This window comes from Anomaloglossus baeobatrachus, chromosome 5, assembly GCF_048569485.1.
Source record: "Anomaloglossus baeobatrachus isolate aAnoBae1 chromosome 5, aAnoBae1.hap1, whole genome shotgun sequence".
NCBI lineage: Eukaryota > Metazoa > Chordata > Amphibia > Anura > Aromobatidae > Anomaloglossus > Anomaloglossus baeobatrachus.
This window is the reverse complement of record NC_134357.1, coordinates 129918826-131058512: the sequence shown is the minus strand read 5'-3', so window position 1 is coordinate 131058512 and position 1139687 is coordinate 129918826. Positions and strand designations below refer to the sequence as shown.

Sequence of the window (1139687 nt, the reverse complement as noted above, 5' to 3'; positions counted from 1 at the left end):
ACATGGCTTGTTGGCAGCCATGAGGACTGATGTTTGGGAAACAATGGTCTAGCCTTACTGTACACTACCTATTAGTTGGCTTACTATGGCCTCAGTTTTGTTAGACAATGTTGTACCTTAAGCCACTTCTTATTATAATAAGCCGCATCATATCTCGCCAAGTCAGACCCTACAGTTCAATGAGGCATAAAAAGTATCTAACACAGATAATAAATGTGATGCAAGTCCTGTCCAGAATTCTGGCATATTTAGATCGTCTTCCCCAGTGTCTTTTGGTTTCACTAGAATTCTGACATGAAATAATTAACATCCCCTCTTGTGTTTGCACTTTTCTGGTTTCTCCCACCTTCTTAGTGCTATGGATGAAGTTTTCTTTTCGTATGTCACTGGGGTTTTAGAAGAACTGGGATCTCAAGACTCCTCAGATGAAGATTTTGATATGGAAACTTTTACGGAAATGCTGGAGGCATACATCCCCGGATTTGCTGAAATTGACAGGTATCGTGTTGCTAAATTCGAAACAGAATTATCTTATTAACAAATGTCCATTTTTTTTTTACTGTATCCTATAGAATTCACAGGGAACTTTTGCTAACTTGGATCAATTGAGGACCACGGTGGTTTTCATTACATTGGTAATCTCTATGAAAAAAAAAAAATAAACATCATTGATTTCAAAAGATAGCAACATCATTACTGCCTTCATTGACTGGGCTACACTTGTGCGGTGGTAATGGGAGGACGGAGTTCCACTATGTAGCACACTGTTATGTGAATTGTTTATTGCACAGAGCAATCCAAGTATTTACGTATGATCAAAACTTACCCACAACAAATTTATTGTACATTACTATCAGGGCTTGTCCACTACTAGGACAACCCCTTTTGAATTCACGTTTTTCACTGGTAAAATAATAAAGCCTATAGTCCCCTCCCGTACAGGTGCCGTTCCAGCGGTGTCATGGTTCACATACCCGGGGCTCATGTGCCGGCTTCTGTCTCCCTACCTTCTGACCAAATGAGCAATGAAAAGGAAGTGAGGTTTGTGGCCATTGATTGGCCACGAGGCTCGCGTGAAGACACATAGTGTGCCCTGTGAAGGTGAACCGCGGCACCGCTGTAAAGGGGGCTTTACAAGCAGCAACATCGCTAGCGATGTCGCTCGTGAAAGCACCCACCCCCATCGTTTGTGCGTCACGGGCAAATCGCTGCCCGTGGCGTACAAAATCGCTAGTACCCGTCATACGTACTTACCTTTCTAGTGACGTCGCTGTGGCCGGCGAACTGCCTCTTTGCTAAGGGGGCGGTTTGTGCGACGTCACACGGCAGGCGTCCAATTGAAGCGGAGGGGCGTAGAGCAGCCACAGAAAGTCACGCCCACCTCGTTGCCAGAGGACTCAGGTACGGTGTTGTTCGTCGTTCCCGGGGTGTCACACGTAGCGATGTGTGCTGCCTCAGGAACGATGAACAAACTGCGTCCTACACGAGCAATGACATTTGGGAAATGGACGACGTGTCAACAATCAACGATTTGGTGAGTATTTTACATAGTTAGCAGTCGCTCGTACGTACGTGTCACACGCAACGACGTGGCTAACGAGGCCGGATGTGCGGCACGAATTCCGTGACCCCAACGACATCTTGTTAGCGATATCGTTGCGTGTAACGGAGCCTTTACAACGGCGGTAAAGGAGTGGATTATAGACTTTATTAGGTAAAGAAAAGATTTGTATGCTCACTGTGTATGCTGGATTGATGAATCACCCGTGGTATATAGAAAAAACTGGATAGACATCGTATACCTGTTTATAGGATTTTATAAAGTGGATATTGTTTTAGGATGATGCTCTTGGGAATTTATGCTTTCTATCCTAGATAATATATTTGTTTGTTAATGCTTTGCATATATTGCATATATATAATTCTATTATTTCTTTGTCGCTCCATTGGGAGACCCAGACAATTGGGTGTATAGCTTCTGCCTCCGGAGGCCACACAAAGTATTACACTTTAAAAAGTGTAACCCCTCCCCTCTGCCTATACACCCTCCCGTGGATCACGGGCTCCTCAGTTTTATGCTTTGTGTGGAAGGAGGCACACATCCACTCATGCATTCTCATATTAGTTATGTCGTTGGAAGAAAAGAGGGCCCCCACGGGGCCCCCGGCATGTTCCCTTCTCACCCCACTACGTCGGCGGTGTTGTTAAGGTTGAGGTACCCATTGCGGGTACAAAGGCCGGAGCCTCATGCCGTCTCCTTCACCATCCCTTAGCGGCTCTGGGAGAAGTGGGATCTTGAGCGGTCATCCATTTACTGGGACCGTGCTCCCTCCGCAGCCCCTGTGGGAATCTGCCGGACCGGAGTCTATTCAATCTCAGGGACCGGGCGCTGCAACTCTAAGGTACTATGTGTCCCCATTGGGGTCTGTGCAGGAGCGCACCTTCTTCCCGGACGCTGCGGCAGCTGCCGAATTGAGAAGGCCGGCGGACTTCCGCAACGACCGTGCCTGCTTGTCGGGCGCGGTCTCAAATTTAGTCCCCGGCCTCATCGCGGCCTAGTCGCAAAAATCCCGCCCCCGGGCCTGCCTGTCAGGGGTAAGGGCGGGACTGCCAACCTGACGTCGGATGTGAGGGATGGAGCATCCTGCATGTTTCCTCCCCCCTCACTGATCACTGTGGGGACCCCAGATTCCCGCACTTTTCTGGCGCCGCCCACGGCTCCACTCCTCCCCTGAGAGCTCCGGCAGCCATTTTTTGGGCATTCTGCCGGTGGAGGATTCTCAGGAACAGCTCTGCAGCTCCGGGGGACCTAAGGCAGGGAATCTGGAGAACACACACTCTCTGCTTGTTAGCGGTCGGTAAGCCACACCGGTCACCCGGTGCTGGTCCCCCCTAGGGTGCCGGAATAGATACGTATTTATATATATATTTCTGTTCGGTCGGGCTGTATACCCTTTTTTGCCCATATACCCTCAGTGATCATTCTCCTAGGAGACAACAGCATGTCGTCCACAAGGAGCAAAGCTGCTAAGGCACAGGGTTTTTTTGCGGCCTGTACCTCTTGTGGGGCTATGTTACCTGCGGGTTCCACCTACCCTCACTGTGAGCAATGCTCGACCCCTGTTTCGCTTGCTCAGCCGGAGCCTCGGTCACTAGTGGGCCCCTCGGCTCATGTAGACCCCCCTGCTCCCCCTGTCCAGGCGGCAGGGACAGAGTTCGCCTCTTTTGCTGAGAAACTCTCTGAGTCACTTTCACAATCCATGGCTCAGTCTATGGACAAATGGTCTGCCAAGCTGCTAGAAGCTTTGCAGTCCAGACCGGTCCTTACACAGGCCCCGGCCCCTGTTGGATCGTCGCCTCCAGGCCCCTCTCGGTCTGCACCGCAGCGCGCTCCCAGGTCGGGCCCTAGGTCCCACGTGGAGGACTCCTGCCCGGACCACAGTCCTAGACCGGCTAAGCGGGCTCACTGGGAATCTTCCCCGACTTCTTCACGCTGCTCGGGTTCCCAGCTTGAGGACTCTCTGGAGGACGAGGCGGACGTCGCAGCTCAGGGCTCTGACCCTGACGTCGCCCTTAACCTTGATACACCTGAAGGGGACGCCTTAGTGAATGATCTTATCTCGTCCATCAACCAGGTGTTGGATCTCTCTTCCCCGCCTCCTACTGTAGAGGAGTCGGCGTCTCAGCAGGAGAAACACCAGTTTCGGTTCCCCAAACGTACACGTAGTGTGTTTTTCGATCACTCTAACTTCAGAGACGCTGTCCAGAAGCCCAGAGCGGTTCCGGACAAGCGCTTTACTAAGCGCCTCACTGACACGCGTTACCCCTTCCCCTCTGAAGTCGTTAATGGTTGGGCTCAATGTCCCAAGGTGGATCTTCCAGTCTCTAGATTGGCGGCTAGATCTGTGGTATCGGTTGCAGATGGCTCATCGCTAAAGGATGCCACTGACAGGCAGATAGAGCTCCTGGTGAAGTCCATCTATGAGGCCACGGGCGCGTCTTTTGCCCCGGCCTTTGCAGCCGTGTGGGCACTCCAAGCTATCTCAGCTTGTCTGGCTGAGATTAATGCTGTCACACGTAATTCTGCTCCGCAAGTTGCGTCTTTGACTTCTCAAGCGTCAGCTTTTTCTTCCTACGCCATGAACGCAGTCCTAGACTCTGCTAGCCGTACAGCTGTGGCATCCGCTAACTCTGTGGCAGTCCGCAGGGCCATGTGGCTGCGCGAATGGAAGGCAGACTCGGCCTCCAAGAGGTTCTTAACCGGTTTGCCGTTTTCTGGCGAACGATTGTTTGGCGAACGATTGGATGAGATTATTAAGGAATCCAAGGGAAAGGACTCCTCCTTACCCCAGTCCAAACCTAAGAGACCTCAGCAACGGAAAATATAATCGAGGTTTCGGTCCTTTCGTCCCTCCGCCAAGCCCCAATCCTCTTCGTTCAGCAGGCCGGAGAAAGGCCAGAGGAACTCCTATGCGTGGCGGTCCAAGTCACGCCCCCAAAAGGCCGCAGGAGGCACTGCCTCCAAGGCGGCCTCCTCATGACTCTCGGCATCCCCTAGCCGCATCCTCGGTCGGTGGCAGGCTCTCCCGCTTTGGCGACGCCTGGTGGCCACATGTTCAAGACCGATGGGTGAGAGACATTCTGTCTCACGGTTACAGGATAGAGTTCAGCTCTCGTCCTGCGGCTCGTTTCTTCAGAACCTCTCCGCCCCCCGCTCAGGCCAACGCACTTTTTCAGGCAGTGGACGCTCTGAAAACAGAAGGAGTTGTGACCCCCGTTCCCCTTCAGGAACGTGGTCGCGGCTTTTACTCCAACTTGTTCGTGGTGCCAAAAAAGGACGGATCATTCCGTCCCGTTCTGGACCTCAAGCTGCTCAACAAACATGTGAGAACCAGACGGTTTCGGATGGAATCTCTCCGCTCGGTCATCGCCTCGATGTCACAAGGAGACTTCCTAGCATCGATCGACATCAAGGATGCTTATCTCCACGTGCCGATCGCACCCGAACATCAACGCTTCTTGCGTTTCGCCATCGGGGACGAACACCTTCAGTTCGTGGCATTGCCTTTTGGCCTGGCGACAGCCCCATGGGTTTTCACCAAAGTCATGGCATCCGTCGTGGCGGTCCTACACTCTCAGGGCCACTCGGTGATTCCCTACTTAGACGATCTCCTAGTCAGGGCCCCTTCTCGGGTGGCGTGTCAACACAGCCTTACCGTCGCTCTGGCGACTCTCCAGCAGTTCGGGTGGATCATCAACTTCCCGAAATCCAAGTTGACACCGACCCAATCACTGACTTACCTCGGGATGGAGTTTCATACACAGTCAGCGGTAGTCAAGCTACCACGGGACAAACAGCTTTCTCTGCAGGCAGGGGTGCAATCACTTCTTCGGAGTCAGTCACACCCCTTAAGGCGCCTCATGCACTTCCTGGGGAAGATGGTGGCAGCGATGGAGGCAGTGCCGTTCGCGCAATTCCATCTACGGCCACTCCAATGGGACATTCTCCGCAAATGGGACAGGAAGTCGGCTTCCCTCGACAGGAACGTCTCTCTTTCCCTTGCAACCAAGACGTCACTTCAGTGGTGGCTCCTTCCCAATTCTCTATCGCAGGGAAAATCCTTCCTACCCCCAACCTGGGCTGTGGTCACCACGGACGCGAGCCTGTCAGGGTGGGGAGCCGTTTTTCTTCAGCGCTCTATTGGGAGACCCAGACGATTGGGGTATAGCTACTGCCCTCCGGAGGCCACACAAAGCACTACACTAAAAAGTGCAAGGCCCCTCCCCTTCTGGCTATACCCCCCCGTGGTATCACGGGTTCTCCAGTTTTCAAGCTTTGTGCGAAGGAGGTCAGACATCCACGCATAGCTCCACAGATTTTAGTCAGCAGTAGCTGCTGACTATTTCGGATGGAAGAAAAGAGGGCCCATATAGGGCCCCCAGCATGCTCCCTTCTCACCCGTGGATGGTGTTGTAAGGTTGAGGTACCTATTGCTGGTACAGGGGCTGGAGCCCCACATGCTGTTTTCCTTCCACATCCCCTTGTAGGGCTCTGTGGAAGTGGGATCCTGCCGGCCTCTAAGCTCTGACGCCGGGCTCCATCCACAGACCCATAGCACCTGATGGATACGGAGCAGGAGTACAATCAGGGACAAGGCCCTGCATCATACAGGTACTCTGTGTCCCCGGCAGGCACAGACACACTCCGGGCTGGCTGGGTGTTGTAGTGCGCCGGGGACCGTAACGATTGAGTTGGTGTTCCTGCAGTTTACTGGGGGACTTTTGTGTTGTGGGAACGCAGCGCCGACCCCCACTGGACCGGCGGCGCTGCTGTGACTTGTAGTGCGCCGGGGACACGCCGACCGCGCTTTTACGGCGGCGGCGTTTATAAATTTAGTCCCCGGTTTTTTTGCGGCCTAGTTCCGCTTCGTTCCCGCCCCCACCCTGTCAATCAGGGTAGGGGAGAGACGCTGTTTCACAGCAGCGACGAGGGCTGGAGCCTGATTTACATGCTCCAGCCCTCTCACTAGGCACAGAGGGAAGCAGGCTTCCCGCTCTTAGTCAGGAACGCCCAGGGCCCGCCCCCCATCCTCTCCCAGGACGCCGGCAGCCATTACATGCAGTCTGGCTAGAGGAAGGACGCAAGGCTCTGGGAGACCTGGACTAGGGGGCTTTTGGAGACCACACACCCGCTCTTAAGCGGGCGGTAAGCGGCATTTCAGCTGGCCCCTCTAGTGCCTCAGTGTGTATTGGTGTACTGTGTCACCAGATATATATATTTATTTATTTCTTGCACTGTGAGGTCGCTTCCTGGCTGGATACCCCAGATCGCTCTGAGGAGGCAGCAACATGTCATCCACAAAACGCAAGGCTGCCAAGGCTAGGGCTGTGTACACTGCGTGTGCTGCATGTGGGGCTGCTCTACCAGCAGGTTCCAAAGACCCCCATTGTGTGCAATGCTCAGATCCGGTGCTGCTTCGCCAGCCGGAGTCCGGAGAGGTAGTGACCCAGGCTGAGACGCTTGTAAGTCCTGCCCCGGTGTCAGGGACAGACTTTGCAGTTTTTGCTGATGGAATGTCTGTGACTATGGCAAAAATCCTTGAAACTTTGCAATCCATGACTGGGGCTCAGTCTATGGACACGGCGAGGTCTCTGTCCTCTAATCCCCCTCAGTTGGAATTAATCCAGACTGCAAGGGGGTCCCCGGCTTCCCAGGCTGAGTATTATGACTCAGATGATAGCCCCAGCCACCCTAAGCGAGCTCGCTGGGAAAGACCCTCAACGTCATCACACTGCTCAGGGTCTCAGCGCAATCAGTCGCCCTGTGATGCGTCTGAAGAGAGTGATCAGGAGTCTTATCCTGGAACCCCTCTCAATCTGGATACCCCGGATGGGGACGCCATGGTAAACGATCTTATCTCAGCCATCAATAGACTGTTGGATATTTCTCCCCCAGCTCCTTCTGCAGAGGAGGCAGCTGCAGAGCAGGAGAAGTTTCGTTTCCTCTATCCCAAGCGTAAATTGAGTGCTTTCTTGGATCACTCTGACTTCAGAGAGTCAATCCAGAAACACGACGCTCATCCAGAAAGGCGTTTCTCTAAACGTTCTAAGGATACACGTTTTCCTTTCCCCCCTGATGTGGTCAAGCGCTGGACCCAGTGTCCAAAAGTAGACCCCCCGATTTCCAAACTTGCAGCTAGATCCATAGTTGCAGTGGAGGATGGCGCTTCACTTAAGGATGCCAATGACAGACAGATGGACCTTTGGTTAAAATCTGTCTATGAAGCTATCGGCGCGTCGTTTGCTCCAGCATTCGCAGCCGTATGGGCACTCCAAGCTATTTCAGCTGGTTTAGCAAAAGTGGATGCTATCATACATCCAGCGGTGCCGCAAGTGGCGTCCCTTACCTCGCAGATGTCTGCGTTTGCGTCTTACGCTATCAATGCGGTCCTAGAATCTACCAGCCGCACCTCAATGGCGTCCGCCAATTCGGTAGTTTTGCGCAGAGCCTTGTGGTTAAAGGACTGGAAAGCAGATGCTGGTTCCAAAAAATGTTTAACCAGCTTGCCTTTATCTAGAGATAGACTGTTTGGCGAGCCATTGGCTGACATCATTAAACAGTCCAAGGGTAAAGACTCTTCCTTACCCCAGCCCAGATCAAGCAAACCTCAGCAGAAAAAATGGCAGCAGAAGTTTCAGTCCTTTCGAGGTTCGGGCAAGACACAATTCTCCTCGTCCAAAGGGACTCAGAGGACGCAAAGAGTCTCAGATTCCTGGCGGGCTCACGCACGCCCCAAGAAAGCAAATGGAGGAACCGCTTCCAAAGCGGCTACCTCATGACTTCCAGCCCCCCCCCTCCGCATCTCCGGTCGGGGGCAGGCTCTCCCGCTTTTCCGACATTTGGATGTCACAGGTCAAAGACCGGTGGGTGACAAACATTTTGTCTCGCGGGTACAGAATCGAGTTCAGTTCTCGTCCTCCAGCTCGGTTCTTCAGAACCTCCCCACATCCAGACCGAGCAGATGCCCTGCTGCAGGCGGTGGACTCCCTAAGAGCGGAAGGAGTAGTGGTTCCTGTACCGCCTCAGGAACAAGGGCGAGGGTTTTACTCCAATCTCTTTGTGGTTCCAAAAAAGGACGGCTCGTTCCGTCCTGTTCTGGATCTAAAGCTGCTCAACAAACATGTGCACGCCAGACGGTTCCGGATGGAAACCCTCCGCTCTGTCGTTGCCTCAATGTCTCAAGGAGACTTCCTTGCCTCAATAGACATCAAAGATGCTTATCTCCACGTGCCAATTGCTACAGAACATCAACGTTTTCTACGTTTTGTGATAGGAAACGACCATCTTCAGTTCGTAGCTCTGCCATTCGGTCTGGCGACAGCCCCCCGGGTCTTCACCAAGGTCATGGCGGCGGTGGTAGCAGTCTTGCACTCTCAGGGACACTCGGTGATCCCTTACCTAGACGATCTACTTGTCAAGGCACCCTCTCAAGAGGCATGCCAACTCAGTCTACATGCTACGCTGGAGACTCTACAGACGTTCGGATGGATCATCAACTTTCCAAAGTCGAATCTGTCACCGTCACAGTCACTAACGTATCTTGGCATGGAGTTCCATACTCGAGCAGCGAGAGTGAAGCTTCCGCTGAACAAGCAGCGGTCCCTACAGACAGGGGTGCAATCCCTCCTTCAAGGCCAGTCGCACCCCTTACGGCGCCTCATGCACTTCCTCGGGAAGATGGTGGCAGCCATGGAAGCAGTTCCCTTTGCGCAGTTTCATCTGCGCCCACTTCAATGGGACATTCTCCGCCAATGGGACGGGAAGTCAACGTCCCTGGACAGGAAAGTCTCTCTTTCCCAGACGGCCAAGGACTCTCTACAATGGTGGCTCCTTCCCACCTCATTGTCTCAGGGAAGATCCTTCCTGCCCCCATCCTGGGCAGTGGTCACGACAGATGCGAGTCTGTCAGGGTGGGGAGCAGTGTTTCTCCACCACAGGGCCCAGGGGACGTGGACTCCGCAGGAGTCCACCCTTCAGATCAATGTTCTGGAAATCAGGGCAGTGTATCTTGCCCTACTGGCCTTCCAACAGTGGCTGGAAGGAAAGCAGATCCGAATCCAGTCGGACAACTCCACAGCGGTGGCATACATCAACCACCAAGGAGGGACGCGCAGTCGGCAAGCATTCCAAGAAGTCCGGCGCATTCTAATGTGGGTGGAGGACACAGCATCCACCATATCCGCGGTTCACATCCCAGGCGTAGAAAATTGGGAAGCAGACTTCCTCAGTCGCCAGGGCATGGACGCAGGGGAATGGTCCCTTCACCCGGACGCGTTTCAGGAAATCTGTCGCCGATGGGGCGTGCCGGACGTCGACCTAATGGCGTCCCGGCACAACAACAAGGTCCCGGCATTCATGGCGAGGTCGCGCGATCAAAGAGCTCTGGCGGCAGACGCATTAGTTCAAGATTGGTCGCAGTTCCGGCTCCCGTACGTCTTCCCACCTCTGGCACTCTTGCCCAGAGTGTTACGCAAGATCAGATCCGATTGCAGCCGCGTCATACTCGTCGCCCCAGACTGGCCGAGGAGATCGTGGTATCCGGATCTGTGGCATCTCACGGTCGGTCGACCGTGGTCACTGCCAGACCGACCAGACTTACTGTCCCAAGGGCCGTTTTTCCATCAGAATTCTGCGGCCCTGAACCTGACTGTGTGGCCATTGAGTCCTGGATCCTAGCGTCCGCAGGATTATCTCAAGGAGTCGTAGCCACAATGAGACAAGCTAGGAAGTCAACGTCTGCTAAGATCTACCACAGAACGTGGAAGATTTTCTTATCCTGGTGCTCTGCACAGAGAGTATCCCCTTGGCCATTTGCATTGCCCACCTTTCTTTCCTTCCTGCAATCGGGGTTGGAAAAGGGCTTGTCGCTCAGCTCCCTTAAAGGGCAAGTCTCGGCACTATCTGTGTTTTTTCAGAAGCGTCTAGCACGTCTTCCTAAGGTGCGCACGTTCCTACAGGGGGTCTGTCATATTGTGCCCCCGTACAAGCGGCCGTTAGATCCATGGGATCTGAACAGAGTACTAGTTGCTCTGCAAAAGCCGCCCTTCGAGCCTCTAAAGGACGTTTCCTTTTCTCGCCTGTCACAGAAAGTGGCGTTTCTTGTTGCGATCACATCGCTTCGGCGAGTGTCTGAGCTGGCAGCTCTGTCATCCAAGGCTCCCTTCCTGGTGTTCCACCAGGACAAGGTAGTGCTGCGCCCCATTCCGGAGTTTCTCCCTAAGGTCGTATCCTCGTTTCATCTTAATCAGGATATATCCTTGCCTTCCTTTTGTCCTCAGCCGGTTCACCGGTATGAGAAAGACTTACGTTTGCTAGATCTGGTGAGAGCACTCAGAATCTATATTTCTCGCACGGCGCCTATCCGCCGTTCAGATGCACTTTTTGTCCTTGTCGCTGGCCAGCGCAAGGGGTCGCAGGCTTCTAAAGCCACCCTGGCTCGATGGATCAAAGAACCAATTCTGGAAGCCTACCGTTCTGCTGGGCTTCCGGTTCCTTCAGGGCTGAAAGCCCACTCAACCAGAGCTGTGGGTGCGTCCTGGGCTTTGCGACACCAGGCTTCGGCTCAACAGGTGTGCCAGGCAGCTACCTGGTCGAGTCTGCACACTTTCACCAAACATTATCAGGTGCATACCTATGCTTCGGCGGATGCCAGCTTAGGTAGAAGAGTCCTGCAGGCGGCAGTGACATCCCCGTAGGGGAGGGCTGTTTTGCAGCTCTAACATGAGGTATCTCTTTACCCACCCAGGGACAGCTTTTGGACGTCCCAATCGTCTGGGTCTCCCAATAGAGCGCTGAAGAAGAAGGGAATTTTGTTACTTACCGTAAATTCCTTTTCTTCTAGCTCTTATTGGGAGACCCAGCACCCGCCCTGTTGTCCTTCGGGATTTTTTTTTGTTGTTTGCGGGTACACATGTTGTTCATGTTGAACGGTTTTTCAGTTCTCCGACGTTATTCGGAGTTAATTTGTTTAAACCAGTTATTGGCTTCCTCCTTCTTGCTTTGGCACTAAAACTGGAGAACCCGTGATACCACGGGGGGGTATAGCCAGAAGGGGAGGGGCCTTGCACTTTTTAGTGTAGTGCTTTGTGTGGCCTCCGGAGGGCAGTAGCTATACCCCAATCGTCTGGGTCTCCCAATAAGAGCTAGAAGAAAAGGAATTTACGGTAAGTAACAAAATTCCCTTCTTCTCCACAACAGGGCTCAGGGAACCTGGACTCCGATAGAGTCTTCCCTTCAGATCAATGTTCTGGAGATAAGGGCAGTGTATCTAGCCCTATTGGCTTTCCATCGGTGGCTGGAGGGCAGGCAGATCCGTATCCAGTCGGACAACGCCACTGCCGTCGCATACATCAACCACCAAGGCGGCACTCGCAGTCGTCAAGCCTTCCAGGAAGTCCGGCGGATTCTGCAGTGGGTGGAAGCCACAGCCTCCACCATCTCCGCAGTTTACATCCCGGGCGTAGAAAACTGGGAAGCAGATTTTCTCAGTCGTCAGGGCATGGATGCGGGGGAATGGTCTCTGCACCCAGAAGTGTTTCGAGAGATCTGTCGCCGCTGGGGAACGCCGGACGTCGATCTCATGGCGTCACGGCACAACAACAAAGTCCCGGCATTCATGGCACGGTCCCAGGATCACAGAGCTCTGGCGGCGGACGCGTTAGTTCAGGATTGGTCGCAGTTTCGACTGCCTTATGTGTTTCCTCCTCTGGCGATGCTGCCCAGAGTGTTACGCAAGATCAGGTCCGACTGCCGTCGCGCCATTCTCGTCGCTCCAGACTGGCCGAGGCGGTCGTGGTACCCGGATCTGTGGCATCTCACGGTGGGTCAACCGTGGGCGCTTCCAGACCGCCCAGACTTGCTGTCACAAGGCCCATTTTTCCATCTGAATTCTGTGGCCCTCAACCTGACTGTGTGGCCATTGAGTCCTGGCTCCTAGCGTCTTCAGGGTTATCTCAGGATGTCATTGCCACCATGAGACAGGCCAGGAAGCCAACGTCCGCCAAGATCTATTACAGGTCTTGGCAAATCTTCTTATCCTGGTGCTCTGATAACGGTTTTCCTCCATGGCCGTTTGCCTTACCCACTTTTCTTTCTTTCCTTCAATCCAGAATGGACAAGGGTTTGTCACTCGGCTCTCTCAAGGGCCAAGTATCGGCGCTCTCCGTATTTTTTCAAAAGCGTCTAGCCAGACTTCCGCAGGTCCGCACGTTCCTGCAGGGAGTTTGCCACATAGTCCCACCTTACAAGCGTCCGCTGGAACCCATGGATCTTAACAGGGTGCTAACGGCTCTTCAGAAACCATCTTTCGAGCCGCTGCGGGATGTCTCTTTATCACGTCTTTCGCAGAAGGTGGTCTTTCTAGTGGCAGTTACATCACTCCGGAGAGTGTCTGAGCTTGCAGCGCTGTCATGCAAAGCCCCCTTCCTGGTGTTTCACCAGGATAAGGTGGTTCTGCGTCCGGTCCCGGAATTTCTCCCTAAGGTGGTATCCCCTTTTCATCTCAATCAGGATATCTCCTTACCTTCATTTTGCCCTAATCCAATTCACCAATGTGAAAAGGATTTGCACTCTTTGGATCTGGTGAGAGCACTACAGCTCTACGTGTCTCGCACGGTGCCCCTGCGTCGTTCAGATGCGCTCTTTGTCCTTGTCGCTGGCCAGCGTAAGGGTTCGCAGGCTTCCAAGTCAACCTTGGCTCGGTGGATCAAGGAACCGATTCTCGAAGCCTACCGTTCTTCTGGGCTTCCGCTTCCTTCAGGGCTGAAAGCCCATTCTACCAGAGCCGTGGGTGCGTCCTGGGCATTGCGGCATTGGGCTACGGCTCAGCAGGTGTGTCAGGCAGCTACGTGGTCTATCTAGTCTGCACACTTTCACGAAACACTATCAAGTGCATACCTATGCTTCGGCAGACGCCAGTCTAGGTAGGCGAGTCCTTCAGGCGGCGGTTGCCCACCTGTAAGAGGGGGCCGTTTCTGCTCTTTTTATTGAGGTATTCTTTTACCCACCCAGGGACTGCTCTTGGATGTCCCAATTGTCTGGGTCTCCCAATGGAGCGACAAAGAAGAAGGGAATTTTGTTAACTTACCGTAAATTCCTTTTCTTCTAGCTCCTATTGGGAGACCCAGCACCCGCCCCTGTTCCCTTCGGGCTGGTTGTTCTTTTGTGTACACATGTTGTTCATGTTGAATTGTTCTTTTGGTTCATGGTTTTCAGTTCTCCGAACATCCTTCGGATTGAATTTACCCTAGACCAATTTATAAGTTTTCTCCTTCCTGCTTTTGCACCAAAACTGAGGAGCCCGTGATCCACGGGAGGGTGTATAGGCAGAGGGGAGGGGTTACACTTTTTAAAGTGTAATACTTTGTGTGGCCTCCGGAGGCAGAAGCTATACACCCAATTGTCTGGGTCTCCCAATAGGAGCTAGAAGAAAAGGAATTTACGGTAAGTAAACAAAATTCCCTTCTTTCTCTGTATGAAAGAACTCCCTTCGTCTAAAGAAGGTGATTACACTAGAGGATTTACCTTTTTGGAAACAATGTCGTGATGATGTGTTCTCCATGCTTTGTACCTGCAATGAATAGACTCTTGATGTTATTTCTCCAAGATTGGTAGTTATGGTTCTAAATGTTGTCTATGATGCAGTACTATTATTCAGTGAACAAGAGCCAAATGCCTGAAACGCGTTTGAATGTACAGTTGCCTGCCATACGTTGAAGTTTTTATCCATGGATCTGGAACCCTCCATTTTCTTTTGTATGATTACTGCAGGTTAGCGGTGAAGGGTGACTATCCAGTTTTTTCAGTGAGCTGAGCATTTCATCTAGTGGCTCCCATGGCTGTATGTCCAGTTGGGACCCAGTCACTCTCACCCCTTATTTACATTGAGGCCTGTTTTGACCCATGTTAAGGTTTTAATATTAGAGAGTGTAGATACTGTCCCGATTGGGTTCACCTCAAAAACAGTGTTTACAAAGTACCCTATGTTTATTTATATGCATTAAGCCTCTATTTAGTTACAGCAGGGTATATGTCCTTAATTTTATTATCTTGGGTTTTCTTTGTCTTATCACCAGTGTGAACATGAGCTTACAGGTTGCATGTATACCAACTCATACTCCGGCTAAGTTTTTTTTTTTTTAAAAAATATAGTGGTTGTGTCTCACGCAACCTGTCTAGGTGAGAAACTTCAACTTTGTGCAGAATTCCTTTTGTGAGATTGGACTCTACAGCGCCTTACATTTCGCATTAGTATATGACATATATATATATATAGATACACAGGGCTCCTCATTGACAATGGGTGAAAGATGGATTACTTTCTTCCCTTCCCTCCACAGTGACCTCTGTATAGAGCTCTGAGCATGACCACAGAAGACAACAGTTTGTTCTCTAAGTGACGTTTCTTATGTTCATGTAGCTGTTATAAAGCTAATTTCAGCTTCGGGCAGGAGCTCTGGCAAGATAACGGCCCCAATAATCATGGAAATGGTATAAAAAAATGAACTGGATTCGGGGGGGAAAAAAAAAATCAGTCACTGGTTCCGATTAGTATATCAAAAAGGGATGGTGATACATTGCCTAGCTAGGTGCTGTAACACTGTTCAAGTAATGCTTCTGAACTGTGAGACGCTCATTCTTTTTAGTGAATGTTCTCAGGGTCTCATAAAAGGAATAACTTATTACATTGATATTTATAGGGGTCACTTTCATCTTCTTCTGCTACAAAATAGGAAATACAGGGTGGGCCATAAGTATGGATACACCCTGATAAAATGGAAGTGGTTGCTTGATATCACCTTACCGTTTGTAGCATATTAGTACATGGGAGGGTCAAAACATTTGAGGCCCATGGCGGTCATCTGCACAGCCATTTTGAATTCGACTTTACTCTTTTTTTTTTATCATACTTATGGCCCACCTTGTACAATTGGTGCAGAAGTGAGAGGCCGATGGCTTCAGTTTTCTGACAGCTTTCTTGTTTTTAGCTACTTAGACCATGAGTAACTAGTCTGTTCATTTGCAGTGAGACGGTCTATGAGACGATGTTTGAACTATCAGGACGGTTAAATAAAGCTCGCAATAATGGTAAGTTAGGTACAGTGGGGTTTTTTTGTTTTGTTTTTTTTGTTTTTTTTATTAACCCCTTTCATCTAAGGGTGATTTTTCATTGTTTCCTCTCCTTCCAAAAGCCATAACTTTTTTATTTTTCAAGAAATGAAGCCATATCAGGGCTTGTTTGTTGCGGACAAGTTGTACTTTTGAATGAAACTATTTATTTTGCCACATATTGTACTGGAAAACGGGAAAAAAATACCAAATGCTAAGAAATTGCAAAAAAAAGTGCAACTCCACGATTGTTTTTTGGATTTTTTTATTTACCATGTTCATTGTATGGTAAAATTGACCTGTATAGTTTTACCTTTATCTTAGTGGTGAAATTTTTTTTCAGAAATTTGTCAAAAAAAGATTTGCACTTCTGTCTCCATTTTCCGAGACCCGGATCGTTATCATTTTTTGGGAACTGGGGCTCAATGATGGCTTATCTTTTGCGCCTTGAGCTGACGTTTTTAATTATACCATTTTGGTGTAGATGTGATGTTTGCATTGCCTGTTTTTTTCATTTTATTGCAATGTTGCGGCTACCAAAAACAAACAAACGTAATTTTGGCGTTTTGACTTTGTTATGCAGTTTACTGATCGGATTACTTTATTTTATATTTTGATAGAGCGGGCATTTCTGAATGCCAGAATACCAAATATGTATATGTTTATGTATGTGTGATATATAGATTTTTTTTTTATTTTTTTTTTAATTGCTTTATTTTCAATGGGGCAAAAAGGAGGGTGATTTGAAATTATCATGTTATTTTTTTAAAAACTTTTCTTTTTTTCACTTTTTATTGATTTTACTAGGCCTTAAAACCTGCATTGTCTGATCACTTGTGCTGCAGGGAGCCATGCTGATTTCCAGCTCTGCATAGCACAAATGATCATCTCTTGTGAATGCTGATGCTCAATTGGCATTAACAGGAGGTGAGTCATGACAGCGATAGAGGGTCATTATCTGACTCCTCACTGTCATGATAACCCATCAGCACCCCATGATTGTGTCACGGGGCTGCCGATTGCGGTGGGGAATGGCTTGAACCCAGCCAACGCGTGTTAGATTGCCCTGTCAGAGTTTGACGCAATCTAATGGGTTAACGGACACCGGCAGATCTCCGATCTGTTAGCTGCACATGTTGGCTGATCAGATCAGCCGACATGTGGGGAAAGATGTTGGCTCAGCGTGTGAGCCCGCATCAAAAGGAAGGACACAACCAATGACGAATCTATAAGTCATTGGCCTTAAACCGGTCAATCTAATTGGATCACTATGTGATTACTTTATGAATTATCAACGGGGTGCTGTAAAATTATTTTTTTTTATTAGTATAAATACGTTGATCTGCTTCTTCGTGAAATATATGACGGTACAAGTATGGTCTGATCCAAAGCCATAGTTCACAAAAAGGCAGAATCAATTAATTGAATTCTTTTATGTTATAGGCTGTTAAAGGATTTGTCCATGTTTGTCATGAAAGTGTGCATTCACTCTATGTGACTGTAGACTTGTGAATTGGCACGTGCTGTCGGGATTCTCTGGTATCAGTGCCGGGAGAGGTGCAGTTCTATGACCACAGGTATGTGATGTGCTAAATTTCCGCTAGAGATGTACATCCTCGCTCAATATAAGTGTATTGAGCAAAGTCGTGCACATCTAGTCAGAATGTGGCTGGGAGTATTGCTTATTACACAGTTGTGGTCACATGACTGCCCCGTCTCACCGCTGGCACTGGAGAAACCCGACAGTGCCCTCTGTGCGCAATGTGAGGATTCATCAGTCTGCGTCACATAGTGACTGCAGTCTTTCATGAAAAACCTTGATAACCTCTTTAAATGCTTTCTGCATTCGTATCATGAATATTAGGGTTCTGTAATAGAGCAGTTACCCTTCCAGTAATGTACATATTATTACATGTTCTTCATAGCAGACTAGAAAACAAATCGGTTCTCCAATTTCTTGCGTAAACAAGAAACTTTTGTCACTCATAGTGGGCTTTTGATCACTTCCAGGGAAAGAGTTAGTGATCAAAAGTGCTAAAGTGGTTTTAGGGTTGAGGATAGGGGTTTGGAGATGACTGTGCCGCTGTAGATGACGAGAGTGCCACACTCCATGGTAGATACAAGTAGCTTTATTTACAGGTTTCTGGTATGAACTGAACCCTTTTTCAAAATACAGTGGAACCTCGGTTTACGAGTAACTTGGTGTGCGAGTATTTCGCTATACGAGCAAAGCTTGCTGTAAATCTGTAACTCAGTTTACAAGCAAGCTTTGCTGTACGAGCAAATACTCACCGCACATACGTCCGGTTCCGTACTTCCACCGCTCCCTGACCCGCTCTTGCAGTCCGCACAAACACGCACAAACATATTATGCTCACCTTACCTTCCGTTCGCTCGCCGGCCTCCTGGTTCTTGTAGTTCGCCGGTACAGGATGTGTATCGGGTAACCATCGCGACGATGGAGGAATGTCTACTGTCAGCCGCTTCTCAAAGGCAGTGCGCTGGCCAATCAGAGGCAAGCGGTTCCTGCCTTTGACGTCAACGCGCTGGCAGCGGAAGCTCCGGCATCTGTCGCGATGGTTACCCGATACACATCCTGTACCTGCGAACTACAAGAATCAGGAGGCCGGCGAGGAAACAGAAGGTAAGGTGAGCAAAGTGTGTGTGTGTGTGTGTGTGTGTGTGTGTGTTTGTGCATGTATGGAACAGCACAATAGGGGACCAGGATGGGACATTGAACAAGTTGTGGAACGAATTGTCTGAGCTTGCATTATTTCCTATGGGAAATTTTGCTTTGCTAGACGAGTAACTTGGTTTACAAGCACACTCCCAGAACGGATTGTTCTCGTAAACCAAGGTTCCACTGTAACCACATCTGTAGTGTGGAGTGTGGCACTCTCACCATCTACAGCAGCGCTGTCATCTCAAAATGCCTATCCTCCACCCTATATCCATTGTATGCAGAAGAAGGTTTCACTGGAGTTGTGATAATCAGAACTACATCAAGTGGGCAATATCTCACCCCCTACCGCTAATGTATTATATTACTCAGTGACTCCCTATGTACACTTGTCTCTTTTCTTTTCCATTTTAAAGTGGATACCTTCATACCTAACCACCCCCCCTTAAAATAAACATGGATAATACTTACGTTACCTATCCTTGACCTACTTTTCTAACGCTGCCTGGATCCTCCAACAGAATGCTTGATTCCTCTTCTTTTTTTAATATCACTTAGGTCAAAATTGTAATATCATTTACAGTGCCTACAAGTAGTCTTCAACCCCCTGCAGATTTAGCAGGTTTGATAAGATGCAAATAAGTTAGAGCCTGCAAACTTCAAACAAGAGCAGGATTTATTAACAGATGCATAAATCTTACAAACCAACAAGTTATGTTGCTCAGTTAAATTTTAATACATTTTCAACATAAAAGTGTGGGTCAATTATTATTCAACCCCTAGGTTTAATATTTTGTGGAATAACCCTTGTTTGCAATTACAGCTAATAATCGTCTTTTATAAGACCTGATCAGGCCGGCACAGGTCTCTGGAGTTATCTTGGCCCACTCCTCCATGCAGATCTTCTCCAAGTTATCTAGGTTCTTTGGGTGTCTCATGTGGACTTTAATCTTGAGCTCCTTCCACAAGTTTTCAATTGGGTTAAGGTCAGGAGACTGACTAGGCCACTGCAACACCTTGATTTTTTCCCTCTTGAACCAGGCCTTGGTTTTCTTGGCTGTGTGCTTTGGGTCGTTGTCTTGTTGGAAGATGAAATGACGACCCATCTTAAGATCCTTGATGGAGGAGCGGAGGTTCTTGGCCAAAATCTCCAGGTAGGCCGTGCTATCCATCTTCCCATGGATGCGGACCAGATGGCCAGGCCCCTTGGCTGAGAAACAGCCCCACAGCATGATGCTGCCACCACCATGCTTGACTGTAGGGATGGTATTCTTGGGGTCGTATCCAGTGCCATCCAGTCTCCAAACGTCACGTGTGTGGTTGGCACCAAAGATCTCGATCTTGGTCTCATCAGACCAGAGAACCTTGAACCAGTCTGTCTCAGAGTCCTCCAAGTGATCATGAGCAAACTGTAGACGAGCCTTGACATGACGCTTTGAAAGTAAAGGTACCTTACGGGCTCGTCTGGAACGGAGACCATTGCGGTGGAGTACGTTACTTATGGTATTGACTGAAACCAATGTCCCCACTGCCATGAGATCTTCCCTGAGCTCCTTCCTTGTTGTCCTTGGGTTAGCCTTGACTCTTCGGACAAGCCTGGCCTCGGCACGGGTGGAAACTTTCAAAGGCTGTCCAGGCCGTGGAAGGCTAACAGTAGTTCCATAAGCCTTCCACGTCCGGATGATGCTCCCAACAGTGGAGACAGGTAGGCCCAACTCCTTGGAAAGGGTTTTGTACCCCTTGCCAGCCTTGTGACCCTCCACGATCTTGTCTCTGATGGCCTTGGAATGCTCCTTTGTCTTTCCCATGTTGACCAAGTATGAGTGCTGTTCACAAGTTTGGGAAGGGTATTAATTAGTCAGAAAAGGCTGGAAAAAGAGATAATTAATGCAAACATGTGAAGCTCATTGTTCTTTGTGCCTGAAATACTTCTTAATACTTTAGGGGAACCAAACAGAATTCTTGTGGTTTGAGGGGTTGAATAATAAATGACCCTCTGAATAAACTTTTCACAATTTAAAAAAAAAATAAAAAAAGAAATAACATTCTTTTTTGCTGCAGTGCATTTCACACTTCCAGGCTGATCTACAGTCCAAATGTCACAGTGCCAGGTTAATTCCGAATGTGTAAACCTGCTAAATCTGCAGGGGGTTGAATACTACTTGTAGGCACTGTAGTTGTTTATATTGAAGAATAAAATTGCATCTCCAATTTTAAAATGTGCTTTCCCCTTTTTAAGAAGACCATTTGCCTGTAACATCTGAGACGTCGATGATGTCAAAAGAATCTGGTGGCATCAGTCCACGAGAGAACGGATTACGCGTGGCGTCAGAAGGAGCGGAGGCGCAGGTGAGCTCATGGCGACATTCACACTAATGATAAATATGTCTAGTTCAGAATAGCCATTCCCAAAACTTGGTGCATGACGAGCAAAACATGGCACAGACTTCATTGTCATTACATGCTGTAATCCCAGTGTCTCACAATACTGACAGCTTGTGAACAGTATTTTCGGCCTGACTCTTGTCTGTGACGACACGCATGTGGACCAATGTTACTTACTATGGATTGCATATGAATGACAATACAGATGAAAAATCATCCATTTTTTTTGTTTCATGCTGAAAAATCAATAATTTTTTTTTTTAATTTTTTCTCAATCCATTGATCTGAGCCTAGATGTGGAGTGATAAAATGCAGACCTGTCAGACCTACATACCAGTATGAATTAAGCTGGGTTCACACTTCCGTTAAATTGTATCAGTCACAATCCGCTGCTCTGGTAAACAACGGAATCCGTTTGGCGGATTCCGTTGTTCCCATAAACTTGTATGAGCGGTGGATTGTGACTGATGATGTTGCATTGCATCCTCCGCCCAACTGATCAGTCGTGGAACAACTGACCGCGGGGCGGAAGGAACGCAGCTTATAACGTTTTTTGAGCAGCGCAATCCGTAGGATTTCGCTGCGCATGCTCTCTCTGGCTCCCTGCACATGTAACCAGGATACACATCGGGTTACCAAGCAAAGTGCTTTGCCTAGTTACCCAATATTTACCCTGGTTACGTGTGCAAGGAGCCATCGCTAAGCGGTGTACACTGGTAACCAAGGTAAATATCGGGTAACCAAGCAAAGTGCTTTGCTTAGTTTTTACCCGATATTTACCCTGGCTACGTGTGCAGGGAGCCCGACACTTCTCCGCTTGGCTCCGCCCCCTCCCGCACTCCGCATGTACACACACACACACACACACACACACACACACACACACACACACACACACACTCTCTCTCTCTCATACTCACACTCACACTCTTACACACACCCACCTGTCCCCAGCGGTGCAGTCCCCGCGGCACTGACGTCCTCAGCGCCACGGCCCCGCTCGGCTCCACCCACCTCGCACTCCGCCCCCGCACACAATGGAGTTTGACAATGAATTCTGTTCTTTGTCATCCGTTGTACAACACATCAGTCACATGTGTCAAGCAACGCATGTGACTGATGCAAAACAACGGAAATGTGAACATAGCCAGCCTTAGTGACTGCGTACTGCGGTAGGTAGAAATGTCTTACAGGATCTTATTATGCCAATAATATCTGCAATATTTTGCAACCAGTAACTTATTCAGGTTTTGTTTTGTTTTTTTTTTTTGTAGCAAGATCATGATACAAAAAATAATATAGATGTGCTGCTGGAGATGTTCCCAGCGTGCACACTTCATCAAGCTGAGAAAGTGCTCTCCATGGCTAAAGGAAACCTAGAAGATGCTGTCCACATTATAGTGGAAGGAGAGGTGACGCTGGATGACCCATCACAAGCTCAGGTGGGTGTTGGGAGACTTTTGAGTCCAATAGTATAACTGGCCCAATCTGCAGAGATGAATGATCTTTGATGGGACGGGAACTGCTCTGCATAAACCAGCAGAACATTTATATTTCACTTTCTGATTTCAAACACAAAGCTTGAAGGGACCTTTCCAGAAACGCAGCCATCCCATCCTGACAGGAATGACCTCTTCTAGCCAAAAACTCTGTTCTGTCCTAGAATATAGAAAATTATGGCATTATTCTTTTCTTTGGCAATGTTAACTTTCGCTCTGCATGTATGAAACTGCGGTCAGTGTGTGAAAATAGGCTATTGGATGACCACCGATTGGCTTGCATGAAGCTGATCGGAGGTTCTTTAAGTTCTGCATTCGCTCTGTGTAAATGCAGCCTCAGACTGGACTATAAGATGTTTGTAGGAAGCATGGAAAAATATCCCGGCAGTGCTGTGTCTCCATTCACATACTTGCTGGGGTCTAGCAATCCAATCTTGATCAGTAAAGGGGCTGGCCCATCGTTGCATATAATATCCACTGTATAGATCATTTTCATACATAGTATTTAACATTCATAGTAATAGACAGGTCCATGTAATGAGCTGATCGCTTTTCCCGCAGTTCTCTGCATAGTGATTCATTAGATATTGTACAGCAGCCAACAGAAATACAGTATATCACAAAAGTGAGTACACCCCTCACATTTTATGGGACAATACTGGAGATCTGACACTTTGATACAATGTGAAGTAGTCAGCGTACAGCATGTATAACAGTGTAAATTTGGTGTGTCCTCCAAGGCCCTGTGCTCAAACTGCATTTTTTTTTGCCTCATTTTTGGGCGCAGTTTGTTGTCCTAAACTACATTAAGGCTATGTGCGCACGTTTGCGCTCTGAACCGCATCGAAAAGCTGCGTTCTGAAGCACATGGTGCCGGCGAGAACGTGCGCTCTGCCTGCAGCTTCTAACATAGACAGAGCAGGGGCTGCCGGCAAAGCGCACGAAAGAAGTGACATGTCACTTCTTAGAACGCAGCGATTCGGGCAGCAGCCGAAGCGCTGCGTTCTAATATGCCACATGCGCACGGCCCCTGCACAATCTCCATAGACTGTGCAGGGGACGCAGGACGCATGCAGTTATGCTGCGCTACAAAGCGCAGCGTAACTGCATGAATTACGCACACGTGCGCACATAGCCTAAGTCCTTCCCCAGCAAAGGCTATGAGATTTCAGAAAGACTGTGCACACTTTGTTTCTTTTCTCCTTGCAGTTTTGGTTGCAGAAAAAAAAAAACAGCATGTCACTTCTTTTCTGCGTTTTTCTCTGCATTTTGCCATTGACAAAGTTAAAAAAAAAAATCAAAACACGCAGGGGCAAAAATGCACCAAAAACGCCTGGTTTTTTTATGCGTTTTTTTTTCAGCCAGAGGGTGCGGTTTTTTTAATCAAGAAACAAAACTTCTGTGTGCGCACATACCCTAAATAACTCAACACACAGCCATTAATGTCTAAACAACTGTCAACAAAAGTGAGTACACCCCTAAGTGAAAATGGTCAAATTGTGCCCAATTAACCATTTTCCCTCTCCGTGTCATCTTAGTGTCATTAGTGCTAAACACTATGGAGCATCTGTGTGGACATCCTCAAACAGAATGTGGAGGAGCGCAAAGTCTCTAACATCCACCAATTCCGTGATGTCATTATGGAGGAGGGAAGAGGATCCAGCGGCTCCTGTGAAGCTCTGTTGACCTCCATGCCTAAGAGAGTTAAGATCGTACCTGAAATAAATGGTGGCCACACAAAACATTCACACTTTAGGCACATTACTTTGCTGTCATACATATGTAAGAAAATGTTGTAGTTCTGCACTACATTGCTTTTTAACAACACATAAGTGGCAAATATTTATTTCTTTATACAGTGGATGAAGAGTAAAAAACTGGAAAACAAAAGGCGCAATAGGGTCTTATCCTTCAACAAAACCAGTGTAGAAATAAGCTAAGTACACTCGCCTGTTAAGGTTGTGAGAGAGTCACAACGCCGAAAGCAAACTCAATGAACCAGGCTGCAGCAGTCCTCTGAGATATCAAATGTAGCATGGAGGAGCAGGAGGAGGTGTTACTGCGCTGCCCGTAACAGGAAAAATAGAAAAAAAAATGTTTTTGTATAATAAAAGGAGTGACTATTTCTACGCGTTTCAGGAGTCTAAGCCCCCTTCTTCAGGAAAGAAATCACTCTGATGCACATAAAAAAAATGTGCATCAGAGTGATTCCCTTCCTGAAGAAGGGGGCTCTGACTCCTGAAACGTGTAGAAATAAAGTCACTCATTTTATTCTACAAAAAAATTTTTTTTTTTGTATTTTTCCTGTTACAGGCAGCGCAGTAACACATCCTCCATGCTACATTTTGTTATACAGTGGATGTGATATGTATTGGTGGCTAAATAACTTTTTCTTCTTAAAGCCTCTTGACAAATATTTTTATCATGGAGCAGGTTCAGGAGCTGAGCTTGCTCCACACGTGGAAGATCCCGGCTACGTTAAATAACAGAAGTCTGTGCCTAACAGACACAGCTGAAGTTAAGCTCCTCCTGATACTGTTAGCCATTTATATTCTGCTGTCAATCTCTCTCAGTGGTATTTAAATGTCACAATGCTGCCATTGGCTCCCCATGATGCAGTCGCAGGGAACCAATGGTTTACCATGGCAGCAAGGGGCATCTTGTTACCCCTGTGTTGGTGCGCCATATGCTGAGCTTCAGAAGATACTCTGATTTACACTATATTCTCCAATACCGAGGTATTGTGCAATAACGATCACTGGTTCCAATCCACTAAAAGGACTAAAAAAATAAGAATGAAAAGAATTTTTTTAAAATATAAAAAGTTAAAATATATACAAATTTTAATTACCCTGATTCCTCCCACCAATAAAAATAAATTTAAATAAACATAACTGGTATCGATGCTTCCATAAAAATCTGATCTATCAAAATATAACAAATGTTAACCCATATGGTAAATGGCGTAAATAGAAAAACAAATCAGAATAGCAGAATTGTTTTTTGTTTTTTTTTATTATGGGCACCAAACTTTCCTAAACAATACAAGAAAGGTCTACAACAGGGGTCTCAAACTCAGCTGGGTATATGGACCTCACATAAAAAAAAAAAAATAATTTGGAGGGCTGCATTCTTTTCAGGACAAAGTGATATTTTTATTTGTACCATTTTTTTTTCCCCTCTACACCTTTGGATCATGTTTTTGAACATTTTTTGTTCATTTATTACAACTTGCATTTTTTTGTTAAATATAAAAAAAACAAAAAAACAAAAAGACATTGTGGTAAAAAAAATGTCATTATATATATATATATATATATATATATATATATATATATATATATATATATAATATATTATAATTTTTTTTTTGTTTTTTACATTTGATCCCTTTTACAATTAGCACCATATAGTAATTTGGCCAACATCTTGTTCTGGTCCTCATTCTTTAGTAATGCTCCCCCATCATGTTCCCCTTCTTGAGTTGATGTGCCTATCCTGGTCCCCAATTCTGTAGTACTGTGCCCCATACTGTAGTATTGCGTCCATCCTTGTCCCCTTCTTGTAGTAATGTGCCCATCCTGTAGTGATGTGCCCATCCTACGCCCAATCCTGAAGTATTGTGCCTATCCTTGTCCCCTTCTTGTATTAATGTGCCAATTTTTCTCCCCACCCTGTAGTAATGTGCCCATCCTTCTCCCCACCCTGTAGTAATGTGCCCATCCTTCTCCCCACCCTGTAGTAACATGCCTATCCTTGTCCCAATCCTGTAGTAATGTGCCCATTCTTGTCCACATCTTGTAGTAATGTGCTCTTCCCTGCTTCTTGCAGCCCGCTGGCACGTGGCCCCGGTGCAGGGGCCGCCGCTGTCAGCGATTCATCTGATGCTTGCCTCTGATTGGCCGGCGGTTGCCATTGGAATAGTTGTACAGAGAGAGCTTAACTCTACGCAGCATCGGCAAAAGGTTCATCTGAAATAAAGCGCTGACGGCTGCGGCTCATGCACCAGCTGCGATTGTTACCAGGTCCACAAGCCTGCGGGCCGCAAGAAGCAGCCTGAGGGGCCGCATGCGGCTGTAGGCCTTGTGTTTGAGACCCTTGGTCGACAAAATGTAATATGTACCCCAAAATAGTGTCAGTGAATGTAACGGCCGCCTGCATCGGCCCAATGACTGGGAGTGTGAGCAACTGCTGTGATGATATTCTTTTTTTTTTTTTTTTTTTTTTTTCTGTGTAGCCGCTGCTAGTAAAGCAGTCAGGCAGGATTTATGATATTTCTTTGCAGATTATCTCTATTTCTGCAGGTAATTAGTTTTCCTGGTGGTGACCAGTTCCCTTTAACAGATTAAAATGATGATGCAAATGATGTGCCAGACTTAAACAAAAAATTATTCAAATAAAATTCAAGATCATTTTTTAAAGTTTTTTTTTTGTTTTATGTTGTAAATATTAAAACAAAAAACTATTGTTCTTCTAACCCTTTCCTGCACTTTCTGTCCCCGTCTGCCCTCTTTTGCAAACTTTACGTCATGACGTGATGTCAAGTCACTGTGGTGCTTAATCTCAGATGTGTGACATCGGCAATGATTACTTGTGGCAGCGCAGAACCTGGCTCGGCCGCTGTGTCCTCAGTAATGTCACTCTGATTTCTTGGAATTACTTAGTAGTTGTAAACCAGAAGGATGAGGAGCGGCCGCACGGGAAGGGGCGGTATTCGATAAGAGAAATGGACGGTATATGATAGGGGTTTTAAAAAATAATTCCAGCATTAAAAAAATGTTACTTGTAAATCCTGGAACCTTTTCATCATTGTCAAATAATGTTATCTATAACTATTAACTTTCTATCTGTTAGGTATTGCAAAAAATACCAAAAAAAGAAGATCTGAAAGAATTCATTTTACAGAAGTAAGTACTTGACAATGAATATTCAGTTTATCTCCTGTTGACTGCAGGCACACAATTAATAGTGAAAATGGCCTTTCCATATATATATATATATATATATATATATATATATATATATATATATATATATATATATATATATATATATATATATATATATCTCTCTATCTCAATATTCAGGTTTAAGTCTTCAGTTACTTTTGTGCTGAAACAGGTTAACTAGTTAGAGTCTAGTGGTTGGCGGACCCACACATACTCGGGATCAGCGGGTCCAACCGTATTTTTTTATATATAAAAAAAAAACTGGTTCCGGCCCAAAATTGATCTTGGATATCTGCCGGACACCGGTCCCCACATAAGTCAATGGGAAGCGGAATCCAGCTCTTTAAATGATGGTAGAAAGGCCTAGGGGTTTTAGAGCAGGCGCATTATACTTACCCAGCCTCCTGCGCGGCCGTAACACTGCTTCCAGGCCGCTCATACTGCTTCCGGGACTGCTCATTATCCTTCACACATATGCATTGCTTCCCTCGCCCACAGCAGTCTCAGTGTTTCTGATTGGTTGCAGTCAGCCAATGCCCCCATCCTGTGTGATATCGTGTCTGACTGACTTCAATCACAGGCGCTGTGTCGCATCTATTGTGGTGTAAAAATAAATAAATTAAAAAAAATTGGCTTAGGGCCCCCCCCCCATATTATGATACCGCTGCACAGATAAAGCATACGGCTACGGGCTGAAGCCCCCAGCCATGTACTTATCTTGGCTGTGTATCAAAATACGAGGGACCCCTTTTGGCTGTTCTTTTATTTTTTTTGTTTTTTGTTTTTTTTTTTTTGCTTTTTAATTATTTAAAGAAATAACTTTAAAAAACGGTGTGTTTTTTTGTTTTTTTCCCCCCCCACCAATTTTGATACCCAACCATGATAAAGCTGACATCTGGGGGCTGGTATTCTCAGACTGGGGAGACCATGGTTATTGCTCCCCCCCAGCCTAAAAATAGCAGCCTGCAGCCTCCCAGGATTGTCGCATCCATTAGATGCGAGAATCCTGGAACTTTACCCCGGTCATCCTGATTGCCCTGGTGTGGTGGCAGTCGGAGTATGTATTAGTTTTCCTTTTAACCCTAAATGTTAGCGTGCTAGTACGCACTATTGACATAGATAAATTGAGGAGGTGACATCTGTCAGGTACTCTGGAATATTATTATAGGTCCGCTAATAATATAGCCAATATTAATGGGAACCTGTCACATGGAAAAATTAACCTGCAGAAGTGGAGTTAATCTGCAGGTTAATAGCGTGCTAAACCTGCCCAGCGCCTGAAAATTATACCTTGCTGACTGGTGGAAAAGAACTTTAATCCTCCTGGCAGCATTCCAGTTTCATGTCACGGAGGCACCGCCAGCGCGCCACGCCCACCCCTCCCATACTGATTGTCAGCCACTCTGCATTAGACTCAGTTGTCTGGGGTGGGATTACAGCTGCCGCTCTCCATACACAGAACAGTGACTGAGCCAACGCCACCTCTATATCTGAAATCGGAAAAGTCTGGAGGATTAAAGTTCTTTTCTTCCTTACAATGGGGTTTACTGTGCAGGTGCCGGGCAGGTATAGAATGCTATTAACCTGCAGATTAACCCCATATCTGTAGGTTAATAGTATTTTTCCATGTGGCAGGTTCCTTTGAAGCAGTTTCCCAAGTTTCTTTATCAGCATGGCAAATAATTGTGGCAAGTGTGGTAAAATTGACTTGTGGAAGTCCTCAGCTATCAGACATCAGTTAAGTAGTCTTCCATTTGGTAATGTTAAAGGCAATCTGTCACCAGGTTTGTGCTCTATAATTTGGCAGCAGCATGATTTAGGGGCAGTGACACTGATTCTTGCAATGTATCACTTAATTTACTGGGTGCAGTAGTTGTGATACAACCAAGGTTTTCTCTGCTGCAGATCTAGCAGAGCTCTGAATGCTGAGCTCTGTGTAATGCTGCCTACACCACTGATTGGCAGCTTTTTGTGTACACTGTCTAGTGAGAAAAAGCTGCCAATCAGTGGCAGGGGTGTGGTTGGACCCAGAGGCATAAGACACCTTGTCCTGTAGTGATAATCTCCTGCTGATAAAACATTGAATTTATTAAAACAGCAAACTACAGCCTAATAAAAGACACATCCGTAGAATCGGGCCCTGCCCCTACATCATGCTGCTCTCAGAATACATAGCAAAAACCTTCTGCAGATTTACCTTTTAAGAAAACACTTTTTCCTAAATTGACTCATAGGCTTGAATATATTGCAGAATTACATGTAGTTCTTTATAGAAAGCCAGATCTGATATTGTGATCAGCACACTCGCATGAATTTGGTAATTCTGGTTCTCTTCTGGTCTTCAGATACATGTTGGTGGATGATGATGATGACAAGAAAACTCACAAGCCTTTGATGCCTAAAGAGGTAAAAGCAACAACATGTCACAGTCCAAGATCAAGTGTTACTACAAAGCGTAGCACTGTCGCTTTGTTTTTCTTTCTCCCATCATCATTAGCTCATAATAAATGCTGTGTTATCAAAGCCAGCGTTAAAGGGTAGAAAACTATAGAAATGCAGCATTGGACTAAGGCTCTGTGCGCACTAGACCTTTTTACCCGCGGATTTACCCGCGGATTTGCCACGGAAATTTCTTGAGAAATGTCTGCAATCTTTGTGCAGACATTTCCCAGCAATTTCTATGAAAAAAAAAAAAATAGCTGTGCGCACTTGTGCGGATTTTTCTCAAGAAATTTCCTTGAGAAGATTTTCTCGAGAAAATTTCTTGAGAAAATGAACATGTCCATTATTTCCGCAGGTACCCTGCAGATTTCGGCAGTACAGCCTGCAAAAATCCGCAGGGAACCACCCGCGGGAAAATCGCGGCAATTTCGCGGCTATTCCGCGGCAAATCCGCATGCTGATTTGGTGCGGATTTTTTCCGGAGGTCCGGAAATCTTTCACTCCCAGAAGTTTCTCAAGAAATTTTCTTGAGAAACCTCACATTTCTAGTGCGCACATAGCCTTAGGCTATGTGCCCACGGGAGCTTGTTTGTGCGGATTTTGCCACGGAAAACCTGCGGATTTTTCTGGATTTTCCAGATAAATCAGCAGGTTTTAGCATGTACAGTCACTCCCCATGTTATCCTATGGGACATGGGGAGTGCTGTGTCCACGCTGCGGAAAGTGCAGCTGCCGACCATGCTGCGGATGTAGGCATCTGCATGTATAATTGCATGTCAATTATTCATGCAGAATTACCTGCGGATGTCCCGGCCCTCCGCTATGGAGATAAGAGGCCGGGACGTTCGCAGGTAAGCCGCATGAATCTCCGCATGTTTCCTGCAGCTATTCTGCTGTAATCTAGCAGCTAAAAATAGCTGCGGTCGCCGGCGAGCAGCAGCGGGAAACATGCGGCCGTACCTGCGGATAAATCCGCAGGTATGAGCACCCGTGGGCGCATAGCCTTATTGGCGTAAATGATCACATGACGCAGATAAATGTCCTCAGTACTTGTATATGGACGGAGCTGTATGAAATATATACATGTGGCCTGTAATGAGGAGCTCCCGCAACACAAAGGAAGACAGATTGCTAATTCTGCTACATTAGCAAGTGAATATGTCAAAATATGAACATCACTTTTAATTGATGGATGTATATTGCAAAATATTTGTTAGGTCTCATTCAGACTTCAGTTTTTTACGTACTTGTATACATGTTTTTCACAGATCACTTACCCATTGTAGTGTATAGACTAGTGAGGGGTGAGCACTACCATGCTCTGTACTTTAACTGAGCAGTGCGGATGCTTGGACGGGCTCAACTGGAGCACCAAGAATAATGGAAGTCAATGGGAAACGCAAGCATTTTTCCCAGAAGATCTTCCAGAAAAATCCTCAGGTTTCCCATTGGCTTCTATTATACTCATTCGTCGAGTCGAGCCCATCCAAGCAACCGACCTGCTTGATTTGTGACCTGAGCATGGTAGTGCTCGCTCATGACTAGTATTCACATGTCCATGGTTTTTGTGGACCATGTCCGAAAACAAAATGAAAACACGCATCCATTTTTGATCCAAGTCATAGCTCAAACTTGCCAATTGAAATCAATGAGTCCTTGAACAAAAATGTAAAGTACATGGATGTCATCTGTGTGTCATCCTAGAGCTTTCTGTTTTTACTGTTTACTGGGTAGGAGAAGATCGGACATTTTACTGTATTATCCGCTTTATAAGACGCACTTTTGTTCCCCCAAATTTTTTTTTGGTCTTAGAATCCGAATATACGGGAAGGGGGGGTGTATGTATATATACATATATATATATATATATATATATATATATATATTACATATACTTACACTACAGAGTCCAGGGGAGGTGGGGGCAGCTCTGGAGCTCTGCTGGGGGCTGGTGATAGCTGCGGGCGGCAGCGTTTGATATCCTGCTCCTGCTCATATAATGTGCACAGCCGCTGTCCATCACCATGGTGCTGAAACCACACCGCGGCGATGGGTTGGGGGTGCGGCGCATATTATATCTGACTGTGCCCCTTTGATGGCACATGCCCCCCCTGTGTTAGCTATGGCCCCCATGCTGCTGCCCATAGCAAAATAAAACACTCTTTACTTACCCCCTCCAGCGTGTCTCCCCGGTCTCCCTCCTGCCGCTGTGATCATGCACGCAGAGATGATATCACTCTGCCGTGCCGATCACATGACTGGCCGAGAACCAGTAAATGCAGGATGCTCAACCCCAAGGAGGGAGTCACGAGACAAGACAGTGCTAGAGAAGGTAAGGAAAGAGTTTATTTTGCTAAAAGCAGCAGCATGGGAGCGATATCTAACACAGGGTGCAGTGTGCCAGCCACAGGGGGCCGTGTGCAGCCACACGGGGCCGTGTACACCCAAATAATGGATACTTAAAATTATAATTAAATATTTGGATTTGTGACTGTCCCAAAATGGGAGTAATTGGTTAGAACGCCCACAGACTTTCAGCTTATGATATTCTATTTTCAGGCCCCAAAGAAAATGATTCGATACATTGACAATCAAGTGGTCAGCACAAAAGGGGAGAGATACAAAGACCTCAAGAAACCCGAGAGCGAGGAGATGAAGAAAACCTACATTAATTTGAAACCTGCAAGAAAGTACAAATTTCATTGAGGCTAAAACGCGTCGGGACATTCCCAACATTTATTTAGTCTACAGCATGTGACCCCAATGGGTGGAAACAGTATAACTCTGTAACAGAGAAGAGAACTTTTAGCACTGGTTTATTCGCTCACAGGCGTGCGGGTATCTCCATCACAATAAATAAGCAATATATGATGTCAGGTGGCCTCTACATGTAAATCTCTCATGATGACATCATAAGCCAATGCGGTTACTATATCCATATCCAAAGGATCTGACACGGACTGGCACTTTCCATATTCTAGCTCCATGTCGGCTCTGTAAAGCTGCCCTCGGCTGCTCACAAGTACACAAAGCAACGCATGCCACCAAGTTTAGAACTGGAAAACTCTGTGAGGCTGCCAGCATTGTTATGTGCCGGAGATAAAAACTGAGCCGTAGTGTAGTTTAGAAGAAAGTAATGCTGCCGGGCTATGAACAGCTGGAACTCAATAACTGCAATAATAGAAGCAAGAGGACAAAGAGTTATTGCTGAAAAATATATACATTTAACGTTACAGCACAGTGCAGATAGTGCATAACCAGAGGAGAGAAGGTGACGAAAAAATCCCAAAACATGTCCTGCAAAATGACAGAAGTAAAAAAGAGAAGCAATAGAAGATATGTATGCAAGACAAAGAAGAAACACCACTAAATGCAAAACCTGGCAATATGCCAGACATTATCTTGCCAATACATATAAATAGTGGTAAAATGTGTAAGTGCAAGACAAAAAATGGACATAATTACCAAGAAACCCCAGGTCAATTGTAAGGCCAGTTGAAATTAGGGCCATATAAGTAAAGACAAATGGCGACCAAAGGTGTAAATTGTATACATAATAAAGTGCATTCAAGTACATAAGCTAGATGTGTTGCCAATTAACTTTGGAGTAAAAAACAAGGCCCAGGGTGCAGGTGGTGTGCCCCAACGCATGTTTCACAGCCTATGGGGTCATGTATATATTGTACAATTTACAGCTTTGGTTGCCATTTGTCTTTACTTCTATGGCCCTAATTTCAACTGGCCTTACAATTGACCTGGTGTTTCTTGTATGTATTGGCAAAATCATTTCTGGCATATTGCCAGGTTTTCCATTTAGTGGTGTTTCTTTTTTGTCTTGCATACATATTATCTTCTATTGCTTCTCTTTTTTACTTATATCATTTTGCAGGACATGTTTTGGGATTTTTTTAGCCACCTTCTCTCCTCTGGTTATGCACTCTCTGCACTTTGCTGTAACGTTAAATATATATATTTTTCAGCAATAACTCTTTGTCCTCTTGTTTCTAATGTCTTTTGAGTTGCTGGTAGTCTGCTGTGGGGGTTTTCTTTACCTCCTGACTGCAATTGTTGCCTTTTTTGGATGGAAGTCAGTCATTTAATAACTGCAATAAGCCTAAGGCTCCTTTCACACTGCGTTTTGTGTTACGTTCACAGGTCTCGTTGGGGCATCCGTCCAAACTGCCCCTCCCCCACCCCGCAAAGCGTGATTTGGACACACGCACTGACAGGGCCATTGACTGTAATAGGGCACACTATGTTAGCGTATGCCCTGTTTTGTACCATTTTCGTGCATATACGTTTTCTGCAGACGGACACCCGAGCGTAGTCGACTACATTCGAGTGTCCGTCTGCAGAAAACTTATATCACGAACATGGTACAAAATAGAGCACACGCTAACGTGTGCTCCATTACAGTCAATGGCCCTGTTGGCGCGAGCGTCCAAAACACGCTTTGCGGGGTGGGGGAGCATCAGTTCGGACGGATGCCCCAACGAGACCTGTGAACGTAACGCAAAACGCAGTGTGAAAGGAGCCTAAGGAAGCAATGGGCCTTACTCAGAAAAGCATCTAATCAGAGTCTAGTTTCAATTTTTCCTGACTAGGTGCTGGTGTATAAAGCAGACTCGGGAACTGATTGTGGTCCACACATGGTAGTGTCCGTTACGTTACATGATCGGCACCCTCCTGTAACTGAAGGTTTTGGATGTATCTTCCATTGCTGTGGTCTGTTAATAAGTCAGAGGAGGAGAGACCTGTGTGTCACCCCATCACCTCCCCAGTGTGCAATACACTTCAACAGAAAACAAATCTTAGGCATCATCAACCGTTGTGGAAATGTTGCGATGTACACAATTTTTCATTTTTTTATTTTTTTTTTAAGTAGTAAAGCTATATATATTTGGTATTCCAGTAGATTTGCAGGACCATGGTGGGACGCCCCCTACCTGTCAGCATCCCTTCTCATAGTCTTCTGATTTGTAAGCCCGACACAATGTTCTATGTGCATCATACTGCAACAATGATGATGCGCCTACAAATCAGAACAGGTGCCGCGGATACCAGCTGGTAAGGCTCCCATCCATCTGAACCAGAATATGGAGGTAGTCCTGCAAATGTGTTTGGCATCTCTTGTACATACCTGCAAAATAAAACCACCAGGTAGCTTTCACTGCACAATGAATACTGTACAAATCAAACCTGAGCACCATTGACAGATGAACCCTTTGTTTCCTTTTTTGCTCACCTACAATGATTATTCTCCAATTTTTCTGTAAATTATAGGGTGGATTTCAAAGTTCTGCAAAAAAAGAGAGTTCAGCAGGAAGTGGTTTGAATGAAATGTGACCTTATTGGCAGCTACGACACTTTTTCATCGGCTACCCAAGATGCAGTTGCAGGAAACCAATGGATTTCCATGGCCCTGGTCGCTACCATCTTTGTACCCCTGTGAATCTAAGCCACAGGCTGATCTTCATAGGAGACAAAGATTTACATTATATATTGCAATATTATGGTATTGCTGAATTCAGTAAACACAATCAGAAGTTAAAGACCCCTAAAGGTAACTAAAGTCAGAAGAAAAAAATATATCAAACTTTCCCTCTTAAAACATAAAAAATTGCAGTGCCAATGAGCTACATTTAGTTAGTGCCCTATCTGCCTTCTAACATCTTTGTGGTTACTTTTTATTTTTTTTATCGTCTTTATGGGTCAGATCCTTTTAGTGAATTTTCGTAACACTTACGGTAATTACAATTCAGTTTTACTGCTCCAAGATTTTATTTTTAAAACATTTAGAGCAAATTAAAAAAAAAAAAAAAAAGTATAGTGCTTCATTAATATTTCATCCTATACTGTAAAGATAGAACGTTCTCAGCTATTTGGCAAAAGAGAATGTGTAAAAAATCCCTACTTTCATACTCGCCTGGTAAATCCCACACAAATCATTTCATAGCTGTCAATTATTGACTGCACTATACTGTATGTGGCCGCTGCAGGCAGTGATTGACTGGCCTGGCTATACATTTCACATTTTTTTTTTTTTTTTTTTTTTTTTAGGAAAAAAGGTTGTCTTTAAGGGGTTGTCACAAAATCGTAACTTATCATTTATGTACAGGGACTCCTGCAGATCATGAGTATGGGGGGTCCAGAGTCCACTATTGGAGTGGCAGCAGCAGTTGACATGCTCATTACTGTTAGCTATCAATGTGTATAGGACAGAAGGACATAGCGGCGTACAGGGCCTATCTCTGTTAGCCCCTTAGGCCAGTCCTGTGGATAGGTGATCGTTGCAATATTTTTACAACCCCTTTTCATTCAGGAATATATAGTGCAGTACAACTACACAAAAGAAGTGTTGCATCTATATCAATAATGCATATGTTTTTTTGCAGTAGTCCGCTGTGGCTTTTCTAGAACTTGTAATTGGTTCTGATAGGTATTTTTCCCTCATTAAAGCTATTGGGGTAAAGTATTGAGTGGTTTCCAAATAAAAGACATCCAAAGAATGGATGTCACTTTTTTTTTTTTTCATTTTTAGCCATTTCATGGTTTTGAAACCAAAAAGTGGTTAAAAATGAGCCGAAAAAGGCTGAACACATGCACAGAAAATAATACTGACATTGCTGTGCATATGTTCATATTTTGTTTTACTGTTTGAGTGTTTTTTCAGGTTCCAGGTGGCATCTGTCTGAAGAGTCCGTTATGTGCACCTATCCTTAGACAACAAATTCCCACAGATGTGCCAGTGATTTGATGGGAATAAACTAATAGGCCTGAAAGTATGTGGCTTCCCAATTGTAAATGTCTTAGAAATTTGAGTCACATCTATGTAACCTAAAATAATCCTACATTTTTTTCCTGAATGTAATGCCTGTGTACTAAAAACACACAACTTTCTAATGTCATTTGTTTTAATCCTTAGGTCATGCTATGCGCTTTATAAGGCTAAGGCTAGGTTCACATTCATACAGTGCTTTCCGCTGAGCACTCCATCAGGGTTTACATTGGAATCCCAGAAAAAGTATTTTGACAAGAACCCCGATGCAGCCACTCACAACCCCAACATAGTGCTCACCATGGAGCATGTTTTATCAATGTGAATCTAGCCTAACACATCAGAGCTGTATTGCTTTCACAGAGCGTTGATCAATTTGGATACATTGTATCCAGATACAGGACATGTCTGCATTCATTTTAAGCATGAGGCCACGTGCCCACATTCAGTGTTAGGTCAGTATTTTACATCAGTATTTGTAAGCCAAAACCAGGAGTGGAACAATCAGAGGAAAAGTGTAAGGCTATGAGCCCACGGGAGCTCGCATCTGCGGATATATCCGCCGGTACGGCCGCAGGTTTCCAGCAGCAGCTCCCCGGAATCCGCAGCTATACGTAGCTGCGGGATTCCAGCAAAATATCTGCAGTAAACCTGCGGACATTCATGCAACTTACCTGCGTAAGTCCCGGCCTCTATCTCCATAGTGGAGGGCCGGGAATTCCGCAGGTATTTCCGCAGGAATAATTAACATGCAGTTACGTGCCGCTGTGGTGGGACATCCGCAGCATATTCCGCAGCCGCACATACCGGAGCATGGACACAGACACTCCCCTTGTCCCATAGGATAACATGGGGAGTGTCTGTACTTGCTAAAACCTGCCGATTTTATCTAGAAAATCCAGATACATCCGCAGGTTTTCCACGGCAAAATCCTCTGGCACAGAGTCCTGTGGGCACATAGCTTAATAGAAACACAGGCACCATTTGACTATATTTCACCCACTCCTGGTTTTGATGTCAAACTCTGACCAACTACTGGACGTATGAATATGGCCTTAAAATGTAATCAGGAACAGGAATGTTCCCACTGACTGCAAACAGAGCTGTTGGAAACCAACACACACACACACACACACACACACACCCACCCATATATCTCAAACACCGATATGTATACACCCACCAAGACCATAGGTTTGTTATTTATGATTGAACATCCTTATTGTGAAACATTACTCACCATTTCAACCAATCTGGCCACGTAAAAATTTTGAAAGAGCAGTTTATAGAAAATACAGTGTGAGAAAAAAAACCCTCTTTTTTCATTTCATTGAGCAGTAATGATTAATAAATTGAGAGCCTTTGCAAAATACATGATTTTATGTAAAATATTCTATTGATTCCCTGAAACGTATAGGTTCTAGCATATTTCCCTTGTATTATGTTCCTTTCCAGTTTGTTGTTTTTATTATTGTGTTGATTGCATTACTGTACTGTATACTAAATTTCTTATGTTTGCCTTAATGGTTTGCTACTTTATATGCTCCTGCATGAGTGATAACTGGAGCACCCTTTATTTGTAGTGGTTTTAACATGAAGGAATGTTGACAATTTGTTTTCTAATCCTGTTGTGATGTTGCATGCTTTGATTCTAGTGCACGAGACTCATCCAGTATGTATAACTGCACTCGCCATGTTCACCCCTTGGTCCCGATCTCTGTTCCATCAATATTTCAAGCAACACAGAACATTTGGATCTTACGATTAATAAATCTCCTAATCCAGTTCAAAAGTTAGAAGAAATATAAGACTAGGCAGTCTTGAAATTCACCAAATGTATCAGTTGCTCATGCTGAGGATAAATGTGGATTTTCTATTGTCTAGTCTTTACTCCATCTAATAGTCTTCTCTTTTAGATCACTTAGGCTAAAAAACTGGATTACATTTTGTGTGAACTTGGCATATTTTACAAACACCAACTTTTCTACACACTTTTTCTATAAGTGTCTGGTGAAGTAAACAAAAGTGGCTTTTTTTTTTTTAATAAATGTATGATTTGGCATATGTCTGCATTCTGTCTCGATTTGAGACAAAATTCTGTTGGATTTTCATTAGTAAATCTCCCCAGCATATTTGTACAACCTCCTTCATTGTATGTGTGTAACATCCTTCATTGTATGTGTGTATATACATTGTATCTCTGCGTTTATTTCTGAGATCTCAGATTTCCAGTTGTTTTGTTTTTTTTAGTGACCATTTTTCAAGTAATTGAGTGTAGAAGTCTGTTAGTACTTGAAGTGCATACTCTCCTCCTTACACTGTCACCACTTCCGTCATATATGAGGGTTATGTGCCTGACCGCTTCTCAATCCACACACAATGAGAACATGTCTCACTCTTGGAAAATTGCAAGAGACCATTGCCGGGGCACATTATGTCTGCATAGACGATCACCTTACATGTTAGAATATTATACCACACTGCAATATTTATCAGCAGGAATCCAGGACTTAGCTGCTGCAGAACTTCCTTCAAGTGGAATAGTACAGTATGTGTTACAATAAGCAATAACAAGTCGTATGTAAACCATCTATTTCACCATGTTAACTTCAATGTAGCAAATAATTTTTTATAAATCTGCACTCTGTCATTTCCATCTCCTCCAGTTGTTGTGCTTGTTCCTGGGGCTTCCAACACTTCTGCATTTGTGACGTGCTGATTTCATAACATCAGACTTAGGCCAGTTTCACACATCTGTGAGACATGGACAATGCTCGATTCACAAGAATCGGCCCAATCACCAAGTCTCCAGACCTCAGCTAACGGTTTCATAGGCTTATATGAAGTCTTGGCGGTTGGGACACTTCTTGCGAACCTATAGTACCTAGGGCAGCATTTACATATCCATGTTTCATGTACCATGATTTCTGGATTAGTTACGGGTCTATGGATCAGATATTGATCCGAAAGCAGTGGCCTCATATACGACCATGAAACTTGGGCACAGACTACATTTTAAAGGTGCCGGCACAAACAGTCCGTACCACATAGTTGTAATATGCTTAAAATGTTATTTTCACAAGTAGTAAGCTACAATAAGTGCTGAGGCCCCTGTACTCATAGATGGGCAGATAATCTGGCAATGAGCATTCCTTCGAAAAGCAGAATGCATAAGCTAAATTGTCGGGTGCTATGACTTTTGTGCAGGCTCGTGCTGCTGATAACCTATTCCATGAGCAAAGAATGATCATATTAACGATTGTTCTGTGTGTATAGCATTCTACTGTCAGTCCATATGACCGGCAATCAGCTTGCATATAATCGTCCAGCAGTCGTTTAATGGCTGTGGTCGGCCTGTGTAAATGGGATTTTTTTTCTGTTATATTGTAGAAATGTAATTACATTTCTAGCACTAAACACTGAACAAATCTGAGAAGGATCTGTGGTTTTCACATACTGGTTATCATCCTCTGTGAGAAGGGGAATGTGGTGGTGAAATCTTCATTGCCATGAGATATTTGTAGGGGGTCCCAATCAGATGTTTAACAATTTTATGTTGCTGCAAACCTATCTTTTGCATTACTGTTTGCCGATATTCTGAGTGTATTATTTATACAACTGTGTTGTTCCATAAATTATAGATTAGATCCATTAATTGGTGTTGTGGTTTATTTTTCCAAAGATTCTTCAGAAACTTGCAAGTCAATGACTTTGTATTGTGTGACCTCAACTAACATGGCATACAGTTCATTGTTTGACTTCAGGCCCCCGTACACGTTAGACTAATGCCGGCTGCACCCGCTGATATCGACAGGCTTGGCCAGCACTCTGACGAGCACAACTTATTGCCAGTGAAGATGTCAGTGCAATTTCGGATTGCCAATCACTTTGTTCACAGACATAGAAACATATGTCATACAGTTAGGTCCAGAAATATTTGGACAGTGACACAATTTTCGCGAGTTGGGCTCTGCATGCCACCACATTGGATTTGAAATGAAATCTCTACAACAGAATTCAAGTGCAGATTGTAATGTTTAATTTGAAGGTTTGAACAAAAATATCTGATAGAAATTGTAGGAATTGTACACATTTCTTTACAAACACTCCACATTTTAGGAGGTCAAAAGTAATTGGACAAATAAACCAAACCCAAAGAAAATATTTTTATTTTCAATATTTTGTTGCGAATCCTTTGGAGGCAATCACTGCCTTAAGTCTGAAACCCATGGACATCACCAAACGCTGGGTTTCCTCCTTCTTAATGCTTTGCCAGGCCTTTACAGGTCTTGCTTGTTTGTGGGTCTTTCCGTCTTAAGTCTGGATTTGAGCAAGTGAAATGCATGCTCAATTGGGTTAAGATCTGGTGATTGACTTGGCCATTGCAGAAGGTTCCACTTTTTTGCACTCATGAACTCCTGGGTAGCTTTGGCTGTATGCTTGGGGTCATTGTCCATCTGTACTATGAAGCGCCGTCCGATCAACTTTGCGGCATTTGGCTGAATCTGGGCTGAGAGTATATCCCGGTACACTTCAGAATTCATCCAGCTACTCTTGTCTGCTGTTATGTCATCAATAAACACAAGTGACCCAGTGCCATTGAAAGCCATGCATGCCCATGCCATCACGTTGCCTCCACCATGTTTTACAGAGGATGTGGTGTGCCTTGGATCATGTGCCATTCCCTTTCTTCTCCAAACTTTTTTCTTCCCATCATTCTGGTACAGGTTGATCTTTGTCTCATCTGTCCATAGAATACTTTTCCAGAACTGAGCTGGCTTCATGAGGTGTTTTTCAGCAAATTTAACTCTGGCCTGTCTATTTTTGGAATTGATGAATGGTTTGCATCTAGATGTGAACCCTTTGTATTTACTTTCATGGAGTCTTCTCTTTACTGTTGACTTAGAGACAGATACACCTACTTCACTGAGAGTGTTCTGGACTTCAGTTGATGTTGTGAACGGGCTCTTCTTCACCAAAGAAAGTATGCGGCGATCATCCACCACTGTTGTCATCTGTGGACGCCCAGGCCTTTTTGAGTTCCCAAGCTCACCAGTCAATTCCCTTTTTCTCAGAATGTACCCGACTGTTGATTTTGCTACTCCAAGCATGTCTGCTATCTCTCTGATGGATTTTTTCTTTTTTTTCAGCCTCAGGATGTTCTGCTTCACCTCAATTGAGAGTTCCTTAGACCGCATGTTGTCTGGTCACAGCAACAGCTTCCAAATGCAAAACCACACACCTGTAATCAACCCCAGACCTTTTAACTACTTCATTGATTACAGGTTAACGAGGGAGACGCCTTCAGAGTTAATTGCAGTCCTTAGAGTCCCTTGTCCAATTACTTTTGGTCCCTTGAAAAAGAGGAGGCTATGCATTACAGAGCTATGATTCCTAAACCCTTTCTCCGATTTGGATGTGAAAACTCTCATATTGCAGCTGGGAGTGTGCACTTTCAGCCCATATTATATATATAATTGTATTTCTGAACATGTTTTTGTAAACAGCTAAAATAACAAAACTTGTGTCACTGTCCAAATATTTCTGGACCTAACTGTATCTCATCGTAGACATATCTGCATATCGTAGACATATGTCATTGTAGACATATCTGCCAACCGCCCTCTTTCAAAGAGAACACGAGAGCTCAACCAAACAAGTGCTCCTCTGTGTGGGAGAGACCACTGACGTCTGCTAACCAACGAGCGGCCAAAGCTTCATTCAACTGACCATCATCACATGTATATGGCTGTTGGCAATGTCCTTACTTGCATTTAGGGGATTCCATCAGTCTGGTATTCTTGACAAGTGCCGTGCGCTCCCTCAATCTTTGAAGTCTTTGGCATCCCTCTGGAGTTCGTTTTCTTTGCTTTCTTCCAAGAGCCATAACTTTATTATTTTTCTGTCAACATGGCGATATGAGGACTTTTATTATTATGGGGCAATTTGAACTTTTGAATTACCTCATTCATTTTACCACATAATGTACTGAAAATCAGGAACAAAAATATACCAGCTGGGTTCAAATGGTGAAAAATATGCAATTCTGACCTTATTTTGGCATTTTTGTTTTTCCGTCATTTTGTATGATAAAACTGACATTTATCATACTTGCTTAAAGGGGTTATCCGGCTTCTTTGACATTTTTTTTTTATTTCTCTATTGGGCTACATTGGGGCAGGTAAGTAGATAGAGACCACTTACCTGCCCTGCTGTCAGCCCCTCTCCCCCGGCTCAGAGCGGTCATGTGACCGCTCCTGCCGCGATTTTGCTGCTTCCGGTCATTTCATGTCAACATGCATGTTGACATGCAAATGTGGAACAGCATGTTGCCGCCCTGCTGGGTGTCTACAGTGTGATGAGCCCCACCCCCCTTCCCTGCACCCTCCCACACATTCCCCCGCACCTCTGTTACTCTGCAGTAACCTCCCCCTGCACTGCTGTGGGGTCCGTGACCTGGGGGCGGGGCCTGGCGGCAGCTGCCGTGGTGTCAGCGCCAGCACCGGGCCCCCTGCTCAGGATCACACATTCAAATGTACCGGCATCACAGATCACCGATGCCGGTACATTTGAAAGTGCTGATGAGAAGCAGCACAGCGCTGCTTCTCATCACTGTCCCTTCCGCTGTCTGTGCTCTCTTCAGCACAGCGGTGACGTCACTACTGTGCTGAAGAGAGCACAGACAGCGCACGAACGTGCAGGAGCGGCGGGGACCGAGGACAGGTGAGTATGTATTCCCTACATGTGTTCCCGATGGGGATGGGGGGGGTTGCAGAGCCATATGTGTGCGTGTGCGGTGCAGAGCCATATGTGTGCGTGTGCAGAGTCATGTGTGTGCGTGTACGGTGCAGAGCCATATGTGTGCGTGTGCGGTGCAGAGCCATATGTGTGCGGTGCAGAGCCATATGTGTGTGTGCAGAGCCATATGTGTGCGTGTGCGGTACAGAGCCATATGTGTGTGTGTGCAGAGCCATATGTGTGCGGTACAGAGCCATATGTGTGCGTGTGCGGTGCAGAGCCATATGTGTGCGTGTGCGGTGCAGAGCCATATGTGTGCCTGTGCAGAGCCATATGTGTGCGTGTGCGGTACAGAGCCATATGTGTGCGTGTGCGGTGCAGAGCCATATGTGTGCGTGTGCCGAGCCATATGTGTGCATGTGCGGTACAGAGCCATATGTGTGCGTGTGCGGTGCAGAGCCATATGTGTGCGGTGCAGAGCCATATGTGTGCGGTACAGAGCCATATGTGTGCGGTGCAGAGCCATATGTGTGCGTGTGCGGTACAGAGCCATATGTGTGCGGTACAGAGCCATATGTGTGCGGTGCAGAGCCATATTTGTGTGGTGCAGAACCATATGTGTGCGGTGCAGAGCCATATGTGTGCGTGTGCGGTGCAGAGCCATATGTGTGCGTGTGCGGTGCAGAGCCATATGTGTGCAGTGCAGAGCCATATGTGTGCGGTGCAGAGCCATATGTGTGCGTGTGCGGTGCAGAGCCCGATGTGGGGCTGTTATTTGCAATGCTGTAGTGATACTAGGTCAGGTGCTGGGGAAGAATACTGACAGGGAATGTGTGTGCAGGGGGCGAGGCTGGACACTGAGGCCGGGCGGTGTCAGCTCTGACTGAGGTTTTGCACAGGAAGTGGTCAGTTTGCTGGATCTGAATGTAAACAAGAGCTGCCGAGAATAAAGGGATAATTCAAGAGGAACAAAAGTTAGAAAACAAAAAATAACAATGTAGGTGTGATTTATATGACAATACAGCACAGATAAACTCAAAAATTTTTGTTAAGCTAATGTCGGAAAACTCCTTTAACCCCTTCACGACCGCGGGCAGTAAAATTACGTCCTATTTTAACGTGACTTAACGACCAGGGACATAATTTTACTGCCTAAACTTCATTTGATTGCCGTGGCCATAGCAACGGCTTTCAAATGATGTCCCCTGCTGTTTCTTACAGCAGGGGACCTTTGCTTGACCCCAGGGGGGGTGGCATCGCCACCCCCCATAGGCGATCGATGTGATTGGCTGTTCAAATCGGAACCGGCAATCACATTGATCACGCTGTTTTCGGCAAAAAAAATGCCAAAAATGGTGTGATCCAGCTAGAACCGGGGCTGCAGCAGCTCCGATCATTGGCTGGAAGCAAGCAGACACCGTGGCCCCCCCCCTGCAGCACTGATTGGAGCGATCGTGCTATGACGCGCAATCGCTCCAATCAGTGTGCAGTGGGGCGGTCTGATCTGCCGGTGGCCGCCCTCCCCAGGCCTGTGCTGGTCTGGGGACCCTCCCCCAACATGTCTGCAGCGTGCAGCACTGGCTGGTACTAGTGGTACCACGCCACCGCTGCTGCTGCCGCTGCTGTCACGTCACGGAGCAGGAGCGGTGAGTATTGTGTTCACCTTGCAGCCCCTGCGCGCTTCCGTAATGGCCCCTGCTCATGCCCCCCTGCGATTTGCCCCCCCGACATCCCGATCTGCCCCCCGCCATCTCTATTCTGCAGCTCCTCCGGTATCTCCCTCCTCTGCTCTCCTTGCAGCCCCTGCGCGCTCTTGTGATTGCTCCTGCGCGCTCCCGTAATGGCCCCTGCCTGTGCATCCCTGCGATCTGCCCCCCCCGACATCCCAATCTGCCCCCCGACATCCCAATCTGCCGGCCTCCCCCGTGATCTCTATTCTGCAGCTCCTCCGGTATCTCCCTCCCCCTCTGCTCTCCCCCTCCCCCTCTGCTGTTCCACTCTGCTGTCCCCCTCCCCCTCTGCTGTCCCCCCGACGTCCTCTTACCTGTCTTCACCGGCCGATCACATCTGCCTCCATCGCTGGGTCCTTCTTCCTGGGTCTTCTGCTGAGCTGTCCAACTTCCTGCCTGCGGCTCCTGTACAGCTGTCTATCTCGCTTGCCTTCTGTTCCTCCTGCTACTCCTCTGGGTACTGTGAGTATAACTTTTTTTTTTTTTTTTTTCTTTTTTTCCTCTATCCCCTGTCCATTTTTACACCTCGTGCGTCCCGTCGAGCGCTGATCAGGGATGCAGATAACGTATCTGCATCCATGGTCAGTTTTCGGCGGGACTTTTTTTTCCCCGTATCCCCGACGCTTTTTGTATCGCATCAGTCCGTGCGTCCCGCCGAGCGCTGATCAGGGATGCACATAACGGATCGGCATCCCTGCTCAATTTTTGGCATGACTTTTTTTTCCGTATCCCCGATGCTTTTTGTCACGCCAAAATTTGACCACGGATGCCGATCCGTTATGTGCATCCCTGATCAGCGCTCGGCGGGACGCACGGACTGATGCGATACAAAAAGCGTCGGGGATACGGAAAAAAAAGTATCGCATCTGTCCGTGTGTCCCGCTGAGCGCGGATCAGCATCCCTGCTCAATTTTTGGCGTGACTTTTGTTTTTTTACCGTATCCCAGCGCTTTTTGTATCTCATCCGACCGTGCTTCCTGCAGCGGCCGATCAGTGCACTGCGTCTGTGCGTTTGAAAAGTCAAATCGCGTTCCTTGTCTTCTGAGCCCCGCCATGCGCCCAAACAATTGATTTCCACCACATATGAGGTATCTGCGTACTCGGGAAAAATTGCACAATACGTTTTATGGTGCATTTTTTCCTGATATCGTTGTAAAAAGAAAAAAAAAAGCTACCTTGTTGCTGCAAAAATTTAAAAAAAAAATAATAATTTTCACGGTTCAACGTTATCAACTTTCAGTGGAGCCCCTGGGGGTACAAGGGGCTCACTAAACATCTAGATAAATTCCTTGAGGGGTCTAGTTCCAAAATGGGGTAATTTGTGGGGGAGCTCCACTGTTTAGGCACCATAGGGGGGGGGGTCTAAAAACGTGACATGGCGTCCGCTAATGATTCCAACCAATTTTGCTGTCAAATGGTACCCTTTTCTTCTGAGCCACGCCATGCGCCCAACAATTACTTTCCACCACATGTGAGGTATCTGCGTACTCAGGAGAAATTGCACAATACGTTTTATGGTGCATTTTTTTCCTGATACCCTTGTGAAAAAAAAGCTACCTGGTTCAAGTAACAGTGCTGTGGTAAAACAAAAGAAAATTGTATTCATGGCTCAACATTATCAACTTCTGTGGAGCCCCTTGGGGCTCACCAAACATCTAGATAAACTCCTTGAGGGGTCTAGTTTCCAAAATGGGGTCACTTGTGGGGGAGCTCCACTGTTTAGGCACCTCAGGGGGTCTCCAAACGTGACATGGTATCCGCTAATGATTCAAACAAATTTTGCTGTCAAATGGTGCTCCTTCTCTTCTGAGCCCCGCCATGCGCCCAAACAATTACTTTCCACCACATATGAGGTATCGTCGTACTCAGGAAAAAATGCACTATAAATTTCATGGTGTATTTTTTTCTGATACCCTTGTGGAAAAAAAAGCTACTTAGTTGAAGCAACAGTTTTGTGGTAAAAAAAAAAAAAAATTCTTTTCACAGCTCAACTTTATAAACTTTTGTGAAGCCCCCAGGTGTTCAAAGTGCTCACCAAACATCTAGAAAAATTATTTGAGGGCTCTAGTTTCCAAAATGGGGTCACTTGTGGGGGAGCTCCATTGTTTAGGCACCATAGGGGGTCTTCAAACCTGACATGGCGTCCGCTAATGAGTGCAGCTAATTTTGCGTTCAAAAATTCAAATGGCGCTCCTTCCCTTTCGAGCTCTGCCGTGTGCCCAAACATTTGATTTCCACCACATATGAGGTATCTGCGTACTCAGGAGAAAATGGACAATACATTTTATGTTGCATTTTTTCCCGATACCCTTGTGAAAAAAAAAGCTACCTAGTTGAAGCAACAGTTTTGTGGTAAAAAAAAATTTTTTTCTTTTCACAGCTCAACGTTATAAACTTCTGTGAAGCCCCCAGCTGTTCAAAGTGCTCACCAAACATCTAGAAAAATTATTTGAGGGCTCTAGTTTCCAAAATGGGGTCACTTGTGGGGGCGCTCCATTGTTTAGGCACCTCAGGGGGTCTTCAAACCCGACATGGCGTACGCTAATGAGTGCAGCTAATTGTGCGTTCAAAAATTCAAATGGCGCTCCTTGCCTTTCGACCTCTGCCGTGCACCCAAACAATTGATTTCCACCACATATGGGGTATCAGCGTACTCAGGAGAAAATGCACAATAAATTGTAGGGTGCACTTTCTCTTTTCTCCCTTGTAAAAATGAAAATTTTATGGCTAAAGTAACATTTTTGTGTTAAAAAGTAAAATTTTCATTTTTTCCTTCCACATTGCTTTGGTTCCTGTGAAGCACCTAAAGGGTTAATAAACTTCTTGGATGTTGTTTTGAGCAGTGTGAGGGGTGCAGTTTTTAGAATGTGGTCACTTTTGGGTATTTTCTGTCACCTCGGCCTCTCAAAGTCACTTCAAATGTGATGTGGTCCCTAAAAAAAATTATTTTGTAAATTTTGTTGGAAAAATTAGAAATTGCTGATGAACTTTGACCCCTTCTAACTTCCTAACGAAAAAAAAATTTCTTTCGAAAATTGCGCTGATGTAAAGTAGACAAGTGGGAAATGTTATTTCGTAACTATTTTGTGTGAAATATCTCACATTTATGGGCATAAATTTTCAAAGTTTGAAAATTGCAAAATTTTCACCATTTTCGCACAATTTCCTAAATTTTCATAAATAAACGCAAAAAGTATCGACCTAAATTTACAACTGACATGAAGTACAATATGTCACGAAAAAACAATCTCAGAATCGCCAGGATCCGTTGAAGCGTTCCAGAGTTATAACCTGTCAAAGTGACACTGGTCAGAATTGCAAAAAATGGCCCGGTCATTAGGGTGTTTTAGTGGCCAGGGGTGAAGGGGTTAATTTTCTTTTTTTAGTGGTGGGAAAGCATTTTTTCCATTTTAATGGAGCTGTGTAAGGGCTTTATTTTTTTTGGAGTGGTGAGCTGAAGTTTCAATGGTACCATTTTAGGGTACATACGTTTTAATCACATTTTATTGTTTTTATTTTCACACAGGTAAGGTAAAAAAAATGCCATTCTGGCAGATTTATATTTTGATGGAATATAACTTTTAATGATGTGATACTAAATATGTTTTTAAAACTTTTTTTTTTATTATTATTTTGAATAGGATCTTTTGTTTTTTTAGTTCTTTATGTATAGAGATGATTACGGATGAGCAAATGTATTCGCCACTATTCGCTATTCAACGGATAATGGGATATTCGAGGTATTTGCTAGCCGACGGATAAAACAGCATCCGCTCCGATACTTTCATTTTCATTTCTGGACTTCCTGGCGCCTGTTTTCCAGCCAATGAACACATCTGATGTTGCTTGCCCAACCAGTAACGCCACAGCCATCTTTGTTGTGGGGTTACTGTAATTGGCTTAGCTGCACAGCGTCATAGGGGGCTATATAAGGCAGCGGCCATTTTGTGAACACATTCATCGGGAGCTGGTGGTGGTGATAGACGGTATTGTGTGAGGGAGAGCATTCTTAGATCCAACTAAAGTAGTCCTTGTAAGGGCTGAACACTGTGTCCAGTAGCTGCTAGCAGCTGAAGAAATCGTAGAACCATCTATAGGGACAGTGCAGTTCCTTGTATGAGATTGCGTTCCTGCAGCAAAATCCTAAATAGTCCTTATAAGGACTGAAGCTAGTAGTCAGTATTTGCTATCAGCTGCATAAATCGCCAGGCAGCAAAACAGTGAATGCAGAACCAGCTATACAGGGCCAGTGTCAGCGCAGTGCCTTGTAGGTGATAGCGATCATGCTGCAAACTTCTAAAATAGTCCTTCTAAGGCTATGTGCACACACTGCGTTTTTTTTGACACTGCATTTTTGTGCGTTTTTTAGCACTAAAAACGCACAAACGCAGCGTCTTTGAAAAACGCATGCGTTTTTACCGCGTTTTTGGCCGCGTTTTTGCTCACTGCGTTTTTCTGCGGTTTTCTTTTCAGTGAACATTGCCATTAAAGATTGTTGAAGAAAAAAAAAAAGGTCTGATGTCATTTCCTTCCATACGTTCTTCATTCTCAACTAGTGTATGCAGGAGAGCAGACAGCTGCAGAACTACAAGGCTCAGCATGCTCCATCCAGGACTGTATGCTGGAGGGAGAGTCAGGGGGAGCAGACCTACAAGGCTCAGCATACTCCATCCACTAGTGGATGCAGGAGAGCAGACAGCAGCTCCAGAACAACAAGGCTCAGCATCCTCCTTCCAGGACTGTATGCAGGATTTCTTTGCCCCCCCAAACAAAAAAATGACGTGGGCTTCGCCATATTTTTGTATGCTAGCCAAGTACAGCAGGCAGGTACGGGCTGCCTCCAGCTGCCTATTTGTACCCGGCTGGTAACCAAAAATATAGGGAAGCCCTTTTTTTTTTTATTTTTATTTCATGAATTTCATGAAATAATTAAAAAAAAAATGACGTGGGCTTCGCCCAATTTTTGAGTCCAGCCAGGTACAACTAGGCATCTGGGGATTGGAATCCACAGTGCAGGGTGCCCATGCTTTCTGGGCACCCCCGCTGCGAATTGCAGTCCGCAGCCACCCCAGAAAATGGCGCTTTCATAGAAGCGCCATCTTCTGGCGCTGTATCCAACTCTTCCAGCTGCCCTGGTGACGGGTGGCTCGCTGGGTAATAATGGGGTTAGGGCTAGCTGTATATTTTCAGCTGACCCTAAGCCCGAAATTCATGGTGTCACGCCAATATTAGACATGGCCACCATGGATTTCTAGTAAAGAAAAAAAAATAACACAGAAAAATATTTTTATTAGAAATAAAACACAACACAATTAGTGACTCCATCTTTATTGAAATAAAGAACTCCCCTCCACAGTAATCCTGGGTCAAGGGTCCCGCGCCGTCCAATCCGGATCCAATATCGTCTGATCGGTTTGCTGGAAAGGCAAAGCGATCAGATGATGTGTCAGGTTCTAGGACGTAAATTACATCACACAACAGCTGATTGTATAAAACCCATTTATAAAATCAGCTGATGCATCAGTGCAAAAAAAATACTTATGTGCTGATTACCGGCAGCTCCTGGAGCGGAGTCTGATCCCATCCGATTGCTGCAGGAGCTGCCGGTAATCAGGGATGAAGTCTCCTGACTGCATCCGCTGACAGGTTAAGCCGGCCGGGTGCCGGCGTCACCGCGATACTTACGATCACCTGATGCGTCAGGTGACTGCATCAGGTGATCAGCGCCAGGTCCTGCAGCTATCGGAGGTGTCCCGGCCGTCTGCACACAGCCGGAGCGGCGGTACCGGGAGAGGAGCTGGGAGCGGACATGGCACCGGGAGTCTGCAGACAGGTATGACTTTTTTTTTTCTACTGTTCACTTTTGTTTTCGCAGCTGCCTCCACCTCCCGCCCAGACATGGCGCCGCACGCAAGCTGACATAAACAGGACTGGAGGTGGACGCAGCGGTGACGGTACCGGGAGGATTCACGCTTCTGTGTTTACTGACAGAAGGAATCCTCTTCCTGTACATGTCACTTAACTGCCCACCCCTTGCGTTTATAGCTGCGTTTTGTAGTCATAGAAACACACTAAAACGGAGCTATATTTGCAATTTGCTGTTTTCATTGTGTTTTTGAACATCTCATTGAACGCAATGGGTAGAAAACACAGTGAAAAACGCAAAAATAATTGACATGCTGCGTTTTTGTTGGCACAAAAACGCAGGTAAAAAAAAATGCTGTGTGCAGACAGCAAAAATGAAAACTCATAGACTTTGCTGGGGAAGCAAAGTCATGCAGTTTTCTGAGCAAAAACGCACCCGAAAAATGCCGCAAAAAACGCACTTTGTGAACTTACCCTAAGGACTGAAGCCCGTAGTCAGCTCGATAAATTGCCAGGCTGCAAAACAGTGAACGCAGAACCAGCTATAGGGCCAGAGACAGTGCAGTACTTTGTTAGGTGAGAGAGATCTATCTGTAAACCAAAAAAACCCCCAAAATCCTCTAAATGCTGCATACGGTATGTTAGTGCCGTGTCTGATATAGGGAGAGCTTTTTCACAGGCAGGGAGAGATTTAAAGCTGTCCTGACATCTGCTGCTAATAATCAACAATCCCAGCACTGCTACATCCCTTGTGTCTGTTCGAATAGGATTAGGTATTTCAACTGCCAAAGAAAAAAAAAAAAAGTCCCAAAATTTCCAAAACAGATTCAGTTGTAGTGTAGTACCTGTCAGCCACCATCTCAATTCATACCAGCACAGTTGCGTTCTTGTGTTGGCTTCATAACGTACATACACTTCATAGTACCCTACTGCTAAAAAAAAAAAAAAAATTGCTGCGACAGCCTGTAGTTCTGCCTGAAACCAAAAACGTTATAGCACCAACCTAGCATCCTGGTGTTTCATTTATATTTTACAGAACATAGATATTGTCCTGCTGCTACTAAAACCCAGTGTCAGTGTTACCAAATTTTTAGTTAATACTCTGTGTCAGTGTCTCTGCTTCTGCCTGAAGGCAAATACCTTCATAGCACTAACGCATCCTGGTGTTAACTTCATATCTTACAGAACCTAGATAGTGGCCTGCTGCTACTCAAACAGTCTGAGTGGCAAAAAACAATACTAAAATAAAAGTGGTGTCAAACCCTGTTTTCTTTTAGGGCTGAAAGACATCTTTGTCGACTCCTCGCATCCAAAAAAGTATTGGCCTCTAGGTATTCCTTTCTTTAAGTGGCCTGGGAGATTATTTTCCCACCTAAGGAATGAACTCATCAAAGTAGGTTTTCTGTACGTATAGGTTTTAGGCTATGTGCGCACTTACCGGATTTTGCCGCGGATTTTCCGCGGATTTGCTGCATGTTTCGCTGCAGAAAATGTTCATAACATCTCTGCAGTGAATCACCAGCAAATCCTATGGAGAAAAAAAATCCTGTGCGCACTGGGCGGAATTTGACAGCTGCATGTTTTGCTGCGGGAATCCCGCAGCAAAAACAAGTGCATGTCACTTCTTTTCCGCACATCGCTGCGGGATTTCACTCCATTGACTCCAATGTTAATCATGAAATCCCGCAGGGAATAACGCAGGCAGCAAATTCTGTGCGGTTCACTGCATTTTCCTGCGTTATTCCCTGCGGTATTTCGCGGTTTACCTCCGGTAATGTGCATCGCTTGTCTGCGGTTTTGCAGGGAAGTGATGTCATTACAGGAAGAGGAAGCGGAGCAGAGAGTAAACACACACACAGATCACAGACACACACACATCACAGACATAGAACACATAGACACAGACACATAGAACACACATAGAAAGAAAACGGAAATATAGACAAAAAAGAACGTGGGCTCCGCTGCATATTTACTGTCCAGCCAAGGTAAGCACACAGCGGCGGCCCGGTATTCTCAAGCTGGGGAGGGAGAGGGGCAGGGTTAATGTCCCCCGCCTCACTCCCCCTCCCGCAGCCGAGAATATCAGCCGCAGCTGCCCCGGGACTGTCGCATGCATTATGCGGCACTACCGGCGTGTCCTCGGCTCTTCTTGCCACCGTGTAGCAGTGGTAGCAAGGTAATACAAGGGGTTAATGGTGGTGGGGGACCACCGCCATTAACTCCAGGCTTGATCATGGCAGCGTCTATGTGACAGCTGACATGATCAACCCGTAAGTAAAGTGAAAAAAACACAGACACCGAAAAATCCTTTATTTTAAATAAAACAAACAAGCCTCGTTCACCATTTTATTAACCCCTCCCGTACCAAAGCTCCGGCGTAATCCACAGGTCCGACGTCCTGCGCTGCTTCCATCCAGCCGCGACTGTCACAGACACAGGCTGAATGAAAGCAGCAGACAGCAGAGGTAATTACCGGTCATTTCCCACGGCCGGTAATGTGAACTCACTGCCGACCGTGGGAAATGCAGCGATCTGTCCTCTATCTATCTATCTCTCTCTCTATCTATTCTTCTGTCCATCTACTATCTCAGAATTAAATGACTTTTTTTTTTTTGTTTTTTTTTTCTTCTTCAATGTGCTTTATTGCATTGAATGCAATAAAGCACATCCCAACCTGCATGCGGCAAAACCGCGGCAATACCGCGAATAATACCGCGGTAAAACCGCGGCAAACCGCATGCAGTTTTCGGGTGCGGTTTCCTGCGGTTTTTTACCACGGGTGCGGTAATCTTTGAGAGCATGCGGAATTTTCACAAGAAAATTCCATTTCCCAGTGCGCACATAGCCTTAAGGATACCCTCATCGGTCTTAGTCACCAGCACATCCCAAAAAGATAAAGAAGTTAAGTTCGCTTCAAAAGTGAAGTGTTGGCCGATTGAATTCCTGTTGAGATTCTCAACAAACATCTCCAGTTAACTCATGGTGCCACGTCATGACAAAAATATTGTCAATAAAGCTGGCCCATAAGTCAATCCGATCAGCATCGCTTGCCTGATCACTGTCCTCAGAGAACATTATGTTGTCCTCCCACCAGCCCAGGAGAAAATTAGCATAAGCAGGAGCGGAGGGGCTCCCCATTGCTGTGCCCCTCAGCTGGTGGTAGTACTTACCATCGAAGGTAAAGAAATTCTTCTTAATTCAGATTAAGGCCCTGTGCGCACTTGCCGTTTTTTGCCGCGGATTTCCTGCGGTTTTGCTGCATGTTTCGCTGCAGAAAATGTTCATAACCTCTCTGCAGCGATTCACCAGCAAATCCTCTGGGCAAAAAAAAAATGCTGTGCGCACTGGGCGGATTTTGACAGCTGCATGTTTTGCTGCTGGATTCCCGCAGCAAAAACAATTGCATGTCACTTCTTTTCCGCACGTCTCTGTGGGATTTAACTCTATTGACTGTAATGTAATCATGAAATCCCGCAGGGAATAACGCAGGCAGCAAATACTGTGCGGTTCATTGCGTTTTCCTGCGGTATTTCGCATTTTCGCATTGCGAATTTTTCGCATTGCGTTTTCAGGATATAATGTTCATCACTGCCTGCGTCTTGTAGGGAAGTGATGTCATTATGACAGGAAGAAGAAGCGGAGCAGAGAGTAAACACATATCACACACACACACACACACACACACATATAGAATACACACAGAAATCAAAATTTACATATATATATATATATATATATATAAAAAAAAAAAAAAAAAAAACACACACGGGCTCCGCTGTATTTTTACAGTCCAGCCAGGTAAACACACAGCGGCGGCCCGTTATTCTCAGGCTGGGGAGGGCGAGGGCCAGGGTTAATGCCCTCCCCCTCCCGCAGCCGAGAATATCAGCCTGCAGCTGCCCCGGGACTGTTGCATCCATTATGCAGCAGTCCGAGTGTCCCCGGCTCTTCCAGATCGCCGTGATGTGGTGGCAATCCAGGTAATAAGGAGTTAAATGGCGTCGCATCGCTGCCATTTAAGTCCAGGCTTAATCATGGCAGCGTCTGAGACAGCTTTCATGATTAACCCGTAAGTAAAGTGAATAAACACACACACACCGAAAAATCCTTTATTTTTCCACAGGTGTGCCTCTAATTAACTCAGATGTTGCCAACAAACCCATCAGAAGCTTCTAAAGACATGACATTATATGGACTGCCCCATATTGTTTAAAGGCATAGCACTCTTAGGCGGGATTTGCATGTTGCGATATCGGTAACAATGTCTTACCGATGCAGAAGCGATTAGACACACCCCATCGCAGGTGCAATATCCTTTGATCACACCATGATTGTCTATTTTGTTTCACATTACACAACTGCTGTTGTGATTTTAACGACCATAGAAGCAATGTTGGATTGTTGTACGATTCCTAAGGGCAACTGTGTGATTGTATGAAATCTCCCATAGATCTTTCATGATATACCGGTCCTTGTCTCTTTTCCATACCTTTGCTCGTGTACTTTCTATGACATCCATACCATCATTTATAGCCTCGTTCTACTTCCGTTCACGCATTACTTTCTTTAAATGAGCATGTCGACTCCTTGTTTTTGATTGATCTCCATGTAGTATTTATTGTGCGGATGTGTCTTCCACACCTGCTGGTGTGTGTTTTTGGTTGCACGTGTGGTAAGTATGTTATGTTCAAATGTAAGGTTGTCTAATAGGTGTGTATAGTCCTATTTTCTTAAGCAATTGTTTGATTAAGAGGTAATGAAAATGAACTTTTTTTTTTTATGCGATTTTTTTTTTTAAGTTAATTTTGTAATGTTAGTTTCATACATAAAAAAAGTTTTTGTTTTATTTTAACCAAAAAAAAATTAAGTATAAATAATTAACAAAATTACCTTATCACAGGATAATCAAAAAAAAATCTCCGAAAAAAAGAATAGGGTTTCACACCTATAACAAATAGCCACGTGTATTGCTAACGCAATGGATCCAAAATATGGAAGACAGAATGCCACCACAATAGGTTAAAAAAAAACAAACAACCTTATAAAGCATGTAAGCACCTCCCATACGCTGATGCATAGACCAATTAACACGCAGAAGTAGTTGTCCTAATGAGGTGTGTAGAGCAAACTTGAAATAAATCCAAACGAAAAAAAAAAAATCATTCTAGACTTTACATGCAGCAATCCGGTGAAAGACTTTGACGATACCTGTTCTGCCTTCTTTCACGTAATGCTGTGCATCTCCGACATACAGCTAAACCCTTGTTCACATTTCAAATAAACAGACTGTGGAGTTCAATAGCTTTGATTTATTAGCTGGTAACGTGAACTTGATTGCAGTATACGTGGAATATACAGTGAATGTAGGAATATCCGTCCTCCGGTACCACCTCCCTCTCCTCTCATCTCAGCTGAAGACTTTGCCTCTTTCTTCAAGCGGAAGATTGACAACATCAGAGCAAGCTTTGGCCCACAATCACCACAGCCCCTCATCATAGCTACTCATCCCTCTTCCTCCAAATCCAGCTTCTCCACCATGACAGAAAACAATCTCTCCACTCTACTCTCAAGATCACATCTAACCACCTGTGCACTGGACCCGCTCCCATCGCACCTCATCCCCAACATCACCGCAGTCCTCATCCCAGCCCTAACCCATCTCTTCAACCTATCACTAGCAAGTGGTGTATTCCCTTCATGCTTTAAACATGCCTCTATTACACCCATTCTCAAAAAGCCCTCCCTTGACCCATCCTCTGTGTCAAACTATCGCCCCATATCCCTTCTCCCCTACGCCTCAAAACTACTGGAACAGCATGTCCATCTTGAATTGTCCTCATACCTCTCCTCCTGCTCCCTCTTTGACCGGCTTCAATCTGGCTTCCGACCACATCATTCTACCGAAACTGCCCTAACCAAAGTCACCAATGATCTACTAAATGCCAAAGCCAAGCGACACTACTCTATCCTCCTCCTCCTGGACCTGTCTTCTGCCTTCGACACAGTAGACCATTCCCTCCTACTACAGATTCTCTCATCTCTGGGCATCACAGACTTTTCCCTATCTTGGATCTCCTCATACTTAACCGACCGAACTTTCAGCGTCTCCCATTCTCACACCACTTCCTCATCTCGCCCCCTATCTGTCGGTGTCCCTCAAGGCTCAGTTCTTGGACCCCTGCTGTTCTCCATCTACACCTTCGGCTTGGGACAGCTCATAGAGTCCCACGGCTTCCAGTATCATCTCTATGCCGATGACACACAGATCTACCTCTCTGGACCTGACATTACCTCTCTACTAACCAAAATACCACAATGTTTGTCTGCTATTTCATCCTTCTTCTCTGCACGATTCCTAAAACTTAACATGGACAAAACAGAGTTCATTGTCTTTCCTCCTCCTCACTCATCTCCTCCAACAAGCCTTTCCATCAAACTTGATGGTTGCTCACTCACCCCAGTCTCACAAGCTCGTTGCCTTGGAGTGACCCTCGACTCTGCTCTATCCTTCAAGCCACACATCCAAGCCCTCTTCACCTCATGCCGATTACAACTCAAAAATATCTCCCGGATTCGTGCTTTTCTTAACCAAGAATCTGCAAAAACATTAGTGCATGCCCTCATCATCTCCCGCCTCGACTACTGCAACCTCCTGCTCTCTGGCCTCCCTTCCAACACTCTTGCACCCCTCCAATCTATCCTAAACTCTGCAGCCCGCTTAATCCACCTCTCCCCTCGCTACTCCCCAGCCTCGCCACTCTGCCAATCCCTTCACTGGCTTCCCATCGCCCAACGACTCCAGTTCAAAACATTAACCATGACATACAAAGCCATGCACAACCTGTCTCCTCCCTACATCTGTGACCTAGTCTCCCAGTACCTACCTGCACGCAACCTTAGATCCTCACAAGATCTCCTTCTCTGCTCCTCTCTTATCTCCTCTTCCCACAATCGTGTACAAGATTTCTCCCGTGCATCCCCCATACTCTGGAACGCTCTACCTCAGCACATCAGACTCTCCCCTACCGTGGAAAGCTTCAAGAGGAACCTCAAGACCCACCTCTTCCAACAAGCCTACAACCTACAATAGCCCTCAGCCCAGTAGACCACTGCGCAACCAGCTCTGTCCTCACCTATTGTACCATCACCCATTCCCTGTAGACTGTGAGCCCTCGCGGGCAGGGTCCTCTCTCCTCCTATACCAGTCTGTCTTGTACTGTTAATGATTGTTGTACGTATACCCTCTTTCACTTGTAAAGCGCCATGGAATAAATGGCGCTATAATAATAAATAATAATAATAATAATAATAATATCCAAGATGCAGTTGAATACGGAATACAGTATATCCAAGATACTGTTTTATACGGGTAAAAACTATAACAAGAAAATGATTACAGTCTGTACAGTGTTAATACAGAGTTAACATAGCATAACAGTGCATGAGATACAGTTCTTATGAGAATGTAGGTGAAAGGTCACTGTATCTGCAATACATAGAAAATCTTATCTATACAAACAAGACAGGGATGACACTAAAGGTGTAGAATTACAATGTACAATGCATTTACTACACTCTTCCATCTAAGATTCTATCACTAACACATGTAATTTGCTTTGCTCACCGGATTACACTAGGCAGGGGTGAATGTACAGAGAGGTAAGTCGGCAGGTCCTTTCCTAACAAATCCAAAGAGAAAATGGCTGCAGGCTTCTTCTCAGCTCAGGGAGGCATTCCTTACCCAGAATATATTTAGCTTAAAGGGAAACTCAGCAATTCAAAAGAATAACAACGACCTCTAGAGGTTGTAACAGAAATTGCAATGAATGACTTAGCAGGCTGCCATAAGGCAGAACAATACCACTAAAATCGCATGATGGAACTTCACTATTATTGGAAATGTCAGACCCTACACCGATCATGCGATTACGACGTTTTTGCGCTCGTTAATCATATGTAAAAAGGATTCACATACGCACCTACATTCAGAAACCTACAGGCCATTGCCTCTCAGACACTTACAGACTCTCTACACTCATCACTGTCCCCTATCTCTTCACTTTCCTGTCCTGATCTGGCTGTAAACCACTACAATGAAACACTCAGAAGAACCCTGGACCAAGTAGCACCCCTAACCCTCAGAACCTCCAAACACCAAGTAAAACAGCCTTGGCTCACATCACAAACTCGATTTCTCCAGCGATGCTCCAGGAGTGCCGAACGCCTATGGAGAAAAACCCACACACCAGAAAACTTCATCCACTACAAGTTCATGTTGAGGACCTACAACTCTTCCCTTCACCTCGCCAAACAGACCTACTTCACCACCCTTATCTCCTCACTATCCAACAATCCAAAAAAGCTCTTTGAGACCTTTCACTCCCTCCTCAGTCCTAAAGCACAGACCTCTATCACAGACCTTCATGCTGATGACCTGGCCTCATATTTCACAGAGAAAATAGAAAACATCCGCCGAGAGATCAGCTCCCAGCCACCAAGCTTTGTGAATCCCATCCCTCCCCATATCCCATCCAGCTGACTTTCCACATTTGACCCAGTCACAGAGGAGGAAGTCTCCAGGCTCCTATCCTCTTCTCGTCCTACCACTTGCCCTACTGATCCCTTTCCCTCACACCTTCTCCAGTCCCCCTCTCCTGTTATCACTACTCATTTAACTAAAATATTCAAATCTCTCTCTTCTGGTATCTTCCCCTGCTCCCTCAAAACACTCTATCATTACTCCATTATTAAAAAAACCTCTTGTTCCACCCTGCACAAGCAACTACAGACCAGTCTCCAATCTCCCCTTCATCTCCAAACTCTTGCAGCGCCTGGTCTACTCTCGTCTCACCCGCTACCTATCCTCTCATTCTCTTCTAGATCCTTTACAGTCTGGCTTCCGCCCTTTACACTCAACAGAAACTGCCCTTGTCAAAGTGACCAATGACCTATTGACAGCAAAACATAACGGTGACCACTCTCTGCTTATTCTTCTTGACCTTTCTGCCGCCTTCAACACTGTTGACCACCATCTCCTTCTCTCTATGCTCCATTCTATCGGCCTAAAGGACAATGTGCTTTCCTGGTTCTCTTCCTATCTTTCTGGCCGCTCATTCAGTGTATCATTTGCTGGCTCCACATCTTCTCCTCTTCCTCTCACTGTTTGGGTCCCTCAAGGCGCCGTCCTTGGCCCTCTTCTTTTCTCCCTCTACACTGCCCCAATTGGAATGACCATCAGCAGATTTGGCTTTCAGTACCATCTTTATGCTGATGACACACAGCTATACACCTCATCCCCTGAGCTCACGCCAGCTGTACTACAGAACACAAGTGACTGTCTGACTGCAGTTTGCAACATAATGTCTGCGCTCTATCTGAAACTTAACCTTTCGAAAACTGAACTTCTTTTCCCTCCATCTCCCAACCTTCCTAAACCTGACGCCTCCCTCTCTGTGTGTGGCACAACGATAAGTCCTAGGCAGCAGGCCCGCTGTCTGGGTGTTTTACTTGACACTGATCTCTCCTTCACCTCCCACATACAATCTCTTTCCCGCTCTTGCCGCTTGCACCTCAAGAACATCTCTAGAATCCACCCCTTTCTCACAATGGAAACGACAAAAACTCTCACCGTGGCCCTGATCCTCTCTCGCCTTGACTACTGTAACACTCTATTAAATGGTCTCCCCCTAACTAGACTCTCTCCTCTACAGTCCATCCTTAATGCAGCAGCTAGGGTCACCTATCTGGCTAACCGCTACTCGGATGCCTCTGCTCTGTACCAGTCATTGCACTGGCTGCCCATATATCACAGGATCCAATTTAAACTGCTTATTCTCACCCACAAAGCTCTCCACAGTGCAGCACCCCCCTACATCTCCACCCTCCTCTCTATCATCCCACCCATTCTCTACGCTCTGCAAATGACTGTTGACTAACATCCACACTAATTCGGACCTCCCACTCCCGAATCCAAAACTTCTTCCGAGCTGCACCAAACCTCTGGAACGCTCTACCCCAAGAAGTTAGGACGAATCACAAGTTACTCAGCTTCAGACGCACCCTAAAAAAAAGCATCTCTTTAGGGCGGCCTATCACACTCCCTAGCCGAACTAATTTCACCTAATCCCTCCACAACTTCTTAGAAAATAACCCCACGTCAAACTCCATGGCACCCAAATGCATCAAGGCTCTGGCCAACTGGTCCAGGAAGCCATTATCTATCCCCCATTTCCTTGAGATGGCTGGATTATCATTTTAAATAAGCACTTGTACCTTGCCCCCCCCCCATCTCATTGTAGATTGTAAGCTCTCACGAGCAGGGCTGCCTTTTTTCCCTTTAAATATTGTATCTTCTATAACGGTTACTTGTTTGTATATGATCCTCCTGAATTATAAAGCGCTGCGGAATATGTTGGCGCTAAAGAAATAAATATTATTATTATTACCTGCGATGTCGTAGTGTGCAAAGCCCGCCTTAGTGTATGTAAAATTTTGACTTTGCAGAAAGTAATAAAAATGCCTTAATACATTCTCTCACTCTCATTCTGGAATTTGACCTAAATTGTGAAATATTTATTCTGATTTCATGTCAGATAGTGAGAAAAACATGCTTGTGTGTCTTTTTAGATAGTGTATGTAAACTTCTGGCCTCTACACATTATACACACACACACACACACACACACACACACACACACACACTCTGTGTCCACCGCCATTAACTTGAGAATACCCCAAAACAGCTGTCTGTGGATGGATATTATGTTTTTTGTATAGGCGGTTTCCTTGTCTGGTTGGTTTCCCATGGTTGTTCCTTCCCGGTGAAAGACCTGGCCAGTTTCCTGCCAGCGTTGAGAAACATGTGATGGTGTCTCAGCGGCATTCTTGTTTTGCATTAACTTGAGAATGGCGCCATCTATAGGCATAGAAGTGGTGTCTAGGTATAGTAAAGTAGCCATGCGCTACACAATGAAACCATCTATTGGACCACCTGGTGGAAAACAACGGAGTTAGCATTTTTATCTTGAAAATGGAACGAGATAGAGGTAAAAAAAGTGAATAAAAAAATTAGGCAAATGGGGGGGGGGGATGAGACCACTGCGCTACCCACACGTGTAAATGATATATAAATGTTTGGGAATAAACAGTGAGGCTCCTGGCAACACTTGCCGAAAAATATAATATGCACCGCTCCCCCAGCCCGTCACTGCGGTGCGATTTCAGCATCATGGTGATGGACAGCGGCTGTGCATATTATATGAGCGGGAGCAGAAGATCTAACGCTGCCGCCCACAGCGTTCACCTGCCCCCAGCAGCACTCCAGAGCTGCTGCCCCCACCTCCCCTGGACCCTGCAGTGTATTATATATATATATTATATATATATATATACACACAGTGCCTACAAGTAGTATTCAACCCCCTGCAGATTTAGCAGGTTTGATAAGATGCAAATAAGTTAGAGCCTGCAAACTTCAAACAAGAGCAGGATTTATTAACAGATGCATAAATCTTACAAACCAACAAGTTGCAGTTAGGTCCAGAAATATTTGGACAGTGACACAATTTTCGCGGGTTGGGCTCTGCATGCCACCACATTGGATTTGAAATGAAATCTCTACAACAGAATTCAAGTGCAGATTGTAACGTTTAATTTGAAGGTTTGAACAAAAATATCTGATAGAAATTGTAGGAATTGTACACATTTCTTTACAAACACTCCACATTTTAGGAGGTCAAAAGTAATTGGGCAAATAAAGCAAACCCAAACAAAATATTTTTATTTTCAATATTTTGTTGCGAATCCTTTGGGGGCAATCACTGCCTTAAGTCTGGAACCCATGGACATCACCAAACGCTGGGTTTCCTCCTTCTTAATGCTTTGCCAGGCCTTTACAGCCGCAGCCTTCAGGTCTTGCTTGTTTGTGGGTCTTTCCGTCTTAAGTCTGGATTTGAGCAAGTGAAATGCATGCTCAATTGGGTTAAGATCTGGTGATTGACTTGGCCATTGCAGAAGGTTCCACTTTTTTGCACTCATGAACTCCTGGGTAGCTTTGGCTGTATGCTTGGGGTCATTGTCCATCTGTACTATGAAGCGCCGTCCGATCAACTTTGCGGCATTTGGCTGAATCTGGGCTGAAAGTATATCCCGGTACACTTCAGAATTCATCCGGCTACTCTTGTCTGCTGTTGTTATGTCATCAATAAACACAAGTGACCCAGTGCCATTGAAAGCCATGCATGCCCATGCCATCACGTTGCCTCCACCATGTTTTACAGAGGATGTGGTGTGCCTTGGATCATGTGCTGTTCCCTTTCTTCTCCAAACTTTTTTCTTCCCATCATTCTGGTACAGGTTGATCTTTGTCTCATCTGTCCATAGAATACTTTTCCAGAACTGAGCTGGCTTCATGAGGTGTTTTTCAGCAAATTTAACTCTGGCCTGTCTATTTTTGGAATTGATGAATGGTTTGCATCTAGATGTGAACCCTTTGCATTTACTTTCATGGAGTCTTCTCTTTACTGTTGACTTAGAGACAGATACACCTACTTCACTGAGAGTGTTCTGGACTTCAGTTGATGTTGTGAACGGGTTCTTCTTCACCAAAGAAAGTATGCGGCGATCATCTGGGAGTGTGCACTTTCAGCCCATATTATATATATAATTGTATTTCTTAACATGTTTTTGTAAACAGCTAAAATAACAAAACTTGTGTCACTGTCCAAATATTTCTGGACCTAACTGTATGTTGCTCAGTTAAATTTTAATAAATTTTCAACATAAGAGTGTGGGTCAATTATTATTCAATCCCTAGGTTTAATATTTTGTGGAAAAACCCTTGTTTGCAATTACAGCTAATAATCGTCTTTTATAAGACCTGATCAGGCCGGCACAGGTCTCTGGAGTTATCTTGGCCCGCTCCTCCATGCAGATCTTCTCAAAGTTATCTAGGTTCTTTGGGTGTCTCATGTGGACTTTAATCTTGAGCTCCTTCCACAAGTTTTCAATTGGGTTAAGGTCAGGAGACTGACTAGGCCACTGCAACACCTTGATTTTTTCCCTCTTGAACCAGGCCTTGGTTTTCTTGGCTGTGTGCTTTGGGTCGTTGTCTTGTTGGAAGATGAAATGACGACCCATCTTTAGATCCTTGATGGAGGAACGGAGGTTCTTGGCCAAAATCTCCAGGTAGGCCGTGCTATCCATCTTCCCATGGATGCGGACCAGATGGCCAGGCCCCTTGGCTGAGAAAGAGCCCCACAGCATGATGCTGCCACCACCATGCTTGACTGTAGGGATGGTATTCTTGGGGTCGTATGCAGTGCCATCCAGTCTCCAAACGTCACGTGTGTGGTTGGCGCCAAAGATCTCGATCTTGGTCTCATCAGACCAGAGAACCTTGAACCAGTCTGTCTCAGAGTCCTCCAAGTGATCATGAGCAAACTGTAGACGAGCCTTGACATGACGCTTTGAAAGTAAAAGGTACCTTACAGGCTCGTCTGGAACGAAGACCATTGCGGTGGAGTACGTTACTTATGGTATTGACTGAAACCAATGTCCCCACTGCCATGAGATCTTCCCGGAGCTCCTTCCTTGTTGTCCTTGGGTTAGCCTTGACTCTTCGGACAAGCCTGGCCTCGGCACGGGTGGAAACTTTCAAAGGCTGACCAGGCCGTGGAAGGCTAACAGTAGTTCCATAAGCCTTCCACTTCCGGATGATGCTCCCAACAGTGGAGACAGGTAGGCCCAACTCCTTGGAAAGGGTTTTGTACCCCTTGCCAGCCTTGTGACCCTCCACGATCTTGTCTCTGATGGCCTTGGAATGCGCCTTTGTCTTTCCCATGTTGACCAAGTATGAGTGCTGTTCACAAGTTTGGGGAGGGTCTTAATTAGTCAGAAAAGGCTGGAAAAAGAGAATTAATCCAAACATGTGAAGCTCATTGTTCTTTGTGCCTGAAATACTTCTTAATACTTTAGGGGAACCAAACAGAATTCTGGTGGTTTGAGGGGTTGAATAATAAATGACCCTCTGAATAAACTTTTCACAATTTAAAAAAAAAAACAAAAAAAAAAACCAACATTCTTTTTTGCTGCAGTGCATTTCACACTTCCAGGCTGATCTACAGTCCAAATGTCACAATGCCAAGTTAATTCCGAATGTGTAAACCTGCTAAATCTGCAGGGGGTTGAATACTACTTGTAGGCACTGTATTTAAGCGAAAAATACGGTACCTTAATAAAATCACAAAGTGTTAGTCACACTGCATTAACCTCTTCTGATTAAAATTGAAATTTATTCTGATTAGAACTACAACATTCCATTGATTCCTGAATCAGACACCCGCATTTGTGTATCCTTTCAATTAGACAACTATTGTCATCTACAGTTATTTATCCTCCATTTTGTTCAGTTATATTTCTCAAAATTACTACCAGTTTCTGAACCTGTATACTGACCAGACCACCATAACCTACCATTAAGATGTCCATAGATTCATCTAATTATTTCAGGTAATCAATATATTTTGCCGAATGTGAATATTGTTGCTCAGATATATTTTCTATTCATTCTTTATTCATCTGTATACATTGTTATACATATATTTCAACATTTTTCGGCAAGTGTTGCCAGGAGCCTCACGGTTTATTCCCAAACATTCATATATCATTTGCACGTGTGGGTAGTGCAGTGATCAATTGCACGTGTGGGTAGTAATTGATCAATTGCAGCTCCGCACATTTCCTTCAACCAGTGCCTGAGCGCTGCCATTTTCAACTTAAATAATGAATTAACAAATTGTAGGGCATCATCAATTCAATACGATTCGACACCTTGCATACGGAAGTGATATATGAAATCCATGACCCCCCTCCAAAAACATTGAATGCTGGTCACACATATGGCGCTCATTTAACTTCGATGCTCAAAGTGGCCACCGTCAGCTGCAATGCACATCTGGACTCTGGACAGCATGGTAGGTGACACGATTGCACAAGCATCTGTGATACGTTGTCGTAGGTCCTGCAATGTTGGTGGAGGGGTCGCATACACCTGCTGTTTGATGTAACCTCACAGAAAGAAGTCCAATGGGGTCAGGTCAGGTGAGCGTGGAGGCCACTCCACGCAGCCACCATACCCAATGACTTGTAGGAAGGTCTCCATGAGGTATGGCTTCACGTCTGCAGCCTTGTGAGTTTTACACATTCTAATCATAGCATTTCTGTATGCAAAGTGTTGATTCGTATTGAATTGATGATGCCCTACAACTTTGTAATTCACTTTTTTTTTTCCTCTATCTCGTTGTTTTTGAGATAAAAATGCTAACTGTTGTTTTCCACCAGGTGGCGCTATAGGTGGTTTCATTGCGTAGCGCATGGCTACTTTACTATACCTAGACACCACTTCTATGCCTATAGCTGCCGCCATTCTCAAGTTAATGGCAATGGACAGGATATGGGTGGACAGACTGTACATACATACACATACACACACACACACACACACACACACTAATCCTGTAATTAAAATGCCAACAATCCACAATAAGCTTTCGCATAATCCATTCATTTTATTAACTCATATTTAACATTATCATTAAAAACACAAAATACTTCCACCAAACGGTTTATCCATATTAATCCCCTATCCTGACAATCTAGTCAGCAGCTGATCCACGCTTCATTCGCTGCATAAAGTTAGCTGAAGTGAATGATACTGTGTAAATATGTCTCTTCTTGCTCCGCAGTAATAAATAATGCCATCGATGGTGTCACCGGCGGGGCAGTCTGCTGTTCCTTGCTCTGTAAAAGGTCAACAAATCAAAGATCTTGATGTGCTAATAATCACCATCAACCTCCTGTTGAATTATGGCAGTAAATCTCTGCTGCCTCCAGCCACAAAGTAATGTTCTCCGTCCTCATAGCACCTTTTAAAATGTTTACTGCTGCTGTAAAGCCTGGCTGCAGACTGTGCCGGTGTAGTAGTGTTATGGGTCTTGGTCTACTGGGTTTGGGGTAAATGAGATAATGGGTGGCCTAGCTTTGCAAACACTGCTATATTTGAAGATTAATAAATGGTGCAAATCCAACAACGTCCTGCAAGAGAACTAATGCTCGCTGTAAAGGAGGCTCCACATCCAAGGTAACATCTCTCTTCCGCAAGATTCCTAGACTAGATTCAGTCACGTTGTGGCAATGCTTTACTTTGAGGGATTTCAGCTTGGCACAGTATTCTGCAAGAGTCCTGTACAAAAGGCAAAAAAAAGGAATTTGCTCAGATGAAAATAATATAAACCTTTATCACATTGTCTTGTGAGAAGCTTTGGACATTTAAGGTATGTTCCATCGTAGCATAAATCAGCGGATTTTTCAGATAAACTTGTATTTTATAGTATCAACATTGTGCATGCTCATATGGAGAGATATTCACGTAAGGCACCTAGTGCAATGGCTGTTAAGTGCAATACAAAGGATAAAATTGGCATCTTACAACATTTTCAAAACTTCTGCTGCTTATTTACCACAGTTTCTCAGCAACTGGATTATGGAAGGTTGTAGATACCAGTCTTAGACCATGGTTCAGGATTCCCTGTTCTTCTGGCGCAGGCATTAGCATTTGTCTTTCAAGAGTTTGAACCAAAAGTACTGAGCAATACTGGAAAGTAGGTTATAAAATCAGATGTTCTTAAATGCCCTTCTGACCTTAATCCCATTAGAAATCTGTGCCACGATTTTAGTTGTGCAAATTATACCTGCTCCCCAATTACCATATTTTTCGGACTATAAGACGCACCTGACCATAAGACGCACCCTGGTTTTAGAGGAGGAAAATAGGAAAATAAAATTTTAACCAAAAAATGTGGTCATGACACACTGTTATGGGGCGAGGATCTGCTGCTGACACTGTTATGGGGGTAAAGTCCCCAGATTCTTTACTAAGGTACCCCATTCTGGTAACGATCCTCCTGCCTTGTATATCCATCCTGCTCATAATATTCCCCCATCCATCCTGCTCATAATATACCCCCATCCATCCTGCTCATAATATACCCCCCTTCCATCCTGCTCATAATATACCCCCCTTCCATCCTGCTCATAATATACCCCCATCCTGCTCATATTATACCCCCTTCCATCCTGCTCATAATATACCCCCTTCCATCCTGCTCCTAATATCCCCCCATCCTGGTATATGGCCTGTATCCTGTGGCACAGGAAAAAAAAAAAAAAAACGTTTATACTCACCTTTCCTCACTCCCTGCAGCACCGATCATCTTCAGCTCTGTCTCAGCTGCAGCGCCGCTATGTGGAGCCGTCACCGTTGTCTGCAGCATCGCGATGTCTTCCTGTCTGTGCCGGTCAGCTAATCTGTGTGGACACTAGCTGTGCGCACAGCGATGACGTAATCGCTGTGCTCACCTCCCGCTCTCTACACAGATCAGCTGACCGCCACAGACAGGAAGACATCACGATGCTACAGGGGGACAGCTCCACACACGGTGACTGGTGAGTACACTGATTCACTGCATCCCGCGCTGATAATTATGCACGGAGGGCAGTGAATACAGCCGCACATGATCACTCCAGGCTGTAGTTGCCAGGGGTGATCATGCGGGCAGGCTGTTAATTATGCACGCACCCCCCGCTCATCATCCCACCCACCTGTCAGTGCCGGCTTTAGCGCTGAGAGATGATGAGCAGGAGGATGGGCATGCATATGAAATGAGCGGGTCCACGTGGTCACGGCAGACGCTGCGACAGCCTGCTCGTGCCCCCGATGACCCGCTCCACTGAAGCACCCTCATTCAGACCATAAGACGCACCCCCCACTTTCCCCCCAACATTTGGGGGGAAAAAGTGCGTCTTATAGTCCGAAAAATACGGTAACCTAATCAAGGTTAGTTATGTGACAATTATTCCACATTTATAACTCCATCCCCCGATGACCTATTCCACATCTACAACCCGAGAGTTTTGCCACATACTGCAAAACACAAGATCGATAACAGAGAAAACTATATTACAGACCAACACCTTTCTCCACATCTACCCAGCCCCACATAACTCACTTTGCTACCATTACAGATATCCACCTTAAGGCACGGTTCCACTTGTGTTTTGCACAGACGAGTGCAATCCCATAAAACATCGGCCTGCATTCTCACCAGTGCAAAATTATGGGGCAGTGTCCATCTGCGATTGATTTCTCATGCCATATGGGCCTGAAAAATGAATTGCAACATGCTGCGTTCAGCACTGAGTTTTGGGCTCACACGCTCACATACAAGTCTATGGGTACGTGTGAAACATCGCACTGCACTCGCATGTAATCTGAGTGCAGTGCAATATACGCAGAGGAGATGGAGAGAAAGTGCTCCCTCTTCTCCACAGCTGTGATACAATAGTAAGATCAGATCACAGTCACATGACCCTCGGCTGACATTCGCAGCAGAGGGTCATTAGCATATGGCTTCCGATGCACTCACATCAGAAGCTATGCGCAAGTGTAATCATACCCTTACTGTCCAAATCCCACCTCACTACTTGTCGACTAGACCCTATCCATTCTCAACCCCTAAGCTTACTACAGTGTTTATCACAGTTTATCACAGCTACAACCTACCTTTAAAAAGGGACTCTCTGAGCACAGAATGACTGTGCAAAGTAAGTACCGCCACTCAGTGCATCATTGTGTCGCCACACATTTAAACACATCTTTCCACCTGCTGGTTTTCTCTAAATCTCCACCCCCATCCTCTTTTGATAGCTCTGGCTTCATAGAACCAGAAAAAGGTGAAGATAGATGGTAAACAACCAGGTGGAAAGGTGTATTCAAAATCTGGCCTTGCCATGATGCATTGAGTGCTTGTACTTTGTTTGAACTGTCATTCTGTGCTGATAAAGTCCATGCAAGCCCATCAATAAGCACTGGCATTTTCCCCCTTCTTTTAAAGCACCATCCCAGAGGTTTTTTTTATTTTCGTTTGTTTTTTTTTGTTTTTTTAAAAGTTCAACGCTGAGGCGGTATCACTAACCTACGGTCCCTAAACATAGTATTCTACTTTTTGGCTGCTGACATCAGCTCTTCTCCGTGCCACTCCGGTTTTGATGCACTATCTTGTGACCGTAACTTCTGACTGACTGAAAATCCGAGGTAACGGTTACAAGCTTTCAATGCAAGTCTATGGGAGCCTCATTCTGGCTCTCAAACTTAAATTAGTTGCGACTTCTAGATCGCCCAGCAAACACTGGAGAGATCCAATCTAGCAGGTCATAAACTGCTGGAGACTGACTAGAGTAGTGCCAATTAAAGATTAAGACGGTGGCATGTAAGTATGAGACTAATTGCAGGGAACTTAGGTCAGTGGCACCATTCCAGCGGTAAAACAATTAGAAAAAAAAAAAACCTTTGGTGCTTTAAACACAGAGCACACCCATCCTTATGCAATCCGGCCAGTGTATCCAGCTACTGCCCTATTGCCCCATCTAATTAAACCCATTTGCTTTTCAACTTTATTTAGAGCAAATCCACCTTGAACTATTCTCCAACACCTCATTCAAATCTGACAATCTACAATCTGATTTGTGACTCCAGCACTCTAGTAGTGACTGATTCAGTAATGATCTGTTCTGTCAAATAAAACTACCTTATTTTTCGCACTATTGGCTATGTGCCCACGCTGCGGAAAATGCGCGGATTTTGCCGCGGATTTCTCACGGAAAAGCCGCGGATTTTCTAGAAATCTGCAGCACAGATACTCCCCAGCCATTTCTATGGCATTTGGGAAATGTTGTGCCCGCGCTGCGGATTTTTCCGCAGCGGAAATCGTGCGGATTTTCGTGCGGAAAAATCTACAGCATGTCAATTATTGTTGCGGATTTCTCCGCAGGGTTCCATATACTTACCTGCCTTGATAGAGACCCGAGTCACTTTCTCCGTCCGGTGTAGCGGCAGTGGCAGCAGCGCGGTGGATCCAGCCAGGTACAGGAAGGAAGAGGTGGGCGGGGCCTGCACGAGCTCCGGTCATGTGACAGCCGGAGCTAATTCAGGCTTGCCCACCTCCAGCACAGTGCACCAGACGCTGACAGAGTGACCCGGCTACCGGAAAGCGAGGTGCTGCATGATGGAGGTAAGTATGAGCACCCCGATCACTGCAGCACTTGTTCTGCATTGAGGATGCAGTGCCGAAGCCATGGTACTGTATCCTCAATGCAGAATGCCCGCACCATATCCACACGACATTCCGCTGTATATCCGCAGCATTGAAACAGAGAAAGTTCTGTGCGGATTTCTGGGAGCACCTGCGGAATGTCTTGCGGATATATCCGCAGGACAATGTCCCCGTGGGCACATAGCCTAAAAGACGCACTTTCCCCCCCCACAAATGTTGGGGGAAAGTGGGGGGTACGTCAGTTTGAATTAGTGGCCAGAATTAATTTTTGAAGGTTATGAGACTCACGAAAATAGTCCGCTTTACGGTTTGTGGATCAAATACATCCATTCAAGTGGATAGTACTTAGCTGCCATCTTTATGTAGTTAAGAGTGCTGTCTGATTTTTACAGTCTACTACAAGGGTGGTGGTGCCATATCCAACAGGGGAAATGCAGCTGGCCTATTATGACCTAGATCTGCAGGAAGCAAAAAGAGTATGCCAAGTTGATGAGAGATCCTGGCACGCCTAGGTGTAAATCTGGCTGTCAGGGCTCAGCGGGTGCATCCCTGGGATTATTACGGTGAGTAACCACTCTGCTTCCTAATGTTTGACTTATTACATCTGGCTCAAAAGTGATTGCAAACAGATTCTCCCAGCGCAGATGGTGGAAAGGGACGTCATGGACAGGTTCAGCCACTCCCTTCTCAGGGCGGTTCAGTCCTGGGTTGCTCAGGGAGATCCCCGGAATGCCAATGACCTGGTGGGCACGGTAGAGAATACCAGGGAGGTTGAGAGATCCTTAGAGAAACAAGGGGCTGTAGCTTCTCCATATTGGGGTCCCCAAAAGGAAGAAAGAATGACACCCAAATAAAAGGTACTACAGTCGCAAATGGGAGCATCCAAGGTCCCAAGGGGTGCCTGAGTTATTGCATAAGGCCCCCATAAATATGATTTGTTGGAAGTGTCACTCCCCAGGTCGCATAGCTACCCGTTGACCCATGACCACCAAGCCGATAGACTACAACATGGGTTGGCGTTGCTCATCTTATGCATACCCTGCCTGCACTGTTGACTCTCAACCTGGTGAGGGGCCACAGGCATATCCCAGGTCAGTGAACGAGGTGCCAATGACTGGTTTGTTGGACAAAGGGAGTTTGATGTCCCTAATAAAGGGCCAAATAAGGGGAAAAAAGGGCAAACTGTGTCACTATGTCACATGATTTTAGTGTCAAGAACTTGTCACACCCTGTTCTAATAGAGTGGGACTTTGCCTTGTTTTGAGACTTGTTGGGGGGGAATGGAATTTCTGGGTTTCTCAGTCAACAACCAGGGCACCTCTGAAGGAACCCCATCGTAGTCTGAGTCTGTTGGGTTTCCCCTTTGTTTGCTGATTGGCTATGAAAATGAGGACACTCTCCCAGAGACCAACATTCCTGAGCGGGGCGTGTCCAGAGGTAACTTTGGAACTGCTCAACTCAGGGACTTTACTCTTAAAAAGGGGCGTTTGGAAACGTTACGGTTTTAAAACAGGAGTTACTCAAGAACCAGGGGCCGACACTAGGTATTCATATTTTGCAAATGTGGAATTATTCTATTTTGTCTGCAAGCAGAAAGGTGAGGTATTAGAACAGTTGATGGTACCAAGACCGTACAGGCACAGGGTGTTAGACATGGCCTATATTCATGTCTTCGGTAGCCATCTCGGGGTAGACAAAACACAGGAACAGATCCTCCAGAGGTTCTTCTGACCCCGCTGTCGCTGAGAGATTTTTAATTATTGCAGGTCATGTCCCATCTGCCAGCTAACCGCCCTGATTGCTCAGTTGCACAGCCCCTTAGTGCTGTTACCCATTACTAAAGTCCCCTTTAATTGCATAGCAATGGATTTAGTGGGACCCCTGGGTCGTCTGCCAGAGGGCATCAGTGGGTATGTATTATGCTACATGGTACCCGGAGGCAGTACCATAGAGAAATTTCTCTGCTAAGAATATAGCTAAAGAACTGATCCAAATCTTTTCCTGAACTGGACTGCCAAAAGAGATCCTGATGGACCAATGGACCCCATTAATCTCAAAAGTTATGAGGCAATTATGCAAAAGCCCTCCAGATCACACAACTTAGTTCCTCCGTATACTACTGCTGAATCATGGAACGGTTAAATAAAATGTTGAAGGCCATGCTAAAAGAAGGTGGTGGAAAAGGACAGCCAAGACTGGGACTGTCTACTACAGTACCTGTTCTTCTCCTTCAGAGAAGTCCCTTAGGCCTCTACGGTGTTTTCCCTATTTGAGCTGTTGTAAGGCCAACACCCTCATAGACTTCTGGCTATAGCGAAAGTGACCTGGAAAGCAGAGAATAGAACCTACAAGAGCACAATCGAGCATGTGACCCAAATGCAAAAAAAAATTGCTGAAGTGACACACATCGAGAGAGAACACCTCCTCCAGGCACAAGAGCACAGTAGAGGGTGTACAGTCAGTCAGCAAGGGAGAGACAATTCAGCCCGGGAGTGTACTGATGCCCATACAGAGGAATGAAAATTTCTGACTAATTGGCAAGGCCCCTATGAAGTGGTCAAAAATTTGGGTGAAGTTATTTATAAAATCCATCAATGAGGGAGAAGGAAGCCCTACCAGGTGTACCCCTTCAATGTCATCAAGCCATGATGAGTTAGGGAACCCCGGGAAGCTCAGCCTTTGGTCGCTAAGTCCAAAGCAGACGTGAAAATTGTCAAGGTGGCAGAGATGTTGTAACCTGCCCAGAAGCAACAGTGCTGGGAATTGCTTCATCAGAACAGAGATTTGTTCTCAGACGTGACAGATTGTACTCCGGTCATAGAACATGAGATCATCACGGAACCTCATGTCTGAGTGATTTTGAAGCCATATCTGATATCCCAGGCCTGATGAGTTAATCTTGAAGGAGCTGAAGTGGATGTTGGACCTAGGAGTGACTGATTATTCCAAGAGAGACTAGTCCAGTCCTATTGTCTTGGTGCTGAAACCAGATGGAGAATGGTGGTTCTCAAAACTACTACAAAAGGTTGAACCAGGTTTTCAAGTTCGACATATATCCATTGCCCCATGTCGATGACCTCATTGACAGGCTAGGGCCAGCCCACTACATCACCACCCTGGACCTCACAAAAGGGTATTGGCAGAGTCTCCTTTCCAAAGGAGAAGAATGCCTTTTCAACGCCAGATGGTCGTTTCCAGTATGTCTGGATGCCATTTGGGCTGAAAGGAGCTGCAGCCACCTTCCAGAGAGCCAAAGACCAAATCTACCACAAGAACTATGCAGCTACCACAAGAAATATGCAGCGACCTGCCTGGATGACATTGTGATCTTCAACCAGGATTGGGGAAGCGATCTCGGCCAGGTCCAGGTGACTTTGATGCATTAAGGAAAGCGAGGATTTTTGTCAACCCGAAGAAATGTGCTGCGATATGGAAGAAGCCAGATACTTAGGCTATGTCGTGGGCAGGGGTAAGATCATATCCCAAGCAAATAAGGTGGATGCAATCCAGAACTAGCCACAACCGCTCTCAAAGAAACAAACTAGGGAGTTCATGGGCATCGTGGGCTACTACTGTAGCTTAATCCCGAACTTTGCGATAATAGACACAATCCTGACCACCCTCCTTAAGGGCACAAAGTCAGCTATGGTCAAGTGGTCTCCAGCAGCGGAGGCATCCTTCTAAGAACTGAAGCTAGCCCTGCATAAACAACCTGTGTGGGTCGCACAAAACTGCAATAAGGAGTCTGTGGTCCAGACAGACGCATCAGAGATCAGGTTAGGTCTTGTCTTGTCAGAAGAAGTGAACAACGAAGAACACCCAATAATTTACCCGAGTCTGAAACGGTCTTACTACGAGAAGAATTATTCCATTGTGGAGAAGTGTTTAGCTATAAAGCGTACATTGGACACTCTAAGATACTAATCTAAATTTCCAGGTAGTGTCAGACCATGCCCCTTTGAGATTGATGTGCAAAAAGAAAGGGAATAATGCCAGAGTAACTAGGTGGTTCCTTGCACTCCAGAACTTTAGCTTCTATGTAGAGCATAGGCCCGGGAAACTATATGTCAATGTTGACACTCTGTCAAGAGTTCACTGTCTGTTGTTGGACAGTGCCAAGCATCTCAGCTTTGGCAGACGGGGAGGTTTTGTAAGATGGCCACCGGATATGTCATGGAGTGGAGATATGCATCACAGAGGTGGTTATTCTCTGTGAGGTAAACCTGGAAGCTAGCTCCAGTATGTATAGTATTAAGAGGAGGAATAAGGCTGACTAGTAAGAGAGCTGGGCGAGACTGGCTGCTCATATATCCCCACATTGGGGCATCCCATGGTGTACACTATTCCATGTGGGTTCATTAGTCTGTGTGGAGGTAAGAAATCCTCCTGCGTAAAGTCTACATGTTTAGTCTTGTGTGCTGCACTCTCGTTGTAGTGCCTTTATTAGTACTATGTATTCTGTGGTCCTGCAAAGAAAGGCTGTTTATTTTTTTTTTGTGGTTTGCTTTATGAATTCTTAATGAAAGAGTCTTGCATGTTTTGTTTAAAGTTGCCTCCTGTGTCTACCTGAAACATCGCTGAGTGAGCCAAATTTCTACACAGTTTAAAGTAAAACAGAACTTAGTGGTAAAAATACAATTGACATTCACGAAGAACAGTGAGATAATGAGGTTTTTAGATATGTAACCTGTGAAACCCTAAAGCACTCAAATCCCTAATATTAGTCAACTTTGGAAAAAACCCTGAGCTCTGATTGTTACCAAAGTATGAAAAGAAACCAACTTCATAAGAACAGGGCAAAGTTACCTGAAAGTTACCAGCACCTGAAAAGGGAAAGTAATTTATGAAGGCCAATGAAGGCTAAATTTATTGGGGAGAATTTTTTTTTTTATGGCAAAATTGGTGCCAGATAGAAAAATTCTGATTGCAAATTCAGAGTCAGCATATAACTAGAACAACCTACAGTACTCAATTAACAAAATCTCTGTTGATCAGTGTAATTTTTTAAAAGAAGTGATCGCAGCAGTAGTCGTACCAAACACAGACGCATATATCACTGTATGTCTCCTCACAATGGGAAATTAATCATTACTCGTGTAACGTTTATTGAACTCAAGCAGAAGGGGGGGGGTTAGAAATACACACACACACACTCTAGATGTTGTTGTGTGTAGTTGCAAAGTGTTTGTGTAGGGCGCTGTAAATGTTCTGGGTGTTGTCTGGGTGTGGGGGGTGTGTGAGAGCGGTGTTTGTGTGTTGCGTTGTGTGTGTTACGTTTGTGGAGCGCTGCGTGTCTGCAGCGTTGTGTGTGTGTGTGTGGTGCGTGTGTGTGTTTTGGGGGGAGGTATGTTTTGTGCGGTGTGTGTTGGAGGAGTAGTCCTGGGGAGAGAGAAGTATAATAGGTGGAGTAGTCCTGGGGGGTGGGGAGCACACACACATACATATATACATATATATTATAATATACACACACACACACATATACATATACATATGTGTGTGTGTGTGTGTGTGTGTGTGTGTGTGTGTGTGTGTGTGTATATATATTATATATATATATATATATATATATATATTACACACACACACACACACATTATATACACATATATGCACACATACATACATACATACATACATACATACATACACACACACACACCTTCACACTGACTACCTTTAAATACATCACATAGGAGACACAGACTGCTCTACATCATAAATACAGCTGAAGACAAAATGCCATCAATGTATAGGGGAACTCTGGTGCTGCATTACTGCTATATGAAAAAATGAGAAATGAGATTTTTAGTTTATGAATTGGCCAATGCATGTAAGCCCGGAAACCAACGGCAAGGTAAATCTCAATATTCCGGGTCCCTAACTAAAATGTCACTATCTAGGTTAAAAACATCAGTGTCTGGGCAACTAGACTAGAAAAAATCTAACTAGAATTGCCTATATTTGGACTAACCTCCATGCCTGGGCAGCTAGGACTCCTGGTATAAGGATTATGAACACAGCCTGGTTTGTAGGGTGGAGTGCTCAGTCAGAAAAAGACTCACTACAAATATTTAAAAAAACTGACCCACACATCCTACAAGTGTGTATAGGTGCCAGCTGAAAAAACATAGCAAATACAAAATGGATACAGCTGCACACTACATGCCATCAATGTATAAGGGAACTCTGGTACTGCATTACTGCTATATGAAAAAATGAAAAAAAAAAAAAAATTCATATAGCAGTAATGCAGTACCAGAATTCCCTTATACATTGCAGCTGTATGTATCTTGTAATTATGTTTTTTCAGCTGGCACCTATACACACTTGTAGGATGTGCGGGTCAGTTTTTTTTTTTAAATATTTGCTCTATACATTACACAGGATATACAGACTCTGCTGTAAACCTCACTTAGGCTAGGGCCCCACTTTGCGTTCTACTTGCAGTTCAGAACGCACGTTTCGGATTTAATTGATTTGACCAAAGTTGCCTTTTTCAGAAATTTAGCGCTGAAGACGCATGCGTATTTACCGCGTTTTAGATGCGTTTTCAGCGCTTTTTACCTGCTTTTCCACCTGCGTTTTGAACATCATGACACTGCTAAATAAAGTTTAAATAGTCAAACTCAATGAAAAATTTGGAAAAAAAAGTAACAAATCTATATTTTTGTGAAAAATAATGAAAATAGATTAATTTAATGAAATTATAGCGGTAATATAATAATTAATGGAAAAGGTGCAATAATTTATGAAAAATCTTATTTTTAATTGTCGGTCTTTGTGTGTGTGTGTGTGTGTAAAGGGACATATGAAATCATTATTTTGAAGTCCAAAACGCATGTTTTCTGCACTGGAAAAGCAGGTAAAACGCAGGAATTTGCTGGAATCTTGTTTTTTGCCATTTCTCATTGACTTCAATGTTAGCAAAACGCACCCAAAATGGCAAAAACAATTGACATGCTGCTTCTTTGAACGCATGGTTTTTGCCACAAAATACGCAAATTAAACGCAGCGTTTTAAAACGCAAAGTGGGGTCAGAAATTTCACAATTTCCATAGGATAACATGGAAAAACAAAACGCAAGCCATTTAACGCTGCAGCTCAAAACGCTGCAGAAACGCAGGTTAAAAACGCAAAGTGGGGCCCTAGCCTTAGGGTGGCTTTACACGCTGCGATCCGGCCCTATATCGCTAGCATGAGACCCGCCCCCATCGTTTGTGCGCGACGGGCATATCGCTGCCCGTTGCGCACAAAATCGCGCACCCCCGTCACACGTACTTACCTGCCCTTCGACGTCGCTGTGACCGGCAAACCGCCTCCTTTCTAAGGGGGCAGTCCGTTCGGCGTCACAGCGACGTCGCTAAGCGGCCGCGCAATGAAAGCGGAGGGGCGAAGATGAGCGGGCCAAACATCCCGCCCACCACCTTCCTTCCGCATTGTGGCCGGAGGCAGGTAAGGAGATGATCCTCGTTCCTGCGGCGTCACATGTAGCGATGTGTGCTGCTGCAGGGACGAGGATCAACTTCGCCCCAGCGACAACTGGCAGCGGACCCCCATGTCAGCGAGGAGCGATTTTGGACGTTTTTGCAACGATCCAAAATCGCTCCTAGGAGTCACACGCTACGACATCGCTACAGCGGCCAGATGTGAGTCACAAAATCCGTGACCCCAACGAGATCGCTGTAGCGAAATCGTAACGTGTAAAGCCCGCTTTAGGATACCCTGAGGCTGGTGGATTTACATTGCTGAACACACAAAGTGTTGTATACACCACAAAGGCAGAAACTGGATAGGAGACAGACAAAGTGCATTAACTTGGTCTATGAAAAAACATCCTGGCACTGGCGGGCATCAGACTTAGGCGGGCTTTGCACGTTGCGACATCGCAAGCCAATGCTGCGATGTCGCACGCGATAGTCCCCGCCCCCGTCGCAGCAGCAATATCGTGTGATAGCTAGCGTAGCGAAAATTATCGCTACGCCAGCTTCACATGCACTCACCTGCCCTGCGACCGTCGCTCTGGCCGGCGACAAGCCTCCTTCCTAAGGGGGCGGGTCGTGCGGCGTCATAGCGACGTCACACGGCAGGCGGCCAATAGCGGCGGAGGGGCGGAGATGAGCAGGATGTAAACATCCCGCCCACCTCCTTACTTCCGCATATCCTACGAAAGCCGCGGTGACGCCGGTAAGAGATGTTCCTCGCTCCTGCGACTTCACACACAGCGATGTGTGCTGCCGCAGGAGCGAGGAACAACATCGGACCGTCGCGTCAGCGTATAATTTTGGATTACGCCGACACTGCACCGATGATACGATTACGACGATTTTGCGCTCGTTAATCGTATCATCTAGGCTTTACACACTTAGATGTCGCATGCGATGCCTTATGTGCGTCACTTTCAATTTGACCCCACCGACATCGCACCTGCGATGTCGTAGTGTGCAAAGCCGCCCTTAGTCCAACGTTTGATTGTGTTCTGCAGGAAAAAAAAAAAATGTAAAAAAAAAAAAAAAAAAAAAAAAAGGGCTGCCCTAGCACTGTGGCCAGCTGGAAATCTAACTGAGGGCCAGATGTCCACTACCCCTGGTTTATTAGGAAAGAAGCTCAGAAAGGTAACCTTTTTTTGTACGCAAGAAAAAAGAAAACAAAAAAAAATAAAAAACGATGACAGATGGATGGTAAAAACGGACACATGAAATAAAAATGGATGAAAATTAAATCCTGCTCACTAATGGAAAACACACACACACACACACACACACACATTTTATCTTCAGACCCTGTCTAATAAACCGAACTGTCATCTTCAGCAATGGTTCGGGTCTATAGAATATTTTCTCATTATTAAGCTTTTTCGCTATAACCAATTATGTTTTATATAACAAACATTTAGTAATGTAAGTAAATACCAATTCCCAAATGATCAAAACTCAATAACTCATTACAGTTCCCACCCTGTAAATAAGTTATCATATAAAACGTATAAAATATTAATAGATATTCTCCTGGATGCCGGATTTAAAACCCACACTCCTTGTGATTACTTATTTAATGGTTTCACAAAACTGCGTTGTAAGCAAATACTTAAGAATTTGCCTCCAGCTCATTGTCACTGGGTAGGAATCATACAGTGTATTACTGCAAGACTGAAACCACTTAAAAAGTGTTACACGGTAATTAAATTCTTTACACCAGGAATATTTGGGCTTATTTCTTAAAGGGAACCAGTCATGTAAAAAAAAATAAGCACGCTATTAAACGGCAGATAGACCCCATATCTGTACATTAATATTGTTCTGACATCGTGTGGTCGAGAGCCCCGCTGCCAGGAGGAAATTAACTTTATTCTTCCCGGAAAACTCAGGCTTTCAGTCAAACAGGCGCGGCCAACACGGTTTCAGTTACTGCACTGACCATAGTGAAAGGCATGAAGTGCCTTCCAGTTACATGACAGCTACAGCCAATCACAGCCTTTAGCGGTCAGGTGACCTAATGATTGAAGGCCAAAGCGGCCTGTGCTGGAAACACGTGAGTTAGTGCCAATGATTGTACATGCTTTAAATTTTTTTTTGTGAATACAGGAATGGAAATAATAAAGCTTTTGCTGTATTAAAGGTGACCATTCTAAATCGCCACAAGATCATAGACCCAATTTATCAAGCAGTTTCCATCAGTTTAATGACATAAAACTGCTTATAATGTCTCAGGTTTTTTGTGAACCTCATAATTCCACAAGATCTTTTATACTTCTCACGTTTTTATGCCTGTCCCAAGCAGGAACGCCAACTGTATGCTAAGTGAGTGCAGCTTAGCTAAAAAGGGTTGTGGCAGAGAGCGACCGATCAATTCCTCAATTTCCACCAGTCCCTGATTGAAGAACATTTCTTCCGGTGGAGCATGGCAGCTGAAAGATGTGCCAAATTCATTAGGGGGTCCAAACTTCTGAGTGAATTTGGTGCATCTTCCACCAGTGCCCCCTTCATCAAGACTAACAAACAATGACCCAGTCATGCTGAAATCAGGACCATAGTATTTATTAGGAGGTCTGTACTAGGAGGAGGAGGACTTCCTATTGAATACTGCCAATAATTAACTCTGGTGATCTCCATATTTTTCCCCAAGAGCTTTCACATGTCCCATCTTACAGCCTTACATCCAATGCAAAAAAATAATTACTTTCAGTATCCTCTAGTAATACTGTAAGAAACCCAACTAGTTGGGGCTTTGTGGTGCTAAACTTACCAAAGCGTGCTATACTACGTACATCATGATCAAAACACACGTCTTTACGGGGGTACGTACCATAGATGAATTCCTTGGAAAGATTAAAAGACATATGCCAATTATCTATATATTGGCATGTTTTTGACACATTAAGGCTAGTTTCACACATCCAGCTTTTCGCCGGTTTGACGGATTCGGCGCAGGCCAGTACAGTGTATACAGTACAATGGAAGTGCTGTAACTTCCGGGTCACATGCTCCGGTCACATGACAGCATGTGACCGGAGCTTGTCGTGCTGCCACTGTACACAGTGTACTGGCGTGTGCCGAATCCGGCAAACCGGCGAGAAGCCGGATGTGTGAAACTAGCCTTAAACTTTAAAATAACGCCTAGTGTCCTGTAGGACATATTCATTAACCATTTACGACACTTTGTGAAACTCTAGGGAAATTTGGTGCAGTTTGCTGGTCAGCCTGGATCTAGACACATTGAAGTTAGTGTACATGAATAAAAAGTGTTGCCAAACACCTTCCGAGATGGTTAAACATGCAATGAATCTATCCAACCTTGTGTGATATTTTCATAAATTTGTCACAGGTATCAGCACACACACACACACACACACACACATTATATACACATATATGCACACATACATACATACATACATACATACATACATACATACATACATACACACACACACACCTTCACACTGACTACCTTTAAATACATCACATAGGAGACACAGACTGCTCTACATCATAAATACAGCTGAAGACAAAATGCCATCAATGTATAGGGGAACTCTGGTGCTGCATTACTGCTATATGAAAAAATGAGAAATGAGATTTTTAGTTTATGAATTGGCCAATGCATGTAAGCCCGGAAACCAACGGCAAGGTAAATCTCAATATTCCGGGTCCCTAACTAAAATGTCACTATCTAGGTTAAAAACATCAGTGTCTGGGCAACTAGACTAGAAAAAATCTAACTAGAATTGCCTATATTTGGACTAACCTCCATGCCTGGGCAGCTAGGACTCCTGGTATAAGGATTATGAACACAGCCTGGTTTGTAGGGTGGAGTGCTCAGTCAGAAAAAGACTCACTACAAATATTTAAAAAAACTGACCCACACATCCTACAAGTGTGTATAGGTGCCAGCTGAAAAAACATAGCAAATACAAAATGGATACAGCTGCACACTACATGCCATCAATGTATAAGGGAACTCTGGTACTGCATTACTGCTATATGAAAAAATGAAAAAAAAAAAAAATTCATATAGCAGTAATGCAGTACCAGAATTCCCTTATACATTGCAGCTGTATGTATCTTGTAATTATGTTTTTTCAGCTGGCACCTATACACACTTGTAGGATGTGCGGGTCAGTTTTTTTTTTTAAATATTTGCTCTATACATTACACAGGATATACAGACTCTGCTGTAAACCTCACTTAGGCTAGGGCCCCACTTTGCGTTCTACTTGCAGTTCAGAACGCACGTTTCGGATTTAATTGATTTGACCAAAGTTGCCTTTTTCAGAAATTTAGCGCTGAAGACGCATGCGTATTTACCGCGTTTTAGATGCGTTTTCAGCGCTTTTTACCTGCTTTTCCACCTGCGTTTTGAACATCATGACACTGCTAAATAAAGTTTAAATAGTCAAACTCAATGAAAAATTTGGAAAAAAAGTAACAAATCTATATTTTTGTGAAAAATAATGAAAATAGATTAATTTAATGAAATTATAGCGGTAATATAATAATTAATGGAAAAGGTGCAATAATTTATGAAAAATCTTATTTTTAATTGTCGGTCTTTGTGTGTGTGTGTGTGTGTAAAGGGACATATGAAATCATTATTTTGAAGTCCAAAACGCATGTTTTCTGCACTGGAAAAGCAGGTAAAACGCAGGAATTTGCTGGAATCTTGTTTTTTGCCATTTCTCATTGACTTCAATGTTAGCAAAACGCACCCAAAATGGCAAAAACAATTGACATGCTGCTTCTTTGAACGCATGGTTTTTGCCACAAAATACGCAAATTAAACGCAGCGTTTTAAAACGCAAAGTGGGGTCAGAAATTTCACAATTTCCATAGGATAACATGGAAAAACAAAACGCAAGCCATTTAACGCTGCAGCTCAAAACGCTGCAGAAACGCAGGTTAAAAACGCAAAGTGGGGCCCTAGCCTTAGGGTGGCTTTACACGCTGCGATCCGGCCCTATATCGCTAGCATGAGACCCGCCCCCATCGTTTGTGCGCGACGGGCATATCGCTGCCCGTTGCGCACAAAATCGCGCACCCCCGTCACACGTACTTACCTGCCCTTCGACGTCGCTGTGACCGGCAAACCGCCTCCTTTCTAAGGGGGCAGTCCGTTCGGCGTCACAGCGACGTCGCTAAGCGGCCGCGCAATGAAAGCGGAGGGGCGAAGATGAGCGGGCCAAACATCCCGCCCACCACCTTCCTTCCGCATTGTGGCCGGAGGCAGGTAAGGAGATGATCCTCGTTCCTGCGGCGTCACATGTAGCGATGTGTGCTGCTGCAGGGACGAGGATCAACTTCGCCCCAGCGACAACTGGCAGCGGACCCCCATGTCAGCGAGGAGCGATTTTGGACGTTTTTGCAACGATCCAAAATCGCTCCTAGGAGTCACACGCTACGACATCGCTACAGCGGCCAGATGTGAGTCACAAAATCCGTGACCCCAACGAGATCGCTGTAGCGAAATCGTAACGTGTAAAGCCCGCTTTAGGATACCCTGAGGCTGGTGGATTTACATTGCTGAACACACAAAGTGTTGTATACACCACAAAGGCAGAAACTGGATAGGAGACAGACAAAGTGCATTAACTTGGTCTATGAAAAAACATCCTGGCACTGGCGGGCATCAGACTTAGGCGGGCTTTGCACGTTGCGACATCGCAAGCCAATGCTGCGATGTCGCACGCGATAGTCCCCGCCCCCGTCGCAGCAGCAATATCGTGTGATAGCTAGCGTAGCGAAAATTATCGCTACGCCAGCTTCACATGCACTCACCTGCCCTGCGACCGTCGCTCTGGCCGGCGACAAGCCTCCTTCCTAAGGGGGCGGGTCGTGCGGCGTCATAGCGACGTCACACGGCAGGCGGCCAATAGCGGCGGAGGGGCGGAGATGAGCAGGATGTAAACATCCCGCCCACCTCCTTACTTCCGCATATCCTACGAAAGCCGCGGTGACGCCGGTAAGAGATGTTCCTCGCTCCTGCGACTTCACACACAGCGATGTGTGCTGCCGCAGGAGCGAGGAACAACATCGGACCGTCGCGTCAGCGTATAATTTTGGATTACGCCGACACTGCACCGATGATACGATTACGACGATTTTGCGCTCGTTAATCGTATCATCTAGGCTTTACACACTTAGATGTCGCATGCGATGCCTTATGTGCGTCACTTTCAATTTGACCCCACCGACATCGCACCTGCGATGTCGTAGTGTGCAAAGCCGCCCTTAGTCCAACGTTTGATTGTGTTCTGCAGGAAAAAAAAAAAAATGTAAAAAAAAAAAAAAAAGGGCTGCCCTAGCACTGTGGCCAGCTGGAAATCTAACTGAGGGCCAGATGTCCACTACCCCTGGTTTATTAGGAAAGAAGCTCAGAAAGGTAACCTTTTTTTGTACGCAAGAAAAAAGAAAACAAAAAAAAATAAAAAACGATGACAGATGGATGGTAAAAACGGACACATGAAATAAAAATGGATGAAAATTAAATCCTGCTCACTAATGGAAAACACACACACACACACACACACACACATTTTATCTTCAGACCCTGTCTAATAAACCGAACTGTCATCTTCAGCAATGGTTCGGGTCTATAGAATATTTTCTCATTATTAAGCTTTTTCGCTATAACCAATTATGTTTTATATAACAAACATTTAGTAATGTAAGTAAATACCAATTCCCAAATGATCAAAACTCAATAACTCATTACAGTTCCCACCCTGTAAATAAGTTATCATATAAAACGTATAAAATATTAATAGATATTCTCCTGGATGCCGGATTTAAAACCCACACTCCTTGTGATTACTTATTTAATGGTTTCACAAAACTGCGTTGTAAGCAAATACTTAAGAATTTGCCTCCAGCTCATTGTCACTGGGTAGGAATCATACAGTGTATTACTGCAAGACTGAAACCACTTAAAAAGTGTTACACGGTAATTAAATTCTTTACACCAGGAATATTTGGGCTTATTTCTTAAAGGGAACCAGTCATGTAAAAAAAAATAAGCACGCTATTAAACGGCAGATAGACCCCATATCTGTACATTAATATTGTTCTGACATCGTGTGGTCGAGAGCCCCGCTGCCAGGAGGAAATTAACTTTATTCTTCCCGGAAAACTCAGGCTTTCAGTCAAACAGGCGCGGCCAACACGGTTTCAGTTACTGCACTGACCATAGTGAAAGGCATGAAGTGCCTTCCAGTTACATGACAGCTACAGCCAATCACAGCCTTTAGCGGTCAGGTGACCTAATGATTGAAGGCCAAAGCGGCCTGTGCTGGAAACACGTGAGTTAGTGCCAATGATTGTACATGCTTTAAATTTTTTTTTGTGAATACAGGAATGGAAATAATAAAGCTTTTGCTGTATTAAAGGTGACCATTCTAAATCGCCACAAGATCATAGACCCAATTTATCAAGCAGTTTCCATCAGTTTAATGACATAAAACTGCTTATAATGTCTCAGGTTTTTTGTGAACCTCATAATTCCACAAGATCTTTTATACTTCTCACGTTTTTATGCCTGTCCCAAGCAGGAACGCCAACTGTATGCTAAGTGAGTGCAGCTTAGCTAAAAAGGGTTGTGGCAGAGAGCGACCGATCAATTCCTCAATTTCCACCAGTCCCTGATTGAAGAACATTTCTTCCGGTGGAGCATGGCAGCTGAAAGATGTGCCAAATTCATTAGGGGGTCCAAACTTCTGAGTGAATTTGGTGCATCTTCCACCAGTGCCCCCTTCATCAAGACTAACAAACAATGACCCAGTCATGCTGAAATCAGGACCATAGTATTTATTAGGAGGTCTGTACTAGGAGGAGGAGGACTTCCTATTGAATACTGCCAATAATTAACTCTGGTGATCTCCATATTTTTCCCCAAGAGCTTTCACATGTCCCATCTTACAGCCTTACATCCAATGCAAAAAAATAATTACTTTCAGTATCCTCTAGTAATACTGTAAGAAACCCAACTAGTTGGGGCTTTGTGGTGCTAAACTTACCAAAGCGTGCTATACTACGTACATCATGATCAAAACACACGTCTTTACGGGGGTACGTACCATAGATGAATTCCTTGGAAAGATTAAAAGACATATGCCAATTATCTATATATTGGCATGTTTTTGACACATTAAGGCTAGTTTCACACATCCAGCTTTTCGCCGGTTTGACGGATTCGGCGCTGGCCAGTACAGTGTATACAGTACAATGGAAGTGCTGTAACTTCCGGGTCACATGCTCCGGTCACATGACAGCATGTGACCGGAGCTTGTCGTGCTGCCACTGTACACAGTGTACTGGCGTGTGCCGAATCCGGCAAACCGGCGAGAAGCCGGATGTGTGAAACTAGCCTTAAACTTTAAAATAACGCCTAGTGTCCTGTAGGACATATTCATTAACCATTTACGACACTTTGTGAAACTCTAGGGAAATTTGGTGCAGTTTGCTGGTCAGCCTGGATCTAGACACATTGAAGTTAGTGTACATGAATAAAAAGTGTTGCCAAACACCTTCCGAGATGGTTAAACATGCAATGAATCTATCCAACCTTGTGTGATATTTTCATAAATTTGTCACAGGTATCAGCAAACATTGACTTTGGCAAAAGTGCGTTAAAAATAGCGTTCAGTAATACAGTTTGCCTATAGTTGTGTTATTAATTGGTGTGTGACTAAACCAGAAGAAGAAGTGACAGGAAAACAAGACCATAAAAAGATACATGGAAACAGGTACAGCCTAATATTACCCTCGTCACATAATGAATGGCCGCTTTATTAGACACCGATCTAGTAGCATGCTGGATGGACAGCACGGTGGCTCTGTTTTGCAGCGCTGGGGTCCTGGGTTCAAATCCCACCAAGGACACCATCTGCAAGGAGTTTGTATGTTCTCCCCGTGTTTGCGTAGGTTTCCTCACTCGAAAAACAAACAGATAGGGACTCTAGATTGTGAGCGCAAATGGGGACAGTGTTGCCAATGTATGTAAAGCGCTGTGGAATTAATAGCGCTATATAAATGAATAAATATTAGCATTATTATCTCATTTGGCCTCCAAAACCACAGCAAGTCATTGCAGATAGATGCCATTTGGTGTTGAAATTGTTCTGTAGGATATTGGCCAATATAGACAGAATAGTATCTCACTATTACTGGAAATTACATGGAGGTACTGACAATCTTTTTAACCTGCTCTATCTCGTCTGTGAGATGCTCGATAGAATTAACAATCTGGTGAATGAAAAGACAAGGGAAGAAAGTAAAGTTGGCAGTCATGTGCCTGGATGCTATTCCAACCTTGTGGCATGCTACATTGTCTTGCTGCTATAAGAGAAGCTGTATTGAAGGGATAAACTTGGTGGGGCCGCTAGGCTTAGGCAATCCTAAATGTCCATCCACAGGTGTCAGAAGACTTAGGGTGCAGCAAGAAAACATTCCCCTTCATTATTATTCCACCTTCACCAGTCTAAATTGTTCACACCTTACAGGAAGGGTTTGTCAATTTATGCTAGATGGGCCAAATTCTGACCCTTCCATCAGCACAGGACAATACAAATCTGGATTTAACTGACCAGGCAATGTTTTCCAATGCTCAGGGATCCAATTTTTGTGCTCCTTTGCCCCCTCGATTCTTGCGAGTTTGCCTTAAGGGGGCTTTACACGCTACGACATCGCTAATGCGAACTCGTTGGGGTCACGGAATTGGTGACGCACATCCGGCCGCATTAGCGATGCCGTTGCGTGTGACACCTATGAGCGATTTTGCATCGTTGCAAAAACATGCAAAATCGCTCATCGGTGACACGGGGGTCCATTCTCAAAAAGCGTTACTGCAGCAGTAACGAAGTTGTTCCTCATTTCTGCGGCAGCACACATCGCTCCGTGTGACACCGCAGGAACGAGGAAGCTCTCCTTACCTGCCTCCCGGCCGCTATGCGGAAGGAAGGTGGGCGGGATATTCGTCCCGCTCATCTCCGACCCTCCGCTTCTATTGGGCGGCGGTTCAGTGACCCAGCTGTGACGCTGAACGAACCGCCCCCTTAGAAAGGAGGCGGTTCACCGGTTACAGCGACGTCGCCGGGCAGGTAAGTACGTGTGACATGTCTGGGCGATGTTGTGCGGCACGGGCAGCGATTTGCCCATGTCGCACAACAGATGGGGGCGGGTACCCACGCTAGCGATATCGGTACCGATATCGCAGCGTGTAAAGTAGCCTTTAGGCAACAATAGCACTTGAACTGATTGTCTGCTCTTGTAGCCTACCAGTGCAAAAAAGTGACCCGTTTTGTATTCGGATATGTTAGTTGGGGCACCAGCATTGTATTTTGCAACACAGTTCACATCCTTTTCATTGAATCCTCCACTGACACCCTTCGTTGACAAGCTCTTTACGTCTACAGGATGTAAGCACAGCTTTGTTCAAAGTAGCTCAGATCATCATTTTTTCCATTCGAATGTGAATTTACACTGAAACTAAACAGAAAACAGTTTTACCTTCTAGTTGTCTGCCATCCACACAACAGTGCTCCAATTGTGAACAGGTAAAACGTGTCAATACTGTAACCATTAGTAAATATATATCTAGATGAAAATCATGTTTACCTAATGGATTCATTTTTGACACGCAGACATCCGGTCAAGTCAAGGTGCTCCAAGTCCCTGCAATTTTTGGCAGTTTCTTCCACGGCAGCATCACTAATGTTCGCGTTAACAGCCAGCGAGAGGGATTTCATTTGCGTGCTTTTCTTCGCTAAGTAACATATTGCATCATCCTTCAGCTGACGACAAGCGGTCACGTCAACAGCCTCCAAATGCTTACAGTGGTCTACCAGACTGCGGAGGGAAAGACAGTCCACCCATTCACAGTGACCTAGACAGATATTCCGTAGGTGGGGACAGCTGAGCGAGACGGCCACCAAGGACTGACGGCTCAACTGGACACAACTGTTCAGATTGATATGAAGGAGGTGGTGGTTCTGCCCAATGACTGGGAGTAGCTCCTGATCTGTTAACCAGTCAGAACAACTTCGTAGGTCAAGTCTTTGTAATACTGAATTGTGTCTAAGCATACTGGAAAAAGCACTTTTGGGTAACTGTGAGCCAAGCTGTCAGAGAAAGGTAAGAGAAACTGTCAGACATATACATAGAAAGATGCATTATTACATTCCACAATATCACACTTTAAAACAGTTGATCTAGACTTCTACGGTAGGGCTGCTACCTCTAATAGGTGGCAGTAGAGACCCTAAGAGGCTATTTGCATACTTTTCCCCCCCAAGAAGCATTGCATGGCCTATAATTCTCCAACCAGAATCATACTTTTCAATGATAAAAGACCAGAATCCTGAGACAGTTGTCTGCAGATTATGTTCCATTTAGAGATGTTTGGTTTAAGATCTAAGTCATGTAGCATGGCTCCTTAAAGGGTTCATTTTGACCTCTAGGATTGTTGCCCCCGATAGATGTCATCAGAGACCCCATTCTCTTCTTCTCTGAAGAGGCCATGTGCATAAATGTCACTCTTATATACATACACTGCACCCCACCAAATTTTACTGGGCGTCTTGAGAGGTTCTATTCTTAGCTTCCTCCTAACAATAATTATATCCAGTAACTTACCACCCTGATATCGGTCATCAGGTTCAGTACATTCAAATAACGTCCATAACCATCTAAAGGGGTATTCCAATCTTAGTAAGTGATGGCGAATTGTTAGGATATGCCCCTTACTTATTGGCTGCTGAGGGTACAAACACTGGACTCCCATCAATCCTGAGAATCAGGGGGCTGCAGTGGCACTGACTTGCATGACACCTGTGCTGCCCCAGATGGCTGAGAACTCAGAAAACAGGAGAAACTGAATGGCTGTAGGGTATTCTGAGGATTAAGGAGAATATCACAGGTCAGACCACCAGAAGTCTATTAACTGAAACCATGATTAATTTTTTGATAACCCATCCAAGAGCAGCAAAAGGTAGAGACGGAGAGCCTGATTCCAGCAATGTGTCACTTACTGGGCTGCTTGCTACAGTTTTGATAAAATGACCATAATTGACTGCTGATCTAATAGTTCTCTGAATGCTGAGCTGTATAACCCTTCCCAGGCGAATTTCCGTATATAGTATGCATAAGCAGAAAGCTACCAATCAGTGGTGGGGACAGGGTTATACAGAGCCCATGAATATGGAAGACTAAAGGCCCAGTCACACACAACGACTTACCAGCGATCCCGAAAATGATGCGACCTGATAAGGATCGCTGGGAGGTCGCTGGTGAGATGTCACACAGTCAGATCTTACCAACGACACAGTAGCGACCTGTATAACAATCTCTGCTGTCATTGGGACCAGGGTGGATAAAAATCAATGTTTTTTTTAAAAAATCAATCGGATTTTTTTGATTTAAATCGGATTTTTTTTATTTAAAATCGGATTTTTTTATTTAAATCGGATTTTTTTCAATAAACTGCTTTTTGAGGAAAATATTTTACCATCCAAAGGTTCTTCCATCATGAGATAAAGCTGAGTTGTTTAACTCAGTAGAATAAAGGCTGTATATGTGTAACATTCACAATGCCATGCTCTTCCAGAGGTTTCTGTAGGATTAGTGGGCAGTTTCTCTCCTATATTATCACAGACGCTCGCTTTACTTACGCAGTTCTCAAAACTGAATTTGACTCCGCAGAGGTCCCAGCCTCCTCTTCACGGCAAAAATATTACAACATGAACAGAGCTGAGAAAAAGACCTTAATCCTATTGTTCTACAAACCTATGAATACAGAATCAACCCCTTCAGTGCCAAGTCCAAGAAGTTAGACAATATGTTTCTGATTGTTTGGAGTGGAATAGATCTGCACAACACAAGAAGAATGTGAATTTAAGTGTGAGGAGGAGGAAGGGCAAGCAGACAAGAAAATGAAAGTGAAACGTTGAGCACAATACTGCAGCACAGCCACAGACAGACAAGTCTGGATCTGTTTGTGTGTACGATCTGAGGTTTATTACATTCTTTCCTTATAATGGCAGCAGGCCGTAAAAGAGACCCAGTTTGGGAATATTTTAATGAAGCTCCTTCGCCTATCGGTAAGGCAGGCATGCGTGCAAAATGCAAACGATGCAACAAAGAGATGCAAGGCCTGGTGGCGCAAATGAGGCAACATCATGAGACGTGCGGTGATGAAGATGACCAAAGAAACAGTTCTGAACAGGCAGGATCTTCAGGTTGGTAAACATTTTTATTGAATTCTATTTCTAAAGACTGAACTGTCATGTGTGAGAAAAATTATATTTCTTATTATTACTGCATGTTACTGTCATTTGGTACAGTTATGAAGAAAAACAAATATTCCTTTTGGGGCAGGGGCAGTGATGTGTTCTGTAGAATAAGCAGAAATTGTATAATAAACAATAAAATAACAGCATTGACTTTTTTTGTTTTTGGGAATTCATGAATTCTGGAAACTATCCACCTCCAAGATAACCATCATCCTGTTCTACAGTTTCAGAGTTATCCATCCAGGATAGTGCTTCATTAGCAGCAACATCATCATCAGACACCCACAGCCACATATCACCATCACCCAAAAGGAAGAAAAAACCTTTACCTCCTGGAACCACCATAGATAGGTTTGTGATAAGAACTAGCAGATTAGAAAAAGAGTTGATTGATGAAAAAATTGCCCAGTTTATTTATGCAGCGAACTCTTCTTTCCGTCTGACTGAGAACCCACATTTCATTAATATGGTTCAGTCACTGAGACCAGGATACAGTCCACCCAGCAGAGCTGATGTTGCAGGGAAACTGCTGGATCAAGTGTATGACAGAGAAATGGAGCAATGTGCAACAGCTCTGGAGGGTAAAATTGTTAACCTAAGTATTGATGGGTGGAGTAATGTCCACAATGATCCTATTGTATGTGCTTGTATAACAACAGAAGAAGGTAAAGTCTTCCTTGCACAAACAACTGATACGTAAGGAAATGCACACACAGCAGAATACTTACAAGAAGTGGCAGTAAAAGCTATAACGACATGTGAACAAAAATTCAAATGTCTAGTACGCAGTTTGGTCACTGACAATGCTGCAAACTTATCCAAGATGAGAAGAGATTTAGAAGAGCAGGGAGGGAATACAAAGCTGCTAATAACATATGGTTGCAGTGCTCATTTGCTGCACCTCTTAGCCAAAGACTTAAGTGTTCCAGAAATAAAGGCTAATGTTGTTGAAATTGCTAAATACTTCCGTAATAATCATTTTGCTGCAGCAGCTCTGAAAAGGATGGGTGGAACCAAGCTAACGCTCCCACAAGATGTTAGATGGAACTCTGTGGTGGACTGTTTTGAGCAGTATATCAAAAACTGGCCTATTCTGATGACACTTTGTGAAGAAAATCGAGATAAAATAGATGGCACTGTCACGGCCAAAATCCTCAACATTGGGCTTAAGAGAAATGTTGAACATATGCTGAGCTTCCTGAAACCCATCTCTCAAGCTTTAAACAAAATACAGAAAAATAGCTGTTTTATTGCGGATGCTGTTGAAATTTGGAAGGAACTGAGTGAACACTTAAAAACAGAACTACACATGGACAGAATTAAATTACAAGCAGTAAACAAACGAATGGGACAAGCACTGACTCCAGCTCATTTTTTGGCAAATATTGTCAATATCCAATATCAGGGTCAAAACCTAAGTGCAGAGGAAGAGGAGTTAGCTATGACATGGGTATCCAGCAATCATGCATCTTTAATGCCAACTATAATAAACTTCAGAGCTAAGGGGGAACCATTCAAGAAATATATGTTTGCTGAAGATATTTTAAGGAAGGTCACACCAGTAAACTGGTGGAAGTTACTTAAGCGCTTGGATTTAGAGACTGTTCAAGTAATTATTTCACTTTTAACAGCAGTAGCTTCTTCTGCAGGCGTTGAAAGAATATTCTCTTCCTTTGGACTCATTCATTCTAAAATTGAGAAATCGGTTGGGACCCAATAAAGCAGGAAAGCTTGTTTTTCTTTTCCAGATTATGAATAGGAACAAAGAAGAAGATGATGATGATGATGATGATGATGAAGATGACGACAAGTGAGCTACAGAGGACAGCAGGGACATTAGTATTTAAGTTTTTCATGTGTCGGCTGGGCTGACAGTCCAAGTTTCTTAAAATATATATATATATTATATATATATATATATATATATATTTTTTTTTTTTTTTTTTTTTTTAGCCAAATTAGTTAACAAACATGGATGTTTGTTTAAGCAAATAACTTATGCTGTAATGTTGTTATTGTTTCAGTTGAATAAATCTATTTAAATTGTTATTAAGGTCAGGATTATTTTTCTCCTTCCTAAGTACAACACAACAGTGGTGTCCAAATATGAATGATTAACCCATTAAACTGGGGAGAAAAAAGTAATATAAAAAGTGATTCTAAAAATCTTCATCTACTTGCATGTTAAAGTAGCAAGAACTAGTTTAGGTAGAAACTTTGATTTAAATCACTGATTTAAATCAAGCCTTACTGACTAGTGATTTAAATCGTGATTTAAATCAGTTAGATTTAAATCAAATCCACCCTTATTGGGACCCTGTCACACAGTGTCCAACACAGCGATGTGTCCTGCCCAGCAGGACATCGCCTTTGAAGAAAATGGCCTGGACCATTCGGCAACGACTAGCGATCTCACAGCAGGGGCCTAATCTGGTAGGTGTCACACATAACGGGATCGCTAACGGGATCGATACTGCGTCACATAAACTGTGACTCAGCTGCGATCTCGCTAGCGATCTTGTTATGTGTGACAGTACCTTAAATGGTAGAAGGTTTACTAGTCCTCTACTGATAATCATCTTCTGATAAAAACTGTGATTTTAATGTCTCTATATGCTGCTCTCAGATTAAGTGGTAAAAATCTGGTGACGGATTCCCTTTAATTAATATCATCGTAGTGAAATGCCAACACTTACCAAGACAGAAGTCCCCAATAGCCTGGCTATGACTACAATGTCATCTACATAAAATTGAGCTAATAGCAAATTAAAGCAGGAGTGTTACACTGTACAGATATTGGATAGTCAAAATCAAAGTGTATTTATGAAGGACAATCAGTAACAGTAATCCCATTAACACATGTATACCAGAGATGCACTCTGCAAATAGAAATACTCTGCTCGTATTTATTGGTCATTTGTCATGAAATATATCAGAAAATATATTGCACTAAGCAGCAATTATTGATTTGTTTCTTGGATATTTCCAGAACCTAAGCTGCCTTGTTTGAAATTGGATTTCTCTATTATCTAACGGGCTTTGTCAGCCTGGTAACATCATTTGTCACCCAGCCGTGCCACCTACTGCTCAGAGTATAAAAGGTCAACGCTTCAGCTCCGATCTCACATTGAGGTGTCTGGCCTTTATAACATCTTCATTGATAACGTGTGACTGCAAAGATGATGGATATTTTCCTACATTGCTCATTTCAATTACCTTACTGAATAATTATTGATTAAAGAAGAGAATGAATTTGAGTGAAATTATATTGATTGCTTCATATCACACAATTGATTCTTTAGCAGGGACTTAATTCATCTCAGGATATTTTTTCTATGTCTGCCCTATCTACAGGAGGAGACCTTGAGAGAAATTTATCGCGTGATACAACATTTTGGCCAGTTTGCATATGTAGAAAATATTGAATTCATTTCAAATAAGGTTATATATTTGCAAGGGAAAATAGGAAAAATCACGGTATCGCCGCGCTGCACAGAGGTAGTAGTAGTAGGATTAATGTGGTGAATTATTTTTTATTAGAAGATACATGCCACTATGCGTTTCGGGGGTACATCCCACCCCTTCCTCAGGTAGCAATCAAAGAGACAATTTGGGTTTTACATACACAACCGGAAAAGAAAAAAAGAAAAAAAAAAAACCAAAACACATATTTTCCCCAATCAGGTTGGATCCCCAACGGGATAAAATCATTAAAACAATTAATTAGGATGCCCCTGTGCGGGGTATTCACCTCAAACATTAAGATAAAAAAGAGTTATATGTACTAATTCATAAAATGTTAAAAACCTTAATAAATTACACTAAAATTATTGGTAGATACGGAATATCCTACCCACGTGTAGAAAATTAAATACACATTACCATATTAGCACTATTGATTGGAATTAATGTAAAAAATATAAAATTATTTAAAATGTGCATATTGCAAAAACCCCATTCACTTCCCATGGCGATTTCCTTATATAGAGGATCCTTTTGGATACTTCGTGGAATTGAGTAATAAAAGATGGATGAACCGATATATAGAGTATCCTATTGTGTGATTAATCATCTTGAATAGGACTTTGATTCCCATGGACGACTGGAATTGCTTGGCTGAATGTAATACATCGAGGTTAGTAGAGGGGATCAATTTCTGTAGAGAATTAATTTTTGGAGAGGATTTTCAAGAAAAAAGGGGGAAAGAAAAAATGGGATGGGATTCTCCTTTGTAGTATACACGTATAACCATGTACATACACATACACGTGTACTCATATGTGCACATAGATTATTGCATACCAATACAGAGTGAAAAAGGATCCATCTGAATAAATTCAGGTGGTTGGCTCATCAATTATGGAACGAGTAAGTTAATAGACACCTATCAATTAAATTGGTTGGTAGAAACAATGGATAAAACAAATTGCGATCAAAAAAAATTATGTAAATCAAAAAAATACAAAAATTATATAATTGTAAAAAATGTTATGATGGTCACAGATTCCTGTCCATCAATGTACGACGGACAGGAGATCAGTGAACCCAAATAGTAGAATTAATAATAAATTATAAAATATTACAATAAAAATATAAAATCAATACATTGATTTTTGATTTTTTTATATATATGTATACAAGAGAATAATAGCCATGAGTTCCTATCCTTCAATTTATGGTTATGGATAAAATTATTAATTATTCGCTGATTTTAATATTACTCCGTACTGGTATTCAACTTCATCACATTTGGCCCTATTTAACTCGCTCCGTCATTATATTTAGTCGTTCGGGATGTAAGGTGGCTAGTTTAAATATCCAGAAGGACTCCCGTTCTACGAGCTTCCAGTATCTGTGTCATCTGTCATGAGATCCTTTTTCACTCTGTATTGGTATGCAATAATCTATGTGCACATATGAGTACACGTGTATGTACATGGTTATACGTGTATACTACAAAGGAGAATCCCATCCCATTTTTTCTTTCCCCCTCTTTTCTTGAAAATTAATCCTCTCCAAAAATTGATCCCCTCTACTAACCCCGATGCATTACATTCAGCCAAGCAATTCCAGTCGTCCATGGGAATCAAAGTCCTTTTCAAGATGATTAATCACACAATAGGATACTCTACATATTGGTTCATCCATCTTTTATTACTCAATTCCACAAAGTATCCAAAAGGATCCTCTATATAAGGAAATTACCATGGGAAGTGAATGGGGTTTTTGCAATATGCATATTTTATATAATTTATATTTTTTACATTCATTCCAATCAATAGTGCTAATATGGTAATGTGTATTTAATTTTCTACACGTGGGTAGGATATTCCGTATCTACCAATAATTTTAGTGTAATTTATTAAGGTTTTTAACATTTTATGAATTAGTACATATAACTGGTTTTTATCTTAATGTTTGAGGTGAATACCCCGCACAGGGGCATCCTCTTAATTAATTAATTGTTTTAACGATTTTATCCTGTTGGGGATCCAACCTGATTGGTGAAAATGTGTTTGTTTTTTTTTCTCTTTTCTTTTCCGGTTGTGTATATAAAACCCAAATTATCTGTCTTTGATTGCTACCTGAGGAAGGGGGAGGATGTACCCCCAAAACGCGTAGTGGCATGTATCTTCTAATAAATAATTCACCACATTAATCCTACTACTACTACCTCTGTGCAGCGCGGCGATACCGTGATTTTTCCTATTTTCCCTTGCATCTCTATCTCCTTTTGGGAGCTCACGGGGCCGCTGCAGCCAGAAACAGGATCGTACCATCCAATTAACACCATCACCGGGGGCTGGTGAATCACCGCAATCCTGATCACGGGACCGTCCGACCCGGAGGAGGAGCTGCTAGCAGACGCCGGTCCGGCGGCTGCACACGGCACGTGGAATCTCGATGGTGTGAGCAGAATCCTGCGGAGTCAGGAGGACAGGATCCCCGCTGACAAGGAGCAGCAAAACCTGCAATACCTCTCCAGTACCATCATCAGTGTTGTACCTGCTGTACAACACCATCAGGTGAGTGTGCACCTCACACCACACACAAATTTGTGTAGTAAGGTCCCACACAGGAGCGCCATCTTTTTTATATTTATTTTTTTTTTGTTAAATAGATTTAAAATTGTGTGTGGATCAAATTCATTATACATATATTTAATGGCTGAAACTTTATCTGATACAAATACCCTACAGACACAAAGTCAAAACACAACACCCTCAACACAGCAACTATTAGAGGGAGCTCACTGCATAGAGTCATCCTTAGTATCAAAGGGAACGTATCAGGTGCAATGTGCACCCAGAACCATGAGCAGTTTTTGTCTCAGTGCACACGATCAGAATGTCGCTGGATTTCCGGTCATGAGCATTAAACCAGTTTGAAGCCGGGACGCGTATGTGACGCCCCTGGACTATTCAGGTCATCACAGGGTACTGCAAAAACTGCCCTACCCGTGCAGTATTCAACCCCCCATGGTTCTGGGTCTCTATCCTACAGTACTGCCTCTACCAGCATTCACAAATCCAAGATACACTTTGCACCACACCTGTCAGGCACACCAGTAGGCTGCTTACGCTGTAATAGGGCCGCCCACCTAGGGATCAGACAGGGAGGTGGGAGGTGTCAAGTCAGTTCAGTGGTAGCCCTCGAGCTGTGAGGAGCTCTGAGGGAGCTGGGAGTTGGAGCTCCCAGGGGAGAAGTAAACTAGGTCGCAGACGGTGGTCTGGACCTAGAGGAGTCGGACCCCCAGTCGCAGGGCATTGAGGCTAGGTGCCTGGGACCCGTCGAGGACGACGGCCGGCAGCCTGATCCTATCACCGGTCCGGGACTGAAGGCATGACGTGGTACACGGACCCTAGGTCGGGGAGAAGCTTCAGGCAACCCGGCAATTAACCTGCGGAGAACGGGGCCTTTATGGACTGTTCCCACCAGCTCAAAGATCGGGTGCACTAGCGCAACGAGAGGGATAGGGCTTTCCTAGCAAGCAGCCCACTGAAATCCCAAGCGTGAGCTGCTGAGAGCAGGCTCCTCCACTTAGCCACAGTGGGGAGCGGGGCCCGGACAGCTCAAAGCTACCAGGCCACAACGGACAATTTAAAACTTAGTGCCAGAAGGCAGGTTACAGACCACCGGCAGTACTGTGGAGGACGGGACACGGGCGAGTGCCCCTCGAGAGGCAACGGCGTTTAGAGACTTTGTTTACCCTGTTATCATCGTCTGCTTCATTGCTGAGTGAGTACCCGACTGACCCCTGCACTACGTCCCCGCATCTCCCACGAGAGTCCCGGGGCCTACCCCTACCCATGGAGGGCAACGTCACCAAGCTGGCCCACTCCATCACCCCGGGTACTCCCTACGGTAGCGGCGGTACTCCCAATTACCGCACATCACGGGTGGCGTCACAAACTACACCAAATCCCCTGTAAATACTCCCTTCCATTTGAGTGTGGCCCCTAAGCCCCCGTGTCCGGAGACCCTCGAGCCACGAACGATCACCACCCCCGGATCCGAGCAGTTCGATACACTGCTGGGGCAGCACACGTACACTAGGCTTTATGGTGCGCATAACTGGAAGTCCGCGTCTTCTGATCATGCGCACTGAGCCGAAAACCAGCGGTGGCAGCAGAGGTGACAGCAACCATGGGGTGTGCTAACATGCTAAGGGGACCGACTAGCCAAGGGAAGTAACGCCCTTGTGACTAGTTGCTGGCCTCATTAGTATATGATAAAAGATCTTTAGACATACTTTTTCTAAAGATCTCTTATTCTATGCTACTAGATACAGGGACGGTTAGGCAGGGATTAGCAATACGCACTAAGAATTGCTCATGGTTCTGGGTGCATATTGCAGCTGACAGGTTCCCTTTAATAGTGAGCTCCCTCTAAATGGTGGCTGAAGGCAGCTAGTATTTTGTATTCTAAATCTACACTTTGTGGACAAAAGTATTATGGTACCTATATGAGCTTTTATGACATCCCAGTCTAAATCCATAGGTATTAGTATTGAGTCCCCTCTCCATAATATTTTACAGCTAGAATACCATCCCCTCTTTTGAGAAGGCTTTCTAATTTTGGTGTGTGGGAAAGCAGTGGTGTGTATTGATTTAGCAGACCTGTGCGTGTACGGGTGCGCACTGATGTTGCAGACCTGTGCGTGTACGGGTGCGCACTGATGTCGCAGACCTGTGCGTGTACGGGTGCGCACTGATGTCGCAGACCTGTGCGTGTACGGGTGCGCACTGATGTCGCAGACCTGTGCGTGTACGGGTGCGCACTGATGTCGCAGACCTGTGCGTGTACGGGTGCGCACTGATGTCGCAGACCTGTGCGTGTACGGGTGCGCACTGATGTCGCAGAGCCGTGCGTGTACGGGTGCGCACTGATGTCGCAGAGCCGTGCGTGTACGGGTGCGCACTGATGTCGCAGAGCCGTGCGTGTACGGGTGCGCACTGATGTCGCAGAGCCGTGTGTGTACGGGTGCGCACTGATGTCGCAGAGCCGTGTGTGTACGGGTGTGCGCACTGATGTCACAGAGCCGTGTGTATATTGATATGGGAGATCTGTGCATGTACACTGTGGGGACATCATACTACATGGGGAGGTTGTGCTGTGGGGGGCATATAAAAATTGCCATTTTTCTGTCCCACTTTCTGGTTTTTAAAAGATGGGTCATACGGTATTAGGTCAGAAACTGATGTTGGACTAAAGGCCCTGGCTCGCAATATCTGTTCTAGTTCATCCCAAAGGTGTTTGAAGGGGATGAGGTCTTGTAATTGCCAAGGTCTTCCATATCAAACTTCTTCTAACCATGCCTTTATGGACCTTACTTTGTGAACTGGGGCTCAGTGATGCTGAACAGAAAATTGCCTTCCAAAAACTCTTCTCTCAAAGTTGGAAGCATCTGTCTGTATACTGAAGTATTAAGATTTTCCTTCACTGAAACTGAGAGGCTGAACCCAGCCCCTGGAAAGGAACTCCATAACATCCACCAAACTAACACCTGCTTCACTTCTTTGTGCCAGCAAATAGTCACCAAACTCATACTCATCTATCAGACAATAAGACAGAGAAGTGAAAATGTATGACTCCAGGGGTGGCGGTTTACACCCTCTAACACTTAGCCTTGTGCTTGGTGATGTAAGGCCTGTATGCAGCTGCTCAGCTATGGAAACCCATGTACTGCAGCTCCTGTCAGATGAGGTTTGAAACGTTAGTTATGGACTCACCAGAGCATTGGTGACATTTGTGTGCCAGCTCCGCACTTGATGACTTTGCTCTTTAACCCTTTCGTCCGTCATGACGATCCCCCTGTGAAGGCCGGCTGTGAGTCGGCATTCATAGGTTATCATGATTACTGCTCTGTATAACAAAGGTGATAGGGGACTTGAAGCTGCGATCATCCTAAGAGGACTAGTAAATAAAAAAAAGTTTTTAAAAATATAAGGGGAAAAAAAAAAAAAAGCTCCAATCACCCCCCTTTTGCCCATTTAAAATAAAACCTAAAAAATACACACATTTGGTATCCAGAAATGTCCGATCAAAATCTAAAATAAAATTATCCGATCAGTAAACAGCGTAACGGCAAAAACCAAAAAAAAAATTTAAAATGCCAGAATTGCATTTTTTTGGGCCACCTAAAAAAAAAAAAAAAAAAAAAAAAAAAAAAAAATCAAAATACAATAAGAGATCATAAAAACATTTTATCTACCCAAAAATGGTATCAGTCAGTAAAAACAACAACTCAGGGCGCAAAAAATAAGCACTTGGCCATAAATCCCGAAAAATAAAATCGTTATGGTTTTCAGCAAATGGCACCAAAAGCAAGTTTATTTTTTTTTCTTAATTTCTGAAAAATTTTTCACCACTTACATAAAAAAGAAAACCGTATATGTTTCGTTTTCTACGTACTTGTACTGACATAGAAAATCATACTAATCATAAAGTGAACATGGTAAAATTAAAAAAAAAAATCAAAAGAAAAAAAAATAATTGTGGCATTGCACTTTTTTTGCAATTTCACTGCATGTAGAATTTCTTTTCCTATTTTTACAAAATGAATGGTGTCATTAAAAAGTACAACTCATTCCGCAAAAAAAAAAAAAAGTTATGGTTCTTGGAAGATGGGGAGGAAAAAAAAAAAAAAACGGAAAATGCCAAGGTCCTGAAGGGGTTAAGGAGAGAAGAAATTTTTACTAAGGCTGCTTTCACACATCCAGTTTTAGCTCTGCGGCTCAATCCGGCTGTGCAAGCTATGCAACGGATGCGGTGAAAACACCGCATCCTTTGCATAAGTTTTTCCCATGCGGCCCGTCCGTTTTTTGCCGCTTGCGGCATGCTACTGAGCATGTGCAGTGGCAAAAACCGCATGCGGCGGCCGGATGCGGTTTTTGCCGCATCGCGCCGCATCCGGCCACCATAGGCATGAATTGAAAAATGCGCCGCATCGGTAGAATGCGGCGCGATGCATTTTTTTTTGCCGCACGAAAAAACGTGCCAGGCAACATTCCATCCGGCCGCCGCATTGGCTAAATCTGCCTCATGCGGCAAAAATCGGATGGAACGCAAGGCCATGCGGCACAATGCGGCACTAATTAAAGTCTATGCAGAAAAAAACGCAACCGGCAGCAAAAAAAAAACGGTTGCGATTTTCCTGCAAAGTGCCGGATTGTGCCGCATTGCAGAAACCGGAGGTGTGAAAGCAGCCTAACAGAGTTGTTACACCGATGGCATCCCGTTACGGGACCACTCTGCCTTGGAACGATCATATGTCTATTATCGTACTCACTGCCTCTTGCAGAGGGAAAGACAATATAGATAATATATAATTATACACACATACAGTTAGGTCCAGAAATATTTGGACAGTGACACAATTTTCGCGAGTTGGGATCTGCATGCCACCACATTGGATTTGAAATGAAACCTCTACAACAGAATTCAAGTGCAGATTGTAACGTTTAATTTGAAGGTTTGAACAAAAATATCTGATAGAAATTGTAGGAATTGTCACATTTCTTTACAAACACTCCACATTTTAGGAGGTCAAAAGTAATTGGACAAATAAACCAAACCCAAAAAAAAAAATTTATTTTCAATATTTTGTTGCGAATCCTTTGGAGGCAATCACTGCCTTAAGTCTGGAACCCATGGACATCACCAAACGCTGGGTTTCCTCCTTCTTAATGCTTTGCCAGGCCTTTACAGCCGCAGCCTTCAGGTCTTACTTGTTTGTGGGTCTTTCCGTCTTAAGTCTGGATTTGAGCAAGTGAAATGCATGCTCAATTGGGTTAAGATCTGGTGATTGACTTGGCCATTGCAGAATGTTCCACTTTTTTGCACTCATGAACTCCTGGGTAGCTTTGGCTGTATGCTTGTGGTCATTGTCCATCTGTACTATGAAGCGCCGTCCGATCAACTTTGCAGCATTTGGCTGAATCTGGGCTGAAAGTATATCCCGGTACACTTCAGAATTCATCCGGCTAATCTTGTCTGCTGTTATGTCATCAATAAACACAAGTGACCCAGTGCCATTGAAAGCCATGCATGCCCATGCCATCACGTTGCCTCCACCATGTTTTACAGAGGATGTGGTGTGCCTTGGATCATGTGCCGTTCCCATTCTTCTCCAAACTTTTTTCTTCCCATCATTCTGGTACAGGTTGATCTTGGTCTCATCTGTCCATAGAATACTTTTCCAGAACTGAGCTGGCTTCATGAGGTGTTTTTCAGCAAATTTAACTCTGGCCTGTCTATTTTTGGAATTGATGAATGGTTTGCATCTAGATGTGAACCCTTTGTATTTACTTTCATGGAGTCTTCTCTTTACTGTTGACTTAGAGACAGATACACCTACTTCACTGAGAGTGTTCTGGACTTCAGTTGATGTTGTGAACGGGTTCTTCTTCACCAAAGAAAGTATGCGGCGATCATCCACCACTGTTGTCATCCGTGGACGCCCAGGCCTTTTTGAGTTCCCAAGCTCACCAGTCAATTCCTTTTTTCTCAGAATGTACCCGACTGTTGATTTTGCTACTCCAAGCATGTCTGCTATCTCTCTGATGGATTTTTTCTTTTTTTTCAGCCTCAGAATGTTCTGCTTCACCTCAATTGAGAGTTCCTTAGACCGCATGTTGTCTGGTCACAGCAACAGCTTCCAAATGCAAAACCACACACCTGTAATCAACCCCAGACCTTTTAACTACTTCATTGATTACAGGTTAACGAGGGAGACGCCTTCAGAGTTAATTACAGCCCTTAAAGTCCCTTGTCCAATTACTTTTGGTCCCTTGAAAAAGAGGAGGCTATGCATTACAGAGCTATGATTCCTAAACCCTTTCTCCGATTTGGATGTGAAAACTCTCATATTGCAGCTGGGAGTGTGCACTTTCAGCCCATATTATATATATAATTGTATTTCTGAACATGTTTTTGTAAACAGCTAAAATAACAAAACTTGTGTCACTGTCCAAATATTTCTGGACCTAACTGTACATACAGTACATTAGGAATCTACTTTTAACTAGACTTGAACCCTGTTTTAGTTTGCATAAGTCACAGACAAGTGTTACGAAAAAAATAGGAAATCTAAGAGTGAGGACACATGGCGATTAAAACGGAGCAAGTGGAATGAGATAAAAAAAAAAAAAAAAAAAAAAAAAAAAAAAAGGAGAATCGCATTCCACTCCGACCAATATTACTCTATGGGTCCGCTCCCATGAGCGTTTTTTTTTTCTCAGCCCAAACTGGACCGAGAAAACAGCATGCTGCGGGTGGAATCTGATTTGTTTTCTCTCACACCCATACAAGTCTATGGGTGCGAGAGAAACATCGCACTGCACTCACATTACACCGGTGTAACGCGAGTGCAGTGTGAAAATCGTAGCAGCTGATAATGGAGGCGATGGGGAGAATATTCCCTCCCTCTCCTCCGCAGCGCCAGCCCTGTCCTCTGCGGCTGTACTGCAATTGCAGGATCGCATGACAGTGGCATTACACTCAGCTTACACTCCAGCAGAGCAGGAGCCGATTGTTTTGTGACTGACTTGCATTAATGCCCGTGTGTCCCCAGCCTAAAAGTCAATCTGGTGTAGTAAAATGAAAGCAGAGTTCTGATTGTGTACTATGGGCAACAAAGAGAATTACTGTAAGGCCGAGTTCACATGTCCGATGATGCCCGGACCGGTCATTGCATTTCATTCTCGGGCCGCGACAAGTGTGAAACTAGCCTTAGACCGTTGGGTTACATGAGGACCATAGAGTTATTTAATAATTTACCTGAGTGGAGTCGAAGCTGCGACAATTGGCCAAATAGAGCTGGACCAGAGACTGGAAAGCTTTACTGACCCTCTGCAGACTTATTATGTGCCTCAAGGGTAAATAGGAAAGAATATGAGGAACCAGAACATCTTCCCAAGGCAGATCTAGCAAGTGCAGGCTGTGGAGCAAGAGGAAAGGAAGAGTTAAAGCATCATTATCTGGGGAATTCTATGCATTAAAATATAGCATCATTTCAAGAGACCGTTTGCCCTTCCATTTGTACTCTCCGGATACGGCCGGGGTCACACTGGCAAATATCATCCGATGTGAGAAAATTGGATGCTACAGTATATCACAAAAGTGAGTACACCCCTCACATTTTTTGTAAATACTGTATTCTATTATATTATATTATATGTTTTCATGGGACAACAATGAAGATATGACACTGATACAATATAGTCAGTGTACAGCTTGTAGAACAGGGTTAGGCTATGTGCGCACGTTGCGTAAATTCATGCAGTTACGCTGCGCTTTGCAGCGCAGCGTAACTGCATGCGTCCTGCGTCCCCTGCACAGTCTATGGAGATTGTGCAGGGGCCGTGCGCACGTGGCGTCTCAGAGCGCAGCGCTTCGGCTACTGCCGAAGCGCTGCGCAAAAAGAAGTGACATGTCACTTCTTCCGTGCGCTTTGCCGGCAGCTCCTGCTCTGTCTATGGCAGGAGCTGCAGGCAGAGCGCACGTTCTCGCCGGCACCATGCGCTTCAGAACGGAGCTTTTCAGCTGCGCTCTGAAGCACACCTTTTACGGTGCTGGGCTAGTACGCAACGTGCGCACATACCGTAAATTTGATGTGCCCTCTAAGTAACTCAACACACAACATCGGCGTGACAAAAAATGCTTATCCGGCACTGCCCCATAGTATAACAGTTGGACATTTTTACTTAGGCTGCTTGCACACATCCGGTTTTTGTAGTGCGGCTCAATCCGGCTCAAAAACCTATGCAACGGATGCGTCGAAAAAAATGGATCCGTTGCATACGTTTTTTCATGCAGCCCGTCCGTTTTTCGACGGATGCGGCTTGATAGTGAGCATGCGCAGTTCAAAAAACCGCATCTGGCCGCCGGATGCGTTTTTTAACGCAGGACGTCGAATCCGGTGTCCATAGGCTTGCATTGTAAATTGCGCCATATCGCGATGCGTTTTTTTTGCCGCACAAAAATACGTGCCAGGCAACGTTCCATCCGGCCGCCGCATGGGCTAAATATACCGCATCCGGCAAAAAACGGACGCAACGCAAGGCCATGCGGCACAATATGGCGCTAATGCAAGTCTATGCGGAAAAAAACAAAAAAAAAAATAAAAATGGTTGCGCTTTTTCTGCAAAGCGCCGTATTGTGCCGCTCAGCAAAAACCGGATGTGTGAAAGCAGCCTTAGGGGTGTTTGCACTTTTGTTGCCAGTGGTTTTGACATTATGGCTGTGTGTTGCGTTTAGAGGACACACCAAATTTACAGTTATACAGGCTGTACACTGACTACTTTACATTGTATCATTTATACATTGTATCTACAGTGTTGTAAAGAGATAATAACATATTTACAAAAATGTGAGGGGTGTACACAGGCGATCAAAACATTGCATCTATGCCGAAATGGTAGAATTAAAAACGCCAGCTCAAGACGCAAAAATAAGCCGTCACTGAGCCCCAGATCCAGAAAAGCGAGAACATTACGGGTCTCGGAAAATGGAGACAAAAGTACTCTTTTTTTTGGCAAACATTTTTTCACCACTTAGATAAAGAGTAAAAATATACATGTTGGGTATCTACAAACGCGCATTAGCCTGGGGAATTATAATGTCAGGTCAGTTGTACCAAATAGTGAACATGGTAAATAAAAAACAATTGTGCAATTGCATCTATTTTTACAACTTCACCGCACTAAGAATTTTTTTCCTGTTTTTCAGTAAAATAAGAGGCAGAATGAATGGTGTCATTCAAAAGTACAACTTGTCTCACAAAACATAAGCCCGCAAATGGCTATATTGATGGAAAAATTATAAAAAAAAGTTATGGCTCGTAGAAGAAGGGGAGAAAAAACGAAAACGAGAAAAACAAAAATAGTCGGTGGCTGAATTAGTTAAAAAGGAGCTCTATTTTCAGAAGGCCAGATCTTTAGGATTATTCTAGAAGTATAATTAGGTAAGTATAGTATTAGAAAAAGTCATGAGGAAAGAAAGCAGAAGACCTCTACACAAACTAATCAACTTACCTGCCATTGACCTTGTCCTTGGCCATCTTACAGGTGATTGGAAATCTATGATATGTAGAAGGCTTGCCGGCTACAGAGAAACAAAACGATTCAATTAATTTATTGCAGTTTTAGTTCCTCCCTAAAGGCCGCTTTACACGCTGCGATATTGGTATTGATATCGCTAGCGTGGGTATCCGCCCCCATCTGTTGTGCGACATGGGCAAATCTCTGCCCGTGTCGCACAACATCGCCCGGACCCGTCACACGGACTTACCTGCCTAGCGACGGCTCTGTGACCGGCAAAATGCCTCCTTTCTAAGGGGGCGGTTCGTTCAGTGTCACAGTGACGTCACTGAACCGCCGCCCAATAGAAGCGGAGGGGCGGAGATGAGCGGGACAAGCATTCCGCCCAACTCCTTCCTTCCGCATAGCGGCCGGGAGGCAGGTAAGGAGAGCTTCCTTGTTCCTGCGGTGTCACACGGAGCGATGTGCGCTGCCGCAGGAACAACTTCGTTACTGCTGCAGCAACGATATTAGAGAATAGGGGGGCATGTCACCGATGAGCGATTTTGCAAGTTTTTGCAACGATGCAAAATCGCTCAAAGGTGTCACACGCAGCGGCATCGCTAAAGCGACCGGATGTGCGTCACAAACTCCGTGACCCCAACGAGATCACTTGAATGATGTCGCAGCGTGTAAAGCGGCCTTTAGGCTGTGTGCGCACGTTGCGTTTTTTCATGCGTTTCCGCAGCGTTTTCCACTGCAGCGTTTTAATGCAAAAATGAATGCGTTTTGATTTTTATGCAAAGTCTATGGGAAATGGGGCTTTCTTGTGCGCACAATGCTGTTAAAAACGCAGCGTTTCAGTTGCAGAAAGTTTGTCAAAATCTCTGCGTTTAAAGAAGCAACATGTCAATTGTTTTTGCCATTTTGGCAGCGTTTTGCTAACATTAAAGTCAATGAGAACTTTCAAAACGCATCCAAAATCAAAATCCTAGCGTTTTACTTGCTTTTTTGATGCAGAAAACATGCTTTTATGACAAAATAAACAAATGCGTTTTTGACATTATATTAAGGGCATGATATGTCCCTTTACATACACACACATAGTCCGACAATTAAATTAATGAAAATAAATAATTTAACGTTATTTGAAACATAAATATTAGCTAACAGTTATCATTTTAATAAAATAAGCTAGTGTGTACGATTTTAAGCATTATTTTTGTTATCTTTTTTTCATAGTGTTTGAATGTTAAACTTTATTTAGTAGTGTTTTTTTATTGAAACCGCATCTGACTTTAAGCAATGAAAAAGCATGTAAAACGCGGTAAATACGCGGTCAAAACGCGGTTAAAATGCATGCGTATTTTTAGCGTTTTTGTGGTCAAAACCAAATTTGACAAAGACAATTTCTCCAAGAGGATGCGTTTACAACTGCAAGTAACTGAACGCAAAGTGCGCACATAGCCTTATCATTTCTAAGTCGATCCCAGTTTAGACAACACAACCCTAACCTTTCCACTCTCGACATCATACACGTTTTCTAAGGTCTTCTATCCAATGGCTTGTCCCTCTAAATAGTCTATATGGTATAATTTCATATTATAATCGGCAAAAGATATTGTAATGATCGTCGGCTGAACTTGAATAAAATTATTGCCACGTAAAATTAATAGAGGAGCACAAAAAAGATAGAACGTAGACCATGATCATTATTATTAGGATGTCCGGCTTTGTAGTACCTGGTCCTGCTAGTTCCTCACATCCCAATGTAGCGTCGGAGCCTCCTTCCTGCATCTCACCATTAACCAGAAACACAACATAAAGAACTCCTGACACAAAGTGCAAATGTTCAGGAACAGTCTGATCACCCCTTGTAAAAACTGTAGACATGTGAGCTTACATTTCCAGATAGCACTGGCTCTATATAAAAGGTATCAAATCCTGACAGTAGCTGCTGCATAATGATCACCAGGGCACATGTGACCGCAGCACGGGATAAAACATCAGAGCAAAATGTTACTACACAAACATTCAACATATTTCACTCATTAACCTCATAGGGAACTGGCCATTTTTGCCTTTAAAGACCACTTTTTTGTCTTCTTGTTGCCACCAAAGATACCTTTTTAATTAATTGGCAAAGCTCTATAGGTTTTATTTTTCTGATTAAGTAGTAATAAGGTGGAATAGATTTGTTATATTTTGTTTCACATGGAGTTAAAAAAAAATATATATATATAGATTTTAACATTGCACATTCCTCTTATAGTGATGACTTAAACAATGAAATAGGTCATGAATATAAGATCATGAGGTCCAGAATCTTGACCCCCTATCAGTCAGGTGTTATCACCTTCGGGGGTGGCCGACATCAGCTTGGGTCCTCTGATGTGCAGAACCTACCCACGGCCGTAAGCAGTATATGGGGCTGTGGTGTTCCTGAATTGGGGGTCTTTGGCTTTAACTTGGTCAAGCTCACACCTTTTTCGTGACTATAGCCAGTAGTTTTCGAGAGGGGCTTACAGTGCCTACAATTAGTATTCAACCCCCTGCAGATTTAGCAGGTTTACACATTCGGAATTAACTTGGCATTGTGACATTTGGACTGTAGATCAGCCTGGAAGTGTGAAATGCACTGCAGCAAAAAAGAAAGAATGTTATTTCTTTTTTTTTTTTTTTAAATTGTGAAAAGTTTATTCAGAGGGTCATTTATTATTCAACCCCTCAAACCACAAGAATTCTGTTTGGTTCCCCTAAAGTATTAAGAAGTATTTCAGGCACAAAGAACAATGAGCTTCACATGTTTGGATTAATTATCTCTTTTTCCAGCCTTTTCTGACTAAGACCCTCCCCAAACTTGTGAACAGCACTCATACTTGGTCAACATGGGAAAGACAAAGGAGCATTCCAAGGCCATCAGAGACAAGATCGTGGAGGGTCACAAGGCTGGCAAGGGGTACAAAACCCTTTCCAAGGAGTTGGGCCTATCTGTCTCCACTGTTGGGAGCATCATCCGGAAGTGGAAGGCTTATGGAACTACGGTTAGCCTTCCACGGCCTGGACAGCCTTTGAAAGTTTCCACCCGTGCCGAGGCCAGGCTTGTCCGAAGAGTCAAGGCTAACCCAAGGACAACAAGGAAGGAGCTCAGGGAAGATCTCATGGCAGTGGAGACATTGGTTTCAGTCAATACCATAAGTAACGTACTCCACCGCAATGGTCTCCGTTCCAGACGAGCCCGTAAGGTACCTTTACTTTCAAAGCGTCATGTCAAGGCTCGTCTACAGTTTGCTCATGATCACTTGGAGGACTCTGAGACAGACTGGTTCAAGGTTCTCTGGTCTGATGAGACCAAGATCGAAATTTTTGGTGCCAACCACACACGTGACGTTTGGAGACTGGATGGCACTGCATACGACCCCAAGAATACCATCCCTACAGTCAAGCATGGTGGTGGCAGCATCATGCTGTGGGGCTGTTTCTCAGCCAAGGGGCCTGGCCATCTGGTCCGCATCCATGGGAAGATGGATAGCACGGCCTACCTGGAGATTTTGGCCAAGAACCTCCGCTCCTCCAACAAGGATCTAAAGATGGGTCGTCATTTCATCTTCCAACAAGACAACGACCCAAAGCACACAGCCAAGAAAACCAAGGCCTGGTTCAAGAGGGAAAAAAATCAAGGTGTTGCAGTGGCCTAGTCAGTCTCCTGACCTTAACCCAATTGAAAACTTGTGGAAGGAGCTCAAGATTAAAGTCCACATGAGACACCCAAAGAACCTAGATAACTTGGAGAAGATCTGCATGGAGGAGTGGGCCAAGATAACTCCAGAGACCTGTGCCGGCCTGATCAGGTCTTATAAAAGACGATTATTAGCTGTAATTGCAAACAAGGGTTATTCCACAAAATATTAAACCTAGGGGTTGAATAATAATTGACCCACACTTTTATGTTGAAAATTTATTAAAATTTAACTGAGCAACATAACTTGTTGGTCTGTAAGATTTATGCATCTGTTAATAAATCCTGCTCTTGTTTGAAGTTTGCAGGCTCTAACTTATTTGCATCTTATCAAACCTGCTAAATCTGCAGGGGGTTGAATACTACTTGTAGGCACTATATACTGTAAACAGCATCTCTCACTTTAAAAGGCATTTTCTCCAAATCACAACTGATCCTCAGCCCATAGATCACTGGGACCAGCATTCCAGAGAACAAGGATCTGTAGAGTCTAGTCTTGATCCTTGGCCTCTGCTCCCTTTGTGGTCTATGAGACTGTTCAAGAATCACTGTTCTAAAATATCCTCAAATATGTCTGTGTACACATACTCTAGGCATCTTTCAGAAAAATGTCAATGAGATTCAAAGGGAACCTGTCAGGTCAAAAAAGCGGTATAACCTACAAGCAGGGTGATGTGTGAGCTAGTATTGACATCACCAGCGTCATCCAAGTATCCGCCCATAATCTCGTGCCTGCGCAATAAGATCACCGGCGCTGGCGATTTGAGCAGTGCTCAGTCCCGCGATAGTGCCACTGGGCATGCCCGAGATTTCAGGAGCACTGCGGAACATGAGGGCGGCGGCCTCATCTATGTCAATGAACACTGGGGGACGGTGAACAGCGGCAGGAGGGGGGAATAACAGACGCAATACAGCCCGCCCCCGTGGCCAGAAGAAAACCTCATTAGCATACCAAAAGGTAAGATTTTAAAGTGTTTATTTAGGTCTGAAAGGGGGGCCAGTAGGAAGATGAACCTTTCTAGAATGCAGCCCAGGAGCTGCAGAAGGGGGTTCTTTTAGTTTCATAGCAAAAATTCTAGTGACAGGTTCCCTTTAGCATAAAATAAATAATAATATTATTATTATTCTTAATAATTTAAAAAAAAAGATGCATGCAGATCCTCTTATTTTGATACACAGCCAAGTTAGGCCGGTTTCACACATCCGTCTTTTTGCCGTTTTACCGGATCCGGCGCTCTCCCGTACAGATAATACAGTACAATGACAGCGCTGTAACTTCCGGGTCACATGCGCCAGTCACATGACAGCATGTGACCGGCGCTTGTTGCTCTGTCATTGTACTGTATTAACTGTACGGGAGAGCGCCGGATCCGGCAAAACGGCAAAAAGCCGGATGTGTGAAACCGGCCTTAGGCACATGGCTGGAGGCTGCGGCCTATAGCCATATGCTTTATCATGGCTGGGAATCATAATATGGGGGGACCCTACATCAATTTTGTAATTTATTTTTACACCAATCTACAGTGACCTGCAGACAGGGTCTCTTATTGCAAGCAGTCAGACACGCTTGTCACAGGCTGGGGGCGAGACTGACTTCAACCAATCACAAACACCGGGACTGCCGGTGGAAGCGGTGAACATGTAAGAGCGGCCCTAGCAGCAGTTCCAGCAGCGACGGAGACTGACACATAATGAGCTTGCTTTAATCTTGCTATCCTTTCTACCACTATTTTCAAGCACCAGATTCTGGTCCCCATAGACTGATATGGGGACCGGTATCCGGCCAGATATCCGAAATAAATTCCAGGCCTGAAAAATAGTTATTTTTTTAACCCAGTTAGACCCGCCGATCCCGGTTATCTGCGAGTCCACCCATCACTACTTGTGGATCATGTTTGTCAGGTCTTTTTTTCCAATGAACAGAATAAAAAAAATAAATAAATCCAAACAACAACATAGGAACTGTATTATATTTTTTACTGTTGAACCCCGCTTGGATTTTCTTACTGCTTTCCAGTATATTATGTAGTAAAATGAATGGTGTTGTTGAAAACTACAACTCATCCAGCAAAATGCAAGCACCAAAGCAGCTACACCAAAAAAAGTTCTGGGCCTTCGAGGAAGCGCCCAAAAACAACAAAATTGTGCAATTGGGAAGGGTTAAGCACTTTATCAAATCTGAGTATAATAAAAGAGCGAAACGGAGCAGTAAGAGGCAACACAGAGATACTAGAGAAGGACCCGCGGTGCTCCTGCCCTACAAACCCCCGACGCTCCTGCCCTACAAACCCCCGACCCGCGGTGCTCCTGCCCTACAAACCCCCGACCCGCGGTGCTCCTGCCCTACAAACCCCCGACCCGCGGTGCTCCTGCCCTACAAACCCCCGACGCTCCTGCCCTACAAACCCCCGACCCGCGGTGCTCCTGCCCTACAAACCCCCGACCCGCGGTGCTCCTGCCCTACAAACCCCCGACGCTCCTGCCCTACAAACCCCCGACCCGCGGCGCTCCTGCCCTACAAACCCCCGACCCGCGGCGCTCCTGCCCTACAAACCCCCGACGCTCCTGCCCTACAAACCCCCGACCCGCGGCGCTCCTGCCCTACAAACCCCCGACCCGCGGTGCTCCTGCCCTACAAACCCCCGACCCGCGGTGCTCCTGCCCTACAAACCCCCGACGCTCCTGCCCTACAAACCCCCGACCCGCGGTGCTCCTGCCCTACAAACCCCCGACCCGCGGTGCTCCTGCCCTACAAACCCCCGACCCGCGGCGCTCCTGCCCTACAAACCCCCGGGGCTCGTGCCCTATAGCCCCGACACCCGGGGCTCGTGCCCTATAGCCCCGACACCCGTGCCCTACAAACCCCCGGCACCCGGGGGCTCCTGCCCTATAGCCCCGACACCCGGGGGCTCCTGCCCTATAGCCCCGACACCCGGGGGCTCCTGCCCTATAGCCCCGACACCCGGGGGCTCCTGCCCTATAGCCCCGACACCCGGGGGCTCCTGCCCTATAGCCCCGACACCCGGGGGCTCCTGCCCTATAGCCCCGACACCCGGGGGCTCCTGCCCTATAGCCCCGACACCCGGGGGCTCCTGCCCTATAGCCCCGACACCCGGGGCTCCTGCACTGACACACATGCTCTGCTGATAGGTCGGACCACACTGAACAGTTACATAGAAGACGACAAACCTCGGGCTCCGCGTGCACACGCCGCCACACTCACGGCTGCCGCTCCCCACCTTCAGCCAACCCCTCCTCTGCTCGTCTGCTGTCAAATCTGCCGGTTTCCCATGGCAACTGCAAATGACGCAATTCCGTCGCCCGTCGCATAATTTGAACGTCAGGAGCCGGCATTCCGCCATCTTGGTAAAGGCGGAAGTTATGTCAGGAAGTTCTCCTGTCATGCTGTGTGAGTGGCTGGCGCTGCGGTGGAGCGCACGGAGTACATCACCTATGTGACAGTGCTTGTTTGTACACAGTGTGCAATGCTTATAAATAGAGAGGAGATTCTCCTCAGAAATGCCGCCTGGCGTTTGGTGTGTTCGGGCTCCTGTATCAGGAGTGCACGTAGTGAGCCCGGGGATGCGGTAATGTCAGGGGTGCACGTAGTGAGCCGGGGCTGCGGTAATGTCAGGGGTGCACGTAGTGAGCCGGGGCTGCGGTAATGTCAGGGGTGCACGTAGTGAGCCCGGGGCTGCGGTAATGTCAGGGGTGCACGTAGTGAGCCCGGGGCTGCGGTAATGTCAGGGGTGCACGTAGTGAGCCGGGGCTGCGGTAATGTCAGGGGTGCACGTAGTGAGCCCGGGGCTGCGGTAATGTCAGGGGTGCACGTAGTGAGCCGGGGCTGCGGTAATGTCAGGGGTGCACGTAGTGAGCCGGGGATGCGGTAATGTCAGGGGTGCACGTAGTGAGCCCGGGGATGCGGTAATGTCAGGGGTGCACGTAGTGAGCCGGGGCTGCGGTAATGTCAGGGGTGCACGTAGTGAGCCGGGGCTGCGGTAATGTCAGGGGTGCACGTAGTGAGCCCGGGGATGCGGTAATGTCAGGGGTGCACGTAGTGAGCCGGGGCTGCGGTAATGTCAGGGGTGCACGTAGTGAGCCGGGGCTGCGGTAATGTCAGGGGTGCACGTAGTGAGCCGGGGCTGCGGTAATGTCAGGGGTGCACGTAGTGAGCCCGGGGCTGCGGTAATGTCAGGGGTGCACGTAGTGAGCCCGGGGCTGCGGTAATGTCAGGGGTGCACGTAGTGAGCCGGGGCTGCGGTAATGTCAGGGGTGCACGTAGTGAGCCGGGGCTGCGGTAATGTCAGGAGTGCACGTAGTGAGCCCGGGGATGCGGTAATGTCAGGGGTGCACGTAGTGAGCCGGGGCTGCGGTAATGTCAGGGGTGCGCGTAGTGAGCCGGGGCTGCGGTAATGTCAGGTGTGCACGTAGTGAGCCGGGGCTGCGGTAATGTCAGGGGTGCACGTAGTGAGCCCGGGGATGCGGTAATGTCAGGGGTGCACGTAGTGAGCCCGGGGATGCGGTAATGTCAGGGGTGCACGTAGTGAGCCGGGGCTGCGGTAATGTCAGGGGTGCACGTAGTGAGCCGGGGCTGCGGTAATGTCAGGGGTGCACGTAGTGAGCCGGGGCTGCGGTAATGTCAGGGGTGCACGTAGTGAGCCGGGGCTGCGGTAATGTCAGAGGTGCACGTAGTGAGCCGGGGCTGCGGTAATGTCAGGGGTGCACGTAGTGAGCCGGGGCTGCGGTAATGTCAGGGGTGCACGTAGTGAGCCGGGGCTGCGGTAATGTCAGAGGTGCACGTAGTGAGCCGGGGCTGCGGTAATGTCAGGAGTGCACGTAGTGAGCCGGGGCTGCGGTAATGTCAGGGGTGCACGTAGTGAGCCGGGGCTGCGGTAATGTCAGAGGTGCACGTAGTGAGCCCGGGGCTGCGGTAATGTCAGGGGTGCACGTAGTGAGCCCGGGGCTGCGGTAATGTCAGGGGTGCACGTAGTGAGCCGGGGCTGCGGTAATGTCAGGGGTGCACGTAGTGAGCCGGGGCTGCGGTAATGTCAGAGGTGCACGTAGTGAGCCGGGGCTGCGGTAATGTCAGGGGTGCACGTAGTGAGCCGGGGCTGCGGTAATGTCAGGGGTGCACGTAGTGAGCCCGGGGCTGCGGTAATGTCAGGTGTGCACGTAGTGAGCCGGGGCTGCGGTAATGTCAGGGGTGCACGTAGTGAGCCCGGGGATGCGGTAATGTCAGGGGTGCACGTAGTGAGCCCGGGGATGCGGTAATGTCAGGGGTGCACGTAGTGAGCCGGGGCTGCGGTAATGTCAGGGGTGCACGTAGTGAGCCGGGGCTGCGGTAATGTCAGGGGTGCACGTAGTGAGCCGGGGCTGCGGTAATGTCAGGGGTGCACGTAGTGAGCCGGGGCTGCGGTAATGTCAGAGGTGCACGTAGTGAGCCGGGGCTGCGGTAATGTCAGGGGTGCACGTAGTGAGCCGGGGCTGCGGTAATGTCAGGGGTGCACGTAGTGAGCCGGGGCTGCGGTAATGTCAGAGGTGCACGTAGTGAGCCGGGGCTGCGGTAATGTCAGGAGCGCACGTAGTGAGCCGGGGCTGCGGTAATGTCAGGGGTGCACGTAGTGAGCCGGGGCTGCGGTAATGTCAGAGGTGCACGTAGTGAGCCCGGGGCTGCGGTAATGTCAGGGGTGCACGTAGTGAGCCCGGGGCTGCGGTAATGTCAGGGGTGCACGTAGTGAGCCGGGGCTGCGGTAATGTCAGGGGTGCACGTAGTGAGCCGGGGATGCGGTAATGTCAGGGGTGCACGTAGTGAGCCGGGGCTGCGGTAATGTCAGGGGTGCACGTAGTGAGCCCGGGGCTGCGGTAATGTCAGGGGTGCACGTAGTGAGCCGGGGCTGCGGTAATGTCAGGGGTGCACGTAGTGAGCCCGGGGCTGCGGTAATGTCAGGAGTGCACGTAGTGAGCCGGGGCTGCGGTAATGTCAGAGGTGCACGTAGTGAGCCCGGGGCTGCGGTAATGTCAGGGGTGCACGTAGTGAGCCCGGGGCTGCGGTAATGTCAGGGGTGCACGTAGTGAGCCGGGGCTGCGGTAATGTCAGGGGTGCACGTAGTGAGCCGGGGCTGCGGTAATGTCAGGGGTGCACGTAGTGAGCCGGGGCTGCGGTAATGTCAGGGGTGCACGTAGTGAGCGGGGCTGCGGTAATGTCAGGAGTGCACGTAGTGAGCCGGGGCTGCGGTAATGTCAGAGGTGCACGTAGTGAGCCGGGGCTGCGGTAATGTCAGAGGTGCACGTAGTGAGCCGGGGCTGCGGTAATGTCAGGGGTGCACGTAGTGAGCCGGGGCTGCGGTAATGTCAGGGGTGCACGTAGTGAGCCGGGGCTGCGGTAATGTCAGGGGTGCACGTAGTGAGCCGGGGCTGCGGTAATGTCAGGGGTGCACGTAGTGAGCCCGGGGCTGCGGTAATGTCAGGGGTGCACGTAGTGAGCCGGGGCTGCGGTAATGTCAGGGGTGCACGTAGTGAGCGGGGCTGCGGTAATGTCAGGGGTGCACGTAGTGAGCCGGGGCTGCGGTAATGTCAGGGGTGCACGTAGTGAGCCGGGGCTGCGGTAATGTCAGGAGTGCACGTAGTGAGCGGGGCTGCGGTAATGTCAGGGGTGCACGTAGTGAGCTGGGGCTGCGGTAATGTCAGGGGTGCACGTAGTGAGCCCGGGGCTGCGGTAATGTCAGGGGTGCACGTAGTGAGCCGGGGCTGCGGTAATGTCAGGGGTGCACGTAGTGAGCCGGGGCTGCGGTAATGTCAGGGGTGCACGTAGTGAGCCGGGGCTGCGGTAATGTCAGGGGTGCACGTAGTGAGCGGGGCTGCGGTAATGTCAGGAGTGCACGTAGTGAGCGGGGCTGCGGTAATGTCAGAGGTGCACGTAGTGAGCCGGGGCTGCGGTAATGTCAGGGGTGCACGTAGTGAGCCGGGGCTGCGGTAATGTCAGAGGTGCACGTAGTGAGCCGGGGCTGCGGTAATGTCAGGGGTGCACGTAGTGAGCCGGGGCTGCGGTAATGTCAGGGGTGCACGTAGTGAGCCCGGGGCTGCGGTAATGTCAGGGGTGCACGTAGTGAGCCCGGGGCTGCGGTAATGTCAGGAGTGCACGTAGTGAGCCGGGGCTGCGGTAATGTCAGTGGTGCACGTAGTGAGCCGGGGCTGCGGTAATGTCAGGAGTGCACGTAGTGAGCCGGGGCTGCGGCAATGTCAGGGGTGTCTGTACAGCCCCAGATCAGCTGCCTTTTACTGGCACGTCCAGTGTGGCCTCTGTGTCAGTCTAGCGCACAAGGCTCGGGGTTTGGATGCTGTAATATAGGTGTAAACTGTGCCCCTAATACAGGGCGTGAACCCGGAGAACACTGGCCGGCGCCTCATTTGTAATCAGACAAGGATCCTCAATGCTTTTGTGAAAATATAGATGTTCTCCATTGTCGTCAATTCAGCAAACCCCGCACAGATGGGGCCCAGGAACGCCGTGTGTCTGCTGCTTTTTATTTGCATATTTTCTTCAGGTGTCTGTGAAAATACACAATAACCACCTCAGATTACTGTGTTTTCTGTGTTTCCCTTTTATTTGAAGCATTCATGGTGCAGGTTTGAAGATGAGTTGTTTTTAAAGGGAATCGGTCACCAGATTTGGGGCCTATAAACCACGGCCACCACCACCACCGGGCTGTTATATACAGCATTCTAACATGCTGTATATAAGAGCCCAGGCCGCTGTGACAACAGAAAAAACACTGTATTATAGTCACCTAGAAGGTCGCTCTGGTGCAGACTGGTCGAATGGTCGTCTCCGTTCTCTGGTGTCGGCGCCTCCGCTTTCGGCCATATAAAGTGTTTATGTTGTCAAAGCGGCCTGGGCTCTTATATACAGCATTCTAATATACAGCATGCTAATATGCTGTATAGAAGAGCTCACTGGTGGTGGCCGCAGCTTATAGGCCCCAAATCTGGTGACCAATTCCCTTTAAGTACACAATAGCTTCTCTGAAAAATGCAACTGTGTTTTTGTTTTGTTTTATTTTTGTTAACTTCCAGACTCCCTATAACAGTCTATAGGAGAAACATGCACAGTTCAACAGCAGACACAGTGGGCAGGAGCTTTCAGTCAGTCACATCCACTTTGCTGGGACAGTTAAATTCAGACTTTTTTTCCCATAAAAAAGTGTTTAGATTACATTGGCAACATAGCCAAAAAGTCTGCTATCCTTGTATCTCTATGGTCTGCTGCAAAATGTATTTATTTATTTTAAATCCTGTATGCCCTAGAAAGAAAACATTCTAACAAACACTTAAATATAAATATGTAATTTAAGAATTGGTTCACCGACATTTATTATTGTCCATAATGATATTATGATGAAAAACTATGTTTCTTTCAAATACCTTGTGTTGCCAATAGTACCTGTGAGCAGCGCTAATGCAGTCCGCTCTTCTCAATCGCCTGACACCAGGCTCAGTCTTCCTGAGTGACTGATAAGGAATAACGTTTGGAACACCATTCTAAGTCCGAACTGGGTGCAAAAACCTAAAAAAACATCACTATGGGGAGATAAGGTATGCACACCAGTGACTATGTAAGGCAGGGGTGGGGAACCTTTTTTCTGTCGGGGGCCATTTGGAAATTTCTACCAACCTTCGGGGGCCGCACAAAATTATCAATGTTTAAATGACCCTGCTATATTGGGTGAAGCAATTAATTAACTGGTGGCATGGGGCTGGGGGCACAGACACCACACGCGGGGCTGGGGGCACAGACACCACACGCGGGGCTGGGGGCACAGACACCACACGCGGGGCTGGGGGCACAGACACCACACGCGGGGCTGGGGGCACAGACACCACACGCGGGGCTGGGGGCACAGACACCACACGCGGGGCTGGGGGCACAGACACCACACCACACGCGGGGCTGGGGGCACAGACACCACACGCGGGGCTGGGGGCACAGACACCACACGCGGGGCTGGGGGCACAGACACCACTGTGGGGAAGGCACAGACACCACTGTGGGGAAGGCACAGACACCACTGTGGGGGAGGCACAGACACCACTGTGGGGGAGGCACAGACACCACTGTGGGGGAGGCACAGACACCACTGGGGGGGAGGCACAGACACCACTGGGGGGGAGGCACAGACACCACTGTGGGGGAGGCACAGACACCACTGGGGGGGAGGCACAGACATCACTGGGGGGCTGCACAGACATCACTGGGGGGGGCTGCACAGACATCACTGGGGGGGGGCTGCACAGACATCACTGGGGGGGGGCTGCACAGACATCACTGGGGGGGCTGCACAGACATCACTGGGGGGCCTGCACACACGACTGGGGGGGGCTGCACACACGACTGGGGGGGGCTGCACACAGGACTGGGGGGGCTGCACACAGGACTGGGGGGGGCTGCACACAGGACTGGGGGGTGCACACAGGACTGGGGGGGTGCACACAGGACTGGGGGGGTGCACACAGGACTGAGGGGGTGCACACAGGACTGGGTGATGGGCTGCACATAGGATTGTGTGGGGGTGCACACTGGACATTGGGGGGCTGCACACAGGACTGGGGGAGGGGTGCACACAGGATTGGGGGGGTGCAAACAGGACTACTGGGTGATGGGCTGCACACAGGACATTGGGGGGCTGCACACAGGACTGGGGGAGGGGTGCACACAGGACATTGGGGGCCACACTGCGCTGAGAGTTTCATGCAACTCTGGGGGAGAGGGTTTACAGAACTGGTGTGGGGAGGCACAAAGCATTGGGCAGGGCATATAGCAGCAGAGGGTCGGCACTGGACTCACAGCAGCATTGCACTCACATCACCGGAGTGCAGGAGCCGGACACTGCATCAGAAGGAGAAGGCAGGCACTGATCTCCGGAGGGCAGGAGGCGTGCACACAAGGCAGGAAGCTGTGAGGCTGCTGTGGACCCGCCCATTGGCAATTGGCACTGGCCGACGGGAGAACACATTGCAGCACAAACAGCAATGTGTGGATTTAAAGGGCCGGCGGCAGCAAACCGCGGTGACAGCACCAGCACTGCCTCCCCCGGGAATCTGCCCGGGGGCCACATAAAAGGTCATGGAGGGCCGCATGCGGCCCGCGGGCCGGAGGTTCCCCACCCCTGATGTAAGGGAATACATGAAATAGCAGAAACTGCTGTGTGAATACTGACTTGAAAAATCCAATAGCTATATGCAAGAGTGAAAATGTGAAAAATGGAATCTGCATTACTGCCATGAACATATGATATTGTTCATGGCAGTAATGCAGATTCCATTTTTCACATTTTCACTCTTACATATAGCTATTGGATTTTTCAAGTCAGTATTCACACAGCAGTTTCTGCTATTTCATGTATTCCCCTTACATAGTCACTGGTGTGCATACCTTATCTCCCCATATTCCTGAGTGACTGGGCTGTGGGCGAAGTTTCACCACTTGTACAGCCCATCATCTCCCTGCTCCCTCCACTGCAGAGCGTGCAAGCAGGGGATATGCTGGGCTGTGATGTGCGGTGAACCAAAACACTGTCCACAGCCCAGTCACTCACGGAAGCAAGGATGGTTGACCTTAGGGAGATCAACATCCAACACTGCGGAGACACCATCACATGTTTCTCAACGCAGTGATTCTAGAGCAATGCCCCCTGGGAAATATTCAAAACAAGAAAGCCTGCGGAGACACCATCATATGTTTCTCAACGCTGGCAGAAACCTAGCCAGGTCTTTCACCGGGAAGGAACAACTACGGGAAGGGCAGTCACCAGTCAAGGAGACCCTCTATGCCAAACATGGTATCCATCCACAGACAGCTGTTTCGGGGTATTTGCCCCTCATCAGTGTGGAGTAGGAAACTGGCTAGTGGGAGCATTGCCTAGTAGAAGACTACATAAGCAAGGATGGTTGACCTTCGGCCGCGGTGATGTCAGGTGAGCAGGAAGTTGACGTGACATCAACAGATCCCTGAGGTCACGAAGCCTGGGGGTCAGCTGATGGGGAAGAACAGTCCACAATAGCGCTGGTCACAAGCACTATTGGCAACACAAGGTATTTGAGAGAAACATTATTTCTCAACATAATATCGTTGTGGCCAAGAATGAATATGGAAGAACCACCCCTTTAAGGAGCGAACTAAAGGCTGAAGAAAGTTTAATCTAATTCCCTATTTATTTGTTACCCTAATCTAAACTAATTTTTAATTTTCCTGTCTGTCCTTCACTACACTAACTACTAATCTTTTGGGGGTTTTACTCTACTTTCTGTCTGATGACTCTTCATTTTGAGAATCCCAGTGCATGTTGGAAAATTCAAACAAAGCGTTATCAGGGGGTAGAGGATGTGGTCACTGTCACTGCCACTTTTCCTTCGCTGGAACAAAGTATCATCAGTTACGCTCGTTTCAGGGGCTTGTCTGGTCAAGCGAGCTGTCATTGTGCGATGTGCACAGTGACAGTGCGCTCTGTATTGTCAGCTCAGATCATTAAAAATGATTACAGGGAACTAGGAGAGAAGCTGAAGTCCAGGACCTCCAAGGTGGTGTTTTCAGAAATACTACCGGTTCCACGACCGTCACTAGAAAGACAGCGGGAGCTTAGGGAGATAAATACGTGGCTTAGAAATTGGTGCAGGAAGGAAGCGTTCGGGTTCATGGAGAACTGGGCTGACTTCTCGTCAGCTACAGGCTCTACGGTAGGGACGGGCTGCACCTCAATGGGGAAGGTGCAGCTGTGCTGGGGGAGAAAATGGTCAGACGGATGGAGGAGCTTTTAAGCTAGGATCTGGGGGGTGGGAGGGTAGTGGAGCAAAAGAGGGGATAGATCAGATAGAGACAGTGAGACGGTAGGGAACAATGAAGGATTAGGGGGGATGGGACATGCAAGGAACATAGGGAGGCCAGGAGTAATAAAGGTGTTAATAGGATTAAATGTCTACTGGCAAATGCAAGAAGTCTTGCAAACTGAATGAATTGGAGACTCTTATATCAACCATGGATTATGATGTGGTGGGCATTACGGAAACCTGCCTGGATGAAAGCCATGACTGGGTGACAAACATACAGGGTTATAGTACATTTAGGAGGGAGAGGAAAGACAAAAAAGGTGGTGGGGTGTGTATATTTATCAAATCTAACCTAAAACCTGTGTTGAATGATGACATTGGGGGGAACTGCAACAATGTAGAGTCAGTATGGGTAAATGTACATGGGAAGGGGAATAATGGAAAAATGCTAATTGGAGTTTGCTATAAGCCTCCTAACATACCTGAACAAATAGAGAGTGAAATGCTGGAACAAATTGAAAAGGCAGCTAATAATAATAATCGGGTTCTTATTATGGGGGATTTCAACTATCCAGACATACAGTAGGACATAGAATCTCCTGGTTGTGCTAAAAGCTGTAAATTCTTATCCTACCATTCAAGACCATTTCCTCTCTCAGATGGTAGATGAACCGACGAGGGGAGATAATTTGCTAGATCTGGTCCTGTCAAATAGACCGGATACAATTTCAGATCTACAGGTCCGGGAGCACTTGGGCACCAGGGATCATAATATGGTAAGCTTCAACGTTTCAAAGGGGAAATGCTAAAACCTGGAATTTTAGGAAAGCTGATTTCAACAAATTAAGGGAAGAGCTTAAATGTGTAGATTGGGACAAAGTCATGGTAACTGGGGATACTAAACATAAATGGGGAAAGTTTAAGGATATACTACTAGAGTCCTGTAAAAAAACGTATACCCTCTGGTAATAAAATGTCCCGGAATAAAAAGAAACCACTATGGATAAATAAGACTGTACAAAGTATAATAAAACAAAAACAAAGGGCGTTTAAAATCTTGAAGGCTGAGAATACAGAAATAGCATTTCTGGAGTATAAAGATATCAATAGGAAATGCAAAAAAGAAATCAAAGAAGCAAAACTAGCTACTGAAACAAAAATCGCCAATGACATTAAAATAAATCCCAAAATCTTTTATAAATACATTAATGCCAAAAGGAAAACAAAGGATAGTATTGGGCCCTTAAAATATAATAACAAGTTAGTTATAGAGGACAAACAAAAGACTGAGATATTAAATACGCATTTCTCATCTATGTTCACCAAGGAACTGACTGTACCAGGGATCAGTCAACAAGTGAAAAATCAAAGTTCACCACCCAATATAATTAATTTAACACAAGAAGAAGTACGCCTACGTCTGAGTAAATTAAACATTGACAAATCCCCAGGGCCAGATGGCATTCATCCACGAATATTGAGGGAATTGAGCTCCGTAATTGACAGACCACTGTAGCTCATCTTTTTAGACTCGCTTGTAACAGGGTTGGTGCCTCAGGATTGGAGGATTGCTGATGTGGTACCGATATTTAAGAAAGGTAAGAGGATAGATGCAGGCAACTACCGTCCAGTAAGCCTGACATCAGCCAAGTTTTTGAGGGCATTTTAAGGGATGACATGCAAAAATATGTTGCAGAAAATAATATAATAACTGACAGACAGCATGGATTCATGAAAGATAAGTCGTGTCTAACCAACCTGTTGGGGTTCTATGAGGGGGTAAGTGCAAACCTGGAAATTGGTAATGCAGCTGATGTGATTTATTTGGACTTTGCAAAGGCATTTGATACTGTACCACATAATAGCCTTATACTAAAGCTCCAGAAGCAAGGACTAGGGGAAACTATATGCAACTGGGTAAGGAATTGGCTAAAAGATAGGAAACAAAGGCTAGTCATAAATGGTACATTCTCTAAATGGGCTATAGTCAGCAGTGGGGTGCCGCAGGGATCTGTGCTAGGACCGATTCTTTTTAATCTCTTTATTAATGACCTTGTGAATGGAATTGATAGTAAAGTGTCAGTCTTTGCTGATGACACCAAACTATGTAGGATATTAAAAACTGACCTTGATAGTACAATATTACAAAAAGATCTGGATAAGATGTCAGAATGGGCAGATACTTGGCAAATGAGATTTAATGTTGATAAATGTAAAGTAATGCACCTAGGACGGAGTAATCCTATAGCTGTATATACATTAAATGGAAGTAAACTCGGGACTACAGAACAGGAGAAGGACTTTGGTATTCTCATTACAAATAAGCTGAGCAGCAGCACTCAATGTCAAGCAGCAGCTGCAAAAGCAAACAAGATTCTAGGCCACATCTGGAATATGGGATTCAGTTTTGGGCTCCACATTTTAAAAAGGACATTCAGAAGTTAGAGTCAGTTCAAAGGTGGGCAACTAGACTACTACAAGGAATGGAAGGCCTCCCATATGATGACAGGTTGAAAAGGTTAGCTATGTTTAGCTTAGAAAAAAAGACGTCTCAGAGGAGATCTCATTTATATGTATAAATACATGTGTGGTCAATATAAAGGACTGGCACATTACTTATTTCTTCCAAAGACAATACTAAGGACCAGGGTGCACTCAGTGCAAGTGGAAGAAAAGTGATTCCGACAGCTAAATAGGAAGGGGTTCTTTACAGTTAGAGCAGTCAGACTGTGGAATGCCCTACCACAAGAGGTAGTAATGGCAGATACTATAACAGCTTTTAAAAAAGCGCTGGATGATTTCCTCAGTACACAAAACATTGTTGGTTATAAATGACTTAGTGACCAAATGTAGAACTTGTGGAGGAAGGTTGAACTAGATGGACCTAGGTCTTTTTCAACCTTAGTAACTATGTAACTATGTAATTTTGAGAATCCCAGTGCATGTTGGAAAACTCAAACAAAGCGTTATCAGGGGGTAGAGGATGTGGTCACTGTCACAGTCACTGCTCCCTCCCTGGAACAAAGTATCATCAGTTACGCTCGTTTCAGGGGCTGGTCTGGTCAAGCGAGCTGTCATTGTGCGATGTGCACAGTGACAGTGCGCTCTGTATTGTCAGTTCAGATCAGACGAGCCAGCAATAGAGCAGTGCACAATATCAGTGTAAGGTGTCCAAGTACCAGACGGCATTCAAAAACCAGCACCACCCCCGCAAGTGAGGTCCCATTCAGAGACAGTGCTGGCCTTGGAACACCATTGGGTACTCTGACAATCAGTGCCTGCTGCTCTGTTGCTGGCTTTACTGATCTGAGACAGTAACATATAGTGCGCAATCACTGGGAAAATCACACAATGACGGACCGCTGGACCAGACCAGCCTCTGAAACTAGCATTACTGATGACACTGAAATTTTGGCCTTGAAGGCGTTAAGCTAAGTTAAAACAAGTTATATCCTATCCTTCCTCATTAGAGGTTGTCCTATCACCAACACCCACACTGATTGGCAAAATGGGTATCTTTCTTTCCAATAGGGAATATTTTTCCCCGTTGCAAAATGACGAGGTGGTTCGGATGTCTGCTGCTGCTCCATTTATTCCCATAGGCTGCCTGATAAAGCGGAGCACAGAGCTCGGCATCCCCATAGACAAAGAATGGAGTGCATGTCAAACATGCGTATGTTCTGCTGATTAGTGCAGGTCTCAGTGGTCAGACCCCAATAGAGTCATAAGTTGTTTCCTAATATAACATGCTGTTCATCAGACAAATCCTTTTAACAGCATTTTAATAGAAAAGCACAGAATTATTTTTTTTTTCGCATTGTGCTATTTCATGTGAAGCACCTGAAGGGTTAAAGAGGTTGTCCAGGACTTTAGGGCTATGTGCCCATGCTACAGAAGAGTTGCAGATATTTTCTGCAGGTAAACCGGAATTGTCGGTAGAGAACCGCATGTTGAAATGGGATGCAGGCTGTAGTCTGTTTACCCGCGATTTCACATGCGGGCAGCTGATGAAAAACCTGATGCGGTTAGTGGGGAGGGGGCGAGAGAGAGACTGAAGTGAGCCGCAAAATCAGCGGTGACATCACTCAAGTGAGTCCTCCACCTGCGGCTCTCTTCAGTCACTCTGGTGATTTGCTGTCACAGGTGGAGGACTCCAGCTGTGGCCGCGGGTAACCTGAGTGATGTCACCACTGAAAGAGCAACTCATTTCAGTTGCTGTGTGGAGCTCACAGTGTCACATATAGCAGTGCTGGAAGCATCATGGGACCACGTGTGGAATATGTCGGGGTGTTAATAAAGTGGTGAAAAGGGGGGGGGTTGTCTTTTTATTTCAAATAAGGTTTTTTTTGGGTGTTTACTTCCACTTATTTCATGACAACATTGAAGCCAATGGGTGAAAAACGCTGCTAAGCCGGACTCATAATTCACATTTTGCAGATTTTTTTTCTGCATCAAAAACCAGACCAAAACTGAACGGAAATAAACCGCAGTGTGTTCACAGCAAATCAAATAACCCATAGACTTTTGCTGGCTTCATGAGAGACATGCAGATTTTGATGCAGTGGGATCTATGGGCCCTGGCGGTGACCTCTTATCCCTATCAGTGGGCTGTTGTCTTCTATGAGGGACTTTGGGTGGGACAGGAGCTACAATCATGGCCTCAATCGGTTAATTAACCAGGCCGCTGGTTTCCAGTCCTGGCTTCAGGGTCCGAGTACCCCCCTTTTGTGCTCCGGTTTCCGTGTCGGTTCCCCGTGTCGGTACCGGCGGTCCACAACCCTGTCCCGGTCCACCTCGGTTCTGCCGAGCCGTCTTCCCGTCTCCTGCTGACGGAGACCACCGTCTGCCACCTAGCCAAAGGCACCAAGGCTCCTACCCTGGTACCGTCCAACTTGAACTTTCTCTGCCGGAGCTACACCTAGCTCCAGCTCACACTCCTCTTAACTTGAACTACAAAGCTTAACTGCTTGTTTTCCCGCCCCGGGCTGTTTAGACCTCTGTGGGGGGGGTGTCCAACCACCTGGTTCCGCCCACTGGTGTGTCTATCTTTCCCTAAGGGGGGGGTGACTAGGGTTTCAGGTCGGCTGTGTGTTTCCTAAGTGAGGGAAGGGTGTTGTGCAGGGGCCTATCTGTGACTACCTGGTTTTGTCAGGGCGTCACATAAGTCTATGGGAAACCCAAATAACAACTATTTGGAACTATTCGGGCTTCCCATAGACTTACATTGCGCATCGAATATTCACATAGCGGCGAGCTATTCGTCGGATATTCGCAAAGCCGAATATTTGAGGTATTCCTAGTATTCGATCATCCCTAGTAAAAATATAAAAAAATCTCAAAATAAAGAACAAGAAAAAAATAATTCCAATAAATATGTAAATGTAAGTAACTCCCCCCACATATTTTGTATTGCAGCGTTTGTACCAAACCGATCTATAAACCTTTAAAACTAGTTAACCCCTCAGTGAACACGGTAAAAAAAAAGTAGCAAAAACTGTCTTTATCATACAGCTGACAAAAAAGTGAAATAAAATATGATCAAAACGTCATATATAGATAAAAAAAATAGTATCGCTGAAAATGTAGTCTTCTCCCGCAAAAAAAACAAAATGCCATACAGTTCCGCCATCAAAAAAAAATACTAATTCTCAGAATATAACAATGCAAAAACTTTTTTTTTTTTTTCTCTAAAATTGTTTTTATGATGGAACTTGCAAACGATAAAGAAACAATAAATTGTGCTGACCTGAAGAAGGAAGAATAAAGCCATATTATCACTTTTACAGCACGGTGAAGGACGTAAAAAAAGACCATATTCCTGAATTGCTGTTTCTTATTAATTCTGCCTCACAAAAAGTGGAAAAGAAAGGAATCAAAAATTTTATGTGGCCAAAAATGGTACCAATAAAAACTCCAAATCATCCTGCAAAAAACAAGATCTCACCTCACACCTGACACTGTCAGCAGGAAAATAAAAAAAAACTATAGCCTTTAAAATTCAGTGATGCAAAACACCTTTTATTTTGTAAAAAAAAAAAGTGTTTTTAGTGTGATAGTAGCTAAAGCTAAAAAAAACTATATAAGTCTGGCATCTATATAATCTGACTGGAGGAATAAAGCCGCCTAATCACATACCACATTATGCTCGGCGTAAAAAATAATAGCAGGTATAGAATTGGCTTTGTTTGATTTGTTCATTCTGCCTCTAAAAGATCGCAGTACGATGCGGCTCCTATTTATCCTGCACTGTACGCTGAGCGCTTACACTTGAGATTACATGTAAGGGTAGATGCCTACGATCAGGAATAGTAGCGTTATGAACGCAGCATGTTTTCACTGCGTCCAAAACGTTGCATTGTGCAGTACAAGCACAGTGGATGGGATTTATAGAAATCCCTGCCAACTGTGCTTCTTTTCTCCACAGCCTAAACTGACATGCAGTGCAGCTTTCCTTGCCGCAGCATGTCAATTTATGCTGCAGGGATGCGAGTGTCCTCAACTGGGAAAACAGTGAAAGTCCACAGCACCCCAAGCCCTGATCGTGGGCACGAGCAGCTGCTGTATTCTGAAGAGAACACTTGTGTCTCCATAGGAGAAGTCACACTGAGTCCAGGACACATCGTGTGGGGATCGTGGGCCCATACCATAAATCTCTGAAAAACAACATGATTCAGACAAAATTCCCAATGGAAAATTCACCGTAATGAGGCAAAGGGAGTTCCTTTGACCTCACGTCTGACCCGCGGTCTGGTGGTATCCATCTTTTCATGCCTCTGTTTAGGCGCACACAAATGTGCGGCCATCAACAGTTTTGTTCCCCTTTGAAAAGATGGACATCGCTGAACAGAGGCCAAACGGAGTCCGGAGTAACTCTGCTGCCTCATTAGTGTATGGATCTATTTTGGGTTTCACCTGAATCAGGAATTTCGGAGATGTAGATGGAAAGCCCGATGTAAGTGCTGAGCAAAGACCATAGGATAAATTAGAACTGATCCAAAATGTTCTGTACCAAAATGGCCAAATAGCATTCCACTAAACCCACAGAAACACAAGTGCCCACTCACATTACTGGTAGCACAAAGGCTCTGGAAAAATGCTATGGGTAAGGAGAAATTAAGTACAATATGTCACAAAAAACTGAAACCGGTAGGTGCTGTATTAGAGCTTCAAACCGGTTGCAAGTTTTACATATCTGTAATCATGTACTGCAGAGGATGGCACTTGCTTTGGACACAGATTTTCACATAAACAAACGTAATAAAAACAATAAAATGAAAAATGTATCTTTAATATCATTGTGTGACAAAGTGGTTATGTTGTTTTTCCCAGTGCCAGGCAGTAACTATTATTATGGATATTTGCTTCCCACTGCAGTACAGACGTGGCTTTCACACACTGGAAGCTGCTATAGCCCAAATGAGATTTTCTGTTTAGCATGATAAGGATTAAAAAGGCCTTATGCCGGCCAAATTAGCAAATAGGCTCAGCGTTTTTACTGGCTTAACTGTCTTCTTACATGGAAATGACTTTATAGATCTGTAAAATAAGCGTCCCCTACCATACATTTTCTAAAGACACACACTGTCATATGCTTTTCTTTAGTATAGTGGCACGCAGCATTTAACTCTCTAAATGAAAAACGGTAAGATTCACATATTCCCTGTCAGATGTACTTACAATTAGACAAGGACCATTTGGCTCTTCAAAAATATGAGACGCTTTAGATTGAACGTGACCGTAATGCTATCCTAGTAAAGTATTTAAGCTCAGATGATTTAATGAAAATATTGTCATTCTAAATTATTGCCTGAAATTTATCTCCATATGTAACCACTAAGGCAGTTTATACCTTCTGTGCCTCGTTGTATCGCCAGCATTATAAAGACCCCATCCCACCATTTTTCTGTAGTAAAGGGTTACTATACTGCAAGTGTTTGCATTGAGGCAGCCATGGTTTTCACGTTTTGTATTTCAGCCCCCATAAGCTTTGCTTTTTCAAGTTTCAATTAAAGACTAAATTTGGAAAATAATCTCCATGAATTACTATTCCAATTTATACTTGTTCTAACAGTAAACACTGGTCAATTTGATTTTTTTTGTTAAGAACAATTAATGGACAATGGGCTTTGTACAGTCTGATAAGAATGTTAAACCAAAAACCTCATGTTCAGGTATATAAATTTTTGCCTAGCGACATAAGATCAACTTATGATTTTTGGATGTGCAGTTCATGTTTTTTTTCTCCAGCTATGTAACCTCATTAAACTCGGTGACCTCAATGAGGTCCCTGAGTTCACAGACTTGCATCTTCTAACACAAAATCGCGGGGGGTTATTTTTTTTAGCAAAGATGCAGATTTGGTGCTGAAATTTTTACACAATTTTCCTGCACCCAATCTACACCTCCTGGCACAAAAATCACATCAAAACTGCATCAAAACGCATGCAGTATTGATGCAATTTTTTGCCAGGAGGTGTAGATTGGGTGCCAGAATATGTTGTAAAAATTTCAGCACTAAATCTGCATCTCTTGGCAAAAAATGCACAAAACGGTTTTGACGCCGTTTTGGTGCAGTTTTCTGCCAGGATGTGCAAATATGGTCCTGAAATGTGATGCAGACATTTCAGCACAAAATTTGCACCTCCTGGTAGAAAAAAAAAGTACCAAAACACCAGGAAAACCGTTTTTGTGCATTTGTTTTGCAAAGAGATGCAGATTTAGTGCTGAAATTTTTACACCATATTCCTGCACCCAATCTACACCTCCTGGCAAAAAAATCACATCAAAACTGCATCAAAACGCATGCGGTATTGATGCAATTTTTTGCCAGGAGGTGTAGATTGGGTGACGGAATATGTTGTAAAAATGTCAGCACTAAATCTGCATCTCTTGGCAAAAAATGCACAAAACGGTTTTGACGCCGTTTTGGTGCAGTTTTCTGCCAGGATGTGCAAATATGGTCCTGAAATGTGATGCAGACATTTCAGCACAAAATTTGCACCTCCTGGTAGAAAAAAAAAGTACCAAAACACCAGGAAAACCGTTTTTGTGCATTTGTTTTGCAAAGAGATGCAGATTTAGTGCTGAAATTTTTACACCATATTCCTGCTCCCAATCTACACCCCCTGGCCAAAAAAAAAAATCGCCTCAAAACTGCATGTGTTATGATGCGATATTCATTTTTTGCCATGAGGTGGGTGGAGGAATATGATGTAAAAAGTTCAGCAGCAAATCTGCATGTCTTGGCAAAACAAACGCAATTTTCTGCTAGGAGATGCAGGTCTCTGAATTCAGTGACCTCACTGAGGTGACTGAGTTTAATGAGATTACCTCCAGTCACAGATGGAGGACCATGGGAACCGCCAGCTATGGCCACAAGTAAACTGAGCAAAGTCACCGCTCATTACTGCGGCTAAGTCAGTTTCTGCCTAAAGCCCACAGTGTGAGGACATGTTCTGTGACTTCAGTAATGTGGAAGAGCTGTAATCGTCATGAAACCTTGTGTGGATTACGTCGGATCTAAGTCTTTGGGGTTAATAAATTGGAGAAAGAGTGTGTTTTTGCCTTTTATTTCAAATAAAGGATTTCTTCAGTATTTGTTTATTTCTTTTAATTTACAGATTACTAATGGGGGCTCTCACAGACCCTCCCCATTACTAGTCTAGGGCTTAGTGACAGCTGTGAGCTATTATTAACCCCTTATTACCCCGATTGCCACTGAACCAGGGCAATCGTGATGAGCCAGGGAAAGTGCCAGGATTGTCGCATCTAATAGATGCGTCAATCTGGTTGGCTGCAGGCTGCTATTTTTAGGCTGGGGGGCCCAATAATCATGGGTCTCCTTAGGCTAAGAATACTAGCTCACAGCTTTCTGCTTTTTCATGGCTGGGTATCAAAATTGGAAGGGACCGCACTCCATTTTTTTCAATTATTTATTGAAATAATTAAAAATAAAGCTGCATAGGGTCCCTCTTATTTTGATACACAGCCAAGATAAACGCACTGCTGGGGGCTGCAGCCTGTAGCCGTATGCTATATCTGTTCTGGGTATCATAAAATGGGGGACCCTATGCAAATTTTTTAATTTATTTATTTTAACACCACAATAGGGGCCCACATAGTGTCTGTGATTGGCTACCGTCTGTATGTCAGTCATGCTTAGATATTGCATCTTTTGTACAGTGGGGAAAAAAAGTATTTAGACAAAAAGACTGACGGCACTCACCAAACTGAAATGTGAACAGGTGCATAACTAAACATGAGATAAAATACAAAAAAAGACAGTTTGCACTCTGAAATCTAAAGTATGAAAACTAGATTTCCCTTAGCAGTAATGCAGGTCTATATTCACACCTTCATAGTTTTCATACTTTAGCATTTCAGAGTGCAAACTGTCTTTTTATGAAAAAAGTATTTAGTCAACTACCAATTGTGTAAGTTCTCCCACTTAAAAAGATGAGAGAGGCCTGTAATTGACATCATGGGTAGACCACAACTATGAGAGACAAAATGAGAAAACAAATACAGAAAATCACTCTGTCTGATTTTGAAAGATTTTATTTGCAAATTATGATGGAAAATAAGTATTTGGTCAATAACAAAAGTTCATCTCAATATTTTCTTATATATTCTTTGTTGGCAATGACAGAGGTCAAATGTTTTCTGTAACTCTTCACAAGGCTGGCACACACTGTTACTGGTATGTTGGCCCATTCATCCATTCATCCTCTAGAGCAGTGATGTTTTGAGCCTGTATGTTGGGCAACACAGACTTTCAACTCCCTCCAAAGGTTTCTATGGGGTTGAGATCTGGAGACTGGCTAGCCCACTCCAGGACCTTCAGATGCTTCTTACGAAGCCACCCCTTCATTGCCCTTGCCGTGTGCTTGAAATCATTATCATGCTGAAAGACCCAGCCATGTTTCATCTTAAATGCCCTTGCTGATGGAAGGTTAGCACTCAAAAATCTCATGATTCATGGCCCCATTCATTCTTTCATGTACACAACTCAGTCGTCCTGGTGTATTTGCAGATAAACAGCCCCAAAGCATGATGTTGCTACCCCCATGCTTCACAGTAGATATGATGTTCTTTTAATGCAACTCAGCATTCTGTCTCCTCCAAACACGACGAGTTGTGTTCCTACCAAACAGTTCTACTTTGGTTTCATCAGACCACATGACATTCTCCCAATGCTCTTCTGGATAATCCAAATGCTCTCTAGCAAACTTCAGATGGGCCCAGACATGTACCGGCTTAAGCAGGGGGACACATCTGGCACTGCAGGATCTGAGTTCCTGGTGGCGTAGTGTGTTACTGATGGTAGCCTTTGTTACGGTGGTCCCAGCTCTATGCAGGTCTTTCACTAGGTCCCCCCGTGTGGTTCTGGGATTTTTTTTTCGCCATTCTTGTGATCATTTTGACTCCACAGGGTGAGATATTGCGTAGAGCCCCAGATCAAGGGAGCTTTTCAGTGGTCTTGTATGTCTTCCATTTTCTTATTATTGCTCCCGCAGTTGATTTTATTACACTAAGCTGCTTGCATATTGCAGATTCAGTCTTCCCAGCCAGGTGGAGGTCTACAATTTTGTTTTTGGTGTCCTTCGACAGCTCTTTGGTCTTCCCCATAGTGGAGTTTGGTGTGTCACTGTTTGAGGTTGTCGACAGGTGTCTTTTATACTGATAACAAGTTCAAACAGGTGCCATTACTACAGGTTATGAGTGGAGGACAGAGGAACCTCTTAAAGAAGAAGTTGAAGGTCCGTGAGAGCCAGAAATCATGCATGTTTTTAGATGACTAAATACTTGTTTTTCACCATAATTTTCAAATAAAATCTTACCAAATCAGACAAGGTGACTTTCTGGATTTGTTTTCTCATTTTTTCTCTCATTGTTGTGGTCTACCTATGATGTCAATTACAGACCTCTCTCATCTTTTTAAGTGGGAGAACTTGCACAATTGGTGACTGAATAAATACATTTTTTTCTCTGTAAGTAGAGAGCCAGTAGTGAAATGGCAGTGAGTCTATTAGCACAAGTCTTTGTTCTTCTGTTGATCTAAAGTATTTTGCTTGTATGTCATATTTTATCAGTTCTATTACTTTATATACATTTTCAATGATGCCAAGAAGATGTTTAAATCATCCAAATAAATTCTGTTGTGTGTGGTGAACTGACTATCAAGGGTCAGAGACAAAATTTTAAACCACTTAAAAAGAGTATTATGAGCATTATTTTGGGTGTAAAGTTTGTGATCTCAAAAGGTACTGGGTACCACATATATGCTGTTTCTCTTGTGTTATACTTAGCGAGGCCTAGCAAAAATGTAAAGGAAGGATTGCAATACATCCTGGAAGGCGCGTAGAGGAGGGCTTCAGAATACATTTTTTTTACCAATTTAAAAAAAAGTGTGATTCTACACTGGTAAAACCTAAGTACTAAGTGCAAGGCCTAGCAAAAATTTGAAGGATGGATTGCAATACACCCTGGAAGACACGTAGAGGAGGGTCCTATTATCCTCTGTCTTGTTGTCAGATAGAACTTTTTAATATTCTTTATGTGACTTAACAAGAAGCTGTCATCCAAAAACGATGATAAGACTATAATGGTTAAAGATCCAAAAATTCCATCATTCTCCATGATTACCAAACTGCATAAAATGCAACTAATCCACCAGGGCGACCAATAGTTTCTGGGAAATAAGAATTATATGATATTTGATTTTTATTTAAAACCCTTGGTAACAACACTACCTTCTTTTATCAAGGATAAAACAGCACTTCAGAGATTGTGTTGAGTCACTCAATACCGCAATAAGGTATGAAGATGGCTTACGTGCAGTCTCTTGGTTTTTGAAAATAAGCAATATCAGTAGACAACTGGCAGAGTTACTGTTAATTTTTACTTGAATTCAAATTTTACATTTAAAAACTACATATCTACAGATGCAAGGCACTGCAATGGGAGCATCTTGTGCCCTATTGTATGCCACACTGTTCTTTAGGTGACGGGGAACTTCAAATTTGTCTCACTGGTCCAGAAATGTTCAATGTCTAAAATTGGATGCGTTATATAGACGAAATCTAGTTCGCATAGGAGGGCACCGTTCTGGACCTTGAGAATTTCATTGGTAGACTGAACCTAAATAATCAAACTATCAAATTAACTTTCAAATTTGGAAAAGAAGTAGACTTCCATGATATCAAAATCAGGATGTTGGGAAATGGTAAAATTACTACAAATGTATTTCGTGAGGTGCTGCTAAGAGCAGGTGAGTGCTGCTAAGAGCAGTTGTACTATTTCATATGTGAGGCCGTTTGGCACATTTTATAAAAAATATTTTAGTGTTAGGACTGCTCCAAATGAGATTTGCCGAGGAGTGGCTCAAGAAATTACAATTTTTTGCCAAAAATCTCAAATTTATAATAAGTACAGTTGACATTTTTAGTGCTGTAGTGCACATTTAGTGCTAGCTTTTTTGTTTTTTCTTCATTGAATTGGTCGATGGCTGACCCCCACCTTGCTATGCACCCCAATTTGGGATGTATTCCATCTGTCTAGATGTTGGCGATTGGTGACTGTTCACATTCAGTCATCAGGCCCTGTCCACAGGCTATTTACTTCATGCAGCATTTGCTTGGACCTGTCCCGCCCACAGCCATGATTCAGTCATGGGTACGGGACTGAAATAGACCAGGTGAGTGCTGCTAAGAGCAGTTCTACTATTTCATATGTGAGGCCGTTTGGCACATTTTATAAAAAATATTTTAGTGTTAGGACTGCCCCAAATGAGATTTGCCGTGGAGTGGCGGGGTGGCTCAAGAAATTGCAATTTTTTGCCAAAAATCTCAAATTTATAATAAGTACAGTTGGAATTTTTAGTGCTGTAGTGCACATTTAGTGCTAGCTTTTTTTGTTTTTTCTTCATTGAATTGGTCGGTGGCTGACCCCCACCTTGCTATGCACCCCAATTTGGGATGTATTCCATCTGTCTAGATGTTGGAGATTGGTGACTGTTCACATTCAGTCATCAGGCCCTGTCCACAGGCTATTTACTTCATGCAGCATTTGCTTGGACCTGTCCTGCCCACAGCCATGATTCAGACATGGGTACGGGACTGAAATAGACCAGGTGAGTGCTGCTAAGAGCAGTTCTACTATTTCATATGTGAGGCCGTTTGGCACATTTTATAAAAAATATTTTAGTGTTAGGACTGCCCCAAATGATATTTGCCGTGGAGTGGCGGGGTGGCTCAAGAAATTGCAATCTTTTGCCAAAAATCTCAAATTTATAATACAAGTTGTATTTATAATACAATTTATAAGTACAGTTGGAATTTTTAGTGCTGTAGTGCACATTTAGTGCTAGCTTTTTTGTTTTTTCTAAATGTATTTCGTAAACAAACTACAACCAACTCTTTTCTCCAAGGAGAATCTGCTCATCACCCAGCAACAATAAGAAGAATTCCAACCGAACAATTTTTTGAGAATAAAGGCTGCTTTACACCAGACAATCTATCGTGTGATAGATCGTCGGGGTCACGGTTTTTGTGACGCACATCCGTCATCGCTGGCGATGCCGGCCTGTGTGACACCTCCTTGCGACGCAGTATCGCTCACAAATCGTGAGTCGTGTACTGGTCGCTAGGTTCCATAATATCGTTTAATTTAGTTGTTCATCGTTTCAGTGGTAGCACACGCCGCTCCGTGTGACACCCCGGGAACGATGAACAGCAGCTTACCTGCGTCACGCGGCCGCCGCCGGCTATGTGAAGGAAGGAGGTGGGCGGGATGTTTATGTCCTGCTCATCTCCGCCACTCTGCTTCCATTGGCCGGCGGCCGTGTGACGTCGCTATGACGCCGAACGTCCCTCCAACTCCAGGAAGTGGACGTTCGCCGCCCACAGCGTGGTCGCACGAGAGGTAAGTACGTGTGACGGGGGGTTACCGACTTTGTGCGACACAGGCAGCGATTTGCCCGTGACGCAAAAAGGATGGGGGCGGGTACGATCGATTGTGAAATTGCACAATCGGTCGTACCGTGTAAAGCAGCCTTAAGAGCTATCTGTTCCTCCGAGAAAGATTGTGAAACCCAAGCTACAAATCTGAGCAACCGCTTTCAAAAAAGGGGTTGCAGCGAAGGGAAAATCAGACCAGGTTATAAGAGAGCAAAAATGATATCAAAAGATTCAGTATTTTACCTAAACCAGGTTTCCAAACCACGAAAATCCCAGGAGGAAATTTATATGATTACTACCTACAATGATCATTGGTAGGACCTTATTGATATGGTCCGCAAACACTGGAGCATCCTCCATTTAGATTGTTTGCTTCAAAATTATCTTCCTAAAAACCCAAAAGTGACAGATAGACAATGTAAGAACCTTAAGGACATTCTAGTCCAGAGGTCCTCATCCTTTGAAACCCTGAGGCGGGCTTTGCACACTACGACATCGCAGGTGCGATGTCGGTGGGGTTAAATTGAAAATGACGTACTTCCGGCATGGCATGCGACATCGTAGTGTGTAAAGGTTCGATGATACGATTAACGAGCGCAAAAGCGTCGTAATCGTATCATCGGTGCAGCGTCGGCGTAATCCATAATTACGCTGACGTGACGGTCCGATGTTGTTCCTCGCTACTGTGGCAGCACACATCGCTGTGTGTGAAGTCGCAGGAGCGAGGAACATCTCCTACCGGCGTCACCGCGGCTTCCGTAGGATATGCGGAAGGAAGGAGGTGGGCAGGATGTTTACATCCCGCTCATCTCCGCCCTTCCGCTCCTATTGGCCGCCTGCCGTGTGACGTCGCAGTGACGCCGCACGACCCGCCCCCTTAATAAGGAGGCGGGTCGCCGGCCAGAGCGACGTCGCAGGGCGCGTGAGTCCATGTGAAGCTGCCGTAGCGATAATGTTCACTACGGCAGCTATCACAAGAATATCGCGACGGGGGCGGGGACTATCGCGCTCGGCATCGCAGCATCGGCTTGCGATGTCGCAGCGTGTAAAGTACCCCTGAGAGCCACATTCAACTCTGAGAAAGCCTCGCAAGCCACATTCAGCTCTGAGAGAGGGTCGTGAGCCACATCCAGCTCCCAACTCCCTCACAGTAGTGACACCCAGATCCTCTATTTACCAGTGTAATGACAGCTAAAGCTTTTCCACAGAATTACAATGAGTCGGTATATAGAGATACAGGGGTTCCTGCCATATACCCATCCAGATCTGCTCTTTTTTTGTGGGGTTACTCAGAAAAGTCACCAGCTGAAGAACTGTTCTTCATAGTTATTTGCTAGATGTGGTGTTCAGGTTCCAAGCTGGCAGCTAGCTGCAATCCACACATCATGGGCCCACAAGCCACATGTGGCTCCCGAGCTATAGGTTGGTGACCCATGTTCTTGAACATAGTCACTATATCATACCAAAGACTAACACTTAAAAGAACCCTGTTAAAGGATTCTACCCATGCAGAAAGTGTAAAGCCTGTCCTAATAGGATCAAAAGTAAGGAGTTTACAAATACTGAAATAAATAAAACTTACTCTGTAAGAAAACATCTAACCTGTACATCTAAGTCAGTGATAAATCAGACCGAATCTCCTTGCAGGAAATATGTTGGCATAACTACAAGAGAACTCAGAATACGCATCGAGGAACACAAAAGGGATATTGAAAAAAAGTAAAGAGTCTCAGGAAAACGAATTTCTTTAAAACAATCCCTAGACATTTTAAAATGCTCCATAATTCCAACCCAAGGCTGTTGAAAGTCAAAGTCATAGATCAAATTAAGCTGGGCACAAGAGGAGGAAACACCAGTAAAATCCTGGCACAACTAGAAAGCAAATGGATCTTTAAACTAGGCACTGTAACACCTGAAGGCCAAAATGACTATTTTGGCTTCAATGCCTTTTTGTGATGATGGTTCTTTAGACTAAGCTCTGTTCGATTTCAGTCTGAGCAAGTGTATTTCTAATTTTAATTTGGGAAGGGTTGGTTCTATTTAGCGCTTGCTTTTAATCCTTTATTTTTTTTTAATGATTTTATGTATATCTAACTCACATATATTTCTTTATTTGGCTCCCTAGATAACAAAATACGTGAAACATAATTGTGTAGACAATTTACAACATTTTTATTTCATAGGACCATGGGAATCTGCACCGTCGCATTTACAATCAGGAAATTTTGCACAGACGCCTCATGACCCAGGGAGCGTCGTAGACTATGTGTTGACAGAAAAATTTAACCTTGTGCTTTACAGTTAGGCGGGCTTTACACGCTGCGACATCGCTAGCATCGGTTAGCGATGTCGAGCGATTGCCCCCGTCCCCGTCGCACGGCTGATATGTGGTGATCGCTGCCGCAGCAAACATTATCGCTATGGGAGCGTCACACGCACATACCTGCTCTGCGACGTCGCTGTGACCGGCAAACCGCCTCCTGTCTAAGGGGGCGGTTCGTTCAGCGTCACAGCGACGTCACAGCAGCGTCACTGAATCGCCGCCCAATAGAAAAGGAGGGGAGGAGATGAGCGTCCGGAACATGCCGCCCACCTCCTTCCTTCCTACTTTTCCGGTGGACGCAGGTAAGGAGATGTTTGTCGTTCTAGCGGCGTCACACATAGCGATGTGTGCTGCCGCAGGAACGACAATCAACATCGTACCTGCAGCAGCACCGATATTATGGAAATGAACGACGTGTCAACGTGCAACGATTTTGCACGTTTTTGTGCTCGTTGCTCATAGGTTTTACACACTGCGATGTTGCTACCGGCGCCGGATGTGCGTCACTAACGACGTGACCCCGACGATATATCGGCAGCGATGTCACAGCGTGTAAAGTACCCCTAAGTCTCTAAAATCCTGCCGCCATTAAACTGAATGGAGGTGAGAACTATAGGTTATTAATAGCAACTGTCAGTGGTTGCTATAGGAGCAAAATAAACTGGTATTTGAAGCTTATGTGTGAGGTTATATGATGTCGGTGGAGAGATGGATAGAGAGACAGAAAAAGACAGACAGACAGAGACACAGACAGACAGATGGGGAAAGAGACAGACGGGGAAAGAGACAGACTGGGAAAGAGACAGATGGGCAAAGAGACAGACCTGGAAAGAGACAGACCTGGAAAGAGACAGACTTGGAAAGAGACAGACTTCGAAAGAGACAGACCTGGAAAGAGACAGACCTGGAAAGAGACTGACGGTCAAAGAGACAGACCTGGAAAGAGACAGACGGAGAAAGAGACAGGCGGGCAAAGAGACAGACCTCGAAAGAGACAGCCCTGGAAAGAGACTGACAGTCAAAGAGACTGACGGGCAAAGAGACAGACCTGGAAAGAGACAGACCTGGAAAGAGACTGACGGTCAAAGAGACTGACGGGCAAAGAGACAGACCTGGAAAGAGACAGACCTGGAAAGAGACAGACCGGGAAAGAGACAGACTGGGAAAGAGACAGACCGGCAAAGAGACAGACGGGCAAAGAGACAGACGGGGAAAGAGACAGACGGGCAAAGAGACAGACCTGGAAAGAGACAGACGGGGAAAGAGACAGATGGGGAAAGAGACAGCCCTGGAAAAAGACAGCCAGGCAAAGAGACAGACTGGGAAAGAGACAGATGGGAAAAGAGACAGATGGGGAAAGAGACAGACGTGGAAAGAGACAGACCTAGAAAGAGACAGACCAAGACAGACGGAAAAGAGACAGATGGGGAAAGAAACAGACAGACACACATATAGAGACAGACACAGAGATAGAGAGAGACAGACAGGCACAGAGATGATACAAATACAGACAGAGATAGAAATAGTCAGACAGAGACATAGACACAGACAGACAAGGAAAGAGACAGACAGAGATACAGACAGACAGCGACACACAGACAGAGACTGGCACCTTCTGGGTGTAGGTACAGGTTTTTCTCTAACAGATTTTATGATTTATATACAGTGTATATATATATATATATATAATCATATAAATAATATTTTCAGCCAGCAAATGATGTTTGAGGGGAGCTATTAATGTGTGGTTATTGAGAATGTAGTGTAGAAGTGGCATTTTTCCAAGATTGACGGTGAGACTGTGGAAGGTTTGAGGGGTGGAGGCAAAGCAGGGGTGAAGCCTGGGCAGAGTGTCAATGGCACCTGAAAATTTTGCAAGTATGGGGCCTTGATATTCCTGGTGGCAGTACTGCATCTAGCAACACCCCCCCTTTTTTGTTTAACCCCTTAACGACTGCGGGCCGTAAAATTACGTCCTAGCGGTCATAACGTTACTGCCCGCGGTCTGCCGACAGCATCATGCTGCTGATTTTCACAGCTGAGATGTGTGCCTGCTAGGCACGAGCAGAATCGTTATCTGCTCATGCTGTTTAACCCCTTATATGGCGCTGTGACAGCGCCATTATAAGCGCGATCGCGGTAAACTTTTACTTACCGCACAATACCGGAAGTCACGTGACGCGATCACGTGACTTCCGATAGTTGTCATGGTAGCACAGGGTCATGTGATGACTCCTGTACTACACCTGACTTGCTTTCACTTTCGCTGTGCCAGCGGCACAGCAAAAGAGAAAGAGAGCGTATCTGCTGTTTACAGCCTTGTAGCTGTGATCAGCAGATACTGCAGAGCGATCGGATTGCTGATCACAATAGCCCCCTAGGGGGACTAGTAAAATAAAAAAAAAAGTTAAAAAAAAAGTTTTAAAAAATTAAAAAAAAAAATTAAAAAAAACCCAAAAAAACCTAAAAGTTCAAATCACCCCCCATTCGCCCCATTGAAAATTAAAGGGTTAAAAAATAAAAAATATACACACATTTGGTATCGCCGCGTTCAGAAACGCCCGATCTATCAAAATATAAAATCAATTAATCTGATCAGTATACGGCGTAGCGGCAAAAAAATTCCAAACGCCAAAACGACGCTTTTTTGTCGCCACAACTTTTTTGCAAAATGCAATAAGAGGCGATCAAAACGTAGCATCTACGCAAAAATGGTACCGTTAAAAACATCAGCTCGAGACACAAAAAATAAGCCATCACTGAGCCATAGATCCAGAAAAATGAGAACGCTATGGGTCACGGAATATGGCGTAAAACGTGCGCCACTTTTTTCGGACAAACTTCCGATTTTTTTTAACCCCTTATATAAAAGTAAACCTATACATGTTTGGTGTCTACCAACTCGCACTGACCTCAGGCATCACACCCATACATCAGTTTTACCATATAGTGAACACAGTGAATAAAATATCTCAAAAACCATAGTGCTATCGCACTTTTTTTTGCAATTTTTCTGCATTTGGAATTTGTTTGCCGTTTTCCAGTACACTATATGGTAAAACTGATGGTTTCATTTAAAAGTACAGCTTGTTCCGCAAAAAATGAGCCCTCACATGACCATATTGACTGAAAAATAAAAAAGTTACGTCTCTCAGAAAAAGAATGGCGAAAAAAAAAAACGGAAAGCGAAAAATCGGCCGGTCGTGAAGGGGTTAATATTCCCTGTACACATATACAAGTATCAAAACACTGGTAGAACACTTTATCTCATTAGATTGTAACACAATAAAATAGAGCAAAAGGAGACTTTATTTCCATTTGACATGTCACTTATTTTAGTTTGGTTTACTTATCTTGATTTCTTATCTTGATATGAACAAAATTATCTATCTTACATGTTTAGATTTACAGAACAACTTTGCATAATCCGGTTTTTAATTATTTTATATTATTTTAAACATTCTACATTATAAAGCAATTTCTGTTATTACAACTTTCTGCATTACACACTAGGTGGCATGCTTCCCAATATGTTGATGGAGTTGATTCTGTTCATAGAGATCTTTTTTTTGCCAACCACTATCCACGTATATTTTCTTTGCCTTCCTTGCCTTATAGACTAGGTGGCGCATGTTCCATTGTGTTTATGGAATTGTCTTACATATGTAGACTTGCTTCTTTCATAAACCACTGTGGGCCTGTGCGTTCTCCCTCCCAGCCTTTTCTGTAGTATGTCACCACTGGGACGTACACGCATACGCCAACACATCGACATATTGATGTCAGAGTGTTGGCCCTTATTTGTGCGTTCCAATTCCCAGGAACAAGAAGTTACCTCTTGACCAGGAGGAGACATAGACGGACAGGCCACTGTAATCATGTGGTACATTTTAGACACATGTTCTACAATAGTGAACTTCATTGGTTGACTCATACTTTGAAATTGAGCCTCCTCTTCCTCTAGACATGCCCCCTGACGAAACAAGGCAAAACGCACGTTGGGGTGCACAGACACCTTCACTTACATCCATACCAATGTCTGTTGTCCTTGCTCATTTATTCTATTGCGATCATGGTGCTTATGTTTGCCTTTTGACCTATGTATATCATTTATTGCATTTGCATCCAATGCTTATGAAGCCATTCTAATTTAACATTGTTGCACTGTGCCAGTATTAGCATTAAGCACCTTATAGGTCTAAGCCACATCACTAAACATATGAACTGTCACTTTTGAAAATATATTGAAATATATTACAACTCCCCTATACAATATAAATATATGCTTTAGGCCAATCGTTCTTATTTACGGTATATCATTTAGCAGCACCTCCATAGGTAAATTTTATTGATACAATTGTATTACAAAACCTACAATTATATTCATTTTTTAAGCTAATGACAACACCCACCTTGTGATTTATTATGGTATAAAATGGATGTTTTATGTCTCCTCCCTATTAGAGGAATCTTGTTTAACTATTTGTTATCTGTATAAATAAAAATTGAAATATTTTAATTACATTTTGTAATTGTTTACTCATCTATTGAAGACTTTTATGCCCCAGTTTTTTTTCCTTTTTAATTTGAGTGTAATTTTGGTTACATTATACGGATCCTGGATAAGAATTCTTTGATGTATAACCCGTCACACAAAGTTTTGCACAAACATTGCCGATTGTCATGGTGGCATTGGATTCTGTTCAGATTGCAGATTCTGATACACCGTCGACCTGCTGTGTGCTGAGTTAATCTCTGCTAGTCTTTTAATCATATGTTGTGGGGAGATCTATCACATCTGCTCCCCTCCTATTTATACTGTTGGAATCCTTCTACCCATGACAGCTATAGTTTATTCTCTGTTGGTCTGTGAGGTATGGTGTCCCAGATTCTCTAGTGAAAGTTGTGTTTAGTGGTGTTTTTTGCTTGGTGCATTTGTGGAGTCTACCCCTATTTTGTACTTCCTTCCTGCTCTTGTTTTCCTCCTGAATCTCTTATTGTCTTATGCTGTGTGTGTGTGCGCGTGCTGTGTGACAGGGTTTTGTTTTTTCCCTTGTATGTTTTTTTCCATGGTTTCAACACACTCTTGCCCTGTCCCTCCCAGGGGGAGGGGAAATTAGATCAGGACTGGTCAGGAACAAGGCCAGGAAGGTGACTCAAGCGTTTCCACCATTAGGAGTATCCCTAAGAATAGGGAGAGCATAAGGCCCCCTAGCTTGAGGGACAGCTTAGGAGCCCAAGGTCCCGATTATTCCAAATTCACATGACATAACCCTGGAAAACACATAGAAGAGGGCCTCAGAATATTTTTTTTTACAATTTTACACAGAATGGGACTCCTACAGTAGTAAAGCTTATGCGCTATGTAAAAGGCCTGGCAAAAATTTAAAGGAGGGATTGCAATACACTCCAGAATAAACATACAGAAGGGAATCAAAATATATTTTTTACAATTTTAAAAAGAGTGGGACTCCTACAGTAGTAAAGCCTACTTACTAAGTGCAAAGCCTAGCAAAAATGTAAAGACAGTATTGCAATTAACCCTGGAAAACACTTAAAGTCAATTTTGAACTCCTACAGTGGTAAAGTCTATGCACTAAGTGGAAGTGTTTAGTGTGTGGGCCTGTGGATGAGTGGCTGTGTATTTCTGCATGGGTTCCAAGGCCTGGGGTAAGGACAGCTGAACTCCGTGATGGGACAAGGAAGTGGACGTGGTTGCTAATGGTGGTTGCGAATATTAATGACAGGTACAGGAAGAGAGGCATCCACACCTGCGTCTTGGACAGGGGGTTGGCAAGGACATAGCTCAGGGGAAGAGGCAGTGGTGTCACTTCCAGACACTGCTTGTGGACCCAGGCATTTGTCCCACCTAGTCGGGCGGTATGATGACATGTACCTGACTAAGGTCATGGTGGTGGACTCTTCCTGCCTGTTGCAGTACTGCAGATCCCTTTCCCTCTGCACTGATGTTCTTACTGTACATGCCACCTTCAGTGATGTCCACCACCTCATCTTTCAATTACACACTCTAGTTTATCTCCTGGCATGTTGACTAAACCACATGACTTGTTGGTAACTGCGTCTCATCATCATTCAACTCTTCAGACTGTAATTGCCATTCCCCCACCATCATCATCCTCTGACTGTGGCTTGCCAAATATTTGGGTATGACTGCACACGATCTCCACATGTCCCTCTTGAAACATGCAGGACGAGAGACCAGAATCAATACATGTAAATGTTAAGTGCTCCTCACAGTGTTGAAGTGTCCCCTGGGACTCCTCAGGGTAGAAGGAAGGAAGATCAGGGTGAGGATTATGTGGTCCAGACTCTTGGTTACTGAGAATGGACTGTGTAGAAGACAGGGTGGTGCTGGGAAACAAACTGGAAGCAATATCTGCCATCCGACCACCCAACTGTTCTCACTGTTCTGGCTTCAACAGTGGTGTCCCATGTTCCCCTGCAAAGTGAAACAGGAAGATAGGCCTCGTGGATGAGCGTATTTGTTGTGCACCAGCAGCAGGCCCAGCTTCACCTTACCTACCGACTCGCCCTCTGCATGCACCATCAGCAACAAGTCTACTTCGCCATCCCTTAATGCACTCCATGTGCATATTAAATTAGGTATGCAGCTTACAGCAGTACTAATAGGGACTAGAATAGAATAGATGTAGGACTGAAAAGAACTTTTGGGTTTACGTTACAGTAGCAAGGACTGTAAGGTAATAATCACTGCCTCTATTTCTTAGGCCCCCTTCACACGTCCGTGAAAAACATGCACGTGTGTTACGGGCCGTTTTTCGGGTCCGTGTCCCGTTTTTGTGTCCGTTTTTATGGTCCGTGTGGCATCTGTGTGAATTGCGTATGCTAGCCGTGTTTGTGTGTAGAACGTCCGTGTGTGCGTGTGGAATGAACGTGTATGTGTACGTGGAATGTCTGCGTGGAATGTCCGTGTGTGTGATGCACAATGTCGTTTATAAATGTCGGCTGACAGCCGACAGAGTTGCGCGATGAGAATGAACTCGGGTGAACTTCACCTGACTTCATCCTCATACCGCGGCTCTGTTTGTGTCGAGTACTGATTAGCGGTCACCTGTGAAGGATTCACCGGTGACCGCTAATCCCCCAAGTGACTGAGGTGTCCCCCCCTCTCTCATACTCACCGATTCCCGGCGCGGCGCTGCACGGCATTCACAATGCTGCGGCGGCTTTTACTATTTTGAAAAAGCCGGCCGCTCATTAAACAATCTCCTATTCCCTGCTTTCCCCGCCCACCGGCGTCTATGATTGGTTGCAGTGAGACACGCCCCCACGCTGAGTGACGGGTGTCTCACTGCACCCAATCACAGCAGCCGGTGGGCGTGTCTATACTGTGCAGTAAAATAAATAAATAATTAAAAAAACCGGCGTGCGGTCCCCCCCCATTTTGATACCAGCCAGATAAAGCCATACGGCTGAAGGCTGGTATTCTCAGGATGGGGAGCTCCACATTATGGGGAGCCCCCCACCCTAAAAATATCAGTCAGCAGCCGCCCAGAATTGCCGCATACATTAGATGCTGGTAAGTGGGAGAGATAGGGATGCACAGCAAAAAATGAGGACAAATGAGTGCAGCCCTATGTGTAAAATAGCATATCAAACAAGGAGGAGGGGAAAGTACACATAATATGGGCACACATCAGAACCATACAACGTTTTAATATACAATATATTTTATTGGGTCAAAAAAGGGACAAGGACATAATATAAAAACCTTAAAATACACATATGACAAATGACCTCACAAATACTCCAATTGTAGTAAATGAGATTTAGTGCAGATAGACAAAAATTAGCTCAAACCGTAAGTAAACAGTATATTGCATGCAAATGACCTTTATAAATCAGAAATTCGGGCCAAAATACCTAATACAGTGATTAGACAGTTAACCAATAATAGTGAAAACCTAAAAATGGTAATACAGAGGTAGTATCCTTAACCGATGACTTATGCCTGTATCAATGATAAGTTCAGCTCATCCAAAATGTCTGCCCAACGCTGTATGTCAGATAATAAGGGCCATATCAGCGGTGGTGTAGGATGATATAATACATCAGGACTGGCCAGGCCCTGGATGAGCTGAATATAATTCTACAGGCATATAGAAACCTAATGTAAAAACCTGATGTAAGATGTGCAACCTGAACACCAAGTATGATAATGTAAAATAGCAAGTCCCAGCCAGGAACTACATCTGAAGCAGTTATATACAAGGGCAGCCCATCACACATGCTGCATGGCAATCTACAGCTAAAGGTACCAAGATCCACCTAAGCTGACATAAGTATATATAGGAGTAATGCAAACTCCTCACACCTACAAGGTGCCTGTATCTAGGCACATAAGGGGAAGTGTATGCCAAAATAGGAGGGGATCACAGGGACGTACCCATTGACCACTCAAGCAATGTGGGGGTCAAACAGGTGCGATTACCAGCCGGGCCCGGTGTGGTCAGAGAATTGCAATTGATGCAATTCTCTGACCGAAAAAGCCCTCCATGTCCGGCGTACTCTAGGATGGTTCAGCGTTTCTTCCAGCTGTGCTGCATGGAGGTGACCGGAGCAGCAGAAGACACCACCGCTCCTGTCGGCTTTTTCAAAATAGTAAAAGCCGCCGCAGCAGTGTGAATGCCGTGCAGCGCCGCGCCGGTGATCGGGGAACGGTAAGTATGAGAGAGGGGGGGAAACTGACCGACAGACTGTGAGAGAGGGACAGACAGACAGAGAGACCGACAGAGAGACCACTCGACGGACTCAGGGAGATTGACCGACATACACAGAAATAGAAAGAATGGCCGACATCACTAGAAATAAAAACACCAAACGGACACGGACTATAGGTAGATGCATACGTGTTTACTAACGTGTGTGCACATACCCATAGACTTTCATTGTGTCCACGTGTGCGTGCTCCATGCAGATAACGGACATGCATCCGTGCAAAACGCAAACACATACGGATCACGGACACGCACACACGGACATAATGAAATAACGCACGTGTGACCACAATCATAGATTAACATTGGTGCATGTTTGTCCGTGTCTCCGGTACATACGGAAACGGAACAAACACGCACGTGTTTCACGGACGTGTGAAGGGGGCCTTAAATGCAAAACTAATATGCTATCTCTTTTCTAGCAACTCTCCCTACACTAAATGCACCTAAGAGCGGCATTAATAGGAACTAGAATAGAATACATGTAGGACTGAAAAGGACTTTTGGTTTAGGGTGCAGCAGCAAGGACTGTACAGAAGTAATCCATTCCTATATGCCTTTAATGCTAAACAAATATACTATCCCCTCTCCAGCAGCTCTCCCTACACTGTTTCCGGAGTAAAGTGTGCTGAGCATCTCATCACTGGGTGTTATATAGGCCTGATGACGCAATGTGGCTTGAGAATCACAGTAATGCCAGTAGCCAACATGGCTCGAGTATTGAGCATGCCCAATCACCCTGATGCTCGATTGCCACTCATCTGCCCGCTGTGGATATCCAAGGGCCTTCACAACAGAACATTATTACAAAAAAAATGCCTTTTTCTTCAGAGAAGTGGTTTTTGAAATTACTTTGTTAGCTATGATACCTGCATATTGTCTCGTCTTGAAAGAGTAGATTCCTTCCTTCGAGCAGTGGTGAGCATGCTCACTCATCACTATTAAAAACATTAAAAAAAGTCACATCTAAAGCAAAATATACAGTGAATTAACCCAATTTGTCATCTGCATTGTGGCCTGTATTACATACACTGTGTGCAGAATTATTAGACAAATGAGTATTTTGATCACATGATAATTTTTATGCATGTTGTCCTACTCCAAGCTTGAGAGCCAACTACCAATTAAGTAAATCAGGTGATGTGCATCTCTGTAATGAGGAGGGGTGTGGTGTAATGACATCAACACCCTATATAAGGTGTGCTTAATTATTAGGCAACTTTCTTTCCTTTGGCAAAATGGGTCAGAAGAGAGATTTGACGGGCTCTGAAAAGTCCAAAATTGTGAGATGTCTTGCAGAGGGATGCAGCAGTCTTGAAATTGCCAAACTTTTGAAGCGTGATCACCGAACAATCAAGCGTTTCATGGCAAATAGCCAACAGGGTCGCAAGAAGCGTGTTGGGTAAAAAAGGCGCAAAATAACTGCCCATGAATTTAGGAAAATCAAGCATGAAGCTGCCAAGATGCCATTTTTCGCCAGTTTGGCCATATTTCAGAGCTGCAACGTTACTGGAGTATCAAAAAGCACAAGGTGTGCCATACCCAGGGACATGGCCAAGGTAAGGAAGGCTGAAAAATGACCACCTTTGAACAAGAAACTTAAGATAAAACGTCAAGACTGGGCCAAGAAATATCTTAAGACTGATTTTTCAAAGGTTTTATGGACTGATGAAATGAGAGTGACTCTTGATGGGCCAGATGGATGGGCAGAGGCTGGATCAGTAAAGGGCAGAAACCTCCATTCCAACTCAGATGCCAGCAAGGTGGAGGTGACGTACTGGTATGGGCTGATATCATCAAAGATGAACTTGTGGGACCTTTTCCAGTTGAGGATGGAGTGAATCTCAACTCCCAGACCTACTGCCAGTTTCTGGAAGACAACTTTTTCAAGCAGTGGTACAGGAAGAAGTCGGTATCATTCAAGAAAAACATGATTTTCATGCAGGACAATGCTCCATCACATGCATCAAACTACTCCACAGCGTGGCTGGCCAGTAAAGGTCTAAAAGATGAAAAAATAATGACATGGCCCCCTTGTTCACCTAATCTGAACCCCGTAGAGAACCTGTGGTCCCTCACAAAATGTAAGATCTACAAAGAGGGAAAACAGTACACCTCTCGGAATAGTGTCTGGGAGGCTGTGGTGGCTGCTGCACGCAATGTTGATCGTAAACAGATCAAGCAACTGACAGAATCTATGGACGGTAGACTTTTGAGTGTCATCATAAAGAAGGGTGGCTATATTGGTAATTTTTTTGGGTTTTGTTTTTTGGTTTTTGCATGTCAGAAATGTTTATTTCTAAATATTGTGCAGTTATATTGGTTTACCTGGTGAAAATAAGTGAGATGGGAATATATTTGGTTTTTATTAAGTTGCCTAATAATTCTGCACAGTAATAGTTACCTGCACAAACAGATATCTTCCTAAGATAGCTAAATCAAAAAAACCCATTCCAACTTCCAAAAATATTAAGCTTTGATATTTATGAGTCTTTTGGCTTGATCGAGAACATAGTTGTTGATCAATAATAAAAAAATCCTCTAAAATACAATTTGCCTAATAATTCTGCACACGGTGTAGTAAAGAGCTTCCTGTACCCAAGTGTCCTGATTTTGTGACTGAAAGGGACAGCTATGACTCTGACCTTACTCACACTGAAAAGGAAGCTTACAGCAATGTGAGAAGTAACATGCAAGCAGAAAAAAATATAGCTGTACTCACCATCCCATAGGAAAATTTTATTGTGGCATTACATACATAATGTAGGACCCGTTGACGCACATAGTGAAACGGCCGTCGTCCTGTTTGTTCCCTGTTTCTCTCCCACACTGAATGTAATACTGCCATAATATTTTCCTATGGGATGGTGAATGCCGCTATATTTTTTTCTGCTTCAATGTTGGTCATACTACATTAGCGTGCACCGCCGTTATCCCTGATGTTAAAGCAAGGCTCCAAATCTGATTCAGTTCTCTAGGTGTGCTAGAATTATAGTTTTTTTATGACTATGTGAGAAGTAATCCTACTTTCAAAGCAAGTTATTCATCAGAACCTTACTTCTTACCTCATGAAGATTTGAACGACCTTATCCATGATTTAGACTTGTCTAAACAACAATCAAAGCTTCTAAGTTCCAGGCTCAAAAGAAGGAATCTACTCTGTGAAGACGAGAAAATATGCAGGTATCAAAGCCGAGAAAGTGATTTCAAAAACCACTTCTCTGAAGAAAAAGGTTTCTTTTTTTTGTAATAATGATCTGTTATGAAGGTCCTTGGATATCCACAGCGGGCAGATGAGTGGCGATTGTTCAAAGTCATAAAAAGTTAGTTTGAAGACTGTTCTTTGCATAATGTTAATAACCTCCCGTCAATACCTGTTGTGCATGCTGCTGATATCAAAGAGACATATGAAAATATGAGACTGCTGTTAGAAAAAATCCAGTATAAAAATATAATTGGAATCTCAGTGAAAATGTGAAGGTGACTGCTTTGTTATTTGGATTGCACTTGAGTGCACTAAATATTGCTGTTCTGTGAATGGGATGGCAGAGACAGGACGTCTCAGGGGTACTTTGCACACTACGACATCGCAAGCCGATGCTGCGATGCCAAGTCCGATAGTCCCCGCCCCTGTCGCAGCAGCGATATGTGGTGATAGCTGGCGTAGCGAAAATTATCGCTACACCAGCTTCACATGCACTCACCTTTCCCTGCGACGTCGCTCTGGCCGGCGACCCGCCTCCTTATTAAGGGGGCGGGCCGTGCGGCGTCATAGCGACGTCACACGGCAGGCGGGCAATAGAAGCGGAGGGGCGGAGAAGAGCGGGACGTAAACATCTCGCCCACCTCCTTCCTTACGCATAGCCGACAGGAGCCGTGGTGAAGCAGGTAGGAGATGTTCCTCGCTCCTGCGACTTCACACACAGCGATGTGTGCTGCCGCAGGAACGAGGAACAACATCAGACCGTCGCAGCAAGGTAATTATGGTTTTCGCCGACGCTACACCAATGATACGATTACGACGCTTTTGCGCTCGTTAATCGTTTCATCTAGGCTTTACACACTACTGTTAGGGCCAGGTGGACGGGCAGACCCAGGAGGTGGATCCACTGGGCTGAACACCTCACCGAGGGCAAGGTGCCCGGTAGCCGGAGCACTACAGGTAGCAGGACAGTCCGTTCAGAGGAGTGTAGAAGTCCCTGGGACCACGGAGTCACTGAAGGTAGTCCGGGTGACGGAGCTCAGGTTCGGAGGCCGAGATGACGTCAGGCAGAGTCCGGAACCGACGGAGCGAGAAGACAGGTCACCACAGGGATCGGAGATGGTATGAACTTGACGGGATGGCAGACCGTCACCGTTCGGGGTTCGGGTATCGTCAGAACCGGTTGGCGAGGCAGAAGCGGCTCTAGGAGAGAGATAGGTAAGTATACCACAAAACACAAGGAGACCTGACTCCTAGCTTAGCAAAACACGAAGAACAGGCCCCGCCCACTTGGAAAGGATCCCCCTATATACCCTGTACCTGATTCTTCAATATCCTGTTGGAGGACACTGGCCCTTTAAGAGAGGGTCAATGACCGCGCGCGCGCCCTAATGCGCATGCGCGAGGCCCATGTGCCAGAAGCCAGAGCAGGGAGCGGTGAACAGGAGGCAGGAGAGCCGGGCTGGAGCAGAGCTGCCGACGGGCGCTGGGAGCGGGGACCGGGCCGCCTGGGGACCGCAGGTGATGGGGCCTGGAGGCTGTGGAGCGGGGGACGCCTGGCAGAGGAGCCGGGGAGCGAGGCAGGGGAGCCGGGGAGCGAGGCAGGGGAGCCGGGGAGCGTGGCAGGGGAGCCGGGGAGCGAGGCAGGGGACCCGGGGAGCGTGACATTTACGATGTCGAGAGCGACGCAGGAAGTGCGTCACTTTCGACATGACCCCCACCGACATCGCACCTGCGATGTCGTAGTGTGCAAAGTACCCCTTAGTCTATTCAAAAACAATTTCCTAAACATGAATCTCTTGTTCCTGGAGTTTTTTGTCCAGGAACAAGAGATTCATGTTTAGGTAATTGTTTATGAATTGTTATTGTGACAAATATATGTTTAATGAATGCTGAAAAAGTATATTTACCTCCACTGCATATTCAACTAGGATTGATGAAACAATTCGTAAAAGCACATCTAAATATCCCAAAGTTAGTGATGTGAATCTGAAACAAGGCATTTTCATATGGCCACAAAATAGATCGGTGATGGACAATCAACAATTTCAGGAAGTGTTAAATATATTGCAAAAGCAGACTTGCCGTCTTTAAAAAATGTCTCCTCTCGGAAATCGCAAAGCAGAAAACTACAGGGATATAGTGAGTGATCTTGTGAAATCATACCAAGCTATGGAATGCAACACATTCTTAAAACTTAATTTCTTAGACTCCCACCTGGACTTATTCCCAAAACATATTGGTGCTGTTCATGACCAGCATGGAAAACATTTTTAGCAGCAAATTTCTACCATGGAACAGAGGCACCAAGGCAAGTGGAGCATCAGTATGCTGGCTGACTATTGCTGGTCCATGAAGAAACACAAAATAATCAAAATATTCCTGTAGATCACCATCAAAAATGTTCTAGGTAAGCTGTATTTTATATCATAGTGGCTATATACAGTTGAGACCAGACGTTTACATACACTATCTAAAAAGACGGAAGAAATAGAAGGTTGAATCCTGTTCACTATCTAAATATGCATGTTTTTCTTCCCCCTAGCTGAAATTAGAGTAAACCTTTCCCATTGTAGGTCAATTAGGAACCAAAATTATTTATATTTGCCAAATGCCAGAATAATGGGAGAGAGAGAATGTTTTAAGGCATTTTTATTACTTTCTGCAAAGTGAAAAGTTTACATACACTAAGAGAACTATGTCTTTAAACAATATGGGACAGCCCATATGATAATGTCATGTCTTTGGAAGCTTCTGATAAGTTTATTAGCTACTGTTACGGTCACCTAGAGGCGGCGACTGTCCGGGGGTGGACCCACTGGACCATGCACCGGCTTCCCCCGAAGGAGCAACCAGCAGCAAACCAGGGATTCAGGGATTGTGAGGTGCTCCAAATTGAAGGCCTAAATGCACGGCAGCCAGGGGCCAAAGGCGGTAGTGTAGCGGCCCTGAAGCCATCAGGGAGCTACAAGGTACTGTAAATATACCCCTTGTAAAAAGCACCCAGGGCACGGAACCGGGCAATGGCCACCAAGCGTCATTCTCCCAGTTATACACCGTCCAGGACCGAGTACCCCATAACCCTGGACGACACAGCTTTTTCCTGGCGCTGTGAACATGATTGAACTGGACCTGGTCAAACCGGTACTGCTTGAAAAACCGTCGCCATTTTGGTGTAAAAAGTGACTGCGCCACAGCAGTGAAAAAGGCGCGAAAAGAAGGCCCTGTCCCCGTGGAGTGTCTACAATGTAAAATGAAACGGAAGCAGGGAGCCCGGAGGCCCTGCCCCAGAATGCCTCCAGGACTGTTACCAGAGACATCATGGCTGCATCGGAGGATCTTGCAAGTGCACCAGGTCACCCAGCGACCTGGACGGCGGAGAGGCTAGAGGCAGAGGTCCAATGGCTGTGCTGGACCCTGCGTGCGGAACACCTACAGTGCATCGAGGAGTGGAAGGCAGAGATGATGAGAGTGGTGGCGACCATGTGGGCCCAAGAAAGTAGGGCCCTGCTTGACCACGCCGCACCAACCCATATGCCGGAGTCCACCCTTGACCAGGCCGCATCACCGCCAGATCCAGTGAGACCTGAACCGGTCATATCACCTTCTCCAAAGGAGAAGGATCAAGCTGCACCACTGTCTGACCCAGTCTACAGTATCATCAGGAGCTGCGAAGGAGGCCGCTGCCATCGCTGACGACTACTCCCAGGTACTGTGCCCAGTCACTCGGCAGGCCTGATCTCCAAACTGGTATGGGTCCCGCGTGCAGGGGGCGAGTTCTCCCGTATTGTGCTAATGAGATACACAGTATCCGGGATCTGGGCACCAGAGCAAGGGGAACCTGTATATGAGCCCGCTGTGGTCCCATTTCCAATCTGACATGAGATCGGTTCCCAGATGCAGCTTTGTGTGCCAGTGGAGGTCGTTGCAGAAAAACCAGCCCCTGCTCTCATTTCAGCACCAGCTCCCCAGCACCTCCCCAGCTGCCACAAGGAGGCAGTAGAGGTGCACGGGACCAGTGTACCCAGACTGTGAGTGCTTATCCCTGGAGGCCAATTGATCCAGATGGCCCCTTTCCAACACCCTGGTAACTACCAGCTACTGAGTTACTAGACGTTTATTGTTTTCTTTCTTAACTGTTCCAGTTAAAATGCAAATGTTGATTTAACCTGCTTTTTTTTTTTCAAAAAATGTTTATTGGCAAAGAAGAAAATAACATATAAAGGCATATGTATGTAAAACTGTTTCACAGAAAAATATATTCAACTTACATATAATTCCACATATCGAAGAAGTAGACTATCGCAATGAAAGAACATACTCACATATTACTCCAAGTGGGCTTAGAAATTGAATCAAGAAGGATAACAACGTTACTTTCTAAAACACCAAATTCAGATTAATAAACATTGGAAAAAAAGAAGAATGTTAAGAAGAAGTGACAGAGAATTTCAGAAAGAAAAAAGACAGAACAGAGAGAGAGAAAGAAAGAAGATAGGGGTAAGGTAGACGAAAAGGGGGATGAGGGGGGAGGAAGGGGGGACTTGAGATCACCCTTGAAGTGCAACCATTTTGCGGTGGACTACATGCCACCTCTCATCAGGGACCAGGCATGGATTGAACGAAGGGTACCTAAGAGGAAAGGGTTACCTCAAAGTCGGCGGATTCCCTAAATAGCAATGTCGCGGGCGGAGGAGGGGACGCTGCGCTCACCCACTGCACAGGTCCGGCTGCTGCTGCGGTTCGGTGGTGGCTCGAGCGGTGGGCCGGATCCCGGGGACTCGAGCGGCGTTCCTCGCCCGTGAGTGAAAGGGGGGTTGGTGTGTGGTTTGGGGAGATATTGTCCGTGATGCCACCCACGGTTGTGGTGAAGTTGTGACACCACCGCTGCTCTGGACGGGGATCCCGGGAGCGATGACAGGGAGCAGCTTGGATATTGGTTCTCCCCTCCGTGGGTAGGGGGTTGGTTGTCCCGGGGTCCCGGTGAGGGTTTTAGGGATGGCAGGCGGGTTACGGGGCCTGGTGAGGTGCAGGGTCGCGGGGGCAGCGCTGTGCCGCACGGCACGGTGGTACTCTCTCAGCCAGTAATTCACACAGAGTCTCTGGTCAAACAAATGGCTGGATGGATGGGTCCCACAGGCGGCTGCGGTTGTTCTCCCAGCAGGTTGATGGTGACTGCCTTTCCCTGCACCTCTGTTGTGTTTACTGTTCCAATGGCTTCCCACCGGTAACCCGCTCCCTAGCTTGGATGGATGCTGAGGGAGCCCCTTTTGCCCGCAGGCTCTGGCCCTGGGAACTGTAGCCTTGGCGGTGACTGTGTTTCCCTCTACGGTGTGAGCTGTTGCCTTCAATCGGGTCTTGGCTGCTGGGAAACCCCGGAGGTTCCCTTCGCTAACGGATTTGACCGGTTTTAGGGCGACTCCTAGCCTGGTCGGGGTCCGTAGGCCCTGCCGAATGGTGCTGGCTTCTCTTCACTCCCCGATCCGGTACCGGCGGGCCACCGCCAGTCCCCGGTCCGTACGGTTCACTCCAATCAGCCTCTCCTGCAGATGGTCACCACCGTCTGCCAACCTTGCTGGGTGCCCGGGTCACACACCCGGACACGGTCAGTCTCCTCTCCTACCACTTCACTCTCTCTAACTGATCTCTCTACTTTTCCCGCCTCCAGGACTGTGAACTCCTCGGTGGGCGGGACCAACCACCTGGCCCACCCCCTAGTGTGGACATCAGCCCCTGGAGGAAGGCAACAAGGGTTTGTGTTTGACTTCGGTGTGCCTAGCCGGGGTGTAGGGTGTGTTGGTGTAGTACCTGTGACGACCTGGCTTGTCCAGGGCGTCACATTCCCCTTAGTAAAATGCAGACCGTCCGCGGGCTGCCCGTCCATCACCGGTTTTATTTTCACAACTGAGAAAGAGTAAAAACGGTAAAACATGTAAAAACATTATAAACAGTTTCAACGGTACGGCTTCCGCTCTTCTCCCACCCAAACAACCTGGCCCTGATGCTGCCCCTAAGAAGCGGGCAACACCCCTTGACCCCAGTCCAGCACCAAGTTGCCCGAGCGGGTTCTGTCTCTTTCAGGGGACCCGCGTCCAAGGGGACCCCTGAACCCCCGGAGGATTGCCACCGGTTACGGTAGTGGCGGGCCTGGGCCATTCCTTTCCTCCAGGCCCATCCTCCCAAATCAGCCTCTCCGGAGGCGGTAACGGTATCAAGCCAAAACACATTTTTATTTACATTCCACTAAGTTTGTGGTTGCCCTGCAAGTTCTCAGGCTTGTCCGTAAGCAGTTCCTTATGCAACGGTTTGCAGACAGTCCCTACGGGGAAAACCGTGCTTCGTAGCCAACGGGCTACCACAAACAAAACTGTAGGGTCCCGACGGAAACTTGCCGTAGGGTCCCAACGGGGACTGTCAGCTGGGTCCCAGGGGCCATCCACAACACCTGGCTCCGGTACAGCTTCCTCCTGCAGCTTTCTCACAGTCCACCATCGAACAGGACGAGCCCCCAACGCCACCCTCACACAGGGGTGACACTGTCCCACAGGACTCCATTTTCAGCTGCCGATGATGCGGGTACGACTGCTCCTGCGACCGGAGTAGGGGCTGCAGCCATCTCACCTTCCTCTGCCCTCGTGGGCGCCGCCGCTCCATCAGTCGGCGCGGGGCTAGCATCAAACTCGGGAGCCGACATCTTCCATCCTGTTCCTGCAGCCTCAGCTACCCGCGGCCGGCCGCCATCCGTCCCCCTTAGTCTTTTTCCAGCTCCTCCTCTACAGGGGCGGGTTTTTGGTTTTCGCGCCTCCACTACTCGGGAAGACGCTTGAGCGGGGACTTTTTGCGCCAAAAATGGCGGCTTCTCCAAATTTTCAGCCGGACACCTCCGGTGGTCACAAGGCGCACCTCTACCAGACGGCAGAGCGGTAAGATCCTGCTCGTGACACCAAGTTGTCGCGGGCGGAGGAGGGAATGCTGCGCTCACCCACTGCTCGGGTCCGGCTGCTGCGGCTCGGTGGTGGCTCGAGCGGTGGGCCGGATCCCGGGGACTCCAGCAGCGTTCCTCGCCCGTGAATGAAAGGGGGGTTGGTGTGTGGTTTGGGGAGATATTGTCCATGACGCCACCCACGGTTGTGGTGAAGTTGTGACACCACCGCTGCTCTGGACGGGGATCCCGGGAGCGATGGCAGGGAGCAGCTTGGATATTGGTTCTCCCCTCCGTGGGTAGGGGGTTGGTTGTCCCGGGGCCCCGGTGAGGGTTTTAGGGATGGCAGGCGGGTTACGGGGCCTGGTGAGGTGCAGGGTCGCGGGGGCAGCGCTGTGCCGCACGGCACGGTGGTGCTCTCTCAGCCAGTAATTCACACAGAGTCTCTGGTCAAACAAACGGCTGGATGGACGGGTCCCACAGGCAGCTGCGGTTGTTCTCCTCCCGGCAGGTTGATGGTGACTGCCTTTCCCTGCACCTGTGTTGTGTTTACGGTTCCAATGGCTTCCCACCGGTAACCCGCTCCCCAGCTTGGATGGATGCTGAGGGAGCCCCTTTTGCCCGCAGGCTCTGGCCCTGGGAACTGTAGCCTTGGCGGTGACTGTGTTTCCCTCTACGGTGTGAGCTGTTGCCTTCAATCGGGTCTTGGCTGCTGGGAAACCCCGGAGGTTCCCTTCGCTAACGGATTTGACCGGTTTTAGGGCGACTCCTAGCCTGGTCGGGGTCCGTAGGCCCTGCCGAATGGTGCTGGCTTCTCTTCACTCCCCGATCCGGTACCGGCGGGCCACCGTCCGTCCCCGGTCCGTACGGTTCACTCCAATCAGCCTCTCCTGCAGATGGTCACCACCGTCTGCCAACCTTGCTGGGTGCCCGGGCCACACACCCGGACACGGTCAGTCTCCTCTCCTACCACTTCACTCTCTCTAACTGATCTCTCTACTTTTCCCGCCTCCAGGACTGTGAACTCCTCGGTGGGCGGGACCAATCACCTGGCCCACCCCCTGGTGTGGACATCAGCCCCTGGAGGAAGGCAACAAGGGTTTGTGTTTGACTTCGGTGTGCCTAGCCGGGGTGTAGGGTGTGTTGGTGTAGTACCTGTGACAACCTGGCTTGTCCAGGGCGCCACAGTAACCACAATGTCCAAGAGCTAGAATTTGCTCAATTGGAGCTCAGAGTGGGAAGATAAAATCTCCATCCTACACATGTGATCAATTTCCGCTAGCCACTCTAAAATCGTAGGGTCTGCAGTGCACTTGACTTCCACTTTCTCGGGATGATTGCTCTAGTCGCGGCAACAAAATGGCGGAGAAGACCCTGTTTGATCTCTTTAAAAGCCCCGGGAATCATAGACAAGAGACTGATTTGTGGGGAGCATGTGGTTGTCAGACCCGTGATAAAGTTATGAATTTGGAAAACTTTAAGCCAAAGATGCTGAATTGTCGGGCAGGTCCACCAGATATGCAACATAGATCCCTCCACAGCGCCACACCTCCGGCAGGTGTCTGGTACTGTCGGAAAGATTCTATGTAGCTCCTCCGGACACCTATACAAATGGAATAGGATCTTAAAGTTCTTTTCTTGCACTTTACAAGGCAAGGGAAGCCTATATACACACATAAAGGCTTTTGACCAATCCAGGTCAGATAGAGCTACCCCCAGATCTCTTTCCCAAGATTTCACATACCAGACTGGGTCCGAACCAATTGAATCCACCAATATAGAATAAATCTGAGAGATTACGTGGGATGGGGGTACAGATTGGATCAAAAGGGATTCAAAGTTGGTACATACCCTGGTCAGATCGGAGACTGAGAGAGTAGAGGAGATGAACGATTGCAACTGTAGATACCTGAACCACTGGATTTGCTGATCAGGAAAAGCAGCGCGAAAATGTTGCATGGTTGAGAAGGAAGGCTTTCCCAGCAGGGTATCACCAGCCCTGGGTCTCTGGGACGAAGACCAAATCATGAACTTGTCAACACCAACAGCCGGCAGAACGTCGTGATTGTCAAAAAGAGGCGTCAGAAGGCCCCTTACTTCAGACAAGTTAAAATGGGCATTAGATCTGTCCCAAATGAAAAGTAGGTCCCTTGTCAAAGGGGAATTCAAAATGCTCTTAAGTGTTTTGTGTTTCGTGGACCAGGGCAGAGAGGACAAGGTCCAGTCTAGAAGACTAGCTTCCATGCCCACCCACTGCTTCGTCTCGGTCCCGTGAAACCAGTCCATTGTTCTGGTGAGGATAGCCGAAGTATGGTATAAGCGAAAATCCGGGAGTCCCGTGCCTCCCTTTGTCTTTCGTCTCGCTAAATATTTAAAAGCCAGTCGGGGTTTACCTTGTTTCCAAATAAAAGCTGTCGTGATCCGTCGAAGTTGGGCAAAAAAGAGTCTGAGTAAGGCTATAGCGACTGCTTGAAAGAGAAAAAGGAGTTTAGGAAGGACATCCATTTTTAAAACATTGATCCGTCCAAACCAGGACAGAGACCGTAAACTGTAGGCCTGAAGATCAGCCTCAATACGTTGTAGTAATGGTTTGTAATTTAAATTAGATAGTTGTGAAGGGTCTGGAGTAAAGCGGGGTTTACACGCTACGATATCGTTAATGAATTATCATCGGGGTCACGTTGTTTGTGACGCACATCCGGCATCATTAACGATATCGCAGTGTGTGACACTTATGAGCAACCTTAAATGATCAAGTTGAAGGAGAAAAGAGGTATACCTATTAAGGGATCACCAGGAGATTATGTCATATAAAGTGAAATTTTATTAAGTACAAAAAGCACACTACAACAATACATGGAGCTTCACACTAGGGGTGAAGGCACACAAAATGAAAATTAAAAACACTAAAAACAACCATCCCCTGGCCAAAGAGATATAGGTAATATATATTGTGTTGCAATAGAGAAATATCATTCAACACCCCTCTTGTAGATGTAAAATGGAGAATGCAAACTGCTAAAAAGCCTGCACACAAGTATTCAAAAGCCTGTTTTAGGGTATTGTTAGTGTGTACAGAGACCGTAAACTGTAGGCCTGGAGATCAGCCTCCATACGTTGTAGTAATGGTTTGTAATTTAAATTAGATAGTTGTGAAGGGTCTGGAGTAAAGCGGGGTTTACACGCTACGATATCGTTAATGAATTATCATCGGAGTCACGTTGTTTGTGATGCACATCCGGCATCATTAACGATATCGCAGTGTGTGACACTTATGAGCAACCTTAAATGATCGCAAAAGCCGTCAAAATCGTTTGCAGCGGAGAGGTCATCCTGAAACAAAAAAATCGTTTTCTTTTTTTTAGCGATGTTGTTCCTCGTTCTTGCGGCACCACACATCGCTGTGTGTGACACCGCAGGAGCGACGAACATCTCCTTACCTGCCTTCACCGGCAATGCGGAAGGAAGGAGGTGGGCGGGATGTTACGTCCCGCTCATCTCCGCCCCTCCGCTTCTATTGGACGCCTGCCGTGTGACGTCGCTGTGACACCGCACGAACCGCCCCCTTAGAAAGGAGGCGGTTCGCCGGCCAGAGCGATGTCGCAGAGCAGGTATGTGCGTGTGACGCTGCCGTACCAATTATGTTCGCTATGGCAGTGATCACACAATATCGCACGTACGACAGGGGCGGGTGCTATCGCGCTCGACATCGCTAGCCGATGCTAGCGATGTTGCAGCATGTAAACCCCGCTTTAGGTAAGTCCCTAGATATTTCAGAGCAGTGCCATACCATTTAAAAGGAAAGGCTTCCTGCAAAGAGGATTTACGTTTAGCAGGAAGTGTAACATTTAGGATTTCTGACTTGGAGGTATTAACCTTGAAGTTACTAACCCAGGCATACCGCTCAAACTCCTTCAGGATCGATGGGAGAGACATTTCGGGCTCCACGATGTAGAGGAGAAGGTCGTCAGCATATAAATCCAGTTTGAGTGTTTTTCCCTATGCAGATCCCGTGAATATCAGGGTTCTTCCTGATGGCTATAGCTAGATGTTCCATCATTAATGCATACAGGAGGGGAGACAGAGGACATCCTTGTATCGTCCCATTACTGATATTGAATGAGTTGGAAAAAATTCCATTACAGGGAATCTTGGCTGTGAGGAGTGTGTACAATGCTGGAACCTTTTCTCTAAATCTCGGACCGAAACCCGCTCACTCAAACACACGTACAAGAAAGGGCCAACTGACCCTGTCAAAGGCCGCCTCCATGTCTACCGACAACACACAGGCAGCTGTTTTTAGCTTCAATATTTGGGAAATAAAGAGAATCGATTTAATAGTGTTGTCTCTGGCTTCTCTGACAGGTAAGAAGCCTACCTGATCGTTGTGAATCAGCAGAGGCAGAGAAGGGCCCAATCTGCCAGCCAGGAGTTTAGCAAACAGCTTCACGTCCACATTAATTAGAGATATAGAGCGGTAGCTTGAGCAGAGCAAGAGGTCCTTGCCCGGCTTGGGGATTACTGTGATAAGGGGTGGTCTTTGGAGATGGAGTTGAAGACCTTAGTAAGGTGCCAGCTCCATAGGAAAGTATGGTAAAATTTGGTAGTAAAGCCATCTGCACCAGGGCTTTTGTTGGGGGGGAAGAGGACACCACTTGAGTGACCTCCTCTAGCGAAAACGGGGACTCCAATTCTTCAGTCGTTCCCGCTGATAATGAGGGAAGCGGTGTGTCTTGTAAGTAATTGTCAATTTTCTCCAGAAACCGGGGATTAGTGGGAACTGCAGTGTTGTTATTGACATTATATAACGTCTCATAGTATTTTTCAAATGCCAAAGCGATATCAGTGGGGTGATGCACCGTTTGTTTGTCAGCTGTCTTAATCAAGGGGATATACTGTATGTTGTCGCTATTTTCGGGTGAATATGTCTCGCCAATGGACCTCCACACTTGTCTGCAAACTCATAAAAGAACTGTTGGGAGCATTCTCTGATTTTAGTGTGAGCCAAATTGAGAACAGCTTTAAGGTCCTCCCTTAGCTTAGTCAGTTTGAGTGAGGTGTCCTGATCAAGGGTCATTTTATGCATTTGCTCTAAGGAATGGATTTTGTTAAGAAGATCCTCAATCTGTTTAGATTTGTCTCTCTTGATTCTAGCCCCTTCTCGTATAAGTACCCCTCTGATAACGCACTTCAGTGCCTCCCATTTGGTCGGAAGGGGGGTATTATCGTTTGCATGATCCTGTAGGAAGTCAGAAATAGTCATGGATATATTTTCCTTAATAACTGGATCTAAAAGGAGATTAGGGTTAAGTCTCCAGTTCCAGGACCTCAAAGGGGAGTCAGGGGGGTTCAGAGTCACGAAAATAGGGTCATGGTCAGACCAGGTCACTGAAACGATGGAAGCAGCGGGGGACGATGAGAGCAGGTTACGGCCAATCAGGAAACAATCGGCTATACGAATTGTGTACTGCTGAAAAATGAGAAAAGTCCTTAACCGACGGGTGGAGTAAACGCCAAGTGTCGACAACCCTAAGGCCCCGTCACACACAGAGAAAAATCTTTGGCAGATCTGTGGTTGCAGTGAAATCATGGACATATTGTTCCATTTGTACACAGCCACAAACCTGGCACTGATTGTCCACAATTTCACTGCAACCACAAATCTGCTGCAGATTTATCTCTGTGTGTGACAGGGCCTCTACTTGAGGTCATAGCGGACCTAAGGGATGCAAGCTGGGTGAGGGAGATCACCGACATACCTGCCGACGAGTCGAGTTTCGGGTTCAGAGGTAAGTTAAAATCTCCTCCAATGATCAGATGTCCAGTCGCAAAAGTCTCCAGTCTCCTTAGGAACCTAGCTGTGATGCCCTGGCAAAACCAGGTTGTCACACAGGTTGTACAAATCTTTCAGGTACAAGACTCCATCCTCCTTGGCATACCAACACAAAACCCACACCCAGGTGCACAACACCAGCCAGTAAAGCCTAGTCACCCCCCCATGACAATAGGGACACACCAGTGGGTGGGACCAGGCAGATGGGAGCGCCCTTCTAGGGGTCCTGAGGTGTTAGGGGAGGGAACACAACAGTCTAATGTGGAATCTGACAGTGGAGGAGTTTGGAGTGACAGCGGAGACAGGGGTTAGGGCCCCTGGACTACCAGACTACTGACTAGGTGGCAGACGGCAAGCAGGACCACAGACGACGGAGATCCGGTCGCGGGAGACCTTAAGTGGACTGGGGCAGGGTTGTAGCCCGCCGGTGCTGACAGCGGGAATCCGGTCTTGAGGCCGTGCACAGTCGGGCTGCCTGGACCCTAGGGCGAGGAAGGTTTCAAGCCCCTTGTCAATTGACCAGCTGGGGACAAGGTTTCAGGCCTTGTTCCACAGTAATTCCAGAAAGCGAAACGGAAGCCCAACGCGGGGGATAGGGTGTATGCCAGAACCCACAGAGATCCCAAGGGTCAGATTTCGTGGGCCACAGCTCCCAACATACAAAGTACCGAGAGTGGACTTCCCCGTTTCAAGCGGAGTTGTCCCATTGAAGACAAAAACACTGAGTGCAGGAGGAAGGGACCCCTGTTTGCTACATCAGGGTGTGGGACCTGAATACACCCACCAGAGGCAACCGGTCACTGGCAATTTGGTTTACCACTGGACTCTGTGTGCAATTTTTGGAACTGTGAGTACACCATCCATCCCCGGTCCAACTCTGCATGACACTCTCCGCAGCCATTACTCCCATTCACCTGGGCCCCGAGACTACACCTCCCCTACCCGTGGAGGGGATTCCATCCTGCTGCCTCGCTCCACCAGCCCCGGGCATCCCATCACCAGGCAGAGGCGGTGCTACCAACTCTTACCGCAACCCACGTGTGGGGTCACTGACAAACTAATCCCCTGTAAATACCCCCTTCCTACGGTTGTGAAGACGGACGGCCACAGTAACGAACCCGGATCCGAGCAGCCCCTGCAGCGGTCCGGCCCCCGTCTGCAACATAGCCCCGGCCTGACTTTTATTAGGGAGATAAAAGTTAGCAACTGTGTATTTTTGGTTAAAAAGTACCAAGTTGACAAATAAGAATCTACCATGTGGGTCAATGTTCAATCTCGCCAAGGGGTTAAGAGCATGATGCCAACGCGGGTAGTATTTGTTAGAAATGTCCGGTACATGGCCACCCTTAAAGTGAGTCTCTTGTAGCAGGAGTACCTGAACTCCCATTTTGTGCACACCATGCAGGATCTGGTTGCGCTTTTGCAGGGTGTTGAAACCTTGTACAATCAGTAAAGCAAACTTTAAGGAGACCATAGTGTATATCGGGGATGACAAACTAAAGTTTCTAAAATATAGGGAGTCCCAAGTCGTGAAGGGTGGGATAAAATAGGGTTAGTAGGGGATAGAAAGCGTAAGGTAGGTCAGGGAGGAAAGCGGAAGAAGAGAGAAAAGAAAGAGTACAAGCAAGAGAAGTTAGAGACAGAAGAGCTTAAGGAGGAGAGCCTACCAAGAGTATAGGCTATGGCCTCGCTCTTAGATCGAGGCAAACAAAGACTGTAAGAGACCCAAGACCTAAGTCCGGGTCAGTACAGTCACACTTGAAAAACAAGTGTCCCTAGTGGTGTGTGTCTAGTGACAGAAACGCCGCAACCCCAGGTACACACTCTGCCAGGAAGACAGCAATAACACATGAAAATACATTAGCAAAAATATTTGAAAACTGCAACATGAAAACATTACGAACGCTATAGAACCCCTCTCCCAGACAACGGGGGACAAACAAAAAAAAGGGGGGCACGTGAAGGGGAGGGAAGAGGGGGGAGAGAAGACTGGAGGAAAGGGGAAGGGGAGGGTGGTAAGAAATGGAAGGAAAGGGGGGGAGGAAAGGCGGCAGGGGGAGTTCAATGAAAGTCCGCTAAAACGAGACATTACTCATTCAAAATACAAATGCCAGGATAAGTCAAGTATCCAATTATAAATGGATGGGTGAGTACCAGGCCGCAGAACGCGGGTACTCAATCCTGGTTCCAACCTCAACCTATCGCACCAGAGAGCAGTCCGAGAGAACCATCCGGGAAGAGTCACTGCTTGGCCATACGAGGTCCCACGACACCACGCTCCGGAGTCTTTGAGAGGATGAAGGTCGGCGTCTCTCTTCACCACGGCGGAAAGGCAAGTATGGGTTAGAGGGCCAGTCCAGAAATGAGATCGCAGGCAATTCCAGTCCTTCCAGGAAGGAACTCAAATCAGGTGGGCCACGGAGTGTAAAAAGACCTCTTTGGTGCCGGACCTGCAACTGGAAAGGGAACCCCCCGAATAGGGGATTTCCCTCTCCCTGAGAGCTTCTGTGATGGGATGGAGTGCTCTACGCTTGGCCAAAGTAGCTCTGGATAGGTCCGCCATGATATGGACCACAGCCCCATCAAAGTCAAGAGGGTCCTTGAGCCGAGCCTGCTTCATGATCTCCTCCTTCTCATGGTAATAATTGAGACGACATATAACATCTCTTGGATTATCGGGGTCAAGAGATCTAGGCCTCAAGGCTCAATGTGCCCTGTCGAAGAGAATGGCTGTGTCAAGGGGTCTGCCCAGCAGGCTATTCAGAAGACCTTGTAGGGAAGAGGCAAGATCTGACTGTCCCGTTGCTTCCGGGATACCCCTGATGCAAATATTGTTGCGATAGTCCCTATTTTCAGAGTCTTCCATTAGGTTGAAGAGAGAGGAAATTTGGTCTGTGTGAAGGTCTAGGGTCTTGGCATATTCAGACCGAGCAGTGATTGTTTCAGCAACAGCCGTTTCTGTAGCCGATACTCTGTCGGAAATCTGTGAAATAGAGGTGTTGAGTCCCTGGATTTCAGCTCTACAGAGACTTTCAAGGCGGGATATGTACCCCTCCATGCCTGTTTTAGTAGGAATTTCAGACATTCTGGAACGTAGATCTTTAATCTCTCCCAGCACAGAATCAGAGGCTTCAGAGAAGTGAGGATTGGAAGCCCAGGGTTCAGAGGAGTGCGGATCCCAAGACCCCTCAGATGTCACACCCCCAGAGGCCCCACCGGGGGCACGCCTGAGGGCCCAGCCAAGAACTTCTGTATGGAGCCATGCTTGGTTTTGAGATTTGGGAGTGCTCAACCTAGCAGATTAAGGGGCTGGGACTTTTTTAGGAGCCATAATGATTCTGTGAAAATATAACAGGGCGCTTCAGTGAGATGTGGACTCCAAAAATCCAGGGACACGAGAAATTTCTGTGATAGAGCCACTGGTTAGGGTGCAGGGTCTCAGGCAGGGAGGGAGATGTTAGATGTCTAGTAGCTTCCTATCAGCGGTTTGATCCAGAGGCAGCTACGGGCACACAGGAATCTCAGAGTATTTCCAGCGTGCAGGACCTGAGAAGCTGCAGCCGCCACACAGAACGTTCCCACTGGGGAGAGACTTTTAACTGATCCTTCAGAATATCCCCAGGGTGGAGAAACTAATAGGGTCTTTAGGATAATAGATGACCTCAGATATTGCTTCCGGGTAATGGGACACCGGCCCTTTAAGTAAGGGGCGTGGCCATGTGCGCACCCTATGGGGACTTACTGAAGCTCTGCGTGTGGCCTGGAAGCAGGAAGAGGTTGCAGCAGACTCCAGGACAGAAGAGGAGGGAATGGAGCTGCCGGATGGGTAAGAGGGAGGATGCCCCTGCCGTGGTCTGAAAGTAGCGATATGTGGAGATACCATGGTGGAACCGGATGCCACAGAGCTGCTGGACCAGTGAGAGGGGGATGCCCCTGCCGGCGTCTGGGAGCGGGAGCGTACGTGGATGCCACGCTGGGACCGGAGCTGGGTGCTACAGCTACATCTGAGTTAATTAGAGACACACCTGTGGATGTATTTTAATGCACACCTGAAACACATGGCTCCTTTGTGTAGCATCATGGGAAAGTCAAAAGAAATCAGCCAAGATCTCAGGAAGAGTATTGTGGACTTAACAAGTCTGGTTCATACTTGGGTGTAATTTCCAGGTACCTGAAGGTGCCTCGTTCATCTCTACAAACAATTATATGCAAGTACAAACAAAATGGGCATGGTGGGTAAAGGGGTTTTCCCACAAACAAAGTTAATATTAAAGTTGATTTTAATCAATAGATCTTGAAATAATAATAAGTTCCACAATTGGATTTATTTAAAAAAAAAAAAAATCCTGTGCTGAGATAATCTAATATATGTGTATTTTCTATGTACTATGTAATGGTTGTGTCTGACTGTACAGGGACATGGTCTGATCTTACCATATCTACTGGGCAGGGGAGGATGCAAAAGAGTATACAGACATTACAGCATGGGATCATAGATGATTCTGTTTGTGAGGTAAAACATTTCCCTGTTTTTTTAAAAAATGTTTTATATCAATGTAAATTTGTGATCCTGTGATATTACTGTGTTTATACTTTTTTACTTCCTCCCCTGTCCAGGAGATGTGGTATGATCAGACCATGTTCCTGTACGGTCAGACACAGCCATTACACAGTACATGGCACGGGCACATATATAAGATTATCTCAGCACAGGAACATTTTTAAACTCATCCAATTGTGGAACTCATTATTCCAACATCTATTAAATAAAAGGAATTTTGTGGGAAAACACATTTAAAAGGGTTATCCAAGTTTAGAGAAATGGTTTTGTTATTTCTCCAATAATTGTGCTACATGAGCCCATAGGTTATTGTGACTGACATTGCAGCTCCTTCCCATTTAAATGTTTACTGATGTTTAAGCTGTCGCCAACTCCTCATTGTGCTGCAAAAGTTATCCGATAAATAAGGTGTTAGCTCTCACTATGACTAGGACAAATATACTGTACATTGTGCTACACCATAATACTTCATTACTTGCATTGCTAGATTGGTAAGTACTGCATTATTAGCACTCACACACAGTTCTGTTACATGTATATAAGTGCGGCACCATAGGACCATATACTATATAATTAGCAGGGTGCTCAAGCAAATACCATAGTTCTTTCTTTTCTTTCTTTTGGGAACGTTGGACCCTTGAAGTCTCTCCTTAGATTCTGCTAGACAATATCTACATGCACAAAACCAGCTCCATCAAATTAAACTTGAGTTTACTCTAAGCTCTGGTATGTTTCTTGTGATGTTCAGAGTTCTAAATGTAAGCCATCCCTACTCCCCAACATTAATGTCCAGCCCCGCTAAAGAGAATCTGTCAGTAAGATCAACGTAACATCCACGTAGGTACCCACCTCCTCTGTTGTGCTTACAGTACTGGCCAAAAGTATTGGCACCCCTGCAATTCTGTCAGATAATACTCAGTTTCTTCTTGAATATGATTGCAATCACAAATTCTTTGGTATTATTATCTTCATTTATTTTGCTTGCAATGAAAAATCACAAAAGAGAAGGAAACAAAAATCAAATCATTGATCATTTCACACAAAACTCCAAAAATGGGCCAGACAAAAGTATTGGCACCCTTAGCCTAAAGGGGGCTTTACACGCTACTGTTTCGCCCGGGGACCAGGGGGTACTCAGATCCGGGCCACAGAGTCACTTCTGTGGGTATCACGATGGCGTGACCCGGTCTGTGATCCCAGGCTCCACAGTAAAAGGGGTTTTGGGTAAGGGAGATTGTCCGTGACGCCACCCACGGTTGTGGTGATGGTGGAACACCACCGCTGCTCTGGAAGGGGATCCCGGGAGCGATGACAGGGAGCAGCGTAGTTGTTATGTCCCCTCCGTGGGTAGGGGGGTTGGTTGTCCCGGGGCCCGGAGATGGGGTAAGCAGGGAGCAGGGGGCAGTGCCCGGCTCCGGCTACCTGTTCTGGCCCCTTCCTCACTACGGCCTGTCCCGGCCCTCTTGGAGCACGCTTCACTCCCAGCCGGGAGCTAAACTCCAGACCTCTGTTCAGTCTGCCTCCACACACTCTCTGCTCCAGCCCCTCCCCTCTGCTCTGCTTTTCCCTTACACTGGGGGCTGTGCTTTGTCATGCTGCACCGTGTGAGATCAGATTACCAAGGAGGATTAACTCTTTCTGTGACAACCTGGCTGTGCCAGGGCGTCACACTACTATATCGTTAATGTTTTATCATCGGGGTCACGTTGTTAGTGACGCACATCCGGCGTCATTAACGATATCGCAGCGTGTGACACTTACCAGCGACATTAAGCGACCTCAAAAATGGTGAAAATCGTTCACCATGGAGAGGTCGTCCCAAAACCAAAAATCGGTAATGATTGATTATCGATGTTGTTCCTCGCTCGTGCGGCAGCACACATCGCTGTGTGTGACACCGCAGGAGCGAGGAACGCAATGCGGAAAGAAGCAGGTGGGCGGGATATTACGTCCCACTCATCTCCGTCCCTCCGCTTTGATTGGCCGGCTGCTTAGTGACGTCGCGGTGACGTCACTGTGATGCCGAACGTCCCTCCCCCTTGAGGGAGGGATTGTTCGGCAGTCATAGTGACGCCGCCGACCAGGTAAGTGCGTGTGATGCTGCCGTAGCGATAATGTTCTCTGCGGCAGCGATCACAGGAAATCGCATGCACGACGCTGGCGGGTGCATTTGCTTACGATATCGCTAGTAATTGCTAGCAATATCGTAGCGTGTAAAGCCTGCTTTATACTTGGTTGCACAACCTTTAGCCAAAATAACTGCAAACAGCCGCTTCCGGTAACCATCAATGAGTTTCTTACAATGCTCTGCTGGAATTTTAGACCATTCTTCTTTGGCAAACTGCTCCAGGTCCCTGAGATTTGAAGGGCGCCTTCTCCAAACTGCCATTTTGAGATCTCTCCAAAGGTGTTCTATGGGATTCAGGTATAGACTCATTGCTGGCCACTTTAGTAGTCTCCAGTGATTTCTATGAAACCATTTGCTAGTGCTTTTTGAAGTGTGCTTTGGGTCATTGTCCTGCTGGAAGACCCATGACCTCTGAAGAAGACCCAGCTTTCTCACACTGGGCCCTACATTACGCTGCAAAATTTGTTGGTAGTCTTCAGACTTCATAATGCCATGCACACGGTCAAGCAGTCCAGTCCCAGAGGCAGCAAAGCAACCCCAAAACATCAGGGAACCTCCGCCATGTTTGACTGTAGGGACCGTGTTCTTTTCTTTGAATGCCTCTTTTTTTTTCCTGTAAACTCTATGTTGATGGCTTTTCCCAAAAAGCTCTACTTTTGTCTCATCTGACCAGAGATATTCTTCCAAAACGTTTTAGGGTTTCTCAGGTAAGTTTTGGCAAACTCCAGCCTGGCTTTTTTATGTGTAAGAAGTCGGGTCTTCCTGGGTATCCTACCATACAGTCCTTTTTCATTCAGACGCCGACGGATAGTACGGGTTGACACTGTTGTACCCTCGGACTGCAGGGCAGCTTGAACTTGTTTGGATGTTAGTCGAGGTTGTTTATCCACCATCCGCACAATCTTGCGTTGAAATCTCTCGACAATTTTTCTTTTCCTTCCACATCTAGGGAGGTTAGCCACAATGCCATGGGCTTTAAACTTCTTGATGACACTGCGCACCGTAGACACAGGAACTTTCAGTTCTTTGGAGATGGACTTGTAGCCTTGAGATTGCTCATGCTTCCTCACAAATTGGATTCTCAAGTCCTCAGACAGTTCTTTGGTCTTTTTTCCTTTTCTCCATGCTCAATGTGGTACACACAAGGACACAGGACAGAGGTTGAGTCAACTTTAATCCATGTCAACTGGCTGCAAGTGTGATTTAGTTATTGGCAACACCTGTTAGGTGCCACAGGTAAGTTACAGGTGCTGTAAATTACACAAATTAGAGAAGCATCACATAATTTTTCAAACAGTGCCAATACTTTTGTCCACCCCCTTTTTATGTTTGGTGTGGAATTATATCCAATTTAGCTTTATGACAATTTTTTTTTTTCATTGAAGACAAATGAAATGAAGGTAATAATACCAAAGAATTTGTGATTGCAATCATTTTCAAGAAGAAACTGAGTATTATCTGACAGAATTGCAGGGGTGCCAGCACTGTAAGTCTGTTGTGTATGACTGTTGGCCAGTGGCGTAACTAGAGTTCAATGGGCCTTGGTGCAAAATTTGGACCTGCCCCCCCTTATGTTGGTTAGATATATCTATATGTACAGTATATATACATTTAGAATTCTAAATCCCATAAAGACATACGAATTGCACCCCCTATGTCCCCCACCCTGTTCTAATGTCCCCCATCCTGGGCTCCTTCCTTGTAAATATGTCCCCCATCCTGGTATGTCCCCCATCCCGGCATATATGTCCCCAATCCTAGTATTTATGATCCCCATTCTATCCCACATCCTGGTGTATATACACTGTGTGCAGAATTATTAGGCAAGTTGTATTTTTAAGGATTTTTTTTATTATTGATCAACAACTATGTTCTCAATCAACTCAGAAGACTCATAAATATCAAAGCTTAATATTTTTGGAAGTTGGAGTGTTTTTTTTAGATTTGGCTATCTTAGGAGGACATCTGTTTGTGCAGGTAACTATTACTGTGCAGAATTATTAGGCAACTTAATAAAAACCAAATATATTCCCATCTCACTTGTTTATTTCCCCCAGGTAAACCAATATAACTGCACAAAAATTGGAAATAAACATTTCTGACATGCAAAAACAAAACCTCAAAAAATTAGTGACCAATATAACCACCTTTCTTTATCATAACACTCAACAGCCTACTATCCTTAGATTCTGTCAGTTGCTTGATCTGTTTACTATCAACATTGTGTGCAGCAGCCACCACAGCCTCCCAGACACTGTTCCGAGAGGTGTACTGTTTTCCCTCCCTGTAGATCTTACATTTTGATTGACCACAGGTTCTCTATGGGGTTCAGATCAGGTGAACAAGGGGGCCATGTCATTATTTTTTCATCTTTTAGACCATTACTGGCCAGCCAAGCTGTGGAGTAGTTGGATGCATGTGATGGAGCATTTTCCTGCATGAAAATCATGTTTTTCTTGAACGATACCGACTTCTTCCTGTACCACTGCTTGAAGAAGTTGTCTTCCAAAAACTGGCAGTAGGTCTGGGAGTTGAGCTTCAATCCTCAACCCGAAAAGGTCCCACAAGTTCATCTTTGATGATACCAGCCCATACCAGTACCCCACCTCCACCTTGCTGGTGTCTGAGTTGGAGTGGAACCCTCTGCCCTTTACTGATCCAGCCTCTGTCCCATCCATCTTGCCCATCAAGAGTCACTCTCATTTCATCAGTCCATAAAACCTTTGACAAATCAGTCTTCAGATATTTCTTGGCCCAGTCTTGACGTTTTATCTTAAGTTTCTTGTTCAAAGGTGGTCATTTTTCAGCCTTCCTTACCTTGGCCATGTCCCTGAGTATGGCACACCTTGTGCTTTTTGATACTCCAGTAACGTTGCAGCTCTGAAATATGGCCAAACTGGCAGAAAATGGCATCTTGGCAGCTTCATGCTTGATTTTCCAAAATTCATGGGCAGTTATTTTGCGCCTTTTTTACCCAACACGCTTCTTGCGACCCTGTTGGCTATTTGCCATGAAACGCTTGATTGTTCGGTGATCACGCTTCAAAAGTTTGGCAATTTCAAGACTGCTGCATCCCTCTGCAAGACATCTCACAATTTTGGACTTTTCAGAGCCCGTCAAATCTCTCTTCTGACCCATTTTGCCAAAGGAAAGAAAGTTGCCTAATAATTAAGCACACCTTATATAGGGTGTTGATGTCATTACACCACACCCCTCCTCATTACAGAGATGCACATCACCTGATTTACTTAATTGGTAGTTGGCTCTCAAACCTATACAGCTTGGAGTAGGACAACATGTATAAAAATTATCATGTGATCAAAATACTCATTTGCTTAATAATTCTACACACAGTGTATAACCCCATTCTGGTAAAAAATGTCCCCATCCTGGTATACAGTATATGTCTCCATCCTGGTATATATGTTCCCATCCTTGGCCCCTCCTGGTATCTCCTGTCCCCCTACTGGTATATACTGTCCTTTTCCTGTTATCTACCTTTCCCGTCCTGGTATATATGTCCCCATCCTGGTAAATATGTCTGCGTTCTGTCTAATGCAAAAAACAACATTGTACTCACCGTCCCTGGCTCCTATGTCGTACAGTGTCCTACTATGTAGCAGGCGAACAGTGGCTGGCAGCATTCATCGGTTTCGGTGCTATTGCAATGCATGATGTCATTACCATGAGCCACCCTCAGTCACTGGGACACATATGAAACCTGCCGACTTCTGTTTGGCTGGCAGCTTGCATGGCAGTACAGGGACCTGACGGGTCTCTGCAACACGATATATTTCAGCCGTGTGTGCAGCCTCAGATGCACATCCAGCTGAAGCAGGAGCTGGGGCCAATGGGCTGCCTACATCCCCGGGCCCGGTCGCGGTTGTGATCACTGCGACTGTGATCGTTCCCCCAAGACAGTTCTTGTTAATTATCTGGGAGTTGTGGTGCTATCCAGCAGTGAGTTTGGGATTAATTCCTTGTCTTGGTTCTTAATTACCTCCTTCCAGGTACATAGTCTGCAGTCATCATTAGTCTATATGTTTTCTCTAGTTCTGATGAAGGCCTAACTCGCCATATTGTCAAAGACTGTGTAATATGGATTGTTATGTTGAAATATCAGATTTTTCTTGCACCTCACTGGAGTGCCAAGTTCTTAGTGTTCTTAATTCTGCCAGCTTCTACCAACAGCTAGAAGCTATTCAGTGGCCCAACACAGGGACCCATGTATAGGTCTGGATCCCTGTACAAGAGTTAAATTGTAAAGGCCAGGGTTACACTTCAGATATGGTAGATGGTATGACTAGTGCCAAGTCTTACAATGGAAGCCATATTAAAGGGAATCTGTCAGCAGGTTTTTACTATGTAAGCTGAAGCCAGCATGCTGCAAGGGTTAACAGAAGATTCAGGCATGCCTGTTTTATCACAGTCTGATCTATTGTTTATTTGCTGTGTTTGTGTAAGCAGCAGGACCCTTATCATTGCTGGACTACAAAGTCACACACATGGCAGTCCAGCACAACCCTTCCTCTGATTGACACCTGTTAATGTACAATCTCTATAGAGAGCCTCGTGTGAGCGGGGGCAGCTCTCAGCTCTGCTATAGGGCTAAATCTAAAAATCTTGATTGTGTGAGAACGGCTGCACCCAGTAATCTAAGTGTTACATCTTTGGTTTCAGGATTTCTGTCTACATCATACTGCTCTGAGATGAGGTAGCAAAAACCTGCTGACAGATTCCCTTTAAGAGCTGCCAGGCTTCATGTACAGCGCCCCAGTGACAGGCACACGTTATGTACAGTTCTGCTCTTTGTGACCTGATTGTCTCATCTCTGCACTTTCTATAACAAGTGGACTGCAGACTTGGGTCTGGTAAAACAAAATCTGTAGGTAAACCATAGGGTAGCTAAAATTCTTTCAAGCCCTGCAAAGGTTATTTTTTGGGATCACAGCCTCAGGTATAGGTAGCATTCCTGATAATATTTAATAAAGAAATACTATTTTGTGACTTTATGTTCCCTAAAATGGCTTCAAAATAGAACTTGATTTTCATGCTTTTGTAACTAGAATGTAAGGATTTTTCTTCCATTGTAGAAATCCTGAAGTGTGTGGTATTTCAGTTTTTCCCCTCTATTTTGGATATGTGTTTGGTATATAATAGTCGTGCCCCTCCAGCTGTGCGTTCCCAGTGACTGATTGTTATCTACCCTTTGTTCAGCCAGGACTACAGCCTCCCCAATGGGACAGTCTATTCTGCAGTTGTGAGCATGCTCAGATGGAAGCTATATATTATCTTCGAGCTGTCTTTTCAGCACCACGCGATTGTAAGCCACCCAAGTTGTTTCTTCTTCTTCGATCCAGCTGCTGTGGCACATGTGTCCCTACCAGTGCAGGTGAGTAAGGCGCTGAGGATGCATGGTACGTGTATGGTGGATCTGCATGAGGAAGGTGCTGGAACAGACAGAACAGGGTGGGTCTGCCTGGTATTAGGTCTTGCCTGCAGCCGGCTAGAGGACACCTTGAGAGATGCTACATTGCAGGCTGCGCTCAGTCTATCCAGCGTCTTCTACACATATTAATATCGCAGACATGCCTGTTAGTGATTGCAGCCTCTTAGAAATAGAAAACAGATTTGCAGCAATGGGATTACTCCGGTTACCATAACGACAGATTTCTCTATCCGTAATATACATCGATCTGTTTTAGGGTATCTCCTTACAGGTACTAAAAGTTAAGTTGAGGTTAATACCATTGGGGGTTCATTTTTTTATAGGTTTTTTTCCGCATGCATCTCATTTAACGCTTTTTATGGCAAGCACTCATCCGACTCGTGCTAAATTGTAGTCATTAGCCTTCTGATTAGCAAAGGGATGGAGATATTTACAGAGGGAGACAAATTCCTACCTGACCCTGTAAGCAGCGTCAGCACCCCGGGGTCTCTACCACCTCAAGATTCCCACTGCAGAGGCCATAGGAGATAATATCCTACTTATGTCATCTTCAACGCCTGAAACGCTTCTTTACCTCTAATTGTAGCCGGTAGTCCTATGTCATTAATATTAGAAAGTGTGTTTAGTTCCTGGTATTTTCTAATTAAGTCATTTTTATTTGAGTTTATTAAATTAGAAATTAATTTCTACCATAAAGTAATTTTTTTTAAAATATTTTATTATTACAATATAGCAACAACAAATCTTTAGAATAAATTATATATGTACATTAGCCAAGATCATATTATAAGCATATTTTGTATGTAAAACTTATTATAGTTCATGTATAAATATATACAGTATGTGTGTGTATATATATTAACCTTAGAACGCATACCTGGAGCCTCGCAGGCCCGCTAGGTTACATGTTTTGTATTGTAGATTTCTATGGTTGCGCATTCTAGGGTTAATATATGTATGTCTTTGTGTGTATATACATATGTAGGTGTATATATATATACGTTTGTTTGTGTATGTGTATCTATTTACAGAATATCACGAACATGAATCCACCCCTCACATTTTTGTAAATATTCTAACATATCTTTTCATGCGACAACACTAAAGATATGGCACTTTGATACAGTGTAAAGTAGTCAGTGTACAGCTTGAATAACAGTGTAAATTTATTGTGCCCTCTAAATAACTCAAACAACAGCCATTAATGTCTAAACCACTGGCAACAAAACTGAGTACACTCTTAAGTGAAAATGGCCAATTTGTGCCCAATTAGCCATTTGGTTTCATATGATTCATTCGTGTTACAAGGTCTTAGGTGTGAATGAGGAGCAGGTGTGTTAAATTTGGTGTTGTCGCTCACACACTCTCTCATACTGGTCACTCGAGGTTCAACATGGCCGCTCATGGCAAAGAATCCTCTGAGGAGCTGAAAAAAAGAATTGTCGCTCCACATAAAGATGGTCTAGGGTATAAAAAGATTGCCAACACCCTAAAACTGAGCTGCAGAATGGTTGCCAAGACCATACAGTGGTTTAACGAGACAGGTTCCACTCAGAACAGGCATCACTATGGTTGACCAAAGAAGTTGAGTGCACGTGTTCAGCGTCATATCCAGAGGTTGTCTTTTCAAAATAGACGTGAGTGCTGCTAACATTGCTGCCGAGGTTAAAGGGGTGGGGAGGGGGTTGGCCTCTCATGGACCAGACCATACGTTGATCACTGCATCAAATTGATCTTCATGGCTGTCATTCCAGAAGGAAGCCTCTTCTAAAGATGATGCATAAGAAAGACCACAAACAGTTTGCTGAAGACAAGCAGACTAAAGGCCGATGCTACGTGTGGCACCGCAGTAACGAGGAACATCTCCTTACCTGCGGCCGCCGGCAATGAGAAAGCAAGGAGGTGGGCGGGATGTTCGTCCCGCTCATCTCCGCCCCTCCGCTTCTATTGGGCGGCCGCTTAGTGACGTCGCTGTGACGCCGAACGAACTGCCTCCTTTCTGAGGAGGCGATTCGCCAGTCACAGCGACGTTGCTAGGCAGGTAAGTAGTGTGACGGGTCCGAGCGATGTTGTGCGCCATGGGCAGCGATTTGCCCGTGATGCACAACCGATGGGGGTGGGTACGCACTATAGCGATCTCGCTAGCAAGATTGCAGCGTGTAAAGCGGCCTTAAGGTAATAGATTACTGGAATCATGTCCTGTAGTCTGATGAGACCAAGATAAACTTTTTTGATTCAGATGGTGTCAAGCATGTGTGGTGGCAACCCGGAGTGGAGTTCAAAGACAAGTGTGCCTTTGCTTACATGAGTGTTGCTGGCTGTGGAGAGCTATAGTTCATTGTGGTAACCATGAATGCCAACATGTACTGTAACATACTGAAGCAAAGCATGATCCCCTCCATTCGGAAACTGGAATGCAGGGCATTATTCCAACATGATAACGACCCCAAACACACTTACAAGACGACCACTGCCTTGCTAAAGAAATTGAGGGTAAAGGAGTTGGACTGGCCAAGCATCTCCAGACCTAAACCCTATTGAGCATCTGTGGGGCATCCTCAAACAGTAGGTGGAGGAGCACAGGGTCTCTAACATCCACCAACTGTCATTATGGAGAGCTTCTGTGAAGCTCTAGTGAAGACCATGTCCAAGAAAGTTAAGGCAGTGCTTGAAAATAATGTTTAGCACACAAATTATTGACACTTTGGGCACAATGTGGCCATTTTCACTTAGAGGTGTACTCTCTTTTGTTGCCAGTGGTTTTAACACTAATCACTGTGTGTTGAGTTGAGCGCACACCAAATTTACAGTGTTATACAAGCTGTACACTTATTATTTTACATTGTATCAAAGGGTCATATCTTCAGTGTCATTCGATGAAAAGATATAAGAAAATATTTACAAAAATGTGAGGGGTGTACTCATTTTTATGACATACTGTATATATATACACAGTATGTATACAGTATGTATATACAGTACAGACCAAAAGTTTGGACACACCTTCCCATCTCTAGAATGACTATTAAGAGGAGACTTTGTTCAGCGGGCCTTCGTGGTAAAATAGCTGCTAGGAAACCACTGCTAAGGACAGGCAACAATCAGAAGAGATTTGTTTGGGCTAAAGAACACAAGGAGTGGACGTTAGACGAGTTGAAATCTGTGCTTTTTTCTGATGAGTCCAAATTTGAGATCTTTGGATCCAACCACTGTGTCTTTGTAGAAAAGGTGAACGGATGGACTCTACATGCCTGGTTTCCACCGTGAAGCATGGAGGAGGAGGTGTGATGGTGTGGGGGTGCTTTGCTAGTGACACTGTTGGGGATTTAGTCAAAATTGAAGGCATACTAAACCAGCATGGCTACCACAGCATCTAGCAGCGGCATGCTATTCCATCCGGTTTGTGTTTAGTTGGACCATCATTTATTTTTCAACAGGATAATGACCCCAAACACACCTCCAGGCTGTGTAAGGGCTATTTGACTAAGAAGGAGAGTGAAGGGGTGCTACGCCAGCTGACCTGGCCTCCACAGTCACCAGACCTGAACCCAATCAAGATTGTTTGGGGTGAGCTGGACCGCAGAGTGTAGGCAAAAGGGCGAACAAGTGCTAAGCATCTCTGGGAACTTCTTCAAGATTGTTGGAAGACCATTTCTTGAAGCTCATCAAGAGAATGCCAAGAGTGTGCAAAGCAGTAATCAAAGAAAAAGGTGGCTACTTTGAAGAACCTAGAATATAAGACATGTTTTCAGTTGTTTCACACTTTAAGTATTTCATTCCCCATGTATTAATTCATAGTTTTGATGCCTTCAATGTGAATCTACAATTTTTAGTCATGAAAATAAAGAAAACTCTTTGAATGAGAAGGTGTGTCTAAACTTTTGGTCTGTATATATATATATATATATATATATATATATATATACAGCTCTGGCAAAAATTATGAGCCCACTGCAAAATTGTCAGTTTTTCTGATTTTTCTCTTTGTAGGTATATTTTTTTGAGTAAAATGTAAATTGTTCTTTTATTCTATAAACTTCTGACAACATGTCTCAGCATTTCCAAGCACTAGATTTTGTATTTATTTTCTGAAAATGAAACATGGTCAAAATAACAAAACCATGTATTGCTTTCAGACCTAAATTAATTCAAAGAAAACAAGTTCATAATTATTTAGAAAGAACAATATTAATGTTTCAACTCAGGAAGAGCTTTAATGCATCTTGGCATGCTTTCCACCAGTCTTTCACACTGCTTTTCGGTGACTTTATGCCACTCCTGGCACAAAAATGTAAGCAGTTCTTCTTTGTTTATTCGATTAAACTTTGCGAAGGATGTATGAATCAAGCCACATACAAGGTTATCCTGGAAAAACAGTTGCTTCCTTCTGCTCGGGCAATGTTTAACAATTCTGAGGACTGTTTTTCCAGCAGGACAATGCACCATGCCACACAGCTAGGTCAATCAATGTCTGGATGAAGGACCGCCATATCAAAACCCTGTCATGGCCAGTCCAATCTCCAGACCTGAACCCCATTGAAAACCTCTGGAATGTAATCAAGGGGAAGATAGATAGTCACAAGCCATCAAACAAAGAAGAACTGCTTAAATTTTTGCACCAGGAGTGGCATAAGGTCGCCCAAAAGCAAGACTGGTGGAAAGCATGCCAAGACGCATGAAAGCTGTAATTAAAAATCATGATTATTCCACAAAATATTGATTTCTGAACTCTTCCTGAGTTAAAACATTATTACTATTAGTTTTGTTGTTTCTAATTTTTTTTTTATTTTCATTTTTTTGTTTTTTTTTCAGAAAATAAATACAAAATTTATTGCTTGGAAATTTGGAGACATGTTGACAGTAGTTTATAGAATAAAAGAACAATTTACATTTCACTCAAAGATATACATAGAAAAAAAAATAAAAAAAAAATAAAATATATATATATATATATATATATATATATATTTATTTATATAATTTGTGCTTGAATAGTTTTCTATATTATATGCATTTTTGCATGTGTGTAAAGTTTAGCAAAGTTATGGAACAGAGGAGGTCTTTTAAATTGCTATTAAATGAAAATGAATTAAGAATTAGTTTTAGGCTGCATCTGGTATGGGAATTTCAGGTATATAGTGTGCAAATTACTGCATAACCACAGACACAAATTTTGTATTTTGTCACATAGAAAAATCCTTTAAAAAGAGGGTTTTAAATCGCTACTATGACATTTTTATAGCATATGTGATAGAATTCACTGTAGTGCCAATACAATACTGTTGACCTTTACTGCACCTCATTGTGTCTGTGGTTTTACACAGAAGTTATTTTCTAACACATTCCATTATAAACTGTAAGAAATATATGGAATGCTCCATTGTATGCTGTATTATAGAAGTATTGCTACAAAGGTAGGGTATGGTGTCCGGTATACAGCGGCATACATAATACAGACCTGTAGGGGCACTGTGTCCTCCTTAGAAAGCGCAAACATACAGCATTTTTCCATGTATGGGTCATACTCTAAATTTTTTACTTATTTTCCTCTGGCAAATTATTTCAATCTTATTTATTTTATTTTATTTATTTTATTTTGATGTTCCCAAAAATGGTTGGTACTAAACCTCTTATGGAAAGTATGACCCAGCTTTTCAAGACTATTAAATGCTAAATCTGACTTCAGTACAGTAGTACATCACTGGCTCCTATTTCGGTCTCCAAAAAGGGTGGTCTTTCAGTCTTGTATAAAAAAAAAACAACCCAAAAACTTACTTTCTATTTTTATACAATTGTGTTTTGTTGCAATGCAAAAGATTCTATTCAGTGCCGTCAAATGGCAGTTTATTGCTACGATTACCGCAAAATCGTGGCAAAATTCTGCCGCTTAATGCAATTTTGAAGAAACTGAAGCATTTTGTGGGTTCTGTGCATGTTTACAGCACCTTTTAAAAAAACGCTACATTTACTGTATGTATGAGCAGATGTTTCTGAAAAGTATTTCTGTAAGGCCTAAGCCACACGGCGAGAAAATTGGTGCGAGTGGAGTGCGATAAAACATCACATTCCACTCGGACCAATTTTATCCTGTATGTCAGCGCACATGAGTGATTATTTTCTCTGCCCCAATCGAACCAAGAAAACAATCGCAGCATGCTGCGGGTGTAATGCGAGACTCTTTTCTCTCGCACCCATTCAAGTGAATGTGGCGAGAGAAAAATCGCACTTCACTTTCGGTACACCGGTGTAATGTGAGTGCAGAGCGAGAATCACAATAGCCGGCTACGGAGGAGAGAGGGAGATAAATCCCTCCCTCCCCTCTTCCGTGCCGGTCCGCCCCTTCTCAGCGCTGGCCCTCCCCTCCTCAGCGCTGGCCCGCCCCTTCTCAGCCCTGGCTTGCCCCCCGCAGCTGAGGTCTGCTTGCACAGTCGGACCTCAGTTGCAGGGATACTAGCATGACACTCGGCTCCTGCTGTGCTGCCAGCGCGAGCTGAGTGTCATGAGAGCATCGCACTAGTGCCCTGTGTGGCCCCGGCCTAATGAATCCTATAATCTATCAATTAAAAAAAAACACATTTGGCATTGTTCCAACCCAGCGATCTATCACAAATACTCTTGCAATACTCCCAGTCTTGGTTTACATGCCAATGCATTGTGACCGCTGCACCTAATCAGGGCCACAGCAGCCATTTGCCATACAGCTAAGTGCCACTGCTCAGTTAAGTGAGCTATTATGCAAGAATACAATAGGAGAGTAATGTTACTTTTATTATATTAGAACAATGGAAGCTAATATTAACAAATTTTAATTAGTTTTACAACCCTTTTGTATCATTAAAATTGATTTTATATTTTATTTCCTCCGATATTTAAATAAGAAAAGCTAATTTCATTTGTGCAGAATTTATAAAAAGGTATGTTACATGTTTCTGTATTTCAATATTTTTTTTTATCTTTGAATTAATTTGTTTTTATAGACATTATTGCAAAATAAACAGTAAAGTCATATATTCCATGTCAACGGATTAATGCTTCCGTAAGTACAGGCAGTATGAAACACATTCATTAGACACCCGGCTGCAATAACAACGTGCATGTGTGTTGTTGGGAGCGCAGATCAGGGGTCCGTCAAACTGTTTAGATGGTGTGGTTTTGACTATGGCACCTAAAGTATTAAATAGCTAGTGATATATCTGATCATGACCATTTGTCATAATGTGACTGCAGGATAGTGAGGGACAGGGGGCTCCTATACTTTCCCTCACACTAGCCTATCCCTAACCTCTGGAGTACCCATGATGGTGGAGATGCCGGCATGCCATGCCTTACTATTCACCTGACCAGAATTTAAACAGACAGGGAAAAAACAAAACACACAGCAAACTCACAAGAAACTAAGGAGAAAAGCAAGAAAGTAAGGCGACCAACAAGGGTTATTGCTCACAGCAACAAATTACTACAACCACCAATAAGTCTGAATCACAACATCTCACCAGACCAGTATAGAGAAGCTATAGCTGGCATTAAATGAAGTGTCCAGCCAGCATATATAATAGGGAAGCGCATGGGACTGGCTTACCCACAGCATGTTATCCACAGAGACTAACAAGCAGCCCAGCAGTGATTAAAGGGAACCTGTCACCATTTTTTTGGCCTATAAGCTGCAGCCACCAACACTGGGCTCATATATACAGCATTCTAACATGTATATAACATGTATATAAGAGCCCAGGTCGGGGGTATAACATAAAAAACACTTTATAATACTTACCTAACGGTCGCGCTGTGGGCCTTATGGGCATCTCCGTTGTCCGGTGCCGGCGCCTCCTCTTTCGGCCATCTTTGTCCTCTTTCTGAAGCCTGGGTGCATGACACGGCTACGTCATACACACTTGCCGGTCCTGCGCAGGCGCACTACAATACTTTAGGGTGCTTTACATGCTGCGACATTGCTAGCGATTGCTAGCGATGTCAAGCGCGATAGCACCCACCCCCGTCGCTCATGCAACATTTGTCGCTCGCTGCCGTAGAGAACATTATCGCTACGGCACCGTCACACGCACGTACCTTGTCAGAGATGTCGCTGTGACCGCCGAACAATCCCTCCCTCAAGGGGGGGGTGCATTTGGCATTATAGCAACGTCACTGCGGCGTCACTAAACGGCCGGCCAATAGAAGCGGAGGGGCGGAGATGAGCGGGATGAAACATCCCACCCACCTCCTTCCGCATTGCCGGTGGACGCAGGTAAGGTGATGTTCGGCGCTCCTGCGGTGTCACACGTAGCGATGTGTGATGCCACAGGAACGACGAACAACATCGTACCTGTGGCAGCAGCGATATTAAGGAAATGAGCGACGTGTCAACGATCACCGTTTTTGAACAATTTTGCGATCGTTGATCGTCGCTCATTAGTGTTACACACTTCGATGTCGCTACCGGCGCCGGATGTGCGTCAATAAGGACGTGACCCCGACGATATATCGGTAGTGATGTCACAGCGTGTAAAGCACCCTTTTGATCTGCCCTGCTCAGGGCAGATCAAAGTGCACCTGCTCAGGACCTGAATGCCGGCAAGTGTGGATGACGTTGGACCCGTCATGCATCGCAGCTAGAGAAGAAGGAGAACAAAGATGGCCAAAACAGACGGCGCCGGCACCGGACAATGGAGATGCGCATAAGGCCCACAGCGCGACCGTTAGATAAGTATTATAAAAAAAAAATTATGCTATACCCCCGACCTGGGCTCTTATATACAGCATGTTAGAATGCTGTATATAAGAGCCCGGTGGTGGTGGCCGCAGCTTATAGGCCGAAAAAGTGGTGACAGGTTCCCTTTAATTCTTGCTAGCCTGCCTATGAACTACAAGTCTGTGGGTCGACATCCAAGTCTGACTGCACTGATCACAGACATCAGAGAAGTTAGCAGGCAGAGTGCCAGAATTTGTAGTCTCCACAAATCCTGACCCCACCATGACAGTCAGCGATGTTTGTAAAAACCTCCTTGTGACATCATTGCTGTTGGTTACCCAGCTATCAGTAGCAACTAATTATCTATATATATATAATTGCCTTAGTCTGTCTGTCTGTCTGTCTTTCTTGCTCCAAAATGACATCATTACAGTGACAACCATCGCATTGGCTACTCAGCTCGGCTCGGCCCGGCCCAGCCCCCTGCATGCATTGGCCATTTGGCTCGGCCTGGCCACGGCTCCCGCACGCATTGGCCGCTCGGCCCGGCCATGCCCCCCGCACACGCTGCCCGCTCGGCCACGCCCCCGCACATGGTGCCCGCTCGGCCACACCCCCCGCACACGGTGCCCGCTCAGCCATGTCCTCCGCACACGTGCCCTCTCGCCACGCCCCCCGCACACTGTGCCCGCTTGCCCATGCCCCCCCACAAACTGTGCCCGCTCGGCCACGCGCTCCACACACTGTGCCTGCTTGACCACGCCCCCCGCACACTGTGCCCGCTCGGCCACTTCCCCCCGCACACTGTGCCCGCTCGGTCACGCCCCCTGCACACTGTGCCTGCTCGGCCACGCCCCCTGCACACATTGGGCACCTATACACCTCCCCCCATGACTACTCCACCTATTAAACACCTCCCCCCAGGACTACTCCACCTATTAGACTCCTCCCCCCAGGACTACTCCTACTATTAGACTCCTCTCCCCCCAGGACTACTCCTCCTGTTAGACTCATCTCCCCCCAGGACTATTCCTCCTATTAGACTCATCTCTCCCCAGGACTACTCCTCCCATTATCCTCCTCTCCCCCCAGGACTACTCCTCCTATTATCCTCCTCTCTCCCCAAGACAACTCCTCCTATTATCCTCCTCTCTCCCCAGGACTACTCCTCCTATTATACTCCCCTCCCCCCAGGACTACTCCTCCTATTATACTCCTCTCCCCCCAGGACTACTCCTCCTATTATCCTCCCCCCCAGGACTACTCCTTCTATTATACTCCTCTCCCCCCAGGACTACTCCTTCTATTATACTCCTCTCCCCCAGGACTACTCCTCCTATTATCTTCCTCTCCCCCCAGGACTACTCCTCCTATTATCCTCCTCTTTCCCCAGGACTACTCTTCCTATTATCCTCCTCTCTCCCCAGGACTACTCCTCCCATTATACTCCCCTCCCCCCAGGACTATTCCTCCTACTATACTCCTCTCCCCCCAGGACTACTACTCCTATTATACTCCTCCCCCAGGACTACTCCTCCTATTATACTCCTCTCCCCCCAGGACTACTTCTCATATTATCCTCCCCCCAGGACTTCTCCTTCTATTATACTCCTCTCCCCCCAGGACTACTCCTCCTATTATCCTCCTCTCTCCCCAGGACTACTCCTCCTATTATCCTCCTCTCCCCCCAGGACTACTCCTCCTATTATCCTCCTCTCTCCCCAAGTCAACTCCTCCTATTATCCTCCTCTCTCCCCAGGATTACTCCTCCTATTATACTCCCCTCCCCCCAGGACTACTACTCCTATTATCCTCCTCTCCCCCCAGGACGTCTCCTCCTATTATCCTCCTCTCCCCCCAGAACTACTCCTCCTATTATCCTCCTCTCCCCCCAGGACTACTTTTCCTATTATACTCCTTTCCCCCAGGACTACTCCTCCTATTATTCTCCTCTCTTCCCAGGACTACTCCTCCTATTATCCTCCTCTCTTCCGAGGACTACTCCTCCTATTATCCTCCTCTCCCCCCAGGACTACTCCTCCTATTATACTTCTCTCCCCCCAGGACGACTACTCCTATTTTCCTCCTCTCTCCCCAGGACTACTCCTCATATTATCCTCCTCTCCCCCCAGGACTACTCCTCCTATTATACTCCTCTCCCCCAGGACTACTCCTCCTATTATACTCCTCTCCCCCCAGGACTACTCCTTCTATTATACTCCTCATCCCCCAGGACTACTCCTCCTATTATACTCCTCATCCCCCAGGACTACTCCTTCTATTATCCTCCTCTCTCCCCAGGACTACTCCTCCTATTATCCTCCTCTCTCCCCAGGACTACTCCTCCTATTATACTCCCCTCCCCCCAGGACTACTCCTCCTATTATCCTCCTCTCCCCCCAGGACGTCTCCTCCTATTATCCTCCTCTCCCCCCAGGACTACTCCTCCTATTATACTCCTCTCCCCCAGGACTACTCCTCCTATTATACTCCTCTCCCCCCAGGACTACTCCTTCTATTATACTCCTCATCCCCCAGGACTACTCCTCCTATTATACTCCTCATCCCCCAGGACTACTCCTCCTATTATCCTCCTCTCTCCCCAGGACTACTCCTCCTATTATACTCCTCCTTCCCCAGGACTACTCCTCAAATATACACACTGCACAAAACATACCACGCAACACACACATACATTAACTACACAATAAATTCTAGACTACCCGATGCATTAGAATCGGACCACCTTCTAGGCCCCTCCCCTTGCACACAATGGGCACCTTTACACCTCCCCAGGACTACTCCACCTATTAGACACCTCCCCCAGGACTACTCCTCCTATTATCCTCCTCTCCCCCCAGGACTACTCCTCCTATTATACTCCTCACCCCCCAGGACTACTCCTCCTATTATACTCCTCTTTCCCCAGGACTACTCCTCAAATACACACACACTGCACAAAACATACCATGCAACACACACAGCACCACACACACAACGCTGCAGACACACAGTGCTCCACATACAACGCAACACACAACGCAACACACAAACAACACCGCTCTCACACATCCCCACACCCAGACAACACCCAAAACATTTACAGCGCCCTACACAAACACTTGGCAACTACACACAACAACCTCTATATATATAACAAAAATCATACATTAACTACACAATAAATTCTAGAATACCCGATGCGTTAGAATCGGGCCACCTTCTAGTCACCTGATAATTACATATGTATATAAAGGCCACGTCTCACTAAGCGACATCCCTAGCGATATTGCTGCTGAGTCACGGTTTTTGTGACGCAACAGCGATCTTGCTAGCGATTTCACTGTGTGTGACATCCAGCAACGACCTGGCCCCTGCTGTGAGGTCACCGGTCGTTGCTGAATGTCCTGGACCATTTTTTGGTCATTGCTCTCCCGCTGTGAAGCACACATCGCACACATTGACAGCGAGAGAGTAACAATCTGAATGTGCAGGGAGGTGGGAGCTGGCTTCTGCCGACGCTGGTAACCAAGGTATACATCGGGTAACCAAGCAAAGCGGTTTGCTTGGTTACCCGATATTTACCTTTGTTACCAGCGTCCGCAGCTTCTAGAAGCCGGCTCCCTGCTCCCTGCACACGTAGCCAAGGTACACATCGGATAACTATAAGCAAAGCGCTTTGCTTAGTAACCCGATGTGTACAATGGTTACGAAGCACAGCGTCATTACACGGGTCACTGGAGGCTGATCTCTGATCGCTGTGGAGATCTGCCTGTTTGACAGCTCACCAGCGACCATGTAGCGATGCTTCAGTGATCCCTGCCAGGTCAGATCGCTGGTTAGATCGCTGGACCGTCGCTAAAGTGGCTTTACACGCTACAATATCGTTAATGTTTTATCGTCAGGGTCACGTTGTTAGTGACGCACATCCGGCATCATTAACGATATCACAGCGTGTGACACTTACCAGCAACCTTAAGCGACCTCAAAAATGGTAAAAATCGTTCACCATGGAGAGGTCGTCCCAAACTCAAAAATCGGTAAGGGTTGTTTATCCATGTTGTTCATCGCTCATGCGGCAGCACACATCGCTATGTGTGACACCGCAGGAGCGAGGACTGTCTCCTTACCTGCCGCCGGCTGCAATGCGGAAGGAAGAAGGTGGGCGGGATGTTACGTCCCGCTCAACTCCGCCCCTCCGCTTTGATTGGCCGGCCGCTTAGTGACGTCGCGGTGACGCCGAACGTCCCTCCCCCTTGATTGTTCGGCAGTCACAGCGACGACGACGACCAGGTAAGTGCGTGTGACGCTGCAAAAGCGATAATGTTCGCAGCGGCAGCGATCACACGATATCACATGGGCGACAGGGGCGGGTACTTACACGCTCGATATCGCTAGAAATTGCTAGCAATATCGTAGCGTGTAAAACCACCTTTTGTGGATGGTACCTTTACTCTACTGCTACTAAACTCTGCAAATGATGTACATGTATCTTATTATAGAGGGTTTTTCAGCTATGAAAAAAAATTACTAAAGAAAAAGTAATTGTAAATAATATTTTATATAAGTTTAATTAGCAAATCACAATCATTAGTTTAATTAGATAATCACTATAAATTTAAAATTGCCATGGTCTTGTTACACAGGCACAAATTTTTCCCAGAATGTTAGGACATTCTGTGAGTATGTGCAGTAGGAGCTCCTCCTCTTCTCATCATGCGGAGGTGGGATGCGTGAATGTTTCCATTTGAGTTCTGTTTGAATCACACGTTTCACAGACTGAGGGTATAGCTCCACTTGGGCATAGCTTCTGATCCGAGAGTGTCGGAAGAGATATGCTAATGACCCCCTGCTGCGAGTGTCAGCTGTGAGTCATGTGACTGTGATCCAATCTTGGGATCGGATCACAGCTGCGGAGAAGAGGGAGGAGCACTTTCTCCCTATCTCCTTCGCTGCCTGTCTCGGTGTATATCGCACTGCACGGATAACATGCGAGTGCAGTGCGATGTTTCACATGCTCCCATAGACTTGTATGTGGGTGCGTGAGCTGAGACTCGCTGCCAAATGCAGCATGCTGTGATTCATTCCGCATGCCACTATGGCATAAGAAAAGAATCGCAGATGGACAATGCCCATAGTTTTGCACTAGAGTGAGAGCAATGCAATGTTTTATCGGATTGCACTCCTCCGTACAAAATGCAAGTGGAACCATACCCTTAGATGGAAACCCTAAAGTAAATGCCCAGCGTTGAGCACAGAATAAATACCTTATTCTGACCTTTGGGAAGCAGAATGAACAGCAGTTCAGGAATTTTTTGTTGCTGCACCATTTACTGTGCAATATTAATAAGACAACTTTATTGTTTGGGTCAGTATGATTACAACAATGCCAGATTTATATTGTTTTTTTTTAACATTGTACTACTTTTGCACGCTGACAAAAAATTGATTTTCCATCACCAAATTTTAAAAGTTGTAATTTTTTTTCCTCAACAGAACTATATCCTGGGTTGTTTATTGTAGGATAAGTTCAAGGTGTTGTTTTTTATTGGAACCAATTTGATGTTCATTATATTTTCTGATTGATTTTTATTTTGATTTTTTGAGGATGCAGAAATAACTAAAAACAGCAATTCACAAATTATTTTTCTTAATTGTTTTCCACCTTTCATCATTCTCAAAAAGTGAGAAAAACAACTCTATTTTTCAGTAGGATTACATTAATTTCAGGTTGTTTTTTTTTTACTTTTTCTGTTAGTGCACACTAAAAATACTTTAAAAAAAACAACAAAAAAACAACTGTTTTTTCTGCATCTTATTTTTATAGCTATAACAGTGCAATTAATTTTTGCAGGACCAGATTTTTTTATTTATAGTTAGACCCTGCTTATGGCAGGACCTAACGTGCCACCATAGTTAGTAAATCCCAATTCCATTTCTTTGCCTCAGGTTGACTAAGCAACCACCATCAATCAAGTTGTATTGGTGCTGAAGGGATGAAAGAGGGATCCACTTCCCTCTGTTAAAAAATCTAGGTGCAACTGTCGCCATTGGCAGCAGTATCTAGGTGTTAATTCACCACAATTGGTGCTACCACTGATAATAACCATTGCAGCATTAGTATACAGCGCCATGCACTTATTTCTCAGCATTGTGAAAGGTTGAACTAAACAATAAGGACCCTTAATGACACCCATAAAGAGGTGTATCGGTGGTAATTAAGAACTTAGGGTTTTTTGTCATGTTTATTCCTTCAGAGTTCAAATATGAAAAACTAAGATTGTTATTTATTAGTTATTATTATTATTATTATTATTATTGCTACTATTACAAAACTTTTCAAGTGTAGTAAAATCCATTTCCTACGACTACAGTGTCTCCTTGTAGACATTTTCAAGTGCTAAAGATATCTCCAAAACAAGTAGACCGGTGCCATTTTCTACATTGTTTTCACATCTGTCCAATCTTTTTGAATTGGCAAGCATTTTAATAAAGTACTTTTTGCTAGAAAGGCCTTGAGATTAGTTAGCGTCATTGCTAGAAAGGCCTTGAGGTTGGTTAGTGTCATACCTTGCCATAGATAGCTTTATTGTTATGTATGAGTTGTTTGGTGATGTCTCATATGCTTTCTGATGTAAATTGAAGACTGAGTCACTTTTTAATTGACACTAGAACATCAAACACATTTTCATGTCATCATGTGTAGAGCAATTTTAAAGGTTAAATTAAAAATATCTGAAAACCATTAATCTTTATTGCTATGAAGAAGGCCCCCAAATCATCACCCTAACTGATCTCGAAGGTGCTCTGTAGGGTTTAAATCAGGTGATTGGCTTGGCCACTGCAACATGCAAACTTTTTTTTGCTAACCAATTTTTGACTAAATTGGATGTGTGCTTAGGATCATTGTCTTGCTGCAATTTCCAGCCCCTGCGTACTTTGATTTCACCATGTGGCAGCATTACATTCTCCAGTATATCCTTGTACATGGTATCATTCATATTTCCATCAATTCTATGTAGAAGGCCAATGGCAGATACAGAAAAGCAGTGGCAAACCATTACATTGCCACCACCATGTTTCACTGTAGGTGCTTGTTACCTTACATCATTACGTTTTCCAATTGGGCGGTATATATAGTGCTTGCCATCACTACCAAACAGATTGAACTTGGATTCACAGCATCTTAAGCGGGCTTTACACGCTGTGATCTCGCTAGCGAGATCACAAGCGATCGTACCCGCCCCCGTCGGTTGTGCGACACGGGGAAATCTCTGCCCGTCGCGCACAACCTCGCTTACCCCCATCACACGGACTTACCTGTCCTGCGACGTCGCTGTGGCCGGCGATCCGCCTCCTTTCTAAGGGGCGGGTCATGCGGCGTCACAGCGACGTCACACGGCAGCTGTCCAATAGAAGCGGAGGGGCGGAGATGAGCGGGACATAAACATCCCGCCCACCTCCTTCCTTCCGCATAGCCGGTGGAGGCAGGTAAGGAGATGTTCCTCGCTCCTGCGGTGTCACACACAGTGATGTGTGCTGCCGCAGGAACGATGAACAACATCGCTAATTAGAAGAAAACGATTTTTTGTTTTAGGACGACCTCTCCGCGGCAAACGATTTTTGCCACTTTTGCGATCGTTTTAGGTCGCACATAAGTGTCGCACACTGCGATATCTTTAATGACGCCGGATGTGCGTCACAAACAACGTGACCCCGACGATAAATCATTAACGATATCATAGCGTGTAAAGCCCACTTTAGACTAATCTGTCTTTTTCTATTCATTGTGTTCTTTAGCAAACTCAAGTCGGACCTTCCGGTTCTTTGCATAGATGAAAGACGTCTTGACTGAAGCTTGTGCATTCAAGCTTACTTCTTTAAAGGCCCCATTACATGCTACGATTTATCTGACGATATGTCGTCGGGGTCATGGTTTTCGTGACGCACTTCTGTTGTTGTTAGCAACGTCGTTGTGTGTGACACCTACGAGCGACTCCAACCGATCTTAAAAATAGCAAAACTCGTTGATCGTTGACACGTCGTTCAGTTTCAAAATATTGTTTGTCGTTTCGAACGCAGCAGACATATTGATACATTTGACACCCTGCCAACGACGAACAACATCATTAGTGCATTCGTCATCAGCGACACGGGCGTGTCGTTACGAGAACTGCTCCACGCCTCCTCCGCTCTGATTGGTGGTACCAACTGCGTTCTGATTTGGCAGGCATGGTTGATAAGGCAGACACAAATCGTAGGAGATTCTGACAGTATGGAAGTTGGGCGTGTAGAGGGCGAGGCAATCACACACCAGGGTGTATGCTATGGACAATTATACGCCTCTCGAAATCGTTGGGAGGAATGCTGTGTGACGGTGTCCACACGACCGCCTTGGTCAAACCATATATCGCTGAACGATGTTGCGGCATTTGTGAGATGGGTACGTGTGACCGCTACAAAATGACCTATGAGCAAACTCGGCAAATCGTAGCAACGATCTGGGCGTGTTACATCGCTAACGAGATCGCTATATATCATGGATATTGTTGTGTGTAAAGCGGCCTTTAACCGTCGCACCACAGTTTGTTGACTCACTTTGCCTCCATATTCTTTGTTCATTTCCTGCAAAATCTGTACAGCACTTTTATGGACATCAGATACAGGCTTTTTATTAATAATGTGATCAACTTTGGAGGAAGTTGGAGGAAGTTTTCCATGGTCGTCAACTTCTAGGTTTGTCAGCTGATCCATAATCTTCTTTTTCTTTCTGTATTATATATGACACTTAATTCTGACTTCACTCTCAGAATAATAAGCTTCCTGACAACTAGTAATAAATTTGTTTTTGTCTTTGCCATGTTTTATCCGAAAAACACAAACACGTTTTAGGGGTTTTTTTAGGCAAAATTAGACTAAACATGATAAAATTTGCAAAATGTTTGGCCCAGCAAATGTGGAAAAATAACACATAAAGGGATAAAACAATGTCAAACATAATTTTCATCCTTAGAACTGACAACCGGTTTACTAGAATCACCAGGAAAATGGCATCACAGCAACCAGAAAGAAGTAATCACACTTTAAAAAAAAAAGTTAAACTTTGGTTGCCTCTGTAGATCTACTGTGTTACCAATGTACTTCTTTCAGGGTTGAAAATAATATATCCATTAGGTTCATAAGTAGCTAAGTAAAATGTTGACTTTGTAATTGTATTTGGAGGATAAATAATTTTCTTTTTGTTGCTTATCTGCACCTTTTGGTTTAAGGTTATGGTCACACAACTGTATATTCTGTCCAAAGGCTGTCCATGAAAAAAAGTGCCAGCACTCGAACTGTTATTCTATAGGACTGTGTAGATCAGGGGTCTCAAACACGCGGCCCGCGGGCCGCATGCGGCCCTTCAGGTGGCTTCTTGCGGCCCGCGGACCTGGTAAAGATGGCGACCGGTGCAGGGGCCGCAGCCGCCAGTTATTTATTTCAGCCTACAGTTTTGTCTTTGCCGCGCACAGTGAAGTTCTCGCTGCAGAACGCAATAACAGTCGCCTGCCAATCAGAGGCAAGCACCTGCTGCATATGACCTCAGATGCTTGGCTGTGATTGGCCAGTGGCTGTTGTGCAGTGAGAACCGCTCTGCACGCGCCGGCAGAAAGTTCAGCGATGACAGCAGCTGTGATCATTACCGGGTCCACGTGCCTGCGTGCCGCTGACAGCAGGTGAGAAGAATGTGTGTGTGTGTGTTTCTGTTGCTGGCTGAGGCTGCACTGTGTGTGTGTGTGTGTGTGTGTGTGTGAGCTGAGGTTGCACAGGGTGGGGGGTGTGTGTGTGTGAGCTGAGGCTGCACAGGGTGGGGGGTGTGTGTGTGTGAGCTGAGGCTGCACAGGGTGGGGGGTGTGTGTGTGTGAGCTGAGGCTGCACAGGGTGGGGTGTGTGTGTGTGGGAGCTGAGGCTGCACAGGGTGGGGGGGTGTGTGTGTGAGCTGAGGCTGCACAGGGTGGGGGGTGTGTGTGTGTGAGCTGAGGCTGCACAGGGTGGGGGGTGTGTGTGTGAGCTGAGGCTGCTCAGGGTGGGGGGGGTGTGAGCTGAGGCTGCACAGGGTGGGGGGGTGTGAGCTGAGGCTGCACAGGGTGGGGGGGGGTGTGAGCTGGGGCTGCACAGGGTGGGGGGGTGTGTTAGCTGAGGCTGCACAGGGTGGGGGTGTGTGAGCTGAGGCTGCACAGGGTGGGGGGGTGTGAGCTGAGGCTGCACAGGGTGGGGGGGGGTGTGAGCTGAGGCTGCACAGGGTGGGGGGGTGTGAGCTGAGGCTGCACAGGGTGGGGGGGGTGTGAGCTGAGGCTGCACAGGATGGGGGGGTTTAAGCTGAGGCTGCACAGGGTGGGGGGGTGTGTGAGCTGAGGCTGCACAGGGTGGGGGGGGTGTGTGAGCTGAGGCTGCACAGGGTGGGGGGGTGCGTGTTAGCTCGCTGAGGCTGCACAGGGTGTGTGTGTGTGTGTGTGTGTGTGTGTTAGCTGAGGCTGGGGCACATTGCTACAAGGGGACAAGGATGCACACATTATTACAGAATGGGAAACAAGATGGGGCACATTACTACAAGATGTTGGCCAAAATTACTATGCGGTGGTTATTGTAAAACTATTACTTACAAAAAGGGGAAAAAATGTAAAAAAAAAAGTGTGTATGTAGATTTTACTTATATATATATATATATATATATATATATATATTCAAAAACAGTGATTCAAGGGTGTATAGAAAGAAAAAATGGTACCACTACCAATGTCACTTTGTCCTGAAAGGAATGTGGCCCCTCAACTTATTTTTTTCCTGTGTGCGGCCCATACACCCAGCCGAGTTTGCGACCCCTGGTGTAGATGATTGATTATTGTATTTGCTTTCAGTTCATAGACTGGGAGCTTGTGGAATATGAGTTGTCCAGCTCCTTTCACAGGGAGCTGCTTTGTGGCGGCCATTGTTGTGGTGGTTTTGTGTCGGTGGGGCGGTGTGACCTGGAGTCATGGGGACTCAGCCTTACAGCATGAGCATTGTGAGGCACCAGGTCACCTGCCCTGCTGGTGCACTGTCTATGCGGCGGTGGTTGGTGCGCAGCGCTGCACTTTTAAAGCTTCAAATAATTTAGGAACCCACTCAGAGGTTTGCCGTGATGTTGCAGTGGGCTTCATATAGTCTGATCAGAATGTTAAACCAAGAACCCCATGTTCAGGTACATAAAATTTTGCTTAGTGGCATTAGATGATGATTTTTAGATGTGCAGCTCATGTCTAATTCTCCAGCTATGTTGCCATACAATACTACAAATATGATATTTATAAAGGCCAAGTCCCCTATATAACTGTTTCTTTATTTAATTTGTGTTTTGCCGGTGATTGACTCCCTTTAACCCCTTGATGACTTTTACAGCACTCTGTAGCAAACAGAAGTTTAGTCCGCTTCTTTCCTGGCAGATGATGCCTGTGTTATTCAGCCATCATCTGCTTCTAAACATACGCAAGTGGCGCTAAGCTCACCTGCGGCTTTATCCTGATAAATGCCACTGTCAATTTTAGACGTCACCACTTGCTGTGTGCGGCCAAGTGGTTATGTAGTTTTATAAGCCCATCACTCCCTCTCCTGCCTCGCAATTGCGGCATGCCAAAGGCTTACCATTACCAAGATCCCTGTGCCTATCGTAAGGGTATGTGGCGCCCCTGAGGCTTCTGTCGCCACAGAGACATTGCACCCCAGTCAAAGGTGTGATGTCCCATCCTGGGTAAGGAAAGGGGTACATGCCAGTTCACAGGTAAAACTGCACTACACCCATTGCTAGGCACACACTGGGACCAGGGACAGTGGCAGCAACCCTCCCATGCTGCATGCTGGGAAGTGTCGTAAGACCCATCCCTGCTCCCATAGGGTGGTAGCTTAGCAACCGGGGGGTGGGAAGAGTCAGCCGAGTGTAGAGCAGAGAGGAAGGTCAGAGTTTCAGTTTTACCTCAGAGAGTGAGAGAGTGAGGAGACAGCATGTAGCTGTGAAAGAGAAAGGAGCTCTGTGAGTTCAGAGTGTCCGCAACAGAGAAAGAAAGCAACAGAGAAGGAGAGAAACAGAGAGTAGAAAAAGAGCTCTAGTCAGGCAGGAGCTAAAGAAAGAAGAAAGTGACGCTTCCTGGTGAAGACCCTGGGACTCTAGAGGGTCCAGGTGACACCAAGCAGGGAACGAAGGGATTCCAGGGCCACAGATAGCTTCAGAGCTGGTGGCCTGTTCCACAGGAACATCGGTGGAGGGATCAAGCTGCATCAGGGGATGGTCCCTAGTCACTGGAGGAGGAGAAGTCATCTCCAAAGGTTAAAAGACCGAGGTCCAGGGAAAGCTGCATGCTCCCCGGACCAAAGCCCACAGCAAGAATCTCTGGAAAAGGGGCAAATACCGACAGGCGAGCTCCCAGCCCGGAGGCTGCAGTGGAGGCCGAGCCAGGTTCAGCCACAAAAGGCAAGGCTAGTGAAGTCATCTGAGAAAGAACACAATTAGAGGGGTGCACTGGCATTTACCCCCAGATCTACCCGGGATCGGCAGAGGTCCCTGACGGTGGTCCCAGCAGTCCAAAGGCTCCTGCAGGCCTTGACAAGAATTGTGAGTAAAGACCTTGAAACTGCACTCCTGGTGTTGCCTCAGTTATTTATCTGCATAGACACTTACGAGCACCAACTGTGCCCCGGGGTACCGCTCCACCTGTGGGAAGCAGTACCATCCTTGCTGCCATTCCATCACCCCGGAGGCCTCATACAGCAGCGGCGGCTTAATAGCTGCAAACCACAGGTGGCGTCACGAACACAAACTTTAATCAACCCCACTGAAGCCATATTAATTGACACCCACCAGGGCCACGGAGCCGGGCCCCGCCACCACTGACGACCCCCGGACTAGTCCGGTCCGGCACCGGGTGTCCCATAGCCCTGGGGTGGGCGAGTCAGGTACTCCTCTGAACACCAGCCTGTGATTTGTGCTATACAAAATATTTAAAGAAAACCTAAAAATTAAAATCACCCCTCTTTTCCTGTATTTGAAATAAAGATAAACGTATTTGGTATCACCGCGTTCATAAACCTCTGATTTATCAAATTATAAATTTAGTTTACTTGATTGGTAATTGAAACGCCAGAATTGCGGTATTTTGGTCACAACTACTCAGAAAAAATTGCAATAACAAGTTTTCATCTACCCAAAGATGATATCAATAAAAACATAATCTGTCCCTGCAATAAACAAGCCCTCACACAGCTTTACCGATTGAAAAATGAAAAAGTTCCAAGTCTCAGAAACTGGCAACGCAAGCACATTTTTTTTTCCGAATTTGACAATATTTTTACTGTTTAAACAAAAAACAACCAATGCATGTTTGGTACTCCCAAAAACAAATGCTGAATTGCTTTTTTTTCTTGCAAATTCACAATGCTTGTAATTTTTCCTTGTTTTTCAGTACATTATATGGTACAATTAATGGTGTGTTTCAAAAGTACAACTCTTCCTGCAAAAAAACAATCCCTTATACAGCTGTGTGGACAGAAAAATAAGACCGGTATTCTTCTTGGAAGAAGCAGAGGAAAAAACAAAATCGCAAAAACGAAAAATTGACCGGTCTGGAAGGAGTTAAAGGGAACCTGTCAGGTGCAATATGCACCCAGAACCACAAACAGTTCTGGGTGCATATTGCTAATCCCTGCCTAACTGTCCCTGTATCTAGTAGTATAGATAAAGAGATCTTTAGAAAAAGTATTTCTAAAGTTCCTATATGATATGCCAATGAGAGCAGGGACTAGTCGCAAGGGTGTTAGTTCCTGTTCTCATTCCGATCTCTTAGCATGCTGTTCAATGCAGCGTCATCCGCGGTGACGCACATGTCTGTGTCCGCTGTCACCACTGATCAGAATGCCCGGCAGCTGGGTGTACGCGTCGCAGCTTCAGAGAGGTCTAGTACCCATGATCGGAAGTTTTGAGGACTTCTGATCATGTGCACTAACCCTAAGTCCAGCGTTCTGAAGTGGTGGCAGCGGACACAGGTACGCGCGTACCCGCTAATGAGGCAAGGAAATGGGCATTGAATAGCATGTTAGCACACCCACAGCGACGTGCTAACATGCTAAGAGGGCGGAATGAGCATAGGAACTAAGGTCCTTGCGACTAGTCTCTACACTCATTAGCATATTATAGAGAATCTTTAGAAATACTTTTTCTAAAGATCTCTATATCAATGCTACTATAGTCTGGGACAGTTAGGCAGGGTTTAGCAATATGCACCCAGAACTGCTCTTGGTTCTGGGTGCATATTGCACCTGACAGGATCAATTTAAGTTAATGAGAAATGATTTTAATCATTAATCAGTTATGTGTAGGAACACAAAGATTTTAACGCCTTCACTTAATATGTATGGCCTTCTAAAACTTTGGCTAAAATGTATTATTTATTAACATTTGAAAGCTTTTGAACCACTTTAAGACATACCAGAGCTTGTGAATATTTCACACTAAAATTCAACAAGAAATGTCAGCACAAAGCAGGTGAATGAGGCTTTTAGTCAGACACAGTGAAAAAAATCTGCATGCAGTTTAGTAGAAATATTGTTATCTGGAATATAAAGTGACGAGCAAGAGTAACAATGTTTTTGAACTTTTGATTTTCAGGCTCCATATCTCACCATTCACTACAGTCTGAACGTGGCACTACATTTATTTTATAGACAATTATCTTTGCTATCTCATATATAAATTTGACTTCCAACTATTTAGAATATGATTAGTTATGTAGATTGTTGTCATGTCACTGCATTGTTACTATTTTGCTTCTGGTGTATGAAAAACTTTTCTTCCTGTATATTACTTATTACAACCTGTTCTAACTCAGTTCAGTGTGTTATTAGGTTTATTCCCAAGCGAAAGGTCACTGGCTCTAATTGAGGAACAGTGATTAAGAAAATTTCCAAGGAAAAGAGAAACAGCATCATCCAGCTCATCGATAGTGGTCTCTTGGCCAACAAAAATTTCCAAACTGCATCATGATAGTTGGAAGAATACAAAATGAAGTCCATCCATCTATTCAAAAGCCAAGAGGTGGACGTCCAGGCAAAATATTGGAGTAAAAAGGTTGGCTCATCACAAGGTCTATCAGTTCTGGTGTGACAAGCATGGCAATTGAGGCGGCTCATATGCTTCATATTTGTGAGATCACAGATGTCCATGCACACACTGTGCAACGCAAATTACACAAGTCTGGAATGGTGGCCTGAAAAACGACAAAGAAACGTCAACTTTAATGTCTGCATAAGAAGCGTTGGCTAGAGTTTGCAAAGAAGTACAAAAAGTGGACTGTAGAAGATTGGAAATGGATGATTTGGAGCAATGAGATATGTCAATAGACTAAGCTCTGATGGATGCAAATGGGTCAGAAAGAAACTAGGGAAAAGGGCCCACCGGATCAAGAATTGAAGCAACTATCAAGTTTGGTGGAGGAAGCCTGATGATATGGGGTTGTTTCACAGCCAAATGAGTTTTTTACTTGACCAGGATCACTGATGGTCTCAATGCTGAGCTATATCTGAGAATCCTACAAGACATGTTACTTCATACACTTGAGTTCTATGAGTATGAAAAGGACAACATAGTATTCCAGCAGGACAACGACTCGAAGCATACATCAAGATTTGGCAAAGAAATGGTTCAATGACAATGAAGTAGAGGTGCTGAATTGGCCCCCAAAGTCATTAGACCTCATACCCAAGTGAGTCAAACAGTATGCACCAACATTGGGATCATGTAGCAAAGACCTGGGATCAGATTTTGGTCAAGACATGCATTAATTTGATCTAGAGCATGCCCAGAAGAGTTCAGGCAGTGTTGAATCCAAAGGTAGATTTACAAAATACTAACAAAATTATAAAAATTTAAATGTAGACTTTTAGGAGCAAAATAGTAACAATGTAGTGACATGACAAGAATCTATATAACTATTCATATGCTAAATAGTTGCAAGTTAAAATTCTGTATGAGATAAACAAGATGATTGTCTATAAAATGAAAGTAGTCTCATGCTCAAAACTGTAGTGGATGTTAGATATAAAGCCTAAAAGTCAAAAGTTCAAAACATCGTTACCCTTTTGCTTGTCACTGAAAAGCACCACCACAGTGATGTATAGATGCCTCAGTCTCCTCTGTAATGTAACAGCCCCAAGCATCTCCTGTGATGTATATATGCCCAGAATTTTCTGTGATGCATATACCTTTAGTGTGTCCTGTATTGTATATGCCCACAGCGTTTCCTGCTATGTATATGCCCCAGCATCTCCTGCGATATATATACACACCCAGCATCTCCTGCAATGTATATGCCCCAGCGTCTCCTGTGTTTTATATTCCCCAATTTTTCCTGTGATGTATTTATGCCCTTAGCCTCTCCTGTGATGTATATTCTCTAGTCTCCTGTGATGTATATAGCCCCCAACATCTCCTGGTATGTATATGACCCCTGTATCTCTTGTGATGTATATACTGCAGCTCCCATGTCTCCTATGAAGTATATGCTCCAGCCCCCATGTTTCTTGTGATGAATATGCTCCAGCCCCTGCATCTGCTGTGATGTATATATTCCAGCCCCAGTGTCTCCTATGTGAGGTATATACAGAAGTCCTATCATCTTTGTGATGTACATACTCCAGCCCCAGCATGTCCTATGTGATGTTCATGCTGCATCCCCAGCGTCTCCTATGTGATGTACATACAGGAGTCTCAGTGTCTCTGAAGTGATGTATACAACAGTCTGTGTCTCTGATGTGATGTATACAGTAGCCTCAGCAACGTCTGTGATATGCCCGAGTATCTCCTGTGATGTATATATGCCCCCAGTGTCTCCTGTGATATATATGGTCCCAGCATCTCCTTTGATGTATACGCCCCCAGCATCTCTTGTGATGTATATATTGCAGCACCAGCATCTCCAGTCCCAGCGCGTCTCCTATGTAAGATACAGAAGTCTTAACATCTATGAGATGTGTATACTCCACTCTTAGCTTCTCCTATGTTATGTGATGTTTATGCTGAGGTCCCAGCATCTTCTATGTGATGTATTTACAGCAGTCTGTAAAATCATCAATTTTATTAGAATCTCTTAAAACATCAAGAAGACACACAATAACTAACCTAATGTGCACAGGTGGAAAAGGGTTAAAGATAAAGCCCTAAAAATAGACCTCCCTCCTGTCCACTACCTCATGCGGGGGTTGGCACCCTAAAGGAAAACGATATAGCGCCCCACTCCTCGACGGCTATCCTTAGCCTGCCCTAGAATACCTTAACGGCAGGTATGAAAGGTGCTCAAATCTAATAATAATAAAGTGCAAAAAGTGCTCAGTAAGGATAGCCAGTGAGATATGCTTAAAAAGGATCTTGTATGCCTCAAATTGCCTCGTGCCCTAATTGCCTCACAATAATCATTTAGTGGGGTCAGGGGCAGGTGCTTTTGCAGAGGTTGGGTGCGAGATGGGTTTGCCTAGTCAGAACATAAACCCGAATATCAATCTCCTAACTAACCCCTAAGGTACCCCCCTACCCCACACCCAACCTCTGCAAAAGCACCTGCCCCTGACCCAACTAAATGATTATTGTGAGGCAATTAGGGCACGAGGCAATTTGAGGCATGCGCGATCCTTTTTTAAGCATATCTCATTGGCTATCCTTACTAAGCACTTTTTTCACTTTATTATTATTAGATTTGAGCACCTTTCATACCTGCCGTTAGGGTATTCTTGGGCAGGCTAAGGATAGCCGTTGAGGAGTGGGGGCACCATATCGCTTTCCTTTAGGGTGCCAACCCCCGCGTGAGGTAGTGGACAGGAGGGAGGTCTATTTTTAGGGCTTTATCTTTAACCCTCCTCCTTTTTCCACCTGTGCACATTAGGTTAGTTATTGTGTGTCTTTTTGATGTTTCTAAGAGATTCTAATAAAGTTAATGATTTTAAGGGTTAATATACTATTTGTTTTTCAAAACCTTCCCTTTACTTTGATATATTATGTAATGTATACAGCAGTCTATGTCTGTGATGTAATGTATACAGCAGTATCAGTGTATTCTATGTGATATATACAGAACTTTGTTGCAAGGTTTTTACAAAACTTATCAAAGAGAGTTGACTGCATGCCAGACCAACAAAAATCTCGAAAGCAGTTGAGAGAAGCAACATAATCAATACCACCTAACAAAATAGCCACATTAAAAAAAAGCAACTCCAGCCACCACATTAGGAGTTAATTATTTACTGTAATTGCTTGACCCTATATAGTTGATACTTTTGAGCGGCCTCTGATTGATGATATAAATATTCAAATGGCCTTTGGCAGAAAAAAGATGTCCTTGGCGATTTTTGTTTCAGTAGCTAGTTTTGCTTGTTTGATTTCTTTTTTGCATTGCCTATTGATATCTTTATACTCCTGCAATGCTATTTCTCTATTCTCAGCCTTCAAGAGTTTAAACGCCTTTGTTTTTGTTTTATTATACTTTGTACAGCCTTATTTATCCATAGTGGTTTCATTTTATTCCTGGACAATTTATTACTGGAGGGTATAAGTTTTTTACAGGACTCTAGCAGTATATCCTTAAACTTTCCCCATTTATGTTCGGTATCCCCAGTTACCATGACATTGTCCCAATCTACACATTTAAGCTCTTCCCTTAATTTGTTGAAATCAGCTTTCCTAAACTTCCAGGTTTTAGCATTTCCCCTTTTAAATGTTCTATTGAATATTACTTTGAAGCTTACCATATTAAGATCACTGGTGCCCAAGTGCTCCCGGACCTGTAGGTCTGAAATTGTATCCGATCTATTTTACAGGACCAGATGTAGCAAATTATCTCCCCTTGTCAGTTTATCTACCATTTGAGACAGGAAATTATCTTGAATAGTAAATAAGAATTTACAGCTTTAAGCACAACCAGAAGATTCTATGTCCCACTGAATGTCTGGATAGTTGAAATCCCCCATAATAAGAACCCAATTATCATTATTATTATTATTAGCTGTCTTTTCAATTTGTTGCAGCATTTCATTCTCTACCTGTTTAGGGATGTTAGGAGGCTTATAGCAAATGCCAATTAGCATTTTTCCATTATTTCCCTCCCCATGTACACTTACCCATATTGAGTCTACACTGACGCAGTTCCCCCTAATGTCATCATTCAATACAGGTTTTAGGTGAGATTTGATAAATATACACACCCCTCCACCTTTTTTGTCTTTCCTGTCCTTTCTGAATGTAGTATTACCCTCTACGTTTGTCACCCAGTCATGGCTTTTATCCAGCCAAGTTAATGCCCACCATATCATAATCCATGGTTGACATAAGAGTCTCCAATTCATTCATTTTGTTTGCAAGACTACTTGCATTTGCTAGTAGACATTTAACACTATTAAATCATTCCTTACTCATAGCCTCCCTACGTTCCTTGCATGTCCCAACCCCCCCTAATCCTTCATTTACCCCTATAATCTCACTGTCTCTATCTGCTCTATCTATCCCCTTATTTGCTCCACTACCGTCCCTCCCGCCAGATCCTAGTTTAAAAGCACCTCCATCCGTCTGCCCATTTTCTCCCTCAGCACAACTGCACCCTCTCCATTGAGATGCAGCCCGTCCCTACCGTAGAGCATGTAGCTGACTGAGAGGGCACTACTTTACATTACATCAAAGTGTCATATCTTCAGTGTTGTCCTATGAAAAAATATAATAAAATATTTACAAAAATGGGAGCTGTGTACTCACTTTTGTGATATACTGTATAATAGAAACAAGTGCACCATTTCTGCATTTTTACCCACTCCTGGTTTTGACTTATAAATACTAGGTAATATAAAAAAGGATAATGCAAGGAAAAAGGACCACCAATAATCCTAATAATGCCTAAAGTGCTATCCCTTACCTACCTGGGGTAGCATATTTCCTATCCGAGCATTTTGCCTATGCAGTATGTACATATATATGAACTTATCAATTATTGCCAGTAAATTCTATATTGGACTCTGTCCTCTGAACTACCTGCAAAGGGGTTCTTATCAGTTATAGGGACAGTGAGGGTTAGCTGCCAGGGCATGGGGGCACCACTGGTTGCTACATTTAGGTACTTAACCTCCATTGGTAGGTAGGGGACAGCACTTTAAGCGATTGTTGGTGGTCCTTTTTCCCTTCCATTATCCTCTTTTATATTACCTTTCATATTTGATATATTTTTCATGGTGTTAGTCCAGGTATTTATTACCTACATCCCTAATTGTAATAATTAATACAAGTTATATCTTAGAAAACCTTCAGAATATATTCTTTATTTTTGTATATTTTGTGCTACTTAAAAAAAATCAGTCTGTCTATATATTGTGTATGGAAGCCATTGTAGCAACTACTCACTAGCTCAGAGACAACTGAAAAGCAGACTCTGCAGAAGGGAGAACTGTTGACAAATGCAGGGTACAAGTAATAAAATGGACAGATATTGTGATATTCCTCATTTATGCACGACCGCCTATTCTGGATAAAATACGGCCCTTTAAACAGGTCTATTTTCATATAATCCATGCTGCCCAAATCCATTTACATTTGGTATCGCCATGTACAGTGAAAACCGTAAATTCCATTTGTGAGTTTTCCGGTTTTTCATTACGTTGTGCCAAATGGATTGTTTTGTTCAAAAGTACAACTTTCATGTCTGTGTTGACTTAAAAATAAAAAGTTATGTCTCTTGGCAAAAAGGAAGAGAAAATACAAATGTCAATAGAAAAATTGGCTGCGGAGGCAAGGGGTTAATAAACGAGAGAATATGAACCTCTAGCTTCCCGCATAATTATATATATACATTAATTTTACTAATTAGCTGTGTCAAAGCTTTGACTGAATTGTTATTTCTAGTTCACTGATTTCCCCATGGTATTACAGAAGTAAACAGTGAATAAGGGAAACGTTTGGTCCTGGATAACGCCCTTACGGTTCTTGTAAGTTTGACATCTGAGCTAACGTATTCCCGTTTGACAAGCCTGTGCCTCACTGCTGGAATGGGTGAGTGCGACACAGGCAGTGGGCTGGAAGAAAATGGTTAGAACAATGCGTAATACGTTCTCGATCCCCCGGTCTTGTTCCACCAGCTCTCCGTGCTCTCTGACATGCCTTCTGATGGTTGCTAAGCAACCTAAATAGTACCACTCTGCATGGGCTGAAATGCAGGAGACAGACTTATATTTCTCACAGCAAATCTGTCAGGTTTGGAGTCATTTAGGAAGAGGAAATATGTGCTCTGAATAAAAATGATAAACTGCAATGAATGCGGACTTTTCCGTGAGATCATTGCATTGTAAACATGTAGAAAGAGCTGAGCCTTCTTATGGCCAGGACAGGCTGGTTAGCTTCAATATTTCACTTGTTCCTGTTGGTGTTTATTTTTAGCTTACGCATTCATTTGTGAATTGTGATATGGTGTAACGGGTTTCGGCACCAAATAAGAATTGCATATCACTGGTATGTGTGTATTACAGTAATTGACCAAATGAAGATGAATTATTCCAGGCAATACACATGGGAGACGACTAGCGGAAGCATGCATACTCCATTAAATGGACTTGTAACACTGTCTGGAATATGTATTACACTGTAAATCTTAAAGCCAAATTGCTGCATTGTGTAACAGAGAGTGGGGAGAAAAAATATTCCTTTTGCCTCTAAGAAAAAAAACGATGATGATGATGTACAAGCACATCTACTGCAGATTTCTTACTTGCATCCATCTTTCGCAATTATGTAGGCTAAAAATCACACAGATTCTGATGCAGTTTTTCAGTCATTTTGTATTCCGTGTGAATACCTCCCGTCCTGGTTGGGCTTAAAGGCCACTTTACACGCAACGACATCGCCAATGAGATGTCGTTGGGGGTCACGGAATTCGTGACGCACATCCGTTCTCGTTAGCAACGTCGTTGCGTGTGACACGTACGAGCGACCGCTAACGATCAAAAAAATTCACCTTATCGTTGATTGTTGACACGCTGTCCATTTCCAAAATATCGTTGCTGTTGCAGGATGCAGGTTGTTCATCATTCCTGCGGCAGCACACATCGCTATGTGTGACACCGCAGGAATGAGGAACCTCACCTTACCTGCGGCCGCCCGCAATGAGGAAGGAAGGAGGTGGGCGGGATGTTCGTCCCGCTCATCTTTGCCCCTCCGCTTCTATTGGGTGGCCGCTTAGTGACGTCGCTGTGACGCCGAATGAACCGCCCCTCTTAGAAAGGAGGCGGTTCGCCAGTCACAGCGACATCGCTAGGCAGGTAAGTATGTGTGACGGGTCTGAGCGATGTTGTTCTCCACGGGCAGCGATTTGCCCGTGACGCACAACCGACGGGGGCGGGTACGCACGCTAGCGAGATCACAGCGTGTAAAGTGCCCTTAACTCCTTCACACCCAGGCAATTTTCCATTTTTCACTTTCGTTTTTTGCTTCCCTTATGAGAGTCAAAAGTTGTTTTTTTTTTACTATTCTGCCAATATTGTCATATGAGGGCTTGTTTTTTTGTGGGACGAGTTGTACTTTTGAATGAAACCTTTAACTTTACCATATAGAATACTGGAAAATGGGAAAAAAATTCCAAGTGCGGTGAAATTGCAAAAAAAGTGCAAATTGCACGATTGTTTTTGGGTCTTTTATTTACCATGTTTACTATATGGTAAAACTGATGTGTCAGTATGATGCCTCATGTTGGTATGAGTTTGTAAATACCAAACATGTATTCTTTTACTTTAATTTAAGGGGTGAAAAGAAATCAGACATTAATCCCAAAAAAGAGTAACGCTATTGTTGCCATTTTCAAGACTTGTAGTGTTCTCATTTTTCTGGATCTGGGGCTCAGTGATAGTTAATATTTGCGTCTTGAGCTGACTTTTTTAATGATGCCATTTTTGTGCAGATGCTACTTTTTGATCGCCTGTTATTGCATTTTAATAAAAATTTGCAGCGACAAGCAAACAATTTTGGCATTTGGAGTTTTTTTCTCGACATACCGTGCACCGATCAGATTAATTGTGTCTATTTTTTTATTTTTTTAACTGTTTTATATTCAATGGGGCAAATGGGTTTGATTTGAACTTTTAGTTAGTTTTTTTTATTTTTTCATATTTTTAAAAACTTTTTTTATTTACTTCACTAGTCCCCCTAGGGAACTTTATCACTGCTCCGACCTATTGCTTGTTCATTTCTATTGATCAGAGCTGCATCGCTCTGATCAGCAGAAATGCTGCTTTCCTATAAGTGCCGGCATTCTGCCAGTATTCACAGGAAGTGAGTCATGGCAGCATCAGGGGTCATCAGCTGACCCTGCACTACCATGGCGTGCCATGATCACCTCAAAGGGACACTGATGGTGGCGGTGAGCTGCGCTATCCCCACCGCGGCCATTTAAACAAACACTGACAGCACAATCTAAAGGGATCCATCTGCGCCTATTAACCCCACATGTCTGCTAATTGGATCGAGAGACATGTGCGGAGACTACGCCGAAGCCCGCGGTAACAGGAGTTAAGTGATCAAGGACATACAGTTACATCCTTGGTCGTAAAGGGATTACAAAAAAAATGTCAACCTGTATGTGTTACACAGTCTTTTGTACAAACTTCGCCGACTGTCATGGTGGCATTAGACTCTGTTCAGATTACAGATTCTGACACTCTGCCCAATGGTTTGAACACAGGCAGACTTGGGTGTTGACCTGCTGTGTGCTGATTCATATGTATACTAGTATGATTTCATCTCTGCTAGACTGCTTGCTCCTTTAATCGCATGCTGTTGGGAGACCTATCTGTCACCCTCCTATTTATACTGTTGGAATCCTTCTACCCATGCCAGCTGTAGTTTTTTCTGTCTTGATCTGTGAGATGTGGTGTCCCAGCACTCTCTGGTCAAATTCGAGTTTAGTGGTGCTTTTTGCTTGGTGAGGTTGTGGAGTGTTTCCTTCCTGCTCTTGTTTTTCTTCCGGAATCTCTTATTGTCTTATCCTGTGTGTGTGTGTACTGTATGACAGAGCTTTGGTTTTTTTCTTGTCTGTCTTTTTCTGTGGTTTCAACACACTCCTGTCCCATCTCTCTGTTTGTGAGCAAGTGGAGGAATTAGATCAAGACTGGTCAGGAGCAGGGCCAGGAAGGAGACTTAGGCCTCTCCACCTTTAGGAGTATCCCTGAGTATAGGGATAGCATAGGGCCCCTTAGCTTGTGGGTCAGCTTAGGACCCCTGTTCCCCACTATCCCAAAGACACTGTGCAGTATGTTTACTACAAGAGTAAGACAAAGGACAATATTAGTGCAGATGGAATCATTATTTTGAATAACGGGTAACCAAGAAGGCACAAAGAGTTCTTCAAATATTATTTATTTTGTTTTAATCACATTGATAATCAATACCACTTCAGTTGAATTGTATAGTGAAATGTAGTTGTGGCAACACTTTGAGTCATATACTTTTCATAAGAATATGGGCAGAATTGGCAAGATGTCCCTTCAAAATGATGGGAAGCAACTGCGGGGTTCAAGGTTAAGGGTGGTCTTCCGAAGATAAGAAAATCCCAAAATTTTAGAGTTCAGGTAGAGCCTGGCGTCCTATCCTTATGGAAGGACATCTTACTAATTCTCCTTGAAGCTTGATGAAGGGCATATGTATAATTCCCTGAACACATCATTTACAACATTGCAGATTAAGGACATGAGAAATGAGAAAAACTAAGTAAAATATATTTTTAAAAATGTTGTTTGCCTTTTTGGTCTCCAGTTCTTCCAAGTAATGATTCCATATTGATAAATTTATGAACAAAGTGGTCTGTTCCATATGGATTAACACCGTTCTCATTTTTTCCTTCCATTAAGGGTTGAGCGACCATATCTCATGTTGTTTGACTATTAGTGTGGATTTGATACTGTGGATTTCCTAGAATAATAAAATACAAATCTCACCTTCCCTGATATACATAGGCTGGCATCTACAGAAGTCCTTTTCGTGGTGAGAATAATAATCTTTTTGTTTTTAACTTTAAAGACTCCACTACTTTTATATTTTTGACCTATTCCAAAAAATAAGCCATCAATATAATTTTGGGAGGGGGGGGCACCGATCAGTTATTCTTAGTGGGGGTGCCAGTGGAATGATCGGATATGCAGTACATTGGAGCCACCTCTACACAGTTGATGAATCGGTGCTGTTCAGTTCTGCAACTGCTCATATCCAGCTGCCCTCTGCAGAAAGAGCAGCTGATCGTTGGAGGTGCCAGATTTTAGGCCCAGATCCTATGAATAGGTCATAGTATAGAAGTAGTGAAGCAACACAGTATGATGGAATCACTTTTACACACACACTGTATGATGGCCCCCACAGCACCTAATCACTGTATGATGACCTCCACAGCCAACACACAGTGTAATGTTCCCTACTTTCCACCCCACACTGTATGTTGCCTCCACCACCCTCCATACATTATATTCGCCCCCACAGCCCTCAAATACTGTATGATGGCCCCACATTACACACCCAGTGTGAATCACACATAGCCTCCTTCAGTTTCACACCACAAATACTGATAAAATAAAAACTACTCACTTAGCCCTGTTTTTCCGATGCGCTGCACCAGTCTGTGGACTTTGCGCAGCAAGCGCATTGTATTGATGTCGTCATGTCTGCTACTCAAAGACTTAATGGTAAAGTGTGGATGTAGAGACCATTGAAACTAAAACTCCGAGGGAATCAGTGTTATATGGCACTGGACCATCCCCCTCAACTCATGAATCCTATCACAGAGTGCTGATGATCATTATAGGTGATGGTTGTCATCTTAAAGATTCTTAAATCCCTCAAGCCATGCGGCTACTGCGTCCTAGCCAGGGGGGCCTACGCTACGCCCTACTAACTGCGCATACCGGTGCAGACTCACGGTCTAGTCGGGACGACACTGGTTCACTCCCGGGAATTTGATGCTGTGGTCCTCGTCGGTGTGCACAGGGCAGGGGGGGAACTCTTCCTTTTCTTCGAAATCGCCATACTCAGGATTTATCCCTGTCCGATACTTGCTCGACTGTCTTCAGGGGTCTCTCACAGTCCAGCTTGTAGTTTCTCTCGCAGCCGGAACCGCACTTTGTTCTCCAAACGTCCACACTAAAACAGAGTACAGGAACATGCCTCCTGTCTCCCACTCTCACGCTCCAGTTCCTACCTAAAACTCTTCTCCCACTCTTTTTCTCTTTCCCGCACTTTCTCGGGTGGGTTAGTCCAAGTTTACAGTTCAGAGAAGGGAGCCAGCCAGTTCATAACATGGAGAACAACAGGGAAGCACAGTCTCTCAAAGTCACAGTATCATTCACCTCTATTGTAGGGACGCTACCCCCCTATACGCAAACTGCATGGAGACGGCTCAGTCCCTGAGCATGCTCCATAAAGTGATAACACACAGCCAATGAACACATACAGTGATAATCACTTAGGCTACTTTCACACATCAGTTTTTTTCCATCAGGCACAATCCGTAAAAAACGGATAAAACGGATCCAGTGCCGGATCCGTTTTATTCCCATTGATTTGTATTAGCGCCGGATTGTGCTGGATGGCATTCGTTGCATCCGGCTTTTGCCGGATCCGGCGTAATTGGCTATGGCTGCTTTCACTCCTCCGGTTTTAGCAGAGCCGGCCAATCTGGCTATTAAACCTATGCAACGGATGCGGCGACAAAACCGCATCCTTTGCATAAGTTTTTTACATGCATCCGGTTTTTGCCACTTGCGGCAGGCTACTGAGCATGCGCAGTGCAAAAAAACACATGCGGCGGCCAGATGCGTTTTTTGCCGCAGGACGCCGCATGCAGCGTCCATAGGCATGCATTGCAAATTGCGCCGCATCGGCCGGATGCAGCGCAATGCGTTTTTTCTTGCCAGACACAAAAACATGCCAGGCAACGTTCCATCCGGCCGCCGCATCGGCTAAATCTGCCGCATGCGGCAAAAACCGGACGGAACGCAAGCCCATGCGGCACAATCCAGCACCAATGTAAGTCTATGCAAAAAAACCCGCAACTGGCGGCAAAAAAAAAACGGTTGTGTTTTTTCTGCAAAGCGCCGGATTGTGCCGCACAGGAAAAAACGGATGTGTGAAAGCAGCCTAATGCGGCGGCCGGATGAAACGTCTCTGACAAAAAAACGCATTGCGCCGGATACGGCTACGTACGGCTTTTTTTATAATGGAAGCCTATGGGCGCTGGATTCGTCGTCATCTGTCATATGCCGGAAACCGGCGCCGGTTTCCGTTTGTTGTTTCTGGGCATGCCCAGACATTGTGTAAATAGTCTCTCTCTCCCTCTCTGTCGATGTGTCGGTCGGTCCGTTGGTCTCTCTCTCTGTCGGTCTGTCTTTCCCTCTCTCCCTCCCTCCTTTATACTCACCGATCACGGGCGTCACACTGCTCTGGCAGCTTCTCTTTTGAAAATTCCGGCTGCTCATTATTCCATCTAGTATTCACTGCTTCCCCCACCCACCGGCGCTTATGATTGGTTGCAATCAGACACGCCCACACGCTGAGTGACAAATGTCTCACTACAACCAATCACAGTCGCCGGTGGGCAGGTCTATATCGTGCAGTAAAATAAATAAATAAATAATTAAAAAAAACGACATGCAGTCTCGTCCAATTTAGATATAGCCAAGGTAAAGCCACACGGCTGATGGTTGGTATTCTCAGGATGGGGAGCTCCACGTTATGGAGAGCCCCCCAGCCTAAAAATATCAGCCAGCAGCCGCCCGGAATTGCCGCAACTATTAGATGCGACAATCCCGGGACTCTACCTGACTCATTCCGAATTCCCCTGATGCGGTGGCAATCGAGCTAATAAGGAGTTAATGGCAGCCCACAGCTGTCACTAAGTCCTAGGTTAGCCATGGCAGGCATCTATGTGAGACCCCCAATGATTAACCTGTAAGTGAAAGTAAATAAACACACACACCCGAAAAACCCTTAATTTGAAATAGAAGACAAAAACATCCTCATTTACCACTTTATTAATCCCCAAATCCCCTCCAGGTCCGACGTAATCCACACGAGGTCCCGCGACACTTTAAGCTCTGCTACATGAAGCTGACGGAGCGGCCGTAGAACACCGCCGCTCTCTGTCAGCTCCACGCAGCAACTGAAGTGAATCATGCTGTCAGCGGGGATGTCACTCAGGTAATGCCGGTGTGTGTGCGGTGATGATAGGGGTCGAAGTGCCTGCGTGTGTGTGGGGATAGGTGTGGTAGTGCCTGGGTGTGTGCGGGGATGATGGGGGCGGTAGTACCTGCGTGTGAGCAGTGATAATAAGGGCGGTAGTGCCTGGGTGTGTGTGGTGATGATGGGGGTGGTAGTGCCTGGGTGTGTGTGGTGATGATGAGTGCGGTAGTGCTGGGGTGTGTGCGGTGATGATGATGGGTGCGGTAGTGCCTGCGTGTGTGCGGGGATGATGGGGGTGGTAGTGCCTGGGTGTGTGCGGGGATGATAGTGGCGGTACTGCCGGTGCGTGTGGTGATGATGGGGGCGACAGTGCCGGGGTGTGTGCGGGGATGATGAGTGTGGTAGTACCTGCGTGTGTGCAGTGATAATAGGGGCGGTAGTGCCTGGGTGTGTGCGGTGACGATGGGGGCGGTAGTGCCTGGGTGTGTGTGGTGATGATGAGTGCGGTAGTGCCAGGGTGTGTGCGGTGATCATGATGGGTGCGGTAGTGGCTAGGTGTGTGCGGGGATGATGGGTGCGGTAGTGCCTGGGTGTGTGCAGTGATTATGGGACGGTACTGCCGGTGTGTGTGGTGATGATGGGGGCGGTACTGTCGGTGCGTGTGGTGATGATGGGGACGACAGTGCCGGGGTGTGTGCGGTGATGATGGGGGCGGTAGTGCTGGGGTGTGTGCGGGGATGATGGGTGCGGTAGTGCCTGGGTGTGTGCAGTGATTATGGGACGGTACTGCCGGTGTGTGTGGTGATGATGGGGGCGGTAGTGTCGGGGTGTGTGCGGTGATGATGAGTGCGGTAGTGCCGGTGTGTGCAATGATGAAGAGTGTAGTAGTACCAGGGTGTGTGCGGTGATGATAATGGGTGCAGTTGTGCCTGCGTGTGTGCGGGGATGATGGGTGCGGTAGTGCCTGGGTGTGTGCGGGGATGATGGGGGCGGTACTGCCGGTGTGTGTGGTGATGATGGGGGCGGTAGTACAGGTGTGTGCAGTGATGATGGGATCTCTCTCTCTCTCTCGGTATAAAAGAAAGCATAAAAAAAAAAGGAATCCGTTTTTTTTTCTGGATCAGTCGCATCAGTTTTTTCACAATCTGTGACGAATCCATTGCATCAGGCATAAGCCGGATTGTGCCTGATGCCAAACAACTGATGTGTGACAGTAGCCTTACAGGTTAATTATACTGTGCATTAGCCTATATATTCTGATCTGTGCTTATTTTTACAGGATAAGCTGTAGTTTTCATTGGTATCGTATTACAGTGCATGTAACTTTTCAATTACATTGGATTCCATTTTTTTATAAGGTTGGATAAACAAAAAAAAATCCATTTAGAAACAAAATAGTAGAAAATGTTTGATTAAGACTATTTTGAAAGTAAATACTGTTATTCATTTTGTATTTAGGAAGCCAATGATCAATAGACAAAATATAGTGCAAAGGTGTCCATAGCGCTGAAAGTCTCCTATGAACTTTTACTTGTTATGTTTATAAAATGAATTGCTAGACAGTGAATTAGAAGTGAGTGCATTGAACATAAAGGATATACAGTATATCACAAAAGTGAATACACCCCTCACATTTTTGTAAATATTTTATTAGGTCTTTTTATGGGACAACACTAAAGATATGACGCTTTGCTACAATGTGCAGTAGTCAGTGTGCAGCTTGTATAACAGTGTAAATTTAGTGTGACCTGTAAATATCTCAACACAAAGTCATAAATGTCTAAACTACTGGCAACAAAAGTGAGTGCACACTTAAGTGAAAATGGCCTAATTGTGCCCAAAATGTAAATATTTTGTGAGGCTACCATTATTTTCAAGCACTGCATTATCTCGTTTAGGCATAGAGCTCACTAAAGCTTCACAGGAGCCACTGGATCCTCTTCCACTCTTCCAAAACAACATCCCAGAGCTGGAGGATGCCCCACCATTGGGGTTTAGGTCTAGCACCTTTACCCTCAGTTTCTTTAGGAGGTGTGTGTTGGGGTCATTCTCATGTTGATATACTGCCCTGTGGACCACTGTCTGAAGTGAGGGGGATCATGCTCTGCTTCAGTTAGTCACAGTACATGTTGACATTCATGGTTCCCTCAATGACCTGTAGCTCCCCACAGCCGACAGCACTCATGCATCCCCAAATCATGACACTCTCGCCAACATGTTTGACCGTAGGCACGATACACTTGTCTTTTTACACTTGTCCTGGTTGCCGCCACACACGCTTGACACCATCTGAACCAAATAAGTTTATGTTTCTTATCAGACCACAGGACATGGTTCCAGTAAGCCATGTCCTTAGTCTGCTTGTCTTCAGCAAACTGTGTGTGGGCTTTCTTGTGCATCATTTTTAGAAAATGCTTCCATCTGGGATGACAGACATGCAAACCAATTTGATGCAGTGTACGGCATATGAGCTGAGCACTGAAAGGCTGACCCCCACCCCTTCAACCTCTGTAGCAATGCCGACAGCACTCATATGTCTTTTTGAAAAGACAACCTCTGGATATGACATGCAACATGTGCCCTCAACCTCTTTGGATGATCATGGAGAGGCCTGTTCTGAATGGAATCTGTCTTGTTAAAATGCTATATGATCTTGACCACTGTGCTGCTGCTCAGTTCCAGGGTGTTGCTAATCTTCTTGTATCGTAGGCCATCTTTATTTAGAGCAACAATTCTTTTTTTTACAGATTCTCAGGCAATTCTTTACCATAATGTGTCATGTGGAACTCCAGTGATCAGTATGAGAGTGTGTGTGAGCAATAACACCGAATATAACACCCCTGCTCCCCATTTACACCTGAGACCATGTAACACTAATGAGTCACATGAGACCGGGGAGGGAAAATGGCTGATTGGGCACAATTTGGCCATTTTCACTTGGGGTGTACTCACTTCTATTTAGACATTATTGGCTGTGTGTTGACTTACACCAAATTTACACTGTTATACAAGCTGTACCCTGACTACTTTACATTGTATCAAAATGTCATATCTTCAGTGTTGTCCCATAAAAATATAATAAAATATTTAAAAAAATTGTGAAGGGTGTACTCACTTTTGTGATATACTGTAGGTATTCCCATCTCATATGTGTTATTTTATATCTAATTATGTTGTATATATATTTACTTTTGTGAGTGTTCTGTATTAGTCAAGTTAGTCAGCTGTATTGAGCTCTGCAGATTATTTTTTATTTTGCGTTTAATAATGTTATTTGCAATTTCTCTTGTCTTTATCAGACTTACAGATTGTCAGCCAAGATTAGAACACATTGTGAAAGCATTTCCAGATGTGAAATTATGAGATTTAAAAGAACTGGTAAGTTAAAAAGATATATTTTTTTACATTTGTTTTAAAGAATTAGTAAGCCATACAGTTGTGTCGAGAAGAAAAACAGTAAGATATCGAAAAGTTATACTATGACTAATTACTAATAGTATTGTAGTAGCTTATAGTATAGTATGGTATAGTATAGTAGCTTTTAAAAGTTGGAGGACTGTAATCTACATTATAAGGGTATGTGCACACGTTGCTTTTTTTTCCGCGTGGAAAAAAACGCACCCTCTGGCAGAGGGGAGAATAGTAAACAATGCTTTTTGAGAAACAACGCATCGAAAACGCATGCGTTTTTCATGCGTTTTTCATGCGTTTTTTTAGGTGCGTTTTTTAAGACTTGGGTACCTATACGTCAGAAAACCCCCACAAGTGACCCCATTTTGGAATCTGCACCCCTCAAGGATTTTATTCAGGAGTATATTAATCATTTTGAATCCACAGCTACTTCCCCCAAAATGTAGCTGTAGCAACAATATTCTCACTGTTGGGCTATGTGGCCATGATCCAGCGACACGGCGTCTAGTACACAGTGTCAGCCTTCCTGCAGAGATGTGAGTGTTTCCCACGGGAGAACGCAGCTGGCCATGCCCACGATTTGGGTTCAGGCTGCTGTGGAGCTCTATGCTACCTGCAGAGAACACTCATCTACGCAGCATAAATTGACATGCTGAGGCTCGGGAAGCTGCTTCACAGGTTGGTTTATGCTGCAGAGAAAAGAAGCACAGTGGGCATGAGATTTCTAAAAATCCTTCCACTGTGCTTCTACTGCACAACGCAGCATCATGGATGCAGGGAAAACAATCTGCGCCCAAAACGCTGCAAACCCCAATTGTGGGCATCCAGCCTAAAAAGCGTCAATGGAGATCAAATATATATATACAACGTCCCACCCCCCCCTGCATATTCTAAGCTGGCACCTTTAGTACCTTTCATGTGGCACTAAAGGGTGCCTAGCCTAGTTTTTATCACAAAAACAAAAAAAAAATGGCGTGGGGTCCCCCCTATTTTTGATAGCCAGTCAGGGTAAAGCAGACAGCTGTAGTCTGCAAACCACAGCTGGCAGCTTCATCTTGTCTGGTGATCAATTTGGAGGGCTCCCCAGGTTTTTTTTTTTATTTATAAATAAAAATAATAAAAAAAAAAATAACATGGGGTCCCCCCAAATTAGATCACCAGCCAAGGTGAAGCTGACAGCTGAGGTCTGGTATTCTCAGGGTGGGAAGAGCCATGGTTATTGGACTCTTCCCAGCCTAAAAATAGCAGGCCACAGCCGCCCCAGAAGTGGCGCATCCATTAGATGCGCCAATCCTGGCGCTTCGCCCCAACTCATCCCGCGCCCTGGTGCGTTGGCTAACGGGGTAATAAATGGGGTTGATACCAGATGTGTAATATCACCTGGCATCAAGCCCAGCAATTAGTGATGTCACGGCGTCTATCAGACACCCGACATAACTAATTGACAGTAAACAAAAGCAAAAAAAGACAACAAAAAAATTTTTGTTAGAAAAAACACTCCCCAAATCATTCCCTTGTTCTCCAATTTAATTAAAAAAATGGGTCCGCAGAAATCCATTTGGATGTCCCACGTCGGCTCTGGACCTTCTAGAATATGGGGGCACGTTCAGGGAACGTATCCCCCATTTTCTAGGAGGGCAGACCCTCCATTTGAGGAGAGTGGGTGCAAAAATCTGCACCCACTCTCCCCGGGTCACAGCTGCAGAGTGCCGAGCAGCCAGCACAGCTCACACTGAACACAGTGCTGGCTGTCAGCTGCTCGGAACATGTGACCGGCCGGCGTCTGCTGTGAAGGAGGAGGGAGCCGCGGGGGATCAGCGCTGCGACCGGACAGGTATGTATGACACCGGGGGGAATTGGGGTGAACGGGCAGGGCCTGGGTGCATTTTTCTGTCGCATGTCTCAAGGCACATGCGACAGATAACATAGGAGCAGGGCGGCCGGTGCGCTACTGTGCGCGCGGCCATGTTGGATTTTCGGGAGGGGGGTCGGGGCGGGCACTTTGGCGACACCGGGGGCTTTGCCAGGAAGTGAGGTCAACAGGAAACCTCTTGACCTCACTTCCAGGTAAATGCCTGCGTTCTGGCGTGCCGACAAAGCCCGCGGACCGCAACAAAAAAGCAGGTCCATGCGGTGTAGCTGCGTTCTGACCTTACATCATTGATTTCAATGGGGGAGAGAACGCAGCCACAACGCACAAAAGAAGTGACATGCTGCTTTTCTTTCCGCACCGATTTTTGGCATCCAAAACGCTGCGGAAAGAAACGCAGCGTGTGCACTGATTTTTCAGCTTTCCCATACACTTTGCTGGGAAAGCTGAACGCATGCAATTTGCCACTGAAACGCTGCGGTTCAAAACGCAGCGTTTCCGCGGTAAAAAACGCAACGTGTGCACACAGCCTTACTGCTTCTACGTGTGCATGTTGGTGCTGCTAATCTTTGCTGAGGATGGCCTGTCCGTCAGCTGATACAATGACGTTTCTTCATACAGAAAGAGTTTTCTCAGCTATTTCTACTTCTTTCCAAACAATCAGGGAAAGAAGCTTTTTCTATTAAAGGAGTTGTCTAGTGCTTAAAAATTGATTATCTAATTTGTTAAATCAGTAGAAGTCTGAAGCCTCACCCATCAGCTGTTGGACCCCTATTGATCAGCTGTCTGCAGCTCCCGCAGAGGCCGGATGTACACATGGTGCAGAGATGGAATATTATGGTTCCATACAGTTCATCATAGGAATAGATCATCAATATAAAGAAGCCTTGAGCACGTTATGATAAAAAGATGGATACCAGCTCATGTCTGTAAAGACAATTTCATGGTTCTCGGAATGGAGAAAGCCATTCCTTCCGGTGTGGTGCAAAAATTCAAGGAGTAAAGCTGTTTTCCAAATAAAATAATAACCTTTATTCCAACATCTTAAACCCTCCAACCCCCAACCTAGTTTTCACCTTCATGACCAGGCCAAATTTGCAATTCTGGCCAGTGTCACTTTGAGGTAATAACTCTGGAACACTTTAAAGGGAACCTGTCAGGTGCAATATGCACCCAAAACCACGAGCAGTTCTGGGTGTATATTGCTAATCCCTGCCTAACTGTCCCTGTATCTAGAAGCATACATAAAGAGATCTTTAGAAAAAGTATTTCTAAAGTTCCTATATGATATGCTAATGAGCACAGGGATTAGTCGTAAGGGTGTTAGTTCCTGCACTCATTCCACCCTCTTAGCATGTTAGTACGCCCATAGGGGTGTGCGAACATGCTGTTCAATGCAGCATCACCAGCGGTGACACGCGTACTTGTGTCCGCTATTACTGCTGATCTGAATGCCCAACACTTCTGGTCATGCGCAGTATGAAGCTGAGTGTGTGCGTCCAGGCTTCAGAGAGGTCTAGTGCGCATGACCGGAAGTGCTGGGACTTTGGATCAGCGGTGACAGCAGACACAGGTACGTGCGTCTCTGCTGATGATGCTGCATTGAATAGCATGTTAGTACACCTCTGTGGGCGAGCTAACGTGCTAAGAGGGCGGAATGAGTGCAGGAACTAACACCCTTGTGACTAGCTCCTGTGCTCATTAGCATATGATAAATGATTTTTATTAATACTTTTAATAAAGATCCCTTTATCTATGCTAGTGTATACAGTGAAAGTTAGGCAGAGATTAGCAATATGTACCCAGCACTGCTCGTGATTCTGGGTGCATATTGCACCTGACAGGTTCCCTTTAATGTGTCCCAGTGATTCTGTTTTTTCATGGCACATTGTATTTTATGATCGTGGTAAATTTAGGATGACATTTTTTGTGTTTATTAGTGAACATATCAGAAATTTGGCAAAAATTGCTCAATTTTCAAACTTTTTATGCCCTTAAACCAAAGAATTATGTCACAAAATAATTAATAAATAACATTTCCCACATATCTACTATCAGCATCATTTTTGAAACATATATTTTTTTTGTTAGGAAGTTAAAGGGTTAAAAGTTTATCAGCAATTTCTCATTTTTCCAACAAAGTCTAAAAAAAACATTTTTTTAGGGACTATATCACATTTGAAGTGACTTAAAGAACTATATGACAGACAATACCCGAAAGTGACACCATTCTGAAATCTGCACCCCTCAAAGTGTTCAGAAAAACATTCAATAAGTGTCACATGGAGTTTTCCACAAACTTCGCTGATTGTCATGGCGGCATTGGGCTCTGTTCAGATTGGAGATTCTGACACTCTGCTCGATGGTTTCTCTGGTGTCTGGTGACTCGCCCACTCCAGGGCTTTGGGACACCCGGTGCCGGGCCGTACTAGTCCGCGGGTAGTCAGTGGTGGCGGGGCCCGACTCTGTGACCCTGGTGGGGTCAACTAATATGGCAGTTGTGGGGGTGGTAATTAATAATAAAGTTTGTGGAATATTTATGACGCCACCTGTGGATTGCAGCTATGGAGCCGCCGCTGCTGGATGGGACCTCCGGGGCTGATGGATTAGCAGCTGGGATGGTTCTGTTCCTCACAGGTGGAGCGGTACCCCGGGGCAACCGTTGGTGCTTTTTAAAGTCTATGGTGCCTTGGAAATGGTGCAGGGCTAATCAGGACAGTGAAAAGAACCGACACAAACAGCAGTCTCTTTGTCTTCTTTTATTTTACTTTGTAACAGTCCAGTCCTGGGAGACCATCACAGGTGGTGAAGGGGATCCGATCGGCCTGGAAGTACCTGGGGTGATCTCCTTGGCCAGTCGAGTATTGAGGCTTACTCCCTGTTCTTCCTTTGCTTCTACAGGACCCTGCACTCTGGGTTAGCAATGGCCCTCTTGCTGCTGGGACTGGTGGTACGTCCCTTTCTCGTAGGATAGGCTACGCAGGCCCTCTCTGATGCTTTCCTGCTGGGGTCCACACAGGGCCCAGGTGATGCAGCTGTACCTTCGGATTGTTTTGGGGGCCAGGAGACCCACAGTCCTCCTGCCCTTCGGATTCGGTTACTGGTGGATCTACCACCCTGGCAACCACAGACTCCGATGTCTAATTTTCACTGTGTTCTTCTGAGGCAAACCGGTTCTGACCAGTTCTCCCCTAGAATCTTCTCTCTGTGCCTCTCTGCAGATCCTGCTTTTCTGGGCTGAGCTATCTTAGCTCCAGGCCCTAGCTCGCAAGCCTGCACTACTCAGCTCCTCTCCTTGAACTTCCCTCACAGACTGACTACCTAACTCCTCCCTCAGGTCAGGCTTAAGGAAGTGCTCCCTGGAACTCCAGGTTTAGAGCTCCCTCTGCTGGCCTAAGGGAGAAACGGTGTTGAATGTTGGTACTTACTGGCCAATAGACTCCCCAATTACCTTCAGGCTCAGCATTAACCCTTTGGAGGGGCAATACTGTTGGGGCAACCAGATCCTGGGGCGCCACAATGGCATCAACACAGGCAGATTCAGCCGTTGACCAGCTGTGTGCTGATTCATAGGCAGGCTGCCAAGAATTAATCTCTGCTAGTCTGCTTGCTCCCTTAACCCCTTCATGACCACTTGATTTTGCTCTTTTCGTTTCTTTTTCGCCTTCTTCTTAGAGCCGTAACTTTTTTATTTTTCAATTTGGTCATGTGAGGGCTTGTTTTTTGTGGAACGAGCTGTACTTTTAAATGAAACAATGAGTTTTTCCATATAGTGTACTGGGAAACGGCAAAAAAAAATTAAGTGCGGACAAATTGTAAAAAAAAGTGCGATTGCACTATTGTTTTTGAGATATTTTATTCACTGTGTTCACTATATGATAAAACTGATATGTGGGTGTCATGCCTGATATCGGTGAGAGTTTGTAGACACCAAAAATGGATAGGTTTACTTTTATCTAAGGGGTTAAAAAAAATAGAAGTTTGTCCCAAAAAATTGGCGTACATTTTGTGCCATTTTCTGCGACCCATAGCGTTCTCATTTTTCAGGATCTATGGCTCAGTAACAGCTTATTCTTTGCATCTCAGGCTGACACTTTTGATGGTACCATTTTTCCTTCAATGCTGCATTTTGATCCCTTGTTATTACATTTTGCGCAATAAACATACTTTTAGCATTTGGAATTTTTTTTATGCTATGCTGTTTACCGATCAAATTAATTAATTATATATTTTGATAGATCAGGCATTTCTGAACTTGGCGATACCAAATGAGTGTATATTTTTTTATTTTTTTAACCCTTTAATTTTCAATGGGGCGAAAGGGGGGGTGATTTGAACTTTTATTTTTTTTATTTTTTTTTTTAATTTTTCAAAACTTCTCCTGATCAGAGCAGCACCGCTCAGACCTGCACAAATGATCATCTCTTGTAAGCTGCAGAACTCGGCTGCTTCTTACAGGACCTTAGTCATGTGACCTACAGGAGTCATCATATGACCCTGTGCTACCATGAAACCATTGGATCCAAGTGATCATGTCACGTGACTTCCGGTGGCGGCCTGTGAGTACAGATCTACCGCGCTTACCGTTAACATGGCAGTCACATATTGACAGCGCCATTTAAGGGATTAACATATACGGCTGGATAGCGATTCCACTTGTACCTGTGAGGCACACATGTCAGCTGTACAAATCAGCTGACATGTGCGCGGATCCATGCCTGAAGCCCGCAGCAGCAGGTGCGGATTAACACTATGACCGCAGGGACGCAATATTACTGCCCATGGTTGTTAAGGGGTTAATCACATGTTGTAGTATACGTAGAGTAAAAGGAAAAGGTTAACCCACACTGCAGGAGTATACAGGAGATCACTCAAGAATATATTCTTGATTTTATTATTCAGCACATTTCAGAGTCAAGCCAACTCCTTCACACGTGACCACATATTGCAAACAAACACCCCTAGAGGAATTCATCTAGGGGAGTAGTGAGCATTTTTAATCTTCAGACGATTCACAGAATTGTTTAATGTCGGGTGGAGTAAATGAATAATTACCATTTCTTCCACTATAATGGAGCCTAGGCCTCAAGGTTTTAAGTTTCAAAAGGGAAATAGGAGAAAATGAATGGTAAAATTTGTTGTGCAATTTCTATTGACTACACCAATACACCATATGTGGTCAAAAACTATTTTTGAGGCACAGTGCAAAGCTTAGAAGAGAAGGAGATTTTCCTGGAATGGTTTGAGGGTGCTATGTTACATTGGCAAAGCCCCTGACGCATGCCAGAAAAGCAGACCTCCCATAAGTGACCCCAGTTTACAAACTCCACCCCTTATTGAATTCATCTAGGGCTGCAGGTTGCATGTGCCTCACAAAATTTTATACCATTGGATAGGGAGGAAAAAAACCCCCACATTTTTACCACTAAAGTATGGTTTTAGCCGCAAGTTTTTAATTTTTAAAATGGCTAATCAGAAAATTGTGCAATTTCTCCCGAGTGCAACAATATCTTACATGTAATTGGGAATTACTTTTCAGGCACAGTGCAAAGCTCAGAAAGGGAAGGAGCTCCATATTGTGGTGCAGATTTTACAGTTATAGTTTCTGGGTGCCATGTCACATTGGCAGAACCACTGAGGTGCCACAAGAGCAAACCCCCCCCATAAGTGACCCCATTTTACAAACTACACCTCTCAATGAATCTAGGTGTGCAGTGATCATATTGACACCACATATGTGTCACAAAATTTTATATCATTGGGCAGTGAGGAAAACTTAATTACATTACTAAGGCTGCTTTCACACATCCGGTTTTTGCAGTGCGGCTCAATCCGGCTCAAAAACCTATGCAACGGATGTGGCGAAAAAAACTGATCCGTTGCATAAGTTTTTCCATGCGGCCCGTCCATGTTTTGATGGATGCGGCTTGATACTGAGCATGCGCAGTGCAAAAACTGCATCCGGCCGGATGCGGTTTTTGACGCAGGACGCCGCATCCGGCGTCCATAGGCTTGCATTGTAAATCGCGACAGATCCGGCGCGATGCGGTTTTTTCACCGCACAAAAAAAACGTGCCAGGCAATGTTCCATCCGGCTGCCGCATGGGCTAAATATGCCACATCCGGCAAAAACCGGACGCAACGCAAGGCCATGCAGCACAATACGGCGCTAAGGCAAGTCTATGCAGAAAAAAACAGAACCGGGGGCAAAAAAAAGGGTTGCGTTTTTTCTGCAAAGCGCCGTATTGTGCCGCTCAGCAAAAACCAGATGTGTGAAAGCAGCCTAACACAACAAAATATTTGAACCCTATATTTTACATTTTCACATGGGAAAATGGGTAAAAATGGCACCAAAATTTGTCACACATTTTCTGCAGACCGTGACAATACCTTTTATGTGGCTATACAGTACCGCTTAGACACACAGCAAAATGCGGGAGGGAAGAAGTGCTCTTTGACGTTTTGAGAACAAATTTTCAAAATTGCAAATTTGCCATTGTAGTGCCCAGTATATTGTGTCTAGCATATGCTTCTGGAGATATGGACCCCATAAATTATGCAGACCCTTATTGCTACAGTATTGATAAACATGTGGATGCTAGCTGTGGTTTAGGTATACTCTGGGGCTCTAATGGCAGGGCGACATATAGATTTATGAGCACAGAATTATGTGGATTTCTTTTGGGGGGTGATGAGCCACTTAAGCTTTTTCAGAATTTTTTTGTTACCAGTAAAGTGGAAACCCCCAATATTTCCATTAACAGAATATGGACCTGAGTGGGGGACTTATTTTTCTTTTGGATTGAGTTGAAACTCCTATAGAGAACATTTTAGATAACATTACAGACCACATTTATCCTGTGCTCTACAATGAGCACTAATATCTGGGTTTCCATCTCCAAATTACATGAATGAGAAGAAAACCTGCAGGGGTCCATTCACTGTAATAAGGCAGCAGAATTATACTGGACTCCTCTAGTCACTTTTTAGCCATGTCTGTTTTTTTAGAAATACACAAACCTGTAGTTGATTGTGATTTTTATGGACGCTTAAAAATGGATATTGCCAAATCATAGTGCGGAAAGTGTCCACAGTGTCTCCAACTGCCTTATTATAGTGCATATTCCATCAGGTGATCTGTCTGAATCATGTGTTTCAGATATTTACATAGAAACCCAGGTATAAGCGCTTAGCGTATAGCGCAGTATGAATGTGAGTCAAGTCTAACTGCAATCCTTGGGAGGCAGGATAAACAAATCAACAGCCATTGATAAGTTGGCTTTATTTATTTTTTATATCATTCTTCATGCGGTATAAGTGATAAGACGTCTTTAGTCTTCAAATCAGTGCGATTACAGCGATACGAGATTTATGTCATTTTTTGTTTTGTTGCTTTTATACAATAGTAACAATTTTATAGAAAAAAGAATTGTTTTTGCATCGCTATATTCTGAGAGCTAGAGCTTTTCTATTTTCCACTGACAGAGTCATGTGAGGGCTTGTTTTTTGCGGAATGACTTGACATGTTTATTGGTACCATTTTAGGATACAAAACATAACTTTATTGTTCGGTTTCTGTTCCAATTTTTCAGAGGGAGAATGAACAAAAAACAGCACTTCAGATATTTTTTTTTTTACACTGTTCGCTATATGATAAAGTTGGTAAGGCAGGTGTATACATCAGGTCAGTATGATTACAGCGATACCACATTTATATCATTTTTTTATGTTTTGCTGCTTTTAGCCTTTTACTCTATACAAACTATTCTATAAAAAAAATGTTTTTTGCAATGCTATATTCTGATAGCTGTATCTTTTTCATTTTTCCGCTGACAGAGCTGAGTGGTGGCTTGATGTTTTTGGCTACACCATTTTTATTTCCATGCAACTTTGTGATTGTGCTTTATTTCACTTTTTTTTTTTCATCCATTTGATGACAAAGCATCGTGTTTTACCATTTTTATTATTCGTTTCATTGAAAACATAATAATTGTACATATATTCTAAAACACTTCTTCAGAAGTAGGAAACTAAAGTAAAACAATATGTAATATTAAGCTATATATAAAGGAGCTGCTCAGGTACACGTATCATTACATAGTTTGATATTAGCAAGTAGTAATGGGCGAATTCGCAGATGCCCATGATTGGTGGGTCCAACCAGGCATAAAAAAAACATTGTTTGTGCTCAGAATTCATCCCGGATATCTGGCCAGACGCTGGTCCCCATATAAATCTATGGGGACCCGAATCAGGCTCTTAAAAATGGTGGTAGAAGGGCTAGGGGGATTGGAGCAAGCGCCTTATGCGTACCAGTTTCCGCTCAGCTGTAACGCTTCTTCCAGGGCCGCTTAAAATCCTTCATAAATACACACTGCTTCCCCCCACCCACTGGCAGTCCCCACGTCTCAGCTTGCAGTCAGATGCACTCCCACTCTGTATGACAGCGCATCTGACTGCTTACAATCAGAGACGCTGTCTGTGTGTCTATATTGGTGTAAAAATAAATTACTAAATAAAAAAAATTGGCATAGGGTCCCTCCAAATTATGATACCCAGCACAGATAAAGCATATAGCCCTGTGCTTATGTGGGCTGTGTATCAAAATAAAAGGGACCACATGTAGCTTTTTAAAAATTATTTAAACAAATCATTTTAAAAAATGGCACATAGTCCCCTCAATTTTGATACACAGGGATTAATGACAGCTCACAGCTGCCACTAAGTCCTAGATTAGTAATGGGAGGTGTCCATGAGACCCCCCCATTACTAATCTGTAAGTGAAAAGAAATGCACACTAACACCCAAAACATCCTTTATTTTGAAACAAACTAGAAAAAAAACCCAGGTCCATTGCAATCCACATAAGGTCCCACAATAATTCTAGCTCTGCTACATCTGAAGGCATGTTGGCATAGAACATGACCGCTCGGAGCCACGCATTAAGTGGTGACATCACTCAGGTTATTTGCGCTTACAGCTGGAGGTTCTCATGGCCCTTCACCTGTGATCGCAGGTAACCTGACCTCAGGTAACCTTATTAAACTCAGAAAACTCACCTCAGGTGAGGTCATTGAGTTCACAGATCTGCATCTCTTGGCAAAAAACTGCTGTTTTTTTTGCCAAGAGATGCAGATTTGGTACTGAAATTTTTACACCATATTCCTGCACTTAGTCTACACTTCCTGGCAAAATAACCCCACATCACTACCGCATTGTACCGTATGCGTTTTTTTTTGCCAGGTGGTGTAGATTGGGTGCATGAATATGATGTAAAAATTTAATCACCAAATTTGCCTCTCTTGGCCCAAAAAGGCAAAAAAACATTTTTGACTCCGTTTCAGTGCAGTTTTCTGGCAGGAGGTGCAAATTTGGTGAAATGTTTCCACCAGAAAACCACACCAAAACGGCATCAAAACTGGGTTTTTTTTGCATTTGTAGGCCAAGAGATGCAAATTTGGTGGTGAAATTTTAAAAGTATATTCCTGCACCCGATCTACATCTCCTGGAAAAGAAATCGTATCTCTACCGCATTATACCACGTGTGGTAGTGAATCGATGTGTGTTTTTTGCCAGGAGGTGTAGATTGGGTGCAACAATATGCTGTTGAAATTTCAGCACCAAATCTAAATCTCTTGCAAAAATGACGTTGCTTTCTGCCAGGAGATGCAGGTATGGGAACTCAGTGACGGGAGGTCACTGAGTTTACTGAGGTCAAGTTATCTGCTATCACAGGTGGGGGACCGTGGGAACCTCTAGCTGTGACCACAAATAACTCATCACACGACTCAGTCTCTGCCTGAAGCTCACAGCGTAGTTTCAAACAGCAGGAGAAAAGCAGGTTTTGAATACCGCGCCAAACCACAGGAGTCCAGGTGAAGATAGTAAAACTCTTTTCTTTATTTTCACAGGTCTACGCGTTTCAAGGACATATCCGTCCTCTTCCTCAGGACAAATGTGCAGAGAATAGTATTCTCTGCACATTTGTCCTCCTGTGGTTTGGCGCGGTATACAAAACCTGCTTTTCTCGTGCTGTTTAAAACTACTCCTTGCTGCGGGACCGCTGCCTTCCACGTTATCTACATGCTTTCCAAGGGGTTGTGACTGACACAACCCCACCAGGTGAGTGTTCCTTTTGACATTCACCACCATTTGTCATAACAGGTAAGACCCTATTGCGCCTTATCTTTCCACAGCTTTGTCGTGCCTTCTGAAGCTCACAGCGGGCGGTCGTGTTCTATGGCTGTCCCCTTTCACTTCAGACGTAGCAAAGCTGTAATAGTCATGGGACCTCGTGTGGATTACATGGGCCTTTGGTTTTTTGGGGGTTAATAAAGGGGTGAAAGGGTGGGTTGTTTTTGTATTTTATTTCAAATAAAGGATTTTTTTTGTTTGTTTTCTTTTCACTTAAAGATTGGTAATGGGGAGTCGCTGACATACCTCATTTTGGAAGCGCTGGCATGCCTGATTTTGAAAAGTACAACCAGAGTGCCCTCCTTGCGAGGGTCTTGGATTGGAGATTTAATGATCTTAATACAAGTAAAATATATCTTTGTACCGTGTTAGCCAGTAGAGATAAAAAAAATTGTTTAAAAGAACAGAGAGTCCTCAGTGGTTGATACCTTTTAATGGCTAACTGAAAAGATGGTAATAATTGCAAGCTTTCGAGACTACTCAGGTCTCTTCATCAGGCATGGTATAACACAAAATCTGAAGAGTCACGTATTTATACACAACAGGACTTAGAATAGTGCAGTAAAAAAAAAAAAAAAAAAAAAAAGAACAAGTTATATGAAACAGAACTATCACTATGGCAGGGGGACAAGCTGTTCTAGCCATAAATACTGCTGCAGTTCAGTGTGAAAGTTTTATTGTCCTTTGATAAGGGTCTGGTCCAGGGCTGTGACATGCTCGGATGGTCAGAGGAGCACATCTTTTAACTGATGTAAAAAGACATGAATCCATGAGACACATTCATTCCTTCTCTGAATGTGTCAAAGGTCATCATAAGTTTGTACTCCCATAGTCTCCTGTCTCTCTGGGACTTGAAGTTTCCTTTCAATACCAGCAATTTCATGTCCATGATGCTGTGGTCTGGGTTACAAAAATGTTTGGCCACAGGTAGATCCATCCTTTTTTCTCTAATTGTGTGGCGGTGAGAATTCATCCTTGTCCTGAGCTGTTGTCCTGTCTCCCCTACATACAGACCCCCAGTTGGACATTTGGTACATATAATTAAGTACACCACATTGGTTGTGGTGCAGCTGAACGTACCTGGGATCTTGTAGTCCTGATGTGATCTGGGAATCTTTATCTTGTCCGTTGTCAATATTAATGGACAGGTCTTACATTTTTTCTGGTTGCAGGGAAATGTTCCTGTTGGTGTTGGAGAGGACAGGGAGCTTCTGACAATGATGCTTCTTAGATTTGGGGGCTGTCTAAAACACAGAAGTGGGGGGTCTGGAAAAATAGAATAGCTATTTTTCCAGACCCCCCACTTCTGTGTTTTAGACAGCCCCCAAATCTAAGAAGCATCATTGTCAGAAGCTCCCTGTCCTCTCCAACACCAACAGGAACATTTCCCTGCAACCAGAAAAAATGTAAGACCTGTCCATTAATATTGACAACGGACAAGATAAAGATTCCCAGATCACATCAGGACTACAAGATCCCAGGTACGTTCAGCTGCACCACAACCAATGTGGTGTACTTAATTATATGTACCAAATGTCCAACTGGGGGTCTGTATGTAGGGGAGACAGGACAACAGCTCAGGACAAGGATGAATTCTCACCGCCACACAATTAGAGAAAAAAGGATGGATCTACCTGTGGCCAAACATTTTTGTAACCCAGACCACAGCATCATGGACATGAAATTGCTGGTATTGAAAGGAAACTTCAAGTCCCAGAGAGACAGGAGACTATGGGAGTACAAACTTATGATGACCTTTGACACATTCAGAGAAGGAATGAATGTGTCTCATGGATTCATGTCTTTTTACATCAGTTAAAAGATGTGCTCCTCTGACCATCCGAGCATGTCACAGCCCTGGACCAGACCCTTATCAAAGGACAATAAAACTTTCACACTGAACTGCAGCAGTATTTATGGCTAGAACAGCTTGTCCCCCTGCCATAGTGATAGTTCTGTTTCATATAACTTGTTCTTTTTTTTTTTTTTTTTTTTTTTACTGCACTATTCTAAGTCCTGTTGTGTATAAATACGTGACTCTTCAGATTTTGTGTTATACCATGCCTGATGAAGAGACCTGAGTAGTCTCGAAAGCTTGCAATTATTACCATCTTTTCAGTTAGCCATTAAAAGGTATCAACCACTGAGGACTCTCTGTTCTTTTAAACAATTTTTTTTATGATCTTAATAAACACTGGGTGGGTGTTGAGACCCTTTTTTCCCCCTTCCCGTTAGCGCAGCTCCTATGGGCCCCCCTACAGCATAGACCGGCAATTTCGGGGTTTCAACCTTTGACTCAGGCACTCATGCTTTTCTGGGACAGACATCTGGAGACTTTAAACTTATCACACAGACCAGGGTGTATGAGTTTACTTTTTAATAACTTAGACTTCCCCCCCTGCGATGGAGAGATCTTCCTTCTTGTGTTGGAACTCCTCGGAAGGAGTTACACTGGGACAGGTTACCAATAGACTGTCTGGAACAGCATCTTTTGGGGCCCTACAGGGGACCTGCCCGGAGAGGAGACTATCCTGCTTAGAATATACTCAATTGACCACATTCCTACAAAAAAAATTCCCGGGAAATGCTCCATCATCCCCACCTACACATTTTGAGACCCTAATCTCACTTACTGTGGCACCGAAACATGCCATTGCATCGATATACAACCTCTTATGTGCAGCCCAGTATAGAGGTACTCCATCATATATAGAGACTTGGCAAAGAGAACTCCATATCACATTGTCGGAGCAGGACTGTCTCAAAATATATACACTTTCTCATCAAATGTCCATTTCTTGTAGCACACAAGAGAAGAATTTCAAAATTCTTACACGCTGGCATAGATGCCCTGACTTATTGCATAGGATCTTCCCCACAGTACCGGATACCTGTTGGAGGTGCGGAATCGAAATTGGTACTGTGAAACACATATGGTGGGATTGCTCTCTAGTAAGGACATTCTGGGATATACTTCCAGGTGACGGGTATTCGGGTGGCCCCCACACCTAAAATAGCCTTGTTGTCCTTACTTCCTGGGTCCCTCTCTGTGGCCAAAGGGGGTGTCCTGCGTTTCTTTCTCATCGCCGCTCGTATGACTATCCCAAGACATTGGAGGACAACTACTGTCCCCTCTGTGAGGGAGTTTTTAGAGGAGATGAATAGACTAGAACGTATGGAATCCCTAATGGCGGACGATAGTGAGAAATGGGATAAATATGCTAGCACTTGGTTTTCTTGGACTCTTTTCCGAGAGGCCTCGGGTTGTGCATCTTGGCTCAGATAGGGGGTTTTGCCTGGGTCTTTCCCCCTACAGGTTCTGATATGTAGCTAATGTTCACAACATGCGAATAGGTACGTCTATCTCTGCGAGGGAGCTCTTTGGGCACTCTATCTATCCATATCTACCCCTTCATCTTCTCATATCCTTCTCTCTTATTCTTTTCTATTTTTTTCTTCTTTATCTCTTTTTTCTGATTCACAATTAGTCTTTACATTTAATATTGATATACAGTTAGGTCCAGAAATATTTGGACAGTGACACAATTTTCGCGAGTTGGGCTCTGCATGCCACCACATTGGATTTGAAATGAAACCTCTACAACAGAATTCAAGTGCAGATTGAAACGTTTAATTTGAAGGTTTGAACAAAAATATCTGATAGAAATTGTAGGAATTGTACACATTTCTTTACAAACACTCCACATTTTAGGAGGTCAAAAGTAATTGGACAAATAAACCAAACCCAAACAAAATATTTTTATTTTCAATATTTTGTTGCGAATCCTTTGGAGGCAATCACTGCCTTAAGTCTGGAACCCATGAGCATCACCAAACGCTGGGTTTCCTCCTTCTTAATGCTTTGCCAGGCCTTTACAGCCGCAGCCTTCAGGTCTTGCTTGTTTGTGGGTCTTTCCGTCTTAAGTCTGGATTTGAGCAAGTGAAATGCATGCTCAATTGGGTTAAGATCTGGTGATTGACTTGGCCATTGCAGAATGTTCCACTTTTTTGCACTCATGAACTCCTGGGTAGCTTTGGCTGTATGCTTGGGGTCATTGTCCATCTGTACTATGAAGCGCCGTCCGATCAACTTTGCGGCATTTGGCTGAATCTGGGCTGAAAGTATATCCCGGTACACTTCAGAATTCATCCGGCTACTCTTGTCTGCTGTTATGTCATCAATAAACACAAGTGACCCAGTGCCATTGAAAGCCATGCATGCCCATGCCATCACGTTGCCTCCACCATGTTTTACAGAGGATGTGGTGTGCCTTGGATCATGTGCCGTTCCCTTTCTTCTCCAAACTTTTTTCTTCCCATCATTCTGGTACAGGTTGATCTTTGTGTCATCTGTCCATAGAATACTTTTCCAGGACTGAGCTGGCTTCATGAGGTGTTTTTCAGCAAATTTAACTCTGGCCTGTCTATTTTTGGAATTGATGAATGGTTTGCATCTAGATGTGAACCCTTTGTATTTACTTTCATGGAGTCTTCTCTTTACTGTTGACTTAGAGACAGATACACCTACTTCACTGAGAGTGTTCTGGACTTCAGTTGATGTTGTGAACGGGTTCTTCTTCACCAAAGAAAGTATGCGGCGATCATCCACCACTGTTGTCATCCGTGGACGCCCAGGCCTTTTTGAGTTCCCAAGCTCACCAGTCAATTCCTTTTTTCTCAGAATGTACCCGACTGTTGATTTTGCTACTCCAAGCATGTCTGCTATCTCTCTGATGGATTTTTTCTTTTTTTTCAGCCTCAGGATGTTCTGCTTCACCTCAATTGAGAGTTCCTTAGACTGCATGTTGTCTAGTCACAGCAACAGCTTCCAAATGCAAAACCACACACCTGTAATCAACCCCAGACCTTTTAACTACTTCATTGATTACAGGTTAACGAGGGAGACGCCTTCAGAGTTAATTGCAGCCCTTAGAGTCCCTTGTCCAATTACTTTTGGTCCCTTGAAAAAGAGGAGGCTATGCATTACAGAGCTATGATTCCTAAACCCTTTCTCCGATTTGGATGTGAAAACTCTCATATTGCAGCTGGGAGTGTGCACTTTCAGCCCATATTATATATATAATTGTATTTCTGAACATGTTTTTGTAAACAGCTAAAATAACAAAACTTGTGTCACTGTCCAAATATTTCTGGACCTAACTGTACATAATATTTCTATAAGATTACATTCCATAGTAAGGTTTTAAGGTGGTGTCACACACAGCGACGACGACAACGACATCGCTGCTAAGTCGCCATTTTCTGTGACGTAGCAACGACCTCAACAGCGACGTCGCTGTGTGTGACACATAACAACGATCAGACCCCTGCTGCGAAATCACTACTCGCTCCTGAATGTTTCAGGTCATTTTTTGATCGCTGCTATCCCGCTGCACTATGATGATAAGCTCAGCATCCTTGTGTTTGAGACCGCAGCAGCGATGGTCGCAACGACGCTGAAGGCAGTGACGTAGGACTGAAGGCAGGACAAGGGCGTGTTTTTGCTGTGTATTTTGCAACGCCCCTACGACTCCGATTGGTGGTTACAGCAGCGTTCCGATTGGGTACCTTGCCGAAGGCGTTAGAGTGATTTCATTCTTTAAGTTCCATTCTTTGTTCCACGCAGTAGATTCTCTGTCTGGTGTCGCTAGTGTGTCGTTCTTTGTGGATCTGAATGAAATGAAATAGAATGAATGAAAGCACTACTGCGTCTTCCTTTGTTTGGCACGGTCACCCAATCAGGCGCCGCTGTAGCGATCACCAATCGGAACAGAGGGGCTTGAAAAGAGGCAACACAAAACATGTCTAGGGGTAAACACCACGCCTCTATCAAGGTCTGAGTCGTCGCATAGCGACGCGTGTGACAGCGAACAACGACCGTCGAGGTCGCTATGATCGCTGCTCCGTCGCTGCTTAAAATTACATGTTTGACAGCTTACTAGCGATCATCTAAGGTCGCTGTTACGTCACATGAAATGGTGATGTAACAGCGACGTCGTTGTTGTTGTCGTTGTGTGTGAACCCAGCTTTAGGCAAGGTCTACTTTAAGTTGGTATATCTTATCTGCTTTATTTTCTTAACAGACTATGTCACATTTTTGTGAAAGTATTCTTTTAATATAGCATTTTCTGAATGAACCGAATATTTAGATACGTTTCAACATCATTATTATTATTCTCTTGCATGTGTTACATGCAATATCTTGTTTACTATGTCTTTAAATTCAATAAAAATTATTTACTGAAAAAAAAAGATTGGTAATGGAAGGGGACTTATAAACCCTAATAGCCTCAATGTCCCAGTATGCTCCATAATGTCCCCCATTTCCCTATAAAGTTCTCCATTGACCAATAATGTCCCTATTTGCTTCATATTGTCCCTCATTGCCCCATAATGTCCCAAGTTGCTCCATAAAGTCCCCCATTGCCCCCCAATGTACCAATTTGTTCCATACTGTTCCCCATTGCCTCATAATGTCCCAACTTGTTCCATAAAGTCCCTCATTGCCACATAATTGTGAATTATATAAGGCAATGAGGGACGTTATGGAGCAAATTGTGACTTTATGGGTCAATAGGGAACTTTGTGGAGCAACTATGTAACTATATATCTTGGGACATTATGTGGCAACATAATGTTCCCCATTTCTCCATAATGTTGCTCCATTAACTTCCCTATTGCCACCTAAATGTCCCTTGTAAAGTCACACCAATCCTCCCCACCCACGGCCTCTTCATTTAAAATTATTCTACATTGCTTCTTCAGCTCCTACTGGAGCGCTTACCGGTGCCTGCAGCGTCCTCTTCATCTCTGCAGCACTGGCACCAGCGGTAGTGTAATGATTGCTGCTCCATGTTGGTGCAGGGCTGAGCAGCTCTCCTGCCTCAGTCCTGATGCTGCACTGTTCAAATGTATGCATGTCTGAGAGACGGGAATAATAATAATAATAATCTTTATTTCTATAGCGCCAACATATTCCGCAGCGCTTTACAATTCAGGAGGAACATATACATATCATATACATAAACATATACAAACAAGTAACAATTATAGAGGATACAATATTTAAAAGGAAAAATGGCAACCCTGCTCGTGAGAGCTTATAATCTACAATGAGATGGGGGGAGGGGCAAGGTACAAGTGTTTATTTAAAATGACAATCCAGCCAGCTCATGGGGGATAGATGATGGCTTCCTGGACCAGTTGGCCAGAGCCTTGAGATGCATTTGGGTGCCATGGAGTTTGACGTGGGGTTATGTTCTGAGAAGTTGTAGAGGGATTAGGTGAAATTAGTTTGGCTAGGGAGTGTGATAGGCCACCCTAAAAAGATGCGTTTTTAGGGAGCGTCTGAAGCTGAGTAAGTTATGATTTGTCCTAACTTCTTGGGGTAGAGCGTTCCAGAGGTTTGGTGCAGCTCGGAAGAAGTCTTGGATTCGGGAGTGGGAGGTTCGAATTAGTGTGGATGTTAGTCGAAAGTCATTTGCAGAGCGTAGAGAACGGGTGGGATGATAGACAGAGAGGAGGGTGGAGATGTAGGAGGGTGCTGCACTGTGGAGAGCTTTGTGGGTGAGAACAAGCAGTTTGAATTGGATCCTGTGATATATGGGCAGCCAGTGCAATGACTGGCACAGAGCAGAGGCATCCGAGTAGCGGTTGGCCAGGTAGGTGACCCTGGCTGCTGCATTAAGGATGGACTGTAGAGGGGAGAGTCTAGTTAGGGGGAGACCAATTAATAGAGAGTTACAGTAGTCAAGGCGAGAGTGGATCAGGGCCACGGTGAGGGTTTTTGTCGTTTCCATTGTGAGAAAGGGGCGGATTCTAGCGATGTTCTTGAGGTGCAAGCGGCAGGTGCGTGCAAGAGATTGTATATAGGAGGTGAAGGAGAGATCAGTGTCAAGTATAACCCCCAGGACTTATCGTTGTGCCACACACAGAGAGGGAGATGCCAGGTTTAGGAAGGTTGGGAGATGGAGGGAAAAGCAGAAGTTCAGTTTTGGAAAGGTTAAGTTTCAGATAGAGAGCAGACATGGTGTTGCAAACTGCAGTCAGGCAGTCACTTGTGTTCTGTAGTACAGCGGGGGTGAGCTCAGGGGATAAGGTGTATAGCTGTGTGTCATCAGCATAAAGATGGTACTGAAAGCCAAATCTGCTGATGGTCTGTCCAATTGGGGCAGTGTAGAGGCAGAACAGAAGAGGGCCAAGGACTGAACCTTGAGGGACCCCAACAGTGAGAGGGAGAGGAGAAGATGTGGAGCCAGCAAATGATACACTGACCAAGCGGCCAGAAAGATAGGAAGAGAACCAGGAAAGAACAGTGTCCTTTAGGCCAATAGAATGGAGCATAGAGAGAAGGAGATGGTGGTCAACAGTGTCGAAGGCTGCAGAAAGGTCAAGAAGAATAAGCAGAGAGTGGTCACCGTTACGTTTTGCTGTCAATAGGTCATTGGTCACTTTGACAAGGGCAGTTTCTGTTGAGTGTAAAGGGCGGAAGCCAGACTGTAAAGGATCTAGAAGAGCGTGAGAGGAGAGGTAGCGGGTGAGACAAGAGTAGACCAGGCGCTCCAAGAGTTTAGAGATGAAGGAGAGATTGGAGACTGGTCTGGGAATACATTTAAATATCAGATGTCGGGTCCTGTGCACTACATATTGTGCAGTCCTGGACTCCCTCAGGGCAAGAGAGCCTTTGGTGTAGGACCTTTGGTGAGTCACATGACTGAGATGTCACCAAAGGTCTTACTGCAACCCCAGAAACTGCAGTGATAGTACAAGTTCTGTACTATCACTGTAGTTTGTGATTGAAGTGGTGGTGGCCCCTCTAAGAGTGGGGGCTCTGCGCAGCTGCCCAGTGTGTCTGCCCCTAACGCAGGTCCTGGATAGACCATCAATGTTAAAGTAGTGGACAGCCTCTTTAAACATTTGTAAAAATGACAAGAACGTGCCTAACCCCTTTAATGGAAACGGCTGTCAAGCAAACTTGAATAGATATGATGGTCAGTCTTCTACATACTTTTGACCATAGTGTTCTTTGAATATTTATTACATTATAAATCCGGTTATAAACTACGCAAAGCTTACGGCAAATGTAAACTATTATAATGTATGCAGTAGATGCTTGGATGTGCTCTGCAACATTTACAAGGCAAGTGCTTGCAGCAGCAGCATTTCGCCCTGGCCTCTTCTAATTGAGTACACTGGGACTTTTGGGGCAGACAGTAGAGGTCACAGGAAACTTACAGAAGAGGAAGAGACAGGATAGAGTGACTTAGCTGCATTAAAACATGCTCATAAGTCTAGTCTTAAAATATTAGCAATATCTTGGGTCTTGTTTATTGATTCTCAGATATCTGGACCCCCGTCATGTGAAGCTGTGATGCCTGGAAAATAGTTAAAGACAAGAGTTATTTTAACTTCTTATAGAATGATCGCTTCACAATCATTGCAATGTCCAAAAGTTCACACTGTGCTGCTTTCATGTTTCACACATGCAGTAATTAAGGTGGCTTTACACACTGCAACATCGCAAACGACATCGCTGTAACGTCACCAGTTTTGTGACGTAATAGCGACCTCCCCAGCGACATTGCAGTGTGTGAAACACATCAGCGACCTGGCCCCTGCTGTGAAGTTGCTGATCGCTACAAATCGTTCAGGACCATTCTTTGGTCCTTTGTTTCCCGCTGTGCAGCAAAGTCTCAGTGTGTAAAGGGGACTTTACAGCGACTTCGTTAGCAACTTCCCTTTCAAAAAGCTGCTTTACCTGCAACACGCGGGTAACCTCACTGACAGCTCAGCTGATCGCGCTACTCACCGCCGCTCCGGTCAGCTCCACGCAGCAACTGAGGTTAGTATCGCGATCAGCTGAGCTGTCACTGAGGTTACTCGCGGCCACCGCTGCATCCACCGCTAGATCCAGGTATCCTCAATGACAGCTCAGCCGATCATGCGGCTCTCTTCATTTGCTGCGTGGAGGTGACAGGAGCGGCGGTTTCTTCTGCTGCTCCGGTCACCTCCATGCAGCACAGCTGGAAGCGACGCTGGACCATCCTGGATTCCGCCGGACATGGAGGGCTTTTTGGGGCTGATTAAAGTGGTGAAGCAGGGAATGTCTTTGTGTTTTTTATTTCTAATAAAGGATTTTTCAGTTGTGTATGTTTATTTACTGTAATTTACAGATTAATCATGGAAGGTATCTCGGGGAGACGCCTGACATGATTAATCTAGGATTTAGTGGCAGCTATGGGCTGCCAATAACTCCTTATTACCCCGATTTGCCAACGCACCAGGGCAAATCGGGAAGAGCCGTCTACTGACAATCCATCTGTCTCATTCACAGGTATGACCGTCCAGTTGTTCTATGCATCTGAATTTCCTGACTTGACCTTAATCTCCTCACCTGCATATACATTTAAAGTCCCTTTGCTTTTGGTATGCTAACCTGCTGTTTTACTGTTGTATAATTAGTTAAATCCTGTCTGTTTTTTTTTTTTTTTTCTCTTCTTTGAGTGCTTCCTACCTGTTTGTAATTCTTTCATGTGCCTCACCCCTGCTGGTCAGCTGATGTTCATCTGGGTCAATGAGACATGTATATAAGTACTGCACTAGGTCTATGACCGTGGTCTGTGTGCGTGCCTCTGGATAAGTGCCTCATAAGTGTCAGAAATATACCAGAAATGAACCAGACATGACCAGAAGGTAAACTTCAGCTCTTTCTAACCAAGCTTCCCACTGACACAACTTACTTGTTAAATCATATACTTACCACACTACTCCCACCATGTTCACCTATGCCCTCACAGTCTTTGCCCCTCTCCTCCTCACTCTCCTTCGCTATCCCCACACCCCAGCACCCTCTAAGCAAATATTCATCTCCCCTTCCCTCCTGCCTTCTCATCTGTCCTCATCTGCTGACCTATTCCTGAACCTCAGATCGCTCCTAATATCGCGCAGACCATGCCATCCACTCTCCTTCTCCCACCTGCTCTCCCTTTCTCTACTCCTTCTCACTGCTGGTGACATAGCCCCCAATCCTGGCCCCCCATGGATGGTACACCCCTCTTTATCACCCACCCACCACTCTCCACATAATAATAACTACCGCAATCTATCCAACATAAAAACTATTCCCCTCTCACCGACTCCGCCGCCCCCTCTCTCAGGAGCGCTCTGGAATGCCCGTTCAGTGTGTAATAAACTGCACATCATTCATGATCTCTTTACCTCCAGCAATCTATCCTTTCTGGGCATCACCGAAACATGGCTGACACCATCCAACTCTGCCTCCCCAGCTGCACTATGCTACGGTGGCCTGCACTTCTCCCACACTCCTCGCCCTGGCAATAGACAAGGTGGAGGAGTGGGCCTCCTTCTTTCTAACAACTGCAGCTTTAATCCAATCCCACCTCTACCCTCCCTCGACCTGCCTTCCTTTGAAGTGCACTCTGTCCGAATCTATTCTCCCTCCAACCTCCAAGTGGCTGTCATATACAGACCCCCGGGCGCCACCACTGCCTTCCTCGACCACTTTTCTGCCTGGCTTCTACACTTTCTCTCTGCTGACATTCCCACCATCATCATGGGTGACTTCAACATCCCCACTGACACTCGCCAACAAGCTGCTTCCAAACTCCTCTCCCTTGCTTCGTCGTTTGGCTTAACTCAGTGGTCCACCTCTGCCACCCACAAAGATGGACACACACTAGACCTTATCTTCACCCGCCTCTGTCCCCTTTCTGACTTCACAACTTCCCCCCTCCCCCTATCTGACCACCATCTTCTGACCTTTTCAGCCCTGTCCTCCTCACCTACCCCCCCTGTCCAGCACCTAGCACATCCCCGCAGAAACCTTGCACACCTCAACATGCACACCCTCGCCGACTCTATCCTCCCACTGTCCTCCATATCGTCCCTCCACGACACAGACAGCGCCACCACTTTCTACAACACCACCCTCACATCAGCTATTGATTCAGTCGCTCCCCTTGTGCATGGCAGAGTGAGACGAATCAATAGACAGCCCTGGCACAACAGCCTCACTAAAAAACTTCGGCAAAGGTCTAGGGCTGCAGAGCGGCGGTGGAAGAAAACGCACTCCCAGGAAGACTTCACCACATTCAAAAATGCAATTCACACATTTCGCTCAGTCCTCACCTCCGCTAAACACGATTACTTCAGAAACCTCATATCCTCTCTAACACACAACCCCAAACAGTTATTCAACACTTTCAACTCCCTCCTTCGCCCACCACTGCCCCCTCCAACCTCCCTCATTTCTGCAGAAGACTTTGCCACCTATTTCCAAGAAAAAATCGACCTAATAAGGCAAGTCTTCTCTGCTCAGCCACCACAACCCCTTCATGTAGCTGACCACTGCCCCTCTCCCATAAACTTCCTCCCCACCATCACCGAAGGAGAGCTTGCACGTCTTCTCTCAAAAGCGCACCTCACCACCTGCGCACTTGACCCCATGCCATCCCACCTCCTTCCCAACCTCACCACCATCCTTACTCCAGCCTTAACCCACCTCTTCAACCTATCTTTAACGACTGGAACCTTCCCCTCTGCCTTTAAACATGCAACAGTCACACCTATCCTAAAGAAACCTTCCCTCGATCCAACCTCTACTACCAGCTATCGCCCCATATCACTACTCCCACTTGCCTCAAAACTCCTGGAACAGCATGTCCATGCTGAACTTTCCTCCCACCTCTCCTCTAACGCTCTCTTTGACAACCTACAGTCCGGCTTCCGTCCACATCACTCTACCGAAACTGCCCTGACTAAAATCACAAATGACTTGCTTACTGCCAAAGCGAACAAACACTTCTCTATACTCCTACTCCTAGACCTGTCCTCAGCCTTCGATACCGTTGACCACTCCCTCCTATTACAGACCCTCTCTTCCCTTGGTGTCAGAGATCTTGCCCTCTCTTGGATCTCTTCATACCTCTCAAATCGCACTTTCAGTGTCTCCCACTCTCACACAACCTCTTCATCCCACCATCTCTCTGTTGGCGTCCCTCAAGGCTCTGTCCTAGGACCCCTACTTTTCTCTATCTACACATTTGGCCTAGGACAACTCATAAAGTCCCATGGCTTCCAATACCACCTATATGCCGACGACACCCAGATCTACCTCTCTGGCCCAGATGCCACATCTCTGCTGTCCAAAATCCCGAAATGTCTATCTGCTATATCCTCCTTCTTCTCCTCTCGCTTCCTAAAGCTCAATGTGGCCAAAACTGAACTAATCATCTTTCCTCCGTCTCACCTACACTCTCCACCTGATCTATCTATTACAATAAATAACACCACGCTCTCGCCAGTACCCAAAGTTCGCTGCCTCGGAGTGACCTTTGACTCTGCCTTATCCTTCATACCACACATCCAGTCCCTCACCACCTCCTGCCGTCTTCAACTCAAAAATATTTCCAGAATCCGCCCTTTCCTCAATTTGCAATCTACTAAAATGCTAGTGCATGCTCTCATAATCTCCCGCCTCGACTACTGTAACATCCTCCTCTGTGGCCTCCCTGCCAACACGCTCGCCCCTCTCCAGTCCATCCTTAACTCTGCTGCCCGACTTATCCACCTCTCTCCTCAATACCACCCCGCTTCTCCCCTCTGCATGTCCCTCCACTGGCTTCCAATCTTCCACCGTATCCAATTCAAACTTCTAACACTGACCTACAAAGCTGTGCATAATCTTTCCCCTCCGTACATCTCCGAACTACTCTCCCACTACACTCCAACACGTCACCTCCGGTCCTCCCAAGATCTCCTCCTCTCCTCCTCTCTCATTCGCTCCTCACGCAACCGACTCCAAGACTTCTCCCGAGCATCCCCAGTCTCCTGGAACTCGCTGCCTCAACACGTCAGACTATCCCCTACCCTTGCAAACTTCAAACGGAACCTGAAAACTCATCTGTTCAGAAATGCCTACAATCTACAATGAACTCGCTGCCGCCCGACCACCGTGCGGAGCTGCCGCCCGATCACCGTGCGGAGCTGCCGCCCGACCACCGTGCGGAGCCGCCGCCTGACCTACACCCCACCTATTGTCTCCTCCCCATAATCCTATAGAATGTAAGCCCGCAAGGGTAGGGCCCTCTTCCCTCTGTACTAGTCTGTCTACTGTAACTTGTATACGTATTTTGTATGTAACCCCCTTCTCATGTACAGCACCATGGAATTAATGGTGCTCTATAAATAAATAATAATAATAAATAAAAATAATACTGTCCCAGAACAGTCGCATCTAATGTATGCGGCCATTCTGGGCGGCTGCTGACTGATATTGCTAGTGTTAGGGTATTTTTTCATATAGCAGTAATGCAGTACCAGAGTTTCCTTATACATTGATGGCATTTAGTGTGCGGCTGTATCCATTTTGTATTTGCTAGGTTTTTTCAGCTGGCACCTATACACACTTGTAGGATGTGCAGGTCAGTCTTTTGAATTATTTGCAGTGAGGTTTTTTCTGACTGAGCACTCCGCCCTATAAACCAGGCTGTGTTCACAATCCTTATACCAGGAGTCCTAGCTGCCCAGACATGGAGGTTAGTCCAGATAGTGGCATTTCAAGTTAGATTTTTAGTCTAGCTGCCCAGGCATGGATGTTTTTAACCTAGATAGTGGCATTTTAGTTAGGGACTCGGAATATTGAGATTTACCTTGCCGTTTGGTTTCCGGGCTTACATGCATTGGCCAATTCATAAACTAAAAATCTCATTTTTTCATATAGCAGTAATGCAGTACCAGAGTTTCCTTATACATTGATGGCATTTAGTGTGCGGCTGTATCCATTTTGTATTTGCTAGGTTTTTTCAGCTGGCACCTATACACACTTGTAGGATGTGCAGGTCAGTCTTTTGAAATATTTGCAGTGACTGATATTGTTAGGCTGGGGGGCTCCCCATAACGTGGAGCTCCCCATCCTGAGAATACCAGCCTTCAGCCATATGGCTTTATCTGGCTGGTATTAAATTTGGGGGGAACCGCACGCCGTTTTTTTTAATTATTTATTTATTTATTTCTATACTCCATAGTGACACGCCCACCGGCTGCTGTGATTGGGTGCAGTGAGACACTTGTCACTCAGCGTCGGGGCGTGTCTCACTGCAACCAATCATAGGCGCCGGTGGGCAGGGAAAGCAGGGAATACGAGATTGTTTAATGAGCGGCCGGCTTTTTCAAATTAGAAAAAGCCGCCGGAGCAGTGTGAACGCTGTGGAGCGCCGGTGATCAGGGATCGGTGAGTATGAGAGAGCGGGGGACACTTCAGTCACTCGGGGGATTAGCGGTCACCGGTGAATCCTTCACAGGTGACCGCTAATCAGTGCATGGCACACAGACAGAGCCGCGGCATGACAATGAAGTCGGGTGAAGTTCACCCGAGTTCATTCTCATCGCGCTACTCTGTCTGCTGTCTGCCGACAGTTTTCACGGTGGTTTTCACGGTTTTCACGGATGTGTGTTTTAGGTCTGACAACGTCCCCAATGACTAGCTAGGTCGTTCTGCAGGTCCGGATCGCTGTTGCGTCGTTGGCCAGGTTTGCCTGTTTGACAGCTCACCAGAGACTTTGTAGCGATCCCGGCCAGGATGGGATCGCTGGTGGGATCGCTAGAAAGTCTCAGTGTGTAAAGGGGCCTTTACTGTCAGGTCAAATGGCAACAGCCAACAACTGAGATATAGCTATCTGGATTTTATCTATTTACAATGCAGCTTGGTTTCCTTTATCTCTTAAGAAGCTACTGTGATGTGAAAATCAATGAGATACTGTATTTTAATCAGAATGACCTAGAAACTGCAGTGATTTTTTTTAACTACCATAGTTGCAAGATGCCAACGTCAGTGTGCATTTAAAGGGAACCTGTCAGGTCTCCTACGCCTTCCAACCCAGCAGCATTCACATGTGTGTGTGCCAAAATTCCCTGCCTATCCAGCCCTGAATAATGCTACGAGATAAAATCAATGTTTAAAAAAGCATTTATAAAGTGTGCTGTTCCTATGCTAAATAGGGCCCTGACTAGTTGATGGGGCGTTGTTTCCTCAGACTAGTCGGCCTTCTTTTTATGTTATCACCCCCCTGTGGCCGTGATAACATGATTTTCTCAATCCAGCGTCATCGCAGCTTCGGGAAATCTTGTGCATGCACATGGCTCATTTCAGGTTGCTCCTCAGAAGCTGGCTATACGGCATGTCCCGGCCCCTGGGCTGTTCTTCTGAAATGAGCAGTGCGCATGCGCAAGACTTCCAAAAGCTGTAATGGAGCCAGCTAGTGGAAATCATGTTATCACGCCCACTGAGGCCACTCATTTCAATAAACTTTGTGGTGTTTTCTTTCATCCCATTATCATGCTGCCCAATTATGAAAAGACAGCATCATGCCCAGGGAAAGTGTACATTCACAAAGAGGGAAATGGGGTATTTGGAAGAGAGTTTTTCGTCACACCACCTATTCCCAGGAAATAGCCGCCGCTGCCGGGTTCCTCTCCGGGGCAGGTGTTAAGGCAGCCGGGAAAGTGTCGCTACCCACAGGCGGAGCGGGCCTCGGGTGGATGATCAGTGTAGTAATGGCGATTGGCACCTAAGCGCTGGGCGTTAGCGCTGGTAAGGACGAGCCAACACAGTCTCTGCAGGTTCAGGGTGTAGTTTATTCACAACTTTAGCTGTCATCCCGGTCACACTGGTCACTGCTGTGATGGGCTCCGGTCAATTCCAGATTTGGTAAGGGGTCATCACCGTTGTGAAAAGAGAAGGAGAGAGAGTGTCCTATTTTTAACCCCTTAACGACCGCAGGCCGTAAAATTACGTCCTAAATGACATAATCTTACTGCCCGCGGTCCTCCGGCGGCAGCATGCCGCGATCGGCACACATCTCAGCTGATTTTCACAGCTGAGATGTGTGCCTGCTAGGCATGAGCAGAATCGTTATCTGCTCGTGCCGATTAACCCCTTATATGGCGCTGTCAATACATGACAGCGCCATTATAAGCGCAATCGCGGTAAAGTTTTACTTACCGCCGAAACCGGAAGTCACGTGACGCGATCACGTGACTCCCGATAGTTGTCATGGTAGTACAGGGTCATGTGATGACTCCTGTACTACACATGAATTGGTTTCACTTTCGCTGTGCCCGGGGCACAGCAAAAGAGAAAGACAGCGTATCTGCTGTTTACAGCCTTCCAGCTGTGATCAGCAGATACTGCAGAGCGATCGGAATGCTGATCGCAATAGCCCCCTAGGGGGACTAGTAAAATAAAAAAAAAAAGTAAAAAAATAAGTTTTAAAAAATTAAAAAAAAACAAAAAAACCTAAAAGTTCAAATCACCCCCCATTCGCCCCATTGAAAATTAAAGGGTTAAAAAAATAAAAAATATACACACATTTGGTATCGCCGCGTTCAGAAACGCCCGATCTATCAAAATATAAAATCAATTAATCTGATCAGTAAACGGCGTAGCGGCAAAAAAATTCCAAACGCCAAAACGACGTTTTTTTGTCGCCACAACTTTTGCGCAAAATGCAATAAGAGGCGATCAAAACGTAGCATCTGCGCAAAAATGGTACCGTTAAAAACGTCAGCTCGAGACGCAAAAAATAAGCCGTCATTGAGCCTAAGATCCCGAAAAATGAGAACGCTACGGGTCACGGAATATGGCGTGAAACGTGCGCCACTTTTTTCGGACAAACTTCCGATTTTTTTTTAACCCCTTATATAAAAGTAAACCTATACATGTTTGGTGTCTACGAACTCGCACTGACCTGAGGCATCACACCCACACATCAGTTTTACCATATAGTGAACACAGTGAATAAAATATCTCAAAAACCATAGTGCTATCGCACTTTTTTTGCAATTTTTCAGCATTTGGAATTTTTTTGCCATTTTCTAGTACACAATATGGTAAAACTGATGGTTTCATTTAAAAGTACCGCTCGTTCCACAAAAAATGAGCCCTCACATGACCATATTGACTGAAAAATAAAAAAGTTACGTCTCTCAGAAAAAGAATGGCGAAAAAAAAAAACGGAAAGCGAAAAATCGGCCGGTCGTGAAAGGGTTAAGGTGTCCCCCTCCTTAGTTAGGTACCCTGGCTGCGCTCCCGCTCTAAGCCACCGGGCCCAGCAAAGTCCAAGTTCTCCAGAGATGTGTTGCCAGAACTATGATCCTGACAGGTTTGAATGGCCATGATGTGCGTGTGTAATGCCTATTTATACTCCAAGTGGAACCCGCTCCCCAGGTGGCTGACTTCATTGACCGGGAAGTCCATGTTCGTATGGCCACCCCCCTGCCTACCCTGAGCCAACCCACTCTGTGTGAAGGTTCCTAGGATGTGTGTAGTGTGTGAATGTGGAACACCGGTGATTAACCCCCTCCTTACCTGAGATAGATACTGCACCCTGATTGGGGTGCAGCACCCTGTGGCAACCGGAGCCTCAGGGGTTCCACATTGTGATCACATGAGGCTTTATCACACTTAACTATTCTGACAACGCTTCCAGTAACAAAATGACTCTCTCCCAGCAATTTGTGTCAGTGATGTACTGGGAGTAGAGGTGTACCGCAGCATCAGAGTGGACGGCAGAGTGAGGATCGTCGGCAGAGCAGTTTTCGACATAGGACAACAGATCTACACTGAAACATTAAGTATTAGTAGCCTTCCCCTATACAATGCAGATTGCCCTGATGGTAAAGATGATAACTATTCATTTATCAATTTGCAGACCTCATTTGAGTCCTTTATTGCAATGAGCCTTAAATGAGCCTGTCCTTATTATCCTTGGAGTGATGCTCGTTATTATAGGGGACTAAGATAATAGCAAAGATTTTTGCTATCACAATTATCAAGGCAATGCTTTTTATATAGGAAAAGCCTATTAGTAATACTTACCTAACCGTTGTAGTTCTGCTATAGTGGGTCCACAGCTGCTTCAGCCATGATCCTCATCCTCCCGGCCGCTCTGATGCCATTGTACACCTCTGCCCCCAGCGTGTCAATGACAAATAATTCCAAGAGGGAAACGTTTCTGTTAGTAACACACTGGGAGGTCTGAACGTCTCTCTTGGCATTTCATTTCAATCAGACCTGTAGGTATATGCTTTTTCTAGGCTTTCCGAGTTGACTGAAATAAAGCGCCCAGTTGAATGACAAAAAGAAAAAAAATAACTCGTAAGCCTCCAATAATTTTGACACCATGTATCTCCACAATGGTGTGGAGAAAAAAAAAAGAAAAAAGTTATAATTAGTGATGAGTGAGTGTGCTCACCACTGCTCAGTACTTGATTGAGCATAAGGGTGCTTCGGTACTCGCAGTGCTCGGCCAAGTATCGTGGGTGCTTGGATGTGTCACCCGTGAAACAAAAACACAAGGACTCGGCTCCCTTCACTCAATGATGGGAGCTGGTACCCTAGTGCGAGCCATTCGCAGTCTCTGAATGGCTCTCCCAGGGAATAAAAAGAACATTTCCCCCCCAGATATGCTCTGTGTATGGCTTACTCTATGTAGGTGGAGAACCGAACAGGCCAATCATTGACTTCCACAATACTTATTACTCAAGTTGAGCCCTTTCAAGCATCTGACCTGCTCGACTCAAGTAACGAGCACTCGAGCATTTTAGTGCTCGCCCATGTCTAGTTATAATTAGAGATGGGCAAATAGTCAAATATTTAGGTTTGTAATCTTTGCGCCAAATAATTTCTATTATTTGTGTATTCGTACCGAATAACGAACCTACTGCAAGTCAATGGGAAACTCAATTTTCTGGAGAACCTTGGAAGTAGGTCTGGTAGGGCTGTAAAAATACTACAATGAATGGAAAAGTGCTGAAACAGAATGGCAACAGCATGGGAAGATGCCTGGATACATTTCTAACTCACAGTTGGTTTCTGGGAATAATGTTGTCAGAGTATTATGGGGATTAAAGTAGGAGAATTATATTTACAATTTCGCACAGCTGTCACACTGCTTCTTGGTCCTATCATTAAAGTTCATGAATATGCACTGCTTCCCCCGCCCACCCTCTGTAACAGTGTCTGTCATTGGTTGTAGTACTGCTTCCCCAGACCAACCTCTGTGTTGGCGTCTGTGATTCGTTGGCCTCACACTAGCTGTCTGGGTCTCATGAGGTGAATACCAAAATGCTCATCAAGTAACGGATATCGCGAGTACCTTAATATTCGTGCGAGTAGCAAATAGTGCAAAATACATTGGCTCATCACTAGTTATAATCTATATTCCTGCAGTTATATGAATAACTGTTCAGTTTATAATGTAAAACTTTGTGAAAAGTCCTCTTTAAATCTGGCACATTTTAGGACTGTCTAGTTTAGGTTTACTCTAAAAATTAGACAGCTTTGATATACATGCTCCAATATAGTAAAAGACCATTTGCCTACAAATTAAACATTTAATTTTATACTAAAAGTAAGCATGAAGATTTATACTATGTATATTATGTATACTTTAGCAGTGACAATATTTTTGAATTGTGATTACATAAAAATATCTTATTTTAGAGCGAACATGCTCATTTTTATTCTTTGCAATTTCTTAGTTATTGTCTTGCTGAATATTGGAAATAATTTGAGCAAGCAACCATAGGCAAATAGGAAACTGTAAGTTACACCTGTGTGCGTTGCTGCCTTACCTCGGGGTATGGGTAAATAATTTGTCAATACTTATGTGATGCACTAGCTGACATTTTTCTTATTTCACATATTTTTAGGAGATATTTTGGGGCCGTTTTACACTGCATTTATCCCCACGTTCTGTCATCCAATTGGGGCTTATGTCCGAACCACCCAACAAAACGGGATTCAGGTATACGCGCCGATGGAGCCATTGACTATAATGGTGCAGATGGAGTCATGTGTGCTGTCATGCAGCTTTTTCGAGCACATACGCCTACTGGAAGTAGAAACCCAGACGTAGTTGACTGCATCTCTGTGTTCTCCTCCAGTAGGCGTATACGCCCACAAATGGTGCATGACAGAGCACACGGTGACTCCAACTGCACCATTGTAGTCAATGGCCCTGTCGGCGCATACACCAGAATCTCATTTTGAGGGGGGCTAGACGTAAGCTCTGATGAGACCACTAAATGTGGAGAAGAATACAGTGTGAAACGGCCCTTATTGTGTTCAGTATTTTTAGGTTGTTTTGCCTCTCCTTCGTCACATCATTCTCTGCCATCATGTCTAATCTTTTCACTTCCTTTATCTGTTTCCCTAAGTTGTATTTTTTTCTGAAGCTGTTCTGGGTATTTCATAGAAGAACTCAGTCTCTACTTTGGTGTATTGTGGCATAATTGTAATATCCCAAAAAACATCATTTGTTAGAGCTATGTTGCACAGTTAATAATGTATATCACAATCCTATTAAATATTCTGAAATAGAACCATGGTCTATGCAGTGAATAAATAGAAAATTCAGAACTACTCACATGCATAAGCCGGTATATTGTAGATTTATTCTCCATACACTGCAGAATAGGATACCGGTGGTGCGCAAACTGTCAAGTATTCTCTTGGCTGCAGCAAAAGAAAAAAAAAGTTGGCATTTCATCTTCCTCAAAAAATTCAACATTTTTTATTCATAGTTCCTTAAAAACACAAGCAGTTCTGAGATGCAAGGAACATGGCCTATGCCACCTCTGACCTGTGGTCCACTTATTCCACTTATATAAAACTAATATTGGAAAATGTTAATCTGAAAGTCAAAAAATTATTTGTCCCGAAAGGCATTTGGTTGAATTTGGAGGAAGCTACCAAATTTCAGGACCCTGTTACAATAAAGTTTTCTCTTTATAAATCAAGGTAAAGAAGGGGGAATATATAGAGTTGACATGGGAATCTATTAATCTTTAAATATAGCATTCCCTTATGGGGAAACCTATCTGAATTCCTATACTGCATAGGTACATTTACACTTTGTAGCTTCTTAATTGATCTGAAATTGTTTGCAGCAACAGGCTCCCTTCACGCGTCCGTATAAAAACATGTACACGTGGCATGGCTCGTTTTGAGCATCCATGTGTCCATTTTTAAAAATGTGTCATTTGTGTTTTTCCAGTATGGATATAGAAAACCAAATTACAAAGCTTCTCCTATATTTCCAATGTTAAACATGTACAGGGCATGGATGGCACATATGATGCCATCTGTGTGCTGTACGTGTTTACTGGGACCCATAGACTTGTATTAGCTCTTGTTTGTCCTGCTGCCGTAAAACCTGACATGTCTCCGTAAGGTTCATATAGACACACGTGTGGTTCATACGGACACATGTGTGTTTTTTTACGGTGAAAACATGGACATGTGAAGATCACCATAGGTTATAATGGGTACATCTGGTATCCGTGAAAAAAGTGTCACACATACGGATGTCACATGTGTCAGAAACACTGATGCGTGAAGGGGGCCTTGGATAAAGTAGTTGAGACTACTTCAACTACTATCTATAATAAAGGGGTGGTTCACCCAATTTCATTACTGGCCACATCGATGTTATGTTGACAAACAAAGTTTCTCTCAAATACTTTACGTTGCCAATAGTACCTGTTAGCGGCACTATTGCAGTCCACTCACCCCCTTCATTTGACCCCCTGGGCTCCGTGACCTCTGATGTCCGGTGAGGTCATGTCAACTGAGGAGGGCTGCAGTCTTCCTGAGTGACTGGGCTGTGGGCGGCGTTTCACCGCTCATCACAACCCAACATCTCACGTGCGCTCTGCAGGGAGCAGGGAGATGTTGGGCTGTGATGTACAATGAGGTTACGTTACAAAATGGGCATTACAAATTACAATTACACAAACCGATGAATTATTCTTTAGATTTTTTTACATTTCATCTATAACTGTACATGTAAATGGCGGCAGTTTATCCTTCACAGAACACAATACACTTAATGTAATATTACCTTTTCTTTCCATAAAAGAATACTTTGTCCTTGCTGACACTATGTGGTGAATGGAAAAACAATAGCTAATTTTTTTCAACTTTCCTAAGCCTTAAAGCTTTGTTTGACAGTGAACAAGTGTTCTTCCGGATTTTTTTTTCCTGAGAAGTAATGTTCCTTCTATGTTTAGAGGATGCCTTATAACCCATTTGACACAGAAATGTGGTTGTGTTGGTTCATGCAAAATTTCTGTATATTATTATGTTATGAAATGTCCTTTATGTGTAATGTTATTTTAGGGTCACAATGTTTTTTGTTCAATGATAGTGAGGAAGTCCCCCATCAACTGATAGTGCCTGTAGTTTATATACATTTTTAGGCTTCGATTACTTGGGATGTGAGCAAGGCTGTACATAGAAATCATGGAGCACCATAGATGAAGTTCTAATTGGGCCCCCATTTTTGTCCAATTGAAGCCCCTAGATTTCCCCTTTCATTGTACCCATAAAGAATGAAGCCAACAAAAGTGTTCCACAAACAGTGAATTCCTCAACAGTATCCTCCACACACAGTATGCTGACCCTTCTCCTTCTGTATCCACTCTCAACTACCCCAACAGAGTATGGTGACGCCAACACAGTATTATCCTCAACTGTGACCCCCAGACAGCGCTCCATTTAGTATAATGGACCTACATACAGTATAATGGTCCCCACACACTGTATAATGGCACCCACTAGCCCTCCAAACAGAATAATGGCCCCCACACAGCTGTTCGCACAGTATTATGGATCCCATATAAGAATATATCTCACAACTTTGCAGCCCTTCTTCAGTAATTTTCCTCTAATCGAAGCCCCTAGATTCTCCTTTCATTGCACCCATAAAGTATGGTGCCAACAAAAGTGATCCACAGACACTATATGATACCCGGCAAACTATGATGACCCCAACACAGTATTATCATCAACAGTGACCCCCACACAACCCTCCATTTAGTATAATGTGCCTACATACAGAATAATGGCCCCACACCTCTTCACACTGTATAATGACCCCCAAAGATTCCTCACATAACCCTCCTTAAAGTATAAAGGCTCCCTAGTAGCCATTAAAATATTATAATGACCCTCACATAGCTTTCCAAATAGAATAATGGCCTCCACATAGACCTCTAAATATTATCATGACCTCCATATAGTCTTCCACATATCCTTTCATATACTAAAATTAGCCCCACAAAGTGTTCTATATTATTTAATGCGGCCCTCATAGTCCTCCATATAGTATAAGGGGCCCCACATTGCCTTCTATAACAATGTACCTCATAATAATGCACCCCATAGTCCACCATACAGTATAATGGGCCCCACATTGCCTTTCATACAGTATAATGCATTCCCCATAAACCTTCATACAGTATAATGGACCCCACATAGTCCTTCATATAATATAAATGGGCCTCACATTGCCTTCCATATAGTATAATGCACCCCAGTAGTCCTCCATATAGTTTGTTAGGCCAACATAGTCCTCCATATACTATAATGCACCCCATAGTCCTTCATATTTTATATGGCATGATCCATAGCCCTCTATATATTATACACCCCTCATAGTCCTTCATATATTATATTGCAGAACCATAGTCCTCCTTCTATTATAATGCATCCCTATGGTACTCCAATTAGTATAATTTACCCCCCATAGTTCTCCATATATTAGAATGCACCTCCCATAGTCCCCCATATATCATATTGCACCCCCATAGTCCCCCATATATTATAATGCACCTCTGTACTCATTGATTTAAAAAAAAAAAAAAAAAAGTAAATAAATTCTCACCTGTCCTTGTTCCCCGCTGCTTCTGTGACGCCCTGGGCAAGCCAGGGGTCACAGGTCACAACACCACCACACCCTACACCCCAGTTAGGAACACCAAGGCTAACCTAAAATCCTTGTTGCCTTCCTCCAGGGGCTGATGTTCACACCAGGGGGTGGGCCAGGCGGTTGGCTCCGCCCACCGAGGAGTTCACAGCCCTGGAGGCGGGAGAACCAGGCAGTTGAAGCCAGACTAGAGTCTGAGGAGGAGTTCAAGCTAGGGGAGTGAAGTAGAAGGAAGTAGTCGTGGAGCTAAGGAGAAAAGCTGAAGTGACAGAAAAAGCGAGAGTAGTAAAGCCTGAAGTTGTTCCGGGTGAGTGCCCCGGACAGTGACAGCAAGGTCAGCAGACGGCGGTGATAGTCCGCAGGGGTGACTGCTTGGAGGTTGCTGGAAGGACCGCGGACGGGTGGTGACCCGGCGGTCTGGAGCAGTATACGAAGAACAGTCAGCACCAGGGCAGGGGCCTTTCGGATCCTAGCAAGGCTAGGAGTCGCCATAATTTGCCAAATCCGTCAGTGAATGGGACGTCTGTCTCCTAACAACCAAGTCCCGATTGAAGGCAACAGTCCAACCGTAACGGAGAGACACCGCCACCGCCAGGGCACCAGTTTCTCAGGGCCAGCGCCTGCGGGCAAAGTAGGGCTCCTCCGGCCCATATCCAAGCCGGAGAGCGGGTTACCGGTGGTAACCCATCGCAACCATCATCATCTTAGGTGCAGGGAAAAGGGACCGTCACCGTCACCTACTGGGGAAAGCAAGTGCAGCCGTCTGTGGGAACCGTCTTTCCAGCCGTGTGTTTTACCGAGAACTGTGTCATCGTCTCAGGCTGAGTGAGTACCGCAGTGCCGCAAGGCACAGAGCTGCCCCCGCGTCCCTGCACCCCACCAAGCCCTGCATCACCCACCTCATCACTGGGCCCCGGGACAACCAACCCCCCTACCCACGGAGGGGAGGACTCACATCTAGCTGCTCCATAACACCACTCCCGGGATCCCCATACAGAGCAGCGGTGGTGTCAACAAATCACCACAACCGTGAGTGGCGTCACGGACAATAAACTATCCCAAAACACCAATTCCCCTTTCACTCACGGGCGAGGAACGCCACTCGAGCCCCCGGGATCCGGCCCATCGCTCGAGCCACCGAGCAGTGGCAGCAGCGGGCCGCAGCAGCCGGACCCGAGCAGTAAGGAGGGCGCGGCGTCCCCTCCTCTGCCCGCGACACTTCAGTCTCTGCAGTGGCATGTGATCTGCAGCTCTGCCCAGTGGGTGCACAGTAGTGAAGTCATCACGCCCGTTGTGCTGAGACGGCAGAGCGCAGGCACATGATGGAGGAGGGAACGCTGCGCTCCCTCTTTCATACCTGCTTTTAACTGTGTCGCTTACACCAGGCCCACCCGACTCACGAGCCCCATAGTGGCCGCATGGTCTGCCGCCAATACATCACTGGATGTGACTCAGAAAATACTTATATAAGGAGGTTTTTACCACCCCAGAGTAGAGTATGACATAGGCTGAGTTAAGATGTCCTGTAATCATCCATTAGTATGAATCCTGCAGAGATCCGTTGGGAACATGTCTGCCAGATCAGTTTTTTTTAACATGGGAGTCTATGGAGTACGGATCCGTTAATGGATTGCTATTTAGCTCTCATTTGAAATGAAACCTGTTAGAAAATGTGGATCCATTACAAATGCAAGAAACATGGATGACTAAATAGAAATCCGTTAACGGATCCATTCTCCATGGACTCCTGTGTGAAATAAAACGGATCCAGCAGACATCAGTTATTTAACGACGGACAAAAACGTTTCCCCCAACAGATCTCTGCAGGATCTGTTCTAACGGATGATTACAGGACATGTGAACTCAGCCTAAAAAGTGAGGTCTGCAGCTGGAGGGGCAGTTGGTGCATCTGGTAATTTGGCCAATGCGCTTCTTCCAGCCTCTCCATTATTTGGCATGCTGCTCTTCTATAGGGCTGACACCTCTATGTACTTGATCTCTGTTCAAATCTGCATCATTGCCTCCAGATTCTGGCACATATAATGCTAAAACATTTGCTGCACTTAGTGCTATTCTTGAACCTACTGAAAGTAATTACAAGTCCAACCACAATGCAGATGTGAAAAATATGCAAACTTTTCATATTTATTTATTTATGCATGTTAATTAATCCTCAGAGGAGCATCGCATGGCCTATGAGTCTCCTTTAGCATTCTCCACGAGAAGAAACAATATGGCTTAGATCCTACTTTTATGCACTGAGCTTGGTTTTGGTGCCATAGCTAATCAGAAGCCTTGGCTCAGTTACCGTATCTAAGCAGTAAGCTTGGATCTGGTGCCATTTCTAATAATTAAACTTGAATTTGTTACTTTATCTATGCTGTTATAAGATTGGTTCTGATGCTATATTTAATTAGTAAGCCTGATTTTGTTGCCATATCTAAGCATTGATTTTCTTTCTGGTGCCATAATTCATAATTAAATTTGGATTTGTTAGTGTTCAGTATCTGTGGTATAAAGTTCATTCTGGGGCCATCTAATCAGTGAGCTTGGGACTGTTACCATATTCATGCTGGGAGATTGGGTTTGGTGTCTTATTAACATATTTCATCTAGGGCTTGAAATGGTTAAGTAGCCAAAATGCCTGGAAAATTGCTGCTAAGGCTTAGAGGAACCTATCACCAGGTTTTCCCAATATAAAGTATGGCTACTACCCATATGGCTTTATATACAGCATTCTTGTCACGATGTGACTGTAGGAAAGCATGCAACAAGGGCTCATATACTGCCTCTCACACTAAGAGTCTCTAGGCTATACCTAACCTCAGGATTACCCCTAATGGTGAGATGCCTGAGTACTGTGCCTGGCTAAGCTTCTGACCAGAACTGTTCTGATTCCCCCCCTCCCACCAGGGAACCAAAGGGCAGGAAAATGGAAACAGATTAAAACAGAGGAAAACCAAATCTCTGGCACACTGCCAACACACAGGAGCTAACAATGAGAGACTCAGGAGAAAAGCAAGAGCAGAAAGATAGTGACAAAAAGAAAAGGGCTAACTCAACCAAACAGCAATGAGTACCACAACCACCAGTTAGTCTGGATCACAACAACTCAGCAGACCAGCTAAGATAAACTATAGCTGACAATAATGGAAGTGTCGAGCCAACATATATAGGAGGGGACCAGATGTGATTGACTCCCCCACAACATGTAAACAAAGATGACCAACAGAATTAACTCTTGCTCATCTGCCTATGAACTACCAATCTCTTGGTCAACGCCCAAGTCAGCCAGCGCTGATTACAGACCCCTGAAAAGTTATCAAGTTGAGTGTCAGAATCAGTAATCTGAACAGATTCTAATGCCACCGTGAAGTTGGCGATGTTTGTAAAAAGCTCAGTATGACAATTTCTAGAATGCTGTATATATGTCCCAAGGCCGATATGCATAACATAAAAATACTTTTTATTATACTCACCTACGGGGTGATCCGGTCCAATGGGCGTTCCTGTTCTTGATCTGGTGGTGTCCTCCTTCCTTGCTTTATGTGGATGACTCGCCCTATGTCATCCACATAGCGTCTTCCATTGCTCTGCGCTGCTGAAGGCGGTCTTTGGCCTTTTCCCGCACATGCACATTACAGTACATTTGTCTGCCCTTGGCAGGGTAGAGAGAAGTGCGCTTTTGCAGGAGCGCCATGGAAGACACTGTTTGGATAATGTAGGACGTGTCATACAAATGAAGCAGGGAAGGAGGACAACACCATGTCAAGACCAGCAACACCCCTCGAACCGTACTGACTCATAGTTGAGTACAGTATAATAAAAGGTCTTTTTTATGTTATGCAAATCGTCTTGGGAACATATATACAGCAGTCTAGATTGCTGTATACAGGGGCATACAACTGGTGGCTATACTTTATGTGTTGAAAACCTGGTGACAGGTTCCCTTTCAGTTCTATTTTGGTTTTCTATTAATTTCTGTGCAGGTCCATTTTACAGGCAACTAAGAAAATTCAAACTGGCTACCATACGAGTGGGCAATTATTTTTTGCCAAGCAGCTAAACCTAATTCTGCTCATTATTATTGTTTTATAATAATTTTTATCACTTAAGTTGAGCAGAAGTCTGTTGACTACCTACTGTTAATACATGACATGATAATGATGATGAGTTCTTTATGTGCAAGTTGTTCTTTTAGTAGTAGCAGCTAATCAAAACCATATAATTTACTGCTTTTCATAAAGTTTTTTTTAAAAGCTTAAATCAACAGCTCCTGTTATTCAGCAATTGTACCTTGATCAACAGCTCCCAACAGAATATGATGCCCCTAAATTCCTCGCACACAGTATGATGTCCCCACACAGCCCCTCAAACAGTATGAGGTCCACTCCCACATTATGTCACCACAGAGCCTCGTACACAGTATGATATCCACAAATAGCCCTCTAACACAGTAGGGCATCCACACACAGACTCCCTCCATAGTAATTCTCCACAAAGCCCTTCTACACACTATGATATCTCCACAATGAACTTCACACAGTCTGACGTCCCCTCACATAGTATATGTCATCAGAGTTTCACACACATTATGATGTTGCCAGCTCGCTTAAGCGGTATGACATCCCCCACACAGCCTCACTACACAGCAAAATGTCCCCATACAACCCCAGTATGATGTCCCGACAGAGCCTTCCTACACAGTATGATGTCCCCACAGAGCCACCCTACACAGTCTGATGTCTCCATACAGGCTCTCCCATGCAATATGGGTTAGTGTGACAGCTAGGAGTCTGCTGAAGACCCCCTGTGCCTATCATGATGCCAGACCGTTCCTGGCATTTATAGAAGACCATGATTTTTTGTTATATACAGCAATACTGTAATCAGATGATAGTAAGTTCAAGTCCCATAAGGGGATTAACAAATACAATAAAAAGTATATAAAAACAAATTAAATCACCCCCTCTTTCTTACATTAAAAAGTAAGTAATAACGTTAGAAAATACTTATATTGGCATTGCAATGTCTGAAAAAGTCTGGTCTATCAAAATATTAAATAAGTTAACATGATTGGTAAGTGGTCTGATGAGAAAAAAACTAGAATTGTGTTAATCCACTGGTTGTTGTATTAACCCACTGGCATCCTATGATTGTGTCATGGGGTGCAGATTTAATGACCATGGGGTTTTCCCCTCGACACCTCTCAATCTCCATATGTGACGCCCCTGGACTAACAGGTCGTCACAGGGTACTGCACAAGCTGCCCTTCCGTGCAGTATTCCGTCTCCCTCTAGGTTCTGGGTCACTAACTAAATGGTGTTGCCTCCCACAGCAAATCAAATCCTAGGAGTGTAGTCAGTGAGGAGTCGAGTCTGAGAGTTGAAGGAGAGAGATTGGGAAGTAGCCCTCGAGCTGTGAGGAGCTCAGAGGAAGTCGGGAGTGGTGACTCCTGAAGTAACTGTCTAGGTTGCAGATGGTGGTCTGGGCCTAGAGGAGTCGGACCCCCGGTCGCAGGGGATTGTGCCGATGTGCTTGGACCTGTTGAGGAGAACAGCCGGCAGCCTAGCACTATCATCGGTCCGGGACTGAAGGCACGACGGGGTACACGGACCCTAGGTTGGGGAGTAGCTTCAGACAACCCGACAATTCACCTGAGTAGAACGGAGCCTTTATGATCTGTTCCCACCCGCTCCAGAATCAGTGCATTAGCGCAATGAGGGGGATAGGACTTTCCAAACCAAAACGGTCCAGAAAATCCCAAGCAAGCTCCTATACTTACCATAGTAGGGAAAGAGGCCCGGCAAGTTCCATGCTACTGGGCCATCAAGTTGAAATCAAACTAAGTGCCAGGAGGCAGGTCATGGATCACCAGGCAGCACCATTGGGACGGGACCCGGACGAGCTCCCCTCAGCGGCAGCGGTGCCCAGAGACTTGGTTTACCTGGTTGTCAGTGTCTACTTATGAACTGAATAAGTACGAGAGTGACCCCTGCACCCCACGGCACCACTCACCGAGTCCCAGGGCATCCCCCTACCCGTGGATAATTACAACACCTTGCAGCCCCCCTTCATCACCCCGGGTACTCCCAGCGGCAGCGGTGATACTCCCCAAATTACTGTACACCACGGGTGGCGTCACAAACTACATATCAACTCCCCTGTAAATATCCCCCTTATATTTGAGTGGCCGCACGACCCCTGGGTCTGGAGACCCTCGAGCCACAGCGAACCTGGATCAGAGCAGCTCGGCTGCTTCCACGGGGACGGCACACATACATTATGCAGTAGCTATTAACTACAACAATTAAGAGGTTAAAAGGCCCATAACGTCTCAAATCCAGTCCAGTGCAGAGTTAGATCGGCTATACCAGCTAGGTATGACTGCATGCTTTACAGATCTGTTACCCGCACTGCAAATATGCAGAGCAGGGCAGGAATGAGTCAATACATGCAAAATGTGAAATATAAATGTAGAAAAAAATTAGAACCCACAACTAGAACTGCAAGGTGCTACAAACTTTGCAGTTTTAGTCTGGCTTGGAAAACCCATTTAGGGGATATTTCCATTCATAGAGGAGTCCCAAATCCCAAAGATAAGATTTAATAATAATCAAAACAATAAACAGACATTGATTACGGTTTCACGGTGTGAGCGAATTACACTCTTCTATGCCATTGGAACTCCAAATTAATAAGATTTGTTTTACACACACACACTTTGTGGTGTACTGAAAGTTTCTGCTTGATTACATCATGTGACCAGTTTATATAGTATCCCAAACAAAGAAGTAACTTCTCAGAACTATGCACTAATAAGAGCCACAGGGGTGTGTATAGAAATGTGAAACTTCCCCGCCCATCAGTGTTAGCTGAGCCTTATGACATCATTCAGTTATAAGACAAGATCGTTTCTATAAGAACAAAACCGATTGTATTCTCTCACAACGGTGACTTGTGCCGTGACAATTTCTTACACATTGTGATCTTATGTGATATTGCATTTGAAGGTAAAAGTATACAAATCTCATTTCGGTAGCTCAGAAAATCATGATCATATAATATTGTGTTTTGTATGTTGTGACATATAATTTTTATAGTTTAGTACTGGCTTGACTTGTCATCTCTTTGTAGAAAAAAAGAGGTTATTCCTGGTTGCTTCGTAGATGGGTCAAACACAACAGTTGCTTACTTAACATTTTTTTATGCACTAGCGATGTTGCGCACTCCTGACATCATATACATATATAATTAATTGCAACCTCATAGGAATACATAAATCCAATACTGCACTGTGCTCTGATTCTATTGAATTGGTGCAATACCCGTGGATTATTTATTCCTGTGGAACCTTAAATATAAAAAATGTCTATATTTATACGAGTATACTGCGTTGTTTTAGAATGATGTTTTGGAGATAATTGCTCTTAAATATCTCCATTGTACATCCAGCTGTCCCTGTGATTATGGAAGCTGTCTTCCTTAATTCAGTCTAGGAGTGGGAGATTTATCACCAATGAATGCAGTAAAAGATGAATGCATTGATGTTGTGAGAACATGTTTTCGGCTGCCACTGCATCTAGCCATCAGTCAGTGCTCGGATCTGGCACAGTTCCTCTCTGCATGTATTGCTTAGAATTAGCAAGCTACTCTACACCCACATATTCTGCTGCACACAGGATGCCTCGGTGACACATTATATGAAAATACAAGTATCAGAGTTATCTTTAGCATCAAACATCCAAGGTCAGTTCACTCATATATCATTTATATCTAAAATATGAATAAGAAATATATCAAACATTTCCTATCATGCATTTATGCATGTTTCCTATTATACGTTTTCAGGCAGACCTTTGCCTCTTCCATGCTATACAGAACAAGATTCTTAGCTAATACTGCAATGTTTGGTTATCTGTTGTAGAATCCCTCTATAGTAGGTGTCCCCACCCTGTGGCTCAGGAGCCACGTGTGACCCATATGTGTTGCTCGCGGCCGCCTTCCAGCTTGGTGCATTAGATCCAGGTCTAGCACACAGCTATGAAGAGCAGGTCTCCCGAGGGTGTCGTTTGTCAGTAACCCCACACAGAAGAGCAGATCTAAATGGTGTAAGTTTGGAACCCCTGGATCTTGGTATAGTACCTTGGAGTGATTTCTGTGGAAAATTTTTGGTTGTCACTATACCAGTAATGGGGGCTCTAAGTGTCACTACTGTGGGGGGTGGGAGCTGAAAGTGGTTTGTGACCCTCGCTCAGAGATGAATGTGGCTCTCAAGGTCAGAAAGGTTGGGGACTTCTGCTCTATAGAAACACAATAATCCCACTATCTGCATTGCTTCAAGCAAATTGTCTCTTCAGGGGGAAAGGAGACAAACTCTAGTGCCACCTGTTGGAAGTAGAAATCCTAAAAGTCCAAAGTGACTCTATAACGAGCCTTTTGATATGACCTAGGATTTATACCAGATCAGAAACTCAATTTGCAGACACGGTGTTTCCGGGATGATTGTTCCTCGTCAATGCAAAGTATGAGGTCTGATCTGACATAAATCCTAGGTCATATGAAAAGGCTCGTTAAAGAGTCACTTTTGACTTTTAGGATTCCTACCTCCAATAAGTGACACTACAGTAGAGTTTGTCTCCTTCCTCCCTGAAGAGACAATTTGAATATATCCCAGAGGAGCATTGCAGCTATAAGACTCCTCACCACTAACAGCCAGATTGGTTTGTCAGTCTCCGCAAGGAGAAAAGTTCTCCCCTTTGATTCGAGCAAGCAGCATCTTTCTGCCATGTTGCTGAGGAGGTGTTCAGAATGACAAGTGTGAAGTACTAGAAATAGTGATCATAACTGGGTTGCAGCTTACAGATCAGTGAATGAAAAAGCACAATCAACTGAGCTTTGAAAATAGGTTAAGCAAGTATATTGCTATAAACTGACATGCAAAAGTTTGGGTACCCCTGGTTAAAATTACTGTTATTGTTAAGAGTTAGGTAAGTTGAAGATGAAATGATCTCTAAAATGCATAAAGATGACACTTTCCCTTTGTATTTTAGGCAAATTTTTTTTCACTTTTTACATTTTAAATTAACAAAAAAGGGCAATGGAAAAAGCAAACATTTGGGCACCCTACATGGTTAGTACCTAATAGCACCCATTTTGGCAAGTATCACAGCTTGCAAACACTTTTTGTAGCCAGCCAAGAGTCTTCCAATTCTGGTTTGAGGGATTTTCATTCATTCTTTCTTTGAAAAGTCTTCCAGTTCTGTGAGATTGCTGAGTCGTCTTTCATGCACTGCCTTTTTGAGGTTTAGTCACAGATTTTCAATGATGTTCAGATCAGGGGACTGTGAGGGCCATTGTAAAACCTCAACTTGTGCCTTTGAGGTAGTCTATTTTGGATTTAAGATCATTATCCACTAGCAGAAGCCATCCTCTTTTTAACTTCAGTTTTTTACAGATGGTGTTATGTTTGCACCAAGAATGTGTTGAAATATCATTGAATCCATTCTTCCCTCTACCCATGAAATGTTCCCCATGCCTTTAGCTGCAACACAACCCAAAGCATGATTGAACCACCCCCCATGCTTAAAGGGGTTATCCGGCTTCTTTGACTTTTTTTTTTATTACCCTATGGGGCTACATTGGGGCAGGTAAGTAGATAGAGACCACTTACCTGCCCTGCTGTCAGCCCCTCTCCCCCGGCTCAGAGCGGTCATGTGACCGCTCCTGCCGCGATTTTGCTGCTTCCGGTCATTTCATGTCAACATGGGCAGGGCCATGTTGACATGCAAATGTGGAACAGCATGTCGCCTCCCTGCTGGGCGACTACAGTGCGAGGAGTCACCGCCACCTTCCCTGCACCCTCCCACACATTCCACCGCACCTCTGTTACTCTGCAGTAACCTCCCCCTGCACTGCTGTGGGGTCCGTGACCTGGGGGCGGGGCCTGGCGGCAGCTGCCGTGGTGTCAGCTCCAGCACCGGGCCCCTGCTCAGGATCACACATTCAAATGTACCGGCATCACAGATGCCGGTACATTTAAAAGTGCTGATGAGAAGCAGCGCAGCGCTGCTTCTCATCACTGTCCCTCCCGCTGTCTGAGCTCTCTTCAGCACAGTGGTGACGTCAGAGCACAGACAGCGCGCGAACGTGCAGGAGCGGCGGGGACCGAGGACGGGTGAGTATGTATTCCTTACATGTGTTCCCGATGGGGATGGGGATGGGGGGCGGGTGGTGCAGAGCCATATGTGTGCGTGTTCAGAGCCATATGTGTGCGTGTGCAGAGCCATATGTGTGCGTGTGCAGAGCCATATGTGTGCAGAGCCATATGTGTGCGTGTGCAGAGCCATATGTGTGCGTGTGCAGAGCCATATGTGTGCAGTACAGAGCCATATGTGTGCGGTGCAGAGCCATATGTGTGCGTGTAAGGTACAGAGCCATATGTGTGCATGTGCGGTACAGAGCCATATGTGTGCGGTACAGAGCCATATGTGTGCCGTGCAGAGCCATATGTGTGCGTGTGCGGTACAGAGCCATATGTGTGCGGTGCAGAGCCATATGTGTGCGTGTGCGGTACAGAGCCATATGTGTGCGTGTGCGGTGCAGAGCCATATGTGTGCGGTGCAGAGCCATATGTGTGCGTGTGCGGTACAGAGCCATATGTGTGCGTGTGCGGTACAGAGCCATATGTGTGCGTGTGCGGTACAGAGCCATATGTGTGCGGTGCAGAGCCATATGTGTGAGTGTGCAGTACAGAGCCATATGTGTGCGTGTGCGGTACAGAGCCATATGTGTGCGTGTGCGGTGCAGAGCCATATGTGTGCGTGTGCGGTACAGAGCCATATGTGTGCGTGTGCGGTGCACAGCCCGATGTGGGGCTGTTATTTGCAATGCTGTAGTCATAATAGGTCAGGTGCTGGGGCAGAATTAACTGACAGGGAATGTGTGTGCAGGGGGCGGGCAGAGGGTGGGGCTGGACACTGGGGTGGGTGGTGACAGCTCTGACTGAGGTTTTGCACAGGAAGTGGTCATGTTTGCTGGATCTGAATGTAAACAAGAAGCTGCAGAGAATAAAGGGATAATTCAAGAGGAACAAAAGTTAGAAAACAAAAAATAACAATGTAGGTGTGATTTATATGACAATACAGCACAGATTAGCTTAACAAAAATTTTTGAGTTTATGTCGGACAACTCCTTTAATGGTTCACAAGATATTCTTTTCCTGAAATTCTGTGCCCTTTTTTCTCCACACATACCTTTCACCATTGTGGCCAAATAGTTCTATTTTAACCTCATTGGTCCACAGAATTTGTTTCCAAAATGTGCCAGGCTTGTTTAGATGTTCTTTTGCATACTGATGCTGAATTTTATGGTGAGGACGCAGGAGAGGTTTCCTTCTGATGACTCTTCCATGAAGACCATATTTCTGCAGGTGTCTCTGAACAGTATCACACAGTGTATCACACTTCCAGAGTTTACTAAATCTTCCTGAGGGTCTTTTGCAGTGAAGCAGGGGTTCTGATTTGCCTCTCTAGCAATCCTACGATCAGCTTTCACAGACATTTTTCTTGGTCTTCCAGACGTTCTTGACCTCCACTGTTCCTGTTAACTGCAATTTCCTAATTACATTTCAAACTGAGGGAAGGGCAACTTGAAAACACTTTGCTATCTTCTTTTAGTCTTCTCCTCTGTGGGCCTCAACCATTTTCATTTTCAGAGCGCTAGGCAACTGTTTAGAAGAACATATGGCTGCTATTTTTTGGAACAAGGTTACAGGAGGCTGAGTTTTAATAAAGCTGTGGAATTTTCATCACCTGGCCTCACCTAAAGATGATAGTGAACAAGCCATAACCCTAAAGCCAGCTTTACACCTTACAATTAGGTATGCGATCTCGTATGCGATGTGACACGCCCAGGTCGCATATGCGATTGAATGAGATTGCACATAGGTCGTTCATTTGCTGTCACACGTGCATTAGTAGTCTATGTTAAATTGATCAATTTTGTGTGCGATCCTTTAGATCATGTGTTCTGTGACGTATGCATTGGACACCCTTTTTTTTTTTTATTTATTGACTTGCCAAGCGTGTGTAATGTGTAGGGATGCGGTTTTACTATGTCATCTGCCATTCAGCTCTGCTACATGGCCGCTGACAGCAGACACAGACAGCCATGTAGCAGAGATGAATGGCAGATGACAGCAGACACAGACAGAGCCGCACTGTCAGAATGAACTCGGGTGAACCTCACCCGACTTCATTGTGATGCTGTGGCTCTGTCTGTGTCGTGCCCTGATTAGCGGTCACCTGTGAAGGGCTCACCGGTGACCGCTAAACTCCTGAGTAAGTGAATTGAGCAGCCCTCTCTCTTACTCACCGATCCCCGATCCCCGGCTCTGCACGGCATTCACACTGCTCCGGCGGCTTTTACTGTTTTGAAAAAGCCGGCCGCCCATTAAACAATCTCGTATTCCCTGCTTTACCCGCCCACCGGCGCCTATGATTGGTTACAGTGAGACACGCCCCCACGCTGAGTGACAGGTGTCACACTGCACCCAATCACAGCAGCTGGTGGGCGTGTCTATACTGTGCAGTGAAATAAATAATTAAATAATTAAAAAAAACGGCGTGCGGTCCCCCCCAATTTTAAAACCAGCCAGATAAAGCCATACGGCTGAAGGCTGGTATTCTCAGGATGGGGAGCTCCACATTATGGGGAGCCCCCCACCCTAACAATATCAGCCAACAGCCACCCAGAATTGCCGCATACATTATATGCGACAGTTCTGGGACTGTACCCGGCTCTTCCCGATTTGCCCTGGTGCGTTGGCAAATCGGGGTAATAAGGAGTTATTGGCAGCCCATAGCTGCCAATAAGTCCTATATTAATCATGTCAGGCGTCTATGAGACACCCTCCATGATTAATCTGTAAATTACAGTAAATAAACACACACACCCGAAAAATCCTTTATTAGAAATAAAAAACACAAACATATACCCTGGTTCACCACTTTAATCAGCCCCAAAAAGCTCTCCTTGTCCGGCGTAATCCAGGATGCTCCAGCGTCGCTTCCAGCGCTGCTGCATGGAGGTGACCGGAGCTGCAGCAGACACAGCCGCTCCGGTCACCTCCACACAGCAAATGAAGACAGCCGGCGATCAGCTGAGCTGTCAGTGAGGTTACCCGCTGTCACTGGATCCAGCGGTGGATGCAGCGGTGGCCGCGGGTAAGCTCAGTGACCGCTCAGCTGATCGCGCTACTCACCGCTGCTCCTCTCACCTCCACGCAGCAACTGAGGTGAGTAGCGCGATCAGCTGAGCGGTCACTGAGGTTACCCGTGGCCACCGCTGCATCCACCGCTGGATCCAGTGACAGCGGGTAACCTCAGTGACAGCTCAGCTGATCGCCGGCTGTCTTCATTTGCTGTGTGGAGGTGACCGGAGCGGCTGTGTCTGCTGCAGCTCCGGTCACCTCCATGCAGCAGCGCTGGATGCGATGCTGGAGCATCCTGGATTACGCCGGACAAGGAGGGCTTTTTGGGGCTGATTAAAGTGGTGAACCAGGGTATATGTTTGTGTTTTTTATTTCTAATAAAGGATTTTTCGGGTGTGTGTGTTTATTTACTGTAATTTACAGATTAATCATGGAGGGTGTCTCATAGACGCCTGACATGATTAATCTAGGACTTATTGGCAGCTATGGGCTGCCAATAACTCCTTATTACCCCGATTTGCCAACGCACCAGGGCAAATCGGGAAGAGCCGGGTACAGTCCCAGAACTGCCGCATATAATGTATGCGGCAATTCTGGGCGGCTGTTGGCTGATATTGTTAGGCTGGGGGGCTCCCCATAACGTGGAGCTCCCCATCCTGAGAATACCAGCCTTCAGCCGTATGGCTTTATCTGGCTGGTTTTAAAATTGGGGGGGACCGCACGCCGTTTTTTTTAATTATTTAATTATTTATTTCACTGCACAGTATAGACACGCCCACCGGCTGCTGTGATTGGGTGCAGTGTGACACCTGTCACTCAGCGTGGGGGCGTGTCTCACTGTAACCAATCATAGGCGCCGGTGGGCGGGTAAAGCAGGGAATACGAGATTGTTTAATGGGCGGCCGGCTTTTTCAAAACAGTAAAAGCCGCCGGAGCAGTGTGAACGCCGTGCAGAGCCGGGGATCGGGGATCGGTGAGTATATGAGAGAGGGGGATAGACTGACATGGACAGAGAGTGAGGGACAGAGATAGTGACCGACTGACAGAGATTAGTGCATGACAGACATTGTGAGGCGCTTCAGAACGCAGCTTTTCAGCTGCGCTCTGAAGCGGACCTTTTTTAAGCTGCGGTGCAGAGCGCACACCTGCGCACATAGCATCAGACACCAAAATCGTATGAGGGATGTCACACGTTACAATTCACTAGGTTCATACAACAAAACGTCCAATGTATGAGGAATAAACGACGTGTATGCGATCACCGTATTTTCGGTCAATCTTGATCGCACGTAGGTTTCACACGCAAATACGTCACGAACGATGCAGGATGTGCGTCACTTACAACTTGACCCCGACGACGGATTGAAAGATTTATTGAAGCGTGTAAAGCAGGCATAACAGGCTAATTAAGATCTGAAACCTTGGTCAACGCTATCTATGCACAAAGAGCTCCAAGGGTATTCAAAATTTTACATTGGCCCATTTTCCTTTTTGTAATCTTTAAAATGTAGAAGAGTATATATATTATTTTCCTAAAGTACAAATGAAAATGTGTCATCTTTAACTTTATGTTTCTTCTTTATCTTGCTTAACTGTTCACAATATCAGTAATTTCAGCCAGGGGTGCCCAAACGTTTGCATGCTAATGTATATGAGATACTACTTGGTGCAAATTTTGCCAAATTCATGTATATGGCACAGTTTGTGCCACTCACTCCATACTAGGAATATTTATCCCACCGCATTGCTGTCTTACATGTTTCCCAGTTTTTTGTAACAAAAAAATGCTTAAACTTCCCTCTTTGGTTCATCTTTTTTTAATGTTAAATGAAATCATAAGGTAAAAAAGGCCACACTTCACAATTTGCAGTGAGTGATATCAACGTGCCTATTATGTTTTTGTCTTCTTCAGATCTCTCTTGCCAAGCTATTCCCCTGTTCATCCAATTATTTGTTGAACTCATCTGCTCGCCTTCGATTCATTAATCAGCAAAACAGGCTAAAAAGTGAGAACATTAATTACAGGTTCAGAAATCAACAGGTAGAAGTCTCTTAGGCATTTCATACTGCTGGTTACACAGAAAACTGACATAATATACAGAGTAACATCCGGAGAAGGATTAGCCATCTGGAAACTGTGACAAATGCCAGATGGGCCGGTCCGGCAGTGGGCCGCATCAGCCCTCAGCATTTTAGCAGTATCTGCATCATTTGGACACCGATATTGTTAATAACTGTGGCCAAACAGAGCCATCGGCTAACAGCTCCACCACTTACACTGACAGGCTACAGGCAGCTTATGGTGCACAAGAGGCCACCACGTAGGGAATGTCAGGTGGCACAATGGCATCACTTCATCACAGTGCCTGCGCCGGGCTGGGGAAGGAGAAGCACAAGTCATGTAAGAAGAGTGAAGTGAGATTTACATTATTTTAGTTCAATGCAAGCTACAAGGGAACATTATTAATATTGGGGGCCATATAACTAGCAGGATACACAGGGGGACATTATTACTATAAGAGGATTGCATTACTATATTGAGGCACAGTGGGTGGAGGATTTAGATTACTATTTTACTGTCCAGGGAGGCATTATTAGTATGTAGATACCCAGAGAGAGGTATTATTAGTATATGAAGGCACAGAAGGGGCATTATTAGTGTTTAGGGCACTATTGACGGTACTTATTTGATTTTTATAGCAATGGGGGAATGTGATGAGGGAGCTGGAAAAGCCATTAGCCAAAGATATTTATCTCTTGTATTCTACAAATTATGGATTGAAGAAGTGGTCAGGACAGTATGAGATATAGAAAAGGATAAAAGGGAAAGTAAACAACTATTCTTAAAGAGATGTTACTGTTGAGTCACTGGATACATCTGTAAATTATCCTCATATATGGTCTGGTGTAGAACTGATATTTACCCTTATGTAGTCAATGTATGGTGGTAATATACCGTATTTTCTGGATTATGAGACACACTTTTTTTTCCAAAAAACTGGGGGGGAAATGGGGGTGCGTCTTATAATCCAGAGATGGCTTACCGAGGTGGCGGTGGTGGAGCAGGTCAAAGGAGGCAGGGTCGGCGATACTGAGGGCTTGGAGGAGGGAGTGTCACTGCAGTGGAGTGGCTCAGGAGGCTACAGGATGGAGGGTTGGCGATACTGAGGAGTTCCGGGGGGCGTCGTGGCAGCAGCCACCATTGATCTGCCGGCTGTTGGCGCGATAGACTTCAGGAAAATGGCTGAGGAGGCCTATCTGCGCACGTGCCACCTCTGCAGCCATTTTCTTGAAGCCCATCGAATCAACCACTGGCAGATCAATGGAGCCCACAGCCCATCGGCAGATCAATGGCGTCTGCTGCCGCGACACCTCCGAGCCCGCAGTATCATCAACCCACTCTCCCGTGACCCTTTTGAGCAGCTCCACTGCAGTGACACCACCTCCTCTGAGTCCTCAGTTTAGCTGACCCTCCTGAGCCGCTCCCCCACCACCGCTCCCACCTGTTGAGCTAATACAAGACACACTAGAATTATAAGACGGATCTTTATTTTGACATTAAAAATTATTTTTTCCTATTTTCTCCTCTAAATTTGGGTGCGTCTTACAATCCAGTGCATCTTTTAAAACAAAAAATCTGGTAAGTCATAGTACAGTGGTTTTGTGAAATACGGTAGCTGTGTTCATCTTTGTTTTTCAGTAGACACCATTTCCTATTTTCTAGAGGGGATATGCTCCTGGTGATTGAAATGTTGGACAAACATCATGGTTGAATGACTGGTCTGAATCAAGCTGCCTCCGATGTTGCAGGCAGATACATCTTTGCCTCTGCAAAATCAGAAAAGTGCAGGGGCACTGAAGCTGCCAAATCCAGCAAGCCAATCAGATTCAGAGCAGTGCTAGCAAAGTCTAGAAGAGAAAACTTGCAAGTGCCCTCCTTGGCTAGTAAACCAACTACTTCTTATAGACTGTAAAGATTGCCAGTAACACAGCCAATAAGCAGTATACAATAAAAGAGGTGAATTTCAAGCTGCATGTATTTTCATGCACTTTGCAATTTTCCATATTTATGATGAAGAAAATAACTCTGTAATCCGTTAACTCCTTTACTCCCGGGCGATTTTCTATTGTTTCGTCTTTCTTTTTTGCTCCCCTTCTACCGAGAGCTGTAACTTGTTTTTATTTTTCTGTCAATCTTGCCATATGATGGCTTGTTTTTTGCGGGATAAGTTGTACTTTTAAAGGAAACCATGAGTTTTAACATATAGTGCATTGGAAAACAACAAATAAATTCTAAGTGCGGAAAACTTGCAAAAAAAATGCAATTGCATGATTGTTTTTGAGATATTTTATTCACCGTGTTCACTATATGGTAAAACTGATCTTTTGGTGTGATGCCTCAGGTGGATAAAAGTTCGTAGACGCAAGCATGTATAGGTTTACTTTTATCTAAGGGGTTAAAAAAAGACCCAGAAGTTTGTCCAAAACAAGTGGCTCACTTTTTGCGCCATTTTCCGCGGCACATAGTGTTCTCATTTCTCAAGATATGTGGCTCTTTGCGGCTTACTTTTTTGCTTCTTGAGCTGACATTTTTAATGGTACTATTTTTGTGCAGATGCTATATTTTGATCAAAAACCCAAAATTAGAAGAGTTGACCATAAATCACCACAATTCAATATCCAACCGGGATAAACCAACAGCTTATTTAAACCAAATTATCCCAATAAAGCTATAAATTGATAAAACGTTCTTTTATTGATGGTATATTAAAAACATAAACACAAACATTGTTTAAAAATCAACATAATTTAAGGCAAGGGGAGCATGTACTACACCCACAGTAAGAACCATATGTAATGAATTAACTAAGTCCTAGCAGGCCAAATAACAAATTCAATGTGTATACTGAAATACAACAAGAGCATTAAATAAGCAGCTAACAACATCCCCATATAATGGTAAAATACCAGCAAAATAATCTGCATAGATCGCTGCCCATTAAAGTACTTTGCTCATAAGAATACCAGACCTGCTGTCATATTAATAGTGCAATACTGCTCCCCTGCCAGCCACTCCAACACGTGTTTCACACCGCTTCCTCAGGGAGTTGCTACCATGGCAACCATCGTCTCCCCATGATCGCATCACGGGGCCCTCTGATGGCGGGGGGTAAGTGCGCGTTACCCGCTGTGACTAATTACATTGCTCTGTCAATCTAAGGTGTTAACAGACATGGGTGAATTGCAGATCCACCCACGCCTGTTAGCCGCACTTCTCTGCTGTACAAATCAGTAGACATGTGCGGGACTCACCACCGGCTCACCGTAGCAGCCAGCGGTGATTATAACGACATGAGCCATGCCGTACTCAGTACGTCCAATGTCGGTCAAAGGTTAAAGGACTCCCAAAAAGTTTTTATCCACTTAATATATTGCAATCATATTATATATTACTTTGTACATAAAATTACTCATTTTGACTTTCTATCCAGTTAATTATTCCCAACGTTGGTGCATACTGGTTGACTCACTTGGGTAGGTATACAGATTTTTCTTCTATTCTACCCACAAGTGTTCATTTGGTTTGAGGCCTGGGAACTTTGTGGGCCAATCCAGCAGCTTTATTTCATTTTCATTGAACCATTTCTGTGTCTACAATGTCTATGATTGGGTGGAATCACACACACCGTCTGTGTCCTCAGACTGGTGATAAATAAGTAAATAAATAAAACAATTAGCGTAGGGTCCCCCCTGCTACAGGCTGCAACCTCCAGCTGTGCCATTATCTTGGCTGTGTATCAAAATAAGAGGAACGCGGATTTTACTTATTTATTTATTTTTAAATATTAAATGTAAAAAAAATCGACGTGCAATTCCCCCCCCCAATTTTGATACCGAGCCAAGATAAAAAACCACAGCTGGGAGCTGGTATTCTCAGGCTGGGGTGACTCATGCTTATTAGGAGCCATCCAGCTTAAAAATAGCAGCTTATCGCGTCCATTAGATGCAACGATCTTGGCACGTTACCCTGCTCTTCCCGATTGCCCTGTGTGGTGGCAGTCGGGGTAATAAGGAGTTAATGGCAGCCCACAGCTGCCAAAAAACCCTGGATTAGTGATGGGGAGAATCTATAAGACGCTTCACCACTAATCTTATAAGTAAAAAGAAATAAACACAAACACACGGATAAATCCTTTATTTAAAAAAAAATTAAAAACCACCCTCTTTCACCAATTTATTAACCCCCAAAACACCCAAGTCCGACATAATCCACACTAAGAAATCCCACAACGCTTCCAGCTTTGCTATATCTGAATTCACAGAGAGCGCCATAGAGCATGACTGCCCGCTGTGATCTTCAGGCAGAGACTGAGCCTCAGTGATCAGTGGTGATGTCACTCGGGTTATTTGCTGTCAGAGCCTGAGGTTCCCATGGCCCTCCACCTGTGACTGCAGGTAACCTGACCTTGGGGGACCTCAATGAACTCTCACTGAATTCACAGACCTGCATATTCTGGCAGAAAACTGCGTTTTTTTGCAAAGAGATACAGACTTGGTGCATCACTACCACATGTGGTATGATGCGATAGTGATGGGATTTTTTCCAGGAAATGTAGATTGGGTACAGGAATATGGTGTAAAAATTTCAGCACCAAATCTGCATCATTTGGCAAAAAAATGCATGTCGTTTTGATGCAGTTTTCTTCCGGGAGGTGCAACTTTGGTGCTGAAATCTGGTGCAGACATTTCATCATCAAATTTTCCCCTCCTGGAAGAAAACTGCACCGAAGCAACACGTCACTTTTTCCTCCCATTAAATTTAATGGGTTTGGCTAGGATCGACAATACGATCTGCTAGGATCATCAATCCAATCACGATCTTAGGCGGGATCAGTGGTTCTTAACCGATCCAATCCTTGGCAGGATTGCTCATCTCTAATTAAGAACATGTGAGAAAACAATATGCACAGCATAGGAGGGGGAATAGGTGTGGATACAATATGGGGAGTAGGTAAGTATTGGAGTCAGGATAGAAAGTCAAGGTCGTAAATGTGTTGGGAGACAGTATGGCAAACAAGAAGGAGGAATGTGTGTGGAAAGAGTATGGGGAGCAAAGGGGAAAATGTGTGATTTAGCAATATGAGGAGCGGGAGGGGGAGGATTAGTGTGGAAACGGTTTGGGGATGGGGGATGAATGAGGAGACAGTATGGAGAGTGAGGGGGGGAATGTGTGAAGATAAAATATGAGGAAGTTGGGAGATATGTAAGGAGACTATTGAGGGAATAGCGTGATGAAACATTATGGGGTGAGAAAACTGTGAGGGGGAAATAATAGAGAATGAGTAGTAAGGGAGTGGTATAGAGAAGGGTTAGCATGGGAGAACAGTGTAAGGGCTCATCAAAAAGGGGACAGTAAGCCAAGGAAGGGGAACTCAGGGGGACTCAGTATAGAAACTAAGAAGTATATGGGGAATACAGTGTAAAAAGAGTGTGTGAAAGTGGGGCTCAGAATTGAAAGTAAGAGTGACAGTGTGTGGGTCATATTTTGTGCAGGGAACACAGTGAGGTGCATTGATTTATTTAGGGGCAATGTGTAGGGAAGATTTTTTTTATTCAGGAGCATTATAATCATGATGCTATTTTTTAAATGAACTGTGTTGGGATGTGCTGCAGAGGACTGGAGAAGATTAAAATGTGCAGAGATGAGCTGTCACTTTGAAAAGTCATCATGGCATCTGGACAAGATGAAGAAGAAAAGAAAGAACGCCTCCAACCAGAGATGTCATCTATAAAGTATATTGGTCTAAATGTGTGTTTGTGGTACTGCTTGCATCTCATCAGTACTGTGGTTCCTGTATTAGCAATCTGATGATGACTGGTAACAACTCCCAGTATCTCCTTACCATTGTTGAGGACATAATGGGCGTTATAGGTTCATGCAATCCAAATGTACATGGGTCTGACCTGACATTGCAATTGATGTACCATGTACTGATGGTGATTCTGGTGCTGAATTCAAGTACAAATGGTGGCTCTGGTGATCTATTTTTGTACTGATGATGGTTCTGGTGATGTATTCATGTACTGTTGGTGGTTTTTGTGGTGTATTTCTATATTGCTGGAGGTTCTTGTAATGTAGTTCTGTACTCATGAGGGTTGTGTTGCTGTGTTTTTGTACTGATGGTGGTTCTTGTGATATCTTTCTGTACTGATGGGAGTTCTAGTGATGTATTTGTGTACTGCTGGCTGTTCTTGTGATGTATTTCTGTACTGATGAAGCTTGTAATGCGGTGTTTTGTTCTGATGAGGGTTCTAGTGGTGTATTTCTGTACTGTTCTTTGTTCTGGGGATGAATTATTGTGTTGTTATTGGTTCTGATTGTGTACACATGTAACAATTCATAACTTGTAAGATTATGTGATATATGGCTATGTTAATAAAGTGTTGTGCCACCTGACAAGTTAAGGGTTTTTATATTTTTATTTATGTTAGGAGTATAAAAGGGGTTGTCTAAGTTTGTGATGAAAGGAAGGACACAAATCATATATGAGGGGTCATATGACGTCTACTCAAACTGCTTGCGGTGGGGACGCGAAACTGAATTCTTGCCCCTGCCCAGGTGCTGGAAACCTTGATGCACCTCTGGTATACATATATGTAATATTGGGCCTAGGTCTCACCACCAGCATGTCCTTATAGAGGGAGGAAAAAGTATTTCTTCAGCTCACCTGCTGCCCGGACTGCTGAACCTTGCGGGTGAATGGGATCCACCGGTGAGTCCCGACCGGTCATGAGTAAATGCAGAAGGAAAGAAGGAAAGGATCCGGCACTAATTCTTCTTATGATAAAATCATCGTAGTCTTTATTAGCAACATTAAAAACACTGTGAAGACCGAGTATATATCAATACATGGGAACTTTATCCTTTGTCCTTATAGACCCTGGCAATGCCCAATGCATCCTGACAACCAAGCAACGTGCTGGTATTAGAATATAGGCCCAAATGTTACACTGGACTGTGATTACTCTTCTCTTGTTCAATTTAAAGTCTATACCTAAGGAAAAACCTTCCTAAAAACATATATTTATTGATAAATATTTAAAAAGACAATACTAGATTATGTAAACACAAGCAATATCAAAGGAAGACAAACTCACTAGTGCAGAGATGAGGGAGGAGAGCTAAAAAACACCCTACAATAAAAACCTCCCTCCTGTACAATACCTGACAGCGGAGGTTGGCACTAGAGATGAGCGAACCGGTCCCGGTTCGGCTCGAGGTCGGTTCGCCGAACGGAGGTCCCGTTCGAGTTCGGTTCGTCGAACGTTCGACGAACCGAACTCGAACCGCATAGGAAACAATGGCAGGCATTCACAAACACATAAAAACACATAGAAAACACCCTCAAAGGTGTCCAAAAGGTGACAAACAACTCACAACACAACACAAACACATGAGAAAGTGACAAGGACATATACTCATGTGAAAACAAAAGAGCAGGACAAGGAAAAAGAGGAGGAGACACAGATATAGGCATGGCACGCCCTTCTAAAATCATGTAAAACACCGCAAGGTGACTCCAAGCGGAGTCTTCCTTTTTTCCAATAATTGGGCCCCACACACACCCACCCCTTCAGTGGCAGCAGTTGTGCCCCAGTTGTACAATTCACAGCTACATTTGCATCAAGCACATTCAAAAATACGCTATTCTTAACCGTCCCCAGGATGACACCGGGGTAGGTAGCAAAGTCTTTCCTGATCCCAGCTCTGTTCATCTTGGCTTCTTTTAAAAACAATGTAAGCAAGGATTACTCCAAGCGGAGTCTCCCTTTTTTCCAAAAATTGGGCCCCACACACACCCACCCCTTCAGTGGCAACAGTTGTGCCCCAGTTGTACACTTCACAGCTAGATTTGCATCGAGCACATTCAAAAATACGCCATAATTAACCGTCCCCAGGATGACACCGGGGTAGGTAGCAAAGTCTTTGCTGAACCATGACTTGTTCATCTTGACTCCTTTTAAAAACAATGTAAGCAAGGGTTACTCCAAGCGGAGTCTCCCTTTTTTCAAAAAATTGGGCCCCACACACACCCACCCCTTCAGTGGCAGCAGTTGTGCCCCAGTTGTACACTTCACAGCTAGATTTGCATCAAGCACATTCAAAAATACGCCATAATTAACCGTCCCCAGGATGACACCGGGGTAGGTAAAAGTCTTTGCTGAACCATGACTTGTTCATCTTGACTCCTTTTAAAAACAATGTAAGCAAGGGTTACTCCAAGCGGAGTCTCCCTTTTTTCCAAAAATTGGGCCCCACACACACCCACCCCTTCAGTGGCAGCAGTTGTGCCCCCGTTGTACAATCCACAGCTACATTTGCATCAAGCACATTCAAAAATACGCTATTCTTAACCGTCCCCAGGATGACACCGGGGTAGGTAGCAAAGTCTTTCCTGATCCCAGCTCTGTTCATCTTGGCTTCTTTTAAAAACAATGTAAGCAAGGGTTACTCCAAGCGGAGTCTCCCTTTTTTCCAAAAATTGGGCCCCACACACACCCACCCCTTCAGTGGCAGCAGTTGTGCCCCAGTTGTACAATTCACAGCTACATTTGCATCAAGCACATTCAAAAACACGCTATTCTTAACCGTCCCCAGGATGACACCGGGGTAGGTAGCAAAGTCTTTCCTGATCCCAGCTCTGTTCATCTTGGCTTCTTTTAAAAACAATGTAAGCAAGGGTTACTTCAAGCGGAGTCTCCCTTTTTTCCAAAAATTGGGCCCCACACACACCCACCCCTTCAGTGGCAGCAGTTGTGCCCTAGTTGCAAACAGGATGTTTTGATTTGCATCAAGCACATTCCAAATCCACAAGCATTTACTCTCCCCAGGATGACACAGGGGTAGTAAATTCCTTCTGGATCCATGACTTGTTCATTTTGATGAACGTCAGTCTGTACACATTGTCACTGGACAGACGCGTGCGCTTATCTGTCAGCACACACCCAGCAGCACTGAATCCACGTTCAGAGACAACGCTGGCAGCTGGACACGACAAAATCTCCAAGGCGTAACTGGAGAGCTCTGGCCATTTTTCTAGATTTGAAGCCCAAAAGGAGCAAGGCTCCATTTGCAAAGTCATGGCATCGATGTTCATTTGGAGATACTCCTGTATCATCCTCTCCAGCCGTTGACTATGTGTCAGACTTGTTGTCTCTGGTGGCCTTGCAAAAGAGGGTCTAAAAAAATTATGAAAAGATTCCATAAAAATGCTGTTACCAGCACCAGATACGGTCCTACTGGTACGGGTAGACTGTTGAAGATGACGAGACCGTCCCATGTTTGGCAAGTTACAACTGGGAGATTCACTCCCTGCACCTGCACGGTTGTTTGGTGGAAAAGCCGAGCTAAGATCGAGTAACAGCTTCTGCTGATACTCCTGCATACGTGCGTCCCTTTCTATGGCTGGAATTATGTCACAAAATTTGGACTTGTACCGGGGATCTAATAGTGTGGCAATCCAGTAGTCATCATCACTTCTAATTTTGACAATACGAGGGTCATGTTGGAGGTAGTGCAACAAGAAGGCACTCATGTGTCTTGCGCAGCCATGCGGACCAAGTCCACGCTGTGTTTGTGGCATAGAGGTGCTACCCGTTCTTTCTTCCTCTGACATCTCCCCCCAACCTCTTTCAACTGAAATTTGACCAAGGTCTCCCTCATCTGCTGAGTCTTCCATGTCCATGGACAGTTCGTCCTCCATTTCTTCATGTTCTCCTGCACCTTCCTCAACATTTCGCCTGCTACTATGCGCCCTTGTTGATCCCTGTCCCCCATGGTCCCATGCCTGCTGCGTTGGTGATGATGAACGTCTGGACCTTGGTGATGTTGTTGTCCCTTGCGCATATGAATCCTCCTGTAGTTCCTCCCCTTCCTGTTGTCCCACCCCCTGACTCCGAATAGTGTTTAGCGTGTGCTCCAGCATGTAAATGACTGGAATTGTCATGCTGATAATGGCATTGTCAGCGCTAAACATATTCGTCGCCATGTCGAAACTGTGCAGAAGGGTGCATAGGTCCTTGATCTGAGGCCACTCCATCAGGGTGATCTGACCCACCTCTGCATCTCGTTGGCCCAGGCTATACGTCATGACGTATTGCACCAGGGCTCGGCGGTGCTGCCACAGTCGCTGTAACATGTGGAGAGTCGAATTCCAGCGTGTCGCCACATCGCATTTCAGGCGATGAACCGGCAGGCCGAAAGACTTCTGGAGCGATGCATGTCGCTCAGCTGCGGCGCTTGAACGGCGGAAGTGAGCAGACAGTTTTCGTGCCCTGTTCAGAAGGCCATCTAGGCCGGGATAGTGTGTTAAAAATTGCTGGACGACAAGGTTCAACACGTGAGCCATACAAGGTACGTGTGTCACCTTGCCCAGGCAAAGGGCCGCACCCAGGTTTGCAGCATTGTCGCACACGGCCTTACCAGGCTGCAGGTTGAGTGGAGACAACCATTTATTAAACTCGGACCGCAGAGCTGACCACAACTCCTCAGCTGTGTGACTCTTATTCCCAAGACATGTCAAGCTAAAGACCGCCTGATGCCGTTGCGCTCTGCTGCCAGCATAGTAATGAGGGGTGCGTGATTCCTTCTGCGCAGTGAGAACGCTGGTGGCCTGACCAGGCAGGCTTGGGGCGGAGGTGGAGGACCCAGATGAGGTGGAGGAGGCAGAAGCAGTGGCGGAACTTGGACAGACAGAGGATTGACACACAAGTCGTGGGGACGGCTAGACTTGTGCAGCAGACCCTTCACCATCTATCACCATAGTTACCCAGTGCCCAGTCAGCGACATGTAACGTCCCTGTCCATGCTTACTGGTCCAAGTATCGGTGGTGAAATGCACCCGTTGACACACAGAGTTTCTCAAGGAAGCGGTGATGTTGTGTGCGACATGCTGGTGTAGCGCGGGCACACCTTTCTTAGAGAAGTAGTGGCGACTAGGCATCTGGTACTGGGGCACAGCGACAGACATAAGGTCTCTAAAATCCTGAGTGTCCACTAGGCGGAAAGGCAGCATTTCGGTAGCCAACAGCTTACAGAGGGATAGAGTCAACCTCTTAGCTTTGTCATGGGTCGCAGGAAGTGGCCTTTTATTTGACCACATCTGAGGGACAGAGATCTGGCTGCTGTGTGTAGACGATGTTGAGTAGGGTGTCCCTGGAAAAATGCAGGTTTGTGAGGAAAGTGCAGGCGGAGACATGATGTTGCCTTCATCCAACGTTGGTGCTATCGATGTCTGAGAGAGCTGTACACACTCACTTGTTTCCCCTTCCAAACCAACTGACGACCTACCAAGCAAACTGCCTGTTGCGGTTACAGTGGTGGAAGTTGTGGGTGGAAAAACAGGTGTGACAGCTGTCCCCACAGTCCTAGAAGATGAAGAGCGCGCGGATGCACTGGAAGGGGCAGGCGGTGGATGGTTCGCTCCGCTAGGCCGCATTGCAGCACGGTGAGCTTCCCACCGGGACATATGATATTTATTCATGTGACGATTCATGGAAGAAGTTGTCAAACTGCTGAGGTTTTGACCTCTACTAAGAGAACCATGACAAATTTTACAGATCACATAATTTGGGCGATCTTTTTCTATGTCAAAAAAGGACCAGGCTAGGCAAGGCTTGGAGGCCATGCGACCTTTTGATCCACCCCGAATAATGCTCAGAGTGGTGGCTGAGGATGCAGTTGTAAACGTGCTACCAGTACTCCGACTGTGTCCAGGAAGGCGCAAGGTAACTTCGTCATCAGTTGCATCCTCCTCCACCACCTCTGTTGACCTCCTCGAGTGCCTGACTGTGGGTTGACAGTAGGTGGGATCTAGAACTTCATCATCAATTGTTGTGTTTGCACTCCCCTCCCCCTCAGACCGAGCCTCTTCTTGCCCTGACCGAATATTTAAGTTGTCATCCCAATCGGGTATCTGCGTCTCATCTTCATCAGTATGTTCCTCATTGTCTATAACCACAGGTGTTACAGTTTGTGACAAAGGGTCAACATTATGCTCAGAAACTTGGTCCTCATGGCCTGAATCAGAGTCACAAAGGTTCTGGGCATCACTGCAGACCATTTCCTGTTCTGTACTCACTGTAGCTTGGGAGCAGACCTCTGATTCCCAGGCTATAGTGTGACTGAACAGCTCTGCAGACTCAGCCATCTCAGTTCCACCATACTGTGCAGGGCTGATGGAGACTTCAGAGCTGGGAGAAAGCAAGTTTGATTGGGATGACAACTCAGAGGACTTGTGTTTTTTGGATGCGGTACTTGAAGTGGCTGAGAGGGCACTTGTTGTACCACTTGAGATCCATTCAAGCATTTTCCTTTTTTGGCCATCATCTACCTTTGTTCCTGTTGTTCGTGTCCGTAAAAAAGGGAGCACATCGGATTGTCCACGGTAAGTAGTAGACATCTTACTTTTGCTGGTAGATGGTCTATCTTCAGCAGATGATAATGGAGCTTTGCCACCTTCCCCACGGACAAACACTTTTTTTCCTTTTCCACCACGCCTCTTCCCCTTTCCACCAGCATCTGTCATTTTGCCACTCATGGTGATTGCGACAAGATTGTGCACTGAAAATGTGGTAGTAAAAATTGAGAGGTGGTGTAGATTGCAGCGGTGGTCTAGCTTTATTAACAGCAGAATAATAAAGAATATATATCCCTGACAATGCAACTACAGCCCTTAAACTGGCAGCATAAATTGCTAGTATAATGGATTAGTAACTATGAGTTGGAGTGTGCAATGCAGGCAGAGGTGCTGCAAATATCCGTGCACTAGTGGGACTATAGCAAAGTCCAATAGCCACGTTTAGGATGCCACTAGGTACACTGAGTGTTTGCTAGTATAATGGCTTAGTTATAATGAGTTGGAGTGTGCAATGCAGGCAGAGGTGCTGCAAATATCTTTGCACTAGTGGGACTATAGCAAAGTCCAATAGCCACGTTTAGGATGCCACTAGGTACACTGAGTGTTTGCTAGTATAATGGCTTAGTTATAATGAGTTGGAGTGTGCAATGCAGGCAGAGGTGCTGCAAATATCTTTGCACTAGTGGGACTATAGCAAAGTCCAATAGCCATGTTTAGGATGCCACTAGGTACACTGAGTGTTTGCTAGTATAATGGCTTAGTTATAATGAGTTGGAGTGTGCAATGCAGGCAGAGGTGCTGCAAATATCTTTGCACTAGTGGGACTATAGCAAAGTCCAATAGCCACGTTTAGGATGCCACTAGGTACACTGAGTGTTTGCTAGTATAATGGCTTAGTTATAATGAGTTGGAGTGTGCAATGCAGGCAGAGGTGCTGCAAATATCTTTGCACTAGTGGGACTATAGCAAAGTCCAATAGCCACGTTTAGGATGCCACTAGGTACACTGAGTGTTTGCTAGTATAATGGCTTAGTTATAATGAGTTGGAGTGTGCAATGCAGGTAGAGGTGCTGCAAATGTCTTTGCACTAGTGTGACCAGACAAAAGTCCAATAGCCACGTTTAGGATGCCACTAGGTACACTGAGTGTTTGCTAGTATAATGGCTTAGTTATAATGAGTTGGAGTGTGCAATGCAGGTAGAGGTGCTGCAAATGTCTTTGCACTAGTGTGACTAGACAAAAGTCCAATAGCCACGTTTAGGATGCCACTAGTTACACTGAGTGTTTGCTAGTATAATGGCTTAGTTATAAGGAGTTGGAGTGTGCAATGCAGGCAGAGGTGCTGCAAATATCTTTGCACTAGTGGGACTATAGCAAAGTCCAATAGCCACGTTTAGGATGCCACTAGGTACACTGAGTGTTTGCTAGTATAATGGCTTAGTTATAATGAGTTGGAGTGTGCAATGCAGGTAGAGGTGCTGCAAATGTCTTTGCACTAGTGTGACTAGACAAAAGTCCAATAGCCACGTTTAGGATGCCACTAGGTACACTGAGTGTTTGCTAGTATAATAGCTTAGTTATAAGGAGTTGGAGTGTGCAATGCAGGCAGAGGTGCTGCAAATATCTTTGCACTAGTGGGACTATAGCAAAGTCCAATAGCCACGTTTAGGATGCCACTAGGTACACTGAGTGTTTGCTAGTATAATGGCTTAGTTATAATGAGTTGGAGTGTGCAATGCAGGCAGAGGTGCTGCAAATATCTTTGCACTAGTGGGACTATAGCAAAGTCCAATAGCCACGTTTAGGATGCCACTAGGTACACTGAGTGTTTGCTAGTATAATGGCTTAGTTATAATGAGTTGGAGTGTGCAATGCAGGCAGAAGTGCTGCAAATATCTTTGCACTAGTGGGACTATAGCAAAGTCCAATAGCCACGTTTAGGATGCCACTAGGTACATTGAGTGTTTGCTAGTATAATGGCTTAGTTATAATGAGTTGGAGTGTGCAATGCAAGTAGAGGTGCTGCAAATGTCTTTGCACTAGTGTGACTAGACAAAAGTCCAATAGCCACGTTTAGGATGCCACTAGGTACACTGAGTGTTTGCTAGTATAATGGCTTAGTTATAATGAGTTGGAGTGTGCAATGCAGGTAGAGGTGCTTCAAATGTCTTTGCACTAGTGTGACTAGACAAAAGTCCAATAGCCACGTTTAGGATGCCACTAGGTACACTGAGTGTTTGCTAGTATAATGGCTTAGTTATAAGGAGTTGGAGTGTGCAATGCAGACAGACGTGCTGCAAATGTCTTTGCACTAGTGTGACTAGACAAAAGTCCAATAGCCACGTTTAGGATGCCACTAGGTACACTGAGTGTTTGCTAGTATAATGGCTTAGTTATAAGGAGTTGGAGTGTGCAATGCAGGCAGAGGTGCTGCAAATATCTTTGCACTAGTGGGACTATAGCAAAGTCCAATAGCCACGTTTAGGATGCCACTAGGTACACTGAGTGTTTGCTAGTATAATGGCTTAGTTATAATGAGTTGGAGTGTGCAATGCAGGTAGAGGTGCTGCAAATGTCTTTGCACTAGTGTGACTAGACAAAAGTCCAATAGCCACGTTTAGGATGCCACTAGGTACACTGAGTGTTTGCTAGTATAATGGCTTAGTTATAATGAGTTGGAGTGTGCAATGCAGGCAGAGGTGCTGCAAATATCTTTGCACTAGTGGGACTATAGCAAAGTCCAATAGCCACGTTTAGGATGCCACTAGGTACACTGAGTGTTTGCTAGTATAATGGCTTAGTTATAATGAGTTGGAGTGTGCAATGCAGGCAGAGGTGCTGAAAATATCTTTGCACTAGTGGGACTATAGCAAAGTCCAATAGCCACGTTTAGTATGCCACTAGGTACACTGAGTGTTTGCTAGTATAATGGCTTAGTTATAATGAGTTGGAGTGTGCAATGTAGGTAGAGGTGCTGCAAATGTCTTTGCACTAGTGTGACTAGACAAAAGTCCAATAGCCACGTTTAGGATGCCACTAGGTACACAGAGTGTTTGCTAGTATAATGGCTTAGTTATAAGGAGTTGGAGTGTGCAATGCAGGCAGAGGTGCTGCAAATATCTTTGCACTAGTGGGACTATAGCAAAGTCTAATAGCTACGTTTAGGATGCCACTAGGTACACTGAGTGTTTGCTAATATAATGGCTTAGTTATAATGAGTTGGAGTGTGCAATGCAGGTAGAGGTGCTGCAAATGTCTTTGCACTAGTGTGACTAGACAAAAGTCCAATAGCCACGTTTAGGATGCCACTAGGTACACTGAGTGTTTGCTAGTATAATGGCTTAGTTATAATGAGTTGGAGTGTGCAGAGGACAGGAGGTTACAGTGGCAGGGTTGTGGGGCTCTGGGTAGAGGAATGGAAACCTGCCTTTCTATTCCCTCCTAATGGGGAAATGCAGCGACGAAATCCCTGACCTTAGCTACACAGACGCTGTCTCTGTTTTCAGGACCTGTCACCTTAACTCTGACCCTGCCGGTACGAGCCCTTAAAAGGACTGATGGAAAGTGCTATCCCTATGCTGTCCAGCGCTGTGTATGGAGCGCATACAGCAGTATCGGCGATAGGACAAAGGACGGAGCTGCGCCAGTGATGTCTGACACCAAGGACGCAGAAGAGATAATGGCGTCCGGACGGCCAGATACTCATTTTTATAATGCAGGGACATGTGATATGGACATCCTATCACACATGCCGTTGCTTCTCTGGCTAAAAGTCCACTTAGCTGTGTGTGTGTCTGGGATTGGCTGACATAATGGCCCTCCCCACTACACGCGCGCGCTTAGGGAAGGAAGACAAGGAAAAAAAAATTATTATACAAACAGGAGTGATCTGAAGGCGCTGTTCACGCACACTATACACTGAAATGTCATAATAGTGTGAGTCACAGAGTGACTTATACTATTACAGCGGAAAGCCAGCTAGGAATTAGCTGTTTTTTTGCTGCTAGAACCGTTCTCGAACGTTTCTAGAACTATCGAGCTTTTGCAAAAAGCTCGAGTTCTAGTTCGATCTAGAACAGGCCTCAAAATCACTCGAGCCTAGAACTGGAGAACCTTGAACCACGAACCGCGCTCAACTCTAGTTGGCACCCTATATATAAAATACCCCTGCAGGTCTGACATAATCCACAGACCCAATGTTCCATTACAATCCCAGCTCTGTTACATCTACATCCTGAGGTCGCAGTGTGTGGTCACATTAGAAAACGTAACCGATCATTGCAGTATCAGGGACACACTGAAGGAGCCGCAGCTCTGATCAGTGATGTCAGTGAGTTCACCTGAGGTCACAGCTGGTGGTTCTCACGGTATCCCAGCTGTGACCTCAGGTGAATTTACCTGAATGGAACTCAGTGAGCTCATCTCAGGTGAAGTCATTGAATTCAATGCTGGATTACTGGATTAGGCTATGTACACACATTGAGCATTTGGTTGCAGACATTTCTGCACCAAATCTACATCTTCTGGCAAAAAAACGCACCAAAACCACATAAAAAATGCATGTTGTATCAATTACTCAATGTGTACACATCGCCTAATGCGGTTAATTCAGCATTGAGTTCAATGAGTTCACCAGAGTTGAGGTCACTGAGTTCATTTAGTTCACATCATGTCAGTTCACCTGAGGTCACAGTTGGACTACCATGGGAAAAGCAAGCTGTGACCTCAGGTGAACTCAGTGATGTCACCTTTCTCAAAACTGTAGCTCAGTCAGTGTGTCCCTAATGCCGCATGTGTGTTCGGTCACATTTTCTAATGTGACTGCACTGCGACATCAGGTGTGTCAGAGCCAGGATCGTCCTTGGACCTCATGTGGATTGCATTGGACTTGCAGGGGCATTTTGGAGGTTAATAAATTGGAGAAAGAGGGGGGGGTTAAAGAAATGATTTTTCTCTGTATTGTGTTTATTTCCTTTTACTTACATGATTTGGAATGGGGGGTCTTATAGACCCCTCCCGATTACTAACCTCAGGCTTCATGACAGCTGGGATTTTTTTTGACAAATTATAGCTGTCATTATCCCCTTATATTACCCCGATTGCCATCACATAAAGGCAATTAAGAAGAAGTGGGTAAAGTGCCAAAATTGAGGCATCTATTGGATGTGTCAATTCTGGGATGGCTGCAGGTTGCTATTTTTAGGTTGGGGAGGGCCCAATAACCATGGACCTCCCCAGCCTGAGAATACCAGCCCCTAGCTGTCTGTGATATCTTGGCTGGGTATCTATCCTACGACATTTTTTTAAATTATTTCTTTAAATAATTAAAAAAAACACATGGGGTCGCTCGTATTTTGATATATAGCCAAGATAACGCACACAACTGAGGGTAGCAAACTCCAGCTGTCTGATTTAACTGTGTCAGGTACCAAAATATGGGAGACTATGCACCATTTTTTCCAATTATTTATTTAGAGTGTGGGCAGCAGAAGCAGTGAATATTCATGAGATCTAATGAGGAAACCCGGAAGCAGTTCGACAGCCATGCGAGAAACTCAGTAAGTATAACTGTTCTGTTTTAATCCAGATCTTGCTTACTTTTACAGCTCCCTAGCCCTTGCTAACACCATTTTATAACATTTAAGTTCGGGACCCTTAGCCTTATACAGGGTTCAGCGTCTGGGGTCAAGTTCGGTCCCTAACTGGACTTTTTTCAATTACATCTGCGGGGTCGCCCATCTCTCCTCATAACTCCAATTAGACGACTTCACAAGAAAAAAAAGTTTCAAATCCTCAGATTGAGGTCACTGAAGGACTCAATGTTAACTTATTTTGTAGTCACCTATATACCATAACATGACACACAGAGCATGTAGAAGCTAAACTAACTTTTAATTAAAATGATGCCTTGAAGGTGTCCACATAATTTAAGTTTGCACACCAGCGACAGTGCGAGGGGAATAAATGTAAAGCAGAAACTGCTATGTGAATACTGACATGACAAATATAATAGCTATATGTAAAAATGAAAATATGACAATGGTATCTGCATAACTGCTATGAACTGGTGTGCAGCCCTTCTCTTATATAGTATTAACATAAGGCACTCCCAATTTTTTTGATGCTGTGATTCTTTATTAAACAGTAAATGTGCATAAAGAACGTTTTCGGTTTCTACCGGACCTTCATCAGTTGCACATAGGGACACTGGATAGTGCTTGTGAAACAGGGCGGTATCCACCGCTGCATGGGAGCCGCTGTTTCACAAGCACTATCCAGTCTCCCTATGTGCAACTGATGAAGGTTTCGGTAGAGACCGAAAACGTTCTTTATGCACATTCACTGTTTTATAAAGAATCACAGCATCAAAAAAATTGGGAGTGCCTTATGTTAATATTAAGTATCTTGGCCTTGGAACCTACTGAGTGCACCCCTCTCTATCTACACAGTACTTACTATTCCAAGGAAGTGTCATTGATTATATTCAACTTCTCTTTATATAGTGAAGGGTTTTTTTAGGGTTTTTGCACTCGGCTCAGACTTAGCATGGTGTTCCAAACATTATTTCTTAACACATAATATAAGTTGACTGCTCATTACTAAAAGTACTAAACTCGATTTCTTCTAATCCTATTTTTGTCAAACTTACGTTTTTTGCACAACCTAAACGTAGGTTGTTGCTACTTTGTATTTCAGCTTAAAGATCCGCATGCCAAATGCCCCCTTCTAAGTTAATTACAGTTGTGTCATTCTTGTGTCTGGTATTGGGCCAAATACATTGATGTTTGTGGTTTTGGGTAAATGTCTGGAGCAGAACCTTCCGAAGAACAAAAAGACAGAAATCTCATTTAATCGTAAATGTGACATGCTGATTTCTGGGATGCATTCAAAGCTAAATCAGAGGTACAGAAACACAATGATCTTTCTGAAGCATCAATTATTTAAAGTACCCAAATGTTCTATAATACGAACTCTGGTACAATGGATAGAAAATGTGTGCAGTGAACAGCAGGGGTTGTAAAGTGTGAAGTTGTTTTGCTATCTGCCAGGAATTTTTTATATGTACAATGAAATCTTAAAGAAATTTTTAACCCAAAATATTTGGGACATTAGGAATCAGACTCAGTTTTGATGTCTGGTATGTGTCATTCTACATGGCAATAACTTTGGAATGTATTAAGGTTATGTAGAAATTGTTTATTTCATGACACATTGCACTTCTTATAGTAAATTTAGGTTGGCATATTTTGAGTTTAGTTATTTAAAAAACAAACAAACTGATATGTAAAACAAATTGAAAAACAACACTTTTCAAATATTTCAAGGCAATCTGTCACCAGGTTTTGCTACCTCATCAAGGAGAAGCATAATGGACAAAAAACCTGAATCCAGCTATGTATCACTTCGTTTTCGCTGTTGTTGTGACAAACTGTGAGTTTCTAGATATAGCATGTAGCAGAGCTCAGAAAGCTAACCCAGCCCACACCACAGCTTTTTCTGTATATTATCTATCTGGGGCTTGGCTATGTACAGTGCCTACAAGTAGTATTCAACCCCCTGCAGATTTAGCAGGTTTGATAAGATGTAAATAAGTTAGAGCCTGCAAACTTCAAACAAGAGCTGGATTTATTAACAGATGCATAAATCTTACAAACCAACAAGTTATGTTGCTCAGTTAAATTTTAATAAATTTTCAACATAAAAGTGTGGGTCAATTATTATTCAACCCCTAGGTTTAATATTTTGTGGAATAACCCTTGTTTGCAATTACAGCTAATAATCGTCTTTTATAAGACCTGAGTAGGCCGGCACAGGTCTCTGGAGTTATCGTGGCCCACTCCTCCATGCAGATCTTCTCCAAGTTATCTAGGTTCTTTGGGTGTCTCATGTGGACTTTAATCTTCAGCTCCTTCCACAAGTTTTTAATTAGGTTAAGGTCAGGAGACTGACTAGGCCACTGCAACGCTTGATTTTTTCCCTCTTGAACCAGGCCTTGGTTCTCTTGGCTGTGTGCTTTGGGTCGTTGTCTTGTTGGAAGATGAAATGACGACCCATCTTAAGATCCTTGATGGAGGAGCGGAGGTTCTTGGCCAAAATCTCCAGGTAGGCTGTGCTATCCATCTTCCCATGGATGCGGACCAGATGGCCAGGCCCCTTGGCTAAGAAACAGCCCCACAGCATGATGCTGCCACCAGCATGCTTGACTGTAGGGATGGTATTCTTGGGGTCGTATGCAGTGCTATCCAGTCTCCAAACGTCACGTGTGTGGTTGGCACCAAAGATCTCGATCTTGGTCTCATCAGACCAGAGAACCTTGAACCAGTCTGTCTCAGAGTCCTCCAAGTGATCATGAGCAAACAGTAGACAAGCCTTGACATGACGCTTTGAAAGTAAAGGTACTTTACGTGCTCGTCTGGAATGGAGACCATTGCGGTGGAGTATGTTACTTATGGTATTGACTGAAACCAATGTCCCCACTGCCATGAGATCTTCCCGGAGCTCCTTCCTTGTTGTCCTTGAGTTAGCCTTGACTCTTCGGACAAGCCTGGCCTCGGCACGGGTGGAAACTTTCAAAGGCTGTCCAGGCCGTGGAAGGCTAACAGTAGTTCCATAAGCCTTCCACTTCCGGATGATGCTCCCAACAGTGGAGACAGGTAGGCCCAACTCCTTAGAAAGGGTTTTGTACCCCTTGCCAGCCTTGTGACCCTCCACGATCTTGTCTCTGATGGCCTTGGAATTAGAGATGAGCGAACCGGTCGCGGTTCGGCTCGAGGTCGGTTCGCCGAACGGAGCTCCCGTTTGAGTTCGGTTCGTCGAACGTTCGACGAACCGAACTCAAACTGCATAGGAAACAATGGCAGGCAATCACAAACACATAAAAACACCTAGAAAACACCCTCAAAGGTGTCCAAAAGGTGACAAACAACTCACAACACAAACACATGGGAAAGTGACAAGGACATATACTCATGCGAAAACAAAAGAGCTGGACAAGGAAAAAGAGGACGAGACACAGATATAGGCATGGCATGCCCTTCTAAAATCATGTAAAACACCGCAAGGTGACTCCAAGCGGAGTCTCCCTTTTTTCCAAAAATTGGGCCACACAGACACCCCTTCAGTGGCAGCACTTGTGCCCTAGTTGTACACTTCACAGCTAGATTTGCATCAAGCACATTCAAAAATACGCCATACTTAACCGTCCCCAGGATGACACCGGGGTAGGTAGCAAAGTCTTTGCTGAACCATGACTTGTTCATCTTGGCTTCTTTTAAAAGCAATGTAAGCAAGGGTTACTCCAAGCGGAGTCTCCCTTTTTTCCAAAAATTGTGCCCCACACACACCCACCCATTCAGTGGCAGCACTTGTGCCCTAGTTGTACACTTCACAGCTAAATTTGCATCAAGCACATTCCAAATCCACAAGCATTTACTCTCCCCAGGATGACACAGGGGTAGTAAATTCCTGGTGGATCCATGACTTGTTCATTTTGATGAACGTTAGTCTGTCCACATTGTCACTGGACAGACGCGTGCGCTTATCTGTCAGCACACACCCAGCAGCACTGAAGACACGTTCAGAGACAACGCTGGCAGCTGGACACGACAAAATCTCCAAGGCGTACCTGGAGAGCTCTGGCCATTTTTCTAGATTTGAAGCCCAAAATGAGCAAGGCTCCATTTGCAAAGTCATGGCATCGATGTTCATTTGGAGATACTCCTGGATCATCCTCTCCAGCCGTTGACTATGTGTCAGACTTGTTGTCTCTGGTGGCCTTGCAAAGGAGGGTCTAAAAAAATTATGAAAAGATTCCATAAAATTGCTATTACCAGCACCAGATACAGTCCTACTGGTACGGGTAGACTGTTGAAGATGACGAGACCGTCTCATGTTTGTCAAGTTACAACTGGGAGAATCACTCCCTGCACCTGCACGGTTGTTTGGTGGAAAAGCCGAGCTAAGATCGAGTAACAGCTTCTGCTGATACTCCTGCATACGTGCGTCCCTTTCTATGGCTGGAATTATGTCACAAAATTTGGACTTGTACCGGGGATCTAATAGTGTGGCAATCCAGTAGTCGTCATCACTTCTAATTTTGACAATACGAGGGTCATGTTGGAGGTAGTGCAACAAGAAGGCACTCATGTGTCTTGCGCAGCCATGCGGACCAAGTCCACGCTGTGTTTGTGGCATAGAGGTACTACCCGTTCTTTCTTCCTCTGACATCTCCCCCCAACCTCTTTCAACTGAAATTTGACCAAGGTCTCCCTCATCTGCTGAGTCTTCCATGTCCATGGACAGTTCGTCCTCCATTTCTTCATGTTCTCCTGCACCTTCCTCAACATTTCGCCTGCTACTATGTGCCCTTGTTGATCCCTGTCCCCCATGGTCCCATGCCTGCTGCGTTGGTGATGATGAACGTCTGGACCTTGGTGATGTTGTTGTCCCTTGTGCATATGAATCCTCCTGTAGTTCCTCCCCTTCCTGTTGTCCCACCCCCTGACTCCGAATAGTGTTTAGCGTGTGCTCCAGCATGTAAATGACTGGAATTATCATGCTGATAATGGCATTGTCAGCGCTAAACATATTCGTCGCCATGTCGAAACTGTGCAGAAGGGTGCATAGGTCCTTGATCTGAGACCACTCCATCAGGGTGATCTGCCCCACCTCTGCATCTCGTTGGCCCAGGCTATACGTCATGACGTATTGCACCAGGGCTCGGCGGTGCTGCCACAGTCGCTGTAACATGTGGAGAGTCGAATTCCAGCGTGTCGCCACATCGCATTTCAGGCGATGAACCGGCAGGCCGAAAGACTTCTGGAGCAATGCAAGTCGCTCAGCTGCGGCGGTTGAACGGCGGAAGTGAGCAGACAGTTTTCGTGCCCTGGTCAGAAGGCCATCTAGGCCGGGATAGTGTGTTAAGAATTGCTGGACAACAAGGTTCAACACGTAAGCCATACAAGGCACGTGTGTCACCTTGCCCAGGCGAAGGGCCGCACCCAGGTTTGCAGCATTGTCTCACACGGCCTTACCAGGCTGCAGGTTGAGTGGAGACAACCATTTATTAAACTCGGACCGCAGAGCTGACCACAACTCCTCAGCTGTGTGACTCCTATTCCCAAGACATGTCAAGCTAAAGACCGCCTGATGCCATTGCGCTCTGCTGCCAGCATAGTAATGAGGTGTGCGTGATTCCTTCTGCGCAGTGAGAACGCTGGTGGCCTGACCAGGCAGGCATGAGGCGGAGGTGGAGAACCCAGATGAGGTGGAGGAGGCAGAAGCAGTGGCGGAACTTGGACAGACAGAGGATTGACACACAAGTCGTGGGGATGGCAAGACTTGTGCAGCAGACCCTTCACCATCTATCACCATAGTTACCCAGTGCCCAGTCAGCGACATGTAACGTCCCTGTCCATGCTTACTGGTCCAAGTATCGGTGGTGAAATGCACCCGTTCACACACAGAGTTTCTCAAGGAAGCGGTGATGTTGTGTGTGACATGCTGGTGTAGCGCGGGCACACCTTTCTTAGAGAAGTAGTGGCGACTAGGCATCTGGTACTGGGGCACAGCGACAGACATAAGGTCTCTAAAATCCTGTGTGTCCACTAGGCGGAAAGGCAGCATTTCGGTAGCCAAGAGCTTACAGAGGGATAGAGTCAACCTCTTAGCTTTGTCATGGGTCGCAGGAAATGGCCTTTTATTTGACCACATCTGAGGGACAGAGATCTGGCTGCTGTGTGTAGACGGTGTTGAGTAGGGTGTCCCTGGAAAAATGCAGGTTTGTGAGGAAAGTGCAGGCGGAGACATGATGTTGCCTTCATCCAACGTTGGTGCTATCGATGTCTGAGAGAGCTGTACACACTCACTTGTTTCCCCTTCCAAACCAACTGACGACCTACCAAGCAAACTGCCTGTTGCGGTTACAGTGGTGGAAGTTGTGCGTGGAAAACCAGGTGTGACAGCTGTCCCCACAGTCCTAGAATATGAAGAGCGCGCGGATGCACTGGAAGGGGCAGGCCGTGGATGGTTCGCTCCGCTAGGCCGCATTGCAGCACGGTGAGCTTCCCACCGGGACCTATGATATTTATTCATGTGACGATTCATGGAAGAAGTTGTCAAACTGCTGAGGTTTTGACCTCTACTAACAGAATCACGACAAATTTTACACATCACATAATTTGGGCGATCTTTTTCTATGTCAAAAAAGGACCAGGCTAGGCAAGGCTTAGAGGGCATGCGACCTGCTGAGCCCCCCCGACTAGTGCTCAGAGGCAGAGTGGTGGCTGAGGATGCAGTTGTAGACGTGCTACCAGTGCTCCGACTCTGTCCAGGAAGGCGCAAGGTAACTTCGTCGTCGGTTGCATCCTCCTCCACTGCCTCTGTTGACCTCCTCGAGTGCCTGACTGGGGGTTGACAGTAGGTGGGATCTAGAACTTCATCATCAATTGTTGTGTTTGCACTCCCCTCCCCCTCAGACCGAGCCTCTTCTTGCCCTGACCGAATATTTAAGTTGTCATCCCAATCTGGTATCTGCGTCTCATCGTCATCAGTATGTTCCTCATTGTCTATAACCACAGGTGTTACAGTTTGTGACAAAGGGTCAACATTATGCTCAGAAACTTGGTCCTCACGGCCTGAATCAGAGTCACAAAGGTTCTGGGCATCACTGCAGACCATTTCCTGGTCTGTACTCACTGTAGCTTGGGAGCAGACTTCTGATTCCCAGGCTATAGTGTGACTGAACAGCTCTGCAGACTCAGCCATCTCAGTTCCACCATACTGTGCAGGGCTGATGGAGACTTCAGAGCTGGGAGAAAGCAAGTTTGATTGGGATGACAACTCAGAAGACTGGTGTTTTTTGGATGCGGTACTTGAAGTGGCTGAGAGGGCACTTGTTGGACCACTTGAGATCCATTCAAGCATTTTCCTTTTTTGGCCATCATCTACCTTTGTTCCTGTTGTTCGTGTCCGTAAAAAAGGGAGCACATCGGATTGTCCACGGTAAGTAGTAGACATCTTACTTTTGCTGGTAGATGGTCTATCTTCAGCAGATGATAATGGAGCTTTGACACCTTCCCCATGGACAAACCCTTTTTTTCCTTTTCCACCACGCCTCTTCCCCTTTCCACCAGCATCTGTCATTTTGCCACTCATGTTGATTGCGACAAGATTGTGCACTGAAAATGTGGTAGTAAAAATTGAGAGGTGGTGTAGATTGCAGCGGTGGTCTAGCTTTATTAACAGCAGAATAATAAAGAATAAATATCCCTGATAATGCAACTACGGCCCTTAAACTGGCAGCATAAATTGCTAGTATAATGGCTTAGTTATAATGAGTTGGAGTGTGCAATGCAGGCAGAGGTGCTGCAAATATCTGTGCACTACTGGGACTATACAGAAGTCCAATAGCCACGTTTAGGATGCCACTAGGTTCACTCAGTGTTTGCTAGTATAATGGCTTAGTTATAATGAGTTGGAGTGTGCAATGCAGGCAGACGTGCTGCAAATATCTGTGCACTACTGGGACTATACAGAAGTCCAATAGCCACGTTTAGGATGCCACTAGGTTCACTCAGTGTTTGCTAGTATAATGGCTTAGTTATAATGAGTTGGAGTGTGCAATGCAGGCAGAGGTGCTGCAAATATCTTTGCACTACTGGGACTATACAGAAGTCCAACAGCCACGTTTAGGATGCCACTAGGTTCACTCAGTGTTTGCTAGTATAATGGCTTAGTTATAATGAGTTGGAGTGTGCAATGCAGGCAGATGTGCTGCAAATATCTTTGCACTACTGGGACTATACAGAAGTCCAACAGCCACGTTTAGGATGCCACTAGGTTCACTCAGTGTTTGCTAGTATAATGGCTTAGTTATAATGAGTTGGAGTGTGCAATGCAGCCAGACGTGCTGCAAATATCTGTGCACTACTGGGACTATACAGAAGTCCAATAGCCACGTTTAGGATGCCACTAAGTTCACTGAGTGTTTGCTAGTATAATGGCTTAGTTATAATGAGTTGGAGTGTGCAATGCAGGCAGACGTGCTGCAAATATCTTTGCACTACTGGGACTATACAGAAGTCCAACAGCCACGTTTAGGATGCCACTAGGTTCACTCAGTGTTTGCTAGTATAATGGCTTAGTAACAATGAGTTGGACTGTGCAGAGGACAGGAGGGTACAGTGGCAGGGTTGTGGGTCTCTGGGTAGAGGAAAGGAAGCCTGCCTTTCTATCCCTCCTAATGGGGAAATGCAGCGAGGAAATCCCTGACCTTAGCTACACAGACGCTGTCATCTTGTGTAGCTGTTAAACTCTGTTTTCAGGACCTGTCACCTATGGCTCTGACCCTGCCGGTATGAGCCCTTAAAAGGACTGATAGAAAGTGCTATCCCTATGCTGTCCAGCGCTGTGTATGGAGCGTAATACAGCTGTATCGGCGATAGGACAAAGGACGGAGCTGCGCCAGTGATGTCTGACACCAAGGACGCAGAAGAGATAATGGCGTCCGGACGGGCAGATACTCGTTTTTATAATGCAGGGACATGTGACATGGACATCCTATCACACATGCCGTTGCTTCTCTGGCTAAAAGTCCACTTAGCTGTGTGTGTGTCTGAGATTGGCTGACATGCTGGCCCTCCCCACTACACGCGCGAGCGTAGGGAAGGAAGACAAGGAAAAAAAAAAAAATTGGCGATCGCCATTATACATACAGCAGTGATCTGAATGCGCTGTTCCCGCACACTATACACTGAAATGTCATAATATTGTGAGTCACAGAGTGACTTACACTATTACAGCGGAAAGCCAGCTAGGAATTAGCTGTTTTTTTTGCTGCTAGAACCGTTCTCGAACGTATCTAGAACTATCGAGCTTTTGCAAAAAAGCTCGCGTTCTAGTTCGATCTAGAACAGCCCCCAAAATCACTCGAGCCGCGAACTGGAGAACCACGAACCACGAACCGCGCTCAACTCTACTTGGAATGCTCCTTTGTCTTTCCCATGTTGACCAAGTATGAGTGCTGTTCACAAGTTTGGGGAGGGTCTTAATTAGTCAGAAAAGGCTGGAAAAAGAGATAATTAATCCAAACATGTGAAGCTCATTGTTCTTTGTGCCTGAAATACTTCTTAATACTTTAGGGGAACCAAACAGAATTCTTGTGGTTTGAGGGGTTGAATAATAAATGACCCTCTGAATAAACTTTTCACAATTTAAAAAAAAAAAAGAAATAACATTCTTTTTTGCTGCAGTGCATTTCACACTTCCAGGCTGATCTACAGTCCAAATGTCACAATGCCAAGTTAATTCCGAATGTGTAAACCTGCTAAATCTGCAGGGGGTTGAATACTACTTGTAGGCACTGTATATGTCACCATCTGTAATAGTATCGTCAAATTATATTTGACAATACTATTTCAGATGGTGACATATAAATACATAGCCAAGCCCCCAGATCATGATTGGTTGTTACAAATATTTATGCTTGACTCCTCTGTAATGACCCAACCCCTTGAAGAATGTGACGCAGAAATGTGCATTGAGGTGGGTGCCACATGCTCTGACTGATCTCTTCCCTGCCTAAGGTAATATTTGGACTTCATTATGGCACCTTACATACTTTATATATTGTAACACCACCTGATTCTTGTTTGCAGCAGCACTTTGATTCCACTATGCACTTTATATTCATTCATTGCTGCTAGTCTTTTTACTCAAAATGAGTGCTTTTGTCCAATAGTTACCGTAGATATGACTGTGTCTTGATTACTTACACATACTGTATATATTGATGCGTGTCTAGGTTTTACATACATACAAATATATTCCTTACATACACTTTTTATTTCTCTATATACACACTGTATGTTGACATACTTTATAGACCTGAATTGATATTTATTTTTACTATCTCTGAACAGTGCTATTATTAGTTATAGCTATTATTAGTTATATTATTATATTATTATATAGTAAACACAAATTTTATATTACTATGAATGATGCATGTTTATGTACATGGCTTTGTACTGACAATACATTAGCATGTGACGCCTTTTTATCTGTTCTTTTGTCTTTGTCCCCCTTTTTTAAAAAGAATAAAAATTTATGTGCATTTTAACCCTTATTTTATGGATTTCTTTTCATCTTTGGTGCTCTGTAATCTTCATTCCGTATGGTCTTTGATCTTTGATCCTTTACCCATGCACTAATTTGATAGTACAAAACACTTGGTTATTATTTCCTCTATAGTTGATTAGTGACATGCATGGTATTTAGTGCTGATTTTTTTGTGCTTTTATATGTTTATCCATGCAGACATCTTATCCACATCGTTCTTTAATATTATACTGTTAGGTTAACTTCTATTATTCTACATACTGTGGTTTTGTGTCCTTAGTAGTGATGGGCGCACTCGCATATATACACCTCCTGGCAAAAAAAAATCGTATCACTACCGCATCATACCGCATGCAATAGTGATACATTTTTTTCCCAGGAGGTGTAGATTGGATGCAGGAATATACTGTTGAAATTTCAACACCAAATCTGCATCTCTTGGCAAAACCCCCTGCAATTTTCTGCCAGGAGATGCAGGTCTGTGAACCCAGTGACCTCACCTGAGGTGAGGTCACTGACCTTACTGAGGTCACCTGAGGTCATGTTACCTACGATCACAGGTGAAGAACCATGGGAACCTCCAGATGTGACCACAAATAACCGGAGTGACCTCACTGCTTATAGCATGGCTCATTCTTCTATGGCCGCCCCCTGTAACATCAGATGTAACAGAGCTGGAATTGTTGTGGGACCTCATATAGATTACATTGGACCTGGATGTTTTGGGGGTTAGGAAGGTTGGAAAGAGGGTCTCGTAGATGCCTGCCATCACTAATCTAAGGCTTAGTGGCAGCTGTGGGCTGTTATTAACCCCTTATTACCCTGGTTGCCACCGCACAAAGGCAATCGGGAAGAGTCTGGTAAAGTTCCGGGATTGTCACATCTAATAGATGTGACAATCCTAGGTGACTGCAGGTTGCTATTTTTAGGCTGGGGGGCCCCAATTAGCATGGGTCTCCCCAACCTGATAACAGCCCCCAGCTGTTGGCTTTATCATGGCTGGGTAACAAAATTGGGGAACTGCACATCGTTTCTAAAAGTACAGTCATATGAAAAAGTTTGGGCACCCCTATTAATGTTAACCATTTTTCTTTATAACAATTTGGGTTTTTGCAACAGCTATTTAAGTTTCATATATCTAATAACTGATGGACTGAGTAATATTTCTGGATTGAAATGAGGTTTATTGTACTAACAAAAAATTTGCAATCCGCATTTGAACAAAATTTGACCGGTGCAAAAGTATGGGCACCTCAACATAAAAGTGACATTAATATTTTGTAGATCATCCTTTTGCAAAAATAACAGCCTCTAGTCGCTTCCTGTACCTTTTAATGAGTTCCTGGATGAAGGTATATTTGACCATTCCTGTTTACAAAACAATTCCAGTTCAGTTAAGTTTGATGGTCGCCGAGCATGGACAGCACGCTTCAAATCATCCCACAGATTTTCAATGATATTCAGGTCTGGGGACTGGGATGGCCATTCCAGAACATTGTAATTGTTCCTCTGCATGAATGCCTGAGTAGATTTGGAGCGGTGTTTTGGATCATTGTCTTGCTGAAATTTCCATCCCCTGCATAACTTCAACTTCGTCACTGATTCAAGCACATTATTGTCAAGAATCTGCTGATACTGAGTTAAATCCATGCGACCCTCAACTTTAACAAGATTCCCGGTGCCGGCATTGGCCACACAGCCCCAAAGCATGATGGAACCTCCACCAAATTTTACTGTAGGTAGCAAGTGCTTTTCTTGGAATGCCGTGTTTTTTTGCCTCCCTGCATAACGCCTTTATGTATGACCAAACAACTCAATCTTTGTTTCATCAGTCCACTGAACCTTCTTCCAAAATGTAACTGGCTTGTCTAAATGTGCTTTTTCATACCTCAGACGACTGTTTGTGGTGTGCTTGCAGAAACGGCTTCTTTCGCATCACTCTCCCATACAGCTTCTCCTTGTGCAACGTGCGCTGTATTGTTGACCGATGTACATTGACACCATCTGCAGCAAGATGATGCTGCAGGTCTTTGGAGGTGGTCTGTGGATTGTCCTTGACTGTTCTCACCATTCTTCTTCTCTGCCTTTCTGATATTTTTCTTGGCCTGCCACTTCTGGGTTTAAGAAGAACTGTACCTGTGTTCTTCCATTTCCTTACTATGTTCCTCACAGTTCAAACTGACAGTTTAAATCTTTGAGACAGCTTTTTGTATCCTTTCCCTGAACAACTATGTTGAATAATCTTTGTTTTCAGATCATTTGAGAGTTGTTCTGAGGAGCCCATGATGCCACTCTTCATAGGAGATTCAAATAGGAGAACAACTTGCAAGTGGCCACCTTAAATACCTTTTCTCATCATTGGATACACCTGCCTATGAAGTTCAAAGCTCAATGAGGTTACAAAACCAATTTAGTGGTTTAGTAAGTCAGTAAAAAGTAGTTAGGAGTGTTCAAATCAAGAAATTGATAAGGGTGCCCATACTTTTGCACTGGTCAAATTTTGTTTAAATGCAGATTCCACATTTTCTGTTAGTACAATAAACCTCATTTCAATCCAGAAATATTCCTCAGTCCATCAGTTATTAGATATATGAAACTGAAATAGCTGTTGCAAAAACCCAAATTGTTATAAAGAAAAAAGGTTAACATTAATAGGGGTGCCCAAACTTTTTCATATGACTGTATTTATTTTAATAATGAAAAATAAAAACCATATGCGATTCCTCTTATTTTGATACACAGCCAAGATACGCGCACAACTGGGAGCTGCAGCCTGTAGCCATATGCCTTATCTGTGCTGGGTATCATAATATGGGGGGAACCTACGCCAATTTATTTATTTTTATACCACGATAGTGACACACCATGCAGACAGGGTCTGTGATTGGTTGCAGTCAAACGCTGTCACACTGGCTGGAGGCGCGTCTGCCTGCATCCAATCAGACGTCAGGACTGCTGGTGGGTGGGGGAAGCAATGAATATGTATGAGGCTAATTAGTGGCCACAGAAGAAAAGTTAGCGGCCTGGAAGCAGTTAAAGCTGCATCGGAGACTCGGTAAGTATAGCGAACTTGCTTTATTTTTATTTTTCCTTAATTTTTTTTTTATTTTCCAAGTTGCCAGATCCCGATTATTAGCCGGCGTTCCCCGAGAACTCTAGGACTGGCACCTGGATACTTTTGAAACTGCACAGATTCGGACTTTTACAGTTCAGGTCCGCCCATCACTAGTACTCAGTAAAGACTGACACTTTACTCTCAATCCCATTGTAGGGATTCCACTCACTTTTAGCAGCTGGTAGCATTCACATAGGCACAGAGTTCATCCAGACAGGAAGAATAACATGAACACTTTAACCAGATATCGACCAAGTGCCATGAATATATGGTGCTTGGTTCTGGGCTTTAACTCCCCACCATTATAAATTTATACTGTGGGATTAAATCTCCTGCAATATCACTGGAGCAGGTTTAGACATTGGCTGTCGGACATAACCGGGGACCATGGGTAGAAACATTTATTAGCTCTTCTGTGTTCTCCTGTGCCATATACGTACCTGTTTGCAGAGAGTAGAAGGATCAGCATTGCCAATGCTTTTATAGGACCTGGCAAGTGGCGATCAGATGATTTCCTAGTCTCTGATGGCATGGCAGAGCTTCTGGGTCCTAACATATTCAGATCAGCTCTGCCAATGATGCTTAAAACAGCATAGGGCTATTTTATCCTGTAACTGAAGCTTCTATAAATGCCCCTGTTACAGGGGGAGAAAATGAACAAAAAATAAAATATTCCCCAGAGGCCTTTTATGATCACTTTGGGGGATAAATTTGTGTTAAAATATAAATATGTATTAGAAAAATGAAAAAAAAATAGTAATGATAAAAAATACCCATGACAAAAAGGAAGAATCCATTTTATTCTCCTAAAGAATACATTTTATTAAATAACTAAGAAACTAAAAAACAAAACAGTGCACACTCCATCTATTCACATGAATATAATAACCTGGATTATTCATTCATTGTTGTGAAAAATGAACAGTAAAAAATGTAAATAAAAATACTAACTCAAAAATTGCTTTTTTTTCTATATTGTGACACAAAGAAAATTATATAAATGATAACATTTTTATATGTACTCAAAACGTGTCAGCATGATTTCACACCCAAAGCTATTTATATGAGCATGTACCTCTTTCAAAGACAAGTTTAGCAATACCATTACATAGACAGAGTTTTTTTTCCCTGTGTAATCATGCTTCCTGCTTGGAGAAACAGAACATTTGACAGTGGCATTTACAGAACACGGACCGGAGGGTGCGTCATTCTAACTGTCCATCAGCCCCCCCGCAACACTATAACTAGGTTGGCGATGGCTTGCTATGATAGCCGGGTATCTGTGAAATTGAAGACCAGTCTGTGGCTGACCGCAATATTTACTGTAAGCAGCAATACCACATTATTGATGTACATAGTACAAGTGATCAACCATTCACAGATTAAAGTTCCCTGGGGGGACTTCAAAATGAAGTAGAAAAAAAAGTGTATATACAACTCTGGCAAAAATTAAGAGACCACTGCAAAATTTTCAGTTTTTCTGATTTATCTCTTTATATTTTTGAGTAAAATGTAAATTGTTCTTATATTCTATAAACTACTGACGTCTCCGAATTTCCATGCAATACATTTTTTATTTATTTTCTGAAAATGAGAAATGGTCAAAATAACAAAACAATGCATTGCTGTCAGACCTCCAATAATGCAAATAAAACAAGTTCATAATTATTTAGAAACAACAATACTAATGTTTTAACTCAGGAAGAGTTCAGAAATCAATGTTTTGCAGAAAAACCATTGATTTTTAATCACAGCTTTCATGCATCTTGACCTTATGCCACTCCTGGTGAAAAAATGTAAGCAGTTCTTCTTTGTTTGATGGCTTGTGACTATCCATCTTCCTCTTGATTACATTCCAGAAGTTTTCAAAGGGGTTCAGGTCTGGAACTTGGGCTGGCCATGATGTGGTGGTCCTTAATCCACACATTGATTGACTTATCTGTGTGGCATGGCGCATTGTCCTGCTGGAAAAAAACAGTTCTCAGAGTTGGGGAACATTGTCTGAGCAGAAGGAAGCAACTGTTTTTCCAGGATAACCTTGTATGCGGGTTGATTCATACGTCCTTCAAAAAGTTTAATCTGTCAAATTCCAGCCTTGCTGAAGCATCCCCAGATCATCACCGATCCTCCACCAAATTTCACAGTGGGTGCAAAACATTGTGGGTTGTACGCCTCCCCAGGTCTCCGGCTAACTATTAGATGACCAGGTGTTGGGCAAAGCTGAAAATTAGACTCATCAGAGAAGATTACCTTACTCTAGAAATTGGGCAGATTAAACTTTGCGAAGGACGTTGTTCAACTCTCATCTTTCTGAACAAGAATGTAAAATACTGAATCTAATGCCTGCTTTACACGCTTCAATAAATCTTTCAATCCGTCGTTGGGGTCAAGTTGTAAGTGACGCACATCCTGCATCGTTCGTGACGTATTTGCGTGTGACACCTACGTGCAATCAAGATTGAACGAAAATACGGTGATCGCATACACGTCGTTTATTCCTCATACATTGGACGTTTTGTTGTATGAACCTAGTCAATTGAAACGTGTGACATCCCTTATACGATTGTGATGTCTGATGCTATGTGCGCAGGTGTGCGCTCTGCACCGCAGCTTAAAAAAGGTCTGCTTCAGAGCGCAGCTGAAAAGCTGCGTTCTGAAGCGCTTCACAATGTCTGTCATTCAGTAATCTCTGTCAGTCGGTCACTATCTCCGTCCCTCTCTCTCTGTCCATGTCAGTCTATCCCTCTTTCCCCCCTCTCATACTCACCGATCCCCGATCCCCGGCCCGGCTCTGCACGGCATTCACACTGCTCCGGCGGCTTTTACTGTTTTGAAAAAGCCGGCTGCCCATTAAACAATCTCGTATTCCCTGCTTTCCCCGCCCACCGGTGCCTATGATTGGTTACAGTGAGACACGCCCCCACGCTGAGTGACAGGTGTCACACTGCACCCAATCACAGCAGCCGGTGGGCGTGTCTATACTGTGCAGTGAAAAAAATAATTAAATAATTTAAAAAAACGGCGTGCGGTCCCCCCCAATTTTAAAACCAGCCAGATAAAGCCATACAGCTGAAGGCTGGTATTCTCAGGATGGGGAGCTCCACGTTATGGGGAGCCCCCCAGCCTAACAATATCAGCCAACAGCCGCCCAGAATTGCCGCAAACATTATATGCGACAGTTCTGGGACTGTACCCGGCTCTTCCCGATTTGCCCTGGTGCGTTGGCAAATCGGGGTAATAAGGAGTTATTGGCAGCCCATAGCTGCCACTAAATCCTAGATTAATCATGTCAGGCGTCTATGAGACACCTTCCATGATTACTCTGTAAGTGACAGTAAATAAACACACACGCCCGAAAAAATCCTTTATTATAAATAAAAAACACAAACATATACCCTGGTTCACCACTTTAATAAGCCCGAAAAAGCCCTCCATGTCCGGCGTAATCCAGGATGGTCCAGCGTCGCTTCCAGCGCTGCTGCATGGAGGTGACCGGAGCTGCAGCAGACACCGCCGCTCCGGTCACCTCCACACAGCAATTGAAGACAGCCGCGCGATCAGCTGAGCTGTCACTGAGGTTACCCGCTGTCACTGGATCCAGCGGTGGATGCAGCGGTGGCCGCGGGTAACCTCAGTTAGGCACATAGGCACCGGTGGGCGGGGAAAGCAGGGAATACGAGATTGTTTAATGGGCGGCCGGCTTTTTCAAAACAGTAAAAGCCGCCGGAGCAGTGTGAATGCCGTGCAGAGTCGGGCCGGGGATCGGTGAGTATATGAGAGAGGGCTGCGCAATTCACTTACTCAGGAGTTTAGCGGTCACCGGTGAATCCTTCACAGGTGACCGCTGATCAGGACGCGGCACAGACAGAGCCGCAGCATGACAATGAAGTCGGGGGAAGTTCACCCGAGTTCATTCTGATCGTGCGGCTCTTTCTGTGTCTGCTGTCATCTGCCATTCAGCTCTGCTACATGGCTGTCTGTGTCTGCTGTCAGCGGCCATGTAGCAGAGCTGAATGGCAGATGACATAGTAAAAACGCATCCCTACACATTACACACGCTTGGCAAGTCAATAAATAAAAAAAAAAAAGGGTGCCCAATGCATACGTCACAGAACACATGATCTAAAGGATCGCACACAAAATTGATCAATTTAACATAGACTACTAACGCATGTGTGACAGCAAATGAACGACCTACGTGCAATCTCATTCAATCGCATATGCGACCTGGGCGTGTCACATCGCATACGAGATCGCACACCTAATTGTAAGGTGTAAAGCTGGCTTAAGGTCTCAGGCTTTTCTGGGGATCTGGGCCGACTTCTGTTCTAGCTTCATTACTGCGAGATTCTTATTGACTATTATTAGTGATGAGCGAGCATGCTTGTAACTACTCGGTACTCGCACGAGTATCGCTGTACTCGGGCTGCTCGGCGGGGACCGAGTAATCTCACGATACTCGTGCTGTACTCGTGGTCTTCATTTCTGCATGTTGGCGCTTTTTTGAGAGCCAGCCCTCATGCAGGGATTGGCTGGCAGACCACTGCAATGCCACAGCCCTGTTAGTTGTGGAATTGCAGTGATTGGCCGGCCTGCACAGCGTGACCGAGCCTTTATACCGGCCGGCGCGCTGTGCTCTGCTCACAGCTATCCAGACAGTCAGTGCAGGGAGAGTGTCGCTGATTCAGGGAAAGCTTTGCGGCCCTTTATAGCTTTTTCAGTTGCAGGGCTGCAAACAGTGTGACCAAAAGTCCTTCTCAGGACTATTCTAGTTGTATACAGGCAGGCAGGGTATAGCCAGGTCGGAGTACAGTAGCAGAGTCCTTCTCAGGACTATTGTTGCTATATACAGGCAGGGTATAGCCAGGTCTGAATACAGGCTAGTGACCAGAAGAGTCCTTGTCAGGACTATTGTACCAGTATACAGGCAGGCAGGCAGGCAGGGTAGTGGTGACCATATACCAGCCTTCATCATATCTGGGGCTGGTGTACACAGTGTAAAACAGTCCAGATAGTGTCTGACTTGTCTGTAATTGTCGCTCCCCAAAAAAACCTGTTAGGTTCTTATTGCGTCCGTGCTTGGTATTTAAAACCGCACGTGTGTGCCTGTTGGTGGCAGCGTACAGGTGCACTTGTGTGCAATTTCCACAAACTTTGATATAACGCACAAGTAGTGAATATACACGTCAGCAGTGCACAGCATTGCAAAATGCGCAAGGGCATTGGCAAGGAACAAGGAACGTGATGGTGGTGCAGGCAGAGGCCGAGGTCGTGGGCAAGCTCTAATTTCGCCACAACAAAGGGCCACATCTAGTCGCTCGCACGTCCTGTCCCAAATTCTTGGGGACCGCAGCAGTACACCGCTCTTGAACCAAGACCAGTGTCAACAGGTTGTTAGTTGGATAGCAGATAATGCTTCCAGTCAGATTGGCACCACCACAAACACTCTGTCTTCCACACGGTCAAGTGTCAGTAGCCGTGATACTGCACCGCACATTTCTGAACCTGATCCTCCTTCCTACCACCAGGCTGAGTACACGTCCTCCTCGGACATTAATGATCCCACACTTGGACACTCGGAAGAGCTGTTCACGTTTCCATTCACACATTCTGGCCTCTCGCCAGCTCATATTGAAGTGGGTCATGAGGAGATCGTCTGTACAGATGGCCAAATATTTGAGCAGCCACGTTCTCACGAAGTTGGCAACGTGTCTCAACAAGTGGTGGACGATGATGAGACACAATTGTCAGGAAGTCAGGAGGAGGAGCAGGGTGCGGAAGAGGAAGACGACGTGGTGGATGATCCAGTAACTGACCCAACCTGGCAGGAGGATATGCAGAGCGAGGACAGCAGTGCACAGGGGGAGGGAGGCGTAGCATCACAACAGGCAGTAAGAAGCAGGGTGGTGGCCCCAGGCAGAAGTCAGGCAACCGTTCCCCGGAACAACACGACGACACAAGGTGCCTGTACAAATGTTAGGTCTTCCCGAGTCTGGCAGTTTTTTAAGTTGGATCCAGATGATTCAAAAAAGGCCATTTGCAACACCTGCCGTGCCAGCATCAGCAGGGGTACCAAAACTAGCAGCCTGACCACCACCAGCATGATCAGGCACATGTCAGCCAAGCACCCGACTTTGTGGGAAGTACAACAGAGTCGAGGAGCAGTGCTTGCTGATGTCACTGCTACGTCTTCGCTGGTTGTGCATGCGAGCCAATCCCCTGTCCATGCTGCCTGCGAACAAGCCTCCTCCACTCCTGCACCTGCAGTTGCCTACGCAGAAAGAACACCATCATCAAGCACGTCCTTGTCCCAGCGCAGCGTTCAGTTATCCATTCAGCAAACCTTTGAACGCAGGCGCAAATACACTGCCAACACCCCACATGCCACAGTTCTAAATGCTAACATTTCGCGACTGCTTGCGCTGGAAATGTTGCCTTTTAGGCTGGTGGAGACAGAAGCATTCCGTGACCTGATGGCGGCAGCTGTCCCACGTTACTCGGTCCCCAGCCGCCACTATTTCTCCCGGTGTGCCGTCCCCGCGTTGCATAACCACGTGTCACAAAACATCACACGTGCCCTGAACAACGCTGTTTCACCCAAGGTCCACCTAACCACAGACACGTGGACAAGTGCTTGTGGGCAAGGCCGCTACATCTCGTTGACGGCACACTGGGTTAATATTGTGGAAGCTGGGACCCAGTCTGAGTGAGGGACGGAACACGTCCTTCCCACACCAAGGTTTGCAGGCCCTACCTCAGTCAGTGTTTCACCCACACTCTACAGCTCCGGAATGTCATGCTCTTCAGCCTCCTCCTCCTCCTGCGCATCCTCATCCACTGTACCCTCCACACCAGTCACAAGCTGGAAGCACTGCAGCACTGCCTCGGCGAAGCGGCAACAGGCTGTGCTGAAGCTAATCTGCATAGGTGACAAACCCCACAATGCAGAAGAGCTGTGGACAGCTCTGAAACAGCAGGCAGATCACTGGCTCACACCTCTGAACCTAAAGCCAGGAAAGGTCGTGTGTGACAATGGCCGGAACCTGGTGGCGGCTTTGAGGCGAGGCCAGCTGACACATGTTCCATGCGTGGCCCATGTGCTCAACCTCGTGGTTCAGCGTTTTCTAAAGTCATACCCAGAGCTGTCTGATCTGCTGGTAAAAGTTCGCCGCCTGTCTGCACATTTTCGAAAGTCACCTACTGCTTCAGCCGGCCTTGCCGGCTTTCAGCGCAGTTTGCATCTTCCGGCTCACAGACTGGTGTGTGATGTCCCCACGCGTTGGAATTCAACTCTGCACATGTTGGTCAGGATATGTGAGCAGAAGAGGGCAGTTGTTGAGTACCTGCATCACCTAAGCCGTCGGGAAATGGGTCAAACTCCACACATAACACCTGAGGAGTGGAGATGGATGTCAGACCTATGTACCATCCTCCAAAACTTTGAGGACTCCACCAAGATGGTGAGTGGTGATGACGCCATTATTAGCGTCACCATACCGCTACTCTGCCTTCTAAAATGGTCTCTGCTGAAAAACAAACATGATGCATTGCAGGCGGAGCGCGATGAGTTGCAGCAAGAAACAGTAGTGGGTGTGGGTGATAACACACAGCCCAGCCTCGTCTCATCACAACGTGCAGTGGAGGACTATGACGAGGAGGAGGATGAAGACATGGAGCAACTCTCTGGCCAAATTGAGGATATGACATGCAGTCATATCCTCGGTTCAGCGTGGCTGGCCAGAGGACAGGGTAGATGATGAGGAGGAGGAGGACAGCATGTTCAGTCATCGTGTTGGTCAGGATACTGAAGTGATGGCTGTTAAGAGTCTGGCACACATGGCTGACTTTATGGTAAGCTGCCTGTCTCGTGACCCTCGCGTTAAGAACATCTTGGCCGACAATCATTACTGGTTGGTAACACTGTTAGACCCACGCTACAAGGAGAACTTTTTGTCTCTTATTCCCGTGGAGGAGAGGTCAACCAAAATGCAGCAGTTCCGGAAGGCCATAGTCACGGAAGTAGGCAAAGCATTCCCCTCACAAAACGCTAGCGGCATAGGTCAGGAATCAGTGGACAACCGAGGCGTACAGCCGAGAGAGGCACAAGTCCAATCCGCCAGAGGTAGGGGAACAGTCTTTAAGATGTGGGACAGTTTTCTCAGCCCCTCACGTACCACAGCCCCTGAGGTGCGGGGTAGTGCCACAAGAAATCCTAAGTTTGCCCAGATGCTGAAGGAGTACCTTGCAGATCGAACAACTGTACTCCGACATTCCTCTGTGCCTTACAATTATTGGGTATCCAAGCTGGACACGTGGCATGAATTGGCTCTCTACGCCTTGGAAGTCCTGGCCTGCCCTGCTGCTAGCGTTTTGTCAGAGCGTGTTTTTAGTGCCGCAGGTGGAATCATTACAGATAAACGCACCCGCCTGTCAACTGAAAATGCTGACAGGCTGACTCTGATCAAGATGAACAAGGGTTGGATTGGGCCAGACTTCACCACACCACCAGCAAATGAGAGCGGAATTTAAAGTTTGCCATGTACCTCCACTCACCCATGGGTACACACTTCTGGACTTTGGATAATCGCTGGACTGCTCCTCCTTCTCCTCATGCGCCACCATGATGATGACCGTTACAAATTGCAATACTTAGGCCTTTGTTTCAGGTATACCCCCAGTGGTAAATTTTTTCGCCCATTCTTTGCAGAATGGACATTACAACGACAGGAGACCCGCTCCTTTGCAATGGGAACAATGTTTTGAGGCCCTCATGCACGTCTCTACCCAGGGACAACGTGGAGCCTCCCAATTTTTGGCTGCCCTGCCTAAGGGCTATACTATAATACACCCACTTCCTGACAATGGACACTTAATGTTTTGAGGCCCTCATGCACGTCTCTACCCAGGGACAACGTGGAGCCTCCCAATTTTTGGCTGCCCTGCCTAAGGGCTATACTACAATAGACCCACTTCCTTACAATGGGCACTTCAGGTTTACAGGCCCTCATGCACGTCTGTATGCAGGGGCATTGGTGAACCTCACAATTTTGGACTGCCCTGGCAAAGGAAAATACTACAAAGACTCACTTCCTCAAAATGGGCACATTAGACTCAAGAGGCCTTCATGTACGTCTCTTCTCAGGGACATCGGAGTGCCACACAATGTTTTCACGTAAAATCTTTCATGTATTAATCTCAAAAAGTAACATACACCAGCTCTATCTCACTATTGGGTATGTGCCCTTAACATTTCCGCCATGAAAAATCATTTTGGGGTCATTTTGGAAGGTTTTCTGGTGAGTCCGTAAAAATGGCGTAAAACGCGGACAAAATTGTTCACAGCTGTGACTTTTCAGTGATAAATGCTTCAAGGGGTCTTCCCCATGCTGTTGCCATGTCATTTGAGCACTCTTCTGAGACTTTTGTGACATTTTTAGGGTTTCTCCATGCTGCCGGGGGGTCATTTCACAAAAATACTCGGGTCTCCCATAGGATAACATTGGGCTCGTTGCTCGGCCCGAGTACACGAGTATCTTGGGAGGCTCGGCCCGAGCTTCGAGCACCCGAGCTTTTAAGTACTCGCTCATCACTAACTATTATAACTCCATGCTATGATCTTTAGTAATGGCTGCTCCTACTTGTATCCCATTGCTCTGAATAAAAAAAAACAAAAAAAAAACAAAACAAACCTCTATTTATTCCTCCATTTCCTTAAGGTTCATGAAAGTTATTGATATTATTAACATGGAGGTTCTTATTTCCTTTATTTATGATACCTACACAAAGTTTTGTAATACTTTATTTTACTGGCTTGGAATTTCAATAGGATATTGAATACTTAGATCTGCTTTATATTAATTCCTAAAGGTTTATACTGGATCTTGTTTTCTGCATGTCCCTGCTCTGGATTTTCTCTGACTTTTTTATTTTTCCTCCCACTTTTCTTCTCTCTCTCTTTACCTTTGTTTTTTTTTCACTATGCTGCAAAATTAAGACTTGGCGTCCTTGACATGGCTTGTTCATTACTACTACAAGTTCTCCATTGTTTGAGTGAATTATTGTCTCTATGTATTGTTGACTTATTTAGATGATGTAACTGTACCGCCCCGCGGCCTCGGTTGCAGCAGCCGAGCCGCTCGGATCCGTGCTCGTGTATTGCGGGTGGTGGCTCGAGCCTCTCACGGACCCGGGGGTCACGTCGCTCTGAAAGGTGGTAGTGGCGGTGCACGCAGAAGTTTGGGTGGTGGTGGTTTCGTGGAATGGGTAAAGTTCGTGATGCCACCCACGGGTTGTGGTGATTGTATGGTGGACACCACCGCTGCCGTTGGCTAGGCCTCCCGGGGACAGCGTTATGCAGCTCAGTGTTAACCCCTCCGTGGGCAGGGGCGATGGTCCCGGGGGCCCGCGGGAAGGTGAGGTCCGGAGTGCAGGGCGCAGTGTTGCGGTGCGGTGCCTGACGGCACTGGTGTACTCACTCTGACACAAGATAACGGAGTCTCTGGTAAACCAAACGGTAGAATGGACGGGACCCACAGCCGGCTGCGGTGTGCTCCCTGGACAGGTTGGTGATGGCTGTCGTTTCCCTGCACCTGTGTTATGTAGTTTTTGACTCCTGTGCCTGGACACTGGTAGTCCGCTCCCCGGCATGTAAGTGTCGGAGGAGCCCGTTTGCCCGCAGATGCTGGCCCTTTGGATCTCTTGCCTTTGGCAGTGGCACTTATCCTGGCTGGTTGGGCTGTTGCCTTCAATCGGGACTTGGGTGGGAATGAACCCCTGAGGTCCAGACCGCAATCAGCAAATTTGACTATCAGGGCAGCTTCTAGCCTAGTCGGGGTCTGAGTACCCTGCCTGGTGCTTGGTTCCAATCGGCTCCCCGGTTCGGTACCGGCGGGCCACCGCCCGACCCCGGTTCTCCTGCAGACGGCCACCACAGTCTGCCGACCTTGCTGGACTAAACAGTCCGTGGCAGGCCTGGTCCCAGGTCTGCCTTCACCTTCCTTCCTCACTCCTCAACTCTCCTCAGCTCCACTCAACTCACTGACTGTCTGTTTTTCCCACCTCCAGGCCTGTGAACTCCTCGGTGGGCGGAGTCAACCACCTGGCTCCGCCCCACCTGGTGTGGACATCAGACCCTGGAGGGTTTCTGTGTGACTGTTGTCACCTATCCGGGGAAGGGGTGTGTGTGGTGTTGTGTCTGTGACTACCTGGCTAGTCCAGGGCATCACATAACAATACATGATGTTGTAATACATTCATGTTTTTCTTGAAATAAAAAATTATTTAAAAATGGTATCCATAAAAACATCACACATAAAGAGAAGCCCTCTCCAAGCATCATAGACCAAAAAAAATGAAAATATTATCGGTCTTGGAAATTGGTGACCCAAATTTTTACTTTTTTTTCCATCATTGTAAAAAAAATCCCTATGTATTTTTAGTATAGTCAATCATACTGACCCGGAGAATCATATTTCCAGGTAATTTTTACTGCATAATGAGCTCCGTAAAAACAAAAGCTTTAAAAAATTGTTTTTCCCCCTTTTCCAATATACTTAATGGTAAAATGGATGATGTTAATCAAATGTACAACTCTACTTGAAAAATTAGCCATCATTTAGCTATAACGACAGAAAAATAAAAACGTTATGACTCTTGCAATAAGGGGAGGAAAAAACAAAAATATAAAATCGCTAAAAGGGGAAATAGTTAATGAAAATCCTTCATGAACTGATCAGATTTTTGACTGACTCAATTGAATCTATAACATGAGTGCTGTTCCAAGTTATTGGTTCCCTTATGATTTATGTGGATAAAATGAACCATGCCCATCAGAGGGTAACACACACTGCTACCAACCGTGCAGTGCTATTCACTGGCATTGTTTTATCCATCAGTCCCATAGATTTCAAACAGAGCTGCATTGCGCATGCTGAACTGTTGCTCCATTCACATCAGCAGTGATGAGGAACTAGGGACTCTTGATCTCGTTCTTATGATCCCAGAGCTTTACCACCTATTGAGGGATTAGTGAAATGTCCATTGGGGCAAACCACTTTTAATTATGCATAATAGAATCACAATTTGCAATAATTATGTCTGCTTCATAAATAGAAGTTGTATTTAACTAAATTTCCTCTCTTCCAAATATATTGTATACATTTTTAATGTGGTTTGCTTTAACATCTTTTTTACTCTCACAGCTCTTATAAAATATCATAATTAATACACCTTCCACGTTGGGTAAAAGCCCAGATGACTGAGCAACACTGTAAAAGGTTTAGCCATGAATGTTACTCAGACAAAATCACAGCTTCAGAATTTTTCATTCGGGGTGGATGCATAAAGCCTCAGGTCCAAGTGAGCACTTGGACTCTGGCATTGGTGCAGCAAGCACAAAGTCACATGGAAAGCGAGGACTTGACACAATGAAGACCACATCAAAATGGACAGTACACTTGTTCACAAAGGTCCGGCAGACTTTACTGTCTTCATTACAGTGGGCAAATTTGGAGATGCTCCCCAAACAAAATGTCCGAGGTGCATATTAGGCAAGTGTTGAGAAGCTGGTAGTGAAACGGCAAATGTCTGAAGCAGTGCATTCTTGCACAGTCTGACCAAGCTCCCAGTGACTTACAGCAAATTGCAAAAAACAGTCCTGAGAAATCCTTCGGATTCAATGGCAATGGTAATGCAGGTGCTGCCCCTTTAGAATCCATTGTCCTAGGATTCTGTTAGACTCACCAGGTGAGGTGGATCCACAAAGCCTCGGGTCCGTGTGGCCTCACAGAACTGAGGAGTTGGCCCACTGGATACCACAGGAGAACAAATGTATAGAACGACTGAATGTATGGTATGATCAAAGTCCAATTTAGTTTGTGAGATCCTCCAGCTAGAGGATGATCTAGGAGATTGTCCTCAGGAAGTAGCTGTAAGGCCAAAGGTAGGCAATTATACAGAGGTCTTGCAAAATGAGAGCACAAGGGATGAAGCACACCAAGCAGAAAACTAGGAGTCTTAATCCTAAGAAACAGTTATGAGCATAAACCTGTTCCTGTAATTTGATGTACCTGTACGTCATGGTCTCGAAGGGGATCCCTACCGATGATGTACAGGTAGGTCATGGCAATCATGCAGGCACGTAAGTTATGCCTACACGATCGCTGCTGGGAGCTCGGTGCAACTGATAGACGAGTTTTACTGCTTGCAATTAGTCACAGTGCCCATACTGCTCCTAGCTGTTTAACTTCCTAAAGGTCACAATCAATAGCGATCACAGCATTAAGGAGGCTAGGAGAGTGAGTGTGCTCCCTCTCCCACATGATCGGCACCCCCATGATGTAATCACAGGCTGCTGATCATTGTCATGGCAAGCCGAGTTCAAAGAATTGCCTTTGAGTATTGTAGCTACAGTTAGGTCCAGAAATATTTGGACAGTGACACAATTTTCGCGAGTTGGGCTCTGCATGACACCACATTGGATTTGAAATGAAACCTCTACAACAGAATTCAAGTGCAGATTGTAACGTTTAATTTGAAGGTTTGAACAAAAATATCTGATAGAAATTGTAGGAATTGTACACATTTCTTTACAAACACTCCACATTTTAGGAGGTCAAAAGTAATTGGACAAATAAACCAAACCCAAACAAAATATTTTTATTTTCAATATTTTGTTGCGAATCCTTTGGAGGCAATCACTGCCTTAAGTCTGGAACCCATGGACATCACCAAACGCTGGGTTTCCTCCTTCTTAATGCTTTGCCAGGCCTTTACAGCCGCAGCCTTCAGGTCTTGCTTGTTTGTGGGTCTTTCCGTCTTAAGTCTGGATTTGAGCAAGTGAAATGCATACTCAATTGGGTTAAGATCTGGTGATTGACTTGGCCATTGCAGAATGTTCCACTTTTTTACACTCATGAACTCCTGGGTAGCTTTGGCTGTATGCTTGGGGTCATTGTCCATCTGTACTATGAAGCGCCGTCCGATCAACTTTGCGGCATTTGGCTGAATCTGGGCTGAAAGTATATCCCGGTACACTTCAGAATTCATCCGGCTACTCTTGTCTGCTGTTATGTCATTAATAAACACAAGTGACCCAGTGCCATTGAAAGCCATGCATGCCCATGCCATCACGTTGCCTCCACCATGTTTTACAGAGGATGTGGTGTGCCTTGGATCATGTGCCGTTCCCTTTCTTCTCCAAACTTTTTTCTTCCCATCATTCTGGTACAGGTTGATCTTTGTCTCATTGTCCATAGAATACTTTTCCAGAACTGAGCTGGCTTCATGAGGTGTTTTTCAGCAAATTTAACTCTGGCCTGTCTATTTTTGGAATTGATGAATGGTTTGCATCTAGATGTGAACCCTTTGTATTTACTTTCCTGGAGTCTTCTCTTTACTGTTGACTTAGAGACAGATACACCTACTTCACTGAGAGTGTTCTGGACTTCAGTTGATGTTGTGAACGGGTTATTCTTCACCAAAGAAAGTATGCGGCGATCATCCACTACTGTTGTCATCCGTGGACGCCCAGGCCTTTTTGAGTTCCCAAGCTCACCAGTCAATTCCTTTTTTCTCAGAATGTACCCGACTGTTGATTTTGCTACTCCAAGCATGTCTGCTATCTCTCTGATGGATTTTTTCTTTTTTTTTCAGCCTCAGGATGTTCTGCTTCACCTCAATTGAGAGTTCCTTAGACCGCATGTTGTCTGGTCACAGCAACAGGTTCCAAATGCAAAACCACACACCTGTAATCAACCCCAGACCTTTTAACTACTTCATTGATTACAGGTTAACGAGGGAGACGCCTTCAGAGTTAATTGCAGCCCTTAGAGTCCCTTGTCCAATTACTTTTGGTCCCTTGAAAAAGAGGAGGCTATGCATTACAGAGCTATGACTCCTAAACCCTTTCTCCGATTTGGATGTGAAAACTCTCATATTGCAGCTGGGAGTGTGCACTTTCAGCCCATATATATATAATTGTATTTCTGAACATGTTTTTGTAAACAGCTAAAATAACAAAACTTGTGTCACTGTCCAAATATTTCTGGACCTAACTGTATAGTGGCCTGTTAGATCATACCAGGAGAATGGTCTAAAAGATGTTCTGCCAGTGTAACACTGACAGCTGTAATGCATTATACCAGTAATCAGAGTAATGTTAAAGTTTCATATATGGACTAAGTAAAAAAGTGTTGGAATATTTTTGAAAAAATCACAAAACAAAGAACAACAACAAACATTATATCAATGAATACATATATTTATATGAAAGCAAAATTAAACAAAAAAGTACACATGTTTGATATCGTTGCATCCAAAACAACCCGATTTATAAAACTTTAACACTATTTAATCTCTTTAATGAACACTTTAAAAAAAATAAATGGAAATTGTACCATAAAAAATACCATAAAAAAATTGAATAATACGCAATCAAGAAATTACATGTAAATGAAAATGGCATAGCTGAAAATGTCATCTTGTCCCACAAAAGCCAAGACCCTACTCAGGTCAAAGGAAAAATAAAATAAGTTATAGCACTTAGAATATAGCAATACAAAAATAATTTAATTTTTCTCTAAAATTTCTTTTATGTAAAAGCAGCAAATCATACGGTAATAAAAATTATATAAATGTAGTATTGCTGTAGTTTACTGACCCAAAAAATAAAGTTGTCTCATCAACTTTACCACATGGTGAACAATGTAAAAAAGAACCCCCCAAAAAAATTCTTGAATTGCTGTTTCATGTTCATTCTGCCTCCACAAATCGGAATAAAAAGTGATCAAAAACATTATATGCCTGAAAATGGTACCCATAAAAATGTCAACTCATCTCACAAAAAACAAGCCCTCACATGAGTCTGTCGGCAGAAATATGGAAAAATTATAGCTCTCAAAATTGGTCGAAAATTTTTGATAGTAGTAAAACATAAAAAACTATATGAATCTGGTGTTGTCGTAAATAAAACAGTCTAATCAGTTATACCATACGTTGTATGGCGTAAAAAATACATAAAAGCAATTCTTGACCTGCTGTTGATTTTTCAGTCTTGCTCCCAAAGATCACAGTAAGGTTCGGCTCACAGAGATTTACGTGTAAATCTCTGAAATACGTGATTCAGACAACGCCTCAAAACATTCACTATAATGAGTCAGAGGGAATAACTATGGACTGTGTCTGGTCTATTATCTGGCTGTGTACATCTTTTAAGTGTGCATAAAAGTGCGGTCGGCAACACTGAACAGAGGCCAGATAGAACTCTAGCGCCTCATTATAGTGAATGGATCCCTTTGGAAGTGTCATTTGAATCACTTCATTCAGAGATTTACTGTAGATGGAAACCCTGATGTAAGTGCTGGGCATTGAGCACGGGATAAATTGATTCAAAATTTTATGTAAAATGTTCCCAATAAAAGCTTCAACTCAATCTAGAAAACAAAAACACAAGTATGTGGTATGTCATCTCTCAATGGAGATATAGGGGATTTTCATGTTACTGGTAACACAAAGGCTTTGGACATGAAGTCCGCCATGTATTCTAGCTAATTTTGTGCTCCAAAAGTCAAATGGCACTCCTTCCCTTCTGAGCCTTGCCGTGCACCCAAACAGTAGTTTTCCACCATATATAAGGTATTGGTTTACTATTTTAGTTTGCGTTGTAATATTCTTTTTTTTTGCCCTTCAACAAACCTTTACCTAATGTGCCAATCTGGCGCACTTTTTTAATGTGTTATCTATTTAAATGTGTCGGCATATCTCAGTGCATCATGGTTTCTCCTGATGATGGCCTTTATTGGTATAAAAATTCAAAAATTAACCCCGTCACGGCTGATGACATATCTACATCATTGGCCCTGTCTGTGTCTTTGATGCTGGCTCACACCCTAAACCCACATCTTTCCTGATACTTGACACCTTAATTAATCTGCCATCAAGTGCCTCTAACAGCCGCGGGTGGATTAGAGGACCAGTTAAGGGAACCTGTCAGGTGAATTATGCACCCAGAACCACGAGCAGTTCTGGGTGCATATTAGTGATTCCTGCCTACCAGTTCCTGTATATACTAGCATAGATAAACAGATCTTTAGAAAAAGTATTTCAAAACATTGTTTCTTATATGCTAATGAGGCCAGCGATTAGTCGCAAGTACATTACTTACCTTGGCTGGTCAGCCCACATAGCTTGTTAGCACGCCCCTGTGGGCATACTAACATGCCAATGAATGCCCAGCGACACTGCACATATCTCACTTTTGATGACAGATGAATGTGTACTGGGCATGATCCGACATCTCCAGCACTTCCGGTCATGCACAGTATATCTCACTGAAGCCGTGAAGCTTACACTCAGCATCAGTTTAGGGTGCATGATCAGAAGTCCCGGAGACTCCGGATCATGCCCAGTGCGCATCCATCCTCCTCCGGCCGCCATCAAAAATGGCTCAATGATATTGAGGTCAGGAGACTGAGATAGCCTCTGCAGAACCTTCACTTTGTTCTGCTGTAGCCAATGACAAGTCTACTTGGCCTTGTGTTTTGGATCGCTGTCATGTTGGAATGTCCAATTACGTCCCAAGTGCAGCTTCCGGGCCAGGACGCAACGAGTCCTGATTGTGTGCACAAACCCTTATAGTTTGCTGAACTTAATGAGACAGAGCTCATGTTTCATCACCAGTACAGAGTCTGATTCATTAACCCCTTCACGACCGCGGGCAGTAAAATTACGTCCTATTTTAACATGACTTAACGACCAGGGACGTAATTTTACTGCCTAAACTTCATTTGATTGCCGTGGCCATAGCAACGGCTTTCAAATGATGTCCCCTGCTGTTTCTTACAGCAGGGGACCTTTGCTTGACCCCAGGGGGGGTGGCATCGCCACCCCCCATAGGCGATCGATGTGATTGGCTGTTCAAATTGGAACCGCCAATCACATTGATCACGCTGTTTTCGGCAAAAAAAATGGCAAAAATAGTGTGATCTTGTAAAATCCAGCTAGGACCGGGGCTGCAGCAGCTCTGATCATTGGCTGGAAGCAAGCAGACACCGTGCCCCCCCCTGCAGCACTGATTGGAGCGATCGTGCTATGACGCGCAATCGCTCCAATCAGTGTGCAGTGGGGCGGTCTGATCTGCCGGTGGCCGCCCTCCCCAGGCCTGTGCTAGTCTGGGGACCCTCCCCCAACATGTCTGCAGCGTGCAGCACTGGCTGGTACTAGTGGTACCACGCCACCGCTGCTGCTGCCGCTGCTTTCACGTCACGGAGCAGGAGCAGGAGCGGTGAGTATTGTGCTCACCTTGCAGCCCCTGCACGCTTCAGTAATGGCCCCTGCTCGTGCCCCCCGGCGATCTGCCCCCCCCCGACATCCCGATCTGCCCCCCCGACATCCCGATCTGCCCCCCCGACATCCCGATCTGCCCCCCGCCATCTCTATTCTGCAGCTCCTCCGGTATCCCTCCTCCCCTGCTCTCTTGCAGCCCCTGCGCGCTCTTGTGATTTGCTCCTGCGTGCTCCCGTAATGGCCCCTGCCCGTGCCCCCCGCCATCCCGATCTGTCCCCCCGACATCCCTATCTGCCCCCCCACATCCCGATCTGCCCTCCGACATCCCGATCTGCCCCCCCGACATCCCGATCTGCCCCCAGACATCCCAATCTGCCTCCAGACATCCCGACCTGCCCCCAGACATCCCGACCTGCCCCCAGACATCCCGGTCTGCCCCCCGACATCCCAGTCTGCCCCCCGACATCCCAATCTGCCGGCCTCCCCCGTGATCTCTATTCTGCAGCTCCTCCGGTATCTCCCTCCTCTGCTCTCCCCCTCTGCTCTCCCCCTCCCCCTCTGCTGTCCCCCTCTGCTGTCCCCGTCCCCCTCTGCTGTCCCCCCGACGTCCTCTTACCTGTCTTCACCGGCCGATCACATCTGCCTCCATCGCTGGGTCCTTCTTCCTGGGTCTTCTGCTGAGCTGTCCAACTTCCTGCCTGCTGGCTGCTGCTGTAAAGCTGTTCCTCCTGCTAATCCTCTGGGTACTGTGAGTATAACTTTTTTTTTTCTTTTTTTTCCTCTATCCCCTTTCTATTTTTACACCTCATGCGTCCGTGAGTCCCGCCGATCAGGGATGCAGATAACGTATCTGCATCCGTGGTCAGTTTTCGGCGGGACTTTTTTTCCCATATTCCCGACGCTTTTTGTATCGCATCTGTCCGTGCGTCCCGCCGAGCGCTGATCAGGGATGCACATAACGGATCGGCATCCCTGCTCAATTTTTGGCGTGACAAAAAGCATCGGGGATACGGAAAAAAAAGTCACGCCAAAAATTGAGCAGGGATGCCGATCCGTTATGTACATCCCTGATCAGCGCTCGGCGGGACGCACGGACTGATGCAATACAAAAAGCGTCGGGGATACGGAAAAAAAAGTATCGCATCTGTCCGTGCGTCCCGCTGAGCGCGGATCAACATCCCTGCTCAATGTTTGGTGTGACTTTTTTTTTTTACGTCTCCCCAGCGCTTTTTGTATCTCATCCGACCGTGCCTCCTGCAGCGGCCGATCAGTGCACCGCGTCTGTGCGTTTGAAAAGTCAAATGGTGTTCCTTGTCTTCTGAGCCCCGCCGTGCGCCCAAACAATTGATTTCCACCACATGTGAGGTATCTGTGTACTCGGGAAAAATTGCACAATACGTTTTATGGTGCATTTTTTCCTGCTACCGTTGTAAAAAGAGAAAAAAAAAAAACTACCTTGTTGCTGCAAAAATTTTAAAACATTTTTTTAAAAAAAATAAATAATTTTCACGGTTCAACGTTATCAACTTTCAGTGGAGCCCCTGGGGGTACAAGGGGCTCACTAAACATCTAGATAAATTCCTTGAGGGGTCTAGTTCCAAAATGGGGTAATTTGTGGGGGAGCTCCACTGTTTAGGCACCATGGGGGGGGTCTAAAAGCGTGACATGGCGTCCGCTAATGATTCCAATCAATTTTGCTGTCAAATGGTGCCCTTCTCTTCTGAGCCCCACCATGCGCCCAACAATTACTTTCCACCACATGTGAGGTATCTGCGTACTCAGGAGAAAATGGACAATACGTTTTATGGTGCACTTTTCCTGATACCCTTGTGAAAAAAAGCTACCTAGTTGAAGCAACAGTTTTGTGGTAAAAAAAATTTTTTTTTCTTTTCACGGCTCAACGTTATAAACTTCTGTGAAGCCCCCAGATGTTCAAAGTGCTCACCAAACATCTAGAAAAATTATTTGAGGGCTCTAGTTTCCAAAATGGGGTCACTTGTGGGGGAGCTCCATTGTTTAGGCACCTCAGGGGGTCTTCAAACCTGACATGGCGTCCGCTAATGAGTGCAGCTAATTTTGCATTCAAATGGCGCTCCTTGCCTTCCGAGCACTGCCGTGTGTCCAAACATTTGATTTCCACCACATATGAGGTATCTGCGTACTCAGGAGAAAATGGACAATACATTTTATGTTGCACTTTTTCCCGATACCCTTGTGAAAAAAAAAGCTACCTAGTTGAAGCAACAGTTTTGTGGTAAAAAAAAATTTTTTTCTTTTCACGGCTCAACGTTATAAACTTCTGTGAAGCCCCCAGGTGTTCAAAGTGCTCATCAAACATCTAGAAAAAATATTTGAGGGCTCTAGTTTCCAAAATGGGGTCAGTTGTGGGGGAGCTCCATTGTTTAGGCACCTCAGGGGGTCTTCAAACCCGACATGGCGTCCGCTAATTAGTGCAGCTAATTTTGCGTTCAAAAATTCAAATGGCGCTCCTTGCCTTCCGAGCACTGCCGTGTGTCCAAACATTTAATTTCCACCACATATGAGGTATCTGCGTACTCAGGAGAAAATGGACAATACATTTTATGTTGCATTTTTTCCCGATACCCTTGTGCAAAAAAAAGCTACCTAGTTGAAGAAACAGTTTTGTGGTAAAAAAAAAATTTTTTCTTTTCACAGCTCAACGTTATAAACTTCTGTGAAGCCCCCAGGTGTTCAAAGTGCTCATCAAACATCTAGAAAAAATATTTGAGGGCTCTAGTTTCCAAAATGGGGTCCCTTGTGGGGGAGCTCCATTGTTTAGGCACCTCAGAGGGTCTTCAAACCCGACATGGCGTCCGCTAATTAGTGCAGCTAATTTTGCGTTCAAAAATTCAAATGGCGCTCCTTGCCTTCCGAGCACTGCCGTGTGTCCAAACATTTGATTTCCACCACGTATGAGGTATCTGTGTACTCAGGAGAAAATGGACAATACATTTTATGTTGCATTTTTTCCCGATACCCTTGTGAAAAAAAAAGCTACCTAGTTGAAGCAACAGTTTTGTGGTAAAAAAAATTTTTTTTCTTTTCACGGCTCAACGTTATAAACTTCTATGAAGCCCCCAGGTGTTCAAAGTGCTCATCAAACATCTAGAAAAAATATTTGAGGGCTCTAGTTTCCAAAATGGGGTCACTTGTGGGGGAGCTCCATTGTTTAGGCTCCTCAGGGGGTCTTCAAACCCGACATGGCGTCCGCTAATGAGTGCAGCTAATTTTGTGTTCAAAAATTCAAATGGCGCTCCTTGCCTTTCGACCTCTGCCGTGCGCCCAAACAATTGATTTTTACCCCATATGGGGTATCAGCGTACTCAGGAGAAAATGCACAATAAATTGTAGGGTGCACTTTCTCTTTTCTCCCTTGTAAAAATGAAAATTTTATGGCTAAAGTAACATTTTTGTGTTAAAAAGTAAAATTTTCATTTTTTCCTTCCACATTGCTTTGGTTCCTGTGACGCACCTAAAGGGTTAATAAACTTTTTGGATGTGGTTTTGAGCAGTGTGAGGGGTGGAGTTTTTAGAATGGGGTCACTTTTGGGTATTTTCTGTCACCTCGGCCTCTCAAAGTCACTTCAAATGTGATGTGGTCCCTAAAAAAAATATTTTGTAAATTTTGTTGGAAAAATTAGAAATTGCTGATGAACTTTGACCCCTTCTAACTTCCTAACGAAAAAAAAATTTCTTTCGAAAATTGCGCTGATATAAAGTTGACAAGTGGGAAATGTTATTTAGTAACTATTTTGTGTGACATATCTCTCAGATTTATGGGCATAAATTTTCAAAGTTTGAAAATTGCGAAATTTTCCAAATTTTCGCACAATTTCCTACATTTTTACAAATAAACGCAAAAAGTATCGGCCTAATTTTACCACTATCATGAAGTACAATATGTCACGAAAAAACAGTGTCAGAATCGCCAGGATCCGTTGAAGCGTTCCAGAGTTATAACCTGTCAAAGTGACACTGGTCAGAATTGCAAAAAATGGCCCGGTCATTAGGGTGTTTTAGTGGCCGGGGGTGAAGGGGTTAAAAGAAGGTAGAAAAAGAACATTATTTTGAAGTACAGAACTGTGTAGCACTTTTTCCACAAAGCTTGCCTAAGACTTTTTCAAAGTAAAAATGCAAAAAAAGTGAGTTTATTTTATCAATTATAGAACTGCAAACTGAATGAACAAGGAGTTACTTAAATCAAATTAATATTTGGTGTGATTTGCTGCGGGCAGCTGGCGGTGATGCGCGTACATGTCTGCTGATTTGAACAGCAGACATGTGCGCCCTGCAGGAACAGGTGGAGCCATTATCCACCTATGCCTGTTAAACCCTTAAATCACGCTTTAACAGCGCAAATTTAATGCCCATCGCATTAAATGTTCACTCATCCATCTCCATCGGCAGCGTCGTGACGAGATCACTATGATCCAATGGTTGCCATGGTAGCACATGGTCATGTGATGACTCCTGTAGCTCACATGACTCCCTTCCTGTTTCAGTCAGCCGAGTGCTGCCTGTTACAAGACATGAGCATTTCTAGTGATCACAGCTGTGTGGCTGTGATCAACAGAAATGAATGAGCGATCAGACTGCTGATCCTTATAGCCTCCTAGAGGGATTAATAATATAAAAAAAAATAATAAAACCTAAAAGTTCAAATCACCATCCTTTCGTCCCATTGAAAATTAAAGTGTTAAAAAAATAAAAAACATACCGGCAAAAAAAATCCAAATGGCAAAGTTAAGATTTTTGGTCACCGGAAATTTTGCGCAAAATGCAATAACAGGCGATCAAAACACAGCATCTGCGCAAAAATTGTACCATTAAAAACATCAGCTCAAGACCTAAAAATAAGCTGTCACTGAGCCATAGATCACTAAAAATGAGAACACTATGGGTCGTGGAAAATGGCGCAAAAAGTGTGCCACTTTTTTGAGCAAACGTTTGATTGATTTATTTTTTAACCCCTTAGATGAAAGTAAAGCTATACATGTTTGGTGTCTATGAACTCATACCATCCTACGGCATACACCGATACATCAGTTTTAATGGATCGTGTTCTAATGCACACGACAATCCTGGGTGGCTGCAGGCTGCTATTTTTAGGCTGGGGGGGCTACCAATAACCATAGGTCTCCTGATCCTGAGAATACCAGCCCCAGCTGTTGGGTTTTATCATGTCTGGGTATCAAAATTAGGGTGTCATTTTTTTAAATTATTTATTTAAATAAAAAAAAGCCAAATGTGGTTCCTATTATTTTGATACACAGCCAAGATAAGCACACTGCTGGGGGCTGCAACCTGTAGCCGTGTGCTTTATGTGTGCTGGATATCATAATATAGGGGGATGCTACGCCAGTTTTTTTATTTATTTATTTTTATACCATGAAAGGCACACACAACATCTGTGATTGGAAGCAGTCAGTGAATGAGCGGCCGCGAGAGCAGTTACCACTGTGCCAGAGCCTCGGTAAGTATAGCGCACCTGCTCCTATACCCCTATCCCTTCTACCGTCATTCTTAATTGCTGGATTCTGATCACCATAGACTTATATAGAGACCAGCATCTGGCCAGATGTCAGGGATCAATTCTGGCTCGAAACCAGATTTTTTAAAAATCTTGTTAGGTCTGCCAGACCCAGTTATCTGCGAGTCTACCCATCACTACTATTGACACTTTTATTTTATTTTTTAAAGCATTCTTTGCAGCATTTTTTCCCTCATCTCCTTAAAACATTTTCTTAGTACTGTATATCAGGGAGCAGGGGTGGACATATCATTGATGCAACCTGTGGAACCCAAGAGGTAAGGGGGCCCATTTCCACTCCCAAAGCAGGTAGAATTACGCTTTATAATTAGCAATTGGGCTATTGTTTCTGCGCAGGGGACTTCTTTTGTCTGTGTCCAGCAGTTTCAGGGAATAACATCACTTAGAGAATCCTACACAATATTACCATCTTCATCAATCTGAAATTACGCTTTAATGCTTTAAAATGTACGTTTCTTTTGGTGGATATAATTTTTGTCTAATTAATTACATATGTTAAGTAATTATTTGTTAGTTTACAAAAGTTTATTTTCCCTTGTTTTTCACCAAGATCGATTGAAATGTTGCACATTTTTGTTTATCTTTAGGCTATGTGCCCACGGGGACAGTGTCCTGTGGATATAGCCACAAGACACTCCGCAGGTGCTCCCAGGAAACAGCACCACAACTTCTGTCTGTTTCCATGCTGCGGAATGTCCTGCGGATATGGTGCGGGCTTTCTGCATTGAGGATACAGTACCATGGCTTCGGCACTACATCCTCAATGCAGAACAAGTGCTGCAGTGATCGGGGTGCTCATACTTACCTCCGTCATGCAGCACCTCGCTTTCCGGCAGCCGGGTCACTGTCAGGCAGCATCTGGTTCACTGTGCTGGAGGTGGGCAGGCCTGAACTAGCTCCGGCTGTCACATGAACGGAGCTCGTGCAGGCCCCGCCCACCTCTTCCTTCCTGTACCTGGCTGGATCCACCGCGCTGCTGTACATCGGACGGAGAAGTGACTCAGGTCTCTGTCAAGGCAGGTAGGTATATGAGACCCTGCGGAGAAATCCGCAACAATAATTGACATGCTGCAGATTTTTCCGCACGAAAATCCGCACGATTTCCACTGCGGAAAAATCCGCAGCGTGGGCACAGCATTTCCCAAATGCCATAGAAATGGCTGGGGAGTAGCTGTGCTGTAGATTTCTGGAAAATCCGTGGCTTTTCCGCGAAAAATCCGCGGCAAAATCCGCGCATTTTCTGCAGCGTGGGCACATAGCTTTATAGTATTTTTATGTACTATTATTTTACTTATAAAAATAATTATATTTAAAATATTGTTAGACCTTTTTTCACTTTTTGTAAAAAAAATGTCAATAGGAAAAATATGGAAAATAAGCAGTACTTGATTTAACATTAAAAACCTAATTTTGTGATGATTAGAGATGAGTGGACCTGTTGAAGTACTTTAGATAAAGTTATGTTCTGGACTCAAACCTCACTGGAAGTCACTGATTGGGCAGTTCAACTCTCCGCCCACATACAGCCAGCCATATACAGAGCACTTCCAGAGAGGGAGGGAAGGAGGGTTTTTTTTTTTTTACACACTACATCCCATAATGCTGTTCTTAGCCTTAGTTGAGAGCCATTCAGAGACTGTAAGTCGCTCTCACTTGGCTGAGCACCGAGCGTACCTGAGCACAGCGATGCTCACGTGAGTCGTTTGCAATCGTAAAGCACCCGAACTCCAAACTCGAACACTAATTTTTTTGAAACAATTGTGTTCGGTACGGTCTAAGGGGAGAACATTTCTTCTTGCGGAGACTGACAAACCAATCTGGCTGTTAGGGTAAGGAGTCTTATTGCTGCAATGCTCCTCTGGGATATATTCAAATTGTCTTTTCAAGGAGGAAGGAGATGAACTCTAGCGCCACCTATCGGAAGTAGCAATCCTAAAAGTCAAAAGTGGCTCTTTAACAAGCCTGTTCATATGACCTAGGATTTATGCCAGATTAGAACCTCAATTTGCACACACAGTGTTTCGGGATGATTGTCCCTCTTCAGTTCAAAGTATGAGGTCTGATCTGGCTTTATGAGAAGCTATTACCTCATACTTTGCACTGACGAGGGACAATCATCCAGAAACACTGTGTCTGCAAATTGAGGTTTTGATCTGGCATAAATCCTAGGTCATATGAAAAGGCTTATTAAAGAACCACTTTTGACTTTTAGGATTGCTACTTCCAATAAGTGGCACTTTACTGTTGGGGTCTGCTCATCTCTAGTGATGATGCATCTATGTGATATTATGTCATACGTCAGCGTTCTCCAATAACAGTTGATTTGGACATTTGACAGCACACCACAGAAGAGTGACAGACTGGAGGCAGAATATAGACAAATTTCAACAGATAACTACAATGCAAAGTTTATAATTTTTGTTGTTCTTATCAACAAGTTATACCAAATATTTTTAAAAAGTAAAGGACATGACAAAGAAAGAAATGTGATTTTGTCCTGAAGAAGGAGAGGAATCTCCAAAAAGCGTAGACAAATAAAATCACTCCTTTTAACAACATTTGGTCTGGATTCCACTTTTGCGGCAGTGAACTGTTGTTTAACCCTTTGTTTGTCTTTCCTTTAACATCATACATCAGGTTACTTCAGCAGCCTCTATATATGCTTACAGTGGTTGTGACTCTCACAACCCCCACAGGTGAGCCTTCTAGATCTCACTTTACCCAATGCTCCTCTTGGATACGATCCTATCTGCGCTTTTATTTCTCATTTCTTTGATTTTTAAAAAGTAAGCAACCCCTAATAATGTATTATCTTATATGTAAAAGTAATGTGATTTCTAGCAAAAATATATACATTTCACTTTGGGGGGAGATTACTTTAATGGACAATTGAATCAGATGTTTGTTTTTGGCCAGTACGAGAAATGCTCCTTATGTGATTTTTTGTCATCTAGAGATCAAAAACGCATTGGTAGGTCAATAAACATTTATTGAAATCAGTGCAAACGTATTTTTGTGTACACAAAATTAGGAAATGAAATAGTAAAATATCCAAAGAATAGACTGGTGTTAAGGAATACTGTTTTTGTGTGGAAGTTAAGAGCATATTGGCAGGCATCATTGTGTGAAGGGCTAAAAACCGACTAAACAAGTGGTCAATATATTCCTTGGCAGAAAATTCAACATTCTCCTTTAAGACATTGGCAGCAGTAAGGCAAAAGAGAGAACAGCAGATATAAGCTAGTTGAATACAAATAATGTTGTCAAATATGGTTCTTCTTTCTGTTGGAAAAGGATAGGTTAAAAAGGAGAGGGAAAATAATACGATAAATAGGAAAAAAGCGCAATCTTCTGACTAGGTACTGTGTGCAAGCTGCAAAATGGAGCCAGGCGTTTGATTGTAATTAGAGATACACAATACAGTGCCCGCTGAGGAAAATGGACGAGTGATACAAACGCAGAATATTAAGTATGTAGACAATGCTACGGCTTGCTTTCGGCCAAACAAAGAACTGCTGCAGGAGCCTCTTGTACAAATGAATATACTCTGGCCAGACGTTAGCACGTGTAAAAACTCTGGATGTGGTCACATTTGTTTCCCTTATTCTAATGTTTAGGGATACATTTCATATACTTATAAAATATCTCAATACATGAAGTTCTGTAGTGATCTGATGCCATACATACACCAAATAAATTATCTTAATGCAATTAAATAATATAATGTCTTAAAGGGCAACATGGTTGATGGTTACAAACATTTTTACTTTAGGCAAAAGATAGGACAGAAATAGATGATTGGAATAGATATAAAAGGTGAATGTGCACTTGCAACACTTTTTAAAGGTTAATGCCTCAGCAGCTTCTAAGACACAGTTTTCTGTCACTCAAGTTAATTCACAGCAATCTCTCACTTTTACTGCTTGGATCAGTCCCTCCTCAGATCACTTCTCTTTATACCAATGTGCTGCAATAGCAGTTCTGGGAACCTTTTGGACTTCTTTGGCCTAATCATATAGTTACTCTATATTAGTTTCTCACATTCAGGGACAAGTATCCTTGCCTCCTACGTAGTAGGAAAACTCTTCATTCACAGGTATTAATATATAAGCCTCATCTGGTGTGACTACACTTTGCCCTTTGACAGCCAACTTCACCATCCAGCAGATGCCCATTCCACTCACAGGAATAGCTATGCTTTCCTCTGTGGTGGTGATCCTTCCCCTCTTTCGATAATGCTGGAACAATGTCTATCATGTGGGCTGGTCTCCTTCACTGTGGACATACTACAAGATGGTATAACCGTCTAGACTGGAGCTTCCTACTTTGCTCCCTTTTGTCTTTGTTACAGGTCTGGCATAGTGTACCTAGGTCTACTCACCCCACTTGCTAGCTAGCTGTGATGCAGACACTTTTTTGTGATCTACACATCTTCCCTGTCTGTGTGTGTATGATTTATACTATGGGGAAACAGTTTTTTTTCATGGATTTATGCACATTACAAAGGGTGCGGGTGTGCATTTTAATGATGACCCCATGATGTTCTCTAACCCAACCATGTCACCAGCAACTGAGTGAATTAATTCTTGAACAGACACACTGCAACCATTACTTCTACATAGCAGCTCATCAGTAATATCCTGAAAATCCCAATTTCACTGGTTCGCCGCTAGCCCACCTGGGATTGCTAGTCTAAGTAATACCATTCTGATGGAGAAAAGAGTTTATATCAAAAGAGGTGCCATTCCCAAGTTCGGTATACAATAGGGTGAGTGGAATCGAAGTCCATCTGTGGTTTCCAATAAGCTTTGCAGCAATGTGCGCTTTAATTGTTTGCTTTTATGATCTTGTATTTGGTATGACATAATACAAAGTTTTCTCACCTGGGGGTTTAGTTAAGGGGATAGTGGGATGGGAGAGTGGAGGGGTAAAAAGAATGGGCTGTTTTTAGTTATATAAAGAATACTAGCTGTACTACCCGGCTTCGCCCGGGTTAATAACTGTTGTTAACAAAATAGAATGTATTAACAAAAATTTATTCTGCACACAATATCCACTGCCCGGGATAGTAACTGCCTCTCTGTTTCTCTCCCATTCTCTGTCTGTCTCCCCCTCTGTATATATCTCTCTGTCTCTCTCTCTCTCTGTCTGTCTCTTTCCCTGTCTGTCTCTGACTGTCTCTGTCTCTTTCTCCATCTGTCTCAATCTCTTTCCCTGTCTGTCTATCTCTTTCCCTGTCTGTCTATCTATCTCTCACTTTCCCTGTCTGTCTCTTTCCCTGTCTGTCTCTTCCCTGTCTTTCCCTGCCTGTCTCTTTCCCTCTCTTTCCCTGTCTGTCTCTTTCCCTCTTTCCCTCTGTCTCTTTCCCTGTGTCTGTCTCTTTACCTGTCTTTGTCTGTCGCTTACCCTGTCTGTCTCTTTCCCTTTCTTTCCCTGTCTGTCTGTTTCCCTGTGTCTGTCTATGTCTTTTTGTCTGTGTCTGTCTCTTTACCTGTCTGTGTCTGTCTCTTAATCTGTCTCTCTCTTTCCCTCTCTTTCCCTGTCTGTCTCTTCCCCTGTCAGTCTGTCTCTTTGTCTGTGTCTGCCTCTTTCCCTGTTTGTGTCTGTCTCTTTCCCTGGCTGCATTATGACATGCCAACATTCCATTTAAGGGCGTGGCTGCGCATTCTTCTGAAGTTCTGGCTGCACTGTGGCTCCCAGCTCCATTCGCTTTAATGGAGGCAGGTTTTTTGGTGAATAACTGTAAAGCGCGGGGTTAAAATTTCCCCTCAAAACATAGCCTATGATGCTCTCAAGGTCCAGACTTGTGAGTGTGCAAAATTTTGTGGCTGTAGCTGCGACGCTGCAGATCCCAATCCCAGACATACACAGACACACACACACACACACACATACATACACACACACATACACACATTCAGCCCTGTCTGTCTCTTTCCCCGGCTTTGCCCGGGTTAATAACTGCTGCCCGGGATAGTAACTGTCTCTCTGTTTCTCTCCCATTCTCTGTCTGTCTCCCCCTCTGTATATCTCTCTCTGTCTCTCTCTCTCTCTCTCTCTCTCTATCTCTCTCACTCTATCTCTTTGTTTGTCTGTCTCTTTCCCTGTCTGTCTCTGACTGTCTCTGTCTCTTTCTCCGTCTGGCTCAATCTCTTTCCCTGTCTGTCTCTTTCCCTGTCTGTCTCTTTCCCTCTCTTTCCCTGTCTGTCTCTTTCCCTCTCTTTCCCTGTCTGTCTCTTTCCCTCTGTCTCTTTCCCTGTGTCTGTCTCTTTACCTGTCTTTGTCTGTCGCTTACCCTGTCTGTCTCTTTCCCTTTCTTTCCCTGTCTGTCTGTTTCCCTGTGTCTGTCTTTTTGTCTGTGTCTGTCTCTTTACCTGTCTGTGTCTGTCTCTTAACCTGTCTCTCTCTTTCCCTCTCTTTCCGTGTCTGTCTCTTCCCCTGTCAGTCTGTCTCTTTGTCTGTGTCTGCCTCTTTCCCTGTCTGTGTCTGTCTCTTTCCCTGGCTGCATTATGACATGCCAACATTCCATTTAAGGGCGTGGCTGCGCATTCTTCTGAAGTTCTGGCTGCACTGTGGCTCCCAGCTCCATTCGCTTTAATGGAGGCAGGTTTTTTGGTGAATAACTGTAAAGCGCGGGGTTAAAATTTCCCCTCAAAACATAGCCTATGATGCTCTCAAGGTCCAGACTTGTGAGTGTGCAAAATTTTGTGGCTGTAGCTGCGACGGTGCAGATGCCAATCCCAGACATACACAGACACACACACACACACACACACACACACACACATACATACACACACACATACACACATTCAGTCCTGTCTGTCTCTTTCCCCGGCTTTGCCCGGGTTAATAACTGCTGCCCGGGATAGTAACTGTCTCTCTGTTTCTCTCCCATTCTCTGTCTGTCTCCCCCTCTGTATATCTCTCTCTGCCTCTCTCTCTCTATCTCTCTCACTCTATCTCTTTGTTTGTCTGTCTCTTTCCCTGTCTGTCTCTGACTGTCTCTGTCTCTTTCTCCATCTGTCTCAATCTCTTTCCCTGTCTGTCTATCTCTTTCCCTGTCTGTCTATCTATCTCTCACTTTCCCTGTCTGTCTCTTTCTCTGTCTGTCTCTTCCCTGTCTTTCCCTGCCTGTCTCTTTCCCTCTCTTTCCCTGTCTGTCTCTTTCCCTCTTTCCCTCTGTCTCTTTCCCTGTGTCTGTCTCTTTACCTGTCTTTGTCTGTCGCTTACCCTGTCTTTGTCTGTCGCTTACCCTGTCTGTCTCTTTCCCTTTCTTTCCCTGTCTGTCTGTTTCCCTGTGTCTGTCTCTGTCTTTTTGTCTGTGTCTGTCTCTTTACCTGTCTGTGTCTGTCTCTTAATCTGTCTCTCTCTTTCCCTCTCTTTCCCTGTCTGTCTCTTCCCCTGTCAGTCTGTCTCTTTGTCTGTGTCTGCCTCTTTCCCTGTTTGTGTCTGTCTCTTTCCCTGGCTGCATTATGACATGCCAACATTCCATTTAAGGGCGTGGCTGCGCATTCTTCTGAAGTTCTGGCTGCACTGTGGCTCCCAGCTCCATTCGCTTTAATGGAGGCAGGTTTTTTGGTGAATAACTGTAAAGCGCGGGGTTAAAATTTCCCCTCAAAACATAGCGTATGATGCTCTCAAGGTCCAGACTTGTGAGTGTGCAAAATTTTGTGGCTGTAGCTGCGACGGTGCAGATCCCAATCCCAGACATACACAGACACACACACACACACACACACACACACACACACACATACATACACACACACATACACACATTCAGCCCTGTCTGTCTCTTTCCCCGGCTTTGCCCGGGTTAATAACTGCTGCCCGGGATAGTAACTGTCTCTCTGTTTCTCTCCCATTCTCTGTCTGTCTCCCCCTCTGTATATCTCTCTCTGCCTCTCTCTCTCTATCTCTCTCACTCTATCTCTTTGTTTGTCTGTCTCTTTCCCTGTCTGTCTCTGACTGTCTCTGTCTCTTTCTCCGTCTGTCTCAATCTCTTTCCCTGTCTGTCTCTTTCCCTGTCTGTCTCTTTCCCTCTCTTTCCCTGTCTGTCTCTTTCCCTCTCTTTCCCTGTCTGTCTCTTTCCCTCTTTCCCTCTGTCTCTTTCCCTGTGTCTGTCTCTTTACCTGTCTTTGTCTGTCGCTTACCCTGTCTGTCTCTATCCCTTTCTTTCCCTGTCTGTCTGTTTCCCTGTGTCTGTCTTTTTGTCTGTGTCTGTCTCTTTACCTGTCTGTGTCTGTCTCTTAACCTGTCTCTCTCTTTCCCTCTCTTTCCGTGTCTGTCTCTTCCCCTGTCAGTCTGTCTCTTTGTCTGTGTCTGCCTCTTTCCCTGTCTGTGTTTGTCTCTTTCCCTGGCTGCATTATGACATGCCAACATTCCATTTAACGGCGTGGCTGCGCATTCTTCTGAAGTTCTGGCTGCACTGTGGCTCCCAGCTCCATTCGCTTTAATGGAGGCAGGTTTTTTGGTGAATAACTGTAAAGCGCGGGGTTAAAATTTCCCCTCAAAACATAGCCTATGATGCTCTCAAGGTCCAGACTTGTGAGTGTGCAAAATTTTGTGGCTGTAGCTGCGACGGTGCAGATGTCAATCCCAGACATACACAGACACACACACACACACACACACACATACATACACACACACATACACACATTCAGCCCTATCTGTCTCTTTCCCCGGCTTTGCCCGGGTTAATAACTGCTGCCCGGGATAGTAACTGTCTCTCTGTTTCTCTCCCATTCTCTGTCTGTCTCCCCCTCTGTATATCTCTCTCTGCCTCTCTCTCTCTCTCTCTCTCTCTCTATCTCTCTCACTCTATCTCTTTGTTTGTCTGTCTCTTTCCCTGTCTGTCTCTGACTGTCTCTGTCTCTTTCTCCGTCTGTCTCAATCTCTTTCCCTGTCTGTCTCTTTCCCTCTTTCCCTCTGTCTCTTTCCCTGTGTCTGTCTCTTTACCTGTCTTTGTCTGTCGCTTACCCTGTCTGTCTCTATCCCTTTCTTTCCCTGTCTGTCTGTTTCCCTGTGTCTGTCTTTTTGTCTGTGTCTGTCTCTTTACCTGTCTGTGTCTGTCTCTTAACCTGTCTCTCTCTTTCCCTCTCTTTCCGTGTCTGTCTCTTCCCCTGTCAGTCTGTCTCTTTGTCTGTGTCTGCCTCTTTCCCTGTCTGTGTCTGTCTCTTTCCCTGGCTGCATTATGACATGCCAACATTCCATTTAACGGCGTGGCTGCGCATTCTTCTGAAGTTCTGGCTGCACTGTGGCTCCCAGCTCCATTCGCTTTAATGGAGGCAGGTTTTTTGGTGAATAACTGTAAAGCGCGGGGTTAAAATTTCCCCTCAAAACATAGCCTATGATGCTCTCAAGGTCCAGACTTGTGAGTGTGCAAAATTTTGTGGCTGTAGCTGCGACGGTGCAGATGTCAATCCCAGACATACACAGACACACACACACACACACACACACATACATACACACACACATACACACATTCAGCCCTATCTGTCTCTTTCCCCGGCTTTGCCCGGGTTAATAACTGCTGCCCGGGATAGTAACTGTCTCTCTGTTTCTCTCCCATTCTCTGTCTGTCTCCCCCTCTGTATATCTCTCTCTGCCTCTCTCTCTCTCTCTCTCTCTCTATCTCTCTCACTCTATCTCTTTGTTTGTCTGTCTCTTTCCCTGTCTGTCTCTGACTGTCTCTGTCTCTTTCTCCGTCTGTCTCAATCTCTTTCCCTGTCTGTCTCTTTCCCTGTCTGTCTCTTTCCCTCTCTTTCCCTGTCTGTCTCTTTCCCTCTCTTTCCCTGTCTGTCTCTTTCCCTCTGTCTCTTTCCCTGTGTCTGTCTCTTTACCTGTCTTTGTCTGTCGCTTACCCTGTCTGTCTCTTTCCCTTTCTTTCCCTGTCTGTCTGTTTCCCTGTGTCTGTCTTTTTGTCTGTGTCTGTCTCTTTACCTGTCTGTGTCTGTCTCTTAACCTGTCTCTCTCTTTCCCTCTCTTTCCGTGTCTGTCTCTTCCCCTGTCAGTCTGTCTCTTTGTCTGTGTCTGCCTCTTTCCCTGTCTGTGTCTGTCTCTTTCCCTGGCTGCATTATGACATGCCAACATTCCATTTAAGGGCGTGGCTGCGCATTCTTCTGAAGTTCTGGCTGCACTGTGGCTCCCAGCTCCATTCGCTTTAATGGAGGCAGGTTTTTTGGTGAATAACTGTAAAGCGCGGGGTTAAAATTTCCCCTCAAAACATAGCCTATGATGCTCTCAAGGTCCAGACTTGTGAGTGTGCAAAATTTTGTGGCTGTAGCTGCGACGGTGCAGATGCCAATCCCAGACATACACAGACACACACACACACACACACACACACACACACACATACATACACACACACATACACACATTCAGCCCTGTCTGTCTCTTTCCCCGGCTTTGCCCGGGTTAATAACTGCTGCCCTGGATAGTAACTGTCTCTCTGTTTCTCTCCCATTCTCTGTCTGTCTCCCCCTCTGTATATCTCTCTCTGCCTCTCTCTCTCTATCTCTCTCACTCTATCTCTTTGTTTGTCTGTCTCTTTCCCTGTCTGTCTCTGACTGTCTCTGTCTCTTTCTCCATCTGTCTCAATCTCTTTCCCTGTCTGTCTATCTCTTTCCCTGTCTGTCTATCTATCTCTCACTTTCCCTGTCTGTCTCTTTCTCTGTCTGTCTCTTCCCTGTCTTTCCCTGCCTGTCTCTTTCCCTCTCTTTCCCTGTCTGTCTCTTTCCCTCTTTCCCTCTGTCTCTTTCCCTGTGTCTGTCTCTTTACCTGTCTTTGTCTGTCGCTTACCCTGTCTTTGTCTGTCGCTTACCCTGTCTGTCTCTTTCCCTTTCTTTCCCTGTCTGTCTGTTTCCCTGTGTCTGTCTCTGTCTTTTTGTCTGTGTCTGTCTCTTTACCTGTCTGTGTCTGTCTCTTAATCTGTCTCTCTCTTTCCCTCTCTTTCCCTGTCTGTCTCTTCCCCTGTCAGTCTGTCTCTTTGTCTGTGTCTGCCTCTTTCCCTGTTTGTGTCTGTCTCTTTCCCTGGCTGCATTATGACATGCCAACATTCCATTTAAGGGCGTGGCTGCGCATTCTTCTGAAGTTCTGGCTGCACTGTGGCTCCCAGCTCCATTCGCTTTAATGGAGGCAGGTTTTTTGGTGAATAACTGTAAAGCGCGGGGTTAAAATTTCCCCTCAAAACATAGCGTATGATGCTCTCAAGGTCCAGACTTGTGAGTGTGCAAAATTTTGTGGCTGTAGCTGCGACGGTGCAGATCCCAATCCCAGACATACACAGACACACACACACACACACACACACACACACACACACACACACACACATACATACACACACACATACACACATTCAGCCCTGTCTGTCTCTTTCCCCGGCTTTGCCCGGGTTAATAACTGCTGCCCGGGATAGTAACTGTCTCTCTGTTTCTCTCCCATTCTCTGTCTGTCTCCCCCTCTGTATATCTCTCTCTGCCTCTCTCTCTCTATCTCTCTCACTCTATCTCTTTGTTTGTCTGTCTCTTTCCCTGTCTGTCTCTGACTGTCTCTGTCTCTTTCTCCGTCTGTCTCAATCTCTTTCCCTGTCTGTCTCTTTCCCTGTCTGTCTCTTTCCCTCTCTTTCCCTGTCTGTCTCTTTCCCTCTCTTTCCCTGTCTGTCTCTTTCCCTCTTTCCCTCTGTCTCTTTCCCTGTGTCTGTCTCTTTACCTGTCTTTGTCTGTCGCTTACCCTGTCTGTCTCTATCCCTTTCTTTCCCTGTCTGTCTGTTTCCCTGTGTCTGTCTTTTTGTCTGTGTCTGTCTCTTTACCTGTCTGTGTCTGTCTCTTAACCTGTCTCTCTCTTTCCCTCTCTTTCCGTGTCTGTCTCTTCCCCTGTCAGTCTGTCTCTTTGTCTGTGTCTGCCTCTTTCCCTGTCTGTGTCTGTCTCTTTCCCTGGCTGCATTATGACATGCCAACATTCCATTTAACGGCGTGGCTGCGCATTCTTCTGAAGTTCTGGCTGCACTGTGGCTCCCAGCTCCATTCGCTTTAATGGAGGCAGGTTTTTTGGTGAATAACTGTAAAGCGCGGGGTTAAAATTTCCCCTCAAAACATAGCCTATGATGCTCTCAAGGTCCAGACTTGTGAGTGTGCAAAATTTTGTGGCTGTAGCTGCGACGGTGCAGATGTCAATCCCAGACATACACAGACACACACACACACACACACACACATACATACACACACACATACACACATTCAGCCCTATCTGTCTCTTTCCCCGGCTTTGCCCGGGTTAATAACTGCTGCCCGGGATAGTAACTGTCTCTCTGTTTCTCTCCCATTCTCTGTCTGTCTCCCCCTCTGTATATCTCTCTCTGCCTCTCTCTCTCTATCTCTCTCACTCTATCTCTTTGTTTGTCTGTCTCTTTCCCTGTCTGTCTCTGACTGTCTCTGTCTCTTTCTCCATCTGTCTCAATCTCTTTCCCTGTCTGTCTATCTCTTTCCCTGTCTGTCTATCTATCTCTCACTTTCCCTGTCTGTCTCTTTCTCTGTCTGTCTCTTCCCTGTCTTTCCCTGCCTGTCTCTTTCCCTCTCTTTCCCTGTCTGTCTCTTTCCCTCTTTCCCTCTGTCTCTTTCCCTGTGTCTGTCTCTTTACCTGTCTTTGTCTGTCGCTTACCCTGTCTTTGTCTGTCGCTTACCCTGTCTGTCTCTTTCCCTTTCTTTCCCTGTCTGTCTGTTTCCCTGTGTCTGTCTCTGTCTTTTTGTCTGTGTCTGTCTCTTTACCTGTCTGTGTCTGTCTCTTAATCTGTCTCTCTCTTTCCCTCTCTTTCCCTGTCTGTCTCTTCCCCTGTCAGTCTGTCTCTTTGTCTGTGTCTGCCTCTTTCCCTGTTTGTGTCTGTCTCTTTCCCTGGCTGCATTATGACATGCCAACATTCCATTTAAGGGCGTGGCTGCGCATTCTTCTAAAGTTATGGCTGCACTGTGGCTCCCAGCTCCATTCGCTTTAATGGAGGCAGGTTTTTTGGTGAATAACTGTAAAGCGCGGGGTTAAAATTTCCCCTCAAAACATAGCGTATGATGCTCTCAAGGTCCAGACTTGCGAGTGTGCAAAATTTTGTGGCTGTAGCTGCGACGGTGCAGATGCCAATCCCAGACATACACAGACACACACACACACACACACACACACACACACATACATACACACACACATACACACATTCAGCCCTGTCTGTCTCTTTCCCTGGCTTTGCCCGGGTTAATAACTGCTGCCCGGGATAGTAACTGTCTCTCTGTTTCTCTCCCATTCCCTGTCTGTCTCCCCCTGTCTGTCTCTCTCTCTCTCTATCTCTCTCACTCTATCTCTTTGTTTGTCTGTCTCTTTCCCTGTCTGTCTCTGACTGTCTCTGTCTCTTTCTCCGTCTGTCTCAATCTCTTTCACTGTCTGTCTCTTTCCCTGTCTGTCTCTTTCCCTCTCTTTCCCTGTCTGTCTCTTTCCCTCTCTTTCCCTGTCTGTCTGTTTCCCTGTGTCTGTCTTTTTGTCTGTGTCTGTCTCTTTACCTGTCTGTGTCTGTCTCTTAACCTGTCTCTCTCTTTCCCTCTCTTTCCGTGTCTGTCTCTTCCCCTGTCAGTCTGTCTCTTTGTCTGTGTCTGCCTCTTTCCCTGTCTGTGTCTGTCTCTTTCCCTGGCTGTCTCTTTCCCTCTCTTTCCCTGTCTGTCTCTTTCCCTTTCTTTCCCTGTCTGTCTGTTTCCCTGTCTCTGTCTCTTTCTCCGTCTGTCTCAATCTCTTTCCCTGTGTGTCTCTTTCCCTGTCTGTCTCTTTCCCTCTCTTTCCCTGTCTGTCTCTTTCCCTCTCTTTCCATGTCTGTCTCTTTTTCTGTCTCTTTACCTGTCTTTGTCTGTCTCTTAACCTGTCTCTCTCTTCCCCTCTCTTTCCCTGTCTGTCTCTTTCCCTGTCAGTCTGTCTCTTTGTCTGTGTCTGTCTCTTTGTGTCTGTCTCTTACCCTGTCTATGTCTGTTTCTTACCCTGTCTGTGTCTGCCTCTTTCCCTGTCTGTGTCTGTCTCTTTCCCTGGCTGCATTGTGACATGCCAACATTCCATATAAGGGCGTGGCTGCGCATTCTTCTGAATTTCTGGCTGCACTGTGGCTCCCAGCTCCATTCACTTTAATGGAGGCAGGTTTTTTGGCGAATAACTGTAAAGCGCGGGGTTAAAATTTCCCCTCAAAACATAGCCTATGATGCTTTCGGGGTCCAGAAGTGTGTGTGCAAAATTTTGTGGCTGTAGCTGCGACGGTGTGGATGCCAATCCCGGACACACACACACACACACACACACACACACACACGCACGCACGCACGCACACACACACACATTCAGCTTTATATATTAGATTGTGAACCTTGATATATATTGCATTCTGATGATGCCATGATCTGTTATGAGTATAATGTGTCTAATAAAATTTGTTTGATTTAAACAAAAAATAAAAAATCACAATTTACCTGGGCTCTCTCCACAAATTGTCATTCTATCTCATTACTCAATTAATATTACTAACTATGTCACACCTCATATTATAAAAACGTTTTAGCACCACACTTCACATGGCAGCAACAGACATTATAATACACATTATTGCTGCATAAATATAATGTTCTTGACCTATATAATATATTAAGATGAGTGTATGTATATATATATGTGTATATATGTGTGTGTATGTCCGCTAAAGGAATCTGCACTGTCACATGTACAATCATGAAATTTTGAACATCGACCTCATTTGATTCAGGGAATGTCATAAACTATGTTTTGAGGGGAAAATTTAACTCCACAGTTATTCGCCAAAAAACTTGCTTACATTAAAGTCAATGGAGCTAGGAACAGATCTTTTATTATAGACTCCTATTATGGACAGAGAAAGAGACACACAGAGAGACCCACACACACATAATGAGACACATAAAGAGACATGCACACAGAAAGAGACATGCACACAGAAAGAGACATGCACACAGAAAGAGACACACACAGAAAGAGATACAGACAGAAAGAGACACATAAATAGAAAGAGACACAAACACAGAAAGAGACACAAACACACACAGAAAGACACACCAAAAGAGACACACATATACAGAAAGAGACACATACACAGAGACACATACACAGAAAGAGACACATACACAGAGACACACAGAAAGAGACACACACACAGAAATACACACACAGAAAGAGACTCTGTTATGAACTGGTAACCGTGGATGATCACAAAAAATCCCATTAATCAGGAAAAAACAAAACCACAAGAGTAGTTGGAAACTAAGCTGACCGTAATCCCCTATCTATCATACAACACTAGAAGTAGCAGTGAGATGTTCCTAACACACCTAGACACCCCGTCACTGCCGGAAAATCTTGCTACACCTCAAAGATAGAAATGAGAAATCCTAGCTTGCCTCGGAGCAGTCCCCAAAGAAATAGCTAGGCCCCAACATGCAACAACGGTGATGTAAGAAAACACAATACACAGAAAATATAGATCAGCAAAGGTGAGGCCCGACTTACTAGATATGACAGGACAGATAACTGATTGTGGCCAGCAAATAAATCTGCAAAAAATACCAAACTCCTGATAGGAAAAAAATACTAAGACTACTGGGTCTTCCCCCGATATATCAGGTAGTCTTGTGCCAGACACTTTAAAGTGAACTGCATATATAATGGGAAGAAACAAAATCACAGAACAAACAATATTCTAAAGTGTAAATAATCCAAACATGAACAGGGAGCAAGCTCCCTTTCTTGCTGGAGGAACTGCCCTGCTCACAAAAGCAGAGAGACAGATTCTCACACACAAGAAACAAAACACAAAACCAAATGGAATAAGCAGAAACACCCTTAAGTGCAATTTCAGCAATTAAGCTCAGAAACTAGCAAACTTAACTGGAGTAGATTCAGGCACAGAATAAATGGGAGACACTGAAGAGAAAACTCCCAGCCATCTTCAGAAGCAGCAGGAAAATATTTATCACCGGCGGCAGACAGGCAGAAAATGCTCTTCTAAATACACTAGGCTGATCTGCAATAGGACTTCCTGAATTCCCAATTAACTCCAACACCTATCTGAGTCACAGATTCAGACTCAGCTTCATTAACATTCCTGGCCACCAGAGGGAGCTCCACATCAGCATCCACTTGGATGACATTCACAACAAGACACACACAAAGAGACACACACAGAAAGAGACACACCCAGAATAGACACACACAGAAAGACACACACAGACACGCACATAGAAAGAGACACACACAAAGAGACACACAGAAAGAGACACAGAAAAATACACATACACAGAAAGAGACACATACACAGAAAGACACACACAAAAAGACACAGGAACAGACACACACACACACACACACACACACATAGAAGGAGACACACACAGACATACTGACAGAGAGAGACACATACATAAAATGAGACACACACAGAAAGACACACATACACACAAATATACACACCAAGAGACACACACACAGAAAGAGATACACACAGAAACTGTTTGGATGTTTGAGGTAATATATTGGCTGTTTTGACAGTTACCCTGGATATTTATCAAATGGCCTATAGCAACCAATCACAGATCTGCTTCTATTATGTTAAAAGTCAAGGAGCTCTAATTGGTTGCTATAGGCATTGAAGGACATTCTTAAGGGTGCTTTACACGCTGCGACATCGCTAATGATATATCATCGGGGTCACGTCGTTTGTGACGCACATCTGGCGCCATTAGCGACATCGCAGTGTGTGACACCAATGAGCGACGATCAACGAGTGCAAAAACGTGAAAAATCGTTGCTCATTAACACGTCATTGATTTCCTTAATATCGTTGCTGCTGCAGGTACGATGATGTTCGTCGTTCCTGCGGCAGCATACATCACTATGTGTGCCGCTGGAACGATGAACATCTCCTTACCTCCATCCACCGGCAATGAGGAAGGAAGGAGGTGGGCGGCATATTCCGGCTGCTCATCTCCGCCCCTCCTCTGCTATTGGACGGCTGCCGTGTGACGTCGCTGTGATGCCGCACGAACCGCCACCTTAGAAAGGAGGCAGTTCGCCGGCCAGAGCAACGTCGCAGGGAAGGTAAGTCAGTGTAACGGGTGTAAGCAATCTTGTGCGCCACGGGCAGCGATTTGCCCATGACGCACAACCGACAGTGGGGGGTACGCTCACTAGCGATATCGGTACCGATATCGCAGCGTGGAAAGTACCCTTTAGTATAAGACAGCTTCTGTGTGAGTTAATATGATTTCGGTGGTGACACTTAGCCAACACTGTTGTAAAGGCTGATGTAAGTTATATGACCTTACCTGTATACTAATTGTGTGGGGTTTTATAAGGCAATATATTGGCAGTTTTGACAGTCAGCCTGGATATTTATCAGGTGGCCTATAGCAACCAATCACAGCTCTGCTTCTATTTTTTTTAGAGGTCAAGGAGCTATGATTACTATAGGCTATATGGTTACTATAGGCAATGAAGGACATTGTTAGTGTAGGACAACTTGTGTGTGAGTTAATATGATTTTGGTAGTGACAGCCAACACTGTTGTAGAGGTTGATGTAAGTCACATGACCTTACCTGTATACTAATTGTGTGGGATTTTATATACTGTCAAAAGGCTCTCAAATAAGGAGTTCGAGATAAAGTACTTCACATTACTTTGGTAATCATTTCGTTAATTTGTGTTCCATAACTGTGCTGTTGAGTATATGATGTGAAATGCTTCTATTACTTTACTTGACTAGTCCCTGTGCTCATTAGCATAAGATAAAAGATCTTTAGAAATACTTTTTCTAAGGATCTCTTTATCTATGCTACTAGATACAGGGACGGTTAGGCAGGGATTAGAAATATACACCCAGAATTGCTTGTGGTTCTGGGTGACATATTGCACCTGACAGATTAAGGCTGCTTTCACACCTCCGGTTTCTGCAATGCGGCACAATCCGGCACTTTGCAGGAAAATCGCAACCGTTTTTTTTTTGCTGCCGGTTGCGTTTTTTCTGCATAGACTTTAATTAGTGCCGCATTGTGCCGCATGGGCTCCCGTTCGGTCCGGTTTTTGCCGCATGCGGCAGATTTAGCCGATGCGGCGGCCGGATGGAACGTTTCCTGGCACGTTTTTTCGTGCGTCAAAAAAAAACGCATCGCGCCGCATTCGGCCGATGCGGCGCATTTTTCAATGCATGCCTATGGCGGCCGGATGCGGCGCAATGCGGCAATAACCGCATCCGGCCGCCGCATGTGGTTTTTGCCACTGCGCATGCTCAGTAGCATGCCGCAAGCGGCAAAAACCGGACTGGCCGCAAAGGAAAAACTTATGCAAAGGATGCGGTGTGTTCACCGCATCCGTTGCATAGCTTGCACAGCCGGATTGAGCCGCAGAGCTCGAGCCGGATGTGTGAAAGCAGCCTAACTTTAATGGTCTAGAATCTAACTGTGGAGTTTGGCCTAAGTTCTCAATTTCAGTAAGAGAGTAGGAGACTCCCCCCATACAGGGATGTTGGAGTATAAGTTAGAAAAGATATTTTGCTTATATACTAAATTATTTACAACAGAAGTGAGATGCGAACATAGCCTTACCTTACAATTCTAGTGTTAAAGTCTTGCACAATAATTGAAAAGAACTCTTCACAAATCAAGGATGTTGCGACATCCAAAACACGTGGATAATTAACTATTGAAACTTGGTTAATACTGTTATTGGAGGAATTTTAATGAATAAAGAAGAGCACAAGATTGTGAAATTGGAGTTCTTTTGAATTACAGTGCCTTGCGAAAGTATTCGGCCCCCTTGAATTTTTCAACCTTTTCCCACATTTCACACTTCAAACATAAAGATAAAAATTTTAATGTTATAGTGAAGAATCAACAACAAATGGGACACAATTGTGAAGTTGAATGAAATTTATTGCTTATTTTATACTTTTTTAAAAAATAAATAACTGAAAAGTGGGGTGTGCAATATTATCCGGCCCCTTTACTTTCAGTGCAGCAAACTCACTCCAGAAGTTGATTGAGGATCTCTGAATGATCCAATGTTGTCCTAAATGACTGATGATGATAAATATAAGCCACCTGTGTGTAATCAACTCTCCGTATAAAAGCACCTGCTCTGTGATAGTCTCAGTGTTCTGTTTAAAGCGCAGATAGCATCATGAAAACCAAGGAACACAACAGGCAGGTCCGTGATACTGTTGTGGAGAAGATTAAAGCTGGGTTTGGTTACAAAAAGATTTCCAAAACTTTAAACATCCCAAGGAGCACTGTGCAAGTGATGATATTGAAATGTTAGGAGTATCATACCACTGCAAATCTACCAAAACCCGGCCGTCCATCCAAACTTTCATCTCAAACAAGGAGAAGACTGATCAGAGATGCAGCCAAGAGGTCCATGATCACTCTGGATGAACTGCACAGATCTACAGCTGAGGTGGAAGAGTCTTTCCATAGGACAACAATCAATTGTACACTGCACAAATCTGGCCTTTATGGAAGAGTGGCAAGGAGAAAGCCATATGTCAAAGATGTCCATAAGTGTTGTTTAAAGTTTGTCACTGGGAGAAACACCAAACATGTGGAAGAAGGTGCTCTGGTCAGATGAAACCAAAATCGAACAATTTGGGCACAATGCCAAACGATATGTTTGGTGTAAAAGCAACACAGCTCATCACCCTGAACACACCAACCCACTGTAAAACATGGTGGTGGCAGCATCATGGTTTGGGCCTGCTTTTCTACAGCAGGGACAGGGAAGATGGTTAAAATTGATGGGAAGATGGATGGAGCCAAATATAGGACCATTCATGAAGAAAACCGGTTGGAGTCTGCAAAAGACCTGAGACTGGGATGGAGATTTGTCTTCCAACAAGACAATGATCCCAAACATAAAGGAAAATCTAGAATGGAATGGTTCACAAATAAACATATCCAGGTGTTAGAATGACCAAGTCACAGTCCAGACCTGAATCCAATCGAGAATCTGTGGAAAGAGCTGAAAACTGCTGTTCACAAACGCTCTCCATCCAACCTCACTCAGCTCGAGCTGTTTGTAAAGGAAGAATGGGCAAGAATTTCAGTCTCTAGATGTGCAAAACTGATAGACACATACCCCAAGCAACTTGCAGCTGTAATCGCAGCAAAAGGTGGTGCTACAGAGTATTAACTTAAAGGGGATGAATAATATTGCACGCCCCACTTTTCAGTTATTTATTTTTTAAAAAAGTATAAAATAAGCAATAAATTCCGTTCAACTTCACAATTGTGTCCCACTTGTTGTTGATTCTTCACCACAACATTAAAATTTTTATCTTTTTGTTTGAAGCCTGAAATGTGGGAAAAGGTTGAAAAATTCAAGGGAGCCGAATACTTTCACAAGGCACTGTATTGTACACGTCTCTGCTGGACTGTCTCCGTGCTCCAAACTGCCTTCTGGTGATACTACAGGTGAGCTGGACTTTTTCTTTAAAAGGCTTACACCTATTTTTGAACAGGCTGCTAAATTTATTTAACTCCAGTCATCGTCCACATTCAATACCTTAAAATGTACATTTCCTGTTAATGTTAAAGATGGTTTCACAAATATATCAAACTTGATTTAAAGTTATGTTCTAACCATGTAAATGAAACACAAGGACTGTATGAGGGCACAAAGATCTTAAATCTCCTACACTACAAATGCACTTATCTGGTGAGTTCGGTCCTCTTCCCGTACAACACCACTATACTAACATCAGTAACAACATTGTAAATACCTGGTCAGTATATAAGAATAATAAAATTTGAGAACATAATTTTCATATTCTAGGAATATTGCATATTCACCTTGCATGTTCCAATGCCCAATTTGTAAATGAATTGTGTCATTACGTAAAAAAAAAATATATTTTTGGGGATAGATATATAAGTTATAATGAGGCAAGTGTTATTCTTAGATACATGTGAGACTTCGCGGGCAGGGTCCTCTCTTGAACCTCAATTATGACCATCTATATGAAGTGAAGTGAATGCACCTCTTCTACGAAGAAGAACACATTTCTTGCAGGGACACAAAGGGTGCGTGCATTTCAAAGAATTAATAAAATTATGATACTTTATTAGATAATATTAAAATACAAAAATAAAATAGGCAATGTTTGCACTAAGAGGAGCTATCAGGGCCTGGTATGGAATTAGTAGGCAAATGATATATTTGGATAATAACAAAAAAAGTCAATTTTTTAAGACTACAATAAGTAGAACCAGCTATTCGGAAATGCTATATAAATAGTTCGAATTAGAATAGTAGCAATCTAAGGTTTCAAAATAAGAGTGCTTGTTCGTATAGTAAGGTAAACATAAGCCTTCCACGAAAACTTAGATGAAAGTATGGAAAGTAGGTATGATAGGTAGTAGTTACAACAGTGAGATACTAGTCCAATCTAAAATATAAATTGAAAGTAGATATATATCAAATGGGCATACGTGAAGACATATACAATAGACATACAGTAGAGCAAATCTTAGATGCTCAAGTAGATGAAAACTATATAGAATAGGTCCAATGGTAATTCCCTTTAGTAGGATGCCAGATCAATTGCCATATGTGAAATAAAAGCAGATATGCATCAAAAGAGCATAGGTAGAGGCATATAGAGTAGATTAAGCATGACAGACCTAGTATGTGGGACCCGGACGATAGATGCCCACTCTCCAACTCACGTTTCTCCCTGCTTCCTCTGTGGATGCATTTGAAACGTGTGTTGGGGAGAGGACATCTATCATCTGGGTCTCCACAAACCACTTCATGCTTATGCCTACTCTATATGCCAAAAAATAAAAAACAAGAAGCCCTGCACAACATAATAAATAAAATATATATATTGAGTATAACCCAATTCAAGGTGTGTGCAGGGATGTGATTAAACCATCACCCCATGACCATCGGAACCAACCAAAGACAAAACTTCACAGAAAAACAGACGAGGTCATAATAATAATGAATGTTTATTAAGGTTTATTAAATCAAAACCAGGAATTTGAAAACATAACCATAGAAACAACAAATATAAAATTATAGAAAACAAGCCAAGAGGGCGGTGTATTCAATATGATTAATATAGCCAGAAGTAATAAATACATATCTCCAAATACTATAAATTATATGTTTATATATTTCTTTGTACTCACATAAAAAAATTGGCGCTCTCTGTGGCCAGGTAATATTATTGTCTATCTCTTTGTAGTTCTCTCCATGTACTTCAGTCTACCCTGGGGAACATGAGCTTGAGAAATGGTGATTAAGACTATTATATTTTGGGATATACACGTGGTGTGTCCTATTACTTGATATTGTCTGACACCTCATCAGATAAACATGTGTTTGGGTACTATTTTAACACGGTAGAATCCCTGGATATTAACCCTATGTGGGATGTGTGAAGCCCCACGGGTGTTGTATCGGTGCATACCTTCAGGGACTCCACGTAGCTGGTGCTGATCACAGGTAGGGAATCTTCGGTTTTGATCGTGACGCCACTCTCAGTATTGCGGCCAGTAGGGACCGCCACTGCAGGTTGAGGGTCGCCTGGGGCTGATGGTATGTGCAGTTAGTTGGAATAGCCTCCTGAGAGTGAGGCAAGCCCCAGGGCCCGATGTAGGTTTGTAGTACCACAAGGCGCAGAATGACTCAACACAGGCAGGATGTCTTTCAGGGTTTTTACTCACATTTGATGGCAGGGTGAGTAGCCCGGGCGTAGCTGGGATGAACCAGATGGGAACCAGGTATCCTTCAGGCTGACTTTATGAGGGTGACTACTGACTCGCCTTCCTTAGCCCTTGGTGGTTTGGGGTGACCCCGACTTTGAGTCCCTATGGGGGTCACCCAGGGAAGTTGCTGAAGCCTCACTCCCCCTTTTGGTTGCCGTTTGCTTGTTCCCCGGACCAGGCCACTCCAGCTGCTTGCCTCCTGTGACCTATGGGCCCTCACTGCGGTTACGTGGCTGCGGCTTTTGTGGTGTTGTGGTGTGGGCTTTGAGAGCCCCACACCGGCAGGTTTAGCAGAAGAAAGCTGGATCTATCTTCGCTTCGGGATCTGCCGCCCGGTTGGGCCTGGTGCTCTCTAGCAGTCTCCTTACTTCCCACTCCGTGCTTTCTCTCTAGCTGAAGCTGGCTTTCAGGTAGCACTCCTAGTTGACCGTTCTCCCCCGTCAATAGCCACTGCGCGGGCGCTGTTAGACAGCAACAGCCCCACAGGTCTGCTCCTCACTGAGCCCTATGGAGTTCTCCGCTCTAACTGACTCACTGCCCCTCCTCTCCTGTTCTTGCCTACGCCACCTAGCAACCAGATTCTCTTACCACACCCCTTGAGAGGAGATGGAGGCTTTTGGCCCCCTCCACTATTCCAGTGAAGGTCAAGGCTTTTCCCCCTCCTGGGATCCCCAGGGGTCCTCTCATGGGTACATGTGTGAGACCTGATCACTATGCGCCTGTGTTCCACACCCCGGTCAGCCTTCTGGATTACCTGTATTGTACTGTCCCCAGCATGGGTGCAGTACTCAGTGGTGCCTGACCAGGTCAGGGGCGCCACATTCCCCCTTAGTTATCACCAGCACGTCCTCGGGCTGCAAGACAACATTTTAAAATGCATAAAACATTAAAACATGTAAAACATTTTTAAAAGCACCAGGTACCATACATCACCACCCTCCACCCACAAGTCCGTTAACCCACCCAAAACCCTCTCACGTTGGCCGCGGCTTCAGCCACTTCTGGCAGGATGTAGAGGCGGCTTACATGGGCTGGTGGTTTCAGGGTATACCTGGCCTGGTGGATCCGCGCCTTCAGCCTCTTCTGGCAGGATGCAGAGGCGGCCTCCACAGTTGGTGCTGACCAGGTACCCTCTTTGTGGTGGAGAGCCAGGCCCCATAAACAGGCATGCTCTCTGGTTGCAGGTAAGCCAAGGCCCTATATACGGACGGGCTCCTCCTGGTTGCAGACGAGCCAAGCCCCTAAACAGGCTGACTCTGGTGGTGGTGGTGCCCTTTTGGTGTAACTATTTACACTGCGAGAGTTTGTGGCTATAGCCAGTTCATAGCCTTAAGGTTTATGGTTTTCTCACAATAGTTTTTGTGGGCACATGCTTAAACGTAAACGTTGCAAAACAAACTTTCCAAAACTTTAACTTTCTAACTGCTGAACTTCTTACTTTCCTTTACTCCTCCATACCAGGGCTTGGGCCTGTTGGGCTGCGGCACCTGTTGCTTTCTTGACCTTTTTCCTCATCTGTTGTTGTCTCATCTGCAGGTTCCTTGTCTTTTCTTTCTTGATCTTCATCTGTTTCCTTTGCTGCATCTGTTTCTTTATCTCTGTCTTTTCTTTCTTCTTTGGGACATGGTGCTACATCAAGCGCATACAATCCTCTTTCGCCTTCATGCATAGTGAATTGTACTGTATTTCCCATCTTTAAGTTTCTGCCAGGGTGTCCTCTAGGCAGATGAGCGTTCACATCTCTTCTGTTGACAAATATCCCTTCTTTGATACCAGGGGCTACAATAAAGCCATATCCGCTTTTCAAGTTAAAGTCCTCTACTACTCCTCTGCAAAGGGGTCCTCTAACCTGGGCTTTGGACCTTCTCAGGGCTCGTTTTTCTTGCAGGTCTCTGGCTGTAACTTCTCTCTGCTCTGGAGACTGTGGTGCAGGGGACAGCGTTGGTCTGTTGCGACGCCTTGTCTTGCGGGCTGGATTCTGCGAAGTGCAGCTTACAAGCTCCCAGGTGAGACTTTTAGGCAGATCTTCGTCAGCGGACGGTGTCAGGTCTTCCTCATCCCAACGGGAATAGGGTAACATCTCCGGCTCTGAGTATTGCTCCACTGCCGGTGGCTCCGGAGTCAGCTCCTCAGCTTCCTGGCCTCCTCTCCCCCTTAGTGCTTCTGAGCACTCTGGTTGTGGTAGCGCTGGAGATGAGGGGTCCTCAGCTGGTCTGGGCGGTGGACTCTCTGGCGCGGCTGCAGGGGTTGCCTGAATCTCCTTGGGGGTATGCGGAGGGAGCAGATACCGATCCACCATCTCTTGTGGGAACTGGGCCTCTAGGTCAGCCTTCAGCTTCCAGTATTCGGGGTCCTCTCCTATCAGGGTCTTCCTAGCAGGGACCTCTTTGGACTGGGGAGCGGTGTCTGCTCTGGCCTTGCAGGCCGGGGTAAATGATGAGGTAATCTCTTCTTGGCGGGCCGCGCCTGGCATGGCGGCGGCCTGGTCTTGGCGGGCCGCGCCCTGTTTGGCGGCGGCCTGGTCTTGGCGGGCCGCGCCCGGCATGGCGGCGGCCTGGTCTTGGCGGGCCGCGCCCGGCATGGCGGCGGCCTGGATCGGCGTCGCAGCTGTGATGGAATCTGTGCAGGCTGGGCTGGGCGTCGCTGCAGGGACCGGGTCTTGGTGGGCCGAGCAGGGCATCGCTGCGGCGGCCGGGGCTTGGCGGGCCGAGCAGGGCATCGCTGCGGCGGCCGGGGCTTGACGGGCCGAGCAGGGCATCGCTGCGGCGGCCGGGTCTTGGCGGGCCGAGCAGGGCATCGCTGCGGCGGCCGGGTCTTGGCGGGCCGAGCAGGGCATCGCTGCGGCCGCTGGGGCTTGGAAGGCCGCACCTGGTGTGGCTGCGGCCTGCTTCAGCGTCGCCGCACCGGACGCCTCTTCGGGGACCGCGGGCGTGGCAGCAGGGGTCGGGGCACTTGCGCTGGCCGGGGCATCACTCGACTCACCCACCGGTGGCAGCATCGGGGTCTGCGTCATCGCCGTCCTGTCTGGCACTCGGCGCGCGGCTCTCCTTTCATAGGCCCGAACCGCCGCGGTCATCTCCAGCATTTCCATTCGTTCTTCCCGGATCTGCTCCACAACCCGGGTCTCCAGTCGGTCGCAGAACTGGGCCAGCTCCCGATACCACCAGGCAGCGGAGCCCGGTTCTGGATTTCTGCGGTCAGACGCCATTTCTTCTGCGCCCTCTTCTGCACGACTCTCCAGCTGTGGACTCGCCGTTGCCTCTGATAGCAAGCTGTTCAGTTTCTGCTCTGCCTCTTTCAGCAGCTCCTCTCCCAGCAGCAGGCTTGTGGCTCCCTTTCTGTCCCGACGTCTCTGGACGCTTCCGCTCTCTTCACTTGCGAGGTCAGGACTCTGCAGGGGATCTCTGGGTAGCCACACCTCTTCGTGGGCGGTAACTTCTCCCAGCGCGGGCTGCTGTTGTTTTTCAGCGCGCTTTTCATGGTGGCAATATGGCGGCGCTTCCAATTTTTCAAGCGGACCGCCTAGGCACATGGTCACCTGTCTGAACAGGTCTAGTCCTTATCCTGTTCGTGACGCCAGATGTGAAGCCCCACGGGTGTTGTATCGGTGCATACCTTCAGGGACTCCACGTAGCTGGTGCTGATCACAGGTAGGGAATCTTCGGTTTTGATCGTGACGCCACTCTCAGTATTGCGGCCAGTAGGGACCGCCACTGCAGGTTGAGGGTCGCCTGGGGCTGATGGTATGTGCAGTTAGTTGGAATAGCCTCCTGAGAGTGAGGCAAGCCCCAGGGCCCGATGTAGGTTTGTAGTACCACAAGGCGCAGAATGACTCAACACAGGCAGGATGTCTTTCAGGGTTTTTACTCACATTTGATGGCAGGGTGAGTAGCCCGGGCGTAGCTGGGATGAACCAGATGGGAACCAGGTATCCTTCAGGCTGACTTTATGAGGGTGACTACTGACTCGCCTTCCTTAGCCCTTGGTGGTTTGGGGTGACCCCGACTTTGAGTCCCTATGGGGGTCACCCAGGGAAGTTGCTGAAGCCTCACTCCCCCTTTTGGTTGCCGTTTGCTTGTTCCCCGGACCAGGCCACTCCAGCTGCTTGCCTCCTGTGACCTATGGGCCCTCACTGCGGTTACGTGGCTGCGGCTTTTGTGGTGTTGTGGTGTGGGCTTTGAGAGCCCCACACCGGCAGGTTTAGCAGAAGAAAGCTGGATCTATCTTCGCTTCGGGATCTGCCGCCCGGTTGGGCCTGGTGCTCTCTAGCAGTCTCCTTACTTCCCACTCCGTGCTTTCTCTCTAGCTGAAGCTGGCTTTCAGGTAGCACTCCTAGTTGACCGTTCTCCCCCGTCAATAGCCACTGCGCGGGCGCTGTTAGACAGCAACAGCCCCACAGGTCTGCTCCTCACTGAGCCCTATGGAGTTCTCCGCTCTAACTGACTCACTGCCCCTCCTCTCCTGTTCTTGCCTACGCCACCTAGCAACCAGATTCTCTTACCACACCCCTTGAGAGGAGATGGAGGCTTTTGGCCCCCTCCACTATTCCAGTGAAGGTCAAGGCTTTTCCCCCTCCTGGGATCCCCAGGGGTCCTCTCATGGGTACATGTGTGAGACCTGATCACTATGCGCCTGTGTTCCACACCCCGGTCAGCCTTCTGGATTACCTGTATTGTACTGTCCCCAGCATGGGTGCAGTACTCAGTGGTGCCTGACCAGGTCAGGGGCGCCACAGATGGTTTAGTTGTATTAGGGCATATATACTTTCTCTTTCCCCTTTTTTTGACCCTTCTTGTACTTGGTTTTACACTAGTCATTATTAACTTTGCACAATTGCACATTCACTTTTTAATTTTATATACATACAGTATATATTCGATGGGATTATTATAAAAATGTGCACTTGCACTTTAAATATCATCTTGATAAGTTAACACGGGTTTGTATTTATAATGATAATATTTACTTATTTATTTCTGTTTTTTCTACATATATAAAACTTTCTACAAAGGGTCATTACATATTTTTTTACAATTTTCTGCATGATTACATATATATATATATATATATATATATATATATATATACATATATATATATATATATAAAACAAGCCATGGAGAAAAAGACATGGATCGCACATCCCAAAAATACATTGATCTAAAAGCCGCTAGGCAAAAATTTAAATAGAACATGAGGTTCTTAGTTACCATTCTGATCAGACTGTATTAAGCCCACTGCCACGTCACGGCGAACCTCTTGAGTGGGTCCCTAATCTAAAGCCTTTATGGTGCGGCACTGTGCACCAACCACTGCCACAGCGACAAAGCACCAGCAAGGCAGGCGACCTGGCGCCTCACAGCACCCATGCTGCAAGGCAAAGCCCCCAAGGCTCCAGGCCGCACTGCCCCACTGTCACGACATCACCACAACAGCGGCCACCGCACAGCACCAACACACAGTGATAGAAGCTGCGCACTCACCTCCCACCGGCTCCCATGTGTAAACTGGGAGCAAAAAAGGCTGACCCCTCTTGCAGTCTCCTGCTGATTAAAAACACCTGTGCCAAATGGGGGGAGTGCAGATCCAAGCAAAAAACAGAGGGGGATAGACTGTTATATAACAAGCCATGGAGAAAAAGACATGGATCGCACATCCCAAAAATACATTGATCTAAAAGCCGCTAGGCAAAAATTTAAATAGAACATGAGGTTCTTAGTTACCATTCTGATCAGACTGTATTAAGCCCACTGCCACGTCACGGCGAACCTCTTGAGTGGGTCCCTAATCTAAAGCCTTTATGATATTTATCCCCCTCTTTTTTTTGCTTGGATCTGCACTCTCCCCCATTTGGCACAGGTGATTTTAATCAGCAGGAGACTGCAAGAGGGGTCAGCCTTCTTTTTGCTCCCAGTTCACATATGGGAGCCAGTGGGAGGTGAGTGCACAGCTCCTCTCACTGTGTGTTGGTGCTGTGTGGTGGCTTGACTGTACTATTGTAGATGCTTCCTTCTCGCTATGCACTAATCCCTTCATCCCACAGATTCCCCTTTTAATGATGACATGACACCCGCTTGGATAATTTGGCCAAATCGGCCTTTATTATACAAACATGACATTAAATAAATATCTTTCTCTAAAGCGAGGAGGGTTCTTGGAGCTCCAAAACCTGGCGGACGTTCCCATAAAATTGATAAACCATCCGGAGTTGTCCCCAGCCGCAAACGACCACAAGCTCGGGGACACCATGACCGGAAAACCATTTCCCTAACACCGACTCCCAGGGGACCCCACCCTGGAGAGCCCCAAAGTCTGCCAGGTAATTACCATTCCAAATAAAAGAAGGGGGGTTACCATCCACCTGATGTACAACCCCCCACCACCATTTTACCACCAACTCCAAGAACCCCACCTCACTACCGCAACATGACAGAAAATAAATAAAATACCTGGCCGAAATGACGCCGACACATTACTAAAATATACAAAACTTTCTCCTGATGAAAACCCACACACCCAGCATAACACAGGGCGGGAGGGCGGGACCTTTTCTGCTGGCTTCACATGCTGTTCTGATAGTACCCACCCCTTCTACTGATTCTATATTCCCAACTGACCACCCCTAGCACTTAAACCCAGCCCCCTAAACTTCTGACCCCCCACAGCCCGCGCTTTCTTTCCCTGCAACCAGAGTTAACCCCTCGTTGCCCTTCAAAGTCAGTCATGAGTCACTTTGCCCATGGCTCCGCTGTGGGCTCCGTTCAGCCTTGACTGTACTATTGTAGATGCTTCCTTCTCGCTATGCACTAATCCCTTCATCCCACAGATTCCCCTTTTAATGATGACATGACACCCGCTTGGATAATTTGGCCAAATCGGCCTTTATTATACAAACATGACATTAAATAAATATCTTTCTCTAAAGCGAGGAGGGTTCTTGGAGCTCCAAAACCTGGCGGACGTTCCCATAAAATTGATAAACCATCCGGAGTTGTCCCCAGCCGCAAACGACCACAAGCTCGGGGACACCATGACCGGAAAACCATTTCCCTAACACCGACTCCCAGGGGACCCCACCCTGGAGAGCCCCAAAGTCTGCCAGGTAATTACCATTCCAAATAAAAGAAGGGGGGTTACCATCCACCTGATGTACAACCCCCCACCACCATTTTACCACCAACTCCAAGAACCCCACCTCACTACCGCCACCACGAGCATTACCTGAGACCTCATAATGCGAGTCACCCCACCAACAAAGCACTCGCTCCACCTTCCTGAACACCTGCTAACCACAGGTGCATCCACCGCGCCAACCTGTCCGTTCCAAGCCAAGAAACTCCCCACTTCCCTATCCACCTTAATTTCAGTCCTGTCGATCCCCTCTATCGACCGAACCACCAGTAAGGTTTTGTAGGCACAATATCCGACCGCATCATCTTCACCTCTCGGGGAGGCGGAGCATAGCTGCAGTAAACCTTGGCAAATAACTCCAAGTTAATCCCCCAAAGGGGGATATCCCCACATCATTTTCACCCGTGTGCAACACCAGCACATCAGGGGCAGGATCCAACCTTAAAATGGTGAAAATCCAGTGTTACCGTAGACCACTCATACCTGGAACCAGATCCAAAGCACTAGAACGTGATCTCTCAACCAACCCAGCTGGCACTCATCCCTCCCCTCATCTGCCATCAGCCCCCCCCGAATTCAGGGCAGTGAACCAATTATCCAACCAGTGGTGCACCGCCTAGTAGAACGTAGAAAAAACGGGGGGGGGAACATTTTTCCTTTTTTTTTTTTTTTTTTTTTTTTTTTTTAAATTATACTTTTGCAGGAAGTCCCCCACTTTTCCACCTTGGTTGAGGCCCAAGGCCACCAATGGGTCTGAACGATCACCCCCCCAACAAAAATAAATACCCCCTGCAACACTCTACCGACCGCCTTATCAACCTCTTTACTGCTCACAACCTGACCCCCCCATTTTTTAATATTTATTTAAGATGTATTCAGTTTGACCATTCCAACCAAACATTCCATGGGGTAGGTTAATCCCACAACAACCTGACTCAACATGCCACCTCCACTTGACGATGGAGCCACCAATTCCCCTAATTCCCCAAAGAGCAACTAAGAACAACTAGCCGAAAACCACTTCACCTCAAATGGGGGAATTACTCCCTGGTCTTGGCAGTGCCCACTGTTCCAAGCAATTAACCAGTCCAGTTACATAGTTACATAGTTACTTAGGTTGAAAAAAGACCTAGGTCCATCTAGTTCAACCTTCCTCCACCAGTTAAAGGACTCATCCCGCAAATCCCTCAAAAATTGCACTAAACAGTTTAATGACATCAACCAGACATTGAAACTTACAACCAGTATTGGTCCTGAGCCATAAATTATTAACCTCAGACCTTCCTTCAGCCGACACCCTACGTAACCAACACAGCAGTGCCCCTACCAAATCCTCCTCAGACTCCCCCGTGCCGAATTCCTGACTCCGATCCCCCGTTGCCTCACCAATCCGCCTCATATGCTAACCTAGTACCCCCAGCAAAGGATACTGTAATGCATAATAAGCCTAGTGCCCAAATACCACCTCACAAAGCTCCTCCGGCCACTTGCAGCTGGTGGACTCTGCCTCTAGTGCCAGGCACCAAAAGCTATCCCACTATCATTGAAAAAGAGCATTAACGCTAATTTCCAAACACCTGGTGCCTGCGCTGCCACTATCTTTGTACTTCTTTGTACTAAAGCAAAAAAGGCGCCGTAACCCAAAATGCCTCCATAGCCCTATTAACGGAGGAGAAACACCAAAAATTAGTTGCCAAAACAGCTGTTGACGCAACGAAAACTGATGTTTTTATTGCTGAAGTAGACCCCCCAATTGGAACTAGCCACTACCAAGAAAAAGTCGAACAAAATCCGATTTTTGGTAAAATACTGCCTCCACCCAAGATTGTGGCTCTATGTCCATCCCCCATTTGCCCTGCTGAAAGCTCTGTCAACTAACCCAACCTGCCGCTACAGTAAAAGTTCACAATCAAAATAGACCACAAGCTTCAAAACCCTAACGACCATCCATTATAACTACCCAGGAAAATATATCCTGGCCCCCACTGCCAGGTCGTTGAAGAATTCCTCCGGCAACCGTATACAAAGCGTGGGGGCCTTGCCCCCGCCATAGCCACCTTCTCACTACCCGAAAAAATTCCGGCTATGGGCACATGCAAAAGCAAATTAAAGCATGCCCAGCAACATCCAAAGGTCTGCCACTGCATTTGATTTTTCTTATTTATTTATTTATTTTTTTTTTTTTAAATATATAACCCGCTTTGCGCACTTCAGTGAGGAAAGACACACTTCCTTGTCCCGTAACCTGTACTCAATCCCCCCCTGCTCTCCATCCTCCTAGAATCAATGGAGATTCCCAAGATGTTCAGACAATTGCCAGGGCCCTTCTTCCTCTCCTGGCAAACAGCTGAACTATCCATGCCCTAGCCCTTAGCAAAGATGGCAAAAAAATGGGGAGCTGACCGCCCCATGTACAGAAAGTTGTTGTCTTATTTATTTTTTTTTTTTTTTTTTTTTGAGGTAAGACATCATCAGCAACCCAGCCATACTGCAACCCCCCATTCTAGAAATGAACCAAACCCTTCCAATAGGCACAAGAAAATAGGGCAAACCATAAGTAAACACCAGATCACAAAATATGAACCATCCCCAAAACAACCTAACAAAAATGCATGCTGTCAGGACGCCCTGGCAACGAATGGCATGTCAGAAACGATAACTCACAAGTGACCCGGAATTTATTCGGCTCCTTCTTCTGCACTACCCCTAACACAGAAAAACCACCAGAACCAGAAATGGCAGAGATAAAACTGAACCGCCCAATACCTGCAAGATACCTCGCACCAAAATTATTATTATATTTTATATACATTTATTATTATTATTATTATGATTCTAGAACCCACCGCAGCCTGAACCCTGGTATCTCAACGAGCCGTAAGGCCCCATCACAACACAAGGACAAATCCCCGGCAGATCCGCGGCCCCAGCGAAACCCCGGACACACCGCTCCATCTGTACACAGCCACAAATCTGGCACTGATTGTCCGCAACTTCACCGTGACCACCGATCCGCCGCAGATCCATCCCCGCGCGCGACAAGACCCCCAAGGATTCATGCAGTGTCACCCATCCTTCCACTGCCTGAACTGCCCATCATTCCAACACCGGGTGTGATCGCCACAAAACCAATGAACCTTCCTTGTAGCTGAACACCCCTGAACAATTCTCAGGCCCCCCCCCCTTTTTTTTTTTTTTTTTTTTGTGTGTGTGTGCCTGGATGCTTGCAGAATGGCAAACACCTGAAGCCAGTTAACAAAAACGAAAGTTTAACCACTCACCCTTCTCTATCTGCCCTGACACCGCGACCCCCACCACAAGATGTGGCCTAACTTGATGACCAACCGGCGACCTGCCTCAATGCCCGACCCCCAAAACGGAAACGGGGGACCCCATTGACCCGACCTTTGCCTCCTCCACGCGTTCCGGCAACTCCTTGCCAAACCCTAACATGCTGCAGACCCTACTAACTGACCCCACAGAGGCCCCCCAACATGCTAAAACTAAGACCGCTGCCATTCCCCCTGGGCCTAATAAAACACCTACCCAGGAAAATCGCACTAGATGAACACACAGAACATATAATTAAACTCACCAGGCTGCGTGGGGGCATGGGACCCACCAGCCGGAACACCCGATTCCAGCCGATGACTCTCCTCAGGATGTTGAGGCACTCAAGCCGCTTAAGCAGCTTGCTTAGGGAGACCCCAGCAAGCCGCCGCGCTCAAACCTAGCGGAACCACCAGGGAGCAGACTACCTGTTGAACGATCTCCCAGGACGTGGATCATCCCCTCCTAGATGACGACCTCTTCCTCGACACGGACCTCATCCGCGAAGACAAGCCCCTCCGTGCTGCGGACCTCCAACATAAAGGTGACCTCCACTGTGATGACGACAGCCTCCTCCTCAATGCTGACCTCCTTCCAGATGCCGATCCCTGCGCCGACCTCCTTACCAATAACCATTACCGAGCTGAAAATGACCTCCACATTGACCTCCAGCCAGATGATGACCTCCGCGCTGACCCCCTCACTGAAAACAACCTCCATGCTGACCGCCAGCCATATGATGACCTCCGTGCTGACCACCTCACTGAAAACAACCTCCCTGCTGCCCGCCAGCCAGATGATGACCTCCGCGCTGACCACCTCACTGAAAACAACCTCCATGCTGACCGCCAGCCAGATGATGACCTCCGCGCTGACCTCTGTCCCCGATGTCGACCTCTGCGCTGACCTCTGTCCCCGATGACGACCTCCGCGCTGACCTCTGTCCCCGATGACGACCTCCGCGCTGACCTCTGTCCCCGATGACGACCTCCGCGCTGACCTCTGTCCCCGATGACAAATTTTTAGGCCACGCCCCCTAACCACACCCATTTCACAGTCACGCCCATATCCACTCCCCATCCACACCCATTCAGCATGGACACGCAGGCAGCCGGCGGGCCTCCAGCATGGACACGCAGGCAGCCGGCGGGCCTCCAGCATGGACACGCAGGCAGCCGGCGGGCCTCCAGCATGGAAACGCAGGGAGCCACAGTGAGGCGGCCGGTCGCCCACACAGTGAGGTGGCCGGTCGCCTTCACAGACAGGTGGCAGGGGGGCGCCCGCACAGACAGGCGGCAGGGGGGCGCCCACACAGACAGGCGGCAGGGGGGCGCCCGCACAGACAGGCGGCCGGGGGGCGACCGCACAGACAGGCGGCCGGGGGGCGACCGCACAGACAGGCGGCCGGGGGGCGCCCGCACAGACAGGCGGCCGGCCGACCGCACAGACAGGCGGCCGGCCGACCGCACAGAGAGGCTCCGGCCGGGGGTGAGGGGGGGGAGGGAGGGAAATCAGCGCTGGGGAGATTTTACTGTACCAGCAGCAGCACAGGCAGCACTCCTCTCTGTTATGCCACGTCTACTGGGATGGTAGGAGGGAAAAGCAGGGAGGCGGAGAGAGAGTGGGTGGGCGGAGCCTGGGAGCCGGCCGTCCCGATCGTGGCAACGGGACAAACAACGTAAAGCGTGAAAGTCCCGCTGTATCCGGGACGGTTGGGAGGTATGGGGTAAGGGATAATGACACTGACACTCGGGGTACAGGATAATGACGCTGACACTTGGCTCTCACCCACAGCACCCTGAAATCCCTCTATCAGCACCCAGCTTTCCTATGTTCTGATATTTATCTTGTCCTCAGCACCCAGCTTTCCCATATCAGAGCATGAGAAAGCTGGGTGCTGAGAGATGTATATCAGAACATGGGAAAGCTGGGTGCTGAGAGATGTATATCAGAACATGGGAAAGCTGGGTGCTGAGAGATGTATAGCAGAGCATGGGAAAGTTGACTGCTGAGGGAAAGAGCCTTTTTCCCTCAGCACAAAACATTTCCATCCCATACTTGTATCTTTGTCCCCCCTGTATAAAGTTCTCAAAATACTGTAACAGCCCCCACATAGCCTTCCAAATAATTGTATAAAGGGTCTCACATAACCCTTCATATATTAGAATGCAGATACATAGCCCTCCATATATTATAATGCACCCCCATAATCCTCCATGTATAAAGTAGCCCTTCAATTATAATGCATTTCCCATAGTTCTCCATGTATTAAAATTCACCCCATAGTTCTCCATATATTATACTGCACCACATAGTCCTCCATGTTTTATAATGCACTTCCATAGTCCATGTATAAGGTAGCCTCCATAGTCCTCCATATATTATAATGCAGCCCCCATAGTCCTATATGTATTATAACACAACCCCATAAAACTTCAGATGGTATTATGCAGCCCCATACTCCTCCATGTATAATTCACCCCTATATTCCATGTATAAGGTGTCCCTTCATTTTGTATTATACAGCCCCCCCCCGACCTCCATTTTAATGCAGCCCTCTAGACCTCCAGTATAATGCAGCCTCATAGACCTCTATGTATATTACACCTCTATATTCAATGTATAAGGTGTCCTTCATGTTTATTATGCAGCCTCACCAGGCCTCCATATATAATAATGCAGCCAACCTCTCCAGGCCTCCATGTATAATATAGCAGCCAGCCTCCCAGGCCTCCATGTATAATATAGCAGCCAGCCTCCCCAGGCCTCCATGTATAATAATGCAGCCAGCCTCCCCAGGCCTCCATGTATAATAATGCAGCAGCCAGCCTCCCCAGGCCTCCATGTATAATAATGCAGCCAGCCTCCCCAGGCCTCCATGTATAATAATGCAGCCAGCCTCCCCAGACCTCCATGTATAATAATGCAGCCAGCCTCCCCAGGCCTCATGTATAATAATGCAGCCAGCCTCCCCAGGCCTCCATGTATAATAATGCAGCCAGCCTCCCCAGGCCTCCATGTATAATAATGCAGCCAGCCTCCCCAGGCCTCCATGTATAATAATGCAGCCAGCCTCCCCAGACCTCCATGTATAATAATGCAGCCAGCCTCCCCAGACCTCCATGTATAATAATGCAGCCAGCCTCCCCAGGCCTCCATGTATAATAATGCAGCCAGCCTCCCCAGGCCTCCATGTATAATAATGCAGCCAGCCTCCCCAGGCCTCCATGTATAATAATGCAGCCAGCCTCCCCAGGCCTCATGTATAATAATGCAGCCAGCCTCCCCAGGCCTCCATGTATAATAATGCAGCCAGCCTCCCCAGGCCTCCATGTATAATAATGCAGCCAGCCTCCCCAGGCCTCCATGTATAATAATGCAGCCAGCCTCCCCAGGCCTCATGTATAATAATGCAGCCAGCCTCCCCAGGCCTCATGTATAATAATGCTGCCAGCCTCCCCAGGGCTCATGTATAATAATGCTGCCAGCCTCCCCAGGCCTCCATCTATAATAATGCTGCCAGCCTCCCCAGGCCTCCATGTACAGTATAATGCAGTCTCCCCAGGCCTCCATGTACAGTATCATGCAGCCTCCCCACCCCAGGCCTCCATGTACAGTATCATGCAGCCTCCCCACCCCAGGCCTCCATGTACAGTATCATACAGCCTCCCCACCCCAGGCCTCTGACCACCGTGTACTCACTTTATATATATAAAAAAAAAAAAAACAAGTACTCACCGATCTTCTCCTTCCACTGCTGCTCTGTCCTGACGTCTCCTTGTTCCACTGCTGCTGTACTCCCTGCTCTCCTCCTTCCACTGCTGCTCGTCCTCCTCTCTCTCCCGGTGCTCCGGTCGGCGTCCTCCCTCCCTGCGCTCTGTGCACTCAGCACAGCAGTCGCACAGGAGTGACGTCACCGCGCAGGCACAGGGGGAGTATGATGATGCAGAGCGGCGCTGGCCGCTCTATGCTTCATTATTACTGTGCGCGGTGACGGGGGAGGGGGGCCACGGTGCCGCCGCTGACATCGGGCAGGAGGGCCCGGTGTCGGGGGCGGCAGCGGGTCATATAGTGGGCGCGTGCACTGTGACAGATCAGCGCAGCTTCTCTCTCACTGAGAGGAGCTGGCTGCTGATCTGTCGGGTCCCCGCGGGCCCCAAACTGCCCGGGCCCGGTCGCGATGGCGACCGCTGCGACCGCGGTCGATACGCCCCTGTATATATATATATGTGTTTTTATAATATTTTGGTAAGTGATGTGTTCACATATTGGTGTTTTGCATTAAAAATTTGGTGTTTATATATACATAGTATATTTTATATAATTTTGTATTGGGATATCAATTGTTATCTTATTTAGGCACTTCATATTGCACATCATGCCACAACACTTTCCCAATAAACCACACACATTTTTGGAGTGTTCACAACCTGTAGTCAGACAAGTTGTAAAAAATATTTAAAAACACAGCAAAAACATGATGCACATGTGGCACCCCAGTGGTCCTGGGAGCCACAGTGGCGTTGTTCTCATCACTGAGAGCAATGTCATGCTTGGAAACAGTGGGAAAATCTCTGCCAAGTACTCTAACATGCAATACCACTTCCTCCTCTGGTTCAGTAGAGGGAGCTCTTAACTTGTGTTGAAGGGAGCCTTTCTGGACATACTGACTTGGAGGAGGGATTAGGGAGCAACAGGAAGCCAGACCTCAGAACAGTAGTACAAAGCAAAGAGAACGGTTGCTGTCTGAGAGCTGTTGTCCAGCTCTCCAGGACTGAGCGCATAGAGCAGGACAACGGCGTCCCAGACTACTGGGTGCTAATGGTCCAGTAGTAATGCCGGAGGGCGGAAGAGTTCACCTCCTCTGGCCCACCTAAAATTCGGAGGCGAAATTGCAAGAAAGAGCCCGGGGTCACTGCTACAGAGTGGGCCCCAGTATCGGCACGCGCTACCCATCAGACGGAAAACTTAACACACTTAGAAAGAGGGACGTTGTGTAGCTTCAGGCCACAGCAACCTACAACTGCACATAGAAAGAGGCTTATAACTACCGGGCATAGAGAAACTCCCCTACTGCTTCCAGGCTGACCGGGCCACCAACTCCCGGACTTCACCGGATACCAGTAAAAGGTAAAAGCAGATTCCAACCTGTGTCGTCCAGTTCTTGCCGTCGCCCCTCAGCCCTGCACCCCCAACGTATTACTCCGTTCCACCGTCATCGTATCCCTGGGGCCTAGCTTCACTTGCGGGAAGCAAATCTACCCTCTACCCTACAGCGACAGCTGTTACCTGGCCTCATACCACAGATGGCGTCACGATCACCTAAAGACTTTCCTTCCTACCACCCTCCTTTCTGTACGCCTAGAGGTCACGAAACCGGGTCAGACCATCCCATGATAGTGCAGAGGATCTGCACCACCGGCCCAGTGACGGGATGGGTAAACCCCGTAGACCCCGGGGTTCTACACACACTATGAAAGACAGATTTTTAACAAAAATTACACAAGAATTCTGGTCTATTTAGCTTGATGAATATGCCTCATTATATTCCATGCAGCTATTCACATGTGAAGTTTTTTTTTTCTGCTGATCGATGGCCCTCATAAAAAAAAAGACATCCTATTTTGGTCTGTTTTCTGGAAAGAACTCGCTCATTCAAATTAATCAGTCAGTAAAAAGAAAACACAGCATACTGATACCAAGCTAGTGCTGCCCTAGCTTCAGAAATCTCCGTTAGGTTTTTGTTTTTTTTTTTTGCTTAGGAGAAAAACTGATGATACTTAAACATGGACACACTGACCAAACCCTGGCGAAAATCTGAACAAGTATATGAAAATATTGAATAAGGCAAATAAGAATTAATCATATGATCTTGAAGGGTTAATCCAGATAAGTAGGAGATGTCACATCTATAAGAATCTGTAGATTTGATATCACTGGCTGCTAATTTTTGTATGAGCTATTCTTGGGTTTGAAATTGGTTGCAGCTTATCACCAATACAATCAGTGGCATCTAAAGGTTTGGTCACCACTTATCAAAATTATTGTTTTTGTGAACAGGTAAACAAAATTGAAGATGAAATGATCTCTTAACCTCTTCACGACCGGCCGATTTTTCGCTTTCCGTTTATTTTTTTCACCATTCTTCTTCTGAGAGACGTAACTTTTTTATTTTTCAGTCAATATAGTCATGTGAGGGCTCATTTTTTGTGGAACGAGCTGTACTTTTAAAATAAATCATAAGTTTTACCATAGAGTGTACTGGAAGACAGCAAAAAAAATCCAAATGCAAATTGCAAAAAAAGTGCGATGGCACTATTGTTTTTGAGATATTTTATTCACTGTGTTCACTAGATGGTAAAACTGATGTGTGGGTGTGATGCCTCAGGTCAGTGCAAGTTCGTAGACACCAAACATGTATAGGTTTACTTTTATATAAGGGGTTAAAAAAAATTGGAATATTGCCCAAAAAAGTGGAGCACGTTTTACGCCATATTCCGTGACCCTTAGCGTTCTCATTTTTCGGGATCTATGGCTCAGTGATGGCTTATTTTTTGCGACTCAAGCTGATGTTTTTAACGGTACCATTTTTGCGCACATGCTACGTTTTGATCGCCTGTTATTGCATTTTGTGCAAAAGTTGTGGCGACAAAAAAGCGTAATTTTGGCGTTTGGAATTTTTTTGCTGCTATGCCGTTTACTGATCAGATTAATTGATTTTATATTTTGATAGATCGGGCATTTCTGAACACGGCAATACTAAATGTGTGTATATTTTTTATTTTTTTAACCCTTTAATTTTCAATGGGGCGAAAGGAGGGTGATTTGAACTTTTAGGGTTTTTTTAAAATTTTTTAAAACTTTTTTTAACTTTTTTTTTTAATTTTACTAGTTTTTCTAGCGAGCTATAGCGATCAGCAATCCGCTCGCTCTGCCCTATCTGCTGATCACAGCTACACAGCTGTAAACAGCAGATATGATCACTTTCTGATTCACTCGGCTCCGGGCCGAGTGAAACCAAAAGTGACTCATGATAGCTACAGGCATCATCACATGACCCTGTGCTACCATGGCAACCACCGAAAGTCACATAATCACGTCACGTGACTTCCGGTATCGGACAGTAAGTAAAACTTTATCGCCGATGCCGTTTAAATGGCGCTGTCACATATTGAGGGGTTAAACGGCACGAACAGATAATGATTCTGCTCGTGCCTAGCAGGCACACATCTCAGCTGTGAAAATCAGCTGAGATGTGCGCCGATCGCGGCAAGCTGCCGGCATCAGACCGCGGGCAGGAAAACTATGACCGCTAGAACATAATATTACTGCCCGCAGTCGTTAAGGGGTTAAAGGTATGAAGTTAAAGATGACCCGTTTCCTTTGTATTTTAGGCAAAAATAAAATATATATTTTAATTAAAAATTAAAAAATGAAAATGGGCCAATGCCAAAGTTTGGGCACCCTTGGAGATTTGTAAGCTCAGATAACTTTGGCAAAGGTTTCAGACCTTAATTAGCCTGCTAAGGTTATTCGCTTGTTCACTATCATTGTTAGGAAAGGCCAGGTGATGCAAATATCACAGCTGTATAAAAACCCAACCTACTCTATCCTTGTGCTAAAAAACAACAACCATGAGTTCTCCTAAACAGCTGTCTAGCACTCTGAAAATGAAAATGAAGGAGGTCCACAAAGCAGGAGAAGGCCAAATAAAGATAGCAAAGCATTTTCAAGTTGTCCTTTCCTCATATTGAAATGTAATTAAGAAATGGCAGTTAAGAAGAACAGTGAAGGACAGTCACCGGTGACCGACAGTCTTGTGGTGTCCAGCTTTAGAAGGTGATAGCTTTTGGCTGTGCAAACTGTTCCCTGACCTTCTATTATTTCTGCTTGGTTTTGATCCCTTTCCCTTAAGGACCCTGTGGATTTCCTCAGGCTGTTCATCAGTATACATTCACTTCCTATTAGGCTATGTGCGCACGTTGCATACAGTCACTGCAGAAATTTCTGCAGAGATCTGAAGAGCACACGTGCGCTTCAAAACGCTGCAGAAAATGTCCGTAGTGAAAAAAAAAAAAAAGCCGATTCCATGCGCTCTGACTGCAGCTCCTCCCATAGACAGAGCAGGGGCTGCAGGCAAAGCGCACGGAAGAAGTGACATGTCACTTTTTAGAACGCGCGCTTTGGGCAGCAGCCGAAGCGCTGCGCTCTAAGACGCCACGTGTGCACGGCTCCTGCATAATCTTCATAGATTATGCAGGGGACGCAGGACGCATGCAGTTATGCTGCGCCACAAAGCGCAGCGTAACTGCATGTAATTACGCAACGTGCGCACATATTGAAACAGCAGAAAAAAAGTCTTTAAATTTGCCTTATATTACATCATATCCCATGGCCCAAGAACCACCAACACCAAAGTAAGTTGCACATAGAAAAACTTTAATTGGTTGGGTCAAGCATATAAATATTACATGGGATATAAAAATTGTGACAAGTAAGAAGGTTAAATGACACATAAGAGCGAATAAAGAACCCCATGTGGGGCTGCATGGATCAAATTAGGTGCACACAAAAGGGTGTACTCCCAGCAGGGCCAGTGTAGGTGCCTTTTACAAAACGCAGGTTCACCTAATCAAGAACTCTAGGCACATTACAGATAAATGAGCAGGAATATATTCCCAGCAGAGCCAGTGTAAGTGCCTATACAAAAGATAAATTCACAGTCAGTGACAGAATAACACCTTAATAGATGACAATAGGCATGTTACTCACACACATCATCCGGTGAACAGGCATGTGTTCCCAGCAAGGTCAGTGTAAATGCCATTGCAATAAACAGGTTCACAGTGAGTGATAGAGTAACACTTAAGTATATGAACATAGGCACACTGCCCAGGCATCTAGTCCAATGGACAGGGATATATTCCCAGCAGGGCCAGTGTACGTGCCTATATCATAAACAGGTTCACAGCAAATGACAGAGTAACACTTTAGTGCATGACAATAGGCACATTACACAAACACATGGTCCAGCGAACAGGGAAGTATTCCCAGCAAAACCAATGTAAGTGCCTTTCCAAGTTCACAGTAATGACAGGATAACACTTAGTACATAATCATCGGCACATTACCCAGACACATAGCCCGGTGGATATTCCACCAATTATAGCACTCACATGCAGTCACACAAGGGGAAAAAAGTCCCAATACGTATTTCGTGGTGACTTCCTCAGGGGACCATGGACAAAAGGAGGGAAATGGTTGCATTTATACACTAGTGTATATTAGATCATTTGCAGCACCTGTCGCTGCTACAGAGCACTAAGGCACACTGAGCAGGCGTGGGCGGCTACTCCAGCATCACCTGGGCCAGGGAAAACCCCTTTGATGACGTCAGTATTACCCAGGGGACACTTCAAGGAGAGCCACACACACTGCACATGTGCAGAGCCGCAAACAGGAAGTGAAGCAGATGGCCAGACCACCACGTTACCCCCCTTGTCCGCCGGTTTAATGATTACTCCCTCCATTTTCCTTAATTCCTCAAGGGCCCGTCGATGTTTAACAGAAAGGTTGTTATTTTTTACTCTCTTGGAGAGAGATCTCAAGTCACCCATAACTAAGTCATGGAAGACTTGGACCTGAGGGCACAGCGAAAATGGGGGGAACGTGGTGGAGCGCGGGTACAAACGTGTAGGAAAAATATTATCCAACTCACCAGATGCCTGTCCCTCCAATTCTTCAAGTATCCGCACAGCCTCCTCCTCCCTCTCCATGGTACAGGGATTCAGACTGGATCCTCTAGCGTGTATTTTATGGAGAACCACCTTTCTGAGGAACAGATTCAGGTCCTTAGCGACTTTAGTTCCTATTTATAATCCAGTAGGTCTCGTCTGCGTTTGACATATACCCCATTACGGGCAATATTTGTTTGGTTGCGGATCCCCTGTGATTGAATCTGCTTTGTACATAATGGTTTTTATAAATATTTTTTTAACTGGATTCTTTGTGTCCTCTTTTTTCTACAGTTGTCTACGTTTGTGCTCTTGGTGCAATATTTCTCTGTGTCACTAACCTGGTGGTCTGCCTGCATTGGAGAATGAGTTGGGAAGGAATACAGTATATCCTGATCGTCTATATGAGATTGTTCACTGGACTGCGTCTTACTGTTTAATATGTTGTTATATGCATGAATAATGTCCTTACGCTCTATGTATACAGTACTGGATGTAATTATGATGTAATTATATGTATTCTTATCCCTCTATAGTGCTATGCACTTTGTATGATTCCCAATGCGATTTGCCTTTTCTTTTGCCAGGAGTAGACATGGCATTTGCAGCTTCACTTCCTGTTTGCGGCTCTGCACATGTGCAGTGTGTGTGGCTCTCCTTGAAGTGTCCCCTGGGTAATACTGACGTCATCAAAGGGGTTTTCCCTGGCCCAGGTGATGCTGGAGTAGCCGCCCACGCCTGCTCAGTGTGCCTTAGTGCTCTGTAGCAGCGACAGGTGCTGCAAATGATCTAATATACACTAGTGTATAAATGCAACCATTTCCCTCCTTTTGTCCATGGTCCCCTGAGGAAGTCACCACGAAATACGTATTGGGACTTTTTTCCCCTTGTGTGACTGCATGTGAGTGCTATAATTGGTGGAATATCCACCGGGCTATGTGTCTGGGTAATGTGCCGATGATTATGTACTAAGTGTTATCCTGTCATTACTGTGAACTTGGAAAGGCACTTACATTGGTTTTGCTGGGAATACTTCCCTGTTCGCTGGACCATGTGTTTGTGTAATGTGCCTATTGTCATGCACTAAAGTGTTACTCTGTCATTTGCTGTGAACCTGTTTATGATATAGGCACGTACACTGGCCCTGCTGGGAATATATCCCTGTCCATTGGACTAGATGCCTGGGCAGTGTGCCTATGTTCATATACTTAAGTGTTACTCTATCACTCACTGTGAACCTGTTTATTGCAATGGCATTTACACTGACCTTGCTGGGAACACATGCCTGTTCACCGGATGATGTGTGTGAGTAACATGCCTATTGTCATCTATTAAGGTGTTATTCTGTCACTGACTGTGAATTTATCTTTTGTATAGGCACTTACACTGGCTCTGCTGGGAATATATTCCTGCTCATTTATCTGTAATGTGCCTAGAGTTCTTGATTAGGTGAACCTGCGTTTTGTAAAAGGCACCTACACTGGCCCTGCTGGGAGTACACCCTTTTGTGTGCACCTAATTTGATCCATGCAGCCCCACATGGGGTTCTTTATTCGCTCTTATGTGTCATTTAACCTTCTTACTTGTCACAATTTTTATATCCCATGTAATATTTATATGCTTGACCCAACCAATTAAAGTTTTTCTATGTGCAACTTACTTTGGTGTTGGTGGTTCTTGGGCCATGGGATATGATGTAATATAAGGCAAATTTAAAGACTTTTTTTCTGCTGTTTCAATATGTCCCTGAAGTTGTTGCCTTTTACCTTATATAAGTCTGCTGTAACTGTCCTGGTTGTTGCTAACGTGCGCACATAGCCTTACTCAATGCTGGTGATATTTGATATACCTTTATCAAGTCTTCGGTGCTAGCAGTCTGTTTGCATACATCTGGAGAATGTTGGATGTTGTTGCAGTTCCTCTCCGAGTCAACTGGAGATAAGATGTTTGTTATTTTCCCTTATTTGTTATCCCTCTGTGTCCTTTAGCGCCTAGTGGAGTTGACGAAGAGCTCATCCCATCTGCTCATTAACTAGGGCCCAGATCAGGGTCAGCCTAGGATCAGGTATCTGGCTCGGTGCATTGGTGTAGAATATATCTAGGGTGATGAGGAAACACAGTGCCCAGCGGTAGGCTTGGTCAGGGGACACTATCTCCTCCTTCCCTAGTCACAGGGATTCCCTCCCTTCTCTTTCGTCGTTCGCTTGGTACTTCCCTGTACCTAGCGTGACAAGGTCAAGATAGGGTTTGGAAGATCAAGCAAAATTTCTGTGAAAGCTGCTTGTAGGTTTGCTAGAGAAGCAAATCAGAACCCTTGATTGACTGCAAAAGACCTTCAGGAAGATTTAGCAGACTCTGGAGTTGTGGTACATTGTTCTACTGTTCAGTGACAACTGCACAAATATGGCGTTCATGGAAGAGTCATCAGAAGAAAACCTCTCCCACCAGTCTTGCAGCAATTCTAGTATTTTTTTTAATATCGGAAAATGATAAGTAAGAGTAATTGCTTCACACCCACATAGCAGGCTTGCTAAAAACAGTTTTACGTGCTCCCTTCTTGCACATATTCTCACTATAAGGAAATTAATCATTATTCTCGGACAGTTGGTGAAGACTTACTGACCTTGTTGCATATCTAGCACTAATAAAAGCTAATTAGCCCAAAACATCTGCCTACAAGTCGGCGTAAATGGCATTTAACAGGCTGTAAACAACAACCCCTGGCAAAAGATTTTCATTTTAAGGGTATTCTTGTAACAAATACACCATTTACACATATAAAATGTTTGTTTACCCCTTAAGGACACAAGTGCTTTTGGCCTTTACAGAATGCAGCAGGTTTTTTATGGTTTCTTATTTCTTTATACTACATTCTGAGAGCCATTACTTTTTTATTCTATACAGCCATATGAGTGCTTGTTTTTTGTGAGAAGTGTTGTGTATTGTAACATCATTTACCCACACCTGGTTTCATGCCGAAAAGTTTCATAATTACCTTTAGACCACGTGCACACATTGAGTATTTGGTGATTCAGTATTTAGAAGCCAAAACCAGGAGTGGAACTATCAGAGGAAAAGTATAATAGAAACACGGGCACCACTTCTGCATTTTTTACCCACTACAGATTTTGGCTCATCAAATACTGAACGTGTGCACATGGTTTAAGATATATTTTAAAGGTCTGGTAAAGGGGAAGAAAGGTAATTTAAAGAGGTTGTCCAAAACTGTTTTGTGTTTTTAGTATGGACCTAAAAACGTATATGCAAGTAGTTGCTAACTATCTGCCTGTTGTACCCGGCAACAGTCTCTTGCGGCACAGAGTGATCACCGACTGCTCCTGCCGGCGAGTCAGTGGGTCTATGTCAACAGAGCAACTCTTCCTCTACCGGGCTGCTCTATCGACGAGGTGTAACAGCTGACATCATGCTGATTGATACGGTGTACTGGGCAGTGTGGTCTATTGACTGGCACATTTATGGTGCAGGCTGGTGGGTACTGGTACAATTGAACGGTTGCACTTTGTTCTGAGCCTTAGCTCTGAGTGGTCTTAAGATTGCAGCTCGTACCTACAGCAGATCTATTTTTTCAGGGTTCCTTTGAGTATTATTTAATTATATTTATTATATAAACTAGCTGTAATACCCAGGCATTGCCCGGGATAGTAATTGTCTCTCTGTCTCTCTCCCAGTCTCTGTCTGTGTGTCGCTGTCTGTCTGTCTCTCTGTCTGTCTCTTTCCTTGTCTGTCTGTGTCTATGTCTGTGTCTGACTTTTTCTATCTCTGTCTGTATTTGTATCAGTCTATCTGTCTCCATCTCTGTGTCTGTCTGTCTCTCTCTATCTCTGTGTCTGTCTCTATGTGTGTGCATGTCTGTCTGTCTCTTTCCCCGTCTGTCTCTTTTCCATCTGTCTTGGTCTGTCTCTTTCCAGGGCTGTCTCTTTCCAGGGCTGTCTCTTTCCAGGGCTGTCTCTTTGCCCGGCTGTCTCTTTGCCCAGCTGTCTCTTTCCAGGTCTGTCTCTTTCCCCGGCTGTCTCTTTCCCCGGCTGTCTCTTTCCAGGGCTGTCTCTTTCATCGTCGGTCTCCTTCCCCGTCTGTCTCTTTGCCCGTCTGTCTCTTTGCCCGTCTGTCTCTTTGCCCGTCTGTCTCTTTGCCCGTCTGTCTCTTTCCCTGGCTGTCTCTTTCCCCTGCTGTCTCTTTCCCCTGCTGTCTCTTTCCCCGGCTGTCTCTTTCCAGGGCAGTCTCTTTCCCCGTCTGTCTGTTTCCAGGGCTCTCGCTTTCCAGGGCTGTCTCTTTGCCCATCTGTCTCTTTGCCCGGCTGACTCTTTCCAGGACTGTCTCTTTCCCCGTCTGTCTCTTTCCCCGTCTGTCTCTTTCCCCGTCTGTCTCTTTCCCCGTCTGTCTCTTTCCCCGTCTGTCTCCTTCCCCGGCTGTCTCTTTGCCCGGCTGTCTCTTTGCCCGTCTGTCTCTTTGCCCGTCTGTCTCTTTGCCCGTCTGTCTCTTTGCCCGTCTGTCTCTTTCCCCTGCTGTCTCTTTCCCCTGCTGTCTCTTTCCCCAGCTGTCTCTTTCCAGGGCTGTCTCTTTCCAGGGCAGTCTCTTTCCCCGTCTGTCTGTTTCCAGGGCTCTCGCTTTCCAGGGCTGTCTCTTTGCCCATCTGTCTCTTTGCCCATCTGTCTCTTTGCCCGGCTGACTCTTTCCAGGACTGTCTCTTTCCCCGTCTGTCTCTTTCCCCGTCTGTCTCTTTCCCCGTCTGTCTCTTTCCCCATCTGTCTCTTTCCCCGTCTGTCTCTTTCCCCGTCTGTCTCTTTCCCCGTCTGTCTCTTTGCCCGGCTGACTCTTTCCAGGACTGTCTCTTTCCCCGTCTGTCTCTTTCCCCGTCTGTCTCTTTCCCCGTCTGTCTCTTTCCCCGTCTGTCTCTTTCCCCGTCTGTCTCTTTCCCCGTCTGTCTCTTTGCCCGTCTGTCTCTTTGCCCGTCTTTCTCTTTCCCCGTCTGTCTCTTTCCCCGTCTGTCTCTTTCCCCGTCTGTCTCTTTCCCCGTCTGTCTCTTTCCCCGTCTGTCTCTTTCCCCGTCTGTCTCTTTCCCCGTCTGTCTCTTTCCCCGTCTGTCTCTTTGCCCGTCTGTCTCTTTGCCCGTCTTTCTCTTTGTCCGTCTGTCTCTTTGCCCGTCTGTCTCTTTGCCCGTCTGTCTCTTTGCCCGTCTGTCTCTTTGCCCGTCTGTCTCTTTGCCCATCTATCTCTTTCCAGGTCTGTCTCTTTGCCCATCTGTCTCTTTGCCCATCTGTCTCTTTGCCCATCTGTCTCTTTGCCCATCTGTCTCTTTCCAGGTCTGTCTCTTTCCAGGTCTGTCTCTTTCCAGGTCTGTCTCTTTGCCCATCTGTCTCTTTCCAGGGCTGTCTCTGTCTGTGGCTCTGTCTGTCTGTCTTTTTCTGTCTCTCCACTGACATCATATAATCTCACGCACAAGCTTCAACTAACAGTTTATTTTGTTCCTAAAGCAACCACTGATAGTTGCTATTAATAACCTATAACTCCCACCTCCATTCAGTTTAATGGCGGCAGGATTTTAGAGACTAACTGTAAAGCACGGGGTTAATTTTTTCTGTCAAAACATAGTCTACGATGCTCCCTAGGTCACATGAGGCGTCTGTGCAAAATTTCGTGATTGTAAATGCGACGGTGTGGATTCCTTTAGCGGATATACACACATACATACATACATGCATGCACACATACATGTATGCACACATACACTCAGCTTTATATATTAGATTCAACCTCTTATATAATAGTGTTAATGTTATTTAATTACGGCTTTGGCTTTCTGATTATATTTATGATGTAAATTTATACATGTAAAGGAACTATAATCCCCACCTTCTTTTTTAATATTTTATTGGATGTATTATTTATTTATTACAGTTTTTGCCATGGGTGATATACTAGTGACCACACTGCCTTTCTCCTTTTTTGGGTTTTATGAGGTGTTTTTACATTTTTTACTCCTTATTTTTGGTGTATATCATTTTTTGTAATTTAATAAAAAATATATTTATTTATGTGCATTTTATTAGTTGCATCTTATTATTGGAAAATTATTTTTGATGAGTCATCCATAGGTTTATACTAGTGCTTGGAGACTCCTATAAAGTGTACAGATTTTTTGGACTTTGTAGTATGGTCTTTGTGTCCAGTATTGGTTACTAGTTACTAACTAACTGCCTGTTGTACTGGGCGCCAATTACTGCCAGCACAGAGTGGTCATTGACTGCTCTTGCTGCTGATTCAGTCGGACCACGTCAACAGATCAGCTCTTCCTTTTCTCGGCTGCTTTGTTGATGGGGTGTAAAGGCCCCGTTACACGCTACGATTTATCTGAAGGTCTCATTAGCGATGTGACACGCCCAGATCGTTGTTACGATTTGCCGAGATCGCTCATAGGTCGTTTATTAGCGGTCACAGGTAATGATCTCAAAAACGAAGCAACAGCGATCAGCGATATATTGTTTGACCAAGGCGGTCGTTCAGATGTTGTTCGTCATTGGCAGGGTGTTAAACGTAGTAATATGTCTGCTGCAATCCGAATGATGAACAATAGTTTGAAAATGAATGACGTGTCAACAAAGAACAATTTTCAACCTATTTGGGATCGTTCGGAGTCGCACGTAGGTGTCAGACGCAACGACATCGCTAACGATGCCGGATGTGCGTCACGGGAACCGTGACCCTGCCGACATATCGTTAGATAAATCGTAGCGTGTAACGCCGCCTTAAGAGCCAACATCATGCTGACTGATAACCAGCTATCAATAAGTATGACGCTCGCAGTCGCACCCTGTCAACAGAGTAGATTGGAAGAGAATGCAGTCTGTGACCACTCAGTGTTGGCAGAGATCGGCGCCGGGCAAAAAAGGCAGATAGTTAGCAACCTGCCTTAGGCACAGAGTAAAAAAAATTAGTCCCAGGTAACCCTTAAAAAGATTTGTGCCCTAAACATCATTTATCACTTATGCACAGGTTAGATTTTAAAAGCATGATCGCAGGGAATCCGGCTGCTGAGATACCTACTTACTCTACAAAGCAAAATTACCTGTGTGAGCATGTTTGATGACCACCACACCTTTAGACCATTGCTTCTCAGGCTAGTAATTGTTGAGTTGAGACTAGAAAGGCAGTTTTCATAAAAAGGATCATATTCTGCAGTTCTTTCTGTGGCTTTAGAAATATTTAATTTAGCAACATAATTGTCTAATTTTGTATTTATCCTAATAATGTTAGGAGACAAAAGATGAACCAATGTTGATGTTGATGTTTGAGTATTGACCTCCACTACAAATGGGGAGATCCTGGGATTTTTTTGGTTTGTCTGATGAGGTCCTAGAAAATAAATGATGAGAAGTCCTGGCTGTGGTCAGTGAAGAGAGCAATGGTCACATATGCTATCGTTCTATTCACACAAGGGGTTTTGTGACCTCTGTTTTTGTGAACACTGGTGTGGACTCAGTAGCCAGATGGGTAGCAATAATAAATTTATCATCTATCCGGTAAATATTGTTTATGGAATAACCCTTTTACTAATGTGTAGAGCAGAGTGGACCTGTTGAGGTTCAGGTTTGGCGGTTTCAACCAGAATTTAGAAAAAGTTCACTTTGGGACCTGGAAATGACCTGACCCCATAGAAAGTCAATAATTGGGCAGTTCGAGTCTCCACTCACATGTAGCCAGATAGAAATAGAGTATTTCTGGGTGAGGGAGGACGGGATTTTTTAATTTTTATTTTTTTTTGCACACACTACTTCCGATAACTCTGTTGTTACCCCCAGTGCAAGCCGATCAAACATTGTAAATGACTCGCACTGGGCCGTAAATCGAGCGTACCCAAGCACAGCGATGCTCAATCGAGGGGCTAGCATATGTAAAGCACCCAAATTCTGAACTCAAACACTGAATTTTTTGTAAAGTCCATGCTTGGTAAGAAGACAAATTTTTACTGTTCAAGTTTTCTCATCTCTTCGAATGAGCCATATAACTAGATGTCTCAATGGATTCTGTTCCGTCACTAAGCTGACGCAACAAGCTCAACACAGGCTTTATGCAAACGTGGCCTGCCTGTTACCTTTGGAAAGGTGTATTCGCCGTTATTGCCGATTTATCCTTCATCATTGAGTTTTCAGTTAATTTTACTTTTGGATTCTTTTAACTATTAATTAAAAAAGTGCATATGCAAATAGAGATTGCTACTTTTACATGACGGTGGATGACTTCATCTGCACATTAGGTGTTACGTTATCAATGAAGGGCTAATGGTAACTTGTTTATGACCTTGCCATCAGCCACCAGGACAAAAGCACTTCTTCCATCTGCCACCTAGAGTCTTAACTGACAAGGCAGGCTCTCGGTATGACGAGCAGGAGCGGATTGGCTGTTAGTGCCATCCTGGCTTTGAATGACAATGGATGAGGGAGCGAGGAAAGATTGGGATTAATCCTGCAGTAGAAGGCTGTTGCTAAACTCTAACAGCAATATAACTGCTGAACGGATAGAATGAATACAGTTTGCAGGTCCAGCGTCTGCAATCAGCTGCAGATATCTTTCTTGTGTAGCTGAAAGGCAAGAAATAAGAGAATGGGATATTCAGGACAGCAACGGTGAGTAATGAACTATGCAACCGGCGAGCCTAATTAGCTTCTGTGTTTGCAGCTTTATACAATAGCTTGAAAAGAAATAGAGCAATGGTGACTAAGAAATCTTGTGCCATAGCCAATTAGAGAAGAATCTTACAAGATTAGCGCCTGTGTATGTTAGTACACATGGTTATTCATGCAGTTTGCAGCTAACCCTTTCTATGTTGGTCCACCTGATTAATATTTTCAGTTGATAGCAACAGTAAGCTGAGGGAATTCTTCAGGCATAGGCATTGATTGATATAATTTTCTATTTGGCCAATCATCCGCTGTGGTTATAGAATTGTGACTGACAGCATGTATGTACATGTATATGTAGACAACAGCGTACATGAAAAATATGTGACTAGGGAAGCAAGTAGCGAGAAACTTGTATCTGGATGTGCTCTAAAATTAATGGTTTGATTTTTGGTTTTGTTTTTTTCTTCTTAATATTATTTTTTTCAAATGGTAATGCTGCATAATTCTTCTGGGCATATATGACGCCATTGAAAACGTGTCATACAACCGAGCAATTATTGTTTTGTGCGCACTATCATATTTGCGCTTTTAAAGAAGATGGAACACAATTGCTGAATTTTAATGCAATTTACTAAATTGGTCTTAAAACTTGGTGTTTATGATAGTATCAATCAAGGTGATTTAATAACATAGAACATATGCTTTTGTCAAGTGAGTACAACAGTAAATTATTTTGCTGTGTCACGGAGGCAAGACCTTAGCAGAAATGTTCCTTTAACATTTTATGTACTGTTCTTTTACTTCCATTAAATTAATCTCAGTAATCATTGCTCGTTCAAGGAAAAATTCAAAGAACTATTAAGATCTGGAGAAAATTTAGTTTGGTAGCAAACTGTCACTGTCAACATAACTTGCCTGAAAATGTTTTGTTCATGTATTTTAAATAAGCAGTGTCTGTCACCAGATATATTAAATAGATCTCGTAGACCTGATCAGGATGTAAAATTCATGTCAGTATAATAATTTCTGAAAGTTTAACTCATTGTCCACCTACATAGTCTAAATGACAGCTCCTCAGTGTCCCTCCTGCTGTGGAGATCTCACACTGCTCAGTACAAGCTGAAGCTGTCAATCTGTGAAATGGGGCTGGGAAAAGGACACATTCGACTAAATTTTATTCTATAAGTGGACTAATAAAATGTTCATATTAGGATTATCCAGATATTTTGACATTGGTGTACTTACCATGGAAATTCAATCAGAGATCAGTTTTTCAATATATATAATTTGTGTTTTGAAATCTGGTGACAGATCCACTATAAGAATTTAAAGAGAATTTTTACTGATGAGACAATGGTAATTTAAATGGGTAAAATACAGATGTGATAAATTTGTCATTAAACTCCATAGAGTATGTTTCCACAAAATGTATTTGCTTCAGACTTTTCCAATTCACTTCATTGCAAAGATATTCACATTTGTTTCTTCTGGAGTGCAATATGTGAAATCTCTGGTTGAAGCGAAACTGGGCGTTTCTTCAAAATCTTCTCTGGAGACATGCGCTTTCACCCTTCCCTCCCAGAAGGTGTTAATCACAGCTTAGAAGCTGAACTAGCAGTCTAAAGGGTGCTTTACACGCTGCGACATCGCTAACGATATATCGTTGGGGTCACGTCGTTAGTGACGCACATCCGGCGTTGTTAGCGACATCGCAGCGTGTGACACCAAGGAGTGACGATCAACGATCGCAAAAACATCAAAAACCATTGATCGTTGACACGTCGCTCCTTTTCATAATATCGTTGGTGGTGCATGCCGCTGGTTGTTCATCGTTCCTGCGGCATCACACATCGCTATGTGTGACACCGTAGGAAGGACGACTATCTCCTTACCTGCATCAACCGGCAATGAGGAAGGAAGAAGGTGGGCGGCATGTTCCGGCTACTCATCTCCGTCCCTCCTCTGCTATTGGGCGGCCACTTAGTGACGCCGCTGTGACGCCGAAAAAACTGCCCCTTAGAAAAGAGGCAGTTTGCTGGTCACAGCGACGTTGCTAGGCAGGTAAGTACGTGTGACGGGTGTTCGCGATGTTGTGCGACACGGGCAGCGATTTGCCTGTGACGTACAACCGACGGGGGCGAGTATGCTCGCTAGCGATATTGATAGCGATAGCGCAGCGTGTAAAGTGCCCTTTAGACATTGCTGAGCTGTAATTTGTAGCGCCTGGCAGGGGTGAGAGCATGTCTCAAGAGAAGGCTCTGAAGAAATGCTCAGTTGGACCGCAAGCAGAGATTTGACATAGTGCGCTCCAAAAACAACAAGTGTCAATATCTCCAATTGAAGCGATGCATTGCTAAGTAGCAGATCCTCTTTAACAAATACCTATCACCAATATGGAGCTGCCCTTTTTACTTAATAAAAGAGTGGGCAGCCTCAGATTGGTGATTTTTAGAATAATAAGTTTCAAAAGTGAGCAGAACACCCCTATTGACTCCCGAAAGGGCCCAACTCAACCCCCAAGGCCCCTTTTGCAGTAAAAGCAGATTTTTCTCTTTGTACTAATCCAGTGCTGCTGGATTGTTTACAACTTGGTGACCAAATGGAAACCTCCATATATTTAGAAAAATCACTAGTCAGGGTTTACACCCTTTTTTTGTATTAAATTAAAAGGGTAACCCCAGACTGGTAACAGGTACTCTTTAAGATTGTATCTGAAGAATTCATATAAAAAACTATGTATGTCTTTAACATTTCCACATTAAGGCGGGTTCAAAAGTTGCATAATTGGTGCAGATTATTCGTGCTCAAAATTTGCAGCATTTTACAGTAAAATAAAAAGGGATGACTTTTGACCCAATCGTATCCGCACGCTGCGTTTCATTTTTTGTTTTATTTTAACTGCAGAATCTGCATGGAAATTGTGTTTTGTTTCATTTTTAAATCAGCTTGTCGCTTTCTGTTTTGCAGAAATTCCCAGTTTTGGTGCAGTTTTACCTGTTTATTTCAATGGTGATTTTAGCTCTGCATGCTGCACTGCTGGCCTGAAATTGTTTAGTTGATTTGTGGGCATTAACGCACATAAAACTTCTTGAATAAGTGTGGAATTTTTTTTTTTACACATTTTAGATGGAGGAACTAAAGCTTTTCTTCCTGCAGTGACAATAAACCCACTTGAAGATCTTGGTTCTGTTTTCCTTATGTGTTTTTAAGGACAGTGCCTGCCGAATATTAGCACTGGCCTGGAAAAAAAGCTGAAGGCCACGTGCACAAGATGAGTATTTTGTATTTTTTTAAACTCAGTATTTCTAAGCCAAAACGGGAGTGGGTATTATACTTTCCCTTTGATTGTTCCCCTCCTGGTTTTTGCTTACAAATACTGAAGGTAAAAAGCTCCCCAAATACTCAACATGTACACATGGCCTTAAGGGGGACCTGTCAGTCTCCGTGACAAGTCTGTTTCAGTAAATCGTTGCATTCCCCTATAATCAAAATTTTGCAGTATCTTTTCTTCCAATTCTGTATTGTGCTGTTGCGCTGTTATTCCTGGAAATTGATGATAAACTGGGAATAGATTGTCCCATTCCCTTTGTCGATGAGGTGTGTCTCTACACAGTCTGGCACTGTCCAACAAGTGTTCTTTGGTCACTGTCTTGGCAGTATGCCCCTGTATATCATTTATTTAACAATAGCTGACGGTGCTTTCCTAAACAGAGGGCCACCATGAAAAATGTATACTTTACATTACATTTTTTTGCACTTAGCCTTGTTGCTGTAAGAACTTGTAACACCCAGTTGTGAATTTACTTAAACATTTCGCAGTGTAAGAGCTTTAACTGGTTCCCAACTAGTGCCGAAAAATGTATATTATCCAAGTACCATTTTTGCTGTACATTTTTGTAGGCTGATGTCGCGGATTCTGTGAGTGCACCAGCAACATCAGTGGCAGCACTGGGCCTCACTTAGATTTGCCTCTAAGGTGAAAAAAAATCAGGATTTTTTTTTCTTTAAAACTTCTATAGAAAAATGAGAAATAATTACAAAAATATCATTTTTTTATTTTCACTTCTTCAGACTCAAACCAACAACTTTCAAACATTTAAGCAGGAGCTAAGGCTTTGAGTCACAGACTCTGGGTATGTCACAGGGAGAATTTTCTATATTTGAAGCTGCAGAGCAGCCTCTGACTCCACAAGCAGATTACACTGGGCATCATTGTACAGAGCAGTGCATCTCTATGTCCTGTATTCTAGAGGAAGAACAAAAGATATTTGTTTTCCTTATAATAAAATTACTAACATTAATAATAAAAAAATTTGAATAATGGCATTTTTAATGCCCTATTTTTTAAATAATGAACATCACAAATCAGCAAATAACATAGAGATATTTTGTGTCCCTGTAATCATACTGATCCATACTACATAGCAATAAGATTATTTATGGGGATCAGTAAATGCTGTAAAAACATGGCGTTTATTAATTATTTTTCTCTATTAAACCCATATAAAAATGCATAAATGCTGAGTTTTTTCTCCAGGTGTCTGCACCATGCAACACAATAACAATCTTTGTTGATTATTGCGTGTTTGTTGCGTTTTTTATGCGTTTTCCCCAATGTTTGATATGTTTGTTGCAGATGTGAATGCAGGTTTTTAATACCTTTTAATACTACAGAAAAGCTTTCATTTTGCGTTTAAAAATGTAACAGCATTTTTTGGCTTGCATTTTTTTTCTGGTTCCACTTAGATGTCTATGGAGGAAATAAAGTGCCAAAAGTGTACAATTCAGGGTCATCTGTAGACGCACCAAGGGCAGCGATTTCATAAAATCACATCCACTATGCTTGGACATTTAGTCAGTGTTTTACATGTAGTGTAAATGTTGCGTGTTTTTTGCACAGAAATTCTGCTGTGTTTAACTGTCCACGCAAAGTGGATGTGAGTTCATGAAAACATCACCCACTTTGTGGGCTTGGGGTGTAGCTGAAATTTGCCACTGAGCGTGCCACAAGGTTTGTCCCTAGTTTTGTTCTTCAAAAGTTGGGAGGTATGCGTTAACGGATATCCAACCAGTGCTGAAAATGTACATTATATAGGTATCAGTTCTGCTGTATATTTTTTTCACGATGATATCATAGATTCTGTAAGTGCAGCAGCAAGATCAATGCCATGACTGGGGTTCACTTAGCTCTGCTCTTTCCTCAACTGTTTGAACATTGCTAGTGCTGATCTTGCAAGTTTAACCATATACATGCCGTGGTCAATAGTTATTGTGGCAGCTAGATGATAACTCCGTAACCCATGATTGCCTTGTGATGCAATTGTGGGTGTTAATGAGTTGCTATGTTAGCCAGGAGTCCAGGACCCTAACAAAGGCCCTCAATGCAGACATTTTACATATATTAGGCCCTATCTAAAGCTGGGGTCACACAAGTATATGTTCTCTCATGTGACAGGATTGACCCAGATATGCTGATGACACTCGGCTCAAACTCTGATCAAGGTTTGAGCCTAGTGTCAGTTTACTGTGATCCATTTTTCTCCCATTAGAGAATCATATCACAGGTGCAGAGATGATGGAGCGCTTTCTCCATCTTCATTGTGTGGGTCCACGTAAATTGAGCTACACTCAAATGACATCTGAGTGCAGTCTGATATTTTACATTCACCTATAAACTTGAATGGGTGCACGCCGTCCGATATACACTGCCGACATTCAGTATACGCTGCAACTAGTTTCTCATGCCAAATCGGAATGAGAAAAAAAAGCGCCTGTTGTCACTGCCCCATTGTAAAACATTGGACCAAGTACTATCAGATAAAACATCAGATTGCACTCGTTCGAGTTATATGCTCAAGTGAGTGAGCCCTTAAGGTTAGTTTACAATAGGGATTCACAACTCTTTTCTGGGCCAAGATCCACTATATATATATATATATATATGTATATATTTTTATTATTTTTTTTTTATATATATGTGTGTTATAGAGGAGATCGGATGATGGACGTAAGGTCCAGGATGAAGGATAAAAGACCAATTACGAGAGACATAAGGGTGACATGAGGGTCAGGAAGGGTGATATAAGCACCACAATAAGTGACATAAGGGCCAGCAAGAGGGACATAAGGGCCAGGATCAGTGACATAAGAACCAGGATGAGGGACATAAGAGCCAGAATGGGGGACATAAGGGCTAGGAAGGGGGACAGAAGGACCAGAATAGGGGTCATGAGAACTCACAGTGGGGAACATATGGTATGTCCCCCATTCTGAGCTTATATGTCACCCATTCTGAGTCCATATGTAACCCCATGCTGGGCCCTTATGTCCCCCCATCCTGGAACCTTATGTCCCCCTATCCAACGTCCTCATGTCTGCCCATCCTGGGCCCTCATATCACCCATCCTGAGCTCTCATGTTACCCATCCTGGGCCCTCATGTCACATCCTGGGCCCTCATGTGACATAATTACTGTATGGGGACTAGAATTAGGAACATAGATTATTAGTTTATGGTGGCAACTGGGGGAAATAATTAATATATGGGCCACTTAGAGGACATTATTACTACTGTAATATACTGTATTTTATTTTTGAGGATATTGTTTTTCATGGAGGAACAAATGAAAGGTCCTGTTACTGTGCAAGGTGGCACTATGTTGCTTTTTTCTTTTCTGGTGCAGAGTAGATGGAAGGTAAAAAATGGAGAATGTGTACTAGAAGCGATCCATTATAGATGATTGTGTGTTATTTTCTGCAGACACAAGTCCTGGCTGGAAGAAGTGATGGCAGTCTGCACCGGATAAAGAGGAAAAGCGAAGATGAATAACTACAGCTAGATACGTCACTGGTAAGTCAGTGTATTACCCGTACACTTACGCTATTGTGAGCTCCAATGGGGACAGCGTTGCTGATGGATGTAAAGCACTGGGAAATTAATGACGCTGTATAAGTTAATAAATATTATTATATTACATAGAGCTCCTGTGTATAACGTCACCAGTGATCATTGTAATGCCTGTGCATTACATACGTTAGCTCCTGGGTATAATGGCACTGATGCCAATATTAATGTTATTAGAATTGTATTTGTTATTAATGATCAATTTTTAAGTATACACTCAATTTGTAGTGGTAATATGTGGTCTGGTTATGGTGTTGCAGTATTTGTCTTTTGTATGTCTTATTATGCTATCACAATGTGGTAGTAATATGTGGTCTGGTCATGGTGGGGTGGTATATTTCCCTTATATATGCTATTATCATTTGGTCACAATATGATGGTAAAATGTGTTCTGGTCATGGTGTTGCAGTATTTGTCCTTTGTATGTGGTACTATTCGGTCACTATGTGGTGCTAATTTGTGGTCTCGTCATGGTATGGCGGTATTTGTCCTTTGTATGTGATACTATTTGGTCACTCTGTGGTGGTAATATGTGGTCTTGTCATGGTGCAGACGTATTTCATGCATACTGGTCTGTGGCTTCTAAGGCCAGATATTAAATGCAGCAGACAGTTGAGGTGACAGATGACAGGAGGTCATCCTTTCCAATTTGAGCAGGGTTCCTTTAGTACTAATTTTCAAAACCTGTACAGAACCCTTTAATACTATTTACAATGCTAAACAGTGTCTGACAGTGACTGTGACAACATGACAGGAGGCAATGAGACTACCCATTAAGGTACAGGTCGCGTAAGAGGGGTAAAGCTCGATTACTTTTAGCTGCTATTATTGTATTTGTGGTTGAGGAAAGTGCGTAAAAATTGTTGTGGCTAACAATGGTGTGGCATACAAATGGGAGTGTTTCTTAAATGGGCACGGTTTCCTAACACAAACAGCAAACTTGTTGTTAAAAATTTGAATCCCAACCCTGATTGAATCGATTCCAAGTGCTGCAATAAAACCTAAAGTGGTTTAGTATCTGGGCCATTTCCAAAATATTGTAATTAAATGCCATATATATCAGATATACAAGTTACAGAACTCCTATCACAAAAATCAAAAGTTACCTTGTTACTTGTTTGAAAAAAGTAATTAAAAATACCAAAATTTCTGTTTTTGATTGTTTCACCTCTCAAAAGACGAATAAAAAAAAATACCATATATCCCAAGATGGCACATATAAAACATTTGCAAAAATCAAGCCCTCTGCACAGCTCGGTATATATTTTATTAAAGTGTTTTAATTGTTTAAAATTGGTAAAGCATAGGGAAAAAATATATAAATGTGGAAGTGCGATAATCGTGCTGACCCTAACACCCAGCATGTATACTGTACCATTAATGCAAAAAAAAAAAAGAAAAAAAAACTCTAAAAAAAAATTGCAAAATCTTTGGTTTGTTCATTTTCCCTTTCCGAAAGAAATGAATCAAAAGTTATTAAAGTCATATGCACACCAAAATGTACCAACAGAAAGATCACTTCACCAAATAAAACATAAACCCTTGCACAACTTTGTTGATGGGAAAAAAAAATATTATAGCTGTCAGAAAATATTGTCATAAAAACAAAAGATTTCCTGCACCAAAACCTTTTATTGTCCAAAAATATTAAAGCAAAAATAAAAGAGAAAAAATAACTTTGTTCTTTAAGCCCAAATAGACATGGTTCTTAACTTCTTCTGGATCACCCATAGACTATAAATGTTGGGGCAATACACACTTATGATATATCAGTGCAGAGTAAGCAGCTTACAGGTGATCATGCGGTTATGGAGCAGGGAGCTGGTTGTCAGACAACACCAGGTTTGTTACAATATGAATATGATAAAATGCCCCCAAAGGTCTTTTAAGCCCTTTGGGGGCAGGGTGTTTGAAATAAATGAAAACAAAAATAAATGTAAAAATAAATAAATAAATAAATGCATAAAACACTCACTACCAGTCCAAATTGCTGTTGTCTTGCCCAGTCAAAAGGAAAATGAAGTCCATTGTAAAAAATAATTTCTACTGGAAGGGGAACCCAATTTATAATTTTTTTTTAGTGATCCTTTGTGGGTGTTAAAAAACATTAAAATTGGCCATGTATTATCTATTTTTAATTACATTTTTCCCTAAAAAATTATGTTAAAACATTCATAAAAATTAAGCCCCACGTATCTCCAAAAAAGGTGCAAAAACTATTACAATATCAGAAACAGGTACAAAGTATTCAGACCCCTTTAATTTTTTCACTCTTTGTTTCATTGCAGCCATTTGGTAAATTCAAAAAAGTTCATTTTTTTCTCACTAATGTACACTCTACACCCCATTTTGACAGGCAAAAACAAAAGGAGAAATTTTTGCAAATTTTTTAAAGAAGAAAAACTGAAATATCACGGTCATAAATATTCAGACCCTTTGATCAGACACTCATATTTAAGTCACATCATGGTTCTACTCCTTCATTGGAGTCTAGCTGTGTTTAATTAAACTGATAGGACTTGATTTGGAAAGGCACGCACCTGTCTATATAAAACCTCACAGCACACATTGCATGTCAGACCAAATGAGAATCATGAAGTCAAAAGAAATTGCCCAAGGAGTTCAGAGAAAGAATTATGGCAAGGCACAAATCTGGCCAAGGTTACAAAAGAATTTGTGCAGTACTCAAAGTTTCTAAGAGCACAGTGGCCTCCATAATCCTTAAATGGAAAACATTTGGGACCACCAAAACTCTTCCTAGACCTGGCCGTCAAGCCAAACTAAGCAGTCGTGGGAGAAGAGCCTTGGTGAGAAAGGTAAAGAAGAGTTGCAGTAGGCAGATGGGAGAAAGTTACACAAAATCAACTAGCACTGCAGCCCTCCACCAATCAGGCCTTTATAGCAGAGTGGCCGACAGAAGCCTCTCCTCAGTGCAAGTCATATGAAAGCCCACATAGAGTTTGAAAAAATACACATGAAGAACTCCCAGACTATGAGAAATAAGATTCTCTGGTCTGATGAGACAAAGATAGAACTTTTTGGTGATAATTTCAACTGGAATGTGTGGAGAAAACCAGCCACTGCTCATCACCTGCCCAATACAATCTCAACAGTGAAACATGGTGGTGGCAGCATCATGCTATGGGGGTGTATTTCAGTTGTAGGGACAGGATGACTGGAATTAAAGGAAAGATGAATGCAACCAAGTACAGAGATATCCTGGAAGAAAACCTCTGCCAGAGTGCTCTGAACCTCAGACTTCACCAAAAGTTCACCTTCCAACAAGATAATGACCCTAACACACAGCTAAAATAACAGAGGAGTGGCTTCAGAACAACTCTGTGACCATTCTTGACTGGCCCAGCCAGACCCCTGACCTAAACCCAATTGAGCATCTTTGGAGAGACCTGAAAATGGTTGTCCACTAACGATCACCATCCAACCTGATGGAACTGGAGAGGATCTGCAAGGAAGAATGGCAGAGGATCCCCAAATCCAGGTGTGAAAAACTTGTTGCATCACTCCCAAGAAGACTCATGGCTGTACTAGCTCAAAAGGGTTATTCTACCCAATACTGAGCAAAGGGTCTGAATACTTATGACCATGTGATATTTCAGGTTTTTCTTGTTTAAAAAAATTGCAAAAAATTCTACATTTATGTTTTTCTTCTGTGAAGATGGGGTGCAGAGTGTACATTATTGAGGAAAAAAATGAACTTTTTTGAAATTACCAAATGACTGCAAAGAAAAAAAGCGTGAAACATTTAAAGGTGTCTGAATATTTTCCGTACCTACTGTAACTGTAATGCAAATTAATCCATACTTTATTTTTTGTAATCTTTGCTTCCATTTCAAAATAATCCCTTATTCCAGAGCAATCAAAGAAAGATAGAAAGAGGATGGAGAGCTGAAAGTGCAGCACTTTATTTACATAAAAAGTTGATAAGGCAGTGTTCCTCAATGCCAGTCTTCAAAGCCCACCAACAGATCAGGTTTTCAGGATTTCCCTAGCATTGCTCATGAAATAATTAAATCACCTGTGCAATACTAAGGAAATCTGAAAACCTGATCTGTTGGTGGGCTTTTGTAGTGATAGTCCTGGGAGTGGAACCACTGGACCGTGCACTGGAGTCCCCTGTGGCGCCGCCTCGAGCAAACCCCTATACAGGCACTGTCGGGCGTAACCCCAGAGGGCTTAGATGCACGGAAGCCGGGATCAGCAGGATTCACAGGATAAAGTCTTATAGATACAGGATCCGATCTGAACCAGGTACAGGTTAACGAGATCAGGCAGAAGTCCGGATCCGAAGACTGGTGCAGGTTACAGGGATCAGGCTGAAGTCCAGAACCGAAGGCTGGTGCAGGTTACAGGGATCAGGCTGGAGTGGGTGCTCAGCATGGTACTCAAGATCTGCAAACAGAGAAAGAGTTACACCAAGCACAGGCATAGGGAGACCTGAACAACTGGTATAAGAGACAAGCTACAGGGACGCGTTGAACAAGCACTGGCCATGGGGAATAGGAAGTCTTAAATACCCAAGGTTAATTAGTAGTCATATCAGCTGTGCTGGCACTTTAAGTCTAGGTGAGTGCACGTGCGCGCCCTCTAGTGTGCATATGTGAGGCCAGCAACCCAGAGCTGAGACCACAGGAGGAGAGGCAGGACGCTGGAGCGCAGGTAGCTGCAGTGAGTGTGTGGCGCGGAGTCGGGACCGATGGGGAAAAGGTATGGACGAGGTAGCAGGAGAGCGGGCTCGGCGGGGAGCAGGGACCCCAGGAGTTGCAGCGATGGGTGGTGGGCGGCCCGGTCGGACCGGGAGCGTGACAGCTTTGAGTACTGGCATTGAGGAACACTGCCTTATCAACTTTTTATGCAAATAAGTGCTGCACTTACAGCTCTCCATCCTCTTTCTTAGACTTCTGGTGTCTGAAGCTCCCTGATTGACAGGTCACTATTGTCCCCCCATTCAAAATCTCAGACAAGCACCATCATTTACAGTGGCTCCTCTATGAAGACAACCGACTTGGGGAGTGATGGTAACTGAGTTTTGGGAAGGGGGAGCCAAGTCACTCAGGCAAGATTGACCTGTCAGTTAAGGAGCATCTGGTAGCAGTGGGTAGGACAAAATGGAAAGAGGCTGGAGAAGTAGTGCCAAGCCCCTGCATGTGTGCCTCATTTGCATAACAATTGGGTAAGGAATTAATATGGATTACATTGACCTGATATAGATTGGTTAATCTGCTGAAATTTTACCTTTTAAAAGCGCATTTACAATAATACCCCAAATGTACCTGGCCAGAAACGGAGGATAATTTCCTGAACTAGTAAATCGGTTAAAAAAGATGCTCTAAGATTCCTATTGTATTTAGAGTAAAAATATTTCCTAAAATAGATTTGTCAGGAGAGAGGATAGGTCATATTTAAAAGGTTCTACAAAATTTGGATAATGGGTCTGTTTGTTCTTTTAAAGGGAATCTGTCAGCAGGTTTTTGCTACCTCATCAGAGAGCAACATAATGTAGGAAAATTGTAGACACAGAACACTTGAACCGCTCACCACAGTGGAAGTTAGCCTGATTAGTTCCTCCAGATAAGTATCCTCGGTCCCAGCAAGGTTCACGGCAGTCAGCCATATATAGACAAGAAGCAAGCAGGGGAAGGATCCAGCTCAGACTCCAAGGATTTGAATAAAAGGCATTCCTTTATTGCAACTTTGTTAAAAAGAATATATCAAAAAAGGTATGACACCGGCTGATAACACTGACAGATGGTAGATGATGAAAAAAACGACATGTTTCGGCGGTACACCTTCATCAGGTCAACAATTAGGTTGACCTGATGAAGGTGTACCACCGAAACGCGTAGGTTTTTTTTTCATCATCTACCAACTGTCAGTGTTATTAGCCGGTGTCATTATACCTTTTTTTTTATATATTCTTTTTAACAAAGTTGAAATAAAGAAATGCATTTTATTCAAATCATTGGAGTCTGAGCTGGATCTTTCCCCTGCTTGCTTCTTTTAATGTAGGAAAAGACACTCTGAATACAACAATGTATCACTTAGACTATTGAGTGCAGCACCCATTTGATTTCAGAGTAATATCGCAGTATGCTGCAATTTTTTTCACAGACAAATTCTGTTAATGAAATGAAATCGATCATCAGCACTGCCCCATTGAATAACATTGGTCGCAGTGCTATCCTGTAAGAAAATGGATAGCACTCATCAGATTTATATGGTGGTGTGAGCAAGCCCTTACATTGTAAATCTATGGAATATCACACATAAACACAAGTGTGATCCCGCAGGTCGAAATAGAAGTCACATGACCCTGAAGATAAGAGGCGTGGCAGCGGAAACAGGGAGGAAATGATAAGTATATTAAAGGGAATCTGTCACCAGGTTTTTCTAGCTCATCTGGGAGCAGCATAATGTAGGCAAAGAGACCCTGAATCCAGCAATATATCACTTAGATTACTGGCTGCAGCCATTCTGACACAATCAGAATTATTTTTAGCTTTAGTTATATAGCAGACTTCAGAGAGCTGCCCCCACTCACACCAGGCTGTCAATACAGAGAGTACATTGACAGTGAGGTGTCAATCACAGGAAGGGGCATGCCGGACTGCTGTGTGTGTGTGTGTGTGTGTGTGTGTGTGTGTGTATTGTAGTCTGAGCAATGATAAGTTTCCTGCTGCTTAAAAAAACATAGCAAATAAACAATAGATCTGACTTGGACTATTTTAACTTGCTGTCTTCATATTACATAGCAAAAACCTGGCAGATAACAGATGGCTGGGAGAAAAACGGGTTAAATGCTGCGCTAGAAACCACGATTCCGATGGATAAAATAAATCCTTTCCTTTATTGGCACAAGTCAACGCGTTTCGAAAGCATATCCACTTTCTTCATCAGGACAAGACAGTACAAGATGTCAGGACTGTCTTGTCCTGATGAAGAAAGTGGATATGCTTTCGAAACGCGTTGACTTGTGCCAATAAAGGAAAGGATTTATTTTATCCATCGGAATCGTGGTTTCTAGCGCAGCATTTAACCCGTTTTTCTCCCAGCCATCTGTTATCTGCCAATTCTGCATCGGGGCTGCTGCTGACCACTGCTGCATCATCAGCTTATATGCTTACATTGGAGTTGTGCCAGTCACAACTGAAGCAGGTGAGTACCTGTCTTTACTTTTGCATACCCTTGTCTACCAGATAAGACCCTATTTCTGCGCTTGTTTCTTCCACAGTTTTTTTCCTAAATAGCAAAAACCTGCTGACAGATTGCCTTTATTGCTCCTACATATATATTTAAACAGCAACTGAAAAGTGTAATGGGAGTGCTTCTGTAAGTAGATGCCAATTTCATTGTTATTTTTTTTCTATAGCAGCACAATTTAATAGAAGAGGAATGAATAAACACACTTGTTTGCTAAATTTGCCTGTATCTATCCAGGTTGTTGACTAATACTTGTAATAGAATTCTTAGTATTTTCTCTTTATAACGAGAGTTTCCATCACTCTCCCATTATAGAAACAATTATACCTTATTAGCAGCTGATGGCAAGAAAATTGGCTTTGTTTCTTGGCACAGAATCTGGCTCCTTTTCTTGGATGCTCATTCAAGCCATTTTTTTTCCTTTCGAGTATCCAAGCTAATATTTCTATCAAATCCTGTTACATCGAGGCATAGGGTTTATTTCGTAATGCAATTGTTTGAAAGTCCTAGAGATTGGTATACAGTGCCTCGAAGTAGTGGATAAAATAGCTCAACTTATAGATATATAAATATTAATAGTTTGTACTGAACTTACTACTAACTTAGCAATAACAAGAATAAAAATGGCAAATTATCATCAAAGAACATAGGTTTATATCTTTATATTTATCATATACATCTATACTGAAAATGATAAATAACTAATACAATACATTACAATATATGTATATGGATTCATTTTCTGTATATTTATGTTTTTATTACATGGGTATTATTGTGGTAATGATGATATTACATGCCTATTATGAGTAGATGTTAAAGTTAGCAAACGCACTGTAAAAACTTTGCAGGAATGTCATTCATAGAATTATTGATAGTGATCTAGTCTCTACTGATTGCCGTTGATGGCAGCCCAAAGTTATTTTAATGGGAACCTGTCATGTCTTTCAGGCCTCCTACACCCCCGCCATTAAATATGCAGCCTATTCAACAAATACTACCAAATCCTTGATGACCAAGTCAAGTATGGATAGGTTTGCAAAATTCCGGTTGCTTAGGCTGCTTTCACACCTCCGGTTTCTGCAATGCGGCACAATCCGGCACTTTGCAGGAAAATCGCAACCGATTTTTTTTGCTGCCGGTTGCGTTTTTTCTGCATAGACTTTAATTAGTGCCGCATTGTGCCGCATGGGCTCCCATTCGGTCCGGTTTTTGCCGCATGCTGCAGATTTAGCCGATGCGGCGGCCGGATGGAACGTTGCCTGGCACGTTTTTTCGTGCGGCAAAAAAAACCGCATCGCGCCGCATTCGGCCGATGCGGCGCATTTTTCAATGCATGGCTATGGCGGCCGGATGCGGCGCGATGCGGCTATAACCGCATCCGGCCGCCGCATGCGGTTTTTGCCACTGCGCATGCTCAGTAGCATGCCGCAAGCGGCAAAAACCGGACTGGCCGCAAAGGAAAAACTTATGCAAAGGATGCGGTGTGTTCACCGCATCCGTTGCATAGCTTGCACAGCCGGATTGAGCCGCAGAGCTCAAGCCGGATGTGTGAAAGCAGCCTTAGGGTATGCTAATCACTTGGCTCTAGGCTAGTGGGACGTCAAGTTTCAGACATCGTAATTGTGCCCCCTATGGATGTAATTGATAGCCTCTTCTCTTTCCAAATATCATCCTGGCAGTGCTCAAAGTAAGTCATAAATCACAGCCATGTGGGCGTGAGTACAGTATCTGAGGCCACGTGGTTCCAGGTGGAAGTGGCGCCCCACTAAACTAGAGCGAAATCACTAGTATATCCCAAGTAACTTGAATAAAGATATTCTAACATACTTATCCACACTATTTGGGCTATATAATATAATGGTGGTATTTTAGAAGTCTTGGGTAACCTGAAAATTTCCCTTTAAATGGCCATGCAGAGAATTGTATTATGACTATTTTAAAGAATGCAAAAAAGAGTATTGTCTTAACCCATTAGATCCAAAGAGGTTAGTGGATACAAAGTAATAATATTCTGTGAATGGCCCAATTGGTATTATTAAATTGAATATTAAACAATTCAATAAAGAACCACTCCTATACTTTTCTTAATTGCAGCAATGGAATGGTGCTTCTGTTCTAAGGTCCTTGACCCTAGCCTATACTTACCCACCACTATCTTGACCTTCTATCTTCACTGCTTTGGTTGGTCTTCAGCATGTCGTGACATTTTGGCAGCTCCAGTGTTTGCTAAAGTGATCTGGAAGTCACAACTCAAAGTAAATCTATGAGAGCCTCATTCTGGCTCTCATAGGCTTACATTGAGCGCTTGTGACGGTTACTTTTGACTTCTAGCAGTCAGACGTTGCGGCCGCAAGATAGCGCCGCAGGCATTAAAATACTATAATCGGATGTACCTTAAAAACCTCCAAACAAAAGAAGTATTACTGCAGAGAGCAAGAAAAAAGGTAAATAGATTAGCCTGCTATGATACTAAGCCAACAGCAACTACAAAGCCCTAGTGCTATCTCTAAGTGCTAACTCTACCTGTCCGCGTAGGTTGGCACCCTAGATGACACAAAGGGCACCCCTGCTCGGCGTCAACTCGCCCTAGGAATCCCTGGTAGAGTCCCAAAGCTCATAAACCTGCTAGTACATAGTTATCCACTAACCACAAGCTAGACCAAGACTAGGTTACATAACCATACTATCAAAACCATAACAATAATGGGAATCTATATCCACTAAATAATCATTCCATACTCAGGAGGAGTAAAAGGCGAGGATATAGTATCTCTGCATTACTATTTCTTTTGTTGGGAGGTTTTTAAGGTACATCCGCCTATAGTGTTTTAATGCATAATCAATAAACAGTATATTTTAGGAATTTTAAATTATTTTTTTCTTTGGGATTCCTCTTGTCATTCATGTATTTGTTAGCTGATAGCGCCACAGGACCAGAACAGTGCTGATAAAAGGTGAAGATGATGACGGGTGAGTATATTACTTGGGGCAGGTACTTTAGATTAATAGCACCACTACAACTCTGAAAAAAAAAACAAATGCTGGAGTGGTGCTTTAATAACGGGCAATAAAATGCATTTGGGAAATTCACTAGGGAGGATCGAATACCTCAATTATTTGGCTTCGCGAATATTCGACGAATAGGTCGCCGCTATGCGAATATTCGATGCGCAACGTAAGACTATGTGCGCACGTAGCGTTCTGTCCTGCAGACATTTCTGCAGCGATTTGAACAGCACACGTGCGCTTCAAATCACTGCAGAAAGAGTCTGTAATGAAAAATAAAAAAAGCCGATTTCATGCGCTCTGACTGCAGCCCCTCCCATAGACAGAGCGGGGGCTGCATGCAGAGCGCACAAAAGAAGTGACATGTCACTTCTTAGAACACGCGCTTCGGGCAGCAGCTGAAGCGCTGCGCTCTAATACGCCACATGCACACGGCTCTTGCATAATCTTCATAGATTATGCTGGGGACGCAGGACTCATGCAGTTACGCTGCGGTGCAGATCGCAGCGTAACTGCATGCAAATACGCAACGTGCGCACATAGCCTAAGTCTATGGGAAGCCCGAATAATTCCGAATAGTTGTTTTTCGGGTTTCCCATAGACTTACATTCACGAATAGTCGAATAGCGGCGACCTATTCAGAAAATATTCGCGAAGCCGAATATTTCAGGTATTCGATCATCCCTAGAATTCTCCAATTATGAAGAATATCTACAATGTAGGTCCAATAACTTTAGCAGACCTATTCCTATTTTAGACCTACAAGATTATATATTTGAATCGTAATGAATATAACGTTTGCCCTGAATACAGTACAGAATTTTGGTGTAGAGGATATTTTTGGTGCGAGGCAATATGACACCTCTGCAAAGTGTTCTTTCTAGGTTACATTTTTTTGAAATTCAGACCACAGTCTATTTTCACCTTCAGTCATTGGAACGTGCTTCTGACAATTGGAGGAAAAATACGTCTGCCTCCCGTGGCCATACACTGGGAATACTGATGAGTTGAATTCTCCAGAATTCCTCTGAGCTGGCTGATGTTAGCATGCAACATGTAGCTAGTGTAATCCAGCCGTCTGTTTAGAGAGCGCTATGCTAAATGATGTGATGCACAGCAGTAGTTACTGTAGAATGAAATAAGATCATGATGACTGAAGGGCTGGTAGTGAATGTACTAGTGGTAAAAAGAGACATATTTCTCCTATTGATTGGAGAATGTGAAGAGAGATGTGGAGCTCGAAGAACAGGATGAATCCTGAAAATGGAACAAAGCCAATCTAAATTTAACATCGATAGTCGAGAAATAGCACTTAGATCCATGTTACATTAGTCTCTCAGACTGACTTCTGTACGGAAACATGACATTGCTCAAAATTAAAAATGATTTTTAAGAAAAAATATTAAACATAGTTCCATGAAGATGAATGGCATATACATCTGTAAAATATTTAAGGGTCATTACAGTCTGTTGGTTGTGTCTACAAACTTACAAATCAATGGTCAATCAATAAATTGCATTCAAACTTTTGGCAACCCATGTAGCACCACTCAAGGTGGTGTTCGTAGCAAATAAGTATTTTAGAGGAGGAAGGTATCCAGAAAATTGGAGTCTTCATAAAACCATTTGTTCATTATACAAAAAATATAAAATAAAAAAAAATGATAGAAAAACATAAAAAAAGATAGAATAGGGACAGCAAGATCAAACAAACATGTTTCGGACTATAGGCCCCCGTCACACACAGAGATAAATCTTTGGCAGATCTGTGGTTGCAGTGACATCATGGACATATTGTTCCATTTGTACACAGCCACAAACCTGCCACTGATTGTCCACAATTTCACTGCAACCACAGATCTGCCGCAGATTTATCTCTGTGTGTGACAGGGCCTTATGTCCTTAGAGTCTAGTTATTGAGCGTGAGACTTTTATAATGAGATAGTTTAGAATGCCACCTATCTCTCCTTTTGTATTCAGAGCAAATCTGCCAGAACTTTACTTGTATTTGAGCTGTATTTGCATCCAATTATCATGCTGTTTTCTGCGCTGTATTATATGTTGCTCATTTGCATATAAATAATAATAATTAACAACTTATAGGAAATCTGTCAGCAAGTTTTTTCTTTGTAATCTGAGGACAGCATGCTGTAGGGGTTAAAACACAGATTTCAGTAATGTCTCTCTTATCAAGCTGTGTGTTGTTTTTTTTACTTTCAATTATTATTTTGGTACCAGGAACTTATCCTAGCTTGGACTGTATCAGCTACACCAGCACCTGTCTGCTAGTCCAACCACACCCAATCCTATGATAAGCAGCTCACTGTCAATAGACTTTATACAGTACATGGAGAGCCTGGTGTGGGTGAGCTCTGATTCATACTATATCTGTAACATCAAAGGCTGCTTTACACACAACGATATCGCTAGTGATCTCGTTAGCGATGTGACACGCCCAGATCGTTGTTACAATTTGCCGAGATCGCTCATAGGTCGTTTTGTAGCAGTCACACGTACACATCTCACAAACGATGCTACATCGTTCAGTGATATATTGTTTGACCAAGGCGATCATGTGGATGTTGTTAGTCATTGGCAGGGTGTCAAACGTAGCAATATGTCTGCTGCGTTCCAAACGACGAACAATATTTTGAAACTGAACGACGTGTCATCGATCAACGATTTTCACCCTATTTGCAATCGTTTGGAGTCGCACATAGGTGTCACACGCAACAACGTCACTAACTATGACGGAAGTGCGTTGCGAAAACTGTGACCCCGACGACATATCGTCAGATAAATTGTAGCGTGTAAAGCGGCCTTAAGTGATAAATCATTGGATTCAGGGTCTCTTTTCCTACATTATGCTGCTCTCAAATGAGGTAAAAAAAAAACCCTGATGTCAGATTCAGTTTAAAGATCTGGCCATAATGACCAAGGCAGTTGTTTTCATTTTTTGTTTTTTCCTCATTGGTTTTCAGTAGTGATATATTTTTTTTTCCACTTATGTGGATTTGTAAAAAACACCAAAAAACTGAGCTGTGACAATTGTTCAATAAACATGCAACATTACAAGCATGTGAATTGCAGCCTCAAGACTAGAAAAAAACCAAGGAGAAAATTGTAGAAAAAATACCCTGACTATAAATAAATAAATTGCAAGTGCTTAATAAACAGGGTACTTAGTATATACATTTTTGCAAAAAGGTAAGAAGCTGTCTCACCTCGTCACGGTGTACCCATCTGAGACAGTCCCTAACCTACTAAAGTTAAAAACATATTCTGTACCTGACTTGTGTCATGTCAAAACTTCAATATGGATGGTAAAGTGGTTAGCTGGGTCCCAGATTAAATACACAGCAAAAAGTGAGAAGCAGGTAATTGTTCAGCCTCAGTATCAGGAGGGCTGCACCCCCAACTTGCATTAAAGCAAGATAACAGACAAAAAACACCAAAAAACTGAGCTGTGACAATTGTTCAATAAACATGCAACATTACAAGCATGTGAATTGCAGCCTCAAGACTAGAAAAAAACCAAGGAGAAAATTGTAGAAAAAATACCCTGACTATAAATAAATAAATTGCAAGTGCTTAATAAACAGGGTACTTAGTATATACATTTTTGCAAAAAGGTAAGAAGCTGTCTCACCTCGTCACGGTGTACCCATCTGAGACAGTCCCTAACCTACTAAAGTTAAAAACATATTCTGTACCTGACTTGTGTCATGTCAAAACTTCAATATGGATGGTAAAGTGGTTAGCTGGGTCCCAGATTAAATACACAGCAAAAAGTGAGAAGCAGGTAATTGTTCAGCCTCAGTATCAGGAGGGCTGCACCCCCAACTTGCATTAAAGCAAGATAACAGACAAAAAACACCAAAAAACTGAGCTGTGACAATTGTTCAATAAACATGCAACATTACAAGCATGTGAATTGCAGCCTCAAGACTAGAAAAAAACCAAGGAGAAAATTGTAGAAAAAATACCCTGACTATAAATAAATAAATTGCAAGTGCTTAATAAACAGGGTACTTAGTATATACATTTTTGTAAAAAAAAAACCCTGATGTCAGATTCAGTTTAAAGATCTGGCCATAATGACCAAGGCAGTTGTTTTCATTTTTTGTTTTTTCCTCATTGGTTTTCAGTAGTGATATATTTTTTTTTCCACTTATGTGGATTTGTGAAGCAAATTTGTTTTATGTGGGATAGAATGTATTATTTTTTTTGTTAGTTCTGTTTTAGGGTAAATACAAATTACTGTTTAATTACTTTTTTTTTGTGCTGAAAATATAGAAAAAAACTATTTTTATTATTATGTGAGAACTTTTTCAGCACATTTTTTATGCTGAAAAAGCCCACCTCACCTTATACTCGAGTTCACTATACTTGCAGACCGCTGGCACATAGACCCCTCTCAGCCAGTACATTGGGCCACTGTGACTGTCAGCTCTTTACTTCAGTCGAATGATTTGCAGTGCCACAAACCATTCAACTGAAGTAATTATTGCGCTGACGACAGCAGCGGCCCCCTGCACCGAGGTCATCAAGGGGTCTGCGTGCCTGTAGTTCATAAAGCAGGTAAGAGGGCACCGAGGGAATGGAGAATAGGTGAGAAGTAATTTTTGTGTGAGTATGTGAACAATGGCATAATAGGGGACAAGGAGTGGACCTGTATGAGGACTTTACTAAAGGATGGGCACATTACTACAAGTCACAAGGATGGGTCACATTACTATAAGACACAAGGGTGGGGCAGAAGGATGGACACATTACTACAGGAAACAAGGATGGGCACATTACTGCAGGGCACAAGAATGGGGCACATTACTGTACTGTCACTCACAGAGAGGAGAGAGATGCTAGTCACTAAGTGTGTAGTATGGAGTAGAAATTAGGTGGCACTGTGGGCATGTGAATGCTGCAAGAGTAGCGGGGAAGTCAGACAAGCCGAGGTCAGTGCTGGGAGGACACAACAAAACACAAGGAGCAGACAAGGACAAGGTCAGGATACAGGCCAAGAGTTTAGGTAACGAGGAGATAATGTAAAGGTAACAAGGGGCTGTCAAAGCTGTAGTCAAAAGTCAGGAGGAAAACAGAGGTCAGAAGACAGATGGTCACGTAGGGTCAGGGGAGCAGGCAGAAGAACATCAATAGATAGTCCAGAGTACCAAGATCAATACACCAAACAAACCAGGAGCCAGACACTTACTGCAGCTAACCAGGAAATACGACTGGCATCACTCTGGCAGAGACTGCTCCCTAATAAGACATGGCAATCACCTGGAATACACGTGAGCAAGCCCCTCCCCTAACCAGCGAATGACCCAGTGTAGGGAAACAGCCCGTCACAGTGTCACAGAAGGTACTTGAAACACTGACAGGCTGTTCCGTGCGGCACACAGGCAGGCACAGGAGGGCACAAAAGAAAGTCGCAACACAGAAGACGCACCGTAGGTCAGGACAGTGACAATCTATTTTTATTTTTGAAATTCACCAGTAGCTGTTGCATTTCCAACCCTAGGTTTATACTCGAGTCAATAAGTTTTCCCAGTTTTTTATGGTAAAATTAGGTGCCTCGACTTATATTCAGATCAGCTTATATGCAAGAATATACGGTACTTTTAATTTTTTACATATGTCCCCTAAATGATAAATGCTCTCCAGGGTACATATATATTTTTTTCTTTATTGGTATATTTTTCCACCGTAAAATGGACATTAATGGAAGCCTCAGTTGCAAGGGAAAATAGTCAACTACTATGCCACACATCACTGGCAGAGCTGATCTAGGTCTGCTAGGACCCAGTAGTTTTTTTGGACCAGTGAAATGCCTGGTTATCATGAGATCGCCAGCACCAAAAATAGCCTCAGTAGATGTTCATGTACTCCAGAGAATGCTCAATGAACATTATGTAGCTATTGAAATAGTAGACAGTAGTACTAATAAATGCTTCTGTCTTCTCCCGAGAGCCCCATGTTGTATTTGATAACAAGGGACCGGATTGTTGCTGACATATTGCAGGAGCGTTACTCCCACTCTCTAAATGTACATTATGACAGGGTTAAAGCCAAAGTCCAACTACCGTAAATTTACATCGCTTAGTAATTATCAGGTTAAAGCAAATTTTATTTTTTTTCAGCAAACCACAAAAACCCTCTTAGGCCTCTTTCACATATCCGTTAAAAACCACGCACGTTTTTCACGGACATGTCAAACGTGCATTTTGCCCTACGTGAGCCGTGTTTATGGCTCACGTGTGTTCTCTGAGTGTTATCCATGATAACACACGGAGAACGGACACTTTCTACTCACCTGTCCCTGGCGTTGCTGTCCGTGGTGCTGACTGCAGTCTCCCGCCCTGCCGACTCCCCGCTGCTGTCGCTTCCAGCTGCAGTGAAGTGAATATTCAATAAGCATAATGAGCGGCGGTCGGCAGCAAGTGACAGCAGTGGCAGAGACTGCAGGGCTGGAGAAGGTGAGTAATGTTTTGGTTTTTTTCCACACAGACACCTGTTTTTTCTCTGGCGTGTGTCACACGGAACACATCCGTGTGGTCCGTGTGCATTACATGTGACACGTTTGCGTTCCGTGTGACACCCGTGATGCCGGAGATAAAACGGACATGTCGGCGTGTGGAGCACACGGACACACATAAGCACGGAACGGACACACGTTCCGTGCCAAAATACTTACGTGTGTCCACAACCATATGAATTCATAGGTCTACATGAGTACGTGTCTCCGGTACGAGTGAAAGAGGCCTTAAGGTATACATCTCTGCTTGTAAATTTAAGTTCCTAATTTTGAATAAAATAATTGACTGTTTTACTCTGTTCAATAGCTTCTTTCACTTGCAAACTACGCACTCCATTCATTTCAGTATGGGGCACTGTAGAAGGGGACCTGAATTACTGCAGCCAATTACTTCCTCCTTGTTGGTGTCAGTGTCGCGGGCGGAGGAGGGGACGCTGCGCTCTCCCACTGCTCGGGTCCGGCTGCTGCTGCTGCGGCTCGGTGGTGGCTCGAGCGGTGGGCCGGATCCCGGGGACTCGAGCGGCGTTCCTCGCCCGTGAGTGAAAAGGGTGTTTGATTGTGGGGATTGGATATTGTCCGTGACGCCACCCACGGTTGTGGTGATATTGGTGACACCACCGCTGCTCCTGACGGGGATCCCAGGAGCGGTGACAGGGAGCAGCTTTGTTGATAGTTCTCCCCTCCGTGGGTAGGGGGTTGGTTGTCCCGGGGCCCGGTAATGGGGTAGGGATGGATGGCAGGCGGGTTACAGGGCCTGGTGAGGTGCAGGGTCACGGGGGCAGCGCTGTGCCGCACGGCACGGTGGTACCCACCCAGCCAATGATGAGGACACAGTTCTCGGTAAAACACACGGCTGGATGGACGGGTTCCACAGACGGCTGCGGTGTTGTTTCTCCCGGCAGGTTGATGGTGACTGCCTTTCCCTGCACCTATGTACTGCAAACGGTTCCAATGGGTTCCCACCGGTAACCCGCTCCCCAGCTTGGATATGGGCTGGAGGAGCCCCTTTTGCCTGCAGGCTCTGGCCCTGGGAACGGTAGCCTTGGCGGTGGCTGTGTTTCCCTCTCACGGTTGGACTGTTGCCTTCTGTCGGGACTTGGTTGCTGGGAAACCCAGGAGGTTCCCTTCGCTGACGGATTTGGCAAATTCACGGCGACTCCTAGCCTTGCCGGGGTCCGTAAGCCCCTGCCAGATGGTGCTGACTTCTCTTTGTGTACTGGTCCGGTACCGCCGGGCCACCGCCCGTCCACGGTCCTTACGGTAAACTACGATAGGCCACTCCTGCAGACGGTCACCACCGTCTGCCAACCTTGCTGTACCGCCCGGGCCGCACACCCGGACGCTGTCAGTTAGTTGCTCCACTACCACTTTCCTTCCTTCCACTTTCACCTCCAAAACTAATCTGTCTGGTTTTCCCGCCTCCAGGACTGTGAACTCCTCGGTGGGCGGGGCCAACCGCCTGGCCCACCCCCTGGTGTGGACATCAGCCCCTGGAGGGAGGCAACAAGGGTTTTTGTCTGACTTCGGTGTGCCTGACCAGGAGTGTGGGGTGTGTAAGTGTTGTTCTCTGTGGCCCCTGGCTTGTCCAGGGCGCCACATTCCCCCTTAGTAAAATGCAGACCGTCCGCGGGCTGCCCGTCCATCACCGGTTTTATTTTCACAACTGAAAAAGATAACAGTAAAACAGTGATTACAAGTAAAATAACATCTTCCCACATCGGGAGGTACTCTTACTTTAGTGTTACTTAACGGTTACGGCTTCCGCTCTCTCCCACCCAAGCAACCTGGCCCTGATGCTGCCCCTAAGCAAACAGGCAGCACCCCTTGACCCCAGTCCAGCACAAGTTGCCCGAGCGGGTTCTGTCCTTTTCAGGGGACCCACATCCATGGGGAACCCCTGAAACTCCCAGAGGATCGCCACCGGTTCCGGTGGTGGATGGGCCACAGCCTGCTCCACTGCGGGCCCTTCCTCCAATCTGCCTCTCCGGAGGCGGTAACGGTGAAAGCCATAAAACAACATTATTTACATGCTACAAGTTTGTGGTTGCCCCGCCAGTTCTCGGGCCTGTTCGTAGTAGTTTCTACGCATAATATGAAAAGGGGGTCCCAACGGGGACCAATTGCCGGCAACGACCGGTGCAAATCAAGCTGACAATCAGGTAACTCTTCTCGGTGGATTATTGTTTTTATTCATTTTCAACTTTTACAATTGTGCTTTGGTGGTCCCAATGGGGACAACTTGCAGCGGAGCTCCGCTGACTCTGGAGCGGCTACCACCGCAGGGGGTCGGCCCACTGGGGGACCGGTCGGTACATCGGGTTCTCCTTCCACAGGCAGTTCAGCCCAGAACCACTGGCGGCCGTTAAGAACGGTGGCGGGGGCAGCGTGGTCAGAACCCCCTCCTCCATCAGCGACATTCTCTCTGGGCCTCCGGCTGCGGTACCGGCCCCTGGCTCCCATGCAATCAGGGCTGGTTCTGGGGTTTGGGTGGACTGGTCGCGACGCGGCACGGCCACAGCGGCCCCTTGCTCACGGGCCCCCACTACGGCGACCATCCTGTGCATCTCCGCCTTCCAGTCCAGCAGCTGCTGCAGGTTCTGTGCCCTCACCTTCCAGCAGAACCGGCCCAGCTCCCGCTCCAGCCACGCAGCGGTCCCGGCGGGGAGCTCACCCGGGCCGCAGTCTTCAAAGGCTACTCCTCCTCGGTTCCCCGAGAGCTTGGACGCTCCAGTAGCGGGCACTCCCGCGCTCCAATTCGAGGACGCCGCCATCTCTCCATCCGCATCCCCCTTAGTCTCTTTCCGGCTCCTCCTCTACAGGGGCGGGGTTTTGGCCTTCGCGCCTCCACTACTCGAGGAGACGCTCGAGCGGGAATTCTTCGCGCCCAAGATGGCGGCTTCACAAATTTTCTGGCCGGACACCTCCGGCGGTCACACAAGGCGCACTTCCACCAGTTGGTAGAACGGTAGGATCCTGTTCGTGACGCCAAGTTGTCGCGGGCGGAGGAGGGGACGCTGCGCTTTCCCACTGCTCGGGTCCGGCTGCTGCGGCTCGGTGGTGGCTCGAGCAGTGGGCCGGATCCGGGGACTCGAGCAGCGTTCCTCGCCCGTGAGTGAAAAGGGTGTTTGATTGTGGAGATTGGATATTGTCCGTGACGCCACCCACGGTTGTGGTGATATTGGTGACACCACCGCTGCTCCTGACGGGGATCCCGGGAGCGGTGACAGGGAGCAGCTTTGTTGTTAGTTCTCCCCTCCGTGGGTAGGGGGTTGGTTGTCCCGGGGCCCGGTGATGGGGTAGGGATGGATGGCAGGCGGGTTACAGGGCCTGGTGAGGTGCAGGGTCGCGGGGGCAGCGCTGTGCCGCACGGCACGGTGGTACCCACTCAGCCAATGATGAGGACACAGTTCTCGGTAAAACACACGGCTGGATGGACGGGTCCCACAGACGGCTGCGGTGTTGTTTCTCCCGGCAGGTTGATGGTGACTGACTTTCCCTGCACCTATGTACTGCAAACGGTTCCAATGGGTTCCCACCGGTAACCCGCTCCCCAGCTTGGATATGGGCTGGAGGAGCCCCTTTTGCCCGCAGGCTCTGGCCCTGGGAACGGTAGCCTTGGCGGTGGCTGTGTTTCCCTCTCACGGTTGGACTGTTGCCTTCTGTCGGGACTTGGCTGCTGGGAAACCCAGGAGGTTCCCTTCGCTGACGGATTTGGCAAATTCACGGCGACTCCTAGCCTTGCCGGGGTCCGTAAGCCCCTGCCAGATGGTGCTGACTTCTCTTTGTGTACTGGTCCGGTACCGCCGGGCCACCGCCCGTCCACGGTCCTTATGGTAAACTACGATAGGCCACTCCTGCAGACGGTCACCACCGTCTGCCAACCTTGCTGTACCGCCCGGGCCGCACACCCGGACGCTGTCAGTTAGTTGCTCCACTACCACTTTCCTTCCTTCCACTTTCACCTCCAAAACTAATCTGTCTGGTTTTCCCGCCTCCAGGACTGTGAACTCTTCGGTGGGCGGGGCAAACCGCCTGGCCCACCCCCTGGTGTGGACATCAGCCCCTGGAGGGAGGCAACAAGGGTTTTTGTCTGACTTCGGTGTGCCTGACCGGGAGTGTGGGGTGTGTAGGTGTTGTTCTCTGTGGCCCCTGGCTTGTCCAGGGCGCCACATCAGCTTCAGCAGCGGATAGAGAGATAGCTAAGATTTACCTAAATGGGAAATTGCAAGTTGTTTGTCGTGACTCGTGGTAACTTATTAGTTAATCAAGTCCTTAGATTAAACCATCCCCAGCATTAAAGTCGGCCATGTATATAAGATAGTGTGCTTTAATTGATAGCTAACACTCCACCATGCACATGAGCACTCGGTTCAGCCTAGTATTAATATGCTTTTAATGGGAAGAGAGGAGAAAGGAGCCACCAGGCACCTTTGTAGGCAGGTAATTTCCAATAAAACAAATAGATCAGTCATTGATGTTCCAATTTTCACTAAATGATCTGTCCAGGAAGAGTTGTCAGGCCCCCATACACATAATTGGCATGTTTGGATGATTTTGATTTCGTGTGTATGGGGCCTTACGTCACATACAATTTAAAATTAAATAGGAGAGAAAAGGCGCAATAGGGTCTTACCCGATATATTGGGCAAAATCATATAGAAGTGGTGCACTCACCTGATCGGGTTGTGCCAGTTACAACTCCTTTAACAGCAAAGAGTGAGCGCCTGAGCGGTCCAGCAGCAGCCCTGTTGCACAAGTGGAACATCAAAAGGAAACTGGAGGAAAACAGGTTTTTCGACGTGCTTGAAGACCCCAGACATTGGTGTCAAACAGATGATTCTTTTTATTTCATTCCTATGCGTTTCGGAGACCCCAACTGTCTCCTTCTTCAGGGAAAAGTTCTTTTCCCTGAAGGAGACAGCTGGGGTCTCCGAAACGCGTAGGAATGAAATAAAAAGAATCATTTGTTTGACACCAATGTCTGTGGTCTTCAAGCGCGGCGAAAAACCTGTTTTTCCTCCAGTTTCCTTTTGATATACAATTTAAAATAAATGTGCAGTTTGGGTACTATCAGCAATGAAAGAATAACACCCAGTGCACACATAGGCTAGTTATAAGTAATTTTGCTAATTTCTCAGCTAATTTTGGTGGACTGCAAGATGTAGCAAAGACAGGATTGTCGTGGGACCTCATGTGGATTATGCCGGACCTGAGTGTTTTGGGGATTAATAAAGGGGAGAAAGAGAATTGTTTTTGTATTTTATTTCAAATAAAGGAATTTTTCACTTACAGATTAGTAATGGGGGAGTCTCATAGACTTCCCCATCACTAATAAAAGTATTGTCACCAGCCCCTGACAATACTTGTTCTAAAAAATCATTTGTTCTGATGCCCTGCTCTGTACAGCACAAACTATTGGAAAATCACAGCTTCAACTCCCCTAAAGGGTATAGTAAAAACATAAAAAGTGAGAAAAATAAAACAATAAAAAAATACACAAATTTGGTATTGCCACATTCAAAAATGCCCAAACTATCAAAATATAAAATAAATTAATACAATCGATAAAAGGCATAAAGAGAAAAAAATCAAACCGTCAGAATTACCTTTTTATGGTCGCCACAACATTGCAAGAGGTGATGAAAACATTACATCTATACCAAAATGGTATACCGGTAATTAAAAATGACAGCTCAAGGCACAGAAAATAAGCTGAGCCCCAGATCCTAAAAATGAGGGTGTTATAGGTCTGATAAAATGATGCCAAAAGTGCCTTTTTTTTTTTGACAAATTTCAGATTTTTTTTCTCCACTTAAATAAAAAAAAATATATACTGTACATGTTTGGTGTCTATAAACTCGTACTGACCTGGGGAATCATATGGGAAATTCAGTTTTAAATAGTTAACATGGTAAATAAAAAAAAAACAAAAAAACAAACGTGAAATTGAATTTTTTTGCAATTTCACCGCACTTGGATTTTTTCCCTGTTTTTAGGTGGACTATTTGGCAGTATGAATGGAGTCATTCCATAGTACAACTCGTCCAGCTAAAAACAAGCACCCATACAGCTATATTGCAGGAAAAATAAAAAAAGTTATGGCTCTTAGAAGGAGGGGAGGAAAAAACAAGTATGCAAAAACTGCAAACGGCCACGGCAGGAAGGGGTGGTGGAAGGGTCTTAACAGCAATTGGACTAAATGTGATTATGGTTTCTATATTGTAATTTAGTTTGCATACATGAAGCTGTCAGGCTCAGGTCAGGAGAGCCACAGCCAGAGTATGCGCTGAGATGCTTTCGTCTTGCAAGTTATATGGCCCCAGTCCAAAAGTTGAGCAACAGCTACAAGCTGATTAATATAAAGCAACCTCTGAAGAATAGATGATATCCACTTGAGAGTCCTCTGAGCAGGTAGTTTAAAGTCATGTTCACATAATGCATTTGCAATACATTTTTTTTTTGCCACATTTTTACAAAAACGTAAAGCTTAGTGTACCACCCCAGGGCTATAGGGTACTCTGTCCCGGGCCGTATATTTATGGGGACAGTTCACTGGGTGGCCGTTGCCCGGTTCCGTGACCCTGTGAGTCACTTGAAGGGGGTTATGTACAGGGGAATATTTATAAAGTTTGCATCGTGACGCCACATGCGGGTTGCGGTTATGTGATGGAACCACTGCTGCACAGTTTCCCACCGCTGGGGCGGATGTTAGTGGCAGCCTGGATGTTGGGCCCTCCGCAAGTAGGGCCTGGGCCCCAGGGGGTACGTGATGGAGTTAGGCGCGGAAAGAAGGTAGGCCACACAAGGGATTGCAGTGTAACTGGGTTCTTTACTCACATCAGCTTGATAACTGGTACCTGGAGGAGGGCTGGTGTTCACCGCTGATTCCCTTAGTCCCAAAGCCGGTTTAGTGACCTTTTGGCTTCTTTCCCCTGCACCCTTCTCAAGTTAGTGGGTTCCCGTGGCTTGGAGCATCTGGGGGTCCCCTTCTAGTAGTCTCTCAGTCTTTAGTCCGTACAGCGGCAGTTTGAACCCTGTAGGGTCGGTGTTCTGTTCCGGTCCCTGGTTCTCCTGTCACTGCTGATGCCCCCGGACTTTACGGTCAGTGACATCCTGGATGGTCCCCTCACTGTGCAGATTTTATCAGGTCTGCCTGGAGCATTTGCTTGACCTAGGGTTCTGTACCCCGTCGGTGCTATGGTTCCGGAAGTACTCCACTGTACTCCACCACAACCACACGCCTGGGCTCTCAGGTCACCGTCACACACTCCCATCAGTGTGGTTACGTCCGCCTCCTCTCACTTTCACTTACTGACTCTCTGACTGTCTGCCCCCTCCCACCTGGTTGTCTACTGGACTGGATCAGCTCCACCCCTGGGTGGCCATCCATTGGGCCCAACTCTAGTCTTTCACCAGTCCTTGGGATGGGGAAAACTAGGATTATAGTGTGTTACCGGCACTGGTCTTCCGGGTTCCTGGGGGTAGGCCCTGCATCTTTGACAGGATGCAGTACCTTGTAGCTCCTGATGGCTTCAGGGGTGCTACATTACCATTTTTACTGCGTTTTTGGAAAATTGCAGCAAATTATGCTTTAGGCAGTGTGACGATGCTACTCACTCTGCTGCTGGTTGAGGTAATGACAGAAATGTTTTTGATTTAAAAGTCCGGCTGATTTAGTTCAGTTTGAATCAATCAGTCTCCAGGAAAACATAAAACAAGGCCTCTCTCCGGATAAAGTAAAGCAAAAAGAAAATAAAAGGTTCTTTTTTGGCTGTGGGATCGCCCACTCAGGGTAATACATTGCTCCTTTCCACAGGTATTCCACTGGAGATATAGCAACCTCCACACACAGACCTTGTGTAGACAGTCTTCATTTTAACATATCTGCCACACCCATGGATGGGGGTATGGGAGCAGCCAGACCCGCTCATCTCTTCAGCTGCTTGTAAAACACTGTCCTGATGCACCCTAAGAACTTTCTTAGCACGAAGTGTACTAGAGCTTACACTCCGGCTTACACCACAGAGGATAACCACCTCTGTGATACATATCTCCCACTGATTATATTTCCAGGTGCCATCTTACAGCACACACTTAGCAGATACAGGGCAGCCAACGTGCACTATGCCGAGTACATAAATTGCCACAGGATCAGTTCAGTTCTGCTTGGTTTAAAAAATAATTATTAATGCAATGCAGTTTTACAGGGTTAGAGTACATTAGGATAAATCTGTCTGCTGTCTGAAACTTGCAGAATCTTGTACATTTCTTTATTTTACATTTTAAGTATTTTATTTTAAATGTTTCAAAACTGTTTTTTTCCCCATATTATTCTCCGGAATAAAGGCAGCCAATGTTGGTTAGACTCCTTCTCAGTATTTCCATTTACAGTGAAACCTCTGGTCTGGATACTGAAAAGAATGACAACACATCCCCATTGACTCCATTATCTTGTATCTAATCCTAGATGCTCCCCTACTCCGGGTAGGAAGACTGCAGCGCGGGACAGGTGATTATTCCAGTTTTGCCTTGTCTGATAATTACAGCTTACATATTATTGACCCTTTTTGCCCACTTTATCATTTAATACTAGATTATTCCTTATCGCCTACTACTAGATTATTCCTAGATTATCACCTATTACTAGATTATTCCTAGATTATTGCCTATTAGTAGATTATTGCCTATTACTAGATTATTTTAAAAAAGCTGCAGTCTCCAAGAAGCACTTAGTCTCCTAAAGCTGTAAGTGCAATTCTGGTCTAGTAAATAGAATATCTAGACTCAAAATAAACAATTTGCCAATTTGAAATGTCTTCAAATCTGTGTTTCTCAGCTTTTTATGTAAATTAATTCTCTATATAACTGTTCTTTTTAAGGTATAAAACTACAATCCAGTATAGTATCTTCATTAAAGGGTTTTTTTGGAGAAATGTTAGCAAAATAAAGGAAAATACCATATAATACTAAAGGCACCTATAGTCACACGTACAGTACCACCGGTCTCATTCTCCCAGGCTGTGCTTTGCTGCTGAGCTCCTGCCGACTATACACATGACCACTGCAGTTCTTAGCCGCAGTGGGTACGTGGGTGGACGGCACTTCATAGGGGATTTAGTGCGTATTGTGTAACAGAATAGATGCTGTAAAATCTATGCTCTGTGTTGCTCACATGCTGTGAAATCCTTCAGATGTTTCTTTCTTCTTGGGATTTACTATGGAAATTCTGTTGCTTCTACCTATTGAATTGGAATGGTAAAATCTGGGTCAAAATCCAGAGGGAAATCTGTGCAGATTTACTTGTAGACTTTCCAAATCATGCAGCCTTAATGTACTGTTCCTTCCAATAATAATGATTTAGCTTCTCACTGAGAACAAACTGTTTTTATTTATGTACCGTCTGTTTTTGTAGCTGGATCCTAGATTTAAAGAGGTTATCCACTACTTTTACATTGATGGCCTATCCGGAGCTACCCCGTCTTCTGAGAGCGACTGCACCGGGTACAGCACATCCGCCTCTTATTGATTTGAATGGGAGGTAAAAGTGCAGTACTCGACCACGGCCGCTATCAGTTCACGGGGCAGCTCCTGAGCTGAGCACTACCGTCTGCCCATTGCCCCGCTGGCCCTTAGAACCTGATTGGCAAGGGTGCTGACCTATCCTAAGTATAGGCCATCAATGTCAAAATCGTGGACAATCTACTATAAGGGGTATCTGTCAGTAGGTTTTTAGTACCTCATCTGAGAGCAGCATGATGTAGGCAAAGAGACTCTCAATCTAACGATGTATCACTTAGTTTGCTGGCTGGAGCTGTTCTAATATAATCTGAGGTTTTAGATTTAGCAAAGTAGCAGAGCTGATAGAGCTGTCCTGCCCACACACCAGGCTCTCGATAGAGTTTGTACATTGACAGTGAGGTGTCAATCACAGGAGGGGGCATGTTGGAAGACATGGCATGAGCCACCTAGTCACAGCAATGATAATTATCAAATGATTAAGCCTTTAGTTTAAGTAAACGACAGTATGGAGCCTGATAAGAGAAGCACTGTTGATTTTTGTTTTTTAACTCCTACACCATACTGTCCTCTGCTTACATAGAAAAAATTCCTGACAGATTCCATTTAACCCCTTCATGAGCTGGGACATACCAGTATGTCCTAAATAATGTATTGTCCGCCGGCTGCTGTGGTGAGTCGGAGGTTAATCACGCACATGTCTACTGATTTGAACCGCAGACATGTGGGGATAACAAGCGCTGGTGGATTCGCAATCCACCTGTGCCTGATAACCCCTTAGATTGCACTGTCAAAGCACAATTTAAATAGTTGCGGCGGGAAACACGCCTTTCTCTGCCACCATCAGAGGCTCCGTGATGCGAGCAAGGGGAGCCGATGGTTGCCACGGTAGTGACGTGTCATGTTATGACTCCTGTCACTATCATGACGTATTTCCTGTTACAGTCTACAGGAAAACACTTGCTGACAAAGTCCCTCTAATATCCTTGACAAAATACACTGTAGTGACGTCATCGTACCCACTGCGCTGAGACGTCAAATCTCAGACGTCTAAGGAGAATGATAGAGGAGGCAGCGTAGTGCTGCCTATTTCATCATTACTTTCAACTGTATCGGCATCTGTGATGCCGATACAGTTCAAAGTAAGATGCCAGGCCATTGGCGGCATGCCACTGCAAAGAAACTATAATAGCGGGATTAACCTATAGCTCGCCTAGACTTAGATGGCTGAGACTCAAGGCTTGAATTTTGCTGTAACTAGTTTGTTGAAGCCCTCACAAATTTATTGTTATAAACAACAAAGTATCCAGTACGTAAAAAGGAAAATGAAGCAGTTGTGATGTGAAAACGACAACCACAAGATAGGTGATAACATATTGATCATAGAGGACCGACCGCTGAGAACCACAATGATTGGCGGAATAGGGGACTTTTATTCCCGTGAGATTGGAGTGGCAGTTCTTTTACTTGACTGTGGTTCCATTCATTCCCTGTGGGGCTGCTGAGTGCTGGGCATGGCTTTTAATTACAGCCCCTTGGAAAATGAATGGTGTAAGGGTCGGATACGTAAACTTCCATTTCAACAAGGATAACGGTTTGGGGGATAAAAATTCCCCATTCTGCTGAACTGTGTGGGTCGCAGTGGTCAGACTATAAATGATCAGCAGTTATCTCCTATTCTATGGAGAGGTGTGACTTGTTTTATCTAGAGATCCCCTTAAGGTCAATTGTTAGATAAATTGATTGTGACCGATGCAGCAGAAGAAAATAATTTACATTGCAGTGGTCTTGAAGGCTATAAGTATTCCAAACAAATATATACATGTCACTATATTAAATAGCCCTGTATATTTAAAATGCTTTCTTTGTACAGTTTTTAAAGACTTATTTCATGGTCTTCTAACTTTACAGATGAATTACTCTTATCCTGCCAACGCCATATACAATGTAAGAAGCATAGGCTCGAAGTATTTAGCTGATTTAGCTGGCATTTGAAAAAGGGATTAGAAGATTTTGCTAGGCTTAATCCTTCTGCAATTTTCCATATATAGCAGTGGGAGTAGTAATTCACACTGCAATAGCGGAAATTAGAAACTTAACGTGATAAATATTTACCTATAGATGCATTCTAGTTAAGCCCATTGCAGGGGCGGACATCATTGGTGCAATCTGTGCTACCGCATAGAGGCCAAGAGATAAGGAGGCTCATGACCACCTCCAAATGAGGTGGAATTGCGCATTATAATAAGCTATTGAACTTCAAAGGACCCATATATTGTTCTTGACAGGGGCCCTCTGTGTCTGCTTCTGATCAATTGATTTATTTAGCTTGTATTGATTCCCAACATTTCCTTCTGGCTCAGTCCTCAAAGTTTGCTCATTGAAGAGTAAAAAAATCAAAATAATAATACATTTTTCCCTCAGAATGCAGAACAGAGTGCAGCAACTAAAAGCCTGCTGACTGATAGCATCCAGCAGAAGTCTGACTGCACTATCTAACTTAATTACAGTACATTGAATAAGAAAGATTTATCAAAACTGCTGTAATGGATAAAGTTGCTCAAGTGGTTCTTAAAAATTGCGGTTCTAATAAGATTGGAAACTATAGCCATCTGATGTACTTTTTCATTGCACCATTTAGCCTCTCAAATCATGTACACTGGAGCAGTCATAACACTGCTTCTAACCCAAGACCACTACAAGAGGAAAGGGAATCTGTTACTGGATTCATGCTGCCCCCTAGATGGTTTCTCTCCGCATTACTCCAGTGGATTGTACATAGATAGGAGAGACCTGTCAATCACTTGGAGTGACACTGGGCTCTTCCAATTATGCTTTCTCTGAAACACCATAGTTTTTCAGAGGATAATATTGCCTGGCTCCAATTGTGTAGCCTGGCTCTGACTAATGCTGACCATGGTTTGGGCAGCATGAATTGAGTCAGTGTAATGCTTGGCACTACGGAGTAGTGTGATGCTAGTCACTAGATAGCACTGGATGGGAAGCTAGACACTATGTGACGTAGTATGAAGTTAATAACTAGATGGCGCTGGAAGCCCTAGAGTACTTAGCGAGCAGAGGGAAATTCAGACTAGTCGGGATCAGTAACCAAGAGGACATGATAGAACACAGGGAGCAGGCAGAAACGAGGTCAAGATACACGCCGAGGGTCAGGACATCAGGAGAGTACAATGGGTACGGAAAGTATTCAGAGCCCTTTAAATTTTTCATTCTTTGCTTTATTGCAGCCATTTGGTAAATTAAAAAAAGTTAATTTTTTTATCATTAATGTACGCTCTGCACGCCATCTTGACAGAAAAAACAGAAATGTAGAAATTTTTGCAAATTTTATAAAAATGAAAAACTGAAATATCACGTGGTCATAAGTATTCAGACCCTTTTTAGTATTGAGTAGAAGCACCCTTTTGAGCTAGTACAGCCATGAGTCTTCTTGGGAATGATGCAACAAGTTTTTCACACTTGGATTTGGGTATCCTCTGTCATTCTTCCTTGCAGATCCTCTCCAGTTCCATCAGGTTGGATGGTGAACGTTGGTGGACAGCCATTTTCAGGTCTCTCCAGAGATGCTCAATTGGGTTTAGGTCAGGGTTCTGGCTTGGCCAGTCAAGAATGGTCACAGAGTTGTTCTGAAGCCACTCCTTTGATATTTTAGCTTTGTGCTTAGGGTCATTGTTTTGTTGGAAGGTGAACCTTCAGCCAAGTCTGAGGTCCAGAGCACTCTGGAAGAGGTTTTCTTCCAGGATATCTCTGTACTTGGCCACATTCATTTTTCCTTCAATTTCAACCAGTTGTCCTGTCCCTGCAGCTGAAAAATACCTCCCTGGCATGATGCTGTCCCCTCCATATTTCACTGTGATGAGGTACCTGATTTTCTCCAAACATACCGCTTAGAATTATCATAAAAAATTATATCTTTGTCTCATCAGACCAGAGAATCTTATTTCTCATAGTCTGGGAGTCCTTTATGTGTTTTTTTACAAACTCTATGTGAGCTTTTATATGTCTTGCACTGAGGAGAGGCTTCCGTCGGCCACTCTGCTATAAATGGCCAACTAGTGAAGGGCTGCAGTGATAGTTGACTTTGTGCAACTTTCTCCCATCTCCCTACTGCATCTCTGGAGCTCAGCCACAGTGATCTTGGGGTTCTTTTTTACCTCTCCCACCAAGGTTCTTCTCACACGATTGCTCAGTGTAACTGGACGGCCAGGTCAAGGAAGCGTTCTGGTGGTCCCAAACTTCTTCCATTTAAGGATTATAGAGGCCACTGTGCTCTTAGGGACCTTGAGTACTGCAGAAATTCTTTTGTAACCTTGGCCAGATCTGTGCTTTGTCACAATTCGGTCTCTGAGCTCCTTGGGCAGTTCCTTTGACCTCATGATTCTCATTTGGTGTGACATGCAGTGTGAGCTGTGAGGTCTTATATGGACAGGTGTGTTCCTTTCCAAATCAAGTCCTATCAGTTTAATAAAACACAGCTGGACTCCAATGAATGAGTAGAACCATCTCAAAGAGGATCACAAGGAAATGGACAGCATGGGACTTTAATATGAGTGTCTGAGCAAAGGGTCTGCATACTTATGACCATGTGATATTTCAGTTTTTTTTGTTTAAAACATTTGCAAACATTTTACATTTCTGTTTTTGTTTCTGTCAAGATGGGGTGCAGAGTGTGCATTAATGAGAAAAAAAATGAAGTTTTTGCAATTTACCAAATGTCTGCAGCAAATAATAATAATAATAATAATAATAATAATAATAATAAATCTTTATTTCTATAGCGGCATCATATTCCAAAGCATTTTACAAAATGAAACAAAGAGTGAAAAATGTAAAGGGGTCTGAATATTTTCCGTACCCACTGTACATATGGGATGCAAGGAATAGCTGGGGATGTGATCAGGAGGAAGTCTGAGGTCAGAAGCCAGAAGGTAACAACCAGGTCCAGGGGGGCAGGCAGAGCAGAGTCAATAACAGTGCAGGTTCAAGTAGCTGAAATCAAATAAGGCACAACAGGAGCCAAGCAGTTACTGCAGAACAGGAAATACGACTGACGTCGTTGCAGCCGAGCACGCTCGCTAATAAAGCAGAGTAATAACCCGGAATGTGGAGCATGAGAGCAAGCCCCTCCCAGCACCAACATAGGATCCGTTGCAGGGAAGCAACCCATCCACAGGAGTGCAAGACAGCAGAGCATCAAGGCAAAATGCTCTGCGTGGAGAAACAGGCAAACACTGGCTCCACAGGAGAGCATAACAGAACGTCACAGCACAAGAAATGCACCGCAAAATAGAGCTGTGACACATAGGTTCCCTTTAAGTAGAGCATTGTACTGACCATAATATATTCAGAAGTCAAAGAAAAGGGAAGCAATCTGCCTCACCATGTTAGTATTCTGAAGAAACCGCTCAAATCAAGACAACCACTTCAATCCAAAACAGCCGCTCTCTATCGTATAGATATGCAGGAAATAGAATTCTGAATTGGAAAGGTGTGCATAATTTTTTTTTTATTTATTTAATAGAATTAAAAAAGATTAAAATCTGTGATAGGAGGAGGAGAATATTTAATCTACTCCTATCATGGATTTAAATCTTTTTTAACTCTATGGAATAAATAAAATAATTTTTATGCACACCTTTCCAATCCAAACTTCTTTTTCCTCCAGCTTATCCAGAAGGTATACTTATGGTGCCCATTTAGGGCCAGCGCCTGTGCCAGTCAGTGTCTCAGGAGCACTGCCAGAAGTACATTGTGTCCATTGTGGCCACAGAATTCAGTGAGCTGTTTGTCCTGAGAATTAAGTTCACAGCTCACTTTCCTAAAGAGTCCACCAATCATTCTCCTTTTCCACTATTTTATTTTAGTCGCTGTACACCGTAGTTAATTTCCACACTACTATACACCATCGGATTATCACTGTCCCCATTGAGGCTCACAATCTAAACATTGTTCTTTTTGTTAAACCATTATCTGGCACCCGAAGAGTAGCACTTGACATTGACTTCTCAATAAAACCTTAGCTGATACCAATGAAAGTCCTGGCACTGTATATTGTATAGGGAATCTGTGGCAGACAATGTATAGGAGAATCGAGGATGTTTATACCATATTTAGATATATCTTTAGCATTTGAAAATACAAAATGTATCCAAATCTCTAACTGTACTGCAGTAATGACATAAATTTCTTTCGATACTGGATATAAACGTCTACACACCCCTGTTAAAATCCCTGCATGATTGGGGATGTGATTGTGTTCAGAATTAGCCACAGTGCACAGCTGCCATCATTTACAGTGACTCTCATTAACCCCATATAAAGTTTATCTGTTCTTGTACAATGTTCTATCAGGAGAAGGGATTTTAAAAAAATGTCTAGGCATTAGATATACTATGGAACACTGTGAAGATAATCATCAAGAAGTAGCTTAAATTTGGCACAACAGGGACATTACCCAAAACTGGATGTCACTCAAAAATTAATAAAAAGACAAGAAGAAATTTGGTCTTGCCAAGTGGCCTAAGGCAACATTAAAGGAGCTGCAGGAATGTCTGACAAGCACTGGTTGTGTATATCATAACAATGTCCCATATTCTTCATTTGTCTGGCCTTTCTGGAAGGATGGCAAGATAGAAGCCTTTTCTTACAAAATAGAACACCCAAGACTGGCTATGTTGCACCAACACCTACATCGTCTTTCAAAAGCATGTGGGGAAAACATGTTATGGTTTGATGAAACCAAGATTGAACATTTTGACCATAATTCAAAAAGTGGTAGGATTGGACAGATCTACCTTGGTAAGGTAACTATCTTACAGCCATCATATAATTGCATTATCCCCATTCTTTATAAAGACAGTATTTTATTTAACCCTTCCTATGCACTCTGCACATCCGATTAACAAGCCCATTATACTAGAATTTTCTAAGCAGCTATGTCTGACACTATTTGCTGAGCTACTATTACCTAATTGCCATTGCACCTTTTTTTCTGGGCTAGGTGCAATAGTTACATGTAACTATTAATGTATATACTGAATTGGGGCCTTGTCTACCCAAATCATAACTATTCACCTATTTCAGCCAACTGTATTTAACTGTCTATTATATTCTTTAACCTGGGGCTGGTGCAATAATCATTATTGGTAATTTTGTACATGGTTCAGTACTGGAAGGAAATTGTGCATTAGGATATAATGAGACCAATTTTATGACTTAGTTCCCAACTTTGGTATATGCACATTTTTCTTTCCTTTCAGTATATGATGAATACGAGCTGAAATTATTCTATGCATATTATCAGGTTGTAGTTACATGGCAATGACATAAATATAACATTATCCATTTTTTATATATATATATATATATATATATATATATATTATTTTTTCCTAATCCTGCTATGTATTAGAAGCACTTGGCACTTTTTGCATAGAGATATTTCGCAAATAATTCTGGTATAGTATATATTTTGTCATTGTTTATTGTTCTGTCTGGTCCTTTTATTGTTGTACATTGTATTAATAAAATTGATATTTTAGCCCATATACTTTTGTTTTGTGTTGTTGTTTATATTTCTAAAAGGTATGTTTATTTGCAAAGCCAACACTGTACATCACCAAAAGAATATCATACCCACAGTGAAGCTTGATGGAGGCAGAACTATGCTTCAGGGCTGTTTTTCAGCAGCTGGAACTTGAGCATTATTCAAAGTTCCAAATATTAGTCAATTTTTTATCCAAACCTTCAAGCTTCTGATGAAGATGAAGAGGAATTTTAGCTTTCAGCATTACGACCCTAAGCATACCTCCAAATAAATAAAAACATGGCTTCACTTGAAAAAAAAAAATCAAAGTTTTGTAATGACCCAGCTGGAGCCCAGACCTTAATACTATTGAAAATCTGTCTGTTGCATTAAGAGGGCTGTACACACGAGATGCCCTCGCAATCTGATAGATTTGGAGCACTATAGCAAGGAAGATTGCCAATTCTAGATGTGCCATGCTGATAGACTCCTACCCAAAAAGACTGAATGCTGGCATAAATTCAAAGGGTACTTCAACAAAGTATTTTAAGTGTGGGCATATTTAAGCAACCACATTATTTTAGTTCTTTATTTTTCTTTTTCCACTTCAACAGAGTTCAGATTATTTTCCAAATTATTGTTCAGATTATGGGTGACAACAAAGAAGGAAAAAGTTCTAAAACTATATTTCTAGCTGTGTTATATTTTCCATGACAAAATCCTGGCCTTTTAACATGGATGTGTGTGTTATATTCACTGTACTTTTCCCAGTTATGGGACAAAATAATATTTCTCTAATTTAAAGTAAAAGATAACGCTCTAAATTACATCTAATATTGTCTCTTTAAAAGAAATTAAATATATATATATATACTAGAAGGTGGCCCGATTCTACGCATCGGGTATTCTAGAATTTACGTATTGTGTAGTTCATGTATGATTTTTGTTTTATATATATATATATATATATATATATAGATGTTGTTGTGTGTAGTTACCAAGTGTTTGTGTAGGGGCTGTACATGTTCTGGGTGTTGTCTGGGTGTAGCGGGGGGTGAGTCGGTGTTGTTTGTGTGTTGCGTTGTGTGTCGTTATTTGTGGAGCGATGTGTGTCTGTATCGTTGTGTATGTGTGTTGCGCGGTTTGTGTGGGTGTGTGTGTGTGTTTTGGGGGGAGGTATGTTTTGTGCAATGTGTGTGTTGTGCGGTATGTGCGTATATTTGTGTGTGCCGCGGTGTTTGTGTGTTGGGTGTTGTGTGTCTGCTGCGTTGAGTGTGCGTGTGAGTCTGAGTGTGCGAGTGAGTCTGAGTCTGAGTCTGAGTGTGCGTGTGAGTGTGCGTGTGAGTCTGAGTGTGAGTGTGCGTGTGAGTATGAGTGTGAGTGTGCGTTTGAGTCTGAGTGTGAGTGTGCGTTTGAGTCTGAGTGTGAGTGTTTGTGTGAGTCTGAGTGTAAGTCTGAGTCTGAGTGTGAGTGTGCGTCTGAGTGTGAGTGTGCGTGTGAGTCTGAGTGTGAGTGTGCGTGTGAGTCTGAGTGTGAGTGAGTGTGAGTGTGCGTGTAAGTCTGAGTGTGCGTTTGAGTCTGAGTGTGAGTGTGCGTTTGAGTCTGAGTGTGAGTGTTTGTGTGAGTCTGAGTGTAAGTCTGAGTCTGAGTGTGAGTGTGCGTCTGAGTGTGAGTGTGCGTGTGAGTGTGAGTGTGCGTGTGAGTCTGAGTGTGAGTGTGCGTGTGAGTCTGAGTGTGCATGTGAGTCTGAGTGTGCGTGTGCGTGCGAGTGTAAGTGTGAGTGTGAGTCTGAGTCTGAGTGTGCTTGTGAGTCTGAGTGTGAGTCTGAGTGTGAGTCTGAGTGTGAGTCTGAGTGTGAGTCTGAGTGTGAGTCTGAGTCTGAGTGTGAGTCTGAGTCTGAGTGTGAGTGAGTCTGTGTCTGAGTGTGAGTCTGTGTGCGTGTGCGTCTGAGTGTGCGTCTGAGTCTGAGTCTGCGTCTGAGTGTGCGTCTGAGTGTGCGTCTGAGTGTGAGTCTGAGTGTGAGTCTGAGTGTGAGTCTGAGTCTGAGTGAGAGTGTGAGTGTGAGTGTGAGTCTGAGTGTGAGTCTGAGTGTGAGTCTGAGTGTGAGTTTGAGTGTGAGTCTGAGTGTGAGTGTGAGTGTGAATCTGCGTCTGAGTCTGCGTCTGAGTCTGCGTCTGAGTGTGAGTGTGAGTGTGAGTCTGAGTGTGAGTCTGAGTGTGAGTCTGAGTGTGAGTGTGAGTCTGAGTGAGTGTGAGTGTGAGTGTGAGTCTGAGTGTGAGTCTGAGTCTGAGTCTGAGTCTGAGTGTGAGTGAGTCTGTGTCTGAGTGTGAGTCTGTGTGCGTGTGAGTCTGAGTCTGTGTCTGAGTGTGCGTCTGTGTCTGAGTCTGCGTCTGAGTGTGCGTCTGAGTGTGCGTGTGAGTCTGAGTGTGAGTCTGAGTGTGAGTGTGAGTCTGAATGTGAGTCTGAGTGAGTGTGAGTGTGAGTGTGAGTGTGAGTGTGAGTCTGCGTCTGAGTCTGCGTCTGAGTGTGAGTGTGAGTGTGAGTCTGAGTCTGAGTGTGAGTGTGAGTGTGAGTGTGAGTGAGTCTGAGTGTGAGAGTGAGTCTGAGTGTGAGTGTGAGTGTGAGTCTGCATCTGAGTCTGCGTCTGAGTGTGAGTCTGAGTGTGAGTCTGAGTCTGAGTCTGAGTGTGAGTCTGAGTCTGAGTCTGAGTCTGAGTGTGAGTGTGTGTGAGTGTGAGTGTGAGTGTGCGTGTAAGTCTGAGTGTGAGTTTGAGTCTGAGTGTGAGTGTTTGTGTGAGTCTGAGTGTAAGTCTGAGTCTGAGTGTGAGTGTGCATCTGAGTGTGAGTGTGCTTGTGAGTTTGAGTGTGAGTCTGAGTGTAAGTCTGAGTCTGAGTGTGAGTGTGCGTGTGCGTGTGCGTGTGAGTGTAAGTGTGAGTCTGAGTCTGAGTGTGCTTGTGAGTTTGAGTGTGAGTCTGAGTGTGAGTCTGAGTGTGAGTCTGAGTGTGATTATGGGGAGATAAGGTATGCACACCAGTGACTATGTAAGGGGAATACATGGAATAGCAGAAACTGCTGTGTGAATACTGACTTGAAAAATCCAATAGCTATATGTAAGAGTGAAAATGTGAAAAATGGAATCTGCATTACTGCCATGAATATATGAATCAAGAGAAATTTAGCTACTGAATTGATCAATGCAATAGAGCCCCAACACTACGCCAAAGTATTTCTCTACGTTGGGGTCCCTAGCTTGTGTGTGTCCTCTCATGCAGTTAAAAAACTTACCGTGTATGGGAAGCTGAGACCCAGGCTATTTATGCGTATTATATGGATTGGCAATAGGTGTGGTGGGGAGGGTTCACAAACGAAAAACTACTAACAATAACGAATAACGTTTGGAACACCATTCTAAGGGGTGCTTCACACACAGCGAGCTCGCTGCCGAGATCGCTGCTGAGTCACGCTTTTTGTGACGCAGCAGTGACCTCATTAGCGATCTCGCTGTGTGTGACAATGAGCAGCGATCTGGTCCCTGCTGCGAGATCGCTGCTCGTTACACACAGCCCTGGTTCGTTTTCTTCAAAGCCGCTCTCCTGCTGTGACACACAGATCGCTGTGTGTGACAGCAAGAGAGCGACAAATGAAGCGAGCAGGGAGCAGGAGCCGGCGTCTGACAGCTGAGGTAAGCTTGTAACCAAGATAAACATCGGGTAACCAAGGTGGTTACCCGATATTTACCTTAGTTACCAGCCTCTGCAGCTCTCACGCTGCCTGTGCTGCCGGCTCCGGCTCTCTGCACATGTAGCTGCTGTATACATCGGGTTAATTAACCCGATGTGTACAGCAGCTAGGAGAGCAAGGAGCCAGCGCTAAGCAGTGTGCGCGGCTCCCTGCTCTCTGCACATGTAGCTGCATTACACATCGGGTTAATTAACCCGATGTGTACTGTAGCTAGGAGAGCAAGGAGCCAGCGCTCAGTGTGCGCGGCTCCCTGCTCCCTGCTCACACTGGTAACTAATGTAAACATCGGGTAACCATACCCGATGTTTACCTTAGTTACCAGTCTCCGCAGCTTCCAGACGGCGGCTCCGTGCAAGCGCAGCGTCGCTTGCACGTCGCTGCTGGCTGGGGGCTGTTCACTGGTCGCTGGTGAGATCTGCCTGTTTGACAGCTCACCAGCGACCATGTAGCGATGCAGCAGCGATCCTGACCAGGTCAGATCGCTGGTCGGATCGCTGCTGCATCGCTAAGTGTGAAGGTACCCTAAGTCTGAACTGGGTGCAAAAAACCTAAAAAAACATCACTATGGGGAGATAAGGTATGCACACCAGTGACTATGTAAGGGGAATACATGGAATAGCAGAAACTGCTGTGTGAATACTGACTTGAAAAATCCAATAGCTATATGAAGAGTGAAAATGTGAAAAATGGAATCTGCATTACTGCCATGTTCACAAACGAAAAACTACTAACAATAACGATTTCACTCTTCATATAGCTATTGGATTTTTCAAGTCAGTATTCACACAGCAGTTTCTGCTATTCCATGTATTCCCCTTACATAGTCACTGGTGTGCATACCTTATCTCCCCATAGTGATGTTTTTTTAGGTTTTTTGCACCCAGTTCAGACTTAGAATGGTGTTCCAAACGTTATTCGTTATTGTTAGTAGTTTTTCGTTTGTGAACCCTCCCCACCACACCTATTGCCAATCCATATAATACGCATAAATAGCCTGGGTCTCAGCTTCCCATACACGGTAAGTTTTTTAACTGCATGAGAGGACACACACAAGCTAGGGACCCCAACGTAGAGAAATACTTTGGCGTAGTGTTGGGGCTCTATTGCATTGATCAATTCAGTAGCTAAATTTCTCTTGATTCATATGTTCATGGCAGTAATGCAGATTCCATTTTTCACATTTTCACTCTTCATATAGCTATTGGATTTTTCAAGTCAGTATTCACACAGCAATTTCTGCTATTCCATGTATTCCCCTTACATAGTCACTGGTGTGCATACCTTATCTCCCCATAGTGATTTTTTTTAGGTTTTTTGCACCCAGTTCAGACTTAGAATGGTGTTCCAAACGTTATTCGTTATTGAGTCTGAGTGTGAGTCTGAGTGTGAGTCTGAGTGTGAGTCTGAGTGTGAGTCTGAGTGTGAGTCTGAGTGTGCGTCTGAGTCTGAGTGTGAGTGAGTCTGTGTCTGAGTGTGAGTCTGTGTGCGTGTGAGTCTGAGTCTGTGTGTGCGTCTGAGTCTGCGTCTGAGTGTGCGTCTGAGTGTGCGTCTGAGTGTGCGTCTGAGTCTGAGTGTGAGTGAGTCTGTGTCTGAGTGTGAGTCTGTGTGCGTGTGAGTCTGAGTCTGTGTGCGTGTGAGTCTGAGTCTGTGTGTGCGTCTGAGTCTGCGTCTGAGTGTGCGTCTGAGTGTGCGTCTGAGTGTGCGTCTGAGTCTGAGTGTGAGTCTGAGTGTGAGTCTGAGTGTGAGTCTGAGTCTGAGTGTGAGTGTGAGTGTGAGTCTGAGTGTGAGTCTGAGTGTGAGTCTGAGTGTGAGTCTGTGTGCGTGTGAGTCTGAGTCTGCGTCTGAGTGTGCGTCTGAGTGTGCATCTGAGTGTGCGTCTGCGTCTGAGTCTGCGTCTGAGTGTGAGTCTGAGTGTGAGTGTGTGAGTCTGAGTGTGAGTCTGAGTGTGCGTCTGAGTCTGTGTCTGAGTGTGCGTCTGAGTGTGTGTCTGCGTCTGAGTGTGCGTCTGAGTGTGCGTCTGAGTCTGCGTCTGAGTCTGCGTCTGAGTGTGAGTCTGAGTGTGCGTCTGAGTCTGTGTCTGAGTGTGCGTCTGAGTCTGTGTCTGCGTCTGAGTGTGCATCTGAGTCTGCGTCTGAGTGTGCGTCTGAGTGTGCGTCTGAGTCTGAGTCTGCGTCTGAGTGTGAGTCTGAGTGTGAGTGGCGGCCAATCCGTGCGGGGGGGTCGGATCCGAGGCGAGGCGAGCGGCCAATCCATGCGGGGGAGGAGCCGAGGCAAGGCGAGCGGCCAATCCGTGCGGGGGGGCGGGGCCATGGCGAGCCCAGCGGCCAATCAGCTTTGTGTCACCGTAAGGACACTTAGTGTCACCGTAAGGACACAATTTTGGAGCATGACAGACAGACAGACAGACAGACAGACAGAATAAGGCAATTATATATATAGATATATATATAATAAATAGTGGCTCTTGTAGTTTAGCTTTTGTTTTATTTGCAGGTTATTTCAGAAGAAAGGTTTTCTAAAGAAATTTGTGAGGCCTTTTAGTGGAATTAGAAGATGATCTCTTCATTATTCTTAGGGCTATATTGGTCAAATCATACAACTGACATTTCAAGTCTTTCTTCTATGATGTGTGTATGGAAGTGACATTGACATATGTTGTACATTCTTAGCAATCACAATGGTCTGCAACCGTTCTACAAAGAAAATCTGTGTGGAGGCCAACTGTGCCTGGTAAAACATTATTATAGGAAAACTGAATTTCATGAAGGTCAATTCAAATGCAGCTTTAATTTTATACCGCAAGGAAAAAAATGAAATAACAGATCTGATTTGTTGAGTTAAAATGTATAGACTAGAGTGTTTACTCTCCATTTTTGTAGCTAATTTGTAAGGCAGTTAAAGGGAATCTGTCAGCAGGTTATTGCTACTTGATTTTATTAAAAAAACAACAGTCTAGTGAGACACATGACTGTAATCAGTCTCCCTGCCCCTACATCATGCTGCTCTCAGATTACATGGCTGCTGACAGAGTCCCTTTACTATCCTTAACAAAATATGCTGTGTGTCTTAAAACATTCCTGTAATTTCTTGTGACTTTTAAGAATAAATCTATGTTTGTACATAATGAGAAGCACAATTTCTGGCCACTATAAGACTTGTACATGGTATTTTTCATCAATATTTCTCTCTGCATGTGCCTTCTCTAATTGCCAGTTTTCCCTGAGCTAGTGAGGGGAGACTCTCTCATGTCTCAGACATGAACTGATATTTCACACTTATCTCATTATATCAGACCTTAAAAAGATGATATGATAGAAAATGATCTGGAGTCCACTCTATAGAGTAAAGGCCCTGTCACACACACAGATAAATCTTTGGCAGATCTGTGGTTGCAGTGAAATTGTGGACAACCAGTGCCAGGTTTGTGGCTGTGTACAAATGGATAATAGCAGATTCTGTCAAGCAGAAAATATAGCCCAATAGTCCAATATAATAGTGGATAATAGCAAGGACTAAAACTTAGCTTTTAATAATAAATACATAAAAGGGTACCAAAGTGCTAGTGCATGAATTGTGCAAATAACCAAAGGTGATGCCAAAATGGCAATAAATCAGAACAATCTCACCCAGATCTTCTCCATGGATAAGATTGGACACCGGTCCGGGGTTGATCACTGGCTGGAAGGATCAGGGCAGTGCGTCGGGTGATGGAATAGCAAACCCTGTCGTGCCCCGTGAATAGACTTCCGCCCTGACAAGGGCAGCCCCAAATAAGTTGTCTGCCCCACAACCACAAAAATGAAAATATATATGCTCCCGACGCGTTTCCCTCTTAATAAAAAGAGTTCCTCAGGGGAGAGCGATCAGCCTGCAATGGCAGGAGAGAGAAAAAGATCAACCTGCAGTGGCAGGGATCAATACAGGCTAGTGGATCAAAGAAGACCTATGTGCCCGGGTAGACGGTGATACCGCATTGCCCTGATCCTTCCAGCCAGTGATCAACCCCGGACCGGTGTCCAATCTTATCCATGGAGAAGATCTGGGTGAGATTGTTCTGATTTATTGCCATTTTGGCATCACTTTTGGTTATTTGCACAATTCATGCACTAGCACTTTGGTACCCTTTTATGTATTTATTATTAAAAGCTAAGTTTTAGTCCTTGCTATTATCCACTGTGTACAAATGGAACAATATGTCCATGATTTCACTGCAACCACAGATCTGCCAAATATTTATCTCTGTGTGTGATGGGGCCTTAACACTAGAAGTCCCAGAGAGGGGTCATTTAACATTTCTACCATTGGAACCCTATGGAGCTCGAAATTCCTGGTACTTCTAGTGTTAAGTGTAGAATTGTAGGTAGAGAAGGGTGGAACCTTCTAAGATCTTCGTAGATAAATCTTATTCTCTGCACACTCTTGGATAGACGCAAATAATACTTTTTTTTTTGTGATAGGCTATTTCCACAATAGATGAACAAGCATACTGTATATATTCTTCTTTATTAATGTGACGCCCTGGCCTATCAGGTCGTCACAGGGTATTGTGCAATCTGCCCTTCTGTGCAATATCAACCTCCTCCTTGGTTAAGGGTCCCTAACCATTGGTGTTGCCAAGAACAGAAGAATTCTAGGAACACTCTGCACCACACCCAGCAGACACACCAGTAGACGGCCTGAGTGGAATAGGGTCGCCCACTTGGGGGGTTAGTTAAGGAGGGGTCAGGAGTGTCAGGAGTCAGTCAGTTGAGCAGTGAGTCTCAGGAGGAGAGGTCACAGAACGGTGAAGTGTTGGAGGAGAGAGAGGAGGTCAGGAGCTGGGCTGCTTGAGACTACTAGGTGGCAGACATTGGTCTGGGCCTGGTAGGAGCTGGACCCCGGTCGCAGGGGATCATCACAAGGGGCACGAACTGTCGGAGGACAGCCGGCGGCCTTGTGCCATCAACGGGCAGGGGCCAGGGCACAACGGTATCCATGGACTCTAGGTCAGGAAGGAGCTTCAGGCGTCCTGGCAATTTACCCAACGAGGACTGAGTCTTCAAGATCCGTTCTCCACCCGCTCCAAAATCGGGGTACTAGCGCAATGAGGGGGATAAGACTTTCCACTCACACGGTCCAGAAAATCCCAAGCGTGAACCCTGAGAGCAAGTGTGACGCCCTGGGCAAGCCAGGGGTCACAGGTCATGCACCAACACACCCTACATCCCAGTCAGGAACACCAAAGCTAACCAAAAATCCTTGTTGCCTTCCTCCAGAGGCTGATGATTCACACCAGGGGGTGGGCCAGGCGGTTGGCTCCGCCCACCGAGGAGTTCACAGCTCTGGAGGCGGGAGAAACCAGGCAGAAAGCTCAGGGAGGAGTGGAGTGAGGAGCTAAGTGAAGGAAGTAAAGTGGTAAAGGAGGAAAGCAAGAGTGGTGACAGGAAAGAAAGAGAGTGGAAAGCCTGAAGTTGGTCCAGCTGTGTGCAGGACCGGGTCAGCAAGGTCAGCAACGACGGTGACTGTCCAGAGGGGTGACTGTTCGGGAGTTCCTGGAAGGACCGCGGACGGGTAGTGACCCGGCGGTCTGGAGCAGAGGGCAAAGGACAGTCAGCACCAGGGCAGGGGCCTCTCGGACCCCGGCAAGGCTAGGAGTCACCATAACTTGCCAAATCCGTCAGTGAAGGGGACGTCGATCCCCCAACAACCAAGTCCCGATTGAAGGCAACAGTCCAACCATTAAGGAGGAACACCGCCACCGCCAAGGCACCAGTTCCTCAGGGCCAGCGTCTGCGGGCAAAGTAGAGCTCCCCCGGTCCAGCTTGAAGCCGGGGAGCGGGTTACCGGTGGGGACCCATCGCTACCAACTTAGAAACATCAGGTGCAGGTCAGAGGAACATCACCGTTACCTACTGGGAGAGCAAGTGCAGCCGTCCGTGGGAACCGTCTTTCCAGCCGTGTGGTTTACCGTAAAACTGTGTCAACGTCTCAGGCTGAGTGAGTACCACAGTGCCGCAAGGCACAGCGCTGCCCCCGCGTCCCTGCGCCCACTAGGCCCTGCATCTCCCATCTCATCACCGGGCCCCGGGATCACCAACCCCTACCCACGGAGGGGCAACGCAACACCTGGCTGCTCCGCATCACCATCCCCGGGATCCCCATATTGAGCAGCGGTGGTGAAATCACCACAACCGTGGGTGGCGTCACGGACAATAAACTATCCCCACACCCAACAACCCCCCTTTCACTCACGGGCGAGGAGTGCCGCTCGAGAACCCCCGGGATCCGGCCCACAGCTCGAGCCACCACTAAGCAGCAGCCGCCGGACCCGAGCAGAAGGGGTGAGCGTAGTGTGCTGACACCCTCCTCCCCGCCCGCGACAACTTGGCGTCACAAACAGGATCTTACCGCTCTGCCGTTTGGTAGAGGTGCGCCTTGTTACCGCCGGAGGTATCCGGCTGAAAAATTTCAGAAGTCGCCATCTTTGGCGCGAAAAGTTCCCGCTCGAGCGTCGTCTCGAGTAGCAGAGGCGCGAAGGCCAAAACCCCGCCCCGAGAGAGGAGGGGCCGGAAAGAGCTGAGGGGGACGCGATGGCGGCTGGCCGCATGTGAGCGCGGCTATGGAAGCAGGGACGCCAGGACCCTGCGGCCATTGACTGGTTCCTGGAAGGGGCCGCTGCTAAAGATGCTGAGTCCGACCGACAACACCGTGGTCCCCGCGCCTGGCCCCGCAGCGCGGGTGGAAGTCCGGACCGTCCAGCAAAGCAGCCGTCTGCAGGTCAAGATGCAGCTCCTCGTGGAGGAGTGGGAGGCCGACATGGCGGAAGTGGTGGCGGCCATACGGAGACGCGAGGTGGAGGGAGTCTTGGAAGGAAGGGTAAGTGACCCATGCCCCTGTGCCCCTAGTGGGTCGGTCACCGCGGCTGAGGGACCCGGTCCATACCCGCTCGCCCTGCTACCTCCCCCGCTACCCGTGTTGGCTGCTGCTGCCCCGCCACTAGGCCTGCTACCACCACCACCGGTAGCGGTACCCTGCCAATCCGCCCCGGCGGACCGACCTGCAGCAGAAGCTCGTGACCGCCCTGATCCGCTTCCATGGAAGGAGCCGAAGGCTGAAGCCGTCAGCAAAGATGCACCGGAGGCACGGCGGTGATGCAGCTGCCAGGAGGCAGAGCAGGCCATGTCACAGCGGGGTCCCTCATTGCTGAAGGTGCCGGTCGTAGCCGACACGGAGGGACTCTGGCTGGGCCCATTCCCCGCACACGCTGAACCGGAGCAAACAGAAAGTGCTCCCGGCTGGGAGCGACGGCAACAGCAGCTGCGCAGGGAGATCGATGCCCGAGAGGGGTGTAGAGCGGATGTGCATGCCCGCATGAATATGGAAGAAGATCGCCTGCAGCGAGCTACCATTGGGGTCCAGAGCGGTGCACCATGTGAAGGTGACACTAGGGTCCCACGAATGAGAATGGACTGTTGAGCCGCAAAAGGGCAGCGGATGCCCGCTGCAGCAGTCCCCGTTGGGACCACCAAAGAGTTGTTTGTTTGTTTAAAAGTTTGAAAAAGTTGAAAATGATAAGAAAATGATGATTACCGAGTACTTCACCTGATTGTCTGCTTGATTTGCAACCGGCCGGAGCCGGCACCGTTGTCCCCGTGGGGACCGTTTGAAAGTTGTTTTGCATGGGAACTATCCATGGACAAGCCCGTGAACTTGCAGGGCAACCACAAACGTTAAGTGGCTTGTAAATAAGTTGTTTGCCGTTACCGTTTTCCGCAATACCGCCTCCGGATAGGCAGGTTGGAGGGAGGGCCCTCAGCAGAGCAGGCTGGGGCCCAGCCACTACAGGAACCGGTGGCTACCCTCTGGAGGGGAAGGACAGATCCCGCTCGGGTAATTTGTGCTGGACTGTGGGTCAAGGGGTGCTGCCTGGGCTTTAGGGGCAGCATCAGGGCCAGGTTGCTTGGGTGGGAGAGAGCGGAAACCGTAACCGTAAACCGTTTGCAACGTTTAAGAAATGTGCCTCCCGTTATGGGAAGAGTTATTAAAAATGTATATATGTTACCGTTACCATGTTATATTTTACAGAAAAATAAAACCGGTGTTGGACGGGCAGCCCGCGGACGGTCTGCATTTTGCTAAGGGGGAATGTGACGCCCTGGGCAAGCCAGGGGTCACAGGTCATGCACCAACACACCCTACATCCCAGTCAGGAACACCAAAGCTAACCAAAAATCCTTGTTGCCTTCCTCCAGAGGCTGATGATTCACACCAGGGGGTGGGCCAAGCGGTTGGCTCTGCCCACCGAGGAGTTCACAGCTCTGAAGGCGGGAGAAACCAGGCAGAAAGCTCAGGGAGGAGTGGAGTGAGGAGCTAAGTGAAGGAAGTAAAGTGGTAAAGGAGGAAAGCAAGAGTGGTGACAGGAAAGAAAGAGAGTGGAAAGCCTGAAGTTGGTCCAGCTGTGTGCAGGACCGGGTCAGCAAGGTCAGCAACGACGGTGACTGTCCAGAGGGGTGACTGTTCGGGAGTTCCTGGAAAGACCGCGGACGGGTAGTGACCCGGCGGTCTGGAGCAGAGGGCAAAGGACAGTCAGCACCAGGGCAGGGGCCTCTCGGACCCCGGCAAGGCTAGGAGTCGCCATAACTTGCCAAATCCGTCAGTGAAGGGGACGTCGATCCCCCAACAACCAAGTCCCGATTGAAGGCAACAGTCCAACCATTAAGGAGGAACACCGCCACCGCCAAGGCACCAGTTCCTCAGGGCCAGCGTCTGCGGGTAAAGTAGAGCTCCCCCGGTCCAGCTTGAAGCCGGGGAGCGGGTTACCGGTGGGGACCCATCGCTACCAACTTAGAAACATCAGGTGCAGGTCAGAGGGACATCACCGTTACCTACTGGGAGAGCAAGTGCAGCCGTCCGTGGGAACCGTCTTTCCAGCCGTGTGGTTTACCGTAAAACTGTGTCAACGTCTCAGGCTGAGTGAGTACCACAGTGCCGCAAGGCACAGCGCTGCCCCCGCGTCCCTGCGCCCACCAGGCCCTGCATCTTTCATCTCATCACCGGGCCCCGGGATCACCAACCCCTACCCACGGAGGGGCAACGCAACACCTGGCTGCTCCGCATCACCATCCCCGGGATCCCCATATTGAGCAGCGGTGGTGAAATCACCACAACCGTGGGTGGCGTCACGGACAATAAACTATCCCCACACCCAACAACCCCCCTTTCACTCACGGGCGAGGAGTGCCGCTCGAGAACCCCCGGGATCCGGCCCACAGCTCGAGCCACCACTGAGCAGCAGCCGCCGGACCCGAGCAGAAGGGGTGAGCGTAGTGTGCTGACACCCTCCTCCCCGCCCGCGACACAAGCTCACCCAGTTAGCCATACTGGTGAGCGGGACCCGACTAGTTCTACACTAAAGGAACCAAATAGAGAAAGAGGTGCCAAGGCAAAGGTCGCAGACTAACAAGCAACACCAATGGGTGCGGGATCCAGGCATGCTCCCTCCAAGTGGCAGCGGTGTCCAGAATTTTGGATTACCACAGTTGTCGGTGTCAGTGTTATTGGACTGAGTGAGTACACAAACAATCCCCTACCGTCCCAACGGCGCCTCCCCGTCACCCTCATCGAGTCCCTGGGCATCCCCCTACCCGTGGAGGGGTTAAACATGTAGCTGCCCACACCACCGCCACCGGGTGCTCGCAACTGCAGCGGTGGTGCTCCACCTTACCACATACCACGGGTGGCGTCACGAACTTCAAACATACTTCCCCATGTGAATATTCCCTTTTCATTCCAAGTGGCCGCGTGACCCCCACCCCCGGGTCCGGAGATCCCTCGAGCCACCGCGGATCCGGTTCCGAGCAGCCGGGCTGCTGACGCGGGGGCGGCACATTTAGGCAACCAAAATCAAATGACGTTTCGACTCTCCCCCATATTTTTCATGTACTCGCAACACAAGAAGGTAAGGGTGAGTAAACTGATACAGCTGTGAGGAGAGAAACAGCATGAGATGTCTGCATGAAGACACATGGCAGACGGTATATAAAAAAATTGATTTGTGCAGCTTCAAATATGCCACTGGTTTTGAAATGGAAAACGTATTAAAACTAGCAGCAGTACAGTCACCATGCATGTCTCTGTCTGTCTTCTTATAGTGGCTCCCTCTCTCCTCTCCTTCCTCTACTTTTTTTCTGCATTGATTTCCAAGAGCAACTTATAATCTTATTACAAAACAAGCTCAATTTCTGTCTCATCATGTTTGGAGGACTTTAACCTCGTCACGACTGGCGTATTTTGCACTTTTCCTTTCAGTCAATCTGGTCATGTGAGGGCTCATTTTTTGCAGAACGAGCATTACATTTAATTGAAATCATAAGTTTTACCATATAGTGTACTGGAAAAACGGCACAAAAATTCCAAATGTGGAAAAATTGCAAAAAAGTGTGATTGCACTATTGTTTTTGAGATATTTTATTCACTGTGTTCACTACATGGTAAAACTGATGTATGGGTGTGATGCCTGAGATCGGTGTGAGCTCGTAGACACCAAACATGTATAGCTTTATGTCGCGGGCGGAGGGGACGCGCTCGCCATGCTCGGGTCTGGGGCTTCTGCTGCTCGGTGGCTCGAGCGGTGGGCCGGACCCGGGGACTCGAGCAGTGCTCCTCACCCGTGAGTGAAAAGGGATAGTTTGGGTGGGGGAGATTGTTCGTGACGCCACCCACGGGACGTGGTGATGATGGCACCACCGCTGCTGGTGACGGGGATCCCGGGAGAGATGGTAGGGAGCAGCTAGGATGTTGTCCCCTCCGTGGGTAGGGGTGTTGGTGATCCCGGGGCCCGGTGATGTAACGGGGAGGCTGGATGGCTGGGGTGCAGGGACTGTGTGGCGCGGTGCCGGACGGCACTAGTGTACTCACTCAGACAATCACTGACAGAGTCTCTGGTAAACCAAAACGGCTGGATGGACGGGTCCCGCAGCCGGCTGCAGTGTTGTTGTTGTGCTCTCCCCGGACGGCTGATGGTGGCTGTCTTTCCCTGCACCTTTTAGAATGTTCTGACTCCTGTGGTTGCCCACCGGTAGTCCGCTCCCTGGCGTATAGGTGCCGTAGGAGCCTGTTTTGCCCACAGGCACTGGCCCTTGGATCTCTAGCCTGTGGCGGTGGCTGTATATCCTCACGGTGTGGACTGTTGCCTTCTGTCAGGACTTCGTTGTTGGGGAACCCCTGGGGATCCTGTCACACTTGGATTTGACTATTGACGGCGGCTCCAAGCCTGGTCGGGGTCCGATGGCCCTGCCTGTGTGCTTAGCTTCACTCCGCTCCCCGGTTCGGGACCAGCAGGCCAACCCCGGTCCTTACGGCTTCGCAGAGTTCCACCAACTCCTGCAGACGGCCACCACCGTCTGTCAACCTTGCTGTCAGTGCCTGGGCTCCTACCCAGACACTTGAAGTGTTTACTCCTCTCACTTCCACCTCCAAAACTGATCTGTCTCCTTTTCCTGCCTCCAGGCTTGTGAACTCCTCGGTGGGTGGGGCCAACCACCTGGCTCCGCCCCACCTGGTGTGGATATCAGATCTTGGAAGGAGGCAACAAGGTTTTTTTGATTGACTGTTGTAACTGTCTAGGGTGGGGTGTGTGTATGTTAGTATGTATGTGACTACCTGGCTAGTCCAGGGCGTCACACTCCCCCTTGGTAAAATGCAGACCATCCGTGGGCTGCCCGTCCATCATCGGTTTTATTTTTCAAACTGCAAAAGATAATTTAACATTTAACGTAAGTATGTTTTCAAATCTTCCCTTACGGGAGGTACAGTGCTTTAACGTTTCAAACATTTTTATTAAAACGGAAGGGTTCATGGTCATCCTCTCCCCCACCCAAATAACCTGATCCTTGATGCTGCCCCTAAGAAACAGGCAGCACCCCTCTTCCCCAGTCCAGGTCCAGGTTACCCGAGCGGGAACGGGTACGGTGTCTCACACCCGGATGTCACTTCAGGGGACCCCACATCCAGGGGGACCCCTGACCCCCGGAGGATGGCCACTGGTCCTGGTGGTGGCCGGGCCCCAGCCTGCTCTGCTGCGGGCCCTTCCTACAATCTGCCTCTCCGGAGGCGGCACGGATGGAAACCAGCCCACCAAACTATTTACAAACCCATAAGTTCGTGGGTGGCCTGCCAGTTCTCGGCCATGTCCATGAGCAGTTTCTCATGTGGGCGGTAAAACACATAGGGTCCCTCCGGGGACAACTTGCCGGCAACGGCCGGGATAATCACGGTAGCTGATTAGGTGAAACCTCGGATTGATTGGTGCTGATTTGACGGTCATTCATGCAGCTATTTACACAATTAACATACGGCAGCCCTAGATGGTGGTTTCCCTGTACCTAAGTGGGGGTCGACCTAGGTTGGGGCGTGTGGACCTTCTGGGCCCAGTGTCATCAGTGGAGGGCAAGGGGACAGAGGAGACAATCAGTTCCTCTTCCCGTACGGCAGGTGTGGCAAGTGGAGACCCAAGGGGAGGGGGTATAGGTGCATCCCTGGGCGCTTGTTCAAGCGGCTCACTGGCGGGCATTTCCGTCTCCATTTCTTCCACGTGCTGTGGGAACATGATCACCGGAACAATCACCGCCCCATTTTGCATAGGCCAGTCTGCTGGAAAATCACCCATCACTGTGTGGATCACTTTCTTTTCCTTTTCCCCGCTCGGCGTAGGAACCGGAACTTCATTTGTCACTCTCAAGGGGTGAGGACATTTCTTCAGGTGGTCCATGGAAACCGTAGTGGCAGTCCTCCCCTGGTCACGACTGATCAGATAAGCCTTTTCATTCTCCCATCCAGTGGGCTGTATGACATACGGGGTCCTTTCCCACTGGTCATCAAGCTTATGGGTCTGTCTCTTCCGCTTCAGCATGACATCTCCCGGCTCAAAGGGGACGGCTGACGCTCGCTTATTGAAGCGTTGTGCTTGTTTCTCTCGGCTCTGACCGAGATTTTTCTTCACATACTCCTGGATTGTCGGTATTGGATTTGCCACCGAGTATCCCTGCCAGCAGTCGAAGGAAGGGCCTCAGGAGCTTCCAAGCCCATTTCTAAGTCCACCGGCAGCTGGCCCGGTCGGGCTCTCATCAGATACGCCGGGGTGCATTTGGTAGAACTACAAGGGATGTTACTGTGCATGTCTACCAGATCAGGCAGCTTTTCTGGCCACAGGTTCAGCTCTTCCAACGGTGTCACTTTGAGGAGATCCAGGACCAGGTGGTTCATCTTCTCACACATCCCATTAGTCTGGGCATGGTATGGCGTAGTCCTGATCTTCTTACAATCATACAATTGGCAGAATTCTTGAAACACCTCTGCTTCAAAGGCTGAACCCTGGTCCGTCAGTACCCTCTCCGGGTATCCGTGCGGTCGACAGAAGTAGGCCTGGAATGCCCTGGCTGCGGTACGGCCGGTCAAATATTTGACTGGAACAACCACCATGAATCTGGAGTAGTGGTCCACGATGGTCAAGGCATAGGTATATCCATTCCAACTGGGTGTGAGCTTGACATGGTCCAAGGCAACAAACTCCAGTGGTTGATGGGTGATGATCGGCTGTAGAGGGGCTCTTTGGCTGACTTCATCCTTCCTTCTCAGCGCACAGGGGCCACACTCTCGGCACCAAGCCTCCACAGACTCTCGCATCCCACTCCAATAGAACAGCTCTCTCAGCAACATCTTCAGCTTTTTCCAGCCGAAATGTCCGGCACCATCGTGATATGCCCGTAGGACCTTGGGCACGCTAGCCTGAGGGACCACCAGCTGACAAACCTTCTCGTGAGTCTTCGGGTTGATCAGCCCTCAATACAGCTTCCCCTCGTGCAGGTACAGCCAGGCTTGTTCTTTCCACAGTCGCTGGGCATCAGGGGGCGCTGCCGGATCCATTCCGGAGGAGCCTTCTTCAATCATGGTCTTGACCAATTGGACGGCAGGCGCTTGGTCTTGGGCTTCTCGCCATCCCTGACTGGGATGGCGAGACTGGGATGACTTCGCCTGTTGTTGTTTGACATGTAATTTTTCGACCAGTGGTTGATGGAACACGGGCAACTCAATTTCTTCGAGATCATTGTCTTCCAACCCCCCATCCGGAAGGTGGGGCATCCGGGACAACGCATCCGCGTTGGTGTTCTTGCAGCCGGCTCTGTATTTGATGGTAAAGTCATAATTAGACAACCTGGCCACCCACCGCTGTTCCAGAGTGCCCAGTTTGGCCGTGTCCAGATGGGTCAACGGATTATTGTCTGTGTAAGCCGTGAATTTTGCCGCTTCGTGATAATGTCGGAACCTCTCGGTGATTGCCCACACCAGAGCTAGGAGCTCAAGCTTGAAGGAGCTGTAATTTTCGGGGTTCCTTTCCGTGGGCCGGAGTTTTCTGCTGGCATAGGCGATCATCTTTTCTCGCCCATCCTGGACCTGGACAGAACTGCTCCCAAGCCCACATTGCTGGCATTGGTGTAGAGGACGAATGGGAGGCTGTAGTCGGGGTACGCCAGGATCTCCTCTCCCGTCAAGGCCGTCTTCAGCTGGTAAAAGGATTCCTCATGCTTCTTCTCCCACACAAATGGAAATCCAGGGGACCTGCCACCCTTGGTCTGTCCCACGAGGGGGTCTTGCATGGGGGCGGCCATCTTCGTGTACCCCTTGATGAAGCGACGGTAATAGCCCACCAGGCCCAGGAACTGTCTCACCTCTCTCACTGTGGTCGGTCTCGGGCAGGCCTGGATAGCAGTGATCTTCTCGGGATCTGGGGCGACACCTTCTGCGCTCACCATATGTGTCCGAGGTACTGTACCCTAGGCTTTAGTAGGTGGCGCTTGGAGGGCTTCAGTTTCATACCATACTTGGCTAGGGACGCGAACACTTCAGCCAGATGTTCCAGGTGGGCCTCATTCGTCTGGGAGTATACGATCACATCATCTAGATACAGCAGGACCGTTTCGAAATTGAGATGTCCCAGGCAACACTCCATGAGCCGTTGAAAGGTTCCAGGGGCATTGCACAGCCCGAACGGCATGCTGTTAAACTCGCAGAGTCCCATGGGAGTGGCGAACGCAGTCTTCTCACGGTCCTCTGGTGCGACCGCCACCTGCCAGTATCCGCTGGTAAGGTCAAGGGTAGAGAAGAAGTTAGCAGTTCTCAGCGCAGCTAGTGTGGCGCCCTGGACAAGCCAGGGGCCACAGAGAACAACACACACACACACCCCCACCCCCAGCAGTTTCACAGCAGACATCCCCAGTGAAACCTGATTCCTTTCCTCGGGCTCAGACCGACACACCAGGTGGGCGGAGTCAGGAGATGGAGACGCCCACCGAGGAGTTTAGCTGGCCTGAGGCAGGAAACAGCCCAGTCAAGTCCAGGGAGAGGAGGAGAGAGAAGGTCTGCAGAGAGGCAGACGCAGACTGGGGCCTAGGTTGGAGCCTAGGGCCCCCGTGCAGAGAGTGAGGCAGACGATAGTGGCCGTCTAACATTAAGGAATAACGTTTGGAACTCCATTCTATGTCTGAACTGGGTGCAAAAAACCTAAAAAACATCACTATGGGGAGATAAGGTATGCACACCAGTGACTATGGAAGGGGAATACATGGAATAGCAGAAACTGCTGTGTGAATACTGACATGAAAAATTCAATAGCTATTTGTAAGAATGAAATGTGAAAAATGGAACCTGCATTACTGCCATGAATATATGAATAAAGAGAAATTTAGCTACTGAATTGATCAATGCAGAAGAGCCCCAACACTACGCCAAAGTATTTCTCTACGTTGGGGTCCCTAGCTTGTGTGTGTCCTCTCATGCAGTTAAAAAACTTACCGTGTATGGGACGCTGAGACCCAGGCTATATATACGATGTGGATTGGCAATAGGTGTGTATGGGGAGGGTTCACAAACGAAAAACTACTAACATTAAGGAATAACGTTTGGAACTCCATTCTATGTCTGAACTGGGTGCAAAAAACCTAAAAAACATCACTATGGGGAGATAAGGTATGCACACCAGTGACTATGGAAGGGGAATACATGGAATAGCAGAAACTGCTGTGTGAATACTGACATGAAAAATTCAATAGCTATTTGTAAGAATGAAATGTGAAAAATGGAACCTGCATTACTGCCATGAATATATGAATAAAGAGAAATTTAGCTACTGAATTGATCAATGCAGAAGAGCCCCAACACTACGCCAAAGTATTTCTCTACGTTGGGGTCCCTAGCTTGTGTGTGTCCTCTCATGCAGTTAAAAAACTTACCGTGTATGGGACGCTGAGACCCAGGCTATATATACGATGTGGATTGGCAATAGGTGTGTATGGGGAGGGTTCACAAACGAAAAACTACTAACATTAAGGAATAACGTTTGGAACTCCATTCTATGTCTGAACTGGGTGCAAAAAACCTAAAAAACATCACTATGGGGAGATAAGGTATGCACACCAGTGACTATGGAAGGGGAATACATGGAATAGCAGAAACTGCTGTGTGAATACTGACATGAAAAATTCAATAGCTATTTGTAAGAATGAAATGTGAAAAATGGAACCTGCATTACTGCCATGAATATATGAATAAAGAGAAATTTAGCTACTGAATTGATCAATGCAGAAGAGCCCCAACACTACGCCAAAGTATTTCTCTACGTTGGGGTCCCTAGCTTGTGTGTGTCCTCTCATGCAGTTAAAAAACTTACCGTGTATGGGACGCTGAGACCCAGGCTATATATACGATGTGGATTGGCAATAGGTGTGTATGGGGAGGGTTCACAAACGAAAAACTACTAACATTAAGGAATAACGTTTGGAACTCCATTCTATGTCTGAACTGGGTGCAAAAAACCTAAAAAACATCACTATGGGGAGATAAGGTATGCACACCAGTGACTATGGAAGGGGAATACATGGAATAGCAGAAACTGCTGTGTGAATACTGACATGAAAAATTCAATAGCTATTTGTAAGAATGAAATGTGAAAAATGGAACCTGCATTACTGCCATGAATATATGAATAAAGAGAAATTTAGCTACTGAATTGATCAATGCAGAAGAGCCCCAACACTACGCCAAAGTATTTCTCTACGTTGGGGTCCCTAGCTTGTGTGTGTCCTCTCATGCAGTTAAAAAACTTACCGTGTATGGGACGCTGAGACCCAGGCTATATATACGATGTGGATTGGCAATAGGTGTGGTTTTTTGCACCCAGTTCAGACATAGAATGGAGTTCCAAACGTTATTCCTTAATGTTAGTAGTTTTTCGTTTGTGAACCCTCCCCATACACACCTATTGCCAATCCACATCGTATATATAGCCTGGGTCTCAGCGTCCCATACACGGTAAGTTTTTTAACTGCATGAGAGGACACACACAAGCTAGGGACCCCAACGTAGAGAAATACTTTGGCGTAGTGTTGGGGCTCTTCTGCATTGATCAATTCAGTAGCTAAATTTCTCTTTATTCATATATTCATGGCAGTAATGCAGGTTCTATTTTTCACATTTCATTCTTACAAATAGCTATTGAATTTTTCATGTCAGTATTCACACAGCAGTTTCTGCTATTCCATGTATTTCCCTTCCATAGTCACTGGTGTGCATACCTTATCTCCCCATAGTGATGTTTTTTAGGTTTTTTGCACCCAGTTCAGACATAGAATGGAGTTCCAAACGTTATTCCTTAATGTTAGTAGTTTTTCGTTTGTGAACCCTCCCCATACACACCTATTGCCAATCCACATCGTATATATAGCCTGGGTCTCAGCGTCCCATACACGGTAAGTTTTTTAACTGCATGAGAGGACACACACAAGCTAGGGACCCCAACGTAGAGAAATACTTTGGCGTAGTGTTGGGGCTCTTCTGCATTGATCAATTCAGTAGCTAAATTTCTCTTTATTCATATATTCATGGCAGTAATGCAGGTTCCATTTTTCACATTTCATTCTTACAAATAGCTATTGAATTTTTCATGTCAGTATTCACACAGCAGTTTCTGCTATTCCATGTATTCCCCTTCCATAGTCACTGGTGTGCATACCTTATCTCCCGATAGTGGCCGTCTGTGAGAGCCGGGAAGACAGTTGGTGGAACCGTAGGTAGCCGGGGCTGGGCGGTGGCCCACCGGTACTGAATCGGGAAGCCAGCTGGAAACCGGATTGCAGGAGGAGCGTGCTCGGAGGTGAAAGAGAGGACTTACATTACCAACCTGGGGTCAGGGGAAAAACACCGCAGCCGTCTGTGGGACCCGTCCATCCAGCCGTTTGTTTCAGCAGAGACTCTGTGTGCATCATTGCGCTGAGTGAGTACCACCGTGCCGTGCGGCACAGCGCTGCCCCTGCGACCCTGCACCTCACCAGGCCCCGCAACCCGCCTGCCATCATCAATCCCTACCCCATCACCGGGCCCCGGGACAACAAACCCCCCTACCCACGGAGGGGAAACAACATCCTAGCTGCTCCACACCATCGCTCTCGGGATCCCCGTCCAGAGCAGCGGTGGTGTCACAACCTCACCACAACCGTGGGTGGCGTCACGGACAATCTCCCTTACCTAATCCCCTTTTTACTGTGGAGCCTGGGATCACAGACTGGGTCACGCCACCGTGATACCCACAGAAGTGACCCCGTGTCTGGATCTGAGTACCCCTGATCCCCGGGCGACACACTAGCGACTCTTCGATATGGGGGAGAGGATAGGCATCTTTATGCGTTATCTGTTTGATCTTCCGGTAATCCACACACATTCTCATGGTGCCATCCTTCTTCTTCACCAGCACCAGTGGGGCTGCCCAGGGACTACAACTATCCCGAATGACCCCTGCCTCCTTCATGTTCCTCAACATGTCTTTGGCGCATTGATAATGTGCTGGCGGGATGGGCCTATATCTTTCTTTAATGGGTGGATGTATGCCTGTAGGTATATGGTGTTGAACTACTTTAATCCTCCCGAAATCTAATAGGTTCTTGCTGAAAACCTGTTCATACTCTTGCACTACTCTGTATACCCCCTCTTTGTGATGCGTGGGTGTGGTTTCAGTGCCTACGTGTAGTTCCTGGCACCAATCCCCTAACTCTTCAGGGGGTATATGGCTACTGGCAGGGGATGCTGAGGTAGGAGGGGCGGCTTCGTGAATGGTGTGAGGGTCGAGGGTAAGCAACTTGCCAAGAGTAGCATAACGGGGAAGCCTAACTTCCTCCTCTCCACAATTCAGCACTCTTACAGGCACTCTCCCCTTTTTGACGTCAACCACCCCTCTGGCCGCCATCACCGTGGGCCCAGTGTTCAGAAGGCGTGGGTTCCACCATCGCCGGGTAGTCGCGCCCCTGGGGGCCTACTGCTGCCCTGCACCAAATCATCATCTCACTTCGGGGTGGCACTACCAAGGGGGCCACATCCATCACCCTTACTCCACCAATCTCTACACCAGTTGAATTCACTTGTTGCCGATATAGGAGGGCCCGGATCTCACGCTGCACAGCCCTCTGTCGGCCTCCTCCTGCTGTGGCGGCCAACTGCTGCAACAGACTCAGCACCTCACTTATACAATGCTCCATCACATTGGTCCCTAGGATTACTTTTGGGTTATGGTTACTGGGTTCATTCATCACCACAATCATCCCTTGTTTCTTTAACTCCGCACATCCCACGGTCAGGGTCACTTGTTTGTATCCCACTTAGGTTAGAGGGAGTCCATTGGCTGCGAAAAGGGTCAGGCTATCATCAGAGGGGGCAAGTTCGTCAGTACCCCAATACTGCTGGTACAATGTATATAGTATAGTGGTTACCTGTGATCCTGTGTCCAAGAGGGCCATGAGCGGGATGCCGTCCACTGCCAGGGGGATGATGGGGCGAGCTCCGACGTCCGACGTACCAGTCTCGACAATCGGGGGGGCCTTTGGGGTCTACTCCTGAGGATTGGCCCTTGGCCCCATGGATTGCTCGTTTAACAGGGACCGCCTAGAGTAGTGGCCAGGCTTGCTGCACCTGTAACAAATAGGAGGCCCATACCGTGAGTCATTGGTCCTTCTCCGCTGCATCCAGGAGACGTCCTCCGGGCTGTCGGCGAGCTGGATCCTCCCTGGGGGCTTGACTCTCGTCGGAAGCTGGAGTGCGGCAAGGATCTTGGCTAGGTCTCCATCCATGCTGTGGACCTGGGCAGCTAGCTCCTCCATCATCCTGATGGGTGCTGCAGGGGCGGGTAGAGCCGGGGGAGGAGGTGCCACCGTGATGGGAGCGGTTTCAGCCGGCCATAGGGCCGCCTCAGGAGCGTCTGGCGTTGGGGCCTGCAGGGCCTTGATGGCCCGCTCCTTCAATACTGCAAAATCCAGAATGGGGTGTTCCAAGGCCCACAGCCGTAGCTGCTTGCGGTCTTCCACAGACCCCAGCCCTTGCAGGAATTGTTCCACTAGCATCTTATTGCTGTCTGCATCATTAATAGTGTCCACCTGCTTCAGCGTACGCAGGGCTGTTTGCAGGCGCAGGGCATAGTCTCTTATATTATCCGCAGGCCGCTGTCGACACTGATAGAACTTCATCCGCTATTCCGCTTCCGTGCGGGTCTCAAAAGCGATTTGGAGTTTCTCAAAAATGGTAGTCACTGAGGCCCGGTCCGCGTCGGTCCAGGTCTCCGTCTCCTGCTCAGCCGCGCCGGTTAGCTGCCTTAGCACTACCGCTGCCCGTTGCTTGTCAGTCAAGGGATATAAATCGAGGACCGGGCTAATCTTTTTCCGGAACACCTGCAAAGCATCAGGCTTCCCATCGTACTGCGGCAGCCAGGTAGCACCTGGCACATAGGGCAGGGAGAACGGCATTAGCTGGGCGACCGCTGGGCCCGCGGCCTCCCCCGCTCTTGCGGCTGGAGCATGGGCTATCCCGTTTCCATCTACGGGCACGGCTGCGACCGCCACTCCTCCAACGGCTCCGTCGGGCGCAGACATCTTTTTCCCGTCCCCCCTTGGTTCTCTTTTGCACTTCCACTTTGGGGGCGGGGCTTCGCTTTCGCGCCTTCCCAGCTCGGGAAATCTTCGCGCCAAAGATGGCGGCGCTTCAAATTTTTCAGCCGGACGCCGCCGGCGGAGACTGCAAGGCGCACTTCTACCGGTAGGTAGATCGGTTCTATCCTGTTCATGACGCCATGTTGTCGCGGGCGGAGGGGACACGCTCGCCACGCTCAGGTCCGGGGCTTCTGCTGCTGCTACTCGGTGGCTCGAGCGATGGGCCGGACCCAGAGACTCGAGCAGCGCTCCTCACCCGTGAGTGAAAAGGGATATTTTGGGTGGGGGAGATTGTTCGTGACGCCACCCACGGGACGTGGTGATGATGGCACCACCGCTGCTGGTGACGGGGATCCCGGGAGAGATGGTAGGGAGCAGCTAGGATGTTGTCCCCTCCGTAGGTAGGGGTGTTGGTGATCCCGGGGCCCGGTGATGTAATGGGGAGGCTGGATGGCTGGGGTGCAGGGACTGCGCGGCACGGTGCCGGACGGCACTGGTGTACTCACTCAGACAATCACTGACAGAGTCTCTGGTAAACCAAAACGGCCGGATGAACGGGTCCCGCAGCCGGCTGCAGTGTTGTTGTTGTGCTCTCCCCGGACGGCTGATGGTGGCTGTCTTTCCCTGCACCTTTTAGAATGTTCTGACTCCTGTGGTTGCCCACCGGTAGTCCGCTCCCCGGCGTATAGGTGCCGTAGGAGCCCGTTTTGCCCGCAGGCGCTGGCCCTTGGATCTCTAGCCTGTGGCGGTGGCTGTATATCCTCACGGTGTGGACTGTTGCCTTCTGTTGGGACTTGGTTGTTGGGGAACCCCTGGGGTTCCTGTCACACTCGGATTTGACTATTGACGGTGGCTCCAAGCCTGGTCGGGGTCCGATGGCCCTGCCTGTGTGCTTAGCTTCACTCCGCTTCCCGGTTCGGTACCGGCGGGCCAACGCCCGACCCCGGTCCTTATGGCTTCGCAGAGTTCCACCAACTCCTGCAGACGGCCACCACTGTCTGCCAACCTTGCTGTCAGTGCCTTGGCTCCTACCCAGACACTTGAAGTGTTTACTTCTCTCACTTCCACCTCCAAAACTGATCTGCCTCCTTTTCCCGCCTCCAGGCCTGTGAACTCCTCGGTGGGTGGGGCCAACCACCTGGCTCCGCCCCACCCGGTGTGGACATCAGACCTTGGAGGGAGGCAACAAGGGTTTTTTGATTGACTGTTGTAACTGTCTAGGGTGGGGGGGTGTATGTTGGTATGTATGTGACTACCTGGCTAGTCCAGGGCGTCACATTTACTTTTATCTAAAGGGTTAAAAAAAAATCTGAAGTTTGTCCAAAAAAGTGGCCTGTCACGCTGTATAAAGACTAGTAAGACGCAGTACAGTGTGATTCCCACTAGGTGGCAGCAGAGTAGTGAAGGAGAGACAAAGAAACACTGTAACGGATAGGCAGCTGAAGTACAGCAGAGTAATTTCAGCAATGTTAACAGGCGAATCACCAGGGGCCAAAAGAGTAGTCAAACAGTCAGGGTCTAGCCAGGAAAGTCGAGTCACTGCAAAGGGAGGATCAATATCAAAGTCAGAAAGCAGAACCGAGTCAGAAGCCGGGAGATCAGGTATGGAGAGGGAAACACAAACAGACAGGAGAGGGAAGTCAGGGGCTGAGACAGGCAGACAAACGGGGGAGGGTCAAAGTCAGGACACAGTAGCAGGGAGGCAGAACAGATCAGGAACACTCACCAGAACCAGTATACAAGCTGCAAAGCAGAAATATTACTGGCACTGAACCATAGGTAGAGAGGCAATATATAGCGTCCTGGGATCCAGAACGAGGCAAGGGATGTTAACCCTGACATGACCAGGCCAGAGCTGGGTGTAACCAGCAGCAGAAAAAAGCCGGCATGGATCATGACAGGACTACGTTTTGCAACCTGTAGCGTTCTCATTTTTCGGGATGTATGGCTCAGTGATGGCTTATTTTTTGCATCCTGGACTGACATTTTTAATGGTACTAATTTTGCTCCGATGCTACGTTTTGATCGCCTGTTATTGCATTTTACGCAAAATCTGTGGCAACCAAAAAACTTAATTTTGGCATTTGGAATTCTTAAAAAATGTTTTGATTGATTTTATATTTTGATAGATCGGGTGTTTCGGAATGTGTCGATACCAAATGTGTGTATATTTTTAGTTTTTTAACCCTTTAATTTTCAATGGGGCAAAAGGGGGGTGATTTGAACTTTCAGTTTTTTGTTTTTTTTTAATATTTCAAAACTTTTTTAAACTTTTTATTTTACTAGGTCCCCTAGGGGACTATGAGGATCAGCAGTCTGATTACTCATTCATCTCTCCCAGTAAGAGCAGCACCGCTCAGAGCGGGAGAAATGATCATCTCTTGTAACAGTCAGTATTCGGCTGCTTCTTACAGGACCTGAGTTATGTGTGCTACTGGAATCATCACATAACCCTGTACTACCATGACAACCATCGGATCCACTTGATCACGTCATGTGACTTTTGGTAGAGGCCTGTGAGTACAGATCTACTGCGGTCGCTGTTAACATGGCGCTGTCACATCTTGACAGCACCATTTAAGGGGTTTTCAGGTATGGGTGCATAGCGATTCCACTCGTACCTGCTAGGCACACATGCCAGCTGTACAAATCAGCTGACATGTGCGTGGATCCCCGCCTGCACCCCGCAGCAGTAGGTGGGGATTAACACTATGACCGCAGGGACATAATATTACTGCCCACAGTCATTAAGGGTTTAACACCATACCAACAATAAAAGTTTAAAGTTGGGACATCATTGTGTGGAACTGTTTTTCAGCATGCAGCACTGGCAAACTTTATGTAATTGAAGAAAGACTGAATGGACAAATGTACTCTCGATAAAAATCTGATGCCATCTACGAGGATGATGAAGATGAAACAAGGGTTGACATTTCAGCAACACAATGATCCCAAATACACAGCCAAGGAAACTCTCAATTGGTTTCAGAAAAAGAAAATAAAGCTGCTAGAATGACCAAGCCGATCAACTGACCTGAATCCAATGCAAAATTTTTGGAAACTATTAGTTATGAAACTAAAGCTCAGAGATCATAGAAGGAGCCAACGAGACCTTCAGCATTTGAAGAATGTTTGTGTGGCAGAATGGACCAAAGTCACACTTAAGCAATGCAGTGTAGTTTCTCCATACAGGAGGCATCTTGAAGCTGTTAGCACCATGAGTCTTTTATACGAAGTATTAAATAAATGATAGTGTGTGCAATACTTTTTCCTATGTAATTTTTCATTATTACACATAACTAAATTTGTGGACATCTATGGTCTGATTTTGATGCTTGTGTGGATTGAATGGGCTGTTACCGACATCTGTTGTGAAATGCATGTCAATAACACCTTTAGAGATGTATTTACTTAGAAAATTAGTGACATGTTCAATACTTATATCACCCACTCTATGTAGTGTCAGTACCTATACAAGAATTCTTCAGAAACATAGCATAATTGTTGTGTTAACAAGACCCAAAAGATTTTTTCTTAAGGCCCTGTCACATAGGCCTCCGACACACATCCGTGCCGCCGGGACGTGTTTGCCATTTTTTACACGTACCGGCGGCACGAAGACACGTTCAGCAATGCTACCCTATTGTAGCAGGCACACACACTTAAAACCACACGGAACGTGTGTCCGTGTGCGTTTGTACGTGTGTGCGTTTTTCTACATGCTGACATGTCCACATTTTCTCCAGCAGCACGGGTGTCACACGGCCCGCACCCGTACCACACGGATGTAGTGTGGATGCGGTCCCATGTGACACGCGCCGTAGAAAACACATGTGTCAGTGAAAAAAAAACAAAACATTTACTCACCTTCTCCAGCCCTCCTGTCTCTGCCGCTGCTGCCACTTGCTACCGACCGCCACTCATTATGCTCATTTAATATTCACTTCACTGCGGCCGGCAGCAGCGGGGAGACGGCAGGGCTGTAGACCGAAGATCAGCACCACGGACAGCAGCGCGGACCATGTGAGTATGCAAATTACCGGTTCTACGTGTGCTATCGTGGATAGCACACGTACAGCACACGTGGAACGCACGTACCCGAGACACGTACTTACCACACGCAACATGCAGGGTAAATACGTGTTTCGCGGCACGTGTGTGTTTTTAACGGAAGTGTGTTTCAGGCCATACAGAGATAAATCTTTGGCAGATCTGTGGTTGCAGTGAAATCATGGACATATTGTTCCATTTGTACACAACCACAAACCTGGCACTGATTGTCCACAATTTCACTGCAACCACAGATCTGCCGCAGATTTATCTCTGTGTGTGACAGGGCCTTTAGTCGTACAGACGGAAAAGAAGGAACAGTTGTTATGAGCAATAGCATTGTTCCTTTTAAAACTGACTGATGTAAGGAGCGGCAAGGAATTGGATCCTGCCTTCTTTTGATCAGTGCGGTCACAGCAGTGGATTCCCAATTGATAACCTTTATCACCTATTTTCTGGATAAGCTTTTGAATAAGCCTCTACTTTAGTTTTTCATTCCGTTGCAATCCAAAAAATAGCAGTGAAAATTGTGGTGCAATATAAAGAAATCTCAGCACATATATTTTAAGATGCAAACGCCATCTATAGACATTAATAGCTGGCATGTTATTCAATATTTTTCTCCTAGTGCTTTTCAGTGTCCTTTCTAAAATGCTAAATCAAATTGACTATCTAATAACAGTCCGATCCACACCTGACTCGCATCTAATGTCTACATAAACACGCACATGTAAATCCAGTGCGGAGACAAATATAATGTATTATTCATATACCATTACCATATTTCCCAAAGTCCAGAGAATTTATCTACCTATAGGTTGTAATAAAAATGTACTATTCTCATGGACGCTTTTTTTTAACTGTGAAGTGTGATGCAAATTGGCCATACCAACTCTTTAGGTCCATTGTGAGAAAAATGCTATATAATTGATTTATTGATTTTGTTGTTTGTAGTTGTTACTATAGATGACAGCGTAAGAGAAATTCTACAGCTGTCATGTTTGTAATCAGTTTAAAGTTATATTTTATCAATGATACTTCAAAAACAGTAAAAATATCCTGCTTTATTTTTACATGTATCAGCTGGGTCAATTTTTTTAACCCCTTTACAACCTAGTACGCACGTATACATGCTAGGTTGCCTCCCTCCCTTTATTGCGGCCTTGCGCGGTGAGCCCATATTATTCCATGCATATGTCTGCTGATCTGATCAGTGGACATGCGGCTAAGAGGCGCTGGTAGATCAGAGATGTACGTGCACCTGTTAATCTGTTAGATCACACTGTCAAACTCTGACATCGCAAGGTAATACGCTGCCACGGGGATTGCGCTGTTCCTCCCTGCATTCGGTGGCACCATGACTCGATCACAGGGTGACAGTGGGTTGCCATGACAATGCAAGATCGGCTGATGACCCCTGTCGCCGTCATTACTCACGTCCTGTGAATGCCGGTAAAGTGCCAGCATTCAAAGGAGATTATCATTTCTGCTGATGAGAGGGATGCTGAGATATCACTCTGATCAGCAGAAGCAAGGGGATAGTGCAGACATAAAGTCCCCTAAGGAGGACTAGTAAAATCAATAAAAAATATGTTTTAAAATTAATAAAAAGTAAAAAACCTTTAAAGTTCAAATCACCCCCCTTTTGCCCCATTGAAAATAAAACAATTTAAAATAAAAAAATACACATATTTGGTATTGCCGCGTTCAGAAATGCCCAATCTATCAAAACATAATAATTAATTTTATTGGTAAAAGGCATAGCGATAACAAAATCAAAACACTAGAGTTACTTTTTGTTGGTCGCCGCAACATTTCATTAAAACGCAATAACAGGCAATAAAAACTGTACATCTCCCCAAAAATTGTACAATTAAAAACAGCTGCTCAAGACGCAAAAAAATAAGCCCTCACTCAGCCCAGATCCTGAAAATGGGAATGCTACGGCCTACGGGACAAATTTTTTAAATTTTTTTCACCACTGTAAAACTCAAACTATACATGTCTGGTATCTACGAACTCGTGCTCACCTGGGTAATTATATTGCCTGGTCAGTTTTACCATATAGTGAACATTATAAATTAAAAAAATAATAATAAACTTGCAATTGCACTTTTTTTGCAATTACAACGCACTTGGAATTTTTTCCCTATTTTTCAGTACATTATGGGGCAGAATCCATGGTGTCATTCAAAAGTACAAATCATGCCGCAAACAATAAGCCATCATATGACTATATTGATGGAAAAGTAAGTTATGATTGTTCGTCGAAGGGGAGGACAAAAATGAAAATCGACAGGTAGTAAAGGGGTCAAAATGGACATCACTGCAGGAAAAAAAATATCTAAACACACAGCATTTTATGAGAAATAAATATAATAATAATTAAAAGGTTAGTGCCACTCATATTTGAATCAGGAGGTGATTTGTGTTGATAACTAGTGATGGGCGGACCCGAACTGTAAAAGTCCAGATCCTCATGGGTTCAAATGGAGCCAAGCACCGACCCCGAGCACGGAGTTCTCAGGGAAATCCAGGTAATGATCCGGGTCTGGGAACTTGGATAATTAAAAAAATTAAAGGAGAAATAAAGAAAAAAAAGGCAAACCAGGCACGTTATGCTTACCGAGTCTCTTGCACAGTTCTGGGCCACTCATACTACTTCTGTGGCCACTCGTTAACCTCATGCGTATGCACTGTTTGCATATGCACCCCACCCATAGACAGTCCCAGCGACTCTGATTGGTTGCAGTCAGACGCGCTCCCACCCTGTGTGACAGAGTGTCTGCCTGCTCTCAATTAGAGATGCTGTCTGTGTGTGTCTATATTGCTTGAAAAATAAATTGGCGTAGGGTCCCCCCATATTATCATACACACATAAAGCATACAACTACAGACTGCAGCTACAAGCCATGCTCTTATCTTGGTTGTGTATCAAAATAAGAAGGACCGCATCCAGCTTTTTTTAAAAAAAATAAAAATAAATTAAAAAAAATAAAATAAATACATAATTTTTAAAAAATGGCATGCTGTCCCCCCAATTTTGATACCACGCCATGATAAAGCTCACAGCTGGTGGCTGGTATTCTCAGGCTGGGCAGACCCATTCTTAGTGGGCCCCCTAGCCTAAAAATAGCAACCTGCAGCTGCCAAGGATTGTCGAATCCATTAGATGCAACTGTGACGCCCTGGGCAAGCCAGGGGTCACAGGTAATGACACCACCACACCCTACACCCCGGATAGGTACATCTAAGCTAAACCAGAAACCTTGTTGCCTTCCTCCAGGGGCTGATGTCCACACCAGGGGGTGGAGCCAGGCGGTTGGTCTCCACCCACCAAGGAGTTCACAGTCCTGGAGGAGGGAAAACTGGCAGATTAGTTGTGGAGGTTGAAGTAGTAGGAGTAAAGTAGTAAAATAGCAGCCTGAAGTTGGTCCGGGTGTGTGCCCCGGACCGAGACAGCAAGGTTAGCAGATGGCGGTGACCGTCTGCAGGAGTGGCCTATCAGAGGTGCCGTAAGGACCGTGGACGGGTGGTGGCCCGACGGTACCGGACCAGTACACAAGGAGAAGCCAGCACCATTGGCAGGGGCCTTTCGGACCCCGGCAAGGCTAGCAGTCACCGTGAATTTGCCAAATCCGTCAGTGAAGGGGACCTCCTGGGTCTCCAAACAACTAAGTCCCGATTGAAGGCAACCGTCCAACCCTATGCGAGAGACACCGCCACCGCCAAGGCACCAGTTTCTCAGGGCCAGCGCTTGCGGGCAAAGAGGGGCTCCTCCGGCCCATATCCAAGTCGGGGAGCGGGTTACCGGTGGGAATCCATTGCTACCAACAGTGAACTTAGGTGCAGGAAAGGTGACAGTCACCGTTAACTACCGGGGAAAAGCAACAGCAGCCGTCCGTGGGAACCGTCTTTCCAGCCGTGTGTTTTACAGAGAACTGTGTCATCGTCTCAGGCTGAGTGAGTATCACCGTGCCGTGAGGCACAGCGCTGCCCCCGCGTCCCTGCACCTGACCAAGCCCTGCACTGGCCCTGCCATCCCTCATCCTACACCTCATCGCTGGGCCCCGGGACAACCACCCCCTACCCACGGAGTGGAGAACTAACAACTTTGCTGCTCCCTGTCACCGCTCCCGGGATCCCCATACAGAGCAGCGGTGGTGTCCACACAATCACCACAACCGTGGGTGGCGTCACGGACAATAAATCCCCAAAACCAATCCCCTTTTCACTCACGGGCGAGGAGCGCCGCTCGAGTCCCCGGGATCCAGCCCATCGCTCGAGCCACCGAGCAGCAGAGGCCGCAGCAGCAGCGGCAGCCGGACCCGAGCAGTGGGAGAGCGCAGCGTCCCCTCCTCCGCCCGCGACACAACAATCCCAGAACTTTACTCAGCTCATCGCGATTGCCAGGTCCCGTATGGAATATATCGGACCTGGGTATTTTGGGAGTTAATAATGGGGTGCAAGAAGGTGTTTTTTGTATGTAGTAATGTACCTCCCATTACTAGTTTAGAGTTTATTGGCAGCTGTGAGCTGTTATTAACCCCTTATTACTCCAATTGCCCCTGCACCAGGACAATTGTGATGAGCTGGGTAAAGTTCCGGGATTGTCGCATCTAATATATGCGACAATCCTAGGCGGCTGCAGGCTGCTATTTTTAGGTTGAGGGGCCCAATAAGAATGGGTCTCCGAAAGCCTGAGAATACCAGCCCCAAGCTGCTGGCTTTATCATGCCTGGGTATCAAAGTTGAGGGTGACAGCACACTGTTTTTTAAAATTATTTATTTAAATAATTTAAAGCCGAATCCCTCTTATTTTGATACACAGCCAAGATAAGCACACGGCTGTGGGCTGCAGCCTGTATCCATATGCTTTATCTGTGCTGGGGGTCACAATATGGGAGACCCTATGCCAATTTATTTCTTTATTTATTTTTACACCAATAGAGACGAACACACAGAACCTTTGATTGGTTGCAGTCAGGCACCCTGTCATACAGGGTGGGGACATGTCTCACTGCAACCAATCAGAAAATGGGGACTGCTGGTGGGCTGGGAAAGCAGTGCGTATGTATTAAGGATAATTAGCAGCCCCGGAAGTAGTATGAGCGGACCAGGAAGCAGTGTACAGCCGCGTGAAAGACTCAGTAAGCATAACGTGCTTGTTTTTCCCTTGTGTCAGTGTTCCGGGATTTCCAGTTTATTTCTGAAGGATCTTGCCCTTTGTTAACATGGAGTTTTCTGTTCTGTTGCCCTACTTCCTGTTCATCTGTTTAAAAGCCCGCCCCTGAGCTTAGTCTAGTTGCTTGAGTATACTGCTTCCTGTCTACTCCTGCCCCGCTTCTCTCATTTCCTGGTTGTTATTTTGGATCCTGGTGAATCACCTGACACTGGCCCTGGACTCCACCTGGTCTCATCGAGCTGTGCCCTCACTGGTCCCGAACTCTGTCTGCTGTCTCTGGTTGGCGTTTGTGCCCGGTCTCTTCCGGTACATATCCACCCTAGGACCCGTGTTCCACATCCCGTACGGACATTTTTGGACTATAACCTGTTGCCCTTTCGTGTCCTGGCTGCTGCATATTTACTCCTTCTGGGGTGATTGCCAGACAGCCCCTGTATAGGGGTTAGCTCCTGGTGGCCTCCCTGGGGAGACCGGTGTGTGGTCCCGGGAATTCCCCTTTGCTCCGAACCTGGCAGGTATATACTGTGTTTATGTTCTGTTCTGTGTACATATTGTTGGTTGCATATTATAAAACTTCTTTGCACCAAGAACCCGTCTCTGGTTGTCATTGCCCTAACGCGATCGAAATCCTCAGTTCATACAATAGTATTACACCTTGATTCTTTATTTTTTCTTCATTTCTTTTAAATTGCACAAGTTGCCAGATCCAGATCATTACCCTGAGTTCCCTGAGAACTCTGGGGTCAGTGCTCGGGTACTTTTGTGTTTTGTGGTGCGTTTTTGAGCCCATCTTTACTTAATGAAATTATTTATTGGCTGTAAGGGCTAAAAACGCAGGAAAAAATGCACCAACAATTGTCATGCTGCTTCTTTTATCTGCACTCAAAACTTCAAGGAAAAAAGAAGCAACATGCACATTGCATTTCAGAATTCTCATTGACTTTGCTGGCATAAGGATAGACATGCAGATTTGGGCAACAAACTGCACAATAAACTGCACTAAAACTGGACCAAAAAAATCACTTATTATATTAGTTGTCTCGAGTTATTTGGTTTATTGCAAGCAGCAAACAGTTTGTAGGTTTTTAAAAAAACTAATTTGCAATTGGATTTGAAAAATTTTGGTTGCAAGTGTCCACTGGATCAGAGAACGATTTCTAGCTATTTTTATTTTAGATGGATTTAAAATTCTCTAGTAAAATCTCCAAGGCATTTCCAAGTTGACCTGAAGCCTCCTGAATACTTTTCCAAGAAATCAAATGTGTGCAATAAAAATGCACAATAAAGTTACACTTTAAAAGAGCTGTTGTAATCTGGTAAAAAGAATTTCCTGTTGCCCTCTAACATTAGACCCCTGCTTTCTAATTCAGGCTGCTGTCACAATATATCTGTTTGGTATGCTAAAAGTTCAAGTCTTCTGTATTCAACGGTTTGAAATATATCAACTGGATAGTCCTAACTGTGACTTCTCCATCATTGTTTTCATAGACATATTGCTTTATCCTTGGGAAGACACCGAATAATTCTGCTCAGACCCTTTGATAGGCTCATAGAAAATGCGGTAACTCAGGGTTTACATGTCACTTTCTATTGAAGGTGATTCTTACTATGCACAGAGAGGTCTGTTTTGCTGTAAGGAATCTTGCAGGACTTATTGTTTGCTCCCATGGATAAAAGTGTATTAGTTTCTTGAATGTATACATGTAGAAATACAGCTTTACCAGATCCATGATCAGAAAATGCAGAGTCAACGTCTAAATTAGCCGTGTTCTGTAACTGTTTATATACTGGTTATTAGCTCTTGATTTTATCCAATAACTTAGGCATTGAATAATGTTGCTGCAAAAAAAGTAATTATGGTGGAAAACTTCAGCATTTTGTACTCTGCCAGAGTAGCTTGTATCCTTTCTCAGCCTCCATGCAAAAATCTAAGACAAAAAAACTTGTGGCACTATTCAAGGCATGTTGTGTTGTGGAGTTTTTCTCTACTAGACGCATTGCTTCAAGAGAAGAACACAAGGCCTGATTCATCAAAAATGTTATGACAGAATTCTGGAGCAAAAAACTTTGAAAAGTTGAATGGGGAATGCAGGAATTGGGAATGTGGCCATCACTGCTTGTCAAGTTCATGAAGAATGACAGCTTTTGCTACACCACAAATCTTCTTCAGTTTCTGAGTAAAGGCTGGTTTACATGCAGCGACATCACTATCGGTGTCGTTGCCGATCGTACTCGCCCCCGTCGTTTGTGTGTCACGGGCAAATCGCTGCCCGTGGCGCACAATATCGCTAGGCCCCGTCACACGTACTTACCTTACTAGCAACATCACTGTGGCCGTCAAACAGCCTCTTTTCTAAGGGGGCGGTCCGTGCGGCGTCCCGGCGACGTCACACGGCAGGCGTCCAATAGAAGCGGAGGGGCGGAGAGCAGCCACATGAAAGACACGCCCACCTCGTTGCCGGCGGACGCAGGTAAGCTGTTGTCCGTTGTTCCTGGGGTGTTACACGTAGCGATGTGGGCTGCCTCCGTAACAACGAACAACCTACGTCCACAACGACCAACGAGATTTTGAAAATGAACGACGTGTCAACGATCAACAATTAGGTGAGTATTTTTGATCGTTAACACTCGCTCGGAGCTGTTACACGCAACGACGTCGCTAACGACATTGGATGTGCGTCACGAATTCCATGACCCCCAACGACATCTCGTTAGCGATGTCGTTGCGTGTAAATTGGCCTTTAGATTAGTGGAGAGGTGCACACATTGGTACATGCCACTTTTAGAACAATCCTGATTCATGAAGAAGCATGAGTCGGGAACATCTGACTCCAACACACCCCTGGTTGAAGATCAACATGGTCAACAACGGTCTTGGGGATTTACATTGAGTTGTAAATGTGTGTGTTATGTGCGCCATAAAACACTGGAGCTGCTAGCAGATTACAATTTGCCAGAACCCGACAGAATGGCGGGCGATAGCGGGTGAATGCGCCTTTCAGTGAGTATTAGGGCGACACGGTGGCTCAGTGGTTAGCACTGCAGTCTTGCAGCGCTGGGGTCCTGGGTTCAAATCCCACCAAGGACACCATCTGCAAGGAGTTTGTATGTTCTCCCCGTGTTTGCGTGGGTTTCCTCCGGGTACTCCGGTTTCCTCCCACACTCCAAAGACATACAGATAGGGACTCTAGATTGTGAGCCCCAATGGGGACAGTGTTGCAAATGTATGTAAAGCGCTGTGGAATTAATAGCGCTATATAAATGAATAAAATTATTATTATTATTATTATTATTAGACAAGGGGTAGGGAAATGATTAAAACACCACTCCAGATGTGCAATTATAAAAAAAAAATGCTGGAGTGGTGCTTTAATAAATCTGAATGTTTCAGAAAATAAAAATTAGGTTTTGTCTGTTTTAGGAGAATATCATTGTGTGCAGAATTATTATGCAACAAAATGAAAATCTTAAAATGTCCCATCTCAATTCTTTATTTTCATCTGTTAAATAGAGAATAATAATGAAACCACTGAAAATGTACAGGAATACATTTCTGACATTTACACAAAAATCAGTGACAAATATAGCCACCCTTCTTTTCATTTCCAGTCATAAACCTTCCATCCATGGAGTCTGTTAGTTTCTTTTTGGGCGACATCAACCACAGCTTCCCAAACACTGTTCAGAGAGGTGGCTGTTTTCCTTCACCATAAATCTCCCATTTATAAAGAGCCCACAAGTTCTCAATAGGGTTTAGGTCTGTTAAGGAAGGGGCCATATCTATATTTCTTCATCTCTAAGGTCTTTGCTATCTAGCTGAGCAGTGGAGACTTCAATGCATGTGATGGACCATTGTCCTGCATGAAAATCATGGTTTTCTTAAAAGATGGAGGTTTGTGCTCATTACTAATCCAGCCATGGTTCCATCCATCTGGTTTGTTAAGAGTCACTCTCATCTCATCAGTCCATGAAACATTTGAAAAATCGCCCTTCAAATATTTCTTGGCCCTGTCTTGACGTTTCACCTTTTGGGTCTTGTTCAGTAGTGGTTAGTTTCAGCCATCCTTACCTTGGCCATGTCTCTGAGCACTGAAGACCTTGTACTTCTGGGGGTACGCCAGGGAGGTTACAGTTCCAAAATGTGACAGCACTGGAGGAAAATGGGTTCCTGGTGGCTTCACATTTGATTCTTCTCAAATCTTTTTCAGTTAATGTGGGTTTTTTTCTCAACACATTTTTAGAGATCATATTGACTATTTGCATAAAAACTTGTGATGGTTCTGTGATCACGCCTCAATATCTTAGCAAGAGTGCTGCATGTCTTTGTGACACATAACAATTGTTGACTTTTCAGTCAATTAAAGGGATCCCGTTAGTTCCCCAGACTAGTTGTCACTCTTTCCATGTTTTCACGCCCATGTGGGCGTGATAACAAGATTTTCACAAGCTTCTGGGAAACTTACGCATGTGCGCAGCTCATTCCAGTAGCATCAGTGTGCCTCAGAAGCTGGGTCAACGCTTCCCGGTTTCAGAGCGGCACACTGCATATGATCAGAAGTGCTGAAATTGTTCTTCTGATCATGCATAGTGCACTTAAATGAAGCCGGGAAGCAGACACCCAAATTCTGAGTCACACTGATGCTGCCATAATGAGCTGTGCGCATGTGCAGGATTTCCAGGAGCAGGTGGTAATGCCGCCTTATGCAAATCATGTTATCACGCCCACATGTGTGTGATAACATGGAAAGAGGGCATACTAGTCTGGGAACTTACGCCCCATCAACTAGTCAGGGCCCTAATTAGCATAGGAACAGCACACTTTATAAGTTGTTTTTTATACATCAATGAACATATACAGAGCATTATACAAGGATGGTTAGGCAGGGAACTTACGCAAACAGGTATGAATGTGTAGCACCCCTGCAGTACCAGGTGCCACAAATGTAACCCGTGGAAAACCCAAGCCCCGGAATATCCGTGCCAGCAAGTACACCAGCACCTTTAGGCCACATACATACCCCCAACACCAGACTGGGAGACTGCCTAGCAACAGGTAAAAGGGGAGGGCTCTGATTGGATGGTAGCAACCCAACCTGTAGGGAGAGACCCAGCGAGGGGGAGGGGCGAGAGGTCAGTTGGGAAGCTGGTGGGAAGAAGTAGTTAATTGAGTTAAGTGAAGTAGTGAGTGAAGAGAGGGAAGGTATGAGGAGAGGAGTGAAGGAATAGAAAGCGAAAAGTACAGAAAAGCAAGAGTGCTGTAAAAGGAGTGAGGGACTGTGGAGTATGGAACCAGGGCTCCAGGCACCGTGGGTTACCTGTGGAAGTGCAAAACTCCAGGAACCACGAGAGGCCTGTGGAAGTCTGGAACCAAGGCTCACAGGACTCAGCACAAGGCAGGGTGCAGACCCTAGGACAGTGGGATACTTTATGGTCAGCTGTTAACTCTGCCAGGCGAGAAGATCTCTAGGGCCCATCGCCAACCAAACAAGCCTGAAGCACAAGCAGCAAACAGGGGACCGGGGACTGAACCCCTTAAAGGGAAGGTATCGTCAGAATTTTTTTTTTCAATAACTGTAAAAATATAAAGTATTAATGTTTTAATGTTATGTGTACATCTTATTATTTGTTTTTAATTGAGAAAACTATTATAAAAAAAATTTACAAGCTTGATATTTTTCACTCTTAAACACTAGGGGGAGCAGCTGATGAAATCCTACAGAAATCCCACTGTAGAAATAACTCACATTAGAGCTGCAGTAAAAGTGGGCGGAGTCTGCTCTCCTGTGTGTGATATCACACCCCCCTCCCAATCTGCGTGTTTCCAAAAGAATAAATGGAAACATTCATCATCTGTGCTTGCTGTCAGTGAGTGGAAACCACACATACATAGCGATATATAGCTTGCAGAGCGTCGCTCCTCCTGTATCATGTGTCAGGAGTGACGCTCTGCAGGCTATTCCTGTGTATGTGTCAAGAGGAGCAACGCTCTGCAGACTGCCCCACTGAGCTGCTAGGAGGAGAGGCCAGGGGTGAGCACACACAAATGGGGGAGCGGCAGCGGCAGCGGTGGGGGGGTGTTAGTAGGGGGGGGCGAAGCGGTGGGGGGGATGGTGGTGGGGGGTGAAGCGGTGGGGGCTGTGGAGCAGCGACGGCGGCGGGGGGAGTAGCGTACTGGTAGCTTCGGACTCGTTACGGAGCTCTCACCTGCAGCCTGGACTGATTTCAGAGGTTGCAGGACTGTACTGCGAGCGCCGAGTGATTGATTCCCCGGCTATTGCCGTGCAGTTCATAACAGCTGCAGACAGGCCGGGCTGATCTCCGGAGTTCAGGTGAGAACACCGGAGATCAGCCCGGGATGTCTGCAGCTGTCATGAACTGTACCGCAATCGCCGGCGAATCAATCACTCGGCGCTCGCGGTACAGTTCAGGCTGCACGCCGGAGCTCAGGTGAGAGCTCCATAGTTCACGGCAGGTAACCGCAGCCAGGACTGGCATTACTGGAGATTACTCACCCATCCCGGTGGGTGACAGGGGGAAAGCTCCAGACGGCGCTGATCTCCTCCCTCTGCTGTGATCTAAACAGCCCAGAGGGCGCGTCCAGGTCACAGCAGACACCTACTGTAACGTTAGTCTATGGGGTCAGATCCGACCACTGTTCTCTATACACAGGGGCTGCCATAAAGGAGGTGACTAGCTGTCGTTACACACAGCGAATCCAACATGGCAGCCCCCAGTGCCTTCAATAAAGCCACAATTAAATAAAAACTAAATAAGCAGTGATTTTATTTTTGTATTAAAAATACTTGATTTTATAATCTCTATTATTAATACAAAAATAAAAAACCGCGATACCTTACCTTTAAATAGTCCAGGCTGTAACTCGGTTTACAAGAAAGCTTTGCTGTACGAGCAAAATACCGCACACACTTCCGATTCCGTACATCCACTGCGCTCTGACCCGCTCTTGTAGTCCACACAAACACACACAAGCATGCACAAACACACACAAACAAACACGCACGCACACACATACAGTATTATGCTCACCTTACCTTCCGTTCCATCGCCGGCCTCATGGTTCTTGTAGTCCACCGGTACATCGCGACGAGGGAGGAATCCTCGCAGCGAACTACAAGACTCAGGAGGCCGGTAATGGAGCGGAAGGTAAGGTGAGCATAATATGTGTACTTTCCGTTCCATCGCCGGGCTCCTGGGTCCTGTAGTTCGCTACTCCAGGATGTGTATCGGCAACCAAAGCGACGAGGCAGGAAATTCGGCTGTCAGTTGCTACTCAAAGGCAGCGCGCTGGCCAATCAGAGGCAAGCGGCTCCTGCCTTTGACGTCAGCGCTCTTGCAGCGGAAGTTCCTCCCTTGTCGTGATGGTAACCAGATACACATCCTGTACTAGCGAACAGCAAGTCCCAGAAGACCGGTGATGGAACGGAAGGTAAGGTGAGCATAATATGTGCATGTTTGTGTGTGTTTGTGTGAGTTTGTGTGTGTTTGGACGTGTGTGGAATGGCACAATAGGGGACCAGGATGGGACATTTAACAAGTTGTGGAACTAATCGTCTGCATTGCAATGATTTCCTATGGGAAATCTTGCTTTGCTGAACGAGTAACTTGATTAACAAGCACACTCCCAGAACGGATTGTTCTCGTTAACCAAGGTTCCACTGTATCTTTATCAGGATTTGTTTTTATGGGATGCGTTGTAATTTTGAATGATGTCATTCATGTTACCATATAAACAGCTTAAAAATGGGGACAAAAATTCCAAGTGGGATGAAATAGTGAAAAAATAATAATTCTAGTGTCTTTCTGGGTTTTGTTTTCACGGCATTCATTAAAATCACCTGACAATATAATTTCCCAGGTCTGTATGATTACGGCAATACCAAATTTAATAAGCTTGGGTTTTTTTTAGATTTAAAAAAAATTCAGAACCTTGTTATAAAAAAGAACAACTTTTTTTGTTTTGTGTAGTATTTTTCTGAAACCTGTGACTTTATTTTTTCCATCAATACCGTGTTTCCCCGAAAGTAAGACAGTGTCTTACTTTCTTTTTACCCCCAAAAGTGCCACTATGTCTTACTTTCGGGGTATGTCTTATATTGGAAAAAATCCCACAGCAATCGCAGCAAGTCTCCATGCAATGTACCGTATGGGGACTTGCCGCGATTGCGCCCTAAGTGTACCGCAAGTTAAGGAAACTTAACCACCAGCGGCTGCACATGAGGGCACTGAGGCTGTGTGATTTTGTATGTTGTCCATGGTCCTGATGGACCACGGACAACATTACTGCAACATTTCAACATTTCTCGGTAGCCGAGCGTTCAGCTGAGCGCCGGCATGTGTCAGCTCTCAGCTGAGCGCTAAGCCGCCGGCATGTCAGGGTGCTCAGCTAAGCGCTTTGCCGCCGGCATGTCAGGGCTCTCAGAGCTGTCACATGCCGGCGGCATGTCAGGGTGCTCAGCTGAGCGCTTGGCCGCCGGCATGTTAGGGCTCTCAGCTGAGAGCTCGGCCGCTGTAACTGTACTGTAAAGAAGAAAAAAAATAAATAAATAAGTTTTTACTACGTCTTACTTTCGGGGTACGTCTTACATTAGCCGACCCCCCCAAAACCCCCACTACGTCTTACTATCGGGGGTGTCTTATCGGGGAAACACGGTAGAGCTACATGAGGGCTTGTTTTTTAACCTACCGAGCTATACAATATGGGGTATATACAACATCTTCATCACTTTTTAGTACATTTTTGCAGGGAAGTGTGATAACGGAAAACAGCAATTCTAGGGGTTTTATTTATGTTTAGAGTTTTGTCATTTAACAAATGTTCTAAATATATTTATATATTTTTTGAGCGAACAAAATTTTTTGCACATGACAATACCAAATATGTTTTTTTTTACCTTACTTTTGAAAGAAGCTCTGCAATCATTTGATCTGATCGCTTATGCTGTATAATGTAACCTTTTGGCTCACCACAATTTCACCGTGGGAAGTCTATTAAAAGCTTTAGTGAGAGCATCAGAAAGCATCTAAATGCCGATCTCAAGTATTAAGTGGCAGTTAACGAAGATAACTCCCATATCTACTGTTACAGGTAGATGCTACCTGTGTAATGCAGATGGCATCCGCTGTTATGGTGTGGGCTTGGCTCCATAATCTCTTCCATACACACCACTCTTGACCTGTGACAAAAATGTACGTTATAGGTTGTTAAAGGATCTGATCAATTTAAGGGTCTCATATGAGACCTAAATGATTTTGGTGTTTGATCTATAAATTATTTTGGAGCTTGTATTACGTTGGTGGTTTGGTCTGAGATCTAAATTAATTTAGGGAGTCTGAATTAATTGAGTAAAATTTTATTTAGGAGTCTGGTCTCCTGATAGCTTTCTGAATTGAAAGACCAAATAATGTCTCGGTAGCAAACTCTGCAGTGGTCAGAAGAATTCATTATAGTTATCTGGGCTGGATATACTAATTATAGAAAGTGAACAAAAATAAATGTTAAAGAAGCACTACCATCAAAGTTTTTATCCACTTAAGATATTGCAAACATCATAATATACAGCACTGTGTACTTAAAATTGCTCAATTTCCCCTTCTACCCAGTTAATTGTTTCGTTTTCAATTAGGTCTTTGACATCATGCAATTAAAAACTGACTATCTGAATCCTACTTTGCTCTATGGAAATACTGGAAGTCTATTTTCCCTGCATAAGTCATCACTGCAGAAGGGAGGAGCAGAGCAGTTAAGTCTGGAGTTGAAGAGGGCAATGATTCATGCACGGACAAGAGACTTCCTGTTTCTACATGGAGCAGAGAAAAGGGAAGAATTTACTGAGTAGAAAGGCAAAATGAGAAATTGTAAGTACATAGTGCTATATAATTTTGATGTTTACAATATCTTAAGAGGATAAAGACTTTGATGGAGGGCTTATTTAACGTTTTTTTTCTAGTTCTAGATTGCTCTCATTGCGTCACTTATTGCCAATGGCACATGGTTGTCCATTGCACAGAACACTATTCTCACATTCGAAAGTTGGACTCTTTCTCAGCAATAAACAAGACCTCTAAAAAATAGAGGCCTCAGTCTGCTTACAAGCCGACCTATTTTTTCAGTACAGACATTTCAAAACAGGTCACTGTGAAATCTCCAGCCAAACTGCCTTAGAAAACAAATTTCCTGAATTTGCACTTTTGGGGATTTTGAGTGAGGCAATATGTGAACAGCATATTTACTTGTAAAAAAGAACTCATTAAAGATCCAAACAGATGTTTAAAAAAAGAATCGTCATTGTCAGCAATATCATTTAGCAGTTAAACAGGGCCTGAATTAATAAGCAGGAATATAAGAAGTATACTTGAAAAATGTTTTACCATGACTTCATTAGTTTATATGCAGATGTAGCAGATGTGAATTTGGTAGTGAATACTACAGAAAAATGATTTAGTGTCATATCATTTCTGTGACATCACAAAATGTTACTTGCAGTTTTCATCAGGACAGTAGTTAAAAGAAACCTGTCACCTTGGAAACGGCTACTTACTTGCAGATATAGGGTTAATCTGCAAGTAAACATCATTATAATGCTGAGTAGCTGCTTTACTAAAAATGTGGCTACAGGGAGAAAATGAACTTTTTTCCTCCCTGGAGCCTCTGAGTTTCAGTCATTGGCACAGTGCTGGGAGCAATTAAGTGATCAGTCACACAAGCACTGCAGGGAGCATCACTGAAAGCAGCCTGCAGCGCTTTGATTGACAGCTCATTCTGCACAGATGTGCTTCAGACCTGGCTGTTCTATTTAACAATCTTATCTTTTATTATTTATTCTGAATTACAACCATCATTTTCCTACATTTTGAGTAGTTTGTAGCAAATTTATCAGGTTGCTGCTTTCAAGCAGTTGTCTTTGATGTATGGCATTGCCTTTTAAGCAGTTTGCTTCATCTTAGTAATAGTGCAGAGATTCTTTACATTCAGATCTCTCCCCATGCATCTATCCCATCATCCATGTCCATGAGCAAGTAGAGGATAATCTGTTTGTCAGGTTTGGTGTTTTGGTGCTTTGTGCATTACTTCTATTCCCTGCAGTGTCGTGTACAGGAGTTCATGCTGGGCCTTTATGACTCTGGCGGAGGAGTGGGAGGGGATTAGGTGGAGTTATAGGTCTGTGCTCACTGCTGGCTTGCAACTCAGCATAACGAATGATGGGAAGAATGGAGCAGAGGATTGTGAAGAGGAAATTATTGGTATGACAACAGACCTGTGCCAGGGCACAGGAAAGGAAACAGAAAGGCATAAAACAACATGAAACTTGGCAGAAGTGGTACATGGGGATATTTAGGTGCATTACCCTAAAAGAGAACCAACCACATGGATTTTGCTATATAATGTAAAAGTAGTGCCATACTGGCACTAGGATGTTGAATCCAAGCATACCTTTTGTAGAAAGATCAGATGCTTGGTTGCTGAAATATCTTTTATTAAAATTGCAAAAATGCACTGCAACTTTGATTGACGGGTGCGTGCCTTTGTGGGTCGGGTCCTTGGTGAATATTCGTTTTCCTGCATCTTGTATTGCATGCCCCTTCTTCTTTATTTCAATGCCGTGCTGCCATTGCTGCTGTTGGCTTGCGCATTGGCACATTAATTATGTCTTTATTAAAATGGTGCTAGAGTCCACACATGTGTGTACCGCAATCTCCAGTTGATGACACTGTGGCAAAGACTATGAGCAGCAGGAGCACGTGCGCAGATGTAAAAAACAATTATGCACACGCTGATGCCGCTCATAGACTTCTTCATAGTGTCTTCAATAAAATGGCGTCGGAAATCACGGTATGTGCATGCTCAGACTCGGATGCCATTTTTATGACAACATGTTTATTGTGGCAATGTTCGTGCGCCGCCTACAGCAGCAATGGTGGCTTGGTGCAATATTTTAATAAAGAAAAGGGGGCATGCAATACAAGCCGCAGGAGGAGGCATATACACCGAAGACCCGACCCACATGGGCCTGCACTGATACACACTCCAATCAAAGGTGCAGTGAATTTCTCCAACTTTGAATAAAGATATTTCAACAATCAAGCATCCGATCTTTCAATAAAAGGTGTGCCTGGATTCAGCATCCTAGGCCAGTAAAGCACTGTCTTTACTCTATATAGCAAAATCCTGGTGGTGGTTCTCTTTAAGCATTTATGCCATAACTAGTAACTGAGTCAGTCTAGTGGACGATCTCTATAAACCTTTCTCTTGCGGAAGACTTATCTCATTTGTCCTACTCCTTGCTTGGTTGCAACTCAGTAGCCAAGAACATATAAGATATGTCCTAGCTACTAATGGTGGTCATATTTCAGGAGAGCTGACATCTGTAGCACCAATTTAAGAGTTGTTTTAAAGCTGAGAATCTTTAAGACAAGAATAGTGATGATCAAGCCTAAGATATCACAGGTTAAAGTATCTGCATGTGTGTCAGCAGCTCTCTCCCAACTCTCACTGTAAAGGGACTCTGCTGAAACTGGAACAAAGGGGTTAATCTGTTCTGTCATTGAAAGAATGACAGAAGGTAAAAGAATCCTGGAGTGTGATTTCATGTCAACTTGATTTGGAGTACAGATCACTCTGACGCGCCTGCAGGGTCTCTAGGGTTACTCGTCACCGGGCCGGTGTCGGTGTCACGGATGTGTCTGGACCTTCAGGTAGTGCTGCTGGGACCAGGTGCAGAAGGGCCCAGCGATCGTCCAGACATTAATGGACGCTGTCCTTTTAAGGGCTTGATTTTTTTTTTTTTTCTGTTTCCTTGCCAGTTTGGAGGAGCCTTTCCTCCAGCTGGTAATTAAGGGCCTTTAAAACGTGGGGCCTCCCACTCCTCCAGTGCGGGTTATACTCTTCACTTGGAGAAGTTGCTTGCTCAGGAGTGCATGTGGCTTCAGACTACTGTTTACTGTTCCCTCCGTGGATAGGTGGGTGGTGGGATTTAGTCCTAGGGTCTGGCTAGGAGACAGGGGCACATTGGCAGGCTACACCTCTTAATCATTATAGGTACCTGTGGTTTGAGGGCAAGCGCAGGGCCCCCCAGTGCCAGGGTCAGCGCAGGAGCTCCTGGTCACCCCCACTCTTTGTGTTTCAGCCTCCCTTATACCCAGGAGTCCACTTGCTTGGTGTCTCTTCCCACACCCAGCGTGACATTATAACTCGCCCTAAGAATTGCAGGATTCTCTTAAAAAAAAAAAAAAAAAAAAAGTGCTGATTCTTCCAGATGGTCTGATTCTGCCCAGCAGGCCTTCTCTTCTTTGAAGAGGTGTTTTGCTATTGCTAACATGCTAACAGGGTCTAATGAGCACAAGAACTAACCCCCTTGTGACTAGTCCCCGTGTGACGCCCTGGCAAAACCAGGTAGTCACAGAAAGAGTTAAGGCTGCTTTACACCAGACAATCTATCGTGCGATAGATCGTCGGGGTCACGGTTTTTGTGATGCACATCCGGCATCGCTGGCGATGCCGGCCTGTGTGACACCTCCCAGCGACGCAGTATCGTTCACAAATCCTGAGTCGTGTACTGCTCGCTAGGTTCCATAATATCGTTTAATTTAGTTGTTCATCGTTTCCGGGGTAGCACACGTCGCTCCGTGTGACACCCCGGGAACGATGAACAGCAGCTCACCTGCGTCATGCGGCCGCCGAACGTCCCTCCCACTCCAGGAAGTGGACATTCGCCGCCCACAGCGTGGTCGCACAAGAGGTAAGTACGTGTGACGGGGGTTACTGACTTTGTGCGACACGGGCAGCGATTTGCCCGTGACGCAAAAAGGACGGGGGCGGGTACGATCGATTGTGAAATTGCACAATCGGTCGTACCGTGTAAAGCAGCCTTTAAACCTCCTTTGTACCACCTGATCCCACACTGGTACCGAGTGTAACAAAAGGAGCAGGAGGGGAGGAGTTGAGTCAGTCAGTGGAAGGTAGTGATGGGCAGTCCGGCTCTTTTTGGTGATCCGGTTCCCATGGCTCCGATCACCAAAAAGAGCCGGCTCATTCGGATTGTTCTTGGCTCCTTATTATATATGTGTTCACCCCAAGTGAACAAATATTTAAGATTATAATGATGCCACTGAAACCACGCCCACCCGTGGCTAAACCCCGCCCACTTGCAAGGGACCAATTAAATCACGGAGTGGGCGGGGTTTAGACGCGGGTGGGCGGGGTTTCAGCGGCGAAAAGAGCCGTTTAGCAATTTTAGTGGCTCACTTTGGTGATCCGGCTCCTGTCGTTCACAGCAGAGAGCCGGATCTTTGTGTCGGATCGTTCGCGACCGACACATCACTAGTGGAAGGAGAAGGAGAGGAGAGCAGTCAGGGGCTGCAGCTCTTGTGCTGCTGGGGAAGTGTAGAAAGGAGAAAGCCGAGTCTTGGAGCTGAAGTAGAGAGTAGGCTCAGTGGCACCTGTAGTGGACCGGGGCAGGGTAGTGGGCCGCCGGTAGTGTGCATGAGACCCCGGACTTGTGCAAAGAGAGGACTTCCCCCGTCCGAAACAGAGAAGATGACTCTTAGCTGGAGTGCAGAGGAGAGAGGGCCCTGCTTCGTGTACCGGGTGTGGGATCCGAACACCACTGTACCAAAGGTCTACGGACACCGGCAATTTCTGGTTAAGTACTGGATTCTGTGCTTCCTGACCCTACACATGAAAGCAGCCTCATCCAACACCAGGACAACCGAACTGTGAGTTTCCTGCTCTCTGCAATCCCTGCCACCACCACAACTCCCAATTGGGCCCCGGAACTACAAATCCCCTGCCCGTGGAGGTGATCCCACCTTTCTGCCACATACCATCAGTCCCGGGCACGGTCCTCAGAGGCAGCGACGGTGCCACCATCTCATCACTGCAACCCACGGGTGGCGTCACAGACAATCTCCCCTGTACATATTCCCCTTTTTCTTTGTTGTGGAGCTTGGAATCACAGACCGGGTCACGCCACCGTGATACCTCTAGAAGCGACCCCATTGGCCCGGTTCTGAGTACCCCCTATCCCTGGGCGACACACCTGCACTCATTAGCATATCATATAGGATCTTTAGAAATACATTTTCTAAATATCTCTTTATCTATGCTAGTGTATACAGGGACAGTTAGGCAGGGATTAGCAATACACAGATGAGTCGCCCACCACAGTGCTGCAGCGGTCGCCTCCGGGACACTGCGGGGACTTCTCTTTAGGGACCCCTCTGGCAACAGGTAGGGCAGGTTGTTTACTTCTTATTCGTGACGCCACTCCCGGTTTGCAGTCAGGTATTTGGGTGACCGCCACTGCAGCTTTAACGAGCGTCTGGGGCTGGTGGAATCTGCAGGTAGATGGTATGGCCTCTCAAGAGTGAGGCTGGCCCCAGGGGCTCGGGTGTGTGTTTGTGGAACAACAGGTCGCAGAATAACTCAGTCTCAGTCCAAAAATGCCTTGCAACTGGTGTTTACTCACTTTCAACTGCAACAAGTGGTACCCGGGCGATGCTGAGATAAACTGCAGGGAGAACTAGGTATCCTTCAGGCTGGTATAGGGATGACTGTAAGCTCGTCTTCCTAGCACTTCTTGTTTCGGATAACCCCCGACTTGAAGTATATGGGGTTCATCCAGGGAAGTCGCAACTGCCTTTTCTCCCCTTTATGGCCCGTTGCTGGCAGTGTAGACCAATAAAGATAGCTCCTGGCCCTATCTCACTTATGGTCCCCTCGTTGCTGCGGATGCTGTGGGCTTTATGTTGGTTGGTGAGACACCTGGAGTGCCCTCACCGGCAGGTTTTAGCAGACCACTAAATGGATGTCTGGCTCTAGGGACCTGTTCCCCGTGCATGCCTGGTCTACCAGGAGTCCCCATACTCAACTTCCTCGCTTCTTCCTGAGGTGTCTTTCAGGCTGACTGTGTGGCAACCAATCTCCCCTGCAAACAGCCACTACACATGCAGGGTCTGACTAGTGTGTCCACTTTCTGGCGCCTTCACTTCAGACTGGCTTCCTCCATCTCCTCTCTCTCTGACTGCCACTGCACAACTCACTTCCAGCATCTCCACCGCACCACTAGCTGAGATGTTGAGGCTACGCCCCCTCCTGGGTCTGCCCAGGGGTCCGCTCTAAGATGTGTGTGAGACCTGGTCACAATGTGTCTATGCGTACACACCCTATTTAGCCTTTAGGATTACCTGTTTGCACTCACCCAGCGTGGGTGCAGTATTCAGTGGTGCCTGACCAGGTCATGGGCGCCACATTCCCCCCTAGTTATCAACAGCACGTCCTCGGGCTGCAAAGACAAGAAAAAAAATTTAAAATTTTAATACAACTTTCCCCACACAGGGGAGGCATTCACATAAAACATCATAAACCATCATAAAACATCATACCAGGTACCATTCTTCACCACCCACCAACCACAAGTCCTTTACCCACCCAGACCTGTATACGGAGTGATCACCAGTCCCTTGGGTGACCAGGTGGCGTAAGGTAGGCCCCATAAACAGGCGTACCGGCTTCTTTGTGTTGGAGAGCCAGGCCCCATAAACAGGCGTGCTCCCTTGTGGTGCAGAGCCAGGCCCCATCAACAGGCGTTCTCTGGAGTTGGTACCACTGGGGTAACTTTTTACACTGCAAGAGTTTGTGCTTATAGCCAGTTCATAACCTTATGGTCCATAGTTAAAGTGCACAAAAACCTGGTGCAAAAAGAGTCTTTGTGGGCACATTTCTTTAAATGTCGAACGTTGCTTAACTGGTAACATTGTAAACTTTACGGCAGATACATTTGTAAACTACACTGACTCCCTCCTTTCAAGCTCAGGGCTTGGCACTTCGATGCTCTGGTTTTGGGAAGTGACATCTTGAGTTTCATGTGGAGCTGCATCTTGAGCTTCACCTTGTACTTCCTCCTGTACTTCACCTTGTACTTCATCTGGTACTTCATCTAGTAGCAGTGACTTTGGGGACCTGGTAGCTGCAGCGGGGGTGAAGCTGGGACTTGACACTGTGTTCTTAGGGCACTGCATGACATCTAAGACATACCAGCCTCTTTCACCCATGTGCCTGGTGAATTCCACAATATCTCCCGCATAGAGGTCTCGATCTGGGTGTCCTCGCTGTAGGTGGAACTGGAAATCCCGTCTGGAAACAAATTGTCCTCCTTTTACTCCAGACTCCACTATGAAACCGTAGCCTGTACAAAGGTAAATTCCTCCACGACCCCACGGTGGAGAGGACCTCTGGACTGAAACCCGGTCTGCTGCAGGGACTTCTTCTCCTTCAGATCCCTGACCTCCACTCAATCTTTCTCGGGGGTAGGCTGCACAAGGGGGTGTCTTGCCCTCACACGCCGCTGTCCTCTGCGGGCTGTCCTCCGCATCACCATTACCTGGTCGTCTGCGGGCTCTCAAGTCACATACATGCTGGGCATATAGGCTGTTATCTCATCCTCCTCCGGTTGATCTGGCAGCGGCTCCGGGGACAAACTCTCATCACTCTGGCAGGACGGTGAACCCCTCTCCAGCGGAGAGGGTGCTGGGACCACTTCAGGTCCGGATGGCAGCCTGGGGACCAGGTACATGTCCACCAGGTGGGCTGGGAACCGAGCCATGAGTTATTTTTTTTAGCTGGGCTGCCTCTTCGGCCATTTCTGGCAGGAACACAGGGGCAGCATCCCCAGTCAGCGACTGAGGCGCTGTGACCGCTTCTAGTCTGGGAGTGGGAGCTATATCCCCAGTCAGCAACTGGGGCGCTGTGACCGCTTCTGGTCTGGGACTCAGGACAGGAGGCGTTGCAGCCTGGTCTAGTCTGGCCGGGCGTGGCGTTGCAGCCTGGTCTGGTCTGGCTGGGCACAGCGTTGCGGCCTGGTCTGGTCTGGCCTGGCGTGGCGTTGCGGCCTGGTCTGGTCTGGCCGGGTGCGGCATGCCAGGTGTCGCCTCATGGGTTGCACTGCTCAGCACATTAGGCTTCGCACTGGCCTCTGGGGACAACGCTGGCGGGGGTCAGCACACCCGATCGGGCAGGGGCAGTGTGAGACTCACTCAGGGTCCAGCTGGAGACATCCCACAGCAGATTCGCTGTCACCGCCGACGACCTCAGTTGGGCGTGGGCGGCACCTCCACCCAGGCCTCGCTGCACCGACACCAACAGATTCCTTATGGCCAACACCATATCCGTCTTCCATGCAGTTATCTCCTGCCAGCTCCGCTTCTCCATGTTGTCGGCTATCTTCCTGACTTCCGCCTCCAGCTCTGCAGCAGTCAAAGGCCTGGTCCATCCCAGCTCCGCGCGGCTGCTCTCCGTGGACGCCATCCTGCCTTGCACGCTGCTCAACCAGTTCTCTCTGCATGCTCTCTTCAGTTTCCTTTCTTCCAGACTGGGATGTTTCCACCGTCCAGGGACAGATCCGCCTCCCACATTTCTCGCGGGGCCAGAGCGCTCCTGGGGTTTTAAGTCAGCCACACCTCTTCGTGGGCGGCACTCTTCTTCTGCGCGGGCTGTAGTCTTTAACTTTGCGCGCTTTTGCAATGTCAATATGGCGGCGGTCCCAATTTTCTGATCGGACCTTCAAGGCGCACTGTCACCTGTCTTAATAGGTCTAGTCCTTATCCTGTTCGTGACACCAGATGAATCACCCACCACAGTGCTGCAGCGGTTGCCTCCGGGACACTGCGGGGACTTCTCTTAAGGGACCCCACTGGCAACAGGTAGGGCAGGTTGTTTACTTCTTAGTCATGACGCCACTCTCGGTTTGCGGTCAGGGGTTTTGGTGACCGCCACTGCAGGTTTAACGAGTGTCTGGGGCTGGTGGAATGTGCAGGTAGATGGTATGGCCTCCCGAGAGTGAGGCTGGCCCCAGGGCCTCGGGTGTGTTTGTGTGGAACAACAGGTTGCAGAATAACTCAGTCTCAGTCCAAAAATGCCTTGCAACTGGTGTTTACTCACTTTCAACTGCGACAAGTGGTACCCGGGCGATGCTGAGATAAACTGCAGGGAGAACCAGGTATCCTTCAGGCTGGTATAGGGATGACTGTAAGCTCGCCTTCCTAGCACTTCTTGTTTCGGATAACCCCCGACTTGAAGTATATGGGGTTCATCCAGGGAAGTCGCAACTGCCTTTTCTCCCCTTTCTGGCCTGTTTTCTGGCAGCATGGACCAAGTAAAGATGGCTCCTGGACCTATCTCACTTATGGGCCCCCTCGTTGCTGCGGATCCTGCGGATTCTGTGTTGGTTGGTGAGACACCTGGAGTGCCCTCACCGGCAGGTTTTAGCAGACCACTAAATGGATGTCTGGCTCTAGGGACCTGTTCCCCGTGCATGCCTGGTCTACCAGGAGTCCCCGTACTCAACTACCTCGCTTCTTCCTGAGGTGTCTTTCAGGCTGACTGTGTGGCAACCGATCTCCCCCGCAAACAGCCACTACGCATGCAGGGTCTGACTAGTGTGTCCACTCTCTGGTGCCTTCACTTCAGACTGGCTTCCTCCATCTCCTCTCTCTCTGACTGCCACTGCACAACTCGCTTCCAGCATCTCCACCGCACCACTAGCTGAGATGTGGAGGCTACTCCCAGGGGTCCCCTCTAAGATGTGTGTGAGACCTGGTCACAATGTGTCTGTGCGTACACACCCTATTCAGCCTTTAGGATTACCTGTTTGCACTCACCCAGCGTGGGTGGAGTACTCAGTGGTGCCTGACCAGGTCAGGGGCGCCACACACCTAGAACTGCTGGTGGTTCTGGTTGCATATTGCACCTGACAGGTGCACTTTTACCCCTTTGCACACCCTAACTGTGACTTACAATTATGTGTATTGTGCGGGCTCAGAAGCTGCTACTTGTTATTTACAGCATATTGCATCTTCTAAAAAACATTTTAAGCATGTTTCAGAACATTACAATTTGTAAACATGTTAGTCAATAATATCCTCGTTTTCCTTTACAGTTAACACTAACTTATCGGCTGTGGGAGGGTGAACGCAACATTGGTAGGACAAGACCCGATATAATTAATACTATAACTATATATACAGTGTATGTGTATATATATATATATATATATATATATATATATATATATATATATATATATAATCATTAGTGATGAGCGAGTACTAAAAAGCTCGGGTGCTCGAAGCTCGGGCCGAGCCTCCCAAGATACTCGTGTACTCGGGCCGAGCAACGAGCCCAATGTTATCCTATGGGAGACCCGAGTATTTTTGTGAAATGACCCCCCGGCAGCATGGAGAAACCCTAAAAAAGTCACAAAAGTCTCAGAAGAGTGCTCAAATGACATGGCAACAGCATGGGGAAGACCCCTTGAAGCATTTATCACTGAAAAGTCACAGCTGTGAACAATTTTGCCCGCGTTTTACGCCATTTTTACGGACTCACCAGAAAACCTTCCAAAATGACCCCAAAATGATTTTTCATGGCGAAATGTTAAGGGCACATACCCAATAGTGAGATAGAGCTGGTGTATGTTACTTTTTGAGATTAATACATGAAAGATTTTACGTGAAAACATTGTGTGGCACTCCGATGTCCCTGAGAAGAGACGTACATGAAGGCCTCTTGAGTCTAATGTGCCCATTTTGAGGAAGTGAGTCTTTGTAGTATTTTCCTTTGCCAGGGCAGTCCAAAATTGTGAGGTTCACCAATGCCCCTGCATACAGACGTGCATGAGGGCCTGTAAACCTGAAGTGCCCATTGTAAGGAAGTGGGTCTATTGTAGTATAGCCCTTAGGCAGGGCAGCCAAAAATTGGGAGGCTCCACGTTGTCCCTGGGTAGAGACGTGCATGAGGGCCTCAAAACATTAAGTGTCCATTGTCAGGAAGTGGGTGTATTATAGTATAGCCCTTAGGCAGGGCAGCCAAAAATTGGGAGGCTCCACATTGTCCCTGGATAGAGACGTGCATGATGGCCTGTAAACCTGAAGTGCCCATTGTAAGGAAGTGGGTCTATTTTAGTATAGCCCTTTGCCAGGGCAGCCAAAAATTGGGAGGCTCCACGTTGTCCCTGGATAGAGACGTGCATGATGGCCTGTAAACCTGAAGTGCCCATTGTAAGGAAGTGGGTCTATTGTAGTATAGCCCTTAGGCAGGGCAGCCAAAAATTGGGAGGCTCCACATTGTCCCTGGATAGAGACGTGCATGATGGCCTGTAAACCTGAAGTGCCCATTGTAAGGAAGTGGGTCTATTTTAGTATAGCCCTTTGCCAGGGCAGCCAAAAATTGGGAGGCTCCATGTTGTCCCTGGATAGAGACGTGCATGATGGCCTGTAAACCTGAAGTGCCCATTGTAAGGAAGTGGGTCTATTGTAGTATAGCCCTTAGGCAGGGCAGCCAAAAATTGGGAGGCTCCACGTTGTCCCTGGGTAGAGACGTGCATGAGGGCCTCAAAACATTAAGTGTCCATTGTCAGGAAGTGGGTGTATTATAGTATAGCCCTTAGGCAGGGCAGCCAAAAATTGGGAGGCTCCACATTGTCCCTGGATAGAGACGTGCATGATGGCCTGTAAACCTGAAGTGCCCATTGTAAGGAAGTGGGTCTATTGTAGTATAGCCCTTAGGCAGGGCAGCCAAAAATTGGGAGGCTCCACGTTGTCCCTGGGTAGAGACGTGCATGAGGGCCTCAAAACATTAAGTGTCCATTGTCAGGAAGTGGGTGTATTATAGTATAGCCCTTAGGCAGGGCAGCCAAAAATTGGGAGGCTCCACGTTGTCCCTGGGTAGAGACGTGCATGAGGGCCTCAAAACATTGTTCCCATTGCAAAGGAGCGGGTCTCCTGTCGTTGTAATGTCCATTCTGCAAAGAATGGGCGAAAAAATTTACCACTGGGGGTATACCTGAAACAAAGGCCTAAGTATTGCAATTTGTAACGGTCATCATCATGGTGGCGCATGAGGAGAAGGAGGAGCAGTCCAGCGATTATCCAAAGTCCAGAAGTGTGTACCCATGGGTGAGTGGAGGTACATGGCAAACTTTAAATTCCGCTCTCATTTGCTGGTGGTGTGGTGAAGTCTGGCCCAACCCAACCCTTGTTCATCTTGATCAGAGTCAGCCTGTCAGCATTTTCAGTTGACAGGCGGGTGCGTTTATCTGTAATGATTCCACCTGCGGCACTAAAAACACGCTCTGACAAAACGCTAGCAGCAGGGCAGGCCAGGACTTCCAAGGCGTAGAGAGCCAATTCATGCCACGTGTCCAGCTTGGATACCCAATAATTGTAAGGCACAGAGGAATGTCGGAGTACAGTTGTTCGATCTGCAAGGTACTCCTTCAGCATCTGGGCAAACTTAGGATTTCTTGTGGCACTACCCCGCACCTCAGGGGCTGTGGTACGTGAGGGGCTGAGAAAACTGTCCCACATCTTAAAGACTGTTCCCCTACCTCTGGCGGATTGGACTTGTGCCTCTCTCGGCTGTACGCCTCGGTTGTCCACTGATTCCTGACCTATGCCGCTAGCGTTTTGTGAGGGGAATGCTTTGCCTACTTCCGTGACTATGGCCTTCCGGAACTGCTGCATTTTGGTTGACCTCTCCTCCACGGGAATAAGAGACAAAAAGTTCTCCTTGTAGCGTGGGTCTAACAGTGTTACCAACCAGTAATGATTGTCGGCCAAGATGTTCTTAACGCGAGGGTCACGAGACAGGCAGCTTACCATAAAGTCAGCCATGTGCGCCAGACTCTTAACAGCCAGGACTTCAGTAGCCTGACCAACAAGATGACTGAACATGCTGTCCTCCTCCTCCTCCTCCTCCTCCTCATCTACCCTGTCCTCTGGCCAGCCACGCTGAACCGAGGATATGACTGGTGTGCATGTCATATCCTCAATTTGGCCGGAGAGTTGCTCCATGTCTTCATCCTCCTCCTCGTCATAGTCCTCCACTGCACGTTGTGATGAGACGAGGCTGGGCTGTGTGTTATCACCCACACCCACTACTGTTTCTTGCTGCAACTCATCGCGCTCCGCCTGCAATGCATCATGTTTGTTTTTCAGCAGAGACCATTTTAGAAGGCAGAGTAGCGGTATGGTGACGCTAATAATGGCGTCATCACCACTCACCATCTTGGTGGAGTCCTCAAAGTTTTGGAGGATGGTACATAGGTCTGACATCCATCTCCACTCCTCAGGTGTTATGTGTGGAGTTTGACCCATTTCCCGACGGCTTAGGTGATGCAGGTACTCAACAACTGCCCTCTTCTGCTCACATATCCTGACCAACATGTGCAGAGTTGAATTCCAACGCGTGGGGACATCACACACCAGTCTGTGAGCCGGAAGATGCAAACTGCGCTGAAAGCCGGCAAGGCCGGCTGAAGCAGTAGGTGACTTTCGAAAATGTGCAGACAGGCGGCGAACTTTTACCAGCAGATCAGACAGCTCTGGGTATGACTTTAGAAACCGCTGAACCACGAGGTTGAGCACATGGGCCACGCATGGAACATGTGTCAGCTGGCCTCGCCTCAAAGCCGCCACCAGGTTCCGGCCATTGTCACACACGACCTTTCCTGGCTTTAGGTTCAGAGGTGTGAGCCAGTGATCTGCCTGCTGTTTCAGAGCTGTCCACAGCTCTTCTGCATTGTGGGGTTTGTCACCTATGCAGATTAGCTTCAGCACAGCCTGTTGCCGCTTCGCCGAGGCAGTGCTGCAGTGCTTCCAGCTTGTGACTGGTGTGGAGGGTACAGTGGATGAGGATGCGCAGGAGGAGGAGGCTGAAGAGCATGACATTCCGGAGCTGTAGAGTGTGGGTGAAACACTGACTGAGGTAGGGCCTGCAAACCTTGGTGTGGGAAGGACGTGTTCCGTCCCTCGCTCAGACTGGGTCCCAGCTTCCACAATATTAACCCAGTGTGCCGTCAACGAGATGTAGCGGCCTTGCCCACAAGCACTTGTCCACGTGTCTGTGGTTAGGTGGACCTTGGGTGAAACAGCGTTGTTCAGGGCACGTGTGATGTTTTGTGACACATGGTTATGCAACGCGGGGACGGCACACCGGGAGAAATAGTGGCGGCTGGGGACCGAGTAACGTGGGACAGCTGCCGCCATCAGGTCACGGAATGCTTCTGTCTCCACCAGCCTAAAAGGCAACATTTCCAGCGCAAGCAGTCGCGAAATGTTAGCATTTAGAACTGTGGCATGTGGGGTGTTGGCAGTGTATTTGCGCCTGCGTTCAAAGGTTTGCTGAATGGATAACTGAACGCTGCGCTGGGACAAGGACGTGCTTGATGATGGTGTTCTTTCTGCGTAGGCAACTGCAGGTGCAGGAGTGGAGGAGGCTTGTTTGCAGGCAGCATGGACAGGGGATTGGCTCGCATGCACAACCAGCGAAGACGTAGCAGTGACATCAGCAAGCACTGCTCCTCGACTCTGTTGTACTTCCCACAAAGTCGGGTGCTTGGCTGACATGTGCCTGATCATGCTGGTGGTGGTCAGGCTGCTAGTTTTGGTACCCCTGCTGATGCTGGCACGGCAGGTGTTGCAAATGGCCTTTTTTGAATCATCTGGATCCAACTTAAAAAACTGCCAGACTCGGGAAGACCTAACATTTGTACAGGCACCTTGTGTCGTCGTGTTGTTCCGGGGAACGGTTGCCTGACTTCTGCCTGGGGCCACCACCCTGCTTCTTACTGCCTGTTGTGATGCTACGCCTCCCTCCCCCTGTGCACTGCTGTCCTCGCTCTGCATATCCTCCTGCCAGGTTGGGTCAGTTACTGGATCATCCACCACGTCGTCTTCCTCTTCCGCACCCTGCTCCTCCTCCTGACTTCCTGACAATTGTGTCTCATCATCGTCCACCACTTGTTGAGACACGTTGCCAACTTCGTGAGAACGTGGCTGCTCAAATATTTGGCCATCTGTACAGACGATCTCCTCATGACCCACTTCAATATGAGCTGGCGAGAGGCCAGAATGTGTGAATGGAAACGTGAACAGCTCTTCCGAGTGTCCAAGTGTGGGATCATTAATGTCCGAGGAGGACGTGTACTCAGCCTGGTGGTAGGAAGGAGGATCAGGTTCAGAAATGTGCGGTGCAGTATGACGGCTACTGACACTTGACCGTGTGGAAGACAGAGTGTTTGTGGTGGTGCCAATCTGACTGGAAGCATTATCTGCTATCCAACTAACAACCTGTTGACACTGGTCTTGGTTCAAGAGCGGTGTACTGCTGCGGTCCCCAAGAATTTGGGACAGGACGTGCGAGCGACTAGATTTGGCCCTTTGTTGTGGCGAAATTAGAGCTTGCCCACGACCTCGGCCTCTGCCTGCACCACCATCACGTCCACTTCCTTGTTCCTTGCCAATGCCCTTGCGCATTTTGCAATGCTGTGCACTGCTGACGTGTATATTCACTACTTGTGCGTTATATCAAAGTTTGTGGAAATTGCACACAAGTGCACCTGTACGCTGCCACCAACAGGCACACACGTGCGGTTTTAAAAACCAAGCACGGACGCAATAAGAACCTAACAGGTTTTTTTGGGGAGCGACAATTACAGACAAGTCAGACACTATCTGGACTGTTTTACACTGTGTACACCAGCCCCAGATATGATGAAGGCTGGTATACGGTCACCACTACCCTGCCTGCCTGCCTGCCTGTATACTGGTACAATAGTCCTGACAAGGACTCTTCTGGTCACTAGCCTGTATTCAGACCTGGCTATACCCTGCCTGTATATAGCAACAATAGTCCTGAGAAGGACTCTGCTACTGTACTCCGACCTGGCTATACCCTGCCTGCCTGTATACAACTAGAATAGTCCTGAGAAGGACTTTTGGTCACACTGTTTGCAGCCCTGCAACTGAAAAAGCTATAAAGGGCCGCAAAGCTTTCCCTGAATCAGCGACACTCTCCCTGCACTGACTGTCTGGATAGCTGTGAGCAGAGCACAGCGCGCCGGCCGGTATAAAGGCTCGGTCACGCTGTGCAGGCCGGCCAATCACTGCAATTCCACAACTAACAGGGCTGTGGCATTGCAGTGGTCTGCCAGCCAATCCCTGCATGAGGGCTGGCTCTCAAAAGAGCGCCAACATGCAGAAATGAAGACCACGAGTACAGCACGAGTATCGCGAGATTACTAGGTCCCCGCCGAGCAGCCCAAGTACAGCGATACTCGTGCGAGTACCGAGTAGTTACAAGCATGCTCGCTCATCACTAATAATCATAAATAATTAACTGATTTATATTCAAGAAGGGCTTGATTTATTTTAGGCTGCAGTAAAGTATGTGATGTGTAAATGACAGATATTGACTCTAGTTTCATAAACTGTATTATTTTGTGTTTTTCAGACTTCGCCAGAGAAGCACAGTCATGTGCACCAAACTATGTTTAATGAACATTTCCGTTTATACCTGAAGCCCCTGAATGTAACTGATCTATAAAATAAAATGATGGCTCAAACTGATGGGGTCGTACGCTTTCGTCCTGAAGGGGACTGCATCCTTTCATCTCCAAGGGCCCTCCGAGACATTGACAGCAAGCCTTGGTTACCAGGATTGAACTCAGACGTAGCTTTTAGTCCACACAGATGTTTTACTCCAGACCTCAATTCCCGGAGAATCCAGGTTCTTAGAAAAAGCCTTACACCTGAAGCCAGACGTGCTCACCTAGGAATGTATAACAGTACAGGGTCTTTGGTTTGCAACAATTCTGAGACAGGACATCGGTCGGGAAGGGTAACTGCTCCCTGCAGTCCACTAAGAAGCAATCCTCAATATTCATCTGGCAGTAGGAGACCTTGTGCACTTACTCAGGCTGCGGGACATAGTTCTATTGTAACATTTACATTTGTTAAGAAATCCAGTGTGCAGACTTTAAATGGAATCCCATCTGAGTCTGATTCACGTCAGATTGTACCACAAGAAGGCGATATCCATAGAAAAGAGAGTTGTGCTGCTGAACTAGCAGTTTGCCACAAAGACACTGGGGAGACAGCAGATGTTGCTAGCAATGAACAGAGGGTTGACTCGCCACAACTTTCGTTTTCTCCCCGAGGAAGTAAAAAACAGCTAAAGTCTGAGAGTCCTCATACGTGCCAGAAGCCGTCAGACAGTGAATCAGGGAACGGGAATCCCTGCTCAGCCGGTACTTCAGACACCCACCCGACCCCACAATGTGATTCTCCCAATACATATGTTAATACAAGCTGTCCAAGATCAAGTAATATATCACCAGCTAATAAAATATCATCAAGTCCTTCCCAAAGTCCCCTCCTCAGACGAACTATGGGAGAATCTAATTCCAGTAAAGAAGTCGTCACATCGTTAATACAGGAAGTTTCTAATGAGCAGTCGCCTAGAAGTTCAAGGAGATTAGATCCTATTCAGCAGGTACGGTACAATAATGGTCTATTTGCAATGTCTGTTAAGAAATTAGTTTATATGCTGTATTCTTTCAATTTGTTATTTATTTGCTGTTGTATTTTTATGTTTTTTTAGGCAGACACATGGGGTTATCCAAAAGAAGCTTCTTTACATGCACAGAAGATTGCAAAAGCCAAATGGGAGTTCTTCTATGGTTCACCAGAAACACAAAGGACTGGTAAGGGTTGTGCGTCCACTAAGCCATCAGATGCTACCCAACTGCACACACTTTCTTGTGGTATACTTAAAAGTATATAAAAAGAAATATTGTTATTAATAATACAAAAAAATGCTATACTTAAATGAACATAAAAGATTAAACAGCCTGGTTACAGCTATCTTAGTTAAAGCATAGTGTTTTGTAACACCCCTTTAAACCGCTGTCGGGGAAGGGTGTTGGGTTATTCTCACCTGTAAGGCTTCGTGCGCACTACAAATGTGAATTTTCTCAAGAAAATTTCTTGAGAAACTTCTGGGAGTGGAAGATTTCCGGACCTCCGGAAAAAATCCGCACCAAATCCGCGGAAAATCCGCATGCGGATTTGCCGCGGATTAGCCGCGAATTTGCCGCGATTTTCCCGCAGGTTGTTCCCTGCGGATTTTGCAGGCTGTACTGCAGAAATCCGCAGGTACCTGCGGAAAAGGATTGACATGCTCATTTTCTCAAGAAATTTTCTCAAGAAAATCTTCTCAAGGAAATTTCTTGAGAAAAATCCGCAGCGTGCGCACAGCTATTTTTTTTTCTCATAGGATTTGCTGGGAAATGTCTGCACAAAGATTGCAGACATTTCTCAAGAAATTTCCGCAGCAAATCCGCGGGTAAATCCGCGGGTAAAACGGCCTAGTGCGCACATAGCCTAACACATAATAACACAGTGCCTCCACCCTAATCTCGCTAGGAGCTCTAAGGGAATCCAGAAGAGTCTTTGTCTTCTGCCAGGGGTCGACTCGGGAAACCCCTGTCCACGCACCATACACACTCACAATAACTGAGGTTAGAAATCTTAACAGGTTTATTTGCAGGAGGATGAGAACCAGCAATTGTAAGGGAAATAGCAAGTAACAGTGAACAACAGGTAATGTTATGCAGTATTCTACAAAAGTGCAGGAGGGGTGCTTTGCAATAAACCTGAAGGTTAGGGGTGATACTTCCTCTTTAACCTACAACACACACTCTACTAACTAATTACAATTTACCTACTAACAGCTGCAGCCTCGCAAATTACACAGTCCCAAATTAGGGCCCCAGTTGCCGTGAATGTTGGCGCGCTTGCTGTACCTTGGTGCACTTAAGGTAATGAAGGTAGTATTCCCCCAGGACTAGTCCTATATAAACTCCTAATTAGTGCAATCAAAAGTGCTCTTTAGCACGGCCTTATAATTTGCTTTAGCACACTTCTCAGACTGTAGAACCAAAAGTCGAAGGTATACTCCCTTATGAATAACTTCAGTACACTTTTCCAGTAGTAGAACTACAAGTCCCAGCAATTCCCTACTCACTTTTGTCTGCAGCAGGTCTGTTCTTTTAGACTATCAAACACTGGAGCTTCCGGATCCAATGGCTTGGAGAGGATGGGAATGTCAGGCAAAATCTTTCTTCTGAGTGGGAAACCCGGAGGACAGCAGTGCCTATCGATCGTATGTAATATAGCTTCCGAACTCAGTCTCTCATCACATGGAGTCGCAGCTTCACTCCTGCAAGATGGATGAAGCTCCTCACACCCCACAGTACAAACCCCACCTCCCTTCATCTTTCCCATGTTCCACCAATCCATCTTAGTCTCTTCAGCTGCTCCTCCTCCCCCAGATTTGCAAGACACCTTGGGAATTGTAGTTTTCTGCAGTTCAACCAAAGAAGCAGTATCTGTAGAGGTGAATGTGTGTGAAACTCTATAGATAGCTCCCAAAGCAGCTACCAAAGTTATAATTTCTATTTCATAAATGAATAGTACACACGAAAATTAGCAAATTTGTAATATATCTTATCGGACAAATTTGCTTTATTCTCCTCCTAGATTCATCTTTCATTCTCAAAATTCTGGGCAAAATCTGTCTTCAGTAGATACAGATTTTTGTATTACCAAAATGGGAGATGGCAGTTCCTACTGACAAAATTCTATTGTAGGAGGGAGGGGCTAAAGGCAAAGCTCCGGCCCCTCTCCTCTCCACATAGAATCTTATAAAAACCAACTGCTATCTCCTATCTTTGTAATATAAAAATAGGTGTTCACTGAACACAGGTTGTACCCAGAAATTGAGAATTTTTAGATTGAAAGATCAGTCCAGGAGCATAAATGAGCAACTTTATCTGATAAGATATATTAGGCTAAGTTCACATGTCCTGTAGTCATCCATTAGAATGGATCCTGCATAGATCCGTTGGGAAACTGATTTCTGCCAAAGCCGTTTTTTTAAAATGGATGTCTATGGACAACGGATTCATTAACGGATTGCTATTTATGATGGATCCGGTAAGAAAACCACAGATCAGTTACAAATGAAAGTACAGAAGATGGCTAAATAGCAATACGTTAACAGTTCTCCATACACTCCACATGTTAAAAATGGATCCGGCTGACATTCGTTATTTAACAATGGACAAAAAAGTTGTGTTTGCACAACCCAATGGATCTCTAATGGATCCATGATAATGGATGACTACAGGACATATGAACCCAGCCTTAAAAAGTTGCTTTTTGAAATAAAAATTAAATGACGGTCACACTTTAAGTATTCAGCAACTTTGTGAAACAAACAATGAAACGAGTACCAAATTAGACAACCAATTACCTAAAAAAAGTCCATTGTGCTTTAAAGTGAAACTACCTGTTTGAGAATACCTTAAGGATGTCCAAGTAAAGGCCAATCAATCAGCTTTATTTGTTATTTCAATGTATTATAGTATGATAGTAATACATAATCCCTAACAGGACACTAGAAAAAGATATATAAAGTGTGATAAAGTTAACAAAAAAGATAAAGATCTTCAAAAATAAAAAAATGTTTATAACATGAAAGCAAAACAGATCATAGTAATGTACCTAAAAATGTAATAATCCTTAAAATAAAATTCACAAGTTATTTAAAATCTCAGTGAATAACTGAAAAAATTAACAATGAGGGAAATACATTATTTGATTTCTAATCCTAAAAGTATTAATACAAGTTATATATAGAGTTTATCCAACAGAAAAAAGTGTGTCATACCGTTTTCTCATTGTAAAAATGTTCTACTTACTAAAATGTGGGAAAACACAAAATAATTATTCTGGTCTTAAGTTCTCTCATGAACAAAGTACATTTTAATCAATAGATCTTGGAATAAAAATAAGTTTCACAATTGGATGTGTTCAGAAAATGTCCCTGTGCTGAGATAATCTTATATATGTGCCCTGGCTATGTACTGTGTAATGGTCGGGTCTGACCGTTCAGAGATATGGTCTGATGGATACCATATATCATGGACAGAGAAGAAAGTAAAAACGTGCATGGGATCACAGATGATTCTTTCTGTGTGGTAAAACATTGTTTTTCAATGGGTAGTGAAATATTTTACCTCATAGAAAGCAGCAGCTGTGATCTCATGCTGTACTCTCTGTATACTGTTTAGCTTCCTTTCCTGCCTAGGAACTGAGTTATGTTGAGACTATATTCCTACATGGTCAGACACAGCCATTACACGGTACATTGCAGGGGCACACATAGTTGGTGAAATAAGTATTGAAAACATCCCCAATTTTCTAAGTCAATATATTTCTAAAGGTGCTTATGACATGAATTTCTCACCAGATGTCAGTAACAACCCACCCAATCCACACAGTCAAAGAAATCAAAGCATAGATGTCCACAAATTAAGTGATGTGTAATAATGAAAAATGAAACAGGGAAAAGTAGTGAACACAATAAATAACAAAGGTGCAAAAAGCCATCAAATGTCATGATACCAGCTGTAATCTATTAGTAATTAGAAAGCAATCCTGCCACTTAGTGAACATAATAAATAATATGAAAATAATATCAGCTGGTTCAACTAATGCCCTATAAAAAGGTGTCTTATTACCAAGTTGACACACAAGAAACATTTCATGATGGGTAAAACCAGTGAGCTGTTTCAAGACCCTCATAACCTAATTGTTGCAAAACATACTGATGGCATTAGTTATAGAAGAATTTCTAAACAACTGAAGGTTCCAGTGAGCACTGCACTGTTGGGGCCAGAATCTTGAAGTGGACAAAACATCATTTCATCATAAAGTGGCCATGACCAAGTGCTCCCTACATGATTTCAGACAGAGAAGGGAAAAGAATTATCAGAAGAGTTACCCAAGAGCAAAGAACCACTTGTGGAGAGATACAGAAAGACCTGGGAATCAGCAGGTCCAATTGTTTAAAAAATAAAATAATACACTTAAACTCCATGGCTTGCATGCATGCTCACCATGCAAGACATTACTGAACAAACAGCATTTTCAAGCAAGTTTAAAGTTTGCTCAAGAAGATTTAGACAAGCCTGTGATATACTGGGAGAATATAGTCTTGCTAAGTGAGATCAAAATTGAACTCTTTGGATTACACAATACACACTATGTTTGAAGGCCAAAAAGGCACTGCATATCACCCCAAAACAACATACCAACAGTGAAGTTTGGAATACAAACATCATGTTGTTGGGCTGTATTTCAGCATACGGCACTGGCAAACTTCGTATAATTGAAAGAAGGATGAGCGGACAAATGTACTGAGACATTCTTGAAAAAATGTTCTGCCATCTAGCAAGGTGATGAAGATGAAATGAGGGTGGACATTTCAGCAAGACAATGATCTCAAACACACAGCGAAGGAATCTCTCAGTTGGTTTCAGAAAAAGAGAAAGTAAAACTGTTCTGTAGTACTGTCCAGCCACTTACCCGACCTGAATCTAACAATTTATGGAAGGAACTGAAGCTCAGAGTTCATAAAAGGAGCCCACAGTACCATCAGGATTTGAAAAGATTTTGTGGAAGAATGGGCCAAAATGACACCTGAGCAATGCATGCGACTAGTTTCTCCATACAGGAGGCATCTTGAAGCTGTCATCACCACCCAAGGCTTTGGTACAAAGTTTTAAATAGTTTTCAGTAAGTGTATTCAATAATTTTTCACTGTGTTATTTCTCATTTCTACACATCACTAAATGTATGGACATTTATGGTTTAGTTTATTTTGCTGTGAGGATTGGATGGGTTGTTATCGATATCTGGTGAGGAATTTATGTCAATAGCTCTTTTAGAAATATATTTACTTATAAAAATGGTGACGTGTTCAATACTTATTTCACCTACTTAAAATGAGATTATCTTTTAACAAAGCCAATTGTGGAATTTTATTTTTATTCCAAGCTCTATTGATTAAAATGAGCTTTGTTCGCGGGGTAACCCCTTTAGGTACCATAAATGTTTTTCTCCTTTAGGGATTTAATTATAGAGAGCTTTTTATACTAATGCAAATATAATATAATGAAGTCCAGAATTTCATTGCTTTCAGGTTTACAAGTATCTGAGACTTCATCATCTCCATGCTCACCTGTCAGCAGTTTCAATTTGAAAAATCGGACTGTACCTCCAGAAGTGTGTGAGCACAGCCTGTGCCACGTGGAAATTGAAATAGAGACAACACCTTCAACCAATCAGACACCACAAGCCTGTGAGACGGGCATTATCCGCAGAACTATCAAATACTCTGAAACAGACCTGGACTCAGTGCCACTCAGGTGCTACCGGGAAACCAACATAGATGATATTCTGGCGGAAAATGAAGGGCTGGATTCAGCTATTGGCAGTCAAAAGGACAGTGAAAGCAATACCGATACCAGCACTGAGAAAGCAGAGCATCAAGAAGACCCTGTCATCATAGAGATTCCTGAATTTCATAAGAATGTGACCCAAGGCAGTGTCGAAGAGGATGATGATGAAGTGTTTGAAGCAATGAAGTTGGGAGAAATAAAAAGGTAAGAAATTGTACAACATTATGATCCATTACAAAATAGTATTTCATAAATGCCCTTCATATTGACGTTACACCTTACAAAATAGGCAAAAATTTGAATCAATTTTCTTATATTACTAATTTTACTCAAACCCTTACTTCTGTGTAAGAAAGAGTGATTATGTGTGGTCAGTCACATAAGGGTCTCATGTTCAGGGATTGGCAGCAGAGCTAATTGTACCTGTCCTCATTGGTAGTATACATTGTGCTTGTACCCTAATACAATGCTGGGAGAAGGTTAGATATTGTCTCCATTAATCAGCAATTATTCCCATTCCTAAAAAGAATAGAGGAATATTTGGTGAAACTAGAAATATATTGCTGTCACCCTTCTCAACACAGATTTAAAAGTAGGTTCACCTTCATTTTAACAGGAATCGTCATGATAAATATATCTGAGCAATTTGCTGAATGCATTAATACATAGTTTTGTCTGAAAACAAATTGTATAATCTGTTATTTATGTAATGGTGTTGTCCACTACTAGATCAAGCTCTTCTGATTCTACCTGTATCGACGCCATTCCTGTTGATTGCTTGTTTGGTCCGAAAGCGGGGAGACAGAAGCTGGCACTGATTAGACACAGGGCTTGTGTGAAGTCACAACTTCCTGTGAGCCCCGGAAATGTGAACCGCGGCACCTCTGGAATGGCGCCAGAATGGGAGGAGCGTATAGGCTTTATTATTTAACCTGGGGGAATCACGTGGCATCAGAAGAGCTTGTCCTACTAGTGGACAACCCATTTAAAAAAATAACTTGTCATAAGGATTTTATACCCCAAACTAATGACATGTATATAAAGGTACTTTAATGCTGAGTAATTCCTTACCTAGTTTGTAGAAATCAATTTTGCTGTTTTAGAGAAATCAGTTGATATTGTATGCTAATGAGTTACAAGTGCACTGGGTGGGCTCTACACTTACAGCTCTCCTGCCTGTCGACCTATTCCTCATCCGCTGCCTGCCTCCTGTCTCTAAGTCCCTCATGTTTCAGAGACCTGTCAGTCAGAGGCAGGCAGTGGACGAGGAATAGGCAGAGAGGCAGGAGAGCTGTAAGTGCAGAGCCCTCCCAGTGCATTAGTAACTCAATAGCATAAAATATCAGCTATGGATTTCTCTGACACTGGAAAATGGATTTCTACAAGAAGAGTAAAGTGGGCTTTACATGCTGCGACATCGCTAGCATTGGCTAGCGATGTCGAGCGCGATAGCACCTGCCCCCGTCGTACTTGCGATATTGTGTGTTCGCTGCCGTAGCGAACATTATCGATACAGCAGCGTCACACGCACATACCTGATCTGCGACATCGCTCTGGCCGGCAAACCGCCTCCTTTCTAATGGGGCGGTTCGTGCGGCGTCACAGCGACGTCACACGGCAGCCATCCAATAGAAGCGGAGGGGCCGAGATGAGCGGGACGTAACATCCTACCCACCTCCTTCCTTCCTCATTGCCGGTGGAGGCAGGTAAAGAGATGTTCGTCGCTCCTGCGGTGTCACACACATCGATGTGTACTGCCGAAGGAACGAGGAACAACATTGCTAATAAACAGAAAACGTTTTTTTGTTTCAGGATGACCTCTCCGCGGCAAACGATTTTGACCGCTTTTGCGATCGTTTAAGGTCGCTCATAAGTGTCACACACTGCGATATCGTTAATGACGCCAGATGTGCGTCACAAACACCGTGACCCCGACAATAATTGATTAACGATATCATAGCGTGTAAAGCCCGCTTTTGGGTTTACTCAATATTCCAGCAGGTACTTGTCATTAGTTTGGGATATAAAATCCTGATGACAGGTTCTCTTTAAAGTTCAATCTTGGCCGTGGAGCCCTTACTTACTTTGATTAAAAAACTAGAAATGTTTGAACCCCACGATGTTCAGGATCAGGAGCCTCACCCAAACATTTTGTAAAGTTCGTGTTCGAGGTCGGAGATAACGCGAACTTGCGTCTGAACCTCGAACTTGGACTTTACAGTTATGTGATGGGGCGGGTGGGGGCTGTAAAATAAAGAATATAGTTAATAATAAACATTGTCATTATGCTTCTGGTCCTGCGGCGCATCCTGCAGACTGTCTCCCAGCCACTTCTGCTTCTGGGTCCGATCATTGCTGTGTCACTGAGTAACCACCACTGACTACAGGACCTTCCATGTGACTAGTCTGGTGTGACTGTTGTATTACCTCATGGGTTACAGACTGGTCACATGGCTATAACGTCATGGAAGGTCCTGTAGTCAGGACTACGGTGCATGCGAAACCCTTCTAGGGCATCGCATGCAAATTAGCCATGTGGCCAGAAGCAAGGCGAGCAGAGCAGAGCAGGGAGGCGGTGTGTCATCCCACAGCCCAGCGTGATGAGGTAATCACTCTGTACCTCATCACCGTGCTGTGGGCAACGCGGAGGTGGCGATGACACGGCATCAGGCGTGACAGGAAAACGCTGCTTGAGCTGAAGATCGTGGGTGGTGGTGAGTGGTGGGGAGCCTGCAGTCCCTGCCTTGCTTTAGCTCAGGGTTGGGGAACCTTCGGCTGATGGGCCGTATGCGCTCCTCGAAGACTTTTTATGCGGCTTGTGGACACATTCCCAGAGACCGCAGTACTTGGGCAGTAGCCGCGGTTGTAGGCTGCCGGCCCTTTTAATCACAATGTGTGGCATGTTCCAGCGTGCTGAGGACCTACTTTGTGGGCGAGGTACGCATGAGATGTGTTGCATGTCCGTCCTACAGAAGAAGAGGAGCAGCAGGTTTTCTGGCCTCCCAGCTGTATGTGCTGTGTGACTCCTGCCTCCCTGCTGTGCAATGCATGCCTCCTGCCTCCCAGCTGTGAGCCTTCTGCCTCCCTGCTGTGCATGCCTCCTGCCTCCCTGCTGTGCATGCCTCCTGCCTCCCTGCTGTGCGTGCCTCCTGACTCCCTGCTGTGAGTGTCCTGCCTCCCTGCTGTAAGCATCCTGCTTCGCTGCTGGGAGCGTTTTGCCTCCCTGCTGTGAGCCTCCTGTCTCCCTGCTGCACATGCCTCCTTCCTCCCTGCTGTGCATGCCTCCTGCTTCCCTGCTGTGCATGTCTCTTTCCTCCTTGCTGTGAGCCTCTTGCCTCTTCGCTGTTAGCCTCCTGCCTCCCCGCTGTGAGCCTCCTGCCTCCCTGCTGTGACCATCCTTCTGTACCTGTTTACCACTGCTATGAGCCTCCTGCCTCCCTGCTGTGAGCCTCCTGCCTCCCGCTACTGTGAACCTCCTGCCTCCCGTTGCTCTGTATGTCTCCCAGTGCTGTGTGCCACCCCCCAATGCTGTGTGCCACCCCCACCAGTGCTGTCTGTGCTCCATCAGTCCTGTTTATATCCCCCAGTCCCCTTTGTGCCCTTCTAGTGTTGTCTATGCCACTGCTACTGCTGTCAATGCCACCACCAATGCTGTCCCTGCCCAGCAGTACTGTTCGTACTCCCCTAGTGATGTCTGAGCCCCAGTCCCTACTGTGATGTGTATATGCCCCAGCCCCTCCTGTGATGTGTATATACAGTTAGGTCCAGAAATATTTGGACAGTGACACAATTTTCGCGAGTTGGGCTCTGCATGCCACCACATTGGATTTGAAATGAAACCTCTACAACAGAATTCAAGTGCAGATTGTAACGTTTAATTTGAAGGTTTGAACAAAAATATCTGATAGAAATTGTAGGAATTGTACACATTTCTTTACAAACACTCCACATTTTAGGAGGTCAAAAGTAATTGGACAAATAAACCAAACCCAAACAAAATATTTTTATTTTCAATATTTTGTTGCGAATCCTTTAGAGGCAATCACTGCCTTAAGTCTGGAACCCATGGACATCACCAAACGCTGGGTTTCCTCCTTCTTAATGCTTTGCCAGGCCTTTACAGCCGCAGCCTTCAGGTCTTGCTTGTTTGTGGGTCTTTCCGTCTTAAGTCTGGATTTGAGCAAGTGAAATGCATGCTCAATTGGGTTAAGATCTGGTGATTGACTTGGCCATTGCAGAAGGTTCCACTTTTTTGCACTCATGAACTCCTGGGTAGCTTTGGCTGTATGCTTGGGGTCATTGTCCATCTGTACTATGAAGCGCCGTCCGATCAACTTTGCGGCATTTGGCTGAATCTGGGCTGAAAGTATATCCCGGTACACTTCAGAATTCATCCGGCTACTCTTGTCTGCTGTTATGTCATCAATAAACACAAGTGACCCAGTGCCATTGAAAGCCATGCATGCCCATGCCATCACGTTGCCTCCACCATGTTTTACAGAAGATGTGGTGTGCCTTGGATCATGTGCCGTTCCCTTTCTTCTCCAAACTTTTTTCTTCCCATCATTCTGGTACAGGTTGATCTTTGTCTCATCTGTCCATAGAATACTTTTCCAGAACTGAGCTGGCTTCATGAGGTGTTTTTCAGCAAATTTAACTCTGGCCTGTCTATTTTTGGAATTGATGAATGGTTTGCATCTAGATGTGAACCCTTTGTATTTACTTTCATGGAGTCTTCTCTTTACTGTTGACTTAGAGACAGATACACCTACTTCACTGAGAGTGTTCTGGACTTCAGTTGATGTTGTGAACGGGTTCTTCTTCACCAAAGAAAGTATGCGGCGATCATCCACCACTGTTGTCATCCGTGGACGCCCAGGCCTTTTTGAGTTCCCAAGCTCACCAGTCAATTCCTTTTTCCTCAGAATGTACCCGACTGTTGATTTTGCTACTCCAAGCATGTCTGCTATCTCTCTGATGGATTTTTTCTTTTTTTTCAGCCTCAGGATGTTCTGCTTCACCTCAATTGAGAGTTCCTTAGACCGCATGTTGTCTGGTCACAGCAACAGCTTCCAAATGCAAAACCACACACCTGTAATCAACCCCAGACCTTTTAACTACTTCATTGATTACAGGTTAACGAGGGAGACGCCTTCAGAGTTAATTGCAGCCCTTAGAGTCCCTTGTCCAATTACTTTTGGTCCCTTGAAAAAGAGGAGGCTATGCATTACAGAGCTATGATTCCTAAACCCTTTCTCCGATTTGGATGTGAAAACTCTCATATTGCAGCTGGGAGTGTGCACTTTCAGCCCATATTATATATATAATTTTATTTCTGAACATGTTTTTGTAAACAGCTAAAATAACAAAACTTGTGTCACTGTCCAAATATTTCTGGACCTAACTGTATATAGTGTGCCGGGGTATATTATACAGAGGGGCAATGAGTGTGAAGGGATATTATACAGAGGAGCAGTGTGTCTGATATTATACAGAGGAGCAGTGTGTGCAGGGATAAATATATAGAGGAGCAGTGTGTGTGGGGGATATTATGCAGAGGAGCAGTGTGTGTGGGAGAGATATTATACAGAGATGCTGTGTGTATGGGGGGATATTTATACAGAGGAGCTGTGTTTGGGGGATATTTTACAGAGAAGCAGTGTGTGTGGGGGTAATATAATACAGAGGAGCAGTGTGCATGTGGGGATATTATACACGGGACATTTTGTGTAGGTATGTTATGCAGAGATGCAGTGTGTTTGGGGGGGATATTATACATGGGGCAGTGTGGAAGAGATATTATGGATAGGGGCAGTGTAGAGGGTATATTATGGACAGGGGTGGTGTAGGGGGTGTATTATTTATTTTCTTAGGGAAATACTTCATTTTATGTAACGTTTTTGCAAGCATGGTGGTGAGAGTGGGGAAGGTTTGATCGGTGGAGATGGAGCTGGGGTGAAGCCTGGGCAGAGTCTCAAGGGGGCCCAAAAATGTTGCCAGTATGGGGCCCTGAAATTCCTAGCGGTGGCCCTGACAGCGACTGAGCGGGTCTGCAGCATACATCGTGGGACCTGTAAGTATAATGATAATGTTTTTTTAATGATGTGCTTGTTTTTACAGCCCCTGGACCCAAACTGTAACAAGAGCTTCCCAGGAAAGCTCGTGTCCGGAATCATGTGCATGAACACTGTGTTCGGTATGGACCCCGAACTTTACAGTTCGAGTTCGCCCATCACTAGTCAAAACACATATTAATCCAAAAAAGTACCATTAAAAACTGAAACTTACCACCCAAAAACAATCCTTTATAGAGGTCCATCGACATATGGAAAGTTATAGTTCTCAGAAAATAGTGACATTAACCAGTGGGGTCTTTTTAACAGATTTCTGTATTTTTTCACCACTTAAAGAAAAAAACAAACAAAAACAAATAAAAAATGTACAAGTTTGGCGTCAATATATTCCTACTGATATGGAGAATCCTGTTGCGGGGTGACTATTAACGCATAAAGAATGCCATTCTCTCATATCTTCTATTGCTCTTCTATCTTTTTTACAGACTGTTTAAAAAGTGAAGTATTTGAAATAATATTTCAGATTTTATTAATTAAATTGGTCATTTGAATCCTTCATTTTGTTTTTTCTTTTTAGGGAAAGTATACAGACACCACTGCGTTCACCTTTGACTTTCCGTTTGTGTCATCGATTCTCTGAAGATGGCATGGACTCATTCAGCAAACATTTTGAAAATATTATGGAATCTCACAGAGCCAAGGGTACTTCGTACTCCAGTCTCGATTCCATTGACATTCTTTCTTCATCTTTACAAAATCAAAACAGCTTCTTCACCTTTGACCTTCCAACACTGACCTCAGAAACCCAGAAGCAGATCTGCAAGAACGCTCAGCTTATTGAAGACAATTTTGCACCTTTAGCTCACCTGGAGCAGGACTCGGGGACAAGTTCCAATACTGAATCTGCCTGGAGTGAGAAAGAGGAAGAAACCATGAATATTACGAGAGTTACACACAATGAGATGCACAGTTCCTCTCCTTCTGAGCACAGCCTTATTATTGCTGATGCCATTATACACAGGTATGTCATAAAAGAACCCTACTAGTTTTGGAATAATGATGCTTTTGAATAACCTATTAGGGAATTCTGAGCTAAAGGAGTTGTTCCCATTCAGATAATACTTGGCCCCAGCTTTAGTTTGTTAAAAAATAACAAACTGCTGTACTTACCGTCCCCAGGTCCATAGACATACTTACCGCCCCATGTCCATCGGCATGTTGCCGCTGCCACTCTTGAGTCTGACATTGGCTGTGGCGCTGATGTCTCATCGAAAGCACGTCAGCAACCACTGAGTTCATCGGCACTGTCAGTGAGGACAGAATGTCCCTTTCAGTTTGCCGAGCTTTTGTATTGGCTACCACACTAACAATGTAAAATCATCACTGCAGCCAATGTCAGACACCGCAACCTGCTGAGATTCGATGGTGGACCAAGGGACAGTGAGATCAGAACAATATCTGAAAGGGTACAACCCATTCAAATAATGGGTTCCTATTTCAGACCCAAATTTATTGAGGCTCATGTACACAGTCATATGTTAAGGCTCATATTATACAAACCCTGCCAATGAGGTACATGAGGAATATACTAAACCACTGTATTTTCTTTCTACTACAATTTCAAATAAGTTTGCAAGAAAAATATAATTGCATCCAAACTTTTTGTGTGGAGGCATTGTCCATAGTACCTATGAATATCTTTGTATAGAAGTCCGACTATGAAGTCCATGGTGGTTTGGCACGGATATTGTTTTTCCTTTTTTAACCAATGCCTTGTACAAGTTCTATAAAGAACCCAGTGTATACAGCCACTTATACTTCTTTTTTTTTTGTAACTCTATTTTTATTGTGATTTTGAAATTTTTGCTAAATGCAATAGTACAAAAAATGACAACATAGCAAAATATACAGAAAAAATGAAGAGACATTTATAAAAGACTAAGAAAATATTCACCTAGGGCCATCATTATTTGAAATCAATTTTCTTTTTTTGTTTTATGGTATTCGTTGATGTTTTTGGTGCCAAATTCTACAAAATGACGCACATGGTTCATGAAGTTCACAAAATCAAAACTGCTCTTTATTTATGTCTTTTACTTTTTTCAAGCCTTTTTAGGGCAAAAAAAAATCAAGGGGAGCACTGGAATAAATTTTCTTCAAAATTTTGCAACTTTTAAAAAATTTGCAATTGATGAACCAAACAAAAAAGATCTGGAAACCCCAAACCTCGCCCACAATAGCAAATAGTAAAAAAATAAAATTGTTGTAATCATGAAATATACAGTATGCACAATTATTAGACAAATGAGTATTTTGGCCATATCAACATTTTTATGTATATTTCCAACTCCAAGCTGTATAAACGTGAATGCTTATTGGATAAAGCAGATCAGGTGATGTATATTTGTGGAATGAAGGAGGGTGGCGCATAACGATAACAACACCCTTTATCAAGGTGTGCAGAATTATTAGGCAGCTTGTTTTCTTCAGGCAAAATGGGCCAAAAAAGAGATTTAACTGAGTCTGAAAAGTCAAAAATTGTTACAAGTCTTGAAATTGCTAAGATATTTGGTCATGATCACAAAACCATCAGAAAATATTGTGCAAATAGTTAACAGGGTCGCAAAAAAAAAAAAAAATCATGTTTAGAGAGACATTAACTTCTAAAGATTTGAGAAAATGAAATGTGAAGCGACCAGGAGCCCATTATCCTCCAGTGCTGTCATATTTCAGAACTGCAACCTCTCTGGAGGGCCCAGAAGTACAAGGTGTTCAGTGCTCAGAGACATGACCAAGGTAAGGAGAGCTGAAGCCTGACTACCACTGAGCAAGACACAGAAGGTTGCCAACTGCCCATAAATTTACAGACAGTCCGTAAAATCCTGGTGCTTTTCTGTGGCATCCATAGCGTCTGGTAGAAATAGAAAAAAGCCCCATTGTGGACTTACTTTTTCTTCTGACATGTGTACTGTGCATGTGCTAAAGAGGCTACCGTGTGCAGCACAAACAGGACCACACCGGGAGAAGAATGACGTTGGTGCAAGGAGAGAAGATCACCTGAGGGCATCAGGACACTATTTAAATCCTCTGTCTTCAGTGACGAAGCTGCCCCCCACAGGTGGATATAATCTGTGTGTGTCTGTCTTCCGGGTCCTGTTTCTTGGTCATACACAGAAGCATACTGTATTTACAGGTCCATACTGTATCCTATTTTACAGAACAGAAGGAGGAGAAGAGAACTGTCTGAGGATTTGAGAACAAAACTTTTGGAAAAATATCAACAATCACAAGGGTACAAGATCACAAGATCTTGATGTTCCTTTGTCCACGGTGTGCAATGTAATCAAGAAGTTTACAACCCATGTCACTGTAGCTAATCTCCTTGGATGTGGATGGCAGAGAAAAGTTGATGAAAGGTTGCACTGCAGGATAGTCCGGATGATGGATAAGCATCAAGTTCCAAAGAAATTCAAGTTGTCGTACAGGCTCAGGGTGAATCAGTGTCAGTGCGAACTATCCGTTGAGATTTGAACACGAGACCCAGGAGGACCTGCTAACACAAAGACATAAAAAGCAACACTGCAGTTTGCCAAAATGTATGTAAGCCAAAATACTTCTGTAAAAGCGTCTTGTGGACAGATGAGACCAAGATAGAGCTTTTTGGTAAAGCACATCCTTCTGCTGTTTACCGAAAATGGAATGAGGCATTCAAAGAAAAGAATACAGTCCCTACAGTCAAATATGAAGGAGATTCAAAGATGTTTTGAGGTTGTTTTGCTACCATTGGAACTGGGTGCCTTGACTGTGTACAAGGCGTCATGAAATCTGAAGATTACCAAAGGATTTTGGGTCGTAATGTAATGCCTATTGTCAAAAGGCTGGTGTCATGCCTGGGATTTGATCCTGTGCTGTGCTGTGGTTCATTTCCGTCTCCATTGATCCACAGTCAGGTTCAGTCGTCCTGGTTCTGAACACTTTGTTGTGTTCATTGCCTTTCTGTCTACAAGTGTTTCCAATGCTATAATTCAGTTTGCCTTATAACCCGGGGGGTGTAACGTTTTAAAGCTTCCCCGGGCTTGCATTTCCCACTGATGATATTTCTGAAGTGAACTCTAATTGGAATTACAGCTTGTCCGCCAAGTGCTTTTCCTGGCAGATTGTTATTTTTGATATACCGGTACTTTATTTTTTACTTTGCATCTTGCTCAGATTCTTAAGGAGGTATGTGATGCCCTCGGTGGCCGCTTAGGAAGCAGCGGTTGGAGTGGTTCATCTTAGTCATCTAGTTAGGGTTGTTTCAGTCTGCACAGAGGCCTTTAGAGACTCTAGTCTGCTCAAGAACTGGGCTCATCAGATGTAGCAGTTTGCGTTGTATGTCAGGACAAAACGTACCCAAATCCCAAAACGTACCACAATCCCAAACGTACTTCAAGAAGCACCCAGAATGGATGGAAACAAAGCGCTGGAGAGTTCTGAAGTGTATCACAGAAAAAAAGGTATATTGGGGTAACCAGGAGGGGAAATACTATATTGTTATATGCTTTCTGAAGGTATAAAAATTTTTCAGAAGCTTCTTGTCAGGATATAGAGTTATGCACTTATATATGTATTCATTTAATCCTGGTATCTATCTGAATGTCACATCATCGACGAGTCATCGACGAGTCTGTATTGACCTATTCTATAACGGACTGTATTGGTACTGTAGGGACATAATAGGACTCATTAGATGGGCTATGTAAGAAATTGATGTTAGTTTTGGGAATGAAAATTTACAGAGTGATTCCATAATTTCCCCCCCCCCCATTTGGTCTTGAAAAGTAACCATTACTAGCAAGCACATTATGTTTTCATGATTTTTTTTAGTGTTCTTTAAGCCAGAAAGTTGACATTTGAAATGACTGTAGTTTTGCGCCGTGTCTGTGATCTGCTTTTTGTACATAAAAGTAAACAACTGAATGAACATCCTCAGAGCCAGGTGATTCCATAATTGTTGCTAGGGGTTGTAAATATATATATATATATATATGTATTGTAAAACATTTGCTGCAGACTAAAATAAATATCATACAATCTTTTCTAAGAACCAATTCAAACAAAATAATAAACGCTAAATATTGTAATCTGTAATCTAGGCCCAGCGACATTTCATTCTACAATTTGTCACTAGAGGGAGCCATGATTACAAGTAAGAAATCTACGCCAGCCCCGCAATAAACCAGACCAGACGTCCATTGATTGAATAGTCAGTCAGTGCTACGTGTTTGGCATTATACTTCTCAAACAGGCTCCTTAGAAATAATTAGGAGTGTGTAGAGCTGCTGTACATGCCTTTATGTCTAGTGTATCGCTGACAAATTGACAGCTATGGTCTATGCTGTAAACAACAGATCTTTACGAGTAACTGATATCCAGCGATTCAATATCATGTGTGGGGCTAGCAGAAGTGAATTTATTTAATGCTTCAGGACTGCATTGGATTAAAGTGGTTATCCAGTGGATACAAAATATTTTTTAAAGGTCCCAGACTCCTAATAAGGCCTCGGTTCCACTTGCGCATTGCTTCTGAAGCGATATGCTAATGACCCTCTGCTCCGAGCGTCAGCTGAGGGTCATGCGACTGTGATGCGATATTGCGATCATATAACAGCTGTGGAGAAGAGGAGATTCCCCATCTCCTCCCCGGCCTGTCTCTGCGTATATTGCACTGCAGTCGGATGACATGCGAGTGCAGTGCGATGTTTCACGTGCTCCCATAGACTTGTATGGGTGTGTGAGCCAAGAATCACTGCCAAAAGCAGCATGCTGCAATTCATTCCGCATGCCGCTATGGCATGAGAAATCAATCGCAGATGGACACTGCCCCATAGTTTTGCACTGGTGCAAGTGCAATCCAATGTTTTATCAGATTGCACTCATCCGTGAAAATCGCAAGTGGAACCGAACCCTAAAAGTAATTAAATAAGTGATGTTCACTCTGACTATGCTCCCACCATTTGAACACTCAGGCTATGTGCCCACACTGCAGAAATGTTCTGCACTAGATCTGCACGCTGTGGCAAAAAACTGCGTCAAAACCAGATGTGGTTTTGATGCAGTTTTGATCCGGTTTGGTGCGGTTTTTTGGGCCATCAAAAAAGTCAATGAATTGAAGTAAATTGGTGAAAAAACGCTGCTAAACCCGACCAATAATTGACATGCTGCATCAAAATCTTCACCAAAACCACAAAGAAAAAAAAACTGCACCGTGTTCACAGTAAATCTAAGATCCCATAGACTTTGCTGGGTTCAGAAGACGCATGCAGAGTTTGATGCAGATTTAAAAAAACTGCATCAAAAACCGTATAAAAAAACGCAATGTGCACAGGGCCTTAGAATATATGCATACATTGAGTATCTGCAGCAGAATTTTCTGCACTAAAACCCAATGTGTTGGCAGGAAAAAATACTGTTTTAAGCAAGCGCTCTTCTATGCTGTTTTTAATGCACTTTTACTGGTGTTTTTTTCCTATTCATTTGAATCTGTGAAAAATTCTGGGGAAAGCCTGAAAGAATTGTCATGGTAGAGATCTGAAAAAAACAATTAGGTAAAATCTGTACGGTAAATATAATCGGCACGTGCTCGAGGTTTCAGAAATCTGAATCACTGTGCTGGTGCTGTAAACTGCAGCATTTTTTACTTTTGAAAAAATGGCAAAGAAAACGCATAAAAAATGCAGATTGTGAATAAGGCGTTACCTGGTCTCTGAATATCAGTACATTCTGGTCCCATGTCAATGTAGCGCCCCTGAAGCCATCAGGGAGCTAAAAGGTTCTGCATCCCCACCAGGATGCAGGGCCTACCCCCTAGGTCCCCGGAAGACCAGTGCCGGTCACACACAAACACTCCAGGATATCCAAGTTTTCCCCAACAATCCCCCATACAATGGTGCAAATCTAGGCTTGGACCAATGGATGGCCGCCTAGAGGTGGAGCCAGTCTAGTCCACTAGTTGACCAGGTGGGAGGGGTGGACAGGGAGTCAGTAGTCGGTCGGAGGAGAGAGGAGTGAAGGTGGACCTGAGGAGACGCACTGACACGGAGTTGACAGTATCCTGGTGTCCAGGAGGGTAGTTGCCGGTAAAGTACTCCCAGAACTACGCACCGACGGGGTACAGGACCCTAGGACAGGCAGAAGCTCCAAGCAGGCCTGTTAACACCTGCATAGGGGACCATCAAGGACCTCGCTGACCCTAAGAATCCGAAGACTCAGAAGCAAAAAGAAAGCTGGGGACAGAACCAGAGACTCCAACCCCACAGGGTTCATGCTCTCGTCATACGGACAGCAGTACAAAGAAACACCACCAGACGGGGACCCCCAGTTGCTCTACGCCACGGGGACCCACCAACCAGAGACAGGTACAGGGGAAGAAGGTACCAGATTACTACACTGGCACTGGGACAAAGGGGACCTGAAGGTGAAACCAGCCGAGCTCGAGTGACCAGTTACCACCAGAAAGTGAGTAAAGAAACCAGTTGCACTGTACCCCTTGTGTGGACTACCTTCTTCCGACACCCATCATTACACCTACCCTCTGGGGCCCGGCCCTGGTTGCGGAGGGTCTAACAGCCAGGCTACCATTAACATCAGCCCCAGTAGTCGACATTGTGCAGCGGCGGCTCCATCCACATAGCCGCAACACTGCAAGTGGCGTCACGTCTGAACACTAATCTAATCCCTTGTAAATATATCCCCTTTACAAAAAGGGCCCAGGGCACGGAACAGGGCAACGGCCACCAAAGTGACATTCCCCAGATATTCAGTGTCCGGGACCGAGTACCCTATATCTGTGGGCGTCACATCAATACACCAAAAATGCCAAAAAATACCCCTGGAGCCAATCACTGTCCACAGTGGTGTACTGGGTGAGAACCAGGAAGTAGGGACCAGTAGGGACCTGGAAAGCATCGTAACCAGAGATCAGGAGGGTGAGTAACCGCTGGACAAATAAATATTGAACAGTGTGCTTTACTGACATCTGTTTACTAAATTCTTGCATTCTCCATAAAATAATTCTGTAGCATTGTTTTAAGGCCAATTTTACACAAGCACATTCTTGTACATCCATAAAACAGATCTGCAATATAGACGTACAGTATAATTAGTCTGGATGCATCATCATTATTAGATCAGAACAGGTATCCCCTTCTATCAGAGTGGTGCACAGTAAACATGTAGAAAGTCCAGCAATGTAAACAATTGTAGAGAAGATAAACTGAGGCACTCACCCAAATAAAGATTTATCAACTTTATTCCAAAAAGTCTATGATTACAGCTTGGTTGCCAGTGGAATACTTAGAAGTAGATACAATGGCCTGGACCATGAAGAAGCACTTGATTGGGGCGAAACTTCTGTTGTCCGTAATACTAAGCATTCCACTGGCAACCACGCTATAATCTTAGACTTTTTGGAATAAAGTTAATATATATATATCTTTATGTGAGTGAATGCCACAGTTTACTGTATCTTCTCTCCAATTGTTTGGATTTGTATCTCTAGTTACATTCACTGCCATCTTTTTTTCTATTGGTAAAAAATCTTTCCATATTTTCCCAATAGAAAATAATCATAAATGCAAATACAGATGTAAAAATTGATTAAATATCGATGGAACAATGAAGCATTAGTATTTTCAGTACAATCCGTAAACGTTAATGAGTATATTCTATTGCATAAGAATAGTACAAGCTGCATTTTTCATAAATAGACTTGAGAAAAGTCCGTGTGACTGTCCCTTTTGTTCTACATTAGTTTCATGTTTCAATCCATGAAAAATGTATAAAATATGGACGACAAACAGATATTTCAGCAGCAGTGACAGGTTCTCTTTAAAAGGAATCTCTCACTGGATTTTTGCCACCCAATATAAGATCAGCATAATGTACCCTGATTCTAGCAATGTGTCACTTACTGGGCTGCTTCCTCTAGTTTTGATAAAATCACAGTTTCACCAGCAGGAGATTATCACTGAAGGGCTAGTAAACCTGCTGCCATGCAGTCCTCCATATTCATAAGCTCTGTATATACCCACCCCCACCACTGATTGGTAGCTTTCTGTCTATGCACAGTGTACACAGGAAGCTGTCATGTGTGGGTGGGGTTATCCAGAGCTCAGCAGTCAGTGAACTTGTCAATATGCAATATAAAACAGTTTTTAATCTAAGTTACAGCATGCAGCCGTGTGACACATCGCTGAAATAAGGACCGCTGCCCCTACCTTTTGCTGCTCTCACATGGGGTAGCAAAAATTTGGTGACAGATTCCCTTTAAGCAGAATTAAGAGGACCTGGAAATGTACAGGATGATCCTGGTGGTCCCTCGTGATTTATTTCTTCCCTTTTTATTTTGTACACGTGTTATACCTACACAATATGCAGTAGCTGTTTATTGCTGTGTCTGTACAATACATCACAAGATGCAGAGCGCCAGCAGGGTTCTTGTAGGACATGTGAATGCACCTATTTTATAAGGAGGCTGCGCATCAGTCGGAGGTAAGAAAATGTTCTCAGTGACAGCTGTGAGATTGTCATGTAAATAGCAGCAGCTGGAAACATTGCTCAGCATATGACAGCTCTTTGTGTCATACACGGCCATCCTATCCCTACACAGCGGGGATGAGTGTGTTCCTACACACTAACACCCACTCAGGCGTACCGGCTCTCTAATACACTCAGCCGCTTACGTAGGGCAGCAAAAAATAACTCTTCTTGATGACAATGACCACTGACTTGTGAATTCAGAGGTTTCAGCAACAAGATTTGGAAAATAGGTTGTGAAATTGGGGGTTAAACAGCTTCAAAAAGAGATTTGTTTTGGAATTTAGTTCTTAAAACCCAGTAAATAAACAATGTGTAATTATTTAATATTAAAGAGTTTTCCAGTGATAAGATATTGATGACCGTACCATGGGATATGTAATTAATATGAGATCCGTTGGGGTCTGACACTTGGTACCCTTACTGAAGAGCTTAGTTCTGCCGGTGGCCGTGTAACAGGGTGGCAGGGGCGCTATAGTCGTGGTCAGTAGGTCGTGTCTGAAGCCTCCTGGCCCTGCTACAGGCAGGCTGTAGGACCCGTGGACGTCTTCACACTACGGTTTTTTAACGTGCGTCATGAACATTTTTTTGCTGTAAAAGCGGATCCTGCTTTTACAGCAAAAAAACGCATGCAAACGCATGTGTTATTTTGCAGGATCCTGTCACTTTAAGTTTATGGACGGGCATTGGAGTCATGTGATCGGGAGTCAGTGGAACTGAACGTGATATACTGGCAGCCAGCTTTTAACAGCTGCAGAGGCTCGTAACCAAGGTAAACATCAGGTAACTTGCTTGAATACCCGATATTTACGTTGGTTACAGCATCCGCAGGTGCTAGGAGCCGGGCTCCCTGCTCCCTGCACACGTAAACAACGTAAACATCGGGTAACTAAGAGAAGCGCTTTCCTTGGTTACCCGATAATTATCTTGGTTACGAGTGTCCGCAGCTCTCAGGCGGGGGAGAGGGAGAGGGTGAGAGAGGAGAGGGTGAGAGAGGAGAGAGGAGAGGGAGAGAGAGAGAGAGACAGAGAGGGAGGGGGCAAGAGGGAGGCGGAGAGAGAGACTGATCACCCCAGGCTGGTTTCTGGTCATGTTCAGTAAAGCAAGAAGGATCCTGTCTATCAGCATGCCAGCGTTCACATGCGTTTGCATGCAGTATAGTCTGGATCCAGCAATTTGCAGTATTTGGACGCAGCTCAAAAACGCTACAAGTAGCGTTTTTGAAAAATGTTAAAAAACTGCATCTCGCTGGATCCTCACTATAACGCACGCAAACACAGGTGAACGCATGTTGACGCGAGTGCATTGCAAATGCATTGAAATGAAAACGCATATTTGCTCTGGATCCGTTTTTGCGTTAAAAAAATGTTCATGACGCATGTTAAAAAAACGTAGTGTGAAAGCAGCCTAACTTGCCACTGGGGATACTTCAGCTGCTTCTCTTCCCTGGGATAAGATTCAAGCAAGAAGATGACAAGAATCAGGGTTTCGTTTTCTAAACTTTACTTGTTCTTCATAAAGGTTACAGCAGTATTAAATCATTCCTCTCTCTTCCTTTTCTCTATTGTTCACCTCTTTCTGTATTCTTATGTACTTAGCTGTTGATTATTCTACCGGCTACATTCTCTTCCACTGACTGGGCCAACCCTGACCGTTTAGGACCCAGCTCTGCTCTGTCTTTTTCCTCAGGGTCTCGCGTACCCCTATGTTCGCTCAGCAGTCCCATCGACAACGGACACCTACTCATAGGGAGACCGGTCCGATCCCGGCATAAGTCACACCCTCTTCCTCAGACAGCCATCTTCTTCTCCTCCAACTCAGTCCGAGAGACTTACTTCCGAAACTCCCAAACTCCTCCCAGGGGCTAAACCTCTTCTTTAACCCCTGGTGCACTTGCTATGGGATGCGGCTAAGGTACCCGGCTCATGCATTCTAACCAGCAAATCCTATTCACTACCACTTACCTCCTCCTGCTCACTTGTCCCTCCGTTGCACTAAGCCTTGCCTACAACATACTTATTACTGTTCTAATACTTTACACAATATACATTGCTCTAAAACACACATTAGCAATAAACTTAGAATTCAACAAAACACCAACCCCTACTGGCCGCTAGATGGCATCAACCACACTTACCACATAACCAGCATTAAATATCATAAAACATTATGGCCAGTCTTCGGGGGGGGTGGGGGATGGTTCTTACACTGACCACCTTCTTACAGCCGGATGTAAACTCACTTAAGGGAGTACACTACGCACTTAATGTGTCGTGGCTCTGCCCATCACTGCAGCACAGCTTCTGTTCTCTTGAATAGAAGATATTCTGCAGTACTCGGTAGTGTTTGCTACATGTTGAGTAGAGTTCTGCATTGCAGCTGTATTTAGGGTGTTTACTTCAGTCGACTTCCAAAGCTTATAACAGCTGATCAGTGGAGGTGCCATATGTTAACCCCAGCCTAAAATTGAAGAGTCATCCCATGGATACGTGATCAATATCTTATGACCAGCCAGCCACTTTAGTTTCTCAAACAATGGATTTATGAATACTGATTACTTTATTGTCTGTATTATGGTCCAAATCGGTTTTTCCATTTTTAAAAGTTTCTATCACTAGGTTTATGGTGCCTTACCAGAGGGACCATAAAGCAATGACAAAAAGCTTAATTTCAATGCTGGGTGACTTACTTTTGTTGGTGTAGTAGATCTCATAAAACCATTGATAATTATCCACTAGTGCTAAAATCCCAATATTCACGAGTGGCCAGATAACTGTCCTCTCACTGCTTTTTCACACCATTTGCCTCATACTATGCATAGGAAGAAAGCGGTCAATAAAGAACTGTAGGGTAGGGCTTGCAGCTCATGAATATCGAAGTACGGCAGCGGGTACATTACGTTAGAAGAGTCTCCAGGGAGGGAAACAAGGTCTCTTTCATTAATATACTCTGCCCTCTGTTAGGGCAGCAGGAAGCTTGTGTTATATTGCCTTCAACAAATTACATCTCCTCTAATAATACTTTCTTATTGTTCATTCTGAGAAAATAAAACACGAATATTAAGGTTAAGGCGGCCAATTGAAGTGGAGGGGCGGAGATGAGCAGGATGTAAACATCCCGCCCACCTCCGTCCTTCTCATTGCAGCCGGCGGCAGGTAAGGTGAAGTTCCTCGCTCCTGCGGCTTCATACACAGCGATGTGTGCTGCCGCAGGAGCGAGGAACAACATCGTACCTGTCGCTGCACCGGCATTATGGAAATGTCGGAGGCTGCAGCGATGATACGATAACGACGCTTTTGCGACGGTCGCAGGGCAGGTGAGTGCATGTGAAGCTGGCGTAGCGATAATTTTCGCTACGCCAGCTATCACACGATATCGTACCTGGGGGGCGGGGACTATCGCGTGCGACATCGCAGCATCGGCTTGCGATGTCGCAACGTGCAAAGCCCGCCTAAGAGTATTTTGTTTTGTTGCTTTAACAAAGATGGTTTAGGCTTAAAAATAACATGTTACAGAAAGATTTCATGTGTTGAAAATGGTGTTGTGATCGGACAAACCTTTGGAAAGCCGTATTGTATATTTGATGAACAATGAAATAAGGCCAGGCATTAAAAAAAATAAATAAAAGATGCATAAAACTGTTCCTATTAAAACCAAAACATGTTCTGATCATGTGCATCTGATACAGATTTGTTGACTATCAAAGTTACAGTGATGGCTGAAAGTGTTGGCACCTTTCAAATTCTTCTAGAAAATGAAGTATTTCTCTCAGAAATTTATTGCAATTACACGTTTTGTTATACACATGTTTATGTCCCTTATGTGTATTGGAACAACACAAAAAAGCTGAGGGGAAAAAGGCAAATTTTACATAATTTCACACTAAAATCCAAACATGGGCTATACAAAATTATTGGCACCCTCAGCTTAATATTTGGTTGCACACCCTTTGGAATAAATAATTGCAATCAATCTGTCATGATGACTATGGGATAGTGGGGAACCGGGGCTCCTAAGCTGACCCTCAAGCTAAAGGGCCCTATGCTATCCCTATCCTCAGTGATACTCCTAGTGGTAGAGAGGATGGAGTCTCTTTCCTGGCCCTGCCCCGACTTGTCCTGATCTTATGATCTTATTATCTTTCCTCCTCCCTTCAAGGAACGACGGGACAGGAGTATGTTGAAAAACACAAAAACAGACAGGGGAAACCAAAACTCTGTTACTCAGCACGCACAGACAGCATTTAAGACAATTAGGCTATGTGCCCATGGGAGATTAAACCTCGGATTTATCTGCGGAAAATCCGTACGTACAAACTCCTGTGGGCACGTTGCGTAAATACATGCAGTTACGCTGTGCTTTGTAGCGCAGCGTAACTGCATGCGTCCTGCGTCCCCTGCACAGTCTATGGAGATTGTGCAGGGGCCGTGCGCACGTGGCGTTTTAGAGCGCAGTGCTTCGGCTTCTGCCGAAGCGCTGCGTTCTAAGAAGTGACATGTCACTTCTTCCGTGCGCTTTGCCAGCAGCTCCTGCTCTGTCTATGGCAGGAGCTGCAGGCAGAGCGCATGGAATCGGCTTTTTTTTTTTCCACTACGGACATTTCTGCAGCAATTTAAAGCGCACATGTGCTCTTCAGATCGCTGCAGAAATTTCTGCAGTGACTGTACGCAACGTGCGCACATAGCCTAAGAGATTAGGAGGAAAACAAGGGAAGTATAAAACAACAGGGCTAAATTGTACAACTCCACCAAGCTATAGCAACACTTTCACCAGAAAGTCTGGGACACTAAAGCTCACAGATCAACACAGGATAACCTATAACTGGCATAGGTAGAAGATTTCATCCAGCATAAATAGGAGGTGAGCAGATGTGATTGGCTTCCCCACCACATGTGATCACAGGAGCCTAACAAGCAGACTAGCAGAGATTAACTATTGCTAGCCTGCCTATGAAACAGCTCACAGAAGGTCGACACCCACGTCTGCCTATGTTGATCCCAGACACCAGAGAAACTATAAGGCGGCGTGTCAGAATCTGCAATGTGAACAGAGTCTGACACTGTCATGACAGTCGGTAAAGTTTGTGCAAAACTTCATCTTACACAATCGCTTCCTTTAACCATTAACAAGCTTCAACTGAAATTTTGGATCATTCTTCTTTTGCAAACTGCAACAGGTCTCTCATTTTTGAAGGGTGCCTTCGCCCAACAGCACTTTTAAGATCTGTCCACAGGTGTTTTGTCATGTAGTGACTACTAGGGTTCCACCAGGTACACGGGAACCCCTGGCGAGCGCCGCAGCACACAGGGTACACGGTACAACAGTGGGCCCTTGTGCTAGGGTAAGGGGAGCAGGGTCACCTCCTAAACTCACTTGAACTGATCCCTGCACTCCCTAATGTATAGTTTAGGGCAGTGGAAATGTGATGCCCCTGGACTAGTCAGGGCATCACAGGGGACTGCACGCTCTTTATTCTTAGTGCAGGATTCAACCCATCTTGGTTCTGGGTTCCCAACTTGCAGTACTGCCTCCATGAGCATCCAAAAATCCCAATCACACCTCACACAACAACCCTGTCAGGCACACCAGTTGGTTGCTAATATGGAATATGGCCGCCCACCTAGGGGTCAGCCAGGGAGGTGGGAGGTGACCAGGGAGTTCTGGAGTAGCCCTCGAGCAGTGAGGAGCTAGGAGGGAGCGCGTGGCTCCCGGGGAGAAGAAGATTGGATTGTGTCGCGGGCGGGGAAGGATGCCGCTGCGCTGCGCTTGCTAATGCTCGGGTCCGGCGCTGCTGCGATGGCTGCTCAGTGGCTCGAGCGGTAGACCGGATCCGGGGACTCGAGCGGCGCTCCTCGCCCGTGAGTGAAAGGGGGTAGTTTGGTTTGGGTATTTGGTCCGTGACGCCACCCACGGGTTGTGGTGAGGTTGGGCACCATCGCTCCTGGTGACGGGGATCCCGGGAGCGATGGCAGGGAGCAGCTGGGATGTTGTTTTCCCCCTCCGTGGGTAGGGATTGGTGGTCCCGGGGCCCGGTGAGATGACGGGGAGGCAGGGTTGGATGGGTGCAGGGTCGCTTGGACTGTGCAGCGCGGTGCCAGACAGCACGGTAGTACTCATTCAGCCATAAAGGTACGCAAAGTCTCTGGTAAACCAAACGGCTGGATGGACGGATCCCGCAGCCGGCTGCTGTGGCTTCTCCTGGACGGTTAATGGTGGCTGTCTTTCCCTGCACCTTTGTGTATGTTCGGTCCCGATGGATTCCCACCGGTAACCCGCTCCCCAGTGTATATATGTGCCGGAGGAGCCCTTTTGCCCTCAGGCTCTTGCCCTTGGAAGTCTAGCTGTGGCGGTAGCTGTATTTCCTTTTGCTGGTTGGACGGTTGCCTTCAATCGGGTCTTGGCTGTTAGGAAACTCCTGGGGTTCCGGTCACTGACGGATTTGACCTCTAATGGCGACTCCAAACCTGGTCGGGGTCCGTAGGCACTGCCTGTGTGTGCTGGCTTCACTTCGCTCCCCGGTTCAGTACCGGCGGGCCACCGCCCGTCCCCGGTCCTACGGTTCCGCGTTGATCTGCCTCTCCTGCAGACGGCCACCACCATCTGCCAACCTTGCTCTAAGTGCCCGGGCCACACACCCGGACATGGTCAGTTTGCTCCTCTACTACTCCTTCACTCCTCTCTCTTCCACTTCCCTAACTGATCTGACTTCCTTCTCCCGCCTCCAGGACTGTGAACTCCTCAGTGGGTGGAGCCAACCACCTGGCTCCACCCCACCTGGTGTGGACATCAGCCCCTGGAGGGAGGCAACAAGGATTTTGTGTCTGGCTGATGTGCCTGTCTCAGGGTAGGGGTGTATGTTGTAGTACCTGTGACGACCTGGCTAGTCCAGGGCGCCACAATTGCAGACGGTGGTCTGGACCCGGAGGAGTCGGAGACCCGGTCGCGGGATATTGGGACTGGGTGTTACGGGGGGACCGGCAGATTAGGACCAGGGGGTATATATCCTAATCGCCAGTCGGGGCCCACCGTGCTCCAGATGACAAAGGAGCTGCTGGCACCTGAGGGTTAGGCGGAGACTATAGAGCTGGATGGCTCTGAGATAACCCAGGAACTCTGGGAACCGGTCACGTGTGTTGGGACACGTCAGACCGGACGACAACCCGATTAGCGTTTTGGTGCACCCAGCGCTACACCAACCACGTGTGCAGGAAACACGTCAGGCCGGGTGGTAACCAGGTAGCGTTGACCGGAAGACCGCCACGAAAGCGCCCTGTCGGCCACGTGTGTAGGACACGTCAGGCCGAGCGGTCCTCTGATTAGCGTTTCTGGCCACCTCTCGACTGGCCACGTGTGTGTAGGACACGTCAGGCCAGATGGGTACACCAGTAGCGTTGACCGGGAAGCCGAGGAGGATAAGGAACACCCTGTTAACTCCACAGGGGTCCTGGGGCACGCTGTCCGTGCGCGTAGGGGGCACAACCGGACAGGTGGCGCAGCAGGTGCGTTGTCCGTGTGCGTAGGGGGCACAATCGGACAGGTGGCGCAGCAGGTGCGTTGTCCGTGTGCGTAGGAGGCACAATCGGACAGGTGGCACAGCAGGTGCGTTGTCCGTGTGTGTAGGGGGCACAATCGGACAGGAAGCACAGCAGCCGCAGCCCAGTTAACGCCACTGGGCTGCTATAGCAAGACTGGAACGGCAGGAGGGAAGCACGGCGCCTGACCCTGATGTGCCGAGCCACGAATCTTGGCGTGACAGGCACCGTTCGCCTAACTCTACCTACCGCTTCCCAACATAGGCTTATGCCGCAATGAGGCTCTAACATGGAGGTGTGCTCTGACTGAGCAAAAGTGAAGACTGCGCACCTCCATGTTGTCTCCAGCCCCTTTTATAACCTGGGTCCGCCCCAAACCCAGGGTGGAACCACCAAGGTCCAATAGCAGAGTGCCATGTCATCAGTGACGTCACATGCGACCTATCCGGAACCGCCACATCATTGATGACCTCATGGCAGCCACGCCCCAAACACGTCACCAGTCATCGTCTGACGACCAATACTGAGGTGCCAGATCATAGGGGCGGGCCTCTGCGAGCCAGTCCGGAGTTGCCACGTCATCAGGACACCTGACACCCTCTGCCCTATCAGGGCCTGCCACCTCACGGACATGCTCAGTGAGGTCCTTACCGGACCTAGCCTCTGGTGCACTAAGTGCCTGAGCATGCCCAGTAGCCTGAGCAACAGGCTCAGAAAGCAGACTATCAGTTTGAGCATGCTCAGTAGGCACATCCCAGCACTTAGACACAGCACGAAGTCCAAGTACCTGTGCAAAGAGGCTGTTAGGGTTAATTGTGGGAGCATGCTCAGTAGCCTGAACTGAGGACTTAGTCTCAGACATAACACAATCAGGCTGAGCATGCTCACTAGGCAAAACACCGGGCTTAAACTCTGGCTGGGGTAAATCGGCGCACGCATGCGCACTAGCCGCCTCTCCACACTTAGACGTGGTGGAAGGAACAGCCAACTGGACGACCCGAGGCACGGCCAAGAACGGCAGCCGGTGCCTGGGCGCAACAGGAACCGCAGCAGGCTGCTTGCGGCTATGGCGGCACCGGTTCGTAACACTGGGTGCCTGGACTAGTCTTGGAGGACAGACAGCAGCTCGAGAACAATAGCCGGTCCGGGACCGAAAGCACGGCGGAGAAGGGGGAGGGGGGGAGAAGCTTCAAGCAACCCGGCAATTAACCTGTGGAGAATAGAGCCTTTTTGGACTGTCCCCTCGAAGCTCAGAGATCGGGGGCACTAGCACAATGAGGGGTATAGGGCTCTCCAACCAAAGCAGCCACTGAAATCTCAAGCATGAGCTCCTGAGAGCACAGCTCCTTCACTCAAAAAGTGGTGAGCGGGGCCCGGACAGCTTAATGTTTACGGGCCACTTGGACACTACTATAATTTGTCCACGGGGGCAGGCTCTGGACCATCAGGCAGTGCTGCAGGGGACGGATACCCGGATGAGCTCCCCTAAGAGGACAGCGGCACCCAGAGACTTGGTTTACCATGTTGTCAGCGTCTGCTTTTGTATCTGAGTGAGTACCTGCATTCCCCCTGCTTCCTGCAAGCCTGCGCTCCCCTGCACCCCACCATCCAGAGTCCTGGGGCCTTCTCTACCCGTGGAGGGAAAACGTCATCTAGCTGCACCATTCCATAAACTCCGGTACTCCCATCAGCAGCAGCGTTACTCTCCGTTACCGCACACCACGGGTAGCGTCATGAACTATATCTCCCCTGTAAATAACCCTTCACTTTTACACTTAAGAGTGGCCCCTAACCCCCGGGTCCGGAGACCCTCGAGCCACGAGTAATCACCCCCGGATCTGAGCGGTTCGACCGCTGCTGGGGCGGCACAGAAACGCTAGTGCTGTTCTAGGATAAAAGAGACAGAGGGGATAAACAGACAGAGCAAAATAAACAGCAATCATACAAAGCACTCAAAACAAAAGGTAATAATAAGTAACAGACCAGAAGGGAAAAACCAAACAGAATAAAGGAAGGGAAAACAACACAGCTTTCACACAACAAACATTCTCTGAATGACTTCCTGGTCTTCGGCTCACAGGTTCCCTCTAGAGATAGTAAAGCAGAAACTATCACAAGCGGTTTACCTGGACTAGGAAAGAGGTCTTTATAGCAGAGCTGAGTAGCAATAGAGACCAGCTGACTATTGCTCACACTGAGAGTTTCAGGAGACCAGAGGATCTAGTTAACTCCAGCAGCGCTGGATAAAGGAGAATCTGCACAGCCAGATATTAACCTGAGCCAGTGTGTATGAAACCCTGGGCTTTGATCTCCTGACACTAGAAGTAGGAGGGACCACTCTCCATCGTGGTACTCTCGTGACATGTTCAATGGGATTTAGATCCGGGCTCATTGCTGGCCATTTTGATTTCTCCAGCCAGCGCTTTGTTTCCATCCATCTCTGTGTGCCTCTTGAAGTATGTCTGGGATCATTGTCTTCCTGAGCCTGGACGCAAACCCAGCTTCCTGACACTGGACACTACATTGCTTTTCAAAATCTTTTGGTAATCTTCAGGTTCATGATGCCTTGCACACAGTCAAGGCACCCAGTGCCAGTGCCAGAGGCAGCAAAACAACCCCAAAACATCTTTGAAACTTCACCATATTTGACAGTAGGTACTGTGTCCTTTTCTTTATAGGCCTCATTCCATATTCGATAAACAGTAGAATGATGTGCTTTACTAAAAAGCTCTAGCTTGGTCTCATGTGTCCACAAGATGCTTTCCCAGAAGGATTTTGCCTTATTCACTTACATTTTGGCAAACTGCAGTCTAGCTTTACAGGGAACCTATCACCAGATTTTTCCCTTATGAGCTGCGGCCACCATCAGTGAGCCTTTATATACAACATTTCAGAATGCTGTATATAAGAGCTCAAGCTGTTCTGTATACTGTAAACAAAATCTTTATTATACTCACCAAGGGGGTGGTTCAGTGTCGCTGCTCTCGGTCAGGCACCTCCTCCATCTTGTGTGATCGCCGTCGTACTGCCCAACACCGTATGAATGACGTATCCTACGTCATTCACACAGGGATCTCCATTGCGCTCCTGCGCATGCGCACTTTGGTCTATCCTGCTGAAGGCAGAGCAAAGTACTGTAATGCACAGGCACGAGGAAAGGTCAAAGACCACCCATGTACAATACTTTAATCTGCCCTCAGATGGGCAGATTAAGGTGTGCATGTGCAGGAGCACAATGGAGGCCTCTGTATGTATGACGAAGGATGTGTCGTGTACATGGGGCTGGTTAGGAGAACGGCAATCACACAAGATGGTAGAGGAACCGAACTAAGACCAGAAACACCCATCGGACCGGATCGCCCCCTACGTGCGTATAATAAAGGTCTTTTTTATGTTCTACAGAGCGGCCTGGGCTCTTTTATACAGCATTTTGGAATGCTGTATACAAGGGCTCATTGGTGGTGGCCGCAGATTATAAGGGAAAAATCTGGTGACAGCTTACCTTTAAATGTGCCTGCATCAGCTGTGGGGTCCACCTGGATCTCCTGCCATAGCGTTTCATTTTCAAATATCAAAGGATAGTTTGCATTGACAATGATGCACCCTAAGCTTGTAAGACACCTTGAATTTCTTTGGAATTTCATTGAGGCTGCATATCCACCATCTAGACTATCCTGCGCTGAAATGTTTAATTCAGTTTCTTTGCTGTCCACATCCAGGGAAATTAGCTAGAGTGCCATGGGTTGCAAACTTCTTGATTATGTTGCGCACCATGGACAAAGGAACATCAAGATCTCTGGAAAAGGACTTGTAACTTCAAGACTTGATATTTTTGAAAAATTTTGATTTGCAGGTCCTCAGACAGTTCTCTTCTCCTTTTGTTGTTCTTCATGCTTAGTGTTGCACACACCTAGTTTCAGGTGTCATTTTCATATCGCCAAATAAAATTTGGGAGATGGAGCGCTATGTGCGCACCTGTATTAGTAACTCACAACCAAGGTAAGCGAGACACATATGATCCCAAGAAGGATCCTGCAATGTGTCCAGTGTCTGCAGTCCTGCAAACCTCCGCAGTAGATTACCTTAGATCGCGGAGAAGCAGGAAGATCTTGTCTGTACCAGCCGTCCTGTGTCTTGCACTCACCCTGCTCCTGTCGATCACACAGCAGGGAAAGAGATGATGCATCAGCTGCTCGCTCTCACGTGGGAGTAAACCATAAATCTGGTTAAAAGAAAAAATGTGCGGTGTCGGTCGCTGCCAACCACTGTACCACAGTAAAGTTGAAATTCCTTTATTCCCCATAATACTACGCATTACTGGGACAGTACCTGATGAAGGGGACAGACCATCCAAGTAACGCGTATGGTAGAATAAAGAAATTTCAACTTTACTGTAGTACAGTGGTTGGCAGTGCCTGACACTGCTCATTTTTTCTTTTAACCACATTTTCATATTGCCCACACTTGTTACTTGCTGCTTGTGAGTTTGAACGTGCATCATCAAAACATGTGTAATTGCAATCATTTTCTGGGAGAAATACTTAATTTTCTGCAATAATTTCAAGGGTGCCAACACTTTTGACCATGAATGTATTTCTTCTAATTAACTGTGCTCTCGTGTCATTTGGACAAAGAAAAATGTGAAATTTTTAAAGACAAAGTGTGAAAGAAGTTGTGTAATTGTTCATTACACAATTCATAGATTGTAGTTACCTAAATTATTATTATTATTATTATTATTATTATTATTGAGCTTAGAAACCAGATTCTGATTTAATAGAGGGCAAACCAGATTCTCATTTCTTGCAATTTTCTTTCCTAGTTTAGCAGTGGTGATGAGTAGAGTTGAGCGCGGTTCGTGGTTCGTGGTTCTCCAGTTCTAGGCTCGAGTGATTTTTGGGCTGTTCGAGATCGAACTAGAACTCGAGCTTTTTGCTAAAAGCTCGATAGTTCTAGATACGTTCGAGAACGGTTCTAGCAGCAAAAAGCAGGGCTTTTTACAGCTACAGTGAGCAGGAGCCATCGCTGGCAGCCTGCCACAAGCTGGTAACCAAGATAAACATCGGGTATCCAAGCAAAGCGCTTTGGTTAGTAACCCGATGTTTATCTTAGTTACGTGCAGGAAGCCCACACTTTCCCGCTCAGCTCGCTCCACCCCCTCCTGCCCGCGGCATGTACACATACATACACATACACAAACACACACACACACATCCACCCCCCCCCCGCCCGCCCGCCCGCTCGCTCGCTCGCTCGGCTTACCTGCGGTGATGAAGTCCCGCCATCCCGACCTCAGCGCTGTCACTGTCCTCCATGGCCGCCGCTTGTCACATCACCTATCGCTTCCGACCCGAGACTGACACTGGCGGTGACGTCACGGACCTCTCGCGATACTTGATGTGAAGGCGCCGGTCATTGACCTCAGTGACAGGGGCTGTCAGTGTGCTGGAGATCAGCGCAGGTAATGTACCTCACTGACAGCAGCACTTGTCACCCCCCTGCAGTGACCTGGGCTGACCCATTGATGTTAGCTCAGGTCACTGCACTGCTCTCCCAGCCAATGGGTAACATCCTGCTCTTCATTGACTGGGACAGTGTGCATCGTCATGGCAACCCCTTGGATTACACCAGACCTGGATTTGTTTTTCAATCTAATAAATTGGTTAAAGAGGGAATGTTTTGGGGAGTGTTTTTTCAAATAAAAATGTGTTTGTCGTCTATTTTTTTTTTATTACTGACTGGGTTGGTGATGTCGGGTATCTGATAGACGCCTGACCTCACCAACCCCAGGGCTTGATGCCAGGTGACATTACACATCTGGTATTAACCCCAAATATTACCCCGTTTGCCACCGCACCAGGGCGCGGGATGAGCTGGGGCGAAGCACCAGGATTGGCGCATCTAATGGATGCGCCACTTCTGGGGCGGCTGCGGCCTGCTATTTTTAGGCTGGGGAGATTCCAATAACCATGGACCTCCCTAGTCTGAGAATATCAGGCCCCAGCTGTCTGCTTTACCTTGGCTGGTGATCCAATTTTGGGGGACCCCTACGTGTTTTTTTTTTAAATTATTTATTTAATTTAAAATAACAGCGTGGGGTGCCCTCAGTTTTGGATTACCAGCCAAGGTGAGGTTGCCAGCTGTGGTCTGCAGGCTGCAGCCGTCTGCTTTACCCTAGCTGGCTACAAAACTAGGGGGAACCCTATGTCATTTTTTTTTCATTTTTTTGGCTAAATACAAAGCTAAGCACCCCTTAGTGCCACATGAAAGGTACCAAAGGGTGTTCCACTTTTTCTCCATTTTTTTCTCCACTTTCTCTCCACTTTTTCTCCACTTTTTCTCCATTTTTTTCTCCACTTATTCTCCACTTTTTCTCCTCTTATTCTCCACTTTTTCTCCACTTTTTCTCCACTTTTTCTCCTCTTATTCTCCACTTTTTCTCCACTTTTTCTCCACTTTTTCTCCATTTTTTTCTCCACTTTCTCCACTTTTTTCTCCACTTTTTCTCCTCTTATGCTCCACTTTTTCTCCACTTTTTCTCCACTTTTTCTCCTCTTAATCTCCACTTTTTCTCCACTTTTTCTCCACTTTTTCTCCACTTTTTCTCCACTTTTTTCTCCTCTTATGCTCCACTTTTTCTCCACTTTTTTCTCCACTTTTTCTCCTCTTATGCTCCACTTTTTCTCCACTTTTTCTCCACTTTTTCTCCTCTTAATCTCCACTTTTTCTCCTCTTATGCTCCACTTTTTCTCCACTTTTTCTCCACTTTTTCTCCTCTTAATCTCCACTTTTTCTCCTCTTATGCTCCACTTTTTCTCCACTTTTTCTCCACTTTTTCTCCACTTTTTCTCCTCTTATGCTCCACTTTTTCTCCACTTTTTCTCCACTTTTTCTCCTCTTATGCTCCACTTTTTCTCCACTTTTTCTCCACTTTTTTCTCCACTTTTTCTCCTCTTATGCTCCACTTTTTCTCCACTTTTTCTCCACTTTTTCTCCACTTTTTCTCCTCTTATGCTCCACTTTTTCTCCACTTTTTCTCCACTTTTTCTCCATTTTTTTTCTCCACTTATTCTCCACTTTTTCTCCTCTTATTCTCCACTTTTTCTCCACTTTTTCTCCACTTTTTCTCCTCTTATTCTCCACTTTTTCTCCACTTTTTCTCCACTTTTTCTCCATTTTTTTCTCCACTTTCTCCACTTTTTCTCCACTTTTTTCTCCACTTTTTCTCCTCTTATGCTCCACTTTTTCTCCTCTTAATCTCCACTTTTTCTCCACTTTTTCTCCACTTTTTCTCCACTTTTTCTCCACTTTTTTCTCCACTTTTTCTCCTCTTATGCTCCACTTTTTCTCCACTTTTTCTCCACTTTTTCTCCTCTTAATCTCCACTTTTTCTCCTCTTATGCTCCACTTTTTCTCCACTTTTTCTCCACTTTTTCTCCTCTTATGCTCCACTTTTTCTCCACTTTTTCTCCTCTTAATCTCCACTTTTTCTCCTCTTATGCTCCACTTTTTCTCCACTTTTTCTCCACTTTTTCTCCTCTTATGCTCCACTTTTTCTCCACTTTTTCTCCACTTTTTCTCCTCTTATGCTCCACTTTTTCTCCACTTTTTCTCCACTTTTTTCTCCACTTTTTCTCCTCTTATGCTCCACTTTTTCTCCACTTTTTCTCCACTTTTTCTCCACTTATGCTCCACTTTTTCTCCACTTTTTCTCCACTTTTTTCTCCACTTTTTCTCCTCTTAATCTCCACTTTTTCTCCACTTTTTCTCCACTTTTTCTCCACTTTTTCTCCTCTTATGTTCCACTTATTCTCCACTTTTTCTCCACTTTTTCTCTACTTTTTCTATGGTCGGTCTACCCATTAGCTCTGCCATGCATAGTGTAGCTCTACACCTACTGCACATGTTACTTTATGATTGACATCTCTTTCGTACCAGAGCTGTCTAAGTCTACTCTGACCCCATATTTGTCATTACTATATTGTCCTTGTACTGTATTATGACATTTGTATCATGTGTTTCATTTCTTGCTGTGTTGCAATTTTTTTGCTGCATCCCAATTGTACCTCTACATTGTTCGAGTTTATGTTATTGTTCTCTCACTCTTATGTGATACTGATTATTGTCATTTTTCATGATTACATGCAGATAAGTTCAATCTGACGAAGGCTCAGGCCGAAACGTCATTTGTAACTTGTTTTGGACAAAAACATATATGCTTATGAAAAAAAAATTTTCTTAATACGGACCAATAAAGAGTGATTTTGCATTACTATCCGTTGTGACTTACTGACTTAGTCTGGGAGATATAGAGTGCCGAGGTTACTCACTAATTTTATCTATTATTACCTCTGAGCACCTATATACCAGTGAGCAGAGCTTCCTCTACAGTAGTTCTCCTGATTAGGCATGCCCTTACCTCATGAGCAGGGCATTGCAGCTTTGGTAGCAACCATTACGACATGGACTCTGCTGCTGTGGACCCGGGGAGAGTGAGTGCAGATTCATTGCACCCACACTCCTCACATGAAGGGTCCGCACTCCTAGAAAATGGGGGATACGTTCCCTGAGTGTCTCCCCCCCATATTCTAGACGGTCCAGAGTCGTCGTGGGACCCCTTTATTTTTTTTCTTACAATAAATTGGTGAAAGAGGAAATGTTTTGGGGACTGTTTTTTCAAATAAATTTCTTTTGTCGATTTTTTGTTTTTGTTAGTACTGACAGTTTATGATGTTGGGTATCTAATAGACGCCATGACATCACAAACTGCTGGGCTTGATCTCAGGTGACTTTACAGCTAGTATCAACCCGATTTATTACCCCGTTTGCCACTGCACCAGGGCACGGGATGAGCTGGGGTGAAGCGCCAGGATTGGCGCATCTAGTGGATGCGCCACGTCTGGGGTGCCTGCGGCCTGCTATTTTTAGGCTGTGAAGGCCCAATAACTATGGACCTTCCCACCCTGAGAATACCAGACCACAGCTGTCCGCTTTACCTTGGCTGGTGATCCAATTTGGGGGGTCCCCTACTTTTATTGTGTAATTATTAATATTTATAAAATAATTATAAAAAAGAGCCTGAGGGGACCTCCACATTGGATCCCCAACCACGGTAAAGCTGCCAGCTGTGGTTTTCAGGCTACAGCCGTCTGCTTTACCCTAGCTGGCTATCAAAAATGGGGGGACCCAACGTAATTTTTTTTTTTTAACTATTTTTTAAATAGAAAAAATTAATGGGCTTCCCTGTATTTTGATTGCCAACCAAGGTAACGGCAGGCAGATGGGGGTGGCAACCCATAGCTGTCTGCTTTATCTACGCTGAGAATCAAAAATACCGCGGAGCGCTACGTCATTTTTTTAAAGATTTATTTTTACAGCACTGTGATGTCCAGCAATCAAAATACAGGGAAGCCCATTTTATTTTTAGTTATTTAAATAAATAATTAAAAAAAATATATGTTAGCTCCCACTGCATTTTTTGTATTGCTAGCTAAGGGTAATCCAAGCAGCTACTGGCTGCTAACCCCCACTGCTTGGTGTTACCTTCACTGGCAATGGAAAATCCAGGGAAGCATTTTTTTTTTTTTTTGCCAAAAAGCTACAAAAAAAGGACGTGAGCTTCGCCATATTTTTGTATGCTAGCCAGGTATAGCAGGCAGGTGCTGGAAGAGTTGGATACAGCGCCAGAAGATGGCGCTTCTATGACAATGCCATTTTCTGAGGTGGCTGCAGACTGCAATTCGCAGCAGTGGGGCCCAGAAAGCTCAGGCCAACCGGTGGTGCGGATTCCAATCCCAGCTGCCTAGTTGTACCTGGCTGGACACAAAAATGGGGCAAAGCCTACGTCATTTGTTTTCTAATTATTTCATGAAATTCATGAAATAATAAAAAAAGGGCTTCCCTTTATTTTTGGTTCCCAGCCGGGTACAAATAGGCAACTGGGGGTTGGGGGCAGCCGTACCTGCCTGCTGTACCTGGCTAGCATACAAAAATATGGCGAAGCCACATAATTTTTTCAGGGGGCAAAAAACTTCTGCATACAGTCCTGGATGGAGTATGCTGAGCCTTGTAGTTCTGCAGCTGCTGTCTGTCTGTATGGAGAAGAGCAGACAGCAGCTGCAGAACTACAAGGCTCAGCATACTCCATCCAGGACTGTATGCAGAAGTTTTTTGCCCACCAAAAAAATGACGTGGGCTTCGCCATATTTTTGTATGCTAGCCAGGTACAGCTGGCAGCCACGGGCTGCCTCCAACCCCCAGTTGCCTATTTGTACCCGGCTGGGAACCAAAAATATAGGGAAGCCCGTTTTTTTTTAATTATTTCACTTATTTCATGAAATAATTAAAAAACAAATGACGTGGGCTTCGCCCTATTTTTGTGTCCAGCCGGGTACAACTAGGCAGCTGGGGATTGGAATCCGCAGCACAGGTTAGCCCGAGGTTTGTGGGCGCCTCTGCTGCGGATTTCAGTCCGCAGCCGTCCCAGAAAATGGCGCTCTCATAGAAGCGCCATCATCTGGCGCTGTATCCAACTCTTCCAACAGCCCTGGAGCCGGGTGGCTTGTTGGGTAATCATGAGTTAATACTGGCTTTGTTTTACCAGCCAGTATTAAGCCAGAGATTCTTAATGTCAGGCACGTTTGACCCGGCCATTAAGAATCTCCAATAAAGGGTTAAAAAAAGACACCACACAGAGAAAAAATACTTTAATAGAAATAAATACACAGACACATTAGAGACTCCATCTTTATTACCCCTGTCAGCCCTCCACGATCCTGCTCTTCTGTCTTCTTTCTTTCTAGTGTAGTAGTAGTGACGATTGTAGTGAGGGGCATCACTTGGGGCTGGGGAACCTCCATCCTAACTACAATGCTCACTACAATCGGGAAGCAGCGTGCAGCCTTCACTCCGTGAGTGATCACTGCTGGCTGCTAGCGGTAACGCTGACAGACGCGTTACCATAGCAACGGTGCTCCCGGAGCTGCGGTTAGCGGTGACGTCACCGCTAACTGCGTTGCTATGGCAACGGTGATCTCCGTTAATGACCGGCTGTGTCAGCCGGTCCCTAACGGAACGGGGAGTCGACCGTGTGCTAGAGCATGTCGCCGGTACACGGCGATACACATATGTGCACCGTGTACCGGAGAGATGCACTCGCAGGTCCTACATGACGTGTCATAGTCATGTGACCAGTCTGTAGCCAATGAGATAATAGCCACGTGACTGGTCACATGGCTATTTTGACGTCACGATAGGTCCTGCTTCTCTGCTGGCAGTGCAGGTCACCGGGAGGATTCAGCGATCATCGGATGGAATAGCGGCAGGAGACAGAGTGCAGAAGGGATCGCGAGGACCGGTAAGTGTTATGGCAATGTTTATTAACTGTTTGTGTACATTTATAATGCATTTTTATGTGTTTGTGATTGCCTCCCATTATAGCCTATACGTTCGAGTTCGGTTCGTCGAACGTTCGACGAACCGAACTCGAACGGGACCCCCGTTCGGCGAACCGGCCTCGAGCCGAACCGGGACCGGTTCGCTCATCTCTAGTGATGAGTGATCATCAGGATCTTTTTAGATTTTAGAATACCCAGGTGTTGAAGCACTACTGTCATGGGGTATGTACAGATGGAACAGGGGCTCCTCGGCTGACCCTAAGGCTGGGGCCCCAGCACTGTCCCTTATCTCAAAGGTAGTCTTGATGGAAGCCGGGTTCGAGCCCCCAGTGTGACCCTGTCTCCTATCCGAGCCATGATACTACTCTCCCCCACCCTGGGAGCAGGCCGGAAACTCACTAACCAAAACCTCACAAATAGGCACAGACAAGGGTAAATGAAAACTCGCACACACTGCACTTAAACACAAAGAGGGTACAGTATGTGAACAGGGGAGTAAAGCAAAAGGGATAGGAAATTAACGCACAACTCGAGCACCCATACACCACGTGAAACCGCAACTTTTAGATCACCATATAACAGGATAACCACAGGAACCAGGAAGCAAAGCTGCATCCGGCACTCAGCCCCAGTATCCAGATCCTTATAAAGGGTGAAGGCAACTGGTGATCAGCAGCCTGAGGTCCCAGCACATGATCAGAAGCCAGCAGGAATTAACTCCTGCTGTACTTCAGAGTAATGAATCCAGAACCAGCCGATGTCCATGACAGCCTGTGCAACTAAGTAATCCCAGACTGTTTGTCAGACTCTGCAGTGTGAACTGAGTCTGACGCCACCATGACACCCAACGAGTGAAATGCTGAATACCACACGACAACTACATAGTTATATTTGGTGGAAATTAAAAACTTCTAGCTAGATTTTCCAAGTTAATGGTTAAGACACCATTCAAATAAGTAAGAATTTTCAGACTTGAGAACTCTTAAGATTCACAACCTCAAACCCAATAAAAATAGTTTTTGTCTGGCATTTTTAAAGTAAAACAGGTCTACAGATTGAAGCTTTTATTATAACATTTTTCACATAAGTTAGGCTGAATTTACTGCCTGTCCTACCACATGTGGCTGAATGCCATGCCCACCTGTGGAGGTGAATAAGCGCACTAGTGTTACCTCAAATTCAAGCACTCATCTGTAGCCACAGGTGGATGTGACCATAACGCGGCAGCAGCACTGCGGGATTCTAGCCCTAGTGATGTTTCTTGATTCGTGTAATTTTGTTCAAATGGCTTGTTAGGTCTTTTTAGACTGCAGAAGAATATAGAACAATGTGCCCCTTATTGAGCACCGCTCTAAGGTCCCTAAAAAAAGAAAGTGACATAATTACAAAGAGTATTGTAGAGTTCTACATGTTGCTTAAAAATGGACAAATCCTTATTGACTTTACAGATTTGTAAAGTTTCATGTATTGAACAGTTATGTTAAAAGTTCTGTTTTAGTAAGGCAAACTTATTTTGTTTCTTAAACATGAAACTAAGGCAGTTTTTGGTCTGCTTGTCAGTTTTTGCAATCCATGCATCACACCAAGTGCCAGTGTGAGGATAATTAAAGATTCACCCAAAAGTCAGGTGTATGCTCAGAGAGAATAGGTCGACCAGAGCCGGAAGTGTATGAGAAGGAGTCCAGCACAGCAGTGTTTCTTGCAAAACTGTCAGACATCGGTTCATGAAAGTGATTATTCTGGTGTACACTGACGAGCAAAAGGGTAACAATATTTTGAACTTTAACTTTTAAGCCTAGGACACACGGCGAGAAAAACGATGTGAGTGGAATGCGATAAAGAATCTCATTCCACTCGGACCAATATTACTCTATGGGGCAGCTCCCGTGAGCAATTATTTTCTCATCCCTAATCGGGCCGAGAAAATAGTCGCAGCATGATGTGGGTGGAATGCGATACTGTTCCATTCGCACCCATACAAGTCTATGTGGTGAGAGAAATATCGCAGTGCCCTCACGTTACACCGATGTAACGCGAGAGCAGTGCAATTCTCGCATCAGCCGGCAACGGAGGAGATAGGGAGATAAATCCCTCCCTCTCCTCTGCAGTGCTGGCCCTCCCCTTCACAGCACTGGCCCTCCCCTCCACAGTGATGCCCCCCCTGCAGCTGTTGTCTGATTGCATGATCGGACCACAGTCACATGACCTTCGCATGACACACGGCTCCCGCTGTGCCGAGCTGAGTGTCATGCGAGGGCTTGCACATAACCCTGTGTGGCCTCAGCCTTAGCGGTACTTTACACGCTGTGATATCGGTACTGATATCGCTAGCATGCGTACCCGCCCCCATCGTTTGTGCGTCACGGGCAAATCGCTGCCCGTGGCGCACAACATCCCTCGGACCCGTCACACTACTTACCTGCCTAGCGACATCACTGTGACCGGCGAACCGCCTCCTTTCTAAGGGGGCGGTTTGTTCGGCGTTACAGCGACGTCACTAAACGGCCGCCCTATAGAAACGGAGGGGCGGAGATGAGCGAGACGTAACATCCCGCCCACCTTCTTCCTTCCTCATTGCCGGCGGCCGCAGGTAAGGTGAGGTTCCTCATTCCTGCGGTGTCACACATAGCGATGTGTGCTGCCACAGGAACGAGGAACAACAGCGTACCTGCAGATGCAACGATATTTGGGAATAGGGGAGCATGTCAACGATAAACGATTTTGAACGATTTTGCGACCTTTTTTGATCGCACATAGGCTTCACATGCAACGACATCGCTAAAGCGACCGGATGTGCGTCACGAATTCCGTGACCCCAAAGACATCGCTATAGCGATGTCGCTGCGTATAAAGCGGCCTTTAGACTCCATATCTCACCACCTACTACAGCTTCAAACATGAGACTACCTTCATTTTAAAGACAATTATCCTGGCTATCTCATACAGTGCTGGCCAAAAGTATTGGTACCCCTGTAATTCTGTCAGATAATACTCAGTTTCTTCTTGAAAATGATTGCAATCACAAATTCTTTGGTATTATTATCTTCATTTATTTTGCTTGCAATGAAAAAACACAAAAGAGAATGAAACAAAAATCAAATCGTTGAGCATTTCACACAAAACTCCAAAAATGGGCCAGACAAAAGTATGGGCACCCTTAGCCTAATACTTGGTTGCACAACCTTTAGCCAAAATAACTGCGAACAACCACTTCCGGTAACCATCAATGAGTTACTTACAATGCTCTGCTGGAATTTTAGACCATTCTTCTTTGGCAAACTGCTCCAGGTCCCTGAGATTTGAAGGGTGCCTTCTCCAAACTGCCATTTTGAGATCTCTCCACAGGTTTTCTATGGGATTCAGGTCTGGACTAATTGCTGCCCACTTTAGTAGTCTCCAGTGCTTTCTATCAAACTATTTTCTAGTGCTTTTTGAAGTGTGTTTTGGGTCATTGTTCTGCTGGAAGACCCATGACCTCTGAGGAAGACTCAGCTTTCTCACACTGGGCCCTACATTATGCTGCAAAATTTGTTGGCAGTCTTCAGACTTCATAATGCCATGCACACGGTCAAGCAGTCCAGTGCCAGAGGCAGCAAAGCAACCCCAAAACATCAGGGAACCTCCGCCATGTTTGACCGTAGGGACCGTGTTCTTTTCTTTGAATACCTCTTTTTTTTTTTCCCGTAAACTCTATGTTGATGGCTTTTCCCAAAAAGCTCTACTTTTGTCTCATCTGACCAGAGAACATTCTTCCAAAACGTTTTAGGCTTTCTCAGGTAAGTTTTGGCAAACTCCAGCCTGGCTTTTTTATGTCTCGGGGTAAGAAGTGGGGGCTTCCTGGGTATCCTGCCATACAGTCCCGTCCAGTCCAGTCGACGGATAGTACGGGTTGACACTGTTGTACCCTCGGACTGCAGGGCAGCTTGAACTTGTTTGCATGTTAGTCGAGGTTCTTTATCCACCATCCGCACAATCTTCTGTTGAAATCTCTCGTCAATTTTTCTTTTCCTTCCACAGCTAGGGAGGTTAGCCACAGTGCCATGGGCTTTAAACTTCTTGATGACACTGTGCACCGTAGACACAGGAACTTTCAGGTCTTTGGAGATGGACTTGTAGCCTTGAGATTGCTCATGCTTCCTCACAATTTGGATTCTCAAGTCCTCAGACAGTTCTTTGGTCATCTTTCTTTTCTCCAAGCTCAATGTGGTACACACAAGGACACAGGACAGAGGTTGAGTCAACTTTAATCCATGTCAACTGGCTGCAAGTGTGATTCAGTTATTGCCAACACCTGTTAAGGGCCCGTTACACGCAACGATATATCTAACGATATGTCGTCGGGGTCACGGCGTTAGTGACGCACATCCGGCATCGTTTGACATATCGTAGCGTGTGACAGCTACGTGCGACTGTGAATGAGCAAAATACTCACCTTACCGTTGCTCGTTGACACGTCGCTCATTTTCAAAAAATCGATCGTCCTTCAGGTTGTTCATTGTTCCCGAGGCAGCACACATCTCTCCATGTGACACCCGGGAACGATGAACTGCAGCTTACCTGCGTCCCGCCGGCAATGCGGAAGGAAGGAGGTGGGCGGGATGTTACGTCCCGCTCATCTCCGCCCCTCTGCTTCTATTGGGCGGCCGCTGTGTGACGTCGCTGTGACGCCGAACGTCCCTCCCCCTTCAGGAAGAGGATGTTTGCCGCCCACAGCGAGGTCATTCAGGAGGTAAGTACGTGTGACGGGAGTTACCGACTTTGTGCGACACGGGCAACAAATTGCCCATAACGCACAAACGATGGGGGCGGGTGCGATCGGAAATGCGAATGCACGATAACTCGACGCGTGTAACGGGCCCTTTAGGTGCCACAGGTAAGTTACAGGTGCTGTTAATTACACAAATTAGAGAAGCATCATATGATTTTTCAAACAGTGCCAATACTTTTGTCCACCCCCTTTTTTATTTTTGGTGTGGAATTATATCCAATTTGGATTTATGACATTTTTTTTTTCATTGAAGACAAATTAAATGAAGATAACAATACCAAAGAATTTGTGATTGCAATCATTTTCAAGAAGAAACTGAGTATTATCTGACAGAATTGCAGGGGTGCCATATTTTTGGCCAGTACTGTACATAAATTTGACTGGCAACTGTTTAGTATACGATTAGTTAGGATATACAGTTAGGTCCAGAAATATTTGGACAGTGACACAAGTTTTGTTATTTTAGCTGTTTACAAAAACATGTTCAGAAATACAATTATATATATAATATGGGCTGAAAGTGCACACTCCCAGCTGCAATATGAGAGTTTTCACATCCAAATCGGAGAAAGGGTTTAGGAATCATAGCTCTGCAATGCATAGCCTCCTCTTTTTCAAGGGAGCAAAAGTAATTGGACAAGGGACTCTAAGGGCTGCAATTAACTCTAAAGGCGTTTCCCTCGTTAACCTGTAATCAATGAAGTAGTTAAAAGGTCTGGGATTGATTACAGGTGTGTGGTTTTGCATTTGGAAGCTGTTGCTGTGACCAGACAACATGCGGTCTAAGGAACTCTCAATTGAGGTGAAGCAGAACATCCTGAGGCTGAAAAAAAAGAAAAAATCCATCAGAGAGATAGCAGACATGCTTGGAGTAGCAAAATCAACAGTCGGGTACATTCTGAGAAAAAAGGAATTGACTGGTGAGCTTGGGAACTCAAAAAGGCCTGGGCGTCCACGGATGACAACAGTGGTGGATGATCGCCGCATACTTTCTTTGGTGAAGAAGAACCCGTTCACAACATCAACTGAAGTCCAGAACACTCTCAGTGAAGTAGGTGTATCTGTCTCTAAGTCAACAGTAAAGAGAAGACTCCATGAAAGTAAATACAAAGGGTTCACATCTAGATGCAAACCATTCATCAATTCCAAAAATAGACAGGCCAGAGTTAAATTTGCTGAAAAACACCTCATGAAGCCAGCTCAGTTCTGGAAAAGTATTCTATGGACAGATGAGACAAAGATCAACCTGGTCCAGAATGATGGGAAGAAAAAAGTTTGGAGAAGAAAGGGAACGGCACATGATCCAAGGCACACCACATCCTTTGTAAAACATGGTGGAGGCAACGTGATGGCATGGGCATGCATGGCTTTCAATGGCACTGGGTCACTTGTGTTTATTGATGACACAACAGCAGACAAGAGTAGCCGGATGAATTCTGAAGTGTACCGGGATATACTTTCAGCCCAGATTCAGCCAAATGCCGCAAAGTTGATCGGACGGCGCTTCATAGTACAGATGGACAATGACCCCAAGCATACAGCCAAAGCTACCCAGGAGTTCATGAGTGCAAAAAAGTGGAACATTCTGCAATGGCCAAGTCAATCACCAGATCTTAACCCAATTGAGCATGCATTTCACTTGCTCAAATCCAGACTTAAGACGGAAAGACCCACAAACAAGCAAGACCTGAAGGCTGCGGCTGTAAAGCCCTGGCAAAGCATTAAGAAGGAGGAAACCCAGCGTTTGGTGATGTCCATAGGTTCCAGACTTAAGGCAGTGATTGCCTCCAAAGGATTCACAACAAAATATTGAAAATAAAAATATTTTGTTTGGGTTTGGTTTATTTGTCCAATTACTTTTGACCTCCTAAAATGTGGAGTGTTTGTAAAGAAATGTGTACAATTCCTACAATTTCTATCAGATATTTTTGTTCAAACCTTCAAATTAAACGTTACAATCTGCACTTGAATTCTGTTGTAGAGGTTTCATTTCAAATCCATTGTGGTGGCATGCAGAGCCCAACTCGCGAAAATTGTGTCACTGTCCAAATATTTCTGGACCTAACTGTATGGCTACGTTGCAGATTTAGTTGCAGACAATCTGCAACCAAATCTGCATGTTCTGGCAGGAAAAATGCTTCAGCAAAAATGTATATTTTGCCATGTTTTTAACAGCGATAGTCTCGGTTTTTTAATGCGTTTTCTTCATTGCTTTCAAGGGTAAAATTACAGCCAAAAAACAGAAAGATGTTGACATGCTGCAATTTCAATTTTTTTTCTGCAACCAAGCCTGCAAAGAAAAAATCCTGAACATGTGCACTACATTTCAGGATTCTGATAGACTTTGCTGGCATAAGGATATCCTTACAGATTTGCGAAAATATGCATGTAAAGCACAGCAAGAAATGTGTCAAAAACACAACGTTTGCACACACAGCCCTTAGGCAGATTCTTGTCATGTCGCTGCATTGTTACTGTTTTGCTACTAAAAATCTGAATTTTAATTTTCATTATTTTCTTAGTATTTTGTAAATCGAGCTTTGGTTTTCAACACTCATACCTATAGTACTCGAGTGTACAAAGTAACGTGTCTTCATGAATGCTCATATATAGCTCAGCGTTGAGGCTACCATCGATTCTGGCCAGATATACAACACCTTTGGCTATGAAACAACCCCATATCATCAGATTTCCTCCACCAAGCTTGACAGTACTTTCAATTTCTCAATCCATTAGCCTCTTTTTCCTTTGATTCTCTCAGACCCATTTGCACCCATCAGAGCCTAGTCTATTGACTTTCATCTCATCGCTCTAAATCCTCTAAATCTTCTACTGTCCACTTTTCGTCCTTTTTTGCAAATTCGAATAAAGCTTCTTATGATGATATTGAAGTCGAGGCTTCTTCACCTTTTTTCGGGCCACCATTCCAGACTTTTGTAACGTGTGCCATGCAGTGCTTACATGGATGTCTGTGATCTCAGTATTACGAAGTATATGAGCCGGCTTCACTTTTGTGTTTGTCTCACCAGAACTGATAGACCTTGTGATGAGCCGACTTGTTAACTCCGATAATTTGCCGGGATATCTACCTCTTGCCTTTTCAATGAATGGATAGACTTCATTTTATATTCTTCCAACTGTCATGGCATATGATGCAGTTTGTCAATTTTCTTGGCTGAGAGCAATGAGCTGGATGATGCTGTTTCTCTTTTATTGGGAATTATTCTTCATGGCTGCTCTTTGATTTAAACCAGTGACCATTCGCTTAGGAATCAACCTAATAACACACTAAGCCAATAGGGAAAGTGATAACAGATTGTAATTTTTAACATAAAAGAAGAAAAGATTTTTCCACCACCAAGAAAAAAAATGGTAACAATGTACTTGTGCCACCCCCATGCCAGAAGCCGGCGCTGCTCGGATCCGGGCCGTCAGGGGTGGTGGCTCGAGGGTCTCCGGACCCGGGGGTCTCGCGGACACGCCGAATAAATGGGGGGACGTAGATGTATTGGCTAGGCCATTGTAAGTTCGTGACGCCACCCACGGTGTGTGGTGAGGTGGGACACCCAGGGGAGATGTTGTGGCAGCTAGTTGTTAACTCCTCCATGGGTAGGGATGGTGGCCCCGGGAACCGGTGACTCGGTGTAGGGGATAGCGACTGCAGGGGGTGTTGGTGTACTCACTGTTAATAAACCACAGAAGTCTCTGGTAAACCAAGGTGATGGTGGCCGGTGCCGCGGCCGGTTGCATTGAGGTCCCCCACCCGGCTGGTGGTCTCTATCCTTTTCCTGCACTGCTTTGTGTAAGATGGACTTTCCTAGTGTGAAACTCAGGAGTCTGATCCCGGCTGGATGTGGCCTAAGGAGCCGTGCCCGCAGACGCCGGACCGTGGGATCTATGGGCCCTGGCGGTGACCTCTTATCCATAAATGGTAGGCTGTTGTCTTCTATGAGGGACTTTGGGTGGGACAGAACCTCTAGTCCTAGCCTCAATTGGTTAATTAACAAGTTCTGCTTGGTTCTGGTCCTGGCTTCAGGGTCCGAGTACCCCCTTTTGTGCTCCGGTTTCCGGGTTGGCTCCCCGTGTCGGTACCGGTGGGCTACAACCCTGTCCCGGTCCACCTCAGTTCTGCCGAGCAGTCTTCCCGTCTCCTGCTGACGGAGACCACCGTCTTCCTCCTAGCCAGTGGCACCAGGGCTCCTACCCTGGTACCGCTCAACTTGAACTTCTCTGCTGGAGCTATACCTAGCTCCAGCCCACACTCCTCTCCAAACTGTACAGTCATGGCCAAAAGTTTTGAGAATGGTACAAATATTAATTTTTACAAAGTCTACTGCTTAAGTTTTTCTAATGGCAATTTGCATATACTCCAGAATGTCATAAAGAGTGATCAGCTTAACAGCAATTACTTGCAAAGTCAATATTGGCTAATAAAATGTACTTTAACCCCCAAAACACATTTCAACATCATTGCATTCCTGCCTTAAAAGGAGCAGCTAACATTGTTTTAGTGATTGTTCCATTAACACAGGTGTGGGTGTTGATGAGGACAGGGCTGGCGATCAATCAGTTATGATTAAGTAAGAATGACACCACTGGACACTTTAAAAGGAGGCTGGTGCTTGTTATCATTGTTTCTCTTCAGTTAACCATGGTTATCTCTAAGGAAACACGTGCAGCCATCATTGCTATGCACAAAAATGGCCTAACAGGGAAGAGTATTGCAGCTACAAAGATTGCACCTCAGTCAACAATCTATCGCATCATCAAGAACTTCAAGGAGAGAGCTTCCATTGTTGCCAAAAAGGCTCCAGGGCGCCCAAGAAGGACCAGCAAACGCCAGGACAGTATCTTAAAACTGTTTCAGCTGCGGGATCGGACTACCAGCAGTGCCGAGCTAGCTCAGCAATGGCAGCAGGCTGGTGTGAGTGCTTCTGCACGCACTGTGAGGCGGAGACTCTTTGAGCAAGGCCTGGTTTCAAGGAGGACAGCAAAGAAGCCACTTCTCTCCAGAAAAAACATCAGGGACCGACTGATATTCTGCAAAAGGTACAGGGAGTGGACTGCTGAGGACTGGGGTAAAGTCATTTTCTCAGATGAATCCCCTTTTTGATTGTTTGGGACATCTGGAAAACAGCTTATTAGGAGAAGAAGAGGTGAGCGCTACCACCAGTCTTGTCTCATGCCAAGTGTTAAGCATCCTGAAACGATTCATGTGTGGGGTTGCTTCTCAGCCAAGGGAATCGGCTCACTCACAGTCTTGCCTAAAAACACAGCCATGAATAAAGAATGGTACCAGAATGTCCTCCAAGAGCAACTTCTCCCAACTGTCCAAGAGCAGTTTGGCGCCCAACAATGCCTTTTTCAGCATGATGGAGCTCCTTGCCATAAAGCAAAGGTGATCACTAAATGGCTCATGGAACAAAACATAGAGATTTTGGGTCCATGGCCTGGAAACTCCCCAGATCTTAATCCCATTGAGAACTTGTGGGCAATCATCAAGAGACGGGTGGACAAACAAAAACCAACAAATTCTGGCAAAATGCAAGCATTGCTTATGCAAGAATGGACAGCTATCAGTCAGGATTTGGTCCAGAAGTTGATTGAGAGCATGCCAGGGAGAATTGCAGAGGTCCTGAAGAAGAAGGGTCAACACTGCAAATATTGACATGCTGCATTAACTCATTCTAACTGTCAATATAACCTTTTGGTACTCGTAATATGATTGCAATTATATTTCTGTATGTGATGTAAACATCAGACAAACACAATTAAAAGCCAGAGGGCAACAGATCATGTGAAAATATAATTTGGTGTCATTCTCAAAACTTTTGTCCATGACTGTACTTCAGACTCCTCTCTCAGCTCAACTAACTGTTTTTCCCGCCCCGGGATGCCTGGACCCCTGGGTGGGCGTGTCCCAACCACAAGGTCTCGCCCACTGGTGTGTCTACCTCTCCCTAAGGGGGGGTGACTAGGGTTTCTGGTTGGCTGTATGTTTCCTAGTGAAGGAACGGTGTAATGCGGGGGCCTATTTGTGACTACCTGGTTTTGCCAGGGTGTCACATACTGATATGACAAAAATCTGCATAGCTAATCATATGCTATATGAGGGGTCAGGAACCTATGGCTCACGAGCCAGATATGGCTCTTTTGATGGCTGCATCTGGCTTGCAGACAAATATTTAATGGAAAAAAAAAAAGTATTTTCTGGTTTGGAAGATCCACCTTTTCCCCCCAAATCTGGGGGAAAAATGGGAGTGCATATGGCTGCATATGGCTTACCGAGGCGGCAGTGGTGGAGCAGGGTTGGCGATACTGAGGGCACATGGGGAGTCGCAGCAGGCACCATGGATCTGCCTGTGTACTGCGGGCTGCTTTCAATCTCCCGCAGTTGACGAGACCGACTTCAAGAAAATGGCCGCGGAGGCAGTGCATGTGCAGAGAGGACTCCGCTGCCATTTTCTTGAAGTTCATGGCGTCGATCTGTGCACATGTTACAGCCATTTTCTTAAAGTTGATCTCGTCAACTGTGGGAGATTCAAAGCAACTCGTCAGCAGATCAATGTCACCCGCAACTGTGACACCCCACGAGCCTGCAGCGGTATCACTGACCCTCCGCACACTGACCCTCTTGAACCACGACACCCTCTCCTCCATGCCCGCAGCATCACCTAACCTGCCTCCTGGGACCTTCTGAGCTGCTCCACCACCGTTGCTTCTCCCTGGTGAGTATGGCTCTCACGGACTTACATTTTAAAATATGTGGCGTTCATGACTCTCTTAAGGCCCAGTCACACTAAACAACTTACCAGCGATCCCAACAACGATACAACCTGATTGGGATCGCTGGTAAGTTGCTAGGAGGTCGCTGGTGAGATGTCACACTAAGCGACGCTCCAGCGATCCCACCAGTAACCTGACCTGGCAGGGATCGCTGGAGCGTCGCTACACGGGTTGCTGGTGAGCTGTCACAAAGGCAGATCTCACCAGCAACCAGTGACCAGCCCACAGCTAGCTGCGCCACGTGGAAGCGATGCTGTGCCTGGTAACTAAGGTAAATATCGGGTAACCAATCCGATATTTACCTTGGTTACCAGCGCACACCACTTAGCGCTGGCTCCCTGTACTCCTAGCCAGAGTACACATTGGGTTAATTTAACCCGATGTGTAGTCTGGCTATGTGTGCAGGGAGCTGGGAGCCGGCACTGACAGCGTGAGAACGGCGGATGCTGATAACGAAGGTAAACATCGGGTAACAAAGGAAAGGGCTTCTTAGCTACCCGATCTTTACCGTAGTTACCAGCGTCCGCAGAAGCCGGCTCCTGACAATAACAGAGATCACCGTTGCCATAGCAACTTGCTTGGTAGCGGTGACGGGGACGTCCCGCTACCAGCACGCAGCGGCACCGGAATCACGTAATCGGAGCAGCGTTGCTATGGCAACCTGTGCCACCGCTTACAGCCGGGAGCCTGTGGTCACTCTCACAGAGTGATTTCTGCACGGAGCACAGCGTCTTCCCCTATGCAGCTGTGCTGTCTGATGGAGCAGACAGAGCTGCATGTGTTGAAGGGGAAAGAAGACAGAAGAGCAGGATCGTGGAGGGCTGACAGGGGGTAATAAACATGGAGTCTCTAAGTGTGTCTCTGTATTTATTTCTATTAAAGTATTTTTTTTCTGTGTGGTGTTTTTTTTAACCCTTTATTGGAGATTCTTAATGGCCAGGTCAAATGTGCCTGACATTAAGAATCTCTGACTTAATACTAGCTAGTAAAACAAAGCCAGTATTAACTCATGATTACCCAACAAGCCACCCGGCTTCAGGGCTGTTGGAAGAGTTGGATACAGCACCAGATGATGGCGCTTCTATGAGAGCGCCATTTTCTGGGGCGGCTGCGGACTGCAATTCGCAGCAGAGGGGCCCAGAAACCTCAGGCTAACCTGTGCTGTGGATTCCAATCCCCAGCTGCCTAGTTGTACCCGGCTAGACACAAAAATGGGGCGAAGCCTACGTCGTTTTTTTGTTTTTTTTTTAATTATTTCATAAAATTCATGAATTAAGTAAAAAAAGGGCTTCCCTATATTTTTAGTTCCCAGCCGGGTACAAATAGGCAGCTGGGGGTTGTGGGCAGCCCGTACCTGCCTGCTGTACCTGGCTAGCATACAAAAATATGGCGAAGCGCACCTCATTTTTTTTGTAGTTTTTTGGCAAAAAAAATAAAAAATGCTTCCCTGGATTTTCCATTGCCAGTGAAGGTAACACCAAGCAGTGGGGGTTAGCAGCCAGTAGCTGCTTTGATTACCCTTAGCTAGCAAAACAAAAAATGCAGCGGGAGCCCATATATATTTTTTTTAATTATTTATTTAAATAACTAAAAACAAAAAGGGCTTCCCTGTATTTTGATTGCCTGACATCACAGTGCTATAAAAATAAATCTTTAAAAAAAATGACGTAGCGCTCCGCGGTATTTTTGACTCTCAGCGCAGATAAAGCAGACAGCTATGGGTTGCCACCCCCATCTGCCTGGCGTTACCTTGGCTGGCAATCAAAATACAGGGAAGCCCATTAATTTTTTCTATTTAAAAAATAGTTAAAAAAAAATGACGTTGGGTCCCCCCATTTTTATAGCTAGCTAGGGTAAAGCAGACGGCTGTAGCCTGAAAACCACAGCTGGCAGCTTTACCGTGGTTGGGGATCCAATGTGGAGGTCACCCCAGGCTCTTTTTTATAATTATTTTATAAATATTAATAATTACAAAAAAAAGGATGGTCTCCCCCCAAATTGGATCACCAGCCAAGGTAAAGCGGACAGCTGTGGTCTGGTATTCTCAGGGTGGGAAGGTCCATAGTTATTGGGCCTTCACAGCCTAAAAATAGCAGGCCACAGGCACCCCAGATGTGGCGCATCCACTAGATGCGCCAATCCTGGCGCTTCACCCCAGCTCATCCCGTGCCCTGGTGCAGTGTCAAACGGGGTAATAAATGGGGTTGATACTAGCTGTAAAGTCACCTGACATCAAGCCCAGCAGTTTGTGATGTCATGGCGTCTATCAGATACCCGACATCATAAACTGTCAGTACTAACAAAAAAAAAAAAAAAAAAAAAAAATCGACAAAAAAAATTTATTTGAAAAACTCTCCCCAAAACATTCCCTCTTTCACAAATTTATTGTAAGAAAAAAAATAAGGGGGTCCCACGACGACTCTGGACCGTCTAGAATATGGGGGGAGACACTCAGGGAACGTATCCCCCATTTTCTAGGACCCTCCATGTGAGGAGTGTGGGTGCAATGAATCTGCACCCACCTGGGGTTCGTGATGTCACGCGTCTATCAGATACCCGACACCACCAACCCAGTCAGTAATAAAAAAAAAATGGACGACAAACACATTTTTATTTGAAAAAACACTCCCCAACACATTCCATCTTTCACCAATTTATTAGAAAGAAAAACAAATCCAGGTCTGCTGTAATCCAAGGGGTTCCCATGACGATCCACAGTGTCCCAGTCAATGAAGAGCAGGATGTTCCCCATTGGCTGGGAGAGCAATGTAGTGACCTGCGCTAACATCATGAGGTCAGCCCAGGTCCTGCAGGGCATGACAAGTGCTGCTGTCAGCGAGGTACATTACCTGCGCTGATCTCCTGCACTGCTGACAGCACCTGTCACTGACTTCAATGACCTTCACAGCCAAGTAACGCGAGTGGCCCGTGACGTCATCGCTAGTCACAGTCTCGGGTCGGAAGCGAGAGAAGGTGATGTGACAAGCGGCGGCCATGGAGGACAGTGACAGCGCTGAGGTCGGGAGGGCGGGACTTCATCACCGCAGGTAAGCCAAGCGGGGCTATGTGTGCCGAGTGTGAGGTGGGCGGAGCCTAGTGGGGTAATGTGTGCAAAGTGCCAGGTTGGCGGAGCCTAGCGGGGTAATGTGTGCAGAGTGCCAGGTGGACAGAGCCTAGCGGGACCATGTGTGCAGAGTGCCAGGTGGGCGGAGCCTAGTGGGGCCATGTGTGCGGGCGGCGGAGTGCAAAGTGGGTGGAGCCTAGCGGGGCCATGTGGCGCTGAGGACGTCAGTGTCGTGGACTGCATGGCTGGGGACAGGTGAGTGTGTGTGTGTTTACATGCCGCGTGCAGGAGGGGGGCGGAGCGAGCTGAGCGGGGAAGTGTCGGCTTCCTGCACACATAACTAGGATAAATATCGGGTTACTAACCAAAGCTTTGCTTGGATACCCGATGTTTATCTTGGTTACCAGCTTACCGCAGGCTGCCAGCGATGGCTCCCTGCACACTGTAGCTGTAACAAGCCACGCTTTTGCTGATAGACCCGTTCTCGAACGTAACTCGAACTGTCGAGCTTTTAGCAAAAAGCTCGAGTTCGACTTCTAACTAGAACACCCCCCAAAATCACTGGAACCGCGAACTGGAGAACCGCGAACCGCGCTCAACTCTACTCCTGACGTCAGTGCTGTCACTGACTTTCATTGCCCGCCACAGTATCGCGGGAGCCCGTGACGTCACCGCTAGTGACAGTCTTGGGCCACCCGTGAGACGTGACATGAGAACGCGGTGGGCAATGGAAGGCAGTGACAGCGCTGATGTCAGGAGTGCAGGAGATTGTCACAGCAGGTAATGATCTCATCTAACCTCCTGACAGCAGCGCTCGTCATCCCCATGGCTGCCCGCACTGCAGTGTGAGAAGCTGCTGATACTGCAGTGCAGGCAGCCGCGGGGCTGGCAGGGAGCGGGACACAGACTGCACGGGCACCCGATGGAGGTCACTCGGAAGTGCTTCCGAGCGGCTTCCAGGGATTGAGTGTTATCTGTGTGTGTTTACTCTCTGCTCCGCTTCCTCTTCCTGTCATAATGACATCACTTCCCTGCAAAACGCAGGGCAGTGATGTACACTGTCCTGAAAAACGTGAAATAATGAGGTAATCACGCAGGAAAACACAATGAAACACACAGAATTTGCTACCTGCGTTATTCCCTGCGTGATTTCATGATTACATTACAGTCAATGGAGTGAATAACACAGTTAGCTGCAGAAAAGAAGTGACATGCTCATTCTTTTTCTCAAAAAAATCTACTGAAAGAATTTTCTTAAGAAAAAAACGCAGTGTGCGCACAGCTATATATTTTTTGCCATAGGTTTTGCTGGGAAATGTGTGTAGAAAGGTACAACCATTTTCTCAAGAAATTTCTGCAGGAAAAACGCAAAAAAAACGCAGGTAAAAACGCAGTGTGTGAACATAGCCTACAACTGATAGAAATATTCAAAAATGCTCGTGTAGATGTGCTAACATTTTCCTACTTTTGATATTTTAATGGTCATCCTGGCCAGATCCATCAACATTTTTGAAAAAGGTTTGGACAGGAGGAAAATGGTAATGTAGCCAAATTTAACAGAATTTGTGGCAACAAAGTGGAGTAAATTACAACAGAGATATACTCTAGTTTCCAAGTGTACTCTAGTCCCATATAGTTCCTGTGGTGGCAGCTGAAAGATGTGTCAAATTCTTTATGAGGCACACATCTCTTAATTTGGCATAACTTACCACAGTTCTTGATATTTTGCATTCTAGTCTTGATGTATCAGGACCTAAGCATCTTTTATTCCATGGGAACAGGCACATGCACAAGTCACATACAAGTGCATCTCAATAAATTAGAATTTCATCAAAAAGTTAATTTATTTCAGTAATTCAATACAAAAAGGGAAACGCACATATTATATAGAGTCATTTCTGAGTGATCTATTTCAAGTATTTATTTATGTTAATGTTGATGATTATGGCTTACAGCCAATGAAAAGGAGTCATTATCTCAGAAAATTAGAATATTATATAAAACCAACTGAAAAAATGATTTCAAACTCAGAAATGTTGGCGCCTACTGAGAAATATGTACAGTAAATCCACTCAATACTTGGTCAGGGCTCCTTTTGAATTACTGCATCGATGCGGCGTGGCATGGAGGCGATCAGCCTGTGGCACTGCTGAGGTGTTATGGAAGCCTAAGTTGCTATGATAGCAACCTTCAGCTCGCCTGTATTGTTGAGTCTGGTGTCTCTCATCTTCCTCTTGCTCAAATATACCATAGATTTTCTATGGAATTTAGGTCAGGTGAGTTTGCTGGCCAATCAAGCATAGTGATACTGTGGTTATTAAACCAGGTATTGGTACTTTTAGCAGTGTGGACAAGGGCCAAGTCCTGCTGGAAAATGAAATTTTCATCTCCAAAAAGCTTGTCGGCAGAGGGAAGTATGAAGTGTTGTAAAATTTCCTGGTAGACGGCTGCGCTGACATTGGTCTTGCTAAAACACAGTGGACCTACACCAGCAGATGACATGGCTCCCCAAACCATCACTGATTGTGGAAGCTTCACTCTAGACCTCAAGCAGCTTTGATTGTGGTCTCTTCACTCTTCCTCCAAACTCTGGGACCTTGATTTCCAAATGAAATGCAAAATTTACTTTCATCTGAAAACAACACCTTGGACCACTGAGCGACAGTCCAGTTCGTTTTCTCATTGGCCCAGGGAAGACGCTTCTGGCTTGACGTACGAGTGGATGGGCACCTAGGGAATAGTGACCACAATATAATACAATTCCACTTGTCCTTTAGTAAGGTGCCTTGGAGGGGGGTTACAAAAACGCTGAATTTCAGGAAAGCAAAGTTTGATCAACTTAGAGAAGACCTTCGCCAAATTGATTGGGACAATGTCCTCAAAAATGGGAGCACAGAAAATAAGTGGGAAATTTTTAAATCAGTATTAAACACCCACTGCGAGCTAGCCATACCATACAGAAATAAAAGGGCTAGGAACAGGAGAAAACCAATGTGGCTTAATAAGGATGTAAAAGGGGCAATGAATAATAAGAAAAAGGCATTTAAAAAGCTAAAACAAGAAGGCAGCGAGGAAGCATTAAAAATATATAGAGAAAAAAATAAAATGTGTAAAAAACAAATATATTTAGCAAAAGTAGAAACTGAGAGACTCATTGCTAAGGAAAGCAAAACAAATCCCAAACTATTCTTTAATTATATAAACAGAAAAAAGATTAAAATTGATGGTGTTGGCCCTTTAAAGAATAATGAGGGTAAAATCATAGAAAGCGATGTGGGAAAAGCAAATGTTTTAAATACTTTTTTCTCAACTGTGTTCACACAGGAAAAGCATATGCCAGGGGAAATGCAGAGTGATCATGTAAATGCCCCATTAAGTATGACCTGCCTAACCCAGGAAGAAGTGCAGAACCGACTTAGTAACATTAAAATTGACAAATCACCAGGCCCTGATGGCATTCACCCTCGGGTATTAAGGGAGTTAAGTAATGTGATAGACAGGCCTCTATTCCTTTTATTTAAAGACTCTATAGAAACTGGGTCTGTTCCACTGGATTGGCGGCTAGCAAATGTGGTACCAATATTCAAAAAAGGGTGCAAAAGGGAACCTGGAAACTATAGGCCGGTAAGCTTAACATCTGTTGTGGGTAAAATGTTTGAAGGGTTTTTAAGGGATACTATTATGGAATGTCTCAATGTTAATAACTGTTTAACTCCATATCAACATGGATTTATGAAGGATCGCTCCTGTCAAACTAACCTGATCAGCTTCTATGAGGATGTAAGCTCTCACATGGACCGAGGAGAATCATTGGATGTCATTTATCTCGACTTCGGTAAAGCATTTGACACTGTCCCACATAAAAGACTGCTAAGTAAAATGAGAAAGCTTGGGCTCGGGGAAAATGTGTGTAGATGGGTAGGTAGCTGGCTTAGTGGTAGAAAACAAAGAGTGGTTATTAATGGTGCATACTCAGATTGGGCCAGGGTTACTAGTGGGGTGCCACAGGGGTCTGTATTGGGCCCCCTACTATTTAATATATTTATTAATGATCTGGTGGATGGTTTACAGAGTAAAATATCAGTATTTGCAGATGATACAAAACTATGTAAGGTAGTTAACACAAAGGAGGACAGTTTGCAATTACAGATGGACTTGAGTAAATTGGAGAATTGGGCTGAAAAATGGCAAATGAGGTTTAACACAGATAAGTGTAAGGTTATGCACATGGGAAGGAGAAACAGATGCTACGATTACTTACTAAATGGGAAACTGCTGGGGAAATCAGACATGGAAAAAGACTTAGGCATCTTAGTGAATAAGAATCTAAATTGGAGTGCCCAGTGTCAGGCAGCAGCCACCAAAGCAAATAGGGTGATGGGATGCATTAGAAGAGGTCTGGGGGCACGAGATGAAAACATCATTCTCCCTCTGTACAAATCACTAGTCAGACCACACTTGGAGTATTGTGTGCAATTTTGGGCGCCGGTGCTGAAGAAAGACATTACTGAACTTGAAAGGGTTCAGAGGCGGGCTACTAAAATAATAAATGGAATGGGTGCATTACAATACACGGAAAGGTTATCAAAATTAGGTCTATTTACTCTAGAAAAGAGAAGACTTAGGGGAGACCTAATAAATATGTACAAATATATCAGAGGGCCATATAGAGATCTCTCCCATGATCTGTTTGTACCAAGGACTATGACAAGAACAAGGGGGCATTCTTTTCGATTGGAGGAAAGAAAATTCCTACATCAGCATAGAAGAGGGTTCTTCACGGTAAGAGCAGTGAGGCTCTGGAACTCTCTTCCTGAGGAAGTGGTGATGGCCAACTCACTGAATGAATTTAAGAGAGGAATGGATGCATTTCTTGTTAGCAAAAGTATAGAAGGTTATAAATAGCATAATCTTACAGGTAGATAGAAGAGCGACCAAGATTATTAGAGGAATGGGTGGGCTGCAATACCAAGACAGGTTATTAAACTTGGGGTTAGTTAGTTAGGAAAAACAAAGGCTTAGGGGGATCTAATCACAATGTATAAATATATGAGGGGACAGTACAGAGACCTTTCCAAAGATCTCTTTACACCTAGGCCTGCGACTGGAACACGGGGGCATCCGCTACGTCTTGAGGAAAGAATGTTTAATCATAATCACAGATGAGGATTCTTTACTGTACGAGCAGTGAGACTATGGAGCTCTCTGCCGTATGATGTTGTATTGAGGGATTCACAAGTAAAATTTAAGCAGAGCCTGATCGCATTAATTGAAAAATATAATATTACCAGTTATGTATATTGGATTTTATGACAGGGTGTTGATCCAGGGAACTAGTCTGATTGCCGTATGTGGAGTCAGGAAGGAATTTTTTCCCCATTGGAGCTTATTTGACACATTGGGGTTTTTTTGCCTTCCTCTGGATCAACATGTTAGGCTACGGGTTGAACTAGATGGACTTAGAGTCTCCCTTCAACCTTAAAAACTATGAAACTAGACACAAGGAGTGCGACAGTTGTAGACCATGTCCTGGATACGTCTGTGTATGGTATCTCTTGAAACACAGATTCCAGCAGCAGTGTACTCCTTGTGAATCTCCCCCAAATTTCTGAATGGCCTTTTCTTAACAATCCTATCAAGGCTGCGGCGGTTATACCGGTTGCTTTTGCAACTTTTTCTACCACACATTTTTCTTCCACTCAACTTTCCATTAATATGCTTGGATACAGCACTTTGTGAACAGCAGATTCTTTAGCAATGACCTTTTGTGGCTTACCCTCCTTGTGGAGTGTGTTAATAACTGCCTTCTGAACATCTGTCAAGTCAGCAGTCTTCCCCATGATTGCATAACCTACTGAATCAGACTAAGGGACCATTTTAAATGCTTATGAAGCCTTGCAGGTGTTTTGTGGTAATTATTCTAATAATAATCTATGATAATGATTTTTGGGTTTTCATTGGCTGTAAACCATAATCAACAACATTAACAGAAATAAACACTGGAAATAGATCACTCTGTTTGTAATGACTATATAATATGAGTGTTTCCCTTTTTGTATTGAATTACTAAAATAAATTAACTTTTTGATCATATTCTAATTATTGAGATGCACTTGTACATGCCTCTATACCAGACAGGTGCAGACATACAATTGGTGCAACCTGTGCAGCTGCATATGGGCCCGAGAGGTAAGGGGGACAAAACCACCTCCAAAGGAGGTGGAATTGTGAATTATGATGAGCTATGAGACAGCAATGAATCCATGTGCATTATTGCATCTTCTGTGTTTGTGTACTCCTACCTATAGAATAGATGACACTACCAGTTTTGCAAAAAACGCTCCTATGAAGGACTCCCTTTCTTATATTTCTATCATCCACTTTTCTCATTTTTTTTTTTTTTTGCTATAGAATTTCTTTTCTCAAACCTATGAATATGCCAAAAGCCTCTGGGTACATGTTCCTTCTGTGTACAGCAAAGAACACGTACAACAATAATGGACGTGTGAATGAGGCCTTAGACATTCCTTGTTCTTTTTCTCTTTTAGGATGTAGATGTCATATAATGGGGTCCTCTAAGATATTATTTAAAATACTCCCCTTACAAGCCTAGACTGGTTCAAGTAAAGGCTGCTTTACACGCGTCGATATCTCGTGCGTTCGCATGAGCGATCGCACCCACCCCCATTGTTTGTGCGATACGGGCAATTTGTTGCCCGTGTTGCAGAAACTCGGTAACCCCCGTCACACGTACTTACCTCCCGAACAACCTCGCTGTGGGCGGCGAACATCCTCTTCCTGAAGATGGAGGGACGTTCGGCGTCACAGCGACGTCACACAGCGGCCGGCCAATAGAAGCGGAGGGGCGGAAAAGAGCGGGATGTAAACATCCCGCCTACCTCCTTCCTTCTTCATTGCCGGCGGCCGCAGGTAAGCTGCAGTTCATCGTTCCCGGGGTTTCACACGAAGCGACGTATGCTGCCTCGGGAACGATGAACAACCGGAGCACAGAAGGACGTTTGATGTTTTTGAAAATGAGCGACGTGTCAACGAGCAACGATAAGGTGAGTATTTTTGCTCGTTCACAGTCGCTCATTTGTGTTACATGCTACAATATGTCAAACGAGGCCGGATGTGCGTCACTAACGACGTGACCCCGACGACATCGTTAGATATATCGTAGTGTGTAAAGTGGGCTGAAGAGTTCAGCTACAGGAACCTCAGATCCCCAACACATGACCAGATGGGTACCATTGCAAAACACGAGCGCTGTCTTCATTCTTGGGATAATTGGGTTGTCAGTCTGACAAAATATGTATGTGTATGTTAAAGTGACGTCTACATGGCGCACTAGAAGATCACACTATGCTAATGCTGCATAGCATCATAATAAAAGTCAATGAGATTGCCTTGTGATCAGCAAATCATCGAAACCCTGACATGCCTGTTGACTTGTTCTCACCACATTGATTTTTATTTTGGTGTAATGTGTTATCAGCATATAGCTACCAAATTTTGTGTTGGTAAATTATGGAACTTTTAAGGTACGCTCACACGAGCATATGACTCAGACTGGTGCAATGCGAGAAAATCTCGCATTGCACTCGGACCAATGTTATTCAATGAGCGAGAGCAGATGGTCACCTTTTTTGTCATCCAGAGTCTGGATGAGCAAAAAAGTTGCAGCATGCTGCGATTGTCAGCAAGAGACGTGTCACTCGCACCCATACAAGTCTATGGGTGCGAATGAAACATCGGAATGCACCCGGATGAAATCAGCTGACTATGGAGGAAATGGGAAGATTAATCCCTCCCTCTCCTCTACAGCTCGACTCACGCTGGCTGTACAGCGGGAGCCGAGGGTGATTAGCATATCACATCTGATGCACTTGCATCAGATTTCAGACAATCCTGTGAATCCAGCTTAAGTCCCATCCTTGACTGTCCAAACCCCTCCATTAAACTGCCCATTTGTGGATGGGATTTGTGTGTGTCCTGCCCCTCTAGATCTTCAACCGCACAATATGTGTGTGACGCCCTGGCCTATCAGGTCGTCATAAGGGTGTCGTGCAATCTGCCCTTCTGCATGGTACCCGCTCATCCTTGGTTACGGGTCCTGTCCCTTTGGTGTTGCTAAGAACAGGTATACACAAATCCTGAGGAACACTCTGCACCACACCCACTAGATACCCATTGGGCAGCCTGAGAGGAATAGGGCCGCCAAGATGGAGGGATGGTAGAAGGAGGGCCAGAAGTGTCAGTTGTAATCAGAGAGTGTCAGTCAGCAGTGACAGGAAAGGTCACGCTGCGGAGCTGGGCTCCTGTACCCGTCCCAGGTGCCAGACGTTGGCCTGGCCTGGAAGGAGCTGGAACCCCGGTCGCAGGGGGTAGTGACAGGGGGCACGGTACTGCCACGGAGGGCAGTTCTGTGGCCTTGTGCTACAACTGGGCAGGGGCCAGGGCACGACGGGGTACGCGGACCCTAGGCTGGGAAGTAGCTTTATGCAGCCATGTAATTCACCCGACGAGGACGGAATCTTTATGAACTGCTCTCCACCCGCTCCAAAATAGGGGTACTAGCACAACAAGACGGATAGGACTTCCCAAAACTGTCCAGAAAATCCCAAGCATGAACCCTGAGAGCAAGCTCACTCTGCTAGCCACCCAAGTGAGCAGGACCCGAGTAGTCTTAAGGCCACTTTACACACAGAGATAAATCTTTGGCAGATCTGTGGTTGCAGTGAAATCATGGACATATTGTTCCATTTGTACACAGCCACAAACCTGGCACTGATTGTCCACAATTTCACAGCAACCACAGATCTGCCGCAGATTTATCTCTGTGTGTAAAGTGTCCTTTAGGCGAAAGGGATCCATCAAGTGTAAACACAGTGCCAAGGGACAAGGTTTCAGACCAACCAGCAATGCCAAAAATGGTACGGACCCAGCGTGTTCGAACTAAGGCTGCAGGGCGTTCAAGACTTTGGTTTACCTGGTGTCAGCGTCAGCATCTTTGGACTGTGTGAGTACGTTGTGCCCCCTTGCTCCCAACGGGTCCCCAGCCTGCCATCACCGAGCCCCGAGACACCTTCCCCTGCCCACGGAGGGGTTAACATCACCAGCTGCCATTCCATCGCTCCCGGGCACTCTCCCTCTCTCCTAAAAGCAGCAGCGGTGGTATCCTATTTTACCACGACCCGTGGGTGGCGTCACAAACACTATCCAATCCACCCCTTCAAAAAAAACCTTTTATTTTTGAGAGGCCGCGCGACCCCGCCTCGGATCCGGAGACCCCTCGAGCCACTGCGGATCCGGATCTGAGCAACCCGTCGGCTGTCGCGGGGGCAGCACATGTGTATTGGCCAAAGTCGCAGTGAGCCTCTGCTTAGCACGTACCAGCAACAAACGCATATAAATATGGAGGCTGTGATTTTGCATGCAGGTTTTATATCTACAATTTTGTCAAAAAACTACCGTGAAACATTTTAATAACTTTTCGCTGCTGTGGTAAATTATTATATCAGCCCCAAACACAAAAAAGTATAGAAAGAGTGCACGTGCCTTCATACTGATCATGCAGTGCGGTAACCACTACGGCATCTAAAATGTTAATTCATCTGGCACAAGGGATCATAATTAGTTTATCTGAGCAGACATTGACCCCGCGCTTGCAGCAAACGTGTTCTGAGCAGCTATGGTTTGTACATTTATCCACTGTTTATTTTTCGGTAATACATCCAATATATCAAGGTTTTGCTTTAATGAGCAAGAGATTATGAGTACGAACAATTTTGATTGGTATATTGTGCACTTTTTCATAAGTTCGTGTTTTTTGATTAATGATTTTTATTTTTTTTACCAATGACATTATTACATCCCTGTAAGTATATTGTACTTTTTTTTTCTGAGCACTAGAATGATTCCTGTATATAAAGAGGATCACTAAATATGTTAAAACCTGATGAGGTTGGTGTGTTTACCATGAAAATTCATGTAAAAATGGCTGCATATTTTTTATTTTTTTTTAGCTTGATTCATAAAGTGTTTATCTCAATAGCACTGATATTAAATATTATACGGCCATTCTTGCATGGATTTTTACAGTAAGTACACTGGCGTCATCATGTCCAAGTGATCTATTTAATACTGTATTCAGTTTGTAAAGTGAAATCTGGGGATAGATTTGCTTTAAAGGGAATCTGTCACCAGGTTTGTGCTATCTCTTCTGATAGCAGCATAATGTAGGAAAAGGGACAATGATTGCCACAATGTATCACTTAGTTTACTGAGGTAGCAGTTGTGACACAATCAGTTTTTAGATTTTTTTTTTTTAGATGTAGCAAAGCTCACCCCACCCAAATTCCCAATTCCTATTTTTTTTTTTACATTGTATATTGACAGAAAGCTATAATCAGAGAATGGAGCAGAGGAGAAATACAACAGCACGCAGCCTAATAAGTGACACATCCCTGAAATATTTGCTTCAGCCCCTACCTCATGCTGTACTCCGATTACATAGCAAAAATCTGCCAACAGATTCCCTTTATCTCCCATGGGCTGGAATTATGCTGAGGTTTGCACTTCTTTAGCACTATGCACTATTTCATTGCATTTTTTTTTAGATTATTTCTTATAGAATTAATTTAAAAATAGTGCTCTGGAGCGGTTGGGAGAAGCTGAGAAGTCCACCCACTTCATCCACCTTGCTTAACAATTATTTAGGATAAAAAAATGTACATTTCTGTAAGCAGTCAGAGACAATTGTTGACCATCATCAACATCAAATGAGCAGGGATACTGTGATACAATTGAAAATTGGTTGCTTAAAATAAATCGGGCATTATTTTCAGTGGTTTGGTTTTACATCCAGGATCGGCAACCTGTAATACTCCAGCTGCTGGAAACTACAACTCCCAGCATGCTCTGGCAGACTAGAAATGTGAGGCATCACTGGGAGTTGGAGTTTCCCAACTGCTGGAGCACTGACTCTTTCTCTGCACCTTTAATGAGGTTTTCTGGGACTTTTCCATTGATGGCCGACTCTTAGTACATGTCATCAATAGATGATCAGTTGGAGTAGGACACTGGCAACTGTAATTGACGATGTCCCACTTCCCAGTGTCACACATTTCAGACCACAATGCCTGGTCCTGCAGCGGGTCTCCTGATTAGCATTCAACAGGCATGTGAGACTGTAGTCTATACCGTCAAAAGAAATAGGCCTCGTATGTTATTGTCACGCACGTGACTAACAGGGTTTACCTAGTACTTGGTAAACCCCCAGAAGAAGTTACAACACCCCTGGAACATAGGGGACACAGTACAATGGAGGTCCCTGCTGCTAGGAAGAGGGCTGAGGGGACACCTCCTGAACTTGCCACAAGCCTCCTGAGCTCCCTAGCGTCCCTATACAGGTTCCTGCAACCAGTCGCCCTCCACTCGACCTGGCTAGTGTGTAGGTCAACGAGATCACAAGTCTCACCACTACAATACAGAAACACAAGGGAAAGCGTATAAACAGGGGAAATAAACATGCAAGGAAAAGACACTCCAGGCGGCTTCAGTGCAGCCAGCACCACTGCTGCACACAGCTCCTTCCAAAGCTGACCACATAGAAATGAGGATTCAGATTCTATCACAGGCATCATGTGAACAGATCACATGATTTAACCCCTTAACGACCGCGGGCCGTAAAATTACGTCCTAAATGACATAATCTTACTGCCCGCGGTCCTCCGGCGGCAGCATGCCGCGATCGGCACACATCTCAGCTGATTTTCACAGCTGAGATGTGTGCCTGCTAGGCACGAGCAGAATCGTTATCTGCTCGTGCCGATTAACCCCTTATATGGCGCTGTCAATACATGACAGCGCCATTATAAGCGCGATCGCGGTAAAGTTTTACTTACCGCCGAAACCGGAAGTCACGTGACGCGATCACGTGACTCCCGATAGTTGTCATGGTAGCACAGGGTCATGTGATGACTCCTGTACTACACATGAATTGGTTTCACTTTCGCTGTGCCCGGGGCACAGCAAAAGAGAAAGACAGCGTATCTGCTGTTTACAGCCTTCCAGCTGTGATCAGCAGATACTGCAGAGCGATCGGAATGCTGATCGCAATAGCCCCCTAGGGGGACTAGTAAAATAAAAAAAAAAAGTAAAAAAATAAGTTTTAAAAAATTAAAAAAAAACAAAAAAACCTAAAAGTTCAAATCACCCCCCATTCGCCCCATTGAAAATTAAAGGGTTAAAAAAATAAAAAATATACACACATTTGGTATCGCCGCGTTCAGAAACGCCCGATCTATCAAAATATAAAATCAATTAATCTGATCAGTATATGGCGTAGCGGCAAAAAAATTCCAAACGCCAAAACGACGTTTTTTTGTCGCCACAACTTTTGCGCAAAATGCAATAAGAGGCGATCAAAACGTAGCATCTGCGCAAAAATGGTACCGTTAAAAACGTCAGCTCGAGACGCAAAAAATAAGCCGTCATTGAGCCTAAGATCCCGAAAAATGAGAACGCTACGGGTCACGGAATATGGCGTAAAACGTGCGCCACTTTTTTCGGACAAACTTCCGATTTTTTTTAACCCCTTATATAAAAGTAAACCTATACATGTTTGGTGTCTACGAACTCGCACTGACCTGAGGCATCACACCCACACATCAGTTTTACCATATAGTGAACACAGTGAATAAAATATCTCAAAAACCATAGTGCTATCGCACTTTTTTTGCAATTTTTCAGCATTTGGAATTTTTTTGCCATTTTCTAGTACACAATATGGCAAAACTGATGGTTTCATTTAAAAGTACAGCTCGTTCCGCAAAAAATGAGCCCTCACATGACCATATTGACTGAAAAATAAAAAAGTTACGTCTCTCAGAAAAAGAATGGCGAAAAAAAAAAACGGAAAGCGAAAAATCGGCCGGTCGTGAAAGGGTTAAATAGGGAAGGGGAGTGATCCCAAAGGGCTACACCTGAGATTAGCAGCTCCAGCCAGCAGCCAGGCAGGAAAGGGTGCTTAACCCTTACAGCACCACAAGCAAGGAGATGTTATCAAATAACAGTAGTGAACCTGACACCAGATTCACTCTGGGTCTCCCCCGAGCGAGATACACTCATAACAGTTATGTGCCCCTTAGATGTTTGTAGTTTGCCCGTATTTTGCTCAGTGTATCGTTATAGTGAGCACATCAGATATTTTAATATACTAATAATAATTTAGTCAGTTTAGTAAAAAATAAAAGTGCCTGGTTTAATGTAAAGCCTCCTTCCTATTCCATCATTCCTATAAAAACCCTGTAATATCGCTTGCAAACAGTAAACCGTGAGCGCAGAATGCTGCTGCTATGGAAACTGGAAGGCCCGGCCGACATATTCAATTTTAATGGAGGCTCACAATTAGCTGCAAAATGTCAAATATTTCTCCAACAGCTTGTACAGGAGACGCTACACACTCAATATATCGAAAACATTCAGTCCTATGCAAATTTCAGCTTAAGCCCTGCACTTCTGCTGTCCACTCTGTTTTCAGGTGTTTATTTCTTCGTTCATCACAGATCTATTGTTTTCTGCAGTTTTCTCAGTTACTATCTATGATAAGGGTCGTATTAAAAATAGGAATCGTTTCGGATGTAGGGCGTAATCACACAAATGTTTTATTTTCCGTGAGCTGTACATTTCAGAAGCAGACAGCATGTAGACCCAAAGACACACACAGACACACACATATATTAATATATATATATAAAATATATGAATACAGATTTTTTTGCTACAGTAGTGCGCTTTCTGATCTGTTTTTGTGGCTCGAACTTGACCATGTGGAGTGAGAGAGTGAGAAAAAAATGTAACGAAATGAAATGAAGTCACACGTGTGCTGTTCATTTTTTCTTGATACGTTGTTTTTACAGTCACAATTAGTGATGGGCGGACCCGCAGATACTCAGGATCGGTGAGTCCAACTGGATTTAAAAAAATCCCTGTTCGGGACCAGAATTAATCCCGAATATATGTATGGAAGCTGATTACCATATAAAGCTATGGAGAGCCAAATATTGTGCTTTAAAATGGAGGTAAAAAGGGTTGGAGGGATTAGAGCAGACACGTTATACTTACCAAGTCTCTCATGTGGCTTTAACACTACTTCAGAGGCCACTCATTACTCTCAAACACATTTTCTGCTTCCCCTGCCTACCGACAGTCTTTAAATAATTGCAGTCAGATCACGTCCCCACCCTGTGTGACTGCTTGGAATCAGACATGCTGTCTGCCTACCTACAGTGGTGTAAAAATAAATAAACAAACTAAAAAATAGACTTAGGGTCCCTCCATATTGTGATACCCAGCACAGATAACGCATACTGCTACAGGCTGCATCCCCCAGCCATGTGCTTATCTTGGCTGTGTATCAAAGTAAGGAGGACCCCATGAAGCTAATTTTTAATTATTTAAATAAATAATTAAAAAAATGGTGAACAGTCCCCCCTAATTTTGATACTCAGCCATGATAAAACTAACAGCTGGGGGCTGGTACTCTCAGCATGGGGAGACCCATGGTTATTGCCCCCCCAGCCTAAAAATACAAGCCTGCAGCCTCCCAGAATTGTTGCATGCATTAGATGGGACAATCCTGCCACTTTACCCGATTGTCCTTGTGTGGTGGCAATCTGGGTAACATAAGGGATAAATGATACTTCACAGCTGCCACTAAGCCCAAGATTAGTAATTGGAGGAGTTTATGAAACCCCCCATTAGTAATCTGTAAGTAAAAAGAAATAAAAACAAACAACGAAAAAATCCTTTATTTGAAAAAAAATTCCAAAAAACACCCACTTTCACCCATTTATTAACTCCAAACACCCTGTTCCAATGTAATCCACATGAGGTCCCACGAAAATCCCGTCTCTGCTACATGCATACTGAAGTCACAGCGCACCGGCACAGAACATGGTCGCATGCTGTGGCTTCAGGCAAAGACTTACCGATCCTCAGCTGTGGCATCACTCAGTTTATCTGCAGTCACAGCTGGAGGTTCCCACGGTACCAGACCTGTGACCGCAGGTAAACTGACCTCATTGAATTAAGTGACCTCACATCAGGTGAACTGAGTTCACAGACCTGCATCTCCTGGCAGAAAACTGTGTTTGTTTGTTTTTTTGTCAAGAGATGCAGATTTGGTGCTGAAATTTATACACTATATTCTTGCACCAAATTTGCATCTTCTGGCAAAAAAATACAATGAAATGGTAAAAAATGAAGCAAGCAAGGATAGAATATTACTACTAATTTTCATAGGTTTTATTTTTGCTTATACATTCTACGGAGGTTGTAAAGTAAATTACAAAATATGTCAACCAGGTTATATAAAATTGTCGAAATTTGAAGTATTTAGTCTGCTGTTTGCAAAATGTACATGGAATATTCGTGGGGTACTTGTTCTCTCTTGCACATATAATTGTGGGGGTTTTTTTTACCAGTCTGTATTTTAAATTAATGCCAAGCCAGAGATCTATGTGATCTCCATCAGAAACATATGTAATAGTAGTGTGATTAAAACTATGTAAATGATGATGTAGACAATACCATAATTTACAACTATAACAATATTGCAAGTTGCTGTGTAATATAAAGGGCAGAGAAAAAAATATGGGCAAATAGAAATAAAGAGTTGCATGCAAAATCAAAATCACTTTCAAAATACCACTTGGATTATGATTGGTTGGCATGGATAGCGCTAACATTGCTTTTTTCACAACTTTTTTTTTATTTACAATGCTGATTGTGTCGTAGTACAGCAATTGGTGTATTACGTATTAATTGGTTATTCACCAAACACAAACAAAAGGTTACAGCAGCACTCTTTAGAGTGAACACATATGCAAACATAAAATATATGAAATTTAAACTGCATTAATACTATATAGAATATACTTAGAAAAATGAAGGTTCTTTGTGCAAAAATTGGCTAATTCTTGTCTTCCCATTAACTGCGGCAAAGTGACTTTTTTGACAGGACCTTTTACTAGTGTCATGTCTCTCCTGGACTAAAAGTATATACACCTCCAATATATACTACAAAGAAAACAAAAAACTGCATTTCCAAATAAAACATAACAAGTGTGAACAGGTGCCAACTGCTATAACTACACTTGTTACACTGTTGGCACCTGTTCACACTTGCTATGTTTTATTTGGAGATAGAGTTTTCAGTTTTTGGTTTTGGTTAGTCACACCAGTAGCTCAGAAACGTCTGGTAATTTGTCAGAGGTTGTTCCAAATCATAACCACTACTTGTGCTGTTTCCCAGTTAACGTAATGGAAGGGAATTTCTAACTTTTGTTCTGTCTATTTCATATATAGTGAACCACCTCTCGGAAATATGGCATCAGATTTCGATTCAGAAATGGACAGCACTGAAAGGCTGGCATTAGGAAGCACAGATACCTTATCCAATGGGCATAAGGCAGATCAAGAAGCCGCAAAACGTTTGGCAAAGAGGCTGTACAATCTGGATGGGTTCAAGAAAGCTGATGTGGCAAGGCACCTGGGGAAGAAGTACGTGTGGGTATTGTAAGAACTATATAAAAAGACCTGTTATCCAGTATCTGTCATGTGGTGAACTTCAGGACTTCATCTCTGATCAGTGTCCAACTTCAACAATTAGTCTCCACCACATTTCTACGTTTTTTGGTTTCATGCATGACATGACATTTTCAAATCGTCATTCATTGAAAGTCACAGGAAAAAAAACATGGCAATAAAAGAAAAAGTTTAGATATGGGAGAGAAATTTGTCTTTCATTGAACTATTCTGCCATCTACAGTATATGGAACAAAAGCCAAATTCAGGCAAAGAAAACCACATCAGATTTTACTAGGAGAAATAGTCCATACACTAGGTCTTCCCTTGAAAATCTTGGGAGCAGCATGTTGGGACCTGCTGGGACTTTTGTTATTACAGGGAGCCAATCATCAGGATTTTCGTATATAACCTAAGGCCAGTGCTATACTGGCACTATAAGGCTGATTTTCTACATACCTGTAGTGGTCAGCTCGGATATATAGGTTTTTAAATCCAAGAAAGTAAAGTTTATAAAATCGTCAGCTTCTTGAGTGACAGCAGCTGAGGATCAGATAATAGCAGGGGGATATTCATACTTATCCCCTCCCCCTGTTAGAATTAGCATAAGTATTATACAAATGATTCACTTTTTCCCTTGCAGGTCCTGTATGAGGTCATACCCATGTGACCAAAAGGGTCGGGGCCTCAGCCAACAAAGCTGATATACAATACAATATTTTTCTGTTGGCTGAGTCCCTGCCCCTTCTGGTCACATAGTTATGATCTGACACAGGTCCTGCATGGGAAAAAGGAAATATTTTGTATAATACTTAAGCTACTGTAAATCTAACAGGGGGAGGGGATAACTCTGCATCCTCCCCAGATATTATCTGTTCCTCAGCTGCTGTCACTCAAGAAGCTGCTGATTTTATAAACTTTACTTTTTTGGGTTTCAAAACCTATATATCCGAGCTGGCCACTAATTGTATGTAGAGAATCAGCCTGATAGTGCCAGTATAGCACTGGCTTTAGCTTATATACGAAAATCCTGGTGATTGGTTCCCTTTAAAGTGGTTGTCTGGAATTGAACAATTGATGGCCTATCAGTAGCATATTTCATTAATATGAGATTGGAGGAGGCCAATACCTGTCAGCTCCACAAATCAGCTGAAATATTTTCTAGCAGTGACTGGATGTAATCACTCTACGTACAAGAACACTGCAGCTTCTCATCTTGTTTAATGGCAGCTGCCCAGTTCTGCATCTTGTCTCTTATTCACTTGTATAGGAGATAAAGAGCAGCCACTAAAAAATGAAGGTGAATATATGATAGCGGTCAGGGGATAGCACCACTCCAGCAATGCATTAAAAAAATACAATTCAAAACTATGTGTTGGATCTTAGGCAATATGTGCTCCCAAATATTTAAATGACTTGATTTTGAAAGAAGCTTTCATCTTTCAGTCACTGTGCGGTGTGGGGCTGAGTAACATAGAGCAGTAAATTAACCACGAAGACGATGCATTCCAGGTGTATGTCCCCAGTTTGGACTCCCTGCACATCTACCCTGCCTTGCATTGCATGCAGCAGGGGTTTTATTATGAGGATTTAGAGCAGGGGTAATAAGGGTAGAACTGTCTAGTACTATTACTATGGTAAAGGGGTTAGACCATTGTCGATTGTTATTTGTCCATATGGGCTTCTGTAAAGAGCCAAAATCCTTTCAAACACCGCTGAACTTAAGGCTGCTTTACACGGTACGACCGATTGTGCAATTTCACAATCGATCGTACCCGCCCCCGTCCTTTTTGCATCACGGGCAAATCGCTGCCCGTGGCGCACAAAGTCAGTAACCCCCATCACACGCACTTACCTCTCGTGCGACCTCGCTGTGGGCGGCGAACGTCCACTTCCTGGAGTGGGAGGGACGTTCGGCGTCATAGCGACGTCACACGGCCGCCGGCCAATAGAAGCGGAGGGGCGGAGATGAGCGGGATGTAAACATCCCGCCCACCTCCTTCCTTCTACATAGCCGGCGAGAGCCGCGGGTTGCAGGTGAGCGATATTCATCGTTCCCGGGGTGTCACACGGAGCGGCGTGTGCTACCCCGGGAACGATGAACAATTAAATTAAACGATATTATGAAACCTAACGAGCAGTACACGACTCACGATTTGTGAGCGATACTGCGTTGCTAGGAGGTGTCACACAGGCCGGCATCGCAAGCGATGCCGGATGTGCGTCACAAAAACCGTGACCCCGACGATCTATCGCACGATAGATCTTCTGGTGTAAAGCAGCCTTTAGAATCTTCATCAACTGTTTATTCCTGGACAACCCCTTTAAAGCTCGACCCCGTAACCAATAAGTTTAGCGCAGGTACCATGAAGATTAAAGTCGCTGAAGGTAATCTGATTTCTCCTTGGAGATGTGTACAGAGCATTGTTTTCAGGCGTTTCGGACATTTGCTGTGTACATGTTCCCAGTAATGTCACATCTTTAAATGCCTTTAGTGTTCTGAAGGGTTTAAAAGTCACGACTTGTCCATTCTCAGAACTTCTTTTTCTAGGAAACCACCCACTCTCAATGCTTGATAGTATAGAGCAAAAATTCCAGGCAATGAAGCTTCCACAAGAACGAACACAATACCAACTGTTAAGTCACTTCAGGAATGAAACCGCCGGCATTTTCCTGAAGCAGCCTTGGAAAACTCGGCAAGTGTGTCGGTGTCCAAAAGACGATGTGTGCACATGCCCTTATGGATGAATTTGTTTCTGTTAGCTTTTTCTCCCACATGGCCACTCACTAAAGCTAGTGTAGTATCTGATCTGTTGGTCCTTGACAGCAGAAGCAAAACGTCCTAAAAGCATCCCTGCTATTCAGTGTCTAGAGTCAGAAGCATATAAAACTATAAAAATTGACTTCAATCATAACACATTATATGTATGAATGCCCATAAACCTTCCTGATGACATATAATTTATATTCCGTGACCAGCACAGTACATCACATGCCCACCTATACTATGATTTTATTTCATTATTTAGTCAAATTATGTATTTAGGTGAAATAAATAGCAGTGTGCATTAACAAGGACTATTAGGTAGTTATCAGGTATCCGGTCAATAATAGAATATTTAAGGGCTTTCCTCTTATTCCTTACAGTCTCCCATCCCGCTACACCTCATGTATTATCAACATTTCTCTGTCATGGTCCTTGTAGACCTGTGTACACTTTGTGTGCATTTCCATGTGATCTAAAGACCAATCATTTTTATTTTTAATTTTCAGTAATGAGTTCAGTAAGATGGTTGCAGAAGAGTATCTGAAATTTTTTGTCTTCACTGGACTAACACTTGATCAAGCACTGAGGTAAGGGAATTTTTTTTACATATTACGCTGATTAGATTTTACTCTTTAGGAAGAACATTAAAGGGAATCTGTCAGCAGGTTTTTGCTATGTAATCTGAAGACAGCATGCTGCAAGGGTTAACACAGAGAATTCAGGGATTCCTGCCTTGTCAAGGTCCGATCTGTTGTTTATTTGCTATGTTTTTTTAAGCAGCAGGACATATCTTTGCTCATACTACAGTGTCATGTGCACGGGAGTTCGGCATCCCTCTCCTCTGATTGCCACCTCACTGTCAATTTACAATCTCTATTTAGTAGTGATGTTTCAGGCTCGAACAATCAAACACAAACTTACGGCTCCCTGCTATGACTGAGAGGAGCTGGCACACCAGTGAGGGCCACTAAACTCTCTTAATGGCTTTCACTGGGTGTAAAAGTCCGGTGTTCAGTGGATGAAACCCCGCCCACGCACTAATTTAATTGGTCTGTTGTAAGTGGGCGTGGTTTTACCACAGGTGAGCAGGGTTTCTGAGGCATTAATATAAATTTATATATGTGTGGCGCCCCTGACCTGGTCAGGCACCACTGAGTACTGCACCCATGCTGGGGACAGTACAACACAGGTAATCCAGAAGGCTGACCGAGGTGTGACTACACAGGCGCATAGTGATCAGGTCTCACACATGTACCTTTGAGAGGACCCCTGGGGATCCCAGGAGGGGGCAAAGCCTTCACCTCCACTTGAGGAGTGGAGGGGGCGAAGCCTCCATCTCCACTCAAGGGGTGTGGTAGAGAGCCTGGTTGCTAGGTGGCGTAGGCAAGAACAGGAGAGGAGGGAACAGTGAGGCAGTTTAGTGTGCAGTCCAGGGAGAGCAGACGTCAGGAGCAGACCCCTGGGGCTGTGACAGTCTAACAGCGTCCGCGCAGTGACTACCGACGGGGGAGAACGGTCACCTGGTAGTGCTGCCCGAACCCCACACACAGCTAGAGAGAGAGCAGCGTAGTGGAAAGTACGGAGACTGTCAGGGAGTACCAGGCCCAAACGGGCGGCAGATCCCGGTGCGGGGATAGATCCACCTTTCCTTGCTAAACCTGCCGGTGTGGGGCCCTCAAAGCCCACGCCACAACACCCCAAAGGCCGCAGCCACAGTTAGGGCCCATAGTTCACAGGAGGCAAGCAGCCGGAGTGATCTGGTCCAGGCGACAAGCAAACGGCAAACAAACGAGGGGAGCAGCTACTTCCCTGGGTGACCCCCATAGGGACTAAAAGTCGGGGTTACCACAAACCACAGAAGGGCTAAGGAAGGCGAGTCGGTAGTCACCCTCATCAGTCAGCCTGAAGGACACCTGGTTCCAGCCTGGTTCATCCCAGCTACGCCCGGGTTACTCACCCTGCCACCATCAGTGAGTAAAACCCCTGAAAGACATCCTGCTTGTGCGTGTGAGTCATTCTGCGACTTGTAGTTCCACACACTTACACAGGGCCCTGGGGCTTGCCTCACTCTCAGGAGGCTATTACAACTGACTGCACCCACCATCAGCCCCAGGCGTCCCTTAATCTGCAGTGGCGGTCCCCACTGACCGCAATTCTGAGAGTGGCGTCACGACAATCCTAGATAGAAGATTTCCTACCTGTGACAGCATCCAGCTGAGTGGAGTCCCTGAAGGTAATGCACCGACACAATACTTGCGGGGCTTCACATCTGGCGTCACGAACAGGATAAGGACTAGACCTGTTCAGACAGGTGACCATGTGCCTGGGCGGTCCGCTTGGAAAATTGGAAGCGCCGCCATATTGCCACCATGAAAAGCGCGCTGAAAAACAACAGCAGCCCGCGCTGGGAGAAGTTACCGCCCACGAAGAGGTGTGGCTACCCAGAGATCCCCTGCAGAGTCCTGACCTCGCAAGTGAAGAGAGCGGAGGCGTTCAGAGACGTCGGGACAGAAAGGGAGCCAGAAGCCTGCTGCTGGAAGAGGCAGAGCAGAAACTGAGGAGCCTGCTACTGGAGGCAGCGACGAGTCCGCTGCTGGGAAATCGTGCAGAAGAAGGCGCAGAGGAAATGGCGTCTGAACGCAGAGACCCAGAGCCAGGCTCCGCTGCCTGGTGGTATCGGGAACTTGCCCAGTTCTGCGACCGACTGGAGACCCGGGTCGTAGAGCAGATCAGAGAGGAACGCACGGAGCTTCTGGAGATGGCTGCAGCGGTTCAGGCCTACGAGGGGAGAGCCACGCGACGAGTGCCAGACCGAGCGGCGACGACTCAGACCCCGATGGTGCCACCGATGGGTGAGTCCAGTGTTGCCCCTGCCAGCGCGAGTGCCCCGACCCCTGCTGCCACGCCCGCGGTCCCTGAAGAGGCGCCCGGCGCGGCGACGCTGGACCAGGCCGCAGCAGCGATGCCCTGCCCGGCCCGCCAAGCCCAGGCCGCCGCAGCGATGCCTTGCCCGGCCCGCAAAGATCCGGCTGCCACCGCGACCCTCATCCATGCCGCGGGTGTGACGCTGACCCAGGCCGCCGCCTTGCTAGGCCCGGCCCGCCAAGACCCCACCGCAGCAGCGACGCTCATCCACGCCGCAGGCGAGGTGCTGAACCAGGCCGCAGCCACGTCAGGTGCGGCCCGCCAAGCCCAGATCGCTGCAGCGACGCCCAGCCCAGCCTGCACAGATCCCATCGCAGCTGCGACGCCAATTCAGGCCGCCGCAGCGATGCCCTGCCCGGCCCGCCAAGAACCGGCCACAGTAGCGATGCCCGCTAAGACTCCAGCTGCGACCCTGAGTGAGACTGCGACAGCGACGCTGATTCAGGCCGCCGCCATGCAGGGCGCGGCCCGCCAAGACAAGAATGTACCACTGTTTACCCCGGCCTGCAAGGCCAGAGCAGACACCGCTCCCCAGTCTAAGGAAGTCCCTGCTAGGAAGTCCCTGATAGGAGAGGACCCCGCATACTGGAAGCTGAAGGCTGATCTAGAGGCCCAGTTCCCACAGGAGATGGTGGACCGGTATCTGCTCCCTCCGCACACCCCCAAGGCGACTCCTGCAGCAACCACGCCAAAGAGTCCCCCGCCCGGGCCTGCTGATGAACACCCATCCCCAGCGCTGCCACAACAGGAGTGCTCAGAATGTGGCGCCCCTGACCTGGTCAGGCACCACTGAGTACTGCACCCATGCTGGGGACAGTACAATACAGGTAATCCAGAAGGCTGACCGAGGTGTGACTACACAGGCGCATAGTGATCAGGTCTCACACATGTACCTTTGAGAGGACCCCTGGGGATCCCAGGAGGGGGCAAAGCCTTCACCTCCACTGGAATAGTGGAGGGGGTAAAACGCCTCCATCTCCACTCAAGGGGTGTGGTGGAGAGCCTGGTTGCTAGGTGGCGTAGGCAAGAACAGGAGAGGAGGGGCAGTGAGCCGGTTCAGTGTGCAGTTCAGGGGGAGCAGACGTCAGGAGCAGACCCCTGGGGCTGTTGCAGTCTGACAGCGTCCGCGCAGTGGCTACCGACGGGGGAGAACGGTCACCTAGTAGTGCTACCCGAAATCCATCTTCAGCTAAAGAGAGAGCAACGGAGTGGGAAGTAAGGAGACTGCTAGGGAGTTACCAGGCCCAAACGGGTAGTAGGTCCCAGTGCAGGGATAGATCCACCTTTCCTTGCCAAACCTGCTTGAGGGGGCACTTCACACCCCCAAGAACACACTACAGAGTCCGCAGCCACGTAGCCACAGTTAGGGCCCATAGTTCACAGGAGGCAAGCAGCCGGAGTGTCCTGGTCCAGGCTACAAGCAAACGGACAAAACGAAGGGGAGAGAGGCTTCAGCAACTTCCCTGGGTGACCCCCATAGGGACTAAAAGTCGGGGTTACCCCAAAACGCAAAGGGCTAAGGAAGGCGAGTCGGTAGTCACCCTCACCAGTCAGCCTGAAGGACACCTGGTTCCAGCCTGGTTCATCCCAGCTACGCCCGGGTTACTCACTCTGCCATCTTCCGTGAGTAAAATCCCTGAAAGACATTTAGCTTGTGTGGAGTTATTCTGCGCCTTGTGGTTCTACACACCTACACAGGGCCCTGGGGCTTGCCTCACTCTCAGGAGGCTATTACAACCGACTGCACCCACCATCAGCCCCAGGCATCCCTTAATCTGCAGTGGCGGTCCCCACTGACCGCAATTCTGAGAGTGGCGTCACGACAAATAGAAGATTTCCTACCTGTGACAGGATCCAGCCGAGTGGAGTCCCTGAAGGTAATGCACCGACACTGCACTTGTGGGGCTTCACATATGGCGTCACGAACAGGATAAGGACTAGACCTGTTCAGACAGGTGACCATGTGCCTGGGCGGTCCGCTTGAAAAATTGGAAGCGCCGCCATATTGCCACCATGAAAAGCGCGCTGAAAAACAACAGCAGCCCGCGCTGGGAGAAGTTACCGCCCACGAAGAGGTGTGGCTACCCAGAGATCCCCTGCAGAGTCCTGACCTCGCAAGTGAAGAGAGCGGAGGCGTTCAGAGACGTCGGGACAGAAAGGGAGCCAGAAGCCTGCTGTTAGAGGAAATGGCGTCTGGATGCAGAGATCCCGAGCCAGGCTCCGCTGCCTGGTGGGCCCGAGAGCTTGCCCAGTGCTGCAACCAACTAGAAACCAGGGTTCTACGGCAGCTCAGCGAGGGACGCAAGGAGCTCCTGGGGATGGCTACGGCGGTACAGGCCTACGAGGAGAGGGCCACGCGACGAGTGCCAGACCGAGCGGCGACGACTCAGACCCCGATGCTGCTACCGATGGGTGAGTCCAGTGTTGCCCCTGCCAGCACGAGTGCCCCGACCCCTGCTGCCACGCCCGTAGTCCCCGAAGAGGCGCCCGCCGCGGCGACGCTGAACCAGGCCGCAGCCACGCCAGGTGCGGCCCGCCCAGCCCAGGCCGCCGCAGCGATGCCCTGCCCGGCCCGCCGAAACCCCACCGCAGCAGCAACGCTCGTCCGCGCCGCAAGTGAGGTGCTGAACCAGGCCGCAGCCACGTCTGGTGCGGCCCGCCAAGCCCAGATCGCTGCAGCGACGCCCAGCCCAGCCTGCACAGATCCCATCGCAGCTGCGACGCCAATCCAGGCCGCCGCAGCGATGCCCTGCCCGGCCCGCCAAGACCAGGCCGCCGCCATGTCAGGCGCGGCCCGCCAAGACAAGAATGACCAGGCCGCCGCCATGTCAGGCGCGGCCCGCCAAGACAAGAATGTACCACTATTTACCCCGGCCTGCAAGGCCAGAGCAGACACCGCTCCCCAGTCTAAGGAAGTCCCTGCTAGGAAGTCCCTGATAGGAGAGGACCCCGAATACTGGAAGCTGAAGGCTGACCTAGAGGCCCAGTTCCCACAGGAGATGGTGGATCGGTACCTGCTCCCTCCGCACACCCCCAAGGCGACTTCTGCAGCAACCACGCCAAAGAGTCCCCCGCCCGGGCCTGCTGATGACCACCCATCCCCGGCGCTGCCACAACAGGAGTGCTCAGAAGAACTAAGGGGGAGGGGAGGCCAGGAAGCTGAGAAGCTGACCCCGGAGCCATCAGCAGTGGATCCATGCCCCGCGCCAGAGATGCTGCCGTATTCCCGCTGGGATGAAGAGGAAGAGTTGCCCAGAAACCTCACCTGGGGGCCTGCAGGCAGTGAAGTAACAGCCCAGCAGAATCCAGCCCGTAGGACACGGCGCCGTAGCAGAACCAAGCTTTCCCCTGCACCGCAATCTCCAGATAGAAAAGACGAAGTAACAGCCAGAGACTTGGAAGAGAAACGGTTCCTGAGAAGGGCCAAATCCCAGGTTAGAGGTCCACTTTGTCGTGGAGTTGTGGAGGACTTCAGTTTGAAGAGTGGATATGGGTTTATTGTAGCTCCTGGTATGAAAGAAGGCATTTTTGTCAACAGAAGAGACGTCAGAGCTCATTTGCCCAGAGGACATCCAGGTAGAAATCTGCGAACAGGAGATTCAGTGGAATTCACCATGCACCAAGGAGAAAGAGGATGGTATGCATTGGATGTTACCCCATGTCCCCGTAATCCCTACAGTGAACCTGCTGTCTCAACAGAAAAAGAAACAGATACAGAAGAAGAAGGAAAAGACAGAGATGGAGAAAGCAACAGGTGCCGCAGCCCTACAGGCCCAAGCCCTGGTGAGGAGGAATCTGTTTGAAGTGAAGTAAAGTACAACAAGTTACTGTTTTGACCAGTTTGAAGTTTTTGCAACGTTTACAAGTTTAAGCAATGTGCCCACATAAACTAATGTGAGAAATGAACCTTAAGGCTATGAACTGGCTATAGCCACAAACTCTCGCAGTGTAAATAGTTACACCAGAGGGTACCACCACCAGAGCCAGCCTGTTTAGGGGCTTGGCTCGCCTGCAACCAGGGAGCACGTCCGTTTATGGGGCCTTGGCTTACCTGCAACCAGAGAGCATGCCTGTTTATGGGGCCTGGCTCTCCACCACAAAGAGGGCATCTGGTCAGCACCAACTGTGGAGGCCGCCTCTACATCCTGCCAGAAGAGGCTGAAGGCGCGGCTCCACCAGGCCAGGTATACCCTGAAAACCACCAGACCCTGGAAGCCGCCTCTACATCCTGCCAGAAGTGGCTGAAGGCGCGGCCAACGGGAGAGGAAGATTGGAGGAAAGGTCTGGGGAAGTAGATGGCCCAGATCTGGTTACCAAAAGGACCGGTGACCTGCCTCCTGAAAGGGTTTGGGTGGGTTAACGGACTTGTGGGTGGAGGGTGGTGATGTATGGTACCTGGTGGTTTTAAAATGTTTTACCATGTTTTAATGTTTTATGCATTTTAAAATGTTGTCTTGCAGCCCGAGGACGTGCTGGTGATAACTAAGGGGGAATGTGGCGCCCCTGACCTGGTCAGGCACCACTGAGTACTGCACCCATGCTGGGGACAGTACAATACAGGTAATCCAGAAGGCTGACCGAGGTGTGACTACACAGGCGCATAGTGATCAGGTCTCACACATGTACCTTTGAGAGGACCCCTGGGGATCCCAGGAGGGGGCAAAGCCTTCACCTCCACTGGAATAGTGGAGGGGGTAAAACGCCTCCATCTCCACTCAAGGGGTGTGGTGGAGAGCCTGGTTGCTAGGTGGCGTAGGCAAGAACAGGAGAGGAGGGGCAGTGAGCCGGTTCAGTGTGCAGTTCAGGGGGAGCAGACGTCAGGAGCAGACCCCTGGGGCTGTTGCAGTCTGACAGCGTCCGCGCAGTGGCTACCGACGGGGGAGAACGGTCACCTAGTAGTGCTACCCGAAATCCATCTTCAGCTAAAGAGAGAGCAACGGAGTGGGAAGTAAGGAGACTGCTAGGGAGTTACCAGGCCCAAACGGGTAGTAGGTCCCAGTGCAGGGATAGATCCACCTTTCCTTGCCAAACCTGCTTGAGGGGGCACTTCACACCCCCAAGAACACACTACAGAGTCCGCAGCCACGTAGCCACAGTTAGGGCCCATAGTTCACAGGAGGCAAGCAGCCGGAGTGTCCTGGTCCAGGCTACAAGCAAACGGACAAAACGAAGGGGAGAGAGGCTTCAGCAACTTCCCTGGGTGACCCCCATAGGGACTAAAAGTCGGGGTTACCCCAAAACGCAAAGGGCTAAGGAAGGCGAGTCGGTAGTCACCCTCACCAGTCAGCCTGAAGGACACCTGGTTCCAGCCTGGTTCATCCCAGCTACGCCCGGGTTACTCACTCTGCCATCTTCCGTGAGTAAAATCCCTGAAAGACATTTAGCTTGTGTGGAGTTATTCTGCGCCTTGTGGTTCTACACACCTACACAGGGCCCTGGGGCTTGCCTCACTCTCAGGAGGCTATTACAACCGACTGCACCCACCATCAGCCCCAGGCATCCCTTAATCTGCAGTGGCGGTCCCCACTGACCGCAATTCTGAGAGTGGCGTCACGACAAATAGAAGATTTCCTACCTGTGACAGGATCCAGCCGAGTGGAGTCCCTGAAGGTAATGCACCGACACTGCACTTGTGGGGCTTCACAAGAAGAACTAAGGGGGAGAGGAGGCCAGGAAGCTGAGAAGCTGACCCCGGAGCCATCAGCAGTGGATCCATGCCCAGAGCCAGAGATGCTGCCGTACTCCCGCTGGGATGAAGAGGAAGATTTGTCCAGAAACCTTACCTGGGAGCCTGCAAGCAGTGAAGTAGCAACCCAGCAGAATCCAGCCCGCAAGACACGGCGCCGCAGCAGAACAAAGTTTTCCCCTGCACAGCAATCTCCAGAGAAGAAAGATGAAGTGACGGCCAGAGACTTGGAGGAGAAACGGTTCTTGAGAAGGGCCAAATCCCAGGTCAGAGGTCCACTTTGTCGTGGTGTAGTAGAAGACTTCAGCTTGAAATCAGGATATGGCTTCATAGTAGCTCATGGTATGAAGGAAGGCATCTTTGTTAACAGAAGAGACGTTAGAGCCCATTTGCCCAGAGGACATCCAGGAAGGAACCTACGGACAGGAGACTCAGTGGAATTCACCATGCACCAAGGAGAAAGAGGATGGTATGCACTGGATGTTACACCATGTTCCAGAAATCCCTACAGTGAACCTGCTGTCTCCACAGAAAAAGAAACAGATACAGAAAAAGAAACAGATACAGAAGAAGAAAGGAAAGATAAAGAACCCACTGATGAGACTACCTCCGATGATGAGAGAAATGAAGAAAGCAACAGGTGCCGCAGCCCTACAGGCCCAAGCCCTGGTAAGGAGGAATCTATGTAAAGTAAAGAAAGAAAGAAGTACAGCAAGTTACAGTTTTGACCAGTTTGACAAGTTTTGAAAAGTTTGCAACGTTTATAAGTTTAAGCATGTGCCCACATGAACTAATGTGAGAAACCCATGAACCTTAAGGCTATGAACTGGCTATAGCCACAAACTCTCGCAGTGTAAATAGTTACCCCAGAGGTACCACCACCAGAGCCAGCCTGTTTAGGGGCTTGGCTCACCTGCAACCAGGGAGCACGTCCGTTTATGGGGCCTTGGCTCGCCTGCAACCAGGGAGCATGCCTGTTTATGGGGCCTGGCTCTCCACCACAAAGAGGGTACCTGGTCAGCACCAACTGTGGAGGCCGCCTCTACATCCTGCCAGAAGAGGCTGAAGGCGCGGATCCACCAGGCCAGGTATACCCTGAAACCACCAGCCCATGAAAGCCGCCTCTACATCCTGCCAGAAGTGGCTGAAGGCGCGGCCAACGTGAGAGGGTTTTGGGTGGGTTAACGGACTTGTGGGTGGAGGGTGGTGATGTATGGTACCTGGTGGTTTTAAAAGTTTTACCAAGTTTTAATGTTTTATGCATTTTAAAATGTTGTCTTGCAGCCCGAGGACGTGCTGGTGATAACTAAGGGGGAATGTGGCGCCCCTGACCTGGTCAGGCACCACTGAGTACTGCACCCATGCTGGGGACAGTACAACACAGGTAATCCAGAAGGCTGACCGAGGTGTGACTACACAGGCGCATAGTGATCAGGTCTCACACATGTACCTTTGAGAGGACCCCTGGGGATCCCAGGAGGGGGCAAAGCCTTCACCTCCACTTGAGGAGTGGAGGGGGCGAAGCCTCCATCTCCACTCAAGGGGTGTGGTAGAGAGCCTGGTTGCTAGGTGGCGTAGGCAAGAACAGGAGAGGAGGGAACAGTGAGGCAGTTTAGTGTGCAGTCCAGGGAGAGCAGACGTCAGGAGCAGACCCCTGGGGCTGTGACAGTCTAACAGCGTCCGCGCAGTGACTACCGACGGGGGAGAACGGTCACCTGGTAGTGCTGCCCGAACCCCACACACAGCTAGAGAGAGAGCAGCGTAGTGGAAAGTACGGAGACTGTCAGGGAGTACCAGGCCCAAACGGGCGGCAGATCCCGGTGCGGGGATAGATCCACCTTTCCTTGCTAAACCTGCCGGTGTGGGGCCCTCAAAGCCCACGCCACAACACCCCAAAGGCCGCAGCCACGTAGCCACAGTTAGGGCCCATAGTTCACAGGAGGCAAGCAGCCGGAGTGATCTGGTCCAGGCGACAAGCAAACGGCAAACAAACGAGGGGAGCAGCTACTTCCCTGGGTGACCCCCATAGGGACTAAAAGTCGGGGTTACCACAAACCACAGAAGGGCTAAGGAAGGCGAGTCGGTAGTCACCCTCATCAGTCAGCCTGAAGGACACCTGGTTCCAGCCTGGTTCATCCCAGCTACGCCCGGGTTACTCACCCTGCCACCATCAGTGAGTAAAACCCCTGAAAGACATCCTGCTTGTGCGTGTGAGTCATTCTGCGACTTGTAGTTCCACACACTTACACAGGGCCCTGGGGCTTGCCTCACTCTCAGGAGGCTATTACAACTGACTGCACCCACCATCAGCCCCAGGCGTCCCTTAATCTGCAGTGGCGGTCCCCACTGACCGCAATTCTGAGAGTGGCGTCACGACAATCCTAGATAGAAGATTTCCTACCTGTGACAGGATCCAGCTGAGTGGAGTCCCTGAAGGTAATGCACCGACACAATACTTGCGGGGCTTCACATATGTGTTCCCCATTTAGGATCCAAAAGAGCCGACTCTTTTTGGTGAGCGGAGCCATGGGAACCGGATCACCAAAAAGAGTCGGACTGCCCATCACTACTATTGAGAGTCTAGTGTGGTGGGACAGCTTTCTCAGCTTTGCTAGTTGGCTACATCTAATATTTCTGATTGTGTCAGAACAGATGCACCCAGTAATCTAAGTGGGTGCATTGTTGGGTTCTGGATCTCTTTGCCTATATCATGCTGCTCTCAGATGACGTAGCAAAAACCTGCTGACAGATTCCCTTTAAATAACTTTTTGACTCAAATTAATGTATTAATATTGAATATGCTGGTTTAGATCCAATGTGGACAACTGGGCTCTTTGGAAATGGCTCTCAGATGTCTTGTAGGAAAGGAAGAAAATACCAGTATTGCTAAATAGATGATGCAAGAAGGGGTAAAAAAAAAGGAGTCATGGCAAAGGTCTTTACTTTCAATATATAGTGTATATAGTATAACTATAGTATCCCTTTGCAACTTTTTTGCATATCTAACAGATATATTCCCTGCCTGAAAAAAATGAAATGTTTTATTTCAAACAATCTTATGTTGCACCAACCATTGGTAATTTGTCACCTTAGTAATTAGTTTTTTTTGTTTTTCAAAATCCACCATGGGGTTCTAGAGATAAGGACTTTTTTTATTAGTGGTAGGGTCTTTGATCACAGGATATCTGTGTGGTCATGTTTTTTTACTGCTCTGTGTGATTATGCTGTGAGCCAAACCACCTTGGTAAAGATAATAACAAGTAGCAATTAGGGATGATCTAATACCTCAAACATTCGGCTTCGCGAATATCCGACGAATAGGTCGCCGCTACGCGAATATTCGATGCGCAATGTAAGTTTATGGGAAGCCCAAATAGTTCCGAATAGTTGTTATTCGGGTTTTCCATAGACTTACATTGCCCATCGAATATTCACGAATAGTCGAATAGTGGCGACCTATTCGGCAAATGTTCGCGAAGCCGAATATTTGAGGTATTCGATCATCCCTAGTAGCAATCAATAAAAAAATCCCATATTTGTGGAACCATATGGCAAATTTTTTTTTTATTTATTTTGTTAATGTAGCAGCAAAAATAAGACCAAAAAGTGGACACTTTTGACCTTGAGACAGGTCATCTTTAATCCCTTCCCGACATTGGACGCGCTGTTATATCCTATTTTGCAGTGTGTTTCTGCAATCAGAGGTACCAGTACGTCCTGGCGATTATGTGGTCACAGAAGCAGTGTATGCATGATCACTGCCAAGGGCTTGGCTTAAGTGGCATAGTATAACAGTATTTAATAACAGGTAATACAGAGATCACTAGTGACATACACACTGCAGATTTGTTTTTTCAGCAAAAAAACGCACCCTCTGGCAGAAACGCACCTATGGCGAATTTACTGCGTTTTTGTGTGTTTTTGTCTGCGTTTTTGTCCCAGGGAAAAACGCAGGGACCTGCAGAAAAGAAGTGACATGCTGCTTCTTTTTGCTGCAGAAAAACTGCAGCAAAACCTGTAAGGAAAAAAGTAGCAACGTGCGCACCACATTTCGGATTTCTCATAGACTTTACTGAGGAAGGACTGCATGGTGTTTATGAACACAAACTCCACCAATTCTGCCCCAAAACGCAGCAAAAACGCAGCAAAAAAAAAAGCAGTGTGCGCAAAGGCCCTATATGTGGTTTCCCTGTAATTGTACTAATCCAAAGAATAAAACCGTCTTATCACTTTTACCAAATAATGAACGGCATAAAAATAAAAACAGTTCCTGAATAGTGATGAGCGGACTCGCAGATATCATATATACCCGATTCTGGCCCAGAATTTATCCCAGATATATGGCAGAATGCCGGTGCCCATATAAGTGTCGCGGGTGGAGGAGGGGACGCTGCGCTCACCCACTGCTCAGGTCCGGCTGCTGCTGCTGCTGCTCGGTGGTGGCTCGAGCGGTGGGCCGGATCCCGGGGACTCGAGCGGCGTTCCTCGCCCGTGAGTGAAAGGGAGGGTGGTTGTTTGGGTTTAGGGAAATTGTCCGTGATGCCACCCACGGTTGTGGTGAGGTTGTGACACCACCGCTGCTCTGGACGGGGATCCCGGGAGCGATGACAGGGAGCAGCTTGGATGTTGTTTCTCCCCTCCGTGGGTAGGGGGGTTGGTTGTCCCAGGGCCCGGTGAGGGAGGGATGGCAGGCAGGTCACGGGGCCTGGTGAGGGTGCAGGGTCGCGGGGGCAGCGCTGTGCCGCACGGCACGGTTGTACTCACTCAGCCAATGATCAATGCAAAGTCTCCGGTAAAACAAACGGCTGGATGGACGGGTCCCACAGACGGCTGCGGTGTTTTTCCCCTGACCCCAGGTTGGTAGTGTAAGTCCTTTCCTTCACCTTCATGTACGCTCCTCCTGTGCTCCGGTTTCCAGCTGGCTCCCCGGTTCGGAACCGGACGGGCCACTACCTTGTCCCGGCTACCTACGGTTCCACCAAGACTGTCTTCCCGGCTCCTGCAGACGGCCACTACCGTCTGCCTCACTGGCTACACGAGGGACCTAGGCTCCATCCTAGGCCCCAGTCTGCGTCTGCCTCTCTGCAGACCTCCTCTCTCTTCCTGCCTGCCTGGACTTGTCTGTGTTGTTTCCTGCCTCAGACCAGCTAGACTCCTGGGTGGGCGTCTCCATCTGCCTGACTCCGCCCACCTGGTGTGTCTGCTGTCTGAACCCGAGGGAGGAAATCAGGTCTCACTGGGGATGACTGCTGTGAACTGCTGGTGGTGGGGGTGTGTGTGTGTGTTGTTACCTGTGGCCCCTGGCTTGTCCAGGGCGCCACATAAGTCTATAGGTATGCTTAAAAATAGTTATACAAGGTATGGGGATTGGAGCAAGCACTTTATACTTATCAGTCTCTGTGCAGCTGTAAAGGGTACTTTACACGCTGCGACATCGCTAGCGATTGCTAGCAATGTCTCATGCGATTGCACCCGCCCCCGACGTTGTAACGATATGTGGTGCTCGCTGCTGTAGCGCACATTATTGCTACAGCAGCGTCACACGCACATACCTGTTCAGCGACGTCGCTGTGACCGCCGAACAATCCCTTCTTCAAGGGGGAGGTGCGTTTGGCGTCATAGCGACGTCACTGCGGCGTCACTAAGCGGCCGGCCAATAGAAGTGGAGGGGCAGAGATGAGCGGGACGTAATATCCCGCCCACCTCCTTCCTTCCTCATTGCTGGTGGACGGAGGTAAGGAGATGTTCGTCGTTCCTGCGGTGTCACACACAGCAATGTGTGGTGCCGCAGGAACGAGGAACAACATCGCTACTAAGCAGACAACGATTTTTGTTTTTTGGACGACCTCTCCAAAACCAATAATTTTTGTCTCTTTTGCGATCATTTAAGGTCGCTCGTATGTGTCACACGCTGCGCTGTCGCTAACGACACCGGATGTGTGTCACAAACACCGTGACTCCGACGATAAATTGCTAACGATGTCGCAGCATATAAAGCCCCCTTAATGCTAATTCCGGGGCCATTCATTATCGCTCATACATATTCACTGCTTCCCCCGCCCACCGGTAGTCCTGCCATCTCTGATTGGTTGCAGTCAGATGCGCCCCCAATTGAATGCTTGCAATCAAAACCCTGTTTGCGACTCTATATTGGTGTTAAAATAAATAAATTTAAAAAATGGTGTTTGCTGCATTGTGTCACTGAAAACACTGAACACAGTTTGGCTTTCTTCTTCTTTAGCTAACTGCAGTGACCTTACATGTCGATTTTCTTCTATCCTTCTCATTAAAAGATGCTTCTGTTTGTAACACCTTTGTGCCTGCAGGGACCTTCTCACCGTTGCAGGTGGCCTGCACCCTGCCGCGCCTCTCTACCGCCATCCATGTCATCTCCTGATGCTTTCTGCTTCTAGGGCCTGCACACGCCTTCCCTGCTCTTAAAGTGCCAGTGCACTATTACCTGGAAGTGCCACTCAGCCTATGGCTGAGAAGCACTAGGTACTTAAGGCATCCCCCCCCTTAGGGCAGGTGCCTGAGCAATGTGTTCAGTTACTTACCCACTTGCTAGCTAGTTGTCAGGTCCCATGTATCCTGTTCCCATTACCTGTCATTGTGCCTGTCTTCCCATACCCGTCTGCACCTGCTATATCCTCTGTACGTGCCTGCACCAGCCATCCAGTCTGCATCAGCCATGCCAGCTGCACCTGTCTGCATTAGAGACTGTACCTGTTTGTAACTGAGCCGTCCCAATCCTGGGGGTCAACTACACAGTCCCGGACACTGCCCTGGTAGTGGCATCTGGCGCCTACCAGTAGCAAAGACCATCCTCACCATCAGGGGTTCTTGGGAATACTCAGTATGCATTTAGTAAAGCCCCTCCCATGTCAAAGAAAGCCCGGGTCCTCATTGTGGTCTAGTGGGTTTTCTCCTGCTCACCCTCCAGGTGAGCATAACAGTTTGCTCAGGCCATGGACTCGCTGACTTTGACATGATCACGCTTCCAGCTTTGCAGCAGTAGATGTTCAGCATGCAAGAACAGCAGGATCAGATTCTGTCATTTATGCGTTCCTTGAACACCCATTTAAATAACCTGGGACCAGCTATCTCATCTGCATCTGTCCAGTCTGCAATTCCAGACTGACTACTTCTGGGCCTTGTCTGTCAGTTCTGCACCCTCTCCTCAAAACAGGGATGGAATAATCAGGAACTGGTTGCTGCCTTTTTGGAATCTGTATCTGGGAGGATTAAGGATGAATTGGTAATGATATTCCCGCTACTCTGGATGATCTGATTTCCTGGTCTTCACGGGGCGATCGCAGATTCCAGGAACGATCCATGAAAGTAAGTCATGAAACAAAACCTACGCACCCTGCTCCATCTCTCCAGAGTCCTCTGGATTCCCAGTTTCCACTTCAGCTTCTGAACTGATGCAGGTTGATTATATCAAGATGTCCGAACAATGACGAGAACATCGTCGAGCCATGAATCTGTGTTTCTACTGTAGAGGAGCTGAACACTTCATCCATGCTTGTCCTTTAAAACTGGGACTCTCTTGCTTTAGGCCAGTAAGAGGCAATACTCTAAACGAGAAAAATCCCTCTACATCATTGATCTATCCATGTCCATTTTGTATGGAGGAATTTGGCTCTCTGAGGTGGCCCACCTTGATTTTGAATCTGCTGGAAACTTCATACAACAGGCTGTGGTGGATCAGTACCAAATTCCCAGCCGGCTCCTTCAGAATCCACTGAAGGTGTTACCTGTCAATGGCATACTCCTGTCTGATGGCAGACGTTTTGCTTCTGAACCAGTGGAACTACAGGTGGGAACATCGCATTCGGATAAGATTTCCTTCCTGGTGCTTCCAAACCTGTCTTTCCTACTTCTGGGTCTGCTTTGGCTTTGTACTCATGAGACTGTTCTGGGCCAGAAATCCAAGGAGGTTCTCTGACCAGTGCCTGGTCAGTGCTCATCCATCCCATTGTTCTAAGGTTCCACCTTGCCATCCGGTTCTGTTCCCTGCCTGTCAGCCTGTTGCTGTTGACTTCGACAAGAGAAGAGGAGTCCCAATGTGTCCCTGAAGCTTCTGAGATTACTACAGTGGAGATCAGTTCCGTCTGCCATTCGGGGGCCGGGAAAAAGCCTTCCAAGCAGCAGCTATCCAGTCTACCCCTTCCACCGGCCATTCCTATTCTTATCAATTGAGAAGATGTCATTCTGAAGAAAAAAATTCTTTCAGGTCTGGTAAAGAGGGGTTGTAAGGGGGGTACAGTAACACTGGCATCCCTGCAGGGACGCCGACATACTCACCGTCGCGGCCAACCTGCACCCTCTCCTGCCTCTCCGCTGCCATCCTAGTCCTCTCTTACTGCCACCTGCTCCCAGGGCATCTGCATGCTGCACAGGTTCCACGGGAACATGCGCACACCTTCCCTGATCTTAAAGGGCCAGTGCACTACTACCTGGAAGTACATCTCAACGTATGGCTCAGAGGAACTAGGTACTTAAGTCATCCTCCCCTTAGGGGAGGTGCCTTATCAACCTGATCAATGTGTTTAGTTAGTAAGTTACACGCTTTCTAGCCAGTTGTCAGGTCCCACATATACTGTACCCATTACCTGTCACTTTGCCCACCTTCCCATATCTGTCTGTACCTGCCTGCATCAGCCATGCAGTCTGCATCAGCCTTCCTGGCTGCACCTGCCTGCTTTAGAATACTGTACCTGTCTGTATCTAAACCCGTCCCTGCCCTGGGGCTCAGCTTCCACAGTGCCAGGCACTGCCTTGGGAGTGGCACCTGCTGTCTACCGGCAGCCAAGCCCATCCTCACCATCAGGGGCTCTGATGAATACCTGGTAGGTACTTACTTTAGCCCCTCTTACATCAGGGTAAGCCCAGGTCCTTATTGTCCAAGTCCAAAATTTTCACTCCTGCTCGCCTTCCTGGCAAGCGTAACAGTTAGCTAAGGATGAACTCCGCTGACTCCAAGACACTCATGCTGCCAGCGTTGTAGCAGAAGATGTTGCACATGAGGTGGGTCAGACCTGCTTGCCCTCCCAGCAAGAGTAACACTGTTTAGTTGTTCTATTCCAAGGTTGACCTGGACGTGTCTGTGAGATGGTTGCATTTACATTGTTACGACTAAACTCTACCACTCACACATGGATGAACAAACCAGAAGAGATGTATTGTCACGCATGGACTTGGGGAAGGTTTGCCGCATGGCAAGACACACAACAAACAGGGGGTTCACCACAACAAACAAGGGGTACACCATGGACACATAAACAATTTTGGGTCTTGGTGCTAGACAGAGGGATGATGAGACACCTCCTGCACTCACCTTCAGCTGCACCCTGCACATCTAGCTAGTCCTTATAAAAGTTTTGCACCTGTCCCCGAGCAGAATATTTGAAACTCTGAGAGACCCTGCAATAACCCTGGCTAGTGAGCTGGTAGGCAAGGAGCACTAATTCTACCACTGCACTAATACAACATGAAGGGAAGGTACAACAGACAGGGGACACAACAACAAGATAAAGACCAGCTTCACGGCTGCAGTCAGACACCAGCACTGCAGCCTACACCACTTCACAGCAACAAGGGCTCCAGCAGCTCCATTCACCTCAAGTCCTAGCTACAGAATGGATTCAGAATAACCAGCGCCCTCTACTTGGAGATGTGACCATATATATAGGGGAAGGAAGTGGTCACCAACCGTAAATACCTGAGGCCTATAGTCAGACGCTGCTGTTAAGTAAAACTGACATTAACCCTTTCAGCACCAAAGGAAAGGGAATATGTTTAATTTGAAGAGTCTCACATGGCAAAGAGAGACTCTGGCCCAGATTCTGTCACAAGTCTCTAGTAACAGAGAGACATGTAATACCTGTAACTAACAGGTCCCTAATCAGACTAGAGGATGCCTTAAATTTGACCCTGATTTGTCTCTGCCTTACCATGAGGTTGGCGTCCTAAGATTATGAATGTCAGCTGAACCTGAGTGACCTAAACTGCACCCTCAACTATAAACAGTGTAAAGGGTGTTTTACACGCTGCAACATCGCTAGTGTCGCGGGCAGGGAAGGACGCCGCTGCGCTCGCTAACGTTCGGGTCCAGCGCTGATGCGATGGCTGCTCGGTGGCTCGAGCGGTGGGCCGGATCCGGGGACTCGAGCGGCGCTCCTCGCCCGTGAGTGAAAGGGGGTAGTTTGGTTTGGGGATTTGGTCCGTGACGCCACCCACGGGTTGTGGTGAGGTTGGGCACCACCGCTGCTGGTGACGGAGATCCCGGGAGCGATGGCAAAGAGCAGTTGGGATGTTGTTTTCCCCCTCCGTGGGTAGGGGTTGGTGGTCCCGGGGCCCGGTGAGATGACGGGGAGGCAGGGTTGGATGGGTGCAGGGTCGCTTGGACTGCACAGCGCGGTGCCAGACGGCACGGTAGTACTCACTCAGCCACAAAGGTACGCAAAGTCTCTGGTAAACCAAACGGCTGGATGGACGGGTCCCGCAGCCGGCTGCTGTGGCTTCTCCTGGACGGTTAGTGGTGGCTGCCTTTCCCTGCACCTTTGTGTATGTTCAGTCCCGATGGATTCCCACCGGTAACCCGCTCCCCAGCATGTGTATGTGCCGGAGGAGCCCTTTTGCCCGCAAGCTCTGGCCCTTGGAACTCCAGCTGTGGTGGTAGCTGTATTTCCTTTTGCTGGTCAGACGGTTGCCTTCAATCGGGTCTTGGCTGTTAGGAAACCCCTGGGGTTCCGGTCACTGACGGATTTGACCTCTAATGGTGACTCCAAGCCTGGTCGGGGTCCGCAGGCCCTGCCTGTGTGTGCTGGCTTCACTTCGTTCCCCGGTTCGGTACCGGCGGGCCACCGCCCATCCCCGGTCCTACGGTTCCGCGTTGATCGGCCTCTCCTGCAGACGGCCACCACCGTCTGCCAACCTTGCTCTTAGTGCCCGGGCCACACACCCGGACACGGTCAGTTTGCTCCTCTCCTACCACTTCCCTAACTGCACTCTACACCTCACTCACTGATCTGCCTTCCTTTTCCCGCCTCCAGGACCATGAACTCCTCAGTGGGTGGGGCCAACCGCATGGCTCCACCCCACCTGGTGTGGACATCAGCCCCTGGAGGGAGGCAACAAGGATTTTGTGTCTGGCTGATGTGCCTGTCTCAGGGTGGGGGTGTGTGTTGTAGTACCTGTGACGACCTGGCTAGTCCAGAGCGCCACACTAGCGATTGCTAGGGATGTCGCGAGCTATAGCACCCGCCCCCGTTGTTGCTGCGATATGTGTTGATCGCTGCCGTAGTGAACATTATCGCTACAGCAGCGTCACACGCACATACCTGTTCAACAACGTAGCTGTTGCTGGCGAACAATCCGCCCTTCAAGGGGGAGGTGCGTTCGGTGTCACAGCGACATCACAGCGGCGTCACAAAACGGCCATCCAATAGCAGAGGAGGGGCGGAGATGAGCGGCCGAAACATGCCGCCCACCTCCTTCATTCCTCATTGCCGGTGGACGCAGGTAAGGAGATGTTCGTCGTTCCTGCGGTGTCACACACAGCGATGTGTGGTGCCGCAGGAACGTCGACCAACCAGCGGCATGCCCCATCACCGATATTATGAAAAGGAGCGACGTGTCAACAATCAACGATTTTTGCCGTTTTTGCGATCGTTGATCATCGCTCCTAACTGTCCCACGCTGCGGTCGCTAACAACACCGGATGTGCGTCACAAACATCGTGACCCGACGATATATTGTTAGCAATGTCGCAGCGTGTAAAGCACCCTTTACACTAAATAACAATTAACATAAATCAAGCGCACACATGCAGAGGGTGAGACGCACAGCTAAAAATATGTGAACAGAAGATGGAGGTAACTCAAAATACTTACGAAATACATGGAAATCCTCCCAAATCCCAAATGTAAAAGAAAGGGAAGAATGCTAGGAAGGGAAACACAAATAAACATCAGGGAAAAGCAATAGTGCTTTTTCAGCAAGATATCCTTAACTGAAGAGTTGTGACTCCAAGCATTCAGGAATATACCCAACAATGAATGTATGTGCATGGTGAGAATAAATAGCCCTCCCAAGATGTGGTAGGGCAAACTAATCAACGAAGTGAACACACCTGAATAGAAATAAAAGGAAAACAAAGGAAAGGAACAGCGAGAAGTATCAGCACTAGGACAGACAAAACAGGCTGTGGCAAACAGAGAGAGAAACCAACCACACAACCGAAAGGACACCAGATCTAGCCCCGAAGTCCAGCCATGACAGTACCCCTCCATCTACGAGGGGCCACTGGACCCTCAGAACCCCCCATCCTCTGATGACGCTAATGGAACTGTCTTATCAGGCAATCCACATGAAGATTCTCCGAATTGACCCAAGAGTTATCTTCAGGACCTTAAACTTTCCATTTAACCAGATACTGCAAGTGGCGCCTGACCCGCCCAAATACCAAAACTTGCTTCATTTCTTTCTCCCAAGGATTGCTCTGGAACAAAACTATGAGACAAAGCGTCAGCTTTACCATTCTTAGATCCAGAGAGATAAGTCACCAGAGAATCAAACTGAGCAAACAAAAGGGCTCATGGTATTTAGACACTTAGCAGCATCAATATATAATAGGTTTTTATGATCAGGAAAGACCATTACCTTATGTCTAGCTCCCTCCAACCAGTGTCTCCATTCCTCAAACGTTCATTGTTACCAATATCATAGTTAGATTCGGCTTGAGAGAACATCTGACAATAAAAAGCAAAGGTATCCATTCTTTTCTGTGAAAGAACAGCCCCCTTCCCCACAGCAGAAACATCTACTTTGACCACAAAGGCAGATCAATATCGGGTTGATTGAGAACAGGAGCTTTAGAAACAGCTGTCATGAAGGCAGAACAGGCATTCAGAGTATGTGCAGACGTTGAGTATTTGGATGCAGAAATTTCTGCACCATTTCTGCATCTTTTGCAGGAACAACGCAGCAGCAAAAACATGCATTTTGCCGTGTTTTTGATGCATTTTTACATATGTTTTTCCAGCATTTTTGGACACCGATGAATGATATAGATAATAGAGATCGTTATTAAATAGATAGATAGATACAGACAGACATAAAGACAGACAGACTTATAGACTTAAAATTGTACAGCCCCCCAACATTTTAAATAAATAAATGAAATTTTTTTTTTTTTAAACCATCAAAGGGTAAACAAACAGCGCAGAGCTGATATTATCAGGCTGGTAAGGTGCATGATTATTGCGCCCTTCCCAGCCTAAAAAATACTAGCCCGCAGATGCCCCAGAAGTGTCACATCACATTAGATGTGCCAATTCTGGCACTTTTCAATCTCTTCCTGATTTCCCTGTTGCGGTGGCAATAGCGGCAATGGTAGTTGGGGTTGATGTCAGCTGGAATCATGCCTTGGTGTTAGTAATGGAGATGCATCCATGAGTCTCCTCCATTACTAACTCAGTAAATGAAAAGAAAAGAAACACACACAAATAATTTGTTTGAAAAAACTCTCCCACACACCATGGTTCACCATTTTATATATATATATATATATATATATATATATATATTTATATATATATATATATATATATATATATATATATAGATAGATATAGATAGATATATGTAGATATATATAAAAGAAACAACAAGAAGCGTCTCCATAATGCAAGGATTCTGCCGTAGTCAACAAATGGAAACCTGAAAGACATAAAAGAGAGAAATAAAAACAAGACACTGTCCCTCATTATTAGAAATCCAAGTTCTCAGGTTTAAAGTAGTCCTGTGGTTCCCATGGCGTTCTTCAATTACTTACATTAAAGTCTATGGAGCATCAGAACGAGACTCCATAAGCCTTCAGCAGCAGCCAGTTGCAGTTCATGCTGCACACCGCGGGACTCGGGACACTGATGAGCAGTGACGTCAGGAACGACATTGCTCATCACTCTGACGCCCGGCGATAGTCACAGTTACTGATCATAGTTGCCAGGTATCAGAATGATGAGCAGTGACATTGCTGATATCACTGATCATAAGTGTTTCCTGTATCCCGGGGTGTATAGCGTGAAACGTGACTTGTTGCTGCTCAAAGTCTATGAAGCCTTGTTCTGATGCTCCATAGGCTCTGATTCAGGTAGTCCACTAATGCTATGGGAACCAGAGAACAACGTCGGACCTGAGAACTTGGATTTTTAAAAACTTGGTAAATGAGGGACAATGTCTTGTTTTTATTTTCCTCTTTTTATATCTTTCAGGTTTCCATTTGTGGATCTCCATATTTTTGGTGTTTTTTTAATAAAAGGTGAACCAGGGAAAGTGGGTGGGGTGGGTTCAAATAAAGTATTTATGTGTGTGTTTGTTTTTTTCTTTTCACTTACTGATAGACGCCACTCCATTACTAATATCAAGCTTAAACCACACAGCTCACACTACATAGCTGACATCAACCCCAATTACCACTACCCTGATTTCCACCACACTAGGGCAGTCGGAAAAAGACAGTGCCAGAATTGGTTCATCTAATGTGTTATGCCGCTTCTGAGGTGGCTGTGGGCTGGTATTTTTAGGCTGGGAAGGGCCCAATAACTATGGAATGACCCGGCCTCATAATATCAGCAGCAGCTGACCTAACCTTTGCAAGTTATCAAAATAGGGGAACCCCACATCATTTTGTTAAATGTATTTATTTATTTAACCATAAAAAGCTGTCCAATAAGCTTCACAGGGTGCATTTTTATTATATGTCTGTCCCTCTCTCTCTCTGCCTATCTCTATCTGTTTCTATCTATTATCTATCTATAGATCCAACAAAAATAAAGTGGCTCTCTTTTCCAATGATTAATGTAAAAATCCTTTATGGATAAATAAATTCAAAGGGATTTAAATATTAAAATAATAAAAAATAGAAAATAGGGGAATGTATAGGATATAAAAAAAGAGACCCAGGGCAGAAAATAAAAACATTGTTGTCTGATTCAAACCATCACATTTAAATAATGGATGGTATTGTGATGCATAGGGTCACTAGGTAAACAAAGGCAAATTAAAGTTAAAAGGGTGGGTGTGAGTAATGGCTCCATGGTGTGAAAGTATAGGAGTCTCTCAAAGAGAGAAGTAAGGCAGTATTATTATTATTATTATTTATTTATAGAGCACCATTGATTCCATGGTGCTGTACATGAGAAGGGGGTTACATACAGAATATATATACAAGTTACAGTAGACAGACTGGTACAGAGGGAAGAGGGCCCTACCCTTGTGGGCTTACATTCTATAGGATTTTGGGGAGGAGACAGTAGGTAGGGTGTAGGTTGGGCGGCAGCTCCGCACGGTGGTGGGGCGGCAGCTCCGCATGGTAGTGGGGCGGCAGCTCTGCACGGTGGTGGGGCAGCAGCTCCGCACGGTGGTGGGGCAGTACAAACAAATAAGCAGACCAAGGTGCAAAATCAAATAGCAATCAATCACACATAGCGCATACAAAAAAGACTATAAAAATGGCACATTGCACACAGTCTTACTGCCTGGGCTGACCATGAGGAAAAGTCTGTTCCCTTCATAGTCATGTCAGTTAAAGGGTTAGCTATGACCGAAAAGTTCTTAATAAACTTCAAGTAATACCTATAAATCTCTGCAATACTTTAAGGTTACCTCGGTTGCATCCAATCAAGGACGGCCTGAACCTTAACAGGATCCATCTGAAACCCTGAAGCAGAAACCAGATTACCTTAGAACTAGTCCTGTTGCTCATCAAAATGACATTTCTCCAGTGTAGCAAATAAATGATTGTTACAAAACATTTGAGAGATCTGCTGGACATGCTCCTGGTGTTCCTCCTGAGAATGTGAGTAAATGAATATGTCATCCAGATATATCACCACAAATCTACCCACCAGAGAGGAAAAAATGTAATTTATGAAACTCTGACAAACCACTGGGGCATTGGTCAACCCAAACGGCATCAACAGATTTTCAAAATGACCTTCAGGCGTATTAAAAGCGGTTTTCCATTCATCACCCTGTCAAACATGTATGAGGTTATATGCCCCCCTCAAATCAAGTTTAGAAAATTAATTTGCACCAGCTAAGTGATTAAACAGGTCTGATATAAAGGATAAAGGATAGGGATTACAGACCATCAGTTTATTAATCTCTCTAAAGTCTAAGCAGGGATGCAACCCTCCATCTTTTTTCTTAACAAAAAAAAAACCACCACGACACCTGGAGAGGTGGATGACAAATATGTGCCTTGGCCAGACTTTTTTAATAAGCTCTTTCAAGGTCTCTCTCTCTGGAAGAGAGAGGTTAACTAAATGAGACTTAGGCATTTTCACACCTGGTATGAATTTTATACTGCAATTATAGGTCCTATGAGGGGGGAGAACTTCACACTAAAGGCCGCTTTACACACAACGATATCGCTAGCAATGTGACACGCCCAGATCGTTGCTACGATTTCCCAAGATCGCTCATAGGTCGTTTTGTAGCGGTCACACGTACCCATCTCACAAACGACGCAACATCGTTCAGCGATATATTGTTTGGCTAAGGCGGTCATGTGGAAACCGTCACACTGCATTCTTCCCCATGATTCCGGCAACGACAGAGGCATATAATTGTCCATAGCATACATCCTGGTGTGACACCAATCAGAGCAAAGGAGGCGTGGAGCATTGCTCGTAACGACATGCCCACGTCACTGATGACGGACGCACTAACGATGTTGTTCGTCGTTGGCAGGGTGTCAAACGTAGCAATATGTCTGCTGCGTTCGAAACGATGAACAATATTTTGAAAATGAACGACGTGTCAACGATCAACGATTTTCGCTATTTTTACGATTGTTCGGTGTCGTTCGTAGGTGTCCTACGCAACGACGTTGCTAACGACGACGGACGTGCGTCGCGAAAACTGTGACCCTGACGACATATTGTCAGATAAATCATAGCGTGTAACGGGGCCTTAAGTCTCAGAAAACACATCAATCATAAAAGTCCTGAATGAATTCTGGAAGATGAGACCTCACAAAACCCAATTGTCTAGATAAACAACTAGAAAAACAAGTCACTCCAAGACGTAACTTAACTAGTTGATTGTAGGATTGTGCTTAACTAGCCAAGGCAAGCCTAACACAAATTTTTCAGATAATGAAGGAAACACCATAAATGTAATGGATTCAGTGTGTAATATTCCTATTTTCATACATACATCCTCGAACTTTGAGGTCACATGACATTGAGAAAAAGAATTAATAATCACTAAAACTTGAATGGGAAGGCAGAGAGTAGAGACATTATAACTGCAGTTAATATTTTGAAGTCAAAATTAATAAGATTAACAGGCAGAACCTGAATCCACAATTGCAGGTGTAAAAATTAAACCTGTTTTGGTCTCCAAAGACACCTGTAGAAAAAGCCTGACGCCTGTACCAGAGAGAATCTCAAACTCTTGGAACCTGCATCTTCAAATGTCAAGGCTTTTTCTTTTCTCTTATTGAAATTCATTACCTTGCCTGAAACATTGAACCACAATGTGACAAGAAAGACCACAATACAAGCAAGAATTAGTTGGTACTCCGCATTTTGTACAGTTCCTGGGATCTGTGCAAGCACCAATCTAGAAAAGTTCCCCAACTAATGAAGGAGACGTCACAAAAAACATCCTTAAAGCAGAGGTGGATCTAGGCTTTCTGGCACCCGGGGCAAAAATCCTGTTTGGTGATCCCCCCCCCCCGCCCCGTGGTTTGGGTAGTCGTCATGTTCATATATGATTTGCAAATTTAGTCATGTGCAGACGAGCTGCTCTTCCTAAGGCCTAGCATACACAGGGAGAAAAAAAAACAGAGCGAGTGGGATGCGATAAAATCGCATTCTACTTGGACCAATATTACCCTATGGGGCCACTCCCATAAGCAATTATTTTCTCAGCCCTAATCGGACCGAAGAATTAGTCACAGCATGCTGTGAGTGTAATACGAGCCTGTTTCACTCGCACCCATACAAGTCTATGGGGCGAGAGAAACATCTCACTGCACTCGCGTTACACCAGTGTAACGCGACTGCTGTGCAATTCTCGCATCAGCCGGCAATGGAGGAGTGAGGGAGAAAAATTACGGCCCTCCCCACTGCAGCTGTTGTGGTCTGATCGCACAATCGGACCACAGTCTCATGACCCTCAGCTCCCACTGTGCTGCGAGCGTAAGCCAAGTGTCATGCGAGGACTCGCAGTCATCCCCATGTGGCTTCAGCCTAACTCTCTCAATCTTCACTGAAAAACAGAAGTAGAAAGAGATGCTAATTGTCACATGACTAAATATGAGACTTGCATACGAGTGGTGCGGCAATGTGATGACTACTGGAAATATCGAGTGGAGCTGAATCCTGACAGTGAGTATATTATACGTTGTTAACATTGGTCTACAAAACTTAATTTTAATTTTTTGTGATGAAAGTCTCTAGTCAGTCTAGGTGACTGCAGGCTTCTGAATCCTCACAAAGCATGATCTGCACACTTTTAGGATTCTCCCAAGCCAGTGGCAAGAGTGGAGGGTCATGTGAGCATAATTATGCTAAGTACTGCACATCAGCCTCATTGATTAGCACGGGAGCAGATATGCAGAACCCAGCCGTGGCCAATATCAGAAGACAGAGGAGATCTGGAATTGAGCCTTCTAGCCGTCTGCTGCTGTCATCAATATTTAAAGTGAACCTGTCAGGTGCGATATGCACCAGAACCATGGGCAGTTCTGGATGCATATTGCTAATCCCTGCCTAACCGTCTCTGTATACACTAGAATAGATAAGGAGATCTATAGAAAAAGTATTTCTAAAGATGTTTTATCTTATGCGATGCTGCCATCGCCACCTGACACTGGATTTCGGCTCAGTGCGCATGACCCCGAAGTTTAGGGCATGCGCACTATGAAGCCGGGTGTACGCGTCCTGGCTTCAAACTGAACTGAGTCTGAGCCGAAATCCAGCGTCAGGCGGCAACAGCAGCGGAGAGATAAGTGAGATCATCCTCTAATGCTGTGTATTCATTAGCATGATAGCAAGCACGCCCACAGGGGCCCACAGGGGCGTATTAACATGCTAATGGGGCTGACTAGCCAGGGAAGTAACGCCCAGAGGACAAGTCCCCTCACTCATTAGCATACGATATAAGATCTTTAGAAAGACTTTTTCTATAGATCTCTTTATCTATGCTAGAGTAAACAGGGACTGACAGGCAGGGATGAGCAATATACACCCAGAACTGCTCGTGGTTCGGTCTGCATACAGAACCTGACAGGTTCCCTTAAAAACAGTCAATTGGCGAAAGTGCCAGGTGCCGGATCCCGGCCAATCAGACACACTGGCCATATACCGCACACAGCCATGACACACTGACCGTATACTACACACAGCCATGACACACTAACCGTATACTACACACAGCCATGACACACTAACCGTATACTACACACAGCCATGATACACTGATCATATACTGCACACAGCCATGATACACTGATCATATACCGCACACAGCCATAACACACTGACCGTATACTACACACAGCCATGACACACTGATCAAATACCGCACACAGCCATGATACACTGACCATATACCGCACACAGCCATGATACACTGACTGTATACTACATACAGCCATGATACACTGATCATATACCGCACACAGCCATGACACACTGACCATATACTACACACAGCCATGACACACTGACCATATACTACACACAGCCATGACACACTGACCATATAATGCACACAGCCTTGACACACTGGCCGTATACTGCACACAGCCATGACACACTGGCCATATACCGCACACAGCCATGACACACTGGCCATATACCGCACACAGCCATGACACACTGACCATATAACGCACACAGCCACGATACACTGGCCATATAACGCACACAGCCTTGACACACTTGCCGTATACTGCACACAGCCATGACACACTTGCCATATACTGCACACAGCAATGACACACTGTCCGTATACTGTACACAGCCATGGCACACTGGCTACATACCGCGCACAACTCTGACACACTGGCAGTATACAGCACATTGTACTCACACAATGGGCGTATACTGCACACAGTCTTGACACACTGGTCATATTGTATACTGCACACGACACACACTGGCCATATACAGTACACATGCATTGGACATACTGTATGCCGTACATAGCACTCACACACGCGACACGCTGTATACAGCACGCACACCCTGTACACAGCACTCCCACATGCGACACGCTGTACACAGCACTCACACCCTGTACACAGCACTCACACTCGCGACACGCTGTATACAGCACTCACACCCTGTACACAGCCCTCAAATGCGACATGCTGTATACAGCACTCACACCCTGTACACAGCACTCACACATGCGACGCGCTGTATACAGCACTCACACCCTGTACACAGAGCTCACGTGCGACACACTGTATACAGCACTCACATATCGTATATAGCACTCACATATCGTATACAGCACTCACACACGCGACATGCTGTATACAGCACTCATATACTGTATACAGCACTTACACACTGTACACAGCACTTACATGCTGTAAACAGCACTCACATGCGACACGCTGTATACAGCACTCACATACCATATACAGCACTCACACGCCTTACACAGCACTCACACATGCGTCACACTGTATACAGAACTCACCCTGTATGCAGCACTCACAACCGGCATACATGCATTCACACATGCCGAACACAGCTCTCACAACCTGTATAGAGCATTCACACATGCCATATACAGCACTCACACAAGCCATACACAGCACTCACATTCTGTATACAGCACTGACACCTTGTATACAGCACTCACACCTTCTATACAGCACTCACACCTTCTATACAGCACTCACACCTTCTATATAGCACTCACACCTTCTATACAGGACTCACACCTTCTATACAGCACTCACACCTTCTATACAGCACTCACACCTTCTATACAGCATTCACACACTGGACATATACAGCACACATACAATGAACATTGAAGACACTAATACATTAGATATATGGTGATATATATATTAGACATAAACACACTTAGCTCAAATATAAATAGCTGCTGCTTAGTTGTCCTGTAAGCTCAGGTGCAGCACAATTTCTTGACTAACGTGCCCTCCTCCTGTAAGATGGAGGCAGCAGCCAGACACTAAGGGGTTAATGTGTGGCCAATCAGCGCTGGCTTGATTCTCGTCTTCTGTCTCCTCTGAGATGCTAGAGGTGAACACACAGGCCTGAGTGCACAGGACGGGAGGGTGACAGTGTGGCGCCCCTGACCCGGTCAGGCACCACAGAGTATTGCACCCATGCGGGAGCAATGCTTCCAGGTAATCTCCAAAGGCCAGGATGAGGTGCACACACAAACATATAGTGATCAGGCCTCCCACATCACCAGAGGGGACCCTTGGGTAGCCAGAAGGAGTTAACTTTCAATTCCCAGCTGGGGGTGTGTTCAGGGGCTGGTTGCTAGGAAGCAGGGCAGAGAGAGGAAGAAGGAGGTCGAGAGAAGAGGGTTGAAGTGTGAGGAAGCAGGGCAGAGGAGCTCTAGAGTGTGAGACAGGTCCTGAGGAGTGCAGTAGCTGAAAGCGGGGGAGAAAGGAGTACCGTGGGTCGGCCTGAAAATCATCCAGAGAGAGAAGGGTGGCTGAGTACGGAGATCCCGGTATCCGAGCACACAAGGGGAACTAGATCCCCAGTTCATGCAGCAAATCATTCGGAGCTGCTCAACTCACAGGTGGGGATACTTCATGCCCTCACCACTACTACGCAGAGCTCGGGCCAAGCAGCAATCATCGGGCCCATAAGGGGACAGGGCCAGAAGCCATCCCACCAAGGCCACGCTGCCGGCAGACGAGCCAGAGAGAGGGGAGCAGGGTGGTAACAGCTTCCCTGGAGGGGTCCTAGCACGCTTCAAGCAAAGGATCCTCCTAAAACAGAAAGAGTGCAAGGAAGGCGAGTGGACAGCTACCCTCAGAACGGCCTCCTGGAATTCCTGGTTCAACCTGGTTATCACAGTGTCGCCCGGGCATCTCACCGTGACCTCCAAACAGTGAGTAAACACGTTGAAAGACTTCTTGGACTGTGTTTGAGTCATTCTGCGACCTGTGGTCCCACACACATACACCGGGGCCTGGGGCTTGCCTCACTCTCAGGGGGCTAATATACTGACTGCACCCACCATCAGCCCCAGGCATCCCTTAATCTGCAGTGGCGGTCCCCACTGACCGCAATTCTGAGAGTGGTGTCACGACAATCCTAAAAGAAGGTTCCCTACCTGTGACCAGACTGTTCCATCCACGTGGAGTCCCTGAAGGTACTGCACCGACACATACTAGCGGGGCTTCACAACTTCTGGCGTCACGAACAGGATAAGGACTAGACCTGTTCAGACAGGTGACCGTGTGCCTCAGAGGTCCGACCGCAAAAATTGAACCGCCGCCATATTGTCATCTTCAAAAGCGCGCGCTGCAGCCCGCGCGAGGGAGAAGAGCACCGCCCACGAAGAGGTGTGGCCGCACCAGAATCCCCACAATTCGGAGAGCGTTCTAACCCAGGAAGTGGAAAGGGGGCGCGGGGATTTTTGAAGAAAAATGGACGCTGCAGGAGGTAATGCCCCTGGTCAGGGCGACGCAGCCCAAGCGATGCCAGCCCCCGTCGCGCTGGACGCAGCAGCGCCTGGTGCCGGTGCCGCGGTCGCAGCCGCGCCGGCTGAAATCTCCCCCATAATGCCAGTTTCCTTGCTGTATGTCCCAGGAGCGCAATGGCTGCCCCAATACGCCGGTAAAATAGACACGCTGACCGGGTTTAAGAAGAAGATCAGCACCCTGCTAGACATGCACGCGATGACTGGTAAGCAGAGGGCCGCTGTGGTGCTGGGACAATTGACTGAGGCAGCAGAATTGGAAGCTGAGTCCTGGACCAATGATGACCGGAGCTCTGTTGAGACCATCTTTGCCAAACTAGCAGCTGCTTTTGAACACCGCACCGAGGGAGAGCTGAGGACGGACTTCTATAACTGCCGGCAGAAGCCCCAAGATAGCATAAGAGCCTATGCCCTCAGGCTGCAGGCTGCACTACGGGCTCTCAAGCTGGTGGACCCTGTCAGTGATCAGGAAGGAAACCGGATGATGAAGGAACAATTCTTGCGGGGCCTGCGCTCTCCTGAGGATGGGAAGCAGATGAAGCTGTGGTCCCTGGAACACCCTGACGTGGACTTTGCCATTCTGAAAGACAGGGCAGTGAAAGCACTCCAACCTCCTGTGGACACAGACCCCGTCGCACCAGCATGGCCTGCCAGTTCCACGGCTGCAGGAGCGGAATCCTCCTCGCAGGCCCTGGTAACTGCAAAAGGACTCAACACGCCAGCAGAGACCATAAATACACTATCCTCCCAGGTGCAACAGCTCACTAAGGACGTCGCACAAATCCTGAAAGCAATGCAGTTGCCCTCAGAGACCAAAGTCCCTCATCGGATCCTGCTAGCTGACAACCCAGAGGACGTCCCTTGGATGCGGAGGAGAAGAGGTCCCTCAACCCGAGGCAGGAGCAGTGATCGCTACGACTCATCTGGACAACCCATCTGTCGTCGTTGCCAGGAGGCAGGACACTATGCAAGGGCCTGTCCTTTAAACGAGCCAAACCTGGGGCCGGGGGCCAGTCCTCAGGATTAAGAAGATCAGTCCCAAGTCGCTGCTGTGATCAGTACGTGGGTGGACGTCCTGTCCTGTCCATTGTCCTGGACGGGATCCCTACCCCGGCGTTATTGGACACCGGCTCTCAGGTCACCACGATCCCGTATGTCCTTTATCGGAGGTTTTGGTCGGACGACGATCTCCGACCACCGGACCCCTCCCTCACCATCTATGCTGCCAACGGACAACCTATAGACCAGATCGGGGTCAAAGAGGTAACCATAAAGGTGGGAAGGCAGGAAATGAAGGGACAAGGACTGATTGTTGTGGACACTGATATTAGAGAAAGGAACCCGCAAATGATTTTAGGCACTAATGTCATAGAAAATTGCCTAGAGGAAGTGTTGTTGTTGCTTCACCAGATTGTTGAAGGTGCTGAGGGCAGGTCGCAAAGAGCCTTGCAAAAGGAGATCCGAATCATTCTGAGGAAGCAACAGGTAAAACAGAGTGGCGGTGAGATTGGTAGTGTACGGGTGATGGATGCAAACCCCATTGTGATACCCCCACGGAGTGAAATGATGATGTGGTGTAGAGCAGCGGTAGGTCTCAGAGGACAAGATTACCAGGCTGTACTAGAGCCCACTCATTCAGACCACTGGCCCACGATTCTGACAGCCAGGGGGGTAGTTGATGTACACAAGGGACGAGTGCCTGTACGAGTGTTGAACTGTGGGGAGGAGGAAGCCAGACTACCAAGGTACGCTACCATAGCCAAACTGTTTACATGCTCAGATGACGCCATAACACCTGTAGGTCCCCTGACACAAGCTGACTCAAAAGAGGGCGAGACCTCCCAAAAGCAGTTAGAGGATTGGTGCCAGAAACTACACGTGGGGACTGACTCTACACCCGACTACCAGAAACATGGGGTTTACAGGGTCGTGCAGGAATACGAGCAGGTCTTTAGTAAGAACCCACTAGACTTTGGTAGGATCAAAGGGGTGCAACATCACATACCCACAGGCAGTCATCCTCCCATTAAGGAAAGACATAGGCCTATTCCACCAGCCCATTACCAGCGCACAAAGGACATGCTGAAAGACATGAAGGAGGCAGGCGTCATAAGGGACAGTTGTAGCCCCTGGGCGGCTCCCCTGGTCCTGGTAAGAAAGAAGGATGGCACGATGAGGATGTGTGTGGATTACAGACGGATAAATCAGATAACACACAAGGATGCCTACCCTTTGCCAAGGATAGAGGAATCCCTCGCTGCCTTGAAAGCCTCTAACTACTTTTCTACCCTAGATCTTACTAGTGGCTACTGGCAAGTATCTGTAGCAGAAGAAGATCGGGAGAAGACGGCCTTCACCACCCCAATGGGCCTCTGTGAGTTCAACAGCATGCCATTTGGACTCTGCAATGCCCCCGGGACCTTCCAGAGGCTTATGGAATGCTGCCTAGGGCACCTCAACTTTGAAACCGTCCTGCTCTACCTGGATGATGTCATCGTGTACTCCAAGACCTACGAGGACCACCTGAAACACCTGGCTGAAGTCATTGAAGCACTATCCCGATATGGAATGAAGTTGAAACCATCCAAGTGCCATCTACTGAAGCCAAAGGTCCAGTACCTAGGTCACGTGGTCAGTGCAGAAGGAGTAGCACCGGACCCAGAGAAGGTCACAGTCATCCAGGAATGGCCCACACCTACTACCGTCCGGGAGGTACGTCAGTTCCTTGGCTTGGTAGGCTACTACAGAAGGTTCATCAAGGGCTACACGAAAATGGCAGCGCCTTTGCAAGAGCTCCTGGTAGGCCACCCAAAGAAGAGAGGAAAGATCTCCGGCCCGCCATTTCACTGGGGAGAAGCAGAAGAACACTCCTTCAGACAAATGAAAGGGGCCTTGACGGGTGAAGAGATCCTAGCCTACCCTGACTACGGTCTGCCATTCGTACTGTACACAGATGCCAGTAATGTGGGACTGGGAGCAGTGCTTTCACAGGTGCAGGGAGGCAAAGAGCGTGTGATTGCTTACGCCAGCAGGAAGCTCAGGCCTACTGAAAGAAACCCGGAGAATTATAGCTCATTCAAGCTAGAGTTCCTGGCCATGGTATGGGCTATCACAGAGCGGTTCAAGCACTACCTGGCAGCCACCAAATTCACTGTCTTCACGGACAACAACCCCCTGACCCACTTGGATACTGCTAAATTGGGTGCCATGGAGCAGCGTTGGGTAGCCCGACTGGCGAATTATGACTTTACTGTCAAGTATCGAGCTGGCCGCAAGAACGGCAACGCAGATGCTCTGTCCAGGATGCCTCACCTAGCAGACGAGGGTGAAGATGTAGATGATCTTGAAGAGATTGAGCTGCCAGCGTTCCATCGCCATGGAGCAAAACAGTGTCGGCAGTCGCGTGCCAACCGCCAAGAGGTGACCCTGAACCCACTACCTCACTACAACTGGAAGGAGACCCAGGAAAATGATCCAGCGGTAGGCTTGGTAAAGAAACTGATCAGCCAGCCGGGCGCCAGCCTTGACAAAGGAGCCCCACCTGAGGCACAGTACCTATGGAAGGAGAGGGGTCGATTATTCATCTATCAAGACAAACTTTACAGGAGCATCATTGACCCGAGGACGCATGAGAAGGTGTGGCAAGTGATTGTACCACAGAAGGATACGAGGATGGTGCTAGAAGCCTATCACAATGGTGCAGGCCACTTTGGTTGGAAGAAACTGGAGGCCCTACTTAAAGTAAGATTCTACTGGGTGGGCATGAGATCTGCCCTAGAGAAGTGGTGTCGAAACTGCGGGCCCTGCAATCTTAGAAGAAAAGACCAGCCCAGCCAGAGAGCACCACTCCAGCCAATCCAAACTAAACGGCCCCTGGAGATCGTGGCCCTGGACCATGTAAAGTTGGCACCCAGCAGACAAGGCTACAACTACGCTCTCACTATGGTTGACCACTACTCCAGATTCCTGGTGGTAGTACCAGTCAAGGACTTGACAGGTCAAACTGCAGCCAAAGCTTTCCAGACACACTTCTGTCGACCACATGGCTATCCAGATCAAGTGCTCACTGACCAAGGACCAGCCTTTGAAGCTGAAGTGTTTAAGGAGTTTTGTAACCTATACGGCTGCCAGAAGATCCGTACTACGCCTTACCATCCTCAGACCAATGGCATGTGTGAGAAGATGAACCACATCATTCTCGACCTTCTGAAGACGCTCCCACTAGAAGAACGAAGTCAGTGGCCGGAAAAGCTGCCCGATCTAGTGGACATGTATAACAACATCCCTGTGAGTTCCACGAACTGCACACCGGCATACCTGATGAGGGCCAGACCAGGGAGATTGCCAGTAGATCTGGAAATGGGAGTTGAGACCCCTGAAGACCATCTACAAGGTGCTGATTGGGATTCCAACCGCCAAGCCCAATACAAGAAAGTACAAGAGTGTGTGGAGCGAAGCCTGACTCAGCAGCGTGAGAAACAAGAAAAGGCCTACAATCGAAAAGCACCTGCTGTTTCCTTGATGCCAGGAGATATAGTTCTCAAAAGAAAGAGAAGACGTCATAAACTTGACAATCACTGGGAAGAAGAACCCTATACTGTGTTACCATCGACGCTTAGCAATGAAAAGACATGCCTTATCAGCAAAGATGGAGGAAAAACAACAGCTGTCGTTTCTAGAGATCGCTTAAAGAAATGTCCTGAACAACTAAGAATCCCTGAAGAAATTCCCAACCCTTTGCCAGTTCAAGAACCAAAAGAAAAGATGATCCATACTGTACTTGGAGATTTTCCAGCAAGTTGGCCTCAATACAATGGAGCAGTAGTTATTCCGGTTATTACATTCCCTCAATCTGGAGAAGTAAGAGACCCAGAAGAACCTGTTCAGAACCTGGAAGAGCCAAATGTAGCTGAAGCAGAAGACCACGCACTGGTATCAATACCCAGTACACCCATTATTCACATTGAGACACATACATCGGGTGGGAGGACACAACCTCAGACAGATGACAGTATAGTACTGCGTAGGTCAACCCGCAGCAACTTTGGTCAGCTCCCATTACGCTATAGAGAAAGTACAGTTTAGTTCAAAGTGACGGTATGAAATGTAATGTTTAACCTGTTTACAGTTAAGTAACGTTTAAGCGAAATGTGCCCACAAGGACTATTGTGAGACCTCCTTAAAATGTTAGACCACTGGTTATGAACTGGCTTTAACCACAAACTTTTGCATTGTAAAAAGTTACCTCCTTGGTATCAACCACAGAGTCTGCCTGTTGAGGGGCATGGCTCTGCACCAACAAGGGGGCACGCCTGTTTATGGGGCCTGCCCTCCAACACTCGGAAGCGGGTACGCCTGTTTATGGGGCCTACCTTACACCACTCTCCTCAGGAGAGGAAGATTGGAGGAAAGGTCTGGGGAATGTGATGGCCCAGCCCTGGTCACCAAAAGGACCGGCGACCTACCTCCTGGAGGTTTTTGGGTGGGGTTCGGACATGTGGGTGGTTGGTGGTGGAATGGTACCTGGTATGTTTAAATGTAAATAATTGCCCCTGTGTGGGAAAAGTTTGTATTTACCTTTTTCTTTCTCTTGTCTTTGCAGCCCGAGGACGTGCTGATGATAACTAAGGGGGAATGTGGCGCCCCTGACCCGGTCAGGCACCACAGAGTATTGCACCCATGCGGGAGCAATGCTTCCAGGTAATCTCCAAAGGCCAGGATGAGGTGCACACACAAACATATAGTGATCAGGCCTCCCACATCACCAGAGGGGACCCTTGGGTAGCCAGAAGGAGTTAACTTTCAATTCCCAGCTGGGGGTGTGTTCAGGGGCTGGTTGCTAGGAAGCAGGGCAGAGAGAGGAAGAAGGAGGTCGAGAGAAGAGGGTTGAAGTGTGAGGAAGCAGGGCAGAGGAGCTCTAGAGTGTGAGACAGGTCCTGAGGAGTGCAGTAGCTGAAAGCGGGGGAGAAAGGAGTACCGTGGGTCGGCCTGAAAATCATCCAGAGAGAGAAGGGTGGCTGAGTACGGAGATCCCGGTATCCGAGCACACAAGGGGAACTAGATCCCCAGTTCATGCAGCAAATCATTCGGAGCTGCTCAACTCACAGGTGGGGATACTTCATGCCCTCACCACTACTACGCAGAGCTCGGGCCAAGCAGCAATCATCGGGCCCATAAGGGGACAGGGCCAGAAGCCATCCCACCAAGGCCACGCTGCCGGCAGACGAGCCAGAGAGAGGGGAGCAGGGTGGTAACAGCTTCCCTGGAGGGGTCCTAGCACGCTTCAAGCAAAGGATCCTCCTAAAACAGAAAGAGTGCAAGGAAGGCGAGTGGACAGCTACCCTCAGAACGGCCTCCTGGAATTCCTGGTTCAACCTGGTTATCACAGTGTCGCCCGGGCATCTCACCGTGACCTCCAAACAGTGAGTAAACACGTTGAAAGACTTCTTGGACTGTGTTTGAGTCATTCTGCGACCTGTGGTCCCACACACATACACCGGGGCCTGGGGCTTGCCTCACTCTCAGGGGGCTAATATACTGACTGCACCCACCATCAGCCCCAGGCATCCCTTAATCTGCAGTGGCGGTCCCCACTGACCGCAATTCTGAGAGTGGCGTCACGACAATCCTAAAAGAAGGTTCCCTACCTGTGACCAGACTGTTCCATCCACGTGGAGTCCCTGAAGGTACTGCACCGACACATACTAGCGGGGCTTCACAACAGGCTGAGCACATGGCACTATGCAGCACTGCCGTGCGGGCCCCTCCTCCATCACTCTGCAATCTGACAGGTGATGTGCAGGAGCCAGAGGCAGGGGGAGGTCCCCTCCTCAGTGATGTCTACCAACCGGCGCCCTGTGTCACTGCACAGCTAGCACAAAGCTGCCGCCAGCCATGCAAATAATCACAGAGAGCCGTGCGCCACACTTTCTCCGACTCTGGCTGTCAGCTTGACTTCTGGACTCAGAGAATAACCGGCTGCCACTATGGAGGGCGATAAAACACAGCCGTCGGGGAGACTCTCAGAGCACTGCATCAGGGAGCCTGACAGTGCCCCCCTGAGAGCTGCGCCCAGGGCAGATGCCCCGCCAGCCCCCCCCCCCAGATATGCCTCTGCTTAAAGGTGTCCTTATCCCTTAGGCAACCGACTAGAAGAATAGCGAAAGTCATAGCCTTTTCAAAGACTGCGTCAGGAATTGTAAGTCATCCTGTCCTTAATCTTATTAGAGTCCCTGGCAGAACTGACTCAGAAAAGAAGGATCATTCCAAGAGGTCTCCACAATCAAATATCTAAATTCTGGGCAGTAGTCCTCAACTCTACAACCTCCCTCAACCAATCTATGAATATTAGAATCAGCTATGGCGACTTCATCAGGGTCATTACAAATGAAGCTGAGAGAAATGTCTCAACAATAGGCAAGCTCTAGAGAATTCTCAGGCAAAAAAAGCCCAGGCCTGTGGATCGCCACGGAGTAAAGACAAAAGAATGCCTACTTGTTGACTCTCGGAAAAAGAGGATACCGAATGTAAACGAAAGTATAATTTACATGAAGCAAGGCAAATAGAAAACTTAGTTCAGTATATGTTTAAGCACTTCAGCATTTTTACCTTAAGTTCCAACCTGATGATCTTGGTCATTATTAGCGGCCGAACATGCATGCTGCTGTTGGTTACGTATTTCTGTGATATCCAGGGTCAAGGCCTGTACTTGTACAGCTAAGGCGCCAACTGAATCCATACGGTTGCGCCAGAACACACTAAATGGGCTGGCCATACTGTTACGACTGAGCCCTACTACTCACACAGGGATGAACAAGGTTCCTAGTCAGAATAGAAGAAGCCCTAAATCTGACCCAGATTTATCCCTGTCTAACTGTGGAGATTGGCACCCCAAGATTACGAAATGAAACTCCCACTCAACATCAGCCGACCCTGAGTGACCTTAACTGCACCCTCAACTATAAACAAAGTGTTGCGCTAAACAACAATTAACATAAAGAAGTGCACACATGGTAGAGAGTGAAACACAGGGCTAAAAATGTGTGAACACAGTCGTAGAGGGATGATGGAGGAAACTTAAAAGACTTACGTAATTTGTGGAAATCCCCCAAATCCCAAACATAAAAGAAAGGGAAAAATGCTTGAAAGTCAAACACCCAATATAGTGCAAGCAAAAGCAATAGTGATTATTTTGCAAGATATCCTTAACTAAAGAGCTGTGACTCCAAACATCCATCTATCCAGGAGTAAAGCCAATGAATGCATGTGCATAGTGAGAATAAATAGCCCCTCCCAAGATGCGATAGGGCAAACCAAATAAGGAAGTGAACACACCTGAATAGGTATATAAAGAAAGCAAATGCAAGTAAAGACAAGAGAACTATCAGCAATACGACAGATACAAAACAGGCTGTGGTCCAGCAGAAACGAAAACCAATCATACAACCAGAGATCACTGAATTGAGCCCCGGAGTCGAGCCAGGGCTTCCATCTTTGTTACATTTTTGTACAGGAAATATATGTTTATACCGTGTTAGCCAGTAGATAGAAAAATATTAAAATTTGAGAGTTCTCAGTGGTGGATACCTTTTAATCGCTAACTAAAAAGATGGTTATTACCATCTTTTCAGTTAGCCATTAAAAGGTATCAACCACTGAGGACCCTCAGATTTTAATATTTTACAGTTTTGTATAATTTTTGTTAAAGTATTCTGACTCATCAGTAAAGATTTGCTGATCTTCTTGTAGCCTTCACCTCTCTTGCATAAATAAAATTATTTTCTTTCTCAGGTTTTGTGACATTTCTTTTTCATGTTGTGCCATTGCTGAGAGCTTAAAAAAAGGAAGGGATTTTCTTTAATGAGAACCTATCAGTAGGATTTTGCTAAGTAAAATACAGACATGATCAACTGACGCTGTAACATTGATTAAAATGATATCTATGGTGAAGAATTTTATTTTGTGTTTTTTATGTTTAATCAGTGCTTTAAGTTTTTCTGTAATTGGAGCAGGCCTATGGACAGGATCTTTTCTTGGTTTTCTGAACCCTCCGTGTGTCTCCTGTGTTTAAATGACAAGGCACTGATCTGTCAGTGACCTGTCTGTAGTTTTTGTGGTCTCCAGAATAAAAGCAGTTCTCAAATAAAGTCATCGTTGTTCTCAATCAGTGCATGCGCCGCCTTGAGAACTAAGAGCAATGACTTGTAGATGTAACCGGCACCATTTTGTTATGCCTAATTTTTTTTTCAAAGACAACTTAAAATTACTGCTTCATATGATATTTAATGTAGGAAAAATAGGAGGTACGTGACTGACGAGTCACTGCCCTGTCATTCAAACACAGGAGGCAGACGGAGGGGCAAGAAAACAAAGAAAAAACCTTGCCAATAGGCCAGCCAAAATGCATGAATTATGATTACAGAAAAACGTTGCGCATTGAGTACATGAAAACCACAAAATGGATTTCTTCACCACAGATATAATTTTAATCACTATTGCAGTGCCAATATGGTCATGTCTATACTTTACGTATCAATGTCCTGCTGACAAAGTAATGATCTTTTATTTTGAACTGTCTGCTGGACACCTGTTAAACTAATTCACAACCTATGACATACCCATATGTCTGACCAAAGTACGTTAATCTCTGGTACCCAGAACACATCTCCTTCCGGAGCAGTATGATGGATGGTCATTCCCATCTTGTTTGTACTTGCATATAATTGTTTGTACAGATGAACGCGGCACCTTCAGGTATCTGGAAATTGCACTCAAGGATGAACCAGACTTGTGCAAGTCCACAATTCTCTTCCTGAGATCTTGGCTTATTTCTTTTGACTTTCCCAAAGAAGCAGTGTGTTTTAGGTGTGCATTAAAATACATCCACAGGTGTGTCTCTAATTAACTCAGATGTTGGCAATAAACCTATCAGAACCTTCCAAAGACATGACATCATCATATGAGCTGTCCCATATTGTTTAGAGGCATAGTACTCTTAAGGCTACTTTACACACTGCGATATCGGTCCCGATATCGCTAGTGTGGGTACCCGCCCCCATCTGTTGCGCGACACGGGCAAATCGCTGCCTGTGCCGCACAACATCGCCCAGACCTGTCACACATACTTACCTGCCCGGCGACGTCACTGTGACCGGCGAACCGCCTCCTTTCTAAGGGGGCGGTCCGTGCGGCGTCACAGCGACGTCACGGAGCGGCCGCCCAATAGCAGCGGAGGGGCGGAGATGAGCGGGACGTAACATCCCGCCCACCTCCTTCCTTCGCATAGCGGCCGGGAGGCAGGTAAGGAGAGCTTCCTCGTTCCTGCGGCGTCACACATAGCGATGTGTGCTGCCGCAGGAGCGACGAACTACATCGTTACTGCTGCAGTAACGATAATCGAGAATAGACCCCCATGTCACCGATGAGCGATTTTGCACGTTTTTGCAACGATGTAAAATCACTCATCGGTGTCACACGCAGCAACATCGCTAATGCGGCCGGATGTGCGTCACAAATTCCGTGACCCCAACGACTCCGCATTAGCGATGTCGCAGCGTGTAAAGCCCCCTTAAGTGTATGTAAACTTTTGACTTTGCAGAAAGCAATAAAAAATGCCATAAAACTTTCTTTCTTTCATTATTCTGGCATTTGGCAAATATAAATAATTTTGGTTCCTAATTTACCTAAAAGAGGAAAGGTTTATTCTGATTTCATGTCAGATAGTGAGAAAAACCTGCATATGTGTATTTTTAGATAGTGTATGTAAACGTCTGGTTTCAACTGTATCTCAATATGTAGTAGGGCATTGTAGCTTAGGTATGCATGGTTACGGCCATGATCAATTAACTGTCACTATATGAGTGGTCGTATCCATTGATACCTAAGCTGCAATGCCCTGCACATGAGGTAAGAGACATGGCTATATCAGGAGAACTATACTACATTTCTAATTGGAGGTATTTGCTAAAATTATTATTATTACACCTACATATTGGGATAGGATCTTGGAGATTGGAATACCTCTTTCATGTATGCACCCTTACAGATACAGTATATTTACATAGAAAATTGAAAAAATGAAAGCTGTAAAAACAAAACTTTTTTAGTAAATTTTACAGTAAAATGAATTGTCTCACTGAAAACTGCAACTTGTCCTGCAAAAAAACAAACCATCATATGGGAATATTAATGGAAAAATAATAAAGTAATGGCTCTTGGACGAAGGGTTGGAAAGAACAAAGTGCAAAAATTATAATTATCGCCAGGCTGGGAAGGGTTAAAAATGATTGGCTTGACCACCTGTACCCTAAGCAATATAATGATTTTAATGGACTATTTGTAGGAATGCTATTCTGACTGAAGTAATCAGCAATAAAAGTTTAGGAGGCTGTGTGTTTCTTGAATCCCAAAGGTCTTCCCTAGTGAGGGGCCCAATCATAGGACACTTCTTCTATTACATTGGTATTCCTTTATAGGCTATATGGAAAGTAGTTGATTGACATATACGAGATCCCTGGTAACTTGTGGCATGTGGATAATTGTATATAAATTGTATGTGGCGTGTGTATAAAATCATAGTTCTGTTATGCTTGACCCTGATAATAAAAGTTCAAATATAGAGGTAATTTTGCCAGTCAGCAGTACTACCACTTTGATAGAAGGCGTAGTGGTGCCCAAGATTACTACTCCTGGTCTAGTATTCCTGTAAGCATCCGCAAGTCCAATGCCGTTTTTTTTAGTAGTCCCATATTTGCCAGATATAAATAAATGTGTCTTTTTTTTTTTACACAATGACCATTTAAAGGGGAGCTATACCACTATAACATATGATTATAAGGAATTGTTATGCACCTTTGTCCTCAATGTTTGGTGATAAATTTGTATGCTATAATGGACTTTGAAGACATCTTTTTTTCCTCTGTAGATTGTTTTTGAAAGAATTGGCTCTTATGGGGGAAACCCAAGAGAGAGAGCGAATACTGGCCCACTTCTCGCAGCGATATCACCAGTGCAACACAAACAGCGTATCATCTGAAGGTTGGTATGAAGTGAAATGTAGCCTTGTGCATGTATATAGTATTATTTTACAGATCATGGAAGTGTACTGAGACAAAACACAATGCTATGAGTAAGGCCTTATAAGTCTATAACGCGTAAGCGAGCTACCCATGGATTGCTTGGTTTTAACCCCTTGTTGCTTTTAATGGAGTTTCAATACATTTCTACTAATTTTGTATATATGTCGCAGGCAGAGGAGGGGACGCCGCGCTCTCCCACTGCTCGGGTCCGGCCGCCGCTGCTGCTGCGGCCGCTGCTGCTCGGTGGCTCGAGCGATAGGCCGGATCCCGGGGACTCGAGCGGCGCTCCTCGCCCGTGAGTGAAAAGGGGAATTGTTTTGGGGATTTATTGTCCGTGACGCCACCCACGGTTGTGGTGATTGTGTGGACACCACCGCTGCTCGATATGGGGGTCCCGGGAGTGGTGGTATGGAGCAGCTAGATGTTGGCCCTCCCCTCCGTGGGTAGGGGGTTGGTGGTCCCGGGTCCCAGTGATGGAATTGGGATGGTTGACAGGCGGGTTATGGGGCCTGTTGAGGTGCGGGGACGCAGGGGCAGCGCGGTGCCGTACGGCACAGAGGTACTCACTCAGCCCAAGGATGATGACACAGTTCACAGTAAACAAGCGGCTGGTTGGACGGGTCCCTCGGACGGCTGCGGTGTTGATGTTCCCTGCAAGTTAGCGGTGACTGTCTCTTCCCTGCACCTAAATACGGTTGTTGGTAGTGATGGGTTCCCACCGGTAACCCGCTCCCAGGCTTGGATGTGGGCCGGAGGAGCCCCTCTTTGCCCGCAGGCGCTGGCCCTGAGGTACTGGTGCCTTGGCGGTGGCGGTGTCCCTCTCTCACGGTTGGACCTTTGCCTTCAATTGGGACTTGGCTGTTTAGAGACCCAGGAGGTCCCCTTCACTGACGGATTTGGCAAATTGTACGGCGACTCCAAGCCTTGCCGGGGTCCGAAAGGCCCCTGCCAATGGTGCTGGCGTCTCTTTGTGTACCGGTCCGGTACCGCCGGGCCACCACCCGTCCACGGTCCTTACGGTAGACTCCAATAGGCCACTCCTGCAGACGGTCACCGCCGTCTGCCAACCTTGCTGCCTCAGTCCGGGGCACACACCCGGACCAACTTCAGGCTTTCCAAACTGTCACTTTCTCTGTCACTACTCTCACTGTCTTCCTTCTCCTTCCTCTCACTTTGAACTCTCAAACTCCTCTCCACTGCCTGGTTTTCCCGCCTCCAGGACTGTGAACCCCTCGGTGGGCGGAGCCCACCGCCTGGCCCACCCCCTGGTGTGGACATCAGCCCCTGGAGGAGGGCAACAAGGATTTGTGTTTTGACCTTGGTGTGCCTGCAGGGAATGTGGGGTGTGTGGTGGTGTCATGACCTGTGACCCCTGGCTTGCCCAGGGCGTCATATTCCCCCTTAGCAAAACGCAGACCGTCCTCGGGCTGCCCGTCCAACACCGGTTTTATTTTCCTTTTTTTTTTTTTCTGAAAAGATAAAAAACGGTAACACATACAAGTAGAATAACATCATCCCACATCGGGAGGCACTTTACTTAAACGTTACGGTAACATTTAAACTGTTGCTGCTGCCGCTCTCTCCCACCCAAGTAACCTGGCCCTGATGCTGCCCCTAAGAAACAGGCAGCACCCCTTGACCCCAGTCCTGAACCAAGTCACCCGAGCGGGATCTGTCCTTCCCCTCCAGAGGGTAGCCACTGGTTCCTGTGGTGGCTGGGCCCCAGCCTGCTCCACTGCGGGCCCTCCCTCCAACCTGCCTCTCCGGAGGCGGTAAACGGTTAGCTGCAACAAACATATTTACATCCCACTTAACGTTTGTGGTTGCCCTGCAAGTTCTCGGGCCTGTTCATAGAGAGTTCCCTATGCAAAACTTTCTAGACGGTCCCCACGGGGACAACGGTGCCGGCAACGGCCGGTTTCAAATCACGGTTGCAGACAATCAGGTTACTGTTCGGTAATCATTTGCTTTCATTTTCAAACTTTTAAAACTTTTCAACACAGGTGGTCCCAACAGGGACGGTGCAACGGTGCTCCGCTGCCCTACTCAGAGTCCTCGGCATCACCTTGGGGAAGGGGTGCGGCGCTCACACGGGACTCCTGGCTGCCCCTCAGCTTTGCATCTAGCGCAAACCACCCCCTCTCCCCACAGTGCCGGGTGTACTGCACCAAGTCGCCCGGCATCAGGTTACGACCTGGGTGCTCCTCCGGGAGATGGGCATTCACATCCCGCCGGGCTATGAACACTTCGGCCTCCAGGCCCGGTTCATAAATGAATCCATAGCCCCGGCGGACATCAAACTGCCTCACCTGCCCTTCATACAACGGGCCCCGGACACGGAAAGTTGCCTGACGGAGACTCTCTTTTTCCCGGATTGCACGGGCCACCAACTCCGCCTTCTTCCTTTCCCTCTCCTCGATTTCCAGGCCCAACGGTAACGGCTCCCTGTCCCAGTACGGCGCTGCTGCGAGCTCCGGCGCACGGGTCGGGCCCCGCGGGACGTTTTGGACGCTGCCCACTGTTAGGGATCTGGGCGGCAGGTCCCGCGGCGTCTTGGCCTTGGACGCCACCTTGCAGCGGCAACCCGGCGCAACCTCAGCCGAGGTGTGGGGGATGGGCACAGGGGCTTTCCTCTGCCAGGCCTTCGGCACTGAACGGGCTGTCGGCTCCAGCTCGGGGGACTTCTCGGTGGATGCCTCCGGTTCGGGCTTCGGGGCTTTCCACGGCAGCACCTCCGGGCAGCTACCGGCTCCGGCTGCAGGTCGGCCCGCCGGGGCGGGCATACTGGGTATCGCTACCGGTTGCGGTGGCAGCGGGCCTAGTGGCGGGGTCACAGCTTCCGGGACGGGTGGCGAGGGAGGCAGCAGGGTGAGAGGGTTTGGACCGGGTCCCGCAGCCGCGATGACCGGCCCTTCAAGGGCATCGGGGCGTGGGTCACTCACCCTCCCTTCCGCAGCTTCCTCCTCGCGTCTCCGCACGGTCGCTATAACATCCGCCATGTCGGTCTCCCACTCCTCCATGAGGAGTTGCATCTTGACCTGCAGCCTCTGGTAGAGCTGCGCGGTCCGGATCTCCACCCACGCCGCAGTTCCCAGCGCGGGGACTACGGTGCTTCGGGATGGCATCCACATGCTGCTGGCGGCTTCTCCCAGGAACAAGATGGCTGCAGAGTCCTGGCGTCCCCGCTTTTATAGCCGCGGCTACATGCGACCAGTCGCCATTTCGTCCCCCTTAGCCTCTTTTCGGCCCCTCATCTGTCGGGGCGGGGTTTTGGCCTTCGCGCCTCCACTACTCGAGAAGACGCTCGAGCGGGAACTTTTCGCGCCAAAGATGGCGGTTTCTGAAATTTTTCGGCCGGACACCTCCGGCGGTAACAAGCCGCACCTCTACCCAACGGCAGAGCGGTAAGATCCTGTTCGTGACGCCAAGTTGTCGCGGGCGGAGGAGGGGACACTGCGCTCTCCCTACTGCTCGGGTCCGGCCGCCGCTGCTGCTGCGGCCGCTGCTGCTCGGTGGCTCGAGCGATAGGCCGGATCCCGGGGACTCGAGCGGCGCTCCTCGCCCGTGAGTGAAAAGGGGAATTGTTTTGGGGATTTATTATCCGTGACGCCACCCACGGTTGTGGTGATTGTGTGGACACCACCGCTGCTCAATATGGGGGTCCCGGGAGTGGTGGTATGGAGCAGCTAGATGTTGGCCCTCCCCTCCGTGGGTAGGGGGTTGGTGGTCCCGGGTCCCAGTGATGGAATTGGGATGGTTGACAGGCGGGTTATGGGGCCTGTTGAGGTGCAGGGACGCAGGGGCAGTGCGGTGCCGTACGGCACAGAGGTACTCACTCAGCCCAAGGATGATGACACAGTTCACGGTAAACAAGCGGCTGGTTGGACGGGTCCCTCGGACGGCTGCGGTGTTGATGTTCCCTGCAAGTTAACGGTGACTGTCTCTTCCCTGCACCTAAATATGGTTGTTGGTAGCGATGGGTTCCCACCGGTAACCCGCTCCCCGACTTGGATGTGGGCCGGAGGAGCCCCTCTTTGCCCGCAGTCGCTGGCCCTGAGGTACTGGTGCCTTGGCGGTGGCGGTGTTCTTCTCTCACGGTTGGACCTTTGCCTTCAATCGGGACTTGGCTGTTTAGAGACCCAGGAGGTCCCCTTCACTGACGGATTTGGCAAATTGTACAGCGACTCCAAGCCTTGCCGGGATCCGAAAGGCCCCTGCCAATGGTGCTGGCATCTCTTTGTGTACCGGTCCGGTACCGCCGGGCCACCACCCGTCCACGGTCCTTACGGTAGACTCCAATAGGCCACTCCTGCAGACGGTCACCCCCGTCTGCCAACCTTGCTGTCTCAGTCCGAGGCACACACCCGGACCAACTTCAGGCTTTCCAAACTGTCACTTTCTCTGTCACTACTCTCACTGTCTTCCTTCTCCTTCCTCTCACTTTGAACTCTCAAACTCCTCTCCACTGCCTGGTTTTCCCGCCTCCAGGACTGTGAACCCCTCGGTGGGCGGAGCCAACTGCCTGGCCCACCCCCTGGTGTGGACATCAGCCCCTGGAGGAGGGCAACAAGGATTTGTGTTTTGACCTTGGTGTGCCTGCAGGGAATGTGGGGTGTGTGGTGGTGTCATGACCTGTGACCCCTGGCTTGCCCAGGGCGTCACATATACACACCGGATGAGCTGCTGGATTTTTCTTGCTTGTGTTTGAGACAAAACACAGTATATGAACTATTTTCCAACCACACACATAGCAAAGGTCCAGAATAATTATTAAAGAAACGCTATTAACACTAATTAACCTGCAGATATGGGGTTAATCTGCAGCTTAATAGCATTCTGAAGCTGCCCGGCATTAAGAGTTCCACTGCCGAGGGGAAATTAACTTCATTCCTCCATGCAGCCACGAACTTTCAGTCATAAGGGTGGCCAGGCGCAGTTTTGCTCTGTGCATAGTGACCAACCATTGTAATTGCGCCCTCGACACTGACTAACAGCTATCTCAGCATTGCATCAGTACAGAGCTGCCTGTGAGTCAGTGCAGGACGCCTCACTCCATGTGCACAGAGTAGTGACTGAAATCGCGCAACACCTATGACAAAGTCCAATGCTTCAGGGAGGAATAAAGTTTATTTCCTCCCAGCATTGGAGCTTTTGTTACTGGTGCCGGGCAGCTTCAAAACCCTATTAACTTACAGATTTACGCCATCTCTGCAGATTAACAGCATGTTTTTTACCTGCTAAGGGTCTAATGTTCCCTTCAAACCAGTGGTTCTCAACTCCAGTCCTCAAGACCCACCAACAGATCATGTTTTCAGGTTTTCCTCAATCAGGTTTCTAGGATTTCCTTAATGTTGCACAGGTGATGGAATTATTCCCTGTCTAATATTGAGAAAAACCTAAAAAATGATCTGTTGGTGGGTCTTGAGGACTGGAGTTGAGAAACACTGCTTTAAACCTTGGATTATGTCATTGTGGGACTTTGTTTTTAAGATCTTTATATAATATCAATTAATGAACCATTTTTCCATGTGTTAGTCATTTCTATTATATTGTTGGTTAAATCTTTTCTCCCTAACAAAAAGTCTCAAAATACACTAAATGGGAAAACATTTTGAGACACCACCTACGAAATTCACTTATGTTCATGCATAACCACCAGACGCCCTAGCCTCTATACTTTACAGCCTCATAAGTCTCCCCAAACCCTAGATTACAAAAATAACATACCATTTTAAATCCATGAGCATTAAAGGGATTGTCCAATTTAATTTTTATTTTTACTCCGTTGGCGTCTTGTACTTAAAACTAACAAACACAGCTGTATTCACATATCCAGAAGTCAAGGCTCTGTGTGGACCAGTCAAGTTCTTGCTCACCTCATTCACCCATCTATACCTTTCTGGCTCCTGATTTGTGCACTGGGGCACAGTAATACTGCAACAGAAAAGAACCTTCCTCAAACTGTTCCCACAAACTTTGAAACTAAAATTGTCCAATATGTCTTGGTATGTTAAAGATTTAAGATATACCTATACTAGAACTTTAGGAGTTTAAGCCAAAACCTATAATCATGGCATTATTCCTCCTCTTCCTCTTACAAACTTTACAGCTGGCACAATGTAGTCTTACAGGTAACATTCTCCTGGCAATCGGCATACATCAGTTTGTGGGATAGAGATATGTGATTTGTCACTCCACAGACATGATTTGTGTGCTCCAGAGTGCAGTGGTGGCGTACCTTACTCCATCCAACTCTTGGCTTTGCCCTTGTTGATGTAAGGCTTGAATGCAGCTCCTCATCCATGGAAACAAATACTATGAAGTTCCCAGCCAGTTTATGGGCCAATGTTAATGCTACAAGAGGTGTGTAACACTGCAATAATTGATTTAACTGATGCACTATAAGCCTCCTCTCTCAGTGACCCCACAAATTTACACATTCTCTACTTTATGGCTGAATTGCTGTGATTCTTAAATAATTCTACATTTCAATAATTGTCCTAACAACTGATCTTGAAATATTTAAGAATAAAGAATTTTCATTAATTGGCTTGTTGCAATGGTGGTTTCAGTTACAGAACTTAACTTTAGTGAACCCTTTAGAATGATCTTTAAAAGTGATCAAATGTGGAAAAAAACAAAGGTGGTTGGACAGCTTGGGTTTTTTTTGTTTTTTTTTGGAGGAAAAACATCTTGAATGTTCATAAACTGTTCACCCTAATTCTACTGATTAACAATGAACAGCTATACTAAATACAGCTAATGGGTTCTGAGTGAAAAGGAGACTCTTGTTTCAACTTGTGGACATCCAATTTTATGTTCTTGGATAAAACCCAACTAACACCCAACTTTGGCTACAGCAGTTATAGGTGATATGTAAGACCTGCTCTTGTCAGTGTTCCTAAATCACAGTAATATAAGCATTGGCAGATGTCTGGCAGTAGATTATGCCCCTCTTCCTACGTAAATATTTTCGGGCCATCTACACACCAGAAATAGACTTGCATTTTTAAAGGGAACCTGTTAGATGCAATATGCTCCCAGAACCACGAGCAGCTCTGGGTGCATATTTCTAATCCCTGCCTAACCGTCTCAGCCTATAGTAGCACATATAAAGAGATCTTTAGAAAACATATTTTTAAAGATCCTTTATGATATGCAAATTAATGCATGGATTAGTCACAAGGGTATTAGTTCCTGCACTCATTCAGCCCACAGGGGCGTGATAAGGTGCTATTCAATGTAGCATCACCAGCGGGGACGCACGTACCTGTGTCGCTGTGGCCGCTGATCTGAAGTCCTGGTATTTCCAGTCATGCGCAGTATAAAGCCGGGTGTACGCATACAAGCTTCAGAGAGGTCTAGTGCGCATGACTGGAAGTACCGGGGACTTTGGAAACATGTCACTGCTTGTGATGCTGCATTGAATAGCATGTTAGCATGCCCCTCTGGGTGTGCTAACATGCTAAGAAGGTGGAATGAGCACAGGAAATATTGCCCTTGCATCTTGTCCCTGCGCTCATTAACATATCATAAATGATCTTTAGAAATATTTTTTCTAAAGATCTCTTTATCTATGCTACTAGATAAAGGAACAGTTAGGCAGGGATTAGCAATATACATCCAGAACTGCTCGTGGTTCTGGGTGCATATTGCACCTGACAGGTTCCCTTTAAAGTGGACCACAAATTTAGAGAATTGAGAATAAAGGAAATCGTGTGGTTCTTCTGCGCTGCTACTGCAATGATGATCCCGATCAAAAATGACAATCAAGAGAAAGAAGTATATGGTTTTATTGATCTATACTTTTTGTAGTCATTTTACTTCTTCAGGATATAGTAACAATGAAGATCATTTTAATCGGTATCGTCATTTCAGTAGCAGAAGAACCACATAATCTCCGTTATTCTCGCTGTTCCTGGTTTGTGGAGCCTGTGGATCTGCAGCAGCTCATTACCCTCCAGGTGGTGTTTTTAGATTACCCCTCCAGGTGAACATATACCTTGTCACCCACCAATTGTCCGAAGATAAAACCCTAGCTCCTTCTAGTATGTATCTTTAAATTAGAAAATTTAGGTGGTTCATAAGGAAGATTTACTCAATGAGAAATCTTTTGTGATTATGTTTTTTGGGTTTTTTTTTGTGAATATAGGAATGTCATATCATCCAAGTTCTTTATGTCTCTGTGTAAAGCTCCATGCTCATAATTTTAATGTGACCAGTATCAATGTACCTATTACCCGTCTCTACTTTTCAGCATCAACCGTTATTAGTTATTACTCCACTTTTATCATTATAACTTTTTTTGGAATTGCTTTATCAACAACATATTCTCAAACACCCACACTGTAAATTAAATGGTTCACACATTTACAATTTAGGGACTTGATAATTATTTATAACATAGATGACGCATCTATTTTTTTCTGCTTCTAGATCATCCGGGCATATCAGGGTTAAAAACTTGTTTTGTTGATCAAAGCAAAGAAATGCTGAGAGTAGATCGTTATAATTTGTTGGGATAATTTAGTCCATTCTCGCATGAAATATGTTCAGATACGCCATAACTATTCTAAAGTTAAAGCTTTAAGAAACAAATAATCCTGCTATCAAAAGTTAACTTTCCTTATATCCGGATCATCAGTATCAATTTTTTTTTTGCCTTGAGTGATAACATCTGATGTAAAAATGGCATGAAGTGCCCATTAGGATTTTTCCACAGCTCCTAGTGAAGAACTGCTGATCTTGCGCCTTTAAAAGGTCCAGAGGAACAACTGTAGCACTGTATGAAAGTGATCAAGATTTTAGGGTGTATAAAAAGAGAGATTAGATCCCGTGATACCAACGTATTGTTACCCCTCTATAAATCACTTGTAAGGCCACATCTGGAATACGGGATCCAGTTTTGGGCTCCACATTTTAAAAAGGACATTCAGAAGTTATAGTCAGTTCAAAGGAGGGCAACTAGACTATTACAAGGAATGGAAGGCCTCCCATATGATGAGAGGTGGGAAAAGTTAGATATGTTTAGGTTAGAAAAAAGACGTCTCAGAGGAGATCTCACTTATATGTATAAATACATGTGTGGTCAATATAAAGGACTGGCACATGACTTATTCCTTCCAAAGACAATACTTAGGACCAGGGGGCACTCACTGCGAGTGGAAGAAAAGCGATTCCGACAGCTAAATAGGAAAGGGTTACAGTTAGAGCAGTCAGACTGTGGAATGCCCTACCACAAGAGGTAGTAATGGCAGATACTATAACAACTTTTAAAAAAGGGCTGGATGATTTCCTCAGAACAAATGGCATTGTGGGTTATAGATAATCTAGTGAAAAAGATTATATAATTGGTGGAGAAAGGTCGAACTTGATCTACCTAAGTATTTTTCATATAACTATGAACCATCCCACAAGAAACTATGCATAAGTTTCCTTCAAGCATTCAACTTCCACACTGGAGGAAAGAAAGCTAGTAGGACAGATGTGTAATACAAAGGCCTGATATCTGCTAATCATCATGGGCATAATTGAATTTTGAAGGGGATTATGAACGACAGGCTCCCAAAATGAACCTGGACAATTTTAATATTCGGCCTTGTCTGGTCTTATGGCATTGATGATTTATCCTTAGAATAAATCATTATTATGAGATTGGTGGGGGTCCAACATCTGGCACTCCCACCGATCAGCTGTTTTCAGTCCTGGCACTAACAGAATGCAAACAGTGAACAAAGCTTGGCTCAATCAGAATGACTCTGTTCTTCTGCAGTGGCCATTGTTATGAATTGAAGCTCAGCTACTATTCTGTTCAATAGGATATTTATTGATATGTACATTCAATGGATACTGCTTCTGATTCTTACATGATCACCATGACACAAATACATTAGGATGCAGAAAGGGGACAAAAGTGACTCAAAAGGACTTATCAAAACATTGCAATTGGTTAAACAAGTAAAAAAAGGTATGGGTAGCATGGCGTTTAATTGGCATCTACCATCTGGGGGGCCCTTATATAGTGTGAGTGAATGTGGGGAACGTTATACAGTGTGGGAGCTACTTCGGAGACAATTATACAGTTTTTGGCATACTTTAATGGCCCTCATACTGCTTGGAGGGCTACTATGGAGGCCATTATGCAAAGTGGGGGCTACTGTGGGGACCAATAAACAGTGTCTCCGCTACTATGGTGGCCATTATACAGTGTGTGGACCATTGTTTTGGGGGAGCTGTGGGCCCATCATACTGTGTATAGGGAAAGTGTAGGGGCATCATACTTTGTATAGGGTAGGTGTACATGGGGTGACTCAAGGGATATTGTTACATGTTAAGTGGGGGCACTTAAGAACCATTATTGTTATAAGAGCACTCAGAGTATTGTGACCATCAAAGATGCACATAGGGTGTTATTACATTTTCAGAGCAAAAAGTAGATACTTTTCTGCACTTGCGCAGGGCAATAATATTTTCTAGGGGGCAAATTTACCAACTAGAGGGCACAATGGAAGCATTATTACCATGTAAAGGTATTACTATGTGAAGCAGTAAGAGGAGCCGTGTTTTTGTACCACACAGCAGGTGCAGCAATAAGGACACATACGGCAGCAGCGACTCAGCAATGGGGTATCAGCAGGATTAGGAGTTTGTGCGATCACAGCATTCAGGAGGCAGGGAGAAGGACCGCTTACCTCTCCCTGGCGATCGGGGCCCTGTAATGGGATCACAGAGACCCGATCGCTGCCATGGCAACCCTGGGTCATCAGCATGACGACCCCGAGTTACTGAGCTACGGAGAGCCTTACACACCATACCAGATACATGGTGTGAGGCGAAGTGTCAGTGCTGCGAGTGCAGCACTGACAAATATGATCCATTGCAGTGATTGAGCTTGAGCACTGCAGTGGATTATATCCACTGGAGAAAATGCAGAAAGAATTGTTGATCTGCAGATTTTTCCTAAACAAAAATCAGCAAGGAACAAATCTGCAACATGTGCTCAGCAAGTCAGGATTCTCATAGACTTTGCTGGGATGCGTTTTTCCTTGCAGTATTGATTAAAATCTGCAAGAAAAAACACATGAAAGAACGCAGCAAAAACGCAGCATGGGCACAGAGCCTTACTGCGATTTTTGTTAGGCAGAATAAATAAATCAACAGCAGTTTATTTGCTATATTATCATTTTTTACATTGTTCAACCTTGCGGTATTAGTAATTGGGTGACTTTACTCCTCAGGTCAGTACGATTACAGTGATACCAGATTTATATAGGTTTCTTTTGTTTGGCAACTATCACACTAAAAAACACTTTCTTAGACAATGAAGGTTTTTTTGCATTACTGAATTTTGAAGGCTATAGTTTTTTTTTATTTTTCTGCCTACAGAGTCATGTGAGGGCTTGGTTTTTGCAAGATGATTTGGAGTTTTTATTGGTACCATATTGGGCCACATAATATTTATTATCTCTTTATACCGCTTTTTGGGAGGCAGAATCCAAAAGAAACAGCAATTCAGGATTATTTATTTTATTTTTTTGTCATTCACTGTGTTGTAAAGGTGATACGACTGCTGTATTCTTTGGGTCAGTAACAATACAGCGATATAATACAAAGTTTATATAGTTTTTCTTAATGTTTTGTCAGTATTACACTATAAAAACACTTATATAAAAAAATGTTTTTGCATTGCTGTATTCTGAGAGCTATAGCTTTATTTTTTTTTTTGTTGCCGGAGCTATGTGACAACTTGCTTGTTTGCGGGACAAGATGACGTTTTCAGCAATACCAGGGCGGCACAGTGGCTCAGTGGTTAGCACTGCAGTCTTGCGCTGAGGTCCTGGGTTCAATTCCCACCAAGGACACCATCTGCAAGGAGTTTGTATGTTCTCCCCGTGTTTGCGTGGGTTTCCTCTGGGTTATCCGGTTTCCTCCCAAACTCCAAAGACATACAGATAGGGAATTTAGATTGTGAGCCCCAATGGGGACAGTGTTCCCAATGTATGTAAAGCGCTATGGAATTAATAGCGCTATATAAATGAATAAATTAATTATTATTACCATTTTGTTTACATATGACTTTTTGATCGCAGTTCATTCCACTTTTTTTGTCAGCTGTATAATGAAAACACAGTTTTTTGCCACTTTTTTCCTTTTTTTATTGTGTTCACTGAAGGGGTTAGTGTGATAGTATTAGGCTATGTGCCCATAGGACAATGTACCCGCGGATATATCCGCAGGTACGTCCGCAGGTTTCCCGCAGGTACCTGCGGAAGTCCCGACCTGTAATTCCATAGTGGAGGGCCGGGGTTTCCGCAGGTAATTCCGCAGAAATAATTGACATGCAGTTATGTGCGGCTACGGGACATCCGCAACATATTCCGCAGCCACACATACCACAGGATGGACGCAGACACTCCCCATATCCCATAGGATAACATAGGGAGTGTCTGTACTTGTTAAAACCTGCGTATTTATCTAGAAAATCCAGATAAAGCCGCAGGTTTTCCTCAGCAAAATCCACAGGTACAGAGTCTCTAGGGCACATAGCCTTATAGCGCATGCTGTTCCGGACATGGTGATACCAAATGTGTACATTTTTTGCTTTGTTTGTTTTTACATAAATATACAGTACATATTTATTGGTATATTTTTTTTTCTTTAATTCCTGGTGGGGGGGGGGGTTTAAAATATTTTTACTGTTTTTTAAACTTTTTTGCTTGGTCCCTATATGGGACATTATCTTTATTAGTCTGAATCGAGTAGAAGAGGGAGCACACTCCCTGTCTCAGCCTCCTAAATGCTGTTATTGACATTGATTGTGGCATTTAGAGGGTTAAACAGGCAGGGATGGTGCTGGAACCATCCCTGGCTGTGACAGCTGAAGCTCAGCTGTAACTTATGCCAAGCTCCTGGTGGTGATCGGGTGGGCACAGCCCCTTTGCCCCATATGATTGCCATGATGTACCTATACGTCATCGGTCAAGAACCTCTGTCCAACCATAGGTTCTTAAGATATTGTGAAGGGATAAAGTACACCTTCCCACCTTCTTCTTTTCCCTCTATCTCCACCCTTTCCTCTTCTTAATTGAGGCTTCTCGCTTCATAGAGTCAGAAGGGATGTACAGTAGATGGAAAAGATGGAAAACAAACAGGTTAAGAGGTCCACTTTAATATTTGGCTACACCATGTTCCACAAAGCACCTGTACTTGGTCTGGAAAGTCATTCTGTGTTTACAGAGACCCTTTAAGAGAGGATATCGTGCTGTTAAGGTACCGTCACACTAAGCAACATAGCTAGCAACATTTCTGCTGAGGCACAACTTGCTAGCGATGTTGCTGTGTGTGACATCCAGCAACAACCTGGCCCCTGCTGTGAGGTCGCTGGTTGTTGCTGAATGTCCTGGACCATTTTTTAGTTGTTGCTCTCCCGCTGTGAAGCACACATCGCTGTGTGTGACAGCGACAGAGCAACAACTAAATGTGCAGGGAGCCGGCTTCTGCGGACGCTGGTAACCAATGTAAATATCAGGCAACCAAGAAGCCCTTTCCTTGGTTACCCCATATTTACCTTCGTTACCAGCGTCCGCCGCTCTCAGCTGTCAGTGCCGGCTCCCTGCTCACAGCACACGTAGCTGGAGTACACATCGGGTAATTAACCCGATGTGTACTGTGGCTAGGAGTGCAGGGAACAGGGAGCCGGCACTGGCAGTGTGAGAGCAGCGGACGCTGGTAACGAAGGTAAATATCGGGTAACCAAGGGAAGGGCTTCTTGGTTACCCGATGTTTACCGTGGTTACCAGCGTCCGCAGAAGCCGGCTCCCTGCTGTCTGCACACGTAGCAGAGTACACATCGGGTAATTAACCCGATGTGTACTGTGGCTAGGTGTGCAGGGAGCCAGTGCTAAGCGGTGTGCGCTGGTAACCAAGGTAAATATCGGGTTGGTTACCCGATATTTACCTTAGTTACCAAGCGCAGCATGCTTCCACGTGTAGCGACGCTCCAGCGATCCCTGCCAGGTCAGGTTGCTGATGGGATCGCTGGAGCGTGACATGTCACCAGCGACCTCCTAGCAACTTACCTGCGATCCCTATCAGGTTGTATCGTTGTTGGGATCGCTGGTAAGTTGTTTAGTGTGATTGGGCCTTTAGAAGAAGCATTTAAATGGGCTCTTAATAAGATAGACATTGTCTTTTGAGGTCTTATAATGATAGAAGGAAAAGGAAAGAAGATTCATCTTCTCTTTACATGTAATTTCATCAGAAATTAGATGTAGTATTAGTAGGAATTGGCAGTTACCATAATAGCAAACAATTCTATTTTGAAGGAAATGACATTGAAGAAAAAGTTACCGTAGTTACATTTGGCCAAACCCACAACATTAAAGATTTATTAGTAACTAAATATTTAACGCCCCCAAAAGAGAATTTGTTGACAAAATGGTTCCCAATGACAATTATAAATGTGAATTGTAAAATTGTTTTATTTTCAAAAAATACAATACTTGAGGCTAGGAAAGTATGAAACAGTGTGAGACAATATACCTTATGTACAACTAAGCTTGTGATTTATATAATCACGTGGCCTTAAACTTTCTATTATATTGGTAAGACTATATGCCGTATGCAGTTGTGCTTTAGAGAGCATATACAGTGAGGTCCAGAAATATTTGGACAGTGACACAAGTTTTGTTATTTTAGCTGTTTACAAAAACATGTTCAGAAATACAATTATATATATAATATGGGCTGAAAGTGCACACTCCCAGCTGCAATATGAGAGTTTTCACATCCAAATCGGAGAAAGGGTTTAGGAATCATAGCTCTGTAATGCATAGCCTCCTCTTTTTAAAGGGACCAAAAGTAATTGGACAAGGGACTGTAAGGGCTGCAATTAACTCTGAAGGTGTCTCCCTCGTTAACCTGTAATCAATGAAGTAGTTAAAAGGTCTGGGGTTGATTACAGGTGTGTGGTTTTGCATTTGGAAACTGTTGCTGTGACCAGACAACATGCGGTCTAAGGAACTCTCAATTGAGGTGAAGCAGAACATCCTGAGGCTGAAAAAAAAGAAAAAATCCATCAGATAGATAGCAGACATGCTTAGAGTAGCAAAATCAACAGTCGGGTACATTCTGAGAAAAAAGGAATTGACTGGTGAGCTTGGGAACTCAAAAAGGCCTGGGCGTTCTTTGGTGAAGAAGAACCCGTTCGCAACATCAACTGAAGTCCAGAACACTCTCAGTGAAGTAGGTGTATCTGTCTCTAAGTCAACAGTAAAGAGAAGACTCCATGAAAGTAAATACAAAGGGTTCACATCTAGATGCAAACCATTCATCAATTCCAAAAATAGACAGGTCAGAGTTAAATTTGCTGAAAAACACCTCATGAAGCCAGCTCAGTTCTGGAAAAGTATTCTATGGACAGATGAGACAAAGATCAACCTGTACCAGAATGATGGGAAGAAAAAAGTTTGGAGAAGAAAGGGAACGGCACATGATCCAAGGCACACCACATCCTCTGTAAAACATGGTGGAAGCAACGTGATGGCATGGGCATGCATGGCTTTCAATGGCACTGGGTCACTTGTGTTTATTGATGACATAACAGCAGACAAGAGTAGCCGGATGAATTCTGAAGTGTACCGGGATATACTTTCAGCCCAGATTCAGCCAAATGCCGCAAAGTTGATCGGACGGCGCTTCATAGTACAGATTGACAATGACCCCAAGCATACAGCCAAAGCTACCCAGGAGTTCATGAGTGCAAAAAAGTGGAACATTCTGCAATGGCCAAGTCAATCACCAGATCTTAACCCAATTGAGCATGCATTTCACTTGCTCAAATCCAGACTTAAGACGGAAAGACCCACAAACAAGCAAGACCTGAAGGCTGCGGCTGTAAAGGCCTGGCAAAGCATTAAGAAGGAGGAAACCCAGCGTTTGGTGATGTCCATGGGTTCCAGACTTAAGACAGTGATTGCCTCCAAAGGATTCGCAACAAAATATTGAAAATAAAAATATTTTGTTTGGGTTTGGTTTATTTGTCCAATTACTTTTGACCTCCTAAAATGTGGAGTGTTTGTAAAGAAATGTGTACAATTCCTACAATTTCTATCAGATATTTTTGTTCAAACCTTCAAATTAAACGTTACAATCTGCACTTGAATTCTGTTGTAGAGATTTCATTTCAAATCCAATGTGGTGGCATGCAGAGCCCAACTCGCGAAAATTGTGTCACTGTCCAAATATTTCTGGACCTAACTGTAGATCAATAATGTCAGCAAAGGTTTGCCTTAGTTAATTTCCCCTGTGACAGAGGTACAATAGGGAAATCCTGATGTACTGTGCTTTCTCTTATAGAAGTGGTAACTCTACCTTTAAGAGGTGGAAATAGAAATGAGGTTTTGTTAAGACAAAAGCTACATTGAATCAATATTAGTGTTATTTTATAAATATTTAGCGGATAAGCTTTATGTTGCTGTTATCTTGCACTGTTGCTTGGCGGTCAGGAGCAGTGCTAGGTATGCTGAGCGTGGCCCATATTGTCATATATGGTAAAAGTATTGGGCTTAAGACTGCAGTGTGATAACACACAAAAGAAGTGTTGTTGTGTAGTGTAAGACTCGAAATGGCCTTCACCTCAGTTCTGTGCACCAGCTGACTACCTTGTTAGAAAACATGCCATGGTTGCTTTGCTAAAAGCTTTATTAAAGGGAACCTGTCAGGTGCAATATGCAACCAGAACCATAAGCAGTTCTGTGTGTATATTGCTAATCCCTGCATAACTGGCCCAAGCTATAGTAGCATAGATAAAAAGAGATCTTTAGAAAAAGTATTTCTAAAGATCCTTTATGGTATGCTAATGAGCGCAGGAGCTAGTCACAAGGGCGTTAGTTGCTGCACTCATTCCGCCCTCTTAGCACGTTAGCACACCCACAAGGGTGTGCTGACATGCTATTCAATGCCCATTGCCAAGGATCATTGGTGGTGATGCGCGTACCTGTGTCCGTTGTCATCGCTTATCAGAAGTTCTGGAACTTACGGTCATGTCACTAGACCTCTCTGAAGCCAGGGCGCGTACACCCGGCTTCATACGGCGCATGACCAGAAGTGCCGGCGGGCATTCTGATCAGCTGTGACAATGCGCATCACCGCTGATGACACTAGGCAATGAGCATTGAATAGCATGTTAGCATGCCCCTGTGGGCATGCTACAATGCTGGGGTGCAATGAGCGCAGGAACTAACACCCTTGTGACACTCATTAGCATATCATAAAGAATCTTTAGAAATACTTTTTCTAAGGATCTTTCTCTATGCTTCTAGATACAGGCACTGTTAGGCAGGGATTAGTAATATACACCCAAAACTGCTCGTGTTTCTGGGTTCATATTGTACCTGACAGGTTCACTTCAAAAAGAATATATCAACTAAGAGGTGAGTGCCATTGTACTTTTTCTTCCATTGGATGCTTTAAAAGATCTCTGTGGACCTGCAAATCCATAAAGAATTCCCCAGAAAACAGAACTGCTCTGTCTCAAGAGTGAATTAATGCTGTGTAGGGACTGGATACATCGTGTTCCTGTCATTTTGTTGAATGTGTCAGCTACAATGCAGCATTAAGCTGTACACTGCTTTGCCTTGATTCTGCACTACTACTACTATATAGCAATCAATATACACAGTTATCAGTGATGACGTGACTGTAGTCCACATACTCAGTAGTAGATTGGTGGGGGTTTGATAATCAGCACCTCCATCGATCAGCTGTTTAGAGCTCTGGTGTTGGAAGTAAAACAGTCAACAAAGCATGGCTCAATCAGAATGTTTTCTGCATCGTTGTTGTTCCCAAAAGCTGCAACTCAGCTCCTGTTAAGCTGAATAGGATATTTCTGGATATTTACATTGAATGAGTGCAGCTGATTCTCTCGGTTATGCTAAATAACAAACACCATCTATGTTTGAAAAAAAAACGTTTTGCCTTTTTTATGGCGACCTCAGGGGTAACCGGACTAAAGCAGTATTAATTATGATGCAAGGCTCAATTCAGGGAATTGAACAACTGATTTATTATTTCAGCCCTGTACAGTTTGGACACACCAGTGTATACAATTACGGTATGTTCTTAGTTCTGTTTGGAATGTGTACATTGTAGATTTATACTGAAAGCAGCAAAATCACAAGGGAACACAAATGGAAGCAAGTAGTTAAGAAACCCGTGTTTGAAACACACAAGACTGTGTGTTAAACCTTAGATTCCTCAATGACTTCCAGTAAACATGTCAAGAGTTCATCTGTGGAATAATCGGTCTTCAAAAAATCTTTGCATCCATCAGGTTTGTTTTGCAGAGGCAGCATTGGTACACAGCTCCGTACAGTGCTGAGAACTATTCTAAATAAGAATATGCCAAGAACCAGTCAATTTAGTAAAAAAAAATAACAGCCAATCATTAATTTAAGACATAAAAATCAGTCAATCTGAAGAATTTCTAGAACCTTTAAGGTTTTCTTAAGTGAAATTATGAAATCCAAAAATCACTATGATGAAGCTGGCTCTCATATAGCCTGACGGAGGAAAGGAAAACCATCAATTACTGCTATAGAGGATAAGTTCATCAGCATCACCGGCCTCTGAAAATGCAGTTTGACAGTATCTCACTTAACAGTCCTCATAATGATGCAAAGACATCAAGTATCAGACACATCTTAACAGCAACAGTCCAAAGGAGACTGCAAGAAGGCCTGTGTGGTTGACTTGCTGCAAAGAAGCCACTATGGAGGGCTGTAAACAAGGAGAGACTTGCTTTAGTAACAATACTGTACATTAGATCATCAGACATTTGTGCTGTGACCTGATAAATAAAAATGTAACATTTTTTAGAATCACCATGTCTTTGTGAGACGCAAAAAAAATGAATGAATACTTTTTATACACTTACCCAGCATGACTACCACTGCATTCTGCAACGACATGTCATCCTATCTGGTACGCACTTAGACCATCATTTGTGTTGCCACAGGACAAAGACCCAAAACATACCTCAAGGATATGTAAGGGCTACGTGACCAAGTAAGAGATGGATGGAGTTCTGCATCAATGACGTGGCCTTCAGAATTAACCAATTTCAACCTATTTGAGATGTTTTACAATAAGTTGGATCAAAAAGTGGATGCAAAGCAGACCACAAGTGCTGAGTACTTCTGGAATACCTTCAAAACTATCAGAAGCAATTCTAAATGACTACTTGATGAACCTGCTTGAGAGAATTCCAAGAGGTATAAAGTTGACCTCTGAGTAAAACGAAGGGAGAGGGGTTACTTTGAGGAAACTAAAGTTTAACGCATATTCTGGTTTGTTTCTTTAATCCTTATTTCCATGTGTTTCTCTGTGGATTTGCTGCCTTCAGTCTGATTCTACAAGGTGCACATTCAAATAGGAACAAGGGAAATCATTATATAAACAGATGTGTCTATAGTTTTGACTGGTACCGTGTGTTTTACTCTGAAATCCTCTGGTGTTTCACAGAAAACATGCTTTTAAAAATGTGCCTGAGACCATGCAAATCAAATAACTAGTCCAGATGCTTGCTGATTCTTCCCTGCTTCCCTACAGTGACTAGTCTCTCCCTATATGTGTTTGTGAAGAGAGATCTGTCAGTGTAGAGGAGAGAGGAGGTGAGACCTGCAATTAGGTTAATCACCGAAGTACCATGGACATGCATGGCTTTTAACCCTTTCACGACCGGCACTATTTGGTAAAACTAATGTGTGGGAGTGATGCCTAATCTCGGTGCGAGTTTGTAGACACCAAACATGATTAGGTTTACTTTTATCTAAGAGGTTAAAAAAAATCAGAAGTTTTACGCCATATTCCGTAACCTGTAGCGTTCTCATTTTTCGGGATCTATAGCTCGATTATGGCTTATTTTTTGAGTCTCAGGCTGATATTTTTAAATGTACTATTTTTGTGCAGATGCTACGTTTTGATCGCCTGTTATTGCATTTAGCGCAAAATTTGTGGCGACCAAAAAACGTAATTTTGGCGTTTGGATTTTTTGACGCTATGCCGTTTACCAATCAGATTAATTGATTTTATATTTTGATAGATCAGGCATTTCTGAACACGGCGATACCAAATATGTGTATATTATTTTTTTAACCCTTTACGTTTCAATGGGGCGAAAGGGGGTGATTTGAAATTTTAGGTTTTTTATTTTTTTTTTTATTTTTTAACACTTTTTTTTACTTTTTTTTTATTTTACTAGGTCCCCAAGGGGATTACATGGATCAGGTGTTTGATCGCTCTGCCATATCTGCTGATCACAGCTGTGAACAGCAGATATGCTTCCAACCTGTCTCACCCAGCTCTCGGCTGCGTGAGGCAGGAAGTGAGTCATGTGAGCAACAGAAGTCATCACATCAACCACGTGACTTCCGGTATCGGCTGGTGAGTTAATGTTTACCGCCGATGCCATTATAATGGCGCTGTCACATATTGACAACGCCATTTAAAAGGTTAAAAGGCACGGTCGGAAAACCGATTCCACTCGTGCCTAGCAGGCACACATGTCAGCTGTAAAAATCAGCTGATATGTGCACCGATCGCTGCAAACTGCTTCCAGCAGACCGCGGGCAGTAACACAATGACCACTAGAACGTAACATTACTGCTCGCGGTCGTTAAGGGGTTAAAATAGTTTTCTCCAAAATGTCACACAGCATTTTAGAGTAAAACATAGATATCTTAAATAACAGGACCAGATAGATGGATGACAACATCCAGAATTCATAAGGTGATCTAATGCTGCTATGCAAAAAATTAAATACCTGAACATGAGGTTCTTGGTTTTTAACATTCTGATCAGACTGTATGAAGCCCACTGCCATGTCACAGTGAACCTTTGAGTGGGTCCTAACTCTGACGCATTAATGGTGCGGAACCGTGTGCCAACCATCGCCACAGCGACCATGCACCAGCGGGGCAGGCGACCTGGTGCCTCACAGCACCCATGCTGCAAGGCTGAGTCTCCATGACTCCGGGCCATACCGCACCACAGACACAAAATCACTGCAACAATGGCCGCCACACAGCATAAACACAAACTGTCTGCAAAATCGAATAGGTATGTGTGTGTATGTCTGTCTACCCGCCCGCCCGCAGGCAGGAAGTCGGGAGGACAACTTAGAGCAGTGCACCGATAACAGAAGTGGAGCTGACTCACCAGCGCATTCACAGTAGATTCAATAGGGGGGAATAAACGCAGGTTGAAGAACACTCTACTGCCCACGCATGGGATTTGCCAGCTGTGACTGTGACGCTGAGAGGAGGTGATAAAAAGGATAAGGCTGGGATTTCTTACAGGGAAGCAACCGCCCAGTTGGCCTGGTTGGGTACTTTTCATAAAGCGATCTAAATATTTGTGGAACAAGGCATCTATTATGAGGCAAACAGGTAAAACTACTTTCAACATCCTATTACCTGTATGCCCATAGTAAGAGCTTAGAACGGTCAAAGGGGGAAACAGATTCCCTTTACCATTGGTATCCTCCCCAACCGCAATTGATTACAGTAGTGTTCCCCAACTTCAGTCCTCAAGAGCCACCAATAGACAAATTTATATATATATATATACACATATATATATATATATATATATATATATACATATATATATATATATATATATATATATACTGTATATGGATTTGTCTTTTATATAATCAATTTGATCTCACATCTTTAAGGAGACTGCGACTGCATATCATACACAAGCTTCATACTTACAAAAATATGTTTCTTTTTATACCCTATTATTGTTGTCTTACAATAAACAGAAGCTGTTTTCTCTTATTCAGTACTACAAATTGTGTTTTATCTCATGTCAACAGCAAAGATAAAGGAAAGAAAAATAAAATCACATTTTCAGTAAATTATATATGTGCTGGAGTCAGCAACACAGCCATTATTCTCTTATTATTTTGTATCATAGGGGAATACAATAGAATTGCCTACTGTCTTAAACCCCTAATCATACACACAGATTTGAAGTAAATAAAGGAAAACTTTGCTCTTTCACACCAATTTATAACATGTTTTCAGTTATTGTCTGCCAAAGAATAAGCAACTTTATAAATACTTTTAAATTCCTTTATTGGAAAATTGATGTAACCTACTAGGTGAAAGATTGTAAATCTTTTGGATTATCAGACAATTATAGAAAAGTACATAACGCTTACATGGATGGAGAATGCAATGTACATTTGAGAAAAGATGGGGGAAGTACTGGTTCTCCTTAAAGCACCACTTCAGCATTTTTTTTAAATGCAACGCTGGAGTGGTGCTTTAAATCTAAGTCAATTACCCCCTGTATTATACTCACCCTCCAGTAGCTTCTCCTTCTATTAATGCCCCTGCGGTCCATTGATTTGATCTGCCGGCAGCTTCACTGTCTCAGGGAGTCAGAAGTCACAACTCAATAGAACTCTCTAAGAGTCTAGTGCTGGCTCTCATAGAGTTGAATTTATCACTTGTGACGTAGCCTCTGACTTGCGATTAGTCAGAAGTTACTGTCACAAAGTTTGCGATGCAGGAACGGAGCGGCGTCGGTAAAAGGGGACACTATAGCTATCTCTCCTGTGTGTTATTTGCCAGTTAGTTTCTGTTCTTTAGCAAGTAAGCTAGATTGCAAACTCCATACTCAAGTTTGTCTCCTCTAGGAAAGCCTGTCCTTCTTTCTCAATGCCTTAACGACTTGCCACTCAGCCAGTCAGATTCTGCTGTACATTGATGAGTGACAAACACCTTGAAACAGGCTGTCTGTAGGTGAGTGTCTGGGTTGGCAGGGCAGGGGTGTACTCATCTTATTAAATCGGTGACACTTCAAAGTGCTTGTAAAAGCAATCAATTTTACCATTTAAAACTTATTAAAATCTGCTCCATTCTCAAGAACAAAGGGATTTTTAATTCTGTAGTGTACCGTAAATTGCTAGGATTACCAACCACTTCAGCTTGCAATCTATCGTATTTGCTATACAGCTTGCAAGCGCTGCTCTGAAGCTGGCCATCCTCAATGTGTTACGGGGGGACCGGCAAATTAGGACCAGGGGGTATATATCCTAATCGCCAGTCGGGGGCCACCGTGCTCCAGATGATAAAGGCGCTGCTGGCACCTGAGGGTTAGGCAGAGACTATAGAGCTGGATGGCTCTGAGATAACCCAGGGAACCTGTCACGTGTGTAGGAAGATGTCAGACCAGACGACAACCCAGTTAGCGTTTCGATGGAATTGGCGCAATCCTGACCACGTGTGCAGGGAACACGTCAGGCCGGATGGTGACCAGGTAGCGTTGACCAAGAAGACCGCTGCGACAGCGCCCTGTCGGCCACGTGTGTCAGACACGACAGGCCGAGCGGTCATCTGATTAGCGTTTCTGGTCACTAAGCAAATGGCCACATGTGTAGAGGACACGTCAGGCCAAGAGATCACACCAGTGGCGTTGACTGGGAAGCCAAGGAGAATAATAGATTCACACACCTAATCCAGGAACACCCTGTTAACCCCACAGGGGTCCTGGGGTTCGCTGTCGGTGCGCGTAGGAGGCACAACCGGACAGGTGGCGCAGCAGGTGAATTGTCCGTGTGCGTAGGGGGCACAATCGGACAGGAGGCGCAGCAGCCGCAGCCCAGTTAACTCCACTGGGCTGCAAAAGCAGGACTGGACGGTAGGAGGTGGAAGCCTGGCGCCTGACCCTAACGTGCTGAGCCACGGGTTTCTTGGTGTGACAAGCACCGGACGCCTAACCCTACCTACCGCTTCCAAACACAGGCTTATGCCGCAATAAGGCTCTAACATGGAGGTGTGCTCTATCTGAGCAAATGTGAAGACTGCACACCTCCATGTTGTCTCCAGCCCCTTTAAAACCCGGGTCCGTCCCAAACCCAGGGTGGACCACAATGGCACCTCCAGGGTCCAACAGCAGAGTGCCATGTCATCAGCGACGTCACCAGCGGCCTATCCGAAACCGCCACGTCATTGATGACCTCATGGCAGCCACGCCCCAAACACTTCACCAGTCATCGTCTGACGACCAATGGTGAGGTGTCATGTCATAGGGGTGGGCCTCTGCGAGCCAGTCTGGAGTGGCCACATCATCAGGACACCTGATGTGTGTCGGCTTATCAGAGCCGGCCACCTACCGGACATTCCCAGTGAGGTCCTTACCGGACCTAGCCTCTGATGCACTAAGTGCCTGAGCATGCTCAGTAGCCTGAACAACAGTCTCGGAAATCAGACTATCTGCCTGGGCATGCTCAGTAGGCACAACACAGGACTTAGACACGGCACTATGTCCAAGTACCTGTGCAAAGAGGCTTTTCGCACTAAGTGTAGGAGCATGCTCAGTAGCCTGAACCGAGGACTTAGCCTCAGAAATGGCACTATCAGGCTGAGCATGCTCACTAGGCGAAACACTGGACTTAGGCTCTGGCTGGGGTAAATCGGGGCCCGCATGCACACTAGCCGCCTCTCCAAACTTAGATGTGGAGGAAGAAGCAGCCAGCTGGACGACCCGAGGCACGGCCAAAAACGGCAGCCGGCCCCTTGGCGCAACAGGAACCGCAGCAGGCTGCTTGCGGCTATGGCGGCGCCGATTCGTAACACAATGTCAATCTTAAGAAGCGCACTTCTTTCCCTATAGAGGAAGCTAGGAGGCAGGGAATGGTGCACTCCCCTAGGCAATCCTTTTAGAGCAGGGGTGGGCAATTAATTTTCCCATGGGACTGCTGCGAGTGCAGTGCGAGAATGGCAATAGCTGGCTACGGAGGAGAGAGGGAGAGAAATCCCTCCCTCCCCTCCTCCGTGCCAGCCCGCCCCTCCGCAGCGCTGGCCCGCCCCTCCTGAGAGTCGGCCCGCCCCCTGCAGCTGAGGTCCACTCGCACTGTTGGGCCGCAGTCGCAGGGACACTAGCATGACACTCGGCTCCTGCAGTGCTGCTATCGTGAGCCAAGTTTCATGTGAGCATCGCAGTAGTGCCCCGTGTGGCCCCCCCCCTTATTGATAAAATATGTACAGTGGAACCTTGGATTACGAGCATAATTGGTTCCGGGAGTGCGCTCTTAAACCAAGTTACTCTTATATCAAAGTGAATTTTCCCATAGGAATAATTGAAATGCAGACAATTCGTTCCACAACCCACAAATATTTACTGTATTTATACAAACTTATTACAGTAATACAAAATAATGTACTGTATTAATATAAAATTATTACCGTACACTATTCCAAAATACTGTACAGTAAAAAACATGTAAAACAGATTAAACTGCACGTTAGCTTACAATAGAATTTTTGGTGTGCGAGAGGTACAGTATAAGCAAATGTGCTGCACTGGTTATCAAAAAGAGTACAGTACTGTATCCACAATTGCTAATTGATAGAAATGCTATATAGTATATACTGTACTGTGCAATGGTATACTGTACACAGTACATATGAACTGAAAATTACCTCCAGAGCGGGTCAGAGTGCGGTGAAAGGACGGAACTGGAAGTGTGCACAGTGGGAATTTGCTCTTATTGCAAAGCATTGCTCTTAAACCAAGTTACAAATTTGGAAAAAGGTTTGCTTGTTTTGCAAAACGCTCTTAAACCAAGTTACTCTTAAACCAAGGTTCCACTGTATATATAAATATACAGTACATACATACATACAGTATATACTGTGTATATATATATATATATATACACAAAAATGATGTGTCTTAGACAGAGTCGTTGCAAGCCATTTTTTCTACAATGTTCAGAATTATTAAACACTAGTAGATTTTGGAAAGTTTATAAATTTTGTATCACTGTTAGGTTCACAAGATGAGGTGGACTCACTAAGCATCAGATCCAGGTGGGTACAAAGACTCTGGGCATTGATGCAGCAGGAAGGCACATGGGCAGTGAGGACTTGGCACAGATAGGAATTACAGGAGCACTATTACAGATGAAGAGGAATAAAGCAGTGATGAATGCAAACACAGAAAGCACAGATGGTGGAGTACATCTGACCTAGGACTAGAGACTTAATCCCCAGACACAGGTGTGTGTCTTGATTGGCCTTAAATAGGTCTAGGCAGATGATGTCATTGATTTACTCCGGGCAATTTGAAAAACCTGATGTGGAGCACAACAGAGTGCAGCAGACCCAGAGGAAGGAAGTGGTACCACCATAATTGTACTGACCTTCAAAATCATTTAGCCAGGTAATTTTTTTCCACACATTAAATGTTGATAAAAATAAACCCAAAAACCAATGGTGAAATTTTATTTTTTTCACAATTTCATTACTTTTTCCCTTTAATATATGGTAATGTGAATTGTATTATTCAAAAATACAACTCATCTCACAAAAAGAAGTCCTCATACTTATGTTGATTGAAAAATAATACGTTCTGGCTCTTGGAAGGACAAAAGGGAAAACCAAAAGTTGTAAAATTAAAGTGGTGTCAAACAGGAAGGTGTTAAACATTTTTACATTTATTACGTCATTATGTAAAAACAGTGACTTACATGTGGCAGTTTTCTTTTTGATGACTGGACTTCACAATAATCTAAAATGAGAAAACTGACGGCATATCCTAACAGACAAATGTGAACAGGTACAAAGTGAACATGAAATATACTCTAAAGCAGGCTTTACACGCTGCGACATCGCTAATGCGGAGTCGTTGGGGTCACGGATTTTGTGACGCACATCCGGCTGCATTAGCGATGCCGTTGCGTGTGACACCGATAAGCGATTTTGCATCGTTGCAAAACAGTGCAAAATCGCTAATCGGCGACACGGGGGTCCATTCTCAATTATCGTTACTTCATCAGTAACGAGGTTGTTCGTCGTTCCTGCGGCAGCACACATCGCTGCGTGTGACGCCGCAGGAACGAGGAAGCTCCCCTTACCTGCCTCCCGGCCGCTATGCGGAAGGAAGGAGGTGGGCGGGATGTTACGTCCCGCTCATCTCCGCCCCTCCGCTGCGATTGGGCGGCGGTTCAGTGACGTTTCAGTGACGTCGCTGTGACGCCGCACGGACCGCCCCCTTAGAAAGGAGGCGGTTCGCCGGTCACAGCGACGTCGCCGGACAGGTAAGTATGTGTGACGGCTCTGGGCGATGTTGTGCGGCACGGGCAGTGATATGCCCGTGTCGCGCAACAGATGGGGGCGGATACCCACACTAGCGATATCGGGACCGATATCGCAGTGTGTAAAGTAGCCTTTAGGCTATGTGCGCACGTTGCGTACAGTCACTGCAGAAATTTCTGAAGCGATCTGAAGAGCACACGTGCGCTTCAAATCGCTGCAGAAAATGTCCGTAGTGAAAAAAAAAAAGCCGATTCCATGCGCTCTGCCTGCAGCTCCTGCCATAGACAGAGCAGGAGCTGCCGGCAAAGCGCACGGAAGAAGTGACATGTCACTTCTTAGACCGCGCGCTCCGGGCAGCAGCCGAAGCGCTGCACTCTAAAACGCCACGTGCGCACGACCCCTGCACAATCTCCATAGATTATGCAAGGGACGCAGGACACATGCAGTTACACTGCGCTACAAAGCGCAGCGTAACTGCATGTAATTACGCAACGTGCGCACATAGCCTTACAGATAACCCTGAGTGCAGCTTTATATTTGTTAGTGAACTTCACAATAGACTGACAATTTCTGTTCTTTAGAGATCACTTCTATGAGCCATCTTTTTTCTGTCATAAGCAGGGTTACAATGGAGAGTATTGGCCATATTAAAAAGCTGGAATTAGATAAGACAGGATCCATCTTTAACAAGTGAGAGGTGATAGACTCAGCACTCTTTATCATTACGTGTTACAATATCGTAACATCCCTATTAATGTATAACAAGGAGGGAGAAAATTAAGAAATAAATAGTTTCCTGTGATGCAGAATGCCCCAAATTATAGTTAGCTTCACAATATTGAGGTTAGTTTGAAATCCTGCTATAGTGAGCAATGTCACTTTTAGTGATGGTGATAATGGCAAATGTAATATTGAGCTGTTCTTGTTCATAGGTAAAAAAAAAGGAAAAAAATCCAGCTCACCCCTCTTCACTCCATGAAACACCGGCGGCACACGGAAAAACGCCCAGACCTGGGCAAGAACAAACGATGCAGAAACAAGAGTAGATCCAGCACCTTGGCAAGGAGACTCAGAAAGTAAAACTCCAAACTTTATTAAGTCCAAAAAAAAATGTATATACAAAAGTACAGACCTCCTTGTGGGGTGACAGAAAAAAATGAATGACCCAAGGACAGAGGAAAATTCCTACATGTTTCGAACAGTGAAGGTCTTAATCATGGAATAGTTAAGACCTTCACTGGTCGAAACATGTAGGAATTTTCCTCTGTCCTTGGGACATTCATTTTTTTCTGTCCCCCACAGGAGGTCTGTACCTTTGTATATATATATATATTTTTTTTTTACTTAATAAAGTTTGGAATTTTAATTTCTGAGTCTCGATGCCAAGGCGCTGGATCTGCTGTTGTTCTTGTTCATAGATCCTCAAGTTGTGGAGTCTGTTGCCACCTTTTTATACAGATTTGTTCCTAAACTTAACTTTTTGTCTGTAACTTAGTTCATGTGTACAGATAAGACTTACCGTATTTCCTTTCAGCATTTTAACTTCCATTCTTGTATTTTGTATTAGAAACATAAAATGGAATTCATGTCACTCTTGATTTTGTCTCTTAATGGACCCCATAGGCGTCAGGTGGACCCCACTAACTTATGCTATCAGTTTTCATTCAAGGTGTCAATCATTTTATTACACTACACTAACACAGCATGCTGGGCTTTTTGTTCTGGAAAAAAAATTATGCACTGTTAATGGAGTCTCTGATGTAGATGTGAACCTAGCCTTAGATGTACAATGCAGATACATTATAATATATCATAAAAACTTACATGTTGTTCTTTTTTTACCATTTCAGATGGTGTCCATACCCTAACATGTGCACTGATGCTGTTAAACACAGACTTACATGGACATGTAAGTAAGCTTTTAACATAAAATTATATTTTATGGATTTTTATTTCTAAAAATATTTTATAACAAGTTGTATAATATATTTACAAGTTAAAAAAAGAAACCTATAGTAATTGGAATTCTTGAGAAATTGGCTAAGTGGTGGATATGGAGATAGAGTTGATATTGATATTCCTATAAATTAACCCAATCACTAGGTATGGATGTTTGTGAGAACTACACGTGCATATAAACAGTAAGCGGGATGAAATCAAGATGACTTGATTGATTACTAACTTTTTTAATGTGAGTTCAAAAAATGATGATGTACAGTCATGGCTGAAAGTTTTGGCACGCTTTAAAGCAGGGGTCTCAAACTCGGCTGGGTGTATGGGCCGCACAGAGGAAAAAAAATAATTTGGGGGGCCGCATTCTTTGCAGGACAAAGTGACATTTTTATTGGTACCATATATAATATAATTATTTTTTTTTTTACACACCTTTGGATCACTGATTTTGAACATTTTCACTTGTTTATTATAGCAAACGTGCACATTCTTTGTTTAACCCCATAGCGACGGCCTAACGTCTCAAGATGTCGGAAAAACAGGGTACTTATTCTGTTCCGACATCTTGAGACGTCAGGCCGGAAAAAGCTTGTAGGGCCCCCCAGTGACAAAAAATCTCGGGGGTTTCAGCTACCGGAGGTAGCTGAGACCCCCAAGATTATGAATCGGGGTGTTTTTTTGGCCCCCGAAAATGTGATCGCCGGACATGATCAAACATGTCCGATGAGAAAGAAATATAATCCTTTAGTGCCCCCAAAGCCCCCGGTACCGGAGAAACCAACCCCCACCCCCACCGGACATCCAAAATGGCGCCGATGCGCACCGAAAACTGCCGCTGCCGCCGGCTCTGCATTCATTTCCCTCCGATCTGAAATGATCAAACATTTCAGATCGGAGGGAAATGTCCTCCCCCTGACCCCTCCTCCGGTGCACCGGAGATCTCTGGTCCCCGGAGCCCCCTCCGGTTCTCCAGAGCGCTCCCCCTTCCCCCCTCCGGAGCATGCAGGATGTCGGCGTGCAGCGCGCGGCCGCATTCATCCTGCTCTTTCTGCCGCATGTGACACGTCACATGCGGCAGAAAGGTGTCCCCAGGTCCCGCCGTCACCCCCCGTCACTTCCCCCCCCAGCCCCAGCCCCCAGTCTTACGTTACCTGGCGGCTGTTGCTGCTCCGTCCCCGCGATCTGGATCCGCGCCCCCTCTGGAAAGCTGGCGGCGCATGCGCAGACAGCGGCTGTCAGCTGGATCCCTGCAAGCAGGGACGCTGACGTCGCTGCTGCACAGGCTGCTCCACTGTGGACCGGGGGAGAGTGAGTGCAGTAATCTGCAGCCACACTCCTCACATGGAGTGACTGCTGTTCCAGAAAATGGGGGGTATGTTCTGTGAGCGTACCCCTCATATTCTGGAATGAGGTTACTGCAGGTCACTCTGCCCTAGGTTGGACCGGGGCAGTGTGAGTGCAGTATTCTCAGATTACTGCACCCACACTGCTCATGGAGAGCTTGCTCTTCCAGAAAATGGGGGATACGTTCCCTGAACATGCCCCCCATATTCTAGAAGGTCCAGAGTCGCCGAGGGACCTCCAAAATGGATTACAGCGACCGAAATTTATTTATTTTCAATAAGCTGGTAAAAGAGGAATGTTTCGGGGAGTTTTTTTTTCAAATAAATTTTTTTTTTGTCTTTATTTTTTTCTATTACTGACTGGGTTAGTGATGTCGGGTATCTGTTTAGATGCCGTGACATCACTAACCCCAGGGCTTGATGCCAGGTGACATTACAGCTGGTATCAACCCCGTATATTACCCCGTTTGCCACCGCACCAGGGCGCGGGATGAGCTGGAGCGAAGCGCCAGGATTGGCACATCTAATGGATGCGCCACTTCTGGGGTGGCTGCGGCCTGCTATTTTTAGGCTGGGAAGAGTCCAATAACCATGGCTCTTCCCACCCTGAGAATACCAGACCCCAGCTGTCCGCTTCACCTTGGCTGGTGATCTAATTTGGGGGGGACCCCACGTTTGTTTGTTTTTTTTTTAAAAAATGCCTGGGGAGCCCTCCAAATTGATCACCAGCCAAGGTGAAGCTGTCAGCTGTGGTTTGCAGGCTACAGCTGTCTGCTTTACCCTAGCTGGCTATCAAAAATAGGGGGGACCCCACGTCGTTTATTTTAATTATTAATTTTTTGGGGGGCTAAATACAAGGCTAGGCACCCTTTAGTGCCACATGAAAGGCACTAAAGGGCGCCAGCTTAGAATATGCAGGGGGTGGGACGTTATATATGTTTGACATCTATCCATTCATCCATTGTAGCATTTTACGCTGTGTGCCCACAATCAGGGTTTGCAGCATTTTGGGCGCAGAGTGTTTTCCCTGCATCCATAGCGCTGCATTGTGCAGTAGAAGCACAGTGGAAGGATTTTTAGAAATCCTATGCCCACTGTGCTTCTTTTCTCCGCAGCATAAACCGACCTGTGGTGCAGCTTCCCGAGCCTCCGCATGTCAATTTATGCTTCGGAGACAAGAGTGTTGTCTGCAGGTAGCATAGAGCTCCACAGCAGCCTGAACCCAAATCGAGGGCATGAGCAGCTGCGTTCTCCCGTGGACAACACTCACATCTCTGCAGGAAGGCTGACACTGTGTACTAGACGCCGTGTCGCTGGATCATGGCCACATAGCCTAAAAGCGAGAAATTTGTTGCTACAGCAACATTTTTGTGAAGTACCTGTGGATTCAAAATGCTTACTATACTCCTGAATAAAATCCAGTTTCCAAAATGGGGTCACTTGTGGGGGGTTTCTGCTGTATAGGTACCCAAGGGGCCCTGCTAATGTGACATGGTGCCCGCAATTTATTTCAACTTTTCCAGAATTCAAATAGTGCTCCTTCCATTCCAAGCCCTCCTATTTATCCAAACAGAGGTTTTTGGCCACATGTTGGGTATCCCTGTGCTCATAAGACATTGGATAACAACCTGTGGGGTCCACGGTTTGTTGTTGCCTCTTGAAAAAGTAAGAAATATGATGCTAAAGCAATATTTTTGTGAAAAAAATGAAAATTTTCAATATGGCAACCTAAGCTTATCAAATTCTGTGAAGTACTCTTGGATTCAAACTGCTCAATATACACCTAGATAAAAGCCTTGAGGTGTCTTGTTTCCAGAATGGGGTCACTTGTTGGGGACCTCCACTGTTTAGGCACCTTAGGGGCTTTCCAAATGCAACATAGCGCCCGCTAATGATTCCAGCCAATTGTGCAGGCAAATGGCGCTCCTTCCCTTCCAAGCCCTGCTGTGCACCCAAACAGTTGATTTCCACCACACATAAGGTATCAGCATACTCAGGAGAAATTGCACAATAAATTTTATGCTGAATTTTTTCCTTTTACACTTGTAAAAAAAAAAGCTACCTGGTTGAAGTAACAATTTTGTGGTAAAAATGTATTATTTTTTTTTCACAGCTCAACATTATAAACTTCTGTGAAGCACCTGGGAGTTCAGGGTACTCACCAAACATCTAGATAAATTCCTTCAGGGGTCTATTTTCCAAAATGTGGCCACATGTTTAGGAGCTTCACTGTATAGGCACCTCAGGGGCTCTCCAAATGCAACATGGCGTCCGCTATTGATTCCAGACAATTTTGCAGTCAAATGGCACTCCTTCCCTTCCGAGCCCTGCCATGCGCCCAAACAGTTGATTTCCACCACGTATAAGGTATCGCCAAACTCAGGAGAAATTGCACAATAAATTTCATCATGATTTTTTTCCTGTTACCCTTGTGAAAAAAAAAGCTACCTGGTTGAAATAACAATTTTGTGGTAAAATTTTATTTTTTTATTTTCATGGCTCAACGTTATAAAATTCTGTGATGCACCTGGGGGTTCAGGGTACTCACCAAACATCTAGATAAATTCCTTGAGGGACCTAGTTTCCAAAATGGGGTCACTTGTGCGGAGTTTCTGCTGTTTAGGTACCTTAGGGGACCTCCAAATGCGACATGGTGCCCGCAATCTTTTTCAGCCAAATTTCCTTTCCAAAATTCAAATATTGTTCCTTTCGTTCCAAGCCCTCCCATTTGTCCAAACAAAGGTTTCAGACCACATGTGAGGTATCACCGCGCTCATAAAAAAGTGGTTAACAAACCTTGAGGTCAAATTTTTGGAATTACCTCTTGAAAAAGTGAGAAAATTGATGCTAAAGCAACATTTTTGAGAAAATTATTAAAATTTTCAATATGACAACGTAACGTTAACAAAATCTGTGAAGTACCTGTGGATCTAAAATGCTCACTATACCCCTAGATAGAAGCCTTGAGGGGTCTAGTTTCCAAAATGGCGTCACTTGTGAGGGGTTTCTTCTGTTTAGGTACCTTAGCGGACCTGTAAATGCAACATGGTGCCCGCAATCTATTTCAGCCAAATTTGCTTTCCAAAATTCAAATATTGCTCCTTCTGTTCCGAGCCCTCCCATTTGTCCAAACAGAGATTTCTGATCACATGTGGGGTATCGGCGCGCTCATAAGAAAGTGGGGAACAAGTTTTGTGGTCCATTTTGTTGTGTTATTTCTTCTAAAAGTGAATAAATTTGGGTTAGAGCAACATTTTTAGGTACAATTTAATTTTTGCTTTTTTTCATTCCACATTGCTTTTGTTCATGTGAAGCACCTGAAGGGTTAATAAACTTCTTGAATGTGGTTTTGAGTACTTTGGGGGGTGCAGTTTTTAGAATGGTGTCACTTTTGGGTATTTTCTGTCATCTAGGCTTAATGAAGTCACTTCAAATGTGATGTGGTCCCTAAAAAAATGGTTTTGTAAATTTTGATGTAAAAATGAGAAATCGCTGATAAACTTTGAACTCTTCTAACTTCCTAACAAAAAAAAATTTTGTTTCCAAAATTGTGCTGATGTAAAGTAGACATGTGGGAAATGTTATTTATTAACTATTTTGTGTCACAGAAATCTCTGGTTTAACGGTATAAAAATTCCAAAGTTGAAAATTGCTAAATTTTCAAAATTTTTGCCAAAATTCAATTTTTTTCATAAATAAACGCAAAAAATATTGTCCTAAATTTGGTACTAACATGAAGTCCAATATGTGACGAAAAAACAATCTCAAAATCACCAGGATCCGTTGAAGCGTTCCAGAGTTATAACCTCATGAAGTGACACTGGTCAGAAGTGCAAAATTTGGTCTGGTCATTAAGGTGAAAATTAGCTCCGTCACTAAGGGGTTAAATATATATATAAAAAAAAAAATTTTTTACATTTTATTCCTTTCTTGTAACTAATAGTCTTACAATTAGCACTATATAGAAATTTTGACCAACATCTTTAAGCAATGTTCCCCATCCTAACGTGCCCATCCTTGTCTCCTTGTAGTATTGTGCCTCATCCTAGTCCCCATCCCACAGTAATGTGCTCATCCTTGTCCCCATCATAAAGTAATGTTCCCCATCCTTGTCCCCATCTTGTAGTAATGTGCCCATCCTTATTCCCATCCGATAGTAATGTCACCAGCCTTGTCCCCATCTTATCGTAATGTGCCCATCCTGTACTAATGTGTTTATCCTTGTCCCCATCCTATGGTAATGTCCCCAATCTATAGTAATGTGTCCATCCTTGTTCCCCATCTTATAGTAATGTTCCCCATCCTTGTCCCCTTGTAGCAATGTCCCCATCCTATAGTAATGTCCCTATCCTATAGTAATGTCCACATTCTATAGTAATGTGCCCATCCTGTAGTAATATGCCAACCTTGTCCCCATCCTATAGTAATGTCCCCATCTTATAGTAATGTCCCCAGCCTTATCCCTATTCTATAGTAATGTTTCCCATCCTTGTCCCCTTGTAGTAATGTCCCTATCCTGTAGTACTGTGCCCATCCTAGTCCCCAGCGTATAGTAATGTCCCCAGCCTTGTCCCCATTCTATAGTAATAATGTCCCCATTCAATAGTATTGTGCCCATCCTTGTAATGTCCCGATCCTTTAGTAATGTCCCAATCCTATAGTAATGTCCCCAGCCTTATCCCTATCCCATAGTAATGTGTGAACTTTGTCCCCATCCTGTAGTAATGGGTGGGAGGGGCAGCGGCGGCGGCTGAAAGGGGGCAGTGGTGGCGGCGGCTGAAAGGGGGCAGTGGTGGCGGCGTCTGAAAGGGAGCAGTGGCTATAACTTACCGAACACTCTCCTCAGCTTCCATAGACACCGGAGGGAAGGTGAGGGGAGCGGTCTCTGGCCCCAGATCCACAGTGATTGGAGAGATCAGTCATAAGGCCGATCTCTCCAATCAGAGCTGGGGGCGGGAGAAACAGAAGTCACCCAGCTCCAGCCAATGATCAGGGCTATAGCTGCACTGATCATGCCTGAATTTCAATGTTTCAGCCATTTTCAATGGCCGAAACATTACAGTGGCTGTGATTGGCTGAGCGGCGTTCGTCAGCCAATCACAGCCTCCGTAGGTCTGGGGAAGAGACACCACCCCTCCTGAGGTCAGGCAGAGGTCCCCTCCTCCCCGAATCTAAGGTATTTGCAAAGTGATCGCAGCCACCGGGGCCGCGATTTTGCCATTACGTACTGGGTACGTCATGGGTCCTTAAGTACCAGGGAGCCATGACGTACCCTGTACGTCATAGGTCGCTAAGGGTTTAATGTGCTGTCCTTCACATACACACACACAAAAAAAAACACCATTCTTCTCACCTGTTCCGCATTCCCTCGGCTGCCTCATCTCTGCTTCGTGCGGGCCCCAGGCCCCTCTCTCTGTTCACTATCATGACAGGTGAAGGGGCAGTATCCACTGGCAGCAATTTATGTCAGATGATTGTATTGCCGGCGTGAGAGCGCAGCGCCGGCAATACATTCATCTGACATAAAGCGCAGACAGTGGCTGCAGCCCCTGCATCGACCGCGATAGTGAACAGGGGCACGTGCCTGGGGTCTTCACGAAGCAGCCTGAGGGACCACATGCGGCCCGCGGGCCACGTGTTTGTGACCCCTGCTTTAAAGTGTTCCAGAAATGAAGTATTTCTCCCAGAAAATGATCGCAGTTACACATTTTGTTATACACGTTTATTTCCTTTGTGTATATTGGAATAACATAGAAAAAACATAAATAAATACAAAATGGACATCATTTCACACAAAACCCCCAAAATGAGTAGGACAAAATTGTTGGAATCATCAACTTTATATTTGGTGCATGCCTTTTGGAAAAAATAACTGCAATCAATCCCTTCCTATAAACATCAACAGCTACTTATACCTCTCAACTGGAATTTTGGATCATTCTTCTCTTGCAAACTTCTCCAGGTCTCTCATGTTTGAAGGCACCTTCTACCAACAGAATTTTTAAGATGTCACCACAGGTCTTCAATGGGATTTAGATCCAAACTCGTGTTTGGCCACTTCAGAGGTCTCCAGCTTTTATTCCATCCATTTTTGGGTGCTCCTTGAAGTATGCTGGGGTCATTGTCCTCCTAGAAGACCCGTGACCTAGGATACAAACCCAGCTTTCTGACACTGGGCACTACATTTCAACCCAAAATCCTTTAGTAATCTTCAGATTTCATGATTCATTGCACACAGTAAAGGCACCCAGTGCCAGAGGCAGCACAACAACCGCAAAACATCTTTGAAACTCCTCCATATGTGGCTGCAGATACTATGTTCTTTTCTTTGTAGGCCTCATTCTATTTTTGGTAAACAGTAGAATAATGTGCTTTACTACAAACCTCTATCTTGGTCTTATTTGTCCACAAGACACATTCTCAGAAGGATTTTGACTTATTCACATATGTATTGGCAAACTGCAGTGCAGCTTTTTTTGTCTGTGTCAACAGTGGGGTCCTCCTGGGTCTCATAGTGTTTTATTTCATTCAAAGGTCGACAGATAGTTTGCACTGACACTGATGCACCCTGACCCTGCAGGACAACTTGAATAACTTTGGAACTTGATTGGAAAGGCTTATCCACCATCCAAACTATCCTGCGACCTTTCCTTAATTTTTTCTCTTTCGTTCACATTGGCTACAGTGCCATGGGTTGTAAGCTTTTAGATTATGTTGTGCACCATGGACAAAGGAACATCAAGATCTCTGGAGATGGACTTGTGACCTTAACATTGTTGATATTTTTCAGCAATTTTGGTTTTGAAGTCCTCAGACAGTTCTCTTCTCCTCTTACTGTTTTCCATGCTTAGTGTGGCCCACACAGACACACAATGCAAAGATTGAGTCAACTTCTCTCTTTTTTATTTGGTTTCATGTGTGATTGTCATATTACCCATACCTGTTACTTGTGAGTTTGGTTGAGCATCACATGCTTGAAACAAAGTTGTTTACGTACAATTTTGAAAAGGGGCCAACAATTTAGTATCTCCCATTTTTGGGGTTTTGTGTGATATTATGTCTTTTTTTTCTGGGGCTTTTTTTTGGGTTGTTCCAATACACACAAAGGAAAAAAAACGTGTGTAACAAAATGTGTAATTGCAATATTTTTCTGGGAGAAATACTAATTTAAGAACAAGTTTAAGGGTGCCAACACTTTCAGCCATGACTGTATATATGATAATTAATAATTGTAATGATGAAAAATTTGACTATTGTTCATAGCATGTATTAAAACCAGTATCTCCTTTTCAACATAGAATATGTTTAAGATATTTAGAATTATCAGTGGGTCCATGCGTTCTATTCATAAAATGCAAATATAAGAGTCCAATGCCCCGGGGCAGAATTGTTATTTAAAATCGGCTAGATTCTTTTACAGGTTCATCAAGAAATTGTGAAGTTGATGAGGTCCATTCCATGGTAATGAAGTGATAACCACATAGACAGTGCAACATTGCTGTTGACACTTTTTCATTGCCCAGCATCTTAGATGATAATCCTCCTCTTAAAACGATTATTGCAAGAGGATTATGCTTTGCCAGGATTGGTTGTTTGCAAAATATACATTCTTTAGTATCAGCTTAAATGCCCTTAGTCCCTTAGTATCTTAGAATTACCATCTTAATAGCAGATGATCCTAAGGTCTTCCTTGTATTCATCAACCTATAACTAAACATATTTGAAGCTATTATCGAATACATTTCTTCCTTTGACTCCCACAACATTTTCCAAAATGGCATCTAAAAAGGCCGATATCCAATTCTATTAGCCCCTTTTTGCAAATGGCTGTAACTGTAAGTACAGATTGCAGGACATTTCTTGAAATCAAAGGTTCCTCATCCAGCCCATTGGCTGACTAATAGGCTAATTGAAAAGCATTGACAAGTTACATAAACTTTGCAATATAGGATGCACAGTTTATTATTAATGCGCTCAAACAATTGTATGTTTTAGTTCCCTTTTGGGAAGTATAAACACTGTAAAAAGATTTTTTTAAAGTGGTATTCTCATGCTATTAAATTGTTTTAGTTAGAAATCATGCAAAAAAGCAAGTTGAAAATAGACTTGTTTTTCCTTTCTGCTGTCATTCTTATGCTATGACAACTTTTAACTTACATAATGTACAGCTTGTTTCCATGGAGATCGGACACAAGAGCCTTGTTGAGTGCATGCAATAGTTACATTCCAGAAGAGGAATTAACTCCTAACATCTTAGCTCTCTGTAGACCACTGATTTCTATACAGAAGTTAGTTACTCCCCTTCATCCACCACCATTGCAGCTCCTGACCAATCTGCTCTTATCAGTCCTGCATAATTACAATCACCTGGCCTCCAGCATCAACATGTTCCAAAGCAGAACTATTATTGACAGATCTCATTTGCATGAGCCATGTGCCCAGTTATTTCTATATGTAAATATAGTGATAACAGTGTAGACTAGAACAAACACTGAAGGACCATAAATGTACAATAACAAAATGAAGCTACTCACCAGAGCTGTTATGCAAGGAATCCCAGCCCTCCAGCAACCATGAAGTAAGGAGACCCTAGAGCCATGAGTTGCTAAAGAGACAACTTGAGATTATCCGTTTAACTGTTATTCCAAAACATAATCCTAATATTTTATTATTATTATTATTATTATTATTATTATTATTATTATTATTATTATTATTATTTATCTGTTAAAAAATAATCCCCATGCAAAAAGTCACTGTACTGTAAAACTATATACGGTATATACTTTCATCCTGTATGATTAATGCAGTTTACAAAAAAAGAAGAAAAACTATACCATAACTGATGATTTTTTTGTTAATATTAGCTACAAAAATTAAGTGTAAAAAAGTAATTATATTCCAAAATGGTGCCAATAAAAACTACAGCTCATCAGAAAAATGAAAAATTTAGGACAATATGAAAGCCAAAAAAGTGTTGTTTTTTTTTCCTGCAACCAACGTTGGTTTTCGGGCTAATTTGCATTGATCAATACATTTGCTAAATATCTCTACTACTTTCAAATATTCATAGCAGTTTTTGCAATACCATTTTTCATGTATTTCATTTTCTCCAGAAAGCTAAATGTATTTTTCATTGTCCATAGTATCCCTATAACAGTAATGCTTTACCATTTTTCATCTTTATATTTTTATAGTGGTTAGTGTGCAGCTTATTATCTTTATTATAGTCCTGTATTTTTAAGCTAGCACCTAATTCACACATATAGGTGTTCCAGTCAGTCTTTTTTCTGATTAACACACAGTTAGGTCAAGAAATATTTGGACAGTGACACAAGGTTTGGCATTTTAGCTATTTACAAAAGCATAGTCAAGACACAGTTATATAATCAATATAGGAATAAAATGCAGACTCAGCTTTATTTTGAGGATATTCACATCCTAATTGGAATAAGGGTTTAGCAATTACAGCTCTTTAATATGTAGCTGCTTCTTTTTGAAGGACTCAAAAGTATTTGGATAATTATCTCAAAAGCTTTTGAATGTGCTGCATGGACTAGTTACTCATTAATGTATCCTATATTAAGCAGGTAAGAGGTCTGGAGCTGACTCCAGGTGTAACATTTGCATTTGGAAGCGGTTGCTGTGAACCCACAGCATTGTGTCAAAGGAGCTCTCAATGGAAGAAAAACAGACCATTGTTAGGCTGAAAATAAAAGAAGAAATCCAACAGAGAGATAGTATAAATATCAGACATGGCTAAATCAACTTTTTGGCATATTCAGCAAAAAAAGGAGCACACTGGTGAGCATGGGTATTCAAAAAGGTCTGAATGTCCACAAAAGACTACAGTGGTGGATTATTGCAGAATCCTTTTCATGGCGAACAAAACCCCCTTCACAACATCCACCCAAGCGAAGAACACTCTCTATTTCAGTATCTAAGTCTACCATAAAGAGAAAACTTCATCATAAGAACAAATACAGAGGGTTCACCAGAAGGTGCAAACCATGACCACTGAGGAAGGATTCTCCGGTCGTGATGGTTAGTATACCCACTTAACCTAATAAATAACACACCGACTGCATGTGACTTGGTTAAACAAATTGGCCACAGCAGCCTTTATTACCTATTATTAACATACTAACACAAGGGGGCGCCGTCCAACGGGCGACCCCAAACAAATAATAGGTAACACATAAATAATAACTGTACATGTAACCCCATGTAGGCCCGGTCCAGAAACCACTTCCTCCACCAATATCCCTGGCCGCAACACTCCGACCCAGAGATGAGGTATTAATCACCCCGTGTATTAATACCCCCCAAACCTTGCAGAACCCCGTGCCTGCAATTTACCGGAACCCGGAGACACCATACCAAGACAGTGCCTCTCAGTCCAGCCACCAATCCCTTACAACCGCCTCTGGACCAGACCTACCCCCGCTGCTGCGACAGAACATACGACTCTTAACCTGTATTCCCCTTTTTTTTTTTTTTTTTTTGTTTTTTTTTTTTTTTTTTTTTTAAAACCGCATCATTCCATTTTCTCATTTTGTTTTCTTTTTTTTTTTTTTTTTTTTTTTATAAACAAACATAGCCAAAACGAACTCGCAAAAACACAAGGGCGGGTGGGCGGGAATCCTTTACTGTCCGGAGTCACAAGGAAGGTAAGACCCCTCCCCTATAGTTTATATACTAGCCCCCTCCCCACCCTACAGTGACCCTATTCCACCAATCCCCTATAAGGGCCCATAATGCCCTTTAATTCACTTTATTAACCCCTCACTCCCTCCCTTCCCTCTGGTCATGTCGCCCCTCCCCCCTATGGGGTCCATGGCTTTCTTGACCACTGAGGAAGGATTCTCCGGTCGTGATGGTTAGTATACCCACTTAACCTAATAAATAACACACCGACTGCATGTGACTTGGTTAAACAAATTGGCCACAGCAGCCTTTATTACCTATTATTAACATACTAACACAAGGGGGCGCCGTCCAACGGGCGACCCCAAACAAATAATAGGTAACACATAAATAATAACTGTACATGTAACCCCATGTAGGCCCGGTCCAGAAACCACTTCCTCCACCAATATCCCTGGCCGCAACACTCCGACCCAGAGATGAGGTATTAATCACCCCGTGGATTAATACCCCCCAAACCTTGCAGAACCCCGTGCCTGCAATTTACCGGAACCCGGAGACACCATACCAAGACAGTGCCTCTCAGTCCAGCCACCAATCCCTTACAACCGCCTCTGGACCAGACCTACCCCCGCCACAGGACAGGACACGTGACACCTTACGTGGCCTGGACCCGCCACACACCCAAGGCTTGCTCCACCATCACGCAAACCCAAGGCCCATAGATCAGAACCAATCTCAGTAAGGTGAACCCCATCACCCCTTCGAAACTGCCACTTCGGCGACTCCAGATCCGCACGTCACACTACACTACTGCCGTTTCTCCGCACGAAACGCGCAACCACCCTGTTCACATGATCCCGGGCGCGATTCAGCTTCTCAACTGACCGTGCCCCCCTCCACACCAATGTGGCCACAATCCGACCATACCACTATCAAACCCGGATACCTGGTCCATAAACGCAATAGATCCATCTTGATGTCCCAGATCAAATCACGTGATGCCCGCACTCCCAAGTCACTTCCCCCCCCACGTGCAAAAACCAACACGTTCGGAGGTCTATCCACCCTGCAATAGTATTCAAACTCCGTCACGCCCCGCTCCATTCCAAGCCCCGCACACCGAACCACTTGACCAACGCAAGCGATCTGTCCACCCAACTGCCGACCATTCAGGCGAGCATCGGCCCGACGGGCCCCCCAGAACACGAAGGAGAGCCCCAGAATCCATATCAGGCAGATTCCTACAACCACCAAAACTTTTACCAAAACAAACCCCACCAACACCAATTTTTTAGCATGAAACCCCGACAAAGTCACAACCAACTACTCCATAAAGCCCTCACTGGGACAACAACTGTGGGCGCACCTAACCCCGAAAAACGATAAGACTCCCACCAACCGATTAGTCCCGCCATGTCATCACCCAGGCCACAACGCGAAGCCTCTGCAGCCGCCCCGATCCTGAAGGAATGAGGCCCGTAATCTCCCGAGCATTCCCCCGCACAGCGCAAACAACTCCTCAGTACGGCCACAAACTGGTAACGAGACAAACCAAGACCCATCCACGTGCCATAACAGCAGGCCCGGAGGACCGCCCCCAAGCCGCAAAACTTCCTCACCAACTGCACCGGGCACAACGCATCCATCACAACCAACCTGCCTCGACCCATCAGGTCTGTTTTTTGGACCGCCTAAGCTGACACTCTACTCTCCGTTCCACCAATGCCACAACCTCGGACATCAGACCACCACCCCTGAACCCGGAAGGGCTCACCAACGCCCCAAAAAGGCTAACACAAAAGCCGTTTCAAAAGCACCCTCTCATAAACTGAGACACAAATTTCCCGCAAACCGTCCACCAATTGCCGTAACAAAACCAAAGAAATGGGCCACCTAGTGTCCCGCTCCTTCGCCCTTTTTCCGAAAAACCCTTCAAGGCCTGCCGCCCCAAAATTCCGCGACACGCCCCACTCACCCCTGACCTTCAACCAAAAAAGGCCACAGCCGCCACCCTAAGTATCACTGCTGATGCTGACTTCCCAGCCCTGAAATCCTCGCTCACTAGTGCCAGTAGCGCCAACAAGTAATTTGCTCGCCCGTCACCAAACATAACTCCCAGCATCTCCTGCTACTCACCGAATTCCTAATGAACCCGCAATCAATGCCTCACCAGGCTCCACAAGTCCTCTGGACACTGCTCCGATCTCGTCTGCCCCCCGGCATGAACTCCCACAACCTGTGGACTGGAAATGAGATAAAGCGTCCGCCACCCCGTTATCAACCCCCACCACGTGTTTCGCAACCACATGAACGTTCCACAGTAAACACTTGAGCACCAAATGCCGCAGATAAGCCACTACCGGTCCGGACTCTGCTGACAAGCTGTTCATCGCATGCACCACCGCCTGATTATCGCAGAGATCGCACACTTACATCCCGAAAATTGCGACCCCCCCACAATTCCACCGTCACCACGATCGAAAATAACCACAGCAAGGCCAGATTCCCAACCAGACCAACCTGCCGCCATTCCTCAGGCCACCTCCCAACGTACCAATGTCCCTGAAAAAAGTGGTGACGAAACCTGCCGACCCGGCCGCGTCCCTGTACAGTTCTAGCACACCATTGGGCACCACCTTCTTCAACCACAAGGCTCGGCCGTTAAAACATTGCAAGAAAACATCCCAAACCAGAAAATCCTCCTTGATCTCCCGCGTGACCCGCACAAAATGCACCGGGGACCGTACGCCTACCCTATCTGCCGCCAAAATCTTGGCGAACACCCGCCCCATTGGCATAATCCTGCACGCAAAGTTCAAACTTCCCGAGCAAAGACTGCACCACCTTCAGCCGCCCTTTCCGTGCTGCCAGCATTGCTGCTACCACACACCACAAGGCCACCATCTTCCCCTCCGGCAGCCTGCATTCCATAGCCAAAGAGTCAATCTCAGTCCCCAAAGAAAACAAAAAATTACCGCATAACCGTCGCCGGCCCCTCCGACTTATCCTGTGCTAACGGGAACCCAAAGCTATCCGCCACTCTCTGTAAGGCGAACAACGAGCCAGCGCAAACCATGGATCCCGCCGGACCGACACCAAGAAAATCATCTAGATAGAGGATAATGGAGGACACCCAGACACGTCCCGCACCACCCACTCAGCAAAGGAACTAAACGCCTCAAAATACAAACCAGAAATTGAAACAGCCCATAGGCAAACAATGATCAACATAAACTCATCACCCCACCAGCAACCCAGAAGGTGCTGGCTCTCTGGATGCACCGGCAGCAAACGAAACGCCGATTCTACATCCACCGTTGCCATCAATGCACCGCATCCCGCCGCCCGCACCAAGTCCAGCGCTTTGTCAAACGAGACGTAGTACACTGCCGACAATTCTAGCGCGATGCCATCATTCCCTGACGACCCCCCCGGAAATGAAAGATGCTGGATGAGCCGAAATTTATCCGGCTCCTTCTTTGGCACCACCCCCAACCGGGACACCACCAGATTACTGCACGGCGGGCTCTCAAATGGACCCCCCCATCCTGCCCAACTCAACCTCTGTCCCCAACTTCCCACCCACAACCATAGGGTGGTCCCTTGCCGACCGTAAAGTACGACAAACCGGAGGCCATGCCTCGACCGCCGACGAAATCAGAAAACCGTATAAAAACCAAACCGCAAAATGGACGCCGCTGCCCCGCCCGGATACCTATTTAAAAGATGGCGCCATTGCCCCCTATTTTCACTGGCGTCCTCCCTTTTACCAAAACCCGTCCCCCCTCAGCCGGAGCACTCATGCTCGAACCTGCATGCTGCCCCAAATGTGCACCGGCCGTCGCCAACTTGCCAGCACAATCCCTTTTCTGGGTACCCGAGGGCCTGGCTCCCGCTCCCCCCGGCGCCGCCATGAAAAGGGGGGGGGGAGGGGTAGGCTCGGGGCCGCCATTCAACGCATCCCTAAGGAAATGTCCTCACGGTCCCACCGAATGCCGGGCCGCAACGCCTTCCGCCGCCTAAACTGCACATCATACCGCAGCCATGCGATACGCCTCCCCCATTGCATCCCGCTAGTCAAACAGAGCCGAGCAATGCTCCGGCTCCTTTTCCCCTTCACATACTCCCCCTTCCCAATCTTGTCCCTCACCTCCCTCTGGAGGTGAGCCCCTAACGGTCCCTCAAAGCACACGTAAACTGAACCCTATCCGCCAAACGCACCACCTCATCCCCATTTTCCTGTTCTACCGCTGTTTAACCCGCGGGCTCCACTACTCCACCAACCGCACCCGTCCCAACCGGCGCCGCCTCGCTGCTGACCGACGCTGCGCCCTCCACCGTCGACCCGTCCAGGCCGCTGCTGCCGCCGGCGCGCGCGTCAACCCTGCAACAAGCCCAGCAACTGACTAAGCAATGCTGACCCCCCTTGGCGCTGCCGTGCCCGCAGCCACCTCCCCAAAACTAGCACCCCGCGCCGCAAGCAATGCCGAATCCACGGCTAGCTCACCCGACCGTGGCGCAGAAATGGAAATTGGAACCGCGACGTCCTCCGCCATCTGCTCGTCAGATTCGTCCCCCCGACCTGAGGGCTCCCTCTTCTTCCTCGCTGTAGTCGTCCTCCACCATTCCAGCTCCAGGGGACGCAGCCGATGCCTCCCCTCCACCACGGCCGCCCTCCTGGGCCGCCGCGTGGGCACTGGCGGTGAGCATCCGTCTCTTCCTGTGCGGCGACAGCCCGCGAGACCGTCCTGTCCCCCGGGCCGCCGCTGAGCGAATCCTCTTCTTGGAGGAGCCTCTCCCTGAGCTCAGGGGGCTCCCCACCGTCGCCTCCAGCCCTCCAGGGGCCCCAACCGTGGCATCCCGCCGGGTCCTCCCCGGGAGGGGGAGACCGCTGCTGCCGGGCGCAGTACTGATGACCTGAGGGACCTGGCAGGAACCGCAGGGCTCCTGCCGTCCCCCCTGCTCCCCGCAGCCTCACGGGTATCCGGGTGCCGCCTGCACACACCGGTCCCCCCCGCTGGCTGCCTGCGCCCAGCCCCCCCCGCCACCCACGGGGGGTACTGCTGGCCTCATTCAATTGCAGGGCCCGCTCCCATTTGGAAGCTGCCGCAGGGCCGTGTCCCTCCGCAGGGTGCCTGTCACCAGGAGCAGGCCCCCCAGGCTGGGCACGCCCCCTCTCAAACCTCCGATCACCGCTGGGCACGCCCCCCGGTCCCGGGCTGCCGCTGGCCTGGTAATTGAGCCCGAGGCCTGGGACCGGAAGTAGGCCCCAGGCCGGGCCCGCCTCCGTCCAGGCCGCCGCTGGCCTCAGATCGTCGCCGGGCTCGCTCCCGGCCGGGAGACGCCGCTGGGCTCCTCACTCCAGCCCGAGGCCCGACATCAGGAGAAGGCCCCGGGCTGGCCACGCCCCCTTTGCGGCCGCCGCGGCCTCGCCGGAGATTCCTCCCTGCGGCCGGGGCAGACGCTGGAAGCAGCCGCTGCCCGCCCCGCCGCGGAGGGTCCCGAGGGGGGCTCTCACTGGGCCTCCTTGCCCCCCCTGCGGCCGGAGAATACCTGATGATGGGGGGGGGGGGCCTGGAACGCCGCCCGCGGCCGAGGGGGAGACAAGGGGCAGGTGCCGACGGGGAAACCCAGGCAGCCCTGAAGTGGGACTGCACTGCCTGGGCCCCGTGCACCGCCATCGCTGATCGGATCGTCCTGTCCCGTTCCTGGAGGTCCGCCACGCCGTTGGACAGGTCTGAATCCTTTACTGTCCGGAGTCACAAGGAAGGTAAGACCCCTCCCCTATAGTTTATATACTAGCCCCCTCCCCACCCTACAGTGACCCTATTCCACCAATCCCCTATAAGGGCCCATAATGCCCTTTAATTCACTTTATTAACCCCTCACTCCCTCCCTTCCCTCTGGTCATGTCGCCCCTCCCCCCTATGGGGTCCATGGCTTTCTTTAATCAGCCTCAAAAATAGAAAGGGCAGATTACACTTTGCCAATAAACATCTAAAGAAGCCAGCCCAGTTCTGGAAAAGCCTTCTTTGGACAGATGAAATTAAAATCAACCTGTACCAGAATGATAGGAAGAAGAAAATTTGGAAAATTATTGGAATGGCTCAGGATCAAAAGCATCACATCATCTGTAAAAACATAGTGGAGGCAGTGTGATGACCGAGCATACATGGCTTCCAATGGCCCTGGGTCACTAGTGTTTATTGAGGATGTGACTGGAGACAGAAGCAGCCAGAGAAATTCTGAAGTGTACAGGGCTATGCTTTCTGCTCAGATTCAACCATATGCAACAAGATTGATTGGACAGCACTTCACATTACAGATGGAAAATGACCCAAAACCTACTGTGAAAGTAAGCCAGGAATTTTTTAAGACAAAGAAGTGGAATATTCTGCAATGGCTTAGTCACCTGATCTCAACACCATCGATCATGCATTTCACATGTTTAAGACAAAACGTAGGGCAGAAAAACCCACAAAGAAGCAACAACTAAAGTCAGCTGAAGAAAAGGCCAGCAAAGCATCACAAATTAGTAAACCCAGCGTTTGGTGACATTTATGGCTTTCAGAATTTAGTCAGTCATTGCCTGCAAAGGACTCTCTACAAAGTAGTAAAAAGAAACAGGAGAAAAAACAAATGTGATCAAATGCCCATTGGTGAATAGTGAGAGATCTTTATTCAAAGAAGGTGCAAGTGACAGCGTGTTCTACACAGACAACATACAGGGGGCGCACAATCCGGAAAAAATAATTAATATTTCTTAAAAAACAGTACACGATAATAAAGTACCCCAATAATACTCATAGCACCCAACCAAAATAGGCACTAAAATGAGTAAATCTGCTTGGGGAGAACCAAAATGAAGGCAAGATGGAAAGGCCTGGTGTACTTTCCTATGTAACCAAAATAGATACTATAGTAAAAGTAAACACTTGATCAGCACATATACATAGGAAGAGACCAAAGTGACCAAAATGTCAAGATATATATATATATATATATATATATATATATATATATAGGGACCAATAATGATCCTATATTTGGAGGCAGAGTTGAAAAGCCTTTGGAACTCACCTCTAGAGATGAGCGAGCCTCTAAAGGCTCGAGTTCGGTTCGGTTCGTCGAACGGATGCCCCGTTCGAGTTCGGCTCGACGAGCCGTTCGATGAACCTCTCGAGACCCATTGAAACCAATGGCAGGCAAACACAAACACATAAAAACACATTATAAATGTACACATACAGTTAATAAACATTGCCATTACACTTACAGGTCCCCGAGACGCGTCCTGCACTCTGTCTCCCGCCGCTTTTCCTTCCGATAACCGCTGCATCCTCTCGGTAACCAGAACTGATGATAGGACCGTCCGTGACGTCAAAAAAAGCATGTGACCAGTCACGTGTCTATTATCTCATTGGCTACAGACTGGTCAAATAGCTATGACGTCATGCTAGGTAGATCCTGTCATTGCATCTCTCCGGTACACGGTGATTGTTCCAGCATTTCCGTATACAGGTAAAATGCTCTGGCACATGGTCAGCTTCCCCATTCTGCTTCCCCAGTCCATTATTCACCGGCTGCCACAGCCGGTCAATAACGGAGATCACCATTGCTATAGCAACCCGCCTGTCAGCGGATACGTCACCGCTTACAGCCTGCAGCCTCTGCTCACTCTCACTGAGTGAATAGACTGCACAGGAGCAGCAGCGTTCTTCCTCCCATGCAGTGCTGTGTGATGTAGCAGAGCTGCATGGGTTGAAGGAGAAAGAAGACAGAAGACCATGGATCGTGGAGGGCTGACAGGGAGTAATAAACATGGAGTCTTTAAGTGTGTCTGTGTATTTATTTCTATGAAAGTATTCTTTCTCTGTGTGGTGTCTTTTTTTTTTTAACCCTTTATTGGAGATTCTTAATGGCCGGGTCAAACTTCCTGGCATTAGAATCTCTGACTTAATACTAGCTAGTAAAACAAAGCAAGTATTAACTCATTATTACCCAGCAAGCCACCCGGCTTCAGGGCTGCTGGAAGAGTTGGATACAGCGCCAGATGATGGCGCTTCTATGAAAGCACCATTTATTGGGGCGGCTGCGGACTGCAATTCGCAGCAGAGGGGCCCAGAAATCTCAGGCCAACCTGTGCTGCGGATTCCATTCCCCAGCTGCCTAGTTATACCTAGCTGGACACAAAAATGTGGCGAAGCTCATGTCGATTTTTTTTTAATTATTTCATGAAATTTATCAAACAATTAAAAAAAAGGGCTTCCCTATTTTTTTTGTTCCCAGCCGGGCACAAATAGGCAGCTGGAGGTTGGGGGCAGCCGTACCTGCCTGCTGTACCTGGCTAGCGTACAAAAATATGGAGAAGCCCACGTCATTTTTTTGGGGGGCAAAAAACTCCTGCATACAGTCCTGGATGGAGTATGCTGAGTCTTCTGGTTCTGCAGCTGCTGTCTGCTCTCCTGCATACAGACAGACAGCAGCTGCAGAACTACAAGACTCAGCATACTCCATCCAGGACAGTATGCAGGAGTTTTTTGCCCCCCAAAATAATTACGTGGGCTTTGCCATGTTTTTGTATGCTAGCCAGGTACAGCAGGCAGCTACGGGCTGCCCCCAACCCCCAGCTGCCTATTTGCACCCAGCTGGGAACCAAAAATATAGGGAAGCCCTTTTTGTTTTTAATTTTTTCATGAATTTCATGAAATAATTTTAAAAAAAAATGACGTGGGCTTCGCCCAATTTTTGTGTCCAGCCAGGTACAACTAGTCAGCTGGGGATTGGAATCCGCAGATCTGGGTGCCCAAGCTTTCTGGGCACCCCTGCTGCGAATTGCAGTCCGCAGCCACCCTAGAAAAGGGTGCTTTCATAGAAGCGCCATCTTCTGGCGCTGTATCCAACTCTTCCACCTGCCCTGGTGACGGGTGGCTCACAGGGTAATAATGGGGTTAGGGCTAGCTGTATATTATCAACTGGCCCTAAGCCCGAAATTGATGGTGTCACGCCAATATTAGACATGGCCACCATGAATTTCTAGTACAGAAAAAAAAAAAACACAACACACAGAAAAATATTTTTATTAGAAATAAAACACAACACAATTAGTGACTCCATCTTTATTGAAATAAAGAACCCCCCTCCACAGTAATACTGGGTCAAGGGTCCTGTGCCGTCCAATCCGGATCCAATATCATCTGATCGGTTTGCTGGAAGGTAAAGCGATCAGATGATGTGTCTGGTTCAAGGGCATGAATCACATGACACAGCAGCTGATTTTATAAAAGGCTTTTATACAATCAGATGATGCATCAGTGCAAAAAAAACCAAAAAACTACACACTTCTGTGCAGACTCCTGTCCGACAGCATCAGCTGATAGTTTAGCCGACCGGGCAGTAAAAAGCCGGCCTCACCGCTCGACTTATAGTGTCAGCTGATTCCGTCAGGTGACCACATCAGCTGATCATCGCCAGGTATTAGAGAGAGAGAAAGAAGAGAGAGAAGAGAAGAGAGAGAGGAGAGATAGAAGAGAGAGAAGAGAGAGAGAAGAGAGAGAGGGAGGGTGAGACAGAGAAGAGAGAGAGAGGGAGAGAGAGAAGTGAGAGAGAGAAGAGGAGAGAAGAGAGAGTAGAGAGAGAGAAGAGAGAGAGAAGAGGAGAGAAGAGAGAGGAGAGATAGAGAAGAGAGAGAGAAGAGAGAGGAGAGAGAAGAGACAGAGGAGAGAAGAGGAGAGGAGAGAGAGAAGAGAGGAGAGAGAAGAGAGGAGAGAGAGAGAGACTGACTAAGACTGAGACTGACTGACTGACTGAGACTGACTGACTGACTGAGATTGACTGACTGACTGAGACTGACTGAGACTGACTGACTGAGACTCACTGACTGACTGAGACTCACTGACTGACTGACTGACTGAGACTGACTGACTGACTGATTAACTGACTGACTGAGACTGACTGACTGACTGACTGAGACTGACTGACTGACTGAGACTGACTGACTGAGACTGATTGACTGAGACTGACTGAGACTGACTGACTGACACTGACTGACTGACACTGACTTACTGACTGAGACTGACTGACTGACTGAGACTGACTGACTTAGACTGACTGACTGACACTGACTGACTGACTGAGACTGACTGACTGACTGAGACTGACTGATTGAGTGAGACTGACTGACTGAGACTGACTGACTGAGACTGACTGACTGAGACTGATTGAGCGACTGACTGAGACTGACTGACTGACACTGACTGACTGACACTGACTTACTGACTGAGACTGACTGACTGAGACTGACTGACTGAGACTGACTGAGACTGACTGACTGAGACTGACTGACTGACTGAGACTGACTGACTGACTGATACTGACTGATTAATTGACTGACTGACACTGACTGATTAATTGACTGATTGACTGATACTGACTGACTGACTGACACTGACTGACTGAGACTGACTGACTGAGACTGACTGACTGACTGAGACTGACTGATTAACTGACTGACTGACTGACTGAGACTGACTGACTGACTGAGACTGACTAAGACTGACTGAGACTGACTGACTGACTGAGACTGACTGACTGACACTGACTGAGTGACTGAGACTGACTGACACTGACTGACACTGATTGACTATGGGGAGATAAGGTATGCACACCAGTGACTATGGAAGGGGAATACATGGAATAGCAGAAACTGCTGTGTGAATACTGACATGAAAAATTCAATAGCTATTTGTAAGAATGAAATGTGAAAAATGGAACCTGCATTACTGCCATGAATATATGAATAAAGAGAAATTTAGCTACTGAATTGATCAATGCAGAAGAGCCCCAACACTACGCCAAAGTATTTCTCTACGTTGGGGTCCCTAGCTTGTGTGTGTCCTCTCATGCAGTTAAAAAACTTACCGTGTATGGGACGCTGAGACCCAGGCTATATATGCGTATAATGTGGATTGGCAATAGGTGTGTATGGGGAGGGTTCACAAACGAAAAACTACTAACATTAAGGAATAACGTTTGGAACTCCATTCTATGTCTGAACCATAGTCACTGGTGTGCATACCTTATCTCCCCATAGTGATGTTTTTTAGGTTTTTTGCACCCAGTTCAGACATAGAATGGAGTTCCAAACGTTATTCCTTAATGTTAGTAGTTTTTCGTTTGTGAACCCTCCCCATACACACCTATTGCCAATCCACATTATACGCATATATAGCCTGGGTCTCAGCGTCCCATACACGGTAAGTTTTTTAACTGCATGAGAGGACACACACAAGCTAGGGACCCCAACGTAGAGAAATACTTTGGCGTAGTGTTGGGGCTCTTCTGCATTGATCAATTCAGTAGCTAAATTTCTCTTTATTCATATATTCATGGCAGTAATGCAGGTTCCATTTTTCACATTTCATTCTTACAAATAGCTATTGAATTTTTCATGTCAGTATTCACACAGCAGTTTCTGCTATTCCATGTATTCCCCTTCCATAGTCACTGGTGTGCATACCTTATCTCCCCATAGTGATGTTTTTTAGGTTTTTTGCACCCAGTTCAGACATAGAATGGAGTTCCAAACGTTATTCCTTAATGACACTGATTGACTGACTGAAACTGACTGACTGACACTGACTGACTGACTGACTGACTGACTCTGACTGACTGAGACTGACTGACTGACTGAGACTGACTGACTGACACTGACTGACACTGACTGACACTGACTGACACTGACTGACACTGACTGACTGACTGAGACTGACTGACTGACTGAGAGAAAGAGAGAGAGCAATGCAGCCTCATTCCGTGAACTGCTCCGATTTTAGAGGTGTGGCTCACAGCTGATGTCCGGCTCCTCCCCTCAGTGCATAATTAAATTAAATTATATTTAAAAATAAATAATTCTAATTTAAAATAAATTACATTTTTTACCGGGACGGCTGGGGATAGAACTCGTGAACTAATGCTTCTAAGGCTAAGTTCACATTTCCGCTAAAATCTATCAGTCACAATCCGCTGCTCTTGTAAACAGCGGAATCCGTTTAGCGGATTCCGCTGCTCCCATAGACTTGTATGAGCAGCGGATTGTGACTGATGATGCTGCGTTGCACCCTCCGCCCGACTGATCAGTCGTGGAATGACTGACCGCCGGGCGGGGGGAACGCAGCATGTAACGTTTTTTGAGCAGCGAGATCCGTCGGATTTCGCTGCGCATGCTCTCTGGCTCCCTGCACACGTCACCAGCTTTGGTTGGTTACCCGATATTTACCCTGGTTACGGTGCAAGGAGCCAGCGCTAAGCGGTGTAGGCCCGTAACCAAGGTAAATATCGGGTAACCAAGGTAAACATCGGGTGCTTTGCTGTTACCCGATATTTAGGCTGGTTACGTGTGCAGGGAGGCCGACACTTCCCCGCTCGGCCCCGCCCCCTCCCGCACTCCGCACATGTATGTACACACACACACACACACCTGTCCCCAGCCATGCAGACAAGCACTGACACCCTCGTCTGGCCCCGCCCCCTGCTAGGCCCCGCCCCCTCCCGCACTTTGCATGTGCACACACACACACACATACATACATACATACATACATACATACACACACTCACTCACAGATACACTCACCTGTCCCCAGCCATGCAGACCGCAGCACTTCCACTGACATCCTCAGCGCCTGGCCCCGCCCCCCGCTCGGCTCCGCCCCCTCCCGCGCTTTGCATGTGCACACACATACATACATACATACATACATACATGCACATACACACACTCACTCACTCACAGATACACTCACCTGTCCCCAGCCATGCAGACCGCAGCACTTCCACTGACATCCTCAGCGCCTGGCCCCGCCCCCCGCTCGGCTCCGCCCCCTCCCGCACTTTGCATGTGCACACACATACATACATACATACATACATACATGCACATACACACACTCACTCACTCACAGATACACTCACCTGTCCCCAGCCATGCAGACCGCAGCACTTCCACTGACATCCTCAGCGCCTGGCCCCGCCCCCCGCTCGGCTCCGCCCCAGAACTCCGCCCCCCGCACACAACGGAATCCGACAAAGAATTCTGTTCTTTGTCATCCGTTGTACAGCGTTGAACAGCGCATCAGTCACATGCGTCAAGCGACGCATGTGACTGATACAAATCAACGGAAATGTGAACTTAGCCTTAGGCACTCTAACCATTCAGCCACTAGCTCTACTGAAAAGCATACTCAGATTTGGTAATCTTGACTTCTGCATTGCAGACTGAAGTCACAGATTACAGCACGGTTCATTTCAGGTGCTACGTGGAGAGGACGCAGATCGCTCCCTGTCATCATCATGTAGCAGAGCTAGCAGAGCTGACAGTGTTGTGTGGATTACGTCGGACCTGGAGGGGTATTTGGGGATTTTAATAAAATGGTGAAATAGGCTTTTTTTTCTTTTATTCCAAATAAAGGATTTTTCGCTGTGTGTGTTTCTTTACTTTCACTTTCAGTTTAATCATGGAAGGTGTCTCGGGGAGACACCTGGCATGATTAACTCATCATTACCCCGATTGCAACCGCACCAGGGCAATTCGGGATGAGCTGCTGGGTGATATTGTTAATTGTTAGGCTGGAGGGCTTCCCATACCGTGGCGCTCCCCATCCTGACAATACCAGCCTCCAGCCATGCGGCTTTATCCTGGCTGGTTTCAAATATGGGGGAACCGCATTTTTTTTTTTATTTATTTTACTGCACGATATAGACCCACCCACCGGCGGCTGTGATTGGTTGCAGTGAGACAGCTGTCACTCATCGTGGGGACGTGTCTGACTGCAACCCAGGTGCTGTGGACTTTTCTTTTTTGGATATGCAACCCATCATGGGCGCCGGTGGGCGGGGAAAGCACGGAATAACTGATTGAATAATGAAGCAGCAGCCATTTTCAAAACAGGAAAAGACACTGCAGATTTGTGACAGCCATGCAGCTAGGCGCCCATGATTGGTGAGTAGGAAAGAGAGAGGGATTGTGCTGGGGACGCAGGGACGCATGTGTTTCGCCAGGGGACCAGGGGTACTCAGATCCGGGCCACAGAGTCACTTCTGTGGGTATCACGATGGCGTGACCCGGTCTGTGATCCCAGGCTCCACAGTAAAAGGGGATTTGTTAAGGGAGATTGTCCGTGACGCCACCCACGGTTGTGGTGAAGTTGGAACACCACCGCTGCTTTGGACGGGGATCCCGGGAGCGATGGTATGGAGCAGCTAGATGTTATTTCTCCCCTCCGTGGGTAGGGGGTTGGTTGTCCCGGGGCCCGGTGATGGGGTAAGCAGGGAGCAGGGCGCAGTGCTGCAGTGCGGTGCCCGAGGGCACGGGTGTACTCACAAGAAAGTCACACGGAGTCACTGGTGAACTAAGAATTGCCGGTGTCCGCTGCCTCCGGTACGGGGGTGTTGGAGTCCCTCACACGGTGCAGCAGCCCTTGTTGTTTCCTTCCCTGCAGCAAAGTGCCTTTTTCTCCTCTCTCTCTTCCTCTTTCTCCTCAGCCGGGAACGGGGAATCTACTCCCCTGTAGTGATCCGGGTACCCAGGTACCGAGGGGCCACCGCCCGGCTCCGGCTACCTGTTCTGGCCCCTTCCCCACTACGGCCTGCCCCGGCCCTTTTGGAGAACGCTTCACTCCCAGCCTGGGAGCTAACTCCAGACCTCTGTCCTGTCTGCCCTCCACACACTCTCTGCTCCAGCCCCTCCCCTCTCCTCTGCTTTTCCCTTACACTGGGGGCTGTGCTTGTCTGGCTGCACCGGTGTGAGATCAGATTACCAAGGAGGATTAACTCTTTCTGTGACAACCTGGCTGTGCCAGGGCGTCACACACCCCCTTGGTAAAACACGGCCCGTCCTCGGGCCGTCGAGGCACCAACATTTTATTAAACTGGAAAAGAATAAAACATTTTAAACATTTTCACACATGCATTTTCAATAATAGCAACGTAACGAGTCCTTTAGTCACCCACCCAAACAACCTAGCCTTGGTGCTGCCCCTAAAACCCAGGCAGCACCCCTTGACCCCAGTCCAGGAACAGCCCCAAATTGGTCAACGGGACCGGTACTTCACTGCCGTTGCGGCCGGGCGGACTGCCGGAGCCGTCGTCATCTCCGACGCGGCCGGGCGGACTACCGGGGCCGGTGGCAGGGTGGTGACAAAGGTGAGGCCTGGGGACCCCAGGTCTGGGTCCTCCCCAACAGACGCTGCGGGCTCCGCTACCGGTAACAGGGGTAACGGGTCGGTGCATCGCTGCGGCGGCCTCTCCAGGAACAAAATGTTGGCAGAGTCCTGGCGTCCCTGCCTTTACAGTCCTTGTCACATAAGCTGCGGTTCCTTTTTTCTGCTCCCCCTTGGTACTCGGGAGCAGTCCTTCCAGCAGCTTTTAAAATTTCTCTTTCGCTTCCGGTCCTCCGGAGCTTCACTTCCGCCCGCGTTCTCAGGGGGCGGAGCCTCTTTTTCGCACCCGCCGCTTGGGGAAGAAGGTGCTGGGCGGGAGATTTTCGCGCCCAAAATGGCGGCAAAGATGGCGACTTTAAGATTTTTGCAGCGGATCACCGCTGACAGTCCAGAATAAGGCGCACTTCCTCCAGGTAACTGGATGGGTTCGATCCTGTTCGTGACGCCAAATGTGTCGCCCGGGGACCAGGGGTACTCAGATCAGGGCCACAGGGTCACTTCTGTGGGTATCACGGTGGCGTGACCCGGTCTGTGATCCCAGGCTCCACAGTAAAAGGGGATTTGTTAAGAGAGATTGTCCGTGACGCCACCCACGGTTGTGGTGAAGTTGGAACACCACCGCTGCTTTGGACGGGGATCCCGGGAGCGATGGTATGGAGCAGCTAGATGTTATTTCTCCCCTCCGTGGGTAGGGGGTTGGTTGTCCCGGGGCCCGGTGATGGGGTAAGCAGGGAGCAGGGCGCAGTGCTGCAGTGCGGTGCCCAAGGGCACGGGTGTACTCACAAGAAAGTCACACGGAGTCACTGGTGAACTAAGAATTGCCAGTGTCCGCGGCCTCCGGTACGGGGGTGTTAGAGTCCCTCACACGGTGCAGCAGCCCTTGTTGTTTCCTTCCCTGCAGCAAAGTGCCTTTTTCTCCTCTCTCTCTTCCTCTTTCTCCTCAGCCGGGAACGGGGAATCTACTCCCCTGTAGTGATCCGGGTACCCAGGTACCGAGGGGCCACCGCCCGGCTCCGGCTACCTGTTCTGGCCCCTTCCCCACTATGGCCTGCCCCGGCCCTTTTGGAGAACGCTTCACTCCCAGCCTGGGAGCTAACTCCAGACCTCTGTCCTGTCTGCCCTCCACACACTCTCTGCTCCAGCCCCTCCCCTCTCCTCTGCTTTTCCCTTACACTGGGGGCTGTGCTTGTCTGGCTGCACCGGTGTGAGATCAGATTACCAAGGAGGATTAACTCTTTCTGTGACAACCTGGCTGTGCCAGGGCGTCACACATGCAGATAGCAACATGTGCACATAGCCTTACTGTGAAAAGCCACGCTTTTGTTGATTGAACCGTTCTTGAACGTTACTCGAACTGTCGAACTTTTAGCAAAAGGCTCGAGTTCGTCTCGAACACCCCCCAAAATCCCTCGAACATGAAATTGGCGAACCCCGAGCCTCGAACATCGCTCATCTCTACTCACCTTAGCAGAATCAGGGTTGAAGGTGCTGGCGAGAATGACGTCTGCCCCAACGTCCGTTTCGGCTAGGAAGCCTTTGTTAATAGGGCCATTGACATACCTAAGATTGTGTTAAATGGCTTAAAAAGGTTGGATACAGTCAGTGTGTCACACATATTTTGTTAGGCTAATTGGAGGCTTTGCAGTACTTTTGATTAATCACAAATCAAATTTGCTCATCTCTAAGGCTGGCTAATCTATATCAAATATCAGTTGGACAGACAGCTGAGTAGGTATTTTACCAGATTTTCAAATAAAAATGATTGCTATTATCTAACACGAAGGACCCGATTCATCACCGGTGTGAACAATGAATTGGGGCCAAAGTGTTGGATTCCTTTATTACTGTAAACTTTTTTTATGATCCCAAGTTATGGATCCGACTTCATTGTATTCTTCTACAATTATTATAATGTGACAGGTGATTGGGTGGGAAATGCCATTATGTGGACTATCAGGCTTTATTTTGCTTTGAAGGGCAATCATTTCTTCTGTTCTCATCCCAGAAAATATTTCACACACAAAAACAATAAAATACTTATCCCTTTCAGAACATTGGTAAAAGGATGTCTTGCTCTGAGTTCATTGGAAACCTAGAAGGATTAAATGGAGGAAAAGACTTTCCACGGGAACTTCTCAAGGTAAGACTATTTATATTAGTGGTATATTTAAAGCAGGGGTGGGGAACCTTTTTACTGCCGGGGGCCATTTGGAATTTCCTACTAACCTTTGGGGGCCGCACAACATTATCAACCTGAAAAATAACCCTGCTATATTTGGTCAAACGATTAACTCACCCCTATTGTGGTGGCCGGAGCTGCTTCTCTTTGGTGCGATTGTAATGTTCGGTGATATTGATCATCTTGTTTCTCACAGCTGCTTTTCCAGGTTTGTCTCTGTCTGGAGATGCTGGGGGCATACACATCACAGGAGGGGCCAGGGCGCATAAATTACAGGAGACACTGGGAGTACACATCACAGGAGGGGCTGGGGCATATACATCACAGGAGGGGCTGGGGCATATACATCACAGGAGGGGCTGGGGCATATACATCACAGGAGGGGCTGGGGCATATACATCACAGGAGGGGCTGAGGCATATACATCACAGAAGGGGCTGGGGCATATACATCACAGGAGGGGCTGGGGCATATACATCACAGGAGGGGCTGGGGCATATACATCACAGGAGGGGCTGGGGCATATACATCACAGGAGGAGCTGGGGCATATACATCACAGGAGGGGCTGGGGCATATACATCAGTAGGGGGCATGGACAGCCCTGGCGGTGGCACAGACATGACTGGGGACATGCACAGCACTGGGTGGCAGCACGCACTGCACTGGGTGGCAGCACGCACTGCACTGGGTGGCAGCACGGACTGCACTGGGTGGCAGCATTAGGGAGACAGACAGGTCTGGGGGAACATAGACATCAATAGGAGAGCACGGACTGGGGAGCATAGAAAGCAGTGGGAGGGTACAGACAGCAGTAGCGAGTTAAGAGCACTGAGGGGTGGCACACAGCACTGGGGAGCATGGACAGCATAAGGGGGACACAGGCAGCACTCACCGTGGCATGGACAGCACTGGTGGCAGCATGGACAGCATTAGGTGGTGCGGACAGCACTGGTGGGGGGGCATAGACATCACCCAGGGGGTACAGACAGCACTAGGGGGGGCACGGACAGCAGTGAGGGGTTACACCGCGCTGAGGGGGTACACAGCACTGGGGTGTACACAGCATTAGGGGGTACACACAGCACTAGGGGGTACACACAGCACCTGGGGGTACACAGCACTGGGGGGTACACACTGTACTAGGAGGTACACAGCACGAGGGGGTACACAGCACGATGGGGTACACAGCACGAGGGGGTACACAGCACGAGGGGGTACACACAGCATTAGGGGGTACACACAGCATTAAGGGGTACACACAGCATTAGGGGGTACTCACTGTACTAGGGGGTACTCGCTGCACTAGGTGGTACACACTGCACTAGGGGGCACATAGCACGAGGGGGTACACACAGCACTGGGGTGTACACAGCACTAGGGGGTACACACAGCACTAGGGGGTACACACAGCAACTGGGGGTACACAGCACTGGGGGGTACACACTGTACTAGGAGGTACACAGCATGAGGGGGTACACACAGCACGAGGGGGTACACACAGCACGAGGGGGTACACACAGCACGAGGGGGTACACAGCACGAGGGGGTACACAGCACGAGGGGGTACACAGCATGAGGGGGTACACACAGCATTAAGGGGTACACACAGCATTAAGGGGTACACACAGCATTAGGGGGTACACACAGCATTAGGGGGTACTCACTGTACTAGGGGGTACTCACTGTACTAGGGGGTACACACTGCACTAGGGGGTACATACAGCACAAGGGGGTACACACAGCATTGGGGGGTACATACAGCACGAGGGGGTACACAGCACGAGGGGGTACACACAGCATTGGGGGGTACATACAGCATTGGGGGGTACACACAGTACGAGGGTGTACACAGCACTGAGCGGGGGGGGGCAGCGATGGGTTGAGTACTCGCAGTGAGGGGGAGGGAGAGTCACACACACACACAGCACAGTTTCGGGAGGCTGGTAAACCTGCTGCAGCTCTTCTGTGTGACTTTATCGCAGCTTGCTGCTTACCCGCCCACCAGAGCACACAGGCCGGGGATAAGCCTAGAATGTATGGGCTGCAGTCAGGTCCTGGAAGTCAGGATCTGGAGAGAGCCCGTACATTCTAGCATCTACCCACAGGGCATCAGGCTTCGGGATTTAAAGGGCCGGCAGCCGGGAAAAGCGCGGCTGCCACCAAAGCACAATGGTCCCCGGGAATGTGCCCGGGGGCCGCATAAAAAGTCGTCACGGGCCGTATACGGCCCGCGGGCCGGAGGTTCCCCACCCCTGATTTAAAGGCTACATCCACATTTGTAGATTTGTTTTCAAATTATAAGATAAAGCAACTTTGTCGTCTTTCTAAAACATTTCCCATAGTTTTGTGCGCAGTTCTTCTGCAGTATTTTATCTGTCCTGGGTCAAATGTATCTTAGCAAAATGTGGAGGAGGAATGGAAAAGGTATAAGACTGAAAGACTTCAAGATTACAATATACATAATGAGGATTACACTGTAGATCATTTCTTTATTCATTGTTACAATGAAAATTCTTATTCCGCATAATAGCTGTGGAAACAAAACTGTAAGAAACTTTAGATTGTCAGCTATTGCAAGAGAAGCAGCTCTTCATGGCGCAAGATATTTAAATGAGTTGACCACTGCGCGGCCAACCCCTTCTTCATCACAAGAGTTCCCAAAGTAAAATAATAGTATCTATACTCATCGCTGATGCAGGAACCATTCCAGCGATGTCTGCACCTACTCTCCTGGGGATTGCTTTCCATAGCAGTTGTGACTATTTTCACAACTGTATCAGGTGAGCACATCTGATATATATTCTATAAACATTTGTAACGTTAGTACCCTATTAGTGCCTTTTGTGTTTTCAATCTCCTTCTCAATGATATTGCTATAGCATGCGAGCCCTGCAGCCAATCTTCAGCCGCTTTCCCCTCACTTCTTTCAGATATAACTGACATTCGGATGCAATTATAGAGCAGCAGCAGCTCTCACTTCTTCTTGGTGTCAGTTTTATCCAAAGGAAGTTATTGGATGCAGGGTTTGCATTACACAAGAATGTCACACAAGCCTCGGGAGAACCATTACCGGCAGAAGAGTGCCTGCATCAAGGTTGAGTACAGTTGTTATTATTTTACATGGGGAAACTATGCTGTTTGAGAAGAGGTTGTCCGAGTAGTGGACAACCCCTCCAAACTGGTCATATAGATTTGATTGGTACACAATGTAAAGTTGCTACTTACTATGTAGTTATGGTAATACATACTCTACTTAGTAATATTTTTGAAGTTAATTGACTTTTCCTCCAGGAATTCAAACCAACTGCTGTGCTTGGATGCATGAGCAAAAATGTATATGGCATAGTAGTCAGCGGCACAGCAGATCTAGTGAAGCTCAAAGATCAGTAGGGTTAACTATTAAAAATGTATTAAGAAATTATTACAGTTCAGCTGAATCCTAGTACATTGGCTACATCGGTACTCCTCCTACCTCCTTCCATCTCTGAAATCTCTTGGTCCTGGTGTGACATCATGCATCCATCCTACCATAAGGATGATGTTGTTCAAGGCCTACTAATAGGAGTAGGCCCCGTTCACCACCGTGGCCATTTAAGCAAATTCCTGTAAATCATTTTACTTATCTCTAGAAATGCTTCATTATTTTGTTGGGGGGTGTGTACACCTTTTGGTAAAATAACACATCACATTATTTCATACTCATCTCATTGTTTATTAAGCTTCAAACAAATTGCAACCTTAAAGAGAAACTGCCACCAGCTTCTTACTTCCCTATCTGGGAGCAGTACGATGTAGAAGCTGAGACACTGATTCTAGCAATGTGTCACTTACTGGGCTGCTTGCTGCAGTTTTGATAAAATCACTGTTTCATCTGCTTAAGATCTAGCAGTTCTCTGCATACTGTGCTGTGTATAACTCTGCCCACACCACTGATTGGCAGCTTTCTGTCTATACTGTCCATAAGCAGAAATGTTTTAATTGCTTGGCAGCAGGCCAAATCGTCCTTTAGTGATAATCTTCTGTTGACAAACATTGATTTTATAAAAACTACATTAAGCAAACCAGTAACTGTCACATTGCTGGAATCAGGGTTTCTGCTTCTACATTACAAAAATTAGAAGTAAGTGAGCTTACCGCTGTTGGAATATATAGTCCACCAGTCTCATATGTTCAGGTACCTTGCTCCACTGCTGAATCACAGCAACTAATATTCAGAATCCAAAAATGCATGGCACATGTTTCTGCATTGTGCTGTACAAAAAGTTTTTTTCTGGAATTTGAAAAAATGCGCCTAACAGCAGATTGCAACTGCTGTTAGGCACGCTTTCTAAAACCCCAGCATTCCCCTTTAAAGGGCATCTGTCACCAGGTTTTTACCTTATGAACTGCAGCCACCACCAATGAGCTCTTATACAGCATTCCAGAATACGGTATATAAGAGCCCTTGCCATACTGTAAAACGTAAAATACACTTTTATAATACTCACCTAGAAGGAGGTCCGGTCTGATAGGTGTCGCTGCTCTCGGTCCGGTGCCTGATCTCTTCTTGCGAACGCCGTCCTCCTGCTTAACCTCATGTGCATGACGCCTCCAATGTCATCCACACAGAGGCCTCCATTGTGCTCCTGTGCATGTGCACTTCGATCTGCCTTGCTGAGGGCAGAGCAAAGTACTTTAATGTGCAGGCTCGAGAAAAGAGTAAAAGACCACACGAGCATGCGCACTACAGTACTTTGACCTGCCCACAGCAGGGTAGATCAAAGTGCGCATGCGCAGGAGCGCAATGGTGACCTCTTTGTGAATGACGCAGAACGCGTCATCCACACTGGGCCGGGAAGGAGGATGGTTATCGCACAAGATGGAGGAGGTGCCGAAAGCAGCGACATCCATCGGACCGGACCGCCCCCTGGGTGAGTATTATAAAGGTGTTTTATGTTCTACAGCACAGCATGGGCTCTTATATACAGTATTCTAGAATGTTGTATATAAGGGCTCTCTAGTGGTGGCTACAGCTCACAAGAATAAAACCTGGTGACAGGTTCCCTTTAAGGTTGCTTGTCAATGATCAAAAGGGTTTATGAAATTTTTCAAAAGTACTCAAAGTGGGGAATGTTATAAATGAAAGAATTAAACATTGCATTTCCCTTGTATTCCCCACCATTCCGTGTACCATCTTATCAGTGGTCTCAGAGTATAAACCAAAACTGTATTCAACTGCCAAATTTCTTATGTACAGTCCCATACTCTTCAATCCGACTAGTATAGTAAGTAATGGCTGCCCATCCGTCGTTCACTGGCCTCTGCGATCACATGCTGGCCAGCGTTTAAAGAGAATGGTCACATGAATCACTGATGGGACATCATCACTTCCAGACCTGGTGCTGACATGGGAATGAGGGCGAGAATTATACAATCCATGTAAAGCTCTGTAATGTGTCCCTATAGAAAAATGGTAACAGGAGACGTGATGATTGCAAGAATTTTTTTTCCCATCATTAACCCCTTAAGGACGAAGCCAGATTTGTACTTAATGCCCAGGCCATTTTTTGCAATTCTGACCAGTGTCACTTTATGAGGTCATAACTCTGGAACGCTTCAACGGATCCCGGTGATTCTGACATTGTTTTTTCGTGACATATTGTACTTCATGATAGTTATAAATTTAGAACGATATTTTTTGCTTTTATTTGTGAAAAAATCGGAAATTTGATGAAAATTTTGAAAATTTTGCAATTTTCAAACTTTTAATTTTTATGCCCTTAACCCAGAGAGTTATGTCACACAAAACAGTTAATAAATAACATTTCCCACATGTCTACTTTACATTAGCGCAATTTCTGAAACAAAATGTTTTGGGGTTAGGAAGTTAGAAGGGGTCAAAGTTCATCTGCAATTTCCCATTTTTTCAACAAAATTCACAAAACCATTTTTTTAGGGACCACATCACATTTGAAGTGACTTTGAGAGGCCTAAGTGACAGAAAATACCTAAAAGTGACACCATTCTCAAAACAGCACCCCTCAAAGTACTCAAAACCACATCCAAGAAGTTTATTAACCCTTCAGGTGCTTCACAGGAACTAAAGCAAAGTGGAATGAAAAAAAGCAAAAAATAAAATTTTACCTAAAATGTTGCTCTACCCCAAATTTATTCACTTTTAGAAGAAATAACACAACAAAATGAACCCCAAAACTTGTTCCCCACTTTCTTATGAGCGCGCCAATACCCCACATGTGGTCAGAAACCTTTGTTTGGACAAATGGGAGGGCTCGGAACAGAAGGAGCAATATTTGAATTTTGGAAAGCAAATTTGGCTGAAATAGATTGCGGGCACCATGTTGCATTTACATGTCCGCTAAGGTACCTAAACAGCAGAAACCCCTCACAAGTGACACCATTTTGGAAACTAGACCCCTTAAGGCTTCTATCTAGGGGTATAGTGAGCATTTTGGATCCACAAGTACTTCACAGATTTTGATAACGTTACGTTGTCACATTGAAAATTTTCATTTTTTTCTCAAAAATGTTGCTTTAGCATCAATTTTTTCACTTTTTCAAGAGGTAATTCCAAAAATTTGACCCCAACGTTTGTTACCCACTTTTTTATGAGCGCGGTGATACCTCACTTGTGGTCTGAAACCTTTGTTTGGAGAAATGGGAGGGCTTGGAACGGAAGGAGCAATATTTGAATTTTGGAAAGGAAATTTGGCTGAAAAAGATTGCAGGCACCATGTCGCATTTGGAGGACCCCTAAGGTACGTAAACAGCAAAAAAACACCACAAGTGACCCCATATTGGAAACTAGGCCCCTCAAGGAATTTATCTTGATGTTTGGTGAGTACCCTGAACCTCCAGGTGCTTTACAGAAGTTTATAACGTTGAGCCATGAAAATAAAAAAATAAAATTTTACCACAAAATTGTTACTTCAACCAGGTAGCTTTTTTTTTCACAAGGGTAACAGGAAATAAATCACCATGAAATTTATTGCGCAATTTCTCCTGAGTTTGTTGATATCTTGTATGTGGTGGAAATTAACTGTTTGGGCACACTACAGGGCTCAGAAGAGAAGGAGTGCAGTTTGACTGCAAAATTGGCTGGAATCAATAGCGGACGCCATGTTGCATTAGGAGAGCCCCTGAGGTGCCTAAGCAGTGGAGGTCCCCCACAAGTGACCCCATTCTGGAAATAAGACCCCTCAAGGCTTTAATCTAGGTGTATATTGAGCATTTTGAATCCACGAATACTTCACAGAATTTGATAAGCTTAGGTTGCCATATTGAAATTTTCATTTTTTTCACAAAAATGTTGATTTAGCGACACATTTTTCACTTTTTCAAGAGGCAACAACAAAACGTGTACCCAACAGGTTGTTATCTAATTTCTTGTGAGCGCAGGGATACCCCACATGTGGCCAAAAACCTTTGTTTGGATAAATGGGAGGGCTTGGAATGGAAGGAGCACCATTTGAATTTTGGAAAAGTTGAAGTAAATTGCGCGCACCATGTCACATTAGCAGGGCCCCTTGGGTACCTATACATCAGAAACCCCCCACAAGTGACCTCATTTTGGAAACTGGACCCCTCAAGGATTTTATTCAGGAGTATAGTAAGCATTTTGAATCCACAGGTACTTCACAAAAATGTTGCTGTAGCAACAAATTTCTCACTGTTAAGGGGGCTTTACACGCTGCGACATCGCTAATGCGGAGTCGTTAGGGTCACGGAATTGGTGACGCACATCCGGCCGCATTAGCGATGTTGCTGCGTGTGACACCGATGAGCGATTTTGCATCGTTGCAAAAACGTGCAAAATCGCTCATCGGTGACATGGGGGTCCATTCTCGATTATCGTTACTGCAGCAGTAACGATGTAGTTCGTCGCTCCTGCGGCAGCACACATCGCTATGTGTGACGCCGCAGGAACGAGGAACCTCTCCTTACCTGCCTCCCGGCCGCTATGAGGAAGGAAGAAGGTGGGCGGGATGTTCCGGCCACTCATCTCCGCCCCTCCGCTTCTATTGGGCGGCCGCTCAGTGACGTCACTGTGACGCCACACGGACCGCCCCCTTAGAAAGGAGGCGGTTCGCCGGTCACAGCGACGTCGCCGGGCAGGTAAGTATGTGTGATGCGTCTGCGCGATGTTGTGCGGCACGGGCAGCGATTTGCCCGTGTCGCACAACAGATGGGGGCGGGTACCCACACTAGCGATATCGGGACCGATATCGCAGCGTGTAAAGTAGCCTTTAGGCTATGTGGCCATGATCCAGCGACACGGCGTCTAGTACACAGTGTCAGCCTCCTGCAGAAATGTGAGTGTTGTCCACGGGAGAACGCAGCTGCCCATGCCCACGATTTGGGTTCAGGCTGCTGTGGACTTTAGTTTTATTCTACCTGCAAAGAACACTCATCTCCGCAGCATAAATTGACATGCTGAGGCTCGGGAAGCTGCGCCACAGGTCGGTTTATGCTGCGGAGAAAAGAAACACAGTGGGCACGGGATTTCTAAAAATCCTGCCACTGTGCTTCTACTGCACAACGCAGCGTTATGGACGCAGGGAAAACACTCTGCGCCCAAAACGCTGCAAACCCTGATTGTGGGCACACAGCGTAAAATGCTACAGTGGATGAATGGATAGATGTCAAACATATATAACGTCCCACCCCCCTGCATATTCTAAGCTGGCGCCCTTTAGTGCCTTTCATGTGACACTAAAGGATGCCTAGCCTTGTATTTAGCCCAAAAAAAAAAAAAAAAAATTAAAATAAATGACGTGGGGTCCCCCCTATTTTTGATAGCCAGCTAGGGTAAAGCAGACAGCTGTAGCCTGCAAACCACAGCTGACAGCTTCATCTTGTCTGGTGATCAATTTGGAGGGCTCCCCAAGCTGTTTTTTTTTTTTTAATTATTTATAAATAAATAATTAAAAAAAACAAACAAACGTGGGGTCCCCCCAAATTAGATCACCAGCCAAGGTGAAGCTGACAGCTGGGGTCTGGTATTTTCAGGATGGGAAGAGCCATGGTTATTGGACTCTTCCCAGCCTAAAAATAGCAGGCCGCAGCCGCCCCAGAAGTGGCGCATCCATTAGATGCGCCAATTCTGGCGCTTCGCCCCAGCTCATCCCGCGCCCTGGTGCGTTGGCTAACGGGGTAATGAATGGGGTTGATACCAGGTGTGTAATGTCACCTGGCATCAAGCCCAGCAATTAGTTATGTCACGGCGTCTATCAGATACCCGACATAACTAATTGACAGTAATAAGAAAAAAAATTGACAACAAAAAAAAATTTATTTGAAAAAACACTCCCCAAAACATTCCCTGATTGACCAATTTATTGAAAAGAAAAAAAAAAATCCACTATAATCCATTTGGACGTCCCACGTCGACTCTGGACCTTCTAGAATATGGGGGACACGTTCAGGGAACGTATCCCCCATTTTCTAGGAGGGCAGACCCTCCATTTGAGGAGAGTGGGTGCAAAAAGCTGCACCCACCCTCCCCGGGTCACAGCTGCACAGTGCCGAGCAGCAGCAGCGTCTCTGAACACAGGAAGCTGTCATCTGCTCGGCACATGTGACCGGCGTCTGCAGAGAAGGAGGAGGGGGCCGCGGGGGATCAGCGCTCCGGTATGTATGACACCGGGGGACACCAGGGGCGGGGTAGGGGGGGACCCGGCAGGGCCTAGGGAGCAGGTTTCTGTCGTATGTGTTATGGCACATACGACAGAAACCATAGGAACACTGTAAATGCGGCCGGCGCGCTGCTGTGCTCTCCGATGCGCGCGGCCATCTTGGATTTTCGGGAGGGGGTTGGGGGTCGGGGGGGGCACTTTGAGGATACCGAGGGGACCGGAGGGAACCGGGAAAAAGATGTATCTCCCATCTGGCATGTTTGATCATGCCAGATGGGAGATAAATGATTTTTTACCGGCGCGGTCATTTACTATAACTTGATGATCGGTATACGGTGTATACCGGTCATCAGGTGAGCGGGGACCGGAAAAACCGGCCAGAATCATGATCTCCAGGGTCTCAGCTACCCCCGGCAGCTGAGACCCCGGAAATTTTCTGACTCTGGGGGGCGCTAGACCCTTTTTTCCGACCGCCGTTTTAAAACGGCAGAAAGGAATAAGTACCCTTTTTTAGTGCCGTTTTAAAACGTAACGCGGTCGTAATGGGGTTAAGGTATATGGCAATTGTTCTGTGAATGTCATTTGCTGTGGAGCATTAATCTTAAGGTACTACTTTTTTTTTAGTTCATTCATATACAAAATACAGATACCAAGTGATGTAAAGTATATATGTAGTTTTAAAAGCGCTGTTGTGGATTAATTGTGCCTTTGTAATTAGAAAAAATGTGAATGATGCACAGATGCTCGGACTCAAAATTTGGTATTTTTCATCTAAAAGCAATAGTTATTTGGAAAGTCAAACACTGATCAGACTTTCTTGCGTTGGAGTACCCAGCTGCTGGAACAGTGAGTGACTCATTATACAGCGCTCACCGAATTCCATCTTTGTATTTTGTGCATAATTGGCTACTTTTACTATTCTAAAAGCCTAACTTCCATATCTATTAGGATCTCTTCGTTTTTGTATAATGGCGATAAAAATTATTGGTGCTTAAAGATAGGTTTAGAGAACTGGGAATCCAAAATGTGTATATTAGTGACCGAAGAAATATATTCATTGTTAAGTACTGGACAACCAAATATTTCCTAATAAAAATGAGTCTATATAGTATAGATGCAAATAAGTATGTTATTGTTAGCTGTATAGAATCTTTTTATTAGACGCTTGATCTTATTGCGGGGCAGAGGTGGCAATCATAAAGGCTTCACTGCAACTTAAAATACCAATATAAAGCTATGTGCCCACGAAGCATTTTTTTGTGTTTTTCATTGGTTATTTAATCAAGAAAAGCAAAGAAAAGCATCTCACCAAAGTCTATGAGATGAGCAGTGATATCCAGGCGGCACTCAAAATTAGAGTTGAGCGCGGTTCGTCGTTCTCCAGTTCGCAGTTCGAGTGATTTTGGGGGGTGTTCTAGATCGAACTAGAACTCGAGCTTTTTGCTAATGCTCGATAGTGCTAGTTACATTCGAGAACGGTTCTAGCAGCAAAAAGCCAAGCTAATTACTAGCTGGCTTTCTGCTGTAATAGTGTAAGTCACTCTGTGACTCACACTATTATGAAATTTCAGCGTATAGTGTGCGGGAACAGCGCATTCAGATCACTGCTGCTGGGATAATGGCGATCGCCATTTTTTTTTTACTTGTCTTCCTTCCCTAAGCGCGCGCGTGTAGTGGGGCGGGCCAGCATGTCAGCCAATCCCAGACACACACACAGCCAAGTGGACTTTTAGCCAGAGAAGCAACGGCAAGTGTGATAGGATGTCCATGTCACATGTCCCTGCATTATAAAAACGGGTATCTGCCCGAAGAAGTTTCTATTAGCCCTTGTAAGGGCTAATAATAGCAGGCTCAGAGCCATGGTGACAGTCAGGTCCGTGGAAACAGATTTTAACAGCTACAGAAGATAACAGCGTCTGTGTAGCTAAGGTCAGGGACTTCCTCGCTGCATTTCCCCATTAGGAGGGATAGAAAGTGAGGCTTCCTTTCCTGTAAACTGACCCACAACCCTGCCACTGTACCCTCCTGCCCTTTGCACACTCCAGCTCATTGTTACTAAGCCATTATACTAGCAAACACTGAGTAAACTTAGTGGCATCCTAAAAGTGGCTGTTGGACTTCCATTAGTGTCCCACTAGTGAAAATCTATTTGCAGCACCTCTGCATTGCATACTCAAGCTCATTGTTACTAAGCCATTATACTAGCAAACACTGAGTAAACTTAGTGGCATCCTAAAAGTGGCTGTTGGACTTCCATTAGTGTCCCACTAGTGCAAATCTATTTGCAGCACCACTGCATTGCACACTCAAACTCATTGTTACTAAGCCATTATACTAGCAAACACTGAGGAAACTTAGTGGCATCCTAAAAGTGGCTGTTGGACTTCCATTATTGTCCCACTAGTGCAAAGCTATTTGCAGCACCACTGCATTGCACACTCAAACTCATTGTTACTAAGCCATTATACTAGCAAACACTGAGGAAACTTAGTGGCATCCTAAAAGTGGCTGTTGGACTTCCATTATTGTCCCACTGGTGCAAAGATATTTGCGGCACCTCTGCATTGCACACTGAAACTCATTGTTTCTAAGCCATTCTAATAGCAAAGTATGCTGCCAGTTTAAGGGCCGTAGTTGCATTGTCAGGGATAGTTATTGTTGTTTATTCTGCTGTTAATGAAGATAGACCACCGCTACAATCTACACCACCTCTCAATTTTTACTACCACATTTTAAGTGCACAATCTTGTCGCAATCAAAATGAGTGGCAAAATGACAGATGCTGGTGGAAAGGGGAAGAGGCGTGTTGGAAAAGGAAAAAAAGGGTTTGTCCGTAGGGAAGGTGGCAAAGCTCCATTAACATCTGCTGAAGATAGACCATCTTCCAGCAAAAGTAAGATGTCTACTACTTACCGTGGACAATCCGATGTGCTCCCTTTTTTACGGACACGAACAACTGGAACAAAGGTAGATGATGGCCAAAAAAAGAAAATGCTTGAATGGATCTCAAGTGGTCCAACAAGTGCCCTCTCTGCCACCTCAACTACTGCATCCAAAAAACACCAGTCCTCTGAGTTGTCATCCCAATCACACTTGCTTTCTCCCAGCTCTGAAGTCTCCATCCGCCCTGCACAGTATGGTGGAACTGAGATGGCTGAGTCTGCAGAGCTGTTCAGTCACACTATAGCCTGAGAATCAGAGGTCTGCTCCCAAGCTACAGTGAGTACAGACCAGGAAATGGTCTGCAGTGATGCCCAGAACCTTTGTGACTCAGATTCAGGCCGTGATGAACAAGTTTCTGAGCATAATGTTGACCCTTATTCACAAACTGAAACACCTGTTGTAATAGACAATGAGGAACATACTGATGAGGATGAGACGCAGATACCAGATTGGGATGACAACTTAAATATTCGGTCAGGGCAAGAAGAGGCTCGGTCTGAGGGTGAGGGGAGTGCAAACACAACAATTGATGAGGAAGTTCTAGATCCCACCTACTGTCAACCCACAGTCAGGCACTCGAGGAGGTCAACAGAGGCGGTGGAGGAGGATGCAACTGATGACGAAGTTACCATGCGCCTTCCTGAACAGAGTCGGAGTGCTGGTAGCACGTCTACAACTACATCCTCAGCCACCACTGTGCCTCTGAGCACTAGTCGGGGTGGATCAGCAGGTCACATGCCCTCTAAGCCTTGCCTAGCCTGGTCCATTTTTTGACATAGCAAAAGATCACCCAAATTATGTGATCTGTAAAATTTGTCGTGATTCTGTTAGTAGAGGGCAAAACCTCAGCAGTTTGACAACTTCTTCCATGAATCGTCACATGAATAAATATGATATGTCCCAGTGGGAAGCTCACCGTGCTGCAATGCGGCCTAGCGGAGTGAACCATCCCCCGCCTGCCCCTTCCAGTGCATCCGCGCGCTCTTCATCTTCTAGGACTGTGGGGACAGCTGTCACACCTGGTTTCCACCCACAACTTCCACCACTGTAACCGCAACAGGCAGTTTGCTTGGTAGGTCGTCAGTTGGTTTGGAAGGGGAAACAAGTGCGTGTGTACAGCTCTCTCAGACATCGATAGCACCAACGTTGGATGAAGGCAACATCATGTCTACGCCTGCACTTTCCTCACAAAGCTGCATTTTTTCAGGGACACCCTACTCACCACCGTCTACACACAGCAGCCAGATCTCTGTCCCTCAGATGTGGACAAATAATAGGCCATTTCCTGCGACCCATGACAAAGCTAAGAGGTTGACTTTATCCCTCTGTAAGCTCTTGGCTACCGAAATGCTGCCTTTCCGCCAGGTGGACACACAGGATTTTAGAGACCTTAGGTCTGTTGCTTTGCCCCAGTACCAGATGCCCAGTCGCCACTACTTCTCTAAGAAAGGTGTGCCTGCGCTACACCAGAATGTCGCACACAACATCACCGCTTCCTTGAGAAACTCTGTGTGTGAATGGGTGCATTTCACCACCGATACTTGGACCAGTAAGCATGGACAGGGACGTTACATGTCGATGACTGGGCACTGGGTAACTATGGTGATAGATGGTGAAGGGTCTGCTGCACAAGTCTTGCCGTCCCCACGACTTGTGTGTCAATCCTCTATCTGTCCACGTTCCGCCACTGCTTCTGCCTTTTCCACCTGGTCTGGGTCCTCCACCTTCGCCCCAAGCCTGCCTGGTCAGGCCACCAGCGTTCTAACTGCGCAGAAGGAATCACACACCCCTCATTACTATGCTGGCAGCAAAGCGCAACGGCATCAGGCGGTCTTTAGCTTGAAATGTCTTGGAAATAAGAGTCACACAGCGGCTGAGTTGTGAGCAGCTCTGGAGACTAAGTTTAATAAATGGTTGTCTCCACTCAACCTGCAGCCTGGTAAGGCCGTGTGCGACAATGCTGCAAACCTGGGTGCGGCCCTTCACCTGGGCAAGGTGACACATGTGCCTTGTATGGCTCACGTGTTGAACCTTGTTGTCCAGCAATTTTTAACACACTATCCCGGCCTAGATGGCCTTCTGAACAGGGCACGAAAACTGACTGCTCACTTCCGCCGTTCAACCACCGCTGCTGAGCGACTTGCATCGCTCCAGAAGTCTTTCGGCCTGCCGGTTCATCGCCTGAAATGCGATGTGCCGACACGCTGGAATTCGAGTCTCCACATGTTACAGCGACTGTGGCAGCACCGTCGAGCCCTGGTGCAATACGTCATGACGTATAGCCTGGGCCAACGAGATGCAGAGGTGGGGCAGATCACCCTGATGGAGTGGTCTCAGATCAAGGACCTATGCACCCTTCTGCACAGTTTCGACATGGCGACGAATATGTTTAGCGCTGACAATGCCATTATCAGCATGACAATTCCAGTCATTTACATGCTGGAGCACACGCTAAACACTATTCGGAGTCAGGGGGTGGGACAACAGGAATGGGAGGAACTACAGGAGGATTCATATGCGCAAGAGACAACAACATCACCAAGGTCCAGACGTTCATCATCACCAAGGCGGCAGGCATGGGACCATGGTGGACAGGGATCAACAAGGGCGCATGGTAGCAGGCGAAATGTTGAGGAAAGTGCGAGAGAACATGAAGAAATGGAGGACAAACCGTCCATGGACATGGAAGACTCAGCGGATGAGGGAGACCTTGGTCAAATTTCTGTTGAAAGAGGTTGGGGGGAGATGTCAGAGGAAGAAAGAACGGTTAGCACCTCTATGCCACAAACACAGCGTGGACTTGATCCGCATGGCTGCGCAAAGACACATGAGCGCCTTCTTGCTGCACTACCTCCAACATGACCCTCGTATTGTCAAAATTAGAAGTGATGATGACTACTGGCTTGCCACACTATTAGATCCCCGGTACAAGTCCAAATTTTGTGACATAATTCCAGCCATAGAAAGGGATGCACGTATGCAGGAGTATCAGCAAAAGCTGTTACTCGATCTTAGCTTGGCTTTTCCACCAAACAACCGTGGTGCAGGGAGTGAATCTCCCAGTTGTAACTTGACAAACATGGGACGGTCTCGTCATCTTCAACAGTCTACCCGTACCAGTAGCACCGTATCTGGTGCTGGTAACAGCAATTTTATTGAATCTTTTCATAATATTTTTAGACCATCCTTTGCAAGGCCACCAGAGACAACATGTCTGACACATAGTCAACGGCTGGAGAGGATGATACAGTGATACAGGAGTATCTCCAAATGAACATCGATGCCATGACTTTTCAAATGGAGCCTTGCTCATTTTGGGCTTCAAATCTTGAAAAATGGCCAGAGCTCTCCAATTACGCCTTGGAGATTTTGTCGTGTCCAGCTGCCAGCGTTGTCTCTGAACGTGTCTTCAGTGCTGCTGGGTGTGTGCTGACAGATAAGTGCACGCGTCTGTCCAGTGACAATGTGGACAGACTAACGTTCATCAAAATGAACAAGTCATGGATCCACAAGGAATTTACTACCCCTGTGTCATCCTGGGGAGAGTAAATGCTTGTGGATTTTGAATGTGCTTGATGCAAATCTAGCTGTGAAGTGTACAACTGGGGCACAAGTGCTGCCACTGAAGGGGTGGGTGTGTGTGGGGCCCAATTTTTGGAAAAAAGGGAGACTCCGCTTGGAGTAACCCTTGCTTACATTGTTTTTAAAAATGATCCAAGATGAACAGAGCTGGGATCAGGAAAGACTTAGCTACCTACCCTGGGGTCATCCTGGGGACGGTTAATATGGCGTATTTTTGAATGTGCTTGATGCAAATCTAGCTGTGAAGTGTACAACTGAGGCACAAGTGCTGCCACTGAAGGGGTGGGTGTATGTGGGGCCCAATTTTTGGAAAAAAAGGGAGACTCCGCTTGGAGTAACCCTTGCTTACATTGTTTTTAAAAATGATCCAAGATGAACAGAGCTGGGATCAGGATAAACTTTGCTACCTACCCCAGTGTCATCTTGGGAAGGGTTAAGGATGGCGTAATTTTGAATGTGCTTGATGCAAATCTACCTGTGAAGTGTACAATTAGGGCACAAGTGCTGCCACTGATGGGGTGTCTGTGTGGCCCAATTTTTGGAAAAAAGGGAGACTCCACTTGGAGTAACCCTTGCTTACATTGTTTTTAAAAATGATCCAAGATGAACAGAGCTGGGATCAGGAAAGACTTTGCTACCTACCCCGGGGTCATCCTGGGGACGGTTAATATGGCGTATTTTTGAATGTGCTTGATGCAAATCTAGCTGTGAAGTGTACAACTGAGGCACAAGTGCTGCCACTGAAGGGGTGGGTGTGTGTGGGGCCCAATTTTTGGAAAAAAGGGAGACTCCGCTTGGAGTATCCCTTGCTTACATTGTTTTTAAAAATGATCCAAGATGAACAGAGCTGGGATCAGGAAAGACTTAGCTACCTACCCCGGTGTCATCCTGGGAAGGGTTAAGGATGGCGTAATTTTGAATGTTGTTGATGCAAATCTACCTGTGAAGTGTACAACTGGGGCACAAGTGCTGCCACTGATGGGGTGTCTGTGTGGCCCAATTTTTGGAAAAAAGGGAGACTCCGCTTGGAGTAACCTTGCAGTGTTTTACATGATTTTAGAAGGGCATGCCATGCCTATATCTGTGTCTCCTCCTCTTTTTCCTTGTCCAGCTCTTTTGTTTTCGCATGAGTATATGTCCTTGTCACTTTCCCATGTGTTTGTGTTGTGTTGTGAGTTGTCACCTTTTGGACACCTTTGAGGGTGTTTTCTAGGTGTTTTTATGTGTTTGTGATTGCCTCCCATTGTTTCCTATGCGGTTCGAGTGGTTCGCCGAACCGGTTCGTCGAACTGAACTCGACCGAGACCTGCGTTCGTCGAACCGAACTCGAGCCGAACCACGACCGGTTCGCTCATCTCTACTCAAAATTGCAAGTGCCCGGTCAAGGGATGGCACACCCAAATAATATATGAACTTAAGACCGGCACTCCAAAACTTGCAGTAATCTTTTAGGATTTAATCAATAGAAGCACAGTACAAACAAAAAGAACGCGTTAACGGCTAGACCATTAGCCTTTGTCAATATTGACAAATCTAAAGGTCTAGCCAAAAACACGTTCTTTTTCTTTCTACTGTGCTTCTATGGATTAAATCCTAAAGATTACTACAAGTTTTGGAGTGCCGGTCTTATGTTCATATACAAAGTCTATGAGAATCATAGACTGTAATTTCCTTTGCATTTAACTCATACTTGAAACTTTTTTTATCACTTAAATCCCAATAAAATACATTTGCGGTTGTAATGTGAAAAAAAGTGGTAAAGTACAGTGAAGTGAATTGGTTGGATCTGACACTTAAGGCCGCTTTACACGCTGCGACATCGCTAGCAATCGCACCCGCCCCCGTCGTTTGTGTGTCACGGGCAAATCGCTGCCCGTGCCGAACAATATCGCAGGTACGCGTCACACGAACTTACCTTCCTAACGATGTCACTGTGGCCAGCGAACAACTTCATTTTTAAGGGGGTGGTTCGTGTGGTGTCACTTCGACATCACACGGCAGGTCACCAATAGAAGCGGAGGGGCGGAGAGCAGCCGCATGAACATCACTCCCACCTCGTTGCCGGAGGACGCAGGAACGCTGTTGTTCGTTGTTCCCGAGGTGTCACACGTAGTGATGTGTGCTGTCTCAGAAACGACAAACAACCTGTGTCCCAAACGAGCAACGAGATTTTGAAAATGAACGACGTGTCAATAATCAACTATTTGGTGAGTATTTGGGATCGTTAGCGGTCGCTCATAAGTGTCACATGCAACGACGTCTCTAACGAGGCCGGATGTGCGTCACAAATTCCGTGACCCCAGCATCATCTCTTTAGTGATGTCGTTGCGTGTAACGGAGCCTTTACTCTTGTCAGTCTCATGTATGATCCCAGTCCTAGACCTTTCAGTGGAACTCACCTCTTTTAAAAACCTCATATACTGTCATTATACATTACAGTTGGGCATTTGCTCACATTTTCTAGTTGAAGAGTAATTGAAGCTACAGTAAATTGGCACTAAACACAATTGCACAGCAGAGTGCAAAATATACTGCTGGTTTTCAGTTTCTTATGTACCGGTACTGGTACTTTGTGGGTATTATTTTGTTAGGTAACTACATCACAGATATATATATATATATATATATATATATATATATATATATATATATATATATATAGCATTAACCCCAATTAATAATATATTGGATTGTCAGATAACATTGTGGAAATAGTATACCATTGAAATAAATGTGCGTAAACAGTGGGATTTTCCCTTGCAAGCCACAATACTGAAATATTAATAAACCTAAAAGCTAAATCTTGTAGAAATGTTCTGAATCTAATCAGTAAAAAAGAAGAATGACGGGTACATTTTATATTCTGGACTGTTCTCTTTTACAGAAAAAAAAGATGAATATGTTAATAGAGTATCCAGGTACATATCAAGTTAAGATACTGTATTTCCTCCTGGTACATCAAGTCTGTAATTCCAATAATTAGCACCATCCCTACAAAGTGATTTTCTTACCAATAATATATAAGGGAATTGATTATGCAATGCCCTGGTGTCATCATCAAAACGAGTTCACAGCTTCACATTGTCATTTTTATCTTATATAAAGCACACCAGAAAAGTGTAAAACTTATCTGATATTCTGTTTATTAAAAAGTCTTGGAAATGTTCACTTACTATGTTAATTCAAGATTAAAATTTGCATAAAGTTTAACTTCGGAAAGAATGGCAGAGTGATTGTGCATGAGTGCTGTTAACTTGCTATAAGAAGACCTGTCTATTCCCCATGAAATAACTATTCCGTAGCATACTTTTTCACAAATCTGCATTCTGCTATATCTCTGTAATTCTATACATTTGTATGTAAATTAACAATTGGGCTTTACCTTTCTTGGTTGATAGGTGTCACTACACAGTCAAATAGCACTGATCAAACAGTTTCACAATATTTAGGGTCGTGCCCTATGCTAAGGTTTCCCTTAGTCAGGTGGATTCTCTAAGCCATATGTATCGATGAGCAGCAAGGACTGGAGGTGATGGTGCAGCGGAAATAGTCTTAAAGGATGACATATGGAACAGCGAGAACCAGGACAACATAATTTGAAGGATAGTAGAGAAACAAGCAGAGAAATATCACTAGATGAAGCTAAGCAAGGTGGATACAAATTAGAACAACAACTATATAACAAACTAGTATACAGTTAGTCACAAGAATATATACATTTATATTCAATCCAGTATCCAACAAGAACATAGTTAATCAATGGAATAACAGAGGAGTAAATGCAACCTGGTATTTTCCAGCAGTCCAATGGTTACTAGCAGTGATGCAGGCAAACAGGGACTTGTAGCAAGAAAATGGTTAACCATAAGATAACAAGGAAATATAGGCAAACTGGATGCTCGCTTGAAGAGGCACGTTGACTTCATTGCAGGGGCAGGTTGAGAATAACATTGAAACAGTTGATAACTTGGTTGCTGAGTGGTAGGTATGGACAGCACCTTGCAATCTGGACAGATCTTGAAAATGATGCTGGTTACAGCTTTGAAGTCAGGAATAGCAGAGAAATTACCATCACCTCATGTAAAAAGGAGAAAACGTTTCTCTTTACGGAGACTGACAAACCAATCTGGCTGCCAGTGAGGAGTCTTATAGCTGTAATGCTCTTCTGGGAAGTATGCAAATTGTCTCTTCAGGGAGGAAGGAGACCAAATATAGTGCCACCTATTGGAAATAACAATTCTAAAAGTCAAAAGGGACTCTCCAATGAGCCTTGTCATGTGAATTAGGATTTATGCCAGATCAGAACCTCAATTTGCAGACACGGTGTTTCGGGGTGGTTGCCCCTCGTCAGTGCAAAGTATGAGATCTGATCTGGCTGTATGAGAAGCTATAATTGGGTCTAATGGGAAAACTTTCTCCTTGAGGAGACTGACAAACCAATCTGGCTGCCAGTGAGGAGTCTTATACCTGCAATGCTCATCTGGGATTTAACTTACGGTAAATACAGCCGATCAGATCTCATACTTTGCACTGATGAGGATCAACCACCTCGACACTCCATGTCTGCAAATTGAGGCTCTGATCTGGCATAAATCCTAAGGGGCACTTTGCACACTGCGACATCGCAGGTGCGATGTCGGTGGGGTCAAATTGAAAGTGACGCACATCCGGCATCGCATGCGACATCGCAGTGTGTAAAGCCTGGATGATACGATTAATGAGCGCAAAAGCGTCGTAATAGTATCATCGGTACAGCGTCGGCGTAATCCATAATTACGCTGACGCAATGGTCCGATGTTGTTCCTCGCTCCTGCGGCAGCACACATCGCTGTGTGTGAAGTCGCAGGAGCGAGGAACATCTCCTACCGGCCTCACTGCGGCTTCCGTAGGATATGCGGAAGGAAGGAGGTGGGCAGGATGTTTACATCCTGCTCATCTCCGCCCCTCCGCTCTGATTGGCCGCCTACCGTGTGACGTCGCAGTGACGCCGCACGACCCGCCCCCTTAACAAGGAGGCGGGTCGCCGGCCACAGGGACGTCGCACGGCAGGTGAGTGTGTGTGAAGCTGGCGTAGCGATAACTTTCGCTACGCCAGCTATCACCACATATCGCTGCTGCGACGGGGGCGGGGACTATCGCACTCGACATCGCAGCATCGCCCTGCGATGTCGTAGTGTGCAAAGCCCGCCTAAGTCATATGAAAAGGCTCGTTGGAGAGTCACTTTTGACTTTTAGGATTGCTTGTTCCAATAGGTGGCACTGGAGATCGTCTCCTTCCTCCCTGAAGAGACAATTTGCTGATGTAAAAACAAACTCCTGATTAACCTGAGTCAACTGTGGGCAATGCTATTTAATGCCATATACTTTGCCTATACCTGAAATGGTTTTAAAAGACCTATAGTGATCATGCCAAATGAGTAACCTGACAAACCTAGATAAGACTGTTGCAAAGGTAAATGGCCATAGGAGAAGGCAGCAAGATTCAGCACTGGAGTGGGGACCGGTGAATAACACCCTATTGAAAAATTAAATTGGCAACTTCCAAGTTTTTAATTTGCTCATAATTGTCCAGGAATCTGCTTTAGAATCTGCTTTAGAATATGTGAGGCCAGGCACTGTTGTTGGACAATAGCTGCTGGCTCGCAATCGCCATTCTGGTTCACCAAAAAGTGTTTAATAGGTTTTGGGTTCAGGGCTGTGAAACACAGTCCAGTTCTTCAACACCAAACTCATCCAGCCATTCTATCATTTTTCGCACAATTATGTTGGAACCAAAAAGGGCATTCCACAAATTATTGTTTTTTGTGTGTGTGTGTGTTTGTGTGCACACTGCATCTGATCACGCTGCTTTTACCCCAAATGTGAGATTTTCAAACACTGCAACTGGCTCGCACAGGGCTGAGCACCAAGCGGACCTGAGCACAGCGCTGCTTGCTTGAGTGGTTTGCACTGGTAACTCATTCAAACTTCAAATCCAAACTTTGTATTTTTTGAAGTCGGTTTCTGAACCTCAAACATCGAGCCTCAAGTTCACTGATCTCTACTTAGGATAATTTACAGACTTGGTGTTTTGGGGTGTTGCCCCTAGCCAGTGCAAGGCATGACATCTGATTTGACTGTATGAGAGGCTTCTGACTGGCACCTAAGCCCCTGTTCTCAGTTACTACATTACCATTGTGACAGTATGGCTAATTTCATCTTTATGCCACCATATGTCCATATTAATAACTAAAAAATGCAAAAGTGTGACAGATTCGCTTTAACAGCCATGGAAATCCATGCCATAAAGTGCCCAGAGCACAATTTTTTTTGCTGATAATAGTACCAGAGGAATTTTGGAACTCTGCAGTTAAGTCATCAGAACATTGGAGACTTTTATGCACTATTTTTGCTAGCCCTCGGCTTTCTCATTCAGTAATTTTGCATATCTTTCACTTTGTGGCTGAGTTGGCATGTTTCCTAAACAATTCCACTTTTCAATTATACCACTCACAGTTGATTGTGGAATACTTAGGAGGGAAGAAATGTTCACGAACTGACTTGTTGCACGGATGGCATCCTATTACAGCACCACGCTCAAATTCAGTTAGCTTTTTACAATGACCCATTCTTTTGCAATTGTTTGTAACCACAGACTGCATGGCTTGATGATGGATTTTATAGTGTCCCAATACTTTTGTCCACATAGTGTATGTTTCAATTGCCCTTTTTTATGATCAGCTTCCTACTATAGTGTATATTGTCTCTGCTAGAACATTTTAGCACACCGAAATAAAAGATATTGTCACGGGGTTGAGCTGACTGGACAGGGACATCTAGGCTGACCCTCTGACTGGGGACCCTGTGCTGTCCGTTAGCTCAGAGGTATGCATGATGGTAGCGAGGTCTGAGTCGCCAGCATGGCCCGAACTCCTTTCCAAGCCTTGATGTAACTCCACCTAAGGGGGTGAGCCAGGACCGTAGTCACAAACCCCACAACTCAACGCAGACAGGGAAAATAGACAAAAACTCGTACACACTGCAATCAAACACAAAGGAGTGACAATATGTGCACAGGGAAAAATAACATAAAAAGGAGGACATCCGGGAATCTTCCACACAGCACAATAAGCATACCACAGATCACCAACAGATTGGATCTCCACAATAAGACCAGAATTTCTGCACAAGCTGGCGCTATTATCGGCTCTGAGTAGCAGGATCCAGGATCTTATATAGAAAGGAGCCAGCTGTGATTGGTAATAAGCAACCTGAGCTCCTAGCAGAGTTCTTCAGGTCAGCAGGAATTAACTCCTGCAGGACTGAGGAACAGTGCATATAAAACGCCCAGCTCTGGCTGAACAACTAGGAGACATCAGGTTGCCTGTTAGACTCTGCAGTGTGAACAGAGCCTGACGCCACCGTGACACTTAATGAATTTGGAACCGAACATTGCATAACAGTTATTCGATTCTGAGAAAATTCATTCTTTGCACTAGACATCGTATAAGATAAATAAAATATAGACACTAAAAACATGTGTGTAATATATTAGGTATTACCATTCAACAGATTGTGAGCCAACCTTTAGCATGGAGTATACCATGGTACATGTATATGCTAATTAGTTCATGTGTTTGGATGCATGAATGAATAATGTATTGTTTTCATGGAACCCTTAGTAAAACTCTGGTTTTGTCCCTGTAGACTTGTGTATTGTCATTCACATATAAAATACTCATTTCTTTATGTTTTAATCATCTGAAGAATTATCTTCAATACATAAACACAGATATTTTTTTTGCAACTTTGAGAGAGAACACCGACATTTTTCAAAGACTAGCATAGGGAATAGCTTCGTATAAAAGACCGATTAATGCCGCGGAATGGCATGTTGCCCATAACCTGCTTTTTTACTGGCCATTGCTTAGTGATTGGCCTACTTTTTTTTAGTCTCCTAGGCCAATTTTATTCATGCAACAATCACAGAAACATTGCAAGTTGTCATAACCAGCAATCAGACATCTTTAATGTTTCTCTGTGTAGAAAATAAATTGCATGACAATCTCAAGAGTTCTTAAAACTATAAATCATCCATAACATGGTGGAGATTCTATACATTCGTGTGTTTCTGCGGCAAGGTCATGATACTAACTTTTCTCAGAACACTATTATGCCTTGTTTATTTCTGAAGATTTTTCTAGAATAACAAATAATAATGAAAACATTCACAGCATAAAGTCACATATGACATTTTAGCCATGAATCTTTCCAAGGTTTTGCTTCTCTTTGTTGTATGTAGCTGATAAGCCATGTCCAAAGGAAATAATACAAAGAAGTACAGTAGGCAACACTCCATTAGTGTCGCGTAGACAAAGACCACTCTCTTACTGCTGCATATCGTACATGTTTTTTTTTATAGAAGCATTCTTTAACTAAAAATAGGAATGGGTCCAAAACATGGCGGAAGGACACATCTTTTTAATATATGATTTTCTGTGTTTGTTACATTCCTAGTTTTTGATGCAAAATACTGACCAGAATACTGCCCTTAGGGGTACTTTGCACGCTGCGACATCGCTACTGCGATATCGTCGGGGCCAAATCGAAAGTAATGCACATCCGGCGCTGGTAACGACGTCGCAACGTGTAAAGCCTAGATGCGCCGATAAACGATCGCAAAAGCGTCGAAAATCGGTGATCTGTGTAGCGTCGGTCATTTTCACAATGTCGCACCAATAGGAGATATGATGTTGTTCCTCGTTCCTGCGGCAGAACACGTCGCTGTGTGTGAAGCCGCAGGAGCGAGTAACATCTCTTTATGTGCCTCCACCGGCTATGCGTAATGAAGGAGGTGGGCGGAATGTTTACGTCCCGCTCATCTCCGTCCCACCGCTTCTATTGGCCGCCTGCCGTGTGACGTCGCCCGACCCGCCCTCTTAGGAAGGAGGCGGGTCGCCGGCCAGAGCGACGTCGCAGGGCAGGTAAGTTCATGTGAAGCTGCCGTAGCGATAATGTTTGCTACGGCAGCTATCACAAGATATCGCATGTGCGACGGGGGCGGGTAATTTCGCGCTCGGCATCGCTAGCCGATGCTAGCGATGTCACAACGTGCAAAGTACCCCTTAGTCTTTGGTTATTCTACAGAATTTAGTCTGAAAGTGAATCGAATAGATATTTAATACCAAATACAGACCATGATCAGACATACCTATTTTTGCAAAAACAGCTGCTCCTTTTTTCTAGCAAAAAAACCCTTTAAGCATATGGCGTGAGATCTATGATCCATAACTGGATCAACAAGGGGGTAATATTACCTCATACATACTCGTTTTATGGCCCAAGCCCTTTATTATTTTTCAAAAACAAATATTTTTTCCCCCTCGCTAACAGCTAATCTCTGTGAGAAAACATTGAGGCATAAAATGTTTGTCAGTATATATATACTGTGTATGAGATTTATACCAGCAGACACTGCAGATTGTATATATATGAACACAGTTAAGGATGAACCTTTAACAACCTTTGACGTTATAAACATTGCATTTCTGCACATAGTAGTTGAAAGGTATATAAAAAAAGTTTTGTTTTTTTGTCCCCATTTTTATTCTTCGGTTGTAGAGATACATGACACCAAAATTACTGGCTCTTAATTTGTTAATTCTCTTATCATACATTTCAGTGTTTCATTTCTTTCAGCTCCCTGGGGGTGTACTTTCATACTATTATGAAGCTGTCCAATCATAAAAAGGCAGCATCATAAGGACAAAAAAAGTAGGTACCTACAGCTGAAATGAAACACCCATAGAGCAGGTCAAACCGGTGCCAGTGTGGTCACGTGGCACTTCATCTGTCTTCTGTGACTGCGCTGACAATGTCTCCCTAACTGTACTAAAATCAATACCTACCCATTCTAGGTGGGCCGTCCCCAGCTGCTCCTTTGATACTCCTTAGGTATGTTCACACAGAGCATCTTTTGCTGCGTTTTTGGTGCGTTTTTGAGGTCACAAAGATGCACTAAAATGCATGTACATCGTGTGCAGAATTATTGGGCAAGTTGTATTTTAGAGGTTTTTTTTATTATTGATCAACAACTATGTTCTCAATCAACCCAAAAGAGTCATAAATATCAAAGCTTAATATTTGTGGAAGTTGGAGTGTTTTTTTTTAGATTTGGCTATCTTAGGAGGATATCTGTTTGTGCAGGTAACTATTACTGTGCAGATTTATTAGGCAACTTAATAAAAAACAAATATATTCCTATCTCACTTGTTTATTTTCACCAAGTAAACCAATATAACTTTAAATTTAGAAATAAACATTTCTGACATGCAAAAACAACCCCCCCAAAAATTAGTGACCAATATAGCCACCTTTCTTTATGATTACACTCAACAGCCTACCATCCATAGATTATGTCAGTTGCTTGATCTGTTTACAATCAACATTGCGCGCAGCAGGCACCACAGCCTCCCAGACACTGTTCCGAGAGGTGTACTGTTTTCCCTCCCTGTAGATCTCACATTTTATGAGGGACCACAGGTTCTCTATGGGGTTCAGATCAGGTGAACAAGGGGGCCATGTCATTATTTTTTCATCTTTTAGACCTTTACTTGCCAGCCACACTGTGAAGTAGTTGGATGCATGTGATGGAACATTGTTCTGCATGAAAATCATGTTTTTCTTGAACGATATCAACTTCTTCCTGCAATTGAAGAAGTTGTCTTACTGGCAGTAGGTTTGGGAGTTGAGCTTCACTCCATCTTCAACCTAAAAAGGTCCCACAAGTTCATCTTTGATGATACCAGCCCATACTACCAGTCTGAATTATTGGAGTGCTATCATTAAGGGTACCGAGGTATATAAATATTCCATTAGCAGGAATCGGTGGTATATACATTTACCCTTGCTGTGAGACCTCCAATATTTGGCATTATCAGCTCAGCAGCCCCTTCTTATGCATTGTCCTGCAGTACCAAAAGTGGCCTGCAGACAAGGGGGGGCGCTAGAGAGTAGTCGTGTGTAACAAATCAGTGAACAGCTGCGGATTTCTGAGTGACTGTTCGTGACAAATTGGGCTACCTACCCTACCACCCTACCACCTCCAATATTTCTATGCAATACAATTACGCTGCCACCACCTACCACCCTACCCTACCACCAGTCTGTCTTGTACTGTTAATGATTGTTGTACGTATACCCTCTTTCACTTGTAAAGCGCCATGGAATAAATGGCGCTATAATAATAAATAATAATAATAATACCAGTACCTCACCTCCACCTTGCTGGAGTCTGAGTCGGAGTGGAGCTCTTTGCCCTTTACTGATCCAGCCTCTAGCCCATCCATCTGGCCCATCAAGAGTCACTCTCATTTCATCAGTCCGTAAAACCTGTGAAAATCAGTCTTAAGATATTTCTTGGCCCAGTCTTGACGTTTTACCTTGTCCCTGAGTATGGCACACCTTGTGCTTTTTGATACTCCAGTAACGTTGCAGCTCTGAAATATGGCCAAACTGGTCGCAAATGGCATCTTGGCAGCTTCTTGCTTGATTTTTCTCAATTCATGGGCAGTTATTTTGCGCCGTTTTTGTCCAACACTCTTCTTGCGACCCTGTTGGCTATTTGCCATGAAACGCTTGATTGTTCGGTGATCAAGCTTCAAAAGTTTGGCAATTTCAAGACTGCTGCATCCCTCTGCAAGACATCTCACAATTTTGGACTTTTCAGAGCCCGTCAAATCTCTCTTCAGACCCATTTAGCCAAAGGAAAGGAAGTTGCCTAGTAATTAAGCATACCTTATATAGGGTGTTGATGTCATTACACCGCACCCCTCCTCATTACAGAGAAGCACATCACATGATTTACTTAATTGGTAGTTGGCTCTCAAGCCTATACAGCCTGGAGTAGGACAACATGTATAAAAATGATCATGTGATGAAAATACTCATTTGCCTAATAATTCTGCACACAGTGCATTAGGTCTTGTTTGCCAGAGAGATCAAATACTTATTTCTCTCTGCAAAATGCAAATAAATGTATATATTATATACAATGTGATTTTCTGTTTTTTTATTTTGGATATTCTATCTCTCACTGTTAAAATTAACCTACCCTTAAAATTATAGACTGTTCATGTCTTTGTCATGAGCAAATTTAAAAAATCAGCAAGGGATCAAATAATTATTTCCTTCAAAGTATGGCATGATCATTTATGAAATATTCTTAAAAACATCACAAAAGTGAATTAATAATGTAATATTAGATCGGAAGGTTGATTTAGTATGGCAGTGTGCTTATCATTTAACATTAAAATCCAAAGGGCTTCTCTATTAAGAGGAGTTTATGTGAATTGGAAGTCACTTTCACAATGTAAGTATAAGATTCTATAGGCTTAAATTGATGTAGGTAGCATCACCACACAAGGGTCACTGTGTAAGCTGACAAATGAGAATAGCACTCGCATGACCCAACAGAAGACTGCAACAATGCTGGAAACTAGGGAAGGTTGTGATTGGTAAGTATTTTAATATAGCTACACTTCAAACATACAGTGCCTTGCGAATGTATTCACCCCTTGTCTTTTTAGTTATTTTGTTACATTCCAACCCATGTTTAAATATTTATATAATCTGATTTGTTTGTGATGCATCAGCACTAAACGGCCACCAAGGTAAAAGTTATGTCTGACACAAAACCAGTACAGCTCATCACCCCACAGTGAAACATGGTGGTGGCAGCATCATGCTGTGGGGATGTTTTTTAGCAGCAGAGACAGGTAAAATGTTCCAAGTTGAGGGGGAAGATGGATGGTGTAAAATACAGGGATATTCTTGAGTAAAACCTGTGTTTCAGTCTGTCAGTGATTTGAAACTGGGTTCACCTTCCAACAAGACAATGACCGAAAGCATACTGCTAAAACAACACTTGAGTGTTTTAAGGGGAAACGTGTAAATGTATTAGAGTGGCCTAGTCAAAGCTCAGACCTTAATCCAATTGAGACTCTGTGGTGAGACTTGAAGATTGCTGTTCACCAGAGTAAACTTGAAGGAGCTGGAGCAGTTCTGCCTTGAAGAATGGGCAAAATCCCAGTAGCCAGATGTGGAAAGCTCATAGAGACTTATCCAAAGCGACTTGCAGCTCTAGAAAGTACTGACTTTAGAGGAGGGTGAATAGTTATGCACAGTGACGTTTTCAGTTATTTTGTCCTATTTGTTGTTGTTTGCTTCACAGTAAAAACAAATGTTCACAGTTGTAGCCATTTTCTCTACATGAACTCATGCATGCCCTAAAAAAAAAAAAACACTGTGAAATTCCAGATTGTGCGGTAGGAAAACGCAATAAATACCAAGGGGGTGAATATTTTTGCAAAGGTGTAGGAAATATAATTTTAGTTAGGAGTGTCTTTAAAAGGGTTGTTCACTATTGTGCACCACCAGTTAAATCAATCCAGGACCCAGATTAAAATAAAAACAATGGATACTAACATCCTGCAGCCATACTGTTTTCCATAGAAAATAGAAGCAATGGATGATCACGCTCTGTAGTGGAGAGTGGCGTGACATTGTTGTGTTACATTCAACCTGCCGCTAATGAGTGGCCACTGTTTAGCTGCAGCAGTTACTATTTTGTCGGAGTGGACATCTTCCCTGCTGGAATATTGATGAGCTGTATGCTGGATGTGACACAACATAGTCACGCCACTCTCTGCTGCGGAATGGATTAAGCAGGATTGACCATTAGTGGACAACTCCTTTAATAAAGTAGACAAAAAAATAAAAACTGTTATTGTAGATCATGTGACACATACGTAAAATGTTTTTACTTATAAAAATGGGGAATTCAATTTAAATCAATCAACGCAATTTTCTTGGTCTCAGATGACGTGGAAGATGAATATGTATATAGAGCCACGTAGCTGTTGTCTTTATCCAAATTATTTTCAGGCATTATGGTCATTTTTTGCCCACACATGCTGCAATATTAGGCTAATTGCCCAGTATTGGCTCTTATACTTCCCCATGTGAAACCAGCATTACTCATTTAATTTGGCAAATAAAAATAGAAGATAACAATGATTTTATCTACCACAAGTGTTCCCCACCAATCTGCTTGTTGTTGAAAACCGTAACAAAAATAAACAGTTATGCATTAATTTAATAAAGCTTCCAACTAAAAAAGATCTAGCAATGATCAGTAGAAAATTAAATATATCTATATTTGTGTGAGTTCATTAAGCTGTTATGTTTGTAAATTGAACTTGTAGAAATGGTGATTAAATCCAAAGATCAGTTCTTTGGACTGACTCAGTAGCACTAACATTGTAATTATCAGGAGAAAAATAGCTAAATTCTCTGTGACTCATCCTCGCCCGAATGACATCAGATGTGAATGAATGATTTATTAGTTTGTTACACATTTACTGACGATAATTCATGTTAGGCATAATAGTTTGTTTGATGTTTCCTGCAAAAATTGATTTTGATTAAAGAGTAACCAGTTTGTCTTATGTATAATTTATATTTAGTGCTACAAACCCATATATAATTTATATTTAGTGCTACAAACATATATTTAATTTGTATTTAGTGCTACAAGCCTATTTTTTTTTTAAATTTTTTAAAAAACACGGTGGTTTAGGGATGCAGAGGCAAAGTGTTCATAAAATTCACCCTGTTCCAAGATAGTAGGATGCCATTCTAAAGTCCATTGGAACCTGTGCCAAAAATAAGACCTTCTGTCCTCCTAAAGCTAAGACCCTATGATGATTTAAACCTAGTTAAGTGGAACCACTAAATGCTAAAATGCCCTTGTATTTTGATTGTCCAAAAGAGACATCAAGGAGAGCGCTATACATCAGCCACTGTTGTCGCCAGACGAGCCTTTGGTGGTGGTGGTGGTCAGTGTGGGCAGGTGTGTCTAGTCAATACAAAACTGCCCTACACTTTGTGATGGTACAGTGACAGCCTCTACTACTTGAATAACATCATTAATCCAGTCATTGTGCCTCTGCATGAACAATACAGGCCAAGTTTCATCTTCATGGATGACAAAGCTCCAGCTCATCGAGGTCCCATCATTAGGTAACATCTGCTGGAGATTGGGGTACATCAAGAAGAGTGGGATTCCATGCCTCAGCAAACAATAACTTGACTTGTGAGCAGTATGAGACATCATTCTCAAGATTGAATTGATGCTCAAGGCTAAAAGACAAGTTATTTAGGCATTGATCTTTGTGGAGGTTATACCCACCACTATTGTTAGCTTTTATTTCAATAAATTGTTTGAGATGAGGAAATTGCCATTGAATGCTTCTACTTAGATGTCCTATTTTCATTATAAAATATCAGTGTAACATGAACTTTTTAGGTTTTCCATAAATTTCACTCGAAAGCCAAATATCTTTAACTTTTTGTGAGTAGTTTATATGCTGTGTGCACAATTATTAGGTAAATGAATCTTTTTACTATTTCATAATTTTTATGCAAATTTTCCAACTACAATCTGTATAAACGTGAATGCTTATTGTAAGAAGTATATCAGGTTATGTGTATTTGTGTAATGAGGAAGGTGGTGGCCATTATCAGGGTGTGCAAAAGTATTAGGCAGCTTATTTTCCGTAGACAAAATTATCCAAAAAAGTAATTTAATTGACTGGGGGTTAAAAGGTACACCTTGATCTAGTTGGGTGGCTTTCGTGCTCTTAGATTAAGAAACTGACAAACTCCATGGATGGAAGGATTATGGCTCCTGTTGAAAAGAAGAGAGGCTATATTGGTCACTTCATTTTTAATTGTTTGAAATGTATTTTTGTACATTTTGAGTTGTTTGGTTATTATTCTCACTTTAACCGATGACAGTAAACAATTATGATGGGAAAATGTAAATTTTTCATTTAATTACATAATAATTCTACACACTAATAGCTGCCCATAGACCATGCACACATATGTTATAATATTCAGGTTTTAAATTTAATTACAATACTGTGGAAATGTTTTAGGCAGGTATCAAAAAAAAAATGCTGCAAAGAAGATTGCTTTACAAAATAGAAAGGAAAAGGAAAGCCTGTATATTCACCGATTAAACCGGAGTTGATCTACAGAAGCGATTTATGGATACATGGCTCAATCATACTGTATGAGAGTACACCACATTGATCTAATATATGGAGTTCTTACCAGATAATCAGAGAGTATACTCCGTTCATAAAACCGTAAACAAAAGAACCCACTTTCTTGTTCCGGGGTCACATGACAGGTCACACGGTTCGTGACGATTGGAGATGCGTCATGAAAGGAGGCGGTGCGTGCCACGTCACAGGACGCGACGCACACATCATCCATCAGTGACAACCCGGTGGAACGCATGATCTCTTAGTTACCCGGTCAGGTGACCGATACCTCAATTAACGAGTCATCAGGCACGTGACTCGTGTGAACGAGATACTGGCGCGCATGGTCTCCTAGTTCGCCAGACAGGAGAAGCAAACATAAAACAGTCCACCAATTGTAAGCCACCATGGAGTACCCAGAGATCATATAGTGGGTGGACAAATGATTCAATGTTATCAGAGAAAGGGGGGGGGGGCATGCAAATTACTCATACAACGCATGTCCCCAGATCAACATAATAAAGGTTTTAATCCCATATATGAAGAGGCATGTACAATAACGCAACTTCATTTTGTGTTCCAGTGAGAACAAATTAAGAGATATACTCGCATTTCAATTAGATAACACAATTGCAGCTACATCAGTTCAAAGCAATAATGTGTTAAATCGCTCTAACAATACCTGTTAATCATGTAAAGGTATTTGAGCAATGCATATCTGAAGACAGGGGCGCCACTAAGTGCTATTCGTGCACCACCATATGGGTAAAGAGGAGGGGGGAGAGGGGGGGAAGGAACAGGGATCACTGACCTCCTGAAAAGAGGATATTTGATATATATAATATATCACACATGATCAACCCTAATTAAATATCGGGACAACATGTCCCGATATAGGAGTTCAGATGACATGTGCCAGATTAACCAATTGGGGAAATAAAACACATTACAAAACAACGGAGTGGAATGGAAAGAGACACATTAGTTAGATCAATTATTAAATAAAGCACCCGTAGTTCAATTGTTCATTAAGGCCGGAGGGGGAGACCGTATTTAACCGGAAAATCCACCTTGCCTCTTTTTGCAAGATGAGCCGATCCCAGTCTCCCCCTCTAATGGGTTTGTCTATTTTCTCGATGCCGATAAATTTAACGGCGTCTTTTCTCCCACCATGGGAGGCATTGACATGACGTGCCAGGGAGGTGTCCCTGTCATGCTCAATGTCTCCCATGTGGTCCCCAATCCGCCTTCGGAACTCTCTTCTTGTCTTGCCGACATATTCGAGTCCGCACACACAGGTTGCCTTGTAAACCACGCCTTTTGTGCGACAATTGATGAAATCATGAATGACAAAAGATTCTTGAGTGACGTTTGCCACAAAGGTCCTGCCGGGAGAGATAGATGAACACGACACACAATCGCCGCATCTGTGGCATCCTTTCAAGTTAGACCTGAGCCAGGTTTCCTGTTTTGGTGCTATGAAATGACTGTGGACTAACCTGTCACCCAGGGATTTACCTCTACGGAAGGTAACCTGGGGATAGGGGACCACCGATGTTCTCAGGTCATTATCCATTGTGAGGATCGACCAATGTTTTTTAAGAGTGTTTCTGACAAAATTAGCACCATTAGAGAAGATGGTGATAAATCTTGAAATAGATTCATCCAACTCCTTCTTAGAAGGTTTTAAGAGATCAATGTGGTGTACTCTCATACAGTATGATTGAGCCATGTATCCATAAATCGCTTCTGTAGATCAACTCCGGTTTAATCGGTGAATATCCGGGCTTTCCTTTTCACCGCCTCACCATCTGCATAATTGATAGAGGTGGACCGTATAACAGGGGGTGGGGTGAAGGCTCCTTTTTATAGCCCCACTATTTTTCACATCCTCATTGATACCAGGCCATGCAGGGTTGAGCTCTATATCGAGCCATCGCCGCTATTTTCAAGTGCCATATGTCTCCCCTGATGAACATATGATGAGAAACGCGTCGGGAGGCACTTGATCTGGACATTAGGGCTAGCCACAACAGGGCCAGCTGTGGACTGCCCTTGTCAGGGCGGGAGCTTTATGTGGAAGAAGGGTCAGCTTAATCCCTAACAGGGTCAGTGACCAAGCCACCTCTCCCGTCTTCCTGACATATGGATCTCAGCAACACAGGAGAACCTTGACCCCTATCGGGATACAAGAATTGGGTGAGATTATTCCATTTATGGGTCTTTAACATTTTTGCAGTATCCATATCATTTTTGTTGATTGATTGACAAAGTGGTTGCTGTAAGTACTATATTCACCAATAGTCACCATCTATTGGATACTGCAATTTTTATTGTGTATGCCTATAAGGTGTCCCTCAGTTTGTGAATTCACAGCGTGCGATCTATAAGCTATGGAGGCATTTATTTATGCCTAATATTATCATCTATGATAGATTTTTTCTGGGGTATTTGACATAGACCTCCTATATTTTTGTAGGTCATATATATACATCATTTCCCCAGCTATTAACATTGGAGGGGACACTCTTATATAGGGTATCTCACCCTTCTGTTCACCTGTGTTATATGGTATGGGCGAATTTAATATTCACCCTCTTTGAATGAAGGTGATGGCGCCATAATCCTTGATTGGCCTCATCATTTTCAGGTTTGGTGTGTGGATCACGGTTTTTCACATATATAAACATTTTTATAGAACCCAATTAAAAGTTAAGTTTTAATGTCACATGTTGCTATAATCACAAAATTATACATGTAAGAGTTCTCTTCTGCTACCTACTGGTGTGGATAGTTTTGCTATTCCTCTCTCAGATCACTAGCCAGCCCTTGGTACCACAGTTCTAGTCACGGAAAAGATTATTTCCTGCTACATATGCCAAAGCTAAGAGTTTGAACTTCACCAAATTCAATCTGTTGGCCACAGAAATGCTGCCTTTCTGCCTGGTGGATACAGAGGGTTTCCAAAAGCTGGTGGCCATTGCAGTCCCCCAGTACCAGTTGCCTAGTCACCATTACTTCTCTAATAAAGCTGTGTCTGCGCTACACCATCTTGTTGCAGACAACATTACCTTTTCCTTGAAAAACTTTGTCTCTCAGGTTGCATTTTACCACTGATACCTGGAGGAGCAATCAAGGCCAGGGGCATTACATCTCACTGACTGGGCATTGCGTTACTCTGGTGGGGAAGGGGCTGCTTCCTAAGTCTTGAAATCCCCAAGGTTGCGGGACAAACCCCTGGATCTATCACTTCCTCCACTGTTTCTGCTTCCTCCACCTCCTTTATGGCATCCACCTGGGCCTTCAACCTTTCCCTTAATGGGAGTGCAGAGAGAATCTTCCAATAGTGCAGAGAGAATCCCCTCACCTCCATACAGCGCAGCCAGGGATCAATGCAATCAGGCAGTGCTTAAATTAATATGCATTGGAGAACGCAGTCACACAGCTGCAGAGTTGTGGATCACTATCTAAGCCAAGTCTGATTAAGGGCTTTCTCCACTGAACCTCGAGCGAGAGATGGCCGTGTGTGATTACAGTGAGAACCTGGTGGCGGCCTTATGCCTGGGTGACATCACACATGTGTCTTGCATGGCTATCATCCTCAACCTGGTTGTTCAGCAATTTCTAAGCCACTATCCCAGCCTGGATGCGCTTCTGCAAAAGGCATGGTCGCTATGTGCTCACTTCCGCCATTTGCACCCCACGGCTAATCAGCTTGCAACGCTACAAAGGTATTTTAGCCTACCAGTTAACCGCTTAATACGTGATGTGCCAACATGATGAAATTCCACTCTGTGTATGTTGCAGCGACTGTGACAGCAGCTAGCACTGGTGCACTATGATGCAAATCACGATTGTGGAGTGGGCACAGATGAAGGACCTCTCCACCCTCCTGCACAGTTTCAAAATGGTTACAAAGATGGTTAGCGCTGACGATGCCATCATCAGCATCACTATTCCGGTCATCTACATGTTGGAGCACACTTTGAATAGTGTCCAGAGAGAGGTGGTGGTCCCAGACGAAGATGTGGAAGCAGAGGAGGGTGAGGAAGGGATACCATTTTCTGTAAGGTCTGGACATTTATCGCATAGGCAGGTGTCATGGGAGGGGGGAGTCCATCGATCAAGGTGGGCTCATGGTGACAGGCAAACTGGTAGTGATGTGCAGGAGCTGAGGAACAAATGGAAGAGGAACAGGTGATGGGTGTAGAAAATTCAGAAGATGAAAAAGATATTAAGATATTTATCCCATCTCTGTTGTCTGTGGTTGGTGTGAGGGGATGGAGGAGGCAAGCTAGAGCATTACCCCGCCACCAGCACAACATGGATTTGGACCTCATTTAAGTGTCTGACAAATGAGCGCCTTCTTGTGCTGCACTATCTGCAACATGATATCCGTATTGTTAGGATTAGAAATAGTGCTGACTACTGGGTTGTCACTCTGCTAAATCCATGGTACCAGAGTAAAATTTGCAAGATACTTCACCCCCTGGAAAGGGACGTATGCATGCTGAAGTATCAAACAAAAATGTAGACCATCTTAACATTAGTTTTACACAAGATAGCAGTAAGACACAGTGAGCATCGCATTTCTAGAATCCCAACCACGGGAACGTCACATCGTCATCACAGAAACATTAGCAGCAGTCCAAGAGGCAGAACCAATTTCTGTGAGGTTTGGCACACATATTTTAGACCATTGCATGCACCAGCAGAACAGAATACAAATCTGACACATAGTGAACGACTGGAGAGGATGGTGCAGGAGTATCTAGAGCTCAGTATCGATACCATAAGGTGGGGGGGTTGGATCATTTTGCATTTTGGTCTTCAAAAGTAGAAGAGTGGCTTGAGCTCACCAGTCATACCTTGGAAGTTTTGGCATGCTCGGCAACCAGCGTTCTCTCAGAACATGTCTTCAGTGCTGCTGACGGTGCACTGACTGATAAGCGCAGCTGGCTGTCATCTAAAAGTGTAGACCGCATAACTTTCATCAAGATGAACAAGCCGTGGATGCCCAATGACTTTGCCACTCCAGTCCCAGACTGTGCAGACTAGGCGATGGTGTAGTACCATGGGTCTGGGAGCATCTGCCCTACACCTGTCTGTCATCTTGTTGTCTCTGGTGAATGTAGAAATGCTGGTTCAGGACTTGTTACACGTCTGGTCTCACACATCCATGTTGCGGCATTCAACTATTTGTAGCCTGTGTCAATTGTTGCCACTTTTCCTGTTGTCTGACCTTAATTTTTGGTAATGTGGAGACTCCAAGTAGGGTCTCCAAATTGTCGTTTGCCTGTACTGTCAGGGGTGTGAGCACTAGCCCTATGCCTGTCTGTCATATTGCAGTTTCTGGTGAAGGTAGAAATGCTGGTTCAGGCCTTGTTACAGGGCCGGTCCCACGCATCCATGTTGCAGTGTTTGACTATTTGTAGTCTGTGCCAATTTTTGCCATTTTTCATGTTGTCTTACCTCAATTTTTGGAAATGCGAAGACTCCAGGTACGGTCTCAAAGTTATCTTTTGCCTGTACTGGCAGGGGTGTGGGAGCAAGAGGCCTCATCCTGTCACTCATTCACCTCTGGATTTTAAAAATGGAAATGCTGGGCCACATCCTGTGTGTTGCATGGACCATACCTGACTGCTGTGCAATGATGCTATGAGGCAATGGGGGTGGGAGGGGGCAATTGATGCAACTGTCCTACTGTCTACCTGAAATGTTTTTAAATATCAAGACTCCAAGATGGGTCTCCCAGTTGTGTCTTGTCTGTACTGGCAGTGGTGTGGGAGCACCAGCCCTATACCTGTCTCTCATCCACCTCCATATTTCTTATATCAATAATCTAGGAAGCCAACGGTTGTGCCAAATCAGTGGGGCTGTACTATGAACTTATTTTTGCTGTTTTGGAAGCTTTTCGACACCCCCCCTAAGGTTTTTCTCTGCCTTAGGTTTGGCACACCATTGAATCCATTGGGATTTGAAAATGTTCAGTGGTTCATTCAGGGAACATTGGGAAGTTCACCACAGATTGGTGAACTGAACTTTGAAAGGTTCGCTTCTATCTATTCATGGCCCACATGTGCCATTTTATTGAATTTGGTGCAGTAAAGGTCAACCAATTCCTTAAGACAAAGAATAGTGATTTAAATGCCCCCCCCACCCCTATATAAGGAGGAATCAAAGCCTATGAGTCAATGGATACAATAGGTTTACTTTTTATAAAGGTTTTAGTGGAAAGAACAAAAAAGGGGGATGACAAGTGAAGAAAACAATCGGTCTGTTTCCCTTGGTTTGTAACACGAATGTGTAAATCTAGCCAAATGTATGATCACTGTATATGGTGTGTGATGCTCTGATGCTCATAGGACAGACTAATATGTCCATAGATTAGTAGGTTAAAATAAAAATCAAAGCTCAAATAAGATACATAGTATAAAATTAGTTTTTGGAGACCTAGAATGAAGACTCTCATCCCTAACATGTTCAGAGAGCAAGCAGTAGTGAAATCACATGTAACATCATATACTGGGTGCACACACGCAATAGAGGGTTACCATGGTGATTTATGTATGAATACCCCATGGTGTGCGCAAACATAAAAGAACGTATAGGAACCTAAGTGGGAGAAGTGGCTCCTGTCACTTACATTTAGGGAAGATGATTCCTCTTGGCATAGAATTCTTTGGCGCATAACGCTAATGGTGTCCTATATTCTTTATACAAGTATATATATTGTTATATATATTGTTCTATCATATGGTGTTCTATATTGTTGTGACCTCATTTCTACACATATTGAGCTCCTCTCTGTGGTTCACATATACGACATTAATACTCCTTTCATACAATAATATGGCTTTGTTGCTAAATTATTCTATTATGTCACCTTTACGTAGTATTAATGGTCATGGTATATGTTTTCCATCTCACAGAAACCTCAGGAAAAGGTTATTGAAATAAGAAAGTATCTCAATGCATTCAGAATTATTTGAATTTCTTTAAGCAAAAATACTTTATTTGAGCATATCTGTTTGTGTGCCATATATCATTTTATGTTTATGTTTTATATACGTAATTATTTTTTTTAATTTTATACTTATTTATATTCGTGAACTATTATCTTTATACTTTTGGAAGCCACGTAGGACATCATTTATAGCTTACTCAGAGAAGAAACAGAAAAATAACCAGAAATTATGGAAGGATATAGAGAAAAGCAAGGTAGAAGAGACAAGGGGTTAACGTAAAAAAATGCCACATATGACAATAGGAAGGAAGCACCTCTAGCTTGCAGAACTAGCAGAAAGATTAGAGGGGGATTAATCAAAAGTGTAGAGGGGCCACTGAGCTTGTGAAGGAAAACCATTAATTTTGCTAACTCATCAGCTTGAAAAACTAATATCCTGATTATACATGGAAGGCTACAAAAAGACAGATGGAGTCCTAAATAACCAGGCTGCAAAGACCAGAGTCCCTTGTACAAAGCTGAGTCCAGTGTTCTGTAGGAAAGTTTAAATCCATAAAGGACAGGTATGGGACAAGACTAAGTGAGAAGGGTCTATTCAGGCAATTGAATCCTCAGAAGACTCTTAGATTCCAATACGTACAGTAGGTAAAGCTTTTTCATACAGTAGGTAGTAAGAGATGTCAGCAACACAATAGGTTGAAGCATTGGCGGAAATAGACAGAAGAGGGCCCCTGTGCATGAACAATATATGGGCCCCTGTACATGCCGATAGTTCATCATAATACACAATTCCACCTGCTTTGTAGGTGAAAATAGGCCCCCCCTTACCTCTTGGACTTCTGTGCAACTGCAAAGGTATCACTAATTATACATTTACCCCTGCGTTGAAGAATTAGCCAAGTATCTTCTAGGAGTAAGGGTACAATTGCACTGGCCAATTATCGTGAACAAACATTTTAAAACACCTGTTTCCCAGTGTTAACAGGCTGCCATTCACCTGATTATTATATGCGTTTTTGATGCGTTTTGGAGCAGATTTTTCCCATTCATTAGTATGAGTGAAATCTGTAGCAAAATGTCATGGATGTCATGGGTGACAGATAGTTCTGTGGTTTCCGGCTATAGAAGGTCACAGCACTTGGCTGCCCAAACTGCTCCCTGACCTATTATTTCTGGTTGGTTTTCATCTCTTTTCTGTCACGCTAGGTACAGGAGAATACCAAGCGAGCAGCAAAAGATAAGGGAAGGGGACCCATGTATCTAGGGAAGGGGCAGATGGTGACCTCTGACCAAACCTACAGCTGGTCCCTAGGGTCCCTCACCACTCTAGATAGGTCCTATGCACCAAGCTGTATACCTGACCCTAGGTATCCCTAGTGCTGGACCCTAAATAGGGAACAGGTGGGATTAGCTCTTCGTCAACCCCACTAAAAGCTAACGAAAACACAAGGGGAACACATGGGGGAAAAAGCATGAAATACTTATTCACAGATGACACAGGCAGGAGTTCAGCAAGCTTGCAATGATACTGCAGATGAGAGTAAGCCACCTGCTTGCAACCAGGGATAGAATTAACTGAATAATATCACCAGCACCAATCCAGGGAAGAAGGGAGTATTTAAGCACCAAGAGAATACTGATGATCAGCAGCTGGATGGAAGACAAGCTCCTGCTGGGTCCAAAAGACTGAGAGATGAATATCCAGCAGGAAAGCTAACCTTTTACAATGAATACTGACAGCAAGAACAATAGAATGTCAGGAAGCATTTTTGCCAGTCAAATGCTGTAATCTTCTATGGCCAGAAACCACATGACTGTCTATAACCCCTGACACACCCGTTACATTTCCCTATAGAACCTTGCTTTTGGTTCCTCAGCCTGTCAGATGCTGTTCATCAGTACTTCCCTTGTATCTTTATATACCTTCCCTGTCTATTACTTGGTGCTGGTGAAACTTAATATGTTATTATCAAGTCTTCAGTGCAAGCAGTCAGTTTGCATACATCTGGAGAATCTTTGTGGCTGTTGCAGTTCCTCTCCTCAAGTCAGTCAACTGGAGATAAGTTGCTTGTTGTTTTCCCTTGTTTGTTATCCCTCGGTGTCCTTTAGCACAAAGTGGGGTTGACGAAGAGCTCATCCCATCCGCTCCCTACCTGGAGCTCAGATCAGGGTCAACCTAGGGCCAGTTATCCAGCTTGGCGCATAGATGCGGAAACTATCTAGGGCGGTGAGGGAACCCAGAGCCCAGTGATAGGCTTGGTCAGGAATCGCCATCTTCCCCTTCCCCAGACACAGGATTTCCTTTCCCTGTCGCCATTCGCTTCATACTTCCCGTACCTGCGTTCTTACGCCTGAAGATACCAATTGCGTTATTGTTGTGTAATGTGAAAAATGGCAGGTGTCTTTGGTAAATATTGTGTCATGTGATTTGTATTGTGATGTAGAGTATGCCAAGTGTTAGTAATGATATTTAAAGTACAAGGCATAATGTACAGTAAGTAATGTATGTGGTAATGTATTGCATACCATTTGTGTAGAAAATTGTCAGACTGTAGGGTCAGCAATAGTTAAGCTTTAGGACTAGCCCACCATGGGAGGAGTCAAGCGATAGAGAAAGTGATTTGTTCACTCTAGAACAGTCAGTGAAAAAAGTGAGGATGTATAGTTAGTTGGTCATGAAGGTTGCATCCAGTGGGGGGTTTGTAGCAACCAAGGAGAGGAGACAGAAGACGAGATAGTGAGTGTTGACAGAGACACAGAGTGTGTACAGCATTGAAAGGACAGACTGATCCTGGAATCAAGTGGCCCCAGACAATAGGAGCCAGAGGACAGTACTCTAGTGGCCTGGCTCCTTAATTGTCAAGGTACAGGGTTAATCTCAACTGGCATGTGAACGTACTCAACGACCTGAGCAGTTTCCCTATTGACGTCTAGGAGTACTAAGCTTTACTCTAGTCAAGATAGGTCCTTAACACTACTGGATGTGGGATAGCGGGAAAGGAAGGTGACCGTCACAAACTGTGCTGTAATGCTGGGCTGGGTTGCATTGGGACTCACAGGACCAGTAAGATCTGAAGCAATTCAGTGGGGACTTGAACTGTGTCTGATAATGCTTTTCAAAACTGTAACATGCTGGAAGATATGTGCTCGCTATCTGGAGTGTGAAATTGTTGCACAAAATGATCTCTGCCAAGTAAAGTGTTTGAAAAGAACCGTTGATCTTCTTGTAAGTATGAGTTGTCATTCAGTCTTGGCTAGTTAAGTTAGTCAGTGGCAGTATGCGGCCTACACGGGTTCACAACCCACATGACACAAGTCTACACACCCAACCAGGACCAGTCATTTCATGTAGCCTGCTGGGGCATTCGGAGTCAATCCCTTGCCCGCAACTGCCGCCACGTGCCACTGTACATACCCTCAAATTATAGCTGCGAGTCTGCACTTTATGCCCATATTTATTATATAACGGTGTCTTAAATATATATTGGTGAACAGATAAAATGGCAAATATTTCCGGACCTAACTGGGTATGTGTATATACAGTTGAAACCAAAAGTTTACATACACTATCTAAAAAGACACATATGCATGTTTTTCTTACTATCTGACTTAAAATCAGAATAAACCTTTCAACATTTTAGGTCAATTAGAATAACAAAAATTATTTATATTTGCCAAATGCCAGAATAATGAGAGAGAGAATGTTTTAATGCATTTTTATTACTTTCTGCAAAGTCAAAAGTTTACATACATTTCATTAGTATTTGGTAACATTGCCCTTAAATTGTATGACTTGGGTCCAATCTTTTGGATATCTTTACACAAGCTTCTCACAATAGTTGGCAGGAATTTGGGCCATTCCTCCTGACAGAACTGGTGTAACTGAGCCATGTTTGTAGTGTGCCTTGCTCGCACCTGCCTTGTCAGCCTTGCCCATACATTTTATCCTTAAGCTACTTTGTAACCAGTTTAGCAGTATGCTTCAGGTCATTGTCCATTTGGAAGACTGATTTACGCGCAAGCTTTAAGTTCCTGGCTGATGTTTTGAGATGTTGCTTCAGTATTGCCACATAATCTTCTTTCTTCATGGAGCCATCTAATTTGTGAAGTGCACCAGTCCCTCCTGCAACAAAACAACACCACAACATGATGCTGCCAACCCCGTGTTTCAGCAGTTGGGATGGTATTCTTAGGTTTCAAAGCTTCTCTCTTTTTCCTTTATACGTAACGTTGGTCATTATAGCCAAACAGTTCAAGTTTAGTTTTTTCAGACCACAGGACATGTCTCCAAAAATTAAGGTATTGTTACTGTGTGCATTTTCAAACATTAATCTGGCTTTCGGAGTAATGGCTTCTTTCTGGCAAGTGGCTTTTCAGCGCATGTCAATACAGTACTTGTTTCACTGTGGATAATGACACAATCTTACCAGCTTCCGCTAGCATTTTCATAAGGTCTTTTACTTTTGTTCTTGGGTTAATATGCACATGTCTGACCAAAGCATATTCATACCTAGTACTCTAAACCTGTCTGTTTTCTGAGCAGTATGATGGCTGGACATTCCCATCTTGTTTGTACTTGCATATAATTGTTTGTACAGATGAACGAGGCACCTTCAGGTATCTTGAAATTGCACCCAAGGATGAAACAGACTTGTGCAAGTCCACAATTCTCTTTTTTAGATCTTGAGCTGATTTCTTTTGACTTTCCCATGATGCTACACAAAGAAACAGTGTTTCAGGTATGCATTAAAATACAGCCACAGGTGTGTCTCTAATTAACTCAGATATTCTCAATCAGAAGCTTCCAAAGACATGACATTATCATGTGGGCTGTTCCATATTGTTTAAAGGCATAGTGTTCTCAGCGTATGTAAACTTTAGACTTTGCAGAAAGTAATAAAATGCATCAACACATTCTCTCTCTTATTATTCTGGCATTTGGCAAATATAAATAATTTTGGTAATCCTAAAATGGGAAAGGTTTATTCTGATTTTATGTCAGATAGTGAGAAAAACATGCAGACGTATCCTTTTAAATAGTGTATGTAAACTTCTGGTTTCAACTATGTATATAATATATATATATATATATATATATATATATATATATATATATGTATATATGCACAATACATTCATACTTTGCATCGTTTTTATGTACACCTGCGCTAAAGTTGATTGATAGATACATAGATAGATACAATAGGAAACCAAAAAAGTTCATGCAGAAAAATGGAATCAATGTAACAAATCAATTTGAATTCCATGATAAATCAAATTTAAAATTGTATAGTTAAAAAGGTATCTAGATATTGAGGTAAAGGCAGCAAAAGATAAAAGGATCAATACAATTCATAATAAAATTATGCCTGGTAAAAAATGTGATGAGATGTCTTGAAACATCCTGTCATTAACAAAATAAAAAATGATATGACATAATCAAAATGTATGTAGTTTTTCCATAATTAAGACCTGAGCATAACTAATGCATTTGACTAATTCTGATTAAATAGACAGGAGGGCATAATGCTTCTGGTATTCCTAAGCACAAACCAAAGTAACATAACAAAATTAGTATTACTCAATTAATTGATGAATTCTATATAACTAGCTCTACCTTTTAATATCGCTTGCTGCACAATATTCCTGTGCCGCCCTGCAGCGGTCGAACCACTCTGATACGGGGGTGATTACTCGTGGCTCGAGGGTCTCCAGACCTGGGGGTTAGGGGCCACACTCAAATGAAGAAGAGGCTATTTACAGGGAAGATATAGTTCGTGACGCCACCCGTGGTGTGCGGTAATGGAGAGTACCGCCGTTGCCGATGGGAATACCAGGGTTGGTGGAATGGGGCAGCTAAATGACGTTACCCTCCACGGTTAGGGAAGGCCCCGGGACTCTGGATGGTGTGGTGCAGGGGAGCGCAGGCTTGCTGGAAGCAGGGGATGACTATATACTCACTCAGGCCGGTTATCGTGGTGCTGGATGATGTTTTGTAAAGTCATTACACACACAGGCTGCAGGTGAACCAAAAGTCCCAGTGCACCACTGCTGCTTGGGAAGGAGAGCACGTCCAGGTATCCACTCCCAATAGTATTGCTTTTGCTGTGTCCCAATTTAGTCTGACCTCTCGGGAGCTTCGACTCCTTGGCCCCTCACACTATGGGGGCCACTACTTCACTTCTCCTGGGGGCTCCAACCCCCGGTTCCCTCTCCCTCTGGAGAGTTTCTACTACACTTCCTCTCCCTTTGCTCCCCTGGAGCTCACTGACTTGTCACCTCCCACCAGTCTGCTTAACCCTTCGATGGATGGCCCTTTCCTCTCTAGACCTACTCACTGGCTTGTCTGTGCTGAACTGGTGTGAGTGTGGATTGGGGTTTGAATGCGGTTGGTAGCAATACCACTGGGTGGAACCTGGAACCAAGGAGGGAGGGTTCTGCAATATAAGGACAGGAGTGCAGTTCCCTGTGACACCCTGACTAGTGCAAGGGCGTCACATTCCCCGCACCCCGACACGATTCATGTTAAACTACCTTCCACCTCAATTGACTACAAGTTACTCCATAGGCCTCAATTCATCAGGGACCAGTGTTTGTCATTCTGGTTTTAATAAAGGGGTAAGGTGCAGGACACACTGAAGTAAGATTTGTAGCATAAAGAACACTCATCATGAATTTGACGATCGAGGGTCACGCTGCCCCATCCCGCCCCAGCTTTGCCCACTTTATCGGAGCTGGGCAAGAATGACATTAAAATGCAAAAAGTAATAAGATTTTTTTTTTTTTTAAGGAAACCTCAATGCTATGTGTGCCTTCATGGATCCTACAAATAAATATCAAGAAATATTTTAGTTAAACTTATTTGGTTTCCTGAAATCTCAACTTTGTCACTTGCATTGTACATCTGTTAAGAACATAGAACAAGCTTCCTTTTAGGGCTAGTGTGAAAAAAAGGGCTGGAATAGGTCACAGCTATAGTGGAAGACCGGACATAATAGGGGACAAGGCTCAGATAGGGTTAATGGGGAGTTTGAGCAGAAGGTGCTAACAGAGGTTTTGGCAGGTTTACACAGCAGGAATATGTTGTATTAATGTCATGGCAGCGGAGGTGAGGCAGTCAGGGATGGCCTTGGTTAACGGTGTAAGGGATCACATCAAAGGTATGCTGACCCTTCATAGTTGGTCATGGTTAAGTTCCTGCTGCAATGTTTTCTGGGGAACAGGTTAAAATTTGGAGAAGGGACAGCACTGTGACTTTTGCCAGCCCTGAGTCAGAGCGGTGCGACTGGGTCTGTTATTCTGGTGCTATTCAGTGGTTTAGGCCAACCAGAATCTCCTCAGAGTAAAGGTTATGGTTATCATATTTAGTATGTTCTTAATTGTAATTAATAAAGGCTGCTGTGGCTATATATTTCCAACGTCACGCAGCGTTTTTGTGGTTTTGTGCTTGGGACTCTTTACAATACCCTAGTCATGATCTTCATTTTCTTTTTAGAATTTTCACCCTAAATGGCCATAATGTTGCTTGTGATGATTGATTTTCCTTGATACATACTGTGTCGGGACTCAGTTATCTTCAGTGATTCACTCTAAAACCTCTTAGCATACACTACATGTAATTTCAGCCTTTGTATCTAGTATTCACTAGTTATCATTGCTGTTTGGTAATTTAATTTACTTAAAGGGAAGCTATCATCGAAAAAATGGCCTATTGTTTAAATTGACTTTTTGGGTTACTTGTATTTTTTTAAAAATGTAACAATAGTTGTCTTTATTGAAAAAATATTACAATTTTCATACTAACCAGTGAGGATGTATCAAACATTCTGTCTCTCCAGGAAGATTTATCATTAAGGCTTCTTATTAGTTATAGGCAGGATTACAATGACAGAAAACACCTCAATACACAGCTGATCACACAGGATCCACCATTCTCACCTGATCCTGCTCCCACTTCATTCACAATGATCTTTGTACAGACTCATTAGTCACTTCAATACAAAAGATAGGGTCAGAGTCTGTTCATTGTGGCTGTGTTCATGTGTTGTTTCCTGAAACAAAACAAAAATAGTTAGAGTCTAAAATAGCCCTAGTGGTCATTGTGAAAATTGCAAGATGTCTATCTTTCTATTTTTAATATACACTTCTCTGGTGAAATGTTAGGATAATCCTAAAATACACTCTAGCCTTTTCAGGTGAACTTAATGTGAACCTAATGATTTTCAGGTTTCAATTAAAATTAATATTTAAAACAGTCCTCCTCATAATGCTGTTCACATTTTGGCATCATGAGACCAAGACAACACCTAACAATTGTTTAGCAGTACCTCACCATTGCAGGGCTTCAACCAGTATTTTCTAAGATGAAAGTGGCCACTGCACTTTGAGTATCATATAGTGTCATCAGCAGGTTACAACAGAAATACAGAGAGACTGGAAGAGGCAGAGAAAGGCACAGAAGTGGATATGCTTTGGACTCATCCCACACTGATAATGGCTTCATTGTGAACAATTCCCTTTGGAACCAGATAATGAATGCCATACAACTCCAGGCACAGTGAGCAGAATTGATAGCAACTAACGATGTTGGAGACATGAAGGAGAGCTTTATGCATCAGCCACTGTTGTCACCAGACGAGTCTTTGGCGGTGGTGTTACAGTGTGGGCAGATGTGTAAAGGCAATACAGAACTGCCCTACACTTGTGATGGGTACAGTGACAGCCCCTACTACTGGAATATCATTAATTCAGTCATTGTGCCTCTGCATGAACGACACAGGCCTAAATTCATCATCATGGGCGACAATGCTCCAGCATAAACTTGTACTGTGAATGTTTTATGTTTTACATAAATTTCACCTGAAATCCATAACTTTTTGTGAGTAGTGTAGATTGTGGTATGTAAAAAAAAAAAAAGACAATTTAAAAAGAAGGCTGTTTTCTGATTTTAATTTATACTAGCTGTACTACCTGGCTTCACCCGGGTTAATAACTGTTGTTAACAAAATAGTATGCATTAACAAAAATGTATTCTGCACACAAAAACCACAAAACAAATAGATAGAAATGTAATTATGAAAAGGCAAAAACTAAGCTAATAGAAGCATTTCACAACATATATTTCAACACCACAGATATTCCACACAGATTTAACTAAATTGGCCAAGTAATGTGCTCCGTCTGTCTCTTTCCAGGTCTGTCTCTTTCCCCGTATGTCTCTTTCCCTGTCTGTCTCTTTCCCTGTCTGCCTGTCTCTGTCTGTCTCTTTTTTTGTCTGTCTCTATCTCTCTGTTTCTTTCCCTATCTGTCTCTTTCTAGGTCTGTCTCTTTCCCAGGTCTGTCTCTTTCCCTGTCTGCCTGTCTCTGTCTATCTCTTTCCCCGTCTGTTTCTATCAAGGTCTGTGTTTTTCCCCATCTATCTTTGTCTGTCTCTCTGGCTGTCTCCTCCTTCCCTGTCTGCCTGCCTCTGTCCCTGTCTGCATGTCTGTCTGTCTCTTTCCCCATCTGTCTCTTTCCAGGTCTGTCTCTTTCCAGGTCTGTCTCTGTCTGTTTTTTTCCCCATCTGTCTCTTTCACCGTCTGTCTCTGTCTGTCTCTTTCACCGTTTGTCTTTGTCTGTCTCTTTCCCTGTCTGTCTCTATCTCTCTGTCTCTATCTCTCTGTCTCTTTCTTTGTCTGTCTCTCTGTCTCTCTGTCTGTCTCTATACCGACATCTTATTACCTCACATATAAGCTTCTTATACTATGAATGTCTTTTGTTCCTATAGCAACCAATCACAGCTCCTACTAATAACCTGTAGTTCCAGGCTCCATTTACTTTAATGGAGGCATGTTTTTTGGGAGAGTAACTGTAAAGCGCGGGGTTAAATTATCCGGTCAAAACATATTCTATGATGCTCACTGGGTCACATGAGGTGTCTGTGCAAAATTTCGTGATTGTAAATGCGATGGTGCAGATACACTTTTCGTTTAACTTTTTCCCCATTATGTAGATAGGCGCAAAATTGATTGGTAAATTGGAATGCGCGGGGTTAAAATTTTGCCTCACAACATAGCCTATGACGCTCTCGGGGTCCAGACGTGTGAGTATGCAAAATGTTGTGACTGTAGCTGCGACGGTGCAGATACCAATCCCGGACATATACACACGCACACACACACATGCACACACACACACATGCACACACACACACACACACAGATACATACATATATACACACATTCAGCTTTATATATTAGATAGGCTGCACACTGACTTCAATATGAGGCCGAATTGGTGAAGAATGACTTCACCTCCTTAATTCTTCCCTGCTGTTGTAAACAAAATGAAATGAATATGTGGAGCTGTAGCTAAATGAGTTAAATAACAAAAAAGGACTATTTAACCTTTATGATTATCATGAACGAACATTGCTAAGAAAGTTCATTTCTCGATAATCATGCAGTCCAGATAAGCTGGCGATCACTCTACTAATAAGTAAAACACTAATTTGTTGGGTGAAATGATATTTTGGGCTGCACAAAATATCATCGTTCTCTGCAGCGCATTGTCTTGTGTAAACAGGAATTGTGCTGCCAAGAACAATGGCAACCTCTGTGCACTGATCTATTACTGATCTTTCATTGTGCATCTAAAGGCCCCGTCACACGCAGCAACGTATCTAATGATATATCGCCGGGGTCGCGGATTCCGTGACTCACATCCGGCATCGTTAGCGACGTCATTGCGTGTGACAGCAAGGAACAACCGTTAACCATGGAAAATACTCACCTTATTGTCCATCGTTGACACGTCGTTCCTTTTCAAAAAATCGTTGATTGTTGAGCACGCAGGTTGTTCGTCATTCCCGAGGCAACACACATCGCTACGTGTGACACCTCGGGAACGACGAATTAAGGGCTTACCTGTGGCCGCCGGCAATGAGGAAGGAAGGAGGTGGGCAGGATGTTACGTCCCGCTCATCTCCGCCCCTCCGCTTCCATTGGGCGGCCGCTTTGTGACGCCGCTGTGATGCAGAACGAACCGCCTCCTTAGAAAGGAAGCGGTTCGCCGGACACAGCGACGTCGCTAGGCAAGTAAGTACGTGTGACGGCTCCTAACGATTTTGTGTGCCACGGGCAGCGATTTGCCCGTGACGCACAAATGACGGGGGCGGGTACGCTTGCTCTAGTGATATCGCTGCGTGTAACACCCCCTTAAGGCCTGTTTCAGACGTCAGTGATTCTGGTACGTATGTGCTAGTATTTATACATACCAGAATCACTGACATACGCAGACCCATTATAATCAATGGGTCTGCGCACACATCCGTAATTTTTCACTGACTGTGTCTCTGTGCGGCATACATGCGTGTCCGTGATTGCCGCACAGAGACATGTCTATTTTTTTCTGGCATCACTGATGTCCCACGGACCACACTATGATGTTGTCCGTGAAACACCAGAAAAAAACATACATTGAAAATAAAAAACATTTTTAACTAACCCGGCTCCAGCAATGCTCTGTGCAGCCTGTGCTTTCTGCAGCTTCCTGCCTGGCTCATTATGACATGCATATAATTTATGCAGCCGGAGCTGACCCGGAAGTAGCTGCAGAGAGCAGAGGCAGCGGCAGCCAGATGCAGCAGAGCTGGAGATTTCAGCACCATGGACAGCAGGAATGGGACAGGTGAGCATACGTCCATATGCAATTACGGATCATGGATTGCACATGGACAACTAACATGTGCCGTCATTCATGGCACATGGAGAGACATATGCGTTTTTTACACGACAGTGAAAAACGTGTGTGTTTTCCACTGATGTTTGTAACAGGCCTAAAGAAGAGGCCGGAGCTGAACAAAGTAGGCGAAGGCCCACATGACAGGGGTTGGTCCATAAGGGAATGAAAAGGGGCTGATGTTGTGAACATTGCAATAAGAGGGGGAGGGGCGTCGGACATTGGGGATATATAAGGAAAGTGTGGGAAAGGGGCCATTTTGTGGAGAGCACACAGAAAGTTGTCCCGCCCACCTGCCTTCTTTGTTTTCAGTTAAAAATTTGTTGGAATCATGTTGGGGGGAGGTTTGATTTTCATGTCACAATGGTCGTGGTGGTGGGGTTGGTTCCTTGGAGTTGGTGAAATTGGGGTTCAGGGGGGATTTATATGGATGATTTCCTCCCCGATGGAATGAGTAATTGGTGATTTGGCACTTAGCGGGGCTCTGGACGGAGTTGTGCCCTGGGAGCCGGTGGTGTTACACTTTCTGAGCCACTTATTGTGGTATGGTGCCCTTGAGCTGAGGGTTCACAGCTGAGGGTAAAATAGGTATACTTAGTAATTTGGTGATATGTGCACAATCTGGTAGCTTCAAGGACTCCCCCCCTTGTTATTTATGTTGTTATGTTAATAAAATGGCCGCTGTGGCCAAATTAATCCAAAGAATGTGTAATGTGGTTATTTATATAGGTTTAAGGGTTGGCAATGGGTTATTATTGAAGGAGGATAAGGTATGGAATGGAAGAAATTGGGCCATACACTGTCAAGAGGGTTAGCCTGTGTAAGCATCGTGCAGTGTAAATGATCCTTTACCCAAACTCATAATTACAAGCTTTGTGCCTGAAGACAAACCTTTCTAGCTAATGAAGTTGTGTGATTACCGCAGCCATGGCAAGTCAGGCATAGTGCAGCAATATATTAAAAAGGAAGATGCGTGGATTGGAAAGCATTGTGAACTAGCAGGCTGTACATATGCCTTCAAAGTCTATTCACAATGCACATGACTGAGCTTTACTGGGGGAAGCTCCATAAATACTGGGCACAAGATTCTAGCCTTTTGTATTTTTCACTGAGGACATGCATGAAAGAAAATATTCAGAACATCAGTGCAATATATTAGTTAGGATTTCAGGAGCGGACATACTATCGGACCAATGATGTAAGGGGGCCCATTACCACCAGCACAGCATGAAGAATTGCTCATTTGAGATAAACTATTGCTCTGCAGGGGACCCATATATTGTTGTTGCACATGGGCCCTTATCAGTCAGTGTCCACCATTGAGGAGTTTGCACCCATGAGAATTAGCATAAGTGACAGGAAGTAGATTCTTCTTGTTTCAGGACACTGAAGGCAGAAGAGCGGAGCACAAGGAGTTGAGCTCAGTGGAGAGACTGTACATATTTGCTACAAAAAAATTATCATTTAAAGCTGAGGTCACATGTCCAGTAATCATCCATTAGAACGGAACTTTCTTGTCTGTTTTGAAAAAATTGATTTCTGCAGGATCCAGTTTTTTAGCATGGGAGTTTTTGGAAAACGAATCCATAAACTGATCACTATTTTTCTTGCATTTGTAAAGGATTCATTTTTTGCTTACTACATCTATTTCAAAAGATCAAATAGTGATCCATTGTACAAATTTGTTGCCAACGGATCCGTTCTAAGGGTAGAGTCACACTGCATATGACTCACACCAGTGCAAAATCATCAGGAAATCTGGCATTGCACTCTACTCCATGGAAGACAATGCTGCAGCTCAGATCTGCGAGTTTTTCCTCCGCTCTAATTGGACTGAGGAAAAAAATTGCAGCATGCTGCAATTGTCTGCAAGTTTCGGATTACTCATACCTATACAAGTCTATGGGTGTGAGTGAAACTGCGGACTGCACTCGGATGATATCCAAGTGCAATGCGATATACGCACAGGCTGATAATGGAGGAGATGGAGAGATCACTCTCTCCCTCTCGTCGGCAGCTGTGATCTGATCACAAGATCGGAAGATTGGATCACAGTTGCCTGACACTCAGCTCATGCTCTTAGCAGACCCAGAGAGCCAAGTGTCATTAGCTATAGTATGCGATACTCTTGGATCGGATGCCATATGCTAGTGTGACTCCAGCCTAATGGATGATTACTGGACATGTGAACTCAGCCTAAAGGGTACTTTACACGCTACGATATCAGTGCTGATATCGCTAGTGTGCGTACCCGCCCCCATCGTTTGTGCGACACGGGCATATCGCTGCCCATCGCACACAAAATCGCGCACCCCCATCACACAAACTTACCTTCTCTGCGACGTCGCTCTGGCCGTCGATCCGCTTCCTTTCTAAGGGTGACGTCACACAGCAGGCGTCCAATAGAAGCGGAGGGGCGGAGATGAGCGGGACGTAACATCTTGCCCACCTTCTTCCTTCTGCATAGCCGGTGGAGGCAGGTAAGGAGATGTTCTTCGCTCCTTCGGTGTCACACATAGCGATGTGTGCTGCCGCAGGAATGAGTTACAACATCGCTAATGAGAGGTAAACGATTTTTTGTTTTAGGACGACCTCTCCGCGGCAAACGATTTTGGCCACTTTGCGATCGTTTTAGGTCGCACAAAAGTGTCACACGCTGCGATATCGTTAATGATGCCGGATGTGCGTCACTAACAACGTGACCCCGACGATAAAACATTAACGATATTGTAGCGTGTAAAGCCCCCTTAACTCTTTGAAGCTGCAGTATTTCTGCATTGTGATAACTCCCTGTTATGAGTTTACCTGCAGTCTTAAGCTAGAGTCACACTTGCGTATGACTTGCACGAGTGTAATGTGAGAAAATCTGGTAATGCACTCAGCCCCATGTAAAACAATGCTGCAGCCCAGATCTCCGTGTTTTTCCTCAGCCCTAAATGGACTGAGAAAAAAAATCGAAGCATGCTGCAATTGTCTGCGAGAGCAATGTCACTCACACCTGTACAAGCCTATGGGTGCGAGACAAACATCGGACTGCACTCGGATGTTATCCCAGTGCAGTGCGATATACGTACAGGCTGACAATGTAGATGATAGGGAGATTAACCCCTCCCTCTCCTCTGCAGGACCCGCCCTCTCCTTCACAGCTGTGACCCGATCGCAAGATCCAGTCACAGTCGCATGACACTCGGCTCACACTCGCAGCAGAGCCTGAGCCGGGGGTCATTAGCATATCGCTTCCATTGCTCTTGCATGAGATGACATACGCTAATGTGACTCCAGCCTTAGGCTGAGTTCACATGTCCAGTAATCATCCATTCGAACAGATCCAGCAGTAATGTCGCGGGCGGGGGGTGCGCTGCTCGACCGCGCTCGCGGCTCGGGTCCGGCTGCTGCGGCTGCTGCTTGGTGGCTCGAGCGGTGGGCCGGATCCGGGGACTCGAGCGGTGCTCCTCGCCCGTGAGTGAAAGGGGTTGCTTTGGTTTGGGAATTTGGTTTGTGACGCCACCCATGGTCATGGTGAGGTTGGGGCACCACCGTTGCTGGTGACGGGGATCCCGGGAGCGTTGTTAGGGAGCAGCTGGGATGTTTTCCCCTCCGTGGGTAGGGGTTGGTGGTCCCGGGGCCCGGTAAGGAGAAGGGAGGAATGCAGGGTAGGTGAGGTGCAGGGTCGCGGGGGCAGCACGGTGCCAGAGGGCACGGTGGTACTCACTCAGCCAAGAACAGATACAGAGTCTCCGGTAAAACAAACGGCTGGATGGACGGGTCCCGCAGCCGGCTGCTGTGGTCACTCCCGGATGGTTGGTGGTGACTGCCTTTCCCTGCACCTGGTGTGTGTCTTCGGTCCCGATGGCTTCCCACCGGTAATCCGCTCCCCAGCTTGGATAGATGCCGAGGGAGCCCCTTTTGCCCGCAGGCTCTGGCCCTGGGAGCTCTAGCTCTGGCGGTAGCTGTCTCTCCCTGTTCGGTTTGGATGGTTGCCTTCAATCGGGTCTTGGTCGCTAGGAAACCCCGGAGGTTCCTGTCGCTAATGGATTTGACCAGTTTAACGGCAACTCCCAGCCTGGTCGGGGTCCGCAGGCCCTGCCGGTTTGTGCTGGCTTCTCTTCGCTCCCCGGTTTGGTACCGGTGGGCCACCGCCCAGCCCCGGCCCTACGGTTCCGCGTCGATAGGCCACTCCTGCAGACGGCCACCACCGTCTGCCAACTGTGCCCGGGCCACGTACCCAGACACGGTCAGTCTGCTCCTCACTCGCCACTTCACTCCTTCTACTTCACTCTCCCTAACTACTCTCACTTCCTTTCCCGCCTCCAGGACTGTGTACTCCTCAGTGGGTGGGGCCAACCGCCTGGCTCCACCCCACCTGGTGTGGACATCAGCCCCTGGAGGGAGGCAACAAGGATTTGTGTGTGCGGCTGATGTGCCTAACCGGGGTGTGGGGTGTGTTGTTGCAGTACCTGTGACATCCTGGCTTGTCCAGGGCGCCACATTCCCCCTTGGTTAAATGCAGACCGTCCGCGGGCTGCCCGTCCATCACCGGTTTTATTTTTGCAACTGAAAAAGATAAATATACGGTAAACGGCAAACATACTAACATAAGCATTTTTCATGAAACTTCCCTTAACGGGAGGCACTTTCTTTAATGTTACTAACGGTACATTTTTATTAACAACACACGGCTTCCGCTCTCTCCCACCCAAACAACCTGGCCCTGATGCTGCTCCTAAGAAAAATGGGCAGCACCCCTTGACCCCAGTCCATATCCAGGCTGCCCGAGCGGGTACGGGTACGGTATTTCATACCCTACGGTCTTTTCAGGGTGACCCACGTCCATGGGGAACCCCTGACCCCCGGAGGATGGCCACCGGTCCAGGTGGTGACCGGGCCCCAGCCTACTCCGCTGCGGGCCCTTCCTCCAATCTGCTTCTCCGGAGGCGGCAATGGAATTAAGCCATATATTTACATTTCCACTAGTTTGTGGTTGCCCTGCAAGTTCTCGGGCGTGTCCGTAAGCAGTTCCTTACGCACGTGCAAAAGGTCCCCACTGAGACAAACTTGCCGGCAACGGCCGTTTCAATCACGGTTGACAATCTGGTTAAGCTTCGGTTGCTTCATTTTCATTTACTCACATAACGGTGCTGATGGTCCCAACGGGGACAACTGTGCAACGGAGGACCGCTGACTCACTTCAGGTCCACCGCACAGACCGGGGGAGGGGGCTGGGCTGGCGCTTGGGGCTCCTGGCCTCCTCTCAGTTTGGCGTCCAGGGCAAACCAGACCCTCTCTCCGCAATGTCGCGTGTACTGGACCAGATCCCCTGGGAGCAGGTTACGGCCCGGGTGGTCCTCCGGTAAGTGGGCATTAACGTCCCGGCGGGCTATGAAGACTTCGGCCTCCAGGCCCGGCTCAAAGATGAATCCGTACCCCCGACGGACATCAAACCTCCTTACTTGCCCCTCATGGATCGGGCCCCGTACCCGGAAGGTGGCTCTGCGGAGACTCTCCTTCTCCTGGATGGTGCGGGCAATCACTTCAGCTCTCCGCTTTTCTCTCTCCACAATTTCTCGGCCTAGCGGGGTCGGTTCCCTGTCCCAGTAAGGGGCCACTGCTTGCCCCTGCGTGCGGGTTGGGCCCCGCGAGACTTCCACCACGCTGCCCATCACTGGTGCCCTCTGTGGAAGGTCCCGCGGTGTCATGGCCTGGGGTGCTTGTGAAGATGTAATTTACCCTCTCACTGTATATGCTGTGATACTATGTCATGATATGTATATTTCCCTGGTGGTATTAGTTGTAATTCATGTATTTTCTTGGGGGAGCTACTGGTCTCAATGTGTCTCTCTCATACAATTGTAGTCTTGGCATCTAATGTGATTATGTAAATAGCCTGTCCTCTTCTTTCCAGAGTTGTGTATCTAATCTGTAATTGCATTGGCCAGTGAAGGAATAGTCATTGTTCTTTACAGCAGGGGATCCCTTCATCTACTGTGGCTGGCAGACATATTGGAGCCCTGTGATGGACCAAACCATTGATGATAGGATGTGTGACCCCTACCCCCTGAACAAACATGGTGGGCTGGTCAAGCAGCCCAGACAATGCATTTCCCTTTTTGTAACTTCAGAGTGAGCTGAAACTTGAAGAGAGCAGGAGCCCCAGCCTGGGTGGCTGTGGACACGGACGGAGCTAGGCCTGTGTGGCGGCCCGTGGGATTGTGTGGAACTCTTTGGACTACTGTAAGGACGATTGCTTTGTTATCCGGTCCGAGGATTGTCGGGAAGGGCCCCCGAATCTGTTTTATGTGGACTAATCGTGTGCTGTTCCTGTATTCCTGTTAATAAACCTGTTGGATCGTTCCTCGGCCTCGTCCATCCTTTGCTCTCTTGTACACCCCCGTCACAAACTGGTGGCAGCGGTGGGATCAGAGCAGAAGGAATGGAGGACAATGGCTCAACATCAGGAACCAGCACTGCAGAGTACAAGACCTGGACTTTGGGGAGCCTGCAATCAAAGGCCCGTGAAGTAGGAGTTCGTTTCAAAGGACTCTCCAAGGAGCAGCTGATTGAGGCGCTAGAAGGAGTCTGTTCGCAAAATGACGTGGAGGAAGGATCCTCACAGCAAACGGAAGAAAGACGGCAGCCGGAGGTGAATACTCAAAAAAGTCAATGGGTTGTGTGGTACAAGGAGGAGATGGCACTGCTTGGAGATGAGGCCACCATAGAAGATAAGAGGGAGGCCATGCGTGGAGCTAAAGAGAAGGAGCGCAGGATGGAGGAGATGGCACTGCTGGATAAGGAGCTCGCTGTGGAAGCCGCGAGAGGTTCCAGACAGACTGTAACCCCAGCACCCATCATGAGGGAACTTCCCAGGGTGTCCCGCAAAGACTTTAAGCCGTTTAATGAGGCTGCAGGCGACATTGAGGGCTTCTTCCAGGACTTTGAGCATCAGTGTCGATTAATGGAAGTCCCGGACAGGGAGCGTGTCCGGCATCTGGTTGGGCTCCTAGAGGGGGGAGCTGCTGAAGCCTATAGAGCTATGGACCCTCGGTGGAACTGTGAGTATGCGGATATTAAACAGACTATTCTAGAACATTATGCTGTGACCCCAGACACTTACAGGACTCAGTTCCGTGCTTTAGCCTGTGATGGGGAAGTGTCTTTTAAGATATATGCTCATAGACTCAAACAAATATGTAATCGCTGGCTGGAGGCAGAGGAGGCCTTATCTTGGGAGACCTTCCTGCAGGTCATCCTAAAAGAACAATTCTTTGCCCAGTGCCCCGCTGAGATCCGAGAATGGGTGCGTGAGAGAAAACCAGCGACAGTGGAGGAAGCTGCTGCTCTCGCTGATGAGGCTCTCACCATCAAGCCTCAGTGGAGGGTTCTGTTGGAGGATGGAGAGACGCCTAACAGCTCCACAACACCAGATGCCCCCAGTTATTCTGTCCCCATTGTTCCCCGTTCCTCTAAGCCACCACATGTTGATACCCGTGTTAATGTGCCTCCAGTTGCTTCTACTGCGCTTTCTGGAATACGCCGGGGAGAGGAAGTAACAGAGCGCAGGTGTTATGTTTGTAGGCATCCCGGGCATTTGCAGGCCTCATGCCCAGCCAGGCCATGGAGGAATCATCCTCAAACCCCTACAGCACCTTCAGGTGGGAGCCGGCCTCCAAGTTCCCCTACCCCTTACCCAAGAGGACGCCTTGGATGGAGGGAGACCCAGCTCAGATGCTATCAATGTGGACAGCCATGGCATCGGCAAGTCTCCTGCCCAGCTGTTCAAATGAGGACTGATCCTGCACCCAATCGGATTGTTAATTATTTACAGCCCAGTGCCATGGAGGAAGATGTGGCACCGTTATGTGAGGACTGGCCTAGTGACTCAGCCCCCCATGTTGCACCACCAGGAGTTTACGGGGTGCGACCCGCAGTTATGACGACTTCTGCTCATCGAGGTAAGCACTTGCAGGAGGTTGTGCTGGATGGACAGAGACTTGTTGGATTTTGTGACTCGGGTGCTTTCCTCACACTGGCTGATCCCCGAGTGGTTCGGCCTGAGGCAATCCATAGAGGACCTGGGATTGTTATTGAACTGGCTGGTGGACAATGGAGGACTATTCCCACAGCCACTGTGGATCTGAACTTTGGTTTTGGGGTCAGGCGATGTGTGGTTGGGGTGATGGGTGGTCTGCCTGCAGCTGTTCTCCTGGGCAATGATGTGGGAGAGCTACGATGCCAATTCGTGGCTGCATGAAGCCACATGTAAGTAACGCTCTGCCTGTGTGTACTTAACCAGTGACCTGTAGAGGTCCCTAGTACGTACACAAGTTGGGAGGGGGAGGGATTGTGAAGATGTAATTTACCCTCTCACTGTATATGCTGTGATACTATGTCATGATATGTATATTTCCCTGGTTGTATTAGTTGTAATTCATGTATTTTCTTGGGGGAGCTACTGGTCTCAATGTGTCTCTCTCATACAATTGTAGTCTTGGCATCTAATGTGATTATGTAAATAGCCTGTCCTCTTCTTTCCAGAGTTGTGTATCTAATCTGTAATTGCATTGGCCAGTGAAGGAATAGTCATTGTTCTTTACAGCAGGGGATCCCTTCATCTACTGTGGCTGGCAGACATATTGGAGCCCTGTGATGGACCAAACCATTGATGATAGGATGTGTGACCCCTACCCCCTGAACAAACATGGTGGGCTGGTCAAGCAGCCCAGACAATGCATTTCCCTTTTTGTAACTTCAGAGTGAGCTGAAACTTGAAGAGAGCAGGAGTCCCAGCCTGGGTGGCTGTGGACACGGACAGAGCTAGGCCTGTGTGGCGGCCCGTGGGATTGTGTGGAACTCTTTGGACTACTGTAAGGACGATTGCTTTGTTATCCGGTCCGAGGATTGTCGGGAAGGGCCCCCGAATCTGTTTTATGTAGACTAATCGTGTGCTGTTCCTGTATTCCTGTTAATAAACCTGTTGGATCGTTCCTCGGCCTCGTCCATCCTTTGCTCTCTTGTACACCCCCGTCACAGTGCTGCCTTGCAGCAACGACCCGGCGCAGCCTCAGCCGAGGTGTGGGGAATGGGTACAGGGTTCCTCTCCCACTTGACCTCCACCTCCTCCTGCACGGGACGGACTGCCGGAGCCGGTACGGGACTAGGTACAGTCACTGCGGGTGCCTCCGGTGCATCTCCGCGGACGGGCATGGTCTTTGGTAGCTTCCAGGAAAGCAATTCAGGACGGTTACAGACTTCTGTTGCAGGTCGGTCCGCTTGGGCGGACGGGCAGGGTACCGCTACCGGTTGGGCAGGTAGCGGGCCTAGTGGTGAGGTGGTAGTGACTAACTCGGGTAGCGGGGGAGGCAGCAGGGTGAGCGGGTGTAGGCCGGGCCCCTCAGCCGCAGCGACCGATCCCTTGGGAATACAGGGGCGTGGGTCCCTTACCCGCTCCTCCAGATCTTCCTCCACCTCGCGTCTCCATATAGCCGCCACCATGTCTGCCATGTCAGCCTCCCACTCCTCCAGGAGGAGCTGCACACGGACCTGCAGGCGGCTGCTTAGCTGGACGGTCCGGACTTCCACCCACGCCACGGTACCAAGGCGCGGGCGCGGGGACTACGGTGTTGCCGGACGGACTATGCATTCTTGCAGCGACCTCTTCCAGGAACCAAAGATGGCCGCAAAGTCCTGGCGTCCCTGCTTTTATAGCCGTGGCTTACATGCGGCCGGACGCCATCCGTCCCCCCTTGGATTTTCTTCAGCACCTCCTCTTCAGGGGTGGAGCTTCAGCTTTCGCGCCTCCACTGCTCGAGAAGCCGCTCGAGCGGGAAAATCTTCGCGCCCAAGATGGCGGATTCTGAAATTTTTCGGCCGGCCACCACCGGCGGGACACAAGGCGCACTTCTGCCAGCCGGCAGAACGGTAAGATCCTGTTCATGACGCCAAGTTGTCGTGGGCGGAGGGTGCGCTGCTCGACCGCACTCGCGGCTCGGGTTCGGCTGCTGCTGCAGCTGCTGCTCGGTGGCTCGAGCGGTGGGCCGGATCCGGGGACTCGAGCGGCGCTCCTCGCCCGTGAGTGAAAGGGGTTGGTTTGGTTTGGGAATTTGGTTCGTGACGCCACCCACGGGTCGTGGTGAGGTTGGGGCACCACCGCTGCTGGTGACGGGGATCCCGGGAGCGTTGCTAGGGAGCAGCTGCGATGTTTTCCCCTCCGTGGGTAGGGGTTGGTGGTCCCGGGGCCCGGTAAGGAGAAGGGAGGAATGCAGGGTAGGTGAGGTGCAGGGTCGCGGGGGCAGCGCGGTGCCAGAGGGCACGGTGGTACTCACTCAGCCAAGAACAGATTCAGAGTCTCCGGTAAAACAAACGGCTGGATGGACGGGTCCCGCAGCCGGCTGCTGTGATCACTCCCGGATGGTTGGTGGTGACTGCCTTTCCCTGCACCTGGTGTGTGTCTTCGGTCCCGATGGCTTCCCACCGGTAATCCGCTCCCCAGCTTGGATAGATGCCGAGGGAGCCCCTTTTGCCCGCAGGCTCTGGCCCTGGGAGCTCTAGCTCTGGCGGTAGCTGTCTCTCCCTGTTCAGTTTGGACGGTTGCCTTTAATCGGGTCTTGGTCGCTAGAAAACCCCGGAGGTTCCCGTCGCTAACGGATTTGACCAGTTTAACGGCGACTCCCAGCCTGGTCGGGGTCCGCAGGCCCTGCCGGTTTGTGCTGGCTTCTCTTCGCTCCCCGGTTCGGTACCGGTGGGCCACCGCCCAGCCCCGGCCCTACGGTTCCGCGTCGATAGGCCACTCCTGCAGACGGCCACCACCGTCTGCCAACCTTGCTGTATGTGCCCGGGCCACGTACCGGACACGGTCAGTCTGCTCCTCACTCGCCACTTCACTCCTTCTACTTCACTCTCCCTAACTACTCTCACTTCCTTTCCCGCCTCCAGGACTGTGTACTCCTCAGTGGGTGGGGCCAACCGCCTGGCTCCACCCCACCTGGTGTGGACATCAGCCCCTGGAGGGAGGCAACAAGGATTTGTGTGTGCGGCTGATGTGCCTAACCGGGGTGTGGGGTGTGTTGTTGCAGTACCTGTGACGTCCTGGCTTGTCCAGGGCGCCACATTAATCCACTGGCAAAAAAGTTATGCAAACACAATATTCTTGTCCATTTTGAAATAATTGATTTTTGCAGGATCTATTTTAACATGTGAGTCTATAGAAAATGGATCCGTTAACTGATTGCTATTCAGCCATCCATTTCTCAAGGATCCGTTTTTTGCTTACTGGATCAGTTTCCAATGGAAGATAGATAGCAATCTGTTAGCGGATCGGTTTTCACAGACTCCCATGTTAAAAAGAAAAAGATCGTGGAAAAATCAATATTTTCAAAATGAACAAAAAAAGTGTACTTGCACAACTTTTTTGCCAACGGATCCATTCTAACGGATGATTACTGCACATGTGAACTCGGCCTTAGACGTCAGATGCGGATCTCCATCTGTTAAGTTGCTGACATCTCCTTTTTTCAGTAATTGACAGCAGTGTAACCAGTAGCAATGATGGTAGGTTTTCAATATCTGGCGAGCATGTTGATTGCCATGTTGACCCAGAGGCTATTAACCAGCCTTGACATTTTACGTTTTAACCATTTATTCTCCCTGGTTGTCACATTTACTCCTCTCGCTAGCCTTGCTGCATTGAGTGACTTATCCTATTCTTTCCCACAAAGCTTTTGCTGCTGTGAATACTAATTGCCTTTACTGTGGAGATGCTAGCCCAGGCTTGGGATTGGTTCGGTGCAGCGAGTGTAATTTTTTCCTCCTGTCTGCCTTCTCTATGAGATTGACTCACTCCTTATAGAGATCACAGCTGGCCTTCATCTGCAGCAGAAAGCAGCGTAGGATAGAGGGGGAGGAGGAATAGTTTCTATCCACACAAGAGCTTGTTCCTGTTGTCATTGGTGACTGGCTGTGGAAGTGAAGCACAGGGGGATAAAAAATACCATCTATGTGAGAGCAAATGACTTGCGAGCTATGTGGTGGCAATGAGGAAGGAATATTTTCAACAGGCAGCATCCTGGTCCTTTGCCTTCTAATGGTGGAAGCCTGCACAATATCTCAATCTACCGTCAATGGCACGGATTCTCCAGTAATTCTTCATTTTTAGATCATCGGAATTTCTGCAGATCTTTTTTTTTTATCTCCCCTTCCTTTTTTATATTCACATTTCTTTTTGTGGCTAAGGGACATAGACTGGATTGCAGTCCCCATCGTAAAGATGATTGGGGTGAACAGTATCAACAGCAGCGCTGGTCGTCTGCGTTCTCGGTCCATGTGCTCGGTACGCTATGGCCGTAATTACAGGGGTATGGAAACCTTGTGCTATGGCTGGCCACAGAGATCCAGGACCCTTAAACCTGTACTATATACTGATCTGGTGGTAAGCCGACTGCAAAACCGGAGAAAAAAGAAAACGGTAATTGATTGATTGGTTTGGGGGGAATTGGGGGATCCATTATTCATTTCAACATTTTTGGATTTTTTTTGTTATTTTTTTTACCTATGGTATATCCTTTTGAGGTTGCAACGATGTTTATATTTTATTCTCCTTACCAAGCACTTGCGAGAAATAGTCTCTCTTGTGTGTTCCTCCCCCCATCTGCCTGTCTTCATCTTCATCGCTTCTCACTGTTTTGTAATTTGCAAAATAAATGCATAACCCCATTCTTAAATCGGTCTTGTAATATTGTTGCTATATTAAAAATAATATTGATTGGACAATCCATACAATAATTGTATAGTGTGGTGTGATTGTAGTGCATTTACCTGCATTCTGCATAGAATCATAGAATGGTAGAGTTGGAAGGGACCTCAAGGGCCATTGGGTCCAACCCCCCTACGAGTGCAGGTTTGCCTAAATCCTCCCAGCTATATGTTTATTAGACCTCGTTGTGATTGCTTTACTATATGTTAAAGTGTACAGTTAGGAAATGTACTTACTATTTAGCCATTTTTCCGCTAATGCCTAATTCATCTAATGCTGCTCTACCTAGCAGAAAATTGGTTTAACAAAGGGTAATTGCATTAACATATTAATACATATCATAGGCGATAATTCCTCAAGGCCGCATGCAGATGTCGGAAAATCTGTTACCATTATTGGTAAACAGGACACTTTTTTTTTACACCGCAGATAAATGATTTCTTAACTGCTATCCCCGGAGATTGATTATATGTCTCTGTCTCAGACGACAGGCTGTAATTTAAAGCCATCATTACTTCGGCTGTCAGTAGGGATTGCTTTCTGAATTTTTTTATTTCTTGGAATTTTTAGTAAAAAAAAAATAAAAAATGTACTTAAAATATATATATATATATATATATATGTAAAGTATACAAAGACAAATGCAGATTTTTTTCTTGTTGGTTATAGATTTGTTGTGTAATGAAGCTTCACCGACAAGCAAGCAGTGCCTGCATCACACAGGGAAAATGCAGCCCGAAATGTTAATTAAGGCCCACATCGAGAACAGATCACTGCTTCTGTTTAATCGTCCAAAACCATATTGTTACTACAATGTAGCGATGGTCTGCATTAATGCAATTTCCCAAAAATGTATTTCTCTTTAAGGTCCAGAGAACATCTACGGTCCTTGGTAGACTCAGCTATGGGTTAATCTATTATTATTTGTTCGTATTTTAGCAGCTCTCCCCTGGTGTATTTTTATTGTTGGGCTGGGGCTCGGATTAGCCAATAAGTGGCTGTTCCTCAGCCATTCCTTTTCATTGAACTTAAATGACACCGATAAGCTGCTAATAGCAAAGTGAGCCCAGCTGTTGGGAATTTGGTTTAACCCCAACCCTTGTTAGGTGATTTTAGAAATTAATATTCCTACTGGACAATATTGGTTGACGAGCAATTATTTCTTTTTTGTGTTATGTATATTGTTTAAAATGACAACCTTTTTTAATGATTTATATATGACGTATATATACGGTAAATAGCGCAATGATTCCACAAAGTGTTTGAAGCTGGGAGTTAAGCAGTGCTAGAGTCTGCGGAGTTGGGTAAACCCCTAAATCATCATGACTGTTATGCCCTTTACTACCCTAGACCACCAGTGATATTCATTTTTTCACCCCTTTGGACCAACAAGTGGTCCCCAACCTTTTCTACCTTGAGAGCCACATTCAGGTCTGAGAGTGGGTCGCGATCCATATATATATAGCCCCCAAGTAGTGACATCCAAAACTCACTACCATCCCCCGCCTGCACAGTAGTGACACCCAGAGCTCCCATTACTGGTTTAATAGTCCATACCTTCACATACAAATCACACTGAGGTTCCCACCTTACCCCCAATTGATATTCTCACATCAGGCTCTTCTACCACACTTCTGCACACATGTCCACATAACTCTTTAACTGCCAGTATCATCCCGTCTCCATCCTACCATAGATAATTTATCTCTCCAACCCTTAAGCCAGTATATGCACAGCCAGATCTCCTCTTCTATATACAGCTACTCACAAAAGTCACCATCTGGAGACCTGCTCTTCATAGCTGTTGGTTAGGCTTGGTGCTAATGAAACAAGCTGGCAGACAGCCGCGAGCCACACATCATGGGCCTGCAACCTACACGTGGCTCCCGAGCCACAGGTTGGGGCTCCTGTTTTAAATCACAATATAACACTAAGGTATTCCAAAAACCTTTAAGGAAAGCAGGAATAAAAAGAATATTAAAATAAGAAGAAAAACTCTTCTAGTGCTATAGTACATTATGTATATTAAAGTGAACCTGTTAGGTGCAATATGCACCCAGATCCACGAGCAGTTCTGGGTGTATATTGCTAATCCCTGCCTAACTGTCCCTGTATACACTAGTATAGATAAAGAGATCTTTAGAAAAAGTATTTCTAAATATCCTTTATGATATGCTAATGAGTGCATGGACTAGTCGCAAGGGCGTTTTTTTCCCCCGACTAGTCCGCCCTCTTAGCATGTTAGCATGCCTACAAGGGTGTGCTAACATGCTATTCAATACCCATTGCCCAGCGTCATCATCAGTGATGATTTACCTGTGTCCCTGATCACCGTCTCAGATGCCAGGTTTAGGGTCAGTTTGCATGATCAGAATGCCCGACACTTCCGGTCATGCGCACTAGACCTCTCTGAAACCGGGACGCGTACACCCAGCTTCATAGTGCACATGACCGGAAGTGCTGTGCATTCTGATCTTGCACACTGACCCTAAACCAAGCATCTGAAGTGGTGACAACAGACACAGTTACGCTCGTCATCGCTGATGACGCTGGGTAATGAACATTGAATAGCATGTTAGCAACCCCTCGTGGGCATGCTAACAGGGTGGAAGTCGGGAGAAAAGTCACCCTTGCGACTAGTCCTGTCCTCATTATCATATTATAAAGGAGCTTTAAGCGGGCTTCACACGCAACGACATCGCTAACGAGATGTCGTTGGGGTCACGGAATTCGCGACGCACATCCGGCCTCGTTAGCGACGTCGTTGCGTGTGAAACGCAGGAATAACTGTTAACGATCAAAATTACTTACCTAATTGTTGATCGTTGACACGTCGTTCCTTTCCCGATTATTTATGCTGTTGCAGGACGCAGGTTGTTCGTCGTTCCTATATGTGACACCGCAGAAACGAGGAACATCACCGTACCTGCGGCCGCCTGCAATGAGGAAAGAAGGAGGTGGGCGGGATGTTCGGCCCGCTCATCTCCGCCCCTCCGCTTCTATTGGGCGGCCGCTTATTAACGTCGCTATGACGCCGAATTAACTACCCTTTTAGAAAGGAGGCGGTTCGCCGGCCACAGCGACGTCGCTAGGCAGGTAAGTATGTGTGATGGGTCTAGCGATGTTGTGCGCCACGGGCAGCGATTTGCCCGTGACGCACAACCGACGGGGGCGGGTGCTTTCACCAGCGACATCGCCTAAGAGTTCTTAAAGGCAACCTGTCAGCTAATTCATGCTACCCAAACAGCTATTGGCTGTACAATCACAGCCATGTACACTTAAAGGGGTATTCCCATCTCCAAGATCCTATCTGTTCGGAAATATGGGCTGCACCCAATAATCTAAGTGATACATAGTAGGATTCAGAGTCTCTTTGCCTACATTATGTTGCTCTGAGATGAGATAGAAAAAACAAGCTGACAGATTCCTTTAAAGGGGTATTCCCATCTCCAAGATTCTATCCCAATACGTAGTAGTTGTAATAATAATAATTATATTAGCAAATACCTACAATTAGAAATGTGGTATAGTTCTTCTGACTTGCTATGTCGCTTAGCTCATGTGCAGGACACTGCAAGACCTTAGGTATCCATGGTTCCGACCACAAGCAGCTAACTAACTAACTGTCCCTATATGCATGGTTGTAACCATGGATACCTAAAGTCCTGCAATGCCCTGCACATGAGGTAAGTGATGTAGTGAATCAGAAGAATTAGACTACCTTTCTAATTGGACGTATTTGCTAATATTTTTATTATTATTACACCTACTACATATTAGGATAGGATCTTGGAGATGGGAATAACCCTTTAACTCTGAAACGCTGTGATGTTTCAGAGAAAAACATACTCTTAATAGCTGCCGGGGACTGAGCCGCACTATTGACTAGTCATACAGGCGGGTCCCAGGCGGCATTTTGCATCCCTGTGTAAATAGGTTTTGCCCAGTAATATTTCTTCATTTATGTGCGCATGTTGCATACTGTCACTGCAGAAATTTCTGCAGCGATCTGAAGAACACACGTGCGCTTCAAATCGCTGCAGAAAATGTCCGTAGTGAAAAAAAAAAGCCGATTCCATGCGCTCTGCCTGCAGCTCCTGCCATAGACAGAGCAGGAGCTGCATGCAAAGCGCACGGAAGAAGTGACATGTCACTTCTTAGAAAGCGCGCTCCGGGCAGCAGCCGAAGTGCTGCGCTCTAAGACGCCACGTGCGCACGGCCCCTGCACAATCTCCATAGATTATGCAGGGGACGCAGGACACATGCAGTTATGCTGCACTACAAAGCGCAGCGTAACTGCATGTAATTACGCAACGTGCGCACATATTACACTAAATCTAAATATTTCTTGCTGCTTGTCTTTAAGAAAAAAACAGGGACATTTAAATAACAAAGCTTAGATTCTGGAAATGCCACGCAGGTTATGGATGTGTTAGATAACATACTCTCTCTTATGATACATTTTTATTATATCATATTGTCTATTAGAAAAATGTGTGTACCGTCTTATAAATAAATGCATGGCTGATGCTGAAGATGGCTCATGATTTTATCTATAGGTAAAGAAAATGGATACACGGCCACACAGCTGCCCCCGCCCGAGTGACACTTCATAGTACTTATTCCAGCTTCACTTTGTGTTCTATCTGTCTCCAAGGCAACAACTGCTGCAAATTAATTCATTCATAGTGGGGTCAGGCCAATAAGGCAGCGTCATGACTGATGTATGATGGGGGCTATTTTGAGAATAGAAATACATACAGAAATTAAGAAAGTAGTGACGAAACCTCCTATCAGATCTGGCTTGTGAATACGTAAGCTACAGAAACCTCCTATTTACAAATGGCACAAATGATGTTCCTTTATTTACATAATAATACAATAGAATTTCGCAATACATTTTTAATCTATGCATTGTTGTCTGTGAAATTTCAAAGCCATAGATCCACTGTCATCTAGACTGTTTCTAATTCTTTACCTTCTAATTTCATGTCATGGTCATTTGTTTTTGTTTTTTTCTCTTAAAGGAAATCTATCATTAGAAAATGATCTATTGTTTAAAGCAAATATTTGTGTTATTTAAAAAAAGACATATGCTCTTTATTAAAAAAAACAAATATATAATAATAATAATAATAAAAAATATTAATCTTACAATTTTCATACTGGTGACAAAGGCTATTTTAGATATTGTCCTTTCTGTAAGGATATGTATACAAGTTAAGTGTTTGGTGCAGAAATTTTCGCACTATTTCTGCATCTCTTGGTGTGTTTTTTGGCGTGTTCTACAAAAAGGTGCATTTTTGGTGCGTTGTTAATGTGTGGTTTTTTACAGGTGTTTTTGGTGCAGAATTTTCCTACTTATTAGGCCTGTTTCAGACGTCAGTGATTCTGGTACGTTTGTGCTTTTTTTATACGTACCAGAATCACTGACATACGCAGACCCTATATAATCAATAAGTCTGTACACACGTCAGTGATTTTTCACTGACCGTGTCTCCGTGTGGCGTACATGCATGTCCGTGATTGCCGCACAGAGACATGTCCGATTTTTTTTCTGGCATCACTGATGTCCCATGGACCACGCACGCAGTGGTGTGATCCGTGAAACACGTACCAGAAAGACACGGACATTTAAAATAATAAACATTTTCAACTCACCTTCTCCAGCGCTGCTCTGTGCAGCCTTCTGCTCTCTGCTGCTTCCTGGCCGGCTCATGAAAAAATTCATGAATGCAGTCAGAGCCAACCCGGAAGTAGCTGCAGAGAGCGGTGGGCGGACGCTGCAGAGCTGGAGACTTCTGCACAATAGAAAGCAGGAACAGGACAGGTGAGCATACGTCTATTTGCAATCACGGAGCACGGATCACGTATCACGGATTGCACATGGACAACCCATGTGTGACGTAAATCACAAAACACGGAGGGACATGTGCGTGTTTTACACGTCAGTGAAGAACGTCTGTGTTTTTCACTGACGTGTGAAACGGGCCTTAGAGATTTAAATCTGCAAGGAGAAAATAAGCAAAATGTGCATGAGACTTCAGGATTTTCATTCACTTTGCTGGCATCAGGAACATCCTTCAGGTTTTGTGACAAATCTGTGCAAGAAAATCTTCAACAAATCTGCAACGTGTGCACAGGCACTAACAGTTTACTTTTGAGTAAAGGCAGGATTAAGCTGGGTTTACCCACTGCAACATCGCAAAGGACATCGCTGTAACGTCACCGGTTTTGTGACGTAACAGCGACCTCCCTAAGTCTCTGCTAAGTCGCTGGTGAGCTGTCAAACAGGCAAACCTGTCCAACAACGCAACAGCGATCCGGACCTGCAGAGCGACCTAGCTGGTTGTTGGGGGCGTTGATAAGCAGCCTTTTGAAAGGGAAGTTGCTAACAAAGTCGCTGCAAAGTCTTTCACACACTGAAACTTTATAGCGATGCATGCTGCACAGCGGGAAACAAAGGACCTAGGAATGGTCCTGAACGATTTGTAGCGATCAGCAACTTCACAGCAGGGGCCGGGTCGCTGATAGGTTTCACACACTGCAACATCGCAAACAACATCGCTATTGCGTCACAAAACCGGTGACGTTACAGCGATGTCGTTTGAGATGTTGCAGTGTGTAAACCCAGCTTTACAATGACAGGCAACACAGCTAAATAAAGCTGATAACAAAGGGGCCACCAATCACAGTAGGTGATATCACATCTCCCCTGCTCCTCCTCTCTTCACTGTGACCTTTGCGCAGACTCATTAAAGGATTCAATACAAAATATAAGGCCAAAGTCTTCTAATCTATGTTCATATGTTATTTCCTGAAGCAAAAAAAGAAGTTAGAATCTAAAAATTCCACAGTGGCAGTGTGAAAATTGTTTTTTCTTTAAAGCTATGTTCACACACTGCATCTTTTGCTGCATTTTTGGTGCATTTTTGAGGTCACAGAGATGCACCTAAATGCATGCATTTCCTTCTCCCAGCAAAGTCTATGAGATTTCTATTTTGCGGTCCACACTGGGCATCTTTTGTTGGCTGCGTTTTTCCAGATGCAGCATGTCAATTCTTTTTGCGTTTTTACCGCGTTTTTGAGCCCTCCAGTCAATAGATTTCACTTAAAAAACTCATTGGGCAAAATGCTGTAAAAACGCATCAAATGCGGTAAAAACGCATTGCGTTTTTGATTCGTTTTTACCGCGGTGCGTTTTTGGTGCATTTTAAGATGCACTGTCAAAAAAGATGCCGCGTGTGAACATAGCCTAAATTATTTTAATATAATTTGTGATGTTTAAAAAAAATTGGCAAATTTAAAAAGTAGATATTTTTAGTACACCAACCTGATTTCAGAAATATGTCATTTTCAGATGATAATCATAAGAGAAGGTAGAATCGTGGCACATGCTGTTGTATAAAAGTCTGCTTTATCATAAATGCATAAAAGGTGAGCAGGTCCGAGACCAGATGCTGGCACTCCAGAGGACGACGGCCGTTTCGCGCTGCTGCGCTTCTACGGGTCCAGGGAACCAACGCATATGCATTTATAATACAGCAAGGACTTTTATACAACAGTGTGTGCCATGGTTCTACCTTCTCTTATGATGATCTTCACTGGACTGGCTTCCTTCTGTTGAGCACCGCTCTACAGAGCCTTGGTGGTTATTGTCGCTCCTCCTGTCCTTCGCAGTATTGACTCAGGTGACCCGATGGTAGGGTACTGCATCAGTATTCCTTCTTCATTTTCAGATGATAGCTTGAATTTAAAGCAACCCTATGGTTCACAGTAAATGAATAATGCATAATGCAGAGTTAGAGGGGTTGTCTCATAAACAACTTATATTATCTATTCACAGGAATAGTCAATAAATGTTTGGCCGTTGTGAATCTGACCCCTTGATTGTGAGAACGGGGGTATGAAATCCCCTTGTACGAATGAAGCGTTAGTTAATAGGTGTGACAATTAGTTTATTAAAGGGATCCTGTCAACTGCTAAATACCTGTAGATGTAGTACCTGTAAAATAGCACTTAAATCATGTCTGCCAGGCTTACCTGAAGCAGGGAGAATATAACTTGATTTTCTCCCTGTATCTGAAATTCCAGTAATTTCATTAAGACTGGCAGACATGATTTAAATGCTGTTTACCTGCTGATTACCACTATAGGTAAATAGTGTTTTTGGAGGTTACAGGGTCACTTTAACTGTCTATGAAAGCTATGACTATTGGGTCATTCGCTGCACATGGTTCATTACACAGGAGACTTGGGGAGAACCTCGTTCTCAGGATCAGGGATCAATAGTGGTCTTAGCAGTCAGACCACGAGCAATCATACACTTATCTTGTACAGAGGTGATAAATGTTTGGGGTTTTTTATATAGGGCCATCCATATAAAATATCTAGTAAAAAAAAACACCACACCAGCGTTCTTGGGGGATTTTTTCAGCGATGGAATAGTGCTTTTAATCTAAGGTCCCTGCCCCTAGTAATATACTCATTCTCTGACGTTTTCACCTTTTATTGACACCTCTCCGGTACCGAGGCGTCATCCTGTGACCGCAACTTCTGACTGGCCAAAAGTCAGAAGTTATGTTACAAATGCTCAATACAAGTCTATGAAAGGAGAACAAGACTCTCATAGAGTTGCATTGAAGAGTGATTCTGATGTGACCGATGTACCATAGATATTGGAAGGAAAGTTTGGGATAAGCAACCACAATGCAATAAAAACTGTAGATTTGTTGATTGTGATGGTAGCTAGTAATTTAAAGAAGACTTATTACCAGGTCAAAAGTGACCAGTATTTGCTCCTATTTATTCCCACTGCTCTCCTGAGTATTCTGTTTTTTTGGTTGTTTTTTTAATCCTCCATATAATTCCTGAAGTATGGGCTTTTATATTTAATGCTAATTTCTACAATCTTTGCCTAGTGGGCATGGCTCACTATATTCTCAGGGGGCTCTGCATTATTTTCTTTTGAGCCATGCCCCCTCTCTAAAGACATATATACAGTATAAGAACTAAATATAAAGTTCACATCACTGGAATTCTATGTGGAACTTCAAAAAATAAACAGCAAACAAAATACTTAGGAGAAATGCAAATAAAATAAGAGGAAAATTCAGCCACTTTCCCTTTATAGTGTTTAAAGGGACCCTGTCAGGTGTGATATGCCCCAGGACCACGAGCAGTTCTCCCTAATCGTCCCTGTATACACTAGCATAGATAAAGAGAACTTTAGAAAAGGTATTTGTAAAGATCTGTCATCTTATGCTAATGAGCTCGGGGACTAGTCCCAAGGGGGTTATACTGTATACCTCGACTAGTCCGTCATCTTAGCATGGCAGCATGTCCACAGGAGTGTACTAATATGCTTTTCAATTCAGCATCACCTGCGGTGCCGCGCATACCTGTGTTCACTGTGACTGCGCTTTTGAGTCCCCGGCACTTCCAGTCATGTGCAGCAGTAGACCTCTCTGAAGCCTGGACGCGTACACCCAGCTTCATTCTGCGCATGACCAGAAGTGACCGGCATTCAGAAGCGTGGTCACAGCAAACACAGGAACGTGCATCAACACTGGTGACACTGCATTGTATAGCATGTTAACACGCCACTGTGGGCATGCTAACTTGCTAAGAGGGCGGATATAGCACCCTTAGGAATAGTCCCCGTGTTCATTAGCATATTATAAATCATCTTTAGAAATACTTTTTGTAAAGATCTCTTTATCTATGCTAGTATATACAGGGACATTTAGGCAGGGATTAGCAATATGTACCCAGAACTGCTCGTGGTTCTGGGTGCATATTGGTCCTGACAGGTTCCCTTTAAGCAATTAACAAATTACATAAATGGCCTTTAATTGATAAAATCAAATTAGTGGAATATCTCTGTATAATTGTAGATTTTTTTGCAATAAGATGAATGGTTTTGATTAAAATGTGGCTCCCGTAGTTTTGGGCATCCATACCCACACTTCTCAGGTGAGCCGAAATGTTCTTCTTATCTCTGTAGGGTGCTGGGAACCTAAAAGCTTTCCAAGTAAATTATTTAGCTTCAGAAAGGAATAAAGGACTTTGTTACCTAAAGGCCTTTAAAGCCTTCAAATAACGTACAGGCAGTCGGTGCATCATGGCGTGGCCAAACATTTACGTGCTCCGTCCCACCGGCTTGCTTTCACTCCACCCCTCTCTCCTTTCTCAGCTTTGATTGACAGCTCTGGCTTCATAGATCTAGAGAAGGGCAAAGATGGAGGGAAAATCATCAGTTGGGAAGAGGCATTTACATTTTTGGCCACACCATGATGCACCGAGCGCCTGTACTTGGCTTGAACAGTCATTCTCTGCTGACAGAGCCCCTTTAAATAGAGCGGCTACCATGGAAAGTGTAGAAATGTGCTGCTACTCTCGCCTGGTATTGCAGGGGATATTAACAGCTATATAAACCGACATTTCTCTATAAAGGTGGCATTGTAACCATTTTGTTTTATTTGCTGTATACTATTACATATATTGTTTCATATGAGATTTCTCATACATGATATGTATTTTTTTTATTTTTTTTTTTTAAATAAAATGGGTCATGTTAAGAGATTGATGCATTTTGCCACACCGCTGCCTCATTGTGTGAACTGGATATCATTTCCTCATAGTTGTCTTTGTGATTGATAAATCTTGCCATATTAAAAATGGCAATAAAATATGCTGAAATATATTATATATTTACTATCCCTTAATCTGAATTTCCAGTTCCAGCCGACCCTCTTGTCCTATGTTTGTGTTGTCTTAACCAGGCATCTAGATTATGGATAATGCAGCTTTTCCCTTCTCATTATTTATAGAATTTAAAACTAATAAATATTATTGTACTGATTAAAATTCACATTATTATTAACATTATTGTTGGGGGTCCCAATGCTTCTTTTCTCAGCATAATGGCACTGAATAGGAGTCTAAATGAAGCTGCAGTCGAGCAAATGTGATACCCATCCAGTTGGTTAAAGCTGGCCATGCACATTACATAACTATTGGCCAAACGAATGTTCATCTGACAACTCTCTCTCCAAAACTCCCATACACACAGCAATGCTCAGCCCAGAAGAGCTTTCCTGTGTTCTCTATGAGGCATCTGATCACCCGCTGAACAAAAGGATCATCCATTGAAACTGAACAGGCCAGATGCTTCTCTTTGCCCTCACACAATCTGTTAGTGGAATGTTACATACACACAATCTGCTCAACTTACCTAATCGGTGTTTTAATGTCATGGGGTGTGATGAAGTAACTTGGAATAGGGGCGCCTACATTGGCCCTAAGGCTAAGGGGACCCTAGCAGTCCCTTATCCCAGAGGTACTTGTAATGGTGAAGAGGTCTGGACCACCAGCCTAACCCTAGCTCCTGAAGAGCTCTGGTCTATATTCTCTCCTTACACCCGGGGATGTTCGGGATAAGTGTGGTTTATCCCACACAAATAGACAGAAAGGGAAAAACCAAAACTCAAACTCACTGCACACAGACAGAGGTAAGTAATATGTGCTCAGGAAGAATTAAAGATTCAAGGATGAAATAACAAACAATGAGGATATTTCCACAACACACCAAGGAGATCACCAGAACAGGTTCACCAGAGCACAAGGACTAGTATTCACAAATGAAGCTATAATATGCATGGAGGAACAGACTCCACCATTTTTTAAAGGGCGGAGGTGGCTGTGATAGGCCTCCAGTAACCTGTGTCCCTAGCAGCAATCCACAGACCAGCAGAAATTAACTCCTGCAAGACTGATCACTAGTAAGCACACAACTGGTCATTGCCCGAGTCAGACTGAGCAACTTAAAAGTACCTGTAGTGTGTCAGACTGTGCAGTGTGAACAGGGTCAGAAGTCGCCATGACACCTGGTGAGTTTAGAGCTGATCACCGTGTGACAGTTGGAATGACTTTGCATTAATATGTATGGGGGCTTTAAGACATAGTGACTTCGGTTACCTGCTATGCAAAGAAAAAAAACATAAAGCAAGAGTGAGCACAACGATGAACTCTATATACTATAGAGTCAGGTTTAACTGTTAAAAGTGCCATGACTGTTATGAAGGATTGTGGCAAACAAAAAGTATCAATGAGTTGCCCATAATGGTTCAAAATAAATTGGATAGCTGCTATGCTGGAGGAAAAGCACCCCTGGCAGGGCTCTCCAGCTGTAGTGCCAAGATACTACCCAAATATGATGACAAGGGAAACGGCCTTCACTACGCTCTCTGAGTGTCTAACAAACATGTCCTTGCGTGAAGCATCATGCTCACATCACCTTTTTAAGTAACATGTTGGTTTGGTCTTTTTTTATGCTGTTTAGAAATAACGGCTGCAGCCAGTAATCTAAAGGCCACTTTACACGCAACAACATCGCTAACGAGATGTCGTTGGGGTCACGGAATTCTTGACGCACATCCGGCCTCGTTAGGGATGTCGTTGCGTGTGAAACGATCAATAATATTCACCATATCGTTGATCATTGACACGTCGTTCAAATCTCAAATATCATTGATGCTTTTGGACACAGGTTGTTCGTCGTTCCTGCGGCAGCACACATCGCTATGTGTGACACCCTAGGAATGACGAACAACATCGTCCCTGCGGCCGCCGGTAATGAGGAAGGAAGGAGGTGGGCAGGATGTTACAGCCACTCATCTCCACCCTCCGCTTCTATTGGGTGGTCGCTTAGCGACGCCGCTGTGACACCGCACGAACCGCCCCCTTAGAAAGGAGTATGTGTGACGGGTGCTAGCGATGTTGTGCACCACACGCATTTGCCTGTGACGCACAACCGACGGGGATGGGTGCTTTACCCAGCGACATCGCTAGCGATGTTGCTGTGTGTAAAGTGGCCTTTAGTGATATATTGTTGGATTCAGGGTCTCTTTTCCTAAATGATGTTGCTCTTAGATGAGGTAGCAAAACCTGCTGGCAGATTCCCTTTAAAAGTCCATAAAGCAGCATGTCACATATACAGTATCTAGCTCATATATCTGGTCATGAGGGAAACGGAATCTGTATTACCTTGTGTTTTCAGTGCTCCTACATTATAGACTCTATCTGAAGTCTGACAACACAGAGCCTGCTTTCTGCTGACATTTCTTGTGTGACAACAGTTGGGAATTACAATTTCCCTGCATTAAAATAATGCTAAATTTAGTACTTACAACAAAGTCATGTTAGAAAGTTGCAATTTCTGCAATTTCTATGAATCAATTTTTATGAATCCAGTTAATGTCCACAAAACATTGGCATGATGTCTGGGTAATCACAGTGATGGTAGCCTCACCATGGAGTATGGGACTGCAGTAATATATTTGAGTAGACATTTTTTCTAATTGCTCCAGCAATGCTAAGACAGTGAGGCTGGTGTGAGCATACATTATAAGTAAACGATAAAAATATCAGTCCATTATGTGGTGCGTCAGATTGCAGAAAGTTGCTTAGCGACGCTGTAGATGAAAGCCCACCGAGCCTTCGCTGTGCTCTGTGCTTCATCAAGCTGAGCGCTTCCTCTCATCAGCGCTATTAAAATGCAGCAGGTAGGACGTGTTCACGTGTTCTGTACAAACAAACGCTGACTCCTTCATTGTTCACTGAGCGTCAAGGCAAGATGACAGGCACGTGATGATAACAGACAAAGGCGAGGTTGTGAAACAATAATATCCATTTTTCTACCCATGGTTACATTAATCGTGACTGAAATGACGAGTTGCTGGAATCTTCTCTCACTTGTTTGGTTCACATCTCAGTTTTCTGGAGATGCTCATTCTACCATCACATCGTGCCGGGTACCCAAATGTGTCTGTAATTCGCCCTCATTGACTGCCACCGCTACAACAGACACCGCAAACCACAGCTCTTTTCCGCTTCCCACAGACCATATTCCTAGAGGAGTTGTAGGAAAGTAAAGCTCATTTATTTTCACTGATCACTGGACATGGTATGGGAGAAAATATTTTTAGACTAGATTTCAATTAAAGACTTCTAGGTTTTAAGACGTTGCTAACTAAATACGGTTTAATACTAAAGTTCACCATTTAGGATCTGTTCATACGGACATTAAGTAATACGCCAGGAGAGTCTCATACTTCAAACATGTATGTAACTGCATGCTATATATTCCTATGGTTATGACAATTTATACCATGTGTTTACCTTTTAGGCTGGGGCCACACAAGCGTCTGGCATCAGATGTGACTCTTGGCTCCCGCTGTGCTGCAGGTGTAAGCCGAGTGCCATGCCACTGTGATCCGATCCTGCGATCAGATCACTGCTGCGGGGGAGAAGGAGGGATCAATCTCCCTATCTCCTCCATTGCCAGCTGATGCGATTATCGCACTGCAGTCTGGTGTCATACGAGTGCAATGCGATGTTTCACTTGCACCCATAGACTTGTATGAGTACGAGTAAAAACAGATCGGATTCCACCCGCAGCATGCTGCAATTGTTTTCTCAGTCTGATTAGGGTTGAGAAAATAATCACAGATGGGAACGACCCATAGACTAACATGGGTCCGGGCAAAACGCGAATTTTTTATCTCATTCCACTTGGACTGTTTTACTCGCCATGTGTCCCAGCCGTTTTGTCTTTGTTCTGTAAAGGATGGTCCATATTTACTATGTATTTTGGACACCCAAGCAGAAGACATAGCTTCGCTGAAAAAGCATGGGTTCTGCAGGAACAGGAGTAGCCTAGCTTATGGCATTCCAGAAAATATGCCAACACTTTGTTAGATGGTATATACTTTAGCCCCATGTAAACTTTAGCTGTTTGGCCAGCCGCTATCTCACCTGACCCAAAACATAGGTGTGAAAGCTCTGCCAAGCACTCCTGTGTTCTCTATGGGAGAGCCGTTGCCAGACTTCTGTGGTCGTAGCTTCTCCCTAGTGAACAAAAGGATAGGGAGTCTGAAATGGGGCATGCCGGATTCTTAACTCCCCTGACAATCATCTGTTGGCGACAACGTACACCGTAGACTGTCGATGGAACCCGTCAATATCAGTGAGTTCAGACAACTTTAGTCTAATGTGTATGGGGGGACATCAGACTAGATAGTCTTATCAAACAGCATGAACTATAATAAATCTGGTGCACTGTAAGATGGCACTGTATAAAAATTGGATCATATTGATAAATAATCCTCATAATATTTAGTTTAACCAAAGGATATGATTGGATCATCAGATGATTTTTCCATCATACACACCAACATATTTGTGATGGTACGGTATTTCCTAGGACATCACACAACTGGTTATGAACGCTGTTGAGCTCCGCATTGCAAATTCTCCATGTGTGAACATAACCTTCTGATGTCCAGTGTCCATTGGATTTGCATTGAGTTGTGTCATCTTAGGCTATGTGCACACAGTGCGTTTTTCGCGGCGTTTTTGCGCGTTTTTCGGGTGCGTTTTTGGCCTCAAAACTGCAGGACTTTGCTTCCCCCGTAAAGTCTATGAGTTTTAATTTTTGCTGTCCCCACACATCTGTTTTTTTTCAGCTACGTTTTTGTGGTGCCACAAAAACGCAGCATGTCAATTATTCCTGTGTTTTTCACTGCGCTTTTCATCCATTGAGTTCAATAGGATGTTGAAAGACGCAATGAGAAACGCAAATAGCTGCGTTTTGGTGCGTTTTGGTGCGTTTCTAAGACCAAAAACGCAGCTATAAACGCAGGAGGTGGGTAGTAAAGTGACGTGTACAGGAAGAGGATTCCTTCTGTCAGTAAATACAGAAGCGTGAATCCTCCCGGTACCGTCACCGCCGCGTCCACCTCCAGTCCTGTGCATGTATGCTGCCGTGCGGCACCATGTCTGGGCGGGAGGTGGAAGCGGCTGCGAAAACAAAAGTTAACAGTAGAAAAAAAAAAAAAAGTTATACTCACCTGTCTGCAGCCTCCCGGTGCCATGCCCGCTCCCAGATTCTGTCACGGTATCGCTGCTCCGGCTGTGTGCAGACGGCCAGGAAACCTCCAATGAATGCAGGACCTGGCGATGGATCACCTGATGCAGTCACCTGACGCATCAGGTGATCGTAAGTATCGCGGTGACGCGGGTGCCCGGCCGGTATCAGCGGATGCGTCAGGAGACTTCATCCCTGATTACCGGCAGCTGCTCCAGCGATCGGACGGGATCAGACTCCCGCCCCATCGCTCCAGGAGCTGCCGGTAATCAGCACATAAGTGAGTATTTTTTTTTTTTTTTGCACCGATGCATCAGCTGATTGTATAATCGGCTTTTATACAATCAGCTGATGTGTGATGGGATTCAGGCACTTGATCCTGACACATCATCTGATCGCTTTGCCTTCCAGCAAACCGATCAGATGATATTGGATCCGGATTGGACGGCGCGGGACCCTGACCCAGGATTACTGCGGAGGGGGGTTTATTTCAATAAAGATGGAGTCACTAATTGTGTTGTGTTTTATTTCTAATAAAAATATTTTTCTGTGTGTTGTGTTTTTTTTTTATCTTTACTAGAAATTCATGGTGGCCATGTCTAATATTGGCGTGACACCATGAATTTCGGGCTTAGGGCCAGCTGATAATATACAGCTAGCCCTAACTCCATTATTACCTAGCTAGCCACCCGGCTTCAGGGCAGCTGGAAGAGTTGGATACAGCGCCAGAAGATGGCGCTTCTATGAAAGCGCCATTTTCTGGGGTGGCTGCGGGACTGCAATTCACAGCGGGGGTGCCCAGAAAGCATGGGCACCCTGCACTGTGGATTCCAATCCCCAGCTGCCTAGTTGTACCCGGCTGGACTCAAAAATTGGGCGAAGCTCACGTCATTTTTTTTTTTAAATTATTTCATGAAATTCATGAAATTTAAAATAAAAGGGCTTCCCTATATTTTTGGTTCCCAGCCGGGTACAAATAGGCAGCTGGGGGTTGGGGGCAGCCCGTACCTGCCTGCTGTACCCGGCTAGCATACAAAAATATGGCGAAGCCCACGTTATTTTTTTGGTTTGGGGGGGGCAAAGAAATCTTGCATACAGTCCTGGAAGGAGGATGCTGAGCCTTGTAGTTCGACAGCTGCTGTCTGCTCTCCTGCATACACTATTGGATGGAGGATGCTGAGCCTTGTAGGTCTGCTACCCCTGACTCTCCCTCAAGCATACAGTCCTGGAAGGAGGATGCTGAGCCTTGTAGTTCAACAGCTGCTGTCTGCTCTCCTGCATACACTATTGGATGGAGTATGCTGAGCCTTGTAGTTCTGCAGCTGTCTGCTCTTCTGCATACACTAGTGGAGAATGAAGAACACATTGAAGAAGGAAATGACATCAGACCTTTTTTTTTGTTTACTGATAAAAAACGCATAAAGACGCAGTGAGCAAAAACGCAGCAAAACACAGCAAAAAAAACGCACCAAATCGCGGCAAAACGCGTGCGTTTTTTGCCGCGTTTTTTCGATGCAGGTGCGTTTTTGTGCGTTTTTAGCGGCCAAAAACGCACAAAAACGCAGCGTCAAAAAGACGCAGTGTGCGCACATAGCCTAACAGAGTTGTGTCTTAAAGCAAGCTTTGCACCTGAGTGTCCGTTACATAATCAGGATAAATTTCCTTCTACCCATAGTAAACTATAAAGGTTATTGAATGACTGCAGGCAAAGATCCTAAAGAAGAATGAGCATTTGATAAAGTATACACATTATACAATGTTGTACAAAGAAAAATCTTTTATTATTGAAGCTAATACCTAGAAGACATTGGCACTGTGAACAAATTGCTCTTTTCACTTTGCATTTCATAGACACATAAGTTTAAAGTAATGTCCCCCAATGCTATTACCCTGTAGATATTGGGTTAATGCGCAGATTAATAGAGTTACTATGCTGTTAGGGTTCTTTCACAAGTTTGTGTACATCGGTATGATTTCGGATCGCAGTGCACTGGCTGGCTGCGGCTTTCCCGAGTCCCAGGATCACAGCTTCATAGAAATATATATAGCTGTCAGGCTCAGGCAGGGAGAGCCGCAGCCAGCTCGTGCGTTGCAATGCAAAATCAGACCGATGTACACAAACTTGTGAAAGAACCCTAAAGGCCCTGTGTCACACACAGAAATAAATCTGCGGCAGATCTGTGGTTGCAGTGAAATTGTGGACAATCAGTGCCAGGTTTGTGGCTGTGTACAAATGGAAGAATATGTCCATGATTTAACTGCAACAACAGATCTGCCAAAGATTTATCTGTGTTTGACGGGGCCTTAAGGCCCCCTTCATCACACGTCAGTGATTACTGTAAGTATGACGTCCGTTTTCATACATACCAGAGACACAGACATACGCAAGCACATTAATATCAATGGGTCTTCGCACACATCAGTGTTTTCACAATGACACTGTGTCCGTATGGAACACATGTGTCTGCGTGTTTTCCAAACAGAGACAAGTCTGTTTTTCTCTGGCACCACTGATGTCACACGGACCACATAGTGGTGTGATCCATGTGACATGTACCAGAGAAAATAGGTGTCTTTTAGTGATGAGCGAGTACTAAAAAGCTCGGGTGCTCGAAGCTCGGGCCGAGCCTCCCAAGATACTCGTGTACTCGGCCCGAGCAACGAGCCCAATGTTGTCCTATGGGAGACCCGAGTATTTTTGTGAAATGACCCCCCGGCAGCATGTAGAAACCCTAAAAATGTCACAAAAGTCTCAGAAGAGTGCTCAAATGACATGGCAACAGCATGGGGAAGACCCCTTGAAGCATTTATCACTCAAAAGTCACAGCTGTGAACAATTTTGTCCGCGTTTCACGCCATTTTTACGGACTCACCAGAAAACCTTCCAAAATGACCCCAAAATGATTTTTCATGGCAGAAATGTTAAGGGCACATACCCAATAGTGAGATAGAGCTGGTGTATGTTACTTTTTGAGATTAATACATGAAAGATTTTACGTGAAAACATTGTGTGGCACTCCGATGTCCCTGAGAAGAAACGTACATGAAGGCCTCTTGAGTCTAATGTGCCCATTTTGAGGAAGTGAGTCTTTGTAGTATTCTCCTTTGCCAGGGCAGTCCAAAATTGTGAGGTTCACCAATGCCCCTGCATACAGACGTGCATGAGGGCCTGTAAACCTGAAGTGCCCATTGTAAGGAAGTGGGTCTATTGTAGTATAGCCCTTAGGCAGGGCAGCCAAAAATTGGGAGGCTCCACATTGTCCCTGGATAGAGACGTGCATGATGGCCTGTAAACCTGAAGTGCCCATTGTAAGGAAGTGGGTCTATTGTAGTATAGCCCTTAGGCAGGGCAGCCAAAAATTGGGAGGCTCCACGTTGTCCCTGGATAGAGACGTGCATGAGGGCCTGTAAACCTGAAGTGCCCATTGGAAGGAAGTGGGTCTATTGTAGTATAGCCCTTAGGCAGGGCAGCCAAAAATTGGGAGGCTCCACGTTGTCCCTGGATAGAGACCTGTTAGGTTCTTAGTGCCTCCGTGCTTGCATTTAAAAACCGCACGTGTGTGCCTGTTGGTGGCAGCTTTCCGCTGCATTTGTGTGAGTTTTGCAAAAACTTGGATATAACGCACAAGTCTAGTGAATACACATCAGCACAGCATTGCAAAATGCGCAAGGGCATTGTCAACGAACAAGGAAGTGGACGTGATGGTGGTGCAGGCAGAGACCGAGGTTGTGTGCAAGCTCTAATTTCGCCACAACAAAGGGCCACATCTAGTCGCTCGCACATCCTGTCCCAAATTCTTGGGGACCGCAGCAGTACACCGCTCTTGAACCAAGACCAGTGTCAACAGGTTGTTAGTTGGATAGCGGATAATGCTTCCAGTCAGATTGGCACCACCACAAACACTCTGTCTTCCACACGGTCAAGTGTCAGTAGCCGTGATACTGCACCGCACATTTCAGAACCTGATCCTCCTTCCTACCACCAGGCCGAGTACACGTCCACGGACATTACTGATCCCACACTTGGACACTCGGAAGAGCTGTTCGTTCACGTTTCCATTCACAAATTCTGGCCTCTCGCCAGCTCCTGTTGAAGTGGGCCATGACGAGATTGTATGTACAGATGCCCAAATATTTGAGCAGCCACGTTCTCACGAAGTTGGCAACGTGTCTCAACAAGGGGTGGACGATGATGAGACACAATTGTCAGGAAGTCAGGAGGAGGAGCAGGGTGCGGAAGAGGAAGACGACGTGGTGGATGATCCAGTAACTGACCCAACCTGGCAGGAGGATATGCAGAGCGAGGACAGCAGTGCACAGGGGGAGGGAGGCGTAGCATCCCAACAGGCAGTAAGAAGCAGAGTGGTGGCCCCAGGCAGACGTCAGGCAACTGTTCCCCGGAACAACACGACACAAGGTGCCTGTACAAATGTTAGGTCTTCCCGAGTCTGGCTGTAATACTATTGTATGTATTGAGGATTTCGATTGCGTTAGGGCAATGACAACCAGAGACGAGTTCTTGGTGCAAGACGTTTATAATATGCAACCAGCAAATATGTACATAAACGGAACAAAAACACAGTAGAACATAAATACAGGAAATACCTTCCAGGGACGGAGCGAAAGGGAATTCCCGGGACCGCGCACCGGACTCCCCCAGGGAGACCACCAAGAGCGAACCCCTATACAGGGACTGTCTGGCAATCACCCCAGAAGCCCTAAATGCGCAGCAGCCGGGACACAAAAGGGCAATAGGTAAGTCCAAAAATGTCCGTACGTGATGTGAGTCCAGAGTGGTATTAAACGGTAGGAACCGGGCAGAAGTGCCGACCAAAGACGGCAAACGGAGTCCGGGCACAGCTAGATGATACCAGATGAAGTCCAGAGTCGGTGTCGGTTGTTTTCCAAGAGGATCCGAATAACAATCAGGAACCAAAAGCAGCAGGGCAGGAGCACACAGGAAGCAGTATACTCAGGCACTGGACTAAGCTTTAGGGGCGGCTTTTAAACAGATGGACAGGAAGTAGGGCAACAGAACAGAAAACTCCATGTTAACAAAGGGCAAGCTCTTTCAAAAGAAAACTGGAAAACCCGGAACTCTGACACTGGCAGTTTTTTAAGTTGGCTCCAGATGATTCTAAAAAGGCCATTTGCAACACCTGCCATGCCAGCATCAGCAGGGGTACCAAAACTAGCAGCCTGACCACCACCAGCATGATCAGGCACATGTCAGCCAAGCACCCGACTTTGTGGGAAGTACAACAGAGTCGAGGAGCAGTGCTTGCTGATGTCACTGCTACGTCTTCGCTGGTTGTGCATGCGAGCCAATCCCCTGTCCATGCTGCCTGCGAACAAGCCTCCTCCACTCCTGCACCTGCAGTTGCCTACGCAGAAAGAACACCATCATCAAGCACGTCCTTGTCCCAGCGCAGCGTTCAGTTATCCATTCAGCAAACCTTTGAACGCAGGCGCAAATACACTGCCAACACCCCACATGCCACAGTTCTAAATGCTAACATTTCGCGACTGCTTGCGCTGGAAATGTTGCCTTTTAGGCTGGTTGAGACAGAAGCATTCCGCGACCTGATGGTGGCAGCTGTCCCACGTTACTCGGTCCACAGCCGCCACTATTTCTCCCGGTGTGCCGTCCCCGCATTGCATAACCACGTGTCACAAAACATCACACGTGCCCTGAACAACGCTGTTTCAGCCAAAGTCCACCTAACCACAGACACGTGGACAAGTGCATGTGGGCAAGGCCGCTACATCTCGTTGACGTCACACTGGGTTAATATTGTGCAAGCTGGGACCCAGTCTGAGCGAGGGACGGAACACGTCCTTCACACACCAAGTTTTGCAGGCCCTACCTCAGTCAGGGTTTCACACACACTCTACAGCTCCGGAATGTCATGCTCCTCAGCCTCCTCCTCCTCCTGCGCATCCTGATCCACTTTACCCTCCACACCAGTCCCAAGCTGGAAGTGTCGCGGGCGGAGGAGGGGACGGTGCGCTCTCCCACTGCTCGGGTCCGGCTGACGCTGCTCTACGGCTGCTGCTGCTCGTTGGCTCGAGCGATGGCCGGATCCCGGGGACTCGAGCGGCGCTACTCGCCCGTGAGTGAAAAGGGGTGGTTTGGGTTTTGGGGATATTGTCCGTGACGCCACCCACGGTTGTGGTGATTGTGTGGACACCACCGCTGCTCTGGATGGGGATCCCGGGAGCCTGTGACAGGGAGCAGCTTTGTTGTTATTTCTCCCCTCCGTGGGTAGGGGGGTTGGTTGTCCCGGGGCCTGGTGATGGGGTAGAGATGGATGACAGGCGGGTTGCGGGGCCTGATGAGGTGCAGGGTCGCAGGGGCAGCGCTGTGCCGCACGGCACGGAGGTACTCACTCAGCCCAATGATGATGACACAGTTCACGGTAAAACAAGTGGCTGGATGGACGGGTCACTCGGACGGCTGCGGTTGTTCCTCCCTGCAGGTTAGTGATGACTGTCTCTCCCTGCTCCTAAGTTAAGTGTTGGTAGTGATGGTTTCCCAACGGTAACCCGCTCCCCGACCTGGATATGGGCCGGAGGAGCCCCTTTTGCCCACAGGCGCTGGCCCTGGGAGACGGTTGCCCTTGGCGGTGGCGGTGTCTCCCCTTCACGGTTGTACGGTTGCCTTCTATCTGGACTTGGCTGTTTGGAAACCCTGAGGTTCCCTTCACTAACGGATTTGGCAAATTCACGGCGACACCAAGCCTTGCCGGGATCCGAAAGTCCTCTGCCAATGGTGCTGGCTTCTCTTTGTATACCGGTCCGGTACGGCCGGGTCACCAACCGTCCACGGTCCTTACGGCAGACTCCAATCGGCCTCCACTGCAGACGGTCACCACATCCTGCCAACCTTGCTGTCCTGTCCGGGCCACACACCCGGACCAACTTCAGGCTCTTTGCTGTCACTTTTCTCCTCTCTACTACTTTCCTCCTTCCACTTCCTTAGCTTAACTCTCACTGACTGTGTTTTCCCTCCTCCTCGGTGGGTGGAGACCAACCGCCTGGCTTCACACCCTGGTGTGGACAACAGCCCCTGGGGAAGGCAACAAGGATTTTGTGTTTTGACTATGATATGCCTGCAGGGAGTGTGGGGTGTTTAAGTGTTGTGCTCTGTGGCCCCTGGCTTGTCCAGGGCGACACAGAAGCACTGCAGCACTGCCTCGGCGAAGCGGCAACAGGCAGTGCTGAAGCTAATCTGCATAGGTGACAAACCCCACAATGCAGAAGAGGTGTGGACAGCTCTGAAACAGCAGGCAGATCACTGGCTCACAACTCTGAACCTAAAGCCAGGAAAGGTCGTGTGTGACAATGGCCGGAACCTGGTGGCGGCTTTGAGGCGAGGCCAGCTGACACATGTTCCATGCGTGGCCCATGTGCTCAACCTCGTGGTTCAACGGTTTCTAAAGTCATACTCAGAGCTGTCTGATCTGCTGGTAAAAGTTCGCCGCCTGTCTGCACATTTTCGAAAGTCACCTACTGCTTCAGCCGGCCTTGCCGGCTTAAGACGCCGTTTGCATCTTCCGGCACACAGACTGGTGTGTGATGTCCCCACGCGTTGGAATTCAACTCTGCACAAGTTGGTCAGGATATGTGAGCAGAAGAGGGCAGTTGTTGAGTACCTGCATCACCTAAGCCGTCGGAAATGGGTCAAACTCCACACATAACACCTGAGGAGTGGAGATGGATGTCCGGCCTATGCACCATCCGCCAAAACTTTGAGGACTCCACCAAGATGGTGAGCGGCGATGACGACATTATTAGCGTCACCATACCGCTTCTCTGCCTTCTAAAATGGTCTCTGCTCAAAAAACAACCATGATGCATTGCAGGCGGAGCGCGATGAGTTTGAGCAAGAAACAGTAGTGGGTGTGGGTGATGATAACACACAGCCCAGCCTCGTCTCATCACAACGTGCAGTGGAGGACTATGACGAGGAGGAGGATGAAGACATGGAGCAACTCTCTGGCCAAATTGAGGATATGACATGCAGTCATATCCTCGGTTCAGCGTGGCTGGCCAGAGGACAGGGTAGATGATGAGGAGGAGGAGGAGGAGGACAGCATGTTCAGTCATCGTGTTGGTCAGGATACTGAAGTGATGGCTGTTAAGAGTCTGGCACACATGGCTGACTTTATGGTAAGCTGCCTGTCTCGTGACCCTCGCGTTAAGAACATCTTGGCCGACAATCATTACTGGTTGGTAACACTGTTAGACCCACGCTAAAAGGAGAACTTTATGTCTCTTATTCCCGAGGCGGAGAGGTCAGGCAAAATGCAGCAGTTCCAGAAGGCCATAGTCACGGAAGTAGGCAAAGCATTCCCCTCACAAAACGCTAGCGGCATAGGTCAGGAATCAGTGGACAACCAAGGCGTACAGCCGAGAGGGGCACAAGTCCAATCCGCCAGAGGTAGGGGAACAGTCTTTAAGATGTGGGACAGTTTTCTCAGCCCCTCACATACCACAGCCCCTGAGGTGAGGGGTAGTGCCACAAGAAATCCTAAGTTTGGCCAGATGCTCAAGGAGTACCTTGCAGATCAAACAACTGTACTCCGACATTCCTCTGTGCCTTACAATTAATGTGTATCCAAGCTGGACACGTGGCATGAATTGGCTCTCTACGCCTTGGAAGTCCTGGCCTGCCCTGCCGCTAGCGTTTTGTCAGAGCGTGTTTTTAGTGCCGCAGGTGGAATCATTACAGATAAACGCACCCGCCTGTCAACTGTAAATGCTGACAGGCTGACTCTGATCAAGATGAACAAGGGTTGGATTTGGCCAGACTTCACCACACACACCAACAGCAAATTACAGCAGAATTTAAAGTTTGTAACGGGAATTTGCCATGTACCTCCACTCACCCATGGTAACACACTTCTGGACTTTGGCTAATCGCTGGACTGCTCCTCCTTCTCCTCATGCGCCATCATGGTGACCGTTACAATAGTTAAGCCGTTGTTTCAGGTATACCCCCAGTGGTAAATTTTTTCGCCCATTCTTTCTGAATGGGCATTACAACGACAGGAGACCCGCTCCTTTGCAATGGGAACAATGTTTTGAGGCCCTCATGCACATCTCTATCCAGGGACAATGTGGAGCCTCCAAATTTTTGGCTGCCCTGCCTAAGGGCTATACTACAATAGACCCACTTCCTTACAATGGGCACTTCATGTTTACAGGCCATCATGCACGTCTCTATCCAGGGACAATATGGAGCCTGACGCTGCCACCGACTGCCACACACATGCTGTTTTTAAATGCAAGCACGGACGCAATAAGAACCTAACTGGTTTTTAGGAGCGACAATTACTGAGAAGTCTGACACTATCAGACACTGCTGACTGACGTGTATTATACACTAGACTTGTGCGTTATATAATAGTTTGTGCAAAACGCGCACCTGTACGCTGCCACCGACTGCCACACACGTGCTGTTTTTAAATGCAAGCACGGACGCAATAAGAACCTAACTGGTTTTTAGGAGCGACAATTACTGAGAAGTCTGACACTATCAGACACTGCTGACTGACGTGTATTATACACTAGACTTGTGCGTTATATAATAGTTTGTGCAAAACGCGCACCTGTACGCTGCCACCGACAGACACACACGTGCTGTTTTTAAATGCAAGCACGGACGCAATAAGAACCTAACTGGTTTTTAGGAGCGACAATTACTGAGAAGTCTGACACTATCAGACACTGCTGACTGACGTGTATTATACACTAGACTTGTGCGTTATATAATAGTTTGTGCAAAACGCGCACCTGTACGCTGCCACCGACAGACACACACGTGCTGTTTTTAAATGCAAGCACGGACGCAATAAGAACCTAACTGGTTTTTAGGAGCGACAATTACTGAGAAGTCTGACACTATCAGACACTGCTGACTGACGTGTATTATACACTAGACTTGTGCGTTATATAATAGTTTGTGCAAAACGCGCACCTGTACGCTGCCACCGACTGCCACACACGTGCTGTTTTTAAATGCAAGCACGGACGCAATAAGAACCTAACTGGTTTTTAGGAGCGACAATTACTGAGAAGTCTGACACTATCAGACACTGCTGACTGACGTGTATTATACACTAGACTTGTGCGTTATATAATAGTTTGTGCAAAACGCACACCTGTACGCTGCCACCGACAGACACACACGTGCTGTTTTTAAATGCAAGCACGGACGCAATAAGAACCTAACTGGTTTTTAGGAGCGACAATTACTGAGAAGTCTGACACTATCAGACACTGCTGACTGACGTGTATTATACACTAGACTTGTGCGTTATATAATAGTTTGTGCAAAACGCGCACCTGTACGCTGCCACCGACAGACACACACGTGCTGTTTTTAAATGCAAGCACGGACGCAATAAGAACCTAACTGGTTTTTAGGAGCGACAATTACTGAGAAGTCTGACACTATCAGACACTGCTGACTGACGTGTATTATACACTAGACTTGTGCGTTATATAATAGTTTGTGCAAAACGCGCACCTGTACCCTGCCACCGACTGCCACACACGTGCTGTTTTTAAATGCAAGCACGGACGCAATAAGAACCTAACTGGTTTTTAGGAGCGACAATTACTGAGAAGTCTGACACTATCTGGACTGTTTTAGACTGTGTACACCAGCCCCAGATATGATGAAGGCTGGTATACGGTCACCACTAGGAATGGCTATATACCCTGCCTGCCTGCCTGCCTGTATACTGCTACAATAGTCCTGACAAGGACTCTTCTGGTCACTAGCCTGTATTCCGACCTGGCTATACCCTGCCTGTATATAGCAACAATAGTCCTGAGAAGGACTCTGCTACTGTACTCCGACCTGGCTATACCCTGCCTGCCTGTATACAACTAGAATAGTCCTGAGAAGGACTTTTGGTCACACTGTTTGCAGCCCTGCAACTGAAAAAGCTATAAAGGGCCGCAAAGCTTTCCCTGAATCAGCGACACTCTCCCTGCACTGACTGTCTGGATAGCTGTGAGCAGAGCACAGCGCGCCGGCCGGTATAAAGGCTCGGTCACGCTGTGCAGGCCGGCCAATCACTGCAATTCCACAACTAACAGGGCTGTGGCATTGCAGTGGTCTGCCAGCCAATCCCTGCATGAGGGCTGGCTCTCAAAAGAGCGCCAACATGCAGAAATGAAGACCACGAGTACAGCACGAGTATCGCGAGATTACTCGGTCCCCGCCGAGCAGCCCGAGTACAGCGATACTCGTGCGAGTACCGAGTAGTGACAAGCATGCTCGCTCATCACTAGTGTCTTTGAAATTATTTTCTATACTCACCTGTCTCCAGCACTGCCGTCTTTAGCGCTGCTGTCTCTTGCTTCCAGGCCCGCTCATTTTGCTCATGCATATTCACTGCACCACGGACCAGGAAGCAGCAGCGCTGGAGACAGCAGCACCACGGACAGCTGGGCTAGAGACAGGTGAGTAAAAAGTTCCTGATCTCTGTGTGCTATCATGGATAGCACACGAAGAACACACGTGTGCCAAAATCATGGCACACTAGGGCCATACGCACCTTCAACACGTCCGTGAAAAACGTGTGTGTTTTCTACGGACGTGTGAAAGAGGCCTAAGGCAGAACTACCGCATCGTAACTCTATTAACTTGCACATTAACCCCATATGTTCAGGTTAATATTAATTGGGAACATGACAGATTCCCTTTAACTGACATACTGCCACAGTACCAATTTTATGTGATATTATTAGCTTTTTAAAAGTGTCTTAGGGCGGCGTCACACGGTCCGATCTATCGTGCGATCGCACGAGCGATCGTACCCGCCCCCGTCGTTTGTGCGTCACAGGCAATTAGTTGTCCGTGGCGCACAAAGTCCTTAACCCCCTGTCACATACACTTACCTCCCGGACGACGTCGAACATCCTCTTCCTGAAGGGGGAGGGAGGGACGTTCGGGGTCACAGCGACGTCACACAGCGGCCGGCCAATAGAAGCGGAGGGGCGGAGATGAGCGGGACGTAAACATCCCGCCCACCTCCTTCCTTCCGCATTGCCGGCGGGACGCAGGTAAGCTGTGTTCGTCATTCCCGGGGTGTCACACGGAGCGACGTGTGCTGCCTCGGGAACGATGAACAACCAGAGCACAGAGTAACGACATTTTCAAAGTGAACGACGTGTGAACGAGCAACGACAAGGTGAGTATTTTTGCTCATTCACAGTCGTTCGTAGCTGTCACACGCTACGATATGTCTAACGATGCCGGATGTGCGTCACTAACGATGTGACCCCGCCGACATATCACCCGATATATCATAGCGTGTGACGCCGCCCTTACAGTTATATATTGCGCTTTCAAGTATAAGCTAATAAAAAGAAAAATAGGTGTCGATAATACATATGGACACTTTTTTTTATAAGTGTGAAAAGTAAATATCCAAAGCTTTTTTAAATACCATAGATACACGTGAGAATCACAAGGATATTACATGTGTTTTATGCGCTGATATAAAACGATAGGATAAGATTCAACCGAAAAGTAAATGTGTATACAAATGAGAGACTTTTATGTACAGTAAATAATTTATTTGTGAACTACATTCATAGATACAAATGGATATTATTAAATAAATAATGAGAGGTAATAGTAAGGAAATAAGTAACGGCGAATATAAAGGAACATTTTTCTATTTATGCAACAAAGACAGAGCTCCTCTCACTACCATTCACTTCACTTGGCAGCCATTGAAGTCTTGATCAATTTAACACTTTAGGAGCACGGTTATTTCTTCCCACTTGACTGCATTCAGCATTTCCCATTTCTGTGACACCTTGAAGTGAGAAAGGCTTTGTAACTTTTATATGGCTGCAGACATAAAGAAGATAGATCCTTGTACTCACCTCAGTTTTCACAGCAGATTACGTCTATCCACTTGCCTGGGAAACATCTGCACAGCAAGTTCTCGGGATTTATCTTATGAGCTGTAATCCATCTATCTCATTTCATCTCATTTATTGTGATCCTGATTAAAAAATGGTGGATTCTTTGCAATCCAAAATCACAGGCGAATCTAACTGCATGCCCATGTGATCTCATGCATCCTTCAGTGGTTAAAATAAGTTGTTTTGTTTTTTTACACTGCAATCAATAATAAATAATGTGATTTTATCATGATGTCTTGTGTTAAAAGAAACCTGTCACTGTTATTTGGGTGACTACACTAGAGGTTCGTTGCTATCCTGTATGGTAGTGCAGTTCTAAACATGCACCTTGGTAAATTAGCATTAGTACAGTATGATGGTAAATATGTATTTTAAAGAGGTTGACCACATTAATGGCCTATCCTTAGAATATGGCATTAACGTCTGATCGGCAAGGGTCCGAGACCCCACACCCCCACCGATCAGCTGTTCTTGGACCCGGCAGCGGCGGCAGCAGGCAGCCGGAATTGATCGGTTCCAGAGTTGCCTAGTCTTCTGATAGCGTAAACCTACAGCTTCCCTTATAGGGAAGGTTTCAATTGGAACAGCAAAACCAATAAGAGTCTGAGTGGCCAAAAACACCAATGAGCAAGGTTAAAGGCAAGACCACTGGTAAAAAAGGAGACCAGAAACAAATTCTTAGTGAAATACAAAATTCAATTTAATAATATATATGTGACATAAGGACAGACAGTGATGACGAAAAGATCTAAAAATTGCCAGACACAAAATTGCACAAACACTACCTGCAGATGTAATGGAGCTGCTAGAAGCAAAAGGGTTAATGTCAGAAACCCAATAGCCAAAAGGTGGGGAGATCAAGTAGTAGATCATAGACTAATGGTCACCCATGTGTTTCTCTCCCTATAAGAGCCAAAGAACATGTCACTAATAAAACATATCAGAGGAAATACCTTGTGACAGGTTGAAAACAGCTAGCAGGCAAGGCAGGTGGCGGTGGGCGGGGCCTCGACGCGCGTTTCACCGGGCGTGGCTTTGCCAGGAGGCATCTGATAGCACCTGAACATCCACCTCCTATTGATATGAATGGGAGGCGGATGTGCAGTACCTGGCCTTGGCCACTATCAGTTCACAGGGCAGCTCCAAAACTGAGCATTTCTGGCCGATGATGGGACCTAGTCCAGCTGATTGACAGGGTTGCAGAGTGTCGGACTCTGGTCGATCAGACAGTGATGACTTATCCTAAGGATAGACCTTCAATGTTAAAATAATAGGACAACCTCTTTGTCATTTCAAATTGCTCTCACTCTAGTCAATTGGGCAGTACTGGAGCAGAACTAGTCAGTCTCCTTGCTGTTAGTATGCCCATGCAGCTTTGATTGACGGCCTATACAGGACGAGGAGACAGATACTAGACTCTACTACATCACCATCATTTGACTGGTAAGAGCTGCACATCGCTGTGTTACAATTAATTTTTGTACAAAATGCTAATACTGATAATGTAACCAGGGTGATAAAATGTATTATCATACAGTATAGCAGCATGCCGCAGGTTTAGGTACCCAAATTATACTGACTGGTTCCATTTGAATATAATGCTCTGGATCACTGGAATATTAAAGCTGGTCCAAATAATGGGGGCTCAGTTCTGCACTTTTCTGAGCTTTCTAAAATTAGGATATGTGCAGTGATTTTAGTTGTAATGTTAAATCATTGTCCCATCTTGAATGTCTACTTTACATTTTCTTTTTTTTTCTTCTAGGCTTTGTACAGTTCAATCAAGAATGAGAAGTTACAGTGGACAATGTAAGTAATTGTGATCACAGTCTTGACTTGCTTTGTACTTGTCTAGGGAGGACACTGATATTTTCTCAACAACCTTTAACATGCCCAATCTGCATTCAGTGTCTATCTATATATTGAACCCATGCTCCCCTGATGAGTAAGGCTAGTTTCACACTTGCGTTCAGCGCATTCCGTCACTATGGAGAATAGCGCAGTCCGTTAACGCACTGCGCTATTCTCCATAGACTTGTATGGACGATGCACTGTAACGCAAGTGTCTGCGTTGCATCCGCTGGACAACGCAGCGTCGTTATTTTGACGCTGCGTCGGGCGGATGGAACGCAGCATGTAACGTTTTTCTGCGCTTGGCGGAGTGTCAAAAAAGGCAATCTGCAGGAATCCGTTAGGCGTCCGTTGTTTTTATAATGGACGCCTATGGTGGCGGATTCCGTTAGAATGCGTCATTTGACGGATTCCGTTAACACAGCTGTCTTTACACAACTGCGCATGCTCAGATGTGTAAAGTCAAGGAAAAAAAACTACAATGGACTGCGTTATTTTGTACGATCTGTAGCATGCGTTGTGCCACTATGTGCAACGCATCCGTTGCATGCGTCACACAACGCAATGCTACGGATCCCGTCCAATGCAAGTGTGAAACTAGCCTAAATGAGACAAAACGCGTCGAGAGCATTACCGGGAGGCTCTGCCCATGACCCGGCATATGGGAGGGTATTGTGTGGCTCGAAGTAAACAGCCCCCCTCACCTGCCAAGTTAAAGGATTGGCTTGGTGAACACCCCTGGATCATTTCAAAACCGGGTGAGATTGTTCCTGCTATTAGCCCAATTGGGTATTTTCTATATCATACAATGTGGAGTTAATCTGTGGTTGAAGATTTCCCTCTCCTAACATCATGAATTAAGATTGAATGGGAATAGTAAACATACATTGTGTATTGGGAGATATTGTTCCCCCTCAGACCCATTTGGGGTATTTGTCAGTTTTCCAGTCCTGATATTTGTGTAAACCGGTAGATGCTTACTTATGAACTCTGAATTGAGTATTTTTGCCTGTCTTTATATATTGTATGTGTTTTTATGGCTTTTTTTAACTATGGCAATTAAAAGTTAAGTTTTATATTTATTACCCTTGCTGAGAATTTCAGTGAGACACTTGGTTTAATAACTCTGCTTACAACAGTACATTAAAAACAAATATGAACAATGGATAACATCTATCAATGGTCATCTCATGGCAGCCCCAATCACTTAGCCCAACCCTGGGTTTCCCCCTCAATACTGGCTTCTTTCAGGGCTTCTACGCTCAGTCCAGGATCTTTAGGTGTTGTCCTCAGCTAGTTACAAACTGTTCACACCTTTTTGTTGCTCACTCAGACTCATGGCTTAGAGAATCCATCTTACCAAGTCTGTTCATAACAATGAGTACAACTATACCTCCATAACTGGTCCCAAAGTACTAAATAGAGGGCTTGAAGTAAGCATCTACAGTTACTGTGAAGTCCTTCTATTTCTTTTAAGTAGTCAGAAGCTCCAAATCATGTGATACCGTCTTTGACTGTATATGAACCATTGCAAAACTGCTGACTAAGGACCCCTGCACATATGTCTGGCAGGTATTGTAGTTTACATCCAGCAGTTAACTAAAACACTAGATTGAAAGTGATTTACAAACAGATCCTGATGTTTGTAAGTTGTGCCTGACCGGTGCAAGCACAGGTACTGGGCCGGATCACAATGTTTGATGCATTGCTGTGATTCAGCTCTTCATCTGCTTCTAAAATAAAATGGTGAAAAGCCTGAAGACAACTCATTAATTTTCCCATCAGTTTTGGCACTAGTTGTAATCTGTTGAGATACAGGGGTATTCATGAAAATCATGGGCACTATAGCAGAATTTCTAAATGGCCCCCTTCCGAAAAAATGAATATTCGACTGGGTCACATAAGCACTCTCTAAAGTCCTCCATATATTATAATACACCCCCCCATAGTCCTCCATATATTATGAAGCACCCCCATAGTACTCCATAATGTATAATGTATAATGTACCCCATAGTCCTCCATATATTATAATGCACCCCCATAGTTCTCCATATGTTATAGTGTGCCAGATAGTCCTTCATATATTATAATGTAACCCCCATAGTCCTCCATATTGTATAATGCACGCCCCATAGTCCTTTGGTCATCAGTGTACTTATCGATTTAAAAAATAAATAAACATTCACCTCTCCTTGGTCCCTTGTTGCTCCAGTCTCCATAATTAGTGTTTTGCATCTCTGCACAGCAGTAGTGATGTCACCTGCTGCACTGAGATGTCGAATGAACTCCCTCTTTCATCATTGCGATGCTGATACAGTTGAAAGTGCGATGATGGGAAGGAGGCCCACAGGCAACGGGGCAGTGCTGACAGCTGACCACCTGACTAACGTGCCCCATAGCGGTAGTGTAGTTTGGCAGTATTAATGGTTGTCATTTCTCTTAGTACTATAAAGGTGTTGGCCATATCTGATTAATTTTGCAGGTTCATCCAACATTTAATCCCTCTCCCCATTGCAATCATACAGAGAGTTAACTGAGCCAAGAATATGTATATATCTATAAATGCTCAAAAGAAATAGCTATATGCTGATTGAATTGGATGGCAGCTATCTAAAGGGTATGGCAGCCATAAAGGGGTTGGCAATTACTTTATGGAGAACTATCACAGTTAAGCACTTTTGTAAATACTGTACTTTCCCAAATCAATCTGTAACCTGAGATTCACTCCTGGTCACATGACCTGTTGCTGAGAATCATCTGACTTCCTGTGATGTCACGTCAATTTCTCCTGACTTCCTGGCTGTGGAATCTGATGCATCACAATCATGTGACTTTATGCTATGTTGGTGGGCGGGGCTCTATTCCTCAGTTCACTGCATCTGTGCAGACGGCTGCAGACACAGCTCTTCCATCTCCCTGCACATTTCTCCCTCCAGAGCTCTCCATTGTATGTGTATGTATACATCAGAGTGTATATAAATATGTACACACGCTGCTCTATATTCGGTGTAATATATATATACTCACTGCTGTATTACCACATTCATGCACCTCTCTCCCTCCTCATCCACCCTACTACAGTGGGACATGGTTAGTCATTGATAGGCAGCAGGGGATAATCTTTATTGCCAGAGCTGGTGTTCTGGTGCTTTGTTACTTCTATGCTCTGTATTAGTGATCTACCGGCAGCCATGTCATGGACAGGACACTAGGCTGGGGTTGTGCGTGACGCTAGGGGAAGAGTGGAAGGGTTTAGGTGGAATTACAGAGGGTGTGCTCACTGCAGGGGATGATGGGAAATATAGTCAGAACAGAGCAGAGGATTCTGAAGAAGAATTGATGAATATGACAGCAGAGCCGATGCCAGGAGTCAGGAAGAATTGATGTTCTGCAGATTTGAAAAAAAAGCTTTGATGCTTCAAATTTGCAAGGAAAAAAAATAAGCATAAAAGCATCATATCTAGTAGATTGTAGAAATCTTATTCACTTTGCTGATACTGAGTTTTTTTATCCTTAAAAAAAAAGCCGCAAAAACGCAGCATGTGAACAAGCCTTAACTTCAGGACTAAAAAAAAAAGCTTAATAGTCAGAGAACTAATATGTTTATTAACCCATCTAAGTACGTCCATGATATGCGTTTAGTAGTAATGAAGGAAGAAAAATATAATGTGCAACAAGACATTTTTTCCTGGAGTAGAAAACAATAGAAACATTGCTGTGACCCTTTTAGAATTTGAATACACATAAAATATTTATTCGTAGCTGCTTATGTCAGCACAAAATTACATTTCACAACATAATTCTGTATCTCAGACGTGCTAACATGGCAATCTCAAAGTTAACTCTTGTGGATATGCTGAGAAATATCATTACATTTCACCTTTCTTGGAATTATTGGCAGTTGTAAAGCGTATGATCTCTGATGTGATGTGAATGGAAGAAAGAAAGGGCTACTAAATTTGGAAAAGACAAAACAAAAAGATAAATCATGTTAATGGAATCATATTGGGTTGACGCGCTGTTAAAGTTACTGGCACTGGGAAGAACACACTCATGGATTGTGCAGTATACCAGAGTTTCTGTTGTGTAGATTGAGGCCATCTGTCGAAAGCTTAAAATGGGTCTTAAGGGGGCTTTACACGCTACGACATCGCTAATGCGAACTCGTTGGGGTCACGGAATTTGTGATGCACATCCGGCCGCATTAGCAATGCCGTTGCGTGTGACACCGATGAGCGATTTTGCATCGTTGCAAAAACGTGCAAAATCGCTCATCGGTGACATGGGGGTCCATTCTCAAAAATCGTTACTGCAGCAGTAACGAGGTTGTTCCTCGTTCCTGCGGCAGCACACATCGCTCCGTGTGACACCGCAGGAACGAGGAAGCTCTCCTCACCTGCCTCCCGGCCGCTATGCGGGAGGAAGGAGGTGGGCAGGATGTTACGTCCCGCTCAGCTCCGCCCCTCCGCTGCTATTGGGCAGCCGCTCAGTGACGTCGCTGTGACGCCGCACGGACCACCCCCTTAGAAAGGAGGCGGTTCGCCGGTCACAGCGACGTCGCAGGTAAGTATGTGTGACGGGTCTGGGCGATGTTGTGCGGCACGGGCAGCGATTTGCCCGTGTCGCGCAACAGATGGGGGCGGGTACCCACACTAGCGATATCGGGACCGATATCGCAGCGTGTAAAGTAGCCTTTAGGCTATGTCCGCACTTTGCGTCGTCCTAGTTGCAGTTCTAAACGCATCCTCTGGCAGAAATTGCTTTTGCCAAAGTTGCTTTTGACCACAGAATAGCGGTAAATACGCATGTGTTTTTGCCGCGTTTTTACATGCTTTTCCACTGCGTTTAGACAGATGCGTTTTGAACATTAAGACACTGCTAAATAAAGTTTAAACAGTCAAACACAATGAAAAAAGGGGGAAAAAAAGGACACAATTATAGAAATAATAACGAAATTAGTTATATTTCATATAATTATAGCGGTTTTATACTATTTATCGCTAATATAGCAATAAATTATTATTTTTCATTAATTTAATTGTCGGACTATGTGTGTGTGTAAAGGGACATATCATTTCATTATTTTGATGTAAAAAACGCATGCGTTTATGTAGTCCAAAACGCATGTTTTCTGCACCTAAAAAGCAGGTAAAACGCTGGAATTTTGATGTTTCTTGCTTTTGGCCACTTCTCATTGACTTCAATGTTATCAAAACGCAGCCCAAATGGCAAAAATAATTGACATGCTGCTTCTTTGAACGCATTTTGCCACAAATTATGCAAATTAAATGCAGCGTTTTAAAACGCAAAGGGCGGTCTACAAATCTACATTTTCCATAGACTATTATGGAAAAGCAAAACGCATGCCTTTTGGCATGAAAACACTGTAGTTCAAAACGGACCTAAAAAGCAGCTGAAACGCAGGTGAAAACGGAAAGTGCGGTCATACCCTTAACGAACAGCTCGGGCAAATTAAACGCTGTGTTTAGAACTGCATTGCGCGCACAAGAAATCCCATTTTTACAAAGACTTTGCTGGAAAATCATAACGCATGCCTTTTGGCATGAAAACGCTGCTGTTCAAAACGCTGCGGAAACGCAGGTGAAAACGCAAAGTGCGCACATAGCCTTACAATGGTAGATTGAGTCAAAATGCACAATCAAATCAACACTGGCTTAAAAATAATTACAAAAGGAAATCTTGGGAGTTTTAAAATGTCAAAACCCAGGTCCACATGACACTGAAAATCTAGCTAGAGGACGTCAGTCACAGGAGATGGCGGTTTACGTTCTTCCCCAGGATATTTATTTTTCTTACGAGCTTTATATAAGGTGATAGAATTTGCTGGATTACTACAGTTCAAGTGAGTTTAGAATATTGGTTTTTTTTTTGTCTTAGGTATATCTATTTCCCTATATTCTCTAACATTGTTCAGTCGTTCTGCTTTTGTGGGTAGGAACCACTCCCTATTGTCAATACAAGTGGAATTGCCGTTTGTCAGTGTATTCACACATTTCTATGGGGAAAAAATAGAGAAATTGCAAACTGCAGCTTTTTGATAAAAGATACTCTAGCATTGGTATTTCCAGGGTAGTACAAGTATTTATCAAAACAGACATGTCTGCAGAGCTGACTGGTCTTATTTAACCCCTTTACACGTGTTACCGTACACATACATCACGCAGAAGTGTTACTTAACGTCCCATGCCTACATGTACAGTGTGGGGATGGAGCAGGCATAAAGATTTGTGCCTGTGACATCCACAGTTGGTTTTTGGGGTGCCAATGGGTCGTCATGATAACCGGAGACCCAATCATGACTTACTTGTCTGCCATATACTACAACCTATTAGATTCCTCAGAAGCAGGGTCTTATGGCCTATCAAATCAAACACTGACATGGTTAACCCTCTGGTGGGAACAATATAATAACGAGTTTGGGAATAATGTGCTTGTCAGGCGCAGGCTATAAAAATTTTTGCAATTTCAGTAATCTAAAAGTGATTAGAGACCTTCATAGGGATGCAATAAAAGAGACTACACATTATCAGGTGCAAAACAAACCCATTTATTCAACATAAAAGTAATAACTCTGAAATACACACATTTCAAAACTCCCACCAAATAGCCCCCAGTTATAACACATAAAGGTTATTAAAAAGAGAAAAATCTGGCAAAAAATCATAATTTCAAGGCACCTAAAATAATATTACATGCATAATTATTCAGAATTAGATCCTGTAGTTTCCCCAGAAAAAAACACATTTGCAGAGCAAAGAGCAAGAGCAACCTTTCTAAAGTGTGATGTGTTCGGGAACAATGAGCCTGAGAAGCCAGCACAGGTATATCTGCCCTCCTGAAGCTCTGCAGACCAACTGTGGTATCAGGTTTCACACAGCAGCTAGAGCCAGGAGACTACCTGGAGAGAGGGGATTTCTTGAAAATCTGGTGAGGAGGGAGAAATGAAAGTAAAAGAGAAGCGCCTGTCAGGCACATTAATCCCATCCGAGGGTTAATAATGCACTGCATAACATAAATTGTATAATGTATATTATCAATGTGATCAGACTAGAAACCATTGCAAATAAAACATAAAACAAAGTAAAAAAAAAGTATAATAAGCCCCAAAGACCCAGTTTTGATAATAAAAAAAAAATGGTACAAAAGAAACACATTTGGTATCGCCGTGTTCGTAATGACCCAGACTATAAAGCCATTTCATTCTGTATCTCAGTTGGTGAATACCACAAAAAAATTATTTGAATAACAATGACAGTATTACTTTATCCCACCTCGCCAAAAATTAAATAAGTTATCAAATCCTAAAATACATTCTAAAATTATATTAATAAAAAGTACACCTTGTTACAGAAAAAAACAGGACTTCATAGAGCTCTGTAATCAAAAAGATGAAAATGTTATGGTTCGAAAAATATGATTCCACACACCCCAGGAAAAAAAAAGTTCTAAAATGATTTTCTGCTGCAAAAGTAAACTATAAAAAAAAGAGAAAACATATAAATTGGGTACAAAAACAGAGGATTTTCAGCTCACCCCTCTTCACTCCTGATCTCACCCCCGACGCACGGAAACACCCTGACCCGGGTGTGTAATCACAAAGGCAAATAGAAAAATTTCCAGCGTCTCCAGAAGATAAAATAGCAATTCCTTTATTCATGTAAAAATCTTCTTGCCATCAGATAAATTGACACATAAGGACATGAGGACAGAGGAGCTCTTTCCTACGCGTTTCACCCTGTAAAGGGCTTAATCATGGAATGCGTAAAAAAGGTCTCCAGGCAAATATTTAAATGCAATGCACATCAAGAAACAGATGGCTCAATTACATGGAACACACCCATCACATTTAGTATAAACAACATTAGATTTAAAACAAATACGAAAAAACAAGAAGGAAAGAAAAATTGAAAAATGCAGAGACCAGCGCACAAAAAAAGAAAAAAATGATTCTCTCCCTTTGTGTGTAGATACAAACAGATCAAGACAAAACAGTAGAAAAATACATGTAATACAGTTAAAAACAACCTCTTGGTGCTAAAGAAAGCCATAGTATATTTGTGCAAAGTACGAGAAGGTATTTTTTATTATAAAATTATTGTATGCAAACAGAGAAAGACGCATCTGCAATATAAAATTAGCGCAGAGAGGAAAAGGACAAAAAATATGCAGTCTTTCTCTGCACATGTCAATGGAAAGGTAAAAATTCCCACTTAGGAATTGAACGCTCCAGAAATCTTCCATTAATAGGAAACATGAAAAACTCTAGATTACAATAGATATTTAAGACTCAAAAGGAGAAAGAAAAATTCAAACAACTGGAGTCAGAGGAAATTCTTGTGTTAGTATGGTAATGGGGAGAGAGATCGCTATAAATACTGCATGATCAGATCCTTCCTCTTGTTCATACCGTGCGGTATTCTAGTGCCTAATTTATATATCCAGAAAGACTCTCTGTTGAGAATCTTTCTGCGATGGTCCCCTCCCCTGACAGGTTTATAGACCTTTTCAATGCCAGTGAATGTGACAGATCTGATCTTTTCAAAAATCACCATAAAAATAAATATAAAACTAATTATCAGGTGACTTTCACTACTAACTTTTCCCCACAATTTCGGGATATTGTAAAAATAATACAAAAACATCTACCCATTCTTTCACAAGATGATCTACTGAATCACATTCTTGAGAAAAATAAAATTAACTTTGTGGCCAAGAGAGCGCCCAGTTTAGCCAACATGTTGTCACCTAGTCTTGTGATTAGTAATAATGGTTCAAGTAGTTCAAAAAACTGGCTATCCTGTATTAGGTTTTATGGATGTGGACACAATTTTTGCATTTCCTGCAAACATGTCAGGAGGTGCAAATCCTTCACTTCCACACATACTGGTTTATCCTACAACATTAGGGATTTCATAAATTGTAATACCCCTAATGTTGTATATCTAATCGAGTGCACTCTGTGTTAAAATCAATATGTGGGTTGCACGAGTTGCCCTCTAAAGCAACGGATACGCAGACATATGTCCGACACATTAAATCCTTCTGCAGTGAATGTTTCAGCAGTCTCCAGGCACTTTATTACGGCCCATAATAGGTGCCTGGATTCTCTCACATTCACTGGCATTGAAAAGGTCTATAAACCTGTCAGGGGAGGGGACCATCGCAGAAAAATTCTCAACAGAGAGTCTTTCTGGATATATAAATTAGGCACTAGAATACCGCACGGTATGAACAAGAGGAAGGATCTGATCATGCAGTATTTATAGCGATCTCTCTCCCCATTACCATGCTAACACAAGAATTTCCTCTGACTCCAGTTGTTTGAATTTCTCTTTCTCCTTTTGAGTCTTAAATATCTATTGTAATGTAGAGTTTTTCATGTTTCCTATTAATGGAAGGTTTCTGGAGTGTTCAATTCTTAAGTGGGAATTTTTACCTTTCCATTGACATGTACAGAGAAAGACTGCATATTTTTTGTCCTTTTCCTCTCTGCGCTAATTTTATATTGCAGATGCGTCTTTCTCTGTTTGCATACAATAATATTATCATAAAAAATACCTTCTCGTACTTTGCACAAATATACTATGGCTTTCTTTAGCACCAAGAGGTTGTTTTTAACTGTATTACATGTATTTTTCTACTGTTTTGTCTTGATCTGTTTGTATCTACACACAAAGGGAGAGAATCATTTTTTTCTTTTTTTGTGCGCTGGTCTCTGCATTTTTCAATTTTTCTTTCCTTCTTGTTTTTTCGTATTTGTTTTAAATCCAATGTTGTTTATACTAAATGTGATGGGTGTGTTCCATGTAATTGAACCATCTGTTTCTTGATGTGCATTGCATTTAAATATTTGCCTAGAGACCTTTTTTACGCATTCCATGATTAAGCCCTTTACAGGGTGAAACGCGTAGGAAAGAGCTCCTCTGTCCTCATGTCCTTATGTGTCAATTTATCTGATAGCAAGAAGATTTTTACATGAATAAAGGAATTGCTATTTTATCTTCTGGAGACGCTGGAAATTTTTCTATTTGCCTTTATAAATTGGGTACCCCATAATCATATTGAACTGCTGAATAAAGGTAACATGTTAATTATACTGGGTGAATGCTGTAAAAAATATAAGTAAGGCACTTTTTCATATTTGTTATTTTTTTAATTCATCCTTGAAACAAAAGCATGGAAAGGTTATTAAAAAGTTGTATGTACCCGCAATTGGTACTAGTGTAAACTACAGTTTGTTCTGAAAAATCAAATTCTGAAAACAGCTCTTTGAACAGAAAAAAAACCAACAATTTATGGGTGTGCGCACCAACAACACATGTTTATAAAAAAAATTCTGGACAAAAGAAGTAAAACGAAAAACATAAAATAAATTTAGTATCTAGTATTTTTTTACCACAAAATAAACGTCATATGTCACACATCCAGAACTCTGAAAAAAAATGTGTACATATATAATATGGAAATGTTTTTGTTCATGTCACCTACTAAAAAGTGTAATAAGCAATGATCAAAAATTCATAATTGCCACACAGTTTTACCATAGAAAACTTCTTGGGGTGAAAAAAGAAGACCTAAAACACATTTCTGTTAGTAGAAAAATGGCTCTCAGAATATAGTGACACAAAAATAAATGATTTTCTTTCAATCAGGGCATCGCCATAATTATACTGACTACAGAATGAAGATAGCACTTAAAAGTAAAAGTTGTAAAAGTTAAGATATAAAAAAAAGGCAGAATTGTTTTTTTTTCTCTATTCCTTCCTTTAAAGTCAATACAAGTTCGTTAATATGTTATATGTACATCAATATAGCGCCACTCTTTTACTCCCCTACATCCGATAATTCGCTTCTTAAAAATATGGTCCTTTTTATCATCTGTTTACTCACCCTCCATCCACTTAATAGCCCTCTGTACCTGTACTTGTACACATACTAGCTGGTGACAGGTTCATGCAGCGATATGTGAATCCCCTATTTATTAGGCCTGAAACACACGTGCGTTTCTCGCGGTCTGTTTTTCGGGTCCGTGTTCCATTTTGGATGTCGCCGGTACGTGTCACATGTGTGATGGCGTATGCTCGCCGTGCGTGCGTGTTAAATGTCTGTGTATGCGTGAGATACGTACGTGTCATGTCCGTGTGCAGTCCGTGTGCAGCCCGTGTGTCTTGAGCCATTTCACCATTTAAAAAAAAAAAAAAAACACTGACCGTACGGAAAACACACATCCGTGTCACGTACGTGCAGACACGGACCCATTGACTTTAGCCGGTCCGTGTCTGTGTGATACCGGTGAAATCCGGACATGTCATCCATGTTAAAAAACGCACACATGTACAAACCACACGGACACACGTTCCGTGTGGCTTTACGTGTATGTGCCTGTTACCATAGGGTAACATTGGTGCACGTGTGTTCGTGCCGCTGGTACATGTCAAAAAGTCCCAAACACATACCGGCAGCACGGATGTGTGTTGCAGGCCTTATATTGATGATGGCTGGACCATACGATTCGAGTACTTTTAACCATTCACCTTTTGTGCCTCCCCTATTTCCTCCTAGATTGTAAGCTTGTGAGTAGGGCCCTCACTCCTCTTGGTTTCTGTTGAATTCTGTTATTCTGTAACGACGGATATTGTCTGTATATGTGACCTTTGAATTGTAAAGTGCTGTAGAATATGTTGATGCTATATAAATAAAAATTATTATTATCACTGATAAATACAAGTCATCCTGCAAAAAAAAACAAGCCGCAATATTATATGATATGGTTTTTAATCCTTTTTCTGGCCTCTAATCTGTGAAATTGGTGCCCTTATTTTAAACAAATTACATGTTTTGCAGACAGCTGCCTATCTGATGGAAAACCAGGGCTCTGTTGTGTAATCTATTCAACTTGTTTCATGCAAGTACATTTTTCTATTTGTTCATTACCCCTGAAGACACCTGTTAAGATCTAGCAGCGATAACGTCCAGAAATTCTGCGGAATAGAAACGTATAAATTGGTTATGAATAAAGAGACTTGAATTTGAGCCATTCAGCTCTTCTGGGAAGACTTTGGTTTATATGTGTATTGTATACACAGGTATAATCCAAATTATTCAACCCTCATTGTAAATTGTTTGTTAACAAAATGTACAAACTTTCTCCTGTTTGCAATAAATCAAACAAACAATTTAAATGGCTCAACACAACTAATAACAAGTGGTTTCTCTAAATCCACTCAAAGGGCATGACGTATCTATAAGGGATAAACGGGTCTCCAGTGACAAACTTCCCCTTAATTTAAACATATTAGTAACGACACAGACTCCAACTTTATTGCTGAATGGCCACAGCTTTATTCAACAGTATATATGTACCAAACTTGTGGCTCAACATGCCACCCCATTAACACCTGAACCTGTACATATATACATATTCTCCACAAAATGACACCTGATAGGTCCATCCGAGAGCCAAACCATCATTCCTATCCCCCGGCCGTAACCTCCAACCGGCCCAGGGGACCACCTCGGCCGTGACCAAACCGACCCGAGGTGTAGGGTAATTAACGTTCCATCGTTAATTACCCCTCCCCAGAACCTGCAGGACCTCCGCCTACAAGTTCCCATCCAACTCAAAGCCACTCCCCCTGAGTGGCTTCATACCAACAAACCTACTGTCGGTACACCAAACCTCTCTGAACGGACCTATCACCCCGCCACAGACCGGCCAAGTGACACCTTACTTGGCCCGGGCCCCCCACACCCCCAATGCTCGTTCCTTTCCATCCTTCAAACCCAACTTCCACAAATCCAACCGCCATCCGTGAGAATGGACCCCATCACGCCTCAAATACTGCTCGGTGTACTTCTCCAACTCCTCGAATCGAACCACCAACCTCCGTTCCACGCTCCAAACCTGCCCATCGCCCGGTTCCATCTTTTCCAGGCCCTGTTAATCCGATCCACTCCTAAAACGCCACTGCCTTCGGGCTACCATATCGGACCTCACAATCACCATGCCATGGAACGCCCTCCACAAATAAGGTAAATCCACCTTGCTCTCCCTTTTAACTCCCACACCATCCACGCTCCAAAGTCATTCCCCCCCCACCTGCAGCATTAAAACCACAGGTTCCTTGTCAATCCGGCTATAATACACCAATTCAGGGCGAACTCTACCCCAAGTCATGCCCCGAACTCCGAGCCATTCTTGTACACGGGCTTCCTACATCGCCGCTCCGTACAAAGAGACTGCCCACCAAACCGTCCTCAATAAAGGACCCCCCCTGTCACCAAACATCACCTAATCAGATGTGGTCTAATATACAAACGAAACCCGGAGGAATCCCAGCTCCCAATCCACCGGGTCCCATCCTCACTCAGCCCCCCCACTTAGCCGCTTCGGTCGCTGCCCCAATCCGAAAGGAGTGGGACCCATAACCCTTGGCTACTCCCCCGGCCTTTACTAAAGCCTTCTTCAACACTGCCCTACTGGACTCACGATAAGGCATATCCATCCACATGTCTAAAGAAACACCGGGGTAGCCACCCCACACCTGCAAGAATTCCACCACCTGACCCACTGGGCATAGGTGGTGCCCTGGCAATTCAAACAATGTCACCAGACGTCCCCCACCTAATTGGTCTGTCTATCGAAAACCATACCGGCACTCACGCCATCCTTACCAAGCGTAACAACCTCTAATAACAGCCCGCCTACCGCATGCCTGGCAGGGCTACCAAATTCTCTGATGCAGAAAACCCCAAAATGCCAATACGAAGGCAACCTTAAACAGCCTCGTACCTAATTGGACGAGCATATATCCCCCAACCACATCACCAACCAATCAACGACGGAAACAATAGTGACCGTCTCCTGTCTCGCGACCACGCGTCCTTTGAAAACCCTTTTTTCCCCCACCTCACCAGAAAATCCTTTGCCACGTCCCGAACCCCTTGCATTTTAACAAGAAGGCCAACACCGCCCAACTTGTAATCATCACCGAAACGGACCGGCCTGCTGAAAAATCCCAGCTAATCAATGACAAAAACCCCCAGCACTCAGCCTGTCTAACCAAGCCCCATAAAAGCCGCCTTCTCCAATTCCTCCCATTCTCGCCACACCGCCTGACATCGGCACAAGTAGCCTCCGTCACCGGTCTCCTGATTCCCTCAAATGCTACCCGACGCCAGGTCACACAGCCATGCCGGGCATAGTTCTCCCACCTTGTCCGCTCCAGGCACCATTCACCTGAACCTGTTGAACTGAAACCGAGAGCGCATCAGCCACTTCACTTTGCACTCCGGGCACATGCTGCGCCACCACGCACCTGTTGGGTTCTAAAACAACCCAACCCAGATGTCTCAAGTAGCACACCACCGGGAGCGATTTTGAAGACCATAAATTGATCGAAATACACCACCACCATGTCAGTACAATGCACACCAAGCTTCTTGCCCGCAAATTCTGGGCCCCAAAAACTCCAATACCACTATGCTGGGGGAACATTTCCACCAGCGCCAAATATGTCACAAACCCCTTTTTCCACCCAAAGCCGTGGCCATTAGCCCACACCCCGATGCGTCCTAAAATTGCCCCAAAACCTGATGCCCCCGCCGCATCAATAAACAGCTCCGGCTGGCTATCTGATACTGCCCTGCTCACCCATAACGTCCGTCCGTTGTATCATTCAAGGAATGCAGCCCCACACCAGCAAACCTTCTTTCATTGTCATTGACACTCCGACACATAATTTGTAGCAATCACCCCTGCCATTGCGCTCGCCAGACGCCTGCTAAATATTCGCCCCATAGGCCTAGTGCGACCGGCAAAATTCAACTTCCCAAGGACCGACTGAAATCCTGTAACCGCACCTTCTTAGCCCAGTGCAACAACTGCACCGACACCTTCAAACACGCAGCTCGTCCTCCGGCAATCGGCATACCATAGCCACCGTGTCAATTTCAAAGCCCAAGAAACACAAGGACGTCACTGGCCCTTCTGTCTTCCCCCCGTGCCACCGAATCCCCAGGCTTCCTGCAATGCGTTCTCATGTAAATAACAGCAAGGAACAAACCGAGGAGCCCGCTGGGCCCCCGCAAAAGAAATCATCCAAATAGTGTATCACTGAGTGGACACCCGCCACATCCCTGACTACCCATTCCACAAACGAACTGACGCTTCAAACTAAGCGCACGAAATAGAACAACCCATGGGCAGGCACTGATCCACATAGTATTGCCCATCCCACCTGCACCCAAAGGTGCAAAAAACTCTCCGGGTGCACCGGAAGTAACCGTAAAGCTGCTTCCACGTCCGCCTTGGTCATCGGGGCCCCTTGCCCACTACCCACACTAACTCCCACGCCTTGTCAAATGATACATAACAGACCGCCGGCACTCGGGTGAAATCCCGCCGTTCACCAACAACCCAGCCGGGTAAGAGAGATGATGAAGGAGCCGGTACTCGTTCGACTCCTTCTTGGGTACCACTCCCAGCAGCGAAAACCCTCAAGTTGGGGGGTGACGGGTCCTGGACCAGACCCGCCATCCATCCCGCTCCACCTCCTTCTGCAGCCTTTCCGTCACCACCTCCGGATGTCCTTTTTTTTTTTTTTTTTGGACCCCGAATTACCCGGGCGAAACACCGGCGCCCCAAAATCAAGCGGAACCCGGAAACCTACCATAAAACCCGTAGCAAACAGCTCCGCCGCCCGGTCATCCGGATATCTATTTAAATAGGGACGCATCCCTCGACCCTCACTAGCGTCCTTCCTGTTACCAAACAACCTTCCCCCGACTTTTCATTCCCCCTTTGAAACACCTGTCCAAAGAGTGGGAAAAAATTCCACAACCGGAACACTCGTGTTTGAACCGACACGCTGCCCCCAAACTTACATTGCCCCTCACTAAATTTACAACACGCCCCTGCACCCGGGCCCCGTGCCCCTGCACCCGGGCCCCTGGCACCACCTCAAAAAAGGGGGGCTGCGCCGGAGCCGTTATCAAGCGCATCCCCAAACATATCTGTTTGTGTTCCCACCAAATGCCCGGTCGCGCAGCCTTCCAATGCCAGCTAGTAAGCGTCCTCGGGATCAACCTACACCTCCCCCTTTTTTTTTTTTTTTTGAACCTCCTTATCTCTTAGATTTACTTGCCTTCACCGTATCCAAATTAAACTTTCCAAGGGAAGCAGTGAAAATATTTCCCCATACTCCCTTTTTCTTATCTACTCCCTCACCTCCTTTTTTAAATGCCCCCCTAACGGACTCCCAAAGCACCCGTAACTTCGCTCCGTGCCCTATCCTCCAAACGCACCACCTCATCATCCTTTTCCACTTCCTCGCTAACCCACGCCACGGCCGCCGCGCCGTCCGCCTGACCCGCAACAACCGCCGGCACAACCTCCTAAGTCTCTACCTCGCGCACCGGTACCACCGGCAGCCACCCTGACCGTGGGACCCACCCACGCCCCCCGCCAGGGACCCAGGCCCGCTTCGACCTGACCGCCCAGCCGACGATCCCTACAACACCCTTAGCAGCTGCCCCCAAAACTCCGCCCCGGGTAACCCCCGACTGACCGACCGCACTAAACCCCCGGCAAACCACTCCCCGCGGTGGAACCCCCGTCCCCGCTAACACTACCCACAACATTAAACATATTGATTGTTCTCTCACCGGGCTGCCTCTGAACCGAATCCGGAGCAGCCGTACCGCGAACATCCTGCTGCCGTTCATCCGTCCTGCCGCCTCCTCCGGTCCTTCTTCCTCGCCCGAATAAGAGGAGCTGCTGAAGTCCGCTGGGGGGACCAGCGAGGGGACAGCCCGCACCTTGCGGCCGTCAACCCCCACGGTCACCGCACCCTGCTCCTCCGTGCACCTCCTATTTGTCCTCTGTTTCCTGCCGCGGAGCGGCGTCCTGCCGCCATCCTTCTTTGTTGCCCCCTCCTGCTGCACCGCTGTAATCTCTGTAGCCCCCGGTGGTCCCCCTCCCTGCCGACTGCAGGAAAGCCGTGCCTCTCCGTCCGGATGCCAGGAACACCCCCCAGCCTGATCCCTGCTGGGAGGTACCGTAATAACCGACCGCCGCAAGGGCCCTGCCGACCGCAAGACCCTGCCACCAGCACCCTCCGACTACCGCTCCGATCCGTCCCTCCATCCATGCGCTCTCCCCTGCCGTCTGCAGGGAGTCTCCCCGTCCGCTCTGTGGTGCCGGGCGCCACCCCCAGCCCGCACCTCACTGGGGGCTGCCGCTGCTCTGGTCCGTGGCCGTGCAGGCCGCAGACCGGAAGTAGGCCTCGCATAAGCTCCGCCCACCCCCGGCCCGCGGAATCTCCGACGAGGATTCCTCCCGGCGGCCGGAGACACGTCCACAGGTGAGGTGCACTCCGCTGCCCCGGAGGGTCCCCGAAGGGGCTCCTAAATCTGTCTTCTCCCCCCCGACGGGGTAGTAACGCTCCGGCGGTCGCGCCCGCCGAGCGTGCAGCGCAGCTCCGGGCGCAGGAGCAGAGAAGCCGCTCCAGCCCTGCAGACGCGTCCTCGCCGATGTCCTCAGATGTTCCCCCCCCCAGCTCCAGCACCGCCACCATTATACAGTCAGGGAGGCAGCAGCGCAGGGGGGACACGCTGTCTGTAGGTCAAAAGGGGGCAGTGACCTCTGCACAGCCTCCTTTATACCCACACACCAACCCTCCCATATCCTGTCCCTCACCCAATCCCTTTTCCCGACTCTCCCACCAATCAGGCAGCCCCTATGTGCCTCCAACCTTAGCACTTAACTCTTTCCTACCCTAACCCTCCCGATCGTCATGGGCCTGTTCACCCCTATGGGGCTCTCTGGCCGTCTCGTCGTTAAGGCTAGCGTTGTGTACACCAGTGTTAATGATGGGGCTGCAGGAGAAATATAGTGGTACCTTGCTTAACGAGAACAATCCGTTCAGGGACTGTGCTTGTTAACCAAGTTACTCGTTCAGCAGAGCAAGATTTCCCATAGGAAATCATTGCAATGCAGACAATTCATTCCACAACTTGTTAAATGTCCCATCCTGGTCCCCTATTGTGTTATTCCACACATGCACAAACACACACAAACACAGATAAACTCACACAAACACACACAAACTCACACAAACACACAAGCACGCACGCACACGCACATATTATGCTCACCTTACCTTCCGTTGCATCGCCGGTCTCCTGGGACTTGCTGTTCTCTGGTACGGGGCCGGGCTGTGTATCGGGTTACCATAACGACGAGGGAGGAACTTCCGCAGCCAGAGCGCTGACGTCAAAGGCAGAGCCGCTTGCCTCTGATTGGCCAGCGCGCTGCCTTTGAGTAGCGGTGACAGGAACCAGGAAGTTCCTGCTTCGTCGCTATGGATGCCGATACACAGCCTGGAGTGGAGCGGAGCGGCAAACTACAGGACCCAGGAGGCCGGCGATGAAACGTAAGGTACACTATACAGTATTATATTATATGCTCACCTTACCTTCCGTTCCATCGCAGGCCTCCTTGGTCTTGTAGTTCGCCGCGAGGATGTCGCGATGTACCCGGTAACTACAAGAACCATGAGACCGGCGGTGGAACGGAAGGTAAGGTGAGCATAATACTGTATGTGTGTGCGTGCATGCGTGCATGTGTTGTGTGTGTGTTTGTGCGTACATGTGTGTGTTTGTGTGGACTGCTAGTGCGGGTCAGAGCGCGGTGGATGTACGGAACCGGAAGTGTGTGCGGTGAGTATTTTGCTCGTACAGCAAAGCTTTCTTGTAAATCGAGTTACAAATTTATAGAAAGCTTTGCTTGTTAAGCGAAATTCTTGTTAAGTGGGTTACTCATTAAGCGAGGTTCCACTGTATGTGCCTAGTTTAAGAAAAAGAAAACTGATACATTCATTCTTTCATATGTATATACATGTCATTTCTGGTGTTTGTTGTGTTTTAGCTTCTATATTATTTTAGGGACTTTTGTATTGTGGTATTATACTGGTAGAGCAGGTGAGTGGTTACATCATTTGAGGTTCACCTGGTCAATGGTTTTTTTTAAATGTTTTTAATTTTTGTCTGTGTTCTATGTATATAATTCAATAAATGTTATATTCATACCTGTAGATATATTAACGTTTGCACACTTTCTTTGATTTCATGTTAATTCTTTAAAGCACCACTCCAGCTTTTTTTTTTTTTTATTGCACCACTGGAGTGGTGCTTTAAATCTAAGTCCCCTTGCCACCTATCTTATACACATCCTCTGACAGCTTCATCTTCTATCACCGCCGATCCTTTCAGTGTCCAGTGATTTGTGACCTGCTGGTAGCTCCAGTGTTTCATGGATAGCGTCGCAGGTCACAAATCGATACAACTCTACGATAGCCTGGTTCTGGCTCCTATAGAGATGCATTAGGAGCTTGGGACATAACTTCTGACTTCAGGCTTGTCAGAAGTTACAGTCAGAAAATGGCACTACGGGACTGGAGCAATGACAAAAAAATAACCTTTAATGAGTCTCTTTAAAAAGAGGATTCATCTTACCTCTATAAAAACAGTATCTGTCACAGAGAATGCCGTGCTATGATGCCCACTTCTCTCAGAGGGATCCAAGCACTCTGCCGCAGAATATATATATAAAAATGACCACCAAGCCACAGATTAAGTACAGATCTATTCACTGACAACACACCAGGGAACAGAATTGACTACCCCCACTAATGTGTTGTTCCATACAAATATGCAATAGTCCTTAAATAGGGGACAAAGCAGACAAGTACCCAACCTGTTGGTCAAGTAATAATCATTACCTTTCTGACCAGCAGGCGTCAGTGGTTCAGAAAAAACATGTCAATGCTCCCAGACACCAAGATTCACTGGAACAATTATACATGTAAATAAATGGAACGATCTCACCACTGCTGGTGCATTCAGTTTCCACAATCATCCAGCGGACAGTTCCTAATCCTTATAGGCGTCTCCTTCTCTGGGAGAAGGAGAATTTGGGAAGGACAGTAACTTATAATCTAGAGGGATCCCAGGTCTTGGTTTAACCCCTTAGTGACGGAGCTAATTTTCACCTTAATGACCAGACCAAATTTTGCAATTCTGACCAGTGTCACTTTATGAGGTTATAACTCTAGAACGCTTCAACGGATCCCGGTGATTCTGAGATTGTTTTTTTCGTCACATATTGGACTTCGTGTTAGTACCAAATTTAGGACAATATTTTTTGCGTTTATTTATGAAAAAAATTGAATATTGGCAAAAATTTTGAAAATTTTGCAATTTTCAACTTTTGAATTTTTATACCGTTAAACCAGAGATTTCTGTGACACAAAATAGTTAATAAATAACATTTCCCACATGTCTACTTTACATCAGCACAATTTTGGAAACAAAATTTTTTTTTGTTAGGAAGTTAGAGGGGTTCAAAGTTTATCAGCGATTTCTCATTTTTACATCAAAATTTACAAAACCATTTTTTTAGGGACCACATCACATTTGAAGTGACTTTGAGAGGCCTAGATGATAGAAAATACCCAAAAGTGACACCATTCTAAAAACTGCACCCCCCAAAGTACTCAAAACCACGTTCAAGAAGTTTATTAACCCTTCAGGTGCTTCACATGAACAAAAGCAATGTGGAATGAAAAAAAAGCAAAAATTAAATTTTACCTAAAAATGTTGCTCTAACCCAAATTTATTCACTTTTAGAAGAAATAACACAACAAAATGGACCCCAAAACTTGTTCCCCACTTTCTTATGAACGCGCCAATACCCCACATGTGATCAGAAACCTCTGTTTGGACAAATGGGAGGGCTCGGAACAGAAGGAGCAATATTTGAATTTTGGAAAGCAAATTTGGCTGAAATAGATTGCGGGCACCATGTTGCATTTACAGGTCCGCTAAGGTACCTAAACAGAAGAAATCCCTCACAAGTGACACCATTTTGGAAACTAGACCCCTCAAGGATTCTATCTAGGGGTATAGTGAGCATTTTAGATCCACAGGTACTTCACAGATTTTGTTAACGTTACGTTGTCATATTGAAAATTTTAATAATTTTCTCAAAAATGTTGCTTTAGCATCAATTTTCTCACTTTTTCAAGAGGTAATTCCAAAAATTTGACCTCAAGGTTTGTTAACCACTTTTTTATGAGCGCGGTGATACCTCACATGTGGTCTGAAACCTTTGTTTGGACAAATGGGAGGGCTTGGAACGAAAGGGGCAATATTTGAATTTTGGAAAGGAAATTTGGCTGAAAAAGATTGCGGGCACCATGTCACATTTGGAGGACCCCTAAGGTACCTAAACAGCAGAAACCCCGCACAAGTGACCCCATTTTGGAAACTAGGCCCCTCAAGGAATTTATCTAGATGTTTGGTGAGTACCCTGAACCCCCAGGTGCTTCACAGAAGTTTATAACGTTGAGCCATGAAAAAAAAAAAATAAAATTTTACCACAAAATTGTTATTTCAACCAGGTAGCTTTTTTTTTTACAAGAGTAAAAGGAAAATATTCAGCATAACATTTATTGTGCAATTTCTCCTGAGTTTGGCGATACCTTATATGTGGTGGAAATCAACTGTTTGGGTGCACAGCAGGGCTCGGAAGGGAAGGAGTGCCATTTGACTGCAAAATTGGCTGGAATCAATAGCGGACGCCAGGTTGCATTTGGAGAGCCCCTGAGGTGCCTAAACAGTGGCTGTCCCCCACAAGTGACTCCATTCTGGAAACAAGACACCTCAAGGCTTTTATCTAGGTGTATAGTGAGCAGTTTGAATCCACGAATACTTCACAGATTTTGATAATCTTAGGTTGTCATATTGAAAATTTTCATTTTTTTCACAAAAATGTTGCTTCAGCATCAAATTTCTCACTTTTTCAAGAGACAACAACAAACCGTGGACCCAACAGGTTGTTATCCAATGTCTTATGAGCACAGGGATACCCCACATGTGGCCAAAAACCTCTGTTTGGATAAATGGGAGGGCTTGGAATGGAAGGAGCACCATTTGAATTCTGGAAAAGTTGAGATAAATTGCGGGCACCATGTCACATTTGCAGGGCCCCTTGGGTACCTATACATTAGAAACCCCCCACAAGTGACTCCATTTTGGAAACTGGATTTTATTCAGGAGTATAGTAGCATTTTGAATCCACAGGTACTTCACAAAAATGTTGCTGTAGCAACAAATGTCTCACTTTTAGGCTATGTGGCCATGATCCAGCGACACGGCGTCTAGTACACAGTGTCAGCCTCCTGCAGAGATGTGAGTGTTGTCCACGGGAGAACGCAGCTGCCCATGCCCACGATTTGGGTTCAGGCCGCTGTGGAGCTCTATGCTACCTGCAGAGAACACTCATCTCCGCAGCATAAATTGACATGCTGAGGCTCGGGAAGCTGCGCCACAGGTCGGTTTATGCTGCGGAGAAGAGAAGTACATTGGGCAAGCACATTGGGCATGGGATTTCTAAAAATCCTTCCACTGTGCTTCTACTGCACAATGCAGCGTTATGGACGCAGGGAAAACACTCTGCGCCCAAAACGCTGCAAATCCCGATTGTGGGCGCACAGCCTAAAATGCTACAATGGATGAATGGATAGATGTCAAACAAATATAACGTCCCACCCCCTGCATATTCTAAGCTGGCGCCCTTTAGTGCCTTTCATGTGGCACTAAAGGGTGCCTAGCCTTGTATTTAGCCCCCCAAAAAATTAATTAAAATAAACGACGTGGGGTCCCCCCTATTTTTGATAGCCAGCTAGGTTAAAGCAGACAGCTGTAGCCTGCAAACCACAGCTGACAGCTTCACCTTGGCTGGTGATCAATTTGGAGGGCTCCCCAGGCGTTTTTTAAAAAAAAAAAAACGTGGGGTCCCCCCAAATTAGATCACCAGCCAAGGTGAAGCAGACAGCTGGGGTCTGGTATTCTCAGGGTGGGAAGAGCCATGGTTATTGGACTCTTCCCAGCCTAAAAATAGCAGGCCGCAGCCGCCCCAGAAGTGGCGCATCCATTAGATGCGCCAATCCTGGCGCTTCGCTCCAGCTCATCCCGCGCCCTGGTGCGGTGGCAGACGGGGTAATATATGGGGTTGATACCAGCTGTAATGTCACCTGGCATCAAGCCCTGGGGTTAGTGATGTCACGGCATCTGAACAGATACCCGACATCACTAACCCAGTCAAGAAATAGAAAAAAATAAAGACAAAAAAAAAATTTATTTGAAAAAAAACTCCCCGAAACATTCCTCTTTTACCAATTTATTGTAAATAAATAAATTTCGGTCGCTGTAATCCATTTTTGAGGTCCCACGCCGTCTCTGGATCTTCTAGAATATGGGGGGCACGTTCAGGGAACGTATCCCCCATTTTCTGGAAGAGCAAGCTCTCCATGAGCAGTGTGGGTGCAGTAATCTGAGAATACTGCACTCACACTGCCCCGGTCCAACCTAGGGCAGAGTGACCTGCAGTGACCTCATTCCAGAATATGAGGGGCACGCTCACAGAACGTACCCCCCATTTTCTGGAACAGCAGCCTCTCCATGTGAGGAGTGTGGCTGCAGATCACTGCACTCACCCTCCCCCGGTCCACAGTGAAGCCTGTGCATCAGCGACGTCAGCAGGATCCCTGCTTGCAGGGATCCAGCTGACAGCCGCTGTCTGCGCATGCGCCGCCAGCATTCAAGAGAAGGAGGCGGCGTGATCGCGGGGCCGGAGCACCAGCAGACAGGTAACGTATGACCGGGGGCTGGGGGGGGGTGACGGAGGGTGACGGGGGGACCTGGGGACAACTTTCTGCCGCATGTGACGTGTCACATGCGGCAGAAAGAGTAGGATGAATGCGGCCGCCATTTTCCACGCTCCGGAGGGGGGAGGGGGGAGGCGGCTCTGGAGAACCGGAGGGGGCTCCGGGGACCAGAGATCTCCGGTGTACCGGAGGAGGGGTCAGGGGGAGGACATTTCCCTCCGATCTGAAATGTTTGATCATTTCAGATCGGAGGGAAATGAATACAGAGCCGGCGGCGGCGGCAGTTTTCAGCGCGCGTCGGCGCCATCTTGGATTTTCCGGAGGGGGGGTAGGGGTGGTGGGGGGACTCTCCGGTACCGGGGGCTTTGGGGGCACTAGAGGATTATATTTATTTCTCATCTGACATGTTTGATCACGTCAGATGAGAAATAAATCAATTTTACCGGCCATTTTTTTTTTTTTAATGTTGTCGCCGGTATACGGTGTATACCGGCGATCGCATTAACGGGGTCCAAAAAAAACACCCCGATTCATAATCTTGGGGGTCTCAGCTACCTCCGGTAGCTGAAACCCCCGAGATTTTTCGTCACTGGGGGGCGCTACAAGCTTTTTCCGGCCTGACGTCTCAAGACGTCGGAACAGAATAAGTACCCTGTTTTTCCGACGTCTTGAGACGTTAGGCCGTCGCTATGGGGTTAAAGGAACTGTGGAGACGCCTATAAGGATTAGGAACTGTCCGCTGGATGATTGTGGAAACTGAATGTCCTGTCACCGCTAATGAAAGGCAGCGTGCTGGCCAATCAGAGGCAAGCAGCTCTGCCTTTGACGTCAGCGCTCTGGCCGGGAGGTTCCTGTCACGTCCTTATGGTAACGCGATACACAGCCCGGCCCCGTACCAGAGAACAGCAAGTCCCAGGAGGCTGGCGATGGAACGGAAGGTAAGGTGAGCATGTAATATGTGTGTGTGTGCATGCGTGCATGTGTGTTTGTGTGTGTTTGTACGTGTTTGTGTGTGTTTGCACGTGTGTGGAATGACAGAATAGGGGACCAGAATGGGACTTTTAACACGTTGTGGAACGAATCGTCTGCATTGCAATGATTTCCTATGGAAAATCTTGCTTTGTTGAACGAGTAACTTGGTTAACAAGCACAGTCTCAGAACGGATTGTTCTCGTTAAGCAAGGTTCCACTGTATTCTGTTTACTGTGAATCCTGAAGCCTAAGTACCTTATGCCACTGAATCTTGCTGCAGCTATTTTGCAGCCACTCAAGGATTTTTGACCCTCTGCCTCCTCAGGAATGCCGTGGCAGCCGGTGATGACTTCCTCATTCTGCCACGTGCAGGTAGTGTAGCCAATGTGCGTTAAAGTATCTATTTGTGTCTTTAGTAACATCCAAGGCCTCTGATATCTTTGTATAACATTTTCCTTCTTCATGCAATGCAATGATGTCTTATCTGAACTTTTTGGAGCCCTTGAATGACTACCTAAGAACTTATTCCCCATTAGAAATGGGCCTAGATAAACTCTGCAAGAAGATGATATCTGGATATGCATCATGGTTGTAGCAAGTCTTAACAGCCAAATTTTCTGAATCTTTACTAATTACTAAAGACCCTTACCATGAATGTAATGATAACACTGAGACTTTAGGAGCCAGTAAAAGTAGTATTTGAGGTGATTTTTTTAAGAAACCACTTGTTATATTAGTTGAGTTCAGCTATTTAGCTCTCTCAGCTCTCATCCTCTGAGACACATAAAGATGGTAACACCCTTGACCTGGTCTTTATCCGCCTCTGCTCAATCTCTCACTTTGACAACTCACCTCTTCCCCTCTCTGACCACAACATCCTCTCCTTCAAGCTCACAAACCCTCGCCCACCCCAGCACACTCCCACCTATCACACATTGAGAAACCTACAGGCCATTGACTCTCAGACACTTACAGACTCTCTACACTCATCACTGTCCCCTATCTCCTCACTTTCCTGTCCTGATCTAGCTGTAAAGCACTACAATGAAACACTCACAAGTACCCTAGACCAAATAGCACCCCTCACCCTCAGAACCTCCAAACACTGAGTAAAACAGGCTCACATCCCAAACTCAATTTCTCCAGCGATGCTCCAGGAGTGCCGAACGCCTATGGAGGAAAACCCGCACACCAGAAAACTTCATCCACTGCAAGTTCATGTTAAGGACCTACAACTCTTCCCTTCACCTCGCCAAACAGACCTACTTCACCACCCTTATTTCCTCACTATCCAACAATCCAAAAAAGCTCTTTAACACCTTTCACACCCTCCTCAGTCCCAAAGTACAGACCCCCATCACAGACCTTCATGCTGATGACCTGGCCTCGTATTTCACAGAGAAAATAGAAAACAGCCGCCAAGAGATTAGCTCCCAGCCACCAAGCGTTGTGAATCCCATCTTTCCCCATATCCCACCCAGCTCACTTTCTACATTTGACCCAGTCACAGAGGAGGAAGTCTCCAGGCTCCTATCCTCTTCTCGTCCTACCACTTGCTCTACTGATCCCTTTCCCACACCTCTACTCCAGTCCCTCTCTCTGGTTCTCACCACTCACCTAACTAAAATCTTCAATCTCTCTCTCTTCTGGTATCTTCCCTTCCTCCCTCAAACACTCTATCATTACTCCATTATTAAAAAAAACCCTCCCTTGATCCGTCCTGTACAAGCAACTACAGACCAGTCTCCAATCTCCCCTTCATCTCTAAACTCTTGGAGCACCTGGTCTACTCTCGCCTCACCCGCTACCTTTCCACCCACTCTCTTCTAGATCCTTTACAGTCTGGCTTACGCCCTTTACACTCAACCGAAACTGCCTTTGTCAAAGTGACCTGTTGACAGCAAAACGTAACGGTGACCACTCTCTGCTTATCCTTCTTAACCTCTCCACCGCCTTCGACACTGTTGACCACCATCTCCTTCTCTCTATGCTCCATTCTATCGGCCTAAAGGACACTGTTCTTTCCTGGTTCTCTTCCTATCTTTCTGCCCGCTCATTCAGTGTATCATTTGCTGGCTCCACATCTTCTCCTCTTCCTCTCACTGTTGGGGTCCCTCAAGGTTCAGTCCTTGGCACTCTTCTTTTCTCCCTGTACACTGCCCCAATTGGAATGACCATCAGCAGATTTGGCTTTCAGTACCATCTTTATGCTGATGACACACAGCTATACACCCCATCCCCTGAGCTCACCCCAGCTGTATTACAGAACACAAGTGACTGCCTGACTGCAGTTTGCAACATCATGTCTGCTCTCTATCTGAAACTTAACCTTTCCAAAACTGAACTTCTTTTCCCTCCATCTGCTAACCTCCCTTAACCTGACATCTCCCTCTCTGTGTGTGGCACAATGATAAGTCCTAGGCAGCAGGCCCGCTGTCTGGGTGTTATTCTTGACACTGATCTCTCCTTCACCTCCCACGTAAAATCTCTTGCCCGCTCCTGCCACTTGCACCTCAAGAACATCTCTAGAATCCGCCCCTTTCTCACAATGTAAACGACAAAAACACTCACTGTGGCCCTGATCCACTCTCGCCTTGACTACTGTAACGCTCTATTAATTGGTCTCCCCCTAACTAGACTCTCTCCTCTACAGTCCATCCTTAATTAAAGACAAACACGGACCACAGAAGGATCGCATAGTATGCAAGCAACAACTCACTAGTCATAATCAACAAAAGCAGAAAGAGTCTTTAAATTTGCTCATAATGAAAATACCCAGACAAGCAAGAATTGAAAAATATGAAAGATATTTATTACAATAAAGTGCTATAGGGTATGACAATGTGTACAATAAATACAGTATGAGGTAGAACCAGAAGGGGAAGTGCCAAAGGGGAAAGAACCCCACATGTCCCGGAAGATGGGGAAAAAATAGTTTTTTCACTCCAAAGTGATCATAGAAAAAACTATAGGCATATAGCCCAGGGCAATAAGGAGAGGTCCATCCTTAATGCAGCAGCCAGGGTCACCTATATGGCTAACCCTACTCGGATGCCTCTGCTCTGTGCCATTCATTGCACTGGCTGCCCATATATCATAGGATCCAATTCAAATTGCTTGTTCTCACCCACAAAGCTCTCCACAGTGCGACACCCCCTACATCTCCACCCTCCTCTCTGTCTATCACCCCACCCATTCTCTACGCTCTGCAAATGACTTTCGACTAACATCCACACTAAATTGAACCTCCCACTCCCGGATCCAAGACTTCTCCCGAGCTGCACCAACCCCTGGAACGCTCTACCCCAAGAAGTTAGGACAAATCACAACTTATTCAGCTTCAGACGCACCCTAAAAACACATCTTTTTAGGGTGGCCTATCACACTCCCTAGCCAAACTAAATTCACATAGTCCCTCTACAACTTCTCACAACATAACTACACATCAAACTCCATGGCACCCAAATGCATCTCAAGGTTCTGGGCAACTGGTCCAGGAAACCATTATCTAGCCCCCATTTTCTTGAGATGGCTGGATTGCCATTGTAAATAAGCACTTGTACCTTGCCCCCAACCCCCCCCCCCCCTCCATCTCATTGTAGATTATAAGCTCTCACGAGCAGGGTTGTCTTTTTTTCCCATCTAAATATTGTATCTTCTATAACTGTTACTTGCTTGTATATGATCCTCCTGAATTGTAAAGCGCTGCGGAATATGTTGGCGCTATATAAATAAAGATTATTATGATTATTTATATTGTTCTTGTTTGACTGGTTTATTGCAATCAGCAGAAAGTTTGGAAATTTTGTTAATAAACTTTTTTTGCAAATAGGGGTTGAATAATTTTGATTACAACTGTATGTTGAGATTTTTTGGGAACTATTGTAATGAGTGTAATTTTAGTGCAGACCTCAGAAGACCATAGCTCACCAGCGGGTAGAATAGCCTACCACATAATACTGATTCTATAAAGTAATTGAAGAGAGTACAATTGTCCATGTTTTCAAAAGTCTGCAAGATCAGAGTATGAAATTTACTATGGCAAAGAATGAGAAGGATCAGTTTTTCCAATGACAGTCAGGGAATATGGCAAGTAGCGTGGCTTGTTGGCAGGGCTGTATTAACACTTGCTGCTGCCCTAGGCACCAAGCCTGGCAACAATCCATATGAGCTCAGCTTTCCATCTGGGTTCTGATATTTTTATCACCAGGCATATTGATAAAGACTGTACTATTCTTATATTTAAAACTACTGGAACCCCTTGAAGAAAAACTAAAAATGATAACCTGAACCAAAACTTAAGGTATATTCACACATGGCAGACGTGTTTTTTCTGCAGCAAGTGGATTGTTTTTTGCAAGTCCCATAGAGACAACTAGGACAGTCACACTGATTTACCATATGTGAATATATCGTATTTTAACAGTTTGCACTTTAAGTTTTCAGATCATATAATACTGCCATCTAGTACCCATACAATAAAAAATGGCCATAAAATTCATTATAAAGTGCATAAAGGTGCTCCCTCACTCACTCAGACCACAACTGGCCTACATATAGTTGTCATTCAGAGCATATTAATGTTAGACTGTTTTTGCACTGTTTTGCAGTGTCTAGTTAGCATACTATATGCATCAAGAAAGCTCCCAGTGCATACGTCAAACATATCTATAAGACGCTATTCATCCAAATGAGGCCAGCAGTGTCCTTTCCACCTCCCTTTGTTCCAATATACATCAGTTTGCCTTTTTTTTCCAGCAGTATGAAACAGCACAGTTGCTTCCTGAAAAAAAAGATAGTGTTGTACATGAAAACCTAGGAATGAGCTTTGATGACACTATGTATATAGTGGCATATCCAATTCTCCCCCCAAAAAAATTAAAGAAAAAAGTCCATACTTGCCAGGACCTGTTCACAATCCTACAGGATGTACCAGACCTCCATGATAAAAGGCAGAGGCAAGCTAGGTGCAAATTACTGAACAGCAACCACTTATACACATATCATCAGGGGTGGCTTATTAGCATTGTGACAAGTAGAAACTACACAGATTATTAAAATTATCCAGCAACTGGGGAGTTAAGCCTGCAGCAAGAGACAGGAAGAATTCAGCAGTGACACGGGATGCTGGGAAGCAGAAACTGTGCATTTGGCTGGAAACACATTTATGCGAGTAAAATCGGTCCGACTGGGCTGAAAAAAACTCGGATGATTTTAGTTCACGTTAGGTGCGAGTGCAACGCAAGTGCGATGCTATTTCTGAATAAATTAATGATTTTACTAGCGTGTGTAATGCGTGTGTAATGCGTGTGTAATGCGTATTTTTTACTATGTCATCTGCCATTCAGCGCTGCTACATGGCCGCTGACAGCAGACACAGACAGCCATGTAGCAGAGCTGAATGGCAGATGACAGCAGACACAGACAGAGCCGCACAATCAGAATGAACTCGGGTGAACTTAACCCGACTTCATTGTCATGCTGCGGCTCTGTCTGTGCCGCGTCCTGATTAGCGGTCACCAGTGAAGGGCTCACCGGTGACCACTAATCCCCCAAGTGACTGAAGTTAGCAGCCCTCTCTCATACTCACCGATCCCCGGCGCCGCGCTGCACGGCATTCACACTGCTCCGGCGGCTTTTACTATTTTGAAAAAGCCGGCCGCTCATTAAACAATCTCGTATTCCCTGCTTTCCCCGCCCACAGGCGCCTATGATTGGTTGCAGTGAGACACGCCCCCACGCTGAGTGACAGGTGTCTCACTGCACCCAATCACAGCAGCCGGTGGGCAGGTCTATACTGTGCAGTGAAATAAATAAATAAATAATTAAAAAAAATGGCGTGCGGTCCCCCCCAATTTTAATACCAGCCAGATAAAGCCATACGGCTGAAGGCTGGTATTCTCAGGATGGGGAGCTCCACGTTTTGGGGAGCCCCCCAGCCTAACAATATCAGCCAGCAGCCGCCCAGAATTGCCGCATACATTATATGCGACAGTTCTGGGACTGTACCCGGCTCTTCCCGATTTGCCCTGGTGCGTTGGCAAATCGGGGTAATAAGGAGTTAATGGCAGCCCATAGCTGCCACTAAATCCTAGATTAATCATGTCAGGCGTCTATGAGACACCCTCCATGATTAATCTGTAGGTTACAATAAATAAACACACACACATGAAAAATTCCTTTATTAGAAATAAAAAACACAAACACATTCCCTCATTACCAATTTAATAAGCCCCAAAAAGCCCTCCATATCCGGCGTACTCCACGGACCTCCAGCGTCGCTTCCAGCATGAAGGTGATGTCGCGGGCGGGGAGGAGGGTGTCGGCACACTACGCTCACCCCCTTCTGCTCGGGTCCGGCGGCCGCTGCTCAGTGGTGGCTCGAGCTGTGGGCCGGATCCCGGGGGTTTCTCGAGCGGCACTCCTCGCCCGTGAGTGAAAGGGAGTTGTTGGGTGTGGGGATGATTATTGTCCGTGACGCCACCCACGGTTGTGGTGATTTCACCACCGCTGCTCGATATGGGGATCCCGGGGATGGTGATGCGGAGCAGCCAGGTGTTGTGTTGCCCCTCCGTGGGCAGGGGTTGGTGATCCCGGGGCCCAGTGAAGGTTTGTGAGGTGCGGGGCCTGGTGGGCGCAGGGACGCGGGGGCAGCGTTGTGCCTTGCGGCACTGCGGTACTCACTCAGCCTGAGACGTGGACACAGTTTTACGGTAAACCAAACGGCTGGTAGGACGGTCCCACAGACGGCTGCACCTGCACTCCCGGTAGGTGACGGTGATGTCCCTCTTCCTTGCACCTATGGTTGACTTGTGGTAGCGGTGGATTCCCTCCGGTTACCCGCTCCCCGGCTTCAATCTGGGCCGGAGGAGCCCTACACTTTGCCCGCAGGCGCTGGCCCTGAGAAACTGGTGCCGTGGCGGTGGCGGTGTCTCTCCGATTCGGGTTGGGCTGTTGCCTTCAATCGGGACTTGGTTGTTGGGGGATCTACGTCCCCTTCACTGACGGATTCGGCAAATTTGGCGACTCCTAGCCTTGCCGGGGTCCGAGAGGCCCCTGCCCTGGTGCTGACTGTCCTTCGGAACACTGCTCCAGACCACCGAGCACACAGCCAACGGGGTCCTTCCAGGAACTTCCAAACGGTCCCCCTCCAGACAGTCACCGCCGTCGCTGACCTTGCTGATCTGGCCCTACACAAAGCTGGACCTTCAGGCTTTCTTTCTTTACTGTCACTTCACTTCTACTTTCACTACTTTCACTTCTTTAGCTCCTCACTCCTGCTCCTCCCTGAGCTATCTCCTGAACTGCACTCAAGCCCTGCCTGGGCTAATCTGCCTGGTTTCTTCCCGCCTCCAGAGCTGTGACCTCCTTGGTGGGCGGAGCCAACCGCCTGGCCCACCCCCTGGTGTGAATCATCAGCCTCTGGAGGAAGGCAACAAGGATTTGTAGTTTAGCTGTGATGTGCCTACCTGGGGTGTGGGGTGTGGTGGTGTGTGATCTGTGTCCCCTGGCTTGCCCAGGGCGACACAGTGACAGGAGCTGCAGAAGACACCGCCGCTCCGGTCACCTCCAAGCAGCAACTGAGGTGAGTAGCGCGATCAGCTGAGCTATCACTGAGGTTAATCGCGGCCACCGCTGGATCCTCCAACAGTGACAGCGGGTAACCTCAGTGACAGCTCAGCCGATCGCGCTACTCACCTCAGTTGCTGCTTGGAGGTGACCGGAGCGGCGGTGTCTTCTGCAGCTCCTGTCACCTTCATGCTGGAAGCGACGCTGGAGGTCCGTGGAGTACGCCGGATATGGAGGGCTTTTTGGGGCTTATTAAATTGGTAATGAGGGAATGTGTTTGTGTTTTTTATTTCTAATAAAGGATTTTTTCATGTGTGTGTGTTTATTTATTGTAACCTACAGATTAATCATGGAGGGTGTCTCATAGACGCCTGACATGATTAATCTAGGATTTAGTGGCAGCTATGGGCTGCCATTAACTCCTTATTACCCCGATTTGCCAACGCACCAGGGCAAATCGGGAAGAGCCGGGTACAGTCCCAGAACTGTCGCATATAATGTATGCGGCAATTCTGGGCGGCTGCTGACTGATATTGTTAGGATGGGGGGCTCCCCATAACATGGAGCTCCCCATCCTGAGAATACCAGCCTTCAGCCGCATGGCTTTATCTGGCTGGTATTAAAATTGGGGGGGACCGTACGCCATTTTTTTAAATTATTTATTTATTTATTTATTTCACTGCACAGTATAGACCCGCCCACCGGCTGCTGTGATTGGGTGCAGTGAGACACCTGCCACTCAGCATGGGGGCGTGTCTCACTGCAACCAATCATAGGCGCCTGTGGGCGGGGAAAGCAGGGAATACGAGATTGTTTAATGAGCGGCCGGCTTTTTCAAAATAGTAAAAGCCGCCGCAGCAGTGAGAAAGCCGTGCAGCGCCGCGCCGGAGATCGGGGAACGGTGAGTATGAGAGAGGAGGGGAAAATGACCGACAGACTGTGAGAGAGGGACAGAGATAGTGACGGACCGACAGAGAGAGAATAGAGACCGAGAGGGAGAGACCGACTGACAGAGAATAGTGATTGACAGACATTGGGAGACATCGCTCGTTTCCAGTGTTTTAGGAAACATGCGAGAAATGTATTTAGAAAATTGGATGTCACTAGGATGGTGTGAGTGCCGTCCCGTGACATCCGATTTTTTACACGCTCCCATAGACTTGCATTGGAGAGACTCGCAGTAGAAACTCGCAAAAAAGCAGCATGCTGCGATTTTTTTCTCAGTCCGATTCGGACTGAGAAAAAAATTGCAGATGAGAGCTGAATCATTCACTAGCATGTGTCCAATTCCAATGCGAGATTTTCTCGCATTGCTCTACTGCGAGAAACTCGCAAGTGAGAAGCAGCCCTTTGTCTGTGCAAAGGAAAGACGTGCTTGTTTGTCTCTCTGTAAAGGAGCAGTGCTCAGAAAGTGTAGTGCAGGGGTCTCAAACTTGGCTGGGTGTATGGGCCGCACAGAGGAGAAAAATAATTTGGGGGGCCGCATTCTTTGCGGGACAAACTTTTTTTTGGTACCATATATATTTTTTTACACACCTTTGGATCACTGATTTTCAACATTTTTCACTTGTTTATTATAACAAATGTGCACATTCTTTGGTTAAATATAAAAAAAAAAACAAAAAACATTTTGATGGTAAAAAATAAGTCATGTTTTATTTTGTTTTTTGGTTTTTTTTTTACATTTTATCCCTCTCTTGTAACTAATAGTCTTACAATTATCACTATATAGGAATTTTGGCCAACATCTTTTAGTAATGTTCCCCATCCTATAGTAATTACCCCAGCCTTGTCCCTATTCTATAGTAATGTCCCCATCCAATAGTATTATGCCCATCCTTGTAATGTACCCATCTTTTAGTAATGTCCCAAGCCTTGTCCCCATCCTATAGACATGTGTCCACCTTGTCCCCATCCTATAGACATGTGCCCACCTTGTCCCCATCCTATAGACATGTGCCCACCTTGTCCCCATCCTATAGACATGTGCCCACCTTGTTCCTATTCTAATGTGCCCACCTTGTCCCTCTTCTATAGTAATGTCCCCATCCTGTAGTAATGGGTGGTGGGGGCAGTGGCGGCGGCCTGTGAAAGGGGCGCTATAATTTACCGATCGCTCTCGGCTTCCACCCACAGACGCTGGAGTGAAGCTGAGGGAGCGGTCTCCAGCCCCAGATCCACAGTGATTGGAGAGACCGGCCTTGTGACCGATCTCTCCAATCAGAGCTGGGGGCGGGTGAAACTGAGGTCACCCAGCTCCAGCCAATGATCGGTGCTACAGCTGCACTGATCAGGGCTGGATTTCAATGTTACAGCCATTTTCAATGGCTTAAACATTACAGTGGCTGTGATTGGCTGACGAACGCCGCACAGCCAATCACAGCCTCCGTAGGTCCGGGGAGGAGACACCACCCCTCATGAGGCTCCCTCCACCCCGAATCTAAGGTATATTTGCTATTTGCAATGCAAACAGCGATCGCAGCCACCGGGACTGCGATTTCACCATGACGTACTGGGTCCTTAAGAACCAGGGAGCCATGACGTACCCAGTACGTCATAGGTCGCTAAGGGGTTAATGTGCCGTCCTTCACATACACAAAAAATAAAAAACCACCATTCTTCTCACCTGTCCCGCGTTCCCTCGGCTCCTAACCTCTGCTTCTCGCTGTCTGCAGGCCATGCCCCGGTGACTGCCCCTGGCAGCGATTTATGTCAGATGAATGTTTTGCCGGGGCTGCGTGCGCACAGTCCTTGCCTCTGAGAACGCAGCGCCGGCAAAACACTTATCTAACAAAGTGCAGACAGTGGCTGCGGCCCCTGCACCGGCCGCGATAGTAAACAGGGAAACGGGCCTGGGGGTCGCATGAAGCAGCCTGACGGGCCACATGCGGACCGCGGGCCACGTGTTTGAGACCCCTGGTGTAGTGGATGTATCCTGAGAAAAGAGTCACACTACAGAGATCTGCCAGTTCAGGACAGAGACTGCCATGAGTGGAGAACAGCTCAGGATAGTTCAAAAGCAAACTGTTGTGCAGCACAAGGATAGAGAAGAGTGACCAGCACATGATCCACCCCTCCCCCTCACATCACTGCATAAGGTACAGTGTTCTACTCTGTGTATCCACATTGTAAGGAGAAAGACTCTGTGTAAGGAGAGAAGATAATATGAACAGACTGTCATGTATGTTATGCTGGAAACCCTGTGTGAAGATTATTAAAGCCTTCAATCTACTGGAACAGTGTTATATAGCTGTGCGCTTGCTGGAAACTGGTACATCACCTCATGTATGGAAGATGCTGGTTAAGTGTGCTCTGATTTAATCCTTCAATTTTCCAAAGAACTCATGTTCACTTTGCCCAGCCTCCCTATACAAAGTGGCGGACATACAACAGTATTATATAGGGACACGGGCATCTTTCAGAAATATTTGTCAGGAAATCCACCTCTCAGTTACCTTTGACGTACCACGTGTACCATACAAGCTCAGTGTATCTAGACTTTTGGGCTTAGATACAACTCTCTGGTAGATCTGTGTCTAGCTCTTCAGGACACTAAACATTTGATCAAAGTTGGACAGCTCAACAAGGAAGCTGTAATTTAAAGGTTTTTTTTAAATTAAATATCCCTAAGGGGTCAAAATCTGTCTCACTTACCCATTACCAGCCCACTGCCACCTCTCCCCTGCACCTTGCCTATATTTGCTATTATGGCTGTAGCAGTAACATCACATATACAAATTGTGAATTCTGCAGCCAATTACTCTTCAACCATGGCATCACCGGTGAACACACATGAACACTTATGAGTTACCTGCAGAGCGTGTCCATAAGGGAACGTGCCCACGGTCAGGACCTGACCTGAGGGGCTGTGAGACTCCTCTGCAGGAGAACGCAGGAGACCGCAGCTGCTCATACCCACAATCGGGGTTTGGTGCGCTGCAGTCTCTCACTTGTGTTCTCCCTACGGAGGACACTTGCAACTCCGATTGAACAATTGAAATGCTGCAGTCTGGAAAGACGCACCGCAGGTCAGTGTTTGCTGCGGAAAAAAACAAGCACAGTGGGCATAGAATTTCCAGAATTTCATGTCCCATACCAGGGGCCCACCAACACTGCTACCAAATTATACAACTTTGTGTGGCAACAGCGTCTGCATTTGGACAAAAAAAACAAGCAATTGAATAAACTGACAAACTGAGTGCCCCCTACTTGCTGCTACTTTAGGCTTGTGCCCTCGATTGCCTTATTACAGACACGGCCCTGCTTGTTGAAGACTGGAGGGGTCCGGCTACTGTACATAATGGAAACCAGAAGCTGGAATGGAAGTCTATCCTCTTCTGCTATAAATACCACTGAAAATTTGACGGCAGACCACATGGGCAACGTGAGATTATGGTGTACAGTAGCATAGTGTATTGTACCCAGACCTCTCTAGTCTTTATTGTAGGTACACTAAGGCTATGTGCGCACTGGGAAATGGAATTTTCTTGAGAAAATTCCGCATCGTCTCAAAGATTACCGCACCCGCGGTAAAAAAACGCGGGAAACCGCACCCGAAAACCGCAGGTATTATTCGCGGTATTGCCGCGGTTTTGCCGCGTGCGGGTTGGGATGTGCTTTATTGCATTCAATGCAATAAAGCACATTGAAAAAAAAAAAAAGTCATTTAATTCTGAGATAGTAGATAGACAGAAGAATAGATAGAGGGATAGATAGACAGACAGAGGGATAGATAGATAGATAGATAGATAGATAGATAGATAGATAGATAGATAGATAGAGGACAGATCGCTGCATTTCCCACGGTCGGCAGTGAGTTCACATTACCGGCCGTGGGAAATGACCGGTAATTACCTCTGCTGTCTGCTGCTTTCATTCAGCGCTGTGTCTGTGACAGTCGCGGCTGGATGGAAGCAGCGCAGGACCTGTGGATTATGCCGGAGCTTTGTTTGGGGGGGGTTAATAAAATGGTGAACGAGGCTTGTTTGTTTTATTTAAAATAAAGGATTTTTCGGTGTCTGTGTTTTTTCACTTTACTTACGGGTTGATCATGTCAGCTGTCACATAGACGCTGCCATGATCAAGCCTGGAGTTAATGGCGGTGGTCCCCCACCACCATTAACCCCTTGTATTACCTTGCTACCACTGCTACACGGTGGCAAGAAGAGCCGAGGACACGCCGGTATTGCCGCATAATGCATGCGACAGTCCCGGGGCAGCTGCGGCTGATATTCTCGGCTGCGGGAGGGGGAGTGAGGCGGGGGACATTATCCCTGCCCCTCTCCCTCCCCAGCCTGAGAATACCGGGCCGCTGCTGTGTGCTTACCTCGGCTGGACGGTAAAAACACAGCGGAGCCCACGTTCTTTGTTTTCTATATTTCCGTTTTCTTTCTATGTGTGTTCTATGTCTGTGATGTGTTCTATGTGTGTGTGTGTGTCTGTGATCTGTGTGTGGTTACTCTCTGCACAGCTTCCTCTTCCTGTAATGACATCACTTCCCTGCAAAACCGCAGACAAGCGATGCACATTACCGAAGGTAAACCGCGAAATACCGCAGGGAATAACGCAGGAAAACGCAGTGAACCGCACAGAATTTGCTGCCTGCGTTATTCCCTGCGGGATTTCATGATTAACATTGGAGTCAATGGAGTGAAATCCCGCAGCGATGTGCGGAAAAGAAGTGACATGCACTTGTTTTTGCTGCGGGATTCCCGCAGCAAAACATGCAGCTGTCAAATTCCGCCCAGTGCGCACAGGATTTTTTTTCTCCATAGGATTTGCTGGTGATTCACTGCAGAGATGTTATGAACATTTTCTGCAGCGAAACATGCAGCAAAACCGCAGGAAATCCGCGGCAAAATCCGGTAAGTGCGCATGTTTCGCCCGGGGACCAGGGGTACTCAGATCCGGGCCACAAGGTCACTTCTGTGGGTATCACGGTGGCGTGACCCGGTCTGTGATCCCAGGCTCCACAGTAAAAGGGGATTTGGTAAGGGAAATTGTCCGTGACGCCACCCACGGTTGTGGTGAGGTTGGAACACCACCGCTGCTTTGGATGGGGATCCCGGGAGCGATGGTATGGAGCAGCTAGATGTTATTTCTCCCCTCCGTGGGTAGGGGGTTGGTTGTCCCGGGGCCCGGTGATGGGGTAAGCAGGGAGCAGGGCGCAGTGCTGCAGTGCGGTGCCCGAGGGCACGGGTGTACTCACAAGTAAGTCACACGGAGTCACTGGTAAACTAGGAATTGCTGGTGTCCGCAGCCTTCGGTACGGGGGGTGTTAGAGTCCCACACACGGTGCAGCAGCCCTTGTTGTTTCCTTCCCTGCAGCAAAGTGCCTTTTTCTCCTCTCTCTCTCTTCCTCTTTCTCCTCAGCCGGGAACGGGGAATCTACTCCCCTGTAGTGATCCGGGTACCCAGGTACCGAGGGGCCACCGCCCGGCTCCGGCTACCTGTTCTGGCCCCTTCCTCACTACGGCCTGCCCCGGCCCTTTTGGAGAACGCTTCACTCCCAGCCTGGGAGCTAACTCCAGACCTCTGTCCTGTCTGCCCTCCACACACTCTCTGCTCCAGCCCCTCCCCTCTCCTCTGCTTTTTCCTTACACTGGGGGCTGTGCTTGTCTGGCTGCACCGGTGTGAGATCAGATTACCAAGGAGGATTAACTCTTTCTGTGACAACCTGGCTGTGCCAGGGCGTCACACGCACATAGCCTTACAGTTAAATGTTACTTTCATTTGGTCATGGAAACAGTGGTACAGCCATTTTTCTAAAGCATCCTAGGAACAATTGTTTAACATGACCATGGCCTGCAGTGTCTCCAAATTTTTTTCCCATTGAGCACATTTAAGACTTCATTATTTGGCAATTGCAAAAGAGAACTACCCGTAGAGGATCTTGATGATTTGTGTACAAAGTACACTCAGTGAGGCAGAACATTCCTCAGTTAACCATTAATAACCCCGTCACGACAGCCGTATATGTACGGCTCGTGTCGGAAGCGGGTGTATGGAGTGGGTTCACAGATTATGTCTGCTATGTACTGTGTAATGATTTGTTTTGTGTGGTAAACCATTTCACTGCCTTTTAAAACTGTTTTACCTCAAAGAAAGAATCATTTGTGATCCTGTGCTGTAATGTCTTTATACTTTTTTGTGTCCTCTCCGGCCCAGGGGATGTGGTATGATCAGACCATGGTCCTGAATGGTCAGACACAACCATTACACAGCACATAGCAGGGGCACATATAGAAGATTATCTCAGCACAGAAACATTATTTTAAACATCCAATTGCGGAAATTATTATCATTCCAAGATCTATTGATTAAAATCAACTTTGTTCATGGGAAAACCCCTTTAAGTATATTACTGAGTGGACTAGAACAATTTAACACATAAATGTTGAAAAAAAAAAAGAAATGATGTATTCTCATGTTTACCGCACGTGACATCTGTAAATTGGTGAATTGTGCTGGTGGCTTCTTTTGTGATAAGAATTAAACGTTAATTTATATTTATATATGTCATTTTCACTGAAGTTTTTTTTGGGGTTTTTTTTGGATCATATTTTACATGCGTTAAGTTATATGTTTCAGGATTAGCACATTCCGTTTTTGGGATACTGTAGTATTTATAGCCGTTATTCACTTTGTGGCATATGAACCAAATTCATCATGTTCAGCTTTTAGACTGACCGATATTCGTCATGAAAGTCAAGTGACTGCACCACAAATAGGAGCCCTAACTACAATATCTGACAGCATAGTCTTCACTAACAAGTGACAGGATTCGTCCGGCACATGGTGTGTACCAGAAAAGCCACGGATAATCTGTCTAATAGCGATTAAGCACTCTTTACATGCACTGAGCTGTCTGTTCTCTTACTTGCTGAGTTTCAGCCACTTGAATCCAATAATGTCACCAGTGACTGAATATGACAGCCAGGGATGCTCCTCTGAACTGCCGAGCAGTTACTATTCTAATCTATGATTCCCTCCTTAATTAGCAGGTCAGATGGAAGATTTTTCTGTAGACTATTTTAATTAGGGCTGGATAGCAAATCTTGACGACGCCTATAGGCGAAGCATTTTAATATAGAAATGAATGAAAGAGAAATGCTAATGCTATCCTTCAGTACAGTCTGTGTTAATGGGACAACGCTCTTTGCAGCGCCGCGTCTAAACACTGATATATGCATTGCAGCAAAAGACTTTTGAGGCCCATCCTTAAGGCACATTTACCATTGCACATTTTAGGGATGAGTGAGTTGCAAGTACACTTGAATGCACATAGTTTATTTTAAATTATGTTCTGAGCTAGAAGATTATTGAGGCCAAGACATAATGGAGCTGTGTTTTCTGAAAATGTTTTCCTCCTGGAACAGCTGTGTACCAGGAGGAGAAAATGTTCACCTTTGGATAAGTGGAGGACCACATGTTTGGCTGTGGGTTGAACTTGATGGACTTCAGTCTACCTTCAACCTTAAAAAAAAACCTATTAATAAAGCCACTAAAGGTGAGTGAAAAAGCCCATTAATATTGTAAATGCAGTTTCAAATAATGTGAAAACGATATGTAGAAAGCACACGTAATCCCATAATATGGAATTTCATGGAAGCAGACCACAATCACAGCCACGGATGATGGCAAAAACTCCATATACTAGGGCAGGGGTCTCACACTGTGCCGGATAAATGGGCCTGTCATAGAAAAAATGTGAATATGGCAGATCACATTCTTTGGAAGGCAAGATGATGTTTTCAGAGATACCATTATTTTTCTAATGACTTTTTGATTATGATTTTTCTGTTTAGTTTTTGCTATTTTTTTTAATTATTTTAATGGTGCATTACTATTACCCTATAGTATAATATCCTCCATCCTGGTCCCCTTCTTGTAGTAATGTCCCCATTTTGGTCCCCTTCTTGTAGTAATGTCCCCATTTTGGTCCCCTTCTTGTAGTAATGTCCCCATGTTGTAAAAATGTCCTCTATTCTGCCTTTCTTTACATAAAAAAAGGTTCTTCTCACCTATTCTCGTACTCTTGGCGAAGAGTGTCCTCTTCCTTCTCTGCAGCCGGTGTGGCGCATAGCAGTGATACAGATATCAGCTGCTGGCCTCTAATAGGCCAGTAGCTGGTATAAGTATTTCTCTGTAGATAGCTGATCGTATGCATATTCAGCTGAAAGAAGCCCTAGTATAGGCGGCCCTTGACTCCCTGGAAGCAATTGTCTTAGGAGTGAGGGACCCATTGGCCACACAATGGAGCCTTGGGAGCCACATGCAGCTATGACCCCTGTACTAGAGTAGGATTTTTGCTAAGGTTGTTGTGCCACCCACTAATACAGGGAATAAATTTTGACAGTTTTTAAAAAGTTAGTAAAGTTGGTGTAAAAAGAGCAAAAGCTGCAATGTTTTTGCATTACTGTGTTGTGGCAGAAAACTGGTGGAAAATGCTTGAAGAACCTGCAGATAAGGCATCATTCCCACAATGAGCATTTGGTGAGTTGTTTTATGTTGCAGATTTTCTGCAAATTTTTTTGGCACCATCAGTTTTACTCGTGTTTTTTCTGCTGCATATTTCACTTTTTCAAAAACATAGCGTTTTACAGAACAAGCACAGTGGATGGGATTAATAGAAATCTCATGTACACTGTGTGTTTTTTACGCTGCATAAACTGACCTGCGGTATGGGTTTCTAAGTCGCAGCATGTCCATTTCTCTTGCAGGTTTACTGAGTTTTCTGTGCCGACTCTCATCATGGGCTTGCATTAGATGCAGAAACTCACTAAGTAAAATATACACGTGTTTTTGGTGCATATACACCATGGAAACGCATCAAAAACACATGTAATTCGCACCTAAAGATGTTAATATTAAGAAGTTTCAAAATCCAAATTTAAAGGATGACACAACAAACAAAAAGAAAAACAGCGTAAAAAACGAGATAAAAAAGCAGCTTCAAAAACCCACACAAAAACGCAATGAAAAAGACACAAGTTAACTATGGTGTGGAAACAGTGCAGAAATTCTGCAGCATCAAAAACTCAGCGGATACTGATCATGGGAACGTAGTCTTAGGAAAATTAGGTTACTTGTGTCTTCTTCAAAACTTTATTGTGTCAGGGCCGGGAGGACTGGTAGGCCCAGGAGGTGGATCCACTGGACCATGCACCCCACCGGAGGGCAGGGTACATGGCAGCCGGAGCACTGGCGTGGCAGGGACAGGTATAACCAGGTCACCAGGGTCACGGAGTTCTTTAGGGCAGTAAAGGAAACAGGCAAAGGTACCAGGGAGCAAAGACAAGAAGTCTACAGGACACGGCACCAGGGGGCCTGAGCACCTAGCTCATAAGACACATTGACACATTGATCAGACCCCGCCCATATGTCTACAAGACACATTGATCAGACCCCGCCCATATGGCAAGGCCAGTCTTATCTACCCAGCACAGCCTCATGTCATTTCCTGCTGCAGGTGTGCTGGGCCTATAAGACCAGGAGAGTGGGCGCGGCCTGGTCCTATACAGAAACATGTGGCTAAGACTCAGAGTCAGACTCATAAGACCAGGAGCAGGACACAGGAGAGCACAAGTGGGAGCGGCAGCCATGACCGGTGGACATGTGGACTGGATCAGTGGTTAAGGAGCGGTGCCGGGATGGTGTGACCGGATCAGTGGGTAAGGAGTGGTGCTGGGACACCGGGAGCGTGACATATTGATTACATGCTTTTTTAGTACATGCACTAGAAAACAAGAATTTTTTTTACCACATTGAATTATTTTCTATGAGGAAAATCCACACAGAAAACTCAGCGTACCCACAAGAGAAACTGACGTGTTCCAGATTTCAAACACCCATATTATTATTATTACGCTTACTACACATTGTGATAGGATCTTAGAGATGGGACTAAACCTTTAAGTTGTCAGATTTTTTTAGTTGATACATTGGATCTTTTTGTGTTATAAGAATACTTAGGTTAATACTTGTAGAGAGCATTTCAACTTAGATTATGTGGAGCAATGTGAGCCATCTAAAAACAATATTCTAATAGATGACTGAGCAGAGAGGAGATGGAGGATGACGTTTTGGCAGGCCTTTACTGGAATAATCACTGTGCAGCAGTTTGTGCATTTCAGCAGTGCTGAAAAAGCAAAGTTACTGTAAGGTCCAGGACAGATAAAAGTCCCTTATTTCTAACAGTAATGTCAAAGCACTCAACCGTTGGATGGCTTTTGTGACAAGCATCCATTTAGTTTTTACATGGATAAAGAAATCCTTCCAAAAAGATATAAGGTCACTGCAGCATGGCAGACTGGTCTCTGTTAGGAAATGAGTCCGCCATATGGTTATGTTCTTGAGCTGGCAATTAGGAGAGAATACACTACATACATTGCATCGGAGTAGAAGATATGAGGTTATTGTCGGACAAAATAGACAACGTGGTCAGGCTGTTTGCAGTGTTGGCAAAAGATGATTATTTATTCACACTTTGCCCACATGATATATTCCATTTTGCATATAAAGATATTATATACTGTGAATATATATATATATATATATATATATATATATATATATATATATATATATATATATATATATATATATATATAAATATATATATATATATAAATATATATATATATAGACTGTGTGTGTGTATATATATATATATATATATAATGGAACCTTGGATTACGAGCATAATTGGTTCCGGTAGTGTGCTCTTAAACTAAGTTACTCTTATATCAAAGCAAATTTTCCCATAGGAAATAATTGAAACGAATTCGTTCCACAACCCAAAAATATTTACTGTATTTATACAAACTTATTACAGTAATACAAACTAATGTACAGTAAAAACCATATAAAGCAAATTAAACTGCATGTTAGCTTACAAAATAATTGTTGGTGTGCGGGAGGTACTATAGAGAGAAAAAATGATGTATAAATATGACAACCTTTATTCTAGTATAATACACAAAAAACACATCCCAAATCTATTCTCCATAAAATATGGGCAGAACTAAACCAAATGTGGGGTAGGAATACTGCACAGGCAATTAGATTACAGTACAAGCAATGTGCTGTACTGGTGCAGAAAGAAAGTGCAGTACTGTATCCACAACTGCAAATTGATAGACATGCTATATAGTATATACTGTACAATGGTATACAGTATACTGTACTTATGTACAGAAAGTTACCTCCAGAGCGGATCAGAGCGTGGTGAAAGGATGGAACCGGTAGTGTGCACGGTGAGGAAGGTGAGGATTTGCTCTATTGCAAAGCATTGATCTTAAACCAAGTTACAAATTTTTAAAAAGCTTTGCTTGTCTTGCAAAACGCTCTCAAACCAAGTTACTCTTAATCCAAGGTTCCACTATGTATATATATATATATATATATATATATATATATATATATACACAAAATGTCTGATACTAATATTTTTGTATTCCAAATGTTTTGCCTATTGCAGTATCTCCACTGGGAGCTATACATTACCATATATGCTATATCTATACCACACTGAATCACCTGGACCCCTGAAGATTTTACTGTTCCCCTTTTTATTTATTATTGCTATTATATCGAATCAACAGGGTGGGAGTGCATTGTGAAAATACGAGTACTGTACATTTTGAAGAACAACTTTCTAACACCAAACAAAGTGGACCTTGATTTATTTGTTGCTCACTTAAGATATGTTCTATATTATGGAAATGAAATCTAAGATATAAAGCTGAGTGTATCAGAGATGGATCAGCATAGAGGATCCTGGGCAAATGTGTGGCTACGGTGTTGTTGAAATACAGAAAATAATTACCGCTTTACTGTACTAAATAATACTTCCATGTAATGCCATTAAGTAAATATCCTTTAGGCCCCTTTCACATGTCAGTGATTCTGGTATGTTTGTGCTTTTTTTTAAACGTACCAGAATCACTGACATACGCAGACCCATTATAATGAATGGGTCTGCTCACACGTCAGTGATTTTTCACTGCACGTGTCTCCATGCGGGGTACCCGCGTGTGCGTGATTGCCGCACGGAGACATGCCCATTTTTTTCTGGCATCACTGATGTCCCACGGACTACGCAGTGGTGTGGTCTGTGAAACACGTGCCAGAAAAAAACGTGCATTTAAAATAATAAACATTTTTACTCACCCGGCTTCAGCCGCGCTCTCTGCGGCCTGTGCAGCCTGCTGCTTCTAAGCCGGCTGATTACTGTATTACACAGCCGACCCGGAAGCAGCTGCTGCAGGGGTCACCGCCGGCCAGATGCTGCACCGCGGGAGCGATCAGCACCATGGACAGCGGGAGCGGGCGCAGGTGAGTTGATTTCTAAGTGCAATCACGGACCACGGAGAACGGAGCCCGGATTGCACTTAGACAACCCACGTGTGCCGTGATTCACGGCACACGCAGGGACATGTGCGTATTTTTCACTGACTTGTGAAACGGGCCTTGCAGTGCTAAAATAACAGACCTATAGTATCGGTCAAAATCGGACACAACTAGACATGTCTTTGCACTTTATGGACTGTGCACATTGTAGATTTCAACTAAAGACAGCAAAACAACAAAGGAACACATATTGAAAAAAGAGTAAAGAAGAAATCCACCAGAATATGTGTTAATCCCCAGATTCCTCACCTTTTACGCTGATGACAGCTTTACACCACCTCCTTGGCATTCTCCTAAGCAGCTTCATCATGTCGTTACTGAGAATGGCTTCCAATGGACAGGTACAACTCGTCAAGAGTTCATCTGTGGGATTACCAACATTCAGAAAATAGCATCAGAGGAAAAGGGGAATACTTGGAGGAACACATATTCTGGATTGTTTCACATGTTTCCTTATACTTCTCCATATACAGTAAAGGCCGCTTTACACGCTGCGACATCGCTAAAGCGATCTCGTTGGGGTCACAGAATTTGTGATGCACATACGGCCGCGTTAGCGATGTCGTTGTTTATGACACCTATGAGCGATTTTGAATCGTCGCAAAAACGTGCAAAATCGCTAATCGGTGACATGCCCCCTATTCCCAAATATCGTTGCTGCTGCAGGTACGATGTTGTTCGTCGTTCCTGCGGCAGCACACATCGCTATGTGTGACACTGCAGGAACGAGGAGCCTCACCTTACGTGCCGGCAATGTTCATCCCGCTCATCTCCGCCCCTCTGCTTTGACTGGGTGGCTGCTTACTGACATTGCTGTGACGCCGAACGAACTGCCCCCTTAGAAAGGAGGCGGTTCACCGGTCACAGCGACGTCGCTATGCAGGTAAGTAGTGTGACGGGTCCGCGCGATTTTGTGTGCCATAGGCAGCGATTTGCCCGTGACGCACAAATGATGGGAGCGGGTACGCACGCTAGCGAACTCGCTAGCGAGATCGCAGCGTGTAAAGCGGCCTTAAGTCTTTAAGTGGATTTACTCCATTCCGTTTGAATCTACAATGTGCACATTCATATAACAATAAGGAAAACCACTGCATGAATGACATGTCCAAAGTGTTGGAGTGTGTAAATCACATGGCTCTAAAGGTACTCATGTAAAACTATGGCTGATGTAAGAATAAACTATCATGAGGACTGGTTCATCACGTAAATGGAGGTACACCATAGGAATTGCCCATTTACACATTCAGAAATCTAGCCCTCACAATGCTAAGTCACAAAGACTGCTGATCAAGAAGCAACACTTGGTTCATGCCTGATTGATCCAATATTGGTGAACATTTTACAAAATTGTGCAGTTGTTTGCAATGAATGTCTGTTTTCACTATTAATTATAAACTATAAATTACAAACTTAAAGTGTAACTGTCGTAATTCATTTTTAGTTCAATTGTTTATTTCGGATGAGATTCTCTGCAGATTGAAGAGTGAGACAGAGGTGGAGCTCTGCATCTAGCTCCTCCCTCTGCCTCTAGCTCCTCCCTCTGCCTCTAGCTCCTCCCTCTGCCTCTAGCTCCTCCCTCTGCCTCTAGCTCCTAACTCTACTTCTAGCTCCTCTCTCATCATAGAATCTCATAAGCACCAACAGCCATCTCCTATCTCAGTAATGGGAAAGTCTTCACTGATTTCAGATTTTACCTTCAAATTGAGAATTTTGATAATGACTGATCAATTCTGGCAGAGAAAGCAGCAGATTTCCCTGATAAGATATATTACAGAGTTGCTTATTTTCATGTGAACTATTGATTTACGAAATAAAAATTAAAACGACGTCTACGCTTTCATAGTAGAAGCTTTGTATTCTTCTAACTAAATGTCTTGGGTATCGTGCCTTTCTAGTGGTTGTGTAATGTCACTTGACCTAAATCCAATTGCCACTGTGACCACTTTAAAGAAAAGCTGAAAACAAAACTGGGTCATCTTTTTTAATGTGTCCAGTATACACAACCTACGAATACGAGCGCAGTCTGGCCACGCAGCCGCAGCAGAATGTCCTCTCACTGATTTTCATCATTCAGATTGCTATGCAAAGCAGTGCTGCCTCTTGCTTATGTATGTACATATAAATATTGAATGGCTGATGTTTGTTCGGTATACATTACTGGTTGTTTTCCTGAATGCTGCTATCATTGCGCTCATTATCTGTAGTCTCCATAGGCTCTAGGCTTTGGGACATAGAGGGATTAATCATACAGCCATGCGGCTATTTGTTTCGGTGCCACAGGGGCTGAGCAGTTTGCTGCATATAAATCTCAATACCCTCTGGCACCGAGGGCACTCTTCTTCCTATTGTTATTCGCCACCTGATGGACTTGGGAGATTTTATAGCTTATATCATTCATTCACTGATTGTGTTTGAAGAAATGAATCCAAATGTGAAAATGCTAATGATAACGAAGGCTCTTAAAGCTTGGCATTTATTCTTTTCTGGACATTTTGGCTTAAAAGTAACGATATCACAATATGAATTTTAATACTGATCACCATTGTTATTTATATTGTTTGTTTACCAGTGGATCATGCAAAACCATGAAGTGTGTATTGTGAGATCTCCATTATTTGCTTCAATTCCAAGACTCGGCTCTGCTGCATCGGACTAATCCGGATCTAGAGCTATTTCAGCAGAATACAATATAATAGTCCCAGTGCTGACTTAGCTAATTATGTAATATGGGCGCTGTGCATATTTTCTATCCTTCAGCTTCCGTGTAAAACACACAACCGAACCTAGACGTGTCCCATCTGGCAGCCAGTGGGCAATGCTTCTCTCTTCATAATAACTCAGCTTGTCACATTATATCGCTTTGAGCATTGTGGGCATATTCAACATCATGTTGTGGGTGATTTACAGTAATAATCTTTTACATGGAAGAAATGGGCAAGGGTAAAATTACCTAAATAACCCATGTAATCAAACCATATAGAGCAGGAAAAGACCACCTGCGGTTATCCATATGTTCCCTGCATTCTGTTAAGCAGCTGGCTACAGAGACCAGTCGTATTAATAAAACACATAAATGATTTTTGGTTAAATTTAATGCTTTGAGTAAAGGAGATGAGCTTTTCGGTGGGAATCCACAGGGTATCAGCATGTGGTGAGTCACATTCTTTATGAAGCAGTTAGACGCAACAGGCTCAAAGCAGATGTGACTACTACTATTTTATAGTTAGATTTTGTATGCGATAGAAAATTAATTTCTTTCAGTCTGGATAGAAGTAGTCCACATTAGGCCACAGGCATTTATTGTGGTCAGACGGGCCCTTCATTAGATGATTTCTCACCAGGTTCTGATGGTGAGGGGTCTACAGAGTTAACGTGGACCAGCAGAAGCAAATCCTTATAACTAGAGATGTGCGAACCCAAACTGTAAGGCTAAGGATACATGGTGACTAAAGCGGAGCGAGTGGAATGCAATAAAAAATCGCATTCCACTCGGACCAATGTTACTCTGTGAGGCCATTCCCATAAGCAATTTTTTTTCTCAGCCCTAATTGGACGAAGAAACAATCGGGTGAAATCCAATTCATTTTCACTCGCATCCATACAAGTCTATGGGTGCGAGAGAAGCACTGCACTCGCATTACACCGAAGTACAGTGCGATATATGAATCAGCTGCTAATGGAGGAGATGGGGAGATTAGTCCCTCCCTCTCCTCCACAGCTATGATCCGATCGCAGGATCGCAGCACAGTAGCATGACACTCGGCTTACACTCGCAGCAGAGCGGAGCCAAGGGTCATTAGCATAACTCATCTGATGATTTTGCATCGGATGCTAAATGCCTATGTGTCCTTAGCCTAAAGTTCAGGGTTTGTACGGAACATTGGGTGTCCAAGGCTTGAACCCGCACACCATCTTCTAAAAATAAAGTCCATGTCCACTTTTGGGTGCTGTTTGTTTGCTAACCACTTGATTGAGCATCGGGGTGCTCAGGTACGCTCGGTGCTCGGCCCAGTGAGAGCCGCCTGCAGTCTTTGAATGACTCTCACTGGGGGTAAAAACATTTTTGTACGGTGTGTATAAAAAAACCTTTCTTCCTCAGAAATATTCTGTTTATGTCTAACTGTATGTGGACGAAGAGCCTAACGGCCTAATCATGGACTTCCATTATACTTGTTACTCGAGTTGAGCTCATTAGTTCGGGTCCCCATTGACTTATATTGAGTTCGGAAACAAGTGCAGATAAAGTCTGGGTCTCGAAACGAGCTTTTATCTAAAGTCCAGCCAAACCTGATGAACCTGAACATACACAGGTCCACTCATCTCTTCTAACCTGGCTATTTTCCCCCAACTTCTTTTTAGTGAAGAAGTGGTTGACAGGGCTGCTATGTTTCGCTTGCTGAAGATACAATTACACCCAGGCCTTGGTGTCAAATAGGGCCCAACAATTCTTCTCCTCCATCAATTGCTATACCATAAAATATTTAGGCCTTGTTGCAGATTTTACAAGGGCTCACAAATTTTAAATGACTGGCCTGATGCGGGGGGGGGGGGGGGGGGCATATTATTTGGAAAATGATAGAACCACAATGAGATAAAATTTGCATAAAACAAACTATTCTTCTAAGTTTTTAACTGCAGGAGCAATTTGTCTTTTGACAGAGCCTTATGAGATGTCATGGATGTGACTTCTTTGATGAGCCGCTTCTGAATGCTGCAGACGGGACAATAGCTGCTGAGTGACACGAGTAACAGTCATTCACATAAACTGGCATGTACAGGTGTTAGCACAATATTAGGGTATGTGCACGTGAGGTCCTTTAGATTAGGTTTTCCAAGCATAAAATGCCTCAGGGCACGCAAGCATTCATTTCTCATGAAGTGTTCTTTTTCTAGTCTTTTTGCTTTTTTTTTTCAAGTGTCTTCCATACAAAAGCCACCTTTCGAATGGTCAGGTCTCTTCTTTTAACCGCTTTGTGTCTTTGGAAATGTTAAGCAGTTAAAAGAAACCCAAAACACACATATGCATGGCAAGTCATTTTTTTTCATTGCAGTGCATATGGTCATGCTTTTTAGCATTTTGTTAAAGCTTTTACTGGCAAGTTATGGAGAATTGCACATACCCTTAAGGGCACTTTACACGCTGCAATATCGCTATCGATATCGCTAGCAAGCGTATCCGCCCTGTCAGTTGCGACATCACTGCCCATGGCGCACAACATCGCTTACACCCGTCACACATACTTACCTGCCTAGCGACGTCGCTGTTGCCGGCAAGCCGCCTCCTTTCTAAGGGGGGCGGTTCGTTCGGCGTCACAGCGACGTCATTAAGCGGCCGCACAATAGAAGCGGAGGGGAGGAGATGAGCGGTCGTGACATCCCGTCCACCTCCTTCCTTCCTCATTGCCGGCGGCCACAGGTACGGGGTTGTTCCTCGTTCCTGCGGTGTCACACATAGTGATGTGTGCTGCCGCAGGAACGACGAACGACATCGTACCTGCAGCAGCAACGATATATGAGATTTGAACGACGTGTCAACGATCAACGATATGGTGAGTATTTTTGATCGTTAACAGTCGTTCCTGCGTTTCACACGCAATGACGTCGCTAACAAGGCCGGATGTGCGTCACGAATTCCGTGACCCCAATGACATGTCGTTAGCGATGTCGTTGCGTGTAAAGTGCCCTTTAGATTACCACTTTTACCCATATTCTCACCGGTGGGCTGTGACTGTTAGAAAGTCATGGTTACAAAGGGTTTTAATAGCATTTCAAAGCTGCTAGTGCAAAACTACTAAATGGATGTAAGCATTTAAAAATTTGAAATTTCAGTAAGTTTCTTTAGGATAGGTGATAAATGTTCGATGGTTGGAGGCCTCGCCACCACAACGTCCACTGAGCACTAGAGTGCCTCCTCCAGTTGCTGCAGCTCCACTTCTTCTGGAACAGTTTTTCTTTTTTTGTGCCCCCCTTTACAAAGTTATGCCCCCTGGTAATGTACAAATTTTCCCTTCTGCCAATTAGGCATATACATAGAACCACTCTATCATCATTGGCTTTTTATTCTGATGCAGGCCAAAGAAAATACTGCTGTGCTCACAGAGAGGTTCTGTGGTATATGCCCAATTGATTAGAGGGAAAATTTGCACCATTATTATCGGGGGTATAACTTTGTAATGGAGAGGCAGAGAACAAAAAGATAAAATGTTCCATTAGTGGAGCTGCACCAATTGGAAGAGGTACTCACTTTAAATGAAAATGTCATCTTTAAAGGGGACCAATCACCAGGATTTTCGTATATAACCTAAAGCGAGTGCTATACTATCACTATCAGGCTGATTCTATACATCCCTATAGTCGTCAGCTCGGATGTATAGGTTTTGAAATCCAAAAAAGTAAACTTTATAAAATCACCAACTTCTTGAGTGACAGCAGCTGAGGATCAAATAATATCTGGGGGGAATTCATACTTATCCCCTCCCCCTGTTAGAATTAGTATTATACAATCGATTTACTCTTTGCCTTCCAGGACCTGTGTGAGGTCATACCCATGTCATACCCATGTGCCTCAGCCAACAATGCTGATACCAGGAAGCAACAGTTTTCTGTTTGCTGAGGCCCCGCCCCTTCTGGTCATTCAAGAAGTTGACGATTTTATAAACTTTACTTTCTTTGATTTCAAAACCTAAACATCCAAGGTGACCACTAAAAGTTTGTATAGAATCAGCATGATAGTGCCAGTATAGCACTGGCTTTAGGTTATATGCAAAATGCTGGTGATTGGTTCCCTTTAAAGTCTGTGAGACTGAAGGAGTTTGACACTTATGTCATATTTTCCTTTGTAAAGAATACAAAGATTTCTCAATCATTTTATATCTGTGAGTGCATTCTTCTTGCTTAGGCTGCTTTCACACATCCGGTTTTTGGTCTGCGGCACAATACGGCGCTCTGCAGAAAAACCGCGACTGGTTTTTTTGCCGCCGGTTGCGTTTTTTTTTTTGCATAGACTTACATTAGTGCCGGATTGTGCCGCATGGGCTTGCGTTCGGTCCGGTTTTTGCCGCGGCCGGATGGAACGCTGCCTGCAACGATTTTTGCTCCGGCAAAAAAACCGCATCGCGCCGCATCCGGCCGCTGCGGCGCATTTTTCAATGCATGCCTATGGACGCCGGATGCTGCGCGATGCGGAAAAACACTGCATCCTTTGCATAAGTTTTTACATACGGTTCGTCCGTTTTTTTTCCGGTTGCAGCACGCTACTGAGCATGCGCAGTGGAAGAAACCGCATGCGGCGGCCGGATGTGGTTTCTTCCACTGCGCATGCTCAGTAGCGTGCCGCAACCGGAAAAAAACGGACGGGCCGCATGTAAAAACTTATGCAAAGGATGCGGTGTTTTCGCCGCATCCATTGCATAGGTTTCACAGCCGGATTGAGCCGCACTGCTCAAACCGGATGTGTGAAAGTAGCCTTACACATCATATTGCAGGTAAACTGCTAACAAGAGACGGTGTTCAGTCCTTACCGTGAAACCATGCACATCACATAAATAATATGTGACTTCCAGCTTTTAAGCATTGTGTTCCTGGCAGCAACCCGTTGCACCACTTTGGAGGATTCCAGTTTACCAGATTGTATTTGAGGCCTCACATTTTGTTTCTTTCTGCTTGCTATTTTTCTTATCGTGCATTTTTAGAGCTGCGTGGAACAGCTTTGATAACATTTACATGGAGCATTATGTAAAATGCAGCCCTAGGCTTCAGTTTCTTAGCAACAGTGAAACATTAATTCTGTATTTTGTTGCCTTTCTGTGTGTCCACTTATTAAATCCACGCTGTGTACTCCGTGTGCTGGAGTAAGGGTCACTCTGTGAGAGCACACTCGTGCACAATCATTAGTGTGAATGGATTGTAAGACTTTTTGCAGAAGATGGATGAATGTAGGGAGGAGAAGGAACAAGTCAAGCACATGTATTCTAAACAGAAAATAGCTTTAGCAACTGACCTTAAAGAGACTCTATTAGACTCTGTTACAGCTTGGCTTTACCCTGCATATACAGTTAAGACCAGAAATATTTAGACATTGACACAAGTTTTGGCTTTTTAGCTGTTTACCAAAACGTATTCAAGATATAGCTATATAATCAATATGGGCTTCTATTGCAGACTCCCAGCTTTCATTTCAAAGAGCTGTAATTCCTACTCCCATACTCCAATTAGGATGTGATTACCTTCAAGGTAATCACATCCTAATTGGAGTATGGGAGTAGGAATTACAGCTCTTTTATACATTTGTGCCTCATTAGTAATTGGACAATGAATGATCTCAAAAGCTATGAAATGGGCTGCATGGGCTAATCCCTAATTAATCCATCATCAATTAAGCAGGTAAAAGGTCTGGAGCTGATTCCAGGTCTGGCATTTGTGTGTTCTAGAGAAACAGACCGTTATGAGGCTGAAAAAAAAAGAAGAAATCCATCAGAGAGATGGCAAAAATGTTAGGAGTGGTCAAAACAGCATTTTGGTACAATTGCAAAACAATAGAGCACACTGGTGAGCTTGGGAACTCAAAAAAACTTGGAGATCCACAGTAAACAAAAGTGGTAGATGATCACACAATCCTTTCCATGGTAAAGAAGAACACCTTCACAACATCCAAACAAGTGAAGAACACTCTCCAGGAAATAGATGTTTCAGTATCTAAGTCTACCAGTATCTAAGTCTATCTAAGTATCTAACTTCATAAGAGCAAATACAGAGGGTTCACCTCAAGGTAGAAACCATTAATCAGTCTTAAAAATAGAAAAACCAGATAAGACTTTGCCAAAAAACATCTAAAGAACTTGACCCATTCTGGAAAAACATTCTTTAGACAGATGACACCAAGATTAATCTGTATCAGAACAATGGGAAGAAGAAAGTATGGGGACGTCTTGGAGTGGCTCATTATCCAAAGCACAGCAACCACATCCTCTCTAAAATATGGTGGAGGCAGTGTGATGGCATGCGCATGCATGGTTTCCAACGGTACTGGGTCACTAATGTTTATTGATGATGTGACTGAAAACAAAAGCAGCTGAATTAATTCTGAAGTGTACAGTGTGATACTTTTTGCTTAGATTCAACCAAATGCAGCAAGGTTGATTGGATGGAGCTTCACCTTACAGATGGACATTGATCCAAAACATACTGCGAAAATAACAAAGGAGTTTTTTAAGACAAAGAAATTGAATAATCTGCAATCAACAGATCTGAATCCCACCGATCATGCTTTGTTACATACTTTAAGGGAATTTGTCAGCAGGTTTTTGCTATGTAATCTGAAGACAGGCATTTTGTTTGTGGGTTAAAATACAGATTTCAGCAATATGTATCATTAAGCTCTGTGCTGTTGTTTACTTGCAATGATTGTTTTAGCACCAGAATCTCATAATTGCTTGTACCAGCACATGACCCCTGGTCCGACACGCACCTTCCTCTGATAAGCAGTTCACTGTTTATAAACAATGTACATAGAGAGCCAGGTTTGGGTGGGGTTAGCGTTCTCAGCTCTGCTACAAGCTAAATCTAAAAACGCTGTGTCAGAACCACTGCCCCCTGTAAACTAAGTATGGTAATATATTGTTGGATTCAGGGTCTGTCTACATCATGCTGCTCTCAGATGAGGTAGCAAAAACCTGCAGACAGTTTCCCTTTAAGACAAAACTGAAGGCAGAAACACCCACACAAGCAACAACTGAAGAATCATCAACTGAACATGAGTTACAGTAAAAACCTGGGAAAGCATTTGGTGATATCCATGGCTTTCAGATTTCAGTCAGGCATTGTTTGCAAAAGTATCTAAAGCCCTGTCACACACAGAGATAAATCTGCGGCAGATCTGTGGTTGCAGTGAAATTGTGGACAATCAGTGCCAGGTTTGTGGCTGTGTACAAATGGAACAATATGTCCATGATTTCACTGCAACAACAGATCTGCCAAAGATTTATCTCTGTGTGTGACGGGGCCTAATGAACATTTTATGGTGAAGTAAATTTGTCCAATTACTTTTGAGTCCCTGAAATGAGGAGTCTTTGTAGAAAAATGGTAGTAATTCCTAAATTTTTCTCAGGTTTTGTTCAACCCCTTTAATTAAGCCTGAAAGTCTCCACTTCAATTGCATCTTTGTTGTTCCATTTTAAATAAACAATAGTGGCATGTAGAGGCAAAATCACAAAGATTCAGTCACTTCCCAAATATTTCTGGACCTAAACGTACCTGTAATAGAAAGCTTAAATGTATTCACCCTTATAGGTATGGCGAGACCTGTGTCTCCCTTTGAACAAAAAATAATGAGCAGTTAATTAGAGACTGCTAACAATGTATGTGTAACACCCTGGCGTCGGGGGGATTTTCACCCGACTCGTCACTGGGACGAGGGTGCAGATCCTCTGCGTCGTCACGGGCTGGCCTGGCCCAGTTTCATGACCCCGAGGCGTACAGAAGGTAGGGAAGGCGGTGGATGGGAGGAAGGATGGAGGATGGGGGTGGTAATAATGTGACGCCCTGGCAAAACCAGGTAGTCACAGTTAGGCCCCTGCATAACACCTTCCCTCACTAGGAAACACACAGCCAACCAGAAAACCTAGTCACCCCCCTTAGGGAAAGATAGACACACCAGTGGGCATGACCAGGCAGTTGGGACACGCCCACCAAGGGGTCCAGGAAAACAGATCAGTTTAGTCTGAAGTTCAGTTTGGAGAGGAGTGTGGGCTGAAGCTAGGGGTAGCTCCAGCAGTGAGGTCCATGTTGAACGGTACCAGGGTAGCAGCCCTGGGGCCACTGGCTAGGAGGCAGACGGTGGTCTCCGTCAGCAGGAAACGGGAAGACGGCTTGGTGGAACCGAGGTGGACCGGGACAGGGTTGTAGCCCGCCGGTACCGACACGGGGAACCGACCCGGAAACCGTAGCACAAAGGGGGGTACTCGGACCCTGAAGCCAGGACCAGAACCAACTGGAGCTGGTTAATTAACCGATTGAGGCCAGGACTAGAGGTCCTGTCCCCCACAAAGTCCCTCATAGAAGACAACAGCCCACCGATTAGGGATAAGAGGTCACCGCCAGGGCCCATAGATCCCACGGACCAGCGTCTGCGGGCACGGCTCCTTAGGCCACATCCAGCCGAGAGCGGACTCCTGAGTTTCACACTAGGAAATTCCATCTTACATACAGCAGTGCAGGAAAAGGATAGAGACCACCAGCCAGGTGGGGAACCAGAAAGCAACCGGCCGCTGCATCGGCCACCATCACCTTGGTTTACCAGAGACTTGTGTGTTTTACTAACTGTGAGTACACCAGCAGCCCCTGCGGTCACCATCACCTGCACGCACCATCCGGGTCCCGGGGCCACCATCCCTGCCCACGGAGGGGTTAACAACTTGCTGCACAACATCTCCCCCGAGTGCCCCATAACAGCAACGGAACGGTGGTGTCCCACCTCACCACACACCATGGATGGCGTCACGAACTTAATACGGCCCAGCCCGTACATATACGTCCCCCCATTTATTCGGCGTGTCCGCGAGACACCCGGGTCCGGAGACCCTTGAGCCACCACCCCTGAAGGCCTGGATCCGAGCAGCGCCGGCTGCTGGCACGGGGGCGGCACTATAACAGTTAGAAAAGTCTTTTTAGATCGTGACGCCACCTGTGGTCCGCGGCCAGAGATGGGCTTCCGCTGCGGATGCTGCTCTCCAGGGCTGATGGTGAAGGTCGCAGCCCTCACAGGCAGAGAGGGGTTACCCCGGGGAGGATGATGGAGGAAGGATGGGGGTGGTGGTAGTCCCTGTTGGCGCCACAGTTCTGGGCGCTGGCACCTGCAAATGAAAGGCCTCTGCAGGGGCTGTGGTTCCAGGTCTTTTACTCACTGGTAGTTCAAGCGCTGCTCCAGAGTACCGGTCTCTGCCACGATGGGCTCCAGCCGATCCCGGATAGTCGGCTGTCACCGCCGGTGCCCATGGAAGTCTTTCTAGCGAAGTGTCCACCGGTTGCTATATGGAGCTCGGGCCGAGCCTCCAGCTCCAAGCCTCGGACCCCACGAAGAAAGAGAAACACTCGACTCCTGTTGTCTGTGGGAGATCTTATCCCAAGCTGTGCCCGGGAAAGTCTGCTCTAGTGAGATGGTTGCACCTGCTTCTTACCCCAAGTGGTGCCGGCCCCAGTGGTTGTCCTAGTGACTGAGGAAGTCCCATGCTTCATGATGGCTCACCTCACTGTCTGCCCTAGTCCACCCCCCCCCCCTGTGGGAAAGCACCTTATTGTTTTATGTGTGTGGTTTTGTGAAGGCACCGGTAGTTAACCCCCTCCTAACCCGGGATGGATAGTACCTCTTAAAAGAGGTGTAATAACATGTGGTGCCTGAAGCCTCAGGGGTGCCACATATGTACAGTACTGTGCAAAAGGTTTCAGCAGGTATAAAAAAAATGGTGCAATGTAAGAATGCTTTCACAAACAGAAGTGTTAATTGTTTATTTTTTTATCAATTAACAAAATGCAAAGTGAATGAACAAAACAGAAATTAAATTAAATCAGTATTTGGTGTGACCATGTTTTGCCTATAACACAGTATCAGTTCTTATAGGTACACTTAGGCGGGCTTTGCACGCTGCGACATCGGTAACAATGTGTTACCGATGCTGCAGCAATAGTCCCGCCCCCGTCGCACGTGCAATATCTAGTGAAAGCTGCCGTAGCGATTATTATCGCTATGGCAGTTTCACACGCACATACCTGCCGTGCGACGTCCCTCTGGCCGGCGACCCGCCTCCTTCCTAAGGGGGCGGGTCGTGCGGCGTCACAGCGATGTCACACGGCAGGCGGCCAATTGAAGTGGAGGGTCGGAGATGAGCAGGATGTAAACATCCTGCCCACCTCTGTCCTTCTCATTGCAGCCGGCGGCAGGTAAGGTGAAGTTCCTCGCTCCTGCGGCTTCACACACAGCGATGTGTGCTGCCGCAGGAGCGAGGAACAACATCGTACCTGTCGCTGCACCGGCATTATGGAAATGTCGGAGGCTGCAGCGATGATACGATAACGACGCTTTTGCGCTTGTTCATCGTATCAAAAAGGTTTTACACGTTGCGAAATCGACTGCGACGCCGGATGTGCGTCACTTTCGATTTGACCCCATCGACATCGCACGTGCAATGTCGCAACGTGCAAAGCCGCCCTTAGGCTATGTGCGCATGTTGCGTAATTGCATGCAGTTACGCTGCGATCTGCACCGCAGCGTAACTGCATGCATGCTGCGTCCCTAGCACAATCTATGGAGATTGTGCAGGAGACGTGCGCACGTGGCGTACATGTCACTTCTTTCGTGCGCTCTGCATGAAGTCCCTGCTCTGTCTATGGGAGGGGCTGGGAGGGGCTACATGCAGAGCGCATGAAATTGGATTTTGTTTCTGCAGCGATTTGAGGCGCACGTGTGCTGTTCAAATCGCTGCAGAAATTTCTGCAGTGACAGTACGCAACGTGCGCACATAGCCTTACAGTTATTGATGGAAGTCAGCAGGAAAGTTGTTCCATGTGGTGATCTAACTACAGATCTTCTGCAGATGTAGGCTTGTGTAAATCCCTCTGTCTCCTCATGTAATCCCAGACACATTCAATGATATTGAGATTAGGGCTCAATATGGCCATATCATCACTTCCAGATTCATTCTTCCTTTACTCTGAAAATAGCTCTTAATGACATTGGCTTTACGTGTTTGGGGCCGTTGTCATAGTGCAGAATAAATCTGGAGCCTCCCTGATGTTACTGCATAATGGATCAGTATCTGCTTGTGTTTCTCAGCATGGAAGACACTGTTAATCCTTACCATATCCCCATCACCATTAGCTGAAATATAGCCATTATGCTTCACTGTGGCCTGCAGGCATTCCTTAAATTGTTGATAAACTATATATTTCTTATTTTGACTCTTCAGACCATAGCACGTCCTACCATTTTTCTGCACCCAGATTTTATATGTTTTGAACAGTTGAGTTGCTTGACCTTGTTTCCATGTGGAACATATGGCTTTTGGCCATAATCCTTCCAAGAAGACCACATCTAGCCACAGTTCTCCAAACAGTAAATGGGTATGGGTGGGTCCCACTGGTTGCTACATTTATTTGTCACATAAGTATAAAAAAAATTAGTACCATCACAAAGGAACAAGCAGTCCTAATGTTCTCCAACCTTTCTTAACTTAAGAACCACATTCAGCTCTAAGAGATGGTTGTGAGCCACATTAAGGACCACCTGAGTAATTCAGTGTCACGTACCCCGTCTTGTTTCTAGTGCATTAAATACTAATGCGGGTGGCTCTCTGTTTAGCAGTGTTCTACGTCGGAGGGAGGATTGTTGTCACAGACACAGGCTCCAGTAATATCTGTATGTGCTCACTGAGTACAGATCATCTTCCATCACACGACTGAGATCACACTACACACCATAGAACAGACACCCAGACCTTGTATAAACTTAGCACCATCCATAAGCACAAAGGGATGTACTGTATGTGTAGCGCCCCTGACATGGTCAGGCGCCACTGAGTACTGCACCCACGCTGGGTCAGTACAAACAGGTAATCCCAAAGGCTTAGTAGGGTGTGGACACACAGGCACCCTTTAATCAGAACACACATACACATTAGAGGGGATCCCTGGGCGGACCCAGGGAGAGGGGGTAGCCCTCACATCTCAGATAGTGTGGTGTTGTAGTGAAGCTGGGAAGAGAGTTGTGCAGTGGCAGTCAGAGGAGATGGCGTTGAGCAGCCATGTCTGAAGTGTAGGGCTGAAGAGCGGAACACTGTCAGACCCTGCACGTGCAGTGGCTGCTGGCGGGGGAGAACATTGCCACACGGTTGCTTTGAAAGACACCTGAATAGAGAGAGAAGTACGGAGTCGAGTACGGGAACTCCTGGTAGTGAAAGCACATACGGGGTACAGGTCCCTAGAGCCAGACATCCATTTACTGGCTTGCTAAATCCTGCCGGTGGGGTGGACAACAAGACCCACTCCAACCAACACAGAGCCCGCAGCATCAACAGCAAAGAGGAGGCCCATAAGGAGGATCGAGCCTGGAGCCATCTTATCCTTGGTCCACGCTGTCAGCAAACGGGTCAGAAAGGGGAGAAAGGCAGTAGCGACTTCCCTGGACACATCCCACAATATACTTCAAATCAGGGGTGGTCCGAAACAAAGATGCAGGAAGGCGAGTCAGCAGTCACCCCTATATCAGCCTGAGGGATACCTGGTTCCACCTGGTTTATCATAACATCGCCCGGGTTGTCTCACAACTACCAACTGAAAGTGAGTAAAAATGCTGAAAGACATTGCTGCTTGTGTGTGAGTTCTTCTGCGACCTGTGTTACTACACACTTACACTTGAGCCCCTGGGGCCAACCTCACTCTCGGGAGGCCACATCATCTAACTACACATACCATCAGCCCCAGACACTCGTTACACTGCAGTGGCGGTCACCCCCTGACTGCAAAACTGAGAGTGGCGTCACGATTCCTATTGAAGTTAACCTGACATACCTGTTGAAGATTCTCAGCACGTAAACACCCTGAGGCGACCTGCAGGTGAACGGGGGCTTCACATATGTTCTTCCCACCCAACACCCAATGAGGTGCAGCAAAAAGTACTCAGTGTTACATTTTTGTCAAGAGAGACCATCCCAACGTTATATGGGTATCTGGACCCATTAAATAAAGTACTTAAAGAAGTTATTTCACCAGATTTGACAATAAAAACTCTATACTTTATTAATTAAATTTTAGACTTGATCTTTTAGTACTAAAATTTATGTCAGAGGGTTTTATAACCCTCCAACTAGAGCTAGACTCAAAATGTTCTATTCACTACTAGGACAGCCCTTTCTGATTCCATATGTTTCTCCCAGGTTAAATAATAAAGCTATTACTCCCTTCTAATAACCGGCAACTTTGCAGCGATGTCCGGGCTTGCGGTGCTGGTGCTCACGTGACATTTGGATGTCACGCAAGCCCTGTGTCCAATCAGCACCGGCTTCTGGGGATAGAGGAGGCAGCAGTGATTGGACGTAGGTCCCACGTGATATTACATCATCAAAACAGACCAGGGAACGCGAGCCGCGGCCCCGCTACAACAATGCCGCTAAGGAAGGTGAGTATAGGCTTTTTTATTTTACCTGGGGGAAACGTGGAATAAGATGGGGTTGTGCTAGTAGTGGAGAATCCCTTTAATATCGGGCATAAAAACTTTCTATTCTGACATGGATTTTCAAACAAAGTACACACACTACATTGTGTCTAAAAGGTCTAATTAATATTGTGTATAGTTTGTATTCCCAAATATGGTGACAGATATACGCTTTAAATGATATCATCTGTTCCCTCGAGAAATGTCTATACCTAGTAAACCTAAAAATAATGCAGATTTTCCAGCTTAAAAGCAAGTGAGACCTTCAACTCTTTACACAATCTCAGTTTAGTCTAAATAAAATCCGTTAACTCCATTCTGTAGTATAGCGGGCTTTACACGTTGTGACATTGCCATCGATTGCTAGCGATCGATTGATCGATCGATTGCTAGTACCCGCCCCCGTCGGTGGCACGATATGTGGTGATCATTATCGTAGCGAACATTATCGCTACGGCAGCGTCACACGCACATACCTTGTCAGCGACGTCACTGTGACGGACAAACAATCCCTCCCTCAAGGGAGAGGTGCGTTGGCATTACAGTGACGTCACCGTGACGTGACTAAGCGGCCGGCCAATAGAAGCGGAGGGGCGGAGATGAGTGGACGTAACATCCTACCCACCTCCTTCCTTCGGCATTCCCGGTGGACGCAGGTAAGGAGATGTTCGTCGTTCCTGCGGTGTCCCACATAGCGATGTGTGCTGCCGCAGGAGCGACAAACAACATCGTACCTGCTGCAGCAACGATATTAAGGAAATGAGCGACGTGTCAACGAGCAACAATTTTTCACGTTTTTGTGCTCGTTGATCGTCGCTCATTTGTGTTACACGCTGCGATGTCGGTAACAGCACCGGATGTGCGTCACTAACGACGTGACCCCGACGATATATCATTACCGATATCGCATTGTATGTGATCCTACTCATAGGCAACTAAGTTTTCCATGAAGCTATAAATGAATTGTGGAAGCACGTCACTGAGAGCCAACGTGATATGCTTCTTTAAAAGCTTTTTGTTCAATATTGCTTATAAACACATATGCACTAGATATTTCATAATTCTCATCGGGGAGGTCAAGCCACTAATCATCTATTGATCTCAGGAATTTTTGTGCCTAGTCCTTGCATCCACTGATCAAATGTCCCCAAATGCTTAGTCAATCAATGTGAACAGAGGAGATAAAAAAGTACCAAAAACTTCCAACATTGTTGGTACTGCAGGAACCACGAGTAGCCTGAAATAAGGCTAAAGGAGCCCAGATATCAGATGGCGGGAGCCTCACGAGTGTTTTACTACACTAAAGCTGCGTACCCATGATCAGGGCTCACAGTATTTTGGAAGACTGTGTGTTTGCATTGTACAGCACAAGCACAGTAGATGGGATTTCTAGAAATCCCATATCCACTGTGCTTGTTTCCTGCAGCGTAAACTGACCTGTGGTACAGCTTCCCGAGGTGCAGCATGTCAATTCTTTGCTGCAGAGATGCAAGTGTTCTCCGCAGGGAGAACACAGAGAGGGACCGCAACTGCCGGAGCACGGATCGTGGGCACGAGCAGCTGCGGTCTCCTGAGGAGCAGACTCGTGGCCCCGCAGGTCAGGACCCGCCGCGTCCTAAGAGCTTTCAAGTTTATCTTTAAATTGCGATGCTGGTACATGAATATTAGTAAATTCAGACTTATATGACTGAATAATGGTGAATAATTTCATTTTTGTGTATTGATATAGTGTGTTGTGACTCAGATTTTTCACATTTGTTCCGCATTCATGTCCGTAAATTATGTCCCGAGGGAAAGGTATGTTTTACAGCATAGACAATCGGCCCTCGGTGAGATTGGCCTATGAACAATGCTGTTGTTATTGATTTCTGCAGATTAGCATTACTCAACATGGCTAATGTTCTGTAATAAAATACACACAACGAGAGGAAGAATGGAAAGCCATTGTTTGAGGTAAAAGTTAGGCTGTCCCTGTCATTGTGAGCTGCATTCTCAGGGCTTGTCATTTCAGGGGGATTAGTGATACTGCCACGTAATCTATGCGTTCGGCTGCCCTACTCATTGTTGCCATGGTGACACAGAACAGATGCTGAGCGCTCTCCTAATAAGCATCCATTTCAAGTGAGTTTGTGAGGAAAAATAAATAACACAAAAATAGCCATAATTCTTTGTTATTGTTTAATCATTTCTTCCAGGATTTTCACTATTTTATCAGGTAAGATATGGATAAATAAATCCATCCTGACCTGAGGTGCACTCATATTGCAGCTTCTGGACCATAATAAACAAGGGTATTTATATTCTTGCGTACAAGATTATTTAACCCTTTTTTCCCAGCAGCCAGTTTGGACTTGCGTGACCAAGCCTCGTTTTTCAAATCTGACTTGTCACTTTATGTGGTAATATTTTATTATTTTGTGACACATTGTGCTTTATGGTAGTGGTAAATTTGGGTTGCTATTTTCTGCATTTTCTCTTATGCAAATGTCTCTAAATTAAGGGAAATTGGCATCATTCAAATTTTACATGCTTACGCCCTTAAAGGGAGCCTGCCACCAGATTTGGCCCCTATAAGCTGCAGCCACGACCACTGAGCTCTTATATAGAACATTCTAGAATACTGTATATAAGAGCCCAGGCCGCTGTTTAGAACGTAAAAAAACATCTTTTATTATACTCACCTGCGGGGCAGTCCGGTCCGATGGGTGTCACTGCTCTCTGGTCCGGCACCTCCTCTCTCCGGTCCAGTGCCTCCTCTCTGCTGTGTTTGCCGTCCTCCTTCGACCCAGCCCAGTATGGATGCCGTGTCATATGTCATCAACACAAGTCGGCCTTGTGGTCCTGCGTGGCAGTCTTTCACCTTTCTTCGCGCCTGCACATTACAGTACTTTGATCTGAGCAGACCAGATCAAAGTGCACCTGGGCAGGACTGCAATGTTGGCTTGTGTGATGTAGGACACTTCATCCATACTGGGATGGGTCGAAAGAGGATGGCGATCGCAGCAGAGATGAGCCACCGCACCGGAGAGCAGAAACACCCATCGAACCGGACCGCCCCCTAAGTGAGTATTATAAAAGTGATTTTTCCATTCTACAAAGCCGCCTGGGAAGATATATACAGCATTCTAGAATGCTGTATACAAGGGTTCACTGGTGGTGGCCACAGGTTATGAGATAAATAGAGAAAAAAGGTCCAGTGCAATCCTCAGGGTATAATAAAAGTCCAAGGTTTATTTGAAAATTTTCATTAAAAATATAGCGGTTTAGCAGGTAAGTAAAGTTACTATATACCTCTTTGAACTACGTGTTTCGACACATAGTCTTAGTCCTGTTCAAATGAGGGTTTAGAATGTCAGTTACTTTAAAGGAAACACTCACACCCATACTAATCACTATCATGTGTGTGTTTTTACACAAGTTCCCAGAAGGGAAACCATATGGGTTAAAATAAAAAAAAAGAGAAAAAAGGTTTTTGCAAGTAAATAAGTGCAGACATGAATAATAGTGATTAAAATTCATTCATAACTGTGATAGGTATGAATAGTAATATTAGATCTGCGGTTTTGATTATTCCATATTAATCTCAGATAATTCTCAATTCATTAAAAAATGTCTATATATTGATCCATATAAATAAATATGATTTTTATATAATTAATATTTTTAATTCCTAATATTAAATATCCAAAATTCTTAGTTATCAATTGTAGTTCCTTTTAAGTTAATTGTTGAGAGAACAGAGAGCACGGGTGAGAGACAGAGTGGAGGATGGCAGAGAAGAGAGTGCAGGCGGAGAGAAGACAGTGCATAGGTGAGAGACAGAGCGGGGGGAGGGGGCGGATGAGAAGCAAGTGCAGGGGGAGAGAACAGAGTGCACGGGTAAGAGAGTGCGGGGAGGGGGGTGGCAGTGAAGAGAGTGCAGGGGGAGGAAGACAGTGCACGGGTGAGAAACAGAGCGGGGTCGGCGGAGAAGAGAGTGCAGAGGAGAAAAAGTGCATGGGTGAGAGACAGTGTGGGGGGAGGGGGGCGGCAGAGAAGCAAGTGCAGGGGGGGGAGAACAGAGTGCACGGGTGAAAGACATAGCAGGGGAGGGGGCGATAGAGAGGAGAGTGCAGGGGGAGCGAAGACAGTGCACGGGTGAGAGACAGAGCTGGGGGGAGGTGGGGGCGGCAGTGAAGAGAGTGCAGGGGGAGAGAAGACAGTGCACGGGTGAGAGACAGAGTGGGGGGTGGCAGAGAAGAGTGCAGGTGAAGAAAGAGTGCACAGGTGAGAGACAGAGCAGGGCGGCGGCAGAGAAGAGAGTGCAGGGAGAGAAAGAATACACGGGTGAGAGATAGAGCAAGGGGGAGGGGGGCGGCAGAGAAGAGAGTGCAGGGGGAGAGAAGACAATGCATGGGAGAGAGACAGAGCAAGGGGAGGGGGTGCAGGGGGGGCAGAGGAGTCAGAGTGCATTAGGGGGGATTATATATATTATATAACTCTAGGTGTATGTGTGTGAGTATATGTGTATGTGTGTATATATCTCCTATAGACTCACATTGGGGGTTATATATAGTCTTCGATACATAGTATTCATATATCCATTAGGTGCTGGGGCAGAATACTGACAGGGAATGTGTGTGCAGGGGGCGGGGCTGGACACTGAGGTCAGGCGGTGCCAGCTGTGACTGTGATGTTTGGTACAGGAAGATGTCATGTTTGGTTGAGCAGCAGGTAAACAAAGAGCTGCAGAGAATAAAGGGATAATTCAAGAGGAACAAAAGTTAGAAAACAAAAAAAAAATAATGTAGGGATGTTTTATATGACAATACAGCACAGATTAGCTCAAAAATATTTTTCCCGTTTATGTCGGACAATTCATTTAAAACTGCTGTTTGAACACATGGCAGGACTTGGAAGGGAAGGAACTGCATGTGATTTTTGGAACTCAAATTTGTGTGGAATACATTGCAGATGCCTTGTCACAATTGTAGAGTTCCTAATGTGCCAAAACAACAGAGACCCTCACAAATGACCCCATATGGGAAACCAGAACCCTCATGGAATTCATTTAGGGGTGCATTGAGCATTCTGAATACACAGGTGTTTCACGTAACTTTATAACATTGGTACAGAAAAACTAAAAAATATATGTGCTACAATAGACTATAGATGCCATGTTGAATTTAGAGAGCTTCTGATTTGCCAAAACAGAGACCCACCCCCCCATTCCATTTTGGAAATCTCAAATACTTCATTTAAAGTTACAGTATTACAGTAATTTCTGTCCTGAGGAAGACATTTTATACTGCGAAACGCGTAGACACAATAAACTAGTTGGATTACTCGACTCGTCCTCTTCACATCCTGTTTATATTGTCCATCGGCAGAACGGATAATCAACTCTTCTTTTCCCCAAATAATTTATTTAGGGGGGTGATTTTTAAACCACAGGTGCTTCAGAGACTTTGATAAGATTGGGCCATGAAAACTAAAACAATCCCAATTTTTTACACTAAAATGATAGTTTAGCATCAGGTTTTTCATTCTCTCAAGAAAAAAGTGGATTTGTAACCCAATTTTTCCTGAACACAGTGATAACCCATAAGTCATCAGAAACTATTGTTTGACCACATGGTAGCGCTTAGAAGGTAGGAGCGCTGTTTGATTTTTGGAGCTCAGACTGGAATAGTTTGCAGTGCCATTGTTGTGACCCTAAGGTACAAGAACATTAGTAAACCCACAAAAGTGACCTCACTTTAAAAAATTATTCCCACTGATAAATTAATCTACAATTGTAGTGACTATTTTGACTCCATAGGTGTTTTCAATCACCAACATCTGCTCCACGTTTTTAGCTGGAAAATTGCCAATATGGGCAATACCGAGCCCAGCTTGTTCTTCTGGAGACAAGCACACTGTAAATTAAGTTGTTCCTTAACGCTACAGGGTTTTTTGTGCTTTTATACACTTTACTGGTTTTGTTGAACGTTTCTTTACATTTTTACTTAGCTACACTTAGCTATTTTTACTTTAATCACTGGTATCATACACTGAAATACTTTAACATTCACACAGCTTGTTTAGGCCCTGCAATAAGCAAGATCTAACAATCTACATTACTTGGCCTAGGGTTGCCATGGCAACCATTGTAACCCGCAACTGTGATTGCCAGTAGAGTTAGATGGAGCCCTCTCCCATTATAAACCATCTAGATGCCACTGTTGCGATTGAAAGTGGCATCTAAGGGGTTAAATGGTCCTGATCAGTGGTAAAACCGATCTTAACCAAAGCAACAGGGTGTCAATTATAATAACCGTTGGCGGTGCAATTTATCCCTCAGCGTCCTAACAAAGCAGCTTTCAGGAATAAAGCCCATTAATGACCTCCGTAAAAACATGTATCGGCATTCATTTGGGGGTTAAATACTGGAATATTATTCATGTCTACATCTTTGAATACAATTACTCGTCCTTTCTGAATAAATCAACTTATTTACATATGATACACAACATAATTTTCTCCAATGTAAAAATCTGAATGACCAGATATGTATGCTTGTTGTTCTATTTGTCTTATGGGCAATGTATCATGAAAAATATCCAAGTTTTATATTAAACATATTTTTCTTTAGTTTTTGATACTGCTTTATCCTACTTTTTATGTCCCCATTTATATTCTTGTCTTGCTCTGCACCATGATAGCCCTTGAGAGCGGTAACGTGAGGTCGAGGAAGAGTTGTTCACAAGGGAACGCTACAGAGAACATAGTCCTGAGATTATGGTGTTAGATGGGATAATGTATGGTACTAGGATTCCCCCTAGACATCATTTCTGGTACACTAATGTAGCACCCAGGGATATGGGGTACTCGGTTCCGGGCAGTGTACGTCTGGGGAATGTCACAGTGGTGGCCGTTACCCGGTTCCGTGCCCTGGGCCCTTTTTGTAATGGGGATATTTACAGGGGATTGTTGAATAAAGTTTATACGTGATGCCACTTGTGGTGTTGCTGCTAAGTGTAGGGAGCCGTCGCTGCAAAATGTCTCTACTGGGGCTGATGGTATTGGCAGCTAGTATGGTAGTCCCTCCGCAAGTAGGGTTTTGCCTCAGCAGGTGAATGGTGCAGTAAGGCGTCGGAAGAAGGGAGTCCACACAGGTATTCAGTGCAACTGGTTTACTCGCTTTCTTGAGATTATAACTGGTGGCCCAAGGCCGGCTGCTTTCGCCTCCAGGTTCCCTTCGTCCCAGTGCCAGTCTGGTTTCTATGGTACCTTTTTCCCCTGCAGCTGTATCTAGTAAGTGGGTCCCCATGGATAGAACACTGGGGGTCGCCATTCTGTGGTTTGTCCACTTCTGTCCACCTGTCGGTAGCGTGAACCCTGTGGGGTTGGAGTCTCTGGTCCTGTCCCCGGTTCTCCCATTGCTACTGAGTCTTCAGATTCTTTAGGGTCAGCAAGGTCCTTGATGGTCCCCTTTGCTGTGTAGGTTAACAGGTTGGCTTGAAGCTCTTTCCTGTCCTAGGGTCCTGTGCCCCGTCGGTGCGTAGTTCTGGGAGTACTCCACCATACTCCACTGGCAACCTCTTCTCCTGGGTACCAGGTCACCATTAACCTGAGTTAGGACGTCTCTTCTGTCAACTCTCTCCTAGACCGACTACTGACTTTTCTCTGACTGCTCTGTCTCACTGCAGTCTCCCTTCTGACTACTGTCTTCCTGTCTGCTCTGTCCGTAGTCCGCCCCTCCCACCTGGTCAACTAGTGGACTGGATTGGCTCCACCTCTAGGCGGCCATCCATGGTCCCACCCTAGCTGGGTACCATTGTATGGGGGATTGTTGGGGAAAATTGGGATTACCTGGGTTTTTGTTAGTACCGGAACTGGGGTTCTGGGTCCCTAAGTGGGTAGGCCCTGCATCCTTGTGGGGATGCAGAACATTGTAGCACCCTGATAGTTTCAGGGGCGCTACACTAACAGCCAGACATTACATTGATTTGGTCTTGGAAGAAGTGGTGCAGCCATTTCTCCAAAGTGTTACAAGAGCCTTTTTTTAAACCTCACAACTCTAAGCCAAATGTTGTTCATGCTTCTGTGAGCAGTCTGCATGATCTAAATGTTCTACCATAGTCTACAGCGTCTCCCGACTTGTCTCCCATTAAACACATCTGGGACGTCATTGGCTGCTAATTGTAAAGAAAGCTGCCAGCAGTGCATATTGATGATTTGCCCAAGTGCATTCAGCATGCCAGAATATTCCTTAGCCAATCATAAATAACCTCATTAATAGCAGCCAAGGAATGTGTGTATATTTCTGCTTGTGGCATTTATAGTCAATTCTGAATAAATCAAGATTTTTTTAAAAATGTGGTTCCATTTTTTCATAATTTTCAAATTATTATCATGTCTATCCATCCTGTGATTTCCATTCTTGGTTTACAAATTGAGGAACGTGTGTGTGGTTGTTTCACTTGCCATCCTAAAGACTAAAGCATGGTGGCATCTTGGTATGTTCGTGTGCATGTGTGTGTATGTGTAAGGAGCATATAAGAGGACAGGGTATTTGATGACCTTTCTACAGGATAGATCATCAATAGCAGATTGTGAGGGTCCGACATCATCAGATGTTAAAACTTTCTCCATTCAGAGTGTGGCAGCTGATACAAGCTATGGCAATACATCAACTGTTCAAAAGAATATGAGCCGGTGTTCAGCAGCTCCATTCAAAGTGGAGGAGCAAAGGACAGATAACCAATGGATTTGCTGGGTGTTGAAGCCCTACCGATCTGCTATTGTTTGCCTATGCATTAAATAGATCATCAAATTCCCATGCCCAAATAACCCCCTTAAATTAAATGTCTGATCTTAGGCTACAAGTCTACAGTCACCCATTGTGACTGCAGACTTGTGAATGCTTACATCGCATGCATTGTGCTCTGTGAAGATTCTCCAGTTAAGTTGCTAGATGCATTTTGTATACTTCCGAATTAGACTGTATCCCGCCTCGCTCAATACACTTGCATTCAACAAGGCCGTGCCCATCTAGTCAGCACGTGACTGCATATACAGTCAGGGCCAGAAATATTTGGACAGTGACACAAGTTTTGTTATTTTAGCTGTTTACAAAAACATGTTCAGAAATACAATTATATATATAATATGGGCTGAAAGTGCACACTCCCAGCTGCAATATGAGAGTTTTCACATCCAAATCGGAGAAAGGGTTTAGGAATCATAGCTCTGTAATGCATAGCCTCCTCTTTTTCAAGGGACCAAAAGTAATTGGACAAGGGACTCTAAGGGCTGCAATTAACTCTGAAGGTGTCTCCCTCGTTAACCTGTAATCAATGAAGTAGTTAAAAGGTCTGGGGTTGATTACAGGTGTGTGGTTTTGCATTTGGAAGCTGTTGCTGTGACCAGACAACATGCGGTCTAAGGAACTCTCAATTGAGGTGAAACAGAACATCCTGAGGCTGAAAAAAAAGAAAAAAATCCATCAGAGAGATAGCAGACATGCTTGGAGTAGCAAAATCAACAGTCGGGTACATTCTGAGAAAAAAGGAATTGACTGGTGAGCTTGGGAACTCAAAATGGCCTGGGCGTCCTTGGATGACAACAGTGGTGGATGATCGCCGCATACTTTCTTTGGTGAAGAAGAACCCGTTCACAACATCAACTGAAGTCCAGAACACTCTCAGTGAAGTAGGTGTATCTGTCTCTAAGTCAACAGTAAAGAGAAGACTCCATGAAAGTAAATACAAAGGGTTCACATCTAGATGCAAACCATTCATCAATTCCAAAAATAGACAGGCCAGAGTTAAATTTGCTGAAAAACACCTCATGAAGCCAGCTCAGTTCTGGAAAAGTATTCTATGGACAGATGAGACCAAGATCAACCTGTACCAGAATGATGGGAAGAAAAAAGTTTGGAGAAGAAAGGGAACGGCACATGATCCAAGGCACACCACATCCTCTGTAAAACATGGTGGAGGCAACGTGATGGCATGGGCATGCATGGCTTTCAATGGCACTGGGTCACTTGTGTTTATTGATGACATAACAGCAGACAAGAGTAGCCGGATGAATTCTGAAGTGTACCGGGATATACTTTCAGCCCAGATTCAGCCAAATGCCGCAAAGTTGATCGGACGGCGCTTCATAGTACAGATGGACAATGACCCCAAGCATACAGCCAAAGCTACCCAGGAGTTCATGAGTGCAAAAAAGTGGAACATTCTGCAATGGCCAAGTCAATCACCAGATCTTAACCCAATTGAGCATGCATTTCACTTTCTCAAATCCAGACTTAAGACGGAAAGACCCACAAACAAGCAAGACCTGAAGGCTGTGGCTGTAAAGGCCTGGCAAAGCATTAAGAAGGAGGAAACCCAGCGTTTGGTGATGTCCATGGGTTCCAGACTTAAGGCAGTGATTGCCTCCAAAGGATTCGCAACAAAATATTGAAAATAAAAATATTTTGTTTGGGTTTGGTTTATTTGTCCAATTACTTTTGACCTCCTAAAATGTGGAGTGTTTGTAAAGAAATGTGTACAATTCCTACAATTTCTATCAGATATTTTTGTTCAAACCTTCAAATTAAACGTTACAATCTGCACTTGAATTCTGTTGTAGAGGTTTCATTTCAAATCCAATGTGGTGGCATGCAGAGCCCAACTCGCGAAAATTGTGTCACTGTCCAAATATTTCTGGACCTAACTGTATGCAACACATACCTGCAGCCATCCCCCCACTGCTCCCGACACCAGAGAATCCTCTCAGCGCTTAGTGCATGTGATGTGAGTATACACAAGTCTGCAGTCACACAGAGTGACTGCAGACTTGTAGCCTAAGGCTGGGCAATCCCTTTAAAGGGAACCTGTCAGGTGCAGTATGCACCCAGAACCACGAGGAGTTCTTTGTGTATACTGTTAATCCCTGCCTAACCATCCCTGTATACACTAGCATAGATAAAGAGATCTTTAGAAAAAGTATTTCTAAAGATCTTTTATCTTATGCTAATGAGCGCGGGGACTAGTTCCAAGGGCATTTCTCCAAGTAGCTAGTCAGCCCACATAGCATGCTAGCACGTCCCTGTGGGCGTACTAACTTGCTAATGACTACGAAGCGACGCCGCATATACCTCACTATTCATGGCGGCCGGCGAAGGATGGATGCGCTCTGCACATGATCCGGAGTACCCAGTACTTTCGATCATGCGCACTAAACTGATGGCAGGTGTAAGCTTCTTGTCTTCAGTGAAGTACAGTGCGCAGGACTGGAAGTGCTGGGGACTCCAGATCATGCCCAGTGCACATCCATCCTCCATTGGCCGCCATGAAGACTGAGGTATGTGCGGCGTTGCTGCACATTCAGTAGCATGTTAGTACGCCCACAGGGGTGTGCTAGCATGCTATGTGAACTGACTCGCTAAGGCTAGAAACACCCTTGGGACTAGTCCCTGCGCTCATTAGCATAAGATAAAAGATCTTTAGAAATACTTTTTGTAAAGATCTCTTTATCTATGCTAGTGTATACAGGGACGGTTAGGCAGGGATTAGCTATATACACCTATAATTGCTCGTAGTTCTGGGTGCATATTGCACCTGACAGCTTCCCTTTAAGCATTGTAAAGTTGTTTCCAAAGAAGGGTCAGGGAAATAGAGATGAACAAAACAGTTCAGGAAAAAAATGCATACTTACAATATTTTGGATTAAGCCATTTAGAGTTCAGCTGGAGATGACTTCCAGAGCCCACTCTGTGCTTGCTCTAAGTTTTCATTATAGGTTAGTAAAAAGCATAGAAATCCTTGGATGGCCATTGTTAAGCACAGTAAAGATCTTTTAATTATGACTTGTGTGGTGGTGGGAATGCAGTTAAAGGTATAATTAATTAGATTATTAAAATAAATGCTTGGCAATTGCTTTATTTACTAACACAATAATATGTCTTAACAGCATAAACAATATACAATAAGAAAAGGAAACGAATGGCAGACATAAATAAAAACAAATGACCTTTATTTACCCCTTCATGATATCCACTGTACATGTACTTTGCTGTGGGATGTGCGCTCCCGCAAACTGCTGTACATGCACAGCGCCGCACTGCTCAGTGACGGAGTTAAAGAAGTTGTCCAGTTACCACAACTGATTTTTTTTTTTTCTGATAAATCTTGCTAATATGTGCCCCTCAACACATCTATTATATTTTTTCAGCAAAATTAGGTTTTATTGTGCACTAGCAGCACATGCTCATTGCTGGCTCCAGCTCTGATGGGGTTAATCTCTCCTCTCACTTCCTGTGTTCAGTTCCTACAAGTTCCAGAATTCTTTGTGGCTCTAGGGCGGTGTCTAGCTTATCTAACACACCCCCCTCAGATCTCCACCCAAAGCCTCTTCCCTGTGTGGATGAGAGAAATCACACAGAGACATCCGAAGCTGCCAGCTCTGCACACAACCAGGGGAAGAAAGTGTTTGTGTGTGTTTGTGTGTGTTTGTGTGTGTTTGTGAGTGTTTGTGTGTGAGTGTGTGTGTTTTTGTGAGTGTTTGTGCGTGAGTGTGTGTGAGTTTGTGAGTGTTTGTGTGTGTTTGTTTGTGTGTGAGTGTGAGTGTGTGTGTGTGTGTTTTTGTGAGTGTTTGTGCGTGAGTGTATGTGTGTGTGTGTGTGTGTGTGAGTGAGTGTGTGTGTGTGTGTGTGTACATAGAAATTATGATTATTAGCCGGCGCAACATGTGAAAAAATAATTGGGGAAAAAAAAGTGACGGTGTGATGAGATTGATTTTTTCCCTCTTGCCTAGTCTGTGTGTCGTCCGTATCATCCGCAAACCGTATATGACTGGATCCTGTGGATTAAATGTGCAGCGCATGCAACCGTTATTTTACCGGATCCTTCTGCAGCGGGACACAGAATTTATCGGCCGGCGCTGGAGTCAGCTGACTCCTGATCTCACAGCCCGCACACGCTGCAATGGCTGCAGGTGGGCTCATTCACATGACCGTTCCGTTTGTCCTGGTCAGTTCCTGTTTTTTTGCGGCCCCACAGACAGGACCATCTTTTCAATGTCTTTTGTGTAGGATCGGATGGCACGCGGTAGCACTTCCATGTGCATCGGATCCTACAAAAAAAAACACATCGGATGCCGTATGTCCGCTCCGTTATTATGGAACATGTCCTATTCTGTTCCGTAATCACGAACCGTGACTCAATACAAGTCAATGGGTCCGCAAAATTCCCGGAAGCAACACGGAAGCACTTCCATGTGACGTCCGTTGGGTGCCCGTGCAGTCAGTGTCCCGCTCCAGCCCCAGCCCCGCGGCTGCCCGCTCAGCAGTGTCAGCAGCGGCCCGCACTGCAGTGTCAGCAAGCCGCGGGGATGACAAGCACTACCGTCAGGAGGTTAGTAAGTTCATTACATACGGTGAGTCCTGCCCTCCTGACGTCAGCGGTCGTCACTGCCTTCCTATGCCCGCCGCTTGTCACATCACCTCTCGCTGTCGACCCGAGACTGTGACTAGTGGTAACGTCACGGGCCGCTCGCGATACTTTGTGAAGGCGGCGGTCATTGAACTCGGTGACAGCGCTGCTGTCAGGAGTTCAGCGATCATCGCAGGTAATATACCTCGCTAACCTCCTGATAGCAGCACTCATCATGCCCTGCAGTGACCTGGGCTGACCTATTGATGTTTGCTCAGGTCACTGCACGGCTCTCCCAGCAAATAGGGAACATTCTGTTCTTCATTGATTGGGACATTGACTATGGTATGGATCATCGTGGGACCCCCTTGTATTACACCAGACCTGGATTTGTTTTTCTTTCTAATAAATTGGTGAAAGAGGGAATGTGTTGGGGAGTGTTTTTTCAAATAAAAATGTGTTTGTTGTCTATTTTTTTTTTTTTTATTACTACCTGGGTTGGTGATGTCGGGTATCTGATACACGCCTGACATCACTAACTCCAGGGCTTGATGCCAGGTGTCATTACACATCTGGTATTAACCCCCATTTGCCACCGCACCAGGGCAACGGGATGAGCTGGCGCGAAGCACCAGGACTGGCACATCTAATGGATGCACTACTTCTGGGGCGGCTGCAGCCTGCTATTTTTAGGCTGGGGAGTGTCCAATAACGGTGAACCTCCCTAGTCTGAGAATACCAGACCACAGCTGTCCGCTTTACCTTGGCTGGTGATCCAATTTCTGGGGGACCCCGTGTTTTTTGTTTTAAATTATTTAGTTAATTTAAAATAACAGTGTGGGGGGGGCCTCTGTTTTGGATTACCAGCCAAGGTGAAGCTGCCAGCTGTGGTTTGCAGGCTGCAGCCGTTTGCTTTTACCCTAGCTGGCTACAAAAGATGGGGGGACCGCATGTCATTTTTTTTTTATTTAATTATTTTTTGGCTAAATACAAGACTAAGCAACTTAGTGCCACATGACAGTCACAAAAGGGTGCCAGCTTAGAATATGCAGGGGGGTAGGACATTATATATGTCTTTCTTATCTATCTATCTATCCAGCCCTCTATTCATTCATTCATTCATTCATCCATCCCTCTATCCCTCTGTCTCTATATCTATCTATCCATCTCTATATCTACTCATCTATTTATCTTTCTTGCTGCTTCCGTTTTTTGCGGTCTGCAAAAAAACCCGGAAGTCACGCAGATGTCACACGGATGCCACTAGGATGCATCCGTGAAACAAAAGGACCGTTTTTTGTGGCCCGCAAAAGCGGAACGGTCATGTGAATGTAGCCTTAACAGCAGTCGCTGCCTGCTGCCGATCACATGTGACCGTGTGCGGGCTGTGTGTGCGGGCTGTGTGTACAGGAGTTCAGCTGAGTTCAGATCAGCTGACTCAAGTGTCGGCCGATCAGGCTGGGGCCACACGGGGATTACTGCGATCCCCTCGCATTACACTCGGCTCACGCTCAGTACAGCAGAGCTGAGTGTCATGCGTGTGTCCCTGCGACTGAGGTCCGACTATGCGAGCAGACCTCAGCTGCGGGGGGCGATCCGCCACTCGAGGGGTGGGCCAGCACTGAGGAGTGGTGGGAGGGATTTCTCTCCCTCTCTCCTCCGTAGTCCACCGATGTACCGCAAGTGCAGTGCGATTTTTCTCTCACCACATACACTTGAATGGGTAAAAGAGAGAGTCTTGCATTACAGTTGTAGCATGCTGCGATTGTTTTCTCGGTCCAATTAGGGCGGAGAAAATAATCACTCATGTGCGCTAACACACAGGCTAATATTGGTCCGAGTGGAATGCGATGTTTTATCGCACTCCACTCGCACTGTGTTTCTCGCCGTGTGGCTTAGACCTTACTTGTTCTATGTCCCCCTGCATCCATCTCAGCATGTGCAGGCTGGAGTTCAGCTGCGTTCAGATCAGCTGACTCCAGTGCTGGACTGAACTCCGCTGACCTCACAGCCCGTACACGCTGCAATGGATGCAGGGGGACACAGAACAAGTAATCGGCCGACACTGGAGTCATCTGATTACTTGGGATGAATTGAGCAGTAAAATGCTCTAGTGCTCGATGGGCGAAGCCCATGTCAATTTTTTTTAAAAAAATTCACTTAAAAAAAAAAAAAACAAAGAAAAAATCACATTGTTTGTGGGCTCCCGCTGCATTTTCTATTGTTAAGGGTAACCCAAGCAGCTACTGGCTGCTAACCCCCGCTGCTTGGTGTTACTTTCACTGGCAATAGAAATCCAGGGAAGCATTTTTTTTTTATAAAGGTTTTTGCCTGAAAACTTTTTTAAAAAAATGACGTGGGCTTCGCCATATTTTTGTATGCTAGCCAGGTACAGCAGGCAGCTACGGGCTGCCCCCAACCACCAGCTGCCTATTTGTACCCGGCTGGAAACCAAAAATATAGAGAAGCCCTTTTTTTTTTTTTATTTCATGAATTTCATGAAATAATTAAAAAAAAAATGACATGGGCTTCGCCGAATTTTTGAGTCCAGCCAGGTACAACTAGGCAGCTGGGGATTGGAATCCGCAGTGAAGGGTGCCCAAACTTTCTGGGCCCCCCGCTGTGAATTGCAGTCCACAGCCGCCCCAGAAAATGGCGCTTTCATAGAAGCGCCATCTTCTGGCGCTGTATCCAACTCTTCCAGTTGCCCTGGTGGCAGGTGGCACGCTGGGTAATAAGGGGTTAATACCAGCTATATTTTACCAGCTGGTATAAAGCCCGAGATTCTTAATGTCAGGCCAAGTTTGACCTGGCCATTAAGAATCTCCAATAAAGGGTTTAAAAAAAAAAAAAAAGACCACACAGAGAAAAATACTTTATTAGAAATAAATACACAGTAGGGACTCCATGTTTATTACTCCCTCTCACCCCTCCACGATGGAGAGATTTCTGTACTGACCATGCCAGGAGAGAGCGAGGGAAAAGAGAGAGAGCGAGGGGGGGAGGAAAAGAAAGCGGGTGGGGGGAGGAAATGAGAATGAGGGGGGGAGGAAAAGAGAGCGAGGGGATGAGGAAAAGAGAGCGAGGGGGGAGGAAAAGAGAGTGAGGGGGGGGAGGAAAAGAGAACGAGGGGGTGAGGAAAAGAGAGCGAGGGGGGGAGGAAAAGAGAGCGAGGGGATGAGGAAAAGAGAGCAAGGGGGGGAGGAAAAGGGAGCGCGGTGGGGGAGGAAAAGAGAGCGGGGGGGAAAGAGAGCGCGGGGGGGGGAAAGAGAGCGCAGGGGGAGGAAAAGAGAGCGCAGGGGGAGGAAAAGAGAGCGCAGGGGGAGGAAAAGAGAGAGCGCAGGGGGAGGAAAAGAGAGAGCGCAGGGGGGAGGAAAAGAGAGCGCGGTGGAGGAGAAAAAGAGAGCGCGGTGGGGGAGGAAAAGAGAGCGCCGGGGGAGGAAAAGAGAGCGCGGGGGGAGGAAAAGAGAGCGCGGGGGGAGGAAAAGAGAGCACGGGGGGAGGAAAAGAGAGCGAGGGGGGGAAGGGAGCGAGGGAAAAGAGAGGAGAGAGGGATAAGAGGGGGGCAGAGAAGAGGGGGAAGAGGGGAGGGGGAGAAGAGTGGGGGGAGAGAAGAAAGTGGGGAAAGAACGGGGGGGGCAGAGGTGCTCTGTCACCAACTGTCTCCACTCTGTGACTTGTGGTGCAGGTGACAGAGTGCAGACAGTTGGTCCCATGCAGCAGGACAGATGGCAGAGCACAGCGGTGACATGCCTGTCAGTGTCTTGCTGCTGGGAGGAGCAGATGATCACACTCCCCGACACCGGCCGCTCTCCTGACATCGCAGCAGAGCGGGCGGGTGGACAGTGTGATCACATACTTACGTGCAGGGGGGGATTCAGCTGAAGAACCCCCCCCCCTGTACTGCACACTGGCGCCCCGTGCCTCACCATCTGCAGGACGCCGGCTCCACAGTGATGTCCTCCGGCTCCTCCCCTCGATGCTGGGCTGTGATGTGCGGAAGTTACCGCCCACAGCCCTGTCACTCAATCTGAGTGGTGCCAGCCTCCTCTGACGTACCCGTCCAGTTTGAGAGCCTGGAAATACCGGGACGTCAGAGGATGCTGGCGGCCACAGCTCCAGGGGGTCATGTGACCGGCACTGAGCGTGCAGGATAGCGCCGCTCAGTGCCAGAACTGGAAACAGAAGCCAAAGGAGAAAACGCCTAGAAAGGTAAGTAGAACTCCTACAGAAAATAAAAAAAATGGGTGAACCACCCCTTTAAGATGGCTGTTGTCTCTGACAGAAGGCCATCCCTGCATGTCGCCTCACGGGTCTGAGCAGCCACTTGCAGCATTTTACAATAAATTAAAAAAAATCCGGTTCCGGCCCACAATTGATCCCAGATATCTGGCCAGACACCGGTCCCCATATAAGTCTATGGGGACCAGAATCCAGCATTTAAAAATTGTGGTAGAAGGGATAGGGGCATAGGAGCAAGCCCGCTTTACTTACCTTCATTTTATAAACAATCATGTTGTGTATTTCATATATAAATTTGACTTGCAACTATTTAACTAAATATGATGCAATATTTATGCTAAATAATTGCAAATCAAATTTATGTATGAGATAGCCAAGATGATTGTTTATAAAATGAAGGTAGACTTATCCTCGACGCTGTAGTGGATGGGGAGATATAGAGCCTGGAAGTCTAAAGGTCACAACATTGATATATATTTATATACATAATAATATTTATTTATATACACTATATAGACACACACATACATATACGAGGGGCTGCTGATAAGTCTTTGGCTTTGTGATCTTTTTTGTTTCTATGGTAACGAATGTTACATCACATGAAAGCCTTAAGTGTCTAATATATGTTTTCTAAATTTTGTGTTTGTTGCTTATGGCAACAGTGTTCTGCGCACGCCAGAAAACAAAATGGCGGAGTCTAATACGATATTCACAGCAACTGAAAGCAGAGGAGTGATAAAATTCTTGTTTCTGCAAGGAAGGTCCGCGAAGGATATTCATGGTGATATGTCACAGACATTTGGGGATCAATGCCCTTCATATTCCACAGCTAAGAACTGGGTTGCCAAATTTAAAATGGGCCACTTCAGCACCAATGATGAGGAACGTCCTGGACGACTGAAAGTAGTGGTTGTTACGGAGATCGTCGATGCTGTGCACAACCTCATACTGGAGAATCAACGAATTTCAGCTAAAGCAATAGCAGACATCATGTGGATTTCCCATGAATGTGTTTGTGTCATTATCCATGAACATTTGGACATGAGGAAGCTATCTACAAAGTGGCTCCCCAAATGTTTGGCAACAGATCAGAGAAGTATGTGAGTGAAAACCTCCCAGTCCATTTGTCAGCATTTTCAGACTAATAAGAACTTCCTAGATCAACTGGTCACTATGGATGAGACCTGGATATATTTGTATGACCCTGAAAACAAGGAGCAGTCTAAAGAGTGGAGGCACCGTGGTTCTCATCGTCTAAAGAAGTTCAGGGTGCAAAAATCAGCCACTAAGGTGATGGGGTCTGTGTTCTGGGATAAGGAGGGCGTGCTGCTATTGGACTACCTTCAAAAGGGTTCCACCATCCATGCAAGGTATTACATTGATCTTTTAGACCAACTGAAGGCAGCTCTGAAGGCCAAAAGGTGTAGCAAGCTGTCCAAAGGAATCTTGTTCCTGCAAGACGCCTTCGTTTACACTGCACAAGCGACCACAGCAAAACTGGCAAAGCTGGGCTTCCAGCTAGTTGACCACCCACCTTATTCACCAGATCTAGCTCCCTCCGACTATCATCTGTTTCCAAACCTGAAGAAACACCTCAAGAGTACCAAATTTCACACCATTTCTGATGCCATGGCTGCTACGGATGCCTGGTTTGAGGCACAACCGAAAACTTTCTTTTTGCTAGGCTTACAGGGTTGGAATACCGATGTAAGAAGTGTGTTGACATCAGTGGAGAGTATGTGGAATAAATGTAAAGTTTCATCATCCTATCTCGTTTCCTTCTGGGTAAACTCAAAGACTCATCAGCCCCTCATATATTTATGAATGAAAATTTTAAGAGTTGGATTACAAAGGGTTGCAGCAGTACCCAGAATGCAGTAAAAGTGATTTTCCATATGTCAGCTGTCAGAGATGCTGTAATGACAGCTGACAGGTCTGCAATGAGTGCAGTGTCCATGATTATTCTGTGTTCCTTGAACTCTTCTGTCTGTGTGCTTCAATTTTTTTTTAGCTGCTGTAAATTTGCAATTACTGAGCAATCAGTGGAAAAAGTGATTGCAGCTGGCAGAGGAAACAATGCACCAGGCATTCTCCAGCTTTGGTTGCTTTCGATGGAAAGAGGAATACAAGACTTCTGCCATTGCAGACTCAGTCCAGTGTACAATATTTTCGGTCCTGAATTAATGAATTAATTATGGACAGGGGTGTTCTAGCAACATCTGCCATATAAAAGAATGCCGTATTCCACAGTGCCATGTATTTCATAACTGCATTGGCCGCCTTTATATTTACTGCTGAGCCAAACCACACTGTACTTACAGGCCAAATGCATGCATCTAAATAAAATATTGTTCTTGTTGTGTAGTTATAGATATATAACTGTGTGCAATGACTTGCCCTATTGGCTATAAGGACTAGTAGATGGCAGGGAATCATGTAGTAAAACAATCTTTTTGCCGTGTGTCTGTGTGGGCTTCCTCCATTTTCTCCAGTTTCCTCCCACACTTCAAAGTCATACTGATAGGGAATTTAGATTGTGAGCCCCAGTGGGGCTGATGTATGTGAAGTGCTATATAATTAATGGTGCTATATAAGCAGAGGCGTATCTAGGGGGGGCTGGAGGGGCATGTGCCCCGGGCGCAGTGACAGGGGGGGGCGCTGTTGGGTCGACTGATGCAGCACTCTGAGCGACCAAGGACGGCGTCAGCATCTTTCAGCAAGGGCAGTGATGTATGCTGCGGCCCCCGGGCCGAGTTCCGGGGCCCACACCGATCATGCCGGCATCCGCACTTCGCTGGCTGATGGCTCTTACATCCACACCTGAATGCAGCCTTCTCTGCGCTCTGCAGGGCCTAAGTTCATCTGTGGGCGGAGCTAGCACGCAGCGTGCACTGCGTCCACTAGAAAAGGTAGATGCTAGAATGTACGGGCTCCTTCCAGGTATGACTTATGATGAAGCTGGTCACGCCCACTAACCTGGAAGGAGCCCATACATTCTAGGCTCAACCCACAGACGAAGACACTGTCAGACAGGAGCCGAGGCATCAACTTCACACTGTGCTGTATGTCCTGACCCCCACCCAGTACTGTATACCCCAGAACTGTCTATTGACCCCACCCCAGTGCTGTATACCCCAGAACTGTCTATTAACCCCACCCCAGTGCTATATACCCCAGAACTGTCTATTAACCCCACCCCAGTGGTATATACCCCCAGAACTGTCTATTAACCCCACCCCAGTGGTATATACCCCAGAACTGTCTATTAACCCCACCCCAGTGCTATATACCCCAGAACTGTCTATTAACCCCACCCCAGTGCTATATACACCAGAACTGTCTATTAACCCCACCCCAGTGGTATATACCCCAGAACTCTCTATTCACCCCACTCCAGTGCTGTATACCCCCAGAACTGTCTATTAACCCCACCCCAGTGGTATATACCCCCAGAACTGTCTATTAACCCCTCCTTAGTGGTATATACCCCCAGAACTGTCTATGAACCCCACCCCAGTGCTGTATACCCCCAGAACTGTCTATTAACCCCACCCCAGTGGTATATACCCCCAGAACTGTCTATTAACCCCACCCCAGTGGTATATACCCCCAGAACTGTCTATTAACCCCACCTCAGTGCTGTATACCCCCAGAACTGTCTATTCACCCCACCCAAGTGCTATATAACCCCAGAACTGTCTATTCACCTCACCCCAGTTCTGTATACCCCTCAGAACTGTCTGTCCCCTGACCTCAGTGCTGTATACCCCCAGAACTGTCTATCCCCTGACCCCAGTGCTGTATACTCCTCAGAACTGTCTGTCCCCTGATCCCAGTGCTGTATACCCACCAGAACTCTGTTTCCCCCACAGCTGTATCTCCCCCCAACACAGTGCTGTATACCCCCCAGAGCTGTTTGTCCCCCAGTCCAGTGATCTATACCCTCAGAGCTGTTTGTCCCCCACTCCAGTGCTATATACCCCCCTGAAGCTGTCTGTCCTCCACTCCAGTGCTGTATAACCCCAGAGCTGTATGTCCCCCCACTCCAGTGCAGTATACCACCCTAGAGCTGTATACCCCCCAGAGCTGTACGTCCCCCACCCCAGTACTGTATACCCCCCAGAGCTGTACGTCCTCCACTCCAGTGCTATTTACCCCCCAGAGTTGTATGTTTTCCACCCCAGTGCTGTATACCACCTCAGATCTGAATGCCCCCCCTCTAGAGCTGTACGTCCCCAGCCTCTACTGTCATATATATATACAGCAGTGTCAGTGTGCTCTGTGTGTGGCCATGTCTGTTAGTCATGGTCACCAATCAGCGCGGCACAGCCACATGCCGAGGAGGAGCTGGACGGAGACAAGCGGGGGAGGTGAGTGAGGCCTCTGCCAGCTTCCCCATATTAATAATATCTGTAATGTGTCTGTGTGTGCATGCATCGCAAGATCGGGTCACAGTCGCATGACACTCGGCTCATGCTCGCAGTAGAGCCTGAGCCGAGGGTCATTAGCATATCACATCCATTGCACTCGCATTGGATGCCATACGTTAATGTGACTCCAGCCTTTATTTGTGATACTGACTAATTCTCATCATTGGGGCTCAGTCCCACTTGCGCATTACTTCCCATGCGGGAGCATCAGATGCAATATGCTAATGACCCTTGGCTCAGGCTCTGCTGCGAGCATGAGCCGAGTGTCATGCGACTGTGATCCAATCTTGCGATCAGATCACGGTTTCGGTCAAGAGAAACAGAGGGAGTAATTCTCCTCCTTCTCCACGGCCTGTCTCTGCGTACATCGTACTGCACTCTGATGACATCCAAGTTCAGTGCGATGTTTCACACGCTCCCATAGACCTGTATGGGTGTGTGAGCTGAGACTCTCAGACATTCGCAGCATGCTGCAATTCTTTTTTCATGCCAATATATCATGAAAAATCAATTGCAGATGGACACTGCCCCATCATTTTACACTAGTGCGAGTGCAATTCAATGTTTTATCGGATTGCACTCGTCCGTGCAAAACGCAAGTGGAACCGAGTCCTTACTGTAGTTCCTGTATAGTCCTCAGTCTGATGATGACTGATAACTCCCAAGTATCTCCTTACCATTGTTAAAAGGAATCTGTCACCAGGTTTTTGCTCCCCCATCTAAGAGCAGCATAATGTAGAGACAGACCCTGATTCCAGCAATGTCACTTACTGAGCTCTTTGCTGTCATTTTGATAAAATCAATGTTTTCTCTGCTGCAGATCTAGCAGTTATACAGAGCTCATGAATATGATGGACTACTTGGCAGCATGCCAAGCAGTCCTGTAATGATAATCTACTGTTGATTAAACAGTGATTTTATCAAAACTACACTAAGCAGCACAGTAAGTGACACACCGCTTGAGTCAGGATCTCTGCCCCTACGTTATGCTGCTCTCAGATTAGGTGTTATATCCTGGTGACAAATTCCCTTTAAGGATGTACTGGAAGTTGTAGATTCCTGCAATACAAATGTCTATGTGTCTGACCTGACATTACAATTGATGTACCATTCTTGTGGTTTTGATGATGTATTTCTGTACTGATGAGAGTTTTGATGCTGTGTTTCAAAACTTATGTGGTTATTTGGATGAATTTCTGTACTGCTGGTGGTTGTGATGAATTTCTGTACTGCTGGTGGTTGTGATGCTGTGTTTCTGTATTGATGGGGGTTCTAATTATGTATTTCTGTACCTCTGGTGGTTGTGGTGCTGTTACTAGTTCTGATCCTGTACACAAGTAACAATACATAAATTGTAAGATTGGACAACCCCTTTACTTAGAATTGGGCTACACTGCATAACTGTATAAGTAAAGTTTTGTCCAGGTTTGAGATGAAAGTTTCCAGTCTCTCTAGGTGACTGCAGGCTTCTGAATTCTCACAGCGCTTGCACACTTTTAGGATTCTCCAGTGCCAGTGACAAAAGTGGACGGTCATGTGACTGCAAGTATGAGATTTTTATAGTTCTGGCCACATTCTGACTAGATGTGTCCGGCCTTACTCAATTCATTTTTATTGAGCGAGGTCATACATGTCTAGTCTGCACGTGACCACATGTATGTAAATCACATACTTGCAGTTTCGTGACCTCCCACTTACCGCCGGCACCAGAGAATCCTGACAGTGTGCAGTGTGAGATTTCAGAAGTCTACAGTCACATAGAGTGACACATAGAGTGACTGAAGATTTTTATCTCAAACCTGGAGAAGCCCTTTACTTATAAAATTAAACAGTGTAGCCCAATCCTAACAGCATGTAATATACTCCCTGTCAGGATTCAGCTCTACTTCTGGTTCCAGCAGTCACCACATGGCCTCTCCACTCATATGTGATTTTCATACCTACATGAGACAATTAGCTGCTTTTTTTCTTATGTTTCTCTTTGAACTTTGAGAGAATTATTAAGAGCAGCTCGTCATCAAGTGACTAAGTGTGCAAATCACATATAAATGGTCACATGGGGGGGCGCCAAATTGAATTCTTGCCCCAGGTGCCGGAAAGCCTAGATACACCTCTGATATAAGCGAGTAAATATTATTAGTATTATTATTCTGTGAGGTTGAATGCTGAGCTACATATAACCCCGCCCCATCACTGATTGGCAGCTATCTGCCCATACACAGTGTACACAGAAAGCTGCCAATCAGTGTTGGGGGTGGGGTTACACAAAACTCAGGAATATGCTGGACTACCTGGCAGCAGGTGTACTGGTCCTATAGTGATAATCTCCTGATGATAAAACAGATATTTTATCAAACTAAAGGCAGGAACCAGCTTAATAAGTGAAACATCACTGGAATCAGCGTATGCCAATCATGTATGAGTGGTTACATCATGACCGGTCAAGCTGGTAACGGAACAGAATCCTGATGTTGTGGATTCACTAATCTGCAGTAAGACAGGGCATCAGCTGAAATCAATGTTTTGCCTGGAAAAGCCCTTTAACCCTCTGAATTCTTGGTTATTTTATTACATTAGTATAAGCATAAACTACACATCTTTACATACATAAATAGGTAGGTAAGTAACAGTGGATGTTTATTTTCCATTCAACTGGCTTTATTTCTAGGATTGCATAAATGAGGATACATATTTCTCCCTAAAATGTGTTCTTATTTGGCTTAAAAACAGACATTCAATAGCAATGACACAGTATAGCAATCTGTCAGCAAAGATGAAAATCAGTGCAAACAAAGCATACTTTGGCTCTATATTCACCACCAAGAGAAGTGACTTTCTATATTCAGCAGTTGAGTAATTGGGTAATTGTGGTGATATTTGTAGCTTTGAACCACCATCTTCGCTATCAGCTTGATTAGAGTTGTTGATTTCTCTATACATGTAACTCGTCAGATGGTGTTATTACATGCTTCATTATTCTTGGCAGGCCACACTCGCTTTTTTGGAGCTAATTATTGAAAAAAAAATAATCTAAGCAATGCTTGTCATGCTGAACGGCTTTACAGTCGCAATCCAGGAAACTGACATGTAGGTGACCAATCTTGAATATATTTCTTTGACAGCTCAGGGGCAAATTAGCTTATGGTATCACCATCCTCTTGGTTAGATGGTTGGCATAAGGCAAAGTTTCACCTTAAGGGTACGGTTCCACTTGCGTTTTGGACGGATGAGTGCAATCCGATAAAACATCACCAGTGCAAAAACTATGGGGCAGTGTCCATCTGCGATTTATTTCTCATGCCATAGCAGAATGAATCGCAGCATGCTGCGTTTGGCAGCGAATCTCGGCTTACCACCCCCATATAAGTCTATGGGAGCATGTGAAACATCGCACTGTGCTCGCATGTCATCCGACTGCAGTGCGATGTACGCAGAGACAGACCGCTGAGGAGATGGGAGAAAGTGCTCCCTCCCCCTCTTCTCCGCAGCTGTGATGTGATGGTAAGATCGCATCACTTTCGCATGACCCACAGCTGACGCTCGCATATCGCTTCCAATGCTCTCATAAAGGAAGCTATGTGCAAGTGAAACCGTACCCTAAGACAGTAGCTTTTCATTTGAAACACCAATGTCATTTGGCCACAAACAAAACATCAGAAAGTTACCTAAAGATGAAATGATATTGAATTTTCGCTGCTAGTCTACTTGACTTCCTTGTCCATTTGTTTCTTACCCAATATACTTGAATTGCAGATTAGAACTTTATAGAGAAAGTCAACCTGTGAATTAGTGCTGCTGCTTTCTAGTAATATATATATTGTCTAAAAGCTGGATTCACAGTTACACTGCTCAGTATTTCTGTATAATGCCCCCCATGCCGCTGCTTCTAAATGCTATAGAGACAGAAGAGTAGGATTTCCTCATGTTTGTATGTTGTCTATAGGGGACATCATAGCTGTTAGCTTCTACTCAATAGCTCAGGGAAAGCTGAAAATTAGAGAGAGTTTGCAGAGGGAAATGTCGCGGGCGGAGGGGCCGCGCTCGCTACGCTCGGGTCCGGGGCTGCTGCTGCTCGGTGGCTCGAGCGGTGGGCCGGACCTGGGGACTCGAGCAGCGCTCCTCGCCCATGAGTGAAAAGGGGTGGTTTGTTTGGGGAGATAGTTCATGACTCCACCCACGGGTCATGGTGATAATGGGCACCACCGCTGCTGGTGACGGGGATCCCGGGAGCGATGGCAGGGAGCAGCTAGGATGTTGGTTCCCCCTCCGTGGGTAGGGGTTGGTGATCCCGGGGCCCGGTGGTGGTACGGGGAGGCTGGATGACCGGGGTGCAGGGTTGCAGGGGCAGCGCGGCGCGGTGCCGGATGTCACTGTTGCACTCACTCAGGCACAAAATCACAGAGTCTCTGGTAAACTAGAAACTGATGGAGTCCGCAGCCTTTGGTAAGGAGGGTGTTTAAGTCCCACACACGGTGCAGCAGACCCCTGTTCTTTCCCTGCAGTCAGGTTCCTCTTTCTCCACTCTTTCTCTGTCTTTCCTCCTCGGCCGGGAACAGGGAGTCCACTCCCCTGCAGTGATCCGGGATCTCTTTCGATACCGGTGGGCCACTACCCTGCCCCGGTCACCTCAAGTCCCTTCCTCACTAACAGCCTGTCCCGGCCCTTTTGGAGCATGTGTCGCGGGCGGGGAGGAGGGTGTCAGCACACTACGCTCACCCCTTCTGCTCGGGTCCGGCGGTTGCTGCTCAGTGGTGGCTCGAGCTGTGGGCCGGATCCCGGGGGTTTCTCGAGCGGCACTCCTCGCCCGTGAGTGAAAGGGGGTTGTTGGGTGTGGGGATTGTTTATTGTCCGTGACGCCACCCACGGTTGTGGTGATTTCACCACCGCTGCTCAATATGGGGATCCCGGGGATGGTGATGCGGAGCAGCCAGGTGTTGTGTTGCCCCTCCGTGGGTAGGGGTTGGTGATCCCGGGGCCCGGTGATGAGATGGGAGATGCAGGGCCTGGTGGGCGCAGGGACGCGGGGGCAGCGCTGTGTCTTGCGGCACTGTGGTACTCACTCAGCCTGAGACGTTGACACAGTTTTACGGTAAACCACACGGCTGGAAAGACGGTTCCCACGGACGGCTGCACTTGCTCTCCCAGTAGGTGACGGTGATGTCCCTTTTCCTTGCACCTTTGTTTCTATGTTGGTCGCGATGAGTCCCCACCGGTAACCCGCTCCCCGGCTTCAAGCTGGACCGGGGGAGCTCTACTCTTTGCCCGCAGGCGCTGGCCCTGAGAAACTGGTGCCCTGGCGTTGGCGGTGCTTCTCCTAAAATGGTTGGACTGTTGCCTTCTATCGGGACTTGGTTGTTGGGGGATCTACGTCCCCTTCACTGACGGATTTGACAAATTATGGCGACTCCTAGCCTTGCCGGGGTCCGAGAGGCCCCTGCCCTGGTGCTGACTGTCCTTTGGTCCACTGCTCCAGACCGCCGGGCCACTACCTGTCCGCGGTCCTTCCAGGAACTTCCAAACGGTCCCCCTCCAGACAGTCACCGCCGTTGCTGACCTTGCTGACTCTGTCCTGCACACAGCTGGACTACTTCAGGCTTTCCTTTCTGTCACTTTTCACCTTCCTTCACTCCTCCTTTACCACTTCACTTTCACTTAGCTGTTTACTCTTTTCTGTCCCTAGCTGGGCTCCTCACACAAGCCCTGCCTGGGCTCAACTTCACTCTAGCCCTGCCTGGGCTAATCTTCACTCTAGCCCTGCCTGGGCTAATCTGCCTGGTACTTCCTGCCTCCAGAGCTGTGACCTCCTCGGTGGGCGGAGCCAACCGCCTGGCCCACCCCCTGGTGTGAACATCAGCCTCTGGAGGAAGGCAACAAGGATTTTTGGTTAGCTTTGGTGTGCCTAACTGGGGTGTAGGGTGTGGTGGTGCAATGACCTGTGACCCCTGGCTTGCCCAGGGCATCACACATGCTTCTGTAGCAGCCCGGGAGCTACAACTCCGGGTTCCTCTCCTCTCCCTCTCCCCACACACTCTGCACTCGCCCCTCCCCTGCTGCTATGTTTTGCTCTTACACTGGGGGGGGTGTCTGTCCTGCTGCACTGGTGTGGGATCAGGTTACCAAGGAGGAGAATGACCTGCTCTTTGCTGGATTTCTGCAAGTCTGTGACATCCTGGTTTTGCCAGGGCGTCACAGAAATAATTATGAATATGCAGGATACATGACATAGAATGGCAAGAAACTGTGTTAGTGCCCATATATAAAGACATTGACTAGTCACCTGAAAGTATGCTTTAAATAATGAAACTTTGCAGCTCTCCCAGAATGTCCAGAAGACGTCTGTAAAATATACAGATATTTCCCAGATTCAACAACACCTAGCAGCTCTCCCAGTATGGTACACGCTGTGGTGTCCAACAGTAGAAGATCCCCACCACATATACTGTATATGGGTGGTTTTGTATGCCACCAGTGACCTGAGGCTCCCAGGAAGAAAGTACTTGATAGTAATCTGCCAATAGTCCCCGCTTATTTCTCTCAGAGAAATTGAAAGCGCCAACTGAGAAGAAAGCAGGAGTATGTCACACAGACTATGCATACATACTGTATGTGAGAGAAACAGCATGGACCAGAGTACTGAAGTGCCCATGGAGAGAACAAATTGTGGTGTAGTGCAGCAGAGATGCATTAACCCAATCAAGCCCAAAGACCTTACTTCCATCATATCATGTTTTTGAGATACATATTGGAAGAATTCTTGATGGGTACATAGTCACTGCACCTAAGGCCTAGGACACACGGCGCGTAAAATTGGATGAGTGGAATGCGATAAAATAATTGCATTCCACTCAAACCAATGTAACTCTGTCAGGCAGTTCCCATCTGTAATTTTTCTTCTCAGGCGGAATCGCACAGAGAAAACAATTGCAGCATGCTGCAAGTGTATGTGAGAGCCGTATTCACTCGCACACATACAAGTCTATGGGTGCGAGTGAAACATCGGACTGCACTCTGATGACATCTGAGTGCCGTACAATATATGCATCAGCTGACAATGGGGGAGATGGAGATATTAATTCCTCCCTCTGTTCCGCAGCTGTGATCCAATCTGAGGATCAGATCACAGTTACTTGACACTTGGCTCTTGTTCACAGCAGAGCGGAAGCCAAGGGTCATTAGCATATTGCATCCGATGCTCTCGCATCACATGCCATACGCTCAAGTGGCTCTAGCCTTAAAGTGAAAGTCTGACATTATCAGAAAAAGCTAGTAAAAAAATCCCAGGCAATTGTGGTGCTGCATCAAAGGCAGTGGTCAGTTCTTACAGGGAATCTGTCACCAGGTTTTGCTATGTTGAGCAGCATACTGTAGCTGCAAAGACCCTGATTCTGGCGATGTGTCACTTACTTTGCTAGGTGGTGCACTTTTTATAAAATCACTTTTTTTTCTGCTTTAGATATAGCAGTTCTCTGAATAACCCCACCCCCACCACTGATTGGCAGCTTTCTATGTACACTGCAGATTGGCAGAAAGCTGCCAATAAGTGGTTCGGATTGGGGTTATACATAGCAAGATGATTACATAGCACAAGTCCTCTAGTGATAATCTCTTCCTGATAAATCACTGATTTTATTGTAAGCCCAGCAAGTGACCCATCATTGAACGCTGAGTTTCTGCCCCTATATTATGTGTCTCTCGAATTGTATAGTAAAAACCTGATGACAGATTCCTTTTAAGGAAAATTGAGACAATTTAATAATGTTTACTCACTGAAATGTAATAATTACAAGAACATTTAAAGGCATGGAGGTTCTAACAAAAAAAATGCAAACGTTCACTTTGATGACTATCGCAGTAGCGCTTTATATAAAATTTCTTTGAAGGTTACTGGTGGCTACAATACATTTCCACAGATCAGTCTCAATAGCATATCGGTTTCTCAGGCCTGACACACTCTGATGTAGGCAGACTATGTCAGACTCACTAGGACTCATGATCAGTAATTGCAGGAGGACTCCCTACAGTCTGATGGACTATTATTATAGTCCAGACTTCTGCAAATGTTTCCAAATTGATACCTACCGGTCTTATCCTAAAAACAAACTGTGATAATATCCTTAAAGGGGTTGTCCAGGCTAAAGTGGTAAGTTTGCAGTCACTCCACGTAACTGCAAACTTATGAATCCTCCCAGTGCACGCACTCTGCACTGCGAGGATTCGCTGGTTTCTGAGCAGGGAACAGCGGTCACATGAACGCACTTGAAGCACCCAGGGATATGGGGTACTCGGTTCCAGGCAGAGTCTCTCTTGGGAATGTCACGGTGGTGGCCATTACCTGGTTCCGTACCCTGGGCCCTTTTTGTAATGGGGATATTTACAGGGGATTTGTGAATAAGTTATTCGTGACGCCAGTTGCTGTGTTGCGGCTAAGTATAGGGAGCCGCCACTGTAGTGTCTCTACTGGGGCTGATGGTATAGCAGCTAGTATGGTAGTCCCTCCGCAAGTAGGGTATTGCCCCAGCGGGTGTATGGTGCTGTGGACGTCGGCAGAAGGAGTCCAGACAGGTATTCAGTGCAACTGGTTTACTCACTGTTCTTAAGGTGTTAGCTGGTTGCCCGAGGCCAGCTGGTTTCACCTCCAGGTCCCCTTCGTCCCAGTGCCAGTCTGGTTCTCTGGTACCTTCTTCCCCTGCACATGTCTCTGTAAATGGGTCCCCATGGTATGGAACACTGGGGGTCCCCGGTTTGCGGTTTGTCCACCTCTGTCTGCCTTACGGTAGCGTGAACGCTGTGGGGATGGAGTCTCTGGTCTGTCCCCGACTCTCTCTTTGCTACTGAGTCTTCGGATTCTTTAGGGTCAGCAACGTCCACCGGCGACCACCTCTCCTGGGTACCAGGTCACCGTTAACCCGAGTCAGTGTGTCACTTCTCTCCCACCTTCACACTTCCACAGTCACTACTCAACTCTCCACTGTCACTGCAGTTCTCTTCCAGACTACTGACTTCTCTCCACAGTCTGCCTCTCCCACCTGGTCAACTAGTGGACTGGAGTGGCTCCACCTCTAGGCGGCCATCCATGGTCTCTGACTAGTGGGCTCATGTTATTCAATGAGGCAGTGGAGATCTCCATTTTTTTTCACCTATTCAAGTCATCCTAGAGACATCTGGTACAGATACATTACCAATCTGAAGCATAGAATACTATAAATGGTCATGTAAATTATTGTAAATGAATAACAGGTACTGAGAATAAAAACGGATTGCATGTGGACAGGACACGGAAGAGAAAAAAAAAATTGTCCTACTTTTCTGGATGAAAATTTGACTGATATTTTTATAGACTAGTGTGAGCGAACCCTAAAAGAGGTCAATATTACAAATAATATTCCCCAGCCTCGCCACTCTGACAATCCCTTCACTGGCTTCCCATCGCCCAACGACTCCAGTTCAAATCATTAACCATGACATACAAAGCCATCCACAACCTGTCTCCTCCCTACATCTGTGACCTAGTCTCCCGGTACCTACCTGCACGCAACCTCAGATCCTCACAAGATCTCCTTCTTTACTCCTCTCTTATCTCCTCTTCCCACAATCGCGTACAAGATTTCTCCCGTGCCTCCCCCATACTCTGGAACGCTCTACCTCAGCATATCAGACTCTCCCCTACCGTGGAAAGCTTCAAGAAGAACCTCAAGACCCACCTCTTCCAACAAGCCTACAACCTACAATAGCCCTCAGTCCAGTACACCACTGCGCAACCAGCTCTGTCCTCACCTATTGTACCATCACCCATTCCCTGTAGACTGTGAGCCTTCGCGGGCAGGGTCCTCTCTCCTCCTATACCAGTCTGTTTTGTACTGTTAATGATTGTTGTACGTATACCCTCTTTCACTTGTAAAGCGCCATGGAATAAATGGCGCTATAATAATAAATAATAATAATAACTTATCTCTAAATCTACAATTGGCGAGATAGAAAATACTTTCAACACCTTACACAATCCCCACGCTACTGATTTGTAGATTTATTGTGTACAGGCTCCATTATTCTCTGTTGCAATAATTGAACGAGTCAAGTGTTCAGGTTGTTTATTTAACTATTTATGTAGAGCTGGTTCTTATTATTTCTTGAAGAATAGTCAAATCTTCTATTGGCTTCTGTTTTTTATTTTATTTTTTCATGAAACAGCAAGGAACCATTTAGATGTCCCTACAAGATATGCCTTGTTATGCTTCGTGACTATTTACTCCATGCTTCGTGATTTTATCTTCTATTAAGCTCAAAGAGAAGCATTCTTACTGTATTATCAGTGGTTTAATGCATAAAATATTTTGCATCTTTACATTTATATACACAAAATATCTGTGACAACCGCCAATCATGGCTCAGGTATTACAGAACTAACAATTAACTACCAGAATTAAAGGGAACCTTTTAACCCTTTTGAGGTTTTTGAGTTAATATGGGTATACAGCTGAAATAGTCAAAGCTGTATGCCTCTTGAATGAAGGCTTCTTCAGTAAAATTCATCTTTAACATTGATAATCTAATAAACTTATAAGATTTGTTTACATTCACTTGTTAGGTGTGCAGTAACACGCTATGATTTATGTCTACAGAGATGAAGAAGAGCTCAGGAGATCACTCTCAGAACTTGCAGATCCAAACCCCAAATCAATAAAGCGCATCAATAGTTGTGGAAAACCATTTCTTGACTTCTCTCAAGATCCTAATATCACCACTTACAAGTATGGCGTGTTGGTGCGCAAAATCCATGCAGATCCTGACTGCAAAAAAAGTAAGTAGTAGTGGAAATGACGATCTATGGGTATAGGTTGATCTTTTTTTTTTTTTAAGTCTCGTCCTTAGATTCAAATCTGCATTAAGAGCCCTGCTGTTTTCTATTAGTAGAAAAATAGGAAGAGAAGGGAAATAATTATTTGAGCAGGTACACATCTGAGCAAAATCTGAAAAGGAGGGGATTTAAGTCCAAATTTGACTTAGAGAGAGGATATCATTTAATGACGCAAATTTGGGCTCCACAATTTAAAGGAAAATAAAAGGAGAATATATGTGATGTATCTATATACTTCTCCATTGTGATGAGGAAGAATATTGGAGAGGTTTTATAATCTCAGGGAAATAAACATCAATCCTGTATGGAAGAACAATAAAAAGATTTGTGTGCCATTGCCTGTATATCAATATAGCTCTAAAAAGTTGCAGGACATTGCAGATTTCTAATCTCCGTCCAACATCAAAATGGCCAAAGTTAAAAGAAAAGCTGTTAAAAAAAATGTACATTGACTTATTTTATGGTTATCATAGGCTCTATTCAAATTATGTTTAAGCTCTAAATTTAATATGACATTTGAAGAGTGACGCTGAACGCATGGATCATACGAATGCAATTTCTACAGGGCACATAGTAGACCTTTTTTTATGGTAACACGTATATAAAAGCAACTTTTTTATACAGTTGAACAAAAAAAAATACCGTATGTATGCCAAAGTATGTAAACCTGAATTCATTTGAATGAGACAAGCTGAGATACGGTTAAGTACTCAATGACTGGGGTAACATAGGCCCCCATTACTGTGCTGATCAGCGAAGATCCCTACCAATGAAACATTGATGTTCGAAGGATAGGTCACACTGAGTAAATCCCTTTATTAACTTTTATGAAAAGTAGTTCCTTTTTTATTTCTTGCAGCACCAAGAGGGAAGAGGGGCTGGAAAACATTTCATGGAATATTGAAGGGCATGATACTTTATCTACAGAAGGTATGCTTTACTGCAGAAACCACTCCAATGATTTGTGTGATACATTTTGTAGATACTTTTGTTACAAACACGTCAAATTTGACAATAATTCTTTTCATTGCTGAAGTATACTTGGTTATTATTTTGATTTTACCTTTCTTTACTCTTTATAGTATACATAGTCGGGAAAAAAAAGTGTTATGTTGTATACTTTCCTGGAATACACTAAATTATGTATATAGAATATAAATTATACTATATTATATTATATATTATACTATATTTTTGAATAATTTCATTTAAAAAAACAGATCAGATTGTCATCCATTCTGATCATGGTCTTCCTGCTCTGCTTACCCATTGCCAGCTCTCTATACGTAATACTGGTAATTGGGAGACTTCCCAGCTAGATGTTCTTCATTCGTTCTTTCTGATCCATATGAGGGAACAGGCAACTATAAGACAGTAAAACCAATTCACACAAAAATAGCCACAACATAAATGACATTACACATATAATCGGTATTAGATCAAAGAATTAAAGCACGGAAAAAATGACAATACGATGGGAATGGGTCCAGCACAGCAAGATTGGTTACGCAAAATTGTAACATGAAATGCAAACCAGCAACAAATAATAGAAAATAATGTGCATTGCTTATTTTGAAAAAGCAATAAATGAAGGATACAAATTGCAGATCGGACACAAACAACTAGAGCGTAGTATCAAATAATAACCATAAATCATATATCAATATATTATGTGGGTCAAATAGCAGCTCCAGTAATATCTATGCCCAATGTGCAAGTCGTGCCTACAACTTCTAAAGTGCAGTACTACCAAAAAATAAAAATTATCTATAAGTCAAATAGCAATTACAGTTAGGTCCAGAAATATTTGGACAGGGACACAATTTTCGCGAGTTAGGTTCTGCATGCCACCACATTGGATTTGAAATGAAACCTCTACAACAGAATTCAAGTGCAGATTGTAACGTTTAATTTGAAGGTTTGAACAAAAATATCTGATTAGAAATTGTAGGAATTGTACACATTTCTTTACAAACACTCCACATTTTAGGAGGTCAAAAGTAATTGGACAAATAAACCAAACCCAAGGAAAATATTTTTATTTTCAATATTTTGTTGCGAATCCTTTGGAGGCAATCACTGCCTTAAGTCTGGAACCCATGGACATCACCAAACGCTGGGTTTCCTCCTTCTTAATGCTTTGCCAGGCCTTTACAGCCGCAGCCTTCAGGTCTTGCTTGTTTGTGGGTCTTTCCGTCTTAAGTCTGGATTTGAGAAAGTGAAATGCATGCTCAATTGGGTTAAGATCTGGTGATTGACTTGGCCATTGCAGAATGTTCCACTTTTTTGCACTCATGAACTCTTGGGTAGCTTTGGCTGTATGCTTGGGGTCATTGTCCATCTGTACTATGAAGCGCCGTCAGATCAACTTTGCGGCATTTGGCTGAATCTGGGCTGAAAGTATATCCCGGTACACTTCAGAATTCATCCGGCTACTCTTGTCTGCTGTTATGTCATCAATAAACACAAGTGACCCAGTGCCATTGAAAGACATGCATGCCCATGCCATCACGTTGCCTCCACCATGTTTTACAGAGGATGCGGTGTGCCTTGGATCATGTGCCGTTCCCTTTCTTCTCCAAACTTTTTTCTTCCCATCATTCTGGTACAGGTTGATCTTTGTCTCATCTGTCCATAGAATACTTTTCCAGAACTGAGCTGGCTTCATGAGGTGTTTTTCAGCAAATTTAACTCTGGCCTGTCTATTTTTGGAATTGATGAATGGTTTGCATCTAGATGTGAACCCTTTGTATTTACTTTCATGGAGTCTTCTCTTTACTGTTGACTTAGAGACAGATACACCTACTTCACTGAGAGTGTTCTGGACTTCAGTTGATGTTGTGAACGGGTTCTTCTTCACCAAAGAAAGTATGCGGCGATCATCCACCACTGTTGTCATCCGTGGACGCCCAGGCCTTTTTGAGTTCCCAAGCTCACCAGTCAATTCCTTTTTTCTCAGAATGTACCCGACTGTTGATTTTGCTACTCCAAGCATGTCTGCTATCTCTCTGATGGATTTTTTCTTTTTTTTCAGCCACAGGATGTTCTGCTTCACCTCAATTGAGAGTTCCTTAGACCGCATGTTGTCTGGTCACAGCAACAGCTTCCAAATGCAAAACCACACACCTGTAATCAACCCCAGACCTTTTAACTACTTCATTGATTACAGGTTAACGAGGGAGACGCCTTCAGAGTTAATTGCAGCCCTTAGAGTCCCTTGTCCAATTACTTTTGGTCCCTTGAAAAAGAGGAGGCTATGCATTACAGAGCTATGATTCCTAAACCCTTTCTCCGATTTGGATGTGAAAACTCTCATATTGCAGCTGGGAGTGTGCACTTTCAGCCCATATTATATATATAATTGTATTTCTGAACATGTTTTTGTAAACAGCTAAAATAACAAAACTTGTGTCACTTTCCAAATATTTCTGGACCTAACTGTATACTAAATCTAATATACACCTAGAGTGCAGATTGTGCCAAATACAAAAATATATATAAAATTTGAATGACAAATATATATATAATATATATATATATATATATTTATATATATATATATATATATATATATATATATATATATAAATTGCTATTAAGAATTATGTTATAAAAAAAACAAATATAACATCACACATAAGGTAAAAAAGTGCAAGGGCACCTATAGTGCAATATGTGCAAAATAGTACTAATTGCATCTCATATAGATCCATGTAAAGAAAACGGCAACTATAATAAGTGCAGATATCAAGTTGTAACCTATGATTGCTGGTGAACAAAATAGGAAGGAAAGCACCAATACATGATGTCTTATACATTTTACTAGTGATGATTACCTGTAGTTATGTCAACACTGCAGCTGTGCCAGCACCAAGTCCCAGATCCCTATGCACATTTCGGCGTACCTTTGTCAGGGGGCGTGGCGCCAGATCAGCAAAACCAAAGACTAAAGGGTGCTTTACACGCTGCGACATCGCTAGCGATAGCTAGCGATGTCGTGCACGAAAGCACCCGTCCCCATCATACGTGCGACATTTGGTGATCGCTACCGTAGCGAACATTGTCGCTACAGTAGCGTCACACGCACATACCTTTTCAGTGACGTCGCAGTGACCGCCGAACAATCCCTCCTTCAAGGGGGAGGTGCGTTCGGCATCATAGCGATGTCACTGCGGCGTCACTAAGCGGCCGCCCAATAGCAAAGGAGGGGCGGAGATGAGCGGCCAGAACATGCCGCCCACCTCCTTCCTTCTGCATTGCCGGTGGACGAAGGTAAGGAGATGTTCGTCGTTCCTGCGGTGTCACACACAGCGATGTGTGGTGCCGCAGGAACGACAAATAACATCGTACCTGTAGCAGCAACGACATTCTGGAAAGGAGTGACGTGTCAACGATCAACGATTTTGGACATTTTTGCGATCATTGATCGACGCTCCTTGGTGTCACACGCTGCGATGTCGCTAACGGCGCCGGATGTGCATCACTAACGATGTGACCCCGACGATATATCTTTTGCGATGTCGCAGCGTGTAAAGCATCCTTTGGTCCCAGCCATCCAATCAAATTGAGACAAAACTCCCGCCTGAACTCAATATGACACATGCATACCAGATGCAGGGACAGCACAATGTCATCATCAAAGATGTTACCCGGAGGTGGGGCGGGTAATTATTGTTGCTGTTTGCTTTTTATACGGATCTACAGTATATTAGATGCAATTAATACTATTTTGCATATATTGCGCTGTAGGTGCCCTTGCTCTTTTTTGCATCTATATGTTATATATGTATATTTTTGTCATACAAATTTTATATATATTTTTGTATTTGGCACAATCTGCACGCTAGGTGTATATTACATTTAGTATAATTGCTATTTGACTTATAGATAATTTTTATTTTTTGGTAGTACTGCACTTTAGTAGTTGTAGGCACGACTTGCACTCTGGGCATAGATATTACTGGAGCTACTTTTTGACCCACATAATATATTTGATTTATGATTATTATTTGATACTACTCTCTAGTTGTTTGTATAGTGCATATAAACATAGGGTACTTAGTAAACACTGTATTTGATCAAAAAAAGCATAAAGCTATCCCACCAAACGTCAAGGTGTACACTATATAAGTATGTAATATAAGTGTACTATATGTATGCTATATAAGACCTCACAGTTCACAGTGCATGTCAGACTAAATGAGAATCATGAGGTCAAAGGAACTGCCCAAGGAGCTTAGAGACAGAATTGTGGCAAGGCACAGATCTGGCCAAGGTTACAAAAGAATTTCTGCAGTACTCAAGGTTTCTAAGAGCACAGTGGCCTCCATAATCCTTAAATGGAAAAAAGTTGGGACCACCAGAACTCTTCCTAGACCTGGCCATCCAGCCAAACTGAGCAATCGTGGGAAAAGATCCTTGGTGAGAGAGGTAAAGAAGAACCTCAAGATTACTGTGGCTGAGCTCCAGAGATGCAGTAGGGAGATGGGAGAAAGTTCCACAAAGTCAACTACCACTGCAGCCCTCCACCAATCGAGCCTTTATGGCAGAGTGGCCTGACGGAAGCCTCTCCTCAGTCCAAGACATATGAAAGCCCACGTAGAGTTTGCAAAAAAACACATGAAGGACTCCCAGACTATGAGAAATAAGATTCTCTGGTCTGATGAGACAAAAATTTTACTTTTTGGTGGTAATTCTAGGCGGTATGTGTGGAAAAAAACAGGCAATGCTCATCTCCTGCCCAATACAATACCAACAGTGAAACATGATGGTGGCCGCATCATGCTATGGGGGTGTTTTTCAGCTGCAGGGATAGGACGACTGGTTGCAATTGAAGGAAAGATTAATGTGGCCAAGTACAGAGATATCCTGGAAGAAAACCTCTTCCAGAGTGCTCTGGACCTCAGATTTGGTCAAAGGTTCACCTTCCAACAAGACAATGATCCTAAGCACACAGCTAAAGTAACAAAGGAGTGGCTTCAGAACAACTCTGTGACCATTCTTGACTGGCCCAGCCAGAGCCCTGACCTAAACCCAATTGAGTATCTCTTGAGACCCTGAAAATGGCTGTCCACCAACGTTCACCATCCAACCTGATGGAACTGGAGAGGATCTGCAAGGTAGAATGGCAGAGGATCCTCAAATCCAGGTGTGAAAAACTTGTTGCATCATTCCCAAGAAGACTCATGGCTGTACTAGCTCAAATGGGTGCTTCTACTCAATACTGAGCAAAGGGTCTGAATATGACCACGTGATATTTCAGTTTTCTTGTTTAATAAATTTACCAAATGACTGCAACGAAACAAAGAGTGAAAAAAAGGGATCTGAATACTTTCCGTACCCACTGTATCTGGCAAATGGAATATCATTATCATGTTGGTATCATTAATTCCTTCAGTCTGCCCTTATGTTCTGCAAGCGATGGGCCATCAACAAAACGGAAAATAATGACTTCCTCTGGGCTGTACAGGAGAAAACAATGTCCCCCAATCTGACATCACTTCCTCCTTTACGTTATTGGCTAAAGCTGCACTGTTAGACCTCCTGCTGTATCCACCCATTAATGCACTTAATACTAATCACACTGGGAACGGTCTTAGAATTTTAAATTAATTATTGCCAACCAAGGGTATATAAAATGTGTCCACAATAGACTATCAATATCAATAATTATTCACCTAAAAGAATTCTTATGGACGGGCTATTCAAATAACCATCAGGAAAACCAATTCACAAAAAATAGCCGCAACATAAATGACATTACACATATATTCTTTATTAGATCAAAGAATTAAAATAGCAAGGAAAAAATGACAACACGATAGGAATGGGTCCAGCACAGCAAGATTGGTTATACAAAATTGTAACATGAAACGCAAACCAGCAATAAATAATGGAAACATTGCTTATTTTGAAAAAGTAATAAATGAAGCATACAAATTGCAGATCGGACACAAACAACTAGAGAAAAACAAAAAAGTGAGCCGGAGTATGAGATGGTATACATGGAACTTGTGAGACCATGTTCACACTGGCCATGAGACTAAGAGAAACCAAGGAAAAAAATTGTGAAAACATACCCTACTGGAACTAAATAAAAGCATAGTGCATATAAACATAGGGTACTTAGTAAACACTGTATTTGATCAAAAAAAGCATAAAACTATCCCACCAAACGTCAAGGTGTACCCAGTTGGGATAGTACCTACACTCTCTAATATTTAAACCTTACCATGGGTCTAAAATAGGCCTCAATGTGGCTAAGGGCTGAGAGCGACCGGGTCCCAACAGGACACACACAGTCAGGGGGATTCACAGAATGAAATGTCCAGCTCGCTGAGAAGGGGGCCACTCCCTGTTTGTACTGAATACAAAAAAACTACATAAAAACAAAAAAGTGAGCCGGAGTATGAGATGGTATACATGGAACTTGTGAGACCATGTTCACACTGGCCATGAGACTAAGAGAAACCAAGGAAAAAAATTGTGAAAACATACCCTACTGTAACTAAATAAAAGCATAGTGCATATAAACATAGGGTACTTAGTAAACACTGTATTTGATCAAAAAAAGCATAAAGCTATCCCACCAAACGTCAAGGTGTACCCAGTTGGGATAGTACCTACACTCTCTAATATTTAAACCTTACCATGGGTCTAAAATAGGCCTCAATGTGGCTAAGGGCTGAGAGCGACCGGGTCCCAACAGGACACACACAGTCAGGGGGATTCACAGAATGAAATGTCCAGCTCGCTGAGAAGGGGGCCACTCCCTGTTTGTACTGAATACAAAAAAACTACATAAAAACAAAAAAGTGAGCCGGAGTATGAGATGGTATACATGGAACTTGTGAGACCATGTTCACACTGGCCATGAGACTAAGAGAAACCAAGGAAAAAAATTGTGAAAACATACCCTACTGTAACTAAATAAAAGCATAGTGCATATAAACATAGGGTACTTAGTAAACACTGTATTTGATCAAAAAAAGCATAAAGCTATCCCACCAAACGTCAAGGTGTACCCAGTTGGGATAGTACCTACACTCTCTAATATTTAAACCTTACCATGGGTCTAAAATAGGCCTCAATGTGGCTAAGGGCTGAGAGCGACCGGGTCCCAACAGGACACACACAGTCAGGGGGATTCACAGAATGAAATGTCCAGCTCGCTGAGAAGGGGGCCACTCCCTGTTTGTACTGAATACAAAAAAACTACATAAAAACAAAAAAGTGAGCCGGAGTATGAGATGGTATACATGGAACTTGTGAGACCATGTTCACACTGGCCATGAGACTAAGAGAAACCAAGGAAAAAAATTGTGAAAACATACCCTACTGTAACTAAATAAAAGCATAGTGCATATAAACATAGGGTACTTAGTAAACACTGTATTTGATCAAAAAAAGCATAAAGCTATCCCACCAAACGTCAATGTGTACCCAGTTGGGATAGTACCTACACTCTCTAATATTTAAACCTTACCATGGGTCTAAAATAGGCCTCAATGTGGCTAAGGGCTGAGAGCGACCGGGTCCCAACAGGACACACACAGTCAGGGGGATTCACAGAATGAAATGTCCAGCTCGCTGAGAAGGGGGCCACTCCCTGTTTGTACTGAATACAAAAAAACTACATAAAAACAAAAAAGTGAGCCGGAGTATGAGATGGTATACATGGAACTTGTGAGACCATGTTCACACTGGCCATGAGACTAAGGCGGGCTTTGCACACTGCGACATCGCAGCCCGATGCTGCGATGCCGAGTGCGATAGTGCCCGCCCCCGTCGCAGCAGCGATATGTGGTGATAGCTGGCGTAGCGAAAATTATCGCTACGCCAGCTTCACACACACACTCACCTGCCGTGCGACGTCCCTGTGGCCGGCGGCCCGCCTCCTTGTTAAGGGGGCGGGTCGTGCGGCGTCACTGTGACGTCACACGGCAGGCGGCCAATCGGAGCGGAGGGGCGGAGATGAGCAGGATGTAAACATCCTGCCCATCTCTTTCCTTCCGCATATCCTACGGAAGCCGCAGTGAGGCCGGTAGGAGATGTTCCTCGCTCCTGCGGCTTCACACACAGCGATGTGTGCTGCCGCAGGAGCGAGGAACAACATCGGACCGTCGCGTCAGCGTAATCATGGATTACGCCGACGCTGCACCGATGATACGATAACGACGCTTTTGCGCTCGTTAATCGTATCATCTAGGCTTTACACACTGCGATGTCGCATGCGATGCCGGAAGTGCGTCATTTTCAATTTGACCCCACCGACATCGCACCTGCGATGTCGCAGTGTGCAAAGCCCGCCTAAGAGAAACCAAGGAAAAAAATTGTGAAAACATACCCTACTGTAACTAAATAAAAGCATAGTGCATATAAACATAGGGTACTTAGTAAACACTGTATTTGATCAAAAAAAGCATAAAGCTATCCCACCAAACGTCAAGGTGTACCCAGTTGGGATAGTACCTACACTCTCTAATATTTAAACCTTACCATGGGTCTAAAATAGGCCTCAATGTGGCTAAGGGCTGAGAGCGACCGGGTCCCAACAGGACACACACAGTCAGGGGGATTCACAGAATGAAATGTCCAGCTCGCTGAGAAGGGGGCCACTCCCTGTTTGTACTGAATACAAAAAAACTACATAAAAACAAAAAAGTGAGCCGGAGTATGAGATGGTATACATGGAACTTGTGAGACCATGTTCACACTGGCCATGAGACTAAGAGAAACCAAGGAAAAAAATTGTGAAAACATACCCTACTGTAACTAAATAAAAGCATAGTGCATATAAACATAGGGTACTTAGTAAACACTGTATTTGATCAAAAAAAGCATAAAGCTATCCCACCAAACGTCAAGGTGTACCCAGTTGGGATAGTACCTACACTCTCTAATATTTAAACCTTACCATGGGTCTAAAATAGGCCTCAATGTGGCTAAGGGCTGAGAGCGACCGGGTCCCAACAGGACACACACAGTCAGGGGGATTCACAGAATGAAATGTCCAGCTCGCTGAGAAGGGGGCCACTCCCTGTTTGTACTGAATACAAAAAAACTACATAAAAACAAAAAAGTGAGCCGGAGTATGAGATGGTATACATGGAACTTGTGAGACCATGTTCACACTGGCCATGAGACTAAGAGAAACCAAGGAAAAAAATTGTGAAAACATACCCTACTGTAACTAAATAAAAGCATAGTGCATATAAACATAGGGTACTTAGTAAACACTGTATTTGATCAAAAAAAGCATAAAGCTATCCCACCAAACGTCAAGGTGTACCCAGTTGGGATAGTACCTACACTCTCTAATATTTAAACCTTACCATGGGTCTAAAATAGGCCTCAATGTGGCTAAGGGCTGAGAGCGACCGGGTCCCAACAGGACACACACCGTCAGGGGGATTCACAGAATGAAATGTCCAGCTCGCTGAGAAGGGGGCCACTCCCTGTTTGTACTGAATACAAAAAAACTACATAAAAACAAAAAAGTGAGCCGGAGTATGAGATGGTATACATGGAACTTGTGAGACCAGGTGTGTACCTTTCCAAATCAAGACCTATCAGTTTAAATAAACACAGCTGGACTCCAATCAAGGAGTAGAACCATCTCAAGGAGGAGCACAAGGACATGGACAGCATGTGACTTAAATACGAGTGTCTGAACAAAGTGTCTGAATACTTATAATCCATGTGATATTTCAGTTTTCCGTCTTTAATAAATTTGCAAACATTTCTACATTTCTGGGGGGGGGGGTTCTGTTAAGATGGGGGCAGAGTGTACATTAATGAGAAAAAAATGACCTTTTTTGAATCTACCAAATGGCTGCAATGAAAGATTGAAAAATTTAAAGGGGTCTGAATACTTTCTGTACCAACTGTATGATGGAAGTACGTTCATCTCCTTTTCATTTGTCTTCTCACTATTTTCCTCCTTGTATACAATTGCTCTATGATAAAATTATCAAGACATGTTGTTACCAAACCTGTATCAATGTGACCTTAACATTCATATTAAGATAAAACATCAGCTCAGCATGTAATTTCAATTAATTAATCCGACATTGGATGGTGTCTATTCATTATACGCCTTGGACACTTGGTACAATAATAAATTTCCTGTCTATGTTTTAGGAGGAATATAAACCAGGAAAACCAATTTCTGAAGAAGACTTGAAAAATGCAATCAGCATACATCATTCTTTAGCTACCAGAGCATCCGACTATAACAAAAGGCCAAATGTCTTTTACCTACGAACAGCAGACTGGAGAGTATTCCTCTTTCAAGCGCAGTGAGTCATAACAGTTGCCATAAATGTCTGATGATGACCAATCACTGGTCCAGTCTGATCGGTCATAAATTACTGTAGTTGACAAGACTTCTATTACTTCATTGGCAAAATGAACTCTAAATTCAGACTTTTAACTAATGAGAAAGTTAACTTTCCTTTCCAATAACAGCCAAATTTGTCCTCAATATTTGAGATATTTTTCATTAATTCTATTACTAATTAATTATACAGTGTGTCCACTCATATCCTGTCCACCGCCATTAACTTGAGAACGGCAGCTATAGGCATAGAAGTGGTGTCTAGGTATAGTAAAGTAGCCATGCGCTACGCAATGAAACCACCTATAGCACCACCTGGTGGAAAACAACGGAGTTAGCATTTTTATCTCAAAAATTGAATGAGATACAGAAAAAAAGTGGATTACAAAGTTGTAGGGCATCATCAATTTAAAACGAATCGACACCTTGCATACAGAAATGCTATGATTGAAATGTGTAATACTCACAAGGCTGCGGACGTGAAGCGATTCCTCATGGAGACCTTCCTACAAGTCATTGGGTATGGTGGCTGCGTGGAGTGGCCTCCACGCTCACCTGACCTGACCCCATTGGACTTTTTTCTGTGAGGTCACATCAAACAGCAGGTGTATGCGACCCCTCCACCAACATTGCAGGACCTACGACGACGTATCACAGATGCTTGTGCAAGCGTGTCACCTACCATATTGCACAACATGCAGCAAGATACAGTATGCTGTCCAGAGTCCAGATTGCAGCTGACGGTGGCCACTTTGAGCATCAAAGTTAAATGAGCGCCATATGCGTGACCAGCATTCAATGTTTTGGGGGCGGTCATGGATTTCATATCATAGCATTTCTGTATGCAAGGTGTCGATTCGTATTGAATTGATGATGCCCTACAATTTTTAAATTCACTTTTTTTCTCTATCTCGTTCCATTTTTAAGATAAAAATGCTAACTCCGTTGTTTTCCACCAGGTGGCGCTATAGGTGGTTTCATTGCGTAGCGCATGGCTACTTTACTATACCTAGACACCACTTCTATGCCTATAGCTGCCGCTGTTCTCAAGGTAATGGAGTTGTTCGGTTGCATGCATCTCTATGCAGCTGAGTGTGAGTCCGTGCCGGGTGATGCACTCGCGCGAGATACACATGAGGCAAGTGTGACACCAGCCTTAAATCAAGGATTTTAAATTGAATTCTTTGTGTGATAGTCTGGAAAGAAGCCAGTGGAGTGTGGCATTAGGGAAACGTAGAGGGGGATGTGTGGCAGGATTTAGGATTAGAGATGTGTGGACCCATGGTTTGGCATGTTCATCCAGACTAAAGTTCGGTTTGTGTTCCGGGCTGGACATGACCCTCAATGGAAGTCAGTAATTGGGCAGTTCTGGTCTCCACCACATGCAGCCAGCCATAAACAGATCACTTCTGGGAGAGAGAGGGGTTTTTTTTTCTTTTTTTTTGGGTACACACTACATCCGATCACTTAGGGTACCTTCACACTTTAGCGATGCAGCAGCGATCCGACCAGCGATCTGACCTGGTCAGGATCGCTGCTGCATCGCTACATGGTCGCTGGTGAGCTGTCAAACAGGCAGATCTCACCAGCGACCAGTGACCAGCCCCCAGCCAGCAGCGACGTGCAAGCAACGCTGCGCTTGCACGGAGCCGGCGTCTGGAAGCTGTGGACACTGGTAACTAAGGTAAACATCGGGTATGGTTACCCGATGTTTACCTTAGTTACCAGCGCACACCGCTTAGGTTAGCGTGTGCAGGGAGCAGGAGCCGTGACTGGCAGCGTGAGAGCTGCGGAGGCTGGTAACGAAGGTAAATATCGGGTAACCACCTTGGTTACCCGATGTTTACCTTAGTTACAGCTTACCGCAGGCTGTCAGACGCCGGCTCCTGCTCCCTGCACATTCAGGATTGTTGCTCTCTCGCTGTCACACACAGCGATGTGTGCTTATCAGCGGGAGAGCAACAATAAAAAAACGAACCAGGGCTGTGTTTAACGAGCAGCGATCTCACAGCAGGGGCCAGATCGCTGCTCAGTGTCACACACAGCGAGATCGCTAATGAGGTCACAAAAAACGTGACTCAGCAGCGATCTCAGTAGCGATCTCGCTGTGTGTGAAGCACCCCATAGTTGATCATTCAGACACTGCAAGCGGCTCACACTGGGCCGACCCCCGAGCGTACCTGAGCACTGTGATGCTCAATCGCATGATCAGCATACCGTAAGGAACCCGGACTCTGAACCGGAACAGGTTCACTAATCTCTGTTTAGGATATATTGGACCAATGCTAGTCCATGTACCACAGAGAAGGGTGTTGCAGTACAGTGCTGGCCAAAAGTATTGGCACCCCTGAAATTCTGTCAGAGAATACTCAGTTTCTTCCTGAAAATGATTGCAATCACAAATTCTTTGGTATTATTATCTTCATTTAATTTGTCTTCAATGAGAAAAAAAAAATAGTCATAAAGCCAAATTAGATATAATTTCACACCAAACATAAAAAAGGGGGTGGACAAAAGTATTGGCACTGTTTGAAAAATTATGTGATGCTTCTCTAATTTGTGTAATTAACAGCACCTGTAACTTACCTGTGGCACCTAACAGGTGTTGGCAATAACTAAATCACACTTGTAGCCAGCTGACATGGATTAAAGTTGACTCAACCGCTGTCCTGTGTCCTTGTGTGTACCACATTGAGCATGGAGAAAAGAAAGAAGACCAAACAACTGTCTGAGGACTTGAGAATCCAAATTGTGAGGAAGCATGAGCAATCTCAAGGCTATAAGTCCATCTCCAAAGACCTGAAAGTTCCTGTGTCTACGGTGCGCAGTCATCAAAAAGTTTACAGCCCATGGCACTGTGGCTAACCTCCCTAGATGTGGAAGGAAAAGAAAAATTGACGAGAGATTTCAACGCAAGATTGTGCGGACGGTGGATAAACAACCTCGACTAACATCCAAACCAGTTCAAGCTGCCCTGCAGTCCGAGGGTACAACAGTGTCAACCCGTACTATCCGTCGGCGTCTGAATGAAAACAGACTGTATGGTAGGATACCCAGGAAGACCCCACTTCTTACCCCGAGACATAAAAAAGCCAGGCTGGAGTTTTCTAAAACTTACCTGAGAAAGCCTAAAACGTTTTGGAAGAATGTTCTCTGGTCAGATGAGACAAAAGTAGAGTTTTTTGGGAAAAGCCATCAACATAGAGTTTACAGGAAAAAAAAGAGGCATTCAAAGAAAAGAACACGGTCCCTACAGTCAAACATTGCGGAGGTTCCCTGATGTTTTGGGGTTGCTTTGCTGCCTCTGTCACTGGACTGCTTGACCGTGTGCATGGCATTATGAAGTCTGAAGACTACCAACAAATTTTGCAGCATAATGTAGGGCCCAGTGTGAGAAAGCTGGGTCTTCCTCAGAGGTCATGGGTCTTCCAGCAGGACAATTACCCAAAACACACTTCAAAAAGCACTAGAAAATGGTTTGATAGAAAGCACTGGAGACTACTAAAGTGGCCAGCAATGAGTCCAGACCTGAATCCCATAGAACACCTGTGGAGAGATCTCAAAATGGCAGTTTGGAGAAGGCACCCTTCAAATCCCAGGGACCTGGAGCAGTTTGCCAAAGAAGAATGGTCTAAAATTCCAGCAGAGCATTGTAAGAAACTCATTGATGGTTACCGGAAGCGGTTGTTCGCAGTTATTTTGGCTAAAGGTTGTGCAACCAAGTATTAGGCTAAGGGTGCCGATACTTTTGTCTGGGCCCATTTTTTGAGTTTTGTATGAAATGATCAATGATTTGATTTTTGTTTCATTCACTTTTGTGTTTTTTCATTGCAAGCAAAATAAATGAAGATAATAATACCAAAGAATTTGTGATTGCAATCATTTTCAAGAAGAAACTGAGTATTATCTGACAGAATTGCAGGGGTGCCAATACTTCTGGCTATCACTGTATATTGGAATAGAATATTACAGTGTAATGAAGGAAATAAGCTGCACATGAAAAATGTGACTGATTATATTGGACTGGAGTTTCTAATACGATTTTAATCATTGAAAAGCTTAGAAGCTTTAAAAGTGAAAAAAAAAATGGAAATATTGTAGCTCTTGTTTATGGTCTAATAATTACTAACATAGACAAATGCAATCAACTACCCAAACATCACATTAGTAACTTCTCATGTTACATGAAAATGGCGTTTGTGTGAAAGCGTTCTTTTTTTTACTTTTCCTTTTCAATCAGAAATACAGAACAGATGCATTCATGGATCACCCGCATTAATGTGGTAGCTGCAATGTTTTCCGCTCCTCCATTCCCAGCTGCAATTGGATCACATAAAAAGTTTAGCCGACCGTTGCTTCCAAGTGCCATCACTCGCCTCTCCCAGGTAGAGAGTTTTAGCTTTAGTTCATACAGAGTTACTGTGCATGTAATTATTACTATGTTCTCTAATTTGAGTTTTGTGTTTTGCTTTTGTTGTTTTTTTTTTTTCTAACACATTTTTTTGGGGGGGGGGTTTAACCCCTTGTTGACATTTGCTGTATTTTTATATAGCTGCAGCAGGAGCTGTGACCGCACCTTCTGCAGCCGGTGTCAGCTGTATATTAATGCTGATAGTGCTGCAGCAGCCAGAATCAGCAATAACTCTGATCCTGGACAGATAACCTCTATTATGGCAGAAAATAGTAATCCTGGTATCTAAGCATTACTTGCCACATCTACCTTAAATGGTACCAAAATGTTATTTATACTGAACAATAAGGCCAATTTGAACAAAACCTGAAGATTATATGCACATTGTCTTTTTCAGGTTGATTTCGTTACCAAAACTGCCTGAAAAAGAATGGCCATATACATTTCTATGTAAAAAATGACTGCATATGTTCAGGGTCTTGGACAACTTTTAACTGCTTCCCGTTTTTAAAGACGCCAAAGGAACATGTCCATTCTTCGGGTGTTTTCCGCTCCTAAGTCAATTTGTATTTTATTATACAAAGTCAATTGGGGAAGCTCCAAAGATGCCCAGAGGACACCTGAAGGTGTTTTGTAGCCTTTTGCCATCATCTTTACTTTAAAAACAAAACCGCTAGTGGTTTCATTATTATTCAATGTAGTGAAAAAGAAAACAAGTGGAAAACAAAAAAAATATCAGAAAAACCATGGGAAAATTCCCTCCAAAAATATACCAGCAGCAAAAACTGTAGCAGATATTCTCAGGAACTTACCAAAAGACACTTTGGCAGAATTTTTTCTTTTACAGTTGTCTGAAAAATTTGTCAAGTTTGTCTGAATTTAAAAAACGTGTGCACATAGCCAAGATGTAATTGTACAAATGCAGTTTTTATCTATTTCTCCTTCCTAAAAAAATTACTGAGGTGCCTATGGCCGACCAGTAACATTGACTCTGGGGACTGGCTGTAAACCGGGCTTTACACGCTACGATATCGTTAATGAATTATCGTCGGGGTCACGGTGTTTGTGACGCACATCCGGCATCATTAACGAGATCACAGCGTGTGACACTTACGAGCGACCTTAAACGATCGCAAAAGAGGTCAAAATAGTTTTCCGCAGAGAGGTCGTCCTGAAACAAAAAAATCGTTTTCTGCTTATTAGCGATGTTGGTCATCGTTCCTGAGGCACCACACATCGCTGTGTGTGACACCGCAGGAGCGACGAACATCTCCTTACCTGCCTCCACCGGCAATGCGGAAGGAAGGAGGTGGGCGAGATGTTACGTCACGCTCATCTCCGCCCCTCCGCTTCTATTGGACGCCTGCCGTGTGATGTTGATGTGACGCCGCACGAACCGCCCCCTTAGAAAGGAGGTAGTTCGCCAGCCAGAGCAATGTAGCAGGGCAGGTAAGTCGGTGTGACGAGGGTAAGCGAGGTTGTGCGTCACAGGCAGCGATTTGCCCGTGTTGCACAACCGACAGGGGGCGGGTCCGATCGCTTGCGATCTCGCTAGCGAGATCGCAACGTGTAAAGCTCGCTTTAGACTATAACTGATACATCTCCCTCATTCACAAATTTACCTATTCTTCTATAGCATAATAAGCATAATAACTAGGGATGATCGAATACCTCAAATATTTAGCTTCGCGAATATCCGATGAATAGGTCGCCGCTATGTGAATATTCGATGCGCAATATAAGTCTATAGGAAGCCCGAATAGTGCTGAATAGTTGTTATTTGGGTTTCCCATAGACTTACATTGCGCATCGAATATTCGCGAATAGTCGAATAGCGGCGACGTATTCGGCAAATATTCGCGAAGCCGAATATTTGAAGTATTCGATCGTCCCTAATAATAAGCTAAATAAATTGTTACATGAATGATGAGATGCCGTTTTGTCTGTACATAGTGAATCAAATGTATTGAGCCAACTACTGCTCATGTAGGGGGAGGGTATGGGCCCCCTCCTGCACAAGGGCCCTCCATGGTATTCTATGAGCAAGGACTGAGGTTCAGTTCAAAACATGTAGGAAAAGCTCTCACTTTTAATATTTTTTTTATAGTACTGGGATTGTTCCTTTTTATTTAATTCATACAATAAAACCATTTTGTGATTTTTATCTAACAAACGGGTGGATCTTTTTCGCCCAGTGCATTCACTTGTTCCTTTGTGGCCAGTCTGAGCCTGGCTACATCACTGGAAATATTAAAAAGTTGTAATTTCCTGAATATTGAGGCAAATAAAAATAACAAAACGAAAAAGGCAATAATTCAACAGCATAATAAATTGGTGTTGCCAGCTGAACTGTAGTGAACAGGCAGACAGGGGCGGGAATAGATAGAAAAACCCGACCACATATTCTCTTCCTGTTGCACCTGTCAATCAAATAGCCGTTCATTGCTGGAACTTTACTTGCACATATTTCTGAAATAAAACATCCGATCTTAGAACACAAGGTATGCTTACACTCAGCATCCATCTCCAGTATAGCACTGGCTTTACTTTATATATGAAAATCCTGATGGTTGGTTCTCTTTAAGCTCTGCTACATGCAAAATCTAAAATCTTTGATTCTGTCACAATGGCTGCACCTAGTTATCTAATTGTTGGATTCAGATTCTCCTTGCCTTAAACATGTTGCTCTCAGATGACGTAGTAAAAACCTGCTGAAAGATTCCCTTTAATAGAAAAAAAATAATTATGCACATAGCGATAAAGGTAACATAATTGTTTGAGATGACATTAATGAATAACCTATTGACGCACAATCATAACCTTGTCCTAAGCAAAAAAAATAAATAATGGGTTTACTTTATATTTCATGCACAGGAGGAACAGGTGAAAACACATGAGTCGAAATTCAAGAATATGTCATCAAGCCTAATAGAACATCGCACGGCTCCTCCAGATAAGAAGGTGAAAGGGAAAGAGGTGGATGAATTTAAGCAGAAGGAAGACTATCTAGAGTTTGAGGTTTGTCAACTTTATCCTCTTAATGTTCACATTGAGTTTTTGTAGATCCTGTTTCTAAATGAAAGTCAAAAAGGTAATACTGTGGAACCTTGGATTACGAGCATAATTGGTTCCGGGAGTGTGCTCTTAAACCAAGTTACTCTTATATCAAAGCAAATTTTCCCATAGGAAATAATTGAAATGCAGACGATTCGTTCCACAACCCAAAAATATTTACTGTATTTATATAAACTTATTACGGTAATACAAAATAACGTACTGTATTCATATACAATTATTACAGTACACTAATACAAAATACTGTGCAGTATAATAAAAACCATAAAAACAAATTAAACTGCACTTTAGCTTACAATAGAATTGCTGGTGTGCGGGAGGTACAGTATAAGCAATGTGCTGTACTGGTTAGCAGAAAGAAAGTACAATACTGTATCCACAAATGCAAATTGATTGACATGCTATGTAGTATATACTGTATATACTCCAAGTGAACCATACCTCATTATTATTAAGATGATATCCTACTATCTCATGGACAACAGCAGTTGGTTCATTCTCCAGAATTCACTTATGGGGGAATGACAGTAATATAACACTTTATTAATATACTACGGACGTATATCACTATTGATCTTGGAATAATGTATTCACTCCCTTTCTGTAATTGGCTTCTATATCCCTTCCTAATCAGCGTGAAGTGTCATATTTGGTTTGCGGAGTATGGACATTTTTTAACCCCTTGGTTATAATGCATCCTTATTAGGGATGATCGAATACCTAAAATATTCGGCTTCATGAATATTTGCCGAATAGGTCGCCGCTATTCGACTATTCGCGAATGTTCGATGCGCAATGTAATTTTATGGGAAACCCGAATAACAACTATTCGGAACTATTTGGACTTCCCATAGACTTACATTGCGCATTGAATATTCGCACAGCTGTGACCTATTAGGAAAATATTCGCGAAGCCGAATATTTGAGGTATTCGATCATCCCTAATCCTTATATAATGTTGCTTGTAAGAGAAACTTGGTATACCTTCTATTCTGCTGCATTAGAAAAGTCCTAAAGTCTTTTCAATGACAGGATGTTTGTCAAGTAGATGCCAGTGATGAGTTCATTATCAGCTTTAATTATTGCACAGAAATGTTAAAATACTCTGGAGGGAAATAAATTAAACTTAAATCGCACATCTTGATGCACGACATGCTTTGGAAATATTTAAAACTGATTTACATTTTTTAAAAATAAACCTCTATTAACCCGCTGATACTTAGGTGTGCACTTCATGACAGATGGTACCCCTTTCCTTATATCATTTGGACAGAAAACCTTGACTAAAGGTGAATGAAATTAATGGGTCACGATTCAAAACAGATAAAGAACTACCTTAAAAAAAAAATAAAGAAAAATGGTGATTATCATTTACTGATACAGTATATAAGAAATCCACTGGAATTACACTGCATTCAGCATTTAATCAGGGTTTTAATGTCCAGTTATAAAAAGAATGGAAATGAGAGAGTTTGGAGCTGATGACAACCTAAAGCACCATGCCAGTGTTTTTTTTATTTTACCCCTGGAGTGGTACTTTAAATTTAAGCCCCCTGCCCTTAGACTTCTTCTCACCCTCTGGCATCTTCATCTGTTATCTGGACTTCTCCAATTGGTCTTCTCCAGTGTGTGACCTGTCGACCACTCCAGTGTTTCTTGGATTGCGCCGAAGGTCACAACTCAATATAAGTCTATGAAAACCTCTATCTGGCCCTTGTAGACTTGTATTGAGAGCTTGTGACGCAAGTTCTGACCTCTGGCCAGTCAGACGTTACAATTTCGGGGGCATGAACTAGGCTCAAAGCATATAAGACGTGTGTGCCTGAGCTCCTGCAACTGGAACTCTGAAGCAACTGAGATTGGAGTTTCCAATCAAGCATTTGAACCATCAAGGCACATTCTGGGAAACTTTGGGATCAATAACTATTGGACTGTTGGAGTTCTGAAGCTTTTTATTTCTGAAGTTGAGCTCCGGTCTGAGTCATGGGATTTCCTGCTCTGTTGAGCGCATGAACTCTATTCCGGCTTGTTTATGTGCTTCCTTTTAAAAGGACTACTCATTGTACTTTTTATAGTCCTTGGCTTTCATCTTTATTCAAGTCCCTTAAAGGATTAATAAGGATTTTTAAGTTTGACCAACTATCCAGTGGATCTCCCAGCTCCTAGTGGTTTCTCAGAAGCAGAATCTGCGCAGTGAAAGAATTTCCAGCACAATTAATTGATAACCATAGAAGGAAAGCTGGGCACTAGTCACACTAGAACAATCCATACACACCGCTTTTCATAAACAAGAGAGTTCAATAGTCTCTGTTACGCATTATCCATCAGCTTAATTGCTTCCTGGCTGTCATGATAGAGTTATCCGTGATGCTCATTTCAAAGCAAAAATGTCCATCCTGTAGCAAACTTGATAGAACGAAAGGCACTCACCAGAATAACTGTGTCAAAAATCCTTTATTCCCTCGTCGGGTCACATGGGAAGGCAGTAGGGGAAAGGAGGCACACAAAGCACGTCGGATGACGGCAGTTTCGTGTCTACAAGACGTTTCTACGGGTCCACACCAGCGATTGGTTGGTGAGATTTATATCTATAGGCTTACTACATATGTGAAGCCTAGTGGATCATCTAATTTTGGGTTATAGCCTTCAATTTGCCTGCATCTCTTTGATTTGCATACTACTTCTCTGATATCCGCAGTAGTGCGGCTTAACTCCTACTCAGCTGTGCGGGAACTCATATTGCAGCTTATTGAAGGTCGCACTGAAGCCTATTGCCGACACCACTGGCTACAAAGAAGAGCTCAATTTCTCTCTAAAATTCTTTCTTTCCTGCTTCCTTGCTGGAAAATGTGAGTAAGAATGTACAGTGCTTGCATTTCTCCTTGTCATGAGTGAATTTGACAGTGCAGCTTATCTATTGTTGGGACCATGCTGAGAAGAAGTCACATACTAATAAGTTTGATATTAGTGTGTAATTCCTGATCTATCACGTACATTTTACCTGGGCTGTCATATATTGGTTCATATTCTCTGCTCAAATCATCTGTGATTCCATATCGCCCTGACAGTGAGCATTTCGCATTGCTGAACTCCTAGAGCAGGGACTCTCAGGCAGAAGCAGACCGGACGCACTGTGAAGCTCATCACTAATTATAAATCACTGGTAGCAGCACGTCTGACAGCGCTTCAGAATATATTATAACTCTTATTCATTGGCAATTACTATCTGCAGTGCGTTTTTCTCACCTAATATTGTGTTGCGCTCTCCCCTGCTGAGCCGTGCGCTGCCGCACTGAGTCTGACACAAAGCTATCAGACGCCTTGATATAGTGCAGGGACTCCTTGAGCGTGAGCACTCTCCCTGACTGAATTGATTGCTCTGCGCTGTTCTGAGTATTTGTGCAAAGCATCGCTACACTACTATTTAGTGTGGTAAGGTCTGTCAGTGCAGCGGCTTCTAAAAGAGTTAGTGACAGCTCTGCTGACAGCAATTTAGGACACTTAGTACCTCTTACTCATCGTTAATAGTGATGGGGGAACTGAACTGTAAGGTTCGGGGTCCATACCAGACACCTAGACCCCAAACACGGACTTCTCAGGGAAGTCTGTGTTACTGTTACACCAAGTGTCTGCATGGCTGACACAGGTTTCTAATGCAGCTCAATAAAGCATATGATTATTCACTGCTTCCCCCCACCCTCTCTGACAGCGTCTGTGATTGGTTGCACTCAGACTGCCGCCGTCTGTGATTGGTTGCCCTCACATGAGCTGCCTGGGTCCCTGAAGAGAAGTGTAAAAATAAATATATAATTGGAGAAAATAGCGCAAGGTCCCCCATATTTTAATATCCAGCCCAAATAAAGCAGACAGCTGGAGGCTGTAGCCCCCAGCTATCAAAATTGGGGGGGGGACCGCATGCCGGTTTTTAACATTATTTATTCAAATAATTTAAAAAAAGCCTCATAGGGTCTCCCAAATTTGGATACACAGCCAAGATAACATACACAGCTAGAGTCTGCATCCCCCAGCTGTGTACGTTATCTTGGCTGTGTATCAAATTTGAGGGACCCTATGAGGCTTTTTTAAAAATTAGTTCAATAAATTATTTTAAAAACCGGCGTGCGGTCCCCCCAATTTTGATACCCAACCAAGGTAAAGCAGATAGCTGGGGGCTGGTATTCTCAGGCTGGTGAGGCCTATGGTTAGTGGCCCTACCAAGCCTAAAAATAGCAGCCCACAGCTAGCCAAGATGTGGCACATCAATTAGATGTGCCAATGCTGGTGCTTATCCAACTCATCCCGATTTCCCTGGTGCGGTAGCAATCGGAGTAATATAAGGGGTTAATGACAGTTGTGATTTGTCCAAAAATAACAGCTGTCAGGCCTGAGGTTAGTAATGGGGAGGGGTCCATTAGACCCCTCATTACCAATTGTGTAAGTTAAAAAGAAGTAAACACAAACACAGAAAAATCCTTTATTAAAAAAACACCCTATTTATTTTTTTAAACAAATATAATAAAATATATACCATTATTTCACACAATGCTTAACAAAATTGTTTAATCAGATACCTAAGGATAGCGCTCGTCCATCTGAAATGTTGGAAGCAACAATAACGGTAATCCATAAAGGAAAGGGCAATCCACAAGATGTCTAGAATTATAGAGCGATTTCGCTCTTAAATAAGGACACAAAAATCTTCTATAAAATGATTGCCTCAAGAATCCAACAATTTCTTCCGAACCTAATCCACCTCGACCAAGTTGTTTTTATCTCAGACAGACATACAGCTGATGCAACTAAAAAAATATTAAATCTATTATCACATGTTGAGAAAAATCGTCTACCATCTCTGTTATTGGCTCTTGACGCAGAAAAAGCATTTGACATAGTCCATTGGGGTTATCTCTTTGCCGCATTAAAAAAAATTGGGTTTGAAGGTTTAATCTATAATTCAATACTTGCTCTATATACTTCACCATCTGCGAAAATCTACACAAATAGCTTCCTGTCAAATAAGTTCCTCATATCCAATGGCACTAGACAGGGTTGTCCGTTGTCAACCTCTCTATTTGCTTTATTTATTGAACCTTTGGCTGAATATATTAGAATGAATGATACAATTAAAGGTGTTTACTTAAATCTTAGGCAATACAAATCCACATTATTTGCCGATGATATATTAATTTTGCTATCTGACCCAGTCAACTCCATTAGACATTTAACCCCTTAACGAGCAAGGACGTACTGGTACATGCTTGGTTGCCTCTCTCCGGTTACCGCGGGCTCTGGTGGCGAGCCCACAGTATTCCGCGCACATGTCTACTGATCTGATCAGCAGACATGTGTGGCTAACAAGCACAGGTGGATCGGAGATATAAGGGGTAAGTTTTCTCCTTGTGGTCTGGCATGTCAGTATGAGGAGACTTAAATTTCCCAGGGGAGCATGCAAGGAATTTAACATTTAAAACAGAAATTGCGATCACAAAATGGCACCACGGGACCAGAGTGCCGCCAAAAAAAGGTGAAAACACTGGTGGGTGAGAGTAAAGGCCACTTTACACGCTGCGATATCGGTACCGATATCGCTAGCGTGCGTACCTACCCCCATCAGTTGTGCGACACGGGCAAATCGCTGCCCGTGTCGCACAGCATCGGCCGGACCCGTCACACAAACTTACCTTCCCTGCGACGTTGCTGTGACCGGCGAACCGCCTCCTTTCTAAGGGGGCGGTCCGTGCGGCATCACAGCGACATCACTGAGCGGCCGCCCAATAGAAGTGGAGGGGCGGAGATGAGCGGGACGTAACATCCCGCCCACCTCCTTCCTTCCGCATTGGGGCCGGCGGCAGGTAAGGAGAGGTTCCTCCTTCCTGCGGCGTCACACGGAGCGATGTGTGCTGCCGCAGCAGCGACGAACTACTTCGTACCTGCAGCTCCAACGATATTCGAGAATGGACCCCCATGTCACCGATGATCGATTTTGCATGTTTTTGCGACGATGTAAAATCGCTCATAGGTGTCACATGCAACGGCATCGCTAATGCGGCCGGATGTGCGTCACAAATTCCGTGACCCCCAACGACTTCGCATTAGCGATGTCATAGCGTGTAAAGCCCGCTTTGGGCTGGAGACAGGGGAGTTGAGTTTCAAGCACCATGCTTGCGCTGGGGGAAAAAAAAACCAAAATGCTGGAGTGGAGCTTTAACAGACATGCATTCAAGGTTTTTATGTGAAACAGTCAGAAACCTGACTTTAAAAGTCTGTTTATTCTAATTTGCATTCAGTAAATCATGATTCTCACATTTAGATCAACTTGGCAGCATATACAAGGTAAAATTCTATACTATTTTGTGTACACAGCTCCTCTGCTGACCCATGTCTCTCTATGGTAACAGCTTGAAAGCCATTCCGGTGTAAACCAATCCTATGCTACTCTCATCTATTTGTCAGCTTCAAATTTTCTTTCATCGCATGGAAATAATGCGGGATCATAATCCCAATAACTGGGTAATGTAATAATAACATATATATCAGAAGATAGGGCAGGAAAATTGCCAGTAACTAATGTAATAAAAAAATATTCTTTATTCAATAATATAGTATATTATAATTGCATTAAAGAACAGTAAAGGACATAGTTACAAAATACAATTATATAAAGAGAAAGGCAAGTACAAAACTCTCCTCCCTTCGACAAAGCTACTGCGAAACGTGCGTCAGGGATGCACGGGGCTGGATCTCTGACTCAGTGTTATTATGGGTAACTCATATCTTTTACTATGATTTTGTTGGGATAGTAATTACCACAGTACCCTCGGCAATGTGTTCTTGGGGGATTAATAGTTTAGCTATATGGCCAATTTACATAATTTCTCCCTTCCTGACTAATTTACATTTTTATGGTGGTGAATTTAATACATTGTCGGTAGGATCAGTCCTCCATTTTCACAGACTTGAGGGTCTGTTGGTGACCACTCTGAGCTCCTTGCCAGTGCGGCTTTAATTTCCCAAATTACATCTATTGATACATTATCGCCCTCATTGTACTTAATCTGTGGTTTCAGAGAAACCCCCCCCCCCATTTTTTTTGGCCTCACCTTTCTCTCTGATATATATATAATTGTATTTTGTAACTATGTCTTTTACTGTTCTTTATTGCAATTTTAATATACTATATTACTGATTTTTTTTTTATTACATTGGTTTCTGGAAATTTTCCTGCCCTATCTTGATATATCTCATGTATTTATCCCCTACTTCTTGACAACGTAGTGAATTTATTCAAAAACACATTCAAATTCAAACAGTTTCCTATCCATCAGCTTTCGTAGAGACATATGGCTGTAAGCTGGGTATTGATTTTGTAACAATCTGTTCTCAAATGACATTTTAGGCTAAGTCAACCTAAAAGGGAGACACTTTTTGTAATTGTAATATAAGGCTAGGTTCACACCATGCTTTCTCGTTCTTTTGAAATGTTCCGTTTTTGTTTGGTTTAGTTTCTCTATAGCATGTAAACATAATTATACATATAAACTTTGGTTATTTTCTTTTGACAGAAATCCCGGTATGGCACTTATGCCATGCTATTAAGAGCCAAACTGAAAGCCGGCACGGAAGATTTGGAAGCCTTTGAAAACAGCTTATTTGACTCTGCAGAAAATGATGAAGATGGACTTAAAAAGTCCCGCTCCAGCCCTTCTCTAAATCTGGACCCTCCTGTTACATCCACCAAAGCAAAATGCCACGGGTCTTCGAGAGGAAGCTGCAGAACGACCCACAATAGCAACAGGCAAAAATCTTGAACTGTCTGCTAGGGAAAAATCTTGGCTGATGAATGAAAACAAAATGAAGGCCCCTCTTTCCTATATACGTGGTATGTTGGATTTCAAGCTGGTACCAATAAGTGTTGCATGATTTAATACTTTTTGCCAGTACATGCTTTGACCTTGAAGGGCTTTAAGAGACAGTGGTGTGATTCCTAGAAAGGATGACAATCTGCACAATCACTACAAGCACTGCCCAAGACATCTCACATGTATTGTGCAAGTATTTAAGAACTGGAAAGACAAGAGCGTTTTATCTGAGTAACCGGATTAAATTGGCTGGTAATAAGGTGCTGACCTGGTGTGGTTGTGAGACACAACCACTGTAAACGCATATACCGGCTGCAGCAGCCCCACGTGGATAGAAGACTGAAGGATGCGGAGGAGGATGTGCCTTTTTTACCGTTAGCCAATCCTATCAAGACAAATCTGATAACGAACTACCTAACTCCGAAGGCCATAAAATGAAAACATTATACAGAGGAAAGAGAGCAGAAATCAAGCACCAACAAAAAAGGATAAAGGTCAATACCATAGACCGATCTACCACATACGTTTTCAATCTCTAAGGGTACGTCCTCACTAATGACGAACTTTCTATACTAAATAGGGAGGGGTCTCTCCTCTTGTCCTTTCTTTAACACAAATTATTTTAATCTTTATCTCGATTTTCAGTCCTTTATAAGGAAACTGACCCTGCAGAGACGCTTCATTACCAACACTGACAAGCAGAAATCCTTTTCTCATACAGATGTTAAAGATAAATCAAAATTTGATCCCATAGATAGTAAGAGCCACCACATTATGACCTTTTGTGATATGGTACTTAACGATTTTAAAACTTTAAATACCACAACCACCAGCAACCTGTCACCATCTGGAAGAAAGGCTTTATCCTCCCTACGTAATAACAAGGATATCATAATCAGACCTGCCAAAAAAGGGAGGGTCATTCAGAATCGTACCTACTATATAGCAGAGGTACACAGAATTTTTGTCTGATGCCCTATATTATCAGGTAGTTTCGAAACAACCCCATTTTGAGGCCATAGACAAATATACTCCTTTAATATTAATGGCATATCAACAAATATATTAAATATCTCTGAAAAGAAATGTCTCCTGGTGAAACATCCTAATATGGCCTTTTTTACCATTTCCCCAAAATACGACTATTAAGTCACAAGCCAGGATCACTGCTTCAATGTCCTTTTTTACATGGCAGCACGGATTAACCCCTTCTCTTCGCATCCTTCAATATTGTGCAAGGGGAGAGAAGAGCATGTGATTGAAGGTTTTCCAGTATGTATTTCTCTATGTCCAGATGTTATACTTTTTCTTTTCTATTTAAGCCATTCAGATCCAGCGGGACCATATTTTTAAATTTTATTAGCGGGAGTCTACCAAAAACCAAACCTAAATGATACTGATAGTGTTTCCCAGCATATCTGAGCGAACTTCTTCATGGAAACACGTACAGCACATGAACTTTGTTGATGAAATCCTTTTTTATTTTACGGCGACAACAGAGATGAAAGCCTCCGAGTCTAAACACAAAAGGGCAATGTACAGAATTTCTATTCGTTTTGTATATGTTTCACCTACTCAAGCTAAGGAGAGGAGATAGCGAAGTGACACGGCTCACAAAGCGGAACTTAGACTCTATTAGGTGTTTGGCAAATTGACTTCTTCGTTTTAGGATGGTGCCAATTCTTTACCGGACTCCTCCCCTTTGTGACATATTTTTGCACTTTTACTACTTTACTGAATTTGATTGTCATGCTGATATTTTGTAGTATTAATGCTCCTTTTGAGGTTTGGGAATCGTTTCGTTTCATGCTAAAAGAAAAAAAAAATTGAATGTCAAAATTTATATAATACTCTAAAGGGAAGTTTACACTTAATGTAAAAAGGCAACAAAGATGCAACATTCTCTGCATGTGTCATTGGACCTGGACAGTCAAAGTTGGATGCACCTGAAGAATTCCAGCAGTATTCGGTTTTGCCATTGGGTTTTTTTCGAGTGAATATAAGGAATGTAGTTGTATCGGTAGGAATTTGGGACAATTTAGGACGGTAGGAGAAAATTAAATTGAATGCCAAGCTTTTAAGCCATAATATACTGCCCAAAATTCTTGGTAAATTACAAAGCAGCAGTACTCGACTGTTTATTTTGAAACAAGTTTTTAAGAAGCTCTAGAGGGCTAAGATGTCATGACCAGAATTGTTCACTTTGCAGCAAACCACATTCATTAGGCAACATCACTATTTACCTAGATCTCTGTTTGTTTGTTGATTTTTCAACCGTTGGCTGTTTTGTGGTTTTGTTTGCTCTTTGGCCTTCTATTACTCGGTGTTTTATACCCAATATTAATCTACCAGACTACATCTTACATACAATATATTCCAAAACACACAAAATTGAATCCTTCTTATATCACTGCATATTATATTATCATGCTTTGCTTCTATAGCGCCTTCATACGCCACACAGCTTTATAGACATCACCACTCTCCACATCGGAACGCACAATCTAAACTCCTTATCAATATGTCTTTGGAGTCTAGGAGGAAACCCACATGGAGAGTATATCAACTCCAGCACTGCAAATCAAGAGTGCTAATCACTGAGCCACATATAAAATATGTACAGTTGTAAAGCATTTACGACTCTGAGGTCAACATATAGATCAATATATAGAAGCCACTATGTAGTCACACACAATTTAATCTTAATTAACTAGTCACTGGCTTTTTGCAATTGTAAGAATAGAAGATGCTTGTAAGAAGGACCAGCACTTCTAAGATGGTTATGCTTGCAATAAGATGGCTACACAAGACTTCTCAGTTGACAGCATTGAAGCTCATTATATAATGAAAGATACTCATAAAAGCCTCACCCATTTACACAAAATGTATACATTTAAAATTCTACTATTTGGTTGACATCCTTGGTTTTCCAATATCCGTATATTATTTGGGTTTTTTATTTAGGTTTTCAGGTATTTTTCCATCTTGTGCCCTTGAAATAGTACTGTACGTTATTCAACAAAATGCAATTACTGGGAAATAATATTGCGTTCACGAAGTGAACAACATTTAATCTTCTGGAGAGAATTTCTCTTATGTAGACATCAAAGTAAATAATTCAGTCTTGTGAGCAGCAAGCTGCTCATTAACAGCAGAAATTTACTGAAATGGAAGAACTTGAGGCAAGCCATCGTTAGTATTGATGAGCGAGCGCTGCCATCCTTGGGTGCTTGGTACTCATAATGAGCAGTTGATACTCACAAGGGTGCGACGCCAGTACGGAGTATAATGGAATTCAATGGGTAACTTGAGCATTTTTTCAGGAGCTCTTCCGGAAATATGCTGGAGTTTTCCACTGACTTCCATTATAGTCACATACTCAAGTCGCCCTTCTCCAAGCATCAACTGCTCGTTACGAGTAACGAGCACCCGAGCATGGTAGTGTTAACTAATCCTTAGTTTTTTACTCTAATAATTAGCACCCATTCATTAGGAGCTGCCACAGTTACATATAACATGGACTATTAATCTAAAGGCCCCGTTACACGCTACGATTTATCTGACGATCTCAGTAGCGATGTGACACGCCAAGATCGTAGTTACGATTTGCTGAGATTCAACATAAGTCGTTTAGTAGCGGTCATACGTACAACATCTCACAAACGACGCAACATCGTTCAGCGATGTATTGTTTGACCGAGGCAGTCGTGTGGATGTTGTTCGTCGTTGGCAGGGTGTCAAACGTAGCAATATGTCTGCTGCGTTCCAAACGACGAACAACATTTTTAAACTAAACGACATGTCAACGATTAACGATTTTCAACCTATTTGCAATCACTCGTAGGTGTCACACGCAACAACGTTGCTAACGATGACGGAAGTGCATCACGGAAACCATGACCCCGACGACATATCGTTAGATAAATCGTAGCATGTAACGGGGCCTTTAGTCTTTAATTATTTCCTACTTAGGGCGACACAATTTTTTTTTTTTGACAGTTTGATGTTTGGCTCCAATGGGTGCAAGTTTGATAATTATTAGGGATCCGCTTCTAAAATGGATTTCATGGCTAGTAAAATGTAAGTGTAGGAGTCACAGAATACAACAGAAAACTCATTTATATAAATAATATAATAATGATTGCAATGTTTCCTAGTTTGAGATTACTTGACAGTGTATTTTTATTCAATTATTTGGATTTCAGATAACAATGACTTCATTTCCGCCCAGTCCTGATACACATTTTATTATGTCCATTTATATACCGTAAGTGCTGCAAATATCATGTTTTTGATTTCTACATCTATACCTATGTTAGGGTGAAAATGATCATATAATATTTGACGAGACTAGATGTCACATTTGTACAGCCAAATAGTTGTATTTACCATAAGAGGGCCATTAGATTTCCATTAGTCATGGCTTATGGAGTATGAAATATGTAATATGGCCACATATTTGCAAATGTACTTCTTACTTTTTTAATTGTATGCTGTGACCCAAAATGTTCTACATACAGAGGCTCTCAGACCATGCATGTTTTCCACCAGGTGGCGCTATAGGTGGTTTCATTGCATAGCGCATGGCTACTCTACTATACCTAGACACCACTTCTATGCTTATAGCTGCCGCCGTTCTCAAGTTAATGGCGATGGACAGGATATGGGTGGACACACTGTATATATCTAGCAAGTGAGATCTAGACTGTGAATTCATTTTGTCCCTCACCTGAGAAGAGCCAGAGTAATTTCCCTGGGAGATGAATATGCTGGGATCTGTAGTTCTCCAACCTGTGCCTCTCCAGCTGTTGCAAAACACAGATATAGTGCAAAATAGAGAAGACTTTATTAGACAATGACTCACATAGCTGAATGCCATCTCTTTTCTACAGCGCTCTTATAACCCCAAGTAGCTGATACTGTCATTTGAAGGATAATTTAATACACTTAAACCCACATGTGAGACATTGTGATATCACCGCCTATTATTCCAAATGGCGTACTCCGCTCTGAAACATTAAGATGTTTATAATAGAATAAGTATTTGAAGGATACGGCAGATTACACTCATGAATAGTAGAAGAATCGGTAATTCATTCTTATCTGCACATTACGCTATGTGATTTGTTAGTTTGACCATTTATATCGAAATTCTAGTAAAGTGGGTGGAACGCCCATGTATCATAACGTAATGTATCATGCCTACTTTATAGATACTCTAACTTATAGTAAACTGTATACTATGATTAATATTTTATGGAGCAGGCGAGATCTCTCCATTGTAGGATTCCCTTCTCTGCAACAGCAATAATTTCCCTAAATTAAATGGACAGTTTGTTTATATTCAATTATTTGGGATCTTAATATCAACAGATCCCAGAGAGTGCGAGTGACTGTTTTTCTATTCAAGATTTGTCGTATTATTTCCACACTAAATATGAAACAAGGAAAAATAATACTCTCCTCCAGCTTCATCCAGCCATGTTTGGTCTCGGACAGATAAATCCTGAGACAAGAATAGGAAACAAAGATACAGAGTAATAAATACCAAGAGGATACATTAATTTGGAGAAACTATTAGAGTAACTTTATTTTCTTATAATTTTATCTATTATGGAAAGTTATGAAACTTTGTAAACTTTTTTTTCCAGTAATTAATATAAAACCCATAATAAATTAGATGTAAGTGGCTTCCAAACCCATTCTTTTTCTCAGTCTATTTACAAGCCTTCATCTGCATTGATATTAGAGTGTACTTATTTGGAGTACAGATGATGGCAGTGAAAGTTAAGCATAATCTATTTGTAAAGAAAGCCCAGCACCAGAGACCTACTACTGCAATCTTTTACACAGACATCAACCGGAATATAGTACAGGGGCAAAGCCGTGGAGATGCTCAAACCAAACAAGAGGTACATATCCAAACTTCAGTTATATAGAAGACAGGTTGGCACTCACCAGTCTGCTTAAAATCTTTGCCTTTATTTTATCTGTACATACAAATCAGTGGGGAGGGGGATGCGGGTTGGCCGATAGACGATGGCGGCCGTTTCGTGAGGGTACTCGTGCTTCGAAGGGTCCATCAGCCACCCCGCATCCTCCTCCCCACTGATTCATATGTACAGATGAAATAAAGGCAAGGATTTTAAGCAGACTGGTGAGTGCCAACCTGTCTTCTATATACCTGGAAAGTTAAGCATAACACTCAGAGGAGACCGGCGCTTATCACAAAAATCTCCTGTGGCCGGTAATACTAAAGGCTGCTTTACATGGTACGACCGATTGTGCGATTTCACAATCAATCGTACCCGCCCCCGTCCTTTTTGCGTCACGGGCAAATCGCTGCCCGTGGCGCACAAAGTCGGTAACCCCCGTCACACATACTTACCTCTCATGCAACCACGCTGTGGGCGGCGAACGTCCACTTCCTGGAGTGGGAGGGACGTTCGGCATCACAGCAACGTCACACGGCCGCCGGCCAATAGAAGCGGAGGGGCGGAGATGAGCAGGATGTAAACATCCCGCCCACCTCCTTCCTTCCACATAGAGCCGGCAGCGGCCGCGGGAGGCAGGTGAGCTGCTCATCGTTCCCGTGGTGTCACACAGAGTGGCGTGTGCTACCACGGAAACGATGAACAACTAAATTAAACGATATTATGGAACCTAGCGAGCAGTACACGACTCACGATTTGTGAGCGATACTGCGTCGCTAGGAGGTGTCACACAGGCCGGCATCGCCAGCGATGCCGGATGTGCGTCACAAAAAACGTGACCCCGACAATCTATCGCACGATAGATTGTCTGGTGTAAAGCAGCCTTTAGAGTTAGTGAGTAGAGCTGAGCAGACCTGTGGATGTTAGAGTTCGTTAGACTTTAATTAAAAGTTTGTTACGGGACCCAGACTTGATCTGAACTTGTTCTCGGAACCCCAAACCCAATAAAAGTCAAAGGGGACCAGAACTAATGGGCTTAACTCGAGTAATCAATGTAATGAAAGTCCCTAATTGGGCAGTTCGGCTCTCTGCCCACATACAGCCAGCCATAAACAAAGCATTTCCGGGGGAGAGAGGGTTTTTTTTGTTGTTGTTTTTTTTTCTTTTCACACACAGCATCCAAAAATGTTGCTTTTACCCTCACACTGCGAGAGGCTCTCACTGGGCCGAGCGCTGAGGGTACCCAAGCACCCCGATGCTCAATCCAGTAGTTAGCATACAAACAGCACCCAAACTTTTTAAAAGACTGTGTTTGGGTTCGAGCCCCGGATACCCAGTATTTGGTACAAACCCTGAACCCTACAGGTTAGGTTCCCTCATCTCTATTAGTGAGCTGAACCTTTCACTGTCATCATTTGTATGAGAACATACTAATATTGATGCCACTAAAGTCTGGCAAATGAACTGGGGAAAGCAGGGGTTGGAAGCCACCTACATGCCACCCATGCTTTACAGGAGTTAAAACAAGTGCCACAATAAAGTGATTTGCAAAGATATATAACTTTTCATAATGGCCAAAAATTGTTTAAAAAACTTTAGTCTCTTCAATTGGAATTTGCAAGGATAACTAAAATATTGAAAACACATACATATACATGCACATATATATATACACATCAGGAATAAGCCCTAGAATCAAGATGACCGAGTGTTCCAGAAATTTTGCAACTAAAGCAAAGTTAAGCTTTCTCTTGATAGCTTTATGCTTACAGGTAGGTTAGTAATATATGTAAATGTGAAAATACACAAAAGAGGCATGTAACGAAGATGTACTGGACATCGACTAAGATCCACAAATATTATGGACATGTATTACCATAACTGAACACTATTGTTTTTGGTTTTACACTAAAATACTAACTGCATAAGTTAGATAGAAAATGTACAATGAATTTCAGACTATGTGTTGTCTACCCGGAGTATTTGTAATTTGTTTTCCAGGTAGTTCCAGTATTTGCAAGCTCAGCACCGGTAACACATAGAGAAAACTATCACAAATTAATGCTACTTATGGCACTGTCACTGGTGGTGTTAGCACGAGGGTAATATACCCCCGGGTGTTTTGTCCTAGCCCTGAATATCTTGGCACATTTATTGCTTTAGCTCTTTTTTTAGGGTTTCTATATACGGGAAGATGAGCGCAATTGGGTATTATCTGTGAAGATGATGAACTGATCAAAGGCAAGGGCATGCTCACCCGGATGGATTGTGTAGGACCCAACCACCGGAAAGACACAAATAACGGCTGCAGCAGCCTCAACAGAGTAGAAGGCAGAAAAGGGAGAGAAAGGATTAAAAAAACACGCTGCCGTTGAAAGAAGATGAATGCATGATACTGGAAAGTGATTTATTCAACACGTTTCAGAGTGGATACGCCTTCATCAGGACCATCACCCAATGGAGTATCCATTCCAAAACGCGTTGAAAAAAATCACTTTCCAGGATCTTGCATTCATCTTCCTTCAATGGCAGCGTGTTTTTTTTAACCCATTATCTCCATTTACTACCAGTATATTATGGTACCTTAGGCATCTTTAGTCAACCAACAGCCATGGACTCCGTCATTTGAATACATTTAATTTTAAATGTGAAATGGTTGTCTCAATTCAACAATAATTGATATGTAGAATATTGATTTCCGTATTTCTACAGGTCACATGAATGCTATCAATACGTAATGTATTTCCTATAAAACACTGTAAGATGGTGGGGACTGATGGCACAGAGGACAGATGCATCCCATCTCAAGCCTTTCACCCACATTTACCTGTAATCTTTTTGTGGCTTTACTTCAAATTCTATTTTTTATATTTGTGGTTTTAATATGTAATCCTTTATCATATTTTACAATGTATAGTCTAAGAATAAATCATCATATGTAGGCAGATGTGTTTATTATGTTAATCTGTGGCAATTGTAACATGACAGATGGCAATAGATGTACAGTATATAGAGTGTATTGTCTAGTGGATAAGGGAGGGAAAGTTTAGATTGAAGTATTTAAAGGGTATTGACTGGTTATATGTGGCTATGTATCCAGCAGGACAATCTAGTCAACCAAATAAATAAAACAAATACTCACACGTGCCCCACCCTGCTTCTGGCTCTAGTGCAGTAAGGCGATGCAGGTTGGTCTTGGATAGTAAGGGAATGGTGGGCAAAGAAGCACAGAGTAAGCCAATTATCTTTATTTGCATCTAATTATGATAAAGAATGTAAATTGCATTGAATACAATAATATACGTATTGTAATATGATAACAGGCACCTATACCCTACTGATCATCCACCAACAGTAGGTTTAATGGGAAGTCTTGCAAAAAATGGATTACAATACAACCATTCCGTGATATATTCATGAAAGCATCTCACAATGCATTACTGTTTAAATTAGGTTTTCATATTTATATATATATACACAGGGGGCGAAAAAAAGTATTGAACACGTCACCAATTTTCTTAGTAAATATATTTCTTCAAGGACCCAAAGTACAGATGCTGGCACTAAAGGGGGCTTTACACGGTAGCGATATCGCTAGCAATTTGTAGCGATAGCGAGCGTGTAAGTACCCGCCCCTGTCGTGCATGCGATTGTTTGTGATCACTGCCGTAGCAAACATTATCGCTATGGCAGCGTCACACATACTTACCTGGTCGGCGGCGTCACTGTGACTGCCGAACAATCCCTCCTTCAAGGGGGAGGGACGTTCGGCATCACAGCGACGTCACCGCAACGTCACTAAGCGGCCGGCCAATCAAAGCGGAGGGGCGGAGATGAGCAGGACGTAACATCCCGCCCACCTCCTTCCTTCCGCATTGTGGCCGGCGGAAGGTAAGGAGACGTTCCTCGCTCCTGCGGTGTGACACATAGCGATGTGTGCTGCCGCATGAGCGATGAACCACCTGGATAAACAACCCTTACCGATTTTTGAGTTTGGGACGACCTCTCCATGGTGAACGATTTTCACCATTTTCGAGGTCGCTTAAGGTCGCTGGTCAGTGTCACACCCTGCGATATCGTTAATGACGCCGGATGTGCGTCACTAACAATTTGACCCTGACGACCAAACATTAACAATATCGTAGCGTGTAAAGCCCCCTTAACACCACACCCAGTTTCATGGAAGAAGAGGATCAAACAAAATATATCCAGAGAATAGCTATGAGGTACTCGGCTTAATACTTTTTAATGATCATAAAAATTCAGGAAAGCAAGAACGGCAGCTCTAACCACTGGCAATGTCCATTCAATAAAAGAAGGGGAAGTACTAGTGATGATATGTGAGCTGGAAGAAGCATCTACTCACGTGACACAGCTGTTGCTCACGGATGTCTCTGTGGGCAAGCCTGTGGCCAAAATAAAGTGCATTTTACTGAAAATACCAGTGGTGAGTGCCGCTCCTCTTGCTCTAAATATATTTATAAAGGAACTATTGACATGAATTTCTCACCAGATGTCGATAACAATCCATCCAATCCACACAGACAAAGAAATCAAACTATAGATGTCCATAAATTGTGTAATAATGAGAAATTGCACAGGAAAAAAGTATTGAACATGCTTTCTGAAATTGAATTAATACCTCGTACAGAAGCCTTTGTTGGTGATGACAGCTTCAAGATGCCTCTAGTATGGAGAAAGTAGTCGCATGCATTGCTCAGGTGTGATATTGGTCCATTTTTTTTTTCTCAAAAGCACTCTTCAAATCCACACAGACAAAGAAATCAAGCTATAGATGTCCATAAATTAAGTTATCTGTAATAATGATAAATTACAAAAGAGAAAAGTACTTAAAATGCTTTCTGAAATTGAATTAATACTTTGTACAAAAGCTTTTGTTGGTGATGACAGCGTCAAAATGCCTCCTGTATGGAGAAACTGGTTGCGTGCATTGCACAGGTTTGATATTGGCCCATTTTTTCTCATAAACACTTTTCACATCCTGAAGGTCCCGTGGGCTCCTTCTATGAACTCGGAGCTTTAAGGCCGCTTTACACGCTGCGATATCGGTACCGATATCGCTAGCGTGGGTACCCGCCCCCATCTATTGTGCGACATGGGCAAATCGCTGCCCGTGCCGCACAACATCGCCCAGACCCGTCACACTACTTACCTGTCCGGCGACGTCGCTGTGACCGGCAAACCGCCTCCTTTCTAAGGGGGTGGTTTGTTCAGCATCACAGCGATGTCACAGCTGCGTCACTGAACCGCCGCCCAATAGAAGCGGAGGGACGGAGATGGAGCGGGACGTAACATCCCGCCCACCTCCTTCCTTCCGCATAGCGGCCGGGAGGCGGGTAAGGAGATGTTCCTCGTTCCTGCGGTGTCACAAGGAGCGATGTGTGCTGCCGCAGGAACGAGGAACAACTTCGTTACTGCTGCAGTAACGATATTTGAGAATGGACCCCCATGTCACCGATGAGCGATTTTGCACGTCTTTGCAACGATGCAAAATCACTCATAGGTGTCACGCAACGGCATCGCTAATGCGGCCGGATGTGCGGCACCAATTCCGTGACCCCAACGAGTTCGCATTAGCGATGTCGTAGCGTGTAAAGCCCCCTTTAGTTCCGTTCATAAATTTTCTATTGGATTCAGATAAGGGTACTTTCACATTTGCGGTTTTTTCCTTCAGTCGCAATCCGCCGTTTTTGAAAACAGCGCAATCCGTTAACAGATTCCGCTGCTTGCCATATACTTGTATGGACGATGCATTGCGACTGATAGTCCTGCGTTGCATCCGCCGGGTGGAAAGAACACAGCATGTAGTGTTTTTCTGTGCTTCCCAGAACGTCAAAAAAAGGCAATGTGCTAGATTCCATCGGCGTCTGTCATTTTTATAATGGAAGCCTATGGTGGCGGAATCCATCGGAATCAGTCATTTGTCGGATTCCTGTTACGGATCTGTCTTTACACAACTGTGCATGCTCAGTTGAGTAAATCGCTGAAAAAAAAAAGCTACAATGGATTCTGTTGTTTTGCAGGATCCTTCGCATCAGTTGTGCCACTATATGCAACACATCCATTACATCCGTCACACAACGCAATGCGACGGCTGCCGCGCAACGCAACGCAAGTGTGAAACTAGCCTAAGGTGATTGGCTGGGCCATTCTAGCAGCTTTATTTTCTTTCTCTAAAGCCTGTTTGAAATCTTGTGGTGAGCACCTTGTTGTGGCCTATAAAGGGTGATATGATGTTCTTCCCACTTCCAGATTATGGCCCCCAGTGCTCAATTGAACTTTCAGTAGTTTAGAAATTGTTCTTTAACCATTGCCATCAGTATGTTTTGAAATAATAAGGTTGCCAAGTCTTGACACTGCTCACATGTTTTCTTGTGAGGCAAGTTAGTAATGAGAAACCTTTTAATAGACTATCAATTGCACCAGCTGATATATTTTACTAAGTGGCAGAATTGCTTATCCAATTACTGTTTACAATTTCAGCTGGTATCTTGCTTGACTTTGCATGGCTTTTTCACCTCTATCTCCATATTTTCAATATTTTTTCCCTCTGTCTGTTCTCACTATTACCCATAAAATAATTTTTGGACATCTATGGTTTGAATTTTTTGCCTGTGTGGATTGTATGGGTTGTTACCAACATCTGGTAAGAAATTCATGCCACTAGCACCATAAGAAATATCTAACTTAGACAATTAGTGACGTGTTCAATACTTATTTCACCAGCTGTATATTACATTTTTCAAAAAATGAGAGAGAGCACAGGATCCATTCCATAGGGGTTCTTCTACAGCTCACCTGTACCCTTTCCCTTCACAATGACCATTTTCCTGAGTCAGTCTATTACTGCTAATGTCCAAGTGAAGAACAAGAAGTGGGAGGCTAATATTAGGCCAGTGTCAGAATTGCTATTTTTGTTATATAGTGATATGGGGGGAGCTGCTCACCGGCACAGAGAAAACATGTGGATAAATGGTGCTTTACGTTCTGTGACTAACATTATAACAGTTTTGTAACAATCGTTTTTGCTACAAAAAGAAGCTTCAGGAGACCACTGGATGTGCTTTTTTTGAAGCGTCCTCCTTGATGTAGTTTGCGTCGGCTTTTATCCCCCCATATATAGTATATTGGCAGTCAACCGGAAGCAGCCATAAGAATGGACCGGTCACTACTTTTAGCCACTTTACAGCTTTGAGTCTCAGGTGGTTAAAAGAAGAGACAAAAATCTGATCATACGCACAGCAAGTTGTTTTAATATTGCTGTGCATATGTTCATTCTTCTGGTGTTTTGATTTGAGACCTTTTTCAGGTAGATTCCAGGCATTATTCCTCTGAAAAACGTGTCACAGGCACATACCCTGAGGCTTTTCACAACTTTTTCTAACAGAATCTGGTCAGAAATATGTTGCTGCTTTCCTTTAGTAGTATCAAATCCCATTTTTTGCAAAATTCAAATTATATTACAGTATAGTCGTACTATATCTCATTACAGAAATTACACATTGTATCACTGGGTACTGAATACTATTATGTTTATTTATGAGTTATTTCATTGATTTTTGTTTTTCTTTGCTAACAGAGTATGTTTAGTGAAATTAAGGCATTACAAAGAGTCACATGCAATCATACATCCCATGTCTTTCTCAGTTCTTCTCCAGCCACCGGCCACGGTCACCAGTGGCCGAGTCTAACTTTGAAATCCTATTACTTCTCAGGTTGTCGACCAACAGCACAAATGTCTAATACTCAGCTCCGATAGGGGGTCACTACAGGTTAGCGCATCAGCTCATTTTCTAAGATAACTATTTTATTATATTATTCTAAGCAGAGTTGTGGTTTTAATAGAAGAGGCAAGAGTTACATTTTTATGAATTCATCATTACTTGCAAGAAAAAGTTAACAATGAGGGTAAGGAATCAAAAATAAATATGTAAAGGAATGGACTGCGTTTTACATACTGGACATAAATGAACATATTGTGCCTGGTGACTGAGAAGATATACAGTAGAGATGAGCAAACACGAGGTTCGGTGGTTGGACCAAACACAGACTTACAAAAAAAAAAAAATTTAGGTGCTTTACGTATGAACACCACTTGCGCGAGGTACACTCGGTGCACAGCCCAATGCGAGACACATGCTGTGTTTGATCGGCTCACACTGGAGGTAACAGCAAGATTGGATGTAGTGTTTGCCAAAAACAAAAATTGTAAAAACCCCACCTAACCTCCCCCAGAAGTGATCTGTTTATGGCTGGCTGCATGTGGGCGAAGACCCGAACTGCCCAATTAGTGACTTCCATGGGGTTCAAGTCAAGTCCAGGTCACAAACCGAACTTTATCTAAAGTCCGGATGAACCCACCATGGGTCCGCTCATCTCTAATATACAGAAGAAGCCAATGTCAGAACAAAGTATAAGGCAAAGTATAAGTATATAACAAACTGCATTTTTCAAGGTATTTTTTAAGTCTGCCACTTGACATTTATAATCATTAATAAAGTCTACACATACACAGTCCATATGCTGCTTTTTTTTTTTAGGTAGTCTTTTTTTTTTTTTAGATAAATCTTACAATATGCAATAGTTTTCCATAAGGTCCTCTACAGTATTTGAAAATTGTCAATACAAAAGGTACGTTTTATATATTATATTCGAAATTGCGACCTAAATGAAGCCCAGCTGTCAGCGCCACTCTTGCCCATGGTGAGTTTTTTGGGAGTATGAGACTAGACTATTTTTCACTGAAAGTACACAATGCCCTTCTTCTGACAGCCTATCCTGACGTTCTCCAGGGCAGCATATAGTGTTAGTGATCATCTTGAGTTCATAGTAGAATTGCACTTGTAATTGAAGAACATTACGTTTTAGTATTTAGCTTGAAATTAGAGTTATTATTATTAGCTGCTTTATTACATGCTATGACTTTTTACCATTATTTGATTTTTTAAACTCTTTAGAGCTTAATTCCCGATGTTCAAACAACTTACAAGGTCACATCACAAAACAAGCGGAATAAAATAAATATCATGCATTATTATTTTCTTACCTTCACTTACATGACTTCTTTTTCTTGCCATGAACAGTGCACTTCTGGACTGCAGATGCCATGATACTTTAGTAAATGGGTGTTACATCAGAAATCACACAAAAAAGTACGAGACATCTTAACAAAATAGGGTTTCAGCAAATCCCTTTCAATATATAGTGACAAAGGCTTTATATATTATTACTTTTGGGGTTATTTTTTTTTAAAGTCCGTTGTTTAGCTATTTGTTAGCATGATTTTCCATTTCTTCTACTGCTTTCAGATAAGTACATTAATTTTTATCACCAAAGTACTGAATGGGATTTTCATCCCGTAGCCCCCTCTAATCTTCTAGTCATTGATTATTTGGAGGAAGTGAGGGACAGCAAAGCCCTACTCCGACCACTGATGCACTCGGACAGCTCGAGTTACGTTTTGGCTGCTTAGGTTTTTCTTGAACATCATGTCTTACGCATCTCTAATTTTTTTTCTGAACATGCTTAATAATACGATCTTTTAATGTTTTCTATTTCCCTTCTGTAATTCTGGTTGATTGCAAGTCACGCACCTGAGATATGCCAAACTGTTTTCTGTGTAAATTACCTGTGTTAAGTTTTATTTTCCAAACATTTATTAAATTAAAACATTTCTTCTCATGTCATGTGTAATAGTGATTTATTTTATTAACTAGACGTGTCTTCTATAGTAATTATAAAATGCACAATGAGATCAGCCTTTTGCAGAGGCCAATAATAGACTGAACAAGCATTTTGAGAACATTTCTGCCTGTTCACTTGTCTCTTTTAAAAATGTCAATGGTTAACCAAAGGAATAACTAGTAGAGATTAGTGATGGGCGGACCCGCAGATATCCGGGATCGGGAAGTCCAACTGGGTTTTAAACAAAAAACCAAAAAAAAACCCCGGTTCAGGCCCGGAATTACTCCCGGATATCTGGTTAGATACTGGTCCCCATATAAGTCTATGGGGACCCGAATCAGCTTTAAAATGGTGGTATAAGGGATAGGGGCATTAGAGCAAGCGCGTTATAATTACCAGTCTCCCGCCAGCTGTAATGCTACTTCTGGGGCTGCTCATTAACTTCAAGGATATGCATTGCTTCCCCTGCCCACTGGCAGTCCCAATATCTGTGATTGGTTGCAGTCAGACCTTGCCCTCACATTGTGTGACAGCGTGTTTGACTGCAACCAATCACAGATATTGTGTGTGTCCCTATCGTGGTGTAAAAATAAATTTTAAAAAAATTGGTGTAGGGTCCCCCCATATTCTAATACCCAGCACAGATAAAGTATATGGCTACAGGCTGCAGACCCCAGCCGTGTGCTTATCTTGGCTGAGTATCAAAATAAGAGGGACCCCATGTGGCTTTTTTTTTTATTATTATTATTTAAATAATTAAAAAAACATCATGTAGTACCCCCAATCTTGATACCCAGCTATGATAAAGACCGATAGCTGGGGCTGGTATTCTCAGGCTGGGGAGCCCCATGGTTATTGTGCCCCCCTAACCTAAAAACAGCAAACTGCAGCCACCCAGAATTGTCACATCCATTAGATGCTACAATTCCGGAACTTTACTTGGCTCATCCAACTGCCCTGGTGCTATGGCAATTAGGGTAATAATCTGCCCTAGATTACTAAAGGGGAGGGTCTATGAGACTCCCATTACTAATTTGTAAGTGAAAAGAAATACACAAAAACACCAAAAACATCCTTTATTTGAAATAAAATACGGAAAAAAACCCCCCAAAAAATACACCCTTTCACCCATTAACCCCAAATACCCAGTTCCGACGTAATCCACACAAGGTCCCACGATGGTTCCGGCTCTGCTACATTACTGAAGTCACATGTCGCATGTTCAGATGTTGTTTATATTTATAGTTTTCTGTGTTTTCACAGCTCAGTGCCCTGAACTTATGGATTTTCGGGCACGCGAAAAAGCGTGGCTCTCACCGCTTAATGGAGTGTTTGGTGAGGATCCAAATATTGCTCTTAATACATGTGGAAAAGAAGAGGAGGACCTATATAAAAAATACAAGAATCTCCTCAACAGACGCACACGCCTATGGTGGAATAAGTCATTTCTTGAACGTTATGTATCCAGAGATTTAATACCTAGAGGGTTAAGGGTCCAGATCTTTCCCTCATTTGAAATTGATGATTTTGAGCTTAGGAATGAATGGGAGAACTTAGCATCAACTTGCTCAAAAGGGTTTATGAAAATGTTGATACAATTGAATGAAAAAACCCTGAAGGAACTTGACATTGATATAGAAAAGATATACAGTGAGATGAGCACTAGACTTACTCCTGAGCAAAGGACTAAAATGGAGGCTGACCTTGAGGCCGAATTTAAAAAATGGGAGAAGGAGATTTTGGCAGTTAAACAGAAAAAGTATTTACGTGACTCTGGTGATTTCCAGAAAGGCATGGCATATAAGTGGAGGAGACCACGTCAACCTTTACGCAGGATATCTATGAGCCGCTCTGAATCCCAGACGTCCATTTCGTCCATAGAAGAGCCTATGGTGGTTAGATCCAAGACCCCTAAGGGCACTTTTTTTCGACGTGAACATGGTGGACACTCTTCTGCCTCCTTTTTTAAGGGACAACCGGGAAATAAGCGTAAGATTACACCTCCCCCACATGATTCAAAATCTAACCGATTGGAGGTAATTAACCTGTCCTCTTTTCCCCTTTCTAGTGAACAGCATGAGGTTCTAAGTTTGGGTCTTACTTTTGTGCCTAATGAAAACTTCGATTTCTTTACAGCACTGAAGGACTTGCACCTTTTTGCGCGCAAGCTCATGTTAAAAAAGCTTCATTCCAGACCCTCTATGGATCTGGGTCTTAATACGGTTGAGGAACAGATTGCTCTACGTACTTTGGAGGAGCTGGAATACGAGTCTGGAGGCGATCTGAGAGGTAAATTTCCTTCAAGTGTTAGGCTTAGATGTACGACCTTTCCCCCCTTGTCCTTATGTCCACAAGTTGAGATTTTTACACGTCTTGTCACAAATGAACTTCGCAAATTGTAGAATACATGCGAATATGACAATTTAACATCCACCCAAAGACGTGCCCTCAATGAACTTAGAGCTCTTGACAATGTTGTGATAAAACCAGCGGACAAGGGGGGGAATGTCGTCATCTGGCCTATAGAGAAATACGAGAAGGAGGCACTAAAACAACTTAGACAGAAAGACACATACTCCTTGTTATCATCCTGCCCACTGAAGGGGTTCATGGAGGACTTGTTAACTATCCTTGAGAGGGCAGTAACAGAGGGTACCATAACTAAAAAGATTATGGATGGCCTGCTGACAAAATTTCCCACTATTCCTACCTTGTACCTGTTGCCAAAGGTGCACAAGGATCGACTGAATCCCCCTGGCCGTCCGATTGTCTCTGGCATGGGAGGGCTTTGTGATCCGGTGTGTAAATTCATCGAATACTACTTAAGACCACTAGTTGAGACGTTGCCCTCCTATGTCAGAGACACTATGGACATCCTGAAACAGGTGGATGGATTACATCTCGATCCTTGTGCACTTTTGGTAACTGCCGATGTGGAGTCTTTGTACACGTGCATTGACCATCGGGACGGAATGAGGGCAGTTGACTTTTTTCTAAGGATGAGTAATATGGACGTGGCACTATGTGATCTGGTTTTGGAGCTGTTGCGGTTTATCTTAACCCATAACTTTTTTACCTTTAGGGACAAATTATATTTACAGCAGCGGGGGACCGCGATGGGGGCGGCGTGTGCGCCATCCTATGCATGCCTGTTCCTAGGTTACTGGGAGCGGGAGGTATTCCGGGGTGGCGCCCACGCCTCCTCCCTCGTTTCAGGATGGTTCCGCTACATAGATGATCTACTCATTGTGTGGCATGGAACCATCCCAGAGCTGCAGGACTTTATGTCCGATTTGAACCGCAACAGCTTTAATATCAGACTGACGTATAAGTACAATCGATCATCCGTCGATTTCCTGGATATTCGACTCTTAGTCCAGGAGAATGGTAGGATTGAGACGGATGTCCATCGGAAGGAGACGTCTGTCAACTCACTCCTTCACGCATCTTCGGCACACCTAACTTCTACCATTAGGGCGGTCCCTAGGGGACAATTTTTGCGGATGCGACGCATTTGCTCCACTGATCCGTTCTTTGAACAACAGGCATCGGATTTAAGAAATAGGTTCTTGGAAAGGGGGTACAGTAAACGTTCTATTAATGAGGGTTATAAGCGGGCTAAGAAATGCCAACGCAGTGACCTTCTGAACCCCAAGATTAAGGGAAGAGGGGAAGAAGAAGCAAATTCACCAGTCCGTTTTATTTCCACATTTAACCACCAGTGGAATAAGATGCGGACAATTTTATCACGTCACTGGTCCATCCTCACTACTGAACCCTCATTGGCCCTGTCTTTGCCGTCCGAACCTCTAATGACGGCCCGCAGGGGTAAAAATCTTCGGGATCTTCTTGTACGGAGTCACTACGTGGTAAGGCAGCCCAGTATTCCCGGGGCAGGTAAACCTCGGCTGGGCTGCTTTCCTTGTGGTGACTGTATGGGATGTAAGAACATCATCCGTGCTACCACCTTCATGTCATCAGATGGCAAACGGGAGTTCAAGATCAACAAATACATTTCTTGTAAATCAACATATGTCATCTATTATGCCACATGTGCATGTGGATTAATTTATGTGGGTCTGACATCACGGGAGCTACGTGTTCGCACTCGCGAACATGTGAGGGACATTGTGGCAGCACGTGATGTGGAGGATATAACTACTCTGAAAACTCTTCCCCGACATTTTCTCAGGTTCCACGATTGCAATCCAAAATGTCTTAAGATCAGAGGTATTGACTGCATACACAGAGGTATCCGTGGAGGTGATTTACAACGGCGCCTTGCACAAATGGAATGCAGATGGATTGTACTCGTGGGATCTGTTGCCCCTAATGGCCTCAATGAGAGGCTCTCCTTTGCCCCCTTTTTATAATGTGATGTCCTGCTTTGGTCACCACTATTTTTTCCTATTTTTTCATATTTTGTCATTTTTGCAATTTTTCATTTATTCATTTAATTTCTTAATTTTTCATTTTTATCCATGTCTAACATCTTGGCGTGTTGTACCATTTTGTCAATTGACAATAACATCTGCTCTTCTTTTCCACAATTTTTATTAATGTGTGTGTTTTCTCTTTTTTCTTCTTGTTTTTAGTGCTGTGGTTCATCTGTTACTGGATTTTTTCTTCCACGTTACATAATATATGTGTACCTGACTATGGACTATGAACATTATGCCATGGGATCATGGATGAGCATCAGCCTGACACCTGATATACTTTTTGCATATGTTGTTTGTACCCCTCTCTGGATATCTAATGTTATATGCGATGCCTGCACATTTCTATGCATTTACATATGTTTCTTTTCCGTATTAAGATGCGGCTGATGTTGTCTATGCTCCCTGTTATTGACCTCTCTAACATGGTCTTGGTCTGCATCCCTTTGGATCCGACCTTCTCACGATGGTACTCGTGGAATTGTATTCAAACGCTGGTGACACAGTGCGCATGCGCGCTCGACCTGCGTTGCCTGGTGACTGCTGATGCCTCCATTGAGTGACTGGCCGGATGTGACGTCTGAAGGGGTTTTCCCTCCCGGACCCTGTCACTGGAGTGCTGACGCAGTTTCCGGGCGACCCATTCGGGCCGACTGCGCATGCGCCCTTACGCATGTCGCCATCGCGGGAATTTTGATCAGCTGTTTTCATATGTATTTATACCCTGGGAAACACACCATCTAATGCGACCCCCAGTGAAGAAGCCCTCGCGAAACGCGTTGGGGTCTGTGGAGCTGCACTTCCCCCTGCTGACTCGGTTATTATGGGTATGTGTCTCTGCTTACCGTGCTGACCTGCAAGCCTATATGTATTTTGCCACGTGCTAGGGGTTCATTTTCTCCCCGGCTTTATCCCAGTCAGGCGTAGTGCCTGTGTGCTGGGCACCTTTCATACCCCCCCCTGTGCCCATCATCCTTGCACTGGGCTGCACCTTATTTTGGTCTATACGGTATTGTTTGTAGGCCTTGAGCTAATTACTTGTATTATTACTCGGTGACACAGGTTCCCAGCCACTACTTGATGCACCTTTTGTACATTTTCAGCAGTGATATGCAGCTCCTCGCTTTTTGTATCCTCTCCAGCACCCTATCTTTGAACCTCTTTTAACTTACGTGTTTTTATACAATTGATTAATAAACTTGTACATGTATTTGCATTAAGGTAGTGTCAGTGATTCCTTTCTTTTTGGTTGTTTGATACGTATGGAGTCTCTACCTGGGATTTATTATCTTTGTTATCCTATATAGGGGTTATGGTGATCGGTGGTGATCACCAAAAATCTCCCCCGCATGTTCAGATGTTGTTTATATTACTGAAGTCACAGAGCGTGGGAACAAAACATGACAAAAGAATGACTGAGCCACAGCATTGAGCAGTCACGTTACTCAGTTTATTTGCAGTCACAGCTGGAGGTTCCCATGGTACCCCAATTGTGACTGTAGGTAAACTGACCTCAGGTGACCTCATTAAACTCAGTGACCACACCTCAGGTGAGGCCACTGAGTTCACAGATATGTATCTCCTGGCAGAAAACTGCATTTTGTTTCCAAGCAATACAGATTTGGTGCTGAAATTTATACACCATATTCCTGCACCAAATTGCCATCTTTTGGCAAAAAAAAAAGCAACAACACGATGCGGTTTTGTTGTGATTTTTTTTTTGCTAAGGGAAAGAAGAATAGGTGCAGGAATATGGTGTATAAATTTCAGCAGCAAATCTGCGTCTCTTGGCAAAAAAAACACAGTTTTTTGCTAGGAGATGCAAGTCTTTGAACTTGGTGACCTCACCAAGTTTAATAAGGTCGGTAGGAACCTCTAGCTGTGACCGCAAATAAACTGAATGACGTCACCACTTACAGCTTCGGCTCAGTCATTCTCTGCCTGAAGCGCATAGCATGCGGACAAGTTCTGTGCCCATGTTCTGTGACTTTAGTATAGCATAGCTGAAATTGTCGTGGGACCTTGTGTGGATTACATCAGACCTGAGTGTTAGGGGTTAATAAAGAGGTGAAAGGGTGGTGTTTTATGTATTTTATTTCAAATAAAGGATTTTTTTTTTGTTTTATTCCTTTTCAATTACAGATTAGTAATCGGGGGTCTCAGACACCTCCCAATACTAATCTAGGGCTTAGTGGCAGCTGTGAGCTGTCATTAACCATTGCTATTACTCCAATTGCCACTGCACCATGGCAGTCGGGATGAACCATGTAAAGTGCCGGAATTGTCTTAATGTAATAGATGACACAATTCTGGAAAGCTGCAGGCTGCTCTTCTTAGGGGTCCAATAACCATGGGCCCCACTGTTGTAAATGTCATTCGAGTGGGTGCTGCTGTGGAGCTCCGTCTGGTGGCCAGGAATGGTGGTGAAGCTGAGTTTGAGTCTGTGATTCAGACAGGTTAATGGAATTAATTGGGACTCAAGGAAATCATATAGCAAATCAGCCTAGTTTATTTAGGGGAGCATTTTGTGCCTGGCGGTGGCCAGTGATAAATGTTCCTGCCTGCTCCTGAAGATGGCTGGGAGTTTTTCCTTCTGTTTTTCCCATTTATTTGGTGCCTGAATCAACTCCAAATAAGTGTACTGTTTCTGTGCTTAATTGCTGGATTTGCACTTAAGAGTGTTTCTGCATATTCCATTTGTTTCTGCATAATCCATTTGTTTCTGCATATTCCATTTGTTTCTGCATAATCCATTTGTTTCTGCATATTCCATTTGTTTCTGCATAATCCATTTGTTTCTGCATATTCCATTTGTTTCTGCATATTCCATTTGGTTCTGTGTTTGGTTTCTTGTATGTGAGGATCTGTCTTTCTGATTTTGTGAGCAGGGCAGTTCTTCCAGCAAGAAAGGGAGCTTGCTCTCTGTTCATGTTTGGATTATTAGTAGAGATGAGTGAACCGGTCGCGGTTCGGCTCGAGTTCGGTTCGCCGAACGGAGGTCTCGTTCGAGTTCGGTTCGGCGAACCACTCGAACCGCATAGGAAACAATGGGAGGCAATCACAAACACATAAAAACACCTAGAAAACACCCTCAAAGGTGTCCAAAAGGTGACAAACAACTCACAACACAAACACATGGGAAAGTGACAAGGACATATACTCATGCGAAAACAAAAGAGCTGGACAAGGAAAAAGAGGAGGAGACACAGATATAGGCATGGCATGCCCTTCTAAAATCATGTAAAACACCGCAAGGTTACTCCAAGCGGAGACTCCCTTTTTTCCAAAAATTGGGCCCCACACACACCCACCCCTTCAGTGGCAGCAGTTGTGCCCCAGTTGTACACTTCACAGGTAGATTTGCATCAAGCACATTCCAAATCCACAAGCATTTACTCTCCCCAGGATGACACAGGGGTAGTAAATTCCTTGTGGATCCATGACTTGTTCATTTTGATGAACGTTAGTCTGTCCACATTGTCACTGGACAGACGCGTGCTCTTATCTGTCAGCACACACCCAGCAGCACTGAAGACACGTTCAGAGACAACGCTGGCAGCTGGACACGACAAGATCTCCAAGGCGTAAGTGGAGAGCTCAGGCCATTTTTCAAGATTTGAAGCCCAAAATGAGCAAGACTCCAGTTGCAAAGTCATGGCATCGATGTTCATTTGGAGATACTCCTGTATCATCCTCTCCAGCCGTTGACTATGTGTCAGACTTGTTGTCTCTGGTGGCCTTGCAAAGGATGGTCTAAAAAAATTATGAAAAGATTCAATAAAATTGCTGTTACCAGCACCAGATACGGTGCTACTGGTACAGGTAGACTGTTGAAGACGATGAGACCGTCCCATGTTTGTCAAGTTACAACTGGGAGATTCACTCCCTGCACCAGGGTTGTTTAGTGGAAAAGCTGAGCTAAGATCGAGTAACAGCTTTTGCTGATACTCCTGCATACATGCGTCCCTTTCTATGGCTGGAATTATGTCACAAAATTTGGATTTGTACCAGGGATCTAATAGTGTGGCAAGCCAGTAGTCATCATCACTTCTAATTTTGACAATACGAGGGTCATGTTGGAGGTAGTGCAGCAAGAAGGCGCTCATGTGTCTTGTGCAGCCATTCGGACCAAGTCCACGCTGTGTTTGTGGCATAGGGGTGCTAACCGTTCTTCTTCCTCTGACATCTCCCCCCAACCTCTTTCAACTGAAATTTGACCAAGGTCTCCCTCATACGCTGAGTCTTCCATGTCCATGGACAGTTCGTCCTCTATTTCTTCATGTTCTCCTGCACCTTCCTCAACATTTCGCTTGCTACCATGCGCCCTTGTTGATCCCTGTCCACCATGGTCCCATGCCTGCCGCCTTGGTGATGATGAACGTCTGGACCTTGGTGATGTTGTTGTCTCTTGCGCATATTAATCCTCCTGTAGTTCCTCCCCTTCCTGTTGTCCCACCCCCTGACACCAAATAGTGTTTAGCGTGTGCTCCAGCATGTAAATGACTGAAATTGTCATGCTGATAATGGCATTGTCAGCGCTAAACATATTCATCGCCATGTCGAAACTGTGCAGAAGGGTGCATAGGTCCTTAATCTGAGACCACTCCATCAGGGTGATCTTCCCCACCTCTGCATCTCGTTGGCCCAGGCTATACGTCATGACATATTCCACCAGGGCTCGACGGTGCTGCCACAGTCGCTGTAACATGTGGAGAGTCGAATTCCAGCGTGTCGGCACATCGCATTTCAGGCGATAAACCGGCAGGCCGAAAGACTTCTGGAGCGATGCAAGTCGCTCAGCAGCGGTGGTTGAACGGCGGAAGTGAGCAGACAGTTTTCGTGCCCTGTTCAGAAGGCCATCTAGGCCGCGATAGTGTGTTAAAAATTGCTGGACAACAAGGTTCAACATGTGAGCCATACAAGGCACGTGTGTCACCTTGCCCAGGCGAAGGGCCGCACTCAGGTTTGCAGCATTGTCGCACACGGCCTTACCAGGCTGCAGGTTGAGTGGAGACAACCATTTACCAAACTCAGTCTCCAGAGCTGCCCACAACTCAGCCACTGTGTGACTCTTATTTCCAAGACATTTCAAGCTAAAGACCGCCTGATGCCGTTGCGCTCTGCTGCCAGCATAGTAATGAGGGGTGCGTGATTCCTTCTACGCAGTTAGAACGTTGGTGGCCTGACCAGGCAGGCTTGGGGCGGAGGTGGAGGACCCAGACGAGGTGGAGGAGGCAGAAGCAGTGGCGGAACTTGGACAGACAGAGGATTGACACACAAGTCGTGGGGACGGCAAGACTTGTGCAGCAGACCCTTCACCATCTATCACCATAGTTACCCAGTGCCCTGTCAGCGACATGTAACGTTCCTGTCCATGCTTACTGGTCCACGTATCGGTGGTGAAATGCACCCGTTCACACACAGAGTTTCTCAAGGAAGCGGTGATGTTGTGTGCGACATGCTGGTGTAGCGCAGGCACACCTTTCTTAGAGAAGTAGTGGCGACTGGGCATCTGGTACTGGGGCACAGTGACAGACCAAAGGTCTCTAAAATCCTGTGTGTCCACCAGGTGGAAAGGCAGCATTTCGGTAGCCAAGAGCTTACAGAGGGATAAAGTCAACCTCTTAGCTTTGTCATGGGTCGCAGGAAATGGTCTTTTATTTGTCCACATCTGAGGGACAGAGATCTGGTTGCTGTGTGTAGACGGTGTTGAGTAGGGTGTCCCTGGAAAAATGCAGGTTTGTGAGGAAAGTGCAGTTGTAGACATGTTGTTGCCTTCATCCAACGTTGGTGCTATCGATGTCTGAGAGAGCTGTACACACGCACTTGTTTCCCCTTCCAAACCAACTGACGACCTACCAAGCAAACTGCCTGTTGCGGTTACAGTGGTGGAAGTTGTACGTGAAAAACCAGGTGTGACAGCTGTCCCCACAGTCCTAGAAGATGAAGAGCGCGCGAATGCACTGGAAGGGGCAGGCGGTGGATGGTTCGCTCTGCTAGGCCGCATTGCAGCACGGTTAGCTTCCCACTGGGACATATGATATTTATTCATGTGACGATTCATGGAAGAAGTTGTCAAACTGCTGAGGTTTTCCTCTCTACTAACAGAATCACGACAAATTTTACACATCACATAATTTGGGCGATCTTTTGCTATGTCAAAAAAGAACCAGGCTAGGCAAGGCTTAGAGGGCATGCGACCTGCTGATCCACCCCGACTAGTGCTCAGAGGCACAGTGGTGGCTGAGATTGCAGTTGTAGACGTGCTACCAGTACTTCTCCTCTGTCCAGGAAGGCGCAAGGTAACTTCGTCGTCAGTTGCATCCTCCTCCACCGCCTCTGTTGACCTCCTCGAGTGCCTGACTGTGGGTTGACAGTAGGTGGGATCTAGAACATCAATTGTTTTTTTGCACTCCCCTCACCCTCAGGCCGAGCCTCTTCTTGCCCTGACCGAATATTTAAGTTGTCATCCCAATCTGGTATCTGCGTCTCATCGTCATCAGTATGTTCCTCATTGTCTATAACAACAGGTGTTACAGTTTGTGAATAAGGGTCAACATTATGCTCAGAAACTTGGTCCTCACGGCCTAAATCAGAGTCACAAAGGTTCTGGGCATCACTGCAGACCATTTCCTGGTCTGTACTCACTGTAGCTTGGGAGCACGCCTCTGATTCCCAGGCTATAGTGTGACTGAACAGCTCTGCAGACTCAGCCATCTCAGTTCCACCATACTGTGCAGGGCGGATGGAGTCTTCAGAGCTAGGAGAAAGCAAGTGTGATTGGGATGACAACTCAAAGGACTGGTGTTTTTTGGATGCGGTAGTTGAGGTGGCGGAGAGGGCACTTGTTGGACCACTTGAGATCCATTCAAGCATTTTCTTTTTTTGGCCATCATCTACCTTTGTTCCAGTTGTTCGTGTCCGTAAAAAAGGGAGCACATCGGATTGTCCACGGTAAGTAGTAGACATCTTACTTTTGCTGGAAGATGGTCTATCTTCAGCAGATGTTAATGGAGCTTTGCCACCTTCCCCATGGACAAACCCTTTTTTACCTTTTCCAACACGCCTCTTCCCCTTTCCACTAGCATCTGTCATTTTGCCACTCATTTTGATTGCGACAAGATTGTGCACTTAAAATGTGGTAGTAAAAATTGAGAGGTGGTGTAGATTGCAGCGGTGGTCTATCTTTATTAACAGCAGAATAAACAACAATAATTATCCCTGACAATGCAACTACGGCCCTTAAACTGGCAGCATAGTTTGCTATTAGAATGGCTTAGTAACAATGAGGTTGAGTGTGCAATGCAGTGGTGCTGCAAATAGCTTTGCACCAGTGGGACAATAATGGAAGTCCAACAGCCACTTTTAGGATGCCACTAAGTTTACTCAGTGTTTGCTAGTATAATGGCTTAGTAACAATGAGCTTGAGTGTGCACAATGCAGTCGTGCTGCAAATAGCTTTGCACCAGTGGGACAATAATGGAAGTCCAACAGCCACTTTTAGGATGCCACTAAGTTTCCTCAGTGTTTGCTAGTATAATGGCTTAGTAACAATGAGCTTGATTGTGCAAAGGGCAGGAGGGTACAGTGGCAGGGTTGTAGGTCAGTGTACAGGAAAGGAAGCCTCACTTTCTATCCGTCCTAATGGGGAAATGCAGCGAGGAAGTCCCTGAGCTTGGCTACACAGACTCTGTTATCTTCTGTAGCTGTTAAAATCTGTTTCCACGGACCTGACTGTCACCTATGTCTCTGAGCCTGCTGTTATTAGCCCTTACAAGGGCTAATAGAAACTTCTATCCCTATTCTGTATAGCGCTGTGTGTAGAGCGTACACAGCAGTTTCGGAGACAGGAGCTACGCCAGCGGTGACTGACACCCAGACGCAGAAGAGATAATGGCGTCCGGACGGGCAGATACCCGTTTTTATAATGCAGGGACATATGACATGGACATCCTATCACACATGCCGTTGCTTCTCTAGCTAAAAGTCCACTTAGCTGTGTGTGTGTCTGGGATTGGCTGACATGCTGGCCCGCCCCACTACACTCGCGCGCGCTTAGGGAAGGAAGACAAGGAAAAAAAAAAAAGGCGATCCCAGCAGCAGTGATCTGGATGCGCTCACAGAGTGACTCACACTATTACAGCGGAAAACCAGCTAGTAATTAGCTTGGCTTTTTGCTGCTAGAACCGTTCTCGAACGTAACTAGAACTATCGAGCTTTAGCGAAAAGCTCAAGTTCTAGTTCGATCTAGAACCCCCAAAATCATTCGAACCGCGAACTGGAGAACTGCGAACCGCGCTCAACTCTAATTATTAGTACTTTAGAATTTGTTCTGTGATTTTGTTTCTTCCCATTATATCTGCAGTTCTGTTTAAAGTATCTAGCACAAGAGTACCTGATATAGTGGGGGAGAATCCGTGTGGTCTCAGTATTTTTTATTATCAGTAGATTGGTATTTTTTGCAGGATTTTTTTGCTGGCCGCAATCAGTTATCTGTCCTATCTAGTAAGTCAGGTCTCACCTTTGCTTATCTATATTTTCTGTGTATTGTGTTTTCTTACATCACCGTTGTTGCATGTTGGGGGCTTGCGCTTTCTTTGGGGACTGCTTTGAAGCAAGTTAGGATTCCTCATTTCTATCTTTGAGGTGTAGCAAGTTTTTCAGGCAGTGACGAGGTGTCTAGGTGTGTTAGGAACATCCCACTGCTACTTCTAGTGTTGTCTGATAGATCGGGGATTGCGGTCAGCTCAGTTTCCAACTACTCTTGTGGTTTTGTTTTTTCCTGATAAATGGAATTTTTCATGATCGTCCACGGTTACCAGATCATAACACCCCGCATAGTCCTCCATATAGTATAATGCACCCTTTAGTCCTCCATATATTAAAATGCACCATTTATAGTCTTTCATGTAGTATGATGCATCCCATATCATACAGTAAAATGCAGCCCCATATAGTATTCTGCAACCCCGTATAGTATTATGCAGTCCCGTATAGTATTATGCAGTCCCGTATAGTATTATGTACCCCCCACCGCGTACTCATTGATTAAATACTCACCTCACTGCTCCAAACATAGATTTGCTATTGGTGCATGAAAAAAATGCTCACTCAAAATATAAAATCAATCAACCTGATTGGTAAACAGCAGAGCTGCATAAAAATTCCAAATGCCATAATTACGTTTTTTGGTTGTTGCAAAATGCAATAACAGGCGATTAAAATATAACATCTGCACACAAATGTTACCATTAAAAATGTCAGCTTGAGACGCAAAAAATAAGCAATCAGTGAGCCCCAGATCCTGAATAATGAGAGCGCTACGGGTCACGAAAAATGATGCAAAAAGTGTGCCACTTTTTTTGGACAAATGTCCACATTTTTTTTAACCCCTTAGATAAAAGTAAACCTATACATGCTTGGGGTCTACGAACTTGTATTGACCTGAGGCATCACACTAACACATCAGTTTTACCATATAGTGAACACAATGAATAAAATATCCCAAAAACAATCATGCAATCGCACTTTATTGCAATTTTTGCACGCTTAGAATTTTTTTGCCATTTTCCAGTATACTATATGGTAAAACTTATAGTTTCATTTAAAGGTACAACTCGTCCCGCAAAAAAACAAGCCCTCACTTGGCACAATTGACGGAAAAATATAAGTTACAGCTTTCGGAAAAAGGGGAGCAAAAAAAAAAACAAAGAAAAAAATCGCCTGGGAGTGAAGGGGTTAATACAAAGCTATAGACCAGGAAGTATCAAAAACAAAGCAACTTTGTTTAAAATATTACATACCAACAAGAGACAAAAAACACAATAAAAATGCATTTACATTCTGCAACAACAAAAATTCACCAAAAGCGCATTGTGGAAACATAGGTTAAGGCTGCACTCCCCATGCTGACTATTTGATGAGTTTTTGATTCTTCACATTTTTCTCACCTATTAAATTAGATTATTTGTGTTTCTTCATTGCATCTTTTTACATGTGATTTTATTGCATTTTTTATCTTTACGTCACCTTTTGAGAGGTCATGCTTTAACCCCTTTTCTACATATGACATAGTTACAGTCACATGCCAGCTCCCTGACTTTGGCAATTCGCTTCAAGCCCATTCAATGCCCTTAAGGCTGTTTCTTACTTATCTGGTCACTAAAATTTCGAGGACAAAAAATATATTTTTTTATTTTTTCAAACATGGATGCTTGAGTTTTTCATTTTACCATATAAAATTAATAAATCTGATCAGTAAAGGGCGTAACAAGTAAAAATAAATCAAATGTCAGAATTGCGGAATTTTTTGGCTATCGCAAAAGTGCAAAAAAGCAGGGAGGTAAAACACTGCATCTACCCCAAAATGGTATCATTAAAAATGTAAACTCAGGGTGAAAAGACCAAGCCCTCACACTGCCCCACCACCCAAACATTGAAAGCATTACGGCTCTCGGAAAGTTGCAGCACAATTATTTTTTATATATTTCATTTTTTTCCCCCACTCACTAAAATAAAAAAAAGGCTATGTAAATTTGGTAGCTGAATAATCATTATAAACTGTAAATTTATGCTGTAAATAAAAAAATACAAAAACAATTGCACTTTTTTTTCCCACCATTTTGTTGAAGTTGAAGTATTTTCTTGCTTTCCAGTACATCACGATAAAATGAATGGCGTTGTTCAAAAGTCAAAAAACAATCGCTCACAAATAGTGGTGGGCGAACCCCCCGATGCTCGGGATTGGGAGACTCGCCCAAGCTTTTTTGTAAAGTCCGGGTTCGGGGCCGGAGAGAATGCGAACTTGCGTCAGAACCCAGAGCTTGGACTTTACAGTTATGGGATGGGGCGGGGAGGGGCTGTAAAATGAAGAATATAGTTAATAATAAACATTTTCATTATACTTAACGGTACCACGACATGTCCTGCAGACCTGCTGTCTCCCAGCCGCTTCTGCTTCTGGGTCCGATCATTAACTCCCAGCGGTATCCACTGCACTGCTCGTCACGCGGCAGTCTTCCGCTTTTTTCGGCCGTGTTCGCGGTGACGTCAGGGTTCACCTGAGTCCATGGCTTAGCCATGGACTCGATTGAACTTTGACTGTCACTGTCAGTGTCAGCCTGCTTCTCGCTTTTTAGAGACTATTGTCTGTACAAAGCGATATAGCAGAGCTGACATTTCTCCCCCTGTGGACTACGTCGGACTAAGGATTTTTTTTATAATAAAGATGGAGTCTCTAAATGTTTTTTTTGTTTTATTTCTAGTAAAAAAAAATTCTATGTGTTGTGTTTTTTTTTTACTGTTTACTAGAAATTTATGGTGACCATGTCTAATTTGGCATGACACCATGAATTTCAGTCTTAGTACCAGCTGAGAATACAAAGCTACTAACCCCTTTATAACCCAGTGTGCCACTGCCATTAGGGCCGCTGGATGAGCCATGTAAAGCGCCTGGACATGGCGCTAAGAAACAATGCACCATTTCCAGGGGTGGCTGTGGTTTATAGCACTGGGGCCCAGAAAGCTTGGGCCTTACCACGCTGAGAATCCCAGCCCCCAGCTGCCTGGTTTTACCTGACTGGTGATCAAAATATGGCGGTAGCCCACGCATTTTTTTTTTTTTTTTTTTAATTATTTTTTTAAATAAGTAAAAAAAAAATTAATCCCGTCCCTGTATCTTGATTGCCAGCCAAGGAAATGGTGTCATACCTGTAAAGAGACCATACATTCTGGCATCTTCCTTTGCTCAAGCCCAGAGTGTATGATATGCCTCCGGGTTAGTGGGTGTGACCAACTACAAGACTACATGGCTGTCCTCTCCTCTATAAGCTTTACGGCTGTGTGCAGTTCCTACCACATACAAGTCTATGGGCTGGTTTCAGTTAACTCCAACAGGCAATCACAGACGCTCAATTCTTTGTGCCGATGTCTGATTGCCTGATATCACAGTACTGTAAAAATAAATCATTAAAAAAAAACAAAAAAAAACAGCGCTCCGCAGTATTTTTGATACTCAGCACAGATAAAGCGGATGGCTATGGGCTGCTACCCCCTGCTGCCTGGCTTTACCTTGGCTGGCAATCAAAATTCGGAGAAGCTCAATATTTTTTTTTTAATTCAAATAAATATTTTTTTAAAAAATTGCGTAAGCTCCCGCCTTATTTTGATGGCCAGGTAAAACCAGTCAGCGGGGGGCTGGAATCCTCACGGCAGTGTAACCCAAGCTATCTGGGCCCCCCGTTGCAAATTGCAGCCCCCAGCCGCCCCAAAAAATGGTGCATTCATAGAAGCACTATTTTCTGGCGCTTTACTAGGCTCACCCAGCGGCCCAGATGGCGGTGACGTGCTAAGTAGTAATGGGGTTAGGACCAGCTTTGTATTTTCAGCTGGTACTAAGCCTGAAATTTATGGTGTCATCCCAAATTAGACATGGCCACAGTGAATTTCTAGTAAACAGAAAAAAAAAAATTTTTTATTAGAAATTAAAAAAAAAAACAAAACAAACAAAAGAAAACATTTAGAGACTCCATCTTTATTATAAAAAAAAATCCTTAGTCCGCCGTAATCCATGGGGAGAGCACAAGCATCTATACAGAGCGAGAAGCAGGCTGACCGTCATAGTCAAAGTTCAATCGAGTCCATGGCTAAGCCATGGACTCGGGTGAACCCGGACTTCACCGCAAACACAGCTTAAAAAAGCCGAAGACTGCTGAGTGACGAGCAGTGCAGTGAATACCACTGGAAGTTAATGATCAAACCCAGAAGCAGAAGCAACCTTGAGATAGCGGGTTTGCAGGACGCATCGTTGGACCGATAAGTATAATCATAATGTTTAATAATGTGCTTTTTTTTTTTTTACAGCCCCTGGACCCGAACTGTAACATGTGTTTCCCAGGAAAACCCATGTTCGGGACCTTGTGCATGAACACTGTGTTCGGTACGGGTCCAGAACTTTACAGTTCGGGTTCGCCCATCACTACTCAGAAAGCTATATGTATTGAAATCTAAAAAAAAGTATGGCTCTGGGAAACATGAAAAACATAGACATGAAAACTTAAAATCGCCCTGTCAGAGTTAAATAAAGCTGACAAAACTTCATTGATACAGTTATTTGCAGATTACGTGTTTTTACAATCAGAAGTTCCACATCTAATGGAAGTCTATGGGGAAAATACAAGCATAAAATTCAGCGTACTCAAAAGGGAAATTGAAAAGTTCTGGAAATTCAAACACATACCGAGGGCCGTATTTGGCCTTCATGCTGTCCTAGGCACTTTAAGTGGTCGTGCCCCCTTACGGACCACGTAAAACTAAGAGTATGTGCACACATTTATTTAAGGCGGATCTACTCTGTAAGGCTAGTTTTACATCAGCGGTATTTTGCCGCACTGCCGGATCCGGCACAAATGCGGTACAGTTCTGTACAGTTCACAGGCATCGTGGCAAGCTCCAGTCACATGCTGTCACATGCTCCAGTCACATGACCGATTGTCCTTTCCACTATGGACTGCAGATAGTGACAGAAGGGAGCTTTCTGCTACTACGAAAAGTCTGCTGTTTATCTCCATGACAGCTCTGGACCATGTTCCCCCCTGATGGTTAAGGTATGCCACAGTAGCACGGTTGTCCAAGAGGACTATTACATGATGACTTGTCAGGAACGGATGGAACTGGCAAATTGCTCTTTCTACTGCCAGTAATTCCTTCGTATTTGAGGATTTGTGACTCTCTCTTCCAGACCACTGACCCTGAACTAGTTGACCTTGGCAATGAGCTCCCCAACCGTGTCGACTGGCGTCATTGGTAAAGATTCTGGAGACTTGGTAGGTCCATGGTACACCTTTTTTTAGATTCTCCGGTTTTAACCACCAGTGTAAGGAGTTGATCGTCTGTGGCTTGAGTATCAGAAGAGCGTCTAGATGTTCCCCTTTGGCTGTTGATTTGCTAGCACGTCTGGCTGAAGGACCAAGACATGCGCTTGAGCCCAACTTGCTGCCGGAATGGAAGAGGTAAGTAATCCTAGGAGGGACATTGAATGCCTGAGCGACATCTGCGGAGACTTGACTGCTCTCAGCACCTGGACCTAGAGATCCTGTACTTTGGACTCTGGAAAGTTCGTCTCCTAAATTTCTGAATCTAACATGAGACCCAAGAAAAGCTGAAGTTTGGTGGGGACCAACCGTGACTTTTCCCAGTTGATGAGGCACCCTAGAGCTGTCAGAGAGGTACATACTTCCCTCAGACGGTGGCGGCAGTGAGGAGCGGATGAACTGACGATCAAGAAGTCGTCCAAGTACGAGATAAAGAGTATTTCCGTTTGTCTTAGACAGGCTGAAACGTCCACTATTATCTTTGTAAAGACCCTTGGTGCGACGGCAAGACGACCGAATGGGAGGGTTGCATACTGAAAGTGTTTTATTTTTCCCCTCACATACAGGGCTACTCTAACAAATTTCTGGAATTCGACATGGATGGGAACATGGTAGTATATGTCCTCCAAGTCCACTACCACCATGTGGCAGTTTGGAAACGGGTATCTCACTGTGGATTTCATTGAGTCCATTTGAAACTTTCTACAATTAAGTGTTTATTGAGGGCCGTCAAGTTGATAATTGTGCGGAAGAGCCGTCCAGCTTCCGGACCAAAAAGAGTTGACTAAAACCCGCACCCTGCTCTTGGCTCAGGACTTCCAACAGGACTCCCTTCTGGACCAGAGTCCGGACCACCCTCTCCAAGGCCAGCTGTTTCTTGGGGAGGATCTTAGGGGAGTTGTTACATATCGTCGGGGAGGCAATGTTAGGAATGGTGGTTTGAGACCCGATGTTATAAGGTCGAGGATCCATCTGTTGGAGGAGATCCTGTCCCAGCTGATCGATCCAGACCGTCAGAGATCGGGCTGTGCAGGTAGATGCAATAGCAGGTCTGAGTGCTCCTATCCAAGGGATCTCTTAAGAACTGGAAGCCTTTGTAATGGCAACATCCAGTTTGGGACCTTTGTCCCAGAAGGAACAGGCCGCATCCTCAAATGGGTACTTCCACTTGAAGGTCCCTGGAAGGGAACTTCTCTTGTCTGGCTTCTTCCATTCCCTGGAAATGAGAGACTGAATCCTATCAACCACTGGGAACATACGGTGCTTTTTCCGATCAAGCCCACTAAACATGCAGTCCTGCATTGTCTTCTCGACTTTTTCTTCCTGATAGTGGATAACACTGATTTGACTAATATTCCTGTTTTCTACAGGGAAACAATAATGGCAACCAGAAATCTCTATCAGAGGAGGAAGGGGAAAGTGAGTCAGAGGAATCACATTCACCTTATGATTTATCTGACTCCTCAATTTTTGGGGAAGCAGGTACACCTTTATTATGGCTACTATCCCTCTGAGACAAGGAGCTGAGGGATTCCTTGATCTCTGCTCTGATCAGTGATCTTAAATCTGTTAGGAATTCCGGGGTCTCTTCTGAGAGGGTCTGCCGTATGCAGTCATGGCAAAGCCTCTTAGTCCATGTACTGGACAACTCTTTGTTGCAGAAAGCATATTTCCTGTGCTTGGACTTAGAACTGCACTTTCTAGGTCTATCAGGAACCTGAAAGAAAAACAGAAAAAAAGAAGGGAATTTTGTTTACTTACCGTAAATTCCTTTTCTTCTAGCTCCTATTGGGAGACCCAGACAATTGGGTGTATAGCTTCTGCCTCCGGAGGCCACACAAAGTATTACACTTTAAAAAGTGTAACCCCTCCCCTCTGCCTATACACCCTCCCGTGCATCACGGGCTCCTCAGTTTTGGTGCAAAAGCAGGAAGGAGGAAACTTATAAATTGGTCTGAGGTAAATTCAATCCGAAGGATGTTCGGAGAACTGAAACCATGAACCAAAGGAACAATTCAACATGAACAACATGTGTACACAAAAGAACAACAGCCCGAAGGGAACAGGGGCGGGTGCTGGGTCTCCCAATAGGAGCTAGAAGAAAAGGAATTTACGGTAAGTAAACAAAATTCCCTTCTTCTTTGTCGCTCCATTGGGAGACCCAGACAATTGGGACGTCCAAAAGCAGTCCCTGGGTGGGTAAAAGAATACCTCGATAAAAAGAGCTGAAAAAACGGCCCCCTCTTACAGGTGGGCAACCGCCGCCTGAAGGACTCGCCTACCTAGACTGGCATCTGCCGAAGCATAGGCATGCACCTGATAGTGTTTCGTGAAAGTGTGCAGACTAGACCAGGTGGCCGCCTGACACACCTGCTGAGCCGTAGCCTGGTGCCGCAATGCCCAGGACGCACCCACGGCTCTGGTAGAATGGGGTTTCAGCCCTGAAGGAATCGGAAGCCCAGAAGAACGGTAGGCTTCAAGAATCGGTTCCTTGATCCACCGAGCCAAGGTTGACTTGGAAGCCTGCGACCACTTACGCTGGCCAGCGACAAGGACAAAGAGCGCATCAGAACGGCGCAGGGGCGCCGTGCGAGACACGTAGAGCCGGAGTGCTCTCACTAGATCTAACAAGTGCAAATCCTTTTCACATTGGTGAACTGGATGAGGGCAAAATGAAGGTAAGGATATATCCTGATTGAGATGAAAAGGGGATACCACCTTAGGGAGAAATTCCGGGACCGGACGCAGAACCACCTTATCCTGGTGAAAAACCAGGAAGGGGGCTTTGCATGACAGCGCTGCCAGCTCCGACACTCTACGGAGCGATGTAATTGCCACTAGAAATGCCACCTTCTGCGAAAGACGTGATAGGGAGAAATCCCGCAGCGGCTCGAAAGGTGGTTTCTGAAGACCCCTTAGCACTCTGTTAAGATCCCAGGGTTCCAGCGGCCGCTTGTAAGGTGGAACTATGTGGCAAACTCCCTGCAGGAACGTGCGGACCTGCGGAAGCCTGGCTAGACGCTTTTGAAAAAACACGGAAAGCGACGATACTTGTCCCTTGAGAGAGCCGAGAGACAAACCCTTGTCCATTCCGGATTGAAGGAAGGAAAGAAAAGTGGGTAAGGCAAACGGCCAGGGGGTAAAACCCTTATCAGAGCACCAGGATAAGAAGATCCTCCAAGCCCTGTGATAGATCTTGGCAGACGTTGGTTTCCTGGCCTGTCTCATAGTGGCAATGACATCTTGAGATAACCCTGAGGACGCTAGGAGCCAGGACTCAATGGCCACACAGTCAGGTTGAGGGCCGCAGAATTCAGATGGAAAAATGGCCCTTGAGACAGCAAGTCTGGTCGGTCTGGGAGTGCCCACGGTTGACCCACCGTGAGGTGCCACAGATCCGGGTACCACGACCTCCTCGGCCAGTCTGGAGCGACGAGGATGGCGCGGCGGCAGTCGGACCTGATCTTGCGTAACACTCTGGGCAGCATTGCCAGAGGAGGAAATACATAAGGCAGTTGAAACTGCGACCAATCCTGAACTAATGCGTCTGCCGCCAGAGCTCTGTGATCTTGAGACCGTGCCATGAATGCCGGGACTTTGTTGTTGTGCCGAGACGCCATGAGATCGACGTCCGGCGTTCCCCAGCGGCAACAGATCTCTTGAAACACGTCCGGATGAAGAGACCATTCCCCTGCGTCCATGCCCTGGCGACTGAGAAAGTCTGCTTCCCAGCTTTCTATGCCCGGGATGTGAACTGCGGAGATGGTGGAGGCTGTGGCCTCCGCCCACAGCAGAATCCGCCGAACTTCTTGGAAGGCTTGACGACTGCGTGTGCCGCCCTGGTGGTTGATGTACGCGACCGCCGTGGCGTTGTCCGACTGTATGCGGATCTGCCTGCCCTCCAGCCACTGATGGAACGCCTTCAGGGCTAGATACACTGCCCTTATCTCCAGAACATTGATCTGCAGGGAGGACTCTGTCGGAGTCCAGGTTCCCTGAGCCCTGTGGTGGAGAAAAACCGCTCCCCACCCTGACAGACTCGCGTCTGTCGTGACCACAGCCCAGGATGGGGGCAGGAAGGATTTTCCCTTCGACAGAGAAGTGGGAAGAAGCCACCACTGAAGAGAGGTTTTGGCTGCCAGGGAAAGAGAGACGTTCCTGTCTAGGGACGTCGACCTCCTGTCCCATTTGCGGAGAATGTCCCATTGAAGTGGACGCAGATGAAACTGCGCAAAGGGGACTGCCTCCATTGCTGCCACCATCTTCCCTAGGAAGTGCATGAGGCGCCTCAAGGGGTGAGACTGGGCCCGAAGAAGAGAGTGTACCCCTGTCTGCAGCGAACGCTGTTTGTCCAGCGGTAGCTTGACTATCGCTGAGAGAGTATGAAACTCCATCCCGAGGTAAGTCAGTGATTGGGTCGGTGTCAATTTTGACTTTGGGAAATTGATGATCCACCCGCACCTCTGGAGAGTCTCCAGAGCAATGGTCAGGCTGTGTTGACATGCCACCCGGGAGGGTGCCTTGAATAGGAGATCGTCTAAGTAAGGGATCACCGAGCGGCCCTGAGAATGTAGTACCGCCACAACTGATGCCATGACCTTGGTGAAGACCCGTGGGGCTGTCGCCAGGCCGAAAGGCAGTGCCACAAACTGAAGGTGTTCGTCCCCAATGGCGAAACGCAGGAAGCGTTGATGTTCTGGTGCGATCGGCACATGGAGATAAGCATCCCTGATGTCGATTGATGCTAGGAAGTCTCCTTGGGACATCGAAGCGATGACAGAGCGGAGAGATTCCATCCGAAACCGTCTGGTTCTCACGTGTCTGTTGAGCAGTTTGAGGTCCAGAACGGGACGGAATGATCCGTCCTTTTTTGGCACCACGAACAAGTTGGAGTAAAAACCGCGACCATGTTCTTGAAGGGGAACGGGGATCACAACTCCTTCTGTCTTCAGAGTGTTCACCGCCTGAAAAAGTGCATCGGCTCGCTCGGGGGGCGGAGATGTTCTGAAGAAACGAGTCGGAGGACGAGAGCTGAGCTCTATCCTGTAACCGTGAGACAGAATGTCTCTCACCCATCGGTCTTGGACATGTGGCCACCAGGCGTCGCAAAAGCGGGAGAGCCTGCCACCGACCGAGGATGCGGTTTGGGGAGGCCGAAAGTCATGAGGAGGCCGCCTTGGAGACGGTTCCTCCGGCGGTCTTTGGAGGACGTGACTTAGACCGCCATGCATAAGAGTTCCTCTGGCCCTTCTCTGGCCTGTTGGACGTGGAGGATTGGGACCTGGCTGAGGGCCGAAAGGACCGAAACCTCGATTGAATTTTTCGTTGCTGAGGTCTGTTTGGTTTGGACTGGGGTAAGGACGAGTCCTTTCCCTTGGATTGTTTAATAATTTCATCCAATCGCTCGCCAAACAAACGGTCGCCAGAAAATGGCAAACCGGTTAAGAACTTCTTGGAAGCAGAGTCTGCCTTCCATTCGCATAGACACATGGCCCTGCGGACTGCCACCGAATTGGCGGACGCTACCGCTGTACGGCTCGCAGAGTCCAGGACAGCATTCATGGCGTAGGATGAAAAAACCGACGCCTGCGAAGTCAAAGACGCAACTTGCGGAGCAGAGGTACGTGTGACCGCATTAATCTCAGACAGACAAGCTGAGATAGCTTGGAGTGCCCACACGGCTGCAAAGGCCGGGGCAAAAGACGTGCCTATGGGTTCATAGATGGATTTCATCAGGAGCTCTATCTGCCTGTCAGTGGCATCCTTGAGCGATGAACCATCTGCCACTGATACTACGGATCTAGCCGCCAGTCTAGAGACTGGGGGATCCACCTTGGGACATTGAGCCCAACCCTTAACTACGTCAGGGGGGAAGGGGTAACGTGTGTCATTAAGGCGCTTAGTAAAGCGCTTGTCCGGAAATGCTCTGTGCTTCTGGACAGCATCTCTGAAGTTAGAGTGATCGAAAAACGCACTCCGTGTACGTTTGGGAAACCTAAACTGGTGTTTCTCCTGCTGCGAAGCCGACTCCTCTATAGGTAGAGTTGGGGGAGAAAGATCTAGCACCTGGTTGATGGACGCTATAAGGTCATTTACTATGGCGTCCCCTTCAGGTGTATCAAGATTGAGAGCAACGTCAGGATCAGAACCCTGAGCTGCGACCTCCGCTTCATCCTCCAGAGAGTCCTCAAGCTGAGACCCCGAACAGCGTGATTAAGTCGGGGAAGGTTCCCAGCGAGCCCGCTTAGCCGGTCTGGGACTGCGGTCCGTGTCGGAGTCCTCCCCGTGGGACCTAGGTGTCACCCCAGGAGCACTCTGCTGCGCAGACAGAGAGGGGCCTGGGGGCGATGAACTCACAGTGCCTGGGGCCTGTGTAATGACCGATCTGGACTGCAATGCTTCTAGTATCTTAGCAGACCATCTGTCCATAGACTGAGCCATGGATTGTGAAAGCGACTCAGAGAGTTTCTCAGCAAAAACTGCAAACTCTGTCCCTGCCACCTGGACAGTGGAAGCCGGCGGTTCTACCTGAGCCGAGGGTCCCACCAGTGCCCGAGGCTCCGGCTGAGTGAGTGCCACAGGGGCCGAGCATTGCTCACAGTGAGGGTAGGTGGAACCTGCAGGTAACATAGCCGCACAAGAGGTACAGGTTGCAAAATAGCCCTGTGTCTTGGCACCCTTGCTCTTTGCGGACGACATGCTGTTATCTCCTCTGAGAGTGATCACTGAGGGTATATAGCCAAAAGCAAAACAATGCGGCCGAACAGAGAAAATGTATACAATTATATATATATATATATATATATATATATATATATATATATATATATATATATATACACACTTCGGCACCCTAGGGGGACCAGCACCGGGTAACCGGTGTGGCTTACCGACCGCCCAAAGCGGTTGTGTGTCCACCAGAATCCCTGCCTTGGGTCTCCCAGAGCTGCAGAGCTCGTTCTGAAATCCTCCACCGGCAGAAGTGATTGTAAAAATGGCTGCCGGAGCTCTCAGGGGAGGAGGGAGCCGTGGGCGGCGACTAATAAAGTGCGGGAATCTGGTGCCCCACAGTGATCAGTGAGGGGGGAGGAGGACACCTAAGTATGCTCCAGCCCTCACTGCCGACGTCCAGTTGACCGTCCCGCCCTTACCCCTGACTGGCAGGCCCGGGGGCGGGAGTTATGGTACTAGGCCGCATGAAGCCAGGGACTAAATTTACTAACGCGGCCGGCAAACAGGCGCGGTCGGCGCGGTAGTCCCGGTCGTCACAAAAAAACAGCAGCCGCTGCAGCGTCTGTGACACAGGCGCTCCATGCACCGTCCCCAAGGGGACACAGAGTACCTTTTAGATGCAGGGCCTGTCCCTGATGATACCAAGTCTCCTGTCCGGCAGATTCCCCCAGGGGCTGCGGAGGGAGCTCGGTCCCAGTGAATGGTGACCGGTTAGGATCCCACTTCTCCCAGAGCCTCTAAGGGATGGGGAAGGAAAACGGCATGTGGCTCCAGCCTTTGTACCCGCAATGGGTACCTCAACCTTAACAGCACCGCTGACTTAGTGGGGTGAGAAGGGAGCATGCCGGGGGCCCTTGGGGGCCCTCTTTTCTTCCGTCCGATACAATCAGCAGCTGCTGCTGACTAAAATGGGAGCTTGAGTGAATGTGTGCCTCCTTCAACACAAAGCATAAAACTGAGGAGCCCGTGATGCACGGGAGGGTGTATAGGCAGAGGGGAGGGGTTACACTTTTTAAAGTGTAATACTTTGTGTGGCCTCCGGAGGCAGAAGCTATACACCCAATTGTCTGGGTCTCCCAATGGAGCGACAAAGAAAAGGGGTCTCTCTATGTGAACTTTCACGAAGAATACTCACCCTTCAGAAGCAGAATAAAGGTGGTAACGGGCTAGAAGGAGGATCTACCAGACGTCACTTTATGCTGACTGGGCCGTTCATCACTCTTCCCTGAGCGTCGACTACTCGGGGTAGTTGCACGGCTCTCAACCTTTACGAGACGTAGTCGTCTTTTTAGGCAAGGCAGTTCGTGGCCTTGAAGTTTTTACTCGTGACGGTGAAGTTTGTCACTGGCGACCGCTGCGGCGACTGCTGTGGAAACTCCTGCTGCTGTTAATCATCCATTTCTAGCTGGGGAGCAAGGCTGAATAATACCTAGCCTGCTCCCTCCAGCATTTAGTTTTAAAAAGCCCTCCAATTGGACCGCCCACGTCACTTTCAGCCGGAAGCAACGTTAGTACTACTACTGCCGGGATTCCCTCTAGTAATCCCGCGCATGCGCAGCCGGCCCCCGCTTTCCGTGGGTCCAGCAAGATGGCGCCGTTCTGCATGCCGCCGCCCACTTCTGCCTCTCTGCACTTACCGGGTAAGCTCCTGTATTTCACAGCTGGGGCGGCATCCCGACACCAACCCAATCCCCGTGGAGCGAGGTGCCATATGAACCAGAGAGAGATCCCTTTTAGCGCGCCCAGCTGATACCCCAGTTGGCTGCTGAGGAGCACGCACTGATCATCTGCCAGGATGCAAGGACAGTAAACCAAATGATGCGGGGAGAGGTTCCGCCCCTTTTTATCCTGGAGGTTTCCTGTCCTTGAAGGTCGGATCCCCTCTCTCATAGTGCCGTCATGGGTGATTGAAAAATAATAACATTCTTGCAATTCGGAATCCTTTTCAATCCTGTTGCGTTAACTATTCAATATCTCAGAAACCAGAGCCAATCTAGGAATACTGAAGTGATATTCTTAATCAGCACCATAAACTTAATATACAACTGTTCAGATATCGTTGGCACCAAAACCACTGTATACCAGGAACGTCGTGGGAACTGCTGGACTACCTTGGAGCTTTGCTTTCTTTTTTTTTTTAAATCAGGTTCATTTTTATTTAACATCAAAATTATACAACACATAAAATAATTCCCTCCATAGATATATCACAGAAAGGGAAAAAACCTTTAGTCAATAAGAAAAACCACACAAATAACATAATAAACAATGCACCCGCAGTCCACGTCTCATTTCAATATGGGTCTCAAAGTGCATATTATTTCCCAATATATTCTCCATAGTATAGCTTACCCAGCATCATTATGACATTATATATATATATACACATATACATACACGCACGCACACACATATACATGCACACACATATACATGCACACACATATACACGCACACACATATACTTGCACACACACATATACATGCACACACACATATACATGCACACACATATACATGCACACACATATACATGCACACACCTTCCAGCAGTACGCATATCACCCTATTTGGGGAAATTTGTTAACCGGTCAGAAGGAGAAGGACCTGGTCGCTCGCACTGTCCTGCAGTAACGCCGAGGAGGGAAGGCCTGGGGTATCCAACCATGCCCCCCAGATCTTATAGAACTTTTTCAATGCATTTCTTTTAAGGTATACTCCTCTCTCCAGTCGAAGTATACCGTTTACTCTTTCCCTAAAATCCCCGATGACCGGAGGCGCTGGGTCCAACCAGTGGTAGGCCAACAGTTTCCTAGCCTGGTACAAGAGACGTGTAATACCGACCATTACCGGCGAACTCAAGTCCACCCCCCCCTCCAGTAGACCCAGGATACATATAATAGGTCTTGGCTGTAGACGGATATTGAAAACTTGTCTAACCAAATCTAGTACTGCCCTCCAGTAATCTTCAATGTTCCCACAGGACCACATCATATGCATCAGATTCGCACCTTCCTGTCCGCACCTAGGACACAGATCATCCATCCTAACTCCCATCTTATGCAATAGACTAGGTGTCCTATATACTCTATGTAACAGGAATAGCTGCGACAGTCGTTGGCCTTCAGATACAGCAAGGCTTGGAGTCTGAGACAGGACCTCACCCCACTGTTCCTCTGTCATAGGGCCTAGGTCCCTCTCCCACTTCTCTCTAGCCTGCAAAGGGAATTTGTCGAGGTGTCTAGATAACATCACTGTATACAACCTAGAAATAATACCATAGGAGCGATCAGATGTCAACAATTCAGTAAGAGTGTGATTCCGCTCTATCCTAATGTCCATACGACGTGTCTGTGTCTCATAGGCATGACGGAGCTGCAGGTATTGGTAAAAGGAACTGTGCGGTATCCCAAACTCAGCTTGAAGCTGGTCAAATCTTTTAAGTATATTATTCTGAAGAATCTGAGACACCTGATGCACCCCCCTGCTCACCCACATTCTCCAACCCGGGAGTCTCTGCAGCTCCGCCAGTCCACGATTATGCCATAAGGGCCAGTACTCAGTCATTCCTGATATTCCCAGCAACTGCTTCCCTCTATCCCACACCTTGTACATCAATGATAATGTTGGATATAATGTTCCTCCTCTGGGTGAGTATCCTGCATCCAAAAAAGCCACTGGGTGTCCCCATTCTGCAAGGCCCCTCACCAATTTGCCCCCAGCGTCATATGCCTCATCCTTTCCCCACCCCCTGAAGTGCTGCATCTGTGCCGCAACATAATAAACCCACGGGTTGGGGACTGGAGCTTTGCTTTCTAATAAATTGGTGTAAGAGGGAGTGTGTCTTTTTAGGTCTTTCAGATTTCCATTTGAGGACCACGTCGGATTGCCTGGACTACAATCGCAATCCCTGGACCTGCATGGATTTTTTTTTTGTAACAAAATGGTGAACAATGGAACATGTGGGGGAGTGGTTTTTTTTTTTCTAATAAAGTATTTTTGGGTGTTTTTTTTTTTTTTCTTCTTTTTAGTTAATGAGTTAGTAATGGGGATGTATGATAGAAGCCTCTCCATTACGAACACCAGGGGGCTTAATGCCAGCAGACATCAACCCCAACTACCATTATCCTGATTGCCACCGCACAAGGGCAAATTGGGAACAGCTGAGGTGAAGTGCCAGAATTGGTGCATCTAATGTGATGTGCCACTTCTTGGGCGGTTGTGGGCTGGTATTTTTAAGTTGGGAAGGGCTCAATAACCATGGACCGTTCCAGCCTGATTATACCAGCCCCAAGCTGTCTGCTTTACCTTTGCTGGTTACAAAAATAGGGGGGACCCCACCCTTTAGTCCCACATGAAAGGAAAAAAAAAAAGGGTGCAAGTGTATGTAGAGGAGGTTGGAAAATTAGATCTCAAGAGTATATCTATCTATTCTAAGATATTGTCATCATCTATCTAGCTATATATTCATTGTTATTTTTGTGTGTCTGTACAGGTTTGTGTGTATTGGGATATGGGCAGTTATCGTGTTTCTTACGACATGGTGAAAATTACAAAAAGGTAAACCTTGAGAGGTTAGAGATAAAAAGGGACATACACGGCGCCACTCTAAATGTAGTTGTCCAAAACCATATAACGTATGTTGGTTAAAAGATGTGCATGAACCGCACTCACCTTATTGCAAGTTGGATTAAACCCCTAGATCCCTTCAGATCAACCTCCACAAACTCTGGTCTGCTGCACACCAGGAATTGATACACTGTGAATCAGCTCCACCCGATGATCACAGGAAATTAGTAAATTGAAGTGCTTGAAAATCCTTCAAATCCAAAAAGATGGCGCTGATCTCCAGATATATTATAACAGAAGAAGTTTTGGCTGTTATAAAATATTACAACGCGTTTCGGCTAAAAATCTTTAAAAATATAGCCTTCTTCAGGTAAATAATATGACCATATTATTTTACCTGAAGAAGGCTAATCTTTTTTTAAAATTTTAGCCGAAACACGTTGTAATATTTTATAATAGCCAAATAAAACTTCTGTTATAATATATCTGGAGATCGGCGCCATCTTTTTGCATTTGAAGGATTTTCAAGCACTTCAATTTACGAGATGGTGAAGGTTATAATTATGCATAATTTTATACCACCATACTATGTAATAATAAAGTTGCTTTTTTGCTTTGGGCAACTTAACATTTGTTCTGTGGTCTTTTTTTCAGCCAACTTTGAGACAAACACGTGTAAAAAAAACGCATGAAAAAAATTCACTACTGAACTGATCATTCATTAGTAGCTACAAGAATATATTTCTGCTTATTATGAAAAATGGATGACCAGCAGTGCTCCTAATACAATAAACGGATTTTTGTGTACTCACCGTAAAATCGTTTTCTCTTAGCCATCATTGGGGGACACAGGACCATGGGTGTTATGCTGCCTATCCATAGGAGGACACTAAGTAGATGCAAAAGCATAGCTCCTCCTCTGCAGTATACACCCCCTGGCCGGGCCAGGCAGCCTCAGTTTTAGTACACAAGCAGAAGGAGAAAAACCAGTAAAAACTTCTCAACAGAGGAACATGAGAAAAGAAGAGTCATAACCAAATAAGGTACTGAGAGAACCAAGGCCCAACAGGGCAACAGGGTGGGTGCTGTATCCCCCAATGATGGCTAAGAGAAAACGATTTTACGGTGAGTACACAAAAATCCGTTTTTCTCTGACGCCTCATTGGGGGACACAGGACCATGGGACGTCCTAAAACAGTCCATGGGTGGGAAACATAAAAGAAGACAACACAACCCAAGGACTAGGAACCAGTCCCAGACAGCCTGGAGCACCTACTGAGAGGTGCTCTAATGCCGTTTGCAGAATTTTCCTACCCAGATTTGCCTCAGTTGAAACCTGGGTATGGACTTTGTAATGCTTTGAAAACGTATGTAGGCTAGACCAGGTCGCAGCCTTACACACCTGTTCCACTGAAGCCTGATGCCGAATGGCCCACGAAGCGCCAACTGCTCGCGTGGAATGAGCCTGCAGCCCACTAGGAATGGGCTTGAGTTGCAAGCGGTAGACTTCCTTGATCGCAGAGCGAATCCAGCGAGCCAGAGTCGCCTTTGAAGCTGCCTGTCCCTTCTTAGGCCCCTCAGGAATGACGAACAAAGAGTCCGTTTTTCTAAAGGGGGCTGTCCTGGATATGTAATATCTGAGAGCTCTGACGAGGTCTAACGAATGCAGAGACCTTTCCACCCTATGAACTGGGTGTGGACAAAAGGAAGGCAGAACAATGTCCTCGTTCAAATGAAACGGGGTAAGAACCTTTGGAAGGAAATCCGGAAGGGGGCGCAGAACCACCTTGTCCTGGTGAAAGATCAGAAAAGGCTCGCGGCAAGAGTGCTGCTAGCTCCGAAACCCGTCTGATGGACGTAATTGCCACCAGGAATGTTATCTTCCAGGACAGAAGAGCAAGGAAGGATTCCTTGAGCGGCTCAAAGGGAGACCTCTGGAGACCGTCCAGAACGAGATTGAGGTCCCATGGGTCCAGCGGCCGTTTGTACGGGGGAACTAGATGGGAAACGCCCTGGAGGAAGGTCTTGACTTGCGGTTTTTGAGCCAGGCGGCATTGGTAGAAGATTGAGAGCGCTGAGACCTGCCCTTTAAGGGAACTGAGAGCCAACCCCGCTTGCAAGCCAGACTGTAGAAAGTCGAGAATTCTGGGGATGGCAAGAGGCATAGGCTGGACATTAGTTTTCCCTGCACCATGAGAGGAAGATTTTCCACGTACGGTGGTAAATGCGGGATGAAGCAGGCTTTCGGGCGCTGATCATGGTGGAAATAACCGCGGGGAAGAATCCCGCTCTTGTCAATACCCAGGTCTCAATGGCCATGCCGTCAGCTTCAGGGCTCTGGAGTTCTGATGGGAAATGGGCCCTTGAGTCAGCAAGTCTGGGATGTCTGGAAGGCGCCACGGTGCATCTGTGAGCATTTGTACCAATTCGGCGTACCAGGCGTGCCTGGGCCAGTCCGGTGCTATCAGTATCACCGGGACTCCCTCTGCCTTGATCTTCCTGATTACTCGCGGCAGCAGGGGTAGAGGTGGAAATATGTAAGGCAGGCGGAAGTGGTGCCAGGAGCCGACTACAGCATCCGCGCCGATGGACTGCGGGTCACGTGAGCTGGCTATGAACGCGGGTACCTTTGCATTCAACCTTGAGGCCAATAGGTTCACGTCTGGTGTGCCTCAGAGTGCAGATGTATAGAAACACATCTGGGTGGAGAGACCATTCTCCGGCGGCCAGGCCTTGGCGACTTAGAAAGTCTGCTGCCCAGTTCTCTATCCCCAGTATGTGGACCGCTGATATCACTGAACCCGTCGATTCGGCCCAGCTGAGGATCTTGTGGGCCTCGAGGTAAGCCGCTTTGCTGCGGGTGCCCCCCTGCCGATTGTTATAGGCTACAGCTGTCGCATTGTCCGATTGAACTCGAATCTGACGACCCGCTAGCAGAGGGCAGAACGCTCTGAGCGCGAGGAAGATCGCGCAGAGTTCCAGGATGTTTATGGGTAGGGAAGACTCCTGGGGCATCCAACGTCCTTGAGCAGTGTGGTGCCGGTACACTGCTCCCCAGCCTAGGAGGCTGGCCTCCGTGGTCAGGACCAGCCAGTTCACTGGGAGAAAAGATCTCCCCTTCGATAGGGATGAGGACCGAAGCCACCAGCGGAGTGCGTACGTGACTGAAGGCGTCAGGTGAAGATGTCTGTCCAGGGAGAAGGGGCTCTTGTCCCAGGCCACTAGAAGGGCTAGCTGCAGTGGGTGGAGGTGCAGTTGAGCAAAGGGTACTGCTTCCATAGCCGCCACCATCCTGCCAAGCACTTTCATGCTGAATTGAATGGAGCGAGACGGAGGATGTAGAAGGCAGCGTACCGCTCATTGAAGAGCGATCGCCTTGTCCTGAGGGAGAAAGATCAAGCCCCGGGGTGTCCAGGGACATGCCCAGGAAGGTGATGGATCGTGATGGGATCGGGGATGATTTGTCTAGATTCACTAGCCACCCTAAGCGGGATAGGATGTCCACAGTGATCTGTACGCTGGTTGAGCAGTCGTAGAAGGAGGGGGCCTTGATGAGGAGGTCGTCCAAGTAAGGGAGAACGACTACTCCCCTGGCGTGAAGGACGCTCATGGCGGCCGCCATGACTTTAGTGAAGACCCTTGGTGCGGTGGCAAGGCCGAAGGGTAGAGCTACGAATTGAAAGTGGGAGTCCTGAACTGCGAAGCGGAGGAACTTTTGGTGATCTGGGTCAATGGGTATGTGCAGGTACATGTCCTTGATGTCTATAGAGGCGAGGAATTCCCCTTCGCCCATGGATGCAATAATGGACCTTAGGGACTTCATTCTGAATCTCCGTACGTGCACGTTTGTTTAGGTGTTTGAGGTCCAGGATGGGTCAAACTGACCCATCCTTTTTGGGGACCACAAAGAGGTTGGAATAAAAAACCCCGAACTTCTCGTCGTCTGGGACAGGTATTATCACTCCTGCTGTTTGGAGCGAGTGGATTGCTGAGAAAAAAGCTTCGCGTCGTTTGAGTCTTTGGGGGGTTTGAGAGAAATAACCGACTCGGGAGTCGGGTCCGAAATTCTATGTTGTAACCGGAAGACACAAGGTCTCGCACCCATTTGTCGTCTGAGGCGACAGCCCAGATGTGTTGAAAGAGCCGCAGTTGACCTCCTACAAGGAGTGTGTCTTCTGGGGCGCCGAAGGTGTCATGAGGGAGGAAAACGTCGTGGCAGAGTCTCCCTAGTCCTGGACTGTTTCGGTCTAGGCTGCCATGACGAAGTGGGTTTCGGGGAGAGCTGAGAAGGTCGGTCCCTGCGTAGTCCGCGGCTGGTGGCGGGGACAGCACGGGACGTCGACCAACCAAAGCAGTTCCGAAAGGAGCGGGACGAGGACTGTGGATCTCTGGTGAAGGACGTCCTGGACTTCAGCTGGGGGAGGGAGCTACTCTTTCCTCCCGTGGCGTCAGAAATGAGCTTGTCCAGACGTTCGCCAAACAATCGGTCTGGAAAAAAGGGAAGGCCCGTGAGAGACTTCTTGGAGGCAGAGTACGCTCGCCATTGTCGGAGCCAGAGAGCTCTACAGATGGCTATGGAATTTGAGGCGGCAAATGCTGCGCAGGTAGCAGCGTCCATGGAGGCCTGCATGAGGTACTCCGCCGCAGTGGCAATTTGAGCTGTTACCTCTGTGAAGGTATGAGTGAGCTGGGATTCCTCAAGCGAAGTGTTAAGGGATTCTACCCAGACCGAGATCGCCTTTGCGACCCACACAGAGGCAAAGGAGGGCGAGAGGGAGGAACCCGCAGCCTCAAAAGCAGAGCGGGCGAGGTGCTCCACCTGTCTGTCGGGTCCTTGATGGAGGAACCATCGGGTAAAGACAGGAGCGTCTTTGTGGTAAGGCGGGAGACCGGGGGGTCGACCGAGGGCGGATCGGCCCAGCCCTTAGGGGCAGGTGAGGCAAAAGGGTACCGGGACTCCATGAGTTTTCGGTTACCGAAGCGCCTGTCAGGCTTCTCCCTTTGCTTTGTGAGGATATCCTGAAACTTTGGGTGATCAGCGAAAACCTTTTGGGGTTTCCTTGCCCTCTTAAAGGAGACCGCATGGTCAGTGGTAGTGGATGGGGGATCCTCCACATGCAGAGTTTGGTTGATTGCTGCTATAAGGGAGTCTATTGCAGTTTGATCATCTGGGGAGGATGAAACCAAGGAATCCTCCTGGTACAAACAGCATTCTCCCTCCTCCAGCTCTTCAGAAGCCGTGGAGCGTGTGGGAGAGCCTGCCCTGTGTGCTCCCAAGGGAGAGTCATGGGGGCCATGAGAGAGTGCTGGAGACACCCGGCCGTGTGCTCTTTTCCTGATCCCTGCAACCGGTGAAGCATGTGCCAGGATTACCTCAGAAGGATCCTCCATAGGGGTATCTTCAGGCTGCGTTCTGTCCAGGGGCCCAGAAGGGTGTGGAGGACGACATTGCATAGCCAGCACCAGGTTCTGTGACAGTTTTTCCATGGATTGAGACAGAAACTGTGCCCATTCCGGTGGGCTGGGAGCCCTAGGCTCTGGGCTGACAGTTGCGGTGGTGGTGGCAGGGTGATCTTGGGGGGCTATAGGGACACAGGACTGACAGAGAGAAGAGGTGTGTTTTCGTGGTAGCTCAGCGTGGCAGGCAGCGCAGGCTGAATAATAGACTATGTGGGCCTTAGCACTCTTAGTGCCCTTAGAATTCTGCATGTTCCTAATAGGAGTATGCCAGGAGGGGGAGCAATGGTCAGCAGAGCTACAAGTGAAGCAAGCACCTCACCAGAATCAGCCGATGGCCCTGTCCTCAGGAAGGAGTAAGCTCTGTGGAGATCTTCGCACGCTTTCCTGGGGGGCGGGGCTTATTGGGGGCAGGGCTTAGCGCTAAAAGAGCGCGAAGAAGAAGTCAGTGTGCCCCCCCCCCCTGCTGTAAGTAGTAAAAAAAATGGCGGGAAGGGAGCTTCTGACAGTTTTCCTCCCTCTCCCTCCAGTCAGCACACAGCTTGTCACTGGTGGTTATCTCTGCCGACTTTTCTACTAGAGCAAATAAACAGAGCAAATAAACAGCGCGAGTTCCTGAGCTCTGGGCCCTCCCCCTGCTACCTGTAAATTATCTGTGCAGGACTTTCTGCAAACAGCAGGGACTTCCCCCTCCTCCAGCCAGCAAGCTAGAGAAAAGTTAACACTGTGTGTTCAGGATCCCTGGGGCTCTCCTCTTTGCAATCAGCAAGGGACTTTCTCACAATAAATACTGTAAATTCAGCAGTCCTGGGAGCCTTCCCTGCACCGTGTTTTCTCCCTTTGTCTGGGAAACCAGTCAGGGGGGATCTCACCTTAAACACCGCTTCAGTCCAGGCAGTGGAAATAGCAGAGTCAGCTTGCTGTTTCCGGTCACACAGGTGCCATGTTCAACTCAGAGCCTGCAAAGAGTGGCTGAGGAATTGTGTCTCTGCCCTGGGCTCTGGAAAATCGGTGTCTGTGGAACCCGTCGTCTAGGCCAGGATCCAGCGTCGCAGGACCGGGTACGTGGAGGCGACACTCCACGTTCCCGCCCGTTGATGGTAGTGGGAGATCGGTCCCAAAAGGAAACCGTCGCCCTCAAATAATAACAAACCTTGAAAGGAAGTGCCTCCTACAGACACTAAGCTAAAACTGAGGCTGCCTGGCCCGGCCAGGGGGTGTATACTGCAAAGGAGGAGCTATGCTTTTGCATCTACTTAGTGTCCTCCTATGGATAGGCAGCATAACACCCATGGTCCCGTGTCCCCCAATGAGGCGTCACAGAAATTTTATATTGGGAATTAGAAATATCAGATGGAAATCAGCACATTAGACATGGATTAAAAAGGGTTTGCTGCTGTTTTATTACAAGCCTATTATAGGACCCTCAGCACATTAGTGCATTTTAAAAGAAAGAAATAACCGCCTCCGTACACAGATTTTAAACATTTCTCCATCACAAAAATGTTTCACATATAAAATATATTTATTTGTAGTAAAAACAAACCTTTAAATAACAGTAAAAAGAGTGAACAAACTAGAGTTTACAACAGTGGTCTGAAAGCTGTGGCTCTCCAGCAGTTGTCGAGGCATGCTGGGAGTTGTAGTTTCACAACTACTGGAGAGCCCTGTTTTGGAGATCACCGATTTAAAAGATATTGTGATTTATTTCACAGGAATAATAGGATCTGTTGAATTCAGATTTCTGCATAAATTTCATCATGACTAAGTGATACAGTTTGTGTTTTCAGATGCTTACATTTCCAATCAACTTGCCTTTTATTCACATTGTTTACAAAGAGGAGGGGTTCACATATTATTTCAGTCTATGTGCAGAACTCCAGGCTCATGTTAGTTGTATTGAGTCTTCTCATCATTTACTGCACTTCTGCATGCGAGTACACAGCAACAGAATTGAGCGGTAGGCAAAAGCAGGAAAGTATCCATCAGAATTCGATTAAATTGTGATTTTAGGATATATTCTAGATTAAAACCAACTGCATCTCTGGGAAATAACTCATCTATGGTCGGTCATCCCATCCGTCACTAAGTGTAAGGTTTCAATGTTACCATTAATAGATCTCCTTTGAGAGTTTATCATCAGGTGACAGTTTTACTGTCCGCTCGCTGGTTCTGTCTGTGGTGCCAGTTCTTGTGTTGGAGACAACCTTGTACACCTCATGGGGGAAGGTTTCTGAGGTTCTGAAGCTGTAGATTGGTCATTGCCCACAGACTGGCTTCCATACGCGCTGTCAACTTTTGACTCTAGAAATTAAAAAAAAAAAAAATATCAAATCAATCAATCACTGGTCACCACCAGATAAAACATCAGATAACACTCGTCTGAGTAAAGGGGGCTTTACACGCTACGACATCGCTAATGCGAACTCGTTGGGGTCACTGAATTGGTGACGCACATCCGGCCGCATTAGCGATGCCGTTGCGTGTGACACTGATGAGCGATTTTGCATCGTTGCAAAAACGTGCAAAATCGCTCATCGGTGACATGGGGGTCCATTCTCAAAGATCGTTACTGCAGCAGTAACGAGGTTGTTCCTCGTTCCTGCGGCAGCACACATCGCTCCGTGTGACACCGCAGGAACGAGGAAGCTCTCCTTACCTGCCTCCCGGCCGCTATGCGGAAGGAAGGAGGTGGGCGGGATGTTAAGTCCTGCTTAGCTCCGCCCCTCCGCTGCTATTGGGCGGCTGCTTAGTGACGTCGCTGTGACGCCGCACGGACCGCCCCCTTAGAAAGGAGGCGGTTCGCCGGTCACAGCGACGTCGCCGGGCAGGTATGTGTCACGGGTCTGGGCGATGTTGTGCGGCACGGGCAGCGATTTGCCCGTGTCGCGCAACAGATGGGGGCGGGTACCCACACTAGCGATATCGGGACCAATATCGCAGTGTGTAAAGCCCGCTTAAGGCTATGTGCGCACTGAGTGGTTTTCGCGGCGTTTTTTGGGTGCGTTTTTGGGCTCAAAACTGCATAACTTTGCTTCCCTAGCAAAGTCTATGACTTTTCTTTTTTGCTGTCCGCACACAACTTAATACATTCATCTAAAAAAACGCATGGGTTCAATTTAAAATCTTTCCTACCAAACGATGTCTGCACACCGTTCCTACTCCCAGAAGTGGCCCTACAATACACTTTACTGAAATCTGAGATGTTGCTTCTCATGACTGCAACTGGACTTTAACATCACATCCAGCCACTATTTTTATACAAGGGAAAATCTAATTGATTCAATATACAGTATTTAAAGATTTCTCTAGCAAACAATTTTCTAACAGGGTCTTCATTCCCAGAAGAAAAGTGTCTTACATGGTTTGACTAAAGATGACCTAACATTAGGTAAGTCTCCTAGTGTGTATGGAGGTTTCCGACTCACTACAACAGAATTCACAAAAAACAGATTGGACTTCATCATATCCGAACCTTTGTTTTCAAGGCACATAAGAGTCGAGTTTGCATATGTATAGGAGAGTGGGGTGTTTTAAGATAAGTAGCCGAAAAGGTTAGTCCTACACGTTAGGTCCACAATTATCTATCTGTAATCTGTACAGAGCTATGATTTTTCAGTAGGGATATCATGAATTGCTGAAAACTCCCTTTATGTACTTGTAGATAAATGTTTCCTTCACTTAAGATTTTTCATTTTAAGATATGTAACCTAAAACAGGAGCTATTAGCATAAGGAGGTGGAGAAAATCAGTCTGTAGCCGGCTGTTCTGATATTCCCGAAGTAACAAGTACTATTCCCCAAAGAGCAGCCAACATATGTGAATGAACCAGATCAATACTGCCGAGAATGCTCGTTTTTTGTTTCACATGCAAATAACCATGCTTATTATCCTAAACTTACATAGGGCTTAGGAGACCGCTGCAATTAAATCTTTACAGATATTGCTAAAATTATGGCTCGGATTCTACGTTTTTACACCAGAAAACGGATGTAAAATGCTTTGAAAAGTCACTATTGTTCTGCAACATGGAGTGTGTCTGACTTTTGGCATTTTTACACCAGTCTGAAAAGGCTCTGCCAAAATGGGCAGAACTGGGGAGGAATCAGGCAGGGTTGTGGCTCTAACCTTCCCATCAAATTCAGCAAAAGTCCCATAGTTCGTTCCGCTAGAAATACTACTCCAGCCCCTGACCAAGGAACATGCCACTGAGAAGGTGCGCCTAACTCATTAAGTGGCATAAGATTCTTAATTCATACTCCAGTGAGCTTTTCATTAAAGGGGTTGTCCGACATAACAAAAATTTTTGAGTTTAAGCTAATCTGTGCTGTATTGTCATATAAATCGCCCCTACATTGTTATTTTTTGTTTTCTAACTTTTGTTCCTCTTGAATTCACCCTTTATTCTCTGCAGCTCTCTGTTTACATTCAGCACAAGCAAACTGACCACTTCCTGTGCTAAACCTCCCAGTCACAGCTGGCACCGCCCGGCCTCACTGTCCAGCCCCACCCCAGTGTCCAGCCTCGCCCCCTGCACACACATTCCCTGTCAGTATATTCTGCCCCAGCACTGTCCTGTTATCACTACAGCATTGCAAATAACAGCCCCCATCGGGCTCTGCACCGCATACACACATCGGGCTCTGCACCTCATACACACATCGGGCTCTGCACCGCATACACATATCGGGCTCTGCACCGCATACACACATCGGGCTCTGCACCGCATACACACATCAGGCTCTGCACCGCATACACACATCAGGCTCTGCACCGCATACACACATCAGGCTCTGCACCGCATACACACATCAGGCTCTGCACCGCATACACACATCAGGCTCTGCACCGCATAACACATCAGGCTCTGCACCGCATAACATCAGGCTCTGCACGCACACACGGCGCTCTGTACCGACCCCCCCTACACCCATAGGGAACACATGTAGGGAGTACATACTCACCCATCCTCGGTCCCCGCCGCTCCTGCACGTTCGTGCGCTTTCTGTGCTCTGGCCATATCAGCACAGTAGTGACGTCACCGCTGTGCTGAAGAGAGCACAGACAGCGGGACAGTGATGAGAAGCGCTGCGCTCCTTCTCATCAGTGCTTTCAAATGTACCGGCATCTGTGATCTGTGATGCCGGTATATTTGAATGTGTGATCCTGAGCAGGGGCCCGGTGCTGGTGTTGACACCACGGCAGCCGCCGCCAGGCCCCTCCCCCAGGTCACGGACCCCACAGCAATGCAGGGGGAGGTTGTGGGCAGAAAACGGGGTGCGGGGGAATCTGTGGGAGGGTGCAGGGACGGGGGCGGGGACTCCACGCACTGTACAGCCAAGCAGGGAGGCGACATGCTGTTTCCAGATTTGCATGTCAACATGGCCCTGCCCATGTTGACATGAAATGACCGGAAGCAGCAAAATCGCGGCAGGAGCAGTCACATGACCACTCTGAGCCGAAGGAGAGGGGCTGACAGCAGGGCAGGTAAGTGGTCTCTATCTACTTACCTACCCCAATGTAGCCCAATAGGGTAATAATGAAAAAAACTCAAAATAAGCTGGATAACCCCTTTAAGATTAGAGTGTGCAACGCCAGTGTTAATGAATCAGCCCCTATGCTAAACTTAATCATACTGGACAGACTACAATTACTACTTAAAAGGGAACATGTCACCCCAAAGTGCTAATTAAAATGCTTAAATATTTCCGTAAGGGGCTTGGCCTCTCTAAAAATCATACCATGCATATACATTTAGGGCTATATATGCAGAAAAACCTAATTAGAATGCAGATTACAGCAGTTCAGTGCGCCTTTCGAGTGACTTATGGCTTGGTGCACAGTTATGCCATTCCAGTTATAAATTAAGCATAGTCCCTTATATTGACTGCCATCGCTTCCTTGGTAGTAGTGAATGCTGTATAGAATCAATCCCAGTTTCTGCATTTGCACAATCTGAACGCTCTGCTAGGTTCCCCCAGAGTCAGTGTGGGTGCGCTATGACACCTGGATCCTGCTTGTCGGCAGCTACACTTAACAAGTCTGAAATGCTCTTCTCCTCTGTTAAGACGCTCGCTCACTACACTTCCAAGTGTACTGATCGATGGCTGCAGAGAGGCAGGAGCCAGGATGACAGCGTGTCCACACTGACACTGCACCGACACTGCCAGCACTTCACTGCGCAAGCACTGTCAGTCAAGGTAAGGAACTAGGTTTAAGATGCAAATTGGAAGGCTTAATGATGCACTAATCCAGATGTGTATAATAGTAATATAACATTAATATTTAATTCCTGGCATGATTTTTTTTTTTTTTTTTTTTGGGGCCAAGTACCCTCTATAATTGTTTAAGTTTAATTTACACTTTGGAGCATAGAATCTCTTTAAAGAGAATCTGTCAGCAGATATTTGCTATGTAAACTGAAGACAGCATGCTGCAAGGGTTAACACAGATAATTCAGGGATGCCTGTCTTGTCAAGGTCTGTTGCTAATTTGCTATTTTAGTTTAATCAGGACTTCTTATTGGTCCAATTACAATGTCAAGTGCCTGACAGTCCAGCGTGCCCCCTACTGTGATTGTATATTGACAGTAAGGTGTCAATCTTTGACAACCTGGTGTGGGCGGGACAGCGCTCTCAGCTCTGCTTCATGACTAAATAAAAAAATTCTGATTTTGTCAAAACGGTAGCACCCAGTAATAGGCGGGCTTTGCATATTACGACATCGCAAGCCGATGCTGCGATGTCGAGCGTGATAGTCCCCGCCCCCGTCGCAGATACGATATCTTGTGATAGCTGGCGTAGCGAAAACTATCGCTACGCCAGCTTCACATGCACTCACCTGCCCTGCGACCATCGCTCTGGCCGGCGACCCGCCTCCTTCCTAAGGGGGCGGGTCGTGCGGCGTCATAGCGACGTCACACAGCAGGCGGCCAATAGCGGCGGAGGGGTGGAGATGAGCAGGATGTAAACATCCCGCCCACCTCCTTCCTTCCGTATAGCAGCCGGCGGCAGGTAAGGTGATGTTCCTCGCTCCTGCGGCTTCACACACAGCGATGTGTGCTGCCGCAGGAAGGAGGAACTACATCGTACCTATCGCGGCACCGGCATTATGGAAATGTCGGAGAATACACTGATCATACGATAACGACGCTTCTGCGCTCGTTCATCGTATCATCTAGGATTTACACACTACGATGTCGAAAGTGACGCCGGATGCGCGTCACTTTCGATTTGACCCCACCGACATCGCACGTGCGATGTTGCAACGTGCAAAGCCGCCCTAAGTGATACATCACAGGATTCAGGATCTCTTTGGCCAAATCATGCTGATCTCTGATGAGGTAGAAAAACCTGCTAACAGATTCCCTTTAACACACTATTAAAAAAAACGGTCTCAGTCCATATTTTCTGTACATTGCTTTTTTCTAAAATAAGTGTTCACAATCATGTTCCTTGTGCGATCCACTGCTATGCAACCAAAATTTAATTCTGAGCTTATGTAAACAGGTAAAAATCAGGCACATTTAGTCCTCTAGCGATATACCTCTATAGCACCGTTAGCAGAATACAGGCTTATTCCACTCACAAAATAGAAGTCAATACACAAAATAGCACATAGCGGTTTATCATTTACCGATGATTCTTTGAAGCATTTAGACTACACAAGAATAAATCTACAATATATGGCACAAGTATGCGCTTTTAGACCTGGTGATTGCCATTAGGACGGACTTATCACAGCGCATATGTCTTAAGTAGAACGACCTACCTTGAGTCTCCTGCTTGATGTAGGTCTCAGATTTCCGCAGTAGCTCCACCCCCTCGTTTAATCCCATGGACTGTAGAGTTTGGATTAGATTATCTAGGCTTCCACCAGCAAGCTAATAAAAAAAGAATTTTAGCTACTTAAAAGAAGAAAAGGATGTCCCACAGGATAGTGTGTGACACATGAAAACCACCAACCTACCTCATAACCGCGAAGAAGACTTTCTGTCGGGGAGGACGTGTTTCTGTAAGTGTCAATTAAGCTTTGAAGTTGTAGACGTGATGCGAGTTCTGTCCAATCAGATCCGGTCTGACCCCGATTTAACAGTCTCTCAAGACGTTGCATCGTATTGGTCTCCAGAGAGAGGACATTGACTGAAATATAAAACAGCAAACCTTTCCTTTAAAATCCATCATTGCCACCGCCTTGAGGCTTGCCGCCTCTGCCTTATTTCTTCCATTTTTCTAGTATCGCATATGTACAACATATCTGTCAATTAAAACCAATTTCACTATGTAACCATCACTAGCCATTTTGAACCTTTGTACCCATTACAAGTGGACAACTATTCTCAAGCCCAATCGCAAAATCTAAATTTGGTAAAGATCTAACTGTGACTTGGTCATCTCAGAACATCATTAATCAGCTTTTTTTTTCATTTCCTTTCTTGTTTCCCTAAAAAATCATCTTTATCTGTAATCACATTTCGATTCTCAGGATTTCCATCAATTTTACTATTTTTTAATCCACTTGCTAAGACTTAAAAGGGAATGTGTCACCACTTTGACCTTTTTAAACTGTTAATATGGGCACACAGGTTATAGAATGCTGAAAAATGTCATACCTGTCTGCCTCATATCAGGCGCCTTGTTGTTTAAATATTATCTTTAATCACTATGTAAATGAGCTCTTCCAGGTTATGGGGCAGATGCTGCCTTTAAGATAACTCCGCCTCCAAAGATTATTTTAAATAACAGGGGCGCTGCCAGTGTGACGTGTGATAGCTGCTCTCACTGTAGAGCTATGGGTGATTATAAAACAGACACATCTGCAGGTTTTGCTCAGCTTCAACTTCCATCTCACAGGCAACCAGGGTTACAATATTGTTAGAAATAAAGCAGAGCTCAGGGAGCTGCAAAAATGTGTTTGCAAGAAGTCAAATGTCATTTCTCCTGTTCTGTGTTAGTTACTTGTCTCACACTGGTAACGCCCCTTTTATTTAAAATACTCTCTGGAGGCGGAGCTATCTTCCAGGCAGTATCAGCCCCATAACCTGGAAGAGCTCATTTACATAAAGTGATAAAGAAGGGAATTTTGTTTACTTACCGTAAATTCCTTTTCTTCTAGCTCCTATTGGGAGACCCAGACAATTGGGTGTATAGCTTCTGCCTCCGGAGGCCACACAAAGTATTACACTTTAAAAAGTGTAACCCCTCCCCTCTGCCTATACACCCTCCCGTGCATCACGGGCTCCTCAGTTTTGGTGCAAAAGCAGGAAGGAGGAAACTTATAAATTGGTCTAAGGTAAATTCAATCCGAAGGATGTTCGGAGAACTGAACCATGAACCAAAAGAACAATTCAACATGAACAACATGTGTACACAAAAGAACAAACAGCCCGAAGTGCACAGGGGCGGGTGCTGGGTCTCCCAATAGGAGCTAGAAGAAAAGGAATTTACGGTAAGTAAACAAAATTCCCTTCTTCTTTGTCGCTCCATTGGGAGACCCAGACAATTGGGACGTCCAAAAGCAGTCCCTGGGTGGGTAAAAGAATACCTTGATAAAAAGAGCCGAAAACGACCCCCTCTTACAGGTGGGCAACCGCCGCCTGAAGGACTCGCCTACCTAGACTGGCGTCTGCCGAAGCATAGGTATGCACCTGATAGTGTTTCGTCAAAGTGTGCAGACTAGACCAGGTAGCTGCCTGACACACCTGCTGAGCCGTAGCCCAGTGCCGCAATGCCCAGGACGCACCCACGGCTCTGGTAGAATGGGCTTTCAGCCCCAAAGGAAGCTTCAGATGGAAAAACGGCCCTTGAGACAGCAAGTCTGGGTGGTCTGGGAGCGCCCACGGTTGACCCACCGTGAGGTGCCACAAATCCGGGTACCACGACCGCCTCGGCCAATCTGGAGCGACGAGAATGGCGCGACGACAGTCGGACCTGATTTTTCGCAGCACTCTGGGCAGCATCGCCAGAGGGGGAAATACATAAGGCAGTCGAAATTGCGACCAATCCTGAACTAACGCGTCCGCCGCCAGAGCTCTGTGATCTTGAGACCGTGCCATGAATGCCGGGACTTTGTTGTTGTGCCGTGACGCCATGAGATCGACGTCCGGCGTTCCCCAGCGGCGACAGATCTCTCGAAACACGTCTGGGTGAAGAGACCATTCCCCCGCGTCCATGCCCTGGCGACTGAGAAGTCTGCTTCCCAGTTTTCTACGCCCGGGATGTGAACTGCGGAGATGGTGGAGGCTGTGGCCTCCGCCCACAGCAGAATCCGCCGGACTTCCTGGAAGGCTTGACGGCTGCGCGTGCCGCCCTGGTGGTTGATGTACGCGACTGCCGTGGCGTTGTCCGACTGTATGCGGATCTGCCTGCCCTCCAGCCACCGATGGAACGCCTTTAGGGCTAGATACACTGCCCTTATCTCCAGAACATTGATCTGAAGGGAGGACTCTGTCGGAGTCCAGGTTCCCTGAGCCCTGTGGTGGAGAAAAACTGCTCCCCACTCTGACAGGCTCGCGTCCGTCGTGACCACAGCCCAGGATGGGGGCAGGAAGGATTTTCCCTGCGACAGAGAAGAGGGAAGAAGCCACCACTGAAGAGAGGTTTTGGCTGCCAGGGAAAGAGACGTTCCTGTCTAGGGACGTCGACCTCCTGTCCCATTTGCGGAGAATGTCCCATTGGAGTGGGCGCAGATGGAACTGCGCAAAGGGGACTGCCTCCATTGCTGCCACCATCTTCCCCAGGAAGTGCATGAGGCACTTCAAGGGGTGTGACTGGCACCGAAGAAGAGAGTGCACCCCTGTCTGCAGCGAAAGCTGTTTGTCCAGCGGTAGCTTGACTATCGCTGAGAGAGTATGAAACTCCATCCCGAGGTAAGTCAGTGATTGGGTCGGTGTCAACTTGGACTTTGGGGAAATTGATGATCCACCCGAACCGCTGGAGAGTCTCCAGAGCGACGGTCAGGCTGTGTTGACACGCCACCCGGGAGGGTGCCTTGACTAGGAGATCGTCTAAGTAAGGGATCACCGAGTGGCCCTGAGAGTGTAGGACCGCTACAACGGATGCCATGACCTTGGTGAAGACCCGTGGGGCTGTCGCCAGACCGAAAGGCAGTGCCACAAACTGAAGGTGTTCGTCCCCGATGGCGAAACGCAGGAAGCGTTGATGCTCGGGTGCGATCGGCACATGGAGATAAGCATCCTTGATGTCGATTGATGCTAGGAAGTCTCCTTGTGACATCGAAGCGATGACCGAGCAGAGAGATTCCATCCGAAACCGTCTGGTTCTCACGTGTCTGTTGAGCAGTTTGAGGTCCAGAACGGGACGGAATGATCCGTCCTTTTTTGGCACCACGAACAAGTTGGAGTAAAAACCCCGACAACGTTCCTGAAGGGGAACGGGGATCACAACTCCTTCTGTCTTCAGGGTGTTCACCGCCTGAAAAAGTGCATCGGCTCGCTCGGGGGGCGGAGATGTTCTGAAGAAACGAGTCGGAGGACGAGAGCTGAACTCTATCCCGTAACCGTGAGACAGAATGTCTCTCACCCATCGGTCTTGGACATGTGGCCACCAGGCGTCGCAAAAGCGGGAGAGCCTGCCACCGACCGAGGATGCGGTTTGGGGAGGCCGAAAGTCATGAGGAGGCCGCCTTGGAGGCAGTGCCTCCGGCGGTTTTTTGTGGACGTGACTTAGACCGCCACGCATAAGAGTTCCTCTGGCCCTTCTCTGGCCTGTTGGACGAGGAGGATTGGGACTTGGCTGAGGGCCGAAAGGACCGAAACCTCGATTGTATTTTCCGTTGCTGAGGTCTCTTCGGTTTGGACTGGGGTAAGGACGAGTCCTTTCCCTTGGATTCCTTAATAATTTCATCCAATCGCTCGCCAAACAATTGGTCGCCAGAAAACGGCAAACCGGTTAAGAACCTCTTGGAAGCAGAGTCTGCCTTCCATTCGCGTAGCCACATGGCCCTGCGGACTGCCACCGAATTAGCGGTACGGCTAGCAGAGTCCAGGACGGCGTTCATGGCGCAGGACGAAAAAACCGACGCCTGAGAAGTCAAAGACGCAACTTGCGGAGCAGAGGTACGTGTGACCGCATTAATCTCAGACAGACAAGCTGAGATAGCTTGGAGTGCCCACACGGCTGCAAAGGCCGGGGCAAAAGACGCACCTGTGGCTTCATAGATGGATTTCACCAGGAGCTCTATCTGCCTGTCAGTGGCATCCTTGAGCGATGAGCCATCTGCAACTGATACTACAGATATAGCCGCCAGTCTAGAGACTGGAGGATCCACCTTGGGACATTGAGCCCAACCCTTAACTACGTCAGAGGGGAAGGGGTAACGTGTATCAATAAGGCACTTAGTAAAGCGCTTGTCCGGAAATGCTCTGTGCTTCTGGACAGCATCTCTGAAGTTAGAGTGATCGAAAAAGGCACTCCGTGTACGTTTGGGAAACCTAAACTGGTGTTTCTCCTGCTGCGAAGCCGACTCCTCTATAGGTGGAGTTGGGGGAGAAAGATCTAGCACCTGGTTGATGGACGCTATAAGGTCATTTACTATGGCGTCCCCTTCAGGTGTATCAAGATTGAGAGCAACGTCAGGGTCAGAGCCCTGAGCTGCGACATCCGCCTCATCCTCCAGAGAGTCCTCAAGCTGAGACCCCGAGCAGCGTGAGGAAGTCGGGGAAGATTCCCAGCGAGCCCGCTTAGCCGGTCTGGGACTGTGGTCCGTGCCGGAGTCCTCCACGTGAGACCTAGGGGCCACCCCGGGAGCACGCTTCGGCGCAAACCGAGAGGGGCCTGGAGGCGATGATCCAACAGTGCCCGGGGCCTGTGTAAGGACCGATCTGGACTGCAAGGCTTCTAGTAGCTTAGCAGACCATTTGTCCATAGACTGAGCCATGGATTGTGAAAGCGACTCAGAGAGTTTCTCAGCAAAAACTGCAAACTCTGTCCCTGCCACCTGGACAGGGGAAGCAGGCGGTTCTGCCTGAGCCGAGGGTCCCACAAGTGCCCGAGGCTCCGGCTGAGCGAGTGCAACAGGGGCCGAGCATTGCTCACAGTGAGGGTAGGTGGAACCTGCAGGTAACATAGCCGCACAAGAGGTACAGGTTGCAAAATAACCCTGTGTCTTGGCACCCTTGCTCCTTGTGGACGACATGCTGTTGTCTCCCAGGAGAGTGATCACTGAGGGTATATAGCCAAAAGCAAAACAACTCGGCCGACAGAGAAAATATATACAAATATATATATACAAATATATATACATATATATACACACTTCGGCACCCTAGGGGGACCAGCACCGGGTGACCGGTGTGGCTTACCGACCGCCCAAAGCGGTGTGTGTCCACCAGATTCCCTGCCTTGGGCCTCCCAGCTGCAGAGCTCGTTCCTGAAATCCTCCACCGGCAGACTGTGTTGTAAAAATGGCTGCCGGAGCTCTCTGGGGAGGAGGGAGCCGTGGGTGGCGACTAGAAAAGTGCGGGAATCTGGTGCCCCACAGTGATCAGTGAGGGGGGAGGAGGACACCTAAAGTATGCTCCAGCCCTCACTGCCGACGTCCAGTCGACCTTCCCGCCCTTACCCCTGACTGGCAGGCCCGGGGGCGGGAGTTATGGTACTAGGCCGCATGAAGCCGGGGACTAAAGTTAATACCGCGGCCGACAAACAGGCGCGGTCGGCGCGGAAGTCCCGGTCGTCACAAAACCAGCAGCAGCTGCAGCGTCTGTGAAACAAGCGCTCCATGCACCGTCCCCATGGGGACACAGAGTACCTTTAGATGCAGGGCCCTGTCCCTGATGATACAAAGTCTCCTGTCCGGCAGATTCCCACAGGGGCTGCGGAGGGAGCCCGGTCCCAGTGAATGGATGACCGGTTAGGATCCCACTTCTCCCAGAGCCTCTAAGGGATGGTGAAGGAAAACGGCATGTGGCTCCAGCCTCTGTACCCGCAATGGGTACCTCAACCTTAACAGCACCGCCGACTTAGTGGGGTGAGAAGGGAGCATGCCGGGGGCCCTGTGGGGGCCCTCTTTTCTTCCAACCGATAAAATCAGCAGCTGCTGCTGACTAAAATGGGAGCATGAATGGATGTGTGCCTCCTTCTACACAAAGCATAAAACTGAGGAGCCCGTGATGCACGGGAGGGTGTATAGGCAGAGGGGAGGGGTTACACTTTTTAAAGTGTAATACTTTGTGTGGCCTCCGGAGGCAGAAGCTATACACCCAATTGTCTGGGTCTCCCAATGGAGCGACAAAGAAAGATGATTTTTCCACAAGACATCTGATATGAGGCATACAGGTAGGACTTTTTCAGCATTCTATAACCTGTCTGCCCATATTAACAGTTTAAAAAGGTCAAAGTGGTGACAGATTCCCTTTAACTATCCATTTATGGCTTTTCAGCAGACTGAGGAACAGTTATGAAATCTATTATTTTGCGTGCCCATAATGGTAATAAAAGTGGCTGTAGACATCTACTTTCTGGAGATCAGTGTAAAGAACAGGAATTTAGGACCATTAGACTATTCTACAATTAAAGGGTCCAAGAGGTATGACGTTCAACAGTACCTGGCTTTGGTCCCACTGGTTTTCTAGCTGTTCCTCCAGCTGGATGTTTAGACAGGATGTCTCGCACCTAAGGTACAAAGCAATTTATAAAGGAAACCATCATTAGTATTGCGTATAAACCACAGTGTAACTTGTGTACATTTACTCTATGACGGATGCAGAGGCCATTTAGAATCTTTTTTGACTATGTACATGTACTGGCAAGTTTCAAAGAGTCTATGAACTGGCAAGATCATGTGCCTGTTAAAAATCTATTTGAAAGCCCATCCTTGGCCTCATGTGATGTACCTGGAGGTCAGCAGCTTTCGATGTACAACGTGAGCATTCTTTGTAATTGATCTGACTACAATGCTAACACGAGACATAATAATCGTAATTATCCCGCTCAGACATTTCTATTCTCTGCAGGTTTAGATTCTGCCATTACTCACACAGGAACCCTGCATGCCGGCATTTCTGATGTACAATTTGTTCTGTGCTGTGAGGACATGATGCTGTAAAATCAGCTGCGATATTTCAGTTAAATGGTCACTTTCTCTTTTCTTCCGAACTGTGAGTTTTATCCAAATGACAGATTGCAAAAAGCAGACTTGCGTCATGCAGCTGACAGGTTGGGGGACACAAGCCAAGCTCTTACACAATACACATCAATTAGCTCCATGGACTCAAGTCTGAAGATGCAGAGGACAATACGGTGACATATAGCAGAGGTAGGTGGAAATGTCACACTAACTGCAACAGATGCAGCTTCTATTCATTGTATTTCAGATATACACAAGAGTAAAAGGAATGAATAGTGTTGAGCAAGTAGTTAACTATTCGTACACGTTATGCTGTTAGCGCTATTGTCCGCTACTCGCATATCAGTTATGAGTAGCGGACACAATGTAAGTCAATGGGAAATACTCGCTAAGTAGCGAGTAACCCGAAAGCAGTACTGTTTGCTACTCGCACGAGCGGTACGGCTTTCAGGTTACTCGCCACTTAGCGAGTATTTCCCATTGACTTACATTGTGCCTGCTACTCGTAACTGATATGCGAGTAGTGGACAGTATTTGCTACCAGCATAGGGAGTACGAATAGTTAACGACTCGCTCAACACTATGAATGAACAAAGCTGACACAAGAAGAATTGAAAGGCCACCTTATGGTCAGACTGTTGTTAATGCTAAAAGTAATCATTCAATTTTTTTCTCAAGTCTGACAAGCAAAAGAGAAGAGATTTATGAATATCTTTTATTAGTGAGAAAGGGTTCTTTTTCTACTAAGGCTATGTGCACACGTAGAAAATTTGCTGCTTATGTTCATCGTTTTCCTTGCAGATTTTAATCAAAACACATACCAGCAAAGTCTATGAGAATCCTGACTTGCTGTGCACATGTGGCTTCTTTTTTACTTGCAGATTTCATTGCAGAAAGAAAAAAAAAAAAATATCAGCATGTCAATTCTTTTTTTTTTTTTTTCTTGCGTTTATATAATCCACTGCAGTGCTTGATCACTGCAGTAGATTAGATCGGTCAGTGCTGCACTCACATCTGGCATGGTCTGTGAGATGATTGGTAGCTCAGTAACCCAGGATCGTAATGGTGACGAACCAGGGTTGCCATGGCAGCGATCGGGTCCTGGTGATCGCATTACAGGGACCCGATCACCAGGGAGAGGTAAGTGACCTCTTGAATGCTGTGATTGCATTAATCGCAGCATTCAAAGGGTTAAACTGCTGAGAGCGGGGCAGGCACTACTCGGGCAGTGAGAATCGGGTCCTGACAGTAACATCAGCCGTAGACCCGGCGGTGATCAGGGGGGTACAGCGCAGAAACCCTCGCGATCATCATGACTTAAAAATAAAAAGTTAAACCTGTATATAAATCAGCTATGTGGGCATATACCCTGAATGTCCTCCTATACGCCCCCTATATTGATCACTCAATAGCCAATAAAATTGCTTTTCACTGACTGATCAGATTACAGCAGCTGCCCAACAATAATAGAAAACACGTCTATAGAAAACCCAGTGCACAGAGACAAAAGCAGAGACACAAAGAAGCTGCTGCAGTTTCTAGTGAATAGATCAAACTGCCAAGAGTGGGGGATACAAGTCACATAGAGGCCACAAATAATGTTTTCCTTTTGTACACATAGCAGCAATTACACTGTGAACTGTACTTTTGTATAGTAGAATTTCCCAACTTAAATATCCACATAATCTAACCAATACAAGTTATTGCATGAATTATGAAAGCCTTACCTTTTGACTTTGGGTTAAATCCAGCGGTGTGTGCCCTGGATGCCGTCTCTTCACACCACAGTGTATTCTTCTGTGCTCTTGTTCTGGGTCTATGGTCTCATCTTCTGATTCTGTCTCCCCCTGCTGGTCAGAGTCGGTATCCATTTCCACATCCGACTCGCTGTCGGTATAATCACTGTCGCTGGATGCAGCTGGATGCACAGGCTCATCGTTTTCTAATAGAGCGTTAGCACCTGACAAACAGAAAAGAAAATATATGACAATACTTTAACACCCACAAATGTCTAAATTAAAAAATAAAAAAAAAAGTTTATCAATGCAAAACACTAGCCTCAGGGAAAACAATCATTATTCTCTTAATATCACAAATGCAAAAAAAGTGCCTTACTGCATATAGGCAAAGAGACCTTGAATCTAATGATGTATCCCTCTGACACAGAGTTTTTAGATTCAGCAATGCAGCAGAGCTGAAAAAAGCTACCCCGCCCACTTCAGTCTCTCTATGTACAATGTCTATAGACAGTGAGCTGTTAATCCCAGAAGGGGGCATGCCGGACTAGCAAACACGCGCTGCTGTAATTGACCTAGTCTGGCATTGATATTCTCCTGAAAATTTTCAAACATTCCTAGTAAGCAACAGCAGGGATCTTGATAAGAGAGGCATCACTGAAATCTGTGATTTAACCCCCACAACATTCTGACTTTAGATTACTTAGCAAAAATCTGCTGACAGATTCCTAGTAAGCCCACAATTATATAGCTTTAACTGGAATATGTTTCGTTAAATAGCTAAAATGCCAAAACCTGTGTCCCTGTCCAAATATTTCTGGACCTAACTGTACATAGTATCAAATTATTTGCTAATCAAGAATCCCACACTCTGTTATTTCACCGCAGCCATCTTACTGGTGTCCGGCCCTACATGTTAGGCTTCATTATGCAATCTGCAGAATGCGCTGTACTTACCTGCATTGATCAGCATCTTTGTGAGGACTGGAGAACCAAGGCTCGCAGCCAGATGCAAAGGGGTATTTCCACCAAATGTCTGAGCATTGACATTTGCACCCAGCTGAAAGAGAACATACAAACAGATGAGGAATGCAACTCTGCGATGGAAGTGAAATTGTTACAATGGTTCACAATAAATGTCACAACTGATGATTCTCTGCCAAAATATCAGAATTTGGCCAGACGGTGTCTTCATAACCTTTTGTTAATAAGTTCTCAGGTATTTAATACATTTTACCTGAAAATATAAACCAACCTTGAGGGAGGGATTGTTCGGCAGTCACAGTGACGCCGCCGACCAGGTATGTGCGTGTGACGCTGCTGTAGCGATAATATTCGCTGCGGCAGAGATCACACGATATCGCATGCACGACGGGGGCGGGTGCTTTTGCGTACGATATCGCTAGCAATTGCTAGAAATATCGTAGCGTGTAAAGCCTGCTTAAGGCCTCATTTAGATGTCTTTTAAAATTTCATTTTGAGTATGAGTGTTATCAGTGTTTTTCAAGCATTGAACTCGTGCCCAATAGTAAATAGGGTCCAGAATTTACGCAGACTAAGATTGTGAAGACCTGTTCGCGTGCAATCCCCGGGTCGGATCAAAATCAACAAAACAAGTCCATGGGTCCATGGGGGAAAAAAAGGAGAAATTGGACAGCACTTGGATGCCATCTGACTGTAAGGCCAATCTTCTACCTGCCATCTGAATGTGGGCCAATTTTCACAAATTGCGAGATAGAATAAACAATCTGTTTTCTTCCCAACACAACTGATGACACTTGGGACTAAACTCCGATGACACTCTGATAAAACCCAATGAGAAAAAAAATGGATGTTTGAATGTGGTGTCAGGGTAGGATCATAAGAGTGTTTTTCGGTCAGAGTGCTGTCCTTGAAATAAAACAACAAAAAACAGCAGATATATATATATATATATATATAAAATGAGCCTGACATACAAACTAGTTGATGTTCATGGATAGATAGAGCGATAGATAGAGAGAGAGAGAAGAGAGAGAGAGATCGATAGATGATGGATAGATAGGCAGTTTGTTTGACAGGCTTACCCATTCAAGTGTAAGGGTGTGCAAAAGAAGAACATAACACACTCCATACAGAACATCCATATAGCATACACTTTTTCTGGGTACATTCTAATTCTTTAATACAGGAAACTAAAATGGTATTGTAAATTATTCTAAATAAAAATGATTGCATATGGATAACAAGTGAGAAGATAACCTTCCAAGTTTTCTGGGTGAAACGCTAACTATTTTTTTTTATACGATCATGTGAACCAAACCTTAGTGAGGTGATGAAGAATGGAACCCAAAAATAGATAGACACTTTTTGTCCTCCTCTTTCAATGAGCTGCTCCTCACAAGACTGTCTTGTACAGTAATTTAAGGTGGTTGTATTAAAAGGGAATCTGTCACCAGGTTTTTGCTTCCAAACCTGACAGCCGCATAATGTAGAAAAACGGATTCCTGTGATGTGTCACTTATTGGGCTACCTGCTGCAGTTTTTATAAAATAGGTTTTATATCACCCTAAGAATATCATTATAGGGTTAAACACCGCTCATAAATATGGAAGACTACCTGGCAGCAGGTTTACTAGTTATCTAATCATAAAAAAGGGAATTTTGTTTACTTACCGTAAATTCCTTTTCTTCTAGCTCCTATTGGGAGACCCAGACAATTGGGTGTATAGCTTCTGCCTCTGGAGGCCACACAAAGTATTACACTTTTAAAAAAGTGTAACCCCTCCCCTGCCTATACACCCTCCCGTGGATCACGGGCTCCTCAGTTTTGGTGCAAAAGCAGGAAGGAGAAAACTTATAAATCGGTCTAGGGTAAATTCAATCCGAAGGATGTTCGGAGAACTGAAGACCATGAACCATTCAACATCAACAACATGTGTACACAAAAGAACAACCAGCCCGAAGGGCACAGGGGTGGGTGCTGGGTCTCCCAATAGGAGCTAGAAGAAAAGGAATTTACGGTAAGTAAACAAAATTCCCTTTTTCTTTGTCACTCCATTGGGAGACCCAGACAATTGGGACGTCCAAGAGCAGTCCCTGGGTGGGTAAAAAACAATACCTCAATAGAAAGAGCCGAAAACGGCCCCCTCTTACAGGTGGGCAACCGCCGCCTGGAGGACTCGCCTACCTAGACTGGCGTCTGCCGAAGCATAGGTATGCACTTGATAGTGCTTCGTGAAAGTGTGCAGACTAGACCACGTAGCTGCCTGACACACCTGCTGAGCCGTCGCCCGGTGCCGCAATGCCCAGGACGCACCTACGGCTCTGGTAGAATGGGCTTTCAACCCTGAAGGGAGCGGAAGCCCAGAAGTACGGTAGGCCTCGAGAATCGGTTCCTTGATCCACCGAGCCAAGGTTGACTTGGAGGCCTGAGAGCCCTTGCACTGGCCAGCGACAAGGACAAAGGGCGCGTCTGAACGGCGCAGGGGCGCCGTGCGAGACACGTAGAGCCGGAGTGCTCTCACTAGATCCAAAGAGTGCAAATCCTTTTCACACTGGTGAATTGGATTAGGGCAAAAGGAAGGCAAGGAGATATCCTGATTTAGATAAAAAGGGGATACCACCTTAGGGAGAAATTCCGGGACAGGACGCAGAACCACCTTATCCTGGTGAAAAATCAGGAAGGGAGCTTTGCATGACAGCGCTGCAAGCTCAGACACTCTCCGAAGTGATGTGACTGCCACCAGGAAGGCCACCTTCTGGAAAAGACGGGAGAGAGAGACATCCCACAGCGGCTCAAAAGGCGGCTTTTGAAGAGCCGTCAGGACCCTGTTAAGATCCCAAGGTTCCAACGGACGTTTGTGTAAGGTGGAACCATGTGGCAAACCCCCTGCAGGAACGTGCGGACCTGCGGAAGCCTTAATAGATGCTTTTGAAAAAACACGGAGAGCGCCGAAACTTGGCCCTTGAGAGAGCCGAGGGACAAACCCTTGTCCATTCCAGATTGTAGAAATGAAAGGAATGTGGGTAAGGCAAACGGCCATGGAGGAAAACCGTTATCAGAGCACCAGGATAAGAAGATTTGCCAAGACCTGTAATAGATCTTGGCAGACGTTGGCTTCCTGGCTTGTCTCATGGTGGCAATGACATCCTGAGATAACCCTGAAGACGCTAGGAGCCAGGACTCAATGGCCACACAGTCAGGTTGAGGGCCACAGAATTCAGATGGAAAAACGGGCCTTGTGACAGCAAGTCTGGGCGGTCTGGAAGTGCCCACGGTTGACCCACCGCGAGATGCCACAGATCCGGATACCACGACCGCCTCGGCCAGTCTGGAGCGACGAGAATGGCGTGACGGCATTCGGACCGGATCTTGCGTAGTACCCTGGGTAGCATCGCCAGAGGGGGAAACACGTATGGCAGTCGAAACTGCGACCAATCCTGGACCAAGGCGTCCGCTGCCAGAGCTCTGTGATCCTGAGACCGAGCCATGAAGGCCGGGACCTTGTTGTTGTGTCGTGACGCCATGAGGTCGACGTCCGGCGTTCCCCAGCGGCGACAGATCTCTCGAAACACGTCTGGGTGCAGAGACCATTCCCCCGCGTCCATGCCCTGACGACTGAGAAAATCTGCTTCCCAGTTTTCTACGCCCGGGATGTAAACTGCGGAGATGGTGGAGCCTGTGTCTTCCACCCACTGTAGAATTCGGCGGACTTCCTGGAAGGCTTGACGACTGCGAGTGCCGCCTTGGTGGTTGATGTACGCGACGGCAGTGGCGTTGTCCGACTGTATTCGGATCTGCCTGCCCTCCAGCCACCGATGGAAAGCCAATAGGGCTAGATATACTGCCCTTATCTCCAGGATATTGATCTGAAGGGACGATTCTATTGGATTCCAGGTTCCTTGAGCCCTGTGGTGGAGAAAAACCGCTCCCCAACCTGACAGGCTCGCGTCCGTGGTGACCACGGCCCAGGTTTGAGGTAGGAAGGATTTTCCCCGAGACAGAGATGTGGGTAGGAGCCACCACTGAAGTGATGTTTTGGTTGCAAGGGAAAGAGAGATGTTCTTGTCGAGGGAAGCCGAACTCTTGTCCCATTTGCGAAGAATGTCCCATTGGAGTGGCCGTAGATGGGATTGCGCGAACGGCACTGCTTCCATAGCTGCAACCATCTTCCCCAGGAAGTGCATGAGGCGCCTTAAGGGGTGTGACTGACTCCGAAGAAGTGATTGCACCCCCGCTTGCAGAGAAAGCTGCTTGTCCCGCGGTAGCTTGACTAACGCTGGCTGGGTATGAAACTCCATCCCGAGGTAAGTCAGTGATTGGGTCAGCGTCAACTTGGATTTCGGGAAATTGATGATCCACCCGAACTGCTGGAGAGTCTCCAGAGTGACGGAAAGACTTCGGTGACACGCCACCCGAGAAGGAGCCCTGACTAGGAGATCGTCCAAGTAGGGGACCACCGAGTGGCCCTGAGAGTGCAGGACCGCCACGACGGATGCCATGACTTTGGTGAAAACCCGTGGGGCTGTCGCCAGGCCGAAGGGCAATGCGACGAACTGGAGGTGTTCGTCCCCGATGGCGAAACGCAGGAAACGTTGATGTTCGGGAGTGATCGGCACATGGAGATAAGCATCCTTGATGTCGATCGATGCTAGGAAGTCTCCTTGTGACATCGAGGCGATGACCGAGCGGAGCGATTCCATCCGAAATCGTCTGGTTCTCACATGTCTGTTGAGCAGCTTGAGGTCCAGAACGGGACGGAATGACCCGTCCTTTTTTGGCACCACGAACAAGTTGGAGTAAAAACCTGAAGGGGAACGGGAATCACAACTCCATCCATCTTTAGAGCGTCCACTGCCTGAAAAAGTGCGTCGGCCTGCGCGGGGGGTGGGGAGGTTCTGAAGAAACGAGCCGTAGGTCGAGAGCTGAACTCTATCCTGTAACCATGAGACAGAATGTCTCTCACCCATCGGTCTTGAACGTGTGGCCACCAGGCGTCGCCAAAGCAGGAGAGCCTGCCACCGACCGAGGATGTGGCTAGATGAGGCCGAGAGTCATGAGGAGGCAGTCTTGGAGGCAGTGCCTCCTGCGGCCTTTTGGGGGCGTGACTTGGACCGCCACGCATAGGAGTTCCTCTGGCCTTTTTCCGGCCAGTTGGTCGAAGAGGATTGGGACTTGGCGGAGGGACGAAAGGACTGAAACCTCGATTGGATTTTTCTCTGCTGAGGTCTCTTAGGTTTGGACTGGGGTAAGGAGGAGTCCTTTCCCGAGGATTCCTTAATAATCTCATCCAACCGTTCGCCAAACAAATGGTCGCCAGAAAAAGGCAAACCAGTTAAGAACCTTTTGGAAGCAGAGTCTGCTTTCCATTCGCGCAGCCACATGGCCCTGCGGACTGCCACGGAGTTAGCGGATGCTACAGCCGTACGGCTAGCGGAGTCCAGGATGGCATTCATGGCGTAGGACGAAAATGCTGATGCCTGAGAGGTCAAGGAAGAAACATGTGGAGCAGAATTCCGCGTGACAGCATTAATCTCAGTCAGACATGCCGAGATTGCTTGGAGAGCCCACACGGCCGCAAAGGCCGGGGCGAAAGACGCGCCCGTGGCCTCATAAATAGACTTCAAGAGCTCTATCTGTCTGTCAGTGGCATCCTTCAGGGATGAGCCATCGGCAACAGACACAACGGACCTAGCAGCCAATCTAGAGACTGGCGGATCCACCTTGGGTGAGTGTGCCCAGCCCTTAACGACTTCAGGTGGAAAGGGATAACGCGTGTCAGTGAGCCGTTTAGCAAAGCGCTTTTCCGGAACCGCTCTGGGCTTCTGGACAGCGTCCCTGAAGTTAGAGTGATCAAAAAACGTATTGCGCGTACGTTTGGGGAAACGGAATTGGTGTTTCTCCTGCTGAGAAGCCGACTCCTCTGCAGGAGGCGGCGGTGGTGTGAGATCCAACACCTGGTTGATGGACGAGATAAGATCATTTATTAAGGCGTCCCCCTCAGGGGTATCAAGGTTAAGGGCGAAGTCAGGGTCAGAGCCCTGAGCTCCCCCGTCCGCCTCGTCGTCCTGAGAGTCCTCAAGCTGGGATCCAGAGCAGCGTGAGGAGGCCGGGGAAGAGTCCCAGCGAGGCCGCTTAGCCGGTCTGGGGCTGCGGTCCGGGCAGGAGTCCTCCGCCTGGGGCCTAGGGGCTATCCTGGGAGCGCGCTGCGGCGCGGACAGAGAAGGGCCTGGAGGAGACAGACTAACAGGGGCCGGGGCCTGTGAAGGGCCCGGTCTGGACTGCAAAGCTTCAAGGAGCTTAGATGACCATTTGTCCATAGACTGTGCAATGGATTGAGAAAGTGACAGAGAGTTTCTCAGCGAAAGAGGCCAACGACGGTGACTCTGTCCCTGCAGCCTGATCAGGGGGAGTAGGGGAATCTACATGAGCCGAGGGGCCCACAAGTGCCCTAGGCTCCGGCTGAGCAAGCGTGGCAGGAGTCGAGCATTGATCACAATGAGGGTAGGTGGATCCCGCAGGCAACATAGCCCCACAAGAGGTACAGGCCGCGAAAGAAGGGAATTTTGTTTACTTACCGTAAATTCCTTTTCTTCTAGCTCCTATTGGGAGACCCAGACAATTGGGTGTATAGCTTCTGCCTCCGGAGGCCACACAAAGTATTACACTTTAAAAAGTGTAACCCCTCCCCTCTGCCTATACACCCCCCTGTGCATCACGGGCTCCTCAGTTTTGGTGCAAAAGCAGGAAGGAGGAAACTTATAAATTGGTCTAAGGTAAATTCAATCCGAAGGATGTTCGGAGAACTGAAAACCATGAACCAAGAACAATTCAACATGAACAACATGTGTACACAAAAGAACAACAGCCCGAAGGGAACAGGGGCGGGTGCTGGGTCTCCCAATAGGAGCTAGAAGAAAAGGAATTTACGGTAAGTAAACAAAATTCCCTTCTTCTTTGTCGCTCCATTGGGAGACCCAGACAATTGGGACGTCCCAAAGCAGTCCCTGGGTGGGTAAAAGAATACCTCGTTAAAAGAGCCATAAAACGGCCCCTTCCTACAGGTGGGCAACCGCCGCCTGAAGGACTCGCCTACCTAGGCTGGCATCTGCCGAAGCGTAGGTATGCACCTGATAGTGTTTAGTGAAAGTGTGCAGACTCGACCAGGTAGCCGCCTGACACACCTGCTGAGCCATAGCCTGGTGCCGCAATGCCCAGGACGCACCCACAGCTCTGGTAGAATGGGCTTTCAGCCCTGAAGGAACCGGAAGCCCAGAAGAACGATAGGCTTCAAGAATTGGTTCCTTGATCCATCGAGCCAAGGTTGACTTGGAAGCCTGCGACCCTTTACGCTGGCCAGCGACAAGGACAAAAAGTGCATCCGAGCGGCGCAGGGGCGCCGTGCGAGAAATGTAGAGCCGGAGTGCTCTCACTAGATCTAACAAGTGCAAATCCTTTTCACATTGGTGAACTGGATGAGGGCAAAAAGAAGGTAAGGAGATATCCTGATTGAGATGAAAAGGGGATACCACCTTAGGGAGAAATTCCGGAACCGGACGCAGAACCACCTTGTCCTGGTGAAACACCAGGAAGGGGGCTTTGCATGACAGTGCAGCTAGCTCAGACACTCTCCGAAGTGATGTGACTGCCACTAGGAAGACCACCTTCTGCGAAAGGTGTGAAAGAGAAATATCTCTCATTGGCTCGAAAGGTGGTTTCTGAAGAGCCGTTAGCACCCTGTTCAGATCCCAGGGTTCTAGCGGACGCTTGTAAGGAGGGACTATGTGGCAAACCCCCTGCAGGAACGTGCGTACCTGCGGAAGCCTGGCTAGATGCTTTTGAAAAAAACACAGAGAGCGCCGAGACTTGTCCCTTAAGAGAGCCGAGAGACAAACCCTTTTCCATTCCGGATTGAAGGAAGGACAGAAAAGTGGGTAAGGCAAATGGCCAGGGAGTAAAACCCTGATCAGAGCACCTGGATAAGAAGATCCTCCACGTCCTGTGGTAGATCTTGGCGGACGTTGGTTTCCTGGCCTGTCTCATAGTGGCAATGACCTCTTGAGATAACCCTGAAGACGCTAGGATCCAGGACTCAATGGCCACACAGTCAGGTTGAGGGCCGCAGAATTCAGATGGAAAAATGGCCCTTGAGACAGCAAGTCTGGTCGGTCTGGTAGTGCCCACGGTTGACCCACCGTGAGATGCCACAGATCCGGGTACCACGACCTCCTCGGCCAGTCTGGGGCGATGAGGATGGCGCAGCGGCAGTCGGACCTGATCTTGCGTAAACACTCTGGGCAGCAGTGCCAGAGGAGGAAATACATAAGGCAGTCGAAACTGCGACCAATCCTGAACTAATGCGTCTGCCGCCAGAGCTCTGCGATCTTGAGACCGTGCCATGAATGCCGGGACCTTGTTGTTGTGCCGGGACGCCATTAGGTCGACGTCCGGCTTCCCCCAGCGGCAACAGATCTCTTGAAGCACGTCCGGGTGAAGAGACCATTCCCCTGCGTCCATGCCCCGACGACTGAGAAAGTCTGCTTCCCAGTTTTCTACGCCCGGGATGTGAACTGCGGAGATGGTGGAGGCTGTGGCTTCCACCCACAGCAGAATCCGCCGAACTTCCTGGAAGGCTTGCCGACTGCGTGTGCCGCCTTGGTGGTTGATGTATGCCACCGCCGTGGCGTTGTCCGACTGAATTCGGATCTGCCTGCCTTCCAGCCACGGCTGGAACGCCTTTAGGGCTAGATAAACTGCCCTTATCTCCAGAACATTGATCTGAAGGGAGGACTCTGGCTGAGTCCAGGTACCCTGAGCCCTGTGGTGGAGGAAGACCGCTCCCCACCTTGACAGACTCGCGTCCGTCGTGACCACAGCCCAGGATGGGGGCAGGAATGATTTCCCCTTCGACAAGGAAGTGGGAAGAAGCCACCACTGAAGGGAGGCCTTGGTTGCCCGAGAAAGGGAGACGTTCCTGTCGAGGGACGTCGACTTCCTGTCCCATTTGCGGAGAATGTCCCATTGAAGTGGACGCAGATGAAACTGCGCAAATGGAACTGCCTCCATTGCTGCCACCATCTTCCCTAGGAAGTGCATGAGGCGCCTCAAGGGGTGCGACTGGGCTCGAAGGAGAGATTGCACCCCTGTCCGTAGTGAACGCTGTTTGTCCACCGGAAGTTTCACTATCGCAGAGAGAGTATGAAACTCCATCCCGAGATATGTCAGCGATTGGGTCGGTGTCAATTTTGACTTTGGGAAATTGATGATCCACCCGAATCTCTGGAGAGTCTCCAGAGCAATGTTCAGGCTGTGTTGGCATGCCACCCGAGAGGGGGCCTTGACAAGAAGATCGTCTAAGTAAGGGATCACCGAGTGTCCCTGAGAGTGTAGGACTGCTACCACTGTTGCCATGACCTTGGTGAAGACCCGTGGGGCTGTCGCCAGGCCGAAAGGCAGTGCCACGAACTGAAGATGTTCGTCCCCAATGGCGAAACGCAGGAAGCGCTGATGCTCTGGTGCAATCGGCACGTGGAGATAAGCATCCCTGATGTCGATTGATGCTAGGAAGTCTCCTTGGGACATCGAGGCGATGACGGAGCGGAGAGATTCCATCCGGAACCGCCTGGTTTTCACGTGTCTGTTGAGCAGTTTGAGGTCCAGAACGGGACGGAAAGATTCGTCCTTTTTTGGCACCACAAACAAGTTGGAGTAAAAACCGTGACCCCATTGCTGAAGGGGAACAGGGATCACCACTCCTTCTGCCTTCAGAGTGCTCACTGCCTGAAGAAGAGCATCGGCTCGCTCGGGGGGCGGAGATGTTCTGAAGAAACGAGTCGGAGGACGAGAGATGAACTCTATCCTGTAACCGTGAGACAGAATGTCTCTCACCCATCGGTCTTGGACATGTGGCAACCAGGCGTCGCAAAAGCGGGAGAGCCTGCCACCGACCGAGGATGCGGTTTGGGGAGGCCGAAAGTCATGAGGAGGCCGCTTTGGGAGCGGTTCCTCCGGCGGTCTTTTTAGGACGTGACTTAGACCGCCATGAATCAGAGTTCCTCTGACCCTTCTGTGGCCTGTTGGACGAGGAGAATTGAGACCTGGCTGAGGGCCGAAAGGACCGAAACCTCGATTGTACCTTCCGTTGTTGAGGTCTGTTTGGTTTGGACTGGGGTAAGGACGAGTGCTTTCCCTTGGATTGTTTAATGATTTCATCCAATCGCTCGCCAAACAGGCGGTCGCCCGAAAATGGCAAACCGGTTAAGAACTTTTTGGAAGCAGAGTCTGCCTTCCATTCACGTAGCCACATGGCCCTGCGGACTGCCACTGAATTGGCGGATGCTACCGCCGTACGGCTCGCAGAGTCCAGGACAGCATTCATGGCGTAGGACGCAAACGCCGACGCCTGAGAGGTTAAGGACACAACCTGCGGAGTAGAGGCACGTGTGACTGCATTAATCTCAGACTGACAAGCTGAGATAGCTTGGAGTGCCCAGACGGCTGCGAATGCCGGAGCAAAGGACGCGCCTATAGCTTCATAGATGGATTTCATCAAGAGCTCTATCTACCTGTCAGTGGCATCCTTGAGTGATGCACCATCTGCCACTGCAACTATGGATCTAGCCGCCAGTCTAGAGACTGGAGGATCCACCTTGGGACACTGAGCCCAACCCTTGACTACGTCAGGGGGGAAGGGGTAACGTGTGTCATTAAGGCGCTTAGTAAAGCGCTTATCCGGAAAAGCTCGGTGTTTCTGGACTGTATCTCTGAAGTCGGAGTGATCAAGAAACGCACTCCGTGTACGTTTGGGAAACCTAAAGCGGAATTTCTCCTGCTGAGAAACTGACTCCTCAATCGGAGGAGCTGAAGGAGAAAGTTCTAACACCTGATTGATGGACGCTATAAGGTCGTTTACTATGGCGTCCCCCTCAGGTGTATCAAGGTTGAGAGCAGTGTCAGGATCAGAGCCCTGATCTGCCACATCCGCTTCATCCTCTAGAGAGTCCTCATGCTGAGACCCTGAACAGTGAGATGAAGTCGAGGGAAGCTCCCAGCGAGCCCGCTTAGCCGGTCTGGGACTGCGGTCCGTGTCGGAGTCCTCACCGTGGGACCTATGAGTCGCCCCAGGAGCACTTTGCTGCTCCAACCGAGGGGGGCCTGGGGGCAATGATTCAACAGTGCCCGGGGCCTGTGTTACCGGTCTGGACTGCAAAGCTTCTAGTATCTTAGCAGACCATCTATCCATAGACTCAGAAAGTTTGTCAGCGAATACTGCAAACTCTGTCCCTGTCACCTGGACAGTGGCAGCAGGTGGTTTCAACTGGGCCGAGGGTCCCACCAGTGGCTGAGGCTCCTGCTGAGTGAGTGTCACCGGGGCCGAGCATTGCACACAGTGAGGGTAGGTGGAACCTGCAGGTAGCATAGCCGCACATGAGGTACAGGTTGCAAAATAAGCCTGTGCCTTGGCACCCTTGCTTTTTGCGGACGAAATGCTGTTGTCTCCTCTAGAGCAATCAGTGAGGGTATATAGCCAAAAGCAAATAGTGCGGCCGTACAGAGTAAATGTATACAATATAAGCATATAAATATACACTTCGGCACCCAGGGGGGCCAGCACCTAGTAACAGGTGCGGCTTACCGACCGCCCTCAACGGTTGTGTGACCACCAGATTCCCTGCCTGGGCCTCCCAGAGCTGTGGAGCTCGTCTCTGAAGTTCTCCAGCGTCAGAAGTGCTGATAGGAATGGCTGCCAGCGTTCTGAGAGGAGGAGGGAGCCGTGGGCGTGCCTCAGAAAGTGCGGGAATCTGGTGCCCCACGGTGCTCAGTGAGGGGGGAGGAGGATACTAAGTATGCTCCAGCCCTCAGCGTTGACGTCCAGTGCAGCGTCCCGCCCTTACCCCTGACTGGCAGGCCCGGGGGCGGGAGTATGCGGTACTAGGCCGCAAAAGCCGGGGACTAAAGTTATAAGCGCGGCCGGCAAACAAGCGCGGTCAGCGCGGTAGTCCCGGCGCACAAACACACCCAGCAGCTGCTGCAGCGTCCATTACACAGGCGCTCTATGCGCCGTCCCCAAGGGGACACAGAGTACCTCAGAGGAGCAGGGCCTGTCCCTGACGATACCCGGTCTCCTGTCCAGCAGATTCCCCCAGGGGCTGCGGAGGGAGCACAGTCCCAGTGCCTGGTGACCGGTTAGGATCCCACTTCACCCAGAGCCCCTAAGGGATGGGGAAGGAAAACAGCATGTGGCTCCAGCCTTTGTACCCGCAATGGGTACCTCAACCTTAACAGCACCGCCGACCAGAGTGGGGTGAGAAGGGAGCATGCCGGGGGCCCTGTTATGGGCCCTCTTTTCTTCCATCCGATAAAGTCAGCAGCTGCTGCTGACTAAATTGTGGAGCTTGCGTGCATGTGTGCCTCCTTCAACACAAAGCATAAAAACTGAGGAGCCCGTGATGCACGGGGGGGTGTATAGGCAGAGGGGAGGGGTTTACACTTTTAAGTGTAATACTTTGTGTGGCCTCCGGAGGCAGAAGCTATACACCCAATTGTCTGGGTCTCCCAATGGAGCGACAAAGAAAAAAATCTGTGCCTTAGTAGCTTTGCTCCTTGTGGACGACATGCCTTTGTCTCTTAGGAGAGTGACCACTGAGGGTATATAGGAAAAGGGTATACAGCCTTTCCAAACAGATATATATATATATCTATTATATATATATATCTATTATATATATATATATATATATATATATATATATATATATATATATATATATATATATATATATATATATATATATATATATATATATATATATATATATATTATATATATATTATATATATATATATATATATATCCATCCATCCCGGCACCCTAGGGGGACCAGCACCATGACCGGTGTGGCTTACCAACCGCTAACGAGCGGAGTGTGTCCTCCAGATTCCCTGTCGTGGATCCCCCGGAGCTGCAGAGCTTTGCTGCTGAGTAGCATCCACCGACAGAATGCTAAAAATGGCTGCCGGAGCTCTCAGGGGGGGTGTGGAGCCGAGGGCGGCGCCAGCAAAGAGCGGGAATCTGGAGTCCCCACAGTGGTCAATGAGGGGGGAGGGAAACATGCAGGATGCTCCAGCCCTCAAAGCCGACGTCATGTCGGCAATCCCGCCCTAACCCCTGACAGGCAGGCTCGGGGGCGGGATTTTTCGCGACTAGGCCGCGGTGAAGCCGGGGACTAAATTTAAGGCCGTGCCCGACAAGCAGGCACGGTCGGCGCGGAAGTCCGCCGAAAAGACAACGGACGGAACTACCGCGGCTACCGGGGATAAGGTGCGACCCTCTCTGTACAGTCCCCACATGGGGACACAGAGTACCTTCCAGTTGCAGGGCCCGGTCCCTGGGGGTGAAGAAGCTCCGGTCCGGCAGGTTCCACCAGGGGCTGCGGATGGAGCACGGTCCCAGCTCATGGATGACCGCTTAGGATCCCACTTCTCCCAGAGCCGCATAAGGGATGGTGAAGGAGACGGCATGTGGCTCCAGCCTCCGTACCTGCAATGGGTACCTCAACCTTAACAACACCGCCGACATAATGGGGTGAGAAGGGAACATGCCGGGGACCCCATCGGGGTCCTCTTTTCTTCCATCCGACATAACTATGTATGAGAATGCATGAGTGGATGTGTGCCTCCTTCCACACAAAGCAAAAAACTGAGGAGCCCGTGATCCACGGGAGGGTGTATAGGCAGAGGGGAGGGGTTACACTTTTTTAAAAGTGTAATACTTTGTGTGGCCTCCAGAGGCAGAAGCTATACACCCAATTGTCTGGGTCTCCCAATGGAGCGACAAAGAAATCACAGTTTTATCATCACGAGATCATATCAATAGTGACACCACTGGAATTAGGGTCTCTGCCCCTAACATTATGCTTCTCGCAGATTAGGAGGCAAAATCCTGGTGACAGATTCTCTGTAAAGAACTTTCCTGCCAAATATCTTTATTACTAGAAGCAACGAAGAACCTTTTTGGCTATGTGCACACATTGAGTTTTTGGTGCAGAAATTTTCTGCATCTTCTGGCAGAAAAACGCACAAAAAAGCAGGCTTTTTTGGTGCATTTTTGTGCCATGCTTTTTTTTAATAAAGTCAATTGGTGGAAAAAAAAAGCAGGAAAAACCACGCCAACAATTGACATGCTGCATATTATTTTCGGTACCAATATGCAAGGAAAAAATTAAGCAACGTGCGCACAGCACTAGCGAATTCTTATTGACTTTGCTGGCGTAAGGATAGCCATGAATGTAGACATGCAGATTTGTGAGAACTCTGCACCAAGTCTGCATAAAAAAGAAGGGAATTTTGTTTACTTACCGTAAATTCCTTTTCTTCTAGCTCTAATTGGGAGACCCAGACAATTGGGTGTATAGGCTATGCCTCCGGAGGCCGCACAAAGTATTACACTCAAAAGTGTTAAGCCCCTCCCCTTCTGCCTATACACCCCCCGTGCTCCCACGGGCTCCTCAGTTTTGGTGCAAAAGCAAGAAGGAGGAAAAAATTATAAACTGGTTTAAAGTAACTTCAATCCGAAGGAATATCGGAGAACTGAAACCATTCAACATGAACAACATGTGTACACAAAAAAAACAGGGGCGGGCGCTGGGTCTCCCAATTAGAGCTAGAAGAAAAGGAATTTACGGTAAGTAAACAAAATTCCCTTCTTCTTTGTCGCTCTATTGGGAGACCCAGACAATTGGGACGTCCAAAAGCAGTCCCTGGGTGGGTAAAATAATACCTCGTAAGAGAGCCGTAAAACGGCCCTTTCCTACAGGTGGGCAACCGCCGCCTGAAGGACTCGTCTACCTAAGCTGGCATCCGCCGAAGCATAGGTATGCACCTGATAGTGTTTCGTGAAAGTGTGCAGGCTCGACCAGGTAGCCGCCTGACACACCTGCTGAGCCGTAGCCTGGTGCCTCAAAGCCCAGGACGCGCCCACGGCTCTGGTAGAATGGGCCTTCAGCCCTGAGGGAACCGGAAGCCCAGCCGAACGGTAAGCTTCGATAATTGGCTCCTTGATCCACCGAGCCAGGGTTGATTTGGAAGCCTGTGACCCTTTACGCTGGCCAGCGACAAGGACAAAGAGTGCATCCGAGCGGCGCAGGGGCGCCGTACGAGAAGTGTAGAGTCTGAGTGCTCTCACCAAATCTAACAAGTGCAAATCCTTTTCACATTGGTGAACTGGATGAGGATAAAAAGAAGGTAAGGAAATATCCTGATTGAGATGAAAGGGGGATACCACCTTAGGGAGAAATTCCGGAACCGGACGTAGAACCACCTTGTCCTGGTGAAACACCAGGAAAGGGGCTTGGCACGACAATGCTGCTAGCTCAGACACTCTCCGAAGGGAAGTGACTGCTACTAGAAAAACCACTTTCTGCGAAAGTCGTGAGAGGGAAATATCTCTCATTGGCTCGAATGGTGGTTTCTGAAGAACCATCAGCACCCTGTTTAGATCCCAGGGTTCTAACGGCCGCTTGTAAGGAGGAACTATGTGACAAACCCCCTGCAGGAACGTGCGTACCTGTGGAAGTCTGGCTAGGCGCTTCTGGAAAAACACAGAGAGCGCTGAGACTTGTCCCTTAAGGGAGCCGAGCGACAAACCCTTTTCCAGTCCAGATTGAAGGAAGGACAGAAAAGTAGGTAATGCAAATGGCCAGGGAGAAAAACCCTGAGCAGAGCACCACGACAGAAAAATTTTCCACGTCTTGTGATAGATCTTGGCGGACGTTGGTTTCCTAGCCTGTCTCCTAGTGGCAATGACGTCTTGAGATAACCCTGGAGACGCTAGGATCCAGGACTCAATGGCCACACAGTCAGGTTGAGGGCCGCAGAATTCAGATGGAAAAACGGCCCTTGAGATAGCAAGTCTGTTCGGTCTGGTAGTGCCCACGGTTGGCCGACCGTGAGATGCCACAGATCCGGGTACCACGACCTCCTCGGCCAGTCTGGAGCGACGAGGATGGCGCGGCGGCAGTCGGCCCTGATCTTGCGTAACACTCTGGGCAACAGTGCCAGCGGAGGAAACACATAAGGGAGCTGAAACTGCGACCAATCCTGAACTAAGGCGTCTGCCGCCATAGCTCTGGGATCTTGAGACCGTGCCATGAACATTGGTACCTTGTTGTTGTGCCGGGACGCCATGAGGTCGACGTCCGGCACCCCCCAGTGGCAACAGATCTCCTGAAACACGTCCGGGTGAAGGGACCATTCCCCTGCGTCCATGCCCTGGTGACTGAGATAATCTGCTTCCCAGTTTTCCACGCCTGGGATGTGAACTGCGGATATGGTGGAGGCCGTGGCTTCCACCCACATCAAAATCCGCCGGACTTCCTGGAAGGCTTGCCGGCTGCGTGTGCCGCCTTGGTGGTTGATGTATGCCACCGCTGTGTAATTGTCCGACTGAATTCGGATCTGCTTGCCTTCCAGCCACTGCTGGAACGCTTTCAGGGCAAGATACACTGCCCGTATTTCCAGAACATTGATCTGAATCGAGGACTCTTGCTGGGTCCACGTACCCTGAGCCCTGTGGTGGAGAAAAACCGCTCCCCACCCTGACAGACTCGCGTCCGTCGTGACTACTTCCCAGGATGGGGGTAGGAAGGATTTCCCCTTCGATAATGAAGTGGGAAGAAGCCACCACCGAAGGGAAGCTTTGGTCGCCTGAGAAAGGGAGACGGTCCTGTCGAGGGACGTCGACTACTTGTCCCATTTGCGTAGGATGTCCCATTGAAGGGGACGCAGGTGAGACGGCGCGAAAGGGACTGCCTCCATTGCTGCCACCATCTTCCCCAGGAAGTGCATGAAGCGCCTCAAGGGGTGTGACTGGCCTTGAAGGAGAGATTGTACCCCTTTCTGTAGTGACTGCTGCTTGATCAGCGGAAGCTTCACTATCGCTGAGAGGGTATGAAACTCCATGCCAAGATACGTCAGTGATTGGGCCGGTGTCAGATTTGACTTTGGAAAATTGATGATCCACCCGAAACCCTGGAGAGTCTCCAGGGTAGCGTCGAGGCTGCGTTGGCATGCCTCTTGAGAGGTGCCTTGATTAGCAGATCGTCCAAGTACGGGATCACCGAGTAACCCTGCAAGTGTAGGAGCGCTACTACAGTAGCCATAACCTTGGTAAAAACCCGTGGGGCTGTTGCCAGGCCGAACAGCAGTGCCACGAACTGTAGGTGTTCGTTTCCTATGGCGAAGCGCAAGAAGCGCTGGTGTTCTGGAGCAATCGGTACGTGGAGATAAGCATCTTTGATATCGATCGATGCAAGGAAATCTCCTTGGGACATTAAAGCGATGACGGAGCGGAGGGATTCCATCCTGAACCGTCTGGCTTTTACGTGTTTGTTGAGCAGTTTCAGGTCCAGGACCGGGCGGAAAGACCCGTCCTTCTTTGGGACTACAAACAAGTTGGAGTAAAAACCGTGGCTCAGTTGCTGGAGAGGAACAGGGATCACCACTCCTTCTACCTTCAGAGTGCGCAGCGCCTGCAGAAGAGCCTCGGCTCGCTCGGGAGGCGGGGATGACCTGAAGAATCGAGTCGGGGGACGAGAGGTGAACTCTATCTTGTAACCGTGAGACAGAATGTCTCTCACCCAGCGGTCTTTTATTTGTGGCAGCCAGGTGTCGCAAAAGCGGGAGAGCCTGCCACCGACCGAGGATGCTGCTAGATGAGGTCGAAAGTCATGAGGAAGCCGCTTTGTTAGCGGCGCCTCCGGTGGTCTTTTTAGGACGTGACTTAGACCGCCATGCATCAGAGTTCCTTTGTTCTTTCTGAGACCTTTTGGACGAGGAGAATTGGGACCTGCCCTCGCCCCGAAAGGACCGAAACCTCGACTGCCCTCTCCTCTGTTGGGGTATGTTCTGTTTGGGCTGGGGTAAGGATGTATCCTTTCCCTTGGATTGTTTGATGATTTCATCCAAACGCTCGCCAAACAGCCTGTCGCCAGAAATTGGCAAACTGGTTAAGCGCTTTTTGGAAGCAGAATCTGCCTTCCATTCCCGTAGCCACAAGGCCCTGCGGAGTACCACCGAATTGGCGGCCGCAACCGCCGTACGGCTCGCAGAGTCCAGGACAGCATTAATAGCGTAAGACGCAAATGCCGAGGTCTGGGTGGTAATGGATGCCACTTGTGGCGCGGACGTGCATGTGGCTGCTTCAATTTGCGCTTGACCTGCTGAGATAGCTTGTAGCGCCCATACGGCTGCGAATGCTGGGGCAAAAGAAGCTCCGATAGCTTCATAGATGGATTTCAACCAGAGCTCCATCTGCCCGTCAGTGGCATCTTTGAGCGAGGCCCCATCTTCCACTGCAAGTATGGATCTAGCCGCCAGTCTGGAGATTGGAGGATCCACTTTGGGACACTGAGTCCAACCTTTAACCACGTCAGGGGGAAAAAGATAACGTGTATCCTTAAGGCGCTTAGAAAAAACGCTTATCTGGACAAGCATGGTGATTCTGGACTGCCTCTCTGAAATCAGAGTGGTCTAGAAACATACTCGGTGTACGCTTGGGGAACCTGAAACGGAATTTCTCCTGCTGAGAAGCTGACTCCTCCGCCGGAGGAGTTGAGGGAGAAATATCCAGCATTTGATTGATGGACGCAATAAGATCGTTCACTATGGCGTCCCCGTCTGGAGTATTAAGATTGAGAGCGCCCTCAGGATCAGAATCCTGATCAGCTGTCTCCGCATCATCAACCAGAGATTCCCCCCGCTGAGACCCTGAACAATATGATGTCGAGGGAAATTCTAAGCGAGCCCGCTTAGTCGGTCTGGGACTGGGGTCTAAGTCAGAACCCTCAGCCTGGGATGTATGAGATACCCCGGGAGGACATTGTTGGTCCAACTGAGGGGGGCCAGGGAACAATGATTCAACAGAGTCCCTGTGCTGAGATACCGGCCTGGACTGCAAGGCTTCTAGTATCTTAGCCATAGTCTCAGAGAGTTTTGCAAACTCAGTCCCCGTCACCTGGACAGTGTCAACAGGTGGCTCCCCCTGGGCCCCTCTTAGCAGAGGCTCTGGCTGAAGAAGTGCCACAGGGGCCGAACATTGCACACAATGAGGGTCAGTGGGACCTGCCGGCAGCTGGGTCGTACAAGCAGCGCAGGCAGCATAATAAGCCTGTGTTTTGGCACCCCTGCCTTTGTGGGCGCCATGCTATTGTTTTCCCTGAGTAACACAATAGGGTATATAGCCAGAATGAACTGTGCTCATACAGTGAAAGAGTATACTATAAACAAATAATGTATCAATACACTACAGCACCATGGGGCTAGCACCAACAGGTGCTGCTTACCACCCGCTTTAAAGCGGTTGTGAGGCCACCAGAGACCGTGTCTGGGTCTCCCAGGGTTTATCCCTCTCTGCAGCGTTGGAGGAGCTGACAGGAATGGCTGCGGCGTCCTGACGAGAGGAGGGAGCCGTGGGCGTGGCCGAGAAAGTGCGGGAACTGGTGCTCACACTGTGCACAGTGAGGGGGGTGGAGAATGGAAATCATACTCCAGCCCTCAGTGCTGCTCGTTCCGTGCAGCGTCCCGCCCTTCCCCTGCCTGTCAGGGCTGGGGGCGGGAGAAAAGGAAACTAGGCCGCAAGAAAGCCGGGGACTCGAGTATAAGCGTGGCCGCCGTAAAAGCGTGGCCGGCGCCGAAGTCCCCGGCGAACTACAAGTCCCAGCCGCGCCGCAGTGGCAGTTAGCGCGGTAGCCCCTACATATAAACACACTCAGCGACGCTGAGTGTGTAATGGCACAGTTTAACCCGGTCAGCGCCGCGGTCCCCGGTGCACTAGCACACCCAGCAAAGCTGAGGTGTTGCCGTGCGCGGTCCCCACAGGGATACAGAGTACCTTCAAGTAGCAGGGCCATGTCCCTGAACGGTACCCGGCTCCTATCCAGCAGGCTCCACAGGAGTTGTGGATGAAGCACGGTCTCAGTGCCTGGAGACCGATAGGATCCCACTTCGCCCAGAGCCCTGAGGGGGATGGGGAAGGAAAACAGCATGTGGGCTCCAGCCTCCGTACCCGCAATGGATACCTCAACCTTAACAACACCGCCGACAAGAGTGGGGTGAGAAGGGAGCATGCTGGGGGCCCTATATGGGCCCACTTTTCTTCCATCCGACCTGGTCAGCAGCTGCTGCTGACCAATCTGTGGAGCTATGTGTGCAGGTCTGCCTCCTTCGCACAAAGCAATAAAACTGAGGAGCCCGTGGGAGCACGGGGGGGTGTATAGGCAGAAGGGGAGGGGCTTAACACTTTTGAGTGTAATACTTTGTGCGGCCTCCGGAGGCATAGCCTATACACCCAATTGTCTGGGTCTCCCAATAGAGCGACAAAGAAAACGCACTGTACGCACATAGCCTTATTATGTATTTCCATATATATTATCTAACCTAGAAGTATCAATTATAAATTGTTAGCCTTACTAAATCTTAAAAAGCAAAGTCTATTTGCTATGGTGGATAATAAAGCCCATTTATCATAGGGGAAAAAAATAACCCTTCTATGCTTACCTTCTTAACCAGACACATGGCTATATTCAGGTTGTCCATCTCCACAGCCATATGTAGGGGGGATCTTCCACTCTTGCGTTCGGCAGCGTTGACTTCAGCTCCACTTGTCACCAGCTGCTCCAGACATATCCCACATTTTACTTTAACAGCCCAGTGAACCGGATATAAACCTGGAAAAGTTGTACAGATGTCATATATGACCTGGTTCAGATTTAAGACATATGTAGCTCAACAGGACATCAATTCTTAGGAATGGACAAAAGAGTAATTCGTTATTTCCCATTCCCATGCAGCAGGGAATATGTGGAGGTCCGCAGCATCCACCGCTGATAACTTTTACCTATGTTATTCATACTGCTGCATAAAAGTAAAAGCCCCTGTAGATATCCATACTACAATCTAAAGCAGTATCTACCCACTTTCCTATTTAAGTACGTTCTTGTGACTTATGCATTGAATCATGTACTGATAAACGACAATTATTCTCCTTTAGACCGGTGTTACACTTGTGAGTCTCACATCGCATCACCCGGCACGGCTGCACACTCTCCGGATCGGAGTGAGTCAGCTGCATGTCCGGAGAGCGGCAGGCCGTGCCGGGTGATGCGATGCGAGACTCGCAAGTGTGAATCCAGCCTTATAAAGGAGGCACAGAAATATTTTGGAAGAAAAACATTAAGAAAAAATGGTGACAATTATACAACAATATTTCAATGGAGGAACATTTAATCCATACAGGGATGTAATACAGACCCATAGGGACTCTGTGTGCCGCTATATAGGGTCACTGTACACTGCTTTTCTATGTTAAAAACTCACAAACCCTCCCTTTAAAACAACTGCATTTATATAATAATTGATGTAAAGCTTTTTACCCCATTAGATTTTTAAAGGCAACTTGGCAACCGTTTCATGCTGCCATAACCCCAAACTGCATGAAAGTGTCAGACTCTCTCATTGCAGTAAACAAGTTTTAGTCTAAAACTCGGAGGTGATTGACAGATCTATCTCAGTACAAATAGAAAACCCCTGTCAATCAAGCTCATGCAGGTGGAGAGACACTAGAAAGAAGCCGTACGACTCCCTCCCCAAGCCCGGTGGTTGCTTTTCATGTTGCTTGTGGCTGGGGCAATGCTGGTAGGATCCTATTACGTAAAGGTGAAAAATATTCATAAGGGGAAACAGATAATTTGGATGGTAGCCCACACCCACTGCTTACCATTGTAGTCTGGCATGTTCAGAAGATTTTTGTATTTTGAAAATGTATTTTCCAAGAGGACCTGAAGCATTTTCACATCTCCAGCTTGAACAGCCAGGTGAAGCACGGAGTTCCCATAGCCATCAAGAATGGTGGGGTCTGTGCCAGCTTTTAGCAGAATGTTAACTGTCTGGTACTGCTTGGTGATTACTGCAAGGTGCAGAGGAGTCTATGTAACAAGAAACAGGACAATAACAGATATTTACATCTTCCGTAATACAGGGAAACTGGAGCTGTAGATCAGACTTTCATCACAGAGCTGCAGAACCGGCACAAAACACAGGTTGTTGCAAATGGCAGCCTTTCTTCTCATTATCAGATCACAAAGATAGCATCATATGATAGATCTACTGTTTACAGATTTTTGGATAGTGGCGTTCAGGTTTGGAGGCATTTTATATACCTGCATGTCGAAAATGAGCTAATTCACTAAGGAAAATTCTGGCACCTACATCCTCTGAAAAAAACAAAACTTGCCACAGTGTTAAAGGGAATGTCAGGTGCAATATGCATCCAGAACCACGAGCAGTTCTGGGTGTATATTGCTAATCCCTGCCTAACTATCCCTGTATACACTAGCATAGATAAAGAGATCTTTAGCAAAAGTATTTCTAAAGAGCCTTTATGATATGCTAATGAGCACAGGGATCAGTCACAAGGGCATTACTTCCCTCGCCAGGTCCGCCCTCTTACCATAGTAGCACGCCCACAGGGGTGTGCTAACATGCTATTTAATGCCCAGCGACAGCAGCATAGATGCACGTACCTGCCCGTTGTCACCGCCTCCGAACACCAGGTTTAGGGTCAGTGTGGCATGATCAGAAGTTCCGGCACTTCCGGTCAGGCGCACTGGACCTCTCTGAAGCCAGGATGAAACTAGACCCTGCACTCATTACCATATCTTAATGGATCTTTAGAAATGCTTTCTCTTTATCTATGCTACTAGATTAAATTCATTGATCCATTAAATTTTTAACTAATCTAGGATTAAAAAAAAAAAATATGTGGTTTGTGTGTAGGAAAGGAAAAAACAATCAATAAAGAAACAAACCCTGCATGCACTACTTTCATCAGTTTCTCAGATCAGACTCACCTATTACAAAAGTCAATGGATGCGTAAAAAACGAAATCACATGCAAGTTACCATCCATAAGTCAGGCATTTTTCACCAACACATTAAACATAGAAAGAAAAGAAACAGTATGTGGCCTCCCTTCTGGCTGTCTCGCACCCCTACAATCCAATCTAAACTATGCTGCCCGGCTCATCCACCTGTCCCCCCCGCTACTCCCCGACCTCTCCTCTCTGCCAATCTCTTCACTGGCTTCCCATTTAACAACGGCTCCAGTTCAAAACCCTCACCATGACATACAAAGCCATCCACAACATGTTTCCTCCCTACATCTGTGACCTAGTCTCCCGGTACTTGCCTGCACGTAACCTTCGATCCTCACAAGATGTCCTTCTCTACTCCCCTCTCCTCTCCTCTTCCCACCATCGCATCCAAGATTTCTCCCGTGCCTCCCCCATATTCTGGAATGCTCTGCCACAACATAACAGACTCTCGCCTACCTTGACAAGCTTCAAAAGGAACCTGAAGACCCACCTCTTCCGACAAGCCTACAACCTGCCGTAACCCTCAGTCTGATACAGCGCGCAAAACCAGCTCTACCGTAACCTTCTGTATCCTCACCTATCCCTTGTAAACTGTGAGCCCTCGTGGGCAGGGACCTCTCTTCTCCTGTACCTGTCTGTGCCTTGTATTTTTTATGATTATTGTACTTGTCCTTATTTTGTATACCCCTTTCACATGTAAAGCGCCATGGAATAAATGGCGCAATAATAATAAATAATAATTATTATTTAGTAAGCTGCTCATGTAATAATGGATGGTGAAATGGAAGTATGGATGGATGAAGCATTTTTTCTGGATGTAAAATGGACAATTTTGCTCACGCTAATGTAAATACAACTAAACACATATGGATGGAATAAGAATGAGAATACAAATGTATCAATAAGGAGTCTTGGCTTGAAGGATCAAAGATTTGGGATTCAATGAGGAGTTGAATAATTGCTTCCGCATGGATTTGGCATAAATTTATATCACAAGGTAGGCCAACTAATAGGTGGTAAATTACAATACACAGTCTAACGATGCCACCGATATATCAAACAGAATGAGCCACCACGAGAAACTGACGCATTTTAAGACAGTCTACTCTGTGATAACAATTAAACAGTTTTGATTAAGTCACCCTAATGATTTTTTTGTTTATTTTTTTCACAGTTTGCAGCCGTCTGTCCTAATGAAGCCATAGGAAATGTGTATTTGTCGCTCTACTGTCTGTTCAGAGTGCGGCAGATTGTAGTGCACTTCTGGAATAGTGACGGGCCACTCGTATATAACAAGGTTGGTAGCTTTTCCTATTCATTAAAGTGAGCGCTCACCTGACAATACAGGCGGGGATATGTGGAGAGTTAAGTCAGAGGAACCCATCATGAAAAAGTGTTCAAGGAAAAAAATAAAATAAAATGTAAAATTAGATGGGCAGAAAACCAGGCGTACCTGGTGAAGGTTGTTGCATATATTGAAGATCTGCTGATTCGGCACGCTTCGTAAGACATCTATCAGCTGCTGAACGACAACGGTCCGCCCATGTATGATGGCTAGATGAAGCGGTCTGGGGAATGAACATACTGTATTAATAGTTATAATAGAAAATATAAACATCTTCACTGCATGTGTAGTAGTATCAAAGCATTAAAGACAAGGAGAACTTCTTACGTGTCTCCATTCAGATCGCGAGTAGCCGTTAAGGGTCTCTGTACGGCCAACAACATGCGGGGGTCTGCAGACACTGCATAGTCCATTAAGGCTCTGGATGTGCGCTGAGCTAGAGTCAGCATTCTCATGTTGCATACATGAGCTGTGATTGGGAAAAAAATAAAAAAATAAATTCGATTGCGGAGAATATGAAGTAGAGCTAAAATATGCATCTAGAGCTGGTTGTATTTTATAATAAGTAATGGTAAAGAAATCTGTAAGGGACCACCATATAATAGGCCCGATCATTGGCATCAGATATGAGTGTGTGCTCCATACCCTGGTGTGCGCCGCTCTGATAATCTGTATGTGGAGACACTGAGCTTTCTGCTGGTGAGCTGGTTGGGGGCTCTTCTTTTTTCAGGTTTGCCATTAGTTTTGATGAATCACTAAAGTCAGATGAGGAGTCGTTTATATTGTACCCCCCACTCTGGTAAGACCCTCCAGTGTGTGTGTAGTATGAAGGGAGCATGCCTCCATATGAAAAATTCATTTGGTTTCCTAAAATGTAAACACATACAAAATTAACTTATTTTTAAGAACTTTTCAGAAATGGGTATTGTCGGTTAGTGTTGGCAAATACAGGCAATGCTGCAATTCACGGCTTAATAAATGCTTCACCAATTCTAGAGATAAACACTTACAATACAATTAAAAAAAAAGTATGAAATATTTCACGTTCCCCAAAATAGTTCTCTCAAAACAGCAGCTCTGCGCACAGATAAAAGAAGGGAATTTTGTTTACTTACCGTAAATTCCTTTTCTTCTAGCTCCAATTGGGAGACCCAGACAATTGGGTGTATAGGCTATGCCTCCGGAGGCCACACAAAGTATTACACTAAAAGTGTAAAGCCCCTCCCCTTCTGCCTATACACCCCCCGTGCTCCCACGGGCTCCTCAGTTTTGGTGCAAAAGCAAGAAGGAGGAAAAAATTATAAACTGGTTTAAAGTAAATTCAATCCGAAGGAATATCGGAGAACTGAAACCATTCAACATGAACAACATGTGTACACAAAAAAACAGGGGCGGGTGCTGGGTCTCCCAATTGGAGCTAGAAGAAAAGGAATTTACGGTAAGTAAACAAAATTCCCTTCTTCTTTGTCGCTCCATTGGGAGACCCAGACAATTGGGACGTCCAAAAGCAGTCCCTGGGTGGGTAAATAATACCTCATAATAGAGCCGTAACGGCTCCGTCCTACAGGTGGGCAACCGCCGCCTGAAGGACTCGCCTACCTAGGCTGGCATCTGCCGAAGCATAGGTATGCACCTGATAGTGTTTCGTGAAAGTGTGCAGGCTCGACCAGGTAGCTGCCTGACACACCTGCTGAGCCGTAGCCTGGTGCCGCAAGGCCCAGGACGCTCCCACGGCCCTGGTAGAATGGGCCTTCAGCCCTGAGGGAACCGGAAGCCCCGAGGAACGATAAGCTTCGAGAATTGGTTCCTTGATCCACCGAGCCAGGGTTGATTTGGAAGCTTGTGTCCCTTTACGCTGGCCAGCAACAAGGACAAAGAGTGCATCCGAGCGGCGCAGGGGCGCCGTACGAGAAATGTACAATCTGAGTGCTCTCACCAGATCTAACAAGTGCAAACCCTTTTCACATTGGTGAACTGGATGAGGACAAAAAGAGGGTAAGGAGATATCCTGATTGAGATGAAAGGGGGATACCACCTTAGGGAGAAATTCCGGAACCGGACGCAGAACCACCTTATCCTGGTGAAACACCAGGAAAGGGGCTTTGCATGACAACGCTGCTAGCTCCGACACTCTCCGAAGTGAAGTGACTGCTACTAGGAAAACTACTTTCTGCGAAAGGCGTGAGAGAGAGAAATATCCCTCATTGGCTCGAACGGTGGTTTCTGAAGAACCATCAGCACCCTGTTCAGATCCCAGGGTTCTAACGGACGCTTGTAAGGAGGGACGATGTGACAAACCCCCTGCAGGAACGTGCGTACCTGTGGAAGTCTGGCAAGGCGCTTCTGAAAAAACACAGAGAGCGCAGAGACTTGTCCCTTAAGGGAGCCGAGCGACAAACCCTTTTCCAATCCGGATTGAAGGAAGGACAGAAAAGTGGGCAAGGCAAATGGCCAGGGAGAAAAACCCTGAGCAGAGCACCACGACAGGAATATTTTCCACGTCCTGTGGTAGATCTTGGCGGACGTTGGTTTCCTAGCCTGTCTCATAGTGGCAATGACCTCTTGAGATAACCCTGAAGACGCTAGGATCCAGGACTCAATGGCCACACAGTCAGGTTGAGGGCCGCAGAATTCAGATGGAAAAACGGCCCTTGAGACAGCAAGTCTGGTCGGTCTGGTAGTGCCCACGGTTGGCCCACCGTGAGATGCCACATATCCGGATACCACGACCTCCTCGGCCAGTCTGGAGCGACGAGGATGGCGCGGCGGCAGTCGGCCCTGATCTTGCGTAACACTCTGGGCAACAGTGCCAGAGGAGGAAACACATAAGGGAGTTGAAACTGCGACCAATCCTGAACTAAGGCGTCCGCCGCCAGAGCTCTGTGATCGTGAGATCGTGCCATGAATGCCGTGACCTTGTTGTTGTGCCGGGACGCCATTAGGTCGACATCCGGCATCCCCCAGCGGCAACAGATCTCCTGAAACACGTCCGGGTGAAGGGACCATTCCCCTGCGTCCATGCCCTGGCGACTGAGAAAGTCTGCTTCCCAGTTTTCTACGCCCGGGATGTGAACTGCGGAGATGGTGGAGGCCGTGGCTTCCACCCACATCAAAATCCGCCGGACTTCCTGGAAGGCTTGCCGACTGCGTGTTCCGCCTTGGTGGTTGAAGTAAGCCACCGCTGTGGAGTTGTCCGACTGAATTCGGATCTGCTTGCCTTCCAGCCACTGCTGGAACGCTTTTAGGGCAAGATACACTGCCCTGATCTCCAGAACATTGATCTGAAGGGAGGACTCTTGCTGAGTCCACGTACCCTGAGCCCTGTGGTGGAGAAAGACTGCTCCCCACCCTGACAGACTCGCGTCCGTCGTGACCACCGCCCAGGATGGGGGTAGGAAGGATTTCCCCTTCGATAATGAAGTGGGAAGAAGCCACCACCGAAGGGAAGCTTTGGTTGCCTGAGAGAGGGAGACGTTCCTGTCGAGGGACGTCGACTTCCTGTCCCATTTGCATAGGATGTCCCATTGAAGAGGACGCAGGTGAGACTGCGCGAAAGGGACTGCCTCCATTGCTGCCACCATCTTCCCCAGGAAGTGCATGAGGCGCCTCAAGGGGTGTGACTGACCTTGAAGGAGAGATTGCACCCCTGTCTGTAGTGACCGCTGTTTGTTCAGCGGGAGCATCACCATCGCTGAGAGGGTATGAAACTCCATGCCAAGATATGTCAGCGATTGGGCCGGTGTCAGATTTGACTTTGGAAAATTGATGATCCACCCGAAACTCTGGAGAGTCTCCAGAGTAGCGTTGAGGCTGTGTTGGCATGCCTCTTGAGAGGGTGCCTTGACCAGCAGATCGTCTAAGTAAGGTATCACCGAGTGACCCTGAGAGTGGAGGACCGCAACTACTGTAGCCATGACCTTGGTGAAAACCCGTGGGGCTGTCGCCAGGCCGAACAGCAGTGCCGCGAACTGAAGGTGTTCGTCTCCTATGGCGAAGCGCAGGAAGCGCTGATGCTCTGGAGCAATCGGTACGTGGAGATAAGCATCTTTGATATCGATCGATGCAAGGAAATCTCCTTGGGACATTGAGGCGATGACGGAGCGGAGGGATTCCATCCGGAACCGCCTGGTCTTTACGTGTTTGTTGAGCAGTTTTAGGTCCAGGACAGGACGGAAAGACCCGTCCTTCTTTGGAACCACAAACAGGTTGGAGTAGAAACCGTGACCCTGTTGCTGAAGAGGAACCGGGACCACCACTCCTTCTGCCTTCAGAGTGCCCACCGCCTGCAGAAGAGCATCGGCTCGCTCGGGAGGCGGAGATGTTCTGAAGAATCGAGTCGGAGGACGAGAGCTGAACTCTATCCTGTAACCGTGAGACAGAATGTCTCTCACCCAACGGTCTTTTACCTGTGGCAGCCAGATGTCGCAAAAGCGGGAGAGCCTGCCACCGACCGAGGATGCGGTGTGAGGAGGCCGTAAGTCATGAGGAAGCCGCCTTGGTAGCGGCACCTCCGGCGGTCTTTTTAGGGCGTGACTTAGACCGCCATGAATCGGAGTTCCTCTGATCCTTCTGAGGCCTTTTGGACGAGGAGAATTGGGACCTGCCCGCACCCCGAAAGGACCGAAACCTCGACTGTCCCCTCCTCTGTTGGGGTATGTTTGGTTTGGCCTGGGGTAAGGATGTTTCCTTTCCCTTGGATTGTTTGATGATTTCATCCAATCTCTCACCAAACAAACGGTCGCCAGAAAATGGCAAACTGGTTAAGCACTTTTTGGAAGCTGAATCTGCCTTCCATTCCCGTAGCCACAAGGCCCTGCGTATTGCCACCGAATTGTCGGCTGCAACCGCCGTACGGCTCGCAGAGTCCAGGACAGCATTAATAGCGTAGGACGCAAATGCCGACGTTTGAGAGGTTATGGACGCCACTTGCGGCGCAGATGTACGTGTGAGTGCGTCAATTTGCGCTTGACCCGCTGAGATAGCTTGGAGTGCCCATACGGCCGCGAATGCTGGAGCAAAAGACGCGCCGATAGCTTCATAGATGGATTTCAACCAGAGCTCCATCTGTCTGTCAGTGGCATCCTTGAGTGAAGCCCCATCTTCAACTGCAACTATGGATCTAGCCGCCAGTCTGGAGATTGGAGGATCCACCTTGGGACACTGAGTCCAGCCCTTGACCACGTCAGGGGGGAAGGGATAACGTGTATCCTTAAGGCGCTTGGAAAAACGCTTATCTGGACAAGCTCGGTGTTTCTGGACTGCCTCTCTGAAGTCAGAATGGTCCAGATACATACTCGTTGTACGCTTGGGAAACCTGAAACGGAATTTCTCCTGCTGAGAAACTGACTCCTCTACTGGAGGAGCTGAGGGAGAAATATCCAACATTTGATTGATGGACGCGATAAGATCATTCACTATGGCGTCCCCATCAGGAGTATCAAGGTTGAGAGCGGCCTCAGGATCAGAATCCTGATCAGCTACCTCCGCTTCATCATACAGAGAGTCCTCCCGCTGAGACCCTGAACAATGTGATGATGTCGAGGGAATTTCCCAGCGAGCTCGCTTAGGCGGTCTGGGGCTGCGGTCCGTGTCAGAGACCTCACCCTGGGATCTATGAGACACCCCGGGAGGACATTGTTGTTCCAACTGAGGGGGACCAGGTAGCAATGATTCCACAGTGCCCATGGTCTGAGATACCGGTCTGGACTGCAAGGCTTCTAGTATCTTGGCCATAGTCTCAGAAAGTCTATCAGTAAAAACTGCAAACTCCGTCCCTGTCACCTGGACAGTGTTAGCAGGTGGTTCCCCCTGGGCCCCCCTTAGCAGAGGCTCCGGCTGAGTAAGTGCCACAGGGGCCGAGCATTGCACACAATGTGGGTCAGTGGAACCTGCCGGTAGTATAGCCGTACATGCGGCGCAGGCAGCATAGTAAGCCTGTGCTTTGGCACCCTTGCTTCTTGTGGACGACATGCTGTTGTCTCCTCTGAGCAATCCAGGAGGGTATATAGCCAAAAATCAATCTTGCACCATACAGTGTAAAGTATATCCTATAATCATATAATCTATAAGTACACTTCTGCACTAGTGGGGCCAGCACCTCAGGTGCTGCTTACCGCCCGCTCAAAAGCGGTTGTGTGGTCACCAGAATCCCTGCCTGGGTCTCCCAGAGCTTGTCTCCCCTCTCCAGTGTCAGAAGAGCTGACAGGAATGGCTGCCGGCGTCCTGAGGAGAGGAGGGGGCCGTGGGCGTGCCCTAGAAAGTGCGGGAATCTGGTGCCCCACTGTGCACAGTGAGGGGGGTGGAGTATGCAAAGCATGTTCCAGCCCTCAGTGCTGACGTCCTGTACAGCGTCCCGTCCTTCCCCTGACTGGCAGGTCTGGGGGCGGGAAAAGAGTGAGACTAGGCCGCAAAAGCCGGGGACTAAAGTTATAAGCGCGGCCGGCGTATAAGCGCGGTCGGCGCGGTAGTCCCCGGCGTACTAACATTCCCAGCCGCGCTGCAGTGTGAAATGGCAGCGCGCGGTCAGCGCGGTAGTCCCCAGTAAACTAACACACCCAGCCACGCTGCAGTGTGTGATGGCACAAGCGCGGTCAGCGCTGCGGTCCCCGGTGCACTAACACACCCAGCAATGCTGGAGTGTTTCTGTGCGCGGTCCCCACTGGGACACAGAGTACCTCAAAGTAGCAGGGCCTGTCCCTGACGATACTCGGCTCCTTGTCCAGCAGAGTCCCCAGGAGCTGTGGATGGAGCACGGTCTCAGTGCCTGGAGACCGATTAGGATCCCACTTCACCCAGAGCCCTAAAGGGGATGGGGAAGGAAAACAGCATGTGGGCTCCAGCCTCCGTACCCGCAATGGATACCTCAACCTTAACAACACCGCCGACAAGAGTGGGGTGAGAAGGGAGCATGCTGGGGGCCCTGTTATGGGCCCTCTTTTCTTCCATCCGACATAGTCAGCAGCTGCTGCTGACTAAGCTGTGGAGCTATGCGTGGATGTCTGCCTCCTTCGCACAAAGTATGAAAACTGAGGAGCCCGTGGGAGCACGGGGGGTGTATAGGCAGAAGGGGAGGGGCTTTACACTTTTAGTGTAATACTTTGTGTGGCCTCCGGAGGCATAGCCTATACACCCAATTGTCTGGGTCTCCCAATGGAGCGACAAAGAAAATATAAATAAATAAAAAAAAAAAAAAAAGACAGTCAGTTTCAAGGATGGAAAAATAAAAATAAGTTATTGATCTCAGAAAATGACAACATATTTATTTTGAGATATGTGAGGCCCAATTCACAAAAACTGAACATACCACCTCCAAGACCGAATGTTCCCGATCCGCCTCCTGCACCACCCATGGGAGCTCCGCCTCCAAAGTGATTTAGTGATGGCAAGTCTTTCCTTCGTTTTCTTTCCACTTCTTCTATGTCTGCAAATAATGAAAAAGTGGTAATTTTTCATTGCTTGTTAAATACAAAAGCATTTGCACTGGGGGAAAAAAATAATAGGCCCCCTACACGTAATAATGGGAATACATGCAATTAAACAAAAGTTGATTTAGGAAGATAATACAAGTCTAACGTTGGCTCAGAAAGACACCTCCTCTAATAGATCTGCCATAGAGACGTGAATATAGGGAGGCTACCTTGCTCTATTGGGTAATATGTGAACTGCTTGGAGTCGCTAACATCTCCTCCACGTTTCCTCTTCAGCTGCAAGAACACGGTGACTGGACGGTCAATTTTCTGTTTGTGGTATGGAGGAGTTCGGAAAACAATGGCATACTGGATAAACAAAAAGGATCAGTCAGTCTGTATCATCATTGGCTGTTACTGAAGCTACTTGTTCTATATTTCATGTACTTGTTTGTGTTACCAGTAAACTGTTCTTAAAAGGGGTTCTCTGAAAATGAGAAAAAATAAAAAGGGCATCCCTGGTATAATTGAAACTGCAGCCCGTCCTGGTCATGTGTCAGTAAAGATTGCAGACTGAAGATGTATAGCTCCCAAGACCTGTGTGTCAACTGACAAGTGCTGTATCATACATACCTCAGTCAGAGGCAGGGTGTATAGGCTGTCATAGATGAAGAAATATTGCTCCTTCACAAAACACAACACATTTATCCCCAGGTTCATTCTCCTCAATGTTTATTTGTTTTTCTGTTGGGCGGTCAGTCTCTGTGCATTACTATAAAGCTGTAGGGGGTGCAGCTGAAGAGCTCATCAAGCACAATATGGATTAAAAGGTTTCCTCACACTTCAGAGTCAATAGCTGAGGGATGGGATACAGCTCATGAGCTGAAATGCATTAACTGTATATCTCCAGTCTGCAGCACGTCCTGACACGTGACTAGGACATGGCTGTAGTTTCAATTATATCAGGGACACCATTTCATTTCAATCTCAGAGAACCCCTTTAATAACATATAAAAAATGCAGATACTGATGAATAGTAAGTTGCTATGCAGGTTTTAAAAAGGCTATACCCCTATAAACCAAAAAATAGCCTATACAAAATATATAATAATGAAAGCTTATTAATAATTAAAAAACAAGATAAAAAGCAATGGAGGTAGTGCGAAGTGCACCACAAAACGGCACGGCAAGGGACAATAAACAAAATATCTAAAAAAAAATCTCTCAAGAAAATCACAAAATTGCCGTCCACACACCCCTGATGAAGGCTACACGCCGAAACACATGTAGGGTCCTGGTGTAGTTACGGCAATAAGTGTGACATGCCCTCAGGCAAACACTTATTCATTTAGGTATATACCATCTTAATATACTACTGTGCTCTGCCTGTCTATTGTTCTCTGTTATCACCCCCTCTTTGATAAAGCAACACCGAGTAAGCTACATAGTTTAAGGTAATTTTTCTCAATCATTTTCATGCACTTTACTATGACTATTGATATCTACAAACTAAAACTTAACCATAACACTTTTCTAAACATTATTTTGTAGTTTGTGCAATTATCAATTTATTATTGTTGATATACAGGTATAATATATTCGGGTGTGTACTGTTATTTATGCTTTATATCTCATATATTGTAACCATTGGTTTATATTGATGTTGTTTGTACTCCCTCTTGCATAATATTATATATTTGCTAAAACATTACATATTTGGAGTATATATCACCATCTTTTGTAATTTTCTTAAAATATCTCAAAAAAATATATCTCATTGTTCCTTGCCATGCCATTTTGTGGTGCACTTTGCACTACCTTCATTGCTTTTTATCTTGTTTTTTTTAATTATTCATTAATAAACTTTCATTATTATATATTTTGTATTGGCTATTTTTTAGTTTGTAGGGGTATATACGTTCAATTATTATAGCCATTTCCATTTAACTGTATGGGGTATGCAATGATGCATTGACACCAATGGACACTACGTTTTATATTCCCCTGTGTGACAAAACTGTGGTATTTATTAGGTTATAAAGGGTGTAACAAGGATAGGGAATTAGGAACTTACCTGTTTGTGGACATCAGTTGGTGAGAAATCCCCAAGAGCTTGCCATCCATTTTCATCATCTTCATAAAATCGCACTTCTATATCATCTGTAATAAGTAGGAATCCACATGAAGATAAACAAAACCCAGTGAGAAAATGCCCCCTTTGATTGCCCATGGATAAAAACCCCCCCAAAAAACTAATATAATATCATTCTAAAGATCGTTGGATGAATACATGCAATAGGTAATATGATATGAAAAATAATCTATGAGAGAAAATGTTCAAATTTAGGGAGATTTTCATTAGAAGAACGAAGCTCTGACTGCAACAGCTTTGTATGCGAGTTATTTTAAAAGGGGTTGTGCACTACCGGTCCACCCCCTGCTTAATCGATTCAGCGCCTCACATCCAATAAAAACACTGGATACGCCTCACCTGCAGCACTGCCATTCCAGCAACACTACTGCTCCTGGTGGTCGACGTGACATTGTTGAGTCACAAGACTGTTGCAGCCAATCAGCAATCAACTGAATATCACATCACCCCACCTGCAGTGCTGCCCATGCAGTGATGTTGGCGCTGCCGTTTCCAGTGGATGAGTATCCAGTGATTTTTTATTTTCTATTGGGCACTAAATTGAATAAGCAGCAGCGATGAGCGAGCACTACCATGATCAGGTCCTAGGTACTCATTAACAGTGGTTAATGATCAGATGGGTGCAACTTGGGTACCAGAGTATAATGAAGTCAATGGGAAACTCCGCTTCCTACTGGGGGAAGAGGAATCAATGGTGGAGATCGCCGCCCAATATGTCACCACATGTCATAAGCTGAGGGGAACCTAAGACCCCTAAATGGACTGTCAGAGCCCAAATTGTGCCCCCCAACTCCCCATAACCCTGATCCCCTCCCACCACACTTACTGTATTTCTCTTGCTTTGGCAACACTAATTGTATTTTGGTCCTGCCAATAAAGCATATTTGAATTTGAATTTGAATTTGAACTTGAGCATTTTTGCAGAAGATTGCCCGAAAAAGATGCTAGAGTTCCCCATTGACTTCCATTACACTCTGGTACCCAAGTCACACCCATCTGGTCATTAACCACTCTTCATAAGCACTGGAGCATGGCAGTGCTTGCTCATCACTACTTAACAGGTATTGCACACCAGTTAACAACCCCTTTAAATGTTAATGTGCTAGCTAACTGAATACGGTTATATATTCACCCTTTGAAAACCACTGATTTGCCTTTTTAAGACAGTCATTTAAAGATCCTTATTCCTCCACACTGCCTTGTTATGCCGCTGAGGGTGGATAGTGTCAGGTGCACGGTGAGTGGCTGCTCAGGCCACAGGTGGTGTTAGCACTGATCAATAGTAACAAGGGCATCATTTTTCAAATTATACAGATTATTTTTTTTTTTTTTTTTAGAAATAGAAGCAAATCAGAAGCGACCTGCATTTACCACTAACAAAGTACAATGTGTCACAAAAAAATAAGATTTCAAAATTACAAAAGAGTGACACATGGTAGAGTTGAAAAAAAAATGGTCTCGGCCGCAAAGGCAAAAAATGGCTCCGTCACCATATGGCCTGAAAGTGAAATTTAGACGTGGCAGGTACAGTCAGGTGACTGGATCAGTCCATCATCGATGGCACACCAAACTGGTCACATGATCACACTTGCTAGTCATAATGGGAGAATATCGATTCCGGTCTGGTGTAGGCCCCAGAAAACGAGCAGGGGAACATGGCTGGTATTACACAATAATCATTCTGTCACCTTGTACTGAGGCCAGAAACTCCACCAAAACTCAATATTAAAGGGGTTGTCCACTACTCTGACAACCCCTACTCAATCTGTACGTTTACCACTTTTCTTTTTTTTGATGGGGGGTGGAGTGGAGGGGTAAAAAAATCAGAGTTCACAGAGATGAATAATCCTTTCAGGCTAGGCTTATAACGGTGTTGCGATCTGTTCTGCCGGGCTTATATAGTGAGGATCTTTACATTTCAGAATGTGGACATTTTTTTTGCTTGTGTTTCGCTTTCTACATTGTGATAAAATTGGTGGATGGAGACCTCTCAAATTCAGGGAGTAAACTGCCTTATCGCACCTTTCTGCACTTTATCACACAGCAGGTACACCTCATCTCCTCCCTTCACAGAGCCCGATATCTTGTCCATCCTGGAAATGCGCAGATTGGAGGCCCCAGGAGATTCTGCGAAGAGTAAAGAAAAGTGACTATTTCCCACTCAAAGGATACAAACAGGCATTCTACTATAAGATTAGATTGGACTGATCCTCTCATCTGTAGGTGAATAAAAAGGTTATAACCAGGTAAATAAGATTTCTCTATAAACGTCACTAATCCAGAAAAAGTGGTGTTCCTAGAAAAAAAAGTTAATTTCAAATAATAGATCCTGGAATAAAAATAATAATTTCCCCAACTGGAGGTTTAAAAAAATGTTCCTGTGCTGAGATAATCTTCTATATGTACAGTGTAATGGCCGTGTCTGACTGCACAGTCTGATCATAACACAAGCTCCTTTGCGGCTGGGAAAGTCACAAAAGGAGTATACAGACATTACACCGGATTCTTTTTTTGAGGTAAAACATTTCCCTGCTTTTTTTTTTTTTAAAAAAAAAAAAGTTTTACCTCAAAGAAAGAATTATTTGTGATCATGTACTTTAATGTCCGTATACTTTTTTTTTTTTCTTTTTTTACTTTCTCCCCTGTCCAGGAGCTTTGGTATGATCAGATCATGTTCTTGTACAGTCAGACACAGCCATTACACAGTACATAGCAGGAATACATATATAAGATTATCTCAGCACTGGAACATTTTTTTTTTTTTTTTTTTAGAACACATTCAATTGTGGAAATTATTATTATTCCAAGATTGATTGATTAAAATAAACTTTGTTAGTGGGAAAACCTTAAAGGGAACCTGTCAGGTATAATATGCACCCAGAACCATGAGCAGTTCTTGGTGCATATTACTAATCCCTGCCTAATCGTCCCTGTATCTAGTAGCATAGATAAAGAGATCTTTAGAAAAAGTATTTCTAAAGATCTTTTATCATATGCTAATGAGCTCGGGGACTAGTCCACTAGGTGTTTGTTCCCCTGGCAAGTCGACCCCATTAGCATGTTAGTATGCCCCTGCGTGCTATCATGCTAATGAATACGCAGAGTCAGAGAATGATCTCACTCACCTCTCCGCTGCCATCGCCACCTGACACTGGATTTTGGGTCATGCGCACTGCGAAGCTGAGTGTACGTGTCCTGGCTTCAAACTGAAGTAGTGCGCATGACCCAAACTGCGGGGTCATGCGTTCTGAGCTGAAATCCAGCGTCAGGTGGCGATAGCAGCGAAGAGGCGAGTGAGGTCATCCTCTAACACTGCACATTAATTAGCATGTTAGCACGCCCATTAGCATGTTAGGCGTACTAACATGCTAATGGAGTCGATTAGCCAGGGGAACTAACGCTTAGGAGACTAGTCCACTCGCTCATTAGTATACGATAAAAAATCTTTAGAAATACTTTTTCTAAAGATCACTTTATCTATGATAGTGTATACAGGGACGGTTAGGCAGGGATTAGTAATATACACCCAGAACTGCTCGTGGCTCTGGGTGCATATTGCACCTGACAGGTTCCCTTTGAGTGTGATGCACAGAATCACTTGCACTGAACAGCTAGCTGCTTTTAACTAAGCAGCCACTAGAGGGCAGACATGTAACACAATGAATGGAGTATTTACAACATCTATAATAGTGAGACTCAGTTTGCGTGCCTTGGAAGCAAAGTCCCTTTCGAGATATTAGAAATGAATGACGGTCACCTGCCGTCCTGCCCACTGCCCTGACACTTTGACTTCATCTCCAGCTATATAAAAGAACATTGAAATCCAAATATGAACATGATTCATCTATAACCTTACACAATAAAGAAGGGGTGTACAGATATTTACTGAATTATGCCACTTCATATGACCATTATTATTATCTTTAAAATTGGGGAATACTTAACAGAACTGCTCAGTGGTAACAGACAATGCCATGCATTCACACAGGGTACGGTTTCCATGAAAAAGGTCTTTAGGCCCTGTGCGCACTGGAAAACAGAATTTTCTGAAGAAAATTCCACAGGGTCTGAAAGATTACTGCACCCGCGGTAAAAAAACGCGGCAAACCGCACCTGAAAACCGCATGCGGTTTGCCGCAGTTTTACCACGGTATTGTTCGCGGTATCACCGCGGTTTTGCCGCATACGGGTTGGTATATGTGCTTTAATGCATTCAATGCAATAAAGCACATTGAAAAAAAAAAAAGAAGAAAAAAAAAAGTAATTTCCTTCTGAGATAGATGGGATAGACCGAGGGATAGACCGAGGGATAGACCGAGGGATAGACCGAGGGATAGACCGAGGGATAGACCGAGGGATAGACCGAGGGATAGACCCAGGGATAGACCCAGGGATAGACCCAGGGATAGACCCAGGGATAGACCCAGGGATAGACCCAGGGATAGACCCAGGGATAGACCCAGGGATAGACCCAGGGATAGACCCAGGGATAGACCCAGGGATAGACCCAGGGATAGACCGAGGGATAGACCCAGGGATAGACCCAGGGATAGACCCAGGGATAGACCCAGGGATAGACCCAGGGATAGACCCAGGGATAGATAAATAGAGGGATAGATGGAGGGATAGATAAATAGAGGGATAGATAAATAGAGGGATAGATAAATAGAGGGATAGATAAATAGAGGGATAGATAAATAGAGGGATAGATAAATAGAGGGATAGATAGAGGGATAGATAGAGGGATAGATAGATAGAGTCCCTGTGAGCACACGCTGCAGTTCTCCCGAGCGGTAATGTGTGCTCACATTACCGGCCGTGGGAAATGCCCTGTGGTTACCTCTCTGCTGTCTCGTTGCGAGGCTGCATTCAGCGCTGTGTGTCAGTCGCGGCTGGATGCAAGCATCGCAGGACGTGGATTACGCCGGAGCTGTGTGTTTCGGGGGGGTTAATAAAGGGGTGAACCAGGGGCCTTTTTGTCTTTTATTTAAAATAAAGGATTTTTCGGTGTTTGTGTTTATTCACTTTACTTACGGGTTGATCATGTCAGCTGTCTCATAGACGCTGCCATGATCAAGCCTGGACTTAGTGGCGGTGATCCGCCGCCATTAACTCCTTATATTACCCTGATTGCCACTGCATCACGGCAACAGCAAGAGCCGATGCGATAGTCCCAAGGCAGCTGCGGGCTGATATTCTCGGCTGCGGGAGGAGGGGGCATTAACCCTGCCCTCGCCCTCCCCAGCCTGAGAATACCGGGCCGCCGCTGTGTGCTTACCTCGGCTGGACGGTAAAAATACAGCGGAGCACACGTGTTTTTTTTTCTATATGTACGTTTGCTTTCTATGTGTATTCTATATGTATGTGTATGTGTATGTGTGAGTGTCAGTGTGTGTCTGATCTGTGTGTGTTTACTTTCTGCTCCACTTCCTCTTCCTGTCATAATGACATCACTTCCCTGTAAACCGCAGGCAGCGATGTACATTACCGCAGGTAAATCGCGAAATACCGGAGGGAATAACGCAGGAAAACGCAATAAACCGCATAGAATTTGCTGCCTGCGTTATTCCCTGCGGGATTTCACGATTACATCGCAGTCAATGGAGTGAAATCCCGCAGCGACGTGCGGAAAAGAAATGACGACATGCAATTGTTTTTGCTGCGGGAATCCTGCAGCAAAACATGCAGCTGTCAAAATCCGCATAGTGCGCACAGCATTTTTTTTCCCATAGGTTTTGCCGGTGATTCACTGCAGAGATGTTATGAACATTTTCTGCAGCGAAACATGCAGCAAAACCGCAGGAAGTCCGCGGCAAAAAACGGCAAGTGCGCAAAGGGCCTAAAAATGTAATTTTCACAATAATCTGAGTAATTTTTTATCACTGCAGCAGAGAGAACAGAGGAGTCACAGGCCAGCCTATTCTACATGTGCCTATAGTTACTGATCTGCTGGGAAAACCCAATCTGCAGCATATGAAACACACTGATAAGATAGGCAACAGCACTTTAACCCCATCAAGGATGACATCTATATGCCGTTTTTCTGTTTCCTTCCATTTTCCCTAATCTGTGGCTGCGATGTCAGCACTTATTGTACAGCACTGCAGAATATGTTGGTGCAATAAGAACTACCTAAATATTAGCAAACAACTTATACCTGCTCAAGATAAATAATGAAGACTTCATGTACATAAGACAGGAGCTCCCCGCAGAGCGTTACACTATGATCGCAGTGACCATCCAGGCCCCACAATTGTAAGGTCGGCAATAATAGGAAGCATTTGGATGGCCCTTGTATGGAATACAGAAATGCTTTCCACCTGCAGCCATTTGTTGGGTTTTTTTTCACTCCAAAGATAGAAGGTCACAAAGAATTTGTGTGAATCCTACCTAGATACCTTACAGATTGCCAGGAGCCATATTTGTAAAAAACAGTTAGTCAAAAAGCTTAGAAAAGACAAAAGGTCCCTTAAGTTAAACCTATAAATAACTGAAGACGTATTATATACATGACGATAGCAGGCAGAGCAAAAAGCCCCAGTGACTCATCAGGAGGGGGAGGGGAGAGGGGAATTCCTTCCGAGCAGGGAATGTAGCAATCAGCCCGGCTTCCTGGATCAATGTCACCTGAGCCGCAGTTATTGATCGGTGACGGCTCCACTGCCAACCAATGGCCGCTCACTGAATTTCAGAAGTACTCTCATAATGACATGGGAAAAGTCCCATAGTCATCTGCCTTTGTCCATATTCAGTCATAGATAACAATTTTGAGACGGACAGAAATTTTGATTTTCACGCAGTTTTCCGGCTTCATTGTTTTTAGATCTCTTAGAGGTTTCTCTAGTTCCTAAAGTACAATTATCAGCATTTCATACGTTTTTACACTTGTATTGACAAATGCATGAAGTTTATGTAAAGACTCGATACTTAGTGTTGACTCTTATTTTTCAAGACTTCTCCAATTCTCGCTAGCAGCTGGATATCAGATTCTGGGACAAATCCTGACTGATGACAGCATATTGTGGCGTTTCATAACAATTTGGATATGTATAGAATTTTTTTGCGGATGTTTTGGAGCTGAAATTTAAATGAAAGTCTCCAAATCTCAAAACTCCTCAAAAACGTGAAGTTTCTGCTCAATTACTGCTCCAAAACCTCAGCAAAAAGACTGTGAATATAGGCTTTTTGTGTTTTTGTTTGTCCACCTGGTTTGTCAGGACTGGCCACAATGGGATTGAGATCTGGGGAGTTTCTTTGTCATGAACCCAAAATTTCCATGTTTTTTTCACCGAGCCACTTAGTTGTTATTTTTACCTTGTGACCTGGTTTCTATCATGCTGGAAAAAGTATTGTTCATCAAAAATTGCTCTTGGATGGTTGGAGAAGTTGCTGTTGGAGGATGTTTCGATTCCATTCTTTATACATGGCAGTGCTTTTAGTCAAAATTGTGAGCGAGTCCACTCCATGGATGAAAATCCCCCACACATGAATGGTCTCAGGATGCTTTGTTTGTCACAGTACCCATGGGAGTGCTCACCCTTTATTGTCCAATGGATTATTCTTCTAGATCTTCCAATCAGTCTGAAGGATGCTCAAAGAATATAATTTTACCCCAGGAATCTGCATTAATCCCTTTACTTCCTTCAGAATATCAGCCTGTAAGTATCTTGATGTCTTTTCTTGAAGAAAAGTGGCTTTTTTGCTGCCTTTTTTTTGTTGACAACTGGCCAGTCTCAAAGTCTTTGCCTTTCTGTGAGTGCAGTTGCACTGACATCTGCCTGCTGCCATTCCTGAGCAAGCTCTGAACTGGTGTTGAACCATTCCCAAAGCAAAATCCACTTTCTAAGATGTACTGGCACTTACTGGATTATATTTTACATGCTTCACACCAAATGAACCTCCCTCCTTAAGTTTTTGATAATCAGATACATGGTTAATAAAGGGGCAATCTCACAAGCAGCAATGTCCTTGCCTGTGAAACCCATTTGATGTAAAGCAATGATGACTGAAGGTGTTATTTTTAGGAAACCATGGTGAAAACAGGGAATTCAAGCACTAGCCCCCTTCTTAAAAAGCTGCTTTTATAATTTAATCTGCATGACAGTGATACTAGCTAGCTACCTTGTCCTTGTTAACACATTCCCCTGAGCTAGTAAGATCAGTGAAATGATGTAAATAAGTAATTTTGTGGCAAGACTGAAATTCAGTGGAAATAGGAGTTTTGTGATTACATCAATTTTCGTAGCAAGGAATGACTTTGCAATTCAGCTGATCACTCTTCACAACAATTTATAGTTGATGCAATTTGCTACTATGAAAGCTGAAGTCGCAAACTTTGGAAACTGGGATAAATTTGATTCTGTTGTAGTCTCCCATTCAAATCAATAGGAGGCGGATATGCAATACCCGGCCGCAGCTGCTATCAGATGATGGGGCAGCTCCAGAACGGAGCATTTCCGGCTGCCTGCTCCGAGAACAGATGATCGTCGGGGGTGTGGGGTGTCGGACCCTGCTGATCAGACATTGAGGACCTATCCCAAGGCCAGACCATCAATGTAAAAGTAGTGGACAACCTCTTTAAGCTCATGTGGAGAAATAGAATTTTTATGCGCTGTGTACATTATTTAGTTCACCATAAATACATATGAAAAACAAGCAAACAAGCACATTAGCGCACGAGATACCCATCACATCAAAAAGAAACTGAAACCCAGCAGTCGACTTGTACAAGCTCCTTTAATCTCGGCTGCTTACTGTCAGCAGTGACATTTCCACAACACTGACTAATTTCTGAAGATGTGTGTCTTTATGAAAAACTAAAAAGGTAACATTGTTTCCTGCCAGCTCATTTCACAGCAGTGTAATTCCCTGCTCGCTGCTGGAAAGTACACGTCTTCCTGCCAACTATAAATAGCAGGCCTGTCTGTCGCAGAGTCTGGGACGACCCTACCTTGCACTGCTTCAATGCGAGTCAACTACAAGATCACATGTAATACAATGTATGGCGCTCACCACCAGGTGCCGGATACATTGGAAAATGTATTAGGCTATGTGCGCACTAGAAAAATGATTTTTCTTAAGAAATTTCTTGAGAGTGAAGGATAAGCGTACCTGCGTTAAAAAAACGCACCAATAACGCATTGAAAAACGCATGCGTTTTTACCGCGTTTTTTTGCAGGTTGTGCCCTGCGTTTTTTAATGCTTTAACAGCAATAAATAATATAGATAATGGATGGATAGACCGATGGATAGACCGATGGATAGACCGAAAGATGGATACATGAATAGATAGATAATGGATAGAGAGATAAATAAATAATGGACAGATAGATGGATGGATGAATAGACAGATAGATAAATAAATAGATAGATAATCGATAGATACATAGATAGAAAGATGAATAGATAGATGGATAGATAATCGATAGTTAAATAGATAGATAGATAGAAAGATAATCAATAGATACAGTTCCTGTGAGGACACACTGCAGTTCTCGCGAGAGGTAATGTGTTCACATTACCGAACGTGAGAAATGACCTGTAGTTACCCCTGCAGCATCGCTCACTGAACAAGGCTGCATTGAGTATGTGTCAGACGTGGCTGGATGCGTGTTCTTTTTTTTTGGGGGGGGGGGGTAATAAAGTGGTGAAAGAGGCTTTTATGTGTTTTATTTAAAATAAAGGATTTCCGGTGTGGGTGTTAATTTACTTTACTTACAGGTTAATCATGAAAGCAATCTCATAGACGCTGCCATGATTAGGCTTGGACTTAGTGGCAGAGCATAGCTGCCGTTAACCCAGATTTCCACTGCATCACGGCAATCGAGAAGAGCCGGTAACAGGCTGGGACAGTCGCATAATGGATGCGACATTCTCGAGGCAGCTGCGGGATGATATTCTTGGTTGCGGGAGGGGGGGGGCATTAACCCTAGCCCTTGCCCTCCCCAGCCTGAGAATACTGAGCCGCCGCTTTGTGTTTAACTTGGCTGGACGGTAAAAATATGACGGAGCCTGCGGTTTTTTTTTTGGTTTTTTATTTTTAATATGTACGTTTAATTTCTATGTGCATTCTATATGTCTGTGTCAGTGTGTGAGTGTGATCTGTGTGTGTTTACTCTGCTCTGCTTCCTCTTCCTCTCCTAATGACATCACTTCCCTGCAAACCGCAGGGCAGTGATGAACATTATGTCCCGAAAAACGCAAAATAATGCGGGAATAACGCAGGAAAACGCAATGAAACGCACATAATTTGCTACCTGCGTTATTCCCTGCAGGATTTAATGATTACATTACAGTCAATGGAGTGAATAACGCAGCTACCTGCAGAAAAGAAGTGACATGTTCATTCTTTTTCTCAAGAAAACCTACTGAAACAATTTTCCTGAGAAAAAAAAAAAAAAAGTGTGCGCGCAGCTAATTTTTTCTTCCATAGGTTTTGCTGAGGAATGTCTGCAGAAAGGTACAACCATTTTCTCAAGAAATTTCTGCAGCAAAAATGCAAAAAAAACGTGGGTAAAAATGCAGTGTGTGCACAGGGCCTTAGATGTAAATGATACGGCCTTCTTATGTCCTGCACACGTTACACGTACAGTATTTCTACACACAATCTGTCGATGTGATATGTGATGTCTTGATTTGCATTTCGTGGCCTTTCTTTGTTTTCCTTAAGGGATAAAATTTTGTCACATAATAAATAAAATATAGTTTTCAATTTATATCACTTGCCATAAACCGCATATATGGCCGAGCAGGTCATAGAAGATATAAGTTTTGTTGGATTTTCCTGTCAATCTGTTGCTACCTTCCAGAGTAATTAACCTTTTCCTATTAAATAAAATTTCCTGTTCTGACCACTGAAATCCTATTATAAATTGGGAAAAAACGTCAATACAAAATTTTGCGATATGAATGAATTTTGTAAAATAAATCAACAGGAAATCAATTTATTCACTTGTGAATGATAAACAAGGCAGTGGCCCGACAAAGGAGCTTAATGGAATTTTTGGAATGCCCCCCCCCCCCCCCCGGGGGGGGGGGGGAGGTGGACTCAGGATAGGCAAAGATTAATTCATAAGCAAATTAAGTGGCAAGTGCTTGGGGCGTGACATAGAACTTCCCAAACCTCCGCCTCCCATGGGTGGTTTCCCCGCCCAGCAGCGGCCTCTTAGCCTGCTTCATGGGTCACTGTCTGATTTCCTTGCCTGATGTGAAAGACAGTAAGTTATTAATCAGATAAAAATAAGAGGCCGGTGCTGAGCTGGGAAACAACCGAGGAAGACAGTGACTTGTTAAGTTTCGATCATGTCCAGAGCAAGCTTTATTTCCACATTAATTAAAAATGCTGATTACTTGGCAATGCTTCCACAGATATAAATGGTGTCAACTGCTTTTAAATACCTACATGACCACAGCAAAGTTTTCTCCAGCTCCCATATAACAGGCCATGAGAAAACCTTAAATGGTATCCGAGTGCTGTCCATTTTTTTTTTACCATTTTGATAAGACATAATAATAATATTATTATATTATTATTAAGAAAGATGTCCACTCCAATTCACTAGTATAGGTACAAGTGCGGTCAGTGAAAAACATGAATACTTTTAAGCATACCATTGGGGGGGGGAACACAACTTTTTGATCATGTTATTTCAATTTTAGTAAGGAGGGATACATCAGCAGTCATCATTCTGGATAAATAATGAAGGATTATTATATGGGGCAATATGATTACACCGATACCCAATCTATAGCTTTTTACCACAGGGGGTTTTTTTTGTTTGTTTTTTTGCGGCATATTCTGATATCCTTAACGTTTTCATTTTTTTCCCTTACACAGCTGTATGAAGACTTGTTTTTTTGGCATAAAAAACTGTGGTATATATGGATAATTTTGGGATAAATAAGACTTAATACATTTTGCCAATTTTAAGAGGCAAAATAAGCAAAATAGGCAATTGGGGTGTGTTTGGGTTTTTTTTTATTACTATTTTCGGCGTTCATCGTATTGGATAACTAATGATACAGCTTTATTCCAATTCTTACAGATGCCGTTATACCAGAGGAGGAAGGTCTCATCTTTAGCATCTTTAATTGCAGTAATTTATTTTTTTAAAACAAATATATAGGAGAGATATATAGAAAGATATATATCTATATATATTATCTCTCTCTCTCTCTATATATATAAAATTGCCTTATTCTGTCTGTGTCTTGCTCCAAAATGACGTCATTATAGTGACAACCGTTGCATTAGCCGCTCGCTCGGCCACGCCCCCCCGCACACATTGCCCGCTCGGCCACACCCCCCGCACACATTGGGCACCTATACACCTCCCCCCAGGACTACTCCTCCTATTAGACTCCTCTCCCCCCAGGACTACTCCTCCTATTATACTCCTCTCCCCCCAGGACTACTCCTCCTATTATACTCCTCTCCCCCCAGGACTACTCCTCCTATTATACTCCTTTTCCCCCAGGACTACTCTTCCAACACACACGCACACTGCACAAAACATACCTCCCCCAAAACACCCACACACCCACACAAACCGCGCAACACACACAGCACCACACAAACACACAACGCTGCAAACACACAGCACTCCACAAACAACGCAACACACACAAACAACACCGCTCTCACACACCCCACACCCAGAACATTTACAGCACCCTACACACACACTTGGCAACTACACACAACAAAATCTATATCTATCATATCTATCCATATCTATATCTATATCGAGAGCGAGAGATTTTTTCATTTATTTTTATTAAATATTTATTAGTCCCATAAGGGTACTTGAATATGCAGTCTCATGATCTCGCTAGCGATAGGCTTCTGGTTGCCAGCTCCTCATATCCTGGGTGCCAAAGGGAACGGTATCCCTCTGTCAAACTGTTTACATGCAGCGGCCCCTACTGACTGCAGCATGTAAGATGCTCATTATACTGGTGACAGAGCTCACTCCCCGCTGCAGGGTCTGTGCTAGAAGAAAGCAGTGAGCTCCAGGATCCCCATCCTTAAAGAGGTGCTCCATTATCACTAGCTAATGGAAAGTGACCCTGTCTATTAGGGTAAAAAGCCTGTGCACTAATGGGAAGCGTTTAAACACAAATATAACATATGTATTATGTTGTACATATATTCTGAAGAATATGCAAAGTGGAGACATTAAAAGTATAAATAGTGTAAAGAAAGAAGTAAAGATGCATCATGCGTAGGGGGAGAGGGTTCATCATTACTTACTGCTGTCATGGATGGGATCGGAAATAACTGGCTTTAAGGACAACGTAAAAGCTCCTGAGCTATCCGGCAGATAGGCGGTGAACCGAAGGCGAACAATACTTAGGTCTGTAACCTTCTTCAGCTCCTTAACTTGTGCTTCAATCTTCCGCTCCTCAAGGTCTGTGGAAGTAGAGCAATAAGTAATATCCATCTCCAAGACTAGATGTATTATATTTCTGTCAAGCAGTAATGAGCTCCAGCTGGAATTTAGAAAACTAATCTGTTACTGGAATACCTGGGATTTTGCATGGACACAATCTGACAATGCCTTACCAGCTTTTATACTATGCAAGTCTTAGAATCACCTGAAATGTATCCACATGGTCTTGGAAGACTACAGAGCCCCAGCTAGGAACCTCGCTGTAGAGTAGCAGAACGTGGACCATTGGTATTTATACACGAAGAATGTGATAATAAAAGGCACAAAGTCATCAATAACTAAAAGTGAGAAAGTGGTTTTCTCTTCATGATTTGTAAATGTAAGAGTTAGCTGACTTAACCCCTTAACGACATACTATATACATCATGGGTCATCTCTCTGCCTTTGATGCAGGCTCACAATTCAACTGGCGTGATGCTGGAAGAAGCTGGCCATGGGTGTCAGCGGACTAGTGTCATCTCCAGCCATGTTCCCCGTCCGGATCCTGCAGCTCGATCTTCCCTGGAACACCGGAGCACACATTCAAGCAGCCAGGCTGTGATTCTTGCTGCCCTTAGTTCGGGCACCATGAATTGGGTGACAGATTCTTTGTAATGTGACCTGTGACCCCCACTAACAGTATATCAGCTCATCCTCTAGAGATAGGCATAAACAATGTTCCCCCAAAGCCGAGGAGTCACCTCTTACCTGTGAACGAGTGCCTCTCCCTGACACTTCTCATGTATTGCCGCTTCATTTTGTCTTTCAATATCTCAATCTGACTCTTTTTTGTGACATGGACAATGCCCAAGTTATTAAACCTAAATATAAAGAAAAAGAATTCCATTGAGTTTAATTACATGATTAGAAACAAACCGTTTCTAGTAAGCATATTAATGTGGCCCTCACAAAGAGCTTATCGTGAAACTAGAAGGGTGGGGGGTGGAACTGACCTCTGCAGTCAGTCAGTCAGTCAACAGCACAATATTGACGATTCCACTGATTGGTGGCAGTGGTCATGTGTTGCAGACAGGACATTACTATTGCAGCCCAGAAAGAAAAAAAAAAAAAGAAACAAAAAAAAAAAAAACAAAACACATTGTTAAGCAGCAGGCAGTCCGTGCTGCAGCGACAGCAGCTTTTCAGGTTATCTGGCAGCAGGTTTTTACTATTTAATTTAAAAGCAGCTTGATGTGGGGGCTAATAGCCTAATTGCAGGGATGTATCACTTACTAAGCTGTGTGCTGTGGTTTCGAAAAAATCAGTGTTTTATCAGTGGAAGATCATCACTGTTTGAGCAGTGTCAGGCTAATCTGCGTAACCCCGCCCCCACCACTGAGCTGCTTGCTGACCGTGTAACCAGGAAGCGGCCGGTCTAGGGTGTGGGTTTATTGGGGTTACACATTGCTAAGCATTTTGAACACTGCTACATTTACAATAGAGAAAACAGTGATTCTATCTAAACTGAACCAAGCAGTCCAGTGAGACCATGTGTACACACAGAGTGTGGTGAGTTTTTTTTTCCACCTACATTATTTGTACACCAAAACCAAGAGTGGAACAATCAGAGGAAAAGTATAATATAATAATTTACCTGGTTTTGGTTAAAGGGAACCAATCATCAGGATTTTCGTGTATAAGCTGCAGCCAGTGCAGTACTGGCACTATCATGCACAGTGTGTACATACCATCAGGGGGCAGCTCGGGTGTTTAGTCAGTGAAATCCAACTTTATAAAGTTTGAAATTTCGTGCACTTTTTGATTGACGTGTGCACCTCTGCAGATAATGTTTGGGCGGGTTATGCAGGAGTTCCCCGCCCCCCCACCAGCCTGTTCCTCCCTCTCTCTGGGCTGGTTATGCACGTGTTCCCCGCCCCCCCACGCTGCCTGTTCCTCCCTCCCTCCGGCTGTATGTAAATATCTAATCTTCAGAAACATGGCGCCGGAGTGGGCCTCTGCGCACAGCGCTCATCTCCGGCGCCATGTTTCTGAAGCCCCCGCATTACACAACTTGGTGTCTGAGAGGGCGGCGCCACAGCGATGTCACACCGGCTGGTGTGTTGGCCCGGTGTCCTGGGGCGGCACGATACAGGAGCAGCAGGTAATCGCGTCCTCCGATCAGCTGTTCTGCAGTCCTGTTGTGATCGCGCTCGCTCCTGCGGTCACAACGGGATCTGAAGGAGCGAGGGCGCATGCGCCGCCCTCTAACACCAAGCTGTGTTATGCGGGCTTCAGAAACATGGCGCCGGAGATAAGCGCTGTGTGCAGAGGCCCACTCCGGCGCCATGTTTCTGAAGATTAGATATTTACATACAGCCAGAGGGAGGGAGGGAGGAACAGGCGGCGCGGGGGGGCGGGGAACACGTGCATAACCCGCCCGGACATCAGGAGAGAGGGAGGAACAGGCTGGTGGGGGGGCGGGGAACTCCTGCATAACCCGCCCGGACATTAACAGAGAGGTGCACACGTCAATCAAAAAGTGCACGAAATTTCAAACTGTATAAAGATGAATTTCACTGCCTAAACACCCGAACTGCACCCCAATGGTATGTACACACTGTGCATGATAGTGCCAGTACTGCACTGGCTGCAGCTTATACACGAAAATCCTGATGATTGGTTCCCTTTAACAAATACTGAAGGAAAAAAAAAAAATAAAATAAATCACCAAATACTCAACGTGTGTACACGGCCCAAAGTGATATCGCTGGAATCAGGCTCTTCCTGAAACGGGTAATATTTTTTTATCATGATGATATTATCTAATTGTTTCAATTTGTTCTGAAAATGGACAGTTGTCAGGCGCTTCTTACTTCAAGAGTGCCCAAGCACAGCCCAAAAGAAAGGGGTTTCTTTTTGTTTTTAAATAAAACTGATAAGTCTTCTCTTCTGGTGGGAACATCAAGTGGCCACAGTAAAAAAATCATATGTTAAAGCTGCGGCCGGTTATTTTAGTATATAGATTTTTTATTTGCATAATGAGTATAATTTATGTGATTTCTGCCACCACAGATAAGACTTTTTTGCCTAATTTTGCATCGACCCATTAGGACAGAGTTTTAAAATCATTGAGCAGGTCCCAAGATTGTGATCACTAATAGAATATGTAAAATAAGGCGCTAACCTACCCTGCTGTATATACATAGCATACATGAGATTGCTGCATTTAGACTCCCCTAGACCTTGGAGATGGTGCAGAGTTACAATGGCGGGAGCAGGATAGGAGGAGCACGCTAACTCCGCCCACAGGGAATGTCCTGACGCCAGCACTGACAGTGTCAGACTTAAGCCGGTCTTGTGAGTGCTGGGGCGCTCAGTACAGAACATTGGGAGCTTGTACAATTCTCTGTGCAAGAATAAAAAAAAAAAAAAAAAAAAAAAAAACTAAAACAGAAACAGAAAACCAGCATCTTCAGCCTACTATGCAATTAAGCACTGGGGCCCACACGAAATCTGCGCTGGGCCACATTAACAACCATGGGATGTATGCAGCCTTCAGTATATAGGGTGGACACGCCTGGTCTAAACCAAAAGGTATATAATAATTTATACTGCCAAAGAAACATCGGAGAATGGCAAGGTCAATACACAACATGTATGGAATCCTTTCCCAAACATCGCATCCCTAAACCCAAGCAGTGGGGTCTAGCACGCCGTCACCCCCAGCCACCTACTGTCATGTCATTGAGATATAGAAAAAGGCTGTGATCTGGATCATCAAGCACTATCAGCTCTACTGAAATCACTGAACTTCAGTCAATGGACTTTATGACATACTTCAACAACTGATATATTGGCAAGAGGAAATACTCACTGCGCAGTCATATCTTTAGGCCCGACAGTAACCTCATACGTTCCATTCTCTTTGGCATGTTTTCCTACCAAACTGTGAGCATGGACTTGAGGGGGGTCCAAGTGGGTCACCAAATCCACCTCGATTTTGGCCATGCCAACATAATTGAAGATCTGAAATGAAATAAAATAAACTATCATTACAAGATGAACACAGTGGCCACTACTGCAAAGGATAGGTGTGCCCTACACAGTGTCTAATGGCCATACTACACACTACAACAAAGGATAGGTGTGCCCTACACAGTGTCTAATGGCCATACTACACACTACAACAAAGGATAGGTGTGCCCTACACAGTGTCTAATGGCCATACTACACACTACAACAAAGGATAGGTGTGCCCTACACAGTGTCTAATGGCCATACTACACACTACAACAAAGGATAGGTGTGCCCTACACAGTGTCTAATGGCCATACTACACACTACAACAAAGGATAGGTGTGCCCTACACAGTGTCTAATGGCCATACTACACACTACAACAAAGGATAGGTGTGCGCCGAACAGTGCCGGACGGATAGGTGTGCGCCGAACAGTGCCGGACGGATAGGTGTGCGCCGAACAGTGCCGGACGGATAGGTGTGCGCCGAACAGTGCCGGACGGATAGGTGTGCGCCGAACAGTGCCGGACGGATAGGTGTGCGCCGAACAGTGCCGGACGGATAGGTGTGCGCCGAACAGTGCCGGACGGATAGGTGTGCGCCGAACAGTGCCGGACGGATAGGTGTGCGCCGAACAGTGCCGGACGGATAGGTGTGCGCCGAACAGTGCCGGACGGATAGGTGTGCGCCGAACAGTGCCGGACGGATAGGTGTGCGCCGAACAGTGCCGGACGGATAGGTGTGCGCCGAACAGTGCCGGACGGATAGGTGTGCGCCGAACAGTGCCGGACGGATAGGTGTGCGCCGAACAGTGCCGGACGGATAGGTGTGCGCCGAACAGTGCCGGACGGATAGGTGTGCGCCGAACAGTGCCGGACGGATAGGTGTGCGCCGAACAGTGCCGGACGGATAGGTGTGCGCCGAACAGTGCCGGACGGATAGGTGTGCGCCGAACAGTGCCGGACGGATAGGTGTGCGCCGAACAGTGCCGGACGGATAGGTGTGCGCCGAACAGTGCCGGACGGATAGGTGTGCGCCGAACAGTGCCGGACGGATAGGTGTGCGCCGAACAGTGCCGGACGGATAGGTGTGCGCCGAACAGTGCCGGACGGATAGGTGTGCGCCGAACAGTGCCGGACGGATAGGTGTGCACCGAACAGTGCCGGACGGATAGGTGTGCGCCGAACAGTGCCGGACGGATAGGTGTGCGCCGAACAGTGCCGGACGGATAGGTGTGCGCCGAACAGTGCCGGACGGATAGGTGTGCGCCGAACAGTACCTGACGGATAGGTGTGCGCTGAACAGTGCCTGACGGATAGGTGTGCGCCGAACAGTGTCTGAAATAAAAATCCACAACCATATAGCATGTGCCACTAATTGGTTAACGAAGATGAACACATCCGTGTTTGGTGAATTTACCAAATATATTTTTATGGCAATGGGTAAAGATAGGTCACTAAATTAGTGTTTGTACAGTGTAAGTATTAATAAAAAGTCACATGTTAAATTCCAATACAATGTAATGATACACTTACTTTAACAGTTGGATAGGTTTTCTTTCCTTTCTCACTGGACGCTCCAGGTAGTCCTCCATGAGACGGCCCCTCACAAACATAGCGGAACCGAAAGCCACGCTGAAATAAATAAAATTGATTGATTATATATCATATAAATCAATGTAATACTTGCAGATTAAATATAATGCCCAGGTGTGTTTTTCTAATTGTTAAGAAAGAGTTGCCCCATGGCTGATTTTGACATTCCCATTCATGTCTATGGTGAAGGGACAGTGTTTACTTGTGCTGCTCCACAGTGGAGAATGGGACATTATGCCCTTAAAGAGAATCTGTCACCAGGATTTTGCTACCCCATATGAGAGCAGCATAATGTAGAGAGACCCTGATTCCAGCGATGTGTCACTTACTGAGCTGTTTACTGTCATTATGATAAAATCAATGTTTTCTCTGCTGCAGATCTAGCAGTTATACAGAGCTCATTAATACTCTGGACTACCTGGCAGCACGCCAAGTAGTCCTCTAATGATAATCTGCTGCTGATTAAACAGTGATTATATCAGACTACACTAAGCAGCCCAGTAAGTGACAGATCGCTGGAATCAGGACCTCTATCTTTACATTATGCTGCTCTCAGATTAGGTGGCAAAAACCTGGTGACAGATTCCCTTTAAACGTGTGTGTGTGTGTGTGTGTGTGTGTGTGTGTGTGTGTGTGTGTGTGTGTGTGTGTGTGTGTGTGTGTGTGTGTGTGTGTGTGTGTGTGTGTGTGGTGGGGGGGTGTCAGGGCATTGAGTATATGTTCTTCCTTGGTTTAATACACCCCATGGCATTTTTTTTACAAAATAAATAAACATAGAGGTCAACCTCTATTGTACTTGTCCCTATTATGTACACCCCTTTCACATGTAAAGCGCCATGGAATTGATGGCGCTATAATAATAATAATAATAATAATAATAATAATAATAAATAACCACCTGTTTTGTACACTTTACAAGTATAAATGTATTTACCTGTTTGGGTTGTTCGATGATTGACAAATATGGGCCATTTTCTACAACAAGACAGAAAGTCACATGAGTAACATATACAAAAACACATTTTTCAGATGATGACACTGTATTCCCCGGTGGGCACAGCTGAAAGTCCGCTGTAACGGAATACTGAATGCTGCAGGTGATCGGTGACTTTCGATTGCCTGCAGCGGTTTTCTGAACACAATTCAGACAGACATCGGAGGAACAGCACCATTCTTGGAGGTAGTTCTAGCATTTTTTTTTTTTACTTTACTGTATCAGTTTGTAGTTCAGGCTACTGTACATTTTATCCCAACGGTGCTCATTGTAAAGCAGTGTTAGTACTTTTCCTTCGCACGCTACATTTTTATCCAATAGAAGGAAAAAATAACATGGCAAGCTGCATTGGAGGAACATTTTGGTACAGGAGAGCCCACTGAAATGTATGGGACCTGTATTACTGCTCCATAGTCAGGAGGTTGCAGAATCATAGTAATGTCCTTAGGGCTTGAACATAACAGAATCCGTAAAGAAAAAAACATCTATAATAGGTGATATAACAGGAACATTCATTTTAACTTACGAATATCCGAATCAGGCACATGGTGGTCCATTAGATGGGGATAACCATAACCATTTTCATCAAGATCCCCGTTGTGAAAAGGCTGTTTGGGGAAATAATAAAAATAAGAAAATGAAGGATATTTGTAAAATAAGCCATTTACACTGCACTTTACTTAGATTGTGAGCCCCAATGGGGACAGTGTTCAGTGTTGCTATTGCATGTAAAGCACTGTGGAATTAACAGCGCTTTATAAATGAATAAATATTACATTATTATTATTATTATTATTATTTATTTACTTGCCATTCCTGTTCTACTGTTTATAAATCACTTCTGTGCCAGGAAATAGGGGTCAATGAACATGAAGGTAAAACTGGCCCATCTGTACCGGCCGGCCTCACAAATATGTACCAGACAAAATACTAGATTCAAACTACATAAGACTGATATTGTGAACACGCTGGGAATAGTGAAATCAGTGCTGTGAGATGTGTCCCCAGTATCACGCCATCAGCAGATAACAGCACGCAGCTAGAGGGCGGGTTCTTTTTTTATAGCTGTAATTCATAGCTGATTGCTTTTGTGTTGCTGAATTACGGAAATTACCAGTGGAAAAAAAAAAAAAAAAGTTAAAGAGAGATATGATACTACTGAACACTATTCCTTATAAAAAAAAAATGAAAAATAGCAAGAAACACAAGAAATGAGTCAGGTTGTAATAAGATGAGGGGTACAGAGCAGCCATGGACTCCCCGGGGATTTTACAGGGATCTGTGCTGCTCAGTAATGGGGATTCAGCACTGACACAACAGGATGTGTATGACCAGTAGTAAACTCCTCGGTGATGCCTCACACCCACCCCACATGATGCCTCACACCCACCCCACAGCCTGTTATTCTGCACATCTCCCTAGATACAGTGCCTACAAGTAGTCTTCAACCCCCTGCAGATTTAGCAGGTTTGATAAGATGCAAATAAGTTAGAGCCTGCAAACTTCAAACAAGAGCAGGATTTATTAACAGATGCATAAATCTTACAAACCAACAAGTTCTGTTGCTCAGTTAAATTTTAATAAATTTTCAACATAAAAGTGTGGGTCAATTATTATTCAACCCCTAGGTTTAATATTTTGTGGAATAACCCTTGTTTGCAATTACAGCTAATAATCGTCTTTTATAAGACCTGATCAGGCCGGCACAGGTCTCTGGAGTTATCTTGGCCCACTCCTCCATGCAGATCTTCTCCACGTTATCTAGGTTCTTTGGGTGTTTCATGTGGACTTTAATCTTGAGCTCCTTCCACAAGTTTTCAATTGGGTTAAGGTCAGGAGACTGACTAGGCCACTGCAACACCTTGATTTTTTTCCCTCTTGAACCAGGCCTTGGTTTTCTTGGCTGTGTGCTTTGGGTCGTTGTCTTGTTGGAAGATGAAATGACGACCCATCTTAAGATCCTTGATGGAGGAGCGGAGGTTTTTGGCCAAAATCTCCAGGTAGGCCGTGCTATCCATCTTCCCATGGATGCGGACCAGATGGCCAGGCCCCTTGGCTGAGAAACAGCCCCACAGCATGATGCTGCCACCACCATGCTTGACTGTAGGGATGGTATTCTTGGGGTCGTATGCAGTGCCATCCAGTCTCCAAACGTCACGTGTGTGGTTGGCACCAAAGATCTCGATCTTGGTCTCATCAGACCAGAGAACCTTGAACCAGTCTGTCTCAGAGTCCTCCAAGTGATCATGAGCAAACTGTAGACGAGCCTTGACATGACGCTTTGAAAGTAAAGGTACCTTACGGGCTCGTCTGGAACGGAGACCATTGCGGTGGAGTACGTTACTTATGGTATTGACTGAAACCAATGTCCCCACTGCCATGAGATCTTCCCGGAGCTCCTTCCTTGTTGTCCTTGGGTTAGCCTTGACTCTTCGGACAAGCCTGGCCTCGGCACGGGTGGAAACTTTCAAAGGCTGTCCAGGCCGTGGAAGGTAAACAGTAGTTCCATAAGCCTTCCACTTCCGGATGATGCTCCCAACAGTGGAGACAGGTAGGCCCAACTCCTTGGAAAGGGTTTTGTACCCCTTGCCAGCCTTGTGACCCTCCACGATCTTGTCTCTGATGGCCTTGGAATGCTCCTTTGTCTTTCCCATGTTGACCAAGTTTGAGTGCTGTTCACAAGTTTGTGGAGGGTCTTAATTAGTCAGAAAAGGCTGGAAAAAGAGATAATTAATCCAAACATGTGAAGCTCATTGTTCTTTGTGCCTGAAATACTTCTTAATACTTTAGGGGAACCAAACAGAATTCTTGTGGTTTGAGGGGTTGAATAATAAATGACCCTCTGAATAAACTTTTCACAATTTAAAAAAAAAAATAAAAAAAGAAATAACATTCTTTTTTGCTGCAGTGCATTTCACACTTCCAGGCTGATCTACAGTCCAAATGTCACAATGCCAAGTTAATTCCGAATGTGTAAACCTGCTAAATCTGCAGGGGGTTGAATACTACTTGTAGGCACTGTATGAGCTCATGTAATGCACTGGAGGTGAGTGATACTTGTGCAAGGAAGAAACAGAATGTGAGGCATTCAGAGCTAGGTTATCTGTGCCATAGTAAAGTGGATCAGGCATCAGATTTCCCAACATAAATCCCTAACATTAAGGCTACCTGCGCATGCTGCGTTTTTGGCTGCAGTTTTGTTGTGAGAACTTTCTGACATCTGACTTCCCAGCAAAGTCTATGAGAAGTCAGATTTGTCATGCGCACATTGCAGTTTATTTGTCAGCGTTTTATTTGTCAAAGGTTTGTGACAAAAAAAATGCAGCATGTTCATTCTTCCTGCGTTTTTGTCAATATTTGTCACAAAAACAGCAAAAACGCACCTACAATTACAAGCATTGTTTGTGACATTTCCAGGCTCTCTCTGACAAGGTGCAGTTTTGGCTGCAGTTTGTGAACACAAAAAGACGCAGCGTGCGCATGTAACTTCAGAGTAGAATTTTACGTGTCCAGTCCAATAAAATGCCCATTTATGTGACCAGAACAATGTACTGTAGTTTATAAGCACCGGCTTTACTTCCGAGTCATTGGCGCTCTTTGGCCTTTCCCCGCGCATGCGCATTACAATGCTTTGATCGTCCCCTCAGCAGGGCAGAGATGTGCGCCTGCGCAGGAGGACACTGTGCGGATGATGTAGTACGAGTCATCCACACGGAGCAGGGAAGGAGGATGGCGATCATAAGAAGAAAGGAGGCGCTGGACCGAGACCAGAGACGTCCTACGGACCGGACCGCACCATAGGGGACTATAATAAAAGGTCTTTTTTGTGATCGGCAGACTGGATGGGGACTTTTTTTCTTTACAGCATTCCAGTATATGGTAATAAAAGGCACCGATGGTGATGTCTGTACTTTACATAGTGAAAACCTGGTGACATTTTCCTCATCACATTTCTTTCCACTCACTGACAGCAGAAGACACCTAATAATGGTGAGAGATTATAACCCCAGGCTAATACACTGGCGGACACAGACTGAAGAAGGCTCCTGTGCAGGGACAGTATATGGGCCCTGCCCAGTCCAATGGCTCATCATATTGCTTTGGACTGGAGGTGATTTGGCCACTGAACATCTTGGGCCTCTGGCGGCTGCACAAGTTGTACCAATTGTATGTCCGCCCATGCCCTAAGGACAGAGGCAGTAAATTCAATCCCACCTGAAATGCACCCAAAGGCGCTTCCAGCATCAATCGCACAAAAAAGTGATTTCCCTGCAGTAACACTACGAGGGAAGGAATGTATCGACCAGCAATTCAATAAGGACATGTTCTCATGTTCTGGTATTTGGTTGGGGGAGGGGAGAGTAGGTCAGGCTCACTTTGAGGGAGTTAGTATTAGCATTTGTAATTCAATTATTTTCCATAATTTGTCACAGTACTATCCAGCCTCAGCCAAGTAGGCCATGTGCGTTTTTTTGGTGCAGTTTTGTCACAAGTCGCATGCCTATCCTCATGCCAGCAAAGTCAATGAGAATTGTGAAGTGTTGTGCGCATGTTGCTTATATTTTCATGTAGATTTGGTGCAGAAAATAATCTGCAGCATGTCAGTTCTTGGCGTGGTTTTCTACCAAAAGATGCAGATTGGGTGCAGAAACTTTCTCCACCAAATACTCAGCAGGCGCACATACCTTACTGTCACAGGCCTAAAACACAGTTCCGCATAAAAAACGTACGTGTCACGCGTCCCGTTTTTCGGGTCCGTGTTCCGTTTTTTATGGGCGTTTCTCCGGTACGTATGACATCCGTGTGATGGCATATGCTGGCCGTGTGTGCGTGTGGAATGCCCGTGTATGTGTACGTGTAATGTCCGTGTGAAATGATCCGTGTGTGATGCACAATGTCATTGATACATGTCGGCTGACAGCAGAGTCACGCGCTGAGAATGAACTTTAGTAAACTTCACCCGACTTCATTGTCATCCCGCGGCTCTGTCTGTGTCGCGTACTGATTAGCGGTCACCCGTACAGGACTCTCCGGTGACCGCTAATCCCCTGAGTGACTGAAGTGAGCAGCGCGATTAGCGCTGCTGTCACTCAGGTTTCCCCTGGCTAGCTGGAGTCCTCCCTCCAAGACCGCAACTCACCTGCGACTTCATCGCTGTCACTTGGGCGACTTGCTGTCACAGGTGGAGGATCCAGCGGTGGCCACGAGTAACCTGAGTAGCCACAGCTGATCGCGCTACTCACCTCGGTTGCTGCGTGGAGCTGTCAGGAGCGGCGGTGTTCTTCTGCAGCTCCTGTCACCTTCATGTAGCAGAGCTGGAAGCGACACGGGACCTCCGTGGATTACGCCAGACATGGATTGGTTTTTGGGGCTTAATAAAGTGGTGAACAAGGGTATTTGTTAGTGTTTTTATTGCAAATAAAAGGATTTTTCGTTGTGTGTGTGTTTATTAACTTTAAATTACAGGTTAATCATTAGGGGTGTCTCAGACGACTGCAATGATTAATCTTGGACTTATTGGCAGCTATGGGTTGCTGCCATTAACTCCTTATTACCCCGATTGCCAACGCACCAGGGCAAATCGGGAAGAGATGGGTAGAGTTTCAGAACTATCATATCTAATGGATGCGGCAATTCTGGGCGGCTGCTGGCTGATATTTTTAGGCTGCGGGGCTCTCCATAACGTGGAGCTCCCCATCCTGAGAATACCAGCCTTCAGCCGTATGGCTTTACCGTGGCTGGTATCAAAATTGGGGGACTGCACGTCGATTTTTTTTAATTAATTCATTATTTATTTCACTGCACAGTATATACCCGCCCACCGGCGGCTGTCATTGGTTGCAGTGAGACAGCTGTCACTCAGCGTGTGGGCGTGTCTTACTGCAACCAATCATGGGCGCCTGTGGGCGGGGGCAGCAGGGAATAGTAGATTGATTAATGAGCGGCCGGCATTTTCAAATTAATTGAAGCCGCGTATCTTTGGAACAGCTGTTCCTCGCCGCGCTGATGATCGGGGATCGGTGAGTATGCGACAGGGGAAGATACAGACCGCGCGCCAAAGGGATGATGACTGAGAACAGCAGAAAAAAAGGTAAGTAGACTGACATTTAACAAAAAAAAAACAAACAACATCGTTCGTTTAAAAACGCACACGGACGGTACGTGCTGAACACGGACATGCTATGTGTGCCGTCCGTGCAGGCATGGACCCATTGACTTTAGCGGGTCCGTGCCTGCGTGCTGATCGCCAAAAACGGACATGTCATCCGTGCGGGAAAACGCACACACGTACTAACCACACGGACACACGTTCCGTGTGATTTTACGCGTGTGTGCTATCACCCATAGGGTAACATTGGTCAACGTGTCTCCGGTATGTGCAAAAACGTACCAAACACATACCGGAGGCACGGATGTGTGTTGCGGGCCATAGAGGGTCTGCACTGCGGGATGATTGGGGGTCCATACAGAGGTTCATGTGGGCTTTATGCTTCTCGCAGCGAGCTTAGTATATAGGTAATGGTAGTGGGGTACATACATTAGCGGCAGCACAAACTGCTCTCTGCTCATGTTCGGTTGCTACACTGTGCATATATTGATACATTGCTGCAGTTTAGATGTCTAGATACAATATCCACCTCTCAGCTGTGAAAAAAATACTGCTCAGCAGGTCATCATCTGGGTCAATTCTCAAGAACTACCCATCATACACCTCCGATAGACGCCAGTCCTCTGAATGCCACTGATTCGCAACTTTCTGCCTATGCAGAGTGTACTCGGAAAGCTGTCAATCAGTAGTGGGGGAAAAACACTTCCCTGAGATATGGGTATAATCTGAAGAAAAGAAGAGAACTATGGAACAGTGTCATATACATTGAGTTTATTGACAAATATTATTTTAAAAGATATAATATAAAAGAAAGTGCCTCAGTGAAAGGGACACGGTGTAAACCTGGACAATATGTAATATAGACAACATTGCATAGTATATAGGGAAAACAAATAACACCAGTGTATACAGATAATATGCCCTTTCCATCATAGTGGGAGCGTACCAAAGTCTTAGTGGTCAAATGGTACCCAGTGCAGCCAGTATAGAGCCAGGTAATAGTGTGGATAGAAGTACTTCCATTAGTAAAGTCCTTAGTGCTGGGAATATGCTTGTGTCCCTTCACCCCAGAGCACGTTTCGCCTCGCTTCTTCTGGGGTACTTATATCCGCACTATTACCTGGCTCTATACTGGCTGCACTGGGTACCATTTGACCACTAAAACTTTGGTACGCTCCCACTATGATGGAAAGGGCATATTATCTGTATATACTGGTGTTATTTGTTTTCTCTATATACTATGCAATGTTGTCTATATTACATCTTGTCCAGGTTTACACTAGGTCCCTTTCACTAAAGCATTTTCTATTATATTATGTCTTTTAAAATAATAGTTTTCAATAAACTCATTGTATATGACACTGTTCCATAGTTCTTTTCTTGAGATTATACCCATATCTCAAGGAGGTGATTTCCCTCCCCCTACTACCGATTGACCGTTTTCTGTGTATAGCAGAAAGCTGCAAATCCGTGACATTCAGAGAACAGGTACATCTGCAGCAGATATATACACTGATTTTATCCAAACTACATAAAAAAATGAAAGCAAATTAAATCAATAATCAAGGTCTTTTTTCTATATTATGCTTCCCTCAGATTTGGAAGCATAAATCCGGTCACAAATAACCCATAAATGACTGACTGACCTCTGTAACAGCAGCTATTTTGTAAGGGAAGAAAAACAAAAAAGAAAAAAAAATGACACTCATCATATTGCTGCCCCGGCATTTTGCCGCCCCAGGCACCTGCCCTCGAGGGCTTACTGGCGAGTGGTGCCATCTGCTACTCCTTGACAAGCATTCTACTCTTCCCCATTATACTGCTGTATTGCATAAGCCAGCAGTCTGGGGGACACCACAAAGATGCAAATAATGGCAGATTGATGTTCACCAGTATGACACCACAATTCTACTCTTTGCCTCGGTGAGGATGGAGGTCTATGCATGTGTCAGGACCCTTCCCAACACATACCGCACACTGTACAGAATGAAGGCAGACATTCTGATATAAAGAGAAAAAAATAAAAAGGTTGAAAATGGAAAGAAATTGAAGCACAAAGAATATGAGAGAGGATATTACTAAACGTATTATACACTGGATAAAAGGGATTTCCCCATACAGATCTGATCAGATATGGAGGAGGGGGCCGGGCACGTACCCACCACAGGTAGCCTGCACCATACTCTGTAGGAGGCATGGAGCAGTGCTGATGATGCAGATCTGATGTGGGAAATCCCCTTTAAGCTTTATTTACAGAAAGCTGGAAAATCCCTTTAAAACAAAAACTGCTACAGTGATTAAGGGCACTGTGCAGGGAGCCGTGTAACTGAAGCCTTAGGGCACTATTTCAAAATCTGTGTCCCCCACATGTGACGTTCTCCCCACCTTTACTGGTTTTATTCTTAAGATGCTTTTTTTCTCTTATAGGTGTAAACACTCAAAAAGTCAATACATACTATTATGGCACAAACATATAAAGGCTGAATCTGTATATATAGGGTGCTGAGCGTGACAATCTGCACCGATATGCTGCACCAGCGCGGAGCGTGACAATATGCACCAATGTGCTGCACCAGCGCGGAGCGTGTCAATCTGCACCGATATGCTGCACCAGTGCGGAGCGTGACAATCTGCACCAATGTGCTGCACCAGCGCGGAGCGTGACAATATGCACCAATGTGCTGCACCAGCGCGGAGCGTGTCAATCTGCACCGATATGCTGCACCAGTGCGGAGCGTGACAATCTGCACCAATGTGCTGCACCAGCGCGGAGCGTGTCAATCTGCACCAATGTGCTGCACCAGTGCGGAGCGTGACAATGTGCACCGATGTGCTGCACCACTGCGGAGCGTGACAATGTGCACCGATGTGCTGCACCAGTGCGGAGCGTGACAATCTGCACCGATGTGCTGCACCAGCGCGGAGCGTGACAATCTGCACCGATGTGCTGCACCACTGCGGAGCGCGACAATGTGCACCGATGTGCTGCACCACTGCGGAGCGTGACAATGTGCACCGATGTGCTGCACCAGTGCGGAGCGGGACAATGTGCACCGATGTGCTGCACCAGTGCAGAGTGTGACAATGTGCACTGATGTGCTGCACCACTGCGGAGCGCGACAATGTGCACCGATGTGCTGCACCACTGCGGAGCGTGACAATGTGCACCGATGTGCTGCACCAGTGCGGAGCGGGACAATGTGCACTAGTCTAGAAATAATCCTGTTAGAACATTCCTTGTAATCCCAGAATTGCACAATTATGATAAAAACATGGATTCCGGGAGCAATTTGCTGGCGTCCATAATATGACGTCTGCCGCCTCTGAATCAGGAGAACACTTGGGAGTCAGATGTCATTTCATAAAGAGATATTCCCTGGACAGCGGAGCACAACAGCTGCAATACACAGCACGCCGTCATCACATGTGCCCGGAAATGCTGTGCGACAACGGCCGGCGACCCCGACTGCCACAAGGGGGGTGAAGACACACAATCCACCCGAAACATGGGGTAAAGGATCCTGGACAGGCGGCTGTGTGCACACGCGACAGACCGCAGCAGCGCCACACGAGGACAGCACACTGTGACCGCAGCAGCGCCACACGAGGACAGCACACTGTGACCGCAGCAGCGCCACACGAGGACAGCACACTGACTGCAGCAGCGCCACACGACGACAACAGACTATGACCGCAGCAGCGCCACACGAGGACAGCACACTGTGACCGCAGCAGCGCCACACGAGGACAGCCCACTGTAACCGCAGCAGCGCCACACAATAACAACAGACTATGACCGCAGCAGCGCCACACGAGGACAGCCCACTATGACCGCAGCAGCGCCACACGAGGACAGCCCACTGTGACCGCAGCAGCGCCACACGAGGACAGCCCACTGTGACCGCAGCAGCGCCACACGAGGACAGCCCACTGTGACCGCAGCAGCGCCACACGAGGACAGCCCACTGTGACCGCAGCAGCGCCACACGAGGACAGCCCACTGTGACCGCAGCAGCGCCACACGAGGACAGCCCACTGTGACCGCAGCAGCGCCACACGAGGACAGCCCACTGTGACCGCAGCAGCGCCACACGAGGATAGCCCACTGTGACCGCAGCAGCGCCACACGAGGACAGCCCACTGTGACCGCAGCAGCGCCACACGAGGACAGCCCACTGTGACCGCAGCAGCGCCACACGAGGACAGCCCACTGTGACCGCTGCAGCGCCACACGAGGACAGCACACTGTGACTGCTGCAGCGCCACACGAGGACAGCACACTGTGACCACTGCAGCGCCACACGAGGACAGCACACTTTGACTGCAGCAGCACCACACGACGACAGCACACTGACCGCAGCAGCGCCACACGACGACAGCACACTGTAACCGCAGCAGCGCCACACGACGACAGCACACTGTGACCGCAGCAGCGCCACACGACAACAGCACACTATGACCGCAGCAGCGCCACACAATGACAACAGACTATGACCGCAGCAGCGCCACACGACGACAACACACTATGACCGCAGCAGCGATCGCCCCCAGAGGGGTGATATAAAGATTGTAATATCGCAGCAGATATGGTGATACCCCAGAAATATCCAGGGTGACCAGCTACCTGCAGCCAGAGAACCCCCAGCGCTGACAGTCAATATGCTGGGACTTGTAGTGCCACAGCTGCAGGTTATAGTCTCACCACTATTAGGCCTTACAGTCCTCCAACTACTGAAAACAGTCCCTCCACAATTGTAAATTATAGTCACTTCTGCTGGGAGTTGTAGTCTGCAAACAACTAAAACCTGTAGAAAGTTGCTGGGACTTGTAGTTCCACAGTTGCTGAGTGCTCTGGTGAATAATCTCATACTCACGGAATCATACGGCTCTGTTTTAAAGACCGACATGCTGAATCCCTTCCTTCTGGCGGGTACACGAGTGGTCACCCACGTCCCCCAGTGCGAGCAGCCCGAGCGGCAGTGACGAGCTCCGGCCGGGGCAGCAGGGGAAAAACAAGTGCACAGAGTACAGGGAACAGAGCAGAAGGGAGGGACGGGGGAACTCAGGAGCCACAGGAAAGTCCCTAAATTACCAGCGCTGCGAGCAGTGACGTGCGGGGTCACATGACACAGGCGGAAGCGCAGGCCTCGGCTCCTCCTGAGCTGTAGACGGAGCTGTCACAAAACTCCGGAGAATCCGCCACATACATCTATGGGAAGAGTCCTGCTCTGTACAGGCGCAGGGGGGTCACTGCACAACTCTGTACAGGCGCTGGGGGGGGGTCACTGCACCACTCTGTACAGGTGCAGGGGGGGGGGGTCGCTGGACAACTCTGTACAGGCGCAGGGGGGGGGGGTCGCTGGACAACTCTGTACAGGCGCAGGGGGGGTCAATGCACAACTCTGTACAGGTGCAGGGGGGGGGTCACTGCACAACTCTACAGGCGCAGGGGGGGGTCACTGTACAATTCTGTAAAGGCGCAGGGGGTTCACTGCACAACTCTACAGGCAGAGGGGAGTCACTGCACAATTCTGTACAGGCGCAGTGGGGGTGACTGCACAACTTTGTACAGGCGCAAGAGGGGGTCACTGCACAACTCTACAGGCGCAGGGGGGGTCACTGCACAACTGTACAGGTGCAGGGGGGGTCACTGCACAACTTTGTACAGGTGGAGGGGGTCACTGCACAACTCTGTACAGGCGGAGGGGGGTCACTGCACAACTCTGTACAGGCGCAGGGGGGTCACTGCACAACTCTGTACAGGTGCAGGGGGGGTCGCTGGACAACTCTGTACAGGCGCAGGGGGGGTCACTGCACAACTCTGTACAGGCGCAGGGGGGTCAATGCACAACGCTGTACAGGTGCAGGGGGGTCACTGCACAACTCTGTACAGGCGCAGGGGGGGTCACTGCACAACTCTGTACAGGCGCAGGGGGGGTCTCACTGCACAACTCTGTACAGGCGCAGGGGGTGACTGCACAACTCTACAGGCGCAGGGGGGGTCACTGTACAATTCTGTGCAGGCGCAGAAGGGGTCACTGCACAACTCTGTAAAGGCGCAGGGGGTTCACTGCACAACTCTACAGGCGCAGGGGTGGTCACTGCACAATTCTGTACAGGCGCAGGGGGGTCTCACTGCACAACTATGTAAAGGCGCAGGGGGGGTCACTGCACAACTCTACAGGCGCAGGGGGGGGTCACTACAATTCTGTGCAGGCGCAGAAGGGGTCACTGCACAACTCTGTAAAGGTGCAGGGGGTTCACTGCACAACTCTACAGGCGCAGGGGGGGGTCACTGCACAACTCTGTACAGGCGCAGGGGGGGTCACTGTACAGCACTACAGGCGCAGGGGAGGTCACTGCACAACTCTGTATAGGCGCGGGGGGGGGTCAGTGCACAACTCTGTACAGGCGCAGGGGGGTCACTGCACAACTCTACAGGTGTAGGGGGGTCACTGCACAACTTTGTACAGGCGCAGGGGGGTCACTGCACAACTCTGTACAGGTGCAGGGGGGGGTCACTGCACAACTCTGTACAGGCGCAGGGGGGGTCACTGCACAACTCTGTACAGGCGCAGGGGGGGTCACTGCACAACTCTGTACAGGCGCAGCGGGGGGTCACTGCACAACTCTACAGGCGGAGGGGAGTCACTGCACAATTCTGTACAGGCGCAGGGGGGGTGACTGCACATCTCTGTACAGGCGCAGGGGGGGAAGGTCACTGCACATCTCTATACAGGCGCAGGGGGGGTCACTGCACAACTCTGTACAGGCGCAGGGGGGGTCACTGCACAACTCTGTACAGGTGCAGGGGGGTCACTGCACAACTCTGTATAGGCGCAGGGGGGAAGGTCACTGCACAACTCTACAGGCGCAGGGGGTTCACTATCCTAGATCTGTGTCTTCTATGCTGCTCTGCATTTCTTTGCCCAAGACTGATAAAATCTCTTGAGGGACCTGTCAATCAGCTGAGCTGGGCGGGGAGAAGCCAGAGTGGAGCTTCTCCTCAGATACAGAACTTCTTAAAACTGTGGCTCCAATTCATCAGTGTTTTTGCCAGAATTCTGGTGTAGAAACACTCAATTTTCCCACAACTTGGAGCTTGCACACCATTCTTGGCCAGATCCAGAATGAGCAGAGTTTCAACGAGGCATGGCAGCACCCACCTGACAAACGCTTCAAAGGTTGCAGCTACTTTAGTGGTGAACCTTATGGGATATAGGAACGACTGGAGCAACATTTCTGGCGAAGCGCACGCCAATGATAAAAGGGTCTCTTCCTCCTGCATGCCCATCATTAAAGAAAATCCGTCAGCAGGTGTTTGCTATGTAATCTGAAGACCGCATGCTGTGGGGGGGTTAAAACACAGATTTCAGAGATGCTTCTCTTTTAAAGGTTGTGCTATAATGTTTGGTTTAGCACTAGTACTTTATTATTGTTCAGACTACATTGCCTCATGCTTGGGTGGCCAACAAGCTTCTTGCTAAGATTAGCAGCTCACTGTCTATAGACATTGTACATGCTAAATCTAATAACTCTGTCAGAACCACTGCATCCAGTAAATTAAGTGATACATCTTTGGATTTACAGTCTCTTTTCCAAGGTAAATATAGAAGTAAATCAATACTGCATCTAATAAAATGATGGCCATTACAAGGAAGATTTGATCATAAGCTTGCAGGGCAGTGAGCTTACTATGCAGTCTATGTACGCAGCTCTTCCACATTGGCACAGATCTATGTGACCTGCAGCTCCTCCTCACTGCTGAATGTGAAGTAACAGTGTAGGAAGTTACACAATACTGTATACACGACATTGCCGCTCTCTGACCATGCAAAATAACTTCCTGCTGGTGGAACTCACAGGGATTTTTTTACTTAAAATAAATATTTCTGTATAATTGTACGTGGGCGGAAGAAGAAAAGAAAATGGAACTTTTGTTTTCTATTGCTAAATCAGTGCATGATATGTATATTCCCCGGGACTCTTCAGAAGCAAGTAAAAAACTACTGTAGTTTTTATCAGCATAGCTCAATACTGAATGAGTAACTCCTGGCATTTAGGGGATGTTCACAGTAGCGTATAGCTAGTGTATATCTCGTACGAGGGCCATCATGTTTCTCTCCAATGTTATATTATGGGGCAGTGTCGGCTAGCATTTTCTCTGCACGTGAAAAAAAAAATGGCTGCATGCTGCGACTGGCAGCAAATATTGGACGGCACGCACCCATACAAATCTAAGGGTACGTGCAAAACATCGGACTGCACTCGGATAGCATCTAAGTTCAGTTTAATATACGCCGAGAAAGACAATGGAGAAATTAAGCTCTCCATCTTCTACACAACTGTGCTCAGATTCTCACATGCAAAGGAATCGGATCAACAAAAATGATACTTGGCAAACACTCGGAGCAGAGTCTCGTTTCCATAATCCATCCAGTTCTCTCGCATTAGAGAATTATCGGATACTATACTCTTACTGTACTTTGCTCTTTACTATTCTTTATTCTTTACTTTTGCCACCTCATCTGAGAGCAGCATAATGTATGGACAGATACCAATACCAGTGATGTGTTACTTATTGGACAGATTGCTGTAGTTTTTATAAAAAAAAAATCATTTTTCCTCAACAGGAGGTTATCACCTGAGGACTACACCGTGTGCAGAATTATTAGGCAAGTTGTATTTTAGAGGATTTTTTTTTATTATTGATCAACAACTATGTTCTCAATCAACCCAAAAGACTCATATCAAAGCTTAATATTTTTGGAAGTTGGAGTGGGTTTTTTTTAGATTTGGCTATCTTAGGAGGATATCTGTTTGTGCAGGTAACTATTACTGTGCAGACTTATTGGGCAACTTAATAAAAACCAAATATATTCCCATCTCACTTGTTTATTTTCACCAGGTAAACCAATATAACTGCACAAAATTTAGAAATAAACATTTCTGACATGCAAAAACAAAACCCCAAAAAATTAGTGACCAATATATTCTTTATGATGACACTCAACAGCCTACCATCCATAGATTCTGTCAGTTGCTTGATCTGTTTACGATCAACATTGCGTGCAGCAGCCACCACAGCCTCCCAGACACTGTTCCGAGAGGTGTACTGTTTTCCCATCTTCCATTTTATGAGGGACCACAGGTTCTCTATGGGGTTCAGATCAGGTGAACAAGGGGGCCATGTCATTATTTTTTCATCTATTAGACCTTTACTGGCCAGCCACGCTGTGGAGAAGTTGGATGCATGTGATTGAGCATTGTCCTGCATGAAAATTGTGTTTTTCTTGAATGATACCGATTTCTTCCTGTACCACTGCTTGAAGAAGTTGTCTTCCAGAAACTGGCAGTAGGTATGGGAGTTAAGCTTCACTCCATCCTCAACCCGAAAAGGTCCCACAAGTTCATCTTTGATGATACCAGCCCATACCAGTACCCCACCTCCACCTTGCTGGTGTCTGAGTCGGAGTGGAGCTCTCTGCCCTTTACTTATCCAGCCTCTGGCCCATCCATCTGGCCCATGAAGAGTCACTCTCATTTCATCAGTCCATAACACCTTTGAAAAATCAGTCTTAAGATATTTCTTGGCCCAGTCTTGACGTTTTATCTTATGTTTCTTGTTCAAAGGTGGTAGTTATTCAGCCTTCCTTACCATGGCCATGTCCCCGAGTATGGCACACCTTGTGCTTTTTGATACTCCAGTAACGTTGCAGCTCTGAAATATGGCCAAACTGGTGGCAAATGGCATCTTGGCAGCTTCACGCTTGATTTTCCTGAATTCATGGGCAGTTATTTTGCGCCTTTTTTGTCCAACATGCTTCTTGCGACCATGTTGGCTATTTGCCATGAAACGCTTGATTGTTTGGTGATCACGCTTCAAAAGTTTAGCAATTTCAAGACTGCTGCATCCCTCTGCAAGACATCTCACAATTTTGGACTTGTCAGAGCCCGTCAAATCTCTCTTCTGACCCATTTTGCCAAAGGAAAGGAAGTTGCCTAATAATTAAGCACACCTTATATAGGGTGTTGATGTCATTACACCACACCCCTCCTCATTACAGAGAGGCGCATCACCTGATTTACTCAATTGGTAGTTGGCTCTAAAGCCTATACAGCTTGGAATAGGACAACATGTATTAAAAGTATCATGTGAGCAAAATACTCATCTGCCTAATAATTCTGCACACAGTGTAGTAAACCTGCTGTTATGTAATCATCCATATTCAAGAGTTCTGTACACTTAGGTCCAGAAATATTTGGACAGTGACACAAGTTTTGTTATTTTAGCTGTTTACAAAAACATGTTCAGAAATACAATTATATATATAATATGGGCTGAAAGTGCACACTCCCAGCTGCAATATGAGAGTTTTCACATCCAAATCGGAGAAAGGGTTTAGGAATCATAGCTCTGTAATGCATAGCCCCCTCTTTTTCAAGGGACCAAAAGTAATTGGACAAGGGACTCTAAGGGCTGCAATTAACTCTGAAGGCGTCTCCCTCGTTAACCTGTAATCAATGAAGTAGTTAAAAGGTCTGGGGTTGATTACAGGTGTGTGGTTTTGCATTTGGAAGCTGTTGCTGTGACCAGACAACATGCGGTCTAAGGAACTCTCAATTGAGGTGAAGCAGAACATCCTGAGGCTGAAAAAAAAGAAAAAATCCATCAGAGAGATAGCAGACATGCTTGGAGTAGCAAAATTAACAATCGGGTACATTCTGAGAAAAAAGGAATTGACTGGTGAGCTTGGGAACTCAAAAAGGCCTGGGCGTCCACGGATGACAACAGTGGTGGATGATCGCCGCATACTTTCTTTGGTGAAGAAGAACCCGTTCACAACATCAACTGAAGTCCAGAACACTCTCAGTGAAGTAGGTGTATCTGTCTCTAAGTCAACAGTAAAGAGAAGACTCCATGAAAGTAAATACAAAGGGTTCACATCTAGATGCAAACCATTCATCAATTCCAAAAATAGACAGGCCAGAGTTACATTTGCTGAAAAACACCTCATGAAGCCAGCTCAGTTCTGGAAAAGTATTCTATGGACAGATGAGACAAAGATCAACCTGTGCCAGAATGATGAGAAGAAAAAAGTTTGGAGAAGAAAGGGAACGGCACATGATCCAAGGCACACCACATCCTCTGTAAAACATGGTGGAGGCAACGTGATGGCATGGGCATGCATGGCTTTCAATGGCACTGGGTCACTTGTGTTTATTGATGACATAACAGCAGACAAGAGTAGCCGGATGAATTCTGAAGTGTACCGGGATATACTTTCAGCCCAGATTCAGCCAAATGCCGCAAAGTTGATCGGACGTCGCTTCATAGTACAGATGGACAATGACCCCAAGCATACAGCCAAAGCTACCCAGGAGTTCATGAGTGCAAAAAAGTGGAACATTCTGCAATGGCCAAGTCAATCACCAGATCTTAACCCAATTGAGCATGCATTTCACTTGCTCAAATCCAGACTTAAGACGGAAAGACCCACAAACAAGCAAGACCTGAAGGCTGCGGCTGTAAAGGCCTGGCAAAGCATTAAGAAGGAGGAAACCCAGCGTTTGGTGATGTCCATGGGTTCCAGACTTAAGACAGTGATTGCCTCCAAAGGATTCGCAACAAAATATTGAAAATAAAAATATTTTGTTTGGGTTTGGTTTATTTGTCCAATTACTTTTGACCTCCTAAAATGTGGAGTGTTTGTAAAGAAATGTGTACAATTCCTACAATTTCTATCAGATATTTTTGTTCAAACCTTCAAATTAAACGTTACAATCTGCACTTGAATTCTGTTGTAGAGGTTTCATTTCAAATCCAATGTGGTGGCATGCAGAGCCCAACTCGCAAAAATTGTGTCACTGTCCAAATATTTCTGGACCTAACTGTATATCCCGCCACTGATTAGCAGCTTTCTGCCTAAGTACAGTGTATACAGAAAGCTACCAATGAGTGGTGTGGGTGGGGTTATACAGAGCTCAGCATTCAGAAAACTGGTAAGTAGTGATGAGCTAGAGGTGCTCGGGTACATTCCCTAGTCGATTGAGTAGCCAATCAACATGCAGGGATTGTCTGCAGTACACTGTGATGCAGTAGCCATGTTGGCTACTGGCATTACTGTGATTGGCATCATGTCATTAGGTCTTATATAAGACCCGGTGATGTGATGCTCGGCACACTGTTCCGCATAGCATCCACACTTTGCAAGTTCCCAGGCCAAGGGCTGAATCTTCCCCAGTCTGACACTTTTTTTTTTTTAAATATAGTCTAGATGATAAAAGATTGGTCATCTGCAACCTGTGCCATACCAAGATAAGAAAGGGTCTGACCACCACCAGCATGCTCAGACACATGTCATCAAAGCACCTGATTAGGTGGGCCAAATGCCTGGGGCCACAATTAGTGTCTGCTGATGACACCCCACAGCCTTTTCCCCCGTGCTATGTGCTTGCTTATTTTTAGGGGGTCATCTGGAGACCCTTGCTCCAAATTTTAAGAGGGTAAACAGACAACCCTCACTCCAAATTTTTATAGAGTGTCATCAGGCGGATCTCGCTCCAAATTTTAAGAGGGTAAAGAGTCGGCCATCACTAATAATTTTTAGTAAGTTATCATGCGCCACTCGCTCTTAATTTTTCCCGAATGTGTTTGTCGCACTACATAATTTTTTAGGATGTGTATGAGGCCTACCTCTACAATTCTCTTACATATATACACCCCCCATGGGTAAATATTTTTCATCCCTTGCACTTACTGCATAGGCTTTACCAGTCTAGGAGTTTCACTCCTTAAAAACATGGAAAAAAACCAAAACAAAAACTTCTGAGGCCCTCCTCTATGTGTCTGCCAGGGTGTATTGCAGTCGATTCTTCTCATTTTTGGCAGCCTTTACACAGTGCATGTGCTTTATGAGTCTAGGAGTCCTGCTGCCTAACAATTTTAACAGAATGTATATGAGGCCCCCCTTTATGTCTAATACATGGTATCTCATAGTCTCTCTTCCTTCTAATTTTTGGCAGTTCTTGCATTGTCCGCATAGGCTTTGTGAGCTTCATAAATTAAGTAGGATGTGTCTGACCATGTTTATTAAGGGGTGGAGCAGATGTTTTTTTTTCTCTTTTCAATTTTGCCTTATATACAACTCATTACACAGGAAATAATGTTTCCTAACATTTTTTCCTGTAAAAAGCCATTTTATCTTTGGTTTTGTATGTTTTACTGTCACTCTGTAAAAGTGGAATAATACTCTTAGAAAATTGTCCCAAGCAGTAACCTGGCAGTCAGAGATGCGTTCAGACGTCTTTCCAATGTTGTTCCCATCGCATTTCAGCACTGTTCGCATCCATTTAAAAAAAATTCCTGCCTTCCCAACCCTTCTGGCAGGGTCTGCAGGAAAAATGCTCAAGTTTCCCATTGACTTCCATTCTAATCGGTGCTCGAGTCGAGCCCATCCAAACGTCCAACCTCTTTGACTAGAGTACCAAGCACTCTAGCATTTTTCGCTAATCACTACTGTGGTAGGGCCTCAGTCACACATCACTATTTATGATCAGTATTTGTAGTGTCTCCAAAACACAGCAGTTTCAGTGCGCCTCAAAAGCCAAGTGTACACGTCCCAGCTTCACGGAGGTGCATTGCGCATGATCGGAAGTGCAGAAGCTGACACTGCCGAAATGAGCCCCGCACATGCTCAAGATTTCCAGGAGCTGTGATGACGCAGAAATTATGGTATCATACACACAGGGACGTGTTGACATGGAAAGAGAGCTGACTAGTCTTGAGAACTAATGCCCCTTTGACTAGTCAAAGGCCTAATTAGCATAGGAACAGCGCACTTTCTAAATGCTTTTCTTAAACAATCATTTTAGTACATATCATTATACAGGGCAGATTAGGCAGAGATTTTTGGCATACACATGTGAATGGGTTGGAGGGCATAGGGGACCTGACAGGCAGGGGCGGAACGATCGCAGTCGCAGGGATCGCAACCGGGCCTGGTGATGCAGGGGGCCCACCAGCCCCTGCTTCAGCTGGATGTGTGTCCAAGCCTGCACATCAAGCTGAAATGCATTATGGTGCAGAGACCCATCAGGTCCCTGTACTGCGATACACGCTAAAAATAAAGGAAGAAGAGCCAGCACGATCTGAGAGTGGCATGCATTATATAAACGTGCAAATTCACAGATTTATTCCAACTGTACTATAATACAAAATGAGATGTTTAGCAAACAATTGATCAATTCTTTGAGCCACCCCTGCCACTTCAAGGGAAATCTCAAACTAATGCTGCCAACCAAACAGAAGCCAGCAGCTTTGATTTGTGTCCCAGTGACGGAGAGCGGCGCATGGTAATGACATCATGCATTGCAATAGGACCGACACCAATGAAAGCTGCCAGCCACTGTGCGCTGATTTTGGAGGAAACTGCGCAACATGGGAGCCAGGGATGGTGAGTATAATGGTTTTTGCATTAGACAGAATGGAGACATTTACTAGAATAGGGACATATATACCAGGAGGGGGACAGTATAAACCAGGAGGGGCCCAGCAGGGAGAGAGTATACACCAGGAAGTCACCAGGAGGGGCCCAGGATGTGGACATGTATATCAGGATAGTTACATATATACCAGGATGGGGACATTTTTACCAGAATGCGATTATATATACACCAGGATGTAAGCTAGAATGGAGAACATATATACTAGGATGGGGGCATACTTGTCAGGATGGGAGACATATTTATGAGGAAGGAGCCCAGGATGGGGGACATTATAACAGGGCGAGGGACAGTACTACATAATGGGGGGGAGGTCAACAGAGGTAAAAAAAGGATTACATGGCACTTATTAAAATCATTGGAGCACACATATAATGTACTGAATTTCTAATCAGCCCTCTACATTTTAACTAATTGATGCAGGTCCCTAGTAAAAGGTCCATACTACTTTTTTTTAGACATTAGAATTATAAGTGAACATAAGACACTTGTACTATATCATATTTTACCTCTGTGAACAAAATATGAGGAGCGGTACTGCACCAATGATCTAAGGCAGAGTTCCCCAACTCCAGTCCTCAAGGCCCACCAACAGTGCATGTTTTTAGGATTTCCTTAGCATTGCATGGGTGTTGGAATGATCACCTGTGCAGGTGATTAAATTATCACCTGTGCAATATACTAAGGAGACCCTGAAAACATGCACTGTTGGTGGGCCTTGAGGACTGGAGTTGGGGACCCCTGATCTAAGGGACCAAGATAAGTGAAAGGTGGACTGGTGGTATGGACTAAACATCGCAATAAGATGGTACACAGCCTCTGACTAAGAGCTCATGACAATATACATCGAAAGGAGAACAAAATCTAGGTGTCACTCACCAATGCATAAAATCTTCTTCATTGCGTCAAATAATTAAAACATTGCCGGTGGAAGGATAGATGCTGGCAACGATCGGGACAATGGCAGTTTCACGCTGGAGCGCACTTCAACAGGTCCTGACCGTGTTTTACTGATCATCCACTTTTCACTATCAATTTCCTAGTGAAATAAGACAGATTGCCAGCTCATTGATCAGTTAACAGCAACTGCTGCTCATAAAAGTCTATGGAGTGTGAACTGGGAGGAGGGTAGGTGCTGCAAATTTACTTAAATTGACAGTTACACTTTAAATCATAATGCATATTTTAAAAAGTTTTCTACACCATCCAACCCTTGTTAAGTGTTTTGCAAGACTGAAATATTTATAACTTATTTTTGGGTGAGGTCAAATCAATGGGTCTGCTTGTGATGCAGCGCCATATTCTCTTCATTGCTTTTATGGACACAGACTCATCCTCACCGGCAGCTGTGGTACTTGCTGTAATGTCACATTCCCTGACGGCCTGTTTATTCTTCTGATCATCAAGGATCCATGGGGTCATACCCCAACCAACCAAATATTGATTGCTTATGATAAGGCTAGGGTCACACAACTGTATTTTTGACAAAACATCGGATCACACTTGGACCAATGTTATTTTATGAGGCAGTGTCTGATTCTTTCCTTGAACGGAGTCTGTCTGAGGAAAAAAAAAATGGCAGCATGATTGATTTGCATCCGTAAATCTGATCGCCTTCAGTCATGCAAAAAAAAAATTAAGAGTTGGATGATATCGGATTGCGGTCCAATTTTCATGAACTGATAGAATGGAGAAGATGGAAAAACTTTACTTTTCCATCTTCTGAGAAAATCGGATCATACGCTATGTTAATCACATTCTGATCAGACTCTGATCAATGTGATCAATCGGACTGATTGACATCTGGCTCTGTACTGATCCACTGCTGAGCCAGCTGTCAATCAGTGGTGTGGCGTGGTTACAGTGCTGTGAGAAATGGCTAACTGCTCTGAGCGTACCTACAGCTGTCGGCTCACAGGAGAAATAAAAGTTAATTTTCTCCTGGGTGGCGCATTTTCAGTACAGTGTGTGAACACCTTTATAACGCTATTAAACTGCAGACTTAGGCTATGTGCGCACTAGGGCGTTTTTTTCACACTGCATTTTTTGTGCGTTTTTGTCCACAAAAAACGCTCAAAAACGCAAGAAAAACCGCACCTGCGGTAAAAACGCGGTTTTTGGCTGCGTTTTTGTGCACTTCATTCAATGAGTGAAAAACGCAGTGAAAAACGCAGAAGTAATTGACATGCTGCGTTTTTGTGGTCACCACAAAAACGCAGCTACAAAAAAACGCTGTGTGCAGACAGCACTTCTGAAAACTCATAGACATTGCTGGGGAAGCAATGTTACAGTGTTTTCAGCACAAAAATGCGGTATAAACGCTGCAAAAAAAGCAGCAAAAACGTCTAGTGTGCACAGGGCCTTACCCAATATCTGCACGTTATAATATTGTTACTAGATCTGACGAGGTCCCTTTAATAAAACAAGTTCAGAAAGAAAGTAGAGCAGCTGCCTTTAGTAAACAATTAGCTTCTTTCATTTTCCAAAGGGGCTTATAAGGCTACTTTCACACATCCGGTTTGAGCACTGCGGCTCAATCCGGCTGTGAAAACTATGCAACGGATGCGGCGAAAACACCGCATCCGTTGCATAAGTTTTTACATGCGGCCCATCCGTTTTTTTCCGGTTGCGGCATGCTACTGAGCATGCGCAGTGGAAAAAACCGCATGCAGCGACCGGATGCGTTTTTTTCCGCATCGCGCCGCATCCGGCCTCCATAGGTATGCATTGAAAAATGCGCCGCAGCGGCCAGATGCGGTGTTTTTTGCCGGAGCAAAAAACGTTGCAGGGAACGTTCGATCCGGCCGCGGCATCGGCTAAATCTGCCGCATGCGGCAAAAACCGGACCGAACGCAAGCCCCTGCGGCACAATACGGCACTAATGTAAGTCTATGCAAAAAAAAAACGCAACCGGCGTTACAAAAGCCGGTTGCGGTTTTTCTGCAGAACGCCGTATTGTGCCGCAGAGCAAAAATCCGGATGTGTGAAAGTAGCCTAAGAAGTGATTTCTATTGAGCTGGAGCAGTGGAGGCACCAAGTCTTGTATTACTTTCCGTGTCCTGGCTCCTCCTGCTGACAAAGCGACTCATATAGCAGTCCTACTTGTTTCAGCAAAAGTTGCATAACTTTTTTAAACTCAGACAAACCTGTAGTCTGCATAAAAATCATATTTCCCTTATCTAAATGTCAAAACTGAAAATATTAAGCCACGGTCTGGGTTCTCCCTCTTAGTAGCCTTGAAGGAAGTAACTGACCCTTTCATATTAACTCAATCACTATAAGTCCCCTTACTTGGCAGCCAGACTGGCTTGCAAAGTCTCCTTAAGCAGAATAGTGTTCCCCCGTGGTCCCCACATAGCTTTTTCATGAGCCAGATCAGACACCCCATACTTTGCACTGACGAGGGGCAAGCACCCCGAAACACCGTGTCTGCAAATTGGGATTCTGATCTGGCTTATATATCCTGAGTCATATTGCAAAGGATTGTTAAAAATCCACTTGTGACTTTTAGGATCGCTACTTCCAATAGGTGGCGCTGCGCTAGAGTTTGTCTCCTTTACTGGAGAGACAATCTCAATCACTACTTAATTTCCAGATACAATTTTGAGCGGTCCCACTCCAGTGATTTATGTGATTGATCAGTCATTTGTGAAGCCCCACAAGTATCGTGTCGGTGCATTACCTTCAGGGACTCCACTGGATCAGTCTGGTCACAGGTAGGGAACCTTCTTCTAGGATTGTCGTGACGCCACTCTCAGAATTGCGGTCAGTGGGGACCGCCACTGCAGATTAAGGGATGCCTGGGACTGATGGTTAGTGCAGTCAGTTGTAAGAGCCTCCTGAGAGTGAGGCAAGCCCCAGGGCCCTGTGTAGGTGTGTAGAACCACAAGGCGCAGAATAACTCAACACAAGCAGAATGTCTTTCAGGGGTTTTACTCACTGAAGATGGCAGGGTGAGTAACCCGGGCGTAACTGGGATGAACCAGGCTGGAACCAGGTGTCCGTCAGGCTGACTGATGAGGGTGACTACCGACTCGCCTTCCTTAGCCCTTTGCGTTTTGGGGTAACCCCGACTTTTAGTCCCTATGGGGGTCACCCAGGGAAGTTGCTGGTGCCTCTCTCCCCTTCGTTTTGGCCCGTTTGCTTGTAGCCTGGACCAGGACACTCCGGCTGCTTGCCTCCTGTGAACTATGGGCTCTAACTGTGGCGACGTGGCTGCGGACTCTGTAGTGTGTTCTTGGGGGTGTGAAGTGCCCCCTCAAGCAGGTTTGGCAAGGAAAGATGGATCTATCCCTGCACTGGGACCTACTACCCGTTTGGGCCTGGTAACTCCCTAGCAGTCTCCTTACTTCCCACTACGTTGCTCTCTCTTTAGCTGTGTGTGGATTTCGGGTAGCACGACTAGGTGACCGTTCTCCCCCGTCGGTAGTCACTGCGCGGACGCTGTTAGACTGCAACAGCTCCAGGGTCTGCTTCCGCTCTTCCTGAGCTGCACACTAAACCGGCTCACTCGAGGGACCTGCACTGCTGCTCCTGTCAGAGCTCCACTTCCATGCTCCTCACTCCTCCCCACTCTGCTTCAGACTGTTCTCCTCCTTCTCCCTCTTGTGCCTGCCTACGCCACCTAGCAACCAGGCTCTCCACCACACCCCTCGATTGGAGATGGAGGCTTTGCCCCCTCCACCCTTCCAGTGGAGGTGAAGGCTTTGCCCCCTCCTGGGATCCCCAGGGGTCCTCTCAAAGGTACATGTGTGAGACCTGATCACTATGCGCCTGTGTAGTCACACCTCGGTCAGCCTTCTGGATTACCTGTGTTGTACTGTCCCCAGCATGGGTGCAGTACTCAGTGGTGCCTGACCAGGTCAGGGGCGCCACATTCCCCCTTAGTTATCACCAGCACGTCCTCGGGCTGCAAGACAACATTTTAAAATGCATAAAACAGTAAAACATGGTAAAACATTTTAAAACCACCTGGTACCATACATCACCACCCTCCACCCACAAGTCCGTTAACCCACCCAAAACCCTCTCACGTTGGCCGCGCCTTCAGCCACTTCTGGCAGGATGTAGAGGCGGCTTTCATGGTCTGGTGGTTTCAGGGTATACCTGGCCTAGTGGAACCGCGCCTTCAGCCTCTTCTGGCAGGATGTAGAGGCGGCCTCCACAGTTGGTGCTGACCAGGTACCCTCTTTGTGGTGGAGAGCCAGGCCCCATAAACAGGCGTGCTCTCTGGTTGCAGGTGAGCCAGGCCCCATAAACAGGCGTGCTCCCTGGTTGCAGGCGAGCCAGGCCCCTCAACAGGCTGGCTCTGGTGGTGGTACCTCTGGGGTAACTATGTACACTGCGAGAGTTTGTGGCTATAGCCAGTTCATAGCCTTAAGGTTCATGGGTTTCTCACATTAGTTCATGTGGGCACATTTCTTAAACATTAACGTTGCAAACTTTTCAAAACTGGTAACTTGCTGTATTTCTTACGTTATTTACATGGATTCCTCCTCACCAGGGCTTGGGCCTGTAGGGCTGCGGCACCTGTTGCTTTCTTCATTTCTCTCATCATCGGAGGTAGTCTCATCAGTGGGTCCTTTATCTTTCCTTTCTTCTTCTTCTGTATCTGTTTCTTTTTCTGTGTCTGTCTCTTTTGCAGGACTGCTGTAAGGATTTCTGGTACATGGCGTAACGTCGAGCGCATACCATCCTCTTTCTCCTTGGTGCATGGTGAATTCCACTGAGTCTCCGGTCCGTAGATTTCTTCCTGGATGTCCTCTAGGCAAATGGGCTCTAACATCCCTTCTATTCACAAATATGCCTTCTTTCATACCAGGTGCAACTATGAAGCCATATACTGATTTCAAGCTGAAGTCTTCGACTACACCACGACAAAGTGGACCTCTAACCTGGGATTTGGCCCTTCTCAGGAACCGTTTCTCTTCCAAGTCTCTGGCCATGACTTCATCTTTCTTCTCTGGAGACTGCGGTGCAGGGGAAAACTTTGTTCTGCTACGGCGCCGTGTCCTACGGGCTGGATTCTGCTGGGTTGTTGCTTCACTGCTTGCAGGCTCCCAGGTGAGGTACCTGGACAGATCTTCCTCAGCGGAGGGTGTCAGGCTCTCTTCATCCCAGCGGGAATATGGCAACATCTCGGGCTCTGGGCATAGGTCCACTGCTGATGGTTCTGGGGTCAGCTCCTCAGCTTCCTGGCCTCCTCTCCCCCTTAGTTCTTCTGAGCACTCCTGCTGTGGCAGCGCTGGGGATGGGTGTTCATCAGCTGGCCAGGGCGGTGAACTTTTTGGCGTGGATATCTCCAGAGTCTTCTTGGGGGTATGCGGAGGGAGCAGATACCGGTCCACCACCTCCTTTGGGAACTGGGCCTCTAGGTCAGCCTTCAGCTTCTGGTATTCGGGGTCCTCCCCCAGCGTAGACTTCCTAGCAGGGACCTCCTTGGACTGGGGAGCGGTGTCTGCTCTGGCCTTGCAGGCCGGGGTAAATGGTGGTACAATCTTGTCTTGATGGGCCGCGCCTGGCGTGGCGACGGCCTGGTCTTGGCGGGCCGCGCCTGGCATGGCGGCGGCCTGGATCAGCGTCGCTGTTGCAGCGGGAGTCTTAGCGGGCATCGCTACTGTGGCCGGTTCTTGGCGGGCCAGGCAGGGCATCGCTGCGGCGGCCTGGATTGGCGTCGCAGCTGCGATGGGATCTGTGCAGGCTGGGCTGGGCGTCGCTGCAGCGATCTGGGCTTGGCGGGCCGCACCTGGCGTGGCTGCGGCCTGGTTCAGCGTCGCCGCACCGGGCGCCTCTTCTGGGACCGCGGGCGTGGAAGCGGGGGTCGGGGCACTCGCGCTGGCAGTGGCAACACAGGACTCACCCATCGGTAGCATCATCGGGGTCTGAGTCGTCGCCGCTCGGTCTGGCACTCGTCGCGTGGCTCTCCCCTCGTAGGCCTGAACCGCCGCAGCCATCCCCAGAAGCTCCTTGCGTCCCTCGCTGATCTGCCGTAGAACCTTGGTCTCCAGTTGGTCACAGAACTGAGCAAGCTCCCGGGCCCACCAGGCAGCGGAGCCTGGCTCTGGGTCTCTGCATCCAGACGCCATTTTCTCTGCGTCTCCTTCCTCTAACAGCAGACTTCTGGCTCCCTTTCTGTCCCGACGTCTCTGAACGCCTCCGCTCTCATCACTTGCGAGGTCAGGACTCTGCAGGGGATCTCTGGGTAGCCACACCTCTTCGTGGGCGGTAACTTCTTCCAGCGCGGGCTGCTGTTGTTTTTCAGCGCGCTTTTCATGGTGGCAATATGGCGGCGCTTCCAATTTTTTTCAAGCGGACCGCCCAGGCACATGGTCACCTGTCTGAACAGGTCTAGTCCTTATCCTGTTCGTGACGCCAGATGTGAAGCCCCACAAGTATCGTGTCGGTGCATTACCTTCAGGGACTCCACTGGATCCGTCTGGTCACAGGTAGGAAACCTTCTTCTAGGATTGTCGTGACGCCACTCTCAGAATTGCGGTCAGTGGGGACCGCCACTGCAGATTAAGGGATGCCTGGGACTGATGGTTAGTGCAGTCAGTTGTAAGAGCCTCCTGAGAGTGAGGCAAGCCCCAGGGCCCTGTGTAGGTGTGTAGAACCACAAGGCGCAGAATAACTCAACACAAGCAGAATGTCTTTCAGGGGTTTTACTCACTGAAGATGGCAGGGTGAGTAACCCGGGCGTAACTGGGATGAACCAGGCTGGAACCAGGTGTCCGTCAGGCTGACTGATGAGGGTGACTACCGACTCGCCTTCCTTAGCCCTTTGCGTTTTGGGGTAACCCCGACTTTTAGTCCCTATGGGGGTCACCCAGGGAAGTTGCTGGTGCCTCTCTCCCCTTCGTTTTGGCCCGTTTGCTTGTAGCCTGGACCAGGACACTCCGGCTGCTTGCCTCCTGTGAACTATGGGCCCTAACTGTGGCGACGTGGCTGCGGACTCTGTAGTGTGTTCTTGGGGGTGTGAAGTGCCCCCTCAAGCAGGTTTGGCAAGGAAAGATGGATCTATCCCTGCACTGGGACCTACTACCCGTTTGGGCCTGGTAACTCCCTAGCAGTCTCCTTACTTCCCACTACGTTGCTCTCTCTTTAGCTGTGTGTGGATTTCGGGTAGCACGACTAGGTGACCGTTCTCCCCCGTCGGTAGTCACTGCGCGGACGCTGTTAGACTGCAACAGCTCCAGGGTCTGCTTCCGCTCTTCCTGAGCTGCACACTAAACCGGCTCACTCGAGGGACCTGCACTGCTGCTCCTGTCAGAGCTCCACTTCCATGCTCCTCACTCCTCCCCACTCTGCTTCAGACTGTTCTCCTCCTTCTCCCTCTTGTGCCTGCCTACGCCACCTAGCAACCAGGCTCTCCACCACACCCCTCGATTGGAGATGGAGGCTTTGCCCCCTCCACCCTTCCAGTGGAGGTGAAGGCTTTGCCCCCTCCTGGGATCCCCAGGGGTCCTCTCAAAGGTACATGTGTGAGACCTGATCACTATGCGCCTGTGTAGTCACACCTCGGTCAGCCTTCTGGATTACCTGTGTTGTACTGTCCCCAGCATGGGTGCAGTACTCAGTGGTGCCTGACCAGGTCAGGGGCGCCACATTCCCCCTTAGTTATCACCAGCACGTCCTCGGGCTGCAAGACAACATTTTAAAATGCATAAAACAGTAAAACATGGTAAAACATTTTAAAACCACCTGGTACCATACATCACCACCCTCCACCCACAAGTCCGTTAACCCACCCAAAACCCTCTCACGTTGGCCGCGCCTTCAGCCACTTCTGGCAGGATGTAGAGGCGGCTTTCATGGTCTGGTGGTTTCAGGGTATACCTGGCCTAGTGGAACCGCGCCTTCAGCCTCTTCTGGCAGGATGTAGAGGCGGCCTCCACAGTTGGTGCTGACCAGGTACCCTCTTTGTGGTGGAGAGCCAGGCCCCATAAACAGGCGTGCTCTCTGGTTGCAGGTGAGCCAGGCCCCATAAACAGGCGTGCTCCCTGGTTGCAGGCGAGCCAGGCCCCTCAACAGGCTGGCTCTGGTGGTGGTACCTCTGGGGTAACTATGTACACTGCGAGAGTTTGTGGCTATAGCCAGTTCATAGCCTTAAGGTTCATGGGTTTCTCACATTAGTTCATGTGGGCACATTTCTTAAACATTAACGTTGCAAACTTTTCAAAACTGGTAACTTGCTGTATTTCTTACGTTATTTACATGGATTCCTCCTCACCAGGGCTTGGGCCTGTAGGGCTGCGGCACCTGTTGCTTTCTTCATTTCTCTCATCATCGGAGGTAGTCTCATCAGTGGGTCCTTTATCTTTCCTTTCTTCTTCTTCTGTATCTGTTTCTTTTTCTGTGTCTGTCTCTTTTGCAGGACTGCTGTAAGGATTTCTGGTACATGGCGTAACGTCGAGCGCATACCATCCTCTTTCTCCTTGGTGCATGGTGAATTCCACTGAGTCTCCGGTCCGTAGATTTCTTCCTGGATGTCCTCTAGGCAAATGGGCTCTAACATCCCTTCTATTCACAAATATGCCTTCTTTCATACCAGGTGCAACTATGAAGCCATATACTGATTTCAAGCTGAAGTCTTCGACTACACCACGACAAAGTGGACCTCTAACCTGGGATTTGGCCCTTCTCAGGAACCGTTTCTCTTCCAAGTCTCTGGCCATGACTTCATCTTTCTTCTCTGGAGACTGCGGTGCAGGGGAAAACTTTGTTCTGCTACGGCGCCGTGTCCTACGGGCTGGATTCTGCTGGGTTGCTGCTTCACTGCTTGCAGGCTCCCAGGTGAGGTACCTGGACAGATCTTCCTCAGCGGAGGGTGTCAGGCTCTCTTCATCCCAGCGGGAATATGGCAACATCTCGGGCTCTGGGCATAGGTCCACTGCTGATGGTTCTGGGGTCAGCTCCTCAGCTTCCTGGCCTCCTCTCCCCCTTAGTTCTTCTGAGCACTCCTGCTGTGGCAGCGCTGGGGATGGGTGTTCATCAGCTGGCCAGGGCGGTGAACTTTTTGGCGTGGATATCTCCAGAGTCTTCTTGGGGGTATGCGGAGGGAGCAGATACCGGTCCACCACCTCCTTTGGGAACTGGGCCTCTAGGTCAGCCTTCAGCTTCTGGTATTCGGGGTCCTCCCCCAGCGTAGACTTCCTAGCAGGGACCTCCTTGGACTGGGGAGCGGTGTCTGCTCTGGCCTTGCAGGCCGGGGTAAATGGTGGTACAATCTTGTCTTGATGGGCCGCGCCTGGCGTGGCGACGGCCTGGTCTTGGCGGGCCGCGCCTGGCATGGCGGCGGCCTGGATCAGCGTCGCTGTTGCAGCGGGAGTCTTAGCGGGCATCGCTACTGTGGCCGGTTCTTGGCGGGCCAGGCAGGGCATCGCTGCGGCGGCCTGGATTGGCGTCGCAGCTGCGATGGGATCTGTGCAGGCTGGGCTGGGCGTCGCTGCAGCGATCTGGGCTTGGCGGGCCGCACCTGGCGTGGCTGCGGCCTGGTTCAGCGTCGCCGCACCGGGCGCCTCTTCTGGGACCGCGGGCGTGGAAGCGGGGGTCGGGGCACTCGCGCTGGCAGTGGCAACACAGGACTCACCCATCGGTAGCATCATCGGGGTCTGAGTCGTCGCCGCTCGGTCTGGCACTCGTCGCGTGGCTCTCCCCTCGTAGGCCTGAACCGCCGCAGCCATCCCCAGAAGCTCCTTGCGTCCCTCGCTGATCTGCCGTAGAACCTTGGTCTCCAGTTGGTCACAGAACTGAGCAAGCTCCCGGGCCCACCAGGCAGCGGAGCCTGGCTCTGGGTCTCTGCATCCAGACGCCATTTTCTCTGCGTCTCCTTCCTCTAACAGCAGACTTCTGGCTCCCTTTCTGTCCCGACGTCTCTGAACGCCTCCGCTCTCATCACTTGCGAGGTCAGGACTCTGCAGGGGATCTCTGGGTAGCCACACCTCTTCGTGGGCGGTAACTTCTTCCAGCGCGGGCTGCTGTTGTTTTTCAGCGCGCTTTTCATGGTGGCAATATGGCGGCGCTTCCAATTTTTTTCAAGCGGACCGCCCAGGCACATGGTCACCTGTCTGAACAGGTCTAGTCCTTATCCTGTTCGTGACGCCAGATGTGAAGCCCCACAAGTATCGTGTCGGTGCATTACCTTCAGGGACTCCACTGGATCCGTCTGGTCACAGGTAGGAAACCTTCTTCTAGGATTGTCGTGACGCCACTCTCAGAATTGCGGTCAGTGGGGACCGCCACTGCAGATTAAGGGATGCCTGGGACTGATGGTTAGTGCAGTCAGTTGTAAGAGCCTCCTGAGAGTGAGGCAAGCCCCAGGGCCCTGTGTAGGTGTGTAGAACCACAAGGCGCAGAATAACTCAACACAAGCAGAATGTCTTTCAGGGGTTTTACTCACTGAAGATGGCAGGGTGAGTAACCCGGGCGTAACTGGGATGAACCAGGCTGGAACCAGGTGTCCGTCAGGCTGACTGATGAGGGTGACTACCGACTCGCCTTCCTTAGCCCTTTGCGTTTTGGGGTAACCCCGACTTTTAGTCCCTATGGGGGTCACCCAGGGAAGTTGCTGGTGCCTCTCTCCCCTTCGTTTTGGCCCGTTTGCTTGTAGCCTGGACCAGGACACTCCGGCTGCTTGCCTCCTGTGAACTATGGGCCCTAACTGTGGCGACGTGGCTGCGGACTCTGTAGTGTGTTCTTGGGGGTGTGAAGTGCCCCCTCAAGCAGGTTTGGCAAGGAAAGATGGATCTATCCCTGCACTGGGACCTACTACCCGTTTGGGCCTGGTAACTCCCTAGCAGTCTCCTTACTTCCCACTACGTTGCTCTCTCTTTAGCTGTGTGTGGATTTCGGGTAGCACGACTAGGTGACCGTTCTCCCCCGTCGGTAGTCACTGCGCGGACGCTGTTAGACTGCAACAGCTCCAGGGTCTGCTTCCGCTCTTCCTGAGCTGCACACTAAACCGGCTCACTCGAGGGACCTGCACTGCTGCTCCTGTCAGAGCTCCACTTCCATGCTCCTCACTCCTCCCCACTCTGCTTCAGACTGTTCTCCTCCTTCTCCCTCTTGTGCCTGCCTACGCCACCTAGCAACCAGGCTCTCCACCACACCCCTCGATTGGAGATGGAGGCTTTGCCCCCTCCACCCTTCCAGTGGAGGTGAAGGCTTTGCCCCCTCCTGGGATCCCCAGGGGTCCTCTCAAAGGTACATGTGTGAGACCTGATCACTATGCGCCTGTGTAGTCACACCTCGGTCAGCCTTCTGGATTACCTGTGTTGTACTGTCCCCAGCATGGGTGCAGTACTCAGTGGTGCCTGACCAGGTCAGGGGCGCCACACATTACTACAGAGCCAGGTGTTCCTTCCGATTCCCACCTCTATCGAAATTTGGTGTAATGTGACTGTCAGTGGTAATAAGTTGCTGCTTATGGGCCCTAATGCAAAATCTTCAACAAAGACCCCCCCCCCCCCAAACTATAATGGGTTTTTAAATAGTACTGGTCCTGTCATAATGGCCAAAGGAAACTTTTGGTGGCACCCCTAGGGTCCAGGGCCTAGATGCGAAAGCAAACCTTACACCTGTTATAGTTTCTCCCTCTGGTGGCAGCTAGAGCCCAGACTGCACTGTGCATTGCTTCCATAGAAACAGCAAGATGTAGCCAGCTTACCGACAGTAATCTGCTCTGCATTCTCAGTAAGCACCGCCCGATGTCTTCGCTGAGGACAAGGGTGTGATTCCTCCACCCAATTAAACAAACAGGAAAGCTGAAGCAGTCCAGCGAACAGTCAGGTGAATACTAAAATGTCTGTATTTTCAGCAAGTTAAAATAGTAAATAGGAGCTGGAAAGAGAAATCACGCAAAATAAGGTCTTATCCAATTAAAATTAAAGGAGAAACAACTCAGAGAGACTCACCTTGTGCGGTTGCGCAAGTCACAACTACCATAAAATGCCTGAGGCTGTTGCAGAACCCACGTGGAGAAAAACAAGGGGAGGAAGAAAAGGGTTAATCTCCTGTGCTGCCAAACCAGTCCAAATGATGTAAATTAAATGATTTATTGGTCAACACGTTTCAAAGCCCTCAGAGGCTTCTACATCAAGTCCTGATGAAGAAGCCTGAGGGCTTTGAAACGCGTTGACCAATAAATCATATTTTATCCACATCATTTGGACTGGTTTGGCGGTGCAGAAGATTAACCAAAGTTAAAGTAACACATACAGAGCTATAGCCTGACAGTCTATGTAGCTGTCCACCCACGACTACGCATTTTGGCTAAAAAAGCCATCTTCTAGGTCATAATGTGAATTTAATGAATTATTTTAAAAAACTACCCCATCTTCCTCACATATGTGGATTGCTAACATGCACATTTTTGTTTTTGCTACTGATGTCCGGCCTTTCTGATCACAACTCCTGTTAATGTAACACCCCAGCAGCAATCGAACCGCTCGGATCCGGATGTCACTGCTCGTGGCTCGAGGGTCTCCGGACCCGGGAGCTAAGGGTGACACCCGAATGAAGAAGGGGGGTATTTACAAGGGAGATATAGTTTGTGACGCCACCCGTGGTGTACGGTAATAGGGAGTACCGCCACTGCCTTTGGGAGTACCCGGGGTGATGAAGTGGGGCAGCTAGATGACGTTACTATCCACGGGTAGGGAAAGGCCCCGGAACCCCGGATGGTGAGATGGGAAGCAGAGGGAGCGCAGGCTCGCTGGTTGCAGGGGTTAATCAGGTACTCATTCAGCAAGAAAGCAGATGCTGACAACATAGTAAACCAAGTCTCCGGGTCTCGTCCCCTGCAGTACTGCCTGATGGTCTGTGACCTGCCTCCTGGCACCGTATTTTAGAGTGTCCTTTGTGGCCCGTCAGCTTGGAGCTTTCAGGGCCCCACTCCCTGCTATGGGTAGCAAGAGGAGCTTGCTCTCAGGAGCTCACACTTGGGATTTTAGTAGGCTGCTTTGCTTGGAAAGCCCTATCCCCCTTGTTGCGCTAGTGCCCCTGATCTCTGAGATTCGTGGGAACAGTCCATATAGGCCCTGTCCTCCGCAGGTTAATTGCCGAAGCTTCTCCCTGACCTAGGGTCCGTGTACCCCGTCGTGCCTTCGGCCCAGCCCGGCTATTGAACTGCAGCTGCTGGCTATCCTCCAAGACTAGCCAAGCACCTAGTCCCAATCTCCCGCGACCGGATCTCCGACTCCTCCTGGTCCAGACCACCATCTGCGACCTAGTCTGCTTTTCCCCTGGGAGCTCCAACTCCCAGCTTCTTCGAGCTCCTCACTGCTCGAGGGCTACTTCAGACTCTCTGGGGAGCTGCTACTCCCAGCTCCTCACTCACTGGGAGATACTACTGTTCTCTTCGCTCACCTGGAGCTAACTAACTTGTCACCTCCCACCTCCCTGCCTGACCCCTAGGTGGGCGGCCCTATTCCAGCTTAAGCAGCCCACTGGTGTGCCTGACAGGTGTGGTGTGAGGTGTAACTAGGATTCGTGAATGCTGGTGGAGGTAGTACCGCAAGATAGGGACCCAGAACCATGGGGGGTTGAGCCCTGCACGGGAAGAGAAAGATTGTGCAGAACCCTGTGATGACCTGACTAGTCCAGGGCGTCACTTTAACACTCCCCCATAATTTCTGCCCTTATAATAATAACCTCCATAATGACCTCCGTGATAATATTTTGTGTATTAAACCCGCTTCACACACTACAATATATCTTACGATGTGTCGGCGGGGTCACGTCGTAAGTGACGCACATCCGGCATCGTAAGGTACATTGTAGTGTGTAACAGCTACATGCGATTGCGAATGAACGGTAAAACGTTCATCGCACGCACATCGTTCATTCCTCATAAATTGAACGTCAGGTTGTTCATCGTACCCGGGGCAGCACACATCGCAGTGTGTGACACCCCGGGAACGATGAACAGATCTTACCTGCGTCCTGTGGCTCCCGGCCAGCAATGCAGAAGGAAGGAGGTGGGCGGGATGTTTACGTCCCGCTCATCTCCGCCCCTCCGCTTCTATTGGCCGGATGCCGCGTGACGTCGATGTAATGGCGAACGTCCCTACCACTCCAAGAAGTGGACGTTCGCCGCCCACATCGAGGTCGTATGGACGGGTAAGTACGTGTGATGGGGGTTAATCGTTTGTGCGGCACATTCAACAAAATTGAACGTGCCGCACATACGATGGGGGGCGGTTACGATCGTATGCAGAATCGTAACATGTAAAGCAGGCTTTAGAGTGCTATCACACATTTTTGTGATTTCCCCCACCAAATATCTCCCCCATCCTTTATCAAATGTACCTAATGACAGGAAACAAAAAATAACAGCCTAAAGGGGGCTTTACACGCTACAATATCGCTAGCAAGCGTACCCGCCCCCGTTGTTTGTGCATCACGGGCAAATCGGTGCCCGTGGCGCACAATATCGCTAATACCAGTCACACGGACTTACCTTCCAAGCCACGTCACTGTGGCCGGCGAACAGCCTCTTTTCTAAGGGGGCGGTTCGTGCGGCGTCACAGCGACGTCTCACAGCAGGCGTCCAATTGAAGTGGAGGGGCGGAGAGCAGCCGCAGGAAAGTTACGCCCACTTCGTTCCCGGAGGACGCAGGTAAGCTGTTGTTCGTCGTTCCTGGGGTGTCACACGTAGCGATGTGTGCTGCCTCAGGAACGACGAACAACCTGCGTCCACAACGACCAACGAGATTTTGAAAATGAACGACGTGTCAACGATTAGGTGAGTATTTTTGATCGTTAACACTCGCTCTTAGCTGTTACACGCAACGACATCGCTAATAACACCGGATGTGAATCATTTATTCCGTGACCCTGACAACATATCGTTAGCGATATCATTGTGTGTAAACGGGCCTTAAGGCTATGTGCGCACTAGAAAATGGACTTTTCTTAAGAAAAATCCGCACCCTCTGGCAGAATACCTCACTCGCAGCAAAAAAAATGCAGTAAAACCTCACCCGCGTTTTTTCCGCGGTTTGGTCTCTGCGTTTTTTTACCATTATCTATGGCAAAAACCGCAGGTACCTGCAGAAAAGAAGTGACATGCACATTCTTTTTGCTGCAGAAATTCTGCACACCATTTTTTTTACCATAGGTTTTGTTGGAGAATGACTGCAGAAAGGTTATGAACATTTTCTGCACCAATTCATCCAGCAAAACCGTGGCAAATCCGTGGCAAAAACCGCAGCGTGCGCACAGGGCCTAAATATTTATCATTTACAGTTATACTAAATTTGTGTGGTTTTTATATTTTTCTACTCTTACACAATAAAAACACATTTTTTTCCGTTTCCCATTTTAACACCCATTACATTGGTTTGAGGACTGGCTTTTTTGTTTACATTTTTTATTAGTGATATTTTTTAATCCATAGGGGTGAGATAAAATAAAAAAAAAAGCATCTCTTCTGTCATTGTGAGGTTCTGGGCTTTTTTGCAGGGTTTTTCATGCTGGTTGAAAAACACAGTTGGAGCCTCCTCACTATGTAAACCACTGATTTAGATGTTGCACTTAGTATAGGACTTTAACCACAGGGATTAGATTTCTCTCTAATCCCAGCTATTGCAGCAGGAGCTAGACTGTCACTTCTTAGCCATGACAGCATTATAAATGTACAGCAGCTGTCTTAAAAGAATACTTATCACTAAAGATGGGCAAACCCGTAGAGGTTTGGGTTCGGCCAGAGTAGAAAAAAAAAAAACATATGTAAAAAAAAAATCCGGTTCGGGACTGAATTTCTCTAAAGGACCCGAACTTAAGTGTTATGAAATGGTGTTAGTAAGGGCTAGGGGGCTGCAAAAAGAAGCAAAATGGGGACTAAAGCAAATCAATTACGGTATACTTACTGAGTTTCCGAGCGGCTGTCACACTGCTTCTGGGTTCACTCATTAAAGCTTATGAATATTCACTGCTTCCTCCACCCATCCTCTGTAACAGTATCTGTGATTGGTTGCACTCAGACTGCCAGCATCTATGATTGATTGCTCTGACACAAGCTGCCTGGGTCCCTGAAGAGGAGTATAAAAATAAATAATTGGAAAAAATGGCATAGGGTCCCCTGTATTTTTGACATCCAGCGCAGATAAAGCAGACAGCTGGAGGCTGAGCCCCCATCTGTGTGTGTTATCTTCGCTGTGTATTAAAATACAAGGGACCCCCCATGCAGCTTCTTTGTTTTTTAATTATTTAAATAAATAATTTTGAAAAATGGCATGCGCCGCCCCCCCCCCCCCCCCCCCCCCACCCCCCCCCCCCCCCCCCCCTCACAATTTTGACACCCAGCCAAGATAAAGCAGACAGCAGGGGCTGGTATTCTCAGGCTAGAGAGGCCCATAGTTATAGGTGAACTCAATGGCGGATTACCAGACCCCTACACATTACTAACCTTGGGCTTGATGACAGCTGTGATTTTAACCCTATATATCACCCAGATTGCCACTGCACCAGAGCAATTGAGATGAGCCGGGTAAAGCGCCAGGATTGACGACTCTAAGGGTATGTGCGCACGTTGCTTTTTACCTGCTTTTTACCTGCTTTTTTGCTGCTTTTTCTTCTGCGCTGTTTAATGCCAAAATGGATGTGTTCTTCTATTCAAGCAAAGTCTATGGGAATTTGGGTTTCTTGTTCACACTATGTTGTTCAAAATGCTGCCTTTTTGAGGCAGAACTTTGGTCAAAAACTCAGCTTTTCAAAGAAGCAACATGTCAATTGTTTTTGCCATTTGGGTTTTGCACTGCAAAGCTGAGTTTTTGACCAAAGTTCTGCCACAAAAAAGCAACATTTTGAACAACATAGTGTGAACAAGAAACCCAAATTCCCATAGACTTTGCTTGAATAGAAGAACACATCCATTTTGGCATTAAACAGCGCAGAAGAAAAAGCAGCAAAAAAGCAGGTAAAAAGCAGGTAAAAAGCAACGTGCGCACATACCCTAAAGGGGACTTTACACACTACGACATCACTCAAGTGATCTCGTTGGGGTCACGGAATTTGTGACGCACATCCGGTCGCTTTAGCGATGCCGTTGCGTGTGACACCTATGAGCGATTTTGCATCGTCGCAATAACGTGCAAAATCGCTCATCGGTGACATGGGGGTCCATTCTCAAATATCGTTACTGCAGCAGTAACGAAGTTGTTCTTCGTTCCTGCGGCAGCACACATCTCTCCGTGTGACACCGCAGGAACGAGGAAGCTCTCCATACCTGCATCCCGGCCGCATTGCGGAAGGAAGGAGGTGGGCGGGATGTTACGTCACGCTCATCTCCGCCCCTTCGCTTCTATTGGGCGGCAGTTCAGTGACGCTGCTGTGACGTCGCTGTGATGCTGAACGAATCACCCCCTTAGAAAGGAGGTGGTTCGCCGGTCACAGCGACGTCCCAGGGAAGGTAAGTCCGTGTGACGTGTCCAGGCGATGTTGTGCAACACGAGCAGCGATTTGCCCATGTCGCACAACCGATGGGGGCGGGTACGCACGCTGGCGATATCGGTACCGATATCGCAGTGTGTATAGTAGCCTTTAGGCTATGCGCACACGTTGCGTAATTTCATGCATTTACGCTGCGTCTAGCACTGCAGCATAAATGCATGCATCCTGCGTCCCCTGCACAATCTATGAAGATTGTGCATAATCCGTGTGCACAATGCTTTTTTGAACGCAGCGTTTTGAGAGTCAAAAATGTGACTAAATCTCTACGTTCAAAAATGCAGCATGTCAATTATTCCCTGCACTTTGGATGGGCTCCCACTCTGTCTATGGGAGAGACAGCATCTTGAGCGCATGAATTCGGCATCTATTCTGCAGACACACTGCATCCATTACACAGTGTTTCTGCAGCAAATTGAAGCGCACATGCACTGCCAAATTGCTGCAGATTTTTCTGCTTGGACACTACGCAACGTGCGCACATAGCCTAATGGTTGCACCAATTCGGAGGTGGCTGCGGGTTTCTATTTTTGGGCTGGGGAAGGCCCAGTAACCATGGGTGTTATGCTTGCAGGTATGAGCAAGAGGTGGACTCACTGGGCCACAGCACACCAAAAACTAAAAGGGGCTTGACTAAGGAAACACACCAGGTCAGGGTGTTGTGCTGCAGGTGTGAGACCCGATGCCACTCAGGAAGATTGAAGCTTTGACAGCTGGTCCCAGGGGTACAGACATGAACAGTCCCCAATATGGTTGTTGCAGACAGGACAGCTAGAGAGGTAGACTTGGCCAATAGGGTGCAATGCACCAGCGACCGGTATAACAGGCTTGGCCAGTAGGATACGATGCAGCAGTGGCCAGTATAGCAGACTTGGTTGACAGGGTGCGATGCAGCAGCGGTCAGTATAGCAGACTTGGCTGATAGCGTACCATGCAGCAGGGGCTGGTGTGGCAGACTTGGCAAACAAGGTACATTTCAGCAGGTATAGCGGACTTGGTAGATAGGGTATGATGCAGCAGATATGTCAGGTACTGGTATACAGAACAGTATTAGCAATGTGAAACACAGCACAAAACAGCAGCCTCAGCACTAAGGTACCTGACAATTAGCAACGTAGGAACACATTGCCATGTTCCCTTAACAGAAAGGTGCCTTAAATACCATAGGCTAAGACGCACTTCTAGGTTAGTGCATACTTGCCCTTTAAGAAAAAGTGTGCACACCCTAAGAGAACTCATGTGCAGTGTGCGCAGGCCTTGGGAGTCAATGGCAGGGAGCAGTGACCGCTGAGCGGCGGAGAAGGTGAGAGAGCCGGGGTTCCCGTCAGGAGAGAGGCGCAGGATAGCGTGGGGATACCGGTAAGAGCGTTACAATGCACTATGATACATAGAGGCTGCAGAATTCTATTGGTTGCAAATTGTTAATAAAACCAAAGTGAAAAAAAATGATTTTTATTTAAAATAAAATGCATGCATTTAAGTAAAAAAAGAAATTTGTCCATATTTTTTATGAGTGATGTGTCCATTGAATTGCAGTGCCCTTTGACAATGATGACATACTATTAGTGATGGGCGGACTCACAGATACCTGGGATTGGCGGTCCAATTGGGTTTACAAATACCAGCTCTCAGCTGTACACTTTATCATGGCTGGGCATCAAAATTGGTGGGGGGCACACGCCGTTTTTTAAAATTATTTTAAGGGAACCTGTCAACAGATTTTTCCCTATTAAACTAAAAGAATCCCCTCTGCAGCTCCTGGGCTGCTTTCTTTGAAGGTGCTCCTTGGCCCTGACTTCCCTTCCAGACCCCAAAAATAACTTTATAAAACTTGGCCGTTAGGTATGCTAATTACCTGTGTTGGCAAAATGGGCGGGCTCATTTTCTGCTCCTGTTACCCCTCCTGCCGCTGATCGCCATCCTCATTTCTTGATTGACGGGATGACGTCTCCGTCATCATCCTCGTCGCATTTTCAAATTTCGTGCCTGTGCAGTTAGGTCGGCTCGCGCAGGTGCAGTTTGCTCTGCCATATAGCGGGCAGAGCAGAAAATATAGCTGCTCTCGCTCACGCTGGTGAGCTAAATGCGTAGGCATAATGTTAATAACATTAATAACAGGCCCGTTTCCAGTTCTGTGTAGGCCCATGAACAAAAGAATCTCAGTCCACTTTGAATCCAAAAGGTTCTACTGGAACCATGATGGGCCAATAAGATTCTTTTGTTCAAGGACCAACACAGATCTGGAAACGTGCCTGACTAACATTTTTTGGCATGTGACAACCCTACACAGGACAGTAAAAAGGAGAACATAGCTGAACTCCTGGGATCAAGAGAAAATTACTTTATAGATTTTTCTGTTTTAATTATAGTATGTAACAATAGGATCAAATAAAAGGAAGAGGTTAAGGGAGATTTTGCTGAAAAATTATCTTACATTTTTTTGTGTCCATTGGATTGGTGATAAATGTCTGATCCCTGAGAGTCCGATCACTGGAACCCTGACTTAGGCCCAGCGTCAGCACCCGGCAAACCCGGTCAAATGCCGGAGCCCTGGGCTGCCGGGGGGCCCACTCGCACGGGCAGGGGGGACGGTGCCAGTGCTGTCACCGACCTCTTCCCTCGCCGAGGATCGCACTTTCAATTGTATCAGCATCGCAGGTGCCGATACAATTGAAAGCAATGATGAGAGACGTAGTGGCGCGCTCCCTCTGTCATCATTCTCCTGCAGCGTCTGTCCTCTCTCAGACCTCTGAGCCTCTGACAGCTCTGCAGCGGAGCGTGGTGACGTCACCACTGAGCGCCTGCTGAGAGGTCAGAGTGACATCAGTGGACATGTTGAGGAGACCGGATCAGCGGGGGAACGAGGAGAAGTGAGAGGAGGCTCACCAGAGCAGGAGGATGTCCGCGGGCACCAGAGGAGCAGGAGCGCGGTGGCCTACACTGGAGCGTGGCACCAGAGCAGGTAAGTGCTCGCAGAGCTGGTCTCCATCCAGCTCCTCCTGGGCATGTGTCTGTGCCTTGCTGATTGGTGGCCCTCACTAACAGACATGGACGCACACAGAGCACACTGACACTGCTGTATATTACTAGGGGGCATACATATTACTAAGGAAAGGGGTATACAGCAATGGGGGCATACAGCTCCAGAGGGGGGGCATACAGCTTTGGGGGGTATACAGCACTGGGGTGGGGGGACATACAACTCTGGGGGTATAGTAGTATGCAGCCCCCATATTCCTCCATATAGTGTTATGAAGGCCCCATAGTCCTCCATAAAGTATTATGTAGCCCCCATAAAGGCACTATGCAGCCCACACATGGCACTATGTAAAGCATTAAAAATATAAAAAAAAAAAAAAAAAAAAAAAAAAAAAAAAAAAAGATTTTTTGTGCTACCAAGTAAACTAAGTCTCCCCAAGACTATATACAGTACTATATACTTGGAGATTTAAACAAACAATCTCCATACTATCCAATATAGGACAAGATATAATATCTATACAAGTGGTAGAGAGATAGACAGAGACAGACAAAAGATTGCAGATTAAAATATAAAAATGAATTAGCAGTATATGATTGCAGTGCTATACCAATAGATCTCAAAGATATACTGAAATATAAATGAGCAATAATACAAAAAGCATGTGACCTTATAATGCTATCCAAAAAGAATGAGGATTTAATTAAATTAAAATATAAAAACTTAAGAAAACTACACTATTGTTCAAAAGTTTAGGGTCACTTAGATATTTCCTTATTTTTCAAAGAAAAGCACATATTTTTTTTTATTCAAACTAACATTAAAAAGAAATACACTCTATACATTGATAATGTAGTAAATGATTATTCTAGCTGCAAATGTCTGGTTTTGAATGCAATATCTACATAGGTGTATAGAGGCCCATTTCCAACAACCACCACTCCAGTGCTCTAATGGTACATTGTGTTTGCTGTGTTAGAAGGCTAATAGATGTTTAGAAATCCCTTGAAAACCCTTGTGCAAATATGTTAGTGTGTCGCCCTGGACAAGCCAGGGGCCACAGAGAACAACACCAACACACCCCACACTCCCTGCAGGCACATCAAGGTCAGACACAAAACCCTTGCTGCCTTCCTCCAGGGGCTGATGTCCACACCAGGGGGTGGAGCCAGGCGGTTGGTCTCCACCCACCGAGGAGTTCACAGTCCTGGAGGAGGGAAAAGAGTCAGATTAGTTCAGGAGTTGGAGGAGTGAGGAAGTGAAGTGGTACTAGAGCAAACAAACAGTCTGAAGAGCGTCCGGGTGTGTGGCCCGGGCGAGACAGCAAGGTTGGCAGACGGTGGTGACCGTCTGCAGGAGTGGCCGATTGGAGTCTACCGTAAGGACCGTGGACGGGTAGTGGCCCGGCGGTATCGGACCGGTACACAAAGAGAAGCCAGCACCAGTGGCAGGGGCCTTTCGAACCCCGGCAAGGCTAGGAGTCGCCGTGAAGTTGCCGAATCCGTTAGTGAAGGGGACCTTCGGGTTCCCAAACAGTCAAGTCCCGACAGAAGGCAACAGTCCAACCCAGTGAGAGAGACACCACCACCGCCAAGGCAACCATTTCTCAGGGCCAGCGCCTGCGGGCAAAAGGGGCTCCTCCGGCCCATATCCAAGTCGGGGAGCGGGTTACCGGTAGGAACCCATCGGAACCGTACAGACAGAGTAGGTGCAGGGAAAAGACAGTCACCGCTAACCTGCAGGGAACAACAACACCGCAGCCGTCCGAGGGACCCGTCCATCCAGCCGCTTGTTTTTACCGTGAACTGTGTCATCATCATTGGGCTGAGTGAGTACCTCCGTGCCGTGCAGCACAGCGCTGCCCCTGTGACCCTGCACCTCATCAGGCCCCGCAACCCGTCTGTCATCCATTCCTATCCCATCAATGGTGCCCGGGACAACCAACCCCCTACCCACGGACGGGAGGATTAACAACCAAAGCTGCTCCCTGTCACCGCTCCCGGGATCCCCGTCCAGAGCAGCGGTGGTGTCCACACAATCACCACAAACGTGGGTGGCGTCACGGACAATATCCCAAAAACCCAAACCACTTCTTTTCACTCACGGGCGAGGAGCGCCGCTCGAGTCCCCGGGATCCGGCCCACCGCTAGAGCCACCACCGAGCAGCAGCAGTGGCCGCAGCAGCAGCGGCATCTGGACCCGAGCAGTGGGATGAGCGCGGCGTCCCCTCCTCCGCTCGCGACATTAGCACAGCTGAAAGCAGTTTTTTCTGATTAGAGAAGCTATAAAACTGACCTTCCATTGAGCTAGTTGAGAATCTGGAGTATTACATTTGTTGGTTCCATTATACTCTCAAAATGGCCAGAAAAAGAACTTTCATGTGAAACTCGAGTGTCTATACTTGTTCTTACAAATGAAGGATATTCCATGCGAAATATTGCCAAGAAACTGAAGATTTCATATAATGGTGTATACTACTCCTTTCAGAGGAGAGCACAAACAGGCTCTAACTAGAGTAGAAAGAGAAGTGGGAGGCCCTGCTGCACAACTGAGCAACAAGACAAGTACATTAGAGTCTTTAGTTTGAGAAATCGACGCCTCACAGATTCTCAACTGGTAGCTTTATTAAATAGTACCCGCAAAACGCCAGTGTCAACGTCTACAGTGAAGAGGCAACTCCAAGATGCTGGCCTTCAGGGCAGAGTGGCAAAGAATAAGCCATATCTGAGACTGGCTAATAAAAGGAAAAGATTAATATGGGCAAAAGAACATAGACATTGGACAGAGGAAGATTGCAAAAAAGTGTTATGGACAGATGAATCAAAGTTTGAGGTGTTTGAATCACACAGAAGAAAATTTGTGGGACGCAGAACAACTGAAAAGATGTTGGAAGAGTGACTGACGCCATTTGTCAAGCATGGTGGAGGAAATGTGATGATCTGGGGTTGCTTTGGAGCTGGTAAAGTGGGAGATTTGTACAAGGTAAAAGGGATTTTGAATAAGAAAGGCTATCACTCCATTTTGCAACGCCATGGCATATTCTGTGGACAGCGCTTGATTGGAGCCAATTTCATCCGACAGCAGGACAATGACCCAAAGCACACCTCCAAATTATGCATGAACTATTTAGGGAAGAAGCAAGCAGCTGGTATTCTATCTGTAATGGAGTTTCCAGCCCAGTCACCAGATCTCAACCCTATTGAGCTGTTGTGGGAGCAGCTTGACCGTATGGTACGCAAAAAGTGCCCATCAAGCCAATCTAACTTGTGGGAGGGTCTTCTGGAAGCATGGAGTGAAATATCTCCAGATTACCTCATCAAATTAACAGCTAGAATGCCGAAGGTCTGCAAAGCTGGAATTGCTGCAAAGGGAGCATTCTTTGACTAAAGCAAAGTTTGAAGGAGAAAATCTTAAATTACTCACCGGTAATGATTTTTTTCCAGAAGCCACGACAGCGCCACCAGAGAGATAGGACCGCCCATCTTAGGACAGGAAACTCACTGAAATAAAAGGGCGGCATCTTTCTACCGCATCAGTTTGGTTACAGAGCACAAAGAGGAATACCAGAAACACAATAAATCAAATAAATACATTACCATCACCTACACCAAATAAAATGAAAATCTGTCGGACCGTGGATACCAAGAAGCCGAAGGGTGATAAGTAAGAAAGTGGTGGGAAGCAGTGGCGATGTGGTTACTTCTGGAAAAAATCATTACCGGTGAGTAATTTAAGATTTTCCTTTCACCACGACAGCGCCACCAGAGAGATTCTGAAGACAACAACCTTAGGGAGGGATCACAGTCTCTAGCACCCTTCTAGAGATAGGGTATCCTCAGCTCACCTGGTCCTCGGGCTGCCAGTCCTTGCGGGTGCCAGGGATCCACCGGCAAGTCCCAGCCGGTCTAGGAATAAATGCAAAAAGAGGAAACGATCCGGCACAAACTCCTCTGGATAAAATGTCAAAGCTTTATTAGCAAATATTAAAAAGGTTCCATCCGTGTAAACAAAAGGAGGGAGTTATCCCATGGAAACGTTACGCGTTTCGGACTTCCATATTAAAAGCAAAGAGTCCTTAATCATAAGTAATCCATGTACACCACACAGCTACTAAAATAGACTAACTCACTATGTGGACACAGAAGGAAAGCCGGCCATCACTAATTGCAAACAACTGGCAGTGGGTGTAAACCTTCATACATAATTGCAAAAGGATGATCTAGCAAGACTATATAAAAATATATACATATCAACTTAACACAACTGAATGGAGGAAGGTTGAATTAGATGGACCTAGGTCTTTTTTCAACCTAAGTAACTATGTAACTATGTAATACATCAATCATAATGAAAAAAGTCATTAATCCCACCGTCCAGACCACCAAAACCACATAAATATGACAGTGAATATACAAATGTATGCATGAGTGAACAATCAGGTATGAAAACAGCTTATATTAAATCACATCATCAGATGGGCAAGAGTTCTAATGAAAATGCATGTGTATATCAGAAAAGGAGAATTCTCAAATGTAAGCACATAACCTCCAATATATTCATAGATTATATGAAAAAAGTATATAAAAGAATTATTTTTTATTTTTTATTTCTTTACTTCTTTATTAATAATCTTTTATTTTTTCTTTACCTATACATATATCTCCGTGCGTGTATATAAACAAATAATTATTCACTAAAGAGAGGAATATTCATCCCAGGACACAAATTGATCTCAAATCACATGCATTTTCATCTATATGTCATGCTCCTTAAAAAAAAAAAAATTTACTTCTTTTTTTCTGTCAAAATTTTTTTTTTTTTTTCTCTCTCATAAAACATGGCAAATACCAATATAAACCTGCATTACGGCTAACTACAATTCATGCGCTCATCAATAAAGGGAGAAAAATCCCTCTAATGGATGTAAAGAAGAAAATATACCAAATGCCATCCGCTGGTAAAAAACTTTTGAGAAATCGGAATCAGAAAATATATCGCAGATCCGAGCGGTAATTAAAACCGCCTGGGTATCTTGAATCCAGCCGCAGGATCCATTTGGACTCAGCTAATAAGAGAGCCTGAAACCAGTCACCCCCACGGGGGGGTCTAGGCACAGACTCCACACCCGTGATCCTCAATGATGAAAAATCCGCTGAATGACATTCAATATAATGCCTAGTGAGACCAGATAATGAATGCTTTTTAACCAACGCTACATAATTTAAAGAATTACTATCCAGGGCTGCTGACGGGATTCGGACATGTTCAGAGATCCTAGCTCTCAAGGCTCTCGAAGTGCAACCCACATAATTTTTAACGCATAGTGTGCATGTGGCTACATAAACCACATGTGTCGAAGCACAGTTAATGAAGGATCGAATGTTGAAAGAATCCTCACCATTAATCACAAGGGATTTGTTATTACACATAAAGCGACAAAGGCCACAACGATTAGATCCACATTTATATGAGCCAGTGACGCTCAACCAGGTTTTATTAGTTTTTTTAGAAGAAAATAAACTAGGAGCCACTAGATTGCCTATAGTATAAGCCCTTCTAGCCACAATATTAACCCCTGAATGGAGAATCCTATCTAAAATGGCATCCTGTCGCAAAAGGGGAATAAAACGTTGAACAATCCGTTTGATTTGAAAAAAGTCAGTACTAAAGGGAGTAGAGAAAGCAACCCGATTATTAGTGGTGGTCATAATTGCGCGATCCTTCAGTAAATCAGATCTACTTCTACTGGCTGCTATGGAAGTCGCTCTATTGAGAGTACGGTTGGAATACCCTCTCTCACTGAGTCTATGTTTAATATGTGCAGCCTCAGTATTGTAAGACTCCTCTAATGTACATGCACGCTTCGCTCGCAAAAATTCTCCTACAGGTAAATTGAGCAGTGTGTGGGGCATATGACAGCTGCCGGCGTGAAGAGAAGCGTTCCCACAAATAGGCTTCCTATAAAGGGAAGAATGTATAATTCCAGATACAGGATCACCAGACAGCAAGATGTCTAAAAAGGGGGCCGATTCCATGTGCAAATTCATTATAAATCTCAAATTAAGAGAATTACTATTAAAATAAATATTAAGGGCTTCCATGGCCTGCTGGGGGGAACTATGACCATCAATTTTGCAGATAAGGATCTGGTCATCTATGTATCTTGCGTACCAAAAAATCGTATCCAGAAATGGATTATTATCTATATAGACATATTGTTCCTCCCAGTAAGCCATGTAAATATTGGCCAAAGCACATGAAAAACTTGCCCCCATAGGCCAACCAGCTGTCTGGAGAAAAAAAGAACCATTAAATTGAAAAAAATTGTGGGTTAGCAAAAAACCAGTGACCCCACTTCTGATTTTACCACGAAAATGCATACTTTGTTATCACGGGGACTAGAATGGGGGGTTTTTAATAAGAAAACCTTTGAATATCTTCTTGTTGAATCTCCAGTTTGCCCCATATTCCAGGGTCTTCCGAAGATACATAAAGGTATTTCCCCCCCCCCCCCCGCCCTTAGACCAATAGTTGCCAGCACTGGATCCCTTACCAGTAATCTGAGTGATTGGCTGGACCATTGCATACAACCCCTCATGAAGCGGACTACTGGTTATATAAGGGACACTAAAAGCTTATTACAGTGTGTGGATAAAATACCGTGGTCTGATCATTTCTTTTGGATAACGAGCGATGTTTGTTCATTGTATCCCAGCATACCACACAGAGAGGCACTCCAAGCTCTGTATTTTCATTTGGAGAAATATAGTCCTTTGGATGATATTACTAAGGAGTTTATCCTCATGGCCACTGGTTTTTTGCTAACCCACAATTTTTTTCAATTTAATGGTTCTTTTTTTCTCCAGACAGCTGGTTGGCCTATGGGGGCAAGTTTTTCATGTGCTTTGGCCAATATTTACATGGCTTACTGGGAGGAACAATATGTCTATATAGATAATAATCCATTTCTGGATACGATTTTTTGGAACGCAAGATACAGAGATGACCAGATCCTTATCTGCAAAATTGATGGTCATAGTTCCCCCCAGCAGGCCATGGAAGCCCTTAATATTTATTTTAATGGTAATTCTCTTAATTTGAGATTTATAATGAATTTGCACATGGAATCGGCCCCCTTTTTAGACATCTTGCTGTCTGGTGATCCTGTATCTGGAATTATACATTCTTCCCTTTATAGGAAGCCTATTTGTGGGAACGCTTCTCTTCACGCCGGCAGCTGTCATATGCCCCACACACTGCTCAATTTACCTGTAGGAGAATTTTTGCGAGCGAAGCGTGCATGTACATTAGAGGAGTCTTACAATACTGAGGCTGCACATATTAAACATAGACTCAGTGAGAGAGGGTATTCCAACCGTACTCTCAATAGAGTGACTTCCATAGCAGCCAGTAGAAGTAGATCTGATTTACTGAAGGATCGCGCAATTATGACCACCACTAATAATCGGGTTACTTTCTCTACTCCCTTTAGTACTGACTTTTTTCAAATCAAACGGATTGTTCAACGTTTTATTCCCCTTTTGCGACAGGATGCCATTTTAGATAGGATTCTCCATTCAGGGGTTAATATTGTGGCTAGAAGGGCTTATACTATAGGCAATCTAGTGGCTCCTAGTTTATTTTCTTCAAAAAAAACTAATAAAACCTGGTTGAGCGTCACTGGCTCATATAAATGTGGATCTAATCGTTGTGGCCTTTGTCGCTTTATGTGTAATAACAAATCCCTTGTGATTAATGGTGAGGATTCTTTCAACATTCGATCCTTCATTAACTGTGCTTCGACACATGTGGTTTATGTAGCCACATGCACACTATGCGTTAAAAATTATGTGGGTTGCACTTCGAGAGCCTTGAGAGCTAGGATCTCTTAACATGTCCGAATCCCGTCAGCAGCCCTGGATAGTAATTCTTTAAATTATGTAGCGTTGGTTAAAAAGCGTTCATTATCTGGTCTCACTAGGCATTATATTGAATGTCATTCAGCGGATTTTTCATCATTGAGGATCACGGGTGTGGAGTCTGTGCCTAGACCCCCCCGTGGGGGTGACTGGTTTCAGGCTCTCTTATTAGCTGAGGCCAAATGGATCCTGCGGCTGGATTCAAGATACCCAGGCGGTTTTAATTACCGCTCGGATCTGCGATATATTTTCTGATTCCGATTTCTCAAAAGTTTTTTACCAGCGGATGGCATTTGGTATATTTTCTTCTTTACATCCATTAGAGGGATTTTTCTCCCTTTATTGATGAGCGCATGAATTGTAGTTAGCCGTAATGCAGGTTTATATTGGTATTTGCCATGTTTTATGAGAGAGAAAAAAAAAAAAAAAATTTGACAGAAAAAAATAAGTATATTTTTTTTTTTTTTTTTTTTTAAGGAGCATGACATATAGATGAAAATGCATGTGATTTGAGATCAATTTGTGTCCTGGGATGTGTTCCTCTCTTTAGTGAATAATTATTTGTTTATATACACGCACGGAGATATATGTATAGGTAAAGAAAAAATAAAAGATTATAAATAAAGAAGTAAAGAAATAAAAATTAAAAAATAATTCTTTTATATACGTTTTTTCATATAATCTATGAATATATTGGAGGTTATGTGCTTACATTTGAGAATTCTCCTTTTCTGATATACACATGCATTTTCATTACAACTCTTGCCCATCTGATGATGTGATTTAATATAAGCTGTCTTCATACCTGATTGTTCACTCATGCATACATTTGTATATTCACTGTCATATTTATGTGGTTTTGGTGGTCTGGACGGTGGGATTAATGACTTTTTTCATTATGATTGATGTATTACATAGTTACATAGTTACTTAGGTTGAAAAAAGACCTAGGTCCATCTAGTTCAACCTTCCTCCATTCAGTTGTGTTAAGTTGATATGTATATATTTTTATATAGTCTTGCTAGATCATCCTTTTGCAATTATGTATGAAGGTTTACACCCACTGCCAGTTGTTTGCAATTAGTGATGGCCGGCTTTCCTTCTGTGTCCACATAGTGAGTTAGTCTATTTTAGTAGCTGTGTGGTGTACATGGATTACTTATGATTAAGGACTCTTTGCTTTTAATATGGAAGTCCAAAACGCGTAAAGTTTCCATGGGATAACTCCCTCCTTTTGTTTACACGGATGGAACCTTTTTAATATTTGCTAATAAAGCTTTGACATTTTATCCAGAGGAGTTTGTGCCGGATCCTTTCCTCTTTTTGCATTTATTTCTAGCACCCTTCTACCAAAGGTCAGATCCACCGTGGACGACAATTCTAAACGGTAGTGCTGAAAAAAGGTCGTAGGAGAAGAACAGGTAGCTGCTTTACATTTGAGATCCAAGGGGACATCCGCTCTCTTTGACCAAGAAGTCACCACTGCTCTGGTAGAATGAGCCATGATACCTTGCGAGATTGGCCTATTCTGGGCTACATAAGCTGCCTTAATCGCCTCCTTGACCCATCTAGCTATCAAATCCTTGGAAGCAGAACACCCCCATCTAGGACCCTGAAAACACAGGAATAGAGCCTGACTTTTCCGCCAGGGCCTTAAGGCCCTAGACACATCCAAAGTATGTAATCGTTCCTCCTTAAGATTCCTAGGGGCTGGACAGAAAGAAGAATGGACAATTTCCTGAGATCTATGAAAAGACCTAGCCACCTTGGGTAAATAGGCAGGGTCAGTCTGCAGGAGTACTCGGTCATCAAAAAACTGCGTATGAGGGGGTTCACCGAGAGGGCATAAAGGTCGCTGACTCGTCTAGCTGATGTCAGGGCCACCTACAGAGCAACTTTAAATGTCAGAAATTAGAAGAACCAGTCAGGGGCTCAAACGGGTATACCAGTGCTGTATACCCGCACCCTAATGGTGTTTACCCTCAGTACTGTGTCCCCTCCACCCCAGTGCTGTATACCCCCAGAACTGTTTGTCCCCACCACCCCAGTGCTGTATACCCCCAGAATTGTTTGTCCCCACCACCCCAATGCTGTATACCCCACCCTAGTGCTGTATACTCCTGGTACTGTCTGTCCCCCCCAGTGCTGTATACCTCCACCCTGTTGCTGTATACCCCTGGTACTGTCTGTCTCCCCACCGCAGTGCTGTATACCCCCACAACTGTTGGTCCCCACCACCCCAGTGCTGTATACCCCCAGAACTGTTTGTCCCCACACCCCAAAGCTGTATACCCCCAGAACTGTTTGTCCCCCCCACCCCAGTGCTGTATACCCCCACCCTAGTGCTGTATACCCCCAGTACTGTGTCCCCCCCACCCCAGTGCTGTATACCCCAGAACTGTTTGTCCCCACCACCCCAGTGCTGTATACCCCCAGAACTTCAGTGGTGTATACCCCCAGAACTGTTTGTCCCCACCACCCCAGTGCTGTATACCCCCAGAATTGTTTGTCCCCACCACCCCAATGCTGTATATCCCACCCTAGTGCTGTATACTCCTGGTACTGTCTGTCCCCCCCAGTGCTGTATACCTCCACCCTGTTGCTGTATACCCCTGGTACTGTCTGTCTCCCCACCGCAGTGCTGTATACCCCCACAACTGTTGGTCCCCACCACGCCAGTGCTGTATACCCCCAGAACTGTTTGTCCCCACACCCCAAAGCTGTATACCCCCAGAACTGTTTGTCCCCCCCACCCCAGTGCTGTATACCCCCACCCTAGTGCTGTATACCCCCAGTACTGTGTCCCCCCACCCCAGTGCTGTATACCCCAGAACTGTTTGTCCCCACCACCCCAGTGCTGTATACCCCCAGAACTTCAGTGGTGTATACCCCCAGAACTGTTTGTGTCCCCGACCCCAGTGCTGTATACCCCCAGAACTGTTTGTCCCCACTACAAACTATAACCACAAGTTCAATGTAAGAGGTAGTAATTAATCCAAAAAACCACCTGATTCAACTACTCTCGTAAAAATACATTTTATTCAATAAATGCTTAAAAACAGAACAATTAGAATGTTCTCTCTTTTTAATCCTAAAAACCACATATAGGACAAAGACAGTTTGTGCAAGTGTCAGTCAGTGTTCAACCCACGCCAAAGGTCAGCTCAGGGCAAATGGTTCGTAAGGGAGAACAGGGTTCAGAGGTTTCTAAGATAGATAACAGGGTGATCCTGAGTCACATATGTCCTAGTTATTTACCCCCTGTACATTCTCCCAGGGTCCTCAACCTCTGTTCCTATAATACACTCACCCTCACTCTCCTGGTAGCTTAGGCAGGGGTGACCATCACCAGAAGTGAGAACATGTAGTGCAGGACAGAACCACAATTAATCAAACAACATAAATCATGCGTTAGTTATCAAGGTTCTTCATTGGGACATGGTATCCCTAGTATGAGTATAGATCTGTTAGGTAAGAGTCAAGAGGCCCACTTATCTTATGGACCCCCTTAGACTCTCCCGACGCGTTTCACCCCCCCTAACGCAATACAGGGGATCATCAGGGGACCAATTCTGATTCACTTCCTAAATTGTCACACACAGGGACCTATTCTTGATTTTCAAGCCAATCAATAACAATTAATCCTTATTTGATGTGTGGCTTCGTTAAGGGAAGACTTGTTAGTCCTGTCCGTTACTACTGACTAGTCCCTGAGCTAGGAAGTCATAAAAATATTTGTGCACGCAGTGGTGGTTAGGTTGTCTAGACGGACGAGCTTATGTCCACTCTAAAATCCAGCAAATAAGGCTGAGTCCTGTCAAGGGAGTCAAGCAACATACACGGAACAACTTTTCAATTCTAATGACGTGTCTGTGCGTCTCCTCATTGACCTGGATAATGCATGGCCATAATTAATCCCTGTAAAGGAAACCATATGCAGCAGAGGAGGAAATAGCTCCCTGTCCTGCGGATTTATCAGACAAAACCTTTGGCAATAAGGTCACTCGTATTCCCGGGTAGAGAATTCCACCAGCAAGGACTGTAAGTCCCGAGTGTCTGCCACTCTATGACGCTGGGAGTTAACATCTGATTCCTCCAGGGTACAGTGTAGCGTGGTCAAAGCGCGGCCATTATCCAGAAAGATAATTTCTCCCTTATGAACCATTTGCCCTGAGCTGACCTTTGGCGTGGGTTGAACACTGACTGACACTTGCACAAACTGTCTTTGTCCTATATGTGGTTTTTAGGATTAAAAAGAGAGAACATTCTAATTGTTCTGTTTTTAAGCATTTATTGAATAAAATGTATTTTTACGAGAGTAGTTGAATCAGGTGATTTTTTGTCCCCACTACCCCAGTGCTGTATACCCCCAGAACTAATTGTCCCCACCACCCCAGTGCTGTATACCCCCCCCCCTAGTGCTGTGTACCCCAAGTACTGTCTGTCCCCCCACCCCAGTGCTGTATACCCCCACCCTGGTGCTGTATACCCCCGGTAATTTCTGTCCCCCCACCCTAGTGCTGTATACCCCCAGAACTGTCTGTCCCTTGACCCCAGTGCTGTATACCCCCCCAGAACTGTCTGTCCCTTGACCCCAGTGCTGTATATCCAAGAACTGTCTGTTCCTTGACCCCAGTGCTGTATGCTCCCAGGACTGCCTAACCCCAGTGCTGTATATCCCCAGAACTGTCTGTCCACCAACCCCAGTACTGTATACCCCCAGAACTGTTTGTCCCCCCCACCCCAGTGCTGTATACCCCCACCCTAGTGCTGTATACCCCCAGTACTGTGTCCCCCCACCCCAGTGCTGTATACCCCAGAACTGTTTGTCCCCACCACCCCAGTGCTGTATACCCCCAGAACTTCAGTGGTGTATACCCCCAGAACTGTTTGTCCCCACCACCCCAGTGCTGTATACCCCCAGAATTGTTTGTCCCCACCACCCCAATGCTGTATATCCCACCCTAGTGCTGTATACTCCTGGTACTGTCTGTCCCCCCCAGTGCTGTATACCTCCACCCTGTTGCTGTATACCCCTGGTACTGTCTGTCTCCCCACCGCAGTGCTGTATACCCCCACAACTGTTGGTCCCCACCACGCCAGTGCTGTATACCCCCAGAACTGTTTGTCCCCACACCCCAAAGCTGTATACCCCCAGAACTGTTTGTCCCCCCCACCCCAGTGCTGTATACCCCCACCCTAGTGCTGTATACCCCCAGTACTGTGTCCCCCCACCCCAGTGCTGTATACCCCAGAACTGTTTGTCCCCACCACCCCAGTGCTGTATACCCCCAGAACTTCAGTGGTGTATACCCCCAGAACTGTTTGTGTCCCCGACCCCAGTGCTGTATACCCCCAGAACTGTTTGTCCCCACTACAAACTATAACCACAAGTTCAATGTAAGAGGTAGTAATTAATCCAAAAAACCACCTGATTCAACTACTCTCGTAAAAATACATTTTATTCAATAAATGCTTAAAAACAGAACAATTAGAATGTTCTCTCTTTTTAATCCTAAAAACCACATATAGGACAAAGACAGTTTGTGCAAGTGTCAGTCAGTGTTCAACCCACGCCAAAGGTCAGCTCAGGGCAAATGGTTCGTAAGGGAGAACAGGGTTCAGAGGTTTCTAAGATAGATAACAGGGTGATCCTGAGTCACATATGTCTTAGTTATTTACCCCCTGTACATTCTCCCAGGGTCCTCAACCTCTGTTCCTATAATACACTCACCCTCACTCTCCTGGTAGCTTAGGCGGGGGTGACCATCACCAGAAGTGAGAACATGTAGTGCAGGACAGAACCACAATTAATCAAACAACATAAATCATGCGTTAGTTATCAAGGTTCTTCATTGGGACATGGTATCCCTAGTATGAGTATAGATCTGTTAGGTAAGAGTCAAGAGGCCCACTTATCTTATGGACCCCCTTAGACTCTCCCGACGCGTTTCACCCCCCCTAACGCAATACAGGGGATCATCAGGGGACCAATTCTGATTCACTTCCTAAATTGTCACACACAGGGACCTATTCTTGATTTTCAAGCCAATCAATAACAATTAATCCTTATTTGATGTGTGGCTTCGTTAAGGGAAGACTTGTTAGTCCTGTCCGTTACTACTGACTAGTCCCTGAGCTAGGAAGTCATAAAAATATTTGTGCACGCAGTGGTGGTTAGGTTGTCTAGACGGACGAGCTTATGTCCACTCTAAAATCCAGCAAATGAGGCTGAGTCCTGTCAAGGGAGTCAAGCAACATACACGGAACAACTTTTCAATTCTAATGACGTGTCTGTGCGTCTCCTCATTGACCTGGATAATGCATGGCCATAATTAATCCCTGTAAAGGAAACCATATGCAGCAGAGGAGGAAATAGCTCCCTGTCCTGCGGATTTATCAGACAAAACCTTTGGCAATAAGGTCACTCGTATTCCCGGGTAGAGAATTCCACCAGCAAGGACTGTAAGTCCCGAGTGTCTGCCACTCTATGACGCTGGGAGTTAACATCTGATTCCTCCAGGGTACAGTGTAGCGTGGTCAAAGCGCGGCCATTATCCAGAAAGATAATTTCTCCCTTATGAACCATTTGCCCTGAGCTGACCTTTGGCGTGGGTTGAACACTGACTGACACTTGCACAAACTGTCTTTGTCCTATATGTGGTTTTTAGGATTAAAAAGAGAGAACATTCTAATTGTTCTGTTTTTAAGCACTTATTGAATAAAATGTATTTTTACGAGAGTAGTTGAATCAGGTGATTTTTTGTCCCCACTACCCCAGTGCTGTATACCCCCAGAACTAATTGTCCCCACCACCCCAGTGCTGTATACCCCCCCCCCTAGTGCTGTGTACCCCAAGTACTGTCTGTCCCCCCACCCCAGTGCTGTATACCCCCACCCTGGTGCTGTATACCCCCGGTAATTTCTGTCCCCCCACCCTAGTGCTGTATACCCCCAGAACTGTCTGTCCCTTGACCCCAGTGCTGTATACCCCCCAGAACTGTCTGTCCCTTGACCCCAGTGCTGTATATCCAAGAACTGTCTGTTCCTTGACCCCAGTGCTGTATGCTCCCAGGACTGCCTGACCCCAGTGCTGTATATCCCCAGAACTGTCTGTCCACCAACCCCAGTACTGTATACCCCCCAGAAGTGTCTGTCCCCCCACCCCAGTGTGGTATACCACCCCAAAGCTGTATACCACCCAGAGCTGTATCTCCCCCCACCCCAGTGCTGTATACCCCAAGAGATGTATATCCCTCCCACCCCAGTGCTGTATGCCACTTCAAAGCTGTATGCCCCCCCCCTCTGGAGCTGTATGTGCCCCATTGCTGTTTGTCTCCAGTCTCTCCTGTGATGTATATAGCAGTTGCAGTGTGCACTGTGTGAGGCCATGGCTGTTAGCCATGGCCACCAATAAGCGCGGTACAGCCACATGCCCAGGAGGAGATGGATGGGAGACAAGCGGGGGAGGTGAATGAGGCTGACTGAGCGCATATTAATACCTCTAATGTGTCTGTGTGTGCATGTATGATGTGTATCTATGTATGACAGTGTATATGACTGTGTATAGATTTATCTATTTAGATGTATTCTTGTGAATTTGTCTTTAAATATGTATATGTGCATTTCTATGTGTGTGTATGGGGCCGACTGAGACTCTTTCGCCCGGGGACCACCCACAAAATCTGGAGCCGACCCTAAATGTACTGGAAGTTGTAGGTTCATGCAATACAAATGTGTATGGGTCTGACCTGACATTACAATTGATGTACCATGTACTGCTTGTGGCTCTGATTATGTATTTCTATACCGATGAGGGTTTTGATACTGTGTTTCTGAACTGATGGGGTTATATGGATGTATTTCTGTGCTGCTGGTGGTTATGATGATGAATTTCTGCACTGCTGGTGGTTGTGATGCTGCGTTCTGTACCGTTGGGTGTTATAATTATGTATTTCTGTACCTCTGCTGGTTCTGGTGCTGTTATTAGTTCTGAACCTCTACACGAGTAACAATTCATAAATTCTAAGATTGGACAACCCATTAACTTAGAATTGGGATACACTGCTTAATTTTATAAGTAAAGGACTTGTCCAAGTTTGAGATGAAATTCTGCAGTGACTCTAGGTGACTGCAGGCTTCTGAATTCTCACAATGCATGCTCTGCACACTTTTAGGATTCTCCGGTGCCAGTGACAATAGTGGACGGTCATGTGAGTGCAAGTATGAGATTTTCATATTTCTGGCCACATTCTGATCTGATGTGTCCAGCCTCACTCAATTCATTTTGAGCGAGGCCACACATGTATAGTCGGCACGTGAGCACATATATGTAAAGCACATATTTGCAGTTTTGTGACCTCCCACTCTCACCATCGGCACCAGAAAATCCTGATAGTGGGCAGTGTGGGCACTGTGAGAATTCAGAAGTCTGCAGTCACATAGTGACTGCAGATTTTCATCTCAAACCTGGAAAACCCCATTACTTATAAATTTAAGCACTGTAGCCCAATCATAACTGCATGTACAGTCATATGAAAATGTTTGGGCACCCCTATTAATGTTAACCTTTTTTCTTCATAACAATATATCTAATAACTGATGGACTGAGTAATATTTCTGGATTGAAATGAGGTTTATTGTACTAACAGAAAATGTGCAATCCGCATTTAAACAAAATTTGACCGGTGCAAAAATATGGGCACCTCAAGATAAAAGTGACATTAATATTTTGTAGATCCTCCTTTTGCAAAAATAACAGCCTCTAGTCGCTTCCTGTAGCTTTTAATGAGTTCCTGGATGAAGGTATATTTGACCATTCCTGTTTACAAAACAATTCCAGTTCGGTTAAGTTTGATGGTCGCCGAGCATAGACAGCACGCTTCAAATCATCCCACAGATATTCAATGATATTCAGGTCTGGGGACTGGGATGGCCATTCCAGAACATTGTAATTGTTCCTCTGCATGGATGCCTGAGTAGATTTGGAGCGGTGTTTTGGATCATTGTCTTGCTGAAATATCCATCCCCTGCGTAACTTCAACTTGGTCACTGATTCTTGCACATTATTGCCAAGAATCTGCTGATACTGAGTTGAATCCATGCAACCCTCAACTTTAACAAGATTGCCAGTACCGGCATTGGCCACACAGCCCCAAAACATGATGGAACCTCCACCAAATTTTACTATGGGTAGCAAGTGCTTTTCTTGGAATGCCGTGTTTTTTTGCCTCCATGCATAACGCCTTTATGTATGACCAAACAACTCAATCTTTGTTTCATCAGTCCACATGACCTTCTTCCAAAATGTAACTGGCTTGTCCAAATGTGCTTTTGCATACCTCAGGCGACTCTGTTTGTGGCGTGTTTGCAGAAATGGCTTCTTTCGCATCACTCTCCCATACAGCTTCTCCTTGTGCAACGTACGCTGTATTGTTGACCGATGCACATTGACACCATCTGCAGCAAGATGATGCTGCAGGTCTATGGAGGTGGTCTGTGGATTGTCCTTGACTGTTTTCACCATTCTTCTTCTCTGCCTCTCTGATATTTTTCTTGGCCTGCCACTTCTGGTCTTAACAAGAACTGTACCTGTGTTCTTCCATTTCCTTACTATGTTCCTCACAGTGGAAACTGACAGTTTAAATCTCTGAGACAACTTTTTGTATCCTTCCCCTGAACAACTATGTTGAATAATCTTTGTTTTCAGATCATTTGAAAGTTGTTTTGAGGAGCCCATGATGCCACTCTTCATAGGAGATTCAAATAGGAGAACAACTTGCAAGTGGCCACCTTAAATACCTTTTCTCATGATTGGATACACCTGCCTATGAAGTTCAAAGCTCAATGAGGTTACAAAACCAATTTAGTGCTTTAGTAAGTCAGTAAAAAGTAGTTAGGAGTGTTCAAATCAAGAAATTGATAAGGGTGCCCATACTTTTGCACAGGTCAAATTTTGTTTAAATGCGGATTGCACATCTTCTGTAAATACAATAAGCCTCATTTCAATCCAGAAATATTACTGAGTCCATCAGTTATTAGATATATGAAACTGAAAAAGCTGTTGCAAAAACCCAAATTGTTATAAAGAAAAAAGGTTAACATTAATAGGGGTGCCCAAACTTTTTCATATGACTCTAATATACTCCCTGTCAGGATTCAGCTCTGCTTCTGGTTCCAGCAGTCATCATTTGGCCACTCCACTCATATGTGATTTTCATGCTTGCATGTGACAACTGGCTTTTCTTCCTATGTTTCTCTTTGAACATTGTTAGAATTAAATTATTAAGAGCAGCTCGTCATCACGTGACTGAGTGTGCAAATCACATATAAATGATTGGTCACATGGGGGGGGCGCCAAACTGAAGTCTTGCCCCGAGTACCAGAAAGCCTAGATACAGCTCTGCTCCAATGCATCCCCCATACTTTGGAATGCTCTACCACAAGATATCAGACTCTCGCCTACCTTGACAGGCTTCAAAAGGAGGCTGAAGACCCACCTCTTCCGACAAGCCTACAACCTGCAATAATACTCAGTCCACTATAGCACCGCACGACCACCTCCACCCTCACCTACTGTATCCTCACCTATGCCTTGTAGACTGTGAGCTCTCACGGGCAGGGTCCTCTCTCCTCCTGTACCAGTCTGTGCCTTGTTTTGTTCATGATTGTTGTTTTTTATGTATACCCCTTTTCACATGTAAAGCGCCATGGAATAAATGGAGCTATAATAAATAATAATAACAAAATGTGCTCTTAACATGACTTAAGTATAAACTAAAGTCTTAACTTATGTAGTGGGGTTTTTTTAAACTATTTTTTTTCCAGAAAGAAAATATTGCAGTTGCAGTAACGTCGCAGATTTACCCTGACACGTGCACAATGACATAATGGGATATGAATACTAAATATTCTAAAAATGGGTAAAAATAATGGAAAAAATACAATTGGCTGTGTGTTCATTTTTTACTGTATTAAAAGTGATATTAAAATCAAATACTTAAAATAAACAAACAAAAAAACACAAGAATAATATCGCGAAATAAAATGGCAATTATGCATTTTGGATGAAAACAACAAATAATGAACAGTAAGGCTACTTTCACACATCCGGTTTGAGCTGTGCGGCTCAATCCGGCTGTGAAACCTATGCAACGGATGCGGCGAAAACACCGCATCCTTTGAATAAGTTTTTACATGCGGCCCGTCCGTTTTTTCCCGGTTGCGGCACGCTACTGAGCATGCGCAGTGGAAGAAACCGCATGCGGCGGCCGGATGCGTTTTTTCCGCATCACGCCACATCCGGCGTCCATAGGCATGCATTGAAAAATGCGCCGCAGCGGCCAGATGCGGCGCAATGCGCTTTTTTTTGCCGGAGCAAAAAACGTTGCAGGCAACGTTCCATCCGGCCGCGGCATCGGCTAAATCTGCCGCATGCGGCAAAAACCGGACCGAACGCAAGCCCATGCGGCACAATACGGCACTAATGTAAGTCTATGCAAAAAAAAAACGCAACCGGCGGCAAAAAAAAAGGTTGCGGTTTTTCTGCAGAGCGCCGTATTGTGCCGCAGAGCAAAAACCGGATGTGTGAAAGTAGCCTTAGACACAAAATAAAGCATGTAGCTGTAATATCTCTTATTTATCCATAGATGGCAGCATTGCCAAGTTTAAAGTGAATAATACATATTTAAAAAAAAAAATAGAAAACGTAAAGTACGAGAACATAAGATCTTGGCTGCGTTTTCACAAACATCCGCCCCTGTCTTAAAAATTATACGAAAACAGGGATATGTCCAATTATCTATATGACTATGTAAAGGTTATTTTGATCAACCAACAGTGTGTGCTAAACTTGAAAAGGTCAACTATAGAAACAAAAATACACACACATTAGGAATTAAACTTTTATTTGATTTTCCACTAACTAAATCAGTCATACAAACGTCACTCATATAGGTCATCAGGTTATTGGATGAATGATAACAAGGTCATTAATCTAAGCGCACACCAATACTGATATTTCTTTACTGGAGAAGGGTCTTTCCTTTGCTCTAGTTTCTAAATTTAAGACCTTTTCTGCAATCAAGAATCTGCATATTTTTTCACGATCCTTGATTTTTAAGAAACATTTTGTTGATGAGTTCTTACACACCTTGTTTCCCGCAGAGAAGGAACAGCAGACAAAGGTGGTAATATCGTCATCTGGCCTACTTCAATGTATGACAAGGAAGTGTTCAGACAGCTTGAGAATAAGACATGCTGCAAAAAACTAATATTTAACCCACTAACATCTTTCATGGAAAAATTACAGAAAATCCTTGGAGAGGTCAAAGATAATAATAATAATAATGTTTTTTTATAGCGCCAACATATTCCGCAGCGCTTTACAATCAGGTGAGGGCTTGTACAGACAAAAACAAAACAAAATAGCAAATAGTTCAGCAACTACACTAGGAATGAGGGCCCTGCTCGAAAGCTTAAAAAATAGGGGGACACAAAAGGTAAAGCGTGCTTGTTGTGTATGGCCCGGCCATCGTTATGATAATTTATTAATTTCATATAAAGATTAATGATCCGATCATTATACAGTAAACTTTTAGGGGCAGTTACGAGCTATTGGTTGTATGGAGGTTGTGAGGACAGAAATAGGAGGGAGAAGGTTAGAAATAGCATTTAGAAGGTGAGACAAGGGAGAGTTAGGTTACTAAGTTTTGATGATAAGCTTGTCTGAAGAGATGTGTTTTTAATGCACGCTTAAAAACTTGGGAGCTGGAATTTAGTCACATTCTTTGGGGTAGTGCATTCCAGAAAACTGGCGCAGCATGAGAAAAGTCTTGGAGACGGAGGTGTGAGGTTTGTATTATGGAGGATGTTAGTATAAGGCCCCTTTCACACATCAGTTTTTTGCTATCAGTCACAATCCGTCGAATTATGAAAAAAACGGACCCGGCGACTGATGCCGCTGGAACCGTTTTTTTCTCATAGACTTCTATTAGCGATGGATTGCGATGGATGGCCTCATGTTTCATCCGCCGTTAGACAGATCCGTCGAAAATTGTTTGTCCATCGGACGGAGACAACGGCCAAAGTAACATTTTTTGTCTACGTCGAAAAAATGGACAGTGACGGATCCGTTGCCGTCCGTCATTTAGTATAATGGAAGCCTATGGGCGCAGGATCCGTCGTAATCCATCAAATGACGGAATCCGGCATCAAATTCCTTTCTTTTTAACTGAGCATGCTCAGATGGGGTGTAAAAACACTTGTTGGGCTGAAAAAACGAATGCAACGGATCCGTTTTTTCGACGGATCCGTTGCATCAGTTTTTCCACAATCTGTGATGGATCCATCGAGCCAATGGATTGTGACTGATGGCAAAACACTGATGTGTGAAAGGGGCCTTAGCTCATTTGTGGAATGGAAGGAGTGGGTAGCATGATAGACTGAGATGAGAGATGAGATATAAGGTGGAGCAGAACTGTGGAGAGCTTTGTGGGTGAGGGATATGAGTTTGTATGGTATTCTGTAGCTGATAGGTAGCCAGTGTAGTGACTGGCACAAGGGGGAGGCATCAGTGAAGCGGCTGGACAGGAATATGACCCCCGCTGCTGCATTCAAGATGGATTGGAGAGGAGAACATTTGGTCAGAGGGAGACCGATCTGTAAAGAGTTGCAATAGTCCAGAAGAGAATGTATAAGAGCAACAGTAAGGGTTTTTGCAGTTTCGAAGATGAGAAATGGTCGGGTTCTGGAGATGTTTTTGAGATGTAGGTGACATGTGCGAGTGAGTGATTGTATATGGGGAATGAAGGAAAGTTCTGAGTCAAGTATAACCCCAAGACAGCGAGCATGCTCTTGGGAGTAATTTTTAAATCATCGAATGTAATTGAGATGTCGGGTATAGGCTGGTTAGTAGAGGGAGGAGACACAAGAAACAGTTTTGGAGAGATTCATTTTCAGACAGAGGAAGGACAGACATGCTTTGAGAGACAGCAGGCAGACAATCCCTGGTATTTTGTAATAATGCAGCACTGATGTTTGGAGATGGTGTGTAATTCGGTGTCATCAGCATAGAGGTGATACTGGAAACCAAATCTCCTGATGGTTTGTCCAATAGGGGCGGTGTATAAAGAGAAGAGTAGGGAACCCAAGACTGAGCCTTGAGCAACCCCGAAGGTGAGGGGGAGAGAAGCGGAGTAAGAGCCGACAAAGGAAACAGTGAAGGAGCGATCAGAGAGATTGGAGAACCAAGCAAGAGCGGTGTCCTTGAGGCCAATAAAACGGAGCATGGTGGGGAAGAGTTGGTGATCCACAGTGTCAAAAGCAGCTAAGAGATCTAAGAGAAACAATAGGGAATCTTGGCCATTTGATTTTGCTGTTATTAGATAATTGGAGACTTTAGTGAGACCAGTTTCAGTGGAGTGTAAAGAGCGGAAACCAGATTGAGAGGGATCGAGAAGCGAGTTTTTAGATAGATAGCGGATTAGCCGAGAGTGGACCAAGCGTTCTAGGAGTTTTGAGATAAAGGGAAGATTAGAGACCGGTCTGTAGTTAGCAGCGCATTTCTGGTGAGGGAAGGTTTTTTAGAGGGGTTATGATGGCATGTTTAAATGATGAAGGAAAGGTACCTGATGAAAGAGGGAGGTTAAGCATTTTTGTTAGATAGGTAGTGACAGCTGGGGAGAGAACCTGAAGGAAATGTGAGGGAATAGGGTCACTGGTGCAGGTTGTCAAGCGAGAAAAAGCGAGGAATCGGTCACTTCTTCTGTGACAGGCTCGAATATTGAAAGCGAGTTTGAGGTGTGGGAGGGAAGAGGATCCAGCTTTGAGGGGATTTTCCTGTCAGATCAGGATATGTTGACCGCTTCCTTTTTTGGGCACAGTACATCGACAACATCTTTTTGATCTGGCAAGGCTCTGAAGATACTCTTCACAAATTTAGGAGGAAGAAGGCACAAATGCCGAAACGTGCATCGGGATCAGAGTCAGTGGCACCATAGCACCTTACCAGGTATGCATACACTAGGCAGTGATTATGCACTCAGCACTCTAATGCTCTTCTAAATTTGTTAGGCTAAAATAGATATGGTTATTTACATTTGATCGTTATATCTGGACTTTTCAAGTGTAGTATAGGTCTGCCCTCTAGTGGTTGTATCAGGGATATTATAGTCCATGTGTCATATTGTTTATAATTATTTACTACAGAGCTATATTACATTGATTTCCATATGACTGTCTGAGCATTAATGTACTATACTATTACTATGGGTCTATATTGATTGCTTCTTTTTTTTTTTATTTAATCTTTACATACATTCATGTCTGTTTTGTGAGCTGTAATTTTGTAAAAACAGTGTATTTTGGATTTTTTGCTGTGGTCTCATTGTGGCTTTTCTGCCCTGTAACTGTCCATCATTGTTATTATTATTATCAATATATATATTTTTTGTGTATTTGTCATTTTTCTCATCACTAAAATAATTTTATTTTATCTAGTCACGTTACACAATTTTTGTATATGATCAACAGTTCAGGGTAGCGCTGACTACCAGCACTTAGTATGGTTCACTAGTTTGCCTTAATTGTGATGGCGAAATATTTTTGATCTGTACCATAGGGGTGAAGTTTATAATACTTATTTAGGGACTATCAATTCCATCCCAATGCATGGATGTGTTCCGTGTGGCAGATGCGTCACATTCCCCAATATAAAACGCAGTAATACTGCACATTTACTGATTCCATGAGCAGTAAGGCGCTTCAAATTAAGAAACATATCACATGCAATTCTAAAGTCATGATATATTCTGCTACCTGACAATGCCCAAAAATATACTGTATGTGGGTTTGACTACCCATCAATTAAAGGCGTGTGCACGGGAACATGTATTGGGGATTGCGGCTGCATTTGACCACGCAGACATGTCCATGCTCAAGACAATACCTAGGCATTTCAAAATGTACCATAACTCAAACTGTTCTCTCCTAAAGGTGAGGGGACCTGATATATTGGATGTTGAGATTCGGGGTGGGGGGATTAGTTAACATCTTGCTCAGAGACCAGATAGATGTAGACATTCAATACTGTACATCCATCTGGTCTAAATAAATACATGAATTTTGCTTCCTTTCTATAAAACATTGATTATTTAGGTATTCTGTTTTTAACCTATTGATCACCCATCTGGGTGTTGGTTTTAAGTATTTTAGTTTCTAATTTTCGGTGTTTCTATATAGCTTTTCCGTATGGTCCTGGATTTGATCCTGAAAGGCATTCTTCGTTATTGAAGCACCCATCGCATGAAACATCTCCTACACCAATATGGGATGCACACTATCCATCAGAGCAAATTGTGCATACAGATGCGGTGTATGGCTTGTACACCGTGTGCAGAATTATTAGGCAAGTTGTATTTTAGAAAACAATTTTATTATTGATCAACAACTATGTTCTCAATTAACCCAAAAGACTCAAACATCAAAGCGTAATATTTTTGGAAGTTGGAGTGGGTTTTTTTTTTAGATTTGGCGGAGGAGGATATCTGTTTTTGCAGGTAACTATTACTGTGCAGAATTATTATGCAACTTAATAAAAACCAAATATATTCCCATCTCACTTTTTTATTTTCACCAGGTAAACCAATATAACTGCACAAAATTTAGAAATAAACATTTCTGACATGCAAAAACAAAACCCCAAAAAATTAGTGACCAATATAGCCACCTTTCTTTATGATGACACTCAACAGCCTACCATCCATAGATTCTGTCAGTTGCTTAATCTGTTTACGATCAACATTGCGTGCAGCAGCCACCACAGCCTCCGAGACACTGTTCCGAGAGGTGTACTGTTTTCCCTCCCTGTAGATCTCACATTTTATGAGGGACCACAGGTTCTCTATGGGGTTCAGATCAGGTGAACAAGGGGGCCATGTCATTATTTTTTCATCTTTTAGACCTTTACTGGCCAGCCACGCTGTGGAGTAGTTGGATGCATATGATGGAGCATTGTCCTGCATGAAAATCATGTTTTTCTTGAACAATACCGACTTCTTCCTGTACCACTGCTTGAAGAAGTTGTCTTCCAGAAACTGGCAGTAGGTCTGGGAGTTGAGCTTCACTCCATCCTCAACCCGAAAAGGTCCCACAAGTTCATCTTTGATGATACCAGCCCATACCAGTACCCCACCTCCAACTTGCTGGCGTCTGAGTCGGAGTGGAGCTCTCTGCTCTTTACTGATCTAGCCTCTGGCCCATCCATCTGGCCCATGAAGAGTCACTCTCATTTCATCAGTCCATAACACCTTTGAAAAATAAGTCTTTAGATATTTCTTGGCCCAGTCTTGACGTTTTATCTTATGTTTCTTGTTCAAAGGTGGTCGTTTTTCAGCCTTCCTTACCTTGGCCATGTCCCTGAGTATGGCACACCTTGTGCTTTTTGATACTCCAGTAATGTTGCAGCTCTGAAATATGGCCAGACTGGTGGCAAATGGCATCTTGGCAGCTTCACGCTTGATTTTCCCCAATTCATGAGCAGTTATTTTGCGCCTTTTTTGCCCAACACGCTTCTTGCGACCCTGTTGGCTATTTGCCATGAAACACTTGATTGTTCGGTGATCACGTTTCAAAATTTTGGCAATTTCAAGACTGCTGCATCCCTCTGCAAGACATCTCACAATTTTGGACTTTTTAGAGCCCGTCAAATCTCTCTTCTGACCCATTTTGCCAAAGGAAAGGAAGTTGCCTAATAATTAAGCACACCTTATATAGGGTGTTGATGTCATTACACCACACCCCTCCTCATTACAGAGATGCACATCACATGATTTACTTAATTGGTAGTTGGCTCTCAAGCCTATACAGCTTGGAGTAGAACAACATGTATAAAAAGTATCATGTGATCAAAATACTCATTTGCCTAATAATTCTGCAAACAGTGTATTTATGTATTGGTGTTTTTCTTTTTTTCCCTACTAAGTCATGTACAGTTAAATAATTATATGTGTGGCGCCCCTGAGTATATCAGGGTGCCACAGGGTACTGCATCCCTAGGGTGCAGGACCTACCCCCCATGGTTCTAGGTTCTTAACAAACCGGTGTCACTAACATCAGCACCAATCCCAATCACACCTCACATCCTGTCCTGTCAGACACACCAGTGGGTTGGATAAGCGGAATAAGGCCACCCACCTAGGGGTCAGGCAGACTGGTGGGAGGGAAGGAAGTCAGTTTTCAATTGGAGTGAGAGCCCTCAAAGAGTGAGGAGCTGGGGAGTAGTAGCTCCCAGGGAGCTAGACCGAGGTTGTGTCGCAGTCGGTAGTCCGGGACCAGAGGAGTCGAGGACCGGTGGCAGCGACATTGGAAGGGTGCGACAGACATAGTCTTCGAAGACTGTCGGCATCAGATATCCAAAAGAACTGACCGGTACAGAGCACGAAGGGGTATAGGACCCTAGATCAGGAGCCAGTTCATCATCCTGATAATTAACCTGGGAGGGAGAGTATCTTTATGAACTTCCCTAAGAGCTCAGAGATTGAAGGCAACAGCACAACACGGGGGAGAGGGCTTTCCAGTAAGTGCCAGCCATCAAGAGCACAGCTACACTAACAACATAGTGAAAGGGGCCCCAACAGCTTCAAACCGAGGGGCCACACAGAGAACTAACTTGTGTACGGAAGCGGCTCCGGATTACCCAGTGATACCGGTGGGAGCGGACACCTGGACAGGCTTCCCCCGTAGAGACTGTGATGCACAGAGACTTTGGTTTATCTCCAGTGTGAGTGTCTGCTTTATAATCCTCATCCTGCACCACGACTACCCGCAGTGAGTAACCTGGCTCCCCTGCACCCTGCGCTCCCATACATCTCACCAACAACCCCAGAGGCTGGGGCTTTTCCTACCTACGGAGGGACTAACACCTTGCTGCTTGCCCACAATCTGCCCCGGTACTCCTTCCAGCAGCGGCGTACTCCCATTACGGCAACCCGCAGGTGGCGCAGCGAGCTTCTCCCCTGTAAATAATCGCCTTTTCAAGGATCTGAGTGTCTTCCAAGCCCAGGTCCGGACCCCTTGAGCCACGACCACCCCGGATCCAAGCACCCCGGCCTGCGCTTGGGCGGCACATATGTACTTTTAATGGCATTATTATGGATGATAGGTTTTAGTCCACTGTATTTCTAATTAACATATTGATGGGGGTGTATTATATTTTTTAATACACATGTGGCTATATACTGCTTGAATAATCACCTTTGAATGCACTTGGTTTGTAGACATAGGTAATATGGTGTTATCACGTGATTATTGTGGAGCTATCCCATTTTGTCAGTCAGTGATCCAGCTTACTGTGTCTGTACGGGCCCAATGCCGCCTGGTCACGTGTGCGTGGCCCGGCGTCACCTGGCTCATGATGCGGTGGCCGGCTGGCATCGGGTGGGAGTTGTGTCAACAATGCATCACCAAAGAGTGCCGTTCACAGATTGGCCAGAACTCTATTTTTAAATCATCTTTTCCTGTTTGTGGTCACACCCCCTGACAAAGGCGCACAGCTAGAACGCGTGGGACTCAGACTCTGCCCCCGCTCCTTCCACCAACGTCCCCACCACCAGGTATTGAATGTCTATCATCTGTTTTGCCTGCCTTGATACATTTCAGACTAAATATGTTGGTTGAGGAATATGTGGTAGGCTATTATATTATATGGCACCTATGTATAGACTTTCAGTCCCAGCATACCAGTGCCATCTACTGGTGGTTGGTGATAGCTACACCACCCAGTAAATTTTGCATAACATGCTATGGGGTGGAAGTATTTAGTTCAGATCCCTGTCCCCTGCCTTTCAACATAATGTGCACACCTACTGTGGTTTATATTGTGATATTCAATAAAGGTTGATATTTTTTCACAGAATATGGACGTTTTATCGCCCTTCCTTGCACACATTTACTGTAGTGTCCTTTTTGTTTATGTCCTATTTTTGCAGCTATATATTGGGTCATGGTGTAGACCAAGATATATACCACATTCCTATAATATTATAGCTATAAAAATGTTGCCATTTCGTTTTCGTTTTGCATTTCGTTTTAATTCACGTTAGTGCTTTTGTATTGCAGAGCATTTGATTAGTGACTGGCACACAGGCCACTGCATTGTACCGAAGTCATACCACTGCCATTATTCGGGGTCACCCTGGAGAACATCGGTACAACAAGATCGCAACTGTGTTGTGTCAATCTGAGAAAAGACGGAGCCCCCTCCCTCTGGTAAGTAGATCGATGCTGCTGTCACTATTGACAGAGGCACCGGAGGGGCTAAATGCTTACAATCATGGGTATTACTGCTGAGTGATGCCAGCTTGGCACAATTGTAGGGCTGGACATGCACGACGGTTCACGGGAACGCACTTCCTGCAGCACTGTACCTTTACGGTGGATGTTTTAAAGGGGTTAGCCAATGAATAAAGTATGTTTTAATTAATAGATATTTGAATAATAATAATTTCCACAATTGGATGTGTTAAAACAAAATGTTCCTGTGCGGAGATAATCTTCTATATGTGTTCCTGCTATGTACTGTGTAATGGCTGTGTCTGACCGTGCAGAGCTTCTCCAGATCATGGTTGGCACACACCACAGCTCCTGGCTAGGGGGAGCATAAGTCACTTAGGATAAGTATACAGACAAAACATTGGGGGCTCTCAGCTGCTACTTTTTGAGGTAACACATTTCTTTGTTTATTTCATCACAGGAGTGAGTGTGTCTGCCTCTCCACCAGTTCAGTGAGATCAGAAATCAAGTCACTGTCCTATAAGCTCAGTGACTGATGGAGCTCCTATGTCACTGATTAGAGTCATGATGAACTCAGAGGGCTGGAGACGTAAATGAGGCTGCTGAGCTAATAATGCCAAAAATTGGAGGTCTCACAGCAAGGGTAAATGTATGTATCATCGATTCCTGCTAATGGAATATATATATATACCTCGGTATCCTTAATGAGAGCACCCCAATAATTCTACACAACAATAATTCTGCTGCCACCACTTCTGCTGACATCATGTAAGGGAGGGGTTTTTCCCCTCTTCCAACATTATGGAATCCTAATATCGTCCGCGTGGGAGCAGTAGAAACACTCACTCCTGTGATAAAACAGACAGGGAAATGGGTCACCTCAGAAATCAGCAGCTGTGAGCCCGTGCTGTATTGCCTATATACTCACTTATTAAAATGTACTTATACTACTTCCCCCCTTGTCCAGGAGATGTGGTATGATCAGACTCTGTCCCTGTACGGTCAGACACGGCCATTACACAGTACATAGCAGGGACACATATATAAGATTATCTCAGCACAGGAACAGGTTTTGTTTAACACATCCAGTTGGTGAATTTATTATTTTTCCAAGGTCTATGCATTAAAATGTTCTTTGGTCATGTGACAACCCCATTATTAAGGATCCAAAAGAGCCAGTTCTTTCTGGTGAGCAAAGCCGAATGATCCAGATTACCCGGAAGAGTTGGCTGCCCATCACCTGTGAGCATTTATTTATTCATTTTATTTTAGTGGAGGAAGGTTTGTTGAAGTAAAAACGCTGATTTTAGTTTGGGGATTATACATTTATTCTCCATACCTTCTGCGTTAGACTTCTCTTACAATAATAGATGGCTTATCCAGCCATATCAATACTCCCATGGAAACTTCTGTTGACAGGTTCCTTTTAAAATCATTCTACAAATTCTCCATTGCGATGATTTTGTAGAATCTACTTACATTGCTGTTTATATCAATATCATACGAAACCTGCAACACTTCAAATGAAAATTACAAACTGCAAAACCAAAGGAAAAAATAAGTAACAGGCACCATCCAGTAACAAGAATAATCCAGTCCACATGGATGTTAACTCAAGTGTTAAACTGGCCAGAAATCAAAAGGATTTATCAAAATCACATGCACAAGTATTACCGTGGATTGGAATCGAAATTTGGGGACTTAATAGGAGAGGAATGTTATTAAACCAATCTGGCTGCATAATAGGTTTAAACAGTTTAATACCATGGTAACTTTTATACCCCAAATTACTGCACCTGCCTAGTGACTAGAGCCTTATTCCAAGCAGTACCATGTAATTCATTAAATCTGGCACCTGAGTGAGACGTATACACTCTAAACACTCAAAGGCCCTTAGGAATGTTCGCCATTGCTTAGCAGTCTGTATGTGAAATGAAGGAATGCAGCATCTTACAGAACATTAACCCATCAGGTGCAGGGAAGAGCAGTTTTGTCAAAGATCATTAGCATGATAGATTGCCATTTAATTCTATGGGGAAAACAACTCAAGTGCTTAAAGAGCTGAAAAAATAGAAATAATGTATTGAAAACGCATTGGCTATAATCACACGTTGTGTTTTTGCTGCATTTTTTTCTGCAGCCAAAACCTGCTCTCTTGGTAGTTAAACAGGTGCTTCCAAACAGCAGGTTTTGATGCGTTTTTTTTTGTTTGTCATTTGTCTACAGTGCATGTTTAATAAAGTTAGTTTTATTCACCACAAAAGCAGCCAAAACACAGTGGTTGCATTTTTGCACTCTATGCTTTCAATGGTGAAAAATCGTTGCACGAATCGCTGAATGAACTGCCATACTCCTTATTTAAAAAACGCAGCAGTTTCCAGTTGAGTCAGGGGAAAAAAGCAGGTGTGTGTGTGTGTGTGTGTGTGTGTGTGCGTGCATGAGATTTCTGATATCTTATAGCTTTCACTGGCACTGGAAAAAGCAGCTTTCAATTTGCACAAACACAATGTGCCAACACAGCCTAAGGCCTCCTTCACACTTCCATGTCTCCAGTCCATATGGTGTCCGTTTTGACACCTACCGGTGGCATGTTCACACCCATACTAAATAAAGTCAATAGAGATATTCACACATCAGCATTTTCACCCGGGGCCGTGTGTCCATGTGAAACACCTGCATATCCCACTGAGTCTTGGTGCGAGAGCCGCAGGCATTGAACTGCGGTGAGCTCATGCTTGTCCCTGCCTATGGTCATCACACACTACTTGGTGACCCAGTTACAGTTGTGTGGCCCTGAGGCTCTGGTCGCTACAGGGTACTGCACCTCAATTAAGGTGCGCTATCTATCTCAGGTAAGGAGGGGGTTAATCACCGGTGTTCCACATTCACACACTACATACAGCTTAGGAGCCTTCACATAGGGTGGGGTTAGCTCAGGGTAGGCAGGGGGATGGTCATAACGGTCATGGGACTTCCCGGTCACTAAAGCCAGCCACCTGGGAGGCGGGTTCCGACTGGAGTGGAAATAGGCGCAACACACTCACATCAAGAGCAGACCCGTCAAGACCATAGTTCTGGCAAGACATCTCTGGAAAACTTGGATTTTACAGGGCCCGAGGCTTGGAGCGGGAGCTCAGCCAGGGTACCTAACTGCTGAGGGGGACACCCTAGAAATACGACTCTCACTCCTTCCCTCTCAAAATACTGGTGGTGACCCCTTACCGGATCTGGGATTGACCTGAGCCCATCACGTAAACTACACCCTGAAGCCGCAGAGTGTTATGAACTGGTAACCGTGGACAATCACAAAAAATCCCATTAATCAGGAAAAAACAAATCCACAAGAGCAGTTGGAAACCAAGCTGACTGCATTCCCCTATCGGACAACACTACACGTAGCAGTGGGATGTTCCTAACACACCTAGACACCTCGTCACTGCCGGAGAAACTTGTTACACCTCAAAGATAGAAATGAGGAATCCTAACTTGCCTCAGAGCATTCCCCAAAGAAATAGCAAGCCCCCAACATGCAACAACGGTGATGTAAGTAAACAGAATACACAGATAGAAAATATAGATTAGCAAAGGTGAGGCTAGACTTACTAGATACAACAGAACAGGACAGATAACTGATTCGCGGCCAGCAAAAAACCCTGCAAAAAATACCAAACTCCTGATAGGAAAAAAATTCTAAGACCACTGGGTCTTCTCCTGCTATATCAGGTTCTCTTGTGCCAGACACTTCAAAGTGAACTGCAAATATAATGGGAAGAAACAAAATCACAGAACAAACAATATTCTAAAGTGCAAATAATCCAAACATGAACAGGGAGAAAGCTCCGTTTCTTCCTGGAGGAACTGCCCTGCTCATAAAAGCAGAGAGACAGATTCTCACATACAAGAAACCAAGCACAGAACCAAGTAGAATAAGCAGGAACACCCTTAAGTACAATTTCAGCAATTAAGCACAGAAACTAGCAAACTTATCTGGAGTAGATTCAGGCACAGAATAAATGGGAGAAACTGAAGGGAAAACTCCAGCCTTCTTCAGAAGAAGCAGGAAAACATTCACTACCGGCGGCTGCCAGGCAGAAAATGCTCTCCTAAATATACTAAGCTGATCTGCAATAGGACTTCCTAAATTCCCAATTAACTCCAACACCTGTCTGAGTAACAGATTCAGACTCAGCTTCATTACCATTCTTGGCCACCAGAGTGAGCGCCACACCAGCAGCCACTCGGATGAAATTCACAACAGCAGAGACTGTATTGGCTCGTCCTTACCGCCGGTGCCGACGCCCAGCACTAAGGCGCCAACGGCCGTTACCTTCCCTCTTCATCCACCCGGGGAGCACTCTGCCTGTGGGGAGCAATACCATCCTGGCTGCCTTAACACCTGCCCCGGACAGGGATACTGTAGCGGCGGCTACTCCTGGCCGCATACCATAGGTGGCATCTCGACAAACTTTTCCCAATACCCCACTTCCCCCACCATTTACTGTATGCCTCGGGTCAATGGAACCGGGCAAGGCAACCCCGTGACAATGCCTGACCCGACCTGAAACGGCCTGACGACGAATACGTTAACCGCCTGCCCCGTGGGGTGCTACACAGTGACCTCATGAGGTCATCTCAGTTTACTGCAGTAATTCTCACACAGCACTGTGTGAGCCTACAGAATCTGCTCTCCCTGCCAATGTGGAACCATCTGTTCTTCATTGGCTGGGACAGTGAATTTTGGAATATTGTACCATGGATTTGGGTTTTTGCAGGAAAATAAATTGGTGAATGATGGTGTTTTTTGTCTTTATTTCTTTACTCATTTTCTCTTTTTATGTCTCTCAGGTTCATTTTTGGGGAATCTCATGGAATGTCGCTATGGATTACAGAGTACTTTTTTAAAATACATTTTTAATAAATTTGTGTAGATGGGGGGTGTTTCTTCAAATATATTTTTTTAATATTTCTACTGGATTAGTAATGGGGTGTCTCACAGACAGACACCCATCCATTAGTAATACCAGGGCTTGATGCCAGCTGACAATTCACAGCTGACATCAAAACCATATTTAACTTTGTTTGCCACCGCACCAGGGCAATAGGAAGAGCTGAGTAAAGTGCCAGAAATGGTGCATTTAATAGATGCAAAACAACTTGGACGACTGCGGGTTGCTATTTTTAGGCTGGAAAGGGACAAAGAACCATGGCCCTTTCCACCCTAAAAATATCAGCCCCCAGTTGTCAGCTGTCCCTTGGCTGGTTCTGAAAAATAGGTGGAACACCTTTTTTTTTAATTATTTGTTCAAATAATTAAATTAATCAGTGTAGGATTCCCTCTATTTTTCCAATCCAGCCAAGGTACAGCTGACAGCTGAGGGTTGCAGCCCGCAGCTGCTGCTGTACCTGTGTTAATCATGGAAATTAGGGTGAACCCCACTTTTTTTCCATAAATTATTTATTAACGCTGCTAAATAGCTGTACAAGCTATATAGCTATCTCGCTATATATCTATTTATTTAGCATTTATCTATCATTTTTCTGACTGCACATCTTTTACACACACAACAATCAATCATTCATTTCAGTATCATGTTTGGTTTTTTTCCGGTACCGGTCACACGGACGTGTAACAAGGATGGTCATATGGATATCCAAAACGTGTTGGTTTTTTTTAGTTTTTTTATTTACACGAATGTGTGAAGGAGGCCTAACATTCATTTACAGCTTGTCCTGTACTTTTGGACTTTTTCTTGAAATGCTTCTTTCTCAAAGCTACGCCAAGTATCCATAATACTGATTCACAATTTGGGCTCATTAGGCCATGTCCACAGTTGTGCTGGGAATTCTGTTTATGAACAGAAAAATGGAATTAATGCCGGGGAAGGATTCATCCGATGATGGACATACGTTACCCAGCCCTATCGACTATAATAGGTTTTTAGGTTTCTGGAACGGTGGCCATCATTTTATTACAAAAAGAAAGCACAGCCTTCTGGAATTATCAAATCTCAGACAGAGCTCAACAAATGGAATAGTAACATTATAGAAACCATATCGCCGTCTTCTAGGAAGGAGATTGAACTACAGCCACTTTGAAAAAATGGTGCATTATATCTGAAATACATGGATATAAGTGGTGAATGCTTCCATTTTAAAATCTGATCAGATTTTTTAGACCCATGTGAATACAGTCAGATTTACATTGGATCCATATTACAGACAGAAAACAAAATGAATGAAATATTCAATAAATAACCTTGTGTGATAGAAGCCTTAATACTGCTTAAATAATACCGAAAAATGATAAAGGAACAGTTTCATACATGTTTCTAAAGTTTCCATTGAAAACACATGTAGGGCTCGGCTCACTAAGGTCAGTTTTAGGTGTCTGTGTGTGCAGATGTTACATTGTGAAATAAGAAAATAGGATATAGTCCCATGTGTCGTATCAGCTGAAAATCAAGAGCAGAATCTTCATCAGCTGAATGTTGCAGACTTCCCACACATTTCACCCTCTGCACCGCCGGCCACTTTATACTGAAAATTTTCTCTGTACCACATGGATGAGATTTCATGAAACCAGCAATGTTTATCATCAGAACTTTTTCTTTGTGTCATTTTATAAAAGTATTTTTTTAAGTCATGTACACAACATTACGAAAACAACCTGAAAACTTACAAGTTGTGCGTAAGAAGGAGTCATCAGGGTATGTGCGCGAACCTGACAACTTTCCCAAAAGGTAGACACATCATTTTTTTTTCTCCCAAAGCATCTGTTTTTAGCTTTTTTTTTGTAATTTCCTAAATTTTTTTGATCACTGGCAGTTTTGGGGAGTTTTTTTTGTAGTGTTTTTCCAGCATTTTTTTATTTTTTTGGGGGGGGGGGAGGCCTGTTTTTTTTTTACTGCCATTTTCCAACTGTTTTTCCTCTCCATTCAACAATTAAAGGGAATCTGTTGTGGGTTTTTGCTACCTCATCTGAGAGCAGCTTGATGTAGGCAAAGAGATCCTGACTCCAATGATGTATTACTTAGATTACTGGGTGCAGCTGTTCTGACACAATCATAATTTTTAAATTTAGCCATCTAGCAGAGCTGAGAGTTGTCCCACCCACACCAGGCTCTCAATAGAGATTGAGCACTGACAGTGAAGTGTCAGAGGAGCAGGCGTGCCGGACTGCCATGTAGGTGACATTGTAGTCAGTGCGATGATAAATCCTGCTGCTTAAACACACATAGCAAATAAAAAGATCTCGGACCATGACAAGACAGACATCTCTGAATTCTATGCTTTATCTGGGGGGCACGGTGTCTCAGTGGTTAGCACTGCAGTCTTGCAGCGCTGGGGTCCTGGGTTCGAATCCCACCAAGGACAACATCTGCAAGGAGTTTGTATGTTCTCCCCGTGTTTGCATGGGTTTCCTTTGGATACTCCTGTTTCCTCCCACACTCCAAAGACATACAGAGAGGGACTCTAGATTGTGAGCCCCAATGGGGACAGTGTTCCTGATGTATGTAAAGCGCTGCAGAATATCAAAAAAATAAATAAAGAAGAAGATTATCACTTGCAGTATGTTGTCTTCAGCTTACATAGCAAAAACCTGCTGATAGATTCCCTTTAAGAAACTGTTGGGAGGTGTTGAAGTGAAAACGCCAAAAAAATACTCCAAAAGACATCCAGGTGCTTTTTGAGCCTTACTGACTTGTATTGTAAAACAGAAACTCTTCTTGGTGGAGAATGCTTTAAGGGCTCTTGCGCACGTTGCTTATTTTTTTGAGTTTCTGCAGCGTTTTGAGCAACAGCGTCACATTGTCAAAGTGCATGCGTTCTGGTTCAAGTCTATGAGAATCATACAAAATCCATGCGCACGATGCTTTTTGAAACGCAGCGTTTTGATTGTCAAAAATTTGTCAAAATCTCTGCATTTAGAAAAACAGCATGTCACTTCTTTTGAGCATTTTGGTAGCGTTCTACACCCATTGAAATCAATGAGTTGTAGAAAAACACTACCAAAATGCTAAGCAGTGCGTTCGCACTGCATTTTTGTTGCGATCCGCATGTTTTTTAACATAATAAACGCAAGTCTTTTGGTCTCTCTCTCTCTCTCTGTCCATGTCAGTCTCTCCCTCCGACCCCCTCTCTCATACTCACCGATCCACGATCACTGGCGCAGCACTGCACGGCATTCACACTTTGGCGGCTTCTCCTCTTTTGAAAATGCCGACCACTCATTAATCTCGTATTCCTTGCTTCCCCCGCCCACCGGCGCCTATGATTGGTTGGAGTCAGACATGCCCCACGTTGAGTGACAGCTGTCTCACTGTAACCAATCACAGCTGCCGGTGGGAGTGCCTATATCGAGCAGTAAAAAAATAAATAATTGAAAAAAAACGACGTGCGGTCCCCCCAATTTTTTCAGCCAGGGTAAAGCCACACGGCTGAAGACTGGTATTCTCAGGATCCACGTTATGGGGAGCCCCCCAGCCTAACAATATCAGCCAGGAGCCGCCCGGAATTGCCGCATCCATTAGATGAGACAGTCCCGGGACTCTACCCGGCTCATCCCGAATTGCCCTTGTGCGGTGGCAAACTGGGTAATAAGGAGTTAATGGCAGCAGCCCATAGCTGCCACTAAGTCCTAGGTTAATCATGGCAGGCGTCTCCCCGAAATACCTTCCATGATTAACCTGTAAGTTAAAGAAAATAAACACACACATCCAAAAAATCCTTTATTTGTAATGAAAGACAAAAAAAACCCCTCTTTCACCACTTTTTTTACCCCTTAAAAACACCTCCAGGTCCGACGTAATCCACGCAAGGTCCCACGACATTTTCAGCTCTGCTACATTGTAAGCTGACAGGAGCGGCAGTAGAACACCATCGCTCCTGTGAGCTCCATGCAGCAACTGAAGTAAGTCGCGCGATCAGCTGTGCTGTCACTGAGGATACTCGCGGCTACCGCTCTCAGGTGGAGGACTGTAGCTCTAGCCACGAGTAACCTGAGTGAAAGCACAGCTGATCGCGCGGCTCACTGCAGTCACTCAGGGGATTTGTGATCACAGGTGAGTCCTTCACGTGTGACCGCAAATCAGGCTGCGACACAGAGAGAGAAAGCCGCGTGATGTCAGTGAAATCGGGTGAAGCTCTGACGTCACTGCTGCGGGCACTGACCTCGGTGGTTCATCTGCGTTCAAGACAGCACACAGAGACAAAGCCGCAGGATGACAATGAAGTAGGGTGAAATTCATCCAAGTTCATTCTAATCACCCGGCTCTGTCTGTGTCTGCTGTCAGCGGGCATGTAGCAGAGCTGAATTGCCGGGGGACCGCACTGACAAAAATGCATCCAAAACGCATGTAAGATGCATGCAAAATGCATCCAAAATACATGCGTTTTGGATGCATTCTTTTTGTCAACACGCAGCGTCAAGTTTGCCAGAGGGTGCATTTATTTCTGCACGGGCCAGGATGCAACGTGCGCATGAGCCCTTAGAATGGTATGGTTACTTCGGTTAACAAGCGTATCATTTTTAGAAATCGGAAATAATTCAAAGACGATCAAAAGACTGAATACATGAGCAGCAAGACATTTTTATATAGAAATCAATTTGAGCATTTCCAGAGTGCTTTTTCAGGTAAATTAGAGAGCAAGCTCACCTCAAAAAGACATTGTATGCACAGACCATTAAAAGGGATTTTCTGGTTTTATTAAAAAAAAAAAAATTACACCATGCCAATCTTTGCACTGTTTTTTTTTATTACTACAATGTCTCCAAAAGAAATAAACTTTACAATTAGCCTGGGTTAAAGAAAAATAATTTACCATTTTGTGTTTTACAGCACCTATACAGATCTGTGTCCATAGTTACATAAAGACCGATTGCAGTCTGATAACCCTATTCTACCTACTCCCAATAATTCTCTCCTCAATAAAATGGTACCGGAGTTAGTGGTATGTGCAAGTGCTGACTCCGGTGCCATTTTATTTAAGAATTCAACTACAACGTGAACATAGCGCTGCACACGTACCGGCGAAAAGGTTTGATCCCAGCTTGAAACAGGACATGTTCAGCAGTGAATTAGTGAATATATGTATGTACTGTATGTACGTATTGGCAGATAACAGAGCAGCAGCGTGCAGTGTTTGGCGCAGGTGGTGTCAGTGAATTGGCCGTGTGTGTATTGGCAGATAACAGAGCAGCAGCGCATCCTTGTGGTCAGTGCAGTGACGTCAGTGACCTCGGCCGACCCCACACTGCTGTACCTGCTTCAGCAGATCATCCTCCTCCAGTTGCACAGATATCCTGCCCTGACACCACTGCCGGCCTCTTTAAATACACAGCACAGTGCAGTCTCCATGGAGACCTCCCTGATGCAGAAGCCAAACCCCTACATCTCGCAACCCTAGCCCAAACAGCTAGTACCCTGCACCACAGCATGGCGGTTAGCAATCTCCGTACAAGCGCAGCCATCTTCAGATCATGTGATGTCCGCATGCTGCAGACCTCCCTCATCATGACACGTGGGTGTGAGCGGGCGGTTCTTCGCCTCTCTGTTCCCTCACGATGACGTTAGTGTGGGCTGGCCGAGGGGACAGCCGAAGCATGCGCAGTGCTATGTTGGCATGAACATAGCACTGTGCATGCGCCCGCTCTGCTTCAGACAGAAGAACACACACAGCACAGTTTCACTTCTCCTGTGTGCAGGATAGCATCTCCTCTATGTAGGGAAACAATTGGGCAGCTGTCATTAAATTTGCAGATAGCCTGAAAAAAATGTGTTATTTTTCTACTGCCCTGTAAAGTGAAATATAACCTGTGCACTGCATATTTGCTAATACATGAGTTGCACAAACCTCCCTGCCACCCAGGATCTGATTTAAAGAGATGTGATAAAAAAAAAATCTCAATAGCTGAAAAAACTGTAAAATATTAATGTTTTAATGTTTTGTTTAAATATTATTTGTTTTAATTGAGCAAAATTTAAAAAAGTAATTTTAAAAGTTTGATATTTTCCACTCTTAACCACTAGGCGGAGCAACTGCTGAAATCCTAGTGTACAACTAGCTCAAATTACAACTGTAGTAAAAGTGGGTGGAATCTGCTCTTCTGTGTGGGATGTCACATCTCCCCTTTCTCTTCTGGGTGTTACCAAAAGGATAAGGGAAGATGAAGTTTAGGATCACAGTGTAGAGCCATTTTGTTGGTGATGGCAAAGGGATCCTAATCAAGGATGGCTGGCAAAGTGCTACACTGTATACTGTGCCCCACTGTATAATATGCCCCATATACTGTGCCCCGATATTTCTGTGCCACCATATACTGTGCTCTGAGCACAAAGGAGGAACTGCTAAGACATCAGGCTGACAAGAGAAGCTGCCGGGAGCAGAGGTCCGAGGTGACAGACATGCAGCGAAGAGGGGTGATCTGCAGCCTGAGCCCGCAATTGAACTACAGATGCCACATCAGCAGCAGCTGGGCTACTCGGATCTGGATCTGCAATGTGGCTCGAGGGATTCTCCGGACCTGGGGGTCGCACGGACACTTCAAATAAAGGGGGACGTACAGTCAGGTCCAGAAATATTTGGACAGTGACACAAGTTTTGTTATTTTAGCTGTTTACAAAAACATGTTCAGAAATACAATTATATATATAATATGGGCTGAAAGTGCACACTCCCAGCTGCAATATGAGAGTTTTCACATCCAAATCGGAGAAAGGGTTTAGGAATCATAGCTTTGTAATGCATAGCCTCCTCTTTTTCAAGGGACCAAAAGTAATTGGACAAGGGACTCTAAGGCGGGCTTTGCACACTACGACATCGCAGGTCGATGCTGCGATGTCGAGTGCGATAGTGCCCGCCCCCGTCGCAGCAGCGATATGTGGTGATAGCTGGCGTAGCGAAAGTTATCGCTACGCCAGCTTCACACACACACTCACCCGCCGTGCGACGTCCCTGTGGCCGGCGACCCGCCTCCTTGTTAAGGGGGCGGGTCGTGCGGCGTCACTGCGACGTCACACGGTAGGCGGCCAATCAGAGCGGAGGGGCGGAGATGAGCAGGATGTAAACATCCTGCCCACCTCCTTCCTTCCGCATATCCTACGGAAGCCGCAGTGAGGCCGGTAGGAGATGTTCCTCGCACCTGCGACTTCACACACAGCGATGTGTGCTGCCGCAGGAGCGAGGAACAACATCGGACCATTGCGTCAGCGTAATTATGAATTACGCCGACGCTGTACCGATGATACGATTACGACGCTTTTGCGCTCGTTAATCGTATCATCCAGGCTTTACACACTGCGATGTCGCATGCGATGCCGGATGTGCGTCACTTTCAATTTGACCCCACCGACATCGCACCTGCAATGTCGCAGTGTGCAAAGTGCCCCTAAGGGCTGCAATTGACTCTGAAGGTGTCTCCCTCGTTAACCTGTAATCAATGAAGTAGTTAAAAGGTCTGGGGTTGATTACAGGTGTGTGGTTTTGCATTTGGAAGTTGTTGCTGTGACCAGACAACATGCGGTCTAAGGAACTCTCAATTGAGGTGAAGCAGAACATCCTGAGGCTGAAAAAAAAGAAAAAATCCATCAGAGAGATAGCAGACATGCTTGGAGTAGCAAAATCAACAGTCGGGTACATTCTGAGAAAAAAGGAGACTGGTGAGCTTGGGAACTCAAAAAGGCCTGGGCGTCCACGGATGACAACAGTGGTGGTTGATCGCCGCATACTTTCTTTGGTGAAGAAGAACCCGTTCACAACATCAACTGAAGTCCAGAACACTCTCAGTGAAGTAGGTGTATCTGTCTCTGAGTCAACAGTAAAGAGAAGACTCCATGAAAGTAAATACAAAGGGTTCACATCTAGATGCAAACCATTCATCAATTCCAAAAATAGACAGGCCAGAGTTAAATTTGCTGAAAAACACCTCATGAAGCCAGCTCAGTTCTGGGAAAGTATTCTATGGACAGATGAGACAAAGATCAACCTGTACCAGAATGATGGGAAGAAAAAAGTTTGGAGAAGAAAGGGAACGGCACATGATCCAAGGCACACCACATCCTCTGTAAAACATGGTGGAGGCAACGTGATGGCATGGGCATGCATGGCTTTCAATGGCACTGGGTCACTTGTGTGTATTGATGACATAACAGCAGACAAGAGTAGCCGGATGAATTCTGAAGTGTACCGGGATATACTTTCAGCCCAGATTCAGCCAAATGCCGCAAAGTTGATCGGACGGCGCTTCATAGTACAGATGGACAATGACCCCAAGCATACAGCCAAAGCTACCCAGGAGTTCATGAGTGCAAAAAAGTGGAACATTCTGCAATGGCCAAGTCAATCACCAGATCTTAACCCAATTGAGCATGCATTTCACTTGCTCAAATCCAGACTTAAGACGGAAAGACCCACAAACAAGCAAGACCTGAAGGCTGCGGCTGTAAAGGCCTGGCAAAGCATTAAGAAGGAGGAAACCCAGCGTTTGGTGATGTCCATGGGTTCCAGACTTAAGGCAGTGATTGCCTCCAAAGGATTCGCAACAAAATATTGAAAATAAAAATATTTTGTTTGGGTTTGGTTTATTTGTCCAATTACTTTTGACCTCCTAAAATGTGGAGTGTTTGTAAAGAAATGTGTACAATTCCTCCAATTTCTATCAGATATTTTTGTTCAAACCTTCAAATTAAACGTTACAATCTGCACTTGAATTCTGTTGTAGAGATTTCATTTCAAATCCAATGTGGTGGCATGCAGAGCCCAACTCGCGAAAATTGTGTCACTGTCCAAATATTTCTGGACCTAACTGTATATACACGGGGATCGCCGTAATCACTTGGTGACGCCACCTACGGTGTGTGGTGAGATGTAGCACCACCGCTGCTGTTAGGGAGCACCCGGGGGCGATGGGATAGCAGCTGGATATTAACCCCTCCGTGGGTAGGGATGGATGCCCCGGGGCCCAGAGTCTCTGTGCTGAGGATGGTGAATGCAGGGGGCGGCGCGCCCGGTCAGACCGGTGGGATGCTGGTTGACTCACAGTAAAAATTAATCACACGAGTCCAATGGTAAACCAAGGTGTTGGTGGCCGGCCACCGCGACCAGGTGTATTCTGGTCCCTCACCCGGGGTGATGGTCTATGTCACTTTCCTCTACACTAGTTTTAGTTCTCCTTGGACTTCTCAGTATAGAACACGGGAGTCCGCTCCCAGAACTACTGGTGGGAGCCTTGCCCGCAGACGCTGACCCGTGGGATCTAAAGGGGTCCTGGCGGATGCCCTATCCCCCGCATTGGACTGCTGGTCTGCTTTTGGGACTTTGGGTGGGACAGGACCTGTAATCCTGTCCTCAACTGGTTCCGATCTCTGCTTCAGGGTCCAGGTACCCCCTATGTGCACGGTTTCCAGGTCAGTTCTCCGGTGTCGGTACCGGCGGACTCCTACCCTGTCCCGGTCCACCTCGGATCTCCGGCAGCCGTCTTCCCGTCTCCTGACAGACACTGACCACCATCTGCCACCTATCCAGTACGCCGGGGCTCCAACCCCGACGCCTTTCCTCTCTGGCTTCACTTGAACTTGACTTTCTCCTTTCTCCTCCAACTCAGCTCAACTGCACTCCAGACAGAACTCTACACTTTTTCCCGTCCCGGGTTCTCTAGACCCCTAGGTGGGAGTTTCCCTTCTGCCTAGTCCCACCCACTGGTGTGCCTTTCCTACCCTGGGGGGGGTGACTAGGGTTTTGTTGTCACACACCCCCGGCACCCTCTCCTGTCAGCCTGGTGTCTGGCCTGTTCCTCCTGTCATCGATCAGAGCACAGAGCAGCGACTAGGAGCTGCCAGGAGCAGATGCCCGAGGCAAGCACACACAGAGGGTGCGGTGATTGCAGCGCGACTTCCACAGCACTACACCAGGATCAGCCACAGATCACCGTCACCATGCTTAGGAGTACAGTAGAGTACACAGCCGCGTAGTGGATGCTTTAGGCTCCACAAAGATGGTGGCAGTCTCCTCCCAGAGCTGTGATCTGGACAGCCCAAGGGGCATGTCCAGGTCACAGCAGGAAGCAGACCCAGTGCTAGAGATTCCAGCCAATTTTGCAGTCAAATGCCACTTCTTCCCTTCCGAGCTTTGCCGTTCGCCCAAACAGTTGATTTCCACCACATATGAGATATCTGCATACTCAGCAGAAATTGCACAATACATTTTTGGTGCATTTTTACCACGATACCCTTTTGAAAAAAAGCTACCTGGTTGAAGTAACAATTGTGTGGTAAAAATGTATTTTTTTTATTTTCACAGCTCAACATTATAAAATTCTGTGAAGCTCCCGAGGGTTCAAAGTTCTCACCAAACATCTAAAAAAAATTCCTTGAGGGGTCTAGTTTCCAAAATGGGGTCACTTGAGGGGGGTTCTGCTGTTTAGGTACCTTAGAGGCCCCACAAATTCAACATGGAGCCAACAATCTTTTTTAGCCAAATTTGCTTTCCAAAATTCAAATATTGCTCCTTCTGTTCTGCGCACTCCCATTTTTCCAAACAGAGGTTTCTGACCACATGTGGGGTATCAGCGCGCTCAGAAGAAATTGGGTCACAAATTTTGAGTTCCATTTTTTTGTGGCACTAAAGCAACATTTGTAGGCAATTTTTTTTTTCATTTCACATCGCTTTAGTTCTTGTGAGGAACGGTTAATAAACTTCTTGAATGTGGTTTTGAGTACTTTGAGGGGTGCAGTTTTTAGAATGGTGTCACTTTTGGGTATTTTCTGTCATCTAGGCCTCTCAAAGTCACTTTATATGTGATGTGCTCCTTAAAAAAATGATTTTGTGAATTTTGATGAAAAAATGGGAAATTGCTGAAGAACTTTGAACCCTTCTACCACCCTAACCCCAAAAAAATTTGGTTCAAAAATTGCGCTGATGTAAAGAAGACATGTGGGAAAATGTTGCGCAATGTTCAAAGTTTTCGTCAAATTTCCAATTTTTTCACAAATAAAAGCAAAAAAATCACATCCTAACTTTATAACTATCCTGAGCTACAATATATCACGAATAACAATCTCAGAATCACTGAGATCTGTTGAAAATTTCCAGAGTTATAGCCTCAAAGTGACACTGGTCAGAACTGCAAAAAATGGCCTGGTCATTAAGTACAAAACTGGCTTCATCCTTAAAGGGTTAAACCCCTCTGGCTTCAATTCCCATTTTTCTTTTCCAGATTTTGTTTAACTGACAACAGTAATGTTCATAAGGGCCCATTTAGATATGATCACAATAAACAGGTGTTTGTGGCAGTTGTTCCATCATCGGTCCAGCTACATAGGTGGGCAAACAGCAAACAAGCAAATCACTTGTTTAATTCTGGGGTCAGACGATTGCAAACCAATAAAAAAAAAAAAATTGGATTGCACTCCAATGTTAGTCAATGATGCAGGTCAAATCTGCGAGTTTATCCTCAGCTCTCATCAGGCAGAAGAAAATAAATTGCCAAGACAGACAATGGAGAAATTAATCTCTCCCTCTTCTCCTCACCTGTGATCAGATTCTCACATTTGGGGATTATTGTGCTTCATTATATGCAAACTCCAGTATGTTTATTCACTTTCTGAGTGTTTTAATGTTTTTAACATGCTTTTTGGTGTTTTTTGTCAATAAAAATAATTTCATATTTTTGAGAAATATTTGGTAATCCCATTTGTTACACACCCTCTTTTCTTTTGTCTTGGATTCAGATTCTCACATGCGACAGAATCGGAGCAGAGTGACTGACACGCGGTCACGCGGCCAGTAGAGATTGAGCAGAGTGTCATTAGCATATCGCATCTAATGTTCTACACTCCTGTGACCCTGGACAATAAATCATTATCAGCAGCACTTTGTCCTGTGTAAACCAGTATTCTATGCATGGGAACACTGCAAACAGTAGGGGCTCTTCAATTTTTTTATTTCTTGTTTGAGCAAACACTTGTGCTGTAGTGCTTCAATCTTTAAAGGAGCTTTGCACTCTGTGAATATGAGCTAAAGTTTCTTCAGCAGAACCTAAAATTTGATGTAGGTCTGTAGCATCCCACGGGGCAGGTGCATTTAACCTACTCGTCGCCAGGCTGGGGAAGGATGATGGGGGTAGTTGTGAGGTGTTTGTCGTGATGCCACGTGTGGTATGCGGCCAGGGAATGGGCCGCCGCTGCTGTCGCTGTCCTCCGGGGCTGATGGTAGTAGCAGCCAGGGATGGTATTGCTCCCCACAGGTGGAGCAGGCCCCGTGGAGGATGATGAGAGGAGTAGTAATGGCGGCTCGGAGCGGCAGTACCGGTAATAAAGAGTCAGAGTCTATGGCTGTGGTTCCAGGTTGTTTACTAACATTTAGTGCTGTGCCGCTCACCCGGGTAATACCGGTCACTTGCTATGATGGGCTCCGTCGAACCCGAAGCCCTTTAGAGATCAGTCCGGTTTGGTGTTTGGTGGGTTTCTCCTTGTAACGCCTGTCTGTGGATCCCCTGGCTTGAAGCTACGAGGGGACCCTGGGTTAAGATGTACTCTTGTCCCTATCTGCAGGTGCTGCGGTTCCGATGTGGGGTCCGGCTTGAAGCGAGGCCCCAGATCCTATATGGCACTGTGCTGTTGGGCGCTGTATGGTCAAGGAAGCTTGAAACTTTCCCCATCCAGGCAGATTCTGGAAAATCACCATGAAGTATGATCTTCCCTAGGATCCTGCCTCCCTGTGTGGCGTCGATTCCGTGGGAAGCAGGTTCACTCTCCCCACGGCAATCGTGTGAATTTCTCCTCCTTCCCACTGGAGCACTTGTAAGATGCGACTGCTCCCTTCCTCTCCTGCTGGAGAACTCTCTAATTGTTGTGTTGCTTGCTGACTCCCCCTGGTGGCTGCACCTCCTCCCTTCCAGGTCCTAAGCTAGTGGGACTGGGGCCCCTGTTGAGGGCATCCTATAAATACCACTCTGTCGATGACCCCTTTATTACCCTACCATAGCCCAGTCCCCAGTGGGAACAGGGCAACCTGGTGTGTATTTGAGTGTGTAATGTGTTGAAACCAGGACTGTCCTCCCCAGGAACCGGGTTTAGCATTACACCCAAATTTGGGTGCAATACTCTGTGGCAACTGAAGCCTCATAGGTGCCACACTCCCCCACAGAAAATGACGGCACTTCCGGACTGCAGCAATTTAAAATTGGTACACCGCATTTTATATATGCATTAAATAAATGTAGCACCCCTGAAGCCCTCAGGGTGCTACAAGGTTCTGCATCCCCACAAGGATGGAGGGCCTACCCCCTTAGGGACCCAGAACCCCAGTGCCGGTAACACCAAAAACCCAGGTAATCTCAGTTTTCCCCAACAATCCCCCATACAATGTTACCTAGCTAGGGTGGGACCATGGATGGCCGCCTAGAGGTGGAGCCATCTTTTACCCCTTTATTAACCCCAAAATACCCCTGCAGGTCCGACATAATTCACACAAGGTCCCATGATGATTTCAGCTCTGCTACATCTGAAGCTCCATAAAACAATGACTGTCTATTGTGAGGTGCAGGAAGAGACTGAGTGAACCACGCAATCAGTAGTGACATCACTCAGGTTAGTTGTGGTCACAGCCGGAGGTCCCCATGGTCCTCCACCTTTGACCGCAAATCACCTGAGTGACGTCAGTGCTGATCGCATGGCTCACTCAGTCTTTCTGCCTGCAGCTCACAGCGGGCTGTCATTGTTTTATGGCACTTGCTGTAAGCTTCAGATGTAGCAGAGCTAAAATCATTGTGGGATCTCTTGTGGATTATGTTTGACCTGCAGGGGTGATTTTGGGGTTAATAAAGGGGTGAAAGAGAGCGCTTTTGTCTTTTAAATCAAATACAGATTTTGGTGTTTGTGTTAATTTCTTTTCATTTGCAGATTAGTAATGGGGGGACTCAGACACCTCCCATTACTAATATAGGGCTTAGTGGCAGTTGTGAGCGGACATTAAAGGGAAGGTGTCGTCGAAAAAAAAAAAATTCAATAACTGAAAAAATATAAAGAATTAATGTTTTAATGTTTTGTTTAAATTTTATTTGTTTTTAATAGAGCAATATATAAAAAAAATCTGGGTGTGTCCAAAGGGAAGATGACACTTAGGATCACAGTGCGGAGCCATTTTGTTAGTGACCACACATGTCTAAAGTGAGTGGCGTAACTAGAGTTTGATGGGCCCCGGGGCAATGTTTGGACCTGGGCCCCCCAAGCCATGCACACCGACACTTGGGGTACGGGATAATGACACTGACACTTGGCTCTTACCCCCAGCACCCAGGTTTCCCATGATCTGAAATCCCTCTGTCAGCACCCAGCTTTTCTAAATTCTGATACCCATCTCATCCTCGACACCCAGCTTCCCCATGCTCTGCTATACATCTTTCCCTCAGCACCCAGCTTTCCCATATCAGAGCATGAGAAAGCTGGGTGCTGAGAGAAGATGTATAGCAGAGCATGGGGAAGCTGGGTGCTGAGGGAAAGAGCCTTTTTCTCTCAGCACAAAACGTTCCTATCCCATGCTTGTATCTTTGTCCCCCTCGTATATAGTTCTCTAAATACAATAATGGCCCCCATATAGCCTATAGTATAGCATATAGTATAACGGGTCCCACATAACTCTTCATATATTAGAATGCACCCCTGTAATCCTCCTTGTATTATAATGCATTTCCCATAGTTCTCCATGTATTATAACTCACCCCATAGTTCTCCATATATAATGCAACCCATAGTACTCCATATATTATACTGCACCACATACAGTCAGGGCCAGAAATATTTGGACAGTGACACAAGTTTTGTTATTTTAGCTGTTTACAAAAACATGTTCAGAAATACAATTATATATATAATATGGGCTGAAAGTGCACACTCCCAGCTGCAATATGAGAGTTTTCACATCCAAATCGGAGAAAGGGTTTAGGAATCATAGCTCTGTAATGCATAGCCTCCTCTTTTTCAAGGGACCAAAAGTAATTGGACAAGGGACTCTAAGGGCTGCAATTAACTCTGAAGGCGTCTCCCTCGTTAACCTGTAATCAATTAAGTAGTTAAAAGGTCTGGGGTTGATTACAGGTGTGTGGCTTTGCATTTGGAAGCTGTTGCTGTGACCAGACGTCAAATATATAGAAATAGGAAAACGGGTTTTAGCCGCGCTGAAAAACCACTGGTACAGGATTAATAAAGAGGTTTCTTTTTTATTTCAGCATTTCCAACGCGTTTCAGAGACTGGAACCGTCTCCTTCCTCAGGGAAAAAAGAAATCATCATGATTTCTTTTTTCCCTGAGGAAGGAGACGGTTCCAGTCTCTGAAACGCGTTGGAAATGCTGAAATAAAAAAGAAACCTCTTTATTAATCCTGTACCAGTGGTTTTTCAGCGCGGCTAAAACCCGTTTTCCTATTTCTATATATTTGACATTTGCTAGCCACGGGGCCGCTGCTTTCAAACCAATCTGACACTCACATGCGATCTCAGGAGTTGTGACTGGCACAACCAGATCAGGTGAGTGTACTCTTATTTCTGTCATCTCCAGTCATACCGGGTAAGACCCTATTTGCGCCTTCTGTCTCCCCACCTCTAGCAGCTGTGACCAGACAACATGCGGTCTAAAGAACTCTCAATTGAGGTGAAGCAGAACATCCTGAGGCTGAAAAAAAAGAAAAAATCCATCAGAGAGATAGCAGACATGCTTGGAGTAGCAAAATCAACAGTCGGGTACATTCTGAGAAAAAAGGAATTGACTGGTGAGCTTGGGAACTCAAAAAGGCCTGGGCGTCCACGGATGACAACAGTGGTGGATGATCGCCGCATACTTTCTTTGGTGAAGAAGAACCCGTTCACAACATCAACTGAAGTCCAGAACACTCTCAGTGAAGTAGGTGTATCTGTCTCTAAGTCAACAGTAAAGAGAAGACTCCATGAAAGTAAATACAAAGGGTTCACATCTAGATGCAAACCATTCATCAATTCCAAAAATAGACAGGCCAGAGTTAAATTTGCTGAAAAACACCTCATGAAGCCAGCTCAGTTCTGGAAAAGTATTCTATGGACAGATGAGACAAAGATCAACCTGTACCAGAATGATGGGAAGAAAAAAGTTTGGAGAAGAAAGGGAACGGCACATGATCCAAGGCACACCACATCCTCTGTAAAACATGGTGGAGGCAACGTGATGGCATGGGCATGCATGGCTTTCAATGGCACTGGGTCACTTGTGTTTATTGATGACATAACAGCAGACAAGAGTAGCCGGATGAATTCTGAAGTGTACCGGGATATACTTTCAGCCCAGATTCAGCCAAATGCCGCAAAGTTGATCGGACGGCGCTTCATAGTACAGATGGACAATGACCCCAAGCATACAGCCAAAGCTACACAGAAGTTTATGAGTGCAAAAAAGTGGAACATTCTGCAATGGCCAAGTCAATCACCAGATCTTAACCCAATTGAGCATGCATTTCACTTGCTCAAATCCAGACTTAAGACGGAAAGACCCACAAACAAGCAAGACCTGAAGGCTGCGGCTGTAAAGGCCTGGCAAAGCATTAAGAAGGAGGAAACCCAGCGTTTGGTGATGTCCATGGGTTCCAGACTTAAGGCAGTGATTGCCTCCAAAGGATTCGCAACAAAATATTGAAAATGAAAATATTTTGTTTGGGTTTGGTTTATTTGTCCAATTACTTTTGACCTCCTAAAATGTGGAGTGTTTGTAAAGAAATGTGTACAATTCCTACAATTTCTATCAGATATTTTTGTTCAAACCTTCAAATTAAACGTTACAATCTGCACTTGAATTCTGTTGTAGAGGTTTCATTTCAAATCCAATGTGGTGGCATGCAGAGCCCAACTCGCGAAAATTGTGTCACTGTCCAAATATTTCTGGACCCAACTGTAGTCCTCCATGTATTATAATGCATTTCCCATAGTCTTCCATGTATAAAGTAGCCCTCATTGCCCTCCAATTATTTTAATGCATTTCTCATAGTTCTCCATGTATTATAATTCACCCCATAGTTCTCCATATATTATAAAGCACCCCCATAGTCCTCCATGCTTTATAATGCACCCCCATAGTCCATGTAAAGGGTAGCACCCATAGTCCTCCATATATTATAATGTAGCCCCCATAGTCCTATATGTATTATAACGCAGCCCCATAAACCTTCATATTGTATTATGCAGCCCCATACTCCTCCATGTATAATGCACCCCTATAGTCCTTCTATATGATGACCTTCATGTTCTATAATGCATCTCCATAGACCTCCATGTGTAATGCAGCCAGTTCCCCCAGGCCTCCATGTATTTTGAAGCCAGCCCCCCAGGCCTCCATGAATAATGCAGCCAGCCCTCCAGACCTCCATGAATAATGCAGCCAGCCCTCCAGACCTCCATGAATAATGCAGCCAGCCCTCCAGGCCTCCATGTATAATGCAGCCAGCCCCCCAGGCCTCCATGTATAATGCAGCCAGCCTCCCAGGCCTCCATGTATATTGCAGCCCTCTAGGCGTCTGGCCGTGTGCTCACTGATTTAAAAAAAAAACAAAACAAAAAAAACTAGTACTCGCGTCTCCTCATTTCATCGCTGCTTCTGTCAGTGTCCTCCCATCCTGCGCTCTGTGCTTTGCATGCCTCAGCACAGCAGTCGCACAGGAGTGACGTCACCGCGCAGGCACAGGGGGAGAATGATGGAGCGGCGGGGGCCGCTCCATGCTTCATCATTGCTGTGCACGATGACTGGCGAGGGGGGCCCGTGCTGCTGTCACCAGGCCCCCCTGACTCACGTAGTATGCCACAGAACAGTGCGGCTCCTATGTCACAGAGAGGAGCAGGCTGTTGGTCTGCAGGGTGGGGCCCCTAACCGGTCGGGCCTGGTCGCAATGGCAACCTCTGCGACCACGGTCATTACGCCCCCCTGAAGCTGAGTGTATGTAGGTATGTGTGTGTTATGTCCGCTAAAGGAATCCGCATCGTCGCATTTACAATCACAAAATTTTGTACAGCCACCTCAAGTGACTCAGGGAATGTCAGACTACATTTTGAGGGGAAGATTTAACCCTGCGCTTTTCAGTTATTCACCAAAGGTTACATTAAAGTCAATGGCACTGGGAGCTACAGATCATTAATAGGAGCTGTGATTGGTTGCTATAGGCAACAAAGGACATCTTAGTATAAAGAAGCTTATATGTGAGGTAATATGATGTTGGTGCAGAGACAGATAGAGAAAGAGACATACAGAAAGACAGACAGACAGTCAGATAGGGAAAGAGACAGACAGAGGAAGAGAGACCGACAGACAGAGGGAGAGAGACAGACAGAGGGAGACAGACAGAGGGAGAGAGACAGACAGAGGGACAGAGACAGACAGAGAGACAGAGACAGACAGAGGGACAGAGACAGACAGAGAGACAGAGACAGACAGAGGGACAGAGACAAACCGGTGAGAGAGACAGACAAAGAGACAGACAGGGAAAGGGACAGACAGGAAGCTAGAGAAAAAGAGACAGAGACATAGAGAAGTAGAGAGATACAGACGGACATAGTAAGGGAGCTAAACAGAGAGACAGTTACTATCTCAGGCAACACCCGGTACTACAGCTATTCAAGACATAAAATCCCCCAAAAAAATCCATGTTAGGTAGCCTATGAACAAAACGCGATTTGCTCATAGGCTACGTACCATGGATTATGTTTTGGATTTTATGTCTTGATGTTACAAGTTTTTTTTATGAAATTTTTGATAAATAAAAGGATGAAATTTTAATAAGTCGCCGATTGCTGGATATTCCTATTCCTTTGTGCTCCTGCTGACTAGAGATGAGCAAACCGGTCGCGGTTCGGCTCGAGGTCGGTTCGCCGAACGGAGCTCCCGTTCGAGTTCGGTTCGTCGAACGTTCGACGAACCAAACTCGAACCGCATAGGAAACAATGTCAGGCATTCACAAACACATAAAAACACCTAGAAAACACCCTCAAAGGTGTCCAAAAGGTGACAAACAACTCACAACACAACACAAACACATGGGAAAGTGACAAGGACATATACTCATGCGAAAACAAAAGAGCTGGACAAGGAAAAAGAGGAGGACACACAGATATATGAGTATATGCAAGGAAACATAGATGCCATTACTGTGTAACTTGAGCCCTGCTCATTTTAGGCTTCCAATCTGGATAAATTGCCTGAGATTGCCACGTACGCCTTGGGGATCTTGTCGTGTCCTGCAGCCAGCGTTCTCTCAGAACCTGTCTTCAGTGCTGCTGGGGGTCTGCTGGCAGATAAGCACACGCGTCTGTCCACTGACAATGTGGACATGGCTCTCAGAGGACTTTTCTTCCCCTGGGTCAGCCAGGGGAGGCAGAAAGGCACGCGTATTTTTGAGAGTGCTTCATGCAAAGCATCTTTTTCTTTTTCAAAAGGGGGGTCAACTGATGCCAGTGAAGTGGGGTGTGTATGGCCCAATTAGTGGAAACGAGAGAGACTGTGGTTGGAGTCCCCTCGCTGTGTTTCTAAAAGAACCAAGATGAACAAGTCATGGCTCTCAGAGGACTTTTCTTCCCCTGGGTCAGCCAGGGGACGGGAAAGGCACGCGTATTTTTGAGAGTGCTTCATGCAAAGCATCTTTTTCTTTATCAAAAGGGGGGTCAACTGATGCCAGTCAAGTGGGGTGTGTGGCCCAATTAGTGGCAACGAGGGAGACTGTGGTTGGAGTCCCCTCGCTGTGTTTCTAAAAGAACCAAGATGAACAAGTCATGGCTCTCAGAGGACTTTTCTTCCCCTGGGTCAGCCAGGGGACGGGAAAGGCACGCGTATTTTTGAGAGTGCTTCATGCAAAGCATCTTTTTCTTTTTCAAAAGGGGGGTCAACTGATGCCAGTCAAGTGGGGTGTGTGTGGCCCAATTAGTGGAAACGAGGGAGACTGTGGTTGGAGTCCCCTCGCTGTGTTTCTAAAAGAACCAAGATGAACAAGTCATGGCTCTCAGAGGACTTTTCTTCCCCTGGGTCAGCCAGGGGACGGGAAAGGCACGCGTATTTTTGAGAGTGCTTCATGCAAAGCATCTTTTTCATTTTGAAAAGGGGGATCAAGTGATGCCAGTCAAGTGGGGTGTGTGTGGCCCAATTAGTGGCAACGAGGGAGACTGTGGTTGGAGTCCCCTCGCTGTGTTTTACATGATTTTCGAAGGGCATGACATGCCTAAGAGGTTGAGTTTAATCATCTGCAACTTGTTGGCAACAGAAAGGCTGCCTTTACACCCTTTTGAGACCGAGGATTTTCGAGACCTTATGCCCATTGTAGTGCCCCAAGAGCCGATGGCCAGTCGTCACTCCTTCTCCAAGAAAGGCGTGCCCGCGCTACCACAGTAGGTCGCACACAACCTCACCGATTCCTTGAGAAACTCTGTGTGTGACAGGGTGCATTTCACCACAGATACTTGGACCAGTAAGCATGGACCTGGGAGTTACATGTTGCTGACTGGGCACTGGGTAACTATGGTGAGAGATGGAGAAGAGTTTGCTGTACAAGTCTTGCCGTTCCCACGACTTGTGTGTCAATCCTTCCTCTGTATGTACAAGTTCCTCCACTGCTTCTGCCTCCTCAACCTCGTGTGGGTCCTCCACCTCGGCCCAAACCCTGTGTGGTCAGTCCACCCTTCCTTGTAACTGCGCCCAGGGAATCCCACACACCTCCTTACTATGCTGGCAGCAGAGCTCAAGGCCATCAGGCGGTCAAATGTTAACTTTGAAATGTAGTTGAAATGTGAGACACCGCTGAGGAATTGTGGACGGTTAGCTCTGGAGAGTGAGACCGAGTTTCATCAATGGTTGTCTCCACTCAACCAGCAGCCAGGGAAGATCGGGTGCGACAATGATGCAAACCAGTCTGCGACCATTCTTCAGGGCAATGTGGCACACGTGCCTTGTATGGCTCACGTGTTGAACCTGGTTGTCCAGCAATTTTTAAAACACTATCCCAGCCTACATGGCCTTCTGCAGAGGGCACGGTGTAACGCCTGCCTGGATCGACACACTCATATGGGCTGTAAAGGATAGGCTAGAGGCAAGCCACTCACCAAGCTGGACACCCAGAACCCTGAAATCCTTTAACTCCTATACAGTGATTTGGAATTACACAGGGCCCAAGTTGATCAATACCTGTGGAAGGCTGCAGTTCCAGAGAATAGTAGTCATGCAGGGTCAAAAACATTAATTGAGGAAGAAGAACAGAATGGGATGGCCAGGACTTAATCAGAAAACAAGCAGAGGTGAAATGCGGATCGGCCAACGAGGTACATAAACAGCAAGCAGGAAAAGTAGTCAGGTAACAAGCACACAAACTCATAAAACTGAACTGGGGGTAACAGTAACAAAAGGTTCATAGCTTTGTCTGGCAGTGGTCTGCAGACAGGAGGGGCCTAAAAAAGGGTGTGGTGTCTTCCCATTGGTTGTAGCTGAATGATGGTACTTCATCTGTGAGATACCCACCACCTACATTCAGCCTGTGGTTCTGTATCTGTCAAGGTAACGCAACCCAGTGGGTGACCATAACCTGCGTCCACCTGCGCCGCTGGTATCGACTCCTCTCCCATCATCGGCACTATGCACGAAAGGAACACGTTGTCACCTGGCGACCGGAGTACAAATTGATTGAGTGGACTACGTTGGTGACTTAACAGCCGTGTGCGGCAATGATGCAAACCTGTCTGCGGTCCTTCGTCAGGGCAATGTGACACACGTGCCTTGTATGGCTCACGTGTTGAATCTGATTCTCCAGCAATTTTTAAAATACCATCCCGGCCTACATGGCCTTGTGCAGCGGGCACGCTGCTATGTGCTCACTTTCATCCTTCGCACCCAGCAGCTCAACAACTTTCATCGCTCCTGAAGTCTTAGGGTCTGGCGGTTAAACGCCGGAAATGCGATGTTCCGACACGCAGGAATTTGAATCTGCACGTTTCAGCGTCTGTGGCAGCACCGCAGAGCCCTGCTGAAATACGGTATGACGTATACCCTGGGCTAACTTGATCCAGAGGTGGTGCAGATCACGCTGCTGGAGTGGTGTCAGATCAAGGACCTATGCACCCTTCTACACAGTTTACAAATATCGACGAAGATCTTTAGCACTGGCGATGCCATTCTCAGCGTGACAATTCTGGTCATCTACAAGATGGAGCACACTGTATGCATTATTCGGAGTCAGGTGTTGGTCCAAGAGGAAGGGGAGGAAGTACAGGAGGAGTCATATGCAGAAGGGATAATAAGATCTACAAGGTCCAGACGGTGAGCAGCACCTAGGCGGAAGTCAAGGGACGGTGGGGGAGAGGGATTAACAAGGGCGCATAGTATCAACAAAAATTGTTGAGGAAGGTGCAGGAGCCCATGAAGAAATGGAGGACGAACTGGCGATGGGCATGGAAGACTCAGCAGATGGGTGAGAGCTTGCTCACATTTCGGTTGTGCGAGGTTGGGGGGAGGGGGCAGAGGAAGGAGGCACGATTCTCACCTCTCTGCCACCAACAAACCAAGGACTTTGTCCTCCTGGATGCACAAGACACATGAGCGCCTTCTTGCTGCACTACCTACAACATGACCCTCGGATTGTACGAATTCGAAGTAATGCTAACTACTGGGTTGCCACACTGTTAGATCCCCGGTACAAGACAAAATTTGGTGAAATATTTCCAGCCATAGAAAGGGACGCACGTATACAGGAGTATCTGCAGAAGGTGGTACAGATTCTTAGATCTGCTTTTCCAGTAAACACCAATGCTGCACAGAGTGAATCTCAACGCTTTGTCATGGATAGGAGGAAATGGGCTTTTACTTGTCCACAACTGAGGGACCGAGGGCTGGCTGCTGGGCTGAGATGGCATTGAGTACGGTGTCCCTGCAGAGTTGCACTTTTGGTCATATACCAAATGAGTTGAAAAAGGACAAATGCTGGTGGAAAGGGGAACAGGTGTGTTGGAAAGGGGAAAAAAGTTTTTGTCCGTGGGTTTGGTGGTTAAGCAAAAGTAACATTTGATGAAGAAACACCATCTGTTACGGTGGGACTGGCAGATTTGGATAAGGTGGTATATACTATGTTAGCGGTATATAACGAAAATTAATAAGAAAAGAAAGAGAAAGGTATATATCCCCATCAGCAGTCAATGTCCACCGTGCTCCCAGATGGAAAAGGAGAGGTTGGCAAATGGAAGGTTAGGTGGAGGATACAGATCTGTGTGGCTATGAAACTAATAGTTGCCTGAACCGAGTTAGACGCCACTCGGATCTTGAGACTGGGAGCCCTGTTAGCGTCACAGGGTCCACACGCCCACCCAGCCCAGGAACTCCCTGTTAACATCACAGAGGCCATTGAGTACGCTGACCATGTGCATTGGGGCCACACCTGTGGACAGCAGGCGCATCAGCAGCAGCAGGCCTGTTAATGCCACTGGGCTGCACAAGCAGGACTTGTAGGACAGGAGCTGGTCTTAACCGTTCTGCGTTACCAACTGTGGTGGCGGCCTGCATCGACGCCCTATTCCTGCCTACCTCTGGCCTAAAGCCGCAATGGGTTCAACACATGGAGGTGTGCTCTTTCGGAGCATAATAGAAGACTGCGCACCTCCTTGTTGGCTCCAGCCCGTTTTATAACCTGGGTCCGCCCCAAACCAGGGTGGACCACAATGCACCTCCTGGAGACAAAAGCAGAGTGACACGTCATGAGTGGCATAACTAGCGTCCTATTTGGAACCGCAACTTCAATAATGACCTCATGGCTGCCACGACACAAACACCTCACCAGTCATCGTCTGACCATCAATAATGAGGTGACAAGTCATAGGGGCGGGCCTCTGCAAGCCATTTGGGAGTGGCCTGGCCACATCGTCAGGACACCTGATGCCCTGTGGTCTATATGGGCCCCCCCACATCAGGGGCAGGGCCAAAGAGTTCATTACCGGACCTAGTTTCTGATGCAGTAAGTGCCTGAGCATGGTCAGTTGCATGAAATAGAGTCTCTGAAAAAAGACTATCAGCTTTAGCATGGTGTCTCGGCACAAAACAGGACTTAGACCCGGCACGGAATGCAAGTACCTGTGCAAAGAGGCTTTTCACACTAAGTGTGGGAGCATGCGCTGTATCCCGAAATGAAGACTTAGCGTCAGGAATGGCACAGTCAGGCTGAGCATACTCACTAGACGAAACACTGTAGTTAGGCTGCAGCTGGGGTAAATCGGCACACGCATGCGCACTAGCTGCCTCTCCACACTTACACGTGGAGGAGAAATTGCTCTTCGGGTGTGGACTTGGAGATGCTGTCTATGAACAGAAGGAAAAGCTAAAGAAAGCCTCTCTTTCTATCCCTCCGAATTATCAAATGCAGCAATGAATTCCCTGAGTTTGCTATAACATTAGCGTAGCAAAATGTGCATGAGGGTGTCCTGCACAGGTGCTAGAAATAGCTTGGCACCAGTGGGACAATAATGAAATACAACATCCAGTTCTATGATGCCACTAAATGGCAGTATTTTTTGCTATCATTATAGCTTATTAAAAACAGAGCAGGAGGGTGTCCTGCACAGGTGCTAGAAATAGCTTGGCACCAGTGGGGCACTAATGAAATACAACAGCCAGTTCTATGATGCCACTAAATGGATTATTTTTTGCTATCATTATAGGTTATTAAAAACAGAGCAGGAGGGTGTCATGCAGAGGTGCTGCACATAGATTTGCACCAGTGGGGCACTAATGGAGTACAACAGCCACTTCTTGTATGCCACTAAGTTTACTCAATTTTTGGTATTATAATGTCTTAGTAAGTAACAATGAGTTTGAGTGTGCAATGCAGGCAGACGTGCTGCAAATATCTTTGCACTAGTGGGACAATACAGAAGTCCAACAGCCACTTTTAGGATGCCACTAAGTTTCCTCAGTGTTTGCTAGTATAATGGCTTAGTAACAATGAGTTTGAGTGTGCAATGCAGGCAGAGGTGCTGCAAATATCTGTGCACTAGTGGGACTATAAAGAAGTCCAATAGCCACGTTTAGGATGCCACTAAGTTCACGCAGTGTTTGCTAGTATAATGGCTTAGTAACAATGAGTTTGAGTGTGCAATGCAGGCAGAGGTGCTGCAAATATCTGTGCACTAGTGGGACTATACAGAAGTCCAATAGCCACGTTTAGGATGCCACTAAATTTCCTCAGTGTTTGCTAGTATAATGGCTTAGTAACAATGAGTTTGAGTGTGCAATGCAGGCAGAGGTGCTGCAAATATCTGTGCACTAGTGGGACTATACAGAAGTCCAATAGCCACGTTTAGGATGCCACTAAGTTCACGCAGTGTTTGCTAGTATAATGGCTTAGTAACAATGAGTTTGAGTGTGCAATGCAGGCAGAGGTGCTGCAAATATCTGTGCACTAGTGGGACTATACAGAAGTCCAATAGCCACGTTTAGGATGCCACTAAGTTTCCTCAGTGTTTGCTAGTATAATGGCTTAGTAACAATGAGTTTGAGTGTGCAATGCAGGCAGACGTGCTGCAAATATCTTTGCACTAGTGGGACTATACAGAAGTCCAATAGCCACGTTTAGGATGCCACTAAGTTTCCTCAGTGTTTGCTAGTATAATGGCTTAGTAACAATGAGTTGGAGTGTGCCAAGGGCAGGAGGGTACAGTGGCAGGGTTGTGGGTCTCTGGGTAGAGGAAAGGAAGCCTGCCTTTCTATCCCTCCTAATGGGGAAATGCAGCGAGGAAATCCCTGACCTTAGCTACACAGACGCTGTCATCTTGTGTAGCTGTTAAACTCTGTTTTCAGGACCTGTCACCTATGGCTCTGACCCTGCCGGTATGAGCCCTTAAAAGGACTGATAGAAAGTGCTATCCCTATGCTGTCCAGCACTGTGTATGGAGCGTATACAGCTGTATCGGCGATAGGAGCTGCGCCAGTGATGTCTGACACCAAGGACGCAGAAGAGATAATGGCGTCCGGACGGGCAGATACTCGTTTTTATAATGCAGGGACATGTGACATGGACATCCTATCACACATGCCGTTGCTTCTCTGGCTAAAAGTCCAGTTAGCTGTGTGTGTGTCTGGGATTGGCTGACATGCTGGCCCTCCCCACTACACACGCGCGCTTAGGGAAGGAAGACAAGGAAAAAAAAAAAATGGTGATCGCCATTATACATACAGCAGTGATCTGAATGCGCTGTTCCCGCACACTATACACTGAAATGTCATAATAGTGTGAGTCACAGAGTGACTTACACTATTACAGCGGAAAGCCAGCTAGGAATTAGCTGTTTTTTTTGCTGCTAGAACTGTTCTCGAATGTATCTAGAACTATCGAGCTTTTGCAAAAAAGCTCGAGTTCTAGTTCGATCTAGAACAGCCCCCAAAATCACTTGAGCCGCGAACTGGAGAACCACGAACCACGAACCGCGCTCAACTCTACTGCTGACACCCAGTTTCCGCTGCAGCGGACGTCTTCTCCTGCTGGTGAGCTGACCCATTTTGTCTTGGTGCTGCTGTATGTGCCCCTATTACTACACCAGCTGTGTGGCACAAAAACTGTGCTCCTCTTACTGCCCCACATAGTAATGTCAGCACTGTTCCCCTTACATGGTAAAAAAATATTAATGGTGGAAAATATTAATGCCCTGTGCAAGTGCCCTAGAAAAGTGTCCACATTTTGCTCCTAGAAAGTAATAATGCCCCCTGTGTGCTCCTTTGACGGTCACAATACCCTGAGTGCCCCTATAACAACAATTGTTAAGTGCTTTCTTAACATTTAATAATGTCTCCCCATGTACACCTCCCCTATAACAGCATGATGGGCCCACAGCTCCCCCAAAAACCAGAGACCACCACACACTGAATAACAAAAATTTTAAAAAAAAGCAGCCGGCTGACACATTGGCCATAGGCTTATGTCCAGATGAATAATGCGATCAGCAGTCCGAAATCAGACATGTCCAATCGACATCACCCTTGGCCATCAGTCGGCCAGCGGACCATGCACATTAGACTGTCGGTTGAACCTATAGAAATCAGTGAATTCGAAAGCCATTAATCTAATGTGTGAGTTTTCAGCGTTCCTTTTATGCTGTCCAACTGGGAACACTAAAGGGGGCTTTACACGCACCGACATCGCTAGTGATGTCACTGGTGAAAGCACCGCCCCCTTCGTTTGTGTGTCACGGGCAAATCGCTGCCCCTGGTGCACAATATTGTTAGGAGCCGTCACACGGACTTACCTGCCTAGCGACGTCGCTGTTGCCGGCGAACCGCCTCCTTTCTAAGGGGGGCGGTTCATGCGGCGTCACTAAGCGGCCGCCCAATAGAAGTGGAGGGGCGGAGATGAGCGGCCGTAACATCCCGACCACCTCCTTCCTTCCTCATTGCCGGCGCCCGCAGGTAAGCTGTGGTTCGTTGTTCCCGAGGTGTCACATGTAGCGATGTGTGCTGCCTCGGGAACGACGAACCTGCGTCCTCAACAATCAATGATTTTTTTGAAAATGAACGATGTGTCAACGATGGATGATATGGTGAGTATTTTACATCATTAACGGCCGATTGTTGGGTGTCACACAACGCAACAACGTCGCTAATGATGCCGGATGTGCGTCACGGAATCCGTGACCCCGGCGATATATTGTTAGATACGTCGCTTCGTGTAACGGGGCCTTTAGGGTCTGTCCGCACGTTGCGTTTTTTCTTGCATTTAAACTGCACTGTCATTGACAAACTGCATGCTCTTGTTTCCCCAGCAAAGTCTATGAGAAATCACAATTTCCATCCGCACATTTTGTTTCACAAATATATGTAAAAATCGTTTACAAAAAAAGCAGCATGTTCATTCTTTTTGCCTTCTGGTCACGTTTTCTTACCCATTGAAATGAATGAGGTGTGTCAAAACGCAACCAAAATGTTAGCTGTACATTTTCACTGTGTTTTGGATGCATTTTTGTCAACAAAAACGCAGGTTACCAACTTTTCTCCATTCTCTCTCCCTCTCTCTCCGCTTCATACTCACCGATTACCAGTGCAGCACGACTGTCACACTGCTCCCGTGGCCTCTTCTGCATCTGAAAGTGACGGCCGCTCATTAGGCTCATTTCATATTCACTGCTTCTCCAACCCACCGGCGCCTATGATTGGTTGCAGTCAGATGCACCCCCACGCTGAGTGACAGCTGTCTGACTGCAACCAATCACAGACGCTGGTGGGCGCATCTATATCGTAGAATAAAATACATAAATAAATGTAAAAAAAACGGCATGCAGTCCCCCTCAATTTGATACCCAGCCAAGATACAGCCTCACAGCTGGGGGCTGGTATTCTCAGGCAGGTGAGACCCATGTTATTGGGAGCCCCCCGGCCTAAAACTATCAGCCAGCAGCCGCCCAGAATTTCCACATCCATTAGATGTGACAGTCCCGGGACTCTAATGCAGACTGGAGATCTGCGCATGTGGTGGGGGGAGAGAGGCTGATATTGGGGGAGACTTGGGGGAAGAGAAGCTGATACTGGGGGATGCTGATGCTGGGGGAGGCTAGGAGGGAGGAGGCTGATGCTGGGGGAGGCTGGCGCTGAGGGAAGCTGGGAAGAGGGAGGCTGAGGGAGGCTGATGCTGGGGGAGGCTGGGAGGAGAGAGGCTGATGCTGGGGGAGGCTGGGAGGAGAGAGGCTGATGCTGAGGGAGGCTGATGCTGGGGGGAGGCTGGGAGGAAAGAGGCTAATGCTGGGGGAGGCTGATGCTGGGGGAGGCTGGGAGGAGGGAGGCTGATGCTGAAGGAGGCTGATGCTGGGGGAGGCTGGGAGGAGAGAGGCTGATGCTGGGGGAGGCTGAGAGGAGAGAGGCTGGGAGGAGAGAGGCTGATGCTGGGGGAGGCTGGGAGGAGAGAGGCTGATGCTGGGGGAGGCTAGGAGGAAAGAGGCTGATGCTGGGGGAGGCTGGGAGGAGAGAGGCTCATGCTGGGGGAGGCTGGGAGGAGGGAGGCTGATGCTAAGGGAGGCTGATGCTGGGGGAGGCTGGGAGGAGAGAGGCTGATGCTGGGGGTGGCTGATGCTGGGAGAGGCTGGGAGGAGAGAGGCTGATACTGGGGGAGGCTGGGAAGAGAGAGGCTGATGCTGGGGGAGGCTGGGAGGAGAGAGGCTGATGCTGGGGGAGGCTGGGAGGAGAGAGGCTGTGAGGAGAGAGGCTGATGCTGGGGGAGGCTGGGAGGAGAGAGGCTGATGCTGGGGGAGGCTGGGAGGAAAGAGGCTGATGCTGGGGGAGGCTGGGAGGAGAGAGGCTCATGCTGGGGGAGGCTGGGAGGAGGGAGGCTGATGCTAAGGGAGGCTGATGCTGGGGGAGGCTGGGAGGAGAGAGGCTGATGCTGGGGGTGGCTGATGCTGGGAGAGGCTGGGAGGAGAGAGGCTGATACTGGGGGAGGCTGGGAGGAGAGAGGTTGATGCTGGGGGAGGCTGGGAGGAGAGAGGCTGATGCTGGGAGAGGCTGGGAAGAGAGAGGCTGATGCTGGGGGAGGCTGGGAGGAAAGAGGCTGATGCTGAGGGAGGCTGATGCTGCGGGAAGCTCAGAGAAGAGAGGCTGATGCTGGGGGAGGCTAGGAGGGGGGAGGCTGATGCTGGGGGAGGCTGGGAGGAGGGAGGCTGATGCTGAGGGAGGCTGATGCTGAAGGAGGCTGATACTGGGGGAGGCTGGGAGGAGAGAGGCTGATGCTGGGGGATGCTGGGAGGAGAGAGGCTGGGAGGAAAGAGGCTGATGCTGGGGGAGGCTGGGAGGAGAGTGGCTGATGCTGGGGGAGGCTGGGAGGAAAGAGGCTGATGCTGGGGGAGGCTGGGAGGAGAGAGGCTCATGCTGGGGGAGGCTGGGAGGAGGGAGGCTGATGCTAAGGGAGGCTGATGCTGGGGGAGGCTGGGAGGAGAGAGTCTGATGCTGGGGGTGGCTGATGCTGGGAGAGGCTGGGAGGAGAGAGGCTGATACTGGAGAAGTGCTGACTGATCACAACTCTCTGGTATTAACCACTCACCTGCTCATTGGCTCCGGAGGCCACTCTGTGTTTATCAGCAGATCATAGAGGAGGTTTTCTTCAGTTTTCCCGCTGTCATGTCTATATGCTCTGCCATTTTTACTACTGGAAAGTGAACTAACAGCGCAGGAGCTCGGTCGTGGCTACAACGATGATGATATCGCAGGAGGGGGCAGAGTCACCGGTATCAACGCACCGGACTCAACTGCTCTGAAGAGGAATGGATAGCGGTGCTGTCCTGCACAAGGGGAGGATTAGGCAGGGAAACCGTGTACTAGAGGAGGCTGTATATAGATGAGAGGAGCCATTTATTATTATTATTATTATTATTGTTTATTTATAGAGCACCATTGATTCCATGGTGCTGTACATGAGGGGGTTACATACAGAATACATGTACACGTTACAATAGACAGACTAGCACAGGGGGAAGAGGGCCCTGCCCTTGCGGGCTTACATCCTAAAGGATTTTGGGGAGGAGACAGTAGGTGGGGTGTAGGTGGGGCGGCAGCTCCGCACGGTGGTGGGGCGGCAGCTCCGCACGGTGGTGGGGCGGCAGCTCCGCACGGTGGTGGGGCGGCAGCTCCGCACGGTGGTGGGGCGGCAGCTCCGCACGGTGGTGGGGCGGCAGCTCCGCACGGTGGTGGGGCGGCAGCTCCGCACGGTGGTGGGGCGGCAGCTCCGCACGGTGGTGAAGCAGTGAGGTCATTGAAGGTTATAGGCATTTCTGAACAGATGAGTCTTTAGGTTCCGTTTGAAGCTTGCGAGTGTAGTAGATAGTCTGACGTGTTGAGGCAGTGAGTTCCAGGAGACTGGGGATGCTCGGGAGAAGTCTTGGAGTCGGTTGCATGAGGAGCGAATGAGAGAGGAGGATAGAAGGAGATCTTGGGAGGAGCCATGTACTACAGGAGGGGTTGTATATAGATGAGGAGCCCTGTACTAGAGGAGGAGGCTGTATATAGATGAGAGGAGCCATGTACTAGAGGAGGGGGCTGTATATAGATGAGGAGCCATGTACTAGAGGAGGAGGCTGTACAGAGATGAGAGGAGCCATGTACTAGAGGAGGAGGCTGTATAGCGATGAAAGGAGACATGTACTAGAGGAGGAGGCTATATATAGATGAGAGGAGCCATGTACTAGAGGAGGAGGCTGTATAGCGATGAAAGGAGACATGTACTAGAGGAGGAGGCTATATATAGATGAGAGGAGCCATGTACTAGAGGAGGCTGTATAGAGATGAGAGGAGCCATGTACTGCAGGATGGGGCTGTATATAGATGAGAGGAGCCATGTACTGCAGGATGGGGCTGACAGGAGTGATGTACCGCAGTAAGTGGCTGTATATAACAGGATAAGAGAAGCATGCAAAGCATGACTGCAGAACCAAAATCACCAAAAAGAGACTTGTTGTGAGACACTACACCCATAATATAGTTTATTGGAGCGTACCATTTATATATTTTATGTTTTTCGTACAAGGCTGTATACCACATGGCCCCCATTACATCTCCAGGGTCTCTCAGATTTCTAAAAATTTTGAGTTTTTATTTACTTTAACGTCTGTCACTCAACTTTCCCAGAATCCTTAGTGGCTGATCCTCCAGCTCCAGAGCTGTGAATTCAGGGGAACCATTGATTGCACATTCGCTTTTTATAGCACTAAGTCTTTGTAACTAGACAAGAAAACTGAACCCTGACATCTGTGGCCGCAGTCATGAATGGTTCAGATGATGATGATGGCCGGACCCCAAATGCAATGTTCATGTCTGTTCTCATTGTGATGACATCAGAGGTTTATGGCATCATGAAATATGCAAATTCCATCCAACTTCATAGAATATGCAAATTGTATCTGACCACATTCAATGACTAATAAAGGTGGCCCGTCCGTTTGCTATGTCATCACTTTGTAATGTCACAATGATCAAAGGCTCTAAACAATTCTCTCCTGGGAGCCTTACAGCCATTTCTCACTTTTTTCCTATAGAGGCAGGACGATAGAGCCAGAACCATGGCAGCCAGAAAGACGTAAGTGGAGCTCTAGGAATATTAACGTGGAGCCCTGAAATAATATTACTTTCTTATATAGGACAAAGGACAAGAACGAGCCTTTGGATTATAAACCGTGGAGCCATGCCCCTTATTGCCATTTTGGAGATAAACAGGATAAGAATGCTACGTATTCATCAGAATGAAAAAAGAGCGGATGAAGGACGACCCAGGACCATGATGTGAACCTGGTGACGTATACCCCTCCCCTGCTCTGTATCTGCTAGTGTCATGTAACCCCTTGGTGGCTTTTAATCAAGGCTGGTGTTTTTCTATACCAACCTTCATGAAGCGCACATTGGGAGTCAGATGCACCAAATTCATTTCCTCTTAATGAATTTAGCTCATCTTTTTAAGGGAATCTATCAGGAGGTTTTTGCCACCTAATCTGCATAACGTAGGGGCAGAGATGCTGATTCCAGTGATGTGTCAATTACTGGGCTACTTAGTGTAGTTTTGATAAAATCACTGTGTAATCAGCAGGAGATTATCATTACAGGACTACTTGGAGTGCTACCGGGTAGTCCAGCATATTCATGAGCTCTGTATAACTGCTAGATCTGCAGCAGAGAAAACATTGATTTTATCAAAATGACAGCAAACAGCTCAGTAAGTGAAACATCGCTGGAATCAGGGTCTCTTGTGACTTCTCCCTGTATCTTCAGCTCTTTGGAAGACTCATGTACAGGGTGCAATGTAAAATATGCAAAACAATTAGAGATTTTATTTATGAGCTTTCTGGTTATAAGTCGTGTAAATATTTTTTTTTTTTTCAAAATTTTAATTCAGGTTTGTTAAAAGGCTTTTCCAGGCTTGAGGTAACAGTCTGCAGTTGCTCTAGGTGTCTGCACCTGAACGCATGTATGCAAGTCACATACGTGGTCACGACTGCCCGCTACCAACACAGGCGAATCCTCACAGCGGACAGTGCAGTTCCTGTTAGGATTCAAAAGCCTGTTGCTAACCTCAAGCCTGGACATCCTCTTTAAGACAAAAATTACATTTCATTATATATTAAATATATTAAAATGATTGTCCACGACGGGAAATCCCTTTTAAAGTAAATAGTTCCCCTTGTAAAATTTCTGGTGCAAACTGCTTGAGGAGTGAACTTAGGGGTACTTCTCACATAGCGAGATCGCTGCTGAGTCACGGTTTTTGTGATGCACCAGTGACCTCATTAGCGATCTCGCTGTGTGTGACACTGAGCAGCGATCTGGCCCCTGCTGTGAGATCGCTGCTCGTTACACACAGTGCTGGTTCATTTTTTGGACGTTGCTCTCCCGCTGTGAAGCACACATCTCTGTGTGTGACAGCGAGAGAGCAACGATCTGAATGTGCATGGAGCAGGGAGCCGGCGTCTGGCAGCCTGCGGTAAGCTGTAACCAAGGTAAATATCGGGTAACTAAGCGAACCCCCTTGCTTGGTTACCCGATATCTACCTTGGTTACTAGCATCCGCCGCTGTCACGCTGTCATTGCCGGCTCCCTGCACAAGTAGCCGGAGTACACATCAGGTAAATAAGCAAAGCGGTTTGCTTATTAACCCGATGTGTACTCTGGCTAGGAGTGCAGGGAGCCAGCGCTAAGCAGTGTGCACTGGTAACCAAGGTAAATATCGGGTAACCAAGTGCTTGGTTACCCGATATTTCCCTTAGTTACCAAGCGCAGCATCGCTTCCACGCGTTGCTGCTGGCTGGGGGCTGGTCACTGGTCACTGGTGAGATCTGCCTGATTGACAGCTCACCAGCGACCATGTAGCAACGCACCAGCGATCCTGACCAGGTCAGATCGCTGGTGGGATCGCTGGAGCATCGCTAAAGTGTGACGGTACCCTTAGGCTGCATGCCCACGATCAGGCTTAGCAGCGTTTTGGAAGCAGCGTGCTCCAAAACGCTGCATTGTACATTACAAGCACAGTGGATGGGATTTCTAGAAATCCCGTGCCCACTGTGCGTCCCTCAGTGCAAACGGACCTGCATGCGGCTTTCCCATATGTTTATAGCTAGCCAAGGCAAAGCAGACAGAATGGGGTTGGTATTATCAGGTTGGGAATGCCCATGGTTATTTTGCCCTTCCCAGCCTAAAAATAGCAGCCCCCAGCCACTTCAGAAGTGGCACATGCATTAGGTGCACCAATTCTGGCGCTTTGCCCAGCTTTTCCTGATTGCCCTTGTGTAGTGGCAATCGGATTAATACTTTTGGGGCCGATGTCAGCTGTAAATTGACAGCTGGCATCAACCCAAGGGGTTAGTAATGGAGAGGTATCTATCAGACACCTCCATTACTACCCCGGCTGAAAGAAAAAACTTCATGGATGGCATAAATGTGCTTTTTGTGAATAATAGAATATTGCAGGTTATTGTTACTAGATTTTGTTATGGGACATTGATCCAGGGAACTAGTCTGATTGCCATATGTGGAGTCGGGAAGGAATTTTTCCCCTAATATGGGGCAATTAGCATCTGCCTCATGGGGTTTTTGCCTTCCTCTGGATCAGCACATTAGCTTTTAGAATGAACTTGATGGACTTGTGTCTTTCAATCTTAAAGCTATGAAACTGTCTTTGTATTGAGCTCAAGGGTGTAGGCCGGGGTTTCTTTGGGAGCAGCATTAATAGAGTGTTTTGCTCCGTCTATCCCAGGAAGCTTTTTTGAGCTGATGTCCTTAGACATATCCCAACATTTAGGGGGGGGAGAAAAGCTTTAGTTAGTTAAAGGGGTTTTCCCATGAGCAAACTTCATTTTAACAAATTTAAATCAATAGAACTTGGAATAATAATAATTTCCAGAATTGGATGCAATTAAAAAAAATGTTCCTGTGGTGAGATAATCCTATATATGTGCCCCTGCTATGTCCTGTATAATGGATGTGTCTGACCATACAGGGACATAGTCTGATCATACTCCTAGGCAGGGGAGGACTTAAAAAGTATGTAGGCATTGCAGCACACAAATTATTCTTTGAGGAAAAATATTTTTTTAAAAGCAAGTAGTGAAATGTTTTACCTCACAAAAAGAATCAGCTGTGATCCTGTTCAATTAAGTTTAAAGGGAACCAGTCACGAGTTTTATGGCCTATAAGCTGCGGCCACCACCAGTGGGCTCTTATATACAGCATTCTAACATGCTGTATATAAGAGCGCAGGCCGCTGTGAGAACATAAAACACTTTATAATACTCACCTAAACCGGTCACTGCGGTGCTGCTTGGCCCGGTGGGCGGCGCTGTTCTCCGGGACATGTTCCCTTTAGCTTTATTCGTGGGGAAACCCCTTTAAGGTTGAATTAAAAGCAAAGCCACAGAAAGATTTAGGTTTTTTTTCTTGCTATATTGAACTTTCGAGGAATTTTAATTCATTTTTCTGTGGGTTTTCATTTAATTTTAGGTAGGGACTCGCAAGATAATGAGGACCCTTGACGTGGGTTGCGAGCTTGTATATTTTGGCCAAAATATTGACCCATGTCACATAAATGTATTATATATTTTTTGAATATTACATCTCTTTTTATGCCGGATGCAGCCAAGCTCATCAAGCCCATCTATGTTGGTCTTGTAAAGTAGGGTGTCTGTGATTGTGGGGTGCACTGATAAGAGTGCTGGGCAGCCCGCCTAATCTAATACTATGGGCGTCACTAATAGGCTGAAGCCAGGCACTGTGCACTTCATGTGTGTGACCAGCACCCTATTCAGGCCTTCTCTGTGTGCAACGTTAATACTGAGCAATCACACCTCCATGATTTGGCAGGTTGTGAGTGGTTGTCTCATCCGTGTTTTGCACCTGTGTTACCTCCATATTTATCAAGGAGAGCTGCTCCATCCGGCTACTGCATTACATTCTGTCACCTGGGCAGGTAAATACAACAGGATTTTTTTGCTATATTGAACTTAGGAAATTTGGGGAAATTTTAATTTTTCTGTGCCTTTGCTTATATTTTTATAGGGACTCACAAAACAATGAGGACCATTGACGTTTGGTTGTGAGCTTTCGTATTTTGGCCAAAATATTAACCAATACCTCATTTATTTATATTTTTATGTACACGATTCTCTATTACAGCTAATCCCATCTATGTTGGTCTTGTAAACTAGGGTGTCTGTTCCAGTGGAGTGCAATGATAGAGTGTTGGGTAGTCTGTTTGATCTAATAGTAGAGGCTTCAGTAATAGGCTGTAAGCCAGGCGCACTGTGCACTAAATTACTCGCCCCGTATACAAGCATAATGCCTGTGCAATTTTAATACTGAGCAATCACCCCCTCCATGAATTGGTAGGTTGTGAGTGGTTGTGTCATCAGTATTTTGCCCCTGTGATGCCTTCATCTTTATCAAGGAGCACTGCTGTATCCTTTTAGTCCATCAGTTTCTGTGACCTGAGCAGATTAATACTGTTGCCTTTTCGTTTGCTATGTTTAACTTACTGTTGAATCAACCACTAGCCTCATGCTCGCTCTTCCGGCCAGCAGCTACTCTGTAGATGCAACCTATTGCCTGTGGTAAGTCTCTATCTCTGTACAGGGGTGTAAAAGTGAAGGCCAGGGTTCCTTTGGAACCTGTAGGATAGAGTGGCTAATGTCAAGTCGGTTCTAGGAAGCCTTTTTGAGGTGACGGCCTCAGACAGGTCCTAACAAGAGCGTCGCAGTACACAGTTTTTTCATTTAGGATTGATTCAGCCACCCTAGCCTCAAGCTCACTCTTCTGGCCAGCAGCTACTCTGTAGATGCAGACCTAGACCTGTGGCATGTCGCAGTAGCAGAGGGATGTGGGCATCAGTGCCGGGCTCAAGCAGCAGAGAGAAAGGGGACCATTGCCAGGCACAAGTGGTGTGCTGCCAGGTGCAGTAGAAGAGGGGTAAGGGGCGGTAGGGGCGCTGTCAGGCACTACAGCAGAGTGGTGTGCTGCTCGGTAGTAGTAGAGGAGCACGTTGTCAGGTGCAGGCGCAGAGAGCAAGAGACACTATCTTTTTTTTTTTTTTTGTCCCGAAAAAAAACACTAGGTCTTATTTTCGGGGGAGGTCTTATTTTCGGGGTAACATGGTTTGGGTTAAGTTCACCCCCCCAGGAAATACAGATCCCCCTTCCCAGTTATGCAGTGTAATGGGCACTTATACAGTGCAGGGGGCACTTCTACAGGATGAAAGCTAATGTGGGGGGCTGTCATATACTGTGGGGACTACTTTGGGGGTTCTCATACAGTGTGGGGACTAATGTAGAAGCCATTATACAATGTGGGGACTACTATTGGGACAATCAGTGTGTCGGCTACTGTGGTGGCCATTATACAGTGTGTGGACTATTGTTTTTGGGGAGCTGTGGACCCATCATACTGTCTATAGTGGAGGTGTAGATGCATCATACTGTGGATAGGGGAGGTGTACATGGCAAGACTTAGGAGACATTAGTAAATGTTAAGAAGGCACTTAACACTAGAAGTCCCAGAAATTTTGAGCTCCCCCTGAAGTCCCGAAAGAAGGTCAAATGACAAATACAATAAACTGAATAGAACTAACTAGAAACTAAATGGCTAAACTCAATGGAAAACAACAACCTGTGGTGCGACAGTAATGGCCTTAATTACAGAACAAAAGACGGTGATTATAGGAAGTTAGCTAAAATTCTTCAGGTCATTCGACCCATCTCTGGTTTCCAAAGGTAGAAATGTTAAATGACCCCTCTCTGGGACTTCTAGTGTTAAGAACAATTACTGTTATAGGGGCACTCAGGGTATTTTAACCATCAAAGGAGCACATGGGGAATTATTATCACTTTCCTAGGGCACTTGCTCAGGGCATTAATATTTTCTACCATTAATATTTTTTACCATCTAGTGGGCACAAAGGAGGCATTTTACCATGTAAGGGGCACAGTGGTGGTATTACCGTGTTTCTTGAAAATAAAACCTCCTCCGAAAATAAGACCTAGCAGGAGTTTTCAGCAAGGCCTAAATATAAGATATCCCCCGAAAATAAGACCTAGTTGTGGTTCAATAAGTGTCCGTGCAGCTAAAAAAGTTAAAGATACTGCAGAACACTTCATTATAGAAAGCAGACACCCCCAGAAGAGAGAAGAAAGAAGAGAGAAGACCCCGCAATCATACTCACCAGATACCAACCGGGAGTGTACATATTGCACACTATACAGGACACACATACCTTATAAATAACACATACCTTATACATAACACATACAGGCAGCACATAACACGATTCACATTATACTCACCTCCTTCTTGGCCTCCTGGAGTTCAGGGGGTCTTTAGAAGCAGCTTCTCCGGCCGCAGCAGTGCAGGCACCTCTCCCATCTCTCTGTGTGGTGAAGACGGGAGCAGACAGGACACAGAGCACACAGGAGAGGAGAGTGCCCTGTTCTGGAGCCTGTGCACCGCAGGAGCAGCAAATGACAGTGATATGCTGCTCCCTGCGGGACCCCATCTGCTGTCTGCTGGAAGGGGCCCTGTGTGACTGTTGGCCATAGTACTCTCTACCCTGCGCTCCTCCTACGATGCTGGCATGCTGGCACTGACCAGCTTGTGTCAGTGTCATGCGCAGCCTCCGACACACATCTCTCTAGATCAGGGGCTAGGGCCAGCGGGCCCCCTGCAGTCCGGGCCCAGTCGCAGTGACGACCTCTGTGACCGCGGTCATTATGGTCGTCTAAAGTGTCACCAAGGACAGCTGCATAGTGCTCCCCACATAGCGCTCTGCACGTCCGGTCCAACAATGCTCTGCCGCAAGCACACCCACCCACAATGTTCTGCCACACGCACTCCCGCAATGCTCTGCCACATGCATGCATGCACGCACACAATGCTTTGCCACATACACACACACAATGCTCTGCCACATACACACACACAATGCTCTGCCACACGCACGCCTGCAATGCTCTGCCATATGCACGCACACACAATGCTCTGCCACACGCATGTCCACACGCAATGCTCTGCACACCTGCATGCAATGCTCTGCACGTCCACAATGCTCTGCATACACGCCCGCACACAATGCTCTGCATTCACACACACGCACGCAATGCTCTGCATGCCCGCACACAATGCTCTGCACGATCGCACGCAATGCTCTGCATGCATATAATGCTCTGCACACACACTCCCGCACTCAATGCTCTGCATGCACACACCCCCACATGCAATGCTCTGCATGCATGCAATGCTCTGGGGCAGGCCGAATGGGTGACAGGGGGAAACTGACAGGGAGACAGTACAGCGGTGGCGGGTTCAGGGGCGCCAGTACTCACACAGGTTGCATGGGTGACGGGGAAACTGACAGGGAGATGATGGAGAGCGGGGGGGGTGTCATTGGAGACATTAGCAGCAGCGGGGGGAGAGGGGCATTACAGCAGACACTGTGAGCTGCACAAAGATGGCGCCGACCTCCTCCCTCTGCTGTGGCGCGTCCAGGTCACACTTATTGTCACTCATTGCTTAAGGTTATTACTGGACATGCGATATCAGTGAAAGCATAGTAGCAGCCAAAAGAAAGAGGAATAAATAAAGGTATTAAAATGTATACTATACATATAAATGGCTCCAAAAAGTTTTAGGGCTGTGACCTAACATGCTGGATTTCAGGCGTATGCAAGTATGCAGTTTGCCAATATACAGATGAATTGCCAAGTGGGAAACAGAACCATGAAATTATGCCATCCCCATGCACATTTCGGGTCACAGACGTTTTTACTAGTTAAGTGGATCCTATTTATTTTTGGCTACAACTATACTTTCACCGATAAAGTGTCCATTATTGGCCCTATTTATTGTCCTCTCCTTTTGAAAATGACACCTTTTAAGCTATTTGACGTATGCTTTTACCTTGACAGTTTTTGTAAGGCCACGTTCACATTCAGTATTTGGGTAGTATTTTACATCAGTATTTGTAAGCCAAAACCAGGAGTAGGTAAAAAAAAAAAAAAAAAAGAAAAAGAAAGAAAAAAATATATATATGCAGATGTGGTGCTCGCGTTTCTATTAGGCCTAAGACACACAGTATGAAAATCGGAGCGAGTGGAATGTGATAAAACATCGCATTCCACTTGGACCAATATTACCCTATGTGCCAGCACCCATGAGCGATTATTTTCTCTGCTCTAATTGGACCGAGAAAACAGTCGCAGCATGCTGCGGGTGCAATGCGATCCTCTTTCTCTCGCACCTATTCAAGTCTATGCACGATCGGACCTCAGTCGCAATGACACTCGCATCACACTCTGCTCCCGTTGTGCTCCCAGTGTGAGCAGAGTGTCATGCGAGGATCACAGTAGCCCCCGTGTGGCCCCGGCCTTTTCCTCTGATTAAGCCAAAACCAGGAGTGGAACACAAATACTGAGGTAAAATACTCAACTTGTGACTATGGCCATATAAAGATTGTGCCATTTCCATACATTGCCCATATTTCTGAACCTATTACCAATTTCCAGTTCCCTTTTTTCCAGTGTTTGTTCTTTTTGGTTTCCCCATTTGGAGAGCTATGTATGCTGTTAGACAAAAACGGTCACAAGATTTTTCTGGTTACAGGTTCCCTTTAAGTAATTTTGCTTCATTTAGTACCTTCTGTACCACAGTCAGACTGTTCGCTATAGTGGAGTGAATGTCTGAATTGCTGAAAGCCTTGGGTGCAGTCTTGGTATTTCCTGCTGTGGTCACATATCAGAGGAACAGGATCTGCAGTTTACCTCATAAGTAGTTCACAGTAATATCCCTAGAAATGAGGAATTAGTAGAAAATTACATCATTAAAAGGGAACTGGTCACCAGGAGTGTCTGACTTAGTAAGGCTGCGTTCCCACATCGGTGGGACATGTCCATTTGTGGTCAGGTTTTTCTTCTTGGACAGCAGACGCATCAATATAGTGTCATTGATCCATACACACATCTGTTTAAAACTGGATTCATATGTCCAGTCCCTGATACTCAGAACATGTCCTGTTCTCATCCATTTTGCCAATTAAATTCTGCCATTAATGTTCATGGGGATCAGTATAAATTGAATGAGACCCTGAAGATGTACCTTTTACTTCAGTGTTCCATGTGTGTTTAACCTATTTTTAACTGATCCATTGCTAAGCTTCAATGGATAACCTATTGTACCATCACCCATTCCCTGTAGACTGTGAGCCCTCGCGGGCAGGGTCCTCTCTCCTCCTATACCAGTCTGTCTTGTACTGTTAATGATTGTTGTACGTATACCCTCTCTCACTTGTAAAGCGCCATGGAATAAATGGCGCTATAATAATAAATAATAATAATAATAAATAGAAGTACAAAAAGTCTGTTTGCTTCAGTTTTCATCACTTCTTGGCTGCCTATAGATAACCATTGTGCCAGTCCACATCCTATGCTGTAGAGACGCTCTGAAACTAAACACTCCATAGTAGAACACAAACCTATCGTGCAGCGGCAGAGCCAGCTGTCCTACTCAGTTGAATCAACCATACAGAAAAGGTTTGTTATCGGTGTATCTGCCTTCTCAATCGCTTTATAGACAACGCAAATCAGGTGCTGTAAGTATTGTATATATCTGATTGAGGAGAAAAAAAATTAAAACGTTCTTTAAACCCCATGTATGGGGGGGGGGGGGAACGACAAAGATGTACCTGGTCAGGAATAGGGGTAAATGGACTGGTTAGAAACCAAATGCAAAATAACTGAAATCGGCGAGTTTGTCATGGACAAATTCATAAGGACCTTAACAGCCCTGCAGCCCAGCATACCTGAAGAAATTAATTTCATATATTGTTCTCCCTGGATGTTAATCAGTGCTGAATTGGAACAGACCAATCTCTGCGCCTGCTATATGGGTGCCAGCCCAGCCCTTCTGTCTTTGATTGTTGGGGATGCAGGGATTGCATGCACCCTACGGTTGGCTTCAGAAGGCAGTATTTCATGGCCCAGAACACAATGCCAAGACAATGTTTGGGTGAGGAGACCACTGCAAAGAGCCTTATATGTACCTATGAGGCGGTAAGTTTTGGTTCAGGGCATCGCATCTATACATCATCCAAGAATTACAGGTGCCTAAACCTGGCCTAATGAATTCACTCACTTTTCAGACAGAATTTTGATTTCTATTCATCAGCTCTTGCAAGAATGCAGTCTTCAAAAGAAAAGTTGTACATTATTCCTAGTAAATGTGGTGCTAAAAAGGGAAAATTCACTTGTGCTATACAACATTTAAATTAGAAATGTAGTATAATTCTACTGATAGGCCCTTTTCACACATCCAGCACGCATGCAGTACAGTAGATTCATTTACAGTGGAAGTGCGACACTGTGGACAAATGCGGTTGTGCTTGAAGCACACAACCACATGGTGTCGCGCTTCCACTGTAAATGAATCTGCTGTACTGCATGCGTGCCGGATCCGAAGGGCCGTGAAACGGCCCTTACCTCATGTGTAGGGCATTGAGGCATAGCTATCCATAGTTACAACAACAATCAACTAACTCACTATATGAGTGGATGTAACCATGGATAACCAAGCTGCTATGCTCTGAACAATAGATAAGAGACATGGCTGTATCAGAACTATACTACATTTCTAATTTGAGATATTTGTTAATATAATTATTACGCCAAATACATATTAGGATAGGATCTTGGAGATGGGAATACCCCTTTAAAGAGGGCCATCAGCAAGATATTTGACCTAACTAAAAAGGCACAAGTATTTATTACTTTCACTTTGCTTGTAGTATTTCATTGGGGCATTTTTTGAGAAATTAATCCTTTCAAGTGAAGCGTGTTTGGCACTGCACTTCCAGCTCTGCTGTGTGATCTCCCTTTTCCTGTCCACTGTTGGTCTTTGACTTGATCGGTGACCTGTCTCCTCTATTTGAGATTCTGTGGTCATTGCCCAGATTCATCTCATCAGAAGGGGCAGTGCATGTGCATTAAGTGCCTCATGATGTTGCTGAGCTGGTCCCTTCACTAAGCATGTGCTGTCCTTTCTAATTAGATGAATCCAAGCAATGATGGAGCCTGCGCAGAGTAGACAGGACACTCAATGAGCGACCTGTCAAAGACTTGATGCTGGTGGTAGGTGGACAAAAGGACAATCACACAGGAAGGTGGAAGTGTAGTAGCCACCCTACTGCACTTGCGATTAAAAATGCAATGCATGAGATTTCTCAAAAACACCTCAACGATATGCTACAAACAAGGTACAAATATAAGCATTGAAGTGGCTATATACATACTTTTATTTAGGGGCTGACTATCCTGCCAAGTGTTCTTTAAGGCATCTAAGATGTTTCAATTGTTAGGAGACCACTTGGTCTCTTCTGAAATGTTTTTCAAACTGGTGGCATATTCATCAGTAGGGCGTCCACCATGTTAGAGGCGCACTCTGCACTGGGGTACAACCAGACTGGCTCCCTGATCAGATGCTACGTCAATGTGGTTTTTAGCCATGAGATTCAGAAACACCCTTAGGCTATGTGCCCACGCTAGAATGTCCCTGCAGATTTTTTTGCCTGAAAATCCGCACCCGCGGATTTGCCGCGGATTTTGATGCAGATTTCTTTTTTTTTCCCCCATTCAAAACCAAAAATCCGGACCAAATCTGCACCAAACAATTGACATGCTGCAGATTTTTCCGGATCAAAATCCGCGGCAAATCCGCAGCGGAAAAATCCGCAGCATGGGCACAGCATTTCCAAAATGCCATTGAAATGGCTTGGAAGTGCTGCTGCTGCAGATTTTCGGCAAATCCGCGGCAAAATCCGCGCAAAATCCGCAGCGTGGGCACATAGCCTTACGCAGGATACAGAAAAATAACAGAGCAAATAGCTTTGTAATGCGAGCAGGCATGGAACAGAAACATTTGTCAGATTTGATGGTCATGAAATGGAAAAAGAACACTGGAGCATACTTAAAAGCAGAATCGTGATCACTAATCAGGTTAGTCAATGTCTGCACTGGGTAGAAATAATGATGATGCATCAGGAGAAGAGTTGGCTGTTTAACGCTATCATGGCAACCAAAGGTCTTAAATTTGGGAAGATCTAGGGAATGTTACACAGTAATAAATTTGAAAAAAAACAAATGCTAGGGCTCCAGGATATTACCACGATATTGATGTTCCTTTGAAGGAAAGGTAGAATAGAATAAAATTTAAAAAAAAAACAAAAAACTTTTGACTATTGTAATGCTATGTTCACTCCGCATTTTTGCCCTATGTCTAGCATGTACAACACTAAAGCTTAAAGTTTTCATAAGGCTATAATACCAAATGGAGGTTTTATAAAGAATATAAATACATTTAGAATTGTATAGTAGACTACGTTCAATCTTGAAAAAACCCAGGGGAAAAATAAACACAAAACACAGTCGTTAACCAGATACATATTTAAACAATGAAACTATGGGCGATGGATACCAGTCTTAAATGTCAAATCAGTCAGAGCATAGAAGTCAGAAGCAGAGATGGATGAATCGATTTGTAGGACTCTGGGCCATCATGCCAGTATTCTGTGCCTGCCAGAAGCACGTAGTATCAACTACTACCTCATTGGATTCCCGGCACCTTTTCTGATTAATAGGACTGGTTCAACATTATGCGGGCATCTCTCCGCAACAACGACAATGTGCCATGCCTACAAATTAGAAGAGGCGCTGGGGATGCCATCAGGGAGAAGACTGGTTACAAATTTATTTGTTCCTCTCCAGCGTTTCAAGGAGTTAAACATATAGGCCCCGAGTAATCATTTCTATGCGCCTTTATTTGTTTGCACCTAATTCATTACTTGATTTGCACCTTTGTGCCAGTCAATTATATAGGTGCACAAAATTTGGTGCAGCTCCACTTCAATACCCCTCCCATAGGGTATTTTTTCAGTACGCCATCATTTTGGCGCAATTTTTTTGTCATTTTGCACAATGTGTGACTTTTGGAGCCTAAACAGTTCAAGACAGAAAAACGAAATATATATTTATATTTTACTTTGTGCCAAAATCATGAAGTGTGCCATTTTGAAGAATTTGGCATCAAAAAGGGCAAATATTTTGAATTGGAGTCATAAAGTGCTGTAAACAAAACGTACATTTAATTATACACTATTTTGGTCTTAAAAAAAATAAAGGGCAATGTTGTTCCATTCTAACATATTCTAGAGTTTGGATTATTTGAAAGCAGTGTGATGGTGTGGTTGGGTGGTCGTGATTAGATATGAGCGGGCCTATGGACGTTCGGGTTTGCTGGGTTCAGACAAACATTTGATAAATTTCAGTTCAGAACCCGGACTTGAACTCTGACCCCATTTGAAATCATTGATTGGGCAGTTAGGCTCTCCGCCTACATGCGGCCAGCCATAAATTGAACACTTCCCGGGGAGGGAGGGGTTTTTTTCCCAGTTTTCTTTTTTACAAGCTACATCTGATAACGCGGATTTCATGCTCAGTGAGAGCCAAATACTGCAAAACACTACAAGCGGCTCTCAATTAGGCCAAACACTGAGCTTACCTGAGCACAGAGAAAGTGGTCAGCATAGGTAAAGCACCCAAACTCATAAAACTGAGGATTTTTTTTTTTTTTTTTTTTTGAAAGTCCGTGTCCGATTTACTTTTCGGGTTCACTCAGCTCTAGTCTTAAGAAAAGCTGGCTATGCAAATCATATCCGGTAACATGTAATGCTGCACTTGATAAATGCATTTAGGTTGTATTTGCATATTTGCACTACCATTTTGGAGAAAGTAGTGAAGATCGTAGTGACACATGTAGAATGCTGGATTTCAAAGCCTAATCAATAAGCCACTGGAAGAATAAAAAAACCTACAAAAAAAAAAAAAAAAACCACTTGACAAATGAGCAGTTGGATACAAATATTTCTTTGGTCATTCTTTAAAAGATAATACATTTGGTTGATTTACAAAGATAAAGGATGACTGTTCAAGTGTAACCAGAATTACAGAGCCAGGTTGGTCCTATGACAATAGAATTCAATTTCATGTATACTTTATCATATTCTTTTTACAAATCAATCTTCATGAATAAACTATACAGTAATATGAGACATTATGGTTTCTATGGATTAAGGCTACTTTCACACATCAGTTTTCTGTATTCAGGCACAGTCCTTTTTTTTCCTGATCCAACGGATCCTGAAAAAAAAGTGAAAACCGTATCCACCGGATCCGTTTTTTTAACGGATCCGTTATGCCGGATCCGTTAAAAAACGGATCCGGTGGATACGGTTTGCATCCGTTTTTGCATCCTTTTCGTCCGGTTTTTGGCTGGATCCGTTTTGTTAATTACATTGGTGCATGCGCAGTTAACAAAAACGGATCCGGCGGCCGCATCCGTTTTTTACCGCATTACGCCGGATCCGGCGTCCATAGGCTTCTATTGTAAAACACGCCGTATCGCGCCGGATCCGGCGCGATGCGTTTTTTTTGCCGGACAAAAAAACGTTGCAAGCTACGTTGCCTCCGGCCGCCGCATTTATTTATTTTGCCGCATCCGGAAAAAAACGGATGCACCGCAAAGCCATCCGGTACAATCCGGTAACAATGCAAGTCTATGGGGAAAAAACGGATGCGGTACTGGATCCGTTTTACCCGTTTTTTTCCGGATTGAACCTGATGGCAAAAAACTGATGTGTGAAAGTAGCCTAAGAGGACAAGAAATACAAATCTTTAGGGAGACTAGTTATATTCGGAGAAATAATCCAATATATATCATTTCATTTTAAAGATGAAGTGCTTATATTTCTCTCTGAGCGTTGCGGGATTTCATACTCTGAACATAGATTGGCACACACATTTTTCAAGGCTTTTCCTTGTGAAAATGCTTTTTGTATATTTGTTATGCTTGGGCATATGTCGGATACCTCCATAATACGCCAGTGCCTGCTGCATATTTATTAAGCTTATAATACGGCTGTTTATGTTCACCTTGAAGAAACAAGCCCAAAACCTGAAAATGTACGGTACTTTGTTAATCCCAATCTCAATATTTTAGCCCCTTCCTCATGCAACACTGTAGGAATCCAGGATATTATATATATATATATTTTTTTGTAAGACTGAGGATTGGCAAACTTGAGAGCAGCAATTTTTTCCAGTTTACACGTACATTTTAAAAGAAATAGATTATCAACTTCATGCTGACCGAACCATGAGCAGCCTGAATCAGACATTGGCTGAACGACTGCAGTCAGATAAGTGATACTACGTGTCAGTGGAAACACATTTTGGAAAGCTAGCTGAGACTATGGGGCCCAATTCATCATTGTGTTTATACCAGCTTTCTGCAGAATCTACTTCAAAAGGTTGCTAAATTTTGGCACAACATGAAGTTATGCCAAATTATTGGAGCTTTTGGTGTTTTCATGCCAGTGGGGGCAATGTTATTTTTTTTTTGGGGGGGGGGGGGAAACATTGGAGAAACAGTGCCGTTCCGGGAAGTAAGAATATATTTGTTATTAAAGGTTTTCATTTTATGTGGGGCACTTTGGCTGCTAAAAAAGGGGTAGTAGTGGGTAACTGTTAATAGCAGGTCACTGGATATATTAAAAAAATGAATAAATATCACTATATTTTGATTCCCTGGACCCTAACAAGTATGACATGGGGGAGGGGGCAAGATATTGTATCTAAAAAGGAGTTCTCAACCCTACTTTTTTTTTTTTTAAAAAAGCCAAATAAACAGATTCAGAATATAAAAAAAAGTACTCATTCTTTACATCCATGGCCACCATCATTACTGCATTAGCTTGGTTATTGGCATACTCTGCTGTGCCATCTTGGATATCAAAGAAAAAAAACAGGCCAGCAGGGCACCAGTAATGGTTGGCATGACAGACAGATGTGGAGGGAAATTTGTTAAATAAGCGCAACATCTGTTATTGTAGCTCATAATTCAAAAATACCTTTACATACAGGAAAATCTACATTTTTTGGATCCAAATATAAGCGTAAAAAAAAAAAAAGGACAAAAAAAAAAAGGTACATAGAGAGCAACATATCAACAAATATCCATTATACATCAATCTTCACTAAAAAGAATGCAGTTTTGCATAGTTCTGGAATTTAATAAGGCACCTCCTGTGGAGAAAGCTTGCTTTGCTACATAGTATAACACTTTATTACATGTTATCCTGAAATGTTCTGGAATCTTTATTTACTGTTAAGAAAATCTATTGGCAGAATTCTACAGATGCAAAAATAAGGCAGCAGCGCTGTGTCCTGTAAACCTGTAGTGTTTAATATGTCATACTGGAAAAATCGCATTTCATGAATACTGTATCACCGGTGATCTGCGCTTCAATACTGTATGAGGGGTTACAATGGGTAACAAACCGGCCTAAATGGAAAATATTTGGGAGTCTTTTTGAACAATTCTGGTAAGGCATAAACTTTCATGACTTTCCATATTACTGGCCTGATTTGCTTCAGCAAGAGAAACTGAAATACAATCATCTTCATTACAAGAGAAGGAAATAGCCACGCCTAGAGCTGAGGAATCATCTGTTAGAAATAAGGTGTCCAATTCACTTAACAGTTCCATGGGACCAATTGTAAAAAATAAAATAAGCTTTAAAGGGAACCTGTCAGGTTCCATATGCGTTCTAACCTACAAGCAGGGTAATGTGTGGCCTAGAAACCCCATCCTACCCATCCCTGTGTTACAATAATGTGTAATATGATTTTATAAAAAAAACTTTTATAAATTACATGTTCTCTATGTAAATAGTCCCCTGGGCACTGCTTTGCCCCGTTGGAGTTTACATGCTTTCCGTGGTATCACGCCCCTGTGGGCGTGATACCATGGATTTACATGAGCGATGTCACTGGCAGCTCCTGAAGATCCCGTCGCGCAGCCTTCATGTCCGGGTGTTTACTTGCTGGCTTTAGATGCGCTCTGCGCATGGTCAGAACCAAAGTCTTCCGATAATGCGCAGTGCTATTATAAAGCTGGCAAGTAGACACCTGGACATGAAGGCTGCGCGAACGGCAAGCGCGCACGCGTGAGATCTCCAAGAACTGAACTGTAAATCCATGATACCACGGAAAACTCCTGGAGATCCCGCGTGTGCGCGCTTGCCGTTCTTGCAGCCTTCATACCCGGGTGTTTACTTACCGGCTTCACAAGCGCACGTCAGTCATGTAAATCCATGGTATCACGCCCACAGGGGTATGATAGCAAGGAAAGCATGCAAACGCCTACAGGGCGATGAAACGCCCAGGGGACTAGAACCTCTCCTATTTACATAGGTTTTATAACTTACATGTTCCCTTTTTTTAATAAAACCATAATACACAATATTACAACACAGGGATGGATAGGAAGGGGTTACTAGGCCACACATCACCCTGCTTGTAGGTCAGAACGGATATGGGACCTGACAGGTTCCCTTTAAATAGGAAGTTACAGAACATACTAATAGAGATCAAAGAACAATTATGTCAGGTGCCACCACTGTCTGGTACTGGCAGCTTCACTTATAGTCCTGAGCTTAAATGGTCAGCCAGCCTCCTTCCCATACTGCTATGGTCAGCCAGCTCCCTTCTCATACTGCTATGGTTAGGTGCTGGCAAAGGACATGCTGCCCAATGTTGAAACAAGACCAGAGCAGCGTATGAAGGAAACATACTGTTCACTTCAATAGCCAAGTCAGCCCCCCTCTCATACTGCTATGGTCAGCCAGCTCCCTTCTCATACTGCTATGGTCAGCCACCCACTTCTCATACTGTGAAGATCCGGTGCTGGCACAGGAGATGCTGCGCAATGTCGAAACAAACATGACCAGAGTAGCGTAAGAAAGATACTGTTCATTTCAGTAGCTAAGCCAGCCCCCTTCTCTGTGTAAGCATCAACCATAACAATGTTGGCTCAAATGCTAAAATCATCTGTCACCGTAAATGGGTTGTGGCAATAACAAAGTTAATTTTAATCAATAGATCCTGGAATAATAATTTCCAAGCTTGGATAGGCTTTAAAAAAAAAAAAAAAAAAAAAATTGGCCCTTTGCTGAAATCATATATGTGCCCCTGCTGTGTACTGTGTAATGGCCGTGTCTGACTGTACAGGCTCACTAGAACACTGGAACAAATCAGAGCCCTAAAAACCTTGGCTTCCTTCAGCTATACACGCTTTATCAATGTGTTCGGAAGTTTTCGGTGGTTTTTTTGGGGGGGGGGGGCTGTGGACTGTATTTGAAAGTTTATGCCTTCTCTGTGCTGAAGCAAATAAGACCCATTCCTAACCCCTACAGAACTCAATGAATTCATTGCACATGTATACTGCAGATACCTGTGTAATGAGTCTATGAAGGATGGTGTGGTCCTTTTAAGGCAAACTGGTTTTGTTGGTCCTGCAATTCTTGTTCAGATTCATAAGGCCCCCTAGGTGGCATAAATTCTCTAATCCCAAATTACACCTGAAATGTTAGCATGTACCAATTTTTTTTCTTTTAAAGCAACACTACTTTGTAATGCATCTTCACATACCATAATGTAGCTCCCTCTAGATCGGACAAGAAATAACTTTGGCCTTGGTCTTTTGCTGTGGAGTCTCTCGATTATAGAAATGAACTATATAAAAAAATATACAAATTATTTTTATGGCCGATTCCTTAATGCCCTGTACATAGACTATAGACTTCATATGCTAGCCCACCAGCTTCACAAGTGTTTATGAGAAAAAGTAATTCGCTTTTCAGATGTTTCATCTTTTTTGGTACTTTGATGAGCTCTTGAAGGTAGTGAGCCCCCAGTGCAGATGTGCTTGTAATTACAAAGGATCATAAGGCGGCTCAATGGTGTATACGACGTCCATACAAACACGGTGATGTGGTCATATCATAGCCATGTTCTCGGATGTGCTGTGAGCATGAGGCGTTGCTGGAGTGCTGGTTCCTGCCTTATAGCTCTTTGGAGCCCTGCTTGCTTTTAGAAGGACCAGAAAGGTATCAGTAGAGATTGCCCCAAATTCAAAGGCAAAAGTCCCATAGTAAATCAGAACGTTTATTATAAATGTCCATTCACACAGCGCAGCCATATGTTGAAGCACAAAGCCTTCCTGTATGAACAAGACACCACCTGAAAAGTCAGAGTTAAGGAAATATAACAAAAAAAAGGCAAACAAAAACAGACAATCTTACAATAACGCAAACTAACCTCAAATTAAACAAAGCGACAAGCAAATATTTGTTACTTTCTTTTGCCAAATCTTAAAATCAGATCAACAGGATTGTCCAAGTCTATTTTGTGAGGTATTAAAAATAAAGATAAGTCAGCCTATAATACCCAGAACAAAAATATGGCAAATATCCAGACTAAGAATTGCATTTAATATTTCTCAGGACGACCAGAAAATATAAGAGAAAGCATTGTAGTCAGAAATCTGATTAGCCTGTTCCCAGCTCAGTAATCCTCCCGGTATTATCAAGGTTTCCGCTGGGGAAAAAGGAAAACATAGCAATTACATTGTACAATATAAATTAATCCAAGCAGCACAATCCATCAGCAATTTTGCTTGTTTCAGTCAAATTGCAAATAGAATGTGAATATTCTGAATGGAATAAAATAGATTGTGAATATTCCATACACAGTGACAACTGGAAACAATAGGTTTAGGGATGATTTTGTAGCTAAAAGTACTTTCCCTTGTTAACAGTAAAATGATACGCCAAAGAACGTAAAGTGATATGCCAAAGTTCAGTCTCAACATAAGTGGTCTCATAAGGAAGAATTCAGACAAATGGAGCAGATCTTCAGTAATACAACTTTTCACAACAAAACTGCCAAGTGGGAATTCACCTAAACTTACATAGTGTTTCCATAAACACTTCTAGCTTTTTGTTCCCAGGAAAAAAAGGGAACTGATGCCAAAAAATTGAGAGATTATAAGCTTTGTACTTCTTCCCTCTCTGGGAATAGAGAAGAAAAAATAAATAAAAAAAATCAAACTGAAGCTGGCCACACACAATAAGGTCCGTTTCACACGTCAGTGAAAAACACTGACGTTCTTCACCGACGTGTAAAACACGCACATGTCCCTCCGTGTTTCGTGATTCATGGCACACGTGGGTTGTCCATGTGCAATCCGTGATCCGTGATTGCATACGGACATTACTCCCCTGCCTTCACTGCTGCTGTCCATGGTGCTGATCTCCTCGGGTCTCCAGCGTCCGCCCACCGCTCTCAGCTCCTACTTCCTGGTCGGCAGTTCCTGCTTTCATGAATATTCATGAGCCAGGCAGGAGCTGCCGAAAGCAGAGGCTGCAGAGCGAATCGCAGGCAAGGTGAGTTGAAAATTTTTAATATTTAATATGTCCGTGTTTCACTGATCACACACGGATCACACCATAGTGTGGTCCGTGGGTCATCAGTGATGCCAGACAAAAACTGACTTGTCTCCGTGCAGAATCACGGCCAAGGGTGCACGCTGCACGGAGACACGTTCAGTGAAAAATCACTGATGTGTGAGCAGACCCCTTGATTATAAAGAGTCTGTGTATGTCAGCGATTCTGGTACGTATAAAAAAAAAAAGCACAAACGTACCAGAATCACTGACGTGTGAAAGGGACCTAAAGGGAACGTGTAGTCAGAAAATGACCTATTGCTTAAAGCAGTACTCCAGCAGTGTTTTTATTGGACCACTGAAGTGTTGCTTTAAATTTAAGTCCCCTGCCCAGTCCTGTACTCCCCTTCCGGCAGCTTCATCTTTTTGCGTTGTCGCTCCCCAGTGATTTGTAACCTGCTGGCAGCTTCAGTATTTCATGGGAGCATGCCGGAGTTCACAACTTAATACATCTCTATGGGAGCCTCATTCTGGCTCTCATAGAGACTTGCATTGAGATCTTGTGACAGAACTTGTCACTTTGGGCCAGTCAGAAGACACTGATGGTGCCACTGGACCGGAGCAACGCTGAAAAAAGGTGAAGGCGCTGGAAGGTGAGTGTATGACAAAGGGCACAGGACATGTTTGGTTTTTTTCAGGAAAGGAGTGAGGCTTTAAATTAGTTTTTCAGATTACTTTATTAATTATTATTATTATTAAATAGAAACCTTTTCCGATTTTTTTTTCACATCACTATCTTCATTAAAAACATAGTAATCTTGCAATTTTCAGACTCATTACAATAACGGGTAACACTTCTATATTAGCTGATCACACAGGATCCATCAAATCACAGTAGGCGATGTCACAGCAGACCACACACCCTCCCTTCGCAATGACCTTTGACAAGCTCATTAGAGGCTTCAATGCAAAACATAGGGTTTTGGTCTGAGCACCGTGGATAAAATGTGTTGATTTCTCAAAACAGGAAGGTAGTCTAAATTAGCTCCAACAGGCTGGGCGAAAAGTGCAAGATTTGATTATTAGAGCAAACCGCTCGATAAAGTGCAAAAGATTACCATTCTTGGGGGTGATTTGTCAAGTGTAAACAAGGCTCTCACGGCCGAGAACTATGGTAGGCTAGGTGCACTGAACAATCTATTACAGATCACTCAGTGCGTATCGTTTACTTTTGTTTCTGTATAAACAATCTATTAAATAACTGCCAATTGGTAAAGCTTTCGGTGGTCATACAGTATAAATGGACCCTAAGGATATGTGTCCACAATAACTTTTATAGACTAGCAAACCCACTAGGTTTTTCAAGAGTAAGCTGCTTAAGGATACGTCAGCGTCTTTTGTCCTGAATCTGTTTTTTTTATTGTATAATTAGAGGAGCTTGAAGAATGGTCAGACCACTACTTTTAACCACTTAGCTCAAAAGACTGAACCAATGTGCAGCAAGTGCTTAGGCAGGTCGACAGTGGCCCCCCTTTCTCTGATTAAAGAAAGTGAGCATACCCCCATACATGATTATGGGGTAGTTGTGGACTCTTGGTCTGTGATTTTGGCTTCGATGTGAAATCTTATTGCAGATCTCTCCCCTTATAGGTGGCTTTACACACTGCAACATCGCAAACGTCATCGCTGTAATGTCACCGGTTTTGTGACGTAATAGCGACCTCCCCAGCGACATTGCAGTGTGTGAAACACATCAGCGACCTGGCCCCTGCTGTGAAGTTGCTGATCGCTACAAATCGTTCAGGACCATTCTTTGGTCCTTTGTTTCCCGCTGTGCAGCAAAGTCTCAGTGTGTAAAGGGGACTTAAAACACTGGAAACGAGTGATGTGTCACAATATCTGTCAATCACTATTCTCTGTCAGTCGGTCTCTCCCTCTCGGTCTCTATTCTCTCTCTGTCGGTCCGTCACTATCTCTGTCCCTCTCTCACAGTCTGTCGGTCATTTTCCCCTCCTCTCTCATACTCACCGATCCCCGACGCGGCGCTGCACAGCATTCACACTGCTGCGGCGGCTTTTACTCTTTTGAAAAAGCCGGCCGCTCATTAAACAATCTCGTATTCCCTGCTTTCCCCGCCCACAGGCGCCTATGATTGGTTGCAAGTGAGACACGCCCCCACGCTGAGTGACAGGTGTCTCACTGCACCCAATCACAGCAGCCGGTGGGCGGGTCTATACTGTGCAGTGAAATAAATAATTAAATAATTAAAAAAAACTGCGTGCGGTTCCCCCCCAATTTTAATACCAGCCAGATCAAGCCATACGGTAAGAAAAAGGATGGCACCTCCTGTCAGTGTGTCAACAAGATATTGGGGTGCACTTTAGGTTCCAAAGCCATAAAGTGAAAAGTAGACAAGGCACTCCCAAAATGCTTTGCATGAAAATTTATTTATGTGCTTTATAACGTTTTCGGTCCTATTTGGACCTTCATCAGTAGCACATACGTAGTGAACAAGGTGTACGTGGGCTGTCAGGCGCGGTATCCAGATAAAGCCATACGGCTGAAGGCTGGAATTCTCAGGCTGGGGAGCTCCACGTTATGGGGAGCCCCCCAGCCTAACAATATCAGTCAGCAGCCGCCCAGAATTGCCGCATACATTATATGCGACAGTTCTGGGACTGTACCCGGCTCTTCCCGATTTGCCCTTGTGCGTTGGCAAATCGGGGTAATAAGGAGTTTTTGGCAGCCCATAGCTGCCAATAAGTCCTAGATTAATCATGTCAGGCGTCTCCCCGAGATACCTTCCATGATTAATCTGTAAATTACAGTAAATAAACACACACACACCCGAAAAAATCCTTTATTAGAAATAAAAAACAAACAAATTCCCTCATCACCAGCCCCAAAAAGCCCTCCTTGTCCGGCGTAATCCACGGACCTCCAGCGTCGCTTCCAGCTCAGCTGCATGGAGGTGACAGGAGCAGCAGAAGACACCGCCGCTCCTGTCACCTCCACGCAGCTAATGAAGACAGCCGTGCGATCGGCTGGGCTGTCACTGAGGTTACCCGCTGTCATTGGATCCAGCGGTGGATGCAGCGGTGGCCGCGGGTAACCTTAGTGACAGCTCAGCTGATGGCGCTACTCACCGCCGCTCCGGTCAGCTCCAGGCAGCAACTGAGGTGAGTAGCGCAATCAGCTGAGCTGTCACTGAGGTTACCCGCGGCCACCGCTGCATCCACCGCTGGATCCAGTGACAGCGGGTAACCTCAGTGACAGCTCAGACGATTGGGCGGCTGTCTTCATTAGCTGCGTGGAGGTGACAGGAGCGGCGGTGTCTTCTGCTGCTCCTGTCACCTCCATGCAGCTGAGCTGGAAGCGACGCTGGAGGTCCGTGGATTACGCCAGACAAGGAGGGCTTTTTGGGGCTGATTAAATTGGTGATGAGGGAATTTGTTTGTGTTTTTTATTTCTAATAAAGGATTTTTTCGGGTGTGTGTGTGTGTGTGTGTGTGTGTGTGTTTATTTACTGTAATTTACAGATTAATCATGGAAGGTATCTCAGGGAGACGCCTGACATGATTAATCTTGGACTTATTGGCAGCTATGGGCTGCCAATAACTTCTTATTACCCCGATTTGTCAACGCACCAGGGTAAATCGGGAAGAGCCGGGTACAGTCCCAGAACGGTTGCATATAATGTATGCGGCAATTCTGGGCGGCTGCTGACTGATATTGTTAGGCTGGGGGGCTCCCCATAACGTGGCGCTCCCCATCCTGAGAATACCAGCCTTCAGCCGTATGGCTTTATCTGGCTGGTATTAAATTTGGGGGGAACTGCACGCCGTTTTTTTTAATTATTTATTTATTTCTATACTCCATAGTGACACGCCCACCGGCTGCTGTGATTGGGTGCAGTGAGACACCTGTCACTCAGCGTGGGGGCGTGTCTCACTGCAACCAATCATAGGCGCCTGTGGGCGGGGAAAGTAGGGAATACGAAATTGTTTAATGAGCGGCCGGCTTTTTCAAAATAGTAAAAGCCGCCGCAGCAGTGTGAATGCCGTGCAGCGCCGCGCCAGGGATCGGGGATCGGTGAGTATGAGAGAGGAGGGGAAAATGACCGACAGACAGAGAGGGACAGCGATAGTGACGGACCGACAGAGAGAGAATAGAGACCGAGAGGGAGAGACCGACTGACAGAGAATATTTCTTGACAGATATTGTGACACATCACTCGTTTCCAGTGTTTGACTAGCTAGGTCGTTCTGCAGGTCCGGATCGCTGTTGCGTCGTTGGCCAGGTTTGCCTGTTTGACGACTCACCAGAGACTCACCAGAGACTCACCAGAGACTCACCAGAGACTCACCAGAGACTCACCAGAGACTCACCAGAGACTCACCAGAGACTCACCAGAGACTCACCAGAGACTTTGTAGCGATCCCGGCCAGGTTGGGATCGCTGGTGGGATCGCTGAAAGTCTCAGTGTGTAAAGGGGCCTTATGACTTATTTCTACAGTGTCCCAGCATCAAGATTATCTTCCTTTTATCAATGCCAGTAAATACACGTTTGGCCAATCTGAGCATGCATGGATATGCTAAAGCAGAATTCACAGCTTTTTTTGAATGATTGGTTTGAGACTGCAATGATAAGGCAACACTGTTTGCAACATGGAAAAAAAAACAAAAAAAAAAAAACAAAAACAGTTGTAGATCATAAAAAGACAAGATAAAATAGAAAGGTCTTGGCCGAAGTTTGTAGTTTGTCCTTGTAGCGAGACCAGAGAATCATTTGTCTAGTTAATCACTTGCTTTTAAACAAACAATTGCTGTGTATTTTAACTAACTAGTGACATTCAGTGACTCATTTATGGAAAAAAGGGAAAAAAAACAGATTTTCCTTACCTGACATGCAAGACAAAGTACACAAGCGCCTGTTATATAAAAATAATAAATAAAATCCTAATATTTGGCTTAGGGACAATAGATCAATGTTTGGATTTACAGTCTATGGGGTAGATTCATCAAGATTGGTGTAGCGCAAGATAGCTATATGCAGGGGCGGGCTGGATGGAGGGGCGGCAGAGGGGCAAATGCCCCCCTCACACCCCCAGCAGCAGCGTAGGACGCTATAAAAAAACAAAAAAACAAAAAAAAAACCACAAACATGCGAAGTAGGAAAAAGATAAAAGTACTTAGTTTGGAGAGGGTAGGATCAGGAATGTTTAATTAAATATATTAGAAAATAGCGTACATTATGGCATTAAACAGATTGGCATTTAGGATGAAAATTAATTTGTGTTTCGGGCCTCCCCTTTAAGACTACATCTCATACCTGGAACATTGTTACCTGTAAGGTATTAGGAACAGTCATAGCAAGAACTCAGAATACCAAGTATGTGACATAAGAGAATACCATAGCAAAAAACACAAAACACTTATCTGCACTGAAACTCAGAAAATTTAAAACAAAAAAAATAAATTAATAATACATATTCATAAGAGTGCTTTGGTGCTTCTGCAGCTCCCATATAGTTGCAGTGTGTCAGCCATTACATTATAAATCCATTAGCTTCCAGAAAATGTAAATTGGCCAGATTCCCTGCTCAATTATCAGACTTGCTCCATCTTAAATAGACTTGTTCTTCTAGTAAGAATTTATTAGGCAGTGATAATTCTGCACTATTAAGCGTTCATTGTGGGTAAAACCTACACTTATGACTTGCTTCTCGTTCCAGCAAGTGTTTGAGTGTCACTAGGTATCTCATGCAACATGATCAAGCATGTAAAAAGCATTGATTGATGGCTGAAGAGAAGCCGTACAGTTTCCAAATTATAATTCTTTCATATAATTTCTAGTCCAACTGAGTTTAATTTTTACCACGTTTCTGGAATTCCTACCAGTCATCCCGCTTAAGCACTCATCCATTTATAGCAGGTATATAGATTTTATACCAATATTACGGCTGCATTAGACTGAATTGATTTGTATACAACATTTTTAAAAGTGAACCTGTCAGGTGCAATATGCACCCAGAACCATGAGCAGTCCTGGGTGCTGCTGGTGATACTGCATCGATTAGCATGTTTGCACACCCCAGTGGGCATGCTAACATGCTAATAGGGCGGAATGAGTGCAGAACTAACACCCTTATGACTAGTCCCTGCTCTCATAAGCATATCATAAAGGATCTTTAGAAATACTTTTTCTAAAAATCTCTTTATCTGTGCTAGTGTATACAGGAACGGTTACGCGGGGATTAGAAATCTGCACCCAGAACTGATCGTGGTTCTGGGTCCATATTGCACTTGACAGGTTCACTATAAAGAAACAAATTCTGGATGATTAGCAAAATTAAGGTGTTTTTTTTAGTAGATGACAACTGTTTGGGCAGATCCTACTTGGGTTAACTATTCTGAGTGCTGATGCCTATTCTGTGCTATCACCACACTATGTAGGCTTATCTATAGCACTACTATTGAAAGAAATTTCCAAAATCACATCTTGTATAGTATTTTCCAAGATAACATTTCACAACTGATGTCTGTTTGCACGGCACATGCTCCTAGTGATGTGGGTTACTTGGAGGCAATTGCTGATTGGTTCAGTTACAATTTGCAAAGCAATACTGATTCATTGCTGTACATATTGTATCTCAACACTTTCACTTGATACATATAATAACAAGCACAGCTGGAATTACAATCCAAGAGCAGTGAAGAAATCACAGTGCCTCATCAAGTGCCACTGCTTATTTCTCAATAAGTGTGCAGAGTAAATAAGATGCTGATCACAACCAACAAGCAAATGTTCATTTGTTGGGTGGAATGATTTATTTTTATTTTTTTAAGCAAATCAAAAGAAAATACACTGTTCTTCTCATCAGCACATTACCTGTGTAAACAGGGCTTGTGTTCAAGAGAACAATGGCAGTCTATGCACACAGAACAATCCATTTCTGCCTGTATATATAGGATTTGAATCAACTTCAGATCTGTAGTGATGAGCGACCACTTCCATGCTCAGGTGCTCCGTACTCGTAATGAGTAATTTGACGCTCAGACGGACTTCACTTGTGTACAGAATATAATGGAAGTCAAAGGGGAACTCTAGCATTTTTCTGGTAAAATGCTCGAGTTCCCCATAGGACTTCCATTATATTCTGTAAAATAGTCGACCATGTCTGAGTGTCAAATTGCTCTTAACAAGTACTAAGCACCTGAGCGTGGTAGTGCTCGCTCATCACTGCAGATCAGCAAACCTGATGTTGCCAATTGGCTATTATTTTTGTCCACGGATCGCATAGTGTAAAGCAATCAATGAAAATTCTTTTGAAAACAACTTTAAAGCCTCAAGGCTGAAAGTATTTGGGATAAGTGCCACACTGTACCTGTTAAGGCACCCTCAACATCATGATCTACACTATCTCGAATATAAAAATTGATGATTTACTTTTTTTCTTTAACAGATTCTGAATAAAATAGATTGGCTATTATGAAATATTCTCCCCATAAAATAATTTATTTTTAGACAAAATTATGAAGCCCTGCTGTTGTGGTGTGCAGTCTATGGGCAGCATACATGAGCACTTATTAATCTTGGTTTAATACAGTTTCTGTAAGGCCGAAGTCCCATGGCATGAAAATCAGTGCGAGTGGAGTGCGATTATATATTAAAAAAAATAAATAAATAAAATTGCATTCCACTCGGACCAGCATTAGAGTATGTGTCAGCACCCATGAGTGATTATTTTTTCAGCCCTAATCTTACCGAGAAAACAATTGCAGCATGCTGCAACTGTAATGCATTCCTGTTTTCTCTCGCACCCATTCAAGTCTATGGGGCGAGAGAAAAATTGCACTGCACTCGTGGTACACCGGTGTACCGCGAGTGCAGGGCAAGAATGGCAATAGCCGGCTACGGAGGAGAGAGGTAGATAAATCCCTCCCTCCCCTCCGCAGCGCCGTCCCGCCCCTCTGCAGCTGAGGTCCGCTCGCACGAATGGACCACAGTTGCAGGGACACTCAGTTGTGCTGTACTGCCAGCGGGAACCGAGTGTCATGCGAGGGGATGACAGTAATCACCGTGTGGCCACAGCCTAAAAGTCATAACTTGTCGGCAAGTTGAGAGATTTTCAGGCATGAACCATGGGGTTTCACATCAGTTTGGCGTTATTCTATCTGTATATGTATGTTTTACACGCATATTATTTCCTCAGTTTAAAAATAAATGGGTTTTTTTAATGTATTGATAACTTTTAAAGGGATTTGGAGTTTGGATTAGCCAGTCATTTTATGCCTGCAAGTGCTCAACGCACCCTTTGAGTGTATTAAAGGGAACCAAACATCAGGATTTTTGTATATAAGGTAAAGCCAGTGCAGTACTGGCACTATCAGGCAGGTTATCTACATACAATTAATGGTCAGCTCGGATGTTTAGCCATTCAAATCCAAGAAAGTGAAGTTTAAAAATTTGGCAGCTTTTTGATTGACAGTTGCACTAAGCAGATAATATCCGGGCGGGTTATGCACATGATTCCTGCCCTCCCCCCCCCCCCCGGTTCCTCCCTCTCTGTGGCTCTATGCTAATTTTTCATTTCAGTAACATGGCGCTCATCTCCGGCGTCAGCTCTTTCTAAGCCCGCCTTACCTCCTGCTGTTCTAATCTTCTGACTGAGAGGGCGGCGGCAGCGCATGCGCCCTCGCATCCTCTGCGCTCTTGTAACCGCGGGAGTGTGTGCGGTCACAACAGAAGAGAAGAACAGCTGATTGGAGGAAAATGTGCAACCCCAAGACATCGTGCCAGCGCCAGGTTGAAGAAGACAGAAGACCAGGATCGTGGAGGGGTGAGAGGGAGTAATAAACATGGAGTACCTAAGTGTGTCTGTGTATTTATTTCTAATAAAGTATTTTTTTTCTGTGTGGTGTATTTTTTTTAACCCTTAATTGGAGATTCTTAATGGTTGGATCAACCTTCCCGGACATTAAGAATTTCGGGCTTTATATCAGCTGGTAAAATAAAGCTGGTATGAACCCCTTATTACCCAGTGTGCCACCCGCCACCAGGACTGCTAGTAGAGCTGGATACAGAGCCAGAAGCTGCGCTGTATCCAACTCTTCCAGTGGCCCGGGTGGCACGTTTGGTAATAAGGGGTTAATACCAGCTTTGTTTTACCAGCTGATATAAAGCCCGAGATTCTTAATGTCAGGCCAAGTTTGACACGGCCATTAGGACTCTCTAATAAAGGGGAAAAAAAACAAAAAACAAACCCACTTTATTAGACATAAATACACAGGCACACTTAGGTACTCCATGTTTATAACTCCCTCTCACCCCTCCACGATCCTGGTCTTGTGTCTTCAACCTGGCGCTGGCACGGTGTCTTGGGGCTGCACGTTTTCCTCCGATGAGCTGTTCTCTTCTGTTGTCACCGCGCACTCCCGCGGTCACAAGAGAGCAGAGGAAGTGAGGGCACATGTGCCGCCCTCTCAGTTGGAAGATTAGAACAGCAGGCGGTAAAGCGGGCTTAAGAAAGATGGCGCCGGAGATAAGCGCCATGTGCAGGCGCCAACTCCGACGCCATGTTACTGAAAAGAAAAATTAGCATAGAGCCAGAGAGAGGGAGGAACAGGCGGTGGGAGGGGGGGCAGGAATCATGTGCATAACCCGCCCGGATATTATCTGCTTAGTGCAACTGTCAATCAAAAAGTTGCCGAATTTTTAAACTTCACTTTCTTGGATTTGAAAGCCTAAACATCTGAGCTGACCACTAATTGTATGTAGAGAATCTGCCTGATAGTGCCAGTACTGCACTGGCTTTACCTTATATACGAAAATCCTGATGTTTGGTTCCCTTTCAGTGTATCTTCCCACCTACTTTATTTGCGTCCATCACCACTCTCTTCCATGATGGACCGCTCTGGCTTTACAGAATCCATAGGAGGATAGAGATTGATGAAAAACAAGATGAGAAAGTTCATGATTGGCCATGCCAAGGGTGCAACAAGAGCACTTGCTTAGTCTTAAGAGTTATTTTGTGCTGGCAGACTCCCTGTCAGATAAAGTTCTGAACTCTTTAACCATATCACTATTCTGCCATATGTAAACAAGAGCTTACAGACGTTTTTACAAGTCTGGAGAAAGAAGCTGTTAAAATCTTCCAAAAATACAATGAGCCTAAACACATACGAAAGTTTGTTTATTGTCAAGTTTCTTAGGAAAAGGTAGTTGAATCCTTTGAGAAACTCCAGATAAGACTCTTTCAGCTACTAAATTCTTAGGAGGATTAGTACAGGCTGGTACACTTGGTGTTGTGCTGACCACCTGGCTCCAAATGGTGCTGAGCACACACTAAGCAGCTTGAACATTGAAAAACATAAGAAAAAAATTGTGTACTGAAATGCCACCCTCACAGTACCTGGCACAGCACTGCTAGCACAATCTTGGCTAAAGAGCTCTATTGGCATCTAACAGCAAAGTAACTTTTAACGGGTGGGGAGCATACATTTCATGCATAACTCAGAGGTAAACGTGCTACCTATCGAAGAGCCAGACGAATCTGTGCTACAAACAAGGCCAACCTCACCAAAAATTAGTATAGATATTGATCAGACCACAAATACCATGAGAAACAAAATGCTAGGCCATAAATATTTTGTCTCGTTTCCCAAAGGACATCTGATAAATAGAAGATAAATTCAGGATCTTATTGAGACGTAATAAAATAATAGCCCCAGCCAAGGGCAGACTGTCCATCTGGGAATTCTGGCAAATGCTAGATAGCCCAGTCCGTCACATCAGTGGGCCGCAATAATTGCAACACTGTTAACAGTATTGGCATCCTGCTAGAGGCCAGCACAACACAGATGACATTATGCGACATGCTGACTTCACTGTATCATGCCACTGGCATCCACTACAAGACAGGATTGGAGAGGTGACGGTGGCTGTGGTGCTAGTAAAATCTGGATTAGGGGAGTATTAGGGGGTTTTATTTCTGAATTTTAGTCCCAGTCTGTCTGTGGGCCAGGTCTCTGTGTTCACATACCAAGCTGTATTTAAAAGGTCTTTTATCCAGAAAAATCTTGTCCCCTGGGTCCAGCACAGTCTCTGTCTTATCGTAGGCAGCACTGCAGTGAGCCGGTACTCCGCACAGTCTGTGGCCTCAGCAATCGGCTGTGGCACTGTCAATGTGAAGTCATTGCTGCAGTCAGTAACAATGAGGGCAGCAGCAGAAAGTCTATGCTAGACCCATGGAGCAGAGGGTGTATAAAAAAAAATAAATAAATAATTAACGCGTTTGCTTTTTGGTATAAAAAAAACAAAACCAAAAAAACAAAACAAACTGGGCCTGATAACAGGGGTTTTCTGAAACAAAAAAAAAAACAAAACAAAACTCTTCAGCAAAAATATGGCATATGAGCGCTGTGTAAATATTTAGCTTAGGAGTTTGAGTTTTTCAGCGCAAAATCAATTTAAACAGCGCTAAAGATCAAAATGTCCTAGGACTCAAAGAAACACAATAAGGCCCTGTGCGCACACTGCGTTTTTACCCTTATTTTTTGCTGCTGAAATTTGAGAAAATGGTTGTAACTTTTCTGCAGATATTCCCCAGCAAAACCTATGAAAAAAATTAATAGCTGTGCGCACACTGCTTTTTTTTTCCTCAAGAAAATTCTTTTTGCAGAATGTCTTGAGAAAAGAATGTGCATGTCACTTTTCTGCAGGTACCTGCGATTTTTGCCATAGATAATGGTAAAACAACCGCAGGGACCAACCTGCGGAAAAAATGCATCAAAAACACATGCGGTTTTTGGTGCGTTATTGGTGCGTTTTTGAACGCAAGTGCGCTAATCTTTCAGACTCAAGAAATTTCTTGAGAAAAATCCTTTTTCGAATGTGAACAGAGCCTAAGGGTTTAGGAGGCAAAGACCTCAATAAGCATTGGTGTACACAAGAGCTGAGAAGAAGGTCTGAGACTAACACTGCACTTGGAGAAGCTGGAATTCACCTTAAGTAAAAGAAAAGGGGCCCTGGAGTCCATAGATCGGTGCAGTGTGCTAAAACTAGGCCACTAGGTACACATACTGTGCATTCCCCAGCAAACATTTTATTCATGCTCAATGTAAAACTTTAGATTTACTTTACATAACCATCTCAAAAGAAAAAATTTTGCACATGGTTTTTTATTACAGCCAACTGAAGTCAAGCTGTAGCGAAGAGACTTTGCTCACTTGCTAGCCGATCAAAGACTAAACCTTAGTAGTTATGATCTTTTTTTTGTTTTGCTCCATTACCTGTCAAAATATAATAACTATAAAATAGTTAATTTAGTAACCACTTTCCGAGTGAATATCAACTATGTACGTGCAGCATGTCCTAGGACATTTGAAATACGTTTAATCATTGATCATCTAAATAACGTCTGGGTTTCTGCATCTATGCGGGTTCTCGATGGTAGAGGATGAGAAGATTTAGGCTGGAGTCGCTTGCGATTGTCCCGTGCGTGACTCATGCGAGTCTTTTGATGCATTACCCGACACTGCAGCTGCTCTGTAGACAGGAGCTGGTCAGCTTCATGTATTTCTATGCAGCTGAGACACTCCTGTCCAGAGAGTAGCAGGCCGTGCCGGGTGATGCGATGAGAGACTCGTGCGAGTCACACGTGAGTCAATTGCAAGTGTGACTCTGGCCTTAGAGGGATTATCAAGATTTTATATTCCAGAATCAGCACTAGTCTTCATGGGCAAAAAAATAAATAAATAAATGGTTCTGGCCCAGAACTGATCCCAGATATCTGGCAAAATGCCGGTCCCCATATAAGTTGATGGGGACCAAAATCTGGTACGTAAAAATGGTGGATTAAGGGACAGGGGGATTAGAGAAAGCATGCTCTACTTACCCAGTCTCCGGCACGGCTGTAACTGCTTCTGGGTCACTTATTCTACTTCCAGGGAAGCTCGTTATCACTAATGCATATTCTTTATTATGCATATGCTTTATTAACCCCCAAAGCACTTAGATCAGACGTAATCCACACGAGGGCCATCGTCAATTTCAGCTCTGCTACATCTGAAGGCACATTGCAGGGCCATAGAACATGACCACCCGCTGTGAGCTTCAGGCAGAGAATGAATGAGCCACGGGGGATGAGAGGTGACATCACTCATGCTACTTGGGGGTCACAGCTGGAGGTTCCCACAGCGCTCCCCCCTGTGATCGCAGGTAACCTGACCTCAGGTAACTTCAGTAAACTCACTGAGTTCACATACCTGCTTCTCCTGGCATAAAACCGCTGTGTTTTTTTTTTTTGTCAAGAGATGCAGATTTGGTGCTTAAGTTTTTACACCATATTCCTGCACCCAATCTACACCTTCTGCCCCCCCCGCAATTTTCTGTCAAGAGATGCAAGTCTGAAGTAAGGTTACCTGCGATCACAGGTGGAGGACTGTGGGAGCTCATTGCACTGCTCAGTCTGTGCTTGAAGCTCACAGTGGGAGGTCATGTTCTATGGCCACCCCCTGTCACTTCAGATGTAGCAGAGCTGGAATTGTCGTGAGACCTCATGTGGCTTATGTTGGACCTGGGTGTTTGAGGGTTTTTTTGTATTTTATTACAATTAAAGGATTTTTGGGTGTTTGTGTTCATTATTAATCTGGAAGTAAAAAGAAATAGAGGGGACTGCTCCCCATTTCTAATCTCGGGCTTAGTGGCAACTGTAAGCTGCTATTAACCCCTTATTAACCGAATTGGCTTAACAATCGAGATGAGCTGGGTAAAGTGCCAGGACTCTCACATCTAATGGATGTGACAATCCTGGACAGCTGCAGGCTGCTATTTTTAGGCTGGGGGAGGGGGGCAATAAGCATGGGTCTCCCCAGTCTAAGAATACTAGCCTCCAGCTGTCAGCTTTATCGTGGCTAGGTATCAAAATTGGAGGGGGGCGCATGTCGAAATTTTTTTTAATTATTTATTTAAATAATTATAAAAAACAAACAAAAAAAATGTGGTTCCTCTTATTTTGATACACAGTCAAGATAAGCTGCCACACAGGCTGGGATGCGTCTGACTATAATCAATCACAGCCGCCAGCACGGCCATTGGGTGGGGGAGCAGTGAATGTATGAGGCTAATGAGCGGCACCGAAAGAAGAGTGAGCAGCAGTTACAGCTGGAGATTCTAGGTATAGTGTGCTTGCTTAAATTTTATTTATTTTTTTTTTTTTAATTTCCCCGAGTTGACAGAATTGGCCAGAGTTCTTTGAGAACTCTGGCCCGACACTCAAATACTTTTGAAACCGCGCAGATTTAGACTTTTACAGTCCAGGTCCGCCCAACACTACTGGCAGCGACAATAAGAAATACAAATAGTGTTTCCATAGCACAATGACTATGCGTGGAAAAAAGAAACACTGATACTGCTCACATTTTAGGGTTGTGCTTCGGCCACAACACCAAATGTATGCATGATCCACACAACAAAACACTACATCTCTGCTGCCTGGTCTCAAGATCGGACTCCCTTTTGAGTGAGAACAACAGAGAATTAGTGTCTTTGTTCCCATGAGAAACTACAGAGGCTCAAAGATCCATTATCTATCAGGAGGCGCTGATGGACGCTGTGATTATAAACAGTCTTGATCCACATGACAAGACCCATAAAAAAAAAAGATATATAAATTTATGGGCTTTATTAGTAATGAGCTACCTGTTTCCACCTTGAACCAAGGTCTTCATCAAGGTCCAGCATGACAAAGACCTCAAGTTGGGGTGGAAGCGTGCAGCTTATTACGAAGAAAGCTCAAATATATTTTATGGATCTTGTAGTTTCTATGTGGAACAAGACTGTTTACATTACAGCGTCTGTCAGTGCCCTCTAATACCAGTTGCATGAGCCTCCAGTTCCTCTTGGGAACACATCCACTGGTTTACAGGGCAACTGAAGAAACCTCCAGTAAGGCTTGTTAGTAGTTGTCTAAATTGAAGTTAAGATGGGACATTTGTCATGATTAATTTAAATTAAATAAATAGTTTAAAGGGGAAAAATCAAGTTTATAGACATCTTAGTAGACACAATAACATTCTCTTATACATATCTTCTAATAAGCAGAATATGAAAAAGGATACTGAGCACTAGTATGACCAGACCAAAGAGCGTCAGAATGCAGCGTAGATGACCAGTCCAACAGTACCAATGGGCATGTGCCATACGGTATGTCAAAATAGACTGGAAGAAGATGAACATCATACTAGTTGGAAAGGCAACTCCTGCTCCAATGTAGTGCAGAACCTTGGCATGATCCACCTACAGAAGAAAAAAGGATAATATTAGAGGGAGATTAATAGTGAAGTCTTGTCTACTTCGAATGCTATAGTGTAAACTCTAAAAAATCTACAATTTAAGCACCTCAATTTCACAGCTTTGGGTTTTTCATGAAGAAATGAATTACATAATGTGTAATGCAGAACACAAGGAAGATGCATTTCGTTTTTTTTCTCCTTTAAATGGAGTCATACAGTCCCAACTCGCCTACACATCTTTTTCCCTTTCCCTTTGACATCAATGCCATGTGTTGTAGATGTGGAGATGAGGAAGGTGACCGGTCACACATTCTATTCCTAAAGGCTCCTCACTTTTTTGGGGGAAAAAGTGAAACTAGTGATAATTAAGATCAGATTTCACAATACACTTAAACCCAGCTGTTGTCCTCCATCACTGCGACATACCCCTAAAAATATATAGGCATTCTATACTAAAAGGTACTTAATTGTGATTGCCGCGCGTGCATCCCTCAGACAATATACGGTACCTCTGGTTCTCTAAAATGAATAATGCCATTTTGATGGAGGAGCTCCCCTCTACCATCAATAACTCCTATGAACCTTTCCACAAAACCAGGCACTATTGGTTGGCATTTCGATACGCTGTTAAATACTGTGCCTGCTCTTTTGGGGAAAACTGAATTATAGGACCCCTGTCCAGAATACCATTTCCTTTCTTTCCCCTTTTCTCCATACTTCCCTTTCTCTCATGTTCCTTTTTCTTTGTCTTCTTCCTCCTTCTTTTATTAGATTTCTTTTTATGATTTTGAGAATTCATTCGCTTTGAGTGGTCATGGAATTCTTAATTACGGTACATTTTTTTATTGCACAAGTGAGGATTGTCTGAATGTTCTCAATGTCAAATCAATAGCTCCTATTTTCATGACAATCTATATTGATATTACCTTGTTTTCTGATGTTACCTTTGACCTTGGCACATTCAGTGCTTTAGGTTTATGTCATTTATTTTAAAAAGTATATATGTAAAAAAAAAAATAAATAAATAAATGGAGGCATGCAAACATTTTTTGTGGCATCCCTGATATACCACCAGCAGAGCATGATGTGGCAGCACACTGCTCTCTGGGACCCCATCAATCCATATGACACGCTGTGTTTATGCTGGTACAGCTAGTCTCAATTATTCCTATATAAGGCCATGTGCGCACTAGAAAGTGTCTTTTTCTTAAGGAAAATCCACACCCTCTTAAAGAATCCCACAAAATGTCCCAAATCCACATGTGGTTTTCCAGCAGTTTGCCGCGGATTTTCTGCAGGTTGGTCCTTGCGGATTTTTACCATTATCAATTGAAAAACCGCAGGTACCTGCGGAAAAGAAGTAACATGCTCATTAATTCCGCAGCGGAAAATCCGCGGGTAAATCCGCGGGTATAAAAAAAAAAAACAAAAAAAAAAACCCTGTGTGCGCACAGCATTTTTTTTTTTTTTTTTTTTTTTTTAAACCCATAGGATTTGCTGGGGAATGACTGCAGCAACGTTAGACACATTTTCTACAGCAAATCCTTGGCAAAATCCGCAGCGTGCGCACAGGGCCTTAAGGTGGCTTTACACGTTTGGGGTCACGGAATTTGTGACGCATATCCGGCCGCGTTAGCGATGTCCTTGCGTGCGACACCTATTAGCAATTTTGAATTGTTGCAAAAACGTTCAAAATCGCTAAATTGGTGACATGCCCCCTAATCTCAATTATCGTTGCTGCTGCAGTAACGATGTCGTTCGTTGCTCCTGCAGCAGCACACATCGCTATGTGTGACACCGCTGGTGCGAGGAACCTCTCCTTACCTGTGTCCACCGGCAATGAAAGAGGAAGGAAGGTGGTGGGCGGGATGTTACGTCCCGCTCATCTCCGCCCCTCCACTTTGATTGGGCGGCCGCTTAGGGACGTCGCGGTGACGCCGAACGCACCTCCCTCTTGAGGGAGGGATTGTTCGGCAGACACAGAGACGTCGCAGAGCAGGTATGTGTGTGTGACGCTGCCGTAGCAATAATGTTCGCTACGGCAGCGATCACCACATATCGTTACAACGACGGGGGCGGCTGCTATCACGCTCGACATCGCTAGCAATTGCTAGCGATGTCGTAGCATGTAAAGCGGCCCAAAGTGTGGGAGATGTGCACAGCGACCATATATAACAGCCACATAGAAGAGCTGCGCCACCTATGTCAGAGATAAGTAAAGTAAAGTGCCAGTGTCTTCTAATTTGTGAGGAGCATTGAGGTTCGTGGAGGCAAAATATACATGTCACAAAGAACCTCTGTTAACTTTCAATAAAGAATGTATGTGATTATTTTATAGAGCTCAACATTAACATGTAAATACATAACCCCCCCCCCAAAAAAAAAACAAAAACACAGTCGAGAACGGTTATTGCTACATTAATGTTGTGACAACATGCCCAGTAACAAGTGACACAAAAGTGAACAACTTCCTCCAAATTAAACGAGTCATTTTTAGGAACAAAACATGGAGTAACCGTTTACAAATTACAGATTTCAGAAATGTGAGGGGAGGAAAAAAAAAAAAAATACATCCAATTTTCTCTACAGAACATATTTTTTTCCTGTAAAGAGGTTGTCCAATACTTTTACATTGATGGCCTATCCTTAGGGGTACTTTGCACACTACGACATCGCAGGTGCGATGTCGGTGGGGTCAAAACGAAAGTGACTCACATTCGGCGTCGCTGTCGACATCGGAGTATGTGAATCCTTTTTACTATGATTAACGAGTGCAAAAGTGTCGAAATCATATGATCGGTGTAGCGTTGGTCATTTCCATAATTTCGGAAGGACCGATGTTACGATGTTGTTCCTCGTTCCTGCGGCAGCACACACCGCTGTGTATGAAGCCGCAGGAGCGAGTAACATCTCCTTACCTGCGTCCTGGCTGCAATGAAAAGGAAGGAGGTGGGCGGGATGTTTACGTCCCGCTCATCTCCGCCCCTCCGCTTCTATTGGCCGCCTGCCGTGTGACGTCGCACGACCCGCCTCCTTAGGAAGGAGGCGGTTTGCCGGCCAGAGCGACGCCGCAGGGCAGGTGAGTGCATGTGAAGCTGCCGTAGCGATAATGTTCGCTACGGCAGCTATCACAAGATATCGCAGCTGCGACAGGGGCGGGGACTATCGCACTCGGCATCGCTACCATCGGCTTGCGATGTCGTAGTGTGCAAAGTACCCCTTAGGCTAGGTCATCAATGTCTGATTGACTGGATTCAGATAGCCCGCTGATCAGCTGTTTTTGGTGCCGGCAGGAAATGCTCAGTTCCAGAACTGCCCTGTCAACTGGTAGTGGCTGCGGCCAGGTACTGCACATCCACCTCCCAATCAAATCAATAGGAGGCGGATGTGCAGTACCCAGCCACGGCCACTATCAAATGACTGAGCAGCTCTGAAACTGAGCATTTCCGGTTGGCACTGCTGGCACTGAGAACCACTGATTCACAGGAGTGTGGGGTTTTAGATGCCAGCCGATCAGACATTGATTACCTACCTAATATAGGCCATCAAACTTTTGCCCCCATAATTCCTAAAATCGCTATAAAATGCAGATTTTTTATTTTTAGCCACAGTTCTTGAAAATCAAAGCAAAAAACTATGAAGTTTCGAAAAATCTTTGCAAAAGACTACACCGTGATCGCATCATGTGAACACAGCCAAAGAAGTAAAATCTGAATTGTAGAAAAAGATGCAGCATGAATAGTCACCGTTCTCACTCTCAGGCTGGCTTTAGTCGTGGTTTGCCAA

At 45.7% G+C, this 1139687-nt stretch overlaps 5 protein-coding genes and 1 long non-coding RNA gene across 12 annotated transcripts in view; 2 read left to right on the top strand and 4 right to left on the bottom strand.

Moving 5' to 3' along the window:
• Positions 1-32833, top strand: part of CUEDC2 (CUE domain containing 2) — a 59937-nt gene extending 27104 nt beyond the window's left edge. For both annotated transcript variants that reach the window (XM_075347228.1, XM_075347227.1), the window contains 7 exons: positions 355-498; positions 15585-15646; positions 20587-20696; positions 22007-22174; positions 27086-27138; positions 29526-29586; positions 32182-32833. In XM_075347228.1, coding sequence (XP_075203343.1) covers positions 355-498; positions 15585-15646; positions 20587-20696; positions 22007-22174; positions 27086-27138; positions 29526-29586; positions 32182-32328 — 745 coding nt within the window. In that variant the 3' untranslated portion in view covers positions 32329-32833. The remainder of the gene's footprint in view (positions 1-354; positions 499-15584; positions 15647-20586; positions 20697-22006; positions 22175-27085; positions 27139-29525; positions 29587-32181) is intronic.
• A 33449-nt stretch (positions 32834-66282) lies between these two features.
• FBXL15 (F-box and leucine rich repeat protein 15) lies at positions 66283-114253 on the bottom strand. Of its 2 annotated transcripts, none has more exons than XM_075347225.1 (5): positions 114133-114253; positions 107220-107289; positions 104965-105124; positions 89012-89514; positions 66283-66976 (listed from the first exon to the last, which is right to left on the bottom strand). In XM_075347225.1, exons 2-5 carry the CDS (start codon positions 107243-107245, stop codon positions 66787-66789), a joined length of 879 nt encoding a protein of 292 aa, XP_075203340.1. In that variant the 5' UTR covers positions 107246-107289; positions 114133-114253; the 3' UTR covers positions 66283-66786. The 2 variants fall into 2 exon arrangements, with proteins under 2 accessions (XP_075203340.1, XP_075203341.1); XM_075347226.1 differs by having other exon boundaries at positions 114183-114213.
• A 62488-nt stretch (positions 114254-176741) lies between these two features.
• Positions 176742-876801, top strand: PSD (pleckstrin and Sec7 domain containing). Of its 3 annotated transcripts, none has more exons than XM_075348899.1 (19): positions 176742-176840; positions 217126-217204; positions 383228-383317; positions 477479-478519; positions 478628-478730; positions 484076-484538; positions 490986-491429; positions 549905-550099; positions 553397-553477; positions 596159-596271; positions 625279-625337; positions 654643-654732; positions 749100-749143; positions 843774-843952; positions 844869-844939; positions 855152-855309; positions 859588-859732; positions 862633-862776; positions 870396-876801. In XM_075348899.1, exons 4-19 carry the CDS (start codon positions 477578-477580, stop codon positions 870639-870641), a joined length of 3477 nt encoding a protein of 1158 aa, XP_075205014.1. In that variant the 5' UTR covers positions 176742-176840; positions 217126-217204; positions 383228-383317; positions 477479-477577; the 3' UTR covers positions 870642-876801. The 3 variants fall into 3 exon arrangements, with proteins under 3 accessions (XP_075205014.1, XP_075205011.1, XP_075205012.1); XM_075348896.1 differs by having other exon boundaries at positions 549905-550105; XM_075348897.1 differs by lacking the exons at positions 176742-176840; positions 217126-217204 and adding an exon at positions 376318-376471 and having other exon boundaries at positions 549905-550105.
• Positions 238472-368216, bottom strand: LOC142310972 (uncharacterized). The gene is made up of 3 exons (XR_012754225.1): positions 367814-368216; positions 250749-250836; positions 238472-238675 (listed from the first exon to the last, which is right to left on the bottom strand). It is a non-coding gene; the product is annotated as an uncharacterized LOC142310972 (long non-coding RNA).
• Positions 876802-922904: 46103 nt separating the features above from the next.
• NFKB2 (nuclear factor kappa B subunit 2) lies at positions 922905-1004222 on the bottom strand. 3 transcript variants are annotated; one of them, XM_075348893.1, is made up of 22 exons: positions 1003994-1004220; positions 993537-993618; positions 992951-992991; positions 991957-992055; positions 990278-990429; positions 987172-987284; positions 986286-986444; positions 975056-975160; positions 972956-973041; positions 971112-971250; positions 970779-970895; positions 964121-964342; positions 963803-963944; positions 963584-963698; positions 960976-961183; positions 959757-959926; positions 939179-939281; positions 938213-938445; positions 935965-936031; positions 929367-929539; positions 929169-929280; positions 922905-923702 (listed from the first exon to the last, which is right to left on the bottom strand). In XM_075348893.1, exons 1-22 carry the CDS (start codon positions 1004024-1004026, stop codon positions 923551-923553), a joined length of 2823 nt encoding a protein of 940 aa, XP_075205008.1. In that variant the 5' UTR covers positions 1004027-1004220; the 3' UTR covers positions 922905-923550. The 3 variants fall into 3 exon arrangements, with proteins under 3 accessions (XP_075205008.1, XP_075205009.1, XP_075205010.1); XM_075348894.1 differs by having other exon boundaries at positions 970782-970895; XM_075348895.1 differs by lacking the exon at positions 929169-929280 and having other exon boundaries at positions 1003994-1004222.
• A 110477-nt stretch (positions 1004223-1114699) lies between these two features.
• LOC142310968 (transmembrane protein 150A-like) overlaps positions 1114700-1139687 on the bottom strand; it is a 172316-nt gene continuing 147328 nt past the window's right edge. Inside the window, exons 6-7 of the mRNA XM_075348892.1 lie at positions 1135728-1135905; positions 1114700-1119399 (exon numbers count right to left, since the gene is read on the bottom strand). Of these exons, the coding sequence (XP_075205007.1) occupies positions 1119155-1119399; positions 1135728-1135905 (423 nt within the window). The 3' untranslated portion in view covers positions 1114700-1119154. The remainder of the gene's footprint in view (positions 1119400-1135727; positions 1135906-1139687) is intronic.

Coding starts and splice junctions, on each gene's coding strand:
- FBXL15 (XM_075347225.1), bottom strand. CDS start 107,245: ATGGCCAAGGACAAGGTCAATGGCAG. Junction 89,515..104,964: donor GCAGCTTCGACTCCACTCAG/GTAAATTATTAA, acceptor TTTCTCTGACAG/CTTGGCTCACAGTTACCCAA. Junction 66,977..89,011: donor GTCAAAAATGAATCCATTAG/GTAAACATGATT, acceptor CCTTTTGTACAG/GACTCTTGCAGAATACTGTG.
- PSD (XM_075348896.1), top strand. CDS start 477,578: ATGATGGCTCAAACTGATGGGGTCGTACGCTTTCGTCCTGAAGGGGAC. Junction 553,478..596,158: donor ACACTTGATCAAGCACTGAG/GTAAGGGAATTT, acceptor TTTCCTCTGTAG/ATTGTTTTTGAAAGAATTGG. Junction 654,733..749,099: donor TTCCACGGGAACTTCTCAAG/GTAAGACTATTT, acceptor TTTTTCTTCTAG/GCTTTGTACAGTTCAATCAA.
- NFKB2 (XM_075348893.1), bottom strand. CDS start 1,004,026: ATGTCGGTCTTTAAAACAGAGCCGTATGATTCC. Junction 993,619..1,003,993: donor AAACAGAGCCGTATGATTCC/GTGAGTATGAGA, acceptor TTCCCCAAACAG/CCTTTTCACAACGGGGATCT. Junction 923,703..929,168: donor CATCAAGCAGGAGACTCAAG/GTAGGTCGTTCT, acceptor TTTAATTTCTAG/AGTCAAAAGTTGACAGCGCG.